The 1153373-nt window shown below is 44.8% G+C and overlaps 5 protein-coding genes, 1 long non-coding RNA gene and 1 other non-coding gene across 11 annotated transcripts; 3 read left to right on the top strand and 4 right to left on the bottom strand.

Annotated features, from left to right (window-relative positions):
- The first annotated feature begins 65228 nt into the window (after nt 1-65228).
- ISYNA1 (inositol-3-phosphate synthase 1) lies at nt 65229-87282 on the top strand. The gene is made up of 11 exons (XM_030218403.1): nt 65229-65361; nt 69504-69628; nt 71356-71517; nt 73971-74100; nt 74880-75073; nt 75393-75542; nt 79020-79235; nt 79824-79988; nt 81982-82095; nt 82493-82710; nt 84391-87282. Exons 2-11 carry the CDS (start codon nt 69515-69517, stop codon nt 84602-84604), a joined length of 1677 nt encoding a protein of 558 aa, XP_030074263.1. The 5' UTR covers nt 65229-65361; nt 69504-69514; the 3' UTR covers nt 84605-87282.
- A 22063-nt stretch (nt 87283-109345) lies between these two features.
- Nucleotides 109346-657074, bottom strand: SSBP4 (single stranded DNA binding protein 4). 2 transcript variants are annotated; one of them, XM_030218716.1, is made up of 18 exons: nt 656952-657074; nt 559480-559552; nt 509171-509232; nt 466167-466251; nt 194397-194486; nt 172796-172879; nt 148210-148269; nt 147530-147596; nt 145918-145988; nt 140806-140873; nt 139646-139691; nt 136033-136068; nt 134690-134744; nt 130977-131047; nt 129266-129344; nt 120757-120785; nt 117150-117251; nt 109346-110335 (listed from the first exon to the last, which is right to left on the bottom strand). In XM_030218716.1, the coding sequence occupies exons 1-18, from the start codon at nt 657005-657007 to the stop codon at nt 110306-110308; spliced, it is 1164 nt and encodes a 387-aa protein (XP_030074576.1). In that variant the 5' UTR covers nt 657008-657074; the 3' UTR covers nt 109346-110305. The 2 variants fall into 2 exon arrangements, with proteins under 2 accessions (XP_030074576.1, XP_030074577.1); XM_030218717.1 differs by lacking the exon at nt 656952-657074 and adding an exon at nt 653114-653175.
- Nucleotides 344865-362305, top strand: LOC115480209. Its single transcript, XR_003943795.1, has 3 exons — nt 344865-344973; nt 346456-346460; nt 362294-362305. It is a non-coding gene; the product is annotated as an uncharacterized LOC115480209 (long non-coding RNA).
- On the bottom strand, nt 562082-562263 carry LOC115481257. The gene has a single exon (XR_003943920.1). It is a non-coding gene; the product is annotated as a U2 spliceosomal RNA (small nuclear RNA).
- A 156652-nt stretch (nt 657075-813726) lies between the features above and the next one.
- LOC115480034 (kelch-like ECH-associated protein 1) lies at nt 813727-869395 on the bottom strand. 2 transcript variants are annotated; one of them, XM_030218426.1, is made up of 6 exons: nt 869239-869395; nt 840591-841345; nt 837133-837809; nt 835158-835363; nt 828187-828363; nt 813727-814195 (listed from the first exon to the last, which is right to left on the bottom strand). In XM_030218426.1, the coding sequence occupies exons 2-6, from the start codon at nt 840906-840908 to the stop codon at nt 814029-814031; spliced, it is 1545 nt and encodes a 514-aa protein (XP_030074286.1). In that variant the 5' UTR covers nt 840909-841345; nt 869239-869395; the 3' UTR covers nt 813727-814028. The 2 variants fall into 2 exon arrangements, with proteins under 2 accessions (XP_030074286.1, XP_030074285.1); XM_030218425.1 differs by having other exon boundaries at nt 840345-841345.
- Nucleotides 869396-921304: 51909 nt separating this feature from the next.
- On the top strand, nt 921305-970702 carry LOC115480220. Of its 3 annotated transcripts, none has more exons than XM_030218731.1 (3): nt 921305-921532; nt 954834-955782; nt 970429-970702. In XM_030218731.1, the coding sequence occupies exons 2-3, from the start codon at nt 954839-954841 to the stop codon at nt 970634-970636; spliced, it is 1152 nt and encodes a 383-aa protein (XP_030074591.1). In that variant the 5' UTR covers nt 921305-921532; nt 954834-954838; the 3' UTR covers nt 970637-970702. The 3 variants fall into 3 exon arrangements, with proteins under 3 accessions (XP_030074591.1, XP_030074593.1, XP_030074592.1); XM_030218733.1 differs by having other exon boundaries at nt 970432-970702; XM_030218732.1 differs by lacking the exon at nt 921305-921532 and adding an exon at nt 939623-940029.
- Nucleotides 970703-1112799: 142097 nt separating this feature from the next.
- GDF15 (growth differentiation factor 15) lies at nt 1112800-1119122 on the bottom strand. The gene is made up of 2 exons (XM_030219925.1): nt 1118822-1119122; nt 1112800-1113796 (listed from the first exon to the last, which is right to left on the bottom strand). The coding sequence occupies exons 1-2, from the start codon at nt 1119120-1119122 to the stop codon at nt 1112991-1112993; spliced, it is 1107 nt and encodes a 368-aa protein (XP_030075785.1). The 3' UTR covers nt 1112800-1112990.
- Between the last annotated feature and the right edge of the window lie 34251 nt (nt 1119123-1153373).

The raw sequence follows: 1153373 nt of genomic DNA on the forward strand, positions 1-1153373 counted from the left end.
CAGTGCTAACGTTGCAATGGCTGTTATGTGTATACTATAAGAAAGCTGTGTTCTGACTGGTTCACAACATGCTAGTGACAGCCAATTAGCCGGCATCTTGGATTATTCTACTCCATATTGTTTTACAGTACTTGTATAAGCCAGCTGTTTTCTCATTAGCAAAAGATAAGGGGATGTGGGTTATTTTTCAAAAGCCAGCTGACTTCAGAGTGACTTATGTGTATATTGCTGACTTAATTTCTTGCTGCTGTGAGCAACTGTGACTTATTGGCACAGATTTCGTTGGGCATAGTAATTATGACCAGTATAACTTTTGTCCATGTTTTTTGTTTCCCTTTATTCACTTATAGAATCCCTAAGATGTACAAAGGTGGTGGTGGGGAGGTATAATAGCATTCACATTTAAAAAAATGAAATATACAATGGCATACAATGAAACAAATCAACACATGCCTACTTTGGAAAAGCCTGCTTGACAAGATAAGTTTTAAGTTGATTATGAAATGCAGTGATATCCTGTTCTGTATGAACAGGATCTAGGGAAAGCCCCCATAACAGAACAGCGGCACAGGTAGTGGATTCCCAAGCTATTCTTATTTGAAGGGCAGTCTACTCTTGACTAGATCATAACATTTGAACTGGTTGGTAAAGTACTTGTGCTGATTCAGAAGTGTTACCTGTTCAAGTTCCTCCAGTGCTTGATTGAAGCTCAGGGTGCAAGAGTTTCCATATAACCAAGTGTGCCATTTTTTTATCCAGCAACCAGTCTGTTCTTCTCTGGCATAAGCATCAAAGCCCCATTTTTCAGCAGTTCAGATGTTTAAGGCACTGTTTCTCAATAAAGACCTTGGGGTACACCAACTAGCCAAGTTTTCAAGATATTTATAACGAATATGCATGAGAGAGATTTGTATGCATTGCTTTTATTCTATGCAAATGTATCTCATGCATATTCTGGTCTAAGGAGCAGAATCTGATGCTTCTTGTCTGGATGTTAGTCAAAGGGGGGGGAGACTGGCTCAAGTGGAAGAAAATCACCAACTTGTACAAAAAGAACCCCAGTTATAGACCACTTTGATTTTCTGGCAGCTTAGTGTCCTTGACAGTCATTCTAACTTTGGAACACCACAGCAAAGCACTGATGTTTCCTACTCTTGAGTTTATATCTCGGTGTCATTTTAATTCAGATTGAAACCATGAGGCAAGTCTCATACGTGCCCATCTATTTTGAGATCGGATCCCTGCTTGGCTCAAGTGTACTTTTCTTTTTTATTTTCTGAAAAATGTGTCTGTATATATGTATCTGTAAATGTGACCGAGGAATACTTCATCTCAAGCTTCTTGTTACCAATACCTGTGGAAATTTGCTAGAGTTTCTTTAAAATATCATAGTAATTCTCCACTCTTAGATCTCTACATGTTAAGTATGTTTGCTTGGACTCAGCTAAAGTTTGTAGGACAGGGCTTGAGGTGAGTATTCCCTGTGTGCAAATATCCACTGTCATTTATTATCGAGGAAAACCATCATACAAACATTATTTTTTTATCACATGGAACGGTTAAGAACTGATGTTGACTCTTCGCCTCTGTAAAAGCAATTGGTGATTCTTATAAATGTAGTCCTTACCAAAGACGCACAAAACCCTTCAACCCAACTTCTCCAGCTCATACTTCATTCTGGGGTCACCTGAAATAGAGAGGAGAGGAAGTGGTTTTTATTTTTTGGGCCTAGCATTTTTTCCTCTCTGGCTTTCAACTTAGTCTAAACCAATGGATGTGTAGCCCATCAACTGTTATTCATAACTATCTGGGAATTAATCCCTGTCCATCTATTAACTATCCTGTGGCGGAGAGACCTAGGTCACGGTTCCTTCTGGACCCTAGCACAGTTGCACATTGAGCCAGCTAGTAGGCACGTATTTGTAACAGATTGGCTGTGAATACTGCTATCACATCATACCTAACCATGCTGAAAAGCAGAAACTGGACACACAAACCCACTCCTGCACCACAGATTACAATGAGGCCAAGAAAATTGAGTTACATTAATGGTGTCCATTAGACTCATTTGTAGAACAATGCCATCCTCAGAGCTTGCTTTGCTTCTCATTTTTTATAGAAATGGCTTAACTATATCAGCAGAAGAAAAGATATACCAAATATATATTCTGTGTGACAGATTACAGGCATGCACTTAAAGCCCTTACATATGCCTTACATGGATTTATAGCTTAATGTTCTGTTTGCACACTTGTAATTTACCCTACAGCATGAGAATATATAGGCTACCTTAAGTTTCTATGTGAAGGAAGCCATGTTTCCTGGAGATCTCGCTTTTGTCTTTGGAATGTTGAATACCCACGGCTGTTGTAAGAAGAGGATATAAATTGTGGGAATTCATCTTTTCATACTTTGTACAAAACAAAAACTCAGATTACTGTTCATTGACATTGTAAATAGAAAACAAATAGTTTATAATGAAGTCCTGTCTTGTTTTGGAGAGGTATTTTACCTATTTAAGGTGTATGTGTATAGTAAGGTGTGTAGCTGGGTCCAGTCTTCACAGGTTTGCCATCTATGCAAAAAAAAACAAAAAACTAGCCTTTGATAGTTCCTCAAAACTTGAGTAGCACTGAAGGGCTCTACAATGTTGTGTTCAATCTGGGATTCACCAAAACCAGTCCTTTAATACACTTCCAGCTAAAATGGGTTTATTGTGTCACTTTAGTTTACCTATTTGCCTGTAATAGGCATCTACAAAGGATGCTTTTTTTTTTTACTTAAATTTCTGCTTCAATTTTCCTTCAAATTAAATAAAATCAGTATGGTGGTTGCTGCTGTTGTTCACTGTTGGTGAACTCTTACTGGACCCACTCTGTGTCCAACAGAATCTAATGAAAATATGTGAACATTTCATTCACAAACTAAAACTGTGAGAGAAACCCACCTCGGACTGAAATAAGACTAACTAGGTAACACCAACAAAAGTAAATGGTTTCCCCAAAAATCAAAGCTCCGAAAATGTACTCCTTTAAACTGGCACTTAATGTCTCAACTCTCTAAGAAATAGCAGCTTTGCCAAAAGGCTTTCCCCTTGGCTCAGATTTGGGAAAACATCCCTTTGAAACTAGGTCATCATGTTTGTGTCATGTTATTGGCATTATGGAAATAGTTATAGCCAAAACCACAAGCTATGTAGAAAGAAATAAGCTTTTGGAGTAGAAGTTCTATTAAATCTTTTGGAAACCTAGTAAGGGCAGTATTATGTGAAAAGAAAATAAGTGAGGAGCCTCGAAACATGATAGAGAAGGACCGGGATACATTTTCCATCTTAAGGTGTGCGTATCAGGATGTCGCATGCTCGAAAAAAGCAGGTGGCACCATTTTGCTAATTGCTTTTCTGAATTTCTTCAGCGCATAAATCTCACAGTTCATTTATAACTCAGAATGAATACCTTAAACGAAGTGCATGGATCTTTAGTGCAAAATAGTATTTGTGTTCTTGTCAGCCAATATGGAGGCATAAAATTGTGGCACATTCTTGTACTTTCTTTTGAATGAAAAGGGAAATGCCAAACAGTGGCTTATTTACAAAGAAATGTCAGAAAATATTTTTAGTTGTAACCCTCTCATGTGAAACCTGAGATATATATTGAAGGTGACATTGCGTGTCTGGTCTTTATAATGGCCTAAAGGTATTTTTTTGAACAGAATTGTAAACAGTTGTGTACATTTGCCTGTATATTTCTGAAATTTAGCATTGGAATATATAAAGGTGTTTTAAAAATCTTTGTTCATGCTGAGATTCCATTTAGGGCCTCTCTATCAAGTTAAGTGCGGGAACTGCTATCACGACTTGATAAAGAGGCCCTTTAGCATTTAAAATTTTAAAAATACTATTTTGCTTCACTTGTCTTACGGATTATATACAAGAAACTTGATGAAACAAGACATCAGAAATGCCTGTTTCAGGATTTCTTGATCTTAGCTATATTGTGCTTCCCACCTTCCCTTCCTTCCCCTCCCCCCCCCCCTTCCTCCATTGAATGGCTACCTGTTCTAGATTACTAATTTATTGAATCCTGTGTTTTTTGCTTTGTAATGTTGTACTGTTGGTAAAGACATTCTTATTGAGCCATGGAGTTGGAGTTTACAAGAGCTCTTCACTTGCCAAAACCTCTCAGTTCAAGAGCATCCTTGTCCTCAGTATTTTTCTTAATGTTTTCTGAAAGAGCTAGTGTCCTTTCTGTACACTAAAAAATGCTGAATGTTGATTTTGCAACATATATAATAAAGTTCACTGTATTGGAAAATAAAGATTTATAACTTAATTTTCTGTTTTCAAAGTATAGCATTCTTGTCTTTTTTTTTCTGTCTTTACAAAGCCTTTTTTATTCTGTTTTACTGAAGGTTATCGGATAGGGTATATAACTTTTGGGTATTGCTACATGGCCCACAGAAGTCCTCCATTGGTCAGGTGGGAGGGAGTTTACATAAGGTGACAGCTTCATGACCAGTTCAGTTTGTTAGTGACCAAAACTTATTACTAATCCCCCCCCCCCCCAACAAAAAAAATGTGAAGTCAATAAGCTGTTTTAGTGTAGTTCCCAATGAAGTAACATCCATGTTTATAAAACTGTCACCAAGTTGGAGTGCCAGCAGTTTAAGTTGTTGATCCCGAACTTGCAGTAACAAATAGAAAAATCAAGCCCTTGGAGAAAGTTGTGAAGACTGAGGCTCAAGTCTTGCTTGTGTTTCCCTACCTGTTGCTATATCAGATGCTACATAATAACTGTATTTACTCCTTCCCAATGTTGATCCTACTAGGAGAGGAAGGGTACCACAATTATACAGGCCAATTTAAGGAAACAAAAGAGCAGATGATTATGGCGAGGTCATTCTTGGCAGGAATTCAATTAGGAGAACCTTTTTACAGTTGGATGGTCCTGTACCTATAGAGGTTATAGGTATACGAATGCCCCTGTGCTTAAAGCATAGAGTGGGCTTAGCAGTCCTAGGGACATTAGGGCTGATGTAGAAAGCTACCACGGGCAGATGCACACAGTAAATGAGGTATGCATGCATGTTACTGGAGCGCAATGCAGAAGAGGTCCAGTGTGAAAGTTAACTCAGTCATTGGTGCCTAGCATATTAAAATCAATGGACCTGATATTCAAAGCAATTTAAGCAGGCAAGTCGCTGCCCAACTGCCAATGTTCAGTGGCACTAAAACGGAGAGTGCTGCTGAGTATTACCTCTGGCAACCTAAAAATAGTGGGCCAGTCGTGAGGAGCTGGGGCTTATGCGGGTGCTGGCAATATTTTGCTCAAAAGCTGTACAAGTACCATAAGAGCTTGCTGGCAGCCATTTTGAGGAAGCTGCTGCTAGGGGAAGGAGTGAGGGGAGGTTCATTCCTGCTCCCGACACCCTGCTGCACCACAGGGGAGGTCAGGTAGGCCCTGGGGGGGGGGGGGGGGTCTTATGACGGGGAGAGGGATGCTGACGGGGGGGGGGGGGGGAGGAGGAGCATACAGACCTCGGGGAAGAAATTTTTTTAATGTGGGTCCCAGCCCAATATTCAGCCAGGGCCTGCATAACTAAGCGGGCCCTGGGTGAATATAAGCTGGGCCGCATAAGCTCTGGCAGCCAGACCACTCGCCCTCATTTAGTCCCCAGTATTCAGTGCCAGTGCCCAGACATGGCCCGGCATTGAATATTGGGAGCTAAACTAACCGACGACAGTAGGTGTTTAAAATAAAAATGCTCACCACTTCTGACTGAATATTGGGGGAATTGTAATATGACTATTAGCTATTCCACCTTGATATAGAGAAGTACACAAGACTTTAAGGCAAGCACAAAGTGAGAATTGTATTGCCAGGTCTGAGACTGTGTAGAAGGGTTAGCTCACCTTTCTGCAGCAGTTGCATTGAGGCAGAAAAGCTTATAGCACCCCCTCTCATGCCCCTCCCCCTGATGATGCCCTAATCTAACCCCTCCCCCTAAAAATATTCTTGGTATCTAGTTGTACCCCTAACCCCCACAATTAATTAGGCCTGGTGTCTAATTACACCCTCCCCCCACCCCCCGCCCAGTATACTTTCAAGAAGAAGCAGGAGCGATGCCCACTAATTTCTACTTGCAAACCATAAGTACATAAGTGTTACCATACTGGGACAAACTGAAGGTCCATCAAGCCCAGTATCCTGCTTCCAAAAGTAGCCAATCCAGGTCACAAGTACCTGGCAAGATCCCAAAACAATACAATGCATTTTATTCTGCTTATCCTAGAAATAAGCAGTGGATTTTCCCAAATCCATTTTAATAATGGCTTATGGACTTTTAGGAAGCTATCCAAACTTTTTTTAAAACCTTGCTAATCTAACTGCTTTTACCACATTCTCTGCCAACTAATTCCAGAGTTTAATTACACATTGAGTGAAGAAATATTTTCTACAATTCATTTTAAATTCACTACTTTGTAGCTTCATTGCATACCCCCTGGTCCTAGTATTTTTGGAAAGAGTAAACAAGCAATTCAAATCTACCCGTTCCACTCCACTCAGTATTTTATATACCTCTATCATATTTCCCCTCAGCTGTCTTTTCTCCAAACTGAAGAGCCCAAGCCGTTTCAGCCTTTCCTCATAGGGAAGTCACCCCGTCCCCTTTCTTATTTTTGTCGCCCTTCTCTGTGCCTTTTTTAATTTTACTATATCTTTTTTGAGATGCGGTGACCAGAATTGTACACAATATTCAAGGTGCGGTCACACCATGGAGCAATACAAAGGCATTTATAATATTTTCGGTCTTACCACCCCTTTCATAATAATTCCTAGCATCCTGTTTGCTTTTTTTGGCCGCCACAACACACGGAGCAGATTTCAGCCTATTATCTACAATGATATGCAGATCTTTTTCTTGAGTGCTGACCCCCAAGGTGGACCCTGGCATCAGGTAACTATGATTCGGATTATTCTTTCCAATGTGCATTACCTAAGGTCTTCCTGCAATATTTCACAGTCCATATGTGTTTTAACAACCTCGAATACTTTTGTATCATCTGCAAATTTGATCACCTCACTTGTTCCAATTTCCATATCAATTAGACATGTTAAATAGTACTGGTCCCAGTACAGATCCCTGCGGCACTCCACTGTTCACTCTCCTCCATTGAGAGAAATGACCATTTAACCCTACCCTCTGTTTTCTGTCCAGTAATGAATTCCTAATCCACACCAGAACCTTACCTACTATCCCATAACTCTCTAATTTTTTTCAGGAGTCTCTCATGAGGAACTTAATCAAAACCTGTCTGAAAATCTAGCTATACTACATCAAACGGCTTGCCTTTGTCCACATGTTTCACTCCTTCAAATAAATTAAGCAAATTGGTGAGGCAAAACTTCCTCGGTTGAACCCATTCCGACTCTGTCCCATTAAACCATGTTTGTCTACTGTAATTTTATTCTTTATAATAGTTTCCACTATTTTGCCGGCACCGACATCAGGCTTACCAGTCTGTAATTTCTCGGATCACCCCTGTAACCCTTTTTTAAAAAAAATGGCTTCACATTGGCCACCCTCCAATCTTCAGGTACTACTGACGATTTTAACAGGTTACATATTACTAACAGCAGATCAGCAATTTTATTCTTGAGTTCTTTGAGTATCCTTGGATGTATGCCATATGGTCCAGGTGATTTACTACTCTTCAATTTGTCAATTTGGCTCAGTACATCTTCCAGGTTCACCGAAATTTATTTCAGTTCCTCCGCATCATCTCACTTGAAAACCATTTCTGGTCCAGGCAGATCTCTTACATTATCAAACATATAAACGGCAAGTGACCGACTCACCTGCAAATGCACAGTAGAGACTTCCCTCTCTGTCCTGCCCTCGCGTCAAGACGTGATGACGTGAGAGGGCAGAACAGAGAGGGAAACGGAGTCAGAGTCACTGTTGGACACTGCCGCCTGGAAATGAACATCGCAGGCACCAACCTCCCCCCTCCCCCCCATCCCTGCCGCTGCTCCCGCCCTCCTCCGTATCAGGCCCCCTGCACTGACCTGACTGCGCCTCTCACCTCTGTTTGAAAGCGCTGCAGGCAGGAGATCTGCTGCTGCCTGCAGCGCTTTCACACGGAGGTGAGAGGCGCTGTCAGGTCAGTGCAGGGGGCCTGGCACGGAGGGGGGAGGGAGTGGCAGCGAGGAGGGTAGCTGGAAATCTCACCCGTTTTAATGGGCTTAAAGGCTAGTCTTCTATAAACACAGAAGCAAAGAATTCATTGTTTCTCCGCTATGGTCTTGCCCTCCCTGAGTGCCTCTTTTGCTCCTTCGTGATCTAACAGTCCCACGCCCTCACAGGCTTTCTGCTTCTGACGTACCTGAAAAAGTTGTTACTGCGAGTTTTAGTCTCTGCAGCAAGTTTCTCTTCTTATTCTCATAGTCTTCTTATGCTTTGCATCTAACTTGCCAGTGCTTATGTTGCTTCTTATTTTCTTCATTTGGGTCCTTTTCCCATTCTTTGAAGGACAAGCTTTTGGCTGTAATGGCCTCTTTTACTTTCATTTTTAACCATGCTGGCTGATGTTTTCTCTTCTTTCCATCTGTGCAAATATGTGGAATACATCTGGACTGGGCTTCTAAGATGGTATTTTTGAATAACGTTTACACCTGATTTAGCATCTTAACCTTTGCAGCTGATCCTTTTACTTTCTTTTTAACCATTTTCCTCATTTTATTATAGTCACCCTTTAGAAAATTAAATACAGCTACAGTAGTTTCTTTTGCAGGTTCATCCCAGATAGCAGCTGAAACTTCATGTTATGATCACTGTTTCCCAGGGGACCCAACACTGCCACCTCTTGCACTATGCCCTGCACGCCACCAAGGACCAGATACAAAATGTCTCCCCTCTTGTTTGTTCCTGGACCAGCTGCTCCAAGAAGCAGTCATTTATTACATTTAGAAATTTTATCTCCCTGGCACTCCTTGATGTAACATTTATTCTCCGAGGACAAGCAGGCTGCTTGTTCTCACTGATGGGTGACGTCCACGGCAGCCCCCTCCAATCGGAATCTTCATTAGCAAAGGCCTTTGCTAGCCCTCGCGCGCCCATGCGCGACCGTCTTCCCGCCCGAACTGGCTCGTGTTCTTCAGCCTTCTTTTGTCCGCGCTTGGGACGGTCGTGTTTTGCGCTGTTTCGTGCCCCTCAAGTTGACCTCGCGCGTCTTCGCGATTTTCGCTTAAAAAAAAAAAAAAAGAGACCGTTCAGGTCTTTACCCCTTTCCCGTGTTTCCAGCTTTTTCCCCGTGCAAGTTTCCTTTCGCTTTTGGGACCGGCCTATTTGGCCTCGGTACGGGTTTTTTTTCTCCCTTCTTTTTGGTGCCTTTCGTCGTCATCGCAAATTTTGATTTCGCCGGCGTGATTTTTCCGCCCATGTCATCGAAGTCTTCCAGCGGCTTCAAGAAGTGCACCCAGTGCGCCCGGGTAATCTCGCTCGCTGATAGGCACACTTTGTGTCTTCAGTGTCTGGGGGCTAGGCACCACCCGCAGGCCTGTAGTCTTTGTGCTTTTTTGAAAAAGAGGACTCAGGTAGCGAGATTGGCCCAGTGGAACGTGTTGTTCTCGGGCTCTTCGACGACAACAGCACGGGACTCATCGAGTGCATCGACGTCGACAGCATCGAAGTCTTTGACCTCTGCATCGGCATCGACTGCATCGAGGCTTCTACCTCCTGCATCGCCGGTACCGAGACATCGGAAGGCTGCGTCGACGTCGGTGGTACCGGGACCTCCGCTGTTGCTGATGTCGTCGGACGGTGGTGCTTCGTCTGGAGTGCAGGTGAGGGCTGTCCATTCCCCTGCTGGTGGCGGTGAGCCTTCGGGTGGGTCTCCTCCTGCCCTGAGGGCTCCTGCAGTACAGCCCCCCCCCCCCCCCCCGAGACCGACCTTCTTCGGCCTCGGCCCCGAGGAAGCGACGGTTGGATTCTACGTCCTCCTTGTCGGTACCGGGAAGCTCCGGTGACATGCTTCGCTTGAAGAAGTCGAAGAAGCATCGACACCGGTCTCCTTCCCGTCTCGGTACCGAGAGCTCTGGGTCGCCGAGGGAGTCGGCACCCAGTAGGCATCAGCACCGGGAGGACCGCTCACCCTCTATTCAGGAGGTGTCGATGCGCTCCCCCTTGGACAGCCCGGAACCGCCTCCACGCCCGGAACAGACTCTGACCTCGACGCCTGCATCGGCTTCTCAGTCTTTCTCCACAGCCGCTCTGCACGAGAGTCTCTGGGCCGTTCTTCCAGAGATTCTGGGAGAGCTGTTGCGCCCTTCTCCGGTACCGGGGGTGCTTGCGCCACCGGTACCATCGGGTGAGGCGACGGCTGGCCCTTTGCCCGAGGTGAGGTCTCTACGGCCGCCTCCCAGGCAGACTCCCCGACGAGTCCACCTCTCGACGCTCCTACCGTGGCCGTGTTTCCAAGGAGTCGAGTCGGGCACGGCTTCAGACGCAGGTTCGTGAACTTGTGTCTGATACCGATTGTGAGGCCTCGTGGGAGGAGGAGGAGGACATCAGATATTTCTCTGACGAGGAGTCTGATGGCCTTCCTTCTGAACCCACTCCCTCCCCTGAAAGGCAGCTTTCTCCTCCCGAGAGTCTGTCTTTCGCGGCCTGTGTCCGGGAGATGTCTACGGCCATCCCCTTCCCGGTGGTCGTGGAGGATGAGCCCAGGGCTGAGATGTTTGAGCTCTTGGACTATCCTTCTCCATCTAAGGAAGCATCCACAGTACCCATGCATCATGTCCTAAAAAAGACATTGCTGGCGAACTGGACCAAGCCATTAACTAATCCCCACATTCCCAAGAAGATCGAATCCCAGTATCGGATCCATGGGGACCCAGAGCTGATGCGCACTCAGTTGCCTCACGACTCTGGTGTGGTGGATCTGGCCATAAAGAAGGCTAAGAGTTCTAGAGAGCATGCTTCGGCGCCCCCGGGCAGAGACTCCAGAACCTTAGACTCCTTTGGGAGGAAGGCCTATCATTCCTCTATGCTCGTGGCCAAGATTCAGTCCTACCAGCTCTACACGAGCATTCATATGCGGAACAATGTGCAACAGTTGGCGGACTTGGTGGACAAGCTCCCTTCTGAGCAAGCCAAGCCGTTTCAGGAGGTGGTCAGGCAGCTGAAGGCGTGCAGAAAATTCCTAGCCAGAGGGGTATATGATACCTTTGATGTTGCATCCAGGGCCGCTGCTCAAGGTGTGGTGATGCGCAGACTCTCATGGCTGCGTGCCTCCGACCTAGAGAATAGGATCCAGCAGCGGATTGCGGACTCGCCTTGCCGTGCGGATAATATTTTTGGAGAAAAGGTCGAACAGGTGGTAGAGCAGCTCCACCAGCGGGATAACGCTTTCGACAAATTCTCCCGCCGGCAGCCTTCAGCATCTACCTCCTCAGGTAGATGTTTTTATGGGGGAAGGAGGGCTGTTCCCTACTCTTCTAGTAAGCGTAGGTACAATCCTCCCTCTTGACAGCCTGCGGCCCAGGCTAAGCCCCAGTGCGCTCGCTCTTGTCAGCAGCGTGCGCCTCAGCAAGGCCCCACGGCTCCCCAGCAAAAGCAGGGGACGAGCTTTTGACTGGCTCCAGCAGAGCATAGCCGACATCAACGTGTCCATGCCGGGCGATCTGCCGGTCGGGGGGAGGTTGAAAGTTTTTCACCAAAGGTGGCCTCTTATAACCTCCGACCGTTGGGTTCTTCAAATAGTACGGCAAGGGTACGCCCTCAATTTGGCCTCGAAGCCTCCAAATTGCCCACCGGGAGCTCCGTCCTACAGCTTCCAGCACAAGCAGGTACTTGCAGAGGAACTCTCCGCCCTTCTCAGCGCCAATGTGGTCGAGCCCGTGCCATCCGGGCAAGAAGGGCTGGGATTCTATTCCAGGTACTTCCTTGTGGAAAAGAAAACAGGGGGGATGCGTCCCATCCTAGACCTAAGGGCCCTGAACAAATATCTGGTCAAGGAAAAGTTCAGGATGCTTTCCCTGGGCACCTTTCTTCCCATGATTCAGGAAAACGATTGGCTATGCTCTCTGGACTTGAAGGACGCCTACACGCACATCTCGATATTGCCAGCTCACATGCAGTATCTGCGATTTTGTCTGGGCACACGTCACTTCCAGTACTGTGTGCTACCCTTTGGGCTCGCCTCTGCGCCCAGGGTGTTCACAAAGTGCCTGGCTGTAGTAGCAGCAGCGCTTCGCAGGCTGGGAGTGCATGTGTACCCTTATCTCGACGATTGGCTGGTGAAGAACAATTCTGAGGCAGGAGCTCTACAGTCCATGCGGATGACTATTCGACTCCTGGAGCTACTGGGGTTTGTGATAAATTATCCAAAGTCCCATCTTCTCCCAGTACAGAGACTCGAATTCATAGGAGCTCTGCTGGATTCTCGGACAGCTCGTGCCTATCTTCCGGAGACAAGGGCCAACAATCTGCTGTCCCTCGTCTCCCGGGTACGAGCGTCCCAGCAGATCACAGCTCGGCAGATGTTGAGATTGCTGGGCCACATGGCCTTCACAGTTCATGTGACTCCCATGGCTCGTCTTCACATGCGATCTGCTCAATGGACCCTAGCTTCCCAATGGTTTCAGGCTGCTGGGGATCTAGAGGACGTGATCCACCTGTCCACGAGTTTTCTCAAATCCCTGTACTGGTGGACGATTTGGTCCAATTTGACTCTGGGACGCCCTTTCCAAATTCCTCAGCCACAAAAAGTGCTGACTAAGGATGCGTCTCTCCTGGGGTAGGGAGCTCATGTCGATGGGCTTCACACCCAGGGAACCTGGTCCCTCCAGGAACGCAATCTGCAGATCAATATCCTGGAGTTACGAGCGGTCTGGAACGCTCTAAGGCTTTCAGAGATCGGCTGTCCCACCAAATTATCCAAATTCAGACAGACAACCAGGTTGACATGTATTACATCAACAAGCAGGGGGGCACCGGATCTCGCCCCCTGTGTCAGGAAACCATCAGCATGTGGCTGTGGGCTCGCCGTTACGGCATGTTGCTCCAAGCCACATATCTGGCAGGCGTAAACAACAGTCTGGCCGGCAGGTTGAGCAGGATTATGCAACCTCACGAGTGGTCGCTCAACTCCAGAGTAGTGCGCCGGATCTTCCAGGTGTGGGGCACCCCCTTGGTAGATCTCTTTGCATCTCGAGCCAACCACAAGGTCCTTCAGTTCTGTTCCAGACTTCAGGCCCACGGCAGACTGGCTTCGGATGCCTTCCTCCTGGATTGGGGGGAAGGCCTGCTGTAAGCTTATCCTCCCATACCTCTGGTGGGGAAGACTTTGTTGAAACTCAAGCAAGACCAAGGCACCATGATTCTGATTGCTCCTTTTTGGCCGCGTCAGATCTGGTTCCCTCTCCTTCTGGAGTTGTCCTCCGAAGAACCGTGGAGATTGGAGTGTTTTCCGACCCTCATCACACAGGACGAAGGGGCGCTTCTGCATCCCAACCTCCAGTCTCTGGCTCTCACGGCCTGGATGTTGAGAGTGTAGACTTTGCCTCTTTGGGTCTGTCGGAGGGTGTCTCCCGTGTCTTGCTTGCTTCCAGAAAAGATTCCACTAAGAGGAGTTACTTCTTTTTATGGAGGAGGTTTGCCGTCTGGTGTGACAGCAAGGCCTTAGATCCTCGCTCCTGTCCTACACAGACCCTGCTTGAATACCTTCTGCACTTGTCTGTGTCTGGTCTCAAGACCAACTCTGTAAGGGTTCACCTTAGCGCAATCAGTGCATACCATTACCGTGTGGAAGGTAAGCCGATCTCAGGACAGCCTTTAGTTGTTCGCTTCATGAGAGGTTTGCTTTTGTCAAAGCCCCCCGTCAAACCTCCTACAGTGTCATGGGATCTCAATGTTGTTCTCACCCAGCTGATGAAACCTCCTTTTGAGCCACTGAACTCCTGCCATCTGAAGTACTTGACCTGGAAGGTCATTTTCTTGGTGGCAGTTACTTCAGCTCGTAGAGTCAGTGAGCTTCAGGCCCTGGTAGCCCAGGCCCCTTACACCAGATTTCATCATAATAGAGTAGTCCTCCGCACTCACCCTAAGTTCTTGCCGAAGGTACTGTCGGAGTTCCATCTGAACCAGTCAGTTGTCTTGCCAACATTCTTTCCCCGTCCGCATTCCTGCCCTGCTGAACGTCAGCTGCACACATTGGACTGCAAAAGAGCATTGGCCTTCTATCTGGAGCGGACACAGCCCAACAGACAGTCCGCCCAATTGTTTGTTTCTTTTGATCCCAACAGGAGGGGAGTGGCTGTGGAGAAACGCACCATTTCCAATTGGCTAGCAGATTGCATTTCCTTCACTTACGCCCAGGCTGGGCTGGCTCTTGAGGGTCATGTCATGGCTCATAATGTTAGAGCCATGGCAGCGTCTGTGGCCCACTTGAAGTCAGCCACTATTGAAGAGATTTGCAAGGCTGCGACGTGGTCATCTGTCCACACATTCACATCTCATTACTGTCTGCAGCAGGATACTCGATGCGACAGTCGGTTCGGGCAGTCAGTGCTTCAGAATCTGTTCGGGGTTTAGAGTCCAACTCCACCCCCTAGGCCCATGTTTATTCTGTTCCAGGCTACACTCTCAGTTAGTTGGATAAGTTGTTAGGTCAATCTCAGTTATGTCCTCGCCGTTGTGAGGCCCAATTGACCATGTTTGTTGATTTGAGTGAGCCTGGGGGCTAGGGATACCCCATCAGTGAGAACAAGCAGCCTGCTTGTCCTCAGAGAAAACGAATGCTACATACCTGTAGAAGGTATTCTCCGAGGACAGCAGGCTGATTGTTCTCACAAACCCGCCCGCCTCCCCTTTGGAGTTGTGTCTTCCCTTGTCTTTGTCTTGCTATATACGGGACTGACGAACACAAGCCGGTTCGGGCGGGAAGACGGTCGCACATGCGCAGTGCTAGCAAAGGCCTTTGCTAGTGAAGATTCCGATTGGAGGGGGCTGCCGTGGACGTCACCCATCAGTGAGAACAATCAGCCTGCTGTCCTCGGAGAATACCTTCTACAGGTATGTAGCATTCGCTTCGGGGTAATTGAAATCACCCATTATTATAGTATTGCCCAATTTGCCAGCTTTCCTAATCTCTGTAAACATTTCTTCATCCATCTGTTCGTTCTGTCCCAGTGGACAGTAGTACAGCCCTACGAGAATACTCCTTCCCTTCACACATGGAATTTCTATCCATAATGATTCCACATTGCTATCTGTGTCATGTGGAATGTTTAGTTTATTTGACTCAATTTCCTGTTTAACATAACCTCTAGCAGGCACTGCAGGACCTAGTTTATCTATTAATGCTGTGGTACAAAGTTCAAGTTTTAAAACTAGGGTGAGGGGGACTTCCGGTGGAGCCGCGCGGCAAGATGGCCGCGGTCTGAGAGAGCTCCGATACACCGTTGATGGGCTCTCCGCCCCCCGCTCTCGAGAATCCCTCCATGGCGAGCTGGCAACACCTAAAGCTCCACAAAGCATGCGGACATATTTAGAATACCCCCTGGAACGTTTGGGAGTGCAGCGCAGCCGAAAATAGTGACTCGCGCGATCAGATCCAAAATGGCGATCGGAAGTGCAGCGCACGAGAGCGTGAAGAACTACCAGAGCTGAGGGCACAATGCCCAGAGTAAGAAATCGGGGGCTTGAAGCGAGGGCGGAGAAGGGAGTGCAGACTAGAGGATAAGGGGGAGTGCAATAAATTAAAACGCACAAGTTTCCTTCCGGATTCCCCTCACCCCCCCCCCATTCACAGCGAGTGAACAGGGGAAACGATGCTGGAATATAGCGGGGTTAAGACCAGGTTCGCTATAACAACCCCTGGAACATTCGAACATCTACCTCAAGTAAATTAAATCTTCCACAAGTGCATGCAGTCTTTAATGTGGATGCTGTGAGGGTGTGTAGTGAATTTACTTGCACAAAGATTGTACCTGAAAGAGGAGAGAGGTGGAACATCGTGCTTGGGGATCCTAGAGTGATACGGGGCCAGCAGCGCGAGCGGGACTGAGTCAGCCCGTAGGTGGGCTGATTTCAGTTCATACTTGCTTATATTTCACACAAGCGCACAACTAACTCAGTGGAATTGAACCGCTCTCCTTGGCAGTTTGGAAAATCTGAGAGAGCTCCGGACCCGCGGACGTGGCCCCCAATTAGTGGAAAACGGCGAAAGGAGGGTTTGCGGAGCCCAGGCATAAGGTATATAACATCTTGGGATATATACACTACGAGCATCCACTCTGCAAGATCAGACGCTCAGTATTTACAAAGTCATAACGTACTCTATATGGAGCAATTTCTGAAGCCTAAACTCACAGGAACAACTCGAAGCGGGGCCAAATACGATAAAGGGAAGAGTCCCATACTGAGCACAGGAGCCAAAATGGCAGAAGGGAAGCTGGAAAAGCTGGGGGACTTTTCTGAAAAACAACTAGCACAGATAACTATGGCGGTCAGTGCTGCACTTAACCCAAGATTTGACTTGCTCGAACGACAAATGAGCAGTTTGGAAGCTACTATGGCAGACACTGTAAGACGCATGGGAGAGGCGGAGAATAGAATCTCAACGGTGGAAGACACAAGAGCACAAGCAGCACAAGACGTCACCCGATTAATGGAACAACTTAAAGCTCAACAAGACAAGATCGAGGATATGGAGAACAGAGCAAGAAGATGTAATTTAAGAATTGTGGGCTTATCAGAATCAATCCCTGAAAAATCCCTGGGACATTTATTAGAGCAATGGCTTAAAAAAGAATTGGCTTTATCAGACAGCTATGGAGAACTGTGTATAGAGAGAGCCCATAGGCTTGGCCGCCGGCAACAAGGGCAGCAGCGACCTAGACTGGTGATTATTAAAGTGCACAACTATTTACATAAAGAGGAGATAATGAGGGGCTTTAGACTGAAAAGAGATACTTTGAAATATGACGGGAACCCGATTAAAATATTTCAAGATTACTCAGCCGGAGTTCAAGAGCAAAGACGCCGGTTTCATCCGCTCTGTACAACTCTGGTGAACAAGAGAGCACGGTTTATGCTGATTTATCCGGCTATTTTGAAAATTCAACATGAGAATCGATGGCGGTCCTTCCACACAGTATCAGAGGCTCAACAATTTATTGACGCAGAGTTCATGGTGCCGGAGGAGGCACCACCGTGAACATGACTTCCAATTTACTGACTGCATGTGGAGACGGACTTTGTGTTCGGCTTGCAGCCTTAACGAAAACAACAAGGAGACAGTTATGAAAGTAATGTTATATCTACTGTATAAAGTGGTTTAAGAAATGTTATGTTGCATGTTCCCAGAGTATTAACTGTTGATTAGCAAGTTGCCTGAAGGTTCTATAAGGAAGTTCCGGGGGAGCATATGGGGGGGAGAGGGGAGAATTCCATCCCCCCTTTCCGGATTAGGGGAGAACAAGGGGCTCGGGGGAGGGGGGAGAGTCAGGAAGCGGTACTACATCCAAGGAAGGGAAGTAGTTAGGGGTTAGGTAAGGGCACGGTCCTTAATGGAGGGCGAGGGGCGGGGGGAGGGAGAGTTCACAGGGGATTTCAAATCAAGGGTGGGAGGGATTTTAATAAGAGGACATAGGTCTCTAATCCAGATTAAACAAAAGAATAACTTGCATAGGAACTGCATGGGCATGAAGAGAAAAGCAAATAACAGGATATACCTCTCACAGCTACTGGGAAAGGGCTGGGACCCAGTGGCTGAATGTTACAAGCGCATTGTTATGGTATCAAAAAGTTTAAGAAATAACACATTGTAAAATAATCACTTGGAATGTGGGAGGTATTTCCTCTCCCATTAAAAGGAAAAAGATACTGGCGCATCTAAAGCACCTTAAAGCAGATATTGCGTGCCTGCAAGAAACGAAACTGACAGCCGAAGAGCATGAAAAATTGAGACAGGGCTGGGTGGGACAAGTGATCTATGCATCTCCAGAAGGGCGGAGAGGGGGCGTGGCAATTTGTATACACCGGCGGCTAGCGTGCACGGTGGAGACGATCTTACAGGATTCTAAGGGGAGATTCGTGCTGATTAAAATATGGTTGCAAGGGAGGGAACTATACCTTTTAAATGTATATGCTCCCACTCCCCCAGATGACTCTTTCTTCCCTAGACTGTCTAGGCAGTTACTCCCTTATGAAAGTAAGCAACTAGTGATTGTGGGAGATATGAATGTATTGATGGACCCAAGAATTGACTGTTCGAAGGGAGACCAGGAGGGGAGAGAGCACCGCAGGGGAGGTCGAATGTTAAAGGAATTTAGCAATTCACTGTCTGTCATAGATACATGGCGTAACTTACACCCAGGCTCGAGAGAATATACACATAGATCTAGGGCGCACGGCACCTGGGGCAGAATAGATTACATGTTTACTTCTCCCACACTATTTGCGTGTATTAAAAACACTAAAATTGAAGAAATATTGATATCTGATCATAGCCCTGTCTGGTTGGAACTGGAGGCACCTGGGAGCTACCAACCGACCAGGCAATGGAGATTCCCCAGTCACTTAGCAAGGGATAAGTCTTTTCAAAAATTTTTAGTTACAAAATGGGAAGAATATGGTTGGTTTAATAGACAACATGAATCTAATCCCCAATTATTTTGGTGCACTGGAAAGGCAGTCCTCAGAGGTAACATAATTGCCTTTATTGCAAATAGGCGGAAAAAAAAACTCGGCTAGCCTCCTGCACTTAAATAGACAATTACAGAAAGCCAGAAATCGATATATGACTCGGCAAACCATAACTAATAGAGACTCTTATCTATCTATCCAAGCAGCGGTGAATTCCCTGCTGCATGAGAGAATGAAAAAAAAATAGAATCTTTCAGAAGTATAGCTTCCACAGGTTTGGGAATAGAACGGGGGGAATGCTGGCTCGGATAGTTAGGAGACGGGAGGGAGGTAGAACCATATCGGTACTAAAAGAAAAGACGGGAAGCCTCACCAATTGCCCGGATAGAATCCTTCAATTGCTCCAAGAACACTTTGCACAACTATACACAGCTGAACACCCGGCTGGGGAAATACAAATGAATGATTTTTTGAAAAGAGCCAAGATGCCAAAACTCGGGGATCTAGATATAGCGGGCTTAGAAGCTCCCATCCAACCTAAAGAATTAATAGAGGCAATTAAAGGACTGAAATCCTTTTCAGCTCCAGGGGTGGATGGGTATTCCGGAGAATTTTATAAGCTATTACAACCTCACTTAATACGGCCGCTCTTTGAATACCACCAGTCGGTGATACAAGAAGGGAAATTTCCCTTATATGAAAACACCGCCTGTATTTCATTACTGTTGAAGCCTGGGAAAGTGGTTGAAGATCCAGAATCCTATAGGCCTATTTCACTAATCAATGTGGATATTAAGTTGTTAGCAAAGATTATGGCTTCACGACTCGGTAGATGTATACCTAGTGTAATAGATCCGGCGCAGGTGGGCTTTATTCCAAAAAGACATTCTGTTGTACATATACGGAGAATGTTACTAGCAATGGCACAGTGTCAGTTCCACGAGACACCAGGGATATTGGTGAGCCTTGATGCCACTAAAGCTTTTGACAGAGTGGGGTGGAGTTATCTGTTCTATGTATTGAAGTGGATAGGACTCCCTCCTGGAATAATCCAAACTATTGAGACTTTGTATTCTGGCATGGAAGCATGTATATCAGCTAATGGGGGACTTTCGACACGGTTCAGGATAGGGAGAGGAACAAGGCAGGGTTGCCCCTTGTCCCCACTATTGTTTGATATAACGCTAGAGCCACTGTTGCGCCTTCTTAACTCCGACCCCAGAATTCGTGGGGTACAGCTGGGGGGGCAGGAGATCCGAGCGTTGGCTTACGCGGATGATGTTCTTCTACTATTGACTAAGCCACGGGAATCATTTGAAGCGGCACTATCTCTGATAAAAGAATATGGGATGTTATCGGGATTTGAACTCAATCTCTCTAAATCTTGTGCGATGCCTATGAACTTGGGAACTGAGTCCCTCTGGCGGGGGGAGGCCCCCATTAGGTGGGAGACGAATAAGCTGAAATACCTAGGAGTATACATCCCGTGCGATAGGTCCGCTATGTATCGAGTTAACGTAGGCCCATTAATGGAGATGACTAAAAGTAAATTGATGATGTGGAAAGAGCTCCCGCTCACCATCTGGGGTAGAATAGCACTATTTAATATGATGGTGGCCCCTAGATGGTTATATGTTTTTCAACAACTACCACTCTTTTTGAAACACAAAGATGATAAGCAGTTACAGCGCTTATTACAAACATATCTTTGGCAGGGAAAGAAACCCAGAATATCATACAGCCAAATAGTGACGCCAAGGGAAGGAGGTGGCATGGGACTTCTAAATATCAAATTCCTAACGACTGCATGCTCCATGAGACATATAAACGACTGGTATCGGGGGACATCTGAGTTCTCCGCCACATTGGTGGAGACTTCGGTGTTTCCGAATATACATTTCAGTCATTTGCTACACACGGGTGCCCCATTACCACCGATGGCATTTAAGAGGCATCCACTTTTGCGACCCCTCAGGGAGACTTGGAGATGGGTGTGTAGAAAGTATCATTTTTCTTCTCGTGTAACCCCGTGGGTGTCAATTTGTAATAATCCTGCATTCCCACCCGGCAGAGGGATTAATATATTCAGTAGTTGGGCAAAAAAAGGGATTGTATACTTGGCACACATAGTCACAGAGGAGGGACGCATTCTGGAGTACGCGGAACTCCAGGCCAGATACGGAATTTCCCCAGTGCATTACTTTGCATATTACCAGTTGAGACACTATGTGGCCACATTAGAATGGACAGATATTACAGAAGATGTGGTGGAGGTTCTATCTGAAGAGTTTACATTGGGAGCTCAGCTGCAGGTGCCGCTAAAATTTCACCATAGACAACTCAAAGATACTACAGCAGAGCTGGATTTCCGGCGTCTAGCACGAGAATGGTCGGGGGATCTGGGTTGCACATTTACTGAGGATGACTGTAGGACTTATTTAAAATCCATTTATAAGCAGAGACTTTCCATTCCGCAGAGGGAACGGCTGTATAGATGGCTGCTTAGGACTCACATATCTCCGCAGAGAGCACATAAAGCGGGATTTAACACGACAGGTGTGTGCCCCAAGTGCAGCCAGCCTGCGGCAACCCTAGGCCATATGTTCTGGAGCTGTCCCTATACAGCAAGATTTTGGCAACAAGCATTAAAGGGAATAGATCAAATGTGGGATTGTACTCTCCTGAGGGAGCCGTTAATCTTATTTAACTTATTTAAATACACAGTAGACCCACCAGACGGGTTTAGAGCGTTTGCAAAGATAGCAATTTATTTTGGAATAAATACTATACTACAATTTTGGAGAGCACAAGAGGCGCCCCCATTACAGGTATGGCGCTCTCAATTAGTACAGCAAATGAGAATTGACAGGTGTGGGATACATGATTTGGAAAGCACAAGTGGTTTAAAGTTCCAGGCCCAATGGGAGCCCTTATGGAATACCCTTACACCGAAAGCACGTAGTCTTCTCTTGAATTTTTGACTTATCCGTGAGAATATCTGAAATTGGCCCTACCCAAAGAACTGAGTGATGGGATAAAGCCCGTCTATGTTTTCCTTTTAGATAGGGCCCTCAGTGTATTTTGCAAAGTATTGAACTCACTTCAAATATCAGAGAGGTGAAGTCGGGCCAGTTGTTTATGCTAATGGTTAGAGCCCTATTCAGTCCATTCTATTATATAGAAGTTGTGGAGACACCGAGTGGGGAGGGGGGTGGGTTGAGAGGAACACAAGATTAGTTCAGGCAGGGAGGGAGGGAGGGTAAGAAGGGGGGAAAATATAATAAAAATAACATATATTGTTTATTCTAGTATTGCACATGAGATGTTAGAAGACAATTTTTGTGTTATGCATTTTCTTGACAAGCATTTGTTATGTGTCAATTTATTAATAAAAACGATTTAAACATTAAAAAAACTTAGGAGGGAAAAAAAAAAAAAAAAAAAAAAAACTAGGGTGAAACAAGTATGGAGATTAGTTGATAAAGTTTGCTTTTTTATATTTTTATTCTGCCTATCACTAACCTACAATTCCTCCTTTAAACCCCAATTTTTAAGTTCCTAAAGCACAAAGCAAAATAATGTTCCCTTACCAGAGAAATGTTCTCTTCTCTTCAGAACTTCTCAGAAAGAAAGTTAAGTGGGACCTTTCCTATTCATATAGTTTTGAATAAGTACATAAGTATTGCCATACCAAAGGTCCATCAAGCCCAGCATCCTGTTTCCAATAGTGGCCAATCCAGATCACAAATACCTGGCAAGATCTCAAAAAAGTACAAAACATTTTATACTGGTTATCCCAGAAATAGTGGATTTTCCCCAAGTCCATTTAATAACGGTCTATGAACTTTTCCTTTAGGAAGCCGTCCAAACCTTTTTAAAACTCTGCTAAGCTAACCGCCTTTACCACATTCTCTGGCAACAAATTCCAGAGTTTAATTACACGTGGAGTGAAGAAAAATTTTCTCTGATTTGTTTTAAATGTAAAGGGACTGCTTCAAACAGACCCTTTCAAGCTAACTTAGTAATCAGATTGCCCTTAGTAACCTCTGCAAATATTCTACTTCCTCACACCTTAACACCTAATTGAGGACAGTAGCAGTGCTACCTCTCCAGCAACCAAAGAAAATAACTGTCTTTTAGAACAAGATTTGATCCTTCATACTAGCTTTTTTAAGTTATTTGCCTGTTAAGTTTCTAACTCTAGAGAAAATTTCAGTTTAAAACTATGAGAAAAGGGTTGTACACTATGGAAACTAGTTCCCTCCCACCCTCCACTAAGATTAAACTAGGTTCTGCAGTGCCTGCTAGAGACTATCTGTTAATGCTTTGGTATAAAGTTCAAGTTTTAAAACTTGAGTATGGAGATTAGTTGATAAAGTTTGCTTTTTTTATATTTTTATTCTATCACTAACCTACAATTTCTCCTTCAAACACCAATCTTTAAAGTTCACAAAGCAAAAATGTTCACTTACCAGAGGAAAAGAGGCCCCAGCACCATTAACTCCTGCACCAGATCATTCGCTCTCCTATGGACTAGGTCTAGAATTGTTTCTCCACTTGTTGGCACCTGAATCAGCTACTCCATAAAGCAGTCCTTGATTTCATCAAGGAAGTTCACTTCTCTAGCATGCACTGATGTTGCATTTATCCAGTCAATATCAGGGTAATTGAAATCACCCATTATTATTGTGTTCCTAGTTTTAGCCTCCCTAGTCTGTCTGCATCAGCTTGTCCTAGTCCGCCAGCTCCTGCTTCAAACCACTCCAGCCTGCCACTCAACCTGCCTACTAGCCAATCACTGACTGATCACCAATCACCTGACTGACTACCACCCACCCTGAAACCTGCCTGCCTCCCAGCCCATCTTCCTACCAGCTCATCACTCTCCTGCCCGACTGCTTACCCTCACCTGCCTGTCTCCCAGCCCACCTACATTCCCTTTGAACACCTCAGTCACTACCCATGGCCCCCATTCACATCCTATTCCTTGCCCTGTCCCTCCCTAATCTTTTCCCCCTCTCACCGCTGTCTTCCACACGATCTCACTACCCATCCCTATCCTCTTCCGTCCTCCCCACTACTGCAATACCCTACCTACCCCTGTCCCCCACCACCTCACCATCCCTACTGTCTTCCTCCTCCTTCCTAGCTCTTAACCTTCAACACCTCCTTCCTGCCATGAACCCTTCCCCTTTCCTCCTAAGCGCATCCCGTCTTCGTCGCCCTTCCTCACCCACACTTCTCCACACTCTCTTGCTCCTCCTCCTGCTATCCGCGGGTGACATCAACCCCAACCCAGGTCCCCCCCATCTGTCCTCGTCCTCATCTCATCTATGCAAACGCTCCCGCGACATCTCCAATCTCATCCCTATTCCCCTCCTCCCCCCCTCCTCCCTCCCCTTCTCGTGCACCCTGTGGAACGCCCACTCAATCTGCAACAAACTTCCCTTCACCCACGATCTCTTAATCTCCCATTCCCTTCATCTGCTCGCCCTAACTGAAACTTGGCTCACCCCGGACAACTCTGCCTCAATCGCAGCCCTATGCCACGGAGGTTATCTTTTCTCCCATTCGCCCCGCCCAGTCGGCCGCGGTGGCGGCGTCGGACTACTACTTTCGCCCTCCTGCAGCTTCCAACCTCTCCACCTACCTCAGTCTCACAGCTTCTCATCCTTTGAAGTTCACTCCATCCGTCTATTCCACACACTGCCACTCAGAGTTGCAGTCATTTACCGCCCCCCTGATAAATCCCTCCCATCCTTCCTTACCGACTTCGATGCCTGGCTCTCCGTCTTTCTTGAGCCCTCATCCCCATCCCTCATTCTCGGTGACTTCAACATCCACACTGATAACCCTTCCGATTCATATGTTTCTCAGTTCCTCACTCTTACCTCCTCCTTCAACCTCCAACTGAGCCCCACCACCCCTACTCACAAATCTGGCCACTGTCTTGATCTCGTCCTCTCTTCTACTTGCTCACCCTCCACTTTCTGCGTTTCACCTCTTCCTCTCTCCGACCACCACCTTATCACATTCACACTTCAGCACCCTCCCCCTCAATCTCGCCCAACACTAACTACTACGTCCAGAAATCTCCAGGCTGTTGACCCCTCCACCTTATCCTCTACTATCTCTGTTCTCCTCCCTTCCATCTTGTCCTCCAAATCTGTTGACAAAGCTGTCTCCACTTACAATGCCACTCTCTCCTCTGCTCTAGACACCCTTGCACCGTCCACCTCCTGGCCCACAAGGTGTAGCAATCCCCAGCCCTGGCTGACCCCTTGCACCCGATACCTTTGCTCCTGCGCCCGTTCGGCTGAACGCTTCTGGAGGAAATCTCGCACCCTTACTGACTTCATTCACATCAAATTCATGCTATCCTCCTTCCAATCCTCCCTATTCCTCGCTAAGCAGGACTATTACATCCAATTGACTAATTCCCTCAGCTCTAACCCTCGTCGTCTCTTCGCCACCCTCAACTCTCTCCTCAAAGTGCCCTCTGCTCCCACCCCCCCTTCACTCTCTCCTCAATCTCTGGCCCACTACTTCCGTGACAAGGTCCAGAAGATCAACCTCGAATTCACCACTAATCCTTCTCCTCCTCTTCAGCCTATATCCCACTCTCTCATCCAACCTACTCAGGCCTTCTTCTCCTCCTTTCCTGCTATCACCAAAGAGGAAACCGCCCATCTCCTCTCCTCCTCGAAAGCCACCACCTGTTCCTCTGACCCCATCCCCACTAACCTACTTAACACCATCACTCCTACCATCACCCCCACCATCTGTCATATCCTCAACCTCTTTCTCTCTCCACTGCAACTGTCCCGGACTCCTTCAAGCATGCTATGTTCACTCCACTCCTCAAAAAACCATCACTTGACCCTACCTGTCCCTCCAACTACCGCCCCATTTCCCTCCTACCCTTCCTCTCCAAGATACTTGAAGGCGCCATTCACAGCCGCTGCATTGATTTTCTCTCCTCTCATGCCATCCTCGATCCGCTTCAATCCGGCTTTCGCCCCCTACACTCGACAGAAACGGCACTATCTAAAGTCTGCAATGACCTATTCCTCGCCAAATCCAAAGGTCATTACTCCATCCTCATCCTCCTCGACCTCTCCGCCGCTTTTGACACTGTCAATCACAACCTACTTCTTGACACACTGTCCTCCCTTGGGTTCCAGGGCTCTGTCCTCTCCTGGTTCTCCTCTTATCTCTCCCATCGTACCTTCAGAGTACACTCTCATGGTTCGTCCTCCTCCCCTATCCTGCTCTCTGTTGGAGTTCCTCAGGGATCTGTCCTTGGGCCCCTTCTTTTTTCAATCTACACCTCTTCCTTAGGCTCCCTGATCTCTTCTCATGGTTTCCACTATTATCTTTATGCTGACGACACCCAGCTTTATCTCTCCACACCAGAAATCACTGCGGATACCCAGGCCAAAGTCTCAGCCTGCTTATCCGACATTGCTGCCTGGATGTCCAACCGCCACCTGAAACTGAATATGTCTAAGACTGAACTTATTGTTTTCCCACCCAAACCCACTTCCCCTCTCCCTTCACTCTCTATCTCAGTTGATAACACCCTCATCGTCCCCGTCTCATCTGCCCGCAACCTCGGTGTCATCTTCGACTCCTCCCTCTCCTTCTCTGCGCATATCCAGCAGATAGCCAAGACATGTCGCTTCTTCCTCTATAACATTAGCAAAATTCGCCCCTTCCTCTCCGAGCACACCACCCGAACTCTCATCCACTCTCTCATTACCTCTCGCCTTGACTACTGCAACCTACTCCTGACCGGCCTCCCACGTAGCCATCTTCCCCCCTTCAGTCCATCCAGAACTCTGCTGCACGTCTTATCTTCCGCCTTAACCGATATATTCATATCACCCCTCTCCTCAAGTCACTCCACTGGCTCCCAATCAGATACCGCATACAGTTCAAGCTTCTCTTACTCACCTACAAATGCACTCGATCTGCGGCCCCTCCTTACCTCTCTACCCTCATCTCCCCTTACGTCCCTACCCGTAACCTCCGCTCTCAAGACAAATCCCTCCTTTCAGTACCCTTCTCCACCACCTCCAACTCCAGGCTCCGCCCTTTGTCTCGCCTCACCCCATGCCTGGAACAAACTTCCTGAGCCCATACGCCGTGCCCCCTCCCTACCCATCTTCAAATCAATGCTCAAAGCCCACCTCTTCAATGTCGCCTTCAGCACCTAATCACTACACCTCTTCTCAGGAAATCTTAACTACCCCAACTTGACATTTTGTCCTTTAGATTGTAAGCTCTTCTGAGCAGGGACCGTCCTTAATTGTTAATTTGTACAGCGCTGCGTAACCCTAGTAGCGCTCTAGAAATGTTAAGTAGTAGTAGTAATTTCTGATAACATTTCTACATCTGTCTCTTCATCCTCACCAAATGGTCGGTAGTACACTCCTAGCACTATCCTTTTCCCCTTTACACATGGAATTTCAATCCATAAGGATCCTAAGATGTGTTTCGTGTCCTCAGGGCCGGTTTTAGCAAGGGCGGGGCCCTGTGCAGACCAATTTGGTGGGGCCCTATCCTAGCTCCACCCCATTGACAATACCTGTAATTAAATTTAGATATTAGATATGTATCATATGTCAAAGAATTTTAGATATTAGATATGTATCATATGTCAAAGAATAAAGTGGTTGCTCAAAGCATATACTAACCACACTCAACTGCAAAACAGTATGCACAAATTTGTGCAAAAACACACTTTCTGTACCATAAATATTACACTGGGCAGACCCTAATACACCGCCCATACGGAAAATGCAGACCGTCAACAATATGAAACGGGATCATATCCATAGGCGCCCGGTATAAGAGGCTTGGGGAGGCTAAGCCTCCCCAGCCGCAAGCCCCAAGCATCTCTCTCATCCCCCCACCCCCCGATGCAGCGTCTATCCCTCTCACTCCCTCCCTGCAGTCCCTCTAATTTAATCAGATCGCCGCTACTGACAGGCTCTCTCTCATCCCCCCCCCCCCCCCCGATGCAGTATCTATCCCTCTCACTCCCTCCCTGGCCGTGGTCCCTCTAATTTGATTTAGATTGCCCATTGCTGCCGGTAGCAGCACGCCAACATCGAACTACAGCTTGCTTCGGCCTGACGGCATGACATGCCCAGCCCCGCCTCCTCTGACCAAACTTCCTGCTTCCGCGAGGGCTGGACGCATCATAAGAAAGTTGTGCATAGTGTTTTGCAGTTGAGCGACTGTGGTTAGTATATGCTTTGAGCAACCACTTTATTCTTTGACATATGATACATATCTAATATCTAAATTTAATAAAAGGTATTAATTGTGATTATTTTATTTTTACTTATTTTTTTTCTGTGTTGTCAGACAATTATGGATGTAAGCCCTGCCCCTGGCCCCACCCCTAACTCCGCCTCCTTTAGCCTCCCCAAACAGTTGGGCCACCGACCGCCTATGATCATATCACAATTCTCATGTAGAGCCACAAAACACCTTTTTAGGGTGGATAGTGTTCATAATGAGCTCCTTTTATTAACGACCATATATAGATCCTTCAAGAGGTAGTGTGTCATGATTTAGGCTCTACACCCTTTCTGATGTTTTGGTGCCACCTCAGTAAGGCCAACACACAATCTCTCCACTGCAAAACACTATACACAAACTTGTGCAAAAACACACTCATAACCTTACCAAACCATGACAGGACGAGCTACAACCTTATGTGTGGAAAGGCAGCACTATAATTACACCGGGCTGTAAAACACCAGTACACAACCTAGTGAAACAAAAAACAAAACAAAAAAGGCTGCAAATACTACACGCTAGCAGAATATTGCACCTTGATCACACATGAAAAACACATGACACAACAGATATGAAGGCAAATTTCTGAACTGGAAAGTTACCTCAAGAAGTCAGACTCAGCATGCAGCAATACTAGAAAAATTGAAACTTACATGCAAAATATCACAGATGCACATTTCCAAAAGCTGACATATTCCAATTAATAAATTCTGAATTAAAAAATGTTTTCTACCTTTGTTGTCTGATCATTTAGTTTTTCTATTTGCTTTGGTCCCAGTGTCTTCTGTTTTATGCAGTGTCTTCTTTCCATTTGATATTTTTTCACTCACCATGTCCACCATCCTCCTGTGTCCTTATGTTCTCTCCCCCTGCCCTCCCCTCTCCTCATCCATGTCCAGCAATTTCCTCTCTCCCCTCCATCCATCCATCCATGTCCTGATGTCCAGCAATTTCCTCACTCCCCTTCCCTCCAGCAATCTGTTCTTCCCCCCCCCCCCCCGCCCTCCTCTCTATGTCCAGAAAATCTGTTCTCGCCCTCTCCCTCTCCCTCCCCCTGCTCTCCCATCCCATCCATGGCCAGCGATTCCCCCTGCCCTCCCTCAGCTCCCCTTTCATTCCCCCTGCCCTCCCATCCCATCCATGGCCAGCGATTCTCCCTGCCCTCCCTCAGCTCCCCAACAGCCCTCCGAGTTCTCTCCATTCCCCCCCCCCCCCCCGCGCTCATGAGTGTGTTGAACCTGTCCTTTTTCTTTCAGTAGCAGCGAGCAACGTGAAGGCACTGCAAGCTCGCCAGCTTCAAGTTCTCCCTTCCCTGTCTTCACACAGTGTCCGTCCCGCCTTCGCGGAAACAGGAAATACGTCATCGTAAAGGCGGGACAGACACTGTGTGAAGAGGAAAGGGAGAACTTGAAGCAGTGTCTTCACATTGCTCGTGTTACTGAAAGAAAAAGGACAGGTTCAACACTCTTGCGTGGGGGACGGATGGAACTGAGGTGGGGGGCGGAACGGAGGAGGAGGGCGGAACGGAGCGGAGGAGGGCTGCCAGTCAGGCCGAGGGTGGGAAGGAGGCGCGCCGTGTGGGGGCCCCTTAGAGCGCGAGGCCCTGTGCGGTCGCACCACCCGCAGACCGGCCCTTCATGTCCTGTAGAAATTTTACTCTATTCAATTCAAGGCCTTCCTTAACATGCAATGCTACCCATCCACCAATTTGATCAACCCCATCACTGAGATATAATTTGTATCCTGGTATAACAGTGTCCCACTGGTTATCCACCTTCCACTAGGTCTCTGAAATGCTTATTATATCTATTTTTTCATTTAGTACAATATATTCTCTCTCTCCCATTTTTTTTTTAGGCTTCTGGCATTCACATATAGACATTTCAAACTGTTTGTTGTTCCTATTTACATCTTGCTCAGCAGTTAACAGTGATGTGCAATTTTGGCCTACTATGCTCTCTATTGCAACCTCACTATCGGGATGCCCTATCTTTCCTGTTTTTTTTTGTTATATCTTTGCAGGATACCTTATTCCGAACCATGCACTTTTGAGCAACTGTCAGCCTTCCCCAAGTTTCTAGTTTAAAAGCTGCTCTGTCTCCTTTTTAAATGCTGATGCCTGCAGCCTGGTCCCACCCTGGTTAATGTGGAGCCCATCCTTTTGGAATAGGCTCCACCTCCCCCAGAATGTTGCCCATTTCCTATCAAATCTTATCAATAGAAATCAAACAAATTAAAACATGAAAAGAAAATAAGATTATACCTTTTTTATTGGACATAACTTAATACATTTCTTGATTAGCTTTCGAAGGTTGCCCTTCTTCGTCAGATCGGAAATAAGCAAATGTGTTGGCAGATAGTATATATAAGAGAAACATCAAAGCATCACTTTGACAGTCTGGGTGGGGGTATGCATGGGGACATCAAAGCATTTCATTGATATTCTAACAGGATGGGTGTTGGTAGGTGACAGGAGGGTAATAAACAGAAATACTGCTTCATGGTTTATAATGGGTTAGAAAACCCAGATCCTTATTAAGTCCTGTTTGTTGGGTGTCAAAATATTCAATCATTCTTATTTCAAAGGTCTTACGTTCCTGTATTGCTTTAAAATTACCTTTCAGTATTCTTACTGTGAAATCACTGGTGCAGTGATCTGGTCTTGTAAAGTGTTGGCCCACAGGGGTGGGGGCTTGACTGGCACCGGCTATTTTCATGTGATGTCTGTGCAGATTGAATCTTGTCTTAAGCATCTGGCCTGTTTCTCCAATATAGCATCCTTCGTTACATTTTTTACATTGAATGATATATATCACGTTGGAAGATGAGCATGTAAAATAGTCCTTTATGTTGAATATTTTTCCCTTGTGAATGACTGTGGGGTCTTGTGAAATGTTTTGGCATAGTTTGCAGCTGGTTGTGTTACAGGGAAAAGTGCCCTTTTCTTTTTCCGTCTGTGATGGGAGTTTACTTCTGATCAGCTTGCGTTTTAAGTTTGGTGGCTGTCGGAAGGCCAGCACTGGTGGGGATAGGAATATCTCTTTCAGTAATTCATCTTCCTGGAGTAGCGGCTGTAGGTCTCTTATGATTTTCCTCAATTTCTCCAGCTCTGGGTTGTATATCACTACAAGGGGAATTCTGTCTGTGGCTTTTTTTTTTCTTTGTACTGTAGCAGATTTTCCCTGTGTGTTTTGAGGGAGGAGGCAATATTCTATCAATATTTCTATTGATAACCTTTAAGAGTGGACTAACACGGCTACCACACCTCTCTACCTATCAAATCTAAAACCTGTCTCCCTGCACCATTGTCTCATTCACACGTTAAGACTCCGGAGCACTGCTTGTCTCTTGGGCCCTGCATGTGGATTGGTGTGCATTTCTGAAAATGCTACCCTAGAGGATCTGGATTTCAGCTTTCTACCTAGGAGTCTAAATTTGGCTTCCAGAACCTTCCACATTTTCCTATGTCATTGGTACATTCTTGTACCAAGACAGTCGTCTCCTCCCCAGCACTATCTAAAATCATATGTAGGTGACGCATGAGGTATGCCACCTTTGCACCAGGCAGGCAAGTCACCAGGCCATTCTCATGCCCACCAGCCACCCAGCTATCTACATGCCTAATAATCGAATCACCTACTACAGCAGCCATCCTAACCCTTCCTTCCTGGGCAGAAGCTCCTGGAGACACATCCTCTGTACAAGAGGATATTGCATCCCCTGGTGGGCTGGTCCTGGCTACAGGATTATTTCCAACTTCACCAGTGTGATGCTGTCCATTTAGGAGGCCCTCCCTCTGCCAAGGCAGCAGAGGGGCTGCCAGACTGGAGGTGGGACTTCTCTATGTACCTCTCTGTCTCCCTCAGCTCCTCCAAGTCTGCTACTTTAGCTTCAAGAGAATGGACTTGTTCTCTGAGCGCTAGGAGCTCTTTGCATCGAGCACACACATATAACCTTTCACCAACAGCGAGATAATCATACAGGTGACAGTGCAAAAAACTGGATAGCACCCCTCTTGCTGCTGGACTGTTGTCTGCATCTTAATATTATAGAGTTTAATTAAAACTTCATCAGGTACTAGGGATGTTAGATAAAAAATAAAGAGCCTGTTAATGCTGTTGTACAAAGTTCAAGTTTTAAAACTAGAGGATGGAAAGCTGCCTTTCTAGCCGGCAGAGCCTTTCCTCTGCTGTGTCCTGCCCACAGGAAGCTGCATCAGAGAGGCATAGCATGTCAGAATAAAGGCTCTGCCAACCAGAGAGGCAGCTTTCAGCATGCTCTCTGCTGCAAGCCACTACTGTGTGTAGAGGACCAACCTTCTGGCAGAGGGTGGCAGCTGGAGCAATGCCAGTCCCAGCATGGGGAGGGAGAGAGGGAAGGTACAACTTCTGGTGGCTCTGGGCATTTTGCAATGCTTGGTCAATGGTAAGAGGATGGGATATGATATACCACCTTTCTGTGGTTACAGTCAAAGCAGTTTATATATTATATATATACAGGTACTAGTAGCTACTTCTCTGTGGCAAACTGACCCTGTAGCATGTCCCAGGCTGCACTGCATTAGGTCAGGTACAACCATTTTCAAAGATGGCAGTGCAGAGGCAGGAATGAGTTGGGGTGGTGGTTGCAATTAATGGGGTTAGGGGTACCACTAACACTAGGACTTTGTGTGTTGAGTGGGGGGTCAGGGGTGCCACTAGGCATCAGGGCTTTTTGTTTGGAAGTGGAGAAGCAGGAGCTTTTTGTTTGGGGGGGGGGGGGGGAATGTGACACCTCACATGGCTGCACTTTTTTAAAAAGGTCTCCATTCAATGCTGCTCGTTAGAGAAAAGAGGAATCAGGGACTAAGCCTCTAAAAGAGGCGATATATTTTGTAACATTTGGTCCCCATTTTGGGACACACTCACTCCAGTAGCCAGAAGTAAGATTTTGAATTGTTAAGTCTTAAAGGGAAGGGGAGAGAGGGGGGGGGGGGAGGGGGAAATTGGGGACAGCTATATAAAACTATTATCCAGATTGTATGTTTCTCACTGGTTCTGTCTTGTTTTGTGTTATTCATTCTGGATTTCAATAAACAGATTTATAAAAAAAAAAAAGGTCTCCCTTCCTGTCTGTGAGCACTCGCACCTTGACAGGAACAGAGATGTTTCAGCTATAATCTAGGTTATTGCTTCAATGTGTAGGTTTGTTTTATTTTTCTGCTAACATACTTCAATACGGAGTAATTTGCATGCTTATTGATTGCTGCTTCTCCATAGTACATTTTTGTGGGAAGCTTAAGTTAGAAGTCTTGTGCTTAGTTGCTCTAATGTGCAGTTTTCCTGCATCATCCTTTGTGGATTCTTGCACTCAGATCCTAACTGACATCCTTCAATATAGTTAACACATTTATTAGATCATTCACCCCCCCCCCCCCCCCCCACCCCAACCCCTCATTGCTTGGCTTGTATTGTCTAGTAGCCTTGGAACTTGATGCAGGGACATGGCTCTATAACAAACATTTCAGTTGTTTTTATATAGACAAAAAATTATGCATGTTGCTTTGGGAAGTAGTACAATTAAGAAACATATCGTAAGCTGAGCTGCCAGTGGAAATTTACAGCATGCTCTGAGCACACCACCACTAATCAGATGGCTGCATCTGCCAGTGGAAATTTACAGCAACTGCAGATCAGTGCTATGAAGCTAATTCACAGACCTAATTGGAAATTTGATTCCAGAACTTTAAAATAATGCTCAAACATCATGCTATCCTTTACTTTTGCACATTCTTTTTAATTAGTGATTTGAATTAAGTTCTGAAGATGGTTGGATAGTTGCTCCCTGTATCAGACTCTGATGTAACAGTATATCGAATACCTGAATAAACCATATTTCATACAAAAGGATTTCCTTAAGTACTATTAAATATCTCCTTGGGTACTGGGCTTTATTCAAGTTTGACCATATTGGGTGACTAGTGCTGTTTTGGCCAGTGGTAAGAGGATCCCTAGGAAGCCTGTTCTCAATAATGTATTTATTTATTGGGATTTATTAAGTGTCTTACTGAAGATTTGCTCAAGGTGCTGTACTGCAGGTACAATTTTTAATGTAAAACACAATTTTGCTAACAGCATAACAATAGTAGAATGGCCAAATATAAACATAAATACAATTAAGGTAAACTTGGAAATGGTGAATTGAAACCTCCTATAATCCAATTAGACATCTTACTATATAGCCAGGGTCCAAGTGCAGATATATAGATGGGAGCAAGCTGGGTAGTGCAAAGACAATTAGGATAAATAGATGGGTGGCTAAACTCAGGACAAGTTCTATGCACAGCTAAACATGATATGAGGAATTGATCTGTTATTAAAAAGTATGACCAGATGCCAGCAAGAACTTCTTGGTAAGACTTTGATAGACTTGCTGCATTGGACATCTGGCTTTTGGGTCTCCTGCCTGGTTGGTTCAGGCATATTGCAAAGGTGCTTTGCTAGGACCCAGAATAAAGGACAGGGAACACTGAAGGGAGTGAATATCCTGAGACTAGGGTGGTGAACGTGCGTCCTCATTGAAGCTGAGCAGTGGGTGACAAATTGATGCAATGCCACTGTAACTGACAGTACTGAGTTTCTGTCAGTCATGCTAGGCTGCCTACCTAGAGCCTTCCTCTCCACTGGGTTAACTAGGAAAAGCAGCATAAAACGTATTGTACTGTTCTGGAATCTTACCAGGTACTTTTGACCTGGATTGGCCACTGCTGGAAACAGGATACTGGGTTTGATGGACCTTTGGTCTGCCCCAGTATGGCAATGCTTTTGTTCTTTTGAAAGGGGGAGGCCGCTGCTGACCCCTTATCTGTTACCTTTATAAAACTGCCCATCTTGATGACATGAATGAACCAACAAGAATGCAGAAGGGCTAACTTCAGTATGCTACTCTTAGTTTGGGGTAAAAAAAAATGATACAACCATTGCTAGCTAAATGTTTGGTGGCCTACATGTAATAAGATGATGGTCTCGGTCTATTAAAGCTGACACTTACCACAATGGGGCGCTCCAACTTGTGTTGCCACCACCAGAAATGGTTTCCTGCCAGAAATAGAAAACCTTGGGGAATGTAAACTCAGTGCAAACAATTTTTATTGAAATTTCAAATAAAAAGTACAGTGGCTAGATTAGCTCATACAATCAGAACAATAACAATAACTTCAGCTGCACCCGTTCTGTGAAGGCCATTGCCTGCTGAGTGTCCAACCATTATTGTCTACAAGGCGGGCTAGCCTAACTATTTTGTTATGATCAGGAAGGAGAAAAGTACTGGAGCACAGCCAGGAGCAAGCTGACACTCTGAAATCCTGGACCGTATGCCAAATTCACTCCAGTTTCAACATCGTACCTGGCAAATGATCAAGGGCTATATTTGAAAACCTGTATCAGGATGACAGATATGCCAAAACCATTAAGGGGGGGGGAGCCCCCTTAGCAAAAGCAACCTCTATAACAATAAAATTGTGGTGGGGGGGGGGGGGGGGGGGAGGCAGTCTCCCTGTAGAAACCAGTGGAAAAATACAGTTTTGTTTTGTTTTTTAATGTGAACTTGCAACATCACTGTCGGATGCTTTCTCACTACTAATTGCATAATGTAGTTTTCTAGAACTTGCTAGAGTTTGGGGCTGTAGATGCTGTTTAGCAATGCAGAAGCTATTGTTTGGCAATGCCCTATTTTGAATGCAGGTGTGTGCGCTCTGGATGGAGCAAATGGCTGTTCGTGAGGGTTTTAAAATTGTTCTCATCTGTCCTGGCTTCAGAGCTTCCCAAACCTGTCTTGGTGACACCACAGTCAGGTTTTCCAAATAGCCACAATGAATAAGCATGAAGGAACTCATCATGTACTAGGTTTCTAGGGTATAGAAGAGAGATGCCCAGTCTTGAAATCTGTTGGATAACGGTTGCCTGGTATACACGGGAAGCTCTAATTAACATTGCCTAATACCTTTAATAATGGGAGTGTTAGATAGACAGTTGTTTATAACTTGGGATGTAGGTCACTCCTTTCCTTCAGTTCCTGCTATTCTATGGGGACCCTGTCTCCTTGTGCTTTTCTCAGCTTCCATTGCTCCTCCCTGCAATGGCCTTTTCTTGCTCTTCTGTAGATGGGATTGTATCTTTCAGCTGTCATCTACTCTTCCACTCTGTTCTCCTCCTTTTTCCTACTGGCCCAGTCCTTTTCTTGTCTCATATCCTATCTCTCCATCTCTGCCTTTCTCATTCTTAAGCCTTGCTTCTGCTGACTTGCCATTTCAGTCTTCCCCGGTGACCGTCCCCTGGCTTTCTAAATAAATGGCAGGCACCAGCCCTTTGGCTGCCAACTACTGTACTGTATAAACAATGTGCTAGCTCAGTGTGTCTTTTCAAAGCTCACAGGCTTGTTCTTCCATCTATTGATCTCATGCATTGTGAGATGTGTGGTGCCCCAGTATTAAAAATCAGCTTCTACGGCTGCCAGTCCACCTGTGGGGGCACAGCTGCTTCTGCAATCTCACTGTGATTCTGCCTGTCTCATACCACAGGACTGGCCCAGAGATGGGGCACAAATGCAAAAGCTGGCTCAGGGGGCACGCCCAACCCCTTGAGCTGGCCCTGACTAGGATATGTCTAGTGAGGACATTAGTCAGCAGGTTCAGACTTCTGTGAGATTCTGAATGGCGATAAGTCCATAGAACGTTATTAAATGAACTTGGGGAAAATCCACTATTTCTGGGATAAGCAGTATAAAATGTTTTGTACATTTTTGGGATCTTGCCAGGTATTTGTGACCTGGATTGGCCACTGTTGGAAACAGGATGCTGGGCTCGATGGACCTTTGGTCTTTCCCAGTATAGATTTGAGCATGGCATGTGCAGATGACAGTCTTAAAACACTGATACGTATTTGGGATTTCAGAATACAACTAATAAAAATGCATGAGATTTATGCATATACTCCTTCCATTTGGGCAAATCTATTTCATGCATACTAATTATGGGAGTCCAGGAAATCTGAGCTGTTTGCTGGGCTCAGGATCAGAGCTGAATATTGGGATCTGAGTTGGCTATTAGAGCAAGAGTTGTTAGCCTGGTCTAACAGAATCTCAACCCCTAGACCAGGGGTTCTCAACCTGTCCTCAGGACACACCTAGTTAGGATTTCAGGGGTACCCACCATTAATATGCATGAGATTGATTTGAATACAATGGAGGTAGTGCATGCAAATTTCTCATATATATTCATTGTGGGTATCTTGAAAACCTGACTGGCTAGGTTGAGAAGTACTGGATTAGAAGGTGAGAAATATGAGGTTTGAAGAGGTGGGAACGTGAGGAGAAATAGGGCTGACTGTGTCTTTGGGTAAGTTTATGGTTTATCAACAACTAATATATTTGAGATTGATTTGCATGCACTGCCTCCATGGTATGCAAATTTGTCATGTATATTCATTGTGGATATCCTAAAATCTTGACTGGCTGGGTGTGTTCTAAGGACTGGGTTGAGAAGAACTAGCCTACACCAGGGGTTCTCAACCCAGTCCTCGGGACACACCTATCGTCAAGTTGTCAGGATACCCACAATTAGTGTGCATAAGTTAGATTTGCAGGCCCTACCTCCACTGTATGCAAGTCTATTTCATGCATATTCACTGTGGATATCCTGAAAACCTGACTGGCTAGGTGTGTCTCAAGGACTGGATTGAGAACCCGTGGCCTAGACCCTCATTACTCACATTTTCTGAAGGGTTTATCAATAGAAGTGTTGGGAATGATTCATAGGACTTTGGAAAGATCTTTAGAGGAGAAAGTGTTCCTGGAAAAATTGTGGTGGTCTACGGTCACCTCTGTTCAAAAGAAGATTGATTTAGATCAGGGTTGTCCAACCTCAGTTCTTGTGGGCCACAATCCAGTCAGGTTTTCAGGATTTCCCCAATGAATATGCATGAGATAAATTTGCATGCGCTGCCTCCACTGGATGCAAATAAATCTCATGCATATTCATTGGAGAAATCCTGAAAACCCAATCTGGCGAGGTCCAAAGTTGGACTCCCCTGATTTTGACCATTAGATGGATACCATCAAACCCACTTCACCAAACCAGTGTTCAATCAAACATATAAACGGCAAGTGACCGACTCACCTGCAAATGCGCAGTAGAGACTTCCCTCTCTGTCCCACCCTCGCGTCAAGACGTGATGATGTCAGAGGGCGGAACAGAGAGGGAAACGGAGTCGGAGTCACTGTCGGACGCTGCCGCCTGGAAATGAACATCGCACGCACCAACCTCCACCCTCCCCCCCCCCATTCCAGCCACCGCTCCCACCCTCTTCTGTATTGGGCCCCTGCACTGACCTGACAGCGCCTCTCACCTCCGTGTGGAAGCGCTGCAGGCAGCAGCAGAGCGATCTGCTGCTGCCTGCAGCGCTTTCACACGGAGGTGAGAGGCGCTGTCAGGTCAGTGCAGGGGGCCCGGCATGGAGGGGGGAGGGAGTGGCGGCGAGGAGGGTAGCTGGAAATCTCGCCCATTTTTACGGGCTTAACAGCTAGTATAATATATGTGGCAACATTCTTTTTAAATTTGAAAGGAAAAATCCTCAGAAAATGCAGGTTTTACTTAATCATAGCCTGTCAACATCAATGATTGGCTAGAAATCCTTCCCTATTTTATTTAACATTGTTGAAAAATGTCTTCCTTTGCACAAAAACAATGTAGACTATCTGATTACTTAGCTTGTAATCTGTCCTGGGACCTCTTCTTTCCTCCATCTATGCTTCTTCCCTTTCCAAATTAGAAAACTAAATACTTGGCTAGACTAGAATTTGTATTTTAAACTTGTTACTGTATTATGTTTTTTTTCTCTTCTAGTTGTATGAATGTGTCTACTACCATATCCTATACAAAAAATTGAGTTCCGAATTTGTATTTGTTACATTTTAGAAAGCCGCGTTTGACTGGCCTTTGGCTAATGAAATGGTCAAAGCAAATTCTAAATAAACCATAATTATGCTTGATATATCCTCTGTGTTAGTATGGTGGATATAGATATTTTGATGAAGCCTTGTGATTTATTAGAGGTGCAAGCTAAGGCCTTATTTTGGCTATAATTCTTTTTTAGAGAGTGATCTGCAATAATTTATTTTAATTACATTAGATTTTTGGGTTGGGATACACACTTTTTGGCAGAGAGGGTTAATGATTTGTGGCTGTATGTGGTTGACCAGTTTTCTTTCTTTCTAGTGTAGCTTAGTTAGTATTTGTTTTTTTTTTACTCAAATTAGTTTGGAAATTTTATTCTCTTTTGCAGGAGAAATAGTTTAAGACAGGCTTGTACAAGTCCTTGAGTCCTTGAGGGCTCCTAACCAGCCAGTTTTCAGGATATCCCTATTGAAAATGCATGAGAAAGATTTGCATGTCCACTATACCTACTGTATGCATATCTCCGTCATGCATATTCATTAGGTGTATCCTGAAAACCTGGTCTGCTTGCAGCCCATAAATACGGAACTTGGACAAGACCAGATTAGGATAAGGGTGCAGTCCTATGTTTTGGTGCATCTGGATTATTGTAATGGCCCTTATGTAGAGCTTCCCCTGAGACTTCTGTCTCAGCATCAGTTAGTATAGGATACAGCAGCCCATCTAGTGTAAGGAGTTCTTAAACTGTATCCTACAGTTCACTGGCAACCAAAGTAAATACTTCAATGTAGCCAAGGCCTACTGAAGTTCTCACTATTAGCATTTCAAGTGTGGTGTGGAAAAGGGCCTTGTTCTTTGCATGAGAGGATTTCCTGGTATAAGCCTGGGAGACCTTTAAGATCCATTACAGGAGGGATTGTTGGAGTTCCTATAGTAAAGATAGGAACCTTCTGGAATATGCCTGTTGATGTAAGGTTGGGAGTAGACCGGGGGTCCTCAACCCAGCCCTAACTGGCAAGAACCCTTGAAGTAGATTCTTTACTTTTTCTGAAATGAGACAACATGGCTCTTTCCAATATAGTGGCAGCTAGAGTGAAACATTTTCTATAAGGTGGGATGAGAGGTTGTGGTGGGAAGGATGGCAATCCTTACTTTTCATTTTATTCAAATTGTACATCTTGGTATTTTGGCTGTTTTTTTTTTTAATCGTATGCAATTGTGAACCACTTTGGATAACTTTTTAGCTGGTAAAGCAGTTATATATATTTACTACTACTAATAAAGGCCCTGTGGCACCTTTCCTGCTTGGGCAGAGGACAGTAGGCGAGGGTAGAATGGGAAAGGGAAAGTATGGAAGGTGAGATGCTGGACTATGGGGTGGAGGGCTAGGGCACAGAACTAGAGAGCTGCACGGGAACGGGGTTTGCGGGAATCCCGCGGAACCCGCGGGATTCCCACAGGGACGGAAGCAGGTCCTGCGGGGTTCCCGTGGGGACGGAAGCAGTTCTGCAGGGTTCCCGCGGGGACGGAAGTAGGTCCTGCGGGGTTCCCGTGGAAGTGTAAGCTGCACTGCATCAGCCTCTCATCTACCGAGTACCGTGAGTGCTGTCTCCTCCTCCTCCTCCTTGCTTTAACAGCACTAATGTGTTAAGTCTTCCGTTAAGGGTGTGGTAGAGACACAAATGATGATGGAATTGAAAAAGGCTTGGGATGAACACAGAGGATGTCTAATTAGAAAATGGAAGTTATAAAAATCCTAACCTTAAATGGCTGCATGTGTGTGGATGTGTCAAGTGACACTTAGAGGGCGACTCTGGCTGTGATTAACTAGGGCCGATACCAGGCAGACTTGTATGGTCTGTGTCTAATATATGGCAGTCTGGTTTAGGATGGTCTAGAAAGGGCTTAGACAGCAACTTCAGTGGCTGGAACATAAAGACAGTGCTGGACAGATTTTTACGGTCTGTATCCCACAAATGAGAAGACAAATAGACTGGAGTGGGCTTCAGCGAGAACTCCAGCAGCTGGAACATAAGTATAGGGCCAGATAGACTTCTATGGTCTATGTTCCAGAAACACGAAAGAAAGTATATAATATCACACTTGTTGATTTAATCATGAATTGATAATGAGTGTGACTATTGGGCAGACTGGATGGACCGTTCAGGTCTTTATTTGCTGTCACTTACTATGTTACAATTAATCCTCTTTGCTCCCGGGCTGATGCGCAGACCTCAGCTCTGACACAGGCAAGAGCATCGGATGTCACCTGACCTACTGGCGCGTGCATGTGTTGACCTCTCAGCACACAGTGCCAGAAATCAGAGACAAATCTTACATGTGCACACCAGAGTTTTCTAAGTTTCAGCTTCCATTCCTTCCTTGCCTACAGTGATGTGGCTCAAATCCAGAGAGAGACTGAGGGAGCTGACCAGAATTTTCTTTTATGTACCATTAAATTCTTGCGGGGATGGGTGGGGACAGGTTGGGATGGATTAAATTTTTGCGGGGATGGGTAAGATTCCAGTGAGGACGGGTGAGATTCTAGCAGGGACGGGCGAGGAGGGGTAAGATTTCTGTCCCCGTGCAACTCTCTACATAGAACTGAAGGTTCACCTGGGGCAGGGGTCCACAGGCCCGTTGGAATTTCAGGATATCCCTAATGAATATGCATGAGAGATTTACATATAATGGAGGTGACAGGCATGCAAATCTCTCATACATATTCATTAAGGGTATCCTGAAACCCCAAATGGCCTGAGTACACCTGACCTAGGGCATTAAATATCCTTGGGCTGGCCCTGAACTTTCATATTTCATATGAGAAGACTTCCTAATATTTTAGTGACCCCTGACATGAACATGTAGAATTGCTGTGTATCATGAATCTTGAGCAATCTATATAGCCCGATCTATATATGAGAACACTCCCTAGTACAGGAGGGTATGTTGGCTGGTGTTTCACAATCTGATGGACACAGCTGTCATTGCACAATGTTCTTTGGCACTGCTGTCTTATCCTGGCTCATTTATTGGTGCTGGCATAGTGGGAGACAGGGCTGGCTTGTCCCTTACCCAAAGTAAACACTAAGAACCATACACACATGCTATTTTAAAGCAAATTTGTTGCTAATAGCCTTGTCCAAGGGTTGTTTAAACTCAACTTGGCACAGACAATCTTGATGATTCCACCCTCCAGGTTCATGTGCTAAGCCAACAGAGATCTATTGAGAAAAAGAGCCAAACTTTTTCCTTCAGTAAAATATAAAATGTTTCTGGACAGGAAAAAATATATAGTGATGAGTTATAATTGCTTGTCAAGCGATTGGATGCCCAGTTTCCAATAATCTTGTTCTAAGTTAAAATGACAGATAAATGACCTTTTGTTGTTTTTTCATAATGTATTGTGAAAGAGTAAGAGAGGAAGACCACTGGATGAAGTGGATTTTCTAATTGATCATGAAAACATATGGGCCAGGCTAGGTTTGGACCAGTGGTCCAAGTCCTACATCTGTCTCTGTGGCCAGTCTTGGTTGCATGGAAGTACTCAAAAGATCCTAATTTGGATGATCTTTATCCTTCTAGGAATGAGAAGCAAAATGGAAATATTCTATCTGGACAGCCTGAGTACTTTCAAATGACCTCAATGAGTAACAACTCATTACCAAGCGTAAGGGAAAAGCTTTTCCAACAGATCATGAAAATATATGGACCAGTGGTTCTTTACTTGGTTTCTGTGGCTAGTCCAGATTATGTGGAAATACCCAGAAGGCCCTAGTTGGAAGAGCCTTATCCTTCTAGGAATGAGCAGGAAGGAAATCTTCCTACCTAGGCAGGCTATTTTCAAATGTCCTCTTGCTGCATCTCAATGCCAAGATCCTTTCCCTGTTGCTCATTACCAAGCATAAAGGAAGGGTTTTTCACCTGCGATGCACCGGGTATCTCCAAATGACCCGGATTGGCTGCTGGATTCAATTAATTCTTTGTCTGACTTAGACTGATCCTATACATTAAAATGATGAGCGGAGTGGAACAGGTTAATGCGAATTTATTTTTTACTCTTTCAAAAAGTTCAAAGACAGGAGACATGCACTGAAGTTACTAACTAGTACATTTAAAACAAATCTATTTTTTTCCACTTAGTATATAATTAAACTTTGGAATTTGTTGGTAGTGGATGTGGCAAAAGTAGTTAATGTAGCTGAGTTTAAAAAGGTTTGCACAAATTCCTGGAATAAGGTTCCATAAACCTTTGTTAAAGAAGAGTTGGGAAAATCTGCATATGCCTGGGATAAGCAGCTTGGAATCTATCTACCTTTTGGGATCCTGTCAGGTACTTGTGACCTGGATTGGCCACTGCTGGAAACAGGATACTAGGTTTGATGGTAAATCTTAGGTTGTTATGAAAGGTTCTCAGTCCAGTCCTGGGGACACACCTAGCCAGCCAGGTTTTCAGGATATCCACAATAAATATGAATGAACCTGATTTGCATGCATTGCCTCCATTATATGCAAATCTCTTTCATGCATATTCATTGTGGATATCCTGAAAACCTGACAGGCAAGCGGTACTCCAGGACCGGACTTAGGAAACACTGGCCTAATGGTTAGTGCAGCAGGCTTTGATCCTGACAACCTGGATTTGATTCCCACTGCAGTTCCTTGTGACCTTGGGCAAGCCTCTTAACCCTCCATTGCCCCAGGTACAAAAACTTAAGGTTGTGAACCCTCAAGGGTCAGAAAAAGTACCTACATATAATGTGTACATCACTGCATACATCTAGTAGTACTATAGAAATGATTAGTAGGTTTAAGGCAGTTGCAGGATAGTTGCTGAAGCCTCTACTCCATTAAATGGATTCCATCAAACCACAGCCCCATTGAACAACTATACTTTAATTTGTCATAACTATATGCTTAATATGTTATATCCCACCTTATTGGTCTAACAGGACCACCCAAAGCAACTTACAAGTGTAAAGAACAAAACAACATGAAGCAAGCAGCTGAAGCTGTGGAGGGGATGCAAAGAGCTTGAAATGACAACAGTGGGTGACTACAATGTATTTTATCCCCATATCTCTTTCCTTCCCAGGACTGTGACCCAGGGCCACCAAGGCGGGGGGGGGGGGGGGGGGGGGGGCAGGAGGGGCAAAATTCCCCAGGCCCCAAAGAGAGACCCGGCACTGGGGTCTCTCTCTCTCCTGCTCCTGACAGGACCCAGGTGATCGTGTACCAACAGGAGCAGGAGAGAGAAAACTCTGGTGCCAGGCCTCCCTTGGACTAGGGAGGACCCAGACACTGCAGGTCTTCCTCCAGTGCTGCTCTTCACTCTGCCCATTGCTTTTCCTCTCAGGCGCGCATGCCCTGAGAGAAAAAGCAGCCACAGGGGCAGGCACTCGGCAGAGTGAAGAGCAGTGCTGGAGGAAGACCTCTTCTGCTGGTGGGGCCTCAGGAGCCCTGCCAGCCAAAGTATTTCAATTGTAGTTGCGGCAACAGCAGCGATCCTGGGGGGGGGGGGCAGCTGCGGACAGAGATTATGGGGGGGGAGTGGCAGCGGCAGCCCTGCCCCGGGACCAGTTCAGTCTCTCGGCAGCCCTGCTGTGACCCATCTAACTCACCCAGTTTACTTCCTATTTCAGTGAAATAAACCCAAGTCAGGCAATGCCTCACAAAGATGGAAAGGTAAAATGAGACATAGGTATGAAAAGAGCACAGAGTAACATGTAGCCAACTAAGTTACAAAACCAGCTGTCTCTCTAACCACTCCCAGCAGTTATGAAACCATAAGGCAGTGCTTCCCTGATATTTATTCAATCTGACCTCATTTTAGCACTTAGAAATTCACGTGACGCCTGCTGATGAAAACAGAACAGCAGAATGCCCTTCTCCTCCACCCACTTATCCAAAGCACAAAGACAGCAGCAGCAATGGAGGGAAGGCCGACAGTCGCTCAAAAGCGCATGGTTCGGGATAAGGTATCTTGCAAGAATACCTCACAAACAGGGAAGATGGGGATTCTGGATAGTGAGGTTGCACAACAGACCGTGGTAGGCCAGGTGCCCTTAAATACAACCAAAGATCAGACAAAAAAAGGCAAATCAATAGTGTCAAGTAGTAAGCATCATGCAAATAGGAACAACAAACATACTCTGAAATGCCTATATGCAAATGCTAGGAGGCTAAGAAATAAGATGGGAGAGTTGGAATATATTGCAGTTAATGAAAAATTGGATATAATAGGCATTACTGAGACCTGGTGAAAGGAGGATAACCAGTGGGACACTGTCATACCGGGGTACAAAGTATATCACAGTGATAGGGTGGACCGGACTGGTGGAGGGGTAGCATTGTATATTAATGAGAGCCTTGACTCAGATAGATTACAAATTCAGCAGGACACAAATCACACCTTTGAATCATTGTGGGTTGAAATTCCATGTAGAAAAGGGAAAAGGACGGTGATAGGAGTGTACTACCGTCCGCCTCGCCAGGATGAGCAGGAAGACGCAGAAATGATAAAAGGAATCAGAGACGCAAACAAAATGGGCAATGCGATAATAATGGGTGACTTCAATTACCTAAATATAGACTGGACAAATGTGACTTCAGGACACGCTAGAGAGGTACAATTCCTTGATGAAATCAAGGACAGCTTTATGGAGAAGCTGGTGCAGGAGCCGACGAGAGAAGGAAAAATTCTAGACTTGGTCCTTAGTGGAGCGCATGATCTGCTGGGGAACGTTATGGTACTGGGGCCGCTTGATAACAGTGATCATAATTTGATCAGTTTTGATATCAACCTTGAAGTAACTATACATAGGAAGTCAAATACGTTAGCGTTTAACTTTAAAAAAGGAGACTATGATAAAATGAGAAGAACGGTTAAAAAAAAACTTAGAAAGGCAACTGAGAGGGTAAAAACTGTACAACAGGCATGGATGCTATTCAAAAATACCATCCTGGAGGCCCAGGCCAAACATATTCCACAAATTAGAAAAGAAAGATGGAAGTCCAAAAGACAGTCGGTGTGGTTAAAAAGTGAGGTGAAGGAAGCTATTAGGACTAAAAGAAACGCCTTCAGAAAATGGAAGAAGGAACTGTCTGAAAATAACAAGAAGCAGCATAAGGAGTGTCAAAACAAATGCAAGGCGCAGATAAAGAAGGCCAAGAGGGATTACGAAAAAAAGATAGCAGTAGAGGCAAAAAAACATAGTAAAATTTTTTTTCGGTATATTAAAAGCAGGAAGCCGGCAAAAGAATCGGTTGGGCCGCTGGATGACCGAGGGGTAAAAGGGGCGATCAAGGAACACAAAGACGTAGCGGAGAGATTAAATGAATTCTTTGCTTTGGTCTTCACTGAGGAAGATTTGGGTGGGATACCGGTGTCGGAAATGGTATTTCAAGTGGACGAGTCGGAGAAACTTACTGAACTCACGGTAACCCTGGAGGATGTAATGGGGCAGTTCGGCAAATTGAAGAGTAGCAAATCACCTGGACTGGATGGTATTCATCCTAGAGTACTGATCAAACTGAAAAATGAACTTGCGGAGCTACTGTTAGTGATATGCAATCTATCCTTAAAATCGAGCGTGGTACCGGAAGATTGGAGGGTGGCCAATGTAACGCCGATTTTTAAAAAAGGCTCCAGGGGAGATCCGGGAAATTATAGACCGGTGAGTCTGACGTCGGTGCTGGGAAAAATGGTAGAGGCTATTATTAAAAACAAAATTGCAGAGCACATCCGAGGACATGGATTACTGAGACCAAGTCAGCACGGCTTTAGTGTGGGGAAATCTTGCCTGACCAATTTACTTCAGTTCTTTGAAGGAGATGCAAAAGCGGTAGAATGAGAGGACATGAAATGAGATTGAAGGGGGGCAGACTCAAGAAGAATGTCAGGAAGTATTTTTTCACAGAGAGAGTAGTGGATGCTTGGAATGCCCTCCCGCGGGAGGTGGTGGAAATGAAAACGGTATCGGAATTCAAACATGCGTGGGATAAACATAAAGGAATCCTGTTCAGAAGGAATGGATCCTAAGGAGCTTAGCCGAGATTGGGTGGCAGAGTCAGTGGCAGGAGGCGGGGATGGTGCTGGGCAGACTTATACGGTCTGTGCTAGAGCCGGTGGTGGGAGGCGGGACTGGTGGTTGGGAGGTGGGGATTGTGCTGGGCAGACTTATACGGTCTGTGCCAGAACCGGTGGTGGGAGGCGGGGCTGGTGGTTGGGAGGCAGGGATAGTGCTGGGCAGACTTATACGGTCTGTGCCCTGAAAAGGACAGGTACAAATCAAGGTAAGGTATACACAAAAAGTAGCACATATGAGTTTATCTTGTTGGGCAGACTGGATGGACCGTGCAGGTCTTTTTCTGCTGTCATCTACTATGTTACTATATGTTACTTTGAGTAAACAAACATGTGGACAAAGGGGAGCCGGTTGATATTGTATATCTGGATTTTCAAAAGGCGTTGACAAAGTGCCTCATGAAAGGCTACAGAGGAAATTGGAGGGTCATGGGATAGGAGATAATATCCTATTGTGAATTAAAAACTGGTTGAAGGATAGGAAACAGAGAGTGGGGTTAAATGGGCAGTATTCACAATGGAGAAGGGTAGTTAGTGGGGTTCCTCATGGGTCAGTGCTAGGACCGCTGCTCTTTAATATATTTATAAATGATTTAGAGATGGGAGTAACTAGCGAGGTAATTAAATTTGCTGATAACACAAAGTTATTCAAAGTCGTTAACTCACGAGAGGATTGTGAAAAATTACAGAAGGACCTTACGAGACTGGGAGACTAGGCGGCTAAATGGCAGGTGACGTTTAATGTGAGCAAGTGCAAGGTGATGCATGTGAGAAAAAAGAACCCGAATTATAGCTATGTCATGCAAGGTTCCACGTTAGGAGCTACGGACCAAGAAAGGGATCTGGGTGTCGTCGTCGATAACACACTGAAACCTTCTGCTCAGTGTGCTGCTGCGGCTAGGAAAGCGAATAGAATGTTGGGTATTATTAAGAAAGGTATAGAAAACAGGTGTGAGGATGTTATAATGCTGTTGTATCGCTCCATGGTGCGACCGCACCTTGAGTATTGTGTCCAATTCTGGTCGCTGCATCTCAAAAAAGATATAGTGGAATTGGAAAAGGTGCAGCGAAGGGCGACGAAAATGATAGCGGGGATGAGACAACTTCCCTATGAAGAAAGACCAAGGAGGCTAAGGCTTTTCAGCTTGGAGAAGAGACGACTGAGGGGAGACATGATAGAGGTATATAAAATAATGAGTGGAGTGGAACAGGTGGATATGAAGCATCTGTTCACGCTTTCCAAAAATACTAGGACTAGAGGGCATGCGATGAAACTACAGTGTAGTACATTTAAAACAAATAGGAGAAAAGTTTTCTTCATCCAACGTGTAATTAAACTCTGGAATTCGTTGCCGGAGAACGTGGTGAAGGCGGTTAGCTTGGCAGAGTTTAAAAAAGGTTTGGACGGTTTCCTAAAGGACAAATCCATAGACCGCTACTAAATGGACCTGGGAAAAATCCACAATTTCAGGAATAACATGTATAGAATGTTTGTACGTTTGGGAAGCTTGCCAGGTGCACCTTGGCCTGGATTGGCCGCTGTCGTGGACAGGATGCTGGGCTCGATGGGCCTTTGGTCTTTTCCCAGTATAGCATTACTTATGTGCTTATGTGTAAGGCCCTGGGTGTTATAGTAAATCAGCTGTACTAGGACTGCATGGGTTTCCACACAGGAGGAGGGGGTAGGATCTGTGAAAATTTACTGACTGACAATGACTACTGGACATTTGTCACAATGGAGGTCCAGAGGGAGAGGGAGCAGCTTTGGTTCTCTGTCTGTACATAGAAATGGTTCCAACTCAGTCCTTGGGGCACAACCAGCCAATCAAATTTTCAGGATATCCACAATTAATATACATGAGAGAGATTTGCATACTGAAGAGGTAGTGCATGCAAATTTTTCTCCTGTGTATTCATTGTGGGTATCCTGAAAACCTGACATGGCTGGGTGTGCCCCAAGGACTGGGTTGAGAAGCACTGCTATATAGGTATATAGGCAGTGGTTCTCAACCCAGTCCATGGGACATATCCAGCCAGTCAAATTTTCAGGATACCCATAATGAATATGCATGAGATAGATTTGCATGCACCCACTGTATGCATATCTCTCTCGTGCATTTTCATCATGGGTATCCTGAAAACATTACTAGCTAGGTGTGTCCTGAGAACTCCTGCTCTATATGGTAGGCCCAGATTTCACTTTGATGTTGCCACTTTTCTCTTGGCCCTTTTTCTTTAAAGTAAATCTCTCCATTTAGTTTCAGGGGCCACAATAGAAGCGCTCAGTGTGTGATCCCTGTCTTGTGTACAGTGTACTACAAAATTGGGAAAAGGAAGAGGGAGAAGAAGTCAGCTGTCTTTGTAAACTCATAAACTGATTTAGAGACACATAGGGGCAAAATCTGTAATCTAATTAGCTCTTGTAACTCCGAGCCCACAGCTGTCAGAGGTGGGATTGGGGAAGGGAACCGGGAACCCAAGCATCTTCCCATTGCTCTGCAGAAAATAACCCACCTGCTTAAAGCAAGTGCTGGGTAGACTCCTACAGGCCTGACAGATTCAGCTTCAGTAACTGGAGAACCAAGCTAGTGCTGGGCAGACTTCTATGGTTTGTGCCCAGAAAATGGCAAAGGCAAATCAAGATCATGCATGTAGAAGCTCATCATATCTTCCCTGAACCCATACGCCAGGCCCCCTCCCTGCCCATCTTCAAATCATTGCTCAAAGCCCACCTCTTCAATGTCGCCTTCGGCACCTAACCACTACATCTCTACTCAGGAAATCTAGACTGCCCCAACTTGACATTTCATTCTTTAGATTGTAAGCTCCTTTGAGCAGGGACCGTCCTTCTTTGTTAATTTGTACTGCGCTGCGTAACCCTAGTAGCGCTCTAGAAATGTTAAGTAGTAGTAGTTTATCTTTTTGGACAGACTGGATGGATCGTACAGGTCATCTGCCGACATCTACTATGTTACTATGGAATCTATGAGAGAATTGCTGGTGAATTTTAGTGAGTCTCTCTCGCTCGCTCTTCAAATGGCTGACCTCACACACTGCACATTCTTCACATCACTGACCCATACCTTGTAAAAGAGCTTCTGGCATTCCTAACATTGCTGATCTCATACAATGTAACAGAGATACTCATGTCATTGACCCAACACACTCCACTGGAGTCTTACTGAGTGGTAATTTTCAAATAAAAGTATCAGCTTGAGAGACAAGAGGTGACCTTCTCCCTTCCTTTCCAGCAGCAGTGGAGAAAAGGAAAAAAGAAAGCTGCTCTGCTCCTTAACAGAACCTAGTGTCTGATCTACTCAGATGACCACCTTAATACTGTAGATTCCAGGCCAGCTTCGGCTTTCCCCTCACTTGCTTATAATTGAGGACTCCTTGGTGCTTAGCCCAGGAATTCTGTTAACTGTCTTTGCCCTCTAATCTTGTCACTGCAATATACCAACATATATCACAGATCCCACAGTTACTTGCATTGAAAAACACGCTCTTCTTCAAATCTAGTACTGAATATATAATCAATCAGTGCAAAAAAATGTAAACAAGACAAGAATCAACTCACATAAGCACCACATTAACACCACAAAGTTAACCAGGGTGATACATCTGTGGGAGAGAACTTTGCAAAACCAGAGCATTGCATCAATGACTTCACGGTCAGAATACTAAAAGGACATTTTAAAACTGTCCAGGAATGTTAAGACCTTTGAAGGCTAAAATAATGACATATTTTGATACTCACCAGACAGGACTTAACAAAATCTGGGGGTTTAACTTCTTTTGTTTTATTTCTATTTATTTCCACCTAATCAAGGCTTTTCCTGTTTACTTCAGACCCACTATACAGTAGGCCTAAGTTTGAAAAGATTAATATTTGTGCATATTAAATCAGAACAATGTATGCTCCTATTAATGTGCTAGATGTCATAGGTTGGCACCAGCTTGTATGTATCATAGTAGATTACTACTATAGTATACAACTACTATAAATCATTTCTATAGAGCTACCAGTCATACGCAGCGCTTCACAAATGAACATGAAGAAAAGACAGTCCCTGCTCAAAAGAGCTTACAATCTAAATCAGGACAGACAGACAGGACCAATAAGGATAAGGGTAAGACAGACAGAAGGACACATAGGGAAAGGGACTATTGAAGAGAGGAGGACAAGATAAAGGTTATGAGTAAGTGACAAGTTAGGAGTCAAAAGCAGCATCAAACAGGTAGGCCTTAAGCCGGGATTTGAAGGCGGCCAGGGATGGAGCTAGTCGTAACGGCTCAGGAAGGCCATTCCAGGCATAAGGTGCGGCGAGACAAAAGGAACGGAGTCTGGAGTTAGCGAAGGAGGAGAAGGGTGCAATTAGGAGAGATTTGCCTAGTGAACGGAGTTCCTGGGAGGGAGTGTAGGGAGAGATGAGTAGATGATGGCAGATAAGACCAAACTGGACCACACTCAGTCTGTTCAGTAAGATGATTAGGGTAAAACCGCTGCTCCATACATTTTACCTCCCCATCCCCCATCCCCATCATCCCAAATGCCACCTTAAAAAGTGTAAAAGTAATTTCACAGCTCTTTTGATTTGAAACGCCCAATGCTTGGTTTCCTTTTTGCCATTAAGGGATTTTTTAAAAATGTATATCTCGCTCCTTTTGGATTTCCATCAATGTTTTCGTCTCCATCACTTCCTCCGGGAGGATGTTCCAGGCATCCATCATCCTTTCCATGAAGAAGTATTTTCTGACGTTGCTCCTTGAATCCGCATCCCTGCAACTTCATGTCATGCCCCTAGTCTGTTGCCGGAAGATGTAGTACATGCAATTAACACAGCTGTGTTTGAAAAAGGTTTGATCACGTTAATTCCATAATCCATTATCAAGGTAGACTTGGGGAAGGTGGCTGTTTATTTCTGGGGCAAAGCAACCTAACGGGCCCATACCGAGGTATGTGTGGGTAGGTGCAGCTGTAAAGGGCACAAGGGAGGCCAGGGTGCCAAAATTGCATCCTGTCATTTGCCTCCTAGGCTTGGCCATGATGCAGTGGGTGGGGTGGGAATACTAGGAGGTAGGCCACACAGGATGTATTTCTAGCTCAGGATGCTCTTGCAGCATGAAAATCTGTTATATGTTGGGATCCTGCTAGGTACTTGATGGATCTCTTGGTCTGACCCAATACTTGAAGGGCTTATTTCCAAAACCCGCTAAGTCCACTGTAACTAATATGGACTTAGTGGGTTTTGGAAATAAGCCCTTCAATTGTTCTCTTTCTTTTGTAAAAGACTTGTGACTAATACAAAATCGATGTCTAAATACCTGAAATGTACGTCCTCTGTCCCTTATGCTCTCAGATACTGGTATATTTAGTTAGGTCTCCTAGGGGTTCATTTTCAAAACACTTAGACTTAAGTTCCATAGGTTGCTATAGAGCTCATTTTCAAAAGAGAAAAACGTCCAAAAAGTGTCATAAAGCAACATTTGGATGGATTTCTTCTCAAAACATCCAAATTGGTATTTTTGAAAACTGTTTTGCAGACATCTGCCCATGCATTTCATCTTCAGTGCATGCAAATCACAAGGGGGCGTGTTGGGGGCAGGCTTAGGGCATGTCTAACACTTGGACATTTTACAGCCATAATGGAACAAAACCAAAATGTCTAGGGCTAAAACTTCAATGTTTTGCTCTACACCTGTTTTTCTAACGAATAAGACACAAAAAAATGCCCTAAATGACCAGCCTGCTTATTTTCGAAGGAGAAGGGCGGCCATCTTCCGACGCAAATCGGGAGATGGCCGGCCTTCTCCTAATGCCGGCCAAATCGGTATAATCGAAAGCCAATTTTAGCCGGCTTCAACTGCTTTCCGTCGCACGGCCGGCCAAAGTTCAAGGGGGCGTGTCGGCAGTGTACTGAAGGCGGGACGAGGGCGTGGTTAAGAGATGGCCGGCCTCGGCCGATAATGGAAAAAAGAAGGCCGACCCTGATGAGCATTTGGCCGACTTTACTTGGACCCTTTTTGTTCACGACCAAGCCTCGAAAAGGTGCCCGGACCAGATGACCACCGAAGGGAATCGGGGATCACCTCTCCTTACTCCCCCAGTGGTCACCAACACCCTCCCACCCCCCCCCCAAAAAAAATGTAAAACACTTTTTTTTGCCAGCCTCAAATGTCATACCCAGCTCCATCACAGCACTATGCAGGTCCCTGGAGCAGTTTTTAGTGGGTACTGCAGTGCACTTCAGGCAGGCGGACTCAGGCCCATCCCCCCCCCCCCCCCCCCCACCTGCTACACTTGTGGTGGTAAATGGGAGCCCTCCAAAACCCACCCAAAACCCACTGTGGGAATTGCTCTCCCTGGTGTGGTGGGAATTGGCTCAGTGGTAATTGTCTGACGTGGGAATTGTCCAGATAGGAATTGATTGGTGGGAACTGTACAGGTGGGAACTGACCTAGAACCTTCTTTGCCAATGCAGAGCATAGCCATGCTGAATGGTGTGTAGCACCCAACAGTCGGAGGTAATGAGATCTGTTGAAAGAGAATGAGCCTCCCTCCAACTAGTAGGTTGCTTGGCACAGTCAACTGTACGGTGGCAATGGTCTTTAGGAAAGAGTAAAAAATGAGGCTAGATTGAGAGGGTGTCTGAAAGTTTTGACCCCGCTGCTGCCTTGGATGTGAGCATTGGGCGTAGTCCTTTGAGGTGGAGGAGGAGTAGGAATGTAACATGCTTAGACATATAGTAGTTGGAGCATTGATAGCCTCCTTGCATGATATGCTTTGATGTCCCCATGCATACTTCCTACCCACCCCCCTCCTCCCACCCTGTCAGACTGTCATAGTAATGCTTGAATGTTTTCACTTATATACACTGTCAGCTAGCACATTTGCTTATTTCCGATCTGAGGAAGAAGGGCAACCTTCGAAAGCTAATCAAGAAATGTATTAAGTTATGTCCAATAAAAAAGGTATCATCTTATTTTCTTTTCCATGTTTTATTTTGTTTGATTTCTATTGATAACCATTGCAACTGCTAAAGTGGAAATGCATGAAGAGACATCAAAGACTTGCCTTGCCAGATATTTATGACAGTTGAGGAGTTTCCTGTGAAGCTTTCTCAGGGGGATAGGAATTCTGCAAAAGATAGAGTACTCTGTATTAGAGATTTTAAGTAAATTGTGGAATAAAGTTGATAATCCAAGATGTGACTAGTTAGCATTGAAGCTTGAAAAGTTTTTTTCTGCCAAAATAGTCTAATCTTCTAGCTTCTCTTCCTGGAGGAGCAGAAGCATAGTTACCCCATCATTCCCTAGTTGTGGAATCTGCTTTAAAATGCACTCACAGTACGTTTTTTCCAACCAAGTTAATTTCTGTATGCTATGTGTCACGAACTACTACTACTACCTGGAACATCAAGCACGGAGCCAGATGCATGTGTCTGTGATGCGCTTAATCCCTCTCGCCAAAGCACTTACAATTTGGGCGCACCTACACTCTGGGTGCGCCTACTCTGACGTCAGACGCCTTCACTTTATAACCAGGAACTTCTCACCACATCTTTGCCTCAGCCACTACCTTCTTGGTGTCTGGTGCGTTTTTTCCTGTTGCTTTTCATCCTTGCTGACTTCTGCTTGGACCTGACCTCTGCTGGCTCGCTGCCTGACTGCCTGACCTGACTACTGCCTGGACCTGACCTTTGCTGGATCGCCGCCTGCCCTAACCACTGCCTGGACCTGACTTCTACTAAGCTCTGTCCTCGCCTCCTCCGTCTGTCAGTACCTGAGTCCTTCTCACTCGCCTGACTCCTTAAGTCCTGTTGGCCACCCGAACCCAGGGGTTCAACCGCTGGGGAACAGTGGTCGCTGCAAATGAAGCATTGGGTTTCTGACCGCTGGTCTCCGGATCAGCACAAGGGCTCACTTACTAATTCCTGATATCTGTGACACTATGCATTGTATCAATTTTCTTTGGGGCTACCTGAACTTTCAGTGGAGTCTCCCAGTTTTTGAGTACAGTATTCTTCATAACTGTGTGAAGTGGAACAGTGATACCTTCTCTAAGAGGAGAGTCATAATTGAGAACCTCAAAAAGTTCTGAATGAGGTTCTTCCTCCATTTCTAATTTGAAAGGTAAGGCTCGAGCCATCGCACAGACAAAGCCAGGAAAGGATATATTTTCTGGAGGAGATCTGTGTCTCTCAGGTGGCGGAGAAGGATTAGACGGAATGCCATAGGACTCCTCAGCTAAAAGGTCCTGTGGTTCCTAATCTGTCTCCCAAGAAAGGCCTGAGTCTGACTCTTCAAAGTACTGTTCGAGGGTAATACATGGAAGAGAGTGTCGACTACAGCATCGGCTCTGCGTCAAGGTGCATCGAGGCAGGTGAGTCTCTGAAGTTTCAGAAAGTTCTTCTGCTGATGTTGACACATGCATCAGTCAGGTGTGTGCCACCCTGGATGGTCGAAGCCGAGCTAGCGTGTGGAACCTCTCCTGCGACTGTCTCTCCGATGTATCAGCGGACAGGGCTGAGGCTGGTGCAAGCACCCTGTAATCCTGTATAAACTGCGAATGCAGTAGCCCTGAAAGCTCCTCCTTGAGCATAGCCCAGCTTTCCTCAAGAAGAGTAGGCTTTGGTACCGGCTGAGAAAGCAGTGTGGACGCAGCCTGAATTATAGCATGTGCCAGCATAGGAGATCTAGAAGACCTCGAAGGCTCTCGATGAGATATAAGTTGGAGAGAAGGAGAGCGGTCACTGCAGCATGGATGCTTCCCGTGCATCGAGGACATCGATGAAGGGGAGGTATGGGCAGAGTGCCTGGAGGGAGAACAATGGAGATGCTTCTTAGGCTTTTTACACTGCAGGTCCCTCAATGCACGCAACAGCAGCAATGAGGATGTAGAGTCCTTACTTGTACGTGGTACTAAGTCTGAAGTTGGACCTTCTCAATGTTGCATCAGTGCACTCGATGTTGATGCCGATGCAGGTTCCATGTCAAGTACCGAATCCCCTGACATGTTCGTTGCGGATGTTGATGCAGAACCAAAATGTTTTTCACGCTGGACTCTGTGGGCTTTAAGGATCTTTGCTTGCATGCACAGGCTACACTGTATGTTTTGGTGCTCTAGACCCAAGCACTGAACACACCAATTATAGGGGTCTGTGTCTATTTGGGTTTCTGCCAGGTATTTGTGACCTGGATTGGTCACTGTTGGAAACAGTAGCAACATTCCATGCTACCAATCCCAGGGCAAGCAGTGGTTTCCCCATGTCTGTCTCAATAGCAGACTGTGGACGTTTCCTCCAGGAACTTGTCCAAACCGTTTTATACTCAGATATGCTAACTGCTTTATGTAATAGTTTTATGTATTGCTTTTATTGTGCAACTTCTCTAACAAAATATTTTCAATAAATATAAATAAATTAAAAAATACATATTTCCTTCTATTTGTTTTAAAAGTATTTTTAAAGCATTTCCATGTAACTTCATTGAGTGTCTTTGTACTTTTTGAAAGCGTAAAAAATCTATTCACTTCTACTCGTTCTACACCAGTCAGGATTTTATAGACCTCAATCATTTCTCCCCTCAGCTGTCTCTTTTCGAAGCTGAAGAACCCCAAACTCTTTAGCCTTTCCTCATATGAGAGGAGTTCCATCCATGTTATTGTTTTTGTTGCTCTTCTTTGAACCTTTTCTAATTCCGCTATATATTTTTTGAGATATATTGCATAGAGTACACTTCTTAAAGCCACTCAGTACCCTCATTGATATGGAAGGAAAAACGGCTGACGTGAGGTCAAAAGGCTGTATGGCCCGGGGAGCTTGAGTAGTTGGTCGATGTTTCCCAGATATAAGAAGGGCTCAGAGGCCCAAAATGGACGAAAATTGGAAAATGAAAAAAAATGTATAATTTGGACAACTTAACATGGAAAAAAAGAATATGGAGAGAAAATGTCCTGAAAAAGGGAAGGCACCAAAAAGGCAAAAGTTTGATGCACTAAGGAAAGATTAAAAAAGCAACCTCTCTGCGCCACGGAAAATGATAGACTGTTCTAGAGCATCAGGTGGGAAAAGCACCTGTGTATGGCGGTGGGGGCACGGCCTCAAAGATTTAAAGTGATAGTGCACTTGGCAATGTCTGCAGCAGGCTTGTGGATGATGTCACCCATATCTCTACTATAATAAAAAGCACTTCTGACCTTCTGAAGCTGACTCCGTGGCTTCACTGAAGGGTTCGTAAGGTTCATCAGATTCGTCAGTCTGTCACCATCTCTCTCGGCCCCGCCCTCGCGTCAAAACGTGATGACGTAGAGGGCGGTGGACCTATCAGAGGCGCGAGGGCGGGGCCGAGAGAGATGGTGACAGACTGACGAATCTGACGAACCTTATGAACCATTCACTTCAGTGAAAGCACGGAGTCAGCTTCACAACGTTGCAGGTGCGTTTTATTACACTACACAGCTCCCTAATTTTGCAGTTAAACATCGCAGGATGGCTGGAGGAGGGGGGGGGGGGGAGAGAGGGGGGGCAACAACCCTGGAACTGGGAGGGGGCAGACCCTGGAACTTGGAGGGGGGGCAGACCCTGGAACATGGAGGGGGGGGGGCGGCCGGACCCAGGAACTGGGAGGGGGGGACCCTGGAACTGGGGCGAGGGGGGGCCCCTGGCACACACTCTCATTCTCACACACACACTCTCGCACCCAGTCTCACTCTCTCTGTCACACACACTCACACATTCACTCTCTCTCTATCACACACTCACTCTCACACACACTCTGTAAAACACACACACTCCGAGGAAAACCTTGCTAGTGCCCGTTTCATTTGTGACAGAAACGGGCCTTTTTTCCTAGTCCTATATAATAAAACGCACCTCCAACATTCTGAAGCTGACTGCATGGCTGAGGCATTCCTGCTCTCTGTATCCATCTCCTGAATTGACATCACATACTTCCGGGTTCGTCACAAGCATAAGTGACCAACCACACGAGGTTTCTCGGCTTCAGAATGTTGGAGGTGCAATCTATTAAATAGGATTGGTCAGTTCCTTGAAGCACAACCAGAGCTCAGTTTCCTGCACAGTAACGCTTAGACACCAGAGAGAGGGGGGGGGGGGGGGGGCCTGACACCAGAGGGGAGGGGGGAGATATCTCTGTCACACACACACTCTCTCTATCACACACTCTCTGTCTCTCACAGTCAATGTCTTTCTCTCTCTCACTCTCACACACTGTCTCTCACACACTCTATGTCTCACTCTGTATCACTTTCACTCTCTATGTGTCACACAGTCACTACTACTACTACTACTACTTAGCATTTCTATAGCGCTGCCAGGGTTACGCAGCGCTGTACAAGTTTAGACAAGGGGAAGGACAGTCCCTGCTCAAGAGAGCTTACAATCTAAAGGTAATAAGCTATGTAGTCAGTGTAGGTATCAGGAATGGGGAAGGTGTTTAGGCGCCAAAAGCAAGGGAGAAGAGATGGGCCTTGAGTAAGGACTTGAAAATGGGCAGGGAGGGTGCACGGCGTATGGGCTCAGGAAGTCTGTTCCAGGCATAAGGTGAAGCGAGGCAGAAGGGGCGGAGTCTGGAGTTAGCGGTGGTGGAGAAGGGTACAGATAGGAGTGATTTGTCCTGAGAGCGGAGGTTACGGGTGGGAACATACGGGGAGAGGAGGGTAGAGAGGTAATGGGGGGCTGCAGATTGAGTACACTTGAAGGTCAATAGGAGAAGCTTGAATTGTATATGGTAGCGGATCGGGAGCCAGTGAAGCGACTTGAGGAGAGGGGTGATATGAGAGTAACGGTTCACACGGTAGATAAGACGTGCGGCAGAGTTTTGGACAGATTGAAGGGGGGATAGGTGGCTAAGCGGGAGGCCAGCGAGGAGAAGGTTGCAATAGTCAAGATGAGAGGTAACGAGCGAGTGGACGAGGGTTCGGGTGGTCTGTTCAGAAAGGAATGGGCGAATTTTGCTAATATTATAGAGGAAGAAGCGACAGGTCTTAGCTGTCTGCTGGATATGGGCAGAGAAGGAGAGGGAGGAGTCGAAAATGACTCCGAGATTGCGGGCTGAAGAGACGGGGAGGATGAGGGTGTTGTCAACAGAGACGGAAAGTGGGGGAAGAGGAGAAGAGGGTTTGGGTGGAAAGACAAGGAGCTCAGTCTTAGCCATGTTCAGTTTCAGATGCCGGTTGGACATCCAGGCAGCGATGTCGGAAAGGCAGGCCGAAACTTTGGCCTGGGTTTCGACTGTGATGTCGGGAGTGGAGAGGTAAAGCTGGGTGTCATCAGCATAGAGATGGTACTGGAATCCATGTGATGAGATCAACGAGCCCAGGGAAGAGGTGTATATCGAGAAAAGAAGCGGTCCAAGGACAGATCCTTGAGGGACCCCGACAGAGAGCGGGACGGGGGTGGAAGAAGAGCCATTAGAAAATACTCTGAAGGTGCGTTGGGAAAGATACGAGGAGAACCAGGAAAGGACGGAGCCCTGGAATCCAAATGAGGACAGTGTGTCAAGAAGTAACTTATGATTGACGGTGTCAAAGGCGGCAGATAGGTCGAGGAGGATGAGGATGGAATAGTGACCTTTGGATTTGGCAAGGAACAGGTCATTGCAGACTTTAGAGAGTGCTGTTTCTGTTGAGTGTAGTGGGCGAAAGCCGGATTGAAGCGGGTCGAGGACGGCCTGAGAGGAGAGGAAGTCAAGGCAGCGGCTGTGGACAGCACGTTCAAGTAATTTGGAGAGGAAGGGTAGAAGAGAGATGGGGCGGTAGTTGGAGGGACAGGTGGGGTCAAGTGATGGTTTTTTCAGAAGTGGTGTGACTACAGCATGCTTGAAGGTGTCAGGAACAGTAGCAGTGGAGAGAGAGAGGTTGAGGATGTGACAGATTGAGGGGTTAACTGTAGGAGAGATGTTGGTAAGCAGGTTGGTGGGAATGGGATCAGAGGAACAGGTGGTGCACTTAGAGGAAGAAAGAAGGCGAGCAGTTTCCTCTTCGGTGATCTCATACACTCAGTCTCACGGAGAGTCTGTGTCTCACACACACTGTCTCGCACACACTGTATCTGTGTGAAACACACTCTCTCTCTCACACTGTCTCACATATGCACTTGCACACACTCTCATTCTCACACACACACTCTCTCTCTCACAGACACACTCGCACCCAGACTCACTCTCTCTCTCTCTCTCACACACACACACTTGCACATTCACTCTCTCTCTCACACACAGTCACTCTCACATACACTCTCTCAAACATACACACTACGAGGAAAACCTTGCTAGCGCCCGTTTCATTTGTGTCAGAAACGGGCCTTTTTTACTAGTGTGAGAATATTGTGCCTGCTTGTCCTCGGAGAATGCCTTTTCCTTGTCACTTTCTACGGCAGTGATTCCAAACCTGTCTTGGGAGAGAGAACCCCAATTTTCAGGATGAATATACATGAGATAAATTTGCATACCAAGTGTCTTGTCTTTTGTTGGTGAGCCCTTAGGTCCCGCAAGGCCCAAAAGGACCTCAGAGGACAGCCGTGCAACCCCGAATCTTCACCCGCGGCGGCCGCCGTTCACCAAGGGTTGAGCCCCCAGCTGCAGGCGGCCAGCAGGACTGCTGGAACCACGGGGTTGACGGACTGACCTGGCTAGTAGTTCACACACACAGTCTTTGGATAGCGGCTAGCGAGGGCGGCTAGCAATCCTGTAGAATATCAGCACAGTCTGAGGATAGCGGCTAGCAAGGGCGGCTAGCAATCCTGTAGAATATCAGCACAGTCTGAGGATAGCGGCTAGCGAGGGCGGCTAGCAATCCTGTAGAATATCAGCACAGTCTGAGGATAGCGGCTAGCAAGGGCGGCTAGCAATCCTGTAGAATATCAGTACAGTCTGAGGATAGCGGCTAGCAAGGGCGGCTAGCAAGGCACGGGTCCTGCATCGGCAACAGAACCGGAAGCAAGGAGGTTACTTGGTTCCTAAGTTTAAATATCGCGCCATCTCGCCCTCAGAACGAAAAGCCACCAATCCGGCCCCGGGAAGTCAGCAGCGTCCCTGGATAGGCTCTGCCCGACCAACAGGCGGAGTCATCCCCCGGGTTCGCCAATCAGGGGTGCCGTAGGTGGAGCGTCAGAGCCTCCTGGCTCTGACGCGAAGGAGACGTCAACTCCAGCGCCGCCATGTTGGCCGGCGCGAACCTCCTCCCGACCACCCCCTCCTATGAGACCAGCGTTCCCTCCGGCGGCCGCCGATCCTGGTCCGACCTGCCAGGCCCGTGGTCACGCCGGCTCCTCCGTGGGACCTCTCCGACCGTCCTCCGGTGCTGTGGAGGCCGCGTGCTCCCGCTCCCCACTGCGGGAGCGCAGGTATGGGCGCAAGACGCCACGCGGGACGCGACACCAAGGAGGCAATATATGGAAATTTGATCTCATGAATATTCATTGTGGATAGCTAGAAAACCTGACTGACTGGGGTTCCCCCAGGACAGGTGTCTATGGGCTAGTTTTCTTCTTGACCTTGAACTTGCCAAATTCTTTTGGTTATTGGCATTACATTTTAGGCATCTTTTCTTCTGCCTTGGCTTTCACTGTCCTGTTTGCTTTCTTAGCTTTAGTTGGTATTTCTTTCCTTTTTGAGAGGTCCTCCTAATATTATGGAACCACTTAGGTTTTCAGGATAACTACAATGAATATGCATGAGATAGTGCATGCAAACCTATCTCCACTGTATGCAAATCTATCTCATGCATATTCATTATGGATGTCCTGATAATCTGACTGGCTGGGTGTGTCCTGAGGACTGGGTTGAAAACCTTTTCCTCTGTCTGTCTGTCTGTCTTACTTTACATAAAGAATCATTGCTTTTAATCTGTTTTTTTAGTTATTTGGTTTTGGCACACACTTAAAAATTTGTTTTAAGTAGTAGTTCACAGTGAGTTACATTCAGGTATGTCCCTGTCCCTACAGGGCTTACGATTTAATTTTGAGGTAACAGATTTATTCCCCTTATTTTATAACAGGGTGCTTAAATTTGTAATTGCAAGGGGGTATTCCTAGGGGAGGGGCTATCATTTATATATGGACCTTATAGAATAATGTAACCTAAGCCTGTAAGTGCTGCATTCAGATGCCCCCAATTATGCCAGCATTACTGTACTTGTCTTCTTTTTTGTTACATTGGTACCCCATGCTTTCCCACTCATGGCAGGCTCAATGTGGCTTACATGGGGCAATGGAGGGTTAAGTGACTTGCCCAGAGTCACAAGGAGCTGCCTGTGCCTGAAGTGGGAATTGAACTCAGTTCCTCAGGACCAAAGTCCACCACCCTAACCACTAGGCCACTCCTCACAGCCTTAAGTGGGTACCTGAATTGCAGTGTCCTGTTCTTGACTTGCCCCCTATGTAACTTGCCCAAGATCACAAGTGGTTATGAGCCTGGTGCTTTAATCTTTGACTGACTAATCTATTTTCATTTAGCCTATTCTTAGCTTTGCATTAGCTGGCGTAACTAACACTGCATCCCTGTCATCTTTCTCCCCACCCTGCCCCCTGTCCAGGCAAAGTGGGGTTATAGTAGACATATACGTCCATCTCTTTGCTGTTTCTCTCTTGCCTGTCCTTTGTGGCACATACTTCCTTTTTAATTAGCCAACGACCATTTGTACCATGCTAGCCGCTAGCCTAGTAGCTATATCATGCAGCAGTTGCTAGACAGGAGGTAAATAAGAGTCCTCCTTGCAACTACTACTACTTAGCATTTCTATAGCGCTGCTAGGGTTACGCAGCGCTGTACAGTTTTAAACAAGGGGAAGGACAGTCCCTACTCAAGAGAGCTTACAATCTAAAGGTAGTAAAACTATGTAGTCAGTGTAGGTATCAGGAATGGGGAAGGTGATTAGGCGCCAAAAGCAAGGGAGAAGAGATGGGCTTTGAGTAAGGACTTGAAGATGGGCAGGGAGGGTGCATGGCGTATGGGTTCGGGAAGTCTGTTCCAGGCATAAGGTGATGCAAGGCAGAAGGGGCGGAGTCTGGAGTTAGCGGTGGTGGAGAAGGGTACAGATAGGAGTGATTTGTCCTGAGAGCGGAGGTTACGGGTGGGGACATACGGGGAAAGGAGGGTGGAGAGGTAATGGGGGGCTGCAGATTGAGTGCACTTGAAGGTCAGTAGGAGAAGCTTGAACTGTATACGGTAGCGGATCGGGAGCCAGTGAAGCGACTTGAGGAGAGGGGTGATATGAGAGTATCGGTTCACGCGGTAGATAAGACGTGCGGCGGAATTTTGGACAGATTGGAGGGGGGATAGGTGGCTAAGCGGGAGACCAGCGAGGAGAAGGTTGCAATAGTCAAGACGAGAGGTAACGAGTGAGTGGACGAGGGTTGGGGTGGTCTGTTCAGAGAGGAATGGGCGAATTTTGCTAATATTATAGAGGAAGAAACGACAGGTCTTAGCTGTCTGCTGGATATGGGCAGAGAAGGAGAGGGAGGAGTCGAAAATGACTCCGAGATTGCGGGCTGAGGAGACGGGGAGGATGAGGGCGTTGTCCACAGAGACAGAAAGTGGGGGAAGAGGAGAGGAGGGTTTGGGTGGAAAGACAAGGAGCTCAGTCTTTGCCATGTTCAGTTTCAGATGTCGGTTGGACATCCAGGCAGCGATGTCTGAAAGGCAGGCCGAAACTTTGGCCTGGGTTTCGACTGTGATGTCGGGAGTGGAGAGGTAAAGCTGGGTGTCATCGGCATAGAGATGGTACTGGAAACCATGTGATGAGATCAGCGAGCCCAGGGAAGAGGTGTATATCGAGAAAAGAAGCGGTCCAAGGACAGATCCTTGAGGAACCCCAACAGAGAGTGGGACAGGGGTGGAAGAAGAGCCATTAGAAAATACTCTGAAGGTGCGTTGGGAAAGATACGAGGAGAACCAGGAGAGGACGGAACCCTGGAACCCGAATGAGGACAGGGTGTCAAGAAGTAAATTATGATTGACGGTGTCAAAGGTGGCAGATAGGTCGAGGAGGATGAGGATGGAATAGTGACCTTTGCATTTGGCAAGGAACAGGTCATTGCAGACTTTAGAGAGTGCTGTTTCTGTTGAGTGTAGTGGGCGAAAGCCGGATTGAAGCGGATCTAGGACGGCCTGAGAGGAGAGGAAATCAAGGCAGCGGCTGTGGACAGCGCGTTCAAGTAATTTGGAGAGGAAGGGTAGAAGGGCGGTAATTGGAGGGACAGGTGGGATCAAGTGATGGTTTTTTGAGAAGTGGTGTGACTACAGCGTGCTTGAAGGTGTCAGGGACAGTAGCAGTGGAGAGAGAGAGTAGATAGTAAGGGAGGTGGATGGTGGTAATGATCAACTGGGCAGTGTGTAGCCAGGTGGCTAGGGCAATGAGGGGTGCAAAATGCAGACTCAGTGATGTGGGAGGAGAGAGAGAGTGTGCTTAATGAGAAGAAGGAGGAGAAGAATGAAATGGAAGTGGTGACAACATGAAAAAGGAGCCAGAGCCAAATGCCAGGATGAGGGCATCATGTCCACAGCACTAGATTTAAAGCAGCCTATCAAATTTACTAACAAACATACTCATGCGCTATTTTAGGTATCTTGGTAGTAGATACTCTTAAAATCACGAGCTGGCTCTTTTCCAGTGAGTGGGCTATTCCTGTGCATGCCTTGCTATTCCTGTGTATGTCTCTTGCTAAATGTAGGGATGGCAGATTTTCAGGATCCCTTTGCTGAAATGTATGAGAGTGCCTCTGGAGGACTAGAGGATGTCAAACCAACTGCATCCACCCGAAGGAAGCAGGGGACCACAATATTAAACCACACTCAAACAAAATTATTGCTTGTCGACTCTCAGCTCTCCTACATCAAAATCCCTCCACTTATGCTGCTGTATGTTTTACACTGAAAATCAGGACCTAACTATACTGTGCTAAAACAACAGCCAGAGCACTTTTGTTTTTAATTATTATTTTAAATGAACATAACCAGGTTGTCCTAGGGCCAACAGGCTAAACGGGCTCCCGAGCTGCTGCTGCTGCTTCTAGCGTGATTTAATCGGTGCCCCCTCCCTCCCCATTCAGACAAGGATCGCAGCCAGGGCCACAGAAGAACAGAATGTTCCCACTGCAGAGCGACGCACAACACTCAGGACTGGCAAAGCCACCCACACTAGCCATGGATGGAAATTAACTATCCCGCCCACATCTTTGTCGGGCTCGGCAGAAAGTGGGGAAGGGGCGTGGCGCGGGGGCTGGGCCTTGCCAGCCCGGTAGAGCATTTAGCTGCCGCGGGAGCCCCCATCTCAGCAGTCCGCACAGGTGACAGCTGTGGTGACTTTCTGATTCCTCAAGCGAACCAGTACTGAATTTAGCCGGCGATCCGGGCAGCAGCGGTGAGTTTTTGCTCCAGCCTTGTGCAGGGGTGGAGCGGGTTGAACTTGCACGGGTTTAGGGTTAGACGAGACGGCCGCCTGGCTCTGTGTCTGGTACGTGTGTGGCCGCGTGGCTGCTGCTCATTCATTGCGTGCGTCGCCCTGTCCCTCCCACAGTCTTCCTGCTCAGATCAGGCCCTATTTCGGCTCCGGATTTGCCGGTTTTAAAGCGACCCTGCACCCTGCGGGACCAGTTGCATTTGGGCTGAGCTGCTGCGGATGAAGTTTATAGCTGAGGTCTCCGATCGTGCCTTCTTTGAGCTTTTAGGTCGCTGTCTGCGCTTTTGCTTTTAATTTTTTTTTCGGTGATTTGTTTTGGACGTTTGCAGGAGACTACTATTCTTGACACATCTTTCTTTCTTTCTATTTATCAGCCCCTTTTATGGACAGATTCACCCAAGGCGGTGTTGGTTGCCAACTAGATCCAGATTCGCCTGACAGGGTTGATCCAGTCCCGGGCTTAGCCCATTGTATGCAGGGACTTGTGGTTACGATTTCCCCATTGGATTCCCTAAGAAAAGCAAGGCTACAAGTACCTGCAATCCCAGAGCATTAAAGTAAAGCAGATTTGATGAGGCTGGTGATCAGGGCAGGCTTTAACCATCAGGCAGAGTAGGCAGTGGCCTGAAGTACCAACTTCCGGGGGAGCCTGCAAAAACAGCTGCAGACTAAGCAAAATAATAGGTACCTAGAGCCACACTAACTTAAAAAAACCATGGTTGCATACTTCTACCCACAGGTATGATGACAAACATTAAAACAGCCAATTTACCCAGAATTTTCCCTCATTTATATGTGCCTATAGATATTTAATATTTAAAAGTCTGATGGTTATTTATGCATTTTTATAAGAGTATTCTGTGAGGGGTGATGTTATTGAGTTTAATTATCAAAATCTCAGGTAGGTCTATGGGGCTGAAGGGTAATAGGGAGAAAAGTTCTACTTGGGGGTCAAATACCCTTACACTGTCGTTTCCTCCCCCATGTCCCGACAATCATAGCAGGGTGATATAATCTATCCCTCCAGCATTTTCAGTGCCTGCCTGCAGCTCAAGTCTCTTTATTCAGGATCTGTCTATCTCGTGTCTGAATTTCCAGTAGAATCGGTTCTGCAGGAATCTCCTTAAGCTGTGGTTCCTTCCATATTAGACCTTGGACCCCAGCTCTGTATGGAGGGTGGGGGCAATGAAAGTGGTCAGGAGCTTCTTCTGGTACAGTGGAGCTCTTGACATATCTCACCCAACAGAGGGCTAAAATCATTAGAGCAGAGCTATATTTTGCACAAGCTCTGGTTACATCAAACTTATAATTAATTACTAGAAAATGTTATTTTGGTGCAGGACTGCAAATTATTGAAGTTCTTTAAAAGAATGAGGGAAACTTTTTTAACTGAACTGGAAACTTAAGAGCTGAACCTCTGATTAAAAGCACAGATATTGCTGGGTTTTATTTCTGAACCACTAGCAGCTCCTGGTAGTGAGTCTCTGTCCAGTGCTCTCCTCTCTCCTTTAGAGCTCTGAGCCCAGGCAAGGGGAAAAAGTTCTAAAGCATTGCTGCTGTGAAAACCTTTCTGGCCCAGGAATTAGGAACCCCCAAGGCTCTTTGGGCTCAATGCTCAGCGAGTCAGAAATGACTTGGAGTCTAGCCTTGCAAGTATGGAGTGTGCTATGTGCCTACTTCAAGAGAAAAGGGAGTTTTAGGAAACTTTTGTCCATTTTTATAGGGAAAAAAACAGCATCGTCTTGCAGCTGGAGGCCCCCAGCAGTTATTAGATTTTTACGACATATACCTGGATCACACAGATCTATATAACCCCCTCCTCACCTCCCCTTGATTCTGGCTAAGGTAGACTAGAATTCGCAACCTCCTAAATTCAGTCACTCTAGAGGGTGACTATTGGGCCACCAGATAGCCAGTCACAAGCAGCTTACTTTTTCTTCCCCTTATATCTTGCTTTCAAGGACTTCGCTTTACCTTAAATCTTTTTTTATTTTATTATTTATATAAAACAAAATACACAACAAAACTTTTTGTCACAGTTTTCCAGACAGATATATAAACAGGAGTCGTACAGTTCCATGGAAATAAGCATTAGAGCTGGAGATTAAGTAAGAGAAGTGGTTCAACATAAGCACACAACTGTGGAACGTACTGCCAAAAGCCTTAAAAACTATATACGACCACCTACACTTCAGGAGAACACTAAAAACGTATTTGTTCAAAAAGGCATACCTGATCGCTGCAACACAACAAAACCATAATACAGTATGGATACAATAATAACAAAATACATCATGGACACAACACAATTCTCCTGAGTACGATGCCCCTATATGGCCCTGTCACATGAACTTTATCCTATCTCATGTGGCTATACCACATGAACCTATCTTATCTCTACATCACTCTGTATTTGTTTACACCAGAGTCTGGAATCGCATCTCCAGCACTATGTAAGCCACATTGAGCCTGCAAATAGGTGGGAAAATGTGGGATACAAATGTAAGAAATAAATAAATAAAACATAACAAAAACTAAGGGGTAAGACCTAAGACCTTTTGTGAACTCTGCTTTAAAACAGAGGGATTTGAACCCATAATCATCTTCATGATGGAAAGCAGGAAAGCTGACCACTGATCTGTTTTCCCTTTTCTCCTTCATATCTCTTTCTCCGAGTCAGGGGCATAGCCAGAACCCAAGGTGGGTGGGTGGGGGGCACATTTTGGACATCGCCTCTCCTCTACCTCCCCTCTGCTGCTATAAATCTTGGCTGGTGGGGGTCCTTGACTCCTGCCAGCTGAAGACTTCGTCCTGTGGCATTGCCTGCCCTGCTTTCTCTTCCCCTCACGTCCAGCACGCTCCTTTTAGTGAAACTGAGCATGCTCAATTTCACTAAAAGGAGCGTGCCTGTCGTGAGGGGAAGAGAGAGCAGGGCAGGCAATGTGGTGGTGCTGCCGCAGACCAGCTATGGGCCCAGAGCAATTTTTTTTTTTTTTTGGGGGGGGGGGGGCGGGCCAGGGTCCTGTGGCCCCACCTAGCTATACCACTGCCCTGAATCTGTTCTAAAACGGATAGGGACAGCCCAGTGCTTACAGGAGCTGAACTTTTTTCATGATGTAATATAGGAACACTGAGACACCTATCAGCCTGTTATCACCTGCTCTTCCCTTTATACCTGTCTGTCTGTTGTAACAGAAAGAGGAACAGCTCAACACTTAAAGAATTTGAACCCACGGCCTTCCTGCTTGAACCACTGAGCCACCTATTAACGAGTGTCACCAGTTCTCCCCTCTCCCCTTTATACCCGTCAGTCTGCTCAAAAATAGACAACTTGGCACTTTAAAAGACTTGAAAACTCGGTCTTCCTGCCAGGGAGCGGGAACACCAACCCCTAAGCTACCACTCCAACTGATAATGGTCAACCTCCTTTTTCTCTCCTGATACCTCTTTTGAACCCAAGGACTTCCTGGTACCAATCAGGAGCATGTCTAAGTGAGTTACACCCAACAAACTCCCTTTTGCTTCCCCCTTATACTTCTGGATTTGGCTGTGTGACAAACAGGGCAGCCTAGCCCAGTGCTTGAAGGATTGGAACCCACAGACACATCCCAAAGAGTGATAAGCCCTCAGTCTCCTATCCCTCCTCCATACCTATCTTTCCCAGACTTGGTTGTAAAACAAACAGGGACAGCCACAGACTTCCTGAGAGAGAGGTCCCGTTCCACTGAGCCATCGGTCAGCCAACACCCCCCTCCTTTTCTTCTCCTCAAGCTTCAAATTAACAACCCCCACAAAAGCCCCCTGCAATAACAGGATTTGAAAAGGTGCCTTCCTCTTACTGGACCACCTTCCACTTAAGGGCAGCGTCTTATTCCACTGAACCATTCCAGGGACAAGGAACCAGCATCTTTATCATCTGTTAGAGCAGATGCAGGCATCTCTTAAATAAAACACAAATTCATTTCACTTTGAATCTGGATTTTAGATTCTCTTCCACTCAAAACAGGAATTCCTCTCCAGGTTCTGGACTTTAAACTGTGGGTTCAACTCCTGTGCTCATTTTATGTATTTATTAATTTTTCAATTCATCTTGATTGTTTCAGATTGCAGAAAAATGGCTGAGAGCTTTATCGTGGACAGTCCTAATGTGGTTTACACCAAGGATCACATTGAAGCGAATTACCTGTACCAGACTAGCCAGGTGTGCGTGGAGAATGGGATCACTAAGGTAAGACAGTGGTGCTAGGAACTGGGCAGGGGCAAAGTTCAGGGACCCTCTAGCACAGGACGTAGTGATGATGGTGGTTTATTTCTAATTCTTCATTTTCTAAATCTGGAAAAAGTCTTAACAAAAGGGTAACATGACACTATGCCCCAAAATTGATCCTAAAATGTGCCAGGCCACACAGACTCTCTTACATTTTATGTGTCTCTTTCTTTGGGAGAGCGGGAGGAAGGCTAAACACATGACTAATGCTGTTGTGTCATTTAGTGCTCTCATAAATGGGCTTGCACATGTGGTCCTGTGATCTAGGAAAAATCAAGATTCATGAGATTCCCTCCCCCCCCCCCCCCCCCCCGTCCACCTCACCCAGCTACCCAACCAAGGGCAGAAAATTGAATTTTGAACCCTAGTTCTTATCCCTGGTTCTCTGAATACATCCAGTCAAGTTTTTAGGATATCTACAATGGACATTCACGAGAGATTGCATGCACTACCTCCTCTGCATGCAGATTTCTCTCCTGCATATTCATTGTGGGTATCCTGAAATCCAGAATGGCTGGGGGTCCCTCAGGACAGGTTTGAGAACCACTAAGATAGAGAACAACTGAGATATCAAATCATCTGTCTAGCGCCTCTTTCAATTATATATAATATGGCTGACAATTATTCAGGATACTTCTTGGGATTTCAGCCTGCTTAGAGTTCATATTCCACCCCATTCTCCCAGAGAAAGTGGTCTCGGTCTTGGCATTAAATGAAGCAAATCACAGGCTGTGCTGCAGGGACCAGTCCTGGCTGCTTCAGCCTCTAGAAATAAAAAATAAAACTTAGAAATCAGTCAAGGGGCAGGGAAGTATTGCTAGTAGTATTTCTAGAGGCTGAAGCAGCCAGGACTGGTCCCTGCAGCATAGCCTGTGAGTTGCATTTGCTTTTGACAGAGGCTGTCCTGGTGTGCAGAGCTGGAAGGAGACCAGAGTCTCGGGCAGGAATGCAGGAGTCCAGGCCTTGAGTGCCACAAGCAGGCCAGTGTTTTTGGGATATCCCTAATGAATAAGCATAAAAGATTTGCATATAGTGGAGGTAGTAATACATGCGGATCTCTCATTCATATTCATTAGGGGTATCCTAAAACCTGGCCTGTTTGCAGCACTCAAGGCCTGAACTTTTTTCCAAGAGGTTTATTTTGTCTGTTTAAAGTGGAACATTCCCTAGGCCAGGGCTTCTCCGCCCTCTCCTGCAGGCACATCTAGCTAGTTGGGTTTCTAGGACCACCGCAATGAGTATGTGTGAGACTGATTTGCATACGGTGGGTCTCCAGTATATGCAGATCTTCTCATGCATATTTACTGTAATGATCTTGAAAAACCGACTGGCTGTGTGTCCTGAGGAATGGGTTGAGAATCACCGTGCTATTGAATTGTACATCTAGTGATACAAAAAAGATCTCATCTATCATTAAACACTGGGCACTAGTGGAAATCCTGCACCTTTACTGTGGGTGCTTAATGCCTTGTCTCCTACCAAGACAGTAACGGAATTCAAGCATTCCTGAGACAAGAGGACAATGATCAAAGATTGAGAACAGTATGCAGGGGGCAACAACTGGGCAGACTGGGAATGAACTCTAGAGGCTTATTGGTTTGAATGGTTCAAGAGCTGAAGACATCCTGTTAATTTATTCATTCCTATTGTCCTGTTCCTAAACACTTAAGATATGTTGCCTTTCTTAGGTGAAGCCACGCTCTACCAAATTTACCTTCCGCACTGAGAGGCGGGTCCCCAAACTTGGCGTGATGTTGGTGGGATGGGGCGGAAACAATGGCACCACAGTGACTGCGGCTGTTCTGGCAAACAGGATGGGTCTTTCTTGGATGACCAAAACTGGCAAGAAGGTAAGGGAGAGGATTGGCTGGTTAGTAAGGGAACGTTCTGAACATGGGAGGAGGTTTAAGTGGCTTGGTTTAAGGTCAGACAACACGTGTCAGTAATGGAGGATAACCGCTTCCTAGCATTTTGTGTTGACTGGTTATCAATAGAAATCAAACAAAATAAAACATGGAAAAGAAAATAAGATGATACCTTTTTTTTATTGGACATAACTTAATACATTTCTTGATTAGCTTTCGAAGGTTGCCCTTCTTCGTCAGATCGGAAATAAGCAAATGTGCTAGCTGACAGTGTATATAAGTGAAAACATTCAAGCATTACTATGACAGTCTGACAGGGTGGGAGGAGGGGGGTGGGTAGGAAGTATGCATGGGGACATCAAAGCATATCATTGATATTCTAACAGGATGGGTGTGGATAGGTGAGGGGTGGGGTGATCAACAGAGACATACAGCTTTATGGTCTATAATGGGCTAGGAACCCCAGGTCCCCGTCAAGTCCCCTCTGTTGACCAATGTGTTGACTGGGAAAGCCAAATGTAAGACATGGCTTTTGTTCAATGATGTCCTGGCTACAAAGGCTGATAGTTTTTGCAGTCTGTGGTAGGAAGGAGTCTTCTACTGCTGATTATTTACCCAAATAGCTGACTATTTCCGCATGCTGTTTAATAACCAGCATGGAGCTAACATGAGCGCATGGCCTAGTGCTTTCAGGTGTGATTTATCTAACGCATACACTATGTACAAGCACTGTACATCAACACTTAATGGACAGTTTCTGCTCTATGGAGCTTATGATCTAGTTAAGATAGACAGAATACACAATGAAAAGCAAATGGGAGGCTATAGGTTGAAGCATACTGATAGCAGTGCGATGAAATGCTCCTGCTCCCTATGCTTGTATCCAAGATTTTAATTCTGGATGCTTGGACAACTTTGGGGGGGGAGGGGAAATCATTTTTGGTCACTATTGACCAAGCCTGTCTGTATTATTCTGTTCCACTTGTGAGTGCTGCACAGTAGTTTTTCTAGGAAAGCCTAATCACATCTGGCACAAAGGAACGACTCGGAAACATCCATGGTGAAGCTGAAAGGGTTCCAGCTTGGCAAAGTTCACAGCTAGTAATGCACCCAACAGTTACAGCTGACAGGCTTGGAGCATTCACTGGGCACAATTCCCATGGTCTTAAACCTCCTGGGAGATCCCTGGCAAGTAGTCAACTATGGTGCTTTGTCTGGCATCCAGACCTGAAGTTAATATTCATTTGCTCTGGCTTCCCTGGGTTTTTCTTTTCCTTTTTGGCTCGACCCCTTTTTCACAGGGCGGTTGGGCCAGACTCCAAGTTGAGTTTGTGCCAGCTACTGATTTAACACGGTCGAATCCTCCTGTAATGACGTCCTTGGTATGAGCAGACCCTTGCTCTCCCACCCGCAGTGGCCCTATCTGGGTAACTTGAGTTCACTTGTTCGATGAAGCCCTTTTTTTTAAACCAATATCTTCTGGTCACTTTACAATTATAGCACATAATCACTAAGAATTATAATTTCATTTCACGTCTCATATTTTGCAAATATATAATTACATCATAACAAAGTAATTTTTGCTACAGCACTTGCTTGGCTTCTATTTCAACCCTGACATAGCCAAAAATCTGGAAAGAAAAACGTTTTATTGTCTGCTACAACTGTAGTCTTGAGTTGTTTGTTGGCGGGGGGAGGGGGCTAGGCAAACAATAGGGTGTGTTCCAGGAGCCTCCACCATGGATATGCATTACATATACTTAATACATTCTGAATTAAGGATCAGGCTGCCTGTGAACCTTCAGAACTGGAGTTTTAGATCGGTCACCTGCCACCCCCCCCCCCCCCCAATTCCATAACTGAGTAAAGGGCTGTGTAAGTTGTGGAATTTCTGGCCTCGGATGGCCTCTGGGTTGACCCGTCCTGTCTGTAAGGAAGCCAGAGTCCCTTTTTTTTCCCCCTCTTCTAATGTGACAGCATTCTCCGCCCAGCTGACATGAGGCAGTGAGAGAATGCAATAATGCTTTGCAAACTAGGCCAAGGGTCACCAAGCTGGAACTATTTTTGTTCCCCCGGCCTACTCTTTGACCCTGGTCTCTGACTCTGTTACTGTTTCACCCAGGGCAAAGCTGTGTCATAGCTGGTAGGAAGCCAAAAATACAACCAGGAATGAAGAGGCCTGAATTGAAATGAAAATGCTTTTTATGCATGTAGTATAAAAAATAGTAGAATTTTGCTTGTGCAGTGGGGTTTATAGTGGTGTCTGAAGAGACCTAGCCCAATCCTGACAACCAATGTGAAGCATTTCTTTGGCTAACTATTATTATTATTTTTTTAATTTTAAACAAGAGGCCCCAAGAAAGTGCTTGGGGTTTCTTGTCTTGGTGGGTTGGGATGGATATCGCTTGCTTCATCCTAGGTCCTTTTGCTTTTCCCAGCATGCAAATTACTATGGATCAGTTCTCCAGGCTTCCACGGTCTGTCTGGGCACAGGTCCTGCTGGAGATGTCTACATGCCTTTCCGTGATCTACTTCCTATGGTCCATCCCAATGATATCATCTTTGATGGTAGGTATAAACTCTGGAGGAAATAATGCCTGGCTGTTGGGGGTGGGTGGGGGGAGGGATTGTATAATTTGGGCTGTAGAATTCCAGATCTGTGACAGCTTCACATCCTGGAGTGCCCTATGGTACTTAAGTTACAATGTTTGATGTTGGCCTGTGGCCCTGTCAACAGCTCATTGCATTGCTGTTTGGGAGACCTGGGTTCCATACCATCCCACTGCTTAGATTTCCAGTACTTAGGCCAGCAGTTGGGGGAGGGGCAGAGGAGCAAGATACCAGCCTTCAAACAGCTGTCGATGGATCATCACGCAGCATTGGTTCTCTCTCTGTGAATTGTATTCCTTCTAGGGACAATCACCATGATGCTTGAACTAGATGGGAGGGGAGCTGTGGGAGCTGGTTATAAGTGAAAATAGTTCATCCTCAAACACCCCTCCCCAACTAATCCACTTGACGACTTCAAGCATGGACAATACATTTTGAGTGATATGGAGGATAGCCTGTGTGATCAAGAAATGGAGGTGATGCCTGCAGGGGAGAGGGAAAGATTATATTCTAGAGGGGTGACCCCTGCTGGCAGAAGAGGACATTGAGGAGGTTCAACATTTTTGAACAATTTCTTTCTAGCTCTCAACCAACCTAGGGATAGCTCTTGAGAGAAACTTGGGAATGATTAACAAATAAGGCTTAAGCAGTACGATGGGGAGAAGTTGTTGAAGGTGAGAAAGGTAAGAGTGAAAGAGGCCCTTGATTTAATCTAAAGCCAAATCTGTTTGTTCTAGGATGGGATATTTCCTCCTTGAACCTGGCAGAGGCCATGAGGCGGGCAGAGGTTCTGGACTGGCAGCTTCAGGAGCAGCTGAGGCCTTACATGGAGAAAATGAAGCCCAGACCTTCCATCTACATCCCAGAGTTCATTGCAGCCAACCAGGAGGAACGTGCCGACAATGTGATTCATGGGACTAAAACTGAGCAGGTGAGGGGAAGAGGAATGAGATGAACTTCTCTGGCTATTCTCTAACCAGTACAGGGCGCATCATTCAGTACTTCTCAGACCTGCTCCTTGAAGCTCTCAAACCTGACTTTCAACCTAATCCACATATGCAGAGTCACCTTGTTCTTAGCTCCCCAAATCATGTGCCAATATAGTGGATACGCAGACCAGCTTAGGAAATGATGAGGATTCAAGCAGAGAACCATGGCATCAGGCCCTCTTGGTTATGGTAGCTAAACGAAGATCATCTTACTAAGGTCAGTAACATCTGGTTTCACAGCTGCTGCATCTTTTATTTCAGGTCCTGCGAATCCGCCAAGACATTCAGGAATTCAAGATGACTAGTGGAGTGGATAAAGTCATTGTCTTGTGGACCGCGAACACAGAACGCTTCTGTGACATTGTTCCTGGTGTAAATGACACTTCAGAGAACCTCCTGAAGGCCATTGAGGTGAGGACAACTCCTTCTCATCCTTTCCCCCCAAATTCTATGAGTGCCGTTCAGAATTGGGCATGTGCCTAATTTCTGCGCTCAATTTAATTGAGTAACGTACCAATTAGTGCTAATTGGCAATAATTTGAATTTATGTGCACTATTGTATAAAGATTTGCATGTAAATCTTTTTTAACATGTGACTGAAAAGGGAGTGTGGCCATGGGGGGGTGGGGCATGAGCAGGTCAGTGGCGTTCATTAAAGATGCATGTAATATTAGAGGATACAGGAGATCTGCGCCTAATTTCCTTGTGGCCAAAATTGGACAGGGATCCCGGCACTAAGCGCTATTCTATAAACAATGCGCAAGTCAGGGCGTTGTTTTATAGGATAGTGCTCTGCGCCATTTCTGTTTTGTTTATTCCACGCATGATATACAGCGTAAGTACTGTCGAAGCAGCTTACATGTACTATTCATACATTTACTGGCTCTCGTCCTTTGTCTGTAGCAGGGGCATATCTGAAAGTCGGCGGTAGTGGGGGCCGAAGCCAGAGTGAGGGGGCACATTATAGCCCCCCCCCCCAGCCGCCGCCGCCGCCATTTCCGACTCCCCCCCTGCCGCCGTGGGTACCTTTGCTGGTGGGGGACCCCAACCCCCACCAGCCGAGGTCCGCTTCCTCCTGCCGCTGCGAGGTTTTTGAAGTTCTTCATTGGGATTCGTCCTCCGTCACTCTGTGCTGCTGTTCAAAGAAGCTGCTAGCTGAATGCAGTTTCGGACTGAGTCTGACGTCGCTGCTGCACGTTGTACGTGCAGGACGTCAGACTCATGTACAACGTGCAGCAGCGACGTCAGACTCAGTCCGAAACTGCATTCAGCTAGCAGCTTCTTTGAACAGCAGCACAGAGTGACGGAGGACGAATCCCGATGAAGAACTTAAAAAACCTCGCAGCGGCAGGAGGAAGCGGACCTCGGATGGTGGGGGTTGGGGTCCCCCACCAGCAAAGGTACCCACGGCGGCAGTAGGGGGGGGTCCAGGGCGAAATCTGCGGGGGCCCAGGCCCCTGTGGCCCCACGCAGATACGCCCCTGGTCTGTAGTGCTGTGAATTAGAAGGGCAGTGCCCACTTCATGGCGATCTTAGCTCTGGAATATCTAAGCCTTAGTGCATTGGACAGAGTATAAAGGTTTTTCCATGTTGAGTCTATGGGAGTAAAACAGATCATTTGTACCTCCTGAGATTAATCTAGTTGGAGAGAATGTCCCACGTGACGTAACACCGAAATATCCGATTGCCTCTTGCCTTGGATATGACCTTTAGTCCCGTATAGCTGCTCTCTTGTTATGTGCTTGGAAAGTCTGGATCTGTTTCTTTGCTAGGTGTTTCCCTCTCTGCTTCTCCCCACCACCTTGGCAGCTACTTGGTTTCTGGGGACTGGTGTCCCAGAGGACATAAGAACAAAAATGCTGTCAAGCCAGCAACCTGTGTCTGATGGTGGCCAGTTGGAGTCATAAATACCCGACAGCAGGTAGCCAGGTGGTTTCACAGACATCTGTAGCCTGCTGGATTCATGACAGTTTGATTCATTTTTAAAGATGTTTATTGATATGCATAGAATGAATCCCTTCTGTGTGTGGTAAGATACAGAAACCTCACGTACAAACAAGAAAATCTGCCCCAGTACGTTTTGCAGTTTTCAGATGGCAGTGGTTCCTTTTACTGGCAATAGCAAAATCCTTATTTCTGTTTAGATAAAAAAAAAACACCAAATTTTTCTTTAAACAATATATAAATCAACAGAACTAACATCTAAATGCAGCCTTTGAGCTTAGGGGCCAGTGTTTAGGGCTTGTGCTGGAGGGGTGGAAGAGGGTGAAGGTGAGTCTGTGCTGGAGGGGTGGAGGAGGGTGAAGTTGAGTCTGCTCTGTTGTTTCTTAAAGGTCTGGGTTGAAGTGCAACTCCAGCTGGCCTCGGCTGGTTGGTTGGTAGGAGTGGTAACAAACAGCTGATCAGACTTCACTTTCACTTATTTTCACAACACCCCTGGCTGCTCTCTTTCTCCCTCTGTGGTGAGAAACCCTGATCTCCCACTGTCATACACAGGACTTTGTCTATTCCAGCTCCAAAATGCATGGACAAGCCTCCATCTTGTTGAATGATTGGAGATTCAACACACAACTCTTGACTGCTCTTTCCCCTTCCCTGCTCCCCCCCCCCTAAAAAAAATAATTCCAATTTTCCTCTTCCACTTCTGAGAACTGGATTCTCTGGGAGGCTTCAGTGATTGGATTAAAACTGATAACTGCATTTCTCCCTTCTAGACCCTTTATATTTAAATGTTTTTATTGAACATACAAAAGCGTATTTAGTAGTTCATCATTTTAAAATATAAGTCATCCGCCACCCTCCCCTTCCCACACCTCCTTCACAAGCACTCATTTACAGTCAGGTGTATTCATTGATAATCTGTTATCAAGGACAACAAAGAACAAGCACTTGACCAGCAATAGGCAAATGCGAATAAGTTTGAGAAGACCTGGACTCTAATGGCCTTCCTTCATCTAGCCAATTCAGCCCCCCCCCCACCAAAAAAAAAAACAAAAAAAACTCACACATACTCCAGGTCAGGAACTAGAAAATATTTAAAATGCCACTATGGGCCCTATGAGGAAGTGAGTGAAGGTAACCCCCCTCCCCAAACAGACAAAAAGGCTTTCCTACATTTAGGTGATCTTCTGGCCTGATTGCATTCAAAAAGCATTAAAGTGTGAAATTTGTTAGCCAGGCCCAACCTTCTAGACCCTTTAAAGATAATAATATGACTGTGTACTTCTCACTTGCCAAATTTTGCTGAGCTGATACTTTGTCAGTGAAGTAGTAAATTCCCTTGGTTACTGGGACTACTTCAGTTAATGATTTTAATTGGCTGTAAACGAGAGATTCGCAAGCAATTGATCACAGAGAAATAACTACACTTTATGTACAGAAAAAGTTCTGTGCAAATCAAGGACCTCTTCCAAACATTCTGCTTTCTAGTGCAATTGTATCTTGTGAAAGAACAGGATGCAAAGATGTTTTGTTTAGTCTTTTTATTTATTTTATTTATCAGCACCCTCTGTAATGCTAAATGCTTATATTTATTACCATGCAGGAGACTTGCGGCTCTGTTTACTAAGGTGCGCTAGTGTTTTTAGTGCGCGCTAGGCACCCGTAGGAATACTGTGGGTGCCTACCCAGCGCAAGCTAAAAGCACTAACGCACCTCTAGCGTGGCTTAGTAAACGGGGCCCTTAAGATGTTAAGTGTGCAACAGTGGTGGGATCCGTAGCCACAGAGGTCTGGGCTACTTTTTTTATTTTTTTTTTTATGAACCTTGGACCCCTGCCCACAGGTGTTAAAGCTGTTTATCCTTCGTTGTTTAATGAAGCTTTTCACCATCCCCCCCCCCTTTTTTTTTTAACATTTTTTTTTAAAGCCTGATTTTTTTTTCTTTCAGTGCGATCGGGAGGTGTCGCCCTCTACGCTTTTCGCTGTGGCCAGCATTTTGGAGGGCTGTGCCTATATTAATGGGTCACCACAGAACACCTTTGTCCCTGGTGCCTTGGACCTGGCCATTAAGCGTCAGGTCTTTATTGGTGGAGATGACTTCAAGTCAGGACAGACCAAAATCAAGTCCGTGTTGGTGGATTTCCTCATTGGCGCTGGTTTGAAGGTAACTCGTATACTCTGCTTTTGAGGATCAAGAAGCAGGGACTCTAGATGAGGAATCACTAATAGGTCATAAGCTGAAATGCCACTGGCTTGTGACTTGAAATACCACCGTGGGTACTATGTAGGCAGGGCCAACATTAGGGGGTGGTAAACAAGGCAGCTGCCCTGGGCCCCCATACAGGTGGCCCCCAAGCCTGCCTTAGGCTGAGGACCAGCTTTGGGGCTCCCTCCCCAGTTTCTGTCCTGGGCCCCTGAATGGCCAACACCAGTCTGTGTGATCAAGAAATGGAGGTGATGCCTGCAGTGGAGAGGGAAAGATTACATTCCGGAGGGGTGACACCTGCTGGCAGAAGATGGCATTGAGGAGGTTCAACATTCTTGAACCGTTTCTTTCCAGCTGTCAACCAACCTAGAGAATAGCTCTTGAGAGAAACTTGGGAATGACTAACAAATAAGGCTTAAGCATAGAATGTATTTTTGAAGTTTTTTTTCTCTGAGGTAACCTCTGTTTATATTCTGTGGTTGGCTAAGATGTGTCCAAGCCATATTATCTTTGGGTCTGTTTTTTCTTCTTTTTTGACTTCCTCAGACTGTGTCTATCGTCAGCTACAACCATCTAGGAAACAATGATGGTAAGAATCTATCGGCTCCCCAACAGTTCCGCTCCAAGGAAATCTCAAAGAGCAATGTGGTAGATGACATGGTACAGTCCAACCCTATCTTGTTTGGGCCTTCGGAGAAACCCGATCACTGTGTAAGTGACCCAGTGCTGCTCCTTCCCCATCCCTCCTTCCCCAACCTTTCTGCTCATGGCTGCAGCTCTGGTTTATTTCTTTGTATCTGTGGTATTGTAGCCTTGAATTTCCTATAAGAGACGTCTCCTTGTACTTGGTTTCTGTTTTTCCTCACATTTATGTGATGTGATATAGCAGCAGAAGGACAGCGTATTCTCACTCTGTCCTGTATTCTGTATGTTGGTTAGCTCAATAATAAGGCCACTGCTCAAGCATCAGACAGAGGACCTCGAGAGGGAAGAGCATTTAGAAATCTTAGTTTAGTGTGAAGCTATGAAGTTTCTGTGGCTTCTCCTGTTGAAACAGTTTTGCTGGAGCACAGAGCTGATGGATAAGTTTAAGGGCTAAATATTTAGCTGGTTGTCAGTGTGTTTTTGTCCACTGCGCAGATATTTAATGCGGGGCCATGCCTGGGCATTGAATACCACTCAAAGAACGCATCATGTTCAAAATATGTACCCTAGTTCACAAAATCATTCACGGAGATGCCCCAGCTTACATGTCAGACCTGATAGACCTACCACCCAGGAACACTACAAAATCATCCCGCATATTCCTCAATCTTCACTTCCCCAACTGCAAAGGTTTAAAATACAAACTAACGCATGCGTCAACCTTTTCCTACTTGAGCACACAATTCTGGAACGCGCTTCCGCGCAACTTAAAAATGATCTACGAACTAACTTAACTTCCGCAAACTACTGAAGACCCATCTCTTTAACAAGGTATACCACAAAGATCAACAAATGTGAACTCCTACACATACATCCAGAATTGCCTTACGATATCTGCTTGTTATACTACTATCATGCTTTATCATTATCAAGTTACCCAGGATCCTTATGCAATACTAAATGTCTATTCTCTTATGTATTTCCACTATTCATGATGTATTGTAAGCCACATTGAGCCTGCAAAGAGGTGGGAAAATGTGGGATACAAATGCAATAAATAAATAAATATCTGTGTTATGCGGCTGGTTAGTTCTTACCCGGTTAAGTGCGATATTCAGCACTTAACCACCTAAGCAACAATGTATAAAGATAGAACTGTTTTACTGGTCCAATTTTTGTCTGGTTATCCTAGGTGGTCAAGTGCCGAGTATTGGTATTTAACCACCCAAGTTCCCAAGACCTCTGGTCTGACTAAAAAATAGCTGGTTTTCAGTTCAGCAGTTACCGCTGATATTCAACGGCACCAACTGGTTAAGTGCTGCTGACTGAACGGATAGCCCCGCGCCACGACTTTTTTAATTTGTGAGGAGCCATTTCAGGCCAGTTAAATAGCTTTGAATATTGACCCTTTAGTTTTTTAACCTTGCCTTTTTAAAATCTTGGGCCTGAAACCTAATTAGTCGTTAGTCCAGTAAAATGTCTGGCAGCGCTGATGTATGGCTGACCTGACCTTTTCTGGGCCCTCCCATTTATCTCTTACCCTGTCTGCTTTGCCATGTGGCTCAGACCAAGCGTTGCCCTTGAGCATGGGCCTCTTGGCTCTTGGACTCTGACCTGGTCATAGGAGGTGGCCTGGTCCAGTCCTCGGCTACTTATTTTCTATGGCAGGACCTGCAGAGTGGGACCAACTGCCTATAGCTTTAAGGGTGATGACCAATAGACCTCCTTTTAAAAGGCCACTAAAAGTGGTCTCGTTTGCTCAAGCTTCTGCTCAGATATGGTGCAGAACCTGGCTTTTTTTTTTTATTGCATGTGCTTTGATGTCATGGATGATGCCTTTGTTGTAGACAGTTCTATAAGCTTTTTTTAAATGTTGTAACTGCCAACATTTGTGATAAGCAAGGCTATAAATACAATACAAGCATGAGAGACTGTTTCCTGAACTTATCCCTCTGCACCAGAACTTGGTCAATAAGGGCAAGTTGCCCTGTGTGTCACAGCATCATCCTGGACTCTGAAAAGAACTGACGTACTAATATTTCACGTTACTAAACTGCAGGTGGTGATTAAGTATGTCCCCTATGTGGGAGACAGCAAGCGGGCGATGGACGAGTACACTTCCGAAATCATGATGGGTGGCAGCAACACCATCGTCCTCCACAACACTTGTGAGGTATTCCATTCTCTCTTCCTTCTCTCTTCACGCTTGCCTTGATTTTTTCTTTATTTGAGGTTTGATGGTTTGCTTGCCTGTGGCATCTAAAAACTTCATTCCAAGCCCCAGAAAGTTTAGCCTAATCAAAGCTTCTGGCTCTAACATTAAGTAGTGGGGGTTTCTGCAGTAGCTGGTGGTCACTGACCTTAGACACAACCTCCATTTGAGGGAACAGTGGAAGGAAGTTGAAGCCCCTTTCTATATCGAGCTTTAAAATGTACCTTCTTTGAGTATTGAGACTTGCTGAGGGTAGGGGCAATGGGTCTCCTAAGGTCGCAGCTTTTGGACATCTTCACTCAGCTGCACTGTTGGCTGGTTTCTTTCCATATGCACTGATTTTTATCATTCCCCCTAGGATTCTTTGCTCGCCAGCCCTATCATCCTGGACCTGGTGATCCTCTCGGAGCTGTGCCAACGGATTACCTTCTGTACTGAGGCTGACCCGGAGTTCCAGACCTTCCACAGTGTCCTGTCTATCCTCAGCTTCTTGTGCAAGGCCCCTCTGGTTCCTGAGGGGACACCGGTGGTCAATGCCCTCTTCAGGCAGCGGAGCTGCATCGAGAACATTCTAAGGTATAATGATAGGCTGTTGACCTTGGCTGAGATGCGACAGGTTCACAGCGTGTATTTTTATTTTTAAATATATTTCTGATTTGTGACGTAGCTAGTACAGTCATGTGGAAGCTATGGGTTCACACCCAGCACACAGTATTTAGAACTTTTTTCAGGAGCAGTGTATTTGAACATCTTACAAAAAGCAGCAGAGTCCAGACAGCTTGGAAGTTTCATCTGTAGTTACAAACAAGCAATGGGTTCATGTGGCTAGTCAGTCCACCTCTCATTGCTCCCTCCCCTTCTCTCACGTTGCCTCTCGCTTCCAGAACTTGCTAATCCCTCAATGTGCAGAACCTTGGTGCATCTCATAGCTAAAGGGAAAGGTGTTAGGACAGTATCTTGGAAATTAAAGAGCTGGAATGCTGATTATAGAATTAGGGGGTAATTCATGTGATTGTGTAATCTCACACATCCATTTTCACACGTAGCATGCAAAAATTACATGTGTAGCTTATAGGGTAATGGCAGTTATATGTGTAAATTATTAAGGCATTAATTGGCACTGATGTGCAGTTATGTGCGTATTCTACAATGTTAAACGCTGTAGAATTTGGGTGCTGTGGGGGAGGGGCAGCCAAGCACTTACACACTCATTTGTTAGACTATTTTCAGTTATGTACATAATACATCAGCCTTTGACATGGTGTAAGTGGCTCTGCACAAGACAACTTATGCTAGTATTCTGTGATGGCAATTACGTATAACTTCCAACTATAGAATTCAAAATCCCAAATCCCAAAAAGGGAACTTAGAAATGAAAATACTAAAAAAAAAAAAAAAAAAAGTAACCCTATAAGGTGTTAGAATCCCAGTGTTAATAAATACCAGAACAGAACATCTAACATTAAATATTTTGTGACAGAGAAGCACTTGGTGTCCCTTTCTCCATCCTCTAAACAAAGAAGGGATAGGGTGACTATCACAAGACCAGTCTAACCTGCTACTGAACGGCCCTATAGCAACCGTTAACATACCGCAGTGAACCACTGATCATACCACACCATCATCAGTGCTCCCGAATTAATAAGTGAAAACACAGATTCTAACATACTTTAGGCAGGAACAAATGTCCAAAGGTTTCAAATTCCAAAATAGTCTATAAATCCAGACCTAAATCAAAAAGCACTTATCCGTGAAAAGAAACATAGTGCAAATCCACAAGTCCCGGCTATTCGGAGTTCTACAAAGCCTTATTTCTTGAATACTTCATCAGGAACTTCCTTTTGGCAATCTGTGCAACAGCTGCCTGTGACATATGTCCTTTAGCTTTCAAAATGGCGGGACTTGTGCATTTATGGACTATGTTGAATTGCTTAATGCACCTCATCCTAGTGCCTAACTTTAACTGACTTTCAGGGCTTCTTTTACAAAGCAGCGCTGCCTATTTTCAGTGCAGCAAATGAGAGGAAACCCATTCAATTCCTATGGGCTTCCTCTCACTTGCCGCGTGGGAATCGCTAGCTCGGCTTTGTTAAAAGAAGCCCTCGGAGAATTAACTCCTTAGCTGAACACTGCACCTTTCTCCCCAAGGCCTCTGAGATCTAGGCTGCCTTCCCTTGCTTGATTTTTAAATGTTTGGCTGTAGGTATTTACAACAGCGCTTGTAAGAACAAATCATAATAGTTCCTTTCTCTGCAGGGCTTGTGTGGGGCTGTCTCCCCAGAACCACATGCTTCTGGAGTACAAGATGCAGAGAAGCTTCATGAGCCTGAAGAGACCAAAGAGCATCCCCTCCGACATTTGCCTTGCCAAGAAGAGAGCTGCACTCAGCATGAACGGATATCACAGCAACGGCCATACCAATGGACTAGGTAGTGGCCACAGCAATGGATATATCGAGGTTGATAACTAAGCACAAGATTCTACCCAGCCAACCATGGGGTTACTGACTGGCCAGTGATGATCTGGACTGTATTGGCAAGTCCAGCTGCACCCACACTGTCAAACATCTGCGGGATAGGAACTCACACTGACATCCTGAATGTCACAAGCAATGAGTTTCGGGGGGTTTGGGGACTTTGTAGTATTTATCTAGGGATTTTGCTGTTAGAACAAGAGTTCTTATAACATTTGCGGAGGAGACTTGCCAGGGAATGCCTTAAAATAGCAGGAGCTGAGATCTTGCCTGTACCAGTTGAAACATGGACCAGTCATTTTCTTCAGTGCGACCTCTAACCATGACGTTGCATGCAACGGCAATTCTTTAAGAAAGCGTAGTTGCTGCAGTCCACCATTGTTTGAAAGTTATCATTTGGGGGAAGTGTGGCAGAATCTAGGTTTCTGTATCAGTATACCAGGACATTGGGCAGGAGGAGGTAACTGTCAATAAAACACAGCTATCTAACAATCTCTTTCTTTCCTCTCCCTCCAGCTTATTCCCATGATGCATTACATTATTTGGGTGTAAGCAACCATGAGGCTGTCCTTTTTTCTTGCACAAACTTGAGGCTTGGTACTGGCAGCAATCATACCTCATGTTTGCTGGGAAAGGTACCTTCAGAGCCAGTGTAAGCCTATCCATTGCCCTTGGCAAACCTTCAATTAATAGTTAAGCCTGCAGACTCCTCCTTGCCCTGAGAATTCAATAAGTGAATTTATCAGGTGTGATAACCAACACTACCACCACCTAAACTAACCTGTAAACATGCCTAAAAGTGTAAAAGTACCTACTGATAACTCTTTTGAGTTGGTGGCAGTCAGGACCTAGCATGTTGCTGCCACCCTAGGCATCTGCCTAGTTTGATGGTACCTAATATCTTGAAGAAAGATAGTCAGTCAGTGTTGCTTCTTTATAGAGGTCATATGCAACATTACATAGGTAATCTGTGTAAAATTAGATTCTTAATAGAGATTCAAATAGTTGTACTACATGCACAGATTAACCACCACACTGACTGGAAGCAGAAAGCCACTAAGCTGGAAAGTTTTGGTAAAATCTGGCCCCATCAGCGTTAGGGGGCCTACAGCGTGCTGCCATGACTGGTCCCCCATTCCATTGCTGTGATGTCATGTTACTCTGACAGACCAGTAATATTCAAAGGGTTCTTCCAACCTTAATATCAAAGCCCTGAAATATAAGTTTGCAAGGTGGTTCTCAGCATCCTGTAGCAATGTGCCAGCTGTAAGATGAGGGGGCATGCATTCTACGCAAATGACTTAAAAATCAGATTTAGGCGAGCACCTCCTGTTCTGATCTGGTCGTCTTTATAGCATTTTGCTCTTTTTACCTGTTAAAGCAATGCATGAAATGGTCTCGCTGTATAGATACTCGAAGGGAGTGAGTAACTTTTGCTGGGTGTTTTGTGATGTAACCTGTGATTTAATGTAGTAAATATCTAGGCACTGCAAATTTACATTTTGTTCTGCTGCCTGGCCAGCCACCATACCTAGCATCACCTCTCTATGGTCTTACCCAGCTATAACAGAACAAACCTCTTACAGCATGAGACACCTCTCTTGGTGCTTGTTTACAGATTTGTGCATGTCAGTTGAGCCTGGGTGGTGAGGTGAACTCTGTTCTGGGCAGTTTTCAAGCTCACCAGCCAGTATCAACCATGGTCTTAGCATTTCACTGGTGTCCAAGTTCTGCTTTTAATCCTTAATTCTGAAATAAAGCTCTGAACTGGGAGGGGGGGCAGAAAAAAAACCCCACAGGTTTACATAATTAAAGTATTCTGTGTATTTGGGGTGGTGGGAGCAGATGTGATTGTAGTGGGGTATTTGGGGGCATTATTATGGTAGAATTATACTGTGTGTTTTGTAAAGAATTTGGCTTATCACTGTTTTTCAGTAACCAGAGCCTGAACTGGACCAATGGGATTCTAGAAATGCTTAATTTTTTGCTAGAATCTGTTTTGTGTTTACGCTCACTCGATTCATACCTGCTGGTGGTACCTAAAGCTTGCTGTACTCTGAGTAGATTTTGTGCCTAATACAACCTTTTGTCCCCTGCTGTCATGGCTGCCCTGTGTGTAGGCAGTACTGTCACCACAAGGAAGGGGTGAGCACCAGTCAGGGGACACCACTTTGTGGGAGGGTCTACAAACTGTGTCCAAGGCTTGAGCATATACACATCTTCACTCTTCCTCCCCCCAAGCATAGCTAGGTTTAGAGCCAGTAGGGGAGGGAATGACCCAGGTATGGATTAAAGTTGGGAAAATTAAAAAACAAAAAAACAGCCATACTGCTGAAAAATACCATCACAATGGGCTACTAAGTTGGCCTCCTACGAAAGGCCATGCCAGGGATGGTTTTCACTTTGCAGCACTAGAAGATACACAAATTATTAACAAAGAGTAATAGCACAAGTTTTGCCTTTGGCTATGATAATTTCCTTTTATAGCCTTGTCATCACAAGTCCTTGTCAAGGTGATGAATGGTTGACAGCAGAAAACCTGTACTACAGGCTTTGGTGTTCACAAGCCCAAGTCTATTTTGTTTCATGTTTGCTGCTGTATGTGTCTTGGACTCGTGTAACATTTTGGAAAATGAGCTTATTTTTTTGTTCTAAATAAATACTACTTTACATTATTCTATTTCCAGTGTGTGTGTGTGTGACTTTTTTTTTTTTTTTTTTAAATGGCTGCTGTTGAACATGTGCTATCTAAAGGTGGGGGGGGGGGAGTGCCCACCATTGTTGGGTGATTATTTCCTGTCTTTTCTGCCAATGATGCAATGGATTCTGAGCTGAACAGGAAGTTGACAACAGATGGTGAGGAGAAGGTGGAGGACTTGTCTATTGCTGTAATCGATAGCTAAAGCACCACATAGCTACAAGAAACAGTGGCATATCCAGAAAGCAAATTTTGGATGGGCTGGAGCCCAAAGCGGGTGGGCACAACATTTTTTTTTCTGCCCCACCCTAACCCCACCTCAAAATATAAATACTTTTAGCTAATGAGGATCCCAAAGACCTCTGCTGAAGACTTTTTCTCTGAAGATGGCCAGAATTCATTTTTACCAAGCTTGGCAGGCAGCAGCCGTACCTAAGCCACTAAAGCCAGCATCCCATGCATGCTTAGTTGTTGGTGGCTCAAGGATGCTGTTGCCGACTGCAGAGCTTAGTAGAAAGAGTTATAGCTGTCTTTTGGAGGAGGCCCTTAGCTGGGGATCCCCACCAGCTATACGACAAGGGTCCAGACATGCTAAGGCCCAGGTAAGAATTAAAAAAAATTTTTTTTAAAGGGCCCCTATGCCCGATCCCCTCTCTTCCCTTCCTTCCCTCTTGATTTCCCCCACCTGCCATTAGTATCGCACTGACAGACCCTCCTCTCTTCCCATCTATTCTCTCATTACACCTGCCTCTGACATATCGATCATTCCTTTTTAGCTCTTTCACCTTTTAATTTTCTGACAGTCAACTCAAATTTCACCCTCTTTCTTAACCTTCTTTTTACTTAGCTACCTATCAAATTTCCATCTTCTCTCACCTACTAGCTGTCCCATTCCCCATATCACTCCTTCCTTGGCTCTCCATTCCCATTACCATATTTCTACCCTCTGTAGACACTATCCTCTCATGTATGTAGTTCTCCCGAATGACCACCGAGACCCATTCGGGAGAACTACATACGTCAAAGCTCAGCCAGTTAAGCTGAATTTTTATTCATTTTGATTTTTTTTTTTTTTTTGCATGTTTTGCAGTGAGATACACTGGTTACACAGTTATTATTCTCTCTTTTTTTTTTTTTTTTCTAACAGATGCATGAGGCAAAAAAACTCAAAAAATAATTAAAGGACACACATAATTTTCACTAACCTTTGTGGTTGGTTGGGGGTGTTTGACCAACGATTAGAGTGAGCAGGCATGAGACCAGGATGGTCTAATTGCCATAAGCTTGCAGCAGCAGGTCATCATTTTCTGAGGTCTTTTCCCCCTATTTTTGTCAAGGCGGTGTGAATCGCATTCAGAGTTTTTGCTCGCTTTTTGTATAGTACTATTGAGGTGTAAACTTATAAGCATAACTTTTAAGCTCCTAAATTAAGATGGAGAAAGGGGAGTGTGGTGCTACTGCTTTGTAGGCCTGTGCCCACCCAGACCCACCCATAGATAGGTGTTATTGCTTATGCGAAATGCACCTAAAAACAAAACATTATACATCAAAGCAAAGTGACTGCTACACTAAACCTGACCTATCAGAGACACAAAACACAGTAATCCAAAGATAGCTTCAGCGTCTGACTTAGCTGAGGCAGGTTTCTGTGAATGTGCTAATAAAAAGCAAAACAACTGTACTGCATTGAAGAAAAGACATAAGACAATGTTAGAAAAAGAGAGGGGAGGGAGGCTACTCTTTTTTTTTTTTTTCCCTTTCTTTTTATTGCAATTGCAAGTAATGCAGTTATGGTATTGCACACTAGGTAAATTGAGTGCTCCAAATAAATGCTTTCAATATAAAATTTTAGCAGGAATTTAAGTCTGTAAATTTGGGATGATAAGAATAGCCAAGTGGGGCAGACTAATGGTCAATCTAACCCAGTTTCCTGCTTCCAGCAGTGGTCAATCCAGGTCACAAGTACCTAGCAGAATTATGCTACCGATCCCAGGGACAGCAGTGATTTCCCCTATGTCTATCTCAATAACGGACTATGGACTTTTCCTCCAGGAACCTGTCTAAACCTTTTTTAAAATCAGAGGATGTGCTGTTAGTACATCCTCTGATAATGAGTTCCAGAGCTTAACTATTTGTTGACTGAAAACATATTTCCTCCTATTCATTTTAAAAGTAATACCATGTAACTTCTTTGAGTGACCCTAAGCTTAGTACTTTCTGAAAGGATAAACAATCATTTCATGTTTACCCAGTCTACACCATTCAGGATTCTGTAGACCTCTACCATATCCCCCACCCCCCAAGCTGACACTTTTCCTCATATGAGAGGAGTGCCATCCATTTTGGTTGCCCTTCTTTGAACCTTTTCTAATTCCTTTATATCTTTTTTGAGATACAGCAACTAGAATTGCACACAGTACTCAGGGTGAGGTTGCACCATGGAGCGATACAGAGGCATTATAATATTCTTTGTCTTATTTTCTATCCCTTTCCTAATAATTCCTAGCACCCTGTTTGCTTTTTTGGCTGCTGTCACACACTGAGCAGAAGATTTCAGTGTATTGTCTACTATGACACTTAGATCTTTTTCTTGGGTGGTGACCCCTAAGGTGGATCCTAACTTTGGGTAGCTATGATTTGGATTATTTTCTTTCCAGGGTCTCCTGTCCGTTTGATATTTCTTCTCTGTCTGCCATCCATCTTCACTCTCTGTCCCTATCTATCCTGTCCAGCTTCTCTCCTCTGGGTCCCTGTTCATATCTTTCCCCCACGTTCAGCATCTGCCCCCTTACTCTATTTTGAGGGCACACCCAATTTGCACATGCAATTTAATTGAACAATGAGTCAATTAGTGCTAATAATTGGGCACAACAATCAATTTGTGCTAATTGACACCAATTTGAATTTACAGTCACGTCTTTGTCGGTATTTTATGAAGATGTGCACGTAAATGTGCACCTTGAGTATTGTGTTCAATTCTGGTCACCGCATCTCAAGAAAGATATAGTAGAATTGGAAAAGGTGCAGAGAAGGGTGACTAAAATGATAGCGGGGATGGGACGACTTCCCTATGAAGAAAGATTAAGGAGGCTAGGGCTATTCAGCTTGGAGAAGAGACGGCTGAGGGGAGACATGATAGAGGTATATAAAATAATGAGTGAAGTGGAACAGGTGGATGTGAAGCGTCTGTTCACGCTTTCCAAAAATACTAGGACTAGGGGGCATGTGATGAAACTACAGTGTAGTAAATGTAAAACAAATCTGAGAAACTTTTTCTTCACCCAACGTATAATTAAACTCTGGAATTCGTTGCCGGAGAAAGTGGTGAAGGCAGTTAGCTTAGCAGAGTTTAAAAAGGGGTTGGACGGTTTCCTAAAGGACAAGTCCATAAACCGCTACTAAATGGACTTGGGAAAAATCCACAATTCCAGGAATAACATGTATAGAATGTTTGTACGTTTGGGAAGCTCGCGAGGTGCCCTTGGCCTGGATTGGCCGCTGTCGTGGACAGGATGCTGGGCTCGATGGACCCTTGGTCTTTTCCCAGTATGGCATTTCTTATGTACTTATGTAAAAAGGGGGCAAGGCCATGGGAGGGGTATGGGCAGGTCAAGGGCATTCCTAGAATTTGCAAGCAGTGTTATAGATAAGGCAGATCCATGCCTAATTTAAGCAGAAGGATTTATACCATGTTTCAGTTGTAAATCCTCATGCCTAAAATTGGACACGAATCCTGGCACTTAAGCACTATTCTATAAACAGCACCAAATTTTGAGTGCCATTCAGGTTGGGGTGGGGGGGGGGGGGGCAAAGGAAGTTTACCCTAGAGCCAACATGGTCAATTTCAGCAGAAGAATGCATATCTGTGGCCAAATAGATGGGTGTCTGGATCTAGACCTGCTCCCAAAGACAGCTAGGTTTCAGAAAAGTGCTTGTTCCATGTGGAGGCATATTTTCAAAGCACTTAGCCTTAGAAAGTTATGTGGTAACCTACAGTACTTTGTAGGTCTAAGTGCTTTGAAAATGAGCCCCCTTGGCATTCTTCCACACCGATTAGTATTTTATAAAACCTCATTTACACGCATAGTGGAAGCTTACGCCCACACATGACTAAAATACAGCTTCTTATAAAACATTCAACCGGTGGCAGCTGCCGGCATTATGCCCAGAAATTAAATGCCAGGCCATGTCCAGGGCAGGCTTCAGCAGTGAATTATCAGGTTTGTGGAACTGGCTGAAACAACCATTTAAGTATGATATTCAGCAGTTAACCGCCTATGGGGCACCGCATAAAGGTAGGCCTGACTATTTATGCAGTACCAAACGCCATAAAATCAATGCATGAACTAACAAACTTCTGAAAATCACTAAAAACCAACCTGTTCAAAAAGGCATACCACAATTGATCCATCCTAATTACCAGACAAGGAAACCAATACTAGAAATAGACAAAATGAACTTTAAACACTTGAATACCTCACCTACCTTGTCAATTACTAGACTTTAACGCACTACCACTTGATCTCTTACCCCGGAAAAATCTTTAACAATTGACTGCTCAATTCACTTGTAATGTATGAACTTTACTACAATACCACTATGTATTTCTTGATCCGGAACTGGCGATCGCCATTACGGTACAATGTAAGCCACATTGAGCCTGCAAATAGGTGGGAAAATGTGGGATACAAATGCAACAAATAAATAACTTTGGCTGGTGCTAACTCCACCCTGAGAACTGCAAAATGACCAGTTTTGCACTGGGCGCTAACTGGACATTTTCAGTGGCACTTGCTGGTTAAGTGGCACTTAAAAAGACCGATTAGCCCCAAACAGGTGACTTAACTGGCCAGTTAAATTGTTAAGAGCTATACGAAAGAAATTCTGGGAGACGCACAGGCAGTTCTTCCACCCATAGTCACTGCATATTAATTTTCCTTCTAAGTCTAATTCCCAATTAGAAAATGATTTAGGAATTATTAAAAAAAATCACAGGAAGAAAGAAAGACTCTGGGAATGCTGGAATGTTTAAATCTGATTTCTCTTCAGAGGCTGACTGAAACTACTTTTTTCAGTTTCAGCCGAAACCAAAACTACCGCCAAAACTGTCTGAACGCTTTTAGCCAAAACTGCAACTGAAATTCATCATCTGGTATCAGCCAAAACCAAAACCAAAAACACAAGTGTGGTTGTATGAATGTGAACCTAGTGAAGGCTGCTGGGGACTGTCAAAGCTTGCAGTCAGCATCTCTTTGCTAAACCCACATTATCCAAGCAAGAATGTAATAATTTAATAATGAACGACTGTATTTTTCCTCCAAGCAAAATGGTCTCCACACACATAGACCGAGGCTAATGAAAACTGAAACTAAAAGCCACAGCATTTTTACAATGGCTGATTGCTCCACATTCGGAGTGACAGCTAACGTCATAACTCCACAGAATTGCAATTCCTAAGGAGATTTTGAAATGCATGCAGACTGTGAAAAATTGCAGGAAGATCTTAGGAAATTAGAAGACTGGGCATCCAAATGGTAGATGAAATTTAATGTGGACAAATGCAAAGTGATGCACATTGAGAGGTAGAAAACCATATTTTATTTTGATTGGAACATGTCAGTTTTGGGGAAATGTGCATCTCTGATATCTTGCATTTCTGTTTCTGGTTTTCTAGTATTGCTGTATATGCAGAGTCTAACCTTGGGATTTGTAGTTGAATTTTTTTGGTCTGTGATCCCTTGTTTCATGTTTGTTGAGGGTCTATTTGTGTTTTGCATGTGTGAGCAAGGTGCGGTATTCTGCTAGCATGTAGTTTTTGTGTAGAGATTTGTAGCAGTCCTGTATGTTCAGTTTTCTCACTAGATGGTGTATTGGTATTTTAGGGCCCGGTGGAATATTTATTATGCTGCCTTTTCTCAGATAAGGTTGTTGCTCTTTGAGTCCTGGTGTACGTTAGTGCCAGGGCAGTCCATGGTCAGAGTCGGGGTGGAGTTGGCAGTTATACAGGCACCAGCATTATTCCGTGCTGGTGCTCGTAAAGCTAACTGGGCAAGCTGGACCACACCAAAGGCAGTCCTAACTTTGCATGGTTTTCAGCCAGCACCTGCCTAACTTCCAGGTCCACTGCTGACCCGGATATCCAGGTTAGATACAGTCTGCAGTAGTTTGTGGCTTTATGTGAAATCTATTTTATTAAATATTGAAAAATAACATTACAGACAACCATTTCAGATATAGCATTTTTAACCCTTCCCCTTCACATCTCCACTATAATACTCAAATTATCTTACCATTGAACATCAATAGACAATAAACTCCCCCCCAACTCCTCCATCCCCAACCTACCAAACCCAGTCCAAGAACATTAACACACAAACAACCGAGAGGGCTTCATTTACTTGCAAAAGTCCCTTTCCCTTATTTACAAGTTTATCTCCCAACATTGGCTGAAAGAGGATCCAAGGATAAGGAATACATTGGGAATTTGTGGGTAGCACTGAGGAAATTGAAGGGTCCTATCTCTATTTTATATAGATTTCTAAGTCGGGGGGGGGGGGGAATTTCAAAAGTATAAGTTTATGCTTCAATGGGAAAGGGATTTGGGGGAGGAGTTTAGCAAAGAGGCATGGCAGGCGATCTTTGGTGACGTGAAAAAAAGCTTTGGTATGTGTATTAATTAATAAAAATGCTTATAAAATTGAAACTAGGTACCTTACAGCAGTTAAATTGAAAGTGATGTACCAAGTTGGGGCTTCAGATACCTGCTGGAGATTGCAAGCTACAGAAACCTTTCTCCATATATGGTGGGGTTGTGAGACAATCCTCTGGAAAGAGGTACTTCGGCTCTTGGAGAGAGCTCAGGGAGTCCGTTTTCCTTTTGAACCAAAGTACTGGTTGCTAGGACTGTGTAATCAAAGGAGCTGTAAATGTCAAACAAGGGTTAAGTGGATGTGTTTGACCGGTGCCAAGTGCAAAATAGCAGCAAAGTGGAAACAGTCTATTGGACCTACTATACAAGATTGGAAACTTCGATTGGCAATGGTTTGTGAATTGGAACAGCTAACAGATCAACATCATGGATGTTTTGATCCAACTCAGGCGGAATTGACCCAGCTAGCTATAACATTGTAAGAAATCCCAGGTCTGGTTGTTTAGTACAGGGAGGGGAGGAGGGGGAAGGAGTTCTTTTCTGTCTATATTGGTGCCTGTTGAAGGATCAACAGTGGGCATCATAATGGGTGAGAGATGAGAGGTTATGGGTTGGGGTTTGGGGGGGGGCAATGGGAGGTGGAGTCTGAGGGTTTTTTGGGGAGGGGGTTAATTTTTGTATTTTAATTCACAGTATTAGGGTTATTCTTTTTGTATTTTATTACAAAAGTCTTGAATAAAATTAAAATAAAACAACAACAACAACACAGATGGCCTGTGTTCCTATAGCCCCTCTGAGGTAAACACAAATTCCAATCTCCCCTCCCCTCCAGAGCCCCAGGTCACTAACCTATCAGCCAAACTCACACCTCCCATCTTGTCCTGAATTCCCTCCTCCCTCTAGCCCTAAATTTCCAATATACAAATCAACTGTCTAACATTTGCTATAACAGTAAGCATTCATCCTATATAAATGTCTAGGGAATCCCCCCCAGGACATTCAAAATTTGACATCAAGCTCTAGGAGACAATGCAAGTATATAGGCTTCCCAAATACCCAGAAAACCTTTACATTTGTGGAGGCCATTCACACCGTGAAGTTCCATCAAACATAGATTGTGAAATCTATTCTCTGTTTCTAGAAGGAAGAAGGATTGGGCTGTGTCCAGTTAGTCAGTGGCTTTAAAACTGCTGATGAATGCAAACTGAATATCTTGGGGCTAGAATTTATTCAGAGAAAATTATTTTTGGATCTTAATTTTTGTCTATTCAATCAACACAGGTGAAAAGTACACAGAAAGCTCTCCTAAATCAGTTTTCTTCACTCCCAATCCTGGGGACCACCAGTAGGCCAGGTTTTTAGGATATCTCTAATGAATATGCATGAGAGATATTTGCATTCAAAGGAGGTAATAGGCATGCAAATGGCTCTCATGCAAATTCACTAAGGATATCCTCAAAATCTGGCCCATTGGTGGCCCTCGAGGACTAGAATTGAAGACCAAGGTCCTAGATGTTTCTAAGGCTAGAGAAAAGGATGCTGATGCCATTGGAAAAGAAATGATATCTTCTGGGTGGCATGTTGTCACAAAGCAAGTACCTCAATGCTCTTGCACCTGGGACTTCACTGGCCATCACTTTTCCCTGTTTTAATTATCTCCTTTTGCAACAGTAATCAAAGCTGGATCCATAGGGGACAATGTTGAGGTTGAAAATGCATTCATTTTTAAAGGTCCTCGCGAACGACCTAGTCCTCAAAATACACAGGGCTGGTGCAAGGGTTTTGGGTGCCCTAGGCTAACTTTCAGTCTCTGTGCGTGTATTAGTCATTTACCTGTGTAAATGATTGAAAACTGCCCACCTTCTCTGTAGCTGAAGGTATGCATTGATGGTCCTTTCAAGTGTGTTCTGGTTGTCAAAATCTGTTTGCTTTTGCCTGCAGCTGCTCCTTGTAGTTCCCCAGAAACTGCTGACATGGGCGACCACCTAGTCTTGTCTAATGGTTAAAGCCAGTCCTGGAAATACAAGCAAAGTAAAAGTGGAATCAGGGTCACCAACCAAAAACACAATGTGCCTGAAGATGACATATATGGCCTCATTAGCTGCACAGGCTTTGTTCTTTGTTGGGAACACAATGCTTAGCTCAGAAACACAGATGAAGGGTCTCAAGAAGAATGACATCTTTAAGAAGCGATATCACAGAGTTATCCAGAATCTCACTTTCTCAAGGACACGGCGTGGATACATTTGATGCCTTGGCAACCGATGCCTCAGTTTTGCCCTTGAAAAATGCACAACTATGTGCATTTCAAATAGCTTCATTCGATAAGTTGCCCTCTCCAGATAATGTATTAATTTTAGGGAAAAGGAATGTGGTTCCAGGAATCTATGACAAATAGCTTGCCTAGCTGCTTTTGCATCTGACTATGAGAGAAATCGAACCAGTGTCAAAGGAACCAACTCGCACAAAATAAAGGGACAGGAAACCAAAATCCATCAGCCTTAACATCATTTTCAAGATGGTGTCTGGACAGACACCATGACACCTGATTCAATGAGCAGAAACAAGTCAAAGATGGCTGGAAAATGTGACCTAAGGTCTCAAACTGGATTTAGGGGCCTCCTTTTTTAAGTGTGACCTCCACCATTCAGTCTACCTATAAATGTCCGTCAAAAGTGTCTTGAATTACATAGTCTTTATTTGCCTCAAACCTTAACATGTTAAGAAAAAAAACCTCTAGGGAGTCATACAGACCAGGAATATCAAAGAAAGTGTGGGCCCATGATAGAAGCAATAGGAAAAGCCTCCTATCAAGAACTCAATCCTCTGTTCTAGAACAGTCCAGATACAGTCATCCTCACCATGAGTAGCCTAATGGTTAGAGCAATGAGCTGAGAACTGGGGAAGCCAGGGTTCAATACCCACTGTGACTCTATAATCTTGGCCAAGTCACTTAACCCTCAACTGAGTCCGGTACAAACAGATTGTAAGTCCTCTAGGGACAGAGAAATACCTACTCTACCTAAATGTAACTCACCTTGAGCTACTACTGAGAAAGGCATGAGCTAATTCAAATCCCCTTTAAGAGAGGAGATGGGGAAGTCTTTCTGGACTATATGATCATTTCTGAAGCTTTTCCGCTGAGGACTTTTATCTTTTGTGAAGGAAAGGGACATTTAATGATTGGGGGGGGGGGGGGAGTTGGGGGTAACATTTCTGGATACAGCATCTCTCAGGCAAGATTACAAGATAGACAGTAGATAACCTCCTAGTTTCTGAACATTTCTAATCATGAAAAATTGCAGCACACCTTGTATTTTATCATATCAGAAAGAGGCCTGGCAAATTTCTTGTCCTGAGCCACATGACGGCTGTCCAAAAAGTAACAGAATTATTACCAAACTAAAGTGGTGATGGGGAACAAAGAATGAGCTACTCAGGTTCACACTAGATGTTTCTCAAGACCAAAGGCAGAAAACTTATGGTGGTATCTTGATGGGGGTCAAGATTTGTCTACCACAGTTACATATCCAAGTATAACACTATGGAGCTGATGCAATAAAAGTGCGCAAGGTTGCACTGGGTTAGCGTGGCTTTATCACATTATTTTGTGGACAAACAGATGTAAAAAAAAAAAAGGTTTTGTGCAGGGGCTAACCAGGTGCAACACCTTGTATTAGATACCAGTGCACAGCATATTTGAAATAGCTGATAGCTATTCTGTGCAGCAGATGCAGAGTAGTGCACAGAAGACTGAAAGGCAGAACAAAACACCAGGGCTTTAACGGCACATCTGAGGAGGCGTAGAAGGGTTAGCATCTTCGTCTGCAGTAGTCTTTGTGAGGATTCAGGGCTGGCATTTAAATGGGTGCCAGAAAAGATCAGTGCCTTTTATAGAATCGTGCTTAGTGCAGGTTCCCGCATCCTAACTTTGGGTGCCAGACTTAAGCCTGCTGAAACGTGGTGCTGGTGCCCCAGCTTGGCGCACTGATCCATTATTCTGTAACAACACGTGTAACTTTTTGGAATGCCCCCCCCCCCGGTCATGTCCATGTCGCTCCCATGCCAGGTCTCCTTTTGAGTTGCGCACTATGGGATTTGGGCACCAAGCATTACAGAATGGCACGCAGCCAGACACAAGTGCAAATCTCCATTATTCTGTAACAAAATGAGCAACTTTTTGGAATGCCCCGGTCATGCCCATGTTGCTCCCATGCCAGGTCCCCTTTTGAGTTGTGCACTGTTCAGTGGCGATCCTAGGTCGGCTGCCACCCTGGGCGGATTGCCGCTGCGCACCCCCCGGGTGCAGCAGCATCCGTCCCCCCAGGGTGCAGCATGACACCCCCCCCCTGGTGCATCAAGCCCCCCCCGGGTGCATTCTTAGCTGCTGGGCGCAGATGCGCGACTGTTGGCTCCCCTGGCTCCCTGCTCCCTCTGCCCTGGAACAGGAAGTAACCTGTTCCAGGGCAGAGGGAGTAGGGAACCAGTGGAGCCGACAGGCGCGTGGCTGTTCTCTGCACCCTCCAGTAGCGTGCACCCGGGGCGGACCGCCCCGCCCTTGGTATGCCACTGGCACCGTTACAGAATTGCACGCAGCCAGATGCAAACACAAATCCTAATTGGTGCCAATTAACATTAGCAGCCAATTATTGCTCATTAACAGCTTGTTAGCAATTAAACTGCAAGCGCATCTTGGAATCTGGGTGCCATATACAGAACCTGGGGCTTGGTTAATGCCTGTTTTTTTCTTTCCTTTTTTTGCTGTGAGCATACTGGCCCCACAATTTTTTCCTGGCCTCCATGAAGAGCATGAGTTAAAAAAAGACTGAGGGGGAGGTGTGCTGAAGAGCCAGACTAATGAGAGCACACGGGTCTGGGCTAAAGGCAGCTAGAGCTGCGCATAGGACCAAGCACAAGGCAACTGTACCGGCACACATTACCCACAAGTGCTGGAGTGCTATTCTGCACATAGATATCAGTACTGTTGTGTTTGAGGGGATGCAGATTCCAATTCAGAACCAGATTACAAGCTTGGGTGTTATTACTGATTACATAAATATTGCCATAGTGGGACAGACCAAAGGTCCATCAAGCCCAGCATCCTGTTTCCAATAGTGGCCAAACCAGGTTACAAGTACCTGGCAAGATCTCAAAACAGTACACTATTTTATACTGCTTATCCTAGGGACACTATAGGCTCCTGGATGCTCTATAATATATATACAGATAAGTGTTGAAGTTTTGGAGCACAAAGTATATTTTTGAGATAAATAGAAATCTTCCACTGAATTCACGGGTGTTACCCAACCATTTATAAATTAAGTATTTTTATACCAGCAGGAAAAATAGAGATAAAAATCGATCTGGATGGTAGGGGGTTGTCAATGATTAAAAGTCATCATTGAAATTAGGCATTAAAAAACATGCTCATATGTGCAGCCTAATGTGACTGTATGAGACTTCCCTGACATCCATAAAAATATATTTGGGTGCACTTTTTTCTACTTTAAGTATTTTTTTGTTGTGTTTATTTAGACTTTGAAAGTAGAAAGCCCACTATTATTTTGACAGTATCCTAGAAATAAGCAGTAGATTTTCCCCAAGTCCATTTTAATAATGGTCTATGAACTTCTCCTTTAGGAAGCCAGCCAAACCTTTTTTAAACCTCGCTAACTAACTGCTTTTACTACATTCTCTGGTAACGAATTCCAGAGTTTAACTACATGCTAAGTAAAGAAATATTTTCTCTGATTCATTTTAAATTTACTACTTTGTAACGTCATTGTGTGCCCCCTAGTTCTAGTATTTTTACCCTATCGCTACGATATAATTTGTACCCTGGTATGACGGTGTCCCACTGGTTATCCTCCTTCCACCAGGTCTCAGAGATGCCTATTATATCAAATTTTTAATTTAGTGCAATATATTCTAACTCTCCCATATTATTGCTTAGGCTTCTGGCATTTGCATATAGACATTTCAAACTATGTTTGTTGTTCCTATTTACATCTTGCTCAGTGGTTGACAGTGTAAATTTGCAATCTTTTGTCAGATTTGTATTTATTATTATTTATTGCATTTGTACCCCACATTATCCCACCTTTTTGCAGGCTCAATGTGGCTTACAGAGTGTTGTTTTGATGCAGTCATTACATGATCTTAAATACAGTCGATAATAAGCACCTGATCTACTATGGTCTCTTTTGCAACCTCACTATCGGGATGCTCTATCTTCCCTGTTTTGGTATTATCTTTGAACGATACCTTGTTCCGAACCATGCGTTTTTGAATGACTGTCGGCCTTCCCCCAGGTTCTAATTGAAAAGCTGCTCTATGTCCTTTTTAAATGCCGATGCCAGCAGCCTGGTCCCACCCTGGTTAAGGTGGAGTTCAACCTTCTGGAATAGGCTCCCCCTTCCCCAGAACCCTCCTCCCTGCACCATCGCCTCATCCATGCATTGAGACTCCAGAGCTCTGCCTGTCTCTTGGGCCCAGCGCGTGGAACGGGTAGCACCCTAGAGGTTCTGGATTTGAGCTTTCTAACTAAGAGCCTAAATTTGGCTTCCAGAACCACGATTGCCTATGTAAGCACAAGTCTCTAAATTGGTACAGATGTTTTTTTTCAGTTGACGGTTCTGAGTAAGTTTTTATTGCCAAAGTATGATTGTCAGATTGTGGTTTAGAGTTTAGTACTTACAAAATTAGACTATTGTAATAGCCTTTTATTGGATGTTACAGGGGCCAGACTTCATGAGGTAGTTCAGCATGTTGCTGTAGGCATGATTTTTGGTTTAGGATGTTTTGAGTCTGTTACAGGTGCAATGAAGTCTCTTCATTGGTTGCCAATTGCTTATAGAATTTGTTTTAAATAGCTATTTTTGGTTTTTAAGGCTTTGTATGATTCAGCTCCTGTATATTTTAGGAAGGTGCTGTAGTGTAACAAGCCCACGCAAATATTACATTATGAAAACACACAGTGCTTGATGCTCCTCTGTTATAGCAAAGACAGTATTATCTTATGCTGACCCCAGTGAGTGGAATGAATTACAGCTGAGACTTCATTTATTGCAGAAGTTTGATCATTTAAAAAAACAGCTTAAGGCACACCTGTTTGCACAGGCATATTTAGGGTTTTGGAAAGGCGCTTAAGGGGCTACACGTGTCTAGCGTGTCCCACATCAGCATTACCGCCCGGCTACCGCATGCCCCGGGCTGTAATTCTGAATTTGGCGCATGCTGAAAACACACGGTAGAAAATGTTTTCTATTTTCTACCGTGTGGTGCTTACCCAGCAGGAAACTGCATGAGACCTTACCACTAAGTCAATGGGTGGCGGTAAGGTCTCAGACCAAAAATGGACGCGCACTGGTTTTTATTTTGCCACACATCCATTTTCCAGTCCCTTAAACAAAGGGCCCTTTTTCTGGGACACGGTAAAAACAGGCCATTTTTTGCCAGGGGTTTGTAAAGGGGCCCCTCAGTTCTTTGTTTTTTTTATGAAGATGAAAGATAGATAGATAGATAGATAGATAGATAGATAGATAGATAGATAGATAGAGATAGAGAGAGAGAGAGAGAGAGAGATTATGCCTTTTGTATGTGATTTTGCTGCATTACTGTGTTAGTTTTTTGTAATTCGCCTAGTTAATAGGTGGGCAATAAATATTTTAAATAAAATAAAAACTTCAAAAATGTTATGCACAGAACAGCAATCCAGCACATGTGCAAATGTGTGGCGATACGGTTTCTCTGCTCAGATCTGTGTGCAGCTCTAGCTTGGCTGAGTGCAGAACTATGTGTGCATGTGTCTGGTGTGCTGTTCCAGATTAACACACAAGTTTTGTACAGGGCCGGTTTGTATACAATTTGGTTACTGCATTGGCGAGCAAAAACTTGACACTATGGAGAAATTAGGTCCTACCCGCTAATTTGCTTTCCTTTAGTCCCTCCTGATGGGTTCTGCACTCAAGTCATTCTGGGCCAGTCCGGAGGGACACTAAGGAAACTTGCATTAGGAAGGTGAGTGCTAAGCTGCCAGCACATGGCTCTAATGCAAGCTTACTGCATCGGGCCCCTATGCTATACTGAGCTGTAGATCACACTTATGTATTGAAGGAGTACTGACCTAATGGACTACGTTAAAATTCATAGACTATTAGATTAAGCAACAATACACGCATGAAAAGAACTGATGTACTGGACAAGGTGCTTAAAAATGTTGGGTGCCTATCGCATGGGGTTGCTATAAGCATAAGGGTTCTCAAATGGCACATGTCATCTGGGCAGGCTGAGCCACTTCTGGTTTTCTCTCTTTCCAAAGTTGCCCAGGTGTCCACAGAGCCAGTCAGGTTTACAGTATAGCCACAATAAAAACCCATGAGATACACGTGAACATGCTGGGTCCCGTCATGCATGCTAATGTATTTTAGACATATTCAATGAGGACGTTCTGGAAACCTGACCATTTGTGGGGTTCCCAAGACAGGACTGGGAAGTCTGGATCCAGCATAGCCCACCCAGACAATAAGAAACCAGGGGGTAACCTGAGCTGCTGTATGGCTTCAGGTCATCAGAGGTGGGCAAAACCAGCTGTTTTTAAATCCCAATGAAAACATTAAATCCATAGGAGGGAAATCAGTGGAGCTCCACTGTAGGGTTTGTTACCTGAGATTAGCACCAGGAAACAAAGGAATGCAGGTTGTACTTTCAAGCTTTTATTCATAAAAATATACCTCATGAGGTCACATTTCCTCTAGTGAAGCTGCATCAAGGGGTTTGTTATGACAAAAAACATACAAAATTAAAAACAAGAACAGAAATTAATAGCATGATTAAAACATGAATAAAAATATAAAGGTGTATGATTTTAAAATAACAAGAGATATAAATCCAAAAAGCACACACGTTAAGAAACACATTTATATTAAAACACACTAATCTTTTACTTTGACGAAATAATCCAGAGCACATTTCCGAGATGGACTATTTGGCAGTAGCAAATGCTGTGCAAATAGATAACAGAACATACCAGTAGGCGGTCTAAGGCAAAAACACAATGCATCCAAAGTCTCATATTTGTTTTATAAAATTCAATGTGGTACCTTTATGCCAAATGTATTTTTTTTCAAAGCACAGGTTTATTCCTTCAAAGTAAAGGATTAATGTGTTTTAATATAAATGTGTTTCTTAAGATGCATGTGCTTTCTAGATCTATATTTTTATTAGTTTTTAATCATTTGATTCATTTTTAATTATTTTTGTTTTATTTTATATTTTGATTTATTTACAAGTGTTTTGGTATACTGCCATTTGCAATAGCACCACAGAGGTTTACAGAGCCAAAAGAAAGTAGCAGAACAATCACAACAAACACAGGGTGGAAGAAAGCCAAGTCCAAGTGACCAGCCCAAACACAGAAGTAAGAGCTCCAAACAAAGTTTATTGGGTCCCAATAAACTTTGTTTGGAGCTCTAACTTCTGTGTTTGGGCTGGTCACTTGGACTTGGCTTTCTTCCACCCTGTGTTTGTTTTGCTTGCGTTATTGTGGAAGAAGTGGACCCCCCCTTTTTTTCTCCTTTGTTTCCATTGGCAGAATGGCTCTCAACCCCCATAATTCCACATCACTCATACATTTACTCACAGAAATATATACACCATATGTCTTTGTGTCTTAATACTGCCCTCTATGCTTCCCATTGTCTCCTTCCAAGGTATCAATGTTGATGTCCCATTGTTATATTCCTAACGATACTTCGATGATCTCGCATAACTTGTACAATGTAACCCATAACCAAATTGTAACAAATGTATTTCCATTTATTCATATCTTATTGTAAGCCACACTGAGCCCGCAAAGAGGTGGGAAAATGTGGGATACAAATGCAATAAATAAATAAATAAAACAATCACAGCCAGTCATTCTGTTAAACATGTACCAATGACATCAGACAAGACATAGGGCCCTTTTACTAAGCTGCGCTAACGCTAGAGACACCCACTTCTATGGGTGTCTCTAGCATATCAGCGCACACTAAAAAAGCACGCCTACAGTGTGGCTTAGTAAACAGGGTCCATAGTCAAAAAGCAAACATAGGGGGAGGAAGGGAAGGAAGAGGATAAACAGCAAAACAAAAAGAGACCTCTGATGCATCCTCACTAGAAGAAACATGACCACGTTGGGTGCATTGTTTTTAGAAATAAATCCTTGAAGTACCAACCTGAGCTCTTTTGTTTCTCGGTGCTAATCTCTTAGTTCCATCAATGGCAGCTTGGCACCTGCTACTTTTTGTCTGGTGTTTGTTAACTGAGTATAAATGTAATAAATTAGCTCGTGTGGGGGATGAGTGAGCTAAGGCGTTTGTAGCAGTTGGGACGTTCTACAGGGACTCCTGTGCTGGACTCATTATTCCTAAGGTAGGCTGCCTGTAAATTCAAGTACAACAGTTTATAATAATCATATGAGATTAAGTTGGTTATTAATATAGAAAATAAGTGAACAGTATGGGTATAATATATTGTTGCAGGTGTTTAGAGTTGTTCCTCCTGAGGAAGGATTATCCAAAATGCGGTTCTCGCATCGAGGAGCGAATGAGGAAGTGAAATGAAGTGAAAGGTTGAGTGACGTATGCAGTCACCGGAAGTCCTTGCCAAGCTGCGCTGCAACATCAAACCTGGATTTGTAAGGTTATCGTGGAGGCTACGGAGTTTTAGTAGCCGAAGATGTACTGCTAAGTGACATTGTTTTTGGTTGGAAGAAAGAGATAAACTGTTCATACGGGACTGGGGTACATGTGGAACAGTGGGGTGCTGGTAAATTTTTAACAACAGGCTCTCTCCCCGGTCCACCTCTGCGCCCCCCCCCCCCCGTCCACCTCTGCGCCCCCCCCCCACAAAAATTGCAGAGCTGGCTATAGCCAGGGGGGGGGGGGGCAGCTATGCATTACTCTCTCCAGGAAAAAAAAATTAAATGATCCCAGGTTCCAATCTAATTCATGTTTAATGTGGGATAAAATGCCATAAATAAGTAAATAAATATAAACTTTTAATGTTGAGCACCCGATTCTCAAAGTGAACATATTCCAAACACTATAATGAAAATAAAATGATTTTTTTTCTACCTTTGTTGTCTGGTGACTGTTTTTCTGATCATGCTGGCCCAGTATCTGATTCTGCTGCTATCTGTCCTCTTAATTCCGTTTCCAGGGCTTCCTTTCCATTTATTTCTTTCCTTTCTTCTTCATTTCTGGTCCTCAACTTCTGCCTATTTCCTCATCCATATGCAGTTTTTCTCCTCTCTTCCTTTTCCCTCATCTCATCTTATTCCTCACTCTTCCCTCCCCTTCATCCATGTCCAGCATTTCTTCTCTCTCCCCTCCTCTCCCCTGCCCTCCATCCACCCATGTCCAGCGACCCTCCTCTCCCCTGCCCTCCATCCACCCATGTCCAGTGACCCTTCTATCCCCCTGCCCTGCATGCACCCAGCGACCCTCCCCTGCCCTCCATGCACCCATACCCAGTGACCCTCCTCTCCCCTGCCCTCCATCCACCCATGTCCGGTGACCCTCCTCTCCCCTGCCCTGAATGCACCTATATACCCAGCAACCCTTCTCTCCCCTGCCCTGCATGCACCCATACCCAGTGACCCTCCTTTCCCCTGCCCTCCATCCACCCAATCCAGCAGTGACCCTCCTCTCCTCTGCCCTCCATCCACCCATACCCAGCAATGACCCTTCTCTCCCCTCCATGATCCACCCATGCCCAGCGACTCCCTAGTTCTCTCCCCTGCCACCCCCTCCCGAGTTGTTAGTAGAATTATCCTCCCTCCCTCCCGTCACCGATCTGACTCCTTTAATTCTTCGGGACAGGCAGTCTTGCCTGCTTGCTGCAAGCACTGACTCAGTCCCCCGCTGGCGCTGCCGGTTCACGCTTCAAAATGGCCGCCGAGACTTACAAGGGCGAAGTCTCGCGAGGTTTACAGCGGTGTTTTGGTCTGTAGCTATATATGATGTACCTTATAAGTGGAGAGACTGGGTTGAATGACGCAGTGAAAGGCTGGTATGAGTGAGTTCGGGTGTCTGTATAGGGTAGTGGAAGTATATTTATTGTTAAACATTGTCATTGTTATTCAAAATAAAGTGTTTAAAAGAAGTGAGGAGTACGGATAGTGGATTGGTTTGTTAACTGAGCCAGGCTGATCCACTTTTGGTTCTGCCTAGTGGAGTAGCTGGGGGGGGGGGGGCATAAGGGGAGTGACCACTCCCTCATACGAACTTCTGATGCTGATGGTGCCTATTTTTCATGTGGTCCATTGTGCCTACACCGTCTGCTTTCTGCTCACCCCGACGTCACAACCTGGCTACACTTCTGGTTCTGACCACACTGCATCTTGGGACTTATACTGTCTTGCCTCTCCTAAAGAAACTGGATACACTCAGGTTTTCAGGACTCCTCCTCCATTGCATGCAATTCTCTCTCATGAATATTCATTGTGGATATCCTAAAACCCTGACTGGCTTGGCGTTCTCCCAGGACAGGTCTGGGAACCATTGCACTGGGGGGGGGGGGGGGGGAGGGAACAGATCTTTTCAGTCTCAGTCCTGGGTTCCATGTCTCTGCTTTCTTCCTGGTGCTTGGGCTGGGCTAATCTCAGAGTGAAGCAACAGGAGCTACAGTGGGGATGGAGATTCAAATCCCCAAGGCAGTGAGTCATATCAACTCCCTGCCATTCCCATATGGCCACCAGCAGAGACTAGATGCACATAAGACAGGACTCACTGCTGCCAAAGAACAAAGCATCCAGGGGTTTCAGGGAAAAGCAAAAGAGACTAAGCTATGAAAAAAATCAAATTACATTTATTGATGCAGGTTTTTTTTTTTTGATAAGCAACTTTCAGTCTAAAGAATTTTTACAATATAAAGAACATACAAATGACATAATTATCTATCCTACACATAACAATTAAAACATAGGACTCAATGCTCTATGTCTACAGACTAATACAAAGCGAACGCCCAAGGGAAGCCGGCTTCGTATTCAATACTGTCATATCAGAAAGGACAAATAACAGTACTTCTTTTTTAAATTTTAAATTCTGTCCTAATGTTACAGTATTTTACATCACACTAGAATTACGTAGAATGGCAGACACTGAAAAAAAACAACCCATAAAATTAAAAAAATAAAAAAATATCCAGAACAAGGGAACGGGAAAATTTATGCATCAATCTGTACAAAGCTGATCTGGGGGTAAAATAGCAGAAAAAAAAAATAACCACAGACGTGTCTTTTGTAATGAGGTCTCTTTTATATTTAGAAAACAGGAGTGGACTGGGGAAGAAAAGTCCTTCATATTAAAGTTAAAGGTGGTCCCCTGACATTTAAAGAGACGATTACCCTTTATCCCCAGGAGCCGAGAATTATCTGCTTCTAGTGGACAGCCGATGCTGCAGCTGCCTTAAAGGAGTACTGGAAAGCCTTCCCCAGTGCAGATGGGTTAGTGTGCTTACCAGCACACCAGGGATGGGAGAAGTGTCTCTGTCATGCACACATGTTCACAACCAGGCACTCCAAGGCATGCATGGTCTCTGTGCTAGGGTTTTTGCCAGACATGCCATGAATCCCCTGTTGGCCTCGACTGGATCCTTTTTGGAGGTCACAGTGAATTTTTAAAAAAAATTATTAACTAAAACAAGGGGCTGTCCCCTTCAAACCTAGAACAGCTGGCTACACCTAAATGCAACCTTCTTTCTCCTGCCAAGGTACCATTGGTGTGGCTTCTGTATTGTACTTTGATATATCAGTTCAGTGCGAGTAAACTGGGACATTGATTACACAGTACAGACCAGTACTGTCTTTTAACCACTTTTGATGGAATGGTCCATCCTCGTACCTCTGAAGTGATGTGAATATCTGAAAGGTTTCAGAACTATTTGGGAGGTGAAGTGGACTGGAAATTTGCTGGAGGCTTGAACAAGGCACACAGGATCTGAACATGCAGAATGTAGGACCCCAGGTGGAGGTCAGAAGGCTGTAGATACCAGATCCAGCTGTCAAAGGCAATGGTGGGAAAAACTGCCACACATTTCAACATGAATGCAGCCACTAAACATTTGAGCCCACAATGTGGGTGCTAACATTCCTAGAAAGAACCAACAGCAGAGTCTGGACACTCAAGAGGTACTTCCGTGACCTGAGCACAGAAAAAAGGGGAGTCACAGTGGTGTTCGGGGAAAGAGAGCAGAGACAGGCCCATCCTGCTTCCTGCAGGTCTACCAACAGGTCTGCTTTCCTGGCTGATCAAGCATCAACTTCTTGTCAGGCCCTACGCTCATCCAACCTAGCTCCAGAGAATTGTGCTGAAGTCACCGACTCACTGCTTGGCCTTGTCAGATGATGTCATCACAACTCACTGGGTATTAGCCCCCTTCTCTTGCTCAAATACTTCTGCCTTGGGGGGAATATGGAAATTCTGCAAGTAGTGCTAGGGGAAAGAGAAAGGGTAATTGGACTCTATCACTTCCAAAGGAGAAAAAAACCTCCCAAACTGACTGAAGTTGACAGGTGATTGGGTCAGTGCATGCTGTGGAGTAAAATCAGGACTGAATCTGCTAGAGAGCTAGAACCAGCTTGTTCATCCTGACCATACTTACCAACCAAACTCAATTTGTACCCAGTCCTGGTTTCCTGACTCCCTTTTACAATGCTCCATATAGTCCTCTGAATTTCAATACTGTGAATTCCAGAGTGCAAGGAGTTAGAAAGCCTGGCGAGGAACCCAGTGGCACTGAAATTAACTTGGCAAGGATACAGCATAGTATCCAGAGCTGGGGGTTACTGTGGGCATGCTCCCTGAAGGGTGATCTCCCCAAGCTACATAACCTAAGCACTTTAGAATGGAATAGGTAAATGGAATATCTTACACCTAAGTTTGGCCGCTTACATGCTTTTTTGAGATGGTGGTAAATTGTGAAAAGTCGAAGGATCTTACTTCACCTTTCCTCCATAAAATATTCAGGGGGGATGGGGCACAGTCATACTGTTAATGTGTGAAATGCAAAGGTAGAGTTCATATAGCACCCTGGAGCAGTGTCTTCCAATACTATTCTGGGGGCACACCGATCCTGTCAGGTTTTCAGGGCTACCGCAATGAAAATGCATGAGACAAACTGGCTGGAGACACAATGCACACAAATCTACCTCACGCATCTTCACTACACATATCCTAGAAAAACTAGATTCGTTAGGCATGCGCCCCCAGGACAGGGTTGGGGAACGTCATCCAAGCCCCACCTGGTTTTGTGTCATTTTTAGTACTGAGTTTCCTTTACAAAAGCCAACCTGGTCTGGTCTTGCACCTAATTGCCTGGGAGCTATTAGTTATTCTCTAAAAAAAAAAAAAAAAAAAAAAGCTCCAGAAGAATGTTCCAGGATCCATGGCAGCATGCAGTGAGCAAAGCTACAAGATGACATCTTTGAGAAATTCAAGACTGTTCTCCAGCGAGGCAGCTGGACTGGGTTCTATTCATCTTCAGGTCCAAAACAAGTGAATTCTGTGGTCCTCCTCTTCCAAAGAAGGTATGATGACAGTTATAATATGACCTCTGTAGAGTGTCTGGAGCTGCAAAGCATGCGTCGTCAGAGGAAGCATGTGTTTGTAGAGCTGAGGGTAGGAGGAAACCTGGAAGTATGACAATAAAATTCTGCCCTGGATTGGTCTCACTTTTGAGCATCCTGAAGAAGACAAAGCCTGCACAAAGCTGGTGTTCCACTGTAATTTCCCTCAGAGTATGAAACCAACAAGAACATTACAATTTGAGCCAGTTCTTTGCCCTTCCCTTTTCCTCAGTGGTGGAACATCTCATGAAATTGCCCAGGTACATGTTAATTTTGAGCCTTGATATTGGCCTCCCCATACCCCATGTTTGCTGTACCAAAGGAGGCTGGAGATCTGAATGTCCTTCATTTGTTTCTGAATGCCTTTCATGCCACCAGGAGGAGGTGAACCAGTGTGGGTTGAGGAGGATGGAGGGGAGGGGTGAGGAAGAAATGGGGATGGAAGGGAGGGTGGTGGATCCAGACTTCTACTATAAAGGTCTCTTGTGGGACTAGTTCTTCCCATTTCTCTGGTTTTTGTAGAATTCCAAAGGGTTGGCTTCATGGAGAAGAACAGCGCATCTGAAAATATTCTCCACTTTAAATATACAGTTTACAAATTCTTAGTCAATTTTCAGTTTTTTTGTGTTTTTTTTCCCCTTCTCGGCCTCCTCTTCAACGCTCCTGCTCCCATGTGATGAACATCTCCATATGATGTCTGAGCAGCACTTGTTTCAATGTTGGTGGGGGATGGGGGAATCACACACTCATGGTCATGCTGGGAGAATACTGGAGAGAAACAGAGAGAGAGAGAGAGAGAGAGAGAGGAAGAGAGAGGTAAGATCCATGCTCTGAAGTAGATTATCATAGCTGTAGCACCTGCATATCATCCTTGGATATCAATAAATAATCTTAAATGTTAATGACATACCAAATGCTAATCTCTACTATCTCCTCCTCTCTCTTAGAAATTATATGTACATGTCCCAAGCCTTCTTGGTCACTTACAGTCTTCATCTCCACCAGGAAGCTGTTCCATGAATTCATCACCCATTACATAAAGAAATATTTCCTCAGGTTACTTCTGAGTTTATCCCCTTTCACCTTCATCCTATGCCCCCTCATTGCAGAACTTCCTTTCAATTGAAAGAGATATACCAAAGAGGTATTTCACTATTCTCCTGCTTTTCATTAAAAAAAAAATATATAGATACATTTTTAAGACTGTCCCCATACACTGACATTTTAGAAGCTGCCCTCTGGCCCGACTCCATCTTGTTTATACACAGTACTCCAAATGTGGTCTCACCAGAGACTTGTACAGAAGCATATCACCTCCCTTTCCTACTGGCCATTCCTCTCCTTATATACCCATCATTTTTTGTTATTTTTGGAAGTCACTTTTTCTATCTGTTTGGCCACCTGAAGATCATCAGATTTGATTATCCCCAGATCTGGCTCTTTTTTCCTGAAACAGAGCTTCTCATACTGTACCACTCCTTTGGGGTTCTGCAACTTAAAAGTATGATGTTGTGTATTTTTAGCATTAAATCTTAGGTGTCAAATTTTCTAGACCATTCATATAGAATACTGTCACCGTGGAAGAAAGGTGGAGGCTTGGAATCGCCCACCAGGAGGAAGAGACAAAAACAGAACTCAATCACACCTTGGACAGATACAGAGAACGATGGAAAGGGTTGACCAGGTGTTGAGTAGGGTTTACGCTTCTATATCAGACAGGGTCAACTTCTTTGTAGACTGCTGTATTACAAATTATTTTACCAGGTCAAAGAAAACTGGATTAATCAAGGAAATGGGCAGAAGATCCCTGGCCGACTCCAGTCCTTAAGAGTCCTTAAGGGTTTTCAGGAGATCCCTAATGAATATGCATGAGATGCAAGGCATGGTAAGCAAAGCATGCTCACTGTGGATATCCCAAAAAACAGACCTGTTTGTGGCTCTTGAGGAGAGGAGTTAATTGCAGTGGCGTAGCCACAGGTGGGCCTGGGTGGGCCGGGGCCCACCCACTTAGGGCTCAGGCCCACCCAACAGTAGCACATGTTTAGTGTAGCTGGTGGGATCCCAAGCTCGGCCAGCTGAAGATTTCTTCCTGATGGTAACGAAAATAGTACTCTCCATGATACCGGCACCTGTGTATGTTCAGTTTTCAGCGCATGCCTGCTACAGACTGCAAGGTGGAAAGAAGCGCTTTCCCACCAGCTGAGATATTTTTTGGGTGGTGGTTGGGAGGGGGGGGGGGGGGAGAACAATTGGTGCCCACTCAGTTCTTCCCTAGGCCCACCCAAAATCTGTTGTCTGGCTACGCCCCTGGTTAATTGTCCTTGCTTTATCCCTGTCAAGTAACACCTGGTTTTCAGTCAGGCAAGGGAGGGATTTGGGGAGAGACCCAGTTACTTTCAGCTTATTGTACCATCTTTATTGTGCGAGTGCAACCTCTAATGGAGAGAGCCAAATTCTCTCTCTCCCATCCCGAGAACCAGTTCAAAACTCTCCTGTGGGGGAGGAAAGACAGAGAGGGAGAAATGCCGCTTTCGTTGGAGTCTGGGTACTAAGCTTTTCTTTCCCATACACATTAACCCCCTAATTCTGTAAAAGTCACCAAAAATTGCACACACGATTTAATTAACAAGCTAATTTGCACTAATAATTTGAATTTTAACATGCAATCATCGGCACTAATTATATTTCATGCAGGTTTATGCGCGATTTGAAAAAGAGGGTGCAGAAATGGGAGGGGCATGGGCAGAATGGTGGCATTCCTAAAATTAATGGGGCTACGGGCCTAATGTACGAGTGTACATTTGCACCACGTTTCAGCTGGTGCAAATGACGCATAAAGTTAGGCGTGATTCCCCAGGTGCAAATAATATTCTATAAACCACAGCTAACTTTAAGTACAGTTAATAGAACAGTGCTTTTTTTCAACGCCGTATACAAAATCTAGTCCTAAAGGGGTGATTTTATAAGGAGCCATAGTATACACAGAAATGCCAGCATTCTAGTCATTTAAGAGGTGTTTTACTAAAGCGTAGCTCGAGTTATCTACAGTAGGGCCCATAGGAATAAAATGGGCCCTGCTGCAGATAACTCGAGCTAAGCTTTAGTAAAAGATCCCCTTACACCAGTATGGGAACACATATGCACATAAATGACGATACTCCAGTTATGCGCTTTTCCACTAATTCCGAAACCTGGTCCTGGAGGCACCCCGGCCAGTCAGGTTTTCCGGATATCCACAATAAATATGCATGAAAGATATCTGCATGGACTGACTCCGCTGCTTGCAAATCTCTCTCATGAATATTCACTGTGGATATACTGAAAACCTGACTGGCTGGGATTACATCCAGGGCCAGGTTTGGGAACTACTGTGCTATTCTGTAAGTATTTGCCAATCTTCCACAGTGTAATTTGCAGGTGGGTTTTTTTTTTTTTTTTAATTTTATTGTTAAAAGTTATAACCATAGAAATAACAATGAGGGATGCTATTTCTATGGTTGCAGGTGGATATTCTACATGGGTGGAAGCACAATTACAGGTAGAAATTGCAGAATACTCACAGGGGTTGGTGACTCTCACCAACTCAGGTATGTGGGAGTCGCAGGGGAACAAAGAGCGGCGGCATGGTGAGGCAAAAATTTTGTGTTCCACCCCCCCCCCCCCCCCCGGGTCTTGTGCTCTTGTCCTCCCAAAATTCAAGGCCTGGCTATGCAACTGGCCTAAATATGTGTCTACTTGATCTTTTAAACTAGGCGCTCTGTGATAGAATTGCCCTCAAATTAGAGCATATTTTCCAAGGGGGTGGGTGAGGGGGGGAAGTAGGAAGGATTTGTTATATGTGCAACAGCTATCTAGTCCTCTGGGTCATCGTGAAGGAATAACGCGGTTCACTCAGGTTGGGATGGTATATGTTCTTGTGCAGATATGGTGGTAGCTTTAGGTTTGGGTGGGTGCAGGGGTGGGGTAATGTGTTCCTCATCAAAAAGTTGGTCACTTTAACTGTATTGTACGCTGTGCATATTCCTTTGTGAATTTAATAAAATATAATTCAAATAACATTGCCTTCAAAATGAGGAAAAGCACATCTGTCCCACTGTGAATCTACGGGCCAGGCAAAAAAAAAGACAACAGTGTTCATGGAATAATTTGGAAATGCTTCATGTTTTGCATGAGGCCTGAACGGTTTTTCTTTCTGATGACAGATACAGTCATCAGAAGATCTTGTAGTGATTAATCAATTGTGTCTACCTCATTATTCGGTTGCGTTTCAATCTTATAAACAAAAAAGGGTTGGAGGCGTTTTAATAGTTTTTAAGGAATTTTGGAAACTAATTTAAAAAGATATCGTGGAAGTTGAGGGTATGGAAATTCTCTGTTTATCCTCTTGTCAGATGAATATAATTTTATGTTATTGTGTCCCTGGTAAATAGGGATCTTTCCATGTTAATAGAGTTGTTTTGTGATCTTAATTTAACTTCTAGAAACACATTGATTTTGGGCGATTTTAATTTACATGTTGACAAGTATGGGTTATGTAGTATTGTTTCTAATTTGTTTTAGCTATAATAGGTATTCTTGGATGGCAACAGTTGGTGGATGTTGCTATACATACAGGTGGACATGTTTTAGATTTAGCTTTTACTGATAAAAATTTATCTAATTCAGAGTCTTGGTTATATGAATTCAAAGATTTTCCATGGTCTGACCATTTGACGATAAAATCATGTTTTAAAGTAGTATTTAATGAAAATAGAGCTAAGAGGTCGTTTACACATTGCTCCCGGGCTCCTTATGAGCTTTCAAGATCATAGAGTAGCATTAGTAGACAATCTTGCTGCATTTGATATTCTGATGTGAGTTTAGTGTTTCTGAAATCTTTGGACTCGGTGGCTCCGATACAGGAATATCGAGCAGTTAAATACATGGAGGCTCATTTTCAAAACACACAGACTTACAAAGTTACATAGGTTACTATTAGGCTCATTTTCGAAAGAGAAAAATGTCTAAAAAGTGACATTAAGCAGCATTTGGATGTTTTTCTCACAAAAACATCCAAATTGATATTTTCAAAACCAATTTTTAGATGTTTTTCTATGAAGTCTGTCAGAAGTGCGTTCAATTCACAAGGGGGTGTGTCAGGGGCGAGTTAAGAGCGGGATGTTTTTCAGCTGTAATGGAACAAGACAAAACTGTCCAGGACTAAAATTAAAATGTTTTGAGCTAGACCTATTTTTATAACAAATAAGGCACAAAAGGGTGCCCTAAAATAATCAGATGACCACTGGAGGGAATAAGGGATGACCTCCCCTTGCTTCCCTAGTGGTCACTAAGCCCCTCCCACCCCCCAAAAATGTGATTAAAAATATTACTTGCCAGACTCAGATGTTATACTCAGGTCCATTAGAGCAGCATGCAGGTCCCTGCAGTAGCTAGTGGAGGGTGCAGTGCACTGCAGACAGGTGGACCCAGACCCTTACTTCCCCCTACCTGTTACACTTGTGGTGGAAAACTGTGAGCCCTCCAAAACTCACCAGAAACCCACATGTAGGTGCCCCCTTCACCCATAAGGGCTATTGTAGTGGTGTACAGTTGGGCGTAGTGGGTTTGGGGTAGGTTTTGGAGGGCTCAGATAAGGGAGCAATGGTGAGATGTGTACCTGGAAGCATTTATTTGAAGTCCACTGCAGTGCCCCCTAGGGTGCCCTATTGCTTTCCTGGGATGTATGGAGGACCAATCTACTAAAAATGCTGGCTCCTCCTACATCCCAATGGCTTTTCATTAGTGTGTGAAGATCAAGTCATTAAAACCATGAGTAAGATTACCAACTCTTTCTGTCCTACAGATTATTGTCATCCCTCTATTAATAAGGCCTTAAAACCTGTGGTTGGAAAAGTATACACTAAAGTTTTTAATCTTTCTTTTTAATCAGGTAGTTTGCCAGATTCCTTAAAAATTGCAGCTGTTAGTCAATTGTTGAAGAATTCCTCTCTAGACCCTAATTTTATCGCTAGTTATGGACCAATATCATCACTGCCCTTCCTTGCAAAACCCATTGAGAAATTAGTCTATGATCAGTTATTAGATTTTGGAACGACATAACATATTGGACGTGCATCAATTTGGATTTCGATTGATGCATGACATGGAGACTATCGATTTCAATGATGGATATAATTAGGGAAGGTTTTGATGTGAGAAAACATCTCATTTTGGTGAGTTTGGATATCTCTGAGGCATTCCACACCATCTCTCATAAAATATTGCTGAAACGTCTGAAATCTATAGGCATAAGTGAGGTAGTAGTGACTTGGTTTTCATCGGTTCTGACAGGAAGAAAGTTTTATGTTTTAAGGATCAAGAGAAATCTGCAGTATCAGAGTGCCTATCTGGAGTACCATAGGGTTCTTCTTTATCAGCAATGATATTTAATATAGTTTTGTTACCGGTGTAGGTTGTTGAATAGTCTGGATTTGATATTTAGGTTATATGCAGATGATATCCAACTTCTGATTGCCACTTGCTTAGCAAATGTTGAGACTGCTTAAATGCAATTAATCAATGGCTGTACAGTAATTAATTAAAGCTTAACATGGCAAAAACTCAAATTCTTCTACTGTCTAGTCATCTAAGTGGACACATATCTGAAGAGTTTGTGATTAATGATATTAACATTCCAATTGTTAATACTATTTGAAATTTGGGGGTGCTATTTGATCCTTCTCTTTCTATGAAACCACAAGTTATGAATATGGTAGAACAGGTGTTTCTGATACTAAAGATAGTGAGAAGACTTCGACATTTTCTTAGTTTTCCCAACTTTAGGTTGGTTGCTCAGACTGTGGTGATAACATGTTTCGATTATTGTAATGGTTTGTTGATAGGTTTGACTAAAAATCAGATGAAAGCTTTGCAAATTGTGCACAATTCTGCAATGAGAATTGTTTTGGGGTTCGCCATGATCTTGCCATATTATTCCAATTTTGAGGGAGCTTCATTGGCTGCCGATTGAGCAAAGAATTACTTTAAAATACTATTGTTGGTGTTTAAAGTCCTTAATAAGTTAGTCTCCCCTGTTATTGCTTCAACATTGAGAATTCATCAACCTGCTAGAGCACTTAGATCGGCTAATTTGAATTTAATAGAAATGCCATCGTTTAAGCAGATTAGACTTGAAGAGTACAGGACTGCAATGTTCAAGGTTATGGGACCAAAGCTCTGGAATGAACTGCCACCCTTACTGAGAGGTCTACAGAACTGTACAGAGTTTAAATGTAATTTAAAAACTTTTTTATTTCAGGAGATATTTGGATGTTAACTAGAGAAGGGTATTCATGAATGATATAGTTTTTTTGGTGAGGTTCGTCACTGAAATTCAGTTAGATTATTTCTGTAAGACACAGTGATGTGACAGTTTTTACCAAGGTGGGGCATTTTTGATATGTTGTTTTGTATTTTATGTGTCTGTATGTTCTTGAGTTGTTTTGTATTTTTATTATAGATGTTAATTTGTTCGCCGCCAAGTACTATGGGATTGTGCGGCTAATAAATATTTAAAATAACTAAATAAATAAAGTCTCCTTACGCTTTCGCTTTGGAAAGGGTTTAAGAAATTTCCGCCCATCTCACTGTCATCTCGAGGGGTTCCTGGGGGGTTATTCATCCCCGCCATGTTATTTGGAGAGTTCTATACAGAAGAAAGAAAGAAAGAAAGAAAAAAAAAAAGAACTCTAGAAAATTCTGACATTACAGATACAAACAGCTATCAACATGTAAAATCAATAAATTCCGTTCCTGTTTTTTTTTCCTGAGAAGAGAGATTACCGGGTCCACAGATACAGTGGGGGAAATAAGTATTTGATCCCTTGCTGATTTTGTAAGTTTGCCCACTGACAAAGACATGAGCAGCCCATAATTGAAGGGTAGGTTATTGGTAACAGTGAGAGATAGCACATCACAAATTAAATCCGGAAAATCACATTGTGGAAAGTATATGAATTTATTTGCATTCTGCAGAGGGAAATAAGTATTTGATCCCTCTGGCAAACAAGACCTAATACTTGGTGGCAAAACCCTTGTTGGCAAGCACAGCGGTCAGACGTCTTCTGTAGTTGATGATGAGGTTTGCACACATGTCAGGAGGAATTTTGGTCCACTCCTCTTTGCAGATCATCTCTAAATCATTAAGAGTTCTGGGCTGTCGCTTGGCAACTCGCAGCTTCAGCTCCCTCCATAAGTTTTCAATGGGACTAAGGTCTGGTGACTGGCTAGGCCACTCCATGACCCTAATGTGCTTCTTCCTGAGCCACTCCTTTGTTGCCTTGGCTGTATGTTTTGGGTCATTGTCGTGCTGGAAGACCCAGCCACGACCCATTTTTAAGGCCCTGGCGGAGGGAAGGAGGTTGTCACTTAGAATTGTACGGTACATGGCCCCATCCATTCTCCCATTGATGCGGTGAAGTAGTCCTGTGCCCTTAGCAGAGAAACACCCCCAAAACATAACATTTCCACCTCCATGCTTGACAGTGGGGACGGTGTTCTTTGGGTCATAGGCAGCATTTCTCTTCCTCCAAACACGGCGAGTTGAGTTCATGCCAAAGAGCTCAATTTTTGTCTCATCTGACCACAGCACCTTCTCCCAATCACTCTCGGCATCATCCAGGTGTTCACTGGCAAACTTCAGACGGGCCGTCACATGTGCCTTCCGGAGCAGGGGGACCTTGCGGGCACTGCAGGATTGCAATCCGTTATGTCGTAATGTGTTACCAATGGTTTTCGTGGTGACAGTGGTCCCAGCTGCCTTGAGATCATTGACAAGTTCCCCCCTTGTAGTTGTAGGCTGATTTCTAACCTTCCTCATGATCAAGGATACCCCACGAGGTGAGATTTTGCGTGGAGCCCCAGATCTTTGTCGATTGACAGTCATTTTGTACTTCTTCCATTTTCTTACTATGGCACCAACAGTTGTCTCCTTCTCGCCCAGCGTCTTACTGATGGTTTTGTAGCCCATTCCAGCCTTGTGCAGGTGTATGATCTTGTCCCTGACATCCTTAGACAGCTCCTTGCTCTTGGCCATTTTGTAGAGGTTAGAGTCTGACTGATTCACTGAGTCTGTGGACAGGTGTCTTTCATACAGGTGACCATTGCCGACAGCTGTCTGTCATGCAGGTAACGAGTTGATTTGGAGCATCTACCTGGTCTGTAGGGGCCAGATCTCTTACTGGTTGGTGGGGGATCAAATACTTATTTCCCTCTGCAGAATGCAAATAAATTCATATACTTTCCACAATGTGATTTTCCGGATTTAATTTGTGATGTGCTATCTCTCACTGTTACCAATAACCTACCCTTCAATTATGGGCTGCTCATGTCTTTGTCAGTGGGCAAACTTACAAAATCAGCAAGGGATCAAATACTTATTTCCCCCACTGTACACTAGAGATAAAACCTGGAATTTCTCAGTCTCATTTGGTCATTGGACTGCTTATTGTCCAATTCAGGGGCACAACCATGGTACACTGGGGGGAAGGGAAACTACTTGGGCCAGTCCAAAGCCCTGTGATACAGGATCCAAAATCCCTGCTTTACAGAAACTGTCCTGAAGCAGAATTTCTCAGCAGCATTCCATTCCTTGGCTGTCTGTTCAGTGAAGGCTCAGGGTTAATTATCAGTAATTAAAAGTTTGTAGTTCTGATAAGTTCAACCTGTAACATCATGTTAACGCCCCAGGGGAGGGCTGGTATGGAGGTTTTTGATTTTTCTCTTTCAGTAGGGTTTTAGACATTAATTCCCACCCCTGCATCAACTAAAAAATAAATGAGCTTGGAAATAGCTGTTTTTAAAGTTTTCTAAATGCACATTGGTGTAATCGCCTTCCCTCCTAGGAGGAGTCATCTTCAGAACAATGGCACAAACTTGCCACAGAGGGGCAGTTACCTGACTGGGTTAAGCCCTAGGTCATGAGTGGGCAGCCATGGTTCTTGAGAGTCCCAACCCAGTTGGGTTTTCAAGATTTCTGCAATGAATATGCATGATGTTGAGTTGCATGCACTGCTTCCATTGCCTGCAAATCGACCTCATGCATATTCATTGTGGAAATCTTGAAAACCTGAATGGGTTATGGCAACATCACAGCCAGCTCGGTCCAATCAGAGCTGTCCAAATAAGGCTGCTCCCACCGCTGCACAGGAATGGTTCACAATTGCAGACCTACCTTTTAACAGGGAAATTTTCAATCGGTCTGGGTTACACAGTGGTACAGACTACGCAAAGCCAAACTTTTCCAAAGGGGCAGAAAAGTAAAGCCACAGCTTGGGATCTCACTTCCTGCCCTAGGCACCTCTAATCTGGTCTGGATTCTCTGCCCCTATCACTCTGAATGATTCCAGCTCTGTGACCAATGTATTTACTAATATGTTGCCCTGTCTTAGGAGAACTCAATTTTATCTGTGCAGAAAGCATAAAATATTATGGGATCAATATTCAGCTGGCGGCAGTGTACATTTTGCTGACCACCGCTGGTGATATTTCCGGATATTCCATGCCGGGCTTTGGCACTGAATATCCGGTTTATGAGATGCCGGATAACACGTGGCTGGTTGATATTCAGAAATTAACCCTCTGTAAGGGCCCCTTTGCTGCATGCCAGTCCGGCAGTACTGCAGGAGCTGGCGGTAGTGCCACCCCCACCGTGTGCCATTTCCATTGTAAAAAAAAAAATTTTTTTTTGGGTGCCAGGGCTTACCTGGCAGTAACCAGGCAGCACATTAGCATAGGAGGCGGTAAGGGCTCCCCCAGGAAATGGCCATGTGTCAAGTGTGTACTTACCGCATAGCCATTTCCTGTTTCTAAAGAAAAAAAAACCCCACTGTGGTAAAAGGGGCCTCAATGTGTGGCAAGTCCACACACCAATGTCACCGCAGGGGCCCTTTCACCGCAGCATGGAAAAAGGACCACAAAGATAGGACTTTTATGCGGTCCCTGTGCTGCTTAAATGCTGAATAGCCCAAAACAGCTGGTTTTCACTTAGGCGCTAATTTTCAGCAGAGATACCCGGTTAAATGCTGCTGAAAATGAGCAGATAGCTTCGAACAAGCAATTTAACCAGTCAGCGACCATCTCTGACCAGCTAAATTATTCTAAATATCAACCAGTCTGTTTCTTTTTGCTGGTTGGGGGGATAGGGTTTGTACCTTTGGCAGCCCATCCATGTCTCCAGAGCCTAGAAAGAAAAAGTAAAAATTAGTCACACCTTAATAACACGTTTCCAGTGATCTGTCTCATTTTCACTTCTAAATGTTCAGCTGCTCTGATTTTGCACTGAAATCCCAATGTGCCCCCTGTGCAGCCACTTTGATCACTGACAACTGTTCAACACCAAAACAAAAGGAAGGCTCCAAGTTTATTTACGGTAAACAGCAAATACTCTCAAAGCAGAGTCTAGATATACAGCAAGAAAATCCCCTAAAATAGTCAAATCAGTGACACAAGGGCTGCAGCTACAGGTTCCTGTTCCTCAGGATAGCCCAAGATCCACTGGCAATGGGACTGGAGAGTACTTGACTAGCTCAGGGATCTGATGCAGAGAGGCTAGAGCTGGGGGTCTCTAACAGTGCACAGAGACCAAAACAGTTTTTTTTTTAAATTTGGGGAGGGGGAGTAACTGAAGTGTATTTATGGATGTAATTGTTGGTTGGACTAAATAGGTAAAAACATCTGCTGAACTCAGGGAACACATCTGTCCTCCACAAGATCTCAACATGGTCTTTTCCCTGCTCCTCAAGTTTCAAGTTTATTAATGACTTTCTATCCTATCCATTAATCGTGTATCTAGGTGACTTACAATCTAATAAGGGGAAAGGAAAGACATACTCATAACAACACTATAAAAAAAATACAATATCTCATAGGACAAGAAGAAGAGGAAAAGGGAAAAACAGTAGGATAGTACAAGCGCTGGTGCTCCACTCAATCTCAGGCCACAAGAAAAAAAAAATAAGTCTTTAACTCAGCCTTAAACTGAGATAAAGTAGGAAGGATCTTTAAACCTTCTGGCAAGCAATTCCAAAGCTGGGGGGCTTGTACAGAAAAATTGAGTGATGAGCAGCAACAGAAGAAACATCATGAAATGGGGAAACAATTAAAAGATCTCGCTGAGATGAATGTAAGAGATGATATAAGGAATAATAAGTTCTGAGAGGAAGGATGGCTCCTCAGTGGCACAAACCTTATAAACCAAAAAAAGTAGCTGATATTTAATGCAATAGAGAACTGGAAGTCAATGGGCATCCTCTCTCTCTAGCCAAAACCATTTACCATCCCCTGCAGGCTACACCCAACCACATGTATCATTTTTTCAACAGGAAAATGCATTTTGGATCCAGCTCAGGAGACTAACCTTCCTGGTGTGCCAGTATACCATTCAGTGGCCACTAGAGTGCGCTGTTCAACTACAAAACAGTTTCTCTGCCTCATATCACGTGAATATTAATTCTGGGAGTGAGTCAGCCCTGGTTTTTAATCCCACTGCAGCCATTAAGATGTAGCTTTGAATTTTCTTCAATTTACAAGTCTCTGCATGCACAAGAAGGGGGATGGGAAGTAAAACCAGCACTGGATCACCCTGTCCCTTCTAAGATAGTATTGTTGGTTGCACTAGTATGAAGTAACACTAGAAAGTTTCTTTTCTTTTTTTTAAGAGAGTTATCGAACGGCAGCATTCTGCAGTCATTTATCTTTCTGTAAATTTGCCCTCTGCAAGGCCTCCTCATTCCATGCCTTCTCGTCTTTCATCAGGAAACTATCACATCTCATTACTGAGCCTGCATGAGTGCTGACTTAGTGCATCTCCTCTGGTGTATGCTGGGATCCTGCATTACATCAGCAGTTAACAATTTCATCCCCCACCCTTCCCCCATAAAGTCACTATCTCGCTTCTTAAATTAGTTAACATGATTTTGGTCCTGTTTAGCCTCCCTTCCCTCAAAAAATGTGAGATTTGCTAAGAAATCTCTCCTCCTGTGTAGTCAAAATCTACTGGAAGCAGTCACTAGCGAGTCGATATTCAAAGTGATTTAACTGGTCAGAAACTGGTCCTGGCTTGTTAAATCGCCTGTTTGGAGCTAAGCAGTCATTTTCAGTGACACGACTGGGTTAGTGCCACTGAAAATGTCCAGTTAGCGCCCATCTGAAAACCGGCTATTTTGGGGGTGTTCCGGGTGTACAGTTAGGGTTACCATATTTTGTCCCCCCAAAAGGACACATGCCCCGTCCCCACCACACACCCCGCCCCCTTTCACACCCTCACTCCGCCCTTGTCACATTTTCCCCTCCCCCTGTCACACACCCCGTCACTCCCCCTCCCTGTCACCCCCCTCCCCTTACCTTACTACTGCCCTGGTGGTCTAGTGACCTCCTCGGGGCAGGAAAGAGTCCCCTCTATTCTGCCTGGAGCGCTGCCCTGCATGTATCCTTCCTGTTCCTGATCTCGGCGCCGATTTAAAATGGCCGCCGAGAGTTGAAGTCTTGCGAGGTCACTTCAACTCTCGGCGGACATTTTGAATCGGAAGAGGTCACTAGACCACCAAGGCAGTAGTAAGTAAGGGGAGGGGAGGCTAGCAATCTGCTCATTTGTCCGGATTTCTGGACAAATGGGCAGATTGGCAAAACCCGCCCTGTTGCCCGGACATGTCCTCAAAAAGAGGACATGTCTGGGTAAATCTGGACATATGGTAACCCTAGGTACAGTCAGCACTTGGGGGCCCTTTTACTAAGGTGCACTGAAAAATGGCCTGCGGTAGTGTAGACGCGTGTTTTGGGAATGCGCAGAATCTTGCCGCACGTCCATCTTGGGTCCGAGACCTTATCGCCAGCCATTGACCTAGCGGTAAGGTCTCATGCGGTAACCGGGCAGTAATGGTCTACACGCATAAAATGCCGATTACTGCCTGATTACCGCCTGCGCACCAGAAAATAAAAATATTTTCCTGCGCACATAGCGGACGTGCATCATAAATGAAATTACTGCAAGGGCCACGCGGTAACTCAAAACTGACACGTGTTGGGCACGCGTAGTGGCCTATGCGGCTTAGTAAAAGGGCCCCTTGGCTGGTTAAGTGCCGATATTCAGCATTTAACCAGCCAAGGTAACTGCATAAATAGGACTGCATAAAAGTCAGTTCTATCTTTATGTGGTGCCCCATGGCCGATTAAGAGGCCCTTTTACTAAGGCGTGCTGAAAAATGGCTTGTGCTGGTGTAGGCCTGTGTTTTGGGTGTGCACAGGTCCATTTTTCAGCTCACCTGCAAAAAAGGCCTCTTTTTTTTGTGTGGCTGAAAATGGACGTGTGGCAAAATTAAAAGCCGCGTGCGTCCATTTTCGGCCTTACCGCCACCCACTGACAGGTCTCATGCGTTAACCGGGCAGTAAGCGCCAGCGCGCATGCACTGCCGATTATCGCCGGGTTAAGTGTCACGTGGTAGAAAATTTCTACCACATGTTTTGGATGCGTGCCAAAAATAGAATTACCGCCCAGGGCACGGGTAGCTGGGCGGTAGTTCCAATTTGACGCACGTTGTACGTGCGTAGGCGCCTACGTGCCTTAGTAAAAGGGCCACTAAGTACTGAATATTGCATTTAATTGGCTGCGCTTTAGCCGGCTCTGCTAACCTGGAAATTCAATGCTGAAGCCTGGACAAGGTCTGGCATTCAATTTCTGGGAATAACACCAGCAGCATCACCAAAGCGGTTGAATATTGGGGCCTAGGAGGCGAACTTCTCAACTCTGAGCACAAGGGAAAGTGGAGACATAGAACTACTAAAAAAATATATATATATATATATAATGCAAATTGCAAAATAATGTTTCTGTGAGTTGCAGGGGGGGGGGGAGGAGGAGGCAAAAAGTAAAAAGATGGAGGAGGGGTGTGATTTTTCTGAATAATGTGCAAGGCACAAACATGTGGGGTTGATATTCAGCTGACGGTGGTGTTATACCTGGAAATTCAATGCTGGGTCACGTCTGCCCTCAGAATGCCCCCACAATAGCTGGTTTCGAGTTGGGCACTAACTCGAACATTTTCAGCGTCACTAACCAGTTAAGTGCCACTGAACATGACTGGTTAGCCCCGAACAAGCGATTTAACTGGCCATGAACCGTTTCTGGCCTGTTAAATCATCGATCTTGTCATTATTAATTTTTTTGGCTCTGTGAGACACTGATTCCTGCGCAAGTGTTGGCACTTGGAAAGCATGAGTTGGTCACTTTGATTTCAGCAAATTGAGTCACTTTCAGGGACAACCTATTTTGCACCACCAAATTTTAGACCCACTTGCACCTCAAAAAACAGCAGGTACATGAGAGACCACTCTCTGTACCACTTCATGCTTCAGTGTTAAGTAAGTGCCAGGGACAATAGTTCCTGTGATGCTATGGCCTGGCACTGTCCCACTTCTGGGTAAGCTCATTCACCCTCCCATATGCATCTTCCACATTTGCAAGGCAAACACAACAGCATCCTCCTGCTAATAAGGGTGAGCCACAAACCAGTAAGATTTCAGGATATCCACGATCAATACGCATGAGGCAGATTTGTATACAGGCTCGTTACTTTTAAATCCTGAAAACCAGACTGGTTTGTGGGCCTCAAGGACAAAATTTGAGGGCCCCTGATCTGAGGTATGAACAGACCTGGGCTGGCTCAAGCACTCGCTCTCTCTCTCTCCGACACATTCTGTCAAAGTGAGAGAGTGGGCCGTGTTATCACATGAGTGCAGGCCTGTGTGTGTCTACTTGCAACTTGGGCCGGGGAGCTGGAAATGTTGAACAAGGGATGGAGGGGTGGGGAAGGGAAGAGGAGCTGCTGCTTGCCTGCCACCTCCTCCCCCCAAATCCTGCCCCCCCCCCACCCCAGGCTGGTACCTAGTCAATCAAGTGGCAGGGCCAGTCCTGACCCATGTATTGTTTCTAGTATGGCACAACAAAAGGGAAACAAGGATGCTACTAAAATAAAGGAACGACAACTAATCAAAATCAACACAACATCAAAAACGGACCCTTACCAAATAATTCAAGCAGGATACATAAACGCTAGATCAGTAGTCAATAAAACAACAATTATAACAGACTGGATCACAGCAGACAATCTTGACTTACTACTCATCAGCGAAACCTGGATCCACGACCTCAAGGACCCCATAATTTTGGAACTTTGCTCCCCGGGATACAAAATTACTCATTGGACACGGAAAGAAAAAAGAGGTGGAGGTCTAGCACTAATCTACAGATCTCACTTCAATATAACAACAACTGCGGAGTCTATAACACCAGAACTTGAAATCGCCTCAGTTAGAATCAACCACACCAACTTGCTTGACAACCTAAACGTTGTCTTATTTTACAGACCACCAGGTAATTGGCAAGAGTGTCAATCACTCTTCATGGATTTCATATCGAATACTTGTGTCTCAAACCCCAACCTACTTATTATTGGAGACATAAATATACACCTCAAGGACCCTAAGGCAACCAATACACGTGAATGCAAGGACTTCCTCCAACTATGGGACCTTAGCTGGCCCCCTATACAAGCCACACATGTCAAAGGACACACAATTGACCTCATCACACACAAACTATCCTCAGACCTAAACCTTATACTAACAGATACAAAATGGTCGGACATTCCATGATCAGATCACTATAAACTAAACTCCACCCTACTGTGGAGGAAAAAAGGTACGAACCTCAAGCAAGAACCCACAACTTACACCACGAGAGACCAAATTGACCCTGTCACATTCTGGCAACAGATGTACAATAATGATTGGATGGCACAAACAGATTCCAAACATTATCTACTAAATTGGGACGACAGATGTAAGAACACATTAGACATCATTGCACCACTACAACAAAGAACTACACGTAGACAAAACTCAATACCTTGGTTCAACGAAAAACTGAAATCACTAAAAACACACTAGGAGACTCGAACGAGCATGGAAAAAAATGAAAGATGAATATATACTTAACGCATGGAAACAACAGCAAAGAAAATACAAATACTCAATAAGACAAACCAAAAGAGCATACTACAAAACCAAAATAGGGCCAGACTACAAAGACGCACATAAACTCTACCAACTTGTGAACAAATTAATAGACACCACACCGGTGACCAGTGGCGTAGGATGGGGGGGGGGGGGGGGGGGGCGGTGGGGTGGTCCGCCCCGGGTGCACGCACTGGGGGGGTGTCGGCTCGCTGGTTCCCTGAGAAAGCAGGGAAGCAGCAGAGCCGACGCAGCTCCCAGTGACGTGCACTGGGGGCGGATCGGCCCTCCTGCCTGCCCTCCGCTGAAAGATACGGTGCGTTTCGGGGGGGGGGAGCGCTCCGGAGGGGGGGGCGCCGTGCTCTGCACCCGGGGGGGGGGGGGTGCGCAGCGGCAACCCGCCCCGGGTGTCAGGCACCCTCGCTACGGCACTGCCGGTGACCACAACTAGCACAGACATCCCATCAGCAGATAACCTTGCCAAATACTTCAATAAGAAAATCATAAAACTACGATCCACGCTACCACTCAATACCACTGATCATGAAAAATTCATGGAATGCTTGGACCCAACTACCGGTGAATACCCAGCAGATCGAACCTGGACTAACTTCGATCTGTTAACCGAAGAAACCATCACACAAGCAATCAACAAATTCTCCAAAACCCACTCCAAATTGGATATTTGTCCCAGTAACCTAATAAGGCTCGCCCCCCAATGTTTCATAACAGACCTTACATCACACATGAATTACATGTTGCAACACGGACTATTCCCCAAGGACAAAGGAAATATACTTCTTACCCCTATACCCAAAGACTTAAAGAAAAAACTAAATGACACAACCAACTATCGACCAGTAGCATCAATCCCCCTGGTAGTTAAACTAATGGAAAGTATGGTAACCAAACAACTTACCAACTACCTAAGGAAATTTACTATACTACATGAATCACAGTCAGGATTTCGATCCAACCATAGCACTGAAACAGTGCTAACTACTCTCATAACCAAATTTAAACAATTAATTGCACCTGGAAACAATGTGCTCCTCCTACAATTTGACATGTTCAGCACGTTCGACATGGTCAGCCACCAAATACTCTCAAACATCCTGGACTATTTCGGGATTGGAGGAAACATACTTAGATGGTTCGAAGGCTTCTTAACGGCAAGAACCTACCAAGTGATATCAAACTCAAAAACGTCAACATCATGGAAACCTGAATGAGGAGTACCACAAGGATCACCGCTCTCGCAGACTCTTTTTAACTTAATGATGACACCATTAGCCAAATCGCTATCCAACCAAGGACTCAACCCGTACATCTATGCTGATGATGTCACGATATACATCCCGTTCAAACAAGATATAACCGAAATCACAAACGAAATCACACACAGACTCCAAATAATGAACTCATGGGCGGACACATTCCAACTAAAGCTAAACACAGAAAAAACACAATGTCTCATCCTGTCCTCATAATACAATACAAACAAACAAACCCAATACCATAAATACCCCAGATTACACCCTTCCGATCTCAGACAGCTTGAAAATTTGGGGAGTCACAATTGACCGAAATCTTACACTAGACGATCACGCGAAAAATACAGCAAAGAAAATGTTCTACTCAATGTGGAAACTTAAAAGGATCAAACCTTTCTTCCCAAGACAAATATTCCGCAGCCTAGTACAATCAATGGTACTAAGCCATCTAGACTACTGCAATGCCATTTATGCTGGATGCAAAGAACAAATCATTAAGAAGCTTCAAACCGCTCAAAATACAACAGCCAGACTCATATTTGGGAAAGCGAAATACGAAAGTGCCAAACCCCTAAGACAGAAACTACACTGGCTCCCACTAAAAGAACAAATTGCGTTCAAAGTTTGCACCCTGGTCCACAAAATCGTTCATGGGGAAGCCCCGGCCTATATGTCAGACCTTATAGACTTGCCTACCAGGAACGCAAAAAGATCAGCACGCACATTCCTCAATCTCCTCTACCCTAATTGCAAAAGGCTAAAATACAAATCCACATACGCGACCAGTTTCTCATATATTTGCACGCAGCTATGGAACGCACTACCGAAGGCCATAAAAACAACACAAGACCTAACTATCTTCCGAAGGCTACTGAAAACAGATCTGTTCAAGAAGGCATACCATAAACATTCATCTTAAATACTAAATAAGACTTTACACGACCTAGACATAACTGAAATCTTTCACTGAACTGATTAACCTCTTTGCCATTAATGAACAAGCACTACCACTTTATTCTTTGTGTAGAATAGGATCTCTCCATAGTCGATGACCTAATGTATATTACAATCCAATTTATTACTCAGGAACCTTCGTGCATTACCATAATATATTCTTCCTTACCATGTATACATGCACATGATACATATCTATAGCATGATCTGTTCCATGTATGCTATGTTCCATGCATGTTACCATATATGTATGCACCTTAACGCAATACCATTTGTAATTCTTTTACCCGGAAATGGCAACCGCCATTACGGCAAATGTAAGCCACATTGAGCCTGCAAATTGGTGGGAAAATGTGGGATACAAATGCTACAAATAAATAAATAAATAAATAAATATGGCTCCATGCTATAGTTTTTGAAATACCTAACGAGCCGTTCATATGATGTGGTTCCATTCCTCCCATGCCACCCATGGGGCCATCAGGACCGGGGCCCATTGGGAACTGAAAGACAAAAACAAAAAGAGAAAGGTGGAGACACCAAAGTGACACTGTGTGATGCATGATGACCTGCTGTGTCAGGCTTCTTATTTCACAGTATGACAAGTCTCACTATCCACTGGTTTCCCTAACTGCATTGGCCACCGCTTTGCAGACAACAACATGACAACCACGCACTTCCAAATCTGTTGCGTGAACCATGTAGGCAATCAATGCAACTGATGTAGTTGAACTTGAGAAGATGTTAGAGGCTGAGCAGATGCAGGAGAAGCATCCTGATCAGATGTGCCAGTGATCCAGAAGATAAACTGCCGGTCTCATTTGCACAGTAGGTCAGGGAACTGCCAACAAATATGGTACAATGGACTACTTCAGTTCATTGGGAACAGGTTGTGCTAGTCCTGGTTTCACACTATTGTGCCCAGCAGTGGCCACAGGTGGGCCTGGGTGGGCCGGGCCCACCCACTTATAGTTCAAGCCCACCCAACAGTAGCACACGTGTAGCAGTAGTTGGTGGGGATCTCAAGCTCCGCCAGCTGAAGACTTCCCCCCAATGGTAATGAAAATGCTACTCTCCATGATACCGGCACCTGTGCATGCTCAGTTTTCAGCGCATGCCTATTTCAGACTGCCAAGGTGGAAAGAAGCATTTTCCTGCCAGCTGAGATATATTTTTGGTGGTGGTTGGGGGGTGGGGAGAGAACACTTGGTGCCCACCCACTTCTTGCCTAAGCCCACCCAAAATCTGTCCTGGTGCCCAGGGAGTTATAAATTGTTATTCTTTGAGAAGAAGAGGTCTCCAACAGGGCAAACCCAGGACTGACTCAGTCTGTCTCAGATGACCCAGAGCTATCCAATAAACCAGTAATCAACCTGAGCAAATACCCTGCCATAGAGAAAATGGCGCATTCTCCCCATGTCAAAGGCGGCAATGCTCATACAGCAAGCCTAGCATGTCTTAAAACCCTATCACTTCTAGGTCACACACAATTTATGCATTTTACAGTTTCTCTGCTACCATAATAGACCCCACTCGATCTACAGCCGGTTTCATCACCACTGTGATTGACCCACATGGTCTAGAATTCTGTTCCCACTACATCCAACGACTGCTCCAGATACCCACCCAATCTTACATCTTAGTATGTTGGCACATCCAGCTTAGCACAGTTCGGTAAGGGATCAGAGATACAGTCACCATTTCTGTGCACCAAAGTTGGGCTTTCTAGTTCTTGTGTCTACCTTCCCATCCAACAGCGGCGTACTGAGGGCAGGGCGGTGGGAGTGGGAGTGAAACACCTCAGGTACATGCTGCAGGGAGGGAGCAGCCATGCAGCTGTCGGCTCCGCCGGTTCTTTGCTCCCTCTGATGTTACTTCCTGTTCCGGGGCAGAGGGAGAAGGGAACCGGCAGAGCCGATAGCCGCACAGCAGCTCCCAGCACCCCAGGAGGTAAGAGGCAATGCACACGGGGGTGTGTGTGTGTCTTGAGAAGATGCACCGGGGGAGGGACGAGATGCTGCACCCCGGGGAAGGGGGGGAACTGCACGGGAGGGGGGATGCGCAGCAGGCCTCCCCGGGTGCCAGTCAACCAAGGAACATCACTGCCATCCAAGTCTTCCAGGGCACAAACTTACATTGGACCTGTTTCCTCCTGGTCCTATGGGGTTCATCAACGTGTACATGTTTTCACTGGAGTTTGTGGAATCTGCAAATAAATCCCAAAAAAGAAAAATACAAGGAAATTAGGCATAAGCAGGCCAAGTTGAGAGCAGGTGCTCCCAACATCATTACAGGGCCTTTTACAAGATCAGCTACCTCAGTGGTTCAATTCGGATTTTCAGAATATTCACAAGGAATATGCAGGTGACACATTTTCACACACACCATGATGAGAGTAGATTTCAAACTGGCCAAATTGATATAAAGTCTTAGGTGCTTGTTAACTGTGGACTTTGCACCAGTTTTCAAATGGGAATGTGACTTTTGGGCCCAAACGTCAAGGCCTAAATGTCCTGCTGGCAGCCCGAGCACGAAGTGCCTGATTTCTGCTCCCTGCCGCACTAATGCTTCCTCCTCCACCCCAGGCTCACCACCTCCTCTTGGAGCAGCTCACCATGGCAGTGGTGGAGATGCAGCTGCCCGGCCTCCTGCAGCACTGGTGACCCCCTACTAAGCGTTTTTCAGCCCCAATGCCATAGCACGCGGACCTTACCTCTTTTCCCACCTTCCTTAAAGAGGCAGCACAGCCCACTGTGAGAGAAGAGGGCAGGTCTGAATGGCAAGGAGCAAGGATCGGGCACTTTGTCTCTGGTTCCACTGAGCAGCCCCTTTAAGGCAGATGTGTGGGGAGAGGGGAGGGCAGAACAAGCTGTGGAGCTGGGGCCCCACCAAGTTTGAAGCAGGACTTTTAGTTGCTGCCATTTAGCACCCAAAGATCCGGCACCCAAACAGTGGAATCCGAAGTCCTGCTTCATTTTCAAAGGAGAGGTATGTCTGGAAGAGGAAGTACTGCGGACACAAAGTGCATTAACATGCAACGGAGAGGGTCAAAGTACACAGCACAAGCAGTCCAGAAACATAAGCACAATGGTCTCTCAGGAATGGAACAAGCATGGGTTCTATTGCATGGGTACAGTTTTGCTGGAAACATAGGTACAAACAGTGGGGTAGTGAGGGCGGCTGACACCCGGGGCGGGTCGCCGCTGCGCACCCCCCCCCCCCCGGGTGCAGCACGGCGCACCCCCCCCTCGGAGTGCATTTTTACCACTGGCGCTCCGCCCCGAGTGCACGTCGTCGCTGGGAGCTGCGTCGGCTCCGCTGGTTCCTTGCTCTCTCTGCCCCGGAACAGGAAGTAACCTGTTCCAGGGCAGAGAGAGCAGTGAACCAGCGGAGCCGACACCCCCCCAGCGGTGTGCACCCGGGGCGCACCGCCCCACCGCCCCCCCTTCCTATGCTACTGGGTACAAAGATTTGAAAATGCCACTTATATGTAGGTTTTTCTTTCCCTGATCTAAGTATGCTCCCGGGTATTCTTCCTCTTGACATGACAAGGAACAGTGCCTAATCTTTAGCTCCATGACGGGCTGATGATCAGAAGCAAACGTGGGCGCTAGAGGCTATTAGCGCCATACTAATGCCCACATTTGCTACCGCCCCATGATCAGAGTCCCCGAGTGCGTGTAACAACACGTTCGCGGGCTCTGATCGCAAGTAGCATATGTTTGTGCAGCGCTGCGTATGCCTTGTAGCGCTATAGAAATGCTAAATAGTAGTAGTAGTAGTAAATGCATGCTAAACAGGGCTCTTAGTGCAACACATTCCTCCCCAATGATCAGCAGGCAGCACGCCAAACATTGGCGTGCTGCACGTGGCAAAACCTATGCCAGCTCGCGACACAGGGGCTGGAGGTCTGGCGGACCTCCAGTCTCCCTGACACAAGCCAGCGACACAGGTGCTGGAGGTTCGGTGGATCTCTAGCCCCCGACACAATTTCACCCCCCCTCAAAAAGCCAAACACAAGCACCCCCCCAAAAAAACCTGGGTCTAGTGGCCCACTCCTGGTACCTTAACAGTGGAAGAGGGAGTGTAGTAGTACACTCCCTCCTCGTCCAGTGCTGCCTTAAAAATGGCGGTGCCCAGCCCTGCCCAGTGCATCCTGGGCATTTTCAATGCAGCGCTGAAACAGGAAGGAGTGTACTACTCCCTCCTCCACTGTTAAGGTACCGGGATGGGCTGCTAGACACCAGGTTTTGGGGGGGGGGGGGGTGCTTCAGTTTGCAGCCACTGGGCCATCAGGGCTTTTTTGGGGGGGGGGGAGAAATTGTGTCGGGGGGTCACCGGCTTGTTTGGGGGGGGTCGGGGGGGACTGGAAGTCCACTGGACTTTCAGCCCCCATGTTGCTAGCTTGGGGGTGGGGGGATGGGGATGGGGGGGGGTACTAGGGCACCAGGGCCTTGTAGTTGCAGATGGGGTTTGGGGGTCCTAAGGACCTCCAGCCCTTGTGTTTGACAGGTCTGAGCTTTTGACAGCCCGAGCCTGTCAAATAAGTGCGAGAGGTTTGTGCCATGCAATCAGACACAATCCTCCTGCACTTTACCCTATGATCAGAGATAACAGCACGCATAAATTTGAATGCTATTATCTCTGATCATAGGGGTGGTAAAACCCCGTGCTGTTTTTAGAGCACTGTTTGGAACAGCGCGGGGCTTTTGATCATCTGCCCACAAGGGAGGGTAAATTCCAGACATCTGATTTACAGGGCTACAACGCTTTTCACCTGAAGAATGATCTTGAAAGTTATTCCTTCCAGACACATGTATTTCTAAGCATGGTGATGGGGAATATACTGAAAACCCAACTGGCTGCTGGATTCCCAAGGTCTAGGGTGAGAGCCAATGAACCATTAGAGTGTGAAATTTACCATGCAAATGGGGGAGAATGAGCCCTCTTTGTTTTGAAACAAAAGTTAATGAAACAGTGCCTTTTTCTTTTTGGGATTAATTCATTGTTATCCCAATCAGGTTACTTGGAATAGGACTTTAGATTCCATTATCTTTATGCATTGCTCTTCTTCTAGGGGTTTATATATAGAAGAAATTTGTTAAGGGTTCCCAGGCAGACCCTATTATAGGGAGGGAGACTTGAACACCTGTTAAAATACCTCTGTGATTATTTCCTTCCGGAAAGCACTAAAGACCTATTTATTCAAGCACCCAGACTAATCTCATGAACCCATCTACCTAACACTTAACCATGTGATAAAGACATTGACCCAAACTATACCTCCCAACTTACTCCCTTCTCCATTACCTATCTCTCCCTACTCATCTCTTCTATTCTATTTTTCTGATATATTCTACTTTTACTTTCTCTAACAATATTCTGTATTCCCTATTACTATGTAAGCCGCATTGAACCTGCTTTGAGTGGGAAAGCGCGGGATACAAGTGTAATAATAATAATAATAATTTTAAAAACATTATACATACATGGCAGAAACCGTGACATAGCAGAGGTTAGTGACCATGTCAAAAGCTGCAGGCTCAAATTGTTTCACTTTAACAATTCCTCATGTTTCACCGCTGTGGAGAACAGGGTTGAAACTCATGCCCACACACTCCCACTAGTGGCCAGTGAAAAAAATGTGATGCGTTAGTAACTAGCTAAGGGGTCAGGATTAGGGGTATCTACGGTCAAGTCAGGGGCTAGAGACATGATTACATCACTAATTGATAACATCATCGCACACACTCCTCAGAGACAGTGCTTAGAATGAGGATTTCAGGACCTCCATCAATTTAATTACTTAAAAAAACAGTGAAGGAAATGAAGATTCTGGACGCATTACCTCCTGGGCTAGGCATGATGGGAGTTCCGGGTGGACCACCACCTCCTGGAGGACCCTAAAAAATACAGTTTAAGAGGTTAATCATACTAGCATTGTGCCTGTGTTTCTTGTAACTGCTGTCAATGGCCCAGATTAATCTTTGGTTTGTTAACTGGTGATTGAAAAGGGCAATAAGGAGGTTGGGGGGTGGGGGAAGAGCTCTCAGGACCCCATCATGTTAGGTCAAATGTTCTTGAGGGATACTGACATCTGATGGAATGGTTTTAAGACATGCACTAAATGAGGGTCCAGTCTCAGTCCAGTCCTGAGCGGGAGAAGTTCCTCCTTTTCTTTTCCCCGTGAGCGATTGGCAGAACTTTCAGCTTCCCTTATAATGAGGCCCAGCACTGAACCAGCCTCAAAGTCAGGCTGAGCTCTCGGAAAATGGGTCTTCTTTGGCTACTCAACACAACCAGTTTGTCAAAATTCACATTAGTAAAAAAGGAACAGAGTGGTTGGGTAGACAACAGACCTTTTGGGCTAGTGAACAGCAGAAGACTGCATGCTTCTGCTAGAATATCGCTATAAATGAACTTGGCAGTCACTCACCAAGGGGAGCCAGGATTTTGGAAACAGCAGCCTTTTTTAAAAAACAAAATTGGTGGTATACTGTTGGTCTCCAGCACCTAGGGGCCAATATTTACATCTGTGCCCCTACACATGCACATGACATCCGCCCCCGTCCTCCCCCCCTCCAGGACGTTCAATCCCATCTGACAGCAGAAGAACGCAGCTGGTGGTGCATCGGGCCCAGTGCTTCTCTAACCTGCTCTTCCTATTGCTGGTGCCTCTCCTGTCCATGGGGTTCACACAGCCCACATCAGCTATCTGACCTGCCTTGTGCACTGCACATTTTTACAGCACGTCAGGAGAGAGGCTGGTGATAGGAAGAACAGGGTGGGGACACAGCAGGGCCTTAACTGCACAACAGCTCAAAGGCTCTGTGATTACTTTTGTCTTAAATGCCTCCTGGTGTTACCCAAGCCCGCCTCAGGTGGGTGCCTGGGATCCATGATCCCCCCACTACACCACTGTGAAAAAGCAATCACACCTCCCTTCTGGAAGTTTCTTTTTTCTTTACATGTTGTTTATAGTCTATGGGTTTCTAAGATCACTGCAGGAGCAGCTGTCTCATGTACACAACGGGCACTACAGAAACCACTATTGCTGGAAAAATTATGAAATTAATTATGTTTTCTTCTGATTTTCTTTTTGATGCATGCTATTTCCAAAGCCCCCTGCCACCCAACCTGGCATTTTCAGCAGGGCATTCCTGTAGGCCTCATGGCAGGAACAGAGCTTACCACATAATTCCCCGGAGATGATGATGAATATGCTATCTGGATCAAACAAGAATGAGAAAAAGAGTAATCATTATTGTTTGGAAGAGATTGTAGTTCATAACTGACAAAAAAACCCCCCCAAAACAACAGATAAAGGCCACACCATCCTCAAACCCCACCACATTATAGGCTGCTGGAAGATTCCTAACACGGGTGGATTTTAATGTCTCTTTCTTATGTGCTCATCCTCTTTTCCCCTTTACAAAGACCATTGTGCTAGGCCCCAGTATTTCCCCCTTTGTTTTCTGCTATACGAGTAAAGCAACACAGAACACAAGGGCTGCTCAACTATCCAAGGCTTGTTCCTTATGGGTGTGGGTTTGTTAGCATGCCTTTAAAAAACGTGCATGCAAACAACTGAATTAAACTGCATAGAGATGATTTCTGCATGTTGAAAAGGTTTAACACACGTTAAAAAATGTTTTATTAGGAAACAGTTTGAAATAAATAGAAAAAAGTATGAAAATTAGGAATAAAGTCTGATAATTGAGCCAAAAATGTTTTCCACATTCATCCCTATTGTTCACAGTCTTTACCTTCTGCAATAACACAGACCCTCCGTGTTACCCCCACTCCCCTACCATCAACAATCCCAGGTGTGTGTATTGGGGAGGGGAGAATATAGATTCAGTGATGCCTCCAGCTGTGGCGTTAGCAAACCGGGATTTGAGGAAACCAGCTCACTTATCCTCACTCCCCTCAACTACAGTATTTTCCTCTTCAGTTCATAACTTTTTTCTTCATTTCTTAGTTTTTTAAAATTTTGGTTTTTTTAACCACCTAGCACCACCTATCTGCAACTGGTGGTATATCAAGCAAGCCTTAACCCTTTCATCTATGCAGAGGATGTCACTATATACATCCCCTACAGATCTACATTGATAGAAATCGCTAACAAAATCATGATCGGCTTGAATACCATGGACTGTTGGGCAAATGCATTTCAACTAAAACTCAACAAAGAAAAAACACACCCTCTCATCCTTTCATCCCAACACACCACAGACAATCCCACAACTATCAACACCCCAGACCATACCCTCCCTGTCTCAGACAGCCTGAAAATCCTTGGCGTTACATTGGACTGCAACATTACACTACAGAACCAAGTAAAATCCACAACAAAGAAAATGTTCTACTCAATGTGGAAACTGAAACGCATGAAACAATTCTTCCCAAGGGAAACATTTCGCAACCTGATACAATCAATGGCAGTGGCGTAGCAAGGGTGGGGCGGTGGGGGCGGTCTGCCCCGGGTGTCAACAGGTGGGGGGGGGGTGCATCCATCCACCCCCCCCCCTCGGCGCAGCGCCTCCCCCCCCGACACGGTCCCCACCTGCCTACGAGCTCCATCCATCTGCAGCGCTGCTGTAAAGAAGAAATCGCTTCGTCAGCCCTTCCTTCACTCACTGTGTCCCGCCCTTGAGGAAATAGGAAGTTACGTCAGAGGTCGGGACACAGTGAGTGAGGGAAGGGCCGACAAAGCGATTTCTTCTTTACAGCAGCGCTGCAGATGGATGGAGCTCGTAGGCAGGTGGGGACCATGTCGGGGTGGCGCTATGCCGGGGGGGGGGGGTCCACGCCGGTGGGGGGGTGTCGTGTTGGTCTGCACCCGGGGGGGGGGGTGCAGCGGCGATCCGCCCCGGGTGGCAGCCGCCCCCGCTATGCCACTGATCAATGGTACTAAGCCAAGTAGACTACTGCAATGGAATTTATGCAGGTTTGCAAAGAACAAACCTTAAAGAAACTTCAGACTACTCAAAACATGTCAGTAAGACTCACCTTCAGAAAAACACGATTTGAAAGCGCAAAACCCCTCCGTGAAAAACTACACTGGCTCCCAATCAAAGAATGCATTGCCTTCAAAATCTGCACTACGGTTCACAAAATTATCTACGGTGAAGCACCAGGACACATGACAGACTTGATCGACCTACCAACTAAAAACACATCTGAATCAACACAAACGTACCTAAATCTCCACTACCCAAGCTGCAAAGGACTCAAATACAAATCAACTTACGCATCCAGTTTTTCCTACATCAGTGCACAACTGTTGAATTTGAAAGACTTGAAAACCACATACGACCACTTACACTTCAGAAAAACACTTAAAACCCACCTGTTTAAAGGCATACCCTACCGACCCAACATAAATGCCTGATCTCTGCGACAGAACAACACTAGTTCGTAATGGTCATTACACAACTCTCCTGTTGTACGATTCCTTTATGTGGTCCTACCACATGAACCTTATCCTACCACAACATCACCTTGTATTTGTTTACTCCGGAGTCTGCAAACAGCTCTCTGGCACTATGTAAGCCACATTGAGCCTACAAATAGGTGGGAAAATGTGGGATACAAATGTAACAAATAAATAAATAAATTAAATAAAAATCAATCAGGTTTTCTATCCCCATTATTAAGTGCCATTGCTCAAGGCTGCAACAGCCACCTGGCTAATAAGCTAATACTAACCACCAAGGAAAAGTCTATCAAAGGAATTTTGCAAAAACCATTACAAATCCCCAACCAAGACAGAACAGAAGAGAACCAGTCTCCTACATGACATTATTATTGGTCTATATTGAAGACAGTGGCTCTTCTATGAAAACTGTTAGCAGGGGCAGCTCCTTGTGATCTTGGGCAAGTTACGAAACCCTCACTGCCTCAGGTACAACTCACCAGGGACAGAAAAATACCTACTGTATCTGAATGTACACTGCTTCAATAACTTTCGGGCTTATGGGTGGTATATCAGAAATTAAATAAAAAATTATATTAATCAAAATTGAATAGATCATACCTGATTTACCACACTATTACCAAATGGCAGTGGCATAGCCAGATCTAGTATTTTGGGTGGGCCCAGAGTTAACTTGGATGTGCCCTTCCACACCCCGCAGATATATAAAATAGTTTTTTTTTTTTTCGCTTCCCTTCAGTTCCCCCCAACCATCTCTCTGTCTCTGTTCCTTCCCTAGAATACCTCAGAAGCGGCCGCAGCAATTCATTTTTGCTGCCTGCGCTGGCCCAACAGGCTTGTCTCTACCGCATCCTGCAGCCGCCACTGAGGTACACCAGGGAGGGGGTTCAGAGATGGGGCAGAGACTGGACTGCTGGCCAAGGAGAGGGAGAAGGAAGTGTGGTGCTGGAACAGCAAGGGCCTGTGCCCACCCAGGCCCACCCACAACTACACCACTGTGCACTTAAATTCCCTTCCACTCCCTCCTTCCCAACTCTTCCTTGTCTTCACTTTTCTCAAAGCTTGGGAAGATACTGCAATCAAAACCTCACTCTGTAGTTTCGGATACCTTTAAGTGGAGCATCTGACATCAAAATAAGCTGTGCCTGAGAGCACACACATCCCTGCCTCAGATGCCCAGATCCTGGGGCCTCCAAGATTGGTTACCAGGAAGCTCTCGGCTGGTTTCCATTCTACCTACCAGCCCCTGCCCCCTTGTACTTTTTTTGGACTGCTCCAATCATGAGTTGTGTCCAATGGAGGAGGTGCTCTGAATCAAGACAAGTGCTTTCCCCATCAAGAAACTAGAACCCACCGATGACTCACCGAGTTGGCGTTGGGGTTTGGCCATGGGCCCCGTCCTCCTGGTCCTCTGAAAGAGTTAAGCACCTTTTAATTTCCTGTTTTATTTTTCTGGGGGATGGGAAGGAAGGGGGAGGGAGAGAGGGAACAACAGGAAAGGACAAAGAGAGTAGAAGCTAAACATTGCTTAAATGGACACCCATCTCTTTCCCATCCATAGATTTCTGTAATTGTGAATGGCTGTCTTCTGGATATCATATACCTCCCAGTCCATCGGCTTACATTTCCCTTCTTTTGTCCTTTGTATAATGCCGGCCTTTCTGTAATGATGGTGAAATTTTTCGGATAGCCTGTGCAGCTGTGAAGTCCACAGGTATGTGTCCTCTGAAAATTGCTCTGAGGTACTTGGGTACAAACTGCCCACATAATCTCCCTATGCTTTATCCGTGAGAGGTGAACAGTGACAAAATACTGGATGTGCATTTAAAAATCATTCCCCCTCTCAACCTAAACACCCAACTACCCTGGAACACCTATTTTTAATCCAGCTAAAAGTATGTGCATGATGAAATCTCTACATGTTGTCTCCTGCCTGCTACACCCTCCCCCTCCTCCATCCAAGGGTAAAAGAAACCCTGATAATTTTGTCATCCACTAATGAGAAAGGTAGTTTTCAGCCCTTGATTTTATCCAGGAAACTGTTACTTCCCTGGGTAAAATCATCTGAAAACTCCCCTGTCTGACTCTACCTTATGCTTCCTGAATCGTGAATCGGTTTAACCCATTAGTGCCCAATGTTCCCATATGTGGGAACAAATATGGGAACATTGGGCACTAATGGGTTAATATTCCTATCTTATGTCTGTCTGTCTCGCTCCAGCTGTGCAGTATACAACCATACACCTTACTTTTCTCTATGCAAAAACACTTCCATTTTATTTTGTAGGACTACATGCCCCGTTCATGAGTGGCTTGTAACCATGTCCAGCTCAGCCTATTCAGATGATATGAAATCTTCTGGTAACCCTCAATGAAAGCCCACCCCCACCCACCTTCTCTTGGCTAAATATCTGAATGCTGGGTACTGACAAGGGGCTATCATGGGAACACAGAACTCCAAGTTGATTAACATTTATCAACAGAGATGGGTGCCCATTCACAGTTTGTAAAAGACAGAGGCTTACATGTTCATTCCTGGCATGCCTGGGCCACCTAAAGAGTTTGGAGGGGGCCTCATTCCGCTGCCGTAATTCTGAAAGAGATATAAAACACAGCACAGAGGCCAGGTTACACCCGTGGTTGAGGACAGGGAGGTGCCACCATCCTAGAGTCTCTGCCTCTATCAGGGGCGTAGCCACACTTTGATGGGAGGGCGGTCCAGAGCGCGAGGTGATGGGGCACATTTTAGCCCCCCCCCCCCCGTCCCTTTCGACCCCCCCCTCCCGCCACCGCCAAGTTCCAACCCTCCCCTACCACCGCCAGGTAACTTTGCTGGCGGGGGTCCCCAACTCCCACCAGCCAAATTCCCCTTCAGTGCCGGTCTCCGAGTCCGGCGTGTTCGCTGATCTGGATTCTGTTTCTGTGAGTCCTGACATCCTGCACATTCCTACATGCAGGACGTCAGGACTCACAGAAACAGAATCCAGATCAGCAAAGCGCCGGAGACCAGTGCTGAAGAGGACTTTGGCTGGCGGGGGTTGGGGACCCCCGCCGGCAAAGGTATCTTACGACAGTGGCTGGGGAGGGTTGGCGGCAGCAGAAGGGGGGGGGGCGAATGTGGCGGGGGAGGGTCGGCGGTGGGGGGGGGGGCTGAAAGCAGGGGGCCAGGGCTAAATCTGCGGGGGCCCATGCCCCCGTGGCTCCACCTAGCTACACCCCTAGCCTCTATTGGCCTAGAGTAAACCCTGTTTGTCCAAAGGGTTTTGCCACAGTGGGTCCCACCTGTTGTTGGAACCTGGAGATGCAACCTAGGAAATGCTGTGATCGTGAGGTTGGGAGCAGTGGCGTATCAAGGGGGGGGATGTGGGGGCGGTCCGCCCCGGGTGCCAGTGGGTGGGGGGTGCTCCGCTACCGCCGCCTCCCGTGGCTGTTCCCGCGGCGCCGCACATTAAAAAAAAACCGGCGAAGCAGCGTCGCAGGCAGCGCCTCGTGCCCTGCTTGTAAAAAAAAAAAAAAAATCAAATCTCCTCCTTCCTTCTCCTCCTCGTCTTGACGTCGACTCGGGCCTTCCAATCAATTTGATTGGAAGGCCCGAGTCGACGTCAAGACGTCAAGACGAGGAGAAGGAAGGAGATTTGATTTTTTTTTTTTACAAGCAGGGCACGAGGCACTGCCTGCGACGCTGCTTAGCCGGTGGGGAAGGAGAGGGGCGAAAGGGACTCGGGTGGGGGTGTTCAGAGGGGAGAAGGGGACTGGGGTAGGGGTCTCAGACAGGGGAGGGGAGAAGGGGACTGGGGTGGGGATCTCAGAGGGGAGAAGGGGAGGGCAGAAGGGGACTGGGGTGGGGGTGTTCAGAGGGGAAAAGGGGAGGGGAGAAGGGGACTGGGGTGGGGGTCTCAGACGGGGGAAGGGGAGGGGAGAAGGGGACTGGGGTGGGGATCTCAGACAGGGGAGGGGGAGAGGAGAAGGGGACTGGCGTGGGGATCTCAGACAGGGGAGAAGGGGACTGGGGTGGGGGTGTTCAGAGGGGAAAAGGGGAGGGGAGAAGGGGACTGGGGTGGGGGTGTTCAGAGGGGAGAAGGGGACTGGGGTGGGGATCTCAAGACAGGGTAGGGGGAGAGGAGAAGGGGACTGGGGTGGGGATCTCAGACAGGGGAGAAGGGGACTGGGGTGGGGGTGTTCAGAGGGGAAAAGGGGAGGGGAGAAGGGTACTGGGGTGGGGATCTCAGACAGGGGAGGGGAGAAGGGGACTGGGGTGGGGGTGTTCAGAGGGGAGAAGGGGACTGGGGTGGGGATCTCAGACAGGGGAGGGGGAGAGGAGAAGGGGACTGGGGTGGGGGTGTTCAGAGGGGAGAAGGGGACTGGGGTGGGGGTCTCAGACAGGAGAAGGGGAGGGGAGAAGGGGACTGGGGTGGGGGTGTTCAGAGGGGAGAAGGGGGCTGGAACTGGGGGCTGAAAAAAGGGGCAGATCCTAGATGGAAGGGGGAGCGAGAGGGAGGGCAGACCCTGGATGGATGGGAGAGGGAGGGCAAATGGTGGATTGAAGGGGCAGAGAGAAAGGGCAGGCAGTGGATGGAAGGGACGGCAGAGAGGGCTGACACTGGATGGCAGAGAGAGAGAGAGTGAAGACAGATGCTGGATGGAAGGAAGACGGTGAAAAGAAGATGAGGAAAGCAGAAACCAGAGACAACAAACTGTAAATAAAATATATATTTTTATTTTTTTTGCTTTAGGATAAAGTATTGTAGATATGTTAAATGTTTATAATAGAACATGTAAATAAGGTAATCTTTTTATTGGACTAATTTTAATACATTTTGACTAACTTTCGGAGAACAAAACCCCCTTCCTCAGGTCAGGATAGGATACTGTAACAGCACTATACTGTACTGACCCAAGGACGGAGGTTTTGGCCTCTGAAAGCTAAATGTATTAGTCCAATAAAATGGTATTATTTTACTTTCTATATTTGTTTTATTTCTATTTGTTAATTTGTAAAGTGGTAATTGGTACTTGTTAGTTTTTTTCAAATTTACATCTGCTGTCTTTATATTTTGCACAGTACTAGGGGACAGTTTCTGTTTCTGTGGTGTTGCATTGTATGCAGAGTCTGGCATTGGGGGTTCAGTTTAATTTTTGTCTAAATAGAAAGTTTATGATTACTTATTCTATAGTGGATTAGGGTGTATCTGTGTTTGTGAAAAAGACATGGCTTTCAGTTGGCATTGACTGTGCAGGATCTACGATCTGTACTATTCTGTCTGGTTTCATTTTACAATAGGTGAATTGATGTTCTAGTGCTCACTGTAGTGTTTAAGATGCTTTCCTTTTCCTTGTGTAACTCGTAGACATGACTGCTTATGGTATGGTAGAATTGCTCTATAGGTCCTGAGTGTTTTGTATTCTCGGCATGCCTAGTACTGGATTTGGGGGGGGGGGGTGTTAAAAAATGACCGGCCCCGGGTGTCAACTACCCTAGGTACGCCACTGGTTGGGAGTCACTCAATTTGACAGCAGTTATGTTGGTTATTACACTGTCCTGTCTTACTATGCTGGTTATCAAACAGTGCATGTTAACATAATCAGGGACAGGTCTATAAACGAAGTGCTAGCATTTATGCGTATGTTATATGTGAAATGTTTAGAACACTAGCGTATTTGTATGTATCTGTGCACTTATGCAAATATATGCCAAATGCTGCCTAAATGCTAGCCTACAAATACCTGCTTAACTTCCATAGGTGTCCTTTTACCAAGCTGTGGTGAAAAATGGCCTTAGTCTTTCCCAGGGTGCTAAGGCTATTTTTACTGCTGCTGGAAAATGGCTGCTTTTCTATTTTTGGAATGAATGGGAATGTGCTAATGTTGCCATTAGTGTGTGGCCATTTAAAAGGTTAGCACCTTAGTCCTTACTGACACCCATTTTGTAGGCAGTAAGGCTCATGCGCTTACCCCATGTTAATCAGCACGGGCCAAGGTAGCTGCTCTAAGTGATTCACATTGTCATACCCACTTTCTGCTCCCCCCCCCCCCCCAGACAAGCCCCTCTGAGACAAATTCTGAAAATTTAGTGCGTGGTTTGTGTGTTCAAACTTACAGTGGGACATCTCAGCGCTAGTGCTTACTGCGGCTTATTACAAGCAGCCCATAGTGCACATTTGAATGTGGGGGAAGGGGGCGCACACGGAGAAGCATTGATAGGGTGGGGAAAGTTGTTGTCTATTTTGCTTTGTACAATAGACCTCTCGGTGTCTGATTCGAAGTGGAAATTGTAGAGTTGTCCCCAGTGAGGGTAATCCTATAAACTATGTACTGTTATGCACTGATTACGTGCATAAACCATTAGAATAATAGCATATACTTGTGAGTGTCTGCACATGTAAATGCCAAAATTCTGCCTACACACATATCTTACATAGTGTAAACTTTACAGCTGGCGCACACATAGGCAGAGTATGGGCAAGACTCACACTTATGCACGTAACTTACAGAGTGGTGTAGAAGGGGTAGAAGTATATCGATTTTTCACTCTTTCAAAAAGTATAAAGACCAAGGGACACACAATGAAATTATATGGAAATACTTTTAAAACAAATAGGAGGAAATCATTTTTTTCACTCAATTAATAGTTAAGCTCTGGAACTCATTGCTGGAGAGTGTGGTAACAGTGGCTGGCATATCTGGGTTTAAAAAAAGGTTTAGACAAGTTCCTGGAGGAAAAGTCCATAGTCTGCTATTGAGACATGGGGAAGCCACTGCTTGCCCTGGGATTGGTAGCATAAATGTTGATACTATTTGGGTTTCTGCCAGGTACTTGTGGATTGGCTGCTGTTGGAAACAGGATACTGGGCTAGATGGACTATTGCTCTGACTCAGTATGGCTATTCTTATGGTCTTATGTTAACACTGCACGTTATGTGCTTATCACCAGAACTTAGGCCTGCACACTTATGCCAGTGCTCACGACTAACTAGGGGCACGGTACTTTCACTGTTATACTAGCAGTCTGTACATTCCTTTATAGAATAGGCTTCTACCAGGTCCCTTTGGATGCTTATTTCTAGGCACCCAGTTACAGAATTACTCCTGAATATGGTACAAACTCGCAGGCGCAGAGGCCTGAATTATGCTTAATTCTTGAGCCACACATATGATCTCTTATTTGGAGGTATTCAGTCCATGGCATTTTATTTCATCACAGGCAGAGGAAAGTGGTAGACCACTGGGGCAATGACCCCACCAACATTTTGCTCAACACAGCATCAGCAACTAGACCGCGTTGGAGCAGGGCTTGAGACTGGTTTGTTGGGTTCTTGTTCTGTTGTCCCCGTTCATGGTGGAATGAATTACATCTGAGCTTCTAATTAACAGGCTGGTGCCAGTGAAGTGAAAGGATATTGGTCACCAGGGGACCACTGAAAACTGTGAAGAGGAAGGATGCAGCGAAGAGGATTTTAAGAGAATACTAATGGAAGTCTAGAGGGATTAGCAAGGTGACAGGAAGGAAGAGTGAAGAAGTCTCAAACCTCAACTCCAATGTCCTGCACATGTTACTTTCAGTGGTTCTGGTCGATCACTAAACAGTGTCAAGACACAGCAGCGCTAATTCTGCTTTAACTGAAACACCCTTTACTCACCTGTGGTCCCATGGCCGTCAATCCCCTCGGGGGGTTCATTCTCTGCATTGGCCCTCCCATATTTGGATGCCCTGTAACAACCAATAAAAAATAACTCTTCATGCCTTGAGATTTTCATTCTTTATTAGACTTGATTCCCTTTGATCTCTGACAATTTCTTTTTCCCACTGTGTCATACCCAAGGTTGCCCAAGAGACTTGTTCCACCTTTTCAATACCAGGAAGCAGTGGCGTAGCTAGGTGGGGCCATGTGGGCCTGGGCCCCCTCAAATTTCCTCTGGGCCCCTGGTTGGCTGGCAGGGGTCTCCAACCCCTGCCAGCTGAAGACTTAGTCCAGCACTGGTCTGCGGCAGCACTGCCGCATTGTCTGCTCTGTTCTCTCTTCCCCTCACATCAGGCATGCTCCTTTTAGTAAAATTGAGAGTTTCACTAATAGGAGTGTGTTGGACGTGAGGGGTAGAGAAAGCAAGGCAGGCAATGCGGTGGCGCCGGAGACCAGTGCTGGATGAAGTCTTCAGCTGGTGGGGGTTGGGAACCCCCAACAGCCAAGGTATTTGAAGCGGTGGTGGGCGACAGAGGGGGGACGGTGAGGCGGCAACCAAAATGTGCCCCCCCCCACCTTGGGCTCTGGCCCCCTCCCACCTCGAGGTCTGGCTACGCCCCTACCAGGAAGATTCCCTCTTCTTTGGCTACAGAAAAGGGCCCTCTCTTGCTTTCATCCTCCTAAATTTCAAATGTTCTCTGGGAGATTGTAGCAGTAATGCCTCATACAAGCAAGAAAACTGAACTTCTCCCCCCCTCACACAGGAAGCTTATCCAGATAGCAAGAGACCTAAAAAACTGCCACAGCTCTTCCTAAAATCATTCTGTGTCAGAGGAAAAATAAGGTTCCCTTCATGCTCACAAGAACCAACCAAAGGCAGCTTTATTAAAATCATTTTGGCAAATTGACGAGATGCAGTGAATGTCACAGAAATTCTGCACAGCTGCCTCTAGACTTTCATAAGGTTAACCAGGAGAACAAAAACACCCTACAATCAAACCTGAGATAGGTGAGATATGCAGACAGGTTCTCCAGGGGCAACCCCATTTTGGAGGGGTAAATTGCTACAATTTGTTATAACCAATTCCGTAAACAGATTAAAACTTACCTATTTAGAAAATTTGTGCTAAATAAGTTTAAATAGAATATGTAGCTTAGGGATATTTTGTTTTTGCTAGGTTATGTTTTGTTAATCCTGGAAATGTCTAGTCTTCTTTAATGTGTGATCCGCATTGAACCAAAAGGTATATGGCGGAATATAAATGTATTGTTAATGTTAATTTTCTTGCTTATGAAGTTAGTCAAGAAATATATTAAATTAGTCCAATAGAAAGCTATCACTTCATATTTTTTTTATTAAGCTTCATTTGCAATTTTTGTAACTTTAACCAAGTCATTTCATCTTCCATTGCCTCAGGTACTCACTTAAATTGTAGATGCTTCACTTTGGTATTACCAAATTTGAAGCTCCTTCTTAGAAACTCTTCCAATCATTCTATGGTACAAAGACAGCTATCAAGAAAACTATAAGCAACATGGTCAAGTGTGCAGCGATGAGGTGGTTACTCACCCTGTGGTCTTGTGGGATCCATGGCGTTTGGCAGCAGGGGCTGTGAACCTGGGACCCCAACAGGGGGCTGCAAGAAACACAAAGGAAGAGAGAAGTGATTCTCAATCGCATAACCCCACCCCTCCCCAAACAAACAAAAGCTCTGCAGCAATGTTTCCTCCTGCCTCTGGACCCACCCTTATCAAAATGGCGGCACCCAGCCCCTGCTCAGTGCATTCTGGGCAGGGTACTTATGGTACTTAGCCCTTCCCAGTGCAACCCAGAATGCACCGGGCAGGGGCTGTGTGCTGCCATTTTGATGAGGGCGGGCCCAGAGGCAGGAAGGAGTAGGCGTTCCTCCTGCCTCTGACTAAAGGTATGTGGAGGGATCTGGAGGGGTGGGATTTTATTAGACTACCAGGATCAGTGTTCACTAGGGGCTGGGTTTGGCCTGGCCCATCTCATCTCAGCCCAGGGCCTGCCGGATCATGTTGGAAGGCCCTCTGTCAGGGACACTGCAAGCCATTCCAACATACTGGTCTATCCAATCTACCACACTTATCATATCTGGTTTTCTACCATTTTGGCTAGATGAGGTCACAATCTCCTGTACTAAACTCAGCCCTAGCTCCCTGTTCTAGTCCTAAATGAGCAGAAAGCATTTCACTCCCGGATAGCATACATGAAACCAAGCCTCTTACCTGGTTTGGCATTCGAAGGGAGGGTCGGGGACCCCCAGGGTATCGCGGGGACATGAAAGGCTGGAGAGAAGAAATGAAAAAGCCCATGAACAACAGGTAAAACATTACATCAGAAATCATGACTCTGAAGTAAAAAGAGGGTTTGAACAGTGAAAGACCAGAAGCTTTCACAAAATGCATACAGCACCTTCACTTCTACTCAGCTCTGCTAAAATCCATGTACTGTGGTATTGCTAACCCTATTTCCCAGAGCATTTGGGAACAGAATGCTTGAGGGGTATAAAGCAGAGTCCGTAGGTTCACAGTTTCTGCTAGCTTTCATCTGTGTAGTCAGCCCTTCAGTAGGGGAAGAGCTCTAGGCCAGAGTTATGAAAGCAGAATGAACACCACGGTCTGAATCAGGAAAATCCTAGAATAGGCAACCACATAGTGAACTATCCTTCACAGTGCTTCTTAACTCACAGTACTATAACCTAAATGCCATACAATATCAAGAACTTACAAAAATAACTAGCTGCAGGAGTAGCCTAATGGTTAATGCAGTGGCCTAAGAACCAGGGTATATAATATACTAGCCGTTAAGCCCGTTAAAACAGGCGAGATTTCCAGCTACCCTCCTCGCCGCCGCTCCCTCCCCCCTCTGTGCCAGGCCCCCTGCACTGACCTGACAGCGCCTCTCACCTCCGTGTGAAAGCGCTGCTCCTGCAGCACTTCCACATGGAGGTGAGAGGCGCTGTCAGGTCAGTGCAGGGGGCCCGATACGGAGGGCGGGAGCGGCGGTGGGGATGGGGGGGGGAGGGTTGAGGTTGGTGTGCGCGATGTTCGTTTCCAGGCGGCAGCGTCCGACAGTGACTCCAACTCCGTTTCCCTCTCTGTTCCGCCCTCTGACATCATCACGTCTTGACGCGAGGGCGGGACAGAGAGGGAAGTCTCTACTGTGCATTTGCAGGTGAGTCGGTAACTTGCCGTTTATATGTTTTATAAACCGCTTTGATTACTAAACAAATACTTTTGTTTTGTGTTCATGGAAGAAACATCTGGAGAAGAATCTCTGTTGGTTGACTTAAAGACATATAAGGGAGTGGAGTAGATATCACACTGTTCACGGAAGAAAGTGTTTATGAACAACTAGAAAAAGTGAAAGTGATCAAATCCATGGGTTCGGATGACATACATCTGATGATATTGAAGGAGCTCAAAGAGGTTCAGGTAGACCCTCTTAAAAATTGTATAATAGATCCTTGGAGACAGAGGAGGTTCTACACAATGGGAGAAGGGCAGATGTGGTCTCTCTCCACAAAAATGGTGACAGAAAAGAAGTGGAAAACTACAGGCTGGTAAACCACACTTCAGGGGTAGGAAAAATGATGGAGGCTCTATTGAAGGAAAGGATAGCACAACTCCTAGAATCCAACGGCTTACAAGATACGAGACAATATGGCTTTACCAAATGAAAATCGTATCAAACAAATCTGATTGATTTCTTTCACTGGGTGATCAGAGAACTGGACTGAGAGCACACGTCAGATGTGTTCTATTTGGACTTCAGCAAAGCCTTTGACACGGTTCCTCATAGGAGGCTGAACAAATTGAACAGGCTGAAGTTAGGACCCAAAGTGGTGAACTGGTTGAATGACAGATGTCAGAGGGTGGTAGTGAATGGAATTCACTCGGAGGAAAGAAAGGTGAGTAGCAGAGTGCCCCAAAGATGGTATTGGGGCCAATTCTATTCAACATATTGGTAAGTGACATTGCCGAAGGGTTAGCAGGGAAAGTTAGTTGGTTGATTGTTCTTGTGGTGAATGGCTTTTCTTTTATTATTGGTGCTCTTTTCTGGCTTTGATTTTATTACTGTAAACCACTCTGACTTGTTTTATAGCTGTGTTTGTGTCTTGTAAACTGTTTAGGTATAAGCGGTATAAAAGTTTGAAAAATAAATAAACTAATTAATTATTTTAAACTATTAAGTTTGCCTTTTTGCGGACAACATGAAGATCTGCACTAGAGTGAACAACCTGGAGAGCATGGACAACATGAGAAGTGATCTAAAAATATTAGAAGAGTGGTCTAACATTTGGCAATTAAAATTGAAAGCAAAGTGTAGAAACCCAAAAGAGTCATATTTGTAGGTGAGAGGCTGCTAAGCACAAACCAGGGGCGTATCTGAGGTTCGGCGGTAGGGGGGGCAGGGGCTAGAGTGAGGGGGCACATTATAGCCCCCCCCCGGCTGCCGCCGCCCCCCCTACCGCTGTCAACCCTCCCCCCTACCGCCGTTAACCCTCCCTCCCTCCCCCGCCTACCGCCGTCACCTACCCCCGAGGTCCGCTTCCTCGTGCCGGCTTTTTAAAATATTGCTTCAGCTGGCGGGGGACCCCAACCCCCCGCCAGCCCAGCCGCGGTCTTCTTTAACTTCTTCATCCTCGTCGTGCTGTGAAAGCTGCATGCATCCTTAGTTCCAGTTGGACGGAGTCTGACGTCACAGCACGTTGTAACGTCAACCTGCTGCGACGTCAGACTCCGTCCAACTGGAACTAAGGATGCATGCAGCTTTCACAGCACGACGAGGATGAAGAAGTTAAAGAAGACCGCAGCTGGGCTGGCGGGGGGTTGGGGGTTCCCCGCCAGCTGAAGCAATATTTTAAAAAGCCGGCACGAGGAAGCGGACCTCGGGGGTAGGTGATGGCGGTAGGCGGGGGAGGGAGGGAGGGAGGGTTAATGGCGGTAGGGGGGTCCGGGGCGAAATCTGCGTGGGCCCAGGCCCCTGTGGCCCCACGCAGATACGCCCCTGGCACAAACTGGGAGAGGGACCTTGGGGTGATAGAGGATCTTAAGGCAGTGAAACAATGTGACACGGTGGTGGATGAAGCCAGAAGGATGTTAGGCTGCATAGAGAGAGGCATATCTAGTTGAAGAAAATATCTTCGTACAAATCATTGGTGAGGCCCCATTTGGAGTATTGTGTACAATTTTGAAGGCCATATATTGCTAAGGACATCAAAAGACTTGAGGCGTTCAGAGGAAAGCGACAAAAATGATATGGAGCTTGTACCAAAAGGCACATAAGAAGAGACGAAGATCTCAATATGTATACCCTAGAGCTTTAGTTCTCAACCTTTCTTCTGTTGTGACACACCTGTGCAACACATTGAACATTAAAATTCACAGCCGAACAAATAAACTCCTAAATATTTCATTGTTAAAAATGATGCAAGGGAAGTATAATATAAAATATTCTTAAACAGAATTGGGTCCAATATTCAGACCGCGGGAAGTAGTTGGCTGCCTCGCTAAGTCAGCGTTGAGCCTGGATATTCAATGCCGGGCCATTTCTGAGACCAGCATTGAATATCTGGGTGTTTTAGCATTGACTGGTTAAGTTTAAACTGGCCAAAGATATTCCTGTGGCGGCCTAATTTGGCCACCAAACTTAGCCGACGATGCGCTGAATATCAGTGGATAGCCGGTTATATTGCACGATATAACTGGCTATCTGCTAACCGGTAACTGGCAATATTTAGTGGGAGATAACCAGCTATCTCCCGCTGAATACTGCCGGGTAGCCAGTTAAGTGCCATTTAATCAGCCAGGAGCCGTTCCTGGCTGGTTAAATAGTAAATATCGGGCAATATCAAAAGTTTATAAAACAGTTATTAGAATTTTTGAACTTTATCAATGAGAAATCTTGAGTTGATGAGTTGCATGCAATATTTGCATATAGAATTGTATAGTAGGCAAATTCATAATTACTGTCAAGTCAAGAAACTTTATGCATTCTTGAGTCTATATAGCTTATCATACAAAATAAATATATTTTCAAATTCTGGTGTCACCTCAGTAACAGCAATACAAAATCCCTTTATTGCCAGATACTGAAGTAACACAAAACCCTACAAATACTCAGAAACTATGTAGCAAACAGAACTTATGGACTGCAGTCCTGAAGTGTTTCTATTTGGGACCGATGGCAGCAGGGTAGTCAAGAAGCAGAAATAGGGAACAGTTATGGATATTTCAAGGAACACACCTCCCACCTCTTGGCTACACACTGGTTGACAAACACTGCTCTAAAGGAAAGGAGGGCTATGATACAGACTTTTAAATATTTAAAAGGTATTAATCTGCAAAATAATTGGTTTCAGAGATGGGGAAGAGGTAGAACTAGAAGTCATGAGTTGAGGTTGCAGGGTGAGAGACTTCGGAGCAATATCAGGTTATCAATAGGAATCAAACAAAATAAAACATGGAAAAGAAAATAAGATGATACCTTTTTTATTGGACATAACTTAATACATTTCTTGATTAGCTTTTGAAGGTTGCCCTTCTTCATCAGATCGGAAATAAGCAAATGTGTTAGCTGATAGTATATATAAATGAAACATTTCACTTATATATACTATCAGCTACCACATTTGCTTATTTCCGATCTGACGAAGAAGGGCAACCTTCAAAAGCTAATCAAGAAATGTATTAAGTTATGTCCAATAAAAAAGGTATCATCTTATTTTCTTTTCCATGTTTTATTTTGTTTGATTTCTATTGATAACCTTTAAGAGTGGACTAACACAGTACCACACCTCTCTACTTAAGATGAGCAATATCAGGAAATCTTTTTCATAGAAAGGGTGGAGGATGCCTGGAACGCCCTCCTGTGGGAGGTTGTGAAGACAAAAACTGTGATGGGATAAACTCAGAGGATCACTATATAGAAAAAGAATGGAATCCAATTAAAGAAAAACTAGAGAGAGCTTTAATGGCAACTTAAGAGGTTGGGAAGTAAGACCAATGCCAGGCAGACTGGCAAAAACAGATCAAGATCAAGGCTGCAGCGGGCTTCGATGGCAACTCCAGTAGTTGGGAAATAGGAATGGTGCCATGCCAACCTCTACCATCTATGTCCCAAAATTGGCAGGGAGAGACAGAAAGATTAAGGTGCTCATTTTCAAAGCACATAGACTTACAAAGTTACGTGGAGGGGCATTTTCAAACGGGGACGCCCATCTCTAAGGGCGCCCATCTCCGAGGACAGCGCCGCGAAGGGGCGGGGACGACCGTATTTTCGAATTGAGATGGCCGGCCATCTTTCGTTTCGATAATACGGTTGGGGCCGCCCAAATGTCAGAGATGGCCGAGTTTGAGATGGCCGGCCTCGGTTTTCGCCTATAATGGAAACCGAGGCCAGCGATCTCAAACCCGGCCAAATCCAAGGCATTTGCTCGTGGGAGGGGCCAGCATTTGTAGCGCAGTGGTCCCCCTCACATGCCAGGCCACCAACCAGGCACCCTAGGAGGCACTACAGTGGACTTCACAAATTGGTCCCAGGTGCTGAGCCCCCCAAAACCCACTCCCCACAACTATACACCACTACCATAGCCCTAAGGGGTGAAAGGGGGCACCTACATATGGGTACAGTGGGTTTCGGGTGGGTTTTGAAAGGCTCCCATTTTCCACCACACGTGTAACAGGTAGGGGGGGGGATGGGCCTGGGTCCGCCTGCCTGAAGTCCACTGCACCCACTAAAACTACTCTAGGGACCTGTATACTGCTACGATGGACCTGAGTATGACATTTGAGGCTGGCATAGTTTTTTTGAGGGTGGGAGGGGGTTAGTGACCACTGGGGAGTCAGGGGAAGTGATCCCCGATTCCCTCTGGTGGTCATCTGGTCAGTTCGGGCATTTTTTTGGGACTTGGACCTGAAAAAAAAAGGGACCAAGTAAAGTTGGCCAAATGCTTGTCAGGGCCGGCCTTTTTCGCCCCCGCCCCCTTGAACTTTGTCCGGCCCTGCAACGGAAAGCAGTTGGAGCCGGCCAAAATTGGCTTTCCATTATACCGATTTCGTCGGCTTCAGGAGATGGCTGGCCATCTCCCGATTTGTGTGGGAAGATGCCCGGCGATCTCTTTCGAAAATAAGCTGGATAGTAACCCATGTAACATTGTAAGTCTATGTGCTTTGAAAACCTGTGCAGAGTGCCAGATTCAACTCTGGTTGGGCAGACTGGATGGACCGTTCACATCTATATCTGTTGAAATTTACTATGCTACTATGACTAGTGACATGAAACCTCATTAACTCTTCTAATTAATGGGTTGCAGGAATGAAATTGAGGTGAAAATGGAGATTAGGGATTTGCATTGATTTAAAAAAGTTAGACCAAAAAAAATAAAAATAGAAAATCACAGACAGACCATTACATTTTTTTTATTTATTTACCACTCTCCACAAAGAAGCCAGAGTGGCCTATAACATGGCAGCAACAATAAAATCAAGCAATGCCTAAAAATACAAAAACGTATACAAATATCAAAATGTTTATTAAGACACTAACTATCCCTTCCCCATTCCCCCATCCCATCCCAGAAACTGGGATGACAGCTAGCACTATATCATTCCCACTTACTAGGCCCACAAATAAGCCTAGCTCTTCAGGTTGCCCCTACTGGTGCCTCCCACCTCCTCTTCCGCCATTATCATCAGCCCTGATGTCCTTGGCAAGAGGGGTGGAGCAAAACAAGGGCAGGAACAACTGAAACAACAGATGTCTTCAGCAATACTGAGGGTGGGGGAGGAACAAAGGGAACTTGGATGACACTCTCACTCTAGCTCATATGTTCATATCATGCTACACTGGGAATAGCTCAAATCCCTGGTCCTGAAGGAGTTCCCAAAAGGGCGACCTCCCTTTGGTTCACCCCATCAGGAGTGACACATCCAAAGATAACCCAATCCCTACCACAAACCTCCTCCTCCAGAAAGCACAGAAATGATGTCTGTAAGAAGGGACAGGCCAAGTCTCAGATGGAGAGCAGCAGGAAAGGATCTCCACATTCGTTGTTCACAAGCATGTCCTCTGGAACCACCAGGCTAGTCTGGTTTTCAGAATATCCACTGTGAACGTGCATGAAATGAATTTGCATTCACTGAAATCAATGCTCGTAAATGTATCTCATCCATATTCTCTTATGTGGATCATGAAATCAAGACTGGAAACTAGGTAGAGAACCATGGTCCAGTGCATTATGGTAGCTGTAGTCTCTGCTTCAGGAGCAAGAAAGCATTGGGATGGTGCAGAGTGCCAAAAACACAGGATTGAATCCCAATTGCTCTCCAGGACCTGGGTCATTGTTGGCGTATCTGCCCTCACTGTATATACAGAAAGTAGGAGAAATACCTCCATAGTTAGACCTGAAACTCTCTGCCCTCTGGTACAACCACCAAAATCTTTGGATGTAGAAAGGAACTGGATTAAAGTGCAAAGTGAAATCAGTTTCTTTTGTAGGGTGTAATACCTTTTATCAGACCAGTACAAGAATAATTTATGGAGGATACAGAAAAACCTGCAACCTTGTTGGGAAAATCAAATCTGGGAACTGCAGGATTCTGCACTAATTTCTGTGTCTTTGTGAGTGGGGAAGAAGGGGAGCAACTGAAAGCTCCAGGGTGTCCTGTTCTGCTTACTTTGCCAGGGTTGCTGAGGGTTGGGGGAAGGTTCCCTGGGTCCAGCACCAGACATAGAAAAGTTGCTCTTTTTTTCAGTGATGCTGCAGCCAGCCTGACAGCCTCACTCAGCCAAATCCAGTGTCTTTCCCTCCCTTCCAACTCCCCCCCCCCCCCGGTCCTCTATTTGTCTCAGAATCATTGTCTGGCAGGCAGCAGTGATCTAGACTTCTCTGCTGACCACAGGTCCTTCTTCCTTCTGTGTCCCGCCTATGCGGAAACAGAAAGTTACTTCACAGGAGGCAAGACGCAGCAGGAAGAAGGACCCGTGGCGGAGGTGCAATCTCTCTCGATCACTGCTGCCTGCCAGCCAGTGACTTTACTTTTGACTGATAATGCAGCGGGGGGGGGGGGGGGGGTCAGAAGTGGGGCGGGGCCCTTAAGATTGCTTGCACCAGGCTTGGCTTTGACTCTGGGTGGCTCTGTAAGTACAACCCTCCCCTGCTCTCTAAACAAGGTAGGGGCAGGAGAAGGGAGAAGTGCAGCTGTTTTCAGTTCTGCTGTATTCACCACCAACCTCCCTTCCTATCTTTAGAGTTCCTGTATCAAGGCAGACGATGGATGTTCTCAACTGTGCTCTCCTGCTAGGATCACGGAAGGGAGGAACCCGCGCCGCATCAGAGCCTTCCTGCAGCAGGCCATGGAGGGGGTGAGCGGCGCGGCGTCTTCCTTTCCCGGGCGGCACAGGGAGGCGCAGGGATGGCCACAGGCAAAGCGGAAAAGGCGGACATCATCATGGACGTCCTTTTTGGACGTATTTGGCATAACGCTTGGCTGCTCTGCGCATGCTCAACCGGCCAACTGGCTTCCGAGGGAATAGAGAATGCAAATGAGCTACAACAAGCAGCTCATTTGCATTCCATTTTCTTGATGCTTGGCCGTTCCCTACTGATTCGCTATGGAATCGGTAAGGAAAGGGCTCTTCCGAGGACCTTAGTGCATCTGGCCCTGTGTGGAGAAACAGGAGTGGAGGGGCTGGAGCAAACACACCTCAGCTTACTGTGGAGCTGATGCAGAAAGCTACCACAGTCCTAACTGTGTGGTTACCATGGGTTGAATGCAGGTCGTATTCACCAAGCAATGCAGGCAGGGAATGAGCGCGGGAATTAACCTGAATGGAATATATGACCATCTATTGAATTTAAATGAATGTTAATGAGGCCAATGAATATTCCATGGCAATGCAGAGAAGTAAAAACAGGAGTTCCCATAAGAATTTTTTTGTCAGGTCTGGGTCAGTGTACAAGAGTTCGCAGAGAGGATTTCATGCCAGTTTTTGAGATTAAACTGCCAGTTTTGTCCCCTTTTGCAACCAGAAGGAAGCCCCTGCAAGATTTCAAGGGGGTGACATATGCATGTGTCTGAACAAAACAAAGTGAAAGCAAGTGAATTGTCTGTTCTGTGCCTAAATATAGAATTACTATACTTCCTCTTTTAAGAGGACATGTCCTACCTTTGGATTTCCTCAGATATGTCCTCCAGGTTTTTTGATTTTTAGGAAAATATCCTCTTTTTCTTTTATGTGCCTATGACCAACATACCTACCCACATTATGAGAGAAACTATTTCTGGCCTATTAGGCAGTCTGGACACAAGGGGGTGCTAAAGAGAGAGAAAGACATTGCTGATCTCTGTTTCCCTGCTGGTTAAATCTGTCAAAGGAATTTTGTTATTGCAAAAGAACTTTAGGCATATATCATGCAAAGACTTCACACCTATCTCAGAAACCAGCCAAAGTTGTTGCGGGATATCCGCTCTTCTGATAAGTACTTTTGGGCTCAGGCTCAGTCAAACTCAAATCTGGAAGTTTTTGAAAAGTAGACTGCTGCTGTACTGTAAGTCAGTCAGTCATTGTTTGATGTGTATTAATTAACTAAAAAACATTTACATATTTAGTATGATAAAATATTTCTTTAGCAAAGGAAACAACTATTTTTATTTTTTATTTTTGTGTCCACAAATATGGTTCCTACCTAAATATGAGCCTTGCAAAAATGTTATATATTAGCAACTTTGTGAAGCTTATATTTAGGTGCAAAAGAACAAGTGCCGATGTGTGCTGACATTTTCAATTTTTATTTGAACATCCACACAAAAAGCCACACTTATTGCACAATCTTTGTCTGCATGTGTCTGGCATGCTCCCTGATAAAATTTGTATGCAATAGCTTTCTGCATGGTGTGGTATTATCCTTGTGAAAGAAGCCACATACTCAGACATTTGTGCTCGGGTCTACTGTGGGCCTTTCTGCATTGACCCCTCTGTAATCCCTGTAGGAGTAGAGAAGTAGTCTCATGTTTAGAATAGTTGACTGAGAGCCAGGAAAGCCAGGGTTCAAATCCCACTGCTGCTCCTTGTGAACTTTGGCAAGTTACTTATCCCTTCACTACCTCAGGTACAAACCTTTAGGGACCAATGCAAAAAGCATGCACTAGTGGTAGCAAAAAAAAAAAAAATCCCTTACTTTGCAGACTGTTGGCTGAGAATGAACATTTCCTTATTTGGCACACAGACTCCTTGTAATGGGTCCCACAATGTACTGGACAGAGTCAGACACCACCATTTTGGAAGAAAGTGGTGTGTGGGCATTGCCTTTCTGGTATGAGGGCATTGGAGGATGGGGGAGTCATCACGGGGAGGTGGGGGATTGGAGAATTGGGGGGGGGGGGGGAGATGGGGAGGCCAGGGGCATTTGGAACAAAAAGAAAAAATGAGGCATTACAGAGGGTACTGCAGAAAATGGAACTAACCCTTCTACACCTCCTCAGACGTGACACTAAAGCTCCTGCTTTGTGCTCAGCCTTGAAGTCTTCCATGCACTTCTCTACATCGGGGCCAAATAGCCAAGGCTTTTTTTGAAGGGGTACTTGGGGGTACTGAGTACCGGCACCTTTTCAATTATCTGCTAAAATTGACCCATGATCTCCAAGTTTTAATGAAAGAGCTCAGGCTCTACACACCAATTCTGCCTTGTCATAGATTCCGTGACTGGTTGCAGGGGTCCTGGCTATTGTGGGGTGGGTCCCCCAGTGATCACCCCACCCCTGACGGGTCGCCTGGCATTTGAGTACTGGCACCTTTTTCGTTAGAAAAAATGCACTGCAAACAGCTAACAGCTTAACGTTCATTTTAATGTACTGTGCACTGGTCTCCTACATGTGGATTCATGCAGAGCTATCTTCTGCAGGAAACATCTCAGGAAACAAAAAATTGCATGCAGACATCACTCTAATCCCATGCCAACATCTGCACAAACTTTCTGCACTGGTCCCTTAGACTGGGGACAGAAAAATTGCTGGTGTACCTGAATGTAACTCTCCTTGAGCTACTACTGAAAAAAGTGTGAATTAAATCCAACATCTTTTCCCCCTCCATTTCTAAACTCAGCTGAGAGAAAGCTGAAGTCCCCCCCCCCTTCCCTTTTAACCCCTATTAATCAGTATCAATCTTGGTGTGACCACAACTCAAAGGCTCCCAGGTATGGTTGTAGAACATTGAATTCTAAATCTGGTAGGTCCTTCTGGTTTTTAGTCCTGTAAAAGAACTGTAAACTCATAAAGAATCCAGATTTCTCCTGAAAGGCACTGGAACCAGAACTCTTTTCCACACAGCCAACATATGTTATTTCCAGAACCAGTGTACACATGCCATCTTCTAATAAATAACACTTAAAAAAATCTCCCACCATTAAGGTACAAAAAAAAAAAGAGAGAATGGAAATGTCAGTAATAATTTATGGGAGGCCGTTTGTGATTCTAGTACAGGACTCATAATAGTAATAAAAAAATAATGGAATATTAATACGGCATTGACTACCTGTTTGTGGCAGGGGAATAGGGACAAAGTGAGCTGAAATCATTTTGTGTATCTTAATAGCACTAGTACACACTTCAATTATTTAACCAAGGCCTGCTGGAAAAAGGTCCCAGGTGTTGTGCCCAGAACAGGATGTAGGTCTCTCTAGATCTGGCTTCAGCAACTGTACTTTCCTTGTTCTAGCAAAAAAGAAAACTAGCTTTAAATGATTCTGAGGGTCCTGAAAACAATCTCCCTTTTTTGTTCTAATAAAATATAAAACTTCACTGCTGAAAGGGGACATTTGTTAGAGCCTGAAAGATTCTCTGATGCAGCTGCTCCCACTGTCATGATTCACTAAATCAAACTGGAGAGGTGTAGCTGCTCTTATCATCATCAGAAAACCTCCTCCTCACGCATGTGCCACACACATGCATGAAAAACACAAATATCACATGAATAACTGGAGTGAATATTTGAAAAGGATAGTTTTAAAAACAGGTCTCTTTCTCAGTCAAAATCAGAAAATGAAGAAAAATTTAATAATCTCAGAGTGTATTTTTCAAACATCCCCCAGCTTGATAAAAGTTAGCACCTCAATCTATGTTTTTTTACTCTATTTTAAACTCATTTTTTACCTGCTTTCTAAAATGAGAACCAGGCACAAATAATGCTTCTGTTTTATGGCTGATATACTGTGAGGCAGGAGTGCAAAGAGGACCACAAAGGAGAAATTAGGTTTTACCTGCTAATTTACTTTCCTTGAGTCTCTCCAGACCATTCCCAATGAGTGGGTTATATGCTCTCCTACCAGAAGAGACAGACTGAGAACTACTGACTAGTGATACCAGTATAAAGGACTTTGCAACCCTGACCTGCTCAGTAATTTGCATTTCCAAACAGAATAGGTAAACCAGCCACCTAGACCAGAAACCAAGAACCAACAAGCAATGCAGGAACAGTGGATCCCCCAAAGGAACCCCATTGAAAAGAAGTGAGCACCAATGAGACATTAGACTGTAATGCTTGCAGCTTCCAGATCTTCTGCATCACCCACAAACTCCACACACTCTGCTAGGTCAGGGACTGGAAATGGTCTGGAGAGACTAAAGGAAAGCAAATTAGCAGGTAAGACCTAATTTCTCCTTCCTTATCGTCTCGGAAAGTACCAAAGCAGTACTCACAGAGGGTTGGAAATCTTCCTGACCAACACTGAAGCCCCAAAGGACGTGTCCTGCACAGACTGAACGTCCAACCTGTAATAAAAGAGTGTAGAGAGGACCAAGTAGCAGCCTGGCAAATATCCTGTGGAGGAATAAGAACATGTTCTGCCCAAGAGGAGGCCTGGGCACATATAGAATGTGCCTACAAGACCTCCGGTGCAATCCTACCACATAGCAAGTACATGAACGAAATGGCCTCGATTCAGCACACGATCAAGGCCTTAGATGCCACCTGCCCTTTCTTCAGTCCCCCAAACAACACAAATAGATGGTCTGTCACACGAAACTCCACCGTGCGATTCACATAACACTTCAGCGCCCTATGGACATCCAGCCTACACAAGGAAGAAGAAGACTCTTCCTGAGGAAAGGGTGGCAAAAAAAATAGACTGATTAACATGAAAGTGGGAGATACTTTAGGCAAGAAGGAAGGAACTGGCCTCAATGACACTTTTTCTTTAGAAAAAAACAGAAATGGCTTCCTACACGACAAAACTTGCAACTCCAAGATACAATGTGCTGACGTGATAGCCACTAAAAACATCACCTTGAGAGACAGAAAGAGATCCTTAAGGGTGGCCTACTGAAGCGGCTCAAAGGGTGCTTTAACCAAGGAGGACAGAACCAAATTCAAATCCTAAGGTGGAATGGACAGGGGGTCACAGCCGCTTGACCCCCCTGGAGACACCACGAGACATCTGAATGAAGCGCCAAGGAACAACCCTGCAGCAGTCCCCAAAAACAAGTCAACACAGCCAGATGCACATGAAGGGAAGACAATGACAATCCCTTCTCCAATCCACCCCAAAGAAAATCCAGCAGCTGCCCAACTGATGCCCGAAGAGGAACCACCCCTCTCGTCACATAATCCTCAAAAACACGCCAAACTCGAATGTAGACCAAGGAGGTGGACCGCTTCCGCCTTAAGCGAGAACCGATCCACATCGGGCATCAGAATGGGACCCTGCCTCCACAGACCATCCAGCAAGGGAAGACGAAGCGGGTCGCCCACTTGCAACTGCACCAGATCCACATACCAGGGCCTGCATGGCCAGTCGGGGGCCACCAAGACCACCTGACTGCCAGTGGCCACGGAGGAAACACAAACAGCAGACCCTGACAAGGCCAGGGCTGAGCCAACGTATCCAGCCCCTCCGACAACGGCTCTCTACTTCGGCTGAAACACCACAGGGCCTGGACGTTCTCAGCTGTGGCCATGAGGTCCATAATTGGAGGACCCCATTTATTGACGATGACTTGAAACACTGAGGGAACTAGACTCCACTCCCCTGGATCCAGACGGTGGCGACTGAGATAGTCCACCTCACGATTGCTGACCCCTGCTACGTGTGGTGCAGATAGTAACCTTAGGTTCCGTTCCTCCCAAGCCATGAGAAGGGCTGTTTCTTGTGCTAACAGAGGGCTCTTGGTACCCCCCTGCCGACTGATGTGACTGCTGTCGCACTGTCCAAGAGAATTTGAACATCCCAGCAGCAGACTAAACGCTGAAAGGCCAACAGGGAAAGATGTATGGTCCGCATCTCCAGATGACTGATCAACCATCGTGACTCTTCCTCCAACCAGCGCTCCTAAGCCACCTGACTCAGACAAAGAGCTCCCCAACTGGAGAGACTGCATGCCCTGACTCAAATGACGCCGGTCCACCCACCACCGGAGGCTGCGATGCACTGCCCGAGAAAGCCACACAAGGCAAGAGCAGGCATCTGACTGAGGAGATCAGCGTGCCAACAATGCTGATTGAAGAAGCCTCATGTGAGCCGTCACCCATGGTACCACCTTGATGGTCGCTGCCATGGAGCCCAGAACCTGCAGAATGTCCCACGTGGACAAAGCCTGGAATGTGAGGAGATGACAAATCTAAGATTGAATCCTAGGACTGCTGCTTTTTAATATATTTATAAATGATTTAGAGATGGGAGTAACCAGCGAGGTAATTAAATTTGCTTATGACACAAAGTTATTCAAAGTTGTTAACTCGCGACAGGATTGTGAAAAATTACAGAAGGACCTTACGAGACTGGGCGGCTAAATGGCAGATGACGTTTAATGTGAACAAGTGCAAGGTGATGCATGTGGGAAAAAAAGAACCTGAATTATAGCTACGTCATGCAAGGTTCCACGTTAGGAGTTACGGACCAAGAAAGGGATCTGGGTGTCATCGTTGATAATACACTGAAACCTTCTGCTCAGTGTGCTGCTGCGGCTAGGAAAGCGAATAGAATGTTGGGTATTATTAGGAAAGACATGGAGAACAGATGTGAGGATGTTATAATGCCGTTGTATCGCTCCATGGTGCGACCGCACCTTGAGTATTGTGTTCAATTCTGGTCACTGCATCTCAAGAAAGATATAGTAGAACTGGAAAAGGTGTAGCGAAGGGCGACAAAAATGATAGCAGGGATGGGACGACTTCCCTATGAAGAAAGACTAAGAAGGCTAGGGCTTTTCAGCATGGAGAAGAGACAGCTGAGGGGAGACATGATAAAAGTATATAAAATAATGAGTGGAGTGGAACAGGTGGATGTGAAGCGTCTGTTTACGCGATGAAACTACAGTGTAGTAATTTAAAACAAATAGGAGAACATTTTTCTTCACCCAACGCGTAATTAAACTCTGGAATTCATTGCCGGAGAACGTAGTGAAGGTGATTAGCTTGGCAGACGGTTTCCTAAAGGACAAGTCCATAGATCGCTACTAAATGGACTTGGGAAAAATCCAGAATTTCAGGAATAACTTGTATAAAATGTTTGTACATTTGGGTAGCTTGCCAGGTGCCCTTGACCTGATTGGCCGCTGTCGGGGACAGGATGCTGGGCTCGATGGACCTTTGGTCTTTTCCCAGTATGGCATTACTTATGTACTTATGTATTCTGGACTCCAGAAGACACACGACCCTGTCTCGTGTGTCGAAACGCACTTCCAGGTACTCCAAAGACTGGCTGGGAACCAGAGAACTCTTGGCCAAATTGACAACCCACTCCAGAGACTGGAGTAGGAGAACCACCCGAGATGTGGCCGCTTGGCTCTCCTCTATTTACTTTGCTTGAATCAGCCAGTCAACCAAGTAGGGATGCACCAGAATGCCCTTCTGCCGGAGATGGGCCACCACAACCACCATCACCTTGGAAAAGGTTTTTGGCACTGTGGCCAGGCTGAAGGGCAGCGCCCGAAACTAGTAATGCTCCCCCAGCACCACAAAGTGGAGATACTTCTGATGTTCTGAGAGCATCAGAATATGCAGGTACGCCTCTGACAGATCCAGGGACTTGAGAAACTCTCCTGGCTGCACTGCCACAATCACTGACCAGAGGGTCTCCATATGAAAAGGAGAAATGTGCAAAGACCGATTACCAGCTTGAGATCTAAAATTGGACGCTAGGAATTTTCCTTCTTGGGCACCACGAAATAAATGGAATACCTCCCAGAACCTCACTTGCCCAGAGAGCTGGAATTACCGCCTGAAGGGCCAATAACCGGTTCAAGGTCTGATGGACAGCCCATGCCTTGACAGGAGACTTGCAAGGAGACACGAGGAAGGCATCTAAAATAGGACGCCGAAACTCCAGGGCATAACCAGTCTTGATAAGATCGAGAACCCAGTGGTCTGATGTCACCCACCTCCGGTAAAACAGCTGCAACTGCTACCTGTGGGTATCACCGGAGGCTGGGCACCCTGAATATCATTGTGAGGCTCAGGGATCTCCAGAAGCCCCATCACATCCTCCTCTCCGATTATCTCGAAAGGAAGGAAAGGACTGAAAGGACTGCCCCTTATTCCAGAATCGACTATGCTAGGAACCGGCCCCTCTAACTGGCAGATAACGCCGAAACTCCTGAAGGCGTTTCCTACTTGCCAAATGGCTAGATGACCGGGACTTGTCCTCCAAAAGCCTTGGCACCTTGGACTCCCCTAAGCTGTTAACCAGTTTCTCCAACTTGTCCCCGAAAAGCAACTTGACTTTAAAGGGGAGCTGACTCAAATGGACCTTCGAGGCCACATCTGCTGCACACTTCCTGAGCCACAAAAAATGCCATCCAGGAACCACAAGAACCAGGTTCTTCACAGAGGCATGGACCAAATCATACAAGGCATCAGAAAAAAAGGCAGTACCCAACTTCAAATTCACAACATTTGAGCATGAATACGATCAAGTTGACTCCAGAGAGTCCGCAACCTTTCGGTCTACTGAAAATAGGCCCAAGTCACGTAACCTCCACAAATGGCCACCTGTAAGGCCAAGGCCAGGACCTCAAAGGATCGCTTCAGGAGAGCCTCCATTCTGCGATCCTGAGGATCTTTGAGGTCCACCCCGCCTTCTATGGGGATAGCCATCACCAGAAAATCCACCTTAAGGACCCAAAAGGATTCAAATTTTTTTTTTTTACATTGGCCAAAACAGCGCACCCAACCAAGGGGCAGAGCTGCACACACTCACCTACCTCTGCTGGAGACTGAGAAATACTAAGTAGGAAAGGGTTGCACAGTCCCTTATAAAGGTATCACTAATCAGTAGTTCTTAGTCTCCCTCTGCTGGAAGGAGAGTATATAACTCACTCGTTGGGAATGGTACAGAGCAGACGATGAGGAATAGGGCCTTGTTTTTATTATCCTGAATAACAGAACCCCTCTGGAGTAGAGAGCTGCACAGGAGTGGGGATGGTGGGATTCCCATGGGTACCACAGGACAGGGATCCCCTCCAGGTCTGTGGGGATCCTGCAGGGATAGACCCACAGAAGTCTTGCGAGGCCACTGCTGGAAGTCTCGGCAGCCATTTTAAAGAAGCAGTGCAACAGCAAGAGGGTCAGTGGCAGCAGGCAGAACGACTGAGGATCTTTTCTACCCCGAAGAAGCCACTAGACCACTAGGGTGGCTTGAGGTATGTACTGGGAGGGCACCCAGGACTGGAGAGGAGGTCTGAGTCATATGCCATCATCCCTGTGCACTCAATACAAAGCAAGCAAACCTATGAGCTGCTGCATCCATGTTGTCGTTCTTTATTGTTGGTGAAATTTTTATTTAATCTCACTTATATTTTAAAATATGCCGGCTTGTGTATATGTATGTACACAGAGGAAGTATAATAACGGAATAACTTTTCATAGGTAGAGTAAGTAATTTGTTAAAAAATCATAATTAGTGTGTCATTTGGAGGGGCTGATTATAGGGACACCCTAGCATGTGTTATATTCGTGCAGAGATGTTTTTTCTCCTGGTAAAGGGCCAGTAAGACAGACATCATGTTATGAGAATCAGGTGCTCAACATTCAGAATATCTATCTATCTATCTATCTATCTATCTATCTATCTATCTATCTATGGTATTTATCTCCCACGTTAAACATGAATTAGGTTGAAACCTGGGAGCATCTAAAATCTTTTTTTTCCCTTTGCCTACATCAAAAGAAAAAGATGGCATGTGGGAACTTGCTCCTTTTGTTTTGTGGATTGCAGTGGTATATTATAAAAATGCACTTGCCTTTTTTTTAAATGCCCAGTTGGAAATATATGATCATCTCAACTTTGTTAAATGTTTCAGACATATCCATCTATTTACTCTTATAATAAAACTGAATTTTATTATTCTGTCTCACTGTATTTTTAAACGTAAGCTACACTGAATCCGAGTTTGCTTGGGATAATGTGTGACATAAATGTAAAAAAAAAAAGGTCCCTTATTTCTAATAATCTTTTTGTTATTGTTTTTAATAGTGTTTGCTATTGTTTTGGGTGAACCAGTGTGGTGGAAATTTCCACCTACTGGCTTCAGCCCATATAATGAGCTAGATAGGCTCAACCTGTCTCCTGTTGTATCTAACCTCCTTGGTAAAAAGGGTGGAGGGAAGAGGGGAAAAAAGATTGGTAAGGGGGATACATGATGGAACAGTGAGGAAGGAAAAAGGGGAGATAGAGCACATGGGATAGAAGGGTTGGAGAGAAGAGGGGGGCATGCTGCTCATGGATATGTGTATCTTAAATTCATTTTGTATTTAGCCGAGTAGTGAAGAAAATTATTTATGTTACTTTTACTAGTATTTTTACTGCTCATAGAATCTGGCTTTCTTGGGAGGGGGTCAAGGTGACTGTGGCACAGCAAGGGCAGGGCAAGACGGGGGTGGGGGTGGGGCTGGGATGGAGGTGATTACTTGAGGCGGGGACAGGCAGGGATGGGTTAGCTTCCCCATGGGGATGGGCGGGGACAGGTTAGCTTCTCTACAGGGACTGACAGGGACAGGTTAGATTTCTGTCCCCATGCAACTCTCTACTCCTTTAAGTCCAAGGCTGTGCACTACATGCAGTAAAATGTGACAGTGTCCAACACTTGACTTGATGGCTAGAGAATAACGTGGGGACAAAGCTTGTCCCCGTCCCATCCCCATGAGCTCTGTCCCCACCCCTGCCCCATCCCCGCGAACTCTGTCCTCATCCCTGCCCCGCCTCTGTGAGATCTGTCTCCATCCCCGTGAGCTTTGTTCCCATGAGCTCTGATTCCATTCGCACAAGCCTCAAACAGTTATGATTTTATATTTAAATCATTTTATTTAAAGTATAAAAAGAAACAATATGCTGTACAACTGCTGTTTTATAAATCACAACCAATACAGAATAAGGATGAAAAAAAATCCCCAGTCTTCCTATCCCCCTCACAAATATTCCTTCCACTATTGGGAAAACTGAACAATCCAAATTACTATAGAATGCTAACTATAGAATGCTACATAGAAAATTTATGCTAACAGAATACCTCGGTCACACACACAGAACATAAATACCAAATACATAATAGCTGACCAAAAATCAAACATATAAATGGCAAGAGGCGTACTCACTCGCAAATGCGCAGTAAAGACCCTCTCTGTCCCGCCCCCACGTCAATATGTGATGACGGGGGCGTGACAGAGAGGGAACCTGCGCATCTGCGAGTGAGGGAACCGCCGTCGCCAACACTCCCCCCCCAGGGTTGCCGCTACCGCTCCCCCCACCCACCTGGAGTTGCTGCCGCCACCCACCCTCCACCCGGCCCGGGTACCTGGCTTCACTATTCAAACTGCCGGAACGCAGCACACAGCTCATCTGAGCTGCTGTTGGCCTTCCTTACCTGCCTGTGTCCCGCCCTTGCCGACGTTACGTCACAAGAGGGCGGAACACACGCAGAGAAGAAGGAAGGCCGACAGCAGCTCAGATGAGCTGTGTGCTGCGTTCCAGCAGTTTGAATAGTGAAGCCAGGTATCCGGCCCGGGTGGAGGGGTGGCGGAGGGAACTCCGGGGGGGGGGGGGGGGGGGCGGCGGCGGTGGCGACCTATCTGGAGGGGGGGCTTTCAAACCCCCCTTCCTTTACTAGCCCGTTTTTACGGGCTCAACGGCTAGTTATAAACATATATTAAACCAAAACCCCAAGAAGCCACACCATAGAAATAGAAAGAGATGCATTTCCTCATATACCATTCAAAATAAAAATGTCACATATGCCAGGGATGGTGTTAGGGGAGTGCAACTAGGACAACTGTTCCCTGGCCGGAGAGAGCCCTATGCCTGCTGGAAGCTGACAAAGGCATGGCCTGGTAGTGGGCTTTGGGGTTCCCTCCAAAATTTCTGCCTGGTTCCTAGCCACGTCTAACACCAGCTCTGGCAGGATACACATTTCAAATTTGACATATTCTACTCACAAAATAGAAAATAACATTTTTTCTACCTTTTGTTGTCTGGTCATTTTATTTTTCAAATTGTATTAGTACCAGGCTCTAGTTTCAATTTCCTTCTGCCTTCTCAACTCACTTGCCAGGGTCTCCTGCCCATTTGACAATTCTTCTCTCCCCATCCATCTTCCATGTTTTGCACCTATCTTTCCCCATGTTCAGCATCTCCCTTCTCTGTGTCCCCTATACTTCCCTGTCTAGCATCTCCCATGTGACCATCTCCCAGCATTCATTATCACCACTCTATGTCTTGCCCAAGGCAAGATGCCGCCTGAGGCGGAGCTAACATGCCACCCCCCCCCCTTTTCGTGGCGTTTTATCTAATGGTGACGTTCCAAACCCGGCAGCAGCAGCAATTTCCATATGCTGCCCTGCCGCCGGTGGCACCTGCCTCTTCCCTTTACTACGGCTGCCTGAGCCTCTGACGAAACAGGAAGTTACATCAGAGAGACTTCTTGATCTCCTGCTTCTGTGCCAATGTGCTGACCAGCAGTTCTCAACACATGGACAAGAACCCTCAGAGACATATAGAATGTGACAGTAAACAAAACCCATACAGTCAATCTTCTTATTCACGGTGAAGTGTGTCCTTGCGTTCCTCACAACCAAGCACTCCCTCTGTTTGTCCCAGGTCTTCTTTGGTTCTGTTGTTGTTTTTTATGTTTTATTCGTATTTACCATACTGCCTTTGGTAGAATATACATCAAAGCGGTTTACAGGCTAAAATATGAATTAAGAAATGAACATCATCATAATCATCCCCCTATTCCTCCTCCCCCAGGAAGCCATTCCAGACCCCCACCACTCTTTTTGGCCCATGATTTTTTGTTCTAGAGTCTTCCCGTACATAAATGTTTACTTCTCTTTAATTAATTATGCCTTTTAAGTACATGAATGGGGCTCGGGATTTGGAAAGCCTTTGATTTAACCAAATTATGTTCTCAATGACCAATTTAATGATGGGAGGGGAAGAGACTGAAAAACTGAGCAATCAGACTTTGTATTGTGAGTATCATATCTGGTAATGGTAATAGTAATGATACTATAATCTGATGACTCCCATCAACAGGTTCACAGCGGATAACAACAAATACAAATTAAAAAAGAAAATACGATGAAAGAGAAAATATAAAATCTAATTAAATGTTAAATCTAATGAAGACATTTCTTAACAGATAGGTCTTCAGTTGTTTGCAGAATAATAAATAAAAAGGAATTTTCCTTGAAACAAGAGGCAATGAACACCATGCTGAGACTGCCTGATAAGGAAAGGAAGATGATATGTCCTTTCAAAGCCACAGAGGAATCCTTTTGCTTATTCTGAAGACTGATGAGTCCCTGAGGCCTGCATGGGGCACCCAGGAGGGATTCAGAGGTGAAGCTCTCCACAGCACCTTCTTAATCCCCAATTTCCAAGAGGAGAGCATTTCAGAGCACCTTCCGAATATCAATGGGGTCAGTGAATGCCAGGGATAAACTGATATTGAGGTAATACTGGGATATTAATTTTACCCTAATGCCTCATGCAGGGGGAGAGATAGGGTGCCCCAGGAGCTATGGCCTCAATTTGTTTGAAATGAATCTCTAAGGATGAGAATGCCATCAAATTGTGCATGTGATTCTAATTTGGGTAATTTGGAAGCTGTGATACTTGTTATAGGTCCGGCAATATCAAAATATATGTAAACTGTATTCTACAACTGAATTCAAATATATCCAAAACCCACAACACACATCACATAATAATCACAGAAGCACCAACATCCAACATTCACATATACCCAGTTTTCACACACAAATACTCTCATACATTACTACCCAGAGCTCACATACCACATTCACATAAAAATTAAATGTTAAATCTAATGAAGAAATTTCTTAAACACATAGATCTTCAGTTGTTTACAGAATGATAAATAAAAAGGAATTTTCCTTGAACCAACAGACAACGAACACCATGTTGAGACTGCCTGATAAGGAAACAATGATGATATAGACTTTTATATTTAACTTTGACAAAAGATGGAAAATGTTCTTCTGTCTATTACGGTATCATTTGTAGTCTGCTAATATCTATCATATTTCTGTTATATGATTGGTTTACTGTGCTTTTAAATATTTAGGGGTCAATATTCAAAGTGATTTAAATGGCCAGAAACAGCTTCTGGCTGTTTATATTGCTTGTCTGGGATTAACTGGGCATATTCAGCAGCACTTTACAGAATAGTGCCACCGAAAATGCTCAGTTAGTGCTTAAGCTGAAACCATCTACTTTGCGGGTGTTCAGGGGTGGAGTCGGCACTCAGCCCTTAACCAGCTAAGATAACCATATAAAACATGGTCCTATCTTTATGCAGTTCATCAGCCGGCCGCATATGCTTGGATATTGGAGGACTGGCCTAATGGTTAGAGCACTGGTCTTGCCATTCAGAGGTGGCCAGTTCAAATCCCACTGCTGCTCCTTGTGATCTTGGGCAAATCACTTAACCCTCCATTGCCTCAGGTACAAACTTAAATTGTGAGCCCTCTTGGGACAGAGAAATATCCAGTGTTCCTGACCGTAACTCCCCTTGCAGTACAACTGCAAAAGGTGTGAGCAAAATCTAAATAAATATTCAATGTCAGGAATATCCAGGAATAAAGCTGGCAGTGGTCAGCAAAACTCTTACCGCTGCCGGCTTAATATTGACCCTTTATATTTCTGACACTGTATGATGTTAGTCCTATTATTAGGATTCAATTTACTATTTTCAAGTTTACCTCATTGATTGTATTCATGCTTCTATCTGGTCATTTCACTACTGTTATGATGTTAACACAATTGTTTTATGTCAAGCTGTACCTGCTGCACACTGCTTTGGGTGGAATCTCCTCACAAAGACGGTTAATAAACCCCAGTAAGTAAACAAACAAACCAAACTGGCATGTCTCAACCACTTTGTCAACTAGCTGAGAAGTGCTATGATGTTAGTAACAAAAACTAACAGGTCCACCTATGTTCTGTGCACTCCCAGGCCGAGCTGCTGTGCTGCTCACTCAGCTTTACACTCTGTTACTGTGTCTGTTAAGTGTCAGTACAAATCTCACATCTGCTCATGACATCAACGGGTACGATGACAGCATGAGCAGAGAGAACAAAGCCAGCGTTTAGCAATCCTTTTCCTGAGTAAATAGCAATAACTAGGCTTTAAGGGTAAAAATGTGGCTCAAGTTAGAGTGAATCCAGTCTTGGTTTTATCCCACTACATGTACAGGGTCCAACAGTAGACAGTGACTGGAAACCCAACTGAGTCTGTCCAGTTTGCTCTCTGGTACAGTGGACTACCAGCTCAGTCAGAATTGGCCTCTGCTGGGACTATGACTCTATGAATCTTTATGAGCAACTATCTAGGGGTTTCTTTCCATTTTTAATCTCCTCTTTTCCAGTTGTCCACCTACTGCAGCAACGGTGACAGTCCTCATTCAGTAACCACATCTCATGGTTCTGTATGGAGCTTTACCCATGTCTATCTCAGGTTTGACCAGTAGGTGTCACTGTTGAGCTTCTCATCTATTCTTACCTATTAATTTTGCTCTTCCCTACAAACTCATGCTTCAGCGACCAACCCAAGTTTTCTTGCCTGATCCATGCAGTCTTTGGAATGACTGGAAAATATAACCATGGGGAAATCAGATTTACATGTCTTATTTGCAATGAGGGAAAACCAAGACTAGCTCAGTCCCTTTCGACATGGAGATGGATGGCCAACCTAACTTCTGCAGCTATGGGAAGACAGGAAGGAAAAGGCTAACACCTGCCCCTAAGCATTCTGGGATTTCTCCTGCTTTTTGTCAATACAAACCACAAATCACAGAATGCCCAGAGACAGAGGCTCAGAACATCAGGACTGGCTTCTGGTGCATTTAGTATGGGGGTAAGGAGAAGGGGAGACTTGGCGGGGAACTGGAGGGTCTGCACCTTCAAAGACTGACTTTAATGGCATATACACTTGCGAACAAGGGTGGAATGACAAGGTCCTTTGGAAAACCTGAAAAAGGCAGGGCATTCATCCTGAGAAGATGGGATTCCTGGCAGGCTGCAAAATGACCTATGTGGCCCTGAAAGCTCATGGATATCAGAACTATTGGAAAGTCCTTATTCTGATCCAGTAAACAGGATCACAGCATGGAAGCAATCTGCATTACAAAAGTGGAATTTGATGATGCTGTTAAGTGCTAATGAGTTTTCTTGGTCATCACAGGTAGAATGTTTGATTTGCACTATATCCCCCAAGTTGCAAGTAATGCAGGAGACTTGGACCCTATCCCACCCCTCCCCCATGGACCTAACAGAGGCCTTAGACTGCATGTCCTTACCTGACTGTGAGGCCCCATCATAGGGTTGTTGGGGTTGTGTGGAGGAGGCTGTGCATGAGGTGATGGCTGAGAGCCCGGAGGTCCCTTCAAGAAAAAACACAAAAGAAAAAAAAAAGAAAAAGGTTACGGTTACCGGACAAGGACAAGAATGGGAGGCAGCTGTTTCATTTAAACTAAAGGCCATCTTTGGTTCAAAGCTTTTGCTTTGGGGGCATCAGTTTCTAAGCAGAGACTCATCAATAAGTAAGATCATGATGCAGTTTGGACTCTGTGGACCTCTGATCTTACCTCAGCTCAAACAAGTCATTCTAGTTAGCATCAACAACTGCCTCCATATCCTAAGAGACAGGTTGAGCCATTCTTGATTTTACCCCAATGGTACCTACAGGTTTGTAGTTTCAGGTTTTCTCTGGAGAGCAGGAACTACATACCCAAAGGTGCAAAGGCTTGCCCAGTGGGGAGCCAGTTGATAATCCGAACTTTCTAAGCCTCTGCCTCTGAGCATCATGGGACGTATAGTCCAGCAGTTTGTACTGAGTGGCATGGGGCATTCCCATGGGTTGGTTCTGCCCATGACAGGGAAGTTTGGTGGACAATTTAGCTAGCATGAAGGCTGCCTGGGAGGACCAAGCCATTTCTAGTTATCCTGGACTGCTCATCCACTGTTGATTTAAAGGGACTAGGAGGCTACATCTATACTCCAGTGTCAGCCTGAGAGATGGCAGTAAGTTTTTAAAAAAGCACAAGGACTTCCTCTCTCCATATTCCGCATGGTAGCTCAAAATTCAGAGCCTGGAGGGGATTCAGAGTAATTAACAAATAATTGAAAACAAAACAGAGTACTCTCTTGATCGCTGTCCCCGGCAATGCAGGCCCTCTGGACCAATACAAACTCATAAGTGCCACACTGTATAATATTTAATAATCATGTTCCCGTGGCTTTCCAACTGTAGTCTGGGCATAATGGGAAGCATACGGCATGCGAAGGTTTCCAATATTGAGCCTGCTCCCGCTGGGGGGATTTCCAGCCAATCACGGTGGAAGCAAAGAGCAGTGGTAAATGATGCAATTAATAAAATCATTTTCTATCCAGCTAAGGAGATAACTATTGAGCCCAGCAGTGGCTCCCATTCAGCAACCTGCATCCTCGCCCAGCTGCATACCTCCAGAGAGGCTGCAGGTGCGGCATCGGAGCCACTAGGGGGCACTATCTCTCCAGAAATCCACCAGGCGCTGGCTGGTGATGGGTTCCTGAATACTTGGCAAATTCTACACTGCAACAAGTTGAAGCAAATTTTGCTTCTTTTTTTCTTGCCCTATTTTTGCCTGGATAACTGTAATATAAAATCAAGTTATTCGGCTTTAATAGGAAAATGTCTGCCGGACCTGATTTGTTTGAGGTGGAGAGGGATTTTCTAAAACTAAAATCAATTTGGGGGGGGGGGAGGAGGACTTGGCTGGCCACAATAGGTCCATGCACAAAATTGATATCTGAAAAGCTACACGTTTTTCCAGAGCAGATTGGACAGGGGCGCAAGACCTCAACCCTTGAGAGCCACAGCCCAGTCAGGTTTTCGGTATTTCCACACTGAATACATATGAGATCTATTTAATACAATGGAGGCAGTGCATGCAAATAGAACTCATGCATATATTCATTGTCAAGATCCTGAAAAATCCTGAAAATTCAATTGGGTTGTGGCCCTTGAGGACAGAGTCTTGAGCACTGCTTAAATGATTAAGAGTCTCCAGCCTTGGACATATTAGTTTCAACCACAAGGACACTACAGAACCACTGGAAAACTAAAATGGGTCAGTTATATTACGAAACGGGTTCCTGGGTCTTTGGCGCGTAACCAGAGACATGTTTACTTTTATCTTTTAACATTTTTATTGAACATAATACACAAGCCAATACATGTCTTACAATCTTTTCTATTCTACAATACAACATTCCAACCTCCCCTGTTGAAACGCATCCCCCCCCCCCATTCCCCTTCCCAACTCCACCCCACCACCACGATTCTTGGAAAGGTACAGGCACAACCTTCAGAAAATATGCAATCATTAAACAGGTCTTGTCTCTTATAACCTACCTTGTCCGAAATGAAATAAGTACCTTCCCTCTGTTTCTCAACCACCCTCCCCTCCCCTCCCCACCTACCCCTATCGTATTTCCCGAGTACTTGCCTAGCCCAATCCCAATTGCATCTTGTTCATAATTATACTCCTTGCTGCTGAAGACACATGTTTATTTTTATTTGGTGAACTGTTTCATTGTGTCTTGCACAGTGCTTAACGAGATTGAGCATGTAATCAAATTTTTGCCCTAGCCCTATATCTGAACATTGAGCCCAGTGGGATTCAGTCCCAACCACATTAGCTACCACTTCTGTGAAGGACAGCGGCCTAAAGCAGAGGGCTATAGGCTTTAATTCATGGGGCCCTAAACCTCCATGGTTTTTCTCCCCAATCTGCCCCTCCCTCTATAAACCCAGCCTCTGTTCTCAAGCACCAACCTGATTCTTAGATCCCAACATATGCAAATATATCTCATACATATTTATTGTGAATATGATGAAAATAAGGATAGATATAATGGGAACCTAGGAAAAGTGCATTAGTCGTTTGGACATTAGTAATGAGGAGTTTGCTTGAGTTCAAGCGCCAAGAGCTAAAATTACCTAGTAATTCTGCAGTTTTGTTCCCCCACCTCACCCCAATTTTAGGGTAATTTGTTATTCATTTTTGGTGATGAGCAATTGTGCTCCCTGAGTGACCATGAGTGGCACACTGGACACTGCCCATCATAAACAGGAAAGACGCAAACTTAATTTGCCAGAGACCCCTGAAGAATGCACCTGCCATTGGTCTTGAAATGTACTTTTCAGAAATGCTAACAGAGGTGAAATTGTTTCAGTTATTGTCCCCCTATCACCTGCTGTGTGGGATAACATGTAGGGGACCTGGCAGCCAGTTTCACACTATCAACCAAGCCGTGAAGCATGCTGGTGGTGGCAGAATGTATAATGGGACACTGATATGCCTGTAGGTCAGCATGGAAATAAACACATCTCACAAACATTTACTGTATTTGTCCTGAAAACCAGACCTACTGATACATCTTGAGCACCAGATCTGTCTATTCCAATTCCACTGGCTCTTTCTTTTCCCCTCACATCTAAATACCTCCATGGCATAAATGCATAGGAGGCAAGACTCTTTCAATCAAAAAAGGAAGCTCTGGAATGAGAGGGCATAGGATGAAGGTGAAAGGGGACAGACTCAGGAGTAACTTGAGGAAATACTTCTTTACGGAAAAGACTGTAGAGAGATGACGGTTGAGGAGGTGAAGACGGTATCTGAATTCAAGAAAGCATGGGACAAGCCCGTAGGATCTCTAAGGGAGAGGAAGGGATAGTAACTGGTATGGATAGGCAGACTGGATAGCCCATATTAGGCCAATATTCAGACCATGGGAGGGAGCCCAGCTAACTCCCACAGTTGGCGGTCAACCTGGATATTCAGAACCAGGCCATTTCCGGTGACCGGCACTGAATATCTGGTTTAATTTCAGCTGGTTTAAAAGTTAACCGGCTAAGTCGATATTTGAAGAGAGCAGGTTAACTTTAAACCGGCTAAAGATATACCAACTATTTAAGCAGACTGATGTGGCCGCTTACAATAGCCGGATATGAACTGAATATTTGAGGACAGCCAGCTATATCACTTGATATAGCCGGTTATCTCCTAGGCGCTAACCAGGAATACTGGCTACCCCCTGCTGAATATCGCCAGATAGCCAGTTAAGTGCCAGTTAACCAGCCAGAAACCTCACTTGGCCGGTTAACTGGCACTTAACTGGCTATCCGATGATATTCCGTGGAGAATAACCGGCTATTCCCCCCTGAATATTCCTGGTTAGCGGCAAGGAGATAACCGGCGATATTGCAAGATATAGCCGGCTATTCACGAATATTCAGCTCATAGCCGGCTATTGTAAGTGGCCACATTGGGCAGCGTAAATAACTGGAATATCTTTGCCCAGTTTAGACTTAACTGCCTATCTCCTAACGTAAACCTAGGTGGTTAAATCTAAACTGCCCAAAAATAAACCGGATATTTAATGCTGGTCACCGGAAATAGAATTGAATGTCTGGGCTGACCATCGACTGTGGGAGGCAGCCTGGCTTCTTCCCGCGGTCTGAAAATCGGCCCCTATATCTTTATGTTTCCTTCACACCCTTTCTCTGTCTTCCATTGTTTAACCCCACAATTCACCTCTCCCCATCTCAAACTCTGTCTCATCATGACTCCTGTCTCTCTTGCTCTCTCTCTTTCTTCTCCTTTGTTGGTCTCTGCCCCTTTCTCTCACTGCTCTCCCTCCCACAGGATTTGTCTAAGGCTGTTTCCTTCTCTCATTGCAGTTATCCTGGTAACTACAGGTCAGCAGCTGTTTGATGTCAGTGGACAGTGCAAACACAGAAGCTGCCTCATCTGTCCTTTCAAAGCCAGAGAGGAATCCTTTTGCTTATTCTGAAGACTGATGAGTCCCTGAGGCCTGCATGGGGCACCCAGGAGGGATTCAGAGGTGAAGCTCTCCACAGCAACTTCTTAATCCCCAATTTCCAGGAGGAGAGCATTTCAGTGCACCTTCCGAATATCAATGGGGTCAGCGAATACCAGGGATAAACTGATATTGAGGTAATACTGGGATATTAATTTTACCCTAATGCCTCATGAAGGGAGAGATAGGGTGCCCCAGGAGCTGTGGCCTCAATTTGTTTGTAATGAATCTCTAAGAATGAGAATGCCATCAAATTGTGCATGTGATTCTAACTTTTGGAGGGTAATTTGGAAGCTGTGATATCTGTTATAGGGCCAGCAATAACAAACTATGTAAACTGTATTGGACAACTGAATTCAAATATGTCCAGCACCCACAACATCCATCACACAATAATCACAGAAGCACCAACATCCAACATTCACATATACCCAGTTTTCATACACAAATACACTCGTACATTACTACCCAGGACACACATACCACGTTCACATAAACACTAGCATCTAGAATTCAATACCCACATACACACACTAACATAACACTGAACATTCACACAGATTAACATTCACCATTCCTTCTTACATCCAACAAAAACTTAGAACTCAACATTCAGACACACACACGAGACACACTCCCTAAAACACAGCTGACCCACAAAAGAACCAAGTAGATGCAAACACCTACGCTAGAACCCAAAACACTGGGCAAGTCACTTAACCCTCCATTGCCCCATGTAAGCCGCATTGAGCCTGCCATGAGTGGGAAAGCGTGGGGTACAAATGTAACAAAAAAAACCCACAAACAACAAAACCTGACATGTACACATGCCACCCTAGAACCCAGGAAATATAAACACTAGCCCTAGAATCAAGAAATGCACACCTTCCCCTACCCCAGAGCCCAGCATTCTCATCCACAACATGCCCTCATGCACTTATTTAAAAAGCAAACAAGTCCAAATACTTGGGCTCTGTAATAAAAAAAAATAAAAATTAATCAATGAATTACAGTGGTTTTCCTCAGGGATCAATTAATTTGAAGAAAGGCATTGAGAAATGGTTTCTCACAATACAAGTGTCTAGCAGCAGTTATCCCTCTGAGCCTCGAGGATATAAACTGCGGTGACACAGAGGCAAAACCACTATGAAAGGCAGTGACATGTCCCACAGGAGTGGGAACCACAGAACCCAGCCCAGGGGGCAGGGCAAATTAGCTCTAGGAAAAAAAAATGATTAACAGCAGTGTCTGAGTCTATAACATGCCAGGGACTTTCACTTGGTGAACAAACCCCACCCCGTGCTTAGGAGTTTCTTCCTATGTTCTGAACAGTTCAATATGGAACCCAAAGAGACTGCTGGGAATGGTCTCGTTACAGTTTTGGAATATTTTATGGAAGGACGAGTTATCAAAAACTGATAAAATGAAATCAAACAGCACCAGCATATTTCCTATGTTTCCTTTTCTAACAATTAAAAAAAAATAAAAAGTTCCTACCAATGTAATGTTCACAAGTGCTTTATAATGAGGTAAGACATATCAAGGTCAGGTTTCCTGTCATGATCTTATGGCCAAAATGGGCACCGTGTATTCTTGTCCTGTAGGAGGAGCCAAGTCCCAGAACATTTTGATTTCTGCTGCTTGCACCACCCTGGTATTCTGCGTACAAGGACATTATCGGTGTCTGGAAAAATGCCAAGTTAGCAGAGCTGCCAATTTACCCATTTCCAGGAGGGAGACTTTTGAGCAGACCTGGATTTGAACTCAGAAAGCAGTGGGGTATTTGTGGTCCCCGGGTTAGAATTGATCTGGGTGGTAACTACAGTAGATAATTTGATGTCAATATTTGGGAATGCTGAACAGATGGCTTTTGGCCAGATATTGAGACATTTGGTCAAACGTTATCCCTTCAAAAGAAAGAGAACCTGGTAGCGTGGCAGGGGTGGGTTTATGCTTTAGATAAAATTCATTCCCACAATGTTCCCAGCCCAAGCAAGTGGCTAGCAGACTCTTAAAATTTTGGGAATGAACAGCTAAGGAGACTGAATGCTCTGAGGCAGATGATGAAACATAGCTATGTCTGCGATGTTCTCCTGATGCTGACTTAAAGGCTGTCTAGGAATAAGATAACAGCAAGTTTACAAGACTTTTTTTTAATTGTTTGAAATATTTCATAAATAAGAACATTGTTTAATGACACTAAAGCTTTAAAAAAAATCACAATATGAACATTTCATACGTTAAAAATTGGACTGATGATGAAGACTGGTGGATTCATTGCTATTCCTGATGAGACACGTTTATGGGAAGCAACCATAGCTGGCTGGTCCTAAAAAATGTTTGTTTAGTTAATTAAGAGCTGGGAACATTGTGGGAATGATTATCATTGGTTTCTCTGCTATTTAAAATTCAGTTGTGTTGGACCTTTAATATACAGAGGGGCTCATACTATGTAACTTTGAAAATATGCCTCATAGTTAGATAAAATTCAGCCACTATTCAATTAAAGTCATCCAGACATTGTTATTACAGATATCACAGGTCTAAGATATCTTCAGTGGCTCTCGGATATATGGGTACATAAGAATACAAGAACAGCCACACTGGGTCAGACCAATGGTCCATCAAGCCCAGTATCCTGCTTCCAGCAGTGGCCAATCCAGGTCACAAGTACCTGGGAGAAACCCAATTAGTGGCAACATTCTTTGCTGCCAATCCCAGGGCAAGCAGTGGCTTCCTCATGTCTGTCTCAATTGCAGACTATGGACTTTTCCTCCAGGAACTTGTCCTAACCTTTTTAAAATCCAGATACACTAACTGCCGTTACCACATCCTCTGGCAACAAGTTTCAGAGTGTCCCCTGGTCTTTCTACTTTTTGAATGACAGAAAAACCGATTCATCTCCATCTGTTCCACTAAACTCTGGATTTTATAGACCTAAATCATATCCCCCCTCAGCTGTCCCTTTTCCAAGCTGAAGAACCTTAACCTCTTTAGCCTTACAGGAGCAGTTCCATCCCCTCTTATCATTTTGGTTGCTCTTCTTTGAACCTTTTCTAATTCCGCTATATCTTTTTTTAGATACGGTGACCAGAATTGAACACAATACTCATGGTGAAGTCGCACCATAGAGTGGCTTCACCTAATTGAAAATCCACTTAAAGATATGCAGATAACTTATCCTAGTGGCATTCACTCCCAGTCCAGGAGGGCCACCATTAGGTAAGCTTTTCAGGGTATCCTTAATGAATATGTATGAGTTACATTTGCATGCATACTACCTTCATCGTATACAACTTTCTTTCATATATATATATATTCATTAGGGATATCTTGAAAACCTGACTTAGTGCTGGCCCTTGAGGCTTGGGAGTAAATGCAACTGACTTATCCAGATACCTTTATGTGAACTAAGACCTGCCTTGATTCCAGCCATTGAAACGAGTGCTGCTTAATGAATTAGGCTAGAGAGGCCAGAACTGCTAGCCACTTGCTTGGGTGTAAGGTACAACCACAGTATAATGGAGCACAACCATGCGGCTTAAATATTACAAGGCCAACTGCGGTCTTCAATGGAGCTGTCTGCAAGCTGCCACAGTGATGTATCCTCCAATAAACCCACAATGGGTCACAGGCAGCTGAAACCAACGCTGTGCTCACAATATAATATGCTTCATTCATTGCCAAGTATGATATGCATGCATCTCAACACATTTTATAACCAAACAATTAGTACAGCTGAGGACTCCCAGAATACAGCTAAAGGGTTGGTGGGTGGGTGGGGGGGAATCACATACGTCCAAAAAAAGAGGTGTGGACAATTAATAAAACTTTAACACAACGTTAAACCTTCCCCATCTCTATGGGTTGCTCCAAGACTATTAATTAAATAAGGCAGTCAGATTTTCAGGATATCCACAATGACTCAATTTGTATACACTGGAAACCTACTATATGCAAATTTATCTCATGCATATTCATCGTGGATATCCTGAAAACCTAACTGGCTGTGGGGTCCACATGACAGGATTGGGAACCCCTAAAACAGGGTCATCAGGTGGCCTACGAAAGGCAAATTTCATTTTGTTCACTACTGATGTAAGTCCTTACCTGACCCCAATAATTTGCCAATGCTGCATGCCACAGTAATGACAGGCATAAGGGGTCTTATGATTTTTTTTATTGTGTTGCTTCCAAAGTGCCACATAGAGTAATTTTGGGGGCTATTTTATCAGATTCCTTCACTTGCCCAACTGCACCACTATCTAGCCCTGGGCTGTGGAATTTTAGCTTCTGTTCATTTCCCCCACCACAGTCGAAAATCGGGGGGCCCTGCAGCTCCCTCCCTCCCTGTCCCATATACGCGCAACCCAAGCCCCAGCATTTGAATGCCAAACACAACCGCTGACACGCCAAGACACACAGCAGTACATGTTCACACCTGTGTGCGCACATGCACACACACGCATGCACAAAGATACCGCCACCTTACAACACACGCAACTGCTTGACACATCCACTCACATTCAGACAGCACCACAATATGCAAACACTGGAAACACAGGCAGGACCTGTAACAAAAAAGACTAATAGAGAAAGGCAGCAAGGGCAATGTGCTCACACTCTACTGCTTCCTTGTAAAGATTTATAACCAGCTGCACCATTCAGCCTGGCTACAGGGGGAAAAACTCCAGAACAAGGCCGACCAGCTGCCTCGATAGAAAGGGGGAAAAGGAAAATTGCAAATAGATGCACAGCACACAACAAAAAGGGTTTGATGCTCCAAAAAAAAAAACCAAGCACACATCTTTAGAAAAAGAGCAGAAATCAGGAGCTTTCCCTTTCCAGCCCCCATCCCTGCATACTTAAGGCCTGTGGTGACTGGTAAGTGGCCACTATTCCCCCCCCCCCCCAACCTCCCCACAGTTGTACCTGGAATATGTCAGTCCCCAGCATTATATAGAATTAGAACGATGAGGCCCTACCCACAGCTCTCTGGCTGTTTCTTATTAGCACTAATTTGAAGCATATGAGTTTGAAGGGCTACAGACTGAGGGGGGGGGGGGGGGAGAGGAGAAGAGGGCAAGAAAAAAATGGACGGAGAAAAAGAAAACATAAAACCAGCCTCCACACAAGTTGATCTCATTGAGAAATGAACAGCTGAAGTAAAAAGGGGGAATGGCTGGGTTCTCTGAGGGAAAGAGGGATGAAAAGCTTTGGGGTGGGGGTAAGAAGAGGGGGAGAGAGCTGGAGCTGGGACTGAATAATGATAAGCAACAAAGTATTCAGAAATCTGTATGATGGGGGGGGGGGGGGGGGAATCACACACATTGAGGCCTCTCTTTTTTCCCTGGGGTTAGAAAGGAACTGCTTGAAACTGGATGGTTTCTCCAGTCTAATATGATGCAGGGATGCAGAAGGGGAAGACAGGGGGTGCTGGAGGGAGCTGGGACATCCTCCGAAAAAGCTAAACTGAATAAAATTTGGTAGCTACAGGGGTATGTGGGTAGGGAATAGGAACCAAAAGGTTTTTAAAAGGAAAACACTGGATCAGGAGATTGTTTTAAAAATTCTACTGTGCAACTAGGGATGTCACGATGACAGCACTGACACCCCCGGGGAGTAAGTAAGGTCCCATCATAAGGACCGTATTTAGTGTCTGTAGTTCTGAAAGGAGTTCTGGGCACAACCCCTAGCCAAGGCTTGTCCCTATAGCAACTGATCTAAAATCTAAAGTATAGAAAAAAATTCCTAGGTAATTGTCAATAAAGGTGCACCAACCAGATCCTGGCCTGGGTTCTGACTGACCTGGAGGTACAAAAAAGCAGAAGGAAACTGCCAGAAAAAAAAAATTCCATGACAAATTGGAAAGATCCAATCTACACATCACACATGTTCGCTATAAGCAGGGCTCCCAGGTTTCTAGGTGCTGATAGCTCAGCACTCTCCTGGTTTTATACAGGGGAATGTTCTTTAGTCAACATTACAAGCAAAACCACAAGTTTCAGACCCTGAGCAGAGACCGTCATGGCCCCCAATTACATGTTGCTTTGTTTTACTGCGAGCAACTCACTGCTTAGATTGGTGGTGTCAGAATCTATATTCCTCCTTCTATCCAACAGTATCCTATACCATGGTGGGCAGGATAGAAATAGAGTGGAGAAGCCCATCCAGACCTCAGCTATTGGTTGCCAGCAAGTTCCACAGTTAACTGGCCAACATATGCCATGGTCTATGGACCTGTGGTTCTGATTTCCATTTCCAAAGGCACAGCTGTATCTCTATGTCTGCAAGTGAAGAAAATCCAGAGCTGATTTAACCCAGGGCTGGCCCAACCATTAGGCAACACTGAGCAGTCACCTAGGGCAACATTCACACACACACTTTAATATTTAAAAGCATGATACGAGGATTTCTTGGGAGCTCCTGAACTCATCCTCTTTAAACTCTCTGGGCTCAATATTCAGACTGCAGGAGGTAGCTGGGCTGCCTCCCATGGTCAGCTCTGGGCCCGGATATTCAATGCCGGGATATTTCTAGTGATCGGCACTGGATATCCGGTTTATCTTTGGCCGGCCAAGTTGATATTCAGCGCTGGCCACCTAAGTTCATAGCGGCCAAAGATAGATCTGCTATTGACGTGGCCAGATTTGGCCGCCAAACTTAGCCTGCAATGCACTGAAAACTGGCGGATAGCAGGTTACATTGTGTGATATAACCAGTTATCTGCTAAGCGCTATCCGGTTATATTCAGCTGGAGACAGCTGTTTATCTCCCGCTGAATAGCGACGGATAGCCAGCGAAGTGCCGTTTAACTGGCCACGAGCCGTTCCTGGTCAGTTAAAGGGTTTTAAATATCAGTCAGTCTAAATCTAGCGAAAATCCTCTGGGAACTCTTAACAATATTCTTATCTCTTATTGTTCTACGGACAAATATCTCCATAAGACACTTCCTGAGATGACCACAAAATCCGGAAAAATGGAGCGAGTCTAAATGAAGGCGGCAGGGCCAGACACACTTAAATGGTGGAGGAGCTGGAGGACAGCATTCCTCCTAATCCTGCACATGTAAAACAAATTAGAGGCGGCAATGAGTACCTTGAGTAAAAAACTTAAAGGGCTAAGGGAAGATTTCAATTCCTTATCACAGCATATGGTGGCCTTTGGCAATCAGGTTACCTGTGTTGAGGAGTGGGACAGTGCTGCTACATCTCAGACAGAACTCACTTTTCTGAAAACCACCCTGGAAAAAATATGCTGAACAGCTTGAGGACCTAGAGAATCGCTCACTCAGAAAAAAATCTGCTTTTTTTGGGTTTTCCGGAATCCATTTAGGAAGCAGAGCTTGTGGGCTTTCTGAAGAGATGGTTAGCCACGGAATTCTTGCAAGAGAATCCATTAGGCCCCCTTCACGTTGAGCGGGCGCATTGGCTGGGCCACACCACTGAGGGAGAGACTTGCCCACATGCAGGAATAACTCGGATTCTTAATTGGGGCCCTAGAGAATTCATATTGTGCAATTACTGCCAGACCAGTGACCTCCGCTTTGATAGCAAGAAAATCCTCATATTTCAGGATTATTCTGCGGGCGTTGCTACTAAATGCTGCGCCTTTGGTCCGATCTGCAAGGCGCTTTTTGCGAAGGACATTAACCCCCTGTTTACTAAGCCATGCTAGTGACTGCCTTGTGGCAGTGCCGACACAGCCCATTCAAAGTGAATGAGCTGTGTCGGCAATAGCGTATGGCAGCCGCTAGCACAGCTTAGTAAACAGGGGAGTAAATTTTCCCGCAAAAAAAACAACACGGCGGCTGATCCGCAAGATCCACGTGGTGCAAAAAAAGAGCAGATCAAAAGAACTGGTCCTCACAGAAATATTTATTTTTAACAACAATTAAAATAAACAGTAGCCTGATACGGCCATGCCTCACTCCTTCTGGAGCTGCCTCAGGGGATATTATAACTGTTAAGTGATTCTTGCTTTTTTTTTTTTTAATTGAAAGAAGTCTTTATTCAGAATTGGGAGAGTTTGCAAAATGCTTGCAAACAAGTAATTGTCAATATAATACAGACATTAATTAGCATTAAGTATCAATCTTATAATGTCTGAAATTAAACTATGTAAAGCTCCCACAATATAGCTGACGATATTAATAAACTTCTGTATTTATGTAATTTAATACAATTGTCCCCCCCCCATCCCTCCCTTCCCTACACAAAAAAGGATGAAAGAAAGATGTGAGAGAGGAAAAAGAAAAGCGAAGATTTAGGAACTGAGTTCGATTCCCACTTCAGGCACAGGCAGCTCCTTGTGACTCTGGGCAAGTCCAGTGGCGTACCAAGGGGGGGGGGGCGGTCTGCCCCGGGTGCATGCTGCTGGGGGGGTGCCGTGCGCCGGTCAGCGTCGTTCGTTTCCATGCTCCCTCTGCCCCGGAACAGGTTACTTCCTGTTCCGGGGCAGAGGAAGCATGGAAATGAATGACGCTGACCGGCGTGCACCCCGGGGGGTTCTTTTGCCAGGGTGGGGGGGTGTCCCTCCGTCGGGGGGGGGGGGTCGCGCTGCATGGGGGGGGGCGCTGCACCCGGGGGGGCGGGGCACATCGGCGATCCGCCCCGGGTGTCAGCGCCCCTCGGAACACCACTGAGCAAGTCACTTAACCCTCCATTGCCCCATGTAAGCCGCATTGAACCTGCCATGAGTGGGAAAGCGCGGGGTACAAATGTAACAACAACAACAAAAAATCTTACTCGAGAACCCCCTCCCCCCACCTCCAACATTAACCATCAGCAGGAGCAGTTAGAAATAAAAGGGTGCCAGATAGCTTCCCATTTAGATATTCTTGCTTTTTAATATGTTTAGTTTTTATAATTTGATACTAACACTGGTTTTGTGTGTTTATTAACGGTTTTAATGGCCTCTGAAGCAGCCCCAGAAGGAGCGAAACATGGCAGTGTCAGGCTACTGTTTATTTTCATTGCTATTAAGAATAAATATTTCTGTGAGAACCAGTTCTTTTACTCTGTTTTTGCACCGCATTAAATTTTCCTTGCAATATCCAGTACGGCTTTGCCCAAGGAAGCTCAACAACAACTGGGCCCATTGCTTTCTACTAATGCTACGCAAGATTTACCCTTTACAGCATCCTGATCCCTATTCGAGTACGTGGGGACATTATACGAACGAATGGGGACATTATAGGAACACTGCTGTTCTTTGAGTGCAAGCTATGCTGTTTTACTGAGTAAGGGATAGAGTCTATTATAGGTGTGGGATGGGGGGGGGGGGTGAGGGAGTTCAGCACAACGTGACATGGTACTGGATGGAATTATTGAGAAGGTGCAAGGAGTAGTTGACGTGGATGGGTGTGGGGGTTGTTACAGGGTGATTAGGAAGGGACAATGGGTATTAGGACATGGGTTGCAGAGGTTCAGGTGTGGAATGGAAATGTACAACATGTATTTGATTCTGGGGAACTAGATTTGATTCCCACTGCATATCCTTGTGGCTCTGGGCAAGTCACTTAACCCTCCCATTGCCCCAGGTACAAATAAGTACCTGTATATACTATGTAAACTGCTTTGAATGTAGTTGCAAAAACCACAGAAAGGCGGTATATTAATTCCCTTCCCCTTTGCATGCTGGGGGACCTGATGGGGGCTGGGCATCAGATCCTGCTGTATGGATCCTGATCTTTTTTCTTATTCTTTGCTTCTTGAATGACAATACCTAATGCCAATACTAGACAGGCCACTTGGAATGTCTCTGGAATTGGTTCCCCTTTCAATCGTTATAAAATTCTTACAGACCTCTGTAAACAAAAGGTCCAACTAGCTTGCTTGTAAGGAAACTTGGATCACTGAGCAAGAACATCATAAATTGCAGGGAGACTGGATGCGTGAGGTCCTTTCTGCTTTTTCTGGGTAGTCAGAGCAGGAGTGGTGATTCTTATTGGTAATAAGAAATTCTTTGTCCTTTTCTTTCCCCAGTCCACGGGGGATTACTTGGAAGAAACTGTTCACTGCATATCAGGGAGCTAGTTTACGGAACTCTCTCCCATTAATCTAAGGCATTTGCCAAGTTATGATATCTTTAAGAAGAAATTTAAAACATTCTTATTTATAAATATGTGATAAGGAAATAATATACTGTAGCTATTGGTGCTGGATTCGTGTAAGATTTATTGATAATTGTGATATTAGTATCTATGGTAATTTTGAATTAACTTTGTTACATCCTAGATTTCTTTGATCTAGTATCTTAGTTGCAACCTACTTTTGAACCATGTTGGATTGGATATATTATTTTTAACCCAACCTTATCCAGGGCGGCTTACAAAAACAACATACATAAAATCACATAAAAAGAAATATACAGTACAAATTCTTCCTGGTATTAAAAAAAACAAGAAAAAAAACCAACAATGTCCAGGTCTCTCAGATAGATCACAACGTTAACATTTGCAGGCACAGAATATGCCAGGCAAAACAAGTGTGCTTTCAATTGGCATTTAAATGTTTGTTCTAGACGTTCATTTTTAAGAATATATAGGTAACTTATTCCACAAAGAGGGTCCTGTTATCGAGAAAGTTCCTCTTCTAGTCAAGTCCAGTTGTACTCGACTTAAAGCAGGCATTACAAGATCACAGGACATCAGTGATCGTAAATGATAAAATGTACAAGTTTTTGTACAGCATGTGTCAAATACATAGAAGATTCCTGATATAAAACTTTATGTAACAACAAAATTAGCTTAAATATTATTGGTATTGGTATTAGCAGGCTATAAATGAACCAACTGTAACTGTAAACATTTTCAGGGTCAAGTTATTCACACTATAGTGGACCTGGCTGGTTATTATGTGCTGGCCACTTTAAAGTGGCAATCTCTTACAATTATAGTGGCTAACATTTATGCTTCTGTAACTTGCACTCATGATTTTTTTTGCTGGGGGTGATACAGCAATGTCTCACTATGGGGAATCATCCACTGTTCTTGTTTGGTGACTTTAATTTGACCATGGATCCTAGTACCTATAAGATGCCGCCCACCTTTGAAAAGATTAATCTTAGTCTTCCGTATTTCAGTTCTACTTTGGATGTTGGGGATGCTTGGCAGGTGCTTCATCCCACTCACAAGGGTTATATCTATTTTGAAAGGGCCCATAGAGCTGCATCTCGTCTCGTTTATATATTTGTCTCCCATGGGTTCAATCTGCAGAGACTGGTGATTCCGTGGTCTCTGATCATTTTCCATCGTGGACTGTTGTTCAGAACCTTACAGGTTGTGAATAAACTCCTCGATGGACTTTTTCAAAATACCTGTATAGAGATGAACATTTTCATAAATACCTGTTACAGAAGTGGGACGAGTATTGTATTAATAGTGCAGGTCAAAAGGACAATCCCTCCCTGTTTTGGCTGTACTTCGAGGTGATATTATCTCTTATACAATCTGTGGGAAACGGGAGTTGAATCAGGAGATTTTGTGCTTGGAACTTTGAGTTACCTGTTGAACTCAGATGTTAGGCGCAGCATCCAACTTCAAATAATAGGGACAGATTTATAGCGGTGCACAGTGCACTGGCTCCAAAGTTACATGAGAGGGCAAAAAAGTCAAATACTTATTACAAATATAAATTGTATGCCCACAATAATAAAATGAGTAAATTGCTTTCTAAATTAATACATCCTTGTTTGGGTCCTAAATATATCAAGTCCATTCTTGCTGATGACAGCATTCCTGTTACCTGGGGTAAGGACATTTTTGATTGTTTTAGGGTTGTTGTTTTTTTTTTTTAGTTCCCTCTATGCTGCTCCAACAGACAATACCCCTACAGAGACTTTTCATCTGCACAGGTTATGTCTCCCCCGGTTGACAGACGCTGAGTTAGATCTTCCTAATAGCCATATAACCAGTGGGGAAATTAGAAAAGTTATCTGTTCACTCCCATTCTGCAAAGCTACAGGCCCAGATGGTTATTCCAGCAAGTTTTATCGTCTGCTGGACTCTCAGCTCGGTTTACAGCTGGAAGTATATTATGCACAAATTATACCTCAAGGGGACTTTTTCAAAGAGGCCAACACTGCTCTCATAACTTTAATTCATAAGCCAAGGATAGAGCACAATTTGATGGTTTCTTATTGGCCTGTGTCTTTGCTAAATGTTATCTAAAAATAATGGCAAAAGTGTTGGCCGTGCATCTGAGTGATATTCTACCACGTCTAGTTAATCCTAATCAGTGGGATTTGTACTACAGCGACCTGCTATACTTAATGTTTGAAAGATACTTAATGGCATGGAAGTATTGTAATAACAAAAACCTGGAGGCCCTAGCTATGTGACACTGAAAAGTCCTTTGACCAGGCCTCCTGGTCCTTTTTTTCCCTGTGTTTTAGATCATTTTGACTTCCAGGTTTTTTTTCCTTGATGCGGTTAAGGTGCTCTACCACGATCCTTGTGCCACAGTTTTAGTTAACGGGATCATTTCCCTGCCTCTTTCCATCCAGCTGCTGTTTTGTTTCTAGAGCCACTTTTACAGAGCATGCGATTGCATCCAGACATTCACAGCGTATTGCTGCAGAACAGCTCTGTCAGGACTGTGGCATTCACTGATGATATCTCTCTGTACCTGCTTTGCAGCACACTTTTAATTCTTCTGGACCCTTGGTGGAATTTAAATTGAACTATGATAAAATGTCCAGGCCCCATTCTTATTAATATACCATAGGCTAACCAGAATGAGTGTGCCCTTTCAGTGGGGGAGGAGGGGACCTTCTATCAGATATCTTGGAATCCAGCTTCTCCGTGTCTTGACGCAGCTGTGTGAAGTTAACACTGTGCTGTTATTCTTCACTAGAACTTTATTATGGAATTGGGAGCACTTGTCTTTGACTGTGTTGGGTTGCCTTACTCTGTATAAGATGCCCATTTTACCGAAGTGGCTTTATGTTTTTCAGATGGCGCCCCTTCTGCTTCGCAAACAGGACCATTTTTTGATACAGCGTGAGCTTTGGGCTTTTTTATGGAAGGGTGGCAAAGCAAATTAACAAGCTTGTTTATTCTCCGAGACGAGGGGGCTTAGCTTTACCAGACTTGGATCTCTATTGCCATATTACAGATTGGTTGAAAGGTACTGAACTGATCATTAAACTCCCTTGGAATATGAACAGGCTTTTGTTGCCTCTTAACTCCCACCTATATTTTGCATGCTGTTGCCAAGCAATTGCCCCGCTAAGTTAAGTATAGTTGTTTGATATCTCCTCTTCGAAGGATTTATTTTTATTACATTTGTACCCCGCACTTTCCCACTCATGGCAGGCTCTATGCAGCAGGCAATGGAGGGTTAAGTGACTTGCCCAGAGTCACAAGGAGCTGCCTGTGCCGGGAATCGAACTCAGTTCCTCAGTTCCCCAGGACCAAAGTCCACCACCCTAACCACTAGGCCACTCCTCCACTCCTGTCAGTGGCAGTAGCTATGTCAGAGAAAGCATCTTAATAAGCATGTTACAGTGCGCTTGCCTATACGAGGTGATCAGGATTTCCCAATGGGTACATCTAGTAAAGTGTTTCGTTGTTGGGCTCAGAAAGGAGTTACGATGCTTAAACATTGTGTTGAAGACGATGATCGGGTTTTGCCTTTTGCCCACCTTCGGGACCAGTATCAACTTTCTTGGACAGATTATCTAGGAAGGCTGTTATGGCAGATGTGATGGAAGAGGTAGAGGACCTGTTTCTATTTAGTAGCAAGCGGACTCCTTCAGTTTCTTTTTATTATAAAATTCTACATGCTGATTTACCGCCTCTTGGTTATCAGATGTAGGCAATGGCTTGGCCTAGGCATTTAGGGATGGATATTTCGAAAGATCTTCTTCAGGGACTAGTATGTAAACCTTTGGTAAAATAAACATTTGTATCTTATAGAGAACAACAGTATACATTTCATCATAGAGCTTATATCTTTCCAAAATGAGCTTCTTTGGTGGGAATTGCCCATTCGTCTGCTTGTCTCAAATGTGGAACAGCTGATGCTACGCTTGGCCTATGTTTTAGGCTTGTGAGTTTATTCAACAGTTTTGGACTGAGGTGACTGCTAAGATCTCACAAATATTAGGATCTCGCCTTCCTCCAGTACCTCAGATTAATGTTGTTTGACTTCTATACACGTTCAACTATTAAGCCATCAAAAATAAAACATACTCTATTGTATTATTTGTTTCTTCTGGTGTGCAGAGTCATTTTATTACAATGGAGACAAGTATTACCACCTGATGTTATGCAACAGCAGAATCTGGTATATGCCACTATGGCCATGAAACACCATAAGGCTGGCTGGACTCATCCTGCGCAATGGAAAACATTTCAACAAATTTGGGAATCAGTATGGACTGTGATGTCTCATCAAGCTTGCAATTGGATTTTGAATTGCTAAAGTTCTGAACATTCTGCCCTCAAACTGACACTCCCAACTGAGCTCCAGATCTGGATAAGAAACCACCAGGTGTGGAGTTAGACTTTGTTGGGGGGAGGTATAACCTATATACAAGGGCTATTAGGTGGTGGTAATGGGGGTAGGGGTTGGGGGACTATGGGTGGGGGGAACTTGTTAAAAAAACTTGTGTCCTGCTGATTCTTGATGTATCCTTTAATTTGTACTTCAGCCATTTATTTTTGAGCAGTTGTTAATGATCGGTTAATAACGATATTTACACACACAAAAAAAACATGATAGAGGGTGGAAGATTAGGGGCCTCAAAGATAACTGAGGGGGGGGGGGGGTGTAAGGCTAAAGATGTGTCTATGCACCCAATATGTTTGCATTGGCCATTTGGCCCTGATTCAACTGGTCCCGTTATGACATAGGAAATCTTTGGTGAACATATTAACAGCCCACAAGCCATTCCCATTTGATCATACGGAGTCTGTGGCCATCTTGTGCCTCATCCCCACTGTTCTGTTGAAGATGATGGGATGAGCTGACATCATCACTCCTGCTGGGCACCAGATGAATGTGCCCCCTCCATCCACACCAAACTTTCAGAACTTGATGGAGAGCGGGGAGGAGCATGGTAAAACTAACCCAAACTGGGCAATCACATATCAGTAGACATGCGTCCTAGAAAACAGGTCATTAAAATTGTAGATAGTGTTCAGTTGGGGAGAAGATCATATCTGGCTCAACTTAAACCCTTGTATCATAATGAAACTACCCTCCACGGACAGACAAGTCCAACAAACCTACAACAGCAAAACACAATTTGGAATAAATAAATCATCAGACAATTACATAAATAGATAGACCTATGTCAATATTTACAAAATTGTGAAAAAATCAAACACAAAAAACACACAGCATCATCATTTGCTTTTTATTTTCCATAATTTATTTTATAATAAAATAGGGCTACCTGATTATATATTTCTTTCAAATTGTGTTTTGCTATTTCAGTTTCACTGCATGCCTCCTGATCTAGTTGGCTGACCTAAAGCGTGTCTACTTCAGGGCATTAAAATTATCCTTTAAAAATAAGTCACGCATATAATCAAAATTCTACAAGTACCAGCATTTACTCGGTGAAAGTAGGTTAGACAAACATTGTCTAAAATGAAAAACACATATGGCCTCCTTTCTAGAGGCAGGTAGATAGTCTTGAGAGCCTTGTTAGATCACTTCTATTGGAATGTACTCTATGATTCCCTAAATGATACTGCTGCTTATTTTTGAAGGAGAAGGGCGGCCATCTTCCGACACAAATCGGGAGATGGGTGGCCTTCTCCTAAGGGCGGCCAAATCGGTATAATCGAAAGCCGATTTTGGCTGGCTTCAATTGCTTTCCGTCGCAGGGACAGCCAAAGTTCGGCATGTCGGGGGCGTGTCGGCAGTGTACCGAAGGCGGGACGGGGGCGTGGTTAAGAGATGGTCGTCCTCGGCCGATAATGGAAAAAAGAAGGACGTCCAAGATGAGCATTTGGCTGACTTTACTTGGTCCCTTTTTGTTCACAACCAAGCCTTGAAAAGGTGCCCGAACTGACCAGATGACCACCGGAGGGAATCGGGGATCACCTCCCCTTACTCCCCCAGTGGTCACCAACCCTCTCCCACCCAAAAAAAAAAATTATAAAACATTTTTTGCCAGCCTCTATGCCAGCCTCAAATGTCATACCGAGCTCCATCACAGCACTATGCAGGTCCTTGGAGCAGTTTTTAGTGGGTACTGCAGTGCACTTCAGGCAGGTGGACCCAGGCCCATCCCCCCCTACCTGTTACACTTGTGGTGGTAAATTGGAGCCCTCCAAAACCCACCCGAAACCCACTGTACCCACATCTGGTGCCACCTTTTACCCTTTAAGGGCTATGGTAGTGTTGTACAGTTGTGGGGAGTGGGTTTTGGGGGGCTCATCACACAAGGTAAGGGAGCTATGCACCTGGGAGCAATTTGTGAAGTTCACTGCAGTGCCCCCTAGGGTGCCCGGTTGGTTTCCTGGCATATGAGGGGGACCAGTGCACTACAAATGCTGGCTCCTCCCACGACCAAATGGCTTGGATTTGGCCGGTTTTGAGATGGCCACCATTAGTTTCCATTATCGGCGAAAACCAATGTCGGCCATCTCTAAGCAGCCCAAATGTTGAGATTTGGCCATTCCCAACCGTATTATCGAAACGAAAGATGGCCGCCCATCTTGTTTCGATAATACGGTCGGGTACGCTTCTTTACGGGGCGGTCCCTAGAGATAGGTGCCCTTATAGATGGGCGCCCCTGTTGGATTATGCCCCTGTCTCTTTTGCTTAAAGAGCTAAAGTACAGTCATCCTGTCTAGCCCCTGCAAATGCATTTCAGTAAAGGCACAAGCTATTTTCCGCACATCAGAAGATAGCCAGAGATGGTCCATGGACACAGTGAGTGAAGGAACTTCATAAAGGACTGCACAACAGATCAGGAAGGCCCATGCATTACAAACATTGCTACTGTGTTCCATCCCGGAAAATGGAGACACCCATAGGAAATGCAGTAATCGATAAATAAAGGAGCACATACCTGAAAGAAACCTGGTGGCATTGGTCCGCCTGGCATCCCATCATTCGGTGCCATGTTGCCCATCACTGGGCTTGGAGCTGCTGCAGCACTCTGCAAAGAGAAGCGAGAAAAGGATCAGAAACGATTCTAGGGTTGTGCTCATGACTATGGAACCAGTACTGAGGATTTGAAGTTTTTGACACCTGAAAGAATTTGGAAACCTGCAGAAGATTTTAGCAATTTTCACCTCCACAAAGTTGATGGTTCTGCACAAACTGACACAGAGATATGGGGCTTCTCACCTTTAGATTAACAATACATATCCACTTAGAACATAATATAAGAACATAAGAATAACCATACTGGGTCAGACCTATGGTCCATCTAGCCCAGTATCCTGCTTCCAGCAGCGGCCAATCCAGTTCACAAGTACCTGGAAGAAACCCAATTAGTAGCAACATTCCATGCTACCAATCCCAGGGTAAGAAGTGGGTTCCCCCATGTCCATCTCAATAACAGACTATGGACTTTTCCTACAGGAACTTGTCCAAACCTTTTGTTAAACCCAGATACGCTAACTGCTGTTACCACATCCTCCAGCAAGAGTTCCAGAGCTTAACTATTCTTTGAGTTAAAAAATACTTCCTCCTATTTGTTTTAAAAGTATTCTTATGCAATTTCTTTGAGTGTCTCCCGGTCTTTGTACTTTTTGAATGAGTGAAAATGAGATTCACCTCCACCCGCTCCACACCACTCAGGATTTTGTAGTCCTAAATCATATCTCCCCTCAGCCTTCTCTTTTCTAAACTTAAGAGCCCTAACTTCTTTAGCCTTTCCTCATATGGGAGAAGTTCCATCCCCTCTATCATTTTGGTCACTCTTCTTTGAACCTTTTCTAATTCCGCTATACTTATTTTGAGATACGGCGACCAGAATCAAACACAATACTCGAGGTGGATGTCGCCTGCTTTGAGACTGCTTTGGTAATGTATGTGGAAGCTTTACAAGCTAGTGATAGTTTTGGCCTGTAGATCCTATGTACAAAGCATTTTTCCCATAGATATAAAAGAGGCAATTCTCTTTGTCGGCACATTTTTTAAGGTGCCCTGACTCCACATGGTGACAGCACATTCTATAATACCATCTATATTAGCATAACCTGGTATCAATGCACCTTACATTTAAGTGCCCATAGTTACACCGGTCACAGACCCAGTGTAACTATGGGTAGCCAAATGTGGTAAAGGCCTATGCAACTTACAGTATTCTGTTACTGGATGCCCTGTCCATGGCCTGCCCATCCTCCAACCTCATGAACTCCCCTCCCCCCCCCCCCATGCAGTTAGGCATTATAGAACTTAAGTGAATCTTTATAGAATAGAACCATGAGCACATACATGTGTAAGTTCTACTTTTGTCCACATTTATGCACACAATAGAGGCATGTAACAATGTGACAAGGTGGTGGCTGTAGCCAAAAGAATAGAGAGATGCATATCCAGTAGAAGAATGTATGAGTCACTGGTGAGGCCCCATTTGGAGTATTGTGTTCAATTTTGGAGGCCACATCTTGCCAAGGACGTCAAAAGATGAGGTGATTCAGGGGAAGGTAACAAAAATTATATGGGGTTTGTGCCAAAAAATGTATAAGAGACTTTAAGACTTCAATATGTATACCCTAGAGGAAAGGGGGGATGGGTGGATATGATACAGACATTTACATTCTTAATATGCAAACTAATCTTTTTCAAAGATGGGGAAGCAGTAGAACTAGATAGAGGTCATGAGTTGAGGTTACAGGGTGGGAGGCTTAGGAGTAATGTCAGGACATACATTTTCACAGAAAAGGTGGTAGATACCTACAATGCCCTCCCACAGGAGGTTGTGAAGACAAAAACGATGATGGAACTCAAGAATGTGTGGGATAAACATAGAGGATCACTATATAGAAAAAGGATGGAATCCAATTAAAGCAAAACTTAAATGACCTCACAACTAGAGTGAGCTTTAATGGCAGCTTCAGAGGTTGGAAATTAAGACTAATGACGGGCAGACTTCTATAGCCTGGGTCTCATAAATGGAAAAAAAAACAGATAAGGATCACGGCTGAGTGGGTTTCAACAGCAATTCCAGTAGTTGAGAAGTAGGACTGGTGCCAGGCAGACTTCTATGGTCTATGCCCTAAAACTGGCAGGAAGAGGCAGAGATTAAGAGGGGCATAATCAAACAGGGACAACCATCTCTAAGGGCGCCCATCTCTAAGGACGTCCTGGTGAAGGGGCGGGGAAACCTGTATTATCGAAACAAGATGGGCGTCCATCTTTTGTTTCGATAATGGAAACTGAAGACGCCCATCTCATTTGGTAGTGGGAGGAGCCAGCACTCGTAGTGCACTAGTCCCCCTGACATGCCAGGACACCAACGGGGCACCCTTGGGGGCACTGCAGTGGACTAACTGATGCACTAACTGAATGAAAAAAGGCATGCAGTGGTCACTAACCACTTCCCACCCCGAAAAAAACAACATTAAAAACTTTTGCCTTTTTTTTTAGAGTATGGGTGTAGGATGTCCTTTGCTATTTATTTATTTAGATTTTGCTCACACCTTTTTCAGTAGTAGCTCAAGGTGAGTTACATTCAGGTACACTGGCTATTTCTATGCCTCAGTCCCAGCAACGGCAGTTGAGGATGTCCAAAATGTGAAAACAGACAGTTAAGAGTACATATCTACATAAGAGTGCTACATATTTGATCTTGAAGGGGAGTCCATATTTTCCTGTATTTAGTTATGAATTATACTTCTCAGCCGCTGCAAATTCATACTTGGTAAGTATGCATACTGAGTTCCACCATGTTAAGTAGATAGCCTTGGATAAGTCTTTCCAGCAGAAGAAAAGTATTCTTAAGGCCATTTGGAGAAGTATATCTAAAAGTTGTGATTGATATTTATCCAGTGGGCAATGCATAGCTAATGATCCTAATATGGCTATTTTTTTTTTGTTACATTTGTACCCCGCATTTCTCCCACTCATGGCAGGCTCAATGCGGCTTATATGGGGCAATGGAGGGTTAAGTGACTTGCCCAGAGTATGAAAAGAACTCCGGAATCTTCAATGTAGAAGATATGGTGTTCCATATTGATCTCCAATATTCTTGTATGAAAGTACAGGAGTAGATAATATGTTTAAGAGTTCCTTTATCTTGATACCTCTAATGTAGCTATATTAGAAGAACTTAAATTAGCAAAACTTAAATACAATTCCATATTAGGCTCTAAAGCTAGTAAGGAAATATTTAGTAAAAATGCTCAATACTACTATGAAGGTGATAAAGCAGGTTACCTACTTGCTAATTATTTAAAATCTTGTAAAGAAAAAAAATACTATAGCACTTATAAAGGATGAGAACAATATTTCGCTAACTGATAATTCTGATATTGCTAACAGATGCCAATATTTTTATAAAAATCTATATACATCTAATTTTGTTAAAGAACCAACCAAATATGATTTTTTAGAAAAATTAGAACACCCTATTATCTCATCAGAAGATAACAAACTACTCTAAAAAAAATTACAACTGATGATGTCAATGATGCCATCCAAAACATGGCAACTAAAAAAATAAAATACCAGGACCTGATGGTTTACCTATAGAGTTCTACTCTGCTTTTAAAACTCTTTTGTCTCCCAAAATCTGTGATTACTATAATCATATGATAGAAATGGGTATCATCAGAGGCTCTTTTACTGAAGCTGTCACCATTGTCCTTCTGAAACCAGACAAAGATCCTACTTTAGTACAAAATTATAGACCTCTTTCTTTAATTAATCTAGATGCCAAAATATTTGCTAAAATACTTTCTGCAAGATTACAGAACATTCTACCCAAAATAATCCATGCAGATCAAACTGGTTTCATGCACGGTAGATCTTCATCTGATAATACCAGACTTTTTTCTAATATATTAGTGCATGCCCAAGAACATTCCAACCCATTGGTTGCAATAGGTCTAGATGCTGAAAAGGCATTTGACCGTGTTGAGTGGCCATATCTTTTCCAAGTTCTTAAATGGTATGGTTTTTCAGAATCTTCTACTAAATTAATAAAGATCTTATATTCGTCTCCTACTACATATATACAAATAAATGATGTCATATCTAAACTTTTTAATCCAACTAGAGGAACTAGACAGGGTTGCCTTTTATCTCCTTTATTATTTAATATAGCGCTTGAACCTTTGTTATTAGCCATTCGTCAAAATCCTCTCATCCAGGGTGCAATGACTGATCAACAAAACTTTAAGTTAGCTGCATACGCTGATGATGTACTCATTTTCACATCACCTACCTCAATTCCACACTTATTAAAGGTAATATTGAAATATTCAGAGATCTCTGGATATAAATTAAATACTACAAAAACGGAACTACTACCTATACATTGTGAACATTTAAAGCATGAAATTCAGCAATATAATTTTCAGTGGAATGAAAATCAAATTAAATATTTAGGAGTTCTGTTTGGCCCAACTACAGAGGACACTCTTAACCTTACCTTTACTAATATAATTAAAATAACTGAAAACCTAACACAAAAATGGCCACCATTAAGACTTAATTGGTGGGGTCGACTTGAAACCATAAAAATGATGATTGTACCAAAAATCAACTACACTCTCAGCATGTTACCAATATTATTAAAAATCAACAATGTATTAAAAAATTGAATCAAAATTAATACAATTTTTATGGGCAAATAAGACCCCAAGAATAGCCATAAAGAAATTAAAAGCTAGTCCAATAAATGGTGGAGTAAAGTTTCCTAGTTTTTATGACTATCACATTATGGGCATTCTTAACAGAGCAGGAAGCAGGTCTGAGGAGCAGCCTAGTGGTTAGTGCAGTGGATTGTAAATCAAGGGACCCAGCTTCAAATTCAGCTTCAGCTTTTTTTTTTTTTTAATTATGAGCTTTCCAGAAAAATACCCACTGTACCTAAATATATAAGACACTTGCAAGCCTGAAGGCTATTGAAGTGGTGTACATTCAGGTACAGCAGGTATATTTCCATTCCCGGAGGACTCACAAGTACAAAAACAAAGAGTTAAAGTAGGATTTTAAACTGGGTCCCTTGGTTTACAGTCCACTGCACTAACCACTAGGCTGACCCTCTGCTTTGCATGGACCTCTCTCTGTGTGTCCATTTTCTAAGAATGCTGCTATACAGATGTCTATGTCCCTTGTTTTCCCCATTCCAAATTTAGACGTTTCAGTTTGTATAATAGATATTCATGCTGGACGTTTCCAGCGCACGGACATCCATCCCACGTATTTTCAAACAGGCTTTATCCTGTTCAAAAATACACGTGAGATGGATGTCCATTTGAGATGTTCTGACTTGGACATCCTTTCGAAAATGCCCTTTTATGTGACCATTGGTGCCTAGTCATAGAATTTTCTTAAACGGAGTAAACCTGTTGTACACCACCTTGGATGAATCTGGTTAATAAATCTCAATAAATAAAATAAATATCACAACTGGGCACTTTAATAAAGACACATATCCTCCCCCCCCTCCCCCAATATTCAAAGCAACTTAGGAGTTCATTTTCAAAATAGAAAAACATCTCAAAATGGCATAAAGGAAGTGTTCTAAATATTTCTACTGGGACACTCCAAATCCGTATCTTTAAAGAACTATAAATAACTAAAGGATTGGAAAATTCAAAAGCTAAACAGGTGTATATTTGAGTTTTTTTGGGTGCCTTTTTTTCTCCAATCCTCTCCACTTGAACCAGTGATAGTAATTTTCTCCTCATTTGAATGGCAAACCAAGCTTTAGTAGCAATGGGTGTCCATGAGGTGGTTTGAGGTTCGTTGGTTATAATTTAATTTAGATCCTGTATTTGGATCCCAAAGTTAAGAGTGGTGACACACCTGTTTAGCTTTTGAATTTTCCAATCCTTTAGTTATTTATAGTTCTATAAAGGAAGTGTTACCATTTAAAGCTATAGGTTTCATGAGGTTCCAAGTACACCTCAGCTGATCCTGATTGCAAGAAGCTACATTTGACTCTCAGAGCCCCTGAATCTCACAGTAGTTAACAGCAGAAGTAGAAGTGAATATTGAAAGGAACTGTACTGATCAGCTCTTATCCACAGTAGAAGGCTTAAAAGAAGGAGACAAGAGTTGAACTTTATCTGGGCTTTGGCGTTAAAAGTATCAAGCATCAGAGACATTGTATGTTGCCACTGGCTGCCTCTTGCCTTTGTATCTGTCTCTGCCAAATTGTATTTGTTTGCCTGACAAGACTTGATTTAAATAAACAGTTGGTTGAGAACAGGAGTGGCCTAGTGGTTAGGGTGGTGGACTTTGGTCCTGAGGAACTGAGTTCAATTCCTGGCACAGGCAGCTCCTTGTGACTCTGGGCAAGTCACTTAACCCTCCATTGCCCACCACATTGAGCCTGCCATGAGTGGGAAAGCACAGGGTACAAATGTAACTAAAATAAAACAATGTTCTTCTGAGCAGGGGCATAGCCAGACCTCGACGGGAGGGGGGGCCAAAGCCCAAGGTAGGGGGGCACATTTTGGCCCGCCTCCCCGCCACCGCCCTCCCACCACCATTATCACCCCCCTCTGCGGCCGCCACCGCCTCCCCACTGCTGATCCCCCTGCCACTGTGAAGGTACCTTGACTGGCAGGGGTCCCCAAACCCCGCCAGCTAAAGTGTTTTTCCCGCACTGGTCTCACATTACTTGGTGCCCTGTTCTGTTTTCAGTCTCTGTGTACGCTCGTTTTAATGAAACTGAGCATGCAAACATGCTCAGTTTCATTAAAACGAGCGTGCACAGCAACTGAAAACAGGACAGGACGCCAAGCAATGTGAGACCAGTGCAGGACAAACGCTTTAGCTGGCATGGGTTGGGGACCCCCGCCAGCCAAACCAGAGGCCCCAGAGCCAATTTTGGGGGCCCAGGCCCCATGGCCCCCCATAGCTATGCCACTGCTTCTGAGTGGACTGGTTTACTGAGGAAGTGGGAAATGTGGACACAGAGAGAAGCTGTTTATAGCTTCCCGGAGGATTCTGATCCCGGCTATTGATTATGCACAGGGGGGGGGGTTCCCTCACTTTGGTTACACACTAGGCAACTGCCTACCACACACAACAAATCCCCACTACATATGTATTTTACAAAAGGCTCCATATTCAGCAGAGCCTTTAGTAACATACATAGGAAAGTGTGAACATCCTGATTTGGACATTCCAATTTCTGCCTGGACATGCTGTGCATAAATTGGGATTCATGACATGGGCAGATGGCTCTCACCAAGACTTTTCCCAACTTGATGGCACTGGTACAGAAAAAAAAACATTAATTGACCAACCTCATTAAAGGAGAAAAAGGACAGAATGCACCAAAAGATCAAGCCAATCTACTTTTTATGATCAACCAGAAGCAAATTTACCAAAGAAGGAATAGACACCACTTGATACATAACAGCCCAGAACAAGCTTTCTGGCAAGTCTGACCATCCTCCCCTCCCCTAGTCAAACTAAATTAATCAAAGAAGAAGGCCACAGGAGGAGGGCATTTCAGTCTCATCTTCCTTGTTTCCCACCTCAGTTTAGTTTACCTGCTGGGATGTCATTGATTTCACAGTGACAGTGACAGGGGAGACAAATGCTTGTCCTGGCCTGATTATGTTGCACAGTGTAAGAATCACCTGTAGCTGTGTTCACAGAAGGTTGTAGTGATCCCGGCTAGTACATCTCTTAGACACCGTGCTGAGGGACAGGATTGATGGCTGGTTTGTTTAATGGTTTAATAGTCGGTAAGAGCTGCGTTTAGCCGGCCCAATCATTAATCCTCATTCTCTCACACAGAAGACTTGCTGCCTGGAAAGCCTCAACTTTATTTCCAGCCATCTCTCTCACAACTGACCGAAACAGTTGTGGCGGCTGAGGTGAAGATGAAGACCACAAGGTCTACTGATCCCTGCCTTCTTCCAACAAGATGGAGGCAGTGGAGGGCAAGTGTTTAAGACTTGAATTGAACTGTTTTACCCTCCCCTTGATTTCTTGAAACACTATCCTACTGAATGATGACAAACCATATAACTGCCAATTATTCAGCTCACTCTGTTTTGTCTGCCAAGTCACAAGGCACGCCTGTCTATAGCCCCTTTCAGAAAATGTCTAAGGGTGACCTCACTTTCAGATGTATTTCTTGACAATGGTCTAAGGTGGATTAGCTACTGCTGGCACCAACACCTCTCAAAAAACAAGAGCCATGTTGAGCCCTTAAGGAGCCTCACTCCAAATCTTTTATTAATCAACAGAGCTTCTGAAGCATCATCAAGCCAAATAGCAGGAGGCATTGCTTACACTATGAGGTTAAAAATACTCCACCAGCCCTATGTGCATCTTTTTAAGCTAATGTTGTTGTTGCAAATATGTTTTGTTGAGTGATAAGGTGGCCTATCAGTGCTCTGATATCATCACTTTTCTCTCTGCCCTGGCCACTGCTGTCAGCAGACTGCCAAAGGTTTGGTTTAGAGGACCAGTCATATATTGAAATTTGAACTGCAGACTATGTTCTGTTTTATCAGTTTCTTGTCAAAGGACTCCCAACAAGCTTTTCTCTACTTGGGAATACATTATGTTCTAAAATAAATTTAACACGGAGCTCCTAACCTCCCCCTCTGGCATATCGATGATTCTATTATATTGGCAGCATTTGCAGGCTGTTGGGGGGGGGGGGGATCAGGAAGGGATTCATTTATTTAAGTTATTTATGTATCCAGTATTTTAGATACTGCCATTCAAAATTTAGTAATAACGACATGGTGGTTTGCAATCCAGTAACATAATCTGAGCGTAGAAACAACATAAAAACCCAACCGAGGCAAAAAAAAAAACCCCAAAACAAACATACAACCCCATTCTAGGCAAGGAATGAAATGGCAGAACCATTAAAAACAAAAAAAACTGATGACAAACCCAGAAAAGATGGTGTAAAGGAAGTGGGCTGTCTCAAATATTTGAGGGGAAAGGAGAGAGTGTGGCTCTGAATCATTTCCCAAGGGTGATATCAATTCATTTTAACTACTTGAGCCCATCAGTACTGGGCTGCCAATATTCTCAGTTTATCCTTTGGCACCTTCACCCGGAGTCAATTCATCTTAGGAACATGGGATATTATTCATCAGCACTTAACTCCCTGGTAACCAGTATCAACTCAGATTTAGAAATTAGCAACACTGCACAAAATAATGTGGATGGCAGTGGAAAAAAGCCAATTAGCTCATCCAGTCTTCCCAGTTATTTCTATCAACTTTGCCAAAGATATATCCCATCTACCAGCCACTGAAGTGAGACTGCTTGTAGGCTCCTATATAATTATTCCTTATCCAGGATGCTTTTTCCTTTTTACATTTTCAGTTGTGATTTATCATAATCAATAATAATTATCAAAAGATGTTGTAGTGCTTGCATTTTGATACCACACAAGTTCCTTTCTTCAGTGAAAAAGAACTGGGTTCATACATAAATATCAAGATTTAACAAGGATTCATTGCACAGCTCCAGGAAGCTAAGAAAATGTTCATCCAGTCCAACTTTCCATGAGGCAACTTCTGTTCAACAGCAAAAGTGATCACTGTTACTAAATCAGAAACAAGGTCTACTCGATCGCAGTCTGACACATGTGCCGATCTGGTGCAAGGCCATTAGGCACCTGTTCAAGCCTCACGCTTGCCCTCCCCCAAAAGTTTTAAAAATAAACTCAACAATCAATTGCTATAGTATCGTCCCCCTCAGACAGATCCTGTAAAACATAAAACTGGGCATAATACTTTTACATATTAAACAGCTAAAAGTTCAACGATGGCTCTTGGAGTTTATCTGTCAGAGATCTGCTCTGCTTTGATTGTGCTGCTCTTTCCCTCTCCACAGAAGAAGCCACCCTAGACATTCACCTATATCTCTCTTATTTGCATTTCAGTGCTGTTAAATGTGTATATTTTCGATTCTGTTTCATGGTAGTCTTATTATTAGGTTTCAATTTACTGTTTTCAAGTTTCCTCTTTCATTATATTTTTGATTATACCGGTACATTTTACTATTATTAATTATATTGTTAATAAAATTGTAAGTTTCATGTTAAACTGTATCTACTGTACACTGCCTTGGGTAAATTTCTTCATAAAAGCGATTAACAAATCCCAATGAATAATCTGCCAAATGGTTAAACCAGCCCCCAGCCCTGAACATGTGGTTATTTGGGGGTAAGAAATCTCGGTTTCTTTTTACTAAGCTGTGGTAAACGCTAGTGTGCGCTTACCACAGCTCAAAATGGCTTACTGCCGCCGGACCCAGAGGAGGGCCACCGCCGCTGCCCCCCCCCGAATCGCGGCTGCCCTCCCCCACAATCATTGCCGCTGTCCCCCCCTTCAGATCGCTGTCGAAATACCTTATTGCCTGGGGAGGATCCCGAGGCCCTGCCAGCAGAAGACGTCTTCCTCCAGTGCTGCTCTTCTGCCAATTACCTGCCCCTGCGGCTACTTTTTCTCTCAGGGCATGCTCGGTTTCAAAACCAAGCATGCGCCCTAAGAGGAAAAGCCGCCGCTCAGCTGGGCAGAAGAGCAGCGCTGGAGGTGCTCCTCCTGGTCCTCCCCAGCCGCCAAGGGGACCCGGCTGCAGCGCTGGAGTTTTCTCTCTCCTGCTCCTGTCAGGATGCAATCACTCAGGTCCCGGCAGGAGCAGGAGAGAGAGAAAGAGACCCCGGTGCCAGGCCCCCCTTGGAGGCCAGGGCCTGGGGAATTTCCCCCCCCCCCCCCCTCTCGGCAGCCGACTGCGGGATGTGCTTAGGCACACTGTGGTACGTTTGGATCTACGTTTACACGCACACTAAAAAATATTTTATAATTTTTCTAGGAGGGGACATGTCTGAGGGCCTTTTGTGCGCTGATTATGGAGTGGAGGAGTGGACTAGTGGTTAGGGTGGTGGACTTTGGTCCTGGGGAACTGAGGAACTGAGTTCAATTCCCACTTCAGGCACAGGCAGCTCCTTGTGACTCTGGGCAAGTCACTTAACCCTCCATTGCCCCATGTAAGCTGCATTGAGCCTGCCATGAGTGGGAAAGCGCGGGGTACAAATGTAACAAAAAAAAAACATCTACATTACTGCTCGCTACCTGACTGGTGCCAGGATTATCATGTGAGACCTTGGGGCTCATTTTCAAAGCACTTAGCCTTCCAAAGTTCCATAGGTTTCTATGGAACTTTGGAAGGCTAAGTGCTTTGAAAATGTGCCTCCTTACTGCCTACAAAATGGATGGCGGTAATTGCTCACACGGTAACTGTTTTTCATGGCTGTATGCTAATGGTGACATCAGGGCACGGCCATTAATACAAAAATAGAAAATCAGCTGTTTTACTGCTGTGGTAAAAATGGTCTTAGTAGGGAGGGTAATAGTTGGAAACATGTTAGTTGAAAGAGAAGTTCTAATCTCTGTACAAGGATATAGTGTGGATACTGTTATGTTTCTAATGGAAAATAATAAAACAAATTTGAGAAAAAAAATGGTCTTAGTGTGTCACGCTAAGACCATTTTCTACCACACCTTAGTAAAAGGACCCCCTAATTTTTACAAGGTTAATAATCCCCTTTTCCCCATACTGTATTGCTCATTAAAGGGAATATGAATAACCAAAGAAGAACTGAAAGAATAAAGGCTTAGATGAAAGCAAACTGAGCGGGTGGGTGGGTGACGTGTGTGTGGTTCTGGTGGGGGATGGAGGGAGAAGAAAGAAATTGAATCTGTATCTCTCTATCTCTAAAAAATTGGACTTGGCGCCTAAGGTTTGCATATATAGAGATATATGCAAACCTTAGGCGCCAAGTCTGGTTTTTTAGCCGTCATGTAACCTGGCGCCTGGGGTTTGTCGAGCCTTCCCTTATGCTATGCATTTATCTTGTTGGGCAGACTGGATGGTCTGTACAGGTCTTTCTCTGCTGTCAACTACTATGTTACTATGTATATATGCAAATGGGACCGTGACTGAATGCCAAATTTCCTAAATTGTATTCTTGGATCTAAGATGTTATAGTTTGTCATGGAAAAATGACAAGGTGCCACCGTTTATTACAGAAGAGAGACTAAGAGGTCCTGTTACTAAGCTGCGCTAAAAAGTAGCCTTACTGTGCCTTTGCACAGTTTTTTTTCCCATGTGCTAAAGCCATTTTTACTGCAGCAGTAAAATGGCCAATTTTCCAATTTTTGTATTAATGGCCATGTTGCCATTAGCACATGACCACACAAATAACCAGTTCCAATTGACTCAGAATGCTGCAGTAATACTAATAGAAGGTTGCAGAGACATGACCACATCACACCATTTTTGCAAAAACATCACTGGCTACCACTGGCTACCAGTACAATACAGGGCTAAATTTAAAACTCTATGTCTGATCTTCAAGGCCCTTAAAGGAAATGTCCCTGAGAACCTGAAGAATAGGATGATCCTCCACACACCGCCAAGGACACTAAGGTCCTCCCAAGGACTATCACTAACCACACCCTCTCCAACAGACATAACAGGATGTGATACCCCCCACAAGCGAGTCTTCTGCAGAGTAGCCCCCACACTCTGGAATGCACTCCTGGAAAGGCTTCACAATGCAAGACTATCTCTACTTCAGGAAGCAGGTGAAAGTTTGGATCTTCAATCAGGCCTTTAATGGAAGAAGTAACTTACTTGTTAATCTCACTCACACAAACAATGTGTGACACGGAATGCACATACTGCAGGAGGACATGTTTATCCACTCCTACCCTAGCTAAGATAATATTTAACCATCTCTCTGACCTCATGTGCACCTTTCTCTCAATTACAGTCTTATTTTCAAAAGAGAAGAACGCCCATCTTTCGACACAAATCGGAAGATGGGCGTCCTTCTCACAGGGTTGCCCAAAGCGGCATAATCGAAAGCCGATTTTGAGTGTCCACAACTGCTTTCCGTCACGGGGACGACCAAAGTTCCCGGGGGCATGTCGGAGGCATAGCGAAGGCGGGACTTAGGCATGCCTAACACATGGGCGTCCTCGACCCATAATGGAAAAAAAGGGCGTCCCTGACGAGCATTTGAACGACTTTACCTGGTCCAGTTTTTCTTACGACCAAGGCACAAAAAGGTGCTCGAACTGACCAGATGACCACCTGAGGGAATCAGGGATGACTTCCCCTTACTCTCCCAGTGGTCACTAACCCCCTCCCACCCTCAAAAAAGAACTTTAAAAATATTTTGTGCCAGCCTCAAATGTCATACTCAGGTCCATCGCAGCAGTATGCAAGTCCCTGGAGCAGTTTTAGTGGGTGCAGTGCACTTCAGGCAGGCAGACCCAGGCCCATCCCCCCTACCTGTTACATTTGTGGTGGTAAATGTGAGCCCTCCAAAACCCACCACAAACCCACTGTACCCATATCTAGGTGTCCCCCTTCACCTGTAAGGGCTATGGTAGTGGTGTACAGTTGTGGGTAGTGGATTTTGGGAGGCTCAGCACACAAGGAAAGGGAGCTATGTACCTGGGAGCTTTTTCTGAAGTCCACTGCATGCCCCCTAGGGTGCCCGGTTGGTGTCCTGGCATGTCAGGGGGACCAGTGCACTACAAATGCTGGCTCTTCCCACGACCATAGGGCTTGCATTTGGTCATTTCTAAGATAGGCGTCCTTAGTTTCCATTATCGCCGAAAATCAGAAACGACCAAGTCTAAGGACGACCATCTCTAGGGACGACCTAAATGTCAAGATTTGGGTGTCCCCGACCATATTATCGAAACGAAAGATGGACACCCATCTTGTTTCGATAATACGGGTTTCCCCGCCCCTTCACCAGAACATCCTGCGAGGACGTCCTCAGGAATACTTGGGCGCCCCTTTCGATTATGCCCCTCTTAGTCACCTTATTTTCTAACTCCTCTTACTCTCTTACTTATCTATATGTTCCATCTTTGCTTATATCGTATTAAAATGTCAACATTGTAAGTAATATACTATGCCATACTTTGTATTTGAATATTTTTACTGCTGTAATTGCCTATTGGATTTATTCTTGTTGTACACTGCCTTAAGTGAATTCCTTCAAAAAGGCGGTAAATAAATCCTAATAAAATAAATAAAATAAAATAAATAAGCTGAAAATCCAGTTCAACTACCCAGTTCTCTTACCCCTTGAAAACTGACCACATAGTAAATGGCAAATGAAAAAGACTATTTGATCCATCTGGTTGGACCAGTTGAGATTCCAGAGGGCCTATGAGTCCAGCAGGAAATGTTGACCCAGCTCTTTTGGCAAGCTGAGCACCATACGGTAAAACAAGCAAATGGTTGTGGCTTTATTGCCCTCCACCCAGATTCTATTTAGTGCACCTCGTTTGTTTTAAATTTCACTCTTTGATACTGTGCATACTTTGAAACCTAACAAATCAAACGCATGCAATTTACACTGCCAGACTCCCCCATTTAACTCCGTGAAGGAATGCCGCTACAGCATTTCAAGCTTTCGGTGCTACCCTATATGTAGGTTTTCCAGGATACTTCTTCAGCTTGGAGACATCCTTACCTCCCTGTCTACTGTTTATGAACTGAAATATTTTATTTTAATAGCTGTCAGTGAATTTGTCTTTGGAGATCTTGAAGGCACATTGTTAAGTCTTTAAATGTCAGAGTTCAGTAAAGTTCTGAAATTACATTTTCTCAAGAAAGGACTTTTTTTTTCCACAAACTATAGGTGCAGTTTCTATTCCCATAAACTAAAATCTTCCCCAATTTTCAGATAGACTTCGGAAATACTGAAAGGGGTGACAACATGAAGCTGTTGATGGGCAAAAATACTTTTTAACTGGAAAGGGTCAAGAATGGAGGCTTAGGGGGGGGGGGGATTGTACAGAAAAGAAATAAAGCCCCAGCCCCTTTCCTGGTCCTCCACCCTGCTAAATCCATGGATGCTCTGGAAGTAGCATGGAGAACAAGTAAGAAGGAAGATCCTGCCATTGCTCAATAGCAACAACTGTTGGTTGTTTCTGGAAAGCAGTTCTGCCATGTTTTGGAGGAGGAAACATGGTCTATCATTCTCAGACACAGAACTGTTGCTAAAGTGGCTGGGTTACATGAGCACAAGGAATAAAAAGGGAGGGGAGAAGTCTCATATTGGGTGTGAATGAAGGTTTATGGCATTTTAGCCCAGCTGGAGTCCAGTTCCAGTTAACCTAGAAGCCCAACAAAGCAGGATGAAACCACTTGGCTAATAACATGCTGCCAGGACAAAAAACAAACCTACGGGAATGCCAATGGCTTGTTAAGATGGAAAGAAAAATACCTGTCCGGTCTTAATTAACGAGAATAGAAAAAGCCAGTTCTTTGCATGTCCATCTTCCTTTCCAGCTGCTGAAAAATGTGTGTGTCACTAAGCTGCAGGCAGTGTTCCTGAGGCAAATGCCTTGATTCCCTTACACAGTGCTTAAGCCAAGGGAGAAAAAAAAATTTGCTTCCCTCAGCAAAGCCTCCTGCATATCAATGTGCTTGTGTGTGCACGTCCTCTGGCAGGAAGGAAAGGAGAAAAACAGAAATAGGAGGGTAGGCGAGAATAAGGAAGGAGTCTACAACTCATGTATACCATCAACCACTGGTTTATTCTTATCTTGGGCCAATCAAAGGTTGATGGCCTAGGGCTGGCTCAGTGCAAAGTAAGGTGCATTACCATGCGGAAGACCTGGGTTTTATTCTTGGGTCAAGTTATTCACCAAGTTGGCTGAGGCACCCTTCACTGGCATAGGAGGGAGACAGTCCTGGTCTCTGCTCAATGGTGACACCTAGAAGCTAAATTCCAGGTTCATGTTACCAATTTTTCAGGAAGACACAGTCAATTATGCTCCAAAACCTGTATTTGCACTACATTTTTTGGACATTTACTGACTGATCTTGCTCATTTGGAATGTATGCTTGGTATCATACTCAAAAGCGTGCCTTAATACTTAAGACAAAATACAAGGGCCCTTTTACAAAGGCGTGTAAGAGCCTATGCACGTCCAGCACATGCCAAATCAGCATTACCGCCTGGCTACAGTGTGCCCTGGGTGGTAATTCTGAATTTGGCATGTGCCAAAAACACGCTACCATGGGGCACCTACCCGGCAGTAAACGACAGTTGGCATGTGCTGCATGCTTACCACCTGGGTAGCGCGTGAGACCTTACTGCTAAATCAATGGGTGGTGGTAAGGTCTCAGGCTGAAAATGGACATGTGCTTGTTTTCATTTTGCCACACGTCCATTTTCCAGCCCATTTAAATAATTTCTTTTTTTCCAGATAAGGTACAATAAGGGTCTGGCGCACACCAAAAACACGCACCCACACTGCCGCAGGCCAGTTTTTGGCACACCTTTCTAAAAGGGCCCCACAATGAGGTTATATTCAGCGGTACTTATCCGGGTCCGTGCCACTCACCAGGGCCATCCACTGATTTTCAGTGATCTTAGCTGCCTGCTGAATAAGTCCTCTGGAGTACAACCCCCCCCCCACCCCCACCCCTGTTAAGCCTGTCAGACAGCTACCTGGACAAGGCTGGGTAAGACCCTTCAGTGCTACAGTGCGAGGACTTAGGGATCTCCTGAGGTTGAAAGTGAAGTTGCCAAGTCACCCTGTTGCAGTGGCATTCCTAGACTCGACGACACCCGGGGCGGATCGCCGATGTGTCCCCCCCCCCGGGTGCACGCCGCTAGGGGGGGGTGCCGCAGCGCGCGCCTGTTGGCTGCGAGTTTGAATCGCTACGCTAAATTCTGTTGTTCGCTGCAGCTCCCTCCCTCTGCCCCGGAACAGAAGTAACCTGTTCCGGGGCAGAGGGAGGGAGCTGCAGCGAACGACAGAATTTAGCGTAGCGATTCGAACTCGCAGCCGACAAGTGCACGCCGCGGCACCCCCCAGCAGCGTGCACCCGGGGCAGACCGCCCCCACCTTGGTACGCCACTGCCCTGTTGAGACAGAATTAGTGTCTCCTGCTGAAGGTAAATAGCATAACCACTACTATTCAACCTCAGGAAGTGTTTCAAGTTAGCTGGCTTTTCGGATCAACTGAGTTTAACTTTTAATTTAAACCACTGTTTTCTTAAACTTAGTCCGGGTAAGCACCAGCTAGTCAGGTTTTCAGGATACCCACCAGGAATAAGCATGAGACAAATTTTCATGCAAAGGAGGCAGTGTATGCAAATCTTCCACATGAATATTCATAACAGGTATCCTGAAAAGCTGGGGTGCTCCCCCAGGACAGGCTGAAAACCACGAGTTTATACTAACAATCCCCTCCCATGTCTAACATAGCAGTGGCTGAGACAACCAGACTCCTGAAACAAATTTAAACTCATTCAATGGTTTACAGTCACCATAATAAGAAATTCAGTGGAACAAATTAAAATAAGATTTCTGTGCAATTCTTCATTTTTGTACAAGAACCGTATAGTATGACCCTCATTTTCCACAATAACTGCGATCACCTGTGGGTTTTACCAGGCTTGCTCAGGTGTTGTCTAAGGCTGAGTCCACTGTCATAAGAACAGGCTGGTGCAGTTTTGGCTTTACCTCAGTGCACATATGGATCTGTAATTCTGATATTTTCAGGAAAATCAATGGAACAACTTGAACTACAAGTCTCTGCATGCAACAGAGCAGAAGCAGGCCTGGATTTTATACCAACATAACAATCATGTCCAAATTAAAAAGAGCATGAAGTGTGGGGGGAATGACTAAATTTAATCCAAAAGAAAAGAAGGGATTTGTACATTAACTATCACAACTGGAGTATTTTCCTCCTTTAATTTTGCAAGTTATACTTATTCATGTTGAGTAAGTTCGACTCAGGAGAGAGACCTTGGGATGTTGGTGTCTGAGGATCTAAAGGTGAAGAAACAATGCGACAAGGCGACGGCCGTGGCCAGAAGGATGCTAGGCTGCATAGAGAGGGGCATAACTAGCAGAAGAAAGGAGGTGTTGATGCCCCTCTACAAGTCGTTGGTGAGGCCACACTTGGAGTATTATGTTCAGTTTTAGAGGCCGTATCTTGCTAAAGATGTAAAAAGACTGGAAGCGGTGCAAAGAAAAGCTACAAAAATGGTATGGGATTTGCGTTGCAAAACGTACGAAGAGAGACTTGCTGATCTGAATATGTATACCTTGGAGGAAAGGAGAAGCAGGGGAGATATGATACAGACGTTCAAATATTTGAAAGGTATTAATCCGCAAATAAACCTTTTCCGGAGACGGGAAGGTGGTAGAACTAGAGGACATGAATTGAGGTTGAAGGGGGGTAGACTCGGGACTAATGTCAGGAAGTATTTTTTCACAGAGAGGGTGGTGGATATGTGGAATACCCTCCCACGGGAGGTGGTGGAGATGAAAACAGTAATGGAATTCAAACATGCGTGGGATAAACACAAAGGAATCCTGTTTAGAAGGAATAGTTCCATGGAATCTTAGTGGGTGGTGACGCTGGTAATTGGGAAACAAAACGGGAGCTGGTCAGACATCTACGGTCTACGCCCTGATTGTGACTGAATAGATAGGGATGGGCTGGAGTGTAAATTTTAAGGGGCTTTGACATTAGCTTCAGAACTTAGTACAAGAACAGTATTGGGCAGACTTCTACAGTCTGTGCCCTGAGAAAGGCAAGGATAAATCAAACTCGGGTACACATATAAGTATCACATACCATGTAAAATGAGTTTATCTTGTTGGGCAGACTGGATGGACCGTACAGGTCTTTATCTGCCGTCATTTACTATGTTACTATGGAAAGTATGGTAACCAAGCAACTCACCGAATACCTAGACAAGTTCACAATACTACATGAATCACAGTCAGGATTTCGATCCAACCATAGCACTGAAACAGTGCTAACCACTCTCATAACCAAATTTAAGCAACTAATTGCAACTGGGAACAATGTCCTACTCCTACAATTCGATATGTCCAGCGCGTTTGACATGGTCAGCTACCAAATACTCTCGAACATCCTAGACTACTTCAGGATTGGAGGAAATGTACTAAGATGGTTTACAGGCTTCTTAACAACAAGAACTTATCAAGTGACTTCCAAATCAAAAACATCAACACCATGTAAACCTAAATGCAGAGTACCACAAGGATCACCGCTCTCACCAACCCTTTTCAACCTAATGATGACACTAGTAGCCAAATCACTATCCAACCAAGGACTTAATCCATACATATATGCAGACGATGTCACGATATACATCCCATTCAAACAAGACATAACTGAAATCACAAATAAAATCACACACAGCCTCCAAACAATGAACTCATGGGCGGACGCATTCCAACTAAAGCTGAACGCAGAAAAAACACAATGTCTCATCCTGTCCTCACAATACAACACAAACAAACCCAACACCATAAACACCCCAGACTACAGCCTTCCAGTCTCAGACAGCCTGAAAATGTTGGGAGTCACAATTGACCGTTCACAGCCACTGCCTTGATTTTCTCTCCTCTCATGCCATCCTCGACCCGCTTCAATCCAGTTTTCGCCCTCTACACTTGACAGAAACGGCACTCACTAAAGTCTGTAATGACCTGTTCCTTGCCAAATCCAAAAGTCACTACTCCATCCTCATCCTCCTCGACCTATTCGCCGCTTTTGACACTGTCAACCATAATTTACTTCTTGATACACTATCCTCATTTGGGTTCCAGGGCGCTGTCCTCTCCTGGTTCTCCTCTTATCTCTCCCACCGTACCTTCAGAGTACACTCTCATGGATCCTCCTTCACCCCCATCCCGCTCTCTGTTGGGGTTCCTCAAGGATCTGTCCTTGGACCCCTTCTTTTTTCAATCTACACCTCTTCCCTGGGCTCGCTGATCTCATCTCATGGTTTCCAATATCATCTTTATGCTGACGACACCCAGCTTTATCTCTCCACACCAAACATCACTGCGGAAACCCAGGCCAAAGTATCAGCCTGCTTATCCGACATTGCTGCCTGGATGTCCAACCGCCACCTGAAACTGAACATGGCCAAGACTGAGCTCATTGTCTTTCCACCTAAACCCACTTCTCCTCTCCCTCCACTCTCTATCTCTGTGAATAACACCCTCATCCTCCCCGTCTCATCTGCCCGCAACCTCGGAGTCATCTTCGACTCCTCCCTCTCCTTCTCTGCCCATATCCAGCAGACAGCCAAGACCTGTCGCTTCTTTCTCTACAACATCAGTAAAATTCGCCCTTTCCTCTCTGAACACACTACCCGAACTCTCATCCACTCTCTCATTACCTCTTACCTGGACTATTGCAACCTACTCCTCACTGGCCTCCCACTTAACCATCTATCCCCCCTTCAATCCGTTCAGAACTCGGCTGCACGTCTTATCATCCGCCAAGACCGATATGCTCACATCACCCCTCTCCTCAAGTCTCTTCACTGGCTTCCGATCAGATACCGGATACAATTCAAGCTTCTCCTACTAACTTACAAATGCACTCAATCTGCAGCCCCTCACTACCTCTCTACCCTCATCTCCCCTTACGCCCCTACCCGTAACCTCCAGTCACAGGACAAATCCCTCCTCTCAGTACCCTTCTCCACCACCACCAACTCCAGACTCCGCCCTTTCTGCCTCGCCTCATCCTATGCCTGGAATAAACTCCTTGAGCCCATACGCCAAGCCCCCTCCCTATCCATCTTCAAATCCTTACTCAAAGCCCACCTCTTCAATGTCGTTTTTGGCACCTAACCATTGTACCTCTACCCAAGAAATCTAGACTGTCCCAATTTTTGATTGACTGCATTTTTTGTCCTTTTGTCCTTCTTGTCCTTTAGATTGTAAGCTCCTTTGAGCAGGGATTGTCCTTCTTTGTTTTTTGTACAGCGCTGCGTAACCCTAGTAGCGCTCTAGAAATGTTAAATAGTAGTAGTAGTAGTACTGTCCTCACAATACAACACAAACAAACCCAACACCATAAACACCCCAGACTACAGCCTTCCGGTCTCAGACAGCCTGAAAATTTTGGGAGTCACAATTGACCGAAATCTCACACTCGAAGACCATGCGAAAAACACAGCAAAGAAAATGTTTTACTCAATGTGGAAACTTAAAAGAATCAAACCTTTCTTCCCAAGGGAAGTATTCCGCAGCCTAGTACAATCAATGGTGTTAAGTCATCTAGACTACTGTAATGCCATCTATGCTGGATGCAAAGAGCAAATCATTAAGAAGCTTCAAACCGCTCAAAACACAGCAGCCAGACTCATATTTGGGAAAATGAAATATGAAAGCGCCAAACCCCTATGAGAAAAACTGCACTGGCTCCCATTAAAAGAACGAATTACGTTCAAGGTTTGCACCATGGTCCACAAAATCATTTACGGAGAAGTCCCGAACTATATGTCAGACCTCATAGACTTGCCTAGGAGGAACGCAAAGAGATCATCACGCACATACCTCAATCTCCACTATCCTAACTGTAAAGGGCTAAAATATAAATCCACATATGCGACCAGCTTCTCATACATCTGCACGCAGCTATGGAACGCACTATCGAAGGCCATAAAAACAACGCAAGACCTAACCATCTTCCGAAGGCTAATGAAAATAGATCTCTTCAAGAAGGCATACCATAAACATCCATCTTAAATACTAAATAATAACACTGCACATGAGTTATACAAAACCGAAATCTTATCACATGACAGACACCGCCACCCTAAACCTTATGTAAAACAAAATCTCTCTACAGTTGATGACCTAATGTAGATTATAAGGCAATTTATCACTCTGAAACCTTCATGTAATACCATAATTACTCTTCTGTACCATGTATGTACACACATGGTATATATATATACCGTGATCTATTCCATATATGTTATATTCCATGTATGTTATCATGTATGTATGCACCGTACGCAATAACATTTGCAATTCTATTACCCGGAAATGGCATCCGCCATTACGGCAAATGTAAGCCACATTGAGCCTGCAAATTGGTGGGAAAATGTGGGATACAAATGCTACAAATAAATAAATATTGTTCTAGTTATCGGTAGGTGAATTTAATCCAAGCCATTTTCAAACATGGGGTGGAGGACAGGATTAGGGTTACAAAAAGTCTGCGTGCCATAAGGGCCAGGCTGAACTAGTCCTGGGTTTGCCCAATGCATTCTGCTTTTTCTAAAGACAAACTAGAAATCCGAGTCCCTGATGGACTGGGGCAGCTCAAAGATCATCTTGACCAGTCTATCCAAATGACCTGCTGCTGGCAACGGACCCTAGACAAGGATCACTGCAGCTTGGGATATTTAGAGCACTGGCCGAATCAAGACAAGCTGGAGGAGTCCTGCTGCCCTAAAGCACCCTGGAATCTGTAGTCCTGACTCCATAAGAAGACAGGCAAATAAGGATGTTAAAAAAAAATGTCAGTTCCAGCTCAGTCCATCCTTGTTGCAGAGAACCACTTGCTAAAACAGGAAATAGTTGTGAAAAACGTTATCGAACAGAAGATACTGACATGACCAACACAAAATTCACTATCATATGATGCAGCAATGTGACTTACACCCCTTTAGGCCAAATGCCAAAGAGAAGGCGCTGACACAATTAACAAACTTTTAGCTGTCTGCGGTTCCATGAGAGCATCCTCATTCCTGCCCGGCTCTGTGCCACCACCCCCACAACTGCAGAACAGTTAGGCTGTTCTTAATTCAAAGGGTGCATGAGCACTAAGGATGTTACACATGCTGCTGCCCGGGTGGAAGGTTTTGTGTTCAAACCTCTTCCTTAGGTAAGCAGGCTGCATAATAGCGGTTGCCACAGCAACCGGGGCCTCAGCTCCCTCTACTGTGCCCATTAATACTCTCCAGCTGCCAATCAAGCTCAGGCTCCGGAGAGCAGGGTAACCAGACGCAGCTTGCTGCCAGTTAAGTTTCTGACATGTTAAAATATGCATTGTGGGAACACAATTTTAAAACATGTTAAGGAAAAAAGCCCATCTTCTCCAGCCCATTCTTTATGCCTCCCACCTCACCCCTTCTCTGACGTATTCACCTCAACAGAGGGAAAGCAAGAATGGGGTCTTAAAATGAACAATGCTGACTCTCTCTAGGCCTCAAGTTAACATATCTGGTAAATGTTCTTATTTCCTTTGAGGGTCTACCACACACACACACACAAATTAATTCTAATATTATCTTGCTTTATGCTTCTGCTGAAGAATAATTAAAGCAGATTACAGCTAAGTGCAAATGTTTCCCTCATGATCCATCCATACACAAGTGCAGCACAATGCACTGTTCTGACAAAAAGGCACATTTTAAAGACGCACTAAAATTAGTTAGACACAAAAGTTAGAAAGGCGACAGCATCCTCTATCACTCAGCACCATCAATAGCTCAGCCATTGCAGTTGAATTCTCCCCAGGGTATCTGATGAATCAGTGCACCCCGATGGATATTGCTTACAAACTAGTATTCGTTGAGTTTCTGCCCGGACCTTTACTGTATTTCCAACACAAGGGTGAGCTAAGTTCTGAAATCAAACCTTCTCCAATGAAAGAGCACAAAACGCCTCCACTGGGTCATTGGGTTGGCCATTAGCTCTGTTGTTTTCACAGTCTCTCATGGTGTCCTGGGTCTTCAGTGGTTCCTAAACCTATTCCACTGGTAGACCATTACAAAACTAGGCAAACTCAGGGGGGACGGAGCGCTTATGCTGCAACCCAGGTGTCACCATTTAAAGCTTTCAGAAGGACAGTTTGGGAAAGAAAAGAAAGGCATGACTATGTATCCCCCTGGAATGTGCTGCAGGAGAGGAGAGGCTCAGAGAAAACCACAGAAAAAAAATAGTTAACTTTTTTTTTTTTTTTTGTGAAAAATGAAAGTGTCCCCTCCTGGAAAGAGACAAATGTCTACCTTTCCTTCACTGAACGTCGCTGTACAGCAGCGTGCTGCAGAATTCCATCTTCTTCCACTTTTTGCACTGCCCATGAAAACAACTCTTGGGCACCTTTCTATCTCTCTGCCAAGGCATGAAGAATTAAGTCAGTTGCTCCCGACAGCGATCATCTCCTGCGAGCTGACATACATGCCTCTTAATCATTCAGAAACTTGTATTTTAGGCATGCAATGAAAAGAGGGGTGTACACTCCTTTCTTCCTCTCACCCACCCCCATTGGTACAATTTATTTTCCAGCAGCTGTTATGTTGATCAGGTAAATTAATTATCAGTAAACAAACGTGCCAGCAAACAAATCAACGTTGCCTTCCTGGAGCTCCAGCGAGAACAGAATACTGGGCAAATTGCCTGCAGGAAGAATTTGAAGGATAAACAGATGCATCGCTTGAGCACAAAAGCAAACTGAACAAACTTCTGATGCTTTTTCTTGGTTTCTCCTCTCCTGAATTGGTTCTCCTCAAGCAGCCACCATGCAATGCTTCCAGAAGGGGTAAATTCTGGAAGCATTGCATTTACCCCGAGTCCTCGTCCTGTTCTCTTTCCATAGGATCATAGTAAGTGATGGTACATAAAGACCTCCAAGAACATCCATTCAGCTCATTTTACCCCATCTGCTGCAACACTATAGACCCTGCTTGATTTAAGAACATGAGAACATAATACATGTCATACAGAGTCATCCATTAAGCCCAGTATCCTGTTTCCAGTAATGACTAATCCAGGTCACAAATACCTGGCAGAATCCCAAAAAGCAGCAAGATTCCATGTTACCTATCCCAGGGATAAGCAATGACTTTCCCCAGGTCTACCTTAATTTACTTATTTATTTAAATACCCCACTTACCACTTAGCAACTTACAAAAATTAACACATACATAATTCAATAAAATAACATACTACACAAAACACAATACATATCAAGAAGAACTAATATCAATACTATCTGCCTCCCTAATCACAACAATTTCCAACACTAGCTGTCATTCCCTCCAAAACTCAGTTACCTTGTAGGAAAGGCCTCATCCAGGAACTTGTCCAAACTTTTATCAAACCCAGCTGTGAAGAGCAGGGAAAGTGAGATGTAGCTGTACCAAATGGGAAATGATACCACTGGGCAGAGGGCATGTGACTGGTGAGCCCTGCTCTCAGGCAGAGAAATGCAAGTGGCACACCCAACCATGTGTCTCTAAGAAGATCTGATAAAAGATAGAGATACAAGGAAAGTCCAGATTGGAGGACATAGATATCACTTCGCTGTCTGGGATGAGACAGTCAAATAGCTGGTACCCTAGTAGAATGAAGTGTGCAAACCTGCTGATAAAAGGGTTAAAGTGGTTTGGAATATGATCGAGCTTGTGTATCAGAACCGTTAATACTATTCATCATGAGAACTGTAAATACTATACATACGTTTCCCTTTGTAAACTTTAAATTGAGAATTCAAAGTTTACAAAGGGAAATTCCAGTAAAATAAGTTGGTTCTGTTAACTAGCCCGTGTGGAGTGAATTCTTTCAACTATACAAGAACAACACTGGGTGAGAATCCCTTCGGTCTACTGAGCGTAATCCGGCCCCAACCTGTGCCTTGAACCATTAAGAGGAATTACGAACCTAGCCCATCTCATCCTCGATGGGGATCTGAGGTAAAACCCTAGAAACATGCCATCCCTGGGCCTGGGCAGCCATTCTATCCCTTCATCATTTTGGTCTTTCTCTGTACCTCTTCTAATTCCACTTTGTTTTGTTGTTTGTTTGTTTTTTAAGATGCAGCAACCAGAATTGAACATAAGGGAGTTCATTTGCTATGGTCCTTCTACTGTCACTAAGGGCTGATGGTGGTTCTCTTCACAACATGTACTTCAGAAGTGAAGAGTGTCAACAGCTGTACTAATACACAATTCTTATATACCATCATCACCAAAAAAGCTCTAGATGGTTCACAATTTTATAAAATAATAATTAACAAAAAAAAGTTTAAAAAAGGTCCTGTATAGGTCCTGCAAAAGACTAGATTCTCTGGGAGCCATAATACCTTTAACAGGATCAATGTCAGAATTATTCAAAGGAGATCTAGTACAGGAGCTTTCAAGATCATGTGGTGGCCCCTGTGTGTCCTCCGTAAGCATCAGGTTTTGGTTATTCTAGTGATGGTCAAATAATGGCTCTGATAAATTATTACCTCCCCCTCCCCTACCCCCAGACTCGAGAAGGGCCTGGTCCCAACTGTTTTATAAAATAACATTTATGGTTGACTCCAGAACACACTTAAGATAGAGAAAGAGGGGTACATTTTCAGCCACAGTGCTCCCATTTTTTAAAAAATGACAGCCGTAGAATTTGAAAAAATCATATATATTTACCTGCACTGACTACTGGCCATTATCAGTGATACTGACTTATTTCCTTTTATCTTGCTGCACCGTATGCTTGGAATAGACTTCCTGAGTTAATACATCAACTCAAATCTAGGCCTTACTCAAATCTAGGCTAAAAGTCCACCTTTCTGAGGCTGCTTCAACTGGTAACTCCTACTTACTTGTTCAGTACCCATGTCTGTTTTATCATTCTCACCATAATTCCCTTATCCCTTATTTGTCCTGTAAACTCTGTGATCTCCTTCATCCCTGCCCGTACCCTTACTAAAATAACCTGACCTGGTAAAATAACCCAACTGAACAGTGGCCCATGTTGATAACTTCCTCTCTCTATGCTAACTTAGAAACACATGGAAAGGATAGCTAGGCTGGCCTGGCACTATACTTCCATAGGAACCCTGCAGGACCTGCGTCCGTCCCCATGGGATCCCTGCGGAGCTGGAGGGGATCCCCACAGGATTCCTGATAACCCAGTTCCCATGCAGCTCTCTACTCTATACTATCTGTACACATTTTGAAAACCTACAGATAGGGGATTAATAGAGATACAGGTGGACACTATCTATATGAATCCTTTTGAGAATTGATCCCATAGTAGACAACAAATAAGGACCAACTGACCCAGCCGGACTGCTGGGTGCTGCTGCCTACACTGCTTGAGATAAGGGTATCTCCCAGCAGTCTGCTGTACACATTTCACCACCTTTGTGGTTCTAAATGATGCAAAGGTAGTTGACGGCGGGGGAGGGTTGGCGGTGGGAGAGGGGGTTGAAAGGGTCGTCAGCAGGGGTCGTCAAAGTTGGTGGTGGCGGCGGCGGGGGGGGGGGGGCGGCAATGGGGGGGCCGTGGCGGGGGGTTGATAATGGCTGGGGGAAGTCAGCGGTGCCGGGGGTGGGGAGCTAAAATATGCCCCCTCACCTCGGGCTCTGGACCCTCCTCCCGCCGAAGTCTGGCTATGCCCCTGCCGCCGAGAGACTGGGCCGGGCCCGGCGCCACAGCCCCCTCCATCCGCCCCCCTCCATCCACCACTGGGCCGGGCCCCCCTGAATTCAAATCATAGCGCCTCACCTCGACCTCGATCCATGTGAAAGAAGCGCAGCAGCGGCAGTCTGCAGATCGCCTCCCTTCGGGCCTTCCCTCTCTGTGTCCCACCCTCGCGCAAGTTACGTCAGACGAGGGCGGGACACAGGGAGGGAAGGCCCGAAGGGAGGTGATCTGCAGACTGCCGCTGCTGCGCTTCTTTCAAATGGAGTGAGGTCGAGGTGAGGCGCTATGATTTGAATTCAGGGAGGCCCAGCCCGGTGGTGGATGGAGGGGGGTGGGTGGAGGAGACTGTGGCACCGGGCCCCCCTTGGAGGCCCGGGCCTGGGGAATTTTGTCCCCCCTGCCCCCCCTCTCGGCAGCCCTGGGCATAGATATTGGTCTGGGGTCACTTTGGGTTCTAATGAGCTGAATGACAGCTAACAGATACTGTATCTTCCCATGTGGGGCCATGACATGGCTGACAAGTGTTTGTCAATGACATCCATCTTCACCAGCCCATCTTCAAACTTCATTGGGGGTATCTTCAAGGTTACGAGCATTTCCAAATGCATTCTCTTTTTTCTCTTTTGTCCTTCAAGCATGCAGCTTGTCTCCCCATCCACTTTCCCCTTTACATAAGAACATAAGAGTAGCCATACTGGGTCAGACCAATGGTCCATCTAGCCCAGTATCCTGTTTTCCAAACAGTGGCCAAGCCAGGTCACGAGTACCTAGCAGAAACCCAAATTGTGACAACACTCCATACTATACATCCCTTTCTGTCCTGAGCCTTGGTAGAGAGGCACAGTAGCAGAAAAAAAACCGGAAAGACAATGGGGGCTGCCGCAGAGGTATCCGGAGGCCATCATTGGCCCCCGGGCCTTGCATTGAAGAGAACTAGTCTAGCGTATATGTTTGGGGTGGATGTGTCAAAACCAGATATAACCTGAAGCTTGATATAACTTGGAACATATGGTCCAATATTTGCACCTATACAGTGGCCCATGTTGATAACTTCCTCTCTCTATGCTAACTTAGAAACACATGGAAAGGATAGCTAGGCTGGCCTGGCACTATACAACCCTGCAGGACCTGTGTCCGTCCCCATGGGATCCCTGCGGAGCTGGAGGGGATCCCCACAGGATTCCTGATAACCCAGTTCCCATGCAGCTCTCTACTCTATACTATCTGTACACATTTTGAAAACCTACAGATAGGGGATTAATAGAGATACAGGTGGACACTATCTATATGAATCCTTCTGTAGAGGGCCAGCTCAAGGGACTGTGGTGCCCTGAGCCAACATTTGGTTTGGTACCCTCCTATTGGCATGCCCCTCCATTGGCACACTTCCCCCTCAGGCCATCCTGCCCCCTCCCCCCCACCTGTGGCCTACCTTTAAAGGCAGTTTCCCCCTCCTGAATGCCGACAGTGTTTTACCTAACGCTATCCACATTGGCCCGTGTCTTCCCTCTTCTGCACCCCTGTGGAAACAGGAAGTTATGTCAAAGGAGGAACCAGGGTGCAGCAGAAGGAAGACGGCGCCGGGGTACTGGTGCGGGTAGCATTAGGTGAAATGCTGTCTATGTTTGGGAGGGGAAAACTGCCTTTACAGGTTGACAGTGGAAGGTGGCCTGAGATAGAAAGAGGAAGGGGGTTACTGGCTCTTCATTTTTCCCTGCACATGCAATGCCGCCAGATAAACTCTGGGCCAGCTTAACCTATAGGTCCAGTGATATCACAGGCTCAGGTGTTTTACGCCCTTTATCTACAGCACCCTGGGCCACAGCCTCATTTGGTCCATAGGTTAAGCCGGCCCTGGTCTACAGTAAGCGAATAAGTATACAAGTATAAGTACTTGCATATCTTCAGTGCTCACACTGGACGTGCAGCGCGCCACTGAAAAAAGCCTAACCTTGAGGAGGGGTATTATTGCTTTCTAGGGAGCCTAAATCAATACACATTGTTTTAGTGAAGTACAGAGCAAGATTCATTGTCTACCTTTCTGACCTCTTACATACCAAACCTAAAATTCACTGTAATAAATAAAGCAAGCAGTATGCCCTCTAGACTTCTGGGTTTCCACACCTGCTTCCTACTGATCAACATGCTCACTGTGGTTGTTCTAGTCAAACAGAATGCATTAAACTAAAATGGTAAACTTAAGTTTCTACAGACCTATTTTGAAGTTACAGAGTTGGCGTTGGAGTACACATGCTGAGCCTAACTGTTCTAATCGGCTGCAGCTCAGGAACAACTAACATATCTTCAAGCAACTGCCATGGTTGTGTGAGCAAGCCAAGCATTCTCTGCTTTTCCAGATTTCATCCCAATGCATCACGGTCCATACACTCCCCCACCCCCCCAACATTAAACTCATAAGCAACTTCTATCCTGGTAAAAGTCATGGGCTAAGGCTCCATGCAGACCAGTAGTCAGGAACACTGAAGAACAGCTGCCCCAGATTTGACTATCTCAAAAAATGGTTCAAGCCCAGTCCGAGACAGAAAATCTTCCCTGAAATGATACGTTGAAACCTTCTGCTCAGTGTGCTGCTGCAGCTAAGAAAGCAAATAGAATGTTAGGTATTATTAGGAAAGGAATTGAAAACAAACATGAGGACGTTATAATGCCTTTATATCACTTCATTGTGCGACCGCACCTCGAATATTGTGTTCAATTCTGGTCGCCGCATCTCAAAAAAGATATAATGGAATTAGAAAAGGTGCAGAGAAGGGTGATGAAAATGATAAAGGGGATGGGACGACTTCCCTATGAGGAAAGGCTAAAGCGGCTAGGGCTCTTCAGCTTGGAGAAAAGGCGGCTGAGGGGAGATATGATAGAGGTCTATAAAACAATGAATGGAGTTGAAAGGGTAGATGTGAAGCGTCTGTTTATGCTTTCCAAAAATACTAGGACTAGGGGGCATGCGATGAAGCTACAAAGTAGTAAATTAAAAATGAATCGGAGAAAATGTTTTTTCACTCAACATATAATTAAACACTGGAATTCGTTGCCGGAGAATGTGGTAAAGGCAGTTAGCTTAGTAGAGTTTTAAAAAGGTTTGGATGGCTTCCTAAAAGTAAAGACCAATGACCATTATTAAATTGGACTTGGGGAAAATCCACTATTTCTGGGATAAGCAGTATAAAATGTTTAGTACTTTTTTGGGATCTTGCCTTGTATGTGTGACCTGGATTGGCCACTGTTAGAAACAAGATGCTGGGCTTGATGGACTTTTGGTCTGTCCCAGTATGGCAATACTTAAGTACTTATGACCTTATCCGTACCACAATAAACTTCGCTTTTATTATACATCTTCTTAGTCTTTGGGATCCTTGGTCGTCCTCCCACTTTCTGTATTTTTCTTATGACTTTATCCAAAATGTAAAATACCATCCCTTTGATAGTTCTGTCAATTCAAAAATTTAACTCTGCTATCAATGTGAACGCGCCACCAAAAGGACCCAAAACAGGCACTAGAAAACAATATGGTGATCATCGTATGGGACTTAGGTTGGTGTGCTGGAGAGAAATCTTTATCCCCGGGGTTGGAGACTTCATTCATACCTGGAACTGGCAAGTACTATAATTAAATCCGAACCTCAGAAGAGGGAAAGCATGTACTGGTTAAAACTGTCATACCATTGTGCTGCTTCTTGAAAACAAACTGATCTGCTGACTGCTTTCTGCTCATTAGCTTCCTTATAAATTACCACTCCAGGACGGTCAATTCGTTTTCTCATGTGCTAATTACTGCCTTGGCCTTGGTCAGCTCCCATCTCACTTCCCCCAGTACTCGAGCACCCTGGGCCATGTCAAAACACCAACCCCTTCAGATCTTACGGTGAACCATCTGGGCCTTTGTTGCCCATGGCAAATGTGAAGCTAACTGAAACAAATTAATGGTGCTATTTAGTGATGCACCATGGGAAAAAATTAACAATCACTTGCAACTGTTTACCCAGAGATATCAATGGACAAAGCCTCCCCTCCCCCCCCCCCCCATTTCTGTCACGAAGGACCTAGTAGCTTCACATGTTGCTCACCCTCTAGTGGATGACATCATAACAGCATAAGAATTGCCATAATGGGACAGTCTAAAGGTCCATCAAGTCCACTATTCTTTTTCCAGAAGTGGCCAATCCAAGTCCTGACAGAATCCCAAAAGTTGCAAGATTTCATGCTACTTACCCCCAGGGATAAGCTGTGGATTTCCCCAAGCATACCTTAAATCTCACATCGCTAAATGCCATTTGCCCCTCCTAAGAAGTTGGATGCCAGGGGCCATGTAACAAGTTAGCATGAAGGAATCTCGTTTATTATTGGAATGGCTACACACCTCCATCTGCAGAATCGAGAAAGAGCTTTCAATCTGGCAATCATGTTTGTGACCAGGCTGGATGAGGTGGAACATCACTGCAACAACAGTAGTATCTGTATCTTTAACTCCTTTTCATCATGAGCCAGAGGCCTAGATGGCCGAGGCAGCAAAGGGTAAACTTCTCAACTAACCCCAGTGCCTCTGAGTTCTTCACCCTAAGTATGGCACAAGCAATGGGACCACTCTACCAAGACCAGCCTTGAAAAAAAAAAAATCACCCTCTGCTCTTATTCTCTATGCAAACCAAAAATCATGGATTCTTTTTCAGGCTACTGCTGCTAATTGTCTTTTTTATTGCACAAGTAGGTTGTGTCCACTTCCTTATGGGACAGGGAGTGAGGGATCTTTTCTTTTGGTAGATGCTGATACAGTATTTTATCTGGAATTGGGGGGGGGGGGGGGGGGAGGCAGATGACCTCAGGACTTCAGGCCATGGAAGAAAGGTCTTACGTTTGGTTGCTTTTCAAGCCTACTTCTAAGTATTCTGGCAAAGTATCCAAAGTTTTCTACTGTGTACTTATCAAAGGAAAAGAGAACGTAAGCCCAATGTCTCCTGTAAACAGAAGGATTACAAAGGTAAACCATGGAAAGAAATCCAGTATCATCTCACACTTCTGGTTAACTGACTAGCCTTGGAAACCTCTTTGAAGAGAATTTTTGTTTCTCTGCACAAAATGTCACTGTGGGAATCTCGCTGACCCCACAGGTGTATATGACTCTTAAATGCTGTGTTTTCGTGCATTCCCAAATGCCTACACAGTGAAAACCCCACAATTATGCACACATTCAAACAGAAATACACACCCGTGTATGTTACCAGCACGATTTTGACCGGGAGGAGGGAGACAAGAAAGCCAGTCCCTTGGCTGTAGTTAAATATTCTCCTCTCGTCAAGGTACTAGGAAAATCCTTATCAGGTCTGTAGATAATGAACTTCTGGCCTGATATCTGAAGTTTAATTAAACAACTCTAAAAAAAAAAAAAGGCAACCAGAAGGAAATCAGCAGCTACCGCTACACAAGGAAGGATGTGGAGGTGGAGGAGTGGACACTTGTGGCATCTCTTCAGGCAGAGATGGGGCAGAGTCCTTGCCTGAAGATAGGAGGTCTGCAGAGTCACTAATTAAACCCCAGCACCTGTTGGATCAGATAAGCAGTTTACCCCCTCCTATTTTTTTTTAAACCACCTCTTTGGGGGAGAGAGAAAAGGTTTTATAGTATGCTGATGATTAGGATCTGCAAATGTTCTACAGTAGGTGGATAGCATATCCTTCACCTCTGTATGCTAAGCCTCCAATGAGAGGCGTCCATGAGCTCTCTTAAAAGAAAGGCTTCTAGTTAATCTTGCTTACTGATAGATGCAGGTAAAATTCTTACATTCAATGGACTTCATTTTTTTAAAGCCAGGGGGCCAAAGTCCTGTCTTCAAGGGCCACCAAGGGGCCTAGTTTACAGGACAACAAATACAGAAAGCCATGGGCCAATATTTAGTCCACAACAGTCAGCGATCTTCATGTGCTCACCACCATGGGCAGAACTTGTCTTGGATATTCAATGCAGGCCAGGACCTAGTCTGGGCATCAGCACTGAACATCCAGGGCTTGCATGGCTGCTGGAAGTTATCTTGATGTCGTCTGATATTTAGACCAGTGTCTGGATATAAAAGTGGATGAAGTTAGGACAACCTTTTTGTGTCCTCGCTTTATCCACTTTCTTATCCGGTTAGCGGTCTGAATATATGACTGCTAACTGAATAAACTCCAGCTCCATCCTGTTTCCATCCATGGACTGCCTTGCACTGCGGACAGGGCCACAGTGGTCTCCCCAGATTTTCAGCAGCACTATACAACTATGTATGTGGTCACTGGGAGATAAGCAATTAGGAGCCCTCATAACCAGTGATCTCCTGCTAAGTATCAGCCCAACATCATCCTGGAACTAGAGTCTCTGTTATACAAATAAGTGATATTCATTGCAGAGATCCCACAAATGAAGGCTTTCCAACCCTGCCCTCAAGTACTCCTAGCCAGTTGTGTTTTCATGATATCCGCAATGAACATGTATCAAACACAACTATAACATATTACAAAATCTTTATTCCATGTTCCATATTGCAAATAGTTCAATAAAATCTAGTAAAACCCTATACAATTAGTGCTGTTCCCCACACTAATGAATACACATGTTATCCTTCACAAAAAACACACAGCCCACACCAGTCCACTCAACTGAGAATAAAAATCTTGGTACTTATCTTGACAGTCTTCCAACAGATGAGTCAAAAACTTAAGCTGTTAAATTTGTCTGAAAATAGGACTAATTTAGGAGCATAAATTTAAGAGCTCAGCTTGTTACTACCATTGCATGCAACAAATCTACAACTCCTATGATCTCCCTTACAAAATGCATCCAATGGGGATGAAAATTCCAGGCCTTGATCCATCCATCTTGCTAAAAGGGAGCATGGGAATGAGATTGAAATTCTCCCTTTCTGCTAAATGTTTGCCATATCCGCAGCCCTCTGCCTCTCCCGCCACTCAGTGATGAATAGGTCTTTGCCTTTAAAGATCTCTGATTTGTAATTTTCCCAGGGTGGACTTTAACAGACACACCGGGGCTTAAATACAGGTGTTTGGGGGACCAGAAGCCCTCATCAAGCCAAGTCTTTTGTCTGCTGAGGTTCTATTTAATAAGATCAGCCTCTTTAAGAAGCCACCCTGCAGCTGGCAGAAGCACAGCCATAAATAGCCCAACGCCTGGAGATGACTGGGAGGGAGGAAAGTATCAGGATTGAACAGTCAGTCTCTCCAATGCTAGTGTGATGAAGCTGGCTCCAAAACATAACAGCGGCATTTAAAAAAATGATTACCACCATTATTATTTAGAAAAGAGCTGCACACGCTGCCCTTCACATTTTTATAAAAGAAATTGCTTAAAAAATAAGATGGAAAAGCTGCTCTATCACTTTGTTTTCTTTATTTCATGTGCTTGCAAATGGTAAAAGCTGGAATCAGGGAGGGTTCCGGACTCTGTAGGAGGAGGATTCATGCCCTCTCTTGCACCCCCTCCTCCCACCCATCAGTGATAACAGGAATCCACTGCCCTCATCTTCCCTTTCTACATCATCTTACCCTACTAAAGGAAAAGGGATCTGAACCCCTCCCCTATGCCACCCCAACTCCTACCACCCCCCACTCCACCATTCACACATCACCAGGGACTGAAAAGATTTCACTGTAGGGTTCAGGCATCACCATCTAACAGGTGAAATGTCCATCACTTCCCTGCTATCTGAGCCACTCAAAGTGAGCGAAGGCTGGGAGGCAGAAAAACAATCCATGAAGCACCTCGAAAAACAAGACGGTAAGAGAATAGAACGAAAAGCAAGCTTTTTTTTTTTTTTTAAAGAGACACCAGCAACAAGTCACCATTTTGCAATGAAACCTCCAAATCAATTTCCTGCAGCAATTCCGTTATGTTCCAGTAACATTTATGTCCCAAGCACTTGTTTTAAAAATGACATTGTACCTTTCCTGCACAGAGGAAAGAGGCAATGAAGTTGGGTGTGTGTGTGTTGTCTTTTAAAAACCCAGTTCTAGGGAGCCCTGCCTGTGCTGTCTGAGAAGTGGGGAAACAGGCAGGCTCCTCCAGCCTCCAATGCCAGCACTTCCGCACATGAGCATGCACAGAAGTGCCAGCATTAGCGGCTAGAGCATCCTGCCAAATTCTTGCTGCTCAGGCAGCACGGGCAGGGGCTCTGGCGGTGAAACATTTTGGCTAGCGGGGCTTGAGTACCCCCACCAGCCATGTATTGGCTGCCACAATTTGTGAGTGTGCCCAAAGTGTGAGGGGGCCCAGGCCCCCACTGGCTACACCACTGAAATGCACACAGATAACGATTAATACATTAAAAGCAAACAGTTACGTTTCTACTAGGCTTAAAACATTTCATGGCTAACCTTTGAGGGCTGAAAACTTTCTGTCCTGAATCTTGGAAGGGAGTTTTAGCTCCATAAAAGCTACTCAAGAAATGTTGTAAGTTAATCCATTATACTATTCTTTGGGGTCAATATTCAGCAAATTTTTATGTGGGCAGGAGAGGCTCCTGACCAGTTAAATCACGCTGAGTGGGAAGTCACTAGATATTCAATAATATGTAACTACACACTGCCACTCAATATCTGGTGTGATCACTGCCAATGCCAGTGCCCAGACAAAGCCTGACACTGAACATCTGGGACAAATTCACCCCACAGCTGTCAGTGGATTAAAAACCACTGACTGCCTTGGACTGAATATTGCTCGGTTTGTTTTTATATATTGATTTGTATTTTTCCACAATTCTAGGAAGGAATTGCTGGAGGATATCTATATTTAGACATATCCCAACTAGTACTGTGAAGAACTGGGGTTCACAGGGGTTCAAATCCCAGCTTGGTCACAAAGTTTTTCATGAATCTGCGGTTACGATTGTATTTTGTCAATTATTAACAACTGTACACAAAGAGACAAAAATTATTTTTATCAGGCTTATATGATGTCATAGTGAAAGCAAATAAGTGTTCTGGTCTACTGAGCTGGACACACAAATCTCCAATCCGTTTCTATTTCCCTTTTCCTCACACGTGTAAATTTTCTTGAAATATTCCAGAGGTCACAAGTGAGAAAAGAGAGTTTGTTGTTTAGTGTCTTTGAAAGAGAATGATGCACACAGCTGGTGGGAGGGCAAAGGTTTGGTCTCATCATAGCTGGGGATGGTGAAAATTGGCCATTTCATCTGTCCTACAGCCAGACATCAAAACCGACCCCAATCATTTGGGGGGGGGGGGGGGGGGGTTCATCTGAACCCAAAGCCAAACCTCAAACCTGACTCACTCCAATCATTTGTGGGATGGGGATAGTTGGATGCTTTGAGTCAGGCCCTTTTTTTTTTTTCATTCAAGTTTCTACCTTTTTTGTTCTCAGTGTGATAAGTAAGAACTAGGGTTACCATACGTCCGGATTTCCCCGGACATGTCCTCTTTTTGAGGGCATGTCCGGGGCGTCCGGCGGATTTTGCCCCCGCCCACGTTTGTCCGGATTTCTGGACAAACGTGGGCGCGGGTGCGGGCAGGCGCGTGCGTGCGGTGGGCGTGTGGGCGGGCGATCGGCGCGTGGTCTCCCGTCCCCTCCCCTCCCCTTCCTTACCATGTTCCCTGGTGGTCTAGTGACGTCTTCGGGGCAGGAAAGAGCCCCCTCTTTCCTGCCCGGAGCGCTGCCTCCCCTGTCTATCATCCTTCTCGGTCTGGCTGGGGATTCAAAATGGCCGCCGAGAGTTGAACTCTCGCGAGGCCGCTTCAACTCTCGGTGGCCATTTTGAATCCCCAGCCATACCGAGGAGGATGCAGCAGGCAAGGGCAGGCAGCGCTCCGGGCAGGAAAGAGGGGGCTCTTTCCTGCCCCGAAGAGAAGACGCTACTAGACCACCAGGGCTAGACAGTAAGTGAGGGGGGGTATGTGATGGGGGGGAGGGGACTATGTGACGGGGGGGGGAATAGGGGCGGAACCCGGACCTGAAGGGGGCGTGGCAGGGGCGGGGCATGAGGCGGGGCGGGGGCGGGGTAGGGGGCGTGACATGTGTCCTCTTTTTCAGAGGACACAAAATGGTAACCCTAGTAAGAACAAAACATAAGTCTAAAAATCCCAGGAAGCCTGGAAGCAGGAGCTGGAAAAACTATCCAGGATGGGCTTTAATGGGTGCCCCAGAGAGGTTCACATGCAGGCCCCCAGTAGAGGTTTTCTCTGGCAAAAAAAAAAAACTCAATTTGAAAGGTAAACAATTATGCCGTGGAGTGAGACATTCAAAGTGAGGCCTACCGGAGACTTCTAGCAAAAAAGTCTTTTTTTTTTTTTACCTAACTAGCTAGCACACATGACTTTGAAGAACCGCAGAGCTATTTAATGGAAGCGAAGACACAGGTTAAGAAAAGTTCACAGATTTTGATAAGGCCTTAACCCTTACATATAGGCAGACGATGTTATGATATACATCCCTTACAAACACGACCTAACAGAAATCACCAACGAAATCCAACTCAGCCTGCACATCATGAACTCATGGGCGGATGCATTTCAACTAAAACTCAACACAGAAAAAAACACACTATCTCATCCTCGCATCCCAATACAACACGAGCAAACCCAGCAATATAAGCACTCCAGACTACACCCTCCCTGTCTCAGACAGCCTAAAAATTCTCGGAGTTATAATCGACTGAAACCTCATGCTAGAAAGCCAAGCGAAAACTATAACAAAGAAAATATTTCACTCAATGTGGAAACTCAAACGAGTAAAACATTTCTTCCTGAGGGAAATATTCCACAACTTGGTACAATCAATGGTACTAAGCCACCTTGACTACTGTAATGGAATCTATGTGGGATGCAAAGAACAAATCATAAAGAAACTCCAAACTGCTCAAAACACCACAGCCAGACTTGTATTTGGAAAAACGAGATTCGAAAGCGCCAAACCCCTTCGGGAAAAACTGCACTGGCTCCCAATCAAAGAACGTATTGCGTTCAAAATCTGCACTCTGGTTCATAAAATCATCTATGGTGAGGCCCCGGGATACATGACAGACCTCATAGACCTACCAGCCAGAAACACAAGATCAACATGCACATACTTAAATCTCCACCACTCAAGCTGCAAAGGACTTAAATATAAATCAACCTATGCATCCACCTTCTCCTATATAAGCACGCAACTATGGAACGCATTACCAAACGCCGTGAAAACAATGCATGACCTATTAAACGTCCGTAAATCACTAAAAACCAACTTGTTCTAAAAGGCATACCCCAGTGATCCAACTTAACTGCCTGGACCCTGTAACACAACAAAACTAATACTCGAAATGGGCATAACTTAACTCTTTCTCCTTGATTCCCTTATGTGTCTGTCACACATGAACCTCACCCAATATCACTATCCACCTTATAATTGAAAGAGAAAAACGCCTAGATTTCGACCCAAATCGGGAGATAGACATTTATCTCACAAAAACGAATAAATCGGTATAATGGAAAGCCGATTTTGGATGTTTTCAACTGCACTCCATCGCGGAAGCGTACAAAGTTGACGGGGCGTGTCGGAGGCGTGGCGAAGGTGGAACTGGGGCGTGGTTATCAGCTGAGGAGAGATGGGCGCCTTTCGCCGATAATGGAAAAAAAGTATGCGTTTGTAGCTAGAATTTAGGGCACTTTTCCTGGACCCTGTTTTTTCACGAATAAGGCCCCAAAAAGTGCCCTAAATGACCAGATTACCCCCAGAGGGAATCGGGGATGACCTCCCCTGACTCCCCCAGTGGTCACTAACCCCCTCCCACCACAAAAAATGATGTTTCACAACTTTTTATTTTCACCCTCAAATGTCATACCCACCTCCCTGGCAGCAGTATGCAGGTCCCTGGAGCAGTTGTTAGGGGGTGCAGTGGACTTCAGGCAGGTGGACCCAGGCCCATCCCCCCCTACCTGTTACAACTGTGCTGCTTAATGCTTAGTCGTCCAACCCCCCCAAACCCACTGTACCCACATGTAGGTGCCCCCCTTCACCCCTTAGGGCTATAGTAATGGTGTAGACTTGTGGGCAGTGGGTTTTGAGGGGGATTTGGGGGGCTCAACACACAAGGGAAGGGTGCTATGCACCTGGGAGCTCTTTTACCTTTTTTTTTGTTTTTGTAAAAGTGCCCCCTAGGGTGCCCGGTTGGTGTCCTGGCATGTGAGGGGGACCAGTGCACTACGAATCCTGGCCCCTCCCACGAACAAATGCCTTGGATTTATTCGTTTTTGAGCTGGGCGCTTTCATTTTCCATTATCACTGAAAAACAAAAACGCCCAGCTTACAAATTGTCGAATAAAACATGGACGTCTATTTTTTTTCGAAAATATGGTTCAGTCCGCCCCTTCACGGACCCGTTCTCGGAGATAAACGCCCATGGAGATAGACGTTTTCGTTCAATTATGCCCCTCCATGTATTTGTCATACCGGAATTGGCGATCGCCATCACGGTACTATGTAAGCCACATTAAGCCTGCAAATAGGTGGGAAAATGTGGGATACAAATGCAACAAATAAAATAAACAAATAAATAAATATACATCATGCTATAACCAGCTAAAAAATTCAGATGGCCTGTGCATATGCGGATTTCTGATCATGCGAGCCATTACCAGAAAAAATGGGACCCGCCTGGTGTCCCCCTAGACTAATTAGGTTTTCTGCATGAGCTGAATGCATACACACTGGAAAACCAGGATCTGCAAGTTCTGTCATACACATTCATTGTGGATCTCCTAACTAGTTGGGAATCCCTCTACTATCCTATAGAAACAAACTAGCGCTGTCCATAGGTAGTGGGATGGGGTGGGTAACTGGGGCCTGGGCCCAACCAATCTTTTGCTCCATGCTGCATCAGCAACTAGAGACCTTGGCAATGGAGCTGGCAATTGGTTTGTTTGGCCCCTCCAATCAAGAAGAGGCTCTGCTGCCCCTGCCAGTTAATGGTTGGTTGTCTTTTGTGTGCAATTAGTCCTCAAATGTCCACAAGAGTCCAGATGACAAACAGAGGCCCTTTTACTAAGCTGTGTTAGGCGCTAATGCACATCTAACGCAGCTTAAAATGGCGTACTGCGGGACATGCTCAGACGTCCTGTGGAATGTATCAAATATGTGCGCCCTATCCACAAAGGCAGTAGAACTAGAGGACATGAATTCAGGTTGAAGGGGGGGGGGGGGGCAGACTCAGGAGTAATGTCAGGAAGTATTCTTTCACAGAGAGGGTGGTGGATAAGTGGAATGCCCTCCCTTAGGAGGTGGTGGAGATTAAAATGGTAATGGAATTCAAACATGCATGGGATAAACACAAAGGAATCCTGTTTAGCAGGAATGGATCCATGGAATCTTAGCGGAGATTGGGTGGCGATGCCAGTAACTGGGAAGCAAAATCAGTGCTGGGCAGACTTCTATCGTAACTGAATAGATATGGATGGGCTTTAGTGTAAATTTTAAAGGGCTTTGATGTTAGCTTCAGAACGTTTAGTACAAAAAGAGTGCTGGGCAGACCTTTAATACAAAAAATAGAAAAAAGGCCATTTTTACAGCTGTGGTAAAAATGGCCTTAGCGTGTGGAAAAACCTGCGCAACTCCATAGCTTACATTTCTGCCATGGTTTCCACATGTGCAATCAAGCAAAGGCATCATCAGTAACATCGAAGACGAACTGAAGCTGGTTTTTATCCAGCACATCTATGGACTAAGCCAGTGCTTCTCAACCTCAGGGCATTCCCAGCCAGTCAGGTTTTCGGAGTATCCATAATGAAAATGCATGAGAGAGATGTGCATGCACTGCCTCCTTGGTATGCAAATTTATCTAATGCATATTTCATTATAGATATTCTGAAAACCAGACTGGCTGGGTGTGCCCCAGGGGCGGACTGACCATTTGGGCAACTGGGCAGTGCCCGAGGGCCCAGAGGCTCCAGGGGGCCCAGAGGCTCTGCCCGGTTGCCCTTTCCCACCGCTGCCCTGCCATTGCCTTTGCACACCGCTGCTGCCTGTGTCCTGTGCTGGCTCCGTGGTTTAAAATGGTGGCAGCGAACTCTCGCGAGACTACTGTGAGAGGTCGCAGATGCCATTTTAAACTGTGGAGTCACCGTGGGAAGCAGCAGTGGTGCAGTCAGTAGCAGCAGCAAGGATGGAAGAAGGTGGGAGAGGGGAGACTGGAGGACATGCTGCAATTGGTTTGAAGGAATGTAAGGGCTGCGGGGATGGCGGTAGCTTGTGGGGGCGGCGTTAGAGTGGGGTGCAGGGGGTGGCGGCGGTGAGGGGCAGGGGTGCAGCAGTGGTGGTGGGGGCGGGGCCCAGGGTACTCTCAGTTCCCGGGGGGCCCCAGAGTACTCTCAGTCCGCCCCTGGTGTGCCCTGAAGACTGTGTTGAGAACCACTGGATTAAGGGCTGTCAACTAGCTCAATTTTCGCTTTGCCAGGATAAGACCAATCCATTTCTGCATACTGGGGAGGGAAGAGAGTAGAGTAAAACTAGGACTGGATCCCCAAGAAAACAGAACCAGTGAACAACCTGCTCGCTCTGTGTGGTGGTTGCAAGGAAGGGTGACCTGCACGTTCAGAGCTCTCCAGAATATCTCTGTTAGCACAAACAGGGATGTGTGTTCAATAGTGTGCCTTCAGTTCATCTGCACACCTTTAAAAAATTTGGTGCATGCAAAATTGATTTAACGCATGCAAGCCTTCCATTTTGCCTGCATGTAATTGATTTGTGTGCATTATAAAGTTGTAATGCCCATTCATATTTTTTATTAAAAGAAATGTCTAAAATGAATGCCGCAAAATTGGAGAAGAGTCCGAAAAATCTGAAAACAATCAGAAGTGATTTTGACTGTGCACATCCCTGAAATAAAGATGGGAGGGTGTTTATGCTGGGAGTCGCTTGGGGAGAAGGAACCAAGAGAAAAACTGTAATTCCTTTGTCTAAACAAAATCACCGGGTGGGTGTCTGTTCTTAAGTTAATTTCAATCCATTTTAAAAGCATTTTTCCCCTCAGTGTTCTTCTTGTTTTCTGCAAAAATGCTCTGGACGGTCCCTCCGAGTATGGTTTTAATTTATTGAATGTTTCTTGGCGTTTCTGTAGAAGTGAATGGATATAGTCATTGCTCTGCTTATAAGCACCAGCAAAATATCCCAGGGGAGCTATTAAAAATGAAAGGAATTTTTTTGGCAAAGACGTTTCCCCTGTCTCTTCTCCACAAATGGTTTTCATTTTAAAGGGGAAAGGCACTTTACAGAGCTCATGTGAGCCTCCTTTCCTTTCCACAGGTTGCTGTGTTTTTATTTTTTAGTATGTCCACTGATAGACACAGTGTGGCAGCCATTATTTTACTAATCTAAACAATATTTTATGGCTTTACTGTTTTAATCAGGTTTATTGTGCCCAGCAGTCTAAATTTTGCCTTCAGCACCTTCCTATGACATCAGTACCAAGAGATGCCCCATGGGGGGATGTGAAGGCAGGGCCAATCCAACCATTACGAAATAGTAGGCAGTTGTCTAAGGTGATGGCTTCTCAGGGCAGCAGAGCAGCTGCCGCAAAGCAAAAGAATAGATTCTGACACCAACCAGCACCTACTTTCACTTACATCTTTATAGGAATTTTGCTTGACGGCAACTCTAGTAGATGGGAAGAAAGGCCGGTTCCGGGTAGACTTCTATGGTCTGTGTCCCAAATATACCAAGACAGATCAGGATGGGCTGGAGTGGGCTTCGATGGCAATTACTCGGGGTCCTTTTACAAAGCTGCAGTAAGCAGTAATGTGTGCTTACAGCAGCAAAAAAAGCAGCATACATTTTGACATTTACGTACGATACCTATGCACCAAAAACTAAAATGTATTTTTTTGTGCAGCTGGGGTGTGTCCAGAGAGTGGGTATGTCGTGCACTACTCAGTTAACACAGCTACATTGCCGTGCACTAACTGATTAGAGCATGCTTAGTGCGTCAGCCTTTACTGCCTAAATAACGGGTGGCAGTAAGGGTGCACACGCTAATCTGTTTTAATGGCCACACTCTAATGGCAAAATTAGCATGTGCAACACAGAGATAATAATCCACAGAAAAAAAGTTATGAGCCGTTACAGAAGTGCATACAAGAAAGGAAGGAAAAAGCCTCAAAGTCGCTCTAACCTTCAATGGTCATATAGAGCGAAGTGAGTCTAAACAATCCTAACTTCATCATAGGCAAAAAAAAACTTCCAACACACCCAATGAAGTGCCAAAATACAATAGTAAAAGTGTTCAAAAACGTGTATAATATAACATCAAAAAACACAACGCAGGCGCAACTTCAATGGCCCAGGGGCAAGTCTGCATCATTGTTAGACCCCACTGAAGATGCCCCTGTATAAAACTCTTGTGAGACTTCATTTAGAATATTGCGTACAATTTTGGAGAACGCACCTTCAAAAAGATATAAACAGGATGGAGTCGGTCCAGAGCATGGCTATTAAAATGGTCAGTGGTCTTCGTCATAAAACGTATGGGGACAGACATAAAGATGTCAACAGGAATACTTTGGAAGAAATGCGGGAGAGGGGACATATGATAGAGATATTTAAATACCTACACAGCATAAATGCAAAGGATGCAAGTCTCTTTCAACTGAAAGGAAGCTCTGGAATGTAGGGGCATAGGATGAAGGTGAAAGGGGATTGACTCAGTAACCTGAGGAAATACTTTTTCATGGAAAGGGTGGTGAATTCATAGAATGGCTTCCTGGTGAAAGTGGTAGAGATGAAAACATGATAAGATATTTCATTGTATTGTAGGAACAGCACTGGTATCATGTCTATGTTGTTCGAATATTCTAATGCAGGGGTGTCCAATCTCGGCCCTTGCCAGGTCAGGTTTTCAGGATTTCCATAATGAATTTGCATAAGATCTATTTGCATACAATGGAGGCACTGCATGCAAATAGATCTTATGCATATTCAATGTGGAAATCCTGAAAACCTGACTAGATTGTGGCCCTCAAGGACCGAGGTTCAACACCCCTATCCTAATGCATGCTTATTGAGTGTTTCATTGGTATTATGCTGACATCGTATCACATCTATGTTATTTGAATGTTCTTCCATGCTGTCTATTATGGTATTGTTTGTATTCTGCTGACATTTATCATATTCCTGTTACATGATTGTTCTACAGAGTTGTTAAAGGAGTATATTTCTGATAATGTATCATGTTAGTCCTATTACTAGGTTTCAATTTGCCATTTTCAAGTTTAGCTCATTGATTGTATTTATGCTTATATTGGGTTATTTTACTATTGTTATGCTCTTAACAAACTTGTACCTGCTGAAGACCGTCTTGGGTAAGTCTCTTCATAAAGGCCAGGGGCGTAGCTACTATTGAGGAGCCTGGCAAAAAGTCCAGGGCCACCCAATGGTAGGCGCTTGCTGAAGTTGTACCTTTCCTCCCTCTCGGCTTTCTCCCTCCCCGCATTCGGAGTAGTATTGCTCCAACTTCCAATACCCCCCCCCCCCCCTTCTAGCTGGCAGGTCGGTCCTCCACAAGCAGCGGCAGCTCGTGGCAGAGTGAGAGCTGAAAGCTGCCTCTCTGACTGGCAGAGCTTCAACTCTGCCGTGTTTTGCCTCTCTGAGTCATCTTCCTGACCAGCAGAGGTAAGGTTCTGCTGGTCAGAGAGGCAGCTTTCAGTACTCACTCTGCCGCAAGTCACTGCTGAGTGTGGAGGACTGACCTGCCAGCTGGGGGGAGGGTTGGAAGGTGGAGCAATGCAGAACCCATACGGTTGGGGTGGGGGGAATAGGAAAGGAGATATGCTGGACCCGGGCACAGGGGGTGGACGATAGAGGGATGCCAAACTGGTCGGTGGGGGGACAGAGGGGGGATGCTGGACTTGCAGGGGGAGGGGAGCAGAGGGAAAAGAGACCTGAAGCAAAGGGGAGGGGGAAGAGGGGGGCAGATGTTGGACTGGGGGGGCGGCAGAGGGAAGAGACAGAGACTGGATCAGAGGAGAGAGGAGGAGACATGCTGGACCAACAGAAGGAAGAAGAAAGAGATGCCAAATCAGGGAGGGTGGGGGGGGGGGAGCAGGAGAAAGAGACATGGGGAGGGACAAAGACACAGAGAAATGCTGTCTGTGGAGGGAAGAAAGGGCCAGGGACAGGACAGATAGAGACACTCAGAAAAGATGAATGCTGGATATAGAGAAGAAGTGTGAAAAGGACAGGAGACCATGGTGAAAGTTAAGAAAAAAAATGAGAAAAACAGAAGAGAGACACTAGGATCAAAGCAATGATCAGACAATAAAGGTAGAAAAAAGTATTATTTTCTGAATTTATTAATTGTAATATGTCAGCTTTGGAAAATGTGCATCGTCTCTCCTCCCCACCCCGGTGCCTACTACCTTGGAAGTGATAGTGTCATAGGGGGACCATCTCAATTTTCCTACCCGGGACCCATGGATAAAGGTGGTTAATAAATCCCAATAAATAAATATATAAACATAGGAAGGTAGAGGAAGGAGGTGCTGAAGACTAGGCAGGAAACTGAAAGCTAGAACCTCCAGGATGGCATTCTCCAAATACTACTACTTATAATTTCTATAGCGCTACTAGACGTACGCTGCGCTGTACACTTGAACATGAAGAGACAGTCCCTGCTCAACAGAGCTTACAATCTAATTAGGACAGACAAACAAGAGATAAGGGAATATTAAAGTAAGGATGATAAAATAAGGGTTCTGAAAAAGTGAATAAGGGTTATGAGTTAAAAGCAGCATTAAAATGGTGGGCTTTTAGCCTCTCAGTTTCCCACGCCGGACCCCAGAGGCAGGCAGAGTCTCAATGCGTGGATGAGAAACGGTGCAGGGACTTAAAACTCATTAGGAACTAGGGGGCTTTGGGGAAAATGGGAGCCTTTACTGACAGGATGGGCTCCACCTTTATAAAAATGAAACCTGTATGCTGGCAGTATCAAATCAAAAGGAGACACAGCAGCTTTTAAACTACATCCTGTGTCAAACCCAATAGTCACCAAGGAGAGGGCCATATGTGTGCCCCATCCATTGGCTTCCGTTGCTGGTGCGGTGCATCCATTGTGGGTGGAGCAGAAGCATTTGGGGGTGAGTCGCACAGGGCATGTCATGGCTTGCAATGTTCCTGCTTAGGAGTACATGGATCAAAGCAGGGTATCTACAGAGGATACCATTAAAAAAAAGTAGGGAAATTAAGGTGTCCTGAGAGTGAGGATATGAAGAAAGCCGATTCCAAATCATCTGAAGCAATATTTAAGAGGCAGGTTGTATTATCCTGTCTTGTGCATTGTCTCTCTGAACAATTTTGATGTTTTGTCTTGTCTACTCTAATTTTGATTTTACTGTTTTCTTTCCTGTAAACTGCTTAGATTAGCGCATGCCATCTTGCTGCAGTACACGCTTATATGTGCATTTACTGCCTCACAATATTTAAAAGGCCCTTTCTCTGTGTAAAACATTTATCAAATTACAGCCCTCCCAATATGTACACAATGCTAAAGGGTGTGCATGGCCAAAAGAAAATTCAGTTTGCACTCATTTTAAATTCATTTTTCTTGATTTTCAGGTTTTTTTGTCCTTGTTTCACTTGTTTATTCATGGGTTAACTTAGCATGGCCCACTTTATGTTCTGATTTCAATTTCTGTGAACGCTGGATATGCCTCTGAGAGCAAATATTCCCTATCAAGGATGCTGGAGGAGGGGGGAAGAGGAAAGGGGTTGTTCATCATGACATTTGGCAAAAAAACAAATCTCTGTTGAGAGCAGGGGCGTAGCCAGACCTGACATTTTGGAGGGGGGGGGGGGGGGGACCAGAGTTGACATAAGGGGGCACTAGGCATATACCGGTAGATGTGAGTAGTGCTTCATATACTCCTAAATAATGCCTTAGAGTGCACTTGATAATGGATTTCTACTTAAACAGTATGTCCTGCATCAATATAAACTACATGCACACTTATGGAAACCTTAGAAACACTGAAATTTTTTAATGAAGTTGCACTATCCCATAACTTAAACTTTGCCATTATAGTAGACTTGAGTCTGGCCAACCTTTCAACATACATCACAGTATCCTGGAAAATAATTACTGCAGTGGCACATATCCCTCAACTTTGCTTTATAACAAATATAAAATGTCTTATTAAGCTGTATTAATAAAATAAGTCTTCTTGTCCCTTCCTCTGGTTCTACTGCTTTATCTCCCTGGAGTTCCTGATGGTGTTTCTTCCACACCCTTCTCACTTACATGAGGAATTGTGATATTGAATAAGTATATGTTTGTGTTCCTAGTCATGCACCCAAATGTTATATAATCCTTTCAAGAAAGCCAGTTAATCAGTTAACTTATTAGTGCAACATAACCAAAGAAGCATGGTATGGTTGCATTTTCAATATGGTAATACTAGAGCCCAGCTAAGGAACAGGTTGTTTTGAGTTAGTCTTCATGTGGCTTACATTTGAAAATACAGTGAGACAGAATAATAGAATTCAATTATATCATGGAAGCAAGTAGATGGATAAGTCTGAAACATTTAACAAAGTTGAGATTAGCATATATACCCAACTTGAACATTTAAAAGCCTGTCCTTTAATGGATGCTGCATGTTTAGAAATCACAGCCATTTCCTTAACTTCCCTCTGGACCGGCCCAGCTGAACTGATGGGTTGTGCACGACTTCCAGCAGGTGGATAAGCTATATGTATAGACATGCACAAACCAGAACAGGCATCCATACACACTGCAAAAGTAAACAACAGTTTCTACAGAGTATATCCATTTATTTTCTCATTTCTATCTTCCAAAATCCTAGACAGCAGATGTATAGATCAGTAGGACCAAAGCAGTCCAAAACAAGTATAGTCACAAAAAACACCAGCTATACTTAATTATTTAACCACCCTTAGGATTCATCTTTGGATTTAAAAAGCAAAACCATGTGCATGTACGGACTGGATAAACGAATTAAAACAAAGTTTAAAGCAAATGCCCTTACTATGTAATACAGTGCACTCCATTTAAGTGCATGTCGGATAACCGCATGCTCTGTTTAAATGCATGCCGTACTTCGGTCCCATTTTTGGCACCATCAATTTCTATGGGGATGAACTTCAGTTTAGCGCACCACTGATAAGTGCATGATTCGCTTATATGCATGGTTTAAGACCGCTCCTCTGCAGGAAAGACTCCGCATAAGCGCACGCATGGAATATGGAAGCCGATTGGCGCGTGACAACCAACGAGATTTCAAATTCACCACCCCTTTAACTGCCACAGGCAGAATAAGTGACAAAATGTTGTTAGAGTGTACACTGGGGTCGTCGTAGTCGCGGAACTGTAAGCATTTAGCACTGGCTGAACGAATAGACATTCTTAAAAAATTAGAAAACAAAGTCAAACATCTATTGCTAAAGAATATGGTGTCAATCCCAGTCAAATTTCAAGTGTCTTGAAGCAGAAAGACCAGCTTCTGGAAGACTGGCAAAACAATACAAATCCACAACGGAAACGGAAACTAAAAGGGGCGGGAAAAGCTGAGAAGGTAGAAGATGCTCTTCTTCGGTGGTTTTCTCAAGTCAGGAGCAGTTTCCTGTCAGTGGTCCACTGCTTGTGGAGAAAGCTAACTAGCTAGCTGAAAGTCTTGGACTAACTGAATTCAACTGAATTCAAAGCCACTGTTGGATGGTTGGAAAGATGGAAGGAGAGAAACAACATAAAATTCAAGAAACAGCATGGTGAGAAACAAGATGCTGATGACTTTGGTGCTGAAAATTGGGTTGTTTCAGTTCTTCCTACCATCTTGAACGAGTTTGCACCTCATGACATTTTCAATGCTGATGACATTTTCAATGCTGATGAAAACGGTCTCTACTGGCGAGCGATTCCTGATGGAACACTTGCATTCAAACATACCGAAACTACTGGAGGAAAAACATCGAATGACCAACTGACAATCTTCCTTTGCTGCAATATGGATGGGAGTGAGAAGTTGGATCCCCTCATCATTGGAAAGAGCAAACAGCCCCGTTGCTTCAAGAAAGTTAAGCAACTTCCTGTGTCATACGAGGCTAACGCAAATTCATGGATGACTTTGGAAATTTGGAAGCAGTGGCTAAAGAAGTTAGACACTAGAATGCGGGCACAAAGGCATCAGATTTTGTTGCTTTGTGATAATTGTGCTGCACACAGGGATCATGTCAGGCTGTCTAACGTCAAGGTGGTCTTCCTGCCACCAAACACTACCTCTCTGATCCAACCTATGGATCAGGGCATAATAGCCAATTTCAAACAACATTATCGGGCTCTTGTGCTACGTCGTCTGATGAGCATTATGGATGACCAGACTGGCAAGGATAAACGTGCTGTTGAACTGGCTCGTAATCTATCACTGTTGGATTCCCTACATATGCAGAAAGAAGCCTGGAATCATGTTACACAGGCAACCATTGTGAACTGCTACAAGCGGGCAAGCTTTGTTAAGGATGTGGAGAGGGACGAAACAGATGCAGCTGTTGCAAACGCGTCAGATGAACAGGTTATTGACATCTCAGCCGGTGTTACTGAAGAGGAGTTTCATCGCTACTTAGCTGTTGATTACGATCTACAAACAGCTGACGACAGCACTGATGTCGAGATATGTGCCTACACGCAGGCAACAACGGCTGATGATGAAACAGAGGATGAAATGAGCAGCGAGGCACATACTGACGAAATTCAACTACCTCCACCTGTCACTTTTGCAAGAGCGCTGGAGAGTCTCAACACCGTGCGGGCCTATCTGGAGGCAACTGGATGTCAGTGCTATGACAGTTTTTACCATCTGGCAGACGTAGTCTATGGAACTCACAGACCCATTAGTGTACAGAGGACTATAACTGATTAGCCTAATGTCAGTTAACGGAGACTGTATACTGTACGTATAATAATAAACAGTACTGTACATATGTTTATCAGATGTCAAGCATCTTTGGGTCACAACAGTTAAGTGCACGCTCCGGTTAACTGCATGCATTTCTTTGGTCTCAGACCCTTGCACTTAAGCGGATTGCACTGTACTTGGTAGCAATAATGAAACAGTGATAGAAATTTCACATAGCTTGCAGCCTGAGTCAACAAATTTATTTTCCATTGAACATAATTAACTTTGGATGAACTTGGTGGCTAATAGTGTGCTGAACTGGCCAATGTTGGCACATTTAGACTGACTCTGGACAATTATGAATGAAGGAAACCTTTCCCTCATTACCTTCTATGTGAAACAGTAGTAATAAAAAAGGCAAGTGCATTTTTTATAATATACCACTGCAATCCACAAAACAAAAGGAGCAAGTTCCCACATGCCATCTTTTTCTTTTGATGTAGGCACAGGGGAAACAAAAGATGTTAAATGCTTCCAGGTCTCAACCTAATTAATTGTTTTTAAACTGTACTTATAAATAATAAGTCTGATTGTTAATCACCTGATACTCATAATGTCTGTTTTGTGGCCCTTTACTAGGTGAAAACATCAGAATACAATGAGTCCCTAAAACCAACCTCTCCAAATGACACAATGATTATGATTTAGAATTAATTACTACTCTAACCGATGAAACCAATACTTTCACTGCATAAACCCAGATATTCAATGCTGGTGCCTGAACATGACATAGCACTGAAGAGGGCTGCTGGGGGGAGGGACAAAGGGGGGGGGGGAAATTCCCCGGGCCTGGCCTCCAAGGTGAGGCCCAGTGCTGGTGCTGGCAAGCATCTTCTTGCCTGCCTGCTTCTGGGTCTGTCTCTCTCCTGCTCCTGCGTGCCAGGACCTGGATGACTGCATTAACGCGATATCGCGTTAATGCAATCATCCAGATCCCGGCATGAAGGAGCATGAGACAACAGACCGAGGCTGGAAGAGCAGTCAGACACAAACAAGGAGTTACTGGGGCAGCGTGAATGTGTGTATGTGGGGCAGCGCATTGGCGGTGCAGGTGGAGGGAGGCGGTCCTGCCCCGGGCCCAGCTGTGTCTCAGCAGCCCTGTCTGTGCACACACAGGCCAAGCAGTTTTCAAAGAGTACATTTCCACAGGTAAAACATGGATTTGCCAGTGGGAATAGCTTTAAAAATTCCTTAAATCATCTTCTTTTGTTGTTGTTTTTGTTTTTTTACAGTTATAAACTGCTTTTCCACAGATGTGTTTAAACAGGTTAAAAATAATGCATAACATAAATTTCCCCTGCCAAAAATGCAAGCCCTGGGGCACCTTTCCTTACGATTTGATGGTTAGAAATAAATACAAATAAATAATTTTCAAATTTCTAAAACTAACGACAGTTTAGGCTTCTCTTGAGAATTAACAGTAAGAGTATTACTATGTGTCTCGCAGTATACCTAGTTCTGTGAAAGAGAACTTGTAAGATTACAATAACTCCACCTCGGGCAGTCTGACGGCTTCCTCAAGCCCACACAAGCCTGAAATCTGCAGAATCTGGAGGTGTTTAAAGAAAAAGATCACCTTCAGGAGTAAATCTGCAACATGAGAGGCAGATACTGTGAGTTCTACAGGAGAAATCATTTGCATCCACCCATTTAGAGCCCAACTGAATTTTGGTTTCGGTACCAAAACTGACCTAAAATCCAGGTTCGGGTTTTGGGCAAAAATGCAAGAGTGTTATTGGTTGAAACCGAACTCCCTCTCCCCCGCCCTCAGCGATAACTCTCCACCCCGTACCCCCCCCCCCCCCCGATCACTCTCTGCCCCATGCTCCCACCCAACTTCCCACCATCCACCACTTTAAGGCCCTTCCCAGGCCTATCTTTAAACCTCCTGGTGATCTAATGGGTCTTCTGGGCAAGAGCGATCCCCAGTTGCACTTGACCCTGCCAGTTCTACATCCAAAATAACTGCTGCAGGAGGTCCCGGCAGGCGGCAGCCATTTTGAGATCGGAAAACAGCATAAGCAGGAGTGGCTGGAAATTGCTTCTGCTTCTTCCAAACTCAAGATGGCACCGCCCAACAGGACCTCTCACTCAGTCTTGCAATGCTGCCACAGGAAGTCCAAGTGGCCATTCTGGCTGAAGATCTGGTGGGGACAAGAGTGACTGGGAATCGGATTCGCTCGTCCTAAAGGCCCACTAGACCACCAGGAGGATTAAAGGTAGGCCTGGGGAGGGCCTTCGGGTAGGTAGTGGGAGGGAAGTAGGGGGATGCAGAGAATGATCATGGGGGAGATATGGGGTAGGTTGCAGTGGTGGTGAAAATGATTGTGAGGGGACAGGGACCACCAAGGGTGATAGTGGGGAGAAGGGGTTTGGTTTAGGCCAAATCTGAACTGCAAATTTCTTTTGCTGGCCCAGTTTTGGTTGGCCTCTACACCCATTTATGCAGCTTCAGAAGATTGCAGAATCGAGCCAGAACGAGACACAAGTATCAAGGATCACAATCAACCTTTTCCTCTCAGCTCTCTCAAATCTATCAGCAGATTTACAGATGATATCAGGACACCAGGGACAGGGTTTAGCTGATCCTAGTTCTGCCCCAAAGCATCTAGAGGCATAGGAGCCGACTCTGTGGGTGCTTGAGCACCCCCAATATTCAGAAAATTGCTTGAATTTGCCCAGGGAAGGATTGTTTCCATTAGGCTTAGCACCCCCAACAATTCTGAAAAGTTGGCTCCTATGTCTAGAGGTGGATAACCAAGACCTGGCAATACCACAGGGCAAAAAGATATCTTAAATTGCTATTAAAATAATGGGACATTACTCAGTGTTGGAGCTTGCAAACTGCTCATCCAGGTCCAACATCTTTGGGTACCTCATACCTAAGTTTCAAAGGTAAAGCAACCAAGGACTGCATTAACCAGGGCTGTGGAGTTGGTACACCAAACCTTCAACTCCAATTCCTCTATGTTTCTATCGACTTGACTCCTACTATGTATAATAAATCTAAGAAAATTTTGATTAATTAAAGAAACATATGATATTTCTTTATGTACAACATTAGAACTAATAGACCACAAAACATATGTGACCTGCTGAGCAAACAGGTACCAAAAATGGGGTTATAAATAAAGGCTAGAAAAGTTTGGCAGGGAAATGTTCATTTTTTAAAGTTTTGTGTTCGATAAGGTCAGTAGGATGGGACTATGCAATTTTTTTTTTCACAACTTTGATATTTTTCGTGTTCTACAGCCTACAAACTGCAGGTACCTAAAGTGCAGTATGTGATTTCTGGGGTTGATTATTTTTTTTTATTGATAATGGCTTCTCATTAAAAAAAAAAAAGTTTTAACAGGAAGCTTTATTGAACGAATCCACAAACATACAGCTTCAAACAAAAAACACACTGTACTGACCCATTACAGCTAGCAAGCACCAAAATGGTGGTTCCCTCATACATAGAGAAAGCAATCCTGTCTTTTTATTAATTAAGTAGAAAAAAAACAATTAAAATCAAATCAGAACATTCCCAACTCTCTTCACCATAAGGCTTCTCATTTTTTAAAGACATAATTAGTCCATACCCGAGGCTGAAATTTGGCAGGATTATGCAGTTGATATCCCTCTAGCTTGTGATATAAATAAGTTAAATACCCCACTTTTGGTACCTTTTTGCTCAGCTGGTCACATATTTATTTGAAGTTTGAACAAAGAACCTGAACATAAAGGGAACCTGAACATAAAGGGCCCTGTTTACTAAGCTGTGCTAACCGTGTAGATGCTCAAATATTTCTATGGGCGTCTACATGGTCAGCACACCTTAGTAAACAGGGCCCAAAATGTATAAGTATAAAATGATTTTACCATATATTATAATGTTGTACGTTTTTATTTTGAAGCTGAAGTTGGAGTTGGTACATTTATAGTGACTCCGACTCCACAACCCCCAAAAGCCAGTGGCGTACTGAGGGCAGGGCGGGGGGGGGGGGGGGGGTCTGCCCTGAGTGCACGCTGCAGGGCGGTTCAGGGAGCAACCGAGCGGCTGTCGACTCTGCCGGTTCCCTGCCCCGGGACAGGAAGTAGCATCAGAGGGAGCAGGGAACCGGCAAAGTCGACAGCCGCGCGGTTGCTCCCTGAACCGCCCTGCAGCGTGCACTCAGGGCGGACCCCCCCCCCCCCCCGCCCTGCCCTCAGTACGCCACTGGCTTTTGGGGATCTGTGAATCCACTTCACTTCTGTGCATGTATGTTTGTTGACAGTGGTGGCTGACTTGCAGCTCCTTTCTTGTTTTCCTTTTTTTCCCCTGCTATGGAATTGTAAACTATTTTTTCCTTTGATGTTGTTTTATTATAATTGTATGTTGTAAACCACTTTGATTTTATTTTGAAGAGCAGGTATAATAAGTTTATTAATAAACATAAACATTCTGTCCACCTACTAAGATTGTAGTTTATTTATTTATTAGGATTTATTTAGCGCCTTTTTGAAGGCATTCACTCAAGGCAGTGTACAATAAGAATAAATTGGCAACTAAGATTTAATGCTAAGAAATGCAGGGTCATGCACTTGGGTCACAAAACCCCAAGGGAAAGGTACAGTATAGGGGTGAAGAGCTTCTGTATATGAAACAAGAGCGGGACTTGGAGGTGATTGTGTCTGATGACCTTAATAAGGTGGCAAAACAGGTAGAAAAGGCAACCTTCAAAGCCAAAGGATGCTCGAGTGCATAAGGAGAGGGATGACCAGCAGAAAAAAAGAGGTGATAGTGCCCTTGTACAAGTCTCTGGTGAGGCCCCATTTAGAATACTGTCAGGCTTATTTTCAAAAGAGAAGGGCGCCCATCTTTCGACACAAATCGGGAGATGGGCGTCCTTCTCCCAGGGTCGCCCAAATTGGCATAATTGAAAGCCGATTTTGGGCATCCTCAACTGCTTTCCATTGTGGGGACGACCAAAGTTCATGGGGGCGTGTCAGAAGCATAGCGAAGGCGGGACTGGGGCCTGGGCGTCCTTGGCCGATAATGGAAAAAAGGAAGGCCGTCCCTGACGAACACTTAGCCGACTTTACTTGGTCCTTTTTTTTTTTTACAACCAAGCCACAAAAATGTGCCCTAAATGACCAGATGTCCACCGGAGGGAATCAGGGATGACCTCCCCTTACTCCCCCAGTGGTCACTAACTCCCTCCTACCCTAAAAAAAAAAAAATTAAATATTTTTTCCAGCCTCTATGCCAGCCTCAAATATCATAACCAGCTCCATGACGGCAGTATGCAGATCCCTGGAGCAGTTATAGTGGGTACTGCAGTGCACTTCAGGCAGGCGGACCCAGGCCCATTCCCCCTACCTGTTATACTTGTGGTGGTAAATGTGAGCCCTCGAAAACCTACCACAAACCCACTGTACCCACATCTAGGTGCCCCCCTTCATCCCTAAGGGCTATGGTAGTGGCGTACAGTTGTGGGGAGTGGGTTTTGGGGGGCTCAGCACACAAGGTAAGGGAGCTATGAACCTGGGAGCTTTTTCTGAAGTCCACTGCAGTGCCCCCTAGGGTGCCCGGTTGGTGTCCTGGCATGTCAGGGGGACCGGTGCACTACGAATGCTGGCTCCTCCCACAACCAAATGGCTTGCATTTGGTCGTTTCTGAGATGGGCGTCCTCGGTTTCCATTATCACCGAAAATCAGGGACGACCATCTCTAGGTATGACCACCTCTAAGGTCGACCTAAATGTTGAGATTTGGGCGTCCCCGACCGTATTATCGAAACGAAAGATGGCCGCCCATCTTGTTTCGATAATACGGGTTTCCCCGCCCCTTCGCGGGGATGTCCTGCGAGGATGTCCTCAGGAAAACTTGGGCGCCCCGTTCGATTATGCCCTTCCACGTGTAATTCTGGAGACCACAAGATATAGGGTCGTTTATTTTATCGATTTGAATAAAGACCTTGTTGTGAACACCATCTGAAAGAGGTTTTTTTTGCTCCAATTTTCTTCGCTTGGAAATCGACCACAAGATATAAATAGGATGGAGTCGGTCCAGAGGGAGGATACAAAATTGGGTCAGCAGTCTTGGTCATAAAACATATAGGGACAGGCTCATGAACCTCAACATGTATACGATGGAAGAGAGACAGGAGAGAGGGGATATGATAGAGACATTTAAATACCTCAGTGGCGTTAATGTACAGGAGGTGAGCCTTTTTCAAATGAAGGAAACCTCTGGAATGAGAGGGCATAAGATGAAGTTAAGAGGAAATAGGCTTAGGATGGATCTGAGGAAATACTCTTTCATGGAAAAGGTGGTGGATGTGTGGAATGGGCTCCCGGTAGAGGTCATGGAGACGAAGACTGTGTCAGAGTTTAAGAAGGAGTGGGACAGTCACTGGGATCTCTTAGGAAAAGGAGGAGTTAATGGTTACTGAGGATGGGCACACTGGATGGGCCATATGGCCCTTATCTGCCATTATGCTTCTATGTTTCTAAGCAATAGACAATTACAGCAGTAAAAATATTCAAACCACAATGTAAGCCCCCCAGTCCCAGGAACAGACTCTGTCCTACATGTACCTGAATAAGATTTTAATGTGTTGTGTTTGAGTTGTGTTATTTTCTGTTTCTATGCTTTCCTTTTTAAATTGGAATTCTTTTCCTTTTATATATTTTTTATTTGTCCAGCATTCCGACCTGCACGTCAAAGCAGTATCTGAAAACCATTCTGTTTAGGGGGCAACTGCTCTATATCTTGACCACACAAGAGGGAGTATGGCTCACAGAAGGAAAGGATCAGATACACTGGGAGGCAGAGGGGATAAGTGTGTTAAATGCAGAGCTGATATCTTTCATTGAACCAATCTGAAAATGGTGTTATAATGTTAAGAGAGCAGAAAACACCACCCAGACCCAAGTTTAGATCTAAATGCAAGGGGCAGAAGGGCTCCCAATGGAACCAGGTGGCCTGAGAGGAGGATACACCACACCACCTTATAGCTTCTCCTCGTCCCACGACTTCTGTGGTTTTCCATAAGGGGAGAGGGGCATCCAGAGTAGATAGTACTAGGGGAAAGAGTAAAAGGAACATCCTTTCACAGAGCAGATTCCGAAATGGTTAACCCACCACTTGGTGCTTTTTCCCTTTTATCACAGTGCTGGGAGACAGATTTCACTTCTCTCCCTATCTGCTCCTTTTTAACAGTTAATTAATCTCAAGGACTGCCAACGCTTCCCCCAGCCAACGACAGCTTCTGGCTGAAAGTTGTGTATCCTGTACACTGGTACCCCTGGGACAGAGAGCGCAGGCTAGCAGCCTTGAAAAGGCAGGAGGAAGAGAAAACTCCCAGCAAAAAGCCTGCTGCTGCAGTCCTAAACTCCATTTACTGGTTTGACATAAAATGGGGAGCCCATCAGCAGTGGTCATTTTTGAGCTGTGGGTACACTTTATTAACATGTTGCGCAGTTGAATCTCTCTCAGGAAACTTGATATCCTCCTAGACACCTGGCCATGCTGACCAAGACGATATCACATTAGGCCCATCATTTCACTCCCTCACTTTATTTTGGATTTAGCTCATACATTTCAGTCATAGTTCAAGATAAGTTACATTGAAGTACAGTTAAGTATTTTCTTATCCCCGGAGGGCTCACAATTTAAGTTTGTACCTGAGGCAATGAAGGGTTAAGTGACTTGCGCAAGATCACAAGCAGCTGCAGTGGAATTGGAACCCTGGTTCTCAGCCCACTTTTTCACTTCCACAGTAGTCATATTGGGGGAGATTCTATATATGGCACCTAAAAAATCAGCACGGAAATCAGTGCCGACTAAGCGTACTCTATAAGTGGTACCCAGTGACATAGCTACATGGGGCCATGGGGGCCTGGGCCCCCGTAGATTTGGCCCTGGACCCCCCTGCCGACGACCCTCTCGACCCCCCTCCCACCGCCAACCCGCCGTCGCCTACCTTTGCTGGCGGGGGACCCCAACCCTCGCCAGCCGAGGTCCTCTTCTTCCGGCGCAAGGCTTCGTTCTGTTTCTGAGTCAGGATGTCAGACTCAGAAACAGAACGATGCCTTGCTCCAGAAGAAGAGGACCTCGGCTGGCGGGGTTGGGGTCCCCCGCCAGCAAAGGTAGACGACGGCGGCAGCGGTGGAGGGTTGGCAGCGGGGGGGGGGGGGGGGGTCAAAGCTGTTGTTGGTAGTGGTGGTGGCGGCGGTTGGAAATGGCGGGGGGGGGGGGTCAGCAGTGCCAGGGGGGGGGGCTAAAATGTGCTCCCTCACCTCGGGCTTTGGACCCCCCTCCCGCCAGTCTGGCTACACCCCTGGTGGTGCCTAGATTTAGGTGTAGTATATAGAATACGCTTAGTTGATATCTCAGTGCCTAAACCTACGTGCATCCACTTACACCAACGAAAATGTGGTATAAATCCCCGTGTGTAGATTTATGTGCACTGGGCCATATTCTATAACTATGCGTGTAAATTTCAAAATGTCCAGGAAATGACTATTTCCCCGCCCTTAACCACGTCCCTTTTTGCCTGTGTTAGAGGTTCAGTGCACTTCGTTACAGAAGATGCTTTTAGCGAGTTGTGCGTGAAAATTCTAATTAGTGCCATGTTAAGCTTGTTAAGTTACGCACATTGTTACAGAATCCACTTGGATTTCAGCACAGATCTCTAGGTGCGCTATACAGAATCTGGAGAATTGCCTTAAAGAAAAATGAATTCCTTCCAAATTATGAGCCCTTATACTGGTCCAGCATCAGAAAGATGATATCTATGAACTCCTAAGGTCACCCAATGTAATCTGATCGATAAATGGCAAGTACCAACATTAAACACGGTCCTTAAGTGTAGCTCTCCCTACCCCCTAACTTCTATTACAGTGGTTCCCAAACCTGGTCCTGGAGGCACCCCAGCCAGTCAGGTTTTCAGGATATCTACAATGAATATTCATGAGAGAGATTTGCATACACTGCCTCCAGGACCAGGTTTGGGAACCACTGTTCTATTATGAATCTGCTCCCTCCTGTCAAATGGTTAAATCACTGGTTCCCAAACGTAGACCTGGAGGCACCCCAGCCAGTCAGGTTTTCAGTATATCCATAATGAATATTCATGAGAGAGCTTTGCATGAAGTGGAGGCACTGCATGCAAATCTCTCTTATGATTGTTCATTGTGGGTATCCTGAAAACCTGACTGGCTGAGGTGCCTCCAGGACCAGGCTTGGGAACCACTGGGTTAAACATTAGGAAACGCACTTTGCATGTAGCAGATCGGATGTACCACTCTGGAGTGCCCATTATGCTTCAGCAAACAGCAAAGATAAGCTGCTTCTGTGTACGCACGAGTGCCTTATTGCATTTACAGAGTATTCTGGACCAAATCAGCTCACTTGATTGCTTCTAATCTTAAAATATTACAAATGGAAAAGTGAAAAATTTAATTCCCGGGTAAAATCAGTTTCAGAGGAATTTGCTTGAGTAATAAAGGAGTTAGGAGCAACCACAGAAGAACAAAATTCCACAGTAACGCAAACAGAAGACACAACAGTAGAGGTGACAAAACCCACCAGATCTCATCAATGTCCTTTATTAGCAACCTTGGTAACAAAAAAAATCGACTCGACACGGGTTGTGTTTCGGCTGAAAAGCCTGCATCAGGAGTCTGAGCACATTAGGATTTAGAATTAGACAAAACACAATTACATTCAATGGTAAGGAGCCAAAACCAAAACTTCATGCAATTAAAAGCCCATTCAGGACAATCCAGCAAACATGCTGACCGAAAGAATGGTAATGCTCTGTAAAACGCTCCCACCAGAAGGTTGCCAATAAAGAACATGGATGAGATTTGGTGGTTTTTGTTATCTCCATTGTCGTGTCTTCTGCAAATCTAGGTGTTACCTAGGTAAAGACCTCCAAGTGAAAACTGCCATCCTCTCTGCTGGAACATATGTGGCTTTCACAGTCTATAGTTTTAGCAGTGGACAGTGGGGTGTAGGGGGAAAGGGGCAGGGTCAGGATCAGGGAAGAAAAAAAAAGTTGTTTTCAAATCCTCATGCACGCTTTGTCCCATGGTCCTTATCCTTGTGGTAAATGCAAGAACAAGTACAGTGGGGGAAATAAGTATTTGATCCCTTGCTGATTTTGTAAGTTTGCCCACTGACAAAGACATGAGCAGCCCATAATTGAAGGGTAGGTTATTGGTAACAGTGAGAGATAGCACATCACAAATTAAATCCGGAAAATCACATTGTGGAAAGTATATGAATTTATTTGCATTCTGCAGAGGGAAATAAGTATTTAATCCCTCTGGCAAACAAGACCTAATACTTGGTGGCAAAACCCTTGTTGGCAAGCACAGCGGTCAGACGTCTTCTGTAGTTGATGATGAGGTTTGCACACATGTCAGGAGGAATTTTGGTCCACTCCTCTTTGCAGATCATCTCTAAATCATTAAGAGTTCTGGGCTGTCGCTTGGCAACTCGCATCTTCAGCTCCCTCCATAAGTTTTCAATGGGATTAAGGTCTGGTGACTGGCTAGGCCACTCCATGACCCTAATGTGCTTCTTCCTGAGCCACTCCTTTGTTGCCTTGGCTGTATGTTTTGGGTCATTGTTGTGCTGGAAGACCCAGCCACGACCCATTTTTAAGGCCCTGGCGGAGGGAAGGAGGTTGTCACTCAGAATTGTACGGTACATGGCCCCATCCATTCTCCCATTGATGCGGTGAAGTAGTCCTGTGCCCTTAGCAGAGAAACACCCCCAAAACATAACATTTCCACCTCCATGCTTGACAGTGGGGACGGTGTTCTTTGGGTCATAGGCAGCATTTCTCTTCCTCCAAACACGGCGAGTTGAGTTCATGCCAAAGAGCTCAATTTTTGTCTCATCTGACCACAGCACCTTCTCCCAATCACTCTCGGCATCATCCAGGTGTTCACTGGCAAACTTCAGACGGGCCGTCACATGTGCCTTCCGGAGCAGGGGGACCTTGCGGGCACTGCAGGATTGCAATCCGTTATGTCGTAATGTGTTACCAATGGTTTTCGTGGTGACAGTGGTCCCAGCTGCCTTGAGATCATTGACAAGTTCCCCCCTTGTAGTTGTAGGCTGATTTCTAACCTTCCTCATGATCAAGGATACCCCACGAGGTGAGATTTTGCGTGGAGCCCCAGATCTTTGTCGATTGACAGTCATTTTGTACTTCTTCCATTTTCTTACTATGGCACCAACAGTTGTCTCCTTCTCGCCCAGCGTCTTACTGATGGTTTTGTAGCCCATTCCAGCCTTGTGCAGGTGTATGATCTTGTCCCTGACATCCTTAGACAGCTCCTTGCTCTTGGCCATTTTGTAGAGGTTAGAGTCTGACTGATTCACTGAGTCTGTGGACAGGTGTCTTTCATACAGGTGACCATTGCCGACAGCTGTCTGTCATGCAGGTAACGAGTTGATTTGGAGCATCTACCTGGTCTGTAGGGGCCAGATCTCTTACTGGTTGGTGGGGGATCAAATACTTATTTCCCTCTGCAGAATGCAAATAAATTCATATACTTTCCACAATGTGATTTTCCGGATTTAATTTGTGATGTGCTATCTCTCACTGTTACCAATAACCTACCCTTCAATTATGGGCTGCTCATGTCTTTGTCAGTGGGCAAACTTACAAAATCAGCAAGGGATCAAATACTTATTTCCCCCACTGTATATGGAGAGTAGCCACAGTCTTTCTCAGCCCAAACATCTAAACAGAAACTCCAAGACAAGTTTCCTTTAGAAACTTATCTTGAAGGTACAAAGTAACTGTGAACCTCCACGTTTAAAACTCAAAAACTCATCTTCTATCACTTCATGTTGGAATCAGGGCTGCCAAGGGGGGGGGGGGGGGGATTCCCCTGGGCCCAACCTCCAAGGGGACCTGATGGGACCAGGAGCAGGAGAGAGACAGACTCTAGTGCTGGACCTCCCTTAGAGGCTGTGGAGGAGCAGACACAGGATTCCGAATTGGGTTTGGTTTTGGAGCCTCTGGTTTGTCTGGCGGAAGTCCCCAAGCCCTGCCAGCAGAAGCCTTCCTCCATCGCTGTTCTCCGCCGCATTGCCTGCAGCCTTGTTTCCTCTCACGTTGCGCATGCTTGGTTTTGATGAAATTGAGCATGCATGATGTGAAGGGAAGCAGCCGCAGGGCAGGCAATGTGGCAGAGAACTGGCAGGGCTTGGGAACCCCCGCCAGCCAAAGTATGTGGATTTGCCCAGACCAAAGAAAGAGACCTCAGGATGATAGCATCTGAAGACCTCAAGGTGGTATAACAATGTATGGCCAAGGTCAAAAGTGATGCTTGGCTGCTATGGAATAATAAACTATTTTTTTCCTTTGATGTTGGTTTATTATAATTGCTTGTTGTAAACCACTTTGATTTTATTTTGAAGAGCAGGTATAGTAAATTTATTAATAAACATAAACATTCTGTCCAGCTACTGACATTGTAGTTTATTTATTTATTAATTTATTACGATTTATTTGACATCTTTTTGAAGGAATTCACTCAAGGCGTGTGTAGCCTGGGGGCTGCTGTGCATTTGGTCAGAAAACTGGAAAAAGAAGGGAAAGTTCTCTGTTTAAATTCAAGCACTTTTAGGCTTAGACCTTTTAAAAGAGGTTTTGACTACAATTGCCAGAAAGCTATGTATTCTGAAGCCAGGAGGGCTGAGAAAGGGAAGTTGATGACTCATCAGGCTTCTAGCTGGGCTAATTAGCATTACTGCCCTGGAATGAGGGAAAGAGACTTTAAAAGACATGTTGTTAGGTTCATACAGGAGGAGAGACACGCCCAAGGGGAAGAGCAGCACTCCAGGGGTACAGAGAGGCTCCCAGAGAGGACCCTATAAGGCAGTGGCGTAGCCAAGGGTGGGCTTGGGTGGCCCCGGCCCACCCACTTTGGACTCAGGCCTATCCAGTAGCAGCACACCTAAGATGAGGTTGACAGGGATCCCCAAGCCCCACCAGCTGAAAAATCCCAACAACTGTCCCGCCTGCATACTTTGTAAACAGCAGATCTTCACCTGCTGTGAGCAGGGACTGATACATACTGCTCTCACCAGCCCCACAGCCTTCCCTCTGATGTATTCCTGCCTATGAGGAAACAGTAAGTTTCACCAGAGGGAAGGCTGTGGGGCCAACATAAACAGTGTGTATTAGTTGCAGCTCCCTGCCGGTGAAAATCTGCTATTTAAAAGGTATGCAGGGGAGGAAGGGGGATGTTTGAGAGACCATATGGCATGCAGGCGAGAGAGGGAGAGACCTTGTGAGACAAGGTGTAGTAGATCTGCCCACTCATCTTGGGCCCAGGCCCACCCAAAATTGGGTGTCTGGCTATGCCCCTGCATAAGGTTAGAGGGCAGGACAAGGCTCAGCTCAAGTGCCTAGAGTGGGGGAAAGGAAAACTCTTCCCAGTAAGGGGTGGAAACCGTGGTTGACAATTTTCTGTTACAAGGGGCCCCCAGCCTGGAGATAGACAAGGAGGAGGCAGTGCTCCAGTAGGCTACTGATTGAAGGGAAGGTTCAATGCCTGGGATGAGGGAGCAGGATTCCCTAAGGCTAGGACCCAGTCCAGTAGTTGAAACAGGAGGGTTCAAGCCATAACAGGGAGGAGGAGATAAGTGTTGCAGGTTCAAGTCCCATTTAACCCAGAGGAGTTTCATGAGTTAGGGTAAGTCCCTAGACAGTTCATTATGTTTATTCTCTTGAATGGAGTTGATAAAGGGAGAGGGGTCTAATGTGTTATGGAAGTCTGTGGGAACAAGGGCACAGAGATACCCTGGTTAGACTGAGTAGTGGGGGAAAGGCTAGTGGAAAAGCAGAAACCCCATAGCCTACATGTCAGACTTGATAGACCTACCATCCAGGAATGCTAAAAAATCTTCTCGCACATTCCTTAATCTTCATTTCCCCAACTGTAAAGGTCTGAAGTACAAATTAATGAACGCATCAACCTTTTCTTATATGAGCGCACAGCTCTGGAACGCATTACCACGTAACCTGAAAGCGGTCTATGAACTGACCAACTTCCGGAAACTGCTACAGACCCATCTCTTCGACGAGACTTATCACAAAGATTGAGTCATGTGAAACTCCCACTTACACCATGAATGTAAATTAATGCCTTATGTTTTTTACTTTTATGTATTCCATTACCATTCAACCCAAACCCTTCTGTAACTCCAAATGTTTAACCTCTCCTCATTTCCACTATCCATGATGTATTGTAAGCCACATTGAGCCTGCAAAGAGGTGGGAAAATGTGGGATACAAATGCAATAAATATAAATATTTCATAAGATGACAAAAAAAAAGTGTTCTGGTTATGTGGTAGCACAGTGGGGGTGGGGGTAAGGGCCAGTGAAAAAGCCAAACCCTTGTAGCCAATTTGAAAGGTGAAAAGAAATGGTATTTAAACCCTGGTTTATAAGGTAGCAGACCCACAGGGAGAGTCAGGTAATAAGAAATACCCCATGTCTACTTAGATAGCGGAAAAGGAATGTGATATAATCCTTGTTATAAATGAAATGAAGAAAAGTTTGTAAAGTAAGCTATGTTTAGAGCTACGCTGTATTGGACCAGTGAGAAAACCTGGTCTGGACTGTGAGTTTGAGCAAGGTCAGGCAGAAGCCTTACGTAAGAGGTTGCAGGAATATGTGGAGTCGAGTGTACTTTTTATATACTATTTAATTTAGACTTGTTAAAAATAACCTGCATCTTACTGCCTGGTTTTAGATTGTGTCTCATCATGGCCAGCCCAAAAGGGGAGATATCACAATAGAGAGAGTCATAACCTGCAGAAAAAGGGAGGTGATAATGTCCTGGTATGAGTCATTGGCGAGACATTTGGGATTAGATTCAGTAAATGGTGCTTAAAGTTGGGCGCTGAAAAAAAAAACGAGTGCTGAGCGCTACCCTATAGACGGCGCTCTGGGTTGGGCGCCGTTTATAGAATAGCGCAAAGATCCGCGTCCAGTTTTGGGCGTGTGGATTTACATTCACAAATACTGGGCACATCTTTAGTGAACAACTCTGACCCGCCCATCCCCCTTTTCAAGTGTGCACTAAAAAATGTACGTGCCCATCTCCAGGGCTGCCGAGAGGAGGGGGGGGGGGGGCAGAGGGGCAAAATTCCCCGGGCCCAAACCCGGCAAACTTCTTACTGCCTGCCTGCTTCTGGGTCTGTCTCTCCTACTCCTGTGTGCCAGGAGTCAGGACCTAAATGATTGTATTAAAGCGATAACCCAGGTGACCTGTTATCACGTTAATGCAATCATCCGGGTCCCAGCATACAGAAGCAGGAGATGACAGAGAGTGGGAGGAGCAGTTAGACACAGGAAAGTAAGGGGGTAGGCGGGGTGGCCCAAATGAGGGGCAGCAGCCCAAGTGGGGGGGGGGGGGGGAGGCGGTAAGTCGGTCGGCCGGCTGTCCTGCCCCAGGTCGGGCTGTGTCTCTCAGCGGCTCTGCCCATCTCTATAGAATAGCACCTAGTAAGTTGTGTGTGTAAATTCAACTTGTTGCCAATGAATTTTAATAATTAATTACTACTGCTCAATTACTGGTGCTAATTGGCTCATTACTCAATGAAATTGTGTTTACAAATTTTGAATGCCATTGATAGAATTGGGGGGTTGGAGTACTGTGGTCAGTTTTGAAGGTTGCATCTTGCAAGGATATAAAAAGACTCAAAGCCATTCAGAGGAAAGTGACCAAGGTGATATGGAGTCTGCAATGCAAGACATACCAGAAGAGACCTGAAGACTTGCAGGAGAGGAAAGTCAGGGGAGATAGGATACAGGCATTTACATACTTTAAAAGACACTAAGGAACACAGCAATAGAACTAGAGGACCTGAAATGAAATTGCAAAAAGGGAAACTTAAAAGGAACATCAGGAAATACTTTTTCACAGAGGGGGGTGGTGGATGCCTGGAATTCTTTTCCACAGGAAGTGGTAGTGTTGAAAACAGTGATGGAATTCAAAAAGGAATGGGATAAACAGGGAGGTTCCCTATATAACACAAAGATGGAATAATAGAGATGCTTAGGGTGGCTCATCCCAGTGCTGGAGATTTACCACTGCAAAGCTGGAGATTGAAGGCCAATGAGTGAGGTTTTCCTTGCAGGCCCCAGCCATGTCTAAAACTAGTTCTGGCAGATGTACATTCCAAAAACTGACATATTCCAATCAATACATAGAAAATAACATTATTTTTTCTACCTTTGTTGTCTGGTCATTTCAATTTTGTAATTCTTATTGCGTTGGTCCTAGTCTCTGGTTTCTTTTTTTTTTTTTCTGTCTTTTTTTTTTTTGCCAGTTCAACCTGTCCATTTGACATTTATTCTTTCTCCATGTACATCATTCATCTTCCCTGCGTCCCTATCCTCTACCTATGTAACAATTGTTGATCCTTACCTTCCCCTGTCCAGCATCTCTCTTCTGTGTCTATATATCTCCTCCGATGTTCAGCATTGCCCCTCTGTATTCTTATCCCCCATATCCATCCTCACTCCTGTGTTCCTGCCTCCTTGCCTTGTTCAGAATTGTCCCTGTTTCCTTATCCTCCTATGTCTAGCATCACCCCTTTGTGTCCTTATCCCTTCCAGTGTCTAACATCACTGCTGTCTATCTGTTCATACCTCCTCTCTGCATCCAGCATTGTCCTTCTGAATACCCACCCCCATCCAACATCACCCATCTCTATCCATGTCCCAATGCTCCCCCATGCCCAGCATCTTCCTTCTGTGTCCCTGTCCCTTCTCCCTAACATGGTATGCCTCTGGCCTATGCTTCACCCACTCCACCCCTATGTGGTTCAGCATCTCTCTGTCTCTGTCCTCTGACCCAGTCCAGCATCTCTTCCCTTCTTTTCCATCCATTCCCCACAGGCCACAGGCTGGCATTTTACCCTCTCTCCCCTGTACCCTCACCCATAATCCAGCATCTCTCCTGTCCTCCTTCTCCTCTCCCCCCACAGGTTCAGAACCTCAACCTCTCCCTCTCCCCTCTCTAGCACCCCCACCACCCCAGTGAGTCTAACACCAATCCTTCCCCCCCCCCCCCACAACTCCAGCACATATCCTTCTGACCCTCGTGGGTGCAGCCTTCCTCCCTCAGCGACCCTTGTCCTAAGTTCAAGAGTTTCTTCTTTACCAGTAAAAGGCAGCAAAAATGCAACCTGGGCCGACCCCAGCTTCTTCCCCTCTGCTGCGGCCCACCCAAGCGTAAAAAGGAAGTTGCATCAGAAGGGCAGTTGCACCAGAGGGAAGAAGCTGGGGTTGACCCAGGCAGTATTTTTCCTGCCTTTTACTGGCAAAGAAGAAAGGCTTGAACTAGGATGAGGGTCGCTGAGGGAGGGTTGCACCCGCGAGGGTCAGAAGAGAGACATGCTGGAGTCGGAGGAACTGGAGTTGAGAGAGACATCAGAACTGTTGCAGACGAGCAGAGACGAGGAAAGGAAAGCAAGAGAAAGATGCTGCATCATGGAGGACGTGAATACATGAGATCGGGCCCCTTAAGTGTGTGAGCTGGAGAAGAGGTGCAATTGTGTGTTACATGCCAAATGCATGTGACTTAGCATGTCTAGAATAAAAGTATACTATAGAGCATTTCCATGCACAGTAAATTTTAAATAACTTTTATACCTTCAGTAATAATAATAATAATAGAACAGGCATAGAGGGGTATAGACTGCACCGTGCATCATTTACAACCCTAAGAAAATGGTGGTTGGGGGGTAATATGCATGGAATCACGGGTACACCCCTGGCCACTTTTCTAGGTGGACTGGATGAGCCTTGCTGGTCTTTATCTGCTGTCTTTTACTATGTTACTATGATACCATCTTATACAGGGTAAAGTTTGATAATTGTCCCCAGTCCAACCATTTTATTCTCTTTTCATAAAACTGAACTCCAAGCACTGCACAAGGCAAACAGGAGGATGGCACCACAAAGATATGGAAAGGACACACAAAAGGATGATTTAAGAAAAGCCAAGATGAAGGTCAAACACAGGGATGTTACTTATTTATTTATGCATTCTTGTATCACACTATTTTCCAAAAACACGCTTCAGTTCAAAGGGGCTTACAATTTACAGTTAGGTAAAGTTACAGTTGTGTGGGGCCATCACAATCTCATAGTAAGTTGTAAGATACACAACCCAAAACTCAGGTCTTCAGATTTCCACAATCTGCTCTAGTCACTTGGGTACTTTTCAGGACCCCCAGGATATCATCCAAAATACTGAAAGGATCTTGATAATTTAAAACATCCCACTGATATGCATACAACCATTCTGGCAAGTCCTGCTTCTCTCAGTTAAGTCCAGGTCTTGATATGGCACCAGTGATGGAGCTGATAGTTGACTACAGAAAATCATAATCTATAAACACATGATCATGCCTCCTTCTGCACTCCTTCTGCTGTCCTTCACCTCCTTTCCCTGCTATTCACACAGAATTCTGAGCCAGCTCATTCCAGCCAGTATGCACATGAAACAAGGAGGAGTTGTCGCACTGGCACTGCCAAGTCGGGATGTGATCCCATGAACGCTTGGGAAACTCCACAGCAGTCCCTCCCCAATGTTGTTGAAAGTCAATAAAAATGGATAGAACAAACTGTACGCTGCACTTAATTTAAAACAATGATACACAGCTTAAGAATCTGAAAGAGGCACAAGAAAAACGCTGGAGAGATTTTATCAACAGATGCGGTTGTCTGACATGGGCTCAGCCAAGGAAGGCAGGGTCAACCAAGTTTTATAGCTCAGGAGCTAGGCTTGGCAAATCCTCCTGTTCAGACATATTGAGTAATCTCCTCCTCATCTTCTTCCACTGTTATGGATTGTGGTGTTCCCCAGGGATCAGTACTTGCTCCCCAGACATCTTTTTAATCTTTTTCTCAGTCCACTAGCAACTTTGATTCAATCACATAATGTAAAAGGTTATTACTTTGCAGATGACATTCAACTTATAATGGAAGTAGATTCTCCAGTCCTTGACAGCAGCTTAGACACCTCAATGACTGCTTTGATGCAGCTGTTCACTGGCTCCATGACAATCATTTGAAGCTCAGTCCCCCAAAGTCATTCTATCTATTGTCTACACTCTTGAAAATATTGGGCTGCACTATTGATTCTCAACTGTTGTTTGAGGTTCAAATATCACCAGTTGTTTGGACATGTTTTCTTGTTTGTGACAATTGCATCCTATGAAATCCCTTTTATTGTTGATTTTTACATTTGCTACATCGCTCCTCTCACACATTAATCAAAGCAGTTCACAAAACGTTAAAAAAAAAACCCAAAAAATAAAATCTGAGGCATAACAAGAATTGAGGGGGGAGGGGGAGGGACAGTACTGTTGTCTTTCGCAGAAGCAGATCACTCAGAGATACAATCCACACTCAATTTTGGGAATCTGAAAACACAGGAACGGTAACAACAGATAAACCCCCCCCCCCCCCCAAAAGATTATGAGATTATTTGAGAGAGTTGAGACAGAAATAAGTCTTAAGAGGGGAAAAAGAGGGTGGCCTTGAGGGAATCTTGTTCCAGAAGAGGGGGCTAAGAAGCAAAAAGGGGGTTGCCTGGACTGGGGGGGGGGGATGACTGCCAGGAAGTGTTGGGGATAGTGGGAATAGGTACATAGTGGGATGGGATGGAATTAAGTAGCAGGAAATAAGGAGGAAAGGTAGGTGAGCCTTCTACCATGCAAATGCTTACAGTCTTGGCTGTATTCCCCTATGGTTTCCTGCCTCACTGGGAGGTGCTCTGATGGGATCAAACTGCTGGTTTCCTGTTGACCAATATTCAAAGATCTCCCTTAAGCACAGAGTACCACATCCATAAATGCCATTATTTGAACTCTTCCGCAAGTGAAACATAAAAGCATCTAGGGGGATATTGTGTTCGCTACCATACTACAGTGAAAATACTGCATGTGTGTTTTTTGGCATCCAGGATATATGGTAACAGGAAGTTCCTCTTGTCTAATGTTTGGGTCTCACCAATGCTCCTCACACCACTTTTAACCATCAAAAACAACACACAAAACCTTTTCTATAGAGAATGGAAACATACATAGAAAATGACGGCAGATAAAAACCACATGGCCTATCCAGTTTGCTTTCTATAACATCTACTGTCCTTTCCTCTCCCAGACTATGATGTGATAAATACAAGCTCTGAATCACTCTTTCACCTCTGGAGACCACATGGAATCCATTCTTGCAACTAGCTCTTTAGGCTGAAAAAAAGGACTACAGGCCCATGCAAATTAATCCTCTTTTGATGGCTTCAGAGCTGCCTCCATACAATAATGCAGTAGAAGGGGAGAAAACATTGACACCTGATATTAAAACACCGTGGTCAGTGCTGGATTTTAACGCCAGCTGCAGCATTTAATCTATACCCAATATTCAGCACCAACTGAAAGGGCCACCAAGAGACAAAGCCAGACCCAGGCAAACAATGTTAAGGGGTCCACCGCTGCCCCAATTGCCCCCGCAGCCCCTCCCGGTCCTCTACTTACCTGTAGTTATTTAATGGCAGGCAGCAGGGATTGAGAGAGGCTGCTCTGCTGGTCACGGGTCCTTTTTCCTGCTACATCCCGCCTCCTGTGAAGTAACTTCCTGTTACTGCATAGGTGGGTCACAGAAGGAAGATGGACCCATGGCTGGCAGAGCAGCCTCCCTCGATCGCTGCTGCCTGCTGTTCAATGACTCCAGGCAAGTAGAGGACCAGGGAGGTTGGAAGGGAGGGAAAGATGCTGCTTCTCACCTGGGCTGCCAGCGCCGGGCCCCCCTTGGAAGCCAGGCCTGAGGAAATCTTGCCCCCCCCCCCTCTCAGCAGCCCTGCCAGGTGATAACCAGATAGCTATTCAGGTACTAGTGCTGAGTATCGGCGGTAGCTGGATAACTTCCGACTCTGCACCAGCTCTATCCGGATAATACCAGGGCAGTCAGAGAATTCTTGCAGCGGTATTGTCCGAATGCTGCTGAAACTCCTAGTGAACAGCAGATATCCAGGTGGGAGCTGATCCTACCCAGAGAAGTGCCGCTGAATACTGAGCCTGTACATTTATAGTTAACTTTGTTTCACAATAAGGACAAAATTCCACTGCAGCCCGAACATGGCCACCAGCACACATCCCTAATTTAAGACTCTCCCTCAGTGTCTGACCAAGTGAATATATGTTCACATCTGGAATAGGTAGAGGAGGAGGTGCTTTCACCTGCTCCCTGATGGACAAATGTCTACATCAAAAGTCAACATCAAGGGTTGACCAACAGAATAGAAGCAGCATTACGTGCTGCTGTGCAGGAAATCCGGGACTGATTTCCTGCTTCTCAGGCCAAATGAAAGTTAGGACAACATGGAGGCAATGTTCACAGTCCCTGGGAGGGTGGAGTCTATCACCGAAACACCTGCTGGCTTGCTAAACAGTGAACTTCCAAAGGCTATGTACTACAAGAGACAAGCTAGACAGGAGAGATTCAAATGGAGGAAAATTAAAACTCCAAAAGATGTCAATAAGTGCTGATGTGCTGTAGCCCAATTTGGGGGGGGAAATATTCCATGAGCACTACAAGCCCAATGCAATTAGGCTAAATTTCAAAATAATCACAACAGATACCCTTCTACATCAGGGCTTTTCAAACCTGTCCTAGGGACCTCCACAGCCAGTTGGGTTTTCAGGCTATCCATAATGAATATGCATGAGATAAATTTGCATGTACTGAGTCTCCAAAGCAAGCAAATCTATCTTATGCATATTCATTGTGGATATTCTGAAAACATGACTGGTTGTGGGGTCCCCAGAACAGGTTTCGAGAACCCTGTTCTACCCAGTTTCAGCCAAAAAGTAAAAGACTGATTGTAGTAGACTTCACCCCTAGAGATGGCCCTCACCAGACAATTACATCAAAAGAGGAAAGCTTACATAAGTACATAAGTACATAAGTAGTGCCATACTGGGAAAGACCAAAGGTCCATCTAGCCCAGCATCCTGTCACCGACAGTGGCCAATCCAGGTCAAGGGCACCTGGCACGCTCCCCAAACGTAAAAACATTCCAGACAAGTTGTACCTAAAAATGAGGAATTTTTCCAGTCCATTTAATAGCGGTCTATGGACTTGTCCTTTAGGAATCTATCTAACCCCTTTTTAAACTCCGTCAAGCTAACCGCCCGTACCACGTTCTCCGGCAATGAATTCCAGAGTCTAATTACACGTTGGGTGAAGAAAAATTTTCTCCGATTCGTTTTAAATTTACCACACTGTAGCTTCAACTCATGCCCTCTAGTCCTAGTATTTTTGGATAGCGTGAACAGTCGCTTCACATCCACCCGATCCATTCCACTCATTATTTTATACACTTCTATCATATCTCCCCTCAGCCGTCTCTTCTCCAAGCTGAAAAGCCCTAGCCTTCTCAGCCTCTCTTCATAGGAAAGTCGTCCCATCCCCACTATCATTTTCGTCGCCCTTCGCTGTACCTTTTCCAATTCTACTATATCTTTTTTGAGATACGGAGACCAGTACTGAACACAATACTCCAGGTGCGGTCGCACCATGGAGCGATACAACGGCATTATAACATCCGCACACCTGGACTCCATACCCTTCTTAATAACACCCAACATTCTATTCGCTTTCCTAGCCGCAGCAGCACACTGAGCAGAAGGTTTCAGCGTATCATCGACGACGACACCCAGATCCCTTTCTTGATCCGTAACTCCTAACGCGGAACCTTGCAAGACGTAGCTATAATTCGGGTTCCTCTTACCCACATGCATCACTTTGCACTTGTCAACATTGAACTTCATCTGCCACTTGCACGCCCATTCTCCCAGTCTCGCAAGGTCCTCCTGTAATCGTTCACATTCCTCCTGCGACTTGACGACCCTGAATAATTTTGTGTCATCGGCGAATTTAATTACCTCACTAGTTATTCCCATCTCTAGGTCATTTATAAATACATTAAAAAGCAACGGACCCAGCACAGACCCCTGCGGGACCCCACTAACTACCCTCCTCCACTGAGAATACTGGCCACGCAATCCTACTCTCTGCTTCCTATCTTTCAACCAGTTCTTAATCCATAATAATACCCTACCTCCGATTCCATGACTCTGCAATTTCTTCAGGAGTCTTTCGTGCGGCACTTTGTCAAACGCCTTCTGAAAATCCAGATATACAATATCAACCGGCTCCCCATTGTCCACATGTTTGCTTACCCCCTCAAAAAAATGCATTAGATTGGTGAGGCAAGACTTCCCTTCACTAAATCCGTGCTGACTTTGTCTCATCAGTCCATGTTTTTGTATATGCTCTGCAATTTTATTCTTAATAATAGCCTCCACCATCTTGCCCGGCACCGACGTCAGACTCACCGGTCTATAATTTCCCGGATCTCCTCTGGAACCCTTCTTAAAAATCGGAGTAACATTGGCTACCCTCCAGTCTTCCGGTATTACACTCGATTTTAGGGACAGATTGCATATTTCTAACAGTAGCTCCGCAAGTTCATTTTTTAGTTCTATTAATACTCTGGGATGAATACCATCAGGTCCCGGTGATTTACTACTCTTCAGCTTGCTGAACTGACCCATTACATCCTCCAAGGTTACAGAGAATTTGTTAGTTTCTCCGATTCCCCCGCTTCAAATATTCTTTCCGGCACCGGTGTCCCCCCCAAATCCTCCTCGGTGAAGACCGAAGCAAAGAATTCGTTTAATTTCTCCGCTACGGCTTTGTCCTCCTTGATCGCCCCTTTAACACCATTTTCGTCCAGCGGCCCAACCGACTCTTTGGCCGGTTTCCTGCTTTTAATGTATCTAAAAAAGTTTTTACTATGTATTTTTGCTTCCAACGCTAATTTCTTCTCAAAGTCCTTTTTTGCCCTCCTTATCTCCGCTTTGCATTTGGCTTGGCATTCCTTATGATCTATCCTGTTACTTTCAGTTGGTTCTCTTCTCCACTTTCTGAAGGATTGTTTTTTGGCTCTAATGATTTCCTTTATCTTACTGTTTAGCCACGCCGGCTGACGTTTAGTCTTTTTTCCCTTTTTTCTAATACGTGGAATATATTTGTCCTGAACCTCCAGGATGGCGTTTTTAAACAGCATCCACGCCTGATGCAAGTTTTTTACTCTGCGAGCTGCTCCTTTCAGTCTTTTTTTCACCATTTTTCTCATTTTGTCGTAATCACCTTTTCTATAGTTAAACGCTAGCGTACTTGATTTCCTAGTTTCACTTCCTTCAATGCCAATGCCAAGCTTGTTCTGCTGCTGTCCATATTATATACCCGATTCTCTGCTTTGACAACCCAAGACTTTTAGAATGCTTTATATTTATTTTTAAAAAATAATCACATATAAACCAGAGCACAAAAACATCCCCTTTGGTGTTGAAAGTCATAACAGTTCTCATTTTCCCAAACTACAAATACCTCCAGTGGGCAAGGACCATACCCTGCACACATAATAAGATAATAGGAGCATTTCCTTCCACTTGCAATACTGGAGACCCCATTGAATCTCATTTCCTCCAGGATTCTCCCAACCCTTCTTAAATGACATTACTATTTTTAACTCTACCTATCTCCTCTGGGAAGCCCTTCTCTGTGGAAATGTTTTCTGATGTTCAGAGATGATGGATGGGAGAACTAAAGGGCCTTCCTCCTCCTCCTTGCAAGCAGTTCATTTTGAGAGTCAATGACTTATTCAATTGTACTATGACTAATCCCTTCCATGACAGATGTCACCAGCTCAGTGAGGGAAGCTGCACTCCTAGCCCTGGTTCATTTGCAAACATTCCCCATATAATGATTTGAAACTGTTGGACAGCAACAGCTCTCTTTACTATTAAAACTAATGATGTATTTGAATTGACCGTAGGAACCTACTGACTTCATAATCTTACTCTATAAAACAAAGAACCTTCAGCACAGATGGCTGGTTTGCCATAAAATAAATAAATGTTATATACCACGTTACCTACTAATGTAACGTCATATGGTGCTTCACCTTTCCACTCAACACCAATATATCTTACCTCTAAATGAAGAGCAAGGAGGGGAACCTGCACTCACCAAAGAGGGGGGGAGGGGACAATTTTAAGCAGGAGATTTTGAGCATACCTTCCACCCATAAGAACATAAGAGTAGCCATACTGAGTCAGACCAATAGTCGCTCTAGCCCAGTATCCTGTTTCCAACAGTGGCCAAGCTAGATCACAAGTACCTGGCAGAAACCCAAATAGTGGCAACACTCTATGCTACAAATCCCAGGGCAAGCAGTTGCTTCCCCATGTCTGTCTGAATAGCAGACTATGGACTTTTCCTCCAGGAATTGTCCAAACCTTTTTTTAAACTCAGATTTGCTAACCACTGTTACCACATCCTCCAGCAAAGAGCTCCACGGCTCAACTATCCGTTGCTTGAAAAAATATTTCCTCCTATTTGTTTTAAAACTATTTCTATGTAACTTCCTTGAGCGTCCCCTAGTCTTTGGAACATGTAAAAAATCGATTTACTTCTACTCAGATCATGACCGTTCCATTCTGACCATACTCTGCCCCCAACTCCACCTCTTCTGTGGTACTTCTCTGCCAGCACTGAGATCCAAACAGCCCCAGCATTCCCTGTAGACACTTCCTGCCTGTTAATCTTGCAGCAGAAGTATCACTGGTGAGATTTTAAGTTGTTCATGGTCATCTAGAAGAAGAGTAAAAGTGGCTGATCGTGACTCTCCTGTATTCTGCGGGAGTTTCCTCAATTTGCACAGGAGATGGCCCTCTGAAGCGGGAATGTACTTATTATGAAGGTGCAAGAAAGTGGATCCTTAAACTACTTCTGACTCCTTCCTTTAACAAAAATTTACATCGTTCGTCCTGTCTGTATAATTATATATATATATATATATATATATATATATATATATGTGTGTGTGTGTGTGTCTGTGTATACATACAATGGATGGACATATACATTACACAGCAAATGATTAAATTGAGCAAGCATTTCAACTGGATTACTGCAATGCATTTTACAATGGTCTGACAAGGGCCTGCACTAGCTCCAGTTGATTCAGAATGCAGCAGCAAGGCTAGGGTTACCATATTTTGTCCTCTTAAAACGAGGACACATGTCCCGCCCCTGTCCCACCCACGCCCCGCCCCTTTCACATCATTGCTCTGCCCCTGCCAAATTCCCCTCCCCCCTGGTCACATATTCCCCTCCCCTCCCTTCCCCCGGGTCACATATTCCCCTCCCCTCCCCGGGTCACATATTCCCCTTCCCTGCCCCCCCGTCACCTCCCATCCCCCTTGTTACATATTCCCCTCCCCTGCCCTCCGTCACCTCCCCTCCTCCTTGTCACATATTCCCCTCCCCTCCCCGGGTCACATATTCCCCTTCCCTGCCCCCCCGTCACCTCCCATCCCCCTTGTCACATATTCCCCTCCCTTGCCCTCCGTCACCTCCCCTCCCCCTTGTCACATATTCCCCTCCCCTCCCCTTACTTACTATCTACTGCCCTGGTGGTCTAGTGACCTCTTCGGGGCAGGAAAGAGCTCCCTCTTTCCTGCCTGGAGCGCTGCCTTGCCCTGCATCCTTCTCGGTCTCGGCTCGGGATTCAAAATGGCCGCCGAGAATTGAAGTCTCGCGAGGCCGCTTCAACTCTCGGCGGCCATTTTGAATCCCGAGCTGAGACTGAGAAGGATGCAGGGCAAGGGCAGGCAGCGCTCCGGGCAGGAAAGAGGGGGCTCTTTCCTGCCCCAAAGAGGTCACTAGACCACCAGGGCAGATAGTAAGTAAGGGGAGGGGAGACTCACGGCGCCGCTCGCACACCCGCTCAATTGTCCAGAAATCTTCATTGGCTACCAGTACAATACAGGGCTAAATTTAAAACTCTATGTCTGATCTTCAAGGCCCTGAAAGGAAATGGCCCTGAGTACCTGAAGAATATGATGATCCTCCACACACCACCACTAAGATCCTCTCGAGGACTATCACTAAAAAGACATTACACGATATGATACCTGCAAGCGAGACTTCTCCGGAGTAGCCCCCACACTCCGGAATGCATTGCCTGAAAGGCTTCGCTTAACGCAAGACTATCGCTACTTCAGGAAACAGGTGAAAGCTTGACTCTTCAACCAGGCCTTTAATGGAAGAAGTAACTAACTTGTTAATCTCACTCACACACACAAGGAGTGACTCGGGCTGCACATACTGAAATGGACATGTTTATCCACTTCTACCCTAGCTGCGATAATATTCAACCATCTCTCTGACCTCATGTGCAACTTTCTTTAAATCAGTCATCTTACTTTCTAATTCTTCCTACTTTCTTACCTATCCATATGTTACATCTTTGCTTTACCCTTCACTATCAATTATAATGTTCTATTACATATTGTGTTGACATTTATAAGTAGTATACCATGCCATACTTTGTATTGTTTTTGAAAATTTTTACTGCTGTAATTGTCTATTGCTCATGTTTGATCTATTGTTACTGTATATTGCCTTGAGTGAATTCCTTCAAAAAGGTGGTAAATAAATCCTAATAAATAAATAAATAAATAAATAAATAAATAAATAAATAACTCTTAAGTTTCACATCCCTGGCAGCAGCAGTGGGAGGGTGATGCAGAGGTGTGAAGGATATACAGCAGCCATGCAATATTAGGTAAACATATCTGCACCAGCTTGGCAGTGATCTCAGCCAAGAACCAGAAGCTTGAGGGAGACTTGCATACCATCATCATGTCACCCTGCTGCTCCGTGGACATGAGAAATAAGGATGATAAAAAAAAAAAAAAAAGATTACAATGCTCAGGCCCTGATGCTCAAAGCTTATCATGCTTGCAACATTTGATTGTGACTGGTTGTAGCCAGTCTAGTATGCATGTTATTCAGAGTCTAATGCACAAAGGGAGTCTGCGTTACTTTTACCATTTGACATAGCAGCTACTGATAATCCCATGCAAACGTATTACAACAAGCTCATCATTATTAAAATTATTAATGTGCAAAATTTTCTGGCAGGTCTGGAGCAACTTCTTGGTGGAGCAGTCTGCTTGCATTTTTTAATTGTATCTGCAAAATATACCATGGGCGTGTATTAGGTGTGTTATGTGTCTCGCATGTAACAGTAGTGTTAAAAGTTGTCATGTACTGCTGAACTTATGACCTGGAGCGCTTTTTTGGGGAGGTGGGTGTAGGGATTGACTGTGTTACTGGCTGCTGGGACTGGGTCCCTGTGATGAGTTAAAGTATGCGATCTAGATCCTGACTGATTGTCTGTTCTGTGTGGGTGATGCTAGGGTGGGACGGAGGGGTTAAAAATTGAAAGCTACCACCATGAGATTGTGCTTAGTGACCTTGCTATGCTTGGTTTGTTTTCTTGGTTCTTTGGCTGTTTGTGTTTTGTTAGTGGTTTATAATAAAGATTCTATTGAAAAAAAAGTTGTCACGGAACATTTTTAATAGTATATGCACGTGTGTGTGAACGTTGCCATGTGCATGTACTGTGTGTGTGTTTGTGGGTCCCCCGCATGTGACAGTAGTGTTAAAAGTTGTTGTGAAACATTTTTAATAGTATCAGCGTGTGTGTGTGTGTGAAATATGCCACGTGTATGTATTAGGTGTCTGTGTGTGTCCCGCATGTGACAGTACTGTTAAAAGTTGTTGTGGAACATTTTTAATAGTAGCTACGCCTGTGTGTAAAAGGTGCCATGTGCGTGTATTATCTGTGTCCCGTATGTAATAGTAGTGTTTAAAATTTGTCATGGAGCAGAAAAAGGAAACTGTGCATGCGATGTCACTGGGTGCACGCCTTTTTTCCTGGGCATGGGCAGAACATGGATGCTTACCAAGAGACTGTTCTGCACATGTGGTAGCCACTTTCCCTACTGAGCCAATGCAGAATTTCTGCACATCTCATTTGCATGCAATTTCCTTTCAGCATCAGTTGCTGTTTTGAAATGGGTAAGTTCAACCGTGGCTATAAATGCACGTGGTATTTAACTGCGACTTTTGAGCATCTGCCTGTCAAGTGTCATACCGGCTGCCCCACAGTTTCAGTTATGGTATATCAAAAACATAAAGGATTTTAATATAGGTGAAGCCTTCACACTTCTTTCTCCAATTCCTTGTACTGTATTATTTTTTATGAAAAGTTGTTTCTCTTTCTGGCTGTACCTTCTCTGGGATTCTCTTTCCTCTCTTGGATCACACGTTCATTTTGTTTGCTGCTGCTTTTCGAACCCAACCAACCAACCCTGCTCTGAACCTTTCATGGTCTTCCTCTTGTTGTCCACCACTGTCAATTCTGTGAATTACTATCACTATTTTTTTTTGGGGGGGGGGGAGGGGGAAGAAGTGGTGTTAAAAAAAAAAAAGCTTTAGCCAGGGTGGCCTTCTCAAACATTTCCTTGCTCCAGGATACAAAGGGTCTTGTGAGATCAGGAAAACCTAATTACAGCATCACCCCTGGACAATTTTTCCAGTCTAATACAAGGTGTGATAGCCCTGCAAAGAATCCAACTTATTCAACTTAGAATGAGTCAACTTCTTTCTCTGCTCATCAAATCCCCCTCAGAAAAGTTACCCACTATCAGCATGTGATGTCTGTCCATTGCCCCAAGACACTAATGACTTTTCCCCTTAAAAGCTTTGCTGAGGAAGGTTTCCATGAACAGCCTGACTTAGCTTGTTTCTTCTTCTCTCATCCTCCAAATATCTGATGAAATTTACCACAAGTCTACCGGTGGGTGACCAAAGTCGGGTGTGTCCTCTTGGTCAGGTTGGGAGTGTTGACGACATTATATTCATAATCAGAAGATGAGAAGTACCAGTTGTGTATGGAGGGGTAAATATTCAGACGGCATTTTGCTGTCCGCCGCTGCCATTATTTCCAGATATTCAATGCTGGGCCATGCCGAGCTTCGGCACTAAATATCTGGTTTATACGATGCTGGCTAACACATGGCCGCGTAAGTCGATATTCAGAACTTAAGCGGCCATGGGTTTCCGCATAAAGATAAGACTGTTTTATATGGTCTCATTTATGCGGTTACCCTGGCCTGTTAAGTGCTGAATATCGGCAATTAACTGGCCAAATGCCGATGACGCCCCCAGAACACCTGTCTTTACTAGTTAGTCAACTCTCAGGAAAAGGAACTGTTCACCATGGAGGTAATTTTATAAGATATTTTTGCACATGTGTAGAAATGGCTGTTTACTATGCTTACTTTGTATGCCTGTAAAATAAACCAGGAAATTAGTACCTGCCTCAGAGCAGGCATGCGTGTTATTTCCACAGGGTAAATCTAAAAGGCCCAGTATGTGCATGCTTCCTTCCTTTAAAACTGGCCATGTTATGCACCTACCTCCTGCATGTTACACGGCCTCAATGTAGAGTACATGGCCTCTGTAGAGTACTACATAAATCTGGTATGGTAAAAAGGATTAGGGATGTGCATTAAAATATTTACTGCATGCTAAATCAATGTAACGCACATTAAGTTGATTAGTGAGTGTTAAAAAGTGTGAAGGCACATTAAATTTTTTTAAATCAAAACAAATGTTCAAACCCAAACAATACCCAAACACTGAGGAAAAAAGGCCAAACAAAGTTAACACCAACTGAAACTTTTTGCCCTGCACACATCCCAAATGATGAAAAGCACAGAAAATGCTGAGCACTGGATAACAGTTCTAAGAATAGAACACAGAGCCAAGGTCCATCAATGTCCAGAGCAATGAGCGCTAGGACCCAGAAGGGTTTAAAAAAAAATCTTGGTAGCCCAGCCACAGACACTATTATGGCCCCCCTCCCTCATCTATCAGCTGCAGGATCAGAGCAGGCTGGTCCAGCTGAACTCACTTTACAGCTCTGCACAAATCATTTGCACGACAATAGAGACTCTGTAGAGGCAGCCAAAACCAACAGGGCCCCAGGCAAGGCAGCAGAGCACACCACACCAGAAGCCCTGAAAAGCCTCCAGAACATTCCACATGACATTAACCCTCTCAGAGCCCCAGGCCTCTCCTGTACCTCCTTCTTTGCTGGGTCTTAGGGCAACTGCAAGGGACAGCCGCCAGCCAGACAGAGCAACTTAAGTGTAAGGGGAAAAGATGCCTCTGAAAGGCACTTCACAATGCAAAGATTCCTGTTGTTCAGTTCTTTTCTCCAAGATGGACTACATTGTCAGGTCTATGCTACACAAATAACACCTCCTCCCCCTCCACAGGCAAAAGCAACAGAACCATGTTAGAACAAGTTACACACTGTAGGTGAAGTTTCTGCAGAGGAATAGAAGAACAGCCTAGTAGTTACAACAACCACTGGAGAACTAGGGGAGCCCAATTCAAATTCCACTGTTGCTCTTTGTGATGTAAAAGTCATCCCAGCCTCCAGTGTCCTCAGTTATACCTTAGATTGTAAGCCCTATGGGAAAAGACCTACCTACTGTACCCAGGTTCATAACTCACCTTGAGCTTGCATTTGGAAAAGCCAGTAATAAAGCTACATAATAAGTAATTGATGGCCGAAACAGGCCTGCATGGCCCTTCCAATCTGCCCGGAAAGATGGCCACCTGCGATCTGTGTGGGTTACCTCCCCACCTCCCTTTGTCTTTAGGGTTGTAACTGATGCCTGGTGAAGTCTTAAGTATTCATAAAGTCCGTTTCCATAACACAGGGGAAAGTCATATTTTGGTACAAGGCTGTTTATAGAAAATGTACAAACATTCAGATTATCCTGACAGAATATGAAATGCATTTTTTTTTCTTAAGCCAAGTGAAAACTAAATCAATCAATTTATATGTTCCTGGCTAGTTTGGATGTGGGAGAAAGAGAAATCTTTCTTCTGCCCACAGTGTCTTCCTCTCACCCCTCCCTCCTACATGCACACTGCCATGCTTGACAAAAGAGAACAAAAGCACAGATATCTCCTGGGACTCTGAACAGTGGCAGCTCAGTCCTTCCTCCCACCTTACATGGCTCAAGCTTGATGGATGTAGAACACAAATTCCCTTCTGAACCATAGCCCGTGTATCCCACACCAAACCTCCAAACGAACCTTTGATCCTGTGCTTTTTCAATGCAGCTGCTCCATTTGAATGTCATTTTTGATTGTATATAAGCACAGAATTCGACCCATTTAGTCTCCCATTACTTTCCATTACACTGCCAAAGATTTTGGTTGATCACTGGCTTTCCTGTTCTCTGCTACTAAGGATCCACGGGGTTTACCTCAAGTTTTCCTGTTGTTTTTGCTCCTGTCGCCACCATTCCAGGAAAGGCATCCATCACCCTCTCCATGAAGAAATACTTTCTTGTAGCTTCATAGTGTAATTCTTTTGTTCTAGAATTTCCTTTTCCCTGAAAGCACTCACTGCTCGTGTGTTATTTATGTCTTTGAAGTTATCTATCTCTATCATATCCCCTACCACTACAGTATATGTACTTGCTGTGTTCTCATGTCACAGGGATTTTGGTGTAGATCCTGCACTGTTTCGGTAGCCCTTCTCCTGACCGCCTTTGCTCTATCTATATCATTCTGGAGATGCACCCTCCCAAACTGGACACTATACTGCAGATGATGTCTGTCGATCACTTGTACAGAGGCATCATTGCCTCTACTTGTCTACCGGCAAACCTAGATCTGATTCAAGGAAGGCGTTCCAGAACCTTACCAACAAAACCAGAAAACAGATGCCTCCTGGAAGGTCTTTCATTACAATAGACCTTGAGTGGCCTTTCATTCTGCACCTTTTTTTATGCCTCAGAAGCCACCCAAGAGATTATGCAAAAGCTATAGGTTTATCTACAGAGGATTGTGTTAAATCATTGTTAACTATTTTTCTTGCTGTAAATGTTTTAAGAATAAAGCACCTCAAATTGTCCACTGATAAAAGGTTGTGAAATCATAACCATGATTGTTAAACAGTGAAAACTATTCAATCTTTAAAACACTGTCAACCCCATGGCCGAATTCCAGGCTCTCTTTTCCCAGTGTTGATTGACTGACTCCCCATACTGGAGCTTGTCAGGCTGCTATAAACCAGCCTAGGGAGTGCATAGGCCTGTCAGTGGAGGTTCCTCCTCCTACAGCTTGAATCTTCAGTGTATGTGTTGTTTAAATTAGTGGTATTCACTTCCAGTCCTTTAGGTCCACAAACAGGTCAGGTTTTCAGGATAGCCATAATGAATATGCATGAAAGATTTGCATACGTACCACTTCCACTGTATGCAAATTTTTTTCATAAATATGCATTAGGGATATAGAAACATGACAGCAGATAAAGGCCAAATGGCCTATCCAGTCTGCCCATCCTCTGTAACCCCTAACTCTTCCTTTTCCTAAGCGATCCCATGTGTTTATCCCATGCCTTTTTAAATTCTGACACAGTCCTCGACTCCACAACCTCCACTAGGAGGCCATGCCACGCTTCCACCTCATTTGCAGCTTTCAAGGACTGGGAATGAATAGTACTGGTTTAAAAAAATTAACCATTTATTATTATTTGTTACTTTTGTATCCCACATGTTTCCACCTTTTGCATGCTCAATGTGGCTTACATATAACTGTTAACGGCGTTAGCCGATTATGATCTGAACAAATACATGATATGAATGAATACAAAGTGATATTGTAGTAGAATGAGGTACATGTATGGTAGGTACAGTTGGGGGGAAGTTAGAAAGGGAAAGGGGGAAGAAGGGTCAGATAATGTCCGTTACGGTCTTTGGTTACATTGTGTTGCAAGTGACCAGGTATTTTTATGTTGGGTCGGTGGGGTATGCTCTTCTGAACAGGTTTGTCTTTAGTGCTTTCCGAAAATTTAGGTGGTCGCGCGTAGTTTTTACTGCTTTTGGCAGTGCGTTCCATAGTTGTGCGCTTAGGTAGGAAAAGCTGGCTGCATAGGTGGATTTGTATTTGAGTCCTTTGCTGCTTGGCTAGTGGAGGTTTAGGTATGATCGTGCATATTTTGTGGTGTTTCTGGTTGGCAGGTTGATGAGGTCTGTCATGCATCCCGGTGCCTCGCCGTAAATAATTTTATGAACAGTCGTGCAGATTTTGAAAGTGATACGTTCTTTGATTGGTAGCCAGTGCAATTTTTCTCTGAATGGTTTGGCGCTGTCAAAACGTGTTTTTCCAAATATAAGCCTGGCTGCTGTGTTTTGGGCGGTCTGAAGTTTCTTTATGATTTGATCCTTGCATCCTGCAAAGATTCCATTACAGTAATCTGTGTGGCTTAGTACCATGGACTTTACCAGGTTACAAAATATTTCCCTCGGGAAGAATGGTTTTACGCATTTGAGTTTCCACATCGAGAAAAACATTTTCTTTATGGTGGATTTCGCTTGGGTCTCTAGTGATAGGTTACGGTCGATTGCTACTCTGAGAATTTTCAGGCTGTCTGAGACAGGGAGGGTGTATCCTGGGGTGTTAATGTTTATGGGTTTGTATGTATTGTATTGGGATGAGATGATGAGACAGTGTGATTTTTCTGTATTGAGTTTTACTTGGAATGCATTTGCCCATGAGTTCATGATGTTTAAGCTTACCTTGATTTAAATTTCTGTGGTTTAAGAGGTTGTTTTTTTAAACAATGTTTACATGCTTAGCAAGAAGTTTGAAATACAAAACTCTGGTATGACCTTGCTTTCAGTTGGTTGATTATTCTTACCTAGACAGACACCTACAGTCCTTCATGCATCAATGACCCATTACACAGACCCGACAGACCCAAAGCTGGTGACCTGGGCAACCTGGGATGAAGTGGACACAGTGCTCTGGGATCTGACTCATTGCCCGATGCCTAAGGACATAATACCTAGCTTTTGCACATGTTTCTTCACCAACCAGAGAAATTTAAAAATGGATACAGCTTAGCTAGGTTGAATAAGCAAGTGAACAGGAAAGCACCCTGATGGGGGAGTGTGAACAGTGCAAGAATAATCCCTGCCTAAAACACTGTAAGGTTCTCCAGTCCTGAGGATTTAGCCTAGAATTCAGCATAAAGAAGGCTGATGTCATTGGGTCAGTCTTCCCCTTCCTGTTTCAGAATGATGCTGAACGATTCATCATGGTTTGGGGGATGAGCTCCTAGTTACATCAACGCGGCTCAAGGAACCGAATTACAAGCTATACATCTCGAACACAAATTCTCAGGCAAGAACCTAATGGGCAGATGATCAAAAGCCCTGCGCTGTTCCAAACAGCGCCTAAAAATAGCGCCGGGACAGCGCAGGGCTTTTCTGCATCGATGATCAAAGATAATGCATGCAAATCTAAGCAGCGCTATAGTCTTTGATTATCATGTTTAAAGTGCGGGAGAATTGTGCCGAGCATGCGCTCAGCACAATCCTCCCGCACTTGTTTGACAGGTCTGGGCTCTCAAAAGCCCAAACCTGTCAAACAGCCTGCCCCGAGGCCCAAACAACGAGGCCCCCCCCAAACCCCCAGAAAACGTCGTGGCCGGCGGCGGACAAACCCTCTCCCACCCTCCCACCCACCGATGGGGGGGGGGGCTAGAGGATCGGTGGGTCTCCAGCCCCCCAAAACCCCCAGAAATCGTTGATTGGCCGCCTCCGGCCAAAGGATCTTTTCCAACTGTGATCCATCGACGGGGGGGGGGGGGGGAGGGGGGGGCTGGAGGTCCGGTGGACCTCCAGCCCACCCCAAATCCTCCCCCCAGCGTTGTCCTTAGATTCCCTAGTGGTCCATGGTGTGCTGTGGTGTCATGCCGGCCCCCCTCCCGGCCCCCCTACCTTTTGTTGGAGGAGGGACGCAGCCTGCCTGCCTCCCTCCTCTTCCAGTCAGTAGACGCACAAAATGGCGGCGCCCAGCCCCGCCAATTGCATCCTGGGATGCGCTGGGCGGGGCTACAGACCATGTAAGGGCGAAGGAGGTAGAACGAGAGGACATGAAATAAGATTGAAGGGGGGCAGACTCAAGAAAAATGTCAGGAAGTATTTTTTCACGGAGAAAGTAGTGGATGCTTGGAACGATCTCCCGTGGGATAAACATAAAGGAATCCTGTTCAGAAGGAATAGATCCTAAGGAGCTTAGCCGAGATTGGGTGGCACAGCCGGTGGCGGGAGGTGGGGATAGTGCTGGGCAGACTTATACGGTCAGTGCCAGAGCCGGTAGTGGGAGGCGGGGCTGGTGGTTGGGACGCGGGGATAGTGCTAGGCAGACTTACACGGTCTGTGCCCTGAAAGGACAGGTTCAAATCAAGGTAAGGTATACCACAAAAAGTAGCACATATGAGTTTATCTTGTTGGGCAGACTGGATGGACCATGCAGGTCTTTTTCTGCCGTCATCTACTATGTTACTATGTTACTATGTAATTATTGCCAATTTACTGCTCATGTGTCAATTAAGTTTGGCTCGCAATTATGGAATACGTCCGATGCGCGCCAAATACATAGAACCCGGGGGTAAGTGGAAGGCAAAGCAACTAAGGGCTATTCTGCCAGCGGGTGCATAAGCAGAATAGTATATAAATTGGTGGGAGCAGGGATGGACTGAGGGTGGTCTGGGCCCCCCACCCGACCACTGCCCGCCCCCCCCCCCCCGCCTCTGCAGCCGACACTCCCGCTGCCCCGGTCCTATATGAGGGGTCCTGGTGGTCTGGTGGCCTCCATGGGGGGGGGCAAGTTCTTTCCTGCCCACTGCGCTGCAGCTATTCCCTCGCCTGCCAGCGGCTGAGACTTCTCGTGGTAGTCTTGCGGGTCTCAACAGTCTTGCGAGACTTCCGCAGGGAGTCTCAGATGCCATTTTTAAAATACAGTGGTGTTGGGCGGGAGGGGGGGGGGGGCGGATAGCGGCAGCCCACCTGGCCAGGCAGGAAACAACATGTTCTCCCCTGCTGAGGCCACTAGATCACAAGCGGTTTAGAAATGTTAAGTAGTAGAGGGGAGGATATAAAAGATATTTAAATACCTATGAGGTATAAATGCACAGGAGGTGAGTCTCTTTCAATTGAAAGGAAGCTCTAGAACGAGGGGGGTATAGGATGAATGTGAAAGGGGATAGACTCAGAAATAACCTGAGGAAATACGTCTTCTTGGAAAGGATGGTGAGTTCATGGAATGGCTTCCCGGTGGAAGTGATGGAGACGAAAACTATCTGAATTCAACAAAGCTTGGGACAAGTACATAGGATCTCTAAGGGGGTGATAGGGAGAGCAGATGTCATGGATGGGCAGACCGGATAGGCCATATGGTCTTTATCTGCCTACGTTTTTTTCTGTTTCTACGCATCAATGGGCCACCTAAAAGGACGCTCCCACTTACAGAAATCACCCCCAAGTGGCTTGCCAAGATCACTCGTAACCACTTGTAACCACTCGCCTCCACTTACCCTCCTCTCCTCCTTCCTGTACACATTAATTGATTTGATTTGCTTACTTTATTTCTTGTCTATTAGATTGTAAGCTCTTTGAGCAGGGACTGTCTTTCTTCTATGTTTGTGCAGCGCTGCGTACGCCTTGTAGCGCTATAGAAATGCTAAATAGTAGTAGTAGTAGTAATCACAAGGAGCCACAGTGGGATTTCAACTCTGTCCATTACACTAACATATGAGAAGGTGCTTCTGCGTTTACAAAGTTTGCTTTAAAGCTTACATTTTTCTGTATTTTCCAACTCTCTTTCACTTTCTATCCAACTTAATTCTCACATCTTAACTTCCTTCCCATCCGCCTGCAACCTCACAATGTAACCCATTCACATTACCTCTGCTTCCAGATCAGATCCAAAGCTAATCTGCTCACCAACTCATTCTGTGTGCCTCTGTATTTTTTTTTTCATTTGTTTCTTAATTTAGCACCATCTGTGCAGACTAGGAGAGAACAGTGCATTCTAAACAGAAAAAAGGTTTCTTTCCCTCTATCTGTTAGGCTACAAAACCCAAAAATCTCCTTTGTTTAAAATAAAGACTAATATTCTCATAGGATCCTGATTCAGAGCTTTATCTGGGTTAGACAGTGTACTGTGTTTACAAAGAGCCCTTTAAATTTGTAAAAGCCTATTTTTTCTAATTTAACATCTTTGGTTCTGCCTAACTCTTCTATTTTATTTTTTAAATAAGGCATTATTTTCTGCAGGTAAATAATCAGAGTGTGTATATACTGGTAAGGTGATAGCATGAGCTGTTTTTAGCATAGGTAGGCTGCAAGCTCTCTAGCACCTGGTCCACATACGACAGACACACAAGGATTGGGCGACAGATTTGGGAATAAATGGCCACAGCTTTATTAATTTATTTTATTTATTTATTTGTAACATTTGTATCCCGCATTTTCCCACATATTAGCAGGCTCAATGTGGCTTACAAAATACTGTAATGGTGAACACCCTCCACTTATACCTCATACGATCACTATACAACTTTGTATTTGTTACCCACCGACTGGTACTATGTAAGCCACATTGAGCCTGCGAATAGGTGAGAAAATATGGGGTACAAATGCAATAAATAAATTAATTGAACAAATACAATTAGAAAAAGGGTCAGGTAAGGTAGGGGTAAATGGGTACAATAAGGGATAAGGAAATAAGAAATAAAATGTCCATTGCAATGTATGTATAGATGCATTGTAGAGTTGAGGCATTTAAGTAGAATCAATAGGGTAGGCCTTGCAAAACAGATAAGTCTTTAAAGTTCGCTTAAAGATTTGATGGTCGTGCATCGTTTTCACACTCTTTGGTAATGCATTCCACATTTGCGTACTTAAGTAAGAAAAATTGGATGCATGGGTTGATTTGTATCTGAGTCCAATGCAGCTTGGATAGTGAAGGTTCAAATAATGCACAGTTATACATATATACCACCCCCACCCCCACCCCTAGGAAGCACCCGAGCCTTGTGTTCCTGGTTGCTTCTCCCGGCCTTGCCTTTCCAGCTAGGGAGCGTGACTCACTAGTCCATCTGTGGCCAGCCATACCTCCTTCTCCAGCTAGGCCACAGTGTATGTCCACTTTTCACCACACCCCGGTCTAGCAATCCACCCGCCTTTAGTGCCAGCTAGGTGATCAGTCCGTTGCCAGTGGGTGCACAGGCTCTCATCTCGTTCGTCCGAACTCTCTTTCTTCTGCTGTTCCTGTACCTCTGTCAGTTTCTAGGCTCGGATGCATCCGTAGCTGTGACAGTGAGTATAAGCTTGTACAGACATCCTCCCAAGAAAGATAACTAACATAGGTCTTCTATGCCTAACACCAAACAACATAACAGAACATAGTATGAAAGAAAAGAGGGCACCCATGCTGCCCGATGAATGCCAAGAGAGGAAGGGCAGTGAGCGATCCCAATGTACACCTCTGAAGAGGATCTGCTCTCCTCTCCGGCGGTTCTTTATTCTGTGTCTGGCACGTCAACCCCAACCCTGCCCGGCTTCCCCACAAATCAGCCATAGGACTCCCCACGATGTCATGACGACATGCCTGCGGCAGAAAAGCCAGGGAGGGGGAGCAGAGCGCAAGCTGGGAGCTCTCCTGCGGGAGCCGCCATGTTATGTGCAGCTGCACGCCAGGCAGCTTGCTGGCCTTCTTAAATGATAAACAGCACAGCAACGCCCTCTTTTGCCACCATCCACAAGATCGGAAGTACCATTCTTGCGATTTTGGAGTGATCTTTCCAAAGTCCAACCCACTGGTTTGGTGGTTAGTATTGCATGTTTTTAAAATGAAAGATTTAGGAATGACCTGGCCTCTCTTGGTAGGGGCAGTGGGCGGGGAAGGATGCAGAGAAGGTATTCAGTGCTAGGTTGTGTGTTGCACTGTTATTTGGCATTTGCTTCTGGACAAGCTGTGCAAGCTTCAGCCGCATTATGAAAGGAGGGAGGGAGGGAGGGGATTTCATGATGGACAGGGTATAGTTGAGTACTGGTTCCCCCCCCCCCCCCCCCCCCCGGCCTCGCACCACCACCACACCACTCCTCTTTCTAAGCCATACTCCCAGTCAGCTTGTGAGCAAGCAGGCAGGAAAGTAGCAGCCTAGTTATTTAGAAATCTATTTTTCTTCATTCCAAAAGCTGATCAGATTATTATTATTATTATTTATGTCAAATAAAAACTCTCGAGTTCTACTGTATCCATCTAGGAGCTGATACACAGCAGCACCCACATTTATAACCCAGTTTTACGCTTTCCATGTACTGTTCCCCAAACAGGTTCCCCACCATCACTGATTTAACAGTCTGGATGTGATGGGGGGGGGGGGGAGCCCAGGTTATAAAGAGGGGGGGCCAGGTTAAAAAGACAAGAGGAGGGGGAAGAAGAGAAAAGAAATTACATTTAAATGAATGCAATCTCAACACTAAAAGTCTGGGAAATCAAATCTACATTTAAATAGAGGTATGTTTCATGCCCTCTAGTGCTACTGCATTAACCATTTAAAGAAGAAACAGAAAACAGCTTTAGAGGTAATTAACTCTTCTTTCAGAAACCAGAATCCTGCCTCAGCAGCAGGAGATTCCCAGAAATGCTGATGAGGAGAGTGGCTTTTCTGGGGGTGGGGGTGGGGTCTGTCTGCAAGTTCCTAGCAGGTGATAAGACCAGTCCAGCTATGACCACTAAATAGTATTTAAGAGGGTAGACAAGGGGTAGGATATCTACTGTTTTTAAACCAGAGCTTGCTGCTAACTCTCAGGGGCCCTTGTACTAAAGAGTGTTAGATTTTACAGTTATTCTGTTTTAATGCAATAAAGTAAAGTATAGGAAGTGCAAATTTAACACAGCAACTATTGCAGGGTGTGGCCAGCATGTCTTTCACGGGTCCTGTGCAGAAGCGTAGCCAGGTTGAGGCGTTGGGGAGGATCGGACAGCAGACTGCCGATGGCGCCAGCGCCTATTTTTCAGACGACGGATCGCATGAAAAATAGGCGCCGGCACCATTAGAAGTCCATTTGGGGGAGCAGTCGCTCCCCTGGCAATTCACCTAGCTACGCCTCTGGTACTGTGTTAAAATGTCCATTAGCACGTGGTACCCTGGTCACCATTAGCGTGGATGTGCTAAGTGCATTCATACTAATAAATGTTGGTTAACGCAATGTATGTACCATACAGTAACTGCAATATACTGTCCATGCCCCACCTAGTTACTGCCCCCAACACATAGAAACATGAGGGCAGATAAGGGCTAAGTGACCCATCCAGTTTGCCCATCCTCAGTAACCAGTAACTCTTCCTTTCCTAAGGGATCCTACGTGCCTGTCCCAAACTTCCTTAAATTCTGACATAGTCCTTGTCTCCACGACTTCCGCCGGGAGGCCATTCCAGGCATCCACCACCCTTTCCGTGAAAGAGTATTTTCTTAGATTCCTCCTAAGCCTATTTCCTTTTAACTTCATCCTATGCCCTCTCATTCCCGAGTTTTCCTTCATTTGAAAATGGCTCACTTCCTGTACATTAACGCCACTGAGGTATTTAAACGTCTCTATCATATCCCCTCTCTCCCGCATCTCTTCCAGCGTATACATGTTGAGGTCCCTAAGCCTGTCCCTATATGTTTTATGACCAAGACCGCTTACCAATTTAGTAGCCGTCCTCTGGACCAACTCCATCCTGTTTATATACTTCCGAAGTACAGTCTCCAGAATTGAACACAGTCAGGGCCGCTGAGAAACTGAGCTGGGTCCAGGGCAGGGCCGCTGCCACTGGGCCCGAGGCAGGGCTGCCACCCCCCTAGGATCGCCACTGCTGTCACTCCCCCACCCCGCCACAACTGCAAATACCATGGCTGGAGAGGATCCCGAGGCCCCACCAGCAGAAGAGGACTTCCTCCAGCACTGCTCTTCGCTCTGCCGCATGGCCTGCCCCTGCGGCTGCTTTTTCTTTCACATCGGGCATGCTCGGTTTCAAAATGAAAACGTGAAAGCACCGGGTTGAGGGAGGGAAAGGACGAGCATAGATACCAGACCAGACCAAACCAAACACTCAGTTTGCTCTGCTGCTGTCCCTCTAGTTCCTCTTATTTCTGCTGATGCTGCAAACAACTTGGAAATTCCTGCACATCACTTCCTGTAAGTTGGAAGTGAGGCTAGAGAAGAAAATGCTGGAGGAGCAGGCAATGGCATACCAAGTACGGGGAGGTGGGGGCAGTCCGCCCCGGGTGCAGGCAAGGGGGGTGAATGGAGCAGTCATGCAGCTGTCAGTGCTGCCGGTTCCCTGCCCCCTCTGACGTTACTTCCTGTTCTAGGGCAGGGGACCGGCAGAGTCAACAGCCGTACAACTGCTCTGTGCACCCCCAGGGGGTGAGGATGATGAGCTTCGGGCGGGGGGGGGGGGGGGGGGGGAGGGGGGGCTTACCAGCGACCCACCCCGGGTGATAGCCAACCTAGGTATGCCATTGAAAAAAAGAGAGAAGGAAAGTGTGTTTAGAAGTAGGGAGGAAGGGAACTGTGCAAAAACAGAGAAGATTGGAATCAGGGAGGAAGGGAGCAAGTAAGCCTGGAAGGAATGAGTGTAAAGGGAGAAATGATGTCTGGAAAGAGCATCTAGAGAATGTAAGAAGGTGAGAAGGGAGAAAGAGTGTTTTTTTTTGGGTGTGGGGGATGGAGAGACTGTCAGAGATCTGAAGGGGCAACGGAGAAGTTAAGCAAAATGAAGAGACAAGGGACCATGGAAGATGTAACAGAATGTGAGAAAACTAGGCTGAGTTGAAAGAAGGGGACTGCAAAACTATAGAAAGATTAAGAAAAGGAAGAAAGGGGTTGAATGCCAGGAGGGGTTGTATGACAGGGATGGTGTGGGAATGAGAGTCAGAGGAAGATAGATGAAGGCTAGGAGGCTAGGGAGGGGTGAGTACAGAAGATGGCAACTGGGGTCTACAGAGCGGGAAAGAGAGAGAGAGGTGATAGGCTAGAAAAAGAGAGAGCAAGACAAAACAGGCAATGGGAGAGCTGGGAAGGGGGCAAGAGTGGGAGATAGTTGGAAGGTAAACTAGTGGTGAAAAGAGAGGTCAGAGAGTTGAATGATGACAGAAAAGAAGAATGGGGTATAAAATCTACCTAAGAGTACAGAGGCAGAAAAGATAGAAATGCAGAAAAAAAATGAAAGTGGAAAATCTGTATGAATTATAAAGAAGAAAAGGAAAAAGAGAGGAGGAGAGACAAGAAATGGCAGAGACCTTGAGAAAACTTACACCAGGAAAGCGGAAGAGAGAGAATAGCACCACCTGAACATAAAAATAAAATGACCAGAAAAGAAAGGTTGAAGGGATTTGTAGTATTTTGGTTTGTTGTGCTTTCCAAAAAGGAGGTGTATTGATGCTTTTTTTATATTGTAAACTTGTTTTGGAGGACAATTTCTCCATGTGGGTTAGGTTGTGTATACCATGACAGGAATGCTATATAGGCTCTGATTATCTTTTTCAGGGTTTTGTGGTACTTCAATAACGTGTCTGGAATTGGAAGCAGAATGTTGCTGCTGATCTTTTGTGAGCTTGTGTGTAAATTATACAATAGAAGCAGGGTTTATACTGTGATTCTTTCCAATGTTGTATAGAATCCAGCCTTCACTCCCATATAGGAAAATTCATTAAATGTTGAGCTGAAGTAATTTTATGGTTATAGTGTGTGGCAAAAGTAGGCTGTGTGAGGGATTCTTTATGCACAGGGGACTTTTTCTTATAGTGCCCATTAATAGCTAATTTAAAAAGCGAGGGGAAAGGGGTGTGGTGTGGTGGACATGAAGGGCAGAATATTACTTCAGTTTGCTCCCTTTCATATATAGCTTGCACCCCCACTGAAATTGAGGGATAAGATCTCTTACATCCTCCTCAAAGCAAAGAATTCATTTAGTCTTTCCATAAGTATTGCCATACTGGGACAGACCGAAGGTCCATCAAGGCCAGCATCATGTTTCTAACAGTGGCCAATCCAGGTTACAAGTACCTGGCAAGATCTGAAAACAGTACAATACATTTGATGCTGTTTATCCTAGAAATAAGCAGTGGATTTTCCCAAGTCCATCTTAATAATGGCTTATGGACTTTTCTTTTAGGAAGCTAGCCAAACCTTTTTTAAACCCTGCTAAGCTAACTGCTTTTACTACATTCTCTGGCAACGAATTCCAGAGTTTAATTACATAGTTGAGTGAAAAAATATTTTCTCCAGTTCGTTTTAAATTTACTAATTTGTAGCTTCATTGCATGCCCCCTAGTCCTAGTATTTTTGGAAACAGTAAACAAGCGATTCACGTCTACCCGTTCTACTCCATTCATTATTGTATAGACCTGTATCATATCTCCTCTCTGCCATCATTTCTCTAAACTGAAGAGCCCTAGCCGCTTTAGCCTATCCTCATAGGGAAGTCATCCCATCCCCTATATCATTTTCATTACCCTTCTCTGCACCATTTCTAATCCCACTATATCTTTTTTGAGATGCAGTGACCAGAATTGCACGCAATATTTAGGTGAGGTCACACCAAGGAGCGATACAAAGGCATTATAACGTCCTCAGTTTTGTTTTCCATTCCTTTCTTAATAATTCCTAACATTCTATTTGCTTTCTTAGCTGCAGCTGCACACTGAACAGAGGATTTCAACATATCATCAACGATGACACCTAGATCCCTTTCCTGGTTGGTGACTCCTGATGTGGAACCTTGTATCACGTAGCTATAGTTCAGGTTCCTCTTTCCCACATGCATCACTTTGCACTTGCTCACATTAAACGTCATCTGCCATTTGGATACATGGAGGGGCATAATCGAAAGCGAACGCCCATCTCCATGGGCGTCTATGTCCGAGAATGGGTACGTGAAGGGACGGGACAGACCGTATTTTCGAAAAAAATGGCTGCCCATTTTTTTTCGATAATACAGTTGGTTCCCGGCAAATGCATTGGATTTGTGCGGATTTGAGTTGGGCAGTTTCGTTTTTCTGCGATAATGGAAACCGAAGGCGCCCAGCTCAAAAATGAACAAATCTACGGCATTGGGTCGTGGGAGGGGCCAGGATTCGTAGTGCACTGGTCCCCCTCACATGCCAGGACACCAACCGAGCACCCTAGGGGGCACTTGTAACAATTAAAAAAAAAAGTTAAATACCTCCCAAGTCCATAGGTGCTGAGCCCCTCAAATCCCCTCTAAAACCCACTGCCCACAACTCTACACCATTACCATAGCCCTTATGGCTAAAGGGGGGCACCTACATGTGGGTACAGTGGGTTTTGGGGGCGGTTTGGAGGGCGAGGGCCTGGGTCCACTTGGGTGAAGTCCACTGCACCCACTAACAACTGTTCCGGGGACCTGCATACTGCTGTGATGGAGCTGGGTATGGCATTTGAGGCTGGCATACAGACTGGAAAAAAAAGTTGTTAAAGTTGTTTTTTTATGGTGGGAGGGGGTTAGTGACCACTGGGTGAGTCAGGGGTGGTCATCCCCAATTCAGTTTCTCTGACTCATCAGTTTTGAATACCATTTCTGGCACTGGTGTCTCTCCCAAATCTCCCTCAGTGAAGACCGAAGCAAAGAATTCATTTAATCTCTCTGCTATGGCTTTGTCTTCCCTCAGCGTCCCTTTCACACCTCAGTCATCTAGTGGTCCAACCAATTCTTTGCCGGCTTCTTGCTTCTAATATACCTAAAAAAGTTTTTGCCTCCAACGCAATCTTCTTTTCGAAGTCTCTCTTTGCCTTCCTTATCAGTGCTTTGCATTTAACTTTACATGCTTTATGCTGTTTCCTATTATTTTCAGTTGGATCCTACTTCCATGTTCTGAGATTTTCTTCTAGCTCTAATAGCTTCCTTCACCTCACTTTTTAACCATGCCAGCTATCGTTTGATCTTCCTTCCTCCTTTTTAAATACACAGAATATATTTGGTCTGGGCTTTCAGGATGGTATTTTTGAACAGCATCCACACCTGATGTACATTTTTTAAACTTCACAGCTGCTCCTCTAAGTTTTTTGTTCAAGGTTCTTCTCATTTTATCATAGTCTCCTTTATGAAAGTTAAATGCTAACGTATTGGATTTCCTGTGTGTACTTACTCCAAAGCCAATATCAAAGCTGATCATGTTATGATCACTGTTATCAAGCGGCCCCAGCACCATTACCTCCCACACCAGATCATGTGCTCCACTAAGGAGTAGGTCTAGAATTTTTCCTTCTCTTGTTGGCTCCTGAACCAGCTGCTCCATAAAGCAGTACTTGATTCCATCAAGGAATTTCACCTCTCTAGCATGCACTGATGTTACATTTATCTAGTCAATATCGGGGTAATTGTTCTCCTTGAGTGCCCCTTTATGCTTCCTTGATGATTTAACATTCCCAATGACTCCCTCACAGGCTTTCTGCTTCTGATATGCCTGAAAAAGTTATTAGTATGAGTTTTTGCTTCTACATCAAGTTTTTTTTCAAATCCTCTTGTAGCCTTCCTTATCACTACTTTGGATCTAATTTGCCAGTGCTTGTGCTGCTTCCCGTTTTCTTCATTTGGATCCTTTTTCCATTTTTTTAAAGATGTTCTTTTGGTTCTAATAACCTCCATTACTTCACCTTTAAACCATGCTGTCATTTGCTTTTCCTGCTACCTTTTTTAAAATGTGGAGTACATATAGATTGGCCAGAGTCCTCCCCGCACTAGTGCATGACGTTCAAGTGGACTTTGTACATGGCCAATACATAGCCAAGGACATTAGGAAGATAATGACCTCTCTGAAATTCAAAAAGTGTACCAGAGTTCCATCGCTCATGATCAGTTTCGATGCTAAAAGGGCCTTTGACAGAGTTAAATTGGACTTTATGTACGACACATTACTCCATTATGGTTTTGCGGGGCGGTTTTTGGATATGATTCACACTCTTTATTCAGCCCCTCATGTCAGACTGTGGGTCAACGGAAGACACTCAGGGGAATTTGCTATACATAGGGGGACCTGTTGTCAGGGATGTTCCTTATCTCTGCTAATGTTTGTTTTGATGCTGGACCCTCTGAACAGAGATGTTATTTCTGCTCCAGAGGTGAAGGGGATGGGGTGAGAAGAGCATATCTTTAAAATAGCAGCTTTGCAGGAGATCACGTGACGCCATGGTGCAGGGCAGACGCTGGTAAGCTCAGCTCTGTGCCCACTTAACCCAATAATCGGCTGAATTGGCGAGCCCACGGCGGAAAAAGACACAGCTTCGCATTCCTCAGCTGGGGGAATTGACTCGCGATCGGAAAGACCGAGAGAAGAAGCGGAATGGCGACAAAAACAGTCAGAAAGGAGCGAGATAAACTCAAGCAGGCTGACAACAAAATGGCCGACCAGCGTGATATCGGGGAGCTTACGGCAGGCTCTGTATGGATGACGGAGATCACTGCCGAGATCACAGCGGCGGTTGAGGCGGCCCTAGATAAAAAATTACAACAACTTTATGATAGAGCGGAAGAAGCTCACGAGCGCATCGATAGCATGAGTTTGGAGCTGGACGAAGGGCTGCAGCGAGTATCGGAGGTCGAGGAGGCAGCTGAGGCCCAGAAGGAGATCACCGCGAAAATGGAGAAAAGGGTGCAGAGCCTGGAGGCTAAGCTCGACGACTTAGAGAATCGCAGCAGGCGAAATAACTTGAGGTTAGTCGGGCTCCCAGAGTCACTAATAGATAAAGAATTGCCAGCATTCTTGGAGGGGTGGCTGCCACAGTCCCTGCATATAGAGGATAAAATCCATAATTTCTGTGTGGAGAGGGCACATAGAGTGGGGCCCCTACGCCCATCAGAGACCAGGGCACGAGTGGTGATCTTGAAAATCCTCAATTTCCGACATAAGCAAGCTATATTGGAAGCGATACGAGGAGGGGGCACCCTGACTTATCAAAGTAAGAAAATCCTGTGTTTTCAGGATTATTCGCAACAGGTGCAAGCATTGAGAAAAACTTTTACGCCATTATGCACGGACCTGTTCCAGAAAAAGATAAAGTTTGCACTTCTCTATCCTGCAAGACTGCGTATCTCTATTAATGGAGTTACAAAATTTTTTGATAAAGTGGAGGCAGTGAGAGAATATGTGCAGCAACACGGGAATGCGCAGGATACGCCATGAAACTTCCTAGAAGGGAGATATTGAAAGTTGGGAAGAGTGAAGATCAGGTTGCAATAAAAGTGAACAGAGCCTTGGGAGACTGGTTTGCAGACATTTGGACTGCGCACCGGATGGCGGCTCATGGCTGAACGAGCATATGGGATAATACCAGGTTTTGAGGTTAAGATTTCAGTTATGTTTATAAATTGGAAGCAAGTACAGAACTATGATCCGGATTCCAGTATTCCCTTAGAGGGAAGGACAGATAAAATTGGATATAGTAACTGGGACAAGTTTGATCAGAGTATGGCAAATAAACTTGGAGAGACAGCCCCGCAGACTGAAAATGTGCAGTTGAAGAGTTTAAGTAGATGAGCCGGATTGGAGTAAATCTCCGGAGTGAGCACGAGTCTGATCGAGATTATATGCAAACGTGAGAATCTGCAGTTTGCACAGTGGACTCTCTGTAAGCTCATATGCAGGAGTCTCGAGGCTGTATGTATATATGGGATTATAAAAATGCCTAAAGTTTCTGTTGGGACTGTATTTGAAGGGGTTTATATAGTTAACTGTATCTGGAATAGGCTTCTGCCTCCCGAGAGGGAGACAGATAGCCAATGATCAGTATGATGGATAATATGAGGTAGATGAGCCTGTATAATATGCTGGGAATGAGAGGGGGAGCTGAAGGGTAGGGGGGATATGTTGATTGGGAGAGTGTGGGTGTTATATCGTGATCACCATTTGGAACGGGAGGGGGGGAAGGGGAAGGGGAGTTGGGAGGAGGGAGGGATTCGGGGGGATAGGGAGGGGAAGGTCTTGGGTAATTGAATCTCAACGGGCAATACAGTGTATACAAATGGAGGTGAGGGAGCGGATTAATGAGCATTTGTGGGGAAGAACAGCGGGAGCGGCGCTGCTGGGACGTCGGGCCTGCTGGGCACTAGACGTAGTATACTTGATAAGGCCAGCATTAACAGGTATAACGTAATGGGACTTAAAGTTTACTCCTGGAATGTGGGGGGTATATCTTCTCCTATAAAAAGAAAGAAAATACTTCATAGCCTCAAAAAGAAAGGGGCTGATGTAGTGCTCCTACAAGAAACACACTTAACGTCCCAGGAGCATGCAAAGCTTCAATCCTGGTGGGTGGGGACCATGCTAGAAGCCCCAGCGGTGGGGAAAAAAGCAGGAGTGGCGATATTATTCCATAAATCTTTGCAGGTGGTGATAGAAAAATCATGTCTTAATGAGGAAGGGAGATATATACTGGCTCAGGTAAAGGTGAATGGTAATTCATTTCTAATAGTGAATGTATATGCTCCTAACGTGTACAGTAAACAATTTTATCAGACCCTCATAAGTAAAATTCAGTGCTTTAATATACAGCATAAAATAATAGGGGGAGACTTCAATGTGGTAGCGGATCACAAGATGGATAGATCTCATACTAGTGCGGGCAAGGCTGTTGGAGCTAACAAAGGCATAAACCTGATATGTGGCGCATTGGGGGTGGTGGATGTGTGGAGGGTATTACATCCAAACCTTAAAGATTATACACATTATTCTAGAGCCCACAACACACAATCACGAATCGATTATTTGGTGATAGATGAAGAAAGTTTTGCAGAGATATTGGAGGCCGATATTGATCCGACGATAATATCGGATCATGCGGCTATATATATCAAATACAGGGATCAGCAGCTACAAAGCAAACAGTATCGCTGGATCTTCCCCCTGGATCTGTATTACGATCCAGAATTTTGGACATATATCAGGGGGAGATGGAAAGAATATACAATTCATAATGCCCCCCATGTAAACACACCGACCCTTTACTGGGAAGCGGGGAAGGCTGTATTAAGAGGTGAAATAATTGCGTTTAGTGCCAGGAAGAAGAAACAGAGAAATCAAGCAATCATAAGACTGGGGAAACAGTTAGTACATTTAAGAAGGGCATATGGGCAGCATTCTGGAGGTCGGGTCGGGGATCAACTCCTGGCCACACAAGCGTCCTTGAATGAGTTGCTGCTTCAGAGAGCAAGTAAATCTGCTGTTTATTATAAATTTCAATTACATAAGTTCAGCAATAAGCCAGGGAAAATGATGGCAAGATTAGTGAAAAGAGCGAGGGGACAGAGAAGAGTGATGGCGATCAAGAATCAAGGGGGGGGCACTAGTACACACCGATGCAGAGATTCAGAAAGTGTTTCATGATTATTATGAGAGGTTGTATGCAAAGAATGATGCTGATGATCTAGATCCAGATATGTATCTTGAGAATGTCACTCTGCCTAGAATTACGGAGCAACAGAGGATGGAGCTAAACAAACAGATAGAAGTGGATGAGGTGATTAGAGAAATCAGAGGCAGTGCACTACATAAGGCAGCAGGGCCGGATGGCTTTAGGGCAGAGCTATATAAAATACTAGGGTTAGATATAGGAGAACCCCTTGTCAATGCTTTCAACACTTCGGTTGAATCGGGGGAGCTCCCACAGTCCTTGCGTCTTGCGGATATTATGGTTTTTCTGAAACCAGAGAAGGATCCGATACTCCCCGACTCCTATAGACCAATATCCTTAATTAGCTACGAGGCGAAATTATTGGCGAAGATACTAGCATCGAGATTGGCCAGAGTGTTATCTAAGATAGTGGCAGCCCCTCAAGTCGGGTTTGTTCAGGGGAGACAGAGTGTGAAAAATATTAGACTGATTTTAGCCACAATGGACAAGGATGCGTAGGGAAGGAGGGGATTCATTATTGATTAGTTTCGATGCCGAAAAGGCATTCGATAGGGTTGAGTGGGAATTTCTATTTGCCTCACTGCGAGCGTATGGATTTGAGGGATATTTCACTCAAGCGATATCAATATTGTATAAGAATCCGGCGGCGAGAGTGTTGGTTAATGGATCGTACTCTCAAAGTTTTGTGATTAATCGAGGAACTAGACAGGGATGCCCCCTGTCCCCATTACTTTTTGCCATTACATTGGATCCCTTGATTCGGGAAATTTTGGGGAACCCAGAGATTGAAGGAGTGAAATTGGGTAGTAGGGAATTTAAGATCTCGGCCTTTGCCGATGATCTTTTGGTTCATCTGGCTCGACCTGAGCAGTCGTTGACGGTGTTGATGGAGGTTTTTGCCGAATATGGGGCATTTTCAGGATTCAAATTGAACACCCAGAAGTCGGAGGGATTGCCCACCTCTAATATAGTAAGAGAGCAATGGAGAGGGGAGTTCCCGTTGAGATGGGCGGATAATGAGTTTAAATATCTGGGTATCATTCTAACAGGGGATTTGAGTCGATTATATAGAAGGAATGTGGATGAACTGTTACATCATACGAAACATCAGTTGACTTTGTGGGAGGGGTTGCCTCTATCGTTGAGCGGTAGGGTAGGGCTGTTTGCTATGATGATTTTTCCAAAATGGCTATATGTTCTGCGACAGCTGCCAATTCTGTTACTAACAAAAGATCTTAAGAAACTCCGTGGGATGGTGTCCCGGTTCTGCTGGGGAGGGAAGAAGGCTAAAGTTAAGTTGGAATTTTTGTATGGGAGAAGAGCAGAGGGGGGCCTCGGATTGCCAGACATTAAACAATATAACTGGGCCTGTTTGTCGAGACATTTGGCAGACTGGATATTAGAAACAGAGGAGTATACAGCATGGAGCTATGAGAAAGAATTGTTCAGGCCATATCATCCGTATTATATGCTGCATGCTAAGAGTGAGGTGCTCTCTAAGGGGTGGAGCCAACACGTATTGTTACAACCCATGAGACGCACATGGCAGTATATATTGCAACGTTTGAATAAGAATCCATATAGTACGGATATGCTTCCGTTAGCGGGGAATGCGGACTTTGGGCAAGGGGGGAACCAAAAGAGGTTAATGAGTTGGACACGGGAAGGAGTAGTGTTGGTGGCGGATGTGATACAGGATTCAGGGGAGATAATCACTCGGGAGGCCCTAGTAGATATGGTGGGAACTGAACATGTGAGTTGGTATGACTATCTTCAGCTCCATAGCTATATATCGCACTTGCAAAGGAACAAGTATGATAGAGGGATATATGACTTATTGTCGAATTTATTCTTGCCTCCGGGCAGAGAGCAGACCTCGGTGTCTGTGCTTTATAGACAACTGGGTATGGTAATGGTGCAGCGAGATTACGAAGAGGTGGCCAGGAGGTGGTCAGCAGATATGAGGGTGGAGATTAGGAGCGGTGACATTGCCCAGTTTCTGAAGGAGATTGCATACAAGGTGACCAGTGCTAGACACAGGGAGATACAATTTAGGATAATCTTGAGAGGGTATTTCTCCCCCATACAGGCATACTATACTGGAAATATACAAGAGCCTAAGTGTATTAAATGTAATTTTCAGAGAGCGTCCCTATATCATATGCTATGGGAATGTCCTGAAATTAGGAAGTTTTGGGGTAAGATTATGGAATTCTGTGAGTCCCTGTTATATAAAAAGATAAGTTTGCTGCCACGAAGCATAGTGCTAGGACTAGGTGGGAGTGGGAAAGACTTGAGACCTATGGAGAGATTATTCCTATATAAGGCTATTGTGATTGGGAAACAAAGCATATTGCAACATGGGACCCAGGACGTGGGGCCCTCATACTGGCTATGGAGAAATATGTTACATTCACTGGTGACAATGGAGGCACGAAGTGTGCACAATAGTCCAAAAAGTAGACGCCGCTTTTGGGAGGTCTGGGAACCATACGTGCAGGCGATCTCGGGTAGAGCTCGTAGCTTATTGGTCAACTCACTCACATGATACGTTAGAGCCGGTTGAGGGGAGGTAAACGTAATAAAGATATCTGGGTGGGAGGGTAGGAAGGGGTAGGGAGGACTGGGGAAGGGGGGGGAGGGATGGGGGGGAAGGGGGGGGGGAATAAAGGTTACTATGGTTTGCATACAATGGTGGTTAGCATTCTGGAATGTTTTTGGAGTATCTGCCATGATAATGTAAAGGTGTTATTTAAGGTTTAATGTTTGTATGATCTTTAATACAAATGATTAAATATGGAAGGAGGTACTATAGACACGGGGCTATCAGACACAAGGCCCTTTGCCCTTTGCAATGTATTGATTTGATTTGTCGTGGAGATTTTGTCATAGATTTTTCTATGTATTAGAAATGTTCCTTCTATGTTCACTTTGTAAAACTTAATAAACAGATTTAAATAGAAAATAGCAGCTTTGCGGATGATCTGTTAGTCTACCTCACTGACCCTCAGAATTCCTTTGAGGAGCTCCTGGGTATTTTTCGAGAATATGGGGATTACTCTGAATTTAAATTAAACCTTTCCAAATCTGAGGCCTTGGCCACTGAGGACTCGGTGTGCAGGATCTGGAGGGGTACCTTCCACTGAGGTGGGCCACACAATCTTTTAGATATCTGGGGATTCAGTTGCCTTGTTCGGCAGGGCTGTTATGCTCTCTTAATGTGGGTGCTCTCCTAGCTGCAACTAGGCATCAGTTGGAGGGTTGGTCAGCATTGCCCTTGTCATTATCTGATAGGATCAGCCTATATTGGTTGGTTGTTTCACCCAAGTGGCTATATGTGCTCCAGGTTTTGCCAATTAATCTCCTCAAGAGAGATCTTTCAGAGGTAGCCAGGACTTTGTCACCCAGTTTCAATTTTAGAATATTAGGGTTGAAAGATTTAATGTAGTGTTTCAGTTGGTAAATAGCAAATTGATCCCCCCACTGTACTTCCATCTGCTGACGGAAAGCTTCAAAACTCATCATTGTACCCTCCCCCGTAAGTACATTTTCCACCAAGCTGTAGCCCTGGGATTCCTAGCTTACAAAGGCAATATTGTCCATACCAGGCGAAATGGTATGGACAATATTGCCTTTGTAAGCTAGGAATGGTATGATTAGGTTGCCCCTAATCAGCAACTGATCTGTACCAGTGGGAGCACTACCCAGCCACTGAGTCAACTTGCTCCAAGTATCCCTTAAGGGTCGGAGCAGAACACTTAGGTATTAATAGGAACTAGTAAGAGAGATCTAATGCCATAAAGTGGATATAGCTGCTGTTCATACAGAGTGGGAGTATAATCTGATCTATCCAATAGCCAACCAACCAGATGTCTTAAAAGACAGGTGTAATTATATAACTGTAAATTGGGCAACCCCAAGCCCCCATTCTGCCAATTGCCATACAAATATGATAAACATAATTTTGCTTTTTTCCTACCTCGACAATATTTAGTCAAGGACATTTGAAGTTAATCCAGCACCTGGCAGGAGGGAAAGATTTCAGAGTGATAAAAACCAGATAGGAATCTGACCTGGGGAGATCATTGTTGCAAGTGGAATGTGGTCCAAGGGACTGATCTGAGAGTGTGATTCCAGGTGCTACATTGGGCATATTTTACTCAGGTGCAGATGTATATGGCAGGGAGATTGTCTGCTCCAACATGTGTCAGGTGCAATGGAGGTGACAATACCTTTTATCATGCAATGTGGGACTGTACCCTCATACAACATTTTTGATATGAAATAGCTCTTTTTTTGAGTACTTACCACACAATCGTATCCATTTTACAGTGGACTTCATTTTATTTCATTTTTCAGGGGGGTGGGGGTTAGGTACATTGGGCAAGACACAGAAGACACTACTTAGAAAGTTTATAGTAGTGGGGGAAAATGCATCTTGTGCTCCTGGGTAAATCCAGAGCCTCCATCTTTTTGGACATAGTGTTCCAGTGTCCACATTCCTTTTGCATTTTTGCGTGATGCAAAACTAACTGCAAAAACAGAAACAAATTACCTTTCTGTTTGGGATCCACATATACAATCTCTATCGCTGGTAGTGAGCAGTTTGATACTGAATCACTTGTATTCTCCTGGTAACTGTTAGGAAATTATTGTGATGGTTTTTTGTTTCCACTTAATCGGAAAGTTGCAATCTTTTGGTTTTTTTTGTGTGGGGTGGGGGGGAATGGAGGGGAGAGGGGCTCAGTTGGGGGAATGGTTATATTTTATTTGTACTAATGGTAGAGGGCTATAAGAAACCAGACTGTATGCATTTTTTAAACTCTTCTGTCATGTATTGTTGAAGTTTCACTGTCCCATCTTTCTTAATAAACAGATTTGAATATAATATGTGGAATACATCTGGTCTGGGCTTCCAAGATGGTATTTTTAAACAATACCCTTGCCTGATTTAAACTCCTTATCTTTGTGGCTGCTCCCTTTCACATTTTTATTTTTTAAGCATTTTCCTAATTTTATTATAGTTGTCCTTTAAAAAGTTATTTCTTTATGGGGTCTTTTACTAAAGCTTAGCTCGAGTTATCTGCAGCAGGGCCCATAGGAATAACATGGACTCTGCTGCAGATAACTCAAGCTAAGCTTTAGTAAAAGACCCCCTTAGTGTCTTCACTCCAGTTATTAACTCAAATTTGATCATGTTATAATCACTCCCAGCGAATCAACACTGTTACCTCTCACAGTATGTCCTAAATTCCACTAAGGATTGATCTAAAATAGCTCCCCCTCTTGTTAGTTCCTGGACCAGTTGCTCCAAGCAGCAGTCATTTATTTCATCTAGGAGTTTTATCTCCATAGCATTTCTTGATGTGATATTTATTACGTCAATATTGGGGTAATTGAAATCAGACTTCTATCAGGTTCAAGATAAGTGATTCATCTAATCTGAATCTGTGATCCTCTGGACTTTCTATTTCCAGCAGTGGCGTAGCCAAGGGTAGGCCGGGGTGGGCCCAGGCCCACCCACTTTAGGTTCAGGCCCACCAAGTAGCAGCACACCTATAATATGGCTGGCAGGGACCCCAAGCCCCACCAGCCAAAAACTCTCAACAACTGTTTGCTGCTGGTGAAAATCTGCTATTTAAAAGGTATACAGGGGAGAGGGGATGTTTGAAAGACCATATGGCATGCAGGCGAGAGAGGGAGAAACCAAATCACTTGTAGGACAAGGCGGAGTTCTGCCCACCCACCTTGGGTCCAGGCCCACCCAAACTTGGGTGTCTGGCTAAGCCCCTGATTTCCAGTAGTGTCTTTCAGATTGTGTGATATGGATATTTGAGAAAAGCGTTTTTGGATGAAGTTTTTTTTGACTTATGATGTTCAGATTTAAAGCATAAACACTGTTAATGAAGGTCTTTTGTTCCCCATTTTTATGTGATTTATTGCATATTAGACATCACTGGTAACAATATTATTTATTAGCAGATTCTTGTTGGTTTGTTTTCTGGGTAATTGAAATCACCCATTGTTAAGACTATTGCCAAATTTGCAAGCTTCCCTAATTTCTGTTAGCATTTCATCATCTGTTTGTTCTTTCTGGCCTGGTGGATGGTAGTATAGCCCTACCGGTATTACCTTCTCCTTCACACACGTAATTTATATCCATAAGGATTCCTCTTTGCTGTTTCCTGCTGAATTTTTATTTTATTAGACTCAATTCCCTCTTTACTACTACTACTACTACTACTACTACTATTTAGCATTTCTATAGCGCTACAAGGCGTACGCAGCGCTGCACAAACATAGAAGAAAGACAGTCCCTGCTCAAAGAGCTTACAATCTAATAGACAAAAAAAAAAAAAAAAGAAAATAAGCAAATCAAATCAATTAATGTGAACGGGAAGGAAGAGAGGAGAGTAGGTGGAGGCGAGTGGTTACAGGTGGTTATGAGTCAAAAGCAATGTTAAAGAGGTGGGCTTTCAGTCTAGATTTAAAGGTGGCCAAGGATGGGGCAAGACGTAGGGGCTCAGGAAGTTTATTCCAGGCGTAGGGTGCAGCGAGACAGAAGGCATGAAGTCTGGAGTTGGCAGTAGTGGAGAAGGGAACAGATAAGAAGGATTTATCCATTGAGCGGAGTGCACGGGAAGGGGTGAAGGGAAGGACGAGTGTGGAGAGATACTGGGGAGCAGCAGAGTGAGTACATTTATAGGTTAGTAGAAGAAGTTTGAACAGGATGCGAAAACGGATAGGGAGCCAGTGAAGGGATTTGAGGAGAGGGGTAGTATGAGTAAAGCGACCCTGGCGGAAGATGAGACGGGCAGCAGAGTTTTGAGCCGACTGGAGAGGGGAGAGAGGTGACTAAGTGGGAGGCCAGCAAGAAGCAGATTGCAGTAGTCTAAACGAGGTGACAAGGGTGTGGATGAGGGTTTTGGTAGAGTGTTCGGAAAGAAAGGGGCGGATTTTACGGATGTTGTAAAGAAAGAAACGACAGGTCTTGGCAATCTGCTGGATATGAGCAGAGAAGGAGAGAGAAGAGTCAAAGATGACCCCAAGGTTTCGAGCTGAGGAGACAGGGAGAATGAGAGAGCCATCAACAGAAATAGAAAACGGGGGGAGCGGGGAGGTGGGTTTGGGGGGGGGGGAATGAGAAGCTCAGTTTTGGTCATATTTAATTTCAGGTGGCATTGAGACATCCAGACAGCAATGTCAGACAAGCACGCTGAAACTTTGGTTTGGATGCAAGGTGAGATATCAGGGGTAGAAAGTTGGATTTGGGAGTCATCAGCATAGAGATGGTAGGAAAAGCCATGGGATGAGATTAATGAACCAAGGGAAGAAGTGTAGATAGAAAAGAGGAGGGGGACCAAGAACAGAACCCTGAGGTACGCCGACAGGGATAGAAGTAGAAGAGGATCCACCAGAGTGAACACTAAAGGTGTGGAGGGAGAGGTAGGAAGAGAACCAGGAAAGGACAGAGCCCTGGAATCCAAGTGAGGACAGGGTATCGAGAAATATGCTGTGATCGACAGTGTCAAAAGCAGCGGAAAGATCAAGAAGAATGAGGATGGAATATTGACCTCTGGATTTAGCCAGTAATAGGTCATTGGAGACTTTAGTAAGCGCAGTTTCGGTTGAGTGGAGAGGGCGAAAATATATACTTCCTATTCTTTCTTCTGTCCTATTGCTGATTGGTGTTCCTTTTCTTTTACTAATGATTTTATGTAAACTGCCTTACTCGGCTTGCCTGAAAGGCGGTATATTAAACTGGAATAAACATAAACATATAGCACCTCCTTCCAATTTGATCCACCCTATCACTGTGATATAATTTGTACCCTGGAAACACAATGTCCCACTGGTTGTCCTCCTTCCACCAAGTCTCTGAGAGCCCTATTATATCTACCTCTTCATTCAGTGCTATATAGCCAACTCTCCCATCTTATTTGTTAGGCTTCTAGCATTTGAATACAGATATTTCAAATTGTGTTTTTGTTTTTTTATCTACAAGCAGGGATAATTTGCAATCTTTACTCTGTGCTCCCCTTAAAGGCTCCTGGTTTTCTTTCACCCTTGTTGCAACCCCTCTGTTGGAATGCCCTAACTTTCCTGTTTTGATAGTATCTTCAAAGATACCTCATTCCAAACCAAGTGCTCCTGAGCAACTGTTGCCTCCCCCCCCCCCCCCATTCTAGTTTTAAAGCTGTTATATCTTTTTTTTTAATGTTAGTGCCAACAGCCTGGTTCCATCCTGGTTAAGGTGGAGTCCATCTTTTCACAATAGGATCCCCTTTCCCCCCAAATTTATTTATTTTATTTCCATTTTGCTCACACCTTTTTCAGTAGTAGCTCAAGGTGAGTTACATTCAGGTACACTGGATATTTCTCTGTCCCAGGAGGGTTCACAATCTAAGTTTGTACCTGAGGCAATGGAGGGTTAAGTGACTTGCCCAAGATCACAAGGAGCAGCAGTGGGATTTGAACCAGCTACCTCTGGATTGCAAGACCAGTGCTCTAAAATGTTGCCCAGTTCCTAACAAATCTAAATCCCTCCTCCCTGCACCATTGTCTCAACCACACATTGAGACTCCAGAGCTCTGCCTGCCTCTTGGGTCCTGCAAGTGGAACATGGAACATTTCTGAAAATGCTACCCTGGAGGATCTGGATTTCAACTTTCTACTAAGAGCCTAAATTTGGCTCCAGATTCTCATTCCCACATTTTCCTATGTTGTTGGTACCCACATGTACCAAGGCAGCCGGCTTCCCTACATCACTGTCTAAAGCGTATCTGTAAATTTCAGCATCTAGGAACATTCTGAATGAAGTTCTGCAAATGGCATCTGTTTATGGTTACAGAGCCATTTCCAAGGTGATATGGTCTTGCACATTAGCCAAGGAGTTGGAAAGGTTGCACTGTGGATGTCTAACCTATAATATGACTACCCATCACAGCATCCACTTCATGCCTCACTCATTTTGTAGAAACCACAGTACCAACATCACACTGCTTGGATGAATCAGAGACCAGTCTGTTAAAAACCATAGCTTATAGGATTTCCATATAGGGTCAGATTCTATATATGGCGCCTAGAGAAACCAAGCGGAAAACATTTCCGCCTAAGCGTAGTCTATCAGGTTTAGGCGTGGTATACAGAATATGCTTGATATCCCAATGCCTAAAAGTATGTCTCCAATTACATCAATAAAAATGTGGTGTAAATCCCTGCATGTAGATTTACACAGGACTATATACTATAACAACACGTGTACATTTTGGAACGCCCATTTCTCTGCTCGTGACCATGCTCCTTTTGAACTGCACACTTTAGAATTTAGGCTCAGTTTATTACAGAATATGTTTAGCAAGTTGTGCGCGTAAATTCTAATTATTGCCAATTAGTGCTCATTTTTGCTTGTTAAGTGCTGTTAGCGACGCTGATTAGCTTGTTAAGCCAATTAAGTTATGTGCATTGTTATGGAATAAGCTTAGATTTCAGCAGGAATCTGGCCCATAATGCCTGGTTACTATCAGAAATATTTGTAGCTATTTCAACAATGGAGTAATTTTGAATAAAAAAATGAAACTAAAACTTAGGAGTACTTAATTTAGAACTGTAGATACATTTTCCCAAATTTAGGCTCTCATGTTAGTACCTAGTATAGAAAACTCAAGTCTTTACTTTACCAGGAGCTTATAGTCCGCTCACTCCTCGAAAGATTTGAAGCAAATTACAGTATAAGAAATCAGTAGCAGTACACTGAGATAATTGTTACATAGTAAGCAAAACTAACATAGTAAACTCATTTCATAGAACAAAGTTCCTATATTGGTCTGATCTTAATATGTATAGACAGTTTCTTAGTAAGATTATGACAAAACATGTTTCTTAACCGTTTTTATAGCCTTGCGAAACCAAGCAAAGCAGTTACTGTTGAGCATAGATGGTTGGCAAGGAGTTCCAGATCTTGGCAGCTTGATACGGGAGTAGACTGGAAAAGACTCTCTTAAAATGAAAAATCCCTTACAGGATGGAAAAGATAGTTTCAGGAAGTTTCTTGTGCTGTGACCAGAATTCAGAACTGAAATTAAAGGGAACACATACGACGGAGCAAACCCTTAGATGATTTAAAAACAAAACGCCAAAGTTTAAAATAATTATTGCTTTTATGGGTAACCAGTGGAGCTGGACGTATAAATGAGAGACCCTGTGGAGTTTTATCAAGTCACAAATGAGCCTTATGGCCATATTTTGTACAGACTGTAATCTGCACAATAAGTACTTAGGGCAACCTAAGGGGGTCTTTTACAAAGCGTCGGTAAGCCAAACGCGTGCTTACCGAATGCTAAATTGGGACTACTGCCGGCCCAATGGGACCGCTGGTGGTAGTTCCACCCTGAGCACTTGTCATTTCTGGGGGAAAAAGAAAACTACTGGAAATGGCTTGTGCAGCGGTAACCCGGCAGTAATCGGACATCGCCGTACGCTGCCCGGTTACTGCTAGGTTACCGCGGGAGCCCTTATCGCCACTTCAATGGGTGGTGTTAAGGGTTCCCTGCTGCATGGCCAGACGGTAAGAGTTCTATCACATGGCCATATTTGTCTGGGGGCTTTTTACTCGCTGCAGTAAAAAAGGACCCTGGTGCGCGGGGAAAAATGGCCCCTGCTGCTAGCACAGGGCCCTTTTTCCTGCAGCTTGGTAAAAGGACGCCTAATAAATCATGTTGCAGTAGTCCAGTTTGGTTAAAATCAGAGCCTGAACTATGAGTCTAAAATGGGCTTGCGTGAAGTACTTCCTTATTCTTCTGAGATGACGAATTTGAAAGTCCTGTAGCTGCATATCCTTTAGGTTCCTAAATGTAGAGCACTCAACCCTAGTCAGTTTTCAAAGGGGCCACTTTAGGTTCTAAATTCCCCCAGTCAGGCACCTAAACACTTTGAAGACGGAAACCAATGTGTCAGTGCAACGGTCTAGGGGAGAATCCCACAGTTATTCCAATTTCACATAGCTCTAACCTGGTTGCTGGAAAGAAATCAAATTTTGTTTGGCATTTGTTAATAAAACAGAATTAAAGGAATCCAAGATTACAGGATTTTAGTATGGCACTAAAATGTGAACCCTGAAACCCAAACTCTCCCTGTCACTCCTCCCCAGTCTCCCTAGGGTCCAGTTCCTCTAAAACTCAAAATTTGACAATATGGGGGCCCTTTTACTAAGTTGCGTAGGTGCCTACACTCACCCAACGAGCGCCAATTTGGAACTAGCACCCGGCTACCGCATGGCCTAGGAGGTCATTTAATTTTTTACGTGCATCCACTATGCGCGCCAGAAAATTTCCAGCACCCGGTGCTAACCGGGCAGTAATCGGCAGTATACGCACCGATGATTACCACCCGGTTAACGCATGACCACCTAAATTTACGGAAAGAACTAAAAACAAACCTGTTCAGAAAGGCATATCCCGCCAACCCAACATAAAAGCCTGAGAACCTGCAACACAACAAAAATCGTAATTGACACACCCCAACTTCCCTCTTCCTTCCTAAGTTCCCTAATATAACGCTACTACGGTACTATGTAAGCCACATTGAGCCTGCAAATAGGTGGGGAAATGTGGGATACAAATGTAACAAATAAATAAATGAGACTTTACCGCTAAGTCAGTGGGTGGCGGTAAGGTCTCAGGACCAAAATGGACGCACGCCAATTTTTATTTTGCTGCGCGTCCATTTTTGTCCAAAATCAAATGGCCTTTTTGCAAGTGTGCTGAAAAATGGACCTGCGCACGTCCAATACATGCGTCTACACCAGCGCAGGCCATTTTTCCGCGTACCTTAGTAAAAGGACCCCATAGTTTTTCAAAACTTCTGGAAAAGCTAGGAACAATGGAAAATATCAAAAAGAGCCTCAACAAGGGATTCACTTCAGAAGACACAGGAGCAGATACAAGGGGGCTCCCTCTTCCCCTCAAACCCCTGCATTGCAGAAGCCACTTGGGAAGAATTTACAACCCATTACCTAGCCAACCAGCAATTCCAGATCTGCGTTCTCTAGACTATTAGCAAGAACAAAACAGGCAGATTATATTCCTGATAAAAAGTAGCTGAGATGTTTAAAGTATTCCTTCCCCTAAACTCCTAGAGGCTGGTGTAGGCGGGAACAAATTGTACAGACTGCCAGAGCTGCTGGAAGGCGCAAAGGCCTTCCCTGAGAGTCAGAGTTCAGCCCTTTTCAGGTTGTTTCATGACAAATCATGACCTTTGCTGCAAACAGGATATCCTCTCAGCTTCCTGTTTCGAGCCCTGTATGGTTACAGGGTCATCAGACAGGTCTGCTGAGTGAGTTGAGACATGCGTAAAAATGTAGCTACTACCGTACTCACCCATTGGGTTAGAAAGAGGAAGAGGCAGCAAACCTTGAGCCTGCATTTCAATAACTTGGTAGAAAAGCTCTACAATTTGATCAAACATATTTTTGCTCTAAATGACTGGGAAGGACAAAAAAAAACATTGTATTAAAGCAGTGGTTCCCAACCTTTCTTCTGTTGTGCCACATCTGACAGAGAAGGTTCATAAATGTGACACACTGAACACTAAGGGCCCTGATTACTGAGGGGAAAAGCAGCCGCAGGGGAAGGCAATGCAGCAGACTGCGAAGAAGATCAGCCTGCTGGGTCTGTTCCTCCAGGTCCTCCCCAGCCTCCAAGAGGGGCCTGGCGACGGAGTTTTCTCTCTCCTGCTCCTGTTGGCACCCAATCACCCGGGTTCCGTCAGGAGCAGGAGAGAGAGAGAGAGACCCCGGTACTGGGACCCCTTGGAGGACCAGGCCCGGGGAATTTTGCCCCGTCCCCTCTCTCAGCGGCCCTGAGAAGCAGTAGGCCTAATGAATGGGTAGCACGCACCAAATCAGCACTAAGGCATCCTGCGGTACTTGTGCACGCTAAAAATGCTAGCGTACCTTAGTAAGAGGCCCTAAATGACCCCCCCCCCCCCTTTGAGGTATGAACTCTTCTCAAGACTTTACTCTGAACCTATGGTTTCAAAACCACCACTGCTGCAAAAAGAATTTTTATTTGGAATTTTCTAATAACTACTGTTAAAGTTTATATGAAGAATACGTTATTTACAAACATTATTTTGGACACCCTTGAAATGTGTGAATTGCTATCCATTGAATCAGTGCTTTCTGAATAGCCAATGCATTTCAAAGCATCCTGAAACCACAAAATACCTACATCATAAAATTTACTCCACAACATTCAACTGTGAGCAAATTCTTCGGCCGCTAAAGGATGGGACAGCTCTGTATATCCAGAGGTGTATGTTTAGATTACAGTCTGCAGTATTTGGACCTGGTCTTTAAGACTGGTATCATTTGAAAGGTGGGAAAATGAAGTCTCATATTGGGGGTGGGTGGGGGAGTGGAGGGGTAGGGGATCATTTCATCTGACAACATTAATTAGTTATGCTCTTACTTGGATGTTGAAACTGAGCAGCAGGCACATGTTTCAGGATTCAAAGTCCGCGCTGTCAGAAGCCATTTTTTTTTCAAAACCATCACATTAAAATCTGTTGTTTCATGCTGTTTTTCTTGCTTTGGGATGGGCTGTTTTGCTTGCATTCATTTCAATGGGCACTAAAACCACTTAGTGAAAGCAGAATGAGTAACTGAAATTAAATGAATTTGTGTTGTCTTGTTTCGTACTAGATGCAACAACAACAAAAATGACTTGTTCTGGTGTTTCTGTGCTGTTTTCAAATGAAAGCACATTTGTAATCACTAGGATCAGATCCAGCTGTGGCAACATCCCAACTACTACAGTCAACATCTGCATAGGAATCTTAGTGGGATGCTATTTATCCTGTTTTCATAGACAGCATCTGTGAATTACACTGTGCACCGTGAAGCTGATTTGTACCAAAAACACACAGAGACAGAGAAAGTCGGTTGGCCAGGAAGATGGAATGACAAAATGAGAAGCCAGCAGGCAGAAGAAGAGAGGGGGAATCAGAGAGAGACAGAGAGTGTCGGTTGGCCAGGAAGAATGAGAGGATGAGAAGCCAACAATGAAAGGGAGAATCAGAGAGAGAGACAGAGAGTGTTGGTTGGCCAGGAACAGGGAATGAGAAAATGAGAAGCCAGCAGGGAGAGGAAGAGAGGGGGGATCAGAGAGAGAGAGAGAGTAAGAGAGGGGGAATCAGAGAGAGAGAGAGAGAGTCGGTTGGCCAGGAACAGGGAATGAGAGAATGAGAAGCCAGCAGGGAGGGAGAGAGTTGGTTGGCCAGGAAGAGGGAATGAGAAGCCATGGGGGGGGGGGGGGAGAGAGAGTTGGTTGGCTAGGAAGAGGGAATGAGAAGCTAGCAGGGAGAGGGAGAGAGAGTTGGTTGGCCAGAAAGAAGAAATGAGAAAATGAGAAGCCAGCAGGTGGGGGGGGGGGGGGGGGGGGGGGGGGAGAGAGAGAGAGAGAGAGAGAGAGAGAGAGAGAGAGAGAGTTGGTTGGCCAGGAAGAGGGAATGAGAAGCCTGCAGGGAGAGGGAAAATCACTGAGAGACAGAGAGAAAGTCGATTGGCCAGGAATGAATGAGAAATCAGCAGGAACAGAGAAAGAGAGATGGTTGACCAGGAAGAGGGAATAAGAAGCTAGCAGAGAGAGAGAGAGAGAGAGAGTTGGTTGGCCAGGAAGATGGAATGAGAGAATGAGAAGCCAGCACAGAGGGGGAGAGAGGGGGAATCAGAGAAAGAGTCAGTCAGTTGGCAGGAAGAGGGAATGAGAGAATGAGAAGTTAGTCAGTCAGACAGGAAGGGGGGGCAGGAAATGTGAGAGGAGAGAAAAAGAGAGAGAAAGATGGATAGGGATAGAGAGAAAATCATGTCTTGTTGTTCAAACTGTCCTCAACTGTAATGCTTAAAGATACAAGTATTGAAAGTAATAACAAACGTTCAACTATCTTAGGCTATGTTTCAACTTTACAGGTATGTTTCAGAGTCAAAAGGCCTTGATCAACCAAAAGAGAGAGCACTGCTGAAGTGATAAGACCAGGAGGTGCTGAATTGCCACAGATGCGCATACAGGAGGATTAATACAAACTTGCCACTTTGTTTTCATCCTGGAAGCTCTGGGGTTGTTTTGTTTTTCTGACCAGCTCTGAAACAATAGCTGAAGCCACACAACAGGGCCCAGAATTCCTTGCTTGGAATCTGAAGAAAATGCAAAAGGGCACATTCCTCTCTGATGAGTGGAGCAATTTCTTCTCTCTCCCCAGGCACAAGGAGATCCAGGAAGGGGGGGGGGGGGGGGGAGGCCATAGTTAGTTTCAGATGTTGAAAGATTACAGGGATTTCCGCTATAGAGTTTTTGAGGCTTTGGGAAGAGAGATAGTCCGAAAAGCCTTTTGTATATGTTGCAAAACTCTCTGCTTCTACTCTTGAAGCAGGGTAGAAAGTGAAGTTTGGGGTATGGGATTCAGGACCCTCCAGTGCCACCTGCATCTATAACCACTTGCTCCCTCAGTCCCTGCTGGCTGCTTCAGAAGATCAAGATGCAGCATGAGAAGGGGTAAAATCCTGCCATGGCAGATTTTGTGACCCTTTTGTCTGCCCAGTAAGGATTGTAACTTTCTCCATGATAGCTATCACACATGCTTTTGTTTAGGATTATATCTACTGGTCCCTGCACTCCTCCCCCCTTCATTTCACTGCTCTTTTTGCATGGTTTCTATCCTCTTATCCCACTCTTTTTGAATTTCATTCTTGTCTTTGTATCCTTCCCCTCCTCTGGGACAGCATTTCAGCAGGCATCCACCACCCCTTCGGTGAAAAAGTTTCCTCATATAGTTCCTGAGTCCTACCTGATTGCATCTTCTTATCATGCCCCCTAGATCTACAACTAAAAGGGTTGTGTATTAATATCTTTCAGGTATTAAAACATCTCTATCATATCTTCCCTGTTCCTTCTCTAATTTAGCGATACGTATTTAGGTCCTTAAGTCCTATCTTGTATGTCTTCTAGCACAGAGCTCACCATTTTGTCTGGACCACTTCAAGCCTCTTTATACCCTTTCTGAGTTATAGCCTCCAAAACTGAACTGGATGCAAAAACAACTGGCAAGCAGCTCGATCCTTCTGTGCAGCTGCAAAACTTTTTCAAATTTGCAGGATGGCTTTATAGGGGAAATTCCTTCTGTTTACTGACTTGGTTTTATTGATCTATATCATAGATCTAGAACTACTTGCCCTCTTAGATGCCCTGTTATAAAATTACCCTCTCTATCTGCACAGGTTTTACACACATTTTGTAACAGCCCTCTCTTGTCTGTAAAACAGACCACACAGAAAAAGCTTTACAAAATTGCCCTCTTAAAGCCCCTTGTGATGCTGTTCTTGTTCTGAGCTTTTTTGTTGTTGTTAAAATATCTGAACCTGCTGCATGTATTATTTTATTTATTTAAATTTTGCTCACACCTTTTTCAGTAGTAGCTCAAGGCGAGTTACATTCAGGTACATTGGTTATTTCTCTGTCCCAGGAGGGCTCACAATCTAAGTTTGTACCTGAGGCAATGGAGGGTTAAGTGACTTGCCCAATATCACAAGGAGCAGCTGTGGGATTTGAACCAGCCACCTCTGGATTGCAAGACAGGTGCTCTAACCACTAGGCCACTCCTCCACTCAGCAACATTCCATGTAGAATCACCAATAATAGCAACATTCCATGTAGAATCTCAAATAGTAGCAACGTTCGATGTTCCACTGCACTAACCACTAGGCTACTCCTCCACATTCCATGTAGAAGCCTGCCCTTGCAGATCAGCAATGCAGCCGCGCAGGCTTCTGTTTCTGTGAGTCTCCTGCACGTATGTGCAGGACATCAGACTCACAGAAACAGAAGCCTGTGCGGCCGCGTTGCTGATCTGCAAGGGCAGGCTTCTACATGGAATGTTGCTAGTGGAATAGCAACATTAACATTCCATGCAGAATCTCAAATAGTAGCAACAGAATCTCAAATAGTAGCAACATTCCATCTAGAATCTCAAATAGTAGCAACATTCCATGTAAAAAGAGTAGTTACTTACCTGTAACAGGTGTTCTCCGAAGACAGCAGGCTGCATATTCTCACAAGTGGGTGACGCCACGTCGGCCCCGGAGGATTTTAAAGCAAAATCTAAAAATCTCTTCTACGGCGTTCCGTCGCGCGAGCGAACGCACTGCGCATGTGCGCACACCTCTTCCCGCTCGCTGTGCAGACACGCCCCTCAGTTAAATCCAAAAGATGGAGGAGACAACTCCAAAAGGGGAAGGTGGGAGGGTTTGTGAGAATATGCAGCCTGCTGTCTTCGGAGAACACCTGTTACAGGTAAGTAACTACTCTTTCTCCAAAGACAAGCAGGCTGATATTCTCACAAGTGGGGTATCCCTAGCTTCCAGGCTTACACAACACAACAAACAGTGGTCAATTGAGTCTCGCAACGGCGAGGCCAGAATAAAATTGACCTGAAAAGAAGAAATATCTAAATGAGTGTAGCCTGGAACAGAACAAAAATGGGCTTAGGAGGGTTGGAGTTGGATTCTAAACCCCAAAGAAGTTCTGCAGCCCCGATTGCCCAAACCGACTGACGAGTCGGCTATTGCTGAAGGCAGTAGTAAGATGAAAATGTGTGGACTGATGACCACGCCGCAGCTTTGCAGATCTCTTCAATAGTGACTGATCTTAGATGAGCCACCGACTCAGCCATGGCTCTAATTTTGTGAGCCGTGACATGGCCTTCTAGAGTCAGTCCAGCTTGGACAAAAATGAAGGAGATGCACTCTGCTAGCCAAGAAGAAATTATGCAGTTTCCGACAGCAACTGGCATTAAAAGAAATAAACAACTGGGCGGACCGTCCGAGGGAGCTCGTCTGCTCCACGCAAAAAGTGCGGAGCTTGCTTTCGCCAGGGCTTGTAAGATGAGGGAGAAAGAATGTTGGCAAGACAACTGACTGGATCAGCTGGTACTCTGATACCAGCGCCAGTAAGAACTTTGTCTGCATGCAGAGAACTACTCTGTTAAGATGAGAAGTAAGGTAAGGCGCTTGAGCTACTAGAGACCGAAGCTCACCGACCTTACGAGTTGAAGGAACAGCCATTAAGGAAAACGACCTTCCAGGTCCAATACTTCAGATGGCAGGAATCCAGTGGCCCGAATTGAGCTTGCAGCAGCTGGATGAAAACGACATTGGGACCCCAAGATACTGGATAAGGAGTGATAGGAACTCTGACCGAAGCATAAGAGCCAACTGTCAAAATTATTGTGGGTGCTAAGCCCAACAGAAATAATCTCCCCTAGACACATACAAGGAATTCTCTCAATATTGGGGGAGAAATAAACCTCTCGTGAAGTGGACAGCTAAAGGCTGACCTTTCACACGTTGATGATAAGCTCTATTGCACAAAGATGAATACTGACAGAGTTGGTCTTGAGACCAGACTCAGACAGGTGTAGAAAGAACTCAAGCAAGGTCTGTATAAGACAAGATGCAGGATCTAGGGCCTTGCTGTCACACTAGACGGCAAACCTCTTCCATGAAAAAGAATAACACCTCTTTGTGAAATCTTTTCTGAAAGCAAGCAAGAGTCGGGAGACACTCTGGAAAACTCAACGAAACCCCACTCTCAACATCCAGACCGTGTGAGCCAGAGATTGGAGGTTGGGATGTAGAAGTGCCCCCTCGTTCTGCGTAATGAGAGCTGGAAAACATTCCAACTCCAGAAGAAGAGGGAATCCTATTTGACGCAGCTAGAAAAGAGCAATCAGAATCATGGCTCCACAATCTTGCTTGAGAAACAGCAACGTCTTTTCCTCCAGATGTATGGGAGGATACGCATACAGAAAACCTGTCTCCCAAAGAAGGAGAAAGGCATCCGATGGTAGCCTGCCGTGAACCTGCAGCCTGGAACAGAACTGAGGGACTTTGCGATTGGACTAAGTAGCAAAAAGATCCACTGAGGGGTCTTTCGAACTATAGGCATGCTCAACTGTAGCATTATCCTGCTCAGCCTGTCGGCCAGACTGCTGTTTACGCCAATTAGATAAGTGGCTTGGAGAAAACATGCCGCATTGCGGGCCCACCGCTACATCTGCATGGCATCCTGACTCAGAGGGCAAGATCCAATACTCCTTTGTTATCGAGTACATCACAGCCCGATTGTTTGTTGAATTAAAATAATTTGGTTGGATAGCCAGGAGGGATGCAACCTTCGTCAGCAGCTTTTGACTGAGTAAGATGCCTCAGAATCAAAATAGAGAGAATTAACCACCTCTGAGGGGAATACCGAAGACTGGCGAACAGTTGGGTTACATCCTGTAGATACCCTAAACTTGATACCACTGGGAAGCTAGGATGCACTGAGCGGATGTCATGTGCAAAAGTGCCATGGGAGTTACATGAACTGTGGAAGCCATGTGTCTAGAAGTCTCAATATGTACTGTGCTGTAATCTGTTGAGACGGGCAATCATCGTGTTAAGGGAACACATGCACTCCCAGTCCATGAAGATACGCTGCAACAACAGCCAGGCACTAGGAAAAAAACATACTCTGGATGCAAAGAGAGTATAAGTATCCTGTAAATCCAGAGAGCATAACCAATCGTTTTCCTGAAGTATGGGAAGAAGGATGCCCAGGGAAAGCATCCTGAACCAAATCTGTTTAGGCCCCTTATGTCTATGATGGGACGCAACCCACAAGGAAAGACCTGGAATAGAATCTCAACCCTTCTTGCCCTGGTGGAACGGGCTCGACTGCATTGGCGCTGAGAAAAGCAGAGAGTTCCTCTGCAAGTACTCACTTTTGATGAAAGCTAAAGGATTAAGCTTCCAATGAACAATGTGGAGGGTTTGATTCCAGATTGAGAATGTATCCTAACCGGACTAGTTGAAAAAACCCACCGGTTGGAGGATAAAAGAAGTCACCTTTGGTGGAGAAAATTTAAACTTCCCCCGCGACAGGCAGATTGGCCGGTACGGACATTTTTTTTTTTTTTTTTAGTGGCTATACTGAATTGGAGCCAGTCAAAAACCCCTCTGGTTCCTGGGGAATAGCTGCAGGGGCCTGATTAGGTGCACGCCGCTGACTAGAACGAGCGTGCTGAGGCATAGCCGAACCGGCTGTCGAGAAGTAGGAGTATAGGTACGACCCCTTAAGGCACAAGGAAAACTACTCCTCTCTCTAAAGAACTTCCAAGATGAGGAAGTGTATGCACAGCATATCTACAGTTTTCTGCTGAGTCTCCTCCTCCAGGAGAGAGGCACACAGTCATGAGAGTCTGCGCATCACTGTACCTAGAGCAGAAATCTAGGTGTTACATTACAAGTGTCGAAAATGCCCTTGGACAGGAACCTGCGACACACCGTGTGCTACCTGACCACTTGGTGAAAAGGTCTAGCCTACTCCGGTGGGAATGCTCGTAAAGATCTGACAAGACTTGATTTGGGATGCGATCATGCCAGCCTGGTACGCCATTCTCCAAAAGAGGCTAAGGATGTATGCTCTGGCCCCGGGGGCGCCGAAGTAAGTTCTTAGAACTCCTATCTGTTCTGAGTGCAGAAGACTCAGGTGAAGATAGTAGTCCAGGACCTCTAGCATCTGGGCATTGGGATTCACAATCTCCACTGTAATGTCAGATGACCATCATTGAACTGAACTAACTACTCAAACAGAGCAGCTCAGATCCAAACACGTCCGATATGGAGGCTACTATGGGTCGAGAAGTTGCCCCAGTAGGGTGCGAACACCCATACCAGAGGCAGCATCGGTGAAGGAGACCAGGTGAAAAGCTAGATGCCGCAGGAGGCGGTAGCACCCATGGCATCCAATGGTACCCATGGTCCCGAAGCCAAGGACAAAGTCTGGAAATGCAAGAGAATCGAAACCAGACTGCTAGACCATGGCACCGACGGTACCGATGATACACATGGTACCGATGGACCCCGGTACCAATGGTACCCATGGTACTTGGTACCGATGATAGTCATGATATCTGGTATCGATGGTACCCATGATACCTGGTACCGATGGTAGCCATGACATGTGGTACCGATGGTACCCATGATATCCGGCACCAACAGCACCGACGGTACCGATGGTACACATGGCACCGACGGTGCTCATGACACCTGGTACCAATGGCACCCATGGCACCGATGGTACCTGGTCATGATATCTGGTATCGATGGTACTCATGTGCCGACGGCATCCATGATACCTGATACCCATGTATCCACGGTACCGACGATACCTGATACTATGGTACCGATGGCACTCATGATACTCGGTACCGATGGGCGATGATACCTGGTACCGATAGTCGATGGTGCCCATGATACCTGGTGCCGATGGTGCCCATGATACCCGGTACCGACAGCACCCATGGCACCGATGACACTCGGCATCGACGGCACCCATGGTACCGATGATACCCGGTGCCGACGGGACCCATGGTACCGATGATACCCGGTACCGACGGGACCCATGACACCGACCATGGTACCAATGTTCCTGGTATCGATACTCCTCGGTACCGACGGTACCCATGACACCTGGCACCGATGGTATCCACGGCACCGATGATATCTGGTACCGATGTACCGGTGCATCGACGTCCAATGCCAGGATACCTCCATAACAGAGGGAGCAACGCTCTCGGCACCGACTGATGTCTGAAGCCCGGATACCTCCATAACTGAGGGAGCAAAGCTCTGGGCATCTCCTTTGGGCATCCCTGGCAGAGTAGAATACGTCTCGTCTTTGAGACACTACTTGCGCTTCACAGGGAGATGATCCGGCCCAAGACACATCCGCCGATGCGCACGAATGACCTGCCAAGCAGGAGGCGCCGAGGCAGGTGGAGACCTATTCGATGCATAACTATACCCAGCGTGCATCGGTCTCTGTCGGACTCCAGAATGATCTCCTTTGGGCATCCCTGGCAGAGTAGAATACGTCTCGTCTTTGAGACACTACTTGCGTTTCACAGGGAGATGATCCGGCCCAAGACACATCCTCCGATGCGCCCGAATGACCTGCATAGCAGGAGGCGCCGAGGCGGGTGGAGACTCACTTCAAAGGTTACACCACTGATATTGTGTCACCAGGTTGCCCATTCAGTGGCTGACCAGGAATGCACCTGCTTAGGTTCCTGGTTTTTCCTGTGACATACACCTTCACCACTTGTGGGGCTTAAAGACAGTGGTGTGCTGGAGCAGGCTCTCACAGCTCTGGAGAGCCATTTGTAAAGTTTTAATAAATGGATCCTAAAAATGTGGGCTTGTTTAGTTTGCTGGCGAGAGAGAGCCCACAGATAACAATATGCCAGCACTTTTATAAGAAAAAAGAAAAAGAGAAGCTTATATGCTTTGTTTTCCTTTCAGGCACAGCCCCTTGTGACTCTGGCAACTACTTAACTTTTCCTTGCCCCAGGTACAAAAAAGTACCAGTATATATAAGCTACAATGAGCCTGCCATGAAAGGATCAAATGAAAAAATAAAGAACACCCAAAAAGGGTAAAATAAAAAAAAGAGATTTTACTCCGAGGACCTGAAGAAAACACGAAGCACTAACGAACTCCGTGTCTCCTCAGACGCGGAAAAAGAAAAACTGAGGGGCGTGTCCGCACGGCGAGCGGGAAGAGGTGTGCGCACATGCGCAGTGCGTTCGCGCGACGGAACGCCGTAGAAGAGATTTTTAGATTTTGCTTTAAAATCCTCCGGGGCCGATACTCGGCAACTCTACGCCCTTAATGTAGCACGGTTACTAAAGGATACAAAGGATCAGTTGTCTAGGTGGTCGGCCCTGCCTCTGTCGCTTATGGGCAGAATACATGCATATCGCATGATAGTATTCCCTCGGTGGCTATACATAATGCAGGCTATGCCGATCAGACTTATGAGAAAAGATCTGGTACTACTCAGAAGACTGGTGGTATCATTTTGTTGGGCCGGAAAAAAACCTAAGGTGAAGTGGCAACATTTGGTGGGGGCTCAGAAGCATGGAGGTTTAGGATTGCCAGATGTGCAGAAATATAATAAGGCCTGCTTATTGCGTCACCTTAGAGATTGGATCTTGGGAACCAACACTTATACAGATATAGATTTAGAGAAAGCATACTTTCACCCATGGCATGTGAATTACCTGTTACATGTGACTCAGAAAAAGATGCCGATACGGGTTAGGCACAGCATACTATTAGAGCCTTTGAGATGGGTATGGAAAGATTTGTTGGAAGGATGGGGACAAAACCCGAACAGCAGCGTCTTATTGCCGCTGCAGGGTAATGACGACTTCTCACCAGGTAGAGATAATAAGATTTTCCGGCGACTCATGGAACAAGGAGTCACTCTCCTGGAGAGTTTCATTAGGGAGGAGGGGGTGCTGCTGACAACACAAGAATTCATGAGTACCAGTTCAGGGGGTTTAATGACGCTTTTTGCTTATCACCAGCTTCTTCATTATGTACAAAGCCTTCCAAGAGACAGTCTGCATCCTAGTTTTGGGAGGAAGTTGAGGGAGTTTTTAGAGGGTGATGCAGCAGGGCAAGTGTCAGTCTCCTGGTTCTGTAGACTTATGGAGAATGCTCAACCACCAAGGGAAGTGGCAGAAGTAGCAGCACGTTGGAGTATAGACATACAGAAACCAATACCTGAGATACTTATACGACGGTCATTGATGGGGGTTTCTAAAATAGTACATAGTGCTGAACTTCAAGAATGTCAATTTAGAACGGTACACAGAGCATATTTTTCCCAGAGGAGAGCCTATCATGCAGGAGTGGTGGAGGAAGATAACTGCCTTAAATGTAGGCAGCCACGAGCCTCATTTACACACTGCATTTGGCTCTGCAGATATGTAAAATCATTCTGGCAAAAAGTGGAGAACTTTCTTAGAGGGGTCCTGGGACATAGGACTAGGGTCACTTTTGAACGTATGATGTTTAATGTAGAGGGACAAGGAGGAGGGGGAAACAAGGAAGCCCAGTTGTTGACAAATAAAGCTTGTATAGTTGGAAAAAAATGTATACTTAATGGATGGGTATCAGACATACCTCCCTCTTATTGGGGCTGGAGGAATATGCTACACCAGCTTATGCTTTGGGAGGCTAGAGGGGCGAGATTATCACCAAAAAGACAGAGGAAATTCCTGGGAATATGGCAACCTTACCTCAACAGCATATCCAGTAGAGCTCGCAGCCAAATTCTGAATAGATTACCCGGGAATACAATGAGGGAAGGGGATTGTTAGACACTGTTGGTCTTTTTGTCTTTTTTTTTTCTCTTTTTCTCTTTCTTCTTTGACCTGTGTGTATCAATATTTAAGATGTTCAAATGGGTTCCATATAGCTGGTATCAAAATAATAAACGGTGGATCTTAGGGGTGGGGATGGGGTAGGGGGAAGAAGAAATGTAAAATATTGATGAAGAGAATGTTACTATGCTCTTTTGTGAATGTTCTGGTTTCATGGCTCAGTACATGGAGCGTGTTGGTTGTTTATCGTGTCGTTTCATCAATAAAAAATTGTTGAAAATTAAAATCCTCCGGGGCCGACGTGGCGTCACCCACTTGTGAGAATATCAGCCTGCTTGTCTTTGGAGAATCTCAGATAGTAGCAACAGGATCTCAAATAATTTATTTGGATTTTGCTCACACCTTTTTCAGTAGTAGCTCAAGGTGAGTTACATTCAGGTACACTAGATATTTCTCTGTCCTGGGAGGGCTCACAGTCTAAGTTTGTACCTGAGACAATGGAGGGTTAAGTGACTTGCCCAAGATCATAAGAAGCAGCAGTGGGATTTGAACTGGGCACCTCTGGATTGCAAGACCAGTGCTCTAACCGCTAGGCCACTCCTCCACTCCTGTTGGGAGTGCTCTGCACTACTACAATACATGTGTTTTCTGTACAGGGCTGACCGGGGGGGGGGGGAGGGAGCATGGGGGGACACAAGATTTCACAGGCCTGGCTTCCAAGGTGGGTCCAGTGCCAGATGTTTCTGCTCCTTCGGTCTGTCTCTTTCCTGCTTCTGTGTGTCGGTACTCGGGTCCCAGCACACAGGAGCAGAAAAGTGACAGACTGAGGTAGAAGCAGACGCAGGAAGGTAAGGGGTGGGGGACGGAGGCGGCCTGAGTGGAGGTGGTGGTGGCAGCGGCCCAAGCGGGGGGCTGGCTGTCCCACGCCTGGCTCTGTCTCTCAGTGGACCTGTTTTTCTAAAGTCCTATGTGTATTTTACAAAAGACTACATATTCAGGAGTGGGGGAGTACCTTAATGGTTAGTGCAGTGGGCTGGGAAACTGGGTTTAATTCCCACTGTGGCTCCCTGTGACCCTTGGCATATCACCTAACTCCCCTTTGCCTCAGGTACAAAAACTTAGATTTTGAGCTCCTTAGGGACAAAGAAAGTGCCTGCATATAATAAATGTAAACCACTTTGATTGTACCAAAGAAAGACGGCATATAAACAATCTAATAAAAATGTTCAGCAAGTCTTTAAATTTTTTTTTAATAGGCTGCAAATTTCAAATGTCCCAGTGTGAACAGCCCTTTTCTGATCTAGATGACCCATCCAAAGTTGGACCACATATTTCTAGATAATTTACATGGCACAGTATCCTTGCCTCTGCGATGTACTCAGGTTTCAGCACAAGAAGTTTGAAGGATTTGCTCAGGGTCAGGCAGGCAGTGATGGTTTGGAGACCAAGGGCTCAGATCCAAGTGCTTGTGCCTTGTATGTTGGGCAGTAGAGGGCTGTTGAGGGAGGAGATAGTGGAGAATGAGCTGTGAAGTGTTGTGGTGAGAGAGTACATGGGATTTGGGCTTGTTTGCATTCTCTTGAGCTGATAACAGCTTGGTTGGCCAGCTCCCTGAAATAAAAGGAAGCTGTCTCCATTCACCCTGCTTCCCAGATGAACATCTGATTCATGAGTTGGTTCTGGGATAGCTTATTCCACCTGTGACAAATGTATGAGATGTGTCCAAGGCATAAGTTAGCATCACTGGCTGAATGAATAAGGGTAAACTCCATTAATGTTCTGTGCACAAGAAGTTCAATTCTGTTGACTCCTGACACAATTGATTACCGTTAGTGCCTAAATACCTAAAGTCTGAAAATTAAACACTCCAGTCAATGGCACTTAACCAGCTATTAGTTAACGAATAAGTATTTAGAGTTAATCTAGAATTACAAGAGTCTATCTTCAACACCATTCAACTGCATGGAGAGAAATTCAGTAATCAACCCTTGATATTTTGGGTACAGGATTACCAGTCTGATTCAGTGGCGTACCTTGGTTGGCTGACACCTCAGGAAGGTCACAGCTATTCCCCCCTTCCCCCCCAAAGCACATCACTCACCTCCCCCCCCTGGGGCTGCACAGAGCAGCCGTGCGGCTGTTGACTCCGCCGACCGGAACAGGAAGTAATGTAAGAGGGGACAGGGAGCCAGCAGAGCCAACAGCTGCTCGACTGCTCTGTGCACCCCCTTGCTGCCTGCACCCGGGGGGGGGGGGGCCCGCCCTCACCACCCCACCCTTGGTACACTAGATGTCTGATCACAGGACGTGGGGAATTATTTCCTTTCCGCTGGGAAAAGTGTACAGGAGCGGGATGGGGTTCCTACAAGATGAAAACTTGGGACTGAGTTGGGAAAGAGGGTGGGAGGTGGGGTAATAGTTTTTTTTTAATAAATTCCATTAAAATGTCAAACATGGAATGTAATGGTAATGTGGAGGAGACGCCCAGAAGTTTAAGTGGTAGTCTGAGAACCAGGGAAGCCAGGGCTCCAATTCTACTGCCACTCCTTGTGATCTTGGGCAAGTTGCCTCAGGTACAAATTTAGGGGCCCTTTTACTAAGCAGCGGAAGGGATAGTGCCAAATCAACACTACTGCTCAGGTAGCACGAACACTGGTGGTCATTTTGAAGTTGGCGCGCATCGTTTCCCGCTGTAGACAATATTTTTAAATTTCTTCCATGGGGGGCGTTCCCAGCAGTAATTTGCAACATAGCCACACTGGCGTTCACTACATGATTACTGTGTGGTTAGCACATGAGCCCTTACTGCTAGGTCAATTGGTGGCGGTAAGGGCTCAGGCAGTAAATAGCCGTGAGCTACTTTTAATTTTAGCGCATGATCATATACCGCCCCATTAAAAAAAGCCCTTTTTTCCAGCCGTGGTAAAAAATGGCTCAGCCGTACACCAATTTCACGCGTCCAGACTTACCACAGCTTAGTAAAAAGGGCCCCTTAGATTGTAAGCCCTCTGGGGTATGAGAAATACCACACCTTAAGCTACTACTGAAAAGATTCGAGCTAAATTAAAAAAATAAAAATAAAGATTGGATGGATGCAGAAAACAGAAAGAACAGATGTTTTATGCTGAACATGAAGACATTCTGAAGGATGCTGTTAAAGGAGAAGAGGACGTGAGCATATCACCTGGGTGAACTAATGTATGTAACACATAAACTTAAATGTTCATCCTATAAATCTTGAAGCGTGGCCACAGTTTCAAATGGTCAAGTTTCTGCTTCCGTGTAAACACAAGGATGCACATTTGCATTCTGGTCATTTTCATTGTTTCAGCCTGCGCTATTTAATTTAGAACACACTAAATACTGCACACCAACACAAAATAACACAACTCAAAATGAAATCATGAATGCTACAATGAAAATGAAAACATCTGACAGAACATAAGTGAAATCAAATGAAACCTTTTCCCCTCTGCACCCCTAGTAAGCATCACACTGTCCCTGCACTGCACTGGGAATACTGAGAACACAGAACTATGACAATTTTCTACTATGGAATGATTTCTACATGGAAGCAGAATTATGATAAATCTACTGTATGATCTCATCGTCTGTCTCGGCAGACTGGGGTCATCACCGCTCTCCCCCCTTGCCCTCAACAGAGGGTTCATTTCACAGCAAGAAGATGAGTCGGAGGTCCCTTGACATGAGCATTTTCAGATATAAAATACCACCACAGAAGTTGTTTGACAGGTCCGAGATTTTCTCTCAGACCTGTCAAACCTAAGCCCACCCCCTCACCCCTAAAACACAAAAACTCTGGTGATCCAGTGGGACCGCTAGCTTCTCCCTCCCCACCAACATGAACTAAAATGCCCTGGTGGTCCAGTGGGACTGCTAGCTTCACCCCCCACACACATACCCATTAACGCGAACTAAACGCAGGCTTACTGCTTTCTCTTCCGGGACGACTGCCGGCCTGATGCAGCCACCGGCAGTAGGCCAGCCCCGAGCGAATGCCATTTCCAGGGAAAAAAGAAAACTGGTGGGTTAGTGCGGGAGCCCTTATCGCCACCTCAATGGTTGGTGGTAAGGGTTCCCCACTGCATTGCCATGCGAAAAGAGTTCTTTTACTGCATGGCCATGTGTGTCTTGGGGCTTTTTACCCGCTGCAGTAAAAAGAGCCCTGGCCCACGGGAAAAAAGGCTCCCGCCGCTAGAACAGGGCCCAATAATTAGTAAAGAGAAAGGACCTCAGAAGCGTCCCTTCATTGAGCAACAATGACTCTTAATGGTGTACGTCAATTATTGGTCAAAAAAACTCCTCATTTCTCATATTTTTTAAATTTATATTGTACAAATCTTGACATTTTTTGAAGGCTCTTCACTTCAGTCTTAAGGATGTTTCAAAGTCTATCACATCAGCCTATATAAGCCAAAGGAAGCATATAGCTCCAAAAGCTTTATGTTTTTTTTATATACTGTTCTTTACCTGAAATTGAAAAATAAAAAAATTAAACTAAAAGCATAAAGGAGAACAGAATTGTGATGACAAATAAGATTTTTTTTTGCTTCTTAAAGTTTTCTTTGAGCTGTATGTTTTCTCCCTATTGTTTCTTTCTCAAGAGAAAGTTATAAATTAAAAAAATTTTTTTAGCCCACGCTATAATTTATCATGTGCTAACGCTAGAGACACTCATATGGGTGTCTCTAGCGTTAGCACGTGCTAATTTTTACCACATATTAAAAACGCTATTGCACCTTAGTAAACAGAGCCCTTATAAAATTAGAAAAAAACCAAAAAGGCCAAAGTACCCCCTTTGCAAAAACCAACCAAGGAGAAACAGCAGAACAATAGTTCTGTGGTTTTGATTTTTGTTGCTAAAACGAAGCGCTCAGTTTGCACATCAGCTGTGTTTCTTTCAGCAGTTGGAGTCAGTTTACCGCCACTGCCCATATTGTGGTTGGCTGTTTGATGGTGTTGTGTTTATATCTGTTTTTAAACAGTACAAGGGATTTACAAGTCCAACTGAAGTTGAGCCTCCTGAGGCAGGCGCACTGCATGTCAAAACCCAGGACTGTGTCGAGTCTTGGTATTACATTTTTCATGGATTTTATAGATCTCTATGGAATGTATATTTTTTTAATGTGATTTTTAATAAATATCCATTGGTTGGTACTTTTCTGGTCATTCCCCTGTAATGCCTCTGTATCGCTTCATGGTGCGACCACACTTTGAATAGTGCATTCAGTTCTGGTCACCGTATCTCAGAAAATATATAGTGGAATTAGAAAAGGTTCAAAGAAGAGCAACCAAAATGATAAAAGGGGATGGAACTCCTCTCATATGAGGAAAGACTAAAGAGGTTAGGGTTCTTCAGCTTGGAAAAGAGACGGGTGAGGGGAGATATGATTGAAGTCTACAAAACCCTAAGTGCTGTAGTATAAGTAGAAGTGAATCGATTTTTTACACATTTTCCAAAAGTACAAAGACTAGGGGACACTTGAGGAAGTTACATGGAAACACTTTTAAAACAGATAAGAGGAAATATTTTTTCATTCAACAAATAGTTAAGCTCTGGAACTCTTTGCCAGAGGATGTAGTAACAGCGGTTAGCATACCTGGGTTTAAAAAAGGTTTGGAAAAGTTCATAGTCTGCTATTGAGACAGACATGGGGAAGCAACTGCTTGCCCTGGAATTTGTAGCATGGAATGTTGCCACAATTTGGGTATCTGCCAAGGTCTTGTGACCTGGCTTGGCCACTGTTGGAAACAGGATACTGGGCTAGATGGACCATTGTTCTGACCCAGTATGGCTACTCTTATGTTCTATTGTTTCTCATATAAAATTAGGTCACATGTAAAAGTACATTTGGTGCAAGCTGATGTGTACTTATACAGTAGGCGTGTTCAGGGGAAGAGTTAGGACAGACTGTGGAAAGAGTCGCAAGTTTATACCCATATTTTAAAAAGAATACAAGTTTCAAGTTTATTAATAATCTGGATGAGAAAGACTATTAACGCAATTCACAATATAAAATCAGTAACAACAACTAGTAACAAAGGATGAAAAAGGAATTACAATATAAACAGAAAAGAGGAGAGAAAAGGCAGGAAAGTATCCCATAGGAGACAGGGAGAGACGCTATCACATGGCCACAGCTGAGCCAGCAGACAGCAAATTGCAGCAAGGGTCAAAGGCCTTAACAAATAAGTAGGTCTTGAGTCTTAAAAGTAGATAAGGAAGTTTCTAGCCAAAGAGCTAGGGGGGTAGAATGCCAAAGAAGAGGACCCATGACACTAAATATATTTATGTATTTATTTATTTATTACATTTGTACCCCGCGCTTTCCCACACAATGCAGGTTCAATGCAGGTTACATAGTAATTCAAAATAGAAAGTCTAATAGTGAGAGAAATTAAACAGTAGTGAAACATGATAAAGTTGAAGCTTGATAATGTATGATTAGGATAAGGGAGGGTAGACAAGATATGATAGCATAGGTTGGGGGAAGTGGGGTAAGGAGGAATATAGTAAAGGAGAGATGAAGAGGAGATGGTTGGGATGAGTAGAGGGGGAATGGGGAGGTGGGGTAAGTAAAACCAATGATGAGGTCGGTATCATAGTCAGAACAGAATTGGGAGTGGTGGTTGATCAGGTTAGGTTGGGACATTAGAGTAGGCTTGCTTAAAGAAATGAGCTTTCAACATTTTTCTAAAGGGCAAGTAGTCGTTAATTAATCGTATAGATCTAGGTAGAGCGTTCCAAAGTAAGCACAGAAGAGAGATGCATATGTTGAAGTGGAGGGACATTTACACCTGCTCTCAAGTGAGTACAATGTCCGTGCCTTCATCCTAGGCGTCATTTATGCAAGCAGGAGTGTCGCAAGCTGTCACTGCACTCCTGTGCGACTTGCCTCCAAACGCTTCTGCTCCGCCCACTAGCAACATGCAAGAAAAGCCAATGGATGGGGCATAAGTTTAGCATCCCGGTTCCCCTTGTGTCCTGTGCAGCCATACCAACTGCATATAACTATATGCAATTTGTGCCAGTATAACAACATATAGGTGCCTCTGTCCAAGTGTGAAATCACCACATGCATGCAGGGAAGCTGCAGAATGCTGCCTCTCTACTTTCTACAATCTATATATATAAAAGGCACCTCCAACGTTCCATTGAAGCCTCAAGCCGGAAACTTGAGGCGCCCGAGATATCCGGTTTGGCCTGCAGGCTGCAGTCGCTGTAGCTCCGCCCTCGCATCAAAACGCGATGATGTTGAGGGCGGGGCCGGCCTGCAGTCAGTGTACCTACGCCCTCGCGTCAACACGTGATGACGCAGAGGGCGGGGCGGCGAAGACACAACGGACGACTTCCACACATTCTCTGACAGCTGCTGGGAGAGCGCACCGAACTTCGCAAACTCGTAACCACGTCACTGAGGGACGGAGGGAGGGAGAGGAGAGGTGTGCAACACGGAAGGGAGGCACGGAGGGGGTGTCTGGAACTCGGGAGGACGGTGGGGGGGGGGGGGGATTACCCTGCTAGCGCCCGTTTCATTTTTTTCCCCGAAACGGGCATTTCTTACTAGTATTTTATAAAGTCATCGCTCCTGATATTTATTTTATTTATTTATTTTAAAATTTATATACCACAAAATCTAGGTGGTTTCCAAAATGACATACATAATAAAAAAACACAAAAATTACAAAACAATCCAATTATTACCCATTAGATTAAATCAGATACACAGTATAGTAATCACTACTCAACAGAATGCTACCACAAAAAACTGTGTTTTAAGTTGCTTCTTAAATCGAAGCACATCATTAGAGAAGAGTAAGTGACTTTTGAGTGCATTCCATAGACGAGTATCAGCCACTGTAAACGATGAAGGCCTTGTTTCTGCATAGTGTGATAGCATAATTGGATCCAGTGACAACTGCATTGTTTTATCTGATCTCAAAGATCTGGTAGGATGGTATACCTGCAAAACTTCCTGAAAGTAGACAGTAGCAACCGCATACAAAGTGCGATGAATTAGTGACAGAACCTTATACTGTATTCGTTGGACAACAGGTAACCAGTGCAAGTTCTTAAGAAATGGTGAGACATGAACAAACTTACTCACTCCCAACTATCAATCGTGCTGTTGCATTTTGGACCATCAGCAAAGCCCTAAGTCTTGGTGATGATATTCCAAGATATTGGGCATTGCAGTAGTCCAACTGTGACAACACTAGCCCTTGCACTAAAAGTCTAGATCATAAGTGGATAGCATTGGTTTAAACCTATGGAGCATATGTAACTGACAACAACAAGCCTGAACAACTTTACTAACCTGGGCACCCATGTTCAAAGCACTGTCCAACTGAACCCCTAACAATCTCATCTCCTTTAGCACAGGTATGTATTTATCACCCACATTGACCCTTTCAGACCATGAGTTGTGCTCAGTTTTCCCCGCAATCATGACCTCTGTCTTATTCACAATCAAACACATTCCATGCAATGCCATCCAATCTTTCACCCGCCTCATATACCTACTCAGTTGATCATCCAAAGTAATATTCCAATCAATTAAGGGAAAAAAAACCCCTGTACATCATCAGCATAAAACTGATAAAAACAAACAAAACAAAACATACAATCAAAGAGCTTGCCCAACTGTGCGAGGTAAACATTGAATAATAAGGCAGAAAGAGCCGACCCTTGTGATACACCCCTCTCAACTAGTACCTCTCTGGAGACCCGTGAACCTCTCACTATCATAGGTCTTCCACTCAAAAATGACTGAAACTAATGCAACACTTGTCCACCTAAACCCAACTGCTGCAGTTTATCAATCAACAGATCTAAATCAACTGAGTCAAAAGCATGTATCTTATGTATCTGCCAGCATCCTTATATGTATTTTACAAAAGGCTCCATGTTCGGATGTTTTAATTTTCATTTTAATTTGTAACACAGTGGGGAATTGCGAACATCCTTACCTAGATGCCCATGACCCACATGGAGTTCCTAAGCGAAATGGGGTGCAAAATGTGCCATGTTGGATCAGACCCGAAGTTCTTATTTATTTAAAACATTTATTACCTGCACTATCCACATTCTAGGTGTTGTACATTATTTATGTATTTATTTGGATTTATTTGGATTTATTAACCGCCTTTATGGAGAGATTCACCCAAGGCGGTGTACAGTAGGTACAGTTTAACATCAAACTTACAATTTTATTAACAGCATAACAATAGTAAAATGTACAAGTATAAACATAAATTCAATAAATACAGCACATTGAAATCTAATAATAGGATTACCATGAAACAGGATCAAAAATACACATATTTAAAAGCACTGAAATTCAAATAACAGAGATATAATATGATGTGAGCATAACAGTGATGGACTATGTAATAAGCACACATTAGAACATTCAAATAACAGAGATATGATGCTAATGCTTTTCTACAATACAGCTTACCATACAGCTGAGGGGCCAAGTGCAGATATATAGATGGGTGCAAGATGTGTGATACACAGTCAGTTGGGATAAATAAATGGGTGGCTAAACTAAAGACAAGCTCTTTGTACAATTCATCAAGATATAAGGAACTGGTCTAAGTTACAGTGTGTGTAGCAAGCTAGTCCATGTATAGAATGAGTGTACAGTCATTCACTCTATGTATTAAAGGCTTCGAAGAACAAAGCAACATGCATAATAAAATATACAAAAAACCAAACCATTATAACAAACTTAAAATAAATAATATACTAACACCATAGAACACAAACAGCTTGCAAGAAAATAGGCCACTTGCTTAGAAATGAAATGTGCCAAAAGCCATCGCATGCCTAATTACAATAAGCCAAATTAAATAGGTGAGCCTTCAACAATTTCATAAGTACATAAGTAATTTCACACTGGGAAAAGACCAAGGGTCCATCGAGCCCAGCATCCTGTCCACGACAGCGGCCAATCCAGGCCAAGGGCACCTGGCAAGCTTCCCAAATGTACAAACATTCTATACATGTTATTCCTGGAATTGTGGATTTTTCCCAAGTCCATTTAGTAGTGGTTTATGGACTTATCCTTTAGGAAACCATCTAACCCCTTTTTAAACTCTGCTAAGCTAACCGCCTTCACCACGTTCTCCAGCAACGAATTCCAGAGTTTAATTATGCGTTGGGCGAAGAAAAATTGTCTCCGATTTGTTTTAAATTTACTGCACTGTAGTTTCATCGCATGACCCCTAGTCCTAGTATTTTTGGAAAGCGTGAACAGACGCTTCACATCCACCTGTTCCACTCCACTCATTATTTTATATACCTCTATCATGTCTCCCCTCAACCATCTCTTCTCCATGCTGGAAAGCCCTAGCCTCCTTAGTCTTTCTTCACAGGAAGTCATCCCATCCCCGCTATCATTTTAGTCGCCTTTCACTGCACCTTTTCCAATTCTACTATATCTTTCTTGAGAAGCGGCGACCAGAATTGAACACAATACTCAAGGTGCGGTCGCACCATGGAGCGATACAATGGCATTATAACATCCTCACACCTGTTTCCCATATCTTTCCTAATAATACCCAACATTCTATTCGCTTTCCTAGCTGCAGCAGCACACTGAGCAGAAGGTTTCAGTGTATTATCGACGATGACGACACCCAGATCCCTTTCTTGGTCCTTAACTCCTAAAGTGGAACCTTACATGACGTAGCTATAATTCGGATTCTTTTTTCCCACATGCATCACCTTGCCATAGGAGCCAACTTTTCAAAATTATTGGGGGTGCTAAGCCCAATGAAAATAACCCGTCCCTGGACACATACAAGGAATTTTCTCAGTATTGGGGGTGATCAAGCACCTACAGCACCCACAGAGTCGGTTCCAATGCACCTTGCACTTGCTCACATTAAACGTCACCTGCCATTTAGCTGCCCAGTCTCCCAGTCTCGTAAGGTCCTTCTGTAATTTTTCACAATCCCTGTTGCGAGTTAACGACTTTGAATAACTTTGTGTCATCAGCAAATTTAATTACCTCACTAGTTACTCCCATCTCTAAATCATTTATAAATATATTATAAATAATTTAGAGATGGGAGTAACTAGTGAGGTAATTAAATTTGCTGATGACACAAAGTTATTCAAAGTTGTTAACTCGCGACAGGATTTACATGGTTAGCACACCTCTAGAAAGGGCCCTTAATTGGAAACCAATGTAACTACCTTAAATTTGGTATAATATGACAAGAAAGAGCCAAACCTGTTAACAACCTTGCTGCTGCTTTCTGAGCTACCTGTAAAGCCTGTACTGTATTTCTAACTGTGGCCAGTCAGGATTGTCACCATGTCAAAAGGTACTGGATTCCTTGACAAAGCCTGAGTCAACCAACTGCAGACAGAAAAATTGCTCTAGTTTCTCCTTTAAGCAGACAGCAGCAGGGATCTGTTAACTTTTTCTAACATTATTGCAGCCTTGCAGAGCACTGCAGACTAAAGTGACCACCCAGAGCCGAGTATGAATTTCAAAAACAAAGCATGTTGTGCTTTTCCCATACTGCTTTCAGTCAAAGTGTGATTTCAGCAAAGCCCTGCTACGCACAAAAACAACAAAGGCTGCTACAGACAGTAATAAGTGTTGTTCTCTCTCTCACTGTACCTTGTATTTATCTGTGGTATTTATTTATAGTATACATGTCAGCTCAGAATCACTATTAAATAAACTGTGAAAAAATGCATAAATGTTCTTAATTTCCCCAGGTACAAAATAAGTATCTGTATATAATATGTAAACCGCTTTGACTGTAACTACAGAAAGGTGGTATATCAAGTCCCATTCCCTTTCCTTTCTGTGTATTATCAGAATGTTAAATATCCAAGAGAGGGCATCATTGTCATTGAGAACAGTGACACCTGGTGGTCAGATTTAGACCACATGATCCCTGCTTCAGTACTGCTGCTGCTCCATGACTAGTGGAATCCCCAGGGAGTTGTGAATGAAGGTTCCTCATGTCAGGAACTCAGCCCTGGTTCTGACTAGGTTGGAAGAAAGAGGATAAAAGACGAACAACTGGGTCCAAAATTAGGGTCTGAAATGTCAAATGCAGTTCTGGAATTGAAAAGGAGTGATGAAACAAACCTTCCCCAGCATATAAGAGGGATTTCTATATAGGTCCTCTGTGACCAGGTGTGGGTAACAGCAGAGATTCTGAGTGAATATGCATATGGAACACTGAGGCTGCTGGGGTAGGGGGATGGGGCAGATAATAGAAGGTTGAGGAAATGAAGGATGAGTGTGGCAGGTGAGGTTTAATTTGAGCAAGTGCAAAGTGATGCATGTGGGAAAGAGGAACCTGTACTATTGCTACGTGATGCAAGGTTCCACATTAGAAGTCACCGCCCAGGAAAAAGATCTAGGTATCGTGACTGATGATACGTTGAAACCCTCTGTTCAGTGTGCAGCGGCGGCGGCTAAGAAAGCAAATAGAAGGTTAGGAATTATTAGGAAAGGAATGAACAAAAATGAGAATGTTATAATGCTATTGTATCCCTCCTTGGTGTGACCGCACCTCAAATACTGTGTGCCATTTTGGTCACCATATCTAAAAAAAAGATATAGTGGAATTAGAAAAAGTACAGAGAAGGACGAAAAAATGATAAAGAGGATGGGACGACTTCCCTATAAGGAAAGGCTAAAGTGGCTAGGGATCTTCAGCTTGGAGAAGAGATGGCTGATGGGAGATAAGATAAAGGTCTATAAAATACTGAGTGGAGTGGAATGGGTAGAGGTGAATCACTTGTTTACTCTTTCCAAAAATACTAGGACTAGGGGGTACACAATGAAGCTACTAAGTAGTAAATGTAAAAAAACAGGAAAAAATATTTCTTCACTAATATGTAATTAAACTCTGGAATTCGTTGCCAGAGAATCTAGTAAAAACAGTCAGCTTAGCGGGGTTCAAAAATGATTTGGATAATTTCCTAAAAGTCCATAAGCCATTATTAAGATGGACTTGGTAAAATTCATTGTTTATTTCTAGGATAAGCAGCATAAAATCTGTTTTACTGTTCTGAGATCTTGCCAGGTACTTGTGACCTGGATTGGCCACTGTAAGAAGCAGGATACTGGGCTTGATGGACCTTTGTTCTTTCCCAGTATGGCAATGCTTATGTTTTTATGTTCTTGTGAGAGGGGGCAGCAAAATGGGTCTGCCCGTAGGGCGTAGAAAACCCCCAAACCAACACACATTGGCCTCATTTACTGAATGGACAAAAGGGCCGTCTGAAGACATTGCATTGGGTACATTTCCAAGAACATATACACCCTAATTCTATAATTGGGAGCCAGCCATGCCACTTGAGTTTGTACTTTCACAAAACACTATGCTTTCATGGGTAAATGTACACTTATGTCGTGCTAGTAGGGTACCTAAGCACTATTGTGTATAGCGTACATAGGGGCCCTTTTACTAAGCCGCGTAGGTGCCTACACGCGCCAATTCAGAACCACCATCCAGCTACCGCATGGCCTGGGCAGTAATTTCATTTTTTATGTGCGCCTACTAGGCGCGCCAGAAAATATATTTTATTTTCCAGTGCGCAGCATTAACCGTGCAGTAATCGGCATTGTAGACGCGCTGAAAATTAACACACAGCTAACGTGTGAGACCTTACTGCTAAGTGAATGGGTGGCGGTAAGGTCTCAGGCCCAAAATGGACGTGCGCCAATTTTCATTTCATAGCACGTCCATTTTCAGCCAAAAAAAAAAAGACCTTTTTTGCAGGTACGCTGAAAAATGGACCTGTGCGCATCCAATACATGCGTTTATACCAACACAGGCCACTTTTCGGTGCGCCTTAGTAAAAGGACCCCATAAGTGGCATAGGGCCTTATTCTACAAAGGTTATGCTCCTAAAATTTATGCTCCTAAATAACGAGCCAAATCTATATTGAACCATAGATTACACTCATAATTTAGGAGCATACATTTAGGAGCATAACCTTTATAGAATAAGGCCCATAGCGTGTAAGTTCAAAGGGGGGAAATTCACTTCACATGGGCAGTGCATGGGAGACGCAACACAAAGTAGAGGCGACTCACAACTCTCAAGACGGGAATAACAGATGGAAAGTCTTTATCGAGGCACCAAACTAAGATCCAACACGGGTCCATGTTTTGTGGGCTGGCTGCTTGCGTTAGGGGTTACAGAACATCTGAAGCCACTGCACTGAGTAAGGTACCTGATACAATATATATATGTTTGTAAACACCAATAGAGGTGCTAGATTGAGTACAGAGATTTTGGCATTTCCTAGATGTTTTTGGCGTCTTTGTAAAGACTGCCTTATCTTCAGTCACACAGGTTAAATAATACAGCTATACCCAATGTGGTCTAGGTTTAAGCTGGCAGCTCTATTGGTGTTTACAGATTTATATATTGTATCAGGTACCATATACAGTGCAGTAGCTTCAGAAGTTCTGTGACCGATGAAGCAGGCAGTCAGTCCGCCAAAACACTTTGGTGCCTCAATAAAGACTTTTCATCTGTTACTCCTGTCTTGAGAATAGTGAGTCACCCTCTACTCTGTGTTGTGTCTTGTTTCTCCCTAGAGGTTTCTTTCTGTTTTCCAGTGGATTCAGGGCATGGGTGGGGCTCCCACTTACATGTGTAACTTACACAGAAAATTATGCATGCCCTTGCCACATTTATGTGCCCGCAGTTATGCTAGATCTTTGGCTGTGTGGAAAAGTGAACAAGGATGAGCCCTGGAACCAGGATAAACCTGAACCAGTGAACAAAATAAAGATTTTATTGAAGGTGTCAGGTAGAAGTCCTGTTCATTTCACATGTGGGGGAGAAAAGTGAACACAAACTAGTCCTTTCATACAAGAGTGACCTTCTGTGGCCTGCTCCTGCAGGGCTACAGAATACTTATGCTGATAGGCTCTGGTCTGGCTCCCCAGAATTTCATTAGCAGTTGAGTGAGGCCGGCCAGTGTCCAGCTGGGTTAAAGATAACAGTTTGCAAGGTTCCAAATCAAACGGCCTACTTGAATGTAGCAGTTGCAGTTCATACATAGGTGGTAGAGGCAAATGCAGGTAAGCGTCGCTGATTCACTCTGGGCCTCCCTAAGCTAGCTGTGCTCCAGGCTTTTATACTTCCTAAACCATGCCCTCCTGGCTCCACCCCTCCCACGTCACATCCCGTTTGGGCGGGATTTAATATGGCTCTGTGAGGGAATATCCTTGAGGGGAAGTGACAGACAATGTCCTACAGACTCCCTCACAGGCTGGTTTAACTGCAGGTGTGTAAACTTTGAAAGTGTCACTGCTGGGTTGCGCTAGTATTCTATGATGGAATCTGGGCCTACACTCCAGTTCAGCTAAACAAGCTCTCACCATGTGGCATCAAACATGGACACCCAGTTACTGAATTGCCTCTATAGTGCCTGTCTGAGAGTGACAGGGAAAGGACTGCCAGCATAGAGTCCAGTATGATTACTGGTACTCTGCTTCCCTATGCAACCAGAACTGAGCTCACATAACCGCTTCCTCAGTGGCAGAGAACAACAAAAAAGCCCTAAAAAGTTAGGAAAAAGAGGCATTTTCCACAGAAAAAGAAGCTTCAGAAACAAAAAGATCATTGAGATGATGCTGGAAGGAGGAAGGTAAGCCCTGGATTAACCATTAAGCAAAATAAGCATGTGCTTAGGTCACCAAGGGAAGGGGGCACCATAGAGTTTTTTTTCTCCTTGCTATCATGCCCTTAACTCTTTCACTGCCGTCTGCCATACCCACTATCCAGCATGAATTTCAGTGTTTTTCTAATCATGGTGATTTGTTTTGTACAATAATGATATTTCTCAGCACTTATTGAGTCTTAATGTCTCGTTAGTTAAGCAATGGAAGGGCCGAGGGGAACCATTGCTGGGCTGTACTTAGGGCTTCAGTTGGCCTAAATCCAATCTTGAGGGAGGTTCAAAAACATCTGAGGAAATACTCTACTGAAAGGGAAGAAAATACCCAGTATCTCCTACCAGAAAAAACAACAACACTACTGCAGCCAGGTTAGTGGGAGAGACCTGGGTTCAGCAGGATCTGCAGTGACATGTCAGGCAGGGAGCCTTTACCTGCACCAACTGCCATAATGGAGTGTTCCAAAAAATGCACCCCTTTTCCAGATACACAAAATACGGGATTTTCTGTGTTTCACACATGCTTCTTACGCAGAGTTGCATACTGAATTACAACAGGATCAACAATAAATTAATAAACAGAACCCTAGGATGAAAAAAGCTTTGTGCAGACTCAGGGCAAAGTATTAGAAAGAGTGGGCTTTAAAAACAATACCCAGTGCTGGCTGAAGAGCAAGCTTGATAAGATTAAAGTCAAGGTTTGAATCCATGCAACCTCGCCTGCTACATTTAGGGGGTCTTTTACAAAGCGTCGGTAAGCCTGCGGCCCAACGTAGCCGCTGGTAGTAGTTCCATCCCAAACGTGCACCATTTCTGGGGGAAAAAGAAAACCTTGGGAAATGGCTTGCACGGCGGTAACCCGGCAGTAGTCAGACATCGCCACACGCAGCACGGTTACCGTGGGAGCCCTTATCGCTACCTCAGTGGGTGCCAGTAAGGGTTCCTTGCGGCATTGCCATGTGGTAAGAATTCTCTTACCGCATGGCCATGTTTGTCTGGTGGCTTTTTATCCGCTGCAGTAAAAAGGGCCCTGGAACGCGGGAAAAACAGTCCCTGCCACTAGCGTAGCTTGGTAAAAGGACTCCTTAGTATTTATATTTAAATGGTTTTTATTGATGATCAAACATTTGAAACAGTTTTATAAAAGGCAAACGGTCTATAATCATAGTGATTCATCATATGCATTTATGCACATCTTAACTGTATCATCAATTTTTACAACATTTACTCCCCTTCTACCCCCCCCCCCCATAAGGACTCCTTAGTATTTAAAAAGAATTTTTAAAAATTCCAGAGGAAAAAAGTCAACTTTTTAATATTAGTATCTTTCTGAAAATGAAATACTGTCCTTGCTTCTGTCTACACTCTGCACCTGCTCATCAAATTTGCAAACTTTCAGAAAAAATGTTAATTTTAAATGTTGTTAATTCAGGATCATAGAAATGTGCAATGCCAGACTTCATCAAAATCAGCTTTACAGAGCATATGACCTCATAGTTAACAGTCAACTATTCCCGAACTGAAAAGAAACAAGGAGAGAAAAATTATATCCCTGATCCCGATTTTGAACTATATATTCCCTATATTTCATCTATCCCTTACTCCCCTTGATAGACAAATGTGTAGGATGCCCTCTGGCCTGGGCTCTTATGACCCCAAGTCTTCCACACTGGCCAAAACCACCACAACCCTAAACCTCCCCTCCCCTTCCTAGTATCCCCTCAACTCCCCCCCACCCCAACCCAGCAGAGAATTTTCACACATTATATCTCAATTATAAATTTTGGGTTGGGTCATATTCAAAAACCCTTTCAGTAGTGTACTTCTCGCTCTTGGTGAGAAAATAACAGTCCCAAAATTGGTTTATCCAATACCAAAAGAGGGGGGGGGGGGGGTATCTCTTACAGTCAATCATTTTTCCCTAGTATATATGCTTTACTTAATAACAATCTACAGCCTCTACCTTGAACCCCATAGGCCTCCCTTTTAGTGAAAACAACCCCCTTCCATTAATATGGTATACTGTAACCTAAAAGATTTCCTAAATATGTGTGAATAATTCTACTGCAACGCCAAAAAGCGTGGAGCAGAGTGTTGTCCGCCTGATTATGGTACACTTTAAACAAATTGGTGTAGCCACACACCCTGTTTTAGAAGTTTGAAGTTGTGAAAAATATGCTCTAGGTAGTACTCGGTATTGGCATTCCTGTAACTTAGCAGTGAACACCATGCGTAGGATTTACCTGATTAGTTTACAAAAATCTACCCCACCAACTGATAGCCCAAATCTTTACTCCAACCTTCTTTGAGAAGCCCCTATGCCGTGGCAGCATGAGAGTCACTAAGGCCTTATATATAACCAAGAGACTATCACCCCCCCTAATGTACCTCCCCTCAGAAAATTTCTTAATTTCTTACCCAATCCACTATATCATGCTTGTTTATCCAATCCTGCACAATAATGACATAATTGCATATAAGCAAAATAATCTCCCCCACCCAATGCCATCCTGTGTTGTAACTCTGCAAGAGAATAGAGCTGCCCTTCCTCATTAAAATAGTCATTCAATCAAAGTAATTCCCAAATCCTGCCAGCGACTGAACACACCCCACTCCAGATCAGGACTGATGTCATTTCCCCTTAATGATAATAGATCCCTAGTATTTGAAATTTGCTCCCAATATTGCATCAGTTCTTTCCAAAGAATTCTCAGTGGCTGCAACAGTACACTAGTACAAATAAATGGGGGGTGGGGCAACTTGTTAGAGAAAATTCAGATGCCAGGGTTCAAATAGATCTCACTCTCAATGCTGCTAGCATAAAGTGTTCTAGGCCTAGCACCCAATCCCTTAAATGTCGCAAAAGACATGCCACCGTTCAAGTAAAGTATTCCCAAACCTCCCTAAGGCCAGCTGCCATATAAATAATCTAACCACATCTTAGGCTCACCCCCACAATAAAAGATTTTACAAAGCCGATCTAATAGTTGTAGATCTTTCTGTAAAATACTAAGAGGTAATATTTGTAGAACATATAACCAACAATGGAACAGTACCGTCTTAAATAGACTAATTTTACCCATCAGCAATAATGGCAGATGTCTCCGTTTGTTTAATTTAAATTTAGTGTCTTGTAATAATTTATCCACATTCAATTGATATAGATGATGAACATCTATGGCCAACTTAACCCCAAGATAGCGAAAAGAACTTTCAGTCCATTTTGACGGAAACACCCCCTCCCAAGTCCATTTCTGTTCCTCTGTCCACACCATAGCTTCCGATTTTTCCAAATTTAACTTAAAACCAGAAAAATCTCCATATTCAGTCAAACTCTTTAATAACATTGGCACCAATGAGTTGGGATACACTACATGGAGTAGGAAGTCATCAGCAAAAGGTGTGATTTTATAAGTCTCCTTTCCCAAAGTAAATCCTTGTATCTCAGGATTAACCTGAATATCAGGAATCAGTGGATCCAAAGTTAAAACAAACAATAAAGGTGAAAGGGGGCAACCCTGTCCTGTACCTCGTTGTATGTTAAAAGAGGAGGAGGGTAAGCCATTTGCCCAGACGCAGGCCTGGGGGGGTCACTGTACAAGGTGCGTACAACATCCTGAAAAAAATCCTCAAATTCCATAGGCATCTAATACTCCAAATAAAAAGTCCCAGACCACGCAGTCAAAAGCCAACTTATCAGTATGGAAGGGATACTCTGATTTTTTACCACCTATAGTGTAGTGAGAATTTTTCGTACATTTTTAGTTACACTGTGCTCCACTTGGGGTACTGCCACAAGATCTGGTACAACATGAGATAATCTGTTGGCTAATACCTTTAGCAAATAATTGTGTCTCATAATTAAGTGGAGTGGAGGAGTAGCCCAGTGGTTAGTGCAGTGGGTTTTGATCCTGGGGAACTGATTTGAATTCCCATTGCAGCTCCTTGTGACTCTAGGCAAGTCACTTAACCCTCCAGTGCCCCAGGTACAAAATAATACGTACCTGTATATAAAAAGTACACTGCTTTGATTGTAACCACAAAAAGGCAGTATATCAAGTCCCATCCCATAATTAAGTAAAGATATTGGGCGGCAGGATTCAGGCATCATTTGGTCTTGGCCCAGTTTTGGATGAATAGAAATATTAAAAAAAAAAAAAGGAATAGAAATCTATGGCACAATACCCCCGTAATGAGCCTTTTCTTACCCCATCTCTTACACTGCTCTACCACCACCACACCACACACACCTAAAGCCATATTTTTCAGCCCTGCCCTAGACACACACTTTACCGACCTGGTTATCAGGATAGTCACATGAATAAACACAAAGTAGATTTGCATACTTTGGGTCTATTAATATTTATTTTATTTGAATTTTGCTCACACCTTTTTCAGTAGTAGCTCAAGGTGAGTTACATTCAGGTACACTGAATATTTCTGTGTCCCAGGAGGGCTCACAATCTAAGTTTGTACTTGAGGTAATGGAGGGTTAAGAGACTTGCCCAAGATCACAAGGAGCAGCAGCAGGATTTGAACCGATTGCAAAACCGGTGCTCTAACCACTAGACCACTCCTCCACTAATAGGGCTGCTGGCTCACTCCAGGTCAAGTACACAAGCTTTGCTCCACTACATGGAGGCATTTGTAGTTCTCATTTTATTAGGGAATTCAGTGGGAAAATCAACACTCAGAGATGCCAAGTCTCACTCATTAGAAGAGTGTCACACTCATTCAAGACTCCTTCACTCTCAAAAACTAGAGGCAGGCCTAAGATGATAAAAGACAAGTGGCTTGAGAAGTAGAAAGAAATCTGAGCACACCTTCCTGCATAATTTGTCTCCCCCTGCCCCGTTCCTTTCCTCTGCACCTACAAGTATAGGTGCTGTGAAACCTATGCAAATGCTTTTAGCCACTGGACAAATGTCTTTAAACACTATTCTCATATTACCTCCATTCTGTCTATATCCTTTTAGAAACAGAAAAGCAAAGCAAATATCTTTGAGGCAGTAAATCTCACTCTTTGGGATGGTTCACCCTTGCAATCTCTGGGAACTATAAATTCATGAATACAATGGGGCAAAACCAGGACCAAATCAGCAATGTTCTGTTATGGATTAGGAACTGTTTAATGTATAGAAAACAGAAGGTAGGGTTATACTGTTATAATATTGTTATACTGAACAGCTAGAGAGCTCTGTAATTTTACTTTAAACAAGAATGTGCTTTCATATAGTAAACCAAAAATCTTCAGACATCCCAATAATCTTGGGAAGAAGAAACAAAGACTCACCCATCTGCCTAGAAGACACAAGAGGCAAAACTCCTACCTACCTATACCCACATGAATACCTGCCTACAACCATCAAGTAGCCCCTAAAACTACAACTAAAATCACAAACAGACCAGTACTTGAAAACCTGGCCCTAGTAAGCGCCAGATCAGCCAATAAAAAATTTCCTATGATCCATAATGTCATCAATGAATACCACTTAGATATCTTGGGAATAACTGAGACTTGGCTGGATTAAAGCGGAGGAGTACCATTGGCTGAACTATGCCCCGTAAGATTCACTATCCTGCACCAACCAAGATAAGGGAAGCAGGGTGGAGGGGTAGCAGCCCTGATCTGTGAGACAATCAAACTGCGCAGAGTCTCCATCCAGGGCCGCCGAGAGGGGAGGGGGCAAAATTCCCCGGGCCTGGGCCTCCAAGGGGGTCCCGCGCTGGGGTCTCTCTCTCTCTCCTGCTACTGATAGGACTCGGGTGATCATGTCCCAACAGGAGAGCAGGAGAGAGAAAACTCCTGCACTGGGCCCCCCTTGCATTGCCTCAGGCCACGCACTCTCAGTTGTGAAACTGAGCATGCGGGACCTGACAGAAAAGCAGCCGCAGGGGCAAGCAATGTGGCAGCCTGCAGAGGAAATAACAGCGCTGCCTGGAGGAAGACTTCTACTGGCGGGGCCTCGGAATCCCCGCCAGCCAAGGTACTTGCAATTTGGGGGGGTGGCGGCGATGATGATCCTGGGGTGGACGGTGGCAAACGGGGGGGGGGGGGGGGGGGGCGGCGGCCCTGCCCCAGGCCCGGCGGCGGTGGTTCTGCCCCGGGCCCAGCTCAGTCTCTCAGCAGCCCTGTCTCCATCCCTCACCTGTCTGTCAGAATGCCTGCTAATCCAGCTGGGAGCAAAGAAACCAATGTGGCTGCTCGTGGTCTACACAGCACCTTGCAACACCACATCATCTGTGCAAGAACTGCTGAATCTGCTGACTGAGGTAACCCTGAGCTACCTTAGGTTACTGATCATGGGAGACTTTAACCTACACATCGAAACTGCAGACACCACTATTTCTGCCTTCCTTGATACAATGGCAGCTCTAGGATTCATTCAAGTGATCAATTCTCTAAACCATGAAAAGGGCCATATGCTAGACTTGGTGTTCTGAAAAAGGGTAGACATCTTGGAACACAAGGCTGGTGGTACAGAGATAACACCCCTATCATGGACTGATAAGTTCCTAATCAAATTTTCTATTATGCACAACAAAAAACAATCAAAGTTTGGAAGGAAATCCGAGAAATGAGAAATCTGACTGCTGAAAACTTCCTAGAAGCCTTGTCCTACCCTCATGTGGATGAAAAGATGATGACAGTGTCAGAAAAGTTGATATCTAGAATGCATGCTTAGCAATAGCATTAGAAAAAACGGCCCCTCTAAAGAATGTCCTATGCTGCACAAACAAACGTTCCTCGTGGTTCTACCCCAGAACTGAGGATCCTTAAGCGTCAAGGACGTCAACTTGAAAGAAAATGGAGAAAATCTCTTCTAGAAGAAGACAGGCTCAACTGTAAGAAACACATGACAAGATACTGCCAGGCCGTAACAACAGCCAAAACACAATATTTTTCTCATCACATAGAACAAGCTGCAAATTCAACCAAGCAGCTATTCAAAATAGTAAACAGCCTACTGCAAACCCCAGAACAGAACCAGCCTTCCCAGTCACAACTAACCAGCAATGATTTTGCCAATTATTTTGCCAACAAAATTAAAGGTCTCCATCAGGACCTACAGACAGTTCCATCAAAGCTCCTACCAGCTAATAAAGAGAACAAACACTCCCTCTTCCCTGACATGCACAGCCATCTGAGACTCATTCATCAAGGTCAGAGAGGAAGCTCTTGAAAATATCCTGAAAGGTCTACTGCCTACAACCTGCCTCTTGATCCCTGGCCAGCAAATATTGTAAAACGAGCAAGCACAGGCCTCATTGAAGGGCCAAACAACACTAAAAAGAGCTGTGGTACACCCCCTACTGAAAAAAAGAGCTCACTGGACCAGGACAAGCTCGAAAACTACAGACCAGACTCTAACATTCCTTTCCTGGCAAAACTTATAGAACGGACAGTCTGCAGTCAATTCAATAACTGGCTAATTGAAAGTAGTTGGCTAGACCCATGTCAATTGGGCTTCAGACCTGGGTATGGAACAGAGGGAGTTCTTGTGTCCGTTCTTGATGATCTGCACAGAAACCGTGACAAGGGATCCATACTGTCTCCCATTTTATTTAATATCTACCTCAAGCCTCTAGCTGAGCTGCTTCGGTCAATGGACACAAAATTCTACATCTATGCTGATGATGTGCAACTACTCATACCCACTGAATGAGATCTACCCACTCTGAGTAAACTGACTGCCTACCTAACTGCAACTAAGGAATGGGCAAACAACAACAAACTTTGCCTGAACCCAAATAAAACAGAGATTCTTTGGGTACCAAACACAAGTGGACAAATACCCAACTTCAGAATACCTTTTGGGAAGTATGAACTCCCCCTAAAATCACAAGTCAGGAATCTTGGGATACTGCTAAGACTCATCACTCACTCTGATCCCACAAATTCAAACAACCTTCAAAACTTGTCTCTATCATCTACGACAACTACAAAATCTCTCTCCATATATTGAAAAGACGAGTCTGACCACAGTGGTCCATGCCATGATAACCTCATGACTAGACTACCGTAATGCCCTGTACACTGGCCAAACAAAAAAAAGTTTGTATCAGTTCCAACTAATTCAGAATGCTGCAGCATGACTGATAGAAGGCTGCAAATGGCATGACCACATCACACCCTTCCTGCCAAGGAAGCCTGGCTCTTCTCCCAAGCCTTTAATATATAGGGTGACTGACTGTACACTCATTCTGCACCTGGACTAGCTTGCTACACACATTGCACCTTAGATCAGTTCCTTATCTATATAACAAACTTGCCTTGACTTTAACTAACCATCAAATTATTCCAACTGACTCTGTATCACACATTTTGTTCCCATCATATATCTGCTCTTGGTCCTTCAGAAAATCTTTAGCATCATATCTATGTTAGCTGAATGTTCTAATGCATGCTTATTAGGTGTATCATTAATCTGATGGAGTGGAGGAGTGGCCTAGTGGTTAGAGTGGTGGACTTTGGTCCTGGGGAACTGGGTTCAATTCCCACTGCAGGCACAGGCAGCTCCTTGTGACTCTAGGCAAGTCACTTAACCCTCCATTGCCCCAGGTACAAATAAGTACCTGTATATAATATGTAAGCCACATTGAGCCTGCCATGAGTGGGAAAGCAAGGGGTACAAATGTAATTAAAATAAAAAATGTTGTATTATATCTCTGGTATTTGAATTCCAGTGCTGTGAAATGTGTACACTTTTGATACTGTTTCAAGGTAGTTCTATTATTAGGTTTAATTTACTATTTTCAAGTTTACCTCATTTATTGTATTTATGTTTATTCTTGGTTATTTTACTATTGTTATGCTGTTAACAAAATTATAAGTGTTATGTTAAACTATACCTACTGTATACTGTCTTGGGCGAATCTCTTCATAAAGGCGGTTTTAATAGATCCCAATAAATAAATAAATGGCCAATTCTCTCAATGGAGGAGGGTGAATAGTGGAGTGCCCCAGGGATCTGTATTGGGACTGGTGCTATTTAACATATCTATAAATGATCTGGAAATTGGAACAATGATTAAATTTGCAGATGACACAAAACTATTCAAAGCTGTTAAAATGCATGTAGATTGTGAAAAGTTGCAGAAAGATTTTAGGAAATTGGAAGACTGGGAATCCAAATGGCAGAAGAAATTTAGGGCCCTGTTTACTAAGCCACGTTATAGGCACCATAGTGGTTTTAGCATGAGATAATGCAAGAGACACCCATATGGGTGCACGCTAAAAATGCTAGCATGCCTTAGTAAACAGGGCCCTTAATGTGGACAAGTGCAAAGTCATGCATGCTGGGAAGAATAATCCGAATCATAGTTACTTGATGCTAGGATCCACCTTAAGAGTTCCCACCCAAGAAAAAGCTCTAGGTGTCATCGTAGATAATGCATTGAAATCTTCTGCTCAGTGCAGCTGCGGCCAACAAAGCAAACAGAATGCAGGAATTATTAGGAAAGGGATGGTAAATAAGATAAATAATAACACTATAATGCCTCTATATCACTCCATGATGCAACCTTTCCTTGAGTACTGTGTGGAAAAAAATAAAACAAAAAAAAAATAGAAGAGGTTCAAAGAAGGTTGACCGAAATAGCGCAATAGTTAAAGGGATGGAACTCCTTTCATATGAGGATAGGATTAAAAGGTTAGGGCTCTTTAGCTTGGAGAAGAGACAGCTGAAGGGGGATATGATTGAGGTCTACAAAATCCTGAGTAGTTTAGAATGGGTAAATGTAGATCAATTGTTTACTCTTTCAAAAAGTACAAAGACTAGGGGACACTTCATGAAGTTACATGGTAATACTTTTAAAACAAATAGAAGAAAATATTTTTTGCTCAATAAATAGCTGAACTTTGAGAAGCAATGTCAGAGGATGTTGTAACAGCAGTTAGTGTATTTGGGTTTACAAAACGGTTGGACAAGTTCCTGGAGGAAAAGTCCACAGTCAGCTATTGAGATAAATATGGGGAAAGCCTCTACTTGTCCTGGGATCAGCATGGAATCTTGCTACTCTTCAGGATTCTGCCAGGTACTTGTGTGATCTGGATTGGTCACTGTTGGAAACAGGATGTTGGGCTGGGCTAGGCTACAGGGACCACTGGTCTGACCTAGTATGGCTATTCTTATGTTCTTAAATGGCAATCCTAATCTCTAATATATGCAAATCTAGCTCACAAATGCATGCAACAGGATTTGGTGTGTCTCTAGGAACAGGCTTGGGTACCAGTGATCTATAGAATTCCTGCTAAACCCCAGGGAGTAAGAGGGCAAGGGGTGAAGGGGGGCGGAGGAGGACAGGCCTAGAGTCTTTGCCTGTCCCCCTGTGCTGTGATTTTGCATATGCAAGGCAGCGTTGCCATAGCAACGAGGCCTAAGTCTGCCAGCTGACCTGTGAGGCAGGCTGCCTTTCTGAAGCACTGTTTCTCATTTCAGGAGAATCTCATTAATTCTAACATGGAAAAAAAAGCAACATTTATGCATACGGTACACTGCTTTTTTTCCTTCTTCAAGGGAGCACTTTTTTTTTTTTTTTTTAATTTTGCGCTAGTGGCAAGAAATGTCTGTGGTGATATTTCTTGGTCTACTGGTAAAAAAACAACAACAAAAAAAAAACAATCATCAGTAAGATTTTTTTCAACAAATGATCAGAATTTTTTCTGCCATCCCGCACTCTCCCTTTAATTTTTAACCCTTCAGCTGTAGAATTTCACAGCATATATGACCATAAATTTACTTCAGAAAAAAAAAAAAACTATGATGAGGCCAGCTGTTGTGAGTTAACAGTGAACCTTAAAGACTATTCACTAAGGCTGTCATCCTACCCTTAATGTCAGCCAAACAGGCTGATCCAGTCCTGGTTTTGCCCCCACTGCATGCAGGAATTTGTAGTTCCAATTAATGTTCTTTTCCAAAGAAACACAGGACTCTGACCTCCAAAAGTACTCCTTTAAGGGAAGCGTCACTGTAGGTTTATAGGAATGCGGGTCTGTGCTTACCTTAAGATGCCTAGCCACAAAGGGCACACCCTATGTCAATGCAAATGCATAGATGGAGCCTTTTAGCGGTATAATGTTGTAGAAAATATATCTATAATCTTCATCTACTTCAAAGCCTGAGCAATAATCTTTGTTTTCATTCCATAGATGCATCCTTTGGAGTGTACAGTCCATACTCATTTCCTGCCCCATAACACAGTCTTCAGTTACTGCACGAAATAGAACATGTTGGTGAAATAACGATTATCACAGCCATGTGCTAGCAGTGTGCGCTAATTCATATGCTCATGTGCCTCTAATGTTCTTTAGTTTTATGTATTTATTTATTTGTTACATTTGTATCCCACCTTTTCCAACTAAACCAGAGTCAGGGATATTTATTTATTTTAAACATTTAGGACCAAATTCTATAAATGGTGCAGAACAAATAGCACCTAGAACTATTCTATAAATGGCACTCCAAATTAGGCGCTGTTTATAGAATAGTGCTTAGCACCGGGAACCATGACTACTTTCAGGTGTCAGCATTTACACCAACTGAACCCTGGTGTAAATTCTTGTGCCTAAATTAGGTGCCGATCCCTATTATCCTCTAGCAGTGTGCATAAATTGTGGGAACACTCTTGATCCACCCATGACCCTCCCATGGCCATGCCCTCTTTTTGGAGCCGCACGTAAATTTCAATTAATTCCAACTGGAACCGATAATTGATTGTTAGGGTCCAATTATCGATGCTAATTGGCTCATTATTCAATTAAATTGTGTGCACATTTTAAAGCACTATTTATGGAATTTGGGGGAGGGTTAGGGGGCAATTCTATAACTTGGGGCTAAGATGTAGGTGCCACAATGGAGTAAACTTAGCAGCAATTCTATGATGGAACTTAGGCACAGTTAAGATGTTATAGAATACTAGCACACACCTGCGTTGGCGTGCCAAAATGTAGGCATGCCTACTTACAGCAGCTCAATGCCTAGTGTAAGATGGTGCGCCTAAGTGTACCAAACAAAGCACAAAACTGATAGTATTCTATAGGCCGCACACATCACTTGGCGATAAGAGGCCGACCGAAACTGAATCAGCAGCTGAAATTTGCCATTCGGTTTTGACTGAAACCGAAACCAGCTCCTCTCCTCCTCCCTCCCCCCAGCAGAGAGCAGTTCTTCCTGGACCACCTACTGCCACTCCTCCTCCCCCTCCACCACAGCCCCTCCACCTTCCCATCACCCAAAAGGCCCTCACTGGGCCTACTTTTAAATGCCCTAGTGATCTACTCTCAGCATCCCCCACGCCTACCTTTTAAAACTCCTGGTGGTCTAATGCCCTATACGGGCAAGAGTTATCCCCAATCACTTTTGCCCCGCCAGTTCCTCAGCCAATATGGCTGCCAGAACTTCCTGCAGCAGCCTCACAAGACTGCCGCGGGAGGTCCCATTTTGGGATTGGAACCAGCATAAACAGGAGTAACAACAAAACAAGAACATCATAACAAATGTGTACAATAACACTGGGTTTCTCTTCAAGTTTACATGTCCATATGTTTTCTGTAATATTGATCTTATTTTTATCAATTTGTATTATTTTTACTTACTCTAATTTTTATTTATTTTTGTATTTTTAATTTCAATAACATTATTAGAATTACTTTGTCTTTAAAGCCTGCTTGACTTTACTAGCAGTTTAAAAACTGGAGCAATTTGTTTTCTGTAAGAATATATATATTTTTTTCATTAAGGGGTCCTTTTACAAAGGTGTGTAAGGGCCTATGCGTGTTCAGTGCAGCCAAATCAGCATTACTGCCCGGCTACCATGTGGTCCAGGCGGTAATTCTGAATTTGGCGTACTCAGTAGAAAATATTTTCTGTTTTCTACCGTGTGGTGCTTATCAAGCAGTAAATAGCAGTGGATGCGCGAGAGACCTTACCACTAAGTCAATGGGTGGCGGTAAGGTCTCAGGCCGAAAATGAACGCACGCTGGTTTTTATTTTGCCGCATGTCCATTTTCTGGCCCCTTAAAAAAAGGCCATTTTTCCAGGACGCGGCAAAAAGTGGCCCATCACACTACCACAGGTCACTTTTTGCCGCAGCTAAGTAAAGGAGTCCCTATGTAATTTTTCTCCCTATTATTTCATATAACTTTTTTCACAATTTAAGATCATTTTCCACATTCGCCTACCAGTATGCCCATCGCTGCATTCACCTGTGATAAACTCAAACTCACCACATTTGAGTTCAAAATTTAATATCTTGACTGCTCCACTGTCCTCATGTTCGAGAGCCAGCGGGTTTCTGGTGTGTGTAAATGGTGCGTTGTTGTTTGATACTATTTTGGATAGGGGAGAGATACACCTTGATTCACTGAAGCTGCTAATTAATATGACTAGGAACCACAGTCCTGACACTGCATCGGTGCTGTACTGCACTGTCACAACACTGTGGGCCCAATGTACTTAAGGAAGAGTCTGTAAAGTGTTGCATGTACTAGAAAGAGGCTTAGTATATTTGGCCCACTGGGAGGAAAATCAGTGACATTCTGGTTCAGGGGCGGCAGTAGCAACCTCGCTCATCGTTGGAGCTGCTGCTGCTAGACCAGAAAGTTCCTCACTGTGCAGCAGCACTAGCACTGCACTACATGAGTACTTCCCTGAAACGGAACAAGGGGAGTGTTAAGGAGCGTTTATGGATAATTGCTTGATACCACTGAGAAGGCAGCGATTTTCTGGTCTTATCGTTTCAGTTCATCTTAAGGTGAGAAGCACACAAGGAAGCCCAGATACTATCATCCAGGGATCAGGCATGCCGATGCACACCTGTAAATTTATTTTGCTACCGCTCTTTCGACCAGGCTTGGAAGAAACTGTTCAAGCCTCACAGCTTTTTTTCGGATCAATATGCATGAACGCATAGCGGAAGCAAAGGAAAAATAAAATCCCACATGGAGAGTGAGGGGTTAAAAGCCCTGGATCAAACCGTGCCCCCACTTTCAATTTGAGGTCTACAGAAAGGGTCAGACCAAGTGGTTGCTGTCCCCAACACACACTTTTCCAGGCACAACCTTCTCCTTAAAACAGAACTGGAAAACAAATACACCACTGCTGACTAAGAACATACCCTATTCAACTACTAGTGCTTTTGCAAATGCCAGGCACAGTTTTTCCTCTTCAAGTGCAGTAGTTATGCCAAATGATACAGATATATATAAACAAAGCAAGTTGACATAGTGGGTTAATAATGAATCTCATACTTCTTGCTCCTTCATCCCTGCCTCACGCTCGGCCGGGCTGATGGATGTCAGTGCCAAACGAGTTTCCAGCGGCACAATGGGGAGCTGTCGTGCTGAGAGGGTACCGCAGTTCGGGCAGGCGGCGTAACAGCCAGGCTATCTTTAATCTCTAAGCAACCAAGGAAGCAACTGGTAGTCAAAGCCGAAGACCAAAGGACACTTGTCATCACTCCCAAAGCTGAAAAATGCATAATCGCAGGAGGAGGCCACTAACACTGAAACACAACTTATCTCCTCTTTGCTTGGCTGGGTCTCTGCACCTTGGCCCTGGCACAGTTGTTGCTCTTTGTCAGTACCTCAGGAACATTCAAAAAGGCAATCTGGGCCTCTAACTGAAGCTGGATATTCAAACCACAGGGAGGAAAAAAGGCAAAACAAAAGAGAAAATACAGAAAGAATAACTGTCAAGCTTCACTGCAAATTAAAAATCATATTAACTTGCAGGTTCTAGACATATGAAACTAAAAGGATCTGGAAAGGGGGTGGGGGGGGGGGGGACGTTGGTTCTAATTTGCCAAAATCAGTCCAAAAATCCATGTCTGTCCCTTGCTCCTCTGACACAATACAGGCTGCTGAAAGGAGGAATATAACTGCCATTTCAGGGACCAACCAAAAGGATACATAAGAATTTAGTGCCCGGATGCCTTCTCTAAGGCTTTCAGTAGGTGCACAACTTGCCATAAAAGAACATTTTCAGTGCATGGGAAGTCCCAAATCACAGACCCCCAGGTTCTGCATTGGTCGTCCAAATTTGGGCACAGATCCCAGATTCACGTAGAAACTAATTAGTCAATAAGGAGCTAACGATCAATTGAGTTAACAAGCATTTAATTGCAGTAATTAGGAGGTAAGCGCAGATCTGCCCGACACCCTATTATATTACGTGCGCGCCTAAATTTCATAGCGCACAACTCAAAAGGGGGTGTGGCCATGGAGTGACAAGGGCGGGTCAGGGATGTTCCCAGAATTTAGGTGCAATGCTATAGAATACTTGAATTTGTGCGCCCAACTGCCATCAGAGCATTTACACCAGCTTTTGGCAGGCATAAGTGCTTGTGCCCGAAGTTAGGTGCGTGAAGTACGCCAAGGTAGTATTCTATAAAGAGTGCTCTGTGCAGGAGAGTGCATATCATACCGGTGCCTATCTTTGGGCATCATTTACTGAATTTGGCCCAGAGACTGTTTGCTTTTTTACTTACTTCCTGATATTTAGCCAGTGGCACTCAGCATTTTTTTTAAACGCTGATTGTCACCAGCTAAAGTATCCCCCCGATATTCAATGCTGGGGCATGTCCGGATTCTGGCACTGAATACTGGGGGATAATTTTTGGCGGGCTGGGTGCCTGCACTTATGTGGGCCCAACTGATATTAAGCCGGGGCTGCATGTGGTCCCGGCTGAATATCAGGCTGAGCCAGCATAACTTTTTTTGTGTATTAAAAAAAAAAAAGCCCCCGAGCCCCTTCCCCCCACCAGTGTCCCCTCTTTCCTTTCTCCCTCCCCTCAGCCCACGTCAATACCCCCCCCCCCCCCCGGTGGTCCAGGAAAGTTGTTGGGGGCAGAAGCATAGCCCACTCGCACCTGTCCCTTGCGGCACCTTTCTAAAATGGCTGCTGCAACCTCTCATGGAAGCTCACTGTACTACACAAAGTACCGCAAACTTCCATGAGAGATCATGGCAGCCATTTTAGACTGGCACTGCAAGGAGCAGGAGCAAGGGGAATGTGCTCCTGCCCCCAACAACCATGCTGGACCTCCAGTGATATAGGTAGGCCTGGGGGCTTACCTGCACAGCTGGGGGGTGTCATGACGTGGACTGGGTGGAGGGGGGAGGGAAAGAAGGAACATTGCGGGGGGGGGGGGGGGGGACGGACAGTAGGCGGCTCAGGGCTTTTATTTTCTTAAAGGAAAAAAAAAGTTATGCGGGTGCCGGCCCGATATTCAGAGCTGGAACCTGCACAGCTAAGTGGCCTTATCTAAATTAAGCTGCTTAGCTATGCAAGTGCCGGCACTGAATACTGATGGCACCCACCTAACTTGTGGCTCCTCCCTAGCGCAGTCCCTGACCTGCCCATTTTTTAGTTGGGCGATCTGAGGGGATATTCAACAGCACTCTCCAGTTGAGTGCTGCTGAATATCCCCACTTAGGCGGCAGAAAGCGATTTAAGTGGGCAGGAGAGATTCCTGCCCACTTAAATCACTTTGAATATTGGCCCCTTAGAGTATAAAAAGCACCTTTTATATAGGGGAGAAGGGGATTCACTTTAGCTGGGACCAGGTTCAATTGCTTCTCTCAAGTGTTTTGCTCAGTGTTTTATGGTAAATGGCAGAAAAGGTGAAATACACACTGGGGAACTGCATTTCTGTACTCTGAGCACAAGACTGTGCTACTAGCCCATGATCCCCTCTACTGAGGTACAGGCTGGTGTTGTGAAATGTATGTATTGTTTAGCTTTTGTGCAGATATAAGGCTTAGGAAAGCAAAATCCAGCAATTCCCTGGGACTCCTTGAGCTGTGTGGGTGTACTTCCGGTCCCCAGCTTCAGCAGGTCTCCCTTCTGTGGCTACAGCTGATCTTCAGTGGCACTGCCAAGTTAAGTGCCGCTGAGAATCAGCAGCCGGCCCACTGAGCGTGATTTAACCAAGCAAGAGCTCTACCACCTGCTTAAACCGCTTTGAATATTGACCCAATGCTATTTAAAAAGAAGAAAAAACCCCCTCTTCTCTAATAATGTGGAAGGGAGACAGTTGCATGAAGTCTTAATATGGTACTATCAGTGTGTGTTTTCTAGCAAAAAAGGTGCCGGTACTCAAATGCCAGGCCAACCTTCAGGGGTGGGGTGATCACTGATGGACCCACCCCACAATAGCCAGCCCCTTGCAACCAGTCACAGAATCTATGAAAAGGCAGAATTGGTGTGTAGAGCCTGAGCTTTTTTACTATAACTTGGGGACCATGAGTCAGTTTTAGCAGTACCCCAAGTACCCCCTCAAAAAAAGCCCTGGGTACTATACACCCATCAGCGTGCATTTCAAGGTTCAAGGTTACGTTTATTTGATGAATCACCTAAGGTGATACTATCAAAGCGATTTACATATGATAAATGCATTAGCACACACAGTACAATACGATGAGGCATATTTTCAAAGCACTTTGGGAGGCTAAGAGGCATATTTTCAAAGCACTTAGCCTCCCAAAGTTCCATAGAAACCTATGGAACTTAGGCTCCCAAAGTGCTTTGAAAATAAACCTGTAAGTTCCATAGGTTTCTATGGAACTTTGGGAGGCTAAGTGCTTTGAAAATATGCCTCATTATGTCTTAAAATTTTACAGCAAAAGTAAAATAAGCAGAAAACAAGACCAAACACACCACAAACAAGCAAACCTGCTGTATCTCACAAGACTCCAAAGGCTATTGCAGACCCACAATTAGGGGAAAACAAGTTTAATTGGTGAAAGCTGACCAAAAAAGATGTGTTTTGAGTAAGGCCTTAAGGGCCCCTTTTACAAATCTGCGGCAAAAGGGGGCCTGCGCTGGCATCAGCGTGTGCTTTCGACGCGTGCCAAGGCCCCCTTTTACTGTAGCAGGTGAAAAGCAGGTCTTTGCTTTTTTCAGGAAATGGCCGCGCAGCCATTTCGGGGGGGGGGGGGGGGGGGAGCCCTTGTTGCCACCCACTGAGGTGGTGGTAAGGGCTCCTGGGCTAACCTGAGAGTAACAGAGCATAACATAAAAAATGTTTGTAGCGCCGGATATGATGACCGCAGGGGATGGGAACTACTGCCGGGATGCTGTGGTAGCCCGGTGGTAGTTCCATTTTAGCCGCGGTAAGCCCACATTGTGTTTACCACTGCTTTGTAAAAGGTCCTCTAAATGAGGAATGAGAAATCTCCAAACGTAAATCTATGGGCAGGGAAGGTGCCATTATGCTAAACATCACTTTCCGAAATGTACAAGACGGAATGGTGCACAGCAAAGGAACAGATAACAATGGCTGTTGGCTAGATTGGAGGGTTTGGCCAATACAACCAATTTTTGTGTTGGTCAAGCTGTTGCACGGGACTCTCTAAGGGTGCACATGACTTGCACAGGGACGCTGGAAGTGCATTTTGAACACCGCTCAGTTCACTAATAGTGTTTGGTAACCAGAGATGTGGGGTGGAAAGTTTCCCATGGAATATTCATTTCTGAACCTCCACTAAAATTCATTAGTAACAGTGAATGAAAGCTTTGTAGTATAACAGTTAACTTTATTATGGGCCGGGTAAGGATGGCTTAGTTAGTAGAACATCAGATGGCTTTGTTTTATTTTTATTGTAATTGTATTTTATAAATATGAGCTTGTATTTTATATGTTATTATTATTGTAAACCACTTTAATACCATAGCTGTGCTAAGCGGAGGAGTGGCCTAGTGGTTAGAGCACCAGTCTTGCAATCCAGAGGTGGCCGGTTTAAATCCCACTGCTGCTCTTTGTGATCTCGAGCAAGTCACTTAACCCTCCATTGCCTCGGGTACAAACTTAGATCATTGTGAGCCTTCCTGGGACAGAGAAATAGCCAATGTACCTGAATGTAACTCACCTTGAGCTACTAGTGAAAAAGGTGTGAGCAAAATCCAAATAAATAAATAAGCAGGGATATAAAGTAAACAAATCAAATCCCTGTGATATTAGGAATGTCTGTTTTATTTCTAGAGGCTTTCAGCTAGTTTTGATGGCTTTTGACCAGTTTTGCAGGTTATAATATTTTAAATAAATAAGGAGCCCTTTACTAAGCTGCGTAAAGTGACTAATGCAGCTAAAAATGGAGTATTGTGGAATAAAAATAAAAATCAGACAAAAGATTGCAAATTAATACTGTCAAGTACTGAGCATGATGTAAATAGGAACAACAAACATAGTTTGAAATGTCTGTATATGTGAATGCCAGGAGCCTAAGAAATAAGATGGGAGAGTTAGAATATATTGCACTAAATGAAAAATTAGATATAATAGGCATCTCTGAGACCTGGTGGAAGAAGGATAACCAGTGGGTACAAATTATATCGTAGTGATAGGGTGGATCGAATTGGTGGAGGGGTAGCATTGTATATTAATGAAAGCCTTGAATCAAATAGATTGAAAATTCTGCAGGAAACAAAACATGTCTTGGAATCACTGTGGATTGAAATTCCATGTGTAAAGGGGAAAAGGATTGGGATAGGAGTGTACTACCGTCCGCCTGGCCAGGATGAACAGACGGATGCAGAAATGTTAAAGGAAATTAGGGACGCAAACAAACTGGGCAACACAATAATAATGGATGATTTCAATTACCCCGATATTGACTGGGTAAATGTAACATCGGGACACGCTAGGGAGGTAAAATTCCTTGATGAAATCAAGGACAGCTTTATGGAGCAGCTGGTACAGGAGCTGAGGCGAAAAGGAAAAATTCTAGACCTAGTCTTCAGTGGAGCGCATGATCTGGTGCGGGAGGTAATGGTGCTGGGGCCACTTGATAACAGTGATCATAATATGATCGGATTTGATATTAGCTTTGAAGTATACATAAGAAATCAAATACGTTAGCGTTTAACTTTAAAAAAGGAGACTATGATTAAATGAGAAGAACAGTGAAAAGAAAACTTAGAGGAGGGACTGCGAGGGTCAAAAATGTACATCAGGCGTGGATGCTGTTCAAAAACACCATCTTGGAAGCCCAGGCCAAATATATTCCGCGTAGTAAAAAAGGAGGACGGAAGACCAAATGACAGCCAGCATGGTTAAAAAGTGAGGTGAAGGAAGCTATTAGAGCTAAAAGAAAATCCTTCAGAAAATGGAAGAAGGAACCAACTGAAAATAATAAGAAATGGCATAAGGAATGTCAAGTCAAATGCAAAGAGCTGATAAGGAAGGCTAAGAGGGACTTCGAAAAAAAGATTGCGTTGGAGGCAAAAACACATAGAGGCATATTTTCAAAGCACTTTGGGAGGCTAAGTTCCATAGGTTTCTATGGAACTTTGGGAGGCTAAGTGCTTTGAAAATGAGCTTGATAGTAAAAAATTTTTTAGGTATATGAAAAGCAGGAAGCCGGCAAAAGAATCGGTTGGACCACTAGATGACTGAGGAGTAAAAGGGGCAATCAGGGAAGACAAAGCCGTAGCGGAGAGATTAAATGAATTCTTTGCTTCGGTCTTCAGCGAGGAAGATTTGGGAGTGATACCGGTGCCGGAAATGGTATTCGAAACTGACGACTCAGAGAAATTTAATGAATTCTCTGTAAACCTGGAGGATGTAATGGGGCAGTTCTACAAACTGAAGAGTAGCAAATCTCCTGGACTGGATGGTATTCATCCCAGAGTACTGATAGAACTGAAAAATGAGCTTGCAGAGATATTGTTAGAAATATGTAATTTGTCCTTAAAATCGAGTGTGGTATCGGAAAACTGGAGGGTGGCCAATGTAACGCCGATTTTTAAAAAAGGTTCCAGAGGAGAGGAAATTATAGACCGGTGAGTCTGACGTCGGTGCCGGGCAAAATGGTAGAGACTATTATTAAGAACAAAATTACAGAGTATATTCAAAAGCATGGATTAATGAGACAAAGTCAACATGGATTTAGTGAAGGGAAATCTTGCCTCACCAATCTACTACATTTCTTTGAAGGGGTGAACAAACATGTGGATAAAGGTGAGCCGGTTGATATTGTGTATCTGGATTTTCAGAAGGCGTTTGACAAAGTACCTCATGAAAGACTGCAGAGGAAATTGGAGAGTCATGGGATAGGAGGTAGTGTTCTATTGTGGATTAAAAACTGGTTAAAAGATAGAAAACAGAGAGTAGGATTAAATGGTCAGTATTCTCAATGGAGAAGGGTAGTTAGTTGGGTTCCCCAGGGGTCTGTGCTGGGCCCGCTGCTTTTTAACATATTTATAAATGACCTAGAGATGGGAGTAACTAGTGAGGTAATTAAATTTGCTAATGACACAAAGTTATTCAAAGTCGTTAAATCGCAGGAGGATTGTGAAAAATTACAAGAGGACCTTACGAGACTGGGAGACTGGGTGTCTAAATGGCTGATGACATTTAATGTGAGCAAGTGCAAAGTAATGCATGTGGGAAAGAGGAAAGCGAATTATAGGTACGTCATCCAAGGTTCCACATTAGGAGTCACGGACCAAGAAAGGGATCTAGGTGTCGTCATTGATGATACGTTGAAACCTTCTGCTCAGTGTGCTGCTGTGGCTAAGAAAGCAAATAGAATGTTAGGTATTATTAGGAAAGGAATGGAAAACAAAAATGAGGATGTTATAATGCCTTTGTATCGCTCCATGGTGCGACCGCACCTCGAATATTGTGTTCAATTCTGGTCGCCGTATCTCAAAAAAGGTATAGTGGAATTAGAAAAGGTGCAGAGAAGGGCGACGAAAATGATAAAGGGGATGGGACTATGAGGAAAGAGGAAAGGCTAAAGCGGCTAGGGCTCTTCAGCTTGGAGAAAAGGCAGCTGAGGGGAGATATGATAGAGGTCTGCCAAAATTGCTTGTTTAGCAACCATAATTACTTTGGACCCAAATGATGTAAATCCTCGGGGAGGTCGCAAGCTTAACTTCAAATGTCCGAATAGTAGAGCATGGTCTTAGCCTCCATTTATTTTAATCAGTAGCGTACTAAGGGCAGGGCAGTGGGGGCAGTCCGCCCAAGGTGCAGGCAGCAAGGGGGTGCATGGAGCAGCTGTCAGCTCCGCCAGTCCCCTGCTCCCTCTGACGTTACTTCCTGTTCCAGGGCAGGGGACCAGCACAGCAGACAGCCATGCGACTGGGGGGCATGGGGGCCTGGGCCCCCCTAAAAAACTGGCTCTAGGGCCCCTGGTTTGGCTAGCAGGGGTCCCTAACCCCCATGAGCTGAAGCATTTGTCCCGCGCTGGTCTCATTGCATTGCCTACCCTGCTCTTCTCAGTCTCGCCGTGCATGCTCGTTTTAGTGAAACTGAGCGTGCACAGTGCAACTGAAAACAAAGCAGGGCAGGCAATGCGAGACCAGCGCGGGACAAACGCTTCAACTGGCGGGGTTTGAGGACCTCCACCAGCCAAGGTACTATTATGTGGCGGTGGTGGGGGAGGGACGGGGAGGCAGACCAAAATGTGTGTCCCCCACTTTGGACTCCCCCCCCCCCCCCCCCCCGCTTGAGGTCTGACTATGCCCCTGGCTGCAAGTACAACTCTAAGCACCTCATTGGACAGATTAGATGGACCAAACAGGTCTTTATCTGTCATCATTTATTCTGTTACTATGAGCATTGCCATCTGACTCTGCTATCCACATCTGAACATTAAGGAGCATTTGAAATAGAACATTTGTCAAACAGCTCTGCCCTCTCACCCATCCACCCCTCTCACCGCTAAAAAAGAAACCTATTTCATCACACTGCCATGAAGAGCAATGCAAGGATGGCGAATGCAGACCATCTGCTCAGGAGCTGAAGCTGTGATTCCCCTCATGTATTGCCAAATAAATTCTCTAGTGCACAACCTACCTCCCCACCCAACCTAGCCTGAGCACCAAATTGAAGCATTTTATAGTCTAATTCTGCTTTAGTACAAGTGTATCCAGACCCAGACAAGAATGCAAAACACAAGAAAAGAAAGAAAGAAAAAAAAAGAAACTTTTGAGAAACTGGCAAGAACCACCACCAACTTGAGAGGAAAGATGAAAAAAAATGCGCAACCAAAGGAGAGGAAGATATTTGGAAGTGAGAAGACTTTTCGTTAAGAGAATGGAAGATTCACAGAAAAAAAACAAAAAGAAAAGAACATTAAAGATTTGGAGAAGGAAAGAGGTAAAGAAATGAAGAATAAGCACACGTGACAGGTAATTCTATGAACTAGGCACGCATTTTAGATTTAGATTAATCCAAGACTGCAGACAAAAGAACATACATAACATCACGTAAACAAGAACAATCACATATTCAATCAACACCACATCTAGGCAATATTCTCCAGTATTGACAGAGGTGTACTGTTCTATGTAGTCCATGCTCCCCCAGCAACAATTATTTGTGTCCATCAGGGGTACAGTAGGCCAAACGTAACAAAATGGCCTTTCAACGCCAAAATACAAGTCTTTGTTTTCAGTCTACAAAACAAATTGGTGGCCCAGCAATAGAAAACACACCTTTTCTTGTCTGGTCCAGCCGCAAACAATGCAGGGCAGGCACAACCAAATCACAAGCTGCTGCAAACCGCAACAGCTGCAGCGGTACGTACCTTTGCACAGCATTTTGAATGTTTAGAATAATGACATATATGTACATGTAAATGCGAGTTTTATGCCGAAGTGCTATTCTGAAAATACCAGCTGAACTTTCATAGCATGTAATTTACAAGGGCGAGTACGCAGGGGTGGAGCATGAGCTACTCCCTATGGTCCAGATTCTATATATGGCGCCTAGAAAATCTGCAAGGAAAACATTTCTGCCTAAGTGTATTCTATAAGGGGCACCTATATTTAGGCGCGGTATATAGAATACGCTTAATGGATATCCTAGCGCCCTAAACTACACGCCTCCATTTACACCAATAAAAACATGGTGTAAATCCCAGGACATAGATTTAGGTACACTGGGTCATATTCTGTAATTACGCATGGAAATTTTGGAACACCCTTTTCCCCGCCCATAACCACACCCCTTTTTGCCTGCGCACATTAGAATTTAGACACAGTGCATTACAGAATATACTTAGGGAGTTGTGTATGTAAATTCTAATTATTGCCAATTAGTACTCATTATTGCTTGTTAAGTGTTGTAACAATGCTGATTGGCTTGTTAAGCCAATTAAGTTATGCATGCTGTTACAGAATACACTTGGATTTTGGTGCAGAATCCTGGGGTGTGTATGTAACTTACAGAATACCGTAAGTTATATGTGCCCCTGCTGCATTTAGGTGCCCGTGATTTTGTTAGCTCTATGGCTGGCAAAAATACAAGTGCTTAGATGTTAGATGCGCTGATACTGAGTTATGCTAGTATTCTGTAATCGAAGCCAGGCACCTACATTCTCTTATGGAGACGCTCAGTTATACAATTACTCTCATTGGGGCATATGCAGTAGAACTTGTGCTACAATTTATTTAGTCCGCACCTACTAAAAAATGTTATTTATTCATTAGCACACCACATCAAGTGCAACACATATGATTGTGCCTGAACAGCTGGGCTGACCATGTCATTAAATGGGATGACCCAGTGGAATATTTATACAAGCTGTGTGTGTTGTGTACAACCTCCATCAGACCTGGCCCCCGCCCCCCTCCCATACCTTGAAATTACTACTACTACTACTATTTAGCATTTCTATAGCGTTGCAAGGCGTACGCAGCGCTGCACAAACATAGAAGAAAGACAGTCCCTGCTCAAAGAGCTTACAATCATCTCTGCTGCAGTCTTTGTCCGGGTAGCAGCGTCACCACTCATAGGTTGCCTGCGGTCTGAACTGGGACTTCTTCTCTGAACCGTCCTCCTTCTTCTGATGCTACTTCCTGTTTTGTGAAGGGCAGGACAGATCAGAGAGGAAGTCCTGGTTCAGGCCGCAGCCAGCCTATGAATGTCGCTGTCCAGGCAAAGACCGCAGCAGAGATGATTTTAAGGTACGGTGGGGGGGGGGGGGGGGATGTGCGGGAGACAGGGGCAACGTGGGAAATAAGGGGCGGTGTGGGAGACGGGGGTGGCATGGGAGAATCACCCCCTGTAAACAATTCCAGGCTACACCACTGGGATGACCCATCCCAACAGTCTTGGCTCTTACTGTGAGGTTTGTTTGCCAAAGTCTGACGTCGGTGCCGGGCAAGATGGTGGAGGCTATTATTAAGAATAAAATTGCAGAGCATATACAAAAACATGGACTGATGAGACAAAGTCAGCACGGATTTAGTGAAGGGAAGTCTTGCCTCACCAATCTAATGCATTTTTTTGAGGGGGTAAGCAAACATGTGGACAATGGGGAGCCGGTTGATATTGTATATCTGGATTTTCAGAAGGCGTTTGACAAAGTGCCGCACGAAAGACTCCTGAAGAAATTGCAGAGTCATGGAATCGGAGGTAGGGTATTATTATGGATTAAGAACTGGTTGAAAGATAGGAAGCAGAGAGTAGGATTGCGTGGCCAGTATTCTCAGTGGAGGAGGGTAGTTAGTGGGGTCCCGCAGGGGTCTGTGCTGGGTCCGTTGCTTTTTAATGTATTTATAAATGACCTAGAGATGGGAATAACTAGTGAGGTAATTAAATTCGCCGATGACACAAAATTATTCAGGGTCATCAAGTCGCAGGAGGAATGTGAACGATTACAGGAGGACCTTGCGAGACTGGGAGATTGGGCGTGCAAGTGGCAGATGAAGTTCAATGTTGACAAGTGCAAAGTGATGCATGTGGGTAAGAGGAACCCGAATTATAGCTACGTCTTGCAAGGTTCCGCGTTAGGAGTTACGGATCAAGAAAGGGATCTGGGTGTCGTCGTCGATGATACGCTGAAACCTTCTGCTCAGTGTGCTGCTGTGGCTAGGAAAGCGAATAGAATGTTGGGTGTTATTAGGAAGGGTATGGAGTCCAGGTGTGCGGATGTTATAATGCCGTTGTATCGCTCCATGGTGCGACCGCACCTGGAGTATTATGTTCAGTACTGGTCTCCGTATCTCAAAAAAGATATAGTAGAATTGGAAAAGGTACAGCGAAGGGCGACGAAAATGATAGTGGGGATGGGACGACTTTCCTATGAAGAGAGGCTGAGAAGGCTAGGGCTTTTTAGCTTGGAGAAGAGACGGCTGAGGGGAGATATGATAGAAGTGTATAAAATAATGAGTGGAATGGATCGGGTGGATGTGAAGCGACTGTTCACGCTATCCAAAAATACTAGGACTAGAGGGCATGAGTTGAAGCTACAGTGTGGTAAATTTAAAACGAATCGGAGAAAATTTTTCTTCACCCAACGTGTAATTAGACTCTGGAATTCGTTGCCGGAGAACGTGGTACGGGCGGTTAGCTTGACGGAGTTTAAAAAGGGGTTAGATAGATTCCTAAAGGACAAGTCCATAGACCGCTATTAAATGGACTTGGAAAAATTCCGCATTTTTAGGTATAACTTGTCTGGAATGTTTTTACGCTTGGGGAGCGTGCCAGGTGCCCTTGACCTGGATTGGCCACTGTCGGTGACAGGATGCTGGGCTAGATGGACCTTTGGTCTTTCCCAGTATGGCACTACTTATGTACTTATGTAAGTAACCCCATCCCCCCACCCAGCCCTGCCCCACTTGAAAATTGTGACTATCAGTGGTTTAGACTCTAGAGAAGATCATTAACAGCTTTTTGTCACTAAGGATCATTTTTAAAGCTCTTTACAGAGGAGGGGAGGGGTAAATTGGCCAGTCATGACACTTGTCCTGTGCCCAGTTAAAAGGAGGTGTGCATATCATTTTGGCACTTGCAATTAGATGTGTGCCCTACCTATTTCTTAAAGTCAGCACCTGACCTGTTAGTTAGCTGTCTTATGTCTAACCTTTCTTTTATGCTGTCTCAAGGCTTATTCCCTAAAGAGAAAGGCAAAATAATTCTCAGGCCCATTCCTAAGAACCCCACGTCTAGCATGACTGAAGTATCCAATTACAGACTGCTGGCCTCCATACCACTGTTAGTAAAGGTGATGGAAGGTCTGGTGTCCAGTCAACTCATGGAATACCTTCTGACTCATAATATCTTACATAGTTCTCAATCAGGGTTTAGATCTGCATATTGTCCAGAGACAGTTCTTACCACCTTGATAACCAATTTCAGGACGGTCCTAAGTCGGGGCAAGAAAATTTTGATTTTACAATTTGATGTGACCAGTGCTTTTGACATGGATGACCATAATACTTTACTGAGTCTGATGGATCAGTTTGGCATCTGTGGTGAAGTCCTGCAATGGTTCAATGGTTTCTTAAAGTCAAGACAATATCAAGTAAAGTTATCTGGTAACATTTTTTCACCCTGGCTCTCTGTGGGTGGAGTGCCCCAGGGTTTACCCCTTTCTCCCATTCCATTTAATATATTGATGGTCCCACTAGGTAAATTGGAATCAAATGACTTTAATACCTTTATTAATGCTGATCATATCACTATTTACATACCATTTAAAGAAAACTTAGATGAAATCTTGCCTAGAATTAAGTCCAGCTTGGATGTAATCAAATCTTGGGCTGCCAATTTTAAATTAAAACTGAATAAGGATAAAACCAAGTTCCTAATCCTAACCAATTCTGCCCACTCAATGACTAATAAAAACTTCACTACTGATAATAATGTGTCCTACCCTTTTTCTGCCACCATGAAAACCTTGGGAATAACTATCAACCAATACCTATCATTTGAACCTCAGGTTTCTGTGGTGATTTCTAGAGTCTTTAATTCTCTGTGGAGATTGAAAAGACTGAGGCCTTTCTTTTCTAACTCGCATTTTCACTCTTTAGTTCAATCTTTAGTGTTATCCAAATTTAATTACTGTAATGCTGTTTGGTCAGGCCTAAAAGTCTACTTTATCAAAAAACTTCAAACAGCTTAGAATACTGCATCTTGTTAGAATTATCTTTACGTAATGCTCATCTGATGTCGAGAGTTTATCTTCTCCATTTTCTGTGCTGTACAAATCTTTGCTACAGATCTATTCAAAATGTAAGCTTCACATACCAAGCTACTAGGAAATGGAATTCCCTGCCAAAGTCACTCAGGTATGTTACTGACTACTTGATATTTCGTAAATTGCTGAAACCATTCTTACTTAGTGAATTCCTCGTATCTGTTGGCAATTGTTATTCTTTTAGTTAATTTATTATTTCAAAATGAGTCATCTTCCTGTTTGGATGCTTCTACCTATTATTGTTTTGTATTTTAGTTATGTTTCTCTTATTGTAATTTGCTTTAAAAGTTTGATGTAAGCCACATTGAACCCAAATTTGTTTGGGATAATGTGGGGTAAAAATACCATAAATAAATAAATAAATAAATACATAAATGTTCAAAAGTGAAAAAGACAAAGGCATAGGAGGACCATGTAGCCACATGAATAGTCTGAAAACTGCCTTGCTATGTCCGAACTCCCAACAAAGAAGCCAACTCCACTGCATGACCATTTCTGCTGTTGAGCCTGAGGAATGAGAGGCCCTGATGCTGAAAAAACTAAGGCCCAGAAGATGCATCAACCAAACGTAAAAAAAGCAAAATCGTAAAAGCCATTACCGAATTTAAAATAAACAATGCTCCAAAAAAACAAGTCGCACAAGTTCGGTGCAGAACCATGCATCAATCCCCGTCGGTAATCGGCTCCTAAAGCATGCGCAGAGCAGCCAAGTGTTATGCTGGCTGCTCTGCGCATGCCAGAAACGTCAAAAAAAAAAAAGAGAAAACAACACAAACACGTGGCTCCCCGCTTTCCCCTGCATGTCTCCACAAACGTTAAAAAAGGATCGGGAGGGGGCAAAGGCGCTCATCAGCAGCGTCCTGTATGGACGGCCTTGCCTTGCCCCCCCCCCCCCACCCGAGGTCCCCGCTGCTCCGTTTGTGAAATAAAAGCTGTTAAAAATCAAACTTTTGCAGTTGCTGGGCCCCCCTCCCTTCCTGTCTCTCTCTTCTTCTGTCGGCAATGCTCCGCCTCCCGCCATCCTCCACCTCCGTGCCCCACCCCTGAGTTCGTCGCCGCTGCTCCCGGGGGGGGGGGGGTGGGGTGTCGTGCTGACCTGGGGAGGGGGTGCGCGCGCATCGGTGATCCGCCTCGGGTGGCAGCCGACCTGGGATCGTCACTGGATAGAAACCTATCTCTTCAATCTGAAACAGAGATCTGAGACTTCAGGTTCAACATAGGTCACACTTTTGAGTAGGGACTGTCTTTTACATCGTTGTCTACAGCGATGCGTACACATAGGAGCGCTACTGAAATAAGTAGAAGTAGAATGCATCATCCAGAACACTTCATCTGGGTCTCAGTGACAATATCTGCACGTGAAAGTCACTGATGGGCAGATGATCAGAAGCAAACACGGGCGCTAGAGGCTATTAGCACCATACTAGTGCCCACGTTTGCTACCGCCCCATGATCAGAGCTCCAAGTGGATGAAACAACACGCTCAGAGGCTCTGACCACAACTAGAATGGAAATGCATGCCAAACAGGTATTTTATTATGCCTCTCCAATGATCAGCGATGGCGAAGCCCCTCCCAGCACATCCCAGGATGCACTGGGCAGAGATGGGAGCTGCCATTTTCAAGGCAGTGCTGGAAGAGAAGGGAGTGTACTACTCCCTCCTCCACCATTCAGGTACATGGGAGAGGGGAAGGGGGCCGCTAGACCACCAGATTTAGGGGGCTTGTGTTTGCGGCCCACTGGGCTACCAGGGCTTTTATTTTGCAGTGTGAGGGTGGGTGAGGGGGGCTGGACAACCCCGTGAAGTTGTGACAGGGTGGGGTGGGGGAACTGGAGGTCCGCTGAACCTCTAGCCCCCTCGTGTCACTGGTTTGAGGTGGGGGTTCAAGGGGGGCACTAGGCCACCAGGGCCTTGCATTGCAGGGGGGTCTGATGGTTTCACAGACCTCAAGCCCCTATGTTTGACAGGTCTGGGCTTTTGGGAACCTGGACCTGTCAAACAAGTGCATGAGGATTCCTCTCGCACTTTTACCCTATGATCAGAGATAATAGCGTGCTTAAATTTGCATGCTATTATCTCTGATCATAGGGGCGGTAAAGCCCTGCGCTGTTCCAGTGCTATTGTTAAGAGAGCTGTTTTGAACAGCATGGGGCTTTTGATCATCTGCTCATGACAGACCAAAGAAGTTCAGAAGGTTCACATCCAAATGCAGTCCTTGAAGGAGGTATGGTCAGCTTGAAATAATGAAGTTTTACCAGTTGCCAATTCTTCCAGTTTAGGAGGGAAGACGCCATATTTATTTTCACCAAAAATTGTTGCTTGTTTTCCACCAGCTTCTTCCTACAGTTTCTTTTCTATGGGTGCATTTCAATAGTGGATTAAGACAGCTTCCTTTTGGCCTACCACCTTTCTTTCTTAATAGCTATTCAGATGTTATCAGGCATGCTTCAGCGTTCTTCCAATGCGGTCATTTTTTGGCTAATTTTGTACGCTTGGCTCATTGTTCATGACATCACCAATCATCAAGGCAGGTAGCTATTAGCAGTTGTGCTCTGGCGAGACTAGGACCTTTCTGCCTTGATTCACTCAGAATTCTGATCTTGGGTGAGACTCACAGAACTGCATTTGCAAAGAGTGGTAAACCTTGAATCCAGCGACAGCAGACATTTTCAGAACTTCTTGACCTAGAGCAAGATATTTGGATATAATTAAAAGTTCAAGGTCCAAAAAACTTTGGGTAATGCCTGGGAGATTCCTTTGGGTGAATCAAGACCTGGAGAAAGTCCTGTGGCCTCTGAAATATGGCAATACCTAAGTCCCCATCTGTCTTGAATCTTACACAATTCTTAACACATTTCCTAAAGTTCTAAGCAGCCATTATTACATTAGAACTGCTTTATTGACACATACCATTAAAATTACGTACATTAAGGCACTTATTTCTGTGGTGGATTATTTGTGTTCCTTAAAAGAAGCCCCTGGATCCTGGTAATGGGGCGGAGGGAAGCAAAGATGTCCTTTTAAATCCAAGCATGATATGTGGCCTCCTTTAAAAGCTGATCTACATGTAATACCATTCATGCAACTGAAAGATCCAGCAAAGAGCAGATAGACAAAAGTCTTCAGCATTCACAGCCTACGAAAAATGACATCTCTGAGATCACCGGTTCTGAGAGCATGTTGTGATATCTATGCCGTCGCATTCACAATGTGTAATTTCACACTTCAATACAATGATTCTGTCCATTGTATAACTTATAAATTAGAAGCTTATCAGCTCTCACTAATGTTTGTGTGGTAAGGTTGGACACATTTTCCTCTTCTTCTCTATTCCTTGAGATCTGAAATGTATTTTTCCACAGGATGCCTTGCACTCTGTCATTGATGGAGATCAATTTGTCTAGTGCAGACTGTCTCTAGACCAAGATGCCTAGCTCTCAATATCTTTCTTTGGCTTTATAGTTGATTAGTTACCATAGTATGGGATTGTGAAACCCAGTAATTTGACTGGTTGGCTATATTTAGAAGGCAGACTGAGTAAAGTTGAAGGCTTTATTCACTACTTTGGCTGCCAAGTTTTATAAGTATAAGCTCGACATGGCCAATGTTTCGTCAAAGGGGCTGCTTCAAGGGCGAATGGATACCAGTAGGTGTAAAAATTTCAAACCTCACCAAACTGGTAAAAAACGTATCTCTGACCCGGGTGAGACAGTCTTATTACATGAAAACAAAGTTTATAGTTTATTGTGATTTGCAAGACCACTCTAGCTGCCAAGGAAGAACAGAGCAGTGTACAGGCTAATACATTAAAAAATTGAAAAGGAAAGGTACACCATTAAAAAAAACACACAAAAAACCAGGAACGATATCCAATCACACAAAGACAGGGAAGACAGAGAGGAAGAATCAGCACACAGAGATTGACAGAGGCTAACAATGCTAAATAAATAAAAGTAATAAATAAAGCCTTCAACTTTATACAGTCTGCTTTTTTTTCTTGCGCACTATATTGGATCTTGCAAACCATTTTCCTTGTTGTTTCCTTGGCTGTATTTAAAGACACAGGGCTGGATTCAGTAAATGCTGCTTAAAATTTAGCATAAAAAAAAGAAAATCGGAACTGAACGGTATTCTATAACGGGAAATCTGAGATCGGTGCCCTTTACAGAATAGCGTGTAGTGTCGGGATCTGCGCTGAACGTTTGGGCATGAGGAGTTACACCAACTCAACCAGGTGTAAATCTCGGCACGCAAGCTGGGCGTGGATCTGCAGTATTCTGTAACACTGCACACATTTTATAGGAACGCCCCTGATCCACCTGTGTTCTTCCCTTGGCCATGCCCCTTTGCAGATCTGCAAGGAAGCACTTACTTACTATTCTATATAAGGGTGCATGTGTTTTCCCACAGATCTGCTCTTTCTGCCCCGTTTCAGCACCTTGCATCTGTTAGAACGCTTTTTCACGCTGAAGTATAACATTCAGTGCCATATATACAATTCCCCCAACAGTGTTCCATAATCTTTCTTTTTATAAGATGATATAGCTGGCTGGTGGCAACCCAGGAAGTAATTTTTAAAGGCCTATCCGTGTGTTTTACATACAGAAATGGCCTCTTCTAAAACCCCCAGGCCATAAGTACCTGAACTTATGTGTGCACAGCTTGAGTATGTCTGGTATGGTCAGAGGAATTCCTAAGGAGTGGAGTATGAACATATGCATGTATTATATAAAACATGAGTGCACAATAACATGGTGAATATTCAGAGCACATGCCTAAATGCATTTCCTGTGGGGTAATTTTCAAAGGCAAAGGTTCCACATACTTTTCCTTTTTAAAATGAGTGTAACTTATGCATATTCCTCCTGCCCAAGCTAGTCAGAATTTTAAAAGAGGAGACACTGAGCTACGCTTCATGAGTAGCTGAAGTTACCTGCCATCTGCCTTCCTCCATCGTAATACGACAGTAATAAACAGCAGAAGCACCAACAAGGGATAAAACTCTCTTAACTCAACAATATTTTTGTATCAAGCTGTGGCCTGTTCATTATTAATGCTGCCTGGTTACATGGACATCTGATCTGAAAATAAATAGGCACATGATACAGATAGATCCAAACCCAGTCTTAAATACTACACAATACTGCTACGGCCATTATTTTAGAAAGATATCCACGCGGAAACAGAAGCATTTACATGTGTAAATACCAGTTTCAGAAAGCTACTATTTACATCATGTAGCAATTTTAAGGGGATGTGGTTTGGGCAGGACTAAAATCTACGGGGTTGATAAAACCGGTTAAATCGTTGATTTGGGGTTACTGGTCCAGAGGGCGGCCACAAAACTGGTCAGCAATCTTGGTCCTAAAACATATAGGGACAGGCTCATGAACCTCAATATGTATACACTGGAAGAGAGAAAGGAGAGAGGGGATATGATAGCGATGTTTAAATACCTCAGTGGCATTAATGTACAAGACAAACCAGAATGATTTAACGAGTTCAAAAAGAAAATTAATTGGTGATTGTAGACTTGACACAGCACTGTGTTTCAGCAATAATGTCTGCCTCAGGAGTGTTTCAGTAAAATCTGTGCAGTGAAATTTCTAAATCTTTTGGTTAGATCTGTAGATTGAAATCATCCAATTAATCAATGTACCAAAAGATGTCAATGGTCTGTTGGGACCTTGAGGGCAACCTAGCACTCGGCTTTTACAAGAGATTTATGAAAGGTCTTTTTCAAGACTATTGGCATCTTTTGGTACATTGATTCAATGGATGACTTCAATCTATAGACCTAACCAAAAGGTTTAGCAGTTTCACTGCACAGATTTTACTGAAAGACTCCTGAAGCAGGCATTATTGCTGAAACACAGTGCTGTGTCGAGTCTACAATCACCAATAAATATATATTTTTTAACTCGTTGAATCACTCTGGTTTGTCCTAGAAGAGCTTTGGTCCACTTCCCACTGTTCTTTTATCCCTTGTGGGATTTTTTTTTGTTCCTCTGATACAGTGGACCTTCTGTTTTTATGTATAAGTAATGGCACCTCCATATGGAAGCTGCCGGACCTGTGCTGTTCACTTTTTCAAAGTGTACATTTGCCCAGTGGCCATTTCCACTGTATGCGCCAAGAGATACAAGCACTTCTGCAGATATTTTAGAAAAGGTTCTGCATCAGCTGATCCTTTTCTGAAAAATTACTGGAATTGAGCATGTCACAACCCAGATGTCTAAATTCCACTCTCTACATACTATGTAAAATGGAGCTCTGCATGTATCAGGTTGGGAAGAGAGACCCCCAAATCTGACATCACAAGGAGAGCTGTCACATTTATGCATCCCATTACGTATTTGGAAAAACAAATAACTCTGAAATGAAGTCCCTGCCTAAACCCAAGCCAAGGGAACAGATAGGATAGCTAGCAAATACAGACCACAAAGAGGGAAATCAAGAGAGACCCTCAAAGCTCTTTCAACCACTGCAGTCAACAGCTGGATCTCCAATGTTGACAACTTCAACAGCATCAGGGCAAACAGGGTACACTGGTCCTGAAAGCTAATCAAATACATAAAACCTGTGTCAAACAACTCCTATGTTGACTCTTTTACCATTGATTAACTAGCCAATAGACCCCATGTAGATAAGCATTTGAATGCATCATTGTACTTGCCATACTTAACAACCAAATCTGTGATAGTTAACAAGGCAGTACCATGCTGGGTCTTATCCAGAGCTGCACATCAGGCATAAAAACGAGCTTCCCATGTTGTACCAAGGTCCAGTGCTGGAGAAATCAAGGGGGATTCCTTACTGCATTTATGTTTCAGAGAGAGGGATGAAGACGGTTCACTTGTGAGGGGAGAAATGAAGCTAAGCATTTCTAAACGAAAAAGAATGTTTCTGCAGAAATGGACAATCCAGATGTGTACAAAACAGTGTTTTTATACAGTTTGGACAATTTTCAACAATCACACGGAGCAGATACCCCCCATTCTATAATATGGCGTGCACTCTTTGCACTGTAATGCCCCTTTGCCTGGGCACTTCTGGGTCCGTGTCCGAGTGGGCTGGAGCCCCCGCAAAGGGCAGACTTTGTCTTACCCTCACTCACTCACTTGGCATGCGGTGCCTTCACCTGGGGAAAGAAGTGTTAGCGGGTGTAATGACCCTCTTCTCTCCAAGAAAACTCGAAAGTCAATGTCCAAACCACTGTGGGAAACAAGGTTGTCAGTTAAGATAGGATGTCTGTGGGGAGACAGCGGTATACCTGTTAATCCAAACTACCACTCCGAGGGCAGCAGTTTAAAACTCAAACAGTTTATTCTTCAACTTCAAACCACAGGAACATCCAACTGTATGAACTCTTCAACAAAGAATACAAGCCTTAAGTAAATCTTCCTCTGGTATTCCCCCAGTGGAACTCCTGTATTCTCCTCCTAATGGGGTATATGTTACTAATAGGGTTAAACAGGGTTATTTACACTTTATACAGGTCCAGTCTATACCTATCCCCAAAGACAGTATTCCAAAGGCTGTGCTCCTCTCTGTGTATCAGGTTCAGACCTTCCTGATCTAATCTCCCTCCAAGGTGACCTTTACATTGGCTCACCCTGGCTATGGGATGGGCACTCCCTGGCTCCTATCCCGTGCTCTTGGGCTGGGTCTCTCCACTGCCCACCCAGAGCTCTCCTTCACAGTTACTGTTTCTCCTAACAGCAACCCTGCTTTTCTTTAGCCCATGGATTCACTTCTTTTCAATGGGATCCCTCTTCTCCTTCTTTGGGTCACTTGGCAGGCAACCAAAGACCCCTCAGCAGCAAACAGAAAACCAAAACCCAAAAGAAAAAAAGACACCCCCCCTTCAGGGCAAACACTTAACTTTATCTCCTCCTAGTCTCCTCCCCCCTTGTCACTCTTAATCTCTCAGCACTCTCGCTCTGCATTTTAATTCAGAACTACTCCCCTTAGGTTGGGCTTCCTCCCACCCGGGACCTCTCAGTCACTCCTTCAAACCAACCAACCCAGGCCTCCTTCTCCTCTTTTCCTGATATCACCGAAGAGGAAACCGCCCATCTCCTCTCCTCCTCGAAATCCACCACCTGTTCCTCAGACCCCATCCCCACCAACCTACTTAGCACCATCGCTCCTACTATCACCCCCACCATCTGTCATATCCTCAACCTCTCTCTCTCCACTGCAACTGTCCTTGATACCTTCAAGCATGCTGTGGTCACACCACTCCTCAAAAAACCATCTCTTGACCCTACCTGTCCCTCCAACTACCGCCCCATTTCCCTCCTTCCCTTCCTCTCCAAGATACTTGAATGCGCCGTTCACAGCCGCTGCATTGACTTTCTCTCCTCTCATACCATTCTCGATCCGCTTCAATCCGGCTTTCGCCCCCTACACTCGACAGAAACGGCACTAAGTCTGCAATGACCTGTTCCTCGCCAAATCAAAAGGTAACTACTCCATTCTCATCCTCCTCGACCTATCCGCCGCTTTTGACACTGTCAATCACAACCTACTTCTTGACACACTTTCCTCCTTTGGGTTCCAGGGCTCTGTCCTCTCCTGGTTCTCCTCTTATCTCTCCCATCGTACCTTCAGAGTACACTCTCATGGTTCGTCCTCCTCTCCTATCCCACTCTCTGTTGGAGTTCCTCAGGGATCTGTCCTTGGGCCCCTCCTTTTTTCAATCTACACCTCTTCCTTAGGCTCCCTGATCTCATCTCATGGTTTCCACTATCATCTTTATGCTGATGACACCCAGCTGTATCTCTCCACACCAGACATCACTGCGGAAACCCAGGCCAAAGTATCGGCCTGCTTATCCGACATTGCTGCCTGGATATCTAACCGCCACCTGAAACTGAACATGGCCAAGACTGAACTTATTGTTTTCCCACCCAAACCCTCTTCTCCTCTCCCTTCACTCTCCATCTCAGTTGATAACACCCTCATCATCCCCGTCTCATCTGCCCGCAACCTCGGTGTCATCTTCGACTCCTCCCTCTCCTTCTCTGCGCATATCCAGCAGATAGCCAAGACCTGTCGCTTCTTCCTCTACAACATAAGCAAAATTCGCCCCTTCCTCTCTGAGCACACCACCCGAACTCTCATCCACTCTCTCATTATCTCTCGCCTTGACTACTGCAACCTACTCCTCACTGGCCTCCCACTTAGCCACCTATCCCCCCTTCAGTCCATCCAGAACTCTGCCGCACGTCTCATCTTCCGCCTTGACCGATATACTCATATCACCCCTCTCCTCAAGTCACTTCACTGGCTTCCGATCAGATACCCGCATACAGTTCAAGCTTCTCCTACTAACCTACAAATGCACTCGATCTGCAGCCCCTCCTTACCTCTCTACCCTCATCTCCCCTTACGTCCCTACCCGTAACCTCCGCTCTCAAGACAAATCCCTCCTTTCAGTACCCTTCTGCACCACCGCCAACTCTAGGCTCTGCCCTTTCTGCCTCGCCTCACCCCATGCTTGGAACAAACTCCCTGAGCCCATACGCCAGGCCCCCTCCCTACCCATCTTCAAATCATTGCTCAAAGCCCACCTCTTCAATGTCGCTTTCGGCATCTAATCACAACACCTCTACTCAGGAAATCTAGACTACCCCAACTTGACATTTCGTCCTTTAGATTGTAAGCTCTTCTGAGCAGGGACCGTCCTTAGTTATTAATTTGTACAGCGCTGCGTAATCCTAGTAGCGCTCTAGAAATGTTAAGTAGTAGTAGTAGTAACTTTCTACAGGGATTTACTCTCTAACCTAATAGGGGATTACATACAAAATTGTGCATGCATGTTACAGAACACTAGAAGTTACGTGAGCAACTTAAACACTTACTCCTGGATTTTATATATGGTGTCCAGATTTGCACACCCGAATTTGGGCGTGTGTAAATTAATTGAATAACGAGATCAGAACCATCAGCTAACAACCAATTATTGAGGTTACTTGGCCACCCATTAGAAATTGCATGTGCTACTGGCCACATGCTATTCTGTAAGGCAGGGCGCCTAACTCCCATAGCACATACAGTGGTGGAAATAAGTATTTGATCCCTTGCTGATTTTGTAAGTTTGCCCACTGACAAAGACATGAGCAGCCCATAATTGAAGGGTAGGTTATTGGTAACAGTGAGAGATAGCACATCACAAATTAAATCTGGAAAATCACATTGTGGAAAGTATATGAATTTATTTGCATTCTGCAGAGGGAAATAAGTATTTAATCCCTCTGGCAAACAAGACCTAATACTTGGTGGCAAAACCCTTGTTGGCAAGCACAGCGGTCAGACGTCTTCTGTAGTTGATGATGAGGTTTGCACACATGTCAGGAGGAATTTTGGTCCACTCCTCTTTGCAGATCATCTCTAAATCATTAAGAGTTCTGGGCTGTTGCTTGGCAACTCGCAGCTTCAGCTCCCTCCATAGTTTTCAATGGGATTAAGGTCTGGTGACTGGCTAGGCCACTCCATGACCCTAATGTGCTTCTTCCTGAGCCACTCCTTTGTTGCCTTGGCTGTATGTTTTGGGGTCATTGTCGTGCTGGAAGACCCAGCCACGACCCATTTTTAAGGCCCTGGCGGAGGGAAGGAGGTTGTCACTCCAGAATTGTACGGTACATGGCCCCATCCATTCTCCCATTGATGCGGTGAAGTAGTCCTGTGCCCTTAGCAGAGAAACACCCCCAAAACATAACATTTCCACCTCCATGCTTGACAGTGGGGACGGTGTTCTTTGGGTCATAGGCAGCATTTCTCTTCCTCCAAACCACGGCGAGTTGAGTTCATGCCAAAGAGCTCAATTTTTGTCTCATCTGACCACAGCACCTTCTCCCAATCACTCTCGGCATCATCCAGGTGTTCACTGGCAAACTTCAGACGGGCCGTCACATGTGCCTTCCGGAGCAGGGGGACCTTGCGGGCACTGCAGGATTGCAATCTGTTATGTCGTAATGTGTTACCAATGGTTTTCGTGGTGACAGTGGTCCCAGCTGCCTTGAGATCATTGAAAGTTTCCCCCCTTGTAGTTGTAGGCTGATTTCTAACCTTCCTCATGATCAAGGATACCCCACGAGGTGAGATTTGCGTGGAGCCCCAGATCTTTGTCGATTGACAGTCATTTTGTACTTCTTCCATTTTCTTACTATGGCACCAACAGTTGTCTCCTTCTCGCCCAGCGTCTTACTGATGGTTTTGTAGCCCATTCCAGCCTTGTGCAGGTGTATGATCTTGTCCCTGACATCCTTAGACAGCTCCTTGCTCTTGGCCATTTTGTAGAGGTTAGAGTCTGACTGATTCACTGAGTCTGTGGACAGGTGTCTTTCATACAGGGTGATCATTGCCGACAGCTGTCTGTCATGCAGGTAACGAGTTGATTTGGAGCATCTACCTGGTCTGGAGGGGCCAGATCTCTTACTGGTTGGTGGGGGATCAAATACTTATTTCCCTCTGCAGAATGCAAATAAATTCATATACTTTCCACAATGTGATTTCCGGATTTAATTTGTGATGTGCTATCTCTCACTGTTACCAATAACCTACCCTTCAATTATGGGCTGCTCATGTCTTTGTCAGTGGGCAAACTTACAAAATCAGCAAGGGATCAAATACTTATTTCCACCACTGTATCTGAAAAGGAGGTTTGTCATGGGAGGGGCAAGGGTGTGTCAGGGGCATTCCAAACAGTTACGCTCGTAGTTATAGAATAGTGGGGCAGCGTGCCTAACTTAGCTGTCAGCATTTACAAGAGGTTTCAGCAGGCATAAGCCTGATGCCTAAACTTAGGACGTGGGAATCAGAGCCATGCGCAATTTTATAAAGGGCGCACACCCGTTATTGAATCATACTTATTGTCTATCTTGTTTGGTGCCCATTTTAAGCGCCATTTATAGAATCTGGCCCTTAATTGTTAATAACTGAAATAAAAGGGAGCAATAATTTGCATTAATTTATTAATTATTTATTAGGATTTATTTACCACCTTTTTTAAGGAATTCACTCAAGGCGGTGTACAGTAAGAATAGATCAAACATGAGCAATAGGCAATTACAGCAGTAAAATGTTCAACTAACAATACAAAATATGGCATGGTATACTACTTGCAATGTCAACACAATACGTAATAGAACATTATAATTGGTAGTGAAGGGTAAGGCAAAGTTGTAACATATAGATGGGGAAAAAAGTAGGAAGAGTTAGAAGTAGGTGACTGATTTGAAGAAAGTTACACATGAGGTCAGAGAGATGGTCAAATATTATCTCGGCTAGGGTAGAAGTGGATAAGCATGTCCTTCTGCAGTATGTGCAGCCCAAGTCACTCCTTGTGTGTGTGAGTGAGACTAACAAGTTAGTTACTTCTTCCATTAAAGGCCTGGTTGAAGAGTCAAACTTTCACCTGCTTCCTGCAGTAGAGATAGTCTTGCATTAAGCGGAGCCTTTCAGGCAATGCATTCCAGAGTGTGGGTGCTACTCTGGAGAAGGCTCGCTTGTGGGTGTAATTGTTTTGCAGAGGGTGCGGTTAGTGAAAGTCCTTGGGAGGACCTTAGTGTCCTTGAAGGTGTGTGGAGGATCATCCTATTCTTCAGATACTCAGGGCCATTTCCTTTCAGGGCCTTGAAGATCAGACATAGAGTTTAAATTTAGCCCTGTATTGTACTGGTAGCCAATGAAGTTGTTGCAAAAATGGTGTAATGTGGTCACGTCGCTTGCAACCTTCTATGAGTCTTGCTGCTGCATTCGGAATCAACTGGAGCTGGTCCAGGCCCTCTGTAGTCAGACCATTGCATAATTGTCACTAATTGCCTGAAATTTGCAATTATTTGCGTAACTGAGCTAAGTTATTATTCTATAAAGTTAGCACTTGAATTCTATAGTGTGCAACTGCAAGGGAGTGCATGTGTGGGCGGGGTGTGGGTGAGGCATGGGCGGGACGTGCCTAACTGTTATCCCTGGATTCTATATATTGTGCGTAGTTTTCTGTGCCAAAATCCAGGCATATTCTATAACAACGCACGTAACTTAATTGGCTTAACTAGCTAATCAGCATTGATAACAGGTCTTAACGAGCAATAATGAGCAGTAATTGACAATAATTAGAATGTATGTGCACAACTCGTTAAGCATATTCTGTAATGCAGTGTACCTAAATTCTAATGTGTGCAGTCAACAAGGGGTGTGGTTATGGGCAGGGAAATGGGCGTTTCATGGGTGTTCCAGAATTTACATGCACTAGATTATGGCCCTCTGCGCCTAAATCTACGTGCCAGGATTTACGCCACTTTTTGTTGGTGTAAATGGAGGCATCTAGTTTTAGGTTGCTGGGATATCAACTAAGCATATTCTATATATCGTGCCTAAATCTAGGCGCCGCTTATAGAATACGCTTAGGTGGAATTGTTTTCCGTGCGGATTTTTCAGGCGCCTTATGTGCATTGGTTATTGAATAGTGTCAGTTACCCTTCCAAGTGTCAGCATTTTGTCATGCATGCTTACTCCTGCCATAGACCAGGTGTAAGTGGGTGCACCTAAATATTGGTACATAAATGCTGACTTTTATGCCAGAATTCGATAATGGAATCTCACTGCGCAGATGCCATTATAGAACACCACTTAGCGCCCACTATTTCGTGTGCGTTTTGGTCTATGTTGGCAGCCTAGCCAAAACTGCCTCCATAGTGTTTGATTCCTAACCAAGATGCTTCTAAGGAAGGGAAGGGATTTTGGATTATTGAGTTCATACTTTTTCAGCAGTAGCTCAAGATGAGCTACATTCAGGTGCAGTACTTAGTTCTCTGTTCCCAAAGGGCTCACAATTTAAGGGCCTCATACTCAAAGCTAGTTATTCAGGTAGCAGCTTCTATTACCCAGATAGCTAGCACTTGCTGGGCTCAGCCTGGGATTTTCAGCAACATTATCTGGATAATGCTACTGCAAAACATTTCTGACCACCTTGGCATCATTCCCTGGATACTATAAAGGTTACCTGAATTTGGGCACCTAAAATAATTAGTTAATGGACTCCATTGATTTAATTATTGGAGTTAGCATGCACTTAATTGGCACTAATTATGGTATGGATGCCAATCCTGTAACAATGGGTGCCTAAAGTGGATCACGAACATAAATTGAGAAAATGTTAATGTTGCTGAGAGGCCACATTCCATGTTTTTTTCTCTGGAGGATGGGTACTACAGGAGAATAGTCTAGTCCTTCTCAACACCTGTTGTACAGAGGGAGGGGCGGTTACGCTATTTTGAACCCATGACAATAAAATTTTACACATAATTTTGCTATATTGATGCAAAGCGATGGGTAAAAATTGCACACGGTATTTAGGCGAAGCTGCAATTAATTACAATCCTTGAGTTTAATTATCAGAGTGTGGGAGGTTGGGGAATCAGTGGACCAGGGCCCAAATGTAAGAATCTATCAGCACCTCTGGCTCTGTATGTCTCACACACACACACAAACACATTTTGCAAATCAGCACTCAATGTAAAGGAACATCACTGGAAATTTTGTCTACTCCTTGGAATACACCTTTCCAATCATGGTTGCTGTTGCCTTTTCTTTTTTTAATGTTGGTTCTTTATCAAAAACACAACCCCCACCCCCAGACTGACTCTTTCAATTTCCACTTAACACAAGAATGACGCACATCCCTTTGCATTACAGCCTGTCAACTCCTTAGACCTACGCTTGTGACTCACTGCTGTAAATGAAGGTGCATCACTCCAGACTGTATGACATGGTCCCACTCATGCTTTTCAGCTCATGCTTCTTCCAGCTCATGAGCTGATGAGAGCACAGAATAATGTGGAGGGGACAGAAGCCTGGACAGGGTGACAGCCTCAAATACCTATCTGTAGAGAGTGACAATGGTGCAGCAGATCATTCAAACAGCCAAAGTTCATATCCAAAAATGTTCTGAGTTTAGTTTGGTGACATATTGAAAGTCACAGCGAGGTTATCTTTCAAAAGCCATTTGCTCAGATTAAGTTCCAATTTAATTTGACTCAAAAAAGTCAGGCCAAAAATGTATCACCCTTAACCTGGCTAGAAGTACCAATAGAGCAGCACAATGAAGCCATATTAAGAGAAGGTGTACCCAAGAGGGGCAGCTGCACGTAGATTTGAAAATGACATCTAATACTAGTTTTTACACGATAAAGTCTGCATTAAAAGGAGGTGCCAATGTTCAAGGGTACTCTGTACCTGCTGCAATTTTCAAACCAAAAGTCTCACATACCCTCCCTTTGAAAATTGGTACAGAGACTGCGGGTAAGAAGCACCCATGGTCTTGGCACCGAGGCAGACAGAATGAAAGATGCTCCTGAAGTGATTTGAGAGAAAGATAGTAGAATGGGATTTACCATTTCACTTCACTGCCGTACAAGGGAACTAGATTCAAGAGGATTTTTAGCTCACTCTTCCCTGTATTAGGGACCTACCTCTGGAACGCCATCCCCACTGGAATTAGGGCCAGAACTTTAGGAAGAAGCTAAAAACCTTCCTGTTCCCAAAGCCTACCAGATGATCGCTAACACCAAATGACTCCTATGGATTCCTCAAGACCTCCTCTGCCTATACACTGAACCCCAGCACTGTAATAAGTTACTCAATTAACTGATGTAAACCACACTGAAACCCTTGACAGCTGATTTTAGCGGTATATATAAGCCCTACTTTGATTTGATGGGTCTTGTGAAACTGGTACTTCCACCATTGGGATCCTTGTTTATAATTATTATCCTCGCTATCTGTTGAATGTACTTTTCAGTTATCACCTTTTCAAAGCAGGGGCGTAGCCAGACCTCTTCCAGATCACTTCCGCCCCCCCCCCATGACTGCTAGTGCCCGCCCACCGCTGCCCTCCTGCTGCCGCCTCCGCCCCCGCTCCCCCCCCCACTGTGAAGGTACCTTGGCTGGCGGGGGTCCCCAACCCCAACCAACTAAAGAGTTTGCCCCGCGCTGGTCTCACATTGCCTGGGGTCCTGTCCTGTTTTCAGTCACCGTGCATGCTCATTTTAATGAAACTGAGCACAAGCACTGTTATGAATTTTTAATCTGTGGATGAATAAGAAGTCATCAACAATCTCAGGATTCAGTCTAGCTCTCCTGTCTTCCACAGTCCCTCTTGCAATAGAAGATATCTTCTTAGAAGATGTGCTGGTAGCAGGATGTACAGGATCCCCCATGCAAATTTGCTAGTTGTGGCCAGCATGTTTGCTTGTTTTTCCAAAAAATAAAAATATTGTCATCTGTATCAATCAAACATAAATAACAGTCCAGTTCATTAACAGGCTTCAAAGCAGAAAATGACACAAGGACAAAGTTTGTCCCCGTCCTCATGGGCTCTGTCTCCATCCCTGCACCGTCCCTGTCTCCACCCTGTCCCCACGGGCTCTGTTCCTGTCCCCATCCCAGTGGTTACCGCAGGTCCCTGTCCCCATGCATAGCAACCAACTTTTCAAATGATTGGGGGTGCTGAAATGTTTTTTTACAGGTGATGCATTCCCCTCTCCCCCTCCTTCTCCCCCTCCCTCCCCTCCCTCTCCTCCGAGTTCCAGGCCCACCCTCCCTCTCTCCCTCTGAGTTCCAGGCCCCTCCCTCTGAGTTCCAGGCCCCCCCTCTCTCCGAGTGCCAGTCCCAACCCCAGCCCGACCTCTTCTCCCTCAACAGTCCTCCGCCGGTCCGCCCTCGCCTTCCTGCGTGCCACCCAGAATTTTAAAAGTCATCTTACCTTGGGGTCCGGCAGCAGCAGTGAAAGGCAAGCAAGCTCGGTGCTTCAGCCTTCCCTTCTCTCTCAGCTCTGGTCCTGCCCTTGCGGAAACAGGAAATGAGGGCGGGACCAGAGCTGAGAGAGAAGGGAAGGCTGAAGCACCGAGCCTGCTCGCCTTTCACTGCTGCCGAGGTAAGATGACTTTCAAAATTCTCCAGCACTACAAGAATGAATACATTTTTGTAGCGCCAGAAATGACAGCGCACTAGGGGTGGGAAGTACCGCCGGGCTGCTGTGGTAGCCCGGCAGTACTTCCTGTATAGCGAGCGGTAAGCCCGCGTTGTGCTTACCGCTGCTTAGTAAAAGGAGCCCTTAGCACGGATCATCCTGGCACCCAACTTGGGCACCGTTTATTGAATCAAGCTCTAAGTGACAAATGTGGAATGAGGAAGTGTCGGGGCAGAGCTTTCACTGCGCCTTACATTTAACATCTCACGTGGTACTGCACCTCGGCTGTTAGCTCAGCTGATAACAGGGAGCAGTGAACGCCACCTCAGGAGATGGTATTACGTGTAAGCAGGGCTTTTTTTGAGGGGGTACTTGGGGGTACTGAGTACTGGCACCTTTTCCATTGTCTGCTAAAATTGACCCATGGCCTCCAAGTTTTAATGAAAGAGCTCAGGCTCTACACAACAATTCTGCCTTATCATAGGTTCTGTTGCTGGTTGCAGGGGGCCTGGCTATTGTGGGGTGGGTCCCTCAGTGATCACTCCCACCCCTGAGGGGTGGCCTGCCATTTAAATACCGGCACCTTTTTCGCTAGAAAATATGCACTGAGTGTAATGCAGTTAACTCAGGGTAAGTATACTGTCTCTGCATTAACTGGATGGGAAGATGCCGTGGAAAGTCCCCCAAAGGTTAATGAGGCAGCCTTGCAGTTACTATATATTACTTTTGGCCGTTAATGTGTAGGAACTGCAACATTTTAATGCAGCTTAGTTAAAGGGGCCCATTATGTTTTCTCAAGGGAGGTCTTGCTCTGATTTTGAAGAACAGCTACCAAATCATCTAAAGGATGTTAGCGGCGGTTGGGGGGGGAGGGCTTTCACTGTAAGTAAATAAATTAGATTCTGATGCCTGCAAATGTTTCCAGAGCCAGACATGGCTGGCACACATGCAACACACACACACACACGCCAGCACAGACATGAGAAACACATTTTTCTTGGGCTGCACGCAGTTATCCTCACTCCAGCTTCCAGAGTCTGTCGTCTGGGCTAATTCTTCCCAGATGTCCATGTAAACTGGATCACTTTACAGCAGTGGCTGTGGGGCTCCCAGCATTTTGGTTGTTTCAGATCAACTTGCTTGGTTTCTTGCTTCCAAGTGATTGTGCTCACCTTATAGAGACTACGCCTGGACTATGCCATGCTCCAACGGTTGGCGTTTCATGGTGTGGAATGGAAGGGGGTCCCTAGAGTTTCATATTGCCCAAGGTACTGTTTCACTGATGGGTCCTATTGTGCCAACACATTACAGCCTGTGCTAAACATCCTACCCAGCATTCCTCATGTCCAGCCTAAGGGCAACTCTCAGAGAACTTCTATAAAATTTTAAATTCTGCTGAAAAGGTGGTCTGTGCTTGTGCATGGCTGCCACATTTAACACATCTTCCCGTCTTGCACAACAGTTTGTACAGCCCTGGTGCTTACACCATGGGCTAAATTCCAGCTCTTGGGGCTGGGGAGGGAAGGATTCCTGAAGTATCCATCCCAGCCATAAGGAGGAGAGGGATTGGGCTGGGAGGTGGAGGATATTGGAGCATGGGGAAAGAGAAGACTGAACTAAGCACTACATTTACAGTGACATCTGGCGGCTGAATTTTTAAACTGCCTTATATGAGTGGGGAAACCTTCTGAGGCTTCCATTCAAACAGGCGATGGATGAGTGTAATTATTAATCTAACTGGAAACAGACCAGAACACAGATAAGGACTGTAAGGCTCATCCATTTTTCCAGTTTACTTCCTGTTACAATGCCCCAGCTGAACTCAGGCTTTCACCTTCTGCACTTATCTTTTCTTAAACGTTGCTACCATTATTGCTGCTTCTACTGCCCCTCCCCCCACCCCTCAGAATGTTGGTTTATGTGTCCTCTGCCTTCACCGTTAAACATTTTTTATAGCTAGTCTTGAGCTTACCCCTTTGGAGCGATGTATCATAATCTCTAGTTCTAGAGCAGTGGTTCCTAATTGAGTTTTTGGGATATCCTCAATGAACATAATGATACATCAGATAGATTTACATACAAGGAAGGCAGTGCATGCAAAACTATCTCATGCATATTCATTGCATATATCATTAAAAACCTCAAGGTCCCTTAGGTCAGGTTTGGGAACCACTGTTCTGGGGAACCCTTTTCTCCTGGAAAAAGGTTTGCTAATGTGTCAACACTTGACACTGATCCCCCATACTGATCACAGTCTGTTGATATTAACTATGGGCTGGACGGAGTTTTTCTGGGGCTTCAAATAGGCTGGGTAGAATTTTTCAGGGGTTTGAAAACAACTTCAGAAATGTTAGAACAAGGCCAGTGCTCGGCATACTTCTCCTGTCTATGCCCTAAAAATGGCAAGGATAAACCAAGATCAGGAATACATATGATGTATCACATCATACCACATGTAATGAGTTTATCTTGTTGGGCAGACTGGATGGATCATATAGGTCTTTATCTGACGTCATCTACTATGTTACTATGTATTTGTTACAGTAAACTGTCTTGTACATGTGTCTTCACTGATTGCAAGCCCTACAGAGAAGGGACTTTCTGTCCAGCATTTCACACATCCCAAAGTGCTCAGAGAAATAACAAGGAGCAGCCACAGTTTTAATTTTCAAAAAATATACCCTGCTCTGTCCGACACACCATTTAGTTTGGTGCAGCTACCAACAGCTTTCTCATTCCCAGAATACACCAGAGTCACTGGCACAATCCGTACTTCTGCGTAAACCAGACTGAACATTCTTGAGGAGAGGAAGAGCCGAGCGCCATGGGCTCAGAACCAGGGAAGCCAAGGTTTAAATCCCACTTCCAGTGGCATAGCCAAGGGTGGGCAGGGGCCCACCCAGTTTTGCTTCAGGCCCACCCAGTGGCACAACACATCATTAGTGTAGCCGGCGGGGATCTCTGGGCCCTGCCGGCTAACGAGTCCTCTCTAGAGACTCCGCCCATGTCAGTCTCATCCCTGGAGTAGTCAGCAGCACATTTTCAGCTACCGACACTGGCACTCCCCCTTCCCGTGCATGCTGAGTTCAGTTGGCATCCCCGTGCATGGGGCATGCTGGTTGAACTGAGCATGCTCGGGGTCTGGAGTGGGGCAGTGCTGGTGTCAGCAGCTGCAAATGGGCTGCTAACAGCAGAGAGAATGAGACTGCTTGGGATTCTTCAGCTGGCGGGGCCCAGGAATCCCTGCCAGCCAAGGTATTTATTTTTAATGCTGCGGGGGCAAGGGTGGGGGAGTAGCAGGCAGTGAGGAAATGTGTATCATGCCCACCCGGTTCACTCTCTGGCCCACCCAATAACTGAGGTCTGGCTACGCTACTGCCCACTTCTTCCACTTTGGGGCCTTAAAGCCTTGAGCAATTCACTTCATGCTCCACTGCTTTAGGTAATGCAGACTTGAAGCCCTTTGGGGTAAACACATAACCAGGGGTGTGGAGTCAATACACCAAACCTTCAACTTCGACTCCTCTATTTTTCTACTGTCCGATTCCGACAAGCTCTGACTCCGACTTCTACTTACTAAAGTAGTAAGATCTAAAGTAAAAAATACAACTTTAGCTCCATGACAAAGATATGTATATATAAGTATAAAATGATAAATTTACCATACATTATAATGTTGTTTTATTTGAAGCTGAAGTTGGAGTCAGTATATTTTTACCAACTCCGACTCCACAGCCCTGAATGTAATCTGCATTGTGCAACCAATTAAAAAGCATGAGCTAAATTTTAATAAATAATACCAGAATGATGAGCTAAGGAAACTCTGGGAGTATATGTGGAATCACGGTGCAGGTAATGGAACTGGAGGCCGGAGCTGGGGTGGTGTAAAGTATTTTCTGGCCACTACACCTCATGTCTTTGCAAATAAAGGGTATAAGAAGCCTGAAGGCCTCCTGAGTCAGCCTAGGATGGGGATTTCAGTCCCCCTTTCTCCCACCACAATGTCCTCTTTGTCTGGCCCTGCTGTACACCAGACATAAAGGTCTCCAGGGAAAGACAGATGCAGAGCACTTGCAGAGAACATAACAGGACAAATCCAACAGCAAAATACAGAGAGACCTGCTCCGGTTTAATATCCATACAAGGTGGATATTGGAAGAGGAATCCTTAGAGAGACCATAAAAGTTGATTTAGGAGCACCTGCCTATGATTGCTCCGATAAAACATACCATAGTCTGACCATAAGACCTAAGAACTGTCATACTGGATCAGACCGAAGGTCCGTATAGCCCAATGTCCTGTTTCCAACAGTGGCCCAGCCAAGTCACAAGTACCTGGCAAAATCCCAGGAAATTGCAAGATTCCAGGCTACCAACTCCAGGGATAAGTAGAGGCTTTCCCCGGCATTACCTTAATAACAGTTTATGGACTTTACCTCCAGGAACGTGTCCAAACCTTTTTAAACCCAACTACAATAACTGCTTTTACCGCATCTTTCAGCACTGAGTTCCATAGCTTAATGATTCATTGAGTAAAAAAAAATAATTTTCTCCTGTTTATTTTAAAGGTATTTGTACCTTTTTGAAAGAGTAAACAATCAATTTGGGTTTATCCATTCCAGTCTGCTCAGGATTTTATAAATCTATATCGTATCTCACCCCACCCCCCGCAGCTGTCTCTTCTCCAAGCTGCACAGTCCTAACCTCTTTAGCCTTTCCTCATATGACAGTCCTTCCATCCCCTTAATCGTTTTGGTCACCCTTCCTGGTACCCTTTCCAGTTCTACTATATCTTATTGGAGATGCAGTGACCAGAATTGCACACAGTACTCAAGGAGAGGTTGCACACCATGGAGCAATATAGAAGTATTACAATACTCTTTGTTTTATTCTCTATTCCTTTCCTAATAATTCCTATCTTTCGTCAGATAACAAAACATTTAAGCCCAGAGGAGACTGGTATAACAACAGCCTTTAGCAACACCTTCATATATGAACTGTGATGTAGATATCTACAGGAAGTAGTTACTGAATTATTATGACCCATTATCTGTTTTACAATAGCCACAGCCTTCGCTGCTGCCAGCCTTTTCCAATAAAGATGAAGCTCAGATGTTCATAAGATTCCCCTCCCCCCACTTCTTTTATTTTGGATTTTTAAAAACATTGCGCTTCGTGTTTTTCAGGCCCTGACACATTATCCTCAGATGGTCATTTTTTTTAAATTGCAATGAGTGTCATATTCCCCATGTTGCAAACTGGAGCCTCAATTTGCAACCCGTGACAGCGGCTTATTTAAAGGAGCCCTTTGTAGCAAGGATTCCCAAACTTGTCCCTATAACGTCTTAGCCAATCAGGTTGTTAAGACTTTCATAATGCAACAAATGCAACAAATAATAATAATAATACGCATATACTGTTATTCCAGTGTATCTTATGCATATTCAGTGTAGATATGCTGACTGAGGGGTCCCTGGGACCAATTTTGGAAGCCCTGCTCTGCAGGTTAGCTGGGAAAGGTCCTTTCTCATTACCCTGTGATGGGATGGACCTAAGCCTTCAGCCCCCTGCCATGACAGCCATGCAGGCTGCGTACACAGAAGGAGAGGGCTTGAGAAGCAGAAGACGTGGCTAAAATATGAATCAAGAGAAGACGGATCCAGGCCTGGTTTTGCCTGTCTCACATTGATCTCCTCCTAAGAATATGAAAACTACAAATTCCTGTATGCAATGGGACAAAACCAAGACTGGATCAGCTTTGCTTGGTTGAGCTGGGAGTGAGGGGTCAGTGGCCAAAAGCCAACCATCTTTCCAGCATGCTTGCAATCCTGCCTCACTGAGAATGTGGAAAAAATAAACCAAATGTTTTTACCAAGTCTCAGATCCCACACAGTGAACGTGGTTAAAGGCAAGTGTCTGCAGTGCGGTTTTCAGCCCTCTGAAAGGTGGGGGGGGCCTCTCCCAATGCAGCTGGCAGGATCTCAAGAGAGGCCCAAGGGGCCTCATGGAGAATGAATGATGCCTCAGCCTGGTCAAAGGGAAGCCTCTTCCTATGGCCCCGTCCTCAAGCACAAAAAAGGGGAGGGAGGAGATCTTCCCTCCAGAACCTGGTCTGCGACTGCCACTTTAATGATTTATGTGCAGGGTTTGTCCCCATGGGATTGTAGAGAGCTCAGTTTTTTTGGCTAAGAAAACTGGCTTATGCGCTCCGTCCTTATGGCTTCATCCCTGAACAGTTCGGGTCTTCTGCAAAAGAAGGGAGGGGGCAACCCACATATGTTAACTAATCAGGGGTAGAATCAGATCAAATGTATTTCATAGATACCATGCTCAGATATTCTGAAAACCAAACCTGTTTGGGCACCGGAAGGCCTGGAGTTAAGAACACTTGTTAAGATGAGAAACAATGGAATTAATAAAATTCTGTTCAGAGAAGAACTTCTCAGCTCCGTCCTCTGTCTCCCATCCCTTCCCTTCCCTCCTTACACACAAACACATACAACCAGTCTGATTTTCAGGGGACTCAAGATGAATATGCATGAGATAAATTTCCATATTCTAGACACTTATTGTATACTCCAGATAGATTTTCATATTCTGGGGTTCCAAAGTATGCAAATTTATCTATTCATACTCACCGTATCTTGAAAGCCCAACTAGCTCTAAATGGAGGTGAGAGGGTCACAAGGACCAGGTCTCCGATTTAGAAAGGCATATCCATTTACTCTGTAAGTGGAAGCCGGGGCCTCACACTGCTCATTAGATGAAATCTGAAGAACAACAACAAAAAAAAAGGCCCATGACCAACACTGCTAAACCTGTCACTGCCTGCGCCTTACATGTTATTCTCTTAGTTTATTGGTAGATCTGTTTTTGTTATCCTGCCGAGTCAACTTGGCAGAGGAAAACACAGCTGTGTTCTCTCTCCTCCTACACACCACCAGGCACAGGAGCAGAAGAAGTGAGATTGTGAGTGCTGATGGCTGCATGGATGGGCAAGGGAACACAGCTCAATCATCCACATCCAAGTCTACTCTGCAGTGGGCAAGCCTGGCAAAAACATAGTGAGCTGAATACCCCAAGAAGGCAAATCATGTGAGGACAAACTTATGGTCTCTCTTTTTTTTTTTTTTAAAGAGAATTATTTGACTAGATGTGGAGGAGTAGCCTAGTGGTTAGTGCAGTGGACTTTGATCCTGGGAAACTGAGTTCAATTCCCACTGCAGCTCCTTGTGACTCTGGGCAAGTCACTTAACCCTCCATTGCCCCTGGTACAAAATAAGTACCTGAATATATGTAAACTGCTTTGAATATAGTTGCAAAAACCTCAGAAAGTGGTATATCAAGTCCCATTTAACTTTCTATTGACATACATTGAATAGAAAAGTAAACCTTCAAATCTGATAAAAAATTTTAACCTAAAGAACAAGGGGGTGCTGACTGCCTTCTCCTGTTCTACCAGTACATCAGCAGCCTCACGGACCCTCCCAAGGCCTGGCACAGAAATAATCCAGCAAGAATTCTTTTTACTTTCTCCTTGGAATACTGCAGGGGTAGGCAACTCTGTTCCTCATGTGTCACAAACCACTTGGGTATTCAGAATGTCCAAACTGAATATGTATGAGATATGACAGAGGCATTTCAACATCTCCATGGCATAAATGCACAGGAGGAGAGCCTCTTTTGAAGCTCTGGAATGAGGGGGCATAGGATGAAAGTGAAAGTGAATAGACTCAGGAATAATCTAAGGAAATACTTCATTACAGAAAGGGTGGTGGATGCATGGAATGGCTTCCTGGTGAAGCTGTTGGAGACAGAATTCAAGAAAACACGTAGGATGTCTAAGGGAGAGGAAGATATAGTAGATGGTATGGTGGACAAACTGGATAGGACATATATAGGGTAAGATTCAGCCCGTAGCAGTCAGTGTTTTTAAACTGTTTACAGCCATAGGTTGAGCCTGGACATTCAAGCCCTGGCCACTGGCACTGAATATCCCTGTTACAGCAGTCAGTTAGGACAGCTTCTTTGCTGTCATAACTCCATCTGCTTACTTAATCAGTTAGTGGACTGAATAGCTAACTGGTCAAGGGGCCCTTTTACTGAAGGGTTACTGTGTGGCAAGCCTGTTGTCGCGTGGCAATGCGGAACTACTGCTGGCCCAATGGGTGGTGGTCAGTGCACCAGCCGAAATGGCCATGCGGCACGTACGAACTTACTACGCAGCCATTTCTTTTTTTCCACCTTTTTATCCATTGCGGTAAAAGGGGACTCTGTGCGTGGCTAAAAAACTCACATTACCAATAGGACAGGGTCCCTTTTACTGCAGCTTAGTAAAAGGGGCCCTAAGTGCTGGTTCCACCCAAGCTCCACACCCAGACCACTCCAGCTCTTTATCGGACAGCGCCCGGTGGTCACAGGCAATATTCAATGTCATTAAGCACTTAAGTGCTGCTGATTACTGCTGGGTGGCCAGCTCAGCGGGCTTTAACAGGGAAGGAGCCCTGACCAGTTAACCTCTTTTGAATATCAACCCCAAGGTCTTTATCTGCGTCATTTTCTATGTTTCTACGAGATACTTCTGCATGTTACAGGGTAACAGAATCTAGAGGAGCCACCTCAACACAGCTAAACTTCCTGCACCCAGCAGGCTGCAGGCTTCATGGGGTACCAGCGGAAGGCAAAGGGTTAACAAGATTTGACATGATGTAAAAGGAGCTCCCTTTCTTTCCAGCTGCTCCCCTTCCCTGGCTGGGAAATTGGATACCAGAGGATTCAGCTTTCAGGAGCAATATCCCTGGGTCCCTCATAACTTGTTCCCCCTTTCTCTAGTCATCTGTCTACATCAATGGGTTCATTTTGGAGGAGCAGCCTCTGAGGCAAACACCCTAATCAGCTCATTTCTAAAAATAATAATAATCCTTAAAATGAAAACTGTTATTATAACTTGTTGTCCTTATTCACAGTAGCATATGAGGCAAAATCTTAGAGATAAGGCGCTCCTGCCTTTTCCCTCCTCTGTGTCCAAAGAGGATGCGATCCCAGTTTAAAGAATAGTGAGCTCTAAGCGGTGTCCCAGGACACCAGAACACACATACCTAAGCCATCTGATAAAATATTAAAAATAAATAAATACATACAGTGGGGGAAATAAGTATTTGATCCCTTGCTGATTTTGTAAGTTTGCCCACTGACAAAGACATGAGCAGCCCATAATTGAAGGGTAGGTTATTGGTAACAGTGAGAGATAGCACATCACAAATTAAATCCGGAAAATCACATTGTGGAAAGTATATGAATTTATTTGCATTCTGCAGAGGGAAATAAGTATTTGATCCCCCACCAACCAGTAAGAGATCTGGCCCCTACAGACCAGGTAGATGCTCCAAATCAACTCGTTACCTGCATGACAGACAGCTGTCGGCAATGGTCACCTGTATGAAAGACACCTGTCCACAGACTCAGTGAATCAGTCAGACTCTAACCTCTACAAAATGGCCAAGAGCAAGGAGCTGTCTAAGGATGTCAGGGACAAGATCATACACCTGCACAAGGCTGGAATGGGCTACAAAGCCATCAGTAAGACGCTGGGCGAGAAGGAGACAACTGTTGGTGCCATAGTAAGAAAATGGAAGAAGTACAAAATGACTGTCAATCGACAAAGATCTGGGGCTCCACGCAAACTCTCACCTCGTGGGGTATCCTTGATCATGAGGAAGGTTAGAAATCAGCCTACAACTACAAGGGGGGAACTTGTCAATGATCTCAAGGCAGCTGGGACCACTGTCACCACGAAAACCATTGGTAACACATTACGACATAACGGATTGCAATCCTGCAGTGCCCGCAAGGTCCCCCTGCTCCGGAAGGCACATGTGACGGCCCGTCTGAAGTTTGCCAGTGAACACCTGGATGATGCCGAGAGTGATTGGGAGAAGGTGCTGTGGTCAGATGAGACAAAAATTGAGCTCTTTGGCATGAACTCAACTCGCCGTGTTTGGAGGAAGAGAAATGCTGCCTATGACCCAAAGAACACCGTCCCCACTGTCAAGCATGGAGGTGGAAATGTTATGTTTTGGGGGTGTTTCTCTGCTAAGGGCACAGGACTACTTCACCGCATCAATGGGAGAATGGATGGGGCCATGTACCGTACAATTCTGAGTGACAACCTCCTTCCCTCCGCCAGGGCCTTAAAAATGGGTCGTGGCTGGGTCTTCCAGCACGACAATGACCCAAAACATACAGCCAAGGCAACAAAGGAGTGGCTCAGGAAGAAGCACATTAGGGTCATGGAGTGGCCTAGCCAGTCACCAGACCTTAATCCCATTGAAAACTTATGGAGGGAGCTGAAGCTGCGAGTTGCCAAGCGACAGCCCAGAACTCTTAATGATTTAGAGATGATCTGCAAAGAGGAGTGGACCAAAATTCCTCCTGACATGTGTGCAAACCTCATCATCAACTACAGAAGACGTCTGACCGCTGTGCTTACCAACAAGGGTTTTGCCACCAAGTATTAGGTCTTGTTTGCCAGAGGGATTAAATACTTATTTCCCTCTGCAGAATGCAAATAAATTCATATACTTTCCACAATGTGATTTTCCGGATTTAATTTGTGATGTGCTATCTCTCACTGTTACCAATAACCTACCCTTCAATTATGGGCTGCTCATGTCTTTGTCAGTGGGCAAACTTACAAAATCAGCAAGGGATCAAATACTTATTTCCCCCACTGTATCTAAAACTGCTCTACTGTACAGCAGGGAAACAGCTGTAAATCACTGGGAGCAGTGGGGGGGGGGGGGGGGGGAACCCTACTTTACAAAAAATACACATTTTAACTGAAGGAACACCAGAGGTCCAGGGGCCACACCTTCAGTTTACCAGACCCCTTTCTCTGTAGGTGATAATGGAAAGCAAAAGGACACCAGTGAAATTCCTTTGGTGCTTTTACAGACCCAAACAGTGGCCAGCTCATTTCCCCTGGACTCAGCACTGGTTCGCCATCCAGGTTGTGCAGACCCCTCTTCCCACCCTCCCAATAGGTCATTGTTGCAGCATGACATGTACTGGCACAAGCTTGATCTAAGGACCATGTCGATGTACCAGAGACTGTGAACATCCTCAAAACCCAACTGGTTGTAGATCCTGAAGGACTGGGTCACAAGACTGATGTAGAGGGCCTGGGAGTCTGAAAGTTATATGCAAGGGGGGGGCAGAAGGCTGAGGGTTCACCTGGAGTACCTGAGACCCTTGCACCCTGCTACGATCATTATGGGATGTACATTTTCTGAAGCAGGACTTCTGGGCCTCATTGTTTGAGCATCATATAGACACTGCCCTTTGGGCACCTATACACATTGGCGCCTAACTTGTGGACATTCAAACTGGAGCTGTCTAAAAGTCCTTCCCCCCTTCCCCCCCACACTGACAAGGATCCAGGGTCAATATTCAAGACAAATTAACCGGGTAGGAGAGGCTCCTGTCGGGGTGGTCCAGAGGTGGAGTTACCTAGACGCCACTGATATTCACCATCTGGTTAACTAAGTTAACTTGTAGCTACCTGGGTACTGCCACTGAATACTGGAGGAACCCACATAACTCCCAACTGGTTAAGTACCTGGAGAGTCAGTGCCTGCATAGGGGACGACTCTCAATATCCAGGTCTAATTTAGCCAGTGGTAGGCAGCATTTAAAAAAACACTGAGCACTACCAGTTGAATACTGACTGACCGCTACATGAAATGGGGGGTTAAACCAGGCCTGGCAGACCTTGTGCCCCTGGACAGAGAGTTACACAATTACCCCAAGTGACCAGGACTTTTGTGCCCCATTAAGAGTGTTCTTGTATGAAACAGGCTACAGAACAGAGTTTTATTTATTTATTTATGTATTTATTGCACTTGTATCCCACATTTTCCCACCTATTTGTAGGCTCAATGTGGCTTACAAAGGCCTGTTATGGCATCGCCATTCCAGGGTAACAGATACAATTGGTGTTACAAAAAGATCATGGGTGACAAAAAGTAATTAGGCAAACGGTTATTGAAGAAGACTTTCAGAATAAGGGTGGGGTGGAGATGTGTTATAGTTAAGCTATGGATTCTCGTGGTAGGCTTTGTTGAAAAGATAGGTTTTCAAGGATTTGCGAAAGTTGGTTATTTCGTTAATTGTTTTCAAGTTAGTTGGTAGTGCATTCCACAGCTGCGTGCTCATGTAGGAAAAGCTTGTCGCATGTGTCAGTCTGTATGTTAGTCCTTTACAGCTGGGGAAGTGTAGATTAAGAAATTTGCGGGCCGATCTTTTAGCATTTCTGGGAGGCAGGACCATGAGGTCTAGCATGTAGGTTGGGGCATCTCCATAAATGATTTTGTGAACAATCGTGCAGATCTTGAACGCGATACGTTCTTTAAGTGGGAGCCAGTGTAGTTTCTCTCTTAGGGGTTTTGCACTTTCATATTTTGTTTTTCCGAATATGAGTCTGGCTGCGGTATTCTGGGCTGTTTGGAGTTTCTTGATAATTTGTTCTTTGCAGCCAGCGTAAAGTGCGTTGCAATAGTCCAAGGAGTACCATTGACTGTACCAGATTGCGAAAAATTGATCTTGGGAAAAAAGGTTTTACTCATTTAAGTTTCCACATGGAATGGAACATTTTCTTAGTTGTATTCTTCACGTGATTACAAACATTTCAAGAGAAGGGTCACACAGAAATTTCAAATCACCTGAAAAGGTCAGTGGGGGGGACTGCAATTTGCTGCACAGGGTGAAGAGGTCATGCTGTACTACCACTGCCTTCATCTTCTGGTAGAGCCTGAGAACCCCAGCAGCCCTCCTACCTTTGCCACTTCCATGCATAAAAAAAGTAAAAGATTAAGACATAAGAATATAAATGTTGTCATACTGAGACATACCGAAGGTCCATCAAGCCCAGTACCCTGTTTCCAATAGTGGTCAATCCAGGTCACAAGTGCCTAGCAAGATCCCAAAACAGTACAATACATTTTATGCTGCTTATCCTAGAAATAAGCAGTGGATTTTCCCAAGTCCATCTTAATAATGTTTTATGGACTTTTATTTTAGGAAATTATCCAACTCTTTTTTAAACCATGCTAAGCTAACTGCTTTTACCACATTCTACATAGTAACATAGTGGATGATGGCAGAGAAAGACCTGTACGGTCCATCCAGTCTGCTCAACAAGAAACTCATATGTGCTACTTTATATGTATACCTGACCTTGATTTGTATCTGCCATTTTCAGGGCACAGACCGTAGAAGTCTGCCCAGCACTAGCCCCGCCTCCCAACCACCGGTGCTGCCACCCAATTCTCTGGCAACAAATTCCAGAGTTTAATTACACATTGAGTGAAGAAATATTCTCTCTGATTTCTTTTAAATTCACTACTCTGTAGCTTTATTGCATGCCCCCTAGTCCTAGTATTCAAAGCGATTTACCTGTACAGGAGAACTCCTGCCCAGTGAAATCACTTGTGCCTGTCTATTACTGATATTCTGCAGCACTTAACTGGGCAATACTGCCGAATATCAGCAACAACAACCCCTGTACTGTCCGGTTAGTATTGGGATGGTCCATGAGTGTAGTCTGGTTGGAACCAGTACTTAACCGGTTAGTGCCAATACTAAGACTGCTAACTGGTTACATAAGTAGCTAAAGTTAGGACAACAAAAAGGCTGTCTTAACTTTAGCTAACCATGCACCTGTCTGAATATCAGCCTGTGCCCAGTTCACTTCCAGGTTGCAGCCTGAGGGATTCCTAGTGCCCCCTCCCTCCCCCCAATCTCAAATCCCCTCCACCAAAAAAAACGATCAGGCCCCCTGCCCCATGTAGCTGCCTGGCCTACCTTTGCTAGTTCTGATGGTCTAGGGTCCTAAGAGCAGGAGTGATGTCCTCTCGCTCCTGTCCATCCCAGCTCCAGCCTCAAAATATTACCATATGGCTGACGGTAGAGGTTACAGTGGCCATTTTGAGGCTGGAGCCATGACGAGCAGAAGTGAGTGGGCATCACTTCTGCCTTTAGGACCCCTAGACCACCAGGCTACCAAAGGTAGGCCTCGAGGAGGGGGGTCAGGGGCTTCTTATCTTTGTGTTCAATTCTGGTCGCCGCATCTCAAAAAAGATATAGTGGAATTAGAAAAGGTGCAGAGAAGGGCGACAAAAATGATAAAGGGGATGGGACGACTTCCCTATGAGGAAAGGATAAAGCAGCTAGGGCTCTTAAGCTTGGAGAAAAGGAGGCTGAGGGGAGATATGATAGAGGTCTATAAAATAATGAGTGGAATTGAATGGGTAGATGTGAAGCGTCTGTTCACGCTTTCCAAAAATACTAGTACTAGGGGGCATGCGATGAAGCTACAATGTAGTAAATTTAAAATGAATCGGAGAAAATGTTTCTTCACTCAATGTGTAATTAAACTCTGGAATTCGTTGCCAGAGAATGTGGTAAAGGCGGTTAGCTTAGCAAAGTTTTAAAAAGGTTTGGACGGCTTCCTAATGGAAAAGTCCATAGACCGTTATTAAATGGACTGGGGAAAATCCACTATTTCTGGGATAAGCAGTATAAAATGTTTTGTACATTTTTGGGATCTTGCCAGGTATTTGTGACCTGGATTGGCCACTGTTGGAAACAGGATGCTAGGCTCGATGGACCTTTGGTCTTTCCCAGTATGGCAATACTTATGTACTTATAAGGCACTTGCTTCCCTTTATGTGGGTCCTGGCCAATATTCAGCCAGAGCCAGCATAAATGTCTTGAATATCGGTTGGGACCCACACAGCCTGGCACTGCAGAAAGAGTAACTATGACCAGCTAGAACAATGAGCTCCACTGACCATAGTTTGGGAGCCCCTGCTGTACATCTTAAAGTATTTATGAGGGAGTTATTGAAAGAGTTGTTCCAGGACATCCTGCAAAATTATTTACTGAAATTGATCTGTTCTTCTGTTCACAGAACAGGAAAAGCACCCAGGCCAGAAGTTGCCCAAGGGCACAAGGGAACAAAGAAGTGCAGGATGAAGGAAGGAGAGTGAGATCCTGTGTGGCAATTTCTTAGCTTCTACTTTAACTGAACATAAAATTTGTTGGGTCACTTGAAAGTAACTGGTCTTAGCGGCTTTTCTTTGTTCATCCTAATCACCACTAAAGTTTTGGTTCTGCAGCAGGAATGGTGGGGAACTGCACCCTGGGGTGAATTTATTTATTATTTGTTGCATTTGTATCCCACATTTTCCTGTATATTTGTAGGCTCAATGTGGCTTACATAGTACCAGAAGGCGTTTTTTTTTTTTTTTGTTACATTTGTACCCCGCACTTTCCCACTCATGGTAGGCTCAATGCGGCTTACATGGGGCAATGGAGGGTTAAGGGACTTGCCCAGAGTCACAAGGAGCTGCCTGTGCCTGAAGTGGTTTGACGGCTCCGGTGAGAACAAATACAGAGTGATATTGTGGGAGGATAGAGTTCATGTGGCAAAGTCACATTTAGGGAAGCATGCAGCGGAGGAACTGAGTTATGTCCATTATGTATTTTAATTTTGTTGTGTCGCAGAGATCAGGCATTTAGGTTGGATTTGTAGGGTATGCCTTTTTGAATAGGTTAGTTATTAGTGATTTCCCGAAGTTTAGGTGGTCGTGCGTCATTTTCAAGGCTTTTGGTAATGCGTTTCAGAGTTGTGTGCTTATGTAGGAAAAGCTGAACTGAATGTTACTTTTGTCCAGGAATTTTCAGAGCAGAGATAAACTGTTAGTTATATTGGAAGCCCCAGTGGAGGTTAGGCAGGCTGGGAAAAAATATATACTCCTGTCTGGAACACAAGACCTGGTTCTGGCTCACTTGAAATGAGGCATGTATTTTTCATATAAATTCCACCTTTGTCCTTTCTACTCTCTTAAAAAGCTCTGAGAGAGTCAATTCCTTGGAGCACAAAGAAGGAATGGGGAAGGCCTGTTGGACAAACAGAGCAAAGGGAATGTTGGGGGGGGGGGGGGTGAAGGGAGAGGGCCATGTGGCTCATTTTCCAGCAGCAGATGGAGGTGACAAAATCCTGTTTAAATCTTCTGAGCCTGCAGCCCCTGACATCCATCCACTGCATTCACACCACACCATTTGGGACCAAAGAGTTAAGGGAACGGTTCACCTTTTCATTTTTAAACAAAAGCCTGTTGCTTTAGAGTTTTCCAACTGTAAAAACTGGATGCAAACAATTGCTTATATACTAAATTCTCAGAATCTACCATCCCAAGCTGACATGCATCTCCAGTAAAAAATCTTCACCTCAGTGTCACTAGGAACAAAACTTTTATACAACAGGGACCAACAATTTGGAATTCACTACCATTAGAGATAAGGAAGCTGACCTAGAGATTTTAGAAAGGGTTTAAAAATGTGACTGTTTGATCATCATTCTCAGAATTTAAATAATTATTTATTAGGTTTAGATTAGTTGAGGTATTCATTTCTAGCCTCGTTGTTTCTCTATATCAAGTTTTGGAATGGTTTAGAGGCTCAATTTTCAACGCACATAGACTTACAAAGTTACATAGGTTACTATGTAACTTTGTATGTCTGAGTGCTTTGAAAATGAGCACCTATGATTTAATTTCATGTTCTGTAATCCACCTTGAGCTATATGGATGGATTAGGTAGAACATAAAACTCAAATTAAATAAACTTAACTTCAACTAAGTATCGGGCGCTCCTAATAGGCAGAAGGGTATGTACAGTACAAGTATTACAAGGCTTTCTAGAGCAGTTTTATGGAGAAACAGTGAGTATTCTTGACAGGGGCGTAGCCACGGGTGGGCCTAGGCCCACCCAGTTTGGGTTCAGGCCCACCCAGCAGTGGAGCACCTTCGTCAGAACAGCAGCGGAGGGAGCAGGCTGAGCTCCGATCCTGCATCTGCTTCCCAGACGCTGCCTACCGCCACCACGATCCTGCATCTACCTCCCTCTATCTCAGCAGCAGCGGACCAGCGGTAGCGATTCATGCTGCCTCCTGCTTCTAACCCAGAAGCATCTCCTATGCCGCGTCCCGCCCCCATTATTACAACTTCCTGTTTCTGCTGGGGCAGGACGCGGGCGCGCGGCAGAGGAGACGTTTCCGGGTTAGAACGAAGCAGGAGGCAGCATGAATTGCTACCGCTGGTCCTCTGCTGCTGAGACATAGGGAGATAGATGCAGGATCGTGACGGCGGTGCAGACAATGAAGGCATGTTGCTGCCATGCCAGAGAAAATGCTGAGGTACACCTGCAGGGCTGCCAGGCCATGGGCAGGGGGATAATACTGGATCTGGGGTTAGAGAAAGGGAGAGAGACGCAGGACAAAGGGGGAGGGGTAGTTTTAGGAGGCCCACCCATCCTAACTGTAAGCCCACCCAAAATGACAGGTCCGGCTACGCCACTGGTTCTTGAATACAAAAACACCAGTGAGTGACTCTCTGGAAACACTGAGTGTCCCTTTAATAAATCTGTAGTGACTGTAGAAGGGGTGTGTCCCTTGAAAACACTGATGCTCCCTCAACTTTCCCAAGTCAAAATGCACCTTTACTGTTATCTACCAGCACCATTTTCAACCCTCAACATCATGCCTCATCAATGCAAATTTTAATTACATTTTAAGCAAGTTGCTCTGAGAAGCATGGCAGTGGCACTTCAGTTACGTTCTGCTAACTGGTTATGTCGAGCCCTGAAGCTGGAATGTTTCTGGCAGGAATGAGGCATTCCTATGGGTCTGTACATTCTCTCTATTTGCTTGGTTGAGGTGGGAATGGACTGTGTCTTGGGGAGAGGCAGGGAAGGATTCTGCTAGGACTGCATGCCTCGCTCTTGGGGGTGAGAAGGACCCTTCTTCTCCCAAGCCAGGAGGACTTGGATTTGACTGACACTTTTCTCACTGGTAACTGAAATCTTCTGCTCAGTGTCTGGCAGCGGCCAAAAAAAGCAAACAGGATGCTAGGAATTATTAGGAAAGGGATGGTGAATAATACTTCTGTACCACTCCATGGTGCTATATAAGTTTCTCTATCCATAACCACAACTGCACCACCCTTATCATCAGCCGGCTTAATAATAATATTTGGATCTTCCTTGAATGATTTAATAGCCACATTCTCATCTTTAGACATACCATAATACTTTAATTTTTTATGCGGCCCTGATGTGGGCAAAACATGGCCTGTGTTGGGCAGTTTGAATTTATATGGTTTTAATACATGTTTGGTTTGACTTTTCTTCTGGTCTGCTTGGTTTTTTTTTTGCCACCATTTTGGAGTTTGCAGATCGATTGCCCTGTTATTTTCTGGGTTAAATGAGTTCTCCAAGATCACAAGTAACATAGTCAGTAATGGCAGATGAAGACCAGCATGGCCCATCTAGACTGCCCAGTTATATCTGCTGCTCCATGCAGGAACCCCCCACCCCCCTTTGTTTAGGGTTGTAACTGCAGCTCCATGCAGATTAAATCCCCCCATGCCTTCTTTTTTTGAAGTGTGAAAGTCATTTATGTTTTGATTTGCATGGAAATGCTCTATACTTTTATTCCATCCTCTGGCCATATACGGATCATCTGGGTTTGTGCTATGTGCCTTTTTCAGTACTGTACATGGTTCTCCATGCAGATTACACCTCTCAGAGGCGTAGCTATCATTGATCAAGCCCAGTAAAAAGCCCAGAGCTGCTCAATGGTAGGGCTTGCCTGCTGCTAGACCCCCCTGACACACATTCAGTAGGGGCAGTGGTGTGCTGGAGCCGGCTCACACCGGCTCGCAAGAGCCGCTTGTTAAATTTTGACAGCTCTTGCGAGCCAGTTGTTGTACGGGGCGAGCCGGCTCCATTGCACAAGGTAAGCACGGCAGGAGGGCGCCATGCTTACCTCCCCTCCCGCTCCCATCCATGTCTAGTGATGTCCTTCGCCCCCCCCCCCATCCTCCCCTGCCGCTCCCATCCGTCAGTTTCAATTACCTGCCTCGAAGCACCGCCTTATTTAAAGCCCTGCTGCCCGTCTCCAGCTGCCTTCCCTGCTTGCTTCTCATGAGTTCGGTTCGCGCCCTTAGTCCCGCCTTCTGACGTCATTCTGACGTCATTTCCTTTTCCCGTGGCGGGACTAAGGGCGCGAACCGAACTCCTGAGAAGCCAGCAGGGAAGGCAGCTGGAGACGGGCAGCAGGCAGGCCTTAAATAATGCGGCGCTTCGAGGCAGGTAATTGAAACTGATGGATGGGAGCGGCAGGGGAGGATGGGGGGGCGAAGGACATCGCTACACATGGATGGGAGCGGGAGGGAGGAGAATTGCTGGGGAGGGTGGGGGGCGAAGGACATCGCTAGACCTGGATGGGAGTGGGAGGGCAGGGGAGGGAGGAGAACTGCTGGGCATGGATGGGCAGAGGGGGGCAGGGGAGAGAATTGCTGGGCATGGATGGGCAGAGGGAAGCAGGGGAGAGAATTGCTGGGCATGGATGGGCATAGGAGAGAATTGCTGGGCATGGATGGGCAGAGGGAAGCAGGGGAGAGAATTGCTGGGCATGGATGGGCAGAGGGGGGCAGGGGAGAGAACTGCTGGGCATGGATGGGCAGAGGGGGGCAGGGGAGAGAATTGCTGGGCATGGATGAGCAGGGGAGAGAACTGCTGGGCATGGATGGGCAGAGGGAGGCAGGGGAGAGAATTGCTGGGCATGGATGGGCAGAGGAGAGAACTGCTGGGCATGGATGGGCAGAGGGAGGCAGGGGAGAGAATTGCTGGGCATGGATGGGCAGAGGGGGCAGGGGAGAGAATTGCTGGGCATGGATGGGCAGGGGAGAGAACTGCTGGGCATGGATGGGCAGAGGGGGGCAGGGGAGAGAATTGCTGGGCATGGATGGGCAGAGGGGGCAGGGGAGAGAAGAGAATTGCTGGGCACGGATGGATAGAGAGGGGCAGGGGAGAGAGGAGAGTTTCAGGACATGGATGGAGGGGAGAGCAAGATAAATTCTGGACATGGATGGAGGGGAGAGAAGGGAGAGAGAAGAAATGCTGGACATGGAGGGAAGATAGAGGAAGGAGATTAGATGAGGGAACAGGAAGTGAGCAAAGAAACTGCACATGGATGGAGAAAATAGGCAGAAGCTGGATCCACTGTACAGTCAAGTATGCGGAGGACCAGAAATGAAGAAGAAAGGAGGAAAGAAAAGAAATAAATGGAAAGGAAGCCCTGGAAACGGAGTCAAGGGAACAGATAGAGAGCAGCAGAATCAGATACTGGACCAGCATGATCAGAGAAACAAAATCATCAGACAACAAAGGTAGAAAAAAAATAATTTTATTTTCATTATAGTGTTTGGAATATGTCCACTTTGAGAATCAGGTGCTGAACGTTAAAAGTTTATGTTTATTTACTTATTTATGGCATTTTATCCCATATTAAACATGAATTAGATTGGAACCTGGGATCATTTAATTTTTTTTTCCTGGAGAGAGTAATGTGTTGGCCGGCGCCCCCCCCCCCCCCCCGGGTATAGCCAGCTCTGCAATTTTTTTGGGGGGGGCGCAGAGGTGGGTGGGGGGCGCAGTGGTGGACGGGGGGGGGGCCGAGGTGGACCGGGGCGGCGCCGAGGTAGACGGGGGACGCCAAGGTGAACCGGGGAGAGAGCCTGTTGTTAAAAATTTACCAGCACACTACTGAGTAGGGGTATGCCCACCTGCCCTCCCCTCCTCCCATGGTCCACCATCTCTCTTCCACTTCCCTCCTCCTCCCCCTGCACACGATCCAGCATCTCTCCCTTTCTCTCAACCCCCTTTTCCCTGCCAACCTTCAAACTTATCTTGATCACTAGAAGTTGCTGGCAGTGGCAGCGCTTCACACCTGCTGCCTGTAGTCTATCTGGAAGCCTTTCCTCTGATGTTTCCTGCCCCCATCCCATGATGTAACTTCCTGTCTCCACATGAATGTGATGCCTCAGAGGCAGGCTCTGGGGTAGACTGCAAGGAGGGGTATGAAACACCGCTGCTGCCAGCGGCATCTAATGGTAAAGATAAGTTAGAAGGTAGGCAGGTGGGGAGGGGAATGGAAGAGATGCTGGATCATGGGCAAGGAAAGTGGAGTAGAGTGGAGGGAAAGACACCGGACTGCAGGCAGAAGGAGGGAAAGATGCTTGTCCATGGGCAGGGGGGCAGGGGAGAGAGATGAAGAGATGTTGGACCTGAGGGAGGAATGGAGGACAGGAGAGATGCTGGAAAACAGGAAGGAAGAGACAGGCAGAGATGCTGGATCATGGTGGTGGGGGTGAGGGTTGCAGGACATAACTTCCTGTTTCCTCAGAGGTGTGCAGTAGAGCGAAGAGAGCGGTGTCAGTGGCAGGGTAGCCTATGGGAATCATTGACGGTGCCACCTTTTGCAAAAAAATAAAAAAAATAAGGTAAACCTGGGGAAGAGGGCTGAGAGGGAAAGGGAGAGATGCCAGACTGGGTGCAGGCGGGAGCGGCATCTCAACCCTGCCTCGGGCAGCAGATTGCCTTGGGCCGACCCTGCACTCTTCTATAAAGTGCACTCCATGCTCAGTGACCTTTATGGGATAGCGCTTAGAGTGGATTTCCACCCCCAACTTTGGGTATGAGGACTTTCGCCAGTTGCAACCTGATATAAATCCTGGCACACAAGTTGGGGCGTAACCCTAGTAATTCCATAACACTGAACCTAAAAATCTGGAATGCCCTGACCTGCCCATGCCCCTCCCATGGATATGCCTCTTTTTAGGTTGCGCTTGCAGGGTTACAGAGTAGTGCACAGGCAGATACATACATAAATCCAAATTAATGCCAATCAACTTCAATTACTATCAATAATTGGTTGTTAGCGCTCAATTGACTAATTAGTTTGTGTGTGCATAGATTCCGGGGGATCATTTCACCGAGGGCAATTCATTGCCTTCACTTTTCTTTTAATCAGGAAGTTACTCTAGTGCGTGCATGGCCCACTGAACTTCATTTCTCGTCAAAAAGAAGTGACTACAAGTCCATGATTGCTTTTTGGGGAGGGGGGCAGTGGAAGGAAAAAAAAATCAGGATTGTGCTGAAATATGGAGAGAGAGGCCAAATCTCAAAGCCATTTTCCCAGGAAACTGGCTTGGCTGAAAATTACGCTCTTCTACCTCGTTCAAAGCATGTGCCAGCTTCCGTGGGAGTGGAGCTCATGGGGTCAAGGTGAGGAACACCGCCATGCATTGATGTGATTTTCAAATCTGTGCATGTTATTATTATTAGGATTTATTTACCGCCTTTTTGAAGGAATTCACTCAAGGTGGTGTACAGTAAGAATAGATCAAACATGAGCAATAGGCAATGACAACACAATCCAGCTTATAATCGAAAGAGAAAAACGTCTATATTGCGACCCAAATCGGGAGATGGGCGTCTTTCTCCCGTGGGCGCCCAAATCGGTATAATCGGAAGCCCATTTTGGGCGTTTCCAACTGCAATCCGTCGCGGAAACGGGTAAAGTTGACGGGGCGTGGTGAAGGTGGAACTGGGGCGTGGTTATCAGCCGAGGAGAGATGGGCGTCTTTAGCTGATAATCGAAAAAAAAGGCGTTTTACCGCGATTTTGGGTCACTTTTTTTGGACCCTTTTTTTTCACAAACAGGTCCCAAAAAAGTGCCCCAACTGACCAGATGACCACTGGATGGAATCGGGGATCACCTCCCCGGACTCCCCCAGTGGTCACGAACCCCCTCCCACCAAAAAAACCCCACTTTAAAAACTTTTTTCCAGCCTCTATGCCAGCCTCAAATGCCGTACCCACCTCCATGACAGCAGAATGTGTTCGATCCTCTCACAGCCTTTCCCTGTGTCAGATGTGGCTCTTGGGTGCACTACAGGGTCACATCAGCATTGCATTGTGGTGGGTGTAGGGTATTGAGCTCCGTGATTTCATTAGCTTGTGTTACAGTCTCACGATGTTGATAGTTGGTAGGCTCTTCTCCCGTGGTGCTTTTCCCCCTGCCTACTGGGTCAGAGTGTGCCCTGTTGTGTTTCCTGTTGTAGTCCATGCGGTAGTGGCCATTTTTGTAAGCCAGTTTTAGTTCCCTTTCCTGTGTTAGCCATGTTACAGAACTTAGTTCTTACCTTGAATGTGGCTGAAAGAGGACATTGTACAGCATTCTGCCAGCTCTGACCTAATGCTCATCTCAGTACCAGGGAGACTCGTTGCCAGTGGGGCACAACCTCTGATCTGCAGTTAACTGTGAGTAAGCATGCTTATTCCAATAAAGGACGTTTTCGGAGAGATTAGTCTTCAGGTGTCAACTGGTGTGCCAATGTTATACAGCAGCAACAAGTCCTAGAGGCCTGCGTGTATGCAGGTCCCTGGAGCACTTTTAGTGGGTACCGCAGTGCACTTCAGCCAGGTGGACCCAGGCCCATCCCCCCACCTGTAACACTTGTGCTGGTAAATGGGAGGCCTCCAAAACCCACTGTACCCACATGTAGGTGCCCCCTTCACCCCTAAGAGCTATAGTAGTGTTATACATTTGTGGGTAGTGGGTTTTGGGGGAGGGGGTTGGGGGCTCAGCACCCGTGGTAAGGGAGCTATGCATGTGGGAGCGTTGTCTGAAGTCCACCACACTGACCTCTGGGGTGCCCAGTTGGTGTCCTGGCATGTCAGGGGGGCGAGTGTACTACGAATCGTGGCCCCTCCCACAACCAAATGGCTCAGATTAGGACGTTTTTGAGCTGGGCGTTTTTAATTTCCATTATCGCTAAAAAAAAAAAAAAAACGCCCAGCTCAAAAACGTCCATTTTTTCGAAAATACAGTTCGGCCCGCCCCTTCACGGACCCGTTCTTGGAGATAAACGCCCATGGAGATAGGCGTTTATGTTCGATTATGCCCCTCCACATGCACTAGAACATAATAATTGGTAGTGAAGGGTAAGGCAAAGTTGTAACATATAGATAAGTAAGAGAGTAGGAAGAATTAGAAAGTAAGGTGATTGATTTGAAGAAAGTTGCACGTGAGGTCAGAGAGATGGTTAAATATTATCTCAGCTGGCGGTTCCAAGATGGCGCTTTGACCGGACGCACCTGTGTTTGCTGCTGAGATGACTCCGTTTTTTCCTGCCGTTCTCGCTGCCTCTGTAACCTCTATGATGGGGAAATGGAGGGGGAAAGTCAAGGAGCATTCCTCGGCTCCTGAGGCACCTTTGGCGTGGCGGCAGACGACTCTGCAGTTCCCGAGGCAGCTACCGGGACCTCGGGGAACTTCGACCCCTTCTGCAGCTCTCGACGCGTCGGCGTCGATTGAGAGCGCTAACGGGGCTTCCCTGAGCCCTGTGGAGCGCATTGCTCCGCCTCAGCCCGGAAGGAAAGTGCTGGCAGCCCAAGCAGGGACGGAGAACGAAGGAGTTCAACCCAAACTGCTCGAGGGAAGGACTGCAGCGTTAGAGAATGAACCCCAGCCAAGAGAAGCACTAATTCAATCAGCACTACAGGTATTTCCTCAGGACATTGTTTCTAAACTGTCTCAAGTTGGTGCTCAAACTCAACCCCCTCCTGGAGCTTGTGGCGTGGTTAGACCAGCAACTGTGACACTAGAGTCACTATGGGACATGGTACACAACATTCAAATCTCTATGCAAACCACATTAAAAGAAAATACTGATAATATAAAAACTCTTTCTGAAGCTGCGCTACTCCAAGCACAGGTGTCTGCGCAGCAGTCCTCGAAATTGGAAAATATGAGTACCAAATTGCAAGAAATGGGAACTTTAGAGACTGCTTTGGTTAAGGACAATATTTTTCTTCATAAATGAACGGAATACTTGGAGAATCAGGTTAGGAGACTCAACCTTAGGTTCCTAAATTTCCCTAAGTCTCCTTTAATTCCACCTGTTGAAATGGTCAAGAAATATATGGTGGACATTCTTGGAATGGATAAGGATTCATTGCCCCCCATAACACGGGCCTATTACATCTGGAACCCAAAGGGAGGTGATGGAAACCTCCCAGTGGTGGGGGATGGAATGAATCTAACCTCATTCCTCGAGAGTTCACTGGAAATTATTACTCAGAGGTCTACTATGCTTGTCACTTTTGTTCTGGAGCCTGATCGCAATGCTATATTAAGACTTTCCTTAAGACATTTAGAAAACCTGTTTATGGGCTCAAAGGTCCGTATTTTTCCAGATCTCTCAAAGCCTACACAAACTAGACGCAGGGCCTTTTTGGAACAGCGTCCTAGAGCGTTGGCATTGGGAATAAATTTTGTATTACGATTTCCTTGTATATGTAATTTACTGCTGGAGGGCAAACAGTTTCAATTTGTTGACCCTAAACAGTTAAAAGACTTTCTTGATGCTAGAGTAGATATGAATGTTGTATGCCTTCCATAAATAGCAGGCTAGGGCCGTTAACCCGAGGTAGCAACTGGTAGTTTTTTTTTTTTTTTTTTTATTACCTTTTGTTGCTTATATTTCTTGATTCTTGGAACCAAATGTTTCTTAATTTGTGGACGAATAGGCCTTGAGATTTATTCTTATATGTATTTCCTGTTTGTAATGCCGATTGCATATTCACAATTTGTAGTGAAATAATGAAATATACCAATAAATAAATAAATTTAAAAAAATATTATCTCAGCTAGAGTAGGAGTGGATAAACATGTCCCGCTGCAGTATGTGCAGCCCGAGTCAATCCTTGTGTGTGTGAGTGAGACTAACAAGTTAGTTACTTCTTCCATTAAAGGCTTGGTTGAAGAGCTAAGCTTTCACCTGCTTCCTGAAGTAGAGGTAGTCTTGTGTTAAGCGGAGCCTTTCAGGCAATGCATTCCAGAATGTGGGGGCTACTCCGGAGAAGGCTCGCTTGCGGGTATCATATCGTGTAATGTCTTTTGGAGAGGGTGTAGTTAATGAAAGTCCTTAGGAGGACCATAGTGTCCTTGGCGGTGTGTGGAGGATTATCTTATTCTTCAGATACTCAGGGCCATTTCTTTTCAGGGCCTTGAAGATCAGACATAGAGTTTTAAATTTTGCCCTGTATTGTACTGGTAGCCAATGAAGTTTTTGCAAAAATGGTTTGATGTGGTCACGTCGCTTGCAACCTTCTATGAGTCTTGCACTACATTCTGAATCAACTGCAGCTGGTGCAGGCCCTTTGTAGTCAGACCATTGTATAGTGCATTGCAGTAAACCAGTCTTGATAGTACCATGGCATGCACAACTGGGATAAGATTTACCTTCTCGATATAAGGAGTGAGGCAGCATAGCTGTCGCAAATAGTAGAAGCAGCTCTTGAAGGTTGCTTGGATTTGGGGAATCAGAGTAAGTGTTGAATCTAACTGTATTCCAAGGTTCCTGACTTTTGTCCCAACTAAACCTTTGCCTATGTGAATTGCTGGTACACAGTTGGTGGGCACCCTGTGCCTCTGGACAGGTTTCAAAAGGAAAAGGACCCACATAGCTTCCCTTTGGAAAACCAGTGACATGATTTGTTTCTAGCTCAGTATCTCAGCAGGTTTGAAGGCAACTGGAGGGAGTATCCCTGGGACGGCAGCCTCCAGATGATGCTTATTTATTATTATCATTTTATTGTTATTTTTATTTGTTGCATTTGTACCCCACATTTTCCCACCTATTTGCAGGCTCAATGTGGCTTACGTAGTACCATCAAAGGCGTTTGCCCAGTCGGTTGATAACAAATACAAGGTTGTATAGTGATCGAGTGAGGTAAATGTGGAGGGTCATTAGTCATGCTGTGCTGCTTGGTGAAGAGGTTTATGTAGGGTCGTTGGGGTAGGCCTTTTTGAAGAGGTTGGTTTTTAGTGATTTCCTGAAGTTCAGGTGGTCATGGATTGTTTTCACAGCTTTTGGGAGGCCATTCCATAGTTGTGCACTTATGTAGGAGAAGCCGGATGCGTAAGCTGTTTTGTATTTCAGTCCTTTGCAGTTTGGGTAGTGTAGGTTTAGGTATGATCTTGACGATCCGACTCTGTTTCTTATTGGTAGATCTATAAGGTCTGTCATGTATCCTGGGACTATGCCATATATAATTTTGTGGACTAGAGCGCAGATTTTGAAGATGATCTGTTCTTTGATTGGGAGCCAATGCAGCTTTTCTCGAAGGGGTTTTGCACTTTCGAAGCGTGTTTTGCTGAATATCAACCTGACTGCTGTATTTTGGGCAGTCTGGAGTTTTTTTGTGAGTTGTTCTTTGCATCCCGCATAGATTCCTTTGCAATAATCTGCATGACTTAGGACCATTGATTGTATTAGGTTTCAAAAGGTTTCCCTTGGGAAGAAAGGTTTTAATCATTTGAGCTTCCACATTGAATAGAACATTTTCTTTATTACAGAGTTTACTTGGCTCTCGAGGGTAAGGTTGCGGTCAATTGTGACCCGAGTATTTTTAGGCTGTCTGAGGTAGGGAGGGTGTGTTCTAGGGTGTTTATGGTTGTGGGTTTGTACTTGTTATGTTGAGAGGTGAGATTGAGGCAGTGTGTTTTATCAGTGTTCAGTTTCAGTTGGAATGAGTTTGCCCAGGAGTCCATGATGTTCAGGCCATCGTTGATTTTATTGATTATTTCTGTCAAGTCATATCTGAAGGGGATGCAGATTGTAACATCATCTGCGTAAATGAACGTGTTGAGGCCTCGATTAGATAAGGACTGTGCCAGTGGAATCATCATCATGTTGAAGAGTATTGGTGATAGTGGTGATCCTTGAGGTACTCCGCAGACTGCTTTCCACGGTGGTGATATGTTTGAGTTTGATTTTACTTGATAAGTTCTGGTGGTTAGAAAACCTTTAATCCAATTAAGTACATTTCCTTCAATCCCGAAGTGGCCAAGTAGTGCGCTCGAACTGGAGGAGGAGTATGCTTTTACCTATGGCTATCTCCTGCTTGAATTTGACCAGGAGGGTGACTAGGACAGTGTCGGTACTATGGTGGGAGCGGAATCCTGATTGTGAATTATGTACTATTGAGAACTTATGTAATATTGAGAACTATTTTGATGAAAGACTAAGGCCCTGATGCAGAGATGCAAATGCAGGCGGCTAGAGGCCATTAGCACTGACATTTGCTAGCGCCGAATGCTCAGAACCGACAAGCGCGTGAAACAACATGTTCGCTAGCTCTGAGTGCAATCAGCATGCAAATGCATGCTGAAGAAGTCATTCTGTATTCCTCCCCAATGCTCAGTAGGCAGTATGCCGAACAAGGGGGCTCCTCCCACGGCAGACCCTATGCCTGCTCAGAGCTGGCGTTATGGTCGTACCAAGCCTTGGGGAGGAATAGGGAGTTTGGTGTTGCTGGCGACCTTGTAGTGATCGTTAGAAGCTGGAATCAGGGGGGTAGGAACAGTAACTCTTCTCCTCCTAACACTGTTGTTGCTGTTGCCAGGTACAGGTGGGCGGGCACGTGATGGGCAGTGGGGGGCGCCGAACAACCTGTCCCTGGCCGGAGTCCCTCCTCCATCCCCTCCTTATCCTGCCAGGGACACAAGGCTGACCGCCGAATCCCTCAGAACGACGGCTTCAGGCGGCCTTCATGGGCTTGCACATGGCAGCAGCAATGACCATGGCAGGGAGCGAGGAGGAGGCGATAGGAGTGGGAACCTCAACTGAGGACCGGATGTGCTCTTTTTTCACCTTAAACAGCAGAGAGACCCAGCAGGAGGGAGAAAATGAGAGGTAATGGCTTCAGGGCTCACGCTGTATCTCTGCCACAGCTGCTGTTTTATTTGGTTTCTCTTCCTAACACCGTGTCACTGACCGGAATCACCCAGAGCCCAGGAATGGCAAAACTTTTAACTGGTGAGATTCTCTGTCCTGGCTACCAGTTGGCTTGCTACGATTGCCAACTGTGCGCATGTGCTGGACATGCCTCCCCCCCCCCTTACTTCCCAATGCTTAGCGCTAACAGTGCGCTTAAAATTTGCAAGGCATTAGCACTGAGCATTGGAAAGTTCTTTTGCTGACATGTAACGGTGGTATTTTCCAGCGCTGTTTTGTACGGCACCGGAGTTTTGAGAATCTAGCCCTAAGTTACTTAGCTTTCCATGTCATATTCTATATGGTACCTAGCAGATCAATATATTCTCAGATTTGTTTTACAGTCATGTTAGAAAATTATTCCTCACCTTGGCATATTCAGGCTTTTTAGAAGTAAGCAGAAGTTCATTGCAGCTGAGAAGGCTTTCTGAGAAAATAAACACTGCCCCTTAAAAAAAAAAAAAAAATCTAGTTTCTAACATTTTTTGTTGTGGTGGTGGTGGTGGTGGCTGCTGAAAAAAAAAAGCCTTTTGTGTTTCTTCAGGGTCTGGCTGAATGCTAGAAATCTCAGAAGTCTACCTGACTATTCCCATTGGGCTGGGCCTGAATCTGCACTCTGTCTGAATAAAATTATTCCTGGGCTTAAAGAGATCTCCAGCAGGGAGACTGCACACTGGTCCCCACAGCACAGGCTTGAAATATTAATACCTGTCTCCTGAACAGAGCATGCTCAGACAGCCAAGGGCAGCTGGGGCTTTGTGTAAGGAGAGCCAGAAAGCAGGAGGGAAGGAGAGAGAGAGAGAGAGAGAGAGAGAAGTGAGGGGGAGAGACAAAGGAAGAAAGAAAGAGAGAGAGAGAGGGGAAGAGAGAAAGAGAAAGAAAGGGAGGGGAAAAGTAAGAGAACAAGAGGCAGAGTGACAGGAAGAGAGAAAAGGAGGAACAGCAAGAGTGAAGGGTGAGAGAGGAATAAAGAAAAAGGGAGAGGAGATGGGAGATAGAACAAAAGAAAGAAACATAGGAAGGGGTAGATAAACCATAAAGAAAACAGCATGTGACTGAAAGAGACTTTAGGAAGGAAAAAATACAAGACAGAACATGGAAAAAAGATGTTGAGAGGAAGAAGGTTAGAGGGAAACGTGGTACAGAGAGTGAAAGAAGGTGGGATATCCTGAAAATAAAAGCCCAAGAGAAGAAGAAAGAGAGATTAAAGTAAAAAAAACAGAATGGTACGAGTCAAGAAAGACAAAATGAAAAGGGAAAAAGATTGTAGAGCAGCATAAGGGAGAGAAAGAGGTTAGGAAAGAGAACTAGCAAATTAAAGGTGTAAAACAGTAAGAGAACAAGAAACATATCAAAGGAGAAAAAAAGAGAGGGAAAGTTACAGAGACAGGCGAGAAAGAGAGATAAAGAGAAAAGAGGAAAGGGAAAGGAAGCAGAGTGATAGGGAAGGAGAGACAGACAAAGGGGAAAGAAAAACGAGGCACTAAGAAAGAAAGAGAGCATGAAAGTAAAAAGTGGAGAGGGAAACAAAGTTAGACAGAGAAAGAAATGGCCGCAGAGAGACGGAGCTGGGGCCGGGGGGGGGGGGGGGGGGGGGGCTGCAGCTGGCCCTCGCACTCTGGCTGCCCTGTCCCTATCCCCTTACCTTTGTGCATCTGCTCCTCCCTCAGTCTGTCACTCTCCTGTTCCTATGTGCTGGAACCAGGGTCCCAACTCCCAACGCACAAGAGCAGGAGAGAGACAGACCGAGAGAGCAGAACCTTCTGGCGCTGGGCCACCTTTGGAGGCCGGGCCCAGGGAATCTTGCTCCCCCTACCCCCCCCCCCCTCAGTGGCCCTGTAGAATGAAACCAAGGGCCAGATGCACTAAACTTAACGAGCCATTAATGAGCAAGTACTAAACCTTGGCATGCACAAAAGGCTTCTCCAAGCCATTTTCCGATCACGGTAGCAGCTAATGAAAAAGGAATGCAAATGATCCAAAGGGTATTATAATGAGATGCACTAAGGTATTACGATCCCCTTACCGTGGAAAACCTAACGGGAGGTCTGCATCTCTCGTTAGGCTGGGGCTGCTGTGAACGGGACCCATGGAGACCAGTGGGAAAGCGCCTAACACCCATCTAAAAAAAAAAAAAAAAAAAAAAAAGAACAAGCTGTGTGTCCCAAGTGCTCGTGAGGGACTTAAGTTATGGCACCTTCGCTATGTCTGTGGCCATCCCTGCGCCTTCCTGTGCCGCCCGGGAAAAGGAAGACGCCGCGCCGCTCACCCCCTCCACGGCCTGCTGCAGCAAGGCTCTGGGGGTTCCTCCCTTCCGTGATCCTGGCTCAGCTGCCACCCCTGAAAGCCCACCCCAGGCAAGAAAAGTGCAGGAGAGCGCAGTTGAGGACGTCCATTGTCCACGTCTTCAACTCCCGTCCATCTTCCGCCCCTAGTCTCTCTCAGTCAATCACAGCGCGTTTAGCTAAGGAATCGGTAAGCAACTGGCATTAACGATTGTTTTAGTGCATCTTCCCCCAAATGAGAAAGGATCAGAGCACAGGAAACCAAAGACACAAGGACCTTAAAGCCATACAAGCTTTTTTGCCCTGGTATGTTTTGGTGCCTGCTGCATTGATCTGCACACTACAAGAGCCATGATGCACTGGTGCCTAAAAGCAGGACCTAGCAAAGGCCAAACATCCAGCTGCAGAAAGTGGAACACTAGATGCCCCTGGATTTTTCTCCTTGTTTCTTTTATCTGAGTCCCCTCAGCCGGAGATGTGGAAATTGAGGCACTGACTCTTTCCAACAGAATGGGGCTCTCACTTCCACACTGTGCCATTTGGCTGGCATAAGTGCTCACAATCTAAAGTTAGGCGCAAATTACAGGGGCATAGCCAGACCACAAAGTGGGGGGGGGGGGGGGGGGGGTCCAGAACCCACAGTGAGGGGGCACATTTTGGCCCGCCACCCCTCCGCTCCCGCTCCCCCCCACAACACCATACACATTGGCTGATGGGGGTCCCCAACTCCCACCAGCTGAAGCGTTTCTCCAGTGATGCTCTCCTTACATTGCCTGCCCTGCTTCCCCTCACCTTGTGCATGCTTGATTTTAAATGAAATTAAGCATGTGTGAAATGTTTTGCTATTCTCAGTTTCACTACAAAGAGGGGAAGGGGGGGAGGTTGGTCTGCAATAGTGGCAGTGACAGCGGGGCCACAGTTTCAGTTATAGTTTATTTATTTGTTACATTTATATCCCACATTTTCCCACCTATTTGTAGGCTCAATGTGGCTTACATAGTACCGGAGTAGAGAGCTGCACGGCTTCCGTCCCCGCGGGAATCCCGCGGAACCCGTGGGATTCCCGCGGGGACGGAGGCAGTTCCTGCAGGGTTCCCACGGGGATGGAAGCAGTTCTGCGGGGTTCCCGCGGGGACGGAGGCAGTTCCTGCGGGGTTCCTGCGGGGATGGAACCAGTTCTGTGGGCTTCCCGTGGAAGTGTAAGCTGCACCTGCACCAGCCTCTCATCTACCGAATACCAATTTATTTGAGTGCTGTCTCCTCCTCTTCTTCCTTGCTTTAACAGCATAAATGTGGAAAGTCTTCCATTAAGGAGGTGGTAGAGTCACAAATGATGACGGAATTCAAAAAGGCGTGGGATGAACACAGAGGATCTCTAATTAGAAAATGGAAGTTATATAAAAGCTAACCTTAAATGGCTGCATGTGTGTGGATATGTCAAGTGACACTTAGATGGCGACTCTGGCTGTGATGAACTAGAGCTGATACCTGGCAGACTTGTATGGTCTGTGTCTCATACATGGCAATCTGGTGTAGGATGGGCTGGAAAGGGCTTAGACAGCAACTTCAGTGGCTGGAACATGAGGACAGTTTCTAGACAGACTTTTACGGTCTGTGTCCCACAAATGAGAACATGAATAGGCTGGAGTGGGCTTCGATGGCAACTCCAGCAGTTGGAACATAAGGATGGGGCCAGATAGACTTCTGTGGTCTTTGTTCCAGAAACACGAAAGAAAGACCATAATCAAGTATATAATATCACACTCGTTGATTTAATGAATTGATCATGAGTGTGACTATTGGGCAGAGTGGATGGACCGTTCAGGTCTATTTGCTGTCACTTACTATATTACTATTAATCCTCTTTGCTCCCAGGCTGGTCCACAGACCTCAGCTCTGACACAGGCACGAGAATCAGATGTCACCTGACCTACTGGCGCGTGCATGTGGCGGCCTCTCAGCACACACTGCCAGTGAATCAGAGACAAATCTTACATGTGCGCACCAGAGTGTTCCAAGTTCCAACTTCCATTCCTTCCTTGCCTACAGTGCTGTGGCTCAAATCCAGAAAGAGACTGAGGGAGCTGACTGGAACTTTCTTTTATGTACTATTAAATTCTTACGGGGATGGGTGGGGATGGGTTAAATTCTTGCGGGGACGGGTGGGGACGGGTTGGGATGGTTTAAATTTTTGCGGGGATGGGTGGGGACGGGTAAGATTCCAGCAGGGACGGGCGGGGATGGGTTGGATTTCTGTCCCCGTGCAACTCTCTATACCGGAGAGGCATTACAGGCTCCGGTGTAAACAAATACAAAGTGATGTTGTGGTAAGATAAAGTTCATGTGGCACAGCCACATTAGGGAATCGTACAACGGAAGAGTTGTATGTCCATTACATTCTTTAGTTTTGTTGTGTTGCAAAGATCAGGCATTTATGTTGGATCGGTAGGGTATGCCTTTTTAAACAGGTTGGTTTTTAGTGTTTTCCGGAAGTTTAGATGGTCGTTCGTACTTTTCAAGGCTTTTGGTAATGTGTTCCACAGTTGTGTGCTTATGTAGGAAAAACTGGACACGTAAGTTGATTTGTATTTGAGTCCTTTGCAGCTTGGGTAGTGCAGATTTAGGTACGTTCGTGTTGATTCGGATGTGTTTCTAGTTGGTAGGTCGATCAAGTCTGTCATGTATCCCGGGGCTTCACCGTAGATAATTTTGTGAACCAGAGTGCAGATTTTGAAAGCAATGCGTTCTTTGATTGGGAGCCAGTGTAGTTTTTGGCGAAGGGGTTTTGCACTTTCAAATTGCGTTTTTCCGAAGATAAGCCTAGCTGCTGTGTTTTGAGCGGTCTGAAGTTTCTTTAAGGTTCCATTTATGCTCAAACTGAGCTGCAGATTCAGTTTTGGTTGGCCTTTAACCGTAGCCATACTGGTCTTGGGGAAACCTGGAATCTTAGGAAGAGGTTTGGATACATTTCACAAGACCAGTACAAGAATCATCTAATGAGGCTGATAAGCATGAGATTTTGAGATTAAATAGGCCCCTTCTCCAGATGGACCCACAAGCTGCCAGCTTTCTATCTCCTCTAACCTGTTCTAGAACGTCACCAATTTTCAAGTGTAACCCTCGGGAGATAGTGCTTGGAAAATGCCTTAGGGGTCCTTTCTACATATACTTAATAAAGCGTTTTCCAAGCACTATCTCCCGAGTAGGCTTTGTCTGTGGTCAGCCTCTACTCCTGTTGGTTTGTTTGGATTGTCGTGGAGGTTTTTCCTGTTTGCTGTCCCTCTCTACTATCATCACCTCGAGTTAAACAAAATTCAGAGGTATACAAAATATACATAGGGACCAAATCACTTCCCCCCTAATATTCAGAAGTATTTAACCAGCCTGGTCGTTCAAATAGCGTTAAAACGTCTAACTACAGATATTCAGCCACTGAATATCTGCGATCAGCGACTAGTCACTAACCAGCTATATCATGTGACACAGACAGTTAGGCACGGATGTTCCATGCTAAACCGGCTACACTGAGCAGTCAAAAAAGGAAGCTTAAATAGCAGGACTATCTTTGACCGCTAAAAAGTTAACTGGTTAGTGCTGGATATCGGAATAGCTGGTTAACTTTTTAGCGGCCAAAATAAACCCGGATATTCAATGTCAGTCACCGGATACGGCCTGGCATTGAATATCCGGGTTTAATGTCGGCAGCGGACTGCAAATATGTTGCCCACTGCTGGCTGAATATCAGGCCCTTTGAGTCTGAAGGTACAGAGAAGGGCGACAAAAATGATAGCGGGGATGGGACAACTTCCCTATGACGAAAAGCTAAAGAAGCTATGGCTCTTCTGCTTGCAGAAAACATGACTGAAGGGAGATATGATAGAGGTCTATAAAATAATGAGTAGAGTGTAACGGGTAGATGTGAATCGCTTGTTTTCTCCTTCCAAAAATACTAGGACTAGGGGGCACCCAATGAAGCTACAAAGTAGTAAATTTACAACAAATCGGAGAAAATATTCTTCACCCAGCATGTAATTAAACTCTGTAATTCATTACCACAGAATGTGGTAAAAGCAGTTAGCTTAGCGGGGTTTAAAAAAAAGCTTGGATAACTTGCTAAAAGAAAAGTCCATAAGCCATTAAGATGGACTTGGGGAAATCCACTGCTTATTTCTAGGATAAGCAGCATAAAATGTATTGCAGTGTTTTGGGATCTTGCCAGGTATTTGTAACCTGGATTGGCCACTGTTGAAAACAGGATGCTGGGCTTGACGGATCTTTGGTCTGTCCCAGTATGACAACGCTTATGTTCTTATGTAAGCCCTGAGCTGGCTAGAGACACCTTTTCTCACAGTGTATAAAACAATAATGTTCAGCTGAATATCTCTATGAATTTGACCCTTTCCCTTTCCCTCAGCTCTGCAGAACTCAGGTCTGTATAAGCATTAAAAGAAATATGTGTTTATTTCTCTGAACACAGGTATATTTAATAAGCTTTTCAGAGCAAGGACCTTCAGCAGTGGGGTCTGAAAAAAAAAAAAAAGGACTCTAGGGGAAGGAAAGAGTCAGAGATATAGGATGGCAAAATCCAACAGGCCTGGATGTCAAAGGGCACCCAAAATACTATAAACTGTGTTATAATAAAGAGTCGGTGAGTGGCTTCCTTTGGGACTAGCTAAATCCAAAATATCCAAAGGAAAGCATCTTCACATCCATTCTCCATAAAAACTCCAACTCAGGCTGATCGTTCCCAAATTTAATACAGAACTGCCATCTTTCTGAGCCTCCATACCCCTTTTCGAGCACCATCTCAGAGTCTGATACAGGACTACAAAACCACCAAACGCATGAGGATAGCTGCACAGAAACTCCGAAATAGCTCAGTATAACACTTCCCATCCCACTCGCCTCTCCAGCATGGATGACTTGTGGTTGATTTCAGAACCAAACTTTTAGCTCCAACCTGCTCTATTAAGCCAATCCAGGTTCCAGGAAAATCTTTTACCCTCTCCCTCAAAAAAGGCAGGAGAGATACACTACAGCAGATTATGGTTGAATGATCTGGTTCACGTTATACGTAACACTGACAAGGCCACTAATATGAGTGCACATTACTCATTTGAATGCTCTGTTTGCCAGTATCACCTAAATACATTCAGCTGTGCCCCCCCACCCCCTCTACCAATATGATCTAATGTTATGAGCTCTGCACTGCAGCTGGGATTTATAGAACAACCCTGCTGAAAAATTCTGGTACGGGGGGCCAGCCCCTATAGGTTACACTCTAAAATAAAGAAAGTGAAGTAAAGTATTATAGATTTCCACCAGCTGGATTTCAAGTTTCTTAGAGCCATTACACCAAGGGGATTATCTATTCAAAGCCAGCAGTAATGTGAATGTGTGGAAGAGAGGCAAGAATGCCCCAAAGCTCTTGAGAAGTACAAAAAAAATGAATAAATTAAAAAAAAAAAAAAACACAAGACCCTCTTTGACTATTACCAGACTTTAAAACAGACAAAAATTAAATTATGTAAAACTTTTCAGACATCATCCCCTTCTACTAACCAAATTTTCCATAAAAATGGTTCCTTAACTGCTTGCAAGATACATCAACAATGTGAGCTTGACTGTACAGAGTATAGCACCTAGAGCCTTCCTTCAAATCTTTACAGCTGTCCCTGTTTTAAGAGGACGATCACAGAACAAACTGACCCAGCCTGAAACAGATTTTTACAATTTAGATCTTTATTTCTACAAACCATCCAAGAAACTCTTGCTTCTCTGAGACTCAAGAATCTCCTCAACCATAGTCAGAGGCTGACCGTATTTGGTTTCAGATTTGGCACTGAAACCGACCCAAATTTGGGTTTGGGTTTCCACTGAAAATGCTTAGACATTCCCAATTCCAAAATGGCGGCAACGATATTGCAAGGTAGCTATGGGAAGATATGGTTGCCATTTTTTCAGTGCAGCGGACGGGGGCAGGAGCAACTCAGGATGCTCTTGTCCCAAAGACACCACTAGATCACCAGGGTCTTTACAAGATAGGTCTGGGGAGGGCAGAGTGGTAGGCAGCCCATGGGGATGCGTTTTCTGTCAGAGGAGGTGGGGGAGGCTGGTCTGCTGTAGTGGCAGTGGCAGCAGTAGGGGGTGGGGCCACAAATTCAGTTACGGCTCTGTTTATGGCTCACACCAAGCTGCGGATTCAGTTTTGGAGAAATCTGGAATCTCAGGAAGAGGTTTGGATATATTTCACAAGACTAGCACAAGAATCATCTAATGAGGATGATAAGCATGAGGTTTTGAGATTAAATAGGCCCCTTCTTTCTACCCCCTCTACCCTGTTCCAGAATGTCACCAACTTTCATGTGTAACCCTCTGAAAAGTATTCATTCCAAGATATTTCAGTAAAAGAATATGATATTGGTCTGATGACAGTCACTGCTGCTGTGCAACTTTCACGGCCCTTTCTGCATTTCTATGCAATTTAGGTCCCTCCCCTCCCCAACCCTTCTTCCTTGCTGCAACTTGAAGGGCTCCTCACCAGTCAAAAATGTCCTCCTCTTCACAGCTTTAAAATGGTGATGTTAAATCTACACTGTGATGGAGGAGGGGTGTAAGTATAAGAGATCACCTTGACCCATATAGTAGGTATGCTCTACCCCCATCCCTCTCCCCATTTCTCATTTCCTTCAAAATGAACTCATGGAACAGACTACTGGGAAAATTATGTTCTCTGTTCCTGAATGAGCCTCTGCACGATAGGTCACACCCAAAATCACAAGCAAAGAAAGAAGCATAAGAAAACCAACAGACTAATTTTCAAAAGGATTTAAAAACCTAACTTTGGGAGTCGGGAACCTCAACTGGCCCCTTTTAGAAATTCAGCCCCAGTCAGTTTTCAAAGAACCAACTGAGACTGCTGACTTCCAAAGCTAGGCTCCTATGTAAAACGTTTGAACTTAGGAGCCCAAAAACATAGTCGGATAAGGGGGTTAATTTAAAGCAGGGTTAAAAGTTTGGAGCATAGCACTGCTTTTCAGTACTAGATACCTAGCTTAGGATCATATAAACCGAGTAGTGGAAATTTAACCCAATAAAGGTGACCCATCTTGGTGATCCAAAAAATGAAAGGACCACATGCCAAGCATGTCTATCATTATAGTATACCTTGGGTGAGATACAGCACTGCATTACAGAGATGGCCACTGTCAACATACTAACAGCACTACAGTTATAATCTGAAATATTGTATTTTAAATTTTAAAAAACACATATTCCGCCCCTTAATATGTAAGAATATACTGTGATGATATAATTGTATGTCGAACAGACATTTGTTTGGAAAAAGAAAAAAATCTAAATAAAGATATTTAAATCAAACATTCTGAAAAATATCCCCTTTCTTAGGAGTTTCAGGCATACCAGAACTTCCACATCTCAACGAACAGCAGATATGCCCCTTCCCTAGTCTAATGCCACCCTACAGAAACCAAAAAGTAAATTCTGTAGCACCAGGGCGGGTCTGAGTATTTGGTGACAGTGGGACCACACTAAACTTCATTCCGTTCTCATCCAAGAAAGATGGCTGCTAATTTGTTTTGCAGTCTACCATCAATTTTGTCTATCAGGTTAACACAGAAAACACAGACAAGGAGTTAAGGCCTGAAGCTTCAACGAGAAGGCTCAGAGGAGATATGAGAAAATATTTCTCTACTGAGAAAGTGGAAGATGCTAACCTACCGGCAGAGGTAGTGACAACCAAAACCATGATTTCATTTGAATATGTTAGGGACAGATGTAGCATGAGGTGAGGAAAAGGAAACAGGAAAAAAAGGGAGAAGACTTTAGAAGAACAAAGGGGATGGGGAAAAAGAGGCCAATAGGCAAAGAAGCGGTATGACTGCATCAGGCTTCCATGACAATTGGGGTAACCTGCATGGAGTTGCCACAGTTTAACGTTAACACCAATGAGCATGAGGTAACTGGATGTTCTGGACAATGGCCTCAGTTGTGGCTGTCTGGATTATTACAAAATTTGGTGGCAAGACAGGAGGGAGCCTGGATGTTGGATTAAGTCTAGAGCTTGAATTTAACAAAGAAGAAGATGACAAGACCTGGATTAACCTCTTAGGGGAGTAGGAGGTGGTCAGAAGGGTGGTTGGGTGCATAGGGAAAGGAATGGCCAACAGAAAAAATGAGGTGGCAGTGGCTCTGTACAAGTCTCTGGTGAGACCTAATTTAGAGTACTGTGTACAATTCTAGAGACAGCACCCTCACAGAGATATAAACAGGATGGAGGATCACTACTAAAATAGTCAGTGGTCTTTGTCATAAAGCGTACGGGAACAGATTTAAATATGTATACTTTGGAGAAAAGGCAGGAGAGCGGAGACATGATAGAGACATTCAAATACCTCCAAGGCATAAGAGGCAGGCATCTTTCACTTGAAAGAAAGCTCTGGAAAGAGGGGTAAGAATGAAGGTGAAAGGAAATAGACTCAGGAATAATCTATGGAAATACTTCTTCATAGAAAGGGTGGTTGACCTGTAGAATGGGCTCTCAATGGAGGTTGTGAAAACAAGGACTTTATCTGAATTCAAGAAAGCATGAGACAAGCATAGAAGACCTCTGAGGGAGAGGAAGGGATAGTAGAGATTGGTATTTGGTATAGAAGGGTCTTTATCTGCTGTCATTTTCTGTGATTCTATGTTTCAGATCCTCTGTGCTTGTCCAATCCTTGGCACACATCTAGAAGTCTAAAACGTAGTGATTGGAACACGGTTAGTTAAAATCACAATGGGATGGGGGCAGAGGTTTAGATCCTGTGTTGTTTAAGTGTAGGAATGTATATGTATCATTTATACGACTCATCAAAGCAATAAAGAATCCCAGAGGAAGACAACTGGCCAGATTAAATGGGCTAACTGGTCCTGTTATTTTCCATCATCTACTATGTTGCCCATATTGCATGGGGATGGAGATAAAAATGAGACAGTGAGAGAGAAGAGACACCTAGAGAGCGCACACACCACTGGATGGCCTCCGCTCTGGTCAGATGACAGTCACTGATGCCATGTAACTTTCATTCCCCCATGTCTTCTTCCTTTGTTGTCTCTCTGTATGTAAAGTCCCTCCCCTCCCCCACCCTTCTTCCCTGCTGTAGCTCTGAAAGGCTCTTAAGCAAGCTTGGCACTGGTCCAGGTTCCTATCAGTTTCACAAAGCCAGCACTGCTAACAAAATATTGCCTCTGCCAAGGCTCAGGGAGAGCAGGAGGGACAGTCTAAATGTAATTTGTGCTATAGGTTTTAACCCCTCACAGCTTCAGCTAAGTGCTTCCTGCTTTTGCTCATTCTTGTGAGGGATCAGTGGGGACCCCTTTCTCCTGTATTTATGATCTCTTCCCTTGGCTGGATATCTCTGCCCTGTCTAATTGTTATGTTCATGAAAAAAAAAATTAGCCATTTTTTTCCCATTGTCCAATGACTCTGCAATGAAGCTAAGGTCCTCTCTGCCTTTTAATACTTGGTTTACCCCAGAGATTACTTATAAGATTACTTCACATCGCCCACATTGGCTTAAGCCAGCCCTAGTTCTATCCCATTGTATGTCTGGAGGAATAGCTTAATAGTTAAAGCAGCAACCTGAGAAACTGGGAAACCAGGGTTCAAATCCCACTACTGCTCCTAAGTTGTGACCGTAGGTGAGTTCCTGTCACCCCATGTAGAAATTTATGGGCCGATGCTCAGCACTATTGGGAACAGTGCAGATCAATACTACTAGAGCAGCACTTACCCCCCCCCCCCCCCAATCCCCTACAATATATCTTCCACTCCATACATGCTACCCATCACTCTGTGTTTTATTTTAGGCCTGTAAATCGATTAAAATTTTTAATCGCATGAACCGAATGGGCACCATCTCCTCCCATCTCCCTTCCTCCCCTCCCCTCCTCTCCCATCCATGGGCACCATCCCCCTCCCCTCCCCGGGCACCATCTCCTCCCTTCCCTTCCTTTCTACTCCATAGGCACCTTACCCTCCCCTCTATGGGCACCATCTCATCTCCTCTCTTACCCTCCCCTATTTTATTTGCATGAGTCATTTATGTTTGACTTTGAGTGGAAGTACTCTGCCCAATATTCACAGCGATTTAAACAGGCAGGAGAGGCTCCTTTCTTGTTAAATCGCTTATGGCCGTCGAACCACCGATTTTCAGTGGCACTTACCCATCCCGATTTCTTTCTTTGACTCTTTCAGTCTTATGCGGTATTCTCATTTGTGCTCCTCCTTTTGTGGTTTTCTGTATTTTGCGAGTACTATCTTTTTTGCCTTGATTTTTGCAGCCGCCTTCATTGGTGAACCATATCAATTTCCTTTTCCTCTTGCTTTTATTTACTTTAATAACATGAAAATCATTAGCTTTTTTTTTATAGCTCCTTTAATTTTAACCACTGGTTTTCCACTTCCATTATTTCCTCCCACTCCACCAGCTCCCCCGTCAGGTACTTCTCTATTTTAATGAAGTTGGTATGTTCGAAATTCAGAACTTTGAGTTTGGTGTGTCTAGAAGACATATATGTTTATGTGTGTTAGAATATAAGAACAAAAGAATAGCCATACTGGGTCAGGCCAGTGGTCCATCTAGCCCAGTATCCTGCTTCCAACAGTGGCCAATCCAGGTCACAATTACCTGGAAGAAACACAATTAGTAGCAAAAATCCATGCTACCTATCCCGGGGCAAGCAGTGGCTTACCCCATGTCCATTTCAATAAAAGACTATTGACTTTTCCTCCAGGAACTTTCTAAACCTATTATAAAACCTAGATACTCTAACTGCTGTTACAACATCCTCCAGCAATAAATTCCAGAGCTTATAAGTACATAAGTACATAAGTAATGCCACACTGGGAAAAGACCAAGGGTCCATCGAGCCCAGCATCCTGTCCACGACAGCGGCCAATCCAGGCCAAGGGCACCTGGCAAGCTTCCCAAACGTACAAACATTCTATACATGTTATTCCTGGAATTTTGGATTTTTCCAAGTCCGTTTAGTAGCGGTTTATGGACTTGTCCTTTAGGAAACCGTCCAACCCCTTTTTAAACTCTGCTAAGCTAACCGCCTTCACCACTTTCTCCGGCAACGAATTCCAGAGTTTAATTACACGTTGGGTGAAGAAAAATTTTCTCCGATTTGTTTTAAATTTACTACACTGTAGTTTCATTGCATGCCCCCTAGTCCTAGTATTTTTGGACAGCGTGAACAGACGCTTCACATCCACCTGTTCCACTCCACTCATTATTTTATATACCTCTATCATGTCTCCCCTCAGCCGTCTCTTCTCCAAGCTGTATAGCCCTAGCCTCCTTAGTCTTTCTTCATAGGGAAGTCGTCCCATCCCCGCTATCATTTTAGTCGCCCTTCGCTGCACCTTTTCCAATTCTACTATATCTTTCTTGAGATGTGGCGACCAGAATTGAACACAATACTCAAGGTGCGGTCGCACCATGGAGCGATACAACGGCATTATAACATCCTCACACCTGTTTTCCATACCTTTCCTAATAATACCCAACATTCTATTTGCTTTCTTAGCCGCAGCAGCACACTGAGCAGAAGGTTTCAATGTGTTATCGACGACGACACCCAGATCCCTTTCTTGGTCTGTAACTCCTAACGTGGAACCTTGCATGACGTAGCTATAATTCGGGTTCTTTTTTCCCACATGCATCACCTTGCACTTGCTCACATTAAACATCATCTGCCATTTAGCCGCCCAGTCTCCCAGTCTCGTAAGGTCCTCTTGTAATTTTTCACAATCCTGTCGCGATTTAACGACTTTGAATAACTTTGTGTCATCAGCAAATTTAATTACCTCGCTAGTTACTCCCATCTCTAAATCATTTATAAATATATTAAAAAGCAGCGGTCCTAGCACAGACCCCTGAGGAACCCCACTAACTACCCTTCTCCATTGTGAATACTGCCCATTTAACCCCACTCTCTGTTTCCTATCCTTCAACCAGTTTTTAATCCACAATAGGACATTTCCTCCTATCCCATGACCCTCCAATTTCCTCTGTAGCCTTTCATGAGGTACCTTGTCAAACGCCTTTTGAAAATCCAGATACACAATATCAACCGACTCCCCTTTGTCCACATGTTTGTTCACTCCTTCAAAGAATTGAAGTAAATTGGTCAGGCAAGATTTCCCCACACAAAAGTCATGCTGACTTGGTCTCAGTAATCCATGTCCTCGGATGTGCTCTGTAATTTTGTTTTTAATAATAGCCTCTACCATTTTCCCAGGCACCGACGTCAGACTCACCGGTCTATAATTTCACGGATCTCCCCTGGAGCCTTTTTTAAAAATGGGCGTTACATTGGCCACCCTCCAATCTTCCGGTACCTCCTATTTGTTTTAAAAGTATTTCCATTTAACTTCATTGAGTGTCCCCCAGTCTTTGCACTTTTTGAAAGAGTAAAAACTTGGTTCACTTGGTATCACTCAGAATTCTGTAGATCTCAATCATATCTCCTCCTCAGCCATCTCTTGTACAAGCTGAAGAGCCCTAAACTCTTTCGCCTTTCCTCATATGAGAGGAGTTTCATCCCCTTTATCATTTTGGTCGCTCTTCTTTGAACCTTTTCTAATTTCGCTCTCATTTTAAGAAAACAGCAATGATATTTCCTATTTCATTTTGTGTTATTCCCTATCTGAAACACAAAAAATACCTGATATATATATATATATATATAGAGAGAGAGAGAGAGAGAGAGAGAGAGAGAGTGAGAGAGAGAGAGAGAGTGTGTGGATTCCCGTTAATTGGAACACTGCTTAATCAGGTCAGTCGCATATTTGGCCCAAAACCCGGAGAACAGAAACAAAGTGCAGTTGTAAGGGTGCAACGGTTTTGCTTGTTTGGGACAATGTGCTGTTTATTTGGGCCAGTAATGTATGTAAAACATCACTGATATGTCACCAACCCCTGAAGGTTACATGGGCTGTCGCGTTTGCATACACGTGTTGCTGCAGGGTGTGTCATGTTCCATTTGTGGCGTGCGCTGAAAAAATGCCAAGGAAAGATCTAATATTCACAGACAAAATTGCCTTGCTAGAAGAACTGAAAAAACAACCACCAAACACCAGTCAGTGCCAACTGGCAGAGATTACAGGAGGGCCAAAAGCCACAATAGCACGCGTTGTAAACCAAGAAGAGAAATCGATAAACAAGTGGACTTTAACTGAGAGGCAACAGGGCGTTTCCCAAAAACGGAAGCGTGATGGTAAGGATCCCAATGTAGAAGAGGCCCTGAATCAATGGTTCTCAATTGCAACCAATAAACATGGAAACCATAACAAATTTGAAGACCTTATATCATGCCCAACTGGTAACTTTTATCCTTGAAGCTATAGAAGAAAATTTGCTCACATCATCTTCAACAGCAAATGTCAGTGCAAAAATTGATCTTTTACAAGCAGTGCAGTTTATTGATGACTAGTAAAAAAAAGGCCCGTTTCTGTTGTGAAGGAAATGGGTGCTAGCAATGCTTCCTCCCCCTGCCCCCCCTTGGTGCATCCCCCAAGCCCCTCCTCCCCTGCGCATCACGCAAGCCCCTATCCCCCCCCCCCCCCGGGCACATGAAACCCCTCTCACCCGCAACCCCCAATAGTAACGGTGTGTGGCCGCTGCTGCTTCTCCTGTTGAGCAGCAGCGGCGGAAAAAAAAAGACAAAAACGGGGGAAAAAAAATGAACCTGAAAAACGCGGCTCCGTAGACAGCCATCTGCCATTGACTGTCGTCTCTGCAGCCGGTCCTCCTCTCCCCTCTGATGTCGCAGCGCTCCTCCGGGGTCTTCCTCCAGGGGCAGTGACGTGCAGGGGAGAGGAGGAGCGGCTGCACAGACGACAGCCAATGGCAGATGGCTGTCTACGGAGCCGCGTTTTGCAGTTTGGTTTTTGTTTTGGGTTTCTTCTTTCTTTTTGTACCGGCCGGTGGGGGTTGCGGGTGGCGAGGGCCAGACTTGGAGAGGACAGGGAGGGCGGTGGCGGGTTTTCCAGGGTGGTTAGGGTGCGCGGGTGGTTCGGAACTCCGAGGTTGGCAGCGAGTGTGGAGCGATTCCTAGGCAGGGGGAGGAGTAGGGAAACATGCTCCGTATGTTTCCCTACTCCTTCCCCTGGCTGCTACTCCTCCTCCTGGCTGTGTCGCTGTTTGCTGCTGACGTCAGTTTGATCTACTCCATGAAGCAGACCACATCCGGCGGAATCCACGGTTCCAGGCAGTCTCAGAACGTTGAAGGTGAGAATTATTATATAGGATAGCTGGTGAAATATTAGCAACATTCAGCATTGTTTTGCTCACTGTGGGTTTAAACACCTTGGAAAGGACACACAGGATAAGGCTGAGAATGAAAATGCTATGGAAAATTAAAATTATATTATGGAAGCACACTGGGTGGAAAACTATGAAGCATTTTCATCCGTTGACAACAATGTTCAATGCTACAATGAAAACAAGGGGTGTGAAGATGAAATCGTTGAGAAAATTTCAGCTAAACATATGAAGACTTCAGAAAATCAGGAAACTGAAGAGGATGAAACAATTGAGCATAAGCAAGTGACAAACCAGGATGCCAGGAGATTTATTTCTGGATTAAAACTTTTTTTTTTCATGCTGGAAGGCGATTAAGGCAGTCTGGTTACTGTTTTAGAGACCTATGCCGATTTTGTCCAGCTGCAGTCAATGAAGAGAGCTTATCAAAGTACGCTTGATCGATAACTCCAATGTTAATTTTTTGTTACATTTGTACCCCGCGCTTTCCCACTCATGGCAGGCTCAATGCGGCTTACATGGGGCAATGGAGGGTTAAGTGATTTGCCCAGAGTCACAAGGAGCTGCCTGTGCCTGAAGTGGGAATCAAACTCAGTTCCTCAGTTCCCCAGGACCAAAGTCCACCACCCTAACCACTAGGCCACTAATGCTGTTTTGAATGAGAAACTTTTCTTTTAATTTATGCAAATTTAAATGTTTTCTTTTCCTTTATTTCAACTTTTGTGTTACCGAATAAATGTAAAACTTGAAATTAAACTGTATTGTACTGGGTTTTTTTCCTTCCACTTTTGTGTTTGGAGAATAAATAATTGTTTTGACTTGTATCTGTCACTTGTACTGACTCTTTTTTTTTAATGGTAGCATGTCAAACACACACACACTTCTAGCACTGATACTGTTTTAGCCACACTTGGGTAATATTTAAACTCTGCAGTCAGTATTTCTTTTAAACAGCCATGGCATGATAGACAGATATTCAGAGCTGACCTACCTCCAGATATTGGCATTGAATAAACAGGGTGACCAAAATGATTAAGGGGATGGAATGACTCTGGCTAAAGAGGTTAGAGCTCTGCAGCTTGGAGAAGGGGTGATCTATAAAAACCTGAGTGGCGTGGAATGGGTAACTCAAATTGATTGTTTACCCTTTCAAAAAGTACAAAGACTAGGGGTAATACTTTTAAAACAAATAAGAGAAAATATTATTTTTCACTGAGGGGTCCTTTTACTAAGCTGCAGCTAAAGGGGGCTGTTTGTGACGCATGCTGAGGCCCCCGTTTACTGCAGCGGGTAAAAGGCTGTTGTTTTTTTAAAGAAATGGCTGTGCAGCAAGTGAAGCACTTGCCGTGCGGCCATTTCGGAGGGAGAACTTACTGCCACCCACTGAGGTGGTGGTATGGGCTCCCATGCTAACCCGGCAGTAACCGGTCAGTGTGTGGCACTGCCCGATTACTGCTGGGTAAACACCAGTGCTACACCAGAAATCACTTCCACGGAAACACCTTATTCACTTAGGATCATGCTGCTGGCACAATCAATATGGAAGTCATTTCTGGTATATCAGCTAGGCACTACAGTGGTTAGATTATATGACTCCCGTGGCAGTCGTGTCTTGCCAAAACAGAGTTCTGTGTCGAGTCGATTGCTTCCATTTAGTGTTTGATTACAGACTACTTGCTGACAAACTGTTGTTTTTGCCCTTTAGGCCATAAGTAAATGTTTTCTTAATAAAAGGTTTTAATATATTTTTTCACCTCTTGGTCCACCTCTACTTTTTCTTTTTCATTGTACTACATGTAGGGGTCTATTTTTTTTTCCTTTTGGACAGTGTTTAGGGGTGAATTCAATATATGGCACTGAAACAAAATTGGCATAACAAAAGCGCTATTCTATAAGCCATGCTTAAAGTTAGACATGGTTTATAGAATAGTGCTTATGCCCGGGAATCACGCCTAACTTTAAGTGCAGCCATCTGCACTAGCTGAAATGTAGTGCAAATGTATATACCTAAATTAGGCGCGTAGCCTCCTTATTCTATAACAATGCGCATAAATGCTAGGAATGCCCTCTTTCTACCCACGACACTCCCATTACTGTACCTTTTTTTTTTACTCATGCATAAATTCCAATTAAATCTAATTAGTGTCATAATTGTTTGTTTAAAAGCCAATTATTGTTGCTAATTAGCTCATTATTCAATTAAATTGTGTCCAAATTTGCGCACGCAATTTTTGGTGACTTTTATAGAATTAGAGGGACAGTGTCTACTACCAAGTCAAGTGGCCAACCCCAAACACTATACCTACATAACGAATGTTTCAAGAGGCAATGCTTGCTTAAATCCTTAAAAATACACAGTACATGTGGCACACAGCAAGGTTGCTAATTGCCTGGAGATGACCTTATTAGACCCCCACTGTTATTTTTCCTTCCCCAGAACATAGGACTCTGGGCAGTGGCACCCTTTTGTCCCTCCTGGACTTTTGATGCTCTAAATCATTAGACCATAACGTCCCTTCCATGTGAAATTATGGCTCTTTGTCTCCAAGGACAGACTGAGTCATTTCTGTCCTCTCTCTTCCATTGTCTGCATGGACTGTAGTTCTGATTTTTCTGTGAAAAGCAGAACTACATCTCCTTGCTCATTCCTGTGTTTGATGACTTTTCTGTATGAGTTCTTTATTGGGGAAGGGGGAGGGCAGAGGGAGAAATGATGATTCTAAAATCTGCAGAACCCCAAGGACAGCAAAAACAGGGCACCCAGGGATTTCCAGTGACATCCACTGCGTATCAGTGAGCTGCTAACCCGACACATGAATCTTCCGAAGTGTGGCAGGGTAGGAAGTGGCCTCAAGACCTTGAGATACACTCTGCATCCCTTATACTGACACAGCTCAAGGAGCTCTCAGCAACACCTGGACTGTTTCAGATCTGTATGGGTTCAATGATACATGACATATCTGCAGATTTGTGTCAGGTGTTCAGCACTGCGTACGTCTGGTAGCACTATACAAATGCTAATAATAATAATTTTGTTTGAGAAGGTGGATGTTGTGCATCCATACAATGCATTACCAAGCAGCATGATCCATAACATTAGTTCTTTGCTGGTTTCTTGTAAATTCTTTTCTTCCTACCCCGATCCTTAAACCTAGCCCTGTGTCTTTTCTGCAGAGCACACAAGCAGGTTATTGGTCTGTTTCCCAGCTCTGGCAGTGCAGTGTTATTAGCAGAATGGGGGATCGATATGTCTTAAGAACATTAGCTGTTGGCCTGTATGAAGAATAGGCGTTCAGTGTCCATTAGTTAAATGAAATCTGATGATTTCCCTCACCCCCTCCCTGCTACCCTTTCCTCTCACTCCCATCCTCTCTCTCCCCAGTGATACAGTTTACCCAGTGAGTATCTGCAGAGTTTATTGATGGCCATAGGGCCGGTCCTTCTCTTAGCCTGAAATATTCATCATTAAGCATGCAAGAAAAGAAAACAAGGTAGATGTTGGCTTCAGGAAGCAACTCCCCAAGGTCTCTTGGTTTCTCCTGTGGATCACGCCCTTCTTGGTGCTTTGTGAAACACTGAGTCTATTAGGCAGGGAGAGCAGAACTCTTTTCTGGATTGGGGGACCACACAAATCAACTTTTACCCCTAAGCCCCAAGTTCCCTTGTTGCTGATGCTATGTGGGTCAAAAAGTGGGTGGGCTCATGGTGCTCGTGGCCCACCCCATTCTGCTTGAGTGCGTTCCTGCACATCTGAATGCCAGGTTTACCTGAACTTTTACGTCTCTATAAGTTTTTTTTCTTTCTTTTCATTCCTCCTCCTCCACACTTCTTTAACTTAATTTATTCTTCTTTCCTGCCTTCCATCCTGTTCTTTGTCCTGTCTCCCACCCCGCTCTTTTTCCATCTTATCTTCACCTTTTCCTACCTTAACTTTTACCCCCTTGAACATGTTGAGATTTAGTTTTTTTATTTTATTATTTTTTAATTTTGTTACATTTGTACCCCGCGCTTTCCCACTCATGGCAGGCTCAATGTGGCTTACATATTGTATACAGGTACTTATTTGTACCTGGGGCAATGGAGGGTTAAGTGACTTGCCCAGAGTCACAAGGAGCTGCCTGTGCCTGAAGTGGGAATTGAACTCAGTTCCTCAGTTCCCCAGGACCAGAGTCCACCACCCTTATAATCTATGTTCTTTGTGGAGCAGTAGCCTAATGGTTAGTGCAGCGGGCTGAGAACCTGGGGAACTGGGTTAGATTCCCACTGCAGCTCTTTGTGACCCTGGGCAAGTCACTTAACCCTCCATTGCCTCCTGTGCAAAATTAGATTGTGAGTCCACTAGGGACAGAAAAAGTGCCTGCATATATTATATGTACCGCTTTGGTTGTACCCACAGAAAGGCAGTATATCAAATCCATGACCCTTTACATACTCTACCATGCTTTCAGGATTATTAGAAAGCATGCAAACTAAAAAAACAGTCTCCCTCAGATCCCACCTTCCATTCCCAAAGCAGGAAAATGTCAATTAGCAACACCTCTTGTTCAGTAAGCCTCTAAGTTTCAATTCTAAAGCTAAGAACATCAGCTTTGTTCATAAGGAGTGGGTCCATTTTCCTTCTACACTGTTTAAAATTTCAGCAGACATGCTAATAAACCTGTCGCATGAAAGGGTAACCACTGCATCCCAGGCATCTGAATACATTAGTGCCCAGAGGCAGAACAGGGGGGCAGGAAGGAGCAGTGGGTGACAGGATCCAGATTCTTTGGCAGCTGTCTGCCAGGCAAAGATACTAAATTTAGGAACCTTTAAGCAACAAGCATCTGTTTCACATTTCAAGAACCTCCCTCTACATATCCAGACACACAAAAGCACCTAACCGCACTGCTGTCTGTTAACAAACGACAACGATTTATTACTAAAATGAGGTGCAGAAACAAAACAACAATTCTGTTAGTAACTTTAAGGCAAGGGGTGATTGCAGGACTGATGAATTCAGAATGCACCTAAACTGCTGATACCCAAAAGGGCTCAGAGCCAACCATATTTAGCAAACGCCTCATCCTGGAAATGGTCTGCAAACATGGAAACCACAAATAGAAGGAATTATTCCAACATGTCCTCCATCCTGGCCTGTACCATGTCAAATACCAAAGCAGAGGGAAGATGAGACAAATTAAAAGAAGCACAGTAGGCCTGAAGAAGGGATATAGGAAGTGTTAATTTATTAAAGACTTGACAAGGACCATGTTTCAGCATCGGTCTTTATTAAAGTTTACTTCCTATATCCCTCCTTGAAGCCCACTGTTCTTCTTTTGGGTTACCTGTTTCATGTCACCCACATACATACTGTAGCCTGCACTGGTGCTGCTCAGCCCTCTGGGCCCATTCTCAACTCATCCTATGGGCTCTGGCAAGAAGGAAATGGACGTGGTCCCCTGGCCTTCTGGGAGGTGGAGAAAGGAGCAGGTTAAAAAGCTGGAAGCTCCTGAGTGTTCTAATCCCAACTCTGTCCTGAACTGTGTCAATGACCATGATCTTACCACATAAACACAGACCTCTTATAATCTGGTAACACATTTTATGGCAGATGTGTCCTTGATAAAAAAAAAAGTTGATTTATTTATTAGGATTTATTTATCGCCTTTTTGAAGGAATTCACTGAAGGCGGTGTACAGTAAGAATAGATCAAACATGAGCTATAGGCAATTACAGCAGTAAAAATATTCAAATAACAGTACAAAGTATGGCATAGTATACTACTTACAATGTCAACACGATATGTAATAGAACGTTTTAATTGAAGTAAAGGGTAAAGCAAAGATGGAACATATAGACAGGTAAGAGAGTAAGAAGAGTTAGAAAGTAAGGTGACTGATTTAAAACATAGTAACATAGTAAATGACGGCAGATAAAGACCTGTGTGGTCCATCCAGTCTGCCCAACAAGACAAACTCATTTTACATGGTATGTGATACTTTATATGTATACCCGAGTTTGATTTGTCCTTGCCTTTCTCAGGGCACAAACCATAGAAGTCTGCCCAGTACTGTCCTTGTACTAAGTTCTGAAGCTAATGTCGAAGTCCCTTAAAATTTATACTCAAGCCCATCCCTATCTATTCAGTCATGATCAGGGCAGAGATCGTACAAGTCTGGCCAGCTCCCGTTTTGTTTCCCAATTACCGGTGTCGCCACCCAATCTCCGCTAAGATTCCGCGGAACCATTCCTTCTAAACAGGATTCCTTTGTGTTTATTCCACGCATGTTTGAATTCCATTACCGTTTTCATCTCCACCACCTCCTGCGGGAGGGCATTCCACATATCCACCACCCTCTCCGTGAAAAAATACTTCCTGACATTAGTCCTGAGTTTGCCCCCCTGAGTTTGCCCCCCTTCAACCTCAATTCATGTCCTCTAGTTCTACCGCCTTACCGTCTCCGAAAAAGGTTCATTTGTGGATTAATACCTTTCAAATATTTGAACGTCTGCATCACGTCACCCCTGTTTCTCCTTTCCTCCAAGGTATACATGTTCAGGTCAGCAAATCCCATACCATTTTTGTAGCTTTTCTGTGCACCGCTTCCAGTCTTTTTACATCTTTAGCAAGATACAGCCTCATGTACAACAGGAAGTTGTACATGAGGTCAGAGAGATGGTTAAATATTATCTCAGCTAGGGTAGGAGTGGGTAAAAAGTTGTGCTACAACAACATACACAAAAAACACAAAAATAAGCAAAGTCTTCTGTAGAAGTCAATGAGTTCTCTTCTCCCTTTCTCCCTATTCTAGATAGTTGCTTACCTGTTTCTAAATTGTGCTTTCCTTTTTCACCTCACGTCTGGCTTATGTAGGTTTACCACGATTCGCTTTTTAAAAATTACAAACTTCAAAACAAAGACATAGGTTACTTTGTCACGCCCGTCACCTGGATCATACTACACCATTACTGAAGCAAGATCATTGGTTACCTGTTGAATGTCGGATCACTTACAAAATTACGCTACTGACATTTAAGGCCCTTAGGATAGGTATTCTTGATTATCTTGCCCATCTTACCATCCGTTATTCACCGGTTAGGGTTCTCCGTTGATTAAACGATCATCGTTTGGGTTTTGCCAGGTCCCAAACTTGAACACCTTGAATTGACCAGAAGATGTGCGTTCTTTTTTCTTTCCCCCTCAGACATGGAACAATCTTCCCATTTCTCTCTCTAGTGAACCAGTTAAAACCTTTACAGTAAATCTTAAGGCTTGGCTGTTCAGGCAGGCTTTTGGGGAGACAGACTGACTGAGGCCCCCTGTCAGAGTATAGAGGATTTTTTATATTCTTTACTTTCTTTATCTCTCCTTTTTTTGTTTTGCATCTATATTTTATTTTTCTCATCTATCTGCCTTATTTTCCTTTGTGTGCCCCTCTCTCTCCTTGCTATTACTGAATTGGAGCTCCTTTCTCTTGTATATGTTTTGCTTTTCTTTGGGCGTCTTTCTCTCAAATTGATTTTTAAGTCTGTACATCACTCTGTTTTACCTCAGCAGCTAGAGCAGTCTAGCAAATTGTAATAAACCAGATTACATGGTAACAATATTATTTTTAGTACAAAATTCCAAGGAAGTGACCAGTCCACTCACACAGGTAAATCAGCACACAACAAAAGGTAGGAATGGTTAAAGAGACCACAAATGCAACAGGATAAAACCAAGCTATTAGTAATTTTGTGACTGTGTATATATATATATATATATATATATATATATATATATACATCTGAATCAACACGATCTTATCTAAATCTGCACTACCCAAGCTGCAATGGACTTAAATGCAAAACAACTTACACATCTAGTTTTTCCTACAGAAGCACACAACTGTGGAACACATTACCAAAAGCCTTGAAAACGACGTATGACCACCTAAACTTCCGGAAACTACTAAAAACCAACCTGTTTAAAAAGGCATACCCTACCGATCCAACTTAAATGCCTAATCTCTGCAACACAACCAAACTAAAGCACGTAATGGACATAACAGAACTCTTCCGTTCTCCGATTCCCTAATGTGGCTGTGCCACATGAACTTGATCTTACCACAACATCACCCTGTATTTGTTCACACCGGAGCCTGCAAACGCCTCTCCGGTACTATGTAAGCCACATTGAGCCTACAAATAGGTGGGAAAATGTGGGCTACAAATGTAATAAATAAATAAATATAAAAATAAATAAGTAAATATAAATATATATATACACACTTTGTTCTATGTAATCAGAATGCCTTGTTATTTCTACTTTTGTTATATTGTGAGCCACATTGAATTTTAATCCTATTTGAGATAGTGTGGAATATCAATGTCATAAAGAAATAAAAGACAATCCTGGACCCAACACAGGCCGTGTTTCGGCAGTTAGGCCTTCCTCAGGGGTCCTTTGTAGATACAACACTGAAGCTGTCCAGTGCTGAGAGCAAATGGCTCTGGAACGAGCCGAGAACGAGACCACAAGGCAAATGTCAACCGCAAAGAAAGCTCAACATCAAGCATAGTGCACACTACACTTGCAGTTGTTGTTGAAGTTAATCGGCACTAATTTGATTTTGTGTGCACATCTGCCTGTGCCCTACATGGCACCTAAATCCTATAAGATGCAACTCAAAAGGGGGTGTGGCCAGGAGAGGAGCAAGGGAGGGTTGGGGGTTGCCGCAAAATTTCAAGCAGTGTTATAGAATAGCACCATTTACATACCAAAACATGCCAACATTACACCAGGTTTCAGCTGGTGTAAATACCAGTGCTCCACGTTTGGCATGGGAATTTACTCTAAGCGCTATGCTATAAAGAGCAGTCCACCCTTTAGAGAATAGTGCTTAGTACCAATTTTTCCAGTGCCAAAGTTTGAGCGCCATTCCTAGAATTCTCCCCATAACACACAGAATACTGTAAGCTATGCCAATATCTGCCACACTTAGCTGCTCATACTGACATGGCTGGCTTAAGTTCTTGTGCCTACATGTTCAGTCCGTGAGCTTTGGGCGCTTCTGTTTGGCGCTGGGATTTCAGTGATGTTGTCAGGGTGCAGATGCACTGGAAGTTTGGACACTGGCAATCAAAAGTCCTCCTCCCCTCCCCCGGCTCCCTCTGGTACTCAGGAACAGTTCCCGTGCCTGCTCACTGCTGAAGCTGGGGGTCCTTGAGCAGAAGGGAAAAGTGGGCTGCCCCAAGTGGTGCCTCTGAGAAAGGACTGTTCTTCAGGAAGCCTGTCCCATCTTCCCTCACAGGCGCTGCCTGGTGCAACCGGTGTCAAAATGGCAACAGCTAAAAGTCCTTTTTGCTACACATTACGGGACAGATTCTACATACGGCGCCTAAAAAATCCACGCAGTAAACATTTCCGCCTAAGTGTATTCTGTAAGTGGCGCCTAGATTTAGGTGCGGTACATAGAATATGCTTAGTTGATATCCAAGCGCCTAAAACTACACACCTCCATTTACACCAACGAAAGCATGGCGTGAATCCCTGTGCGTAGATTAATGTGTACTGGCGCGATATATAGAATCCAGGGGTAGGTGTGTTAATACCCAGTTACACTAATATTCTATAAGGGAAAAATAGGAGCCTACTGTGTGCCCTCCGGACACCTAATTCTAGGCACCTTGTTAGAGAACTGCTCCGACACTACCCCAGCAACCAGCTTCAAGATGCGATCCTTGGTCGGCTGCCACCCAGGGCGGACTGCCGCTGCACAACCCTCCCTCCCCACTGGATGCAGCGGCGTCTGTCCCGCTCGGATGCAGTACGACACCCCCCCTCCCAGCCTGTCACCCAAGCCCCCCCCCCCCCCCCCAGTGCATTCTTACCTGCTGGGAGCAGCCGCACGGCTGTCGGTTCCACTGGTTCTCTGCTCCCTCTGCCCCGGAACAGGTTACTTTCTGTTGCGGGGCAGAGGGAGCAGGGAACCAGCGGAGCTGACAGCCGCACGGCTGCTTTCTGCACCCCACCAGCGGCGTGCACCCAGGGCAGACCGCCCCCAATGCCCCGCCCTCGGTATGCCACTGTCCGTTAAAGCCCTTTTTTTCAAGGTTAATATAGTGGGTAAAGGGTTTCCTTGGTTTCTCTGCAGTAGTTTCCCCTTTCGCTTTCCAGGCTTTGCAGTGGGACTACCATTGCCATTCCCATACTGCTCACATGGTCCCTCTCCAGGCTCAAATCCCAGCAGCATCAGCTGCAACACCAAAAGGACTTGCAGTCCCACAAGAACTGTGAAAATTTTTGAAACACAACTCCCACAATGCTTCCAGGCACATTAGCAAGTGTTGGCCTGTTAAGACAGGAAGATGGTTGGAATGCAACCTGTGCTTTCTTTTCCCTCCTGTTCAGAATTCAGCATGGTGCCTGCTTTCCTCCAAGAGGTAATTTACTTCTAGGCTGTGGAGCAGAGCTAAGTATTGTTTAAAGCTGCATAACAAAGAGGGAAGAGCTCTGTTTTAAATTAAACTTGGGATTCTGTGGCTTAATTTTTTTTAAGTCATTTCTTTTAATTCATTGTTTTTGCTAAGAGGTGATGTCCCTCGTTCTGCTCTGATATGCATTGTACAGGACTATTTCACTATTTATCTCAGCAGTGTTTTGTTTTTAATGGTAGGATATTATAGCTCAGTATTCCATGGATGCCTCCCAGCCACAGAGAGAGAAGCAGCTGATAGTCCCAACCACCTACCATCCCACTGGATCAAAGTGAAGGATTTTTGACCTAGGTACAGTCAGTGGCGGCCCTACCATTAGTCCACCTGAGGCATGGGCCTCAGGCGGCACTCTTTTGGAGCAGCATCCACCCCCATACCCGCTGCGCTCTGGCTTCACCACTCACCCTTCCTTCTCTTAATTTACCTTCTTTTCTGCCTTTCCAAAAGTCAGGGCGGCTGCCAACCCCTTCTCTCTTACTCTCTGAAGTACTTCCTGTTTCCTCAGAGGGGTGGCAGGCCGCAGTAGACAGAAGGGGGTCGGGGCCAGTGGCAGGGCAGCGTATGAGAACCACTGCTGCCCCAACGTTTGGAAAGTCTAAAAAATTAGGGGGCAGAGTGGAGCCAGGGTGGCAGACCATCCTCTCACCTCAGGCGGACGACTGTCTTGGGCCACCCCTGAGTATAGTGTAAAGCAATGGTTCCCAAACCTGATCCTGGAGGCATCCTAGCCAGTCAGGTTTTCAGGATATCCACAATGAATATTTATGAGACAAATTTACAGACACTGCCTCCTTGGTATGCAAATCTCACTCATGAATATTCATTGTGGATATCCTGAAAACCTGACTGGCTGGGGTGACTCCAGGGCCAGGTATGGGAACTACAGCCGTAAAGAAAGGACACCTCATAGTCTAGTCACCCCAACACGACATGGAATTAGCTACCAATGGAACTGAGGGACAAGCCTGCATATAATATACATAAACTGCTTTGGTTGTACCCATAGAAAGGTGTGGCAGGGCCCTTAATGCACAAGGACTAGTACATTCCATTTTTTTGCCCCCCCCCCCCCTCCCCAGGCTCTGGAAGTGGTCTTCCACTGTTTTTATGTTCTGAGTGGAACTACAATGTTTATAAGAAGCTTTTAAAAACACATTATTTTACTGTTGCATTTGACAATCCATAAGCCATAAAGCTGTCCAACCTGTAGAATATGATAACTGAACTGTTTTAACACCTTCTCCGCTCACTCTGATGGTATGACTGTGCTTGTTGTGTCTGATTCTGTCCTCTCTTTTGAATTTTGTTTTAAACTGTGAATTGTACACCATTTTGACTTGTTTGTGCAAAGGAAGCATTATAGAAAATGACTAATAAACCATAAATCATATGAGCACTTGCCTTCAACAGAAAGCTTAGACATTTTAATGCACTATGCTTTAGCTAGCTATCATAGGCTTATTTATTTAGAGCAGGGGTTCTCAACCCAGTCCTTGGGACACACCCAGCCAGTCAGGTTTTCAGGATACCCACAATGAATATGTATGAAATAAATTTGCATGCCCTACCTCCATGGTATGCAAATTTATCTGATGCATATTTATTGTGGGTATCCTGAAAACCTGACTGGCTGGGTGTGTCTCAAGGACTGGGTTGATTTTGAGAGTAATATTTAGCTCATGGTGACTCCCCTAACCCCGGATATTCAATGTCAGGGCACGTGTTACTTCTAACATTGAATATCTGGGTATGTATGCTGACCCAGAAGTTAACTGGGCACAAAAATAGGCCAGCGTCTAACCTAATTAGTTAGGGAATGGCTGGTTAGTAGAGATATTCAGTGGTAATACCTGCTTCATAACATACACGCATTTACACCTGCTCCCAAGCAGGGATAAATGTCCACACCTTTATTTTAGCTGTGATTTCTGTAGCTTTTCTTGGGCAATTTTACAAAGATACCCAAACACCTATCGAGGGCATTTTCGAAAGAGAAGGGCGCCCATCTTCCGACACAAATCGGGAGATGGGCATCCTTCTCTCAGGGTCGCCCAAATCAGCATAATCGAAAGCCGATTTTGGGCGTCCTCAACTGCAGTCCATCGCGGGGACGACCAAAGTTCACGGGGGCGTGTCGGAGGCGTAGCGAAGGCAGGACTGAGGTGGGCTTAAGAGATGAGCATCCTCGGACGGTAATGGAAAAAAGAAGGGCGTCCCTGACGAGCATTTGGTCGACTTTACTTGGTCCATTTTTTTTCACGACCAAGCCTCAAAAAGGTGCCCAAATTGACCAGATGACCACCGGAGGGAATTGGGGATGACCTCCCATTACTCCCCCAGTGGTCACCAACCCCCTCCCACCCTAAAAAAAAATTTAATTTTTTGCCAGCCTCAGATGTCATACCCAGCTCCATGACAGCAGTATGCAGGTCCCTGAAGCAGTTTTAGTGGGTGCAGTGCACTTCAGGCAGGCAGACCCAGGCCCATCCCCCCTCTACCTGTTACACTGGTGGTGGTAAATGTGAGCCGTTCAAAACCCACCTGAAACCCACTGTACCCACATGTAGATGCCCCCCTTCACCCCTTAGGGCTATGGTAGTGGTGTACAGTTGTGGGGAGTGGGTTTTAGGGGGGTTTGGGGGGCTCAGCACCGTGCACCTGGGACCAATTTGTGAAGTCCACTGCAGTGCCCCCTAGAGTGCCCGGTTGGTGTCCTGGCATGTCAGGGGGACCAGTGCACTATGAATGCTGGCTCCTCCCATGACCAAATGGCTTGGATTTGGTCATTTTTGAGACGGGCGTCCTCGGTTTCCATTATCGCCGAAAACCGGGGACGACCATCTCTAAGGTCAACCATCTCTAAGGTCAACCTAAATGCTGAGATTTGGGCATCCCCGACCGTATTATTGAAACGAAAGATGGACGCCCATCTTGTTTCGATAATATCGGTTTCCCCACCCCTTCACTGGGACGTCCTTAGAGATGGTTGTCCCCGTTTGATTATGCCCCTCCACGTGTCCTTATAACATAGGCACCTGTTTAACCTCCAAATAAAATTACCCTCAAAAGAGATCATTCTATAAATCATTTCCATATGCACAGAAAAGGCCTGTTATAGAATTAGGCAATATTTAAAAATACCAAACTAAGAAAGGGAACTTCAAAATATATAACACAGAGAGAAAACACGGTGATCAAGGGGCGCAGGTAAATGTGGGCGCTAGTCTGGCGCTAGTGCCTTCTAGTGCCCGCGTTTACCTTTGATCTTCGGGGCCTGAGTTAGCCGGGAGCTTGAGCTCAACAAAGTTTAATCACAGAACTTCTGAATTTGGTTAAAATAATGATTCTTGTGTGCAACGTTTTTACAATGCAAATAAAATATGTGTACAAAAAAACACTTAAGTTAGAAATCTCTTAAGAGTTGAGAACTGCTGCTTTTAGGTCACAACTTGGCTCATGTTTCACCCAATGCTTCTTCAGGGGAACCCACAGAGGATTCATTTCTTTATATTTTTATAAACTTTAGAAGTGCAATGATTGCATTTTGTTGAACTCAAGCTGTCAGCTAACTCATTAGAGTGTGTAAGCAGTCTCTCTCTCTCTCTCTCTCTCTCTCTCTATATATATATATATATAACCAGTGCATATGTGCACAGTGGGTGATCTATGAAAGTTGGAGAAGCAGTCAAGATCTCGGCAATTCCTAATGCCAAAAACACAGTCATGTATTTGGGGTGCAGAAATCCAAAGGAACTGGAAGTGATGGGGAGGGTGGGTGAGAGACTTATGTGCACAGAACAGGAGAGGAATCTCAATGTGACAAGGAAGTGGCCACAGACATATTAGGGTTCAGGAAGAGGCAGTATGCCATAAAAGGACAGAGAGGGATTGAAGTGATGCAGAGAAAGGAAAAAAAAAGTAAGACATGCACAAAAAGACATATGAAATTTGTGAACCCTAGAGAACTGGAGAAAGAGGGAGGACGAAAAGAGAGACTTTAGATTGTGAGCCCTCCTGGGACAGAGAAATATCCAGTGTACCTGGATGTAACTCACCTTGAGCTACTACTGAAAAAGGTGCGAGCAAAATCCAAATAAATAAATAAATAAATAAATAAAATAACATTTTAAATACCTGAAAGGTAATAAAAAGGGTAATTAATTTGAGAAAGGCAGGGAAGAAACACAGAGGACCCCCTAGTGGCAAGAATGTAGAAGTGAAACACAGGGGTAATCTCTGGTAGCTTTTCTACATAGGGGTAACCTACATGGCAGGACAGTTACAATCCTTGATCAGCCACTTTGATCTGTATTTACTGTCACTGACTAGGTTTCTTGGGATTGTGGATGCATGCCACGTTGCGACCAAAAGAAACAACATGGAAGAAGAAATTGCCTATATCGCGGGTTGGTTTGGTCAGTGCAGAGAAATGCAGAAAAACCAATATTCCAGTCCCTGCTACCTTGGACTCTCCAGATATCAGAGAAGATGGTGCAATTAAAAGACACAGCTCCTCTGGATGGGGATGGGGAGGAGCCACATAGTACTCTCATGGCATACTCAAGTGACCAGAGAGCACTATAGGTTATTATCTGCTCCCTCCAAATGTATTTGAAACCAATTTCAGATCAGTTTACAAAGAAATGCATGGCCAGATGATGGGCGCTAGTCAGGTGAAAAAAGTGTTGCGCAGGTCATATAGAACTGTGCTTTGCTCTTTCATCAAAAGGAAGGGGCTGATATCATTAGCTTTCAGGTGGAAGAAATGGGAGGGGGGCATGTGTGACAAAAGGGGTAGACAGCCAGAAACTCAGGATTAAGAAACAACCATCTACAGGGGGGCGGAGTCAAGAAGGCACACATACTGACTCTTACCTTCTTTTACTGCTATGTTGAAGCATAAGAATAAGACCTGTGTCTTTCCCTCTGAAACTGGGTAAGCCCCTGGGTCTGGACCGATAGATCAGTTTCTGCTGCAAGCTCACGTTTTGGCTGCAACCGGTGCCTAAAGCCTGCTTGGGTGATCCTAGGAAGCAGGTGCTACTCAAATTCATCTTGGGCATGATTAATCATTTAGTCCGGAAGTGACGATCCCTCCAAGGCAGCCGCAGAGTTCCATTGAAAAAATGGTCTCATCTAGCGTTTCCCCAACTGAACTGGATGTGGATCCATTGGAAGGAGGTGAGATAAGTGGAGCAGGAGGAGCTGGAAGCTCTTTGCACTGGACAGTAGCAAGTGAAGCACTTTTGAGGAAAGAGATGCCAACTACAAAGGAGGGTGTTACTGGTGCAGAGGGATCTGAAGGATTGGTGAGTCTACTGAGGGATTGGTAAATTTACCTCCTGCTCACTCTCTTTTGAAAAAACAACTTCCTGTAATTAGAGGTGATATGGGAAGCTTTATCAGAATTGGCTAAAGCATTAGTAAGCACATTAAATTCTTGAGCACATCGATTGGAAGAGAAAAATGGACAAAAGTATTCTAGAATGTTCTCTCTTAATTCCAAAAGTTGAGATGTTGGAAAAGGAACTCTCATACTCAACAGTTAAATGAGAACTTGGTAAAAGACAATTTGAATTTAAGAACAAAGGTGGAGAATCTGGAAAATTTATCCCGGGCATCTCACCTAAGATTTCTGAACTTTCCTTAGCTTGCTACTGTTTCTCCTCATGAAACGTTCAAGAGATATGTTACAGTGATCTTGGGAGTTACTCCAGAAATAATGACACCTGTTACTTAGGCATATCATCTGCCTGTTTCTAAGAAGCAAGAATTACAATCTCATGCAGAAACACCGTCTGAAATGGATGTTTTGGATGTCTCTAACATTCTAGAACAATCAGATGCAGGAAACGTTGTACCATAGTAGATGACGGCAGAGAAAGACCTGTACGGTCCATCCAGTCTGCCCAACAAGATAAACTCATATGTGCTACTTTATGTGTATACCTGACTTTGATTTGTATCTGCCATTTTCAGGGCACAGACCGTAGAAGTCTGCCCAGCACTAGCCCCGCCTCCCAACCACTAGCCCCGCCTCCCCCACCGGCTCTGCCACCCAATCTCCGCTAAGCTTCTGAGGATCCATTCCTTCTGAACCAGCTACTATGTTATTGACTTTTGCTTTAGTGTCAGATAAAGATTGTTTACTTAGGATGTATTTTCATCACCATGATAAAACATTCCTAAATATGAGGAATTACCGTCCCCGTCCCCCCATTTTTAAAAAGCTGCTTTACCGGTGCGGTAATGCCGCCACAGGCTGTGTTGGCATTACCACACAGCTTTGTAAAATGTGTGTGTGTGGGGGGGTTGAAGTATCAAGAGAAATGCAAAAAAGAGGAAACAATTTTTTCTACTGAAGCCTGGGTGTTAACAGTTGGGATCCTTCTAGAAGTTTCCTTGTAAATGCATAAAGTATCAATCTGTATGATTTATATTCTTTGACCCAGCCCATTTAACCAGTTTTCTGGCTACCAAAAGACTCTTAGTAGAATGTAGAATGATTTACCCTAGAATATAAACCGCACTGAACCCTGGAAAGGGGATATTAGCGGTATACAAGAATTGATTTGATTTAGTATCAGCTTCTCCCCCTGTGCTAGTTGTTGGTACGCCTCATGAATAAGAGTATAATATTATCTCACAGCAGTACGACCTATTTCTTCTTGAGTTTGTAATTGATAAGAACAAATATTTCTAGTTGTGATTTTCTTTAATTTGCTCCCCAGAATGGTGGACTTGTGCTTGACCTATTGATGGTTTTGTTATACATACATTTCAGTATAACCTTTTCGAAAGGGCCTAGCTTTTCTGTACAAGAATGATTTTCTTGATTGTAATTTTCAAATATTATTTTAAATAAATAATAATAGTAATAAAAGAGACAACCCCCTGAAGTAGGGGCCTGTATGATCTCAAAATTTCAAGTAGGAGGCCATCTTTGAATTACTACAACAGTCCAAATTCGGTGTCAGAACCTGCAAAGTATCTGACCTTCTCTGGGACTGCTACAACTACTGGAATGCTAAACACAATAAAGTAATTAAACCACTTCAGCACCAAACATGGGTCATTAAAAACCACGGCTTGGCCCTGAAGCACAATAGCACAGTCTCTACCCGATGGCATACCAATCCTGACATGTCAAAAACTTAATAGCAAGTTTAATTGAAGCACAGAGACAAGGAAGTTGCCTCTCTACCAATGGGCCTGTCCTCTCCTCCTTCCCATTTGCCAAGATCTCCCTGTATCTGTTTACATAGGTGCTAGCTTAATTGACACCTCTGCTACTAGAAACCTCACTGGCTTAGATCTAAGTTAATTGTTTAATACTCTGGGTTTATTTAATTAACAACAAGCCAGACTGTGGCTTTGTCTTCTCAAAATGAGTTCCAGAGGTCTTTCCTGGTTCTGAAATATGGTAAACAGCCAGGGCTGGCGCTTCCATAACGCAAACTAGACAGTCATCGCTCAGCGCTGAGATTCCAGGGGCAGCAAATAACCCCAATGTCACACAAAGTTGCGTGTACACACAGGACTGGCATTAAGGTATGACAAAAAGGGCAATTGCCCCGAGTTCCCATGCCACAGGGGGACCCATAACTGCCTCAAACTGAAGGAGGTATAGCCTGCAGGCGGGCTTGGAACCCTCTCCCCCAGGCCCCTACTTGTATCATCAGCCCTTTGTACATGTCCATTTTATAAAATCTGCACATCCACATTGCAGTGTCCAGGGAGGGATAATTTCCATTGGGTATAGCACCCCCCATTAAAATGAAAGGTTGGCTCCTATGAGGGGATATGAGGAACCCAGGGGCAGGAGGCTGGTGGTTGCTGCAGATTAAATTTAACACCTGAGGTGCTCGTAGGGTATGAGGCTGAAATTCTACTTATGTTTAACCTGTCTTTGCCCTAGAATGATAAACCCACTTCCTCTGATATTCAAAACTATTTAACCAAACAGGAACGGCTCCTGGCCAGTTAAATAGCATTTAAGCGCCTAACTGTGGATATTCAGTGGGAGATAACCAGTTATCTCCTGCTGAATATCCTGGTTAGTGGCTAACTGGCTATATTTTTATTTATTTAGATTTTGTTCACACCCTTTTCAGTAGTAGCTCAAGGTGAGTTACATTCAGGTACTCTGGATATTTCTCTGTCCCAGGAGGGCTCACAATCTAAGTTTGTACCTGAGGCAATGGAGGGTTAGATTGTAAGCTCTTTGAGCAGGGACTGTCTCTCTTTGTTAGATTGTACAGCGCTGCGTAACCCTAGTAGCGTTCTAGAAATGTTAAGTAGTAGTAGTAGGGTTAAGTGACTTGCCCAAGATCAGGAGGAGCAGCAGTGGGATTTGAACTGGCCACCTCTAGATTGCAAGGCCGGTGCTTTGCCCACTCCTCCAATTCACTATTGGGTAACATATAGGCATATTTTCAAAGCACTTTGGGAGGCTAAGTTCCATAGGTTTCTATGGAACTTTGGGAGGCTAAGTGCTTTGAAAATATGCCTCATAGTCAGTTAGGTGTGGATATTCAGCGTCAAACCTGCTATGTTGAGCGGTCAAAATAGGGCACTTAGCAGCCTATCTCTAACAGCTAAAAAGTTAATCAGTTAAGGGTCCTTTTACTAAGCTGCGTAAGCGCTTACCCGTGCCCAACGCACATCAATTCTGAGTTACCGCCTGGCTACCACTTAGCCCGGGTGGTAATTTCATTTTTGATGGGCGTCCCCTACGCACACCAGAAAATATTTTCATTTTCTGGCAGGCGGGCAGGAATTGGCATTTGAACGTGTGTTGACCATTAACGCCCGGTTAACGCATGAGTCCTTACCGCTAAGTCAATGGCTGGTGGTAATGTCTCAGACCCAAAATGGACGCACGCCAATTTTCATTTTGCTGCACATCCATCTTTGCCCCCCCCAAAATGGCATTTTTTACAGGTGCGCTGAAAAATGATCCTGTGAACAGCCAAAACACGCGCCTACACTACTGCAGGCCATTTCTCAGCGCACCTTAGTAAAAGGACCCATTAGTAATGAATATCAGCATAGCTGGTTAACTTTTTAGTGGCCAAAACAAACCCGGATATTTAATGCTGGTTGCCGGAAACGGCCTGGCATTGAATATCCAGGTTTAACCCTAGCGGTGGACTGCAAACGTGCTGCCACTGCTGGCTGAGTGTCAGGCCACTGTCTTTAATATTTTATTGCTGCCTCTACTTCAAAAAGTTATTTACCAATACATTTTCCAGATTTAAATTAATTGATTTAACATGGTTGTCCTAGGATAAACACCACCTTGCTAGACTGAGACATTTAGGGCCTGATTCATTATGGCTTTTTGTCTCATTTTGTGTCTTTAGGAAGAGACTTCAATGAATGAGGCCCACTATTCATATCTGTTTGTACTCTGGGGAATGTGACACAAATATTCCTTTTTATACACCCTTAGTCACAGTATCAACCCTGTGGAGGGAAGCGAAGCACTACTTGGTGATCAAAAGTCATTATCACCTGAAAATTGTTTAATGTGAACGAAATTAAGTGAGTCAGCAGTTTCGATCCAGTTTCCAGTAACCAAGGGAATAATTCTACAAGGAGTCAGCTAGATTTAGGCAGCAAGAACGCACATAATGTTGGTGTTCTAGTAATTTACGAGCTTATTTATTTATTTACAGATTCTTGATACACTGCAGATGGCCATGCATGTGGCTTTTACGCAGTTTACAAAGCAAAAAGGTTCAAGGAGAAGGTGAAGAGAAAAGAGAAGAGCAAAGGGAGTAGGAATGGGGGTGAGGGGGAGAAGAGGAGAAAGCTGGGAAATCAGCTATTGGCATCTTGGAAGAGGTTTGTCTTTAGTGAGATCATTAGCATTACCAGTGGAGGACTGGCCTAGTGGTTAGAGCACTGGTCTTGAAATCCAGAGGTGGCTGGTTCAAATCCCACTGCTGCTCCTTGTGATCTTGGGCAAGTCACTTAACCCTCCATTGCCTCAGGTACAAATTTAGATTGTGAGCTGGACAATGACACACCCAATGTACTCAAATGCAACTCACCTTGAGCTACTACTGAAAAAGGTGTGAGCAAAATCCCAATAAATAAACATAATCAATGTTAAATGGCACTCATTTGGGTTTATGTACAGATTTGCCTTGCACCCCATTCTATAAATTTGATAGGGTGGGAGCATAAGCAGGTCAGGGGAACTCCAGGAATTTAGGTATGATGTTATATAATAGTATCATTTATACACCAACTGCCATTAGCTGCACGCCAGCATTTACACCAGGTTTCAGCAGGCGTAAGTGCTCAAGGTCAGGTGCGAGATCCACGCTAAACTAGTGCCGTTTGCAGAATATTAGTTTAGTACGGATCTTCCCGGCGCCCATCTTTGGGCACCATTTATAGAATTTTCCCTTGAAAGTCTAGAGAAAGCCTTCTGAAGTTCTGCTACACAACCATGACCATGCAGGGCTGGCTCAAGGATATTGGTACTCTGAGACAACTTGATTTAGAAGCACCCCCCCCCCCCATTATATCGTCTCTGACACCCTCTCCCTCCCCACAGGTTCGGCATCCCCAACCACACACAGACATACACAGGTCCAGTTTCTTTTTCCCCCTCCTTTGTACTTCTCCCCACGGGTTCAGCACTACTCCCTCACCTCCCCATGGTCCTGTAAAGTTTATGTTGGTCGCTGGCAGCAAAATGACAGGCTGTCTCCCCCTCTATCATATCATCTCTGACTCCCTCCCACAGGTTCAGTATCTCCCCCCCCCACACACACACACACAGGTCCAGTCTCTCTTCCCCCCTCCTCTGTACTCCTCCCCACGGGTTCGCACTACTCCCTCACCTCACTCACTCCCCCATGGTCCTGTAAAGTTTATGTTGGTCGCTGGCAGCAGCAGCAACATGACAGGCTGCCTTGGGCCAGCCCCTGAGTCTTCCCTCTGCTGCGTCCTGCTCACAGAAAATTGCATCAGAGGAGACAGGACACCTAGGAGAGAAGACCCAGAAGCTGCTGCCACCAGCAATCAATATAAACCTCACAGGACTGCGGGGGGGGGGGGGGGGGGGAGGAGTGATCGAGGTGAGGGAGCAGTGCCAGACCTGTAGGGAGGGGAATAAAAGGCTTAACCTGTACACCAGGTGAAGTCAGAGGTTGGGTATTTTGACACTCTTAATTGCAGGTGCCCTGGACTACAGCTTCACCTGGTGACTGGTCCAATGGTTAAATCGGCCCTGTGACCACAGTATATATAAAGCCAGAATATCACATGAAGGGAGCTGAAAGGTAGATCTTCATTAAAGACATGTGCAGGCGTTACACTGATTCATTGAAAAGCAACTTTTTTCAGCTGCATTAAAGAGCTTCTTCTCCCCACCAAAAGTGCCTGCATTCATCAGTACGGCAAAAAAAAGGTTAGGCTCAGTCATGTAATTTATTCATGCACTCTTTATTAATATGTATCTGGATTATGCTAGTACCCTGGTGCAAACCGATTTGGGTGATATAAAAGCATAACACGACAAAAAATGACCCAGACAGCTGAAGAGCAGGCATCATGCAGATTTATTGCAGAGAGGGAGATTTTTAAAGCTGCTTCTGAAGATAATTGGCAATTTCTCTGCTTCCTTTTTATTTGAAAATAGGTGCCAAGTCCACAGGTAAAAAGTACCCGTGAGCTTGGCACCGATGCAGACAAGTTTAAAATTGTTCCCACAAAGCATGAATACAGCGTAGACAGCTGCAGTGTGGATGTTCATCGGTGCCCTGTAAAGGCAGTACCTTGTGTGAAAAGTCCATAAGGCGCCAATTTTAAGCTTGTTTTTCTAAACGAAACATGTGTGTCTCTGTTCTTTCACAAAATAGACGAACCAGCCCCAGCTGATAATGGTGTAAATGTGTACCTACATTCCAGAAGTACCTGCATATATATATGCCTCATATTTTAAATTTTCTTTTGAAATTATAACAAGTATAATAATCAAGCCACAATACTCACACAGAAAAGAATACATTACCAAAGCCAATTACAAAAATCAAGAATGAATGCGCTGCTGGGGGGTCATCGTAAGAGCCTGTTTTCCAAAGGCGAATAGACGCCCACGTTGCCTTTAGAAATCAGGCACCTTTTGGACTTTTTAGAGAGACACCCTGTTATGGACCCCTTACCTGCATCCAATCAGCGCCACTGATACAGTGTACTAGCCAAGGTGACTGAGATGAACATTTCAAGCTGTTAAACATCTTCTGATCTGATTTCTAGGCTCTTTTTGGGGGCTGGGTTTTAGTAGATTTAGGCCTGGCTCAAACTGCAACTTCCTTTTCACTCAAACAATAGCTTTCTGTTTGCCCTTGCCTCCACCCCCTTCCTCTCCTCCCTGCTTCTCTCTATCCCTGGCCTGTGTAGCCCCCCTGCTGCTGCAGTACTGATCTGCCAGCTGCTATGCTTGGGGGTGGGGGGGATCTCTCTCCTCCTCCCAGTTTTATTTAAGATCACAATAACAGCCTGAGCCCCTTTATCTGCAGACTGTCTGTAAGGCCCTACATCTGAGCCCTATGATGTTCTGCCTCTGGAAAGCCCCTGCATCACGAACTGGCTATTGCAACACCTTAACATAGGCAACCGTGACACCCTGTCCCAGCCCCTTAATACTCTGAACACAAGTTAATAAATAACAACACATTCACTTTGGATTAATTGGGAACAACTTGGCCGCAGCTTTATTACTACTACTACTACTACTACTACTTAGCATTTCTATAGTGCTGCCAGGGTTACGCAGCGCTGTACAAGTTTAACATGGGGAAGGATAGTCCCTGCTCAAGAGATCAAAACAGGATACCCGAGCCACACTGTAAGCTCTTAAAAAGCTACAGTTAAAGCACCCGGTCTGCTGCCATAAGCAAGACTGACAAATGAGCTATATGTGGTACACAGGACATTCCTGCCACCCAGCAAGGTGCATCCAACCCAGGTGCAGTGAAACCCATCTGCACCAAACCCTAACTTGATCAATTAGTGCTCCTCCAATCACTCAGGCTGCTCGGGTATTCCCGCCCTCCAAGCTGCAACATGCGTAATATAATATAAACAATAAATAGAGCAAGGAGTGGGTGGGAGGGTAGGTTGCTCCCATTCGTGTCGTAAGGGAAGAAAGAGGGAGTGCGCAGTAACTCTGTGTGCTTTAAGTCCACGGTTCCAGCCCCATATTTCCCTGAAGGGAGCCCCCGCATGGCGCAAAAACTCTCTTCCGGTCGCCATGGCTCCCCGCCTACTGCAGCTCGCCCTCCCCCTCAGCCAGGGCGTGGGTGCATGGGCGCACGGTGCCATGTTATGGGCAGCTCCGTGCACTGCGGCCCTACGCCTTATTCTTTGCTAAAGCGAATCACATTCAAACCTGCTGGCTTGTTCTGAACTGTAAGAGAGAGAGTTAGCCTAGTAACACACAGTAAACAGAGGATCCCTCAATTAAAAGCTGATAAATACAGTCAACCCTCAATTTAACAGACTAAATGGGGTGGGGGGGGGGAGGTGTCTTAAATTGAAATGTCCAAAACATATTAAATTTTATATAGTTTGAAGTGCAATACAATCAGCTTTCATATTAAACCCACAAATATTTCATATGCGAGAATATTACATATTATGCATTTAGAAATATATATGTTTGATCATTCTAGGATCACTACAAATTTGCAATAATCTTTTTTAAAGGCATATCCTGGAATGTGGGTAGTGTTACCTATCAAGAGAAGTGAAATATTTACAAACCCTTAATAGGCAAAAGCCATGGTAGCCTTTCTGCAAGAGAACCATGTAAATACCAATGAGCACGTAAAACTGAAATGTTGATAGATGGGGGAATTATATCCCTAACTTCACCCTTTCCAAAGGACATCATGTGATGTGATACCTGCCAGCGAGCTTTCTCCAGAGTTGCCCCTTACTCTGGAATGAACTCCCTGAAAGGCTTCGTTTAACACAAGACTCTCTACTTGCTGCACATATTATAACAGGACATGTTTATCCACTCGTACCCTAGCTAAGATAATACTGAAGCACCTTTCTGACCTCATGTGCAACTTTATTTAAATTAGTCCTCTTATTTTCTAATTCCTATTACTCTCTTGTCTGTATGTTCGATCTTTGCTTACACCCTATGCTGTCTATTAAAATGTTTTATTGTGTATTGTTGATATTGTAATGTAGCATACTATTCCATACGTTATGTTTGAATGTTTTTACTGCCATAATTATCTGTTGCCTATGTTTGACTTATTCTTGTTGTACGCTGCCTTGAGTGAATTTCTTCAAAAGGTCGGTAAATAAATTCAAATAAATAAATAAGAACATAAGCGTTTCCATACTGGGACAGATTGAAGACCCATCAAGCCCAGTATCCTGTTTCCAAGTGGCCAACCCAGGTCACAAGTACCTGGCAAGATTCTAGAATATATAAATACATTTTTATTGTTTAGTCTGGGAATTCTGCTGCTTCTCAATTCTGAAATCTCGACTGTTATAATATACAAATCAAGGGTTGATTGTATTTCTTATTTTCATGTGTTTTAACTTGGCTATTGATGCTGTAAGTTCTGCTCTCTCCTTCTACATCTTGTTGTGTGATTGTGTGCAGGGTAGAGATGACACGGGGACAGGGACCCGCAGTAACTGCAGGGATGGGGACAGAGCTCACGGGGATGGGGCGGGGACAGATCCCGCGGGGACAGGGAGGGGACGGGGACAAACTTTGTCCCCATGTCACTTTATACTTTGAAGCTTGTTAATCAACTGGACTGTTATTTATGTTTGATTGATACAGATGACAATATTTTTACTATTTGTAATTTAAACACAACAGTTATATAGCATATTGTTCCTTTTTATACTTTAATAAAAAGATTTAAATATAAAATCATAAGTGTTTGAGGCTTCTGCAGATGAGAACAGAGCTCACGGGGACAGGGATGAGGACAGAACCTGCAGGGACAGGGCAGGGACAGAGACGGGTTCTGCAGGAATGGGACGGGGATGGAGATGGGGCCTGCGGGGACGGGGTGGGGACGGAGACAGAACCCACGGGGACGGGGCAGGGAAGGGGACAAATTTTATCCCCGTGTCATTCTCTAGTGCAGGGGTGTGTGTGTGCGCGCATGTATGTGTGTGCGTTTGTGTGTGTGACTGTGTATACACGCGCACAGGGGTGTGAGTGTCTGAGCACGTGTGTACACACTGAGATTGCAATTCACTATACACAGGTCTTTCCTAAGTTTCTTTACGATGACTTCAGTTGTTACAAAACACAGGCGCTAAACAAGTGGCTATAAATCTACTTTTGATCGAGTTACTCTTTTGTTGTGTGAATTGCATTGGTTGCCGGTAGCAGCTTGAATTGAATTCAAACCTTTGTGCATCGCTTTTAAACTTTTGAATGGCCACTGTCCGTTGTATATGTCATCTCTTCCAAAAGAAAGAGCAAGTTCGCCAGCAGTTCACTGTTAACCTAAATAAGCTTAAGCACCCTTCAGCTTCTTTTACAAGACTATCTTCCTCCTGAAAAAAAATTGCTCTGTGTATCTACTCGATGTCGGGAGAATTTTACCAGTGTATATTAGTCAGAAACAGAATTACTTAAAGTTTTTGCAAGTTGTTGAAGACTTGGTTGTTTTGTAAATATTTTAGACAGACAATAATTATTATGATTCTTTAAATTTGATGTGATGTATAGACAGTTTTTAGAATATTTAACTCTTTTGTAATGGCTAAAGGGCTGATAAACGGCAAGCCGCACACCAGATATTCAATGCCGGGGTATGCGCAGCTCCCGGTATTGAATATGCAGGTATAACCACCAACTCAGCCAGGAGCGACTGACCATTCGTGCAACTGAGCAGTGCCCGAGGGCCCGGAGGCTCTGCCTGGATGTGCACCGCACACTACAGCCCTCCCTGGTCCTAACCTTTAAAGGCACGCCACTAGTGATCTAGTGGCCTCTGCAGGGGTGGGGGGAGGGACACGACGACATGTTCTTTCCTGCCCGTTGTGCTGCCGCTATTCCCCCTGCCTGGCACTGTTGTATTTTCAAAATGGCAGCCAAGACTCCCTGTGGAAGTGTTGCAAGACTGTCAAGACCCGCGAGACTACTGCAGTCAGTCTTGGCTGCCACTTTGAAAACACAGCAGTGCTGACAGGCAGGGGAATGGCAGCAGCACACTGGGGAGGAAAGAACATGCTCCCCCCCACCCCACCCCCGCAGAGACCACTAGACCACCAGGGCCTTTCAGGTAGAACCAGGGCAGCAGGGGTATCGGTTGCAGCGGTAGGAGGAGCAGCAGTGTGGCGGTAGGAGGGGTGTTGGGCAGCAGCACCCTTAGTGCCAGGGGGCCCAGACCACTCTCAGTCTGCCCCTGAACCCAGAAGTTAACCAGGCACTGATCGATATTTAGACCAGTGCCCAGTTAACTTGCTACATAAAGTTAGGCCAGTTGTTTTGCTGTCCTAACTTTATGCGGTTAGTTAGATGGGTAGCGGATTGACTATCACCCTAACCCTCGGATTCTATATAGTGCACTTAGATTTAGGTGCCAAAATCGGCACAGTTCTTTAACACCCGGCATAACTTAATTGGCTTAACAAGCTAATAAGCGCTGATATCAACACTTAACAAGAAATAACGAGCACTAATTGGCACTGATTAGAATTCAGGCGCAAAACTCGCTAAGCGTATTATGTAAAGATGCACGCCGAACTTCTCATGCACGCAGGCAAAAAAGGGCGTGGTTATGGGCAGGGAAATGGCCGTTTCATGGGCATTCCAAAATGTAGGCGCCTAGTTATAGAATATGGCCCAGTGCACCTAAATCTATGCGCTGGGATTTACGCCATGTTTTAGTTGGTGTACACGGATGCGTGCAGATTTAGGTACTGAAATATCAAACTATCAAAATATCGAAAGCGCCAAACCTCTACGAGAAAAACTGCACTGGCTCCCAATCAAAGAACGTATTGCGTTCAAAGTCTGCACCCTGATACATAAAATCATCTACGGCAATGCCCCGGGGTACATGACAGACCTCATAGACCTACCAACCAGAAACACAACAAGATCAACACGAACATACCTAAATCTCCACTACCCAAGCTGCAAAGGACTCAAATACAAATCAACCTATGCATCCAGCTTCTCCTATATAAGCACACAACTATGGAACGCATTACCAACCGCCGTGAAGACTACATATGACCACCTAAATTTCCGAAAGCTCCTAAAAACTAACCTGTTCGAAAAGGCATACCCGAACGATCCAACTTAAATGCCTAAACCGTGCAACACAACAACATAAAAGCTCTTACTGGACATAATGTAACTCTTCACCCTTATGATCCCCAATGTATCTATCACAAATGAACTTTACTCTACCATAACCTCACTCTGTATTTTTTTCATACTGGTATTGGCGATCGCCTCTACTGTACTATGTAAGCCGCATTGAGCCTGCAAATAGGTGGGAAAAATGTAACAAATAAATAAATCAACTAAGAGTATTCTATAATCTGCACCTAAATCTAGGTGCCGATTATAGAAAAGGTGCAGAGAAGGGCGACGAAAATGATAAAGGGGATGGGACGACATCCCTATGAGGAAAGGCTAAAGCGGCTAGCTTGGAGAAAAGGCGGCTGAGGGGAGATATGATAGAGGTCTATAAAATAATGAGTGGAGTTGAACGGGTAGATGTGAAGCGTCTGTTTACATTTTCCAAAAATACTAGGAATAGGGGGCATGTGATGAAGCTACAATGTAGTAAATTTAAAACGAATCAGAGAAAATTTTTCTTCACTCAACGTGTAATTAAACTCTGGAATTCGTTGCAAGAGAATGTGGTAAAGGCAGTTAGTTTAGCGGAGTTTTAAAAAGGTTTGGACGGCTTCCTAAAGAAAAAGTCCATAGACCATTATTAAATGGACTTGGGGAAAATCCACTATTTCTGGGATAAGCAGTATAAAATGTTTTGTACATTTTGGGGATCTTGCCGGGTATTTGTGACCTGGATTGGCCACTGTTGGAAACAGGATGCTGGGCTCGATGGACCTTTGGTCTTTCCCAGTATGGCAATACTTCTGTACTTATATACACTTAGTTGGCACTGATTTCAGCACTGATTTTTTAGGCGCCATATATAGAATCTCCTCCTAAGTGGCTAAGTAGATTGTCTACTTACACTCCACCCATGCCCCGCCTCTAACCTAGGGGTCGATGCTCAAAGGTCCTGTGCTCAAACCAACGCAGACACCATAGCTCAAGATCGACGTAGAAACTTATCACTGCGATGTTCAAAGCAAATGGTATTTCAATAATATGCACTCTATGAAACCGAAAGCAAAGGGGCCTGGCGCAAGAGTTTCATGGTAAGCGCAGCTCTTGTGCGCATGCCCAGGCAAGAGGGTAACAGCAAGCACACATTGGCATCATTCTTCTGCACCTTTAAATATAAGCGTTTCAAAAAATTGTTTTCACTTGAAAGGCTCATATTTAAGCGCAGAAAACCGGCACCATTGTGTGTCCCCAGTTTCTGTTTTGCTCGGACTTGCACATGGTTCTCATTATCAGCGTTTATAGGCTGCATGGACTTCCTACCGCTTCTAAAGGTAAAACAAAACCAGCAGTTTAAACTGAGAAATTCTGAAAAAATCCTCTCTTAAAACTTTGAATGCCACCCCCAAGCTGGCAGTAAGTTTCCAGCGTTAAGGGAAGCACTTGTTTCTGCGCTGTTCTCTGAGCGTTAGGAGGAAATACCAAATGACCTCATTAACACCCATCTCAGTACATTTAAATATATTTTGCGGCCATCTTTGACACGCATGTTGTTTCATGCGCTAGAACTCTCTGAACATTCTACGCATATTAACATGTGTGCCAGTCTGGCGTTAATTGCCTCTAATGCCGGCACTGGGTTTGAGCATCATCCTCCTAACCAGTTAGGAGTTGTCTGGTTTGCAGGGATATTCAGCTGCACTTACCGGTTATGTGCTGCTGAATCCCAGACAGCCCCAGGCATGTGATTTAATGACCAGGAGCCTCTCCTGGCCATTAAAATGAATTCCCCCCCCCCAATATTCAAAAACGTTTAACCAGCCAGGATCGAGAGCTGACCAGTTAAATGCCCCATAACCAGCTATCCAAGAATTTTCAGTGGGATATGGCCAGCTATGACCTGCTGAAAATTTGCGGTTAGTGGCTAACCAATTATATAGCGTGATATAACCGTCTATCTGCCAATTTTCTGTGAGTTTGGCAGTCATATTTGGCCACATGAATACCAGGCCTATCTTTGTCCACTTCAAAGTTAACCAACCAGTACAGAATATCGAGTTGGCCAGTTAAGTTTGAACCAGCCAAAACTAAAACAGATATTCAATTCCAATCACCGGATATGGCCCAGCATTAAATACCCGGGGTCAGCGCCGACCAGTTGGCTGGGCTAACACCCATGGTCTGAATATTGGGCCCCTTGACTTTTCTGTGAACTGTCCTGGGCTTTTGTTCGTGACGATATATAAACCTATATTGCTATGTTATGTTGTGTTATGCATAGTGCTAATTAATGTTCCAATGGCAAGAACCATACAGAGCAGGGACGTAGCTACGTGGGGCCACGGGGGCATGGGCCCCTGTAGATTTGGCCCTGCCTCCCTGGCGCCAACCCCTTCGACCCCCCCCCCCCCGCCGCCAACCCTCTTCCGCTGCTGCCGTCGGGTAACTTTGCTGGCGGGGTCCCCAACCCCCGCCAGCCGAAGTCCTCTTCTCCGGTGTGGCCACGTTGCTGATCTGCAAGGCTTCTGTTTCTGTGAGTCTGACGTCCTGCAGGATGTCAGATCACAGAAACAGAAGCCTTGCAGATCAGCAACGCGGCCGCGCCGGTTGGGAGGGGTTGGGGACCCCCACCAGCAAAGGTACCCGATGGTGACGGTGGGGGAGGGTTGGCGGTGGGGGAGGGGGAGTCGAAAGGGTTGGCACCGGGGGGGGGGGGTTCAAAGGTGGTGGTGGCGGCGGTGGCGGGGTCAAAAATGGGGGGGGGGGGGTCGGCAGCACCGGGGAGGGGACTAAAATGTGCCCCCTCACCTCAGGCTCTGGACCCCCCCTCCTGCCGAAGTCTGGCTACGCCCCTGATACAGAGGCCAAGAAAAGTCTGAAAGTGGCACCATTCAATCTGCAGTGCAGTCACTCAGTGGATGATTGACTCAGCTCTGCATAGCTGATAACTGGCAAAATAATTTAAGTACAGAAATATGTCTGTATGAGAGAGAGCTGAATGGCTCCTGAACTGGCCTGAAAATGTCTACACGGTGTCTCAGTGGCGCTCCTGGGGGGGGGGGGGGCGGGGAGGGCGGTCCGCCCCGGGTGCACGCCGCTGGGGGGGTGCCGCGCGCGCCTGTCCTCCGTTCGTTCCATGCTTCTTCTCTGCCCCGGAACACGTTACTTCCTGTTCCGGGGCAGAGAAGAAGCATGGAACGCATTGGAGGACAGGCGCGCGTGGCACCCCCCCAGCGGCGTGCACACGGGGGGGGGGGGTTCCTTCGTGGGGGGTGTCCTTTCGCCGGGGGGGGGGGTCCACACTGCATCCGGGGGGCGGGGCGCATCGGCAATCCGCCCCGGGTGTCAGCCCCCCTAGGAACGCCACTGCGGTGTCTGAAAAAAAAAACAAAAAAACAGAATCCCTTGCATAGTTTCAAAATACTTTGCAATTGTTTAAACACTTACTATGACCTTTGAAAATACATTAATATAATGGGGGGGGGTTTCTTACTTAATTCATAATTTGTGTTCAAAGTGTCCTCTTTCAACCTTGGCACATTCACAAATTCTTTGACACCACTGAGCTCTTGGCTCAGTAAATTCTGAGGTTTCATTCATTAAGAATTCAACTGTTTTGCGAGCTCGATGCACTGGAGCTCCTTCCTATTGAAAAAATAAAGTACTCCGAAATATCTCGAATTTCAGGCAGAATTTTCTACTCCAATATGACGATATTAGGTTATTTGGAAAAAAGTCAGGGGTCTCGTTTTTTCCAAACATCATGTATTATCATATTTGGAGAAACGTCTGACCTTAGTCAAATCACTACATGGATCAGGTATTCTGCAACATATGAAAGTAGTGCCTGTGTATAAGCTACATGTCAAAGTGATTAATAGGCGTATATTTTTAGTGCTAATTAGGTATTGAAGATATAGGCAAGGCAAAAATCTGCTCCGGATGGTCCTTCTCCAAGACATCCCTGGAACCAAGATGGATCCATCGTAACCAATCTCACACAGTCCAAAGGTAAAATCAAAACCCAGGGATCACACACAACAGATCTATCAAGTCTAGTTTGTCATTGACTTGTTATCCACACCCTCCCCCTGTGCCCCAGACAAACAGTGTCCAATCTGTATACCAGTACCATTGCTCTAACATTGGAATTGAGAATGTATTAACATAATGTAATATTGGTGCAAAACCCACTTATTATGCAGCATAGAGCCCTGGTGGAGTTCACAATTGAGTGGTAACCAGCTGTATGAAAAGATAAACCTCCCCTGCGTTAGAAAACATTCAACAAAGGTGCTTACAGACCATCTCGCTCCTGCGCTCAGCTGGCGCTGACAGAAGTTTATTACTCTCAATAGGGTAAACCCAAGACCAGCTCAACCGATCCCTGAGGCCCTGGAACCATCTGGTAATGTTATTCCAGCCAAAGTTAAACACATTTTCATTTACAGTACTTACTGGGTGCTCTACAAGGAATACAAGTAGCATGCTGAAAACATAAGCCTGAAACATACTTTCAAATCCAAACTGGAGACCATAAGGACATAAGAATTGCCCTACTGGGTCAGGCCAAAGGTCCATCTAGCTCAGTATTGTCTTTCTAACAGTAGCCAGTCCAGGTCACAAGTACCTGGTGGATTACCAAAAAGTAGCAAGATTCAATGCAACTGACCCTTGGACATAGGTGCCAACCCTACAGATGCTGAGCATCCCCAATATTGAGCAAGATCCTTCAATGTGTTAGGGATGTATAATTTGTGCTGTGTTTAGCATCCCCAATTATGAAAAGATTTGTGAATTGTGAAATATTGACACCTAGGCTCTCAGGGTTAAGAAGTGACTTTCCCCAGATCTAACTTAATATTATTAAGTTGATAATGGTTTGTGGACTTTATCTTCATTAATTTGTTCAAAGCTTTTTATGTTCAAATATTTTTTATTGAAGTTTCATTTAAATAAAAACAAAACACCATATAATATGATACAAACAATAAGCAACAACCACGGGATGCCATCCAAATCAAGAATCCTCTATGAGTACATAACTATTTCTTAACTTCGTGCATTACATTGTCATATATACTACTACTACTACTACTTAACATTTCTAGAGCGCTACTAGGTTTACTAGAGTAGAAGCCCAAATAAGCTAATGCTTTCCAATAGTATTCATTTTCAGTTAACATTCTTCAAATTTTAAATTTCAACAATTATTGATGGCTTCGCAGCAGAGAAAAGGAAAGAAGAATAGAAAAAAAAGGTTACCTGACTATTGCAGCTTATTCCACAGGAAAAACAGTTGCAAAAACTATACCTCATAACATCAACTTTGTCAGAATGACCCCCCCCCCCTTCCCACCCTCTCTACTCTTACCCCTAACGACCATATACCCCCACCCCCAAAGACCCAAAGCACAACATCAACCTGCCAAAATAGGCTCAAAATGCCCAACCAGCTCCCCCCCTTATTACCCCCCCTATTCCTGCACCTCCCGAATCAATGCACCAAAGCAGTGCCCATGGGCTTGGACTCTGATAGCCCCTTGAGAACTTAAAATCTCTAAAGGAGATGTATAAACTTCCCTCCCCCTACCACCCCACCTAAATACAAGTATACTGGATATAGGGGATATAATAAGCACTTAATCCAATCATGTTCAAACCTTTTTAAAAATCCAGCTATGCTAACTGCTTTTGCCACATGCTCTGGCAATGAGTTCCAATTATGCACTGAGTTAACAAAATTTTTTTTCCTATTTGTTTTGAAAGCCATATTAGGTAGCTTCATAGGTATTTTCATGGCATGTCCCCTAGTCTTTGTACTTTTTGGAAAGAGTAAACAATTGATTCATGTTTACCCATTCTGCTCTACTTGGGATTTTGTGGGCTTCTAGCTATCATATCTCCCTCCTCAACCGTCTCTAACCTCTTTAGCCTTTCCTCACATGAGAAGAGTTCCATCCCCTTAACCATTGTGGTTACTCTTCTCTGTATCTTTTCCAATTCCACTTCTATCCAGGAACAATTCAACTGGAAAACCAGCAGCGGCCATGACAGCTGGCTGAAGATGTCTGGATCTCAGTGGAACTGAATCAGCTACATATTGTTTTTCAATGAGAAGGCAACATTCACCTGTTACTCCCAGGACCTGGCTTCCAACCAGAAGAGGATCTCCTCCTATACTTTACTTTGAACTTAGACAATTATATCCCACATATACCTCAAGAGTTCAATGTGGCTTACATACAATACCAAGAAACAATTTTTTTTTATTACATTTGTACCCTGCGCTTTCCCACTCATGGCAGGTTCAATGCAGCTTACATGGGGCAATGGAGGGTTAAGTGACTTGCCCAGAGTCACAAAGAGCTGCCTGTGCCTGAAGTGGGAATCGAACTCAGTTCTTCAGTTCCCCAGGACCAAAGTCCACCACCCTAACCACTAGGCCACTCCTCCAAGTCCTAACTTCACAGCAATATAAAACCTCAAGATCCAACCTATCAGCCAAACAACTTCTGAACAAAAAGTTTTCAACATTTTTTTTAAATGATAAAACCAATATGGCTTCCAGGGGCAATTTAACATATTAGTGTTACAAACATTTAAGGCAACAGAAAGCAAGGCTGTCTGCAAGCCATGGCTCCTTTTACTGGACCATGTTAAGAATTAGGACCTGAACTTTTCGAGACCACTCATATATTCTTCCTTCAGATCAACAGCAACAGTAGAGCTATTAAATATAAAGCAGATTATTCCATTCACTTTTTCTTAACAAGGATTTCATGAGGGTAATTTTATACAAGGACATGTGATTTAAGAGGGCAAAGTAGCGCTTACCTATGCGCTATTTTATTAATACCTATGTGCATTTAAGTGGTAGCAGGTGTATCTACTTCACAAATGTTGATCTACCTCTAGATTTACTCATGTATGTATGTAGATTAACATATTTTATCATCTATGTGCGTACTTGCAAACCCTATCCATGTTCCACCCAAACTCCATCCCTGTACATGCCTACCAACAAAGTGTGCACCATCATGTCATTGCACATACTTTTATGCCAGGTATGAATGAAAATGATTCTATAAAATTACTCCCAAATATACATATGTATATTATATAGATAAACAGAAAAACTGATTGCCATCAATTCAAAGTTGACACCTGGCAACCATATAGATTGACTTTGTCCAACATGTCCTGTCTTCTATTTGTATACAGAAGCTTTTTAATGGAACATTCATTGTTGTGATGGTATCAATCCAATTCATTGCTGGTCTTCCATGCCCTCATTTTACTTCAACCTTTCCTAGCATAATTGCTTTTCTAAGGACTCTGCCCATCGCATAATATGGCCAAAATATGATAGGTCAGTGTAGTCACGTGAGCTTCTAGTAAGAATTTAGGTTTTATTTGGTCAAGGCCACATCTGATTTTGTTGGATCTGGCAGCTTGCCTCCTTGAACTTCTAGCTCTGATAGACTATATAATGCCATGACCATATTTGAAAATACCCTTTTTTTAAATTTTATGATCCCTACCAATTGCAGTGTGCCACAGACCTCAGCTCCTTCTGGAATCCATTACATGCTCATCTAAAGTCCAGTCAGTAGGTGTCACCACAGAGTAACAGCTGTGACTCTCCCTCCCCCTATGGCTTTGAATGCTGCAACCCCACCTGTAGCTACCCTGGGAAGCAGAGGCTACACCCTAAAATGGAACCCAGGTCCCTCCACATGGTGGCATCAGTACTACCACTGAGCTACTAGACAGCCCTTTAACTAATTCATTGTATATATTGACATTTTCTCATGAACTACATTCCCTCTGCCATTTTATGCCATCTGAGATTGAGTGGGGAAGAATTATGGAACTCCACAGTGTTACAGGAGACCCAGGGTAGCTGCAGGATAGGATAGAAGGCTGAATTGTAATCTTACACAGACTTACAGACTGCCACAGAAACAGGAAAATCCAATTAACAGGACAAACCTAGCTTCATCGATGTAGGGACAGTGCTGTAACTTGAACTATATATATATATATATATATTTACACACAGTTCCAGGCACTACATATTTTCTTTGAGAGGTTCTCTTCCTTGAAAGCTGCTGCCAGTTAAGTAATATGAAAGTAACACCATATTTTTACACTGCTAAATTCTACAAAAAATTATTTATATACTGTCTGAGGTTTAAAAACGGAAAAAAAAAACCTGTGGATCGATGAGGATTTGCACTTCACTGTTTTATGAAAGTTTCTCAGCAGTGTTTGTTGCAGGATATTCTGATGATCCCCTCCCCCCCCCAAAAAAAAATAATATTTAAGTGTTTATTGATAAAAAATATATATATCAAAGAAAATATGTAGTGCCTGGGACTGTAAATATATTGTGACAGAAACAGGAAAGACATTTTCCACTATAAATCTCAAAGAAAGCCAAGGAGTACCACTTATATGGTTGTGATTTTATCATTTAAAGAATTTGAGGGCTCTACTCTATGAAAGATAATACCTGAAATATCAATCACACTGAATTACTTAATCCCACAGTAGAAGAAGCCATTCTAGCAAGCATAGGAATAGCCTAGTGCTCAGACCTCTGAACTCTAATACAGGAGAAGTCCTGAGACTTCATTCAAGCCAGTAATTCTCTGCGAGGCCTGGAGCAAGCCACTTCATCTCCCCATACTTCTAGGGCCCAGCTAGAAATAAGGATCTATCCTCAGCTATCCTTCCTGGTCAATAAAGGAAACAAACACACTTTTCGGTTACAATTCGGGGAAATTGCCCCGCTGAGTTACTCTACAGCCTTATTTCCTCTGTTCTGCTACATGTATGTGGTAAATGGAATCTTTTGCTTTCCTCACTGTTACTCTCTGACCCATGAGTTGGAGATGCCAAAGATGCCAGTAACAGGCTGTCTGCAGTCACCCAGCATCATTTGAATTCAGACTTGCTATTCCACTTTTACAGAGTCTCCCTAGACAGATGATGGCATTCGATTGTACAATAAAACAATTACAAAGCAAAAAGTAAGCATTGTACAAAATAAACCAAAATAATGTCAGAAAACTAAACTGAAAAAAATGTGAGCTACGTGCTTCCTCTGCAAAAGATGCATCAGTATGATGAAAATTGTGGTCTCTCTCTGCACGCCAGTAGATTTGAGTATAAAATAATTATCCTGCCTTCAGAAAGAAGGGATAAGACACTTATTTCTCCTACCACATGTGTTATCCCTGGTCACTGAGGGGTCAGGGAGGAACAAAACCTTGAAACTTGTCTTGATTGAAAGAAATAGCTGCTCCCTCTGTAGAGGGAGGCAGACAGCCATCTATGACCTTAACAAACAGAATGGATAATAATACATTTATACTGCATGTTTTTCATCTAATGTTAGTGTTTAGTTTTCTTGTGTGTGTTTTGCTATGTATTATGGTTGTGGCAACCCAGTTGCCTAGACTATTTACTGCTTTGGAGGGTGGTATGTCTGGGAAACATTCTTTAAAGGCTCATTTATTTAAAAGTTTTCAAATGAAGGTGGTCTGGTCAGTGTTAGGCAGAGCCAGTGACTGAGGCACAGAGCAATAAAGCGACTGGCCCAGCAGTGACATTTTGCTCTGTACATCCTAATCTGACCCCTTGCCCCCTCCTCTCTTTCCTGGCCTTCGTCCAGTCATTGCCGTGACCGCCCTCTGACTCAGGGGCACAGACTGCAACCCCCATGGGAGCCTGGCACAAGCTTGAACTTCATTTGATTTCAGACTTAAATTCTGACTTTATAACACCAAGTTAACCATTGGACAGAGCTACAAAGTTAATAACTGCAATACATAACATAAGAATAAACATAACAACCTGAATTTATAAGTCCATAATATCAAACCCATTCCATTCAGGACCACCAAACCAAATAAAACTCTTTGATTCCCTTTTCAAATACACCCTCAACTCATTCTCAGAACCAATGCTCTGTCTTCAGATGGGAAATGCCATTCAAGAGAGAAAAGAGAAAACACAGTACTGATTTGATTAAAAACAGGGATAATGGACAAGTCTCAGAGGAACACTCGACACATATACTCACACACACAAATCTTCAAAGCCCGGCACACAATAGTCAAGGCAGTTTTTCAGAGAGAAAAGGGCTGACAATGGTGTAATCTTTACCAATGAGTCTTGGAAAGATTATTGATGTCTTCAAAACTCATCGGTATTAATACTAATTTGAGGCATCTTCATCTTAACTTCATTCATAGGACTCATTACCCCAGAAAAGCTTTTTAGGACAGGGTGGAAGGAGTCCTTGAAATGCACAAGAAGTGGAGATGCAGCATGAACTTTCTTTTGTATGATTTAGCAATGTGGATTAATTGATAGACAATGGGATGATATGGCCTTGATCATTAATAAGGGTTACCGTATTGTCATTCCTGTTAACCCTTTGACTCTTCTTTTGGGCTGATGGTGTACGTAGATGTCAGTGTTTCTGGTTCTGGCAGGAAGAAGGATAGAAATCCACTGGAAATGTCAAAGGGTGCCATCTGGGTAGCTGACATTTCACTCACAAACCCGAAAGGGAAAGCAGTTCATTTGCATAGGGGTTGCATGTATAACTTTAAGATCATTTGGGCATTTTAGCTTACATTTTTATTTTTATAACTGTTGAGAAGATATAAGTTATATGAGGTAATTGATGGGGTTGGAATTGTATCCATTCTGCAAACCAAAAAGCGCTGTTGTGGTTAGCTTTCTTTTTATTGATTTATTGTTAGTCACAAGCCAGTTAAAATCAATAAAGAAATGTCTTATAAAACATCAAATGAAGGGCACAGTAACCTAACTCAGTTCCAAATATTCTGCCTCTCCTCTTTACCAGTTCACTGCCGTCCCAGCATCCAGAGGTAGCCAGTGCAAGGCTCACATTCTGTATAATAATCAGGCTGTTCTGCCACCAGCAAACATGGGCCTTAGTCTTCCTTGCTTGTTCTGATTGCATTATGCAGAGGTCTGTAAAAGCCTCGCTGGGCACACAAGACTGTAAGAGATATGCTTTCGTTCATGTGCTCAGTCAAATAACATTCACATTACACAGAGAAGCCCTTCTGCTGTCCTCTCTCCCATAAGATTTGCAAACAGCACCTGAGGACCTGCAGACAGAGGCACCCTGCTGTCAACACAGGGGTCACAGGTCAAAGGAACTGCATCATTAATCTTTGACCAGGATCTTCTCCCACCTTTGTTTTCAGAGTCATTGCCAGAGACAGGGCAGGAGAGAAAAGGAAGTTCTCTTCTTACTCCCCTGGGGCCAGGCAGGTTTTTTACTCCCCCCCCCCCCCCCCCCCGCCCCATGCCTGTAAGTAGAGGCCAAGGAGGGCAAAAGAGCCTTAGCTAACAGCCCAGCAATTACCATGTGGCCACCATCTACCTTTAATCACAGAGGTAGGGTCAAGTTGTGGTCAGTATCACCAAGCAGACTTTAACAAGGCAGCCTGCGCCCTTATTTTAAAGCTAATGTATGGAATGTAACACTTGAACATAGTAATGTGCAAACTCACTGTATAATGTAAAGACCCCAGACACACAGCATTCACATACAGTAAGTTTATCAAAATGAAGAAAGATCCCATTCCACTGATATCTGTTAGCAAAACATTATGGGGAAATCCAATGGGAGGCTGTCACAGCTCTGCGACATCTGAGGCCCTGTATCCGCCAACCCTCAGGGTTTTTCATGTCTGGAATGCAGCAGAAACTGGCCCACAGATACACATGATCCCAAATGGCACTGGGCTTTCTGCACAAGGACACAGATTTTTCTAGAAGCCAACCCCTACCTTCACAACCCTTACTAGTTCCATGAGCAGCAACACGTTAAATAAGCTTGAATTTAAACAGTGATAAAATCCATTATCCCCTCCCAAATCCTGTTTTAACATGGAAAGAGATCAAGTTTAAGCTCATCTCCTTTGTTTCTAGTCATTTCCATGGGATTTCCAATATGTTTGCATTGAAGAAAAACACAATTCATCAATTTAAAACCAGTCAAAAGTAACTAAAAGGAGGCATTGACAACTTAATACATTGCTTCTTAAATTGCTAGTAACTTTGTGCTAAGGGCTTGAGTAGAGAGGTGTGGTAGCCGTGTTAGTCCACTTTTAAAAGTAATCAATAGAAATCAAACAAAATAAAACATGGAAAAGAAAATAAGATGATACCTTTTTTATTGGACATAACTTAATACATTTCTTGATTAGCTTTCGAAGGTTGCTGAGGGCTTGTAAGCTACAGCGTGTTGCCTTTAACCAATGAATTTTCCAACAATGCAGAAAATGACAGAGTCCAAACCCAAGACCTGAATATGGGGAAGTTGTGCTATTGCTGCTTGGTACATCCCAACACAAGGAAGCCTTTGGTCACCATGACAACACCCAACAAGACCTTACCAACCACAGTACTTCCCAAGCCACCCAAAATACATCCATTAAAACAATAAGCCAGCCTCAGACCTCAGACCTCTGCAGCACGACTGCCAGATAGGGTTGCACACTCATCCCAGGTTGACCAAACAATTGTCCCACTGAGTTCCCTTAAATAACTGCAATGCCATGTATGTATGTAATGAAGCAAAACTGGAACCAGACTGTTTGGTTGATCTTGGTTGGGTTTACAACCCTAGTGACAGGGTTAATCAGGGCAACTGGTTGGGACATACTTTCTCTGGTATTCACAACTTTTCCTAATGCCTTGGCAGAATCATTTTAATATGAAATTGCCACTATAAAAATCAAAGGAAGTCTGAAGAATAGGTAGCTTGAAGAATAGGTAACAGTCCATGAAGTAAACTCTCTTCACTCGGCCTATCCAAATGTGGCAACACAGCATGCTCTCTCAACCAATTAAATCACATGGTCCTGAGGCCAATCAGATCAGACATTGATCCTACTGGCCAGTACAAACAGTTGCCCCTCCCTCAATCCATGATCAATAAAAAATATTTAAAGTGTCACCTCAACCAATTAGAACTTGAGTCTTAAACAGTAAGGGCTTACAGTTGGTTGCTGGACCAATGACTGCACTGAACAAATGAATAAAAGGCTATGCTGTACTCACGTAGTCGTGAAATGCCTTTGCTTCACTGGAGTGCTCACAGGTCTCTCGTCGATCAGGTGCCGCACAGTACAGATCCCAAAATACACTGTTGGAAGCAAAGCAGAAGGTCAAGATGAAAGAGCCACTGGTGTCATGCTTTACACACACCCTCCTCCATTGGTCTGTGATCAGGCATTTAAGCCTTGGCTCTGCCTTTTATTCTCCTCCTATCATCTACTTACTTCTATAAAGATTTGCCCACTTGTCCCATGTCAGTGAAACAGACTGATCCAATCCTGGTTTTGCCCCACAGTGTACATGGATTTGTAGTTCTGATTTTCCCATTGATTCCCCCCCCCCCCCCAAAAAAAAAAAATATATATATGGCCTACAGCTCCCTACATGCATAAGGGCTAAAACCAGGCCTGGCTCAGCCTTCTTGATTGACCTGGGTGGCAGCCCTACTTCCACAGTGTTGCAAGAAGAACACATGAAACGGTTAATCACATTTTTTTTCAAAAAGTAAATAAATACTTTATATTTTTATTTTTAGATAGGGCTGACTAACAGCCATCTTATCCGATTTCACCTTCTCACTACAGATTATTCCACTGAGAACTCACAGCCCCACGAGGAACCAACAGCTCTGAAGAGACAGGTTCAATGAGAGAAAAACCAGAGGCTCTGTAATCTGTCACCACTGTACACTGAACAAACTGAACTTTTCTTGGAAGGAGGCAACTGATTAATTGGACGTTTTTTATGGCCAGAAGAGTCTCTTGTAAAGAAGGCCTGTTATCAGCTCTACATTAATCTGAAGGTCTTTATATGCATGAAGCCTGGCCTTACAGATTCCACCTGATTTGCCATCACTCAGTATGTGACTTGATGGAGTCCCTTTACCTCTCTGTTTCTTTGGAGCAGGGATTTGGCAACCTGAGTACTATTAAGGCAAGGACAAATCAAACTCGGGTATACATATAAAGTATCACATACCATGTAAAATGAGTTTATCTTGTTGGGCAGACTGGATGGGCCGTACAGGTCTTTATCTGCCGTCATTTACTATGTTACCATATGACAAAGCTGCTATATGAATATTAAACCCATGCCTATAAACAATCCCCCCCAATTTTTTTAAACAGTGACTGCCACGGGCTGAATTATGCCCGAATATTCACAATCTAGACATGCTTAAAACGGCGTTTAGACGAGTATATCACATACTCATCTAAATCCCGATTTTAGAAAGCTGGGATATACACGTCCGAATCATGAATATATGCATATTGCAAGGGGGTGTGGTCTGGGTGGGACTATGGGAAGTTAAACCTGCTCCCAGGAATGTGTAGCTTACATGAAGATGCTTACTTTATGCTGCACACCACTGAAAGGATTGAGGTCACCCTCGTAAATCCCCCAGTGTTTCTGTGACCCCCCCCCCCCCCCCCCATCAAAAGCGATACTGGCAAATATAATTGGGTGCTGTGACAGCTTGGGGAGACACGGACATATAGGTTTTTAAAATGGTAGATATAAACGGTGTTTTTTCTTGTGAAAAAGGTGCCAGTACTCAAATGCCAGGCCACCCTCCCTGGGTGCATTCTTGGCTGTTGGAGGGTGCAGAGAGCAGCTGTGCGCCTGTTGGCTCCACTGGCTCCCTGCTCCCTCTGCCCCGGAACAGGAAGTAACCTGTTCCAGGGCAGAGGGAGCAGAGAACCAGCGGAGCTGACAGGCGCGCGGTTGCTCTCTGCACCCTCCAGCTGCGTGCACCCGGGGCGGACCGCCCCCACCGCCCCGCCCTTGCTACACTACTGGTGTGACCTCTTTCAGAAGAGTGCAAACTTTGGTGAAGAAGGCGCATGCTTTCCGAAAGAGAGCGCTTCATCTTTTTCTGCCATCATCTACTATGTAGCTACGTATTATTATAGTAACATAGTAGATGATAGCAGATAAAGACCTGAATGGTCCATCCCATCACTCATTACCAATTCATGACTAAACCAACAATGAATGTGGTATAAAAATACTTGATACTGGTCTTTCTTTGCTATTTTTGAGATATAGATCATAGAAGTCTGTCCGGCACAGTCCTCATGTTCCAACTACTGGAGTAACCCACTCCAGCCTATCCCGATCTGTCTACGAGGCACAGACTGTAGAAGTCTGTCCGGCACTGGCCTTAGTTCTTCACAGCCAGAGTCACCATCTAAGCACCACTTGACATATCAACACACATGCAGTCATTTTAGGTTTTTTTTTTTTATACTATTCATTTTCTAATTAGGGCTAATTATTTTCTATAGGACTGAAAATGTACAAAGCACTGCAAGTCACAAACTTACATCAACAGATGGAGTAAGGAGGTTGGTCAACCCAACTAGGCTAGGAACTGTAGATCATTACCAGTTCTTAAAATTTAGCACATGTACTACAAACAGTGCATAAAAGACCAAATCAAATTAATATGCTTATCAACTTCAGTGAGGTTGAGTTTCTGAAGGCTCAGAGTCACCTACTGAATTCTGTTCCAGGCTGAGAACCAAGGAAAACACAGACTGCCAAAAATAGCTGAGCTCCTTGGAGCAGCATGAGCTGTTTTTCCCTCAGTGGAAGGGGGTAACACATCACAATGGATACCAGTGGGAAGCAGAAGAGAGAAGTGTGTTCTGTCACCGCCTGCCTAAACGTGCCCCTGTATCGCACATTACTAGAACTATCCAGGCAGCCAGAGCTCAAGTGCCAAAGATTCTGGAAGCAAAGAGAATGAGGGGGAGGGGGGATCTAAATTTTAGATGGCCCATAGCTATCTTGTTCCATTGACAGCTAACTTGAGTCAGCCCAAAGAGATTAATTCAGTCCTGGGTTTACCCCACTGCATGCATAAGGTGAACTCCTGATTTCCCGAGGAAAAGCAGGAAATACAACTCCATGCAGGCAATGGGAAAAATCATCACCTGACCAAGGTCATCTTGAAGTGCTCATCCAGTCCTAATTTTACTCCCCTCCCCCTTCCAAATACATTGAAATGCTGAGAGTTATGATCTATTCTGCAGAGTCAAATCAATCCCCGGACCATGGCTGGAAACAATGCTATCTGTAGTCCACTAAACTTGGACTCTTCAGTTAGACTCTGAGACTCCAGGGACATGCACAATGTTAGCCAGATTAAGAGGAGACATTGCTGGGTGGATTAGGAAAACAACCTGCCTAGTTTTCCAACAAACCTTTACCTGCACAAATTGAAGGGCTTATTTCCAAAATCTGCTAATTCCATATTAGTTGCATTGGACTGAGAGGGTTTTGGAAATAAGCCTTTTGTTTGGAAATGCAATGTACCTGAGTATGTGCATGCCATGCACCTTGTAGGGAATTTTCAAATAATCTACAAGATGTAAGTGTACTTTGCAGACACATGGGCTATTTGAAGACTGCGTTATAGTCTTAGAAAAAAAAGATAACCACGCTGGTTCTGTGGTTCAGTGGCAGTGCTGTGCCGCCTTGTGAAGGACTTGCACTGGATTCCTGGATTAGGTTATCTGCTCCCTGAGACATCCAGGACTGGAGGACACTGTGAAGATAGCGTTCACAGGCGCTGGGTATAGGGAGTCCCAGCTATTGCATAATGGTGACATCTAGTGGCCGATTTAGGGCCCATGGTTGCAAGGTTCCAGAAGGAACTCTGGTGCATTCCTGGTTTGGAAAGGGATATAAAATAAGAAAAAAAAAATCCCTGGGAAGTTGTATATGAAAGCAAAAGGTGACAAAGCCCACTAGAAGGCAGACCTGTTTGAACTGGAAGCCCCCCCAAAAGTGCATTACAACCTGTAATATATCTAGTTTTCCTCATGACCAGTGTATCTACTAGAACTCCAGACTGAAGAATATTCATAAAGCCATTCTTCATGTCACAAGTGTTAGGTAGTTAGCACTGAAGAAATCACCAATAAGAACTTTATCACAATAATCTTGTCTGTTTAAAGAGGTTATATTACTAAGCTGACACTATCAAGTGAGTGAGTGTGACGAAGGGTGGTAGTGGTAGTAAATGGAATTTGTTCAAAGGAAAGGAAGGTGAGTAGTAGGAGTGCCTCAGGGGTCGATACCAGGGGTGATTCTGCTTATTATATTTGTGAGAGATATTGCTGAAGGGTTAGAAGGAAAGTCTGCCTTTTTGCAGATGACACAAACATAGCCAATAGAGTGGGTACCCCAGAGGGAGTAGAAACCATGAGAAGAGATTCCCAAAAATTAGAAGAATGTTCAGAGGTCTGGAAGTTAGATTAATGAGAGGAAGTGCAGAGTGGTGCACTTGGGGTGCAAAAATCCAAAGGAGGTGTACTAGATAGGAGGAGACTCGTAACCACTTGTAACCACTCGCCTCCACCTACCCTCCTCTCCTCCTTCCTGTACACATTAATTGATTTGATTTGCTTACTTTATTTCTTGTCTATTAGATTGTAAGCTCTTTGAGCAGGGACTGTCTTTCTTCTATGTTTGTGCAGCGCTGCGTGCACCTTGTAGCGCTATAGAAATGCTAAATAGTAGTAGTAGTAGACTGATATAAGCACAGCTCAGGAGAGGAGCCTTGGGGTGATGGTGTCTTGAGGATCTCAAGGTGACGAAACAATGTGACAAGGTGGTGGCCATGGCCAGAAGGATGCTAGGGTGCATAAAGAAGGGTATAACCTGCAGAAAAAAAGGAGGTGTTGATGCCCCTCTGCAAGTCATTGGTGATGCCCGACTTGGGAGTGTTGTTTTCAGTTCTGAAGGCCATATTTTGCTAAGGATGTAAAAAGACTTACAGCTGTTTAGAAAAAAGCGATGAAAATGGTATGGGGTTTGTGCCACAAGACTTGATGACCTGAAGATGTATACCCTGGAGGAAAGGAGACAGGGGTGATATGATATAGACATTCAAATATCTGAAAGGTATTAATATACAAACAAACCTTTTCCAGAGACAGGAAGGTGGTAGAACTAGAGGACATGAATTGAGGTTGCAGGGGAGCTGATTCAGGAATAATATCAGGAAGTACTTTTTCATGGAGAGGGTGGTAGATACCTGGCATGCCCTCCTGCGGGAGGTAGTGAAGATGAAAACTGTAACGGAATTAAAAAATGCATGGGATTGCTTTTCTTTATCAAGTGAATACTTGTACTGTTTATTATTAAATGCAAATAAATAAATAAAACCAAAAAATGTGTGGGATAAACATAAAGGAATCCTGTATGGAAGGAATGGATTCGATGACAACTTCAGTAGTTGGAGAACAAGGCCAATGCAGGGCAGACTTCTACAGTCTGTGCCCTGAAAATGACAAGGACAAATCAAGATCAAGTATGCATATGTAGTATCACATCATGTTATGTTATGAGTTTATCTTGTTGGATAAGCTGGATGAACCGTACAGGTCTTTATCTACCGTCATCTACTATGTTACTACGTATATTAGGATCTTATGCCAGGCTCACAAATATAATCACGTTATACCACTATTATTGCAGCATCACTGGCTCCCAGTGTGCTCTAGAATCCAATTTAAGATACTAACCTTGACCCACAAAGTCCCACATTCAGGTGTTCCCTACTATATATTGGCCATGCTTATCTTGCATACTCCTTCATGCTGCCTTCGCATGATACACAATCATCGCCTCTCCCAATCTTTCCTGGTGAATGCAAGGTTGGAATCTATAAGGTATTCCACCCTCTTCTTCCTAGCTCCATCCTTGTGGTATGCATTGCCACTGTATCTGTGAGACAAAGTCCCTTATAAAACATTCTGCACTGACCTCAAAATGCATCTATTCCCCATGGCCTTCACTGACTTAGCACAGCATGGGTGGAAGTCAACAAGCTACATGAACATTCCAGTCTCTGTCCCCCTCCTTCGTTTCCTCACTCTCTCCTGCTACCTCCGCTAAAAGGGCAATTCTATAACCTAGGGGCTCACAATTATTTATTTACAAAATTTGTATCCTGCACCATCTACAATGCTAGGCAGCTTACATCAAAACATTCGTAATAAAATTTACAAGCACATAGGGCTAAATTCTGTATATGGTACCGAAAAAAATGAGCGTTAAGCGCTATTCTATAAATGGTGCTCCAAGTTGGGTGCCGTTTATAGGATAATGTTTGGCGCCAGGATCCATGCCCAACAGGTGTAAATTCTTACGCCTAAATTAGAAGCGTATCTGCCTTCTTCAGTAACACTGCATGCAAATTCCAGGAATGCCCTTGAGCCACCCATGTCCCTCCCATGGCTACGCCTCCTTTTCAGATCTGCGCGGAAAAATGTATGTGTGAATCTTTATAGATCAGCAACTATAAAGATGTGCATGTAAATTCCAATTATAATTGATTGTTAGCACCCAATTATCGGCACTAAATGGCTCGTTATGAAATTAACGTAACAACAGGATGCATCTTCAAGATAAGAAGTCGCTGTTCTCCTGTCTAATTTTTTGAAGATATGTTTGCAATATTTAATAAAATAAATTAAGTGATAGTAAGGTTGGACACAACGGCAAGTGATTGATGAACTGATTTAAGCTTTGATCTGGAATAGCTGTGCACTATAAGAGATCTTATAGCTTTTTACATAAACAGTTGATGCCATCTTGCCCCTTTTATTATAGTCATTATATTGACATAACCAATGTTTAAGCATTTTTATTTGATGGAGCATTAGGGTCTACCCCTTTCATATCTCTCCCTGTTTCCTTACCTATTATTCATTTGGGAGGGTTTCGTTTTTTCCCCCCTTTTACTTATTTTCACTATTTGGGTTTCTGCCAGGTACTTGTGACCTGAACTAGCCACTGTTGGAAGCAGGATACTGGGCTAGATGAACCATTGGCCAGTATGGCTATCCTTATGTTCCCATTCACCAGCCTCCCTCCTCCATTGGCAGCAGGAGATGCATTAATAAGACATTATCTCCTGCTGCTGCAGGACCAGTCTTGCAATAAGAGTAGCAAAGTCTTACAACTCTTATTGCGAGTGGTCCTATGGCAGCAGAAGATGACATTTTACTAAGGCATCTTCTGTTGCTGGAGGGGGAAGATGACATGGTTGTGCCATAACCTGTGGAATTTTGGTGAGCCATGGGGTGGAGCCAAGGAGACTGACTGGCTGGGGCTGGGCAGGATTGGGAAGTGTCTTAAAATTTGCCTTGGCAGCTCTGTAGCACTGATCTCCTTGAGAAGCAAGAGTTTTCATGAATCCTTAAAGTCAATAAAGGAAATAGTGTGGGACACAGACCAGACAAATACTAAATCACACTGGCTCACAGTCACTGTCCTGCATCACTCCAAGCTGTAATCCCAATTTCACATCTATTACCAAGGATGGAAAGACAGACTGGAGCTGGGGAAGGAAGGGGGTGTTCTCTATAGTTTAAAATAAATCTATCCAAGTAGGGAAGTGGTCTTTTCCTCTTCTGTTCACTTAGCAGGTTTTCAGACCATTCCCTCATCATCTGCTGGGAGGCTCTTTCTGTTTCATATGAGTTTGCAGCTCAACCCTCTTCCCCTCCTCCCATCACCTGCACACCAACTGGGTTCTTGCCAAAATCAGTGGTGAAATCATCCCCTTCTTTTTACAAAATATATATATTTGTTCTAAAGGAAAGCTCTTTGCCAGTCCACTTTGACTGCCTGTTCTCTGTGGCAGGGGCAGGAAACACAAAGGGTTGGCCACACTGAAACGTAGTGGTAGTTTTAACAGTGGGGAATCAGCTATTACAGCCCATGGAGAAAGAATGGTGCTTTTACCCTCAAGATTCCATATATACCAAAAAATTCAAGCCATTAACATTTTAGTAACCAACAGTGCACAAGGCAGGAGGGTTTCTTATAAAACCAAATGGAGTAGTCTTAATATTGGGTAAAAGCAAAGAGTTCAAGAGGGGTGAATCTCAATTAACAGCCACATGGGTTAGGGGCTGTTTTTCCCTTCTATGACACTTTCATCCCAATTTTCTAAACAAGTTGAAGGCTTATTACTACCCAGTTCTCTATTTGTTCTGTGTTTACTTGCATCAAAAGGATAAAAGACTGCAAGGGCCTAGCATGGGCCTAGGACTACTAGGCCTACACATCTGTTGCAGGCCGCTGTTTAGTCGAAGCTTATACAGCTTCTTTGATGCAAATTAGCAGTATTCTACCATACAATGGCATATTTGGGAGAAAGACTTCTGTGGATCAAAACTGGAAATATCTTTCTGTGAACAAATGCCAAAAGCTGAAGGTGACGGTCAAATTTCAAAGCCATTTACACACTCTGAAAAATGCCCTCCCTCTATAGGACTAAGCACACCCCTGTTATTCCATAGTGAATTTGCTGTCAGCCACACTCAGGGGAGGTGTTTCTGGAGGCAAGCTGTGAGCAGGATCAGAAAATAATGCACATAGACAGTATTTTCATGTCTACGTATATCATTTCCCAAAGATAATGTAACTGCACAAATTTTGGGTGTGAACGTCTACAGGTATCCTTCACCAATGGTAATTTCAGTGTGAAAGAAGGAGCGTATTAATCTCGCTGAAGCTTGATGTGACCTCACCGGGTAAGAGGTATGTGTGGATTGTATCTGAAAGTGGAGAGCTTCAAAATTACCCCCTCACCCTCCTGTGCTCAAGTCAAGTGGAAAAACCTGAGGGAATGGTACAGTGTAGGGGGTGAAGAACTTTTGTACATGAAAGAGGAGCGGGACTTAGGTGTGATCATATACGGTGATCTTAAGATGGCCAAACAGGTAGGAAAGACGACAGTGAAAGCTAGAAGGATGCTTGGGTGCATAGGGTGAGGAATGACCAGAAGGAAAAAGGAGGTGATGATGCCCCTGTATAAGACTCTGGTGATACAAAATTCTGGAGACCGCACCTTTTAAAAGATATAAACAGGATGGATTCGGTCCAGAGGGCGGCTACTAAAAATGGTTAGTGGTCCTCGTCATAAAGCGCATGGGGACAGACTTAAAGATCTGAATATGTATACTTTGGAAGAAAGACGAGAGAGGGGAGATATGATGTGATACAGACATTTAAATACATACAAGGCTGGTTTAAGCACTACTCTGTCGGGTATTTTTGCGGGCTGTTAAACAGTTGTGGAGATACACCATTTGCTTGTTTTGCACGCAGACCATAAATTGGACTGGCTTAGTATGTATGACATCAGTGTTGTTACCACTACATATATCGCCAGCGATCTGTAATTCAACACTGTGGAGAAAGGGGGGGGGGGGACTGGGAGGGGCAGGGTGTGGGGAGAAAAATGTTACAACTCAAATGATGAGCTTATTGGTATGCTGTTATTCAGATGCTTTTGTTTTCACTTTTTGTATATTGTGCTTTTTGGCTGTTTATTTGGTTGCATCATTAATAAAAATTGTTGAAACATAAATACATTCAAGGCATAAATGCACAGGAGGCGAGTCTCTTTCAATTGAAAGGAAGCTCTGGAATGAGGGGGCATAGGATGAATGTGAAAGGGGACAGACTCAGAAGTAACCTGAAGAAATATTTTTCCATGGAAAGGGATGGTGAATTCATGGAACGGTGAAGGTGGTGAGACAAAAACGGTATCCAAATTTAAGAAAGCTTGGGACATGTATATAGGATCTCCAAGGGAGTGAAAGGTAGAATAGATGGCATGGATAGACAAACTGGATAAGCCATATGGTCTTTATCTACCTTCATATTTCTCTGTTTCTATGTAAGTGCCAGGAAAGAGAAATTACAAAATTCGTAACAAATTATTCTCTTGTAGACAGACCTGCAGCCTTTTCCATTTTTCTTGGTCAAAAACTTCTATCTGACCACCAAATCTCTCTTTTCTGGGTTTAGAAACCAAGGGGTCAATAGCAAAGCAATTTAAATGGCCAGAAACAGTTCCAGGCCCTTTAAATTACTTGTCTGGGGCTAACTGTGGACATTCAGAGGCACTTAACTGGATAGTGCCACTGAATAAACCCAGTTAGCGCCTAAACTGTAACAAGATATTTTATGGGCAGTTTGGGGCAGAGTCAGTACTTAACCACCTAAAGTGACCACATAAAACACAATCCTATCTTTATGCGGTTTGCCTTAACTGGTTCAGTGCTGAATATTGCACTTAGCTGGATGAATTTTATCTGGCTTCGTATGCCCGGATATTTGATGCCAGTGCCTGGACATGGCCCAGCATTGAGTATTTGAGGATAAAGCCGCAGTGGACAGCAAAAGGTTGACCACTGCCAAATAAATATCAGGCCTGGAGGCTCCAAGTGCATTTGGTATCATGAAGCAGTGAAAGGCAAGAACAAGGAGGAACAACCTCACGAAATAGTGAGCAGTAAACAAAAAAGTGAGGTGGATTCAAGGAGGATAACAAGAAGTCTTTATTATAACCAAGTGGAGAAACAACCCAACATGGCCGTGTTTTGGTGCAAGGCCTGCCTCAGGGGTCTGGTAGATCTCTAATGTTATGACAAAGCATTTAACATGAGAATATTGTCAACATCCAAGCCGTTGACTCCTTAATTGTGCAAATACGCTAAACTGCAAAAGTCATCCAACCAACTGGGGTTAGTGACGCGAGTGATCACAGACAGCAGAGGGAGGAGGAGGGGGCCCAAAGAGGATGCCGGTGGTGGTGGGGATCTGGAAAGGATGCTGGACTGTGGCTGAGGGGCCTGGAAAGGACGCTGGACTGCAGTGGGGGGGCCTGGAAAGGATGTGGGACTATGACGGGGGGCCAAGGAAGGGGCCCAGAGAAGATGCAGGACTGCGCTGGGGGGGGGGGGGGGGGGATGCCAGACTGTGGCAGGGGAGGGCTGGAGGGGGCCCACAGGCCTAGTACTTACCAGTGGAGGCAAGCAACAGGCAGGCAGGCAGGCAGACACCAGCGGGCAGGTGAGCAGGCAGTAGCAACAGGCAGGCACCGGAGGGCGGCAGGCAGCAACATCAGCAGGAACAAGCAGGCACCAGTGAGCGGGCAGGCAGACTTTGCTACAGCTTCAACTGAGAACATTTAAAGATTTTACCTAATGCCTTCTGTCCAGCAAAGGAAGGAAAACCCTGGAGTGGAGTGAAGACAGAATACCAGCCTAAACTGCGATATTATTTTGCAGTTTTGCCTATTTTATGTTGTTGACTTGGGACCTCGGTAAGCTGTGTTTAAATGCCCATGAGCCAGCTGTGTCTGCCATACCTGGGAGCAGCTGTAACCAAGGGTATGAAAGTTTTTGTTTTGGACTCACAAAGTGTTCTTCACGCCAAGAGTTTCAGTTGGATGTTTGTGAACTGATATTTGTAATAAAGACATTTAATTAAAACACAGCTATTTTTTTATATATTTATTTAAGAAAATGTGGTATACTGTAATCCAGGTTCCATCATGGCAATGAACACAGAGGCAAGACCATACAACATTCAGTCACAGTTGGTCACTGGCCAAGGAAGGGAAAAGAAGTAGCACAACATTAAATAACCATCACACAGGCAAGTCAGCAGGAAACAACAGGAGAAGATAGTGAAAAAGAACTCCCAAAGTGAGAACGCTACACTCTGTCAGCAAATGTCATTGGGAAAAACTCTGCTTCAACAGAGCTTTAAATATTTGTAGGAACAGTTCTGGGTGTACACTGGGAGCATTTTCCAAAGAATGGGCGCAACACAGCACAATGATGAATCCCGTGAGGAAGCAAGAGTCTATTTCCTAAGTGAAGCACTGACTAGATTTGGAGCAAAAATGATGAGCACAAAGTTTCAGGTGGTCAGTGTGGGATCAACAGTGAGGTTCCAGTACAGAGCATCATGCAAGCAATGAACAAGATCTGATGGTGAATTCTCCTTTGGACATGAGAAGAGGGGTCACTGGCTGAATTTTTTGACATGCAGCGGCGGCACTTTTTCTCTGAATGTTTGGTGCTCCACCACCTGAAAGTTCAGTTCAGCTACTTCTCTAGGTTGGACCCTCACTGCAGTATCCCAGTGTGCCACCACATGGGGACGACAATATTCATTGTGAATATCATGAAAATCCAAATGGCTGGATGTATTTTGGGAACTATGCTGAGAACCATTTATCTACAATGAGGGTCAAACAGTAGCACACAGAATTTTCTTTTATTTATAATAGTGGGGGAGGGGAAGAGGGTAACAGAGGGGCTAAGCGGGGGGGGGGGGGGGGGGGGGGTGAAGGTTCATAAGAAAATGTTGGTTGGTTTGATTTCCAGCTGAATTAGTAGACCTTTTTACTAGTAGTCCCTTCTTCATTAGTTGCAAGGACAGATAGCACACACAGCTCCCCTCTCTGTCATTGCTGCTAGTCTGAGTTAATACCTGTTTTACCTCTTCTTTAAATAAAAATGTTGGGACTAAAGGCTTATAGATCAGGACCAGCTTAGCCTCCTCCCTGATGACACAAATGCCAAGTTACCCAGTTCCAGGCTGGAGACCTTTTGGCCAATCCTGCATTTGAACTTACATCCCAAAGCAGTGTGGGATCTGTAGTGTCTGATCCTGTCCATTGAAATCAGGGCCACATAGTAACATAACATAGTAACATAGTAGATGACGGCAGAAAAAGACCTGCACGGTCCATCCAGTCTGCCCAAGAAGATAAATTCATATGTGCTACTTTTTTATTTGTACTGTCCTCTTCAGTGCACAGACCGTATAAGTCTGGCCAGCCCTATCCCCGCCTCCCAACCACCAACCCCGCCTCCCAACCACCAGCTCTGGCACAGACCCTATAAGTCTGCCCAGCACTATCCCTGCCTCCCACCACCGGCTCTGGCACAGACCGTATGAGTCTGCCCAGCACTATCCCTGCCGCCCAACCACCAGCCCCGGCACAGACCGTATAAGTCTGCCCAGCACTATCCCTGCCTCCCACCACCGGCTCTGGCACAGAACGTATAAGTCTGCCCAGCACTATCCCCGCCACCCAACCACCAGCCCCGGCACAGACCGTATAAGTCCCATAATGCACCAGATGGAATGATCAGACATCCAGGACTGGGTAACATGGCACCTCTGTGATGATTCAGGACCCCGATAAAGAGATTGGTCATGTAAGTTGAGCTGTGTCACTCTTCTGCCTGTCCAGTGCAAGAAAAAGTCTCCTATATCAAAAGAGCTGTTACCAAATCAGTGGTTCTCAAACCTATCCTGGGGGACCACCAGCTAGTCAGGTTTTCACAATATCCCTCATGAATATGCATGAGAGAGATTTGCATATAACAGAAGTGAATGTATCATGCATATTCATGAGGGATATCCTGAAAAACTGACTGTCTGGTGGTCCGCCAGATAGGTTTGAGAACCACTGATTTAAATAACACACTACTTTACTAAGAACAGGAAAACCAAAACCAGAAACTGGAAGGCACAGCTGTTCCCTTGCCAGACTAAAAGGAAGAGATTTTTGGATTTAGTTCACTCTCTTTTAGTAGTAGCTCCAAGGAAGTTACGTTCGGGTACAGTAGATATTTTATTTTCCTGTTCCCAGAAGGCATAAAGCTTGAGTTTTAAGGATTAGGCCATCTGGCACAGAAAGGGTTGAGAGTACAGAATGACACAGGAGCGGGGACCCGTGATAACCAAAGGGATGGGGATAGGAGCAGAGCACATGGGGGCAGGGAGAAACTTTGCAGAGCACACGGGGGTAGGGACAAACTTTGTCCCTGTGCCATTCTCTAGCGGAGAGCTACCTACTGGGGGAAGGGAAAAGAAATGCTTCTGTTGGGGAAGAGGGAAAGTAACAGTGGAACTTCTGAATGTCTAATAACTAGGTAAGCCACCAAGGGGCTGAAAATGGCCTGTTCTTGTGTAGGCGTGTGTTTTGGATGCGGGCAGGTCCATTTTCCACCGCGCCTGCAAAAAAGGCCTTTTTGTGGCCGAAAATGGATGTGCTTCAAAATTAAAACCAGCGCGTGTCCATTTTCGGCATGAGACCTTACCGCCACTCACTGACTTAGCAGTAAGGTCTCACGCATTGACCAGGCGGTAATCGTCAGCATGCATACACTGCCGATTACCGCCGGGTAAGTGTCACGCGGTAGAACATTTCTACAGTGTCTTTTGGAAACATGTCAAAAATGGAATTACTGCCCGGGGCACATGGTAGCCAGGCGGTAGTTACAATTTGATGTGTGTTGTACTCGCGTAGGCAGGGCCGCCGAGAATGGAGGGCACGGGGGACAAAATTCCCCGGGACTGGGCCTCCAAGGGGGGCCCGGCGCCGGGGTCAGGCCGCCGGCGCTGCAGTCCCCAGTCTCACCTGCCTGCCTCCTTGGCTCCGGGCCCCCTGCATTTGAAGTGGCAGTCGCAGATCTCCTCTCTTCTGGCCTTCCCTCCCTGTGTCCCGCCCTCGAGGAAACCAGAAGTTACATCAAACAAGGGCGGGACACAGGGAGGGAAGGCCAGAAGAGAGGAGATCTGCGACTGCCGCTTCGAATGCAGGGGGTCCGGAGCCATTGAGGCAGGCAGTTGAGACCGGGGACTGCAGCGGTGGGGGGAGCGACAGGGGGCGAGGGGGCGCGATGGGGGGGCGGCAGTGGCGAGTGGGCGGAGGCGGGGCGCCCTTGCCCCAGGCCTGGCCTAGTCTCTCGGCGGCCCTGCACGTAGGCACCTACGTGCCTTAGTAAAAGGGCCCCAAGAGAAAGAAAAAAAGATATTTACAGGTAAACCACTACATAAAACAGATCACAGCTGCACTGAACTTCCTCACTCTGTCCTTCCTATATTGAAATGCATTTTATCTGGCCATGAGAAAAGAGGTTGCTATATGTGTAGGTTTTCAGGGGAATGTCTGGGGAGACTGCAAACACTGGTCCTTTTAAAACGCAGAAACCTTTAGTCCCTGTAGGGTGCAAACTCCCTTCCTGCAGGCTGTCTGGTGGTGCTTTTTCCAGAAGCAAAAGAAAGCAGCATGCAGCAATATAGTCCATTATCATGTTACGGCTGGGACTGAAAATAATAATCCTCAGTTCTCATCACAGCGGTGATACTTTTTTCTTCCCCTTTACTGAAAAGAAATTCTGAGCATTTTCAAGTTGCAAAACATACCTCCCAAACATCTGAAGAGGGACCCTGTTCAGTCTTGAAATCTCATGTAGGGTACCTTCTTTGGATAACTTTAATATCAGTCTGATAAAAGATTTTCAACAAGGAGCCCCCCCCCCCCAAAAAAAAAATGCAGTGTTCTCCTATAACAAATATAATTTATGGTTTGCTATAAACAGGGACCACAGCACGTATGCTAGACACTGGCCTAAATAGCAAGGTATAGCATCATAATTATAAATTTTGGCACTTCTGCATGAACTTTCTTATGGGCAGGCTCCTGTGTCACTGTAATTACCTGCAATAAGATGACCAAATCCACATACACTGAGAAGGGCAGCGACATCCCTTTTTTGTGGTGTCTAAGGATCACTCTATCACCAGCTAAATTCAGAAGCCAAAGAGACACCACAAATGAGAAAATTCCAGGATGGAAGGTGGGGGTTTAGCCCTCTGATCCTTGTTGTAGATTTTTTTCAAATCCTATTTATATTACTAGGAAAAAAAGTTCACAGGGCTTTCTCGGTCTGTCTCTATGTACCATGACTTTGCAGGGCAAGCTCTTTAAAACCTTTGGCTGGGACTAAGCAGATAGGATTCTTTCTCTGGGCACCTTAGTGCCTCCACCTATGTAAAAGAGGACTGTGAAAAAAGCTGTATTCCCATACAAATCTTGATTGGGGCTGAGGGTGGGGTGGGGGAATTCCACACCGACCTGAATCGTTTCAAACGTAAGAGGTAGACAATTGCCAGTTTTAGGTAGACAGATTAGACCATTCCCAACTAGGTAACTATAAAGAGACTCACTGTTTCTGGGAAGTTCCCCTCTTACTTTAGGATAGAACGTTGTTTCCCTGACTCTTTTCGAGAGGCATACTTAGCCAATTGGGATTTCGGCATTAACAAAATGAAAAGGCATGAGATAGGGACACTGTCTATGCAAATCTCTTTCATGCATAAGTATTATAGATATCCTGAAAACCAGAATAGTCAGATATGTCTCCAGGATAGGGTTGGGCAACACCAGGCCAAAAGAACAAAATTTAAATCCATATCCACTCAGAGCTCCCGCTCTTCCCATATTTTTTAATTAGTTCTCCCTGTATAACAAACTACCAGTCATTCAATACTATCATGATCACAACATTTATTTTGCCCTTGGACATCTGTTCCACTCACAGTCTAGATCTGGTCACTTCTCAGTTCCCAGGTTAGCCATGACTTTCTTTCTTGAAGCGTTAACTCTAAATTGCATTTCCTCTAGCTTCTGCAACAAAGCTCCTCGCTACCTGGCTCTCTAGTCTTTTCCATATTAATCCAAGAACTCCCGTAGAGTTCCCAGAATCCACTTCTTTCTTGGGACCACCTCAGTTTTCCTAGTCTTCACAGGCAACTCAAACCCTGCAATCCCTCCTCCAATTGAGCACCCCACACGCTCACAAAGTAAACTCTCAGATCCTTCCACTAGGATGGAGGCTTCTTTTACATTTTTGTCATGTCCTGGTCTTTTAGGAACCCACATGGTTACATCTCACTAGCTATCTGACCCAGGGCTGGCTCAAATGCACTAGGCCAACTTTTCCTTTAGTACTCCCCCACTACCCACAATCTGGTATTTTCCCTTCAAATCTCTCCCCCCCCCCCACCACCAGTGATCCAGTATCTACCCCCCTTTCTTGTCCCCCCACCCCCACTGGACCAGATGAGTCACTGGCTCAAGGCGCTGGTGATACAGGGCATCAAAGTCCCAGTCTGGCACCTATCCCTCTAGGAGTTTTAAGGTAGATCGAACTGGGTTTCTGGTGCCCTTTATCACTGGTGCCCTGAGCCAGTGTCTCACCTAGTCCATAGGTTGAGCTGACCCTCAAGATGCCAAACCAGCTAGGTTTAGCTTGTTATTTTTAGAAATATTTTCAGCCAGACCTAACAAAGTGGGTTTTTGGCTAAAACCTCTCCTAAATTTCACCAACTTGACATAGGACTGAAAATGGGCACCAAGAAAGAGCTCTGGAGCTACCCCCTTGTGAATTCAGGGATTTAAATTCACCAGTCAGTGGGGGAAACTTTAACTAGCTTAAGTCCCAGAAATGCCAAAGAAAGACCATGATCAGGTATATAATATCATCCTCATTGTTGATTTAATCATGAATTGATAATGAGTGTGACTGTTGGGCAAACTGGATGGACTGTTCAGGTCTTTATCTGCTATCACTTACTATGTTACTATGTAAGTGTTGAAATTAGCTGTGTTAAATCCTTTAAAAATTAGCTCCCATAGGACAATGGAAAGAGTTGAAGCACATACCCATTTTATTGGTGCTACCCAAGATTTTGATTTTTTAAAGATATATCTTTATATATTCTTGCAGTCTATTATCTTTTTTTTAGCATATTATTCATGTTTTATTATGCATTTTATAAGATACTGTCTTTTGCTTAAGTTTTTTAAAATTGATATAAACTGTTCATGGCACTTTGGCCTTTTGGGTTTTAAGTTCCCTTAGAAGTGCTTATTCAGGTTGCCAACTAGGAATGTGTTATCTCTCATTCATGTCATGTTTTATAATCTTCCAGGATTTCTTTAACATTTTTTTACTAGATGACAGTATACTGAAAGCATTGTACTACTGTGACATGCAGTTTGATAACTATATTTGATGTCACATCATATATGATGTATTAAAGTGGGGGGTTTTAATGCGTTGTTTTTAACATATCCATATTTGTGTGTATATAGATCCCTGACGCAGGTGTCGGGTCCCTCCATAAAATCTGCTCCCTCCTATGGTTGGTTCTGCTTCGCTGTTCTATCTGCAGCCCACCTCACTGTTTTGCTCTGCATTTAAAAAAGACCAAAATTGAGCACGTCCTACACACTCCTTCTAGTGAAATTGAGCATGCTCAGTTTCACTAAAAGGAGTGTGCTGGACGGGAAGACGAGAGCAGGGCAGGCAACGTGGCGGTGCCGGAGACCGGCACTGGACAACACTTCAACTGGCAGGGTTGGGGACCCCTGCCGGCAAAACCAGGGGCCCACAGGAAATTTTTTGGGGGGGGGGCCTAGGTCCCCGTGACCCCACGTAGCTACGCCACTGTTCCACACCCCTTGCTATGGATAAATATTTCCATTAAGGTGCTCCTAAGTCAACCCACCATTCCCCCACACCCTACTGTCAATAGGCACTCCTAGACACATGGAAGCAATCGGCATATGTGAGTGAGCTTTGTCAAGACCTGTATATATAGATCCAATTATTTCATAGCAGGGAAGAACCCAAGGCAGAAATACCATAGGTACAGTGGTCCATCAAATGGGTGCTCTGGTACTGGCTAAAGGCACAGTGGGCAAGCTCCAGTACTCAAGAGCCCAGCTGTCTAATTTGAAGGTCCGAAACTGCGATATGCAGATCTCCTGAGAGCAGACCCTTCTGGCAGCTCCCCTGTCAACGGAAAGATCGGCTGATATCAGGATTATCAGATGATTTTTCAATTGCTTCAAATATTCCAGTGTGCATACCTCAATTTCCAGTAGTATGCTTTGTTTGAGAACTGCCTCTGTCCTACTATCTCCATCCCTATTCATTAGAGAGGCTCATTTGGAATCTTCGATTTAATACCTAAAATCCACAAACCCAAGAACTCTGACAGACCTATCATATCGTATACTGGCACACTCACAGAGGAAATATCTAGACTTACAGAGGGGATTAGCATACAACAGAAACAGCTGCATACGAGACGCCACAGACTTTCTGAACAAGATGCAGAACATCGAGCAGCTACCACCTGACACGCTCCAGGTCACAAGAGAGGTAGAATCACTCTACAGCAGCATTCCCCATACAGATGGCAGAAGTGCACGCTACACATTTCTAAAGGCATCTCCACTGGACCACCAATGCACACCAGAAACCATTACAAAAAAAATTAATCAAATTCATCCCAGCCCACAACTATTTCTGCTTCATTAATGATATTTATGGGGTGTGCATTTAGGGCCCCTTGTAATAAACCACGGTAAAAAGGGGCCTGCACTAGTTTAGGTGTGTGAAATTGTTGCACGCTGGGCCACTTTTTACCGTGGCGGGAAAAAGGCCTTAAAAAAAAAATGGGGCAGTAAATGGCCATGCGCTAATATTAAAATAGAGCACAGCTATTTACTGCCTGAGCCCTTTCCACCACCTATTCAGCAGGCAGTAAGGGCTCATCCTCTAACCCCGCGATAATTGGGCTGCACGCAGCAATGTGGCTATGCTGCAGATTACCACTGGGAACGCACCCCACAGTAGAAAATTGAAAATGATTTTCTACCATGGGAAACTGCGCACGCCAACTTCGGAGCTACCACCAGGCTCCCGCGCTACCCTGGCGGTAGGACTGATTTAACGCACATTACCCCTACTGTGCCCAAGTGTCCCTTAGTGCACTATTAATTCGACTCATTTTTTTACATTATAACTAGAAATTTTTTAATCCTGATCCAATTTAACTCCCCTCTGTTGTCCAGCATTGCTTTCTCTCCCCTGCCTATCCTATTTCACCTTGGCATAACATAGCAGAGTGAGGCATCAGCATCAGTTGAAAGTAGCATGTGGGAATCGCTGCCGGAGACCCTACGAACAGCCAGATAAATGTTAAGATAAAAGCGGTGGGGGGAGGGGGAAGAGATGCTGGACTTGTGTGCTGGGGGGGGGGGGTCAGCAGCAGGAGGAGAGGAGAGAAGTGGGTGTCTATGTGTCAGGGGTAAGGTTTAGCAGCAGAAGGGGAGACACTTAGGTGTATGTACAGAGGACAGATGCAGCAGGAGATGAGAAAAGTAGGTAGCAGTATGGAGGGAACGGGGAACAATGTGCGATGAGAAGGAAGTATGTGCATGCAACTTTTCGCTATGTTCACCAGGTTTAAAAAATTTCCATGCAGTGCGAATTTGCTAGTACCAAGCCATCCAGCCCAGAGGTGTGATTAATCATGTGATTAAAATTTTTAATACCATGATTAGTTTTGATTACAGTTTTTAAATGTTGCCCACCCCTAATTGAATAGCATGTTGTGCAGGATAATCAGCCACGCTGAGCAATTGTTCAAAAAAGATGTTTGGGTCAATGTTAAAAAATTGAAAAGCATCTGCAGGATAATCAGCCACACTGAGCACTTATTCAAAAGGATGTTTGGGTCAACTTCAAAAAAATGGAAAAGAATGTGCCCAAAATGCATACCGTGATTAAGCACAATTAATTGTGCATTTACATTTTTTAATTGCACAATTGTGATTGAAACTTTTAATTATTGCCCACCACTATTATCACCATATCATGGGCACTGATTTTTTAATGCATATCTGACTTAAACCCTTTAAATATTACTGGTGCATTGATGACATTTTTATGATTCACTCAATTTCACAATTTTTAATGCATCCCATCTTTTTATTTATTTATTTATTTATTCGTATTTAGTTCCAGTGGCATAGCCAGAGAGGGGGGCTGCCCTCCTCCCACACTGGGTTCAGACCCCCTCCAAATGTGCAGTTCATGTTAAATGGCTCGTGGAGATGTCAAAATCCTACCAGCCAAAGAAATTTGTTGCCAAACTGCTCCCCTTCTCCTCGCGCTGCAGCAGTACAGAAGTCAGCAACTCCTTCCAAAACAAGGGACATGGACATCATTGAGGCAGTATACAAATGTCTATGTTATAAAATGGGCACATTGAGGGGCATAATCGAACAGGGCGCCCAAGTTTTCCTGAGGGCGTCCTCGCAGGACGTCCCCGCGAAGGGGTGGGGAAACCCGTATTATCGAAACAAGACGGGGGCCATCTTTCGTTTCGATAATACAGTCGGGGACGCCCAAATCTCAACATTTAGGTCGACCTTAGAGATGGTCGACATAAATGTTGAGATGGTCATCCCTAGAGATGGTCGTCCCCGGTTTTCGGCAATAATGGAAACCGAGGACGCCCATCTCAAAAATGACCAAATCCAACTCATTTGGTTGTGGGAGGAGCCAGTATTGGTAGTGCACTGGTCCCTCTGACATGCCAGGACACCAACTGAGCACCCTAGGGGGCACTGAAGTGGACTAACTGATGCACAATGGAAAAAGCCCTTCCCTTAGCAATTCGGAAAGGAATGGGCATGCATGAAGAAAATCGCATGTAAATGAGCTGCTCGCTGTTAGCTCATTTGCACACGATTTCCTTCCTAAGGAGGGGAAGCCAGTGCAGAGCAGCCAAGTGTTATGCGTGGCTGCTCTGCGCATGTCAAAGACGGCTTCATACACGCAGACAAGCTGCATGTATAATAGCCATCTACAACCTTAAATAAATTGCCGTCTACAACCTTAAAAAAGCACAAGTCTAGGTGAAAACGTTCAAGTGCTTGTCAGGGACGTCTTTTTTTTTTTTTGAGTATGGGTGAAGGATGTCCAGGTGTTAGGCGTCTTCGCAATGCCTCCGTCCCTGGTCCAAAATGTGGATGCTTCTGTGAGAAGGATGTCCATGCCTTTGCTATGACTCTGACACCCCCTTTATTTATTTATTTGGGTTTTGGATCACAAGTAGCAGCAGTGGGATTTGAACTGGCCACCTCTGGATTGCAAGACCAGTGCTCTAACCACTAGGCCACTCCATTCCCTTGATATTTGGCCGCTTCTGTGGGGAGGCAGTTCAGGACGTCCACGCTTTCACTATGCCTCTGCTGACACACACACACCTCCTCCCCCCCAGGGACCTGCATACTGCTGCGATTGACCTGAGTATGATATTTAAGGCTGGCAAAAAAAAGTTTTTAAAGTTGTTATTTTCAGGGTTGGAGGGGGTTAGTCACCACTGGGGAGTCAGGGGAGGTCATCCCCGATTCCCTCCAGTGGTCATCTGGTCAGTTCGGGCATCTTTTTGAGGCTTGGGCATAACAAAAAATGGACCAAGTAAAGTTGGCCAAGTGCTCGTCAGGGACACCCTTCTTTTTTCCATTATCGCTCGAGGACGTCCATCTGTTAGGCACGCCCCAGTCCCGCCTTTGCTACGCCTCTGACATGCCCCCAGGAACTTTGGTCATCCCCGCAACAGGAAGCAGTTGGGGACGCCCAAAATCAGCCTTCAATTATGCCAATTTGGGCGACCCTGAGAGAAGGACGCCCATCTCCCGATTTGTGTCGAAAGATGGGAGCCCTTCTCTTTCGAAAATAAGCCTGATAGATTTCCATACGGACTGGAGGAGTAGCCTAATGATTAGAGTATCAGGCTGAGAACCAGAGGACCCCCAATTCCAATCCTGCTGCAGCTTTTTGTGATTATTATTTTCTTTATTGTGAGCCTTCTAGGGCAGAAAAACACCTACTGTAACTGAATGTACAACACTTCAACAGGCTTCAGGCTTGCAGGTGATATATATATATATATAGAGAGAGAGAGAGAGAGAGAGAGAGACTGGTATCCCTTGCCAGTTTCACATTCAGGGGAGGGAGGAGGACAGCAACCACTGAGGGCTTAGGAAGTGATATGCCTTAATCCCTCTAGTGGAGAGCTGCTCAACTGGGACACCTTTCTGTAACCTGGACGTGCCATGTTCCAGGTCTAAATACCAATGTCCATCTTTTTGGATACAGATGTCCCCTCCCCTTCTGAAATCTGAGTTGAATGACCATATTTTGGCCCCTCCCTAATCCCACCCCAAACACACCCAGACCATGCCCCTTGACGTTAAGGACATACTGCTGGTTTAGGACTCTGTGTCCCAGCTTTATAAAATCGGGATTTTGGCGTCCATGCTTACGGATGTCTAACTGCCAGTTTTCAGACATTCAAAACACAAACAGAGGGCCTCTTTCACCAAGCTGCGGCAAAAGGGGGCTGGTGCTGCAGTCGGCACGTATTTTACACATGCACCCACACCCTCTTTTACCGCAGCTGGTAAAAGGGAAGTCTTGCCTTCCTGCAGGAAATGGCCATGTGGCAAGTAAAGCACTTGCCGCGCAGCCATTTTGGGGGGGGGGGGGGAGCCCTTACCACCACTGTAACCCGACAGTAACCAATTACTGCTGGGTACACTCTGGTGCTACAAAAATAAATACATTTTTGTAGCACTGGAAATGATGGCGCGCTAGGGGTGGGTGGGAAGTACCGCTGGGTTGTTGCGGTAGCCAGCAGAACTTCCTGTATAGTGAGCAGTAAGCCCGCATTGGGTTTACCGTTGCTTAGTAAAAGGAGCCCAGAGTGTCTACAATAAGGGCCATGGGCTCCTAGGTGTTTTTATAAAATAGCACCACTAAGTAGCCACCTACTTGCCCTCTTAAAAAAGATGACCTGTTAAAAAAGTTACCCAGCCTAATACTTAGAACAATATGTTGAGGACCAGGATTCCAATCCCACTGTAGCCCCTTGTGATCACAAGCAAGTCACTTCACCCTCCATTACCTTAGGTACAAACAGATTGTGAACCCTGAGGGAAATACCTAGCATACCTGAATATAAGTCACCTTAAGCTACCACTGAAAAAGGCATGAGCTAACTTCAAAATCCCTTCCCCCACCTCTGTCAGATGTATGCACGTACTGCTGGATTCTATATAGCACGCCTAGCATTCTGCGCCAAAATCTAAGCATATTCTATTACAACGCACGTAACTTAATTGGCTTAACAAGCTAATCAGCGTTGATAACAGCGCTTAACAGGCAATACTGAACACTAATTAGCAACTTGAATTTACACGCACAAATCCCTAAGCATATTCAGTAATGTACTGCGCCTAAATTCTAATGCGTGCAGGTCAAAAGGGGCACGGTTTGGGCGGGGAAATGGGTGTTCTGTGGGCATTCCAAAATTTATATGTATAGTTACAGAATATGGCTCAGTGCGCCTAAATTTATGTGACGGGTTTACGTCACATTTTCCTTAGTGTAAATGGATGCGCATAGTTCATAAGCACATAAGTACATAAGTGTTGCCATACTGGAACAGACCAAAGGTCCATCAAGCCCAGCATCCTGTTTCCAACAGTGGCCAATCCAGGTCACAAATACCTGGCAAGATCCCAAAAAAGTACAAAACATTTTATACTGCTTATCCCAGAAATAGTGGATTTTCCCCAAGTCCAATTTAATAATGGTCTATGAACTTTTCCTTTAGGAAGATGTCCAAACTTTTTAAAACTCCGCTAAGCTAACCGCCTTTACCACATTTTTTGGTAACGAATTCCAGAGTTTAATTTAGGCACTAGAATATCATCTAAACATATACTATATACCATGCCTAAATCTAGGTGCCACTTATAGAATACGTAGGCGGAAGTGTTTACTGTGCTAATTTTTTAGGTGCCTTATATAGAATCTGGCCCACATTACATTGAAGCGTCTTCAAACCCTTCAGAATACAGCAGCTCATTTATTATGTCACACAAGACGCTCAGATCACGTTAGTGAATGATACATACCTGTAGCAGGTGTTCTCCGAGGACAGCAGGCTGATTGTTCTCACGACTGGGGTGACGTCCGCGGCAGCCCCCACCAACCGGAAAAGGCTTCGCGGGACGGTCGGCACGCAGGGCACGCCCACCGCGCATGCGCGGCCGTCTTCCCGCCCGTGCGCGACCGCTCCTGCCAGTTGAATGACAAGCAATAAAATATGAAACACAACTCCAAAGGGGAGGAGGGAGGGTAGGTGAGAACAATCAGCCTGCTGTCCTCGGAGAACACCTGTTACAGGTATGTATCATTCACTTTCTCCGAGGACAAGCAGGCTGCTTGTTCTCACGACTGGGGTATCCCTAGCTCTCAGGCTCACTCAAAACAAGAACCCAGGTCAATTGAACCTCGCAACGGCGAGGGTACAACAGAAAATTGACCTACGAAGAACAACTAACTGAGAGTGCAGCCTGACCAGAATAAATTCGGGTCCTGGAGGGTGGAGTTGGATTTACACCCCAAACAGATTCTGCAGCACCGACTGCCCGAACCGACTGTCGCGTCGGGTATCCTGCTGGAGGCAGTAATGTGATGTGAATGTGTGGACAGATGACCACGTCGCAGCCTTGCAAATCTCTTCAATAGTGGCTGACTTCAAGTGGGCCACTGACACTGCCATGGCTCTGACACTATGAGCCGTGACATGACCCTCAAGAGCCAGCCCAGCCTGGGCGTAAGTGAAGGAAATGCAATCTGCTAGCCAATTGGAGATGGTGCGTTTCCCGACAGCGACCCCTAGCCTGTTAGGGTCGAAAGAAACAAACAATTGGGCGGACTGTCTGTGGGGCTGTGTCCGCTCCAAGTAGAAGGCCAATGCTCTCTTGCAGTCCAATGTGTGCAACTGACGTTCAGCAGGGCGGGTATGCGGCCTGGGGAAGAATGTTGGCAAGACAATTGACTGGTTAAGATGGAACTCCGACACCACCTTCGGCAGGAACTTTGGGTGGGTGCGGAGCACTACTCTGTTATGATGAAATTTGGTATATGGAGCATGAGCTACTAGGGCTTGAAGCTCACTGACCCTACGAGCTGAAGTAACTGCCACCAAGAAAATGACCTTCCAGGTCAAGTACTTCAGATGGCAGGAATTCAGTGGCTCAAAAGGAGGTTTCATCAGCTGGGTGAGGACGACGTTGAGATCCCATGACACTGTAGGAGGCTTGATAGGGGGCTTTGACAAAAGCAAGCCTCTCATGAATCGAACGACTAAAGGCTCTCCAGAGATGGCTTTACCTTCCACACGATAATGGTAAGCACTAATCGCACTAAGGTGATTCCTCACTGAGTTGGTCTTGAGGCCAGACTCTGATAAGTGCAGAAGGTATTCAAGCAGGTTCTGTGCAGGGCAAGAACGAGGTTCTAGGGCCTTGCTCTCACACCAAACGACAAACCTCCTCCACTTGAAAAGGTAACTCTTTTTAGTGGAATCCTTCCTAGAGGCAAGCAAGACCCGGGAGACACCCTCAGACAGACCCAACGCAGCGAAGTCTACGCCCTCAACATCCAGGCCGTGAGAGCCAGGGATTGAAGGTTGGGGTGCAGCAACGCTCCGTCGTTCTGCGAAATGAGAGTCGGAAAACGCTCCAATCTCCACGGTTCTTCTGAGGACAACTCCAGGAGAAGAGGGAACCAGATCTGACGGGGCCAAAAGGGCGCTATCAGAATCATGGTGCCGCGGTCTTGCTTGAGCTTCAGTAAGGTCTTCCCCACCAAAGGTATGGGAGGATAAGCATACAGGAGGCCGGTCCCCCAATGAAGGAGAAAGGCATCTGACGCTAGCCTGCCGTGTGTCTGAAGTCTGGAACAGAACAGAGGCAGCTTGTGGTTGGTCTGAGAGGCGAAAAGATCCACCGAGGGGGTGCCCCACTCTCGGAAGATCTTGCGTACCACTCTGGAATGGAGCGACCACTCGTGCGGTTGCATGACTCTGCTCAGTCTGTCGGCCAGACTGTTGTTTACGCCTGCCAGGTACGTGGCTTGGAGGAGCATGCCGAACCGGCACGCCCAACGCCACATCCCGACGGCTTCCTGACACAGGGGGCGAGATCCGGTGCCCCCCTGCTTGTTGACGTAATACATTGCAACCTGATTGTCTGTCCGAATTTGGATAATTTGGTAGGACAGCCGATCTCTGAAAGCCTTCAGTGCGTTCCAGATCGCTCGGAGCTCCAGGAGGTTGATCTGCAGATCCTTTTCCTGGAGGGACCACAGACCCTGGGTGTGAAGCCCATCGACATGAGCTCCCCACCCCAGGCGAGATGCATCCGTCGTCAGCACTTTCGTGGGCTGCGGAATTTGGAATGGACGTCCCAGGGTCAAATTGGTCCGGATGGTCCACCAGAGCAGTGAAGTGCGGCAACTGGTGGAGAGGCGGATGACATCTTCTAGATTCCCGGTGGCTTGAAACCACTGGGAAGCTAGGGTCCATTGAGCAGATCTCATGTGAAGACGAGCCATGGGAGTCACATGAACTGTGGAGGCCATATGACCCAGAAGTCTCAACATCTGCCGAGCTGTGACCTGCTGAGACGCTCTGGTCTGCGAAGCCAGGGCCAGGAGATTGGTGGCCCTCGCTTCGGGAAGGTAGGCCTGAGCCGTCTGGGCATTCAGCAGAGCTCCTATGAATTCCAGAGACTGTGTTGGCTGGAGATGGGACTTTGGGTAATTTATCACAAACCCCAGCAGCTCCAGAAGTCGAGTAGTGCACTGCATAGACCGGAGGGCTCCTGCCTCCGAGGTGTTCTTGACCAGCCAATCGTCGAGATATGGGAACACGTGCACTCCCAGCTTGCGTAGGTAGGCTGCTACCACCACGAGGCACTTGGTAAACACTCGTGGGGCAGAGGCGAGCCCAAAGGGCAGCACACAATACTGAAAGTGCCGTGCGCCCAGGCGGAATCTGAGATACTGTCTGTGAGCTGGCAGTATCGGTATGTGAGTATATGCGTCCTTTAAATCCAGGGAACATAGCCAGTCGTTTTTCTGAATCATTGGCAGAAGGGTGCCCAAGGAAAGCATCCTGAACTTTTCTTTGACCAGGAATTTGTTCAGGCCTCTCAGGTCTAGGATGGGACGCATCCCCCCTGTTTTCTTTTCCACAAGGAAGTACCTGGAATAGAATCCCTGCCCTTCCTGCCCGGGTGGTACGGGCTCGACCGCATTGGCGCTGAGAAGGGCGGAGAGTTCCTCTGCAAGTACCTGCTTGTGATGGGAGCTGAAAGATTGAGCTCCCGGAGGACAATTTGGAGGCAGGGAGGCCAAATTCAGGGCGTATCCGCACCGCACTATTTGGAGAACCCACTGGTCGGAGGTTATGAGAGGCCACCTTTGGTGAAAAAAACTTAACCTCCCCCCGACCGGCAGATCGTCCGGTACGGACACTTTGAGGGCGGCTATGTTCCCGAGGATCCAGTCAAAAGCCCGTCCCCGGCTTTTGCTGTGGAGGCGCAGGGGGCTGCTTAGGCGCACGCTGTTGACGAGAACGAGCGCGCTGGGGCTGTCCCTGTGCCTGGCGAGGCCTTCGGGCCGGCTGGTTGTACCTACGCTTTGCAAAAGAATAGGGCGCAGCCTGCCGAGCCCGGGAAAAACGTCCACCTGCTGAGGTGGATGCTGAAGGCGCCCGGTGGGAGAGCTTGTCGAGGGCGGTTTCCTGCTGATGCAGTTGGTCCACCAGCTGCTCGACCTTCTCACCAAAAATGTTATCCCCCCGGCAAGGGACGTCGGCCAGTCTCTGCTGGGTGCGGTTGTCCAGGTCAGAGGCACGCAGCCATGAGAGCCTGCGCATCACTATACCTTGGGCCGCAGCACGAGATGCCACGTCACAGGTGTCATAGATACCCCTGGACAGGAACTTTCTGCACGCCTTCAGCTGCCTGACCACCTCCTGATAAGGCCTGGACTGCTCCGGCGGGAGCTTATCGACCAGGTCCGCCAGTTGTTGCACATTAGTCCGCATGTGGATGCTCATATAGAGCAGGTATGACTGGATGCGGGTCACGAGCATGGAGGATTGGTAGGCCTTCCTCCCAAACGAGTCCAGAGTGCGAGACTCCCGCCCCGGGGGCGCCGAGGCGGTATCCCTCGAACTCCGTGCCCTCTTGAGAGCAGAATCCACGACCGCCGAGTCATGGGGCAGTTGGGGCCGCATTAACTCTGGGTCAGAGTGGATCCTGTACTGGGACTCTGCTTTCTTGGGAATGGTGGGGTTAGTTAACGGTCGCACCCAGTTCCGAAGCAGTGTCTCCTTGAGGACATTGTGCAGCGGCACCGTGGAGGACTCTCTAGGTGGTGATGGATAGTCGAGGACCTCGAGCATCTCGGCCCTCGGCTCTTCCACAGAGACCACGGGAAAGGGAATGCTAATAGACATATCCCGCACAAAGGAGGCAAAGGAGAGACTCTCAGGAGGTGAGAGCTTCCTCTCCGGTGAAGGCGTGGGGTCCGAGGGAAGGCCCGTAGACTCCTCTGAGGAGAAATATCTAGGGTCCTCCTCTTCCCCCCACGAGGCCTCATCCTCGGTATCGGACATAAGCTCATGTAGCTGAGTCCTGAACCGGGCCCGGCTCGACGTCGAGGCACCGAGGTCTCGGTGTCGTCGAGCGGTGGACTCCCGCGTCGGTGGGGACGGAGCTCCCTCCATCGACGTCGACGGGGACTCCACCTGCGTCGCCGGCGCCACAGACATCGGCGCCGAGGGCGCAAGCACCCCCGGCGCCGGCACAGCCTGGCGCATCAGCCCTTCCAGGATCCCCGGAAGGATGGCTCTGAGGCACTCGTCCAGGCCCGCTGCCGGGAAAGGCGGTGGGGCCGGTAGGGTTGTCGGTGCCAGAAGCTGATGGGGGCCAGGAGACGGCACCGAGGTGCCGGAACCCTGACGCGTCGGTACCTCCACAACCGACGGGGACCTCTCCTCTCGGCGATGACGCTTCGGCGTCGCCTCCTCTCCGATGTCCGGATGCACCGAGGGCGACCGGTGACGACGCTTCTTGTCCTTCTTTCGATGCGCGTCACCGGCGCCGGGAGGTATGGAGGAGGAGGAGGACGATCCCCCTCGGTCTCGAAGAGCCGGGTCAGACAGGGTTCGGTCCCGTGGACCACGGGCTGAGGGAGTGACCGGGGCCGACTGCCCACGCGGCCGCTCACCTCCACCCTCGCCGGCGGACCGGCGGGCCGACGGGACCTGTTCTCCTGGGGTCGATGCCATCGGTGCCGATGTCTCGGGCATAGATACCGGTACCGAAGGACCGGGCGTCGATACCGATGCCGTCGAGGTCGACGTCGAGGGGCCGGCGCAAGTTCCAAAAAGACGGTCCCGCAGAACTTGCCTCGCAACTTGAGTCCGTTTCCGGAGACCGAGACACAGGGAACACGACTTGAAATTGTGCTCCGGCCCGAGGCACTGGAGGCACCAAGCGTGGGTGTCGGTCTGCGAGATCGGCCGGCCGCAGCGACCACACTTTTTAAATCCACTCGGGACCTTCGAGGACATCGACGGAAAAATCGCGTCGGCGAAGTCAAAATCGTCAATGGTGGCGAAAATCACACCTCGAAAAAGGAAACGACCGTGCGGCCACTAGGCCGCAACGCGGCGTCCCCGCTGGAAGCGAGGGAAAAAGGGAGCGCGTGCTCCATACGCACAGGTTTTTTTTTTGTTTTTTTTTTGAAAAAGAAAAGGAAACCGGCGTTAACAAAAACTAAGTAGAAAAAAACGATCCGCGTAAACGCGATCGACTTTCCGGCGGCTGAAAGCAGAGAGAGCGGCAAAGCACGACTCTCTCCAGACGCGGAAAAAAAGGAACTGGCGGGAGCGGTTGCGCACGGGCGGGAAGACGGCCGCGCATGCGCGGTGGCCGTGCCCTGCGTGCCGACCGTCCCGCGAAGCCTTTTCCGGTTGGTGGGGGCTGCCGCGGACGTCACCCCAGTCGTGAGAACAAGCAGCCTGCTTGTCCTCGGAGAAACTCCTTTGCTGTTGAAATTACATTGGTTACCTGTTTAGTTAAAAATTCAATTTAAGGTACTTACATTGACCCATACCTTGCGTATTTGACTATCCCTTATACTCCGACACGTTGTCTGTGTTCGCTTAACGCCAGGTACCTTTGCTGGCAGGGGTCCCCAACCCCTGCCAGCTGAAGTCCTCTTCAGCTCCGGGCTCCAGCGTGTTGCTGATCTGGATTCTGTTTCTGTGAGTCCTGACGTCCTGCATGTAGGAACGTGCAGGATGTCAGGACTCACAGAAATAGAATCCAGATCAGCGAACGCACCGGACTCGGAGACTGGCGCTGAAGGGGACTTCGACTGCACGGGTTGAAGACCCCTGCCAGCAAAGGTACCTGGTGGTGGCTGGTTGGCAGCAGCAGGGGGGGGTGGGGGCGAAAGGGACGGGGGAGGGGAAGCGGCGCCGGGGGGGGGGGGTCAAAAGTGGCAGGGGGTCGGTGGCACTGGGGGTCTAAAATGTGCCCCCTCACCTTGGGCTCTGGACCCCCCTCCCGTCGAAGTCTGGCTATGCCCCTGGCGTGCGCTAATGCTAGAGACATCCATATATTCCTATGCGTGTCTCTAGCGTGCGCTAATTTTTAGCGCACACTAAAAACACTAGCACACCTTAGTAAACAGGGCCCTTACAGTGTACTTCCATTTGCGGTTGGTGTGTCAGAGGAGCATGTAGTAGTTGGAAAATTATCCTTTAAGTGCCTTCGGAATGATTGTCCCTTTCCTATGTATTTTATGACGTTCTTCTCCTTTTTCATGTGTTTTTAATTGCTTTGTAAATCGCTTTGATTTATTTGTTAAAAAAAAGCGATTCATAAAGTTTTAATAAACATAAAATATCTCTGCCCAGATTACACCCACTGGGACGTCTATGTGTGGTGTGAATAAAAATACACATGCTGTCGGCACATGCACTCACACCCTCATACAAACCCACACAATGAAGAGCCTGTTTCCACGTGCAAACCATGCTTTATGCATGGGAAACGCTTCATAAAATGACCCCCAAATATATTATTTAGTTTGTTCAATAAAAAAAATATATCATCTTAAATTCTTTTGTTTTCTTATTTTTGTTAAATTTTTATTTGTGCCATAAAGGATGGGCTCCATCTTAACCAGAGTGGGACCAGGCTGCTGGCATCGGCGTTTAAGAAGGAGATAGAGCAGCTTTTAAACTAGAAATGGGGGGAAGGCCGACAGTCGCTCAAAAGAGCATGGTTCGGGATAAGGTATCTTTCAAAGATATCACCATAACAGGGAAGATAGAGTATCCTGATAGTGAGGTTGCAAAAGAGATTGTAGTAGATCGGGTATCTTTAAATAACAATAAAAATCAGACAAAAGATTGCCAATTAATACTGTCAAGTACTAAGCATGATGTACTTAGGAACAACAAACATAGTTTGAAATGTCTATATGCGAATGCCAGGAGCCTAAGAAATAAGATGGGGGAGTTGGAATATATTGCACTAAATGAAAAATTAGATATAATAGGCATCTCTGAGACCTGGTGGAAGGAGGATAACCAGTGGGACACTGTCATACCGGGGTACAAATTATATCGTAGTGATAGGGTGAATCGGATTGGTGGAGGGGTAGCATTGTATATTAACGAGAGCCTTGAATCAAATAGATTGAAAATTCTGCAGGAAACAAAACACTCCTTGGAATCACTGTGGATTGAAATTCCATGTGCAAAGGGGAAAAGGATAATGATAGGAGTGTACTACCGTCCGCCTGGCCAGGACGAACAGACGGATGCGGAAATGTTAAAGGAAATCAGGGACGCAAACAAACTGGGCAACACAATAATAATGGGGGATTTCAATTACCCGCATATAGACTGGGTTAATGTAACATCTGTACACGCAAGGGACATAAGATTTCTTGATGAAATCAAGGACAGCTTCATGGAACAGCTAGTTCAGGAGCCGACAAGAGAAGGAAAAATACTAGACTTAGTCCTTAGTGGTGCTCATGATCTAGTGCAGGGGGTAACGATACGAGGGCCGCTTGATAACAGTGATCATAATATGATCGGTTTTGATATTGGCATTGAAGGAAGTGAAACTAGGAAATCAAGTACGCTAGCGTTTAACTATAGAAAAGGTGATTACGACAAAATGAGAAAAATGGTGAAAAAAAGACTGAAAGGAGCAGCTCGCAGAGTAAAAAACTTGCATCAGGCGTGGATGCTGTTTAAAAACACCATCCTGGAGGTTCAGGACAAATATATTCCACGTATTAGAAAAAAGGGAAAAAAGACTAAACGTCAGCCGGCGTGGCTAAACAGAAAGATAAAGGAAATCATTAGAGCCAAAAAACAATCCTTCAGAAAGTGGAGAAGAGAACCAACTGAAAGTAACAGGATAGATCATAAGGAATGCCAAGCCAAATGCAAAGCGGAGATAAGGAGGGCAAAAAAGGACTTTGAGAAGAAATTAGCGTTGGAAGCAAAAATACATAGTAAAAATTTTTTTAGATACATTAAAAGCAGGAAACCGGCCAAAGAGTCGGTTGGGCCGCTGGACGAAAATGGTGTTAAAGGGGCGATCAAGGAGGACAAAGCCGTAGCGGAGAAATTAAATGAATTCTTTGCTTCGGTCTTCACCGAGGAGGATTTGGGGGGGACACCGGTGCCGGAAAGAATATTTGAAGCGGGGGAGTCGGAGAAACTAAACAAATTCTCTGTAACCTTGGAGGATGTAATGGGTCAGTTCAGCAAGCTGAAGAGTAGTAAATCACCGGGACCTGATGGTATTCATCCCAGAGTATTAATAGAACTAAAAATGAACTTGCGGAGCTACTGTTAGAAATATGCAATCTGTCCCTAAAATCGAGTGTAGTACCGGAAGACTGGAGGGTAGCCAATGTTACTCCGATTTTTAAGAAGGGTTCCAGAGGAGATCCGGGAAATTATAGACCGGTGAGTCTGACGTCGGTGCCGGGCAAGATGGTGGAGGCTATTATTAAGAATAAAATTGCAGAGCATATACAAAAACATGGACTGATGAGACAAAGTCAGCACGGATTTAGTGAAGGGAAGTCTTGCCTCACCAATCTAATGCATTTTTTTGAGGGGGTAAGCAAACATGTGGACAATGGGGAGCCGGTTGATATTGTATATCTGGATTTTCAGAAGGCGTTTGACAAAGTGCCGCACGAAAGACTCCTGAAGAAATTGCTGAGTCATGGAATCGGAGGTAGGGTATCATTATGGATTAAGAACTGGTTGAAAGATAGAAAGCAGAGAGTAGGATTGCGTGGCCAGTATTCTCAGTGGAGGAGGGTAGTTAGTGGGGTCCCGCAGGGGTCTGTGCTGGGTCCGTTGCTTTTTAATGTATTTATAAATGACCTAGAGATGGGAATAACTAGTGAGGTAATTAAATTCGCCGATGACACAAAATTATTCAGGGTCGTCAAGTCGCAGGAGGAATGTGAACGATTACAGGAGGACCTTGCGAGACTGGGAGAATGGGCGTGCAAGTGGCAGATGAAGTTCAATGTTGACAAGTGCAAAGTGATGCATGTGGGTAAGAGGAACCCGAATTATAGCTACGTCTTGCAAGGTTCCGCGTTAGGAGTTACGGATCAAGAAAGGGATCTGGGTGTCGTCGTCGATGATACGCTGAAACCTTCTGCTCAGTGTGCTGCTGCGGCTAAGAAAGCGAATAGAATGTTGGGTGTTATTAGGAAGGGTATGGAGTCCAGGTGTGCGGATGTTATAATGCCGTTGTATCGCTCCATGGTGCGACCGCACCTGGAGTATTGTGTTCAGTACTGGTCTCCGTATCTCAAAAAAGATATAGTAGAATTGGAAAAGGTACAGCGAAGGGCGACGAAAATGATAGTGGGGATGGGACGACTTTCCTATGAAGAGAGGCTGAGAAGGCTAGGGCTTTTCAGCTTGGAGAAGAGACGGCTGAGGGGAGATATGATAGAAGTGTATAAAATAATGAGTGGAATGGATCAGGTGGATGTGAAGCGACTGTTCACGCTATCCAAAAATACTAGGACTAGAGGGCATGAGTTGAAGCTACAGTGTGGTAAATTTAAAACGAATCGGAGAAAATTTTTCTTCACCCAACGTGTAATTAGACTCTGGAATTCGTTGCCAGAGAACGTGGTACGGGCGGTTAGCTTGACGGAGTTTAAAAAGGGGTTAGATAGATTCCTAAAGGACAAGTCCATAGACCGCTATTAAATGGACTTGGAAAAATTCCGCATTTTTAGGTATAACTTGTCTGGAATGTTTTTACGTTTGGGGAGCGTGCCAGGTGCCCTTGACCTGGATTGGCCACTGTCGGTGACAGGATGCTGGGCTAGATGGACCTTTGGTCTTTCCCAGTATGGCACTACTTATGTACTTATGTACTTATGTACTTATAAAATGCATCGCAAGCACCATATAAACCAACACATCCCCTTGCTAACAGTCTATCATATACCATTCCTCTGGCCTTCCAGCTCAGATCAGAGTCAGTCTCTACTGGGGCTGTGAAGCTTCATTTCAGTGGCATAGCCAGACTTATTATTTTCGGTACCCCCACCTTAACTAAGCATTTCCTCTATCCTTCCCAACCCCACCCCCCGCCCCCACAGACAGGCAGCTGCCTACCTCTTTGAAATCCCTCATCCCTCCTTGGTGTACCTCAGAGACATTTGTTTATTTATTTATTGCATTTGTATCCCACATTTTCCCACCTCTTTGCAGGCTCAATGTGGCTTACAATACATCATGAATGGTGACAACATGAGAAAACATACATTTAGTATTACAGAAGGATTTTGAGTAACATGATAATAAAAACATGATAGTATTTTAACAAGCAAATATTGTAAGACAGTTCTGGATATATGTAAAGGAGTTCACATTTATTGATCTTTGTGGTATGCCTTGTTAAAGAGATGGGTCTTCAGTAGTTTACGGAAGTTAGTTAGTTCATAGATCGTTTTTAAGTTGCGCGGAAGCGCATTCCAGAATTGTGTGCTCAGGTAAGATAAGGTTGACGCATGCATTCGTTTGTATTTAGACCTTTACAGTAAGGGAAATGAAGATTAAGGAATGTGCGGGATGATTTTTTAGCATTCCTGGGTGGTAAGTGTATCAGGTCTGACATATAGGCTGGGGCGTCTCCATGAATGATTTTGAGGGGCATAATGGAACGAAAACATCTATCTCCATGGGCGTTTATCTCCGAGAACGGGTCCGTGAAGGGGCGGACCGAACCGTATTTTCGAAAAAAATAGACGTCCATGTTTTATTCGACAATTTGTGAGCTGGGCGTTTTTGTTTTTCAGTGATAATGGAAAATGAAAGCGCCCAGCTCAAAAACGAATAAATCCAAGGCATTTGTTCATGGGAGGGGCCAGGATTCGTAGTCCACTGGTCCCCCTCACATGCCAGGACACCAACCGGGCACCCTAGGGGGCACTTTTACAAAAACAAAAAAAAAGGTAAAAGAGCTCCCAGGTGCATAGCACCCTTCCCTTGTGTGTTGAGCCCCCCAAATCCCCCTCAAAACCCACTGCCCACAAGTCTACACCATTACTATAGCCCTAAGGGGTGAAGGGGGGGCACCTACATGTGGGTACAGTGGGTTTGGGGGGGTTGGACGACTAAGCATTAAGCAGCACAATTGTAACAGGTAGGGGGGGATGGGCCTGGGTCCACCTGCCTGAAGTCCACTGCACCCCCTAACAACTGCTCCAGGGACCAGCATACTGCTGCCAGGGAGGTGGGTATGACATTTGAGGGTGAAAATAAAAAGTTGTGAAACATCATTTTTTGTGGTGGGAGCGGGTTAGTGACCACTGGGGGAGTCAGGGGAGGTCATCCCCGATTCCCTCTGGGGGTAATCTGGTCATTTAGGGCACTTTTTGGGGCCTTATTCGTGGAAAAAACAGGGTCCAGGAAAAGTGCCCTAAATTCTAGCTACAAACGCATACTTTTTTTCCATTATCGGCGAAAGGCGTCCATCTCTCCTCGGCTGATAACCACGCCCCAGTTCCACCTTTGCCACGCCTCCGACACGCCCCCGTCAACTTTGTACGCTTCCGCGATGGAGTGCAGTTGAAAACGTCCAAAATCGGCTTTCCATTTTACCGATTTATTCATTTTTGTGAGATAAACGTCTATCTCCTGATTTGGGTCGAAATCTAGGCGCTTTTCTCTTTCAATTATAAGGTGGTTTGTGAACTAGGGTGCATATTTTGAACGTGATGCGCTCTTTAAGTGGGAGCCAGTGTAGCTTTTCACGTAGGGGTTTAGCACTTTCATATTTTGTTTTACCGAATATGAGTCTGGCTGCAGTGTTCTGAGCTGTCTGAAGTTTCTTGATTATTTGCTCTTTGCAACCAGCGTAGAGTGCGTTGCAGTAGCCTAGATGACTGAGTACCATTGATTGTACCAGGTTGCGGAAGATGGTCCTTGGGAAGAAAGGTCTTATCCTTTTTAATTTCCACATTGAGTGGAACATCTTCTTGGTTGTATTTTTCACGTGATTCTCAAGTGTTAGGTGTCGATCAATTGTAACTCCAAGAATTTTTAGGGTGTCCGAAATTGGAAGATTCAGTTTTGGTGTGTTAATGGTGGTGAATTTGTTCGTGTTATGTTGCAAGATGAGTATTAGGCATTGGGTTTTTTCTGCATTGAGTTTCAGCTGAAATGCATTTGCCCATGTATGCATGGTCTGTAGGCTTTGGTTGATGTCGTTGGAGATTTCCTTTAAATCTTGTTTAAATGGGATGTAGATCATTACGTTGTCTGCGTATATATATGGGTTGAGGTTTTGGTTTGATAGTAGTTTGGCCAGGGGTACCATCATTAAGTTGAATAAGGTCGGTGAGAGGGGGGAACCCTGTGGGACTCCGCATTCGGGTGTCCATGTAGCTGATGTGGTCAAATTAGATGTCACTTGGTATGATCGTGTGGTTAGGAACCCCTTGAGCCAGTTAAGAACGTTACCTCCAATTCTGAAGTACTCGAGGATATGTAGTAGTATTCCATGATCAACCATACCGAAGGCGCTAGACATGTCAAATTGTAGAATTAGTATGTTCTTGCCAGTTGCAATCATTTGTTTAAATTTATTCATGAGAGTAACTAGTACCGTTTCCGTGCTGTGGTTAGCCCGGAATCCTGACTAGGAGTCGTGTAGTATTGAGAATTTGTTTAAATAGTTTGTGAGTTGTTTGGTTACCATCCCTTCTATTAGTTTGGTTATTAAGGGAATGGATGCAACTGGCCTGTAGTTGGTTAGTTCATTAGCACTCTTCTTTGCGTCTTTGGGTATGGGGTGAATAGAATGTTTCCTTTCTCCTTCGGGAAGAGTCCAATTTGTAACATATAATTCACATGATTCGTGAGGTCTGTTTTAAATTGTTGGGGAGCAGATGTCATTAGATTGTTTGGGCATGTTTAATTTGCAGTGAGATTTTGCGAATCTTTTGAGCGTTTGGGAGATGAGATCCTCCGATAATATCTCGAAGTTGGTCCAGGTTCTGTCTACTGGGTATACACCAGGGTCTAGGTCTAGACAGTCATGGAGTGCGGCGTAATCGGTGGTGCTGACTGGTATTTTGAGTCGTAATTGTACGATTTTCTCATTGAAGTATCTTGCGAGATTGTCTGCTCCTGGTGTATCTTTGCTGTTGGTTGTGATTGGTGTGATAGCTAGTAATTTGTTCACGAGTTGGAAAAGTTTATGTGTGTCTTTGTAGTTTGGTCCGATTTCAGTTTTATAAAATAATCTTTTAGTTTGTCTTATGGTGTATTTGTATTTTCTTTGAAGTTGTTTCCAGGCGTTGAGTATGGGGTCGTCTTTCTTTTTGTTCCATGCCCATTCTAATCTTCTAACTTGTGTTTTACGTTTTTTCAATTCTTCATTGAACCATCCTGGCGGTCACAGTGATTCATCTTTGCTGCCTGCACTAGCCCTGCAGGCTTCCCTCTGCAGCATCCTGCCCTTGTTCATGTCACTTTTTTGTTTCCTCACTGGCAGGTCATGGGAGAGGGAAGCCTGCGGGGCCAGCAAAGGCAGCAAAGATGAATTGCTGTGGTCACGCCTTTGAGGTACATCGGAGAGAGACGGGGAGTTTCACAGAGGGGGAAAATGCTGGGCCACTGGCAGAGGAGAGTGGAGTGAGGAGCCGCCGCTGGGTGGGCCTGAGTCAAGAATTAGTTTGTCCTGTGCCCACTCATAGCTACGCCTCTGCTTCATTTGTGGCTACTTAGAAATTTATTTTCCATTTTGGTCATCTCTCTTTTCCCATCTAACCTAATCATCACAGCAATGGTTCTGTGGCTGAGAGTGGAGGAGGTGGGGGAGTACAGAACACAGTTCTTTCCAGAGCATGGTAGGCATGCACCCTAATTCTAGCCATAGGGGAGGTAAATACATAAACCTTAGGTACCAGTTAGATGGGGAGCCAGAAATAATAATCACAGCCAGTGATTTTAGAACACGGCACAACTTATACATATACTCTGCAAAATGTAGAGATCTGCATATGTGGAAAGGAGACGTGTTCTGAGTGATCCTTCCACCTACACATGTATACCATGGAGTCAATATTCAAAGTGATTTCACTGGCCAGATATGGCTCCTGGCCAGTTAAACCACCTGTTTGGGGTTAACCGCTAATTTTCAGAGGCACATTGGGTCCCTGTTACCAAGCTGCAGTAAAAGGGTGCCGGTGCTGGTGTCGACGCATGTTTTGCATATGCGCCGAGGCCCCCTTTTATCACAGTTGGTAAAAGGGAAGTCTCACTTTCCTACAGGAAATGGCCAGGTGGCAAATAGGGCTCCCGCGTTAACCCAGTGGTAACCGGGCAGCGCACGGCACTGCCCGATTACTGTCAGATTAGGGTTACCATATTTGGTCCCCCCAAAAAGAGGACACATGCCCCGCCCCCACCCCACCCCTTTCACACCCTCGCTCCTCCCCCTTTCACACCCTCGCACCGCCTCCTGTCACATATTCCCCTCCCACTGTCACCCCCCTCCACTCTCCTCCCCGTCACCCCCCTTCCCTTAACTTACTCTACTGCCCTGGTGGTCTAGTGACCTCTTCGGGGCAGGAAAGAGCCCCCTCTTTGCTGCCCGGAGTGCTGCCCTGCATCCTGTTGCTGATCTTGGCGCCGATTCAAAATGGCCGGCAAGAGTTGAAGTCTTGCGAGGTCGCTTCAACTCTCGGCGGCCACTTTAAATCAGCACCGAGATCAGCAACAGAATGCAGGGTAGCGCTCCAGCAGGAAAGAGAGGGCTCTTTCCTGCCCCGAATGCGGAAGAGGTCACTAGACCACCAGGGCAGTAGAGTTACTAATCTACTGCCTTGGTGGTCTAGTGACCTCTTCCGCCTTTGGAGCAGGAAAGAGCCCTCTCTTTCCTGCCCAGAGCGCTGCCCTGCATTCTGTAAGGGGAGGGGAGGGCCGGGAGGCTAGCATAGGACGGCCCACCCACCTGCCAGCCTGCCCGTTTGTCCAGAAATCCGGACAAACGGGCAGATTGGCAAAACCTGCCCGGTTGCCCGGACATGTCCTCAAAAAGAGGACATGTGTGGGTAAATCCAGACATATGGTAACCCTACGCTGGATACACTCCGGCGCTACAAAAATATATACATTTTTGTAGTGCCAGAAATGACAGTGTGCTAGGGGTGGGAAGTACTGCCAGGCTGCTGCGGTAGCCCGGCAGTACTTCCTGTATAGTGAGCAGTAAGCCCGCCTTGGGCTTACCGCCACTTAGTAAAAGGAGCCCTTAACTGGTTAGTGCCACTGAAAATAATGATTAGTACCGAACTGAAAACTGAGTATTTTGGAGAATGTTCTGGGGGCGAAGTCAGCCCTTGGCTAGTTAAATGCCAATATTCAGCACTCAATCAGCCAGGTTAACCGCATAAATGAGAATGCATAAAAGTCAGTCCTATCTTTATGCAGTAACTCGCTATGGCTTTACCAGCTCCAGAAATTCAATGTTGTTGCCTAGACAGGCCTGGCACTGAGGGATCCTTTTACAAAGGCATACTGAAAATTGGCATGCGGTAGTGCAGGTGTGGATTTTGGGCACGCTGATTCATTTTTTAGCACGCCTGTAAAAAAGGCCTCTTTTTTTATTTTTGGCTGAAAATGGACATGCAGCAAAATCAAAATTGCCACGTGTCCATTTTTGGTCTGAGACCTTACCACCAGCCATAGACCTAGCGATAAAGAATCTGGGCGGTAATGACCTATTTGTGTCAAATGCCATTTGGTGCGTATCTGTTACGCGCGCCAGAAAATAAAAAAATATTTTCCAGACACATGAAGTAGATGCGCGCCAAAATTGAAATTACCGCAAGAGCCATGTGGTAACCAGACGGTAACTCCAATTTGGTGAACGTTCGGTGCACGTAGGCGCCTACACGGCTTAGTAAAAGGGGCTCTGAATTTCTAAGTTTAACGTCGGTAGCGGTCAACAAAGTGCTGATTGCCGCCAGCTGAATATTGGACCCCATATCTTTATAAAAGTAATACACATATATCTTGGCACATTTAAGCATTGACACCTGGTCAAAAGTCACATAAGCCCCTAACTAACTTGTCCTTTGAGACCTGAGTCTTGGAGGAGTGCTTGATGGTGGAAATGTGTTTGGGTCTATCCCAGCAGAGGTGGATTTCCTAGTCACATTTTCCCTTTCTGAGGAAGACTCGCTTCTTCCCTGTGTGAGCATGTTTCTAAAATTCACAGCATGGACACACAAGCGTTTGGTGGCCCTGCATTTTATAAGATGCTCCTGAGCTGAAACAACAGATTATCTGGGTGAGATGTTAAATCACCAACACTTTTGTGCGCTCACTGAAGCATATTCAGGAATGTATGAGCATAATAGAGAACTGTATTTCAGCTCACCGACTCAAAATTAATAAGGAGAAAACAAAGTTTTTGTGGCTTGGAGCTAATAATGATCTGAGATATGTTTCTCATTTCACTATTGAGCACAATATTTTCTCATTGGACCTAGATTCCAAGATTTTAGGGGTTGAACTGGATAACTTGCTTACAATGCAGCTTCAGGTAAACAGCATGGTGAAGTCTGCTTATTATATCCTTAGGAAATTAAGATCTATAAAAAAAGGTATTTTACTGTAGATTTATTCAGGATACTTATTTAGTCGTTTTTCTTGCCTCAATTTGACTATTGCAACCTTGCTTTGATAGGTTGCTCTAAGACCTTGTTAAATCGATTACAGACCGCTCAGACATTGCAGTCAGGCTGATATATGGTCTAACCAGTTTTGATTCAGTTCAAAGTTATTATTCTAGGTTGCACTGGTTGCCGATTAGTGTGCGGATTGATTTTAAAATGTGTGCTATGGTTTTTAAGATCTTGACTGAAGAGGCGCCTGCTTATATAACAACCACAGAAGAACAAGAGTCCTCCGACTGAAACAACCCAGATGAGCAAATACAGCGGGGGGTGACACGAAGGATGATGCAGAAACAAAAATGTCCAATGGACTAAAAAAGTTCACATCAGAACCTTTATTAAAAGTAAAATGGGCTTTACACGAATCGTGTTTCGGTCACAAGGGCCTGCTTCAGGAGTCCCTGTGAGTCATAGCTGTATGGCTACACAGCGTTCTGCAGATGTCTGAAGCAAAAGTCTAGTTGGCTTTGCTGCTAATTAGCCGTGACTCTATTTGACAGCGCTCTTGAGATTCTTACACTTCGACTAGGACTTTTGCTCCTGAAGCAGGCCCGTGTGGCTGAAACACGATTTGTGTCAAGTCCATTTTACTTTTAATAAAGGTTCTGATGTGAACTTTTTTAGTCCATTGGACGTTTTTGTTTCTGCATCATCCTTCATGTCGCCCCCGCTGTATTTGCTCATCTTAGTTAATGTTACTCCATAGTATTACTTTGATATACAATACTAGGGACCAACCACTATTGTGTTTTCTGGAAACAACGAAATTGAAGTCGAGCAAACATCACTCTGCATCTTTACAATATCAGATGGTACCAATAGGGAATGGGTTACCTTTATCACTTAGGGCTAGCAGTCATTACCTTAGCTTTCAGAAATATTGAAAAGCGTTCTTTTTTGATAAATGTGGTCTTTCGAATGTGTCTTAACAACTTGAAGCCTATTGTGAGAACATTATAATTTGTGGTTTTGTTATGTTTTTCTTATGTAATTCTTGAACACTATGGTTTGGTTTATTTTTATTTATTTATAAAACCTGTATCATTGACCCGACATGGGCCGTGTTTTGGCGCTAAGCACTTGCGTCCGACGATCCAAATCGAATGATCCCTGATGCAGGCGCTTAGCACCGAAACATGGCCTATGTTGGGTCAATGATACAAGTTTTATATACAGGACACTTTTCTGCAGCTTGACATAGGCGTCGTTTTGGTGCTCACCTTACTTTTTAAAATATCTTCTGGGCGCCCTAATATGGAATGGTTTGGACCCTTTGATAGCGCTTAACACTTGAGTAAACAAACAAACCAGGTTACTTACCACCACCATGAGTGCAAAAACCCAGGAGGCTCGCCTAACGTAATGTTCTTTTCCCATCGGATCTACAACAGAGAAAAAGGACAGGACCGTACAGGTTAATGGTAAGGTTCATTGAATGGGATTTTTACATGACCAAATGAGAGAACAGGCTAATACTTCAGAAATCCACTTCTGTGGCTGCACAGAAGTAGTACAAGGACTCCATTCAAATTTTCAAAGCAGAGAAAGGAAAAGCAACAAGCATTATTGTCAATTAGTGAAAATCACAGATAGATGCAGGGTGTGGCTTGGCGCTATTTTCAAAATTTACCGGACTTCCATAGGGTGTGTACTTTTAGATGGTTTATAAAGATGAGTTCTTGGGGTTATGTTTAGCTTGAGGAAGGGAAGCAGCACCTGTACATTTCATTTTCATTTACTTTATCCCCACTTGGCTACCAGTTCAAATACAGCAAGCGCAAAGTGCATGCACACTTTTGTGAGGTCACACATCACGCTAGTTGCTTTTCTAAAAGAAGCTACCCAGAAAGTTCCTCTCTGAAAATCAGCCACATAGCACACATTCACGGGTCAACTTTCAGAACTGTGAAGAGAGATGCAAAGTGTGTGTATCTCCCCTAAAAAATTGCCCCAGGAAAAAGTACCTGCAGAGCTATGGCCCTCTCCTTGGTGACTATTGGGTTTGACCCTGGATGTAGTTTAAAAGCTGCTATGTCTCCTTTTGATTTGATACTGCCAGCATACAGGTTCCATTTTTATAAAGGTGGAGGCGGAGCCCATCCTGTCAGTAAAGGCTCCCATTTTCCCAAAAGCCCCCTAGTTCCTAATGAGTCTAAAGTCATCCTCCCTGCACCATTTCTCATCCACGCATTGAGACTCTGCCTGCCTCTGGGGTCCGGCGTGGGAAACTGAGAGGCTAAAAGCCCACCTTTTTTATGCTGCTTTTAACTCCTAACCCTTATTCACTTGTTCAGAACCCTTATTTTATCATCCTCACTTAATATTCCCTTATCTCTTGTTTGTCCTGTTTGTCTGGCCTAATTAGATTGTAAGCTCTGTCGAGCAGGGACTGTCTCTTCATGTTCAAGTGTACAGCGCTGCGTACGTCTAGTAGTGCTATAGAAATGATAAGTTGTAGTAGTAGTAGATATGCATCTGCCTCTTCCCTGAAAAGCACACACAGTTTTGAAAATGCAAAATCAAGCATGCTGCTGCCTCCCTTGATGTAACCCCATCTCTGAACTCAGCTACTGATCCCCATGCATAATTTTGCCCGCCTACAAGGTGGAATACTTTCAGGTTACCAGTTAAATGGCTTCTGAAACTTGCTTTCTAAAAGTGTCCATGTAAACTCCCATTTGCGCATGTAATTTTATGCGTGCCCTTGCCGCACTTGCATGACTGCAGTTACACCAGGTCTATGGCTGATGCAGCTGTGTGTATGTAAATTTTAGCCCCTCACTGTGTTACACTGGGGTGCCTCACTTATACAACCGTATCCTAAGTGGTTTTCAGCTCTGTGAAGAGCAGGACCCATCATGTCTGCTTAAAATACATAAAAGGAAGTAGTCCTAAGACACTGGAACAAGAAAGGGTCACATTAGCCTTCAGAGATGATGCACCAAAAGCTAGACAGTGGATTCTGTACTTATTACCTAAAGATAGGCACAAGTATGGATTTTATAACTAACATTATAGAATATCGCCTAAGTGTAGTTACTTGTGCAACTGCAAATTAGGACCAAGAAGTGCCAATTAACTCCAATAACCATCGATAATTGGCTGTTTGTGTCAATTTGCACTATAACTGGCAATATTCTATTGCCTGCGAGTGCAATTTATTTTTTTTTAGAAACATGATGGTAGATAAGGGCCATCCAGTCTGCTCATCCTCAGTAACCACTATCTCCTCCTTTTTCTAAGGGATCCCATGTGCCTGCCCACATTTTCTTAAATTCTAACACAGACCCTGTCTCCATGACCTCCACTGGGAGGCCATTCCACACATCCACCACCTTTTCTGTGAAAGAATGTTTTCTTAGATTCCTCCTAAGTCTATTTCCTCTTAACTTCATCCTATGCCCTCTCATTCCAGAGCTCTCCTTCATTTGGAAAAGGCTCACCTCCTGTATATTAATGCCACTGAGGTATCATATCCCCTTCTCTTCCAGTATGTATATACATGTTAAGGTTTGTAAGTCTGTCCCTATATGTATGTTTTATGACCAAGACCGCTGACCAATTTTTGTAGCCACCATCTGGACTGACTCCATTCTGTTTATATCTTTCTGTAGGTGTGGTCTCCAGAATTGCACACAGTAGTCTAAATAGGGCCTCATTAGAGACTTATACAAGGGCACTATCACCTCTTTTTTCTTGCTGGTCATCCCTCTCCTTATGCACCCAAGCATCCTTCTGGCTTTGACCATTGCCCTTTCTACCTGTTTGGCCACCTTAAGGTCATCAGACACAATCACCCCCAAGTCCCGCTCTTCTTTCGTACATAGAAGCATTTCACCTCCTATAACGTACCGTTCCCTTGGATTCTTGTACCCCAAGTGCATGACATTGCATTTCTTAGCATTAAATCTTAGTTGCCAATTATCAGACCATTCTTCAAGCTTCGCTAGATCCTTTCTCATGCCATCCACACCCTCCGGGGTGTCCACCCTATTACAGAGTTTGGTATCATCCGCAAAGAGACAAAGCTTACCAGACAGTCCTTCCGCAATATCACTTACAAAGATGTTAAAAAAAGCAGCCCAAGGACCAATACCTGCAGTACACCACTAATAACATCCCTTTCCTCAGAGCAAGCTCCATTTACCACTACCCTCTGTCTCCTTCCATTTAACCAGTTTTTATGCCAGTCAGTCACTTTAGGTCCCATAACGAGGACACCAAGTACACCACATCTAGTGCCCCTCCCACATCCGTTTGGTCTCCCAGTCAAAGTTTGCACACTAAGAGGCAGATTCAAGAACGTGCACCAAAAACTAGACGTGAAAAATATGGGTGCTGAGCACTAATTCTGTAATGGCAACTGAGCATGAAACTGCCACTACAGAATAGAGCACAAGTTGGCATATGCGCCTAATTACGCCATGTGAAAGGCTGATGTAAATGCAGCCACCTACGGTTGCCAGTTGCGTGTGCAAGTGATAATATTAAATTATGTGGAACTGCAAAACCTGCCCTGATCCGCCCATGTGCACACCCCCTTTGTAGTTCTGCGCTACAGCATTTATGCGGTAGGTTTATAGAACATCGCCTATAGTAACATAGTAATTGAGAGCAGATAAAGACCTCTACGGTCCATCCAGTCTGCTCAACAAGATACTTTATATGTATACCCAAGTTTGATTTGTCCTTGCCTTTCTCAGGGCACAGACCGTAGAAGTCTCCCCAGCGCTATTCTTGCACTAAGTTCTGAAGCTAATGTCGAAGCCCCTTAAAATTTACACTCCAGCCCATCCCTATCTACTCAGTCACGATCAGGGCGTAGACCGTAGAAGTCTAGCCAGCTCCCGTTTTGTTTCCCAATTACCGGCATCGCCACCCAATCTCTGCTAAGATTCCGCGGAACCATTCCTTCTAAACAGGATTCCTTTGTGTTTATCCCACGCATGTTTGAATTCCATTACTGTTTTCATCTCCACCACCTCCCGCGGGAGGGCATTCCACATATCCACCACCCTCTCCGTGAAAAAATACTTCCTGACATTAGTCCTGAATCTGCCCCCCTTCAACCTCAATTCATGTCCTCTAGTTCTAATGCCTTCCCATCTCCAAAAAAGGTTCATTTGTGGATTAATACTTTTCAAATATTTGAACGTCTGTATCACGTCACCCCTGTTTCTCCTTTCCTCCAAGGTATACATGTTCAGGTCAGCAAGTCTGTCCTCCTACAGTTTGCAATGCCTAAGTGCAGTTACGCCCGTAACTACAAATTAATGCTAATTAACACCGCTTAAGGGCTATTACTGGTACTTAAGGCCAATTAGTGTCCAATTTAATAATTAAGTTTGATGCATAACTTGCGCTCCCAAATCTGCACGCTAGTTGGAAATTTGAGCGCAGAACTTTATAGAATCCAGACGGTAAGCATAAAGAGCCTTATTCTATAAAGGTTATGCTCCTAAAATTTATCCACCCAATTTTCAAACGAAAATGGCTGCTAAAATGGCACTTAAGCTACTCGCTGATTTTCAGGGAGAATAACTCTTGCCAGTCTCACTTTAAGCGTCCAGAGCTGAATATTAGCGTGGCCCGGTTAAAATCAGACCAGCCAAAGTTAAAGCTGATATTCAGTGCTGGTCACCGGAAATGGACCAGCTCTGAATATCCCGGTTTAGCACTGACCATGTTACATTATATATATATATATATATATATACACACACACACATTATATATCTCCTACAAACATGATTTGACAGAAATCACCAACGAAATCAAGCTCATGGGCTAATGCATTCCAAAAAAAACTCAATAGAAAAAAAAAACACCGCCTCATCATCTCATCCCAATACAATACATACAAACTCACAAACTTTAACACCCCAGGATATACCCTCCTTATCTCAAACAGCCTGAAAATTCTCAGAGTAACGATCGACCGTAACCTCTCATTAGAGACCCAAGCGAAATCCACCATAAAGAAAATGTTTTTCTCAATGTGGAAACTCAAACGCGTGAAACCATTTTTCCCGAGGGAAATATTTTGTAACCTGATACAATCAATGGTACTAAGCCACGCAGACTACTGTAATGGAATCTATGCGGGATGCAAAGATCAAATCATAAAAAAAACTTCAGACCGCCCAAAACACAGCAGCCAGGCTTATATTTGGAAAAAACACGTTTTGACAGCGCCAAACCACTCCGAGAAAAACTGCATTGGCTACCAATCAAAGAACGTATCACCTTCAAAAGCTGTACGATTGTTCATAAAATTATTTACGGTGAGGCACCTGGATACATAACAGACCTTATTGACCTGCCAACTAGAAACACCACAAAATCTGCACGATCATACCTAAATCTCCACTACCCAAGCAACAAAGGACTCAAATACAAATCCACTTATGCATCCAGCTTTTCCTACTTAAGCACACAACTATGGAATGCACTGCCAAAAATAAAAAAACTATGCCAGACCACCTTAAATTCCGGAAAGATCTAAAAACAGACCTGTTCAAAAGAGCATACCCCACCGACCCAACATAAAAAATACATGGACACCTGGGACACGATGTAACCAAAGAACGTAATGGACATTATCTGACTCCTCTCCCCTCCCTAAATTCCCCCCAATTGTACCTACCATACATGTACCTTATTTACCACAATATCACCTTGTATTCATTCACACCATGTATTTGTTCAGATCGGAATCGGCTAACGCCGTTAACAGTAATATGTAAGCCACATTGAGCCTGCAAAAAGGTGGGAAAATCTGGAATACAAATGTAACAAATAAAAATAAATAAATAAATATTGGGGCCTATGATCCTAAATTTAAGCTCCTAAATTACGAGCCTAATCGTAAATTTAGGAGCATAACCTTTATAGAATAAAGCCCGAAAATGCAAGTCTATATAAGAACTACTTCTAATCATTTCTATAACATTACTAGGTGTATGCAGCACTGTACACATTATATGCAGATACTTTCTCTGTCTCTAGAGGGCTCACAATTTAACTTTTTGTACCTGGGGCAATGGAGGGTCTCAAGGAGCTGCAGTAGGAATTAAACCCAGGTGGCCAGGATCAAAGCCCGATGCACTAACCATGAGGCTACTCCTCCACATCAGTAAAAAGGCTAAAGTTGTTCCAGTTGGATAGAACGAGGTGGCTATTGTGTGGTCCCTCTATTCAAAGCCATTTATCAGGAGAACAGCTGCCATTCTCCAGATAGAGGGCTTAGCCTTGACTGTCCCTCTATATTCATGGCACTATCTGGACAGTCATTGAATATCCCTGCTGACCACCTCAGCACTATCTGGATACTGCCAGGGCAGAGCAGGAAGTTATCTGGTTAACAGCGATACCCAGACTGCTACATGGATAAAGACAGAACTGAAAAATTGCTGTCCTAGCTCTATCTGGAAAGTTTTTCAGATAAGGGTTTGAATATTGCGTGTATGTGTTTAGCACCAGCACTGCTCACTATCCTTGTTCTACCTTAACACTTGCTGGATAATGCATTCGATGACATAACTTATCTACAGACGGTAATAAATAACAGATGCTTCTGGTAAGAACTAAGGACTCCCACTCCTTCCATAGCTAGTCAGATTTTCAGGAGATCCACAATGAATGTGCACAAGTTTGCAGTCGTACACATTGGTGAACCAGAATATGCAAACAGATGTCATGTGTCTGAAAAGCTCACTGGTTACTGGATCATCAGGATAGGTTTGGGAAGCCATGTTGGAGATATATGACAGATAAGATAGGATTGGAAATGTTGCTGAAGTGTATTCACAGACAGGATATACCAAATAGTCACATAGCTTCTGAACATATATAATTCCATTCAGGTGGATGTTTTTCAGTCTCTTAAGGCCATTCATATGACAGTGTCAGCTCACCAAAGTAGCCAAAATGGTTTAGTGCAAAGCAACTAGCCTCTGTGAACGGTTTCCATGCCTTCTTTTCTCTATCAGGAGGCCCTGCTCAGGGAGAAAAGTCTGAAAGCTTGCCAGTGTCTTATTCTACAAGAGTCACATTAACATGCTTCATACTACACATTCCAGCACTACCCAGACTAGAACTATTAAAGGTATCGCTATTTATTAACAGGGATTGAAGGAGATCCATTACGCTTTCTTCAGGGGTGTTTTCTTCTAATGATTATTTTGGTTTACAGGACAAATTTAGGCTTTCCCTTCAGAGGATCCAGCCTGTGAGAGTCTGCCCAGCAGCTGGGCTGTTCTTCAGGAGACAGGGTGGCTCAGAGGACTGGCCTTTCACCTCAGGATGCTGGTTTAAAACTTAACCCCGTGTGACGTGACCTGAGGTTACTGCCATCTGACCTCCAGGCAGTGGCCTATGCTAAATAAGGGTTCAGGATCCCGGCACATCTGACATAAGTGAAGAACAAGGCGGGGCTTTTCCTCAATCTACTCTGCTGACCTTACAGCCAGGATCATCATAATAGAATCATTAAGATTAATTTGCATACATTGGAGAGCCAGGATATGTAAGGAGAAATTAGACCTTACCTGCTAATTTGCTTTCCTTTAGTCCCTCCGGACCGGCTCCACCTGCTGGAAGGCGTGCACAACCCATCAGTCCAAACCTGGGCCAGTCCGGAGGGACGCTAAGGAAATTGATATTAGGGACATTCATTGGGTAGATCCGGAAAACACATTTAGCAGGTCGGTTATACGAAGTCCTAGAACAGGGGTGTCCAACCTGGGCCCTTGCCCAGCTGGGTTTTCAGGATTTCCATAATGAAACATGCATGAGATCTGTTTGCAGACAAATGGCTGTGCAAGCAAATAGATCTCATACATACTCATTGGGGAAATCCTGGAAAACACAACTGGATTGTGGCCATCAAGGACTGACGCTGGACACCCTTGCCCTACAATAAAGTGAAAAAATAAACAACTATGGTAGAGCTAGGGAAGCTTTTTCTTTATCCCCCATCCAAACAAGGTGTCAGGAACTCAAACCCTAGAACAGGCTCCCCACCTCAGTAATGGTAGCAGGTATATGTTTATTTATTTATATTTTGTTCACACCTTTTTCAGTAGTAGCTCAAGGTGAGTTACATTCAGGAACACTGGATATTTCTCTGTCCCAGGAGGGCTCACAATCTAAGTTTGTACCTGAGGCAATGGAGGGTTAGGTGACTTGCCCAAGATCACAAGGAACAGAAGTGGGATTTGAACTGGCCACCTGTGGATTGCAACACCGGTGCTCTAACCACTAGGCCACTCCTCCAAAGGACTAAATTTTGCATAGGGTACTGAAAAATCGTCGTTAGCGCCGAGCGCTATTTTATAGACTGTGCTCAGAGGTGGGCGCCATATATAGACTAGTGTGTGGCACCAGGATTTGTGCCTAATTTTGTACACCAGGATTTACACCAACTGAAACCTGGTCTAAATTCTCGTGCTTAAATTAGGTGTGGATCTCCCTTAATCTGTAACACTGCGCGCAAATTCCAGGAAAGCCCCAATCTGCCCATGCCCCTCCCATGGCCATGCTCCCTTTTCAGATATGTGCGATCCTGACACCTAAAGACGCACTCACAAATTTAAATTTATACCAATTAGCACCGATAACTGATTATTAGTGCCCAATTATTATTAGCTCATTTTATCAACTTAACTGTGCTCACAATTTTGAGCACCATATAGAGAATTAGGGTGAATATCACAAACTGCATGAACAAAACAATTAATACAATATTATTACAAAGTGTCAGTATACTATCTACCTGATTACATATGTACCTCACTCAGGGGTCCTTTTACTAAGGTGCGTTGAAATATGGCCTACAGTAGTGTAGGCGTGGTTTTTGGGCAAGTGCAGAATCATTCTTTAGCGCACCTGTAAAAAAGGCCTTTTTAAAATTTTTGCCAAAAATGGACAAGCAGCAAAATGAAAATTGCCGCGCGTCCATTTTGGGTCTGAGACCTTACCACCAGCCATTGACCTAGCGGTAAAGTCTCATGCAGTAATTGGGCAGTAATGACCTATGCGTGCCAAATGCAACTTGGTGCACATCTGATACGCCATGCAGTAGCCGTGTGGTAACTCCATTTTGGTGCGCATAGACGCTTACACGGCTTAGTATAAGGGCCCCTCAAAGAGCTAGTGTAAACAAGTGAATAGAGAAAAGTCCCAGAAGCTTCTCCCTAATAAATCGCAAATTCAAAGGTAATGCATTCCAGAGTACTGGACCCATAACACACCAAGAAAAGTAAAAACCTTCATGAGTGTCAGAGTCAAACCTGTTTCTGACTTGTGGCCAGATGTACTAAACTTAACGAGCCAGCAACGTGGTTTTTAAACTGGTTCTAGCCAGCTTAGCACGCAAGTAGTAAAACGGGACATGCTCAAACGGGTTCCCTGAGCTATTTTCCTGTCACGGTAGCAGCTAACGAAAACGGAATGCAAATGATCTACAGGTTATTATAATGAGCTAATTAGCAGATGCACAGCCGTTTTCCGACTCCATGCACCGTGGAAAATCTAGCGGGAGGTCTGCACCTCTCGTTGGGGCTGCTGAGCGGGACTCATGCAGAGGAGGACGCCAATCACAAAAGCTGAAGAGAAAACATCCAAGTGCTCGTCAGGGATGTCCTTTTTTGTTTTTTCAAGTGAAGGACATCCAAGTGTCTAACACTTGGACGTCCTTCACTCAAAAAAAAAAAATGGACATCCCTGACACGCACCTGGACGTTTTCCGTCAGCTTTTGTGATGGGCGTCCTTCCCGGACATGTTTTTCTTACGTGCCTGAAATGTCCACAGCCACTGAGGTTCTCTCAACATTCTCCTCGTCCCCTTCGAGGTTGTTTTCAGCTTGCGCCCCCCCCAGGATCGGGACGTGCAAGGACGTCCAAATCAAAACTATTTGGACGTCGGTCTCTCTCAGCCAATCACAGCTCGATTAGCTGATACCAGTGACAGATAAACGCGCTATGATTGGCTGAGAGAGACCTGGAGGGAGGGACGTCCAAATAGTTTTGATTTGGACGTCCCTCCCTCCAGGTCTCTCTCAGCCAATCACAGTACGTTTAGCTGCCACCGGTATCAGCTAAACGTGCTGTGATTGGCTGAGAGAGACCTGGAGGAAGGGTAGTCCAAATGGTTTTGATTTGGATGTCCTCGCATGTCCCGATGCTGGGGGGGAGGGGGGTGCAAGCTGAAAACAACCTTGGGGGGGGGGGGGAAGACGGAGAATGTTGAGAGAACCTCCATGGCTGTGGTCATTTTAGGCACGTAAGAAAAACACGTCCGAGAAGGACATCCATCACAAAAGCTGAAGGAAAATGTCCAGGTGCTCGTCAGGGACATCCTTTTTTTGTGTGAAGGACGTCTTTCGCATGCGCAGAGCAGCCAGCATAATGCGCATGCTCAGCTGACCAACTGGCTTCCCCTCCTTAGAAAGGAAATCGCGTGCAAATGAGCTAACAGCGAGCAGCTCATTTGCATGCAATTTCCTTCATGCATGCCTGTTTTTTACCGATTTGCTAAGGAATCAGTAAGGGAAGGGCTCTTTCCGTGGGGTTAGTGCATCTGATTGTCAGTACATTCAACAGGCATTGTTTCATTGACCTCAAAGCTCGGGATAGTTTAAACATTCTTAATGAGGATGGTCTATAACATCAAGAACTTCATTACTGAGTGCTTCACATGGATTACAACAATAAAGTACATAAGTACATAAGTATTGCCATACTCGGAAAGACCAAAGGTCTATTGAGCACAGCATCCTGTTTCCAACAGTGGCCAATCCAGGTCACAAATACCTGGCAAGATCCCAAAATGTACAAAACATTTTATACTGCTTATCCAAGAAATAGTGGATTTTCCTCGTCCATTTAATAACGGTCTATGAACTTTTCCTGTAGGAAGCCGTCCAAACCATACAACAATAATATAACATAAAATAAGCATTGCTATCAGTGCATTTTTTCTAGCAAAAAAGGTGCTGGTACTCAAATGCCAGGCCACCCTTCAGGGGTGGGGTGATCACTGAGGGAGCCACCCCACAATAGCCAGGCCCCCTGCAACCAGTCACAGAATCTATGACAAGGCACAATTTGTATGTAGAGTCTGAGCTCTTTCATTAAAACTTGGGGGACCATAGGTCAATTTTAGCAGACAATGGAAAAGGTACTGATACTCAATACCCCCAAGCACCCCCTCAAAAAAAGCCCCGATTGCTATACTAAAGGACCATCAAGCCCAGTATCCTGTTTTCAACAGTGGCCAATCCAGGTCCAAGCACCGGGCAAGATCCCAAAAGAGTAACACAGATTTTATGCTGCTTATCCCAGGAATAAGCAGTGGATTTTCCCAAGTCCACCTTAATAATGGCTTATGGACTTTCTTTTCGAAAACAGTCCAAACCTTTTTTAAACCCTGATAAGCTAACTGCTTTAACCACATTCTCTGGCAATGAATTTCAGAGTTTAATTACGCATTGAGTGAAGAAATATTTTCTCTGATTTGTTTTAAATTTACTACTTAGTAGCTTCACTGCGTGCCCCCTAGTCCTTGTATTTTTGGAAAGAGTAAACAAGCAATTCATGTCTACCTGAGTCCACTGCACTCAGTATTTTATAGGCCGCTATCATATCTCTCCTCAGCCGTCTCTTCTCCATGCTGAAGAGCCCTAACCTCTTTCGCATTCCTCATAAGAAAGTCATCCCATCCCCTCTATCATTTTTGTTGCCCTTCTCTGTAGCTTTTCTAATTCCTCTATATTGTTTTTCAGATGCAGTGACCAGAACTGTACAAAATATTCAAGGTGCTGTAATACCATGGAGCGATACAAAGGCATTATAATATTATCATTAGATGCCATTGGGATGAAAGGAGCTGCCTCCACCTACATTCACGGTTGCCATAAAGCTGTACATCATGGGAACTGGAACCAATTTGTTGGAAGCTGGAGGTTTTAAGCTGGCTAAAAGCAGGTGAGAGCCTAAGTAATAGGGCCGTCCTACTGATACTTCTTGGTTCCCAAGTCAGCTGTGAGGCAATGTGATGTGGATCAGGTACAGCCGCCATGGCCGGGGAACCTCGGTTGGGCTTCACACTCATTAGTTCCCTCATACAGAGTGGGAATTAAACCTTTTAGGCCACATACTGGAGGAGAACATTGCAGGTAATTGAGTTCTTAAAGAGCCAAGCAGGGTAGGCAGGTATGAGAGAGAAGGCGCAAAAAAGCCGACATTCACATCCATGCAGCAATTGTGAATTTAATCACGGATACTATAATAAATCTATTTCCTGAAACCTTTTCTGTGTTTAGACAAGACTAAGCTCCTCAGAGAAAGGACCGGTGCTTGCGCAATGTCACAGAAATAAGAAGCAGTACCAGTAATACTCACTGTAGCACTGATCACTCTTATCAGTTAAAAGAAACGTTTAGCTGAACGACGGTTGAAGGGAGTGAGTCCTTTCACTGTCCAGGGTGGTTGATGCAATGTGCCACGGGGCAGGATGCCCACATCTGTGATCTGTTCTGCTCTGTCTTGGTGCTAATGGGGTTCAGCTAGGGTCAGCTTAATTGTTGGGCAGACCAGGCGACTGCCTGGGGGGGGAGCAGCAAAGAGCAGTCGCAGTCCAGGAAGAACAATAGGCTTGGAAAGAGCTACTAACTCCAAGAATCATCACCACATGCTTCTACTTGCTGGGAGAGTTGGTAATTTTCAAACTGCCTACTTCAAGATCAATTCTATAACCCAGGTGCTCACATTAACATGTGCATTACATGTTTAAATGTTTAGAATGGCATACGTGTGCCTTTGTGTGCAGATATGCAGTTACATGCAAACATTCTGCCTAAGTGCTATACTGAAAATATCCGCTTAACTTATTTGCAAAGGGGTGGTCACAGGGGCAGAGAACAGGCGGGACCTAGGCATTTGTGATTTACAGAATACTGCCACATTTAGGCATTCATACTTAGGCCGGCTCTATGGCTGTTGAACTGTGGGTGTCTAAACGTTAGGTCAGCGGTTCCCAAACTGTGTGCTGCGGTACCCTGGTGCACCGCAGCAAACTCTCAGGGGTGCCGCAGTGCATCGCCCCCTACTGTCCCCTCCCGCAGGTGCAGCAGATCTGCTGCTTCCCGCTTCTTCCCCCACCGCCACTGCAGTGCTTGCAGCTTACATTTTCAGGTGTCCGTGATTCACACAGGCACTGCGGGGACTTCCCTCTGCTACGTCCGGCCCTTACAACAGGAAATTGCATGAAAGAGGGCCAGACGCGGCAGACTGGGAAGGCCCCGAAGTGCCTGTGTGAATTGTGGACGGCCCAAAAATGTAAGGTACAAGCACTGCAGCGGCGTCGGGGGAAGGAGAAGGAAGTGGCAGTGATCCTGGACCTGCAGGAAGAAAGGTAGGAGCGATGCTGGATTTGGGGAAGGTGTGCTGGTGTGAGAGGAGGGGGTAAAAGGGAAAGGGGTGTGTGTGGAGACCTATGTGGTGGGGTGTGTGTGGAGACCCATGTGGCGGGGGAGGGGGTGCCGCGGAGATTCATGCGGTCGGGGGGGGGGGGGTGCCACAAACCGAAAAAGTCTGGGAACTTCTGCGTTAGGTGCATCAATACTGGGTTACAATACTATTCTATAACGGAACCTAGCCACATACTAGAGAGCTGCTTGGGAATGGAGGTTGTGGGACTCCCGTGGAACCCACAGGGTTCCTGCAGGTATGGAAGAAGTTGGCGCAGGATTCCCGTGGGGATGGAAGAAATTGCCATGGGATTCTCACAGGAGTGTAGTCAGAATCTCTGGTGACTCCAGAATGAGGCTTGGAGTGTGAGGAGAGAGGCAGTTGGAGTGCCAGACTGAGGTTTGGAATGCCCAGAGAAGCAGCTGGAACATCAGACTAAAGCTTGGAGCACTCAAAAAAATCCAAAAAAATCACAGGAGGCTGTTCAGGTTGGGAGGAAACAGAGGGCTGCAAGCACGTAAATAATAGTGCTGACTCCTGCAGGTACAGGTGGGTATGGGTTGGGATGGAATGGAATGGATCTTAGCAGGTATGGGTTAGATTCCACTGGGAATGGGTGAAATTTCTGCCCACGTGCAACTCTCTACAACATATGTTCTATTATAGGAAGGTAAAAGTCTCACTCAGAAGTCTCAGTGTATTAAGTCACCACAACTGTCTCTTTAGACAATGTTCAAAAAGATTTAATACTCTCAATAAACAAAGAACCTCATGTAGCTGATTTCTGCTTAGTTATATCGTAAATGTTATGCAAAAAAGGGGTTCCGTGCCTGCTGAAGTCCAAAAGTTGATAAGGCAAACGTCCGAAGGTATTGACACTGTCACGGGTAATTGTGATCAATCCAAGGTTATCTAGTCACCAAAGCAGTTGGGCAATGGAGCCCCTTTTCCGCATAGTATTTACAATATAACGAGTTAAGTTTTTGTTTATTTATCAAGAGTGTTAAATCTTTTTAAACACTGGATATTGTCACTATAATAGGGACGGTTTTTCTTAGCCGAAATTATAAAAAGACAGTTGTGTTGACTTAACTGAGACTCTCTGGGACTTTCAGCTTCCTTTATTTGAAAATTGGTAACAGACCGGCCAATATTCAGCTACTGTTGGCTTTACTCCTGGATATTAAATGCTGAGCCGTGTCCGGGAACCAGCATTTAATATCCAGACATTCGTGAACGGAGACCACTTATGCAGTTGTGTAATATTCAGATGAAACCACGAGAAGTGGAAAGAATGATGATGTCCCACGAAAAGTCACAGGAGCAGGAGAGGAGTGGGAACAGAATCAGGCTCTTCAAAAAAACAGACCAAAGGCGTCCAACGTTGATATAAACTATTTATTGCAGGATGACTCAACACGGCACCATGTTTCGGCACTAAAAAGTGCCTTCCTCAGGGGTCTGTACAAATATAACACTTATAAACATCTTATAAATGCTAATGATTAGCACATGCTAAATGCTAAAGTCACCTACATAAACATATGGGCGACTCTAGTGTTTAGCGCGCGCTAAAAACACTAGCGCACCTTAGGAAACAGGGCCCTAAGTTTAGCAGTTAAATAGGATCGAATAAAAGTCAGTCCTATCTTTATGAGGTGTCGCTTAGGTGGTTAAGTACTAACTATATAAGAGATAATAGAATGCATTTTATGTCAGCTATTATCTCTGATCATAGGGTAAAGCGCAGGAGGATTGTAATCCTCCCACACTTGTTTGACAGGTCTGGGATGTCAAAAGCCCAGACTTGTCAAACACAGGGGCTGGAGGTCCGTGGGACCACCAGACCCCAAACAGCATGGCCCTGGTGGCCTAGTACCCCCACCCCGAGCCAGCGACACATGGGGCTGGTCCCCCAACTCCATTGACACTAGTTTAGGGGGGGGGGGCTGGAGATCTTGCTTACATGATGTGAAGCCCCGCTTAGCGCATCCCAGGATGCACTGGGCAGGGCTGGGCACCACCATTTTCCCTCATACAACAAAGGTAGGGGGCGGGGAAGAGGGCCTCTAGACCACCAGGTCGAGGGAGGGGGACTTGATTCACAATCCACTGGACCACCAGGGCTTTACTTGGGGGGATGCTGGCGGGTTAGGGGGGCTGGAGACCCACCGGATCTCCAGCCCCCCTGAACTTGTGTTGGGGGGACGAGCCCCCGGGTCGCTGGGGGGAGGGGAGATTCCTGCTCCTGTGGGGGGTATGCATTGGGAGGAATAGGGGTCAGCTAGCATGCAAATGCATGCTGGACAGGGCTCACCATTCCTCTCCAATGGTCTGCAAACCCTAACACTGGAATAGGGTCTGCTGCGTACAGTGTGCCAATGTTTGGTACGCTGCTCGCTGATCATTGGGGAGGAATAGGTTTAGCATACATTTGCAAACAACTTGCACTAAGAGCCCTGTTTTGCATGCATTTGCATGCTAGTTGCGTTCAGAGCCTGCGAGCACATGGTTTCACGCGCTCGGGGGGCTCTGATCATGAGGCGATAGCATGCAGCTTTTGCACTTGTGTTTGTTTCTGATCATCGGCCCATGAATATCTGGAAATAACACCACTGCTGGCTAAAAGTCACTCACCGCTGTTGGCTGAATATTTTTTTTTTTTGTTACATTTGTACCCCGCGCTTTCCCACTCATGGCAGGCTCAATGCAGCTTACATATACAGGTACTTATTTGTACCTGGGGCAATGGAGGGTTAAGTGACTTGCCCAGAGTCACAAGGAGCTGCCTGTGCCTGAAGTGGGAATCGAACTCAGTTCCCCAGGACCAGAGTCCACCACCCTAACCACTAAGGCCACTCCTCCACTCTATTGACCTCTTGGCATTCAAAATCTATAGCATGTAACTGTAAGGGGGACAGGCACATTGGAAAGTCACGGGTGGGTCAGGGGTGTGCCAAATATTTACATGCTAAGCTTGTAGAATCACATCAGTTACATGTGCAACTGTAACATTTAGGGGTCCTTTTACCAAGATGCGGTAAAAAGGGCCCTGTGGTAGCAGTGGGAGCTGCTTTTGCTGCGCGCCAGGGACCTTTTTACCGCAGTGGGTAAGTCCCTAAAAAAGACATGGCTACGCGGTAAGATTATTCTTACCGCATGGCCATGCAGGAAGGTGGCAGTAGGGGCTCCCACTGGGTTAACACTGCGCTAGAAATTATGGAGGTATTTTTTGTAGCAAAGGAAATGGCGTGCACTCAAGGCAGAACTACCTCTGGCAGTCGCGTTGGGCCAGCAGTAGGTCCGGGTTGCCACGCGGCACCCCTTTAGTAAATGGGACCCTTAGTCGTGTGCATTTACAGCAGCCATTGACATGATGCCACCGACCGTGACTAAAAGCTGGCACGTAACTGCGGACTTAGGCCTAATATTCTGCATAGAATTTGCTCTTACCGCACAGTATCCCAGCACCTAACTTTAGGAAGCCAGTAGAGAATTTACCCCCATCTTTATAGCGCTGCTAAATATATAATTTTTCCACATTATTCCCCAAATGTCCTGCTCAATTATCAGGCGCCTATTATAATATACACAGAAAAATACATCCAAGCAAAGTTTAATAAGTATGCTGTACAATTATACATATTTACAGATCATTCTGGGAGGAATATGTTAGGATGATCATGATTGTTGAGTTTAATTATCAGAAACTCTTAGAAGGGGGATCTAGGAACATGAAAGTTAATTGGAGAGGGGGAGAATATAGGCACCAAGGGTGTAGCCAGCGGGGGCCTCAGGGGCCTGGGCCCCCCCTAACTTGGGATCAAGCCTCCTCCGCTATTAGGTGGCAGGGATGCCCAAGCCCAGCCAGCCAAAGAGGTCTCCTGTGTGAGTCCCTGCCAGCGGGGGCCTCAGCGGCCTTGGCCCCCCCTCCTTGGGCTCAGGCTTCCTCTGCTTTAATAACTGGCAGGGATACCCAAGGCTAGCCAAACAAAGAGGTCTCCTGCGAGAGTCCCTGCCTGCGCTGTCTGAGCAGCACTCAAGTCAGCCGACACGCAATCAGCCACTGATACTGGCACTCTTCTGCATGCTCAGTTCAGCGACTGAAAGTTAGCTGAGCATGTGTGGGTGTGCTGGTATTGGCAGCTGAAGCATGCTGCTGATTTGAGCGCTGCTCTGGCTGCACGTGCAGGGACTCACGCAGGAGATCTCTGCAACTGAGCCCATCCCCGCCAGCAAAGGTGTGGTTTAATGTGGGCGGTGGAACATGGTGGGGTCGGGGGGAAAATACATGCCCCCTCAATCCACCTCTAGGCCCCCCCTCCCAAAATGGACTTCTGGCTATGCCACTGATGGGCACAAAGCTGCCAAGAGTGCCTGATACCCTTGCACTGACCTTGGGTCAACTAACCCCCTAGAGGTGCTAAGTAGAAATGGCAAGGCAGGGAAGGCTGAACCCTACTAACAGGAGAGGGCACATCCTAAGCTACATTTTATAAGCACATGGACTCTTCCCTCCACCAGTCTAATCATCAGAAGAGGCCACGAAGGGGAACAGGAGAACAGCCAGACTAGTCTATAATGCTTATTATAAGTATGGTCTAAGCCCCAACTGCAAAACCAATAAACTGCTGAGCTGCAGTTTAACCCCTACCCTCCCAATCCCCTTCTACCTCAATATTTCCCAAGGCATATCTTTCTGCCTGTGATAGACAACAGTACCCAAATGTGGATTTGTTCAGCGAATACCTCTCCTGAACCACAGTCAAGGTTCACGGTACACACATGGGTTTGAAGCATCTTCCACCTCCAATCAGTGTTAAACCATAGCCCAAAGGCCACATTAGGTCACCCTACTATGCAAGCAAGATTCCACTTGGGAAATTCACTGCATACAGCTGTGAGGCCTGCCAGAAAACATCTGCAGCCAGTGAAGCTAGCAGTCAACAAGGTTCAGTGCTCAGGGACCTTTTCTGAGCTACATTGACTCCTGAATATCTATACACTAATGATTCAGACACTTAAAGAGATGAATACTCAGAAAAGGTGAAAGTTACACTAGGCTTTCATCCTATTAATATTCCACTTCTAACTCTGGCAAAAATATTCATAGCGCCTAGTCTGTAGCTCTTGTCTTTTTTACTTATGATGCTATCATAGGTCTTCCACTGCTGTTACCACTGAGTGAGACTACACACATACTAAGACATAAACATCGCCACACTGGGACAGACCAAAGGTCCATCTAGCCCAGCACCCTGTCTCCGACAGTGGCCCATCCAGGTCACAATCACCCGACAAGATCCACGGAGCAAAGCATTTTGTACTGCTTGTCCCAGGAATAGTGGATTTTTCCTTACGTCCATTTAATAACATTCTATGGCCTTTTCCTTCAGTAAGCCATTCAAACCTTTCTTAAACTCTGCTAAGCTAACTGCCTTAAGCACATTCTCCGGCAACGAATTCCAGAGTCGAATTACGCGCTGAGTAAAGAAAAATGTTCTCTTGTTTGTTTTAAACTTACTGCACTCCAGCTTCATCGCATGCCCCTTGTCCTAGTATTTTTGGAAAGCGTAAACAGACACTCCACATCTATCTGTTCCACTCCACTCATTATTTTATATACCTCTATCACCTCTCAGACGCATTTTCTCCAAGCTGAAGAGCCCCAGATGCTTTAGCCTTTCCTCATAGGGAAGTTGTCCCATCCCCTTTATAATTTTCGTCGCCCTTCTCTGCACCTTTTCTAATTCCACTATATCTTTTTTGAGGTGCAGCAACCAGAATTGAACACAATACTCTAGGTGCGGTCGCACCATGGACCGATACAGTGACATTATAATATCCTCATTTTTGATTTCCATCCCTTTCCTAATAATACATAACATTCTATTTGCTTTCTTAGCCGCAGCAGCACACTGAGCAGAAGATTTCAACGTATCAATGATGACTCCCAGGTCCCTTTCTCATTCCGTGACTCCTAACGCTGAACCTTGCATAACGTAGCTATAGTTTGGATTCCTCTTTCCCACAGATATGTTCTCCCAGTGTTGATTTTTCTGCCAGGTCATTCACCTGGATACGTCTGGAACTTCCTTCATTTTCTTCATCACAGAAGGTGGGGGTGGAAGGTGGACTTTCCCCCTCTCCTGATGGACCCAATCTTAAATAATAAAAAGGGTGGGGAGTGCACGGAGCATGGACAGGCTCCAAATGGAGGTAGTGAAGACAAAAACAGGAAACCACATAGTTCCCAGACGAACCAATATCTTTGCAAGTTGCAATCCTTGGGAAGATGGTTTTCAATAACTTTAAAAAGGGTTTACCTGTAGAAAAATGCCCTTTGAAGATATGTCCCCCTACCCCCCATCTCCACATGTGTGGAGTAAAAGTGCAGGTGGAGGAAAAACACATGGGGAATACTCATTCTGAGATCACTGTGTTCCTTTCCAGCGTGTGCTTTGTACCTGGGACAAAACATGCACAAAGTACATGGGTTATCTTTTGCGCCTGTGGAGGCATTTGAGGCTAACAGGTGGACAGATGTGGGCTAGCGCAGAAGGTGTCTTGATCTATAATCTAGAAACCTGGAAGTTGGGCTGGAGACCCAAGTGTGGATCAGGAACAGAGAAACAGGTGTGGAGCAAGGAATGTAGATGAGCAGAGGTTCTGGAGGACCTAACCTAGGACTCTGATGTACCAGCAATGGAGTGTCTCATAGGTCTCCTTACATGCACACCCTGCAGTGGATCACTGGGGCCTTTCAAAAATGTGTCTAGCTCCCTGGTAACCAAAGTGTAAATACCTTCAGACCTACCCTTGCATCTGTCTCATTTCTAGTTGTCTTTTGATTCCCAGCTTCTGCCCTCCAGGGTTGATAGTTTAAGACTGTCATTCCTGACAGATGTTTTCTTGTGAAAATGACTTTGCAAATGCACTGATGGACCAGCATCAGAATTATCCAGCATTGCTGTATGTTTAGATCAAACAGATCACTTTTTTAGATGTACCTATGTGAAGGAGAGGCTGGGGTGGTCTTCATCACATAGATCGGCTTTGAATAATTCTGATCCATGGATCTTCCAAAATGTTTACCCCTTCATAAAAGTTGGAATTGGAAGAAGGGAGGTGAACCATAAAAGTCCATGAAACTAAACATATTCACTGAACAGTACTGCTTGGCATGCCTCTGCTTGGTCTGCTCTGTGAGCCACAAAGGAATGACATTAACTAAAAAGCTGATACCTAAATGTTTACCTTTCTTTTCAACAGTTTGACTGGCAACTTAAACAAACTTACTCTGTGTTGTGCTCTTCCAAACGAGAGCCAGCTGTAAAGCTGGCAGTGGGATACATTGTTTTTCATGTGAAATTTTCTTACTGTCATTCCTGCTCCAACAGCTGCATACAGGAAGTTACATCACAGCACTTCCTCCTCCTCTGGTAGAAGCAAGGAGGTTTTCCATGGACAGGATCTTATAGCCACACCCCTTGAATATACGCCACGATGACGTGCGTGACCTGGCCATCCAATAGCAACGCTTTAAAAAGAAAGCAAAAACATTAGCGGATTCCCGCCCATAAGTACTGTATAAATACACTTGACAGCCCAGACCAGTCAGTTTTATTTTTTCCGCGATTGACAGCGACCCGGTTTTTACTATTCAGTCAGTCAGTCAGTCAATTGTAAATTATTTACTTTATGTCTCAGAAAAAAACGGGGTTTAAGGCTTGCGCTACATGCCCCCGTAAATTGTCTCTCACAGATACACATTTTAGATGTTTAAGGTGTTTAGGTGAACATCACGATACCAAGTCCTGTTTTGCCTGTAAGAATATGTCTCAGAAATCCTTGGACATTAGGGCATTTAAATTACAGCAGTATTTGACAGCGTCTCAGTCTGAAACTCGCTCTGTCAGCTCCTCTGACAAAGCTTCACCGCATATGGCTGTCACAGCATCAGCAGCTTCAGCGCTTCAGGATGTTGCTATTCTCCCTGCTCTCCCCCTTGCCTTAGTGCCCGGGGATCAGGTGGCGTCCATTCCTGCTCTCCCCCTTGCCTCAGTGCCCGGGGATCAGGTTCTTTCTTTACAAAATGGACAGCAAGCGTCGCTGAGAGAAGTCACTGACATCGAGGTCAGTTCTCGAGATCGACGTCGGCATCATAGATCTTCGAGATCAGCTGATGCTCGACGTCGTCATGACAACCCTCGACATCGTAAGAGGTCATCGAGCTCGACTTCGAGCAATGGATCCGATGTCGGTACCAGGCAGGGCAGTGCACGGCACCATCGACGTTCTTCAAAATATGAGTATTTTCCTCGAGGAAGAAGCACTGTTCGATCCAGTTCTTCATCTTCTTCTTCATCTGCTGCTCCTCAGAAGAAGCGATGCAGAAGGCAGGCTCGATCACCCTCCCACTCTGCCAGATGTAGGGGATCGACTCGGTCAATTTCTCATGCCTCCTCTAGAGGGCGTTCTTCCACTTCTTCCACTACACAATTGAAAATAGTGGATTTGCTAACGAAGTTGTTAGAAAATTAGCAAAAAATGCATCAGCCTGCAGTTCAATCAACTCAATTAGTCACCTCTGAATCAATACCTCTGCCTCATTCACCTCAGAGGCAGCAGTTATGTGCCTTTTCTCCTTCACCTTCGGTGCAGGAAGTGTTGTCAGTAAAATCACCAGTAAATTCACCAGCGCCTTCAGTGGCTTCTTCACATCATACACACATGACTACAACAGGACAAGATTTACCTGCGCTTCCAGCTCTTCCTTCTACTTCTCAGGAGGAGACTCTTCCTGTCCAGGATGAGTCTTATACAAAATTTTTACACAAATTAGTGACTACTTTGCATATACCCCTTACATCTCAAGGGGACATTTCTGAAGGGAAAAGATCTGTCACTAAATATTTAAATTTAGTCAAGCAATCAATAGCCTTGCCTATACCGCAGGTGCTTCAAGATCATCAAAAATTAGTTTGGTCCACACCTTATTCAATTAGACCTACACAAAGGTCGTTAGACAATAAATATAAGGTCCAGGATTTTTTGGGTCATGGGAAGATGCAACTTCCTCATGCATCTTTGGTAGTCAAATCAGCCATGAGACGAAGTAAGTTGCAGAAAGATATAACCAACCATCCACCACCGAAAGATTTGAATTTTATGGACATTCTAGCATGGAAAACTTTTCAGTCTTCCATGTTGTCAGCACGTATTGCAATTCACATGTTCCATCAGATTGAATACCTTTATACCATCATGAAAGATTTATCCAAATTGCAATCATTGATTCAGCAACAGAATTTAGAAGACAGTTCTAAACAAATGATCCGAACTATTCATGATCAGTTTGACACTTCGGTCAGAACTGCGGCTACTTCTATTGCATCCAGACGTTTGTCATGGTTAAGAGCGTCGGCATTGGGAGAAGATGTTCATGACAAGGTAGCTGATGCTCCTTGTGTTGGGGATTCTTTGTTTGGAGACAAAGTAAAACAGTTAATTGAGGGCCTTAAAGAGGACTGTACAACGTTAGATACGTTGGAGCAAGATAAACAACAGCCTTCAAAATCAAACTATAAACGCTTGCCTTATTTTAATACTAAGAATAGATTTTTTCAAAGGAAGTCTTTTCCTCCTCAACGGTCAGCTTCTCATTTTAAATCTCAGTATCACCGATACAATTTTCATGCTAGATCGGTTAGAGAAAGGCGTTCTCAGAAGCCTATTCAACCATATCAGCAGCAAAAGCTTACGCCATCTTTTTGACCCTTCCCAGGCCCAATGTCCGGTGGGGGGCAGAATTCAACATTTTTTCCCTGCTTGGAGATCAATAACAACAGACAAGTGGATTCTGGAGATTGTTCAACATGGTTATTCTCTGGTATTTTCACAAACCCCACCTTTTCGATCATCTACACATCTCCATGTCCCCAGTTCTCAAGTGTTTCAATTACGTCAGGAAGTGTGCAGACTTCTTCATCTCAATGCTATAGAGATTGTACCTGCTCACGACATAAACAAGGGCTTTTATTCCCGATTTTTTCTCATTCCCAAGAAAGATGGAGGTCAAAGAGCGATACTAGATCTGCGGCATCTCAACAAGTTTCTCCCAAAACAAAGGTTTCGAATGACATCGTTACAAGTCATTCTCCCTCTGTTGAATCAGGGAGCATGTTTTTCAGCCATAGACCTGCAGGATGCTTACCTACATATTCCTGTTCATCCCTCTTCAAGACGATTTCTTCGGTTTGTCTGTCAAGGGCAACATTACCAGTACAAAGTTCTGCCCTTTGGTCTAACATCAGCTCCCAGGGTGTTCTCGAAGTGTGTCATAGCACCAGTTGCTCAATTACATCGACAGGGAATCATCCTTTTCCCATATCTCGACGATTGGCTGATCGTAGCCCAGTCTTCTCAGCAGAATCTTCAAGATTTACAGACTACCATTGTGCTTCTCGAAAAGTTAGGTTTAGTGATCAATTACAAAAAATCACATTTGATCCCAACACAGAGATTGACTTTCATCGGAGCGGATCTGGTGTCATACGAGTCTCTAGCGAAGTTACCACTCCCTCGAGCTCATTTGCTTATCCAATTAGTTCACTATCTTCAATCACTGAAGGTCATAACGGCTCGGGTTCTCCTAATTCTGTTAGGTCATATGGCATCGACAGTTGCGGTACTTCCACTAGCACGTCTGCACATGAGACCTTTACAGTGGTATTTAAAGAACAGGTGGATTCAGTTTCAAGATCCGCTTACTTCAAGGATTCTTCTATCCTCCCATATCAAACTTCAGCTCTCTTGGTGGACACATCAACACAATCTCTTGGTAGGAGCGCCTTTCCAGTCACCTCTTCCAACAAAAATTCTTACCACGGATGCATCCAAAGTGGGATGGGGGGCGCATATCGACCACTTCTCGACACAAGGCCGCTGGACCAATCAAGAGAAGTGTTATTCCATCAATCTTCTGGAATTGAGGGCGGTCAGATTGGCTATTCAAACTTTTCACCATCTTCTTCGATCCCAAGTGATTCAAGTTCGTATAGACAATCAAGTCGCAATGTTTTATATCAACAAGCAAGGAGGTATGGGTTCTCTTCATCTGTGTCAAGAAGCTGTCACACTCTGGAACCTAGTTCTCTCCCTCAATTCGGTAACTCAAGCAATTTATCTACCAGGTCGGGAGAATCAGATTGCAGATGTATTAAGCAGGAGTCTTCAACCTCACGAGTGGTCCCTGAAGACCATAATTATTCACGAACTGTTCCAGATGTGGGGCTGGCCTCTAGTAGATCTTTTTGCCTCCCCACAGAACAACAAATGTCAGAGATATTGTTCAAGGTGGCCTGCAAAGAACAGAGTAGCAGAGGACGCATTTGCTATCCGTTGGACAGATTCTCTGTTTTATGCATTCCCTCCAATCCCTCTCATTCCAAGAGTGTTGCAGAAAGTTCTCCAAGACAAATCATCACTCATTCTAATAGCGCCGTATTGGCCGAGGCAAGTGTGGTTTCCTGTGCTAAACCAGTTAGCTGTCCAACCACCACAGTTTCTGCCTGTAATTCCAGACCTTCTTTCACAGAACAACGGTCAGCTTCTACACCCAAATCTCAGCCACCTCCAGCTCACTGCGTGGTATCTTCAAGTCAATCATTAGTTTCTCAAGTTTTTTCTCAACCAGTTCTTGCAGTCTTGTTGGCTTCCAGGAAGCACTCGACTCGAATGGTTTATGCCTCAAAATGGAGAAGATTTTGTCATTGGTGTACAGCGCATCAACTTGACCCAGTGTCGTGTTCAATTTCTTCCTTATTGGAATATTTCCTTTCTTTATCTAATTCACAACTAGCTGCATCTTCAGTAAAGGTACATGTTGCGGCGATTTCTGTTTTTCATGATTCAATTGATGGTTGCACTGTCATGGCACATCCCATCACTAAAAGATTTTTGAAGGGGTTATTTAACCTTAAACCTCCGGTTCAATTACCTCCAGTAGTTTGGGATTTGAATTTGGTTTTAGACAAACTTATGGAACCTCCATTTGAACCTCTTCAAGAGACAACCCTTCAATATCTTACTTGGAAAACCTTGTTTCTTATAGCTATTACTTCAGCTCGAAGAATTGGGGAATTACATGCACTCGTATATTACAGTCCTTATACTCAATTATCTCTCTATATAAAACGCACCTCCAACGTTCTATGAAGCCTCTTTTAGCCAAAAGTGAAGGGGGTGAGATCGCATTGTGTCTGCCCCGCCCACGCGTCAAACGTGATGACGTAGAGGGCGGAGCAATGACACTCAACCAATCGCATCGCTCGGCAGCGAAGCATCAGGGAAGGAGGCGGCGCTCTCGACGTCTAGCCTTCCCTTCGCTGTGTTCCGCCTTCTTCTGACGTCAAGGATGACGTCAAAAGAAGGCGGAACACAGCGAAGGGAAACCTAGACGTCGGGAGCGCCGCCTCCTTCCCTGACGCTTCGCTGCCGGAACCACCACGGAGGTACATTTTAAAAGAAGAAAAAAAAAAACGGATGCATGGATGCGAAGGGGGGGAGAAGAAGAGGGCGGGCCAGGCTGGGACATGGGAGAGAGAGGAGCATGGATGCGAGGGGGGGGGTCATGGAAGGGAGAGAGGGGACTTGCTGGAAAAGGATGAATGGAGGCGGCAGGGGACAGAGGAGCATGGATTGCAGGGCAGGCCTCAGGCAGAGAGGGGAAATGCTGGATAGGGATGAATGGAGGGGGCAGGTGACAGAGTAACATGGATGGCCATGGATTGGGACGGCAGGGCTCAGGGAAAGGGGAATTGCTGGATAGGGATGAATGGAGGGGACAGATGGGCATGGATGGATATGGATTGCAGGGCAGGCCTCAGGCACAGAGGGGAAATGCTGGAAAGGGATGAATGGAGGGGGCAGGGGACAGAGTAACATGGATGGCCATGGATTGGGAGGGCAGGGCTCAGGGAAAGGGGAATTGCTGGATAGGGATGAATGAAGGGGACAGATGGGCATGGATGGATATGGATTGCAGGACAGGCCTCAGGCAGAGAGGGGAAATGCTGGAAAGGGATGAATGGAGGGGGCAGGGGACAGAGGAGCATGGATTGCAGGGCAGGCCTCAGGCAGAGAGGGGAAATGCTGGATAGGGATGAATGGAGGGGGCGGGTGACAGAGTAACATGGATGGCCATGGATTGGGACGGCAGGGCTCAGGGAAAGGGGAATTGCTGGATAGGGATGAATGGAGGGGACAGATGGGCATGGATGGATATGGATTGCAGGGCAGGCCTCAGGCACAGAGGGGAAATGCTGGAAAGGGATGAATGGAGGGGGCAGGGGACAGAGTCACATGGATGGCCATGGATTGGGAGGGCAGGGCTCAGGGAAAGGGGAATTGCTGGATAGGGATGAATGAAGGGGACAGATGGCCATGGATGGATATGGATTGCAGGACAGGCCTCAGGCAGAGAGGGGAAATGCTGGAAAGGGATGAATGCAGGGGGCAGGGGACAGAGGAGCATGGATTGCAGGGCAGGCCTCAGGCAGAGAGGGCAAATGCTGGATAGGGATGAATGGAGGGGGCAGGTGACAGAGTAACATGGATGGCCATGGATTGGGACGGCAGGGCTCAGGGAAAGGGGAATTGCTGGATAGGGATGAATGGAGGGGACAGATGGGCATGGATGGATATGGATTGCAGGGCAGGCCTCAGGCAAAGAGGGGAAATGCTGGAAAGGGATGAATGGAGGGGGCAGGGGACAGAGGAGCATGGATGGCCACACACACACACTCTCTATCACACTGTGTCTCACATACACACTTGCACACACTCTCATTCTCACACTCACACCCAGACTCACTCTCTCTCACACACTCACACTTTCACTCTGACTCTCAAACAGTCACTCTCACATACACTCTCCCAAACATACACACTCCGAGGAAAACCTTGCTAGCGCCCGTTTCATTTGTCTCTGAAACGGGCCTTTTTTACTAGTTACATGATAAAGCGATACTACGTCCTCATCCGAAGTTTCTGCCAAAGGTAGTTTCTTCTTTTCATATAAATCAATCAATTATTTTACCAGTGTTTTTTCCTCCTCCACATCAATCTGTTCAACACAGTAGGTTGCACACATTGGATTGTACCAGAGCATTATCGATTTATTTGCACCGTACGACAGGTAGTCATAGACCTTCACAGCTTTTTTTGTCATACAATGGAAATGCTCAATAACCAATATCAAAACGAACTTTATCATCATATGTGACTCAGTGTATAAATTTTTGTTATCACCAGCATGCATCACATCCTCATGTTACTGCTCATAAATTACGTTCAATGGCAGCCTCTACTGCATTTCTACATAGAGCACCTCTTATTGATATCTGTAAGGCAGCTACCTGGTCCTCTCTGCATACTTTTTCAAAGCATTACTGTTTGGATGCAGCTTCACGGGCAGATTCATTGTTTGGACTGTCAATCCTGTGGGAGGCAATGTAACCGACAACTGTCCTCCTCCTCCTATCACAGGTAACAGATCTCCGACATTGGGTTTACTGTATATTTCATGTTAATGATTACATGTTTTTGTTACCTGTGTTGGCTTGGGAGTCTTCAAGGGGTGTGGCTAGAAGATCCTGTCCATGGAAAAATCTTAGTTTCTTACCTGTAACGGTAGTTTTCCGTGGACAAAGGATCTTCTAGCCACACCATCCCTCCCTACCCTCCCTAGTTGTCGTAGCTATATTATTAAACTGACTGGTCTGGGCTGTCAAGTGTATTTATACAGTACTTATGGGCGGGAATCCGCTAATGTTTTTGCTTTCTTTTTAAAGCGTTGCTATTGGATGGCCGGGTCACGCACGTCATCGTGGCGTATATTCAAGGGGTGTGGCTAGAAGATCCTTTGTCCACGGAAAACTACCGTTAAAGGTAAGAAACTAAGATTTTTATGACAGGAGAAGGCATGACCTCAAAAGTTTGAAGCCGTATCCCCCATGCAGGAATGTGTGACCCCAAACATTAGCAGACACTATTAAAAATGATAGCAAATTTGTGAGGTTTATGACTGCCTATGTGTATTTTTTTACCGCTTTTTTTATTTATTTGAAAGTTTCCCATATGTAACCCGATTTTGTTTTTTTTTGGGGGGGGGGGGTCCCCACAACTTGTCCCTGAGACTCAGGCAGAGCCAGAGCCTATCTTAAAACTGTCCCCTACAAAACTCGAGCCTCCTGCAGCTCCAAAAACAAGTCTGCCACTCTGGAGTGCCTGCACCCGCGGACCACGGCTCATGTTTCAGGACCTCTCAGAGGTTAAAAAAAAAAACCCCTCAGGTTATGTATCGGAAGTTTTCAAATAAAAGAAACCCATACATAGGTAGTAATAAATTCACAATTTTGCTATTGTTTTCAACAGCGTCTGCAAATGCTTTGAGTTGCACAATATGGCAGCAAACTCTGCCCACTGACCAGCCCACAGAATGGGCCAGATAGGCTCATGCCTTCTCCAGTCACAAAACCTCCTTTGTAGAAGTCCTTCCCACCCAGTTTCCTGCTGGTCTCGGTCAAAGGAGTACCTCCACAAAAACTATCTTATGGACCCTGAAAAAGGAAACCGACATGTGCATTTTCACCAGTTCGTTGTTAGTATAGCCCATCAGGGGTCACACAGCACATACTCATATATTTGAAAAATCAAATGTACGCACATATTTCTCCTCCCCCAACATGAATGTAGCCCTTAGAACCTTCTTTGTAACCTAGTTAAAAGTATGAACGCAGTAGGGGGTAGTCAATTTTCAGCCAGACTAATTTATCTTCCCCCCCCCCCCCGCGCCCACCCCCCCCCCCCCCCCCCCCCACCCCGAACCCAAGCATGTCTTTCTGTAGAGGAACGTTTCCAAACCTTTGGGTCTAGCCAAATCATTCCCCAAGTTAGCTAGATGGATCCTTCTGAAAATGCATTCCTTTACTTATGGTACCATTAAGATTACAGAAAAAGTTGGGTGCTGCTCTTATGCAGCATAACCTGAGAGGTGGAGGGTCGATTTACCAACAGCCAGAGTAGACAGGTGTTTTACCTCCTCACCTGTGGCGCCACACCATTTTGCAAGTAGGAGGGAGAAGGAGAGAGCCGACTGCCAAATGGCTAATAGCAACCAGGGGAATGAATTCACCACAGCTTAGCTTAGCAGAGTCTAGGGAGTCAAAATTAAATAGTCCAAATGAGCTATGCAAAACTCCCAAAGCCCAAAACCTGCTTGGTCTCTCTCAGACTTCTTCTGTCTTAAACATTCAAACACATCTGGGACACTTACAGAGGGCAGTGATAAGAATGAGAGAGGAAGAAGGTTGGAAATGAAACTGTTCATGAAAATGGAGAGGTCAAGATGTCATCGGTAGAATACACCATGGTGTGAGCTCCAGGAACTCTCTGCTGTGGCTTATGGTCTGTGGCCAGAATAGGGAAATGGAAAGGCAAGGCACGTACCCTTCCTGCCAGGAGTGGAGGAGTGGCCTAGTGGTTAGAGTGGTGGCCTTTGGTTCTGGGGAACTGGGTTTGATTCCCACTACAGGCACAGGCAGCTCCTTGTGACTCTGGGCAAGTCACGTAACCCTCCATTTCCCCAGGTACCAATATATACCTGCATATAATATGTAAGCCACTTTGAACATGCTATGAGTGGGAAAGCGCAGGGTAGAAATGTAAAAAAAAAATAAAATAAAAATAGTGCTTCTGCAAGTATCTGTTCTGTCCATGTTGGGGATGATGGCTCCAGAGGTGGTGCACAGAGCTGGAGAGCTTGTGCCAGTAGAGGCATCTAATTATTTGTTTAATTTGGAGCACCCTGCAAAGAACTGGAATTGAAGCACCAACTGAGGGCTGAGAGGCTGGATAGCGTTGATGCTCCAGTCCAACAAGGCAGGGCTATCTCAACATGTCTGCTGTCTTGTTTTTTGGCTGAGACTGTCTGCCTGACCTTGGTCCTTGTGCTGGAAATGTGTAGGTTTCCAGGAGCAGAAGTGTGACTGGCACCTGTCCTTAGTGAGAACATCTTGACCAAGTCAGTCCGGCCAGCTTTGAAGGATTTGGTGACAGTCATAGGTAGGATGGAGAGGACTTTATCTGAACATTTGGATAAGCTTGCTGAGAAGTTTGATTTACTTCAGAACCAAGTAATAGGACCCAGAGAGGAGTATCAGGAAGCATGGCGAGTGTCTGGGGCTTGTAGAGCAACAACAGTGATCTTCAGAGTTGTAAAGTGGTTTGGGTTAAAAATGCAAAGCTGGTTCATGTTAAATCAGAAGCACTGGAAAACCAGATAAGAAGCCTCAGTTTAAGATTTGTGAGCTTTCCTGAGTCACCGTTATTGTCACTATTGACATGGTGAAAAATATCTGCATGGTACTCTCCAGATTCCATCAGATGCTTCACTTCCATATCTGAAGGGCAGCTCAGGAGTAAGAACCAGCAGTCTGAACTTTTGCAGGATAGTCTGGATGACCAATTCTTAGGAAAATTCTCAACAAGAGGCTCTGTCCCATGCAACCCTGATTGCAACCGTTACCCTTGAACCAGAAGCGTAGTCAGATTGTGACGGCAGGGGGAGTGGAAAGGTGCATGCACGCACTGTGTAGGTGCGACGAACCACCTGAAAAATAGGTGCCGGCACCATCCGAAGTCTGTTTGAGGGAGCGGTCATTCCCCTGGTGCCCCACCTAGCTACACCTCTGCCTTGAACCTGATAGAAACTGGGTACTGACTGGCCTATATTCAAAGCAAGTTAATTGGCCAGGAATGGCTGCCGACTGGTTAGTTCACTTATCGGAAGCTGTCTGGTCATTTTCTGCGGTACTTAACCACTTATCTTTGCTGAAAATGACCAGTTAGCGCTGAAGTGCAAGCCAGCTAAGTCGGGGGTAGAGTCCGGTTAGCTCCTGATATTCACAGCTAATCGGCCAGTGTTAGCACATAAATAGAAACGAATAAATAGCTGTGCTATCTTTATGCACTAATGCATGGCTGGTTACCTCTGAATATCGAGTTAACCAGGCATGCGCTAACAGGCTTTAACAAAACGGATATTCAGTGTTGGCGACCGGGTATAGCCCTGCATGAATATTTGGGTTCAATGCTGCTGGCGGACATTAACAGTGCTGTCCGCCGCTGGCTGATTATTGGGGAGTGAGACTTTATTTTTGTCACTGTAATACCTATGCGCCACAGGTATTGGCTATAGGGACAAGTTTTTTCCTCCATAAAATCTGAGAGTAATAAATTTGATTTCTTTGACACACAACAACTGAGAAGATTTCCTGAAGCTAAAGTTCATCCATTTGATTTCTGTCACACCTGATTATGGTCTTTGCAAAGATTGGAAACCCATGTTGTAGTACTCTAAAAGTTTTCCTTTTTTTTTATTTACTTATTTTCCTGAGGGGTTTTCCAGCCCCTCAGGTTGCTTTCCTTGTTCCCTTCCTCTCTTTTATGTGTCCTGATTGATGGTATGATGGTTGTTTTCCTTGGTTATTGCTAGATAATTATGTTTTTCTGTAAATGTATCATTATTTTTGTATTTCAAGTTGCTTGAAAGATTTTAGTAAACTATATATATATATATATATATATATATATATATATATATATATATATAAAGAAATTAATAAAAGGAAATGAACTTGTCCAGATGGTAGGGAGGAGTACATGGGCAGAAGGGATAGTCAAACTATGCTAGTGATTTCTTTTTCATTCTTTCCTCCTCTGTCTTTACTAGCAATCCCTGGATGTATTTGGTATGTTTCTGAACCTCTCTAAAGGGAGATATTAGAAGCCAGCTTCTGCTGTTGGTCAGCCACACAGGCACTCAGCTCCTCTGAATGCCCACTCAACCCAACACGATGAGACTCCCTCACAAAAGCAAATATGACCCTTCTGGGGAAAGAGAGGCTTCTGCTTTGCTGGCTACTAGTCTGAGAAATAAGTTCCAGGCAACATTGCATTTCTTTCTGAAATGTAATCAACAACCTCCCCCACCCCCACCACCCAATGTGGAGATGCAAGGAGTAGAACTTCAGTGCTACCCATTAATCAATCCACTTACATCTCTTGTTAACAATGTAATTATGCCATGTGCCAAGTTCTTTACTTACCTATCCAGAATTATTCAGAAATGAATGGCAAAAGAAAGTCTTGCAAACAACCGTATCAAATTCCAAATTGGACTGGAACGGGATTACATTTGCTGTTTTCACCTTTTTGAGCTGGCAGTTTTCTCCCTCATTCAAACTGGGGCTCAGATCTGACATACTGAGTCTTCATTTGAAGACACCTTGAGAATTTCCATCTCTCAACTTATCTTGTTTGGTCACTGCATGGATGAATCAGGGGCTCCTTCTAGCACTGGAAATTGTGAGCCTTAAATCTGGCCACTAGGTGGTGCCACAACATCAATGACTGTGACTCCCTCTCTTGACAGGGGCCCTGACTGCTCTCTCTGCAGCATCGCCAGCTTCAGCAGACTTAAGGAGTTAAAGATCCAAGGCCAAGTCCTTCTACATGAGCAGCACTGTCACCGAACCACTGGCCCAGTGTCAGTTTTAATAGTTTGACGCAAATGGCTTGTGTTCCATTTCATGTTACTCCTGCCCATTGGGAACTGATGTGAGCATAGAAAGCGAACCTCTAGAGAATATCACTTTAGTGCAGTGGTTCCCACACTTTCTCAGGTTGCGACACCTTTAGGCTACCTTTGCTGGCGGGGATGCCTAAGCCCCGCTAGCTGAAGAGGTCCACTGCCCGAGGCCTGAGCTCTAAAGCAAATCAGTGGCATGCTTCAGCCACCGACGCCGGCATTCCCACATGCCCTCCTTCTCTTCCCCCTTTCCATCCAGCATCTGCCCTCCTTCACTCCTCCTTCATCCAGCCTCTACCTTCTTCAGTCCCCCCTTCATCCAGTGTCTACCCTACTTCACTCCCCCTCCATCTAGTGTCTACCCTCCTTCACTCCCCCCTCCATCCAGTGTCTACCCTCCTTCACTCCCTCTATCCAGCATCAACCATCCTTCTCCCATTGACCACCATCTCTCTCTCTCTCTCTCCATCCTTTGTGCCCCAGGTCCAACATCTCATCAGCATCTCACCCTTCCACTCCTCCTCCATCATGTCCAACATTTCTCCCTCTCTCTCCAATGCACTATCTATCCCTCCCCTCCATCCCTATATCCAACATTTCTCCCACTTTCACCCCCTCTTCTCTCCATGCAGCATCTCTCCCTCCCCCCATACACAAGATTTGTCCCTTTCTCACCCTCACCTCCCTTTGCTGCATCTCCTTCCTCCCCTTCCACCCCAGCAATTCTGCCCTTCCACCTCATGCATCTCTCCTTCTCTCACCATCCCTTTGATGCATCTCTTCCTGCCCCTCCACCTCAACAATTCTGCCCCTCTCCCCCATGCAGAATTTCTCCTTCCCTCACCACCCCTTTGCTGCATCTCTTCCTTCCTCCCCCTCCACCCCAACACTTCTGCCCCCTCCCCCCATGCAACATCTGTCCTTCCCTTCCCACCCATAACTCTCCCTCTTACTTCAATGGGACCCCAAGAGTGGCAGCGATTCCCACACGCTACCTGCCACTAACCCAGAAGCCTCTGGGTTAGGGGCAGGTAGCATGTGGGAATCGATGCCCTGCTGGGAACCTTTCTACTGCTGCACCTAATCCTCCGGACGTGGGGAAGAGGGAGGATTCACTGCTCCCTTGCAGCCTTTTGCCTCCTCAACCTCTGGCGTGGCAGGACCCAGGATTCACTGTGGCCATGCGTGCACTTCCCAGCTCTCTCTGCGACACCCCTGTGACTTTGCCATGGCGCACAGTTTGGGAGACACTGCTTTCGTGTTACTTTGTCAAGGGCTGTGTTATCCCAGGACAGCCGATAGTCAAATGAAACTGTACACTATCAACTGTTTTTCAAACACTGTCATTACCAAATCCACACTCTTGACAGAATTTCGCCATCAAGACACCATATTTCACATGTCTGTTTCTGTAGTGATGTTCCACATTGTAGAGATTTACAAAAAGCAAAAACTGGATATCTCCACCACGCTGCAAAGACAAGGCACTAATATTTCTTTGGCTTCTGAAGTTCTTGAGAAGGGTAAATTTTCAAAGGGGCCCCTGGGCAGCTTTCAAAGTGAAATCAACTTGGAAAACCTGTGAAAAACCACAGGTATAAAGAGTGCCCTCTAAGGGCTGAATTCAATAACTGGTGTCCAAAGTTAGACACGGTTAAGATCCATGCTAAACCAGCATTCTGTATGTGTGTGCGGATGGGGTGCGGTTGAGGGTTCACAAAGAAATGAAGTTACTGGGAGTAGTGTTTGATTATAGGTTGTCAATACAGAATCAGGTTATGAAGGTACTTTAAGATTCTTTTAGGCAGCTTCATATGTTGTCTAGATTGAAGCCTATGATGTCCCTGGGTGATTTTCGGGATGTATTAATAGAGTATGGTTCTATCTAGATTAGATTACTGCAATGCTTTGTACCTCGTGCTGTCTGGCGTGACATGCAGGGCATTTCAGTTGGTCCAGAATATGGCAGCTAGATTAGTGGTTAGGATTTTGTTGTGTAGGTTTGACTTGTAAATCATCTAGGTTATAGGTGATATATACATTTTTAAAATAAATGAATAAAATGCCCTTTACAGAATACTAGTGTAGTGTGCATCCTGCACATAACTCTGGGCATGAGGACTTATGCCTGCCAAAAGCTGATGTAAATCCTGGCGCCAAACTCATGACAGTTGGGCGTGGAAATCCAAGTATTCTATAACATTGTGCCTAATTTCTAGGGAACACCCTGACCCGCCCATGCCCCTCCCATGGTCACAGCTCCTTTTTAGTTGCGCAATATAAAATTTAGGCATGAATGTTATCAAATAGGGCGTAGAACAAATGTGAGTGTAATTAGTGGCAATTAAGTGCCAATTAACTCCAATAATTGAATATTAGCACTTAATTGACTAATGAATTTCTGTATGCATCTGGGATCTGCGCTCAAATTTGGGTGTCAAATTTTGATAAACTATATAGAATCTGGGGGTAAATGTCCTCTCAACTTTATTCATCGCTCTCAGGCCCTCCTGACTCTCAACTAGATCTGGTTTTCCAAACATAATGCAGGCACGTATATCTCATGAATATCTGTCTGTTGTAAGTTGATTTAGGTATTTTTTATAGAGATATCAGATAAATACAGTTATTTTATTTTGGGCAGCCATGAAACCCAATACTGAGGCATAAGGCACATCAGCCTACTCAGAGCTCCATCCCATATTAAAAGAACATCTTAGAATAGTCTAGTAAGTTTTCCCTTTCTGGCTCCAATACAGTAAGACATTTTCTCTTGTACCCAAAGCCTCCTCTTAGAAGCTTTCAATTTTTATGCCCCATAACTGAACCCTTGGTCCAGAGGTGTATCTGGACTCCGGCGGTAGGGGGGGCCAGATCCAGAGGGAGGGGGCACATTGTAGCCCCCCCCCCCCGCCGCCACCACCACCACCACCGATGACCCCCCCCCCGCCGCCATTGCCAGACCCCCGCCATTGCCAGACCCCTCCACCACCAACGACTCTCTCCACCCCCCTCCCGCTGCCAAGCCTCCCCCGCTGCCGTCGCTTACCTTTGCTGGCGGGGGACCCCAACCCCCCCCCCCCCCCCGCCATCCAAGGTCCTCTCTTCCGTTGCAGGCTGCAAGTTGCAAAGCTTCCTGTTCTTCTGAGTCTGACGTCCTGCACGTACAACGCGCAGGACGTCAGACTCATTTTCAAATTCTGAGTCTGACGTCCTGCATGTTGTACGTGCAGGACGCGACTCAGAAGAACAGGAAGCTTTGCAACTTGCCTGCTGCAACGGAAGAGAGGACCTCGACTGGCGGGAGGGTTGGGGTCCCCCGCCAGCAAAGACTGGCGACGGGTTGGCGGTGGTAGGGGGGTCCAGGCCAAAATCTGCGGGGGCCCAGGCCCCTGTGGCCCCACAGAGATATGCCCCTGCCTTGGTCTAAGCCAGTGGTTCCCAAACCTAGTCTTGGAGGCACCCCATCCAGTCAGGTTTTCAGGATACCCACAATGAATATTCATGAGAGAGATCTGCATGCACTGCCTCCACTGCATGTAAATCTCTCTCATGAAATTCTTTGCGGATATCCTGAAAACCTGACTGGATGGGGTGCCTCCAGGACCAGGTTTGAGAACCACTGGTCTAAGCACTCCACAAAAAGGAGAGGGGAAACAACAGTCCAAACCCCATCCTTTTATGTGAAACAATAAAAAAAAAAGTTACAGAAGTCCAAACATGTAACTTTTGCAGACTGCTTATGGACCCGTGACATGAAAAATCAGCCACTCTCAACATTTTTGGTCCGTTACTTTAGTCACCTTTTCCCAGAGATGATCACAAATGACTCCAAATATACATCTCAAATTGGCCAGTAGAGGGCACAATGATATCAGCTACAATCATGGTGGGCTGGAGGTTAACACTGAACCCAGGTGGGCCACGCTCACCTCCGCCTTCCCTGCTGCTGCTATCATTCTGGTTTATCTCTCAAACACCTGATCGGCCACCTTGTCCACCACATCTGCAAGAGGTGGCCTAATGGTCAGAGCAATGGGCTGAGAACCAGGGAAGCCAGGGTACAAATCCTGCTTCTGATACTCCTTGTGACACTACACAAGTCAATGTATCTCCCATTTCCTTGGGTAGCCACTGAGACTGTAAGTTCTGTGGGACAGGGGCCATGCTGTACTTGAACAACTATCAGCACTGTACAAAACTGTGTAAATTCAGTAGAGCTATAAAAAGAAACTGAGAAGAAAATGATAAATACCTGAGTCCTCAAGTAGGCCCCATTCTAACAACCTTAATACATTTTAAGGGGGTGGGAGAGGGCAACTGTGTGGCCTGCATTATTCTCCTTACAGAGGGCACCTGATTTTATCATATGCTATTCTGCATAAGGGGATGTGCATAAAATAACTCATATTACCGGCATCCACTATCATTTCACGAGGCTTCACTAGATCCTCATGTGTCATCCTACAAGCATGACAGAGTCAAGCAGAAAAGCTCTCTGACCTCCCTTCTGCTGAGCTGCAGTATCAGAGACAAGCAAACTGTGTATGTACATGGGGGTGGGATAGAGAGCTAAGGAAAGAAAAATCAAAAAGGCGGCAAAGTAGATTAAGATTTAATACACAAAAACTCTGGGGGATTAGCTCCCTGCTGACCTGGCAGGTGTTAAAGAAAAGAATATAATCCTTTGTACGCTCATCCGGATGGGTCTGCAGTGATCCGAACAGCTTGAACCACCACCTGCCTGTCCTCGACATAAGCCGCCTGCTGCAAGTAAGGGTTTCTGGTGATCAGTCATTGTAAAGGATCCAACACCTTACTGCTGGTGCGTGTTCTGAAACACATCCTTTCAGCATACACTGCTTGGCTCCCCCCCCCCCCCCCACCCCAATCCTCTGAGTCTATGAACAGGGAGCACAAAAGCTAGAGTTTCTTGGAGTATGAGGTGGGCGGGTTGGGTTTGTTTGGACAAGGTTACCAGATTTTTGGTTTGCAAATCTCGGGCATTCAGGTGGGATCTGGTGGGCAGTGCAGATCAGGGTAGGGTCAGGTGGGGGGCAGGACAGGGCCTTTCCATGGCAATTTTCCACCATAAAAATGAGAGTCTACTAAAAATAAATATTTTATAATTTTTATATCTTAAAAGTACTTTCTTTAAGTAGCTTAAGTCTCTCCTCAGGCACATTGTATGTCTCTGCCACCCCCACGCTTCTGACAATATTTATTTCAGTACTTATATACTGTTTAGAACTAAGCAGTTTACAGTTTCATTTTACAGGTACTGGGTCTGTCCCTAGTGGGCTCACAATCTAAGTAGTACATTGTACTACTGTTGTACCTGGGGCAATGGAGGGTTAAGTGACTTGCCCAGGGTCACACAGAGCTGCAGAGGGAACTGAACCTGGTTCACCAGGATCTCAACCCACCGTTCACCATTACTTCCTGTTGCCCTGGGTGTGGGACCTAACAGAGATGCGCAGCATGCTTCAGGAGAGGCTCCACATTTCATTGCACCGCTGTACCATGTAATGCTGAGCACAGAAGGAGCCAGGAGCCACAAAATGAGGTTTGAGGGAAAGGTCTGACCCCAGGGGGGCAATGGCAAGAGGGGGAGAAGCTGGACCAAGGGAGGCAGGCAGGACTGTATCAAACTAGAATAAGGCACTTCTGTCCCCATTACTAAACTTGGGGACAGAAGGCTGCCACACACTAGGGAGTCAGGGACAGGGGTCTGAAATCAGGAACCTTCCCTGAAAACTGGGGAGGTCTGGTAACCTTATGTATGGAAGAGGAGTGCTTGTTAATGACTCCTTCCTATTCTGGAAGCTTACTGTCACTGTCAGTCACTGCCTTAGGAGTTTGCCAAGGCTCCTTGTGATGTGCCGTTCCCTGCACTATGTGCCATGGAAGGGCAAGGCCTCAAATCATCCAGCCTGACATAACCCAATGCTGAATGTCTCACACCATGGTCCCTCCTACAAGCGACAGTGAAGGAGTAGCCTAGTGGCTAGTGGAGCAGACTTTGATCCCTGGAGAACTGGGTTTGATTCCCACTGCAGCTCCTTATGACTCTGGGCAAGTCACTTAACCCTCCATTGCCCCAGGTACAAATAAGTACCTGTACATATTATGTAAACCACTTTGAATGTTTTTGCAAAAACCACAGAAAGGGGGTATATCAAGTCCCAATTCCCTTTCCCTTGTAACAGGCTAAGTATTAAATTGAAAGACTTAGGCTTAGTTTTCATTTAATTTTTTTTCCTCCTATGCCTTGGTCTAATCCCTTGCAGTTTGGAAAGAGACAGACTTTGCCAGGGCTGCTTGGTCTCTATGTTTGTAATGATACAGCACTACAAATCATCTGTAATCCCCCCTACCCCCCCCCCCCCCCACAAAAAAAAAATCCATCAGTCCCCAGAGAGATCTTCCAGCGCTTTGAACAGTGCACTCTCTTTTCTAACTCCCCACGTGTGGTTTTGGAAAGATTCCCAGAATACCTTGCTTCTTGATTTATATGACACAAACTATTTACCTTGGAGATAAATCCTGGCACACATTCTCCCGGCATTGCATCTCTGGGAAAACCCGAAGCTGATGGGTCTGTAACAGATAGTGTCAGCTCCTGCTGCCTCCCACTTCTGGTTCAGGTCAGGGGTGCAGGCAAAGGCACCTGAACTGACGTCTATATCATAATATTCTCATACCAACAGCAAAGCAATGTAGCACCATCAGCCTACACAGCTTCCTTCTTTTCTAGTCTATTTCAAGCTGGAACAAAGGGAGGTTAAGTGACTTGGGCTGGCCCAACCACTGGAAAGACTAGGCGGTCACCTAGGGCAACAGCTTTTGGGGGGCACCAAGTCAAAGCAAAACAATAGGTCCCGAGAGGCACAAACTCAAGAAACCATCAGCACATACCTTAATCTGCATATTTATAGGATGTCTGTGGGATGACCATGATTATCAAAGCTTGGGGCGGGAGCAGCAGGTTAGGAGCCTGAAAGTTAATTGAGGGGGGCGTCAAACTAAAGGTTTGCTTAGGGCGCTTACCATTCTTGCATCAGCTCTTTGTTTATGGCGGCCTTAAGAGCCTCAAAGAGGGAATTCAAGGCCTCCCCAACCCATATCTCTCTGATCTAACTGTACAGTCCTTCCAGATGTTAGTCTTAGCGCTGCTTTCAGAGGTTGTCGGGTTATTTTGATGTCTGTACTGGGGTTAGTGTGTCTTTTCACTAAAGCTAGGATGCTGGCTTCTGTGACCGTCTGTTCTATTGTTTTAGGCCACCGACAAATGACAGAAAGGTTCTGAAGCTATTGATCTCTGCAGGGAAAAGGACTCATCGCTTTCAGAACATCTGAGCTCCACTGGGGCCACTCGGCTGGCCTGCATTCTGACCCTAGGCAGAGACAAAACAGCTGCCGCAGGAAAGCACAGGAAGAAATCGGAGCGTGAGGAACATACCTCAGCCCATAAAACCAGGAGGCAGCAAGGACTTTGCAAAATGTAAGCAGAACAGTTTGCTGCTCAGAGTCCTTCCATGTTGGTTTTGGCACACTCAGATTTCCACTCTGCTGGGGGCAATTAGGTCTTCACTGGACTGAATTTCATGAGAAGCTGAGAGTTAAAAATCATTTCAGCAATGCAGGCCTCCCACTCTCTTATGTGTCAATGAAATAAATAGCAGCTCTGATTACTGCTGGCCAATGTTTGCTTGCTTAGTCTATCAATACCTGCAACTCTTGGGGACATCCCCTAGGCTCAGGCAGTAAAGAGAGCTCTTCTACTGGTCAAAGGCTATGGGAGGGAGCACAAGCATCTGGGAGAGCTCTACTGGTTAGAGACTGTGGGAGGGAACACAGGCATCTGGGAGAGATCTTCCATTGGTCAGAGGCTCTGGGCAGGAGAACAGGCATCTGGGAGAGCTTTTCTCATAGAGAACGCAAGAGGGAGCACAGGCATCTGGGATAACTCTTCTACTGGTGAAAGGCTGTGGGAAGGAAAGGCTGTGGGAAGGAACACAGGCAGCTAGGAGAGCTCCTCTATTGGTCAGAGGCTCTGGGCAGGAGAGCAGGCATCTTGAAGAGCTTTTCTAATAGAGAATGCAGGAGGGAGCACAGGCAGCTGGGAGAATTCTTCTATTGGTCAGAGACTGTGGGAGGGAGCACAGGCATCTGGGAGAACTATTGGTGAAAGGCTGTGGGAAGGAACACAGGCAAATAGGAGAGCTCCTCTATTGGTCAGAGGCTGTAGGAGGGAGCACAGACAGCTGAAAGAGATCTTCTAGTGGTCAGAGGCTCTGGGAAGGAACACAGGCATCTGGGAGAGCTTTTCTAATAGAGAATGCAGGAGGGAGCACAGGCAGCTGGGAGAACTCTTCTATTGGTTAAAGACTGCGGGAGGGAACCCAGGCATCTGGGAGAACTCTTCTATTGGTGAAAGGCTGTAGGAAGGAACACAGGAAGCTGGGAGAGCTCCTTGTTGTGACTGGAGGAATGTGAGCCCTTATGCCCCGACTGAGCACGGCTAGGATGGAGTGACACCGCACTCAGTCAGGCAGCCAGACAACCCCTAGCTTCACCTGGGGAGCGACCGCCGTTCCCTGGGAGTTGAGCCCCCAGGTTCGGGCAGCCACCAGGACTTCTGGAACCAGCGGGGTTGCATGACCACTGACCAGACAGGCAGGCAAACAGACACAGTCCAAAAGCCAGGTAAATCCATAGAGCAAAGAGTAGTCAAAAACAGTCAAAGGTCAAGGCAGGCAGCAAAACAAGCGAGGTCTGGGAAACAAGCCGAGGTCTGGAACACTGGAACTGAAGATAAGGAGCACCGGCGTGGACCTCAAACACAATTGAGGCCGAAGCAACGAAGGACTGGAGGCAGGGCTTTAAATAGTGTTGAAATCACTCTCAAACATGTGCAGCTGATTGAAGATGGCTGCCCCCATCAGCAGAGATGCCTACGTCCAAATATGGGCTTCCTTCCTGACCTCATTACTCCAAGATGGCTTCCCAGGGCCTGATCTATCCAAGATGGCTACAGCCATTGATCCAACCCAGATGACAGCTGCCAGAAATAGGAAACAGAAACAGACCCTCCTGCCTTCCTGAAGCTAACCAGCACTAAGATGGTCGGCAATCTTCGCCGGACCACGACTCGCCGGCGAATTGGCCGCGCAGGCCTGGCACCAGGTGAGGAACGTAACACTCCTCTATTGGCCAGAGGCTGTGGGAGAGAGTACAGGCAGCTGGGAGAGCTCCTCTATTGGTCAGAGTCTGTAGGAGGGAGCATAGGCAGCTGGGAGAGGTCCTCTATTGGTCAGAGGCTGTGGGAGGGAGCACAGGCAGCTGGGAGAGCTCCTCTATGGTCAGAGGCTGTGGGAGGGAGCACAGGCAGCTGGGAGAGGTCCTCTATTGGTCAGAGGCTGTGGAAAGGTACACAGACAGCTGGGAGAGCTCCTCTATTGGTCAGAGGCTGTGGGAGGGAGCACAGGCAGCTGGAAGAGATCTTCTATTGGTCAGAGGCTCTGAGAAGGAACACAGGCATCTGGGAGAGCTTTTCTAATACAGAATGCAGGAGGGAGCACAGGCAGCTGGGAGAACTCTTCGACTGGTAAAAGACTGCGGGAGGGAGCACAGGCATCTGGGAGAACTCTTTTATTGGTGAAAGGCTGTGGGAAGGAACACACGAAGCTGGGAGAGCTCCTCTATTGGCCAGAGGCTGTGGGAGAGAGCACAGGCAGCTGGGAGAGCTCCTCCATTGGTCAGAGGCTGTGGGAGGGAGTACAGGCAGCTGGAAGAGATCTTCTATTGGTCAGAGGCTCTGGGAAGGAACACAGGCATCTGGGAGAGCTTTTCTAATAGAGAATTCAGGAGGGAGCACAGGCAGCTGGGAGAATTCTTCTATTGGTCAGAGACTGTGGGAGGGAGCACAGGCATCTGGGAGAACTCTTTTATTGGTGAAAGGCTGTGGGAAGGAACACAGGAAGCTGGGAGAGCTCCTCTATTGGTCACAGGCTGTGGGAGGGAGCACAGGCAGCTGGGAGAGCTCCTCTATTGGTCAGAGGCTGTGAGAGTGAGCACAGGTAGCTTGGGAGAGCTCTTCTAACAGTTAAATGGCACACATTATATCAGAGGATGAAATGATTACAGATGCAGAATATCCAGGTAACAAAGCTTATGAGATTCCAAACAAACTGCTCAGGTTCTTTCTGATCTTCACAGACCTGAATCTGGAATCTGATATCAGACTTCGATGCTGGATTGTAGTCTGATAGCCACTGTACCTGCTTTCCCTGTTTGTAAAATCTTTGAAAATATCACCGTAGAGGTCAGTATTCATCAGGGCCTTAGCCACTTAAAGTTAACCAGCTAACTATAACCAGATATGAAGAGAGATAACTGGTTAAGTCAGTGCCATGGATATGCTTGGCGAAAGATAAGCAGATAAGATTATCCTGTTATCTATATACCTGATATCTGGGCAGCCCCATAAAACTGTTATGTTTTACCAGAGAGCACCAAATGTCATGCAACCTAGTTACACATTAACCCCCAGATTCTGTATATGGCACACAAACTTGCGCATACAATTTAATTGAATAATGAGCTAATTATGCTGACAACTGGGTGCTAATAATGAATTATAGGTATTAATCGGTAAGTAGAATTTATATGCGCATCTCGCTAAGTGTATTCTATAAAGATGCGTGTGTACATTCTTGTGTGCAGATCTGAAAAGGGGGCATTGTCATGGGAAGGGCATGGGCGTTCTAAGGATTTGCGTGCAATATTACAGAACAGGCCTGATCTGTGCCTAATTTGAACATGGGTTTCAGTTCGTGTAAATATCTTCGCACCTAAAAGTTAGGCATGGATCCCAGTGCTGGGCAATATTCTATACATGGTGCCTAACTTGGAGCGTCATTTATAGAATAGCGCTCAGCGTTCATTTTTTTCCAGTGCCATACATAGTCTTTGGGCCTAACTGCAGCCTTGGTATGCTCTGATCTCTCCTAACTTTAAAAAGCCATGGAGCTGTAATTTTCAAATCTGAAGTTAAGCAACAAATCTGACTCAACTCACAAGAATTAGACCAAACAAACCAAAAACATAGGGCTCAATATCCCCCTGAAATTGGGGTCCTAAATTTAGGCTCCTTGGTTGTGGTCCTAAATTTATGTCCTATTTTCAGCCACATATAGGAGCCTACGTTTTCTGCTGAAAATTCATCTTCATTTAAGAGCTCAGAAGTTATGCTCATAAATTTAAGCCTGAAATTCACTTACCTAGATTTATGAGTTTAATTCATAAGCCTAGTGTTGAAAATCACTGCTAAGCTCGTTTTTTTCCTCCCCCATCCTAAATCTGTCCTGCTAACACCCACTTTTTCTGCTCCTAAACTTAGTTTAACGACATTTTGATTGTAAATGTAGGTGCCTAATACATTTTCAAAGAAGTCAATTGAGGAGAATAACTCAAAGTTAGAAGCATAAATCTTTTCAATATCAGACCCTAGCTAGTCGACTAGATCCATTGAACATCGGCTCCTGAAAAGTTCTCTGGCACAATCCCTGGGGAGGAAAAAGTTCTCCCCATTAAGGAGAGGATTCTATTAATGGCGACTAAAGTTTTGCGTGCAAATCAGCGCATGTAGCCGATTTACATGTGCAACGTAATTGCTTAACAAGCCAATCAACACCAATAATTGGCTGCTAACAACCAAGTACTGGCATTAATTGGCCTTTATTAGGATTTATGCACAGATCATAATGCTCAGGGGCATTTCGGGCATTCCAAAATTTTCTGCACGTAAATACAGAATTTGGCCGGAGGGGATAGGGAGGAGGGAGGAAAATGGGGAGAGAGGGAAGGGAGAGGTGGGAGTAGGAGGGGAGGATGATTCATGGTCACTGTGGGGAAGGGGTCTGGATATTGGAGGCTTAGGTGTTGAGTAGAGGTTGGGGGGGGGGGGGAACAAAGAAAGAGAGGAGAGTCAAAATGCAGAAGTCTGTGATTACTATGTAGCATGTAAAATGGTTAAAGAGATGTAGGAGTATACAGGTATGACTTTGATATATCATTCTGTATTGGTTCAGTATCTTTAATATAGTCCGGAAGAGAGGTGGGGAGAGATGAGTTGGAGAGGGGAGGAAAAATGGAAAAACTTTGGTGATGGATGTTATCATTATGCTACTCTGAAACATGTTCTGATAATTACATGAAGTAACATGGAATTTGTTGGTAATGTTTAACATGTTGGATCACTAATAAAAATTGTTGAAACATAAAAAAAATAATAATACAGAATTTGTCCGAACCACGCCTCATTTAGGCACCATTATTTACTCCAGCTTTTAGCAGGTATAATTCCCAGCGCTTAAATTTAGGTGTGGTTTATGCCCTAAGTGCTATTCTATAAACCAGTGTTTCCCAAGTTCAGTCCTGGAGTATCCTTTGCCAGTCAGGTTTTCAGGATATCCACAATGAATATGTATGAAAGAGCATACTGTGTGTGGTAGGAAATATAAAAAAAATCTCTCCCGGCACTATGGGCACGGGCCAAATCTGAAACGCCAGGGGGGGGCGCGCTAACCTGGCGGTAGTTTCGTTTTGGCGTGCACTGCACACGCACAGAGCCTACTGCACCTTTGTAAAAGGGTCCCTCAGTGCCTGAAGGGCAGTGGCGTACCAAGGGGGGGCAGTGGGAGCGGTCTGCCCTGGGTGCACGCCGCTGGGGGAGGTGCCGCGCGCCTGTCGGCTCTTCATTTTCATGTTCCCTCTGCCCCGGAACAGGTTACTTCCTGTTCCGGGGCACAGGGAGCATGGAAACGAAGAGCCGACAGGCGCAAGGCACCCCCCCCCTCCCAGTGGTGTGCACCGGGGGGGTTCTTTCGCTGGGGGGTCGCGCTGCACCCGGGGGGGTTGCACTGTTCCGGGGGGGGGGGGGGCGCTGCACCCGGGGGTCGAGGCGGGTGTCAGCACCCCTAGGAACGCCACTGCTGAAGGGGATAAATAATGCAAATAAATCAGTTTTTTTTTTTAGTGGCCATTCATGCAGTGTTTGTGCCCTTCAGCAGGGAAATGAGAGCAGGCCCTAGACACCCAAGCTCAGCTGCAGTTTTACTGAGGATGAAAATTTCTTTGTGAGGGTTGGTGCTTTATCACTTGTCCAGTTGAGGCTGAACGTTCATACTGCTGGAGGCTTTGCAGTAGCTGGAGAGGGTGAATGAGAAGCCGTGTGAGTGGGGAGAAGGCTGTCCGTGAGAGACAAGGATTCATTATAATCACTCAGCTTCTTTATTCCTAACTTAGGACTTATTTTCTATTAGGTAAACTTTCAAAAAGTGCTTAGGTATTCAGTGTTGTGCGAAAGAATAAGTGCTTGAAAACAAAAAATAAAAATTGAGCGACGTTTAATGTTTAGTGCTACATATAGAGCGAAAAGGATATCATGGAGTATACATAAAAGCCATAAGAACAAGGGCATTGATCCGTTATGGGCTAGATTATATATATGAAACTATAAAAAGTGCTATTCTATAACCTGCAATGAAAGTTAGACACGGTTTATACAATAGATCCTGTTGGGAAAAACATGGAGAAAAGGATGTTCATGTGTTGGTTGCATGTGACAGGAGCATCCATTCTAGAAATACGAACGTCAGAAATATCAATGGGTGAGAACAGGGACATAAACCTTTATGTTATGAAACAGAAACATAAATGCTTATCTTTGGAATTTTTGAAACAAAAGCATTTATTTTTCTTGAACCTGTCACAGAGACTGGGGGGGGGGGGGGAGAGGATGGACATCAGGCACAAGAGGATTAAACAGACAAGGACCTCCCCAATCCCTGTAGCAGAGCACTACTCCATACTAGAGAATGACACGGGGACAGGGACCCGCGTTAACCGCGGGGATGGGACGGGGACAGAGCCCGTGGGGACAGGGTGGGAATGGGGACAGATCTCACGGGGCGGGGACAGAAACCATGAGGATGGGGTCAAACTTTGTCCCTGTGTCACTTTCTATTTTGAAGCCTGTTAATGAACTGGACTGCTATTTATGTTTTCAGAAAAACAAGCAAACATGCTGGCCACAGCTAGCAAAATTTGCCTGGGGGATCCTGTACATCCTGCTGCCAGCACATCTTCTAAGAAGACATCTTCTATTGTAGGAAGGACTTTGGAAGACAGGAGAGCTAGACTGAATGCTGTTGATAACTTCTTATTTATCCACAGATTAAAAAAATCATAAGTGCTTCATAGGACATATTTCTCCCCTCTAGGGCATATTTTGTACCCCTGGACATTTTAACAGGGTGGATTAGGATTCCTTGGGGTAGCAGAAGTCAGCTATTGTTGGGGTTGGAAGGGTAGAGGGTGGTGGTAGTGGGAGGGTTTATTATAGTTGCTATTATTGTTTTCTATTTGTAAATTATACACAACAGTTGCACAGCATATTGCTCCTTTTTATACTTTAATAAAAAGATTTAAATGTAAGTGTTTGACGCTTCTGCAGATGAGAACAGAGCCCACGGAGACAGGGCGGGGACAGGGACAGAACCTGTGAGGATGGGGCGGTGAAGGAGATGGGGACTGTCGAGACGGGATGGAAATGGAGACGAGGCCTGTGGGGATGGGGTGGGTATGGAGACAGAGCCCAAGGGGATGGAAACAAATTTTGTACCCGTGTCATTCTCTACACCATACGAGCACTTTTCCGAAACCTAGATGTCCCAGGTAGCAGGTGTAAATCCCACTGCCAATCTGTTAGGACATAGATATTCATTCCTCTTCTGAAATGTGGACTACAGATTCATGTTTAGGCCCACCTTTGTCCCACCCAAAACACACCCAGACCATTTTCCCTTGCCATTTTCTCTTTCTTCAGTTTTAGATCTGTAAATCTTGGCGTTGTAAAATCGGAACTTAAAACATTTGCATAAACATCTCAGTGCCAGTTTCTGAATTTTAAAACGTGAATTACATTTCTAAAATAAGCATCATAACTCTATGAAAGATGCAGTATACACATTTGGAAATTAAATTAGAACAGATTTACCTATGTAGTGAAATAATGGCCCTATACATTTGGTTTAAAAAATGGACCTCTCTGTATTCTGAATGGATTGATTTTTCTCCGTATGCATTCCTATAACACTGCCTTGGTCTGCTCTATGAACAAAATACTATTGCCTGAGTTTAATTTGGATTTTTTATTTAATTAATTGCCTTTTTGAAATCCAAGCTTATAACAGGTTACATATTCCAGTACAGTTGGAAGGTCCCTGCCCCCAAGAGAGCATAAAATCTAAGGGATTAATTTATTAATGTGCATTAACCAATAAACACGTATTAATGTGCCCATAAAACAAGGCATTTTTGATTTTTTATTTGCAGGTCATGTGCTAATGTCATCATTAGTATGTGGCAACTGTGAATAATTAATACAGAGGCACTCATCACCTCCTATATAAGCAACACTAAGGGCTCCCAAATTAACCCTGCATTACTCAGTTAGCGTGTGCTAATGCGATCATGCTGTCTGAATAAAGCTTCCACACCCATTCTCCACCCCAACACGCTCCCTCCAAAATAAATGGGACGACTTCCCTATGAAGAAAGACTAAGGAGGCTAGGGCTTTTCAGCTTGGAGAAGAATCGGCTGAGGGGAGACATGATAGAGGTATATAAAATAATGAGTGGAGTGGAACAGGTGGATGTGAAGCGTCTGTTCACGCTTTCCAAAAATACTAGGACTAGGGGGCATGCGATGAAACTACAGTGTAGTAAATTTAAAACAAATCGGAGAAAATGTTTCTTCACCCAACACATAATTAAACTCTGGAATTCGTTGCCGGAGAACGTGGTGAAGGCTGTTAGCTTAGCAGAGTTTAAAAAGGGGTTAGACGGTTTCCTAAAGGACAAGCCCATAAACCACTACTAAATGGACTTGGGAAAAATCCACAATTCCAGGAATAACATGAATAGAATGTTTGTACGTTTGGGAAGCTTGCCAGGTGCCCTTGGCCTGGATTGGCCGCTGTCGTGGACAGGATGCTGGGCTCAATGGACCCTTGGTCTTTTCCCAGTGTGGCATTACTTATGTACTAAATATATACCATGCACAAAAGGGAAAGTTACCAGCATTAGAGTTTAGCACACTTTAGTGCTCAACTTAACGCAGGATAAAGTCATTAATGTATGTTAAGGGGTTAACGCACATTAGTACATGAAGTTCAAAGTATGTAACTAAGGCAATACGCTCTTTGACTTTCCTCCCCTTCCCTGTGGTTACCTCCCTTCTTTCTCCTTTTCTTTTCCTCCTCTCAACTGTTTTTACTCTAATTAAAATGATTTTGTAAACAGCTCTGAAGGCCCTGCTGTAGGGCAGTATACCCAGGCCTTTTTTTGAGGAGGTACTTGGGGGTACTGAGTACAGGCACCTTTTTCATTGGACCCCAAGTTTTAATGAAAGAGCTCAGGCTCTACACACCAATTCTGCCTTGTCATAGATTCTGTGACTGGTTGCAGGGGGCCTGGCTATTGTGGGATGGGTCCATTAGTGATCACCCCACCCCTGAAGGGTGGCCTAGCACTTGAGTACCGGCACCTTTTTTGCTAATAAAAACACATTGAGTATACCAAACTTTAAATAACGTTGAAATCTGAAACTTGAAATGACTTACTCTAGGTCACATGAACCAGTAGTAGGAGAAGCCGCAGAGAGACACAGCCGGGCCTGGGACAGGACTGAACCACCGTGCGCACGCACCCCCCCTCCCCCTCCACGGGCCACCTCCACCTGCCCCACCCCCTCACCAGCACCTTTTTTGTCTCTGAGTCACTGTTGCTCCCTCACTCTGTCCTCTCCTGCTCCAGTGCTCCTGTGTGCTGGGAGTCAGGACCTGGATGATTGCGTTAACGCAATATCATGTTAATGCAATCATCCGGGTTCTGGGTGGCAGGAGAGGACAGACCTGGAAGCAGGCAGGAAGAAGCTTGCCGGCGCTGGGCCCGAGCCAGGGCCCTCCCTTGGAGGCCAGGCCCAGGGAATTTTGCCCCTCCCCCCACCTCCCCTCTGGATGGCCCTGATTTGAACCCTGGTTTTCTTGGTTCTTAGCTTGCAGCGCTCACCGCTAAGCTACTCTTCCATTGTCCCAGAGCTGCAATATTGTAAAAGTAATGCAATGCCCTTCCAATGCTAATGTGGAACTATCTCAGTCTTAGTCAAACGCAAATGAGTGGAAATCATTGAGTGTTGACTATCACTAAGGAACGATTTCACTGAACTGCCACCGGTGGGTGGGGCATGGGACAGTATCTGTCATTTGTAACAAATACTGTGTAAGAAATTATACTGCAGTTAACAAGATTTTCAAGTGTTAGCAAGATGAGCTATAAAGGGGACAGGGTGAGGGGTGCTGTACCTTCCAGAGCTGTGGCACGCACTTGTATCTGTAAGCAGTATCTTTGCTGACACAGGCGCATCGATTCTTACCTCTGACAGGAAAGTCTGTGCCGATTTCTGAGCTCCTACGTGCAGCAAATACTCGTAAACGTATAAAGCTAACCTGGAGAAAGAAAAAGAAGGATTAAGTGTACAACCTACACAACTGGAAGAAAAGCAGAGCATCACTTTGGGGAACCAGCTCCAGCTCATGTGCTAAGTCAGTCTATATGTTTCAGCTTGTTTCACAGTTATAGTCTGGGAATTTAGGGCTTTTGCCACGTCATTCTAACAACATCCCTACAGCAGGAGCTGTGACTCTGGTCCTCTGCAGCAAGCGTCAGAACTCACCCCTACACCATTCTGTCAGAGCTATGAAGTGTCCACTTGCTTATAAGGAGGGTAGTAATGGAACCCCACAGGCCTGCCAGCAAATTTTCACAGGAAAACTCCCTTTCCAGCAGCGCAAACCTCACTGGTAACTTTGTATCTGCCTAGTATGCACCTGCGTAGATTTGAAAATTAATTCATCATGTGCAATTTTCCACCCTGACTTAATCCTGCCCCTGTGGGCAAAGTGTGCATATTTTTACCTGCACTTAAATTAAGAGGAGGGGGGGAGAAAGAAAGCAAGACATTCAATCCTTGTTTTACCCAAGTAATCTGAATTATTACCTTCAAGGAGATCAAATGGCTCCACTGTCATAAGGCAAAATATAGAACAGGAAAAGTTCTCTACGATGACGAATCACAGAAGGCAAAAGTAGAGACTAATAGACGATTCGCCACTGGAGACGTGAGTCCAACAGTCTTTATTATATCAGAGATAACGACCCGACACAGGCCGTGTTTCGACACTAAAAAGCGTCTGCATCAGGGGTCAATAAATACACCAAGTAATGAATGCAAAACGAAGAGTCCTACTTGTATATGTGTTGTCAACTCACTGATCACGTAGCACCAAACAGAATATGCTGGATACAAACTATCAGAGCTCTGATAGTTTGTATCCAGCATATTCTGTTTGGTGCTACATGATCAGTGAGTTGACAACACATATACAAGTAGGACTCTTCGTTTTGCATTCATTACTTGGTGTATTTATTGACCCCTGATGCAGACGCTTTTTAGCGTCGAAACACGGCCTGTGTCGGGTCGTTATCTCTGATATAATAAAGACTGTTGGACTCACGTCTCCAGTGGTGAATTGTCTATTAGTCTCTACTTTTGCCTTCTGTCCACTGTCATAAGGGACAGGTTAATGCAGTTCTGAGTCCCCACCCCACCACCACCACTGCTGCATGTAGGGAAATGTAGTTCTGTCTATTCTTGGGTAAATGAGCATGGTCTCAGCTACTACCTCAGGACATGGAAATGTAGCAGCATTATTATCAGCAAAGACCAACTGGAGCCTAACAGTGGTGGCTCATTCTGATGGAGCACAGGCAGAAACACAGCCATCTTGCACGCCTCTGTTCCTTGGCACTACCATCCACAAGACATTTGCATGCAGCCACTACAATCAGGCCTCACACTGCCCCTTCTTACAAAGGAATGGACCATGAATACGGGAACATATAGGGTGAATATGGCCAATTAAAAAATAATAATAATAATAATGACCAAAGAGCATGGTTGGGAATGATACAAGGGGAGGTGGTGAAGGCCAGGGCGAGAGAAAATAAAAATCCTGAGAAAACAGGGAAATATGAGCAGCCTGGTTGGGGCGTGGCGGTGGGGTCCCCTGCCAGCAAAGGTATTTGTGAGGGGAAGCGGTGAGGAGGCAAGGTGAAGTAGGAAGGTGAGGCGAGGCGGTGGGAGGGAGGCGAGGCAGCGGGGGGGGGGGGCACTCAAAATGTGCCTCCAACCTTGGGCTCTGGCCCCCTCCCGCCGTGAGGTCTGGCTTCGCCTCTGCTTTAAGGGGTGGCCTCTTACCTTTGAGGCTCTGAGCTCATTTTCAATGCCTTATGCATCTGTGGGTCCTAATTCACTGACACTTTTCCCTCAGACACAGAATGGGGGGAGGGGGGAAAAGCCTTAGAAAGATTTGTTGGTAAAAATTGGCTTTTATTCACATAACTCTTCCCTGTTAAAAATATTGGGCCCAATATTCAAAGGATTTATGCTCCTAACTTTGGGCCCATTTTACTAAATTGTGCTGAAAAGTGGTCTGTGGTACCAGTAGCGCAGGGCTTTCCCGCCAGGCAAGGTATGATGATGCAGTGGCAGCGGTGGTGGGGGTGGGTGCGGTGGGTAAACTGGCCAAAATCTGCCCCCTCCCCCCATCAAGGTCTGGGTAAGCCACTGATGTGCCAATGGGAAAACTAGCGTGTGACCATTAACAGAAAAATTGGAAAATTTGTTCACTTCACCCATGAGCAAATCTCTCTCATGAATATTCATTGTGGATATCCTGAAAACCTGACTGGCTAGGGAGCCTCCAGGACCAGGTTTGGGAGCAACTGGCATACAATAGGTTTAGAGGACCTTATATTATTAGTTCAAGCATCCCCTACCATAGCTCCTTCTAAGGAGCAGGTTGGAGTGTGCAAAAATGTTTTGTTACATTTCCCTGTGAGTGCTACTCACTATTACACAAACAGCAATTTGTTACAGAACACATTGGAACATGTATTTATTGAAATATCATGTTTATTTGAACAGCATTTCCTGGAGGTACTGCAATACCAGATTGATGTGTGGAGTGGATGAAGCAAGTTCCTATTTCATCTCCCTGTTCCAAAAATCAATTTAATATATGGTCCCTAGATAAGGGGCGCGTATCAGATATTAAGCTGATCAGAACTATTCAGGCCCCACAAGTGTGTAAAATAAAAAAACATTTTAATTTACAGATGTCATCTACCATATGAATACACAATCAGGAATACATGCAGTGCACAGTTTGGGCAGCTTTTTAACCTCGAAAGCCAATGAAACACCTTGCTCAGGGTCACTCAACTTGATATAAAAAAATATTACAATGTGATACATTATATAATACATGATATACTTGTACATAATTCACATGTACAGTGCTTTTCCTTTCATTTTTCTCTGAGGATTACCTCACACTTATGCCCGGGAAGGTGACAGCTGTGGCACAGTCAAGTATGTGTGTGGCTAGGCTTGAGGTTAGAGGCAGCTGTTTGAAATTGGAATGGTGGCATCAGTGGTGGCATTGGTGGTTGTGGCCATGGTGCTGCTGTCCCTCTGACAGTACAGGCAGCTCCAGAAAATTGCCAACGTAATGTGGTGGCAGTAGTGCATCGTGCAGGATGCTTGGACCTAGCCGGAGCAGTGGTGTGATGTAACTAGCCTGCTCTGTTCACCACCACAAAGTGTTGTGCATTTGGTTACATGGTGGCATGCATACAGGGAACTATGATCCTTACTCTCTTAACAACTTTAAATAACTAATCAATTTACTAATACTAAGATACATAAATCAGTCCAGCAGTGAGATGGGGGCTATCCAGTCTTTTGCACCGAGTGCCACATGAATGATTATCTCCCAGCTTGTGAGAGGTTGTATGTGTGCACTTGATGCAATGAGCTCCTAGCTCACAGGGGATGAGTGTGATTTCTGGATACTTGAGTAGCAGACTTGGAGGAGCTGAGGAAGAGAAAGAGGAATATAGATAAGACATTTAGGAACATAGAGAAGTCCCACTTCAAGTCTGGCAGCCTCTGTGCTGCCATGGAGGAGAAAGGTCACCTGAATGGAAAGCATCACCATGGTGAGGCAGGAAGTGATTCTGTAGCCAGCACCTACCCTCCAGGGAATGCAATACCCTCTCAAGCTGTGAGGATTGCTTCCTAACTTGCCTACCTGATGGGAAAGTGCAGACCTCACACATTACCTAGAAAAGATTTTAGGCAGCACTGAGGAGAAGCAGAGGGGCTCATTTTCAAAGCACTTAGACTTACAAAGTTCCATACGTTATTATGTAACTTTTTAAGTCTAAGAGCTTTGAAAATATGCCTCAGAATGTCCTGTTGCATGTGTGCATACCAATGACACAGAAAAGTATGTGGGGGGAGGGGGGGGGGGTGGGGGGGGGGGGGGGGGAGGTTCTGGAAGTGAAAGTTTGGGAATCCAGAACTTCTAAGGTAGTATTCTCAGAAATGCTCTTGTTCCCTATGTCAGGACTCAGGTACAGCTCCAGAGTCTTAATGCGTCAGATGATAGTACACAAAGAGGGATTTAGGTTTTGTTAGCAACTAAGCAACATTCAGGGGAAGATGGGGGCTGTTCCAAAAAGATGGGCTCCACTTTAACTGGCCTATTTTTGAATCAGGGTGTCCTTAAAATATAGTACACTATTACACAAAAGAACTACCCATCCAAGTTTCCAGTTTGATTTACAGATGGGGTCTTAGATGCCTATTATAAACTGGAAATCTGTCTCATTTTCTCTGAGTACACTTTCACAGAACAGCAAATCTTTAAAAAAAAAAAAAAGAATACAGGCCCTAACACTTTGTAGTAATCACTCTTCATGGAATTGGTAACGTTACCAGTAAGTCATTAATTTTTAAAGTATTTACACTACACAGGCTCCCTATATACTCAGAAGCGGCACTCATAACATTCATAAGCTCTTAAGAGGAGGATGTAGGGGGGGGAAGAGGAAAAGGCAACCTTAATGTCCATTAAAATTGCTGGGGGTGGGGAGGAAGTATGGTGAATTATTGGGCCAAATAAAAATGAATCTCCCTCCCCCAATCAAGGAAAATGATCAAGTCGTGCAGGAGGAGCAGCCAAATGACATCACTTAGACAGAAACCGGTTGGCTCACATTGGCTATGATGTCACAATTGACAACTCGTGTTTTAAAAGAGCAGTGATGTCATAGGTGAAGCTTTCATGGCTGTTTCTCAGCGGAGAGAAATTGTTGTGGAACTTGTTAAAGAATTTAACAAGCGCAGCAGAAAAGTAACAGCTTTAAGTGATCCAAGGTGACACAAATGCTACTAATCATTCTCTGGTTCTGCACATCCAGTTGCCCGACACATCAACCTTCATTTTATAAGTCACTCCGTATCAAATCCCCAGGAGATTTTTTTTTTTACAATTGGAAAACCAATGTCGCTAGTAAACAGAGAAAAGCGTTAACAAAATAATACTTAAAAGCCAACATTTGCCAAAAAATAAAGAGACCTGAAAAATGTATCCATTCATACAAGAAAGGTATTTCATAGTTACAATGAATTCCCTCTGTTGGAAAAGCCATTTATCTTTGCAGAGGTGTGCATGTTTTTGACACCTGGCCAATTAACTATAAACTCCGATATTAACAGCAGTTAATGAAGTGTGATAATAGCTCATACTTGACTAATTAACTTTTTTATGCAAATAAGTGACTCTCTATTACTGAGGCGACACATTGTGGAAGTGGCTTGTAGTGCTGTGAGGGAGCAGAGGAACAGCGACACGTGGTTCCAGCTTCCTTTTTCATGTTATCGGTGCAGAATGCAGAACTTAAGTAAACTGGTGCCCTTCAGTATCAGTTTTTCAAGAGCATAGCAGAAATTCACAGAATTTGTTCATTAACATTTTCCCCATTCTAGCAGATGCTCAGAAACCCCTGGAATTTTCTTTTTAATGGCTTCTCTTCTTGCACCCCCTTAAATGCTTCCAAATAACTCATGAAACTTGGCAAAATCCCAAGCTGAGTATTTCTGCGCTTTATGAACAATACATCCTGCTGCTTTGACCCTCATAGAGAAGCCATAATGCCCAAAGAGACAATATTTTAAAGCTCACTAATCCACCCGTTATTCCACACCAGCCTGGAGGGAAGATTACCTATGCTAATAAAGGGAAGAGTTTGGCACTATAATCAAACCATTCTTTTACCATCAGAAAGTATGGCAAGATTTGGGCTACAATGCCTGGCACTTGGGTACAGTAAAATTCCTGGCCAGGCCCAGTGTAGGTTTCCAACAATACCAAGTAGCAGATTATCTGAAGCTTGTGCTGCACTGTGGAGAAAGAGTTTTGCATTTACTAAGACCTGGCCTGCTTACACCAGCATTTCCTGACGCAAAACTGGCCAAAGAGTGGTTCTCCTGCCCGCTGAAGACATTCCTCACCACCGATATGGACTCAGACATGTATAATTTCCTAACTCACTCTCTGGTAGGATCCCACATGGAAACATGGGCATCTTCTGCACAGTCCTTCAAAGTAACACTAGCCAAAGGCCAAGGAAATGGCCCAATACCCAGTGTTGAAGAGCGTCCATCAGAGATTACTGCAAGACAAAACTGTGTGCCCCAGACCCATTGCCTCCTCAAAGCTACTTATCATTCCCAAGCTTCAATATAGATTGTACAATATTTGACACAAAGACTCAGTTGCCAGTCTCCTTATCTGGTACAGCCCCTGGCAAAGCCACCTGGAGCATAAACTCTGTTATTTAAAGTGAACTGATGCAAACTCAGTTGGGGGATAGGGGGGGGAGAGAAGAGATAGCCCAATGTGGAGAGCAGGTGGACACAGCCTACACTGAATCCTCCTATAGAGCAAGGTAAATGCATTGACATCTGTCTGGCCTTTCTGCTGCCTTAAGATTAGCAATGTGAAAGAGGGACTGCGAAATGAACTGCCTGGCCACTGGCACACACTGCAAACCAGGGAATGAGCACAGCTCTTTTCACAGGACACCGGGAAGAGGCGGCTGGATTTTTAAGTGTTATAGAAGTCTGTCAAGAAGGGTACATTTAAAAAGCCATTTCAGTGGGAATAACAGAATAAAAATTAGGGTTTTGGAAACTGCCCATCTCCGTCTTCCAACTATGACCCCTTTTGTTTTCAAGCTTCTCTCCTTGTGGAAAATATGCCAGCTATTTTACTGGTGTGTTATTCAAACGTTCCCCTGTGTCAGGACTTTGTCTAGAAGAAAGAACTGCAGATTCCCCACTAGTTAATGTCAGATACATGAGTAAAACAGAGCAGAAACATGGAGTGGGTAGTGCAGAACACTAACCACATCTGTCTCTGTGTTATGATGACATGGGAAATTACACTCCCATTGCATACACAATTAGACTGTGAAATAATATAAAATGACTGTCAAAATTGCTTTGCTGTACTAACAGCAGTGTCCTCCGAGGAAGAACCAGACAGCTCAGTGGCAGCATCCTGTGTCGACATGTGCAAAGAACTAGGTTTGATTCCCAGGCCCAGCTTGAGCTGGAGGATGCTGCAGAGACAGCACTCAAGGGCCCTGGGAGGGAGGTCCAGCACTTACACTACAGTGACATCTTGTGGTAAGTTCAGGAAAGCACTGATACTGGGTTCCATGGCTTGTCAAGTTGGAAGAAGAAATAAAATGCAGAAACGCCTGGGTAGCTGGAAGTGAAAGCTCATGGTTGACTCCCCCTGAGCTGGAAACCCGTAGGAAAGAGAAAGATAATGACCAAAAAATAACAATTAGGTCAATATTCAAAGTGATTTAAATGGGTAGAAGAGGCTCCTACCCTGTTAAATCACGCTTGCAGGCCAGCCACCAATATTCAGTGGCCTTGTAACCAATGCCGCTGATATTGGCACAAGCGCGATCTCAAATCCGGCAGGAAAGGGGCATTCTGGCGCGGAGTCAGAGAGAATCTGGGAGTCATACAGGTGCCAGAAATTTTCAGTGCTGGCATCTGCAAAGCTAAGCAACCAAACAGGACTGCATAAAAGTCTGTCCTAACTTTGATTGCTTAGCTATGAGGGTGCCAGCACTGAATACCAGCCAGCACCTGCATAGTTTCCAGGTAGCAAACTGCTTCTCTCATCCCTGCTTCCCTTGCTTTTACCCCCCCCCCCCCCCCCCAAAAAAAAAAAAAAAAAAAAAAAAAGTTCAGATCTCACACCTGGAACCCCCAACATGACATTCCCCCCCTTGCAATATTCCAATCCACCATCCAGACTATCCCCAACATGACAAGTTCCCCCCCCCCCCCACAAGTTTTGATCCTCCTCTTGACCCCCACCACATCTCACTAGGCCCTCCAGACCTACCTGACCATTCCCAGTGGTCCAGTGGGTCATTGGGACAGGAACAAACCCACTTGCTCCTACCCCTAGCTGTAAAATGGTGGCCATGACCTCAACTGGTAGTCTCGTGGCACTGCCAACCCTTGTGCTAGTATGAACCCAGCATTTTTTAAGCGCTGATCACTGCCGGTTAAATTAGACTGTCATTGAATACCCAGGTCTATCCAGACGTGTGATGGCCACCACCTCTTGTGTGGGTCCCAGCTGAATATCTGCCAGGTCTCACATAAGAGGATTTCAGGTCCCCCTGATTCTGGTTCCCTCTTCTAGACCCCCACAACATGAAAAGCCACCCTCTATGTCTCAGTAGGCCCTCCCCTTGGGCCTACCTGACCAATCCTGATGGTTCAGTGGGTCATCAGGTTAGGAGCGAACCCCACTCTCTCCTGCTCCGGCTGCTCCAGCTGTGAAATGGTGGCTGCAACCTGTAGCAATAGGTCTCATGGTGCTACCACAGGAGTGTCCAACTCTGGTCCTTAAAGGCCGCAACCCAGTTGAGTTTTCAGGATTTCCACAATGAATATGCATAAGCTCTACCTACTGTACCTAAATATATAAGCCACCTGTAAGCTTGAACGCTACTGAAGTGGTGTACATTCAGATACAGCAGGTATTTTTCTATTCCCTCCAGGAATAGAAAAAGAACACAGGTATAGTGGGATTTGAACCTGAGTCCCTTGGTTTAAAGTTCACTATACTAATCATTAGTCTGCCCCGCTGATCCACAGGAATGTCTGTGTAGTCAGGCTTTTAAAAATGCTGCCAGACAGACGTCCTTGTCCCTGCTTTTATTGCCATTCATATTCTGGATGTTCCAGTTTGCAAAATGGCTGTTCACGCTGGACGTCCTCAGCACACGTACATCTATTTCATGTATTTTGAAACAGGAAATCCTGTCGTATTTTCTATTAGAAAATACATGTGAGATGGACGTCTGTTTTGGATGTTATGAGTTGCACATCTCTATTCTGATTTGGACATCCTTTTGAAAATGCCCCTCCGCGTTTTCTGCAGAAAATTCAACCAGATTTTTAGGCCACGCCGTTCATTTGCCTAGATTTAAGGGGGAAGTTATCAAAGTGGGCTACCATTAAGATGTGTTATTTTACTTTTAATCCCCATGATTAGTAACTAGCTCTCATTGTATAAAACGGGAATGATGCTTTATTAGCGCAAGTTTATGGTAAAAAAAACATGATACCGGTAGCTCATGTTGATAACTTTAATTTACTTAAAATATTTACAGGCCGCACAATCCAAAAGTGCTTGGTGGTTCACAGAAAATACATTCATAATAACAAAAACAAACTTGACCAGGACAGAAACAGAATAGTATACAATCATGAAATTTCAACTAAGGGCTCCTTTTACTAAAACTGTGCTAGCGATTTCCGGCGTGGCAATTGAGAGGAAACCCATAAGAACTGAACAGGCTTCCTCTCATTTGCCACGTAGGACTCACTAGTGCGTTTTAGTAAAAGACGTCCTAAATGATAGTCTACATAGCCTTAGCATAACATCCTATTATTCAAGTATTAAATGCCTGTCGAAATAGCAAGGTTTTTAATTCCCTTTTGAACAGATCACACATTTTTCATTGCCCGCAGGCTCAGTGGCAAACTGTTTCAAAGCTTAGGCCCAATCACTTTAAAAACTCACAAAGTCTCAAATTCTGCCAGTATGTTAGAACAGAATCTGCAGACGTGGGGCCTGTTTTAAAACACGTCTAGGGATGGACATGTATGTTCTGGTTACATGCAGTGGGAGCATCCAATTTACAAGAGTCAGTGTCTAAAATATCGATGGAGTCTACGTGGCAATATAATATTTTTTTCTGCGTTAAGCATTTTTTAAAACCTACATGTCTCTGATTCATCCAACTGACACAGTGCCTGACAATTACAAAAAAACATTGGGAGATCAAGGGGGCAACCAGCCCTAATTCCTCCAGTGGAGTACTGTACAGAATGAATACAGTACAGTCTTGAATATCCAACCTTCGCTAATCCAACCATCCAGCATCCCCTGGTGCCGTTAAGAAGTGCACAGGTTCTCTTCCTGTTTTCCAGCTTCACAAGCTGCTGGTTAGTGTTAATAAAGAATACTATATTTAAATACAGATACCTTCTGCCTGTTCTGTATGCATAAAGTACATTTCCATGCAGTTTTGAAGGGGCTACCATTGTTTCCATATTATCCGACTTTTCACTTATCCAAAAATGGCTCGGATAATCGAGACTGTACTGTATCTTTCTCTAACCTAGATGTCCCCAAGAGCAGGTGTAAATCCTGATGTTTATGTTTCCGGACTTGCACATGCAAGTCCCTTTCTGAAATAAGGAATGTACGCACATCTTTCCACCCACTCCTAGTTCTGTCCAACGGCCCTTTCCATATGCACATCTTCACATTTTGAACGTGTATAACTGATTTTCTAAACTGGCACTAAGATGTCGAATTGTTGAATTGTCAGTTTCTGTGCATCCAAACCACAGGACTTCTAAAACAACCACAGTAGTATATTTAGGGAGGAGTATCTTTGGTCTGTACATCTCCTCGAGTGATTAATTACATGTAGGAAAATTAGAGACAACTAGATTAATACACAAACATGAGTAATTCAGAGCAGGGCCTTTCTTCCTTTAGCACGTGTATTCCCTGTGGAGCCTGTAAAGGAGGCAAAAACTCCTGAAGCTCCTTTCCAAGCCTCCCCAGGGGCAAGAGGGCAGCTGAGGTCATAACACCTGAAAGCAGCTCTCATTTGCAAAGAAATGTCACAGTCAGTTTCCAGCTTGACTCTCCCTCTGAGCAGTACAGCATGACAGGGTCACTCTGAGATCCTCCAGCATCCTCACTAGCCTCAGATGGAAATTCCAAACACAGCCCCTACCGGGAAGCAGAAAAGTACTTCCCAGGAATGCTACTTGGGCTGACACAGTAAATGTCTCTCCCCTCCCCCCCCCCCCCCACCCCGGGCTGAATCATTTTAACTCCTTAATAAATCTGTCCAGCCAGTGTGGACAGTGGAATTTTTCCTGTTTCTTCAGTGCTACAGTTACACAGTTGTGAGGCTGTGAACAGTGTATGAACCTCTCTAATATATTACCTATGGCAAATCAGTGTCTGCTCTCACTTTGGGGTAACAAGGATAGGCAGATCAGAAACTTTTTCAACCTCATCTAAATAGCTGAAAGGTTTATGTGCTGGGAATCACCAAACTGACCAGCTCTGGAGGTGCTGCAGAAGTCACTTTCATAGCCCCTAGCAGGGGAACAACCTCAGCCATACTCAAGGGTGATCCCTACTGCTCAGGACATAGGACTTGCCATATAGTGGGCTTTGGAAGGGGGCTCCACTCTGTGACTCCGGTCTAGAATTGTCAGTAGATGGCCTAGGAGAGGGGTTCCCAAACTTGTCCTGGGGAACCTCAGATAGTCAGGTTTTCAGGATATCCACAATGAATATGCATACCAAGGAGGCAGTATATGCAAATTGATCTCATGAGTATTCATTGTGGATATTCTAAAAATTTGACTGGCTGCAGTTCTCCCAGAATAGGTTTAGGATTCACTGATCTAGGAAGTAGGGTTACAGAATAATTGCAGTGGTTCTTAACCCCAATCCTTAGGTCACACCCTGTCTAATTTTCAGGATATCCATGATGCTTATGCATGAGGTAGATACGCATGGAAGCAGTTGTCCTGCAAATTTCTGAGACAGATTCATTTTGGTTATTTCTGAAACCAGAGTGGCTGGGTGTGGCCTGGGGACTAGTTGAGAGCCACTGGAATACTAGGAAAACCCCTGGGCAGCAGCCATGAAACATGACCTGTTTTTCCCCAGCTCAATAGAGGCCGGTTCCAATTGAGTTGGAAGCCCAAAAGGAGTAGAACAAACCTGCCAGGCAAAAGATACACAGAAATACACAAACAGAGAAAAAAGAAAGTGGAAAAGCTTATCAGAAAAAAAATTTAAAAATACAGACTGATAGATGTGCTCAGGTAGATGGGCAGACAGATGCAAAGACACAGCAAGTTATACAGTAATACCTCGATTTTGTTGACTTAGATTATCGTCGGTTTTGGGTTTCGTCAATTTTTTCCGCTAAAAATTTGTCTCGGATTTCTTTGGCGTGCCCAAGTGACCTCGCTGCTAATTTTGCGACAACAAAGGGCGACCCACGCGTTCTCCTGCTCAGTGATTCATATGGAAATAATTGCCTCGGCTGGATTATCGACGAAAACCGAGGTATCACTGTAGGTACATTCACTTCATGAAACATAACTATAAAAAACAACAGAGCAAAAAGGCACAGAAACCTAGAAAACAAACACAGGTGCACAGAGAGAGGGAAAGAAGGAGAACAGGAGAAAGTCCTGTCACTTGAGGCTTCACACAGTGTGCCAGGTGGGCGGTTTTACCGCCCAACTGGGCGGTTTTCCGCGACCCGCCGCGGGAAATTTTTGCCCGTGGCGGGTTGCGGTTTTTTTGGGCTGCTTTTGGGTCGTTTGGGCGGTTTTTTGGGCGGCTTTTTGCCTTTTTTTCGGCCGCGGGGGGCGGGGGTAGTGACTTTTTGGGCGGGGTTAGTGACGTTTTGGGCGGGCCGATGACGTGGGAGGCGGGGCCGATGACGGGGAGGCGGGGCCGATGACGTGGGAGGCGGGGCCGATGACGGGGAGGCGGGGGCTGGTGACGGGGGAGGCGGGGCCGGTGACAGGGGAGGCGGGGCCGGTGACGGCGGGGGTGGGGGTGATGACGCGGGGGTGGGGGTGTCAGGGGCGGGGTTTGTGTTTGGGCAGGTTTTGGGCTGTTTTTTGGGCTGGATTGGGCGAGAAAAAAATTTTCCACCTGGCAACCCTGGCTTCACAGGACAAGGGCCAGGAAAAAAAAAAGATATAGACAGAGCACATATGGGGGTAATTCTATACAGGTCACCTAAAGTATGTGCATTCTATAATGGTAATTACACATGTAAGTGCTGTTAATTTACACGTTAAACTTAGGCCCGCCCACTTATACCATGTCAAAGGCTGGCGTAAATGCTTGTGCGGAGCTGACAGTACGCCACTGATGCACCTGTGCCCCTCCCATGCCCACACACCCCTAGCAGTTACAGCTAAAGGCATTACATGCTAAGGTAAGGTGCATGACTGTGAACTAGCACTCATTAATTCCAATTATTAGTAGCTAGAGCCAATTACCACCTAATTTATCAATTAAGTTCCATGTGTAACTGGTAATATTCTATAACTTGTGTGCAAAACTTTTCATTCTAAGGGCAAAATGTACATGCAAGATTACTGAGGGGGTCCTTTACAAAGGCGCACTGAAAAATGGCTTGCGGTAGTGTAGGTGTGGGTTATGGGCGCCCGCCGATCCATTTTTCAGCGCGCCTGTAAAAAAGGCCTTTTTAAAATGTTTGCTGAACATGGTGGACGTGTGGCAAAATCAAAACTGCCACGTGTCCATTCAGCCATTGACCTAGTGGTAAAATCTCACACGGTAACCGGGCGGTAATGACCTACGTGTGCCAAATGCCGCTTGGCGCGATACATGTGTCCGAAAATAAAAATTATTTTTTGGCCGCGCGTATCGGACCCACGCCAAAAATGAAATTACCGCAAGAGCCACAGCTGGGCAGTAACTCCATTTTGGCGTGTGTTGGGTGCATGTGCAGCCTTACGCCGCTGACTGAGGGGGAATAACCCATTCACAAACATGAGGTCCCAGACCCAAACAGGAACTGTGGCTAGCAAGTCTCAATAATTCTGGACCATGTCCCGAATCCAGCTTCCCAGTTATCACTCAGTAGTATATATTTGTGAAAGGGTGGTGGGAGAACGATTTCACAGATCCTTTTTTCTGCCCCCCACCCCCGAGTACAAAGATCATTGCCCCCCCCCCCCTTCTTCCTACCTTGAATCTGCTTCAACTTGAAACAGATTTAAAAAAAACATTCAAGCAAGTTTCATTTTGGCTCACCTGACTTTGAAAGGGTGCACATCACTTTAAGACAGACATCAGTAAGAGTTAATCTAAAGATGAGGGCTGGAATCGGTTGTGAGCAGTGAACACCCCCACCAGTTCTCAGATAGTTTCGAGGATCCCCTGCCATTTCTGTTAAAATGATCTGGTACAAAGTGCCCTTATCTGCTATTGAAAAAAAAAAAAGCAGTAAACCGGAATTAATTTTCCAGTGGATGTTCATTAGCAGCTGAGGATTTCAAGCTAAGTAGGAAACCTTGAAGGCAGGCCATGGTTATTGTACGGAAATATACAGTGTGCTGGCCATAGGTCCTAAATCAGCTGGCATTCTGCTTCCTTTTTGTTTTTACGGACAATGTAGCAGTGTGTAATGTTAAAGAAAGGACTATGTGGATGGAGAAGCTGAAAAATTTGTTGAAATACAGCAGCACAGAGGGTCTACAAATTTAAGCTGTCATTTAATCCCAGGTGAAGAGGACAGGCCGAGCCACTCCTAGTTTTGCCCCTTTGCATTCAGAGATTCTAGTTCTTTACAAAAAATAGTTTATGCAGTTACAAAGTACATGACAAGATAATATCAGGAAATTCTAACCGAGGAGACATTAGACATAATATATATATATATATATATATATATATATAAGAAGAAATAAAGAAATAAGGAGAAAATGAAAACAACAAATAAAAAAACGTCTTCATGTTGTTTAAATGATTCCCCTATAAGTGAGGGTGGTTGACTAGAGAGAGGGAGTCTCACTCCAAAAGCAGCAACAAACAGTTATAACAAAGGGGAGAAGTTATTAAGGTGCAGAATAAGTGAGCTCTTACCACACCTTGATTTACCACAGGTTGACGACTTCTGTGGTAAAGAACTAATGTTGCTTACAAGCCACATCACACGCAGCATTAGCCCTTCAGCCGGGAGCATCAGGCTGTCAAGCTGTGGCCCGAAACCCCCAGGCCACATCTTAAAGGTGCCACAGTGCTGTCTCCATCTCCAAGCACATCCCTCCTTGGACAGCACCTGCACACACACACCTAATCTGACCTCCACCCCCATCACAATCCCTCTCGATCACGACTCCCCCAGATCAGATCTCCACCATGGGCCTACTAGCCCATATCTGGTGGCATAGAGGGTCTCTGGGCAGGATTGAACCCTAGTCACTCCTACCCTTGTTGGCATGCTCCCTTAATCCCTCTCCCGCCCCCCCCCCCCAGGTGGCATCCACACAACTTCCTGATCAGAACACTCTCACCACAACTGCCCAAATCACAATGCCCCAATCATTACTCTCCACAAGCACCCCTGGTCATACCTTCACTCCTCAAAGGCCCCATCCCCTCTCCTGGGGGCCTACCGGACTGTATCTAGTGATATAGTGGGTTCCTGTGCAGGAGTGATCCCTAGTCTCACCTACCCTTGCTGGTGCTGCATCTCAAAATGACACCCCTAGTGGCAGTACCACAAGACTACTGCTAGAGGCGCTATTTTGAGAGTGGCGCCTGCAAGAGCAGGAACGACTGGGGTTTGCTCCTGTCCAGGGACCCACTATATTAATACATAGAGTCTGGTAGGCCCCAGGTGTGGGGGCGGGTCCTTTGTGGGAGTAAAACCAGGGGTGCTTGTGATCAGAGGATTGTGATGGGGGGATTCAAGATCATGGCATTGTGATCGGGGTAGTTTTGGTAGGGTGGTCTAATTGGATAGATGTGTGGATGCTGGGGGGGGGGGGTGATTGGGGGAGTATGCAGGTGCTGCTCGGGGGTTAGGGGATAACACTGTGGTCAATTCAAGATGGAGCCCAGAAGCACTGGACCGTATTGCTACCGCCGGCAACTTAAGGCAAGTTGAAGGACTTGGAAGACTTGGCGGCAGGGGCGTAGCCAGACACCCAATTTTGGGTGGGCCTGGGCTCAAGATGGGTAGGCAGAACTCCACCCAGTCCCACAAGTGATTTGGTTTCGCCCTCTCTCGTCTGCATGCCATATGGTCTCTGAAACATCTCCCCTCCCCCACATTCATTTTAAGCCTTCCCTCTGATGCAACTTCCTGTTTCTGCATAGGCAGGAATACATCAAAGAGAAGGCTGTGGGGCCAGTGCGAGCCATATGTATCAGTTGCTGCTCGCTGCTGTTTACAAGGTATGCAGGAGGGGCAGTTGTTGGAAGTTTTCGGCTGGTGGGGCTTGGGAATCCCTGCTAGCCACATCATAGGTGTGCTGCTACTGGGTGGGCTTGCCCAAAGTGCCACCCAGCCCACCCTTGACTACGCCACTGCTTGGCGAGAGAGTGCAAGATACTGGAACGGGGGGGGGGGGGGTGAGCAGAGAGAGATTGAGAGATGCCAGATTGGGGGAACTGAATAGAGAGAGAGAGAGAGAGAGAGAAGAAAAGATGACCAGACTATGGGAAGTGGGGCAGAGGGGAGATGCAGAGCAGAGAGTATGAGAGATGACCCGACCGGGGTGGGGGTGGAGAGGAAATGATGCCGAAACCTGCAGGGAAAGAGGAAGGGGGAGAGATATTGAACTCGAGGGAGGGAGGAGAGATGCTGAACCTGGGGCAGAGAGCAGGTATGAGGGAAGAATAAGGGATAGATGCTGGTCCTTAGGAGGATAGGAGGAAAGGAAATGAGAGGGAGACATGCTGGCTCTGGAGGGGGGGGGCAGTGGTGCGAGAGAATTTGCCCAAAATCAGGGAGAAGCTGGAAGTTGGGAGGGGGATAGGGACACAGAGGGGCAATGCTCAACATGGGGAGGGGATAGGGAGTCCAAGAAAGAGCATGAAAGAAATGACAATCTGCCGTAGGGATTTGGTCTTCAAATCTTTAAATCTCCAGCAAAATGATGGTAAATCTCCAGCCTTGGGATGAGCCACCCTTGGCATCTCTGCTCCCCTCCATCAGCAGAAGGAGACATGTTAATAAGATGTCATCTCATGCTGTTGTGGGACCAGTCTCACGATGAGCTGAAAAATCTCACAGCTCTTATCTTGAGACTGGTCTTTTTATTAATGCAACCATAACAAATACAGTAAGTATGAATCATAGCTTGCACATCAGCAATTACAAAAAGAAAGTTACTGAAAAATGTAGTTCCAAAACATAGTATAATTTACTAATAACTGGACAATTATGGTTTGTTGGTTGTTTTCTCTACCCCGCTCCCCCCCCCCCCCCCCACTACCATACCCAAACCTTACCTCCCCTCAAAGAAAGTTACTAAAAAATGTGGTTCCATAACACAGTATAAGTTACTAATAACTGGGCAATTATGTTTTGTTGGTTGTTTTCTCCCTCCGCCCCCATACCCAAATCTTACCTCCCCTCCCTTACCCCCTCAAAAAAACAAATGAACCCCTCTGGGTGGTTTGTATGAGATGACATTTTATTAAGGCGTCTTCTGCTGCCAACAGAGGGGGTGGTGGCTTGTTGGTGCTGTGAAGAGTAGGAGGAAGAGAAGGTGGTAGAACTGAGGTGTGTCAGGGGGTGGAGCTAGTAAGCAGAGTGGGTGGGGCTGGGTAGAGCAGGGTGGGGCTGGAGGCGTGTCATTAAATCTCCCTCTAAAAATTAAGCCCCCTTGGCAGCTCTGTAAATGGCAGCCCTAAAGAGAATATCTGGGTAGCAGAAAAGCTACAAATGGAATGAAGGCTATTGCTCAAAGGGCCTGGTTCACATGTTGACCAGGAGGTTACTGCTCATTTGTTTTAATCCTTGGGCTACTCAACAGCAATCACAGAGCATGGAAAAGACAGCATTTGGACAAGGGCTTTCCAGCTTCCCCCAGATTGGCCAAGGCACCTAAATCCTAGGACCTACCACAGCACACACATCCTAGGCCCACTCATCACTGTTCTGCACCTCAGTACCAGGCAGAAGCAACCTCGCTGCCTCTACCACCTGAATATTCCAGCCAAGAACCACCCATCACACTGTTCAGCTTGCAAATGGCACCCTGGACAGCCAGAATCTTCTGCTCCAAGCAGCTTACCTGGAGCTACTGGCCTCATTGTGGGTTAGAGAGCCAGACAGCTCTCAGCCAGATCACAGTGAATATGGGACTGCAGGACATGCAATTTAAGGTCATCCATAGGGCATACATTAAAAAAAAACCCGGAAGATGCAACATTAGACTTATTATCTGGACACATTTTATTGATTCTGATAAATTTTATTTGTGCGTTTTATTGTATCAATATTTTATTTATTGAAATGATTGTGTAAGTACATTTTGTAATCTACCTAAAATTTTAGATAGCATGGAAAACAAATTATTTAAATAAATAAAGGCACAAAGCTAGTCACAATCTGGACACAAGCTTTAGAGACCCTCAATGCAAGGCCCAGGGGCCAGTGGTAGGCTCTGGAGAACTCTGGGGCAGCCCTCATCATCATTCTGGCTTTTTGTTTTCTGCTATGCTCTGTCTCTCTATCCAAGCTCACAGCAGAAAGGGGGATAAGGATGGGAAGAAAAGCCGCATGCGTGACGTATGAGGCATTTTTCTGTAGACAAAGCAAATGTGTTTGGAAATGCCCACCTCCTTGAGGATATCCCCAATGAAAAGTCTGAAGACAGGCTGTTGGGGTGGATGTCACATTGACACACACTAATCAGCGATGTTGAGGCCTCGCATGGGAAGATACTTGGTGGCTTTCCTTCAGCTCATTTGGATCCCAAGTGGCTCCCACTTAAAAATTAGGGAAGACTACTGCCTTAGAGGGACTTGTGAGGGAATTATAGTCTGCTGATACTACTCTAATGAACCAGAACACTCCTAGAGTGAAATGGTTTATCTAACCACCTCCACCTACCCTCCTCTTTTCCTTCCCGTTCACATTAATTGATTTGATTTGCTTACTTTATTTATTTTTTGTCTATTAGATTGTAAGCTCTTTGAGCAGGGACTGTTTTTCTTCTATGTTTGTGCAGCGCTATAGAAATGCTAAATAGTAGTAGTAGTAGTATCTAAATCGTAATACTGCTAATAACAAAACGGTATTTTAAAATTCTGGATATGTGTGTGAATGTGGAGACACCTCCTCTCAGTTGTTGGAAACACATGACACATGAAATGTAAGATTTTAAGTGCAAGACTCATGAGCTTAAATATAGCTTGGGGTAGCACCTATATAAATATAACCCAGAGTGGCTTCTATATAAACATAACCCAGGGCAGATCCTAAATAAGCAAACGTAGCAGCAGTACGTGACCCAAAATCCTAAACAGTAAGGTGGAACAGAAGAGGCTGTTTCTCTGAGGTTTACTGTGAGAGGTGGATGAGATTGAAGATGGAATGTTATATGGATAATTGGCAGTGGCAGCCCTATCATTAGGCCACATGAGGTTGGGGCCTCAGGCGGCATGCTCCAGTAGTGGCACTCTCCCCTCCCTCCTCAATACTTTACCTTATTTGTTTCTTTTCCAAAAGGTGGCAATGACAGCGATTCCCACTGGCTGCCCTGCCGCTGGCACCAGCCTCTTTTCTCACTGTGGCCTGCCTCTTGATGTAGCTTCTGCTTCCTGTTTCCTCAGAGGCGGGATGCAGTAGGGAAGAGGGCGGTGCCAGCAGCAGGGCAGTCTATGAGAATCACTGCTGCTGTCGCCTTTTGAAAAAAAAAACAAACATAAGGTTAACGCAGGGAAGGGGGGGAGATGCTAGACTGGGTGCAGGGACGGGCGGCACTCATCCCTGCCTTGGGCAGCAGATTGCCTTGGGCCACCCCTGATAATTGGTATATAAAGTATGAATGAGTATGGGGGGGGGGGTCTAAAGGGATGCAGAAGAGTGGGGTGGGGGTTATATTTATTACTGGTTTGCACAATTGTCATTATGTTGAGCCTGTGATGTTTTTTAGACTTTACCCCTCGTCTGCATCCCTAATAAAAACAAAAATAATAATTTTTTAAAAACACAAATCTAGGTGCAGGAAAGCCAGTGATTTTCAAATTGCATGTGAGAACACTACAACCCACTGTTCTAAGTGCAGCCACCATCTCTAGTAAAATCCACAAACAAACCCGCTTATTTCTTTTTATCCATCTACCTCCTACAGGTCATTTGCATCCTGCACTGATTCTAAGCAAGAGCTGAACTGTACAGCAGAGAGCTCTCAGCGGTTACAGCAAGCACCTACATGAATTGTGATTCATCAGCACAATCATCACAGACTTAATTCATCCCACAATTAGGGCTTATAAAAATGACATTCAATAGATATTGGACACATCCTACATTTGAAAAACTGTGTCTAAGAGACCTAGTTAGTGTCTCTGAAATAAAAAAAAATAAAAAAAAAGTACACCAGCCCCTGGTATCACATTCCTCCTCCAGCCAAACATATTGGCTCAGTTAATACGTTATAACAACTGCAGACCACATTATCCCTCCCTGGATACGCAGAGCTGTGCTACTGACATGGTCCTCTTTAAAATGTAGTCAAAACAAAATGAAGTAGAGGTTGACCCAATGACAAACCAACGCAGGAAGTGTTGCTTAGGAAACTTTTATTGAAGGAACCAGACAACTGACCCGACACAGGCAGTGTTTTGGCGATACAATCACCTAACTCAGGGGTCACCAAAATTCTTTGCAAGCCAAGATTGCTCTAGCGGCTGGTACAAAAAAAAAAGAGGGGTGAGCATAGCAACAGTATCAAGGCAATAGGATGCCAACAGAACACAAACTCTGCCTCGATTTACCCATACTTCAGTCACCACATTGCTTCATTCTAACGGGATTACCATACATCCTCTTTTTGAGGACACGGCTAGGAAACCGGGCGGGTTTTGCCAGCCTGTCCATTTATCCGGATTTGTGGACAAACATGCAGGCTGGTGGGCGGATGGGCCTCAGGGTGTCCTATCCTCCCCTGGAGGAGTAGCCTAGTGGTTGGGGAACTGAGTTCAATTCCCACTATAGCTCCTTGTGACTCTGGGCAAGTCACTAACCCTCCATTGCCCCTGGTACAAAATAAGTACCTGTATATATGTAAACCGCTTTGAATGTAGTTGCAAAAACCTCAGAAAGGCAGTATATCAAGTCCCATTTCCCTTTCCCTTAGTGTGGTACCCTGGTGGTCTACTGACCTCTTCGGGGCAGGAAAGAGCTCCTTTCTTTCCTGCCTGGCACATCTGCAGACTGTCTTTCTCCCGGCGCTGATTCAAAATGGCTGCCGAGAGTTCAAGCGGCGGCCTCGCAAGACTCCCGCAGAAGCTTGGCCACTGTTGGAAACAGGATACTGGGCTAGATGGACCATTGGTCTGACCCAGTATGTCTACTCTTATGTTCTTATGTGAAGTATCACATACCATATGTGATGAGTTTATCTTGTTGGACAGACTGGATGGACTATACAGGTCTTTATCTGCCGTCATCTACTACGTTAATACGTTACTATGTTTGCATTCACTCGCCTACCTGCCTTCCGTTAGGTGCAAGCATTTACACCAGTCATTTGGCTAGTGTAAGTACTCATCTCTCTATATAAAACGCACCTCCAACGTTCTAATGAAGCCTCTGTTAGCCAACATTCTAAGTGAAGGGGGTGAGATCGCATTGTGTCTGCCCCGCCCACGCGTCAAACGTGATGACGTCGAGGGCGGAGCAATGACACTCAACCAATCGCATCGCTCGGCAGCGAAGCGTACAGGGAAGGAGGCGGCGCTCTCGACGTCTAGCCTTCCCTTCGCTGTGTTCCGCCTTCTTCTGACGTCAAGGATGACGTCAAAAGAAGGCGGAACACAGCGAAGGGAAACCTAGACGTCGGGAGCACCGCCTCCTTCCCTGACGCTTCGCTGCCGGAACCGCCACGGAGGTAAATTTAAAAACAAGAAAAAAAAAATACACCCATGTTGGGGGGAGAGAAGAGGGTGGCCACTAAAGTACAACAATGGGAGCGGGAGGGCAGGGGAGAAACGACAGCATGGATGCGAAGGGGGAGGGGGGGGAGAAGAGGGCAGGCCAGGCTGGGACATGGGAGAGAGAGGAGCATGGATGCGAGGGGGGGTCATGGAAGGGAGACAGGGGACTTGCTGGAAAAGGATGAATGGAGGCGGCAGGGGACAGAGGAGCATGGATGGCCATGGATTGGGGATGGCCATGGATTGGGAGGGCAGGGCTCAGGGAGAGAGGGCAATTGCTGGAAAGGGATGAATGGAGGGGGCAGGGGACAGAGGAGCATGGATGGGCATGGATTGGGAGGGCAGGACTCAGGGAGAGAGGGGAATTGCTGGATAGGGATGAATGGAGGAGACAGATGGCCATGGATGGATATGGATTGCACGGCAGGCCTCAGGGAGAGAGGGGAATTGCTGGATAGGGATGAATGGAGGGGCCAGGTGACAAAGGAGCATGGATGGCCATGGATTGGAAGGGCAGGACTCAGGGACAGGGGAATTGCTGGATAGGGATGAATGGAGGGGACAGATGGCCATGGATGCATATGGATTGCAGGGCAGGCCTCAGGGAGAGAGCGGAATTGCTGGATAGGGATGAATGGAGGGGCCAGGTGACAGAGGAGCATGGATTGGACTCACACTTTCACTCTGACTCTCAAACAGTCACTCTCACATACACTCTCCCAAACATACACACTCCGAGGAAAACCTTGCTAGTGCCCGTTTCATTTGTGTCAGAAACGGGCCTTTTTTACTAGTATCTAATATTATGCTCATCTTAACACTAGTGGATACAAAAAAATCCTCTCTCAAGTGGTGTCTTCTTAAACAAGTTCTTTATTGGAAAACAGTTAAAACAACGACCCGACACGAATCGTGTTTCGGCCGTAAAGGCCTGCGTCAGGGGTCTATTCACTTCCAATCAAGAAAGAGAATATGTAGATAAAAATAACTGATCAACTTTCTGCAAATTGAAATACTAGCAACATTGTAGTTGTATGCATTAACTGGATATATAAAGCAGAAATATTCAGCAGAGGAACAACACATCAACCACTAAGGCTGTGTATTTGTGAGCCTTTGTTTTATGCATTCCTTTCCCATGGTTCAATGTATTCCAAGCCGAGATGTGCAAACATTTCTTGCTCATTTGTAGCTTTAAGAAATATCCTCTGCACTTTCCCCCTGAGGTCTTCAGGCTCCCAGTCAGTTCAGGACCATCTCCTCCACCAGGCCTCAGGGTCTCCAGGTTCCCATCTCTTCTCCTGTTTTTTTTTGGTTTTTTTTTGCCCGAAGGAGAAGAGATGGGAACCTGGAGACCCTGAGGCCTGGTGGAGGAGATGGTCCTGAACTGACTGGGAGCCTGAAGACCTCAGGGGGAAAGTGCAGAGGATATTTCTTAAAGCTACAAATGAGCAAGAAATTTTTGCACATCTCGGCTTGGAATACATTGAACCATGGGAAAGGAATGCATAAAACAAAGGCTCACAAATACACAGCCTTAGTGGTTGATGTGTTGTTCCTCTGCTGAATATTTCTGCTTTATATATCCAGTTAATGCATACAACTACAATGTTGCTAGTATTTCAATTTGCAGAAAGTTGATCAGTTATTTTTATCTACATATTCTCTTTCTTGATTGGAAGTGAATAGACCCCTGACGCAGGCCTTTACGGCCGAAACACGATTCGTGTCGGGTCGTTGTTTTAACTGTTTTCCAATAAAGAACTTGTTTAAGAAGACACCACTTGAGAGAGGATTTTTTTGTATCCACTGTTTCCTTTGCTTCGTTGCTCTTCTGTGGAGAGAACACCTTCTGTGTGGGTTGGCGCATCTTAACACTAGTGCCAGACAGCCAGTGGAGTACCAAGGGCGGGGCGGTGGGGGCAGTCTGCCCCGGGTGCACGGGTGCAGAGAGCGGCCGCGCGCCTGTTGGCTCCACTGGTTCCCTGCTCTCTCTGCCCCGGAACAGGTTACTTCCTGTTCCGGGGCAGAGAGAGCAGGGAGCCAGCAGAGCTGACAGGCGCGCGGCTGCTCTGTGTACCCCTCCAGCGGCATGCACCCGGCGGGGTGTGCGCATCGGCTATCCTCCCCGGGTGGCAGTCAACCTAGGATTGCCATTGCAGACAGCGCCTCCTTCTGGTGTTCATACTATATCAAATATACAGTTAGTAGATTAAGGAGTGTTTGAAAGTTCTTTTTCAAATCAAACTACATAGTAACATAGAAGATGACGGCAGAAAAGACCTGCACGGTCCATCCAGTCTGCCCAACAAGATAACTCATATTTGCTACTTTTTGTGTATACCCTACTTTGATTTGTACCTGTGCTCTTCAGGGCACAGACCGTATAAGTCTGCCCAGCACTATCCCCGCCTCCCAACCACCAGCCCCGCCTCCAAACCACCGGCTCTGGCACAGACCGTATAAGTCTGCCCAGCACTATCCCCGCTCCCAACCACCAGCCCCGCCTCCCGATCTTGACTAAGCTCCTGAAACTGGTGTCATTCAATATAATTTTAACTTTTTTTGTGTGTGTGATTATCTTTCTGCCACATTTTCTTGGTCTCTGCATTTTGAGGGTCTTATGTGGTACCAGCATCCAGTGTGAACGTGTCTATGCCACAATATTTAAGACCTGAGTTTGCATGTGTAACTTCAAGTGTTATGCACATGCAGGGGAACTATATGAATAGCGCCAAACGTTTGGCGCTACTTCCCTGCTGAATTTTCAGCGCAGCAAAGTGGTCTAATGGATGCAAGGCGCTGAAACAGGGCAGAAATGGCAAATCTGTGTGAAAACACACTTATCATTTATCGTTTATTGGTTTTTCTATGCCAAAACTATTTGCATAGCAAGTCAGATTGGTTTACAAAATTTAAATGAGCAACATAAAAGAACTCCATTAAAATATAGAAGACAAAAATACTTCATTCATAGCAAGAGACACAAATCATTCATAATTACAATCCCGGGGAAAAAAAAATTTAACATAAGACATCAATCAATCATAACAGCACTCACAACCCTATGAGAGCCGACTATAGCATCTTCCGTTGCAGAAACCTGCCGAGATTGAAAGAGAAACGAACTCAAGAGCTATGGAATACTAACTGAAAGAAATGAGGGTCCCTTTTACCAAGCTGAGACAAAAGGGGAGAACTTGTTTTCCACGTGCACCAAGGCCCCCTTTTACCGCAGCTGGTAAAAGGGAAGTCTTGCGCCTTCCTGCAGGAAATGGCCGTGTGGCAAGTAAAACACTTGCCGAGCGGCTATTTTAGGGGGGGGGAGTCCTTACTGCTGGTAAGGGCTTCTGCATTAACCCGGCGGTAACTGTTACCGCCGGGAAGGGCCACCGAGAGACTGGGCCAGGCCCAGGACAAGGCCGCCCCCGGGCCCCCCCACCCGAGGTCACCGGGCCCCCCCTCCACCAGGCCCTCTTTCCACCACCGGGCCCTCTGCACTGACCTTAAGCACCTCACCTTCGAAAGCGGCGGCGCAGCAAGCAGTGGCAGACCACTCCTTCCTTCTGTGTCCCGCCCTCGCAAAAGTTACGTCAGGCAAGGGCGGGACACGGAACGACGGAGTGGTCTGCTGCTGCTTGCTGCGCTTTTGAAGGTGAGGCGCTTAAATTCAATGCCAGGGAATGACGGAGGGTGGGCGGGCCAGACTGCGGCGGCGCCGGGCCTCCCCTGGAGGCCTGAGCCCGGGGAATTTTGTCCCTCCTGCCCCCTCCCTCTCGGCGGCCCTGCTGCTGGGTACACTCCAGCACTACAAAAATAAATACATTTTTGTAGCGCTGGAAATGACGGCACGGAAGGGGTGGGAAGTACCGCCAGGCTGCTGCGGTAGCCCGGCGGTACTTCCTCTATAGCGAGCGGTAAGCCTGCGTTGGGCTTACTGCCACTTAGTAAAAGGAGCCCTAAATTTTCAAAGCAATGCGAAAGAGAATATAAGAACTTTTTAACCGGATATGTTGGGGAAGTGAGTTCCATAAGGTGAGAGAAAGTAGAAAGCGGATGCGGTGATTTATAGAATAGCGCGTTTCCACGTGGATCTGCACAGGAGGCATGGCCGTGAGATGAGCATGGGCGAGTCAGGGGCGTTCTCTTAAATAGAACAGTGCGGATCCGTGTGTAGCTGGTTTCGGTTGGTATTAACTCTCACACCCACAGTTGGGTGCGGATCCCAGTGCTATGCAATCCTGGACGCATTTGCTGTGCACGCTGGTGGATTGTTTCTGTGTATTTGAAGCGATTCTGACTGTGAATGCTCCTGTTTCACATCTACTATTGATTCACCATTTACAGATACTTTAGAAATGTCAAAAATTCAAATACTGGCACACTACAGGGACTCCTGAAGCAGGCCTCTGCAGCCGAAACACAATTCGTGTCCAGTCCAGTAGTTTTTGTGAAATAAACTTCTGATGTGAACTCTTTGAGTCCGTTAGATGTTTTTTCATCATCTTCGTTGTCTCCTTCACTGTGTTTGTCTGATTGTCTTGACCTGTGTGAAGGTTTTGTGTTCTTCAGTGCTTGTTGGTTGTGTTGCAAGTAACCATAGTGGATGAGTCATGTTTGCTAACATGATTGAGTAGTACCTACACAGAGTCACCTATATATGTAGGTATGTTTGAAGAGCTGAGAACAGGATGGGTATGAAGGGTTTTCATGCATACAGATACATGTCTAATGCAAGTGTGAACATGTGAGGCAGACGTTGAAGCCTAGAGTACCCAGAGAGATAAGATAAAGATGTTTAAAAAGAATAAACAATAAAAAATTATTTGGTTCAATAACATTTTAGGAAATTCTACCTTTGTGATGGCTGAAAAGAAAAAATCTCAATGGTGGCTACATTTAAAAGAAATACTGCTTTAAACTGATTTCCACAAAAAAAAAAATCCAGGTTTTATAAAAATCTTGTTCTTATTGATTTCTCCCCTAATTTTATAACACTCAATACATAGAATTTTCTTTTGGTCCTGCAGAAGATCTGGTCCTTTTCTCCAGCCCCCAGTAAGGTATCTACCTACACACCACAACACAGTCCCCAGTCTTCATATTTCATCCCTCCCCCAGTAGAGACAGAGCAGCACTTTGTACACCTGTCTACCACAACAAACCTTGATATTTATGTGTGAAAATGAGAAATGTTATTTTGCACTGATTTCTTCACATTTGCTTTCTTACTGTTCTAACAAAACACTAATAAACTCCCTGAAAAAAAAAAAACTAATAAAAATTGAAATTGAAGAGCCTTTTTAATAATTAGACAAAAATATTTCATGGTGACCTTCCATGCAAACTGGCAGCCAGTGGAAGGGGCAGGAGATTACGATGATCAGTTATATCTGCATTTACAGGAACAGGTACACATTTTTGTCAAAATTTAAGGCCCTGTTTACTAAGGTGCGCTAACGATTTTAGCACGCGCTAACGCTAGAGACACCCATAGGAATATGTGGGTGTCTCTAGTGTTAGTGCGTGCTAATTTTTAGCGCGTGCCGAATACGCTAGCTTGTCTATAGCACGGCTTAGTAAACAGGGCCCTTAACCAGCTCTGTTCACTGTATCCAGCAAAAATGCAACCATTCAGAGGTATTTCAGGAAGGTTACAAGAGCTCTCATATTCCAAAATAACCTTTCAGATAGCATTTGGAAGTTAGCCATCCTACAAAGAACCCCAGGAAAAGACCTTTCGCCAAGGTCATCAAGTCTACTGCATGCATAGCACAGAGCGCCATATTGTTTATTGCAAATCTTGTTTATTGAAAACAACAACAGATTTCAAGCTACTTAGCATGATGCTAACAAAAACTCTTCCACCCACCCCCATGTTAAAAATTATTACCTTGGCTTTCAGGGATCTCCAAGCCCTGTCAGCATAAAATATCCTCTGCGAAGCCCCCTGTGCCATCTAAACAGCAGGAAAGCAGGGCTTTTTTTGAGGGGGTACTTCGGGGTACTGAGTACCGGCACCTTTTCCATTGTGTGCTGAAATTGGCCCATGGTCCCCAAGTTTTAATGAAAGAGCTCAGGCTCTACACACCAATTCTGCCTTGTCATAGATTCTGTGAATGGTTGCAGGGGTCCTGGCTATTGCGGGGTGAGTCCCTCAGTGATCATCTCACCCCTGAAGGGTGGCCTAGCACTTGCATACCGGCACCTTTTTTACTAGAAGAAACACACTGCAGGAAAGTCAAGTCAGTAATATGCTTCTACCTGCTAACACCACTCCCCCCCCCCCCCTCCCCACACATGCTCAGATCATGTCTATGACTTGAGTATGCACAGGGGAGGGGTGTGTGTCAAAAACAACTGGAAGCACGCCAGCAACTTCCCCACTGTTCAGACGGCTCGGGGGAGGGGGCCTCGCAGAGGATATCTTTAGCTGGCAGGGTTTGGGAATCCCCGCCAGCAACACCAATGAGGTGCGCTGTTGCTGAGTGGGCCTGAATCCAAAGTGGGTGGCCCTCTGTCTACCCAGGCCCACCTTTGGCTACGCCACTGATTTAAATCCTCTGATTGGCATTTTAAATGTTAATCACGCCATTTAAAACTATTTCTAGGTATTCAGTGCTGTTCGCTATCCAGACAGCGGTGCTGAATTTCCAGGTTTGTCGCCAGATAATTGTGATATTCGGCGCCACTATTCAGATAACTTAGGACAGCAATTATTCTGAATATTGCCACTATCTGGATATATTCTCACTCTGCTCACTCTGCTTATACCACCCCAATGTTATCCAGATAGCAATGGGGCACTGTATAATGATTTCCAGGGCTGCAGAAAAATCTATGCACGACACTGGTCAGTGGCTCTTATCTTAGTAGCAGCTGTTACTACCTGGATACGTTCTTACGAATATTGAGCCAAAAATCTTCAACTCTCTTCAAAATACGTATTGGTAGTTTTCAGAGGAGGTGACAGGGGTCCTTTTACAAAGCTCGCTCGCTAAAAGGGAAGTACCGATGGGTTATCGCAGCAGCCCGGCAGTAGTTCCCTCCCCAAGAGCGTCCTATTTCCAACGCTGCAAAAATATTTACATTTTTGCAGCGTCGATGTATACCCAGCAATAATCAGGCAGTGCCACATGCTGCCCGCTTACCGTCAGGTTAGTGCAGGAGCCTTACTGCCACCTCAATAGGTGGCGGTAAGTGCTCCCCCACCTCCAAAATAAAAAATAGCCACGCAGCAAGTGCTTCATTTGCCGCACGCCCATTTCATGAAAAAAACAAAGACTTACCTTTTACCTGCTGCGGTAAAAGTGGACCTCGGCACGTGTCAAAAATATGCGCCAACACCAGCGTGGGTCCCCCTTTTCCACATCTTCATAAAAGGACCCCTTAATTACCACCTTAATTGTTCTTATGACAGAACTCCTAAATCACTAAAGGGCGCTTCTACTCAAGGCATGATGTTTTTTGGGCTCAATGCGCTCACAGAATTTTAATATGCGACAGGCCCAAAGCCAATGCTGCATCAAGAAGGCGCATTCCCACAATTTGTTTTTTTAACTGCAGGTCATGCTTTAACATTCAGATTAACATGTAGTACCTGCTCCTGGAGTCCTGGTTAACGCGGAAGCTCTTAGCGTCTCTTATTTAGGAGGCAATAAGTGGTCCAGTGTTATCTCTGCATTAGCCAGTTAGTACGCAGTAAGTGTAATGCGCTAGCCAACACTTCTATGCCCACTCTCTGCCCATGCAAATACAAAGAAGTGGGAAACAGACCGGGCTAACCAGAGACAAAAAGATGAAACTTCAGTCAATTGTGGACAGTACCGTGTTTCGGCTGGTAGCCTGCATCAGGAATCTTTAGATAAAATGCAACAACATCAAATGGTCAACGACAATAGATGTGAGCAAACGGAACAATGTGGTCTCATGGGATCTTGGTGTTCCTCCGCCCCGGCGGACCCTCACCACTCTCTGCCCATGCCACGCCCTCTATGGAAATTTTAAAAGAATTCAGTAACACACGGAAACAGGCAAACCACTGCAAAAGCCCTTAACACAGCCATGCCATAGCCTGCTCCTGCGTATCAAGTGCTTAATGTCCTTTAGTAGAAAGGCCCTTAAGAGTGGTCTCCTTGCCTTTTTGGGGTGCCCAAAGACACAAGGTGCAAACATTCTGATTCGTCAACAAAAGAAACACTCGTATCCCTTTTAGAATGCCATGGCAATAGTCAAATATCACCATGAGCAAAAGAAATAAAAATATAATACTTTTATTTATTCATGTGCTCAAGGTATAATAAAGGCAGAAAAGCACTGTGTTTCCTGATAGCTCCCCAGCATGCAGTGCAGGGAACTGGGCTCTGTGCAGCAGAAGGCACTGTTATGCCTGCAAGATGATCTCTCACAAAAGCAAACGGAGCTGCTGGATTGGTGGATGGCTCCCTCAGGTACTCTGCAGTATCCTTAGCAGAATTACTTTCCTTCACCCCCCTCCTTCACCCTCTCCTGCCTCCATCAGTTATCAAGATGCTCTCCACCCCCTTACTCCCAGCGGCATTTACTGAAGAAGCCCATGTACACGCTCCCTCCACACCCCCCTATCATCTCAGGCATCCACCTCATTCTATCAATTATTCAGGACATCCTGGTAATGTTTTTAAAAAGACTCCACTACACTAGGAGAGAACCAGAAGAGCGTAAACACCTTCCCCGCCCTTCCATTCCCATGGAACAGATGAAAAGTATATCTCAGGTTTAAATACAGTCAAATAAAACTCAAACAAAGAATAATAATGGACACAAACATTTCCCAGGCAGCCCTGAAGCTTCCTAGATAGGCACAATCCCACTACAGTTTAAAACGGATGTGTCTGACTGTATGGAACACACCCATACCCCTCCACCAGGGCCAACTTTAGGGAAGGAGAGTAGGGTGGTCGCTCAGGGCAAGACACACTAATGGATCACACCAGGAGCCTCAAGGGCATGTGAACCAGGAGTACCACATAGCTTCCTTCTGACTAACCTCATCCTCTTTGTCCCAAGCATGTGCAAACCTAAAGCATCACACTGTCCCCAGCTGACTCAACCTGCCCTTCTGCCTTGGGGTGTACTTGGCCAAACAAAGATGTGCACAACCAGGTAAGGAGCACCCCTGAATTGGGTACCCCCCTGAGTCTGCCCTAGTCTCCATCTCCACGATATTCAGCTCTATTTAACCAGTCAGAATGGCTGCTGAACGGTTAAATAGCGCTTAACTGGTTATCCCCCACTGAATATCCCCAGTTAGCGGCTAGAAGATAGCCGGTTATATCAGCCAATAAAACCAACTATCCGACGATTTTTAAAGCTGGTTTCGTGGCCATATTTAGCTGTGTGAAAATCTGGTATATCTTTGTCCGGTTTAAAGATAACCGGATACATCTGAATATTGACCTAGCTGGTTATGTTTAAGCTGGCCAACCCCCCTCCCCCCCCCCCCCCCCCCCCCCGGATATTCATTGTCAGTCACCAAAACCGAATATCTGGGCTTATCACCGACAGCAGGAATTAGCCAGTCTAACTCTCGCAGTCTGAATATTGGCCATGTGGTTATCAGTTTCAGCCCTGCATTCTGCTGGACTTCAAGCTTCTCCACTTCTTATTCCCATATGTGCATGCTTTTACATATCATGCTTTTACACACCACATGCAGAATTTTGCATTTTCAAAAGGACACTTCTGCAAAAGCAGTACTCACAGAGGGGCTGATACTCACACTGCGGGAGGCAGCTCCTCTAACTCCTGTGGTCAGTGGTGAGACCGGATATTCAATTCCGGGACGTTACATAAGTACATGAGTGTTGCCATACTGGGCCAGACTGAAGGTCCATCAAGCCCAGTATCCTGTTTCCAACAGTGGCCAATCCAGGTCACAAGCACCTGGCAAGATCCCAAAATAGTACAATACATCTTATGCTGCTTTTCCGAAGTCCATTTTAATAATGGCTAATGGATTTTTCTTTTAGGATGCTAGCCAAACCTTTTTTAAACCCAGCTAAGCTAACTGCTTTTACCACATTCTCTGGCAATGAATTCCAGAGTTTAATTACATGCTGAGTGAAGAAATATTTTCTCTGATTCATTTTAAATTTACTACTTTGTAGCTTCATTGCGTGCCCCCTAGTCCTAGTATTTTTGGAAAGAGTAAACAAGCGATTCGCGTCTACCCGTTCCACTCCACTCAGTATTTTTGGCCGATTTAAACTTATCCGGCCACCACGAAAGCAACAGTGGAAGCGCTACAGCAGAAAGTAGACGATCTAGAAAACAGGGGCAGGCGGAGCAACTTACGTCTGATCGGCATACCAGAATCGGTGAACGACTCAGTGCTGGCCACAGTGATTGAAAAATGGCTGACAGACAAATTCGCGTTGTCCGACCACGCTGGAGCCTTGTGCTTAGAGAGAGTGCACCGAGTGGGCCGGCTCCAAGATGGCCGCCAGGCCCCACGTGCAGTCATCCTAAAAGTGCATAACTACCTGCACAAGCTGGAAATTTTGAGAGGCTACCGCTTAAAGCGAGATGACACTAAATTTGAGGGGAAAATTGTAAGAATCTTCCAAGACTTTTCGGTGTCCCTACAAGATCGCAGAAAGAAATTCACACCACTATGCCGACGACTGCATGAGCTACAGATCCAGTTCATGCTGATATACCCAGCGGTGTTAAAGATTCGGCAAGGTGGCAAATGGAAATCATTTGACTCGGAGGCTGCTGCCAAAGAACACATAACCAAGCTGGAACAGAACAGACCGCAGCCGATGGAAGGACAATCAGGAGAGTGACTTGGGATTTCAGCTGGTGAGATATGATGAGAAGGTTGCTGCTGGATACATTTCACATAAAGCAGACTTGGGTGTAACTTAATGGGTCGGGTGGTGGGGCCTCGGGCATGGCAGGGGCTCCCATAGATTTGTTGTCAAGGGAATGTTGGGGAGAGAGGATAATGGGAGGGGGGAGAGCGGGAAGGGTAGGGCGGGTAGGAAAGGATTAACAACAGGTAAAGTTATCATCATGAGGAATTCTCAGGGGGAGAAGGAACCCACACAACATAGTCACAGCAGGCAGCAGGGGAGCTTAAAAGGTTGGGTGAAAACACACACGGAGAAGTACAATGGAAGAGAGGGGTCTCCGGGGCCAGGCTGGGAGCCCGGGAGCCACAGGTCAAATATGTTTACCTTTGCAGTAACAGAAAATCAAAGGTGGGGTGGATAAGACAAGACTAGTTTCCTGGAATGTGTGCGGTATCACATCTCCCATCAAGAGAACTAAAATATTATCTGCTCTTAAACGGCACGGGGTGGGCATAGCCTGCTTACAGGAGACTAGACTCTCCAAGGAAGAGAGCAAAAAATTGAAAAGAGGATGGGTGGGAGAGGTGTTCTATTCCCCAGCAACAGGTAGAAGAGGTGGGACGGCTATCCTAATACATAAAGCCCTGAAAGGAACCGCGAAAATGCTATTTAAAGATGGGGAGGGAAGATTTGTGGGCATAGAGCTTAACCTGCAAGGAAAAGAGATGCTTCTGATCTCTGCATATGGCCCCAACACATCGGCTAAACGCTTCTATGCTCAATTACTAGCACAGTGCCTTACGCATGCGGCCCTTCCCACGGTGATTGCAGGGGATATGAATCAAGTGCTAGACCCCCTTCTAGACAGGACGCGACAACCGGGCCCTGGAGCCTCACCAGACACATCACTTTTAGATTCGTTCTGTCAGAGGGTGGGACTGCTAGATCCATGGAGGATATTACATGGCGAGGAGAAAGACTACACTCACACCTCTCGTGCACATCGAACCCAGTCCCGCTTAGACTACATACTAACCTCCCCCGACATATTTCAGAAAGTAGCGGAGGCGGTCATAGGCCCCGAAGAAATTTCTGATCACGCCATGATATGGGTTGATCTGGAGGGAGAGGCATACTTTAGGCAGTCCCCGGGGTGGAGGTTTCCGGCATACCTGTACTCCTCAAAAGAATTTGCAGAATATTTACATCAGAACTGGGAAGAATTTCATACACATAACCAGGCACACGTAGAAGACCCCATTCTGTACTGGTCTACAGCCAAGGCAGTCCTGCGGGGACAGGTTATAGCGTATGTGAGCAAACGAAATAAGCGCATGGCCAAACGTATAGTGGCGCTGGAGAGGCAGCTCAGAGAAATAAGAAAGCAGTACACCAGACACCCTACGCAACACACCTATGAGCTCCTCACATCCACAAGGGTGGCATTAAATAGCTTACTCCAGGAACGAACAGCGCGCTCTATGTTGTTTAGGAAATACAGACTGTACAAATATGGAGATAAGGCAGGGGGGATGCTTGCGAGGTTGGTCAAAGGTGCGCGAAAGCCCCACTACATCGCAGCAGTGCGCGGACAAATGGGAGAGATCACCACCAAACCAGATGAGATAGCGCACATCTTTCAGCAACATTTTGCCACACTATATAAGGGGGAGAAAGAGACGGGAGACATTCAGGAGGCCATCCGAACATACCTAGGCAAAGCTAACATGGGGAAAATATCGCCAGAACACCTAGACCACCTTAATAAACCAATTGGGGCAAAGGAGCTCCAGAAGGCTATAGGTGCACTGAAAACGCACTCCGCGCCAGGGCCCGACGGGCTATCTAGTGAATTCTATAAGATGCTGAAACAGAAAATTTTGGGACCCCTAACAGAATATCTTAATGAAGTGGTAGACAATGGTCGATTCCCCTTGCATGCTAACACGGCCCTCATAAGCTTAATTCCAAAAAAAGGGAGAGACTCACTGCAACCCAGCTCCTACAGACCAATCTCCTTGATCAATGTGGAAGCCAAGCTATTGTCTAGGATATTAGCAGACAGACTGGCACCACTTCTGCCACAGCTGGTGAAGGAGGATCAGGCTGGATTCGTCAGGGGACGTCAATCAGTCCTTAATGTGCGTAAATTCATACTAGCCACATTAGTAGCTCCTAACACAAAATCTCAAAAATTGGCGGTGAGCCTTGACGCAGAACGGGCATTCGACCGGGTTCTATGGCCCTTTCTGTTCGAAACATTACGATGGGTGGGCATTACGGGATGGCTACTGCAGGCTGTCATCACATTATATACCGACCCCCGGGCTATGTTATTAGTTAATGGGATACGAACAGAGGGATTTGACATTGGGAAAGGAACACGTCAGGGTTGCCCACTGTCCCCGCTGCTCTTCCTGCTGTCCCTGGAACCTTTGTTGAATAAGATCCGATTGCATGAGGGCATACAGGGGGTCAGAGTTGAACAGCACGAGATTAAGGTACTAGCATACGCTGATGACCTGCTGTTGTTGCTGAGTGCTCCCCAAACATCGTTAGAATACCTCCTAGACACTGTGCACAGTTATGGTAGGCTCTCGGGCTTTCAGCTGAACCTGACGAAATCATTGGCACTGCCCCTGGATCAGGGGTTGCGACACGAATGGGGCGATTCATTCCCTCTGCAATGGGCTGAAGATCAGATTAAGTATCTGGGGGTAGTGGTTCCTTCTGACCTGGGGCTCCTATATGATAAGAACGTACTCCCAGTTTTACAAGAGACTAGACGCCTGTTACATTTATGGAATACATGCCCACTTTCCCTATCAGGACGCATAGGATTAGTCAACATGATGATAGCCCCTAAATGGCTATACCTTTTTCAGATGCTACCACTATACTTAAGACAAAGAGAGGAAAAGGCCCTTAATAAATTGATTCAGGCGTTTTTGTGGAGAGGGAGGAAGCCTAGGCTCCCCTTGAGTGTCATTCAGAAGCCGAGACAGCACGGGGGGATGGGCCTACTCAACATAAGATACCTAACCATAGCATGCTCGATGAGACACATTAGGGACTGGCTGACAGGACATGGGGAGTTTTCAAACACACAACTAGAACAGGCCCTTTCACCTACAGTACATTTGGGATGGTGGCTGCACGCGTCAGGCAGAGGAGTTAAACTCAACTTAGGACATAATCCATTTGTTCTGTCAGCAAGGGCAACGTGGAAGTGGCTGTGCAAAAGACATTGGTTTAGATGGACCGCAACGCCCTTCTTGCCACTGTATAATAACCCAGATTTTCCAGAAGGTACAACATCAGTAATGTTTGCTAGATGGCGGAAGAAAGGAATTCAGTATTTGTACCAACTGTTGACAGATGAAGGTAAAGTGCGGCCATTCCGGGAATTACAAACAGAATTTAACTTGCCAGGGACAGATCAGTTTGCGCATCTGCAGATACAACATTACCTAACCGAGCTGGGCTGGACCAACTTGAGCGAGGATGTGCAGGACATTTTAAACACAGCACTGACATTGGGGGCTCAAAACAAAGTGCCCCTGCGATTTCATCACAGGTATCTTCAGGACTCCACGGAGGACATTGACTACAGAGGCAGAGCACAAAAATGGGCGATTGACCTGAAGGCGGAAGTCTCGGAGGAGGTGTTGCAGAACTTTTTTAATTTGGCATCGCGCACCTCTGTATATGCTAGACACTGGGAGATACAATACAAATTTGCATTACGACTTTACATCCCACCAGCTAGGGCGTTCAAGGCAGGGTATGGTGGCACAGGCACATGCCCTCATTGTGCCCAGGCGCTAGCAGGACTGGGGCATATGTTCTGGTCTTGCCCTCATGTAGTGCGCTTTTGGTCCCAGATTCTAACGGCCATCAAACAATACTGGAGATGCAATATAATACAGAGGCAGCCATTGCTGCTTTTTGGAAAACACTGCTACCCGGGGCTTGTCCCTCCAGGACTCAACTCCTTCCTGCACAGGGCGGTGCTGATCGGCAAGAAGATAATTCTGCTAAACTGGAGAGAGAACGAGGGCCCTACATTTGGGGCTTGGAGGGCGAATATGATTGAACTGTTAAAACTAGAACGTTGTGGAATTACAGATATCTCCTCTGTGGAGGGTAAAAAGCTGGAAACCACCTGGGCGAAATTTTGGGATACCTTACAACCAGCTGCAAAACGTAAAATTTTAAATTGAGAGACTGTGTGGGTAGATGAGAGACCTTGAATACCTGTAGACTGATAGTAGCCTATTGAAAAGGGGGGGGGGGAGGGAGGGGGAGTTGGGGGGAGTTAAAAAGGGGGGGGGGAGGGTGGGAAGGGATAGAGGAGGCCGATAGACAGACATGTTGTAGTGCATTGTTGTAATAGTGTTGATTTAGGTGTTAATCATTCAAAGATCATTGCATACTTGTACACTGTTTATTGAAATATCTCCAATAAAAATGATTGAAACATAAACTTATCCGGCCAAGCCAATATTCAGCACTTGACAGTTAAGTTTAAACTGGCCAAAGATAGACCTGCTATTTCGGCCGCTCAATTTGGTCTCCAAACGTAGCCAGCGATGTGCTGAATATTAGCGGACAATATAACCAGTTAGCCACTATCTCCCAGATTCTATATTGTGTGCTCAGATTTAGGCGCCAAAATTGGCGCAGATTCTATAACACTTGGCTTAACAAGCTAATGAGCGCTGATTCTTAGCAAGCAATAATGGGCACTAATTGGCACTGATTAGAATTTAGGCGCACAACTCGCTAAGCGTATTCTGTAACGATGTGCACCGAACTTCTAACGCGCGGAGGCAAAAAGGGGCATGGTTATGGGCGGGGAAATAAGTGTTTCATGGGTGTTCCAAAATTTAGGTGCCTAGTTATAGAATATGGCCCAGTGCACCTAAATCTACGCGCTGAGATTTACACCAGATTTTCGTTGGCGTAAATGGATGTGTGCAGATATTGGCGCTGAAATATCAACTAAGCATATTCTATAATCGGTGCTTAAAAATAGGTGCCAATTATAGAATACGCTTAGTCGGCATTGATTTCAGCACCAATTTTTTTGGTGGCATATATAGAATCTCCTCCTATGAACTGACCGTGAATATTCAGCAGGACATAACTGACCATCTCCCACTGAATATTCACCGATAGCCAGTTAAGTGTTATTTAACTGACCAGGAGCCATTCCTGGCTGGTTAAATAGCGCTGAATATCAGGGGGAGAGATATTCCCTCCCACCTTGCTCTGAGAAAATTAAGAAAAAAAAAAAAAAGAATGACATACTTTATCTTCAAGAACATGTTCAAACTCTGTGAGTAAACCAGGGGTCCTTGGGACACACTCAGTCAGTCAGGTTTTCAGCATCTCCATAATGAATTTGCATGAGATAAATTTGTATGCCCCAGTGGCATAGCTACGGGTGGGCCTGTCTTGGCTCAGGCCCACCCAGCTGGAGCACCACACTGCTCTCTTCCCTCTCCTCCGCAGCATCCCAGCATCTGCACTCCAGTCTCTGAACCCCTTCCCTCAGTGTCAGTACAGGTGTAAATTCATTCTCACCGCTTGAGCTGGCCCCGCAGGCTTCCATCCGCCGCGTTCCACCAGACAGGAAAGAGGCAATGATGTCAGTGAGGGTGGGACATGTCAGATGGAAGCCTGCGGGGCCAGCTCAAGCAGCGAGAGTGAATCGCTGCAGGCGCCGAGGATGCCTGTACAGACATCAGGGAGGGACGGAGTTCAGAGACAGGAGCGCAGATACTGGGACGCCGCAGAGGACAGGGAGAAGATGTGTGGTAGGTGAAAAAAAAACCTTCTTATGTTCGTTCAAAATATCTCTGGAAAGATATTTGTGGTGTGTGGTTGGGGGTGGGGGAGGGGAGGGGAGGGGGCACATGCTTGTGGAAGGGCCCATCCAATTTATCTCTGGGTCCGTCCAAAATACTGAGTCTGGCTACGCCTCTAGTATACCCTACCTCCATTCTATGCAAATGTATCTTTCATATTCATTGTGGATATCCTGAAAACCTGACTAGCTAGGTGTGTGTTCCGAACTGGATTACCATCTGGCTCCAGAAAAAAAGAGAACAAATTGAGTCGGTCCGGATTTTACTTCCAGTGAAAGCAATAGAAGTAAAACCCAGACTGGCCCAATCTGTCCTCCGTTTTCTGGAGCCAGATGGTAACCCCACAACTGGGCTGAGAACCTCTAAGTACATAAGTATTGCCATACTGGGAAAGAACAAAGGTCCATCAAACACAGCATCCTGTTTCCAGCAGTGGCCAATCCAGGTCACAAATGCCCGACAAGACTCCAAAAATGTACAAAACATTTTATACTGCTAATCCCAGAAACAGTGGATTTTCCCCAAGTCCATTTAATAACTGTCTATGGACTTTTCCTTTAGGAAGACGTCCAAACCTTTTTTAAACTCCGCTAAGCTAACCGCCTTTACCACGTTCTCTGGCAACGAATTCCAGAGTTTAATTACACGTTGAGTGAAGAAAAATTTTCTCCGCTTCGTTTTAAATTTACTACATTGTAGCTTCATCGCATGCCCCCCTAGACCTAGTATTTTTGGAAAGCGTGAACAGACGCTTCACATCTACCTGTTCACTCATTATTTTATAGACCTCTATCATATCTGCCCCTCAGCTGCCTTTTCTCTGAAGTAAACATATCCATGGACTTTGCAACTATGCGGCAATAAAGACATAAGAAAAACTTGAGTCAGACCACAATCCACTGAGTCCAGCATCTTGTTTCCAACAGTGGAAAACATGGTAAAAGTTTGAGCTACAAGAGTTTGCTCTCTTTCTCCGCAGAAAAAGTTTACCAACGCACACTTTAGACCTTTCTACACACATCCGCATTTATTGATTACAATGTAAATGTGGGGCCATTTCACAAGGTCCTATATATGATGACTGTCACTGTCCATTAGGTGGTCATCCATCCAAAGACCATTGCAAGCATGATGGGGATTGAGCTGCAACAGAACTGGACTGGATTTATTCATTTTATATACCGCAGTGCCAAAGAGGTTTACAAATTACAACTTATACAAAATAACAATACCAAGCAAGCAATGGCTAGAGCAAAAAAAGTAAAGTGCTGATGAAACATCCAGGTCTTTAAAAGCTTACGATCTGGGCAGCACTGGCTTCTCAGAAGATCAGCATCAGTGGCGTAGCAAGGGGGGCTGCCACCCGGGGCGGGGCGGTTCGCCATTGCACCCCCCCGGGTGCAGCACGATGACACCCCCCCTCAGCGCATCAACACCCCCCCTCCCGACCCAGTGCCTACCCTCCTCCGTGCAAGCAGCTCCCTACCTTTAAAAAAAATATCGGAATCCGAGGCGAGTCACAGCGCCTCGTGCCTGCATGTAAAAGAAATGTGGACCATCTCATCGGACCTTCTCTTGCTCTGTCTGTCCCGCCCTTGTGGAAATAGGAAGTTGCGTCAGCGGACGGCAGGACAGATAGAGCGAGGGAAGGCCCGATGAGACGGTCAGCATTTCTTTTACGTGCAGGCGCGAGGCGCTGCGCCTCGGATTCCAATATTTTTTTTAAGATAGGGAGCTGGTTGGACGGAGGAGGGTAGGCACTGGGTTGGGGGGGGGAGCTGGCAGGGAGCACCCCCCTGAGCTGACACCCGGGGCGGATCGCCCCTCCCGCCCCCCCCCCCCCTTCCTATGCCACTGCAGCAACTCTTTGTGATTAACTTCTGACCTCTTTCTTGAGAGCTTTACATTTCGCAAGTAAACCATCTGGGCTGGGCCAGCTCCATGTTTTTAAGATTAAATTCACCTGTATGTTCATTCTATCCAAACTTCTAGCACAAGGTATAAATACCAGAAAGATATAAAGTTGCATGTCAGTTCATGGTTGTATGCACAGTTCTCCTAAAGACCTCCACATCACATGCGACTTGCTCTATCTCTACAGAATCATCCCAACTGCCTCTTTTTCATGTGTGTGCAAAATGCCAAGCTTCTGCAAGCTGAGCCTCATTAACTGTGTCACTTTTTAATCAGTGCACATGATCCCATGTGCCCTGTAACACAAGAACATACTCCCAGAGATCAGATCAGTTCCTTTACATATTTTCACATCATCTTCCTGGTATCCTACTACGGAGACAATTCTCAAAATCCCCACCTAGATACAAACTCTACAGGTACAACCTTGGACCTCATTTTCAAAAAGTAAAGTAGTTTAACTTTGAAAACTGCCCCTGGATACATACAGATGTCATGTCTCCTTTTCATGTGAGGTGCATTTTCAATGGAAAATAACACATGGCAATTTGGAAATCCTGTCTACACACTTCACCTCAACATGCCTCCGAATGCCTTCTCATTTTAGAACACACATACTCGGGACCAGATTAGTCATGGCAACTGCCTAGGGCACCGAATGTTGAAGGAGCCGAATACCTGGTACAAAAATGAGCCTTCTGCTTACTTTAAGGCTGTCCTCTGGTGCCATGGCATCACCATGGCAGTCTGGCCCAACTCTCCCACCAATAGGAGGCAGTGTTCTATTGTGGATTAAAAACTGGTTAAAGGATAGAAAACAGAGAGTAGGGTTAAATGGTCAGTATTCTCAATGAAGAAGGGTAGATAATGGGGTTCCGCAGGGGTCTGTGCTGGGACCACTGCTGTTTAACATATTTATAAATGATCTAGAGTTGGGAGTAACTAGTGAGGTAATTAAATTTGCTGACGACACAAAGTTATTCAAAGTTGTTAAATCGCAAGAGGATTGTGAAAAATTAAAAGAGGACCTTAGGAGACTGGGAAACTGGGCGTCTAAATGGCAGATGACGTTTAATGTGAGCAAGTGCAAAGTGATGCATGTGGGAAAGAGGAACTCGAATTATAGTTACATCATGCAAGGTTCCATGTTAGGAGTCACGGACCAAGAAAGGGATTTAGGTGTCGTCATGCTGCTGTGGCTAAGAAAGCAAATAGAATGTTAGGTATTATTAGGAAAGGAATGGGAAACAAAAATGAGGATGTTATAATGCCTTTGTATCGAACCATGGTGCGACCGCACCTCGAATACTGTGTTCAATTCTGTTCGCTGTATCTAAAAAAAGATATAGTGGAATTAGAAAAGGTGCAGAGAAGGGCGACGAAAATGATAAAGGGGATGGGACGACTTCCCTATGAAGAAAGGCTAAAGCGGTTAGGGCTCTTCAGCTTGGAGAAAAGGCAGCTGAGGGGAGATAATATAGAGGTCTATAAAATAATGAGTGGAGTGGAACGGGTAGATGTGAAGCGTCTGTTTACGCTTTCCAAAAATACTAGGACTAGGGGTTATGCGATGAAGCTACAATGTAGTAAATTTAAAACAAATCAGAGAAAATATTTCTTCACTCAATGTGTAATTAAACTCTGGAATTCGTTGCCAGAGAATGTGGTAAAGGTGGTTAGCTTAGCGAAGTTTAAAAAAGGTTTGGATGGCTTCCTAAAGAAAAAAGTCCATAGATCATTATTAAATGGACTTGGGGTGAATCCACTATTTCTGGGATTAGCATAATAGAATGTTTTGTACTTTTTTGGGATCTTGCCAGGTATTTGTGACCTGGATTGGCCACTGTTGGAAACAGGATGCTGGGCTTGATGGACCTTTGGTCTTTCCCAGTATGGCAATACTTATGTACACTGCTTTACAGTCTCCAGAGAACCAACTCAACTCTCCAAGCTGTAAGAGAGGATTAGCTCTCACCCTCCAATCCTGCTTATGAGAACCAGCCCTGCTCATACCTATGGCCAGAGAAATACCTTTGTTGTGTTTTCCTTTCCTATTTATGTTAATATAGGGGCTCATTTTCGTAACAGAAAAACGTCCAAAAAGTGGCACAAAGTAGCAGATGAACCTTTTTTTTTCTCCAAAATGTCCAAATTGCTATTTTCAAAACAAATTTTAAAGATATTTTTCTATGAAGTTCAATCACAGTGTGTCCAAATCAGAAGACGACATGTTTAGGGTGTGTTGGGGTGAGATTTTAGGCATTCCCAAAACTTGGACATTTTTCTGCCATAATGGAAGAAAGCAAAAATGTCCAGGGCTCAAAGTTAGTCATTTTGGTCTAGACCTGTTTCAATCACAACTAAGTCACATGACTACTGGATATATTAAGGAATGACACCTCCCTTACTTCTCCAGTAGTCACTGACCCCCTCCCACCCCCCAAAGATGTGACACAAACAGTACATAACAGCCTCTATGACAGTATCAGATGTTATTGCCAGTCCTATTAGAGCAACAGACAGGTTCCCTGGAGTAGCCTAGTGGTCAGTGCAGTGCACTGTAGTGAAGGGAACCCAGGCCCATATCCCACTCTGTTACACTTGTGGTAGAAGTGTGAGCCCTCCAAAACCCACCAAAAACCTACTGTACCCACATATAGGTGACACTTGCAGCCATAAGGGCTATTGTAGTGGTGTACAGTTGGGTACAGTAGGTTTTTCTCTGTTCCTGGAGGGTTTACCATACAATATAAGGGGGTTGAGGTGAGATGTGTAGCTGCGACCTTTTATGTGACGTCCAATATAGCACCCCCTAGTGTCCCACTGCTCTGCTGGGATGTCTGTGCGGCCAGTCTACTAAGAATGATGCTTCCCCTCCCCCCCTCAATATGTCTCAGCTTCCTTTTGTGCGTTTTTCTCTTGGATTTTTTTTTTCCTGAAAATGGTCACCAAAGAAAAACACACTGAGCAAAATCTAAATAAATAAAACGTCTACAAAGCATTTAGGAAATGTCCATTTTCGAAACAAAGAGATCGATGTTTTCCTGATTCGAAAGTCACTATGATCGCCACTTGATTTTTGGACGTTTTCAACAAAACGTCCAAAATTGGATTTAGACGTCATATTGAAAATGTCCCTTTATAATCTCACACCCCTTCCCACCAGCGCCATCTAAGCAGTGAAGGATATACAATCATATTAATTCTGATCAGCTTAAATGGTCTCCAATAAAAATAGAAAGGAACTGTTTGCTTTATCCAGTTATCAGCTGGAAAAAAAGAACAAGCTATGTTGGGGGGGGGGGGGGGGGGCAGAGCACCCACAGATCCTCTTTCCAGTAACAAATGGTCTCCTCTGTGTTTTATCAGATATGCATCAAGATGATTCATGACTGCATGAATGATAATTCCCAGCAATCCTGGCTTTCATAAAAGCTCCCTTTCCACTACCCCCCCCCCCCCCAACCCCTCCTTTAATACAGAAAGCTTCTGCAGAGGTGAGGGAAGCTGTATTTATGGAGACAGATATCTCTGGAGTGCTAATTTGCCAAAGATTCCTTGTGGAAATCTCATCCCTGATATCTTCCAGAAGTTAAGACCAGTCCCATTCTCCTTCTTCCTGTCAGGTTTTACATCCCTGACTCAAAGGGGGGGGAGGCCCATCACCAAGTAAAAATGATGATCTCTGTTCAGCTAGGTTTAATTGGTGCCGTTTTTCATGGTTTGGATGCAAGAAGCTGCCCAACGCCTTCCTCCCCATTTGTTTCCCCAAAGAGATGTTTTAATACGGCTGACAGTGTTTCCAGACAACTTTTGTTCATCTGCCGTTCCAGGTCCTGGATGGCTGCCCCTTGCCTCTCAGTGAAACTAAGGTATCTGCAACTTATAATATCAGGTCTTTTGGATCTCCTACAGTTTTCAGAGCAAGGTCACTGTAGGGCAGGCTTGTCCAACTTTTGGGGGCCAGATTTTATATTGTGTAACATTTAGAGGGTCAAAATATACAGCAATCATATTTTACTGCATTTTTTGTCAAACAGTGGCAAAACATGAGGGTGTGTTGCCCCTCCTCCCCAGCTTTCACCCAGTCTCTCTCTTTATCACCACCCCAGTCTTCACCCAATCTCTCTTGCTCTCTTTCATGTACCCCACCACCCCTCCACATCCTTTACCCAGTCTCTTTCCCCTCACCTGGCTTCAGTTGCAGAAGAAACAACAGGATTCCTGCTTCCCTGTTGTGACATAGCTCCCTGCAAGCTCAGCCAAAAGGTGATGGAAGTTTGGGTTAGTCTCACAAGGCAAGAAACTACAAGACCAATCAGAACTTCCGAAACCACATGGCTCAAGCTTACAGAGAGCCTAGTCATGATGGGGAATCAGGAATCCTGATGTAAGCACTGCAAGATTTGCCAAGTTTCTGAGGGTCAGAAAAAAGCATTTGGTAGGCCAGATTCTGGCCCACAGGCCATAGGTTGTAGAAGTCTGCTGTAGGGTATTAGGCATTTTAGATTATCCTTTGGCCTTGCTTCCTCCTTCCCCAATTAACTTTCAAGTCTCTTCTAGTTCCTACATCCACAGTTATTTAAAAAATTAAATTCAAGAATTAATATTACCCCTAACACCACCCCATCCAGCACAATCCTATATAAAAAAAAAACATAATTGGGCATCATACTTTTAAATGCTAAGGGCCCTGTTTATTAAGCCGCACTAAAAACATTTGAATGCGCTAATGCCAGAGCCACCCATAGGAATATTTGGGTGTCTCTAGCATTTAGTGCATGCTAAAAACACTAGCATACTTTAGTAAACAGGGCCCTAAACTTTTTTTTACTTATATATGGGGCAATTTACCTGGCTGTATTGGTGTTTTGATATGTCCCCTCTTCAAGACCCATTCTGATGAGGAAAAGTGCAGAAAAAGGCAGGTGCAGGTTTCAAAAGGGAAGGTCTGCTTGTGAAACCATTGCAAAGTCTTCAGGGAAAATGCACCAGCAGAAATTGATCTACTTGGGGTTTTTTTGAAAACTGCCTCATGTATAACCCAGTGATGTTGCACTGGAGGAGTGGCCTAGTGGTTAGAGCACTGGTTTTGCAATCCAGAGGTGGCCAATTCAAATCCCACTGCTGCTCCTTGTGATCTTGGACTCCATTTCCTCAGGTACAAGCTTAGCTTGTGAACCCTCCTGGGACAGAGAAACATCCAGTGTACCTGAATGTAACTCACCTTGAGCTACTACTGGGAAAAGTGTGAGCAAAATCTAAATAAATAAAATAATTTCATGAGATTTCAGTCTACAAGCATTGTTGTGGTAATTTACCACCACTCATTCTAACCTGACTCTCACCATGACTGGAAGCACTTTGGCTGGTAATGCTACGAATGCCAAACAGTGGCGTAGCCATGTGTGGGCCTCCATCCAAAATTAATTCTTGCACAGTTGTTATTGGCTGGTGGGCATCCCCAAACTCCACCAGCTGCAGGGGTCCTCCAGCAGCATGAACAACTCTGTTTCCTACTTGCTCCAGCAGATGGCACTGTCTACATGCTGCTGTCTTGCTGGCCTCCCCCTGCTGCATGCGTGAAAACTGAGCATGCGCAAAGGGGCAGGGCAGTGGCAGCATATGGACAGTGCCACCAGTTGGACCAAGAAGGCCAGGGTGCTGTTCTTGCCACCAGAGGACCCCTGCAGCTGGTGGGGCTTGGGGATCCCCACCAGCATAGGTATTTACCTTAATATTTTGACGGCACGGGTCTACAGAATATGTGTCCATCCAGTTTGACCAGTGGCTCATCCAAAATTTGAGATCTGGCTACGCCTCTGAATTGCCAAACTAAGACCAAGGACAAGCAAGAGACTCCTTAGCAACAGGAGAAGAGAGAGTAACATCATATATCAAGGAGGGTGTGTGGCAAAAGAAAAAACAGACTATTCAGGCCTGTGCTTGTTATCTGCTTCATGGGCTAGGTTTCACTGCTTTCCTGAGAAGGAGATGTCTTGAACACTTGCTGAATTATAGTGATTCCAAAAGAAAGAGTGAGCAGGGGGAAATGGTGCATTTCTGGACCAAGATGAAGAGGAAATTTCACTCTTAAAGAGAAAGCGACAGAGTTGCCTACTCTGTAGTGCCAGAGATGCTTAGGCGAAATCAACCCAGCTCTTTCAGGGAAAAAGTCAAACTTGCATCGTGTCTCTATAAACCTTGTGTTGCAAATAGTGATCCCATGATGAGAGTGTGGAGCCATTTCCTAAAGTGCTGTCTTTCAGTTCCTTCTACTTTCTGTGATCCCGCTTTTAGCCCTGGAGAAACCAACCCCAAGGATGACACACCACCACCCTCCTGTATAATTGCAATATATGACAACTTGGAGGTCAGTGAGAGTTCAAACCCAGCCCTCCATGTTCAATATAAGAGCCATGCACACTGCACAACAGTGATTTTCAATTACACGATCCCTACACATTCTGAGAGGAACATTTCCATTTTTGGGGGCCATATCTCAAGAAAAATGTCAGGAAGTATTTTTTCACGGAGAGAGTAGTGGATGCTTGGAATGCCCTCCCGCGGGAGGTGGTGGAAATGAAAACGGTAACGGAATTCAAACATGCGTGGGATAAACATAAAGGAATCCTGTTCAGAAGGAATGGATACTAAGGAGCTTGGCCAAGATTGGGTGGCAGAGCTGGTGGCGGGAGGCGGGGATAGTGCTGGGCAGACTTATACAGTCTGTGCCAGAGCCGGTGGTGGGAGGCGGGGCTGGTGGTTGGAAGGCAGGGATACTGCTGGGCAGACTTATACGGTCTGTGCCAGGGCCGGTGGTGGGAGGCGGGGCTGGTGGTTGGGAGGCGGGGATAGTGCTGGGTAGACTTACACGGTCTGTGCCATGAAAAGGACAAGTACAAATCAAGGTAGGGTATACACAAAAAATGACACGTGAGTTTATCTTGTTGGGCAGACTGGGTGGACCGTGCAGGTCTTTTTCTGCCGTCATCTACTATGTTACTATATCTGTGGTTTTTGTTGATAATTAATTACTCTGTTCTTCTGGTGTGGTTATATCTGCAGCAAGAGTGAGAGACAGCATTGAAAAGCCTGCTCATTTCCCATGCAGTGGAAAAGGGAGGCTTATGGCTCTTCCTTCATCGTTCTAGTGTCTTCCTCCTACCCGTCCATTTGCCTTCCTCTTGCCAATTTTCTTTCACCTCACTTCACCTTATCCGTTCAGCTCTGTTGCTTTATCTCATAATAATTTTCTTCATTCTTTAATATCTTCTCCTGCCTTTGCATTCCATCTGTTCACTTTTCAATAGCTTACTTCTCATCACCTCTTCTCTCAATCACCTTCAACAGTTTATTCCCCATCATAACTCTTCTAACTTCCTCTCATTCGACTCACCTTCCCTTTTCTGCTCACTTTTTATCTCCCTCTCTTCTTTTCTTCCTTACTTCCCATACCACACTCCCACTCAATCTCTCTTTTTGGTATATTCTCTTTCATTGTCTTCTCCCCAAAAAAACAAGGCCGGACATTTCAGGCCAGCTCATCTTGTTCTCTGTAGTGCTTTATTCATTGAGTCATGCTACAATTCATCAAAACAATAGTTAGAGAACTCTTTGAACCTTACATCCAAAGTAGAAAAGGATTGTGCAACAGCTGTGTTCTAGCACAGGGAATGCAGCTGGTAATACATCAGTTGGAAAGGCATAAATGAAAGCGCGAGAACCGAGGTGAGGCCAGTGCCATAACTCGCCAAGACTAGAGAAAGAAACAGCACCAAAATCATGCTCCAATAAGACTGTATAGGTCTGGGGAGCCCAGCGAGCAGTGGCGTAACTGGGTGGGGCCACGGGGGCCTGGGCTCCCCAAATTTAATCTGGGACCCTGGTTTTGATGCCAACTGAAGCCTTGTCCAACGCTGATCTCCAGCACCACCACGTTCTCTGTCCTAATCTCTCTTCCTCCTCATGTCCTGCACACTCCTTTTAGTGAAATTGAGCAGAGCCAATGGTGGGAGGTGGGGCTAGTGGTTGGGAGGCAGGGCTAGTGCTGAGCAGACTTCAAGAGTCTATGCCCTGAAAATGGCAGATACAAATTAAAGTCAGGTACACACATAAAGTAGCACATATGAGTTTATCTTGTTGGGCAGACTGGATGGACCGTACAGGTCTTTCTCAGCCATCATCTACTATGTTACTATGCTCAGTTCCACTTAAAGGAGCGTGAAGGATTTGAGAAGGAAGAGAGAGCAGGGCAGGGAATGCGGCGGTGCCGGAGAAGTTCAGCTGGCGGGGGTTGGGGACCCCCACCAGCCAAGGTATTTGCTGCTGTGGCGGCAGGGGGAGCGGCGAGGCTGTGGGGGAGGGCAGCGGTGGGGCAGCAAGCTAAAATGTGCCCCCCCACCTCAGGCTCTGGCCCCCTCCCACTGCAAAGTCTGGCTACGCCCCTGCCAGCGAGGCAATGTACTCATATAGATAGAAGCCAACTTTTCAAAATGATTGGGGTGCTAAACCCAATGGAAATTACCCCTCCCTGGACACAATCAAGGAGTTTGTTCAATATTGGGAGGGCTCAAGCAGAACTGGCAACTATGCTCATACACTGGAGAGCCACATCCCTCTCACAGTGTTGGATTACTGAAGCAACCCCAGGTCCTACATTTGCAGACTGCACAGAGTAAGGGGGGGGGGGGGCTGAGATTAGCAGCACACAGCTACTTACTTCATTTGACTCTCATGGTCATGTTGCTTTCGGCTAAATTTCCCAGTCCTTGTGTGGTAGGCACATAAATTAAAAATATGGGCAACTAAATAGACCAGACAGATGCCCGGTGAATCTTTAGAGAGATGACATAAACATCTAAGCAGGCCTCCAAAACATGGTTTAGTGATATGGCCTTGGAAAATGCATGCGCCAAGATGATTTACAACTGGTTTGATGTCTAATTTGGTCGTAAGTTACAGCAGCACCAGATACTTGAAAGTCTAATGAGGCATTGCTTTAAGGCAGTGTTTCCCAAGTCCGGTACTGGAGTACCCCTTGCCAATCAGGTTTTCAGGATATCCATAATGAATATGCATTAAGGAGTTTGCATATAATGGAGGCCATGTATGCAAATCAAGTTCATGCATATTCATTGTGGATATCCTGAAAACCTGACTGGCAAGGGATACTACAGGACTGGACTTGGGAAACACTGATTTAAGGCACCTAGTCTTACATTCAGATGGGGTTTGAGACATGGAAAACCTGAGGAAAGGGCATTTAATTTGGTCTTCCCCAGATACCCAGAGCTTCCGAGACCCATGCTTAGCTAACTATCCAAAGCAAGTCAAGTAGGCTTATATAACAATCAGATGCCTCAGCCAGCATGTTCTTATGTAAGTGCCATTAATTTTAATCTGAACAAAATTTGTCTTTTTTTCTCAAAACACAGGATGTGAACATTATTTTTTCATGCCAAAAGTCAAAAACCATAATTTTTTTCAGCACTCAGATTTGACAGAGTCCAGTCTCTGGGTGCCTCTTATCCCACTCAGGCCCATGCCAAACTCTCCCCAAACTGCCTTCCAGCCACTAAGGTTCTCCTGCAGCTTATAAACAAACATTAGAGGGTTGAGGAACCATCCAGCCCAGACTTGGCTGTTACATGTTTTCTGAAGCACTCTCCTGTTTTGAGTATTATTTTGGATCTACCTTGTTCAGTATTAGCTTAAGAAATAGTTACATTCAGGTACACCCAGTGGCGTTCCGAGGGGTGCTGTCACCCGGAGCGGATCGCCGATGCGCCCCATCCCCCCGGGTGCAGCGCCCCCCCCAGCGAAGAGACACCCCCCCACCCCGGCGAAAGAACCCCCCCAGGTGCACGCCGCTGGGGGGGTACTTCCTGTTCCGGGGCAGAGGGAGCATGGAAACCAACGACGCTGACCGGCGCGCGGCACCCTCCCAGCAGCGTGCACCCGGGGCGGACTGCCCCCACCGCCCCCCCTTGGTACGCCACTGGGTACACCAGTTATTTTCCTGTCTCTAGAGAGCTTATAATCTAAGGGCCTCTTTTACTAAGCCATACTACCATTTCCAGCACGGCAAATGAGAGGAAGCCCTTTCAGTTCCTATGGGCTTCCTCTCATTTGCCACGCTGGAATTGTTAGCGTGGCTTAGTAAAAGAGGCCCTACGTTTGTTGATGACGAAATGGAGGGTTAAATGACTTACCCAAAGTCACAAGGAATGAAGACAGCGTTCAAATCTCACATTCCTTGTAACTTTGGGTAAGTCATATAACCCTCCATCGCTTCAGCTCCAACTCTGTCTTCACTGGTTCTTAATCCACCACTGACTTAGGCTACAGATGAGACACATCAACCTAGACAGCATTTTTTTCCCCTTTACGGATGTGGCTATTTTAAAGAATTGCAAAATATCACACATATATGTTTTTTATAAACATTCTCTGTCAAAAATTATGCGGGTTTCGTCTTTTTACCTATTTTAAGATACCTGTAAACCCAGTGAGTCAAGGGGCTAATGCCCACCCCAGATTACAGGTTTAATAGCCCAATGGTTAAGATAGATCTGGCTTTGCTGTTTATTTTATTTATTTTTTTATTTGTTACATTTGTATCCCACCTTTTTGCAGGCTTAATGTGGCTTACATATTACCGTTAACGGCGTTAGCCGATTCCGGTTTGAACAAATACATGGTATGAATGAATAAGTACATAAGTAATGCCACACTGGGAAAAGACCAAGGGTCCATCGAGCCCAGCATCCTGTCCACGACAGCGGCCAATCCAGGCCAAGGGCACCTGGCAAGCTTCCCAAACGTATAAACATTCTATACATGTTATTCCTGGAATTGTGGATATTGTGGTAGAATGAGGTACATGTATGGTAGGTACAATTGTTTCTCCCAATTGTACCTACCATACATGTACCTCATTCTAGAGAGGGAGAGGGGGAGGAAGAGTCAGGTAATGTCCATTATGGTCTTTGGTTACATTGTGTTGCAAGTGTCCAGGTATTTTTATGTTGGGTCGGTGGGGTATGCTCTTCTGAACAAGTCTGTCTTTAGTGCTTTCTGAAAATTTAAGTGGTCTAGCGTAGCTTTTTCTGCTTTTGGCAATGCGTTCCATAGTTGTGCGCTTAAGTAGGAAAAGCTGGATGCATACGTGGATTTGTATTTGAGTCCTTTGCTGCTTGGGTAGTGAAGGTTTAGGTATGATCGTGCAGATTTTGTGGTGTTTCTGGTTGGCAGGTTGATGAGGTCTGTCATGTATCCCAGTGGCTCACCATAAATAATTTTATGAACAGTCGTGCAGATTTTGAAAGTGATATGTTCTTTGATTGGTAGTTGTTTGGCGCTGTCAAAACGTATTTTTCCAAATATAAGCCTGGCTGCTGTGTTTTGGGCGGTCTGAAGTTTCTTTATGATTTGATCCTTGCATCCCGCATAGAATCCATTACAGTAATCTGCGTGGCTTAGTACCATTGACTGTATCAGGTTACGAAATATTTCCCTCGGGAAGAACGGTTTCACGTGTTTGAGTTTCCACATTGAGAAAAACATTTTCTTTATGGTGGATTTCACTTGGGTCTCTAGTGATAGGTTACGGTCGATTGTTACTCCGAGAATTTTCAGGCTGTCTGAGATAGGGAGGGTTAGGGTTACCATACGTCCGGATTTACCCAGACATGTCCTCTTTTTGAGGACATGTCCGGGCGTCCGGACGGATTTGGCCAGCCTGCCCATTTGTCCGGATTTCTGGACAAACGGGCTGGCTGGCGGGGGGCGGGAGTGGAGGCGGGCAAGGGACTCCCTTTCCCTCCCCTTATGCTACTATCCCTGGTGGTCTAGAGGTACCTCTTCGCTCGGGGCAGGAAAGAAAGAGCCCCCTCTTTCCTGCCCGGAGCGCTGCTGCTAGCTGCCCTGCTGCATCCTGTGCGAGTCCGGCTCTCGGCGTTTCAAAATGGCCGCCGAGAGTTGAAGTCTCGCGAGGTTGCTTCAACTCTTGGTGGCCATTTTGAAACACCGAGAGCCGGACTCACACAAGATGCAGCAGGGCAGCTAGCAGCAGCGCTCCGGGCAGGAAAGCGGGGCTCTTTCTTTCCTGCCCCGAGCGAAGAGGTACCTCTAGAGCAGCAGGGATAGTAGCGTAAGGGGAGTGGAGGTGACAGGGGGGAGGGAAGGTGATGGGGGAAGAGGGGGCGACTGGGGGCGGGGCGATAGCATGAAAGGGGCGGGCTGAGGGTGTGAAATGGGGCGGGGCAAGTGTCCTCTTTTTATGAGGACAAAAAATAGTAACCCTAGGGAAGGTGTATCCTGGGATGTTAATGTTTGTGGGTTTGTATGTATTGTACTGGGATGAGATGATGAGACAGTGTGTTTTTTCTGCATTGAGTTTTAGTTGGAATGCATTTGCCCATGAGTTCATGATGTTTAAGCTTAGCTTGATTTCGTTGGTGATTTCTGCCAGATTATGTTTGTAGGGGATGTGCCCCTCACTACCCTCATCTCCCCTTATGTTCCCATCCGAAACCTCCGTTCACAGGACAAATCCCTCCTCTCAGTACCCTTCTCCACCACTGCCAACTCCAGGCTCCGCCCATTCTGCCTCGCCTCACCCTATGCCTGGAACAACCTTCCTGAGCCCCTACGTCAAGCCCCCTCCCTGCCCATCTTCAAGTCTCTGCTTAAAACCCACCTCTTCAATGCTGCCTTCGGACCTAACTCTTACCTTCAGGATATCTGGACTGCCCCAAATTGACTGCCCCCATCGTATCGTCTACTCACTTGTCCTTTAGATTGTAAGCTCTTTGAGCAGGGCCTGTCCTTTTATGTTAAATTGTACAGCGCTGCGTAACCCTAGCAGCGCTATAGAAATGTTAAGTAGTAGTAGTAGTAGTAGTAGTATAATGTAACGTCATCAGCGTAGATAAATGGGTTAAAGCCTTGGGTGGATAAGGTCTTGGTTAGTGGAATCATCATGAGGTTGAAAAGAATTGGTGATAGTGGTGATCCTTGCGGTACTCCGCAGCCTGGTTTCCACGGTGATGATATGTTTGTTTTTGATTTCACTTGATATGCTCTTGCAGTTAGAAAACCCTTAATCCAATTGAGAGTGCCACCACTGATTCCAAAGTATTCTAGAAGTATTCTTCTATTCTCTTTGGTTCTTCTTTCTCTTCCCTCCCCCTCATTCTGGCCCTGCTAGTATAAGCACATTTTTCTTTTAACAGTGCCATTCTGAAAGGGGTGGGGGCTCTTGCCTTACCCAGTCATTGGGTTAACCCCTCCCCTCTTCCCCCCAGCACATACCTTTGTTTTCAGAATTTATCCATAGCCCCTCTAGCCTACTTTATGATTCTCTATGCACAGAGGTCTGAATCATTCCTTGTTTTATCCTGAGCTCACATAGCCACATTTGGGATGGGGATGGGTGGGAGAGTGTGGGAAGAGAGGGATTTCTTACAGCATCTTCAATTTGCATAGTTGGTTAGGCTGAAAAGGGACCAGAGATACCCTAAGGACATCCTTCCTATGGTGGACAGGTTTGCCTAAAAGGCCCTTCATAATGCAAGATCAAAGTGCTAGGAGTCTACCAAATGCTCCCAGCTGTGTGTTTAGCAGATCTATCCACCATCAGTCCAGCTAGGTATCTCAGGATCTAAACAACCTATTCATACGAAACCAAGGGTAGATCTATCCACCATCAGTATAGATAGGTATCTGTGGGATCTAAACAACTCTTCATACCAAACCAACGGTAGATCTATCCACCATCAGTATAGATAGGTATCTGTGGGATCTAAACAACTCTTCATACCAAACCAACGGTAGATCTATCCACCATCAGTACAGCTAGGCATCTCGGGATCAAAGCAACCCTTTCATACCAAACAAGGTAGATCTATCCACCATCAGTCTAGGCATCTCAGGATCTAAACAACCTCTTCAAACCAAACTGATAGATCTATCCACCATCAGTTCAGCTAGGTTTCTCAGGATCTAAACAAACTCTTCATAACAAACCAAGGTAGATCTGTCCACCATCAGTCCAGCTAGGCATCTCAGGATCTAAGCAACCTCTTCATACCAAACCAAGGTAGATCTATCCACCACCAGTCCAACTAAGCATCTCAGGATCTAGACAACCCCTTCGTGCCAAACTAAGGCTATGATCCCCTCTCCTCAGGTCACTTCACTGGCTTCCAATCAGATACCGCATTCAATTCAAGCTTCTCCTTCTTACCTACAAATGCACTCAGTCTGCTGCCCCTCACTACCTTTCTACCCTCATCTCCCCTTACGTTCCCGCCCGAAACCTCCGTTCACAGGACAAATCCTTCCTCTCAGTACCCTTCTCCACCACCGCCAACTCCAGGCTCCGCTCATTCTGCCTCGCCTCACCCTATGCTTGGAACAACCTTCCTGAGCCCATACGCCAAGCCCCCTCCCTGCCCATCTTCAAGTCTTTACTTAAAACCCACCTCTTCAATGCTGCGTTCGGCACCTAACTCCTACCGTTCAGTAAATCCAGACGGCCCCAATTTGACTGCCCCTATCGGACTGACCGTTCACTTGTCTTTTAGATTGTAAGCTCTTTGAGCAGGGACTGTCCCTCTATGTTAAATTGTACAGCGCTGCGTAACCCTAGTAGCGCTTTAGAAATGTTAAGTAGTAGTAGTAGTAGTAACTAAGGGTAGATCTATCACCATCAGTCCAGCTAGACATCTCGGGATCTAAGCAACCCCTTCATACCAAACCAAGGTAGATCTTTCCACCATCAGTCCAGCTAAGCATCTCAGGATCCAGGCAACCTCTTAAAGGCTCTAAGTAGAGATAGGAGGAGGCTTCTGTTCATTTTAGACCAACTGCCCTTATCAACTCACTCCTTGTCTATTAATTATCCTGCTTTTATTATTTATTGCATTTGTATCCCACATATTCCCACCTATTTGCAGGCTCAATGTGGCTTACATAGGTTTGATCACATTGTCATTTCAGGATATCAGATACAGTTAGTGATGTGTAGCATTAGGAAGGGAAGAGAGAAGAAGGAAGGGAGTGATTAGGGTAGTTATAGAAGGTGGGCGTTCCTAGTTGAGTGGGTTGGTGAGGTGACTTTCCCTTTCTCAATTCTATTACAATCATCCCTTGGGGATACAAAGCTCCCTTCTTCGCCCAAATAAAATCTTCATGTAGTTTCCAATCACAGTATGTCAGGGAGGCATGTTGCCCCCTCTACAGAGGACATCCCTGCAGGGCTTTTAATATAAGCACTCTGCAAAGCAAGCTGGTAACAGGTTGTTATATATACACTTTGTTAATGTAGTGTTATCCCCTATTTGGAAAGGGCTGACTAGAATCATGGAAAGATAAAATGATTTGTATCCCAGGCACAAACAGACTAAATGGCAGGGGGTAAGGGGGGATTTCAATTCTGCTTTTTCAGATTCTTTGTTAGTTCTGAGGTCATTCTGCTGTTTCTGCTGTACCAGAATAACACTAGGGGTATTTGATGGGGGTGGGGAGGGGTCTCCTCTGAACAGCCAGTCCACAGACAGTTACAAACAGCTTCCTTAAGTCCACCTCCTGAAGACTTGGGTTTCCTGAATTTAGACCCTTCCCCCCCAACCATGAAAACTGTAAAACAGTTCCTGAGGAATTTTTATGGCCTGAGGTGGGGGGTAGAAGGAGGTATTGTCCTGCTGGTTTTAGGCAATCCTTTGAAAAACACAAGCAAACTGTGCCTCCTCCCTGCCCACCCCCTGCAACTCCTGAATGAAAGGAGACAAATGGGGAGGCCTGCTGGAATGTGTGAATTGTTTCCAAAGCTTCCTGCTGCTCCCCCCACCTGGAAGTTTTAGGAACCGGTACCACCCTGCATTCTTCTGCAGTCCTGCCTGAGATTTTGTAATATTTGGAGGGGGGGGGGTTCTCTTTTGTTTGAATCCCTTTCCCTAGTAGTTTGGCAACACAGAACTCTCATACTTCTGAAGTTCTCCCAATCTGCCCATAAAGTGAAACCCCCAGTTCAACCTCCACCCAGCCCCATCCATCATTCACTGGGAGGCCCATACAGAAGACCGCAGGTAGAGCCGCGCAGATGTTTGTTTCTACTGCAAGCGTAATACTGTGGCGTGCAAGCTAAGGGCGCCTTTTACTAAGCTGTGATAAAAGGGGCCCTGCTCTAGTGGCAGCGCAAGTTTCTTGCTGCATGCAGAGTCCCCTGCTTACCGCAGTGCAAGGTTCCACGTTAGGAGTTACGGACCAAGAAAGGGATCTGGGTGTCGTTGTCAATAATACACTGAAACCTTCTGCTCAGTGTGCTGCTGCGGCTAGGAAAGCAAATAGAATGTTGGGTATTATTAGGAAATGTATGGAAAACAGGTGTGAGGATGCCATAATGCCGTTATATCGCTCCATGGTGCGACCGCACCTTGCGTATTTTGTTCAATTCTGGTCGCCGCATCTCAAGAAAGATATAGTAGAATTGGAAAAGGTGCAGCGAAGGGCGACTAAAATGATAGCGGGGATGGGATGGCTTCCCTATGAAGAAAGACTAAGGAGGCTAGGGCTTTTCAGCTTGGAGAAGAGACGGCTGAGGGGAGACATGATAGAGGTATATAAAATAATGAGTGGAGTGAAACAGGTGGATATGAAGCGTCTGTTCACGCTTTCCAAAAATACTAGGACTAGGGGGCATGCGATGAAACTACAGTGTAGTAAATTTAAAATAAATCGGAGAAAAGTTTTCTTCACCCAACGCATAATTAAACTCTGGAATTCGTTGCCGGAGAACGTGGTGAAGGCGGTTAGCTTGGCAGAGTTTAAAAAGGGGTTGGACAGTTTCCTAAACGACAAGTCTATAAACCACTACTAAATGGACTTGGGAAAAATCCACAATTCCAGGAATAACATGTATAGAATGTTTGTACGTTTGGGAAGCTTGCCAGGTGCCCTTGGCCTGGATTGGCCGCTGTTGTGGACAGGATGCTGGGCTCGATGGACCCTTGGTCTTTTCCCAGTGTGGCATTACTTATGTACTTATGAAAAAAAAAAAAAAATTTCCATGCGGTAAGTTCGCACTTGTCATGTGGCCATTTTGGGGGAAGCAGTTATCACCACCCAATAATTACTGCCAAGGAACCCCCTGTGGTGATCATTTTTTTTTAAATGCCAAACACCGAGCACTGGGTGCAGAACTACCTCCTGCGGCCATGGTGGGCTAGCAGTGTTTCCAGGTTGCCATGCACCCTTTAGTAAAATGGCTCCTAAGTGTATGCAAATTTTAGGTGCACAGAACTTGCATGCATATTGGAGGGAGCCTGCTGGACAAAAGGCTCACAAAGGTTTTGCGGTAAATGTGGCTTCTTGCACGCATGTTGGCATAAATATCAAACTCGTGAAAACTTTTTGCACATAAGATTTTTGAGAGGCCGATATTTATATGCCGAAGAACAAGCAGCGGTAAGTGTTGACACTTTTGATTTTGTTCTGACACGAACACAAGCTCCGTTCCCCCTCCCCCCCTATCAGTCTTTTCAACTCCCAGGTACTTCTGGTTGCAGAAAACCACAAAACTGGCAGTTTAATCTTAAAAAAACAAACATTAAATCTTCTCCACTGAACCTTCTCCGCTGTCTTGGACCTGGCCAAATACTTAATGGGCTCATTACCATGTATTTTAATGCAATGATTTGAATGTGCAGCGGCCAGGGGCGTAGCCAGACACCCAATTTTGGGTAGGCCTGGGCCCAAGATGGGTGGGCAGAAGAACCTCGCCCCGTCCCACAGGTGATTTGGTCTCTCCTTTTGCCTGCATGCCATATGGTCTCTCAAACATCCCCCCTCTCCCGTATACCTTTTAAATAGCAAATTTTCACCAGCAAGGAGCAGCAACTAATACACACTGCTCATGTTGGCCCCACATCCTTCCCTCTCATGCAACTTCCTGTTTCCACCTAGGCAGAAATACATCAGAGGGAAGGCTGTGGGGCCGGTGCGAGCAGTATGTATGTCACTACTCACTGCAGACGAAGATCTGCTACTTACAAGGTATGCAGGAGGGACACTTGTTGGGAGTTTTCGGCTGGTGGGGCTTGGGGATCCCTGCCAGCTACATCATAGGTATGCTGCTACTGGGTGGGCATGAACCCAAAGTAGGTGGGTCTGGGCCCACCCAAGCCCACCCTTGGCTACACCACTGGTGCAGCCATGTCTTCTATGCAAGATTAACATCCATCCATGCTCAATCCCTTCCTGCATCAATTGGCCATTAATGTTCAGGCTTTCTGCATCGGCCCCTGAGTGATTGGCAGCCAGTTCTCCTACCTTCCTGTGCTCTGTTTACAGCTGTGGGGCAGGAATTTACAACCCTAAGCAGGATTTTTTCCCGTGCTCTGTCTGAATAATTTTTCCTACTATAAATGGATAGTACTATGCAGCACAGAGAATACTGCAGAGGTGCATTCAAGTCACCGGTACACTTAAATTAATGCACTTCATGAACAGTTAATCTGTCCTCAAGACCCCCTAAACCAGCTGAATTTTCAGGCCGCCTACCAAACATGTTTATACATTTTAGAGCTGTACCAAATGGCATATTTTACTATTCGGCCGAATACGAATAATGAAAAATATTATTTACATAGTAACATAGTAAATGACGGCAGATAAAGACCTGTACGGTCCATCCAGTCTGCCCAACAAAATAAACTAATTTTACATGGTATGTGATACTTTATATATATACCTGAGTTTGATTTCTCCTTGCCTTTCTCACTCCAGCCCATCCCTATCTATTCAGTCATGATCAGGGCGTAGACCATAGAAGTCTGCCCAGCTCCTGTTCTGTTGCCACCCGATCTCCGCTAAGATTCCGTGGAACCGTTCCTTCTAAACAGGATGTTTGAATTCCATTACCGTTTTCATCTCCACCACCTCCCACAGGAGGGCATTCCACATATCCACCACCCTCTCCGTGAAAAAATACTTCCTGACATTAGTCATGAGTCTGCCCCCCTTCAACCTCAATTCATGTCCTCTAGTTCTACCGCCTTCCCGTCTCCGGAAAAGGTTCATTTGCGGAGTAATACCTTTCAAATATTTGAACGTCTGTATCATTTGACCGAATATGAATAATGGGCATTGCGCTTTAACATAAACAACTAATAAAAGCAGCAACATGAAATCAGAAATTGAGTGTTTATTTCAGTAGGATTTAGCATAGTAAAGCCCTGGATTAGTCGTATTTGAATTTAAATCACTATTTGGCCAAATATAAATAATGTATTCGGGACCGAATCAAATCAAGTACAAATATTTGGTACATCCCTATCTATACTATACATAAACTCTGGGCCCAAGGAACCAGGTCGGTGTATGAAAACCAGGCTGTGGAAAAGGGGGAGAGTTCCACGGACTGGTTTGAGACCTGTCATATAAAGTATCGAAAGTGCAGAGGGTTATACATTATCATGAAATTGATTTTTTTTTTTAACAGCAATCTAGCCTATGTTCCACAGCTGCTTGGGGGAAATGTTCAAAACTATGTTGAGTTGTAAAGTACCCACAAACTTTGTAGCCATTCAGAGAGAGAAATTAGGAGCACCTATTGTCTTTCAAAGCTGCTTAAGGAAAAAGCAGACCCTGAGATCTGCCCTTGCTTTTTCTGCTGGTGCCTCATCTCTCTGCAAAATGACACAAGTAATTTTGAAAAGGTCAAAGCAAGCCTGTTATTGTCCCCTTCCCTTCCCCTCTGAGCCTATTTATGTTTTACCATGGCTAAAATCACGGATGTGTTCTTACCAGCAGAAAGGTGAAGCAATTTCCAGCTAGTATCCGTGGGTACTTTTTATCTGTACCCACTGCCCCTAATTTTCAAGAAGAAAGTACATGTATCATTTCATTTTGAAAATAAGCAGGTTTAAACCTCTATGGGTGCTTTCTCCTGAGAGAGAATCTGCACCCTCAGTTTTTCTGTGAAACAATACATAAATATTTCTGAAAATTTTAAAGTATGTGCATAAATGCAAGTCAGGGTCACTGAGGGGGTGGGGCACGGGGAAAGAAAACAAAAGAATAGCCATACACTGAGTCAGACCAATGGTCCATCTAGCCTAGTATCCTGTTTCCAACAGTGGCCAATTCAGGTCACAAGTACCTAGCAGAAACCCAGACAGTGGCAAGATGCATGCTACTGATCCCAGGGACAAGCAATAGCTTTCTCCACGCCTATCCTCAATAGCAGACTATTGACTTTTCCTCCAGGAAATTGTCCAAACCTTTTTTTAACCCAGATACACTAACTGCTGATAGCACATCTTCTGGCAACATGTTCCAGATCTTAAACATTTCCTCCTGTTTGTTTTAAAAGTAGTACTACTACTACTTAACATTTCTAGAGCGCTACTAGTATCATGCAACTTCCTTGAGTGTCCACTAGTCTTTGTACTTTCTGAAAGAATAAAACATATATTTACGTTTACCCATTCTATGCCACTCAGTATTTTGTAGACCTCTATGATATCCACCCTCAGCTGTCTCTTTTCCAAGCTGAAGAGTCCTAACCTCTTAAGCCTTTCCTCATATGAGAGGAGCTCCATCCCCTTAATCATTTTGGTCACCCTTCTTTGAACCTTTTCTAATTCCACTATATCTTTTTCAAGAAAAAATTGATCAGAATTGCACACAATATTCAAAATATGGTCACACCAAGGAGCAATGCAGAGGCACTATAATATTCTTTCCCTCCAATATTCAGGAACGGCACCTGGCCAGTTAAATGGTACTTAGCCAGCTATTCAGCAATATTCAGTGGGAGATACTCTGACCTCTTTCACCTTCATCCTATGCTCCCTCATTCCAGAGCTTCCTTTCAATTGAAAACGACTCATCTCCTGTTCATTTAAGCTGCTATTTAAATGGCTCTATCATATATATTTTAAAATGTGTATTCTGCCTTCGTCTAGGTGGGTTACAATCACACACACATAATTTAATATAAACATATAATCAATAACAAGCCTAACAGGAATATATCCCTTAACAAAAAATTCTACCTCCTCAGAAAAGCATATACAAAACATATCTCTCTCTCCTCTCCTGCCTTTCTTCCAAGGAATACATATTGAGATTCCCCGGGCCCAGCCTCCAAAGGGGACCCAGCACCAGAAGCTTCTGCTTCCTTGGTCTGTCTCTCTCCTGTTCCTGTATGTTGGGACCCGGGTGATTGCGTTATTTTCTTTATTTTTATTTATATATACGATTTCTAGCAGACGTCATCTACAATTCTGAGCGAGTAACAAAATACAATCATAATTATAAATATCAAACAAACACAAAACAACATAAGCACATAACAAATACATCATCAACCCTATCCAGAAGCAATCATAAATAACATTTCTAATATAGAAATCCTACATTAAAAGAGCTGAAAAAGCCCTTTGAAATAAACATTTTTAAAGCTCTTTTAAATCAGACATTCTTCAAAGACAAAGCATTCCAAAGCTTTGGTCCTAGTACATAAAAATTTGCATTCCTATACTCATCCAGATATATCTATTCAAATGAGGGAACTTCCAAAATATTACTAGATACTGATCTTATAGCCCTTACAGGTTGATTTAAATGTAGGCTGGAAGCAATAACAGAGAAATTGTTATTCACAGAATTTCAAAACAAACACACACAAATAAATCTTTGCACAAAAAAAATATTTTCAACAAAATGAAAAGGAAAATGGCAACCACAGTCCATGAGAAGCTGAACTACAGAGGAAAAAAAGGGGGCCCGGTGCCAGAAGGTTCTGCTCCCTCGGTCTGTCTCTCTCCTGTTCCTGTATGTTGGGACCTAAGTGATTGCGTTAACGTGATAACCTAGGTACGGCACAAAGGAGCAGCACAGTGAAAGAGAAGAAGGTGCAGGAAAGTAAGGGGGCGGGCGACAGTGACAGGTCACAAGCCTGAATTTGTATATGTGGGGGGGGGGGGGGGGGGGGGCTGTGGCAGCCTTGCCCTGGGCCCATCTCTGTCTCTCAGGCCCAGATGCATCAATCAAACGTTAAAAAATCTAAAAGGTTAAAGTCCCTAATGAATTTTAAAAAACGAAGAATGCACCAAAAAAACAAGTCTCACAAGTTCGGTACGGTACTGTAAAGTACAATGCATCAAACCTGTGTAATCCCCATCCGTAATCGGCCCCTAAAGCATGCGCAGAGCAGCCAAGCATTATGCTGGCTGCTCTGCGCATGCCACAAATGTCAACACCACCAAAAAAAACCCAAAACAAAACACATGTGTTTTGGGAGGGGGCAAAGGCGCTCATCAGGAGCGTCCTTCATGGACGTCCTTGCCCCCGCCCCACTTCACCCGAGTTTGCCACTGCTCCCCACTTCCCCCCGGCTTCAAAACCAAATTCAAAATAAAAAATAAACTTTTAAGCCCAGATTTTAGAAACTTGTAATGCTGCCCCGGCACCCCTCCCTTCCTCTGTTTTCCAGCTCCGCCTCCCGCCATTCTCTGCCCCCGTGCGCCGCCCCCCTGAGATCGTCGCCTCCGCTCCCCCCCTCCACCAGCCCCCCCCCTCCTTCCTATTGGGCCCGCGCAGCGCCTCTCACCTCTCTGTGAAGGTGCTGCACGGGCAAGAAGAACAGCACAGCTGATGCCTCTTCCAGTCTTCGCGTCTCTCCTTCGCTCCTGGGCCCGCCCCCGTCTGACATAAGTAACCCTTCTTAGTGCAAGCTCCTCCCCAATCCCACACCTCTTCTTAGTGCAAGCTCTTCCTCAATCCCACGGATCTTCTTGGTTCAAGATCCTCCTCAATCCCACACCTCTTCTTGGTGCAAGTTCCTCCCCAACCCCACGCTTCTTTTTAGTGCATGTAAAGTTAATTGTGTACTGGCACTATACGGACAACTGTATAAACTAGTGGTTCACAAGTTTAAAATAATGACATATAGAGGCACGTACATGTATAAAATGCACAATATTCTGCCTAACTGCTATTTGGCAAATACTGCTGAACTTACATGAGAACATAAAAATAGCCATACTGGGTCAGACCAATGGTCCATCTAGCCCAGTATCCTGTTTCCAACAGTGGCCAATCCAGGTCACAAGTACCTGGCAGAAACCCAAATAGTAGCAACATTCCATGCTGCCAAACCTGGGGCAAGCAGTGGCTTTCCCCATGTCTATCTCAATAGTAGACTGACTTTTCCTCCAAGAACTTGTCCACACCTTTTTTAAACCAGATACGCTAACTGCTGTTACCACAACCTGCGGCAAAGAGTTCCAGAGCTTAACTATTTGTTGAGTGAAAAAAACATTTCTTCCTATTTGTTTTAAAAGTATTTCCATGTAACTTAATTGAGTGTCCCCTAGTCTTTGTACTTTTTGAAAGAATAAAAAAAAGTCGATTAACTTCTACTCGTTCTATACTACTCATGATTCTGTAGACTCAATCATATCCCCCCTTAGATGTCTCTTTTCCAAGCTGAAGAGCCCTAACCTCTTTAGCCTTTCCTCATATTAGAGGAGTTCCATCCCCTTTATCATTTTGGTCGCTCTTCTTTGAACCTTTTCTAATTCCGCTATATCTTTTTTGAGATGCGGTAACCAAAATTGAGCACATATTTACAGTGACAGAGCTCGGGTGGAACTTAGGTGGGGCTCCCACTTGCACATATAAGTTACAGAACACTGTAGGGCAAATGGGTCCCTGCCGCATTAGGTACCCACACTTATGCCAACTGTATGGCTGGATGCCTACGATTTAGGCACACTGATAAGAGCCTTGGGGCCTTAAATGGAGGCATCCAGTTATAGAACTACCCCCTGTGAAGGGCTGCCAAGGGGGGGGGGGGGCAGGGGAGCAAGATTCTCCAGGGCCCAGCTATCCAAGGGGGGGCCCACCCAGCGCTGGTATGGCTGACTGGTCTCCTGCTTCTGTGTGCTGCGTTATCGTATTAACTCCGCTCTGCCAGGCACAGGTCCTTCTTCCTGCCTCATCCCGCATCCTATGTGAAGTACTTCCTGTTTTTGCAAACATAGGAGAGAATGCGGCAGGAAGGACCTGTGCAGCAGAGCAGAGTTAATGCGGTCCTGGCATACAGGAGCAGGAGACATTCAGCAAGTAAGTAGGCCCGGGGGGGGGGGGGGGTAGGGGGTGTTTGCCTCAGGCCTGGCTTATTGTCTCAGCAGACCTGCCCCTGAGTGCATAAACTTACCCTCATGTGGTGAAGGTCATTTCCCAAAAGCTCATTTCTCTGAGTAAAACACTACTTGACCTGTGGAAATGGCTTAGAACAGTACCATCCTTCTGCATAGTGTAGTGCACTTGGATAAGCCCATTATGCAAACACAAGACACCATCAGTAAGTTTCCCCAGCCATTAGCCCATGTAGCCAAATGCAGATCTACTGCCATTACCAAAGTGGTTCTCAAATGGAGAACCAAGAAATAAGACCATGCTCTTTGTAGGGATGATTGTCTGAAATCACACCAGCAGTAGCAGGCAGCAGCGGCACACAGAAGCCCCATGGCTCCTCCTGTTCATCCTCCACAGTAGTGGCATAGCCAGACAGCCAATTCTGGATGGGCCTGAGTCCAAGTTGGGTGGGCATAACATTTTCTCTGTAATCACCACCATGCAACTCTGCATAAATACTTTAGCTAATTAGGATCTCCAAGTTCCATCAGCTGAAGGCTTCCTCCAAAGGCAGCCAAAACTCCCTTTTACCAAGTGTGGCAGGCAGCAGCAACGTCTCTGAGTCATTGATGTTGGCACCCCATGCACGCTTAGTCGTTGGTGAGTCAAGGATGCTGCCACCGATTGCAGAGTTTGGTAGAAGGGAGTTCTGGCCACCTTCGAAAAAAGTCCTCAGCTGACGATGCTTGGAGATCCCCATCAGCCACAGCAAGAATCAAGGCTGGTGTTAGACATGCTAGGGCTCCTCCCGATCCCCTCTCCTCCCTGCTTCCCCCCCCCCCCCCCCGATCTTCCCATCTGCCATTACTATCACACCAACAGATCCTCACCAAATTGAACTGAGAAGCATGTACTGCAACACTGAAGAAATAAAAATAGAAATGCATTCCTTTTTCTACTGAACACAATACAAAGACATTTTGCACATTTCCCAAAACTAAGATATTATTGGAGAAAGCCTACAACTTACAGCTCTATCCCTTCATCTTTGTGAGTCTTTCTGTCTAGTGTATTAGTATCTTATTTTATGTTCTAATCAGTGGCATTCCTAGGGGGGGGCGGTACGCCCCAGGTGCACGCCGCTGGGGGGGTGCCGCGCGCGCCTGTCCTCCGTTGGTCCATGCTTCTTCTCTGCCCCGGAACAGGTTACTTCCTGTTCCGGGGCAGAGAAGAAGCATGGACCAACGGAGGGCAGGCGCGCGCGGCACCCCCCCCCCCCCAGCAGCGTGCACCCGGCGGGGGGGGGGGGTTCCTTTCGCTGGGGGGGGGTCCGTGCTGCATCGGGGGGGGGGGGCGCTGCACCCGGGGGGCGGGGCGCATCGGCGATCCGCCCCGGGTGCCAGCCCCCCCAGGAACGCCACTGGTTCTAATAACTATATTCTATTTGTATTTTTCTGTGATTAAATGGCGTTCCTTAGATATCATTTTACCTGTTTTGATTTTATATTGTGAACCGCTTTGTTATTAGTTTAAGCAAGAGTGATATATCAAGGATAATAATAAACCATAAACCATATTCCTTTTAATACATTCAAAATAAAATGCTTTTTTCTTCCATTGTTGTCTGGACATTTTAATTTTCTATCATATTGGTTCCAGTTTCTCTTTTCTGCTTTCCTGTCTGTCTCCTGCAAGCAGCTGCTGTCCATTTGTCTTTTCTCCTCTTGCCTGCACTCATTACATCTGTCTCTGACATATTTATCTTTCCTTTTTAACTCTTTCTTCTCTTTTTTTCTTTACTGCTTCTCTGTTTACTCAAGTTTCACCCTTTTTCTAACCTTTTTCCTTTTCACTTTTCAGCTACCTATCAAATTCCATCTCCTTCTCTCACCCACTAGCCCTCCCATTCTCCATCTCACTCCTTTCCCAGCCTTCCATTCCCTTTCATCTTTAATCTACTCCCCATTACCATATTTCTACCCCTTGTAATCACTATCCTCTTCTCATTCACTTCTTTGCCACCTTCCCTGGCCTCTCCCACATGGTTCCACCATTCACAGTGTATTCCTCCATCTACCCTTCTAGCTCAGCACCTGCTCCCTATTTCTCCCCTACCCACCCTTGTATCCTGACCCCTCCCTGTCCCTTCCACTCTCCCCTTCCCAGTATCTTCCTGTCCCTTCCCTCCAAACCCTTCCTCCGCGGTCCAGCATTTTCTCCTCTCTCTTCCCTTCTTCCCATTGTCCAACATCTCTTCTTCAATCCCTTCTGCCCTGAATCCATCCCCTCTTTCTCCCTTCTCCCTCCTATGCATCTCCTTCCTCCCCTTCCTCCCCTTCCTCCCCATGTCCCAACATTTCTCCCTCTCCCCGCCTCCTATGCAGCATTTTTTCCTTCTCTCCCATCCTCCATGTACAACAATTCTCCCTTTATCTATCTTCTCTCCCTCCTGTTGTCAGATTTTAAGTCAAATCTTCACCCCCAAACTATCTATCTTCACAAGATCTCTCTCAACAGGTCGTCGGCAGCTACTCTCATATGCTGCCTGTGGTTAACCTGGTAACCTCCCCTCTGCCGCATTCTGCCCAGTCAAAAAACAGGAAGTTGCATCAGAGGAGGCAGGACACAGCAAAGGGGAAGTTTCCAGATCAGCTGCAGGCAGCATGTGAGAGTTGCTGCTGCTGATGCCAACAACCCTTTGAAAGAGAGTCTTGTTAAGAGAAGGAGGGGAGGTCGATGGAGGACAGCGAAGCCCAGCTCCCTCCCCTATGCTGGCGCTGTCAAGGGTGTACAGATTTGGGTCGGCACCTGCACCCTGAGTGGGCTTCCTGTAAACCCAGAAAGGTATGCAGAGGTGTAGGTCCAAGTCCAAGTCCTGAGTCCATGAGCACATACTGACCCACAGTCCATACCATCCCATCAACTATCTTGTCTATTCTTTAGGAGAGGGGCATTGGAAAGAGGGAAGGAATGATGGAGCAAAAGCAGGGAGCCTCCTTTTCTGGGGTTGTGTGACGTTTCCTATTGAAAGAATGGCCAGACGTTGATATTCGCTGGGTCAAACTACAAGCAGATGCCACCTCATGCCACTGTACCAAATCAGTTACAGATAAGAAATGCAATCCTTTGAGAATGGATTTACAAACAAGTTGGATCTAACAAGTTGGATTTGACTAAGAGAATCTCACATCTTGCGAATGCTATCATAGCAGCATACACCCCAACTTATCGTTTGATATAAATTTTAGGAGCTGCATTCATCTGAAATCTTTGATTCTTCCAGGTTGCCCATATCTCCTCTCCTCCAGCCTTGCTTTTCTTGGACCCCTTTCTGGATCACTTAACCACTAATGATGCCCTATGGAGAAATTTGAAGTTCTTGTCCTCAACAGTACACTGGAAATAAAAAGCAGGCACGCGACCGCAGATCCTGTCACGAAGGACTTATCTTCTGCAAATCTTCAATCTCACACGGACTGTTTGGATCTGATGTCCCAACAAGTTAGGGGTCAATATTCAAAGTGATTTAACCGGCCAGAAAAGGCTCCTGCTTGATTAAATCTCTTGTTCGGCACTAACTGGCCATTTTCAGGAGCACTTAATCGGCAGCCCAAAAAGCAAACAGGATGCTAGGAATTATTAGGAAAGGGATGGTGAATAAGACCAAAAATACTATAATGCCTTTGTATCTCTCCATGGTGCATCTGCACCTTGAGCACTGCGTTTAGTTCTGGTCACCGTATCTCGAAAAAGATATAGCGGAATTAGAAAAGGTTCAAAGAAGAGCGACCAAAATGATAAAGGGGATGGAACTCCTCTTGTATGAGGAAAGGCTAAAGAGGTTAGGGCTCTTCAGCTTGGAAAACAGACAGATGAAGGGAGATATGATTGAGGTCTACAAAATCCTGCGTGGTGTAGAACGAGTAGAAGTAAATCGATTTTTTACTCATTCCAAAAGTACAAAGACTAGGGGACACTCGAGGAAGTTACACTGAAATACTTTTAAAACAAATAGAAGGAAATATTTTTTCACTCAACGAATAGTTAAGCTCTGAAACTCTTTGCTGGGGGATGTGTTAACAGCGGTTAGCATATCTGGGTTTAAAAAGGGTTTGGACAAATTTCTGGAGGAAAAGTCCACAGTCTGCTATTGAGACAGACATAGGGAAGCAACTGCTTGCCCCGGGATTTATAGCATGGAGTGTTGCCATGATTTGGGTTTCTGCCAAGTACTGGTGACCTGGCTTGGCCACTGTTTGGAAAACAGGATACAGGGCTAGATGGACCATTGGTCTGAGCCAGTATGGCTACTCTTATGTTATGTTATGTTATGTTATGTTATGTTATGTTATGTTATGTTATGTTATGTTATGGCCTTGATGTACTGCTGAAGAAACCAGATATGGAATAAGAGCAATTATCATCAAACAATCCATGTTCCTCTATCCCCCCCTCCCTTCCTTCCCAACAGACAAAGCCGAGATGCCAAGTCTTACTCATTATAAGAATGTCATACTCATTTGAAGGCTCTCTCGCTCATTAGAGTCTGGGTGCCAGTGCACTGATCCTGATCCCTACTTTCACAAGAGGCAAGCTAAAAAGACGGAAGAAATCTTGATTGCACTTCCTGTATTCTGCCTCTCCCTGTCCCCATCCTTCTTCCTTGTACCTACAAGTACACACACTGTGAAACCTATACACATACTTCTAGCCACTGAGCGGAGCATAATTTTCAGCCTAGAGAATTTATCCACGTTGCCTCCACTATCTGTGTCCTTTCACAGGCTCTAAAGGAAAGTGAATATCATTTTATGCAGCTGATTTTCACTTGGAGGAGTGGCCTAGTGGTTAGGGTGGTGGACTTTGGTCCTGGGGAACTGAGTTCAATTCCCACTTCAGGCATAGGCAGCTCCTTGTGACTCTGGGCAAGTCACTTAACCCTCCACTGCCCCATGTAAGCCGCATTGAGCCTGCCATGAGTGGGAAAGCACGGGGTACAAATGTAGCAAAAAAAAAAAAATACTACACTTAAATATTTCTACATTTACACCCTGAGAGGCCCTTTTACTAAGCCGCGTAAGCACCTTTGCGCACCCAACATGCACCAAAATGGAGGTTACCACACGGCTACTGTGTGGCCCTTGTGGTAATTTCATTTTTGGCGCGCATCTGCTTACACGCACCCAAAAAATATTTTTTCTTTTCTGCTACACATCAGCTACGCGTGCCAAGTGGCATTTGGAGCATGTAGGTCATTAACGTCCGGTTACTGCGTGAGACTTTACCGCTAGGTCATTGGCTGCCAGTAAGGTCTTAGACCCAAAATGGACACGTCCATTTTTGGCAAAAATGTTATGTTTCAACAGTTTTTATTGATGACAATTCACAATAATATGTACCCACCAAAATAGGTAAACAGCAATTCAATTCAAATCATATGCAATGCCAGAAAGAACCAAACAGTCATCAATCTTTTAACATTTTTCTTCTCTGACTCTTACCCTCTCTACAACCCGATTTAAATTACTGTATAGACTTTGCAACAATGTCCCCCCCCCCCCCCCCCATAATAAGCCAACCTGAAATGCATTTCCATTAAGTTGTACCTTATAAAAAACGTACTGGCATAACATGATTATTGACACACATTTACAGTGTATTGCATTCAAATTTCTCCCCTTTTACCCTCTAACCCTCACCCACCTACCTACCCCAACTTTTGGCAAAAATTTTAAAAAGTCCTTTTTTACAGGCACGCTGAAAAATGGATTGGTGCATGCCCAAAACCCACGCCCACACGAGCCATTTTTCAGTGCACCTTAGTAAAAATCTCATTCTTTAGAGCACTAAATCTCACTCTTTGCAATGGTTCACCCTTGGCATCTGAGGACATGGGTCAAAACAGTGGTGTACCAAGGGCAGGGCAGTAGGGACAGTCTGCCCCAGGTGCAGAAAGCAAAGGGGTGCACTGAGCAGTTGTGTGGCAGTTGGCTCTGGCAGTTCCCTGTCTCTTCTGACTCAACTTCCTGTTCCGGGGCAGGGGACTGGTAGAGCTGACAGCTGCGCAACTGTTCAGCGTACCCACAAGCTTGGATGAGGGATGGTGGGATGTGCCTGGAGGAGGGGGGTGCTCTGTCCTAGAGGGGGGAGTGATGCACCTGGAGGAGGGGGTGCTCCACCCAGGGTGGCAACCAAGATAGGTACGCCACTGAGTCAAAACAAAACTATATAGCACAGAGACCCTTGAAGCAGCAAGGGGCAGCAGTGTGGGCTTCTCATCTGACTCACAAGATGGTGGAGTCTGTGTGGTATCCAGCTTTGCTCGACATGATAAATTTCAAGAACATATCTGTACTTTTAGGTAGAAGGACAGAAAAGGAAGCTTTTGGTCATCGCTGGACAACCCAACTTCAAGACTGTAGGAAAGTACTTTGTGTTGCCTGAAACACGAGTGCAAGGTTGTGAAACCTGAAAACCCAAATTCCAATTCTACCACTGTCCCTCACTATGAGTTCTGGAGTAATCCACATAATTTTCATCTTGTTGCGCTCGAGCTTAGAATCTAGGATCTCTTCTTCCTCAAACCATAGCAAAATTTGACAATGTGCACAAAATGATAGGCTGGGCTAAACTTTGGTAACTGTCTAACCGGCCCTGCCAGGAGCCGACTGGAAGCTCTTCTCTGAAGCAAGCCCAAAAAGGTGACATCATTGAATCCAGATGTCCAGCCACTTATGTGACTCTAAAATTTTGGTGTATTTGCATCTATGAATCATGTGATTTCTTTTTGTACACTTGTGATATGAAAGCACACCATGGAACATTTAAGATTATGGAAACAGGTTCCCTTTACTTGTGCTTTGCTCACCATCGGGAACCACCAAATTTATCAAGTTGCCCTAGATCAGGAGTTCGCAACCCAGTCCTGAGGACACACCCAGCCAGTCCGGTTTTCGGATATCCACGATGAATATGAATGAGATCAATTTGCTTGCATTATTTCCATTGTATACACATCTATCTATCTCATGCATATTCACTGTGGGTATCCTGAAAACCTGACTGGCTTGGGTGTGACCCAAGGACTGGGTTGAGAACCACTGCCTAAACTAATGGGGTGCATACATACATGTAGAAACAGCAGTGGCGTTCCTGGACTCGATGGCACCCGGGGCGGAGCGCCTATGCGCCCCCTCCCCGGGTGCAGCACGCCTCCCCCCCCCCCCGCTAGATGACACCTCCCCCCCTCCGGGGCAGAGGGAGCTGCAGCGAACGAACAAAGTTTAGCGAACTCGGAGGAGCAGGCGCACGCCGTGGCACCCCCCAGCGGTGTGCACCCAGGGCGGACCGCCCCCCCCCTTGGTACGCCACTGAGAAACAGAGAACGTGGACCATTAAGGCTTTGATGTTCATTAATGCCATTTAACACACATTAAATAATGAAAAAGTCCCATTATTCTTTAAAGGAGCTATTTATTAACTATGCATTTAACTTTAACACGTTAATGTACATTAATTCAAATTAGTAAGCAAGGGCCAGATGCTCCAAACTTAACGAGCTAGCAATGTGGTTTTTAAACAAGTTCTAGCTGGTTTAGCGAGCAAGTAGTAAACCGGGACATGTACAAAAGGGTTCTCCGAGCCATTTTCCTGTCATGGTAGCAGCTAACGAAAACGGAATGCAAAGCTATTATAATGACCTAATTACTATTATAATGTGCATGCAATGCAATGCACTACAGTTTCCGACCCCATGCACAAAAGCAGTCCCTACCTTTACCGTGGAAACTTTAACGGGAGGTCTAGACCTGCTGGTTCTTTATTATCGCAAGTAGAAGGGGAGAAACAAGGCAAGGAAGATGGAGCACACAAAAAAATAAGTACACCGGCTTACATGTAGCTTCTTTGCGTGTATGAAAGTCGTGCCATAATTCTTTTCTCAAATGACATTTTACTGGCAAGAAATTGGGGGGGGGGGGGGGCAGTAAATGTAAAGCATAAAAGTAATGGTGACTTATAAAAAATGCAAGGAAGACAAGGGTCAAACAGCCTCTGCTGGGAAACTACTGGAGGGGGACACCAGGAAGTTCGGATCCAATCAGTTCACAGCTCTAGGGTGAAGTCATCAGGAAAGCCCTGCAGGGAGGAGGAGTTGGGACAGCAGCCAGCCAATGAGAGTCCATCTTCAGGGAGATGGGCATTCCAGGATGTCAGCTGGCCAATAGAAGAAGCAGCAGGAACAGCTGGGGGTGGAACCAAGCCCTGATGCTGATTCTTCAGAGCCCAGAGCCAAGAGCAGCAGCAAACATATTCTAGGTTGTTTCTACCTTTTTCCAGCAGCGGGGTGGCAGGGAGCCCCAACACAGGTCTGTCCATCCCCCCCAAAAAAAAAACTTTTGTGGGGGGCAGGGGGGGGGGCAAAATTCCCTGGGACTCCAAGGGAAGCCCAGCACCAGGGTCAGGCCGCCAGCGCTGCAGTCCCTGGTCTCACCTGCCTGCCTCCACGGCTCTGGGCCCCCTTCATTGAAAGCGGCAGTTGATCGCCTCTGTTCTGGCCTTCCCTCCCTGGGTCCTGCTCTCGCGAAAACCGGAAGTTACATCAGATGAGGCCGGGACACAGGGAGGGAAGGCCAGAAGAGATGCGACTGCCGCTTTGAATGAAGGGGGACTGGAGCCGTGGAGGCAGGTAGGTGAGACTGTGGACTGCGATGGGGGGCGGCAGCGGCGGGGACAGAGGTGGCCTTGCCCCGGGCCAGTCTCTCGGCGGCCCTGTGGCTTAGTAAAATGCGCCCTTACTTTTATGTATGCTGCCCTAAACACATGGGACTAGATTCTATAAATGGCACTGAAAAAATAGTGCATGGTTTATAGAACTTATTTATTTAGATTTTGCTCACACCTTTTTCAGTAGTAGCTCAAGGTGAGTTACATTCAGGTACTCTGGATATTTCTCTGTCCCAGGAGGGCTCACAATCTAAGTTTGTACCTGAGGCAATGGAGGGTTAAGTGACTTGCCCAAGATCACAAGGAGCAGCAGCGGGATTTGAACTAACCGCCTCTGGATTGCAAGACCAGTGCTCTAACCACTAGGCCACTCCTCCACTTGCTTAATGCTGAGAACCAGGACCACATTTAGGCGCAACTATTTACACTAATGAAAACCTGATTAGGCCTTGAGCCCCCTAATTCTATAACAGCGCACATGAATTTTAGAAATGCCCCCAACCCGTCTATGCTCTTCCCATGGCCACGCCCCTTTCAGATTCTTGCACTAGAATTTAAGCACACCTCTTTATAGATTACGCCTGAAAAGATGCACATGTAAATTCTAATTATTGTCAATTAGTGCTGATAATTGTTATTGTCCAATTATTGGCACTGATTAGCTCATTATTCAATTACGTTGCACACGCAAATTGGACGCACATCCAAATTTGCACGTGCAACTCAAAGCACCATAAATAAGAATCTGGGGGGTCGGTGCAGAAACTGTGATAATTTTTAGAGAAATCAAGTGTAGCCATTAGTAGCTATTATAACAAGCTAGGGTCAAATGTACTTCACTAACATAGACTACAAATGCAAGTTAAGTCACAGCCTGAACAGAAGCTAGTTAACAGCTGTTTTCTGACCTCATAACCCTTAGAAGGGATGAGGCCTGTGTAACAAACCCACTGAAGTCAAGTCAAGTCTGCGGCCTTGAAGATAAGCAGCCACCTGGGCCGGGGTGAAACATTGTACTAAGGAATGAAGTCACACTTTAATTAACATACGTATCTAATAAATCGTTCAGTCCTGTGTATATTATAGGCCAGAAAAAAGTATACAAATCTAGGACCTTTCTCTTGTAATCAGAACACTTTTGTTCTCATATAATTAATTTATTTTCACACCATGGTGCCACATCAGCCCCCCTGCTTCATAGTGTTGCTACAATGGACAGAGAGGACAGGTTGAGTAGTCCTTGTCTTTCTCCCCCACACACTGATGCCCTTTTTTCCTTGTGGCTTACAGACAATAAAACCTTTTTTTTAAAATTATTATTATTATTACATTGGCAACCCAGTCACATAACAAATTCCAGGAGGAATGAGATACTGCTGCCTGCCATCCATACATGTGGTACTCAGCAGCGGCGTAGCGAGGCCGGCTGACACCCGGGGCGGGTCGCCGCTGCGCACCCCCCCCCCGGGTGCAGCATGGCGCACCCCTCCTCGGCGCACGCAACCCCTCCCCCCCGGAGTGCATCTTTATCGCTGGCGCTCCGCCCCGCCGAGTGCACTTCGTCTCTGGGAGCTGCGTCGGCTCCTTTGGTTCCCTGCTTTCTCTGCCCCGGAACAGGAAGTAACCTGTTCCGGGGCACAGAGAGCAGATAACCAGTGGCGCCGACACCCCCCCCAGCGCGTGCACCCGGGGCGGACCGCCCCATCGCCCCCCCTTCCTACGCCACTGGTACTCAGTCAAGAATGAACCAAACCTGGCCCATAAAAGGCGTTCTCTGTAAACTGGAATCATCTCCTCCCAGGTTCTTTAAAGAGATTCCAGAGAATTTTCAGGAACACTGCTAAGTCAGGCTTATCCCTACCCCAGGAGCAACCGTGTGAAACTGCTTTCATTTGGGATAGTTATTATCTTTAAGAGGATAATCTTTAAAGGTGAATAATTTGACTTGGAGAGGCAGGGGGTATAACAGAAACTATTGAATGCCTCAAAAGGTAGAAATAACGCACAAGAGAAAATTGTTCAATGGAAAGAAACTTCTAGAACCAGGTATCCTAACTTGAGGTTCCAAGTGCGGGGTATAAATGCAACAAATAAAATAAAAATAAAAGAGTAGTATTACATAAAAACATAAGAATAGCCATACTGGGTCAGACCAATGGTCCATCTAGCCCAGTATCCTGCTTCCAGCAGTGGCCAATCCAGATCACAAGTACCTTTCTTAAAAGGGTGGTGAATGCATGGAACAGCCTCCTGGGAGAGACGGAAGTTCTAGAACAGAATATAAGAATGCCCAGAAGGATACCTCATGGTGAATGGATAAGAAGAGGTGAACTGAAACCTAAGGATGAGCGATTAATAGTTGCAGTCCAGGATAGTGGATTATGGATGAGATGGTTCACACAGGACGCACAGAAAAAAAAAAACCTGATATGACAGACAGCTGTAGATTCTGTAAGAAAGAACTGGAAATGGTTACTCATCTCATAGCTGGCTGCAAATTTCTAAAGGAAGAAAATTTCTGTACAGCAAGGCACAATAACGTGGCACAGCTCATCCACTGGAAATTTGGTACACATTACAATACTGCTGTGCCAGAGAAACACTGGAATCATAATCCTGAGAGAAATATGGAAAATGAAGAGATTATGATCACCTGGGACATCCCCACTCCGTCCAATAAAAAACTGGACACAAGGAAACCAGATACAGTGGCAAAAGAGAAAAATGCCAGAATGGAATTGATCAGAGAAATGACATTACTTTGCCAATTGTGTGAGAAAAAAAGATGATCCTCAAGTACCAAGAAATGCAGGCACAGACCAAGAAAATGTGGCAGAGAGGTATGGAAATATTCACCATCATTTTGGGTGCCACAAGCTTGATTAAAAAGAATGTTCAAGCACATCTGGATAGGTTGCCTATACATGTAACACATTATGAATTCCAGAAGGAAGCTTTCTTTGTCACAACACAACTATGGCGAGCATTAGCAGTAAATTTGAGAAACTGTGATCATACTCCACATGACCCAGTTTAGGAGTGAGATTAATTTAGGGGCTCATTTTCAAAGCACTTAGTCTAAGTGCTTTGAAAATATGGCTCAGTGAAGGGCCCTTTTACTAAGCTGCGTAAACGTTTATGCGCACTCAACACGTGCCAAAATGGAGTTACTACCCGGTTATTGCGTGGCTCTTGCGGTAATTTCATTTATGGCGTGCATCCGATACGCGCGGCTGAAAAATAATTTTTCTTTTTGGACGCTTGATGCACTTAGGTCATTACCACCTGGTTACTACGTGAGACTTTACCGCTAGGTCAATGGCTGGCGGTAAGGTCGCAGACCCAAAATGGACACGCGGCAATTTTCATTTTGACACACGTCCATTTTTGGCAAAAATTTTTAAAAGGCCTTTTTTTACAGGCTCGCTGAAAAATGGATCGGCGTGCCCCAAACCTGCGCCTACACTACCGCAAGCCATTTTTCAGCGTACCTTAGTAAAAGGACCCCTAACTTTTAAGGCTAAGTGCTTTGAAAATATGCCTCAGCGTCATAATATGTATTAAATTAACCCATCTGGAGACACTGAGGCATATTTTCAAAGCACTTTGGGAGGCTAAGTTCCATAGGTTTCTATGGAACTTTGGGAGGCTAAGTGCTTTGAAAATATGCCTCACTGTCTTCTGAAAAAGTAAAAGGAAAGCCAGTAATCAACTAGGGTCTGTGATGCTGAACCATGAATGAAACCGGGCAGAATGAATGGGCCATTGGGTCCTCATCTACCACCATACAGAATGCTTCTATGACTTCATACGTGGGCAAGGAAGCAGAGACAGCAGACTAGGTAGTCACCGAAGGCAGCAGCTTCTGAGAGACAACAGCTGCAGTCAAAATAAAGCAAAACAGCAGATCCTGGCAGCCACACTGAGTCAAAGAAGGAAGGGTGCGCGATTTTCAACTAGCCCAGCAGTCAGAACCAGAAGAAATACCCTACACAGATGAAGATTCACAAAGAAGGGTTGGGGGGTAGGGTAGGACAATGGAAATCCACAAGAAACCAAAAGGAAGTATCACAGCTCCAAACAAGAGGTTTATTGATAAAGCACCACAATTGAACAGACAGACACTAAGTCGTGTTTCGGTGAAGGTCACTTGCCTCAGGGGTCACAAAATCTTATGGAATGCTGTCAAATTGTTTGGTGCAACTCCAAATCTTATCTGCCACAAGGCTGAAGAAAAGAGCTGTCTTTCCAAAGCTTTAAACCTCAGGAAAACAAAACGCTAAGCTCACACTGAGAGAGCTGAAATACAATTTTATCATCCTCACTTTAATATTCCCTCATCTCTTGTTTGTCTTGTTTGTCTGTCCTAATTAGATTGTAAGCTCTGTCGAGCAGGGACTGTCTCTTCATGTTCAAGTGTACAGCACTGCGTACGTCTAGTAGCGCTATAGAAATGATAAGTAGTAGTAGTAGATATCCGAGCCCATGTACCTGGTAACGTTTTCATTTATTTGGATTTAACTCTCACCATTTTTCAGTAGTAGCTCAAGGTTTCACATATACTAATACCCTCATGATCAAAAGCAAACGCTGGCGCTAGAGGCTGTTGGCGCCATACTAGCACCGGTGTTTGCTTCTGCCCCATGATTCGAGCCCTCAAGCGCGTGAAACGCGCTCGAGGGCTCTTTGCGCAAGTAGCATGCTAATGCATGCTAAACAGGGCTCAGCGCATTCATCGCCAATGATCAGCGGCCAGCAAGCCAAAATTTGGGTCGCTGGCCGTGGCAAACCCTATGCCAGCTCCGAGCTGGCGTTAGGGTTTGCAGATCATTGGGGAAGAATGGTGAGCCCTGTCCAGCATGCAGTTGCATGCTGGCAGGCCCCCGTTCCCCCCCAAAACAAACCTGCCAACAGGGGGCTGGAGGTCTGGCGGACCTCTGGTCCCGATGATCCCACCCCCAAACCCCCAGAAAATGGTCCCTGGTGGTCTAGTGGCCACCGGCCAAACACTCTCCCACCCTCCCACCCAGCAAGCGACGGAGGGGGGGGGGCTGGAGGTCCAGCAGACCTCCGGCCCACCCCAACTCCCTGCCCCCCAGCATTGTCCGACCAATCCCTGGTGGTCTAGCGTAAAGGACAACCCCCTCCCGGCCCCCTACCTTAGTTGGAGGAGGGACGCAGCCTGCCTCCCTCCTCTTCCTTGTGTTGACGCCGCCGCAAAATGGCGGCGCCCAGCCCCGCCCAGTGCATCCTGGGTTGTGCTGGGTCCCTCCTCCAACTAAGGTAGGGGGGCCGGGAGGGGGTTGTCCTTTACGCTGGACCACCAGGGATTGGTCGGACAACGCTGGGGGGGGGGGAGTTGGGGTGGGCTGGAGGTCTGCCGGACCTCCAGCCCCTCCCTCGTCGCTCGCTGGGTGGGAGGGGGTTTGGCCGGCAGCCACTAGACCACCAGGGACCATTTTCTGGGGGTTTGGGGGGGCTGGAGATCCGGATCTCCAGCCCTCCCTGAACCTGGGGGTGGGATCGTCGGGGGGACCAGAGGTCCACCGGACCTCCAGCCCCCGTTGCTCGGGGCAGGGGTAGTCAGGGCCTGGTGGTCCCATGGACCTCCAGCCCTGTGTTTGACAGGTTTGGGCTTTTGACAGCCCAGACCTGTCAAACAAGTGCGGGAGGATTGTGCTAAGTGCATGCTCAGTCACAATTCGCCCGCACTTCTACCCCATGATCAGAGATAATTGCGCTGCTTAAATTTGCATGCATTATTTCTGATCATGGTGCGGTAAAGCCCCGCGCTGTTCCAGCGCTATTTTAGAGCCTATAAGTGTTTCCCTGTCCCCAGAGGGCTTACAATCTGTTTATACCTGAGACAATGGAGGGTTAAGTAACTTGCTCAAGCTTATAAGGGGCTGAAGCAAAATTTGATCCAGGATCCCTTGGTTGTCAGTCCAATGCTCTAACCACTAGGCTACTGCCCTCATTTTGTCTGTGTGTGATATATATGCATACAGACCCAAAAGTACACACACAACAACAAAGCTCAATATTTAAAAGCATGAGCTCTTTGGAGGAGGCAGAGGCAGACTGAGGGTGGTCTGGGACCTCCACCTGGCCGCTGCCTGACACCCCACCACCACCACAGCTGATGCACCCGCTGCCCCGGTCCTACCTGAAGGGTCCTGGTGGTCTGGTGGCCTCTGTGGGGGAACATGTTGTTTCCTGCCCACTGCGCTGCCATTATTCCCCCGCTTGCTGGCGCCACTGTGTTTCCAAAGTGGCAACAGAGACTTCCTGTGGTAGTCTCGTGAGACCTCCTGTCACGGTTGTGCCCAGGTTCCTTGCTTACAGACACCTCGGCCCCCCGGTGGTTAAACCTGGCAGGTGCTGGGAACTGATGGCTTACCGTTTCCCATGTTCCAGAAGATATGGTGGTCCAGTCCGGATCTTCCAGCCTTCCAGAGTGTTTTGGGAGTTTTTTGGAACCAAGCAGTACCCGTACTTAGTGAACTCCCTTGTAGGTTGCCTTTATTAACCACCTGGGTAGGTCTCTAGTTTGCCTTGCAACAGAGGTTCTCAGAGGTGTTTCCTTTGGTGAGAGTTGTTGCAGTGTGTCTGTGCTATTTTTTCCCTTTTGTGTCTTTGACCCTGCTTGTCTCCTGGATTATTCGTCTGCCTGCTGCCTACTTGGGACCTCAGCCTGTTTCTAGTGTGACCTGCTGTTTGTCAGCCAGCTGCTGTGTCCTGCAGTTCCGCCTTCCTGTCCTGTCCGGTAAATCCTGCCGGCCGCTTGCAGCCAGGAGCTCAACTCCTGATGAAGGGCGGCTAAGTGTAGGTGAAGTCTTGCTCCAGTCCACTGTGTTCCAGTTCCGTTTGCCTTGTCTTGTTTTGGGGTGAATCTCCTGCCGTTGCCGCCTCTCGGCAGTGGTCCAAGGGCTCACTATCCAGAGGTTCGCCGGGAAACCTGACACCTCGGCAGGGAGTCTCAGCCGCCATTTTTAAAATACGGTGGTGCCAGGCAGGGAAGACATGTTCCCCCCTGCTGAGGCCACTAGATCACCAGTGGCATGCTGGGCATCCAAGCAGAGCCTCTGGGCCCCCTTGAGCCTCTGAGCCCCCTAGAGCCTCTGGGCCATTGGGCACTGCCCAGTTGCCCGAATGGTCCGTCCGCCCCTGGGAGAAGGGAAGATTAAGGACTTGAAATGTAATGGGGGAGGAGAGGTGGGCAGATTAGGGGCCTGAAATTTAATAGGAGCGGGAAGCAGAACAGATTAGGGGTCTGAAATTCAATGGGGGGGGGGGGGGGGAGAGGAGGGCAGATTAGGGACCTGACATGTATTGGGGGAGGAGAGGAGGGCACATTAGGGGCCTGAAATTTAATAGGGGAGGGGAGCAGAGCAGATTAGGGGTCTGAAATTCAATGGCGGGGGAGGAGAGAAGGGCAGATTAGGAACCTGAAATGTAATGGGGGAGGAGAGGTGGGCAGATTAGGGGCCTGAAATTTAATAGGAGCGGGAAGCAGAGCAGATTAGGGGTCTGAAATTCAATGGGGGGGGGGGGGGGGGGGGGCAGATTAGGGGCCTGAAATTTAATGGGGGGAGGAAAGGAGGGCAGATTAGGGGCCTGAAATTTAATAGGGGAGGGGAGCAGAGCAGATTAGGGGCCTGAAATTCAATGGGGCGGGGGGGGGGGGGGGGGGGGGGGAGAGGAGGGCAGATTAGGAACCTGAAATTTAATGGAGGGAGGGAAGGTGCCCAATACTCTTGCACCGGCCCTGCAAGAGAGATTGAAAAAGTGTTGCTGGACTCTCAGCATAAGCGAATGCATTTCTGAAAGCTCAACAAGGCGGAGCTGCCAGCAATACATAGAACCCCCAAAATAAAAATGCTGAAGGTAGCGACCAAATCCAAGTGATTCTGAAGAACTGTGAGATGGCATTTAGGTTCCTCCACATTTTCTAGTTATTTTTTTTTTAATTCAAGTACAAATATAGGGGTCGATATTCAAAGCGATTTCACCGGCCAGAATCTTCTCCTGACCAGTTAAACTGCTTGTTCGTTGAAAAATGTCCAATTAGCACCCAACTCAAAACTGGCTATTTTGGGGGCAGAATCAGCCCTTGGCCAGTTAAGTACCAATACTCAGCACTTAACCGGCCAAGGTAACCACATAAAAGTCAGTCCGATCTTTATGTGCTTCACCATAGCTGGTTAAGTGTTGAATATCCCATTTAAAAGGTTCTGTTTTGCTGGCTCTGTAAACCCAGAAATTCAATGCCGGAGCCTAGACACGGACGGCATTAGGTAATGCCGACACTGGCCTAATTTTGGGAGCCAGACTGACGCCGACTGAAACCTGACCCCAATATTCTGTAACAACATGCGTAACTTTTCAGGATGCCGACACACCCCTGCCTCTGCCACGGTCACACCTCTTTTGAGTTACGCCAAACAGAACAATCAAATGCATGTGCAAATCCTAATGGGTGCCAATTAACATCAATCATTGGTTGTTAGTGGCCAATTAATGCTTGTTAACAGCTCATTAGCCAATTAAGTTGTAGCACGCATGCATCTCGGGATCATGCTCAAAATCAGGTTTATCTTTATTCCACACTTGATAAACCGCCTTTCTGTAGTTCAGTGGCATAGCCAGACCCAGTATTTTGGATGGACCCAGAGCTAACTTTGGGACCTTCCATGACACGGCACGGCACTTCATAGCCCTCCACCCCCCCCCCCCCCGAGATATTAAGCAAAGATTATAGATTTTTTCACCTACCCCACATCAACATTTCTTCTCCTCTGCATCATCCCAGCATCTGACCACCCATCGCTGATCCCCGTCCCTCCCTGGTGTACCTTACAGGCATCCCCGGCACCTGCAGTGATTCAATTATTGCTGCCTGTGCCAGCTCTGCAGGCTTCCATCGGCTGGGTCCCGCCAGACAGGAAATGATGAAAGCAAGAGCGGGACCTGGACAATGGAAGTCTGCAGGGCCGGCGCAGGCAGCAATAATGAATCGCTGCAGGCACCGGGGATGCCTGTAAGGCACACCAGAGAGGGATGGGGTTCAGCGATGGGCGGGCAGATGCCAGGACGCCACAGAGGAGGAGAGATGTTGATGTGGGGTGCTGCTGCTGGCTGAGCCTGAGCTAAGAAAGGGTGGGCCCTTAGCTATGCCAATGCTATAGTTACAGTCAAAGTGGTTTACATATACTATTTTTGCAGGTACTTTTCTGTCCCTAATGGGCTCACAATAGAATCCAGGGATTAACACATACATTCTCTTGTACTTGTCCCCTACCGAACTTGGCGAATGCCTTTACGGTATTATGTAAGCCACATTGAGCCTGCAAATAGGTGGGAAAATGTGGGATACAAATGTAACAAATAAATAATGTTAGCATCTAGGTTGCAGAATGACCCCACAAATGTCCGGATGTATATTACTTGCAAAACACTCCAAGGGGCTCCAAGGAAGTACAGCAATGACGCAGACAATTCTGTACAACCAAGAGTCATAGCCATTTCATTAATTTGTTTTCTCTTTTTAATTACTAAGTGCTACTTAGACCTGACACACATACAGACACAAATGTAACAAAGTTCTCTTCTGTTTAATGTAACAAGGTGCCTCCTCTTGTTTTAATGTAACATTTTTTAGAGTTTCTTTTTTTATTCAGTTTCAATGTTCCAGCTCTTCCCAATCTGGATTTGTTCTCTGCCTAGAATTTAAAGGTTAAGCAGACTATAAATGCCAAAATTAAATTAAATTATCAAGTCGACCAAAAAAATAATACTCAGCAACATAAATAAAGGAAAGGAGGTGGGGATTTGATACATCGCCTTTCTGTGGTTACAATCAAAGCGGTTTATATATTATGTGCGAGTGCTTATTTTGTACCTGGGGCAATGGAGGGTTAAGTGACTTGCCCAGAGTCCCAAGGCGCTGCAAAGCCATCCCCTCAAATATCTGAGTTGTTTCTACAACTACTGGATGAAAGTAAAAGGGGATAGACTCAGGAGTAATCTAAGGATATGCTTCTTTACGGAAAGGGCGGTGGATGTGTGGAATGGTCTGCCAGTGGAGATGGCGGAGATGAAACTAATTGAATTCAAGAAAGCACGGGACAAGCATAGAGGGATAGTAGATGGTATGGATGGTATAGGGGCCTATATTTAGACCATAGGAGGCAGCCCGGCTATCTCCCATGGTCAGCGGTGAGACTGGATACTCAATGCCGGGCTGTTTTGAGTGACCGGCACTAAATATCTGGTTTATTTTGGGCCAATTTAACTGGCCAATTCAGCGCTGGCCAGTTAAGTTGAAACCAGCCAAATACAGGCCTGCTATTTCAGAAGCCCGATTTGACCGCCAAACTTAGCCGGCGATGCGCTGAATTTTAGTGGATAGCCAGTTGTATCGCGCAATATAACCGGTTATCCACTAACTCCCAGATTCTATGTAGTGCGCCTAGAAATAGGCGCGGATTCTGTAACAATGTGCACAATTTAACAAGCTTAACAAGTTAATGAGCACTGATAACAGCACTAAAGCAATAATGAGCATTAATTGGCACTGATTAGAATTTAGTCGCACAACTCGCTAAGTGTATGTGGTAATATGCTCCGAGCGCCTAACACGCGAAGGCAAAAAGGGGCGTGGTTATGGGTGGAGAAATGGGCGTTTTGTGGGCGTTCCAAAATTTACATACCTAGTTATAGAATATGGCTTTAGTGTGCCTAAATCTACCCGCAGGGATTTACACCAAGTTTTCGTTGGTGTAAATGGATGTGCATAGATTTAGGCGCTGAAATATGAACTAAGCACATTCTATAATCGGCACCTAAATCCAGGCACTGATTATAGAATATGCTTAGTCGGCACCAATTTCAGCGCTGATTTTTTTTTAGGCACCATATATAGAATCTCCCCCGAAGCGCTGAATGTGAATATTCAGCAGGAGATAACCGGCTATCTCCCACTGAATACTCGCGGATTGCTGGTTAAGCGCTATTTAACTGGCCAGGAACTGTTCCTGGCCAGTTAAATAGCGCTGAGTATCAGAGGGGCAGTCTTTGTCTACCGTCATTTTCTGTTTCTATATCAGAGACCATATTTATTGGCAACATGCATAGATTTTTTAAATTTTGATTAGTTTGTATTTTTTCATACATTTTTGCCATGGATTTCTTTTAGTTACTTTCACATATTTCATATTTGATTTTATAACACATGCTATGGGGTTTAAACATGCAGTAATCAACAATGAACTGGTAATTCGTAGGTTAGCGTGGATTATATATAGGCACACTAATGCACATCTCTAAATTTTATGGCTAAGCTTTCATATCTTGTGGAGGAGTAACTTAGTGGTTAGTGCAACAGACTTTGATCCTGGGGAACTGAGTTCCATTCCCACTGCAGCTCCTTGTGACTCTGGGCAAGTCACTTAACCCTCCATTGCCCCTGGTACAAAATAAGTACCTGAATATATGTAAACCGCTTTGAATGTAGTTGCAAAAACCTCAGAAAGGTGGTATATCAAGTCCCATTTCCCTTTCCCTATTTGAGATTCTACATGGAATGTTGCTACTATTGGAGATTCTAGATGGAATGTTGCTACTATTGAGATTCTGTTGCTACTATTTGAGACTAGTAAAACATGCCCGTTTCTTGTGCAAATGAAACGGGCGCTAGCACGGTTTCCTTCTGAACCTCCCCCCCTCCCTACTCACCCCTTCGGCGTTCTGAAAGCACTGACCGCCATTATTGCGGACCTCGGCACGCCACCTTCAATCTCTGCTGTTTCGTTGGTTGTGAAGCCATTGACGCCTTTGCTCCGCCCTCGACGTCATCACGTTTGACGCGAGGGCGGGGCTCCAACACAGTGTTTTCGGTGGCTTCACCACCACGAAGGCTTCAAACCGGAAGGAAGTGCCCTTAGGACCTGACAGTGGTGTCAGTGTCCTCAGAACGTTGAGGGTGAGTTTTATTATATAGGATTCTACATGGAATGTTAATGTTGCTATTCCACTAGCAACATTCCATGTAGAAGCCTGCCCTTGCAGATCAGCAACGTGGCCGTGCAGGCTTCTGTTTCTGTATCAGACTCACAGAAACAGAAGCCTGCGCGGCCGCATTGCTGATCTGCAAGGGCAGGCTTCTACATGGAATGTTGCTAGTGGAGGAGTAGCCTAGAGGTTAGTGCAGCAGAGTCTGATTCTGGGGAACTGAGTTCGATTCCCACTGCAGCTCCTTGTGATTCTGGGTAAGTCACTTAACCCTCCATTTCCCCAGATACAAATAAGTACCTGTATATACTATGTAAACCGCTTTGAATGTAGTTGCAAAGACCATAGGAAGGTGATATATCAAGTCCCTTTCCCTTGATTGAGCTGTAATCATTTCTAAGACACTCAAACCCTGACCTGGGTATGCAGCACCTATGATGTGCTGGAATGAGTTTTATTAATTCTTCTTCGCACCTTATCTACATCAAGTTTCTTCTGGTGAGGGGCGAGAGGCAAGGGGAAGGAAGGGGGTGGGGTCAGGCTCACACCCTCCATGGGAGATTTTCAGTACTTTTCCTTGTGAGCTGCAGGTTTTTGTCAGGAACTCAGCCACAATACTCAAACTTAAACTGCAAACTCAGGATCAGGAGAGTCTAGGAAATGCAAAATGCAGGAATTCAATGCTTTGCAGGAAGAGCTTTCTGTGTTCAACATATTGGGAAAAGCGCAGCATATGCAGTACAAAATTTTGGTTTTTGTTTGTAATCAAAGAGTGAGAATCCTAGTCAATTCAATCAGTGATCATAAGCAAAGACAAGGAGATCTTATATCTGTTCGGTAACCTTCAGCCCCTCTCTCCTCCATAAAATGATATTAGCCTTGAAACTGAAAATTCAACTCTCCAGAGGAATGTCATACATAGTAACATTAAAACTGGTGGTAGATAAATACCAGCATAGTCTATCTGGTCTGCCCAGTAAAGGGGTCAGGGTTTTAACTGCCGTGCAGGTTACCTCCCTCCCCATGTCTTTGTTTAGGGTTATCACTCATGCCTTGGTTTGGGGTTGCAGATATCACTTTGGTTACCCATTCCACCCCTAGGACTTCTGTTTAGGGTTGATAACTGTCATTTTATGCTAGCTACCCCCCCTCCCCCACCATTTTTAATGAGGTGCAAAAAGTAATTTAACTTTTCTTCTGTATTCCACATGGCTGTGGAGTTGGTACACCAAACCTTCGACGCTGACTTCTCTACTTTTCTACTGCCAACCCCAACTCCTCCTATGTATTGTAAATCTAAGAGAAATTTGATTACATTACAGAAGGATACTTCTTTATGTACAAAATTAGGACTAACAGACCACAAACTATATTTATTTGAAGTTCAAAGAACTTGAACAAAACAAAAAAGCTGTCAAATGAAAATAAGCAATACACTACACTGTAGAAAGGTTTTATTTTGAAGCTGCAGTTAGTGGGGTTCCTCAGGGGTCTGTGCTAGGACTGCTGCTTTTTAATATATTTATAAATGATTTGGAGATAGAAGTAACTAGCGAGGTAATTAAATTTGCTGATGACACAAAGTTATTCAAAGTCGTTAACTCGCGACAGGATTGTGAAAAATTACAAGAGGACCTTACGAGACTGGGAGACTGGGCGGCTAAATGGCAGATGACATTTAATGTGAGCAAGTGCAAGGTGATGCATGTGGGAAAAAAGAACACGATCCACGTTAGGAGTTACGGACCAAGAAAAGGATCTGGGTGTCGTCGTCGTCGTCGATAACACAGTGTGCTGCTGCGGCTAGGAAAGCGAATAGAATGTTGGGTATTATTAGGAAAGGTATGGAAAACAGGTGTGAGGATGTTATAATGCCGTTGTATCGCTCCATGGTGTGACCACATCTAGCGTACTGTGTTCAATTCTGGTCGCCGCATCTCAAGAAAGATATAGTAGAATTGGAAAAGGTGCAGCGAAGGGCGACTAAAATGATAGCGGGGATGGGACGACTTCTCTATGAAGAAAGATTAAGGAGGTTAAGTCTATTCAGCTTGGAGAAGAGACGGCTGAGGGGAGACATGATAGAGGTATATAAAATAATGAGTGGAGTGCAACAGGTGGATGTGAAGCGTCTGTTCACGCTTTCCAAAAATACTAGGACTAGGGGGCATGTGATGAAACTACAGTGTAGAAAATTTAAAACAAATCGGAGAAACTTTTTCTTCACCCAACGTATAATTAAACTCTGGAATTCGTTGCCGGAGAAAGTGGTGAAGGCGGTTAGCTTAGCAGAGTTTAAAAAGGGGTTGGACGGTTTCCTAAAGGACAAATCCATAAACCGCTACTAAATGGACTTGGGAAAAATCCACAATTCCGGGAATAACATGTATAGAATGTTTGTACGTTGGGAAGCTTGCCAGGTGCCCTTGGCCTGGATTGGCCGCTGTCGTGGACAGGATGCTGGGCTCGATGGACCCTTGGTCTTTTCCCAGTATGGCATTACTTATGTACTTATGCAGTCAGAGTTGGTACATTTTTATGGACTCTGACTCCACCCAAAATTGCTTCGGACTCTTGACTCCAAAGCCCTGGTATTTTATTTTCCTTTTTAGCCCTTACCTATATCATAACCCCTCTATGGATTTGTTTCTTTACCTGCCAGGCAGTGGTGTACCGAGGGCAGGGCAGTCTACCCCGGGTGCATGCTGCAGGAGGGGTGCAGGAAGCAGCCGTGCAGCTGTTGGCTCCGCTGGTTCCCTGCTCCCTCTGCTGTTACTTCCTGTTCCTTGGCAGAGGGAGCAGGGAACCAGCGAAGCCGACAGCCGCATGGCTGTCCCAGCACCCCTGCATATAAGAAGAATGCACCTGGAGGGGGGGAGGCTTGGAGTTGATGTGCTGGGGGGGACGGTCATGCACCGGGGGGAAGGATGCTGCACCCGGGGGGTGGGGTGCGCAGCAGTGATCTGCGCCAGGTGGCAGCCGACCAAGGAACACCACTGCTGCCAGGTTCCCTTCTTGCCCCTCCCCCCCCATGAATGCTCTACTCTCCTCCTCCCCCTTAAACCAGCTCAAAGGAGGAAATTCTCCTCTTACAGCTAGGCATCAATGAACAGCTCCTGCACATTACAGACACATGCTGCCTTGAAGCACATCAAAAAACACAATCAAATCCAGTCACTATGAGAATGGCATTCAATAAAGCTGAGGACCTAAATTTAGACTCCTGTTTTCAGCTGAATATTCATTGAACGCAGAGGCCCTTTTACTGAATTCTATATTCTCAATGACGCATATAGGGCGTCTTTTACAAAGGTGTGGTAGCGTTTTTATCATGCGCTAAACGCTAGAGACGCCCATAGGAATATATGGGCATTTCTAGCATTTTGCGCATGCATTTTTCCTTTGTAAAAGGCCCACATAATTACCATTCTAGAATGCTATTGTATGTCTGCAGTTAAGCGCCTCACTTCTGGTGGAAGCACTTAAACTGGTTCAATGACTGGTGTAAAATAGAGAAACAAAGAAAAATATAGGCAGATGAAGACCAAATGGCCTATCGAGACTGCCCATCCATGCAATCTACTCTCCCTTTCACTTCCTTAGAGATCATATACATTTGTTCCAAGCTCATAAGTACATAAGTAATGCCATACTGGGAAAAGACCAAAGGCCCTTCAAGCCCAGCATCCTGTCCCCGACAGCAGCCAATCCAGGTCAAGGGCACCTGGCAAGCTTCCCAAACATACAAACTTTCTATACATGATATTCCCGAAATTGTGGATTTTTCCCAAGTCCATTTAGTAGCGGTCTATGGACTTGTCCTTTAGGAAACCGTCCAAACCCTTTTAAAACTCTGCCAAGCTCTCTTGAATTCAGATAATGTTTTTGTCTCCACCACTTCCACCAGGAGGCTGTTCCACGAATTCACCACCCTTTCCATGAAAAAGTAGTTCCTTCACTCAATGTGTAATTAAACTCTGGAATTCGTTGCCAGAGAATGTAGTAAAAGCAGTTAGCTTAGCAGGGTTTAAAAAAAAGGTTTGGATGACTTCCTAAAGAAAAAGTCCATAGACCATTATAAAAATGGGCTTGGGGAAAATCCACTGCTTATTTCTAGGATAAGCAGCATAAAATGTATTGTACTTTTTTGAGATCTTGCCAGGTACTTGTGAACTGGATTTGCCACTGTTGGAAACAGGATACTGCGCTTGAAGGACCTTCGATCTGTTCCAGTGTGGCAATACTCATGTACTTATGTAGGTTACTTCTGAGTCTATCCCTTTCACCTTCATCCTATGCTCCCTTGTTCCAGAGCTTCCTTTCAATTGAAAGACTCCCCTCCTGTGCATTTATGCCATGCAGGTATTTAAATGTCTCTATAATAACTCCCCTCTCTTGCCTTTCTTCCAAAGTATACATATTGAGATCTTTAAGTCTGTCCCCTTATGCTTTATGATGAAGACCACTGACCATTTCAGTAGCTGTCCTCTCGACCAACTCCATCCTGTCAGATGCAAAACTGATAGTATTCTACAGTCTGCATGCATAAGTGCTAGGCATACCCCTGACCCACCCATGCCCATGCACTCCCTGCAGTGGCATGCTATGGATTTTGCGCGCTCACTTTGTAGAATGCCAACTAAGGGCAGTTACACGCATAACTCAGTTCACACCAATTATTGGTTTATGCCAATTAACAGCTAACTTAACAAGTTACTTACGTGCACAACTGATATTATTCTATAACTTGTGCACGCAACTTCACACGGCAAGGGCTGGATTCTACAAACGGAACTCAAAAAGTCAAGCTCTTTATAGAATCGCGCTTAGCGTCAATTCCTGTGCCTAAACTTTGGGCACCACACTTAGACCTGTGAACCTGGTGTGAACGCTGGCACACAAATTGGGCTTGGAGACCCAGTAACAATGCACGCCAGTTTTTGGAACATCCCTGACATGCCCAGGCCCCTCCCATGGTCATGCCTCCTTTTGAGTTGCACGTGGCAGGATTTGGGCGCCATGCGTTATAAAATAACGCACAGCCAGATGAGTGCGCAAATCCTAATTGTGCCAATTCTTTTTCACGGAGAGGTTAACTGATGCCTGGAATGCCCTCCTGAAGGAGGTGGTGAAGAAAGAAAAACTGTGGTGGAATTCAAAAAGGCATGGGATGAATGCAGAGGATCTCTAAATAGAAAATGAATGATATAAAAAACTAAGCTTAAAGGGTTGCATACGTGTTTGCATGTAAAGTGGTGCTTAGATGGCAGCTCTGGCTGTATCAACTAAGGCCAGTGGTCTCGCATATAGCAACCGGTTAAGGATGGGCTGTAGAGAGCATCAGCAGAAACTCCAGTAATTTGGAACCTGAGGACAGTGCTGGGTAGAATTTTACGGTCTGTGTCCCGCAAACGACAAGACTTATTCGGATAGGCTGGAGTGGGGTTTGACGGCAACTCCAGCAGTTTGAACATAAGGACAGAACTGGGCGGACTTCTATGATCTATGTCCCAAAAACAACAAAGAAAGACCATGATCCAGTGTATAATCTCACATTCATTGTTGATTTAATCTTGAATTGAGAATGAATGTGACTGTTGGGCAGATTGGATGGACCGTTCAGATCTTTATCTGCTGTCACTTACTATGTTACTATGTAATAAATGTCAATAACTGGTTATTAGCAGCCAATTACTGCTTGTTAACGGCTCTTTAGCCAATTAAGTTACACGTGCGTCTCGGAATCGCACACAAATTTATGTGCCCAAATCTGGGCACCATATACAGAATCCGGATGCTAAGCATCATTGTGCATGCGAGGTTATAGAATTAAGAAGATGGTGCATTTGCACTACTTGCAACTGCACATACCGGGCCAGATTCTGCAAAATGGCACCTAAAATATAGACGCATCCAGAATAGTACTTAATGAGATTCTATAAACCATGCCTAAATTTAAGCACGTTCCCTCGAATCCTATAACAATGCACGTAATGTTGAATAATGCACCCAAGCCCACAATCCATTGGCCACGCCCCCTTTTCAGCTATGTATGTTGGAATTTGCACACTCCTCTTTTTAGAATATACCTACACAGAAGAGCACGTAAATTCCAATTCTTGCCAATTGGTGATGATAAATGGTCATCAGCCAATTATCGACTCATTACTCAATTAAGGTGCACAAGAAAATTGGGCGTGTGCCCAATTTAACATGAGCTACTTGCTGCGCCTTATATAGAATCCAGGGGACCATATAGTAAAGGATTTTTTAAGGTTCAACAATTTTTTATTGATGAAATAACAAAATTGACAGTCAACAAGCTCCATCTGTATCCTTTTAAAACAAGACAACCTGAATACACGGATGGTGATAATCGCATCATCAAAATTTAAACATTTGCTCCCCCCCCTCCCAACTCCACTCCCCACCCCTTCAAGGTTCCATGAAAACTATTCTTCCAATGTAACATACATGTAACACAATAATCAATGTAGTGCAGATTCAGCAAAAAGGCGAGCTGGCATCTTCAGAAAGCTCTATCGCTTAGAGCTCTAGTGTTCCATATCATAACCATAACAACATTATATAACTTCCTTTCCCTCCATCCCTCCTCACCTGCTGGTACACTGTAATAAAGGACTTTTCTGTGCAGGAACTTTATAGAAACATGCTAAGACGGGGTGCTCAATGTCAGACCTTGAGGGCCGCAACCCAGTTGGGTTTTCAGGATTTCTACAATGACTTTGCATGAAATCTATTTGCATACAATGGAGGCAGTGATTACAAATAGATCTCATGCATATTCATTGGGGAAATCCTGAAAACTCATCTGCACCATAGGCTCTTAAATTTAGGGCAGCTATATATTTTGCCTAGATTTCAGATCCCTGCTAAAAAATCAGTGCCAAAATGCATATCTTTCTTCCCTTAGCCTAGCCTCATCCACCTTTTAGGCTTCTCAATTTTGGAGGCTAGTGAATCTAGGCATTCAGTCCTTGTCAAATTTCAAAAGGGCCAGATTAGGCTCCTAATTCCTAAACCCTCTGAAAATCAGTGCATAAGAAAACAATTTTCAAAGCTTCTGTTATGTGGACTTGGATTTTTAGATTTATTCATCATTTTTTCCAAAACTAAACTCAAGGCAAGCTATGCTCAGGTACATCAGTTTACATGCCTGCCCAAATGGGCTCACAGTTGCATTGCAGTTAAGACCAGAAGAAGGCTTGCATTAGGGGGAAGCGCAACCCGGGCAATTATCCTTATGCCCCCCATATTACAGGGGGCACCCAAGCCTGCCTGAAGCTGAAGGAGGCATAGCTTGAAGATGGGCTTTGGGGCTCCCTCCCCTGTTTCTATCCTGGACCCCAGCATGCCTAAATTCAGCCCTGACTAGTAGTACAGCTGTGTGTAAGAAAGATTTAAGCACGTTTCTGGAGGGCAGGTCCATAAACAATTATTAGCCAGGTATACTAGAATATCTCCATCTCTTACTTAAGGCACGACCAATATAGAACAGTCTTTCCTCAAATATGGCATTTGTAATGTTTTTCTGTGTCCTAACAGCTGATTTCTTATGACTTGATAGTATATCTTGTAAAAAAATCTTTTTATTGAAAAAAAATGTATTGTAGCATAATGGTTGGCATATTTTAGGCAGGCAACTGTAAAATAATATAAATTAAAATGTTTTCCAAAGGAAAATACAAGATGGTATTCTAACCTATATATATATACACACAAGAAAGGTTATATGCTCTTTCTGCATTTGAACATGGTCTCAACAATTTCAATGGCATTTTGTAAGGATAATCCTCTCATCCAGGTGGAGGTCAAGGACTACTTTTGGTTGAAAAAACATTGGTTCCCCACCTCCAACAGGATGTCAATCTGACCAATGAAATTGTTGCATTCCTCCATAGAAGTATCGCAGACCTACTGAGCAGGGCATTGTGAGGAAGCACAAAACGTACCTAAGAGGTCTCGAGGCTGTTCAGCGGGTCATTTGCCTCGAAATCTGATTGGATGCAATATCACATTTCCTGTGCAATGCCGGGTATCTCCGCTAGTATCCAATACAAGATTTGTTTGTACTTTTCTTGGTTTGCACGTTCACAAATCGTTTAGTCACGTTACATACTTTAGCACCCCAACACAGGCACTTTTCTTGGCATTTCAGAAAGGCACCCTACATGAAATTACCCCATAATGTCTATCAAGAAAAATAGATATACATATATTTATGCTTAGGTGCCCTCTTGACATACCCACGCCTGCTGCTCTGACGTAACTCTCGGTTTCCAGCATTCTGTGACGCCATCAGCGCGGCCCTGAAAATACGAAGACGTAAGGATACCAGGCCCCTCCCCTCCGATTGGTCGAGAGGGTTGGCTGTTGCGTCACCGCGCTCCAATTACTCAGCCGCGCTTGATGTTTTGCGGGAAATAGAGGCGTGCCCGACGTCCTGCTTGCCTCTTGGCCGATCGAAGCGCAACACGTGGGAAGACAGAACGTGGCTCCCATCCATGCTCCCTGTATCGGGAAATGTGCAGCCCCAAATCTTAATTCCGTCACAATAGCAAGACAACCAAACTACTGCATTCGTAACAATAATCTATATTCATAGGAGTCGACTTTTCAAAACGATTGTGGATGTTATACTCAACAGTGAGCCAATGACTAAGTTTGGTCGATATTGGGGTGCGTCAGTACTCACTGTACCTACAGGAGCCGGTAGGTATGGTCCCCCCCTGGAGCTACGTCTTGTGATTCTTCCTTGTGGAATGACTCACATCAAGGGGCTATGTAATACTCATGACGGTGGGGTAGGAATTTACTGTATAAATAGGCAACACTCAGGAGCGTCGTATTTATACTCTGGAAACAAACGTGACTTTAGGTAATTATTAAAATTTTCATCACAGATATAAAGGATGCCGCACAACTAGGAGAAAAATCTGTGCAAAAACGTGCAAAGGATTTTTTTTTTTCTCAAAAAGTTCATCCGGTAAACTCGTTGCAGGTATCCTTTTCTTTAAATTTCATAAGGAACACCCGGAAGCATATGCCCCTTATTCTTGACACGGTGACGTTGTACCTTTTGATTGTGTGTTAGTTTTTTCATATTTACATCCTCTGTGGGTGTGTGATCAGAAGACATACGTTCGCCGTTTGAAAGATAAAACAAAAAGGTCTATGTACCTTTAAGCATGCCCAGGGCTGTTACACGTCTGTCTGGTTTCCTTTTGTAGTATTATTCCAGGACACTGGGACAAGGAATTTTGAGAAGGTGCAGCGCTCGTTTTTCTAACAAGTGATTCGACCGAGTCTTCCTTTCTGATGTCTATATGGTAAAACAAACAACCCTTCCCAAACTTTTCCTCTGCCGGGCTTCAGCGGTAGGAGGCGAGCATTTTTAGTAGGATCAGCACTTTGCAAGCTATTACACAACTAATACATAACTAATTTCCGAAAATTACTAACAGTTCAATAAGGCATATCACGATGATCCATCCTAAATACCAGACAACAAAACTCATACCAGAACTGGACAAAACCAAACTCTCTATGCTTGACTGCCTAAGTTACTCTGCCACGAATGAACTTTAACGCAATACCTATTTCTTATTTCGAAAATGAACTCTTTATACTTGATTGATTAAGCTACTCTGTCACTTACGAACTTCAATGCAATATAACTGTGTATTTCTCATTCCGGAAATGCCGATCGCCATTATGGAACAATGTAAGCATACTGAGCCTGCAAATAGGTGGGAAAATGTGCGATTATGATACAAATGCAATAAATAAATAAATAACTTAGAATGGGGCCCCAAAGGGACACGAACTTACTGCACACACGCAAACTTTGCCGGTACCCTTCCGGGAACCAAATGACCAGGTTTTTAATGACTACATCTGCCCACATGTGCAAAATCCAACAATAAAAGACTGGGGGAAAAAACCCTCCCTCTTGTACCATCTGAATAAACCCCTAGGCCAAATATTCCAGTAGCATTAGTGATCATGCCAAACATGTTTGTTTTACAAGTGGGTCATTCCTGTCTGACAAATTTGCTAACAAATCGAACCTTTGTTTTTCCAATAATAGATTGACAAAGTTTCACTACACAACAAGCCCTTAAGAAACAAGTTTGTCATTTTGTTGTGAATAGAAAACAATGAAATAATGCGATACTGTGCTATGCCATTACATACATTAAAATGTCAAATAAAAAAAACAAGTGGTGGGTAAGTAGGGATAGGGTCTCTACAGCTTAATTGGGGTTTTTTTTTTTTTTTAAATAAATACATATGGAAAACATTCATTTCTTTGCAGCCACAAAAAAGCAAGTTATCGTAGAACTTCAATTAATTAAAAGTAAATCTTTCAATTTATTTATAAAGATTCCAGTAGAGATTAACGGGAGAAAACTGTTCTAGCAAATACTGTTTCTGCTCTCTGATCTCCACAAATACATTTGAAGACTGAAAAGGCAGCTAGAGAGAACTGTTTTGCTTTCTGGTCAGTGTAAAATTAAGTTGTAGTAAAAATCATCCCCTAATTGGTTTCCAAAAGTTGTGGTGAAAGTTGAGCGTGCACTTTGGGAACAGTTTTCCAGGGATAACATCCATACTTTTAAAAAACAAACAAACAAACAAACAAACAAAAACAATACAGTACAGCAGAATCACCATGCACCAGAGAAACTTTTTCCAAATGAGGGCCAGAAGGTGAACTTTAACCTGGGCATTTAAACAGATTTTGCACTGCAAACAAGCCATCATTTTAAGAAGGGTTAGGTAGGACTAGAATTCGTCTCTATCTGGAGCTTGAGACTAGACTTTTGAGAGGAAGGAGTGCAATAAAGACTGAAGAGATTAAAGATAGTGCTGCTGTGCTAACATTTAGGGCAACCCTACAGAATCAAACGAAATTTGGGAGATAACCTGGAATGGTAAGAAAACCCATCTGAAACACAGCCAGGATCCTGCAGCCAGCATTAAGAGAAGGCGCACAAGTGAGATATCCTGCAGAGATTTACAGAGGAAAGAGATATCCCCACACACCTCTTCAGGAGTATAAATGAAAAACTCAGAACAGCAAGGTCGCTGTCTCAAATTTATAAACCAAACAGTAAGTTATGAGTTAAGGATCAGCTGTGTAACATATCCACTAGGAAAACATGTGAGTAAGATCCAGCATCGCAGCCAGATACAGCAACAATAATAACGTCGTAATACTTCAGAAAGAGAAACTGTCAAACTAGGAAAAGGGAAAGATCAACATAATAATACAACAATAACATGATATGGGGGGGGGGGGAGATAGAGATTAACAGCATAGTTCCCACATCTTGAAAGTTGCAACACAGCCACACACCGGAAAACAAAAGTTAAGGCAAATGTTTAGACATAGAAGCAAACCCCAAACTCGCGATCAAGTCTCCCACCCCATGAGCCCAATCAAGACAATTAACAGATTAAGAGGCGTTCAGGCAATTAAAAGTTCAGGCACAGAACTCGTGCAAGCCATGCAGCAGCCCGCAGGAAACTTTTAGCAACCGCCGGGGCAGAGCTGGTAACGGAATGGGAGCCAACGCTGCACACTGCCGGCTCGGATAGAATAAACACCGAGAATCATATTCATAATTTGAAAAGAATTCAAGAGATCAGCAACCCCTGGGTTAGCACACATCTTCCAACGTGGGTCGCTCACAAACTTTTAAAGTCCCGTTAAAGAGCTGGGAGGAGGAAAGGTGCAAATAACACTCCCCCCACCCTGCAACACACACCACGCACCCACCACCAAAGTGTAAGACACACTGAAACATCCCACGCATACACACAAAAGAAACACATCTATAAGCCCCAGATTTTAACAATGAGGGGGGGGGGGGACTGCTAAGGCGCCCCATCTTCTTCAGGAGGTCCTCTCCCCGCACCTCCAGCTCCCTTCCCCGATCCACGCAAGGCTTTCTGCACTTAGTTAAAAAAAATGATAATTATAACAATAAGCATCGTTCTTGCTCTTCTCCTTGCAAAGCAGAAGAAGAGAGGGGGAGAGGAGACAAAGGCGAGTATTTGGTTAGATTTTTCACTTACTTTTCCCTTGCCTGGCTATCAGAGGGGACAGTGGATCCCTTCCCTTTGGCATACATGCTTGTTTCTGTTTCAGACTTTTCCTACTCAACACCTGTCAAAGAAAGGAGCCAGGAAGCTCTCTATCTCCATAGCTACCCCCTTTAGTTTTTACATCCCAAAGCATTCGCCACAAATCAGGCACATTTTCTAACGGGGGAACTTGAAACCGCCAGAGCTCTAGGGTTTTTTTTTTCTCTTCTTCTTTTTTTTTTTTTTTTTGTTCGGCTGTTCCAGGAATCGCTCGTCCCTCCCTCGTTTCTGATTTGGAAGGAATTTTTTTTTCTCCATTTCTTAAAAGGGCAATGCCACCTTCGCCTCCTCTGTGGCTTGTCAGTTCTGTATTCAAATTTACTTTATTACAAGGGGAGGGAGTGTTTTCTTTCTGTCTTATTTTCCTGTTTTCTTTCTTATTCTCCTTTAAAGACTTCCACTCTTGTTCACTTCGCTTTTGCCTCACTGTCATCTTTCCAGGCCTCCATGTTTTATCTTGATTCATCATTTTTGGCACTTTTCTCTCTATTTTCTTCAGCTCTCTCCATTCTCTCTCTTCTATCAAATTCTTTTCTCCCTAACTTTTTTTTTTTTTTTTACATATTTAAAGGTAATTGCCCTGTTTGCTGGCCCTGTGGGTGCCTGCCTATTTCCTGCCCTTCCATCTGCCTCTCTTTGTTACCTGCCTTCAGGTTTAATTCCTCTGTACTCATTCTTTTCACCTAACCTTTTCCTTTTTGCTCTATTTCTGCTCCCTTCTAGGTCTTCCCATTCCCTCCCTTCTCCATTCTTACTCAGGTTGTTTGGTGTAACCTTACCCAGCCCCAGTGAAGAAGGGGAGAAGCAGTAGAAACGTAGACCTCAGTTTCAACACCCTCCACATCTCTTCTCTCATTATTAGAATTTCTCTGGGCAGAAAGTGTGATGACAAGGGTGTCTCAGGAAGGACCATAATGAAACCTCAGTGGAGCACTCTCAAAGTTCCCCTATGACCAGGGCCGGTCTTAGGCAGAGGCGACCAAGGCGATCGCATAGGGCCCCGCACCTAAGGGGGCCCCGCACGGCATGCCTAAGGGGGCCCCGTGCAACGCTTCAACTCTGCCTCGCTCGTGCCTCCGTTCCGACCTCTGCCGCTGCTCACCTTAGTCGCCTGAGATGATCCCCATTCCCGCAGCTCGGCCACTCTGCTCCCGCCACCACCGGAGCGGCATCCACCCCCGGCTTGGGCCTGCTACTAATTGTAGTGGACTTGAACTGAGGGTGGGGTGGAGCTAGGGTGGGGGTGGAGCTAGGGTGGGGGTGGGGCTAGGGTAGGCGAGCTAGGATGGGGCCCCACCAAATTGGTCTGCATAGGGCCCCGCACTTGCTAAGACCGGCCCTGCCTATGACTCTCATCCTTCTCCCTCAGCCATCCTAAAGAAGCCACAGGAAGTGGGAGCTTGTCAAGATTGCTGTCAGTAAATCTATTGATAGTTTATAATAATAATAATATTATTATTTCAAAAATGTCAATATAGCTTCATGTTAATTAAAAGATCAGCTGTTCTAACCTAAATGTTTTCAAATTATACCTATTTCGACAGTGCTATCTGTTTGGGCGGTGCAGTCCGATATCCATATTTGTTTTTGTATTATATATGTATATATATATGTATATATACACCAACTACAAACCTGAAAGCTGTTCCGGGGCAGAGGGAGCAGGGAGCCAACGGAGCCGAGAGCCGTGCGGCTGCTCCCAGCAGCCAAGAATGCACCCCGGGGTGGGAGCCGAGCTAGGATCGTCACTTAGACGTTGTTGCAATCACAGAGGCATGGCTCAATGGTTCCCACGAATGGGATGCAAACATACCAGGCTATAATCTATTTAGGAAGGATAGAGAGGGGCGTAAAGGTGGAGGAGTAGCTCTATATGTGAGAAATGATATCACAGCAACTGAAATGACAGGCACCTGGGGAAAGGAAGAAGCGATATGGATCACCTTAAAAAGAGATGATAGAACCTCTGTCCACGTGGGTGTTGTCTACAGACCTCCGACACAATTGGAAGAATTAGATAAAGACCTGATCGCAGATATTCAAAAGTTGGGAAAGAAGAGAGAGGTGCTGTTGCTGAGAGATTTCAATCTGCTGGATATAGATTGGAAGGTTCCATCTGCAGAATCGGAAAGAAGTAGAGAGATTGTGGATGCTTTCCAAAGTGCTCTGCTCAGACAAATGGTCATGGAACCCACGAGGGAGGGAGCGACACTGGATCTGGTGCTCACAAATGGGGATAGCGTGTCAAATGTCCGAGTGGGAGCCCACCTGGGCGGCAGTGACCATCAAACGGTTTGGTTTGATATGACGGCTGAAGAGGAGGGCGGCCACTCAAAACTCAAAGTCCTGGATTTCAAGCGTGCTGACTTTAGCAAAATGGGGGAATACCTAAGGAAGGAGCTGACGGGCCGGGAGGACGTACGAGAGGTGGAAGGACAGTGGTCCAGGCTGAAGGAAGCTATAAATAGGGCCACAAACCTTTATGTAAGGAAAGTAAATAAAAGCAAGAGAAAAAGGAAACCGCTATGGTTCTCCAAGCAAGTGGCTGAGAAAATAAAGGCTAAAGAGTTCGCATTCCAGAAATACAAAAAAACTCAAGACGAGGAACACGGGGAGGAATACCGGAGGAAACTGAAAGAAGCCAAGAGAGAGGTACGTCTGGCGAAAGCGCAAGCGGAAGAACAAATGGCTAGAAAGGTAAGCAGGGGTGACAAAAATTTCTTCAGATATATTAGTGAAAGGAGAATGACTAAAAAGGGAATTGTGAGACTAAAACATACTGCAAACCGCTATGTAAATAATGATGAAGAAAAGGCAAATTTGCTAAATAGATATTTTTGTTCTGTTTTTACTGAAGAAAATCCGGGAGAAGGACCGCGATGGTCTGGCAAAAGTTCATTTAAGAATGGAGTGGATATAGCACCGTTCACAGACGAGAGTGTCTATGAACAACTTGAAAAGCTAAAGGTGGACAAAGCATGGGACCGGATGGGATCCACCCCAGGATATTGAGGGAGCTCAGAGAGGTTCTGGCGGGTCCTCTTAAAGATTTGTTTAATAAATCCTTAGAAACGGGAGAGGTTCCGAGGGATTGGAGAACGGCGGAAGTGGTCCCTCTTCACAAAAGTGGTGATAGGGAAGAAACTGGAAACTACAGGCCGGTAAACCTCACTTCTATTATTGGAAAAGTAATGGAAGCGATGCTGAAGGAAAGGATAGTGAATTTCCTGGAAGAAAATGAGCTGCAAGATCCGAGACAACATGGTTTTACCAAAGGGAAATCGTGCCAAATGAATCTCATCGAATTCTTTGATTGGGTGACCGGAGAATTGAACCGTGGACGTGCTATAGACGTAATCTACTTAGATTTCAGTAAGGCTTTTGACACGGTTCCCCACAGGAGGCTCTTAAATAAACTGGATGGGCTGAAGATGGGACCCAAAATGGTGAACTGGATTAGGAACTGGTTGACGGACAGGCGCCAGAGGGTGGTGGTGAATGGAGTTCGCTCGGAGGAGGGAAAGGTGAGTAGTGGAGTGCCTCAGGGATCGGTGCTGGGGCCGATTCTGTTCAATATATTTGTGAGTGACATTGCCGAAGGGTTAGAAGGTAAAGTTTGCCTATTTGCGGATGATACTAAGATTTGTAACACAGTGGACACCCCAGAGGGAGTGGAAAACATGAAAAAGGATCTGAAAAAGCTAGAAGAATGGTCTAAGGTTTGGCAATTAAAATTAAATGCGAAGAAATGCAAAGTGGTGCACTTAGGGAGCAGAAATCCACGGGAGGCATATGTGTTAGGCGGGGAGAGTCTGCTAGGTACGGACGGGGAGAGGGATCTTGGGGTGATAGTATCTGAGGATCTGAAGGCGACGAAACAGTGTGACAAGGCGGTGGCTAGAAGGTTGCTAGGCTGTATAGGGAGAGGCGTCACCAGCAGAAGAAAAGAGGTATTGATGCCCCTGTACAAGTCGTTGGTGAGGCTCCACCTGGAGTATTGTGTTCACTTTTGGAGGCCGTATCTTGCTAAGGATGTAAAAAGAATTGAAGCGGTGCAAAGAAAAGCTACAAGGATGGTATGGGATTTACGTTACAAGACGTATGAGAAGAGACTTGCTGACCTGGACATGTATACCCTGGAGGAAAGGAGAAACAGGGGTGATATGATACAGACGTTCAAATATTTGAAAGGTGTTAATCCGCAAACGAACCTTTTCCGGAGATGGGAAGGCGGGTAGAACGAGAGGGCATGAAATGAGATTGAAGGGGGGCAGACTTAAGAAAAATGTCAGGAAGTATTTTTTCACGGAGAGGGTGGTGGATGCTTGGAATGCCCTCCCGCGGTAGGTGGTGGAGAGGAAAACGGTAACGGAATTCAAACATGCGTGGGATAAACATAAAGGAATCCTGTTCAGAAGGAAGGGATCCTCAGGAGCTTAGCCTTGAATGGGTGGCAGAGACCGTTGGGAGGCGGGGCTAGTGCTGGGCAGACTTATACGGTCTGTGCCAGAGCCGGTGGTGGGAGGCGGGGCTGGTGGTTGGGAGGCGGGGATAGTACTGGGCAGACTTATATGGTCTGTGCCCTGAAAAAGACAGGTACAAATTAAGGTAAGGTATACACAAAAAACTAGCACATATGAGTTTATCTTGTTGGGCAGACTGGATGGACCGTGCAGGTCTTTTTCTGCCGTCATCTACTATGTTACTATGTTACTATGTATGTCACTGAAGTGCACTGTTCCCTATAAGCTGAGTGGGAGTCCTCCAAGTCCTCCAACTGCACCACTGCCAGTAGGGGGCGGTGCTTCAACACTGGGTTTTCAATCCCTAGGGACAGGCAGATTCCCTGGAGTCCTGCAGTGCTTGCCTGTCCCTCACTATTGAAAATGTGATGGTGAGACAGCGCTCCCCACTGGCAGGACTTATCTGCCAGGATAACAGCAGGTTTCACCAGGCAAACGTCCTCAGGCACAACAAGGAGCGCGTGGTGCAGCATGCCCTGTAGAGAATATGAGTTTAGCACAGATCTTTCTGCTGCCTAAACTTGGACACCATTTACTGAATCCAGACCTTAAGTAACACCTGCCACTTCCATAGTCAAAATGACTATTATAAGGGGGAGGGGGGAGTTGTCAAGCTGTGTTAGGGCTTTAAGTTGTATTATCTGCCCCTTAACGAGACTTAAAGGGCTCTAATACAACTTGACTTAATTTAAAGAGGAGTAGCCTAGTGGTTAGTGCAGTGGACTTTGATCCTGGAGAACTGGGTTTGATTCCCACTGCAGCTCCTTGTGACTGTGGGCAAGTCACTTAACCCTCCATTGCCCCTGGTACAAAGTATCTGAATATATGTAAACTGCTTTGAATGTAGTTACAAAAACCTCAGAAAGGCGGTATATCAAGTCCCATTTCCCTTTCCCTATTTGAGATTCTACATGGAATGTTTTTTTGTTTTTTTTTTTTAAATAATCATTTTTATTGTTTCCGAAACACAGTGCTTACAAACAACGTCTCATGTTACAACCATGTATGTTAACACTTCATATTCAACTTTCCCAGATTTTCTCCCTTCCCCTCCCGCCCTTCCCCTACCTCCCCCCTCCCCCAGCTCAAGCATTTAAAATTTTGCTCCTAGCAACTGGTGTTAGGGTGTCCCAGTAGGGGGACCAAATTCTGCAGAACCGGTCTCCTGCCTCTGATGCCAGATCCATAATGCTATGCCTTTCCAAAGCACACATTTGTATCATCATCGATCTCCAACAACTGACTGTGGGTTGCTCATCTGTCAGCCACACTTGTAGAATTGTTTTCTTCCCCATCAGAGTTGCCCTCTGAAGGAACGCCCTCATGCCAGTCGGCGCTTGGCCCTGAACAGTAAACACATGGAAAAGTTGTTTGGGAGAGTGGTGCCATCGAATTCTCCACATGTCCGATACATGTTCCGCCAAGTTTTTCCAAAAACCCTGTATCTTTGGACAGGACCAGAACATGTGACCCAGGTGTGCATTTGTGCGGGCACATTTTGGGCAGGAGTCAGTGTCTCTCAGCGTGGCCCTGAACGCTCTATGCGGTGATATGTACAATCGAAAAATAAATTTATATTGAGTTTCCCGCCAGCACACATTCTCAGTTAATTTATAAATCCGCTTTATGCACATTTCCAATTGTTCCTGTGTGAGTTGTATTCCAAGTTCTGATTTCCACTGTTGTAACACCACAGAATAATTTGCTAGTTTAGTATGTTCTCTCAAATGCGCATGAAAATATTTCAGCGGGACTCTAGCCTGCGCATCCAAGCCCAGTAGTTCATTGTACTTCTCCCATGTTTCCACTGTCAAAGTTTCTCTAGGCAGTGTCCTCACATAGTGCTGTAGCTGTAAGTATGCAAACAAGTCTGTCTCATGTAGTTTATACTCTCTACAAAGTTCCGCAAATGGTTTTATTATTCCCTGTTCATTCACCATATGATACACATATCTCACTCCCCTTGTTGCCCAAATCTGAAAGGTCCATGAAGTACTACCCACTGGAAATTGGGGATTCCCCCTAATGGGTAACATAGGGGAACTTACTTGGTTAAGCCTGCAAAATTTACAGAGCCATTTCCAGGCCTGTCTCAGAGGTTGAAATATCGGGGTTACAGGACCTAACTTTTGTGCCTGTCCCCCGGGAGCCTGTAACCAGCTTGCAAAGTGCTTCTCCTGAAACCAGTGTAATTCAGATAGTGTAAGAGAAAAATATTCTGTGTTTCGGAACCAGTCAGAGAGATGTCTAATCCCACCAGCTACTGACAGCAGGCGCAGATCTAACACTCCCAGACCTCCTTTCTCCCGAGGCAACATCGCCCTATACATTGTCATCCGGGCCCTCTTCCCCTGCCATAAAAATTTTGCAAGTTTTCCCTTTAGCCACCTCTCATCCCTTCCGCTAAGATACATGGGCATCATTTGGAAGGTGTAGACCCAAATTGGAAACAAGATCATGTTATATAAGGCCACGTGTCCCATCAAGGATATGGGAAGCGCCTGCCACCTGCCCAAGGCACTCTCCACCTTTCTTTTTAAGGGTTCCATATTTAATGTATATATGCGGGTTAAATCGAGTGGAATTTTCACCCCCAAGTACGTCATTGCCTCCTGCGCCCATTGCATTGGGAAGGGTCCCTCCCATGTCTCTTTTATCTCTGGTTCTGAGGGTAGGGCTAATGACTTGCTAGTGTTCAGTGTAAACCCAGAGTGAAACCCAAACTCTTCAATTACTTCGATCAGTCGCCCTAGTGACTCTTGAGGCCTTGTCAACGTCAAAAACAAGTCGTCCGCGAAGGCCAACACTTTCACTGTTTGGCTCGGGAGTGTAACCCCCTGTATCCCGGGGTCCTGTTCAATCGTATGGAGAAGCGGTTCAAGATACAGGAGAAACAACAGAGGGGAGAGGGGGCAACCCTGCCTAGTACCGGCCTGTATTTCTAATGGATCAGATCGCTTTCCATTTACTAGCAATCTAGCTGTGGGTGTCGCATACAAAGCCTTCACAGCTTCTAAATACCAGCCCGACACACCCACATGTTCCAGTACCCGAAATAAGTAGCTCCATCTCACTTTGTCGAAAGCCTTTTCAGCATCCAGGCTTGTCAGTAAAAGACGAGTGTCTGTTGCACGGCATTGGGCAATAGTTAACAAGACCTTCCGTACATTAAGCACGGAGTGTCGCCCCCTTACAAATCCTACCTGATATTGTCCTATCAAAGTAGTTAAGTGAGGTGCCAGTCTATTTGCCAGTACCCGGGCTAAAATTTTAAGGTCTACATTGATGAGCGATATGGGTCTGTAAGAACCTACCCGATCCTCTGGCTTCCCTGGTTTGGGTATTAGCGTAATCCAGGCCTCATTCTCTCCCCTGGTAAAACTCCCTCTTTGTACCACCGCCTCATAATATTCTAATAATGGCATCCCAAAATCTGCTGGCAAGAGTTTGTAGTACTCTGCTGAGTAGCCATCTGGCCCCGGCGCCGAGCCCTGTGGCAATGACTTAAGCACCTGTTGTATCTCCTGCACCTGTATAGGTCTCGAGAGCCCCTCGCAAATACCGGACGGCAGTGAGGGCATCCCTGCGTCCTCTATATAATCTTGTACCGGGGTTTCTTCTTCCTCTCCCCCCTTTGCATAAAGCCTGGTAAAGAATGTGTGAAACTCCTCCACTATACCCTCTGGGGTCCTTATCCTGGTTCCCGAAGAAGATATCACTGATGTGATCAACCTCTTCCGCTCCTGTGCGCGGGCTACCTGTGCCAACATCTTCCCCGTTTTATTCCCAAATCGTCTAAATCTCATCCCCCTCACCCACAGCCTTTTCTTTGTCTGGTCGTGTATAAGGGAGTTGAGGGCCACCGAGGTTGCCACCATGGCGTCCCTATGCTCCTTCGATGGGGTCTTCACATATTTCTTTTTCACCTGTCTCAACTCCTTCTCTAATCTGATTATTCCCGCTGCAATTCTCTTCCCCCTGGCGCTCATGTATGCGATAATACTACCCCTAAGGACCACTTTCGATGCCTCCCAAAATACTATTGGGGATTCACAGGATTCTGCGTTAGTTTCCACATAGGCCATCCACTGTTCTTTAATGTACTTCCCAAAGTTCTCATCTTTATACAAAAAGGACGGGAATCTCCATAACCTGTCCCACTTCCCTGGGCCAGCAAAATCTACATCCACCCAAATTATCGAATGGTCGGATACCTCCAGGGGGCCTATTTCTGCGACCGTTATGCGTGGGAACAATGATTGGGCCATTAAAATATATAATCTAGTCGGGACCAGGTTAAGTGGACCTTAGATTGATGAGTATAATCGTTTGTGAGGGGATGGGTCAGCCGCCACGGGTCCACTAGGGTTAAAGCCGTGCACATAGAGTCTAGCACCCCCTCCTTCTCTACCGTTCGTCTCGTTCCCGATCGATCGGCTTGCTGATCCATGACCGTTAAAATCTCCCGCTCAAATCCATGGCGCATCAGTGTATTTTAGTCCCAGTGCTATTAGTTCTTGGAAAAAGGGGGAAGCTTGAGAATTAGGCCCATATATCGTGCACAAATAAAACATCTGCCCCTGTATATTTATTTTCAGTAATAATACCCTTCCCTTTTTATCTGAGTGAATCAATTCTGTGTGGCATGGGAGCCCTTTCCTGATGAGGATCGCTACCCCACTTCTTTTCCCTCCTGATGAGGAGTAATAACAATCTCCCACCCACTGTTGCTTCAGTTTTTCGTGTTCAATATCAGTTAGCTTTGTTTCTTGGATGCAAGCGATGTCTGCTTTGTGATGTTTAAGCTGGGCCAATATTTTAGACCTTTTGATGGGAGATGTGATGCCAGAAACATTCCAGGAAACAACTCTAATTAACTGGTTAGCATGTGGCATCACCCTTCTCTATTGCATATTTGTGTAAAATCCATTCTGATCGATTCCCCCAGGAGCCCAGCCCCACTCCCAGGAGACAGCTTCCTTTCCGGTCATCTCCCATGATCTCAACGGTCCTACCCAGGACACTCCTACTATATTGCTTGAACTGTCCCCCATCCCCTCCCGCCCCTCCCCCCCTTCCTCCCCCCTCCCCCCATTTATCCCCTCCTCTAATGTCAACTATGTGTGCCGCCATAAAGCGTCACCTGGGTCACTCGTGTGCTGGGATCCCCCCTCCTCTCCCAGTCAAATCCTATTTACAGCAATCTAATCCATATCTTACCCACAAAATCAGTCATACAGCTCTCATTCTCTACTTCTCAATGTCCAACAGTCCGCATTTTTTCTCATAAGTAGTCCAACCTTCTCAGCTCATCTTGTCTTCCCTCATGTGGATGTTGTCTGGTCACTTAATTCTTTGTTCAGGAAGTCCATTGCCAGCTTTTCTGATGAGAAGACAGTCCATTTCCCATGCATTTGTATTTTTAAAACTGCTGGGTAGGACAGAGCAAAACGAATCTTCTTTTCTGCTAGTGTTGAACATATAGGGTGGAATCTCCTTCTTTTCTCCTGTATCCCTGCTGAATAATCTGGGAAAATCAGGATTGCATTTCCCTCAAATTTCAGGGAGTCTCTTTTTAATTTATATCCATGCAGGATTTCCTCTTTGTGTATGAAGTTGTGTATTTTAATTATCACAACTCGTGGCTTCTTGCCTTCTTGGAATCTCCCGAGCCTGTGTGCCCTTTCGATACAGAGGCCCCCTCTGCTGTCTGAGAGTGCAAACTCCTTTTGTAGCCAATTTTCCAGCATGGGCCCCAGCATTTTGTCAGATACAGCCTCAGGTATGCCTACCAGCCTCAAGTTGGAGCGGCGGGCCCTATTTTCTAAGTCTTCCAGTTTCTCAGCCTGCACGTTGATCTTTGCTTCCAGCTCTTCTATCTTTGGCGCGCTTGTGGCCCACGTGTCTTCCATGTCGGACATTCGTTGCTCTAGATCCTACGTGCGCTTCGAGATTTCCGCGATGTTGGCATCCATTTTGCTCAACTGGGTTGCCAGGGATTCAAATCGGGGCTCTAAGGCTAGCTCGATCACTTTTGAAATCTGCGCGAGCTGCCGCTCCGAAAACTCGGCATGCGTTCCCGGCTCCCCGTCCGCCATCTTGGATACCGCTAGCACAGGCGGCGATTTCCCTTTCTCGGTCCGAACACTTCTTTTTGTGGATCCCGCTGGCATGGAGACTAAGAACTGGTCCATACACCTTCCCGCTTCGACTCACCAGGTCAGGGGCTGCCGGAATTTTATTTAGTTGCTGTTTTCAGGCAAAACAAGGAGCGGGGATCCCGGAGCTCAGCTGCTATGCTGCTGTCGCTCTCAGTGCATCACGTGACCCCTCATTCTACATGGAATGTTAATGTTGCTATTCCACTAGCAACATTCCATGTAGAAGCCTGCCCTTGCAGATCAGCAACTGTTTCTGTGAGTCTGACATCCTGCACGTACGTACAGGACGTCAGACTCACAGAAACAGAAGCCTGCGTGGCCGCATTGCTGATCTGCAAGGGCCGGCTTCTACATGAAATGTTGCTAGTGGAGGAGTAGCCTAGTGGTTAGTGCAGCAGACTCTGATTCTGGGGAACTGAGTTCGACTCCCACTGCAGCTCCTTGTGACTCTTGGCAAGTCACTTTATCCTCCATTGCCCCTGGTACAAAAAATAAGTACCTGAATATATGTAAACCGCTTTGAATGTAGTTGCAAAAACCTCAGACAGGCAGTATATCAAGTCCCATTTCCCTTTCCCTTAATGTAGCAACATTTAAGTTGCCACAGATTACACAGTAATAAGATGCAAAACATGCAAATCACCACGTTAGGGCCCATAAATCACAGTAAAATAACCCCATAGAAACATGATTCCTAGTGGTAGTTGCACAAGACTAACACTAGGGGTGCCATTTTGAAGACCCCCGGACCACCGGTGCTTGATATTATAAGACCTTTTGGAGGTCTAGGGCCTCTTTGGGGAGAGAGGGCTTGGGCCTTGTAGGGGGTGGGTGAGGCTTGAGCCTTGGGGGGATTCTGGAGTCAGGGGTTTCAACCGGAGTCTTTGGGGGGTGGGGGCATAAATTGGGAGGGGGGGGGGCTGTTGTGCATCAGGCTGTGGCTTTGCAGCTCAACACACCCAGGCTGCTGGAATAATCCTACTTGCGAGGTGGCTTGCAAGTAGCATTATTCCTTTACCACAGGATTCAGCAACTGGCAGGACTGAGATACCGCAGGTTGCAGAATCTCATGGTAAATCAAAGTGCAGTAAAAGATCGCACCTTGATAACGTGCCCTCTAAATATCACTGCTTATACATATAAGTTAGACATTAATCCCCGGATTCTGTATAGTGTGCCTAGAGGTCGGCGCCAAAATCCAACCCTATTCTATAACAACGCGCGTAACTTAATTGACCTTAACAAGCTCATCAGTATTGATAACAGCTCTTAACAAGCAATAATGAGCACTAATTGGTAATAATTAGAATTTACTTGCACAACTCGCCGCTTATAGAATATGCTTACTCGGCATTGATTTTTGTGCTGATTTTTCAGGCGCCATATCTAGAATCTCCCCCTAAGTGGCACTGCCCCTGGAATGCCCCAAATCCTGACCCGTTTCTCACCAGGTAATTTTAGCCCAGTAATGATCTACATGTCCAAAATTATCCATTCAACATCCAGGATTTTTTTTTAAAGCACTTTTGTAGTTCACCCCGCTGCATAAGTGCTCAGATCGTGTGTCTCAGTGCTCGGGTTCTGCGAGGCTGCAGTGCTTGAGACGTGGCACATAAAAAGGTGAGTGTCAGCAGGCCAACTCCAGCTGTGTGTCGGTAAAATAGAAAATCTATCAGTACAGATCTGGAAGTTGATCAGTAAAATATATTTTCATGCTGGCCAGTGCCTCATGTGGCATTTCTGTGCACTTAGGAAAAAACACCAAAGTGGAAAGAACGCTAATGTCCCACAAGGAAAGCGAGGAGTGGGAACAGAATCAGGCTCTTCAAAACAGACCAAAGACTTTCAAAATGGATTACCATGTTTTGGCACTGGAAGTGCCTTCTTCAGGCGTCTTGGTGCACGTGCCTGACAGTCTTAATTGTTATGTCTTCAAAAATGAAACTTTGTGGTCTTTACAAAGACCGTTGAAAGATGTTGCGAGTAATATCACTTCTGAACGCGGCTGGTAGGTAGAAGGTCCCTGGCTTGACTCCCAACTGGGATCTTCTGTTCCTTAGTTGGGAATGGAGAAGGGGCTAGCATTCACAGCCCCCAGAGAAGGGGGACTCTCAGCCTTTTCTCCAGGGTGGCTCCTAGTGACAAGATTCTGCTACAGCACCCTCAATTTCTAATTCTCCTTACTCAAGCTGGGTGAGAAGACAGCCAAGATTAGAGCCTGAAAAACACAGAGGAGAGATTGATTAGATTGTATGCTGTTGAGCAGGGACTGTCTCTTACATGTTCAGTGTACAGCATTGCGTACGTCTTGTAGCACTATAGAAATGATAAGTAGTAGTAGAAAGGATGGGGAAGAGGCAATGGGAAGAAATAAAGGTAGGGTAAGGAGAGTAGGGGGAAGGTAGGTGGAAGAATCAGGGAAATATGCAGGGGAAAAGAGGACAATGGAGGAGGGAGAGAACTGAAGAAGAGGCATGGAGGAAACCCATAGGATCTGGCCTTCCTTCTTATCTCTCCAATCTCGCCATCCCATGGCTCCTGCGTTCTCTTAATGATTATCGGCTTTGTTCCGAGTCCATCATGCACAGTGCTTTCTTCTTTACTGCTCCTTTTCCCTGGAACTCCATGCCCCTTTCTGTTCAAGCTGAATTCTCTTCAAAGCAATGGCGTAGCCACAGGTGGGCCTGGGTGGGCCGGGGCCCACCCACTTAGGGTTCAGGCCCACCCAACAGTAGCACATGTTTAGTGGTAGCTGGTAGGGATCCCAAGCTCTGCCAGCTGAAGACTTCTCCCTGATGGTAACGAAAACGCTACTCTCCAAGATACCGGCACCTGCGCACGCTCAGTTTTCAGCCCATGCCAGCTGCAGACTACCAAGGTGGAGCGAAGCATTTTCCCAACAGCTGAGATATTTTTTTGGCGTGGGGGGGGGGGGGGAGAACATTTGGTGCCCACACAGTTCTTGCCTAGGCCCACCCAAAATCTGCTGTCTGGCTACGCCCTTGCTTCAAAGCAACTTTAAATTTCTTAAAAGACGTGGTTCTTCCATCAGGCTTTTGACTCTACCTAGGTCTTGGTTTGCTCCTCTGTTACCTTTACCCTACCCATTTTGTGTCTTCCCATTTTGTTCCCCTCCTTTGCTTTGTGGGCTTTGAATGCTAACTTTCCTATTTAAAATTGTAGTTCATTTCCTTTTCTGATTTTATGTGAATTTTTAGCATTGTACACTGCTGTGATCTACAAGTTAGTTAATGGCGGTATAACAGATCTCAAAAAAATAAATAAATAGGACATACAGACAGCTTCTGTAATTCTAACAGTATTTATCATCTGAGGATGGTCACACTGAGATTTCCATGTGAATCCTAGCGGAACCTTATTGTGAATTTCTCTGTCATTATGGGGATAGTGGGGGAAACTGGAGAAACAGAGCGGGGTGGGCAACCTCTGTCCTTGAGGGCCGCAACGCTGTCTGGTTTTCAAGATTTCTCCAATGAATTTGCATGAGATCTATTTGCATGCATTGCCTCCATTGTATGCAAATAGATCTCATGCATATTCAATGGGAAAATCCTGAAAACCCAACTGGGTTGCGGTCCTCCAGGACCGAGGTTGCCCACTCTTGAGCTACAGCAACAAAATTTGTTTTGTTCTGACACCAGGCGAGGAATGTGACCTGACCGGTGACAATATAGACCAGTGCCAGCACCTGGGAATGATCCTTTTCTGTACCCTGAAACTTATTATACTTTACTGTTGCTGTCCTGTAAGTTTTCTTTTCACTGTTTACTATTTATCTGCAGTGTAAGGTTTTACTTTAGCCACACATATAAAACTGTCATGCCAGTAAAGCTCACTGAATCTGACATGCGGAGGAAAGACGTACCTCAGTGATGCTAGCCCAGGCAGGTTCAGGGTACAGGGGCAGCGGAGCACCTCTTAGGGTAAAGAAGACAAATAAATAAATCTTCATTCCCGCTCCTTAGTTGCTCATGCTGTGTTGGGCAAAATATTGATACGGCCATGGCCCAGTGGCCTATCCCATTCCACTGTCTATGGGATATAAGGGAGATATGGCACACCAGAAATCTAGTAAAGGGCTTTGAGCAGAGTCTGAGTGCCTGCTCAAGGCAGTCAGGCTTCCAGCACTCTGGTGAGGCTTTTGCGTATCCCAGCATTTTCCAAACTGTGTGCCGCAGCACCCTGGTGTGCTGCAGCGAACTCCCTGGGGTGCTGCGGCAAATCCCGACCTCCCGCCCAAACTGCTACTGCAGACAGCAGTGGCAGAAAAACAACAGCAACAAAAAAAAGCGAGCGCAGGGCTGTTGCAGCCTTCAAGCATGTGCTGTCAGTTCTGCCAGTCATCTGCCCTCGGAACTGGAAGTTGACATCAGCAGGGGCAGAGAACCAGCAGAGCCAACAGCACATGCCTGAAGGCTGCTGCGGCCCCATAGGCGGGGAGGCTAAAGGGGATGGGGTTAGGGGTGGGGCCAGGGGCAGAGCTTACATCCATAATCGTCTGACAACACACAGAAAAAAATAAGTAAATATAAAATAGTCACAATTAATACCGTTTATTAAATTTAGATATTAGATATGTATCATATGTCAAAGAATAAAGTGGTTGCTCAAAGCATATACTAACCACAATCACTCAACTGCAAAACACTATGCACAACTTTGTGCAAAAACACATTCAGAACCTTACTGTACCATAAATATTACACTGGGCAGACCCTAATACACCAATATACCACCCATACGGAAAATGCAGACCGTCAACAATATGAAACAAGGGATCATAATATCACAATTCTCATGTAGAGCCACAAAACACCCTTTTAGGGTGGATAGTGTTCACAATGAGCTCCTTTTATTAACGACCATATGTAGATCCTTCAAGAGGTAGTGTGTCATGATTTAGGCTCTACACCCTTTCTGATGTTGTGGTGCCACCTCAGTAAGGCCAACACACAATCTCTCCACTGCAGAACACTATACACACACTTGTGCAAAAACACACTCATAACCTTACCAAACCATAACAGCACTAATTCCAAGGACAGGACGAGCTACAACCTTATGCATGGAAAGGCAGCACTATAATTACACCACCAGGCTCTAAAACACCAGTACACAACCTGGTGAAACAAACAAAAAAAAAAACCCCAAAAAGGGCTGCAAATACTACACGCTAGCAGAATACTGAATCTTGATTACACATGAAAAGCACATGACACAACAGATATGAAGGCAAAATACTGAACTGGAAAGTTACCTCAAGAAGTCAGACTCAGCATGCAGCAATACTAGAAAAAGTGAAACTTACATGCAAAATATCACAGATGCACATTTCCAAAAACTGACGTATTCCAATTAATAAATTCTGAATAAAAAAATGTTTTCTACCTTTGCTGTCTGAGCATTTAGTTTTTCTATTAGCTTTGGTCCCAGTGTCTTCTGTTTTATGCAGTGTCTTCTTTCCATTTGATATTTTTTCTCTCACCATGTCCACCATCCTTCTGTGTCCTTAATATATGCGTCCTATCTACCATCTGTAGCCCTGTCCCTATCCTTTCTCCAGTTTCAACATCTGCCCTCAAAGTGTTCCGATCCAGCCCTTAAATTCAGCAATTTTCCCTCCATCCATATCCAGCATTTCTCCTCACTCCTCTCCTCTCCATCCATGTGCATCTACTTCCTCTGTCTTCCCTCCCCTCCATCCATGTCAAGCATTTCTCCTCTCTCCCTTCCACTCCATCCATGTGCATCTCCTTCCTTTGTCTTTCCTTCCCTCCATCGTTGTCCAACATTTTTCCTCTCTTCCCTGCCCTCCACTCCATCCATGTCCAGCATTTCTAATCCCTTCCCTCCATCCATGTGCATCTCCTTCCTGACTTCCCTCCCCTCCATCCATCCATGTCCAACAACTCTCCATTATCCTCTGCCCTCTCCTCCATCCATCCATATCCAGCAAATTTCCTCTCTCCCCTGCCCCCACCATCCATCCATGTCCATCAATTCTCCTCTCTCCCCTGCCTTGCCCTCCATCCATGTCCAGGAACTCTCCATTCTCCCCTGCCCTCTCCTCCATCCACCCATATCCAGCAAATTTCCTCTCTCCCCTGGTTGAGATAGTAACATAGTAAATGACGGCAGATAAAGACCTGTATGGTCCATCCAGTCTGCCCAACAAGATGTGATGCTCTGTGCAGTAGAATTTGTTCTTGTAGTGTAGACAGCACATGCTTTTGCATAATGGGGGGGGGGGGGGGACACACAGGGGTGAAGCATGGGTGGGACATGAGCAGGATCCCACATGCACATAAATTACCGAATACTGTGGCACTTATATACTTTCACTAGCATCAGCTCTATGGCTGGCGGAAGTGATCAGGTCTACATTTTAAGGTGTGAAAACCTGAAGACATCTATGTTCTTTTATAAAATAGGATGTTATTTATTTACTATTTAGCTCACACCTTCCCAGTGGTGGTTCAAGGTGAATTACATCTAGGTACAGAAGTATTTCCCTGTTCCTGGAGGTCTTACAATCTAGATTTGTACCTAAGGGAATAGAGGGTTAGGTCAGTAGTTCCCAAACCTGGTCCTGGAGGCACTCTAGCCAGTCAGGTTTTCAGGATACCCACAATGAATATTCATGAGATAGATTTGCATGCAATTGAGGCAGTGCATGCAAATCTCTCTCATGAATATTCATTGTGGATATCCTGAAAACCTGACTAGCTGGGGTGCCTCCAGGACCAGGTTTGGGAACCACTGGGTTAGGCCACAGAGAGTGTTAGTGGAATTCAAACCCTGATCTCCACCTGTTCTCCTAACCACTAAGAGCTAGATTCCAGTGCCGGCCAAGGAGCTAAGATGCCGCCGCCCCCCTGGGCCGAGATGCGATGACCTGTTTCATCATGTTCCAAACCCAGCAATGGCAGCGATTCCAATACGCTTATTTATTTATTTATTTGTAACATTTGTATCCCACATTTTCCCACCAATTTGCAGGCTCAATGTGGCTTACAGTTGCCGTAATGGCGGTTGCCATTTCCGGGTAACAGAATTACAACTGGTCTTGCGTTAAGGTATAAACATACATTGTAACATACATGGTACATACATGGAACATAACATATATCGAACAGATCATGGTATATATATATATATACCATGTGTATACATACATGGTAAAGAAGAATATCTTATTGTATAGCATGAAGGATCCTGATTAATAAATTGGATTGTAACATACATTAGGTCGTTGACTATAGAGAGACCTTATTCGGTGTAAGGTTTAAAGTGGTAGTGCTTGATTATTCATAGCAAGGAGGTTATCAGTTATGTGATAGGAGTTTGGTTTTGTATAGATCGTGTATAATATTATTATTTAGTGTTTAAAGATGGATATTTATGGTATGCTTTCTTGAAAAGGTCTGTTTTCAGTAGTCTTCGGAAGATGGTTAGGTCTTGCGTTGTTTTTATGGCCTTCAGTACTGCATTCCAGAACAGAGATTTTTTTGCCACCATATATGTAATCTAGCACGGGTGGCCCGACTATTAGGCCACCTGAGGCAGGAGCCTCAGGCAGCACTCTTCAGGGGCAGCATCTCCACACTCTTTGGGGAGCAGTCACAGTGTTCGCGAAATTTACCTGTTTCATCATGTTCCAAACCCCATAATGGCAGCGATTTCCATATGCTGCCTTGCCGCCGGCACCTGCCTCTTCCCTTTACTGCAGCTGCCTGAGCCTCTGATGAAACAGGAAGTTACATCAGAGAGGCGGCCACAGTAAAGGGAAAAGGCGGGTGCTGGCGGCAAGACAGCATATGGAAATCGCTGCCATTGTGGGGTTTGGAACATGATGAAACAGGTAAATTCCGCGAACACTGTGACTGCTCCCCAAAGAGTGTGGAGATTCTGCCCCTCAAGAGTGCTGCCTGAGGCTCCCACCTCAGGTGGCCTAATAATCGGGCCACCCCTGCTAGATTACATATATGGTGGCAAAAAAAAATCTCTGTTCTATAAGCCTTGCTTAAAGTTAGGTGTGGTTTATCGAACAACACTTACGTCTGAGAATCACACCTTTAGGCGTGGCCATTTGCATTAACTGAAATGTGATGCAAATAGATGCGCCTATGTTAAGTGCGTATCCCCATTATATCAGCACATGTTAATTATAGGAATGCTCCTGTTCCGCCCATGACCTTCCTATTTTTGCATCTCCCTTTTTCAAATCGCATGTAAATGTTTGTCGCGGATTCCACACCTTTATTTACATATGTAAATTCAATGAAATGTAATTAATGACAATAATTGCTTTTTAAAAAGCCAATTATTGGTGATAATTAGATTGTTATTTAATTAAATTACATGCACAACTTGGGCGTGCACCCAAATCTGCGCACATAATATTTGGTGACTTTTACAGTATTAGGGGGTAAACCCTGTACAGGTGCCCCAATATAAAATGGGGTGTTTCCCCTTCCTCATTGTGCAAACTCATAAGCATCTGTTCAGGGAATGGGTGTGAAAAGACATGGGAAAGTGTGTTTGTTAGGATGACAGGGGCTGTGTGAGGCACCTGCATGTGTGTGCCTCTGCCTTTGTGTTGTGTCTGTGTGTGTACAAGTGTGCATATGTATCTGTGTCGTACTGTGTGCACAACTATGTGTGTGACAGGGGCGTAGCCATGTGGGGCCACGGGGGCCTGGGCCCCTGTAGATTTGGCCATGGACCCCCCCATGCCAACGACCCTCTCGACCCCCCCTCCCGCTGCCCACCCGCCATCGCCGTTGCCTACCTTTGCTGGCGGGGGACCCCCAACTCCCGCCAGCCGAGGTCCTCTTCTTCCCGCGCAAGTCTTCGTTCTGACTGTTTCTGACGTCAGAAACAGTCAGAACAAAGCCTTGCGCGGGAAGAAGAGGACCTCGGCTGGCGGGGGTCCCCCGCCAGCAAAGGTAGGCAACGGCGGGTTGGCAGAGGGAGGGAGAGTCAAGAGGGTCATCGGCAGGGGGGGGGGTAAAAGTTGTTGTTGGTGGCGGTGGCGGCGGGGGAGGGCTAAAATGTGCCCCCTCACCTCAGGCTCTGGACCCCCCTCCCGCCGAAGTCTGGCTATGCCCCTGGTGTGTGACTGTGTCCCAGGGCCAAATTCTCTAAATGGCACCTTAAAAATTGGTGCTGAAAAACCACGTGCTTAGCGTGATTCTGTAAATTATGCCTAAAGTTAGGTGTAGTTATAGACTATGCCCACACGCCGTTCTTATGACTAAAATTTAGACACACCCATTTAAAACCAGGCCTAAATACCTGCACCTAACTTAGGTGCAGATTGGGTGTATTCCATAATAGAGCGCATAGATTTTTGAAACACCCACAACCCATTCCACACCCATGGCCCAACCCCCTTTTCAGCTGCCCACATTGGAATTTATGTGTACCACATTAATAGAATATGCCTAGAAAGTTGTGTGTGTACATTCTAATTAAAGCCAATTAGTGCTGCTAACTGGTTAAGTATCAATTATCAGCGCTGATTGGCTTGTTAATCAATTAAGTTGTGCATGCAGTTTACCCATATGGCCAAATTAGCATGCACAACTTAAGGCACCATTTATAGTATTTGAGGGTTAGTGTGTATGTGTATGTGGCTGTGTCTTTGTATGTGCTTGACAGTGTGGGAGTGTATCCTTGTCTGTGTGTCTGAGCCTACGCATATGGATGGACAAACAGCAGACGGACGGAACCTCCCCACAAGGTTCTATCATGAAACGCACCTGCATATCTCTAGTAGTGCTATAGAAATGATTAGTATTAGTAATAAAAAGTTTCAATCAATCGAAAGTAGTTTTTATTGAAAGGCAATATTTTGGTTTGAGAAGATGAAATGCTTTCATTGAAAAACTAAAGTGTGATTTTTCTCTGCCCTCTCAACAAGAAGTCATCGTAAGGAATTATCCTAACTGAATGAGTTAATTGTATTAGCGCATATATTAATATGCATTTAAAATACATTGGGGCTCATTTTTGAAAGAGAAAAACATCCAAAAAGTGTCATAAAGCAGTATTTGGATTCATTTTTTCTCAAAATGTTAAAATAGATATATTTGAAAGCTATTTTGTAAAGGTTTATTTATGCAATTTGTCTGCAGTGCATCCAAATCACAAAGAGGGTTTGGGGGGGTGGGATTAGAGTGGGTTTAGTGCATTCCTAACACTTGGTTGTTTTATAACCATAATGGAACAAAATTAAAACATCTAGGACTAAAACTTCAATGTTTTGATCCAGACCTGTTTTAAGCACAAATAAAGCATAAAAAGGTGCCCTAAATCACCACTGGAAAAAACCAAGGATAATCCCCCTTACACCCCAAGCAATCACTAACCCCATCCTAGCCTCTTTCCTCAAGCTGTGACAGCTTCAGATGTTATAGCCAGATTTACTAGAGCAGCAAACATGTCCCTAGAGTAGTGAGACCCCAGAGCCATATCCCACTCTACCTGTTACACTTGTGGTGGAAAGTTTGAGCTCTCCCACACTCCCCCAAAACCTACTGTATCCACATATAGGTGATCCCTTCACCCATAAGGGCTACGGTAGTGGTGTACAGTTGGGGGTGGTGGGTTTTGGAGGGCTCAGCAGACAAGATAAGATGGTAAGGGTGAGATGTGTACCTGGGAGCTTTCAAATGAAGTCCACAGCAGTGCCCCCTAGGGTGCCCCACTGCTCAACTGGGATGTCTGTGTGGCCAGTCTACTAAGATTACTGGCTCCTTCTAAATCCCAATGGCTTGATTTTATGCATTTTTCACTTGTATGCTTTTTTTATTCAAAAATGGACTGAAAAGATAAACACAGAGCACGAAACCATCTAGCATTTGGTCACTTTCGGAAAAAAATAAATAGACATTTTGCTGTTTCAAAAATGGCTATATTTCCTATTCGAATTTGGGACGTTTAGCGCAAAACGTCATATCGAAAATGCCCCTCATTGTACATTCCACATAAGATGTTTGAAGAAAAGTGTCAATTATACAGTTCACTCAAAGCAGTGATATAATGAATGTTTTATGAGGTGTAGAGGTAGAAGTTAGGAGTCTGTCCTCCCCTCCTTTAAGCCAAGAGAAGGTTCCAGGAAAGCAGCAGGTGAACTTTCTGCTGCCTGACACCTCTTGAGAAGCAATATGCATCCTTCTTTCTGCCTTAGTCCCACATGAAGAAGGGACTTGGGTTCCACATTTTGAATAAAACCCTGTCCTAATGAAAATTTGTCACTCTTTTGTTTGTGAAGGACTGGATAATAATTGTACTTATTTTTATGGTACTATGGTAGTGCTAAGTATTAAGGTACAATTCTATGAACCGTGCCAGAGGTTAGGTGACAAAATGCAACACACTTACCTCCTAATGCTGCAAACATATGCCCTCATTTCTACACTTACTTTCACGCTTTGCTAGGCGTATTCTATAAAGCAGTGTACGTAAATTCTTACACACGCAGCCCAAAAGGGGGCACAATGATTTGAGGAGTGTGGATGCGCCGGACTTATCAATCGCATCTACATGTGCTAAAATTTGGTCCAGTGTGCATAGATATGGGTGCAAGCATTTATGCGAGTGAAAAGCTGGCATAAATGGAAACACTGCACCTACCTAGCCCAAGGTATGTCTAATAGAATACACCTACATATCTTTATCAAATACACCTAGATTCTAGACCTCATATGTAAAATCTAGCCCTTGGTACTGCAATGCACACAGGCATACTATTATAAGCTGAGATCTCCCTTATGGCTCCTGTTTTATAGCACAAGCCTACTACCAAGCCTCATTAGAACTTTGCCTCTAAAAAAGATCCCCAAAATACCTTGTAACTAGATAGTGGAGGAGTGGCCTAATGGTTAGGGTGGTGGACTTTGGTCCTGAGAAACTGAGTTCAATTCCCACCTCCAGCACAGGCAGCTCCTTGTGACTCTGGGCAAGTCACTTAACCCTCTATTGCCCCATATAAGCCACATTGAACCTGCCATGAGTGGGAAAGCACATGGTACAAATGTAACAAAAATTAAAAATAACTGCTCATACCTTCAGACTTAGGTATAGGGGTCCTCCTTCCACTCAGGGTGACTGTTCCTCAGTTATTAGCCATCTTGGTCCTGACCCCCCCTCCTTTTGACTTAGTCTCAGTATGCTTGTGCCACGCCCTCATGGCGCCTTTTCTGGGGGACACAACATTGTACTAGCAGGCTTCCCCAAAGTATGCTAAACGTTTAGCAGTGAAAGTTGGTAGCTAAGGGTGAGAAGTGACAGTGGATACATTCTTTGAATACATGAATTTTGGAAATCACCCCTGACGCAGCATTCGCGAAACGGGGGCTCCATGTCGGGTTATCAAAGGAGAAGGGTCACCCGGAGAAGGACATTTAATGAAAATACAAAGCTAAGTGATTCGGGTTGACACTTCTGGATATATTTCTGTTATGTTTGCATTCAAAGCCACGGGATGGAACTTGTGTTGCTTTACTAGTTCCACTAATTAGATGCAGTACATTTATAGAAGGATTAGTGGACACATAGAGTAGTATTTAAAATTGAGATTGATAGATTGAGGTATATGTGGAGTTTTTTTGAAGCTAAATGATGGCACACCAAGCTCATGCCTTATTATTTCACTGAGAGGTGACAGGCTGAGTGGCAACTGAGGCTTTTTTTCTCCACTTACACATTATTTGCATCCACGATTTATACACACAGGTAGGGTAAAAAAAAAAAAAAGTCACATCATGGTGGTGGTGGTGGAGGGGGGGGGGCAGGGAAGAGAGACGCCAGACCCAGGGGGAGGTGGACAGAGAAGCAAGAAAGTGAAGAAAAATTGGATGGGGGGAGTACAGTGACAGATTCTGTGATGGGAGGGTTGGGGAGACTGGGAAAGACACTGGATCTATGGAGGGGGAGAGATAGTGTGTGTATGAATATGTATGTATGCAAATGAATATGCTAATGTGTCAAGCCCAACCCTTCCCCCCCCCCAAATGAAGCAGGCAAACTACGCCCATGATACCGCTAGTAACCCCTGTTCAGGGTTCAATGTGGTTTACATTATGGATGGGTCTAGGTTGGACATAGTTTTATAGGAAGGGAATTGGTTCTGTAGAGTCTTGTTGGTTGACTGTCACATTGGTGATATTAGAAGACACGGTGGGTGGGTGATTTTTTTCTTAGTCCTGTGGGCAGTCTGGGACATAGTGTGATGATTGCTACAGATGTTTTTCTTTTATTAATACTTTTTTTTTTAAAGTTTCCTCCTGGATAACCTGGTAAGTACATTTTACCAGGCTAACCATAAGTGATGCAAGTTTTAACAATGGACAAATATACCAAGTATAAGTACATAAGTATTGCCATACTGGGACAGACCAAAGGTCCAACAAGCTCAGCATCCTGTTTCCAACAGTGGCTAATCCAGGTCACAAATACCTGGCAAGATCCAAAAAAAAGTACAAAACATTTTATGCTGCGTATCCCAGAAATAAGCAGTGGATTTTCCCCAAGTCCATTTTAATAATGGTCTATGGACTTTTTCTTTAGGAAGCCATCCAAACCTTTTTAAAAGCCCGCTAAGCTAACCGCCTTTACCACATTTTCTGGCAAAGAATTCCAGAGTTTAATTAATTAAAAATGTTGTAGGAATCCTAAGTTCCACTCTACTCAATTGAAGACCAGTATTTTTTTTTTACGGCAGAATAGGCTCTCTATTCAGGAAGCATTTGTTCGTACGCAAAGGGCAAGAATAACAAATGCTGTGCTGTGGTGTCCACCCCAGAGGTGGCTGCATGGAAGTGTCTGGCGGGCTCTGCTTGTAATGGTGTGAAGTCTGCATAAGAGCAAATAATTACAATTATTAGGAGTGGTAGGGGAACATTATTTCAGCAGGTCAGTGGTACAGAGAGAGCATAGCGTGATAATTCAACTCTGTGGGATTCCATGTTTAAAAAAACACAATGTAAAAAAAAGGAGCCTTTTCTAATCTGAACAGATGGAAAGAAGAACAAAGCGGGTAACATTTAACCCTTCCCACCCTCCTCCCCTCCCCAAATCAGGAATTCTTGTTTGCAAGAGAGTAAAACATGGGGTTTCTTTATCTAATTTTTGCCCAGCAACTGTGTAACATCCAGAGCAGCTTTAAAATGTAAATGAGTTTAAAATGCAAGAAGAGGCCAATAAACCCAGGGAAGAAGGATTAAAAAAAAAACCACTTGGATTTATTTTGTTTTCTCTTTATGTTGTTTCCAATATGGGGACAAGCAAGAACATTTTACATGTACTATGATATTCAGCCGGATTGTGCATCCAGTGCTGGGAATTGTCTGATATGGAATTATGATCCCTGCCCTCATATTCCTGGAAACAATGCCGGGTATGGGATCTGTAGCAGCCACTTAACAAGGACATTGGACCAGGAGACCAGGGGCGTAGCCAGACCTCGAGATGGGGGAGGGGGACACATTTTGGTCTGTCACCCTCCCATCGCCCCCCCTCTACCGCCTCACCATCGTGCCGTTCCCCACCCACTGCTGCCACTGTATATCTTGACTGGCCGGGGTCCCCAACCCCCGCCAGCTGAAGCACCACTGCCACCGCATTGTCTGCCCTGCTCTCTCTTCCCCTCACTTCCGGCATGCTCCTTTTAGTGAAATTCAGCATGCTCAGTTTCACTAAAAGGGGTGTGCCAGATATGAGGGGAAGAGAGAGTAGGGCCGGCAATGCGGCGGCACTGGAAACCAGTGCTGGACGAAGGCTTCAGCTGGTGGGGGTTGGGGTCCCCTGCCAGCCAAACCAGGGGCCCAGAGCAAATTTGGGAGGGCCCAGGCCCCTATGACCCCACGTAGCTACGCCACTGCAGTAGACAATATTCAACATCTATTTACCCAGGTAAGAGGCCTGTTTACCAGGGGTGTAGCCAGACAACAGACTTTGAGTGGGCCTAGGCAAGAAGTGGGTGGGCACCAAGTGTTCTCTCCCCCCCCCACAACCACCACCCAAAAAATATCTCAGCTGGTGGAAAAATGCTTCTTTCCAGCTTGGCAGTCTGCAGCAGGCATGCACTGAAAACTGAGCATGCGCAGGTGCCGTTATTGTGGAGAGTAGCGTTTTTGTTACCATCGGGGAAATCGAGCTGGCCGAGCTTGGGATCGCCACCAGCTACCGCTAAATGTGTGCTACTGTTGGGTGGGCCTGAGCCCTAGGTGGGTGGGCTCTGGCCCACCCAGGCCCACCTGTGGCTACGCCACTGCTGTTTACTAAGATGTTAGCCATTAACATGTCCTAAGAGTTAATGTGATTCCTTTACAGTTAACAGGTGCTAATTTCCACATTAACATGTTGATCTGGGCAGAGGGTGAGTGAGAATGGGTGTGGACTGCACTACAAGTGGAGGTCATTACCTTAGGTGCCAGCACTGCGGGTGCTTGAGCACCCCCAATATTGAGCAAACTCTATTACTCTGACCAAGGACCATTCACTTGTGTTGATATTAGCAACCCCTAATCATTTTGAAAAGTAGGATCTCATGATTGCTATGTGTTAACTGTTAACAGGGCAGATAACATGGCAAACTTAACATCACCTGAATGGATGCAGTTAACAAACAGTAAGGAAATCGTCTCTGCATTAACTGTAGGGGAAAAAGCAGGGAACAACCCCAAAAGTTAACACAGCAGCATTGAGTGTGGTCATTTTGGCAACTGCAAATCATTACCACACTTTAGTAATTAGGCACTATTTTTTCAGGGAAGGTATGCATGAAGAAGCGGATGCAAATCTCCTCAGGTACTTTGTTGCTGTACAGCCTGTTTTGAAATTTTCCCCTTAATGTTTTCTGCAAGAGATGCCACCTCTGTGTTAGGGTCAGCTCATAGTTCAGTTAGTATTGATTTGGCAGGCACAGCACTGCTCTTCTGGATTCTTGAGTCTGGCTCCTGCTCCCCAGGTCAGCTAGGGCTGGGGATACTGCAGATGATTCATATCCTTAGGGGAGTTCTTAATCATCACACAATGGAGACACCTGGTGGCCAAACTCAAGTGTGCGCAGGTGCTGAGTTCTGGAGCTCTGGTCTAAGGCTCCTGGCTGAAGCTGTTTGGTTGATTCTAAGCAAAAAGGGGTCTCCTAACACAATGTTGAGTCATTGGGTCTGGACTGGTTCAGAAAGGATTTCCCCTGCACTAGTAGCAGCCTAAGAAAAGATGCAATGGGGTGAGTGACCTAATTCATTTTGTCCCTCCATATGGATGGGACGACTTCCCAATGAAGAAAGACTAAGGAGGCTAGGGCTTTTCAGCTTGGAGAAGAGACGGCTGAGGGGAGACATGATAGAGGTATATAAAATAATGAGTGGAGTGGAACAGGTGGATGTGAAGCGTCTGTTCACGCTTTCCAAAAATACTAGGACTAGGGGGCATGTGATGAAACTACAGTGTTGTAAATTTAAAACAAATCGGAGAACATATTTCTTCACCCAACGCATAATTAAACTCTGGAATTTGTTGCCGGAGAACGTGGTGAAGGCGGTTAGCTTAGCAGAGTTTAAAAAGGGGTTGGACGGTTTCCTAAAGGACAAGTCCATAAACCACTACTAAATGGACTTGGGAAAAATCCACAATTCCAGGAATAACATGTATAGAATGTTTGTACGTTTGGGAAGCTTGCCAGGTGCCCTTGGCCTGGATTGGCTGCTGTCGTGGACAGGATGCTGGGCTCAATGGACCCTTGGTCTTTTCCTAGTGTGGCATTACTTATGTACTTAAGACCTGTCTTTATTGAGGAAACTTTGGGGCCCTTTTACAAAGCGGCGGTAAGCCCACCGTGGGTGCCGGTGGTCGTTCCACCCCCCCAGCCCGCGGCATTTCCAGTGCTAGTAGAAATATTTGAAAAATATTTCCACAGGAGCTAACCCGGCGGTAATCAGGCAGTGTCGCATGTTTTCCAGTTACTGTCGGGTTAGCACAAGAGTCCTTACCGCCACCTCAATGAATGGCAGTAAGTGCTTCCCCCCCCCCCCCCCCACCACCACATACATAGCCACACGGTAAGTGAAACCTTACCACATGGCCATTTCTTTTTTCATCCTTTTTACCCACTGTGGTAAAAAGGACCTCAGCGTGTGGCAAAAATGGTCCCCACTGCTAGCACAGAGCCACTTTTACCATAGCTTGGTAAACGGTCCCCTTTGTTTCTTCTTTTGATGTGAACCCTGTACACAGCTGACTGACCAAACAGGAAAGATTATGAAGAACCAGCTCCAGACAAGTATCTTGTGTCCGAAGCTCTCCTTCTTATCAGTATGGTTTTGAGGCCTAAGATTTTCAAATTGCATGGCCCAGTCTTCATTCATTTCCCATTGCAGGAGGTACATGGGAGCCACTCTGTAAAGCTGCACCCACGTACATATGCTAAGAATAGCACCAGAGACACAGAAAGATAATTCCAGCATGTGATGCCAAGGTTTCAAGACTAAAAATAGCACCAGGCAGGAATAGGCGGATGCTGGTGGCAAGGCATGTTAATTGTGGGTGGGTGATTGGCACAACTCCAGCTTAGAGTAAACTAAACCCTCTAATTTTGCCCGCTGACCACGCTGATTATTTTGTGTATCTGAGGCAGAAAAATGGCACTGATTTTCCAGGTTTGAGCCAGGAAGGCACTGTGCCACTTGGTAAGCAGAGATTTTAAATCAGAATCTGCCTTTTGCCAGTGAACTGAAGAAGCTACAGGAGTAGTAACTTCACCATTCAATTAGAGTAAAGTTGTTTTCTAGAATGCAGTTGATGCAAGGAGAATAATTTCTTTTAATCATGATGCTATGATGATGAAGTCGATTTGGACTTTAGATTTGATTATCCATCCTTCCAAATCCAGGCTGAAGGTGAGTTCCAAACAGTTCATTCACTGTCATAGAACACTTATCATCTATGTTGTACCTGAGGCAATGGAGGGTGAAGAAACTCACCCAAGTTCACAAGAAACATCACTGGAAGATAGTCTAGATTCCTGGCTTTCCTGGTCCACAGCGGCAGCCCACTGCTCTAACCATTAGGTCAGTCCTCTATGAAGAAGTCATATTGGCCTCAGCGGTTATCCAAAATGTTTCCTGCACACTCACCCTTGTGCTGGAGGGGGTGCGGAATGGATGGAGATATGATTCATATATGGTCAGGATTTGTGGACTTTAGTTCTGAAATTTGTGTCTAATTTATCGAAAGTCCAATACCTTTTAAAGATGGAATATTGCCTGCTGCATGCTAAGCCTAGAGGGGTGAAACCTTCCATGCATCAGCTGATTGCTTCGATGTTTGTGGCTAGTAAGTTGGTGCTGGCTGGTGCCTGGAAACAACCAACTATACCAGGTTTTTGGCAGGTTTTGTAGAAAATGGACTATATTCACTTAATGTCAAAGCTAACGGCGATGCGCACTAAGTACATAATACCATACCATCGTGTATGGGACCCGTATGTACAGTGGTCCTTTGGTCCCGATCGCTGTAAGTTGATGCAATAGAAGAGACACTTAAGCTTTTCCTATGTATAGGGGGGAATGGGGGGGGGGAGGTGGGGAGGAGGGGGGTGATATATTTTTTGTAGTCGTATTGTGCAATTTCCAATAGCGTTGGAAAAGCCACCTAACTGGATATTTTGTCATATGGTTTCCTTTTTTTTTGTAATGAAAAATTCAAAAAGAAAATATTAAAAAAAGAAAAGAAAAGAGACCACATGTCCAGAATCACCTTTGGCATAATTCATAGGGTGATCATCAAAGCATGGATGACTCTACAGTGCACACTGGGCTTACTGCCCCAGAGAGATTTCTTTATCTTCGTAGGAAAGGATTCTTTACTGTACGAATGTTATAAAGCATTGAGTGAACAGCAGAAATAATTGACCACAACACTAAAGATCATTGACACTAAAGTGTTGCCAAATTATTGTGTTACAGTATGACCTATCTAGTGCTTTTGATGTTGTAGATCATCATAGAACTCCTTTGGTATTGGTGGAAAGGCGATTGCCTGGTTGAAAGGACTCCTTATGAAAAGATCCTACAGTGGAAAAATTAAAGGGGAAACATCGGAGGTGTGGTTGGCAGCTAGTGGAGTCCCTCAAGGGTCCCCACTATCCCCAATATTGTTTAATGTTCTAATGTCTACACTGGGTTTCTTTTTATAAGGGGAGGGTATTAACTGCTTCTCATTTGCGGATGATATTACAATCTTTTCTCCATTTGATAAGAATAGAGATGATGTTAATTTAATTATTAAACGTAGTATTGTAGTGGTTGAAAAGTGGGCTGACTCGTTACATCTAAAATTAAATAAGGGAAAAATGACATTTTTAATTATACACCCCCTCTGTATCAACATTTCTGATTTACACTTGACTTTAGATGGTAATTCTTTGAAATTAGAGACAATTGAAAATGTTGGGTATTTTACCAGATAGGCATCTATCATTGGAAAATCAATCTTGCATGGTAGTTCAGAGAGTATTTGGTGTTTTAAAGAAATTAAGACGGATTTGCCATTGTTTTAATAGGAATATTAGTGCAATTGTTGGTTCTATCACAAGTTGACTATTGTAACATTGTATGGGGTCCTTTTACCAAGCCATGGTAGTGTTTTTAGTTCGCGATAGAAATCAGCTGGCGGTAAATGCCGAGACACTTCTGCCGTGAGCTAAAAACGCTACCGCAGCTTAGAAAAAGGACCCCTATATGTGATATGTACAACTACGGTTAGAAAGAGATTACAAACTGTTCAAAATATTGCTGCTAAGCTAATATTTTATGATAGAGCGACCCCACTTTATGTCAAGCTACATTGGTTGCCCATTGCGGCTAGGGGAATTTCCAAGCTATGTACTCTTTTCAACATTGTATGGAGCTATACCAGAATACTTGAGCGGATGGTTTCTGTTCTCTTATTCTGGAAAGCAAAGACGGAGCAGAAATCATTTGAATCTAACCTATCCTTCACCTAGGGGGGTTAGATGTAAAGTGATTCATACATCTACCTTACCTTATGTGACAGCAACTTGTTGGAATAACATTCCAATACAAATTAGATCTATCCCTTCTTATACGATGTTTCACAAAGCTCTAAAGGAAAACAGAAGAACAGAAGCCCTTGTAGGCACACAAATGAAACAGTCACAACAAGGGCGACGAAAGAAAGGACAGCAGATGATGTACGAACTTGCACCTTTATTAAACATCCAGGACTCGACACGAGTCGCATTTCGGCCCACGAGGGCCTTCTTCAGGAGTCTTTGGTTGGATGTGTGCTGATATTAAGCTAAACCCAATATGATGCAGGTAATGTTCGATATCTTGCTATTCTTCTAAAACTTCTCGTAGAACGCTTGGACTCTATGTCGAGTCCTGCATGTTTAATAAAGGTGCAAGTTCGTACATCGTCTGCTGTCCTTTCTTTTGTCACCTTTGTTGTGACTGTTTCGCAAAGCTCTAAAAACATTTTTATTTGAAAAATATGTACTGGGTAAATTTTGAAGGGGAAGTACATTTTTAATGTTTTTACATTGTATTTTTAATTGATTGTAATTCTTGGTATGTCCCAGTCTCTTTTGATTATTTGTAAATCACACTGAACTCTGTTGGGTACGTTGTGATCAATGGGGCCCTATTACTAAAGCTGCGGTAAAAGGGGGCCTTCGTCAGTGTGCGTTTTTGATGCGTGCTGAGGCCCCCCTTTTCCGCAGTGGGTAAAAGGATGTCCATTTTTGTGAAAAATAAATAGCCATGTGGGGCCATTTCAGTGGGAAGCCCTTACCACCACTCATTTTTTGTAGCACCGGAAATGGTGTGTACTAGGGGTGGGAACTACCACTGGGCTCCTGCGGTAGTTCCGGATTGGCGCACAGAAAGTCCACGGTGGGCTTACCGCTGCTTAGTAAAAGGGCCCCTACATGTAGTAAAGTAAAGAAAATTGGACATGTCCTTGAATGATTACATAAGTATTGCCATACTGGGACAGACCAAAGCTCCATCAAGCCCAGCATCCTGTTTCCCACAGTGGCCAATCCAGTCCACAAATACCTGGCAAGATCCCAAAAAAGTACAAAACATTTTATACTGCTTATCCCAGAAAGATAGGAAGCAGTCCAAACCTTTTTTAAACTCTGCTAAGCTAACTGCCTTTACCACATTCTCTGGCAATGAATTCCAGAGTTTAATTACAAGTTGAGTGAAGAAAAATTTTCTCTGATTCATTTTAAATGTACTACTTTGTAGCTTCATCGCATGCCCCCAAGTCCTAGTATTTTTGGAAAGCGTAAACAGACTCTTCACATCTACCCGTTCCACTCCACTCATTATTTTATAGACCACTATCATATCTCCCCACAACCGCTTTTTCTCCAAGCTGAAGAGCCCTAGATGCTTTAGCCTTTCCTCATAGGGGAAGTCATCCCATCCCCTTTGTCATTTCTGTCACCCTTTTCTGCACCTTTTCTAATTCCACTATATCTTTTTTGAGATGCAGTGACCAGAATTGAACACAATATTCGAGGTGTGATCGCAACATGGAGCCATACAAAGGCATTATAACGTCCTCATTTTTGTTTTCCATTCCTTTCCTAATACTACCTAACATTCTATTTGCTTTCTTAGCCGCAGCAGCACACTGAGCAGAAGATTTCAATATATCATCAACGACGACACCTAGATTCCTTTCTTGGTCAGTGACTCCTAACGTGGAAATTTGCATGATGTTGCTGTGATTCGGATTCCTCTTTCCCACATGCATCACTTTGCACTTGCTCACATTAAAAAAAGAGATCACTGGTAGGATGATGTGGTTAGGTTCTAGGGCAGCGGTTCCCAAACTGTGAGCTGCAGCACCCTGGTGCGCTGCAGCGAACTCTCTGGTGTGCCGCAGCAAATCCTGACCTCCCTTCCACCCGCCACCACCCAAACAGCTACAGGAACGGCAGAAAAACAATAAGAAAAAAAAAACCAATCCCTACCTCCCTCCCGCCCGTCACCACCCGAACCGCTACTGCAGACAGCAGCGGCAGAAAAACAACAACAAAAAAAGCAAGCATAGGGTTAAAGCAGCCTTCAAGCATGTGCTGTCAGCTCTGCCGGTCCTCTGTCCCCGGAAATGGACGTTGACGTCAGCGGGGACAGAGGACTGACACAGTGGCCCCACTTAGGGCTCAGGCCCACCCAACAGTAGCACACATTTAGTGGTAGCTGGTGGGGATCCCAAGCTCCACCAGCTGAAGACCTCCTCCTGATGGTGCTGAAAACATTGCTCTCCACTTCAGAAGTCTGAGCTTCCTAAGCTGCTGATACTGGCACCTGCACATGCTTACTTTTCAGCGCATGCCTGCTGCAGGCTGCCAAGGTAGAGAGCAGTGTTTTCCTGCCAGCCAGTGTCGTTCCTAGGGGGGGGTGGTGGGTGCGGTCCACCCCGGGTGCACGCCGCTGGGGGAGTGCCGCGCGCGCCTGTCCGTCGTTCGTTCCATGCTCCCTCTGCCCCAGAACAGGTTACTTCCTGTTCCGGGGCAGAGGGAGCATGGAGCGAACAACGGACAGGTGCGCGCGGCACCCCCCCAGTGGCGTGCACCCGGGCGGGGGGTTCTTTCGCAGGGGGTGTCCTTTCGCTGGGGGGGTCGCGCTGCATCCGGGGGAGCACTTCACCCGGGGGGCGGGGTGCATCGGCAATCCGCCCCAGGTGTCAGCCCCCCTAGGAACGCCACTGCTGCCAGCTGAAACTATTTTTTTAAGTTGGTGGGGGAGGGGGGAGAACACTTGGTGTCCACCCACTTCTTGTCTAGGCCCACCCAAAATCTGTTGTCTGGCTACGCCCCTGGCACCAACAGCGCATGTCTGAAGGCTACTGCGGCCCCGCTCTTTTTTTTTTTTTTTTGCAGCCACTGGGGACATAGAGCAGACGGCCTTCGGGACTCGCAGAGGTGACTGCCAAGGAGGTTAGATGAAAACAGCAGATGGGATGAAGTTCAAAAAGTTGAAGCCAATAAGGTCAGTCTCTGTTTCTCTTCTTCCCATTCAAAACAAAGCAACCAAACCTATGAGCTGCTGCATCCAAGTTGTCATTCTTTATTATTGGCAGTATTTTTTATTTAATCTCAGTTATATTTTTAAACATGCTGGCTTGTGCAGCATACAGATGTTCAAAGAGCAAGTATAATAACGGAATAACTTTCATGGGTAGACTAGTAATTTGTTATAAATCATAAACAGTGTGTCATTTGGAGGGGCTGGTTATAGGGACATCCTAGCACAGTTAAATTTGTGCAGAGAAAAATATGGAGACTTGTGTGGTCAGGGGGGGGGGAGGGGAGGAGATCTGCGTGACCAGGGGGGAGGGGTGTGCCATGAAAAATTGCTCAGACACGAAGGGTGCCATAAACCGAAAAAGTTTGGGAACCACCGTTCTAGGGGAATAGGTTGATCCAGGGCGTACACTGCTTGAGACAGTGGGTTCAGGAAAGATTTTTTTAGTGACAGTGCTACAGAATGGACATCAGATTTCCAATATATACATTTTGCTTTTCCATGTATGGGTTGGGCTTGAGTGACCACTGGTCTGCTTTCAACCTAACTAGCTACATATAAAGTAGATTCAATCCAGATCAAAGCTGAAAAATGAAACAGCATCATTCCCTTGACTTCAAAACTCGTTTGAAACTGATTTGTATTGCATTTGTGTGGAAAGATAGATCAGGATTGTTATATGTGGAAAGGGTGTGAACAGAATGGGTTGTTTGTTAGCACGCACAAACATTTTCACACTAAAAGCAAACAGTTACGAAGATTTGAATTTTCATACCAATGAATTACTTTCACTTTTTACTAAGTTTGCACCTAAAATTCATAAAAGAGCATTACCAGTGATAGATTTTGGAATACATTTTCAAGAAATACTTGCAGGAATTCACTATGGCGTTTGTGCTATTTTCATACAAACTTGCTACCTTTTATACATTTTTGCAAAAGATTTTGCCAGCCAGAGAGGATTGTAAGAATGCTTCCAACTCTCATGGGTGCTCTGGCTCCCTCCAGCCCACGATGCCTTTATAAACAGCAAGGACAAGGGATGGAGAAACAGGCACAGGAACCAGGTGTATGCTCTAATACTCTCTTATTCCCCACATTATTTGATTAGGCTGCTTATATTCATGAGTTCACAGCCCAAAAGGAAGATGGAGAAGCCTAACTGGAGAGTGGTCACCACCAGTCTGTGATACCAGGACTTGCAGTGTTTAGACATTCCTGCCCCACTGAGCTTACTCCGCAGACCAAGAAATGTGGTTCTAAAGCAAAAGGGTCAGAGTATGAAAATAAAAAGGTGCAATTCAGGAGTTGTGGAGGAGGATTTGCTTTACAGAATGTATGGTGGATGCATGGAACAGCCTTCCAGTAGAGGTGGGGGTGGGGAAGCAAAATCAGTATCAGACATCAGTAAGGCATGGAATAAGCAGAGCAGATCCTTGGTGGTGAAGGAGCAAGGCTCATAAGAATCTGCAGAATTATAATAAGAAAGAGAAATGAGCAGATTGACTGGGTTGGTGTGGTCCAGCTCTATGATATGTAAGAGTTTTGTATAACACAGAACTCAGCTGAAACCAGACTGCTAGGATCTTTCAGCACAGTCAGGCTTTCTGCTCCCCCACATCCTGCTGCAGTGCAGTGTCTTAGGAGTCATTCTCGTGGCTTCAGTGAATCATTCTGATGTGGCCCAGGAGCTGTGAACATCAAGGCACCATCACTGCAGTATGAAAGCTCAGTAAGAACTAATGGATTTAACAGAAATTTCACTGCCCGGCATCTTTTCAGGTTAGAGCTTCTGCTTGAAAACCAGGTATTAAAAAGTATTTTTGCTGTACTGTGCTGTAAAGTGCACACACAAACTGGGAAAGCAATGCCCAGCCTACCCCGCCGAATCAATTTTGTTTCCTTGTCTTATTATTTTTTTTTAACTAAAATACATTGTTCAGCATAACAAGCAAATTATTCAAGTTTCACTTACAGCACCTTTACTATCTGAATAAGCCCATAAACTGTTGCCACTATGGTTTTTCTTTTCTTGTCCTTCCCCCTTCCTCCCAGATCTTCAAAATTACCCAGTTCCAGGAGCAAGATTTTAGACCAGTCCTACATTTCAGCCAAAATCCTGATGAATTATGGGACCTGCAGCACTGATTTCAATGGGTAGAATCAGGCACTGCAAGTACCTTATTGCTTTGGGATATAAGTTTAAAACCAGGATTGGCCAAATCCTCACCCTCCTGGAACTGGTTAACTTGGCAGGGATGTCCTCCTCCTCTTTAAATTCACATCCTCTCCCCCCCCTACCCATGCAAGGTTCAAATGTAAACTAGCACCCCCCCCCCCCCCCCCCGGGTTGCTGATGACTCTTACACTAACTATCCCCAATCAATTTAAAATTAAACTTTGCTCTTAAGCCACTGCAATAACATTTATTTCAGTGGCTCCACTGCCCCTACAGTTCCCCTGAACCTCTGAGGGCAGCCATGTTGGCAGAAGCATTACATATGACCTCACACCTGCACCCTGCATTTGATTAGTCCATGACTGGGGACAAGGCATGGGCTGACCAGATTGTAGTTTGTGACACTTTTCTGACTACAGCTGTTCCTAGAGCAGAGGTGAGGGGAAGAATTGGTGTGGTTGATCCACTTGAAATGTAGGGGAGCAGGAATGTCTAGTAACATATTCAATTGACAGTGATAATATAGATTTATTGTGAGGTAATAGCTTCAATTCCACTATCTTATAAATAACAAACAGAAGCAGTTACTCCTAAGCAAACCTTCAGCCTTGTGTCTCTGGGCCCCTGCTTGATATTTTCATAATTAAACCCAGCAGTCATTATTACCCCAAATACTAACCCTGTAAAAAATGCATAATTGGACATATTAAAACTGTGCTATATATTTTATTTTTTTATTTGTTACATTTGTATCCCACATTTTCCCACCTATTTGCAGGCTCAATGTGGCTTACAAAGTACCGTAAAGGCGTTCGCCAATTCCAGTATGAACAAATATAATAATGTTGTGGTAGAATAAGGTTCGTGTGTACAGACACATTAGGGAATCATAGAGAGGAAGAAAATCGTAGAGAGGAAGAGATATTATATGTCCATTACGAGCTTTGATTTCATTGTGTTGCAGGGTACAGGCATTTAAGTTGGGTCGGTAGGGTATGCCTTTTTGAACAGGTTCGTTTTTAATGATTTCCAGAAGTTTAGGTGATCATAAGTTGTTTTCACGGCTTTTGGTAATGCATTCCATAGTTGTGTGCTTATGTAGGAAAAGCTGGATGCATAGGTTGATTTGTATTTGAGTCCGTTGCAGCTTGGGTACTACTACTACTACTACTTAACATTTCTAGAGCACTACTAGGGTTACGCAGCGCTGTACAGATTAAGAAAAAGGACAGTCCCTGCTCCAAGGAGCTTACAATCTAATGGGCGAAATGTCAAGTAGGGGCAGTCCAGATTTCCTGAATAGAGGTATGGTGGTTAGGTGCCGAAGGTGACATTGAAGAGGTGGGCTTTTAGCAAGGCTTTGAAGATGGGCAGGGAGGGGGCCTGGCGTATGGGCTCAGGGAGAAGAATACCGACAGGAGGGATTTATCTTGAGAACGGAGGTTACGAGTAGGAATGTAAGGGGAGATGAGGGTAGAGAGGTAAGGAGAGGCTGTAGGGTATGTTCGTGTTGATCCTTGTGTTTCTGGTTGGTAGGTCTATGAGGTCTGTCATATATCTCGGGGCTTCGCCGTAGACAATACGTTCTTTGATTGAGAGCCAGTGCAGTTTTTCTCGGAGGGGTTTGGCGCTTTCGAATCGCGTTTTTCCAAATTATAAGCCTGGCTGCCGTGTTTTGAGCAGTCTGAAGTTTCTTTTATAATTTGTTCTTTACATCCCGCATAAATTCCATTGCAGTAGTCTACATGGCTTAGTTGATTGTATCAAGTTGCGAAATGTTTCCCTCGGGAAGAATGGTTTCACGCGTTTGAATTTCCACATTGAATGGAACATTTTCTTTGTTGTGGATTTCATTTGGCTCTCTAGTGTTACGTTTTGGTCCAGTATAACGCCGAGGATTTTCAGGCTGTCTGAGATAGGGAGGGTGTAGTCTACTACTACTACTACTACTTAACATTTCTAGAGCGCTACTAGGGTTATGCAGCGCTGTACAGTTTAACAGAGAAGGACAGTCCCTGCTCAAAGGAGCTTACAATCTAAAGGATGAAATGTCAAGTTGGGGCAGTTTAGATTTCCTGAATAGAGGTATGGTGGTTAGGTGCTGAAGGCAACATTGAAGAGGTGGGCTTTGAGCAAGGATTTGAAGATGGGCAGGGAGGGGGCCTGGTGAATGGGCTCAGGGAGTTTATTCCAAGCATAGATTGAGGCAAGGCAGAAAGGGTGGAGCCTGGAGTTGGCGGTGGTGGAGAAGGGTACTGAAAGGAGGGATTTGTCTTGAGAGCGGAGGTTACGGGTAGGAATGTAGGGGGAGATGAGGGTAGAGAGGTAGGGAGGGGCTGCAGATCGAGTGCATTTGTAGGTTAGTAGGAGAAGCTTGAACTGTATGCGGTACCTAATCGGAAGCCAGTGCAGTGAATTGAGGAAAGGGTATTGATACTTGTAGAGTAGTCCATGCTGTATTGGGATGAGAGGATGAGGCATTGTGTTTTTTTTTTTGTTGAGTTTTAGTTGAAATGCATTTGCCCATGAGTCCATGATGTTCAAACTGAGCATGATTTCGTTGGCGATTGTCAGTTTGTGTTTATAAGGAATGTATATTGTGATATCGTCTGCATAGATGAAAGGGTTGAGGCCTTGGTTGGATAAGGACTTGGTTAGTGGGGTCATCATTAGGTTTATTTATTTATTTTATTTGTTGCATTTGTATCCCACATTTTCCCACCTCTTTGCGGGCTCAATGTGGCTTACAATACATCATGAATAATGAGAATACATGAGAAAGTATACATTTAGTAATAGCAGAAGAATTTTGGGTAATATGATCATGATAGAACATGGTATTATTTAACAAGCAAACATAGTAATAGAAATTTAAGAAATATATGAGAATTATAAAGAAAGGTTGAAGAGGATCAGTGATAATGGTGATCCTTGAGGTATTCTGCAGTTAGGAAACCCTTGATCCAGCTGAGTATGTTTCCACTGACTCCAAAGTAGTTTAGAACTCTCTGAACCCCACTTCACCCCATACCTTGATATCCATCCACCACGTTTCAGTAGAGAGCATTCCTTACAAACGTGATCTGACAGAAATCACCAACGAAATCAAGCTCAGCTTGAATATCATGGACTCATGGGCAAACGCATTTCAACTAAAACTCAACACAGAAAAAACACACTGTCTCATTCTCTCATCCCAATACAGTACGAACAAACCCACAAACATAAACACCCCAGATTATACCCTCCCTATCTCAGACAGCCTGAAAATTCTCGGTGTTACAATCAAATGTAACCTCACACAAGAGAACCAAGTGAAATCTACAGCAAAGAAAATGTTCCACTCTGCACCCCCTGATATGCGCTATCTCAGAAAATGAAACTTTTGTAGCATGTGGCTTTCGTTTGCATATTTGGAGCTCACTGCATGGCGCCTCAGTGCGTCCCACAGTGAACACGGCCTAGTTCTTACTGCAGCTTAGTAAACGGAGCCCATAGTGCATATTTACAAGGTGCGGACTGACATTGATCTGGACCCCCAGGCAGTAAAAGCCATTGGGCCCCACCTGGCCGCTGCACGCTACACCCTCCCACACACTACAGCCCCCACTACCGCCACAGCTGCTGCCCCTCTCCAACACATTACAGTCCCCCGAGCCTCAATGGCCTTTCCCGGTCCTGCCTTGAAGGGCCCTGGTGGTTTTTTTGGCTTCTTCGGGGGCAGGAAAGAGCCCCACTTTTTCTTGACCACTACTGATATTCTGCCCAGCGCCGCTGTGTTTCCAAAATGGGTGCTGAGACTTCCCATAGTCTCGTGGGTCTTGAGACTGCCACAGGGAGTCTCGGCAGCCAATTTTAAAACACGGCAGGGCCGGGCAGAATAGTGGCAACCGGTAGGAAAGAGTGTTGTTCTTTCCTGACCCCACAGAGGCCACGGCCACCATGGCCCTTCCAGGTGGGACCGGGGAAGGCCTACTGAGGCTCTGGGGGTTGTAGTGTGCGGTGGCAGTGTTGGGCCCCCTAGAGCCTCTGGGCCCTTGGGCACTGCCTAGTTGCCCAAATGGTAAGTCTGTCCCTGGGCGTACACATGGGGGGTATAGATGTATCTTCCACTTGTTATGCATGTTGCTGCCACTTTAAGGCTCTGAGGCTGGTGGAAGTGTGGATGCCAAGATGTTAGGTGCACTGATACTGGGTTATACTGGTATTCTCTAATGGAATCTGGTTGCCTAGACTCCTACCACATGGTCTTCGGATGCCTAAATGGAGGTGCCAGCATCCAGTTATAGAATTGCCTGTGTCTGATCACAGTAACAGAGTTGATTTAATTAATAATCAAGCTGTTTCTGTTGTGGGATGTAAATCTGAAGCAAGAGTCTAAACATGCTGAAAACAAAGCTACGAAAGAACTCCAGCATAAAGTTATTCAAAGATACAGATTTGGGGAAGCTATAAGAAAATGTCAGAATTCTGAATATCCCTCGGGGTGCTGTCAGGTCCCATCATTGTACAACAAAGCCAGTTTGGCACTACTAAGACAATGCCTCATTCAGGCAATCCCTTTAGAGTCAGTAAGGCAGGGGTTAAGGTAACTGCTGAGAAACAAGAGGGTCTTAGCCCTGTAAGGGTGGAGGGTGCAAAAAAAGTGTCCTCTTCCCCCCCAATTTTCAAATGAGGGACTAAATGTAGTTCATTTGTCCCAAGGACCTGGAGATGGATGGGGCCCAAATTCAGAGGTGAAAGGTCACACAGCTATTTAGCAGCCACCCAGCCCCCTTCCTCTTTGTGATTCATGGTGTCTGGAAGTCACCATCTCTGGAGCTGCAGTATACAGCACCGTGCCAGCAGCAGCTATGGTGGGATAAATCTGATTACTATGAGCTGAGAGAGCAGATGAATATTCCTGCCACTGTCAATAAATTTGCATAGATGAGTGAAACATGCAAAACTGCCGACTGCCAAAGGGGACATCATTGTGCATGTCCTACTGGCACAGACTGAGGAGAGATGACCTTCAGAAGCAGAAAATGAAGGACAACCAAGGAGGAGGAAAGAGAAAAGGAAATTAAACAAAAGTGTGTAAGAAAAACAAATGCTGCATTAAGAAAAATATTTAAGTGTACTCTACATTACCTATATGTACACACATATATACACATATATAGAAGAGTGAGAGTCTGTATATTTATTTATTTAGATTTTGCTCACATCTTTTTCAGTAGTAGCTCAAGGTGAGTTACATTCAGGTATACTGAATATTTCTCTGTCCCAGGAGGGCTCACAGTCTTGGTTTGTACCTGAGGCAATGGAGGGTTAAGTGACTTGCCCAAGATCACAAGGAGCAGCACGGGGCAAATATGAACAATTAATTTTCAGTTTGTTTATCTTTTTTTCCCCAATTTTCAGATTTTGTTTTTTGCAGTTTGTTTCATACATCCATTTTAAGAAAAAAATTTGTAAAACTGTTTAACATACAGAAAATAACATGTATTTAATTAAATTTAGGTTAACATGCATTAAATAAATTTTGCACACTAAGGGATCCTTTTACCAAACAGCAGCAAAGGGGGCCCTACGGTGGCATCAGTGTGCAGGTTTGTCACACGCTGAGGCCTCCTTTCACCAACACTGGTAAAAGGCTTAGTTTCCCGTGGAGGACCTTATCACCTCCTAATTAGGAGGTGTAGGGGCTCTGGCAGTAGCCTGGCAGTAGCCAGGCAGTGCACAGCACAGCCCAATTACTGCCGGGCACACCCCCATGCTAGGAAATGTAAAAATATTTTCTAGCGCCAGAATTGTCGGGCGCTGTGGGGGTTGGAACTACGGCCAGGCTCCCCCGGTGGTACGGCTGAATTGTCGCACACCAAGCCAGCGCTACCCCTACTCCCTGTTGTAAAAGGGCCCTACTATCTGTTTTGTTCCATAATAAAAACTTGTATCCTTGTATAGTCCTTGTGCATCTCTCGGATGTGTACTTCATTTCAGGGTGTCCCATTTTGAGCACAGTTGGGTGATGGTAGAAGGAACTAACTAAATAACAGAGTAAATGATGGCAGATAAAGACCAAAATGACCCATCCCATCTGCCCGGTTGTGTATATAAATATCCATATTGTCGTAAGTAGGAGGATGCCCAAACCCTAGAAACCCCTTTCCCTAGGAAAATTATTGTTCTGGCATCCCAGAGTATACAAGGAGATAGGGAATTCCTGGGCTGGAGTGAAAGGGGAGGAGTGGTTGCGCATGAGTTGGGTTAACGAAGAGAGAAGCCCTGTAGAACATGAGCCTCCATGGGTCCATATACAGTATATAATGGCTCCAAACAGATTCAAATGGGGTGGGGGAGAGCTCCTGGTTGGTCCCGAGAGTTTTGAGGAACCCACTCCTATGGAAGTAGAAATGCCTGGGGTTTCTGAGGAAGAGCGATTGTCTGATGTGGAGTACATGGACAGTACTACTGATGCAGAAGCTTTAATAGACCCCAAGCTATGGAGATATAAAAAGGATAGAGTGAATTCCCAATTCAAAGTGAAAGACCTACCTGTGTGTGACACCTATGGTGCAGGGGATAAAGCTTAGAATGTGAGAGAAACTATCCCAAGGGGAGGAGCTGTTAGGAGACCCAAGCTGAGAAGGACCCCAAACTAAAGCAGAGACTGAGAGAAATAAAATACCTGTTGGACTAAAGCAGTTGTGGATGACTTTCTTCATTGTGGTATCGAGATTAAAGGAGAGCTTTCTGGAAAGAACTGAATGAAGCTGGATACCAAGAAAACAACTGTTTTTTTTTTGTTCCAGGAGCTAATCTACATATAATTTATGGACAATTTGAACCTCTGGATTACAAGCTGGGGGAAGAATGATCCAGGTTTGGAGTTATGTTATAGACTAATGCCAATTTATTTTGAAGATTAATAGTGTTTATGCTGATGTTTGTTTCAAACTTGTTTGTTCACCCTGAGTAAGAAGGAGACCTGTAATGAGGACCCTTCTGAGGCGGCAATAGCATATGTTCTCTGGGTAGAAGGTTCATTATGTAGAAGAAGAAGAAGAAGAAGATTTATTTGTTATGAAGTGCTATGAAGCACTGAGTAGATTTTACAAGTGTAGAGATTTATTTTTGCAGATACAGAATCTTTTACTTTTTACCATAAAGTCAATGCTAGTATTTTCACATCTCATGGTTTTTTGTTTTGTCAAATTTTTTTCTACCACTTTGTTTCACATCTGTTCTAAATGGGCTCAAAAACTGTATTGATGATGCCCACCACCATATTTTCTTATTGACCTTTCTGTCTTCAACTTTGATTCTTAAAGGACTAGTTTATGCTGACTGCCAGGCTGTCTTCCGTATTTCATTGGCAATTTTTGTAATAATCATCCCCACCACCACCAAGCTTGGTGAGCCTTTTGTGAAGAAAACTTCAGCCTCCCCTTGCTTGCTGAAGTAAGGATTTTCACTATGGTCTCTTTATGCATGCCACTCAGCAATCTTGGAAGCCCAATGCTGTTTAGGGTTGTAACCAGCGCTCCATGAAGATTACCCCACTGTTTTTTGGGGGACCTGATGCAAATCATACCATTGCTGTTAAGGGTATATGTGATAACACAATGAATGACACAATTACTTAGCCTAAGTCACAAACACTGTACTATTTTGGGAAGAGGGGTTATCATAAGTCCCATCAGATTCGGGCTGAAATGACAGGACTATGCAAGCTCTGGCACAGATAGTGAATCTGTTTTATTGTAGATAACAAGAATCAGTACAAAAACAAGTTAGCATACAAAATCTCTCTCACAAAATATATCTGATCTGGTAAAAGGCACTAATAATTCTTGAGTCACAATGATTGTTTGTCTTAGAAAAAAAACTATACATTACATATCTGTACAAGTGAAAAGACAATCCTCACACATGCCAATTAGACCAGATTTCCCTTTTCGTTGGACAAGGAGACATTTCTAGCTAAGCCTAAACTATAAAACTGTTTTCAAAACTCACCCTGTGGGGCTTAGAGTACCAGGTGATGAATTTCACTCTCCAATCAGCTAGCTGAACTGTGTAACAGCGAGCCAAGTCTGCCTATGCAAGATGGTCCAGGCAGCAAAAAAGGCTTCTCCTCTCAGTCAGGGATTTCAGAGTTCATAGGTATATGGAGTCCCAGGCACTATAAATCTTCTCTTCTTGTGCCAGCAGTGTCTTCTCTGGGGCTGTACAAATAGTCTTTTACAGAGAGGTTCAGAACATAGTTATTTTGATGGAGCACCAGTACAGATGCACTAATTCCTTCTTGCAACTCGTCAGAGTACCTATCTGACAAACAAGACAGGAACACTGTCTCTAATTAGCTGTTATTCAGGGTCTTCACTGCCCCAATCAGATGTCTGAGTCCATCCAACCAGCCTGCTCAGTGGCCCAGCTCCTTCTTCTTTCAGTGCAGGACTGGTTCTAACATAATGTTGTCTCCCAAGGTTGGTCCACACTATCCATGGCTGGGAACCTCACGCACCCCAGGTCCACCGAACAATAGACAAAGATGGTATTCAGGCAAGCAGTGTCCTTGATGGCACACTACATAATCCACAAAACTGCAAGGCAGGGAATTTTTGCAGAAACCATGATAGTATGGCTCAGAGCATGGTAGGCCTCAGGCCCACAAAACTGACCCAGCAAACACTCTTAGACACCATGTGTACTGGTTGTTCCAGTATCTTCTTGAAATCCCAGTGTAGAATGTGACACAGTAATGGGGAAAGCGGTAATACAGCAGTAACCACGGTAATTCCCATGGATATGGGGAGGATATGCATGGTATCACTGAGGGGACGGGTATGGAATGGAAAATAAAAATGAGGATGTTATAATGCCTTTGTATCGCTCCATGGTGCGACCGTACCTTGAATACAGTGTGCAATTCTGGTCACAACATCAAGGTTCCTCATTAGGAGTCATCGACCAAAAAAGGGATCTCGGCGTCGTTGTTGATGATACGTTGAAACCTTATGCTCAGTGTGCTGTGGCAGCTAAGAAAGCAAATAGAATGTTAGGTATTATTAGGAAAGGAATGGAAAACAAATGTGAGGCGTTATAATGCCCTTGTATCGGTCCATAGTGTGACTGCACCTCGAATATTGTGTTCAATTCTGGTCGCCGCTTCTCAAAAAAGATATAGTGGAATTAGAAAAGGTACAGAGAAGGGCTACGGAAATGATAAAGGGGAAGGGACGACTTTCCTATGAGGAAAGGCTGAAGCATCTAGGGCTCTTCAGCTTGGAGAAAAGACGGCTGAGGGGAGCTATGATAGAGGTATATAAAATACTGAGTGGAGTGGAACAGGTAGATGTGAATCACTTGTTTACTCTTTCCAAAAATACTAGGACTAGGGGGCATGCAATGAAGCTACAAAGTAGTAAATTTAAAACAAATCAGGGAAAATATTTCTTCACTCAATGTGTAATTAAACTCTGGAATTCATTGGCCGAGAATGTGGTAAAAGCTGTTAGTTAGCGGGGTTAAAAAAAAGGTTTGGATAGCTTTCTAAAAGAAAAGTCCATAAGCCATTATTAAAATGGACTTGGGTAAATCCATTGCTTATTTCTGGGATAAGCAGCACAAAATGTATTGTACTGTTCTGGGATCTTACCAGGTACTTGTGACCTGGATTGGCCACTGTGGGAAACAGGATACTGGGCTTGATGGACCTTCGGTCGTCTGTCCCAGTATTGCAACACTTATGTACTTATGTATATGTACTTATCTGCACAGTATTACCATGGTAGCAGTAATAATTTTTATGGAGGGGATGGGGAGCTTTAATACCTCCGAAACATCAAGTGCACTGATTTGGAAGAACAGCTACTTAACAAACTCAGAAACTGGTGAGAATGTTATGTCATTTTGGCAGAGCAAGGAAATAGTTTCACCCCTACACTAAGTTAACTCGCAAAATATCGTTTAGCTGTTTCAGCAACCGGTACTTCATCTGAAAGGAGATTTTCACTCCCTGGACTTACTATAAACCACCAAAGAACACAGCTGAATCCTGAAATGGTTGATGATGGCCTCTTATTTTTATATGGAGTTTAGGAAATGATGAGCTTTATAATCAGTATTTTTCTTGGTGATTTAATAGATTTTTTTCTTTAAGCTCCGCGTGACTTATTTCTATGTTTAAATTAGTGAGGATGGGCGGGAACAGGGAAAAACTGTGTGAGGATGGGGACAGAATGCATGAGGATGGAGAAAATATTGTGGGAATGGGTAGATAGTGGGAACTACTTTCATTACTGTGTCACTCTCTATCAGGGCTGCCGAGAGACTGAGCCGGGCCTGGGGAAAGGCCGCACCCGGGGCCCCTGCCGCCTCCGCCCCCCCCAATCCCTACCACTGTCACCTCCCTCTCCTGCTCCCAGGCCGCCGGTGCTGCAGTCACCGGTCTCACCTGCCCACCCTCGGCTCCGTCGATAGCCCCCCTCCGTCCGCCACCATGACCCCCTGCATTCAAATCAGCAGTGCTTCACCTCCGTGTGAAAATGGCAGATCGCCTCCCTTTGGGCCCTCCCTCACTGTGTCCCACCCTTGAGGCGATCCCGCTTTCACATGGAGGTGAGGTGCTACCGATTTGAATGCAGGGGGCCCGGTCACGGTAGCGGACGGAGGGGGGGCTATCGTCGGAGCTGAGGGCGGGCAGGTGAGACCGGGGACTGCAGCGCCGGCAGCCTGGGAGCAGGAGAAGGAGAGAGACCTTGGCGCCGGGCCCCCCTTGGAGGCCCTGCTGTCTATCCCAGTGTATATACAGTACTTGCCAGTGGTTAGTGATGCAGGGGGTGAGGTACTTTCACTGAGGATTCATTCATGCCATCTGATAAATGCTTCTTGTCCAGAAAATTTAAATGTTGTTTATTTGAACATTACATTTGTAGCTATAGTTACTTGATGAGGGGAGGGCAGGGGACTCACTGTTGTATGAACATGATTTGAACTGATGTGGTGATTTGACCATTGTAGTATACAGATAGTTTGATTTTAATTGAGTAGTTACTGTAATTAAATATCCAAGTTCCAATCACAGCCAGGTAAATTTGATTTATGGCAGAAAGGCTTGCAACGGACTGGCCCATTGGCTTAGTGATAGAAATAAATATTGCCATGCAGAGGACCTGGATTTGAGCATAAGAACAGGTCTTCTACTTCCTGGGATGGTTGGGGTTGGGGATGGTACAGACAGTGTTCACAGCTCCCTGGGGAAGAGAGAGCCTCAGCTATCACTCTGACCTACTGGTCAGACTTAGGCTGCATGCTGGTCAGACATGAGTGCTGGGTTTGGGACTCGCCAAGAACTGTCACTGCAATTACTGGGTGGGACAGGAGAAAATGTTTCTGAAATAGAGAGGAACACCCTTTGGCAGGAGGGTTCCTCCACTAAGCACACAACTGTGGAACGCGCTACCAAAAGCAGTGAAAACAACCTACGACCACCTAAACTTCCGGAAGGTACTAAAAACCACCCTGTTCAAAAAGGCATTCCATCCCGATCCAACTTAAAAGACTGACCTTGGCTATACAAGAAAACCAAAGCACATATGATTACAGCACTACTCCTCCGCATCACGACCATTCTGTGGCTTTGCCACATAAACTTCATCTTACCACAACAGGCCAATGTATCTGTTCTCACCGGAAACAGCAAATGTCATTCCGGTACTATGTAAGCCACATTGAGCCTGCAAATAGGTGGGAAAATGTGGGATACAAATGTAACAAATAAATAAATAAATAAATAAAAATGTTCAATAGAGCAGGCTTGAATCCCCAAAGACAGCTAGATTTGGGATTAATTTGCATGCACTCTCATATGCATGTTCATCATAGGTATCCCCAGGGCTTTTTTTGAGGGGGTACTTGGGGGTACTGAGTACAGGCACCTTTTCCATCGTCTGCTAAAATTGACTCATGGACCCCAAGTTTTAATGAAAGAGCTCAGGCTCTACACATCAATTCTGCCTTGTCATAGGTTCTGTGACTGGTTGCAGGGGGCCTGGCGATTGTGGGGTATGTCCCTTGGTGATCACCCCACCCTTGAAGGGTGGCCTAGCACTTGAGTACCAGCACCATTTTTGCTAGAAAAAATGCACTGGGTATCCCTATCATCTGTGGGGGCCCCAACACAGATCTGGGCAGCTCTGCAATGGAGGCAATCAACTCCAACTGAGCTGGAAGCTGATACTGAAAATCATCAATAGGGAAGGCGTCACCTACCAAATCTGGTCCTGTCAAGGGGCTGAGACAAAACACCAGGACACCAGCACTAGGAAAGGCCTAATTCTGGTGGTTTCCATTGTTGTTGACTTGTAGATTTTCTACATTTATTTATTTACCGCCTTTTTGAAGGAGTTCACTCAAGGTGGTGTACAGTAAGAATAGATCAAACACGAGCAATAGGCAATTACAGCAGTAAGAATATTCGAAAACAATACAAAGTATGGCATGGTATACTAGCAATGTCAACACAATACGTAATAGAACATTATAATTGGTAGTGAAGGGTAAGGCAAAGTTGTAACATATAGATGGGTAAGAAAGTAGGAAGAATAAGAAAGTAAGGTGACTGATTTGAAGAAAGTTGCACATGGAGGAGTGGATAAACATGCCCCGCTGCAGTATGTGCAGCCCGACTCACTCCTTGTGCGTGTGAGTGAGACTAACAAGTTAGTTAGTTATTGTAATTATGTTCCTCAGAATGATGCACGATGACAAACCTCTATCCTATTTTACCTGCCATAATCCAGGGGCACTTAAAAGGCCAGCGGTTGGGAAGCTTAAGTCTAGTTTTATGTATGTTTTTATTTTATTTTAGTTAGTTTAGTAATGTTATGTTGGTGTGATGATTTGTACAGTAGAAAATGTAAATTTTTTGACCCACTGAGAACATTTGGAGTGTACGGTATAAAATTTTTAAAAATAAATAAATAGTTCTGTTTTGATAGTTCTTCCTGGAACAGCTGCTTGAAATCATAGTCTGTCCTGTGCTTTCCCCATAAACCTCAGTGATCCACACATACAGAAAGCAATGAGCCACCTGCAAAGGAAGATCAGGGATTTAACATCAAGGAGAGCAATGGTTCACCACCAAGTATGGAAGTATACCTTGAAATCGCTTGTGTCTGCACTCCGCAGGCTCCAAAGATAAGGTGAGTAAAGGGAAATGGGACTTGATATACTACCTTTCTGAGGTTTTTGCAACTACATTCAAAGCAGTTTACATATATTCAGGTACTTATTTTGTACCTGGGGCAATGGAGGGTTAAGTGACTTGCCCAGGGTCACAAGGAACTGCAGTGGGAATCAAACTCAGTTCCCCAGGGTCAAACTCCTCTGCACTAACCTACTCCTCCACTCCACAGATGGCGCTGTGTCTGCAGGGAAAAGCTGGACCAGTTCTGCTTTTACTCATTACATCCACAGACCCCCTGGTCCTGCTCTTCTTGGAAACAGAGGTGCTAGAGGAATGCACTTTAAGAGATTATGGGCACACTTTTGACTGACTTTTGGGGGGGGGGGGGCAGTAGTAGAAATGATATTGAGTTCAAATCTTTTTTTTATTGAATATTTATAAAAGACATATAAAGTATTACAAACAATCACATAACACAGTGCCATAATAAAGTATAGCATTAAGGGGCCCTTTCACTGAGCTGCGGTAAAAAGTGGCCTTCGCTAGTTTTGGTGTGTGAAATTGGCGCACGCTGGGCCACTTTTTACCTTGGCGGGAAAAAGGCCTTTTTTTAAAATGGTGCAGTAAATGGCTGTGCATTAATATTAAAATTATCACACAGCTATTTACTGCCTGAGTCCTTACCATCATCGTGCGGTAATTGGGCAGCTCGCAGCAATGTGGCCGCACTGCTGATTACCACCAAGAATGCCCCCCCCCCCCCCCCCACACAGTAGAAAACAGAAAATTATTTCCTACCGTGGGAAACTGCGCACACCAAAACTACCATCAGGCCCCCACGCTAGCCCAGCGGAAGAGCTGATTTGGTGTGTTCCACCCATGCAGTAGCCCTACTGCCTCTTAGTAAAAGGGTCTCGAAGTGTTTACAAAAGGCACATCACCGCTATCCAAATAAAATATATTATTATACATACCGATAAGTCATTATCTAACTTATTGTTTAAACGGAAGGGTTTCCAACCCTTTTTGTGTTCATTTTTGTGATTAGGATTGCCCAGCCTGATGTGTTTAATAAACGATAAGTTAAGCATAGAGAATTCCACCAAAAGTGGAACGGTAGTAAGGAATTATTTTTCTATTCTGTGACAATAGTTTTTAATGCTATAGACATCATTATGTCAAACAATTTCCTATGTTCTTCAGCAAGTATGCTTTCTGACAGATAAGCAGAATGAAATATAGCTAATTTGTATGATAGTGAAATATTGATAGGAATTATAGTTTTAATATAATCCCATACAGCTGACTGGAAGGAACGTATATTATTTCAGTAAAAAATCATCTGATCCAGTCTACCTAGCTGAGAAGAACATGACCAGCAGCGATTAGAATCAGACTGAGTTATTCTGTGCTGTTTGACAGGTGTCCAGTGAGCCTTATGCAATAAAAAGTACAAGATCTGCAAAAGTTCTGCGGATTGTAAAGGTTTATTAGTCAGAGACCATATGTTCTCCCATTTTATACATGATAAAGATGAGGGATCATTAGAATCCGAAGCATTAACATCAATATTAGTAGTCAGGGCCAGTCTTAGCAATTGTGGGGCCCTGTGCAGACCAGTTCAGTGGGACCCCCTGCCCATGCCCATGCCCCACCACCATAAGACAAAACTTATCAGAGTTTAAAAGGAGGTTTAGAGCTCTCGGAACCCCACCTCACCCCATACCTTGATGTGCATCCACCATGTTTCGGTAGAGAGCGGCAGACAGCAGCAGCGATTTTCATATCCCATCAGCTGCCAAGCCCAGAGCCTCCTCGCTGCTGTGTCCCACCCTTGTGGAAGCAGGAAGTGACATAAAAGGGGGTGGGACACAGTAGCAAGGAGGCTCTGGGTGCTAAGCCCAATGGATATAACCATTCCCTGGACACATACAAGGAATTTTCTCAATATTGGGGGTGCTCAGGCACCCGCATCGCCCACAGAGTTGGCTCCTATGTTAAGGGCCCTGTTTACTAAGCCGTGCTATAGGCGCGCTAACATTTTTAGAACGCGCTAAAAATGATCATGCGCTAATGTTAGAGACACCGATAGGAACATATGGGTGTCTTGTATAACGCATGCTAAAAACGCTAACGTACCTTAGTAAACAGGGACCTAAGTAAATTATATTTAAACTTCAGATGATCAAATGATGCAATTATATCAGCATTCATAATATCATTAAGAATATATATGTCACATTTATGCCATATAGGCCAAATTCTTGGTTTATTATCAGTAGTAATGGCTGGCTTATTCTATAAAGCAATATAATCTTATAGTATTAATAGGATTAGGCATAATATCATCTAGCCTTTTAATAAATCATTTTCCACATTAGACTGAGGAGGTTTTGTACTAAATTGTCAAACAAGTGGGATTGGACCGTCTACATTTTGTTCTGTGTTTAACCAAAGAGCTGTAGAATCTGTGATAAGGCCATATGATCACCAAACAGCAGCTTGGAGCAGGAAAGCCTGATTATAAAACTTGAAAACAAGAAAATTTACATCTCCCAGATCCTTAGGTAGTTTCAGTTTCTGGAGTGCTTTATTACACCACAGAAATGAGGATAGAATCTTATTGATTTGTTTACAATAAGATATTGGGAATTGATGTAGAAGCATATTTCACATACACATAATTTGGGGAGCCAAATCATTTCTATAACAGTAGAGTTACATACTAGATTTAAAAGTTAAACTGAAGATGTTTAACACCTTCTCTGCACCAATAAATAGGAATACTTGGAAATTTTAAACTTTGACTAAAACATTTACGTGGTAACATAGTAGATGACGGCAGAAAAAGACCTGCACGGTCCATCCAGTCTGCCCAACAAGATAAACTCATATGTGCTTCTTTTTGTGTATACCTTACCTTGATTTGTATCTGTCATTTTCAGGGCACAGACCATACAAGTCTGCCCAGCACTAGCCCCGCCTCCCAACCACCAGCCCCGCCTCCCCCCACCGGCTCTGCCACCCAATCTCGGCTAAGCTTCTGAGGATCCATTCCTTCTGAACAGGATTCCTTTATGTTTATCCCACGCATGTTTGAATTCCATTACCGTTTTCATCTCCACCACCTCCCATGGGAGGGCATTCCAAAATACTTCCTGATATTTTTCTTGAGTCTGCCCCCCTTCAATCTCATTTCATTTCCTCTAGTTCTACCGCCTTCCCATCTCCGGAAAAGGTTCATTTGCGGATTAATACCTTTCAAATATTTGAACGTCTGTATCATATCACCCCTGTTTCTCCTTTCCTCCAGGGTATACATGTCAGGTCAGCAAGTCTCTCCTCATACGTCTTGTAACGCAAATCCCATACCATTTTTGAAGCAGGGGCATAGCTACGGGTGGGCCTGGCTGGGCCCAGGCCCACCCAATTTCAGCCCAGGCCCGCCCAGCGCCAGCCCCAGCTCCCATTGCCAGCCACTGCTGCTTTTCCTGTTGAGCAGCAGGGCCGGCGCTACAAAAAGAAGAAGCGCTAACGCTAAGGATGAAAAATGTTTAAAAAAAAAAAAAGCGCGGCACCAGCAGGCACTGTCTAGGCAGCCTTGAGGCATTGGCTGCTGGCTCGCAGGCTCCTCCCGTCTCCTACGTCACTGCCCCTGGAGCGACGTAGGGGCAGTAACGTAAGAGACGGGAGGAGCCTGCAGAGCCAGCAGCCAACCCGCGCTCTTTTTTTTTTTTTTAAACATTTTTCGTCCTTAGCGTTAGTGCTCTGCTCAGTCAGCTGAGCGCTTTTTCTTTTTGTAGCGCCGGCCCTGCTGCTCAACAGGAAAAGCAGCAGTGGCCGGCAATGGGAGCTGGGGCTGGCGCTGGCATGCAGGGCGGGCCTCGAGGAAAAGAGAAAAGAGGGAAAACATGGAAGGATGGGAAGAAAAAGAGGGAAAACAGATGGAAGGATGGCAGAGAATGAGGGAAAACATGGAAGGATGGGGAGAAAAAGAGGGAAAACAGATGGAAGGATGGCAGAGAATGAGGGAAAACCTGGAAGGATGGGGAGAAAGAGGGAAAACAGATGGAAGGATGGGGAGAAAGAGGGAAAACAGATGGAAGGATGGCAGAGAAAGAGGGAAAACAGATGGAAGGATGGGGAGAGAAAGAGGGAAAACGGATGGATGGGGAGAGAGACTCTGGATGGAAGGATGGGGAGAGAAAGAGGGGGGATGGATGAAAGGATGCAGAGAGAAAGGGGAGAGACTGGAAGGATGTGGAGAGAGAAGGGACACTGAACAGAAAAGGGTAGAGAGATACAGAGACACTGGTTAGAAAGAGGGAGAGAGAGACATTAGATGGAAGGATCAGGAGAGAGGGTAGATGGATGGAAGGATGGGGAGAGAAAGAGGGAAGACGCTGGATGGAAGGGTAGGGAGAAAGAGGTGACACTGGACGGAAGGATGCAGAAAGAAAGAGGGGAGACTACTGGAATGATGGGGAGAGAAAGAGGAGAGCTGCTGGATGGAAAAGGGGAGTAGTGAAAGACTGGAGAATAAGAGGAAGGGGCATGGGGAGAACAAGGGTGAGAAAAAGATGAAAAGCCATAAGTAGATGAAGGAAATTAAAGAATGGATAGTAAGAATGAATTAAATCAGGACAGAGAGAGAGAGAGGCAGAAAAATATTGAAGAAAGCAAAGAAAAAGGAGAGAAAAATAACAAATGGCCAGGAAAACCTGGCAGAAGTGTTAAGCGAAAACGAAGGAAAGCAGAATCTAGAGACTGGGAGCAACACAATGAGAAAAAGTAAATGGCCATACAAGAAAGGTAAAGAAAATAATTTTATTTTTAATTTAGGATAAAGTAATATGGTACCAGTGTTAATGAAGTTTCAGAGACCAATACTTCCTTCCTTAGGTCAGGCGAGGATACCATAACAGCATTATACTGACCTGAGGCAGGAGGTTTTGGCCTCTGAAAGCTCACAGAAAAGGGTGTTAGGCTATTAAATAAATTTTCTGAAATCTGATGCACTGAAAAGCAGCACTTTACCCTGTGTGACAAATGCATCTGATTAGCGTGACTAAATTTTGCTGGGGGAGGGGGGTAGAGAGAAAATTTTGTGCCCACCCACTTTGGGTTCAGGCCCATCCAAAATTGGCAGTCTGGCTACGCCACTGTTTTGAAGCTTTTCTTTGCACCGTTTCAATTCTTTTTACATCCTTAGCAAGATACGGCCTCCAAAACTGAACACAATACTCCAGGTGGGGCCTCACCAACGACTTATACAGGGGCATTAAAACCTCTTTTCTTCTGCTGGTCACACCTCTCTCTATACAGCCTAGCAACCTTCTAGATAAGGCCACCGCCTTCTCACACTGGTTTGTCGCCTTCAGATCCTCAGATACTATCACCCCAAGATCCCTCTCCCCCGTCCGTACATATCAGGCTCTCACCGCCTAACACATACGTCTCCCGTGGATTTCTACTCCCAAGTGCATCACTTTGCATTTCTTCGCATTGAATTTTAATTGCCAAACCTTAGACCATTCTTCTAGGGGTCCTTTTACCAAAAGGATCACTGCAGTAGCATCAGTGTATGGGTTTGCCATGCACAGAGGCCCCCTTTTACTGCAGCAGTAAAAGGATGATTTTTAAAAACAGAAATGGTGGTGTGGTAAGTTAAGCACTTGTCGTGCAGCCATATCCTGGGGGACCCCTTTCCGCCTCCTATTTAGGAGGCAGTAAGGGCTCCCACACTAACCCGGTAGTGATCAGGCAGTGTGCACACTGCCTGATTACCACCAGGTAAGCCCCAGACACTCAAAAATAGAATTATTTGTTGAGCACCAGCAAGGATGCATGGCACACACTGGCTCTACTGCCGGCCTCCTGCAGTAGCTCGGCTGAGAGGGGGGTGAGGGGGACAAAATTCCCTGGGCTCAGCCTCCAAGGGGAGCCCGGCGCTGGGGTCTCTCTCTCTCTCCTGCTCCTGACCGGACCCAGGTGATCATGTCCCGATGGGAGTAGGTGAGAGAAAACTGGTGCCGGGTCCCCCTTGAAGGCTGGGAAGGAGTAGACACAGCAGGGCTTCGGGACAGGCCCTCTGGTTTGGCTGGCGGTAGTCCCCCCCCCCAGGCCCCACCAGCAGAAGAGGTCTTCCTCCAGTGCTGCTCTTCACTCTGCCACACTGCCTGCCAAGCGGCTGCTTTTCCTCTGAGGCCATGCATGCTTGGTTTTGAAACCGAACATGTGCGCCGTGAGAGAAAAAGCAGTCACAGGGGCAGGGCAGGCAATGCAGTGGAGTGAAAAGCAACACCAAGGTATTTGCAGTTGTGGCAGGGGGGTGGCAGTGGTGGCAATCCTGGTGGGGGCAACAGCAGCAGCGATCCTGGGGGGGGCGGCTGTGGCAGCGATCCTGGGGGGGCGGTGGCCCTGCCCTGGGCCCTGCTCAGTCTCTCGGTGGCCCTGGCCACATGTCATTGCTGCTGTAGCCCTACTGTGGCTTAGTAAAAGGAGTGTTTAATGGTATGAAACTTCAGTTTTATTCCAGTTTATAGTATACCCTGAAAAATGACCAAATAAGTCAATTAAATTGAAAACTGACGGTATAGACTGTTCCAGAGAAGATAAATACAGAAGTACATCTGCATATGCAGATAATTTAATAGATGAAGAGGCCAAATGTATTCCTCTAATAGAATTAGAAGCACATGTACTTATTAAGAGAGGGTGTAATGCTAGAATAAACAGTAACAGGGAGAGCGGGCAACCTTGTCTAGTCCATCTAGTGGAGGAGTTCTCAACCCAGTCCTCAGGACACACCTAGCCAATCAGATTTTCATGACATCTAGTGAAGATGCATGAGATAATTTATGTCAGAAAGGCTTGCAATGGACTGGCCCATTGGCTCAGTGATAGAACTACATGTTACCATGCAGAGGACCTGGATTTGAGCACAAGATCAGGTCTTCCACTCCCCGGGCTGGGGATGGTGCAGACAAAATGTTTATAGCTCCCTGGGGAAGAGAAAGCCTCAGCTATCACTCTGACCTACTGGTCAAACATAGGCTACATGCTGGGTTAAGCGGTTAAATAGTAGCTCTATCTTTAACCGCTAGGAACTTAACTTGTTAGCGCTGAATATCGTCTTAACTGGTTAAGTTCCGGCGGTCAAAAATGAAACTGGATATTCAATTCTGGTCACTGGAAATGGCCTGGCATAGACTATCTGGGGACTCAGTCACAAATAGAAGAGAAAAAAACCTCAAAGGATGAAACAACCAAGTGCAAAAACAGTAGAGGAGACCAAAAAAGAAGGAACCTCTCGCAGATGGTGTCCAAATCCTTTTTATTGATTCTTCCAAAAAAACTACTACTACTACTACTACTACTTATCATTTCTATAGCGCTACTAGATGTACGCAGTACTGTACACTTGAACATGAAGAGACAGTCCCTGCTTGACAAAGCTTATAATCTAATTAGGACAGACAAACAGGACAAATAAGAGATAAGGGAATTACTGAAGTGGGGATGATAAAAGGGTACTGAACAAGTGAGTAAGGGTTAGGAGTTAAAAGCAGCATCAAAAAGGTGGGCTTTTAGCCTAGATTTGAAGACAGCCAGAGATGGAGCTTGACGGACCAGCTCAGGAAGTTTATTCCAGGCATATGGTGCATCAAGATAAAAGGAACGGAGTCTGGAGTTAGCGGTGGAAGAGAAGGGTGCAGATAAGAGAGATTTACCCAGTGAACGGAGTTCCCGGGGAGGAATGTAGGGAGAGATGAGAGTGGAGAGGTACTGAGGAGCTGCAGAGTGAATGCACTTATAAGTCAATAAGAGGAGTTTGAACTGTATGCGGAAATGGATAGGAAGCCAGTGAAGTGACTTGAGGAGAGGGCTAATATGAGCATAACGACACTGGCGGAATATTAGTCATGCAGCAGAATTTTGAACAGATTGAAGAGGAGAGAGATGGCTAAGTGGGAGACCTGCAAGAAGCAAGTTGCAATAGTCTAAGCGAGAGGTGATAAGAGTGTGGATGAGGGTTCTGGTAGTGTGCTCAGAAAGGAAAGGGCGAATTTTGGTGATATTATACAGAAAGAAACGACAGGTTTTAGCAGTCTGCTGAATATGTGCAGAGAAGGAGAGAGAGGATTCAAAGATAACCCCAAGGTTACGAGCTGATGAGACAGGGAGGATGAGAGTGTTATCCACAGAAATAGAGAATGGGGGATGAGGAGAGGTTGGTTTAGGGGGAAAGATAAGAAGCTCAGTCTTGGTCATGTTTAGTTTCAGATGGCGGTGAGACATCCAGGCGGCAATGTCAGACAGGCAGGCTGATACTTTAGCCTGGATTCCTTCTGAGATTTCTAGTGTGGAGAGGTAGATCTGGGAGTCATCAGCGTAAAGATGGTACTGAAAACCATGGGATGAGATCAGAGTACCAAGGGAAGAAGTATAGATGGAGAAAAGAAGAGGTCCCAGGACAGATCCCTGAGGTACACCAACTGACAGTGGGATAGAAGTGGAGGAGGATCCACCAGAGTATACACTAAATGTACGATGGGAAAGATAAGAAGAAAACCAGGAAATAACAGAGCCCTGAAATCCAAGTGAGGACAGCGTATCAAGGAATAGGCTGTGATCAACAGTGTCAAAAGCAGCAGATAGATCGAGAAGGATGAGAATAGAATAGAGACCTTTGGATCTGGCCAGGAACAGGTCATTGGAGACTTTAGCAAGCACTGTTGCAGTTGAATGAAGGGGGCAAAAGCCAGATTGAAGTGGATCAAGAATAGCTTGAGAAGAAAGAAAGTCAAGGCAACGGCACGTTCAAGTATCTTGGATAGGAACGGGAGGAGGGAGATGGGCCATTAGTTGGAAGGACAGGTAGGGTCCAAAGAAGGTTTCTTAAGGAGTGGTGTGACTATGGCATGTTTGAAGGCATCAGGAACAGTCGCAGTGGAAAGTGAAAGATTGAGGATATGACAGATAAAAGGGATGACAGTAGGAGAGATAGTGTTAAGTAGATGGGTGGGAATAGAATTGGAGGAACAGGTAGTTAGTTTTGAGGAGGAGAGAAGATGTGTAGTTTCCTCTTCATTGATTTCAGAAATGGAAGAAAAGGAGGCAGGGTTTGGAGGGTTGAGAGAATGGACTAAGGGAAAGAGAGGTGGAGGTGGCCTGGTTGAAAATTGAAGTTTAATCTTATGAACCTTATCATGAAAGTACTCAGCCAGAGTCTGGGGAGAAAGTGAAGAGGGAGTTGGAAGTGAAGGCACTTTGAGGAGACAGTCAGTGTGGCAAAGAGACGTTGAGGGTTTGAGCCAAGAGAATTTATCAACTGGATGTAATAATCCTGTTTGGCAAGTAAAAGAGCAGACTGGGAGGAGGTCAGCAAGAATTTGAAATGTATGAAGTCAGCATGGCCACGAAATTTCATCCAAAAGTGTTTGGCAAAGCGGGCACAGGAACGTAGGTAGCGGATTCAAGAGGTCAGCCAAGGCTGGGGTTTGGTAGGCTTTACAGGACGGGGGAATGGGAGGAGCAAGAGTATCCAGAGCAGAGGAGAGAATAGTATTATAGGAAGAGACAGCCTCATTGACAGGCTTGGATAACATAGTGGTAGAGAAGAGATTGGAAACACTGGAAGACAGAGTAGGAGGGCCAATAGCCTGAAGATTTCTAAATGTATTGGTTAAGATTGGAGGGGACTGGGGAGGAGGGTGTTTAAGTGTGAAAGTTATCAGATGATGGTCAGAGAGGGGAAGAGCTGAAGCACAGAAACTGGAGAGTGAGCAGTTTGAGAAGATCAAGACAGTGGCCATTCTGGTGAGTGGGGGTAGTGGAGCACAGTTGAAGATTGAAGGAGGATGTTAAAGCGAGAAACTGAGAAACATAAGAGTCAGAGGGATCATTAGCATGAATGTTAAAATCTCCTATGAGGGAAGGAGATGAAGGTTCAAGAAAGAAGGAAAGCCAGGCGTCAAAGTCAGGGGGTAGATAAATGACTGCTACTCGGAGAGGCAGAGGTGCAAATAGACAGATGGAGTGGACTTCAAAGGAAGAAAAGCAGTGAGACTGAGCTGGAAAAAGAGGTTGAAATCTACAGGAGAGTGAAAGTATTAGCCCGACACCACCTCCGCAGCCAACCGGGCTAGGAGTATGGGAGAAAAGATAACCTCCATGGCATAGAGCCGCAACTGAAGCAGAGTCTTCAGGGCAAAGCCAAGTTTCAGTTAGGGTAAGCAGATGGAGAGAATGAGAGATAAACAGGTCATGGATGTAGGAAAGTTTGTTGCATTCCACAGAGCATTCCACAGAGCACATTTGTTACATTCCACAGTGGGCATTCCACAGAGCACACGAGAAAGGCAGGCAAGAAGTGGGGAGGAGAGAAACAGAAATTAGATTGGAGACATCATGGTGTGACCTGCACAAATAAGATGAGAGCTGATGTGGAGGACCAGGATTGGGATTGATGTCCCCAGCGGAGAGCAGGAGAAGGAGCAAGAGAGTACGGAGAAGAGTAGGAGAGGTATGACGACAGCGACGAAGTCGAGATGTATTCAAATAGAAAGGAGATGGATGAATAGAAGGAAGGAAGGAAATGTTTAAGGTTGAGAGCTGAGAAGAAGGAAGAGAAGAGAACAAAAGAGATGGTGAGATGATGAAAGCAGAGGGTGGGCAATGTGTTTGTGCAGTGTACAGTGGCTTTAGATGGAAAAGCAGATTAGGAAGGGACAGTACCAAGAAAAGAAAGTGTACTGGAGCCATAACTAGTAATTGGGAGAAAATATAAATGTAGAGAGAAAATGCCCCGGTGCGTGGCACCTAGAACGGTGACCCTGAGTGGCTTGGAGGAGACCTGGGAGTCACTCTGGAGATGACTGTGAGGATATGCAGATGAGCTACAAGTCCTCCACAGCACCTGAAAGGCAGCCAGTGGGAGAGGTGGGCACCTCTCAGCCAAGGAAAGGCTTACCAGAGATTAGGCTAAAGCCAGCATTCTTCCCCCTAAGGATAACCTGACCTTCGCCAAAAAGCACCTGGAAACCCTGGGTACCTGGAGCAAGGGCCCTGGGAAGATCGGGGTGGACCTTGGAATCACTCCCGAGAGGGCTGTGGGGATATGCAGAAGGGCTGCAAGTCCTCCACAGCACCTGGTGGGAGCACTGGGCACCTAGAGCTGGATCGGAATGGACTTGGGAGCCACCCCGGAGAAGGCTGTGAGGATATGCAGATGAGCTGCAAGTCTTCCACAGCACCTGAAAGGCAGCCGGTGGGAGAGCTGGGCACCTCTCAGCCAAGGAAAGGCTTACCAGGGGTTAGGCCGAAGCCAGCATTCCTCCCCCTGAGAGTCACCTGACTACTCACATGAGCGGCATCCTGCCAGCGTTTATCAGTGAAACATAATTTTGTGCAGCAGTTACTTACTGATCGATTGCGTTGAGGATTTTCTGGAGATATGAATCATATGACAGGTTTTTAGATCCCCTGATGCAGGCCAGTACGGCCGAAACATGAGTCGCGTTGGGTCTTCTTTGCTGTCGTTTTTTTGGATGAATCAATAAAGAGGATTTGGACACCATCTGCGAGAGGTTCCTTCTTTTTTTGTCTCCTCTACTGTTCTTGCATTTGATTGAATATCTGGGGTCAGCACCAACCACAGGACTTATGCGGGCTGTCTCCCACTGGGTTTCAATGGTCTAGCTTTTGCGGAGGATTTTCTATCTAAATGAATGTCCAGAGAGAGATTCATGTCACCACCCATCAAAATATAGTCAGCACCTGTATTTGTTGTGAAATTGTATTAAAAAATTGTGGATCATCCAGATTTGGAGCATAAATGTTAATAAAAGTGAAGTTTTTCACATACATCTGAAGAAATAGAATTATCCATTTTCCATCATCATCAGTACTATGAGAAAGAACAGAATATCGTAAATTCTTCACCAGAAGGATAGCCAGTGAGCAGCTATAATAACCCTTCTCACCACCACCCTCTACCCTTCCAACCCCAACAATAGCTGATTTCTACTACACTAAGGAATCTTAATTCACCCTGTTAAAATGTCCAGGGGTACAAAATACAACCTGTTCTGTATGCCCTAGAGGGGAGAAATATGCCCTATGAAGCACTGATGATTTTTTAATCTGTGGATGAATAAGAAGTCACCAACAATCTCAGCATTCAGTCTAGCTTTCCTGTCTTCCACAGTCCTTCCTACAATAGAAGATGTCTTCTTAGAAGATGTGCTGGCAGCAGGATGTACAGGATCCCCCAGGCAAATTTTGCTAGTTGTGGCCAGCATGTTTTCTTGTTTTTTCAAAAAAAAAATCAAAATATCGTTGTCCGCATCACTCAAACATAAATAACAGTCCAGTTCATTAACAGGCTTCAAAGTAGAAAATGACATGGGGACAAAGTTTGTCCCCTTCGACTCTGTCCCCATCCATGCCCCATCCCTGTGGGATCTGTCCCCGTCCCCGCCCTGGCCCTGTGGGATCTGTCCCTATCCCGTCCCCGCAAGCTCTGTCCCCATCCCTGTGGTTACTGCAGGTCCCCATCCTCGTGTCATTCTTTAATTTAGATGCTCCTCTACCAAACTGGAAAAATTGCAACTGGGCAGATTAGATATGGCCTTTTTGAGTTTTTCTGCCATCATGTACCACTTTACTGTGGGACCCCATAACCAGTTGGGTTTTCAGAATATCCACAATGAATATGCATGAGATCAATTTGCATACAATGGAGATCTCTCATGCATTTTCATTGCAAGTATCCTGAAAACCTGACTAGCTCTGGGGTGCCCATGACAGGTTTGGTATTCCCTGCCCTAGCTAATCTGGAGATTTTCTCAGCCCATTTTCTACGGAGCTGTTGGGCAAGTTTATTCAAAAGAGGCTGGGAGAAACTACCAGAGACTGTGAAAGTATGCAGGTTAAAAATGATTGACTCAAGACAATCAAAAAAAATCTCCAGGAGAAGGACTGGACCTTTGAATCAGTTATATAGCTTATCCTTCAGTAAGGGTAGCTATTCTTTCACTGCAGCACAAGGGAGCTCTGATCCAATTATAGTTACCAGGCTGCCTCCTGGCTCGCTCTGACCAGGCTCAATGTAAATGCAATAACAAAGACGGGAAAATAAATCTCATAGGTTATGCAAAGACTTTGTACATGAAAACAATGTGAAAAGGAAGAACCATAATTAATTTTTCTCTCTGATGGACAAACTGAAGTTCATGTTAACCAGGGCCAACCATGCTGTGACAAGAATGTGTACAAAAGCTATTTTGAAACCAATAAATGAGTCTAACCAGCAAACCCGACTGTCATTTTTTTGTATTATATATTAAAAAATTATCTGAAATAATCTTCTCATGGAGCTCTGGGCCAGAACTGGGGTCAGAGGATACATGTGAAGAGCTGGAAGAGAATGAACTGGACTTTAGCAAGCTCTTCCTACAGCAGTGGCGAGATGGAGCCAGGGAAAAGAGCAGATTTGGGAAGAGTGACCTACAAACGGCATGGCTGGTGATTAGCATGCGGCCCCACTTCTTTGCCTGCTAATGAGATGCCACTTTTGTCAAAGCGGAAGGGTAGGGGGGAGATGCTTTTGTGCTGCAGTGCTGGGCGAGGGGAGGAGGTGAGGAGTTGATAGTGTGGGGGAGGGAGGGTTAGTAGAGACATGACCATGGTGAAGGAGAAGAGAAGCATAAGACTGGTGGAGTCACAGATTGATTGGACTTCAATGCAAATGGCTTTAAAAGAAAGAGGGAGAAAGTCCTTTGCTGAGCTCTGAGATGGCTGGTGATTGAAAATGTCACTTGGTGAATGTTTGCCTGTAGCAGGAACTGAAATAGTCTCTTCTTGGAGGGAGTGTGTTAGCAAAGCTGTCATAGATAGTCCCAAAAGCACACTGGCATCTGACTGGTCCACTGAGAAAGAGTAAGTGATGTCATTTATGGCAGCCGCAATAGCATTATGGATTATTTGCGTCTGCTGTGTGTATTGTCTCTCTGTGGCATACTGATGACCTGGATTCTCTCCTCTAACACTTGGGGCGATCCTGTGTGCCCTCCCTCAGTACAATCTCCATCACAAGTAGGCCCAAGGAGTGAAAGGCCTGGCCAAGAACCAAATTCAGATTTTTCAGCATAGCAGTGCCCAGCCTGACCAGAGTTGCCAAAGTACCCAGTTCCAGGAGAGATAGTTTAAGCTAGTCCCAGTGCATTATGGGGCCTGCTACACTGAGTTCAATCAGTAGAATCAGGGACTACAACTACCACACCGCTCTGGGATGTAAGCTTAAAATCAGGACTGGCCAAAAGGTCTCTCTGCTGGAACTGGGTAATTCAGTAGCTCCTCCTGATTTCTGAGCCACCAGGCCAGCCCAAAACTTTGGATTTTAGCTCACTAGCTCCAATTTATGGGCGTGAAATCAGTTCAACTGTGCAGATGATTCAGAATGATCCATGTGCATCAAATATATATAGAAGAGGAGGACTACACATAGAAGTGGAAGTAGGACCGAGTCAGCCTACCCCATATTAAATGGAATTATCTAGTGGCCTTTTACCTTTTTGGCTAGACTTTGCTTGCAATATCCATTTGCACAAGCCTGCTTTTAATGCAAGCCCAGAACTACATCTTCTTGCAGCCAAATGGTGGTAAAATCAGAACTGGATCAGTTAGGGTTGACCTGGGTGAAGCAGTAACTTTGCTTTTCCAGTTTCTGCGAATGGCTGCTAGCCGTTTGTCCCGTTGGGAAGGAACTCTACCAGCAGTTCTGTTGGACTTGGCCTTTGGTCTCCACCTATGCTGAGAATTTCTGGTCTGGAAGAGTGCAAGTTCAGTCCTCAAGTGCGGCAGACAAGCCGAGGTTTCAGGCTCTCCCTCATGAATATGCATATCCCAGTGGTTCTAAAACCTGATCCTGGAGAAACCCCAGCCAATCTGGTTTGCATACAGTGGAGGCAGTGCATGCAAATCTCTCGCATGAATATTGCTTGTGGGTGTCCTGAAAACCTGACTGGCTGTAGTGCCTCCAGGACCAGATTTGGGAACCACTGGAACACCCACTACCTCCACTGTATGCAAATCTCATTCATTAGGGATAGTCTGAAAACCTGGTTTGTTTGAGGCTTTTGAGAACTGAACTTCGATACAGGCCTTAGAGCAGTGGTTCCCAAACCTAGTCCTAGAGAGGCACCCCAGTCAGTCAAGTTTTCAGGATATCTCACAATGAATATTCATAACAGAGATTTGCATGCAGTGGAGTCAGTGCATGCAAATCTCTCTCATGAATATTCATTGTGGATATCCTGAAAACCTGATTGGCTAGGGTGCCTCCAGGACCATGTTTGGGAATCACTGCCTTAGAGCCTTGGTGTTCACCGCCAGTGCTCAAGGGCTGCTAAGGCAGGGGTGGACAACCTCGATCGTTGAGGGCTGCAACCCAGTCAGGTTTTCAGGATTTCCCCAATGAATATGCATGAGATCTATTTGTATGCAATGGTGGCAGTGCATGCAAATAGATCTCATTCATAGAGGAAATCCTGAAAACCTGACTGGATTGCGGCCTTCAAGGACCGAAATTGCCCAGCCCTGTTCTAATGACTCAGGTTTTCAGGCTGTTCCTAAAGAATATGTATGACAGATTTGAATGCCCACTACCTCCATTATATGCAGATTTCTCTCATAATATTCATTTGGGAGATCCTGAAAACCTGACCTGATGGCAGCCCTTGAGGACCTGGAGTAAAGACTAAGGTCTTAGAGCGGGGATTCTGACGCACCCAATCAGGTTTTCAGGATACCCAGAATGAAAATGCATGAGATAAATTTTCATACCATAGAGGCATTGCATGCAAATTTATTTCATGCATAGTTATTTTGGACATCTTGAAAACCAGACTGGCTTTGTGTGTCCCGAGGACTGGGTTGAGAACCCCTGTTTTACAGCACGCAGAAATACAGTTTCAATAGCTCAAACCAGGACTGGATCAGCCCTAGAGCTGAATGAAATCACCGATGGGAGTGTAGATAGAAGGCGTAGTCAACCAGTTACGCCTGACATCCACGGGCCGACGCATTCCTAAGGAACGTTATTTTCTAATTATCATCAGAACAGGCCTTTGCCACAAGCATGTGTCAGCACTGGAGGCTCCGCTTGCTGCTTCCTCCCCTCTGTTTCTCATATGTGATTAATTTAGTCTGTGTTTTGTTTGGGTTCTTAGTTGTTTTGTTGCACATGGGAAATTACATGTAATTATAGGTTATGTATGCAAATGTTGCCCATTCTCCAGACCCCCTGTATTACTCAGCTGATGCTTGGCTGCCTACTTCTGCCTCTTAAGGTAGGCGAATATTGCAATAGAAATGTTTCCAAATCTCCTCCCTTTCTCCCTTTCTCCCTTTCATCACAGTGGCTGGATCAGTTATGGTATGGCCACTGTGATGCTGAAGGTGATGGTGGTGGTATTTCTTTCTTTCTTTCTTTCTTTCTTTCTTTCTTTCTTTCTTTCATTTCATTTCATTTGTATCCCACATTTCCCCACCTATTTGCAGGCTCAATGTGGCTTACAGAGTTTTGTTATGACATAAGTCATTACGTGATATCAGATACAATTAGTAATGTACAAAGAATGTACAAAGAATAAATAAGGGAAGAGAGAAGGAAGGTGTTATGGAGGATGGTATAGAAGGTGGATTTTAATAACTGGGTGGATTGGTGAGGTGGTTTTGTGAGGCTATGGGTTCTCTTTGTAGGCCTTGTTGAAGAGGTGTGTCTTCAATGATTTGCGGAAATTAGTTATTTCGGCAATAGCTTTCAGGGATGTGGTAGTGGGTAGCAGTGGTGTAGCCACAGGTGGGCATGGGTGGGCCGGGGCCCACCCACTTAGGGCTCAGGCCCACCCAACAGTAGCACATGTTTAGCAGTAGCTGATGGGGATTCCAAGCTCTACCAGCTGAAGAATTCCCCCTGATGGTAATGAAAATGGTGTGCTCCATGATACTGGCACCTGCGAATGCCTGCTGCAGACTGCCAAGGTGGAGAGAAGCATTTTCCCACGAGCTTAGATATTTTTTGGGGGGAGGGGGAGAACACTTGTTGCCCACCCACTTCTTGCCTAGGCCCACCCAAAATCTGCTGTCTGGCTACGCCCCTGGTGGGTAGGGGAGAGTTTGGAGATGATCTTCCTACTTAGGGTTGCTGACTCAATCCAGGTCAATTAAATAGGCTGTTCTAGGCCTGGTTTTACTCCTCTTCCAAGGTGTTGATTTTCCCATTGTTTTCCTTAAGAAAACCAAAACCACAAATTCCTGCAAGTAGTGAGGCAATGCAGGATTGGGTCAGCTTCTTGGGTAGACCCAGGGCTTTTTTTTGAGAGGGTACTTGGGGGTGCTGAGTATCTGCACCTTTTCCATTGTCTGATAAAATTGACCCATTGTCCCCAATTTTTAATGAAAGCGTTCAAGCTCTATACACCAATTGTGCCTTGTCATAGATTCAGTGACTGGTTGTAGGGGGCCTGGCTATTGTGGGGTGGGTCTCTCAGTGATCACCCCACACCTTTTTCGCTAGAAAAAATGCACTGGGTAGACCAAAATGACAAACTAACAATTCTAAATGGCTTCCATCTCAGGCTTGTTGTATGATCTTCATCAGAGCAAAAGTCGATCCATGTGCCAAAGATGAGAGAATAGATCTAGAAATGAGAACTCTAGCTGGGAGACAGTGCATGCAGATCTTTCTCATGAATATTCATTGTGAATGCCCAGAAAATCTGTCCTGCTGGATGTGTCCTGGGGACTGGGCTGAGAAGCACTGTCTAAAGAGCCCAGTGTAAGATTTCCAGAAACTTCATGCCATCATGGGGAGGTTGAGCCAGTCTCTGTTTATAGCCTTCCTTAGGTAAATAGGGCTGGCTTAGGATGCCTTTTACAGGGACCCTTTTACTAAGATGCACCGAAAAATGGGCTGCGGAAGTGTAGGCATGTGTTTTGGGCGCATGCAGATCCAGTTTTCAGTGTGCTTGTAAAAAAGACCTTTTTAAAATTTTGCCGAAAATGGACGTGTGGCAAAATAAAAATTGGCGTGTGTGTCCATTTTGGGTCTGAGACCTGACCATCAGCCATTGACTTAGCGGTAAGGTCTCACACGGTAACCGTGCTGTAATCGTCTACACGCGTAGAATGACAATTACCGCCCGGTTTCTGCCGCACACCAAAACCGAAACTTTATTTTCCGACGCGCGTAGCAGACTCGCGTTAAAAATGAAATTACCGCAAGGGCCACGCGGTAGCCAGGTAGTAACTCCAAATTGACGCATGTTGGGTGCGCGTAGACGCCTACGTGGCTTAGTAAAAGGGCCCCACATTGAGGAAGGGCTGCCTGACAGCCTCTAGCTCAGAGCATGTCAACCCAGTCCTTAGCTCACACCTATCCAGTAGGTTTTCAGGATATCCACTGTGAATATGCATGAGATATATTTGCATACAAGAGAGAGGCAGTGCATGCAGCTCTCTCTCTCATGCACATTCTTTGTGGGATGCTGAAACCCTGTCTGGCTAGGTTGTGTCCCAAGGACGGGGCTGAGAACCCTTGCTATAGCTTGAGCTCTTTGTGAATTTATTACTCAGACTTTGTAACATTTCATCTATAGATCCTGTATACACATGCATACATAGATAATCAGGGCTACTATATCTGTTTCTCAAGGAACTAGTACTGCTACTATTTATAGTTTCTATAGCCCTATTAGATGCATATGTAAGAAACTGTTCTTGCTTGACAGAGCTAACAGTCTATTCAATACAGACAAACAGGACAAAAGACAGTGAGTTTCATTTATCATGGCTATTAAACCAGGGGCGTAGCCAGACTTCGGCAGGAGGGGGCACCAGAGCCCGAGGTGAGGGGCACATTTTAGCCCCCCCCCCGGTGCCGCCGACCCCCCCCCCACCATTTTGACCCCCCCTGCCGCTGCCACCACCACCACCAGCTTTGACCCTCCCCTGCCGACGACCCTCTTGACTCCACCTCCCGCCGCCAACCCTTCCCTGCCGCCGCCGTTGGCTACCTTTGCTGGCGGGGGACCCCAACCCCCACCAGCCGAGGTCCTCTTCTTCCAGAAACAGAATGAAGCCTTGCAGATCACCCAGTGGCCGCGTTGCTGGCTGATCTGCAAGGCTTTGCTCTGTTTCTGTGAGTCTGACAACGTGCAGGACGTCAGACTCACAGAAATAGAACAAAGCCTTGCGCCGGAAGAAGAGGACCTCGGCTGGCGGGGGTTGGGGTCCCCCGCCAGCAAAGGTAGCCAACGGTGACGGCGGGGGAGGGTTTTCGGCGGGAGGGGGGTCGAGAGGGTTGTTGGCAGGGGGGTCCAGGGCCAAATCTATGGGGGCCCAGGCCCCCGTGGCCCCACGTAGCTACGCCACTGTATTAAACAGGAGAATACGGAGTTATGATTTAAAAGCAGTCAGCATCTTCATACTACTTAGTAGTTGCCACCAATTCCCAAGAAACATATAGAAATCTAACACATTTTAAAATTTTTGTTGTGGATCCTCGGAAGCTTGGCTAGCTGAATGCATATAACTTTTTCAATTGCATATGTTGCCTTTTCGTCATTTGATCCAATTGTTAAAAAGTTATATATATTGTATACGATATGCTACTTAGCTTTCAAAATGTCAATCTCAGATCAAATGACGAAAAGGCAGCGTACGCAGCTGAAAAAAAGTTATATGCAGTCAGCTAGCCAAACTTCTGAGGATTAGGGTTACCATATTTTCCCTATGAAAAAAAGAGGACACATGCCCCACCTCCATTGCACCCCTGCCCTGTCACCCCCCACCCCATTCCCTGTGATACCTCCACTCTGCCTCCTGTCACTTTGACCCCCCCCCCCCCGAAAAAGCTAGATTCCCTCTATCCCTTCTCCAATTTTCCAGCCTCCCTCAACCCACATGACTCCATTCACTACCCTCCCCTCCTTTACCTTAGTCTGGTGCCCTGGTGGTCTAGTGACCTCTTTGGGGCAGGAAAGAGCCCCCTCTTTCCTACCTGGCACGCTGTAGATCTGTCTTGCTCCCGGCACCGATTCAAAATGGCTACCGAGAGTTGAAGTAGTGATGCTTGAACTCTCGGCAGCCATTTTGAATTGGCACCGGGAGCAAGAGAGGTCTACAGCTGTGCCGGGCAGGAAAGAGGGGGCTCTTCCCTGCTCCAAAGAGGTCACTAGACCACTAGGGCACCACACTAAGGTAAAGGAGAGGAGAGGAGGGTAGGACACCCCGAGGCCCGCCTGTCCTCCACCCCTCCCGCCAGACTGCCTGTTTGTCCGGGTAAATCCAGATGCATGGTAACTCTACATAGGATCCAGAACAAAAATGTAAAAATGTGTTAAAGATTTCTCTGTGTTTGTTGGACATTGGTGACAACTGCTAAGTCATATGAAGATGCTGGATTAGTGTCTTTATGGTTTATATTTCCCTGCACATTGAGCTGGTCCATTCAATTTGAACAGTATTCTATAGCAGGTATTCTGGGATTGGTGCCCTGGGTACAATAGTGCATAGCACCAGGACCTGTGCTCAGTTTTGGGTGCAAGGAGTTACACCAACTGAAACCAGATATAAATCGCAGCACGCAATTTGGGAACAGATCTGCACTATTCTATAACACTATGCGCATTTTAAGGGAACGTATTTGATCCGCCCATGCCCCACCCATGGTCACATCCCATTTGCAGATCCATGCGGAAACACTTAAAATGATATTCTATAAATGGACACATAAGTGTGTTTTCCCATGGATCTGCCATTTCGGCGCCTTGAATCCGTTAGAACAGTGTTTCTCAAGTCGGTCCTGGAGTACCCCCACCCCACCCCCTGTGCCAGTCAGGGTTGCAGGATATCCACAATGAATATGCATGACAGAGATTTGCATACAATGGAGGCAGTCTATGCAAATCAATCTCATGTATATTCATTGTGGATATCTTGAAAGCCTGACTGGCAAAGGGGTACTTCAGGACTGACTTGGGAAACACTGCGTTAGAACACTTTTTCATACCAAATTTTTGGTGTGAAAGTAGTGCCCAGTGTTTGGTGCAATTAGTCTGGATTTCGAAGAGCAGAGAATCTAGCTTTCAGGAGATCTTCAAATTAATATACAGTGGAGACACATTATATTCATTGGGAGCATCATGCCGATGGGCTGCTGGGGCACCAGAACATGCCTGGGAAGCTCCGTAACAGAAAAGCAGAATTACCCACCTCCCCCAGGACTGATTGAGCCTATTCATCTACAATTCCCTTAAGGTTTGGGGCAGAAAATTAATTGGGCTTGATTTCATGTGTCCTGGGCAATGTTTGGTTAGGGCAAGCGAGAGTCTGATTTCTATTTGTATTCTTTTTCCTTTTCCCCCTCCTACAAAAACATAACTTGTCTACCTGTTCTTATCAATCTGAATGAGGTCCTTTTCTTCAGGGTCCCATTTCTCTTGTTCATGTGGACAGGTCAATAATAATGTTAGGCCAGACTGAACTTCCAAAGAGAGGTAGATTTTCTTTTTAAATTTAATTTGCCAGAATGAATTGTGCAATGAATCACAACAGTTGCGCTTGAAGACTGACCTCACTACACTCTTGTGAGTTGGGGTTGGTTTTTCCCTCTGTGATTCATGGAGCCTTATTTGCATGTCTCCCTTCACAAAAACTGCAGATGCTAAGACCAGAGCCAGAGAACAGTTGGTTCTATTTTTGCAGGTTAGGCTAAGCCTGTCTCAGTTTGACCTCTACTGTGTGCACTGAAGTGTGTAAAGCCTACCTTTCTTAGACAAATATAAAAACTAAAAATACATGTTCACGCCTACAATGGAGTAAAAAAACAAAAAACCCAAACCCACAAAACTGAATCCACATTGTCCTGCGAGAACAGAGGCAGCTGGTCATCCAGCAGGGCTGTACTGAGGGCTGGACGAGTGGTGTGACTGCACAAGGTGCAAGGGAGATGGGGGTGCCAAAACTGATCCCTGTCCATTGTCTCGTCTTCTTGACTGCAGTATAGTGGGTGGCGCGAAGGTACCAGAGGTGTGTTGTACAGGGTGTGATCCTGGTTCGGTGTGATCCTGTCACCCATGGTGTCCTTCTGGCTGGAATTAACTGCAATGTAACATTATATAGTCCTGCTTTTCCTTTACAATACTTCACACAGATTCTCGTGACCTACAGAGTTCTGACTGCAGGCTTTTCCGGTTAATCTGATGAGTGCTGGGATCCATCTCTTCACACTCAGGGGCCCTTTTACTGAATCAGAAAAAAAAAATATTTCTTCACTCAACGTATAATGAAACTCTGGAACTCGTTGCCAGAGAATGTGGTAAAAGCAGTTAGCTTAGCAGGGTTTAAAAAAGGTTTGGATAACTTCCTAAAAGAAAAGTCCATAAGCCATTATTAAGATGGACTTGGGAAAATCTACTGCTTATTTCTAGGATAAAGCAGCATAAAATCTGTTTTACTGTTCTGGGATCTTGCCAAGTACTTGTGACCTGGATTGGCCACTGTTGAAACGGGATGCTGAACTTGATGGACCTTTGGTCTGTCCCAGTATGGCAACACTTATGTTCTTATGTACTAAGCTGTATTAGACACTAATCTGCATCTAAAACAGCAAAAAAAAAAAAAAGGAGTACCATGGATTGCGCTCAGGCATCCTGCGCTAACTGAAATCACATGCTAACCACGCACTAAAATATGTTTCAAATTGTTTTTGAGAAGGCATGTTATGGACAGAGAGCGTCATTCTTGCACTATCTGTGTGCAAATGGTTAGTGCATGGATAATGCAGAAGCCCTTACCACCTACAAAATAGGTGGTGACAAGTACTCCCGGTAATTAAAAAAAAGAATTGGCCGCACACAGCCATTAATGCAGAAAATAGAAAAAAAACTGTTTTTTGATAGCCATTGTAAAAAGGTGTGTGTGTGTGTGTGTGAGCACCTTATCAACAGCTGTATTCAGCTTCCTACAGGCTTCCATCCAGATGTTCTGGGCACTCCACATGTTTAGTTTAGGCTTACTTATCACTATAATAGCTGAAAACTGCCACTATCCAAATAATAGTACTCAGCTCTTGTTCCATCCTTCTACTATATGGATAATGCAGAGCAGTTAAATGTATTGGCTGCTAATAAACGTATAACTCCATTTGACATGAGAGAGAGAGAGAGAAAGAGAGAGAGAATATTGACTCAAAACAAATCTCTTTCATCAGTTCTATAACAAATGGTTTCAATAGTTGTATTCCAAAATTGTACTTTTCCCAGGGGTAAAAGGAAAAAAAATAAATAAATAAAAAAAGGAAGAACTGGTACCCCACAAAGATGCAATCGGAAGACAAAGGGGCATGACCAAGGAAACCAGGGCTCCAGTGTGAGAGTTGGCTTTATTCAGTAATTCTTTTGGATACTGAATCATTGGACCTCTGGTGTCCTTAGCTTTCCCAGGTATGTCACAGACAGAGATATCTCTGGAGTTTTTATTCTCCCTTTAGGCAAGGCATGCAACATTATCTGAGCCTCCAGCATTTGTCAAAACATCTTCACTGCATCTGAATAGCTGTGCTCTTACCTGGGACTTCAGCTGTCTGTCAATCAGTGATTTGATTTTTGTGCACTTCCAAGCATATGACAGAGGTAACCGACTTCCAAAAATGCTTATTTCTTCCTTTAAAACTAGAAATCCTGGTGGATTTCTCCAAATTTGAAATATCTGGAGCTTTAAAAAAAAAAACGGAATGTCATCGACAATAAGTCCTTCACCTCTCTGTATTCTTACCTTACAATGTCCCTCTCCAGCTTCCATCAGCCTTTCCTTGTTAGACAATTTAAAAATGTCCCGTGGAGGGGCATTTTTGATAGAACATCTAAATGAGAATTTGGACATTTTACAAAAACGTCCGAATTCTGAACAGGAAAGAAAGTCATTTTCGAACAAAAAACATCCAAATGCAAAAGTCCAAAACAGAGGAGGAGTGGCTTAATGGTTAGTACAGTGGGCTTTGATCCTGGCAGCATGGGTTCAATTCCCACTACTACTTGTGATTTTGGGCAAGTCAAATGCACAAGGGGCATTTTGGGATATGACATCTAAGTCTGAATTTGGATGTTTTTTGTAAAATGTCCAAAATCAGAACAGGAAAGGTCATTTTCTACAAAAAAAGGTCTATCTTTTCCTTTTGAAAATGCTGTTTGGAAAAACATTTTGTGATTTGGATGTTTTATATTTTGGTCCATTTTCAAACAAAAAAAATATCCAAATGCAAAATGTACAAAATACTCAAGAAAATCCACTATAGAGTAAAAGCTTTGGTCAGAAGATAAACCTCACAATGCACCAGAGAATACACACAGGAGTGAAACCATTTACATGTCCTGAGTGTGGTTAAAGGTTTGGTTGGAAAGAAAGCCTCACTTGGCATCAGAAAATCCACACAGGGATGAAACCATTTACATGCACTGAGGACGTAGAAGGTTCAGTTGCATTGGGACAGGTAATTAGGGAATGTACACTCTTGCTATGAAGTATGGAAAAATAACACTCTGGTATTTAGATTTATGTAATGAGACCTTCTTTTCATCTATAGATCTGAATTCAAAGCCCAAATCTAATGATAAACAATAGACGCATGGCTCAGATTTTATAGAAAGCTTGGCATCAGGTAGAATAGTGAAAATTGATATCCCAGGAAAGCAACAGGGCATCCTTGGGGGCATTGCAGTGGACTTTATAAAATGCTCCCAGGTGCATATCTCACCATTGCTCCCTTACCTTGTCTGTTGAGCCTCCCAAAACCCACCCAAAACCCACTACCCCCAACTGTACACCACTACCATAGCCCTTACAGGTGAAGGGAGCACCAATATGTGGATACAGTGGGCTTCTGGTGGGTTTTGGAGGGCTCACAGTTTCCTCCACAAGTGTAACAAGTAGGGGGAGGTAGAAGCCTGGTCCACCTGTCTGCAATGCCCTGCACCACTACTAGACTACTCCAGGGACCTGCATGCTATTCTAATTGACCTGAGTATAATATCTGAGGCTGGCAAATAATAATTTAATCACATTTTTTTGGGGTGGGAGGGGTATAGTGACCATTGGGGGGGTAAGGGGAGGTGATCCCTGATTCCCTCCAGTGGTCATTTGGGGCACCTCTTGTGTGGAGTAGCAGCATTGCCTAGGGGTTAGTGTAGCAGACCTTGATCCTGGGGAAGTGGGTTCAATTCCCACTACAGCTGTTCTTTTGTTTGTTTGTTTTTAAATAAAAACAGGTCTAGCTCAAAAGGTCTAAGTTTTAGTCTTGGACGTTTTTGTTTTGTTCCAAACAGGTCTAACTCAAAACGTCTAAGTCTTGGAAGTTTTTGTTTTGTTCCATTATGGCTGAAAGACATCCAAGTCTTAGAAACACCCAAGTCCCGCCTTGAACACGTCCCTGGCATGCCCCCTTGAGATTTAGACATCCTTCTGACGGACTTCAGAGAAAAATGTCTAAAAAGAGGTTTTGAAAATACTGATTTGGACGTTTAAACGTCCAAATGCAGACTTATGTCACTTTCTGGACGTTTTTCTCTTTTGATAATGAAACTGCTAGTCTCCTACTGGCTTTTTCTCTATATTGTTCCACCAGTTCGAAAGTTTATGAACCTGCTGCTTCTAAATGTTGCCCTGGCTTACTCTTAACACAGTCCTCAACAATGTCAGTCCTCAAGAGTCATAATCACCCCAATTCCACCCCTCTCAAAATGATTCTGTAAGAAAACATGAAAACTGAACATCCTGTTACATGATGCTACATATACTGTGATTTAGACCACTTCCTTATATCTTGTTTAACCGTACAAAGAACTTCCCTTGAGTTTAGCCACCCATCGTTTTATCCCAACTGATTCTGTACCACCCATCTTGTCCCCATCTATCTCTCTGTACTTTGCCTCTCATCTACATGGTAAACTGTATTGTAGAGAAGCATTAGCATAATATCTCTGTTATTTGCATGTTCTAATGCATACTTATTAGATGTTTCATTAGTATTATGCTGATATCGTATTACTGTATATCTATGTTATTTGAATGTTCTTCCATGCTGTCTATTATGGTATTCTTTGTACTGTACTGACATTTATCACATTTCTGTTATATATTATTATTTATTAGGATTTATTTACCGCCTTTTTGAAGGAATTCATTCATAATTGTTCTACACTGCTGTTAAATGTGCATTTTTTCTGATACAGTTTCATGGTAGTCCTATTATTATGTTTCAATTTGTTGTTTCCAGACTTACCTCATTTACTGTATTTATGTTTATATTTGGCCATTGTACTATTGTTTTAGTGTTAACAAAATTGTAAGTGTTATGGTAAGCTGTACCTGCTGTACACTGCCTAGGGTGAATCTCTTCATAAATGGCCAACAAAACATCCATTTCCCAAAAATGTCCAAATTGCAATTTTCAAAAGGCAGAATTTGAACATTTTATACTGCAGTTTGTCCAAATGGCAAGGGTGTGTTTTAGAAATGAATTTTGGGCAGGACTAGGGTGGGCCCAAAATTAGGACCTCTTTCAGTGATAATGGAAGGGAAAGAAATGTCCAAGGTCGGGAAAGAAACGCCCAAGTCCAGAAAGAAGGAGGTTTTCATCTAGACCTCTTTCAGTCATGTCCAGGGTACAAAACGGTGCCCTGATTGAGCTGCTGACCACTGGAGGGATGAAGGCATGACCCCTCCTTAACTTCCCAGTGGTTACTGACCCCCTCCTCCCAAAGAAGTGAATGTGACAGTGGATACCAGGCTCTAAGATAGCTTCAGGTATTACGACCAATCCTAATAGAGCAGCAAGCAAGTATATGGAATAGTCTGGTGGTTAGTGCAGTGGACTTTGAACAAACCCAGGCGTAACTCCAACATTAACTCTTATTTCTGTACATTGTGATAAGTATAGGACATACCATATCATGATCTGGGCACTAGAGAGAGCTCCAATGTGCTGTAAAGGGGCCAAAGCAGGGAGCCCTTATGGTAAAAACATCGACATAATCAGGGCCGGTCTTAGCAAGTGCAGGTCCCTGTGCAGACCAATTTGATGGGGCCCCATCCTAGCCCCGCCACACCCTAGCTCCACTCCTCCGAGCTCCAGGGCCCCCTCCCTCTGAGCTCCAGGTCTGCCACCCCTCCCTCTGAGCTCTCTCCGAGCTCCAGGACCATCCCCCTTCCTCTGAGCTCCCTCCGAGCTCCAGGACCATCCCCCCTCCAAGCTCCAAGGCCCCCTCCCTCCCTCCCTCCGAGCTCCAAGGCCTGCCTCCCTCCCTCCCAGCTCCAAGGCCCCCCTCTCTCCCAGCTCCAAGGCTCCCCTCCCTCCAAGGCCTCTGAGCTCCAGGGGCCTCCTGCCCTCCCTCCGAATTTTAAAAATCATCTTACCTTGTTGGGTTACAGTGGCAGGCAGCAGCAGTGAAAAGTGTGCGAGCTCGGCGCTTCAGGAGCCTTCCTTTCTCTCACTCAGCTCTGGTCCCAACTCTCGCCCTCATTTCCTGTTTCCGCAAGGGCGGGAGTGCAGGACCAGAGCTGAGAGAGGGAAGGGAAGGGAAGGCTCCTGAAGCGCCGAGCAGCTTGCATGCTTTTTACTGCTGCTGCCTGCCACCGTAACCCAGACGAGGTAACTTAGATGACTTTTAAAATTCAGAGGGAGGGGGACTGGAACTCAGACGGTTGGGGCGGAGTTCAGGCGCGCCACCCCCTTGAGTGTGAGGCCCTATGTGGTCACCTCACCCTTGAGTTCTGACCATGGACCTTTCTGGAACTTGGTGGAGAAGTTAGCAATCTTAGCAGTTCTATAAAGGAAACCACCTGGCTGGTTAGCAATAGATTATATGCTGGTGTGGAAACAACACTGTGCCCTCAGTAATGTTTGAACTAACAGCCAGGGGTGGAGAACAGGACTGTAAAGTTAGAGTGACAATAAAAGTCCTGTCCAAGGGGTGGTGGCTGCTCTAAACTGAGACCCAGGCAGTGGTGTTCCTAGGGGGGCTGGCACCCGGGGCGGATCGCTGATGCGCCCCGCCCCCCCGGGTGCAGCGCCCCCCCGCCGATGCAACGCGGACCCCCCCGCGAAGGAACCCCCGGGTGCATGCCGCCAGGGGGTGCCACGCGCGCCTGTCCTCCGTTGTTCCATGCTTCTTCTCTGCCCCGGAACAGGACCTGTTCCGGGGCAGAGAAGAAGCATGGAACAACGGAGGACAGGCACGTGCGGCACCCCCCCGGTGGGGTGCACCCGGGGCGGACCGCACCCACCGCCCCCCCCCCTAGGAACGCCACTGGACCCAGGTCCCCCATAAAGTAGGCTCAGTTGAAGACTGTTTGATAAGCTGTTTGCTGAAAGAAGTCCCTTCTTGCATAATTAAGGAATAATAAGAGAAGTATACTTTGCCTAAGAAGTGGCTAATTTGCATATTTTGGTGTCCCTCAGAAAAGGTGCCATGAGGGTGTGCCACAAGCATACCGAGACTGCAAACTGTTTCTTTGGGAAGCGTCAAAAGGGGGGGGGGGGGGGTCAGGAACAGGATGACTGATAACTGAGGAACAGTCACCCTGAGTGGAAGGAGGACCGCTATACCTAAGTCTGAAGGTATGCGTAACTAACTTGTTCTGGGATTTTTCTTAGAAGTAAAACTTGTATTGCTTCTAAGAATGTTTTGAGAGAGTTTAGAGGCTTTGGGCAAAGGGTGAAAGTCTGAGGTTGATAGAAGCTCCTGCAGAAATTACTTCAGAAGCACTTCCACTAATCTGCTCTAAACTAAGAAGCATTGCAAGTATACTTTCAGTTAGAGAGAGCCAAAACAAACTACTCATCATATAGACTACAGTCATGTTTATAGTGAACCAGGAAACTCCCACCAAAGCCTAACTATCAGGAGTGGTCACAATCCAGACAGAGTCTCCAATCTGGGAAGTGATTGGATGGAGAAAGCACTTAGCTACAAGGGGCTCATGATAACATAAATATTTATTTATTTAGATTTTGCTCACACCTTTTCATTCATAGGCAGGTGAGTTACATTCAGGTACACTGGGTATTTCCCTGTCCCTGGAGGGCTGACAATCTAATTTTGTACCTGAGGCAATGGAGGGTTAAGTGACTTGCCCAAATGCGAGCTCTCCTGGCACATAGAAATACCTACTGTATCTAAATTCATAAGACGCCCTGCAAGCGTGATGGCCACCTTTAGGTTTTTATCTGTTCCTGGAGGGCTCATAACAACATATAACGGAATTCAGGTGAGATTTGAACCTGGCTTCCATTGTTTAAAGTCCACCACACTGACCATTGGGCTGCCCGGCTGCTCTGCAGGGATGTCTGTGTGACCATTTTTGTACAAATGATGCCAGACTGACATTTTTGTGCCTGCTTTTCTTGGCATTCATATTTTGGACATATCATTTTGGAAAATGGCTATTTATTTTGTATGTTTTCAGTGCAAGAACATCTGTATTATTTTCAGACAAGAAATCCCAGTGCTTTTCCTATTTAAATACGGCTGTGAGATGTCCTGCCCATAACGTCCAAAAAACCCTATCTATCTCAATTCTGACTTGGACATTGTTTGAAAATGCCCCTCCGCATGTTTAGTTTAGGCTTACTTATCACTATGGAGTCCTTTTACTCAGAAGCGTAGCCAGGTTCAGCCAGGTTGATGACGCAGGGGGAGCAAGAACGGACTTCCGCCGGTGCCAGCACACATTTTCAGTGCTGCACAAAAAAAAAAGGCGCCAGTGTCAGCAGAACTCCGTTTGGGGGAGTGGTCGCTCACCTGGCGCCCCACCTAGCTACGCCACTGCTTTTACTAAGGTGCGCTGAAAAATGGCCTGCGGTAGTGTAGACACATGTTTTGGGCACGTGCAGAATCATTTTTCAATTTTTTCAATGCCTTTTTAAATTTTTTTGCCGAAAATGGATGTGCGGCAAAATGAAAATTGCTGCGCATCCATTTTGAGTCTGAGACCTTGCCACCAGCCATTGGCCTACCGGTAAGGTCTCATGCGGTAACTGGGCGGTAATGGTCTACGTGCGTAGAATGCCGATTACCGCCTGGGCACCGGAAAATACAAATATTTTCCAGCACGCGTAGTAGACGCGCGTCAAGAATAACATTACCAAAAGGGCCGTGCAGTAGCTGGGCAGTAACTCAAAATGGTCACACATTGGGGCTCTTGTAGGCACCTACGCAGATTAATAAAAGGACCCCTATAATACCTGAAAACTGTCACTATCCAAATAATAGTACTGCTCAGCTCTAGTTCCACCCCTCCACTATATGCTAATGAACGTATAACTCCATTTGAAAATTGACATGAGAGAGAGAGAGAGAAATACTGACAAAACAAATCTGTTTCATCAGTTCTACATAACAAATGGTTTCAATAGTTATATTCCAAAATTCTAGAAAGCATGAAAAATAAGTTTTTAAATTATAAACCGAGAGATGAAAGTGGAGCTAACAACACCCAATGCACCTTATCATTGCTCACTTCACCTCCATACCGGGAACAATTGAAAGGAGAAAGTCATTCAAAAATAATTCAAGCAGATGGAATAAGGTTCTTCCAATCTCCTAAAAATTTCACAGTTTATAGATGTTTACTGTTGGAATGCGAACCAATTATTTTGTAAATATTTTCTGAAAACCCTTCTCATATGTGGAATAAAAACTTATCTGAATACTCTTCGTGGGCTGATGGAAAACTCTAAATGTTTACAGTGATACTGCAGTAGAATTTCCTCACTATAAGCTAGGATTGTTGAGAGACACCAAGAACCCTCCCTAACTGGATTTAAGGGTGGGAGTGGAACCCACAGCCCCCTCCCCAACTCCGGTCTATAGGTACAGCATTTCACCAAGGTGTTGGATTTTGTTCTCATGATAAAATATTTTCCCTTTTCCAACAAAAAGTTAGTGCTGCATCTGTCATCTCGCTGGTGGGTTACGACACATCTTTGCAGTGTGTTCTAGCTAGAAACATCGCCTGGGCACAGAAAACTTTTATGAGTGCACAACAGATGGCGACCTGTAAAAAGCCAATGCAGTACATACATTTGGAGGAGATTGCCTTGAATTTAAATTTTATATGGGAGCTCTTCAAAGCCAACAGCACAAGACAGATGCAGAGTGAGGGAAATGCAATTGTAAAAAGACAGGAAAAAAAAGACAGGAAAAGCAATTTCAGTCCCTAATTTGCATGCATAAATATCTAAAAAGGTACCATGTTGCAATATATTACATGAGAACTTTTGAATACAAATGTCAGAATGGCATGTTATTCAGTAGCCCCAGGGCTGGTGGAAAACTTTATAGATATTAGTGGAAGGTGGAAGATTTATTTATTTGTAACATTTGTATCCCACATTTTCCCACATATTAGCAGACTCAATGTGGCTTACAAAATACCGTAATGGTGAACGCCAAGTACATAAGTAGATAAGTAATGCCATACTGGGAAAAGACCAAAGGTCCATCGAGCCCAGCATCCTGTCCCCGACAGCGGCCAATCCAGGTCAAGGGCACCTGGCAAGCTACCCAAACGTACAAACATTTTATACAAGTTATTCCTGAAATTGTGGATTTTTCCCAAGTCCATTTAGTAGCGGTCTATGGACTTGTCCTTTAGGACAAGTACGGTAGGTATTAAACAAATACAATTAGAAAAAAGGTCAGGTAAGGTAGGGGTAAATGGGTACAATAAGGGACAAGGAAATAAGAAATAAAATATCCATTGCAATGTATGTAAAGATGTACTGTAGAGTTGAGGCATTTAAGTAGAATCAATAGGGTAGGCCTTGCAAAACAGATAGGTCTTTAAAGTTCGCTTAAAGATTTGATGGTCGTGCATCGTTTTCACACTCTTTGGCAATGCATTCCACATTTGTGTACTTAAGTAAGAAAAATTGGATGCATAGGTTGATTTGTATCTAAGTCCAATGCAGCTTGGATAGTGAAGGTTCAGATAAGTACTTGATGAACTGATTCTGTTTCTTGCTGGAAGATCTATTAAATCAATCATATATCCTGGGGCATCACCGTAAATTATCTTGTGGACCAGAGAGCAAATTTTGAAAGTAAATTTACCTACAGAGGGCTTCCAATTTTTTTTATTGGGGGGAGGGGAGCAGATCTATGGCTGGTATAATTGCGGGCATATAAACGTAAGACATCTAAAAAAAAAAATTGGTGCTGAAATCAGTGCTGACTAAGCATATTCTATAATCAGTGTGTAGATTTAGGTGCTGATTATAGAATAGGCTTATCTGATATCTCAGCGCCTAAATTTATGTGCATCCATTTATACCAATGAAAACATGGCATAAATCCCAGAACGTAAATTTCAGAGCGCCCACGAAATTCCCATTTCCCCGCCCATAACCATGCCCCTTTTTGCCTGCTTGTGTTAGAAGTTTGGTGCACATCGTTACAGAATATGCTTAGCGAGTTGTGTGCCTAAATTCTAATCCATGCCAATTAATGCTCATTATTGCTTGTTAGTGCTATCAGCTCTCATTATCTTGTTAAGCTTGTTAAATTGCGCACATTGCTATAGAATCTGCACCGCTTTTGGCACCAATCTCTAGGCAAGCTATCTACCCCTGTAATCCAGGGGTAGATGTGTTGATCCCAGGTGACACTAGTATTCTATAGGAACGTAAGCATTGCCATACTGGGACACAGCAAAGGTCCATCAAGCCCAGTATCCTGTTTCCATCAGTGGCCAATCCAGGTCACAAGTACCTGGCAAGATCCCAGAACAGTAAAACAGATTTTATGTTGCTTATCCTAGAAATAAGCAGTGGATTTTCCGAAGTCCATCTTAATAATGGCTTATGGACTTTTCTTAACGATCTAAACCTTTTTAAAACCCCGCAAAGCTAACTGCTTTTACCACATTCTCTGGCAATGTATTCTGGAGTTTAATTACACATTGAGTGAAGAAATATTTTCTCTGGTTTGTTTTAAAATTTACTATTTAGTATCATCATTGAATGTCCCTAGTCCTAGTATTTTTGGAAAGAATATAATGGAATCTGTCCTAGAACTATCATGCACCTCTGTGGCTTCTAAAAGCAAGCACTGACTATTAGAATTACTCCATTCTTGTATAATGATCAGAGATCTTGAAAGCCTTGGGAAAGGCAGGCTATATTCCTCTCCCCCCCCCCCCCCCCCCCACACACACACACACTGGCTGATTTTCTTATATAGACTCTGAGGATGCCAAATTCATTGTAGCACAGGAGCCAGCTCTGAGGGTGCTGTGGGTACTTGCACCCCCCCCCCCCCCCCCCCCCCGTTTTGAACACACTCCTTGGCTGTGTTCAAGGACAGGTCATTTCCATTGGGTTTAGCATCGCCAATAATTTTGAAGAGTTGGCTCCTATGCCTCGCAGACTTGCTGACCTCACACTGCCCTTTCATTGTTTAGTCCCACCCACAAGGCACCTGGTTTAGTTCTGCCCTCTCACAACCTCACCATTTTAACTCTAAAATTCTTGCCTCCTTCTCTGTCTAGATTGTAAGCTCCAAGGGACAGGAATTGCTTATTCTCAGTATTTTCACAGTGTTACATGCATCTGCTATGTGTTATGCAAATGATGTTGATTGTGATAATAGTAATCTTTTTAGTCACTATGTAAATAGAGCATTCTGTCAAGGAGATGGAATGAGCCTCTTGCCTGTTTTAAGCATGTACAGTCAGGGCCAGTTTAACCATTACACACACTAGGCAACTGCCTAGGGCAGCAGCTTCCAAGGAGCGTAAAGAACAGCTGCAGTCAAAGCAAAATAATAGATCCTGACAGCCACACAAATTCTTTTACCTGCAAAGAGGGTGGGGAATTACACTGTAGCCCTGAGTAAATGAGTTTTGGAAATTGTCTCCACTATACGCAAATATACATGCAAAGCAAAGGTTATGAAGCCCTTTTACTAAGCCACGTAATTGTCTACGCACACCCAATACACACCAAAATGGAGTTACTGCCCGGCTACCGTGTGGCTTTTGCGCTAATTTCACTTTTAGGCGCGCGTCTGATATGACCATCCAAAAAATAATTTTTATTTTCAGATGCGCGTACTGGACACGCGCCAAGTGACATTTGATGCATGTAGGTCATTACCGCCTGGTTACTGCGTGAGACTTTACCACTAGGTCAATGGCTAGCGGTAAAGTTTCAGACCCAAAATGGACGCGTGGCAATTTTCATTTTGCTGCACGTCGTGTCTGCACATACCATGTTGCACATACCATGACAGTTTGATCTTCATGCCTAAGCCAGGGTGTGTGGAGTGTGATCTCAGTCTCTCAGAATTACTGCTAATACTTGTAGCAGTCCTTGCGTCATGCCAAAAAAAGCTTCCCTCCGGAGTTCATAAGATGTAACATGTATAGGCAACTCATCCAGGCGTACTTGAAAATTCCTTTTATTCAGGCCTGTAGCACCCAAAACAGTGGCGTAGCTACTTGGGGCCACGGGTGCCTGGGGTCCCGTAGATTTGGCCCTGGACCCCCCTGCCGACGACCCTCTCGACCCCCCCTCCCGCCATCAACCCGCGGAAGGGGGGTCGAGAGGGTCGTCAGTGGGGGGGGGGGGGTCAAAGTTGTTGTTGGTGGTGGCGGCGGCAGCGGTCGGCAATGGCGGGGGGGTCGGTGGCACCGGGGAGGGTGCTAAAATGTGCCCCCTCACCTCAGGCTCTGGACCCCCTCCCACCGAAGTCTGGCTACGCCCCTGACCAAAAATAATGGGAAATATTTCTCTTTCTGCCACATTTTCTTGGTTTTGGACAGCATTTCTTGGTACTTGAGGATCTTATCTTTCCACATAACTCACAAAGTAATTGCTTGGGACCGACACCTCTGTAAGCAAGGCAGTTTTGGTGTTTTTCTTTTTTACCTGTATGTCTGATTTCCCTGCATCTAGTCTTTTATTGGTTGGAATGGGGATGTCCCATGTGATCATAACCTCTCCATTCTCCACAATTCTCTTATGGGCCCTTTTACTAAGTCACGTCGGCACCTACGTGTACACAACACGGCTCAACTTGGAACTACTGCCCGGCTGCCAAGTGGCCTGGGCCTTAATTTCATTTTTTACATGCATCCGATATGCGTGCAGGAAAATATATTTTTATTTTTCGGTGTGCGTGCTAACTGGGTGGTAATCAGCATTATATGCACATAGACGATTACCACTTGGTTAACACATGAGATTTTACCGCTTAGTGAATGGGTGGCGGTAAGGTCTCAGACCCAAAATGGACATGCGCCAATTTTTATTTTGCTGCACGTCCATTTTTGGCCCAAAAAAGGGCATTTTTTACAGGTGCACTGAAAAACGGATCTGTGCACATCCAAAACACATGCCTACCACTAGCGCAGGCCATTTTTCAGCGTACCTTAGTAAAAGGATCCCTTACAGACTTATTTTCGAAAGAGGATGCCCATCTTTCGACACAAATCGCAAGATGGGCATCCTTCTCACAGGGTCACCCAAATTGGTATGATGGAAAGCCAATTTTGGACGTCCCCAACTGCTTTCCGTCGTGGAGATGACCAAAGTTCCTGAGGGCGTGTCGGAGGCGTAGCGAAGGTGGAACTTGGGCGTGCCTAACACATGGGCGTCCTCAACCCATAATGGAAAAAAGGGTGTCCCTGACGCAGTGGCATAGCAAGGGTGGGGCAGTGGGGGCGGCCCGCCCCGGATGCATGCCACTGGGGGGGGGGGGGGGTATTGGCTCCGCTGGTTCCCTGCTCCCTCTGTCCCGGAACAGGTTACTTCCTGTTCTGGGGCAGAGGGATCAGGGAACCAGCGGAACTGACACCTCCCCAGCGACATGCACACAGCAGGCAAGAATGTACTCGAGGGGGGGGCTTGGGTGATGCGCTGAGGGGGGGAGTCATGCTGCACCCGGGGGGGGGGCAGCTGTGAACCGCCCTGGGTGGCAGCCGCCCTCGCTACACCACTGCTCTGACGAACACTTGGATGATTTTACCTGGTCCTTTTTTGCTTATGACCAAGCCACAAAAAGTTGCCCGAACTGACCAGATGGCCACCGGAGGAAATCGAGGATGACCTCCCCTTACTCCCCCAGTGGTCACTAAACCCCTCCCACCCTAAAAAAAATGTTAAATATTTTTTGCCAGCCTCAAATATCATGCCCAGCTCAATGATAGCAGTATGCAGGTCCCTGGAGCAGTTTTAGTGGGTGCAGTGCACTTGAGGCAGATGGACCCAGGCCAATCCCCCCCTACCTGCTACGCTTGTGGTGGTAAATGTGAGCCCTTCAAAACCCACCAGAAACCCACGGTACCCACATCTAGGTGCCCCCCTTCACCCCCTTAGGGCTATGGTAGTGGTGTACAGTGGTGGGTAGTGGGTTTTGGCGGGTTGGGGGGCACAACACACAAGTTAAGGCAGCTATGTACCTGGAAGCTTTTTCTGAAGTCCACTGCAGTGCCCCCTAGGGTGCCTGGTTGGTGTACTGGCATGTCAGGGGGACTAGTGCATTATGAATGCTGGCTCATCCCATGACCAAAGGGCTTGAATTTGGTTGTTTCTGAGATGGGTGTCCTTAGTTTCCATTATCACCAAAAATCAGGAACGACCAAGTCTAAGGATGACCATCTCTAGGGACGACCTAAATGTTTGTATTATCGAAACGAAAGATGGACGCCCATCTTGTTTCGATAATACGGGTTTCCCCATCCCTGCGAGGACGTCCTCAGGAAAACTTGGGCACCCCTTTCGATTATGCCCCTCCACGTCTCCTGAACCCAGTGCTTTCCCATTACAGCAATGATGTAATGTTTATTATGTTTCCAAAAATGAGATGTACCACTTTTGTTGTGCCTTTCTGTATGGAAATTTTCTGCCTTCAGAACTTTGCAGCCAGTTGCGATAGGAATGATCATTCCCATGTCTGTTGTACCAGTTTTTTTCTACTCTTTCTGTAACCTTCTTGTCTCTAACCCACTCTCCTGAGCTGCAACCATCTAAGTCACCTTTCCTTAACCATTCACGTGTCCAGTTTTGATCAACGAATGGTTCCTGAGGTAACACTTTGTATTTGTCACTGTGCTCATGCATTTATCACTTGTTTTTCTTCATCTGCTGATGCTGGAGAATTTGTTTTTTCTCTTCTTAAATTCTGTTGTTTCCTTCCCTTTTGCTACCAGGGTATTCTCAACTCATTCCTTCTACTTGTTGGAAGTCTTATCCAAGTTTAATAATGGAGATGGATTCTGAACATGCACTTTCATATTTCAACAACTTTTGTGCATTTGAATCTGATGCTGCCGCTAAATAAGCCTGGAGACCTCTGATAGTAGCTTGATAAATATAATCTATTTTTATGAGACCTATTGCTCGCTTGGCTCAGGAAACGTAAAGTCTTGGCATACACTGATGTTGTGGGCATGGAGGAGTTTTCTCGTTCCTACATCCAGTTTCTCAAGGTCTTTAAGAGGCCAGGCTACAAATCCAAAGCTGTCAGAGTGCAGGAATTGCCAGCTGATTAATGGCTTATATCTTATTCCATGATGTTAACGCACTGTTCAAATCTCAATTTTAGACTCCCAAAATATTCTTTACTGATCTTTTCTCTTAGGGGTCCTTTTACAAAGGCGTGCTGAAAAATGGCTTGCAGTAGTGTAGGAGCAGGTTTTGGGAGCACGCTGATCCATTTTTTAGCGCACCTGTAAAAAAGGACTCTTTTTTTTCCGAAGATGGACGTGCAGCAAATTCAAAATTGCCGCACGTCCATTTTGGGTCTGAGACCTTACCACCAGCCATTGACCTAGCAGTAATGCCACTTGGCACGTCTCCATTACGTGCGCCAGAAACCTGGAGGATGTAATGGCGCAATTTGAGAAATTGAAGAGTAGCAAATCTCCTGCACCGGATAGTATTCATCCCTGAGTACTGATAGAATTGAAAAACGAACCTGTGGAACTATTGTAATTTATCTTTCAAATCCTGGGGAGAAGTCCCTGGATAGATATCCTTAGTGAAAGAGGATATTGAATCCCCTGGAGTGCAGGTCCTGGCTACAGGATCACTTCCTGCCTATTCACAGTGATGCTCTCCCTTCAGGAGACCTTTCTCAGAACTATTTTGCTAATTGTTGGTCACTGGAACTGCAAAGCTTCAGATCATTACCATCTATAGGAGTAAGGCTAAACCTATAGCCCAAAGAGTTAATAAGAGTACTCAGTGGATTACTTGCCAAACAAAACAAAAACGGTGAGAGGGAGCATCCCTGAAATATGCCTCACTGGATCTTGATGTTAGGAATGACAAAGCAACCATTGGCATATTGCAGGCAGAGCGGTATAAGGTTGATCATGATTGTGTTTAATTATCAAAATCTCATTAGGAGAGAGATCTAAGGGTCTGAAGGGCAATTTGTAAGGCTGAAGTCTTGCCTAGGGCACCTGGTACCCTTGTACTGGTTCTGTGGATCAATAAGTGGCTTTGATAGAAAATCTCTGTCTCTCTGGATACTTGTTCTACACGGAGCTCTTCAATATTTTTGTCACAGTTCAGATTACTGCTCTTTTTTTCACATGGGATCCCATTCACTTCCATTTCTTGTGGCCTCTGGGGGTAGGTGGGAATCCCAGATTGAAATCTGACCTGACAAATGGGTGTTTAGCCTTCAAACATTAGTCCAAAAATGATTTAAAGTTGTCCAATAAAAAAAAGATATATTAAATAATCTTTATTTGTATACTTACAGTGATCTGACATCAATTTGTTTCTCCTCTAGGAGAAACAAATTGCAACCATCCTTAGAGCAGGGGTTCTCAATCCAGTCCTCGGGACACCTAACCAGTCAGGTTTTCAGAATATCCACAATGAATATGCATGAGATAAATTATCATGCCCAACCTCCATTCTATGCAAATCAATATCATGTATATGCATTGTGGATCTCCTGAATACTAGCTAGGTGTGTCCCAAGGATGAGGTTGAGAATCCCTGCCTGAGAGTCACAGGAATGAGAAGCTCTTTTCAATCATGGGGAACTCAAAGTACGACACAATGTTCCTAAGTGGGGACTAGTATTCATTAAATGACCAACCTTTGGAGTGTTTTTTTTTTTCGTACTCATTGCATTTGGTTTGTTGACTTTCTCGTAGGAATATTTACAGGGAGGACTTTATTTGAACTAACACTTTACTGGGGCAGCTTTCATAGAGCACCTCCTCCTGATGAAGTCTGGTACTGCAACCCTCACTCCGAAGGTCTTCTCAGATTCCAAGCAGTTTTTCCAGTTTTTCTCCTGTATGTACCAGTTCACAGGAAACAGGTGCTTCCAACACTCATAACAGAATTATTACTGACAAACTATGTATATTCCAAACAGTTATCTCCGAGTTTCTCATGCAGTCCAGCTTTCAAAAACACACTCACAACCTGCAGTTCTAGTCAGGCTTCAGTCGGACTCCTTGTCAGAAACTTGATAGAACTAGTTCAGTAAATAAAACGACTTATTCCAGCAGTCTAAGCAGTTCCAGCACACAAGTAATCCAGCCCATGAGTACTCAGGACAGTATCTCCCATGGTAGCTACAACAGACTGAAAAAGACAAGCTGCCACCAACCTCCTATAGGTTTTCACAGAGCTGCCAAGTTACCCATTCCAGGAGGGAGACTTTTTGGCTGGTCCTGGTTTTAAACTTACATCCCAAAGCAGTGTAGTATTTGTAGTCCATGATTCTACCCATTGAAATCAGTGCACAGGCCCCATAATGCATCAGGATGAGGTTGGCAGAAATCCAGGACTGGCCAAAATGTCTCCCTCCTGGAATGGGTAACTTGACAGCCCTGTATTCAGTGAGGGGCCCTTTTGTAAAGTGGCGGTAAGCCAAACGCAGGCTTACCGCTCGCTAAAGAGGAAGTTCCACTGGGCTACCATAGCAGCCCTGCGCTACTTCCCACCCCCAGCGTGCCATCATATCTGGCGCTCCTGCAGATAAAATCAGACGGGCTCCAGATAAGGAGATACCAGTAGCCGAGGGTTCAGCTCCTTAAGAAGCGGAAGCGAAACAGGGGCTCTCTATAGAGCGTTCCCATATATCTCAGCTACAATTCAGATAAGTGGTGATCCTACCTGATGAAAGAACATAATAACATACAGACACACTGTACTGGTTAGGAGGCAGAAATAGTCTCCCCACCGGAGGTTTTTGACTAATGAGGAGCTCACAGTGTATTCAAGAATTACAATTGAGTAATCTACAAGGGATACACAGCAACCTGCCTTTTCTCTATACACATAGTGCAATGAGAAGGCAAAGCTTCTGAAGTCTTTTCCTCCATTAAAGGTACAAGCTTATCGTTGAGAGTAATTCTTGTAATTTATAGATATTGAACAATCCTTCATTTACAAGAACCATAGAGATAATAAACTTCATATAAATCTGCAATCCAGTTTTTAAAAAATAGCTTTTTGTCCTTAATAGCCTCTTCCCCATTTAACCATGTTGGCTGTTTGGTCTTCCTTTGACCTTTTTTAATGCATGGAACATTAATTCTGCATTACACATTAGTGCAGAATTCTCCTAGGAGTAACACTCCACCCTGTCCCACTTGATTATTCTGTCTTCCAGAGCCCCACTGGGGCCCCAACTCAGATGCTCTCTCTGACACCCCTGTTGTATCTGCCACTTCCCTGGGTCAGTGTCTGCCTCCTTTTGGTAAGTCTGAGCCTGTATTTACCTGTATGTAGGTGGTGTCCCTTGGGTACAACAGTGCACTTGCAGTAACGCCTTTCATACACATGAAAAGATGGCCCTCCAGGGATGGGAAATGGAGTAAGTGTATGGAGTCAAATTTTGCATAAACTTTAATTCTGCATCATGCATTGGCATAAAATTATTCCAAGAACAAACCTGTTCCATCAGCCAGAGGAAATCACACCCATATTTGGGAGTTAACTGCACATCAAACAGAATACTGGGAGCAAGGGCTGGCTTAATCATTAAGCAGACCAGGCAGCCGCCTGGAGTGGCTCATTTGAGGAGCAGCAATGAGCATCTGTAGTTGAAGCAAAACAATAGATCTTGGCAGCCACTCAAACTTAAAAGTACACTTACACTTTTATACATTTTTTTACAGGATCATTTTAGGAATGATGGTATTAAGGTGATCATAATTGTTGAGTTTTATTATCAAAATCTCAGGGAAGGGGAGGAGCCTGCAGGCCTTAAAGTTGAGGGGACAAAGGGTTAAAGGTTTACCTAGGGCACTTAATATGCTTCCACTGGCCTTTACAGGGAGTTTACTACCAGCTGTCCAGTAGAGTGGATCAGAGGAAATCAAAGGACAGCTCTTACAGAGGAGGTGGTGGTGGTGGTGATGTACAGAAGGAAAGACAGGTGACTTTATGGACAGGAGTACAGAAACCCTGAGCAGTGAATATTAATACATAAATGACCTTTAATGATCTGCTGAAGGACAGCTGTGGACAGTCTTTGCTTGGAGCACCTAATGACACTGCAAGAGTGGAGGAGAGGCCTATTGGTTAGAGCACCAGGTATGACATCCAGAGCTGGCCAGTTCAAATCCCACTGCTGATCCTTGTGAACTTGGGTAAGTCACTTAATCCTCCATTGCCTCAGGTACAAAATTAGGGGCCCTTTTACTAAGGTGCACTGAAAAATGGCTTGCGTTAGTGTAGGCATGGGTTTTGGGCGCGTGCTGATCCATTTTTCAGTGTGCCTGTAAAAAGGCCTTTTTAACATTTTTTTGCAGAAAATGGATGTGTGACAAAATCAAAATTGCCTTGTGTCCATTTTGGGTCTCAGACCTTACCTCCAGCCATTGACATAGCGGTAAAGACTTATTCCGATATGCGCGTCCGAAAATAATTTTTCGGATGCGCACCAAAAAATGAAATTACCGCAAGAGCCATGCGGTAATAATCATTTCTATAGCACTAGTAGATGTACATATGCAGGTACTTTCTCTGTCCCCAGAAGGCTCATAATCTAAATTTTTGTACCTGGGGTAATGGGGGGTTAAGTGACTTACCCAAGTTTACAAGCAACTGCAGTGGGAATTGAACCCTGCTCAGCAGACTCAAAGCCCACTGCACTAACCATTAGGCTACTCATCCACTCTACTGAACATAACTCATCTTGAGCTATTATGAAAAGGTGTGAGCAAAATCCAACTAAATAAATAAACACAGTTTTTGAATTGCACAAATAAAAGCATATTTCAGGCAGTCCTGTTAATTACTGGGGGTACTGTATATCCAGGACTTTCCTCAAAATCCCCAAAGTTGTATTGATTGTATCTGAAAGCAGGCCTCTTTTTTAAATCTTACCTTCTTGTTAAAACATTGTGGGTTGTTTGGCCTCCCCTCTTTTGACTGCCTGCAGCTTACTAAAATTTGGGCCCAGCAACCACTGAGGCTGACTCTGCCTGAAGGAGCAGCAGGGAAGGGTCATCTTGGAGCATTGCAGGGAAAGTGTGAAACAAAATCCTTGGGGGGGGGGGGGGGGGGAGGAAAAGGATAAGGAAGATTAGGGCAGGATGGAGGGAAAAGGCAGCAAAAAGAGAGGGGATGAGTCTGGCAGAGAGAACAGATGGGAGGGAGGAGGCACAAATAGAAAGACATGAGAAGGGGAGAGGAGGAAAAATTGGGCAGATGGAAAGGGGGAACAACAAAAGGGAGAGAGGGGACTAGGCAAAAAAAAAAAAAAGAAGAGAGATAAGATATTTCACACAGATGATGATGAAGTGAGAACAGGGAAAAAGAGCAGACAGTAGGAAGCTGAAATTTCACTTTCTCCATCAACACAACCTCTGAAGATTAAAGTGACAGAAGATACTCATAAATACTCCCAGGAATGTCCTGGACTGGAATCGCACCCAGTGGGACATGCCCCCAGCACTCCTGCCCTGCCCACTGTGTTGTGGCCAAGCAGGGGAGGCAAAGGACAGGGCAGGATTTTAGTGTCCCCACTTCCCTTACACCCTGTGCAGCTGTACTGCTTGCACATAGCTTGTTACAGACCTGACTGTTGCATCCTTACCTGACACCAGCACATTCACTGACTGGGTGGGTCTTTAGTGTCTATATCATAATGTTTCTTTTGCTAGCATCTCCAAAGTATTTATTTATTTTATTTATTATTACATTTGTACCCCGCACTTTCCTGCTCATGGCAGGTTCAATGCGGCTTACATAGTAGAAAGGATTTCAGTGTATTGCGGAAAGAATTACAAGCTGTAGTAAAGCTGTAGTAATGTAGCCCATAGAAGTAGTTATTTGCTATCACACTAGAAGGGGTGGTGTAGGTGGGAGAGTTAGGGTGGGGATGATTTGTGTTAGTTGGGAGATTTGGTGTAGGAGAGAAGGGGGGAGGAGTAGTGGGAAGATTGGTGGGAGGGTGTGGGATGGGGTCTAACTCATTGTCATTAACACTTGGTTGGTTGTTGTGTGGATGGGTACATAGGTTTAAGTTGGATCATTTGGGTAAGCTTGTTTGAAAAGGTGGGTTTTCAGCAGTAAAAACATGAAACAAGAGAAATAAGGAAGGGGTATATGAAAAATGCACTTGGAGATGTGAAAAAAGAGCAGACCAGAGGAGTTCGTCAAAGTTTAGATAAATGTATCTTTTTCCATCTTACAGGGACTTCCAGGAGGACTTCCAAACTGGTTCCATTTTCTGGTCATGGTGCCTTATAAATAAGTGTCTCAATACCCCTCCTGAGCGCCCCCAGCTCCTCCAGTCTCTTGGTCAGGGCCAAGGCTCCTCTCTCTGCATAGCACCATATCCAAAACATCAGAGGAACTAAGGCCAGTGCAGGCAGACTTCTAAGGTCTGTGTCCTGTATGAGGCAAGACGGATCAGGATAGGCTGGAGTGAACTGTGATGGCAAGTCCAGGAGTTGGGACGTAAGGACAGTGTTAGGTGGACTTATGCGGTCTGTGTCCTGAAAATGGAAAAAGAGATCAGGATCAAGTATACATACTTTATACCACATTCTGTCATCCACTATGTTACACAAGCCCTCCCCCCCTCCTTCCCCAGAAACACCAGCCAGAGGTGAAATGCGACTGCTGGTCCCTATGTGACTGGTGGCAGGAGAGACGTATGCTCAGCAGTGATAAATTTTCAGTGGGCCTATGGGAAAAATGGGTGAGCATGAAATGTGCCCCTGCAGCACCCCCCTTACCTCCCACAATTTAAAATATAAATACCTGAGCTGGCTGGGATCTTGAACCATCATCACCTTACAAAGACTAAACCGCAGTGTCTCATAAGCTACAGCAACAATCCAAGTGCAGCTAGGTCCAAGCTAAGCAAGCAAGAAACCTCACACTTCTAGAAAAGAGTTTCATGGTTCTCATCCAAGGATTAAATCCTGGGAAGACCATGAAAAGGTTCTTCAGAGACTGAGTCCCAGATCATATATGGTGAGCAAGAATAGCGGCTATAAATTCAGAAGAAATAGAAAAAACACTTCCTTTAGATACATACTCTCCACTGAACACTCACTGAGGCCATCAGATGGAACTAAAGCACAAGAGTCCTAGAAGGAAGCCATTCAGTGGCCATCTTTTATTGTGGATAACATGACTCCTACATCAGTGCCTGGAACAGCCAATGTGCCATCTGTGTGGCTGGTACATTTGTCCAAAATTCCCATACCAGTACCAGACGCCAATCTGACTAACTGGGCAGCCTGAATTAGTGAAAAGTAAGGATAAAGATGACTCAGTATGAGATTATGGTGAAAACCGAGCATGTGTGGGGTCCCAAGTTCAGTGACTCAGGAACAAATGTTGCCAGCAGGGAATTCTGGGTGCTTTCAGAGGAGGTCTTCAGCTGGTGGGACTTTGGAGATCCCTTCCAGATACTACGTCAACGCTGGGTGGGCCTGAGTCCACAGTGAACACACACGAGCTCACCCATGGCTACACCATGAATTTGTCCTTCTCCCTTTCAGGGACCAGTTCTAGACAGCAAGGATCATTCTGAGTTGTGGTAAGCAACATTATGATATGATTTCTAAACTTAACTGAGGTACTGCGAAGTGGCAGAAAACCTCTTGCTATCCTGAAGCTTGACCAGACTGTTCCTTATATAGATAGATAGATAGATCAATAGATATAGATAAGGAAGACACTGGTGAAGGTTCAGAATATCAATTTATTAAAAAAAAAAAAAACCACATACAACATTTTTACCTGCTACATTATATTATCATACAACATTTTTACCTGCTACATTATATTATCATACTAAAGGACAGTAAAATAACAGGAAAAAAATGCAAGTAAGCAAACCATAATATTCCAACAACAGTCCATCATGAACAAAAAATGCAAAATATTACAATAGCATAAAAATAATCATAAAAAATTTGAATAAAATACAAAACTTGCTACAAATATAAATATAGTGAAAAAATAAATAATGAAACTAGAGCAGTTATAAGCAACAACTCTGGGCTCCTTTTACAAAGAGGCTCTACCGATTAGTGTGCGCAGGAATTGAATGGGCTTCTTCGCCTTAGCGTATCTCTAATCGATAGCACCACTTTGTAGAAGGAGCTCTCAGCCTACTTAACTGATGCTGCCATCATTTTGTACCCCTCCCCTGAAGAACATGCTGGTTGTTCACTTCCTCAGACAGAATTACTACACGTGTGTCTTAAGTGTTTTCCCAAGTCCAACCTTCACCATTCCTCTAGGTACAAGAGCGAGGGAACTTTTTCAGAATCCGTTATTTGCCTTAGGTTGGATTTTAGATGCGGGTGACACTTTCTAGGTGTTGAGAAGTGTCTGTGACCCTCTTGGCAGAATATTGCACTGGTCTGCCATTACTTTCCCTGATGATTCCTCATCCAGGTATTAACCAGGCTTCACTGACTCTGTTTAGCTTCTGAGATTTACACAATCAGACGGTTCCGGACCAGTGTTCTTGGGGGAAAAATAGGACTAACATAATTATATCTATATATTTTTATTTTACAAAACAGTTTTCTTCTGATTCTTTGGGCTTCCAGCTCAATTGAAACCAACTTCCATTGGGCTGTACTGCCATGACCCTTTGTTTATAATTTCTTAGGAATTATTCCCATTTTTATATTCCACTCCAGCTCGTTTAGCCTGTACCTAACAGGGACAGTCCTTGGCCAACCAAGGTTGCTAGACCACCACTACAAAAATCACAGAACGTCAAGGCGATCAAGGTTTATTTTTGATCATCTTGGTTTTGTTGAGGGACAGTCCACCATGACCATGCAACAGTACCCTTTCTGGAACCTGCAATTGTGAGTCCTAAATCTGGCTAGTACATGTTGGATTTGCGCAATGACTTCCGGTATTCACTGCCCTGGCTAACGCAGGGAATGCAAAACCTAACTGGGGAACTGAAGTCAAACCTTCCACTCGGCAGCAATATCACTGAGTCAATGGGATGGCCTAATTCTACTACACCAATCTTTTCTTTCCGTGCCTATTTATTTATTTATTTGTATCATTTGTATCCCACATTTTCCCACCAATTTGCAGGCTCAATGTGGCTTATATTTGCCGTAATGGCGGTTGCCATTTCCGGGTAACAGATTTACAAATGGAATTGCGTTAAGGTGCATACATACATGGTAGCAAACATGGAACATAACATATATGGAACAGATCATGGTATAAATATATACCATGTGCATACATACATGGTAAAGAAGAATGAATTATGGTATTGCATAGAGGTTCCTGAGTAGTAAATTTGATAATAACAAACATTAGATCGTCGACTACAGAGAAACCCTATTCAGCATAAGGTTTAAAGTGGTGTTGCTTGATCATAATATCAAAGAGCCTAGACTGATGGGTATGGTAAATCTCTGCCCCAAAGGTTTTACACTATATTGGGGAGTATCAGAAGGTTAAGCAACCGGCTCAAGGTCACAGTGTGAATTCTGGAGATGGGATCAGAACCCTGATCTCTTTCAAGAGTCCTGTGTTCCAGTCATTAAGCCACCGCAAACACATCACTGTTAGACCTGTGCTTGGGCTTCTAAGTTTCAAACCTCTAAGGGAGGTATGTCACTTGTAATAAATATTACAGTACACAGATGTCAGAGAGTCTTAGAATCACTGTTAACTCTTCTGCATTACGGTGTCCTGTGGAAGGAACATACGCTAGCCCAAATCACAAGCAAAATAGTAAGCGGGTCTGTGTGTGCATGCATGTACTACTACTACTACTACTACTACTACTTAACATTTCTAAAGCGCTACTATCTGTTGGACAGAGCAGTGAAGGAAGGACATTCTCTTACAGACCCTGTAACACATTTTGTTTTTGACTAATGAGTCCAACCATACCCTCAACAAAAGCCTACTCTGAACCCCTTCTTTGCTCTTTCCCAGTTCCATTTATGGACTGGATATGATGTGGGGGAGGGGGGTTCAATAGCATCTCATCATAGGATGCTCCTCTGTACTCCATTGTTGTACATTATTCAAACCCAGTCTAATTACATGTTACTTATCATTTTAGAGGCTTGGGTTTAACATTTAAGCCTTGTTCACCTGCACAACTGAAACAGGCTCATTGCAAAGGCTCTTCTGCTCTGTGGAGTTCTGCAGGGCTGGAGGAGGGTGCCGGGTGCATTAAAGATTTGGCAGAGAACAGGAGACAGACTAAGCAGGTTAACCAGTGACACTCACATCTTAAACTGCTATATCCATATCATTGTATATTCAGCTACAAAATCAATAGGACAGAGGGATAGGGACAGGGGATAAGAAGGATCCAGTTTTCATCTTGTCCCCGATTAGAACTGAATGTTTCTTGTTGAGGGTGTCAGCATTCGGAGTTCACTGCATTCCTTAATATTGAGCCCCCCCCCCCCCCCACCCCACCCCACACACACAGAGGAAGGACACCATCACCAAACCCCCCTCCAAGTGAACTGAAAAAAAAATGCAACCTGATTTATAAAAGGCTTGCTTCCCCTCTAAACACCCACCTCCCCTTCAAAGTCGAGAAGGTGCAACTGTATTCTACCATTCCGTTATTCTTAAAAAGAAGTAAGAAATGTACATAAAGAAATATATGTAACAATAAACAATCCATCTAAAGTGTTCCCCTGGCAAAATGTTACTGTATATCAACTGCAAAGTCTCCTTATGAAAGTTTATCTGTAGAAGACTTGTTAAAAATTGTTGGGGGGGGGGGGGGGGGACGGCTGATGCGGGCTGCGGACTCTTTGGAATGGGGAAATATTTAAACTTTCTCCACTGCCCCCGCTTTTTTCGGGGAGGGGGAAGATGAATATAAAGGGAACAGGAAAAAAAAGGAGCTATACCAAGTTACCTAGAGAGAGTCAACCTAGGGGGAAAAAACCCAGAGATTTCTTCCTAACGAAAACAGTTTCTTGCGAGCGGTGTCAATTCCCCTCCCCCCCCCCCTCCCCGAGCTGCGGGATGCTGGAAGTGCAGTAACACAATGTTGTGACACAGACATTCAAAACCATCCAGGGATCTGTAATACCTGCTAAACGCTCCACTGCCCCCCCCCCCACAGATTCGGTACCTCGATACTAATTTTTAAGTAGCTGTCTCTTCCCCCCTTACAGCCCCCAAGATCTGTGTGTGCAATGTATAAAGATATATAGATATTGGTGTGCATGCAACTGAAAACAAATTGGTCTATATGTTTATCTAGATAAGTTTCAGTTACATACACACCACCATCTCTATACACACTCTTAATATCTACATATGCACAAACACACACATATACTTCAGTTCCTGTAATGCCTTTATAGAGAGGGGCGTGTGTATAGACGGTTATGTGTTTAGCTATATATTTATGTAGAAGTAAAGGTATAGCCACTGTAGTTCTGGATCTATATGCACAGCCCACACCCCTATGCATCTGCTGAGTGTCTATAGGGTTCTTTACTTTAACAGAGACTAATTCCTCATTCGTGCAGAGGGAGGGTGAGCCCCTGACTTCAAGAGCAACTTCATGACCCAAAAAACTGTCACTCTTCCTTGGAATAAATTGTGGACGGTTCCACGGCGGCAGCCGGGGGTGGGTTGTGGATCCTGAGCTGTTTAGGGCGGCTCTCTGTCCGGGGTGGAGACGGTCCCTAACTCCGCCCGGGGTCCGATCCGTCGTTTAGGGGCTTAGGAATGGCGGAGGTCCCTCTCTGGAGCTCCCCAGGGCCCCCGGCTCCCCCACTCTGGCGCCAGCCTCCCCCCGGTTTCTGTGAGGCTGAATGCAGCCGGCCCTGGGTAGAATCAATTCGCATCGCGGGGAGCTTGAAACCGTCTCTTCTGCCAGGTCCTGAGTTCCGAGTGCAGCTTTGGCTAGTTTGGGTTTAATTGTGATTGTTGAACAGTGAGAGAGTGTGTGTGGGGGGCGAGTTTGTGGGCATATGTGTTTGTGCAGAGCTGTGCGGGGGTGTGCTTGTTTGTGCGTGTCTGTTCAAGTACGTGTGTCTGTACATGCATGTGCTTATCTGTGAATACGTGTGTGACTGTGTGCAGATCTTTGTGTTTGTGTGCATTTGTATATTTGGATGTGTGCATGCCTACACGAGTGTATAAGTGTGCATGTATGCATCTCTGTGTGAGTGTGACTATGTGTGTAGCACTACCTGTGTGCAGCTCTGCACATAACTTAGTATTTGTGTGTCTGACTATATGCGTGTCTATATGAATGTGTAAATAGCTGTGCCTGTTTACAGATCTTTGTGTATCTGTGTGCATTTCTTAGTGTGTGTTTGCCCGAGCGGTAGTTGTTCTTGTCTATAGATCTTTGTATCTCTGTTTGTCACTGACAGTGTGTAGCTGTGCCTTTCGGCACATCTTCGTATGCCTGTGTGTGTGTGTGTGGGGGGGGGGGCTGTTTGTGTGTACGTCAGTGTTCTGTGTATGAGTTTGTGTAGCTTTGCACACTTGTGTGTCTGTGTGCAGGTGGATCTGCTCAGACCTTTGCATTTCAGGGCGAGTGTGTAGCCGTTTGCCTGTCCACACAATCTCTGACTGCTCGGACAGGCAGCTGCTGGGCCCAATGATCTGGCCTTCGATTCCTCGGTAGGAAGGTTTATAATCACATGCTGTTTGCTTGTCTTTTAGCAGCTTGCCTTAAAGAGAAACGGGTGCACAGCTTAGGATTCGAGGTCTTAAAATATCATACAGCAAAAACAAAAAAAAAAAAAGGAGGGCTGTGCAGAGGCAGACAAGCTTTAAAATGAGGTTAAAAGCAATCACATTTCAAGAATACAGAAAAACAACTTGCTGCTATATCAGACTCCTTCCTAAGCTTTGGTCCGGCATCTTTTGTCCTTTACGGTAGGTTTAGTGCACCCAGAGCCCCTTTCTCTTATGCAACAACCTCTGAGAAGTTTGCTCATGAGGTTGGAATGGAGAAGCTGGGAGAAAATCTGGCTACAGTGACTTGACTGGTGCTCTGCTCAAGGCTCCTGAGGGTTGCCACCTCACCCCCCAGGCCATAAATTTGTTGTTCTGAGTTTTGTATTGATCCCTCCATCCTAAGAAAATCAATCGGAACGATAAATCCATGCATGCAATGGGGTTAAAGCAAGATGGGAGCAGGCTGTGCATTTGACCTAGGATGAGGAGTGGCAACCCTAAGAAGAAATGTTTTTCAAGGAAAGCGAAGAGGTGCATCTTGCTTTTGAAATTATAGCTGTTGCAAGACTTGGTTGGTGACTAAAGTGTTGGATACAGGCAGAGTGGCCCAAGGCAAGACTAGGCAGTGACCTAGAGCAGCAGCTTCTGGTGGGGGGGGGGGGGGGGGGGGCACCAAAGGACAGCTCCAGTCAACTCAAAGCAATTACTACTACTACTATTTAGCATGTCTATAGCGCTACAAGGCGTACGCAGCGCTGCACAAACATAGAAGAAAGACAGTCCCTGCTCAAAGAGCTTACAATCTAATAGGCAATCTAAAGCAATAGGACCTGACAGCCACACAAATTAAAAGGAACAACAGGAGGTACTTTTAATCAGTAGGGAGGGTGGGCAGTTTTCAAATAGCTCAGTTACTGGGAGAGGTAATATAAGGGTGATCGTTGGAGGGGGGCAAGGGGCCTAAAGGTTAATCGGGTGGGGGACAAGGCTGAAGGTTTGCCTAGGGTGCCTAGTATCAGGCTAGGGCTTGTTGTGATTTAGTGAGAATGCTGCAGGCTGGTGGTTCTGAGGGATGGGGGTGGAGCCATTTCCACAACAAGAGCCGAAGGTCAAAATTGCTTCTTTATTTCCAAACATTTATAGCCCGTCGATCCCAAATTCTCAGCAGGTTATACTTCATCCACTTAAGGAGCCCTGGCTAATACCCCTTTTATTTTTGTCAATATTGATCACCACCCCATCCCTTCACTCTCATTCTTCCTCTCCAAACCTTCAACCCAACTCTAACTCTGCCCTCCCAGTCGGCCCATGCCAGCCTCAGACTAACCCTCACTCCACCTGTTAGTCTAATACACCTGTCCACTACTGTGTCATTCCTTCTCCTCTGCGCCAACTGACAAGGGGAGGGGGGATAGTCACATGCACCCTCCTTACTCAAATAAGCCAGACCAAGTACATCTCTACCTTCTTGTAGCCCATGCAAATATGGTGTGGAATGTCCTTGTCCATCCTGTATGGGCAAGTGTGAATACACCTTTAAGGACCCTGTACCAGAAACATTCCTAGGAACTTAAAAGTGTTTCCCAACCAGTGTGCCTTCAGCCCTGATCCGGTGTGCCCAGAAAAGTCACCACTACCTAATGCTCACGTACAGATCAGAAACTGGGCTCTGATTTCAGTGTCATCAGTGGTTTCTACTCTCTCTGAGCACAAGTAGTCACACGTGCATCTCCTTCCTGGGAACAGCATGAGCCCCATTCTGGGAATGAATAGGGTAATATGCAGGGCACACTAACTGGGCCTCACACAGTAACGCCTCCTCGTCCCACTCCTAAGTCTTCCCTTTTATTTATTTACTAGTAAAGAAGGCCCGTTTCTCAGAGCAATGAAACGGGCGCTAGCTTGTTTTTGGGGGGGGGGGGGGGGGGGGGTGACTTACACAGAGCAGGAGCATGGCCATCAAAATGGATTTGTTCTGTCAGCACTGTTCCTGTTGTCGGTGCTGCAGTGTAAGTGAGCGGTTATGTCTTCATTGGTGCTGGTGCTCCATTTCGTCCAGTGTCAGTGCTCCGCCCTCGTCGTCATCATGTACCGTGTTTCCCCGAAAATAAGACACTGTCTTATATTAATTTTTGCCCCCAAAAATGCGCTAGGTCTTATTTTCAGGGGCTGTCTTATTTTTCGGGGAAAGATCGGGGTTGGATCAGGGTTGGCCCGCCCGCTCTCCGTCGCTCCCGGAACTAACCTTAAACACCTCCTCCGAGGGCGGGGCACGGAAGGAAGGAGAGGTCTGCCCTGCTGCTGCTTGCTGCGAAGGTGAAAGGAGGTGTTTAAGGTTAGTTCCGGGAGCGATGGAGGGTGGGGGGGGGGGGGGCGGCCTGGGGGCGGCCTTGTCCGGCTCTCAGCGGCCCTGCTTTCAAACAAAAATTTGCTAGGTCTTACTTTTGGGGGAGGCCTTATATCTAGCAATTCAGGAAAACCTCTACTAGGTCTTATTTTCGGGGGATGTCTTACTTTCAGGGAAACAGGGTAGTGATGCGAGGGTGGGGCACACACTGATGGGGAAAGCGGCTATCTCGACGCCTCAACTTCCGGTGTGGAAAGCTGATCTCGATGCTTCAACTTCCAGTGGTGGCTTCATTTAGAACGTTGGGGTTGTGAATTATATAGATAGATTTGTGACATTTATATCCCACATTAGCCTCCCAAAATCTTACTTTTAGTGTGGCTTACAATATAGATTGAATGAATGTAGAATAAAAAATTACATTGGTCATAATATGTTGGATTGATTAACAAGGAATAACAGATTAATAAAAGAGTTATAACAATCTACAATTTGATAAATACATAATACAAGCAGAAGATAAGGTTGTTGACCAGTTAATTGGATAAAAATAGCGTAGACTAATGTGAACAAATTTGAAATTAATTTGTAAAGAGATTTAGGGAGAGAATTCTAACATTTAGTTCCAATGAAGGAGTAATCTGAGGAAAGTACTGATTTGTAGCAGACATTTTAAAAAATCGGTGGGCGGAGTCTGAGGAAATCTCTGGCTCCAAGGAAGGCATTACGTGAAGTTAGTTCAAATAGATGGTGAATATAATTTGGAGCTGGTCCGTATATTATTTGAAAGATAAAGGCACATATCTTAAACGAAACCCTAGCTTTACTAGGGAGCCGATGCAATCTAATTAGCAGAGGGGAGCTTCTTTCAAAACGTGCAACTTTATAAATAAATCAGGTTGCTGTATTTTGAGCAGTTTGAAGTCTTTTTAGGATCCACCCCTTGCAACCTGAATTAACAGCGTTACAGTAATCCAATTGGGAGAGAACTAAGGATTGAACGAGGAGGCCAGAAGGAAAGTAAAGCCTGATGTGTTTAAACTTCCAGAGGGTTGAGAATGATTTGGCGATGACCTTGTTTGCATGTTGCTTAAATGTAATGTTTATATGTATATGTTGGACATTTTCGCCATTTTAGTCTCTGCTTCATCCCCAAGCTGAGTGTGTGACAGGAAGGGCGTGAGTGAAAATCATGGCATGCATTTTGGGCATTTCTCTCTTCCTACTGGCTCTTTCCTATTGAACACAATCATCTCTCTCTATCTCTCTCACCCTCTTTGTTTCTTTCTGTCATGCCCCCTTCACGAGCCTTCACCCAAATGTTCTCATGTCCCCTTCATCAGCCTTCGCCCAGATTCTCTCATGTAGATTTTTCTTTTTTTCTCACTGCCTCAAAGTCTTTTTTCTTCCCCTTCTTGGCCGGTCTCTGCAGCTACATGAGATAGGTTTGCATGCCCTATCTCCAGGTAGTTGAGAGATAGGGAAGTTGGGGAAGCCTCACAGGACTTGAAACTGCAAGACTTCCCCAACTTCCTGCATGGCGCAGCTCATGTAGCTGCAGAGCCTAGCCGTGAAGGGGAAGAAAAAGGACTTTGAGTCAGCGAGATAGAAGGGAAAATCTAGAGCCCAAACAGTTGAGGTAAATGCAGGGCGCTGGGCGGGCCCGGGTTAAAAAAACAAATCAGCCAGCGTTAAAACGCTATTAACGCATTAAAATATTAATGTGTTATTGATGCCTTAATTGCCCACCCCTTGTTGTGACACATTCTGGGTGAGGGGAGCAACAGCAATGGAGGAGCTCCGGCAGTCACATGTTGCCACTAAACTAATTAATCAAGGTAACTCTCCGCACCTGATAGTTTCCTGCACGTTTTCAGTCACAGGGCCCTTGTTGTAGAATTCTTTCCTACACAAATTAAGATGCTCTAACCACTAGGCCACTCCTCCACTCCACTGTCTTAAAGGTGTATTTTTAGACAGCTTTTTGTTGATGGTGTTTGATTAGCAACACTGGATTTTATGCATCAGTCGTAAAGCACATCTTTTTAGAGTAATTTTCATTTTTTGTGTTGTTTGATACAGAAATTATTTTATTATGAGTGTATTTTTGCGAACCGCTTAGACTGTCAGATAATGTGTCATACACATTTGTAAATAAACGCAAATAAATATAGTAGAAGTTCGAGAGTGGGGAGGTCTTATCCTGAGTGGACAGGATAGAGCAAAGAAAATTCAGTGCTTGGTGAGATGCTGGAGTCAGCAGGTAGTGAGAAGTGGAAAGCAGGGCTGGCTTAACCATTAGACAAACTAGGCACTAGCCTTCAGCAGCACTTTTTTTTTTGGGGGGGGGGGGGGGGAGGAGCCTGGACAGCCACACAGAGAATCATGAAGCTGTGCTTTTAACTGTTTAATATTTTAAAGCAGGGTTTCTCAACCCAGTCCTTGAGTCACACATAGCCAGTCAGGCTTTTAGGAGACCTACAATGAATATGCATGAGATAGATTTGCATACAATGGAGGTAGGGCATGCAAATCTAACTCATGATTCATTGTGGGTATCCTGAAAACCTGGCTGGCTAAGTGTCTCCTGAGGACTGGATTGAGAATCCTTTTTTTAAAGTATGTGATGCAATATTGAGCTGCTGCAGCTAAAAAAATCCAGATGTTAGGCTCTGGCATCCAAAGAGTAGCCACCGGCCAGCGCTTGATATCTAGATAGGGCAGTCAGTGCCAGTGTTATTTGGAAAGTGGTGATAGTAAGCCCACTGTCCAGATAGCTAACTGGGACCCAGATGCACAAAACCTAACAAGTTAGCAATGTGATTTTTACACTGGGTCTAGCTGGTTTAGTGAGTACGGAGTTCAGCGAGACATACACAAAAGGGTTCTGCAAGCTCTTTTCCTGTTAAATTGTATGCAAAGTTATTATAATGAGCTAATTATTATAAAAATGTGCATGCAAAGTGATGCACAGCTATTTTCCCAGCAATGCACTGAAGCAGCCCCTACCTTTACCATGGAAAATTTAACAGGAGGTCTGGAGCTGTCGGTCCTGACAGTTCTTAATTGTCGCAAGTGAGTGTTACCCTTTTTTAAAGTTTGTACTTCACTCCTTCCATCTCCTGATGCTTCCTGGCAAAAGTAGTGCATTTAGGAGGTCATTTTGAGAGAGGCAGGGAAGACACCAGAGCCTCAACATAACAGTCTGCCTGCCAGCCGCTGCTCCAGCCCTAGAAGCACAACCCCGATCATACCCCGTAGCAGTTTTGAGAGAAAAAAAAAAAGCTGTGCCAGCTTTTATACATGCATCTTATTTGTGTGTATGAAAGCCTTTGGAAATTGTTCTGTATTTCCAAATTGGTAATTTTTATCAAGGTGGAAATACAGAGCGATTCTTTCCGGGGACCTTTGTGCATCTGGGTCTAAAAAGTTATTGGGATAGTTATCCAGTGTGATAAGCCTCTTGTAACCCAAGGGCTCTTCCCACCCAGTCTTCTCTTGCACTGGAGGTTATATTTGAGATCTGATCACCTTGGACAGCCTTGGTATGAGTTCCACAGTTCACCACAAACTTGACTGTAGCTTCTCCCTTGTGTTGACTCTCCAAATAAAGGTGCACTTGTAATCCTGCTCTCTCTCTCTCTCTCTCTCTAGTGTAGATCAGTGGAAATACTCCCAAAACAGCTGCTGCCCTTCAATCAAAGCCTCTGAACTGTCCCAAAAGCTTTGCTTCTAAGGGTGATCCCCAGAACAGCTTATAACTATAGATATGCATACCTTCAGTCTTAGATATAGGGGTCCTCCTTTCCACTCAGGGTGACTGTGCCTCAGTTATCAGCCATCCTGTTCCTTACATCCTCCTTTTGACTTAGAAACAGGTTGCAGTCTCAGTATGCTTGTGGCATGCCTTCATGGTGCCTTTTCTGGGGAACACAACATTGTAATAGGCGTCACCACAATATGCAAATTAGACACATCTTAGGCAAATTCTACTTCTCTTAATATTCCTTAATCATGCAAGCAAGGAATTCTTTTAGCAAACAGTTCATCAATCAGTCTTCAACTGAGTCCACCTTATGGGGGACCTAGGTCTCAGTTTAGTATAGCTACTTCCTCTTGGACAGAACTTTTATTTTCACTCTAGCTTTACAGTCCTGTCCTCCACTCCTGATTCTACAACAGTTATTTGCTTCATTACTACAATATAAAAATAAGTACTTTCTTTGGCCTTTAGGGATCTATTTCCTTCGGGTACCAGGCCCCAGGGTTTCCATCTCTCTCTCTCCTCCTGGTTCTAGAAGGGTCCAGTACCTTCTCCAGGCACTTCCTTCTTTAAAGGGAATCTGCTGCTATGGGTCCTTCCCAACCCCTATATGCCTAGCCTTTGCTGGAGCTCCCTCTAGTGACTAGGTCATGACATGATGCTGGTGTCCCCACTGGAGCTCCCTCTACTAACCAGTTCCTGGTATTTACAGGCTTCTCACTATGAGAGCGCCCTCTGGTGGACTCCTCGTGGTAGGGCATGTCCTACATAGGTCAGCAAACTGATTATTGCCACTAGCTGGATAACTCTGGGAACCGCCCTAGCATTATTCCCAAAATTCTATACAGGGCGCTAAAAATTGTGATCCTTTCAGCACATAATTGAATTAGCTAATTGGCACTAAACTGATATTAAGTATCACTAATTGGCATCAACAAGCACTTGGTGGTACTAATTTGTAGTTAAGTAAATGGTGAAAGAAAAGGGATACCAGATTGTGTGGTGGGGGATGGGAACACACCAATGCAAACCTTGGCTCAGGGTGCCACAATCCCTTGAGCCAGCCCTGGAGGCAATGCCTGATTAAGAGCATATCCTGCCCACTTAAATACCTTTGAAAATCTACCCCAAAGTGCTTTTCTCTACTTGTGTTGTCTGGTCGGGTATTTTACAAATGGTGTTGGTCCTTGTTTCTTTTCCTCTTGTCTGTAATCCCGTAACTTTTTCTCCATTTACATTACACCTTTCTGTTCTCCCTCGTTTTCATCACTTTCTTCCCTCTGTGGGGCTACTGTGTGTTAGAATCCTGCTGTGAAGCTTAGAGAGCGGTTCCCATTTAAAAAAAAATTGCACTCATTGCACATCCAAATCAAATGCAAATAGTTTGTGCACAAAAATTATGTGCAAACATAGGAGAGCATGGCTGTCACCATGGAAACTTGTGCACACGAGTGTGCACTAGCAGCAGGATGTTTTACACACAAAAACATGGTATCAGCACTTGGAGTTGCTTGTGCCTGTCTGGAATGCTTTCCTGCACGTACAGATTGCTGGAATGCTATCATTTGAAATTTTGCAGTCAAGTGCTTTATCTGTCATTTCAGAACCATAACCTCTCCCCCCTTCATCCTGCATTTGGTAACGTTACGTGATCACCTTATCCCACTGCTTTTTTTAACTTATCCCCTTTTTTTAGGCAACGAAAAAGCTGTGGGCCCTTCAAGAAGAAACAGGCATTAAACCCTAACTTACACTGACTGCAGAAGAAGAAGTTCACATTTTACTCTTCCTCGGACCATGCAGTAGAACCCACACCTTTAGGTCTACGCAGTTCTGTGCGTCCAGGTTTAATAGCTAATAACTTCATTAGCACTGGATTTTAATGTGCAGGTGTGCTGATGGTGCTTGGAGATCCCCTTTCCTTCCCTTTGCTTCAGTTTTCTTGTGCACTAGACTTCTCTCAGCACAGGGTGGCTATAGTGCAGAAGCTTGTGTGCAGAATTTGCACTAAGGCCCTGATGCACAAAAGTAAACGTGGGCGCTAGAGGCCAGTAGGGCCATACTAGCGCCCGTATTGACCTGTGCAGAATGTTCAGAGGGGTCTAGCATGGGAAACGAGCGCGCCAAGCACTAGCGCCAGTGGCGTAGCTACGTGGGGCCAGGGGGCTGGGCCCCCATACATTTGGCCCTGGACCCCCCTGCCAACAACCCTTTCAACCCCCCCCTCCCGCTGCCAACCCGCCGTCGCCATCGCCTGCCTTTGCTGGCGGGGGACCCCAACCCCCACCAGCCGAGGTCCTCTTCTTCTCACAAAAGGCTTCCTTCTGTTTCTGTACGTGCAGGACGTCAGACTCACAGAATGAAGCTTTGCAGATCAGGACCTCAGCTAGCTGGGGTTGGGGTCCCCCGCCAGCAAAGGCAGGCGTTGGCGGCAGGAGGGGGGGTCGAGAGGGTCATTGGCAGGGGGGCAAAGGTGGCGTGGTGGCGGGGTAGGCAATGGCGGGAGGGGGGTCGGCAGCGCCGGGGGGGGCTAAAATGTGCCCCCTCACCTCGGGATCTGGACCCTCTCCTGCCGAAGTCTGGCTATGCCCCTGACTAGCTCAGATAGCATGCAAATGTAGTCAAGCTCATGTAAATGAGGGCATTTTGTATTCTCCCCCAATGCTTAGAAAAGAGCGCCCGAAACAAAACTGCCTTACCGCTGCAAAAAATAACACCAGGTCGGAGCAGGCATTAGGGTGTTGGAACGGAGGATTTGTCATGATTCTCTCTGCAAAATCTGCCAGTTTTGATTGCTTTTGGAAGTGTGCAAGCCCTTAAGCATCATGAGAAACAGCACATCCAAGCGAAAGCACAAACTGGCATCTGTTTCCTGTATCTAAATTTAAAGTGTCCATATTTGTGGGCTATGTAGGGTTAATTTAATTTGATTTTGTTGCCTAGTTGTTATTGCCTTCTTTGGTATTTTTCTTTTTGTATTAATCCTTTATCCTCATTCAATTTATTTTTAATGTAAATTTAAATGCAAATAAAATAAATGAATAAATATATAAATAAATTGGAAGTGTCCACGCTAAAACAAAAAAGTCCAGTGAAAGCACACATGTAGCTACGTCACTGGTGCACAGGAGCTGAGCTTACCGTGGAACTCTTCTGCGCACGTGCCAAGCACGATGCTTAGGCACCAAAGCACAATCCTCCCGCTGAACTCCCTAATGCTCAATGCTATGAGCACACCTATATTTGCATCTCATTAGTGTTGAGCATTAGGGTGTTGTTCTGTACTGTTTTGGCAGTCTTTTTATGGCACTGTTTGGAATAGTGCTGGAGTTTTGAGCGTCAGGGCCTAAGTCTTTTGCACATTATTACATTGGCCCCTGTGTGTGTATCTTTTTGTTTTTTTTCTCTATCTCTCTAGCTCCTTTCCTTCAGAATCACCACCTCTGGCTTTCTGTCACCTCCCCCACTGCTCTCTCTCATCCTCCTTCCCCCCACCTCTGGATTTTGGTCTTCATTTCCCCTTATATCATCACCTTAGACCAGGGGTTCTCAAAAGCCAGTCAGTGATATCCTCAGTGAATATACATAAGTTAGATTTGCATGAATTACCTTCATTGTATGCAAATCTAGCTCATGCATATTCATTGAGGGTTTTGTTTTTTAAATGTGACTGGCTGAGTTTGTCCTGAGGACTGGGTTGAGAACCCCTGGCTTAGACTGTTTGCCAACCTCACCATATCAGGACCTCTGGTTTTCTTTCACACACATCCTCCATTACCACCTGTGCCCCATCCCTCCCCATCCCTCCCTCCTCTCTCTTTCCACCCCCCACTCCCCTTCATCACCTCTGGTTTTCACACATGCTTCCTCCAGTTCTCTCTCACACATCACCCCCCTTTCCACCAGCATTCCTACACCCCCTGCCCCTCTAGCTCTCTGTAAACCTCTCCTTTTTCTTGCTTCTTTTATATCTGCTGTCAAACACATGGCAATATATTTTGAGGGAAGAAAGGAGCTAGCCTGTCCAGATTCACATTCCTGCTTTCAGGGAGGTGGGGTAGAATATTGCATTCATCCTCTTCTATCATTTCATCCTCATCCCCAGCTCTCAACCTCTTCCCAACTTCCCCAACATTCACCTTTTAGCCTTTAGTTCCTCCTCCGCCCCTTTGCCTGAGCACACAGAGGGGCTGATGCAGTAAACCTTGCATTACAGCCATACGTTAAAGCTCAGCGCACAGTTTCTTAATGCAAGGGGACTGCTAAAATGTGTTGCTTAGTGATGTAAGCAATAGCATGTAAATAGCCTGAGTGCAAAAATGTGTGCTAACATGGGAAGCATACCGGATAAATGTGTGCACAGGTTTTTGCCAGTGGCAACTGTTTCTTGCATACAAAAATATATATCAGCACTCATCGGATTGCATGAGCATACATCCACACACATGCTGGAATGCTAATCGCTGCATAAGATAATAATAAGCCGCATTGAGCCTGCCATGAGTGGGAAAGCGCGGGGTACAAATGTAACAAAAATAAATAAATAAATAAATAAGATACCAATATTTATGCATAGAATAGCATTCTAGCCAATGCATGGAAATAAACACATTCAATACAATGAATGCTGACACCTATTTGTCAGGAGAAAAACACAATGAGAGCAGAAGCAGGGTCACAGTGCCACAACATCTGTAAAGGGCTCCTGATGCAGGCTTTTTTGCCGAAACACAGCTGTGTCGAGTCCTATATTACTTCATATTGATGACACCGTATGACTGTTTCACTACTTTGTGTAATCCTTATATCTTGGACTCTGATTGTTTTGGACCTCGCTTTCCTTTTGCAAATACCCTATTTGTCAACAGGACAGCATTTCTCTTTGTTCAGTGCACCTAACCAATGTTCCCCCTAAACTGAGTAGGAGTCCTCCACCTACAGTCCTGCCAGTGGGGGGGGGGGGGGGGGGGTACTGTTTTTCATCAGTACCATGTTTTCAATAGTGAAGGGCAGGCAAGCTCTTCAGGACTCCAGGGAAACCTGCCTGTCCCTAGTCAGGGCCGCTGAGAGACTAGGTCGGACCCGGGGCAAGGCCACCCCCCCCCCGCCGCTGCTGCCCCCCTTTGTGCCCCCTGCCGCTGCTGCCCCCTGTCGCTCCCCTGCCACTGCCACCCCCATCGCACCCCCGCTGCTGCAGTCCCCGGTCTCACCTGCCTGCCTCTTAAGTCGCAGATCACCTCTCTTCTGGCCTTCCCTTCCTGTGTCCCGCCCTCGTCTGATGTAACTTCCGGTTTCCACGAGGGCGGTACACAGGGAGGGAAGGCCCAAAGGGAGGCAATCTGTGACTGCCGCTTCGAATGCAGGGGGCCTGGAGCTGAGGAGGCAGGCAGATGAGACCGGGAATTGCAGCGCCGGTAGCCTGACCCTGGCGCTGGGCCCCCCTTTGAGGCCCGGGCCCTGGGAATTTTGCCCCCCCCCCGCTCCCCCCTCTCAGTGGCCCTGTCCCTAGTGATAGAAAACACAATATTGAAGCACCTCCCCTACTGGCGGTAATGCAGTTGGAGGATGCTCACTCAGCTAGAGGGAATCGTGCACCTCACCTCAGCTTTTTTTCCCCTAGAAAAAAAAGTTGTAGGTCATTATGAAGGCAGTAAAGGAAAGAAACAGGCAGAAGGAGTTAACCTTGCATTAAATCCCTGATGTTGCATTCTTTCTTCTTGTCTTCTGCACACTTCTCTGCAGCCGTGCAGAATACCTAATAGCTCTGTTAGCATGGATTCAAATGTGCTATGCGCTAATGTCTATCTGAGGCTTTGCACACAACATGGGTGAAAACTCATTCTACATAAGGAGCAGACACACACAAAAGTGTGTGCTAAAGCTGAGCTAGCCTTTGTTTAAATCTAACACACTTTACTGCATTGGACCCAAAACTGGGGATATATATGGCTGTGTCTGCTCTAGCCCCTCCACTCCTGTCCCCAGGCAACAGGTAGAAGTGGAGAATGGGGAGAATAATGGGGGGGGGGGAGGGACTGATTTAACAATCAGCCTAGCTCTTCTGTGTTTTGTTTTAATAGGTCACCTGCCCCCTCACATATAGGTTAAAAAAAATTCTGCCTGAACAGGTGTTGCCCAGTACAGCAGCTTCAGTCCTGGGTGTATAAGCTGTTTGTAGACTTTGAAGGAAGTCATTGTTTCTCCAGAAAAAGCTAATAAAAACCCGGAAGACCAGGAAGAAATGGTGTTTTATTGTCTGTGTTTGGGGGGGGAGGTGTGTTGTCTAAGGTTTGCTGATTGGTCATTGTTTCTGGTCACCTGAGCCCTTTCAAATGGTTTGGATGATTAGAAACTGAGACCAGCTGCAGATCTGGTCCCTTGCTGGTAAGTTTCACCCCCTCCTCTTAGTACACTGTAGACCTCATATAAGGCAGACTTTGGAGTCCCAAGACATTTGACCATGTCATAAATGAATCTGCATTACACAGAGGCTACAATGCAATATGTAGTAGTAACAAAAAAAATCCAGGCTTTGACCATGTTGTAAGTGATCCCATATATCCATTCGCTTTATGAAGTCTATGGTGTATCATCTTTTACCACTTCCCCCTAGAGGCATATTGAATTTCGGTTTCAGTTACGGCATTGAAACCAGCCCAAAATCATTTATTTTGCCTGGTTTTGGTTATGGCAGAAAGTATATTTTAATTTTGTCATGTTTTCAGTTTCGGCTGACAATGACCATGTGTTTTTGGTGGAAGCTGAAAATTTGTCCCATTTGTCTCCCTCCTCCCCCCCCCCCCCCCTGAACAGGAGTTTCTCCTCCTCCTGGAACCCCCCCCTCCACCTGTAGGCCCTTCATGGCCTATTTTGCAATCCCTGGTGGTCTAGGGATATAGTTGGGGCAGGAGGGATCCCCAATTACTTCTGCCCATTCCAGCTCTGTTCTCAAAATGCCTGTCACAACTGGGGGCATTGCTCCTGCCCGGACTACATTACTAGAGCACCAGGGATTGCAAAATACCTCTTTACTTAGAGTACCAGTGAATGTAAAATAATCATGGGGAGGGGTCTACTCTTTGTTTTTGTTTTTTCTACTGAGATTGCAAATAATGCAGTTATGATCTTGCACAACAGTTTATATGGTTGTATGGTGCTCTAAATAAATGCCTTTGATAAAAAAAAATTAGCAGGAATTTAAGTCTGTACATTTGGGATGATAAATTCCTTAGGAATTAGCATCTTTGTGGAGTTATGATGTTAGCTATCACTTGGACTTTGGGTGTGGCACAAAGTCAGCCATTGTAAAAGCACTGTAGCGTTTAGTTTCAGTTTTCATTAGCTGTGATCCATGTGTGTGGAGACTGTTTTGCTTGCAGGTAAAATAGTCTTTCATTATTTAAATTATTAGATTCTGGTTTAGATACTGTGGGTTTAGCAGAGGGATGCAGACAGCAAGATCTGACAATACCAGTGGTCCTCACTGGTTCACATTCTCACAATCAGGCTTAAGTTTTTGGTTTTCCCAGAAACTAGGTGCTGAGTTTTGGCTGCAGTTTCAGTTTTATCCAAATGTTTTCAGATAGTTTCAGTCAAAACTGAAAAAAAAAAGTAGTTTTGGTCGGCCTCTATTTCCTAGTGGAACTTAAGTGCTTTGAAAATGAGCCTCTGGATCTTAGTACTGGGACAGACCAAAGGTCCATCAAGCCCAGCATCCTGTTTCCAACAGTGTCCAAGCCAGGTCACAGGTACCTGGCAAGATCCCCAAAAAGTACAATACATTTTATGCTGCTTATCCTAGAAATAAACAGTAGATTTTCCACATTATTATTAATGGTCCATTATTATTAATGGTCTATGAACTTTTCCTTTAGGAAGCCATCCAAACCTTTTTAAACCCTGCTAAGCTAACTGCTTTTACTACATTCTCTGGCAATGAATTCCAGAGTTCAATTACACATTGAGTGAAGAAAAATTTTCTCTGATTCGTTTTCAATTCATTGTTTGTCCTCTAGTGCATTGCGTGTCCCCTACCCCTCTGCATCTCCAACAGTCACTCCAGGAGAGCTGAGATGCCCTACTGCTTGAGATTGGAAGTTAAAGCGTTAGGGAGACAGGAAGGCATTAGCAGCCAGGAAGGACCAGAGAGCAAGTCAGGCTCAGAGGATAGTGCAAAGCTGATCTATCAGATTTTGTTCTGACTTCTATGTGATGGGTCATATGCTTCTCAGTGAGGCTCACCAGAAACTGCCAAGTTAACCAATCTACTTGGTCCAGGTTCAAATATATTTTATTTTATTTGAATTTGCTCCCAAATTGTCATAGAAAATGAATTTCACACACCACCGTTCATGATCTTATGTTGCAAGGAGAAAGGTTCTGAGAGGACATAAGAATAGCCATACTGAGTCAGATCAATGGTCCATCTAGCCAAGTATCCTGTTTCCAGCAGTGGCCAATCCAGGTCACAAGTACCTGTCAGAAACCCAATTAGTAGCACTATTCCATGCTACCAATCTCGGGGCAAGCAATAACAGACTATGGACTTTTCCTCCAGGAGCTTGTCCAAACCTTTTTTATGTTTCAATCATTTTTATTCAACTGTAGCACCAGAACAAAAACAGCATAATTACAAACACCACCTACAGAATGAAGTTTCTGTCTGTTCCCTTCTCTGTTCTAACCACCCCTTCTCCTCCTATACCCCCCACCCTTGTTACCGCCCAAATCCCCCTTCTCTTCCCACCCCTCCCTCCCTGTTAGCATTGGGTTATTTTATTTTTATTACATTTGTACCCCATGCTTTTCCCACTCATGGCAGGCTCAATGCGGCTTACATGGGGCAATGGAGGGTTAAGTGACTTGCCCAGAGTCACAAGGAGCTGCCTGTGCCTGAAGTGGGAATCGAACTCAGTTCCTCAGGACCAAAGTCCACCACCCTAACCACTAGGCCACTCCTCCACTACACACCACAAGGAGAGATTAGTACTCTCAATTAAGAATGTGACTATGTGCCACTGGCCACAATGTATCCCATTTTTCCCAAGTTCTTTGAAATTTTTTCCCTTTCTTTTAATTCCACAATGTTCTAACTTCAGCAGCTCTATCATGTTATTTATTTAGATTTTGCTCACACCTTTTCAGTAGTAGCTCAAGGTGAGTTACATTCAGGTACACTGGATATTTCTCTGTCCCAGGAAGGCTCACAATCTAAGTTTGTACCTAAGGGTTAAGTGACTTGCCCAAGATCACAAGAAGCAGCAGCTGGGATTTGAACCAGCCACCTCTGGATTGCAAGACCAGTGCTCTAACCACTTCTCCGCTTGTTATTCTTTAGGGTTCTTCATGGAATGTTGCTACTTTTTGAGATTCTGCATGGAATTTTGTCACTCAGGATTCCAGAATCTTGATATTCTTTGGGGTTCTACATGGAATGTTGCTATTCTTTGAGTTTCTGAATGGAATCTTTATTTATTTATTTAGATTTTGCTCACACCTTTTCAGTAGTAGCTCAAGGTGAGTTACATTCAGGTACTCTGGATGTTTCTCTGTCCCAGGAGGGCTCACAATCTAAGTTTGTACCTAAGGGTTAAAAGTGACTTGCCCAAGATCACAAGAAGCAGCAGCCGGGATTTGAACCAGCCACCTCTGGATTGCAAGACCAGTGCTCTAACCACTAGGCCACTCCTCCACTCCACATGTTAGTACGCCTAATGTGAACAGTTGGTGCCCAAGTCTCTGGCCAGCACAGCAGGATAACTTTTTTTCCCTATTATTTATTTTATTTATTTATTGCATTTGTATCCCACATTCCCCCACCTATTTGCAGGCTCAATGTGGCTTACATAGATCTGTTAACATTGTCATATTAGGATATCAGATACAGTTAGTTTTGTGTAGCAATTAAGGAAGGGAAGAGGGAAGACGGAAGAGATTTGTTAGGGTAGTTATAGAAGGTGGGCGTTCATAACTGAGTGGTTTGGTGAGGTGACTTATTAGTGAGGTTATAGGTTCTCATTGTAGGCCTTGTTGAAGAAGAATGCTTTTAGAGATTTTCGAAAGATAGTTGTTTCTTTGATTGCTTTCACTTTTTAAAAAAATTAAAAAAAAAATTAGGATCACTTTTTAAAAAAAAACAGCTAAACTGTGATGAGGCCCGTGAGGGGTATTGGTATTTGTTGAACAGAATCAGAGGATTCAGCAGAACTCGACATCCCCAAAGATCTTGAACTACTTTAAGTAGATGAGACCAGAAACGAGCGACATACGGACATGTCCAAAACATGGCCCAATGACGCTTGTGTCGTATTGCACTTTGGGCACACACCTGAAGAGCTGATTGTTGCCCGATGGGCACGGCTCGGAGAGATGTGGAGCCTCAGCGCAAATTTATATTGTAGTTCCCAGTAGCGTGAGAAAAGTGAGTCTCGTATGTTCAGCACATATTTCTGAACCAGGTCTGCTGTTATCTGCACGTTTAATTCATTGGTCCAGCTTTGTGCTAACGTCTCATAATCCAAATCGTCTGTGGAATCTAGCTAATACAGATGATGATATTTCAGTGGCACCCTATTTCGGGATCGCAAGGTCAATGCTGTGATCAGAGTGTCCTGTAGGTCCTCACTTAAATTACTCCATCCCAGGGATGTAACATAATGATGGAGCTGCATATATGCAAATTGATCCGTGAGCTGAATCTGGAATTCTCCCTGCAGTTCCACCCAGGGTTTCAACTTTCCCTCCTCCGTAAGAAGCTGGCTTAGGTAGCAAATTCCTAGCCTCCTCCATCTGGTAAACAATGGGGAACCAGTTCCTACTGGGAAATCATTGTTATGAAACAATGTTAAATAAGGTGTTGCTGCTACTGAAAAATGGTGGCATCTGCATAACCACCTCCAGGTTGCCCTCGCTGACAAGAGAAGAGGGTTATGATGTAATGCCTTATCAGTTTTCCCTGGGATGGTATGCAGAAGCCAACTGATGTGCGCTGTAGGAGACAGCGAGATCTCCACATGGGTCGCCGAAAAGGATGTCCCATCCGTCAGCCAGTCTCGTATATGCATCATGGAGCTAGATATGGTCAAATACCTTATATTAAGAAGGCCCAAGCCTGAGTGTGTTCTTGGATTCCGCAAAATAGTCACAGGGAGTCTGGGGCGCTTCCCTCTCCAAAGAAAAAGTTGTATCTCCCTGTTCAGCAGCTGCTCCTCCCATCTCCTCGAGTACAGGGGGAGCATTTGAAATACATAAAGCCAGCGGGGAACCAACATCATGTTGAACAGCGAGATACGTCCCAAAAGAGAAAACGGATGTGCCCTCCCAAAGTTGCAGCATCCGTTGAGTTTCAGCCAATAGTGGAGAGACAATTCTATCATACAATCTAGATATATAATTCGGGATTCTGACTCCTAGGGTATTTTATATGCTCAGAGGCCCATTGCAGAGGAAATCGCCCATCCCAATTGTTTTAAATCTCTACATTCAAGGGGAGTGCCATCGATTTTGTGAGGTTCAGTTAGAATATCAATGAAATACTTTGATGTCCCCATGCATACCCCCACCCTCCCACTCTGTCAGACTGTCAAAGTAATGCTTTGATGTTTCTCTCATATATACTATCTGCTACCACATTTGCTTATTTCCGATCTGAGGAAGAAGGGCAACCTTCGAAAGCTAATCAAGAAATGTATTAAGTTATGTCCAATAAAAAAGGTATCATCTTATTTTCTTTTCCATGCTTTATTTTGTTTGATTTCTATTGATAACCTTTAAGAGTGGACTAACACGGCTACCACACCTCTCTACTTAAGTTTGAAACCTGAAAGCTTCCCATAGTCTGCAAGCACCTGAAGGAGACATGATAGAGAACGTTGTGGGTCTGCTGTGATTAATAGTAAGTGATCCGCGTAAGCCAGTACCTTGAATGTGCGATCTCTAACTTGCATTCCATGAATTCCCCGGTGATTCCGGATCACCTCTAAGAGCGGTTCTAGCGTGAGGAGAAACGACAGAGGGGATAGTGGGCACCCCTGCCTGGTTCCTTTCCCAATCAGGAATTCTTCTGTCCTAATTCTATTTACCAAGAGAGCCGCCCAGGGAGAAGCGTACAAAGTTCCAATTGCCCTGAGAAACCAGCCTTTCATCCTCACCCAGCGTAGAGTGGAAAACAAGAAAGGCCACAAGACCCGACGAAAGGCCCGTTCTGCATCCAAACTCACTGCCATATAGTCATCTCCTGTCTCCTCACCTTGTAACATTGCCAGGAGGAGCTTGCGAACGTTCACCACTGATTGTCGTCCCCGCACAGATCCTACCTGGTCTTCTGCTATCACCTGGGGGGAGAATAGGCACCAAATGATCTGCCAAGATCCTGGACAACAGTCTACGTTAATCAGTGAGATGGGTCTATATGATTCTGGGTTTGTGGGCTCTCTTCCAGGCTTAGGAATTAAACTTATTAATGCGGTGTTAGCATGTAAAGGGAATGTCCCATCTTCCACTACGGTAGCGTAAAAGTCTAACAAGGGGCCCATAATCTGGTCCCGTAGCATCTTGTAAAACTCTCCTGTGAACCTGTCTATTCCCAGCGCAGAATAGAGTTTCAGTGCTTTAATGGCCAGCTGTATTTCTTGCGCCCTCACAGGTTGATTAAGGGTCTCTATTACCTCCTCTGGGAGCCTATGCATTCCCAACGCCTTGAGATATTTGTAATGGCCTCTTCTGTACTTTTCTCTGTCTTGTCCTCTGTGTATAGTGCGGCAAAGTGCTGCCTAAAAATTCTTGCTATCTCTTCCGGTGTAGTGGTAACCCTTCCCTTCTTATTGCGTATCGCAGATATGAAGTGTGACTTTCTACTGTTTTTGACTATACGTGCCAATAGCCCCCCTGCTTTGTCCCCATACTTACAGAAGTGATATTTATGATAAATAAGGGACTTCATCATTCTGTCATGCAACAGACTATTTAGGGCCACCTTTGTGGCTGTGAGGGTGTCATATAAAGATGGTGTGGGGTTCCTGCTATAACGTCTGTTAAGTGCCCTCAGCTTGTGTTTGAGATCTACTATCCCATGTGTAATTTGACGATTTTGTCTGCTCACATAGGCAATGATATTGCCTCGTAGTACTAACTTCACAGTGGACCAGAAAAGTGTTGGGTCATCTATGTGTTGGCTATTTGAGGTAGCAAATTCTTGCCACATCACCTGTAAATATTTTACAAATTCTGGGGTCGAGTATAGGTAAGCTAGGAAGCGCCATCCGAATGACTGTTGGAAATAAGGTGTTGGTTCGAGATCTACCCATACTGGGGCATGATCCGATATCTCCTCCTGCCCTATGTTGGTTGACCGAATTTCTGGGACCAGGCCCTGGGACAGCAATATGTAATCGAGACGAGTTTGTGTCCGGTGTACTCTAGAAGTATGCGTAAAATCCTTTGCCCCTGGATTCTGCAACCTCCATATATCTACTAGAGCCAGCGCCTGGCTAAAGTACTCTAACACCGAGGGTCCTACCGGTCCTCGGGCCTGTGTGGGGCTGGAGCAATCGACATTCGGATCAAATACCAGATTCATGTCTCCTGCCAGGACTCCCCTTCAGACCGGGATGCTGTTGACATCGAGAGAGCAACTTAGGGAAAAAGGTCTTGTCATATATGACTGGAACGTACACTGCTACCAACAATAGGTTCCGCCCCATGTAGGTTAAGTTGCAGGCCTACATATCGTCCTTCGTTGTCTTTGAACAGTAGTTTAGTTTGGCACGCTATAGATTTGTGTAATAAAATTGCAACCCCACCTGTTCTCCTTGTCACACCCGCTTGCAGTGTCTCAAAATGCGAGATGTGATCTATCAAAAGCGTAAATTTAGGCTCCAGTGCTTTCTCAATCGCCATCATTAGCTGGGGTACTTGTTCGTTCGAGAAGCATGGCCCACCTGGCGCCATCTTCTCTTCTGCCCCGTTCTCAGCTGCGCGTGGTTTGTCTTTCTCCTTCTCTTTCTTTGTTCCTTTGCCTACCATCGCGCCAGGTTTGACTTCTATGTATTTGTCCATCCGGTCTGTGAAGACGGTCTGTTGATTTAGTTCTATTTTATGGGCTTTGGAGCGCCAGGACCTCAGAGAGCATGAAATCTGTGTCTCACCCTCTCAGTGCATCATGTGGTCTCTCGTCCAAACCTTTTTTAAACCCAGATATGCTAACTGCCGTTACCACATCCTCTGGCAACGAGTTCCAGAGCTTAACTATTCGCCGAGTGAAATAATATTTTCCCCTGTTTGTTTTAAAAGTATTCCCATGCAATTTCATTGAGTGTCCTCTGGTCTTTCTACTTTTTGAACGAGTGACAAATCAATTCGCCTCCACCCGCTACACATCAGGATTTTGTAGACCTTAATTATATCCCCCTCAGCTGTCTCTTTTCCAAGCTAAAGAGTCCTAACCTCTTTAGCCTCTCCTCATACGGGAGCAATTCTGTCCCCTCTATCATTTTGGTTGCTGTTCTTTGAACCTTTTCTAATTCCGCTATGTCTTTTTTGAGATACAGCAAACAGAATTGAATACAATACTCAAGGTGAGTTCACACCATGGAGTGATACAGAGGCATTATAATAATTTTGGTCTTACTTTGCATCCCTCTCCTAATAATTCCTATTTGGCTGCCTTGCACTAGAAGATTTCAGCATATTGTCTACAATGACATCTAGGTCTTTTTCTTGAGTGCTGACTCCTAAAGTGGACCCAAGATTATTCTTTCCAATATGCATCACTTTGCATTTGTCTACATTAAATTTCATCTGCCATTTGGATGCCCAGTCTTCCAATTTCCTAAGGTCTTCCTCCAATTTTAAACAATCCGCATGTGTTTTGGCAACTTTGAATAGTTTTGTGTCATCTGCAAATTTATTCACTTCACTTGTCATTCCGATTTCCAGATCATTTATAACTGGAATGTACAGGTGCATGAGGCAGAGAATGACACGGGGATGGGGATCTGCGGTAATCACGGGGATGGGGATGGGGATGGAGCCCATGAGGATGGGGTGGAGACAGATCCCACAGGGACAGGGAGAGGATGGGGACAGAGCCCATGGGATAAACTTTGTCCCCATGTCACTTTCTACTTTGAAGCCTGTTTATGAACTGGACTGTTATTTATATTTGAATGATGCAGATGACAATATTTTTATTTTTTGGAAAAACAAGCAAACATGCTGGCCACAACTAGCAAAATTTGCATGGGGGACCCTGTACATCCTGCTACCAGCACATCTTCTAAGAAGACATCTTCTATTGCAAGAGGGACTGTGGAAGACAGGAGAGTTAGACTGAATTTTGAGATTGTTGATGACTTCTTATATTCATCCACAGATTAAAAAATCATAACAGTGCTTCATAGGGCATATTTCTCCCCTCTAGGGCATACAGAACGGGTTGTATTTTGTACCCCTGGACATTTTAACAGGGTGGATGGATTAGGATTCCTTGTGGTAGTAGAAGTCAGCTATTGTTGGGGTTGGAAGGGTAGAGGGTGGTGGTGGTGGTGGGAGGGTTTATTATAGCTGCTCATTGTTATTATTGTTTTTTATTTGTAATTTATACACAACAGTTGCACAGCATATTGTTTCTTTTTATACTTTAATAAAAAGATTTAAATATAAAATCATAAGTGTTAAAAGCTTCTGCAGATGAGAACAGAGCCCAGGGGACTGGGCAGGGACGGGGACAGAAGCTGTGGGGATGGGGCGTGGACAAAGACGGGGCCTGCGGGAACAGGATGGGGCCTGCAGGGAAGGGGTGGGGACAGAGACAAAACCCACAGGTCTGGGGCAGGGATGGAGACAAATTTTATCCCTGTGTCATTCTCTATGGCAGAGTGAGGTGGTAAGGGAGAATGGAGGACGGGGGGGGGGGGGGGGGGGGGGGGGGGGGAACAGAACTGAAGGATAGGGGCTTGAGTGTCTGCTCCATTGCATGTGAAACTTTAGAATGCCAAAGAGGTGAGAATACAAGTGCTGATACAGCTGTATCAGATTTCCAAGAAGCCTGAAGTCATCTGCATTGGTTGGCCATGCTTACAACTCTACTCTCAAGTGTGATTTTGGCAGTAGGCATCCTGTTTATTTGGATGCCTAAAAAACTTTTGTGAGAGCAAAATCGCTTGTATACAAATATACCAAGAACTAATTCCCTGGATTCTATAAAGGCTGACCAAAATTGGGTGGTGAGCCAGATCAGCACCCAAAATAATTAATAAATGGACTCCAATGATTTAATTATTGGAACTAACAAGAACTTAGGGACCTTTTACCAAGCTGCAGTAAAATGGGGCTGGTGTTGTCAATGGTGCATGTTTTACTTGCATGCCGAGGCCCCCTTTTACCGCAGCTGGTAAAAGGAAAGTTTCACTTTCTTACAGGAAATGGCTGGGCGGCAAGTAAAGCACTCGCTACGTGGTCGTTTTTGGGGAGGAGCCCTTACCGCCAACCATTAAGGTGGCAGTAAGGGCTCCCGCGTTAACCCAGTGGTAACCAGGCAGTGATTACCGCTGGGTACACTCCAGAGCTACAAAAATAAATACATTTTTGTAGTGCCGGAAATGACGGTGCGCTAGGGGTAGGAAATCGGTACTTCCTGTATAGCGAGCGGTAAGCCCGCATTGGGCTTACCGCCGCTGAGTAAAAGGAGCCCTTAATTGTAATTAATTATGATTTGGGTGCCAATCTGTCTACACATGATTCTGTAACAATGGCTCCTGAATTGGATCATGTGCAACTCAAAAGGGACGTGGACATAGGAAGGGCATAGGCAGGTTGGAGGCATGCACAAAAGATGGACGCAGTGTTATAGAATAGCGGGGAATTGCACCCAATTTGTGTGCCAGGATTTTTACCAGGTTTTCTGCTGGCTTAAGTCCTCATGTCCAAAGTTGAGTGCTGAATTTGGCACTTAATTCTGTTCTGTAGAGTGCAAATCCTGGAACACCCTTTATTGAATAGTGTTGAGTACCAAATTTTATTGGCATTGAATTTTCAGCACCATGTATAGAATTCAGCCCAGTGTGTGTACAATTGATTTCCAAGTGCAAGGAAGGTCTTGCGTGCATACAATTTGTATAAAAACCATAAATAGATGAAAAAGCATATAAAATATACACACATGAAAATTGTTTAAAATGAACAGTAACCAAGAAGGCTGGAGTAATGCATTACACACTCGCTGATGCCTCGATGATCAAAGGTAAATGCGGGCGCTAGAGGCCACTAGTGGCAGACTACCTGGGCGGGGCCTCCCTATCATATAAGGGAGAAACTCCCTTAAATGGTAGGGATGCACTGGGCAGGGCAGGGTGCCGCCATTTTGGAGGCAGTGCTGGAAGAGGATGGAGTGCTACTCCCTCCTCCATAACACAGAGGTATGGGGGAGGGGGCCGCTAGACCAACAGGATGGGGAGGGGTTGTATTGCAGCCCACTGGGCCACTAGGGATATTTTTTTGGTTAGGGGGGCTGGAGATTCACCGGATGTCCTCCCCCTCATGCCCTTGTGTTGGGGGGGGGGTCGGGGTCTGGAGGTCCACTGGACCTCTAGCCCCCGTGTCGCTATCTGGGGGAGGAGCTTGGGATCTGGGGGCCATCTCTTGTGTTTCACACGTCTGGCCTTGTGACAGCCTGGACCTGTCAAACGAAACTGTGGGAGGATTCACTTAGGCACAATCCTCCCACGCTTTCTCCGGAACATGCTTAAATTTGTATATTATTAGCGTTGATCATTGGGGAGTTAATTCCCCATGCTGTTCCAGTGCTATTTTTAGGGTACTGTTTCGGAACAGCCCGAGGAATTGATCATCAGGGCATGAGGGTCTTAATCTTCTGTATTCTGACTAGTAAGCAGCATGGAAGGAGGGCTTATCTGTGACTGATGTTTCTTCAGCTATCTGCATATGAGGAGAAAGATGAGTTTGCCAAGGAATTTGGGCAAAATTTCACATATCATGAAACATTCTCCTAAAAAACAAAAAGAAATTTACATTTCCCTTTGCTGTGGGGCATAGGAAGGAATAAAAAAATATTATATTTATTTATTAGAATTTATTTACCGCCTTTTTGAAAGAATTCACTCAAAGCAGTGTACAGTAAGAATAAATCAAACATAAGCAATAGACAATTACCACAGTAATAACATTTAAATAACAATACAAAGTATGGCATTGTATGCTATCACGTCAACATAATATGTAATAAAACATTTTAATAGACAGCATAGGGTGTAAGCAAAGATGGAACATATAGATAGGTAAGAGAGTAAGAGGAGTTAGAACATAAGGGGACTAATTTAAAGAAAGTTGCACATGAGGTCAGAGAGGTGATTAAATTTACCTTAGCTAGGGTAGGAGTAGATTTCTCAGGCATTTCCGTAAAAATTATTCTGTTTTTTACCAGAGTGTCTATATGCACTTTTTGGGCTGGAGCTGCCTAGAGTTAGGCTAAGTCAGAGTTGAAGCCTCTGCAGGCAAAGGGACAAACTTAGAACAGCCTTCCACTAATCTTTATGACAAAGAACCATCTGGAAAGTACAGACCTAACACATCCTCTGTTAAAGGGTGAAATCTCATTTTAATGAAGTCACAGTCATACAAGGGACGGGCCTACCTCTCTTGACCCAGTTTAGCTCTGTGAATTTGACTCCAATTAGATTTTTTTGTTAAATCCTCATTTACTTAAATTGATTTAGATTCATGCAAATATTTGCAGATTTGGGCTTCTGAAATCACTGCAGATCTTCCAACACTTTCATTATAAAAGCAAATAAGCTTCAAATCGGGTTAGGAAAGTTCTTAGTCAAGATAGTGAAAGAATTTGAGCTAAACTGAGAAGGACTCAGATTTATTCAGTTGCATTGCTGGCCCATCTTGGATTTCATTGATTTATTTGAACCTCTCCGATTCAAACTCATCCACTCTCCCCCACCCCCCACTACCTCCACAGATTTTGGTAATATTTCATTAACAGCCAAGAAGAAGGCATTGTCTTTGAAAGCTAATCAAAATATGTATTGTTAGTCCAATAAAAAAAAAAATGGTATAATCTTATTTTCTTTTCTCCGGTTGTTTTATTTCTATGTATTACCTTTAAAAGTGAACCACCCAGATACTTCCAGTCAAATATCATGTTTTGATGCTTTTGGAAATGATAGATGTGGTTTTATGACTCAACAGGTTGAAGAAGGATTGTAACCCTACAGGTAAAATTCATATCATACAAACCAAGGCGCCTATCCGTCATCCCTTGTGGAAGATGATCTACAATTGATGCAGCAGCGCCATCTGTTGACAGATATTGGAGGCGGATGAGATTTCTGGTTGCCTGAAAGGCATCGAAATATTCCCAGGTTCTCTGTTCCGCCCTTCTCCCCAGTCTAGGGGCAGCCATCTGCTGTATTGGCTAAGCTTTTACTGTTGGGAGGAGGAGAAGGGCCACATATAGATAAAAGTGTGCGTGGCTAGGGGAGGGTTTGATTAGGTCTGTGGTGCAGTGGTAATTTTCTATATACAAAAAAAAGGTCCCAGGTCAGGTCTAGCAGCGTCCTCCAACTAGCTGTAAGGGAAAAGGAGGCAAGTTGGAGACAATCACCACAGTAATGCGCCTAAAATGGCCAGATGTATGGAGAGGTCCTGGTATAGGGATCAAATAAATAAATAAAATGCAGAACACGGCATCATACAAGAAAAACACATTGATCTCTGCTCTGCAAAATTCCTGAATGATGTACACCTTCACATGACTGGGGATATCTGTCTCCTACCATTTCTATCTCCTGTTACACAAGGAATATTTGAATCAATGACTTAGGCATATTTCATGGACCTAACCGTAGAACTTCTATTTCTGAAAACGATTACTTTTCCTACACCAACTTTATCTGAACAGATGCCAAGAGTGTCCCCGAGCTTAAGTTTGAGCATAGCGCAGATAGGTTAAAAGACTCAGGTTCATACAGTGAGTGAGTGCAGAGAAATGGAACCAGAGTTTCCATGTTTCAGCTTTCTTGGGCAGTAGTACCAGTACCCCATCTGAGGATTCTGGGAATTCTAGAGGAAGGAGTGGGGAGGAAGAGTCATCACTCCCCTCCCCCCCCCCCCGAGCACCCCTGGCAGTGCAGTATACCAAGTCAATCCCTGCTTAAAGGGGCAACACTTCCATCAAAACTACCCTGGTTATGCCTCCACTGTCTTCCAGAACAGGATGCTGCTGCCGGGGGGGGGGGGGGGTAAAGGTATAGGAGCTGGTTCTGTGGGTGCTGGAGCACCCCCAATATTGAGGATTCTTTGACTGTATTCAGGGAGGGGTAAATTTCCATTGGGTTTACTACCCCCCCCCCCCCAATCATTTTGAAAAGTTGTCAAGAGGAAGAGAGGACATTTCTGTCTGTCTAGCTGTCAATACCCAGAGATCTAACATTTAAATATATAAAGCTTTTGCCCTTATGGTCTTGGGTCACGTATGTAGGCTACATCTCTTGAGAGACTGGAAGGATCACGGTCGGAGGACCCGTACGTAGCCAGAGCACTGTGTGAAGAGATGAATGTGGGGTTGGGGGAAGGGTGGATTTGGTGATGAAGAAGGGGCCCAGGATGTGTGCTGTAGCTACAGAGCTTCCCAGACAAGCAGACAGTCTCCGATGGGTTTTGATGGAATGCAGTCAGGGGGTGGGGGTGGTGTAAGGGGGGTTGGGGGGGCGGGAAGTGTCTCACTTTCTTTTGTTAACTAAGAAGGGCTGGAATCGGAGTCTGTGAGGCTTGGGTTACAGAGCTGGCCACCTGACCACATTCCTGTTAATCCACTGTGACCGCGGAGAGACTTTGGCGCTCCCCCTCCCCCATCATGTTGCCATTTCAGTTCTTCAATACAGCTTCTTTCTTTCGTTTAGCACGGTCCGCACACACTGGTACTCGATATCACATTTAGACTGGGTTATCCATGCTGGATCGTGCCAGGAAACACAAGAACAGTCCACCCAAAATTGCTTTCAGTAAACCCCAAAAAGCAAAACCGATAGGTATTCCATTTAAAAATAAAAAAAGGGAGGGAGAGAAAAGCGCTTTAGTACATATTCACAAACCAATGCTTTGCTTCTGTGCCTGAAATCTTTCTGGAGATCCTAAGCATGGAATCGAAAATACGGTTTGTTTGTTTGTTTGTTTGTTTGTTTTTCAAGCAGAAAAACCCATGCACAGGTATGGTAGGTACATGTCATAAAACACAAACAAATGTTGAATTGGCATACAGTTGAAACGTGTTAGACATGGAGCCAGTGGAGACAGTTTCAACTCCGAGCAACTGTCCATTTGTGCAGCCTTCATAAATATTCATAATTCTCTTGCACTAAAAATAAACAGAGAAAAAAAATCTATCCAAAGTAAAATCATTGTATGCACTTGCCTCATGCTCCCATGTTAGCATTTCCTTCTCCAAAGACATGCACCTCTGCATTGAAATGTCTCTACAAGAAAACTTACCACTTTAAAATGATTCTTCCTTATAAAACACAGGTATCTCTGAAAGGCACACTTCTGACTTCAGTCTATAATGATACCTCTTTATAAGTTCACTTCTGTCTTTTATAAAGGCATGTATCATTTTGCAGGGACATGAATTCTTGCCCACTTACCTCTCTTTAAAGATATTTATCTCTGTGACACTTCAGTCTATTAAGACACTTATCATTTGAAAAGGATGCAGGCCTCTCCCTGAGGACATTTACCACTCTATAAAAACACTCTTGTATGAGTACGTTTGGATATTAAAAAAAAAAACCAAACACACACACGCCCAGTCTATAAACTTTTTTCTTCATCATAAAGGCACACTCTTGTCTTTAAATAAGCTTAGCCATTTCTCAGGGTATTTTCCGCTGTATATCAGCCTCTGTCCTATCTAGAAAGAAATTTAGCAGTTTGTGAGGCAGCTTACAGCTTGATAAGAAAACTTCCTTATTTCTAAGATATTCACCTCTTACAGATAAGTCAAGAAACTTGAACATAAAATATTGTGTATATACTGGTGAAGTGGCAAAAGGAACATTTCAACAGATAATTCCCAGATTTGGGAGATGTTCCACATTGTCTCTGGTCATGTTACATTTCTATCCTGGTAACAAGATATCATACATTTTTCAGCCATAGCTGTGGTTTCTCCTAGGACTGTACCACATTTTCCTCCTACTTTTATTCTTTCCTGTGATATTTTTCTGTCAGTTCTTTGGGAAATGTACATCACTTCTGTCTTGTATTTTGCCCAGTACAGGTGGAAAAACATTTCTGTTTCTGTTGCTCCACAGAGTCTGGCTTCCTGAGGTTTCCATTTCAATTTGAATCTTCACATTTCTAATTTGTGGTCACCTGTTCTGTATTTGATGAGAATCTAGACTATGCATTTTTCCATGTGTGACCAAGATTCTGCCAGGGTGCAGTTTGAGGGTAGGGATCTATAATTGTCCTGCATGTTTTGTTTTCCAGTAAGGACTCTTATCTCCCAAAGACAACTATCTTTTTGAAAGACATTTACTTCTTTATAAAGGACATGCTATCAGATGAGAAACAGACTTAGAAGTACAGTTACTCTGATTATAGAAAAAAAATTATTTTTTTAAACTGAGTGCTTGGTGGTCTTTTAATATCTCAGTCACATAATTGCCATTCTAGCTTCAAGGTCATTACAAGGTTATTGCTCCTGAGGAGCCAACATGATGTTTCTTCCAAACCCCTCCCCCTCACTTCCCCCCATGTTAAAGAATATCAACAACATCCCCTCTTTTCTGGAAGAGTTACTATGCTTAACTTTAGAGAACTGAATATTTAAGATGTGCAATGCTTCCATTTTTGTCCTTAGTAGGTAGCAGAGCTTTGTCACATGAATCTAATGGAAATGACCTAGTTTAACCAAATAAGGACAAAACTACTATATAAAACTACCAAAGGTTAGTTGAAAATGGAAAGTGTCTTGTTTGCACTCATGGTAGACAGCAGGTGCTTATGGGAAGCTGTGAGGATAGGGTGCATGTAGATTTTCTGGCCAGCAGTCATTGCTCCTGGGTTACAGCCCTGACTGGTCTATATCAGGGGCGTAGCTACGTGGGGCCACGGGGGCATGGGCCCCCACAGATTACACCCTGGCCCCCTCTACATTTGACAACCACCCCCCCACCGTTGCCATTGTTGCTCGCCCCGCTGCCGCATCAAGTACCTTGTTTGCAGGCGGGGGTCCCCAAACCCCGCCAGCTGAAGAGTTTCCTTCAGTGCCGGTCGACTTTGGCGCCTTCGTTGTGGGATCATCTGTTTCTGACGCCTTATGTCCTGCACCGTGCATGTAGCCCCGTGCAGGACGTAAGGCATCAGAAACAGATGATCCCACAATGAAGGCGCTGGAGTCAACCGGCGCTGAAGAAGACTCTTCGGCTGGCGGGGTTTGGGGACCCCCGCCTGCAAACAAGGTACCTGATGCAGGGCGGGGGGGGTTGTGGTTGCGGCGGCGGTCCAAAGTGGCGGGGGGGGGGCGGGGGGTTGGGTTTGCAGTTGTGGCGGCAGCAGGGGGAGGTGGCTAAACAGTGCCCCCACCTCGAGCTCTGGCCCCCCCCACCCGCTGAGGTCCTGGCTACGCCCCTATATAACTTAAATTCCTGCAATAAACTGGTAATCCATTCTTGAAAGGATGGCATGTGCCCAAAGTAGCACTTATGGTCAGTTCCGCCAGCCCACCCTAAATCTTGCTCCTACTAAAAATGGTGTATTTTCTTTTGCTGATGTTATTTCCAGATGGTTGGGCACCTGTACACCTGAGGGTCTCTCCATCCAAGAGTGAAAGCCATTGGTTGTCATGAAGACCTTCTGTACTTTGAAATACAACCAAACCACAAACTTGACCACAATAGGCTCTGAGAAATTTGCAATGGGCCTGATGCTGATGTCCAAAGTTCTGAAGAGAGAGTTCTATTGGGAGAGACAAGAGATGATATGATACAGTTATTCAAATACTTTCAGAGCTGCCACAAGGTTTTGATAATTAAACTCAACAATTATGAGACGGCTGAGGGGAGATATGATAGAGGTCTATAAAATAATGAGTGGAGTGGAACGGGTAGAAGTGAATAATTTGTTTATTCTTTCCAAAAATACTAGGACTAAGGGGCATGCGATAAAGCTACAAAGTAGTACATTTAATATGAATTGGAGAAATGTTTTCTTCACTCAATGTGTAATTAAACTCTGGAATTCGTTGCCAGAGAATGTGGTAAAGGCGATTAGCTTAGCGGGTTTAAAAAGAGGTCTGGATGGCTTCCTAAAGAAAAGTTCATAGACCATTATTACATTGACTTGGGGAAAATCCACTGCTTATTTCTAGGATAAAACAGCATAAAATGTATTGAACTTTTTCGGGATCTTGCCAAGTATTTGTGACCTGGATTGGCCACTGTTGGAAACAGGATGCTGGGCTTGATGGACCTTTGGTCTGTCCCAGTGTGGCAATACTTATGTACATATCACAAACCTCTTTCAAAATATAGGTTAAAGTAAAGGTGGATGGTTCTTTTGAGTTTGTATGGCTGTCAGGACCTATTGTTTTGCTTTGACTGCAGCTGCTGCCCCCAAGAAGCTACCCTAGGTGATTTCCTTTTCTTGCCTAATGGTTGAGACAGCCTTGAATACCTTACAGATATAAATAATGTGCAAGGAGCAAATCTTTTACAGTGGAAAGACAGTTCTAGAACAGCAGACCATGAAATAAGACTCCAAGGGACAGGCTCAGAATTTACATCATAAACTCTTCACAGAAAAGGAGGCAGATGCATGCAGCAGCCTTCTAAGGGCAATGGTGGATGTTAAAACTGTGTCAGAAAAATTCAAGAAAGCCTGAGAAAAACCTGCTTGGTTGGGGGTTATTGGGGGAGGGGTAGGAAGAGAAGGGGAGCAGTGGATTTCTATTCTGTACCTTAGGCTCCAGGCCACCCACGATAAATATTCATGAGGCATATTTGCATGCATGGGCTATGAATTGGGTTTATTTGCATATATCAGCGCTCATGAAAACTAGATATGTTGGGGTGGGGGAGGGTATTTCTTGAGGACATGAATTGATAAACCACTGTCACAGAAGATGTTGACCGTTTTTTTTAAAAAGAGGAATCAGAAGGCAATGAGTAGCTCTGCAAATCCCCCAAAGAATTAGCTTCCCTCCTCCAAGATTTTACATGGCCATTTAACCTAAAATGCAACCAATGCAGTGAAATACCCTTTCTCTTTATCAATGGTCTCCTAAAAATTGTGTGCTAAGACATAAAATAAAAACTGTTTTGGTGAGTTCAAGCTGAAGTGAGGAATTATGCACCTCAAACAGTTAAATAAATACCCCTGAGCTGTGAAAAAAAAAATAATGCTACCTTCCTTTCTGGCACTTAGTTTTAAATGGGTGGTGGTGGGGGGGGGGGGGGAGGGTGTTGGGTTCTGCTCTTTTTCCTTGTTGTCTTCCTATGCTGGTGCCTCACCAGACAGACTCTGGGAACTGCAGCCGAACTTGCCCAGAAAAGGGGAAGCAGTTACCCTGGCAACCAGAGCCAGCTGCATGTCCCACCTCTTCTCCTCTTCACCCAGCTGGGTCTGTGCATCCATTCACATTGGACATCCAATTATCTCATTGGCTCCCACCATCAGTCAGGATTTCAGGATATCCTCAATGAATATGCATATTCATACACAATGGGGATGCAAGAATTCCAATATAGTTGTATGGAACAAAAATGTACACTATATCCACAACTATGTTTTTATTTATTTATTTTTATTAGGATTTGTTTACCGCCTTTTTGAAGGAATTCACTCAAGGCGGTGTACAGTAAGAATAGATCAAACATGAGCAATAGACAATTACAGCAGTAAAAATATTAAAAAACAATACAAAGTATGGCATGGTATACTACTTACAATGTCAACACAATACGTAATAGAACATTATAATTGATAGTGAAGGGTAAAGCAAAGATGTAACATATAGATCGGTAAGGAAGTAGGAAGAGTTAGAAAGTAAGGTGATTGATTTATTTTATTTATTTATTGCACTTGTATCCCACATTTTCCCACCTATTTGCAGGCTCAATGTGGCTTACAAAGACCTGTTATAGCATCGCCATACCAGGTTAGAGAATACAATTGGTGTTACAAAGAAGTCAAGGAAGACAGGAGGATTTGGTCAAGCAGTGAAAAGATACATTCTGAATAAAGTTGGGTAGGTGTTGTGTTATAGTTAGTTAAGGGATCTCGTGATTTAAAGAAAGTTGCACATGAGGTCAGAGAAATGGTTAAATATTATCTCTGCAAGGGTAGGAGTGGATAAACATGTCCTGCTGCAGTATATGCAGCCCGAGTCACTCCTTGTGTGTGTGAGTGAGACTAACAAGTTAGTTACTTCTTCCATTAAAGGCTTGGTTGAAGAGCCAAGCTTTCACCTGCTTCCTGAAGTAGAAATAGTCTTGTGTTAAGCGTAGCCTTTCAGGCAGTGCATTCCAGAGTTTGGGGGCTACTCCGGAGAAGTTTAACTTTCAATACCTTTTATTATATGCAAACAATCTCTTAAAATCAAATCATCACCCGCTCACACTCTCTTTCATACCACACTAACATTTTATTATGGTGCTTAACCTTCCATACACCATAGAACTATTTGAACAATGCCAACATCCAATATTTATATCATACTGAGCCTGATATCAGATCAACTCAGTCCATTCCTCCAATCTTCATTGCACAAACATCATAGCTTGAAATGTCCAGGCATGTGTTAACTTAAAAATGTCCAATGGATAAATCTCATGTTCTTCACGATTCCAAGGTGCATAAGTGATCTGCCATAAATCAAAGAGTATACTATTATAATCCCTGGTCACCAAATGCAGGAGCTTGTTATATATATATATAGTCTCTGAACCCTGTGTTTCGCTCATAATTGCGTCTTCAAGGGTTGAACCTCTTATCATTCCATAATAGCTCACAGGCGAGAGGAAACTCTACTCCAAGTCCAACATGCCGCATGGCGGACCCACTAAGGACGCCCGCACATGCGCAGGGCACTTGCCGGAAGTTTGGCCATGCGGCGTGTTGGACTTGGAGAAGAGTTTCCTCTCGTCTGTGAGCTATTATGGAATAATAAGGGATTAGGGAGTTTCATTTATTATTTCATTTACAACTCAACATCTCATGAAACTCTGCTTTTAGATATCTGGGCCCCAACTTATGGAACGACTTTCCCCTCTGCATCAGAAATCAAACCACAGTTGCAGCTTTTAAGAAAGTTCTCAAGACCCATCTTTTTTCTAAATCCTTCCCCTCTCATGACTAAACAACATTTACTCTCCTCTCACCTCCTACCCTATCCTTATTTTTAACCTTATTGTGAAATACCTAGATGCCTATGTGTAGGCAAGTAGTAGAAGTAAGTAGAAACTAGTAGTAGGAACAATAGGTCAAAGTAATGAGAAGCTTTTCTAACATATACTATATATACTTAGGGTTACCATATTTGATCCCCCCCCAAAAGAGGTTGCATGCCCCACCCCAACACACCCCTGCCCCACCCCTGCCACAACCCCACCCTGCCCCCTGTCACATACCGCTCCGCCCTTTTCACCCCCCCCCCCATCATATCCCCTAAGGGTATCCTATCCTCCCCTCCTCTTACCCTACTGTACTGCCCTGATGGTCTAGTGACCTCTTCAGGGCAGGAAAGAGCTCCCTCTTTTCTGCCCAGAGCGGCTGCAGACTGTCTTGCTGCCTCCTGTATTGGTGCTGATTCAAAATGGCTGCCAAGAGTGACCTTGCAAGACTTCTGCAGAAGTCTTGCGAGGCTGCCGCTTCAACTCTCAGTAGCCATTTTGAATCGAAGCCAGGACCGGAGGCAGCAAGAGACAGTCTATAGCCCCTCTGGGCAGGAAAGAGGTCACTAGACCACCAGGGCAGTACAGTAAGGTAAGGGAAGGGGAGGATAGGACACCCTTAGGCTCGCCCACCTGCCTGCCCATTTGTCCGACTACAAGTTGAGCCCATGCATGAGGGCAGTTTTAAGATCTAAAAATGGTCAAAAATCCTGTCACCTGTGCATAAGTCGAGGCTCCCCTCCAGCTCTCATCTGGGCCAGCACCTCTTTCACTCTCTCTGATTTGTCCCTCCAAACAGGAGGTTAAATCAGAGGGAGTGGGATGAATCAGAGAGAGTGCTCCAGGGCAGGCCACAAGCAGCCTAGGAGGATGGCCACACTGCTGTGGCTTTGTGGAAGCTATTTTTAAAGGTACACTGCCAGGGCGGTGGAGATTGACACTCTGACCCTGTGGGTTGGCAAAGGGAGGGAGGGAGCAATTTTGGACCCCAGAAGTGGAAGGGAGGGAGAGAGAGAGAGAGAGATGCTGGCCCAGGATCATGCTACTGGCGGGATTGGGGGTGCTACATTTTGTCAGCTTCATAGATAAGATGACCCTGTATTTTTTAAGGGATTTTAAAGTCAAAATGTCTTCACTTATAGTTCAGCATATATGGCAGCTAGCCAAAAACATATGAATTAAGCAAACATACATGTACAGTTAGGGCTCTGTTGATTCAAGGAGTTTCATGACTTTCTTCAAATAGGTTACTTGATGCTCAGTGATGAGGTGGCTCTTCCAGTTACACTGAAATCTAGTCAGTATGAATCTTACCTTTGTATGTTTTCTTTTGTACTATTAAGCAAGAAAAAAAAACCCTGTCATTTTTGAAATACATTTAGTGGATACCAGAAAGAATGCTGCCTTCCAGAAAATAGGAGGCCCTGTATCTACCCTGCTTTTCTTAAACCAATGGCTTTGTGGGACTAAGAATGCATTTTTACAGTTTGCTCAATTAGATAAACTGGTCCATGTCTTCAATAAATCCATACCTGTTAATCTGCTTTGAGACTTTCAGTCATTCATGATTCTCCTCAAACAATTTTCTTCTCCTTGTCTAAAATGTCAGCTCCATATAGCAGGGACTGTCAGTCCTGTGTCTGTATAGTGCTGTTCACACCTTGTAGCACTATATAATTATTTAATAGGCAGTGGTAATTACAAGTCAGCACCATAGGTGATGGATGGGGTAGACCAATATTTTGACCAAAACAACATCATCAACTAGAGAGCTTGGGGCAGGGCCAGAGATTGGTTTCTTCAGTCCTTCCAACCAAAAAGGTGGTCCCTGTCCTTGGTCAGCACTACAGACACCAAAAAGTAACCAGTCTTAGTTTTCCATCCATTGAAGGCATGAACTCTTAGTTGCTGCTTTTTGTGTGTGTTCGGGAGAGTGTTTCTTGGGTCTGATATTTCTTTCTACTCATCTGGATTTGCAGAAAGATCCTGATTTTGGATTTAGTTCATGCCTGTAGCTCAAGGTGAGTTACTACTACTACTGCTTATCATTTCAATAGTGCTACCGGACATACACAGCGCTTCACACTTGAACATGGAGAGACAGTCCCTGCTCGATAGAGCTTACAATCTAATTATGACAGACAGACAGGACAAGTAAGGGATAAGGGTTAGGACAGACAGGACATATCAGGGATAGGGGACAGTTGAAGGGTTAGGTTTAGGTGTTAAAAGCAGCATCGAAGAGGTGGGTTTTTAGCTTAGATTTGAAGATGGCCAGAGATGAGGCTTGGCGTACCGGCTCAGGAAGTTTATTCCAGGCATACGGTGCAGCAAGATAGAAGGAACGGAGTCTGGAGTTAGCGGTGGAGTTACATTCGGGTATAGTAGGCATTTTTCTGTCCCTGGAGATATCACAATTTGAGGGGTCCTTTTACTAAGTTGCAGTAAAAGGGAGCCTGAGCTAGCATCAGTGCTTGTTTTCGACCTGTTAAGGCCTCCTGTTACCACCGTGGGTAAAAGGCTATCTTTTTTTTTTTTTAAAGAAATGGCCATGTGGTAAGTGAACCACTTACCATGTGACCATTTCAGGGCGGAGCACTTACCGCTGCCCATTGAGGTGGCAGTAAGGGCTGCTGTGCTAACCCGGCAGTAACTGGGCAGTACACAGCTCTGCCCAATTACCACCAGGTAAACACCGGCGCTACAAAAATAGAAATGGCATGCACTGGGGGGTGGGAACTATCGCCAGGCGCCTGCAGTAGCCCAACGGTAGCTCCAGATTAGCGAGCGGAAAGCCAGTTGCCATACGCCAACCCTTTAGAAAAAGGGCCCCTAAGTTTGTACCTGGGGCAATCGAGGGTTAAAATTGCCCAAGGTTCCAAGGAGCAGCAGTGGGATTTGAACCTGGCTTGCAGACTCCTGTTCTAACCATTAGGTTATTCCTTTCTGCTACAACTAACCTCTGCTGGGGTTCTGGCACGCCAAGACATCCCACTAAGGCTTTTTTCTTCTGTTTTACAAGAAACACTTTCTCTCACGTGTTACTTCCAGTCAAGAACTATCATTGTCACAGATTGATTCGTCTATGCCTGGCCACTAGATCCAGTCAGTAGGTGTCACTGTTGAGCAATGGCTGATATTACTTCCTCCTCTCTCCTGCCAGGGGATGTAAATACTGCATGGATGTAACACACGTTGAGTTCAGGTCTGGAAAGATGATTAAATCCAAATTGGGATTCCAACTGTTTCCAGCAAGAACTTAGTTTTTATTTTAGTGACTAAACCTCAGCATACTCTTTAATATGGAAGGACTTAAAAATAAAACAATATTTGCATGGTCATATTACACACTCTTTTGACTGTATAACTACATCTATTTAGTACTTTCTTTCCACTCCCTACATCCCTACCCCCACCCTTTTGACAATTTCCTTCTCTATGGGGAAAGGCTGAAGCGGCTAGGGCTCTTCAGCTTGGAGAAAAAATGGCTGAGGGGAGATATGATAGAGGTCTATAAAATAATGAGTGGAGTGGAACGGGTAGACGTGAATCATTTGTTTATTCTCTCCAAAAATACTAGGACTAGGGGGCATGCGATGAAGCTACAAAGTAGTACATTTAATACGAATTGGAGAAAAATTTTCTTCACTCAATGTGTAATTAAACTCCAGAATTTGTTGATAGAGAATGTAGTAAAGGCAATTAGCTTAGCAGGGTTTAAAAAAATGTTTGGACAGCTTCCTAAAGATAAAGTCCATAGACCATTCTTAAAATGACTTGGGGAAAATCCACTGCTTATTTCTGGGATAAGCAGCATAAAATGTATTGAACTTTTTCGGGATCTTGTCAGGTATTTGTGACCTGGATTGGCCACTGTTGGAAACAGGATGCTGAGCTTGATGGACCTTTGGTCTGTCCCAGTGTGGCAATAATTATGTACTTATTCCTTCTAAATGAGTTTAAGATTTCCCTTCTCAAATCCCTACCCCATCTCCTGAATGCAAGTGCCAATCACTTTGTTGGGGAGTAATGCCTGGAAATTGATAAGCAAACAGCAATACAGATGAAACAATCCTCGCAAACCAGTGCAATAGTGAACAAACAGTGAAGATGGCAATGAAAAAACATTGAGGGCCCTTTTCCAAAGGTGCACGATTGTTTTTAGCACTAGGTACAAAAACGCTAGCACACTTTTGTAAAAAAAACCCACAGTCAGTAATGGTACTGTAAAACTTTAATTAAAGCCACCTGGCCTGCATCAGGAGTCCGACAATTTAGACGAGTGACACTCACTATAGCAGGAACATCAATGTTGTTTTTGGATTTATAATATTTATGGTGCATAGAGCATTAAATTTAACCAGTCCAGTGGCATTGGACTCCTGATGCAGGCCCAGGTGGCCGAAACACAGGCCCATGTCGAGTCGTGCCTTGCTTTGATTAAAAGTTTATAGCATCATTACTGACTGTGTGTTTTCGTTGTCATCTTCACTGTGTTCAGTCACCACCACGGAAATTGATAAGCACAATATGCGCCCCTGCCAGTTCAATAGGTTTGGGAGGGTTAATCTTCCTGTAAAACTCCTTCTTTCCCCTCCCCTCCCATAAAACATTAAAAATATATTGTGTATGATATGCATGTTTTTGCCCTTACAGTTTTCAGCTGTATGTTTTCTCCATTTACAATCTAAGAGGAGGAAAAGAATATGAAAGGCATGGATCATATCTTACTGCACACCGCCTTGAGTGAATTCCTTCAAAAAGGCGGTGAATACATCCTAATTAATAATAATAATAATAATAATAATAATAATATTTGAATCTTTTGATCCGGACACTTACAATTAAACACTTGCTTATCTTAGTGTATGGGAACATTCAATCTCTTTCCTGCTGGTGTAGTGTTGTGGAGACATGACTTACTGGGACCCTGATACTGCCTGAATGAATGCTGGCTGAATGTGTGTGTTTATCAGTCGTCTTTCCTCATTGCTGCTGCACCTCTCAATTGACACATGCAGAGGATAGGTCAGTGGTGTTCTGGAGCGGGCTCTCACGGACCCATGAGAGTCGTTTGTTAAAATTTTAAGAATTTTGGGAGCTGGTTGTTAAAATAGCCCCCCCCCCCCCACACCCATGGCTGCTTTAACAACTGACTCCCAAAATGTGGGCTCGGGCCCCCTCATGAATTCTCTTGCTGGCAGTGGTGCTGAGCCCCACCAGCCATTTAAATAGACTACTGTTGCTCCCTGCAAGAAGTCCCAGCATGCAGCTCAGAGCAAGAAACAAGCAGCGGGGAGCAATGGCAGTCCATTTATTGGCTGGTGGGGCTTGGCCTCCCTGCCAGCAAAGGTATGCCTAGCGTGCCCACACAAGGGGGGGGGAGGTAGGAGAGAGAGGCATGTATTATCCTCTCAGTCCACCCCCCCCCCCCCCCCGAAAACAATGCAGGGTTGGCTATACCCAGAGAGAGAACCCATTGTTAAATTTGTACCAGCACACCTGTGGGATAGGTCCACACTGTACTCTGCACCGAGGGAACAGGTGCCACCAAAATACTTGGTTATGGGGTGGCCAGCGAGCCAATCTTTGACGTGCTGGTCGCTGATCATTGGGGATGAATAGGTTTAGCATGCATTTGCATGCTATTTGTGCTAAGAGCCTTGTTTTGCATGCATTTGCATACTAGTTGCGTTCAGAGCCCGCAAGCGCATTGTTTCACGCACTCAGGGGCTCTGATCATGTATTTGCTTCTGATCATCGGCCCAAGAGAGAGGCAGAAAAATGTGTGTGTGTGTGGTACAGAGTGTGTATATACAGACAAAGATACTCATTTTTCTAAGCTTACCACATGTTCTTTCAGTCCCTCTGCTGGAGTTAAAGTTAACAGGATGAGAAATGCTTCAGAGAAGTCTTATTCTCAGTCCCTCTTACTCTCTCTTCCCCTCCCCAGCACACTACAGCTAACATCTTGCGCAAACAGGATGGCGTGCAAAGGCATGCAGATGGATTTTAATAGACAAAACAGCGAAGATGACTAACAAAAATAAAAAATAAAATAAAAATAAAAACATAAAAATATAAAATAATAATAATAATAAATTAAAAAATTAAAACGTGTATAAAAATTGTATGTAAAAAAGACGACACTACTAATATGAAAATCTAAAAATATAATTTATTAACCATGAAAAACTAATACAAAAATAGGGAGAACAGGACTTGACATAGCTGTGTTTTGGCCGGTCAGGCCTGCGTCAGGAGTCTTCTCACCATATAGTGGTTTCTCACTCTATTTATACATCGAATAATATTTTATGTATTGGTATGCAGGAACCCTGATGGGTAAACTGTGTTGGAACGTTAATATAAATAACTCTTCGGTTGTCTGGAAATAAAAAAATATTCTCTTCTGAAATTTTATAGCGCTAAAATCCACTCAAAACAGTGTAGAATGGAGATGCTCGGATCAGTGTCTCGTATCTATGAAATCAAAAAAGATTTTAATGCTATTTATATGGAATTTTGGAGGGACTTGGTTCAGCCACTGATTTCTACTTTCTCTTGATATCTGTCTCTCAGTGACATCCTCTCCTCTCACCCCCCCCCCCCATTCAGCGCCAGGTCCCCAATGCTCAGAAGCAAACGTAGGCGCTAGAGGCCATTAGCGCTGGACTAGCGCATGTGTTTGTCAGCGCACAATGCTCAGAGGCCCCTACCGTGGCAAATAACGAGCTCACCCCAGATCAGCGCTAATAGCATTTAAGATAGATTAAAATGAGGCCACTTTTTATTCACGGCGATGCGCCCTGAAGAAAGACCGCAGTAAATCTAATGCCAGCTTGGGGCTGGCGTTAGGGTTTTTGAAGAGAGGGTCTGTGGTTTGCAGAGGAGAAGAGAGTGGCAAGGGTGGGGGTTATCTCATACAGTTCTTGAGTCAGCCGGACCACTGGAAGTGCCATGAGCCAGGGAGCTGCATGACATGGAGCAGGAGCAGCAGTTGGAAGTCAGTGCAAGCACAAGTCCAAGAGGTAGCCATGTCAAAAGAGGACTATCTGGATACAGCCTGGAGTCCCGCAGGTGGGGCACGGAACTTGCTTCAAAACAAAACATGCTTTGCTCATAGTTCTTGGCCTGCTGTAGTCACTTCCTGCAGCATGGGCTGCAAGCTTAGCATGCATAGGGACTCCCTGTTTTCACATTCACCCCTCATTGGGCTTTTTAAGCATCCACCAGTACTCCACTGTATGGGGGGGGGGGGGGTGTCCAGGCCACTGAGAGAGGGGGCAGGGGGGCAAAATTCCCCAGGACCGGGCCTCCAAGAGGGGGCCTGGCACCGGGGTCTCTCTCTCTCCTGCTTCTGACCAGGGGCGTAGCCAGACTTTGGCAGGGGGGGTCCAGAGCCCGAGGTGAGGGGACACATTTTAGACCTCCCCTGGCGCCCTGCCATTGCCAACCCCCTCCCCCACCATTGCCAATCCCCCTCCGCCGCCGCCACCACCACCACCACCACCAACTTTGATCCCCTCCCTGCTGACGACCCTATCGACTCCCCCTCTCGCCGCCAACCTTCCGCCGCCGTCGCCTACCTTTGATGGCGGGGGACCCCAACCCCCGCCAGCCGAGGTCCTCTTCTTCCTTAGTTCTGTTTCTGAGTCTGACATCCTGGATATCAGACTCAGGACGTCAGACTCAGAAACAGAACGAAGGAAGAAGAGGACCTTTGCTGGAGGGGGCTGGGGGTCCCCCGCCAGCAAAGGTAGCAGACGGCGACGGCGGGTTAGTGGCAGGAGGGGGGATCGAGAGGGTTGTCAGCAGGGGGTTCCAGGCCCAAATCTACGGGGGCCCAGGCCCCACATAGCTACACCACTGCTTCTGATGGGACCCGAGTGATCGCATCCCGACAGGAGCAGGAGAGAGAAAACTCCGGCGCCGGGTCCCCCCTTGGAGGCTGGGGAGGATCCGGAGCTTCCTCCAGCGCTGCTGTTCTGCCCATTGCTGAGCGACTGCTTTTCCTTTCATTCGCGCATGCTCGGTTTTGAAACCAAGCATGCCCTGAGAGGAAAAGTAGCCACAGGGGCAGGCAGTCAGCGCTGGAGAAAGAAGACAACTTAGACTGTGAGCCCACCAGGGACAGGGAAATACCCAGGGTATCTGAATGTGATTCACCTTGAGCTACTACTGGAAAAGGTGTGAGCAAAATCCAAATAGATAAAGATAAATAGATCTTCTGCTGGCGGGGCCTGGGATCCTCGCCAGTCAAGGTATTTAAGCAGCAGCAGCGATCGGGGGGGGGGGGGGGGGGGCGGCAGTGATGGGGGGCAGCAGCGGCCCTGACCCGGTCCCAGTTCAGTCTCTCGGCAGCCCTGGGGGTGTTTGGGTAAAAAAAAGTTATGAGAGAAGTCTTGTGCTGGGCACATCCCCTCCCCTTACTTCTCAATGCTCAGCACTAACAGCGTATATAAAATGTTTATGCCATTAACGTTGAGCATTGGAAGTTCTTTTTGGCACTGGAAGGGCAGTATTTTCCAGCGCTATTTTGTACAGGGCCAGAATTTGAGTGTCGGGCCCCAGGAGCTGTTTGTACAGGAAGTCTCTTATCATTAGGGTTTTACCTTACAACTGGTTATGTATTTCCAGGGCGGAATGATTAATTCCTGATTATAGGTCACAGCATGTATGTACTTATGGCTCTAAGCAGGGTAGTCACTCAACAAAATGGCACCCAGGACAAAGGCTGTTTTTGGCATCCTCCTATCCTTTTGGGCTTACAAGCTCAAAGGCTCACAGATAGGATCAGAAGAGTGATGTGGGAATCTGCCACTTCCGTGGCTCTGCTTTCAGAAACTCAGGTCTGTAAGTCTATGAATGGGGGAGAGGAGGAATGAAGGAGATGGTTAACTGGATCAGCCTTGCAGGGTTGACCTGGATCAGGTGGGAACCCTGGGCACTAAGGTGCTACATACATAGGATTGTCAGCCATTTGATGGCAACAAAAGATATGAATCTGGGTATAATAAGCATCAAAAAGAAAACAACAGCATATTAAAACAAAACAAAAACATCAAAAATATTTTTAGCGTACTCAAAGAAAATATTTTGCCCAAAGAGGTAGAATTGAGCAAATGCTTTCAAATCATTGTACACATGATTTTGTATTTTGATGTTTTGGATATTCATGATTTATCATATGATTTTTAATTAGTATTTCATGTGTGCAATGATTGAAACAGTTTGCTCATTCCTCTCTCTTTGGGCAAAATATTTTCTCTAAGCACAATGAAAAGTATTTTTTATGTTTTTGCTTTTTCATATGCTGTTAGTTGTTTTCTTTTTGATGCTTTTTATATCCAGATTCAATGGATTGTTTCTATGTATGTACTTTGGGGTAATCTATAGTTCCATTTATTTTTTGTCTCCGCAATCTTTTAATATATTTTTGGATAACCACTCCATGGTACCCAGGGCAAGTGAAATCTAGCCTTGGTTTTATCTTTCCATCCTCCCCCCTCCCACACACAGGTAAAAATGTTTGCTCAGGCTTTTAATTCTTGGAAAACCAGGTCTGCAAGTCCAGGCCAATAGTGAAGGGGAGAAAATGAAGACTGGATCCTCTGACCATCAGAAATAGAGCCAGAACACTTAGTTCAGTGCTTCCAAAGTCTGGTCCTGGAGTACCCCTTGCCAGTCAGCAGAAGCGGAGCCAGGATGAGGCAGGTTGACAGCACGGAGGGGGGGGGGGGGGGGGGGGGAGCGAGAGCAGATTTCTGCCGGCGCCGGCACACATTTTCAGTGCAACAGGATAAAAAAAAAATAGGCGCCAGCAGAAATCCGCCTGGCGACCCACCTAGCTATGCCACTGCCAGCCAGATTTTCAGGATATCCACAATGCAGGAAAAAGATTTGCACATAATGGAGGCGGTTTATGGAAATCTCTTCATAAATATTCATTGTGGATATCCTGAAAGCTGACTGGCTGGGGTGCCTCCAGGAACAGGTTTAGGAACCACTGACCTAGTCTAATGCAGGGGTTCTCAAATTAGTCCTCTGGACTAGGTTTGCTAAGTGGCTCCAGATTCGCCCAACAAGGCTGAGAGCCAAGCTTAGGTTTACCCCATTGCATGCAGGGAGTGTAGGTTTGATTTCTCCATTGCATGCCCTAAGAAAAACAAGACTACAGCTCCCTGCATGCAATGGGGGTAAACCCAGGACCGGACCAACACTCGGTTGAATCTGGATCCAATTGGCAATCTTCCTCAGGACACCAGTCAGCCAGTCAGATTTTCAAGACATCCACAATGAGATATCTAGCTCATGCATATTCATTGCGGATAGTCCAACAACCTAACTGGCTGGGTGCATCCTGAGGACTGGGTTTGTAACCCTTGAAGACCTTGCATGTGGAGAACATTATTGGGACAAGGCATCTTTGTAGGAAACATTAAAGGTGTCCATACTAGGGAACCTCTAAAAGTTAAATTAGGATTCCATAACACAAATTCTATTATAGCCAAACAAAAATGTAAAGGTGAACTCTCAGAAGACAAAACATTTCAATTTATTTGAGCTTCCTTGGTGCAACAGTTCTGCTGCGTTTCATAGGAAGATTTATGGCGGTTTCATTCCTGAATTCAAAATAAAAACATACGATTTTATGGCTCTAGAGGGAGGCACATGGAAATATACCAGGAGAAAGAAAGAGAGAGAGAGAGGAGAGAGAGAGAGAGAGAGAGAGAAATGCTGCCTGTTATGTTTTAAGGATGAGCTGAAAAAACGGCAGCTTTAAGCAGGAGAACCCAGAAAGCTTGTGCAAAGCTTTAAAAATTCACACAAAGTTGAAGTCTAGCACACAGCAGGGCAACAAGGTCTGCGAGGAAGGGGGATGGGGGAGGAGGGATGCAATTGTGTGTTTCTAAAAAAAAACCATATGCGCTATTTCAGTTAGTCACATAAAAAAAAATCCAGCATGATGTGTTCTGTTGTATGTTTTATTTCTTACAAATAAATGTATTTTTTGGTCTCCTCTGGCAACCTTTTATCGGAATAAAGCACTTTAACAAACATGTGATCAAAAGACAGCTGCCTCATTGTCTCTGTGACTGTTGCAAGCGCCGATGCCAAGTCAATGAACCATATAACAAGAAAACAAAAAAAATCTGCCAACACACACACCTTTTCTGGACTCTTTTCCCCCCCATTTTTAGACAAAGGCTGCATGGGCAAATAACCTATAAACTGTGTTTTAATAGAGAGAGAATTTTTTTCAATTTTTCCCTTTGGTTTTAAATACAGCTCTTCTCTCCTGGTCCTGTTGTTTACTTAAAATTGCAAATACAGTCACAGGGGCTTACTTACCCCAGCCAGGGAGCAGACTTAATGCTATTCATCAAGGGGTAGAAGGAAGGGGCCTGCTGCACTCTAGTGGCTGAGTTGGGGATAGCAGGGTCTCAAGTGAAGGCATCTGCGATCAAATTTATAATTGGCAGAATATATTTGATATTAAGACTATATAAAATAGAATCTTATGTGTAACAGAGGACTTTGCATTACATATAACATACTAATCCTGCAGACAAGGACCCCTGTTGACCTATCCAATCTGCTCAGCAGTCTCTACTATGCAGTGGCAGTGAAATTCTTTTTGACCAGCTGGGCCCACCTAGAGACCTGCAAGGGAATGGGGTTCACAGTAATCCCCTCCAGGGCAGCGGGGTTCCTGCAGAGACAGAAGCAGTTCTGCAGGGTTCCCGTGGGGATGGAACCAGTTACCGCAGGGTTCCCGTGGAAGTATAAGCTGTACCTGTGCCAGCCTCCCACCTACCACCAAGTTCTTTGAGTACCGCCTCCTCCTCCTTGCTTTAACAGCACAGATGTACAGGCCTCAGCTCTGACACAGGTACTAGCAACAGAGGTCACCTGAAATACTGGTGCATGCATGTGGTGACCTCTCAGCAAACAGTGCCAGCGAATCAGTGCACCAGAGTGTTCCAAGTTCCAAGTACCATACCTTCCTTGTCTGCAGTGCTACAGCTTGAATCCAGAGAGAGACTGAGAGAGCCAACTGGAAATTTGTTTTAGGTACCATTAAATTCTTACGGGGATGGGTGGAGACGGATTAAATTCTTGCAGGGACAGGTAAGATTCCAGAGGGGACGGGTTCTGTTCCTGTGCAACTCTCTAGGCCAAACCAGTCTCCAGCCCTGCCCCCAAGTTCTCTAGTATCTGATGCTATGTGGGCAAAATATTTGTCAAGACTGGAGAATGTCCCCGTTCCCATGGGTTTTGTCTCCATCCCCACCCCATCCCCGCAGGTTCTGTCTCCGCCCCCACCCCATCCCCACAGGCTCTGTCCTCATCTGCAGAAGCCTTGAACACTTATGATTTTATATTTAAATCTTTTGATTAAAGTATAAAAAGGAATAATATGCTGTGCAACTGTTGTTTATAAATCACAAATAGAAAACAAAAATAACAATGAGTAACTATAATAACCTCACCACCACCACCCTCTACCCTTCCGACCCCAAGATTAGCTGACTTCTACTACCCCAAGGAATCCTAATCCACCCTGTTAAAATATCCAGGGGTACAAAATACAACCCATTCTGTATGCCCTAGCAGGGGAGAAATATGCCCTGTTAATCTGTGGATGAATAAGTCATCAACAATCTCAGGATTCAGTCTAGCTCTCCTGTCTTCCACAGTCCTTCCTGCAATAGAAGATGTCTCCTCAGAGGATGTACTAGTAGCAGGAATGCACAGGATCCCCCATGCAAATTTTGCCAGTTGCGCCAATAATTGTCCAGTTCATTAAGAGGCTTCGAAGTAGAGAATGATACTGAGACAAAGTTTGTCCCCTCTCTATCCCTGTGGGTTCTGTCCCCATCCCCATGTCATTCTCTAGTCAGGACATAGCCCAAGTGGCTCTCCAGCCTCTGCTCTCATGTCTTTAGAGATGTTATTAAGTTTTCCCAGAACCCCATCAGCTCCCTTCTCCTGCCCTCACTGCCACCTGCCAGAACTGTAATCCAGTTACTTTAGATAAGTATATGTACATGTTCTCCCCCACCCCCACTCCATTTTGATCCCAGGTCCTCTTTCTGACTCCTCCTTTAATCCCCACAACCTGGATGGTGGGAGAAGAGCAGCAGTCTTTATTGCTTTTCAATCTGTTGCTTGTCCATGCTTGCATTATAGTCATTTTTCTACCCCTCCCCCACTACCAGTAGCTTTGTGTCCTCTTCAGCTCAACTCCAGTTACAGTCCCCCTACTTTCTGAACCTCTCCCGTGTGTTTGGATTCTGTCTTGGTTTTGGTTAGTATTGGCTTTGCCTGGAATGTTCTTCTCTCACTGTTACAAGCAAAGCACACATACTTTTTCCTATTTGACAACTGATTTTTTTTAGTATTCCAAATGATCCACCTCACTATGTCTTCACATTGTCAAAGAACCTGTAGACTGGATGATCCCAGACTTCTATAAAGATTCATCTGAGGTGGGGCTAGGAAAGCCATGCATTGTAGAGTGTAGACAGGCTGGAGGAACATGTGCTGGGCCTCAGTCTGAGTCTGATCACTGGGAGCAGGTGATGTCGGAGATACAGGGCAGGATGCAGACTTTGCACAAGAATTGTTGGAGGATCACATGGTTGGATGCCCAGCTGGAGGGCTTGGTCCCTCATGTTGAGGAGCTGGAACACAGATATTGAAGACCGGCAACTCAGAACTCAGTTTAGCACAATTAACTGATGAGGTCCTGGCCTGGCAGGCAAAAGTGGTTGATTTGGAGGATGGGTCCTGACAGTCTAACCTGTGGATTGTGGAACTGGTAGAACAGGCAGAAGAGAGAAAGCCCCATTTCCATTGCTTGTGGAAACAATGCTTAAAGAACTGCTTAAGCCTGAGGTTGGTGATGGTGACCTGAATTTAGATCTGGTCAGAGTTATGCTGGGCTGATGGTGGGAGAGTCAGAGCTACCCCAGACCCCTGCTGATCAAAGTTCACAAGTTTCAGACAAAAGAATAGATCCAAGGAAGACACAGGAGATAGAATTGTGGTCTGGATAGATCACTTATCTTTTTTGGCCTCCATACTCCATCTGCTCTAATACTCAGAAGAGAGCAGCCTTCCTGCTGCCCATTAAAAAAAAACAGCATAAAAGACCTCTCCTTCAAACTGTTTTATCCAGCTTGTATGAATGTGCACTTTTATGAGGTTTGGAAAGACTTTGACACCCCAGAAGGCAACTGGAGTACACTTTAGGACAAAATCTTTAGGGGGTAATGAAAAGACGGCAAAAGCACCCTGCATCACCAAATGGATACCATGATGGACAGGCCAGTTGGGTGAGGCCTCAAATGGAGACTCAAGTTGAGAAGAGAAGGGCAGGTGCTGGTGCTTCAGCATATTGGCCCCTCCTACTGCAATGTTGACTGTTAGTCTCAGCAAGTCTAATGGAGAGTTTTCGAATTGGAATTCTGATGGACTTCAGCAGAGGTTTCATATGAAGTGTGGTCAAGTGCATGGGAAGGATGGATGCAAGTGCTGTATAAATGTAATGAGTGATAGTTTGGGGATTTCATCTGTGAGAGGTGAATAATGTCTTGGTGGACTCAAATAGGGCACTGTCCGGGGGGAGATGGCTTACCAACTGGATTTTTCAAAAGGGGGTAAGAGAGGGGGAAGGGAGGGGATTTGGGTGATGGTGATGCATGGTTTGCAAGATGGTAGAAGGGTATGGAAAAAAAGGGGGGGGGCAGAGAGGGGGAAGTGAGATAAGGGCCTGGAGAGCTGTTTAGCTGAAAACCTTAGGTGGAAGATGAGAGCAGGAGCTTATCTTTGATGGGTGATTCCAAATTAACAATTAGTAATTGGAATGTCAGGAGCACACCAATAAACCAATTAAGATGAAGGAGATCCTGAGGATGCTGTGTGGAATAGTGTTATTTGGCCAATAATAAAAGAAAAAAAGGAGGGGCAGTTATCTCAGTAGGAAAATCTCTTGTGGGGAGGTTATATCAAGGGTAGATTTGTACTAGTGTTTGGGAGTGCCTGAGGGGGGAAATGTACTTGAGTGAATGTTTATGGTCCTAATCAGGCAGTGGCGTAGCCAAGGGTGGGCCCCAGGCCCACTCACTTTGGGTTCAGGTCCACCCAGTAGCAGCACACCTATGATGTGGCTGGCAGGGATCCCCAAGCCCCACCAGCCGAAAACTCCTGACAACTGTCCCTCCTGCATACCTTGTAAATAGCAGATCTTTGCCTGCAGCGACTAATACATACTGCTCAAACTGGCCCCACAGCCTTCCCTCTGATAAATTCCTGCCTATGCGGAAACAGGAAGTTGCGTCAGAGGGAAGGCTGTGGGGTCAACATGAGCAGTGTGTATTAGTTGCTGCTCGCTGCCAGTGAAAATCTGCTATTTAAAAAGTATGTGGGGGAGGGGGGATGTTTGAGAGACTATATGGCATGCAGGCGAGAGAGGGAAAGACCAAATCACTTGTGAGACAAGGCGGAGTTCTTCTGCCCATCCATCTTGGGCCCAGGCCCACCCAAAAATGGGTGTCTGGCTATGCCCCTGTATAAATCACGGAGACAAGAGTTTCTTTATGGATCTTTTTAATTTGATAGCGGAAGGAAAGGGGATGTTGGTTGGGGGGACGTATTTAATAAGATTTTAAATTATTAATTAGATAGGCAGGATAGGGCTGCTCAGCATTTGAGGGAAAAGGGGCTGGCAAAGGTACTGCGTGGTCAGATGGAAGAGCTGAGATTAAGGATGCTTGGAGATGGTTAAACCCTTTGGAGCGGAACTATACATTTTACATAGCTCCACCTGATTCTTATTCCAGGCTGGATATGTGGTGGGTGGGAACAGAAAGTATCTGGCAGGTCCTGGAATGTGAGATTGAGCCCATCTGGAGGTGAAGTGTGGTGGGGAGGGAGCAGGAAGCGAGTAGTGGTAATTAAATGAGTCTGTATTGCAGGATAGGAAGATTTGTCCTGGGATTAGGGGTAAATAGGAGGAACATTTACAGTTTAATGATACACAGGGGATAGAGGTGGGTACCTTATGGAATGCAGGATAGGCCACTTTACAGGGGCATTTGATATTGGTATGTGCCTTCCAAAAGAAAGTATAAGAACAGGAACGTCTGAGCTTAATGGAGAGTATCAGGCAGAAGGAGCAGGAGCATAAAAGGGAAAGAAAACTGGAAACCTGGCATGAGCTCTGCATGTTGCAAGGCCAACGTAACGCACTGTTGAAGAGGTTGTATTATGAGAAGGGAGACAAACCAGAAGGGATGTTGATGATGAAGGTGTGGGGGGCCAAAGTCAAGGCAAGGGTGAAACAAATTATAAAGATGGGAGGAACCCATGGTGGTACCGAATAACATTGCTGATGCTTTTTGAAATTGTAAAGAGCTTTACATCTCACAAGGGCAGTTGGACGAGGAGGCCATGGAAGCCTTCCTGAAGAAGACCGAATATAGGACTATTTCAGAGATGATGAGGGAGAGTTCTATAGATTGCAGGGAGGTATTGGGGGGCCATGCAATTGAAAGCTAGGACGATATGTGGCCTAGATGGGTTTGGGATAGTTTTTTTTTTTTAAGTATTAGGAGATATGGTGGCCCTAGTGTTGGTGCAGATATGTCAGAATGTGCAGGAAAAGAAATACCTACCTCAGTCTTTTTTATGAAGAGCATACTATGGAAGGCAGAAATCTTGGTTACATCAAAAAAGCTTTTGATTGGGTGGAGTGGGGGGATATATGGAATATGTCATGTGTCATTCTGGGTTGGGTGACCCATTTTGTACTTGGATAATGGCATTATATACATGGCCAGTGGCCACTGTAGGGGCGAGTGGTGTGCTGACTTCTTCCTGTTAACTCGAGGTACACCAACCAAACAAGAGGCAAGAAAAATCTTCCAAAGGAAAGCACAAACAGCACACGAGTGGAAGATGCCATACCACAATGCCCACTGGATCAAGTAAAAGTTTATTGTCCAAAAATACTAACATCCAGACCCAACACAGGCTGTGTTTTGGCAATCCAGCCTTCATTGGGGGTCCTTATCAGTCAACTTACATAGACTTACACAGTGAAACCAGGATGTAGTATAGAACTCCATCAATCTTAGGATCAATAAAGAGAGCACCAGCGCAGTCTCTGTCTCTTGGCCTCTGTAGCAGTTCACATATAAGTAGTGTGCCTTTGGGGTGTTGCTGTTGCCCCCTGGGCCTCCTTGACTTAGTTATGGCCTTAGCTTATATACTTCCTGGACCATGCTCTCCTGGCTCCACCCCTCCTATGTCACTTCCCCCTTGGGCAGGACTATGGGTTTTATGGTGGTTATGACACTGTGTGGGAGTGCTATTAAGGGAGAGGAGTAGCGTCCTATATACTCCCTCACATGTTGGTATTTTGTATTAACATCTTTGTCCCATGGATTTTTGAAAGTGACAATGGACATATGCAAACTTGACCTGTTTATTATGTGACAAGGTCTTTTGAGAGTGCTGATTCATTCATTAATTTGGGTTTTTTGTGTGTCTGATAAGCTGCTTGGGGTTGTTTTCCCCAGAGGTTCCACAATTTTTATACTACGAACATACTTTTCTCTTCATTCAAATTTATTGTGCCATATAATTCTTTTGGTACGATTTAGTAGGATTTAATTAACTGCCTTTATGAAGAGATTCACCCAAGACACTGTACTGTACAACAGGTATATATACCAGCAAGAAATTGTTTTTAAATTTTTCACCAGTTCCAAACATCCATTACCCTTCTGTTACATTAAGATACTATGGACTCTGATTATATATTTCCAAAATATGAATTATAGTATGCACAGTTTTAAAGAATACTAAGCTATAATATGGGATAGGTAAAGTAACTGGCTAGCATTTAGGCAAGCAACATATTAAATGACTGCAGAATATGCCCAGAAATGCTGCTAAGGTTGTACCTCAAACTCTGTGCAGATTACCCACCTCCCTTCCTCACTCTTTGTCTCTAGGGTTGTAACTGACACCTCTATGCTTCTTTTAATTCTTTAACATGTGAAAATTATAATTTCATAACAGCACCTATGCAAAGAATCCAAAAAGTGTCTTTTAATAAACTTTTTATTTATTTCAAATAAACTTTTAAGTACCCACTTGCACAGAAAACAACAGAAGGATATATCAATAACCAGATGAAGAAAATAATACAATAAAGAAAAAAAATTACTAATATTAGTCACTTCTTCCATTAGATCACAATCATTAATGGGGGGGGAGGAGGAGGGGGTGATCAACAAATAAGTGGAACCAGACTACTAAACCAAAGATATGATGCCACTGATGCAGACAAATTAGCACCACACTCAAACATGTAAATTTGTTATTATTTACTAGTAAAAAAAAGGCCCGTTTCTGGAGCCAATGAAACGGGCACTAGCAAGGCTTTCCTGTGGCCCCCCCCACCCGTCGTCGATGTGGGTGAATTGCTCCGCCTCCGCCCTCAACGTCATAACGTTTGACACGAGGGCAGTGAATTGCTCCGCCTCCGCCCTCAACGTCATAACGTTTGACGCGAGGGCAGGGCCCAGAGACTGTGATTTTCGAGGCTTCAGAGCTTCGAACATACGAACCTTGGCTTCAGTGACATCAGCAGCCAATAGAACGTTGAGGGTGAGTTTTATATATATAGATTATTATTTATGTGTATAACTTTAAATTTTAAAGAGAGCCCTCAGACAAACCACCACTTTTAAGGCGAACTCATTTCTTTCTACCCGGTGGAATAGCATCTCTTTCATCGGGCAATCTCTTCTAAGTGAACATACGTGCTATTATATCAACACAACAGTGCTCTAAATTGCAATGTGCTCCAAAACACAACATAACTAAAAATTCTGAAACGTGAACTTATCTTTAGTCGTTATTAGTTCCCATATTCATTTTCATTTCTCCATATATCTTCATTTGTTCACTCCTCCATGTTTCGCTATAAATTTTAAAGTCCTTGCCACTCTCAGTCCATAAAAAATCAATAATCCGTGAGGCTTAATCCGCGAGGCTTCCCCTGGTAATGCCCGACACCGCGGGTTTCTACTACTACTACTTAACATTTCTAAAGCACTACTAGGGTTACGCAGCGCTGTACAATTTAACATAGAGGGACGGCCCCTGCTCAAGGAGCTTACAATCTAAGAGACAAGTGAACGGACAGTCTGATAGGGGCAGTCGAATTGGGGCAGTCTGGATTTACTGAACGGTAAGAGTTAGGTGCCGAAAGCAGCATTGAAGAGGTGGGTTTTAAGCTAAGACTTGAAGATGGGCAGGGAGGGGTCTTGGCGTAAGGGCTCAGGAAGGTTGTTCCAAGCATAGGGTGAGGCGAGGCAGAATGAGCGGAGCCTGGAGTTGGCGGTATTGGAGAAGGGTCCAGAGAGGAGGGATTTGTCCTGTGAACGGAGGTTTCACTATTTTCTTCAGGGACTTGGGTTAAACGCCCAAAGCTGCTATTCAAATGTAAAAAATTGTTCTTGACTGAGGCATGGTCGCCATGGATCTCCAGTGGTGGTTTGTCTGAGGGCTCTCTTTAAAATTTAAAGTTATACACATAAATAATAATAAATAATAACAAATTTACATGTTTGAGTGCGGTGCTATTTGTCTGCATCAGTGGCATCATATCTTTGGTTCAGTAGTCAGGTTTCATTAATTATACAAAAGATTTAAGGGAATTTCAGTGGTTTATCAACAAATAAGTGGAGCATTTTAAAGTAACAAACCTGAAATAAGGTCTAGCATTATACACCCTAAATTCTTAACCAGGGGAGATTAAGAAACTTCCAATTTTTTTCATATCCAAAAACACTGGATCTGGGATTAAAAAAAAAAGTGAAATCTAATATCTGCAAAAGAAATGAATCCCCCCCCCCCCCCCCCCCGTTTACTATGCCGTTTTGAATGGGCTGTGTTGCTACTGCCACATGGCAGCTTAGTAAACAGAGAGGTAAGCATTTACAGGGCTACAATTGCTTTCTTTAAAATGCAGGCACAAAATCAAGCTCAGGTCCTGATCAAATACAAAATTTTACCAGGAGAGTAGCCCTCTCCTGGACTTCGAGATCTGAAGATGCAAGTAATGTTGAGACATCCAAAGTACCTTTTTCCAACATTGACTTCTTTTTACCAGTACGAAAATATATTTTATTTGTAGGGGGGCAACAGAGACTCAGCCCCAATATTTCATGCAGATACTTCTTGAAGGTGATGCTTGTCCCAGTGCATACTTTATAAAAGAAGTCTGGCATCTATGTACTTATACATAGACTTATATTCTGGATTTATGTATGCAACTTAGTTAAAAAGCCAATCAGTGCCAATAATTGCCACTTATCAATTGCCACTAATTGGCATTAATTAGAATTTACACGCAGAACTGTCTAATCATATTCTATAACATGATGTGTGTAAATTCTAAGTCACATAGTTGAAAAGGGGGCATGGCCATTTCTAAAATCTATGTGTGTGCTTATAGAATACAAACACATAAAAATCTCACTGTGGAAGACCTCCTTGCTGAATATACCTGAAGCATTTATTTATATTAAAGTGCTCTGATGCATTACAAGAATATTCTACTCCAACATTTACCCATACACACTTTTGTTTATATCATTAAGTAGCAAACACACACACACACACACACACACACACACACACACACACACACACACACAAGTTGATAGTCAAACGCGTTTGTCCAGCTAATTTTTGGAAATATCCAGACAAACCATGCTTTATATTTTCAGCTGATAAAAAGTCCACATTACAAAATTCCATCAGGAAATTGGCTCCTTTTAGGGCTGAGGATCTGATCTACCTCTTGCTATGGGAATTAAAAAAGCTTATCAGATAGGCCCCATAGGTGTTCTTGAAATGCTCTTTCTATAAAACCATCTACCAAATGTAAATTTTATTTCCCATTTAGAGTGTTTTCTTGAATCAAGACTAGCACCAGTGCAATGGCTCTGCAAAGCATTCTCACTCCAGTTTTACCCTTTGACTCAGGCATGTCAGCGAAGGGAGCACTTAGAACTCTCAAAGAGAGGCAGAGCGAAGAGTTACTGTAGCAGCACCACCTGTTGGCTAGTGTGTAAAGCAGCAGGCTGTGGAGGGAATGGGCAAGGAAAGGAAAAGTTCATAACAGGTGGGCAATGATGCCACCAACAGAGCCACCCTTCTTCCCCCTCCTCTTCTAAAAGGGATGCATGACAGTAATGGGGAAGAAGTTGCAAGAGTGAGAGAATGATGGCATGAAATGAACAATCTAATCTCTCTATATAAAACGCACCTCCAACGTTCTGAAGCCTCCACAAGTCCCAACGTTCTAAATGCATGGTGGTGAAACCCGGAATTCGCCCATGAGTGCTGGCCCCGCCCCTGGGGGGGGGGTCAAACGTCATGACGTCGAGGGCAAACCAAGGACACTCAACCAATCGCATCGCGAACCCGTTACTAAGCGACGGAATCTACTATAATAAAACTCACCCTCAACGTTCTGAAGACAACGTTCTGAAGTCACTCAGTCACTCCCTGAAAGGTTCATGGAATCATGGTGGTGAAGCCACAACACTGACCATGTCTCTCAGCCCCGCCCTCGCATGACGGACCAATCAGAAAAAACACACTCAATGTTCTGAAATACAAAGGACCATCACAAAACCGTTCCCAGGCAACACTAGGCAACGTAAGACGGACCTATCAGAGGAAACTACGTGGCAATAAGGGAGGAGCATTCACCAGCAGAATGGCTCATTATCTGTGCAGCACGGAGAGCACAGAACCACCGCTTGAACGAGAGAAGAATATTCCTGTTGTGGGTATGTGCAAAAATAGACCGGAAGGGGGGGGGGTGGGGGGGGGGGGGAAAGAAATTTTTAAATGCCTAATGCCGGTATTGAAGAGTGCCGGAGGGCCTATAGCACAGACTATATTTGGGTTCGCTAGATGTGGAGTCGGTGGAGCCGGAGAACAGTGTGCCCCTCACCATCTGGGACGTGGGCAAACAGGACAAGCTGTGGCCCAGCTGGAAGGATTACCCGTGACCCAGCCAGCAGCAAATTTCCCTACTCCTTCCCTGCCTAGGAATCGCTGGAGACTGGCTGCAAAACTAACGAAACAACCGCACACCAACACACCACCTCCATCATTCGAAAGGCATCCACTCTTTCTACAACAGAAATGCAAACTAATAATACAAAACAAACAAAGAATACATGGTTTCTCACGCGGCTGCAGGTAACTCCCTACCCCCTTCCTCTTCCCCTTTTGCTGAAGCGGCCAAGGACGTGCCCAACCATCCCCAGCCTCAGGCAAGCCATCTCCCACCTCGGGGATTCCTCAAGCATCCGGAAAAAGACGGCGCTGCTTCCCCCAGCACATAAATGTTCCTGCATTCCCCTGCAGCAGGCCTGAAATGGACAGAACATACCGGATCACCCCCCGACGGCCCAAGACCGTGCTCCTCTCCCTTCCGCCAACTTAAAACAACCATCCGCGTCCTCAGGCAAGCCATCTCCCACCTCCAGGATGCCCAGAACCCCAGCCCAATGGAAAAAGACGGCGCTGCTTCCCACAGCACATTTCACTTCCAGCATTCCCCTACAGCAGCCCTGAATCGGCCAAAAAATACCGACAGACCAAGAACCTGCTCCTCTACCTTCCGCCCATCTAAAACAACACTGCTGCCTCAGCACAACACAAAAAAAAAAAAACCCGGAAAAAACAATCCACCACTCAGCAAAGGCTGACCCCACTACAACCACATTTACATTTCACCAACAGAAAGACCCCCCTCCACAAACCTCCTTGACAGACAAAACCACACACACACAATACCTCAGAAACACACCCTCAAAGCCACACACCAATCCATCCCACTTTGCCAGCACAGCACATCCCCCAACCCCCCACCCAAAAAACAACAACAAAAAAAAGACACACATCAACAACCTACACACACACCCCACCCTCACACACACACGAAAACTCTGTGACACATACACACACACAAAAAAAAGCCACATGCTAGCACCCGTTTCATTGGTTTCGGAAACGGGCCTTTTTTACTAGTGTGACATAAGACACATCGCGGAACAATGAAAACCAGCAGCACACCGTTGCTACGCGACGTCAACAGCAAAGCTAAAAGGACCATATAGATCTCTGCTCTCCACACAAACGGACACGGAGGGCATAGGAGGGAAGGAAAAAAACCCAGCACATACACACACACTCTCACTCTTAACTAGCTATAATGAGCAAATGACCTGCTACTATCACAGGGGCTGCTAGCACCTCTCTCTCTCTCTCTCACACACGGGACACAGAGGGGATGGAAGACAAGGAACGAATCGTTGGGTATGGAGGGGGCAGCAGGGGAGATAAGGCAAGAACTGCCTCAAATATTTGTGCTGTTGCTATGTACAATTATAATGCTGTCACTTCATTTTGACCCTACCCTTTCACACTCTCTTTCACAGACGCACGCACACACACACTTACACTGTCTCTATCTCACATACACACGCACCCACACACATATGCACACTCTCTCACACAGACACGCCTCAAATGGTTCAGCTGGCCTATGTAAAATTTCACTGCTGTCTCTTCATTTTTTCACCCTACCTGTGCACACTCTCTTTCACACAGAGACACACACACACACACACTTTCTCTGTGTCACACACACACAGACACACATACATACATACATATACACACTCTCACTCTCTCTATAGCCTTGCTAGCGCCCGTTTCATTTCTTTACGAAACGGGCTTTTTTTACTAGTATTCAGTAAATAGATGTTATAAGGAAAAAACAGAAAAGGCTGAAGCTTATTAAACCTTTGCTTGAGGAGTGCTTAAAACCCCACAAAACCCTACTGATGTTAATAACCTGTTTCCAAGACCTAAAGAGGAATTGATCAGTTCTGTTTACAGAAAAGTGAAAAAAAAAAAAAGTCCATAGACAACAGGCCTCTCCTTTTCCCTGAAGATATTTTCCTCAGCATGCACCAACAAGTCCTTATTCAGCAGCCCTCATAGTCATTCTGGATGTGGTTTGGACATGGTTCCATGGTCACAGCCACTCCCATACCACTGCAGCCCACTGGCATCTCTGCCACTTCAGTCCACTCATTGGTATCAGGGTTATAACATTCTACTTTTGATAGGAATCCCGATTGGTTAAACCCTCCTAGAAAAAAAAAACAAGAGAAACAAAGTATTTTAAAATGGGGTAAAAAAAATTTGCTAACATTAATTCCCAAATTCAATATATGGCACCTTGTTGTACATACTAATTTGGCTGCAATGGCAAATTGTGCACTCAGCTTAATTAACAAGCCAATCAGCATCAATAAATGGTACTTAACCAATTAGCAGCACTAATTGGATATAATTAGAATTTAGGCACACAACTTTATAGGTGTATTCTATAAAGTGCTGTGCGTTAATTCTAATGCACACAGCCGAAAAGGGGGAATGGCCATGGGCGTGGAATGGGTGGTTCATGGGCATTTCTTGGCACAGGTATTTAGGTCTGGTTTTAGGTGGCCTAAATGGGTCTGCTTTAAATTTTAGGCACAAGAATGGCTGCTAAGTGTATTCTATAACCTATGTCTAACTTTAGGCATAATTTATTGAATCATGCTAAGCATGTGGTTTTTTGGCACCAATTTTGGAGGCGCCATATATAGAATTTGGCCCTAAATGCCTACAGTAAAGAGATTATCAAGGTGACATTTATTGTTCATTCTTTCATTTCATACGTTTTGGCTCAATCATTTCCTCCTGGGCTTTTGGACTTCCAAATCAATCCACCTTAGCCAAGCTATGGCCATAAACATTAACTTACAGGCAGTGCATTTTTTTATAGCGAAAAAGGTGACTGTACTCAAATGCCAGACCACTCTTCAGGGGTGGGGGTGATCACTGAGGGACCCACCCCACAACAACCAGGCCCCCTGCAACCAGCCACAGAATCTATGACAAGGCAGAATTGGTGTGTAGAGCCTGAACTCTTTCATTAAAATTTGGGGACCATGGGTGAAGTTTAGCAGACAATGGACAAGGTGCCGGTACTCAGTACCCCTTCAGAAAAAGCCCTGCTTACAGGTAATAACAGTATGTTTTATTTTCCACCCAGCCCACCCCATCATTGTGACATTTTTTTGGATGAGAGGACAAAGACCATGGTCCCCTCAAACCTGACAAAAGTGGGCCCTCAGTGGCTCCACCTGCCTCTCCACATAAGTACACAAGTATTGCCATACTGGGAAAGACCAAAGGTCCATCAAGCCCAGCATCCTGTTTCCAACAGTGACAAATCCAGGTCACCAATACCTGGCAAGATCCCCAAAAAGTACAAAACATTCTACACTGCTTATCCCAGAAATAGTGGATTTTCCCCAAGTCCATTTAATAATGGTCTATCGACTTTTTCTTTAGGAAGCCGTCCAAACCTTTTTGAACTCCGCTAAGCTAACCGCCTTTACCACATTCTCTGGCAACGAATTCCAGAGTTTAATTACACGTTGAGTGAAGAAACATTTTCTCAGATTCGTTTTATATTTACTACATTGTAGCTTCATTGCATGCCCCCTAGTCCTAGTATTTTTGGAAAGCGTGAACAGACGCTTCACATCTACCTGTTCAACTCCATTCATTATTTTATAGACCTCTATCATATCTCCCCTCAGCTGCCTTTTCTCCAAGCTGAAGAGCCCTAACTGCTTTAACCTTTCCTCATAGGGAAGTCATCCCACCCCCTTTATCATTTTTGTCGCCCTTCTCTGTAACTTTTCTAATTCCACTATATCTTTTTTGAGATGCGGCGACCAGAACAACGCAATATTCGAAGTGCAGTCGCACCATGGTGTGATACAAAGACATTATAACATCATCATTTTGGTTTTCCATTCCTTTCCTAATAATACTTAACATTCTATTTGCTTTCTTAGCCGCAGCAGCACACTGAGCAGAAGGTTTCAACGTATCATTAACGACGACACCTAGATCCCTTTCTTGGTCTGTGACTCCTAACATGGAACCTTGCATGACGTAGCTATAATTTGGGTTCCTCTTTCCCACATGCATCACTTTGCACTTGCTCACATTAAACGTCATCTGCCATTTAGACGCCCAGTTTCCCAGTCTCGTAAGGTCCTCTTGTAATTTTTCACAATCCTCCCACGATTTAACGACTTTGAATAACTTTGTGTCATCAGCAAATTTAATTACCTCACTAGTTACTCCCATCTCTAGGTCATTTATAAATATGTTAAAAAGCAGCGGTCCCAGCACAGACCCTGGGGAACTCCACTTACTACTGACCATTTAACCCTACTCTCTGTTTTCTATCTTTTAGCCAGTTTTTAATCCATAATAGAACACTACCTCCTATCCCACGACTCTCCAATTTCTTCTGGAGTCTTTCATGAGGTACTTTGTCAAACACCTTGTGAAAATCCAGATACACAATATCAAGCGGCTCACCTTTATTCACATGTATGCTCACCCCTTCAAAGAAATGTAGTAGATTGGTAAGGCAAGATTTCCCTTCACTAAATCCATGTTGACTGTCTCATTAATCCATGCTTTTGAATATGCTCTGTAATTTTGTTCTTTGCTCTCTGCCCTGACCCCACCTCCACCTCCCCCCACTTTTAGGATCTGTCAAAGCTGAATCCATGGCATTACAGGCATCCCACTAGACAAAGCAGGAATCAAGCTGGGGGAAGATAACTTAGGTCTCCTGTTCTGCTGTGCTCCATTTAGTAATTATGGTAAGTTGTAGGTGGTATATACATTTTTAAAATAAAAATAAATATAAATGCAAAAAATACAAACACCCCTGCACGGAAGTGGTGAGCAATCAGGGCAGTCCTGGTACAGCACCATTTGAAGCATCTGTGCCTTTGGACCTCCAGGATTATTTTGAGAATCTCAGTTGCCAGAAGTCAGATTTTTCTATTGCTTGTCAGAAGGGTGGGAATTAATCTGATACAGATGAGCACAGGCCCAAAATTCTCAGTTGCTTTGACTTTTATTCCAAGATTTGAGCATTTATTCAGTTTGCTTCATGCATTTGCTGTAATAACTTTTTTTTAAATAGTCAGAACTTTCTCATGTCTGTAAGTCAATTGTACATGCATTAAGTTATAAATTAACATAAGAACATAAGAGTTGATGTATAGGGTCAGACCAAGGTTCCATCCAGCCCAGTATCCTATTTCCAGCAGTGTCCAGTCCAGGTCACAAGTATCTGAGAAAGTCCTCAAAAGTAGCAAGATTCCATGCTACTTAACCTCAGGGATAAGCAGTGGATTTTTCCAGGTCTAACTTAGCAGTTTATGAAATCTTTCCAAACCATTTTTTAAACCCAGCTACATTAACTGCTTTTACCATTTGTTCTGACAATAAATTCAAGAACTTAACTATATGTTGAGAGAAAAAATATTTTCTCCTATGTGTTTTAAAAGTATTACTATGTAAATTCATGGAGAGTCCCCTAGTCTTTGTAATTCTTGATACACAATTAATTTGCATTTACCTGTTTCATTCCATTAAGGATTTTATAGACCTTTATCATATTTCCCCTCAGCCGTCTCTTCTCCAAGCTGAAGAGCCCTAACCTCTTTAGCCTTTCCTCATATGAGAGTTCTTCCATCTCCTTATCATTTTGGTTGCCCTTCTTTGTACCTCTTCCAGTTCCACTACATCTTTTTTGAGATGTGGTGACCAGAATTGCACACAATACTCAAGATGCGGTTTCACCATAGAGCGATACAGAGACATTATAATATTTTTTTGTTTTACCATCTGTCCTCAGTCAGCAGTCGTTAGGGAAACTCCAAATGAAAGTCTAAAGAAGTGAGTTTTCAAACAGGATTTTAAATTTTACAAAATGACAATTCAGACCATATAGGTGGCAGTAAAGCATTCCATTTTAGGGGCGAGGAAAAAAATGCAGTAGATTCACTCAGATATGTTATTGACCACTTGAAATTTTGTAAATTGTTGAAAGCATTCTTATTTAGGGCCCTGTTTACTAAGCCACGCTGTAGGCATGCTAACATTTTAGCACACGCTAAAACATAGCATGTACTAACAATAGAGACACCCATTATGTTCCTATGGGTGTCTCCAGTGTTAGCGCAGGCTAATTTTTAATCACACACTAAAAAGTTTGTGCACTTACAGTGCGGCTTAATAAATATGGCCCTTAGTGAATTCCTCATCACTGTTGGTGATTGTTATTCTTACAGTTCATTTGTTATTTCAAAATGAATCATCTTACTGCCTGGATGTTTTTACCTATTATTGTTTTGCATTTTTCATTATATTTCTCTTATTGTAATTTGCTTTAAAAGTTTGATGTAAGCCATATTGAACCCAAACTTATTTAGGATAATGTGGGGTACAAATGTAATAAATAAATAAATAAATTCCTAATAATTCCTAACATTCTGCTTGGCATTTTTGGTTTCTGCTGCAATCGCCAAAGAGTTCCTACAATTATGGGATCTCCATAAGCCAAACGCGCAACCAACCCACAACAAAGGACACACATTAGACATCATCACACACAAATTCAACCCTGAGATAAACATTGCATTAAACGATACAAAGTGGACACCTACACCGTGGTCCGACCACTACAAAGCTATAATCTTCCTCCAATGGTGAAAGAAAGATTCATCCAGTAAACAAATACAAAAAACCTACACCACAAGAGGAAAAATAGATCCAGCAACATTCTGGCAACAGATCTACGACAATGAATGGACTATAAAGACTGATACACACCAATTCCTCCAAGAATGGGACAATAGATGCAAATACATACTAGACGACATAGCTCCGATTCAAACCAGAACCTCACACAGAAAGAACTCACTACCATGGTTCAACGAAGACCTGAAAAAACTTAAAACACAAATTAGAAGGCTAGAACGAGCATGGAACAAACAGAAAAACGACTCCACACACGAGGCCTGGAAACAACTACATAGAAAATACAAATACACCATAAGACAAACTAAAAGATCATATTACAAAACCATAATTGGACCAAATTACAAGGACACACATAAACTCTTCCAACTAGTGAACAAATTACTAGACACTACACCGGTCACTTCCAACCGCACAGATGCACCAACAGCAGATAGCCTTGCGAATTACTTCAATGAGAAAATCGTAAAACTACGACTTCAGATACCTAGCAGCACCACTGACTACGCTACAATCCTTGACTGTCTAGACCCAGACTCTGGCATATACCCAGCAGACAGAACCTGGACAAACTTTGAGACACTATCAGAAGGCACTATCTCCAAAACGCTTAAAAGATTTGCTAAATCTCACTGTAAATTAGACACATGTCCTAACAACCTTATAACATCGGCCCCTCAACAATTTATAACAGACCTCACAGAACATCTGAACTATATGCTACAAAATGGTCTCTTCCCAAAGGAGAAAGGAAATATTCTACTCACCCCCATACCCAAAGACGCAAAGAAAAATGCTAGCGAACTAACTAACTACAGACCAGTGGCATCCATTCCCCTAATAACCAAACTAACAGAGGGAATGGTAACCAAAAAAACTTACCGACTATTTAAATAAGTTCTCAATACTCCATGATTCCCAATCAGGATTTCGTTCTAACCACAGTACTGAAACAGTACTAGTTACTCTCATGTCCAAATTTAGACAACTGATCGCAACCGGCAAAAACATACTACTTCTACAATATGACATGTCCAGTGCTTTCGATATGGTAGATCACATCTCCTTGAATACTACATCTCCTTGAATACTTCGGAATCAGAGGCAACGTTCTTAATTGGTTCAAGGGATTCCTAACCACAAGATCTTACCAAGTGACATCTAACTCGACTACATCCGCCACATGGACACCTGAATGCGGAGTTCCACAGGGATCCCCCCTCTCGCCGACTCTATTCAACTTAATGATGATACCCTTGGCTAAACTACTATCTAACCAACACCTCAACCCATACATATACGCAGACGACGTAACGATCTATAAGATTTACAGAAAATCTCCAGCGACATTAACCAGAGTCTTAATATCATGCACTCATGGGCGGATGCATTCAAACTGAAACTTAATGCTTAATACTTACCTCTCAACACAATATGAGCAAATTTACCACCATAAACACACCAAGTTTAACACTCCCTATCTCGGACACCCTAAAAATTCTTGGAGTGACTATCGATTGTCATCTAACACTTGAGAGTCATACGAAAAACACTACAAAAAAAGATGTTCCACTCAATGTGGAAATTAAAAATAGTAAAACATTTCTTCCCAATGACAGTCTTCCGTAACCTGGTACAATCAATGCTGCTCAGTCACCTAGATTACTGTAATGCACTCTACACTGGATGCAAAGAACAGACAATCAAGAAACTTCAGACAGCCCAGAACACCGCAGCCAGACTTATATTCGGAAAAGCAAAATATGAAAGTGCCGAACTGCTTCGAGAAAAGTTACACTGGTTCCCACTCAAAGAACGTATCACATTTAAGATTTGCACTCTAGTTCATAAAATCATCCATGGAGATGCCCCAGCCTATATGTCAGACCTGATAGACTTACCGACTACGAATGCCAAAAGATCAGCCCGTACATTCCTTAATCTTCATCTCCCAAGCTGCAAAGGTCTAAAATACAAACTTATGCATGCAGCAAACTTTACCTACCTGAGTGCCAAGCTATGGAACGCACTGCCGCACAACCTGAGAAAGATCTATGAACTAACAAATTTCCGAATATCATTGAAGACCCATCTTTTTAACAAGGCATACTACAAAGAACAACAAATATAAATGCATGCGTCTCCTTTACCTTTACACAGACCTATTTTTATAATATCTGTTTGTTCTAAACTTCTACTATGTTACTCAAAATCTCTATGTAACAATATGTAACTATTTTATAATATCTGCTTGTTTTAACTTCTACGATACATTGTAAGCCACTTTGAACCTGCAAAGAGGTGGTAAAATGTGGGATACAAATGCAATAAATAATTAAATAAATAAAATAAATCCAGCCACTAGATGTCACTGTTGTGTAATGATGGACTCTCCTACCTCCAAGGGGCTGATTACAAAAAGAACACTCAGTAAAGCAGGCAGTATATATATATATATATATATACCGTGTTTCCCCGAAAATAAGACACTGTCTTATATTAATTTTTGCCCCCAAAAATGCGCTAGGTCTTATTTTCAGAGGCTGTCTTATTTTTCGGGGAAACATCGGGGTTGGCCCACCCACCCTCCATCGCTCCCGGAACTAACCTTAAATGCCTCCTTTCACCTTTGCAGCAAGCAGCAGCAGGGCAGGCCACTCCTTCCTTCCGTGTCCCGCCCTCGCCTGACGTAACGTCCGCGAGGGTGGGGCACAGAAGGAAGGAGAGGTCTGCCCTGCTGCTGCTTGCTGCGAAGGTGAAAGGAGGCGTTTAAGGTTAGTTCTGGGAGCGATGGAGGGGGGGCCCGGTGACCTCAGGTGGGGGGGGGGGGGTGGCCCGGGGGTGGCCTTGCTTTCAAACAAAAATTTGCTAGGTCTTACTTTCGGGGGAGGCCTTATATCTACCAATTCAGGAAAACCTCTACTAGGTCTTATTTTTGGGGGATGTCTTAATTTCGGGGAAACAGGGTATATATATATATATAAACTTTATTTTTAGAAGATGTTTTCTTTTGGTTTAAGGAAAACTTGCATGTCTAACATGGGTTAGCTGGGTTAAAGCATTTTATATATACTCTTCAAAAATGAGCTACAGCTTCACCTAAATTAATATTATTCAGTTTAAAAGAAGCTTTAACCCAGCTAACCCATGTTAGATATGCAAGTTTTCCTTAAACCAAAAGACATCTTCTAAAAATAAAGTTCTTATTTCCTAAGGCTAATGCCAATGTGTACTAATTAAAAATGAAACTGAAAAAAACCCTAAATTCGGCACTGCTGAGTGATAGATTGGGGTATCCTCCTCCCCCCTTCAAGAATACAAACTTTTTTCATGCCATCTATGCCACTTACTGTATGTAAACATGAGACAGCTTCTTCTCTTCTCATTTCCTTATGAGAAACTCACAATACCCAACATTTACACTGTTTAGTTGAAAACATTTTTATTTAGTAAATTTAATTATTAACATAGGGGCCCTTTTACTAAAGCTTTGCGTGTGCTAATGGAATTTGTGTGCAATAAATGATGTGCATCTTACTTTATACTTATGGGCCACTTGGAACTTATCCCCAGATTCTATATAGTGTGTTTCTAGAGATCCACACTGAAATCCAGGTGTATTCTATATTTATTTATTTAGATTTTGCTTACACCTTTTTCAGTAGTAGCTCAAGGTGAGTTACATTCAGGTACTCTGGATATTTCTCTGTCCCAGGAGGGCTCACAATCTAAGTTTGTACCTGAGGCAATGGAGGGTTAAGTGACTTGCCCAAGATCACAAGGAGCAGCAGCGGGATTTGAACTGGCCACCTCTGAGGATTGCAAGACTGATGCTCTAACCACTAGGCCACTCCTCCATTCCTATAATAATGTGTATAGCTTAATTGGCTTAAGAACAAATAAGGAGCACTAATTAGGAATAATTAAAATTTACGCACATAACTCACTAAGCGTATTCTATAACGTAGCGTGCCTAACTTCTAATGTGTGCACGCACAAAGGGGCATGGTTATGGGCAGGGAAATGAGTGTTTCATGGGCGTTCGTTTGTTATAGAACATGGCCCTCTGAGCCTAAATCTAAATGCCGGGATACATGCCACATTTTTGTTGGTGTAAATGGAGGCGCATAGTTTTAGGCACTGGGATATCGACTAAGCAGTTTCTATATACCGTGCCTAAATCTAGGCAGCGCTTATAGAATATGCTTAGGCGGAAATGTTTTCCACATGGATTTCTCAGGCGTCATATACAGAATCTGCCTTTAGTGCACGCTAATGTCCATTAGCACGCGCTAAGTTTTGGTAAAGGTCCCCTTTAGTTGCTGTTTTACATTATTAATGAGTAAACTTTTGTATTTCCCAGTTACATTTACTGGTTATCTTATTGTAATCCACTTTGGGCTTGTATGGGAATGGACAGCATATAAATGTATAGATTAGATTTAACATGCCTTTACTTCTAATTCTGTTCAGCAAGTATCACCTAACAGACTAACATCATGAACACTGAACCCTCATGCAGGATACCCAGCGTTCACTCTTTAAAAAAAAAAAATGCAGCGATTCACCACATACACACTTAGGATTAATGATAGTGGTGGATGCTTGGAATGCCCTCCCACGGGAGGTGGTGGAGATGAAAACGGTAACGGAATTCAAACATGCGTGGGATAAACAAAGGAATCCTGTTGAGAAGGAATGGATCCTCAGAAACTTAACCGAGATTGCGTGGCAGAGCCGGAGGTGGGAGGTGGGGCTGGTGGTTGAGAGGTGGGGCTAGTGCTGGGCAGACTTCTACAGTCTGTGCCCTGAAAATGCCAGATACAAATCAAGGTAAGGTATACACAAAAAGTAGCACATATGAGTTAACTTGTTGGGCAGACTGGATGGACCGTGCAGGTCTTTTTCTGCCGTCATCTACTATAAAAGTTGAAACTTAGGGAGATCCAAGATGGCGTTCCTCTGCTAGGATGCTCTGAACCTCATTCCCGTTGAGATGCCTAAACGAAGAGGGAGAGTAGCGGGCAGAACTACCCCGCTTCCACCCCCCATATCGGGTCCAATTGACCGCTACATGAGACCAAGAGCAGCTGTACCAGGCGGAATGCCTCCGGTAGGGAACGCCAGCGAACGAGAGATTTTGGCTTCCCCTGGACTTGAAATAACATTGAGCCCCGCTGCACGCACCCCACCGCCTCAACCGCTCGGCGCGAGTTCGTTCCTCCTTGACCCGACGGGGTCTCCCTCGGAAGGAGTAGGAGACCCGGAAGAACTTCGGGGTGAAGTTTCGCTTTCATCGGAGGACGGAATGGAGGGCAGTTTGCCCATATTGACGCCGAGCAATGGGTTGAGAGAAGCTGAGGGACCAAGCGAGACGAATGTAAAGTCTTCAGCAAGGTTTGATTTTCCTACTGAATTAGTGACTAAACCAAAATATGTGACTTTAGATTCCCTGTGGGATTTGATGTCCAACCCGGGACAATTTTTTCTTAAACAACTTAATGAAGTTTTACCTAAGGTGAATAACATAGAAAGTGGCTTGCAAAAACAAGAGGAAGAGATTAAAGCTTTAAATGAAAAAATGGAGAAAATTGATCAAAAAGCTATGAACTTGGAAACGCAACAAACTATGATGATAAAGGACTTAACAAATCTTAGGCAAAAAATGGAGGTTTTTGATAATTATACTAAGAATCACAATTTGAGATTCGTTAACTTTCCTAGGTTACAAAATGTTCTTCCACTTGAGATGTTGAAACGTTATTTCCTTGAAACCTTGAATATTTTGGAAAAAGATTTTCCACCTTTTTCACAAGTCTATTATATCCCAGAAAAAAACACGAATCCAGAATCTGAAAAACCTATTGACGTCTCTCTTTTGCTTGAGACCTCTGATTCTGAATTGGCGACAGCTGCCACCCTGGTGGCAACTGTCGCATTGATGCCTGACAAGAATTGGATTTTCCGTTTGTTTTTCCGAAATAAGGATAAACCCTTTTTGGGTCTTAAAGTAATGTTATTTCCTGACGTCTCCAAGGAGACGAGACGACGGAGGAAACAATTGTTGCTCCTCAAACCTGGAGTTCTGCACTTGGGGGGTACCTTTTTTTTAAGATACCCCTGCAAGTGCATAGTCAGGCTGGGGGGGAAAAGTATGTGTTTACTGAACCTGGACATTTGTCTTCGCTAATCACCTCAGCTAAGATAGAGAAGCATTAAAGATAATGTATAGTTTCCTAGTAGAGAAGGATTTCCTTGTATTAGTTCCTGAGTTACAGTTCTCTCTAAATTTAAATTCATGGATCTCCAATTATGGACTTGAGTGTCTTATATTGTTGAAAGTGTAAAGATTTATTTGCTCTTTCTTATTTTTTTCTTTTTCCTGTTTAAAATTATTTGTCAATTGACTCTTTCCTAAACAAGATGGTTTCTTGTAAAAATTGTTTAAATGAATAAATAATAAATTAAAAAAAAAAAAAAGTTGAAAATTAAGGGGGCCCTTTTACTAAAGCATAGCAACCCAGAACTACCACTGGCCCAACGCAGCTGCCGGCAGTAGTTCTGCCCCCAGTGTGTGACATTTCCAGTGCTGCCAGAATTTTTGTAAAATTAATACTGCAGTGGGTAATCGGGCAGTGGTAATTGGGCAGCGCCATGCACTGCCCGGTTAACACGGAGTCCTTACCACCACCTCAATGGTGCTCCTCACGAATTGGCCTCACATCAAGTGCGCACTTACTGCACGGACATTTCTTTTTTTGGCCTTTTTACTCACTGCAGTAAAAGGGGCCCTAGCGTGCAGTAAAAACAGCCACCGCTGCTAGCACAGGGCCCCTTTTACCACAGTTCAGTAAAAGGGCCCCTTAACGACTTCAGAATTTTACTACCTGTGGTGCTTTGTCTAATTGTTCGGAAAAAAAAAAGGTATTTCTATGCTCTGGGACAAGCAAGCAGCAATAGCTCTCAATCTCTGCATCAAACTACCTTTGCTTAAAGGAAATTACACTTGTATCCTACACTGTTCGTTACATGCCGGTGTAGCCTAATTATTAGAATAGTGGGCTGAGAACACGGGAAGCCTGGGTTCAAATCCCACTGCTGCGTCTTGTGACCTTGAAGAAGTCACAGGGGCCCTTTTACGAAGCAGCGTTAAGCCCAATGTGGGCTCACCACTTGCTAAAAGGGAAGTACCATCAGGCTACCTCAGCAGCCCGACAGCATGTACCATTTCCAGTGTGCACCCGGAAGTAATCGGGCAGTGCTGTGCACCGTCTGGTTACCACTGGGTTAGCGGAGGAGCCCTTACCGCCACCTCAATGGGTGACGGTAAGTGCTCCCCCTGAAATGGCTGCACGGCAAGTGGTTTGCTTCCCGCACAGCCATCTCTTTAAGAAAAAGGGAACCTGTCTTTTACCCGCTGCGGTAAAAGGGGGCCTCGGAACACATCAAAAACACATGCCAATGCCAGCTTTTACCGTAGCTTCGTAAAAGGACCCCTTCAAGTACAAATTTAAAATGTGAGCCCTCTGGGACAGGGAATGTAACTCACCTTCAGCTACTACTAAAAAAAAAAAGGCTTCAACTGTAGAATGGACAGAATGGCAGATTCTTAAAAAATCAGAGCTACGGGATCCTGCCTGAAATGTTGTAAAATTTGGTGTGGATAGGAAACTAACAAATACAAAAGTTTTGGGGGAGGGAAGAATGACACATGGCTACACATTAGAAGGGAATTAATTTGCCCCAGAGCATATAACAGGAAAAGGAAGAAGAAACTTCAGAGGCTAAATGCACGTAGGTTCCATCGTCTTTACAGCATAGTATAAAGATAGTTTAATTACTCCTGGACAGAACTCAGATTCTTTCCAAGTCACATCTGAAGAAGGGACCCACATGGTTTAGCATTTCTCAATTTTTTTAGGTTACAACCCTCTACCTATGTTTTTATTTTGTGTAATACTTTAGCTCCCCCCCCACCACACCAAAATAAGGTAAAAGAGCTTTTTAATAATTGTAAGCATCTCTCTTCCCTCCTATCTATCCCAGATCTTCCCTTCCACATCCCTAGTTTAAGAACAGCCTATCTAGAAAGCTCATTACAGCATCTCTGGATTATTTTCATCTTTCTCCAACAAATATCCCCATCACATCCTACAAGGAATCCTACTGCCTGCAAGGGTATATGGTTCTTTATGTATGGAGTAAGGTAAAGCTGTAGCATGCATTTCCAGAGGAGGTCACTTGAATGCAGTCATGAGCAAGCTGAAGGATAAAGGAGAAGGAATTCTTCTGGGTCAAAAGCAAAAAGAAAATTCAGTGGATGTGATAACCTGTTTGTACTTTTAAGTACTGATCCTGGGAGGAGGAAGTACCATGGAGGCAATTTTTTCACTACAGTGCAAAAGCAGCTAACACATGACAATCTATTTTTATTTATTTGCCTTCCTCAGACCCCAAAGTATTACAATTAAAAAAAAAAAATCTATCTATAATTTACATTTTTTTCCTCCAGAGATTTTATATGTACTATGACAGCCATGAACCTCACTCAGACGACAAGGTGTGTTGAGTATGGCGTCATTTAGTCTTACCACTAATGCTTGTCTTAATACTTCCATTGTTACAAACAGAATCAGAATTTCCTTCTGAAGCTCACAGCATGTAACATGTACAGGCCATATGTCAATATGTACTTTAAGGGTCCTGGGACAGTGCCTTAAGTAGGTCATCTGACATTTTCACCTACTTGTTTAAAAAACATCCTATTTTCTCAGGTGAACTTGGGTGTAACAGTTTAAAGAAAAAGGGTTAACTTTAAAGAAAAAAAAAGTTTGGAAGCATGCAATCTTGTGTTGTATTCAGTGTTGTAACTGATTAATGAAGCATCACAGTAGCCAAATGGTGAACAATAGAAGAACAGCATTGATAACGGAAGTATCAGTCCCAAATGATCATTCTGTATTATTGTGTATGCACAGAGAAGATCGTCAAGGACCAAGATATGGAGACAGAGACCAAGAAAAATATAACAGAAAGATACAGAATTATTTCCCATTGCGCTGGGTGCCACGTCGTATGAAAAGCAATTTCCAAGTGCACCTTGATACATATTGCATCCTATGAACTCCAGACGGAAGCTGTCTTTAGCATGATACAAGTATTACAGCCAGTGTTAGAATACATTTGAGAGTATGAGACTTGGCTTAGGAGTAAGGTTCATTACTGTCATGGTATGTGTAAAATTAACCCATTTGTAGACACTGTACCTGTGAAAACCCATGTGACTTCATTTGCAAACCATCTGATTTAACACATGCATCTGGGTTTCATCAAAACTGGCTCCAAAATCAGATGGTGTCTTCTTTAATAGGACCTAAATGAGAGAAGGCAGGGGTGGGGAGTGGGAAAGAGGCAATTATTATAATCAATATGAATGGATCCAGCTCTTACCGAGTGCATAGATTTTCCCCTGGTATACAGTCACTCCGTGCGCGCTCCTCTGATATTTCATTGGTGAGACCATCTCCCATACGTTTCTCTCAATACTGTAGCGCTCAACACTGTTTAACTGGTTTCTACCATCATAGCCTCCAACAGCGTAAATATGATTGTCCAAGGCCACAACTCCTGAGAAAGATTAAGGCAATTCTTTTAGGGAAACTAGAACATACATTTTGGATGTTAACATGCGCTGGCTGTGCACTAGCACGTTCGGTACTGATGGTCTTGTAAGGCAGCCAACATGCAGAAGGTAAATTCCTTCATTAAATGCTAATATCTGTATCATTCAGACTATGCAAATCCTGTTGGAAATAACTTGTGAATTACGTGGTCTGTCTCCCAAAGCTTGCACTTTCTTTGAGAGGTTCACTTTTGCGACAGCTGTCCAAATATTATGGAACTTTTTACCAGAGGAAATTAGATGCAAACTGAATTTCCTAATTCAGAAAGAATTTTAAGATAAGGCCATTTCCAACGAGATGAGGCCAGGGAAAGAAAACATTTGGTTTTGGAGAGAGTTGAGAATTCAGGGTAAATTGGAGGGGTTTAAACATCAGAGGATAATTTGCAGATAGTCAGGAGTAAGTTGCATACCTTATTCCTGACTATCTTACTTTTGCTAGCCATATTTCTCTCTTCGCTTCTTTAAGTTTAATCTAGTAATCTTTTGTATGATCCTCTTGTTGCGTTCTTCAGTGTTTCTTGAACACAATGGAATCCAGAAATTTAATGTCCATCCCAGGAGCAGCTTGTGAATTTTATGTAGGATAGTGGTTCTCAACTTGGTCCTAGAGACAACCCAGGCAGTCAGGTTTCCAGGATACCCACAATGAATATGCATGAGAATAATTTGCAAGGTAGTGCATGCAAATTTAGCTCATGCATATTCAGTATCCTGAAAACCTGACTGGCTGGGTGTGTCCCGAAGAGTGGATTGAGAACGAAAAATTATGTCTTACTTATAAATGTTCTTTCCTTTAGTCTTAGAAGATGAATCCAGAGACTTGTGGGTTCTGACCATCTACAAGTAGGTGGAGATAGATAAAGGTGAACTAGTGTTTTTAATGCATGCTAAGACATCCATTATATTCCTATGGGCATCAGCATTTAGGGCCAGATTCTATATATGGCGCCTAAAAATCCGCACGTAAAATGTTTCCAACTAAGTGTATTCTATAAGCGGCACCTAAATTAGGAACGGTATACAGAATACGATTTAGTCGATATCTCAGCGCCTAAACTACACTGTCCATTTGCACCAACAAAAACATGGTATAAATCCCAGTATGTAGATTTAGGCTCAGAGGGCCATATTCTATAAATACGTAAATTTCAGAACGTCCACGAAGCGCCCATTTCATAAGTATTACCCCACTGGGACAGACCAAAGGTCCATCAAGTCCAGCATCCTGTTTCCAACAGTGGCCAATCCAGGTCAGAAATACCTGGCAAGATCCCCAAAAAAGGTTCAATGCATTTTATGCTGCTTATCCCAGAAATAAGCAGTGGGTTTTCCCCAAGTCATTTTAATAATGGTCTATGGACTTTTCCTTTAGGAATCCATCCAAACCTTTTTTAAACCCCGCTAACCTAACCGCCTTTACATTCTCTGGTAACGAATTCCAGAATTAATTACTATGTCTCTTTTTTGCCTGCACATTAGAATTTAGGCACGCTGCATTACAGAATACGCTTAGCGAGTTGTGCGTTTAAATTCTAATTATTGCCAATAAGTGCTCAATATTGCTAGTTAAGTGTTATCACTACTAATTAGATTGTTAATCCAATTAAGTTATGCATGTTGTTATAGAATATACTTGGATTTTGGCGTGGATCTCTAGGCGCACTATATAGAATCCGGGGGTTACACATGCTAAAAATGCTAGCACTCCATTGTAAAAGAACCCCTAAGTTACTTGTTCCTGTCCCCTCCTTCCGTATCACGGTCACATTGTCTAATAAACAAGCTTGTGGAGTAGCAGTCCAGCTACAATGGTACATGCTAGCCAAGTGTGCCCATACTGCCATCCAGAACAGCCTCTTGGGATTTAAACTGTACAAACGTTTTGGGGAGGTTATATTTCATGGCTTAGGAAAGAATGCCGTTGTGCATTTGCACTTTGTTTTGCCTGGTGCATGCGCACACGAGTTCTGCAGTAAGTGCAACTCCTGTGCACATGCGTCAATCTTGTTCCTCCACCTTGCTTTCGCTTTACTAGCATGTATAAAATTTGCATCCCATTTGCCATGGGCATTGGGAAGCTAACTTTCAGTGCTGCTCTTGCACTATGGGGTGTGCACTCATGCCTCTAGCAAGTTTTAAGCATCGGGCCCAAAGTTTGTTCAAGAAACAATTACTGTGCTTCAGGAAAAGAAAGTTCTTGTCCATTTTCCTGAATCTTCTGTCCAAATGCAGACTTCTCAGTCCCATTCAGTAGCAGACCAACTCCCCCCCTCACCTGAGCCCCTAACCCTCCTCAGGGTGTCTTCTCCTCGCATCATTCCCCCCAGTCTCTACGAACAGTAGGGTTCTCTTTTAAGTCCAGGGTGTTCCTACAGCAGGGACATTGTGCCAATGGAAAACACTTCTCTCAGACCTCACATTTCTCCAACATGTCAGGAACTGGTTCCAGATGAGTATTCATGTCCGAAGATTCTGTTCTATTCTGCTTTTAATGTTATGGTGCAAGTGGATTACAGAATTAGAGAAAAATCTCATCCGGATAGGCTACACAAATCAATAATCCATTCAATTTAAAATCTTCAATATACACCATTAAAAATAGTTACTACAAAACAGATTTCTGTAGGGAAATTAGATGAGTTTTTAGAGCCTTTTGAAAGGAGCTATAAGGTGTAATCAAGCGAATGTTTACAGGTTATTTTATTCCATATTTTAGCTCCCTGAAACGTAAATGAAAGCTTCCATAAAGACTTCAGCCGCATACGCTTTACAGATGCAATGTCAAGTAACAGTGTGTTTTAGAACTGCTTAGATGATTTATATTAGCTGGAACCAAAAGTAAATCCCCTACCATTTCTGAATGTGTGCCATATATACTCTTATAAACTAAGCAGGTCACTTTAAATTGAATACAGAATTCGAATCTCAAAAAATAGTGTAAATTATTCAAAAGAGGACTGACCTCACTAAACTTATCCAGTTTAAAAATTAATCTGGCTGATGTGTTCTGCAGCAACTGAAGTCTCCTCAGTTGTTGCTTACTTATACTGCAATATAAGGAATTGCAATAATCCAACAATGGCATAAGAATCGCCTGAGCTATAGTTCGAAATCCTCAAGGACTCAAAGACATCTAATTGCTCTCAATTTGTGTAAGTGAAAAAAAATTCCTTACTTCATTAATTTGATATTCATAAGAGAGTTTAGAGTAAAGAATTACTCTTAGTACTCTTGACTTGACATCAAATTTTAGAAAAGTACCTGATGAAAGAACTATTGTTTTTGAAGAGACTTTTTATTAGGCTAGATGTAATAGAGATGTGATTTTCTCTTTTCCCTCTGTTAGGGAAAAGAGAAGATTATGCTTATTTGAACTGACTCTGGCATTTCAGGCAGCCAGACATTGGAAAGCATTAGTGGATATTTTTAAAGTGTGCCTCAACATATTGTGATTTTAGAAAAAAAAAGTTAACACCTTACTGTTCCAAAAATATGTTTTGCACTCTGTTTCCTGACGTTGATGTGATATTTTATTTATTTATTTGTAGCATTTGTATCCCACATTTTCCCACCAATTTGCAGGCTCAATGTGGCTTACATTTGCCGTAATGGCGGTTGCCATTTCTGGGTAACAGAATACAAGTGGTGTTGCATTAAGGTGCATACATACATGGTAACATAGATGGAACATAACATACATGGAACAGTTCATGGTATATATATATATATATACTATGTGCCTACATACATGGTAAAGAAGAATACATTATGGTATTGCATGAAGGTTCCTGAGTGACAATTGGATTATAACATTCATTAGGACGTCGATTATGGAGAGACCATGTTTGACATAAGGATTGAGGTGATAGTGCTTGTTCACTAGCAGTAAAGAGGTTAAACAGTCAAGTGATATGATTTCGGTTGTGTCTAGGTCATGTAAAGTCTTATTATTTAGTATTTAAGATGGCTGTTTATGGTATGCCTTCTTGAGCAGAGCTGTTTTCAATAGCCTTTGGAAGATAGTTAGGTTTTGCGTTTTTTTATGGCCTTCGGTAGTGCGTTCCATAGCTGGGTACAAATGTATGAGAAACTGGTCGCGTATGTGGATTTATATTTTAGCCCTTTGCAGTTAGGGTAGTGGAGATTGAGGAATGTGCATGCTGATCTTTTTGCGTTCCTAGTAGGCAAGTCTATAAGGTCAGATATGTATGTCGGGGCTTCCCCGTGAACGATTTTGTGGACCAGGGTGCAAACTTTGAACACAATTCGTTCTTTTAGTGGGAGCCAGTGTAGTTTTTCTCTTAGTTTTGTTCTCAGAAGATTGTTTCTGTTCTCATCATTATCAAACTAACTTCCCCCCTGTTGCCGTGTGGCAATGCCGACACAGCCCATTCAAAGTGAATGGGCTGTGTCAGCATTAGTGCACCGGCAGCTGCTAGTGTGGCTTTGTAAACAGGGGGGTATGTTTTTTGCACGTTAAGTTTAAGAAAATTAGCTGAAGCCCAATCCTCCACTATACTTATATAATGTTTTAAACAGTAAAAAAGTATTTTCCGTGGGTACCAAACTACCAGCTTTTGAGATCCAAGATGGTGGCTGTTAGAGCAAGTTAAACGGACGCAACTTGAAGTAGCTCCTAGCTTAGACTTGCATGAGCGCCTTACCCGCCGCGGCGATGGGCAAGAGAAGAGGTAAAGTTCAGGAGGCTCCCTCTGTACCGGACGGCACTTCTCAGCCACGCCAGACAACGCTGGATCACTTTCGCCTTGGGTCTGGTCCCGAGTTGGCGTCGACTCCGTTAGCCGGTGCTAGCGCTCAAACGCTAGACAGCAGTGGAGACGGGGCTTCCCTGAGCCCCGTCGAGCGTGCAGCGCCCCCACAACCCAGAAGGGAAGCTACTGTTGCAAGTCCTGGGGCCATAGCGTCGAGAGGAGAGCCAGGTGATCAGGAAGGGAGACTGCACGAGCGGACAACTGGAGCCACACTGCAAGCTGAACCAGGATTAACAGCTGCTCAAGCCTTGGAAAAGACAGTGAGTACTCTGGAACAGGCTGCCAAGGCCCCCCTACCGGATTTTTCAATGGGAAGGGTAGAAAAACCAGCTGTAGTGACTTTGGAGACACTGTGGGACTTAACTTCATCTACCCACTCAGCTTTACAAAATTTGATTTTGAAAAATATGGAGACGATTAAAGTTCTATCGGAGACTGCTCTAAAACAGATTCAAACTAGTGAATCCCAAGCGACCGAGGTTAGAAGAATGTCGGAAAAAATTGAGAAACTTGATCTTGTGGGACACACTTTAATTAAAGATAAAAACTTCACCTTGAGACGCTTGGAATATTTGGAGAATCACTCAAAGAGACTGACTTTGCGTTTTATAAATTTTCCTAGGTCCCCTATGGTGGTGCCAACCCAAATGACCAGAAAGTATTTAATGGAGATTCTGGGAATGCCGGAAAATTCCTTGCCACCTATAACTAGAGCTTATTATATACAAACGGATGTGAAATCATCTGAAAATCAACAGCAACAAGGTGCAATGGATCTTACGGCATTTCTTGAGTCCTCCTTGGAGGTCATAACTCAAAGAACTACACTTTTGGTAACATTTGCGTTGGAAATAGATAGAGATGCAGTCCTTAAACTTTCCCTCAGACATTTGGATTCTCTGGTTTTGGGATCAAAGGTTAGGGTATTCCCTGATTTGGCTAGGGATACTCAACAAAGGCGTAGAAAATTTTTGACTCTACGTACTAGAATAATAGCAATAGGTGCAGATTTTGTTTTGAGATACCCATGTATATGTAGAATAAAATTTCAATCTAGGCAATACCAATTCTTTGATCCAAAACAGTTGGAGGAATTTCTTTTAAGCAGAGAAGAGGTAAATGTAAAAGTCTAGTCACACATGCACCACTGTAAGGCAGCTTGGAGTCAGCCACTCGAGACGTAACTTGCTCTTTTGATTTACTTATTTGGTGATTATGCTTTATATTTAAGTATTTGAAATTTTCTACAAATCTTGGATCATTACCTCATTTGAGATCGATAGTAGAATATATTATCGTGACTGTTAGAATATTTCCTTTTGTTTACAAATTGCTGTTATGTGTATTATCACTCATAAGGATTTATTATGTATGATAAAAGTATATAAATAAAATTAAAAAAAAAAAGTATTTTCCAATCAATTTTGTAGAGGATACAAGATAAAAATATCATCAGATGTTTTTGAGTTAAATTATAAAGTACTGGCTGCTCTAGGTCATGATCAAGTACAGTTAGCTACATTACTCTGTGGTATCTGAAGCAGCATCTGTCTCCATCAGTATGGAATACATTTTTTTTTTGGGGGGGGGGGGGAGGAGATACATCAGGTTTGGTAGTGGCCTTTTAATTGCTTTCAAATTTTATAAACTGGATAGTAAAAACTAAGAGAGTAAAGCAGCTCGAAACAGACTGAGGAAAGGACACAAGAGCAGTTGTGGCCGACCTATTGCCAAAGAAAGCAGAAGACCTTTGGCACCCTCCAGGAGTCCCATGCATCATCTCATGGTGTCATGCCAGAGAGGGACAGGATAACCTAGACCTGATTTTAACCTCACTGCATCTATGAACTTCCTTCAGAAGATGGAACTACAAGATGCATGGGGATGGAGGGAGGGTGCAGAAAATCCAGAACTGGCTTAGCTGCAGGCCACATTTTTTTTCCTAATCAAACATGCCTATTTACCTGCTCCACTGCGAATGGTGTTCATTGGTGCAATCAACCGCCAATCATCCTTGTCAGGATGATAACACTCGACCATGTCCCAGCGGCTCTCCCCATCAAATCCACCAACTGCATAGAGAAGGTTATTGCATGCAGTCACCCCAGCTCCGATGCGGGGTACTGACATTGCAGCCACAAATGTCCACTCATCCTTTTCAGGGTCATACCTGCAGGCAGAAAAATTTTAAAATAAGAAGGGTTAACACATGGCATGTTACAATATCAACACTGTGAGAATTACATCCATGTAAAATGAGGTGTGATCCGAGGGTTCTAATATGACTGGGAGGCAAGATACTTGAAGTCTCCAGCGACTCTATATGACTTTGGGCAAACCATTTTCCCAATGGGAAAAAAAAACAAAAACTCCCAGAGAACCAAGATTTAAAAAGAGGACTCAACCACTACAACTAGAATAAGATAGACAGGCTGCATATGAACATACTAGATACATAAAAAGGTTGTTAAAATCACTGATGAGGGAGAGGATCCATGGAGAATCTTGATTCTAGGAAGCATGGCCTAAAAATACATGCTTGATGTAATACAGTATGTTTCACATACAAGTGTGAAGCTACCTTTCACTTCTCTCTGACTTTTCTTTATTAGTTATTATTTGTAAACTACTAAGAATGAAGTCTCATAAGAAACAAACATCCTGTAGCTGAAAAATAATAGATGCCAGAAAATCTGGAAGCATTTATAAACAATATCTCAAGAAGGTGTTAGTATTAACTGAAACTGACAAAAATGCCTATTTTCTTATGTTATTATTATTTGCCCAAGTTTGCTACACAGGTGAGGCAGGAAGGTGGAGTGATGTGTTGTCAATTAAAGAAGATTTCGATTTGACCAATTTCTTTTAGAAACTACTCAGGACAGCATACCTCAATGAGCCACCCTCTTAGTGTGATAAAGTGACCGTTATGAAAGCTTACTTCAAAACAAAAGATGTCCTTTTTTGTGATGCTAAAGTTCAAATGTTTCCAGATGTAGCTTATGTTATACAGCTTCATAGAAAAGCTATTTTGCAGTTTAAGTCATGCACCTTGGCAGCAAGGGCTAGTTTCTTTATAAAATCCCCATGCAAATGCCTGATTAAATTTCCTTTTTCTAATTTTGGTTTCTATGAGCCTACTCAATTAGAGAAATTAAAGTTGGAAAGAGAAGTAAAGTAATTGTTTAATTATGTGTTAGTTATCAATCTGTAGTAGAATATATGAAAATATGGGACTTGAGTAAGGGTCAGTGGCATAGCTACGTGGGACCATGGGGGCCTGGACCCCCCAATATTTCCTCTGGGCCCCTGGTTTTGCTGGCGGGGGTCCCCAACCCTGGCCAGCTGAAGCCTTGTCCAGCGCCAGTCTCCGGTGCCGCCACGTTGCCTGCCCTGTCTTCTCCTCACATCCAGCAAGCTCCTCTCTCCAAGAACAATCTTATAAAAGGGGTAAGTGGTTTATTTATGTTATGAGCAAGTACTTTTATCTGTCCCTTGAGGGCTCACAATCTAAGTTGTTTTATTTTTTTGTACCTAGAACAATGCAGAGTTAAGTGACTTGCCCAGAGTCACAAAGAACTGCAGTGGGAATAAAACTCAGCTCCCCAAGTTCTCAGCCCACTGCACTAAACATAAGACTACTCCTCCACTCATACTTGGGCATTATACTTAAATATTTCTTTTGTAAATAATATACATAATAAGGGCAATTTCCAAAAGCCATTTACAATGGCAAATGGGCTATCTGATAACTACCCATTCTTCCTGCACGTAAAAGTATATGCTGATAATTCCTTTGAGTTTCTGGGGATGTCAAAACCTATAGTTCGGCTGATTCCTAGAAGTTGCTTTCTTAGGTGACCGCCTAGTTTGCCTAATGGTTGGGCAGGCCCTGCAAAAGCCATTGACAAAAAAAATTTATGCCTTCTGGCCACTTACTTCTCAACGCTTTGAAGATGCGCCGAACCAGAGGAACCTCCTACAGCATAGATGATGTCATCGATGACCCCAACACCAACACGATTTCGAGGCACATTCATTGGCGCTTTTGAACTCCACTGGTTCGTCATGGGATTGAAACAATCCAAGGAGTTGGAGTCTGTGTTTTCATTCGGGGAGTTATTCCGGCCACCCACAGCATAAAAGAGCCCCAGGACTGTGCAGGCTCCAAGGCCACTTCGTGGAAGTGGCATATCGGCCAACTTGATCCACTTATCCATTTTGGGATTGTATGCATCCATAGAGCTTCTTGAGTGTTGAAGGTAGCCACCAGCCATATAGATTAACTGGTTCCCACGGAGTTTGGTACGTGGTAGGGGTTTCCGATGAGCCATCTCTTGGACAATCTTTGACAGATGATCTCTGCAAGAGTTTGCCTGATTAAGGATAGGACATTCCTGAAGTTGCATTTTCAGAAACTTGGGCGGCAATGCATAGAGCTGGACTGCATTCAGAAGAACATGAAAGTACTGCGCCCGGTTGTCCAAATCCCAACGAATCCACTCCAAGCAAGCTTTATAGATTTCAGACTCACAAAGCACATTCAGACTGTCCTGGCTGATCAAATCCAGCAGCTGACAATGGGTTAAATTAAAGAACTCTTCTTCCTTAGTCACCTGTTAAAGCAGACCCAAAACTTTTCAAATTAACACAAAACAACACACACATCACAATTAGAATTCTCAAAAGTATTAATATATTTTGTAAATATAGTAGCCTAATTTCTTAAGAGAAACTGGCTTTAAAAGATCATTGTTTCACCCACTTCTTCCTCCTACCCTCTAACATTTGAATCATTCATCCAATTTAATTCATGCTTCTGCCACAGATAAGGTGCTCAGTTTCTCCTGTCTCCTCTCGCTTATGTCAGTGGTTCCCAAACCTGGTCCCGGCGGCACCCCAGCCAGTCAGGTTTTCAGGATACCCACAATGAATATTCATAAGATAGATTTCCATGCAGTGGAGGCAGTATATGCAAATCTCTCTAATGAATATTCATTGTGGGTATCCTGAAAACCTGACTGGATGGGATGCCTTCAGGACCAAGTTTGGGAACCACTGGCTTATGTGTCCTCAACACTCTCAAAACGTAGAATCCATTTTTCTCTTCCCTATAGGGAATCAGGCAAGTTCAGTTCAGCTGAATTGTCAGAGAGAACTTTGTGATGTCATCAACATGAAAGCTGCCCTGCCGTTGTTACTGCCTGTGATCATTACCTATCACAGTGTTTCCCCCGAGTCCAGTCCTGGAGTATCCCTTACCAGTCAGGTTTTCAGGATACCCACAATGAATATGCATGAACTTAATTTGCATACACTGATTCCATTATATGCAAATCTCTTGCATGCATATTCATTGCGGATATCCTGATAACCTGACTGGCAAGGGGGGTACTCCAGGACTGGCCTTGGGAAACACTGACCTATCACATTTCTCAGCTAGATTCCTATTGGAGAAAAAAGATCTAGAAGGTATTTTTTATAAAGAAAGAAAGAAAGAAAGAAAGAAAGAAAGAAAGAAAGAAAGAAAGAAAGAAAGAAAGAAAGAAAGAGGGGTGGCTTTTATAGAATTGCGCAGCTGCATAAGTGTGTAAAAATATACCTGCATGGAAAGGTTGTGCCTATTGTCTCTTTCTAGCTATCCGAATGTAGGCATTCCTGGAAGCATATTTTGAGTAGAATGGTAGTGGAGTTGTGCTGCATATGTGTATTTTATAGAAATAGATGTGTATACAAACAGCATTTGTCTGCTATTCAGGCTGAATCTAGGAATATATTTTATAAAAAGGCACATCAGCGCCTATATTGCCTTTATAAAATAGATGCCTTTTGGACTTTTCACAAATGTGCCCAGTTATTAAATTACCCCACTAATGTATTTATTCACATCATGAAGGCTGCAAGAACCATATACAAACTTTTCTACCAAATAAGTTAATCAAGAAACATCCATATGGTTCTTCTGGCAACTCATTGGAAGATTACAATAGAATTGTTAGAGGGAAGTTGCCAAAATACATTTTGCAAAAGATAAAAGAGTAAAAACAAGGAAGCTCTCACATTGAACAGAACATCTGTTGGCAAAGCCTGGGCTTACAGTTTACCCTCACTAATACAAATGCTTATCTTTTCTCTTTTTTTGTTTTGTGACCAAGCAGCTTTCTCCTACTCCTATGAGACTTCAGTTCAACAAGAGCCAAGTCTGGAATCTGAATCTAGCACCATGAGCCAGGGATCTTTCCCTTAGTTCAGGGGTTCTCAACCCAATCCTTGGGACACACCCAGACTGGCAGGTTTTCAGGAAATCTATAATGAATATGAATGAGACGTTTGTATGCACTGCCTGTAGAGTATGCAACTCTATGTCATGAATATTCATTGTAGGTATCCTGAAAATGCCTAGACATGTTCTGAGAAATGGGTTGAGAACTGCTGGCCTAGTTTATTCCTATCCCCCATTCTTCCATACTTATCATAGTCCAGTAATTATAATGATGGTTCTGGTTTCATTTCATAACTCTGCAATCATGGACCCTAAATCCAGTCACTTGCAGGGCAATCCTATATTCATATATAATTCATTAGAATAATGGCATATACGCACATGTGTGTGCCCATTCGTAAATAAACACCACAAATTCTGCCTAAGCACTATGCTAGGGATTCTATATATCGTGCATAATTTCCTTGCAGAAATCAAAGTATATTCTATAATAATGTATGTAACTTAATTAACTATCTAATCAGCTCTGTTAATTGGATGTTAACAAGCAATTATCAGCACTAATTAGTATTAAGATTTATGCACATAGCTCACTAAACATATTCTGTAACGTGGTGCACCTAAATTCTAAGTTGCATCGTTGGAAAGGGGGTGTGGCCATGGGCAGGGTGTGGATGTTTCTAAAATCAATGTGTGTTGTTATAAAATACACCCACTCTGGGAGAGATTCTATATATGGTGCCTAAAAAAAAATCAGCACTGAAATCCTTCCCGACTAAGCATATTCTTTGCCTATACGAATTTGAACCCAACTAACCTACACCATTCTTAATATTCATATTTAATGTTACATGGTTTATATAATTTCTTAGACATATCAATATTTTTGATGAAAATATACTATTTCATGCCATGGAGTTGTTCATACCTCACTAAAATGTGTATTGATGTATTCCTTCACTGACTTGTACAATTCCATGCACCCGATCTGCTCTGCAAAGCTGGAAATACCAATAACATTGCTAGCGTCCAAGTGCTTGATGAGGAAATCGCAGCAGGCTTTCACTACATCATCCATCTGGTACCTCATGGCTGCCAGAAGAACATGTAAGACACAATTTTCACCAACGGTGATCCTGGAGGTGTAGGCAAAGTCTATGAGTCTGTGCATTACCTTGGGCGAGACACCCTGGATAGAGATTTCACGGGCACAGCACTCCTGGAAGTTACTGGTGAACATGGCCTTAAAGTAGGGGCTGCAGGAAGCCAAGACAACTCTGTGGACATGGAACTCTTCTCTCTGACCATCATGATTGACCTGCAAAAGCACATCACAGAGCTGATGATCCTTGCGTAGTTCATCCAGTCTTTTGAAGGCCTTGGAAGTATGGTCCTCTACAGTGTAATCTAGATAGCCATATCCATTCATAGAGGGGACAGCTATAGTCAAAAAAGTGTTCAGATTGACAGGCTTACTTCTCCGACATATCATTATTGAACCTCAGAAACTGATAAAAAAAACCAGAAGGAATGGACAACAATATAACATGAATGCTAGAAAATGGGAAAAAAATATTGCTTACGTAGCTCAGCTCAGTTTGCAACATTCTGAACACGTGACATTTTTATCTTCAACCACTGAAATTTTTGCCTAAAAATCATAAACTCTTGTAATGAATATTATATGTGAATTTAAACAGCAGATTTGCACTCCCAAAACAGAGCGAAATTTATGTCAAGCCTGATGTGGTTTCATTTAAAATGCTCTAAGAACATGATGCGCCTGCATTTCATGGTTGTGTTGCTTCTGTTTGTAGCTTTAAAAAAGACTGAAGCCCATTGAGATTCTGGGTCCAGATTTGGCATTTTATATAGCTCTTCAGTTGCACGGTGGCCATAGTGTCTTGAATATATACACTCTTCCTCTACCTAAAAGGAGAAAAAAATGAAATATGATTAAGATAAATAAATTTAAAAATGTGTATCTAATGCTAAGATCCTACTTCAATATGGGAAAGTAAAAAGTGAAAATCCATGGCTCTGCATGCATGTTCTAGTGCAGCAGTGAACAAACTTGGCTGTCACAGGCCACGACCCAGTTAGGTTTTCAATTTCCACAATGAATGAGAATTATTGCACTCACTGCCTTCATTGTATGCAAACAGATCTCATGGATATTCATTGTAGAAATCCTGAAAATTCCACTAGATTGTGGTCCTTGAAGACTGAATTTACCCACCCCTGCTCTAGCACCTTTTAACTTTAGCCTCATTCAAAATTGCCTCACTTTGCGGTCCCAGACATATCCTTTTCAAAAAGTTAGGTGCTAGATGCATGCTCCCAACCCAAGTTTAGGTCAGATCAGAATTTCACTAGCGTGCTGCTTCATTTGACCCTTCCTCTTACATTCTATCTCATTGTATTTCGTTCTGCTGGGTTGAAACATTTAGGTCATAAATGTAATTACAAACTGTTTGACACATTGGTGGCCATAGCAATCTCCACTATTGTTAAGAATTGGAAAAATCATAAACTAGTTTCTTATTGCTTTTGGTGGGCCAATGTTTGCATGATTTTTAAGTATGAAAAAATAATTGCCAAGCGTAATAACCTCATGCATATGTTTATCCAGACATGGGATCAGGTTGTACAATTTTGCAAATCACAAGATTAAGTAAACCAACGTAACTCGAAATTCATCAGTAAAACTTTCCACTTATTTGTATTGGTACTACTGATTAATGTTATTGCAATGTTATTGCAATGTATGAAACTGTTGCTGTATCCAGTATGCGAAAGTTTGTTTATTTTTGTTTGAATATGTTTTCAGAAATTCAATAAAAATATTTGAACTAAAAAAAAAGAATTTCACTAGAGTAAATCAAGCTTCTAGAACAGGGGTTCTCAACCCAGTCCTCAGAACACATCCAATCAGTCAGGTTTTCAGGATATCCATAATATGAAATAAATTTGCACTGAAGTGATCAAGTGTTTGGAGTTCTGCATGTGTTCCACAGACCCTGAAGAAGCATTTAGAAACCTTGGCCCAGCTGCAGATCGTTTCTCTGCACTTTTAAGTACTTCTTCCTATTTTGTATTGCACTCAACTAGTGTATAATAAAAGGGTTTTTTTTTAAAGCCAATGATGACAGCAAGAACTCCATTACTGCTGAAGCAGTGCAAGTTGTTTGGAGTCTGTTGAGGTTTTTTCCTCCTATTTACAAACATTTTGTTGTTTAATGGTGACAGTTATATTACCTACACATACTGAGGAAGGGTATTTACTGTTTGCAAGTCTAAAAAGATGGACATTGTTATTTAGACCTGGTACTGGTCATGTCCAGGTTATAGAAAGGTGATCTAATTGAATAGCTGTCTACTGGAGGGATTAAGGCATGACACCTCCCTAATCCCCCAGTAGTTGCTGTCCCCCTTCCTCTCCTCTGGCTCTATGACAGTTTTAGGTATTATGGACGTTCTTAACAGAGCAGCATCCAGATCTGACAGGGTCAAATACCACTTTAGCTTTTTTTATTTTATTTTAATTATGAGCCCTCCAGGGACAGAAAAATATCTACTGTACTTGAATGTACACCACTTTGATAACCTTCAGGCGTGCAAATGTCTTATATATTTAGTACAGTAGGTATTTTTCTATTCCTGGAGGACTCACAATTAAAACAACAACAAAAAAAATCATAAACAGCTGTAGTGAGATTTGAACCTGGGTCCCCTCATTCTCAACCCACTACTCTAACCATTAGGCTACCCCTCTGCTCTGCATGAACCTCTCTGGTTGACCATTTTATAATATCAAAAATATGTTAGAAACCTGACTTCACATCCACATCATATAAGACTAATGTCCCATAAGTGCAAATTGATGTATAATAATATATTATTGTAGTGCTCAGATTGCAGTGTATGTACTACAGCCATAAAACAGCTTATGACATATCACTGGGACCCACCATCACAGCATTTTATAAGACAGATGTTCCTATGCTACTGCACAGATGACCATGTCCCTTGTTTTCCCTGTTCATAATTTGGACGGGTCAGTTTGTAAAATGAATGTTCATGCTGCATGTTTCCAGTACACGGCAGTATCCTGTTCTAAAATACATATATGTGAGAAGGATGTCCAGGTGTGGCGTTCTGACTTGGACTTCCTTTCTGAAATGCTGCGCCATATTTCCATTTGCCCCAGATATACACTTACACTATAAGTCTTTGGCTAGGGACTTATTGTAGTGGTTAGAACAGAAGGCTGAGAACCAGGGTTCAAATTCCACCGATACTCCTTGTGACCTTGGGTAAGCCACTTAAACCTATTGCTTCAGGTACAAACTTAGATTGTAAACCCTCTGGGGATAGCGAAATACCTACTGCAGCTGACTGTAATTTGTCTTGAGCTACTACTGAAAAGGTGTGAACTAAATTCAAGTCGGAGTAAATGCTTTTGTGTTTTTGTCTCTACCATTTTCACTGGGAGGCTACTTCAAGCATCATCACCCTCTCCACCAAGAAACATTTTACTCTCGAGTTTAACCACTTTGAATCTTATATTAATGGCTGTTGATCTAGACTTTCTACATACAGGACTGGCACAAGGGATGGATAAGCTAGGTAAACTCCTTAGTCACTGCAATGCTGCCTTTTCAAGTCAGTCAGAGTCTGTAAGAACATGAGTCCAAAAGAGAAGGGGGCACCAAAAAGGAACACTTTTGTCTAGTACCTGCCCTGGCTACATCACCAGGGTTTAAAAAAAAGGTTTTGACAAGTTCCTGGAAGAAAAGTCCATAATCTGCTATTGAGATAGACATGGGGAAAGACAGTGCTTGTCCCTGGGATCAGCAGCATAATCTTGATGCTATTTGGGATTCTGTTAGGTACTTGTGACCTGAATTGGCCACTGTTGGAAGTAGCATACTTGGCTACATGGACCATTGGTCTGACCCAGTATGGCTATTCTTATGTACCTCTATATAAATGGATTCATACTTGTCCAATCCATGGTCCATCAGACCCCACAAAAAAACCAGGACCAAACACTGACTACTGAAATTCAGCACTTGTGAACTACTTTATAGGTGGTGAAGTTTAAAGATGCTAAATTGGCATTTCATACAGACCATGCCAGAAAGGATCAGCAATTAGTATTTATGGACTTCAATCCAGAGCTATAACTAGGAATGTGTGAGACATGCAGCTGTCAAGGGCGCAGAGCCCTTTGGGAAGTAGAAAAATGATTGAAAATGCAAGTGTGGATCAGAAGCAGGTGAGAAACAGAAGAGAACAGTGCTATTCTTCTCCTACCCCTGGGTTGATGAAGAAAGAAAAAGACTGGTGTTCAAACCGGAGTAAGGAACAGAGCGCATATTTGCTTACCTGCCTCAAGTTTTTAAAACGTTTAGCTAGTGCTCAGCTTCAATCTGTAAACTCATGAGAAATAAAACAGCAAGCTTGATGAAATATAAGCCTGAGAAAGAACAGCCAGATGAGGAAACAAGTGCACTGAAGCAATCCTTAAATAGGTGTTCCCAGGAAGAATTATGTTAACTAAATTGTGCTTTCACAATTTTTGATCAGTCTTGGACTCAGGACCAAGTCATGAGCTTCCTCAGCCCTGATTCCCAGTCTGAATAAATCCCTTAGCCATTGTTTATGTTTCAGTCACTGATGACTCAGCAGGAGCAGCTTTTGCAGTGGTCTATGTCGTCACAAAAGGTACTGCAACAGTCAGAGTGAGAACAGTCAATAACATGAAACAAAATTGGTATAAATCGAATCCATGAGTGGCAGATCTTTCTCCTTCAAATGAACAAACAGTGGTGTTTTCCCCCATAACCAAAAACATAGCTCACATGTGCCATGGAAAAATGATGTTCTTGCCTGATAATTTTCTTTCCTTTAATCATACCAGACCAGTCCAGACTAATGAGTTGTGTCCATCTACCAGCGGAAGGAGACAGAGAAAATAGTTACAAGTAAACCGCCCCTTAAGGGTATCGTGCAACTTGGAATATTCAGTATTTCGAATAGCCAAGCAATGGTGCTCTGAAGTCTAGAAGAAAACACAGTTAATACCAAACAGGCAAACTCTTGGAGCTAATATGCAGAACCTCACTGTTACTGCTTGGCCAAAGGCAACTGCAACCTCCCCTCACAGTAAAGTAAGCGGGATGGAATGGTCCATACTGAGCTTGCTCAAGCACATAGAGATCTACCCCTGAATCCTGGGAAAGAACTCTGTGATGCCAAGTAATAGGAGTCATACAGAGTGGCACAACAACAAGTGGCAGGAGATTGAATAGAGAAGATGAAGGAGGCAGTGCTGTAGGACATCCCACTGTATTGAAGCATCGTGGAACAGCCAGGGATACTTAAAGGAAACACTCTGACAGACTTTAGCCAGGGAGGGCACCTGGACTGGTCTGGTATGATTAAAGGAAAAAAAATTATCAGGTAAGAACATAATTTTCCCTTCCTTGTCATCTATACCAGACCAGTCCAGACTAATGGGATGTAGCAAAGCAGTTTCCCAAAGGGGGGGGGGGGGGGGGAGAAAAGAAGAATGCAGAAGGTTGAAAAATCAACAAAGCTATAGACACAGCAAAAAACTGATCAGCAGAAAAGGATTTGAATATCTGAACCACCAGGCTACCAAAATGGAACAGAGTTAGACACTAGAAAAGGAACTGAAGCCGTAGGACGTAAAACAAACATCCTGAGCAAAAGAAAAATTATGTATCCCTATCCTGAGAGTAGTAAAAGAAGCAGCAAAAGATACTCATGCCAAAGGACCCCCCCCTTGGAAGGAAGGCAACAGTCATATCCGAGCAACAAGGAGAAGAACTGTCTCTCCTAGACCAGATCCACTTCTCTGAATCCTGGCAGGACAAAGACTAAACTCCCAAACCTGCCAGTCTGCCTTGAGTCCAAGATGGTCGGATGAAGCGACCCTAACAAGTACTAGGAGTACGCAACCCCAAACAGTGCGCCACACTTCATAGAAGAAAGGAAGCAAGGCCCAGGAACCAGCCAGACCCACGCCTAGTGAGAGAATCAAACCCCACAGAACAAGAAGAGACTCCAGAGTTGAGAGAACCAACTAACTGGAGCGCTAGTCTCTCCAGGAGAACCATGAAGAAAAGGGCAGCAGCATACCAGGGTACAACCATAGAAAGAGAGTACTCCTCAACCAGCTTGCTCTGGACTTAGGGATGAAAGAACAGAGCCAAGAGAACAAAAGAAGAAAAAAAGAAAGAGAGTTGAGAGCCACACTGTTGAGAAAAGACTCCCAAGGTGCCAAGTAGCCACAAAAGCAGCAGAGATGAATTCAAACTCCAGCAATGGAGAAGCTTCTCGCCAGCCACCAAGAGGCTATGGCAAGAAAAGGTGCCACAGGAATGGTAGTTAACAGGAGACAAGACAGCCTTGTCTAGCAGTCTAAACTGTGGTATGCCACAGCTGCCGAGAAGTTACTGTATCCAATCCACAGAAAAAAGCTGGGGTTGACTGACAAGGTGAAACAGTGCTCAACAAGCAAAGGTGAAAACACGCTCCACAGTCAAAGACTGAACTGTGCTCAAGGGACAGAAACAAAGCTGCGCTCATCAGGCAGAGTAGGATCCATGTTCAACGAGAACAAACGGATTTGCACTCAAGGCACACAAACTAAGCCACGCACCATGGGCAGAGAAAGAGTTGCACACCTCTGGCAAAGATGGAAATGAACTGAACAAGCAGAGAAGAAGCTGAGAGTAATAGACAGAGGATGAGCAGTGCCCCACTGAAAGAGCTGGATGTTAGAGGTACCTGCAGAACTGAAGCTGTGGTAGCGATGGAACTGTGTATAAAAACACAGACAAGGAGCTGCACTCCGGGCACCGGCAAGGAGCTATGCTTCCTACGCAGACATGAAGCTGTGTAGCAACTGCAGTCACAGAGCTGTGCTCTACATACCACCCTGGAACTTCACCCAATTTGCAGAGAAGAGTTGTGCTAAACACACAGAGATGGAGCTACACTCAACAGGTGGTGGAGCTGTGCTCTGCACGCAGACAGGGAGCTGCGTTCCATACGCAAAGAGAGCTTCATGCCACACACAGACAAGGAGCTGCATTCCACAGGCAGACACACAGCCGTGTTCTACACGCAGACACAGGACTGCGCCCCACACTGAGACCTGCAGAGAAAGAACTTCTCTCAACATGTGACAATGGAGCTACGTTCAACATGCAGAGATGACAGGTTGAAGAATAAGCAGTGAAGGAACTTCACTCAACATGCCATGATAGAGTTGTCCTCAACATACAGCGATGGAGCTAAAGCCAAACTGGAACTGTGCCCAACATGCAGCGATGGAACAGAATAATGAAGCTGCGCTCAACATGCAGCAATGGAGCTGTGCTCAACAAGCAAAATGCATAGATGGAGCTCCGGGGAACAGCCAGAGAAGAAGGTGCTGCCAGGAGGCCAACAGGAAAGGAGTAGAACGTGTGGAAATGCAGACCTGGCGCTGCACTTCCCTGGCCCAGAGGGACTAGAACTACAAGAAGAGAAAGCCCCGTGCCCCAAGAGACACTCTCAGCCCCCAACTGGTCGCTGAGCCACAATGACCGCCCTCCTAGGCAACCGATATGGAGCAGCAATCAACGTAGAGAAAGAACTCCCGTCAAGAGTAAGCATCACAGATCTGGAATCCTCAGACCATAGGGAGCAAAATGCAGCCGCCGTAAGGCAGTGAGGAAGAAACAACTCTCGCCAGGCCAGGAACAAAGAGGAAGCTGGCCACTAACATCAAACTGAGGAAAAACCAGCTAAGGGAGAGAAACTCCAGACCTAGAACAGAGCCACTTTTCTGCAGAAAAGTAGAGAAAAGTGCAGAGCTAAGAGGCGATAATCCAGACGCACAGCAATAGATCTGCTCAGCAAGAAATAACTGCGCCCCTTACAGAAAAAGGAAGGAGTGCCAAATGTGACAGGAGAGAGGCGCCTGAAACTAGAAAAGGCAAAATCCGCCTGTGCCAGGCTAAAACTCACGCCCGAAAGCAAGGGAAGCAAAAAAAAAAAAAAAAAAAAATCAAAGAAATTGGTACCAGCTCAGAAGGGTTCAAGATCAGAATCAGACACCGGCTAGCGAAATTCAAAGAAACTTCGCAAGCAGTCTCCTAGAATACATTGCCAAAGGCGGGAAAATCAATCAGGTAACAGGGAAGAGAAAGAAGGAAAAAAAAGTTTCTTCTTCTTCTTTTTTTTAAAGAATCTTTTTCACTAGTGACAGGAATAAAGGTTTACCTCAGAGGCAGAAATTCAGATATACCAACACAGAACAGAAGAACCCTACAGGGGAGAAAAGTTACTCCATGCCACAATTAACCCATCACTCTGCTAGAAAGACGGCCAGGGGAGGTAGGGGAGGGGAGGGAACCAGGGTCACTGGATATCACCCTAGCTGGCAGATGAGGAACTCAGGACCACTGAGTATCATCTACAACTAGCCCCAACACGGCTACCAGCACGCCCCTGGCTCCACTGTCACCAGAAGAATCTGGGACAGGAGCTACCAGCCAGCAATCCACAGCAGCTGCACGATCCGTCCACCATCCGCTAGGAGACAGAGAAAATACTGAACATTCAAGGCTGCATGATACCCTTAAGGGGCGGTTTACTTGGAACTAATTTCTCCATCTTCTACTGCTGGTATATGGACACAACCCATTAGTCTGGACTGGCCTGGTATAGATGATAAGGAAAAAGGAGATAAGTCCTGCCCCTTTGCCCATACAATTCAAGCGGTATCGACCTGGCTTCCTGGCAAGCTGTAATGATATCTTCTTAGTGGGCCCACAGGAGAAAAAAAAAAAACATACAAAGAACAACCAGTACTCATGAGCTTTTTGAAACCATAAAGTTCCACGTTTCAGCTGGATTACTTCTCAGATGTGACACACATTTTGCTGTAGGGAAATCCAGTCTTCACACTTGTATCCTCTCCCAGTGCTTCTAAAATGAAACCTCCCCCCCCCCCCCCCCCCCACCACACACAAAGGATTCCTATTCTAAGGGCACTTTTCCAATCAGATCACCAGGTACTTCAAAGGGCTTTTTTTTTTTTTTTTTTTTAACTCAATGAGTCTCACCCGTCAATGATGCCCAAAACATAAGCAAATATGAGTTTCAACATACATAATTCACTAAATTCCTATAGTATGTATTGAGCTCTTCTCCCTTCCCCACAGCAACCAAATATTTGTAGAACTGAAATTACAAACATCCAGTCAAACTTGACCAATCATGTGAATTGGCAGAGGCAGCACACAGGATGACCAGCCAGTTAAATGGCCAGCTGGTGTAACACACCTCCATTCCTTCCCTCCCACTTGCCTAAGGTGCTGAGCACAAAGCATTGGAAACATAATCAGGACTGTCAAGTTACCCTGTTCCAAACAGGAAGTTTTATACCGGTCTTGGATTTCAGGCAACTACTACTACTACTACTTAGCATTTCTATACCGCTGCCAGGGTTACGCAGCGCTGTACAAGTTTAAACATGGGGAAGGACAGTCCCTGCTCAAGAGAGCTTACAATCTAAAGGTAAAAACTATGTAGTCAGTGTAGGTATCAGGAATGGGAAGGTGGTTAGGCGCCAAAAGCAAGGGAGAAGAGATGGGCCTTGAGTAAGGACTTGAAAATGGGCAGGGAGGGCGCATGGCGTATGGGCTCAGGAAGTCTGTTTCAGGCATAAGGTGATGCGAGGCAGAAGGGGCGGAGTCTGGAGTTAGCGGTGGTGGAGAAGGGTACAGAAAGGAGTGACTTGTCCTGAGAGCGGAGGTTACGGGTGGGAACATACGGGGAGAGGAGGGTAGAGAGGTAATGGGGGCTGCAACTACATCCTGATGCATTATGGGACCTGCAGCACTCATTCCAGTGGGTAGAATGGGGGACTACAAATTCCACACTGCTTATGGGATATAAGTTCAAAACCAGGATTGAAAAAAAAAAAGTCTTCCTTCTGGAACTGCTCAGCATAACTGTAATTATAGATTCCATCTTGCTGAGTCTCGAAATCGCTTCCATCAAGATCCGCAGCAACTCCCTTCAAGACTGCCTCTGTTGTATTTTGTTCTACCGGACACCTTCAAATTGGGCTGCTTGTCAGACAGATTTCACGGACTTTCTCTCCGCTTCCTCCACCAATTATTCCAACCTCCTTGTGCTGGGCTACATGAACCTCCATCTTGAGAACCATTACTCTCCCGGTACTGCCCACTGCCTGAGTTTCCTCACTCTACTGGATCTCCATTATCCTGATCTTCAACCGACTCACCTCAAAGGCCATACCCTTGATCTCTTTGTCTACAAGCTTCTAAATGACTCGGACCTCTGTGTGCGTTCGCCCACATGGTCAGCTGTCCCTTGGTCTGATCACTACCAGCTACGGTTCGCGCTCTGCTGGCGGAAGAGTAGCCATCCATTACCTGAAGAAACTTCTACCCACTATGCAAGCGGGGAAGTCGACCTAAAAACATTTTGGGAGCAAAATTATGGTTGCACGTGGCATACAAACGCTGACTCATTAGACTACCTCTCTCGTTGGGAGACCCGGTGTCAATGCATTCTTGATGGACTTGCACCGTTGCAACTTAAGTCCTCCTCCCACCGCAAATCTAAAGCTTGGTTTACCCGTGACCTTAAAGCACTAAAAAAAGCAAATCAGGCATCTGGAAAGAGCTTGGTACAAGTCCAGAGACGACACCACCTTATCAGCTTGGAAGCTCTCCCTCCGCGCCTACAAATATGCTATCAAACATGCCAAAAGATCTTTCTTCCAGAAAAAAATTTGGTCGGTCATGTTGGATGTGCGGAAGCTTTATCGACAACTGCTTGCTAGATACCACCCCTGTTACTTCTCCGAACACGAGCATGCCTTCGGCGATCAAAATGGCTGACCATTTCAGGGACAAAATCCTTCTTCTTCGGAGCTCACTTCCTCAAAGCTACTCTACTGCTGCTGACTTCCTGCAAGGCCTTGCACCCACACAAGGCCCCTGCCCAGCCGACCGCTATTGGTCTACCTTCGAGACAGTCACCACCGAGAAGGTCTCTCTGGCTCTTCGCAAATTTTCCCGAATGCACTGCAAATTGGATACCTGCCCCAACTACCTGCTGCAATCAGTGCCAGACCGTTTTATTGCTGACTTTACATCATACCTTTCATGCTCCAGCATGGTCACTTCCCCGTTGAGCAAGGCCATATTCTCCTGACACCAATCCCGAAGGACCCGAAGTGTGAGCCTAGTGTTATCAGCAACTATCGCCCTGTTGCTACAATCCCCTTGCTTGTGAAGACTATGGAAGGCTTGGTGAACTCACAGCTATCTGACTACTTGGACAAATTCTCGATTCTTCATGCCTCCCAATCTGGATTCCGGCCACAACATACCACCGAGACAGTTCTGGTTACCCTCTTGTCCAACTTTAGGAAAGAACTGTCTTTCGGAAAGAACATCTTGCTTCTTCAATTTGACATGTCAAGCGCATTTGACATGGTTGACCACAGTCTCCTCCTCTTGTTACTAGCGGAAAATGGTGTTGGCGGCCCTGTATTGGATTGGTTTCGGGAATTCCTGTCATGCCAATCCTATCGGGTCAAAGTCCAGTCCTCTATCTCGCCGTCCTGGAAGTCTCGCTGTGGGGTCCCTCAAGGCTCTCCCCTTTTGCCTTCCTTGTTCAACATCATGATGTCCCCTCTCGCAGCGGCCCTCCACAACAACGGGCTGAATCCCTACATCTACGCTGACGATGTGACCATCTACATTTCCTTTCGCTCTTCCATAGCCGAAATCACAGCTAAGATTCAGACCAGCCTCGCCATCATGTCTAACTGAACTAGCACATTTAAGTTTAAACTCAACCAGAAAAAAACGCAGTGCCTCATCCTCTCCTCCCAGTTTAACAAGTCTATCCCACCTCTTAAAGCCCACCTCTTCAATGCTGCGTTCGGCACCTAACCCTTACCGTTCAGTGAATCCAGACTGCCCCTATCGGACCGACCATGCACTTGTCTATTAGATTGTAAGCTCTTTGAGCAGGGACTGTCTCTCTTTGTTAAATTGTACAGCGCTGCGTAACCCTAGTAGCGCTCTAGAAATGTTAAGTAGTATCCCGGCCTCGGTCACTGCGCAGAACATCTCCATTCCTGTCGCTGCCAGTATGAGACTCCTTGAGGTCATTCTGGACCCCCACCTGACCCTTGAGCTCTAAGGTTTGTCTGTCACAAAGCGCATGTTCCTTTCCATGAGGTCCCTTAAGCGTATTAAGCAGTATCTTCCTTTTGACCTGCTCAGGACGCTAATCCACTCACTCGTCTTAAGCCACTTTGACTATTGCAATGGAATTTATACTGGTTGCAAGGAGCACGTCCTTAAGAAACTTCAGACTGCACAGAACACAGCGGCGCGACTGCTATTTGGCAAATTGCGGTTTGAGGCAGCGAAGCCCCTCCGTGAAAAGCTCCACTGGCTCCCGATTAAAGAAAGAATTGAATTCAAAGTCTGTATTCTCATTCACAAGATTGTCTACGGGGAGGCTCCAACCTATATGTTTAGCCTTATCGACCTCCCGCCCAGGAATTCCGTGACGTCCTCCCGCACCTATTTGACTCTCCACTTTCCTAACTGCAGGAACTTGAGATCTTTGCCTCGTTGTTCAGCTACACATGCCCCCGTTTCTGGAACGCTCTACCATCACCATTAAAAGAGACAGCCGAACACAGCCTATTCAAGAAATCTCTAAAGACTTACCTGTGTAATCATTCTTACTCCACTCCTGCTTGATCCCCTGCATTCTCCTCATTCCTCTCCCCTGTTGACCCCCTCTCTTCCCCTCCTCTACTTTCTACTCCATCTTGCATATGACTTATTGTATTGTACTCTTCCTTCAACATTGTAAGCCACATAGAGCCTGCCTTGGTGGGATTATGTGGGATATAAATGTTCACAATAAATAAATAAATAAATAAATAGTGTTACCATATTTGCTCCACCAAAAAAAAAAAAGGACACATGCCCCGTTCCCACCACACTTCAACCCCTTTCACATACTACCCTACCCCTTTCACACCCCCACTCCGCCCCCCCCCCCCGTCACACCCACCAAGGGTGTCCTATCCTTTCTCTCCTTACCTTACTGTACTGCCTGGTGTTCTATTGACCTCTTCGGGGCAGGAAAGAGCCCCCTCTTTCCTGCCTGGAGTGGCTGTAGACCAGGGGCGTAGCTACGGGTGGGCCTGGGTGGGCCCAGGCCCACCCAATCTTGGCTCAGGCCCGCCCGAGCGACGACTGGAACGGCGACTTTTACCCGAAGTCGCAACGACGAACGGGCAGGCAGCGCTGCGGTAGTAAAAGCAACAAGGAGACGGTTCGACTCTCCGTCCTTCACTTCCCTCCCTCTGCGTCCCGCCCGAAAGGAAATGACGTCAGAGGACGGCGGGACCCAGAGGGAGGGAAGTGAAGGACGGAGAGTTGAACCAGTCTCCTTGTTGCTTTTACTACCGCAGCGCTGCATGCCCGTTCATTGCTGCGACTTCGGGAGTAGACTGGAACAGAAGTTGGCTTGGAGATGCTGTGAAGGGGGAGGGGGGACACGCTGGATAGAAGGGGGAAGGGGATGGACAAACAGGATGGGCAGGGGAGAGAGGAGAATTGTTGGACAACAGGGATGGATGGAGGGGAAAGGGGAGAGGAAATTTGCTGGAGATGGATGGCTAGAGGACAGGGCAGGGGAGAATGGAGAGTTGCTGGACATGGAGCGGAGGGCAGGGGAAAGAAGAAAATTGCTGGACATGAATGGATGGAGCGGAAAGGGGAGAGAGGAAATTTGCTGGAGATGGATGGCTAGAGGAGAGGGCAGGGGAGAATGGAGAGTTGCTGGACGAATGGATGGAGGGAGGGGAGAGAAGTCAGGAAGGAGGTGCACAAGGATAGAGGGGATGGAAGAGAGGAGAAATGCTGGACATGGATGGAGTGGAGGGCAGGGAAGAGAGGAGAAATGTTGGACAAGGATGGAGGTAAGGAAAGACAAAGGAAGGAGATGCACATGGATGGAGGGGAAGGGAGAGAGGAGAAATGCTGGATATGGATGGAGGGAAAACTGCTGAGTTTAAGGGCTGGTTTGGAACACGTTGAGGGCAGATACTGAAACTCGAGGAAGGATAGGGGCAGGGCTACAGATGGTAGACAGGACGCATAAGGACACAGGAGTATGGTGAACATGGTGAGTGAAAAAATATCAAATGGAAAGAAGACACTGCGTAAAACAGAAGACACTGGGACCAAAGCGAATAGATCAGACAACAAAGGTAGAAAAAAAGTATTTTATTCAGAATTTATTAATTTGAATATGTCATCTTTTGGAAATGTGCATCTGTGATATTTTGCATGTAAATTTAAATTTTTCTGGTATTGCTGCATGCTGAGTCTGACTTCTTGAGTTAACTTTCCAGTTCAGTATTTTGACTTCATATTTTTTGATTTCTAGTTTCTTGGGTCATGTCTGTTGTGTCATGTGTTTTTCAAGTGTGATCAAGGTGCAGTATTCTGCTAGCATGTAGTATTCGCAGCCCTTTTTGTTTTGCTTTTTTTCACGAGGTAGTGTATTGGTGTTTTAGAGCCTAGTGTAATTACAGTTCTGCCTTTTCAAGCATAAGGTTGTAGCTCATCCTGTCCTTGGAATTAGTGCTGTTATGGTTTTAAAGATATGAGTGTGTTTTTGCACAAGTTTGTGTATAGCATTTTGCAGTGGAGAGATTGTGGGATAATGTAATTATATTTAAAAAGGTAAAATTATGTATAATCATACCTGATAATTTTCTTTCCATTAATCATAGCTGATCAATCCATAGACTGGTGGGTTGTGTCCATCTACCAGCAGGTGGAGATAGAGAGCAAACTTTTGCCTCCCTATATGTGGTCATGTGCTGCCGGAAACTCCTCAGTATGTCGATATCAAAGCTCCATCCGCAGGACTCAGCACTTAGAGAATTACACCCACGAAGGGACACTCTGCCCAGCTCACCACCGCCGAAACGGGGGAGGGGAATTAACCCAGCTCATCCCCACACAAGTGGGGGAGGGGAATCCGTCCAGCTCATCCCCGTGGAGCGGGGGAGGGACACCACACCCGCCGATGCGGGGGGATCTGGCTTATCCTGCAACCGCAACCGCGGGAGGAGCTGACTGACCCTAACACCGCCGAAGCGGGAGGGGTACAAAGCTGCCCTACAGCCGCACGAAGCGGGAGGGAGTGCCGGCAGAATTTTAAGTCTCAATCCAGCCCCGTAAAACGGAGGGGAGAGGAATGCAGCAGCTCACTGTAACACAAACTCGTCTTAACTCTTGAAGAATCCAAGTGAAAAAACTTGAACACGAAGTCTTTCTGAAGTAACTGAAGACTAAACTTGAACCTGAAATGCAACCAGAAGAAAAACAGTACAGATATCTGGGAGGGGCTATGGATTGATCAGCTATGATTAATGGAAAGAAAATTATCAGGTATGATTATACATAATTTTACCTTCCATATCATCAAGCTGATCAATCCATAGACTGGTGGGATGTACCGAAGCAGTACTCACCCAGGGCGGGACATTGAAATCCCTGACCTCAACACTGAAGCTCCAAACCGGGCCTCCGCCCGTGCAGCCACAGTCAAACGGTAATGCTTGGAGAATGTATGAGCCGAAGCCCAAGTTGCCGCCTTGCATATCTCTTCCAAGGAGACGGATCCGGCCTCTGCCATCGAGGCCGCCTGAGCTCTCGTGGAGTGAGCCTTCAGCTGGATAGGCGGCACCTTCCCCGCGGCCACATAAGCCGCTGCAATGGCTTCCTTGACCCATCTTGCCACTGTAGGCTTAGCAGCCTGCAGACCCTTACGAGGACCTGCAAACAGGACAAACAGATGATCCGATTTCCGGAAATCATTGGTCACTTCCAAGTATCTGATGATGACTCGTCTCACATCCAGATATTTAAGAGCAGAGTACTCCTCTGGGTAGTCCTCCCTACGAAAGGAAGGGAGACAGAGCTGCTGATTCACATGGAAGCGAGAAACAATCTTGGGCAGGAAGGAAGGCACTGTGCGAATAGTCACTCCTGCCTCAGTGAACTGCAGAAAAGGCTCTCGACATGAGAGCGCCTGGAGCTCGGAAACTCTTCTGGCTGAAGTGATAGCCACCAAAAAGACTGCTTTCAACGTCAGGTCTTTCAGAGATGCCCTCGACAAGGGTTCAAAAGGCGGCTTCTGCAATGCTCTTAGCACCAGGTTGAGATTCCACGCAGGCACCACTGAGTGCAGAGGAGGGTGCAGGTGATTAACTCCCTTGAGAAAGCGCACCACATCTGGCTGTGAAGCCAGGGAAGCACCCTTCAGGCGGCCCCTGAAGCAAGCCAGAGCCGCTACCTGGACTTTAAGGGAACTGAGCGACAGGCCTTTCTCCAGACCTTCTTGCAGGAACGCCAACACTGAAGAAATTGGAGCAGTGAAGGGAGAAAGTGAGCCTGCTTCACACCACGCTGCAAAGATACGCCAAACCCTGGCGTAAGCAGTAGAAGTAGAGCGCTTCCTCGCTCTCAGCATAGTGGCGATGACCTTGTCTGAGAAGCCCTTCTTCCTCAGACGCTGCCGCTCAATAGCCAGGCCGTGAGACCAAAGGGGGAGGGATCCTCCATCACCACGGGACCCTGATGTAACAGGCCCTGCTCCACTGACAGCCGCAGAGGATCGTCGACTGAGAGCCTGATCAAGTCCGCATACCAGGGACGCCTGGGCCAATCCGGACCCACCAGGATTACCCTGCCGGGATGCTTTGCCACCCGGTCTAGCACCCTGCCCAACATGGGCCAGGGCGGGAACACATAGAGAAGCTCTTGTGTCGGCCACTGTTGGAGAAGAGCATCTACTCCCAGGGATCGAGGGTCCCGTCCTCTGCTGAAAAAGCGCGGCACTTGGCAATTGGCCGATGACGCCATCAGATCTAGGCTCGGCTGGCCCCAGCGCTTCGTGATGTCCAAGAACGCCTGAGCAGATAGCTGCCACTCTCCGGGCTCCAAGGTATGGCGACTGAGAAAGTCCGCCTTGACATTCATGACTCCGGCAATGTGGGCCGCTGAAAGCTGCTCCAGGTTCACTTCCGCCCACTGGCAAAGATTCATAGCCTCCTTGGCTAGAGGGGCGCTCTTGGTACCTCCCTGGCGGTTGACATAGGCCACAGCCGTGGCATTGTCCGACAGGACCCGTACAGGCTTCAACACCAGTACCGGGATGAACTCCAAAAGCGCCAACCGAATGGCTCTGAGTTCCAGGAGGTTGATAGACCACTTTGCCTCTGCAGGAGACCAGAGCCCCTGCGCTGTCCTTCCCAAGCAGTGGGCTCCCCAGCCCGACAACGAGGCGTCCGTCGTGACGACAATCCACTCTGGGGTCACCAGAGGCATTCCCGCAGACAACTTGTCTGTCTGCATCCACCAGCTCCGCGCCTTGCGCACTGCTGGGTCCAAGGGAAGGCGCACAGCATAATCCTCCGACATCGGAGTCCAGCGCTGCAGCAAAGAGTGTTGAAGCGGTCTCATATGAGCCCTGGCCCAGGGCACAACTTCCATCGTGGCCGTCATAGAGCCCAACAGCTGCACATAGTCCCAAGCCCGAAGGGGAGAGGCTACTAGGAACTGGTCCACCTGAGCCTGAAGTTTGACAATCCGATTGTCTGGCAGGAACACTCTGCCCACTTGGGTGTCGAATCGAACTCCCAGGTACTCCAGGGACTGAGTCGGGCGCAGCTGGCTCTTCTCCCAGTTGATGATCCATCCCAGGGAGCTCAAAAGAGCAACTACCCGGTCCACAGCTTTGCCGCACTCTGCATAAGAGGGGGCTCGGATCAACCAGTCGTCCAGATAAGGATGGACTTGTACCCCTTCCTTTCGTAGGAAGGCCGCGATGACCACCATTACTTTGGAAAAGGTCCGCGGAGCAGTAGCCAACCCGAACGGGAGGGCTCTGAACTGGAAGTGTCGTCCCAGGACTGCAAAACGCAGAAAGCGTTGATGAGGAGGCCAGATGGGAATATGCAGGTACGCTTCCTTGATGTCCAAGGATGCCAGGAACTCTCCTGCCTTCACTGCCGCTATAACAGAGCGGAGAGTCTCCATGCGAAAGTGCCGCACTTTCAAGGCCCGATTGACCCCTTTGAGGTCGAGGATAGGCCGGACAGAACCTCCTTTCTTTGGTACCACAAAGTAAATGGAGTAACGTCCCTTGCCAAGCTGACTTTCTGGCACTGGAACGACCGCGCCCAGGCGGATCAGATTGTCCAAGGTCTGCTGCACTGCCACAGCTTTGACCGGAGACTTGCAGGGAGAGAGTACAAACCCGTCTTTTAAGGGTCGGCAGAATTCTAGTTTGTAGCCGTCTCTGATGACTTCCAGCACCCACGCGTCTGAAGTTACTGTGGTCCACTCGCCCAGAAACGAGGACAGCCGTCCTCCAATCTGCACTGGGGCGTGGACCAAGACCCCGTCATTGGGTACGAGACCCTGGGGGAGGACCGGAGGGAGCACCTCCGGGACGGCGGTCTCTGCGAAAGGAATGCTGCTTGGGGGAGAAATTCCTCTTGAAGGAAGAGGGGGCAGAGCCCGACTTGCCCGGGCGGTACCGACGGGCTTCCTGCAACCGTCCTCTGAAGGTACCGGGACGAGTACTAGCCCGAGCCCTGACCTCTGGTAACTTCTTGCCCTTAGACGTGCCGAGATCGGTCACGATTTTGTCCAGCTCGACCCCAAAGAGCAGCTTGCCTTTAAAAGGCAACCTAGCCAGGCGGGATTTAGAGGCGTGGTCAGCAGACCAATGTTTCAGCCAAAGCCACCGCCGCGCAGAGATTGTCTGAGCCATGCCTTTCGCTGAGGCCCTCAAGACATCATACAGCAAGTCTGCCAAATAGGCTAAGCCCGATTCCAGGGCCGGCCAATCAGCCCTCAAGGAATGATCCGAGGGGGAAGCCCGCTGCACCATAGTCAGGCACGCCCTGGCCACATAGGAGCCGCAAACTGAGGCCTGCAAATTTAAAGCAGCCGCCTCAAAGGACGACCTTAAGGCCGCCTCCAATCTTCTGTCTTGGGTGTCCTTTAGGGCTGTGCCACCTTCCACCGGCAACGCCGTTTTCTTAGTCACCGCAGTGATTAAAGAATCCACGGTAGGCCACAGATAGGCCTCACGTTCACTCACAGCCAAAGGATAGAGGCGGGACATAGCCCTAGCCACTTTAAGGCTCGCTTCTGGGACATCCCATTGAGCCGAAATTAAGGTGTGCATGGCATCATGCACGTGGAAGGTTCTAGGCGGGCGCTTCGTCCCCAGCATAATGGCAGAGCCAACAGGGGCTGAGGGAGAGACGTCCTCCGGAGAGGAAATCTTCAAAGTGTCCATGGCCTGTAACAACAGGTTGGGCAAATCCTCTGGGCTAAAAAGCCGCGCTGCAGAGGGGTCATCCGCTCCATCCGAGCGGGGATCCGTCTCCTCCAAGGAATCCGCAAAGGACCGTTGGGAGACCTCAGACACGCTGCCCTCATCTACATCGGAGGAGACAAATTCCTCCAAGGCCTGGGAATCAACCCGAGGGCGTTTACCTCTGGTAACCTCAACCTCTTTACCAGACGAGGGAGCAGGGGCAGCGTTGTGCATGAGGAAGGCCTGATGCAGCAGCAAAACAAACTCGGGGGAGAAACCCCCCAGACTGTGTACTTCCGCAGTCTGGGCAACAGCCCTAGACGCACCCTCAACCGGCGCTCGCAATAGCGGGGGAGAGACATGCTGCGCATCCAAAATGGCGTCCGGCGCGAAACTCCGCGAAGGAGCCGCGCGGGAAGAACGGCTCTTAACTTTAGCCGCTTCTGTGCCGTCGCCCAAATTAAGGGCGTTCATGGCATTAATGTCTCCAACCTCAAGGGCGGCCCAAGAAGAAGCCGTCCGAGCCGCGTGGCCGGCCAAGATGGCGGAGGCGAGGAGCGGGGGATGGGCGTTTATGGCGGGAAAAACCGCCACGCCGGAGGAAGGACCGGGACATTCATCGGTCACGAAACTGTCCCCCAACAAGGGCGAATCAGGCTTGAAGACCCCCGCATCCCCTCTAGAAGCGCTCAAGCGACCCGGGGAGCGAGCCTTTGCGCCCTCGCCCTCCGACGCCATATGCCACGAGGAGAAGAATCGGGGAACCCCCTGCCCGCTATAAAAAGGTAAAAATTACCTGCTGTCCGCTCCGAGTTGTAACGACCTGGTGTCCCAGTGAGTAGCTGCAATAGACGCTTAAATAAACGTCGAAATAAACGCCTTTAAGGACGTTCAAAATTTTTTTATTTTTTTTTTTTAACGGAGCCAGCGGGAGGGGGGAGAAAAGGAGGGACCTGGCACCACCAGGTTTGCACTTGCTCAAAAGAGCCCTCAACCCCAGGCACTCAACAAAACCTAAAAATTAGGCTTGGAGGCCTAGCCAGAGCTGCTGCTGTGTGTGACCACCACCTGCTGAGATAGAGAACATACTGGGGAGTTTCCGGCAGCACATGACCACATATAGGGAGGCAAAAGTTTGCTCTCTATCTCCACCTGCTGGTAGATGGACACAACCCACCAGTCTATGGATTGATCAGCTTGATGATATGGAATATCAATTTTCCATTAAGTATGTATGTGGTTATACTGATGCAGGGCAGCTGTTGGGCAGACTACTTAGAAATCCATCATCAAGTGAATTCTTAGGCATTATTTTGTAGGATCCCAAGAGACACTACTCATACTTATATAGACAGTGCGTGCCCACCCATATTAGCTCTGGGCCCACCCAAAATCTCAGGTCTGGCTACGCCACTGCTGCAGACTGTCTTGCTGCCTCCTGAACTGGCACCAATTCAAAATGGCTGCCGAGAGTGACCTTGCAAGACTGTGGAATGTGCATAAAATTCCTCCCCCCAAACCTTCCCCCCCCCCCATGTTTGGATGCAGGGAGTAACCAAACAAACAAACAAACAAAGCAAACACTGGGCCTTCAGGATTGAGAAAAATGTAGTCCTTTATTTATGATGAAGACCCGACACGGGCCGTGTTTCGGTGTACAAACGCCTGCATCAGGGGTCAAAAGACTCCTATAGGTCAGCTATGGACTAGTGAACAAGGATGTGAAATAAACAATCAGGATATATTTCCGCTGTTTGAACAACTCATCCGTAGAACGCCTTCAGCCTCGTAAACCGCAGGGAGTGCCAGTCATAGCCTTCTAAATTGTAGATTACAACAAAGAGCAGAGAAAGTCTATACCAGGACATGCAATCAGAACTACACTAAGAAGCTGATGCAGAAAGCTACCATGAGCAGAAGCACTCAGTTACCGCAATGTGTATGCGCATGTTAATGGGAACTTAATGCAGAAAGGGATTCAGCACAGTAGTTAACTTGGATGGTACACATGAGAGACCTGTATACTAAAATGAATGGTAATGAGACCATTGGGTATTCGTGTGCATAACACAAGAAATTTACTGCCAGGTCCAAGGCAGCATAGAAGGGTTAGTCAACTGGATTTTATGCCGCGCTTGGGGATTTACTGACAGTTTTTTCTTTTTTTCCATAGAAAAGGTACAGAGAGGGGCGATGAAAATGATAAAGGGGATGGGATGACTTCCCTATGAGGAAAGGCTGAAACGGCTTGGGCTCTTCAGCTTGGAGAAAAGACGTCTGAAGGGAGATATGATAGAGGCATATATTGTGTTCAATTCTGGTCACTTCATCTAAAAAAAGATATGGTGGAATTAGAAAAGGTACAGATACGGGCGACAAAAATGATAAAGGGGATGGGACGACTTCTGTATGAGGAAAGGCAGAATTGTATAGGGCCCTTCAGCTTGGAGAAAAGATGGCTGAGGAGAGATATGATAGAGGCATATAAAATACTGAGTGGAGTGGAACAGGTAGACGTGAATCACTTGTTTACTCTTTCCAAACATACTAGGACTAGGGGGCACGCAATGAAGCGACAAACGAATCGGAGAAAATATTTCTTCATTCAACATGTAATTAAACTCTGGAATTCGTTGCCAGAGAATGTGGTAAAAGCAGTTAGCTAGCTTCCTAAAAGAAAAGTACATAAGACATTATTAATGTGGCCTTGGGGAAAATCCACTGCTTATTTCTGGGATAAGCAGCATAAAATGTATTGTACTGTTTTGGGACCTTGTCAGGTACTTGTGGCCTAGATTGGCCTTCGATCTATCCCAGTATGGCAACACTTATGTACACACACATATATATATATATATATATATATATATATATATATATATATATATATATATATATGTCAGAATAGAATAAACAGTTATGCACAGTGAAGTCACTGTTACCTCTGTGCACATGTCCAAAGAAAAACACATATGTGCATGTTGTTCTGTGCATAATTATTAGCCTCATGAAAAATGTATGTGCAAAAACTTTTGGGAGGCTAATATGTTCAAATGTATGTTGATACTTTTATTTTCTTCGGACACACACATACTTAAGCTGCCCTTACTGCAGAGACTCTGGGTGCATATATGTCTGCCAGGCTTTCCCTGATTAGTGTGCAAGTTCTGTGCACTTTGGATTTTTATATCATCAGCTTACTGAATCGCTGCAGAATATGTTTTCACTAATGTTGTGGTAGAAGCTGCCCACTCAGCCATCGGCGTGCAGCTCTACCATAGGGCTTTCTGCATCGATCTCTAAGAGACTAATTTTATCACTAAGTTCCCAGGTTAATAGAATGCACCTATTTTTAGTCTATTTTATAAAGATGTATAGGCGCCAATGTGTCTTTATAAAATATTAGCACCAATCCTGCAGCAATAGTGTCTAGACTGTGGGCACTGACATTTACACCTAAAATATGCATGAACTTTATGATTCCATACATACCACCCAGGCTTCTCCCCTGAGCATGCCTACTCTTCCAAATACATGCCTCACATATACTTCTGGACATACTGATATTATAAGACATATGTCTGTACTGAATATTTGTATTTGCCTCGGCCCCGAATACATTATTCATATTCAGCCGAATAGTGAATTGAATACATATAAGCCGGGGCTCTACTGTGCTAAATCCTACTGAAGCAAACACTTGATCTCTAATTTGACATTGCTTTTTTTAAAAAAATGATTTGTTATGTTAAAACTCAATGTCCATTATTTCTGTTCAGTTGAATAATATTTTTCATGATTCTTATTTGGCTGAATTGTAAAATAATACTATTCGGTACAGTTCTAAGTAAGACACACAAATGTCCAAGCATGATATAAAACTTTCTAGTGCCACTTAGATTAACAAAGTAGTAAGATGGACCATCAGAAAGTTACTTGCAACTTCAATGCTGGTTATCTTTCACACCAAAAGAGAGTGTATCACCACATTAGTCCAATTTACTATCTCCAAACATTTTATTAATCCATATTTTAAATTTAAACCTTAATTTAAAAAAAATTATTTAGTATGTATCAAAATAATTCAAGGCTGACTGATGAGAATTTGTAGTGATAGACACACTTTTGCTGTGAAAGACCTATACCACTGAAGTTGCAAGTTACTTTCTGGTGGTCCATATTCACACTGGGACAATTGTGTGTTTGATTGTTATATCCCTCGTGCTAAATTTAATGTTTGGACTAGTTTTTTTTTAGTTTATCTGATATTATAAGAGGCATTTAAGCAGAAAAAATATTTTACAAGATGACCTCCTTACAGCCTAATTTACTAAATTGCCCTGCATCTCCTTCCCCTCACCCCAAGAATAGGAGAAAAGTCTTAGGGAGTCCTTTTACTAAGCTGTGGTAAAAAGGGCCCTGTGCTAGTTGCGGGAGAAGTTTTTGCAGAGACATGGCCATGTGGTATGATTGCTCCATGTGGGGGGGGGGGGGGGGGGGGGGGAGAAGGGGAGGGCACTTATTGCCACCACTGAGATAGCGGTAAGGGCTCCTGTGCTAACCTGTTGGCAACCGGGTAGCAAGCGGCCCGATTATCGCTGGGTAACCCCTTGCAGAAATATTTTTTGAATATTTCCACTAGCGCTGGAAATGCTGCACGCTGGGGCTGGAACTACCACTGGTGTCCATGTTGGGTCAGTGGTAGCTCCAGATTGGTGTTTGGTAAGCCTGCGGTGGGCTTACCACCGCTTAGTAAAAGGGCCCCCATGTGAATCAAGTGCTAGGGCTCTGCTCAAATGTCAAGACTGCTTTGCTATGGTAAGCTGATCTTTCCATGCAGTTAGAAGGGAAGCTGATCTTCTAAAATGTTGCTGGACAGGAGACATTGCTGTGTCATCTTTGCTTCCTTAGATACTGTCCTCATATGACCCTGGGCCTCATGGAAAGATCAGGTCAGGAATAAACAGCCGCTTTGGAAGCAGTGTTGTACAGTGGTAGAAGACTAAAAAATAAACAAAACTGCAAAGCAAAAAAAGATTTTCCCCTTACCATTCCAATTTTATTTTCATTTGTGAAATGCTTATTATCTCAGAATATAAATAGCAAACTAATCCTCCTTTTACAAAGCTGTGCTAGCCACTGCCGGTGTGGTAATGCCGACACAGCCCTTAAGTACATAAGTACTGCCACACTGGGACAGACCAAAGGTCCATAAAGCCCAGCATCCTGTTTCCAACAGTGGCCAAATCAGGTCAAAAATACCTGGCAAGATCCGGAAAAAGTTCAATACATTTTATGTTGCTTATCCCAGGAATAAGCGGTGGATTTTCCCCAAGTCAGTTTAATAATGGTCTATGGACTTTTTCTTTAGGAAGCCGTCCAGACCTTTTTAAAACCCTGCTAAGCTAACTGCATTTACCACATTCTCTGGCAACGAATTCCAGAGTTTAGTTACACATTGAGTGAAGAAAAGTTTTCTCTGATTCGTATTAAATTTACTACATTGTAGCTTCATTGCATGCCCCCTAGTCCTAGTATTTTTGGAAAAAGAGTAAACAAACAATTCGCGTCTACCCGTTCCACTCCACACATTATTTTACAGACTTCTATCATATCTCTCCTCAGCTGTCTTTTTTCCAAGCTGAAGGGCCCTAGACGCTTCAGCCTTTCCTCATATGGAAGTCGTCCCATCCCCTTTATCATTTTCATCGCCCTTCTCTGTACCTTTTCTAATTCCACTATATCTTTTTTGAGATACGGCGACCAGACTTGAACACAATAGTCGAGGTGTAGTCACACCATGGACCGATGCAAAGGCATTATAACATCCTCACTTTTGTTTTCCATTTCTTTCCTAATAATACCTAACATTCTATTTGCTTTCTTAGCCACCGAAGCACACTGAGCAAAGGGTTTCAGCGTATCATCAATGACGACACCGAGATCCCTTTCTTGGTTGGTGACTCAACATAGAACCTTGCATTACATAGCTATAGTTCGGGTTCCTCTTTCCCAAATGCTTCACTTTGCACTTGCTCACATTAAATGTCATCTGCCATTTAGACGCCTAGTCTCCCAGTCTTGTAAGGTCCTCTTGTAATTTTTCACAATCCTCTTGCGATTTAACAACTTTGAATAACTTTCTGTCGTCAGCAAATTTAATTACCTCACTAGTTACTCCCATCTCTAGATCATTTATAAATATGTTAAAAAGCAGTGGTCCCAGCACAGACCCCTGAGGAACGCCACTATCTACCCTTCTCCATTGAGAATACTGACCATTTAAGCCTACTCTCTGTTTTCTATCCTTTAACCAGTTTTTAATCCACAATAGGACACTACCTCCTATCCCACGACTCTCCAATTTCTTCTGGAGTCTTTCATGAGGTACTTTGTCAAACGCCTTTTGAAAATCCAGATACACAATATCAACCGGCTCATTGATAAAGTGAATGGGCTAGGCCGGCATTACTGCACGGCTTTGTAAAAAAAAAAAAAAGGGGGGGGGGGTAAACTGAATCTCTTCCCCAAAGAGTTTACAAACTAAGGGGTTCTTTTACTAAGGTGCGCTAATGTATTTAGCACGTGCTAAACATTAGCGTGTACTAAATGATAAGACGCCCATTATTTCCTAGGGGCATCTTATCTTTTAGCATGCGCTAATCTGTAACTGCATCTTAGTAAAATGACCCCTAAGATGACAATTCTATAAGTGGGCAACTCCTTGTAGGCACCCTGATGCCAGGTAGGGACAGTGTATTCTATAATGGCATTTGGGCACCCAGATTGCGTTATACAGTACTAGCATAGCCCAGCTTTGGCATGGCTTACATTTCTGAGCATGCAATTATACCAGCCATAGACCTGGTGTAGCTGTGGATGCCTGTGACTAACATGTATAACTTACAGAATTCTGTAAACTACACATGTAACTGGGATCCTCACCTATTTCCCACCCATGCTTCCCTTACACTTACATGTTATCTCCCAAATTCTATTAAAGCTGCTAAAAATTGTGCATGCAAATTTGCACATGTAATTTAATTGAAGACAATTAGCACTGATAATTAGCAATTACTAGTGCTAACTGGATTTAATTAAAATTTATCTGCATAAATTTTATGCATGGGTCCAAAAAGGGGACGCAGCCATGGGAGGGTCATGGGCAGATTGGGGGGTGTTCTCACAATTTATGCGCATTGTTACAGAATAGTGGGGATCTGCGCTTAATTTAGGTGCAGGGATTTACATCAAGATTTTGATGGTGTCAATGGTTGCACCTAAACGTAATCACTGTTCTTGGCACTAAACACTATTCTATGAACAGTGCCTAACTTTAAGCACCATTTATAGAATAGCACTAAGCACTAGAATCTAGTCCAATAGCACTTACGTGTGTCCTTACAGAATAGTGCTTAGAACGCTTATTTTATTTATTTGGATTTTGCTCACAGCTTTTTAGTAGTAGCTCAAGGTGAGTTACATTCAGGTACACTGGGTGTTTCCCTATCCCTGAAGGGCTCAAAATGACTTACCCAAGATCACAAGGAACAGCAGTGGGATTTGAACCGGGCACCTCTGGATGTCATCAGCGCTCTAACCACTAGACCATTCTTCCACTCTTATGGGCTTATGCATGCAACTGCTGATTTTCTGTTTATTTACCTGTACAATGGCGCCTATAACCATGAATTACCCTTGATGTGCTAGATTTACCAACCAGACTTCATGCATTAAGGAAGGTTATTAGTAAATAGGCCCCACTGACAATAATGAGGTCTGCCTTAAACAGCAATAATACATATTAATACAGTGCTTTTCACACCCAGCAGTGTGCAATGCAGTCCTTGAGCCAATCAGGTTTTCAGGATATCTACAATGAATATGCATGAGATAGATTTGCATACCATGAAGGTACTGAATACATTTTCATTATGGATATCCTGAAAACCTTACTGGCTGAGTGTGCCCCAAGGCCTGGATGGAGAACCCCTGTGTTAATGTATGAAGGCAGGTTAGAAAATCTGGACTCAAGATGTTAGAGTTTAAAGTTTATGAATGCACCAATGTTATATTGGTATCTCTATTTAGGGCTGTCAATTTTAAGGAGGAATTTGGGTACTCACATAAAAAAAAAAAAAAAAATTCCAGCAAACCAAGCTTCTTTGCACTGCAATACAACATAGCTATTTGAGCATTCAACAAAGTTTTTAGTGGACCATCAGTTCCAGTATGTGTTCTCTTGAGTAGCAAGACCCATTAAAGACAGCACCATATCGTCATCAGTCCATTTTTTATATAATAAAAAAAAGTTACTTATCTTTTAGCTTGAGACAACCGACCCACTGCCAACATGGCCAAGTTTCGCAAGCTTTATCAGGGAAGCAGGCTGTTTCAATACTCAAGTTTCTCTCATAATCCTTCTCTGCAAGTACTTGCACAGAAGGATTATGAGAGAAACTGTGCATTGTTTTTACTGCTGTAATTGTGTATTGCTTCCATTTGACTTATTCTTACTGCACACTGCCTTGAATGAATTCCTTCAAAAAGGCAGTAAATAAATCCTAATAAATAAATAGTAACATAGTAGATGATGACAGATAAAGACCTATATGCTCCATCCAGTCTGCCCAACAAGATAAACTCATAGTTGTATGGTATGATGTGATACTTCTTTAATGTTGTACCTGCCTGGAATACTTTGTTGTACCAGTCACTTAGAATCAAATACAATAACGTACATAGCCTCAACTGTAAGCTTCTGTGCCTTGGAAACAAAATGTGATTCTTTAATCAGGCTACTTTAAACAACTTCCAAGAATTGGGCTCCTCCTGCATCAACAGATTACTAACAGGTAAATCACATCATTTCATTGGTGGGTAAAACGCCTGCAAGCTGATTCATCACAACTGCTAGCTGAGGAAAACACACCACTGCTTGAAAGCACAAATAGCTGCGATGTAATACGAATCATTTCTGCAACACTTCCAGTAAAGGTGACTACAGAAAATAAAACAAGTAGTAGTTTTTCAGCAAGCCAAAGGGTCAATGAGGCGGGAGGGGGCGTAGAGGGGATTCCCACTGCAAGAGGTCAGAGCTAGTCAAATCCACTTTCATTTATGTGAAAACAAAGGCATGAAAATAAAGAAAAAAAAAGTTACTACATTTTCATAACTCTCTCTTCTCCTGTATGACTTTTGACTAGGAAAGCTGGAAAAAGATTAAAACCCTAAGAAAGACGGTTGCGCCGCGGAAAAGATGGGTAGAGGTACTTAAACGCTACCAAGCAGATGCGGTATAAGAGCGCTTAACTTACCTGAACTACTTTCCTATGTACCTTCCCCCTCCCCCGCAGCCGCGAGCGAGCCCTTCTTACACCTCCGATGGCACGAGACTGCCATCAGCGCTCGCAGCTGTGAAAGTGACGTCATAGGGGCACGCACCATCCAGTATCACCGTGACTCTGCACTCTTGCGCCTGCAAGCAGCTTCCCGCCTTGTGGCTGGTGCGCGCGGCGCACAGCTGTGTGGGTGACGTCAGATGGGGCGCGCGCCGTCCTGTATCACTGTGACTCTGCACTCTGGCGCCTGCAGTTTGCCTCCCTAGCTTCTAGCTGGCGCGCGCATTTATGTTATAAAAAATCATAATATATTTTGTGGGTAGCAGAATCAAACTAGAACTTTTGCTGTTTCATCCATAACCCTGTTTGTAGTTGCCATGCTATCACTGGGGGAGGGGGGGGGGGGTAAGAGTTGCCCAAAGTACTACACAAAACATATTAATAGGGTTTAATATTGTTGCTTTCTCTAAAGTGCAGTGATAGTTGAAGAAAGCGCAGGCTGATCAGTTAAGGGTCCAGTTGACAAAAATGGTAATAAATGCAGTGGTAGTTCTGTCGCTATTACAATCTTATAAGACTACCTTTATAAGTATTTACCTTAATCTGAATGTTTTAAGGTTTTCACCCCCAACTAACTAATGCTTGAATGTTTTCACTTACATACACTGTCAGCTAGCACATTTGCTTATTTCCGATCTAAGAAGGGCGACCTTCGAAAGCTAATCAAGAAATGTATTAAGTTATGTCCAATAAAAAGGTATCATCTTATTTTCTTTTCCATGTTTTATTTTGTTTGATTTCTATTGATAACCTAAAGGCTACCGAGAAACTGAGCAACCCTGTCACGGTTTCTATGCAGATCATCAAGAAGGGACACAAGAACTGTCTCTGTTCTGTACCCAGTTCTGAAGCCAGATTGACATTGGTAGGGTTACCATATTTGCAGAGACAAAAAAGAGGATAGAAAAAATAAAAATAGTTGCTACCTTTAAACAAGAAATATTTAATTGTAGCCTTTAGTTAATGAACACACACACATCAAACAGTGACTGACTTACAGTACAGCAGTAGACAATCTACTTTTCAAGACCTTCTGTATTTAAGTTTGACTGAGTCTCAGCCCAAACATACTTATCAGAAGAGCAAATATCCCTCAACAACTTTGGCTGGCTTCTGAGATATGTTTGCATATCTTTGTTGATTTAAAGCTGTTGGGCAGACTGGATGGACCATTCAGGTCTTTATCTATGGTCACTCACTATGTTTCAAACAAAATTCCTTTGACAGATTCAGGGAAACAGAGAGATCAGCAATGCCTTTCTCTCTCTAACACCCCCATGTGTCCAGACTAATAGACCAGAGATGGTTTCTCTTATTATGTGGGTGTGTGTTGATCGTAGACACATAAAAGATAAAGAAGATATTTTCCTAAAAATTAAAAATCCTGGACATATCTGAAGATACCCAAAAAGAAGACATGTCCTCTTAAAAGAGGCCATATGATAACCCTAGACATGGATCTAAGCCAGTGATTCCCAAACCTGGTCCTGGAGGCACCCCAACCAGTCAGGTTTTCAGGATATCCACAATGAATATTCATGAGAGAGATTTGCATGCAAATCTCTCATTAATATTCATTGTGGATATCCTGAAAACTTGACTGGCTGGGATGCCTCCAGGACCAGGTTTGGGAATCACTGGTCTAGTCTAGCCAATTACTTTCAATTAGCCAGTACCTGGGTTGACTGCAGACTATCCTTTCTATAAGTTTTGCCAGGAAAGGAATGTTAGAGACTGGTCTAGCTTTTCCTGCTCCAGTGAGCAAGGATCTTCACATCATGTTCCACTGCATTTATTAATATCAAAAGCAGGGGCGTAGCCAGACAACAGATTTTGGCTGGGCCTAGGCAAGAAGTGGGTGGGCACCAAGTGTTGTTCACCACCACCACCAAAAAAATATCTCAGCTGGCGAGAAAATGCTTCTTTCCACCTTGGCTTACCATCAAAGGAAAGTCTTCAGCTGATAGAGCTTGGGATCTCCACCAGCTACCACTAAACGTATGCTACTGTTGGGTGGGCCTGAACCCTAAGTGGGTGGGCCCTGGCCCACCCAGGCCCACCTGTGGCTACGCCACTGATTAAGTTAGTTGGGGGTGAAGACCTTAAAACATTCAGATTAAGGTAAATACTTATAAAGGTAGTCTTATAAGATTGTAATAGCGACAGAACTACCACTGCATTTATTACCATTTTTGTCAACTGGACCCTTAACTGATCAGCCTGCGCTTTCTTCAACTATCACTGCACTTTAGAGAAAGCAACAATATTAAACCCTATTAATATGTTTTGTGTAGGACTTTGGGCCAGTGGCGTAGCCAGACTGCCAATTTTGGGTGGGCCTGAACCCAAAGTGGGTGGGCACAAAATTTTCTCTCTACCCCCCTCCCTCAGCAAAATTTAGTCACACTTTTCAGTGAGCTTTCAGAGGCCAAAACCTCCTGCCTCAGGTCAGTATAATGCTGTTACGATATCCTCTCCTTACCTAAGGAAGGAAGTATTGGTCTCTGAAACTTTATTAACACAGGTACCATATTACTTTATCCTAAATTAAAAATAAAATTATTTTCTTTACCTTTGTTGTATGGCCATTAACTTTTTCTCATTGTGTTGCTCCCAGTCTCTAGATTCTGCTTTCCTTCGTCTTTCTCTTGCCAGGGTTTTCCTGTCCGTTCATCACCTATGGCTTTTCATCTTTTCCTCACCCTTGTTCTCCACATGCCCCTTCTTCTTATTCTCCAGTCTTTCCCTACTCTGTCCTCTCCCTCTTTCCATCCAGCAGCTCCCCTCTTTCTCTCCCCATCCTTCATGTGTCTCCCCTCTTTCTTTTGCATCCAGCGTCTCCTTTTTCTCCCTACCCTTCCATCCAGTGTCTTCCCTCTTTCTCTCCTTATCCTTCCACTCATCTACCCTCTCTCCTGATCCTTCCATCTAGTGTCTCTATCTCCCCTCTCCTTCTATCCAGTGTCTATCGCTCTACCCTTTTCTGTTCAGTCTCCTCCCTCTCTCCACATTCTTCTAGTTTCTCCCCTTTCTCTCTGCATCCTATCATCCATCTCCCCTCTTTCTCTCCCTATCCTCCCATGTCCAGCAGCTCTCTTCCCTCTAGTCCCTTCTTCCTCTTCCTTCCTTGTCCAGCAGCTCTCCAGCCCCTTCCTCCTCTCCCTCCCATGTCCAGTAGCTCTCTCCCTTCCCGCCAGTCCCTCCCATGTCTCAGCAGCTCTCCCTTCCCGTCAGTCCCTTCTTCCTTTCCCTCCCATGTCCCAGACGCTCTCTCCCTTCCCTCCAGTCCCTTCTTCCTCTCCCTCCCATGTCCCAGACGCTCTCTCCCTTCCCTCCAGTCCCTTCTTCCTCTCCCTCCCATGTCCAGTAGCTCTCTCCCATCCAATCCCCTCCTCCTCTCCATCCCATGTCCAGCAGCTCTCTCCCTTCCCTCCAGTCCCTTCTTCCTCTCCCTCCCATGTCCAGTAGCTCTCTCCCATCCAATCCCCTCCTCCTCTCCATCCCATGTCCAGCAGCTCTCCCCCTTCCCTCCAGTCCCTTCTTCCTCTCCGTCCCATGTCCAGTAGCTCTCTCCCATCCAATCCCCTCCTCCTCTCCATCCCATGTCCAGCAGCTCTCTCCCTTCCCTCCAGTCCCTTCTTCCTCTCCCTCCCATGTCCAGTAGCTCTCTCCCATCCAATCCCCTCCTCCTCTCCATCCCATGTCCAGCAGCTCTCTCACTTCCCTCAAGTCCCTTCTTCCTCTCCCTCCCATGTCCCAGACTGTCAGGTTCTCAGGTTCAGAGCCCGCGGGATTGGGCTCTGGAGCAAACGTGAGCCCTTGGGCTGCTGACGAGGAGCGACAGCAGCAGGCAAAACCCACCAACCAACACTGGGTAAGCACACCGGCAGGGACTGCAGGCACTGCCCAGCAAACCGGAACACATGGATTGGAATCCCCCAGACTGGAGGACACAGGACTGGAACACTGGACTGCAATCCCCCGGACTGGAACACACACCGGACCGGAACACACTGGACTGGTCCCCCGGACTGGAGGACACAGGACTGGAACACGGGACTGGAGCACACTGGACTGGTCCACACAGCTTCACCTGCACTTAGCTACTAAGCCCCCCAGAAGTTGAGCTCCTGGGTTCGAGTAGCCGACAGGACTTACTGGATTCCGGATGACATAGGGACCAGGACTGGAAACAGAAGTGCTCCTAAACCTAAACTGATCTACGTGCTCCCAAGCCCTAAACCAGCAGGAGTGTTCCTAACAGTAAACTGACAAAAGGACTTCCTAAACCCTATACTAAACAGGAGCTCCTAATCCCTGCTCAAGAAAGGGACTTCCTAAGCCCTAAACTAACAGAGCAGGGAACTAAACACAAAGCTAACACAGGTGCTACTAAGCACCAAGCTACAAGCAGAGCTTTACACTAATAAGCTAAACACAGAACTAACCAGCTACCTAAGCACTGCTCTAGCCAGCTAGATACAACTAACAAGGTGCTTCCTAAGCACTACTCTGGCAAGCAACCAGAAGAGCTCCTAGCACTAAAAGGGAAGACAGGGGAGCCACAAGGAGGGAAGCTAACACATAAGCCAAAAGTGCTTCTAAAGCACCAAACACCAACAGCAAAGACTGCAATGCTCCCAATAGCACAAACACCAGAAGTACTTCTAACAGCAAACTCTGCAGTGTTCCTAACACCAAACCCTGAAGTACTTCTATCAGCAACAGAGCTTCCAAAGCCCTACACACACACAGCAATGCTTCCAAAACCAAAAGCAGGGGAACCATAAGGGAAAAACAGGAAAGCTAAACACACAGTCACCAGTGCACACTGCACTAACACTAACCTGGACCTTAGCAAAAGCAAGCAGGGAAACTAGACACAACGTCAGAAGTGCACACTGCACCACCCTACCTAAAGCAAACACCACCGTTGCAAAGGCCCTGAAGGAAACAAGACCACTTCCTTATCAAGGCCCTCCCTGATGATGTCACACTCCCTAGACCTAGGCAAAAGCACACTGACCCAGAGAGGCCCAACCCACACCAATGCAAAACCGTGAAGCACTTGAAGCCAGTACACCCAAAGAGAGGTAGAGCAACTCAGGCAACACACAGCTGTAGTAAAGTAAAACAATTAACCCCATGCTGCTGGAAGCTGCCAGCACAGAGAGACAGAGCCAGCTCAGAAAGGACAGAGAAAAGAAACAGAAGCCAGCTAAGAAGCTGACCCCCAGGAAAGAGGTAAGTTTGAGAGGGGTTCAGACCCCAATCATAACAGCACCTCCCCCTCAAGGCTCCCGTGTCCCCACGGGAGCTCCAGGTCTCAAAAGACAATTTAGGTCTCCATGGGTAGCTGTGATGAAATCTCCCAATGGGTTTCACAACATAAATCTGGGCGGCTGGGCAGGACGTGACAAGTACATCTGGAACTAGGAAACCAGAATGGATTTGGCCGCCATGAGGCTCTTTAGAACGGCTGCTAGGCAGGATCAGAGTCTTGGATGCAACAAGTGGAGTCCTATTCAACAGGAACCATCTCTTGAAGGAATCCACAACTTCCTTGACTTCCTGGCACTCCACTGTAGCAGCCAGAACTGGGCTAGAGCCCACACCCATCCTGGAATCTAAAGCCGGACAGGAACTCGAACAGGACTTCAGACTGGACCTTGCCTCTTGGCTGGAGCTGGAACTCAGGAGGGGTTCAACATCTTGGTTGAAGTGGGAACTCAGAGTAGACTCAGCATCTTGCCTGAGACTGCAATCTGATCCGGCCTCAGCCTCTTGGCCGGAACTGCCACTCAGTTCGGACTCAGCCTCTTGGCTGGACTCGATACTCAACGTAGACTCAGCATCTCGGCTGGCACTGGGACTTGCTCCGGACTCAGCATCTTGACCGGGACTGCAACTTGATTCTGATTCGGCATCTCGGCTGAACTCTGCACTCGGTGCAGACTCAGCACTCATCGTGGACTCGTCATCTTGGCTGGGCTCTGCACTCAGTGCAGACTCAGCACTCATCGTGGACTCAGTATCTCGGCTGGCCTCTACACTCAGTGCAGACTCAGCACTCATCATGGACTCATCACTCGGTGTAGACTCAGCATCTTGACTGGAACTACAACTCGCTCCAGACTCAGCATCTTGACTGGAACTGCAACTCGATCCAGACTCAGCATCTTGACTGGAACTACCACTCGATCCAGACTCTGCATCTTGACTGGAACTGCAACTCGATCCAGACTCAGCATCTTGCCTGGAACACCAACTCGGTCCAGACTTAGCATCTTGACTGGAACTGCAACTCGATCCAGACTCAGCATCTGGACTGGAACTGCAACTCGATCCAGACTCAGCCTCTGGACTGGAACTGCAACTCGATCCAGACTCAGCCTCTGGACTGGAACTGCAACTCGATCCAGACTCAGCATCTTGACTGGAACACCAACTCGGTCCAGACTCAGCATCTTGCCTGGAACTACAACTCGATCCAGACTCAGCATCTTGACTGGAACTACAACTCGATCCAGACTCAGCATCTTGACTGGAACTGCAACTCGACCCAGACTCAGCATCTTGACTGGAACTACAACTCGATCCAGACTCAGCATCTTGACTGCCCCTGCTGCAACTCGCTCCGGACTCAGCATCTTGGCTGTCACTGCTGCAACTCGCTCCGGACTCAGCATCTCGGCTGTCACTGCTGCATCTCGCTCCGGACTCAGCATCTGGGCTGGAACTCAAAACAGACTCAGGCACTGGGCTGGAACTCAGTGTGGACTCAGAAGCTTGGCAGACAAAGCCCTTCAGGCTGGACTCAGAAGTTTGTCGGGAAAAATCAGGAAGCCACCTTCTTTCAGCTTGGGCTTCAGGGGCATCCCGTAGGGTTGGCTCCGAGAGGAGTTGGAAGCGGTAAAAGAACAGCTTGGTAGAGGGATCAATAGCAGAAACTGGGTTTTCTTCGAACCCAAGCCAGGAGACACGCCTTCTTTCCGCTGCAGCTTCAGGAGTATTTTTCAGGGCTGGATCAGACAAAAGTGCAACCCGGTAATCCTGGCGTGTCAGAAACGGATCCAGATCAAAAATAGGGTTGTAACTGGGATCCAAACTTGTACTAGGAGGCTTGGTTTGAAGCGCCACTTGAACTGGACTCCGAGGCTCGAATGGAAGCGCCACCTGAACTGGCATCGGAGGCTCGGTCAGAAGCGTCCCTCGGACTGGACTCAGAGGCTTGCCTGGGCACTCTGTTTGAATGGGACTGGACCCCTGCTGGGCCCAGAGCATGGAATTCCCAAGACGTCTCCTCTCAGTGACAGCTTCAGGAGTATCCCACAAAGCTGGATTCAAGACCAGGCTGCGGCGATATTCAGCGAGCGTGATAAAAGGGTCCATATCTGAAACTGGGTTTTCAGTAATTCCAAGCCACCGGACACGTTTTCTCTCAGCTGCCGCTTCAGGGGTCTTCTTCAAAATAGGATGAGGTAAAAGTTTCCCACGATACTGACGAAGAGTCATAGAAGGATCAAGAACAACGATGGAGCTGGACCCCAGCTGGGTCAGCTGGGCGGGGGTTCTTGTCGGGCTCATGGCCTTTGCAATCTGTCAGGTTCTCAGGTTCAGAGCCCGTGGGATTGGGCTCTGGAGCAAACGTGAGCCCTTGGGCTGCTGACGAGGAGCGACAGCAGCAGGCAAAACCCACCAACCAACACTGGGTAAGCACACCGGCAGGGACTGCAGGCACTGCCCAGCGAACCGGAACACATGGATTGGAATCCCCCAGACTGGAGGACACAGGACTGGAACACTGGACTGCAATCCCCCGGTCTGGAACACACACCGGACCGGAACACACTGGACTGGTCCCCCGGACTGGAGGACACAGGACTGGAACACGGGACTGGAGCACACTGGACTGGTCCACACAGCTTCACCTGCACTTAGCTACTAAGCCCCCCAGAAGTTGAGCTCCTGGGTTCGAGTAGCCGACAGGACTTACTGGATACCGGATGACATAGGGACCAGGACTGGAAACAGAAGTGCTCCTAAACCTAAACTGATCTACGTGCTCCCAAGCCCTAAACCAGCAGGAGTGTTCCTAACAGTAAACTGACAAAAGGACTTCCTAAGCCCTATACTAAACAGGAGCTCCTAATCCCTGCTCAAGAAAGGGACTTCCTAAGCCCTAAACTAACAGAGCAGGGAACTAAACACAAAGCTAACACAGGTGCTACTAAGCACCAAGCTACAAGCAGAGCTTTACACTAATAAGCTAAACACAGAACTAACCAGCTACCTAAGCACTGCTCTAGCCAGCTAGATACAACTAACAAGGTGCTTCCTAAGCACTACTCTGGCAAGCAACCAGAAGAGCTCCTAGCACTAAAAGGGAAGACAGGGGAGCCACAAGGAGGGAAGCTAACACATAAGCCAAAAGTGCTTCTAAAGCACCAAACACCAACAGCAAAGACTGCAATGCTCCCAATAGCACAAACACCAGAAGTACTTCTAACAGCAAACTCTGCAGTGTTCCTAACACCAAACCCTGAAGTACTTCTATCAGCAACAGAGCTTCCAAAGCCCTACACACACACAGCAATGCTTCCAAAACCAAAAGCAGGGGAACCATAAGGGAAAAACAGGAAAGCTAAACACACAGTCACCAGTGCACACTGCACTAACACTAACCTGGACCTTAGCAAAAGCAAGCAGGGAAACTAGACACAACGTCAGAAGTGCACACTGCACCACCCTACCTAAAGCAAACACCACCGTTGCAAAGGCCCTGAAGGAAACAAGACCACTTCCTTATCAAGGCCCTCCCTGATGATGTCACACTCCCTAGACCTAGGCAAAAGCACACTGACCCAGAGAGGCCCAACCCACACCAATGCAAAACCGTGAAGCACTTGAAGCCAGTACACCCAAAGAGAGGTAGAGCAACTCAGGCAACACACAGCTGTAGTAAAGTAAAACAATTAACCCCATGCTGCTGGAAGCTGCCAGCACAGAGAGACAGAGCCAGCTCAGAAAGGACAGAGAAAAGAAACAGAAGCCAGCTAAGAAGCTGACCCCCAGGAAAGAGGTAAGTTTGAGAGGGGTTCAGACCCCAATCATAACAGCACCTCCCCCTCAAGGCTCCCGTGTCCCCACGGGAGCTCCAGGTCTCAAAAGACAATTTAGGTCTCCATGGGTAGCTGTGATGAAATCTCCCAATGGGTTTCACAACATAAATCTGGGCGGCTGGGCAGGACGTGACAAGTACATCTGGAACTAGGAAACCAGAATGGATTTGGCCGCCATGAGGCTCTTTAGAACGGCTGCTAGGCAGGATCAGAGTCTTGGATGCAACAAGTGGAGTCCTATTCAACAGGAACCATCTCTTGAAGGAATCCACAACTTCCTTGACTTCCTGGCACTCCACTGTAGCAGCCAGAACTGGGCTAGAGCCCACACCCATCCTGGAATCTAAAGCCGGACAGGAACTCGAACAGGACTTCAGACTGGACCTTGCCTCTTGGCTGGAGCTGGAACTCAGGAGGGGTTCAACATCTTGGTTGAAGTGGGAACTCAGAGTAGACTCAGCATCTTGCCTGAGACTGCAATCTGATCCGGCCTCAGCCTCTTGGCCGGAACTGCCACTCAGTTCGGACTCAGCCTCTTGGCTGGACTCGGTACTCAACGTAGACTCAGCATCTCGGCTGGCACTGGGACTTGCTCCGGACTCAGCATCTTGACCGGGACTGCAACTTGATTCTGATTCGGCATCTCGGCTGAACTCTGCACTCGGTGCAGACTCAGCACTCATCGTGGACTCGTCATCTTGGCTGGGCTCTGCACTCAGTGCAGACTCAGCACTCATCGTGGACTCAGTATCTCGGCTGGCCTCTACACTCAGTGCAGACTCAGCACTCATCATGGACTCATCACTCGGTGTAGACTCAGCATCTTGACTGGAACTACAACTCGCTCCAGACTCAGCATCTTGACTGGAACTGCAACTCGATCCAGACTCAGCATCTTGACTGGAACTACCACTCGATCCAGACTCCGCATCTTGACTGGAACTGCAACTCGATCCAGACTCAGCATCTTGCCTGGAACACCAACTCGGTCCAGACTTAGCATCTTGACTGGAACTGCAACTCGATCCAGACTCAGCATCTGGACTGGAACTGCAACTCGATCCAGACTCAGCCTCTGGACTGGAACTGCAACTCGATCCAGACTCAGCCTCTGGACTGGAACTGCAACTCGATCCAGACTCAGCATCTTGACTGGAACACCAACTCGGTCCAGACTCAGCATCTTGCCTGGAACTACAACTCGATCCAGACTCAGCATCTTGACTGGAACTACAACTCGATCCAGACTCAGCATCTTGACTGGAACTGCAACTCGACCCAGACTCAGCATCTTGACTGGAACTACAACTCGATCCAGACTCAGCATCTTGACTGCCCCTGCTGCAACTCGCTCTGGACTCAGCATCTTGGCTGTCACTGCTGCAACTCGCTCCGGACTCAGCATCTCGGCTGTCACTGCTGCATCTCGCTCCGGACTCAGCATCTGGGCTGGAACTCAAAACAGACTCAGGCACTGGGCTGGAACTCAGTGTGGACTCAGAAGCTTGGCAGACAAAGCCCTTCAGGCTGGACTCAGAAGTTTGTCGGGAAAAATCAGGAAGCCACCTTCTTTCAGCTTGGGCTTCAGGGGCATCCCGTAGGGTTGGCTCCGAGAGGAGTTGGAAGCGGTAAAAGAACAGCTTGGTAGAGGGATCAATAGCAGAAACTGGGTTTTCTTCGAACCCAAGCCAGGAGACACGCCTTCTTTCCGCTGCAGCTTCAGGAGTATTTTTCAGGGCTGGATCAGACAAAAGTGCAACCCGGTAATCCTGGCGTGTCAGAAACGGATCCAGATCAAAAATAGGGTTGTAACTGGGATCCAAACTTGTACTAGGAGGCTTGGTTTGAAGCGCCACTTGAACTGGACTCCGAGGCTCGAATGGAAGCGCCACCTGAACTGGCATCGGAGGCTCGGTCAGAAGCGTCCCTCGGACTGGACTCAGAGGCTTGCCTGGGCACTCTGTTTGAATGGGACTGGACCCCTGCTGGGCCCAGAGCATGGAATTCCCAAGACGTCTCCTCTCAGTGACAGCTTCAGGAGTATCCCACAAAGCTGGATTCAAGACCAGGCTGCGGCGATATTCAGCGAGCGTGATAAAAGGGTCCATATCTGAAACTGGGTTTTCAGTAATTCCAAGCCACCGGACACGTTTTCTCTCAGCTGCCGCTTCAGGGGTCTTCTTCAAAATAGGATGAGGTAAAAGTTTCCCACGATACTGACGAAGAGTCATAGAAGGATCAAGAACAACGATGGAGCTGGACCCCAGCTGGGTCAGCTGGGCGGGGGTTCTTGTCGGGCTCATGGCCTTTGCAATCTGTCAGGTTCTCAGGTTCAGAGCCCGCGGGATTGGGCTCTGGAGCAAACGTGAGCCCTTGGGCTGCTGACGAGGAGCGACAGCAGCAGGCAAAACCCACCAACCAACACTGGGTAAGCACACCGGCAGGGACTGCAGGCACTGCCCAGCGAACCGGAACACATGGATTGGAATCCCCCAGACTGGAGGACACAGGACTGGAACACTGGACTGCAATCCCCCGGTCTGGAACACACACCGGACCGGAACACACTGGACTGGTCCCCCGGACTGGAGGACACAGGACTGGAACACGGGACTGGAGCACACTGGACTGGTCCACACAGCTTCACCTGCACTTAGCTACTAAGCCCCCCAGAAGTTGAGCTCCTGGGTTCGAGTAGCCGACAGGACTTACTGGATACCGGATGACATAGGGACCAGGACTGGAAACAGAAGTGCTCCTAAACCTAAACTGATCTACGTGCTCCCAAGCCCTAAACCAGCAGGAGTGTTCCTAACAGTAAACTGACAAAAGGACTTCCTAAGCCCTATACTAAACAGGAGCTCCTAATCCCTGCTCAAGAAAGGGACTTCCTAAGCCCTAAACTAACAGAGCAGGGAACTAAACACAAAGCTAACACAGGTGCTACTAAGCACCAAGCTACAAGCAGAGCTTTACACTAATAAGCTAAACACAGAACTAACCAGCTACCTAAGCACTGCTCTAGCCAGCTAGATACAACTAACAAGGTGCTTCCTAAGCACTACTCTGGCAAGCAACCAGAAGAGCTCCTAGCACTAAAAGGGAAGACAGGGGAGCCACAAGGAGGGAAGCTAACACATAAGCCAAAAGTGCTTCTAAAGCACCAAACACCAACAGCAAAGACTGCAATGCTCCCAATAGCACAAACACCAGAAGTACTTCTAACAGCAAACTCTGCAGTGTTCCTAACACCAAACCCTGAAGTACTTCTATCAGCAACAGAGCTTCCAAAGCCCTACACACACACAGCAATGCTTCCAAAACCAAAAGCAGGGGAACCATAAGGGAAAAACAGGAAAGCTAAACACACAGTCACCAGTGCACACTGCACTAACACTAACCTGGACCTTAGCAAAAGCAAGCAGGGAAACTAGACACAACGTCAGAAGTGCACACTGCACCACCCTACCTAAAGCAAACACCACCGTTGCAAAGGCCCTGAAGGAAACAAGACCACTTCCTTATCAAGGCCCTCCCTGATGATGTCACACTCCCTAGACCTAGGCAAAAGCACACTGACCCAGAGAGGCCCAACCCACACCAATGCAAAACCGTGAAGCACTTGAAGCCAGTACACCCAAAGAGAGGTAGAGCAACTCAGGCAACACACAGCTGTAGTAAAGTAAAACAATTAACCCCATGCTGCTGGAAGCTGCCAGCACAGAGAGACAGAGCCAGCTCAGAAAGGACAGAGAAAAGAAACAGAAGCCAGCTAAGAAGCTGACCCCCAGGAAAGAGGTAAGTTTGAGAGGGGTTCAGACCCCAATCATAACACAGACGCTCTCTCCCTTCCCTCAAGTCCCTTCTTCCTCTCCCTCCCATGTCCCAGATGCTCTCTCCCTTCCCTCCAGTCCCTTCTTCCTCTCCCTCCCATGTCCCAGCAGCTCAGCCATTTTCCCTCCAGCCCGCCCATCCACAACCTTCCCGCTGCCCTTTTGTCCCGCGGAGGCAGCATTTCCTTCCTGCCCTGTCTTTTCCCCAAGCTCCGCTGCATCGCCCCAAGTGGAATCCTTCTTCTTTTCGGCCGTCACGCTGCGCTGCCGTTCACACAGGCAGCTTCACTCCTCCCCCACCGCGTTCATCCGGCCCTAACAGGAAGTGCATCAGAGAGGGCCAGAATGGACGCGGGGGAGGAGCGAAGCTGCCTATGTGAACGGCAGCGCAGCGTGACGGCCGAAAAGAAGAAGGATTCCACTTGCAGGGACGATACAGCGGAGCTTGGGGAAAAGACAGGGTAGGTCGGAAGGAAACGCTGAACGCTGCCTCCGCGGGACAAAAGGGCAGCGACAGCGTGCGAAGGATGGGCGGGCCTGGAGGGAAAATGGGTGGGCCTGGGCCCGTCCAGGCCCACCCGTGGCTACGCCCCTGATTACTATGACAGTCTGACAGGGTGGGAGGATGGGGTGGGTAGGAGGTATGCATGGGGACATCAAAGCATATCATTGATATTCTAACAGGATGGGTGTGAATAGGTGAGGGCAGGGTGATCAACAGAGATATACAGCTTTATGGTTTATAATGGGCTAGGAACCCCAGATCCTTGTTAAGTCCTTTCTGTTGGGTGTTAAAATATTCAATCATTCTGACTTCAAAGGTCTTACGTTCTTGTATGGTTTTAAAGTTACCTTTCAGGATTCTCACTATGAAGTCACTGGTACAGTGTCCTGGTCCTGTAAAATGTTGACCAACAGGCCTTTGACACTGTGGATCATAATATCATGCTTACGAGACTGGCAGAAATAGGTACCAGTAGCACTATTTATTTGGTTCAAATCCTATCTGTCAGACAGACAGCAATCAGTTCTGTTCAGCAACAGCACATCATTACCTTGGGCACTGGACTGTAGGGTGCCACAGGGATCCATACTGTCTTCCATTTTATTTTAATATCTACCTCAAGCTTCTGGCTGAGCTGCTTTAGTCAATTTGTATTTATTTATTAGGATTTATTTACCGCCTTTTTGAAAGAATTCACGCGGTGGTGTACAGTAAGAATAAATCAAACATGAGCAATAGACAATTACAGCAGTAAAAATATTCAAATAACAATACAAAGTATGGCATAGTATACTACTTACAATGTCAATACAATATGTAATAGAACATTTTAATAGATGGCGTAGGGTATAAGCAAAGACGGAACATGTAAGACAGTAAAAGGAGTTAGAAAATAAGGTGACTAATTTAAAGAAAGTTGCACATGAGGTCAGAGAGATGATTAAATGTTATCTCAGCTAGGGGAGGAGTGGATAAACATGTCCTGCTGCAGTATGTGCAGCCTGTTTTACTTCTTGTGTGTGTGTGTGTGTGTGTGAGAGAGAGAGAGAGAATGAGAGAGAGAGAGAGAGAGAGAGTGAGACTAACAAGTTAGTTAGTTCTTCCATCAAAGGCCTGGTTGAAGAGCCAAGCTTTCACCTGCTTCCTGAAGTAGAGATAGTCTTGTGTTAAGCAGAGCCTTTCAGGCAGTGCATTCCAGAGTGTGGGGGCTACTCTACAGAAGGGTCGCTTGCGGGCATCACATCATGTAATGTCTTTTGGATAGGGTGTGGTTAGGGATACCCCTTGGGAGGACCTTAGTGTCCTTGGAGGTGTGTAGAGGGTCATCCTGTTCTTCAAGTACTCAGGGCCATTTCCTTTAAAGGATCAGACATAGAGTTTTAAATTTAGCCCCGTACTGTACTGCTAGCCAATGAAGTTTTTGCAAAAATGGTGTGATGTTGTGACATCACTTGCAACCTTCTATGAGTCTTGCTGCAGCATTCTGAATCAATTGGAGGTGGTGCAGACCCTTTGTAGTCAGACCAGTATAGAGTGCATTACAGTAATGCAGTCTTGATGTTATCATGGCATGCACAACTGGGATAAGATTTTTTTTCTCGATGTAAGGAGAGAGACAGTATAGCTGTAAATAGTAGAAGCAGTTCTTGAAGGTTGCTTGGATTTGGGGAATCAGAGTAAGTGTTGAATCTAACTGTATTCCAAGGTTCCTGACTTGTGATTTGAGGGGGAGTTCATACTTCCCAAAAGAGATTTTGATGTCAGGTACGTGTACACTTGTGTCAGGGACCCAGAGAAGCTCAGTTTTACTTGGGTTCAGGCAAAGTTTGTTGTGCTTAGCCCATTCTTGAATTGATGTTAGACAAGTAATCAGTTTAATGAGGGCTGTAGGTAAGTCAGGTTCAATGAGTGTAAGTAGCTGCAGATCATCCACATAGATGTAGAACTGAGTGTCCATTGACCTAATCAGCTTGGCTAGTGGCTTGAGGTAGATACAAAATTTAAGTAACACAAAATTCTACATCTATGCTGGTGATGTGCAACTATTGAACTAGTAAACTGCCTGCCTGCCTGCCTAACCCCAACTCATAAATGGGCAAACAACAAACTTTGCCTGAACCCAAATAAAACAGAGATTCTTTAGGTACCAAACACGTGGACAAATTCCCAACTTCAGAAAAGCTTTTGGGAAGTATGAAATCCCCCTAAATTCACAGGTCAGGAATCTTGGGATACTGATCTCACAAATTCAAACAACTTTCAAAAATTGTCTCTATCACCTACGGCAGCTATGAAATCTCTCTCCATATATTGAAAAGACAAGTCTGACCATAGTGGTCCATGCCATGATAACATCACAACTAGACTACTGTAATGCCCTGTACACTGGCCAAACAAAAAAAAATTTGAATCAGCTCCAACTAATTCAGAATGCTGCAGCACTACTGATAGACAGCTGCAAGTGGCGTGACCACATCATGCCCTTCCTGCAAAAGCTGCACTGGCTACCCGTACCTTATAGTGCTAAATTTAAAACTCTATGTTTGATTTTCAGGGTCCTCAGACAAAATGGGCCAGAGTACTTAAAGGACAAGTTAGCCTTTTACACATCTTTGAGACCTCTAAGGTCCTATCTGTACCCTCGACAAGAGAAATTGTAGAATGTGATACCCACCAATAAGCCTTCTCAGGAGTAGCCCCCAAGCTCTGGAATTTACTCCCAGAGGGTCTACATGTAACTCCCGACTACCTCTACTTCAGGAAGCAGGTGAAAGCCTGGCTCTTCTTCCAAGCCTTTAATAGGTAGGGTGACTGACTATACACCCATTCTGAACCTGGACTAGCTTGCTACACATACTGTAACTTAGATCAGTTCCTTATCTCTTGCTTAACTATACAAAGAACTTGCCTTGATTTTAGCTAACCATCAAATTATCGCAACTGACTGTACCACACATCTTGTTCCCATCATATATCTGCTCTTGGTCCATGGTCGCATTGTAGAAAATTGTTAGCATCATATCTGTTAGTTGAATGTTCTAATGCATGCTTATTAGCTGTATCATTAATATTATGCTAACATTGTATTATATCTCTGGTATTTGAATTCCAGTGCTATTAAATGTGTATATTTTTGATACTGTTTCACGGTAGTTCTATTATTAGGTTTCACTTTACAGTTTTCAAGTTTACCTCATTTATTGTATTTATGCTTATTCTTGGTTATTTTACTACTCTTATGCTGTTAACAAACTTACAAGTTTTTTGTTAAACTGTACCTGCTGTACACCACTTTGGGTTAATCTCTTCATAAAGGCGGTTAATAAATCCCAATAAATAAAATGTAACCAAGGAGGTGAAATAGAAAGATCAAAATCAGATAACCATAGCACATGCCTCAAAATGTATGCCAGATGGTAATTATAAAAGTTAGGGAAATTTACTCCACTTCTCTTTCTAGAAGCTTGCAATTTTTTCAAAGCATCCCTGCCAGCAAAGATAGGACTCAATACTGTCGCCGTCAGCAGCGGTGGGAGTGGGGGGGGGGGGGGGGGGGGGGAGTGCATGACCCGAGAAAGTTTGGAAACCTCTGGTCTAATGTAACCAAAGTAACTAGATCTGCTTCCCTGACTCAATCTATGTACTTTGTTAGTCATCAAGTTACATGAACTCCTATTAAATTCTCTAAACTTTCCATACCTGCATCAGATGTTTGTTGGTCCTATAAATCTGAAAAGGGCATTTTTCAAAATATTTTATATGATTATAAAATGTTATGACTTTTTTGGTCCAAAGTTTGGCACACTATCCAGCTTATTTTCGAAAGATAAAGACGCCCATATTTCGACCCAAATTGTGAGATGGGTGTCTTTCTCCCGTGGGCGAACAAATCGGTATAATCGAAAACCGATTTTGGTCATCTTCAACTGCACTCCGTCGCAGGAACGAACAAAGTTGATGGGGGCATGTCGGAGGCGTGGTGAAGGTGGGACTGGGGCGTGGTTATAGGCGAAGGACAGGTAGGCGTCTTTAGCTGATAATCGAAACAAGAAGGGTGTTTTTAATGAGAATTTTGTCCGCTTTATTTGGACCCTTTTTTTCAGGTCCAAGTCCCAAAAAGTGCCACAACTGACCAGATGACCACCGGAGGGAATCAGGGATCACCTCCCCTGACTCCCCCAGTGGTCACTAACCCCCTCCCACCAAAAAAACCCCACTTTACAAACTTTTTTTCCCAGCCTATATGCCAGCCTCAAATGCCATACCCACCTCCATGACAGCCATAGACGCATGGTATCAGAGGCTTGGGGAGGCTAAGCCTCCCCAGGCGAAGATCGGATCCTGATGACAATGCCCACACGACTCAGTTCCGCCCGCCCGGGGCTCGCTGCTCATCCCAACTGCCCGCCCTCTTCTCTCCCCCAAGATCCTTTTCCTTTTTTTCTTTTAAATTTACCTCCAGTCCGGCAGCGCAGCGACAGCGTCAGTGAAAGTGCTCCCAGTAAAAGCACTTCCCTTTGCTCAGTGTCCCGCCTTCTTCTGATGTCATGACGTCAGAAGAAGGTGGGTCACTGAGCGAAGAGAAGCGCTTTCACTGACGCTGCGCTGCCAGACCAGAGGTAAATTTAAAAGAAAAAAGGAAAGGGATCTTGGGGGGGGGGGGGGGGAGAAGAGGGTGGGCAGTTGGGGCAGGGGAGAGACGGGAGATGGATGGGATGGCAGGGCTCAGGGAGAGAGGGGAATTGCTGGATATGGGTGAATGGAGGGGGGCAGGGGAGAGAGGAACATGGATGGGAGGGCAGGGCAGGGCTCAGGGAGAGAGAGGAATTGCTGGATATGGATGAATGGAGGGAGCAGGGGAGAGAGGAGCATGGATGGACATGGATGAATAGAGGGGACAGGGGAGAGAGGAGCATGGATGGACATGGATGGGAGGACTGGGCCCAGGGAGAGAGGAGAAATTGCTGGACATAGAGGGGAGGGGAGGGAAGAGAGAGGAAGGAGATGAGATGAGGGAAAAGGAAAAGAGGAGAAAAACTGCACATGGATGGAGAAAATAGGCAGAAGCTGGGTCCACTGGACAGTCAAGTCTGCGGAGGACCCAGCTTTTACTTACGGATGTAGGACAAGAAATGAAGAAGAAAGGCGGGAAGTCAAGAAATAAATGGAAAGGAAGCCCTGGAAACGGAGTTAAGAGGACAGATAGCAGCAGAATCGGATACTGGGCCTGCATGATCAGAAAAACAAAGTCACCAGACAACAAAAGTAGAAAAGATCATTTTATTTTCATTTTGTTACATTTGTACCCTGTGCTTTTCCCACTCATGGCAGGCTCAATGTGGCTTACATGGGGTAATGGAGGGTTAAGTGACTTGCCCAGAGTCACAAGGAGCTGCCTGTGGCTGAAGTGGGAATTGAACTCAGTTCCTCAGGACCAGAGTCCACCACCCTAACCACTAGGCCACTCCTCCCCTTTGAGAATCAGGTGCTCAACATTAAAAGTTTATATTTATTTACTTATTTATGGCATTTTATCCCACATTAAACATGAATTAGGGTGTTTTGTGGCTGTACATGAGAATTGTGATATTATGATCCCTTGTTTCATATTGTTGACGGTCTGCATTTTCCGTATGGGTGGTATATTGGTGTATTAGGTTCTGCCCAGTGTAATATTTATGGTACAGTAAGGTTCTGAGTGTGTTTTTGCACAAAGTTGTACATAGTGTTTTGCTGTTGAGCAATTGTGGTTAGTATATGCTTTGAGCAACCACTTTATTTTTTGACATATGATACATATCTAATATCTAAATTTAATAAAAGGTATTAATTGTGACTTTTATTTTTATTTTTTTTTTCTGTATGTTATCAGACAATTATGGATTTAAGCTCCACCCCTGGCCCCACCCATAACCCCACCCCCTTTAGCCTCCCCAAACAGTTGGGCCACTGACCGCCTATGATGACAGCAGAATGTGTTCTATCCTCTGACAGCCTTTCCCTGGCTCTGATGCGGGTCTCGGGTGAGTGTGACACCTTTTCTGTTAAGGGCACTGCAGAGTCACATCAGCAATGCATTGTGGTGGGTGTAGGGTATTGGGCTCCGTGATTCCACTAGCTTGTGTTACATGCTCACGATGTTGGTAGTTGGTAGGCTGTACTCCCATGGTGCTTTTCCCTCTGCTTATTTGGTCAGCGTGTGCCCTGTTTTGTTTCCGGTAGTCCATGAGGTAGTGGCCATTTTTGTAAGACAGTTTTAGTCCCCTTTCATGTGTTAGCCACATTACAGAACTTAGTTCTTACCTTGAATGTTGCTGAAAGAGGGCATTGTACACCATTCTGCCAGCTCTGACCTACTGCTAATCTCAGTACCAGGGAGACTCTTTGCCAGTGGGGCACAACCTCTGATCTGCAGTTAACTGTGAGTAAATGTGCTTATTCCAATAAAGTACGTTTTCGGAGACATTAGTCTTCAGGTGTCAACTGGTGTGCCAAGATTATACAGCAGCAACAAGTTCTAGAGGCCTGCGTGTATGCAGGTCCCTGGAGCACTTTTAGTGGGTACCGCAGTGCACTTCAGGCAGGCGGACCCAGGCCCATCCCCCCTACCTGTCACACTTGTGCTGGTAAATGGGAGGCTTCCCAAACCCACTGTACTCACATGTAGGTGCCCCCTTCACCCCTAAGAGCTATGGTAGTGTTGTATATTTGTGGGTAGTGGGTTTTGGGGGAGGAGGTTGGTAAGGGACCTATGCATGTGGGAGTGTTGTCTGAAATCCACCGCACTGACCTCTAGGGTGTCCAGTTGGTGTCCTGGCATGTCAGGGGGGTGAGTGTACTACGAATCCTGGCCCCTCCCACGACCAAATGGCTTGAATTGGGACGTTTTTGAGCTGGGCGTTTTTATTTTCCATTATTGCTAAAAAAATCAAATGCCCAGCTCGGAAACGACTAAATCCATGGCATTTTGGTCCGTACAAACCGTATTTTCAAAGCGAAAGATGGACGCCCATTTTTTTCGAAAATACGGTCTGTCCCATCCCTTCACATACTCGTTCTCGGACATAGACGCCCATGGAGATGGGCGTTAGCATTCGATTATGCCCCTCCACATCTCAGATGTTTTCTCTGACTGAGCCTCTTTTGGTTTGTTAATTGCACACTCTGTTATTATCACAAACATTACTTGAGGATCATAGTAGATTATTTGATTTACTTCTACTTGCCATACAAACAGTTTTATCCTCCTGGAAAAATATGAGTAGTGTTGATTATAATACTTGGTGGAATATTGTTTGTCTAACTGCTAAATATGAACGGATTTCAGCTGAAAAGATGAATACATTTGTTAAATATGATTGGATTTGGGGTCCTCCACACTCCTATTGTGGCCGAATAGAATTATACAATATTTTGATATTATCTCTTATATTGTTAATATGTTGACTATATCTTCTAGCACTGTTCTAAAGAAAAATGTACATTTGTAGCGGCACTTTGCATTTTTTTGTGGCGATACAACCAACTACTGTAGCTAGATCTTTTTCTGTGGAAAGACATTGAGATAGTTAAACAGATACTCAAGATTCCTGAAGCAGGCATATTATTGCTGAAACATGGGACTGTGTCAAGTCCACTGCATCTGTTCTTTGGTAATAAAGACTTTTACTTATCCATCTCTGGAGTCCTGCTTGCTTGGTTCACCTACGTCCCTTCCCTACTTCATTGGACAATAAATGCAGTGAAACATGAGGTGAAGATCCTTGTTCAAAATATAACCAGGAAGGTGAAGTAGAAGGATCAAAATCAGATAACATAAGATGCCATGCCTCATAATGAATGCCAGATGGTAATTATGAAAGTTAGGGAAATTTACTCCACCCCTCTCTCTCTTGAAGCGTGTAATTTTTTCAAAGCAATGTGGGGAGTCTTCTGTTTCCATAGAAAGGCAGATAGTATCTTTTTGATGTATTTATACAATGTTGGAGAGAAAAGAATGGGTAGCATACTTAGAAAATAGTTAATTTTAGGTATAATCATCATTTTGATAGCATCAAGGTCCTCTCCAGGAGAGATGAAAATGTGACCATTGTTAAGTTAATGAGCAAGTATGTTAGAGAACTTGTCTGCTTATTTACTGTTCATTAGAGTATGACTCTTGCGATTCCTATATGGTACAACTCTTGTTTTTGTATACAGGGATCTCCCATTGATTGGCCTGAATGGCTGCATGCCGGTATATGGCAACTTTCTCACTTGTTTGATGGCCACCATTGGTTTACTTTGTCTGAACTTATGGATAAATATTTTTTAAACAGACACTTCTACCACAGGATTCAACTAAAACACTGCCTTCAATCTTATCTGAAGACCAATCCAATTATCATAAGTCAACCTTACTATCTGGGTCTTTCTTCTACCAAAGGTTCAGCATCGATATGATATAATATAAAGAATTCCAGAAAGCTAAATGTCCTAAACCAATTGGATTGGAAAAAGTTTGGGGATTTGACTTTAAATCAACAATTATCTTCACACTGCTGGGAAATTTTTTGATGTAATGCAGTGGTTCCCAAACTGTGCAATGTGGTACCCCAGGGCGCTGCAGTGAACTCACAGGGGTGCTGTGGCATATTTTTCCCACTTCCCTCCCACCACCATCCAAGCCACTGCTTCTGCTTCTCTAAATGAGCAGCAGCGGCAAAACAAGCAGCTGATGGTCCTGCCCCTTGGATGTCACTTTCTGTTCCAGGACACCACCAGCAGCAACGCGAATGAAGAGTCCTACTTCATGGTGGTTGTAGCTTGCTTTGCCGGTGCTGCTGGTCTAGAGAAGTAGCAGCAGCAGGCATGGGTGGGAGGGGGATAGAGGAGGCAGACGCTGGACTTGGGGGGGAACAAGGGCTTAGGCTGGATGGAAGGGGGAATGAAGGTGGACAGAAGCTAGATGGAAAGGGGGAGAGAAGGTGGGTAGACACACGATGGAAGGGGGAGGAGAAGGAGGGCAGATGCTGGATGGAAGGGGGAGAAGAGGACAGACACTGGATGGAAAGGGGGAAGAGAAGGAGGGCATGTGTGGGAATGCTGGTGTCAGTGGCTGAAGCATGTCACTGAGTTGCTCTGGAGCTCGGGCCTTGGGCAGTGGACCTCTTCAGCTAGCGAGTCTTGGGCATCCCTGCCAGCAAATGTAGGACTCAATACCATTGGCAGCAGCAGCGGGAGAGGATGGGGAAGACCTGAGAGGAAATGTGTAGCCTAGGGGTGCTGTGACCTGAGAAAGTTTGGGAATCACTGGTCTAATGTAACCAAAGCAACTAGATTTGCTTCCCTGACTCAGTCTATGTACTTTGTTAGTCATCAAGTTACATGAGCTCCTATTAAACTCGCTAAACTTTCCACACCTGCATCAGATGTTTGTTGGTCCTGTAAATCTGAAAAGGGCACTTTTCAACATATTTTATATGATTGTAAAATATTATTCCTTTTTTGGTCCAAAGTTTGGTGTACTATATCTTTATTATTATTATTTGTTACATTTGTACCCCACATTTTCCCACCTTTTGCCATGCTCAGTTTCATTAAAATGAGCGTGCACAGCGACTGAAAACAGGACGGTGCACCAGGGAATGTGAGACCAGCGCAGGACAAATGTTTTAGTTGGTGCGGGTTGGGGACCCCCACCAGTCAAACTGGGGGCCCAAGGCTAATTTGGGGGCCCAGATCCCCATGGCACCCACATAGCTACGCCACTGCTATAAACTATGTCTAAAGTTACATGTAGTTTATAGAATATGCACATGTGCCCTTCTTGTGACTAAAATTTAGGCACACCCATTTAAGCCACCTAAAACCAGGCCTAAGGCCCTCATGATCAAAAGCCCTGCGCTGTTCCAAACAGCGCCCTAAAAATAGCGCCGGGACAGCGCAGGGTTTTTCTGCATCGATGATCAAAGATAATGCATGCAAATCTAAGCAGCGCTATTATCTTTGATTATCATGTTGAAGTGCGGGAGAATTGCGCCTGAGCATGCGCTCAGCACAATCCTCCTGCACTTGTTTGACAGGTCTGGGCTGTCAAAAGCCTAACCTGTCAAACAGCCTGCCAGGCCCGAACAACGAGGGCTGGAGGACTGAACGTTGTCTCCAGCCCCCCCCCCCAAACCCCCAGAAAACGTTGGCCAAACCCTCTCACACCCTCTCACCCAGCGACGGGGGGGCTGGAGGTCTCCAGCCCCCCCCCCGAACCCCCATAAATCGTGGTGGCCACCTCCGGCCAAAAGCTAACACACCCTGTTATCCATCGACCGGGGGGGGGGGGGCTGGAGGTCCGGTGGACCCCAACTCCTCCCCCCCCAGCGTTCTGCATTGAATCCCTGGTGATCCGTGGTCACCCTCCGTCCCTCCCGGCCGCCCCCCCTACCTTTTGTTGGAGGAGGGATGCAGCCTGCCTGCCTCCCTCCTCTTCCTGTCGATGCCGCTGAAAAATGGCGGCAACCAGCTCCGCCCATTGCATCCTGGGATGCGCTGGGCGGGGCTACAGACCATGTAGGGGAGCGTTTGGCCGGAGGTGGCCACCACAATTTATGTGGGTTCGGGGGGCTGGAGACCCACCGAACCTCCAGCCCCCCCGTCGCTGAGTGGGAGGGTGGGACAGCGTTTGGCCGGAGGTGGCCACCACGATTTATGGGGGTTCGGGGGGGGGGGGTTGGAGACCCACCGGATCTCCAGCCCTCCCTGGGCATGGAGGGGGTCGGATCGTCGGGGGGGACCGGAGGTCCACCAGACCTCCACTCCACAGTTTGCGTTTGCGTTGGGGAACGGGGGCCTGCCAGCATGCAACTGCATACTGGACAGGGCTCACCATTCCTCCCCAATGATCCGCAAAGTCTAACGCCAGCTCAGAGCTGGCGTTGATTTTGCCGCAGCCAGCGACCCAATCTTTGGCATGCTGGCCACTGATCATTGGGGATGAATGCGTTAAGCGCTGATTAGCATGCATTTGCATGCTACTTGCGCTAAGAGCCCTCAAGTGCGTTGTTTCAGGCGCTCGAGGGCTCTGATCATGGGTCGGTAGCAAACTCTGGCGCTAGTATGGCGTTAACAGCCTCTAGCACCAGAGTTTGCTTTTGATCATGAGGGCCAATGAGGTGTATTCCAACAATGCGTGTAGTTTTTTGAAAGGCCCACAACCACGCCTTCTTTTCGACTGCGTGCGTGAGAATTTACATGTACCACATTATAGAATGCACCTAAAAGTTGTGCATGTAAATTCTAATTAAAGCCAATTAATGCTGCTAATTGGTAGTTAAGTATCAATTATCAGCGCTGATTGACTTGTTATTTATTTATTTTGGATTTTGCTCACATATTTTTCAGTAGTAGCTCAAAATGAGTTACATTCAGCTACACTAGTCATTTCTCTGTCGCTGGAGGGCTCACAATCTAATTTTGTACCTGAGGCAATGGATGATTAAGTGACTCGTCCAAGATCATAAGGAGCAGCAGTGGGATTTGAACCAGCCACATCTGGATGACAAAAGTGGTGCTCTAACCACCAGACTACTCCTCCATGTGGCCAAATTAGCATGCACAACTTAAGGCACCATATATAGAATTTGGGGGTTAGTGCTCATTTTTTTCAGCACCCAAACTTGGGCGCCATTTACTGAATCTACTCCAAAATGTATAAAATGTCCAGTTTTAACAGCAGTGAAGTTTTATGAGCTAGCCAGTAGAGGGCACTATACCAATGCATTGGAGAGCAGAGACCAGATGCTGCTGACCTCCAAGTTTCCAAACAAAATCTAGGTGGCTCACAATAATAAAATAAAATATATTAAAATGAGAAAAAACACCAAGATAAAATAGGAAAGAAATAAAAGAGCAGAGAGTCATAGCAGTCACATGTACACACAATGGACTAGATTCTATATATCATACCTAAAAAATTGGCGCTGAAATGTAAAAAGCCTATGCGTATTCTATAATGTACGCCTTAATTGATATTAAATTTCCATGTGATTTATAGAATACACTGAGAGTCCGTCGACGCTACTAAATTTAGTCATGAGCAGTTATGACAAGTAAAACTTGGTGTAAATGGCAACGCCTAGGGTTACCAAATGTCCGGTTTTACCTGGGCATGTCCTCTTTTTGAGGACATGGCCGGCAACTGGGTGGGTTTTGCCAGCCTGCCTGTTTGTCCAGATTTCCGAACAAACGGGCAGGCTGGCGGGTGTCTTATCCTCCATTCCCCTTACCTTACTATACTGCCTTGGTGGTCTAGTGACCTCTTCGGGGCAGGAAAGATCCCCTTCTTTCCTGCCTGGAGTGCCTGCAAGCTGTTCCTTGCTGACTCCTGTCCAGGCGCCAATTCAAAATGGCCACCGAGAGTTGAAGAGATTTTGGTGGCCATTTTGAATCAGCGCCGGGACCGGAATCAGCAAGGAACAGCATGCAGGTGCTCTGGGCAGGAAAGAGGGGGCTCTTTCCTGTCCCGAAGAGGTCACTAGACCACCAGGGCAGTATAGTAAGGTAAGAAGTGTGTGACAGGCGTGGGGAGGGGGGGTGTGACGGGGAAGGGGTGGAGACATGGTGTGGGTTGGCTGGGGTATGTGTCCTCTTTTTTCGTGGAGCAAATATGGTAATCCTAGCAATGCCTAAATTATGCATGAACGTGCATAGATTTTAGAAACGCCTATGACCCATCCTGTCCACACCCCTTTTCAACTATGTGACTTAGAATTTACACGGATCACGTAATAGAACATGCTTAGACAATTGTGAGCATAAATTCTAATTAATGCCAATTAGTGGCAATCAGCAGCAGCACTTTGAGACACTGACAGCTCAGTTCGCGCCATAAGAAATGAGCATGTTCACAGTGCCTTTATCAGTGGCTCAGAGTGCTGCTGCTGACTGCTGTACTTTTCTGACGTAGCAGGCTTCAGATGTCATCAATTGTTGAGGCTGGGGATCCCCCACCAGCTACAGCAAGGGGGCACCCAGCTACTGTGTGGGTCTCGGGCAAAAATGGAGAGGCCCATGATTGGATGATATTGAAAAAGTTGCAACTGAATGCATCCAAAACTGAATTCTTATGGATTCATAGCGGTAATTGTCAGTTTTTCTTGTCCATCTTTATCATGGGAAGGATCTAATATAGTGGTGAAAGACCCAGGGGCCTTTTTCCTAAGCCATGTAAGAAACTACGCATGCACAACGTGTGCCAAAATGGAGTTACTGCCCGACTACAGCGTGGCTCTTGCGGTCATTTCATTTATGGCATGCATCAAAAAAAATAATTTTTACTTTTAGATGGGGCGCACACCAAGTGGCATTTGACGCGCGTAGGTCATTACCACCCGGTTACCACATGAGACTTTACCACTAGGTCAATGGCTGGTGGTAAGGTCTCGGACCCAAAATGGACACGCGGCAATTTTCATTTTGCCGCACGTCCATTTTCAGCAAAAATTTTAAAAAAGGCATGTTTTGCAGGTACGCTGAAAAATGATTCTGCGTGCGCCCAAGACACGCGTCTACACTACCACAGGCCATTTTTCAGCACACCTTAATAAAAGGACCCCCATGTACGTAGTCTAGGAGTTTTGCTGGATGCTGGATTAACTAAGAACCATATATCTCAATTGGTCTCTTCCTCATTTTACTATTTACATCAGTTATGCATGATTCATACTTATTTTACAGAGTCTGAATTTGCTCGGTTGCTTTATGCTTATATAATTTCATGCATTGATTATTGCAATCGGGGGGACTGACCATTGAGACAACAGGGCAGTGCCCCAGGACCCACAGCACTAGAGGTCCCACTCTTCCCTAGCATCTATCAAATTTAATCACGTTTGATAGGTGGTTAGAGGCCCATGACCCTTATTGCCTTGGGGCCCAAATCGCTGTCAATCCACCCCTGATTGCAATGTATTGTTTGTGGGATTACCTGATAAGAGTTTAAAAAGAATCCAGTGTGTTCAAAATGCAACTGTTGGACTTTTGAAGAATTTAAGTTTACCAGATCATATCTCACCTATTCTTTCTTCTTTGCATTGGCTTCCAATTAAAAAACATTGCATTTTCAAAATGCTGGTGTTGGCGTTTAAAGTGTTTCATGGCATGGCACCAAGATATGTTTCCAATAAGCTGCCGATTTTTACTCCTACGTGATCGTTAAGTTCTCAGAGTGAGAGGCGTTTTCTTTTACCTCCTGCCAGATCCTTTCTCAAGCTTACTCTTATTTTATGACCTGGTTGAGGAACAAGGTTCCTTCCTCTGTGAGATCTGTTAATGATCTTCTGGGATTTCATATGGCTGTTAAAACGTACTTGTTTTAATCTAGCAGTTTGATGAGTTGAAATGCAAATTGTCAGGCTGGAACCATTGTTTAATTTAATGTAATTTTGTTATGTGTTGTACTGTTTTATTGTATTATCAGTGTAATTCTGTAGCTCGTTCTGGGTGCTGTCGGGAGAACAGTTAAATAATGGAATAATTAAATAAGTTATGCTTCTGTCTCTGGGAGGCCTATAACAAAGAAACCAAGGGAGCTTTACCAAGTTGCAGGAAAAGGGCCCTGCGCTGGCAGCAGGGGCCGTTTATACCGTACGCCAGGGCCCTTTTTACCACAGTGAGTAAAAAAGCCCCCAGCACCAGTGGCATAGCCACAGGTGGGCCTGGGTGGGATGGGGCCCACCCACTTAGGACTCAGGCCCACTCAACAGTAGCACACATTTAGTGGTAGCTGGTGGGGATCCCAAGCTCCGCCAGCTGAAGTTTTCCCCCTGATGGTAACAAAAATGCTACTCTCTACAATACCAGCACCTGCAGATGCTCAGTTTTCAGCGCACGCATACTGCAGACTGCCAAGGTGGAAAGAAGAGTTTTCCTGCCAGCTGAGATATTTTTTTGTTGGGGTGGGGGGGGGGGGGGGGGGGGGAAACACTTGATGTCCATCCACTTCTTGCCTAGGCCCACCCAAAATCTGTTTTCTGGCTATGCCCCTGCCCAGCACACTTGGCTATGTGATGGGGAGCCCTTACCTCCACCCATTGAGGTGGCGATAAGTGATCCCACGCTAACCTGGCGGTAACCGGGCAGCGCACAGCGATGCCCGATTACTGCTGGGTTATTGCCGTGCAAGCCATTTCCGAGGGGTTTTCTTTTTCCACGGAAATGGCACGCGCTCGAGGTGGTACTACTGCCGGCAACCGCGTTGGACCAGTGGTAGTCCCAAAAGAGCGAGCGGTAAGCCCATATTACTGCCGCTTTGTAAAAGTGCCCCTAGTGTAGCTGCAAGGATAACAAAACCCTTTAGTCAGAACAGAAATGCAAAACATGAAACAGAGAGCCTGTTCTACCCTATTGCCAAAAGCCAACAGCTGAACAACAAAACATTCTTTACACATAGGTGGTAGAAGCTTAGTCTAGAAATGAGCTACTTCTTCCTGTCAGAGTTGCCAGCTGGGAAAAATTTTCCCAGCCCAAAATGAGCCGTAAACCTGCCCAAAAACCGCCCGTAGCCAATCCCTGTCTCCCGCATCACGAACCCCGCTCCCCGCATCATTAACCCCGCCCTGCATCACCTAACCCCGCCCCGTGTTACTAACCCCTGCCTCCCGCGTCACTAACCCCGCCCCCTACGTCATCCCTGACGTCAACCCCGCCCCTGAAAGGCTTCTATTGGTTAGGGTTACCATATGGCTCCAGAAAAAGGAGGACGGATTGAGCCAGCCAGGTTTTACTTCCATTGCTTTCAATGGAAGTAATTGAGCCAGCCGAGTTTTACTTCCATTGCTTTCCCGGCTGGCTCAATCCGTCCTCCTTTTTCTGGAGCCATATGGTAACCCTACTATTGGTCCAATTTGGACCAATAGAAGCCCCAGAAAAGCTTCTATTGGACCAAATTGGACCAGTAGAAGCCCCGGAAAAGCTTCTATTGGACCGAATTGGACCAATAGAAGCCCTGGAAAAAACCGCCGAACTCGCACAGCGGCGACGGGAAAACCGCCCAAAAAACCACATCCCGCGGCCGGTGAAATTTTCCCGCCGCCACTGGCGAAAACCTGCCCAATTGGGCGGTAAAACCGCCCACCTAGCAACAATGCTTCCTGTTCTGAGTCTCTTTGACTATGCCCAATTCTGGATTTGTATCTTCCCCTGCTGGCTGCATCCTCCTGGCTGATTAGCACAGTCCTGCATCTGTTAAGGTGGCCCAGTGGGGAAATATTGTGGAGCAGGACTGTAATTCTCTTGTGCTTTTCCTCATATCCTCACACAAGCCTTCTTAAAGTGTTTCTGTTTCCACCTGGAAGGCTGTTCCATGCATCCCCCATCCTTGCGTGGAAGCCACTTTTTTTTTGTTACATTTGTACCCCGCGCTTTCCCACTCATGGCAGGCTCAATGCGGCTTACATATACAGGTACTTATTTGTACCTGGGGCAATGGAGGGTTAAGTGACTTGCCCAGAGTCACAAGGAGCTGCCCGTGCCTGAAGTGGGAATCGAACTCAGTTCCCCAGGACCCTAACCACTAGGCCACTCCTCCACTCCACTTCTGATGTTGCTGCCATGAAACCTCATTTCAAGACCTTCTGCTCTAGAATTTCTTGTCCATCCAAAAATGTGAGTTCAAACATTTTATTGAATTTTTATAACACACAAAATACAACTGAGGAAACTATATAAAATATAAATAAAACAGAATTATGTCATTGTCATAGTCAGAAGGGAAGAAATACTAGTCATAATCAGTTTGTAATTAATAGAAAAACAATCATAATACCCATTGATGAGACAGTATTTTAAATCTGTAAAAGATAAGTTTCAAGAGGTTTCCAAATCTTACAAATTTTATGGTACCTATTGTTTTTTTCCGCAGCTGTAAGTTCGTATTTATAGATAAGACAAATTGTATGCCACCAAAAGATATCATTCAGAGTTGTGGCAGTCTTCCAACGACCAAGAATCATTTGGATTGCAAGAGCAATTAATATGTCCAATAAAGATTGTTCTGTATCATCTAGTTGTAAAGAAGGATGTGCTGAATGTAGGATGATGATGATGGATAGCGAAACTGAATAGTTGATTTTCAGAATTTTTTGGGATAGTTGACCATATCTTTTGCCAGAAAGTATTAACACAAGAGCAGTCAAAGATCATATGGGCCAAGGTGCCATCATTTTGTTTACAATGCCAGCAAAGTTAGTATTGGCAATGTTCACCCTCCATTTTCTAACTGGAGTCCACATTTCCCTATGGGCTAGAAAATAAAGGGGCCCTTTTACTAAGACTCGGTAGGTTCTACGCTCATGCAGTGTGCTCCAAAATGAGACTACCGCTAGGCCAACATGCCCTCCTGGCAGTAATTTCATATTTGGCGCACGCCCATAACGCATGGATGAATTTATTTCCTCCTATGTGCGCCGGTTCCAGCGGTAATTGGCACGGCGTGCGCCAACCGGTCATCACGTGTGTAGCGTGTGAGCCTTTACCGCTAGATCAGTGGGTGACATTAAGGGCTTAGGTCAGTTTTGGGCGCGTGCTGGTTTCATTTTAACGCAGGCCCTTTTCCCATCCCATTAAAAAAAACCCTTTTTTTGTAGGTGCAGTAAAAACTGGCTCGGTGTGTACCCAATACACAAGCCTACACTATCGCAGGCCACTTTTTACCGTGGCTTAGTAAAAGGACTCCATAAAGATTGGGATAGGCTAACTGGTTGTGTAAGTCTGTTGTGTAAGTCTTCTTCTTTAGCATATACACATCTAGGGCTCTTTTTACCAAGCTGCGGTAAAAGGGGCCCTGAGGTAGCGTCAGTGCATGGATTTGCCGCATGCCGAGGCAGCGGGTAAAAAGCCAAAAAAAAAAAAAAGGAAATGGCTGTGTGGTAAGTAAATGCTTCCTGCGTGGCCATTTCCAGGGAGAGCCCTTAGCATCACCTAAATAGGTGGCGGTAAGGGCTCCCCCGGAAATGGCCACGTGGCAAGTGTTTACTTACTGCACAGCCACATCCACCTATTTAGGTGATGGTAAGGGCTCCCCCGGAAATGGCCACGCGGCAAGCCTTTAATTACCGCACAGCCACATCCACCTATTTAGGTGATGGTAAGGGCTCCCCCAGAAATTGCCACGTGGCAAGTGTTTATTTACCGCAGAGCCACATCCACCTATTTAGGTAATGGTAAGGGCTTCCCCTGGAAATGGCCACGCGGCAAGCATTTACTTACTGCACAGCCACCTATTTAGGTGATGGTAAGGGCTCCCGCACTAACCTGGTGGTAACCGGGCATTGCACAGCACTGCCAGGCAGGGCTTTTTTTGAGAGGGTACTGAGTACCGGCACCTTTTCCATTGTCTGCTAAAATTGACCAATGGACCCCAAGTTTTAATGAAAGAGCTCAGGCTCGGGGAACTTCCGGTGGCAAGATGGCGATCTAACGCACTTACGAGACGCTCCCGCTGCCTTGAAATAATATTTCCTAAAATAATTCTAGTTACTCACAATGCCTCACACTAAAAGAAAGGCGATAACCAGGGGCCAACTGCCGGTGGCCAGGACTTCGTCTCCGCGGCAGCAAACGTTGGAGCGCTTCGTGGTGAATCAACCTCGTGAAGCCGGAGAGGCGAGACCCGCAATGGACGCCGTCATAGGAGTGCCGACGCCCCAGGGTTTGGACATCTCTCTCGCCCCCGGGGATTATTCCACCTCCATGCCCGGCAACACAAAGGAAAGAGCAAGGTCTGTTTGAAGCAACGGAAGTCGTTGAAGGTAACATTCAGTCCGGCAGTGCCTTTCCTGAGTTTGCAACGGAAGAAAGCTTGGAAGAAGCAAATCCTGCAGAAATAACGCTGACTTTAATTTCGAAAGCGCTTCAGGATCTAAAACAAGTTGTTTCTAAGTCCGTTCGAGAAACCACTTCAATTGGGACAAAAATGACTCAGTTAACGGAATCCTTGGATAAGGTACGTTCAGAGACAATGGCAAAAATATCCCAGAATTGTGAGGAAATAAAAAGTATTAAAACTACGGCTGATTCACTGGTAAAAGATAAACTGTTGCTTCATAGAAAAATGGAACAGTTAGAAAACTTCAATCGAAGACTGACTCTTAGAGCAATAAACTTCCCCATAATACCTGGGATATCTTCAAATGATTTATTTAAAAAATACCTAACTGAGAATCTGAACTTACCATCTCAAGCCATTCCCCCTTGTAATAAAATCTATTATTTAAAAATACCTGCAAAGAAGAATGAACCTGGACAAGAGGGCAATGAAATAGATCTTCAGAATTTAACGGCTATATTGGAAGAATCCATAACTGAAGTGACAACTCGCAGTACTTTAATTATTTCTTCAATATTTGAATTTCCAGAAACCATTTTATTTTCAAAGAATATGGATCTATCCTGATGTTACTAGAGTAACTCAGGAAAGACGTATAAAATTTTTGTTACAGAGGGATAGAGTGAGAGAAATGGGAGCCTCATTTCTACTCGCCTACCCCTGTAAATGTATTGTCAAATATTTGAATAACAAGTATATTTTTTATGATCCTGAACAATTACAAGGTTTCGTAGATAGGAAAAGCTTGAATTGAGAATAATTATAAGAAATAGTGAGAAAATATCAGAAGTAATGCCACTGACAATTAGACAATGTTTCCTTTTATTAATCTCTCCTATATGATTTTCACCACCTTTTCCCCTCTCTGAAGATTGAGGTCTGAGAAAGAGATAAGATTGCTATAATATTCTTTGTTTGAGACCTGTGGGTCCAGATCTTTATTTTCCTTTATATGATCTCTGTGTTTCCACAAGTGTGTTGTTATTATAACTTGTATATTGTTTAAATAATAATAAAAAAAAAAAAAAAGAAAGAGCTCAGGCTCTACACACCAATTCTGCCTTGTCATAGATTCTGTGTCTGGTTGCAGGGGGCCTGGCTATTGTGGGGTGGCTCCCTCAGTGATCACCCCACCCCTGAAGGGTGGCCTAGCATTTGAGTACTGGCACCTTTTTTGCTAGAAAAAACACACTGCCGCCAGGTAACCCCTGGCAGTAAAAATAAATTCTGGTTGCGCCACAAATGGCACATGCTGGGGGCAATACTGCCATTGGCTCATAGGTGCCCCGTATAAGAGGCTTGGGGAGGCTAAGCCTCCCCAGCCCAGCTGTGACCTTCCCTGCCCATGGGCATTGCCCCCTCAAACGTAGCCATGGGAGCAGCCACTTTCCCTCCAGGCACGAGGCCCGCTCACCCAACACAGACCCAGACCTGCCAAGTTGGGAGACTCCCGCTTTGGCGGATCATCTCCCGCACTCCCGCCAAAGCGGGAAAGTCTCCTCTTCAGCGCGACAAAAAAAAAAAAAGTAACAAAAAATGTAAACGGGGCCATGGCAGCCTTCAAGCAAGGGCTGTCTGCACTGCAGCTGCTCCTCTCTCTGCCCCTGGAGGAGCAGGAAGTTAGTTGGCTGGTTTTCTAAACAGCCAACAGGTCAAGCCTGGTGATACCAAGTTGCACGCGTTCGGAGCCCGAGGTTCCATTCTCTCCTTGTGGTCCTGCCATCTCGATTTCGCCTCCCTGTTCACGATCCAGCACCTCTTCTTTATTCTCAAACTCCCCCCAACCCTACTTTCAAACTGATGCCTTAAATCGCCCGCCACCGGCCCCGCCGATTTCCTTCTCTGGCGTCCCGCCCCCTCTGCTCTGATGCATCTTCTCACGCCCCATGCCAAAAAAGGAAACTGCCCATGAAGGAAAGGTGTAGGGTTTGTTGTGGCGGTGATCTGATCTCAGAAACAAGTGGGAAGGTGGGAGTTTCAGAATGAGGGGGAGAATCGCTGGGCTGGGATTGAGGGCTTGGACTGTTGAGAAAGATAAAGCGATACCAGACGGGGGATGGACGGAGTAACTTTTGTGTGAGCTGTTGTCTGCTTCTTTGGGTTTGCCTCTGGTCGCACTTTGAGGTGTTGATGAGGAGAAGCAGCAGTGGCCAACAAATTAATACCGGGTGGAAGGGGGAGCGGGAGGCACTAGGCAGGTATAATGGAGAGAGTGTAAAGATGGGGAGAGAAGGAGGGGACATGGAGAAGGGCTGGAGTCCTGGAGAAAGGGAGAAGCTGCTGAAAATGAGGAGAAAGGGGGGGGGGGTAAAAGAGGGAAGACGCTGGAAGGATGGGGTAGGGAGAGAAACTAACAGGTGGAGAAACATTGAAGGATGGGGAGAGAGGGGGGCATGATGAATGGAAAAGGGTAGAGAGAGAGAGAGAGACACTGGATGGAAATAAGGGGATAGAGAGAGAGAGAGACACTGGATGGAAGGATTGGGAGAGATGGGGGGTAGACGTTGGATGGCAGGATCGGGAGGGGGGTAGATGAATGGAAGGATATGGAGAGAAAGAGGGAAGAGGAAGACAGAAGGATGGGGAGATAAAGAGGGAAAACGGATGGAAGGATGAGGAGCGGGGCGTAGACGGGACAGGGGAGAGAAGAGAAATCACTGGACATGTAGGGGAGGGCAGGGGAGGGAGGAAAATTGCTAGATATGGAAGGATGGAGGGGTCAGGGGAGAGAGGAGATTTGCTAGATGGATGGATGGAAGGACCAGGGGAGAGAGGAGATTTGCTAGATATGGATGGAGGGCAGGGGAGGGAGGAGAGTTGCTGGACACGGATGGATGAATGAAGGGGAGGGGAGTGAGGAGAAATGCTGAATATGAATGGAGGGGAAACTGCTGAATTTAAGGACTGGATCAGAATGCTTTGAGGGCAGATGCTGCAACTGGAGGAAGGATATTGATAGGGTGCCACAGATGGTAGACAGAACACATAAGGATACAGGAGGATGGTGGACATGGTGAGTGAAAGAATTTCAAATGGAAAGAAGACACCATAAAACAGAAGACACTGGGACCAAAGCGAATAGAAAAATTAAATGTTCAGAAAACAAAGGTAGAAAAAAGTATTTTATTCAGAATGTATTAATTGCAATATGTCAGCTTTTGGAAATGTACATTTGTGATATTTTGCAGGTAAGTTTCAGTTTCTCTAGTATTGCTGCATGCCAAGTCTGACTTCTTGAGATAATTTTCCAGTTCAATATTTTGCCTTCATATCTTTTGATTTCTAGTTCCTTTTGTCATATCTGTTGTCATGTGTTTTTCATGTGTGATCAAGGTGCAGTATTCTGCTAGCGTGTACTATTTGCAGCCCTTTTGGTTTTGTTTTTTCCACTAGGTAGTGTATTGGTGTTTTAGAGCCTGGTGTAATTACAGTACTGCCTTTCGGTTTGGTAAGTTTGAGTGTGTTTTTGCACAAGTTTGTGTATAGTGTTTTGCAGTGGAGAGATTGTGTGTTGGCCGTACTAAGGTGACATCAACACTTTAAATTCATTTTAGTTTGTTTGTCATAACATCAGACATGGTTTTATAATATTTTGGAGGATCTGATGTTGAATTGTTAAAGGTATTAATTGTGACTATTTTACTTTTATTTATTTTTCCTGTGTGTTGTCAGATAATTGTGGATGTAAGCCCCGCCCCCTGGCACCACCCACAACCCCGCCCCCTTTAGCCTCCCCAAACAGTTGGGCCACCGACCGCCTATGCATTGGCTCCCGCGTTATACCGGCAGTAGTGCTGGATTGGCATGTGACAAAGTTGCGGTAGCTCTACTGCAACTTTTTAAAAGGGCTCCATAAGCCCTTAAGGCTCATCTCATATACTACTGGTCTCAGCCCTGTCCTCAAGCACCTCTAAACCAGTCTGGTTTTCAGGATAGCCACAATGGAAATGCATGAAATAGATCTGCAGCCAATGCCTCCATTAGACTCATAGATATGCCTTGCATATTTATTGTGACTAGCTTGAAAAGGCTGTTTTCAATTTGAATTCCAAATTTGGTGGCAGTGTTATTTCATTCTATGGCCATCGTCAACGCTCAGTCCCCTCTTTTGTGTCGAAACTTCTGTTTGCAGAATCCATTCAGCAATAATCCTTCCTCCTTCCTTCCTGTAAGTCATGTTTTGCATAAATGTGTGAAACCCACAGTAGGATTAAAATAATGGGTCTTAAAATAAATTTACATTATTGAGACAAACATGGGGAAGTTTCGTTCCCCCAGCTTTGTGGTCATACAGATCTCATGCACGCAATGGCCTATTTTGCCACTGATTGCAGGGGATGACAACATACCCCCCTCCCCTGTTCCTGTCTCTGAAATTTTTTCTATCATGTTTTCTGAAATATAAGGGGTAGACTTAAGGACCTGTCAAAAAACCAAAACGAAACTACAAGTCTGATAAAGAGCAGATCCTTGGTCCGAGGAATTCATTTCTTGTAACTTCTGGAAAAGAAAAATAAATTACAGGAAGAAAAGCCACATTGAACTAAAGACAAAATAAAAAATCTTGGGGTAAATATTCAAAGCGATTTAACCGGCTAGAAATGACAATTGCTTGTTTGGGGTTAACCAGTCATATTCAGCGGTACTTAGCAGAGTAGTGCTGCTTAAAACTGTCTAGTTAGCGCCAAACTCCAGCTATTTTTGGGGGAAGGAGTCAGCACTTAACTGGTCAAGGTACTGAATAAATAGGACAGCATACAAGTCAGCCCTATCTTTGGGGATCTTTTACTAATAGCGTTTTTAGTTCGTGCTAAATGCTGAGATGCACATTATATTCCTATGGGCTTTTAGTGCGAGCTAAAAATGCTAGTGCACCTTCGTAAAAGACTCCCTTTATGCGGCTAACCAGCTATGGTTTTGCCGGCTCCGTAAACTTGGAAATTCAATGCTGGAACCCAGATATGGCCTAGCATTGAATTTCTGGGTATAATGCCAACAGTGATCAGCGAAACGCTGAATGTCAGGCCCCTTGTGTGTAGAGGGTAGCAGAAATTTTGCCTGTTAGGATTAACTATGAAAAGAATCCGTAGTGTGCCTAATTATAAGGATCTAGAGCTTGGACCCAGCACTCCTGTCCAACTTTCAACCAATCTCCAACTTATTATTTTATATCAAAGCTAACAGAAGGCACTGTTTATACAGTTTTCTAATTAGGCTGCAAAAACAGCTTCCTGCCTCTGAGACAATCAGGTTTTCAAGAGAGCCACAGCCCAGAGACCATTCTGACTTATTCCCTAATATGGTAGGGAAGCCCTGCCCAGCGCATCCCAGGATGCACTGGGCAGGGCAGGCCTCCTCCATCACCCACGAGGTACAAGGGGGAGGGAGCCGCTAGACCATCAGGGTAGGTGGGGGTGGGGTGTGTAGCCCACTTGGCTACTAGGGTTTTTTTTCTGGTGTTGGGGAGATTGGAGGGTAGAGATCCACTGGCCCTCCAGCCCCCATGCCCTTGTGTCGGGGGAGGGGGGTTGAGGGGACTGGAGTTCTGCTAGATCTCCAGCCAGGGCCGGTCTTAGCAAGTGCAGGGCCCTATGCAGATCAATTTGGTGGGGCCCCATCCTAGCCCCGCCCCATCCCAGCCCCTCCCCCACTCCAGCTCCACCCCATTGATAATATTATTCAATTTTTAGAAAAATTTTTATTTATGAAATTTCAAATAAAGACAAATGAAGCTAAACTTGTACAGAAAAACTGATTGAAATAATAAGCACAATGCTATCATGAAACTCCCCCTCCCCAGAAATTATTCAGTTCAAGTCCACTACAATTAGTAGTTCCAATTCTCATAACCCTGGGGGTGGGGGGGGGGGGGGGGGGGGGGGGGTGGGGGGGTCAGAGATGCGGACACACAATCTCTCCACTGCAAAACACTATACACAAACTTGTGCAAAAACACACTCATAACCTTACCAAACCATAACAGCACTAATTCCAAGGACAGGACGAGCACAACCTTATGCGTGGAAAGGCAGAACTGTAATTACACCAGGCTCTAAACCACCAATACATTACCTCGTAAAAAAAACAAGACAAAAAGGGCTGCAAATGCTACACGCTAGCAGGATACTGCACCTTGATCACACATGAAAAACACATGACACAACAGATATGAAGGCAAAATACTGAACTGGAAAGTTACCTCAAGAAGTCAGACTCAGCATGCAGCAATACTAGAAAAATTGAAACTTACATGCAAAATATCACAGATGCACATTTCCAAAAGCTGACATATTCCAATTAATAAATTCTGAATAAAATACTTTTTCTACCTTTGTTGTCTGATCATTTGGTTTTTCTATTCGCTTTGGTCCCAGTGTCTTCTGTTTTATGCAGTGTCTTCTTTCCATTTGATATTTTTTCTCTCACCATGTCCACCATCCTCCTGTGTCCTTATGTGTCCTGTCTACCATCTGTAGCCCTGTCCCTATCCTTTCTCGAGTTTCAGCATCTGCCTTCAAAGTGTTCTGATCCAGCCCTTAAATTCAGCAATTTCCCCTCCATGCATATTCAGCATTTCTCCTCACTCCCCTCCTTCCATGTGCATCTACTTTCCTCCCCTCCCCTACATCCATGTCCAGCATTTCTCCTCTATCCCTTCCCCTCCATCCATGTGCATCTCCTTCCTTTGTCATTCCTTCCCTCCATTCGTGCCCAACATTTCTCCTCTCTCCCCTGCCCTCCATGTCCAGCAATTCCCCTCTCTCCCTGAGCCCTGCCCTCCCATCCATGCTTCTCTGTCCCCTGCCCCCTCCATTCATCCCTATCCAGCAATTCCCCTCTCTCCCTGAGCCCTGCCCTCCCATCCATGCTCCTCTGTCCCCTGCCCCCTCCATTCATCCATATCCAGCAATTCCTCTCTCTCCCTGAGCCCTGCCCTCCCATCCATGCTCCTCTCTGTCCCCTGCCCCCTCCATTCATCATTCCTATATCCAGCAATTCCCCTCTCTCCCTGAGCCCTGCCCTCTCCCATCCATGCTTCTCTCCCCTGCCCCCATCCATTCATCCCTATCCAGCAATCCCCCTCTCTCCCTGAGCCCTGCCATCCATGTCCAGGTCCTTTCTCCCTTGCCCTCCTGCTCCCATGTTCAACTGCCTGCCCGCCCTGGCGCCCTCTTCTCCCCCCAACCAACAAGGATCCTTTTTCTTTTAAATTTACCCTCTGTCGCCGACTCGCTGGAATCTGACTGGACAGCACAGCAGGCAGCGTCGCTGAAAGCGCTCCTCCCCTCCCAAGTGCCCCCGACATCTCTAGCAGAACGCAGAAGCTTCCTGATTTGTTCATTCTCAGTGTCCCGCCCTCGAAAGCGGGACACTGAGAATGAAAGAATTAGGAAGAGCTTCTGTGTTCTGCTAGAGACGTCGGGGGGACTCGGGAGGGAGGAGCGCTTTCAGCGACACTGCCTGCTGTACTGTCCAGTCGGATTCCAGCGAGTCGGTGACGGAGGGTAAATTTAAAAGAAAAAGGATCCTTGTTGGTAGGGGGGAGAAGAGGGTGCCAGGGCGGGCAGAATAGCGTGTCATCGGATTGCCACCGGCCCTGGGAAGAGGCTGACTGAGGCGCGCCGCGCGGGGCCCCCCTAACAGGGCCCTATGCGGCCACCTCGGTCGCCTCGGCCTAAGACTGGACCTGTCTCCAGCCCCCCTGTGTTCCTGTCTGGGGGTGGGGGGGGGGGGTATAGGGGTTTGGGGGGCACGCTTTTGTGGGAGTCTGGGGGATACCACAGAACTTCTGCTCCTATGTTTGACAGGTCTAGGCTTTTGACAACCTGGACCTGTTAAACAAGTGTGGGAGGATTGTGGCTGAACGCATGCCCAGGCACAATCCTCCCACACTTTCCCCCAATGATCAACGCTAATAATGCACATAAATTTGCATGTTATTAGCATTGATCATTGGGGAGTTAATTCTCCGCACTGTTCTGGTGCTAGTTTTAGGGTGCTGTGTCGGAACAGCGCAGGGAATTGATCATCAGGGCATTAGTGAATCACATTTGCTCTATCCTTGAAGGAGGGATCTTTGTTTTCTGAGTCTTGTTAGACCTCTCTGCTGCATTCAAATTAATCAGTCATTGACTATTTTTTCACCAGCTCATACCGTCTTGATTGGTTATTTAATTTCTTCATCCCAGGTCCTTCAGAGTAGAATTGAACTCTTCTATTGCTGGCACTATCCCCTTTCATGTAAGTATACCACAGGATTCAGTTCTGGCCCCTCTATGTTTTCATCTTTTTCTCAGCCCCCTGGCCATCTTGGTGCAAGGTAAAGGTGTCAACAGTTGCTATTACTCTTCATCAATGAAACCTGGATCCACGACCAAAAGGACCCAATAATCCTAGACCTGTGCCCTCCAGGATACAAAATTACACACTGGACCAGAAAGGAAAAGAGAGGCGGAGGCATAGCACTAATCTATCGATTCCACTTTACCACCGAAACAACTTCCGAGTCCATGACACCTCAACTTGAAATTGCCTCAATCAGAATCCACAACAAAACCCTACACAATCATTTGAATTGTGTCTTGTTTTACAGACCTCCAGGTAACTTTCACGAAGGTCAGACTAACTTCATGAACTTCATTTCAAACACATGTGTAACCAACTCCAATGTATTAGGAGACATCAATCTTAACTTAGAAGACCCAAACTCAATCAACGCACGAGAATGTAAGGAATTCCTCCACCTATGGGATCTCAAATGGCCACAAATGCAAGCAACCCACGTCAAAGGACACACACTTGATCTTATCTCACACAAATTTTCAACAGACCAGAACCTAATACTAACAGATATTAAATGGACAGAAACACCCCGGACTGATCACTACAAATTAAATTTATCCCTACACTGGCGGAAGAAGGGATTACACCAAATACAAGAACACACATCCTACAGCACAAGAGGTCAAGTAGACACGAAAACATTCTGGCAACAGATACACAACAATGAATAGACAACACAAACAGACTCCATATATTACCTCGTGAAATGGGATAAAAGATGCAAATGCATACTAGATGAAATAGCACCCTTACGAACAAGAACTTCATGTAAGCATAACTCGATACTATGGTTCAATGATGAACTGAAAAAGCTAAAAACACAATCCAGGAAACTCGAACGAGCATGGAGAAAAGCAAAAGACGAACACATACTCAACACATGGAAACAATCACAAAGAAAATACAAATACGCAATAAGACAGACCAAAAGATCATACTATAAAACTAAATAGGGACAGATTACAAAGACACGAAGAAATTATACCAACTCGTGAACAAACTCCTAGACACCAACTTGGTCACTACATCAAATACAGACATCCCATCTGCAGACAAACTTGCTAAGAATTTCAATGAAAAATTGCAAACCTATGCAACACGCTACCTCAGGACAACACTGACATCGAAATCTTCCTTAATGAGTTGGACCCAACCACTGGAGAATACCCGGCTGACCGAACCTGATTAAAATTCGCCCTCCTTACCGTCGATGCAGTTGCACAGGCAATCAGCAGGTTCTCCAACACTCTGTAAACTAGATACCTGTCCCAGCTACCTAATGAAATCCGCCCCTGACCGCTTCATAGCAGACCGAGCATCCCACCTAAACTACATGCTTCAGCAAGGTCTCTTCCCTAAAGAAAATGGCAATATCCTACTCACTCCGATATCAAAAGACACCAAGAAAAAAACAAATGAAATCACTAACTACCGTCCAGTAGCATTCATTCCATTGTCAGTCAAACTGATGGAAAGCATGGTAGCCGAACAACTTACAAATTATATAAACAGATTCTCAATATTACACAAATCACAGTCAGGTTTTAGCCCCCTCCACAGCACAGAAACAGTACTACTCATTCTCCTAGCCAAATTCAAGCAGTAAATAGCAATAGGCAAAAACATCCTTCTCCTCCAATTCGACATGTCTAGTGCATTCGACATGGTAAACCGTAATATATTAATAAGATTACTAGATAAGTAAGGGATTGGTGGAAACATACTTAGCTGGATCAAGGGTTTCCTAACCACAAGAATATATCAAGTAAAATCAAACTCAAACATATCATCACCGTGGAAAGCAGACTGCGGAGTACCACAAGGATCACCGCTATCACCGATCCTCTTCAACCTAATGATGACCCCACTAGCCGTCCTTATCTAACCAAGGCCTTAACCCTTTCAGCTATGCAGATGATGTCACAATATTCATTCCTTACAAATCTAAACTGACAGAAATCACCAACAAAATCAAGATCAGCTTGAACATCATGGACTCTTGGGCAAATGCATTTTAACTAAAACTAAACAAAGAAAAAACACACTGTCTCATCCTCTCATCCATACACAGCGCTGATAACCCCACAATTATCAACACCCCAGATTACACCCTCCCTATCTCAGAAAGCCTGAAAATCCTCGGCGTTACAATGGACCGCAACTTAATACTAGAGAGCCAAGTGACATCCACAACAAAGAAAATGTTCCACTCAATGTGGAAACTCAAACGCGTGAAACAATTCTTCCCGAGGAGAACATTTCGCAACCTGATACAATCAATGGTACTAAGCCATGTAGACTACTGCAATGGAATTTATGCGGGATGCAAAGAACAAACCTTAAAGAAACTTCAGACCGCTCAAAACACGGCAGCTAGGCTTATCTTCGGAAAAACACGATTTGAAAGTGCAAAACCCCTTCGCGAAAAACTACACTGGCTCCCAATCAAAGGACGCATTGCTTTCAAAATCTGCACTCTGGTTCACAAAATTATCTACGGTGGAGCTCCGGGATGGATGACAGACTTAATCGACCTACCAACTAGAAACACATCCGAATCAACACGAATGTACCTAAATCTGCACTACCCAAGCTGCAAAGGACTCAAATACAAATCAACTTACGTGTTCAGTTTTTCCTACATAAGCACACAACTGTGGAACGCATTACCAAAAGCCTTGAAAACTATGAACAACCACCTATACTTCCGGAAAACACTTAAAACTAACCTGTTCAAAAAGGCATTCCCTACCGATCCAACATAAATGCCTGATCTCTGCAACACAACAAAACTAAAGAACGTAATGGACATAACACAACTCTTCCGTTGTACGATTCCCTAGTGTGGCTGTGCCACATGAACTTTATCTTACCACAACATCACTTTGTATTTGTGTACACCGGAGTCTGTAACGCCTCTCCGGTACTATGTAAGCCACATTGAGCCTACAAATAGGTGGGGAAATGTGGGATATAAATGTAACAAATAAATAAATAAATAAATACTATGCCGATGATATCCAGCTGTTATATCATGTGGCTTGCACTTTATCTGATTTTTGGATGCAGCAACCAATTTGATGATTTCTTATGGACTTATTAAATCCATGTAAATTTACAGCCATGTGGTTCACAGGCAGTGCTAGTACCCCAACCCTTTGTTAGGAGCTCTCATTGCATTGTGAGGTAGTAGAGCCATCTTGGTCATCAGCATTTATTTATTTGTTTGTTTCTAGCATTTAACTCACACCTTATTGACAGAAGGCCAGGGCTTTTTTTGAGGGGGTACTTGGGGGTACTGAGTTCCGGCACCTTTTCCATTGTCTGCTACAATTGAACCATGGACCCCAAGTTTTAATGAAAGAGCTCAGGCTCTACACATCAATTCTGCCTTGTCATAGATTCTGTGACTGGTTTCAGGGGGCCTGGCTATTGTGAGGTGGTTCCTCAGTGCAGAAGCGTAGCCAGGTGGGGCGCAGGGGGAGCGGTTGCTCCCCTAAACAGCTGTTGAGAAAAAATGGCGCCTATGCGCCTCAACCCAATAAATATTTTATTTTTCTGCTCCCTCCTGAGTCTGTAATCCTTTCCTATCTCTTCTGCCTGCGCTCTCCCGTCCGCGAGGTCACTTTTACTTCCCAAAGCGTTCTCCCTCCGGCACCGGTGATTCACAGTCAGCCTGCCAGCATCGGGGCTTCTCCTCCTCAGGCACGTCCCACCTCTGTGGAAAACAGGAAGTTGCTTAGAGTAGGCGGGACGCGCCTGAGGAGAAGATGCCCCGACGCTGGCAGGCTGACTCAGAATCGCCAGTGCCGGAGGGAGAACACTTCGGGAAGTAAACAGTGACCATGCACATGGGAGAGACAGGCAGAAGAGAGGGTGAAGCCAATTTGAGTAATCCACCCCCGCACACCGCTCGGTTCAAAACAAGCAAGGAGGAGGAGATAGGGACACAAAGAGGGCACTACTGGAAAGGGGAGGAGGAGATAGGGACACAGAGAAGGCACTACTGGAAAGGGGAAGGAGATAGGGACACAGAGGGGCACTACTGGAAAGGGGGCGTAGATAGGGACAAAGAGAAGGCACTACTGGAAAGGGGAGGAGGAGATAGGGACACAGGGGTACTACTGGAAAGGGGGGAGTACATAGGGACACAAAGAGGACACTACTGGAAAGGAGAGGAGGAGATAGGAACACAGAGAAGGCACTACTGGAAAGGGGAAGGAGATAGGGACACAGAGGGGCACTACTGGAAAGGGGGGAGTAGATAGGGACACAAAGAGGGCACTACTGGAAGGGAAGAGGAGATAGGGACAAAGGGGCACTACTGGAAAGGGGAAGGAGATAGGGACACAGAGGGGCACTACTGGAAAGGGGGGAGTAGATAGGGACACAAAGAGGGCACTACTGGAAAGGGGAAGAGGAGATAGGGACAAAGAGAAGGCACTACTGGAAAGGGGAGGAGGAGATAGGGACACAGGGGTACTACTGGAAAGGGGGGAGTACATAGGGACACAAAGAGGACACAAAGGGGAAGGAGATAGGGACATAGAGGGGCACTACTGGAAATGGGAAGGAGATAGGGACACAGAGGGGCACTACTGAAAAGGGGAAGGAGATAGGGACACAGAGGGCACTACTGGAAAGGGGAGGAGGAGATAGGGACACAGGGGCACTACTGGAAAGGGGAAGGAGATAGGGACACAGAGGGGCACTACTGGAAAGGTGGGAGTAGATAGGGACACAAAGAGGGCACTACTGGAAAGGGGAGGAGGAGATAGGGACACAGAGAAGGCACTACTGGAAAGGGGAAGGAGATAGGGACACAGAGGGGCACTACTGGAAAGGGGAAGGAGATAGAGACACAGAGGGGCACTACTGGAAATGGAGGGTAGATAGGGACACAAAGAGGGCACTACTGGAAAGGGGAGGAGGAGATAGGGACACAAAGAGGGCACTACTGGAAAGGGGAGGAGGAGATAGGGATACAAAGAGGGCACTACTGGAAAGAGGGAGGAGGAGATTAGGGACACAGGGGCACTACTGGAAAGGGGGGAGTAGATAGGGACACAAAGAGGGCACTACTGGAAAGGGGGGAGTAGATAGGGACACTACTGAAAAGGGGAGGGGGAGATAGGGACACAGAGGGGCACCACTGGAACGGGGATATGGGGTCAATGTTGAAAAAGGGGTTGAGATGGGGACAAAGAGGTAATGCTGGAAAAGGGGGAAGATGGCAACAGGGGTAATGCTGGGAAGATGGGGACACAGGACAATGTTAGAAAAAGTGAGAGGTGGGGACACCAGGACGGCAGATGCTAGAAAGGGGGAGATGAGGAGACCAGGTAGGCTTGTGCTGAAAAGGGGGGGAGATGGGGACACAGAAAGGGCAGATGCTGAACTTGGGGGCAGGTTAGGGACAAGGGACACAGAAGGGAGATGCTGGACAGGACAAATAGTGGTGCAGAGGAAAAAATGATGGTGCACTAGGAGACAGATGTAGAGAAGGAAAAGAAGAAGAAAGAGGCGAGAGAAGAAATGGAAAGGACAACCTGGAAAAGAATTTGTAAGGCTGACTCATGGAACATGGAAAAAAAAGACTATTCCCAGACAACAAAAGTAGAAAAAAATATTTGTATTTAATACTTTGTAAGCACTGAGATGTACCTGCTTTGTAAAATGTACATTTTTTATATTTTTATTTTGCAGAGTACAGGAGAAAATGCATTTCTGTCTCTTTATTTTACCAGTATAGCACTATTTAGAGTCTGGCTTCCTTGGGCAGGGGGTCTCTATTTCAATTTTTGTTGTTGGTTTTTTGGGGTTTTTTTTGTGGCTCCCTATTCTGCATTAGATTGGTAGCATGGAATGTTGTCACAATTTGGGTTTCTGCCAGGTGCTTGTGACCTGGGTTGGCCACATTGGAAACAGGATACTGGGCTAGATGGACCATTGATCTGACCCAGTATGGCTACTCTTATGTTATATAGATGAGGGTCTGTCCATGTTGTGCATGTGTGACTGAGGTGAAGGATTCTGCCAGCATGTAGTATCTGTGTAGGAATGTGTAACAATGCAGCTTGTTCCAATTTCCCAATAGTAGGTATATTGGTGCTCCAGAGCGCAGTGTAATATATATCGCACTGTCTTCTGATAGGTGGTTTAGGGCTGTTATGGTGTGGTAAGTTTCGTGTTCTAGGGCAGTCCTGGAGTACCCCCTTGCCAGTCAGGTTTTCAGGATATCCACAATAAATATGCATGACATTGATTTGCATATACTGCCTCCATTACGTGCAAATCTTTTTCATGCAGATTCATTGTGGATAGCCTGAAAACCTGAATGGCAAGGGGGTACTCCAGGACCACCTAGGGAAACACTTCTCTAGGTCCCATTGTAATATTTATAGCATTGTTTTTTCATAGGTGGGTTAGGGCTGTTTTGGTGTGGTAAGTTTTCAGTATAGGTTGTGGGTGTCTTTTTGCAGGGGTTTGTGTTATTTCACAAAGTGTCTAGCCCTATTTGAAAGTAGGCTCTGGGGTAAGGGCCACCAATGGTCACCCAAGATAAAAATGCTCAAGACTAGTGTTCTTCATATCCTGTAGAGCCACCACACAAACAAAAGCCCATCTGATTTAAACAAGGTGTCTAGCAGTGGAAGGACTGGGTGTGCTATTCCTGAGGTGATGGTCACGATTTGAATATTTTTATTTGAAGTTAAGAAGATAGATTGCCTGCTCTGGCCAGTCCAGGAACCTCTTCTGTGTCCTGCCTACTGATGTAACTTACTGTTTCCTTGTAGGCAGGACGCAACAGAGACAGCCTGTATTAATCATTGCCCGCCACAGCCCCTGAGCAACAACACAGACACTGCTGTCTAGCTGACACCAATCGGCGCCTATTTTGTAAAAGTCTGCTCCCCCTGAGATCAAAACCTGGCTACGCCTCTGCCTCAGTGATTACCCCACCCCAGAAGGGTGGCCTAGCATTTGAGTACGGCACCTTTTTTGCTAGAAAAAAAACTCACTGCAGAAAGCTGACATTTAAACAACAGATTGATGGAGTATTGAAGTTCTGCTTCATCTTCCTCAGGTGTATTGGGCCATTAGTGCATTTCTGCATCTAAATCCCAAATACCTGCCCTTCTGTGATTGAAAATACCCACAGAAATTGCACCTAATTGAACATTTTCCAATATCGTATCCATGATATTTACCGTCAGTAGGTTCTGTATATCAGTGCTTCTCAACCCAGTCCTTGAGGCACACCTAGTCCCATCAGATCCATCCACAATGAATATACATGAGATAAATTTGCATACACTGCCTACTTGATATGTAAATCTATCTCATGCATATTTATTGTGGATATCCTGAAAACCTGATGGGACTAGGTTTGCCTCAAGGACTGGGTTGAGAAGATCTGCTCTACAAGACTATCCGCCTCATAATCGAAAGTGAAAGACGCCCATATTTCGACCCAAATCGGGAGATGGGCGTCTTTCTCCTGTGGGCGCCCAAATCGTTATAATCGAAAGCCGATTTTGGTTGTCTTCAACTGCAATCTGTCGCGGAAACGGGCAAAGTTGATGGGGGCATGTCGGAGGTGTGGTGAAGGCGGGACTGGGGCGTGGTTATCGGCCGAGGAGAGATGGGCGTCCTTGGCTGATAATCGAAAAAAGAAAGGCATTTTTAGCGTGAATTTGGGTCACTTTTTTGGACCCTGTTTTTTCACGAACAAGTTCCAAAAAGGTGCCCTAAATGACCAGATGACCACCGGAGGGAATCGGGGATGACCACCCCTGACTCCCCCAGTGGTCACTAACCCCCTCCCACCAAAAAAAACCCACTTTACAAAGTTTTTTTTCCCCAGCCTCTATGCCAGCCTCAAATGCCATACCCACCTCCATGACAGCAGAATGTGTTCTATCTGTAACAGCCTTTCCCTGGTTCTGATGTGGCTCTCAGGTGAGTGTGACATCTTTTCTGTTATGCGTACTGCAGAGTCACATCAGCAATTCATTGTGGTGGGTGTAGGGTAGTGGGCTCCGTGATTCCACTAGCTTGTGTTCAATGCTCACGATGTTGGTTGTTGGTAGGCTCTACTCCCATGGTGCTTTCCCCCTCTGCTTACTGGGTCAGAGTGTGCCCTGTTGTGTTTCCGGTAGTCCATGCGGTAGTGGCCATTTTTGTAAGCCAGTTTTAGCTCCCTTTCATGAGTTACCCACGTTACTGAAAGTGGGCATTGTATAGCATTCTGCCAGCTCTGACCTACTGCTAATCTCAGTACCAGGGAGACTCTTTGCCAGTGGGACACAACCTCTGATCTGCAGTTAACTGTGAGTAAAAGTGCTTATTCAAATAAAGGACTTTTTCCGAGAGATTAGTCTTCAGGTGTGGAGCAGCAACAAGTCCTGTCCTTGGAGCACTTTTAGCGGGTACTGCAGTGCACTTCAGGCAGGCAGACCCAGGCCCATTCCCCCCCCCCCCCCTCCACCTGTAACACTTGTGGTGGTAAATGGGAGGCCTCTAAAACCCACTGTATCCACATGTACTTGCCCCCTTCACCCCTAAGAGCTATGGTACTGTTGTACAGTTGTCCCTCTCACGACCAAATGGCTTGGATTAGGACGTTTCTGAGCTGGGCGTTTTTAGTTTCCATTATCGCAAACAAAAAAAAAAAACCGCACATCTTAGAAAGGACCAAATTCATGGCATTTAGTCCGTACAAAACCCGTATTTTCGAAACGAAGGATGGACGCCCATCTTTTTCAAAATACGGTTCAAACCGCCCCTTCACGTACCCGTTCGCGGACATAGACGCCCATGGAGATGGGCGTTCGCGTTCGATTATGCCCCTCCACGAGATTAATATATAACCCTGAGAAAGGTGAACATATCTTTAACTTGACAGTGGAAGGGAATCTTGTAGATAGAAAGATGAGTGACGAAGGGGATAGACGCATGACATAGGGAGCAAAAGATAGACTGAAAGAGAGTGACGGGGAGCAAGAAAGTGAGAAATGGCTTTGGTTGCCTCCGGACTGTATCTTTTCAGAACCAAGATTTCTTAACAGGTTCTCAAGGCAGAAAAGGATAAATTAAGAGCTTTTCATGGTCTCCTGCAAGAATTATTTATTGATCTATTTATTTATTGGGATTTATGAAGAAATTCACCCAAGGTGGTGTACAGCAGGTACAGCTTCACATAAAACTTACAATTTTGTTAATAGCATAACAAAATTAAATTGTCCAAATATAAGCATATATGTAATCAATAAGGTAAACTTGGAGACAAGCAAACTGAATATTTGTAATAGGAATAACATGACACACTGTCAGAAATATACACATTAAAACAACAGTATAAGAATCATATAACAGAAATATGGTAAGTGTCGTCAGGATGCAAATGATACATCATAATACGCTGCACAGAAGAGCATTCATATAACACAGATATGATGCTTATGATGTCAACAGAATACAAATGAAACTCCTTAACATATTGGTACATTCATATAGCATAGATATAATAACACAACATGACCCTCTCGATAGGCATTCTCTAAAACAATCACCTCCTTTTTCCTGTTGGAGAGGGGTGTCCAAATATGCATGGCAATAGCAGGAATGGGGTTGAGATGTTGAGTAAAAGAAGGGTGAGGCCCTTACTTGCCACCAGTGGCGGACTGACCATTTGGGCAACCACGCAGTGCAGTTGGCGGCCCCAGTACCTCCTCTCCACATGCCTGACATCTCTCTCCCTTCTGTCCCTGGGTCTAGTACTCTCCCTCTCTCACCCCCAGCACATTTACCTCAAAAGACTTTTTCTCCATACAGGGCAAAAGCTGTTTGCCGTTGACCAGAACCTTCTGTCTGCTGCAGCCTCCCCTTTCTGACATAACTTCCTGCTCCTGCAAGGGTGGGCTGCAGCAGAGAGGTTCCACTCAGCAGCAGACAGCCAGGGCCCTGTTCGGAGAAAGGGACAGAGAGGAGTGAGGGGGAGATATTGAACCTGGGGAAGGGGCAGAGTTGGTGGAGCTGTGGAGGGGGGGGGGGGGCAGAGATAGTGCAATGAGGGGAGTAAGAAAAATGAGAGGGAGATATGTTGGATCTGGGAAGGGGGGAGAGATATGGGACCCAGGGGCAGGGAGCCCCAGGACCCTCTTATTTAAGGAAGTAGCTTTTTAACTCCCCCTTCCCCTCCACTTCTATCCCCTCCTCTTTGTTTTCCTTTGCCCAATTTACCTGATTAATTTTATGTATGATTGTATAATTTGCCCTGTTTTTATTTTGTAGTTCTTTTCCTTACTATTTTTTTTCAACATGTACTTGAAAACCACCTTGACCTTTTACTACTATAAACCTATTGCTCGGGGACTCAGATCCCTGTCAGTCTGCCCCTGCTTGCCACCATTGACTATATTCCTGAATTCTATATGATCCTTCCAGGCTCAGCCCCACAAGCCTACACTGCTGGAATCAGAGATACTGAAAACCCCAGACCCTCTTGTCTTGGGATCTACCATCATATGCAGACAGGAAGCAGCCTGGCAGACTAGATTTGAGAGGAAAGGATGGAGGGATTTAGTCTGGCAGCTTCCACTTCAGTGAGAACCAGCCTCTACTAGGGTGCTGTGAACCATTTCCAGCTATCTGGGTGTTTGATCCTGAATTTTAAAGTCAGGCCCCTCATCAATGATCCTTAGACCCTGAGACTAGTCAATAGGAGTTGCTGATTCACAGATCTCCTCTTCCCACTCACCCCAGCGGGGACCGTGAACACTGTCTCTACAGCATCCCAAATTCCACCTAGTCCAGGGGTCAGGAGCCAGGCTTTATTTACTACTAATCATTTCTATAGTGCTACCAGATTTACAAAGTGCTATACATATTATATGCAGGTACTTTCTCTGTCCCTAGAGGGCTCACAATCTAAGTTTTTGTACCTGAGGCAATGGAGGGTTAAGTGACTTGCCCAAGGTCACAAGGAGCTGCAGTGGGAATTGAATCCAGGTCTCCAGGATCAAAGCCCGCTGCACTTATCATTAGTCTACACCTGGAGGAGTAGCTTTGGAATCAAATCAAATCCATTCCTCCTATGTAGCAGCACACAGCACTACTTCCGACCCTCTTGGACCAGCTCTTCCTCATCTTATTGTTTTCTTGTACAGAGTAGAGCTGCTGTTGTGAAATCTATATTTTAAAGAACAGTTCAGTGAGTGGTGCAGAGATAACCTCCCTCCCACAGACCGATGGCCTCACATGGTTGTATTACTTCACTTTTGCTCTTCCTGACTGCTGCACCAGTGTCTCCCGAAGAACTCACACACATTTCACAAAGAGGAACTAAAGGGGTGACAATCTGTGGAAGAAGCATTTTTATTTCCCTGTTCTGTGTCCCCATCTTTAAGAACTGAGCCTGGTAGAGAAAGCTGAAGGGGTTTGTGTGGGAGCCAGGTGTCACATTCATCTGGAATACTTCATAGATCACGGGACATCCTTTGCTCCCTGTCTGTGTCCACAGGTGGCTGGTTCTGGTGTGCGACAGGTAAGAAATGCATACTGTCTTTTACTCTGTGCGGGTTTGGTGTGGGAATCAGGCGTGTTCAGATTTGTAACATAACAATTTGTCTTTATATTCCTCAATAAACCTTGAAGTTCTACGCGGATAACAATCAAAAAGAAAAAAAATAGCTATAACCAGAAGCTACAAAGTCATATAAAAAACCCCCACAATACATTTTACAGCATCTGAGTACAATATATAAAATCTAAATTGTAATGGTAGCCTAATATGAGAGACAAATCTAATCCTTTTCTATTAAAAATTTACAGAACAAGTATGTTTAATTTGACTTCTAAAATTCCTATAGGCACTGGCAGTTAATAACATGCAGGAAATTTCCCTGTAGTCTGGAAGAAAAACACATTTTCCAGTTGTTTAAGGGGCCCTTTTACTAAGCAATGGTAACCATTAATGCGTTCTTACCGCACGCTAAAAGGTACTATAGCGAGAAGCGATCAGGCATCCCATGGTAGTTCTGGGATCGACGTGTGCCAATCCCGAACTAAAAAATATGAACTATTTTTTAGCATGGGGGCATGTTTGGGGACAGAGAGTAGGCATGCCCTGTGCTAATCAGCAAATCACCGTGCACTGCCAATTAGCATGGGTTTAGCGCGGGAGCCCTTACCACCTAGTAAATAAGTGGTGGTAAGTGTGCTAATGGCCACATGCTAATTGGGAAATTAGCACTTGGCCATTAAGGGGAAAATTTAAATTGCAGCCATTTTACTGCCACAGTATGTGGGAGACCCACATGCTAAAAATAGTGCAGGCCACATTTTAGTGGGGCTTAGTAAAAGGGCCCCTAAGTCTCTTCCTACCCCTTGAGGAGGGAAAAGCAAACAAATTAGTGTTCCTAGAAGACCTAGTAGGTACTGCAAGAATTAAATGTTTTGTCAAAGAATGAGCCAACCCACCTTGTATAATAAGCAAAAAAAAAAAATGGAAACAAAATTCTTGCAGGCATAGGAAGCTGGCGAGTTTTAACATAAATCTATTATTTATGAACTTTAATGCAATACCACTTTGTATTTCTCATTCCGGAAATGGCGATCGCCACTACGGCATAATGTAAGCCACAATGAGCCTGCAAAAAAAGGTGGGAAAATGTGGGATACAAATGCAACAAATGCTGAAATGTTATCAAATTTTTCAATGAATAAATCACACGTAACGCTGTATTCTGAACTGTTCATTAACTGAGAGGGGCAACCCAGATATATTACATTACAATAATCCAAAAAACTTAACAATAGTGCCTGCACAATTAAACAAAATTGTTCTACCTCAAAATATTTACGAATATGGTGAAGGCTACACATAAGTATAAACACCCTTTGAATCAACATATTGACTTGTGGTTGTAAGGAAAATGTAGACTTTAACCTCCTGTTTACTAAGGCACAATAGCGGCTGCTGGGCTGGTATGCCAATGCAGCACATTCAAAGTGAATGGACTGTATCAGCATTAGCTTCCAGCAGCCGCTAATGTGGCTTAGTAAACAGAGAGGTAAAAATATACTTTAGCTAAAAACACTACCATGAATTAGTAAGAGACTCCCTTAGATAAAATTCAAGGCAAAGGTCCCCTAAGAGATTAGGTGAAATAACATAACATAACATAAAATAACATAACATAACTCTCTAGTTCAAAGCTGAGTGAGTGCGTACAATGGTACCAAAACTGAATGTTTGCCAAGGTATCTCCAGAAAGGGGTGGAGATTAAGCTGAAAGGTAGGACAACAAGGGGAAAGTTTGTGAAAATTGAAATATATGGGACAGCAGCCAAGTCCATTCTCTTTATAGCACTCACATCTCCAGAGTAGAGTTACCAAATAGTTCCAGATTTATATAATATATAAATCATGATATCCCTATCATAAATATTATGACATTTAAAGAATTTTACAGGTTCTTTATGTCGTCAAATTACAAATTCTTTATTTTAAATATTCTCTATATAAAACTATCTATATGTAGCGCAAGAGCAAAACATACATCACTGCAAATACAATATATAAATCATGATATCCCTAATATTATTGCTAAATTAGTGCATCTGTGGGTGTTCATTTTCATATTTACAATTTTGTTTGATATGAAAATGAACACCCACAGATGCACTTAATTAGCAATAATATTAGGGATATCATGATTTATATATTGTATTTGCAGTGATGTATGTTTTGCTCTTGCGCTACATATAGACAGTTTTATATAGAGAATATTTAAAATAAAGAATTTGCAATTTGACCCACGGTTATTAGTGGGGGTGTTTTACTAAGCCACAGTAGTGTTTATAGCTCATGGTAGAAATCAACTGGTGGAAAACACTGAGATGCCCATAGGAATATAATGGGCATCGCGGCATTTACTGCCAGCTGATTTCTACCACGAGTTAAAAATGTTCCCGCAGCTTAGTGCCAAAAAAATCAGCACTGAATGGTGTTCTATACCGGTTGTACCGGGATCGACACCCTTTAAAGAGTAGCACATAGCACCAGAATCCACACTCAACTTTGGGTGCAAGGAGTTACACAAACTAAAACAGGTGTAAATCTCAGTGCACAAGTTGGGCACAGATCTGCACTATTCTATAACACCGCGTGCATTTTAATGGCTATGCCCCTCCCATGGCCACGCCCCCTTTGCAGGTCCACATGGAAACACTTAGGTGCTAGTCTTTAAATGGGTGCATAAGTGTGTTTACACACAGGTCTGCTGTTTCTGCCCTGTTTTTGGCACCTTGCATCAATTACAATGCAGGGTCTTTTTTTTTACCGCAGCTTAGTAAAATTGCCCCTTAGTGAATGCAACAGGGAAATCAGAACTACAAGTTCCCTCTTGAAGAGGGCTAAAACAAGGACACATTCAACTTGTCTGTCAATTTTGGAGCCAGTTGTCAATTCTGCTCCAAAACCTCCATGGACTTGGCTTTTTAAATGCCACCAGCTGACTTCAGGTCATCAGGGCAGGCCACCCCATTCCTGGCCTTATCCCCACCTGCCTGAAGAGAATTAGAGTTCTGATCTTGCTCTGGCGTCCAGCCAGATACCTTTCTGATGACTTGTTCATTATTCCCAGAACAATAGTATGCTGAAATGTTTTCCTGTTTACTCCTGCACAATAGAAGCCTTTTATCTACTGCAAATGGCATATTTTTAAAATGTTCTCACTTTAAAATTCAAGTTTGACCCATGAACAAATACTCCTATCATTGTCCTTCTCTCGTATCTTTATTGACGTCTTGGCTAGCTTTGAGAAAGGCTGATGGTTTGTGGGGCAGTGGAATTCACAAACTTGTAGAAATTGGACAGTGATAGCTCTGGTCTTCTTTTAGCTGTATAGATGGAAACAACTTGGCATTGACACCAAGAGCCATGAGGTTATCCTTATGTTCTTGTGTTTGAATCTTTGCTATCTACTACTACTTATCATTTCTGTAGCGCTACTAGACGTACGCAGTGCTGTACACTTGAACAAGAAGAGACAGTCCCTGCTTGACAGAGCTTACAATCTAATTAGGACAGACAAACAGGACAAATAAGAGATAAGGGAATATTAAAGTGAGGATGATAAAATAAGGGTTCTGAACAAGTGAATAAGGGTTAGGAGTTAAAAGCAGCATCAAAAAGGTGGGCTTTTAGCTCAGATTTGAAGACGGCCAGAGATGGAGCTTGAGGTACCGGCTCAGGAAGTCTATTCCAGGCATATGGTGCAGCAAGATAAAAGGAACAGAGTCTGAAGTTAGCGGTGGAGGAGAAGGGTGCAGATAAGAGACATTTACCCAGTGAACAGAGTTCCCGGGGAGGAGTGTAGGGAGAGATGAGAGTGGAGAGGTACTGAGGAGCTGCAGAGTGAATGCACTTATAAGTCAATAAGAGGTGTCTGAACTGTATGCAGAAACGGATAGGGAGCCAGTGAAGTGACTTGAGGAGAGGGCTAATATGAGCATAGCGACATCTGCTATCGAACTTACATATTGAGGGTCCTATTTAGTCAGTCACATTGGATGTTAATTATCTACTGGTCAATACTGAAAACCACTGACTGGTTAAATCACTTGATTGGGGCTATCTGCTAATTTTTAGTGGCACTTAACCAGTTATCACCACGGAAAATTAGCAGTTAACTCCTAAGTGAAAACCAGCTATTTTGGGGGCATTCCAGGGGCGGAGACAGCAGTTGGCTGGTTAAATGCTGTTATTCAGCACTTAGGGGACATTTTACTAAGGTACGCCGAAAAGTGGCCTGCACTGGTGTAGGCGCATGTTCTGTACGCTCACAGGTCATTTTTTTCAGCGCACCTGGAAAAAAAGGCTTTTTTCTTGTGGCCAAAAATGGACGTATAGCAAGATTAAAACTAGCGCGCATCCATTTTCGGCCTGAGACCTTACCGCCACCCGTTGACTTAGGATGCTCATTAATTTAAGAATAGTCATTGAGAATGCAAAGTAATGGGTTAAAACCTGGTGAGTATATTTAATTGCAGGAAACGTGAGTAATCCAGTGTCTGATGTTCAAAGAAAAAACCTTCCAGGCTGCAACATCGCCATGTTGTTTATGTACTGGTGGCCATCCTTTCTTCAAGGCCTTAAAACACAGTAAAATGATCTTAAACAATTTTGCCAGCTAATGGACAACCAGGGCAAATGTATCCCTGGTGGGGTGGGCTGAAGATAGGTCTGAAAACCATTGGGGAATCTGTTCCACGATTTCCTAGTGTGGCTGTGCCACATGAACTTTATCTTACCACAACATCACTTTGTATTTGTTCACACCCGAGCCTGCAAATGCCTCTCGGGTACTATGTAAGCCACATTGAGCCTGCAAATAGGTGGGAAAATGTGGGATACAAATGTAATAAATAAATAAATTGTAGATTGTACACTGCTCTGATCTGCCCAGGCAGCTACAGAGGTTTAGCAAGTAATAATAAAACAATAAACTGGTCTACAGCAGCAAGGAAAACCCCCTCTCCTTTCTCTGAAAATATCTTTGTGAAGAGGTTGATTTTCTTGGCTCAAAAACCAACTTGTCTGGTCTCTGGCACAAGTTCTGTAGAAACATGTGACATTTCTTATTCTAATGAACATATTTATTGAAACAAATGGCCCTAAAGCCTCCATTCACCCGATGCTTCACTTCCCATATATCCTAATTAACAGGACATTAAACAGTGACATAGCTAAGACTGAATGGGGCCCCAGGCAGAAAAATTGAGATGAGCCCCCCTTTAACACCATCAATCCCAGGGTAGTGTGTGTGTGTGTGTGTGGGGGGGGGGGGACATTTCCCAATGTTGACATATTACAATTAGAAAAAAATATATACTTTTTTCCTATCTTTTTTATCTGAATATTGCTTTAATTCTAGTGTATCTCTTCTGCTTTTCTCAGCTCTCTCCAGGGTCTCTTGTCCCTTTGACATTTCTTCTCTATGTCCACATCCATCTTTCCTGTGTATCCCTACCTGTCCTGTCCAGCGTCTCCCCTATGTGTCCCTGTCCCTATCCTCCCCCCATGTTCAGCATCTCTCCTATGTTACCCTATCCCTCCCATTGTGTACAATATTGCCCCTTTGTGTCTCTGTCCTTATGCTCCATCTACTGCTAGTATCTCTTCTATGTCCCTATCCCTCACATGTCCAGATTCTCTCCTCTCTCTTCCCTTCTTCCTGCACCTCACCCCTGACCTGCCCTACCTTCCTTAGTCTGCCATATCTCTCTCTCCCCCTCTGTTGTTCCAGCATCTCTCTCTCTCTCTCTTGCTCTCTCTTTCTCTCTCTCTCTCTCTTTCCTCAGCTCCCCAAGTCCAGCATCTGCCTCCTACCTTCCCCCTCCCCTTTGGTCCGGGTCTCTCTTTTTCGTCTCTTTGTTTCCCCTCCCCCCAAAGGTCTAGTATCTCTCCCCCTCTCTTCCTTCTCTGCTTTGCTCCAGATCTCTCTCTCTGTCTTCCCAAGTCCAGGATTTCTTTCCCTTCTCCTCTGGGTTTAGCATCTCTCCATCCTCCCCAGGCCAAGGGCACCTGCCCTGTTTGTATCCCCCCCCCCCCCCCCCATTGCTGACCCTGCCATCAGCGGCTGAAGGGAAATATTTCTTCCCCTTTTCTGCCTAGCAAAAGGATAAGTGGACAGAAGGTATTGGAGAGGCAGAAGGACTGTAATATGTTGGAGTAGAATTCAAGTAAAGAAGAAATTCAGAATGGTCTGAGGTCAGCTCTTACTTTTAGCTCTGTTTTTCTTAACCCCTCCTTTTTCCTAGTAAAACATCAGTACTGGTTAGATCCTTTAAAATATCAAGTTGCCTAGTTGTTTTCTTTGTATTTACTGATATACCTTTAAGGACTAGGTGTGCTATGCATTCCTGTCATAGAAAATGTTCTTAGCACATCTGGCCAGCTGTTCTTCCATGTAAACTATGACCATAGCATCAGTGTGATGTGTGCATGGGATGCTCTGATGACAAACCACACAGCAGCATATTTGAGTTGCTATGTGCTAGCAACTTTTGCAAAATGGCAAAAGCCTTTGAGTACATCTAGTTCTTGGATTCATAATGGCCAGACCAGCTAAGCAGGAAAAGAACTCTCTAAAATGTAAAACATTAATATACCCTTTGTAAAGAAATACCTATTAAAACAACAAAAAGAGACTCATAAATGGTGCTGCCTTAATGTGAATGAATGCTAGCCATTTTTCTTCCTCTTGCTGTTACTTTCAGTTAGCAAAAATAACTTTCTTATTTCCCTATTTTTAAGCCACAGCTTTGGCATAATTACATACATTAGGAAGTATGTTAAAAATACATAAGCTACATTTGAGGGATTTTTAAGTTCCAAACAAGGCTTCATGATGGCATACACAGCAGTTAACCAAAATGTTTTCTGTATCCCCTGAGTTATGTTATATTTAGGGGCTCATTTTCAAAAGAGAAAAACATCTCAAAAACAGCATAAAGTAGCATTTGGACATTTGTCTTAAAAAAAAAATCCAAATTGTGATTTTCAAAACTTGGATTTGAGAAGTAGTTCCCTGCAGTGCGTCCAAATCAAAAGGGGGCATGTTTGGGGTGTGTTGGGGGTGGGATTTGGGCGTTCCCAAAACTTAATGGAACAAAGCAAAAACGTACAGGACTAAAAGTTAGAGGCTTTGATCTAAACCTGTTTCAATCACGCCTAAGTCATAAAAAGGTGCTCTAAATGACAAGATGACCACTGGAGGGATTAAGGCATGACCTCCCCCCCTTCCTCCTCCGGCGGTCACTAAACCTCTCCCATCCCCCCAAAGATGTGAAAGAAACAGTCATACTAGCCTCTATGACAGCTTCAGATGTTATGGCTAGTCCTATTAGAACAGCAAGCAGGTCTCTGGAGTAGTTTAGTGGTCAATGCAGTGGACTATAGAGAAGGGAACCCAGGCTCCATATCCCACTCTAACTGCTACACTTGTAATGGAAAATGAGAGCCCTCCAAAAACCCACCAAAATTCTACTGTACCTACATATAGGTGATACCTGCAGGCATAAGGGCTATTGTAGTGATGTTCAGTTGGGCACAACAGGTCTTTGGTGGGTTTTGGAGGGCTCACCATACAATATAAGGGGGTTATGGTGAGATGTGTACCTGGGACCTTTTATGTGAAGTCCACTGAAAAAGTACACTAGGATGAAACATGGGTTAGTGTCCTGTGTTGGTGCTGAATACAGGTACTTACTTCAAAAGTCTAGTCACATACATTTCCATCGTGTATTAGTGGTTATAGCTGTATCTACAAAAAGTAGACATGGTCCAGAGAATGATGTTGAAAAAGTTGATAACATACACCAAAACCCTGTGAAATAATATTTAGGGAAAGAGAGGTGGGAAATATGATAGACACCGAAATATCTGAAAGGTGTAAATCAGACACAAAGAAGCAAATCTTTTTAGAGGAAAGAACGCTGGTTATGGCCATCTGGAGGGACCTGGGTTCAATTCTTAGCTTAGGTTTTCTACCCACCCTTGGTCAGTTGTGGCTGAGGATATCATGGAGACAGCATTCTTAGCTCCTGGGACTAAAGGAGTCTCATTTGTTGGGCTCGAGTGTATGCAAGTGAAAGTATGCATGTAATTTCATTTCAGCAGAAACTGCAAGTATTATCACGACAAGGTCAGAAATAAATAAAAGTCTATTAAAATACCCAACATGGCAATGTTTCGTCCTTAGGTATTTTAATAAAAGCTTTTATCTACTTTTGACTTTATAGTAAAACTTATGGTTCCTGTTTACATGGTTCTGTATTACCAAGCCTCTGTGTACTTCTGTAATTCAATTTCATGCATACATTTATTAGTGATGAGAAAATATGTTCCCAGGGATGTAGTTGGAGCTGGGTTTGAACTTATGTGTATACATTAGAATTTTCAAAAGTATGTACATGAATTTGCAGGAAATGTTTGTGCATGCAGCATAGCTGGTATGTGTGATAAACATAAAGGAATCCTGTTCAGAAGCAATGGATCCTCAGAAGCTTAGTCGAGATTGGGTGGCAGAGCTGGTGGTGGGAGGCGGGGCTAGTGGTTGGGAGGCGGGGCTAGTGCTGGGCAGACTTCTGCGGTCTGTGCCCTGAAGGTGGCGGGAACGGATCAGGGTCGGGTATACACAAAAAGTAGCACATATGGGTTTGTCTTGTTGGGCAGAATGGATGGACCGTGCAGGTCTTTTTCTGCCGTCATCTACTATGTTACTATCCCGCTCATTATCGAAGGAGAAGGGCGGCCATCTTCCGACACAAATTGGGAGATGGCTGGCCTTCTAAGACCGGCCAAATTGGTATAATCGAAAGCCGATTTTGGTCGGCTTCAACTTCTTTCCGTCGCAGGGCTTGCCAGAGTTCAAGAGGGTGTGTCGGTAGTGTACCGAAGGCGGGGCAGGGGCGTGGTTAAGAGATGGCCGTCCTTGGCCGATAATGGAAAAAAGAAGAGCAGCCCTGACGAGCATTTGGCCGACTTTACTTGGTCCCTTTTTGTTCATGACCAAGCCTTGAAAACATGCCTGAACTGACCAGATGACCACTGGAGGAAATCGGGGATCACCTCCCCTTACTCCCCCAGTGGTCCCCAACCCCCTCCCACCCAAAAAAAATTTTAAAAACTTTTTTTGCCAGTCTCTTATGCCAGCCTCAAATGTCATACCCAGCTCCATCACAACACTATGCAGGTCCCTGGAGCAGTTTTAGTGGGTGCAGTGCACTTCAGGCAGGCGGACCCAGGCCCATCCCCCCCACATCTGTTATACTTGTGGTGGTAAATGGGAGCCCTCCAAAACCCACCCAAAACCCACTGTACCCACATGTAGGTGCCCCCCGTTACCCTTTAAGGGCTATGGTAGTGTTGTACAGTTGTGGGGAGTGGGTTTTTGGGGGGCTCAGCACACAAGGTAAGGGAGCTATGCACCTGGGAGCAATTTGTGAAGTCCACTGCAGTGCCCCCTAGGGTGCCCGGTTGGTGTCCTTGCATATGAGGGGGACCAGTGCACTACAAATGCTGGCTCCTCCCATGACCAAATGGCTTGGATTTGGCCGGTTTTGAGATGCCCACCATTAGTTTCCATTATCGGCGAAAACCAATGTCGGCTATCTCTAAGGGTGGCGATCTCTAAGGGCAGCCCAAATGTTGAGATTTGGCCGTCCCCGACCGTATTATCGAAATGAAAGATGGCAGCCCATCTTGTTTCGATAATACGGTTGGGTACGCTTCTTTACGTGGCCGTCAGTAGAGATGGGCGCCCTTATAGATGGGCACCGCTGTTTGATTATGCCCCTCCACATTACTGCAGTGCCCCCTAGTATGCCCCATATTTCTCTGCTGGGATGTCCGTATGGCCAGTCTACTAAGAATGTTGCCCCCTCCCCCCCCATACATCCCAATGGCTTGTTTTTGTGCATTTTCTCCTTGGGTGCTTTTTTTTTTTCCAAAAATAGTCCTAAAAATAGACGCATTGAGCACAAAAACGTCTAGCAAATGGCCATTTTCAAAACAAAAAGTTGGACATTTTACTGGTTTGAAAATGGTCAAATTTGCTACTGAATTCTTTTACGTTTTTCGTAAAACATCCAAAATCGGATTTAGACATCATATCGAAAATGCACCTCTTAATCTATTGTACCCATGACTGTATTACCACTTAGCAAAACAAAACCACTTTACACCATACACCTTTCCTTCAGAAAATTTGCCAAAATCTTTGTCACAGAAGTTTTTTTGCTCTGGTTTGTAAAAACCAGTTTTATTTTTCTTAATGCTTGTTTTGCAATTTTATCAACATACATTACATAGAGTGAAAGCAGTGACGATCCTAGGTCAGCAAACACCTGTGGCGGATCGCCGATGCGCACCCCCCGAAACAATGACATCCCCCCGGCGCATCAACCCCCCCCCCCCCGGGTGCATTTTTAGCTGCTGGGAGCAACGCTGGCTCCCTGCTCCTTCTGCCCTGGAACAGGAAGTAACCTGTTCCGGGGCAGAGGGAGTAGGGAACCAGCGGAGCCAACAGGCACGTGGCTGCTCTCTGCACCACTTCAGCAGCGTGCACCGGGGGCGGACCGCCCCCACTGCCCCGCCCTTGGTACGCCACTGTGAAAGGAAATTCAGGAAAAAAAAACATTCCTGTGGGTGTCTCTAGCATTAGCGTGCACTAAAAACGCTAGTGTACCTTAGTAAACAGGGCTGTACATTTATTAGTGTGCATTTATTTATTTATTTTTTTATTAAAACAAAAGTGTGGAATGAACCAAACAATGTCTGAACATCAGGAAAATGCCAAATGAATTGAAAACAAACCAAAAATATTTGCCCTGTGCTATGTTGGTTTTCCTCCCACTAATTCAGTTTCACTGGCAGTTGACTTTAGTAGGCCTCTGTTATGGTCAGAACAAGCACCATCATGCTGAAATAGTCTGCAGACCAGTCCAGTACTGGTGAGTATACGGTGTGATTCAGCAGAGTGTTTTTGTTATTAAACCCCTTGCTGCTACTACTACTACTATTTAGCATTTCTATAGCGCTACAAGGCTTACGCAGCGCTGCACAAACATAGAAGAAAGACAGTCCCTGCTCAAAGAGCTTACAATCTAATAGACAAAAAATAAATAAAGTAAGCAAATCAAATCAATTAATGTGAACGGGAGGGAAGAGAGGAGGGTAGGTGGAGGTGAGTGGTTACAAGGGTTACGAGTCAAAAGCAATGTTAAAGAGGTGGGCTTTCAGTCTAGATTTAAAGGTGGCCAAGGATGGGGCAAGACGTAGGGGCTCAGGAAGTTTATTCCAGGCGTAGGGTGCAGCGAGACAGAAGGCGCGAAGTCTGGAGTTGGCAGTAGTGGAGAAGGGAACAGATAAGAAGGATTTATCCATGGAGCGGAGTGCACGGGAAGGGGTGTAGGGAAGGACGAGTGTGGAGAGATACTGGGGAGCAGCAGAGTGAGTACATTTATAGGTTAGTAGAAGAAGTTTGAACAGGATGTGAAAACGGATAGGGAGCCAGTGAAGGGTCTTGAGGAGAGGGGTAGTATGAGTAAAGCAACCCTGGCGGAAGATGAGACGGGCAGCAGAGTTTTGAACTGACTGGAGATGGGAGAGGTGACTAAGTGGGAGGCCAGCAAGAAGCAGATTGCAGTAGTCTAAACGAGAGGTGACAAGGGTGTGGATGAGGGTTTTCGTAGAGTGCTCGGAAAGAAAGGGGCGGATTTTACGGATGTTGTAAAGAAAGAAACGACAGGTCTTGGCAATCTGCTGGATATGAGCAGAGAAGGAGAGAGAAGAGTCAAAGATGACCCCAAGGTTTCGAGCTGAGGAGACAGGGAGAATGAGAGAGCCATCAACAGAAATAGAAAACGGGGGGAGCGGGGAGGTGGGTTTGGGGGGGAAAATGAGAAGCTCGGATTTGGTCATATTTAATTTCAGGTGGCGTTGAGACATCCAGACAGCAATGTCAGACAAGCACGCTGAAACTTTGGTTTGGATGCAAGGTGAGATATCAGAGGTAGAAAGGTAGATTTGGGAGTCATCAGCATAGAGATGGTAGGAAAAGCCATGGGATGAGATTAATGAACCAAGGGGAGAAGTGTAGATAGAAAAGAGGAGGGGACCAAGAACAGAACCCTGAGGTACGCCAACAGGCAGAGGGATAGAAGTAGAAGAGGATCCACCAGAGTGAACACTAAAGGTGCGGAGGGAGAGGTAGGAAGAGAACCAGGAAAGGACAGAGCCCTGGAATCCAAGTGAGGACAGGGTATCGAGAAGTATGCCCTGAATTTCGGATAAATAAAAACTCCTCCTTAATCAGGGGTAATTGCAGACAGTAGCACATATAAAAGTGCTTTGCAGTATTTCAAATTAGCATCATAAATAAGGCTTCAGCCCTATCACCATGGCCAACAAAGAAGTCATTTGTCACGGGACCACTGGGTTGTGCAATCCGTATTCTCCCTTTATTGCCTGACAGTTGAAGAAAGTTCACTTATCTAACCCAGTGGTTTGCAAAACTGGAAGGAAAAACAAATGTAAGAAACATGGGTACTAGCTCTGTGGGTGTAATGAGCACCCCCAAAACTGAGCAAATTAGGCTTCATGAAAACTCCATTTGAATTAATTTAATTTAATTCTGCCATTTATAATCGTCTTACCCATCAAATTCAAGTTACTGCATGCTGGAAAGCACGCAGGCCACTTTTTATCACGGCTTAGTAAAAGGACCCCTTAATGCTAGACCACTTACCCCCTCCTAAATAAGAGGCAGTAACTGCTTCCATGTTAATATTTTTGTAGGTCACATGCGCTAATGAAAAAATTAGCATGGGACCTGCAAAAAGAAAAAAACGTATTTTAGGGACATGCTAGAAGTGGACTTAGCTGCAGGAAAGTTCCACGTTAAAACACACTAAGTCCATCTTAGTAAAAGGGTCCCTTAGTGTGTACCAGAGGGAAAGGAGAATTAAGTGTCCATTTGAACCAGGTTTCCCTGCTTATCAGCCTGGTGCTCTAACCGCTAGTTCTACTCCAGCTCTGGAGAGCCGCAAGCAAATTTGGGTTTAGGGGCAGCGTAGCCACAACAAATATTCATCAGCTGTATTTGCAGATATTTAGTCTAAGAACCCAATTAATTTGCATACTTTACTTGTTCTAAAAAGAAAACAACCCATGTTTGTTTTTATAGTTGACATGATCAGATAAGGGCAACCTTCTCCCTCATCTACACTGCTGTAACTCTGTATTTGTGGCTCTCAGGGCCTGGATTTCCCTATCTGGCATCATAAGATTACCCTAATATCTGAGAGCAACAGAGACCCTACCCTACTCATCACCTTGAAGTAATTATATATTGGAAAAATATGGTTTTGACTGTCTCAAAGAGATAGGGACTGAAAGCCATAGAACAACCATATGCAGGCAGCTTTAACATCTTAATTCTCTCTGTCCCGAGGCAATGGATACCTCACAGCCAACTGTTAGATCTGGTTGTGCAATGCACTACTCTTATGTATGTGAGTATGATGAGTTTTGACATCAGAAACCTGCTAGCATGGCCCTGACGTCAGACACATAAACACAACACAGATAGGAGAGCTTACTCAGGTCCATGACAGCGCTTGAAGGTCCCAGGAGCAGTTCTAGTGGGTACTGCAGTCCACTTCAGACAGGCGGACCCAGGCCCATACCCCCCCTACCTGTTACATTTGTGGAAGAAACAGCGAGCTCTCCAAAACCCACTACAAACCCACTGAACCCATATATAGGTGACCCTTCACCCGTAAGGGCTATGGTAGTGGTGTACAGTTGTGGGTAGTGGGTTTTGGTGGTTTTTGGGGGGGCTCAGCACACAAGGTAAGGGAGCTATGTTCCTGGGAGTATTTTATGAAGTCCATTGCAGTGCCCGCTAGGGTGCCCGGTTGGTGTCCTGGCATGTCAGGGGGGCCAGTGCACTACAAATGCTGGCTCCTTCCACGTCCAAATGGCTTGCATTTAGACGTTTTTGACATGGATATCTTTGGTTTCGAAAATCGCCGAAAGTCAGAAACGTCCAAATCCAAGGACGTCCAAATCTAGGGACATCCAAATTTAAGGATTTGGATGTCTCTGACGGTATTTTTGAAACGAAAGATGGACGGCCATCTTTTTTCGAAAATATATTTATTTATTTTTTGTTCCCCGTGCTTTCCCACTCATGGCAGGCTCAATGCAGCTTAGGTACTTATTTGTACCTGGGGCAGTGGAGGGTTAAGTGACTTGCCCAGAGTCACAAGGAGCTGCGTTTTCCCCGCTCCTGGGTTTCAACGTTTTGCAAAGACGTCCAAATCGCAACTTGGACGTTTCTTTCGAAAATGCCCCTCCATGTCATGTTACTATGTTAGTGTTCGCTTTATAGAATTATTCTCTTTGTATGTTAAGGGAAAAGATGTGCATACCTTTCCTGCTGAAAATTAGGTGCAAGGTCTGAAGGAGGCATCTAGACAGAGAGTTTAAAAATTGTTCCCTTAAAATATAATTGTTCTATGCCCCTTCGTTAAGCATTAATCCACAAATTCTATATATAGTGCCTTAAGTTGCGCGTTCTAATTTGGCTGCATGGCCAAATTGTGTGCACAACTTAATTAATTAACAAGCCAATCAGTGCCGCTAATTAACACTTAACAACCAATTAGTGACACTATTATGGAATACACTCGATCTGTGCTTAACTTAGGCACAGGTATTTAGGCCTGGTTTTAGGTGTAGTTTATAGAATCACACTAACTGCATCATTTTTTTGGCGCCGATTTTTAAGGCGCCATTTATGGATTTAGCTGTAAGGGCTCGATTCATTAAATGGTGCCCAAAGTTTATCCTCTATGCTATGAATGATCAAGCACTATCACTAGATGACCTAATATATGTTACAATCCAATTTATTACTCAAGAACCTTCATGCAATACTATAATGTACTCTTCTTTACCATGTATGTATGCACATGGTATATATATATATACCATGATCTGTTCCATATATGTTATGTTCCATGTATGTTACCATGTATATATGCACCTTAACGCAATACCATTTGTAATTCTGTTACCCGGAAATGGCAACCGCCATTACGGTAAATGTAAGCCACATTGAGCCTGCAAATTGGTGGGAAAATGTGGGATACAAATGCTACAAATAAATAAATAAATAAATAAATAAAATTAAAAAGTTAGGCATCGGGATTATCCATGCTAACCTAGTGTTCTATAAAGGTCATTTCATGTGGAACAGCCTTTATAAATTGCTAGCTTATTGTGCATTTTCACACCTAACTTTGGGCTCGAGCATTTATACCTGCCAAAGGCCGAAGTGTCGCGCATGTTCAGTTTCACTAAAACGAGCGTGCAAGGCGCGACTGAGAACAGCAGGGCAGGTAATGCGGTGAGACCAGTGCACACGCCTCAGAAAAATATTTTTTATTTTCTGGCATGTGATTTGGCGCACATAGGTCATTACCGCCCAGTTACCGCGTGAGACGTTACTGCTAGGTTAATGGCTGGCGGTAAGGTCTCAGACCCAAATTGGACACGCGGCCATTTTCATTTTGCCACATGTCCATTTTTGGCAAAAATTTTAAAAAAGGCCTTTTTTACAGGTGTGCTGAAAAATGATTCTGCGTGCACCCAAAACTCGCGCCTACACTACCGCAGGCCATTTTTCAGTGCACCTTAGTAAAAGGACCATACAGCTTTTTATTAATAAAATCTACAATCAGGACTCCTTTCCTTTTTTAGATAGTCCATTTACCTGAGTAAATCACTTTTAAAAATTGTCCCCCTCCTCAAGTTTAAACCAAGTCCCTGGTACAGAGCAGCTGAAGGAAACCTATCCATACACATACACAGAAGGGAGCTACCTTACCAAAAAGGGAAATCTCCCAGATAGAAGCTAAGGTTTTCCCCCTCCCACCCCCCCCCCCCCCCCCCCCATTTCAGCTTATCAGTGACTGGCAGTGTGTGCTGTAGAGGAAGTAGGGGGAGGGGGTGGTTGGGGAATGATAACAGAACTTCGACAGGAAGTCTGGTTTGCTGAGAATGAAAAAAAAAAAAACCAGAAATGATTTTGACATGCTGCCACCCGCTTGCTAGCAGGGCAATTTTGGAAGGCCAGAGTCATGGGATTTTCTTTTGGACTTAGTCATATATAGAACAGAGGTCCCATGGATGGTGAATTTTTGAGAACACAAAGGCAGGTTGTACTTTTGCCAGGGCATCACTGAATGGCTCCAGGCCAGCAGGAACAGGTCAAGCCAGTCCTGGTTTTCCCTCCATAGAAGTTTCATGTGTGTATTGTGATAAAGTCACATCCAGGATAGTTGGGTTAAGGCAGTTTCAGTCTGAAATACAAATCCCAGAATGCATTGCAGGCAAGGAGCCAGGGGGGGGGGGTGAGATGAAAAACCTGGACTGGACTCCTAGCTGCAATTGGGGAAGACATGGGTGTAAGCTGGCAGGATGTGTAGAGGGGCTGCCACTAGGGGAAAAGAGTTAGAAAACCCCGTGACTTTATCACAGTATGAAAACTATCGTGGCATGTTGCAGTTTTTCTATAGTGAAAAAAAAGCAACTTAAAAAATTAGAACAATTTAAAAATTGAAAACAAATGGTCATCCATTTATTTTGTTCTTCCCCATAGCCTATCCTAAAGCTATCTGGCAACTACAAGAGAGGGGTTAATTTTCAAAACCTCCGTAGTTTCTCTGTGAAAACTGGACCTGTAAAGTCCACTGGCATTAAAGTGCCCAGAGAGTTTCAATCAGCTATTTGTGTGGGTCGGATTGACACAGAAAAGGATGTATGGACTGGAGAGCTCAAACTCAAATCTCCATACAGCATACTTTAGCTCCTCTGACCTCCCTGTCTCTAAGAACACCTTTTTTCCCCCATGAGGTAATCAATAGAAATCAAACAAAATAAAACATGGAAAATAAAATAAGATGATACCTTTTTATTGGACATAACTTAACACATTTCTTGATTAGCTGGGCTTGGTGCGCATGCCCGTCGGGGCACGGCGCCATGTTATTTTTGGCTCCATGCACCCTACGGGGCACTGCGCCTTGCATTTCTGCCAGTAGTAAGGCTGGACAATTTCCAAAAGGCCGTTTCACATAGGTAAGGGGTAAAGGGGAATAGTATACTGCCTTTCTGTGGCTTTTGTAACTACATTCAAAGTGGTTTACATAGTATATACAGGTGCTTATTTGTACCTGGAGCAATGGAGGGTTAAGTGACTTGCCCAGAGTCACAAGCAGCTGCAGTGGAAATCAAACCCGGTTTCCCAGGATCAGCATCCACTGCACTAACCACTAGGCTACTCCTCCACCTGCATTTACCTACATAAAAATATTATGAACCCTGCCTTCTTCCCCATGAAGGCTCCATTCATAATGAGCAGGTGGTCCAGCACCTGCTTTCAGATTTTCTGTTCTGAAAAATTCCTACTGTATTTGAAAAGCCCAGGGCTGGCTCGCCTGCTCCTTATCACCTGGGGTCAGGTGGTCACCCTACTTACATGTCATTACCAAGTGATCTCAGTGCTTATTGCTCGGGGATTTCAGATCAGTCAGCTTCTTCCATGGGGCTACATCACCGTGAACCTTCATTTGCAACTAGATGGGGTTTCCACTCCTCACCCTCAGAGAGAGTACAGACCATGGTTCACAGGTACATCTTCCCCACCCCATTAGCTGTAAGTGCTTCATAGGTAGTTTTCCTAGCCCTGGCTGTTTGCAAAAGGCAGGCCCAAGTCTTCTGCATGGCGCTGGGCCAGTCCAAATGGGGACAAGTTAAATTACATCAAACAATCAGCCTCTGTGAGATCCCAGAGGATTGAGGTGTGGTGCTCTGCTACAAGTGGTATGGTGAGGCCTCTGCAGGTATTTTTTTGTCTATGCAAATTCCAGAGAGCCCTTGAAACCAACATATGAACAATGGGCTGCTTTATGATCAGGCACTGTGGTCTCTTTCTCTGAGCTGCTCTGCATGAGAGAATCAACCTCAGACAAGATAAGGTGACCAGTCAATTGAGAAACTGCAGAGGGAGGTACACAGACTTTGTAAATTTGAGCAAACAAGTTCTACTGATCTGCTTCTAGGCTCACAGAGTGCATCTCTTTAGTTTGGGAATCCATATAGCTCATCAGAGGATCTGCTATGAGCTACCTCATCTTCAGAAGTAGCCTAAGCCTAAGCCATCATCTGGAAGCCTGACAACAAGCAAGAGAGAAGGACCGGAAGCTGGTCTAATTCCCTGTATAATTGGTGGGCCAAGAATATACAGATAAGTTATAGGAGACACCCAGAATAATACTTGCACCTCATAAAATTGGATTTGCCATTGACTCCAAAAGATCTGTCCCAAGGGTATACTAGGCTGGGAGTTAATATATTAGATTGAAGTCCCAGAGCAAAAGAAACTGGAAACTGGACACAGTTTGGTAAGTCTGAAACAAGCTGGAACCGTGCTAGAACCCCTGTCTTAGCTGCTGAATCTGATTTGCCATTCAGGATTCTTTTAATGATCTATGAGACTGTTAATATTAAAATTCCTCTATTTTTGAGTGCCTGTATTTTGCATTATATCCCAGGTCAAGCATTAGTTCTTCTCTGTAAGCCTTTCAATAGGTCCCCTCTGGCACCAGATTAGTTACAACTAACTTTATGGATTGCTCTTGAGTTAAAAATACTGAGGGACCAACTCTCCTTCCAAAATCTCTGTAAAGAAGTTAGTTACTTTATTTTATTTATGATGTTTTGAGCACTTTATAATATTGCTTATAAGCCACTTTGTAAGCATTTGTTTTAAAGAGGGTATATGCTTATATAAATAAATAAAAATGTTGCAGTGGTTAAGGCTGGTAAAAGAAGACTTAGGAAAATGTGTCAATGAGGGAAACAAGTACATGGTAATTAAATATTACTTATTCAGGGGGCAACTTTCAGATTGTGCGCTGAGAGAGAAGGATTATCAGTACTTTCTACCTTCAGCCTTTGAAAATTCACTTGGGAAAGGTACACACACAAATCTTCACCTGCAATTTGAGTGGGTACTTTTCTTGGCACACCATAGAGGGGAGGAGGGACAGGGAAGATATGATGTAGATGTTTGAATACTTGAAAGTTGTTAATGAACAAACCTTTTTCCAAAGATGGGGCACTATAGAACCACAGGAAATGAAATGATGCTGCATGCAGGTAAACTTAAAAGCATTCCAAGCATCTATTACCCTTGGAATGTTCTCCTGCTGGAGGTTGTGGGAACAAAAACAATCATCAAATTAAAAAATATGTAGGATAAACTCAGAGGATCTCTATATAGCAGCATTTTTCAACTGATGTGCCACGGGGAGTCCGGGAATCTCTTCCAGATCATAGGCATTGTGCGATTTGCCTCATTATCTTCCTCCTCCCACCCCTTGGGTCTCTCTCCTCTCTGCTGTAATTCTTCAAACTTTGCGATTGCCGGCAGGTATTAGAACAGACCTTCCTCTGGTCAGCCCCGTGATCCTTCCTTATGACGCGACTTCCTTTTGCCGAGCGGGAGGGACATGACAGAGGGAAAGCCTTGGGATGCCCAGAGGAAGGCCTGTTCTAATAGCTGCCAGCAACCGCTAGTTCGGCACCAAACCCTTACCGTTCAGTGAATCCAGACTGCCCCAATTTGACTGCCCCTATCGGACCGACTGTTCACTTGTCTATTAGATTGTAAGCTCTTTGAGCAGGGACTGTCTCTCTTTGTTAAATTGTACAGCGCTGCGTAACCCTAGTAGCGCTCTAGAAATGTTAAGTAGTAGTAGTAGTGGCTTGTTTGCCACTCAGGGTGGGTCACCGTTGCCCTCCCCCCCCCAGAGGCACATCAGATCCCCACCCCACCCCTGAGGTGTGTCACACCCATGCCCCACCCCCAATGCGCATCACACACCCCAAGAAGCGCATCACCCCTACCACCCTTCCTCCTAGCAAGGGGGTGCACAGAGAAGTCGAGCAGCTTTTGGCTTCGCTGGTCCCCTGCCCCAGAACAGAAAGTAACATCAGAGGGGGCAGGAGAAGGCAGGGCCGACAGCTGTGCAAGTTCTCCATGCACCCCCTTGCTGCCTGCACCCGAGGCGGACTGCTCCCACTGCCCTACCCATGGTACGTTACTAGCAACCGCAAAGTTTGTGGAATTGGAGCAGAGAGAAGAGAGAGAGGCACAAGGGGTGGGAGGAGGAAGGTAGGAATAGAGATTAGACCCATGGAAGAGGGGAGACAGACTGCACATAAAGGGAAAGGGAGAAGGAAGACAGGCTACACTTATAGGCAGGGTCGCCAAGAGACAAAGCCAGGCCCAGGGCAAACCCCCCTCCCCGGGCCCGCCCCTTCTGGGCCCACCCCCTCACTAGGCAGGCCCCCCTCCAGGCCTGCCCCGCTTACTTGTCCTGCTGCACCTCCTGTTACTGTGCACAGCAAACTTCCCCAGGGCCTAGCGCTATCATTGCAATGCTCTTCTGTTCCTGTGCACGGCAGTGCCACAGAGCAGAGTCCTTCCTTCCTTCCTTCCTGCCGCATCCAAAGAGGCTGTTTGGATGTGGCAGGAAGGAAGTACTCTGCTCTGCAGTGCTGCCGCGCACAGGATCAGGAGAACAATGCTAGTGCCAGGCAGGCCCCCCTTAGATGCCAGGCTCTGAGGAATTTTGCCCGTTGCCCCCCCCCCCCCCCCATCTCGGCAGCCCTGCTTATAGGGAAGGGAAGAGGGGAGACAGCCTGCACATATAGGGAAGGAGAGATAGGTTGTACATATAAGGAAGGGAAGAGAAAAGGGGAGACAGGCTGCACATAAAAGGAAGGGAAGGGAAAAAGGGAGGCAGGCTGAACATAAAGGGAAGAAGGGAGACATGCTGCACATGAAGGGAAGAGAGAAGAAAAACAAGATAGATTTGAGAAGAAGGCAGAGAAATCGAAGAAAGCTGAAAAGATCAATACCAAACAGACATAGGGGAGGAGGTGAGAAAAGAAATTGCAAATGGAAATGAGGCCCTGGAAACAGTTAAGAGCACAACAGAGGAAAGCAGAACCAAAGATTGGGAACAAGATTATTGGAATAATAATAGTCACCAGACTACATAATAACATAGTAAACAATGGCAGATAAAGACCTGTACAGTCCATCCGGTCTGCCCAACAAGATAAACTCATTTTACATAGAAACATACAGTAGAAACATGACGGCAAATAAAGGCCATTTGGCCCATCCTCTTTAACCCCTAACTCTTCCTTTTCCTAAGCGATCCCACATGCTTATCCCATGCCTTTTTAAATTCTGACACAGTCCTCGACTCCACAACCTCCACCAGGAGGCCATTCCACGCCTCCACCACCCTTTCTGTGAAATAATACTTTCTTAGAGTACTCCTAAGCCTATTCCCTATTAACTTCATTGTATGCCCCCTTGTTCCAGAGCTCTCCTTCAGTTGAAAAAGGATCACTTCTTGTACATAAATGCCCTTGAGATATTTAAACGTCTCTATCATGTCTCCTCTCTCCTTCCTCTCTTCTAGTGTATACATGTTGAGGTTCTTAAGCCTGTCCCTATATTTTTTGTGTTCAAGATCGCTTACTAATTTTGTAGCCGCCCTTTGGACTGACTCCATCCTGTTTATATCTTTTCGTAGGTGCGGTCTCCAGAACTGCACACGGTACTCTAAATGGGGCCTCACCAAAGACTTATACAATGGCACTATCCTTTTTCCTGCTGGTCATCCCTCTTTTTATGCACCCAAGCATCCTTCTGGCTTTGGATGTCGCTTTTTCTACCTGTTTGGAAGACAAAATCACCCCCAAGTCACTCTTTCTTCTTACACTGAAGCACTTCACCCCCCTATACTGTACCGTTCCCTCGGATTCTTGTGACCTAAATGCATGAACCTGCATTTTTTGGGATTAAATCTTAGTTGCCAAATATTGGTCCATTCCTGCAGCTTCAATAGGTCCTTCCTCATGTCATTCACACCTTCCAGGGTGTCTACCCTGTTGCAGAGTTTGGTATCATCCGCAAAGAGACAAACCTTACCAGACAGCCCTTCCGCAATATCGCTCACAAAGACGTTAAAAAGAGAAGGCCCAAGGACTGATCCCTGTGGTACTCCACTGACAACATCCTTTTCTTCAGAGCAAGTTCCATTCACCACTACCTTCTGTCTACTTCCATTCAACCAATTTTTAACCCAATCAGTTACTCTAGGTCCCATACCGAGGGCACTAAATTTATTTATCAGTCGCCTATGCGGAACCATGTCAAAGGCTTTATTGAAATCCTAGTACACCACATCCAGCGCTCCTCCCACGTCCAACTGTTTGGTCACCCAGTCGAAGAAGTCAGTCAGATTCGTCTGACAGGACCTGCCACTAGTGAAGCCATGCTGCCTTGGGTCCTGCATTCTATTCAGTTCGAGAAATCTCACAATCCTCCGCTTTAGTAGCATTTCCATTAGCTTACTCACCACTGAGGTCAGACTGCCAGGTCTGTAATTCCCAACTTCCTCCTTACTTCCACTCTTGTGCAAAGGAACCACATTCACCCTTCTCCAGTCCTCCGGGACCACTCCAGTATCTAAGGAAGATTTGAAGAGGAACCTTGAGCACCCTCGGGTGTATCCCATCTGGCCCCATCGCTCTGTCTACTTTTAGTTTGGCTAGCTCTTTCACGAACACAGTCCTCCGTAAGTGGGTCTTAGTCTACCATACATCCATCCCCTTTAGCCTTTGTTTTCTGCAGCCCTACCCCCGGCCTTTCATCTGTGAACACAGAGCAGAAATAATTGTTAAGTAGTTCAGCTTTATCCTTATTCTCTTCCACATATTTCTCTCCCTCAGCTTTGAGCCTCACAATGCTATTATGTTATTAAGGTATTCTTTCCTGTCTTCATCTTTCTGAGTCGTCTTGTAACGTGCGAAGGCTAACCTCCTTTCCCTTATCTTTTCAGCTACTACATTCGAGTACCAGAGCGGCCTTCTTTTCCTTTTATGTAATTTTCTAACATAAAGGTTAGTTGCCTTTAATATAGCTCCTTTCAGTCTTGTCCATTGCTGTTCTACATCCTTCAGCTGTTCCCATCCTACTAACTGTTCCTTAAGAAATTCCCCCATCTCAGCAAAGTTAGTTCCTTTGAAATCCAGGACCTTCAATCTTGAATGAGTCCTCTTTCCTGTTTTAATATTGAACCACACCATTCGATGATCGCAAGATGCCAAATGGTCTCCCACCTTAACGTCAGAAATGTTCTCTCCATTCACAAGCACCAGGTCCAGAATAGCTCCATCCCACATCAGTTCCTTTATCCACTGCTGAAACAATTCTTCCTATAGGGAATCCAAGATCTCTTTGCTTCTAGAGGACCCCGCAGCAAGGATACCCCAATCAACATCTGGCATATTGAAGTCACCTAACAGTAGTACTTCCCCTTTCCTAGCTATCTTGTGGATGTCTTCAATTAGGTCCCTGTCTATTTCCTCTGACTGTGAGGGTGACCAGTATATTACTCTGATGTAGATACATTATCCTTTCTCTCTTTCCAGTTTAACCCATAGTGCTTCTTCTGTACCCCACGTGTCCTGCAGTTCCGTCACTTTTATACTTGTTATGTGATACTTTATATGCATACCCGAGTTTGATTTGTCCTTGCCATTCTCAGGGCACAGACCGTGGAAGTCTGCCCAGCACTCTTCTTGTACTAAAGGTTCTGAAGCTAACGTCGAAACCCCTTAAAATTTACACTCAAGCCCATCCATATCTATTCAGTCACGATCAGGCGTAGACCGCAGAAGTCTGCCCAGCACTGGTTTTGCTTCCCAATTACCGGCGTTGCCATGCAATCTCAACAGATCCATTCCATAGATCCATTCCTTTTAAACAGGATTCCTTTGTGTTTATCCCACGCATGTTTGAATTCCATTACCATTTTCATCTCCACCACCTCCCGCGAGAGGGCATTCCATGTATCCACCACCCTCTCTGTGAAAATATACTTTCTGACATTACTCCTGAGTCTGCCCCCCTTCAACCTCAATTCATGTCCTCTAGTTCTACCGCCTTCCCTTCTCCGGAAAAGGTTTGTTTGCAGATTAATACCTTTCAAATATTTGAACATCTGTATCATGTCACCCCTGTTTCTCCTTTCCTCCAAGGTATACATGTTCAGGTCGGCAAGCCTCTCATACGGTTTGCAACGCAAATCCCATACCATTTTTGTAGCTTTTCTTTGCACCGCTTCCAGTCTTTTTACATCTTTAGCAAGATACGGCCTCCAAAACTGAACACAATACTCCAGGTGGGGCCTCACCAATGACTTGTAGAGGGGCATCAACACCTCCTTTCTTCTGCTGGTTATTATACCCCTCTCTGTGCAACCTAGCATCCTTCTGGCCACAGCCATCGCCTTGTCACATTGTTTCTTCACCTTTAGATCCTTGGAGACCAACACCCCAAGGTCTTTTTCTTGAGTTGAGCTTACTAATCTGTCCCCTTCTATCCGGTATCTCTCTTTCAGGTTTCTGCACCCCAAGTGCATCACTCTACACTTATTGGCATTACATTTTAACTGCCAGACCCTTGACCATTCTTCTAACATTTGGAGATCCCTTCTCATTGTTTCTACTCCCTCCAGGGTATCCATTTTATTGGATATTTTCGTGTCATGCGCAAAAAGGCAAATCTTTCCATCAAACTCTTCAGCAATATCTCCTACAAATATATTAAACAGAATAGGCCCCATCACCGACCCCTGAGGAACTCCACTGCTCACCTTCCTTCCTCTGAGCCATTTACCACCACCCTCTGCCACCTGTTGGTCAACCAGTTTCCTATCCAGTTCACCACTTTTGGTCCTAAGTTCAACCCTTTCAGCTTATTCACGAGTTTTCCGTGGGGGACTGTATCAAAGGCTTTGCTGAAGTCCAAGCAGATTACATCTAGCACATGTCCTTCATCCAGTTGTTTGGTCACCCAGTCAAAGAAGTCAATAAGATTCATTTAGCAGGATTTTTCTTTGGTAAAAGCCATGTTGCCTCGGGTCCTGTAACCCGTTGGCTTCTAGAAAGAAGGTAGGAAAAATGATTTTATTTTCAGTTTAGTAATTAAATTATGTTGGGGTTGAGAATTTATATCTGTCAGCTTTATTTTGCACTGTACAGGAGGACATGCATTTCTTTCTGTTTCTCTGGTACTGCATGACATGCAGAGTCCTGCACCTCTGCTTTCAGTTTTTGTCTGCATGTGTTTTGTGGTTCCCTATTTTGTATCAGATGGGAGTCATGTTATGCATGTGCAACTGAGGTGAAGGATTCTCCTAGTATGTGGTGTCTCTGTAGGAATATGTAACAGTCCATCTTGTTCCAGTTTCCCAATAGCGGATATATTGGTGCTCTAATGTATTTCAGTAGCATAATTAAATAACTACTTCTGAAGGTTACAGGTACAGATGGGGATGGAGGGGATTACTTGCAGGGTTGGGTGGAGATGGAATAGATCTTAGCAGGGACAGACAGGTAGGGGTTAGATTCCAGTGGTGTGCCTTGACAATTCAGGCACCTTGTAAGTGTACAGTGAGATGAAAAAGGTTGAAAATCACTGCTATATAGCCAAAAGGATGGAATCAGTGTATTTCCGCTCATAGCTAAAAGTTTTCCTTATTTTATCAATTTCAATCATCAAAATCACATACAACAGTTGAGCTAAAGAAAAAAAATGAAAATACTCTTAAGAAAAATACAAAGAAAATAATTCAACACAAATTCACCCACAATATTACAAGAACAAAGGGGAGCCAAACAGGGGAAAAAACCCCAAGAAAATAAAATAAGAAGCAAAAATCAGAGCGATATACCATGCCAGCCTTAACAGTATAACCTGAGATATCAGACCTGTAACTCCTCTTTAGCAGTAATAAAATCCAACAATTGCTTGGGGTCAGAGAAAAATATGACTTACTCTCATAAACAATTACATCTGTGCAAGGAAATCAAAGCATATAATTAGTCCTCAGAGCTACAGTCCTAGGCCTTAAGGCTAAGAACTCTTGACGCATCTTCTGGGTAATTCTAGTTAAATAAAAATTTGTACTTTTGATCCCATAAACAATTTCCCCATAAAATGAAAAGATAAAGCTCAGATACTGCAGCAAAGTATGAGTATTTCTGACGTATTTGAGAAAAGATAGCAACAGGGACTAGAGTGCAGAAGCTGCAGAAACCAGCAATCACTCTGGGACACTAGCCAGGTGCTCATCGACTCTTTATTAAAATTGTCATTTAAGGATGTGGGAGATATGACATTAATTTCTCAAACTGTAGATGCACAATCTCTAGTGCTTAACCAGCATGCCACTAAATTGGGCTCCTGGAAGATGAGATTTGCAGAAATACAGGCTTTTAAAGGACATATGATAAAGGATAAACCTTTTATTCATAGGAGACTGGAGTTAGAGGCTGACTTTCAGTTTTGGTGCTGAAACTGGTCTGAAATTCGTATTTGCCTTGTTTCGGTTTCAACTGAAAATGCTGGTACATTTTCAACTGAAACCAAAATTCATGGCTGTGTACCCATAGCATGCGGTCAGTTCCCCATCCATCCAAATAGAAGCAACTCGGCTTGGCCCCTCACCCACATCCAAACAGGTGCGGGCTCTGTTCCCCCCTTTGGACCCACCTCCAGCTCCCCCCCTCCCATGGGCCTACCTTAGAGCCCCTTGTGGTCTAGTAGCTAGTCGGGGCAGGAGCGATCCCCAGTTGCTTCTGTTCATGCTGTCTCTGCCATCAAAATGGCTGCCACGGACCCCAAGAGCAGGCTTGGCTGAAACCAAGCAGCAAACTTTGGCCACAGATTCAGTTTTGGCTGAAACTAAGAAAACTGGTTTTGGTCACCCTCTAACTGGAGTATTTGGAGAACTAGTCTGGAGAAATAAATTGAATTTTCCTAAATATCCCTAATATCGCCTATGGATATGGTCTGGAAGTATCTGGTTGATGTTGTGAAGATGCCAGCAGAAACTCTTCCTCCAATTGTGAGAGATTAGAATTTGAATTTGGGGAGAGATGTAAGAAAGAACAATCCACAAGCATCTACTACTCCCGAGGCGAACTTGACTGAGTTTTTAGAATCATCTTTAGAAGCTGTGACTCAAAAAACTACTCAGATCTGCCGACAGACACAGCTGGGCCTGGGGCAGGACTGGACTACTGCATGCATGCCCCACCCCGGACCGACACTGCCTGCCCCCACCCCTACACCTTTCTGTCTCTGAATCACTGCTATGCTGCTCCCTTGTTCTGTTCTCTCCAGTGCTCCTGTGTGCTGGGAGTTGGGACCCTGATGATTGCATTAATGTGATATTGTTTTAATGTAATCATCAGGAGCAAGAGAGGACAGCCCCAGAAGCAGGCAGGAAGAAGCTTGCTGGCACCTGGCCCAAGCCCAGCCCCCCCCCCTTGGAGGCTGAGCCAAGGGAATTATGCCCCCTGCCCCCCCCTCTCGGTGGCCCTGGAACTACTTTGGTGGTCACTTTTGTACTTAAGCCTGATCGCAATGCAGCATTATGCCTATATTTTCGCTCATGGCTAATTTAAATACCTTTCACACTTCCAAAATGGTATTGAGGTGGGTAATCTGCACAGAGTGGTAGTTTACACCCTAAACAAAAGCATAGAGAGGGGTAACCTGCATGGAGTGGCAGTTTACACCCTGACCACCTTACTGGGCAGACTAGATGGACCATGCTGGTCTTTATCTGCCATGTTTTTGTGTGCTACATGTATCAGATATATCAGTGGTTCCCAAACCTGGCCCTGGAGGTGTCCTAGCCAGTCCGGGTTTTAGGATATCCACAATGAATATTCATGAGAGAGATTTGCATACACTACCTCCACTGCATGCAAATCTCTCTCATGAATATTCATGGTGGATATCCTGAAAACCTGACTGGCTAGGACGCCTCCAGGACCAGTTTTGGGAACCACTGAGATATATGCATGGATGTGGTGGGAAACTTTCAAAGACGACATGTGTTTTATGCAGAGAAATACTTTTGAAAATTGATCTTCTAGAGACCAGGGAGTCAATTTTCAGCCAGCAGCAGTGAGCATTTTGTTAACTGCCGCCGGTGTTATTCTCACTTATTCAATGTCAGACCATGTCTAGGCTTCAGCATTGAGTATCTGGTTTATGCGGAGCTGACTAACACATAGCTGATTAAGTCAATATTCAGAATTTAAGCGACTATGGATTAACACATAAAGATAGGGCTATGATTTATGTAGTTACCCTGGCTGGTTAAGTGCTGTATATCGGCATTTAACCAGCCAACTGTAGTCTCCACCCCTGGAATGCCCCCAAAATAGCTGGTTTTCACTTAGGCACTAACCACTAATTTTCAGCAGTGATAACAAGTGCTGCTGAAAATGATTTACCTGGTCAGCAGCCGGTTAAATCATTTTGAATATCGACCAGATAGTTAATGGGCGGTAGGGTATAACCCAAAGGAAAGATGTTTAAAATGCAACAGATGCCCCTGAAGAGCACTAGGAAATCCCAGAGAGGAGAAGTGGATGAGAAAACAAACACACCAACAAACCTATAATCAAGATCCTTTTCTACGTAAACAACTAAGTGTGGAGATGGGGCCCATGATGACATTTGTCCAAGGGCTCAAGGTGGTTGAGAGCATTTGACAATGGCAGCAGTGAGGTCAGGTGGAATATTAAGGGATGTAACAGTTAGAGTGGATTATGGGTCTGGGTTCCTTTCTCTACAGTGCACTGCACCGACCACTAGGCTACTCCAGGGACCTGCTTGCTGCTCTATTAGGACTGTAAATCAAATGTGACACGACACTAGTCTATCGGCAACAAACAGACAGCTTGATAAAAAGAATAGACAAGTAGTTCACCCAAATACTCTTGGTTTGATAAATGGTTTACTCAAGTCTTGATCTTGATTTGATCAGAGGGGGAGAAAACGTCTTATAATATCATAGGGGCTTGCGTGTGGGTTTCTGAATCAACCCAACATATAGGTAACGCCCTCTTGTGGCTCATATAATAATTGACAAAACCCTCTCCTTCCAAATGTCGATCTTGAGTTGTTTCGTGTTTTTATTTTTTATTCTTTGTTTTTCTATTTTATTTTTCTTATACTGTAACTCTTCAATGTATATAGTTGCTCTTGAAGTAGCAGGTGAAAGGCTATAAGCATTAAACAGGAAAAGTGGAATCACTTATCTGCATCTCTATCAGCTCATCTGACCCCGACAGGCACCCGTTTCGCAAATGCTTTCTCAAGGGATCTGGGCTAGTGCACACCTGCTGAGAGAAACTAACAATGGAGTTCCGCATCATAGGGGCAGTAAAGCCCTGCGCTGTTCCAGTGACATTTTTAGAGCGCTGTTTGGAACAGCGCGGGGCTTTCGATCATCTGCCCATATGTGTGGAAATAAGGCCCATGATGACATTTGTCCAAGGCTCAAGGTAGTTGAGAAGATTTTCCAAAGGCAGCACTGAAGCCATGTGGAATATTAAGGGATGGAACTTTTATATAATAAGTTCTGTTGGCGGAAAACCATGGATCCATCTGTCCACCTTTCTTCTTCAAGTTTCAAGTTTATTTACAATTTACTATCCCTCCCCCCATTACAATCTAAAAACATAAAATAGATAGGAGTACAGTAGAAAGAGGACAGGACAAGGGTAACAGAGGTGGAACTACAAACCAGATTGGACAGCGGGTGGGAAAAAACACGAGCAGTGCTTCAAAATGTGATCAGTGCTCTTTCCGAACCAGTAGAGCAGGAATTATTTTTATCAAGTATGACTATACTATAAGTCATGGTCAGTTTTGTTACTTACACAGAAATCAGATTGAAAAGGGGTAAAGACCTGCCAGCATTTACTTACTTCTGAACCTACTGTAGATTAAATTCTCAAAACCTTAGTTGGGACTTAGGTGCCTCACTCTTCTGTCTTGGATCGATTAGTCTGAAAGCCAGACAACTTACACATTCCCAAGAGTTGATTCTGGGCAGCTAATTTAAGTAGACATGTGTATGTTCAAGTGCTCTGCTAAATGCCTATGGCAAAGGTTTAGTTTCATTGCAACAGAGTAAACTGCGGCAGCAAAAGACCAAATTGGCCTGGCCAGTCTGCCCAGTTCTCAGTTATCCACTCAACTCAGCACCAGTCCCCTAGACTTCTACCTAAATCCCAGCCCCTTTCACACCTCTACCTTCCATATTAGTCCCAACCCTAGGTTATTTTCCATCTTTCCTCTCTTCCATCCTCATATTCCTCTGTATTATTCCCACCCAGGATCCTCTTTATCTTCTCCCTCTTTCTTTCAGTTTCTCTCAATTTCTAAAGGAAATGTGGAAGGCTACTCTTTCCCCATTGTCACAAAATGCCCAGCCACCCGCTTGGGGTTACCCCGCGGCCACTTAAAGGGTCTATCTCCAGCATAGCTGCATCTGCTGCTTGTGCTCTACACTAGCACCCTCCTTCTACTGACTGGGTCACAACCACCTCTGAGTGAGTCTCCCACTCTCAAATTATCCCCAGTGATTTCTAGGTTACTGGAGCCATACTCCCAGTGGTCCCACAGTCAGGGTCGTGCCGACGCGGTAAGCGAGGTAAGCATGGCAGGAGGGCGCCATCTTCTGGGGGGTGCCCCACCGCACCATGCTTACCTCGCCCTCTTCTCCCCAGATCCTTTTTTTTTGTTGTTTAAATTTACCTCTCTGGCGCGCGGCAGCGTAGGCAGCGTTAGTGAGAAGGAGGTGGCGCTCCCCCGGCCGCCCCGACGTGTCTTCCCTTTGCTCGGTTCCGCCTTCTTCTGACATCATTTCTGACATCAGAAGAAGGTGGGACACAGCGAAGGGAAGACACGTCGGGGCGGGGGAGCGCCGCCTCCTTCTCACTAACGCTGCCTACACTGTCACGCGCCGGAGAGGTAAATTTAAACAAACAAAAAAAAAGGATCTGGGGAGAAGAGCGCGGGTAGTGTAGCGCTCGTTTTGGGGGGGGAGCACCAGAGAGGCCAACTGCAGGGGGGCGCCGGAGACCCTAGGCATGGCCCTGCCCACAGTTCCCAGAAAGCACTCACAGACCCAACACACAAACCACCAGGATTCTTTATCAGTTCAGACAGGCAGAGTCAACAAACTAAACAGGTTTATTGTCACACATGAATAATGAACAACAAAAAAAGTGCAATCAGCAAACAGTGACAAGTAACTGAAAAATGGATCAATTAGAAAACTGACTAACAAATTGCATATTGTCTATACAGTACCTGGGAAGATCAGGACATATATCTGTTCACAGAGCCTTAACAAAGAGATCTGTCTCTCTTTTCTCTCGGGCTAAGACTGAACTCAAAACCAGTAAAGTCCAAATAAGATGAGCTCCTGGTTAATCAGAGCCCAGTCGTCAAAATAGTAAACATAGTAAATGACGGCAGAAAAAGACCTGCATGGTCTATCCAGTCTGCCCTACAAGATAAACTCATATGTGCTACTTTTTGTGTATACCTTACCTTGATTTGTACCTGTCCTTTTCAGGGCACAGACCTTGTAAGTCTGCCCAGCACTATCCCCGCCTCCCGCCACCGGCTCTGCCACCCAATCTCGGCTAAGCTCCTTAGGATCCATTCCTTCTGAACAGGATTCCTGTATATCCCACGCGTGTTTGAATTCTGTTACCGTTTTCATTTCCACCACCTCCCGCAGGAGGGCATTCCAAGCATCCACTACTCTCTCCGTGAAAAAATACTTCCTGACATTTTTCTTGAGTCTGCCCCCCTTCAATCTCATTTCATGTCCTCTCGTTCTACCGCCTTCGCACCTCCGGAAAAGGTTCGTTTGCGGATTAATACTTTTCAAATATTTGAACGTCTGTATCATATCACCCCTGTTTCTCATTTCTTCCAGAGTATACATGTTCAGGTCATCAAGTCTCTGCTCATACGTCTTGTAACGCAAATCCCTTACCATCCTTGTAGCTTTTCTTTGCACCGCTTCAATTCTTTTTACATCCTTCGCAAGGTATGGCCTCCAAAACTGAACACAATACTCTAGGTGGGGCCTCACCAACGACTTATACAGGGGCATCAATACCTCCTTTCTTCTGCTGGTCACACCTCTCTCTATACAGCCTAACAACCTTCTAGCTATGGCCACCGCCTTGTCACACTGTTTTGTCGCCTTCAGATCCTCTCCCCGTCCGTACCTATCTTGCTTCCTGTTGTGTCAGACTAAAGAAAAAACACTCAGTTCTCTGTAACAGCTTTACAACAAAGAAACATCACCTACTGGCCAAATAGGAGAAATACACATCAATGCAGGAAAATATCCAATACATTTTACAGGCTTAAAACACACTGTTTCTTCACACCCATGGTTCATGTTTTCTTTGTGAATGGGTAACATAAAAGGGGATGAAATATAAGTTGTAGAGGCCAGGAATGGCAAAATACATTTTTGGCTAGAAAGGCCAAACAAACCAATCTCCAGCCCCAACCCCAAGCTATCTAGTTGCTGGTGTTGTGTTCCCACCCCATTCTGCTACCTATGGCAAAGGCAGGGGGTGTACTTATTACAGTAAGTTTTTGTGGAGCTTATTTCTTAAGTATGTGTATTATGTTTTATATTTGCTGATTGTGAGAGGAGTCTAATGACTCTATTGTATGTATTTTTCTTGTGTGATAATGATTGACATGGGGTTTTGTAATTGACAGTGATCTAGGCCCCTGGACAGTAAAGGCCCTCCGGATGCCCCCCAGCCAATCTCATTACATATTTCAAAACCATGTCAGTACCTGTCATTGTCCTGATCCCCTCCATACTCTCCTGTGGACAGCCCAGACCGAAGAAAACAGTCACTGAGCCAACCACCTCCCTCTGATGCATTCTTGGGGGGTGGGACTGGCCAAAAGGTATGCAGAATGCCTGCATGGCTGGCTCTGTGATCATTTTCTTCTATCTGGGCTGCCCATGGGAGAATACAGAGGGGATCGGTTCACTGGCATGTACTCCCACAGTTTGCTGTAGGGGGCCCAGTGCCTCTCTCTCACGTGATCGGTCTGAGCCCCCTACAGCTCCTGGGCCTGTACGGTCAGTTTCCCCCTATTATAACCTGAATTAAAGGCATGGCAATGCCTTTGAAAAGTGGGCTTATACATGTTGTGTTTTTTGCACCCAATTAATATACATGTTTATTGTTTCAGATAAGATGAAACTGTTCCTGTCACTGGTGTTGATGCTTCACAATGGAGCTTTCAGCAGTGGAAAATGCTTCAATCAGCCAATACATTGTAGTGATACCATAAATTTAACCAAAATTGCTCAAAACTGTCAGGTACTGAACTGGTCAGAATTTGACCTATGCATCAATGTGACCCATCTTATCCTAAGCCACAATAACATCACTGAGATTGCCAATTCTTCCAAAATTCAGCTCCCAGATCTGGTTAATCTGGATCTCTCATTCAACTGCTTGCAACATCTGCCAGAGGGCTTTCTCTCCGATTCTGTCAAACTACAGACACTCAGCCTAAAGCACAATGATCTCCGAAAACTGCCGCATGAATTTTTAAAAGACTCTGGCAAACTTGCCCTTTTGAGTCTAGAAGGAAACCCTTTGCCTTCTGTCCCATCAAGCCTCTTCAAAGCCAGTCTGAAGACTCTGACTGTGGACTGCCGTTGTGATATAACAGGACATATATTGAAGATAACTCAGCAATGTGCTGCGAATAACATCAGCTCTAGCAATTGCACGAATCCTTTCTTCAAATGTGTATCATCATCATCGGAATGGTCAGACCTGAGGGAGTTCCATAAGCAGCAGTGCCAAAGCCCCAGTCTGCTTGCTCTCTATATTTGCCTGCCCATTGTGGCTGTGGGGATCCTTGGTGGAATAGCTTTCTATTGTATCATGAAGAGAAGGAGGGTTGGCACGGATTTTCCAAGCAAAGAAGCTTCCTCTGACCTGTCTCCCAGTCATGGTCAACCACGATACATGACGAGGAACATGGGAGGTCTCTCCCAACCAGGCCCCCGGCAGGTCCAAAACCCAAGCAAGGAATATGAGAATGTTTTTGTTGGTCCTTTGCAGACTGAACCAATTGGACAATATGAGTGTCTGGACAGAAAGAAACAACACCAAGGCCCCAAAAGGTATGAGGTGTGTTGGATGAGAAGGAATAGGGAAGGAATGTAATTCATAGGCAACAGAATGGGGTGGGTCACTGGGACCATGGTTGGACCAATACTTTACCCAACAGAGCATCAGCAAATGGAGAGCTTAGAGGTGCAGCCAAGATTGGATTGCAGGGCATATATCTAGGGTTCAGACATTTAGATGGGTCCTATCAGATGAGCACACTAGGGATAGGGAAAATACCTCTGGTACCTAAATGTAACTTGCCTTGGAAAAAGGTGTGAGCTCAATGCATAAATCAATCATCAATTAATCAATCAGTGCTTCAAATGGGTACACTCAGGTGGGCGTGGGAGCTGGCCAGAGCTGCTGCTATCACTTCCCTACCATTTGCTCATTGTCCTCCAGCTGGCAAGAGTCAGTGAGTAGAGTAGAGTTTTCTATTCCTGGCTTTCCTCTGCAGTCGGAACACAGTGGAGCTCCACAGTTTTTCAAACCTGCTGGCCCCATGGAGTTCTGACTGCAGAAGACAGCCAGCAGAGGGGAAAGCAGCAGCAGGTACAAAGTGCTGCTCACTGACTCTTGCCTACCAGAGGGGATCAGGCAGGGGTGTGGAGGATGAAGGGGTTGCTAGAGGATAGGAGCAAGGAGGGCTATTAAACATTTATTTATCTCAGTGTTCTTAATACCCTTCACATGTTCAATGAAGACCCTAGAGTAGCTTACAGATAATTTATTTTGAAATCTGTTTATTCAACGTTTACTTAACATGTACATAATTGAGCATTTAAAGAATTTCACATAGTATTGTTTTTTTTATTTTATTTTTTTTATTTTAATTCTTTATTCAGTTTATACATATTATACAAGAAACATCTTGATTGGGAAAGCATCATAAAAATGAGGTTAATCATATTACAGGAAAAAAGAAAAAAAAAAGAAAATACATTTTTCCTTTAAGTAAGTAATGATACTCAAGTCCATAATTTAGGATCCAAGATTTAGGAATTCCGGGAGTAAATCATGTAAATTACAAGAAGAAAAATATAACAAAGGAATCTCATACTCTTACTAAGTTGAGTTAATTATAATTATAATTTAACGCTCATCCCTTGTCATCGATGCTATCAGGGCTGTCAGATGTGAAGGTTCTGTAAAGACATATTTCTTCTCAGCAAGTCTTATTATGCACTTGCAGGGGTATCTTAAAAAAAAGGTGCCCCCCAAGCGCAGCACTTCAGACTTAAGGAGCAAAAATTGTTTCCTTCGTCTACGTGTCTCTTTGGAGACATCAGGAAATAATAATACTTTAAAACCCAAAAAGGGTTTATCTTTGTTTCGGAAAAATAGACGAAAGATCCAACTTTTATCGGGTAATAATGCAGTGGTTGCGACCAAGGTCGCCGCCACTGCTAATTCAATGTCAGAAGTCTCAAGCAAACGGGATACATCTAATGAATTTTCCAAAATTTGGTTCGGTTCCTTTCCTGGTATATAATATGCTAAGGTAAAAGGAGGCAAATTATGTTCTGGTATATTCAAAATTTCCCGCATATATCGTTTTAACATATCAAGAGGAGCAACAGTCATAATCCTGGGAAAATTGACAAATCTTAGATTATGATTTTTAGTATAATTGTCAAACATTTCAGTTTTTCTCCTAAGATTTGTCAAATCGTTTGTCATCAACGTTTGTACTGATTCCAATTTCATAACTCTTTGTTCCATTTTTTCTCCTTTATCTTCAGTAAATTTAATCTTTTCCTCTATCTCTTGTATAGCAGTTTCTAGTGAATTTACTTTAGGTATAGTCTCATTAATTTGCTTCAAAAAAGTCTGTCCCAGATTAGAGACCAAATCCCATAAAGCGTCAAGTGTAACCTCTTTTGGCTTGACTACTAACTCGACTGGAATTGCAAACCTTTCAGAAGACTTCACAGGTGACTTATCCTGACCCTCGGTTCCTGCCTCCTCAGTTCGTAGCGGCCTCACAGGCTCAAGGCCCTCCATTCCTCTCTCTGTTAAAAACAAACCTTCAGCTCGGCGTTCTTCCGGGTCGATAATACCCTCGCGGGGAGACCCCGTCGAGTCATCGAGAAAGGAGCTCGCTCCAACCGGCTGAGGAGGTGGGGTGCGCATAGCGGGGCTCAGCGTGGTCTCAAAGCCAGGGGAAGTCGATTCTCCCAAAACGCCGACGCTCCCTACTGGCAGCATTCCGCTATCCAAATTAACCCTCTGCGGTCTCAAAAATCTCTCAATATATCCAGGTAAAGAAGGAGTCAGCGACGAGGCTCTGGCAGCTAGCTTCCCTCTGCGCTTCGGCATTGTTAGTCGGAAGTGAAGATCGCAGCAACTTAGTAAGATGCGGCCATCTTGAATCCGTAACTAGTCCGAATTTCACATAGTATTGTTGTTAAATTTAGACATAGCTTGCTACTTAAACATGCCAAACCTCTCTATCAAAACTAAATGTTCTTGCTAGATAAACTGTTGCTCTCTAATACAAATCAAAGTTTAACTCTATATCAACTGGTAACTTTGTTGAATGCGATTATCAAAATAACGACAAATCTCCATATCCCTCCTCCCTACCCTTTCCAAACCTAGTCTATCTATATCCAGTCCCCCCCCCTTTCTCCCCTCCCCCCTTTCCTTTTTTTGTGTCCTTGGAAGTGGTCTATTAACCATGGATGAGTAGTCTAGTCTGTCTTTCTGACACTCATAAATTGAGGAGACGTGCTCTTCCCCCTGTTGGTATCGTCTGCCAAAATGGTGTCCATATACGGAAGAAGTCTTTTTCTTGAAATCTCGAGTCCTGTTTGTTGTCTGCCACTCTTTTTTCAAACCTCATGTATTGAATCATAGCGTTTTGCCAGTGCTGTGTAGTTAGCACGTCATTTGTAATCCATTTGGAAAGAATGAGTTTCTTTGCTACCATTACGGTTCTCCTAATAAATCCGGTGAATCCAGGCAGTAAAGGCCTCACCAAAATGAATTGATCAAATAACAGGAGTGGTCCCCCCTTCCAGGTCGCACCCCACATAGTTGAAGTGTTGTGTATCAGCGCCTTCCAAAATTTCTGGATAACTGGGCACCCCCAAAACATGTGACCGAGCTGCGCTCCCTCTGCTTTACATTTAGGGCAAGCGCCGTCTGGTGATACTCCCATATGAAATGCTCTACGTGGGGGAATAAAGGCTCTCATTGCAAATTTGTACTCCATTTCATTGTAGGTGGACATTTTAGACGATTTGTAAATAGAAATCATGTATTCTCTTAGGGCATGAGAAGTCACCTGTACCCCCAATTCCTTGCTCCATTTGTTCGTCAAATCTTGAAAGTCAGGATCTTCACTAGTGTCTCTCGAATGTCTATGATGCATAGTTAATGAGACTTTCCTGCTTATAATCGAATGAGAAAAACGCCCAAGTTCCAACCTAAATCGGGAGATGGACGTTTATCTCACAAAAACGAATAACGCGGTATAATCGAAAGCCGAACTTGGACGTTTTCAACTGCACTCCATTGCGGAAGCGTACAAAGTTGACGGGGGCGTGTCGGAGGCGTGGTGAAGGTGGGACTGGGGCATGGTTATCACCCGAACAGAGATGGGCGCCTTTCGCCGATAATGGAAAAAAAAGTATGCGTTTGTAGCTAGAATTTAGGGCACTTTTCCTGGACCCTGTTTTTTCACGAATAAGGCCCCAAAAAGTGCCCTAAATGACCAGATTACCCCCAGAGGGAATCGGGGATGACCTCCCCTGACTCCCCCAGTGGTCACTAACCCCCTCCCACCACAAAAAATGATGTTTCACAACTTTTTATTTTCACCCTCAAATGTCATACCCACCTCCCTGGCAGCAGTATGCAGGTCCCTGGAGCAGTTGTTAGGGGGTGCAGTGGACTTCAGGCAGGTGGACCCAGGCCCATCCCCCCCTACCTGTTACAATTGTGCTGCTTAATGCTTAGTCGTCCAACCCCCCCAAACCCACTGTACCCACATGTAGGTGCCCCCCTTCACCCCTTAAGGCTATAGTAATGGTGTAGACTTGTGGGCAGTGGGTTTTGAGGGGGATTTGGGGGGCTCAACACACAAGGGAAGGGTGCTATGCACCTGGGAGCTCTTTTTTTTTTTTTTTGTCAAAGTGCCCCCTAGGGTGCCCGGTTGGTGTCCTGGCATGTGAGGGGGACCAGTGCACTACGAATCCTGGCCCCTCCCACGAACAAATGCCTTGGATTTATTCGTTTTTGAGCTGGGCGCTTTCATTTTCCATTATCGCTAAAAAACAAAAAAAATTTTTATCATATGAGTTTGGTCCATAAAGCCCCAGCATCAGGAACTCTCTATGCTGCAGCCACAAGCGTACCAAAACATATCGTCCCTGGGGGTCAGCCTGCACCAGTTCTGTCTTGGTTGTCAGCCCTTTTCGAATCAGTAAAGCCACCCCACTTTTACGATCTCCTGATGAGGCTGCATGCACTTCTCCCACCCATTGTCTTTTTAGCTTTAGATGTTCTTCTATAGTGAGCCTAGTCTCCTGTAAGCAGCCTGTGTCTATTTTGTGTCTCTTTAGGGCTGCTAAGATTTTAGCTCTCTTGACTGGAGTAGCAATGCCGCCTACATTCCAGGTGGCAAATCTAGTAGAATGTGTTAGGAGTCAGTCCATGATGTAGACTGCGCTACTTGTCTAAGGGGTCGCCTCGAGTGCCCAGCCTCACCCAGGACAACAGGTTGAACAAGTTTGGCTATTCTCTCACTCTTCATTATCCTTGACAGACATAAGACTACTTGAATTTTTGATGTTAGTAAGTGGCTCCACTTCCAATCAAATTCCTTACTATGCCTTACTCTCCCTGCCCCTATACCCAACCCCTGCCCCCACCCCTTCCCTCCTTTCCCCCCCCCCCCCCATCCTACTACTTCCCTGCCTAATTGTGGGAAAAATAGCGGGAGATCAATGATGGTAACCCCCCCTACCCCAGGCACCCCACTTATCTCAGCGATGCTGTCCAGGTCTGCGCGATTTCCATTTGTCTGTCTGAGCCTTCCTTGCAAGTGGTAGCTATTTGAAATTTGTGTTTAGTGGCGTTTGTTGCACCCTCACCGTTGTAATGTGTCATCTATCCACTTTTTCGCCTCCTGAGATGACTGAAAGGAGTGCCATTTTTCCCAGTGATGAATTTTCAATGTGGCTGGATATATCAGCATGAACCTTTGTTTCGACTCTGCTAGTGCTCTGCACACAGGTCCAAAAGCTCTCCTTCGCTCTTGCAGAGCTGGCGAAAAATCTTGAAATATTTTCACAGGGGAGCCTTCAAATATTAGATTGTCTCTCTTTGCTCGGGCACCTCGCAAAATCTCCACTTTGTGGATGAAATTGTGGATCTTAAGCATTACCACTCTGGAGCCTTGTAAGTTGTTCGCCTTGCGGCCTACGCAATGCACGCGCTCCAGGCATAAAGGCTCTATGCTGTCTGAGAGGGCGAATTGATCCGTCAGCCATTTTTCTAGCATATTAGATAGCTGACGATCTGGTACTGCCTCTGGTATGCCTAGAATACGCAAGTTCCCTCTGCGCGAGTGATTTTCAAGTTCATCTAATTGTATTGCCTGTTTGTGGGTAAGTTTTACCAGTTCTTGGAGTTGCCCTGTGGTTCCGGCTCCCTTGTCCTCCAAGTCGGACACTCGCTGTTCCAGTTCACCGGTTCTTCGCGTCGTGTCTGCCAACCGCGATTCTACTGCGACCATCTGCTGGGAAAGTTGTTTCAGTTGCGGTTCCAGCGCCGTTCGCACCGCCTCCGTCAGTTGTTGTAATTACGAGTCGGAGAATATTAAAGATTGCGCTGTAGTGGCGGGAATGAGACTTGTTGCCATTTTGCTCTTGGGCGCGCGAGGCTTTTCCGCTTCTTTTTTTACTCTTTTTGCAGGCATAACGGGTTCTAGTCGGGTGACAAAATGATCCATACACCCGTTCTCACTTCCGATGAGGATGATGGTCTTGCTTTTATTTCAATCCATCGAGATTGGGCGCCCAGGGGAGGGTCGGGGCCTAAGAGGTGAGCGTTCCACGTCTGCTCACCTCAGCACATCACGTGATCTCCTTAGCTTACAGATAAAAGCATTAACAATTGAGCCTGCAAATAAGTGGGAAAATGTGGGTTACAAATGCAACAAATAAAAATAAATAAGTAAAATAAATACTACTACTACTACTACTACTATTTAGCATTTCTATAGCGCTACAAGGCATATGCAGCACTGCACAAACATAGAAGAAAGACAGTCCCTGCTCAAAGAGCTTACAATCTAATAGACAAAAAAATACAAATACGCATGTAAGAAAACAGACAAAAAATAGATAAAACAGTACTTATAATTATAATGGGTGAGTCAATATGCTTGTTTGCCTAAGGCCTACTAAAGGATTAATTCTGCCTTGCTGGTTTCTTTGGCATCTCCAACTAAAGAGATGTTATGTTGCCTCTGCCCTCATTGTAAAGATGGGTATGTGTGGGATCCTGAGTAAGGGTGATAGAGAAGATCTCATCATACATGTCAAAGTACCAAAGCTCGTTAAAAGCTTTCCAAATATAATGTAATGTAATGTAATTTAATTCCAACATTTCTAGCCTGCACGTAGCCTTCAAAGTTCTAAGCAGATTGCAAATTATATAAATCAGTTAACATAGTAACAAAATATAAAATAATTGCATTTACATAATCATAACACTACAAATCGTAAAATCACACACAATTTTAAAAGTTGAAAACACATATGAATTCCCACATCTTAAAGAGGTATTAGCTTTCTAAAAATAAGGCAACATCGGCTATGCTGATCCAGTCAAATCAAATATCTTTTGTACTTTTCCAATTAAAATGTACACAAATGTGGCAAATTAGCTGGCTTGGTTGAAGCTAGTATTGGCTTAAATCTATAACACAGCCAGCTGAATTTAATCCTACTAGCTCTGTATTCAGGAATAAAACCATAACTTAGGGGTCCTTTTACTAAGCTATGGCAAAAAGTGGCCCTTAGCATACTCTTGTATGGGCTATTCCCGTGCTCTAAGGCCATTTATACTGCAGCTGTACAACTGGTCTTTTTCTATTTTTTGTATTAATGGCCATGCACTAATGTTGCCATTAGTGTGCATGGAAACAGCCACAAAGAGGGTCAAAGTACAACTAAACAGAAGACAAAAATGGTACCAAGGGCTTTCAAGCATGGGACAAATCAAGTGTTTGTTGCTGTGGTTTTAAACAGAGCTCTGCTGTGAGGGATTTGTTCAGATTTTTTTTTTTTTTACTGACGTAGGGTCCCTTTTACTAAAGGGTTGCCGCACAGAGAAAGGCTTGCCGCACGCCAATCCGGAACAACCACTGGGCTACCGCAGGAGCCTGGCAGTAGTTCCCACCCCCAGCGTGCGCTATTTCTGGCACTACAAAAATATTTTCTATTTTTGTAGTGCTGGTGCTTATCCGGCAGTTATTGCAGCCAGGCTACCGCCAGGTTAGCGTGGGAGCCCTTACCGCCACCTCAATGGATGGCAGTAAGTGCTCCCCTCCCCCATAAATGGCCATAAATGGCAAGTGGTTCACTTACCGCACAGCCGTTTCTTTTGGAGAGAATAAAAAAAGAATGTCCTTTTGCCCACTACTGTAGAAGGGGGCATCAGCGCACATCAAAAACACATGCTGCTAGCGCAGACCCCCTTTTACCGTGGCTTAATAAAAGGACCCCTATTTTTTTACTGACATTTTTTAAAAACTTCTTTCAAGCGTGAAGAGAGGTCCCTGTCCCAGGTGCAAAGGGGCCCTTTTACTAAGTAACCGCCAACAATTTTGCTGAAGGTTTTGAACGCTTTGTACGTGATAGTAACATAGTAACATAGTAGATGATGGCAGAAAAAGACCTGCATGGTCCATCCAGTCTGCCCAACAAGATAAACTCATATGTGTATACCTTACCTTGATTTGTACCTGCCTTTTTCAGGGCACAGACCGTACAAGTCTGCCCAGCAGTATTTCCCACCTCCCAACCACCAGTCCCGCCTCCCATCACCGACTCTGGTACAGACCGTATAAGTCTGCCCTCCACTATCCTCACCTCCCAACTACCAACCTCTCTTCCCCCACCTGTTTTAACGTGTAAGGCGTTCAGTTTCTATCATTGGGCATGAAAAACTCCAATGAGAGAATTTTTTATGATTTTTTGCTTTTTAGTCTTAATATTTACTTCTAATAATGTGAGTGAAAATCGGCACTTAGCTTGCTTTTCTGAGTCCAGCACTATCTTTTAAATGCTAAGTGCCGATTTTCTAATGATTACACTGAGTGGATTATTATTTTTCACTTACATTATTAGAAGTAAATATTAAGACTTTAAAAAGCAAAAAATCATAAAAAATTCTCTCTTTGGAGTTTTTCATGCCCAATGATAGAAACTGAACGCCTTACACGTTAAAACATATCATGTATAGAGCATTCAAAACCTTCGGCAAAATTGTCATCGGTTTCTGAGGGTTTTTCTCCAAAGTATTCTTTGAGCACTTTATGCAAATGATCTGCTGAAGTTTGTATTTTTTGTATTAGGTTACTTTATCTCAGCTCCAGCATATACTGCAAGTTGTTTTTATTTTGTCTTTTGCCCTTTTACTAAGACCCGTAGGCACCTACATATGTACAATGCACATCAAGTTAGAAATACCGCTCGGCTACTGCATGCCCCGGGCGGTAATTCTAATTTTGATGTACGTCCCAAACACGCATGGCGCTAACCGGGCAGTAATCGGCAGTGTACACATGCTGACAATTACCACCCGGTTAATGCATAAGACCTTACCGCTAAGTCAGTGGGTGGCGGTAAGGTCTCAGGCCCAAAATGGACGCGCGCTGATTTAAATTTTGCCGCACGTCCATTTTCAGCCAAAAAAAGGCCTTTTTTGCAGGTGCGCTGAAAAATGGACCTGCGCACTTCCAATATACGTGCCTACACTAGCGCAGGCTATTTTTTGGCACGCCTTAGTAAAAGGACCCCATAGTGTGCTGAAACATGGCCCATATCGGTTTCTCTAATAAAGACTCTTGATTTGTCCCATGCTTGATGGCCCTTGGTGCTGTTTTTGTCTTCTGACATTAGTGTGCAGTCATTAAAAAAAAATTTTGCAAGTGTGCACCTACTGCAATCCATTTTGTAGACGGTAAGGCAGCGTTTTTCAACCAGAATGGAGTAAGTTTTCTTGTCTCTAGCGGTCGGTGGCAGGGAGTAATGATTCATATAGCCTGCTTGCGCCAACGCTGGAGCCTTCTCTCTGACGTAACTTCCTGCTTCCATGTAGGTGTGAAGTGTCAGAAGGCTCCAGGGTTGGCGCGAGTAGGCTGTATGAATCATTGCCACCAACCGCTTGAACATGGGGGTAGGGGTGGGGGGATAAAGAGAGACAAAGGGAGATGCCTGACTGCCGACTGGAGAGGGAATAGGAGGGAAGAGGGAGAGATGCTGGACTATTTTTGTGGGTGCTGGGGAAAGACTATTTGCTGGACTATTTGTGAGGAGGGAAGGGAAGAGAAGGTAAATGCTGGACTATTTGTGAGTGTGGGGGGGGGGAGGAGAAGGTGAACACTGGACTATTTGTGAGTGTGGGGAGGAAGGAGAAGGTAAATGCTGGGCTACTTGTGAGGGTGGGGGGGGGGGGGGATAGAAGATAAAATGCCAGAGTATGTGTGGGGGTAGAGGTGAGAGGGGAAAAAGGTCAAATGCTGGACCATGTATGGAGGTGCAGGTAGGGGTGGGAGAGGAAGAAGGCAAAATGCTGGACCATGTGGGGGTGAGGGGGAAGAAGGTAAAATACTGGACCATGTGTGGGGGTGTGCCTTGTCAATTTTAGTGCCATGTAAATGTGCCGTGAGATCATAAAGCTTGACAATCTCTGCGATAAGGGCTCATGCACGATCCCTGTGCTAACTGTTTAGCACAGGAACACCCATTCTCTACTCCCCCCCAAAGAATTAAAAATATTTTTAGTGCAGGATATGCGCACACACACATTTTGCACATACAGCAGGACACCTGATCATGGCCCACGGTACACCATTTTAAACTGTGTTAGGTGTGCGTTAGCACCAGGGCTTTATTTGAGGGGGTACTTAGGGGTACTGAGTACCGACAACTTTTCCATTCTCTGCTAAAATTGGTCCATGGACCACAAGTTTTAAAGAAAGAGCTCAGGCTCTACACATCAATTCTGCCTTGTCATAGATTCTGTGACTTGTTACAGGGGGCCTGGCTATTATGGGGTGGGTCCCTCAGTGATTACCCCACTCCTGAAGAGTGGCCTAGCATTTGAGTACCAGCACCTTTTTTGCTAGACAAAATGCACTGGTTAGCACCTAACTTAGCTTAGTAAAAGGGCTTTAGCTGGTTAGTGCTGAAATTTCAGAACTAGATGATAAAATCCATTTTTTGAGCAGCTAGTGGGTTATGCCCATATTTTGATCAGCTAAATGTAGCCATCTAGTGAAATTAGGTGGCCATATTTAGCTGTTCAGTGAGATAGATTTTCATTGTAATGGTTCCAGTCAGTTGACTCTTCAATTTGAAGTGATGGGCTCAAGGCTGGGGAAGGACAGAAAACAGTGGCTGCTAATCTGGCAGCCCCTGCTGTCCAGAAAGCAGAATTTAGGGTAAGGTTTGAACCTTTCAGAGCTGCTTAACAGGCTTCCTTTTTAAAAAAAGAAAATTAGCACTGCCAGCAAAGATTCCTGAGTCGTCCAAGGTTAGTTATAAAGAAGGAAAATGGGGAACAGGAAAATATGATGACATGACTGAAGGAAAGCAGATAACTTCCTCTTGTGAGTTTTTGAGAAAGGCTTAGAATGCTTTCATTGCAACCAGGCAAGCCAGTAGGTGAAACCCTCCATTGCACACACTTTTTTTTAAAGTAACAGTTACGGTTCTAGTCAGTGGCTGAACAGCATTAAGAAATCTGGAAATTCTGTAACGGCAAGATGCTTTGTCTCAGAGTTAGCCATGCTTACCACACAGATCACTGGCACAGAACCTGGCCAAGCCCAAAAACTAAAATAGAAAAGTATCAACCAACTTACAAGGGGACCTATCTCCTATATAATGCTTTAGCCCAAAAGTTCTGACTCTTGTGAAATTAAGGCACACTGTTTTGATCAAAATCATATAGTAGCAGTTTGACCATAGCATCCGTTGCAGTCTTGCCAACTGTGGAAAATCAAACACGGACAAACTATACTTTAGTCATGGTTAGCTGTTTCTTTTATTTATTTACTAGGGAAAAAGGCCCGTTTCTGAGCGCAATGAAACGGGCGCTAGCAAGGTTCTATAATGGTAGGGGCCCCCTCCCTCCGTCCCTCCGAGCTGCTTGCCTGCCTCCGTGTGACCGTCGGACGTTGTCCGTGGTTCGCTCTGTGTGGGGAGGGTTTTTTTTTTTTTGCTGCACCTCCGTCCCTGTGCCGTTTCCATTTCGGCCCTCGAGTTTCATTGCTCCGCAATCGACGTCATCACGTTTTGACGCGAGGGCGGTGCAGACACTCATGGGCACACCGGATATCTTGGGCGCCTCAACTTCCGTGGAGGCTTCATTAGAACGTTGGGGTTGCCTTTTATATATAGAGAAGATTTATTTATTTATGACTTTCAAAATAATACTTCCACCAATAACATGAATGAGGAAATAGGAATCAGATATAAAGGAAATACAATTATTACACAGGTAACAAAAATTAATATCGCTTTAGCCCACAAAAATAGGAGTCAAGATATATAAGTCTCAATTATTCAAAAGGGAATGGTTAACTGCTTCTAACTACATTTGTGCTAAGTATCCCAGATCACTCAATCTCTCTAGTCTAGAATGGGACCCACTTTTCACTTCTATTTTTCTTTTAATGTAAAAATTGTGCTCTGATCTGGAACAGATGAAAGAGTTAATTTTATAAAGTAATTTTTGTGCATATACAGTAATATACATGTGTATAATGCCTCTTATAAAAATTACTCCTTGCATAAAAGTACATGTGATGACAAGATTGCGCATTCCATGTAGGCATGCTCTGGGGTGGATTTTGGGCAGAGCTGCAATATATGCATGTAATTTATAAGACACACATGACTGCACTTATTGTATATGCATACATGAACACCTGCTCATGAGCTTACATACATTGTAAGCCGCCCTGAAGGCCCCCCATGGTTGGGGAGGGGATAGGAAATTCTAAATAAACTTGAAGAACAAAGGTGGATCTATGGTTTTCCTTCAACAGAACTTATTATATAAAAGCTCCATCCCTTAATATTCCACATGGCTTCACTGCTGCCTTTGTCAATGCTCTCAACCACCTTGAGCCTTGGACAAATGTCATCATGGGTTCCATCTCCACACTTAGATCCTGATTATAACTTTGTTGGTGTGTTTGTTTTTTTCATCCACTTCCTTCTCCTCTCTAGGATTTCCTAGTGCTTTTCAGGTACATCTGTTGCATTTTTAACCTCTTTCCTTTGGGTCATGAACACGCACATGAACACCTGCTCATGACCCAAAGTATGTGAGTTTGTTTTACTCATGATTTCTGCAGGATTTGTGCTAGAATTTTATAAAGACACATAGATGCCTAGGGGGCTCATTTTCATAGTAACATGGAGGGGCATTTTCAAAAGAAACGTCTAAGTCAGAATTTGGACGTTTTACAAAGACGTCCAAATTCCGAAGTGGGGATAAAGTCATTTTCGAAAAAGATGGACGTCCATCTTTTGTGTTAGAAAATACCATGGACGTCCTGCAATTTGGACATTTTGCGATTTGGACGTCTTTGATTTTTGGCCATTTTTGAAAAAAAGATGTCCAAGTCTAAAATGTCCAAAGTCAAGCCATTGGGACGTGGGAGGAGCCAGCATTTTTAGTAGATGACCAGGACATGCCAGGACAACAATCGGGCACCCTAGGGGGCACTGCAGTGGACTTAATAAAATGCTCCCAGGTACACAGCTCCCTTACCTTGTGTGCTGAGCCCCCCCAAAACCCACTACCCCCAACTGTACACCACTACCATAGCCCTTACGGCTGAAGGGGGCACCTATATGTGGGTACAGTGGGTTTCTTTTGGGTTTTGGAGGGCTCACAGTTTCCTGCACAAATGTAATAAGTACTGGGGATATGGGCCTGGGTCCACCTGTCTGAAGTTCACTAAACTACTCCAGAGACTTGCATGCTACTGTCATGGACCTGAGTATGATATCTGAGGCTGGCATAGAGACTGGCAAGTAATGTTCTTCAACACAATTTTTTGGGGTGGGAGGGGGTTAGTGACCACTGGGGGAGTAAGGGGAGGTCATCCCTGATTCCCTCCAGTGGTCAGCTGGTCATTTGGGGCACCTTTTTGTGCCTTATTTGTAAGAAAAACAGGTCTAGCTCAAAACTAAGTTTTAGTGCTGGACGTTTTTGCTTTGGTCCATTATGGCTCAAAGACATCCAAGTCAGGAACGCCCAAGGCCCGCCTTGAACATGCCCCCGATACGCCCCCTTGAGATTTGGACGTCCTTCCAACGGACCTCTGAGAAAGTCGTCCAAAATGCGGTTTCGAGTATACCGATTTGGACGTTTCTGTGAGATGATTGTCCAAGTGCCGATTTATGTCACTTTTTGGATGTCCATCTCTTTCGAAAATGAGCATGATAATCTATTGGTCGTCATATGCATCTTAAAATAAAGAGTTTTAAGGTTTTGTATGTTAAATACCACAATAAATTCCAGAGCTAACGTAAAATATTCTCTCATAATGTCCAAAAAAGAAAAAGTCCTCCAAAATCCGAGGCAAAAAAGTATCAGTGTTCCCAATCCAGCCCCCAGATGCTCCATGACTTCATTATTTTGAGAGGGTGTGATTCCGTATTCTCCCTTTTTACTGCAGCTTTTATAACAGCCAATGTTGGCCATGATCTCACCGTGCTAACAGACTACAGTTACAGCATGATCGGCAGCTACTGTCAAAGCATTAGGAAACCATTCAAGGTTGTGCATAACCGTAACCAGTGGTGTGCTGGTAAATTTTTAACAACAGGCTCTTTCTCCGGACGTAGCCAGCTCTGCAATTGGGAGGGCCAGGGGTGGCCGGGGGGAGCAACACTTGCCTCTTTCTCCTCCCTCCCTTCGTGCGGGCACGCTACGCATACCTTTGCTGGCAGCCAATAAATGGACTGCCACCACTCCCAACATCTTGCTCTGAGCAGCATGCTGGAACTTCTCACACATGCTCAAGAAGTCCCAGCCTGCTGCTCAGAGCTGGAAACAAGGAGCGGGAGCAGCAGTAGTCTATTTACTTGGCTGGCAGGGCTCAGCATTCCCACCAGCAAAGTAAAACAGAATTCAGCAGGGGGCCCAAGCCCACATTTTGGGAGCCAGTTGTTAAAGTAGCCATGGAGGGCCCTACTTTAACAACCGGCTCCCAAAAGTCTTAAAAACTTAACAACCGGCTCTTGCGAGCCTGTAGGAGCCTGCTCCAGCACACCACTGACCGTAACTGAACACAGCATTGTACAGCTTGTCTCTAAGGAGGGTCTTTTGCCTGGATAAACCATTCTTTGCCTAACAGGTTTTATTTCCTCTCTCTACTTTTCTCTTTCATTCTCCAGTAGAAAACAGATGCCAGAGGACAATTACTACATGAAGTATGATGCCAGTGAAGGTGATCAGCCTATCTACTGTAATACCACATCTGCATTTACCATAATAACAATTCCCCTAATGTGGAAGAGGACGATGTTTACATTGTGCCTGACAAGTGAACCCAACGCTTGGTTCAGCTTCCAGCTCCCCAAATGCTTCTGTTTCTTGTCATAAAAATAAAGAAGACACCCAGCTTCCGGTGTTACAAGTTGCCTGGGATCAGCTGTTCATTTTATTTGATCATTGGGGGGGGGGGGGGGGGGGGGGGGTGGGGGGGGGGGGGGGGGGGGGGGGGGGAGGAATACAAACTCAAGATTATTGTTGGTTTCTGAATTAATTATCTTCCATCATCCAAATGCTCATCCTCTGTGGTTTAATAACTGCTGAACTACCAAGAGGGTTCAGAGCTGTTGGAGTATATGGAAAATAGGTTGCTTGCCTTGAAATGAAGGCGTCACACTCAAAATTGAGGTACATATTTTTTTTCCCTTTGTCCAACACTGCATCTCAACGAAAAAGAACAATCAAAGGAAGCTCATCCTGCTAAAGTTCATTGTACAAGTTTATGGAATTGCACAAGGATGGCGACACTTTTTTTCATTGAAATGAAACATTTTCTCAGTCTTGTTCAATCATTGTGAATGACATGACCTGTGCAAAGAGAATTTGTTATATATTGGTCGATGCAGTACTTTCTTGTATGATCAAAGTAACTCCATGTCATCTTGAGTTGTTGATCCAATTCCAGTTTTCTAGCTCTGTCTCATACATTCTTCAGCATAAGGGCTACAGCAATGCTTTCAGCCCAGTCCTTCGGACATACCCAGGTTGTCTGGTTTTCAGGATATCCATAATGGATATGCATGAAACAGATTTGCATGAGCTGCCTTCATTGTATGCAACTCCTTCTCATGCTTATTCATTGTGGATAGCTTGAAAACTTGACTGGCTGTGTGTCTTCTGGTGACTGTGTTGAAAGTCACTTGGCTGGAGTACCAGGGGCATAGCCAGAACACATTTTGGGTGGGCCTAGGCAAAAAGTGGGTGGGCACCAAGTGTTCTCCCCCCCCCCCCCCAAAAAAATATATCTCAGCCGGAGGGAAAATGCTTCTTTCCACCTTGGCAGTCTGCAGCAAACATCCCCGCCACCCAACCACCAGCCCCGGCACAGACCGTATAAGTCTGCCCAGCACTAGTCCCGCCTCCCAACCACTAATGTGCACTAGAGTTTTTATCGCGCACCAATGCTAAAGATACCCATAGGAATATATGGATGTCTCTAGTGTTAGTATGTGCTAATTTTCAGCATGTGTTAAAAATGTTAGTGCGCCTACAGAATGGCTTAGTAAACAGGGCCCTATGTGTGAGTCATTTAAGGTTTGCTTTGAGTGGAAATCTTGTATATTTTTATTCCATCCTCTTACCATATAGGGATTTTCTGTGTTTATCTCATGCCTTGCTGAATTCTGCCACTGTTTTTTCCCCTACCATCTCTCCCTTTTCAACGTATAATTTTGTATTTTATTTGTGGCTTAAATTGTATTTATGGTTATTGTTCCTCAACTAGGACTGTAAAGATAGATGAGTTTAAGTAAATGGAAATGAGTTTGCTATGCAGGATTTCATGAAGGAAACTCATGAACTCTGGCTAAAAATATGAGATTCATAAGGAAGTTTATATCCAATAGGTGACAACTTGACGGATGACTTGAAGCCATCTTGTAAGCCTAGTTTTAGTTATAATACATTTGGGACAACATAGAGCTTTATAGATAGGCACGTTTGCACCATGACCACAAATTCCATCCATAATCCAAGTCTTTGCTCAGACAACTGTGATCCAAAATCTTTTTTTTTTTTTTTAATCTGGGAAATCTGCAGCTAAAATGAAAACATCACTTTTGTCATCTAAATTAAAGAACCAAGTTTTATTGGGGAAAAAATTTACCATATTCAAAGTCAAAAGTATTTTATGAAGCCCCAAATGTTTTAAGAACATTTAGAACTTTTCATCATGTTCCAGAAGTTTCATCCCTCCCTGCTGCCCCATAACATCTCAGCCATAATATTTTAACAGCATAGTGGGGAACCTTCTGGTGCCAATACAGCAGATTTTTAGTGAGGTGCAACATTTTGCAAGAACTGTGTAAATACTTGTGCCTGAGAAGGCCAAACTTGGACAGTGTCGCCTGTTTGTGATTATACATCAGATGTGTATTTCATTCAGAATGTATTCAATTTTATGTGAATTTTCTATTTTTCCAGCTCCAATAAAAATATTTCAACACATGATTACTTTATTGAGAAAATATTTGTATCAATCTTCTCTATTTTTATCTCAAGAATTATCCCCATTTTCATGAATGTTTTGTAATAAACACAGGACTTTCCTAGCCTGAGGAGGCCGCCAGAGGGCGCTGTCCCAGGGAAAAAGTCTGGAAAATGCCCTGATCTGGTCACTAGAGGGAGCTCCAATGGGACATCAGGGTAATGACCTGAAGGGGCCAGTAGAGGGAGCTCCAGCCAAGGCCAGAACATGGGGACCAGGGAGTACCCATAGCAGAGGATTCTCCTTTAAGAGAAAAGGCACACAGAAGGCTCTGGACTCTTCCAGAACTAGGAGGAGGGGCCCAGAAAGGGTGTGGTGGGCTTTTAGCAGCCCTATATAAACAGCACCTCCCGAGGAGAAGGGGACCTGAAGCCAGTTGGAGGAGGTTCCTGGAAGATGGGGGAGAATGATAATTCTAAAAGCCCAGACGGTACTGACTTGGTAGGCCTTTTGGTAGAAATGCAACTGTGTATTATTGGAAATTGAATGATATGCAGGGAAGGAGGAGATTCCTGCAAGTGAGAGAGAAGGATCCCTCTACAAACCAAGAAGGTGCTGACCTGGGATACCTTTTGGGGTAGAAATGGGGGCCCACCAGAGGAACCGGTAAGGTGGCCTGTTACCAGGTGATACTGCTGGGAGGCAGGTCCACGAACGAGTGTTAATGAAGAGGTCACCCCGAGTGAAAGAGGAACCCAAACTTAGAGTCACAGAGGAGTCACAGAGGAGCCTTGTTTCTGGGTTGTTTCCCCAAAGCAAAGTGCTAGTGAAGCTTGGCTGAGGACAGGGGAAGCTAGACAGGAGCCACAAGAGAGTCCTCAGCACATGAGAGACCCCTGGGGGTTTACAGCTTGAAGACTCCAAGAAGAAACCAAGGGGTGCTTTTACAAATGCACACTGAAAAATGGCTTGCAGTAGTGTGGGTTTTGGGCACACACCAATCCGTTTTTTAGTGCACCAGTAAAAAGGGCCTTTTTTTTTTGTTGTTGCCAAAAATAGACATGTGGCCATTTTGGGTCGGAGACCTTACTGCCAGCCATTGACCTAGCGGTAAAGAATCCAAGCGGTAATGACCTGTGCGCGTCCGTTACGTGCATCTGAAAATAAAAAATAGTTTTCAGACACGTATATCGGACGCGCGCCAAAAATGAAATTACCGTAAGAGCCACACGGTAATCGGGCAGTAACTCCATTTTGGCGCGCATTGGGCGCACGTAGACGCTTACGCAGTTTAGTAAAAGGGCCCCCCAAGTATGAAGCAAATTTTACTTGATGTAGCATAACATTAGAAGGCAGCAATGAGCCAGAAATCCAAAGTGGAAACAAAATATCACATCTCTGATACACACATAGCATGATACAGCATTGCCAGTATCAAACTGTGTCTATGTTCACTTTCACACTGCCTGACTTCCCAAACCTGACCTTATGATCCTCTGCAGCCAGTCTGGTTTTCAGAATATCAGTAATGAACATGCATAAGCTAAGGGGTCCTTTTACTAAGGTATGCTGAAAAATGGCCTGCGGTAGTGTAGGCGCGTGTTTTGGGCGTGTGCAGAATCATTTTTCAGCACACCTGTTAAAAATGGCTTTTTTAAATTTTTGCCAAAAATGGACGTGTAGCAAAATGAAAATTACCGCACGTCCATTTTGGGTCTGAGACCTTACCGCCAGCCATTGACCTAGCGGTAAAGACTCACGCAGTAACTGGGCGGTAATGACCTACGTGTGTCAAATGCCCCAACTCCCCCTTCATTATCTCCTCAGACCCTTGCTGAATTCTTTCACGAGAAGGTTCAAAAGATAAACCTTGCACTCTCTACCTCGCCACCTCTCCCTCCACTAGTCCGTTCCCCTCTCTCTCCTTCCCCTCATTCCCTTTCCTCCTTTCCTGAAGTTACTATTGAGGAAACTACACTTCTCCTTTCTTCCTCAAAATGTACCACCTGTTCCTCTGATCCCATTCCCACCCACCTTCTTAATGCTATCTCTCCTGCTCTTATTCCTTTTATCTGTCACATTCTCAACCTCTCACTTTCCACTGCGACTGTCCCTGCTGCCTTTAAACATGCTGTGGTCACACCTCTCCTTAAGAAGCCTTCACTCGACCCTACCTGTCCCTCTAATTACCGACCCATCTCCCTCCTTCCCTTTCTCTCCAAATTACTTGAGCATGCTGTTCACCGCCGCTGCCTTGATTTTCTCTCCTCACATGCTATTCTTGACCCACTACAATCTGGTTTTCGCCCTCTCCACTCAACCGAAACTGCGCTTACTAAAGTCTCCAATGACCTATTACTGGCTAAATCCAGAGGTCAATATTCCATCCTCATTCTTCTTGATCTTTCCGCTGCTTTTGACACTGTCGATCACAGCATACTTCTCGATACCCTGTCCTCACTTGGATTCCAGGGCTCTGTCCTTTCCTGGTTCTCTTCCTACCTCTCCCTCCACACCTTTAGTGTTCACTGTGGTGGATCCTCTTCTACTTCTATCCCTGTCGGCGTACCTCAGGGTTCTGTTCTTGGTCCCCTCCTCTTTTCTATCTACACTTCTTCCCTTGGTTCATTAATCTCATCCCATGGCTTTTCCTACCATCTCTATGCTGATGACTCCCAAATCTACCTTTCTACCCCTGATATCTCACCTTGCATCCAAACCAAAGTTTCAGCGTGCTTGTCTGACATTGCTGTCTGGATGTCTCAACGCCACCTGAAATTAAACATGACCAAAATCGAGCTTCTCATTTTCCCCCCCCCAAACCCACCTCCCTGCTCCCCCATTTTCTATTTCTGTTGATGGCTCTCTCATTCTCCCTGTCTCCTCAGCTCGAAACCTTGGGGTTATCTTTGACTCTTCTCTCTCCTTCTCTGCTCATATCCAGCAGATCGCCAAGACCTGTCATTTCTTTCTTTACAACATCCGTAAAATCCGCCCTTTTCTGAGCACTCTACCAAAACCCTCATCCACACCCTTGTCACCTCTCGTTTGGACTACTGCAATTTGCTTCTTGCTGGCCTCCCACTTAGTCACCTCTCCCCTCTCCAGTCGGTTCAAAACTGCTGCTCGTCTCGTCTTCCGCCAGGGTCGCTTTACTCATACTACCCCTCTCCTCAAGTCGCTTCACTGGCTCCCTATCCATTTTCGCATCCTGTTCAAACTTCTTCTACTAACCTATAAATGTATTCACTCTGCTGCTCCCTAGTATCTCTCCACACTCGTCCTTCCCTAAACCCCTTCCCGTGCACTCTGTTCCCTGGATAAATCCTTCTTATCTGTTCCCTTCTCCGCTACTGCCAACTCCAGACTTCGCTCCTTCTGTCTTGCTGCGCCCTATGCCTGGAATAGACTTCCTGAGCCCCTACATCTTGCCCCATCCTTGACCATCTTTAAATCTAGATTGAAAGCCCACCTCTTTAACATTGCTTTTGACTCGTAATCACTTGTATCCACTCGCCTCCACCTACCCTCCTCTCCTCTTTCCTCTACACATTAATTGATTTGTTTGCTTTATTTTTTGTCTACTAGATTGTAAGCTCTTTGAGCAGGGACTGTCTTTCTTCTATGTTTGTGCAGCGCTGCGTACGCTTTGTAGTGCTATAGAAATGCTAAATAGCAGTAGTAGTAGTAGCTTCTTCATCAACCCAGACTGATGGTGAGGACAGGCTTGTGAAGCCCTGTTCTAAACAGGACAAAGACAGCTACACTTATTATTGAATTATACTGATACTGTTACAGTACTTGTATTCCGCCAATTCCCAACAAGGTTCAAAGCAGATTACAAACAATGGTAAATAGTAACATAGTAAGAAACGGCAGATAAAGACCTGAACAGTCCATCCAGTCTGCTCAACAGTCAAATTCATTATCAATTTGTGATTAAATCAACAATGTACTTAGACCGTAGAAGTCGCCTGGCTCTGTCCTTATGATCGGGAGGTGGGGCTGGTGGTTGGGAGGCGGGGATAGTGCTGGACAGACTTGTACGGTCTGTGCCAGAGCCGGTGGTGGGCAGCGGGACTGGTGGTTGGGAGGCAGGGATAGTGCTGGACAGACTTGTACGGTCTGTGCCAGAGCCGGTGGTTGGGAGGCAGGGCTGGTGGTTGGGAGGTGAGGATAGTGCTGGGCAGACTTATACGGACTGTGCCAGAGCCAGTGGTTGGGAGGCGGGGCTGGTGGTTGGGAGGCGGGGATAGTGCTGGGCAGACTTATACGGTCTGTGCCCTGAAGAGCACAGGTACAAATCAAAGTAGGGTATACACAAAAAGCAGCAAATATGAGTTATCTTGTTGGGCAGACTGGATGGACCGTGCAGGTCTTTTTCTGCCGTCATCTACTCTGTTACTATGTTTCAACTACTGGAGAACAAATGTAGAAATAGAAATCTTAGAAATAAGTTTTAAATATTTTTTTAGTAATACGATGGAGATTGTTTCAATTGATTTGGAAGAGATTGACATTCTTGGGCTGCTTTATATGAAAATGAACTCTCAAATAATTTCTTAAAGTGAATGCCTGAGGAAGAAGGAGAGAATAGAGATGTGATGTGATGGTTCTAGAATGTCTATGATTTAAAGGGAAAAACCAAGTAGTCTAAGATATTTTGAACTAGAGCCATCAAAATTTTGAAAACTTGATAAGCTGTTTTGAAAATAATACGTGCTTGTAAAGGTAACCAGGGAGGGTTTAATCAGGGAGGGGGGTAGATCTATCAAATTTCTTTAAACCAAAACTAAGTTTAACAGCAGTATTTTGAAGTACTTGTGGTCTGGAAATTCATTTAGATGAAAAAGAACAATAAAGACTATTGCAATAATCTAAGAAAGATAAAACCAATGCCTGAACCAGAATAGCAAAATGTTTTTTTGAAAATAGTGAATGAAAATGACAGAGCTGACGGAGTTTAAAAAATATTGACTGAATCATAGAAGACTTGAACCTCAAAAGATAATGAGGAATGCAGATAATTACCCAACACTTTAGCTGATCTTTCCACGTCTACTATCAGGCTGTTGGGTAATTTCAGTTCTGGGAATACTGATGAGTGAGCTTAAGAATCATCCAGAAAGGATATTATATATGTGCTTCTGAAATCCTGAAGGTCTCTGCTCTGAATGTTATGTACCTATTGAAATCTGGCAAAGAGAGCTAGACTCATATTTGGAAGGACAAAATATGAAAGCGCAAAGCCCCTAAGAGAGAAACTGCACTGGCTTCCACTTAAAGAACGGATCATCTTCAAAATCTGCACGATTGTTCATAAAATTATTAATGGAGAAGCCCCATCTTACATGCTTGACCTAGTGGACCTCCCACCTAGAAATGGCAAAAGATCTTCTCGCACTTTCCTGAATCTACATTTCCCCAACTGCAAAGGATTAAAATACAAACTAAACACATGCATCTAGCTTCTCCTACAAAAGCACGCAGATGTGGAATGCTCTCCCAAACCACTTGAAAACAATTAACGAAATAACAAACTTTCGTAAATCGTTGAAAACCTATCTCTTCACCAAAGCCTATCACGAAAATCCATAACAGCTACAACACATCACCACATCCTCTTACTTGGATCGTTTTCTTTCTATAATTAATTGAACAGATTGACTGCTAGCCTTGTTATTACCGATACCTTTATATCTCCAAATGTATCTTTGTACCCTGTAATGGTGATGCCATGACAGGTTTTTTATAAGCCACATTGAGCTTGCAACGAGGTGGGAAAATGTGGGATACAAGAGCAATAAATATAAATATATAAATATATGTAGTCTTGAAAACCCCTAGCATCATTAATAGATAATTCTTCCATTGATCCCAATACAAAATGTTACAACATACACAGAATGTAACTCTCTGCAGGAATGAGAGAGTTATGAGGTGCCATATTTCTACTAGATCCCAACACTAGCATCTAAATTGTACCCTCATAGGGAACTTCCAACCCTAATGATGTTTGCAACCGTATTATTCCCTTATTATGTAGCTCCATGGTGAGACTCCTATATTCCTCTGAACATTGTTTGTCCCCCATTCCCAGTTCAAACAGGAAAAATGTGAGTGAGTCCCAAAGTCAGTCCTGGAAAGTGGACCCAGACTATCACCATTGTTGGCCGTGGAAGGATAGAAATAGTCAAAAAGGTGGAGGAATAGCTCTATATGTGAGAAATAATATCAAAGCAAGTGAAATGCAGGGGGTTTGGGGAAAGGAAGATGCGATATGGATTGACTTGAAAAGAGGAGATAGAACCTCTATCCACATGGGTGTTGTCTACAGACCTCTGACACAATTGGAGCAGCTTGATAAAGATCTGGTTTTAGATATCCAAAAGTTGGGAAAGAAAGGGGAAGCATTGTTGCTGGGAGAGATCAACATGTCAGATGTGGATTGGAAAGTTCCATCTGCAGAATTGGAAAGAAGTAGAGAGATGTGGATTCCTTTCAAAGTGCTCTGCTCAGACATGGAACCCACCAGAAAAGGAGCAATGCTGGATCTGGTGCTCACAAATAGGGCAAGTCCCCTGGATTCTACATAGCACAACTTAAGTTGCGTGTGCAAATCCAGTTGTATTCCAGATTTGCGCACACAACTTAATTACTTAACAATCCAATCAGTGCTGATAATTGCCAATTAAGAAGCCAGTATTGACACTAATTGGCATTAATTAGAATTTATGCGCAGAACTGTGTAAGCATATTCTAAAACATGATGTGCGTAAATTCTAAGTTATATGGGGGCCCTTTTACTAAGCTGCATAGGCGCCTATGCGCACCAACATGCACCAATTTGGAGTTACTGCCCGGCTACCGTGTGGCCCTCGTGGGAAATTCATTTTTGATGTGTGTCCGCAAGTGGCATTCTATGCGCGTAGGTCATTACTGCCTGGTTAACGTGTGAGACCTTACTGCTAAGTCAATGGCTGGCGGTAAGGTCTCAGACCCAAAATGGACATGCGTCAATTTTTATTTTGCTGCACGTCCATTTTCGGTAAAAATTTTAAAAAGGCCTTTTTTACAGGCACGCTGAAAAATTGATCTGCATGCACCCAAAACACACACTTACACTAGCTCAGCCCATTTTTCAGCACACCTTAGTAAAAGGACCCCATAGTTGAAAAGGGGGAATGGCCATGGGCGTGGAGTGGGAGGGTTGTGGGCATTTCTAAAATCTATATGCATGATTATAGAATACACCCTGTCCATGTATAATTTAGGCGTCAGCATTTACACCAAGTTTTACTTGGCGTAACTGCCCACGACTAAATTTGGTCATGTGGATGGGCACTCGGCGTATTCTATAAACCTCATGGAAATTCAGGCTTATTCTATAAAGTACGCCTAAATTTAGAAGTATGCTAAATTTAGGCATACTTTATAGAATACGCCTAGGTGTACTTTATAGAATACGACTAGACGTGTTTTGTTTTGGCGCCAATTTTTAAGGGTGATACATAGAATCTTGTCCAGTGTGCCTAATGTCCAAGTGGGTGCCTACCTGGGTAGTAGTGATCATTAAAGGTTTGATTTGATATAATAGCTAAAGTGGAGGGTAGCTACTGAAAAGTCAAAGTCCTGGATTTCAAATATGCTGACTTTAGTAAAATGGGGGAGTACCAAAAGAAAGAGCTGATGAGATGGGAGGACATCTGAAAAGTGGAAAGACAGAGCTCCAGGCAGAAAACAGCTATAAAAATGGCTATTGGCCTTTATATAAGGAGAGTAAATAAAAGCAGCAGAAAAAGGAAACTGATATGGTTCTCCAAACAAGTGGCTGAGAAAATAAAGGCAAAAGAGTTGGCACTCATGAAATACAGGAAACTCAAGAAGAGGAACACAGAAAAGAATACTAGATGAAAGTGAAAGAAGCCAAGATGGATATATATGTCTGGCGAGTGGAAGCACAAATGACTAGTAATGTAAGGAGGGGAGACAAGAACTTTTTCAGATATATTAGTAAAAGGAGGAACGCTAAAAATGGACTTGTGAGACTGAAACATGCTGTGGGCCACTATGTGGAGAGTGATGAGGAAAAAGCGAATGTGCTAAACAAATACTTCAGTTCTGTGTTCACAGAAGAAAATCCCGGAGAAGGAACATGATTGGCTGGTAAAGGTACATATGAGAATGGAGTAGATATTGCATCGTTCACGGAAGAACATGTTTATGAAAGTGCAAAACCCCTCCGCAAAAAACGACACTGGCTCCCAATCAAAGAACGCATCGCCTTCAAAATCTGCACCCTGGTTCACAAAATCATCTACGGAGAAGCCCCGAGTTACATGACAGACGTGATCAACTTACCAATACATCCAAATCAACACGATCTTATCTAAATCTGCACTACCCAAGCTGCAAAGTACTTAAATACAAAACAACTTATGCATCTAGTTTTTCCTACATAAGCACACAGCTGTGGAACGCATTACCAAAAGCCTTGAAAACGACGTACGACCACCTAAACTTCCGGAAATCACTAAAAACCAACCTGTTTAAAAAGGCATACCCTACCGATCCAACTTAAATGCCTAATCTCTCCAACACACCCAAACTGAAGCCCGTAATGGACTTAACACAACTGTTCCGTTTTCCGATTCCCTAATGTGGCTGTGCCACATGAACTTGATCTTACCACAACATCACCCTGTATTTGTTCACACCGGAGCCTGCAAAGGCCTCTCCGGTACTATGTAAGCCACATTGAGCCTACAAATAGGTGGGAAAATGAGAGATACAAATGTAACAAATAAATAAATAAAATAAAATAAGCAACTTGAAAAATTGAAGGGGAACAAACCCTTGGGACCAGATGGGATCCATCCCAGGATATTGAGGGAACTCAGAGAAGTTCTGGTGGGTCCTCTTAAAGATTTGTTTAATACATTTTTGGAGATAGGAGAGGTTCCGTGGGATTGGAGAAGAGTAGATGTGGTCCCTCTTCACAAAAGTGGATTTCCTTGAATCCAGTGGTTACAAGATCCAAGCCAACATGGTTTTACCAACTATAACCACTGCCTTCAGGAATCTCCAAGCTGTCGACCCCCCTACCCTATCCTCTCACATCTCCAATCTCTTCCCTTCCATTTCGTCTTCTGAATCTGTCGACACGGCTGTCTCTACCTACAATGAAATTCTCTCCACTGCTCTGGATACCCTAGCACCATCTGTCTCTCACCCCACTAAGCGCATTAACCCTCAGCCCTGGTTAACCCCTTGCATCCATTACCTTCGCTCCTGCACCCGATCTGCTGAACGCCTCTGGAGGAAACCTCGCACCCTGTCAGACTTCACCCATTACAAATTCATGCTATCCTCCTTCCATTCCTCCCTATTCCTTGCCAAACAGGAATACTATTCTCAATTAACCAATTCTCTTGGCTCCAACCTTCGTCGCCTCTTCGCCACCCTCAACTCCCTATTTAAAGTGCCCTCCGCTCCCATCCCCCCCTCACTCTCTCCTCAAACACTAGCTGACTACTTCCGCGATAAAGTGCAGAAGATAAACCTTGAATTTACTTCCAAGCCTTCTCCTCCTTGCGACTTCTCAACCCACTCCCTCAACCAACCTAACCTGGCCTCCTTCTCCTCCTTCCCTGAGATCACCGAAGAGGAAACTGCTCGCCTTCTTTCTTCCTCTAAGTGCACCAGCTGTTCCTCTGATCCCATTCCCACCAATCTGCTTACCAACATCTCTCCTACAGTTAACCCCTCAATCTGTCATATCCTCAACCTCTCCCTCTCCACTGCTACTGTCCCTGACACCTTCAAGCACGCTGTAGTCACACCACTTCTCAAAAAACCATCACTTGACCCCCACCTGTCCCTCCAACTACCGCCCCATCTCTCTTCTACCCTTCCTCTCCAAATTACTTGAACGCGCTGTCCACAGCTGCTGCCTTGATTTCCTCTCCTCTCAGGCCGTCCTCGATCCACTTCAATCCGGCTTTCGCCCATTACACTCGACAGAAACAGCACTCTCTAAAGTCTGCAATGACCTGTTCCTTGCCAAATCCAAAGGTCACTATTCCATCCTCATCCTCCTCGACCTATCTGCCGCCTTTGACACTGTCAATCATAATTTACTTCTTGACACACTGTCCTCTTTTGGGTTCCAGGGCTCCGTCCTCTCCTGGTTCTCTTCGTATCTTTCCCAACACACCTTCAGAGTATTTTCCAATGGCTCTTCTTCCACCCCCGTCCCGCTCTCTGTTGGGGTTCCTCAAGGATCTGTCCTTGGACCGCTTCTTTTCTCGATATACACCTCTTCCCTGGGCTCACTGATCTCGTCACATGGTTTCCAGTACCATCTCTATGCTGATGACACCCAGCTTTACCTCTCCACTCCCGACATCACTGTTGAAACTCAGGCCAAAGTTTCGGCCTGCCTTTCAGACATCGCTGCCTGGATGTCCAACCGGCATCTGAAACTGAACATGGCAAAGACTGAGCTCCTTGTCTTTCCACCCAAACCCTCTTCTCCTCTTCCCCCACTTTCCATCTCTGTTGACAACGCACTCATCCTCCCCGCCTCTTCAGCCCGCAATCTCGGAGTCATTTTCGACTCCTCCCTCTCCTTCTCTGCTCATATCCAGCAGACAGCTAAGACCTGTCGCTTCTTCCTCTATAATATTAGCAAAATTCGCCCATTCCTCTCTGAACAGACCACCCCAACCCTCGTCCACTCGCTCGTTACCTCTCGTCTTGACTATTGCAATCTTCTCCTCGCTGGCCTCCCGCTTGGCCACCTATCCCCCCTTCAATCTGTCCAAAATTCCGCCGCACGTCTTATCTACCGCGTGAACCGATACTCTCATGTCACCCCCCTCCTCAAGTCGCTTCACTGGCTCCCGATCCGCTACCGTATTCAGTTCAAGCTTCTCCTATTGACCTTCAAGTGCACTCAATCTGCAGCCCCCCATTACCTCTCCACCCTCCTCTCCCCATATGTTCCCACCCGTAACCTCCGCTCTCAGAACAAATCACTCCTATCTGTACCCTTCTCCACCACCGCTAACTCCAGACTCCGCCCCTTCTGCCTCGCAGCACCTTATGCCTGGAACAGACTTCCCGAGCCCATATGCCATGCGCCCTCCCTGCCCATTTTTAAGTCCTTACTCAAAGCCCATCTCTTCTCCCTTGCTTTTGGCGCCTAACCACCTTCCCCATTCATGATACCTACACTGACTACATAGTTTGTCACCTTTAGATTGTAAGCTCTCTTGAGTAGGGACTGACCTTCCCCATGTTTAAACTTGTACAGCGCTGCGTAACCCTGGCAGCGCTATAGAAATGCTAAGTAGTAGTAGTAGTAAATTGTGCCAAACAAATTTGATTGAATTCTTTGGCTGGGTGACCAGAGAATTGTATTGAGGACATACTTGGATTTCAGCAAATCCTTTGACACAGTTCCTCATAGGAGGCTCTTGAATAAACTTGACAGGCTGAAATTAGGACCCAAAGTAGTGAACTGGATTAGAAACTGGTTGACAGACAAACGCCAGAGGGTGGTGGTCAATGGATTTCACTCGGAGGAAGGAAAGGTGATTAGTGGAGTGCCTCAAGGATCGGTGCTAGGGCCGATTCTGTTCAATATATTTGTAGGTGGCATTGACAAAGGGTTAAAAGGTAAGGTTTGCCCCTCTGCAGATAATACCAAGATTTGTAATAGAGTGGACACCCCAGAGGGGGTGTAAAACATGAAAAAAGATCTGCAAAAGTTAGAAAAATGGTCTAATGTTTGGCAATTAAACTTTAATGCAAAATTTGGGGAGAAGAAATCCAAGGGAGTTGTATGTTCTAGGAGAGGCTGATATGAACAGACAGGGAGAGGGACCTTGAGGTGATAGTGTCTGAGGATCTGAAGGCGATGAAACAGTGTGACAAGGCAGTGGCCATAGCCAGAACGCTAGACTGCACTGAGAAAGGCATAACCAGCAGAAGAAAGGAGGTGTTGATGCCCCTGTACAAACATTGATAAGGCCTCAACTGGAGTATTGTGTTCAGTTTTGGAAGCTGTATCTTGCTAAGGATGTAAAAAGACCTGAAGCAGTCCAGAGAACGGTGACAAAAATGCCTTATAATATCTGCTTATTATACTACTATCCTGTTATATCATTATCATGTTACCATGATTCTTCAGTAAACTAAATGTCTATTTTTCTATTATATCTTCACCATTTATGATGGTTTGTAAGCCAAATTAAGCCTGCAAAGAGGTGGGAAAATGTGGGACACAAATGCAATAAATAAATAAAAAATATGTATAACCTAGAGGAGAGGAGGGACAGGGGAGATAGGATACCGATGTTTAAATACTTGAAAGGTGTTAATATAGAAACAAATGTTTTCCAGAGAAGGGAAAATGGTAAAACTAGAGGACATGAATTGAGGTTGCGGGGTGGTAGACAGGAGTAATGTCAGAAAATTCTGGCGAGAGTGGTTGATGCCTGGAATGCTCTCCTGAGGGAGGTGGTGGAGAAAAAAACAGTGGCGGAATTCAAAAAGGCGTAGGATGAACACAGAAGATCTCTAATTAGAAAATGGATGAAACTTTTTTAAAAAACAAAACTTAAATGGCTGAATGTGTGTGGATGAGTCAAGTGGCACTTAGATGGCAACTCCGGCTGTGAAGAACTAAGACCGGTGCCAGGTAGACTTGTATAGTCTATGTCCCGTATATGGCAATTCAGTTTAGGATGGGCTGGAAAGGGATTTGACAACAACTTCAGTAGTTGCAAAGTAAGGACAGTGCTGGGCAGACTTCTACGGTCTATGTCCAAGAAACGCTAAAGAAAGACCATGATCAAGTATTTTATATCACATTCATTGTTGGTTTAATCATGAATCGATAATGAGTGTGACTGTTGGGCAGACTGGATGAATCAGTCAGGTCTTTAGCTGCTGTCATTTACTATGGTACTATGTTTTCCAAATACTACCATGGATTGCTTCACAGACCCAACAGATGGCGAGCTAGGACAATAACAGGCAGTAGCACATTTAACCTAATCCCCATGTCATTCTCAGGACCATGTTTCTCCTCTGCTGTCTCTTCTCTCCTGTATGCCAGGGCTCTTGCATTTTCGTGGAATTCCTGGAATTTTCTACTTCAGTGCTTTGCTGGAGAAGGAATGGTATAGTGGCTAGAACAGAGGGCTGAGACCAGGGAGACTAGGATACAGATTCCCTCCACAGAAAGACCTCCTGACTTTGGGCCAGCCATTTTATCTCTGATTGCTTCAGGCTCCCATTTAAATTGTAAGCTCTTTGGTGAAGAGACGTGCTGTACCTAAATTTTATTAACGTTGTATGCTGTCTTGAGTATCATTTAATTTAGGCATTTTTTTGTCTGCTTAACCAAAGTTCAAGGTAGATTACAACAATTATAGTAATATGGTATTATAGTGAGTGATGGCAGATAAAAACCTGAATGGTCCATCCAGTCTGCCCAACAGTCACATTCATTATCAATTCATGATCAAACCAATAATAAATGTAGTATAAACTACATAAATTTGCTCCTGATCTTTCTTTGCAATTTTTGGGAAACATCATAGAAGCCTGTCTGGCACTGTCCTTATGTCCCAACTACGGGCGTTACTGTTGAAGTCCATCCCAGCCTATCCTGATCTGTCTTGCCATAGATGGGACACAGACCATAGATGTCCTCCTGACACTGTTTGTCCTTATATTCCAACTACTGGAGTTGCCATCAAAGTCCTCTTCAGCACATCCTAATCTTTCTTGCCCTACATGGGACACAGACTAGAGACCTGCATGGGAACGGGTTTTGGGGTAATCTTGCGGAACCCACAGAGTTCCTGCAGGGATGGAAGAAATTCTGCAGGTTCCTCTGGGGATGGAAACAATTTTTGCAGGGTTCCCATGGAGCTGCACTTGTGCCAGCCTCTCACCTACCAAGTACCAAGTTCTTTGAGTGCTGTCTCCTCCTCCTCCTCGCTTTAACAGCATAGATGCGGAAAGTCTTCCATTAAGGAGGTGGTAGAGGGGGGCGTGTCAAGATGGCGGTGTAGTCAGTTGGTCTGGAAAATGCTCTTGTTAAGTTGGGAATTAAAATTGTTTTTTTCCCCCAAGAGATTTTACAATATGCCACATACAAAATGTAAGGGGATGATGAGACAGGTGACCCCACCCTTCTCGACCTCCTCGCCTATCCAGCCGAGCATTGAGCGTTCTCTTACCGGGACCTCCCAAACACCGAGGGGAATGGATCTTATTGTGGAGATATCCAGAGAAGGGGAATCACCACGGGGAGAGGAAATTTCCCTCTCACCACCAACATTGTTGTTCCCTCCATGTCCGGCTTCAACAGCTGCTCTAGAAGTGACCCAATCTGCTGCCAGAAGTGCAACGGGAGGGTTGCAAAGCGAGGGACTGGAGCTGCTGCAAAAGACACCGAGGCCTGAGGATAAGTCCTTGGAGAAAATTTTGGAGATAAATCTGTTGAACACAGAGGATCTGTAATCTCTAATTACAAAATGGAGTTATAAAAATCTGAAATTAAATGGCTGCATGCGTGTGGATATGTCAAGTGACACTTAGATGGCGACTCTGGCTGTGATGAACTAGGGCCAATACCGGGCAGAGTTGCATGGTCTGTATCTCATATATGGAAATCTGGTTTAGGATGGGCTGGAAAGGACTTTGATGGCAACTCCAACAGTTGGAACATAAGGATAGGTGGACGGACTTCTAAAGTCTATGTCCCAGAAACACCAAAGAAAGGTCATAATCAAGCATATAATATCACATTTATTGTTGATTTAATCATGACTTGATAATGAGTGTGACTTTTGGGCAGACTGGATGGACCGTTCAGGTCTTTATCTGCTGTCACTTACTATGTTACTATTAATTCTCTCTGCTCCCAGGCTGATGTGCAGACCTCAGCTCTGACACAGGTACGAGAGCATCAGATGTCACCTGACCTACTGGCACATGTATGTGGTGACCTCTCTCCACACAGTGCCAGCGAATCAGAGACAAGTCTTACATGTGCGCACCAGAGTGTTCCAAGTTCCATTCCTTCCTTGCCTGCAGTGCTGCGGCTCGAACCCAGACAGAGAACTGACCAGAATTTTTTTAAATATACCATTAAATTCTTGCGGGGATGGGTGGGGATGGGTTAAATTCCAGTGAGGACGGATGGAGACGTAAGATTCCAGCAAGGATGGATAATATTTCTGTCCCTGAGCTACTCTCTAACACAGGCCATAGAAATCTGCTGGGCACTGGCCTTAGTTCCTCACAACCTGAGTCATTGAAGTTTTGTTTTTATACCATCATCTTTCCAATTAGGGAGTCTCTGTGCCATCCCACACCTTTTTGAATGCTGCCACTGGTTTTGCTTCCATCATCTTCCTTGGGAGGGTTTTCCAGGCATCAATCACCCTCACCATGAAAAAGTATTTTCTGATGCTACTCCTAAGTTTCCCAACCTGCAGCCTTAATTCATGTCCTTTAGTTTTACTGTTTCCCATCTCTGGAAAAAAATCTGTTTGTATATTAATACCTTTCAAGTATTTAAACATCTGTATCATATACTGTATCCCCTATTCCTCCTTTCCTCTACCTATTCAGGTCTTCTCATATGCCTTTTTGCAGAAACCCCATACCCTTTTTGTTACTTTCTCTGAACTGCTTCAAGTCTTTTTACATCCTTAATGAGACATGGCCTCCAAAACTGATCATAATACTCCAAGTGGGGCCTCACCAACATCTTGTACAGTGGCATCAACATCTCTTTTCTTCTGCTGGTTATGCCTCTCTCTATACAGCCTAGCAACTTTCTGGCTAAGGCCACCGCCTTGTCACACAGTTTTGATGTCATGAGATCCTCAGACACTATCATTCTAAGGTCCCTCTTCCTGTCTATCCATATCAGCCCCTTACCTCCTACTACATGCAGCTCCTAAAACAATAAAAGAACAAGGGATGCAATCACCAGTGATATTTAAAAAAACCCCATAAGATACCAAAAAAAACTCAACAAAAAATTTAAAAGAAAAAAATCTATAATTCACAACTAATGCTGAAATAAGTAGGTGTGCAGTACCCATCTGAAATACATATAAATTACTGTCAGCATAGACTAAACATTCAAAGTAAATCTGCTCTCATGCCCCACTTGAAGTCTTCCTCTGTCCTTATCTTAGTTCTGCTTTTTGCTGAAGCATCATACCTTAATCCACACAGCCTGTGCACTACCTAACAGTACACATAGGGGCAATATTATAAAGTTATTTCTGCATGTAAAGCCTGTTTTGTGTACAGACAAGAGCTTTCATAAAAATTACATGACTTCTCATGTGCATAAAGGGGACAGTGTGTGCCTACTTTTATACGATCTACCCATAAACTTTCCTGGGAGAGTAATTTGATTGGAGTGGGGCAGGTGCAAATTTGTATGTCAACACTTTTTGGGGTTGTATATGGGAACCTACCTCACACCTATGTTACACAAATCGTATATCTCGCTAATTTCATAAACAGTTCTAAATAGGCTTAACGTAAGTGCCTTTTTGGACTTCTCACATGATTATCTAAGTCTCAGCCAAACGGTCAGATCTTCCACTTTTTAGAAATGAATTTACCATCAGTTAGAGTGAGTGAAGAAAGGTGAAAAGAGTGATAATGCAGATTTATTCAGAAACTCAAAAGTATTGCTGCAGCTGCATCTGCTGCTGACAGAAACACATAGATGCAGGTTGCCAGCTGGCTCCAGATTCATCCAACAGGGTTGATCCAGTCGTGACCCAGTCCTGGGTTTACCCCACTGCATACAGGGATTTGTAGTCTTGCTTTTCCTAGACAGTCCAGTTTGGAAATCAGAACCCAGATTTGATTTGCCCTTGTGAGGGGTTGGGAAAGAGACCCAGTCCGGTAGTGCCAAAATCGGGACGGGGAGAAATTTTCCCTTTAGACGTAATGAATCTCACTCTCCAATTTCTTCTAGAGGAAAGGTTCGCCCTCTAGTGGCCAAGGCACCAGTAAGACTACTAGATAAGGGAAGGAACTAACATTCCCAGAAACCATCAGTACACATACAGGACTCCCGGGAAATAGAGGGAGGGGTGAATGATTGGGAAATGAGTTCAGATCAGGGGAATGAGCAGCAGCTGGGGGAACCCTGGGTGGAGGAAGCCATGGAATGGAATAAAGAGGAAGTAGAGGAAGGAGAGGAGGGAGAGTGCATGAAAGTCTCAGGTTTAGCCCAGACTCTGGTTGAAAAGGTAAAGGGCTTTGTGGCCTCAGTTTTACCCAAACTGTTGAAGGCCGGAGAGGAGAAAATGGTAAACTGGGGAAGGAACTTGTGGGGGAAGCTAAACAATTAACTATCTGAAGACAGAAGATAGTGCTTGTGAGGGTTATGCTATCATTGAGAACAAGGAGGGATTCATCGTGTTTTTTTGCCTTTTTGGATTTAAGACTGAACTGTGTTAAAGAGGTGAATGCTGGAAACTGGGACTGTAACTTTCTTTGTTGATTATGGAGCTAAACCAAGACTAAGGCTGTATTGAAGAGAAGGTAACACAGCCCACTAAATAAACCTTTACTTTAAAAGATGGTGAGAGTGCTGAGATTTTGTCTGACCCTTCTGCTGGGCCATAGAAGGTCAGAACCAACGCGAGGTGGCGAGAGCCGGGATGCCCTGCCCCCTTCACCGGAAGGAGAGGTGGTTCGGATTCAGTATCCCTTGATGAGACAGCCAAGCTAAGCAGGGTTTGCCCTGGCTCCCAGGTGGAAGGAGGACCTGATTCACCCTGTTGGGTGAATCTGAAGCCAGCTGGCAACCCAGACCCATTGCAGTACATCTCAGTGAACAGATGCACTTCACTGCCACCTAGTGACCACTGGTCAGGCTATATAACAGAATGAACAGTAGCCTCAAATAGCATGTGCAAAGAAAATGAATAAGGAAAATAGCGTCAAGGGCACTCGCCAACTGGCCAAGAGCTAGAACTTAATCTGCCTCTCCGGAATAACCTGACTCAAGTCCAGATATGTCCAAACTTTATATCCACAAAATAATGACTCTGTTCCTAAAAGAGGAGAAAGTTTATTCCTAAAAACTTTATTGAAGATACCGTATGTAAGATAATTGCCCGACACAGGCCGTGTTTCGCCCAACAATAGGGCTGCGTCAGGGGCTACAATACAACAAGAAAATCAAATTATAAAACTGAAACAATTATAAAAAAATATATGTACCGTATTTTTCGGACTATAAGACGCACCGGACCATAAGACGCACCTAGGTTTTAGAGGAGGGAAATAGGAAAAAAAAATTTTCCTTTTTCCCAACTCTAAAACCTAGGTGCTCCGGTGCGTCTTGTCTGAATCCCGCCCTCCCCCCGGCCCTGTCACCACTTCTCCCTACTCACGCGATCTTCCCTGGTGGTCTAGTGACGTCGGGGCAGGAAAGATCCCCCTCTTTCCTGCCCAGCGCGCTGCTCTCCATCCTCCTGTATGCATTGCTGCCTGACGGTCTCGGCGAGATTCAAAATGGCCGCCGAGAATTGAAGTCTCGGCGGCCATTTTGAATCTCGCCGAGACCGTCAGGCTGCATACAGGAGGATGGAGAGCAGCATGCTGGGCAGGAAAGAGGAGGGTCTTTCCTGCCCCGACGTCACTAGACCACCAGGGAAGATCGCGTGAGTAGGGAGAAGTCTACCTTCGGACTATAAGACGCACCCCCCATTTCCTCCCAAATTTGGGGGGAAAAAGTGCGTCTTATAGTCCGAAAAATACGGTATATGTCTCCATAAAATATATCACACATATCTTACATATGGTATCTTCAATAAAGTTTTTTGGATATTACACCAATCTGCTGGTTTGTTTTCCACATTGGATTTTGCAGATCGTCTGCCTTGTTGTTTTCTGAAAGTTTATTCCTGACAGGATGTGGATAGTGGGGCTTCTGAATCCGTTCTCAACTTTTCAGTTTCTTTCCTGCTTTCTCTTTTCAGGAAGCAAAAGGGTAGATCAGGGCATGACCTGTTGCAGTGCTACAGCTTCTCCATATCAGTAGGGTATTAAGATGGCAAATTTTGAGTGGGCATGACATTTATTTATTTACATGCAGGTATGTCTTCTCTGCCCGTTCCTCCCCCCCCCCCCCCCCCCCCCCCGCCAGCCCAATGCCCCTCCCATCTTAACTTAAAATATAAATACTTCACCTGGTGAGAATCTCTAAGCCCCCCCCCAGCTGAAGACCCCCTCTCAATGTGCTCTTTCCCAATGCTCTTACCCTGTGCATGCTCAATTTTCATGCATGCATGGGATGCCAGTGTCTGCAGCTCAGGAATGCTGCTGCTGACTGCTGATCTTGGCAGCAAGGAGTTTGTGGCTCCTTCAGAGAAGGTCTTCAGCTGGTGGAGTTCCCTGCCAGCCACTGCAAGGGTGTGCCACTGCTAGCTGGATTTAAACCAAAAGTGGGTAGGTCTCTCTGCCCGCCTGGACCCACCTGTAGCAATGCCACTGCTTCTTATGCACTAGAACAGCTCTGCAGAGCCCATGCTGCTATTACTGGTAATACCAGAGGGGTCCATTGCCAGGGTGCCTATGGAAGCAGTATTTCAGCTAGTTAGTGATACTTCTTTGACTCCTGGCAATTGGATTACTTCTTGTCAACTAAGTAGACAAGGTAATGGTGCTGTCAAGTCCTTTCAAGGTGTTGGAAACAGTTGAGGGGGTGGGGGTAGTGTCAGCAGTGTCTCTTGTGAGGAGAGCTGCTCCCAGTATTGAGTAGGTGAGCCAGTGGCGTAGCCAAGGGTGGGCTCGGGTGGGCCCAGGCCCACCCAATAGCAGTACACTTATGATGTGACTGGCAGGGATCCCCAAGCCCCACCAGCCGAAAACTCCCAACAACTGTCCCTCCTGCATACCTTGTAAATAGCAGATCTTCGCCTGCAGTGAGCACTGACTGATACATACTGCTCACACCAGCGCTACAGCCTACCCTCTGATGTATTCCTGCTTATGCGGAAAGAGGAAGTTGCTATGGGGCCCACATGAGCAGTGTGCATTAGTTGCTGCTCGCTGCCAGTGAAAATCTGCTATTTAAAAGATATGCAGGGGAGGAGAGAGGATGTTTGAGAGAGAGACCAAATCACTTGTGGGACAAGGCTCAGTTCTTCTGCCCACCCATCTTGGGCTCAGGCCCACTCAAAATTGGGTGTCTGGCTATGCCCCTGAGGTGAGCTGGGAGCACAGTAAGAACTTTTTTTCAACAACACTTCAAACTGTTTTTGTCTGATTTAGCAGTGAAACAAGGTTCATTCAGAGACTTATTCTCAGGTGCATTAGGCATAGCACTGAGACCACCCGAGAGCTAGCCTGCTACAATTTCTCAGTTCCCCCAGAATAATGCAGTTTATGGCTCAGGCCCACCCAACAAAAGCACATGTTTAGTGGTAACTGGTGGGAATCCCAAGCTCTGTCAGCTGAAGATTTTCCCCTGATGGTAACGAAAATGCTACTCTCCATGACACCGGCACCTGCGCATGCTCAGTTTTCAGTGCATGCCTGCTGCCAAGGTGAAAAGAAGCGTTTTCCCACCAGCTGAGATAAAAAAATGTTTTTTTTTTTTTGGGGGGGGGGGGGGGGGGAAGAACACTTGGTGCCCACCCAATTCTTGCCTAGGCCCACCCAAAATCTGTTGTCTGGCTACGCCCCTGCACCATAGGTAAACCTTTCAGCCTTTACCCACAATCAACTTTTAAATTTCTAGGTCCCCCACAAGAATTTTTATATTGAAACTCAACGATCATGATTACTCCATTATCATCCCTCCCAGAATGATCCTGTAAAAATCATTTACCTGGACATCATGGGCATTGTTCCCTCTAAGCTGGGTGGGAGTCCTCCACCTACAGTCCTGCCAGTGGGGGGGGGGGGGGGTGCTATTTCACTATGACATTTTTAATAGTCAGGGACAGGCAGGCTCTGCAGGACTCCAAGGAACCTACCTGTCCTTAGCAACTGAAAGCACAATATTGAAGCACCACCCACCACTGGCAGCAATGCAGTTGGAGGACTCCTCCCGCTCAGCTAAGCGAGAACAGTGATCATGGGGGTAATTCCATAATGGCCGCCTAAAGTTAGGCATTAAGGTGCTAAGCAAGAATTCTGTATTGACAATTACAGTGTAAGTCTGTTTTTAGCGCCTAACTTTAGTCACAAGCACTTACAACATGTCAAAGGCTGGTGTAAGTGCTCAAATCTAAGACCTCAATGCTCAAAAGTAAACGCAGATGCTAGAGGCCATTAGCGCCAGACTAGTGCCAGACTAGCGCCAGACTAGCGCCCATGTTTACCAGTGCAGGATGCAGAGAGGCTCAGAGTGTGGCAACAAATGCATGCTGATTCGCTCATTCGCTATTCCTCAGTGGGCAGCACACCAAAGAAAGGCGCTCCTCCTGCTGCAAACCTTAAGTCAGCTCGGAGCTGGCATTTGTGAAGCAACCTGGCCAACAAAGGTGGTCTGGTGGACTCCAGACCCCCACCCCCCAAGGACTGCAGCCCTGGTGATCCAGTGGATCCCAGACCCCTTATCCCTCCAAAGGGTTTCAGTTCTGGTGGTCCGGTGGACTCCAGACCCCTCACCCTTCTCGTAAAAAGATAAAACCCTGGTGGTCCAGTGGGACCCTGGCTGGAAACCCCCTGCCCCATCTCACCTCGAAGACTATGGCCTACCTTGAAGAAAGAGGAGGGAAGGAGCCCTACTCTCTCCTCCTGCTGGGCACGTCATCAAAATAGCAGCGCCCTGCCCTGCCCTGCCTGGTGCATCCTGGGATGCACTGGGCAGTGCCTACCATATAAGGGAATTTTTCAACTTTTCAATTTTTCAGCACATGCGCCTGTCAGGTTCTCAGGTTCAGAGCCTGCGGGGCTGGGCTCTGGAGCAAACGTGAGCCCTTGGGCTGCTGACGAGGAGCGACAGCAGCAGGCAAAACCCACCAACCAACGCTGGGCAAGCACAACGACACCGGCAGGGACTGCAGGCACCGCCCAGCGAACCGGAACACATGGACTGGAATCCCCCGGACTGGAGTACACAGGACTGGAACACACACCGGACCGGAACACACTGGACTGGAGCACACCCGACTGGAACACACCCCGGACTGGAGCACACTGGACTGGCCCACACAGCTTCACCTGCACTTAGCTACTAAGCCCCCCAAGAGTTGAGCTCATGGGTTCGAGTAGCCGGCAGGACTTACTGGATACCGGATGACATAGGGACCAGGACTGGAAACAGAAGTGCTCCTAACCCTAAACTAGCAGGAGTGTTCCTAACAGTAAACTGACAAAAGGACTTCCTAAGCCCTATACTAAAACAGGAGCTCCTAATCCCTGCTCAAGAAAGGGACTTCCTAAGCCCTAAACTAACAGAGCAGGGAACTAAACACAAAGCTAACACAGGTGCTACTAAGCACCAAGCTACAAGCAGAGCTTTACACTAATAAGCTAAACACAGAACTAACCAGCTACCTAAGCACTGCTCTAGCAAGCTAGATACAACTAACAAGGTGCTTCCTAAGCACTACTCTGGCAAGCAACCAGAAGAGCTCCTAGCATTAAAAGGGAAGACAGGGGAGCCACAAGGAAAAAACAGTGAAGCTAACACATAAGCCAAAAGTGATTCTAAATCACCAAACACCAACAGCAAAGACTGTAATGCTCCTAATAGCACAAACACCAGAAGTACTTCTAACAGCAAACTCTGCAGTGTTCCTAACAACACCAAACCCTGAAGTACTTCTATCAACAACAGAGCTTCCAAAGCCCTACACACAGCAATGCTACCAAAACCAAGAGGGAACAGAAGGGAACCAAAAGGGAAAAGCAGGAAAGCTAAACACACAGTCACCAGTGCACACTGCACTAACACTAACCTGGCCCTTAGCAAAAGCAAGCAGGGAAACTAGACACAACGTCAGAAGTGCACACTGCACCACCCTACCTAAAGCAAACACCACTGTTGCAAAGGCCCTGAAGGAAACAACACCACTTCCTTATCAAGGCCCTCCCTGATGATGTCACACTCCCTAGACCTAGGCAAAAGCACACTGACCCAGAGAGGCCCAACCCACACCAATGCAAAACCGTGAAACACTTGAAGCCAGTACACCCAAAGAGAGTTAGAGCAACTCAGACTACCCACACAGGTGCATGCAGTATAATGAAACAATTAGAGCCATGCTGCTGGAAGCTGCCAGCACAGAGAGACAGAGCCAGCACAGAAAGGACAGAGAAAAGAAACAGAAGCCAGCTAAGAAGCTGACCCCCAGGAAAGAGGTAAGTTTGAGAGGGGTTCAGACCCCAATCATAACAGCGCCAGGCACACTCCTGCCTCTAACTCCAGAACAACTCCCTGATGCTCAACGCTATGAGCGTGCCTATATTTACATCTCATTAGCGTTGAGTTGGGGAGTTGCTCTGGGGCACTGTTCCTATGGTAATTTTTTTGTACAGCACCAGTTTTGTGCATCAGGGCCTGATTGCTGTATTCTACAACCTTAGATGCACAGAGAGGCGCCGATCTGCAAACAATCACGGCAGCAAGCTACACAAAGCAGACCAGCAGGTGTAGAAGTGTGCAATTTATAACATGTATAACAAATTGCACACTTCTACACCTACTGGTCTGCTTTTTGTTGTTTGCTATGCTACAACCTTAACACATAAGTATTGAGCTACCCCTGACCCACCCATGCTCCTCCCATGTCTACATCCCCTAAGCAGTTGCATGCTAAAGGAATTACAAGCAAATTAATGTCAATTAGCAGCAATAAAGCCCAATTATAGCCTGTAATTGGTAGATAGTGCCAATTAGCACCTAATTTAATAATTAAGTTACATGTGTAACTGCCATCATTCTCTAATATGTGCCTGAACATTTGTGAGATTATCTCCGATGGGCTGATGCTGAAAACATAGCCCACTGCACTAACCATTAGGTTATTCCTCCCCTCCACAGTGTTTGTATTGATGGGGTAGTAGATTCTTCTTTTTTCTTTCTTTCTTTAATTTCATAGTAAGAGCTCAGCTCTTTGGCTTTTCTTGGTTTGATCTCCCCAGTTTATTTTTTTTTCTTTTATGATGTAAGTCTGTCTTCTTTTGGTTTCCCTTTAATATTTCCACATATTTGGCATACTTCTTCCTGTTTTCAAATATGATTTTAATGTAAATTCTTAAATGTGCAGAAACCCCCATAATAAAAATCCGAGGTTATGTGGTATAAACTCAGAGCTCACATACTAGGCTGGGGTGTAGAGGGCTGATTAGAGGTGGGGACTATCCAGCTGCTACATATATTTCAATAATCCTGACAATTAACTTATACCATAACAGCGAGTGCAGGATTAGGACTTTTGTACAGGGCACCATTAGGGACACAGTTCATGTCACTGACATACACACTGTTTCATCCAACACTTGAATATAATAGTAAAGTGCCCACATACATATTATTATTATTATTAACATTTGTATAGCGCTACCAGACGCACGCAGCACTGAACACCTGACATAGAGAGAGACAGTCCCTGCTCAATAGAGCTTACAATCTAAAAATATAATACAGACAGACAAGACAAATTAAGGGCAAGGGAAGTACTGGGTGAGAAGGAACAAGGGGAGGCAATTGAGTAGTGGCTAGGAGCCAAAAGCAGTGGTGAAAAGGTGGGTTTTCAGCATAGATTTGAAAACAGGTAGAGATGGAGCTAGACGTACATGCTCAGGAAGTCTATTCCAGGCATAAGGTGCCGCGAGGGAAAAGGAACGAAGTCTGGAGTTAGCAGTGGAGGAGAAGGGGGACGACAAGCAAACATAGCAAACAAACAACCCTAAGTAGATAATACTGCTAATACCAAACTGAGAAAAGAAAAGAAAGGGAAAAGACTCAGAGGTCCGTGGTAATACAACACTCTAGCAGACCAGTCCGTGGAACGCTCTTTTAACGCTTAACTAAAGCTTACTCAGGGCTGTTCACACTGGACCTCAATCTATCATCGGCGAAAACCCTTTCATCAACACTCATTCATTTCACATCTTTTATTTTACCAAAAAATTATTTTTATGTTTCTTTTGTATAAAAATCACGTCCAAAGGTGTTTCACTCTTCTACAGATTTTAAACTGTCAAATCAACCGTTGACTGTGAACACACTTTCCTGATATATTTCAAAGCTAAGAGGAGCTAAAAGGAACAGAGGAGGAAAAGACCTCAAACCGTCCGAGTGCTTGGGCTTACTTCACGCCCAATGTCTTCATAGCACTCACCGGACCTTTACTCATCATTGACCAAAAACCTCCTCCATAAGTACATAAGTAATGCCATACTGGGAAAAGACCAAAGGTCCATCGAGCCCAGCATCCTGTCCCCGACAGCGGCCAATCCAAGTCAAGGGCACCTGCCAAGCTACCCAAATGTACAAACATTTTATACAAGTTATTCCCGAAATTGTGGATTTTCCCAAGTCCATTTAGTAGCGGTCAATGGACTTGTCCTTTAGGAAACCGTCCAACCCCTCTGTCCCTTTACTATTTTATAAAGCAAACATTTTTTCAATTTTGTCCACTTGCTCATTCAAGAGCTCCAATGATATCTCCCTTGAGAAAGTCGGTGGGTGAAATGGGTCCCCGTTGGGAGTATCAGCACCGGGTCTCTGTCGGAAGTATCCACACTGGGTGTTCAACAGCCTGACGTCTAGAAGCTAAGGGTCCCTTTTACTAAGCCGCGTGTCTATGCACGCCCAACGTGTGCCAAAATGAACTTACCGCCCAACTACCGCATGCCTCTTGCAGTAATTTCATTTTTGATGCGCGTCCGCTAAGCGCGTCTGAAAAATATTTTTTATTTTCGGACTCGCATAGCGGACATGTGCCAAGTGGCACCTGATGCACATAGGTCATTACCGCACAGATTCTTTACCGCTAGGTCTATGGCTCGTGGTAAGGTCAGTCACCCAAAATGGACACACATCAATTTTGATTTTGCCACATGTCCATTTTTGGAAAAAATTTTAAAAAAAGCATTTTTGGTACATGCGCTGAAAAATATTTCTGCATGTGCCCAAAATCCACACCTACACTACCACAAGCCACTTTTTACCGTGGCTTAGTAAAAGGACACCTAAGTGACTTTAACCATTGTCTATAAAAAGTACAAGACAGTGGCGTAGCCAGCCAGCTAATTTAGGGTGGGCCCGAGACCAAAGTGGGTGGGCCAAAAATTTAGTTTCTGGCCCTCCCCCTCTTGGTGCCCCTTCCAAGGTAAACAAAATACCAGTGCTAGCAGGGATCCCCAAGCCCCACCAGCTGAAGACCTCCTCTTAGGCCACTGCTGCCAGCCACTAGCTTACATGTATGCTCAGTTTCATGCATGTGCAGGGAGGTGCTGGTGGCTGGCAGCAACAGCTCAGAAACATTGCCACTGGCCACCCACTATTTAGGTTTCTTTGCCTGACAGGGCTTGGGATTATCTGGCAGCCACTCAAAGGGAGAACAAATTTTGGGTGGGCCTGAGCCCAAAATGGGTGTGCCTTGGCCCACCTGGGCCCACCCGTGGCTACGCCACTGGTACAAGATATTTTGAATGAGCAAGTGGAGAAAATTGAAAATGTTTTTGCTTTATAAAATGGTAAAGGGACGGAGAAGGTTTTTGGCCGATGATGAATAAAGGTCCGGTAAGACATTGGGCGTGAAGTAAGCCCAAGCAACCGGACAGTTTGAGGTCTTTTCCTCCTCTGTTCCTTTTAGTTCTTCTTAGCTTTGAAATATGTCAGGAAAGTGTGTCTACAGTCTTTTATATATAAAACCTCATATATCATGCAGCACATTTATCTGTACCCAAATACAAATATAGACCATATTGATTTTACCAGAGAAAGGCGGTATATAAATAATCTAAAGAAAGAAAAAAAAAGTGCAGAAAGCCTGAGTCAGCTTGATTTGTGCAATTTTCAAACTGCACATCTTTTGTCCAGAAATGCAATTTCCCATATCTTCAAGAAGGGCAAAATATATTGAGGGGAATGGGTACCTGAATATTTGTGCAGAAAAAGCTGTAGAATGTTTGGCCACAATTGCTAGATTTAAGAATCTGGCTGTATTTCCACAGACCTTTCTGCAACTGATAAGATGGGGAAGTGATTGCAGATCCCCATCACTCAGACCGGTTAGGGTTTCCCCACATTTTATTTATTTATTTATTTATGGGTTGCTTATATCCCACATTTTCCCACTCATGCAGGCGCAATGTGGCTTACAGAAAGTTAAGTAAAAGTTACAAAGTTAAAAGCTTGGCAAAATAAGCAAGAAACAAATAGGGGGAGGGAAATCTAATAGTGTGAGCTAGACGGGGTAAGGGACAAGGGGGTGCATCAATCAACAGCGTAATTTGGGGAGTAAGTCTTGGCAAAGAAGTAGGTCTTTAACAACTTCTTGAAGAGGCCATGGTCCACTTGAGCTTTAAGGTGGCGAGGTAGAGCGTTCCAGTGTTTAGGACTCCAGTAGCGGAAGGACGAGGCGAAGATCTTCTTGTACTTGACACCCTTACAGTTCGGGAAGTGGAGGTGGAGATAGGACTGAGCAGCAGGGTTGGCATTTCTAGGTGGAAGGTCGATCAAGGGGAGCATGTAATCCGGGGCAGCCCCATAGATGATTTTATGTGTTAGGGAGCAAAGCTTAAAAGCAATGCGCTCTTGTACAGGCAGCCAGTGGAGCTTAAAGCGCAAGGGTTCGGCGTGAGCGAAGCGTCTTTCCCTAAGGATGAGTCTCACTGCAATGTTCTGAGCTGTTTGGAACTTTTTCAACAAAGAGGCCTGGCAACCCGCATAAATTCCACTGCAGTAATCCAGATGGGAGAGGACGAGCCAGTGGACAAGGGTACGGAACAAATCTCTGGTAAGGAGGCATCTGATGCGCCGAAGCCTCCATATTGCCTGAAACATTTTTTTGGAGACCAAGTGCACGTGATCAGCCAGCTGGAGATGTGAGTCCAGGTGCACTCCTAAAAGCCGCAGGCTATTGGAAATTGGGAGGGCAGAGCCCAAGACTGGAAGCATTTTGTCAGATACATGGGCGTGAGTGGATGAGAGGATGAGACACTGGGTTTTTTCCCTGTTTAGTTTGAAGCAGAACACCCTGGCCCAATGCTCTAAGGTGGAGAAACAGGCATCTATGAGGTTGCCAATTTCTGATATGGTGGAGTGAAATGGGATGTAGACTGTAATATCATCTGCGTAGATGAAAGGGTTGAGGTCCAGTTTTGCGAGTGCTGAGGCTAAAGGCATCATCATAATGTTAAATAAGGTAGGTGAAAGGGGAGAGCCTTGAGGGACCCCACAGGAGGTGTTCCATGGTTCTGAAGTGTTGGAGTTCACCATGACCTGGTAGGACCTGGTAGTCAAGAAACCTTTGAACTAATGCAAAACAGGCCCTCCTATACCATCCCCCATCCCCTTATGTAACCTAATCATTAAGGGTCCCTTTTACAAAGCGGCGGTAAACCATCCTGGAACTACAGCTGGCTCAACGTGGAAATTTTTTTTTTGTGTAGCGTGGCACTAACTCAGCAGTAATCCAGCATCACCGTGTGATGCCCAGTTACTGACAAGTTACCGCAAGAGCCCTTACTGCCACCTCAATGGGTGGCGGGAAGTACTCCCCGCCACATGGCCACACAGTAAAAATTATCTTACCTCATGGCCGTTTTTTAAGGTTTTTTTTACCTGCTGCGAATGGCCCCCTCCACTACCGCAGGGCCCTTTTTCCCACAGCTTAGTAAAAGGTTCCCTAATGGTATACACATTGTTAATTTTTGGTTATGTTTGGTTCAATTCTTTACACAAGGTATTCCCAAAAATGAACCAAAACAAAAATGAATGTTGTTTTGAAACAAAAACAAAATAAAACAAGCCTGTTTTACTTTATTTTTTTCCAAACTGAGGGGCTCCCTTACAAAACAGCGGTAAGCCCAACGCCGGCTTAACGCATGCTATCTCAGAACTACTGCAGGCCCAACGCAGCTGCCTGCCATCTCCAGTGCGCTGGAAAACATTTTTTTGTGGCGTGGCGCTAACCCAGCAGTAATCAGGCATTGCCGGGCGCTGTCTGGTTACCACAGGAGCCCTTACTGCCACCTCAATGGGTAGCGGTAAGTGCTCCCCGCCGCATGGCGTCTAAAAAAGGAAACCACACGAAGTGTGGAGGTGTACTTAATCCCCACGAAACAATATAGAGAGAAAAGGAGAAGAGTGGGGAAGCTAGGCTCTTTCCAATCAATAGGGGAGACATACATTTGAAAAAAGTATAATATTTATTGTAACAGGTTGACTCAACACAGCCGTGTTTCGGCGCCGTAGCGCCTTCTTCAGGAGTCTTCCAAAGGTATATCGAGTACTTGAATGATTAATAGTCCAAGAGAAACCAATTTCAAAGAAAATGCAGTTCCTTCTCTTCCAGAGCAGTGGCAGAGATGCATACAGCAAGCGTGGCCGTAGTAAAACGTCCACACGTCCGGATGGCCCATCTCTATTATACTGGAAACACCATTTGCCAATTACCACAGAGATTGAAGACTGTTTGTTTTTTAATTTGTTACTATAAATTCCACATTTTTCCATATTGTAGTTGAACTTTACCTTGTCTTGGGTCTCTGACCTCAGGAACAGAAGCCTTGTTTAATGAGGCAGGCATGTTTCCTTCTATAAAGTAGTTATGGTGCATCTTTACAGCCATCCACATAGTTTACTAGTTTGTGCTTAGCAAATTTGCATAAAATGTTTTTCCACTTCAAAATAAATAGGGAGAATTTTTTTTTTTAGATCTGTGTTACCTGCTGAAGAATATTTTGCAAATTTCAACTGTTTGCTTTGAAAAATTGCTGTCATGTTTCACCCACAGATTTATTTATGATCTGAAAAATAAAACTCCCTTGATCAGTGTATGGAAGGTTTAGTTTGATATGTTAATTGCCAGAAAACATGTAAATCTGTTTTATGATGATGTTCATTTCCACAGAAATAGGCAGCAGAACTGGGTGGGCCAGTGGGGTCATAGCCCCACTAATATTTATTTATTTGTAGCATTTGTATCCCACATTTTCCCACCCATTTGCAGGCTCAATGTGGCTTACATTATTTCCGGGTCGAGAATTACAAATGATGTTACCTTAAGGTGCATACATGGTAAAATATGATACAATTTGATATTACATAGAGGTTCCTGAATGATAGAGTTAATTATAGCATAAGTTGGATAGTCAGCTATAGAGAGTTCATTTCTGACATAAGAAATAAAGTGAGAGTGCGTGTTGTGTAATTTTCATTAGTAGTCATTTGGATATCAGTCAGGTGTGGGGGTACGGTTTTGTCTAGTTCATTTAAAGTCTGTGGTTAGAATGGAATGTTGTGGTACGCCTTCTTGAATAGGTCGGTTTTCAGCAGTTTTCGGAAGATTGTTAGGTCATGCATTGTTTTTATGGTCTTTGGTACTGCGTTCCAAAGTTGCGTGGATATGTATGAGAAGCTAGATGCATATGTAGACTTATATTTTAGTCCTTTGCAGCTGGGGTAGTGGAGATTCAGGAATGTACGTGCTGATCTGTTTGTGTTCCTAGTTGGCAGGTCTATGAGGTCTGACATATAGATTGGGGCTTCACCATGAACGATTTTGTGAACCAGGGTGCAAACTTTGAACGCAATTTGTTCTTTTAGTGGGAGCCAATAAAGTTTTTCTCTTAGGGGTTTAGCACTTTCATATTTCGTTTTTCCAAATATGAGTCTGGCTGCTGTATTTTGGGCAGTCTGAAGCTTCTTAATGATTTGTTCTTTGCATCCTGCATAGATGGCATTGCAGTAATCTAGGTGGCTTAGCACCATTGATTGTAATATTTTACATCAGCAACTAGGTAGGGTGAAGATTGGTTTGCTTGGCTCCTCAAACCAAACAGGTGTTCTGCTGCCCCTGCTGTGAGCAATGGGGAACCCTAGACAGTATAATATCACAGAGCCTGTGAGTAGAGGGGAATCCTTAGGCCTAGTGTGACATCACAGAGCCAGATAACCAAAGGTAAATCTGGAGATATTATGGCATCTCTGGAGAAAGTCTGACTTCACAGTATCTGCCTGCAACAAGGAATCTTGATGAAGATGTGTGACTACTCATAAGCAACATGAAATCCTGGTCATAGTGTGATATGAAAGAGCCTGTCAGCAGCAGGGAATCCTAGTGACATCACAGTCTATGAGTAGCAGAGAACCTAGGCAACCGTGTTACATCACAGATAAAAGAGAGACGTTATCAAGGTGTGGTAAAAGGCATGAGAGCCAGCAATCTGCGGTATCACAGTCCTGGAGGTTGCTGGCTACTGTTGTAAATGAGTAAAGCTGCTTACGAGCCACCTTGCAAGAAGTGTTAATCCAGCAGCCTGGGAGCCTAAAGGGACTGTGCCATTTGCCCATGATCACATCCCTCACCCCCAAAGGGCCACCTACCATCTCCTAGACCCACTAGCGCTGTACCTGGTGGTTCAGTGGATTTTAGGTAGGAGCAATCCCCGGTTGGTCCTGCCCTTGTCAGTGCCATCTCCATAATGGCACCCCTAGAGGTATTCTCATGCTACTAGTACTAGGTGTCATATTTCCTTATTCAGAAACATAACCCCTAACAGTAGTAGCACGAGAATACCACTAGGCACACCATTTTGGAGATGGCATCAGCAGGACAGGAGCGACTGGGAATTTCTCCTGCTTGAAGACCACTGGACCACCAGGTACAAGGCTGGTAGGCCCACTAAGATGTTGGGAGGCCCTTTGGGAGGGTGGGAGGATTTCATTGAGGAGGGGGGAATGGCACCGGCCCCTTTAGGCTGTAGCATGAGAGCATCAAGTCATGGCTTTGAGGCCCAATGCTCCTGGCATGGTAAAATATCTCCAGTTTTTGACTGGGGTTATTTATTCTCATTTTGTGCCCATAATTCCCCTAGCATTATGCACCCGATACACATCACAAGTTGCATTCTAGTTTTTCCATAGTAGTGAGCTGCTGTATATGAATTTCCATGTTTTCCATCTTATTATTATGTAACGCACAGTGACCTAAAAATCACCTTGTCGGTAGGGCACAAGAAGCTGCGTTAGAGCCCTTTAAGTCATGTTAAGGGGCAAATAATCTGACTTAAGGCCTGAATGTAGCTTGATAACTTCCCCCAAAGAGTCCTACAAGAGAAGCATTGAAACACCACAGTGAAAGCTAGTGGGTAGCACTCACAGAGGTCCTAAATTTACACAGTCCATGGATATAATTTTTATTAAGCCACTGGATGAAGTCATCTGCTACTACAGGAAGTTTTTGTGTCAGCTCAAGCCAAGCCAACATAACTTCAGTCAGTTGTAGAGATTCCAGTGCTGTGAACTGCTAAAGTTTTATCCTGAAATCCTCTTTGGTTGCGTATTTATTAAGAAGTTCAAGTCCCTGTTTCTTCCTATAGATGCTTTGCCTCAGATGAAAAAAGAGCATTACGAGTTGTTTCTGGGAATTCATCCCCAAAAGATTTTATGGTCACCTGCTCGAAATCAGAAATAATAATATAAGTACATAAGTAATGCCACACTGGGAAAAGACCAAGGGTCCATCGAGCCCAGCATCCTGTCCACGACAGCGGCCAATCCAGGCCAAGGGCACCTGGCAAGCTTCCCAAACGTACAAACATTCTATACAGGTTATTTTCAGTGGCAAAAATCACTCAAATCCCAGAATAGTGTTTTCTAATATTTAAGGGATTTATGTGGCATGAGACATTATAAATAAGTGAAAGGATTCAGCTTCTGTCATCCAGGACTAACTGGAGCATGAATAGAATACAACTGAGTAAAGACAGTGGGAACTGTTTTGAAAAGTACCATACATAATCCAGTACTGAGCTTTGCTTAGCTTTTGAACACTGGTGACTGTTGTAAAGAAAATGACCTTATTGGATCCAACATCTGGATTCTTAAGAAGAAAAATTTCCCCCATGAAGAGTCAGTGTGAATGCTGGAGGAATAGTCAAACATGCCAACATACACAGTTCTGTATGGTCTTTATGGATTCATTTGAATGTTTGCTTGAGAGGTATTGTCATCGAAAGATAAGGCCATACTGAAGGATCCATGGTTGCAGGTGTTACGTGGACGATTTGTGCTGGCTTGCCATTGCTGTTTGCAGCACTTTGCTTCATGACCAGGACAACTTCCAGTTGGTTCACAGTGGCAGCTGTTGTCTGCCATCGATGATGATTGTTACTGCTGACCCATTGCAGTCTCTATCCTCACATATCCAGTAACATAGTAAGCGATGGCAGATAAAGACCTGAGTGGTCCATCCAGTCTGCCCAACAGTCACATTCATTATTAATTCAAGATTAAATCAGCAATGAATGCAATATCATATACTGTGATAAGCCCCTTGTAGCCAAGGGCCCTCTCCATCCAAACTCCTCCCGCACTGGATGTTATATTTAGGATCCGACCACCTCAGACAGCCAAGGCTTGGTGGAAGTTCCCCGGTTCATCATAAACTTGACTGTAACCTGTGTGATGAGTACCTTGTGTTGACTCTTTTTAATTGAAGCTGCACTTACAATGCCTCCTCCCTCCCTGGTCTGACCTGCCTGCCCTCGACTCTGTCCACCACCGGGCCCCCTGCAATAAAATTGGCAGCACCTCAGCTCCGTTTGGAAAGGCAGATCGCCTCCCTTTGGGCCTTCCCTCACTGTGTCCCGCCCTCGTCTGATGTAACTTCTGGTTTCCGCAAGAGCGGGACACAGGGAGGGCCCGAAGGGAGGAGATCTGCCTTTCCAAACGGAGCTGAGGCGCTGCCGATTTTAATGCTGGGGACCCGGTGGCGGACGGAGCTGAGGGCAGGCAGCTGAGACCGGGGACTGCAGCGCTGGCGGCCTGACCCCGGCGCCGCCCCCCCCCCCCCCCCCCCGGAGGCCTGGGGAATTTTGTCCCCCCTGTCCCCCCTCTCGGCAGCCCTGTTTCAGACTTAGGTATAGGGGTCCTCTTTCCCCACAGGGTGATTGTTTTTCAGTTATCAGCCATCCTGTTCCTGACCTCCTCTTTTTGACGTTTCCCACAGAAACAGGTTGCAGTCTTGGTATGCTTGTGGCACGTCCTCATGACACCTCTTCTGCGGGACACAACATTGTACTAGCAGGCTTCACCAGAATAAGCAAATTAGCCACTTCTTAGGCACTTCTTTCAGCAAACAGTTCATCAAACAGTCTTCAACTGAGCCCACTTTATGGTTTCACTAAAAGGAGCATGCCAAACATGAGGGGAAGAGAGAGCAGGGCAGGCAACCCAGCGGTGACAGAGACTGGCGCTGGAAAAAGGTTTCAGCTGGCGGGGGCTAGGGACCCCTGCCAGCAAAACCAGGGGCCCAGAGGAAAATTGGGGGGCCCAGGCCCCCGTGGCCCCATGTAGCTATGCCACAGGTCCCCTAGACAAACTCTGATTAGATGACTTGTACCAAACCCCTAAATTTATGCTATGTAATATAAAGGTTTACATACCCTTTGAGTCAGGTATGTCTCTGGGAGAAGCCATTTATTAGATCTGACATCCTTCCCTAACTATTGCAATCAGATTCCATTCCTTGGATGCTAGTTCTGCTTGAAACATGGATCCCCTCAAATGTTCTGGGGTGCCTCCATATCTGTGCACCTTCCTGCCTATATTTGCTTTCTTTGGCCACTTTATGGGGATCTGGGAATAAACAGGTTTTCAGCAGTTTCTTTACCGGAACAGCCACGTTAATAGCTTAGTTATAAAGGTGACATTTCATAAGTCAAGGAGATCAAAGAGTAATTTAAACAAAAACAGTTGCATTTCTAATTGTGCACCATAAAAACCACACTTCATAGCTGCAGAACTTTGGGATGCCTTCCCTTGTCATCAGCAAGTGACTTAATGGTTTTATGGCATTGGCTTTTGCAAAATGTGCTTCTGATGTTCCTGCTGGGATTCACAGTCCAAGCGGAACAGGCCTGTTGGCAGCTGGCATCGTCACCAGAATGCCCCCTTCCTTACACAGTCTTTGAACCCTGTAGTATAAGGTTTTGTTAAAGGAGATACTCCACTGTCTCTGGGCTTTAGTCCTGTTGCTGACATTAGCTTTTACAAAATAAAAAGACTTATAAAAAATTAAATAAAATATTATTTACTTGGATTTTGCTCACACCTTGTTCAGTAGTAGCTCAAGGTGAGTTACATTCGGGTACACTGGGTATTTCTCTGCCTCTTGAGGGCTCACAATCTAATTCTGTACCTGAGGCAATGGAGGGTTAAGTGACTTGCCCAAGATTACAAGGAGCAGCAGTAGGATTTGAGCCATCCACCTCTGGATGTCAAGACTGGTGCACTAACCACTAGGCCACTCCACCACTCCTAGTTTGCTGATCAGAAGAAGCAGAGATAATTTGTTCTTGATTAGCATCCAGTGGGAGATTATAGGGGACTTGCCCACAGTCATTCAGTCATTGGCAAAGTGGGGTTTCAGACCTCCCCACCTCAGGCGCAACACCAAGTGGGATTAATAAACATAAACATAATCTAGGCTGTAGCTTCACTTATTGTCAACATAATCATTAATTATAACAACAAAACAAGTTTGGAGCTACAAGTTTACAAAATTATTACTTAGGCCCAGCTGCTTGCCTTAACAGCTGAGCAGCAGACTCCAGCAAATTAACTCCACTGTTTATAATCTCTATCCACCCACCCTGCCATAAATAGCTAGGTCTTAAGGAGCAGGCATGGACCTCCATGTCCATTTAGCTGGGTCTCAAAACCCCAATTTGAAACCTGATCTTCAAACCATAATTTTTGTTCAGTGCTCATCCACAGTTAGCCAAGACCTCAGTGGCTTGGGTGTCCACAAGCTGCAACAAGCAAAGCTCTCCAGCCACTATCCAAAACTCACATAGCAGCTAACCCCAGGCAAAAGTGAGAGGGTAGATGGGTAAAATGCCTCTGAGCAGCAGTAAAAGCCCTGTGCCTTGGAAAGGACAGACTTAAATCTGCACAACAAATGGGAGAAAATATTTCTTCACTCAACCTATAATTAAACTCTGGAATTCATTGTTGGAGAATGCAGTAAAAGCAGTTAGCTTTCGGGGTGTAAAAAATATTTGGATAGCTTCCTAAAAGAAAAGCCCATAAGCCATTATTAAAATGACTTGGGGAAAATCCACTGCTTATTTCTAGGATAAGCAGCATACAATGTATTGTACTGTTTTGGGATTTTGCCAAGTACTTGTAACCTGGATTGGCCACTGTTGGAAACAGGATGCTGGGCTTGATGGACCTTTGGTCTGTCCCAGTATGGCAATAATTATGTCCTTATGTTCTTATAGTTAATCGAGGGGTGGGGGGGGAGGGGGGTGTAAATTTGAAGGATCACCTAGGGCACCTGATTTCCTTGTGCTAGCCCTGAGCGTAACAGCGCATATAGGTTTTAAAAACTGCTAATTTAGGTCAAGGCTTTACACAAGGGAGTATGGAAGCCAATTCTTCTTAATCACCCATTGTTTATTTCCACATCCAAAATGAAATGAAAGTAAAATTGCAGTATCACTACTTAATTAGTGGCACTTACATGTGTATGTTTGTGAAATGGGGCAACTACACATGGACATTGAAAAATCACTACTTTCATCACAAGTACTGACACTTCCAGTGGGGTTCATGCTGCTCATTTTTTCACTGTGTATGTTTCTAAAATGGCTGCTTCCACTGCATTCGCTGGCAAATACATCAACAGGTCCTTTTCTGGATGCCTCAGTTCCGATCTCTGCATTCTATACAAAATGGGACTCAACATTTAACAAATAAAAATGTTTCAAATACCAATCTGAAAAATACATAAAAAAGCAGGCAGAGCTTCATCAATGTTGGCCATCTGATTCAACTCAGGCAGGACTGGCTTAATCTATCTACCATGTGAAGTTCAGGCCCAGGGTGCCAATGAGAAAGGGCGCCAAATGCCTGAGCATGTGATGTCACTGACCCTGTAGGCAGTGGCGTACCAAAGGGGGGCGGGGGGGGGGCGGTCCGCCCCGGGTGCACGCTGCTGGGGGGGTGCTGCGGCGCGCGCCTGTGGGCTCCAAGTTTGCTACGCTAACTTCGCTGGTTCGCTGCAGCTCCCTCCCTCTGCCCCGGAACAGGTTACCAGCAAAGTTAGCGTAGCGAACTCGGAGCTGACAGGTGCGCCGCGGCACCCCTCCCCCCAGCAGCGTGCACCCGGGGGGGTGTCATTTCGCCGGGGGGGGAGGTGTCATTTCACAGGGGAGGCACGCTGCACCTGGGGGGGCGCATTGGCGATCCGCCCCGGGTGTCATCGAGGGTAGGAACACCACTGCCTATAGGTTAAGCTGACCCAGAGCTTACCTGGTGGCATTGCATGTGCAGGGAAAAATGAAGAGCCAACAACCCCCTTCCTCTTTCTGTCTCAAGCCACCTTCCCCTGTCTACCTTTAAAGGCAGTTTTCCCCTCACAAACAAAGGCAGTGTTTCACCTAGCGCTACCTGCATCAGCACCCCAGCATCTTCCTTTTGCCGAGCCCCAGCCCCTCCTTTGACATAACTTCCTAGTTCCACAGGGGTACAGCAGAGGGAAGATGCAGGGGCCAATGTGGATAGCCTTAGGTGAAACACTGTCACTATTCAGGAGGGAGAAACTGCCTTTAAAGGTAGACCATGGGGGGGGGGGGGGGGGAGATACCCTGAGGGGGGATGCGCCAATGAGAGGGCGCCAAACAAAATGTTGGCTTAGGGCGCCACAATCCCTTGAGTCAGCCTTGAACTTAGGGGCCCATGCAAAAAGCTTCCTGTATGGTTACTGTGGGTTTAACACAGTTTTACCGTAGGATAGCAATAGAGAAAGGGTTTCAGCGCTGATGCTAACTTGTACAGAAACCCTGAGTTAACACCAAATTGAAATGAAATGCAGCATGCAAAAAAAAAAAAAGCTTTGAATGCATAACTACTGTGGGAAAAATTACACCAGGGTTCAGGTCAATGTTGAAGGGTTGGTTGAGAGGACAGGGTGTCTACTGGCCCCCCTCTCCCCTCAACCCAAACACCCTGTCCCAGATACCTTATATTGGTCTCCTGGGTGGTCTAGTAGCCCCCGTCCATCTTATCCCCAACAACCCAACTCAAACTGACCTGAATCAACCCCCCATCCACAGTTAAAAACACTTCCTGTTAGTCTAGTAGCCCTCATTCACCTACCCATCCACATTTTAAACATTAGCACCTCCCTCCCTTTCTCTGACACAACACCCCTTTCCCCAAATAAAAAAAAAATAAATCCCTGGTGTCTAGTGGCACCCTCTCATCCACTCTCCTGCCTTCAGTACTGTCATCTTGAAAATTGGCAGTGCCCTGTCCTGTACAGTGCATCCTGGGATGCACCAAGTGGGGCATGTCTAATGCAGCAGTAATTTGCATGCTCATTGCTTACAGCATGACAGGTTATTTTATTTGCGGTTCAGCTGTAGCTCTACCATGAGGCTTGCTGGATTGGCCCCTCAGTGTTGGAAATTTTGAAAAGGAGGTGGACCTTTTTATCAGGAAACTAATTCCAAAGTATTTGCCTTGTGCCACTAGGGCAGGGAGTGAAGTTAGATTAACTAACTCAGGGCTAGATTAACTAATCCAGGGTAATAGAATAATTGGACCTGACCTCTTCAGGTAGCAGTGTACTAATCAGGAAAGTCAAGAGGAAATGAGATGCAGCCTGGCTTTTATAATGGAGTCTTATCTATTAATGGACTCATTATCTGGTAATAATGGGTGAAGATAAGACACAAGCAGGGTGGAAAGGAAATCTTTATCTCCCAGTGTTTTCCCTCATGCTACCGATTTTCATCCAGACCGAAAGGCTGGTAAGTAGGTTTTCTCACCCTATATTTCCAAATTTATTAAAATTTGATAGACAGCTAGGCAGTTTACAACAATAAAATATTATAAAATAAGAAAAGAAGTCAGAGTGGACAGGAAAAAGATAAGAGAGGAAAAGTGCAAACACTCATATATATGCACAATATACAACAGTAGATCCCAGTGGTCCCCATGAGGCCACTCTCAGGCCTAGCAAGCAGGGAAGCAAAGCAGGCCCATAGATCAGGGACCGAATGCTGCTAAAACCAAAAAAGCCTTTAATTGTTTCTTAAAGGAGGACGGAGTCAACTCCAGCCACACACTTGCAGTGGAATTAGAAAAGGTACAGAGAAGGGCAACGAAAATGATGGGGCGAGTTCCCTATGAGGAAAGACTGAAGCGGCTAGGGCTCTTCAGCTTGGAGAAAAGACAGATGAGGGGAGATATGATAGAGGTCTATAAAATAATGAGTGGAGTGGAATGGGTAGACGTGAATCGCTTGTTTACTCTTTCCAAAAATACTAGGACTAGGGGGCATGCAATGAAGCTACAAAGTAGTAAATTTAAAACGAATCGGAGAAAATGTTTCTTCACTCATTATGTAATTAAACTCTTGCCAGAGAATGTGGTAAAGGCGGTTAGATTAGCAGGGTTTAAAAAAGGTTTGGACAGCTTCCTAAAGGAAGAGTCCAAAGACCATTATTAAATGGACTTGGGGAAAATCCACTATTTCTGGGATAAGCAGTATAAAATGTTTTGTACATTTTTGGGATCTTGCCAGGTATTTGTGACCTGGATTGGCCACTGTTGGAAACAGGATACTGGGCTTGATGGACTACTACTACTATTACTACTTATCATTTCTATAGCGCTACTAGACGTACGCAGCACTGTACACTTTTGTCTGTCCCGGTGTGGCAATACTTATGTACTTATGTATAGGTAGGGCATTCCAGAGTATTGGTCCTGAGACCTATGGTCAGAGGAGTGTCCCTTAATCCCCAGGTCAAATGAATAGGCTGATCCAGCCCTGTTTTTGTTGTTGTTGTTGATTTGACCCTTTATAATCATGGGGTTGTATTCCTTAATTTTTGTTAGAAAAGTAGAATCTACATCTCTGCCTGGAATGGAATACGACAAGGATCACATCAGCCTGAACATCTATAGAAATCAAACAAAATAAAACATGGAAAAGAAAATAAGATGATACCTTTTTTATTGGACATAATACATTTCTTGATTAGCTTTCGAAGGTTGCCCTGAACATCAGAAATGGAGCCACCTTACTAGTCAGGCTACTGTGAAATTAATGGGCAAGAATTCAAACTAAAATTTCACACATGCAAGGGGGGGGGGGGGGGGGGGGGGGGGGGAACCAAAGAGTAAAATAGCTTGTGCGGTTGAAATGAGGTGAGATAGCAACCGCTGCTCAGGCGTGATACTTCCTGTTCAGTTAATTTGACTGGTGTATCAGAGCACGGAGAGTCAGTCTGATTTTGGTTTTTGAAATTTTTCATTCCAGCTCATTTATTATTATTTTGCTTTTGGATTTTTATGATAAAAAACAAGGACCTTAACCACAGAATGTTGCATCAAGTACCTGTAGTTAAAGCAGCCATAAACACACTATCAGGCTTATTTTCGAAAGAGAAGGGCGCCCATCTTTCGACACAAATCGGGAGATGGGCATTCTTCTCTCAGGGTCGCCCAAATCGGCATAATCGAAAGCCGATTTTGGGTGTCCTCAACTGCTTTCCATTGCGGGGATGACCAAAGCTCACGGGGGCGTGTCAGAAGCATAGCGAAGGCAGGACTGAGGCATGCTTAACACATGGGCGTCCTCGGCCGATAATGGAAAAAAGAAGGGCGTCCCTGACTAGCACTTGGCTGACTTTACTTGGTCCATTTTTTCTTGCCACCAAGCCTCAAAAAGGTGCCCGAACTGACCAGCTAGCTTATTTTCGAAAGGGAAGGACGCCCATCTTCTGACACAAATCGGGAGATGGGCGTCCTTCTTCCGAGGTCACCCAAATCGGCATAATCGAAAGCCGATTTTTTTGCTTCCTCAACTGCTTTCCGTTGCGGGGACGACCAAAATTCACGGGGGCGTGTCGGCAGTGTACCGAAGGCGGGACAGGGGCGTGGTTAAGAGATGGGCGTCCTCAGTCGATAATGGAAAAAAGAAGGGCATCCCTCACGAGTATTTGGTCGACTTTACTTGGTCCCTTTTTTTTCACGACCAAGCCTCGAAAAGGTGCCCAAACTGACCAGATGACCACCGGAGTGAATCGGGGATGACCTCCCCTTACTCCCCTAGTGGTCACCAACCCTCTCCCACCCTAAAAAAAAAGTAAAAAACATTTATTTCCAGCCTCTATGCCAGCCTCAAATGTCATACCCAGCTCCATCACAGCAGTATGCAGGTCCCTGGAGCAGTTTTTAGTGGGTGCAGTGCACTTCAGGCAGGCGGACCCAGGCCCATCCCTCCCATCTGTTACACTTGTGGTGGTAAATGTGAGCCCTTCAAAACCCACCCGAAACCCACTGTACCCACATGTAGATGCCCCCCTTCATCCCTAAGGGCTATGGTAATGGTGTACAGTTGTGGGTAGTGGGTTTTGGGGGGGTTTGTGGGCTCAGCACTGAAAGTAAGGTAGCTATGCACCAGGGAGAAATTTGTGAAGTCCACTGCAGTGTCCCCTAGGGTGCCCGGTTGGTGTCCTGGCATGTGAGGAGGATCAGTGCACTACGAATGCTGGCTCCTCCCATGACCAAATGGCTTGGATTTGGTCATTTCTGAGATGGGCGTCCTCGGTTTCCATTATGGCCAAGAACCGGGGACGACCAGATCTCTAAGGTCGACCTAAATGTTGAGATTTGGGCGTCCCCGACCGTATTATCAAAATGAAAGATGGACGTCCATGTTGTTTCGATAATACGGGTTTCCTCGCCCATTTGCTGGAATGTCCTTAGAGATGGACACCCTTAGAGATGGTCATCCCCGTTTGATTATGCCCCTCCAGATGACCACCGGAGGGAATTGGGGATGACTGCCTCTTACTCCCCCAGTGGTCACTAACCCCCTCCCACCCTAAAATAAACTTTAAAAATATTTTTTGCCAGACTCATGTCATACTCAGCTCCCTGACAGCAGTATGTAGGTACCTGGAGCAGTTTTAGTGGGTGCAGTGTACTTCAGGCAGGCGGACCCAGGCCCACCCCCCCTACCTGTTACACTTGTGGTGGTAAATGTGAGCCCTTCAAAACCCACCACTAACCCACTGTACCCACATGTAGGTGCCCTCCTTCACCCCTTAGGGCTATGGTAGTGCTGTACAGTTGTGGGTAGTGGGTTTTGGGGAGCTCAGAACCCAAGGTAAGGGAGCTATGCACCTGGGAGCAATTTGTGAAGTCCACTGCAGTGCCCCCTAGGGTGCCCGGTTGGTGTCCTGGCATGTGAGGGGGACCAGTGCACTACAAATGCTGTCTCCTCCCATGACCAAATGGCTTGGATTTGGTCATTTCTGAGATGGGCGTCCTCGGTTTCTATTATCGCTGAAAACCAGGGACAGCCATCTCAAAGGTTGACCTAAATGTTGAGATTTGGGCGTCCCCGACCGTATTATCAAAATGCAAGATGGACACCCATCTTGTTTTGATGATATGGGTTTCTCCGCCCCTTCGCGAGGGCATCATGCGAGGATGCCCTCAGGAAAACTTGGGCGCCCTGTTCGATTATGCCCCTCCACGTCATGCTCAGCACAGGGACCATGTTTCTCCTTTATTGCAGAAGTTTCGCTGGCTACCTGTTCAACAAAGGATAATTTTCAAATGCCTAACCCTCACTTTCAAAGCACATAGTGGGGGACTCCCTCTCTACCTGAATTCACTCACTATTCCAGCATTTTCCAACCAGTTTGCCATGGCACATTGGTGTGCCGCAGCTGATCCCCAGGTGTGCTGCAGGAGTTGGGCCTGCTTAAGTTGTGTCAGAATGGAGTAAGTTTTCTTGTCTCTAGCTGTCGGTGGCAGGGAGCAGTGATTCATACAGCCTGCTCACACCAACCCTGGGGCCTTCTATCTGACGCTTCCTGCCTATATGGAAACAGGGAGTTACATTAGAGAGAAGGCTTCGGCATTGGTGCAAGCAGGCTGCATGAATTGCTGCTACCTGCCGAGGACTACTAGAGACAAGAAAACTTTTAAAAGGTACTTGGGGGGGGGGGGGGGATCAAGAGAGACAAGGGGAGATGCCTGGTTGCTGACTGGAGAAGGCAACATGAGGGAGAGATGCTGAATTTTTTTTGTGGGGGACGGGAAAATGATGAACTATTTTTGTGAAGGTGGGGGAAGGACTATTTTTCTGAGGGCGGAGGGGAAGGTAAAATGTGAGGGGGTGTGCCTTGACAATGTTAGTGCCATATAAGTGTGCCATGACATGAAAAAAGTTGAAAATCTCTGCACTATTCCTTATTCTCCAACGTGCCTGCCTCATTCCCTTAATGATCACTGCCTCATCCTGTCAGGGCCTGTCTGCCTAATTAGAATCTACTAGAAATCATGCCTTCTTTTTCACTGCCCCTTCTTTCTGGAATTCGTTCCCCCTCCATATCCGTGCAGAATCTTCCTTTAAACCTGCGCTAAAGGCTTGGGCTTTTTTCACAGACCTATGAATCTGTTTATTGTGTTCCCTATTGAGAACTGGACTCTGTGACTGCGTATAATTGTTTTTAGATTCTTGTTAATATTGTTTTGTGTGCTTCTTAATTTCCTCCTATTCTATGCTTTTGTAGTAATCCTGTTTTTTTACTAGGATGTTTTATCTTTCCTATTCATATTGTAGTTCTTTTCCTTTTAACCTACTCTGTTTTAATTATTAATTATTGTAAACCATGAAGACTTGATAGTATAGCCAAATTTTATAAACTATATACCTATGTAAACACTGAGATAATAATGCCACATTATTAAGAAAAACACTTCCATCAGTTCACTGTATATCTCTTCCCAAAAGAGTTTCAAATCCGAACGCAGGGAGGTTACATGGTAGGTGCTAGAGAGTGGGATTTATTTATTTATTTGTTCCATTTGTACCTATTTGCAGGCTCAATGTGGCTTACATAGTACCGGAAATGGCATTCGCCAGTTCCGGTATGAACAAATACAAGTGTTATTGTGGTAGAATAAGGTTCTTGTGTGGTAGATATATCGGGGAAACTTAGAGAGGAAGAGGGAAGATGGGTGTGTCCGTTAGGATCTATGGTTTTGTTGTGTTGCAGGTACTCAGGCTTTTATGTTGGGTAGGTGGGAAATGCCTTCCTGAACAGGTTTGTTTTTAGTTCTTTCCGGAAATTTAGGTGGTTGTACGTTGCTTTTACTACTTTTGGCAGTGCATTCCATAGTTGTGCGCTTAAGTAGGAAAAGCTGGATGCATACGTTGATTTGTATTTGAGTCCTTTGCTGCTTGGGTAGTGAAGATGTAGGTATGTTCGTGCTGATCTTATGTTTCTGGTTGGCAGGTCTATGAGGTCTGTCTTGTATCCCGGGGCTTCGCCGTAGATTATTTTATGAACCAGGGTGAAGATTTTGAAAGCAATATGTTCTTCTAGGGACTTAGAATCATCTTTTCTTAGTAGAACTGCCAATATAGGTACTCAACCCATAGGTGCCAATGTTACATAGTACTTGGGGTGCCAAACACATAGTAACATAGTAGATGACGGCAGAAAAAGACCTGCATGGTCCATCCAGTCTGCCCATGACAAACTCATATGTGTATACCTTACCTTGAATTTGTACCTGTCCTTTTCAGGGCACAGACCATATAAGTCTGCCCAGCAGTATTTCCCGCCTCCCAACCACCAGTCCCGCCTTCCATCACCGGCTCTGGTACAGACCGCATAAGTCTGCCCTCCCCTATCCTCGCCTCCCAACCACCACCCCCTCTTCCCCCCACCTGCTCCACCACCCAATTTCAGCTAAGCTTCTGAGGATCCCTTCCTTCTGCACAGGATTCCTCTATGCATATCCCACTCATGTTTGAACTCTGTTACCGTTTTCATCTCCACCACCTCCCACGGGAGGGCATTCCAAGCGTCCACCACCCTTTCCATGAAAAAATACTTCCTGACATCTTTCCTGAGTCTGCCCCCCTTCAATCTCATTTCATGTCCTCTCGTTCTACTGCCTTCCCATCTCCGGAAAAGATTCGTTTGCGGATTAATACCTTTCAAATATTTGAACGTCTGTATCATATCACCCCTGTTCCTCCTTTCCTCCAGGGTGTACATGTTCAGGTCAGCAAGCCTCTCTTCATACGTCTTGGAACGTAAATCCCATACCATCCTCGTAGCTTTTCTTTGCACCGCTTCCATTTTTTTTACATCCTTCGCAAGATACGGCCTCCAAAACTGAACACAGTTCAAATGATTCTTCCCTGGACATAATGAAGGAGCCTGTTTAATATTAGGGGTACTCAGTGTACTAGGCTACGCGTTGGTTGCTATCCTTATAAAAAAAAAACTCAGGCTAAGTTAGAAAACCAAAAGAAATCTTTATTTCTCACTGCAACAGCACAAGAAATACTATTGGCTCTTGGCATTAGTAGTTTTACAGAACAGAGTCTAACAATAGGAAGGAAAGTTTTATTCCTCACTGTCATACAAAGGTCACAGAACAGAAAGAAGAGAAAGTACTACTACTACTACTACTACTTATCATTTCTATAGCGCTACTAGACATACGCAGCGCTGTACACTTGAACATGAAGAGACAGTCCTTGCTTGACAGAGCTTACAATCTAATTAGGACAGACAAACAGGACAAATAAGAGATAAGGGAATATTAAAGTGAGGATGATAAAATAAGGGTTCTGAACAAGTGAATAAGGGTTAGGAGTTAAAAGCAGCCTCAAAAAGGTGGGCTTTTAGCTTAGATTTGAAGATGGCCAGAGATGGAGCTTGATGTACCGGCTCAGGAAGTCTATTCCAGGCATAAGGCGCAGCAGGATAAAAGGAACAGAGTCTGGAGTTAGCAGTGGAGGAGAAGGGTGCGGATAAGAGAGATTTACCCAGTGAACGGAGTTCCCGGAGAGGAATGTAGGCTGAATGAAGCTGGCTGCCTCAGTACAGTAGCCTGCCTAAATTTTTACCTCATGTTTTAAAAGTGCATGTCCAGGTTGAGAACGGCCGCTCTAGCGCCATGCTGCAACACTCCTGTTGACGTGCTGTGCTCTGCTGCTCTGATCTCCGTTCTCCGACAGTCATGGTGCCTGCATGCTTTGCCGGGTGTAGTGCGCCTTGCTTTAAGAATATTTAAGATTTGAGAATATTTCCTCAGATGAGTTTTCCCATACTATTTAAACATGCTTTTCATTGAATTGAATTGGTAATGGATACACACAGAGAGTAGCCTTGTATAGCTATTAGAGCTTGAGCTTTTAGGAGCCCCTTAGACTTTTATAACTTTTATAACTGAAAGCATTGCATATGAATGTTAGTAGATGAGTATATATATATATATATATATATATATATATATATATATATATATATATATATATATATATATATATATCAGCATTGTAAGGACTACTGCTTTTTGATATACATTTAAACATAAATTCTACCCTTTGCATTTCTTTTGACCTTATGTTAAATTCATGTGCTTATGTTGTGATTAATATACCATTACTGTGATCATAAGATGAAGATGAAAAAAATGAAAAAAAAGTTTAATGAGAGGTGAATGTTTATGCAAGTGTATGTATGTATGGAGAGTTAATATTTTCAAATATTAGGACATATAGGATATAGAGAGAGAGCTTTAGTTTCCTTGATAGGCATATAATTCTTACATTTTTGTCAAAAACCTTTACCTGCTACTTTTCCCAGGGCACCACACTAAGGTAAAGAAGAGGAGAGGAGGGGAGGGGAGGAAGTCCGCCTGCCCTTCCACCCGCCAGCCTGCCTGTTCATCCGCAAAGCCAGACAAATGGGCAGGCTGGCAAAACCCACTCGGTTGCACGGCCGTGCCCTCAAAAAGAGGACATGTCCAGGTAAATCCAGATGTACGGTAACCCTACTCACATTGAATTTCTGATAGGATCATGTCTTTTATAGACAAGTACTATAACATGTCATATTTCTCCATCAGTACATCTACATACAGAGGCATCTGTCTTTGGACTACTTATTTTTATTTTATTTATTACCAAAGCTTATATCCCTCCAAATCATCATAGGTCAAGGCAAGTTACAATAAAACATTCACAGCAATAAAACATGTAAAGTAGTTAGACCCTTGTTTGCAAGTACCATGTGATGATCAACTTATGGGGCTGTCACTTGTGTCTTAGCAGGGTGGTGTGCCATTTCTTTCCCATCATTTTTACCCACCTAGATAAGGCTGGGTGCTCATTTAATAACTGAAAGTGGATGGATGGCCAAATTGACCAAGGGGCTGGCTACTAATAGGAGCCAACTTTTCAAAATGATTGAGGGTGCTAAACCCAATTGAAATTAGCCCTCCCTGGACACAGTCAAAGAGTTTGCTCAATATTGGGGATGCTCAAGTACTCACAGCACCCATAGAGCTGGCACCTATGACTAGGTCCCGGGAGAGATGATTTCCATTGGGTTTAACACCCCCAATCATTTTGAAAAGTTGGCCGTAAGGAAAATCAAAGAGTTTGATCATTATTGGGGTGCTCATACACCCACAGCACCCTCAGAGCTGGCTCCTATGTGACTTCCAGACAGAAATTTGAACTTAGGTTATGGATGCAGTAGGCAAATGCACCGATTTGATATCTAAATGTTGGTTTTCTATACATTTTTGAAATCTACTTAACATAAACTTTACCATTACCTTGATTTTATCCACCCAGCCATTTCTATGTAGTCTTCTGTTATTTTCCCCCATTTATTTTATTACTGCATGCAAACTTTATGGGGTACCTTATTTCAGGGTGTTCGTATGGTGCTCAAACCATTGTCTGCTATAATGGACAGATTGAAACTATTCTGTGCTGAATCTCTTCCTCACCAATTCTGCCTCAGCATCATTCTTACACACATCCTGTTTTTTGGTTAGTTCATATTTATGGATTGGTGTTAGAGTCCTCATTTAGTACTGATAATGTAATGTTGTTTTAAAAATAGTTGTGATAAGATTGGCATTGGCAGGTCTGTAGTTTAGTTGAAGCAAAGGCACCATTTGTCTTAATATTTATTTGCTGTAATATATCTTCTATTGATTTCTGTCTTAATTTTCCATCTTCTCTTGTGGTCTCTCCAAGGTACTTGCATTCATTTATTTGTTTGAATTGTGCCCTTTTTGTCATTACCGTCCTTTCCATCGTATTTGTACTGATTCACATGTTGTGTTCTTTACATGATTCTGAAGTGGTTGTTCAAATTCTGCTATCAGAACTAGGTCATCTGCAAATAGTAGTTCGTGGATGGTCTCATACTCCCTGAAGTTTGCTTTTCACAGTAATTATCAATGACAGAGATAAAGGGCAGAGACGAAAAGACTTAGCCTTGGCCACACCAGAATTACTTGCAAAGGTTGTGAAATACTCAATGTAATTTTCCTTATACTACTACAGTATATTCAAATTAACATTCACCAGTACATACTCCAGTTTATGATGTAAAACTTCCTTTTCCTTATCCACAACCGTATTCACATCTTGCAAAATTGAAATTCTAGTTTCAATTGTGTTAAATCTAGTGGTCTGTTGACCAAGTTCCTGAGAATAAACAGTAACAAATTGTGTAACATCATTCACTTTGTTCACAATAATTAATAAGAAAGGAGTTTGCGTTCTGAATTCTAATGTTACCATGGCCAGTCTCTGTCCACCCTGCTGCATGGAGGAAAGATAGCTCAGCTTCTTACCTAGAGCCCCACCACTCAACATCTGCTGATCCATGGAGGCTCAAGAGCCCACTGCCACCAGGGAGGATTCCTTGTGAAGGAACAGAATCAGAGTCACATTACTTTCAAGTGCCAGTATCTGCCCCACTGCTGCTATCACTTCCAGGTCACAAGGGAGCTGCTCACTGTTTGGGGCTCAACAATGTGTCTTCAGTGCTGCATTCTGCCTCCACAACCAGTGGAAAAATCGAAGCAGGGAACACTATATCTGTAATCTGTTAGTGACCCTGCTTTTTGTCCCTTTTCCTGTGGTGATGAAAACAGTGAGCAGTGTTCCAGATGTGGATGGACTAGTGACTTGCAGGTGATCGCAATTAGATCTTATCTCAGGATGCTAAAAGTTCTTTTGATGTATCCTAGAATCCTGTATTTGGTTTCACCACTTTTATTCATTGTTTTTCTTGTTTTCTTTTTTTTTAATCATAGTAATATAGAAAATGAGGATAGATAAAAACCTGTATGGTCCATCTAAGGTGATCAGAGTTGAACCTGTCATCTCTTGCAGATTACACCCCTCTGCACCTAATCAATCCTTTTTATTGAGTTTTATGGTCAAAACATTATACTATACTTTTAGTACAGTTGATAATATACGTAGCCATGCTATATCTTCAACCCAAATAATATACAAAACTGCATGAAAATACACTAAACCATTTTGACCATTTTGGATACTGTCAGCATTTCTTCATTTAATAATAAAACAACTTATTAAACAAGATGACCAAAAACATCTCTGTAACGACCACTGAATCATATGCTTAAAGAGGACAAGCAGTGTTGCCAGGTGGGCGGTTTTACCGCCCAATTGGGCGGTTTTCCGCGACCCGCCGCGGGAAATTTTTGCCCGCGGCGGGTTGCGGTTTTTTGGGCTGGTTTTTGTGCTTCGGGCGGTTTTTTTAGGTGGCTTTTTCGGCCGCGGTGGGCGAGGTTAGTGACGTTTTTGGGCGGGGTTAGTGACGTGGGAGGCGGGGTTAGTGACGTGGGAGGCGGGGTTAGTGACGTGGGAGGCGGGGTTAGTGACGGGGAAGGCGGGGTTAGTGACGGGGAAGGCGGGGCCGATGACGGCGGGGGCGGGGTTGATGACGGCGGGGGCGGGGGTGATGATGCGGGGGCGGGGGTGTCAGGGGCGGGGTTTGAGTTTGGGCGGTTTTTGGGCTGGATTTTGGGCTCCTTTAGGCTGGAAAAATATTTTCCACCTGGCAACCCTGAGGACAAGTTCAAACTGGTTCATTCTTAACCATCCAGGAAATGAGGGCGACACCAGAGCTTGAGAGACAGATGGGAAGGCCGAAGGCACGCCGAGCAAACAACACACTTTTTCGCTGCCGCTGCCGACGCCACCTTAACCCTGACCAGGTATGCCTTTTAAATTTCAGAGGAGGACGGGTCCTGGTGCTCGGAGGGAGGGTGGGCAGGCGGGAGGCCTGGTGCTCGGTGGGAGGGAGGGCGGACAGACCACATGGGATAAGTAAAACAGCGGAGCCTCAAACCAGAGAAAGCAAGGTTTATTAAAGGACCCAACACAGCCTGTGTTTCAGCTGATTGCCTGCATCAGGGGAGATATTTATGATAGCTTCATTAAATGAAACAATGTGAAGTCATCCAAAAATAATACATATGTATTCTTCAGTACTCTCCCTTTGTATCAAGATATATTTCATTTAAGGAAGCTATCGTAAATACGACCCCTGATGCAGGCAATCAACCAAAACACAGGCCTTGTCAGGTCCTTTAATAAACTTTGGCTTGAGGCTCCACTGTTTTACTTATCCCATCTGGGCCAACTGCACTATATTTTTCTATCTATTCTCACCTGCCATCTTTTAACCCAGTCTTTTGGCATATTGTTGAATGGCTAATCTGCTCTCTGTATCTCATTTGCAAACATTACTTTTAATTTTCAGTTATGCACTTCTAGACTTCACACATATAAGTACATAAGTATTGCTATACTGGGAAAGACCAAAAGTCCATCGAGCCCAGCATCCTGTTTCCAACAGTGGCCAATCCAGGTCACAAATACCCGGCAAGATCCCAAAAATGTACAAAACATTTTATACTGCTTATCCCAGAAATAGTGGATTTTCCCCAAGTCCATTTAATAACGGTCTATGGACTTTTCCTTTAGGAAGCCATCCAAACCTTTTTAAAACTCTACTAAGCTAACTGCCTTTACCACATTCTCCGGCAACGAATTCCAGTGTTTAATTATATGCTGAGTGAAGAAACATTTTCTCCGATTCGTTTTTAATTTACTACTTTGTAGCTTCATCGCATGCCCCCTAGTCCTAGTATTTTTGGAAAGTGTGAACAGATGCTTCACATCTACCCGTTCATCTCCACTCATTATTTTAGAGACCTCTATCATATAGACCTCTATCAGCCGCCTTTTCTCCAAGCCTTTCCTCATAGGGAAGTCGTCCCATCCCCTTTATCATTTTCATTGCCCTTCTCTGCACCTTTTCTAATTCCACTATATCTTTTTTGAGATGCAGCGACCAGAATTGAACACAATATACGAGGTGCGGTCGCACCATGGAGCGATACAAAGGCATTATAACATCCTCATTTTTGTTTTCCATTCCTTTCCTAATAATACCTAACATTCTATAGCTAAAACATTTATTAATAAATTCCTGTATCAAGTTTAGGTTCCCATTAACAACATTGAAAGGACAATATCAGTGTAGCCTATTTTTTTAGATTTTGCTCACACCTTTCTCAGTAGTAGCTCAAGGAGAGTTACATTCAGGAACTCTGGATATTTCACTGTCCCAGGAAGACTCACAATCTAAGTTTGTACCTGAGGCAATGGAGGGTTCAGTGACTTGACCATGATTACAAGGAACAGCAGTGGGATTTGAACTAGCCACCTCTGGATTGCAAGACTGGTGCTCTAACCACTAAGCCACTCCTCCACTATTGTTACTTGCTGCTGTAAAACACACCACAGCAGACTTCAAAAAATTTATTGGCATCATCTTATCAACAGTGGACATTATCATTACTCAAATCTTAGGGAATGTTACTCAAACTGAAATTTCTTTTCATTAAAAATAGACAGCATCTGAGTGTTTTATTTCACAACTTTCTGGCAGTGGTTGAAAGGGCACGTGCTATCCTGTGATTAGGGAGAAGAGGGATGACGAGGAAGGCAGAGTAATGCACCTGTGAGAATGGTGATGGCATTGTGTATCTTTTACATGTTTACCAATGGAGTGAGAAAAGACTAATAAATGTATTTGGAGAACAGGTGATGCTCGTACCATATGCCCAAGATTGTGAACCTTTGACATTTCCTCTGCAAGCTGATTAATCCATGGTCATTAAGAATGTTAAAAAACCCCAAACCTAAGTCAAGGTGAACAAAAGAGTTACAGGTGACATCTAACATAGTAAATGAGGGCAGATAAAGACCTGTATGGTCCATCTAGTCTGCTCAATCTTTTCTGCCTAGTTCTGCATGTGGAGTACTATGGGTTTACAGGGCTGAGAGGTCAAGGGTACATTTATTTGATTGACTGCCTAATGTAGTGCATAAGTACCTAAGTATTGCCATATTGGGACAGACCAAAGGCCCATCAAGCCCAACATCCTGTTTCCAACAGTGACAAATCCAGGTCACAAGTACCTGGCAAGATCCCAAAACATTACAATACATTTTATGCTGCTTATTCTAGAAATAAGCAGTGGATTTTCCCCAAGTCCATTTTAATACTGATCTATAGACTTTTCCTTTAGGAAGCTATCCAAACCTTTTTTAAACCCTACTAAGCTAACTGCTTTTACTACATTATCTGGCAAAGAATTCCAGAGTTTAATTACACGTTGAGTGAAGAAATATTTTCTCTGATTCGTTTTAAATTTACTACTTTGAGCTTCATTGCGTGCCTCCTAGTCCTAGTATTTTTGGAAAGAGTAAACAAGTGATTCATGTCTACCTGTTCCACTGCATTCATTATTTTATAGACCTCTATCATATCTCCCCTCATCTGTCTTTTCCCCAAGCTGAAGAGCCCTAGCCGCTTTAGCCTTTCCTCATAGGGAAGTCGTCCCATCCTCTTTATCATTTTCATTGCCCTTCTCTGTACCTTTTCTAATTCCACTATATCTTTTTCGAGATGCGGTGACCAGAATTGAACATCCAGGCAGTTTATAATAAATAATTTCAATAGGTTTCTGACATAGAAGCCAGTTCTATGGGTGCCACTGGGTGCTTAACACGCCTAATATTGAACAAACTCCTTCACTGTGTCTAGGGAGGGGTAATTTGTATTGTTTTTGACACCCCCAATCATTTTGAAATGTTGGTGCCTATCAGGCTTATTTTCGAAAGAGAAGGGTACCCATTTTTCAACACAAATCGGGAGATGGGCGTCCTTCTGCCAGGGTTGCCCAAATCGACATAATCAAAAGCCGATTTTGGGTGTCCCCAACTATTTTCCATCGCAGGGACGACCAAAGTTTCCAGGGGTGTGTCAAAAGCATAGTGAAGGCGGGACTGGGGCGTGCTGAACACATGGGCGTCCTCGGCTGATAATGGAAAAAAGAAGAGTGTCCCTGACGAACACTTGGCTGACTTTACTTGGTCCATTTTTTCTTGCGACCAAACCTCAAAAAGGTGCCCAAACTGACCAGATGACCACCGGAGGGAATCGGGGATGACCTCCCCTTACTTCCCCAGTGGTCACTAACCCCTCCCACCCTAAAAAAACTTTTTAAATATTTTTTTGCCAGCCTCAAATGTCATACCCAGCTCCATCACAGCAGTATGCAGGTCCCTGGAGCAGTTTTAGTGGGTACTGCAGTGCACTTCAGGCAGACAGACCGAGGCCCATCCCCCCCTACCTGTTACACTTGTGGTGGTAAATGTGAGCCACTGTACCCATATGTAGGTGCCCCCTGCACCCCTTAGGGCTATGGTAGTATTGTACAGTTGTGGGGAGTGGGTTTTGGGGGGGCTCAGCAGACAAGGTAAGGAAGCTATGCACCTGGGAGCAATTTGTGAAGTCCACTGCAGTGCCCCCTAGGGTGCCCGGTTGGTGTCCTGGCATGTCAGGGGGACCAGTGCACTACGAATGCTGTCTCCTCCCATGACCAAATGGCTTGAATTTGGTCGTTTCTGAGATGGGCGTCCTCGGTTTCCATTATCGCTGAAAACTGGGGACGACCATCTCTAAGGACGACCATCTCTAAGGTCGACCTAAATGTTAAGATTTGGGCGTCCCTGACTGTATTATCGAAACGAAAGATGGACACCCATCTTTTTTCGATAATACGGGTTTCCCCGCCCATTCCCAAGGATGTCCTGCGAGGACACCCTCAGGAAAACTTGGGCACCCCGTTCAATTATGCCCCGCCATGGGTACTAATCCAAAGCATCTCTGCAATCAGACACTGTTTTACCCACAAAAATAGGCTCCTTGAGTAATGGCCACCTTACCTGTGGGTAGAAGATTGTGTGTTTCTCTACCACATGTTACATCAGCATGCTGTGTAGATGTTCCTGAGGGTGGGGTGGGGAAGGGGAGGGCAGACTGGAATTCTACATAGCTTTGCTCTGAAAAATGGCTTGTTTGATATTTCAGATTTTGCCAGGTAAATTTTCATTAGGCCATAATCAAAACGAAACTACTTCGGGAGATGACCAATTTCTTCACTGTTGGATTATTTGTAGTAAATAATTAGCAGATTTTTATACACACAGCTTCAGCTTTAGAAATGTTAATTTCTTTTCTTCATCTCTCTCACATACACCCCAGAATAATTCACTGCTGAGTCACTTTAAAGTTGAAGTAACAAAACATCTGTTTACTCACAGTTTGTAGTTAGATTATATTCAGACAGGCTTATATATACATAATACTATACATTTGGATTATCAGCTCTTTCCATGTGCTTAGATGGTAATGGATGCTCACACCACCATAGATCCTCTCAGGTTAGGAGAGATCATGAGCTCCATGTGCTGTGTCTAACCCCCACAGGAAGTTGCATAGCTGTGACCTCTCTAAGTAATTCACATCAGAGGTCACAGAGTAATCACAGAGAAAAACAATTTCTGACAGGCAATGCATGTAAAATACAATACATTATTCCAACAAACCCCTTCTCATGCATAACTGTCATGCAATTATTAATTCACACAAAGTCCAAGCTTTACACGCAGATTCTCAAAACGTTCTCTGGGCAACGGTTTGGTCACGATGTCAGCTGTCATCTCACCGGTGTGACAACAGTGCAGACCGATGACCCCCTCCCTCGCCAACTCTCGCACGCCGTGGCACCCCGCCGCGATGTGCCTGGTGCGCGACTGAACCTTGTCATTCTGTGACAGTCTGATGCAGCTCTGATTATCTTCCATTATCTGGATTGGTCTCTGTTCAGCTATTCCAAAATCCAGCAAAAGTTTTTCAATCCACATCAGTTCTCTGCATGCTTCTGATACGGCCACATATTCAGCTTCTGTAGAAGACAGACTCACAATACTTTGTTTATGACTGGCCCAAGAAATTTGTACATTTCCATACATAAACACATATCCACTTGTGGATTTATAATCAGAATGATCCCCTGCCCAATCTGAATCACAGTAACATATTAGTTTTGGATTACTATTGGCTGAAATCTTTAATTTACAATCAATGGTACCTTTTAAATACCTTACCATCCTTTTAACTGCAGTCCAATCTGATTTGGTAGGTGAGCTGACCCTTCTGCTCAAAATTCCTACTGCATTTGCTATATCAGCCCTGTATGTGGTAGTCAGATATAAAAGCTTACCTATGGCTGATCTATATTGGATGTTATCTGGTAAAGGTTCTCTTACTGTTTCATCCTTCAGAAAATCAGTGATCATGGGAGTGCTTACAACTTGGGCATCTTGCATACCTAAACTTTCAATAAGCTCATTTATTTTCTGCTTCTGGCTTAGAAGATAAGAACCATCATTTTGTTTCTCAATTTCTATACCAAGATAGTATGACACATTACCAAGTTCTTTTATCTCAACATTCAGGTTTAAATATTTTACAATGTCCTTGTACTCTTGCTCACTTTCGCTTGCAATGAGCAGATCATCAACAAAAGCTAAAATGTATGCATATTGTCCATTTCTGCACCTAGTGTACAAGCATTTATCTGCTTCACCTTGCTTAAATCCTAAATTTGTCAATATTTCATGCAATTTGTCATTCCAACATTTTGCACTTTGCTTTAATCCATAAAGACCTTTGTTTAATTTACACACTAGCTGTCTTTGTTTTGTATTTATGAAACCTGTTGGCTGTTCCATGTACAAGTCTTCAGTTATATCTCCATGAAGAAACGCTGTTTTCACATCAATGTGGTTGACTTGCATGCCTTTTGAGACTGCAATGCTCAGAAGTGTTCTAATTGTCGTGTGTTTCACTACAGGTGCAAACACTTCATCAAAATCTTCTCCATATTTTTGAAGATATCCCTTTGCGACTAATCTGGCTTTATACCTTTCCACTTTTCCTTGTGCATTCCTTTTTAACTTGAATACCCATTTGCATCCTATAGCTTTCTTGCCAGGAGGTAATTTTGTAAGAATCCAAGTATTATTTTTATGCAATGCATCAATTTCTTCTTGTGCTGCTTTACGCCATTCAGCAGCTTCTTCTGCTGGCATTTTCTCAATCTCATCCCATGTTAAGGGCTCTTGAGCTTCTGCTGACTTTGTTAGGTAAGACAGTCTTGGGGGTGGAACACCTTTGTTTTCCCTGGATGAGCGTCTGACAACAGGTTGGTCCGACCTTTCCGCATCCTCTAAATCTGAGAGTCCTTCTCCAATTGATTCCCCTTCTCCAACTGTACTGTCTCCTGCAATGATCCTTTCTATGTCTGCTTCCTCTGCCTGTTCCTCGTTAGATACAGATGAGCTGCTTTCAGACATCTGCCTTGGTGTGGCATTTATATACACTGGCATGTCTATTATGGTTCTAGTTTCATATTCTGGATGATAAGGCTCATCTGGGATAATCCAGCCTTTATCAACCCTTTTGTTTTCATCAAAATATGTAACATGTCTTATGCCAACAATGCCAGTTTTCAGATTCAAAATTCTATATCCTTTGTGTCCTGGAGCATAGCCAACTAAAATGCCCCTTTCTGTTGTGGAATCCAGCTTATGCCTTCTTTGCTTTGGTACATGAGCATATGCTGTACTTCCAAATGTTCTTATGTGTGACAGGTTTGCCTTCCTACCATGCCATGTCTCATGTGGTGTGCGCTCAGCGCCTTTAGTTGGCATTCTGTTTTGTAGGTACACTGCTGTGAGAATGGCTTCCCCCCATAGTCTTTTAGGGAGATTGCTATCTGACAGCATACATCTGGTCATTTCCACAAGTGACCTAAATTTTCTCTCTGCAACAGAATTTTGCTCTGGTGTATAAGCTACTGTTGTGATATGCTGAATGCCTTCTTGTTCTAGAAATGTGCGCATGCTTTGTGAAGTGAACTCACCACCATTGTCGGTCTGAAGAACCTTTGGTTTTCTTTCAAATTTATTGCTCACCATGGCTACGTATTTCTTCAGCATGTCTGTGACTTGACTTTTTTCTTTCAGCAAATAGGCCACACAGTATCTAGAGAAATCATCCAAGAATATTAGCACAAATCTGTTATTTCCCAATGATGGGATATTAAACGGTCCACATAAGTCACTGTGTATTAAGTCCAGTACTTTATTACTCCTATTTCCTGTGTATGCAGGAAATGAGGGTCTCACATCTTTTTGAGTAACACAGTCTATGCATTTCTCCATTTTACCAGCATCTGCACTTATCTGAATGCCTGTGGCAAGTTGCTTACTGTAAAGATCCTGGATCACCTTAAAATCACGATGTCCCAGGCGGCGGTGCCAGATTTCCAGACTACATTTACCATCATTCTTCCTTACTTGCGCCAGATGTGAGGCTTCACCTGAAATGCTCAGTTTATAAACATCATTATGCATAAAAGCTTCAGCATACACGTCATCATTTTTAGAGATTGTGCACTTATTGTTTTCAAAATGAATCGCAAATCCCTTCTTATCTAATGTAGATACACTAAGCATATTGCAAACTGCTTGGGGAATATACAAGACATCACTTACAGGAATTTCTTTAACTTCATTAGACACTTTGCATTTTAAGAATCCAATGCCTTTTGCTTGGATCTGAGTAGTCTCTGCGTTTGCAGTATGAAGAATTCCTTCTTCTGGACTCATTTCCTGAAAGAAATCCTTACAATTGGTTAAATGGCATGTGCTCCCCGAATCCAAAATCCAAGTACTTTCATTTGAATTATTATTTACCATAGTCAAAGATTTTTCTGCCATTAGAAAGCTCTTATGTTTATCATTGTCTTTTGTACATGTCCTGCTTGGAAAATTCTTTTGTTCCATTGGCTTAGGTGAGCTAGAGGGGGTGTTTTGTGTTTCCTTACACCATTTAGATACATGTCCCTCCTTTCCACATGAATAGCAAATCAGCTTGCCCTTAGGTGGAGTTTTCCCATAGCTCCGCCTTCCTCTGTTCTTTGCCAAGAGATTTGTTTCATTTCTCTCTGACTTGCTTTGAGAACACATCTCCTCAGAATCATTAATTATGCATTCCTGCCTCAGTTTTGATGCTGCCTGTTCAAAAGATTGCCCTTCAATGGCTTCATTTACAGACCTAAAAACATCAAACTTCTTTGATAGTGAGGTAAAAAGAAATGCTCTTTTCAATGCATCACACATGGGAATTCCAGAAAGTTCTAGCTTTTGAAATGAAGACATAAGCTGCATAATGTGATCATTACACTTACTTTTATCCCTTAATTTGGTTTCATTCAACTCTGCCAACCAAATTGGTTGCTGTTTTGCATATGTAGTTGCATACATAGTTCTCAGTTTATGTAAAATGTCCTTCACTGTATCTTTTGCCTCCACTAATATGGCTTGTTTCTCTGAGAGAGCTTCCAAAAACATGCACTTCACATAATAGTTTGCATTGTCCCATTCAGCCATATTTTCAGCTGTTCTGTTTTGGTCTAAACATATACTTAATTTCTTTGCTTGAAGGAGACATCTGAATCTTAGTTCCCACTGCTGATAATTAAATTCAGTTAATTTAGGCACCTTGAGAGAGTAGAAAAATGGTGAATTTCCTCCCTCAGCCATTTCTTAGCCTTCTGTTTGGTGTGTGGGGGGAGAGAGAGAGAGACTGAATCTTTCTTTTAAAACTTTAGAGAAAAAAATTTGGCTTTTTCACTGCCTGGTAATATTTCTCTTCCTTTTCAATTCCTGGGCTGGGCCCATAACCCTTTTGTTGGATTATTTGTAGTAAATAATTAGCAGATTTTTATACACACAGCTTCAGCTTTAGAAATGTTAATTTCTTTTCTTCATCTCTCTCACATACACCCCAGAATAATTCACTGCTGAGTCACTTTAAAGTTGAAGTAACAAAACATCTGTTTACTCACAGTTTGTAGTTAGATTATATTCAGACAGGCTTATATATACATAATACTATACATTTGGATTATCAGCTCTTTCCATGTGCTTAGATGGTAATGGATGCTCACACCACCATAGATCCTCTCAGGTTAGGAGAGATCATGAGCTCCATGTGCTGTGTCTAACCCCCACAGGAAGTTGCATAGCTGTGACCTCTCTAAGTAATTCACATCAGAGGTCACAGAGTAATCACAGAGAAAAACAATTTCTGACAGGCAATGCATGTAAAATACAATACATTATTCCAACATTCACAGCCATTGGACTAGAGAGAAACAAATCTGACTATTTCTTAGGAAAAAAGTGGTTACCCCCCCCCCCCCCCCACCAGATTTAAAGTACTTGTACTCATAGGCAGGACTGGAAAGCAATGGGAAAGATTCGATTTCTCCCCTAGAGATCAGAGAACATGGCCCTAAAGGCAGTTATTGGCTGCTTCAAAATTTGACAACCTAGGCAGTTGCTTATTTTGCGTAAGTCAGTGGCGTAGCCACAGGTGGGCCTGGGTGGGCCCCACTTATGGCTCAGGCCTACCCAACAGTAGCACACATTTAGTGGTAGCTGGTGGGGATCCCAAGCTCCGCCAGCTGAAGACCTCCTCCTGATGGTGCTGAAAACATTGCTCTCCACTTCAGAAGTCTGAGCTTCCTAAGCTGCTGATACTGGCACCTGCACATGCTTCGTTTTCAGTGCATGCCTGCTGCAGGCTGCCAAGGTAGAGAGCAGTGTTTTCCTGCCAGCTGAGACTTTTTTTTTAAGTTGGTGGGGGAGGGGGGAGAACACTTGGTGCCCACCCACTTCTTGTCTAGGCCCACCCAAAATCTGTTGTCTGGCTACACCCCTGGCGTAAGTCTTGGACTGGGCCTGGCCCCCTCCCTTATAGAGTACAAAATAAATTGTGCCTATGGTAGAGAACCTTGTTACATTCCTGCCGAAATGATAGCAACTTTAGAGCTCTAAGCGTTTGACCTCTTGCCCCTCTGGGACTCCTGCAACGCTCTACTAACTTTCCCTCTAATTACCTCTCACCTTGCTCAACATCTTGATTGTCTCAAAAATTTATCTTACATTTATATTGTTCTGCAAGAGTTTCCTCTTCCCTCTCTATCCCCAGGAGCCTGTAAAGTGCTTACCCAACTGGCCCAAGGAAGCTCAACTTTTACTGGCCTACATGCATCAAAATTTGGCAGCCTTAGTAGAAATGGTAAGTTTGGGATTTATTGTTCTCCTTCCACGTGCTGTGTGTCCAATTACTGTGGACATGTGACAAATACTTTTATATGAATTCGTGGTGCAGATCTACACATATTAACAGCATCTTCTTTGTGTCTTCAGTGCATGACCAACACGGGCTATAAAGCATACAATGCATTCGTTACTTCGTTCGTTAAAAGCTGACCAGAAGTAAAGAGTTCTTAATAAGAATTTGAAAATTCAGCCTTTAGGGGGGAATTCTATAAATGGCATCTAAAAAAATCTGTGCGGAAAACATTCCTGCCTAAGCGTATGCTATAATCGGCGCCTAGATTTAGACGCGATATACCGAATATGCTCAGTTGATATCCCAGCCCCTAAAACTACGTCTGTCCATTTACACCAACATAAACATGGTGTAAATCCCGGCGTGTAGATTTAGGCGCAGAGGGCCATATTCTATAACTATGTACGTAAATTTCAGAACTCACATGAAACACCCATTTCCCCGCCTATAACCATGCCCCTTTTGTCTGCGTGTGTTAGAAGTTAGGCGCAGTGCATTACAGAATATGCTTAGCAAGTTGTGCACGTAAATTCTAATTATTACCAATTAATGCTCATTATTGCTTGTTAAGTGATGTTATCAATGCAAATTAGCTTGATAAGCCAATTAAGTTATGTGCGTTGATTTCAGCGCAGATTTCTAGGCACGCTATGTGAATCTGGGGGTTAGGGGCTAATTTGATAGCAAGTCACCTATAAAAGTTTCCATAAATGCACATATTTTATGCCTATTTTATGTATGTATAATCACAAAAGACCTGGAAGTCCCGTGTTATAACTTAATTTAGTGGACCATTATCTATATATATAAAAGGCACCACCAATCTATATATATAAAAGGCACCACCAACGTTCTATGAAGCCTCCAGCCGGAACTGTGAAGCGCCAGAGATATCCGGTTTCCCCATGAGTGAAGGAAAACAGCACAGCACGAAATCCCTCTCTCTGTAACAGTGAAGGACTCAGAGGGGGGAGGGGAGAGAGATGCCCTCACTCTCTATGTAACACAAACACAGAACAGCAGGAAACTTAACACTGAAGGACTGGACTCGGAGGAGGGAGGGGGGAGGGAGAGAGGGCAGAGGGCAGGGACACACACTCCCACATGCACACTCTGAAGAAAACCTTGCTAGCCCCCATTTCATTTGCATCAGAAACGGGGCTTTTTTACTAGTATATATATAAGATCCTCTTCGGTTACTCAAACCAGAGGTCTCAGTTGTTACAACTTAACTGGATTCTTCCTAATGTCTTTTTAAAAGATTATAATATATATCAAAAACTATCAAACTGCAAAATTTAGTAAATGCAGCAAAGTCAAGGTCAAATTCACTTGTCTTGACAACGAAGTCCTTCAAAGAGAACAAACAAGAACCTTATTCAAGTGGTCTCCATATACTAGCGCTGACATAATTGTGTTTTGAGTGTGTGAACACTCTGCACCAGGGCTAATCACTAAAAAGCAAACAATAATCCAGTTAAACCAATCCTATGATCCAAAATATTGTTCATTATTTTCTTTATTTTTGATTTTTATAGTCATAGAACACTAACGGCTCGGTCCACACACTATTCATCTTCCATTTACCTATCCAAATGATGGCATTTAGATTTACTACTACTACTACTACTACTACTATTTATCATTTCTATAGTGCTACAAGGCATACGCAGCGCTGTACACCATACACAAAAAAGGCAGTCCCTGCTCAAAGAGCTTACAATCTAGATAAGACAGGTAAACAGACAGAACAATTAAGGGTAAGGGAATAAAAGGTGAGGTTAAAGGACAGGGCAAGTGAGTAGTGGTTAGGAGTCAAAAGCAGTGGTAAAGGCTTGAAAATGGCCAAAGACAGGGCTAGACACACAGGCTCGGGAAGTCTATTCCAGGCGTGAGGTGCTGCAAGACAAAAGGAATGGAGTCTAGAATTAGCAGTAGAGGAGAAGGGGATGGATAAGAGAGATTTATCTACTGAACGGAGTACCCGAGGGGGGGCGTATGGAGAGACAAGAGTGGAGAGGTACTGGGGAGCGGCAGAATGAATACACTTATAGGTCAATAAGAGAAGCTTGAACTGAATACGGAAATGGATAGGGAGCCAATGAAGTGATTTAAGGAGGGGGCTAATGTAAGCATAGCGACTTTGGCAGAAAATGAGTCGCGCAGCAGAGTTTTGGACTGATTGAAGAGGAGAGAGATGGCTAAGTACAGACGTTCATTGCGGGGCCCTTTCACTAAGCTGTGCTAAAATGTGGCCTGTGCTATTTGTAGCATATGAGTTTCCAGCATGCTGAGGCAACTTTTAGCACAGCAGTAAAATGGCCGAAGTTTTGATTTTCCCCTTAATGGTTCCACGCTAATTTCCCAATTACTGCATGGCTATTAGCAAGTGAGCCCTTACCCGCCACCTATCTACTAGATGGTAAGGGGTCCTGACTAAACCTCAGCTATTCAGCAGTGCGTGGCAATTTGCCGATTAGCACAGGGCACGCCTGCTCTTTGCTCTCAAACATGCCCCCATGCTAAAAAATATTTTAGAATTTTTAGCGTGGAATTGGTGCCTGCCGAAACCCGGAGCACATCCCAAGGTAGTGCCTTTTAGTGTGTGGTAAGCATGCATTAGTGCTTACTGCCGCTTAGTAAAAGGGCCCCTTAATTCAGCCAATCCACAAGTCACAGAAAGGGGAGTAAAGCCAATCAACTCTTTCCTAAGATGATACATAGGAGGAGCCGATATCATACTCTCAGCATTCAGGGTATCATACTGTTACCGTATGCAAGTTTCACCAATTAGATTTCTAATGATGAGAGGCATAAAATAGGACTATGAAATCATTACACCCATATGTTTATGCATACAAAAAAAAAAAGAAGCATTTCTGGGGTCTGCTTCCAACCTGTATATAAAAGAAACTTTCAAAATGTTCTGTGTATAAGGGCATGCTTTACCTCTTCAGCTCCGTAACACATATTCAAATGGACAAAGTTATCAGCCTATATCTTAAGACACATGGAATGGCATTATAGAAAGGATGTCACAAATGAATGTCCAGCTCACATGTATTGTCTGTTCTAAAATAGATGGATGTCCATGTGCTGGAAACATCTAGCATGAATATCCATTTTACAAACTGAAAGGTGGATGTCTGTATGGCAGCATAGAAACATCCATCTTATAAAATGGCCACAAAGACCTCTGTGCAGAGCAGAGGGGTAGCCTAATGGTTAGAGCAGTTGACGCAAAATCAGGGGACCCAGGTTCAAATCCCACTTCTATTGTTTGTAATTTTTTTTTTAACTGTGAGTTCTCCAGGAACAGAAATATATCTACTGTACCTGAATGTACACCACTTCAATAGCCTTCAGGCTTGCATGTACTTGGTACTTAAGTTCTCTACCATAGGCAGAATATATTAAGGTATAGCAAGTATTTTTGTGTCCCTGGAGGGCTCACAATTTTAAAAAGAAAAAAAAAGGGGGGGGAGGTGCAGTTGGATTTGAACTTGGGTCCCTTGGTTTTCTAACCTTTAGGCTACTTCTCACACTTATATGCTGCTTTGTTAAGAATGCCTGTAATAGTTGAAGAATTCGCACAGCCCCTTATCCCTTGCCAGTTTCACATTCAGGGGAGAGGGACAAGGACAGCAACCACTGGAGGATTAAAGAGGTATTGTGCCTTAATCTCTCCAGTGGACAACTGCTCAGTCAGAGCACCTTTCTGTAGCCTGAATGTGACAAGTACCAGGTCTAAATGTTTTTTTTTAAAATTACTATTAGAATTTATTTACCGCCTTTTTGAAGGAATTCACTGAAGGTGGTGTACAGCAAGAATAAGTCAAATATAGGCAACAGACATTTACGACAGTAAAAATAGTCAAATAATAATACAAGGTATGGCATAGTATGGTACATTACAGTGTCAACACAATACACAATAAAATATTCTAATAGGCAGCATAGGATGTAAGGAAAGATGGAACATAAGGAGGGGCATTTTAGAAAGGGACATCCAAGTTGCGATTTGGACATCCTTGCAAAACGGCGAAATCCAGAGGCAGAGAAACCCGTATTTTCGAAAAAAGATGGACGTCCATCTTTTGTTTTGAAAATATCGTCAGAGACATCCAAAGCCTTAAATTTGGCCATCCCTAGATTTGGACGTCCCTAGACATGGACGTTTCTGACCTGCGGTGATTTTCGAAACCAAAGTCGTCCATGTCAAAAATGGCCAAATGCAAGTCATTTTATCATGGGAGGAGCCAGCATTTGTAGTGCACTGGTCCCCCTGACATGCCAGGACACCAACTGGGCACCCTAAGGCAGTGCCGTAGCGAGGGCGGCTGACACCCGGGGCGGGTCGCCGCTGCACACCCCCCCCTCGGCGCGCACCCCCCTCTGGCGCGCACCCTCCCGCCCCCCCAGAGTGCATTGTTACTTACTTTAGAAGCGAGGGGCGGGCGGGAGGGCCGATCCACCCCCAAGTCCACGTCGCTGGGAGCTGCGTCGGCTCCATTGGTTCCTTGCTCTCTCTGCCCCGGAACAGGAAGTAACCTGTTCCGGGGCAGAGGGAGCAAGGAACCAACAGAGATGACACCCCCCCCCCAGTGGCGTGCACCTGGGGCGGACCGCCCCACCGCCCCCTTCCTACGCCACTGCCCTAAGGGGCACTGCAGTGGACTTCATAAAATGCTCCCAGGTACTTAGCTCCCTTACCTTGTGTGCTGAGCCCCCTCAACCCCCCCAAAACCCACTACCCACAACTGTACACCACTACCATAGCCCTTGCGGGTGAAGGGGGGCACCTAGATGTGGGTACAGTGGGTTTGTGGTGGGTTTTGGAGGGCTCGCTGTTTCCTCCACAAACGTAACAGGTAGGGGGGGATGGGGCTGGGTATGCCTGTCTGAAGTGCACTGCACCCACTAAAACTGCTCCAGGGACCTGCATGTGCTGTCATGGACCTGAGTATGACATCTGAGGCTGTCATGGAGGGGCATAATCAAAAGGGGCGTCCAAGTTTTCCTGAGGACGTCCTCGCAGGATGTCCCAGCGAAGGGACGGGGAAACCCATATTATTGAAACAAGATGGGCGTCCATCTTTTGTTTCAATAATATGGTCGGGGATGCCCAAATCTTGACATTTAGGTCGTCTCTACAGATGGTCGTCCTTAGACTTGGTCGTTTCTGATTTTTGGCGATAATGGAAACTAAGGACGCCCATCTCAGAAACGACCAAATGCAAGCCCTTTGGTAGTGGGAGGAGCCAGCATTTGTAGTGCACTGGTCCCCCTCACATGCCAGGACACCAACTGGGCACCCTAGGGGGCACTGCAGTGGACTTCAGAAATTGCTCCCAGGTACATAGCTCCCTTGCCTTGTGTGCTGAGCCCCCAACCCCCCCCCCCAAAAACCCACTCCCCACAACTGTACACCACTACCATAGCCCTTATGGGTGAAGGGGGCGCCTACATGTGGGTACAGTGGTTTTGTGGTGGGTTTTGGAGGGCTCATATTTACCACCACAAGTATAACAGGTGGTGGTGGGGGGATAGGCCTGGGTCCGCCTGCCTGAAGTGCACTGCACCCACTAAAACTGCTCCAGGGACCTACATACTGCTGTCAGGGAGTTGGGTATGACATTTGAGGCTGGCAAAAAATATTTTTAAACTATTTTTTGAGGGTGGGAGGGGGTTAGTGACCACTGGGGGAGTAAGGGGAAGTCATCCCTGATTCCCTCCGGTGGTCATCTGGTCAGTTTGGGCACCTTTTTGTGGCTTGGTCATAACAAAAAAGGACCAGGTAAAGTCGTCCAAGTGCTCGTCAGAGACGCCCTTTTTTTTTGATTATGGGTCGAGGACGCCCATGTGTTAGGCATGCCCAAGTCCCACCTTTGCTACGCCTCTGACATGCCCGCGGGAACTTTGGTCATCCCTGCGACAGAAAGCAGTCGGCGATGCCCATAATCGGCTTTCGATTATGCCGATTTGGGTGACCCTGTGAGAAGGACGCCCATCTTCTGATTTGTGTCGAAAGATGGGCGTCCTTCTCTTTCGAAAATAAGCCTGATAGAGGCTGGTATAACATATTTTTAAAGATGTTTTTTGAGGGTGGGAGAGGGTTAGTGACCACTGGGGGAGTAATGGGAGGTCATCCCTGATTCCCTCCAGTGGTCATCTGGTCATTTTGGGCACCTTTTTGTGCCTTAGTCGTAATAAAAACATGTCCAGGTGAAAATGTCCAAGTGTTCTTCAGGGACGTTCTTGTTTTTTTCAGTTATGGGTGAAGAAAGTCCAAGTGTTAGGCATGCCTTCGCTACGCCTCCAACACGCCCCCTTGAACTTTGGCCGTCCTTGCAACGGACTGCATTTGGAGACGTCCAAAATCGGGTTCGATTATACCGATTTGGACGTCCCTGGAAGAAGGACGTCCATCTTCTGATTTATGTTGAAAGATGGACGTCCTTCTTTTTCGAAAATGAGCCCAATAGACAGATAAGATAGAGTAGCAGGAGTTAGAAAACAAAGGGACTAATTTAAAGAAAGTTGCACTAAGGGGGTGATTTCAGCCCATCGGTGGTCAGTTTTTATGCTCCTGACTGCCACAGGCTGAAATGATTCTTCGTATTCAATGGTGAGCCATATTTAGGCACTGGTATTAAATATTCAGGTCATATGTGGTTAGCCTGCTGTAAACGTTAGATAGCCTTTTTGCTGTGCAAGCTTTAACCACTTACAATGTTGCTGCTAACTGGTTAAATAGGGACCAGGTACTGCCCCAAAACTTACCAGACAGTGCTGCTGCAGTCAGAACTGATATTCAGCAGCACTGCCCAGTCAAATGTCGCTAAATATTGATGGCCAGGGCACTGAGCACTATTTAACTGCATAAGTAGGCTTTGAATTTTGGCCTCAGGATCTTAATCATCACCAATTTACGAGCTTAAATTCTACCTGCACAAAACCATGTTAATTTCATTTTCTAATTATCAGGGGTGGACTGAGAATGGTCTGGGCCCCCGGGCACTGGGGGTGGTCTGGGTCCCCCACCCGGGCACTGCCCGACACCCCCCCTCCCGCTGTGCTGCTGCCCCCTACTGCCGTAGCTGACGCCCTCGCTGCCCAGGGGGAATATCGGCAGCACAATGGGCAGGAAAGAACATGTTCCCCCCCACAGAGGCCACTAGATCACCAGCGGCATGCCTTTAAAAGTAGAACCAGGGAGGGCTTTAGTGTGCAGCAGGCATCTGGGCAGAGGCTTTGGGCCCTCAGGCACTGTCTGGTTGCCCAAATGGTCGATCCGCCCATGCTAATTATTTACCAGTAGGGCCAGTCAGTACTGGCATAAGCAACTGCCCACACACTCTTCCCTGGTAGAATCCTCACTGCCTCTCACACTCCCAGCTCCCTACCTGGCGGCCATAACAATGTCCAACTTTTTAGACATGGATGTCCCTTCCCCTTCTGTGATCGGAGTTGGACATCCATATTTTGGGACCTCCCTAATCCCACCCAAAACACACCCAGTCCACGCCACCTTGCCATATGGACATACTGCAGTGTTGACGTCCATATTCTGCATTTGTAAAATTGGAATTTGGATGTCCATACAATACTGACATCTAAATGCCAGTTTTTAGACATCCAAAACAAGAATAGAGCTTCTAAAATAACCACCATGGCCACCCAATGTCCCAATTCAGTTTGGACTTCCAGAATCAAATTGGGTCTCTGTGCATGCTAAATTTCAATATATTTATGTACCACTTTGAGTCATCCTGTTTGAAGGAAAAATGGTGTAAAAATGTGAAACTAAACTCGGAAATCTGCAATTAGGTGTGGTACTAAAAAGTTGACTTTTACAATAAGCTGCTGCTTCTGGCTCAAAGCTGCTCTTTCCTCTGCATTTTTTATTGGATTTCAGAATTTAACATCAATTCTAACAACATGGTGTCAAATAGTAAAATAAAAAAAAACAATAATTTGGAAAGATATTGCCAACTGTAATCCTTTGGTGATCCACAGTGGCCGAGCAATCAAATTTTCCATTTTTCATGTTCTGTTCTGACCTGAGGAAGAGAATTGCAGCTCTGAAAAGCTAATCAAGAAATACATTTAGTCCGATACAATGGTATCACCTTATCTTATTTTTTTCTTAATCTTTATTTATATGCATTCAGGTTAGTTGATACAGAAATCACATTATTTCATCCATTATTCATGTCTTTGGAATAAAAAATACTAAAAATAATAATAGTAATATTTTTTTGGAACCACTTTGTACTTGGTAAAAGATTGTTTTGGGGGGGGGGGGGGGGGGGGGATGTACACCAGTATTTCCCAAGTTGGTCCTGGAGTTGCCAGTCAGGTTTTCAAGATATCCACAATGAATATGCATGAGATTGATTTTCATAGATGGCCTCATTCTTTATAGATTTATTTATTTATTTATTTATTGCATTTGTATCCCACATTATCCCACCTACTTGCAGGCTCAATGTGGCTTACAAAGACCTGTTATGGCGTCGCCATTCCAGGATGTCAAATACAATTGGTAATGCAAGAAGACTATAGATAGGAAAAGAGATCTAAGCAGATAGTTATAGAAAGATGACTTTCAGAGCTGGGTAGTTTGGCGAAGTGGTAAAGTTAAGCTAAGGGTTCTCTTTGTAGGCCTTGTTGACGAGATACGTCTTCAGAGATTTAGGAATATCCTGAAAACCTGACTGGCAAGGGGGTACTTCAGGGCCAACTCGGGAAACACTGATGTATACAGCCTTCATGCTAATGGCAAGTACAACTGTGGACTTGTGTGTCCAGTCGCCTCATATGTCACCTGAGGTTTCTTCCTCTTGCAGGCTGTCATACCATTTGTTTGGCCAATGTAAAAAGTTATTGAAAAATGTGCTTGTCTGTCAGGGGGCTGTGCCATCTTGAAATCTCAGGTACATCATGCTGGTCAGGTACACGGTATCACAAGCTGCAAAGAAGTTTGTTTTTCCCAAGGACAACTATATTGCTATAGTAGTATCTTACAGATTCTTCTTGAAAAGTCTCAGCTACTTCATGAAGGGAAGGGAAGGGAAGGGAAGGGAAGGGAATGGAATGGGGGGAATGGGACTTGATATACTGCCTTTCTGAGGTTTTTGCAACTACATTCAAAGTGGTTTACATATATTCAGGTACTTGTTTTGTACCAGGGGCAATGGAGGGTTAAGTGACTTGCCCAGAGTCACAAGGAGCTGCAGTGGGAATTGAACTCAAATCCCCAGGATCAAAGTCCACTGCACTAACCACTAGGCTACTCCTCCAGGAATTCTGTGCTTATAGAAGAAGCCTTAAGAAGACAGATTGCTTGAAGTGGGTTTGGGATGAGTCAGCTAAGATCCGGTTACGGTTGACTGGGTCACTTTATGGCTCACATACTCATAAGTAAGGGGTGTGATGCTAAGTACACTGGTGTTAACTTTGGAAGCTGCTTCTTGTGCTGCCAGGTAAGCATGAGTAATGGGTTCTTCATGTCTTTAAACCAAAGACCACACTGCTGTTTCTCAACATGATTTTGAAATTTACATTCTATTGTCAGAACGGTAGTAATTTATAGCAAACAAGAAACTAATTTTTACTGCATTCTTCAGTAGAACATGATCTGAAGTATTTGCAATAGTCTACTGCTCATCGCTGATATTTTTACAGTCTATTTTAGAGAAAAGACTTTGGTGGCAACTCATTACGTCTCTGAAGCAACTCTGATGGAGTTATGCAGGTTCCACCTTTTGCAAATTTAGGGTGAGTCCATTTACACATGGGATGGGCTGCCTTCAATTTACCCCCAAAGTCTTGTAAATTATTCACAGACATTGGGTAATAGCGAGATTAAAAACTAGATACAGTTTCAGTATAGATAAACCAAAAGATCAGATGGGGCAAGTATGCATTTTCTTTTGTAGTTCTGATCTTTTTTATCCTGGGAAGGAGGTATGCCGATTTTTATACCCCTCGTTTCCCCTTCCCTCTATAGCTTAACCATTATACAACAGTCCTTTGGTCAGTACCGTTAAGACCATGATGTCTCTGCACCCTGAGGGATACCAGGATTCCCATTTCTCTACACCATCCCCAGCCACCTCTGATAGCTTAGAAAGAGCTGGATCCAGGAGTTAAACCCATATCTCTCACACTAGGCCAGCAGGGAAGCACTAAATAGAGTTTTCATTTTCACTTTTGCAAACATCCAGTGCTAAAACTAATCTCTCTGACAGACTTTAGACAACTCTAGGGCAAAAGGTTATTAAGGAGTCTGCCTAAAGATGTCTATTTTCAATCAGAATTCTTCTATTCTGGGTCTAAATAAAGGATGGTTCTGTACCTCAAATGACCTGGAGTCAGTGAAGTGAGGCATGGTTCTAAGAAGAAAAGTTCAACTAGGATCTGTCATGGATCAGACTGGATAAACCTGTACCGCTCACAGTTTCACATTCTCCCAGTTCTGAACTTTTAGTCCCAGTCAGGATGTTGAACTTTTCCAGCTTGCATTCATGTCTGAAAGATCCAAAATTCCTTTTTTTTTTTGCCCATATATAGCAAGAGTTCCACTATGGGTCACCAGTTCCATTTTGAACCCAGCACTGGCAGGGCAGGAGTGATCAGGAATCACTCCTGCCCTGGCTCCAATAGACCAGTGATTCCCAAATCTGTCCTGGGGGAACCCCAGCCAGTCAGGTTTTCAGGATACCCCCAAGGAATATTCATGAGATCGATTTGCATACGCTGCCTCCTTGGTATGCATATCTATCTCATGCATATTCATTGTGGATATCCTGAAAACCTGACAGGTTGGGGTTCCCCCAGGCAGGAAAACAGGAGTGGGAAATGGATCAATGTTCTTCCAACAAAGACCAAGAAGCACCCAATGTGAAAATAAAGCTTTTATTGGTGATTTGTAATGATGACTTGACACAGCAGTACAATTTGCAACTTAATCTTTTGACTGTGCAACTTTTGCTCTTTATTTCCTTCTGGAATAGAAATGTTAGTTATTCTATCACAAATGCTACAGACTTGTTTGGACTCCTGATGCAGACAGCTGTGCCAAAACACAGTAGCATACCAAGGGCGGGGTGGTCCACCCTCCCCTTCCCCCTTTGAAGTTATTTCCTGTTCCGGGGCAGGGGACAGGCAGATCCAACAGCTGCGCTATTGCCCCATGCACCTCCCTTGCTAGGAGAAACAGAGTTGGGGGTGATGTGCTTCAGGGGTGGGGTGATGCCTTTTGAGGGAGGCAGGGCCACCGAGAGGGGGGGGCAGGGGGGACAAAATTCCCCGGGCCTCCAAGGGGGGCCCGGCGTCGCAGTCTCCGGTCTCACCCGCCCGCCCTCGGCTTCATCGACAGCCTCTCTCCGTCTGCCACCGGGCCCCCTGCATTCAAATCGGCAGTGCCTCACCTCCGTGTGAAAGCACAGCGGCAGATCGCTTCCCTTCGGGCCTTCCCTCCCTGTGTCCCGCCCTCGCGTAAACAGGAAGTTACATCAGATGAGGGCGGGACACAGGGAGGGAAGGCCCGAAGGGAGGCAATCTGCCACTGTGCTTTCACACGGAGGTGAGTGCTGCCGATTTGAATGCAAGGGGGGGGGGCTGTCAATGGGGCTGGGGGTGGGTGGGTGGAGACCAGGGACTGTGGCGCTGGCGACCTGAGTAGCGATTGGGGGGGGGGGGTGGGCGACGGTGGCAGGGCCCTGGGCCCGGCTCAGTCTCTCGGTGGCCCTGGAGGGAAGTATATGCCAGGCCAGAGTAGGAGGAAGGGGAAGAGATGCTGGACCACAACAGCCCCCTGGAGCCATGGGGCCCAGAGCAAGTGCCCTGATTGCTTCCCCCCACGCTGGCCCTGGTGGATGGTCAAGATTTTCTCCTTCCCAAGGGGATTGTGAGTGTTACCTCCATAGTAGCCCCAGCTGCCCCTGCTTCACACTTGGGATAAATTTCAATTTTTCTGTGTGGGATTAAAGCTTCCAATTTTCATTTAATTTCACTCTTATGTGCCATAATATCCATAGTTCTCTATAGCTTACAAAGAACATTGTTAATAAAAAACAAAAACAAAAATATTCTAAAGAGACAAGCTTGACCTCATTCAAGAAGAAAGGTTCCTAAGAATGTTATTATGGACATTACTTGGTATCTGGACATATTACATTTTTAAAGTAGTCTCAAAAATAAATCCTCAGGCGCACTGGATTAGCCAGCTCTTTAGAAAGACAGTAAAAATCCTTCCCTTCACCTCCTCCCCCACAAAAAAAGGATCTAGCAGTACCTCACTGGTTGTATCCAGAACACAGAGGCTTTTCTGGACTGTTTCTGGACCTCCCTCCCCATTCAGTTCTAGCAGAGAGTGTTTGGAGATACTTGTGTATGGCATTCTCATGTTAATTCTATCTTTCCACAGTGGGATGGGACACCTTGTAAGTACTACCCTGCAGCTCTTAGACACAATGCACTCTCCTGGCAGCCATTGTTCTCTCTAAGCTGAGCGGGAGTCCTCCAGCTATAGTCCTGCCAATAGAGGGTGTTGTTTCACTATCATATTTTCAATAGCAAGGGGCAGGCAAGCTCTACAGGACTCCAGAGAACATGCTTGTCCCTAGCGATTGAAAACACTGTATTGAAACAGCACCCCCCAGTGGCAGCAATGCAGTTGGAGGACTCCTGCTCAGCTTAGAGGGAATAGCGCTGGCAGCCTGGCATAAAACACTCTCTGGCCCTTCTTGGTTCTTGGCTTCCTGGCTTTACTGATGTACACACACATGGGGGAGGGCAATTCTACATTTAGGCGCTCTGAGGATGCACAGTAGGAACCTATTCTGTACTGTCACCTGGCTGTCCAGGTGCCATTGTAGAACATGCATAACCTGGTATTGGCACTCTTAACACTTAGGCATCTATAGTTACATAAAGCTGGCCTACAGACAGCGTCTAAGTGCTACAGAGACATGTGTAACATACAGTATTCTATAAGTTACATGAGTAACTGGGACCCGCCCATGGCCCACCCTTGCATTTACGTACTATGTAAGTTAGAATAGTCCTTAAGCATCCTGCTGGCATTTTCATGGGTGATATACACTTATGCATGTAAGTCAGTAGCATAACCAGAGCTCAATTTGTGGGTAGGCCTGGAGAGAGGCTGGGTGGGCACAGCCCTCGCCTGCTACCCCCCTCCCCCAAATGGTTAAAAAAAATATAACTTGGCTGGCGGAGATCCCAAAGCCCTGCCAGGTTAGAGTCCTCTCCGGAGCCAACCTGAGACAGTCGGTGGCACTTCCAGCTGCCAATGCCGACGGCCCCCCTCACATGCTCAGTTCATGCACACTGACCATGTGCGCTGCTGCTGGGTGAGCCTGAACTAAAACTAGGTGGGCCCCTGCCCAACTGCGGCTGTACCCAAATGCTAGTATTCTAGACAGTTGAACATGCAAGGGGCATATAACTCAAAAACCTATAGATCTGCCTGTATAGTGTTTTCAGGTAGCAGGTTTCAGAGGCAGAGAGACAAGTGGAGAGAGGCAGGACAGGTCTTTGATCTACAGCATTTTTTCAGAAGGGACTTTGTGCTGTGTGTTTGTGCAGCTTGGCCTTCTGTAGAGGATAATAACACTGAATAAAGTAATAACCAGTCAAGTCAGAAAACAATAACAACATTAAGAAAAACTGCTTACTCACAGAGATCTGGAAAGATTAGCAGATTGGGACAGGAGAGTGCACGTGCTGACCTTCCAGGGCTGCTTTCCAGCTTTGTCACCATGCAGCAGATGTATCCAGATTAATTCAGATATTTGGGGTTATTCTGAAAATGCACCAGTCTGTAGCCCTTAAAGGGGTGGGGGAGGGAGGGGATTGTGCATTCCTGAGTCAAGTAAGCAGGAGGTGAATGAAAGCAAAAATTGAAACATTGAATTTCCTGCCTGGAACATCATTTGCCAAAGAGATTTCATCCCATGCTGTGCATATGAGATCATATAGCACAGGATAGCATGAGGGGCTGTGTTGAGTCTGAGTGTTACTGCTTAGCCATGTTATCTCAGACCTGATTTTAAAGGGTTTGTATCTGGATAGTCCACTGTCCCAAGGATCTTTGTCCCTTCAGAAGCGTCTATCTGCTCTTGCTCCCTGGTTGACCTCTGATAAGCTAGTTTTGAATAAAGATGAAACAGTAGCCTGCTGGGTTACTGACTTATTATCCCAATCAAACATCAAGCTGATACTTTTTGATCTCCGTTTCTCTCCAGTACTCATGTTCAAATATTTTGGTATTTGGTTTGATTCAACGTCCGCCATCTTTCAAAAGACAAATTTTCAGAAGTGGTCAAATCTAGCTTTGCTGCTTTACAGACTTTTCGGTATCTACATAACTTCTTAGACTATTCTAAACGTCGTACTGCTTGTCACACCTTATTGATCTCTCGTTTGGACTACTGCAACTCTGTCTATGCTGGTTTGCCAGTTTTGCAGATCAAATATTTTCAAATCCTTCATAATACGGCTGCAAGACTACTTTTTAGAGCTAGGAAAACTGACCAAATTACTCCACTTCTTACTCAGCTTCACTGGCTTTCAGTTTATTACTGAATACAATTTAAAGTTTTATTTCTGACACATGAAGCCTTTTTTCTTGGACAGCCCTCATACCTGACTTCCTTGACTATTCCCTATATGCTTTCCTGTCTACTTTGTTTGCTTGACTCTAATCGCTTGGTCCTCCCCAGTCCTAAAGTGGCTCATTATGAATCAGCTCATCAATCAGCTTTCTTTTTTCTTTCACCTAAATTATGGAACGACTTCCCTCTTCACATCCAGGGCCGGTCTTAGGCAGGGGCGACAGGGGTAGTCGCACAGGGCCTTGCGCTCCTAGGGGCCCCACATCAGGGCACATCTGTCCCCTTGTCTCGGAAATCCTCTCTGATCCATGCCTTAATGCGCATCTGCGTTTCAATAGAGGGCGGCAGGCAGTGGCAGCTATTTTCATAACCCATCAGCCACTGCTGCATCCTGCCCCCTTTTGATGTCACTTCCTGCCGCTGTCCACTGAAACTTAGTGGATGCATGTTAAGGTATGGAGTGGATTTTAATTTTTTTTAAATAAAGTTTTAAAAACCTTGTTAACAGGGGCAGAACTAAGTAAGGGAGGGGCTATATGGGGGGCAGAGAAGGGCGGTGGAGGGCAGGGGAAGAGGGTCCCACTGAAGTGGTCTGCACAGGGCCCTGCAATTGCTAAGACCGGCCCTGCTCACATCCGTAACGAATTGTCCTTGTCTAAATTTAAAATACTACTCAAAACCCATGTATTTACTGTAACTTTTAATTCCACTTCTTAACGCATGTATGTAATTTAATCAGACTGACTTGCTTTATTTATTGATCATGTGCACTTGTGTAATTGTTCCTTTCTTGTTGTTAATGTTTTTATATTAGAATTGTACACCGCCTAGATCTGCCAGTATTGGTGATATAGCAAGTTCAATAACCATAAAGATGTATAGGGAGACAGGTACATGTTCCAGTGTCAGAGCAGGTTTTCCCACAAACTTCCCTTGCTTTCTCTGAACTTCAAATACTCAGGCTAAGCCTTCTCCTCACAGTTTAATTTGCTGGGCTCCTAATGGCAAGGAAGAAATGAGCTAGTGCTGGGTAGAGAATGACACGGGAGCGGGTAATGGCGGTAAACTGCAGGAATGGGGAAAATTTTCAAAGTTCTACCGCGGATGCAAAAAGAGGTTATTTCCCCACCCCGCAGGAGCAGTAATAACCCCTGTAATGGTGGTACAACAGATGGTACTACCCATGGGCGTAGTTTGGGGGGGTGAGGGGGGGCATTGCCCCCCCCCCAAACGCAGGGCTGGCGCAACACTACAGGCAGCTCTTCCCACCCTCAGCTCCCAGACAGGCTTCCTCTTCGTTCCTTCCTGCCCCCCCCCTCGCGCGCGTTTAAACCTTTTATTTTCCTCAAGGTGACGGCAGTGAAGCACACAACAAAGCAGTCTTGCCTCGAGCCTTTCCCTTCCCTCACTCAGTGTCCCGCCTTCTTGCGATGATGAGTACATAAGTACATAAGTAATGCCACGCTGGGAAAAGACCAAAGGTCCATCGAGCCCAGCATCCTGTCCACGACAGCGGCCAATCCAGGCCAAGGGCACCTGGCGAGCTTCCCAAACGTACAAACATTCTATACATGTTATTCCTGGAATTGTGGATTTCCTGTTTCCGCGAGGGCATCACTGCGAGGAAAATAAAAGGTTTAAATGCGCGGGGGAGGGGTGCAGGAAGGAACGGAGATGAAGGCTGTCGGGGAGCTGAGGGAGGGCAGGGAGAATTGCTGGACGGGAGGGGAGGGGGAGAGAAGAGATCGCTGGACATGGAGAGGAGGGGAGGGGAGGGCAGGGGGAGAGAGAGAGATCGCTGGATGTGGAGAGGAGGGGAGGGCAGGGGAGAGGAGAGGAGAATTGCTGGACGAGGAGGGGAGGAAAGGGGAGAGGAGAATTGCTGGACATGGATGGATGGAGGGGAGGGCAGGGGAGAAAGGACAATTGCTGGACATGGATAGATGAATGGAGGGGGCAGGGGAGAGAGCAAATTTGCTGAATATGGGTGGATAGAGGAGAGGGCAGGGGAGAACGGAGAGTTGCTGGACATGAATGGATGGAGGAGGGGAGGGCAGGGGAGAGAGAAGAACTGCTGGACCTTGATGGATGGAGGGGGCAGGGGAGAGAGGAAAATTGCTGGATATGGATGGATGGAGGGGAGGGCAGGGGAGAGAGGAGAATTGCTGGACATGGATTGATGAATGGAGGGGGCAGGGGAGACAGCAAATTTGCTGGATATGGATGGATGGATCGAGAGGGCAGGGGAGAATGGAGAGTTGCTGGACATGGATGGATGGAGGGGAGGTGCCAGACAGATGTAGAGAAGGAAAGGATAAAGCCAAGAGGAGAGAGAAGAAATGGAAACACCAACGTGGAAAAGAATTTCGAGAAGACAGAGACTGGAAAAGAGACTGGGACCAGCCCAATTAGAAAAATAAAGTGCTCGGACAACAAAGGTAGAAAAGAAATATTTTTATTTAATACTTTTTAAGGACTGAGATGTGCCTGCTTTGTGAAATGTACGTCTTTTCTATTTTTGTATTTTGCAGAGTGCAGGAGAAAATACATTTCTTTTTCTCTTTTACCAGTGTTTACCTGGCTTTCTTGAGGGAGATTTCTATTTCAGTTTTTCTGTGTTCCCTTTTCTCACTATACAGTGTATAGTGAGAAAATAATTAAATGTGCTTGGAGTTGTAGAATGATTAGAATGATTAGAAAAATTAGTGCTCATTATTGCTTGTTATGTGAATGAATATTCCATCACTGTTTCATTATCGCTTGCCAGACCAGTCCAGTATTATTACATTTTAAGGGCATTTGTTTTAATTCATTTATGCAGTCCTTACTTGCACATGATTTTGCTTTTTAAACCCAAAGGTAAATCTTAAGTGTGGTTAAACAGCAAAGCTTCTGTGGATAGGGACAGAGTTCGCGGGGGATAGAGTTTGCGGGGACGGGGCGGGGACGGGGATAGATTTCACGGGGATGGGGTGGGGACGGGGATAGAGTTCGCAGGGACGGGACAAACTTTGTCTACTGCTGGGTTTTCAGCTCCTCATTGAGTAAAGTGGTGTGGTAGCCGTGCTAGTCTACTTTTAAAGGTAATGAAATAAATCAAAACAGAGAAAAGAAAATAAGATGATGCCTTTTTTATTGGACTAACTTAATACATTTTTTGATTAGCGTTTGAAAGTAACACTTCTTTTTCAGATCGGAAATAAGCAAATATAAGTGAAACACAAAAGTATTCCAATGACCGTCTCACAGGAAGAGGGTGGGGTGGGTTAGGTGAGAAACAGGGAGAGGTGGATAGCTGATAAAAGGGTGACAAAGCAGTAGAATTTTATGGTTTATAATAGGCTACAAAACCCAAATCTTTTTTAAGTTCTGTCTGGTGGGTATCAAAATATTTTATCATTTTGACTTCAAAGGTCTTACATTCTTGGATTATCTTTCAATTTCCTTTTATTATTCTTACCATAAGATCATTGATGCAGTGTTCTGGTTTTGTAAAGTGCTGTCCCACAGAAGTCGCATCCTGTTTGGCACTGGAATGGAGTTCCAAGCTGAAGAAAAAGGATTACCTTTGAAATTCAATCAAAAAATGAATTAAGTTAGTCCAATAAAAGGTATCACCTTATTTTCTTTTCTATGTTTTGATTTATGTCAATTTATCAGCTCCTCATTCAAAGCATTGTGGACATTTTTCAGGTTACAATACGCTGTCAAGGAATTATATGGTAACTTACAAGAGTAAGTTTTGTGTTCCCTCCCCTCACCTCCAGCTGCTCAGCCTCCCTTCTAGCTTTTATCCTTCCCCAATTGCTCTCACTCCTTTTTTCAAACTATTCTCCAAACCTCTATCCTCCCAGCTGCTTCCCCCTACCCCCTTGGTTTCAGCCTTTCCTCCCCCCAGTTGTTCCTTTCTCATGTCTTCCTCCTTTGCTAGATTTGGATTTCTGCTCAGCCTCCTCAGTTGCTCCTCCTGTCACGGACTTGCACCCTTGCTCAAAGTGTTATATTGCCGTCCTTGGCCAACAGAGCTCATGAAAATTAAGAAGGCTAACAAACTGGGGAACACAATAATAATGGATGATTTCAATTACCTATTGACTGGGCGAATGTAACATCAGGGCATGTTAGACAGATAAAATTCCTTGACGAAATCAAGGACTGCTTTTTGGAGCAGCTGGTACTGAACTAACAAGAGGAGGAAAACTTCTAGTCCTAGTCCTTAGTGGAGCTCATGATCTGCTGCAGAAGGTAATGGTGCTGGGGCCACTTGATACTAGTGACCATAATCTAATCAGATTTGATATCGGCTTTGGAGTAAGTACACACAGGAAATCCAATACATTAGCATTTAACCTTCAAAAGGAGACTATGATAAAATGAGAATAGCGGTGAAAAAAAGGAAGGTCAAAAATTTACATCAGGCATGGGCGCTGTTCAAAAATACCATCCTGGATGGGGATCCAAGATAGCGCTCTGTGGAGTGTCATGCCTGGCGGTGCTCTGTTTCTCTGGATATTGCTGCTTGTCTGGGCTCACTATAGCGAAATGGGAAAGAGGAGAGGAAAGATCAAAGTGCTTCCCCCAGCTCCCTCCTCTATACCCCCGAGGAAGCAGGCAACTCTGGAGCATTTTCGAGGGCAACCAGCTTCTTCCCTTGCTACTTCCTCACCTCTCCCAGAGGCAGGAGCCTCGGGAGGCAGTTTGAGCGTGGCTTCTTTGAGCCCTGTCGAACGTGCAGCTCCCCCGCAACGAGGAAGTAGATCCACAGTTGCAGTCGAAATGGCGTTGGAAACCCAATTTGGGCAGAATCCTGCTGTTTCAGGGGGGACTTCGACTCTGAGTACAGTTTCAACTTTCAGTTTGAAATACAAGCATGTTAACAGGATCCTTGGTGAAGGTACTGTTAACTCTTTAACTCAAGTTGCTACTCAAAATGCTTCTGATTGAAGGCGGACATTGGTGAGACCAGCCGTAGTGATATTGGAGTCACTGTGGGACGCCATTGGTAATATGCAAACTTCTCTTCTGGATATTACAAGACAAAATACTAAGGATTTAATATCTGTTTCTGATGCAGTCTTGGTGCAGGCTCAGCCTATGGGCCAATTAGCCCTTGAAGCTGATTCCCTTAAGTCTAAAATACAGACTATGGAAAGTTTGGAGGTAGCTTCAATTAAGGAAAAAAATGTTGCAAGATGTATAGAATATTTGGAGAATCAATCTAAAAGACTTAATTTGAGACTCTTGAACTTCCCAAAGTCTCCATTAATACCTGTGCTGGACATGTTTAAGAAATGTATGATGGAAGTTTTTAAAATGCCCTCTGAAGTTTTACCACCTATCACCAGGGCTCAGTATATTCTAAATTCTGGGATTCCCAGTGGTTTGGCTGCTCAACCTAGAGGTGAAGGGGATTTGAATCTAACAGCTTTTTTGGAATCTTCTTTAGCGGTTATTACTCACAGGACTACATTGGTGGTGACTTTTGCCTTTGAACCTGACTGTAATTCTGTATTAAAGCTTTCCTTTCGACATATGGAATCGTTGTTTATGGGTTCAAAAATAAGGGTGTTTCCTGATTTGGCAAGAGGAACACAGGCGAGGTGCAAGGCCTTTTTGGCCCTGCGGCCCAGGCTCTTGGCACCAGTTATGTGTTACATTTTTCTTGTAATTGTATAATGTTGATTGAGGGTAAATAATTTCAATTTTTTGAGCCCAAACAACTAGAAGAATTTCAGAGAAGTGCATGTCTATTTATCTGGATTTTGCTCACACCTTTTGCAGTGGTAGCTCAAGTTGAGTTATATTCAGGTACACTGGATATTTCTCTGTCCCAGGAGGGCTCACAATCTGTTTGTACCTGAGGCAATGGAGGGTTAAGTGACTTGTCCAAGCTCACAAGGAGCAGCAGTGGGATTTGAATTGGTCACCTCTGGATTGCAAGACCAGTGCTCCAACCACTAGGCCACTCCTTCACTGTTAAAATGTAGTCCCTATGTTCACTGTCAGTAGGTGGCTGAAGTAAACAGATGGGAGAGACATATCTCCTATAACTATTTCATTATTTTTTCCTTTTCTTTATTCTCTTTATTTTGGATCCGGTTACTTCTTATTGTGGATGAAAAAAATAGAATTTATTCTTGAATTATTATTGTTCCTGTATTTTTCTTAGTTTCTATTGTATCCTGGTACTGTGATACTATTTGGATATTGTACATTATTTTGAAAAATTATAAATTAAAAAAAAATACCATCCTGGAAGCCCAAGCCAAATATATTCCATGTATTGAAAAAGGAGGAAGAAAGACCAAAAGACAGCCAACATGGTTAAAAAGTAAGGTGAAGGAAGGTATTAGAGGTAGAAGAAAATCCTTCAGAAAATGGAAGAAGGATCTGACTGAAAATAATAAGAAACAGCATAAGGAATGACAAGTCAAATACAAAGCACTGGTAAGGAAAGCAAAGAGGAACTTTAAAAAACAAAAGTTTGCATTGGAGGCAAAAACACATAGTACATTTTTTTTTTAGGTACATTAAAAGCAAGACGCCAGCAAAAAGAATCGGTTGGACTACTGGATGACCGAGGGGTAAAAGGAGCACTCAGGGAAGACAAAGCCATAGCGGAGAGATTAAGGGTCTCTTACAAAGCTGTGCTGCCAATTCTCAGTGCGGCAAATGAGAGGAAGCCCATTCAATTCCTATGGGCTTCCTCTCATTTGCTGTGTGGGAATTGCTAGCGTGGCTTTGTAAAAGAGCCTTAAATGAATTCTTTGTTTCGGTCTTCACTGAGGAAGATTTGGGAGAGATACTGGCGCCAGAAATGGTATTCAAAGCTGATGAGGCAGAGAAACTAAATGAAATCTCTATAAACCTGGAAGATGTAATGGCACAATTTGACAAACTGAAGAGTAGCAAATCGCCTGGACCGGATGGTATTCATCCCAGAGTACTGATAGAATTGAAAAATGAACTTGCAGAACTAAATTAGATTGTGAGTCCTCCAGGGACAGAGAAATGCCCAGTGTACCTGAATGTAACTCACCTTGAGCTACTACTGAAAAAGGTGTGAGCAAATCCAAAATAAATAAAATAAAAATAAATATTGTTAGTAATATGTAATTTATCTTTAAAATCAAGCACGGTACTGGAAGATTGGAGGGTGGCCAACGTAGGGCCGATTTGTAAAAAAAAAAGTTCCAGAGATGATCTGAGAAATTATAGACCTGTGAGCCTGACATGGGTGTTGGGCAAAATGGTAGAGACTATTTTTTTTTTTTATTAACAAGAAGTTTTTATTGTAAAAATGAAAGAGCCCTGTACAACCATGGAAAATTACAACTGTATCATTAAGAAAATATCATTCTCTATATTTCACACCGAACAGTATTCATCTTACAAGGTTCACTTCTAATGACAGCATATGTCTAGACTTCACTTTTTATTCCCATTTTCCCCCATAAGATATATCCCTAACCTAAAGCAAAATATCAAACCAAGCCTAATTGTAGAAAATAACCCACCCTTCTTACCCAGTACAATACCCAGCAAATAACACAATCACCTATAATCAGCAGTCAAATAGTCACAACAACCCCATTTATGATCCCAAACCCAAAGGGGCCCATATTCTTCCCCATTTTGCCATTTGCTTGCGTTCCTTTGCTAGTAGTCTCTCTTTTTCTGCGATATTTCCAAGCAAAGTTTTCCACCTAATTATTGAAGGACAGTTTCGTTGTTTCCAAGCTTGTGCAATGGTCAGTCTGCCTGCACATAAACAATGTTTCGCTAGGATCTTGCCCTCTTCTTTGAGTCCCAAAATATTTTTGTGAAATAAATATACTGCAGGGTCCCATGGTATATCCACTCCTACCCACTGTTGTATCCTCCCCTGGATAGCTCTCCAGAATGCTCCCAACTTTCTGCATGTCCACCAACAGTCTCTCCAGCATTTCTGGGATACTGTTTTAAACATATGATGTAATCTTACTGGGGTCAGATACCAACGATATATTATTTTCGTAACATTCTCCTGAATATTTATCGCTGGGGAGATCTGTGCTGAGCCTCTTTCAAACCTCTGCCACTCCGCCTCTGAGTACTTTACTCCCAATTCTTTTTCCCACTGGTCTCGATGTCTAGAGTTCTGTGGAAGTTTATCTCTCAAGTATCCATATAGCAAGGAAATTAGACCCCTTGTTCCCTGTTCTCTTACACATAACTCCTCTAAGAATGTGACCTCTCCAAACAGATTAGCTCTTAATCCTGGGGAGTGTAGAAAACGGATTAGTTGCATGTATGCGTATTGATCCCTCCGAGAGAGGTTATAGGTTTCAGCTAATTCTGAGAATGTGACAAATCTCTGGTAGAGACTATTTTAAAGAACAAAATTACAGAGCATATTCAAAATCATGGATTAAGGAGATGTGGCCAACATGGATTTAGTGAAGGGAAATCTTGCCTCACCAATCTTACACTTCTTTAACAACTTTGAATAACTTAGTGTTGTCAGCAAATTTAATTACCTCACTAGTTACTCCCATCTCTAGATCATTTATAAATATGTTCCATGTGCCATCATATTTCACAGGAGCCTACATATATTCAACATAAAGGAATCCTTCACATGCTCATCTTCCAATTTGGTATATATCATTCAATGTAAAAAGTGTGAAGAAGGATGCTATATTGGAGAAACAAGCCAGATGCTAAAGACGAGATTTAATTTACATAGACATCATATGAAAAATGCCAGTGCCAAACAGGATGTCACCTCAGTGGGACAGCACTTTGTAAAACCAGGAACATGTATCAATTATTTTATGGTGAGAATACTAAAAGGAAACTTTAAGACAATGCAGGAACGTAAGACCTTTGAAGTCAGAATTATTACATATTTTGACACTAACAAGACAGGACTTAACAAAGATCTGGGTTTAGCCCATTATAAACCATAAAAGGTTACTGCTTTGTCACCCTCTTATCTACTATGTATCTATCCCTGTCTTTCACCCACTCAGCTCCCACATTTCACACCTTACCCACCCCACCCTCTTCCTGTGAAGAATGTCATTGGAATGCTTTGATGTTTCACTTATATATACTGTTATTTATCAACATTTGCTTATTTCTGATCTGAAGAAGGGTTACCTTTGAAAGCTAATAAAAAATGTATTAAGTTAGTCCAATAAAAAAGGTATCATCTTATTTGCTTTTCTATGTTTTGTTTTATTTCTTTTACTACTACTACTACTTAACATTTCTAAAGCGCTACTAGGGTTACGCAGCGCTGTACAGTTTAACATAGAAGGACAGTCCCTGCTCAAGGAGCTTACAATCTAAAGGACAAATGTACAGTCAGTCAAATAGGGGCAATCAAATTGGGGCAGTCTATTTATTACCTATAAGTATTTTAAAAAGCAGAGGTCCCAGCACAGAGCCCTGGGGAACCCCACTATCTACCCTTCTCCATTGAGAATACTGACCATTTAACCCTACTCTCTGTTTTCTATCTTTTAACCAGTTTTTAATTCACAATAGAACACTACCTCCTATCCCATTACTCTCCAATTACTTCGGGAGTCTCTCATGAGGTACTTTGTCAAATGCCTTTTGAAAATCTAGATACACAATACCAACCAGCTCACCTTTATCCACATATTTGTTCACCCCCTTCAAACTGCAAGAGGATTGTGAAAAATTACAAGAGGACCTTACGAGATTGGAAGACTGGGCATCCAAATGACAGATGACATTTAATATGAGCAAGTACAAAGTGATGCATGTGGGAAAGAAAAACCCGAACTAAAGCTAAGTAATGCAAGGGTCCTCATTAGGAGTCACCGACCAGGAAAGAGATCTAGGTGTCATGGTTGATGATATGTTGAAACCCTCTGCTCAGTGTGCGGTGGCGGCTAAGAAAGCAAATAGAATATTAGGTATTATTAGGAAAGGAATGGAAAACAAAAATGAGGACATTATAATGCCTTTGTATTGCTCCATGGTGCGACAAATATTGTGTTCAATTCTGATCGCCGCATCTCAAAAAAGATATAGTGGAATTAGAAAAAGTGCAGAGAAGGGTGACGAAAATGATAAAGGAGATGGGACGATTTACCTATGAGGAAAGGCTAAAGCGGCTAGGGATCTTCAGCTTGGAGAAAAGGCGGCTGAGGGGAGATATGATAAAGGTCTATAAAATAATGAGTGGAGTGGAATGGATAGATGTAAATCGCTTGTTTACTCTTTCCAAAAATACTAGGACTAGTATTTTTAAGCTACAAAGTAGTAAATTTAAAATGAATCAGAGAAAATATTTCTCCACTCAGCGTGTAATTAAACTCTGGAATTCATTTGCCAGAGAATGTAGCGAAAGCAGTTAACTTAGCAGAATTAAAAAAAAAGGTTTGGATAGCTTCCTAAAAGAACAGTCCATAAGCCATTACTAAAATGGGAAAAATCCACTGCTTATTTCTAGGATAAGCAGCATAAAATGCATTGTACTGTTTTGCAATCTTGCCAGGTACTTGTAACCTGGATTGGCTACTGTTGGAAACAGGATACTGGGTTTGATGGATCTTCATTCTGTCCCAGTACGGCAACGCTTATGTTCTTATGATCCTTTTCTTTCAATGCAGGGGCGTAGCTACGGGTGGGCCTGGCTGGGCCCAGGCCCACCCAATTTCAGCCCAGGCCCGCCCAACGCCAGCGCCAGCACCAGCCCCCATTGCCGGCCACTGCTGCTTTTCCTGTTGAGCAGCAGGGCCGGCGCTACAAAAAGAAGAAGCGCTAACGGCGCTAAGCACGAGAAATGTTTAAAAAAAAAAGCGCGGCACGCCGCGCTTTTTCTTTTTTTAAACATTTCTCGTCCTATGGTCCTTAGCGCCGTTAGCACTTCTTCTTTTTGTAGCGCCGGCCCTGCTGCTCAACAGGAAAAGCAGCAGTGGCCAGCAATGGGAGCTGGCGCTGGCATGCAGGGCGGGCCTCGTCGAAGAAAAGAGGGAAAACATGGAAGGATGGGGAGAAAAAGAGGGAAAACAGATGGAAGGATGGGGAGACAGAGGGAAAACATGGAAGGATGGGGAGAAAAGAGGGAAAACATGGAAGGATGGGGAGAAAGAGGGAAAACAGATGGAAGGATGGCAGAGAATGAGGGAAAACATGGAAGGATGGGGAGAAAGAGGGAAAACATGGAAGGATGGGGAGAAAAGATAGAAAACAGATGGAAGGATGGGGAGAGAAAGAGGGAAAACGGATGGATGGGGAGAGAGACTCTGGATGGAAGGATGGGGAGAGAAAGGGGAGAGACTGGAAGGATGCAGAGAAAGGTGAGAGACTGGAAGGATGTGGAGAGAGAAGGGACACTGAACAGAAAAGGGTAGAGTGATACAGAGACACTGGTTAGAAAGAGAGAGAGAGACATTAGATGGAAGGATCAGGAGAGAGGATAGATGGATGGAAGGATGGGGAGAGAAAGAGGGAAGACGCTGGATGGAAGGGTAGGGAGAAAGAGGTGACACTGGACAGAAGGATGCAGAAAGAAAGAGGGGAGACTACTGGAAGGATGGGGCGAGAGAGGGGAGACTGGAAGGATGGGGAGAGAAAGAAGAGAGCTGCTGGATGGAAAAGGAGAGTAGTGAAAGACTGGAGAATAAGAGGAAGGGGCATGGGGAGAACAAGGGTGAGAAAAAGATGAAAAGCCATAAGTAGATGAAGGAAATTAAAGAATGGATAGTAAGAATGAATTAAATCAGGACAGAGAGAGAGAGGCAGAAAAATATTGAAGAAAGCAAAGAAAAAGGAGAGAAAAATGAGAAATGGCCAGGAAACCGTGGCAGAAGAGTTAAGCGAAAACGAAGGAAAGCAGAATCTAGAGACTGGGAGCGACACAATGAGAAAACGTAAATGGCCATACAAGAAAGGTAAAGAAAATAATTTTATTTTTAATTTAGGATAAAGTAATATGGTACCTGTGTTAATGAAGTTTCAGAGACCAATACTTCCTTCCTTAGGTCAGGCGAGGATACCGTAACAGCATTATACTGACCTGAGGCAGGAGGTTTTGGCCTCTGAAAAGGGTGTTAGGCTATTAAATAAATTTTCTGAAATCTGATGCACTGAAAAGCAGCACTTTACCCTGTGTGACAAATGCATCTGATTAGCGTGACTAAATTTTGCTGGGGGAGGGGGGTAGAGAGAAAATTTTGTGCCCACCCACTTTGGGTTCAGGCCCATCCAAAATTGGCAGTCTGGCTACGCCACTGTTTCAATGACAAAGATGATGCTTCTGAAAACAACCTGGAGCTCCAAGTGGCCCAATAGTATTCCTTAGGCCTAAATGTCTGCCAAGAATGTAGTTGATAATGCTCAGAAAGGACAGAACAAAGAGTAACCGAGATGTTCTGCATTTTTCTTAGAGTGAGTAAGCATTAGACAAACACCCATAAAAGACTAGGGTCAATATAGATGTTTTTGTGAAACCTCTCAATTGTAGCAATCGGCCATAAACTCCCGTTTCTAGTGACCACAGAATTACACCTGATGAGGTAATCACCTGGACCTGAAGAGGATAGGTGTTCCCTAGAAAGATCATACACAAGAATGGGCTGGATTTATCAGAACACCCCCTTCAGATCACTGGATTGTAGAGTTGTCAGGCTGGCTGACTTGCAGATTCAGTCCTTTTTTAAAATGCTCCTTTCCCCATTCCCCATGGTTGGATTCCCTGTTCTTTCTTAGAACAAGGGTGCACAAGTTTAGCCCTCGACGACCACAAAAAGGTCAGGGTTTTAGGATAACCCTAATGTATATGTATCAGTTATATCTGCGTTCAATACTATCTTTATTGTATGCAAATCCCATTCAAGCTTCAAAATTATTTTCATTTCTTATACTGCCTGGTGCAGCTTACAATAATGTATTTCTATTGTTGTAGAAGGAAATAGAAAATTGCAAATCCAAAAAGATTGTGTATCTTCCTTTATCAGATCTCACCCGCTGCACAAGTGAGCAAAAATGTTTTAAGTTCCTTTTTAAATGTCTGAATGGAAACCTCTAGTCACAAGTGACGTGGCAACAAGTTCCAGAGTGTGGATCTAACAACACAACAAATATAATCACGAATGGTATCAAGACAAGCACTATTGCAGTGGTTCCCAAATCTGGTCCTGGAGGCACCCCAGCCAGCCAGGTTTTCAGTATATCCACAATGAATATTCATGAGATAGATTTGCATGCAATGGAGGCAGCAGGGGCTTAGCCAGACCTCGGCGGGAGGGGGGATCCAGAGCCCGAGGTGGGGGGGCACAATTTAGCCCGCCTCCCCCAGCCACCGACCCCCCCTCTGCCACTTTGGACCCCCCTCCTGCCGCCAATCCCCTGCTGCCGCCGACCCTCCCCTGTCATCGCTGCTGACCCTCCCCCGTCGCCGCTGCCACCAGGTACCAACCCCCGCAAGCCGAAGTCTTCTTCAGTGCCAGTCGACTCCGGCGCCTTCACTGATGATCTGTTTCTAACTCCTGATGTCCGCATGCACGTCCTGTATGTAGCAGTGTAGGAATGTGCTTTGATAACTTTGAATAGTTTTGTATCATCTGCAAATTTTATTTATTTATTTATTACATTTGTATCCCACATTATTCCACCAATTGGTACAATGGGGTGGTTACAAGATAAGAAGTGGGGTTAACAGTTGTTGGGTACACAGCAGAAACCGGGTGGCAATCATCATTCTACCACACTTGCTTGGCTGTGTAAGAACTGTTACCACTGGTTGTGAGGCTGCCCAGACCTCTTCTCTCTCTCTGCCAAACTTGGCTCTTTTGTTTTCCTGCTATTATTTCCTTGTCATTCTCACTATCTCTGTCCTGGGAGGTCAGCCAGGTATGACCTTTCCCTCCAATCGAGAGCCGTCCTCTAGGACCACCCCTTGCTACCCGATGGCAGGCTCTGTCCCCATTGGTCTCTATCTGCTCCTCCCTGAACCCACGTGAAGCCTCAACACCTCTTTGTCACTTCAGCCATGAGGCTTTCCGACCACCTAGCCAGAAACATGGAGCATGTACCATCTTATTCCAGACAGCTCTGTCCTGCTGAAACTCCCTGTAACGAACCTGGTTTTTTTACCTTGAAAATATCTCCTCTCTAATGAGATATTGCACATTCCAGTCACCCAGCTTTGGACCATTTCTACCTATTCAACTATCCTCCCCCCCCCCCCCCCCTGCAATATATCTACCTCTCTTCAGATCTCCACCCCCAACAGCTCTCAGATTAAGGAGTCTCTGTGTCCTGGAGCAGCACCTCTGAACATCTATCTGTGAGTAAATTATCTGTGATTTATTCAATAAAAGAGACTTCATAAAAATAATAGAGACTTCGGGTGATTGGTGTGCCAAGGTTATACTCCAAGATATTGGGGCCTCTAGTTATCAGGCCTCAAGAGTCTTGACATTGAAGTTCTTATATTCCTTGGCTGTGGCATAGATAAGTTAGCAATCTTGGATTCCAGAAAATAGTTTGGTTGTTTAGAATAAAAAATATATATTTAACAGAGTTTAACTTTAGAACACATTTACAAGGAAAATTTAACCAAAATAATGCGCCCAGCTGCAAAGCTTTTGTACACAATTTAAGAAACTCTTGCCTTTTCTTCTGTGTGGTTTTAGAAACATCTGGATACATTCTTATTTTACATTCAAGGAAATTTTGATCTCTATTAGGTTATAAAATAAAAGTTACTTTGAGTCTGGCAGTTGTCAATCCCACTTTATCATCCTCAAGGATTTGTGTTAAGTTCAGGTCTAAAGTTTCCACAGGCTCATCAAGTCTACTTCCTTGGTCTAATTCTTTCTTCTGGAAGGGTGAGATATAATATATTTCGGATATAGGAGGATGTTACTGTTCAGGAATTTTCAAAACCTCTGTTAGATATTTTTTTAAAGTTATAAGAGGTGCGATTGATAGTTGCCTAGAAAAAGTTATAAGCCTAAGGGTATTAGACCTTTGATAATTTTCCAAGATTTCAATCTTATTTTGAAGGTAAAGATTTTCTTTAATCAAGTTAACTTGGATCTGTTGGCAATCTTGTATAGTCTTAGAATTTTTTTCCATATCATTACCCATGGCTATAATGTTTTTTTTAGTATTGGTATTTTTTTTCAAGCTTTTGGTTAGAATATTGAATCATTGAGGTAAATTTCTGTGAAAAGGAAGCTTCTAAAGCCCACTAGGGCTTGCCATATCGTGTCCAAAGCTATAATCTCCGGTTTCTGTGGCAGAAAAGACTTACTTGGTAATCCAGTTTCAGATAATGGTTCCATTGATGGCTGACTTTCAAGTGCAAACTTTTTTCCCCCAAGGATATTCTTCTGTCCGTCACCCACTACTCCAAACATGGGGAAAGTCGGCGTTCCTATATCTGAGGTGGCGCCCATGTCCGGAGACCCTATCGGCACTTTGGCATCCGGCATCTCCAGAGCCACTCTCGGAATTTCCGCCGGCATCGGTGGGGGCTTGCGTGTCTCGGGGCTAAGAGTTGTTTCGGCTTCAAGCCGGGAGAATGGCAATCCTCTCCCCAAGCTCACCGGCTACGAAGAAACTCCCGTCACAGCACTCGACTGTAGGAAGCGGTCCAGCTTCCCTACCGAAGGCACAGACTGCGCCACAGGGCTAGGGTGTTGCTTGCCTCTTCTTTTTGGCATCAGGAACTAAGGTTTTTAGTAAAAGTTAAAAGGTAGGACTGGAGCAACTTCCCATACGTCTCATTCGGCCACCATCTTGCCTCCGATGTCTATTTATTTTTGAGTCATTTTTGCTGTTTTTCCTGGGTGCTATTTAGTGATTTTATCCATGTGTGGGGGGGGGGGGGGGGGGGGGATTTTACAGCCTGCAAAAGGTACTGGTTATGCACCTGTCTCAAGCCTATTCTACAAAGTAAAGTGAGCAGAATAGTGGCAGAAGTGGCTGAAAACACACTTACATTTAAGACATGAGCGCTTCCCCCTGCCCTAGAGCTAATTAAAAAGCAAGTGCCTAGTTGTGAGCTAGAACAGTGTTTCCCAAGTCGGTCCTAAAGTACCCTTTGCCAGTCAGGTTTCCAGGATATCCACAATGAATATGCATGAAAGAGATTTGCATATAATGGGGGCAGTGTATGCAAATCAAGTTCCTGCATATTCATTGTGAATATCCTGAAAACCTGACTGGCAAGGGGTACTCCAGGACTGGACTTGGGGAACACTGAGCTAGAACCAATGTAAAGTCTAGTGTTCACCCACACTCTGCCCATGCACATGCCCACTGGCAGAGTACACACCGTCAAATCATAGTGCGTATTTTTTCTCCAGTTTTTATTCTATAATATCTATTTTTATATTAATTTTATGTAATTCCTGAAGTTTCTTTACATGTATATCCTTGAATCTCAAATTGAGGGAGTTGGCGGGTGATAAGTCGTCTATTAAATAACCTAACATATCTAGCCACGTACACATGTATGTGATTATAATACCTGCCATTTATGCTCTTTCTTGCCGCTTCCAATGTGGGCTAACCCCAGGACTTTTTTTGAGGGGGTACTTGGGGGGTACTGAGTACCGGCACCTTTTCCATTGTCTGCTAAAATTGACCCATGGAACCCAAGTTTTAATGGTAGACCTCAGGGTCTACACACCAATTCTGTCTCATCATAGATTCTGTGACTGGTTGCAGGGGGCCTGGCTATTATGGGGTGGGTCCCTCAGTTATCACCCTACTCTAGAAGGGTGGCCTAGCGTTTGAGTACCACCACCTTTTTTGGTAGAAAAAACACACTGGCTAACCCCGATAACTAAGCAGCAGCAAACACTAACAGGTGCTTACCGCATGCTAAAAGGCATTACCGCAGGACACGCTCAGGCGTCCTATGGTAGTTCTGGGATCAGTGCACGCTAGGAAGTCAATCACAGCGAGGGTGACAAAAGAAGGAGCAGAAGACGATGCCCAAGAAACAGCTTTATTATGAAATCCGAGACTCAACATGAGCCGTGTTTCGGCCTGAAAATAAAAAATTAATTCTGTCCACTTGATAAAGTGCTTGCTTAGCGCATTGAAAACAGCGCTTTAAAGAACGAGGGGACTTTTCTGTTTTCAATGCGCTAAGCAACCACTTTTTCACAAGGAAGAAATTTGGTTGCTGAACACAGTATTCATTGCTTATTAGATCACATTTGCTTTAATGTGGCTTGGATAACGAGTGCAGTACTGAAGAAACCTTTGGTTAATTGTACGCCAAGACTCCTGAAGAAGGCCTTTTCAGGCTGAAACACGACTCGTGTCAAGACTTGGATGTCATAATAAAGCGAACTGTTTCTTGGACATCGACTTCTGCTCCTTCTTTTGTCACCCTCGCTGTGATTGACTTGCTTTCTGAGACTGCAAGGGTTTCTGTTCATCAGTGCATGCTACCCATACACTAAAAAATAAGTTTTAGTTTTTAGTGTGGGGGCGTGTTTGGAGGCGGAGAGTAGGTATGCCCTGTGTTAATGAAGTAGTATGGGTAAATCGCTGCACAATGAGTGCAGGGTTAGCATATGAGTCCTTACTGCCTAGTAAACAGGTGGCAGTGAGACCTCACATGCTAATTGGGAAATTTGCATATGGCCATCAATGGGGAAATAGAAATTGCTGCCATTTTACAGCAGTGCTAAAAGTAGCCTCAACGTGCAGGAAAGCCCCGAACTACTGATACCCCAGGCTACTTTTTAGCCCAGCTTAGCAGAAAAGCCACTTTGTGAGTTATGTATTCACTGTCTGTCAGCAAAGTACATAAGTACATAAGTATTGCCATACTGGGAAAGACCAAAGGTCCATCGAGCTCAGCATCCAGTTTCCAACAGTGGCCAATCCAGGTCACAAATACCCGGCAAGATCCCAAAAATGTACAAAACATTTTATACTGCTTATCCCAGAAATAGTGGATTTTCCCCAAGTCCATTTAATAACGGTCAATGGACTTTTCCTTTAGGAAGCCGCCCAAACCTTTTTAAAACTCCGCTAAGCTAACCGCCTTTACCACATTCTCTGGCAACGAATTCCAGAGTTTAATTACACGTTGAGTGAAGAAATATTTTCTCCAATTCGTTTTAAATTTACTACATTGTAGCTTCATTGCATGCCCCCTAGTCCTAGTATTTTTGGAAAGCGTGAACAGATGCTTCACATCTACCCGTTCAACTCCACTCATTATTTTATAGACCTCCATCATATCTCCCCTCAGCCGCCTTTTCTCCAAGCTGAAGAGCCCTAGCCGCTTTAGCCTTTCCTCATAGGGAAGTCATCCCATCTCCTTTATCATTTTAGTCGCCCTTCTCTGCACCTTTTCTAATTCCACTATATCTTTTTTGAGATGCGGCGACCAGAACTGAACACAATATTCGAGGTGCGGTCGCACCATGGAGCGATACAAAGGCATTATAACATCCTCATTTTTGTTTTCCATTCCTTTCCTAATAATACCTAACATTCTATTTGCTTTCTTAGCTGCAGCAGCACACTGAGCAGAAGGTTTCAACGTATTATCGACGACGACACCTAGATCCCTTTCTTGGTCCGTGACTCCTAACGTGGAACCTTGCATGACATAGCTATAATTCAGGTGTGGAGGAGTAGCCCAGTGTTTAGAGCACCAGTCTTGACGTCTAGAAGTGGCCAGTTCAAATCCCAGTGCTGCTCCTTGTGATCTTGGGTAAGTCACTTAGGAGGTCTCTTACTAAAGCTTAGCTCAAGTTATCTGCAGCTAGGCCATAGGAATAAAATGGGCCCAGCTGCAGATAACTCAAGCTAAGCTTTAGTAAAAGACCCCCTTAACCCTCCATTGCCTCAGGTACAAAGTTAGATTCTGAGCCCTCCAGGGACAGAGAAATACCCAGTGTACCTGAATGTAACTCAGCTTAAGCTACTTCTGAAAAAGGTGTGAGCAAAATTCAAAAAAATAAATAAAAGTACCTAACTCACTTTGAATCTTGGGCCCTTTTTCTTTAAGTTGGCAATAAGGGAACCACGTCACTTCATCTAATATTCCCCCCTAACTGGAAGGCAGATTTTCATGTTGGGGACATTTACTGATAGCAATAATTTATTCCAGGACTTAATAGTGCACTGAGAGAAAAAAATATTTTCTTCTATTTGTTTTAAATGTATTACTTATTATTATTAATTTCATTGGGTGCCCACCTAATCTTTGGTGTTTTAAACAACTGATTGCTTTTATCTGTGCCAATTTTTTTCACAGAGAAACCACTGGGGAAAAAAATTCAAGAGAGGCAAGGAGTACAGGAGGATGAAATGAAAGAAATTAACAGAAACCTTGAGTACAGTTTACAGCCCCATAGAATGTGGGATTATCTGATAATCAGGGTGGCGGTGAACTTGTCAAGGCCAGGGCCAAGCAGGGGTGGCATCATTTCAAGGCCACCACACAAGAGATAGACATAAAAGCAAGCGCTTCCTGAACAGCCCAGCTAATAAACCCCTGATAATAGACCTCACTGCTTATGAGACAGTGGTTGTGTCGCTTCAGCTTTGCAGGCAATATAGAAAATTACTGCACGGTTATTAAAAGTGATTAAATGCTTTATTTTATTTTCTGCTTTCCGAAGCCCTGGACTTTTATTTGCACCTTTACCTGGCTGAACTTATTTGTTTCTTAACTGTTGATGGCTCATATAATTTGACCTTTCTGTACCCCTGTCCTTCTCCAGTCCCCCTTCCTCTGACCTCTCTTAATCTGCTGTGTCTGAGGTTCCTTTCCATTCATTTATCCTAAATTTTGCTTTGCGATTAAGAGAAATGAGTGAAAATGAGAAAATTCCTTGGAGAAGTTTTGCCCTCCGCTGTGATGGGATGTGCTGTCCCATCACTGAAATAACTCAGGTGAAAACCCAGAACCACAGTCCTCCTGCCAATAGGTACATAAGATCATAAGAGTAGCCATACTGGGTCAGACCAATGGTCCACCTAGCCCAGTATCCTGTTTTCCAAACAGTGGCTAAGCCAGGTCACAAGTACCTGGCAGAAACCCAAATCGTAGCAACACTCCATACTACAAATCCCAGGGCAAGCAGTTACTTCCCATGTCTGTCTCAATAGCAGACTATGGACTTTTCCTCCAGGAATTTATCCAAACCTTTTTTAGGTTTATGGTAGGTAGGTGTCAGCAATCATTGTCTAGGGATGGTCCCAGGTCCAGTTCACATAGGGTTACCATATTTTGTCCTTTCAAAAAGAGGACACATGTCCCGCCCCCTGCCCCGCCCACTTCCCCATCCCCTTTCACATCCTCGCCCCGCCCCTTTTTGTTGTCCTAACTTTATTTATCCACTTACTTAGCTGGTTAGCAAACTTACCCCCCTATTTACTCAGCTGCACTAGTGGCAACGCCAATACTGCCCATTGAAAGTGAATAGGCTGTGTCAGAATTAGCGGACCAGCAGCCTCTAGCATGGCTTAGTAAACAGGGGGGATTAATATTACCATTAACCAATTAAATTCCATCTCCACCCCAGCACTAACTACTAGACAGTGGCAATATTCAACAGGAGTGGAGTGGACTATCAGCTTAAGTGCCAGTGTGTCACAGAATATTACCAGATGTCAGCTCAGCAGAGAAACTCTTTCGAATATCAAGCCCTATGTTTTTAAATTTGTGTTTATTATGAATGCTCCTTGGTATATGGAGTAACATGAAAAAGTTCTATTAGCATCAAATTTGAGACTTTGGAACTCAGGATAGGGGAGGGGGAATGTGTCAAATCTTTCTAGTAGCATATTTTTAAAAATACAATTATGAGGAAATCATGATTTTTGAGAACAGATAGGATATGCCCACCCCTTAGAAAAACTTTCTCTAGTCCTCCACATACTATGCACCCCCATGCTCCCTCCTTACATCCCTTCATGAACTAAGAGGAACAAGTCTCCCAAAATAGATAGGTTAATTTATTGAAATGTGTTCACTGTTCACATATAAAACATAGTAACATAGTAACATGGTAGATGACGGCAGAAAAAGACCTGCACGGTCCATCCAGTCTGCCCAACAAGATAACTCATATTTGCTACTTTTTGTGTATACCCTACTTTGATTTGTACCTGTGCTCTTCAGGGCACAGACCGTATAAGTCTGCCCAGCACTATCCCCACCTCCCAACCACCAGCCCCGCCTCCCAACCACTGGCTCTGGCACAGACCGTATAAGTCTGCCCAGCACTATCCTCGCCTCCCAACCACCAGCCCTGCCTCCCAACCACTGGCTCTGGCACAGACCGTATAAGTCTGCCCAGCACTATCCCCGCCTCCTAACCACCAGCCCCACCTCCCGATCTTGACTAAGCTCCTGAGGATCGATTCCTTTGGCACAGGATTCCTTTATGCTTATCCCACGCATGTTTGAATTCCGTTACCGTTTTCATTTCCACCACCTCCCGCGGGAGGGCATTCCAAGCATCCACTACTCTCTCCGTGAAAAAATACTTTCTGACATTTTTCTTGAGTCTGCCCCCCTTCAATCTCATTTCATGTCCTCTCGTTCTACCATCTTCCCATCTCCGGAAAAGGTTCGTTAAAGGCCACACTTAATGTTCACTAGTGCATCATACATTCACCCCTGAATTCTCATTCCCATAATATCACATCTCTCATACCTTTACTCACAGAAAGATATATACCATATGTCCTCATGCCTTTTTATCGCCCTCCTAGCTCCCAGTGCTTCCTTCCAAAGTTTCAATGTTTATGTTCCATTGTTACATTCCCTAACGATACCTCAACTGTTTCGCATAACTCTGCACAATGTAATCCATAACCAATCTGTAACAAAATGTATTTCTAACATTTAACTCTTATTGTAAGCCACACTGAACCCGCAAAAAGGTGGGAAAATGTGGGATACAAATGCAATAAATAAATAAATAAAATTAATACCTTTCAAATATTTGAATGTCTGTATCATATCACCCCTGTTTCTCCTTTCCTCCAGAGTATACATGTTTAGTTCAGCAAGTCTCTCCTCATACGTCTTGTAACGCAAATCCCATACCATTCTCGTAACTTTTCTTTGCACCGCTTCAATTCTTTTTACATCCTTAACAAGATACGGCCTCCAAAACTGAACACAATACTCCAGGTGGGGCCTCACCAACGACTTATACAGGGGCATCAACACCCCCTTTCTTCTGCTGGTCACACCTCTCTCTATACAGCCTAACAACCTTCTAGCTACGGCCACCGCCTTGTCACACTGTTTCGTCACCTTCAAATCCTCAGATACTATCACCCCAAGATCCCTCTCTCCGCCTGAACCTATCAGACTCTCCCCGCCAAACACATACGTCTCCCGTGGATTTCTATTCCCTAAGTGTATCACTTTGCATTTCTTCGCATTGAATTTTAATTGCCAAACCTTAGACCATTCTTCTAGCTTCCTCAGATCCTTTTTCATGTTTTCCACTCCCTCCCGGGTGTCCACTCTGTTACAGATCTTAGTATCATCCGCAAATAGGCAAACTTTACCTTCTAACCCTTCGGCAATGTCACTCACAAATATATTGAACAGAATCGGCCCCAGCACCGATCCCTGAGGCACTCCACTACTCACCTTTCCCTCCTCCAAGCGAATTCCATTCACCACCACCCTCTGGTGTCTGTCCGTCAACCAGTTCCTAATCCAGTTCACCACTTCGGGTCCTATCTTCAGCCCATCCAGTTTATTTAAGAGCCTCCTGTGGGGAACCGTGTCAAAAGCTTAAAAAGTTAAAAGGCAATGCAACGTACAGGCAATAAAAGGAGGCCACTCCCCTTCCCCATATCAACCCGCATCCCTGTGCCCCGAGACTCCTGCTTCCCTTTCTAACATCCACCCATGCACCAGACTCCTGCTCTCCTTCTCAGTCCCAGTCTCAGTCCCAGTTTCTCACCGCCTTTTCCTCTTCTGCGAGTCCAACCACAGCTTCCCCATTCGCCCCTCAGTCACCAAACAATCGCTTTGCCTCTGTTTAACCTTTCAACCGAACAGACCAATCACAGCATTCGTATGCGTTATCAACACCCCCATTGGATAAATGCTACTTAAGGTCAAAGAAAGAAGGATGAGAAAAGAACGGGTGAAGGATTCCTGGGTAATGAAGATCGTTAGTTGCGAACAAGGAAGGAAGTTTAGTGACAGGAGGCAGCATGATCCTATCTGGCGGCTGGCCCATTATCTGGGCTGAAGGCAATGGGCGGAGCTTGCCGGCATATTGGCCAGCGGAGGAACAATTGCTATTGCTAGTGAAAACTGTGAGGTTTATACTCCGCCCGCTTCTCACTTGTCCACAAATCCAGACAAACGGGCGGGCGGCCAAACCCCCCCCCTCCCCGGATGCCCCGGACATGTCCTCAAAAAGAGGACATGTCTGGGGAAATCCGGATGTATGGTAACCCTAAGTTCACAGAGGCAGTGGGTTCCCAATGAATACACAATTCACACGGGTTTGGATATATATAGAAAGTATATTGTATTACAATGCTGTATCTATGTGTGTGGGTTTAGACTAGAAGGGAATTAATGAGAGAAAGGTAAGAATGGGGGGGGGGGGGGGTGCAGAGAAAGAAAGAAAGAAAAAGTCTTAAGAAAGCAGAACCATGTGCTCTGAGTAGGGCTGAAGGAGAAAGGGGGCCAGAGCCGGGGTGGGGGGCTCTGGTGGCTGGAGATGTATGTGTGTAGAGAGAGAAAGAAAGAAAGAAAGAAAGAAAGAAAGAAAGAAAGAAAGAAAGAAAGAAAGAAAGAAAGAAAGAAAGAAAAGCCAAGCAGAGTCATGTGCTCCTGCTTTATATACTTCAGGAACAGAAAAGGATCAAATAACCTCTTTCCTTCCCAGCCAAACTCCAGGTTAATTTACTTTACAAGGAGGGTGACCATTTTCACAGGTTATACTCTTTGAAGTTCCTAGTTCTTGAGCCTCTCTGTCTGGCTTTCTTTGTTCTTAGAGAGCTCTGCTCCCAGATAGGACAAAAGGTATGCTAATCAGGAGTAATTGAGAAACAAAAGGGCTATTAGCCAGCTGGGCAACATTTGGTCCATTTGCCATCCTTAGTGATTCCTGAGGGAGGGGGGAGTTCTCAGAAGTCAGAAGCTGGTTTCATCAATCCTGACATGCAGCCATCCTGACAGTAGGTAGGTAGGTAGGTAGGTAGGAGGGGAGTACAGATTATAGCATAGTCTAGCTAAGGCTGGATTTAAGCTACCTATGAGAATTTACAGGCAGACCAGGAACCCAATTCACTAAACATTCTTTTCCAATTGAAGTAGAATGGGAGAAAAACCTTGGTGAAACTGGCCCCAGTTTAAGTTGCCATAAGATGCAGCAGGCAGAGGAACCTAGCCTCCAAAGTTTAACGTTTGGTATGAATTTGATAAAAGGATGTTTAGCAGGTTAAGAAGGCAAGCCTGTGGGAAGTGAATAGCAATTCCCATGCAGACGGGGATTTTCAAAGTCATGTTTGCAGGTAATAGTGATATTTACATATGTGAATCAGCTATCTGAAAATTACTCTCCTTCAATAAGTTTATGTTTAATTATATTTGCTAAAATCACCTTTTTTACAGAGCAAATCAACATAATGTACAATAAAACCAAAAGAGAAAAATGATAAGAAAGGAACTCCATTATAAAAGGAAAGAAACTCAAGCATACCAAGAGAACATTAAAATAACCAAGTAACACTAACTGCACACAGCTCCTCAGTCAGACACCATTTGCTGTCAAGCCCCCCCCCCCCCCCCCCCCCCTCCCCGGGACTAAAAAGCATTAAGGCTTGATCACAGCATGTCATTAAAATACACATGATGTGAAACAATCTCTTTTATGGTGGCTTGAAAGCCATCATCATAGCAATACGATCGAACAATTGACCCTTCATCTTGTGTTCATCCACCAAAATCATATTTCTCTCTAGTGCTGAGCCCAGTTCAGAGCTTGTGAATTGACCTCTGCAATGTCCTGCAATATGCCAGAGCTGTCCTCAGCACAAAAACGTTTTGCATAGTCTGACCCTCATCACAATTCCAGAGTTTAATTACACATTGAGTGAAGAAAATCTTTCTCCGATTCGTTTTAAATTTACTACATTGTAGCTTCATCACATGCCCCCTAGTCCTAGTATTTTTGGAAAGCGTGAACAGACGCTTCACATCTACCCATTCAACTCTACTCATTATTTTATAGACCTCTATCATATCTACCCTCAGCCGCCTTTTCTCCAAGCTGAAGAGCCCTAGCCGCTTTAGCCTTTCCTCATAGGGAAGTCGTCCCGTCCCCTTTATTATTTTCGTCGCCCTTCTCTGCACCTTTTCTAATTCCACTATATCTTTTTTGACATACGGCGACCAGAATTGAACACAATATTCGAGGTGCGGTCGCACCATGGAGCGATACAAAGGCATTATAACATCCTCAGTTTTGTTTTCCACTCCTTTCCTAATAATACCTAACATTCTATTTACTTTCTTAGCTGCAGCAGCACACTGAGCAGAAGGTTTCAATGTATCATCAACGACGACACCTAGATCTCTTTTTTGGTCTGTGACTCCTAACGTGGAACCTTGCATGACGTAGCTATAATTCGGGTTCCTTTTTCCCACATGCATCACTTTGCACTTGCTCACATTAAATGTCATCAGCCAATTAGACGCCCAGTCTCCCAGTCTCGTAAGGTCCTCTTGTAATTTTTCACAATCCTCCCGCGATTTAACGACTTTGAATAACTTTGTGTCATCAGCAAATTTAATTACCTCACTAGTTACTCCCATCTCTAGGTCATTTATAAATATGTTAAAAAGCAGCGGCCCCGGCATAGATCCCTGGGGAACCCCACTAACTACCCTTCTCCATTGAGAATACTGACCATTTAACCCTACTCTCTGTTTTCTATCTTTTAATCAGTTTTTAATCCACAATAGAACACTACCTCCTATCCCATGACTCTCCAATTTCCTCTGGAGTCTTTCATGAGGTACTTTGTCAAACGCCTTCTAAAAAAATCCAGATACACAATATCAACTGGCTCACCTTTATCCACATGTTTGTTCACCACTTCAAAGAAATGTAGTACTACTACTACTACTACTTAACATTTCTAGAGCGCTACTAGGGTTACGCAGCGCTGTACAATTTAACAAAGAGAGACAGTAGATTGGTGAGGCAAAATTTCCCTTCACTAAACCCATGTTGACGTGGAGGGGCATAATTGAACAAAAACGTCTATCTCCATGGGCGTTTATCTCCGAGAACGGGTCCGTGAAGGGGCGGACCGAACCGTATTTTCGAAAAAAATAGACGTCCATGTTTTATTCGACAATTTGTGAGCTGGGCGTTTTTGTTTTTCAGTGATAATGGAAAATGAAAGCGCCCAGCTCAAAAACGAATAAATCCAAGGCATTTGTTTGTGGGAGGGGCCAGGAGTCGTAGTGCACTGGTCCCCCTCACATGCCAGGACACCAACCGGGCACCCTAGGGGGCACTTTTACAAAAACAAAAAAAAAGGTAAAAGAGCTCCCAGGTGCATAGCACCCTTCCCTTGGGTGTTGAGCCCCCCAAATCCCCCTCAAAACCCACCGCCCACAAGTCTACACCATTACTATAGCCCTAAGGGGTGAAGGGGGGCACCTACATGTGGGTACAGTGGGTTTGGGGGGCAGTTTGGAGGGCTCCCATTTATCAGCACAAGTGTAACAGGTGGGGGGGGGATGGGCCTGGGTCCACCTGCCTGAAGTCCACTGCACCCCCTAATAACTGCTCCAGTGACCTGCATACTGCTGCCAGGGAGGTGGGTATGACATTTGAGGGTGAAAATAAAAAGTTGTGAAATGGCATATTTTGTGGTGGGAGGGGGTTTGTGACCACTGGGGGAGTCAGGGGAGGTCATCCCCGATTCCCTCCAGTGGTCATCTGGTCATTTAGGGCACTTTTTGGGGCCTTATTCGTGGAAAAACAGGGTCCAAGAAAAGTGCCCTAAATTCTCGCTAAAAACGCATATTTTTCTTCCATTATCGGCGAAAGGCGCCCATCTCTGATCGCCCGATAACCACGCCCCAGTTCCGCCTTCACCACGCCTTCGACACGCCCCCATCAACTTTGTCCGCATCCACGACGGAGTGCAGTTGAAAACGTCCAAATTCAGCTTTCGATTATACCGCTTTATTCGTTTTTGTGAGATAAACGTCTATCTCCCGATTTGGGTCGCAATATAGGCGTTTTTCTTTTTTCAATTATAAGCTGGTTTGTCTCATTAATCCATGCTTTTGAATATGCTCTGTAATTTTGTTCTTAATAATAGTCTCTACCATTTTACCCGGCACCGACATCAGACTCCCCAGTCTATAATTTCCCGGATCTCCTCTGGAACCTTTTTTAAAAATCGGCATTACATTGGCCACCCTCCAGTCTTCCGGTACCACACACGATTTTAAGGATAAATTACATTAAGTTTCTCCAACTCGTCAGCTTCGTATACCATTTCCGGCACCGGTATCACTCCCAAATCTTCCTCGGTGAAGACTGAAGCAAAGAATTCATTTAATCTCTCCGCCACGGCTTTGTCTTCCCTGATTGCCCCTTTTACTCCTCAGTCATCTAGCGGTCCAACCGATTCTTTTGTCAGCTTCCTGCTTTTAATATACCTAAAAAAAATTTTACTATGTGTTTTTGCCTCCAACGCAATCTTTTTTTCGAAGTCCCTCTTAGCCTTCCTTATCAGCGCTTTGCATTTGATTGACATTCCTTATGCCGTTTCTTATTATTTTCAGTTGGTTCCTTCTTCCATTTTCTGAAGGATTTTCTTTTAGCTCTAATAGCTTCCTTCACCTCACTTTTTAACCACGCCGGCTGTCGTTTGGTCATCCGTCCTTCTTTTTTAATACGTGGAATATATTTGGCCTGGGCTTCCAGGATGGTGTTTTTGAACAGCATCCACGCCTGATGTAAATTTTTGACCCTCGCAGTCGCTCCTCTAAGTTTTCTTTTCACCGTTCTTCTCATTTTATCATAGTCTCCTTTTTTAAAGTTAAACGCTAACGTATTTGATTTCCTATGTATACTTACTTCAAAGCTAATATCAAATCTTATCATATTATGATCACTGTTATCAAGCGGCCCCAGCACCATTACCTCCTGCACCAGATCATGCGCTCCACTAAGAACTAGGTCTAGAATTTTTCCCTCTCTCGTCGGCTCCTCTACCAGCTGCTCCATAAAGCTGTCCTTGATTTCATCAAGGAATTTTACCTCCCTAGCATGTCCTGATGTTACATTTACCCAGTCAATATTGGGGTAATTGAAATCAGACAGTATATCCCTTTCTACCAAATCTACAACCTGTTTGCAAGCAACTCTGGCTGCCTCTGGGCAATGCAATCAATGTGGAGAAAAAAAGACATCAGGTATAACAGCACCACCTCTTTGTCAAAGGACAAGCCTTTTGTATAACGAGGGAACTGTATCAATCATGTGTCTTCAAAAAAAACTCCACAACTGCACTCAATTGTCACTAACTTGCCACTGGCTTAACCATTTTCCAAGCAAACATTTGTAAAGGAGACTCAAATAACAAAATTTAAATTCAAAAGACTTGGAAAGAGTACTTATCTTGACTGAAAAATTCTCTTGCTTAGTAAATCCAGCCTCGCATTCAACGTACTCCACATATAAATAAAGTCCCGACAGGGTTGCCCTGTTTCGCTATATTCAAGCTGCTTCAGGGGAATATTCATATATACAAAAAATCCAAGCTCTTGATGTCTCGCCGTCTCCACTTATCACTGGTTCAAAACATGGCGGACGGTCTCTTCGCTTACACAATCCGGTTATATACTCGGCGTCTGACGTCACCAAAAGGTGCTCCAATCAGAGAAACGCTTTCCATTCAATTGCTACATTTAAACCTCCGGGCATGACAGTCTTAAGCTCGAATATCCATCGTTGTTCTCTTTGTCGTAAAAGACGTCTAATGTCTCCTCTTCTTTCAGAAACACTCATTTGTTCTAATACTAAACAACGCAACTCTGAAAATTGATGATGATATTGTACACAATGCGAGACCATAGGTTCATATGTCTTCTCCGCTTGTATGCAATGTCTGTGCTCTATCAACCGAGTTTTTAAAGTACGAGAAGTCTGTCCCACGTAACATAATGCGCAAGGGCACATTATAATGTATATTACATTCATTGAAGTACAATCTGTTATAGAGTGCAACTTATATATCTTATCTAAAGTGGGATGCATAAATTGATTTGAACTTAACATAATATGACACACAGAACAGTGCCCACAAGCACTATGAAATCCATCATCATATCTTCTAATCCTATCATGATTCCAGACTTCCGCTGGACATAAGGTGTCATTCAAGTTGTTGTTGCGTTGATAAGCAAAAACCACTCTCAAATTCCGAAAACAAGGGTGAACTTTCAACATAGATAAATGCCTTCTAACAATCTTAGACATTTTATCTGTATGGGCGTTGTAACGTGTTACAAATGTTAACACCTCTTCTGGCTCCTGAATCTTCGGGCTGGGATGTAACAACCAATCTCTATGATTGTTCCTAGCCCTCTTCTTCGCTGTAGATACCAATTTCTTAGGATAACCCCTGTTAACCAACTTCAGTTCTAGCTGGTTAGCCTGTTGTTGATAACCCATAGTGGAAGAACAAATTCTCCTATATCTAAGAAATTGAGCAAATGGAATGTTCATTCTACAATGATGAGGATGCATACTAGCAAACTGTAAAGTAGTGTTGCGATCCGTAGGCTTAATATAGACTGAAGTGGCCACTCGCTGATGTTCTAAGGTCACCCAAATATCTAAAAAAGCAATGGCCGAAGTGCTGTGTTTGGCTTCAAACTTTATCGTTTCATGACATGAATTTAATTCAACAACAAATTGATCCAATTGTTCCACTGTGCCCCTCCAGACCATGAAGATATCATCGATGTATCTGAGCCAACAAATGGCATGCCTAAATAAGATGGACGTGTAAATCCATCGCATCTCAAAATATTCCATAAAGAGATTGGCAATGGTGGGGGAACAGGCAGCACCCATGGAGACTCCTATCTTTTGGAAATAAAATTTCTTATTCCAAGTAAAATAGTTCTTGGTCAAAGTGATACGAATTAAATCGATAATAAATTCTGTTGGCACCATCTGTGGACGAGGTCTAGAATCCATAATTTGTTGTAATACTAAGATTACTTCTTCTTGAGGTATTGACGTATACAAGGCACAAACATCCAATGTGACTAATAAAATATTAGTTCTTTCTTGTATCTGTAAAGCCTCCAATAGAGTCAAAAAATGAGAACTATCTTGCACATAAGATTTTATCAAAGTCATATGAGGTTGTAAGATTTTATCTATGTATTGTGCTGCTCGTTCCAATAGAGAACCCTTGGCTGACACAATAGGCCGACCAGGTGGATGTTCTATGTTCTTATGGATTTTCGGCAATGTATAAAAGACAGGAACTTTAAAAAAACGGTAATTCAAAAACTTATATTCTTTTTCCGTAAGAAAACCTTCTTTCTTACCTCTATCTGATAGTCTTTTGATAAGCTCCTGTACCTCCTCAGAAGGATCTTCAACTACCTCCAAATATGTGTCCCCATTGCATGCTAATGGGGACACATATTTCCTCGTAGATACAGGAAATACGTCAGAAGAGGGCGGAGCCATCATCCGACTTGCAACGAGGGAAGAGGGAAGGCTGCTGGAACCAGCGTAAGCCTGCCGATGTCTTCAATGCCGGCTCCCCGCGGCTCCAGCAAAACTGTAATATTTAAAGGTACGGCGGGCGGCGGGGGGCGGGGCAGTGGCGGGCTGGTACGGGGCGCCTATGCTGCCGTGAGAGAGAGGGAGGCAGATGCGGGATCGGAGCTCAGCCTGCTCCCTCCGCTCCGCTGCCTCCACTGCTGGGTGGGCCTGAACCAAAACTGGGTGGGCCTGGGCCCACCCAGGCCCACCCGTGGCTACGCCCCTGGTATATCTGTATTTGCATACATATGAGAAACTGTTGCATTATGTGGGCATTATAAAGTCAAAACAACAACATTTACAAACTCTCCAAAATCCAGCTATTCGCCTTTTGTTTAGAGCTAAAAGGTTTGATCACGTTACTCCTCGTTTTATGCAACTGCATTGAGTTCCAATAAAGTTTTGTATTTGGTTCAAACTACTTGTTCTTACTCAAAAGGTATTGATTCCGGCTCCCCTGCATCTCTTCCCTTATAATTCTCTATACCCCATCACTTACCCTTCGCTCTCTTGATTTCCATCGTTTAGTTGTCCCTTCACCTAAATTTGCCCATTACGAATCCACCAGATTATCCGCATTCTTTAGGCCACCTGAGGTGGGGGCCTCAGGCGGCACTGTTTTGGAACAGCATCCATCCCTACGCCTGCCACGCTCTGGCATTGCCCCCTCCCTTCCTTCCCTGAATTTACATTCTTTTCTTGCTTTCCAAAAATCAGGGCAGAAGCAGTTCCCATACACTGCTCTGCCGCCGACCCCTTTTCTCTTAAGGCCTACCTCTCTGATGTACTTCCTGTTTCCTCGGAGGCGGGGTAGGCTGCAGTAGAGAGAAGAGGCTGGGGCTGGCGGCAGGGCAACATATGGGAACCGCTGATGCCCGACTCTTGGAAAAGAAAAGAAGGTAAATTCAGGGAAGGGAGGAAGGGGGCAGATGTCGGACTGGGGGAGGGGGCAGAGCTAAGCAGGGGCTGCAGACCATCCCCTCGCCTCAGTCGCAGACTGTCTTGGGCCGCCCCTGGCTATGACTCTGGAATAATTTATCATCCAGTATCAGTGCAGAAATGTAATTTTTTAAATTTAAAGCTTCTCTTAAGATGCATTTATTTCACTTGGCTTTTAATATGCCTACATCCTGAGCGGATCCTGTAACACCTTGGTTTGCATGGTTTGCATTGTCTGTCTACTGTATTACATAATTTATATTTTATACTGTTTATATAATCCATTTTTATTTTGTTCTTTTTTTCTGTGGGCGTTAATCTTTCCTTTCCTATTAGTTGATGGAGTTCTTTTCTCGATTCTAATGGCTGCTAATTAATTATTTGTAAACCACCTTGACCTTTCTTTTAAATCTCAAATAAACTTACCTGTGCTATAGTGGGACAATGTGTGTGTTGTGTGTTGTGTGTTGATGGGGTGGAGGCTTTCTCTGCTGATCCTGTGCTGTACCTATCCTGAGAAAACATGTCTTGCAGACAGTTGAAAACAAGTACATTCAGTAATCTTGAAAAAATGCTGAATATATTGAGACATACTTCAAAAAGGTGCGACAATACCAAATCACCGCCTAAACTTATTTACACAATATGCAAGTTACCTCAATGTAATGAAATGACCTTGTTGAAGTTATGTTGCCAAAACAAAATCCTTCAAGCCTCCTGTTCTCTCAGTAGTGAACTGTTTCTGTGGCCTATCAGTTAGGTGCAACACCCACCAGAGGTTCAAAGTGTCACCTCTATTTCGCCATGCCTTATTTTTTCACTTCTCTATGGCCGCTGCTAGGGATGTAAGCAGGCAAACACAGCGAATGTGACACCAAAGATGATACAGAACAAAATCGGGTGGTAACTTTGACTTGATGTACATAGCAGGGGCATAGCCACACCTTGCAGTAGAAGGGGGCCAGAGCCCGAGGTAGGGGGGCACCTTTTTGGCCTGCCACTCCGCCGCCTCACTGCCCTGCCACTCCCTACCCACTATCGCAGCAAATACCTTGGCTGGCAGGGGTCCGCAACCCTTGTCTAGTGTCAGTCTCCAGCGCCGCCGCATTGCCTGCACTGTTCTCTCTTCCCCTCACGTCCTGCATGCTACTTTTAGTGAAATTTTGGGGGGGCCCCACGTAGCTACACCACCAGTGCAAAGGCGATTACCGCATGGTTACTGTGAGGACCTTACCGCTAAGTCAATGACTAGTGGTAAGGTCTCAGACCCAAAATGGACACGTTCCAATTTTTATTTTGCCGCACATCCATTTTCGGAGAAAATTTTAAAAAGACCTTTTTTACAGGCGTGCTGAAAAATGGATCAGCGCGCACCCAAAACACGCACCTACACTAGCGCAGCATGTTTTTCAGCGCACCTTTTTAACTTACACAAATTGACTTTACATCTGTTAATTCAAAGAATAACATGTTTTAAATCAATTCTGCACACACTAACTCCCGATATTCAGCTTAGGCAGTGACTGTTTTTCTAAACACTGACCAGCACTGGTCAAAATAAACTCAGATAAATGCTGAGCTATGTCTGGTCATGAGCAGTGAATATCTGGGTCTGTGATGATACCCAGAAGTTATGCAGGTACAAATGATATTCAGGGGCCCTTTTACTAAGCTGCATAGGCGTGTACGTGAGTCCTATGTGCATCAATTTTGAACTACTGCCTGGCTGCCGCATGGCCTGGGCAGTAATTTTATTTTTTACAAGCATCCACTAAGCACGCTTGGCACTAACCGAGTGGTAATCGGCATTGTACACACCTAGACCATTACCGCCCAGTTAATGTGTGAGACCTTACCGCTAGGTCAATGGGTGGCAGTAAGGTCTCAGGCCCAAAATGGACGCACACCAATTTTTATTTTGCTGCATGTCCATTTTTGGTAAAAAAAAAAAAAAGGCCTTGTTTGCAGGCGTGCTGAAAAATTTATTTATTTATTTATTTATTACATTTGTACCCTGCGCTTTCCCACTCAAAGTAGGTTCAATGTGGCTTACATAGTAATTGGGATTACAAAGTATTGATGAAGAGAAATAAGTTGGGTGTTAGCGGAGTAATAAAAGAGATAAGAATGTAGAGATGCAAGGATGAGGGGAGTAGTAGAAGGATGAGCACGGGTAAGTGAGCAATTGGAGGGGTAGATGAGGCGGAAGGGGATGGGCAAGAGTGAAGGGAGTAGGAGAGGTGAGAGCAAGGGTAGGTGAGCACTAGGGGAGGGGTCGGTGAGGCGAAAGAGGATAGAGCAAGGGATAGGCAGGGGAGATGTGGTGGGAGATGTAGTCTAGGTCATTATCGTTGTCTCCTGGATATGTGATGGATAGATAGGTACATAGGAATTAATCTGGGTCATTTGGGTAGGCTTGCCTGAACAGATGGGTTTTTAGTGATTTCCGGAAGGGCAGATGGTCATTGAGTGATTGGATTGGTCTGGGGAGGGCATTCCAGAGTTGGCTGCCTAGGAAGGAGAAAATGAACTTGCATGCATCCAATCCACGTATCTAAACCAGAGCAGGCCATTTTTCGGGACACCTTAGTAAAAGGACCCCTCGGTGTCCGACCTGCATACTTAAGCAGGCAAAGTAAGGAGTGCTATTTTTTTTTCAATGCTTGATATACTGCAAGTGATCCCTGAGGTGACTGTGCAGTTTACAGGTACTTTGCACTGTCTCTAATGGGCTCATAATCTGTTATATATTGTACCTGGGGCAATGGAGAGCTAAGTGACTTACCCGGTTGCAGAGGGAATTGAACCAGGTTCCCCAGGGTCTCAACCCACTGCTGACCGTCAGGCAGCAGCAGGAATTAAACCCAGTTCCCCAGGTCTGTAACCTGCTGCACTAACCATTAGACCACTCCTCAATGCCACTGATCCTACTTGCCCTGTCAGGTATGTGGACACCGGCACTTAATATTAAAGTATATTCTGGGCTTTCTATCCCGCCCATCAAGCAAAATATTTAGGCGGCTTACAATCTAAGGGGTCCTATTACTAAGCTGTGCTGAAAAATGGGCTGCGGTAGTGCAGGTGTGTGTTTTGGGCGCCCACAGAATCATTTTTCAGTGCACCTGTAAAAAAGGCCTTTTTAACATTTTTGCCGAAAATGGACGTGCGGCAAAATGAAAATTGGCAAGCTTCCATTTTGGGTCTGAGACCTTACCGCCAGTCATTGACCTAGCAATAAAAAACTCACGTGGTAACCAGGCGGTAATGACCTACATGTGTCAAATGCCACCTGATGTGCGTCCGATATGTGCGCTTGAAAATAAAAAAATTATTTTTCAGACGCGCATATCGGACGAGTGCCAAAAATGAAATACTGCAAGAACCACATGGTAGCCAGGCGATAACTCCATTTTGGCACACTTTGGGAGCGCATAGATGCTTATGTGGCTTAGTAAAAGGGCCCCTAAAATTTCAGGGGAGGGGGAGTCAGGACATGACTGTAAGGGTAGAAGGGGTGGAACTACAATATCGATAGGATAAAGGAAAATACATCAGGTAGGGTCTGGCAGGTCTGCCAGGATCACTCCATGTGGATAAATTTGGAAGGGTGGATGCATCTCATCATAACTCTAGTTATGTGTAGGCATCTAGGAAGAAGAAAGTTTTGAGTTTGGATTTAAGGTGCTGCAGAGATGATTGGTGGCGGAGGGACTGTGATAATTTATTCCGGTGATCTGGTCTTTGAACCGAGAAGACTGCTGTAGAACTTCTGCGACTGCCCTGACTCACCCTTTAGACCACCCTGACACTGCCCGGACAGTTCTGTGGTGGTTAGAGCTGATAATCAGTGGCACTGCCTGGTTAAGGGCTCTGGCAGCCAGCCGAGCTCAGCATGGTTTAAGTGGGCAGCAGCCTCTCCTGCATGCTTAAACTGTGCTAAATATCGACCCCCCCAGATTTTTAAGATGTGCTGACAAACTGAGGGGCCTTTTTACCAGGGGCGTAGCCAGACTTCAGCGGGAGGGGGGTCCAGAGCCCGAGGTGAGGGGGCACATTTTAGCCCCCCCCCCGGCACCGCCGCCACCACCACCAACAACTTTGATCCCCCCCCGCCGCCGACCCTCTCGACCCCCCCCTTCCACCGCCAACCCTCCCCCGCCTCCACCATCACCTAACTTTGCTGGCGGGGGATCCCAACCCGAAGCAACAAAGAGAGTCCAATTCTCCCGTAAAAAACAACAGAAAAAACAAAAGAACGGAAGAACTCAAAAGAACCAGACTCAAAATATATGAAAAGCCAAATTTATTGCACAAGACCCTACACGGTCCGTGTTTCGGCCAAAAAGGCCTTCCTCAGGGGTCTAAAAAACAAAACATACAATACATCATAAAACTTGATAAATACTAACATATAGATTTAAAATAAAAGATAAAAGATCAATGATAAACCGCAAAGATGATATATCACTACAATGGTAAGAATATGAACCATAAAACATATAGAGATATCTTATACAAATGGAGGGTAAAGGAAAAATGATAATACAACCAAAAGACATATATAATAAATTATAATGATGCGACCAAAAGCAATCAGAGTAAGTTTACATTAATATGTTTTTGAAAAAAATACTGAAAAATGAAATTATGACATACCTATAAATTGGCTTATACAAATATTCATATATACATCCAAAGGTTCATTCGAATTCGGACAAATCTAGACAAAAATATATATATAAATAAATATGCAAATATATGAAAGATAAATATGTAAAAAATATATTAACCACCGTGTTTGGTAAATGGCATGAGCCCTACAGATATGTGAACACAGTTCAACTTAACAGTAATGTGTATTATATCCTTAAAGAAAAGCAGAATGAACTGTTACCACGAGCGTTTATGCAAAATGTACTAACTACTAAGAAGGATTGACATCCGAAGAAATGAACGTCTGAGTCATTTCAGAATTACCCATTGAAGAAAGGTAATATTCAGAAAATGCTGGTAAAATAAAAAGGTAAATAAAAATAGGTAGAATTAGAAACGTTGCAGACTGAAAGGTTTTATAATAAAGAACTGAGAAGTATATTTTCTCTGAGGGTGACACCCTAGTTAAACAATTGTGTTAAACAGTGTACACGTATGTATAAAAACCTTGCAATGCACTCTAAGCCACAGGTTACAGCTAAATTTGGTAATGAAAGTCGGTGAAAGTCTATACTTATATCTAAAATGTATTGTAAAAAAGCGTTACCTACTGGTGCTGCCCGAGCTGATGCATAAACATTGTAATCGAGATTAAAGTTAATATAAATAAAACGCTATAATTTAGAGTTCAAAACGACGTCCACCATTGATGGAAATATACTTATATCCAATAAATATAATGAAAGACTTGCCTGCTGATCCTATCCAAGCTGATGCATAAGCCATGTAATCGAGATAAAAACCAGTGTAGAGAAAGCGCTGCAATTTAAAGTTCAAAGCGACGTACGTGCCGTGAGATGACATCTGACGTTAATGAAAGCCAATGGGAATCAAGACCGAGATCGTTTGAAAGAAAACAGGGTAACAGGACGAACTGTCAAAAGTAATCAATGACATGTATAGGCTATACGCTAATCTTAATTGTCCGCTTAAATAATGACTTGCTTACGATACATTTTAGTGAATTAACAAATAATATAATGAATAGGGTTGCACCGAGCACAGGGTAACGGGAATATAAGGTAACAAGGCAACCTGTCAAAAGCAAACATTGTACGTTAATCACAATTGTCCACTTAAATAGTAACCTGTATGCGGTTCGTTTTGATGAATTATGAATAAGGCTGCACCAAGCACAAAACTAGTTATATGTCTTGTATGGTGTGAACAATGAAAACCTAATTGTCAAAAGATAAAAATAGTGAAACAGAATGCAAGTATATCAGAACTTAAAGATGAACAGTATGGAAAAAGATTTTTATTACAAAAAATGTATTAGTTCTAACTCCTTATTTAAACCATTTGGGGTTACTGTGTCTAGTTCATAAATAGCACGTTGTTCTGCTCTCAGCAGCATGCTGTCTAAGTTACCACCTCGCCAGCCTTTTTTAAGTGTTTTAAAGATAAAAAATTTTATGTCGTCTAAATTATGTCCAGCCTCTATCCAGTGGTCCACCAAGGGTGCCGTCCTAAGTTGTCTCTTAATACAGCTACGGTGCTCTATAATTCTAACCTTAATCATTCTGTTAGTCTTGCCAACATATATTAGACTACACGGGCATAAAACTATGTATACCACATTTTGTGTTTTGCAATCACTGTTAAAGTTTAATTTGTAACGTTTTTGAGTCTTAGGGTGTATGAACTCTCGAAGGGTTAATGAATGGATACACACAGAACACGTGTTGCAGGGTTTATGGCCATTTTTCGTTACTGCAGATCTATCCAATGTAGGAAGTGCCGATGGAACTAAGTGATCTTTTAAGTTTGGATTTCTGGAAACGACAAATATGGGTATGATATCCTTGAAACAAGGGAGTGTCTGTATAATGTGCCAATGTTTTTTGATGATATTTTTGAATTGATGGCTATATGAAGAGAACCGAAAATTGCATACAATATCAGGGGCCATCTTCGATTTGCCCCCAGTTTGTAGAAGTTCTTCTCTTGTTATATCGCATGCTCTGTGGAATCCTTTTCTAATGCATGTTTTAGGATATCCTCTCTTAATAAACCTATCTGAAAGAGATTTTGATTGTTGTAAAAAATCTTCTGTATTGGCACATATACGCTTGAGTCTCAAAAATTGACAGAAAGGCAAATTATCTTTCAGAGCACGGTTATGATAACTTGTATAGTGTAAATAGCAATTACGGTCAGTAGGTTTCTTGTACAATGTCGTGGTTAGCCAATATTGATCTTTAATAACCAATACATCTAAAAATGGAATTCTCTCCATATTATATTGCATCTTAAACTTCAAATTAATGTTAAGACTATTTAACCAACCATGAAACTCAGAAACAGAACGAAGCCTTGCGCCGGAAGAAGAGGACCTCAGCTGGCGGGGGTTGGGGTCCCCCGCCAGCAAAGGAAGCCCACGGCAATGGCGGCAGTGGGGGAGGGTTGGCGGCAGGAGGGGTGTCGTGAGGGTCGTCGCAGGGGGTCCAGGGCCAAATCTATGGGGCCCAGGCCTCCGTGGCCCCACGTAACTATGCCACTGCCTTTTACTAAGCTGAGGTAGGCGCTAAGATGCACCTAACACATCAAAAATGCAGGATGCACTAAAGCATTTGGCATTAGGTTTGCTATCTCTGTGGTATTGGGGTTTTTTGTTTTTGGAGGGGGTGTGTCAGGGGTGGAGAATGGGCATGGAAGCACTAATCAGCTGGCATATGCACATTATCGCCAAACTAACTGGTTAGTGTGTCCATAACATGGGAGCCCTTAGGAGACGGTAAATGCTCCCGCGTTGATTAGCACACAGCCAGAACTGCAGACCCCTGAATATGCGCTAATGAATGAACACCTAACATCATTGCTGAAGAACCTGTATATGGTGTGGCCAGTAGATAATTTCGCCAGTGGCTGAGGAAGAATCTCAGGCTTTCAGATGTTAGACTTTTATTGGCCTAAAAACGGGATCAAAAACATCAGAACTGGCTTAGGTCACTCATTAACTGGAGAGATTTTAGAAGGGAGCATGTGGGGAGCCTCTTTCTACCCCTAATCAGTTCATTGCTCAAATAAGTCAGAGTATCGTTCATGTAAGAGGAAAGCTCTAGCAGCCCTGGTACATTGCCCTCAGCACATTTCACTATTCAAGGGAATCTCACTTGATGAACTCTATGTTTCTATGTTTGACCTGCTGTGGCCTTCACGTAACGCCAAATTCAGAATTATGGCCCAGGTCACGCGCTAGCCAGGCAATAGTTCCAATTTGGTACACACTGTACGCGCATAGGCCCTCCTGCACCTTTGTAAAAGGGCCCTTGTGCTTTTTAGTTTACCACCCTGCATCGTAAAGCAACTTACCATGGGGTATTAGGGATATTACTTCCATCAAAGACTAAAAGGACCCTAAAAACTTGGTTATTTGAGCATATCTTTTGAATCATGCCACTCTCTCTCTCTCCCGGTTGTTTATCCCCTGAATTTTATTTTTTTTAAACTCTTTTTTTTTGTTGTTGATCGATATCTATTATTTCTTGGTATGAATGCTTTGCTGTTCTATGTTGATTGTAGTTCCTTTTTTTCTGGTTTCTAGTAAACCAACCTTTTGTTCATTTATAGATTGTTCACCACTCTGTTCTGCTTGTCAGTAGGGGTGGTATAGAAAGTCTAAATGAAGTAAACTGTAGTGCAGTGGGCTATCAACGAAGGGACCCAGGTTCAAATCCCACTTTAAGTCTTCTATTTTGTAATTGTGAGCCCTCCAGGAACGGAAAAATACCTATTGTACCTGAATGCACACTACTTCAATACAGTGGCGTAGCCAGACTTGACATTTTGGGTGGGCCCAGAGCTAATATGGGTGGGCACTATGTAAATAGGTATGAGTAGTGTTTCTTGGGATACTACAAAAAAAATGTCTTAGAAATACATTTGATGATGGATTTCTAAGTAGTCTGCCCAACAGCTGACCTGCATCAATATAAACCACATATATACTTAATGGAAAAAGCAGTATTTTTCAGCCATAAGGCCTTCCTTCCTTTTAAGCTTGGATGTTTCTTCCCTTTCAGTTAGGGTTACCATATGTCTGGTTTTACTCGGACATGTCCTCTTTTTGAGGACATGGTCAGGCAACCGGGTGGGTTTTGCCAGCCTGCCTGTTTTGGACAAACGGGCAGGCTGGCGGGCGGGCGGGCAGGCCTAGTGGTGTCCTATCCTCCACTCCCCTTACCTTACTATACTGCCCTGGTGGTCTAGTGACCTCTTTGGGGCAGGAAAGAGCCCCCTCTTTCCTGCCCGGAGCACCTGCATACTACTTCCTTGTTGACGGTCCCGGCGCCAATTCAAAATGGCCGCCGAGAGTTGAAGTCTCGCAAGGCCAACTCTCGGTGGCCACTTTGGATTGGCACCAAGACTGGAGTCAGCAAGGAGCAGTATGCAGGTGCTCCGAGCAGGAAAGAGAGGGCTCTTTCCCGCCCCGAAGAGGCCACTACATCACCAGGGCAGTATAGTATGGTAAGGGGAGGGGAGGATAGGACACCCTTAGGGGTGTGTGACGGGGGTGAAAGGGGTGGGGCAGTATGTGATGGGCGGAGTGTGTGAAAGGGGGCGGGGTGTGGTGGGGCGGGGCATGTGTCCTCTTTTTGGGGGGAGCAAATATGGTATTCCTACTTTCAGTAATCACTCACTGTTGGATGTCCTGATTTAGGCCTTCCCTAGTCCCACGTAAAACGCACCCACGGCACGCCCCCTTGCTATTTGGACATCATGCAATGTTGGATGTCCCTTTTCTGCCTTTGCAAAATCGGGATTTGGACATTTCAAACACATGGACGTCCATTTGGGCATTTAGAGACATCTACACGCTTCAAAAATAAGCTCGAGTGACTGAGCTACAGAGCAGCTTCCAAAAATAATCAATCCATGGCAGGAATAATCAATCCATGGCTTCTCAAACATGTCCTAGAGACCCTCGAGACACTGGGTTTCAGAATCTCCATAATAAATGTGTATACACATACACAAACAAGAATAAATGAATTTCAGTATAGTTATAACATACAATAAATGTACTATATTACCACAACTATGGAGTATCTCAAAATTATTTATTATATATTGCAAAGTATTTTAAAAAGCACTATTAAACCTAAAATCATCTCATATTTAGTGCTGTATACAAATCATCCTAGCTGCCTCAACAAATCGTACTGCTATAGATTAATCATCTTAATCCACATAACATCCACACCATACTAATCAAAAGGTTAGAAAAAGTCTGATCAAACAGCAGTGTAATTATTCCAGCGATGTTGATCACAAAGCCAAGATGTACTAACTGAATGTCTAAAAATGCTGCTCCATGGCCTGTAAACGGACTAAATAAATCAGCTTTGCAAATCACAATAATTTCAAAGTCCCAGGTCTGGTAAAATGTCACACTTTTCTACTTAAAGATAAAGCAGGCAATCTTAACCGAACTTGAAAAGCTGAATTATTGCGATTTTCAAAGCTGATTTACTAAGGTGCACTGAAAAATGGCCTGCGGTAGTGTAGATGCGTATTTTGGGCACGCGCAGAATCATTTTGTAGCGAAGTTGTAAAAAAATGACTTTTTTAAAATTTTTGCTGAAATTGGACATGCAGCAAAATGAAAATTGCCACGTGTCCATTTTGGGTCTGAGACCTTACCACCAGCCATTGTCCTAGTGGTAAAGTCTCATGTGGTAACCAGGTGGTAATAAGCTATGTGCGTCAAACGCCACTTGACGTGCATAGCTGACGCACACCAGAAAATAAAAAAAAATTTTCAGATATGTGTAGCCAAAAATGAAATTACCACAAGGGGCTACGCGGTAGCTGGGCGGTAACTCGGAATTGGCGCACGTTTGGCCCGCCTAGGTGCTTCCGTGGCTTAGTAAAAGGGCCCCATAATGTTTTTTAAAATACTTTGCAATATATAATAAATGATTTTGAGATACTTCATAGTTGTGGTAATATAGTACATTTATTGTATGTTACAACTATACTGAAATTCATTTACCCTTGTTTTGTGTATGTGTTTCCCATCACCAAAAACAAACAGTACTCCACTACTAAATTAAACTCTATTAGTATTTTTATTTTTATACTTTGATTAATTTTCCTAAACAAACAGACCCCCATGCAACTCTCTTTCAAATGTCATGCATGTCATCATCCACTCAGTCAGAACAGCATTGTGTGCTATGCACAAATGTGACTCCTCCAAATACATATAGTCTTAATTAATAATTAAACTTGAGTCCATTGCTTGCTCAGTTGCTTGATTCAAAATCCGTTGTTCTTAGTCTTATCTTGGTATGAGTTGGTTCCCCCACCAACCATACATAACCCGAATCGTTGAAATAGTTGTTATCAAACCACTCACGATATTTGCATATCCCAAGTCAATGGATCACAAAGTTGTATTCAATGCTCAGTTTTATACATCACCAACAGATGTCATGTTTTGACTGTCTTTGTGGATCCGCTGCGCAGCATAAGAAGGGCTTACATGGATAGCCTCCAAAAGAGATCACTCTCATACTCTAATCACAATTCCACCTGAATCTTCATCAGGAGGAATGATTATTCAAAACATATAGCCACTTAACAATACAATAGATACTCAAAATGTCTCATTCTACCAGCAAATGGTTCTAAATTTAAATTTTATACCTTAAATCTCAATGTTAAAGTTTAATGGCTGCTTACCATCTGGGCTTCCCAAGTGCACAACATTTGAAAGAGAGTTGCATGGGGGTCTGTTTGTTTGGGGAAATTAATCAAAGTATAAAAATAATAATAATAGAGTTTAATTTAGTAGTGGAGTACTGTTTGTTTTAGTGATTAGCAATTGTTGTACTCTCATTATAAGCTACATCCCTCAATAAGTAATAAGTTGTGTATATATTTGACATATTGTGGAGTATGGTGGCAGGGGGGGGGGGGGGTGTTGGGACTCCAAATCTGGATTTCCAGCAGATATGATTACAACTTTGTTGGAGAACACCCATCTGTTTGATACCAATGATAGTGTCATGCATTTAGACTGGAATGACATACAGCATTTACATAAGTATATCATCCGATCTGAGTTTCATGCTAAGACGCTGATTAAATATTGTTGGGTTCAGAGGGTCCTGCGTGGGCTATGGTTATATAAAGAACTGAGATTTTTGGAGGATTCTGAATATGTCTCCCGATGGAATGACATCATATCTAGGTGTTCTTTGGATTCGATGCTCATTACCATTGATGAGCTAAATAAGCTTGTTTCAAAGAGCTCTGATGAATTAAATAGTAAATTAGAACATATGAAACAGAGCAGTTCTGTTGAGGCATATGAGCAGAAATATAGAGAGCACATGTCATTGATGGACCGATATCATCATGAGATTAGATCCCAAAAAATATCAAAGTATAAATGGGATGAGCAAGACTATATGAAAGGTTTTGTGTATCCGTGGATGGACCACAGCAGAAAGTCCAGACGGATACGCAAATAACAAGCGGGTGTCCTTCATTAATTCTTCAAGTGATTCCTCTGGGGATGAGGGGCCAGTTGTGAGTAGCGTTCAGCCCATGTTGGAGTCCACTGATTATGTCCAACCTCATGTTTAACCACAGGTTACACAACTTTTTTAGGGAGACAGAGTCAAATGACCGAGGGAGCAGCAGTGGCACAGGTGGTACGACCAAAGAAACAAGCAAAGAAAATGCCTCATTATTGTTCAACTTGTCTTCAAAGCATCTCACTACAGTTCAGCAGCAAGTTTTGGGGTTGGTTCTATCTTATGTTCCCACTCAGTATTATGATCCTTTCAACATGTGGGCAGGTTTGTATATATTTTTTTCGGAAATTACGCCTGAGGCTTCCTTTTTCTGATGTCGATTCTCCCATATCTGATGACATTTCTCAAACCTTTTTGCAAGAATATCGTTTGCCTTCAACTTGGGTCCCATATGGCACCATAGATCTTGCTCTTGCCACTTTTCAGCAATCGGTTCTTCATGATTTGCAGATTAAGGAGCGCCAGTTGGGGAGAGGTCATCATAATTTAATGGGTGAGCAAAAGAAGGCGTTGTCTGATTTACAAGTGTACAGAATAGATGGGATTACAGACAGGAAGTAATGAATCAGTTGTTGGATCAATCGTTTTATATGGGGTTAGTTGATAACCCAATGGTTCAGTATCAGCAGCGGGTGTTTGCCCTTCTTTTTGCCAATAAATCAGGGATTATTTCAAGTAGGGAGTTTAAATATTTGTTTAATCGGTTCCCTATGGTTCCGATTATTTACGTTGCTCATAAAATACATAAGACTCTTTTTCATCCTCCGGGGCATCCAATTGTTTCTAGTAGGGGTTCTCTTTTTGAACCCCTATCACAATTTTTGGATTTCCAATTGCATCCTTGTTTGCATCGGATTATGTCTTTTGTTAAGGATTCAGATTATTTGTTGAATTTGCTAGATCAATATTCAGTTAGTGAGCAGGATGATATTATATTGGTGGCATTAGATGTCACCGCCTTATATAGCAATATCCTCCAGGCTGCTGCTGTTGAGATGCTTGGACGCTTGTTGGACACTTTGTCATTATTAGATGGCATGGTATCCTTGTTGAATGAGATGGCTAAATTAGTGAAATTCAACAAATTATTTGTTTTCCATCAAATTAAGGGAATGGCTATGGGCGCCACAGTCGTTGCTGAGACTGTTGGGTTTTCAGGATCTTCACAATGAATATGCAGGGTGAGAGACTTCCTCTAAATGCTTTAAATAATATAAATGCTGTAAATGCTTCCTATTTGCTTAAATGCCTTATATGCTTTAAAGTGGAAAGACTTCCTCTGAATGCTTTATTACTTCAAATGCTTCAATAGCAGCATGCTGAATGTATAACTTCCTCGAAATGCTGCAGACGCTGTAAATGCCTAAAGACCTTGCTAAACTTTAAACTTCGAACAGCTCCTGCAGAGGATTCTTGAGCCTCTTCCTCCTGTAAAATATCTATTAAGATCTTTGCTGTATCTGTAGCACAATATTATTCTGATATCAGAACTTTAAATTGTTTTAGTCAAAATTCTGCGTAACTAAGTATGACAATATCTTAAAAATCATTGTATTACTGATATATCTACTGACCTAATCCACTAATGCTTCATGAAATAATGCCCTAACTACTATCTACATAATTAACCAGGATAACACTTTAAAGCAATAATATTACTGCTTGATAACCGTATCCTCTTACACTCTAAATACACAAATTAATACACAAACTAACACTGATATGAACTCCAGCAAACTACTCCTAACTATCTACTGTCTCTCACTAATCCACCACGCACTCACAAACCCTAATATAAACAACAATATTCCCACAATTCACAAACCACTCACACAACCCACACATAACATGCCTATCCAAAATATTAAAAAATGCCACAAAATACCTACTATCCAGGGACACCATTAACAGAAAGGAAAGAAAGGACTTAACAAACTCACACATCAAGAAGACAGACAACTGATAGAAATTATCACTACCTCAAACCAACTGAACACCACCAACAAATACAAATAGGTTATATCAATGCCAGATCGGCAGTTAATAAAACCATGATAATAACCGACTGGATTACAGCAGACCATCTCGATTTCCTACTTATTAGCGAAACTTGGATCCATGACTCCAAAGATCCAATAATCTTAGAGCTCTGTCCTCCAGGATACAAAATTACCCGCTGGACAAGAGAAGGAAAAAGAGGAGGAGGCATAGCAATAATCTATAAATCTCAATTCACAGTCACAACAACAGCAGAATCTATTCTTCCCCAACTTGAAATAGCCTCAGTCAGAATCAACCACCCCAACCTACGTGATCACCTAAACCTAATCCTATTTTACAGACCCCCGGGCAATTGGCAAGATTCACAAACACACTTTCTGGATTTCATATTGAACACTTGCATTTCCACCCAGAACCTTCTCACAGCAGGAGACATCAATCTTCACCTTGAAGATACTAACTCAAGCAATGTATGCGAATGCAAGGACTTCCTCCAACTATGGGAGCTCCACTGGCCAAACATGCAACCCACCCATAACAAAGGACACACACTAGATATCATTACCTACAAATTCTCATCAGAACCAAATCTCACACTAATTGATACAAAATGGACAGCCACGACATGGTCCAATCATTACAGTGCAAACCTTTGCCTCCATTGGAGAACAAAAAAGGCAAAACAAAAACAAAAGCAACAAACCTACACCACGAGAGGCAAAATAGACCCACTAATATTCTGGCAACAATTCTACACCGACGAATGGACAACACCTACAGACTCACCCCAATTTCTCCAAGAATGGGACAACAGATGCAGAACAATACTAGACAACATAGCACCACTTCAAACCAGAACCTCACACAGAAAAAACTCAATACCATGGTTTAATGAAGAATTGAAAGAACTAAAAACACAGGTCAGAAGATTAGAAAGAGTATGGAGCAAGAAAAAAGACGAACACACACTCAGACTGGAAACAACTACAAAGAAAATACAAATACACTATCAGACAAACTAAAAGGATGTATTATAAAACCAAAATAGGACCAAACTACAAGGACACACACAAACTCTTCTTACTCGTAAACAAACTACTAAATACTACACCGGCTACCTCTAATAATATAGACACCCCATCCGCAACCAATCTTGCGAACTACTTCAATGAAAAAATTATAAAGCTCTGACTCATGATACCTACTGACATAACTGAGTACACAAACATCCTTGAATGTCTAGACCCATATCCCGGGGAATGCCCAGCAGACCGATCATGGACCAACTTTGACACACTCTTGTCAGATGAAATCTCACAATGGCTCGGAAAATACACCTGTTATGATTGTGGTCAGAACCCCTCTCAAACTTACCTTTTTCCTGGGGGTCAGCTTCTTAGCTGGCTTCTGTTTCTTTTGTCTGTCCTTTCTGAGCTAGCTCTCTCTCTCTATGCTGGCAGCTTCCAGCAGCATGACTCTAATTGTTTCACTTTACTACAGCTGTGTGTGTGGACTGAGTTACCTCTACCTCTCTTTGGGTGTATGTACTGGCTTCAAGTGCTTCACGGTGCTGCATCGGTGTGGGTTGGGCCTCTCTGGGTTTCAGTGTGCTGTCTGCCTGGGTCTAGGGAGTGTGACATCATCAGGGAGGGCCTTGATAAGGAAGTGGTGTTCTTCCCTTCAGGGCCTTTGCAACGTTTGCTTAGTCGTTTGCTTTAGGTCCAGGTTAGTGGTAGTGCAGTGTGCACTTTTGATCTGTGTTAGCTTCCCTGCTTTTCCCTTGTGGCTCCCCTGCTTTCCCTTTTGGTGCTTTGGAAGCACTTCTGTGATTGGTGCTTTAGTAGCACTTCTGTGTTTGGTGCTTTAGAAGTACTTCTGGGTTTGGTGCTTTAGAAGCACTTCTGTGTTTGGGGCTTTGGAAGCTCTGTTGTGTTTAGTGCTTTGGAAGCACTGCTGTCTTCTGTGTTTAGCTTCCCTGTTTTTTTCCCTTTTGACTCCCCTGTCTTCCCTTTTAGTGCTAGGAGCTCTGCTGGTAGTTTGGTGCTTAGGAGCACCGTAGTTAGTTTAGGGTTGTAGAGCTGTTGTGCTTGGTGCTTAGGAGCACCTGTGCTAGTTTATGTGTTTAGGTTCCCTGCTCTTTCCCTGTGGCTCCCCTGCTTTTCCTAGTGGTGCTATTGGTAGCACTTCTGTTAGTATAGGGCTTAGGAAGTCCTTTTGTTGGTTTATTGTTAGGAACACTTTTGTTGGTTTCTGTTTGGAGTTCTTCTGTTGGTTAGGGCTTGGGAGCACCTATGTCATTTTAGGATTTAGGAGTACTGCTGTTTCCAGCTTGTTCTAGTCCTGGTCCCTGTGTCATCCAGTTTCCAGTAAGTCGTGCCGGCCACTCGAACCCAGGGGCTCAACCCTTGGGGGGCAGTGGCTAAGTGCAGGTGAAGCTGTACGGACCAGTCCGGTGTGTTCCAGTCCAGTGTTCCAGTCCTGTGTCCTCCAGTCCGGGGGATTTCAGTCCGTGTGTTCCGGCTCGCTTGACGGTGCCTGCAGTCCCTGCCAGTGCCGGTGTGCTTGCCCAGCGTTGGTTGGTGGGTTTTGCCTTCTGCTGTCGCTCCTTGTCAGCAGTCCAAGGGCTCACGTTTGCTCCAGAGCCCGGCCTCGCGGGCTCTGAACCTGAAAACCTGACAACGCCAAATCGCAATGCAAACTAGACATTTGCCCTACCAGCCTAATAAGATCTGCACCCAAACAATTCAAAACAGACCTCACAAATCACATAAACCACAGACTTCAAAATGGCCTCTTTCCCACGGATAAAGGAAACATCTTACTCACTCCGCTGCCAAAAGATGCTAAGAAAAGCACAATGGATCTAACCAATTATCGCCCAGAAGCATCTATTCCACTCATAACCAAACTCATGGAGGGCATAATGATGAAACAACTCACTGAATACCTAAATAAACACTAAATTCTGCACGAGTCTCAATCAGGATTTCGGTCAAATCACAGCACTGAAACTGTTCTAGTGTCTACAATGAACTCATTCAAACAAGCAATTGCAACTGGTAATAACATAATCCTCTTACAATTTGACATGTCCAGTGCCTTTGACATGGTTAATCATGGAATACTACTACATATACTAGAATACTTTGGAGTAGGAGGCACAGTTCTCAAATGGTTCAAAGGATTTCTGACCACAAGATCACACCAAGTGACAACGAATGCAGACAGATCACCCCCATGGATACCTGAATGTGGAGTCCCCCAAGGATCCCCCTTCTCACCAACCCTATTTAACCTAATGATGATACCTTTAGCCAAACTTCTAGCCAATCAAAACCTCAACCCCTACATATATGCAGACGATGTCACGATTTACATCCCGTTCAAACATGATTTAAATGAAATCACCAACGAGATCAACCAAAGCCTCCAAATCATGCACTCCTGGGCAGATGCATTTTAGCTAAAACTTAACACAGAAAAAACACAATGTCTTGTACTCACCTCACAACATAACACAAACAACTTCTCCACCATATCCACACCATACTGCTCTCTTCCCGTCTCACAAAACTTGAAAATTCTTGGAGTTACCATTGATCGAAACCTCACTCTCGATGCCCATGTGAAGAACACGACGAAAAAGATGTTCCACTCCATGTGGAAACTCAAAAGAGTAAAACCTTTCTTCCTGAGATACATCTTCCATACCCTGGTACAGTCAATGGTAATAAGTCATCTGGATTACTGCAATGCACTATACGCTGGCTGCAAAGAACAGACTATCAAAAAACTCCAAACAGCCCAGAATACTGCCGCAAGACTCATATTTGGAAAAACTAAATATGAAAGTGAAAAATCCCTAAGAGAGAAACTTCACTGGCTCCCACTTAAAGAATGCATTGCGTTCAAGATCTGCACGATTGTGCACAAAATCATTCACGCAGACGCCCCAATCTACATGCTAAACCTCATGGACCTACCTCCCAGAAACGCCATAAGATCATCCCGCAAATTTCTCAATCTGCACTTCCCCAGCTATAAAGGATTAAAATACAAACTGATGCATGCTACTACCTTCTCTTACATGAGCACGCAGTTGTGGAATACACTACCTACAGCCTTGAAAACTATTGACGAAATAACTAACTTTCGCAAATCTCTGAAGACATATCTCTTCAACAAGGCCTACAAAGAGAACCCATAGCCTTACTAAACTACCTCATCAACCCACCCAGTTATGAAAGTCCACCTTCTATACTTACCCGCCTAACACTTTCCTTTTTTCTTCCCATATTTAATCTCTGTACATTACTAATTGTATCTGATATCCTGGAATGACAATGTCATAACAAAACTCTGTAAGCCACATTGAGCCTGCAAATAAGTGGGAAAATGTGGGATACAAGTGCAATAAATAAATAAAATAAATAAATAAACCATGGATTAATGCTTACTGGGATGACTCTTAGATTCTTTGCAGATGAAGTCACTCATATTTAATTGAAAGAATGACTAATATGCAATTTTTTCATACCGCACTATGTAAACTTAAAAGAATCAGAATGACACTGGGTTTATTCACAGATTTAATTTGTGCTTTCCTTTCTGAACCGTGCACAGCAGCGATAGCTCTGGAATTTCTAGCTTTACAGGTAAGAATCTTTACAACCCTTCAATTATGCAAACAGACCTGGGATTCCGCTGAAAAAGAAAGAAGTCATAGACATGTTTGCTTATGTAAATCTGGCTGTCAGGATATGGTAGTCGGCGCAGAGCATCTTGTGATCGCAGAGTTGACCTGCGCTGAGTCTTCCAACACTGGCTGCAGATTCAGAGTTGACTGGATGCTTCCAGTTTGAGTGTGAACTTTCTCCTGTTTTCCCCAGAGATTTGCTGACTATCTGAATATCCCATGCCCCTACTGCCAGCATCAGGAGAGATGACTGCCATCTAGAAATTTGGAGATGTTCCAACTAGTAATAAGGAAACAATCGTGCATAGTAGGTCAATGAGGCTAGTAGTTTTTTTTTTTTTGGGGGGGGGGGGAGGAATAGAGTAAAATAAAATTAGAAATAGGGCGTGAAAACCAAAGTTATGTGCAAGTTGGCATCCTTTAATGTAGGGGGGGAACGAGTTAAAAAAAAAGGCCACCTTGCCACTGCGTAAGACCTTTATCAGTCCACATGTGATGGGTGGGTGGGCATCAGGCATAATTTAATTTGAGCACTCTTCCTGTAATAAGTTGCTCGAAACTTAGAAAAATTGCAAAGAAGGAGCAATCAGCGGCGTGGCCAAGAGACACAGCTGGGCCCAGGGCAAAACCGCCAGCCACCCTGCCCCCTCCCCCACTCCCACTCAGGCTGCCTCCTCCCCACTCGGGCCACTGCCCCCACCTCCCCTTACCTATCTATACCTTCTCCCTTGGTCTGTCGTCTCCTGCTTCTTTGTGCTGGGACCCGGATGAATGCATTAACAAGATAACCTGGACCCAGGTTATCATGTTAATACAATCATCTGGGTTCTTCTGGCACACAGGAGCAAGAGAGAGACAGACCCGGAAGCAGGCAGGCAGGAAGAAGCTTGCTGGCACCTCCCCCTTGGAAGCTGGGCCCAGGAAATTTTGCCCCCACCACCCCTCCCTCTCAGCGGCCCTGGCAGTAAGGAAAGAAAGATGCTAGTCCAGTGGCTCAGGAGGCAAGTTCAGACACTCTATAAGAGTTCTTATACCTGAAGCTTTCATAGAGCTTCAGTTTCACTTTCAAGGGAGAGGGAGAGAGAGAGGGACAGCAACCACTGGGGTATTAAGAAGGTGTCATGCCCTAATCCCTCCAGTGGTCAGCTGCTCAGTCAGAGCAGCTTTTTGTACCCTGGACACGAATGAAACATGTCGAATTTAGGATGTGTTGCACCTGAGAGATTTGTAACTTTGAGAAAATGTAATGAGAAAGATCGATGGCATAATGCTGTATTAAAAAAGGTTTGCAGAGAAGTGAAAATAGTTGAGAATTTGTGGAGGAAAATCAGAGAGGTAGATGATCATGATTCTTTTTTACCAAAACTGATTGAATATAAGGAGCTGAGAAATACTTATTATCAGTGACAGGGATACATCCAGTGTACCTGAATGTAACTCACCTTGAGCTACTACTGAAAAATATGTGAGTAAAATCCAAATAAAATTAAATAAATAAATAAAATACAATAAGCCTTCCCAAATCAAATCCAAACTCACTGTTTTTGGTCTTACCAGCAGGGAAGGAACCTTCAGTGCCTCTAAAAGAGATTCCTGTAATAATTCATGAGGTAACCTCTTAGCTGCAGCCATAAGGCCCTGATCTTGCTGTTCTGAAACCGCAGGTTCTCCTCTCCAGGAAAAGTGCCATCTTGCAACGCTGTTTGCCGCAACCCTTGTGAGATTGAATGCTCAAATGCCAGGGGAGGAGACGCCTACCGTTGGCCCAGGCTCAAGGTGGTATCAATGTCTCCCATGACTGCTGCTTACTACTACTACTACTACTATTTAGCATTTCTATAGCGCTACAAGGCGTATGCAGCGCTGCACAAACATAGAAGAAAGACAGTCCCTGCTCAAAGAGCTTACAATCTAATAGACAAAAAATAAATAAAGTAAGCAAATCAAATCAATTAATGTGAACGGGAAGGAAGAGAGGAGGGTAGGTGGAGGCGAGTGGTTACAAGTGGTTACGAGTCAAAAGCAATGTTAAAGAGGTGGGCTTTCAATCTAGATTTAAAGGTGGCCAAGGATGGGGCAAGATGTAGGGGCTCAGGAAGTTTATTCCAGGCGTAGGGTGCAGCGAGACAGAAGGCGCGAAGTCTGGAGTTGGCAATAGTGGAGAAGGGAACAGATAAGAAGGATTTATCCATGGAGCGGAGTGCACGGGAAGGGGTGTAGGGAAGGATGAGTGTGGAGAGATACTGGGGAGCAGCAGAGTGAGTACATTTATAGGTTAGTAGAAGAAGTTTGAACAGGATGCGAAAACGGATAGGGAGCCAGTGAAGGGTCTTGAGGAGAGGGGTAGTATGAGTAAAGCGACCCTGGCGGAAGATGAGACGGGCAGCAGAGTTTTGAACCGACTGGAGAGGGGAGAGGTGACTAAGTGGGAAGCCAGCAAGAAGCAGATTGCAGTAGTCTAAACGAGAGGTGACAAGGGTGTGGATGAGGGTTTTGGTAGAGTGCTCGGAAAGAAAGAGGCGGATTTTACGGATGTTGTAAAGAAAGAAACGACAGGTCTTGGCAATCTGCTGGATATGAGCAGAGAAGGAGAGAGAAGAGTCAAAATGATCCCAAGGTTTCGAGCTGAGGAGACAGGGAGAATGAGAAAGCCATCAACAGAAATAGAAAACGGGGGGAGCGGGGAGGTGGGTTTGGGGGGGGAAATGAGAAGCTCGGTTTTGGTCATATTTAATTTCAGGTGGCGTTGAGACATCCAGACAGCAATGTCAGACAAGCACGCTGAAACTTTGGTTTGGATGCAAGGTGAGATATCAGGGGTAGAAAGGTAGATTTGGGAATCATCAGCATAGAGATGGTAGGAAAAGCCATGGGATGAGATTAATGAACCAAGGGAAGAAGTGTAGATAGAAAAGAGGAGGGGACCAAGAACAGAACCCTGAGGTACGCCGACAGGCAAAGGGATAGAAGTAGAAGAGGATCCACCAGAGTGAACACTAAAGGTGCGGAGGGAGAGGTAGGAAGAGAACCAGGAAAGGACAGAGCCCTGGAATCCAAGTGAGGACAGGGTATCGAGAAGTATGCTGTGATTGACAGTGTCAAAAGCAGCGGAAAGATCAAGGAGAATGAGGATGGAGTATTGACCTCTGGATTTAGCCAGTAATAGGTCATTGGAGACTTTAGTAAGCGCAGTTTCGGTTGAGTGAAGAGGGCGAAAACCAGATTGTAGTGGGTCAAGAATAGCATGTGAGGAGAGAAAATCAAGGCAGCGGCGGTGAACAGCACGCTCAAGTAATTTGGAGAGAAAAGGAAGAAGGGAGATGGGTCGGTAATTAGAGGGACAAGTAGGGTCGAGTGAAGGCTTCTTAAGGAGAGGTGTGACCACAGCATGTTTAAAGGCAGCAGGGACAGTCGCAGTGGAAAGTGAGAGGTTGAGAATGTGACAGATAAAAGGAATAAGAGCAGGAGAGATAGCATTAAGAAGGTGGGTGGGAATGGGATCAGAGGAACAGGTGGTACATTTTGAGGAAGAAAGGAGAAGTGTAGTTTCCTCAATAGTAACTTCAGGAAAGGAGGAAAGGGAATGAGGGGAAGGAGAGAGAGGGGAACGGACTAGTGGAGGGAGAGGTGGTGAGGTAGAGAAAGCAAGGTGCAAAGTGATGCATGTGGGTAAGAGGAACCCGAATTATAGCTACGTCTTGCAAGGTTCCGCGTTAGGAGTTACGGATCAAGAAAGGGATCTGGGTGTCGTCGTCGATGATACGCTGAAACCTTCTGCTCAGTGTGCTGCTGCGGCTAGGAAAGCGAATAGAATGTTGGGTGTTATTAGGAAGGGTATGGAGTCCAGGTGTGCGGATGTTATAATGCCGTTGTATCGCTCCATGGTGCGACCGCACCTGGAGTATTGTGTTCAGTACTGGTCTCCGTATCTCAAAAAAGATATAGTAGAATTGGAAAAGGTACAGCGAAGGGCGACGAAAATGATAGTGGGGATGGGACGACTTTCCTATGAAGAGAGGCTGAGAAGGCTAGGGCTTTTCAGCTTGGAGAAGAGACGGCTGAGGGGAGATATGATAGAAGTGTATAAAATAATGAGTGGAATGGATCGGGTGGATGTGAAGCGACTGTTCACGCTATCCAAAAATACTAGGACTAGAGGGCATGAGTTGAAGCTACAGTGTGGTAAATTTAAAACGAATCGGAGAAAATTTTTCTTCACCCAACTTGTAATTAGACTCTGGAATTCGTTGCCGGAGAACGTGGTACGGGCGGTTAGCTTGACGGAGTTTAAAAAGGGGTTAGATAGATTCCTAAAGGACAAGTCCATAGACCGCTATTAAATGGACTTGGAAAAATTCCGCATTTTTAGGTATAACTTGTCTGGAATGTTTTTACATTTGGGGAGCATGCCAGGTGCCCTTGACCTGGATTGGCCACTGTCGGTGACAGGATGCTGGGCTAGATGGACCTTTGGTCTTTCCCAGTATGGCACTACTTATGTACTTATGTAAGGTTTATCTTTTGAACCTTGTTGTGAAAGAATTCAGCAAGGGTCTGAGGAGATAATGAAGGGGGAGTTGGGGGAGGGGGCACCTTGAGGAGAGAGTTCAATGTGGTGAAGAGGAGTCGAGGATTAGAGCCAAGAGAGTTGGTCAGTTGGATATAATAATCCTGTTTGGCACATAAAAGAGCAGATTGGAAGGAGGTCAGCATGAACTTAAAGTGTAAGAAATCAGCAAGGGCCCGAGATTTCCACCAGAGGCGTTCGGCGGAGCGGGTACAGGAACGTAGGTAGCGGATATTAGAAGTCAGCCAAGGTTGGGGTTTTGTACGCCTTACAGGGCGGGTCATCAAAGGTGCAAGAGTGTCTAAGGCAGAGTATAGAGTATTGTTGTAAGAAGAAACAGCCTCGTTGACAGATGTGGATGGTGCCACAGTAGTGAGGAGGTTTGAAACATGGGAGGATAGAGATGAAGGGTCAATATCGTGAAGATTCCTAGATAAATCAGATAAGATAGGACGGGACTGGGAGGGAGGAGATTTAAGTGTGAAAGTTATAAGATGGTGATCAGAGGAGGGAAGATCAGAGGCAAGGAAACTAGAGGGTGAACAGTTGGAGGAGAAGATGAGATCAAGACAGTGACCATTTTGATGAGTGGGGGAGGTGGAGCATAGTTGGAGATTAAAGGAGGACATTAAAGCGAGTAACTTGGAAATATAAGAGTTGGAAGGATCATTAGCAGGAATATTAAAGTCACCAAGGACGAGAGAGGGGGAGGAAGGATCATGGAAGAAGGCAAGCCAGGCGTCAAAGTCACTGAGAAAGGATGAAAGGGACTTATCAGGGGGACGATAAATGACCGCTATTCGAAGAGGCAGAGGAGAGAAAAGGCGGATAGTGTGGACTTCAAAGGAAGAAAAACAGTAAGATTGAGGTGGAAGAAGGGGTTGAAATCTGGAGGAGGGAGAGAGAAGTAGTCCAACACTGCCCCCACGGCCAGCAGGGCGAGGAGTATGTGAAAATAGATAACCGCCATGGCACAGGGCTGCGACTGAAGCAGAGTCATCAGGGCAGAGCCAGGTTTTTGTTATGGCGAGCAGATGGAGGTGACGCGAGATAAAGAGGTCCTGGATATAGGCGAGTTTGTTACAGATAGAGCGGGCATTCCATAGGGCGCAAGAGAAGGGCAGAGAAGAGGAGGGGAGTAGAGAAATAGAGATGAGGTTAGGCAGCTAAGCAGGAGGAACCAGCGATTTGGTCAATGCGAAGGCTTCAGTAATAGAAGTTTGACGATAAGAAGTAGTCTGCTTAGACAGAGGGAAAGTCTTGCAGCTTATCAATACGTTTCTTCCCCATTACACAAACAGGGAATCACAGAGCTGCACCTAAGCGTAACCTCCCTCAAGCAGCCATGATCAATCTGTTTCTATCAGTGGGGCAAACGTATGGAACAATTTACCTGGACACTTGAGACTTTGTTCAAGTCAACAGCAGTTTAAGAGAAATTTAAAAACATATTTCACAAAAGCTTTTCTTGAGTGATGATCTTTCTAATGCTAGGCAACTTTTCTTTGAGAATTTGTTTTTAACTTGATGCAGTTGTGTATGTGTTACGATTTTATGTATGTGAATACTGTAACCTGTTTTGGTATAAAGCGGGATACAAATATAATAAATAAATAAATAAGTGCTAAGAAAGTATAGAGGAAAAAATCTTATCCAGATATCAGTGTACTAATATATCGCTTTCGAGGAGAAAACAGGCCTTCAGATTAAACCCAACATTTAATTCTTTTCATTATTAAGAATACCTTTTTTTTCATTGGTCCTTAAAAAAACTCCTCCAAACACACTCAGGAGTCCTTTTACCAAGCTGCAGGAAAAAGGGCCCTGTGCTAGTGGTGGGGGCCAAGGCCTTTTTTTACCGCAGTGGGTATAAAGACCCCAGGCACACATGGCCATGTGGTAAGAGAACTCTTACTGCCATTTCTCTTACTGCCACACGGCGATGCCTGATTACCACCAGGTTACCGCGTGCAAACCATTTCCAGGGGTTTTCTTTCCCCCCGAAAATGGAGTGCGCTCCAGAAGATTGAGCGTAAGCCTGCATTGGGCTTACCAATGCTCTGTAAAAGGTCTCCTATTGGGCTCATTTTCGAAAGAGAAGGGCTCCCATCTTTCGACACAAATCGGGAGATGGACGTCCTTCTCCCAGGGTCGCCCAAATCGGCATAATCAAAAGCCGATTTTGGGCACCCTCAACTGCTTTCAGTCGCAGGGACAACCAAAGTTCACGGGGGCGTGTTGAAAGCATAGCGAAAGCGGGACTGGAGCGTGCTTAACACATGGGCATCCTCGGCCAATAATGGAAAAAAGAAGGGTGTCCCTGACGTGACGAACACTTGGCCGACTTTACTTGGTCCTTTTTTTTTTTATGACCAAGCCACAAAAATGTACCCTAAATGACCAGATGACCACCGGAGGGAATCGGGGATGACCTCCCCTTACTCCCCCAGTGGTCACTAACCCCCTCTCACCCTAAAAAAATTTTTTAAATATTTTTTCCAGCCTCTATGCCAGCCTCAAATATCATACCCAACTCCATGACAGCAGTATGCAGGTCCCTGGAGCAACTTTAGTGGGTACTGTAGTGCACTTCAGGCAGGTGGACCCAGGCCCATCCCCCCCCCCCCCCCCCCCCCCCGCCTGTTGAACTTGTGGTGGTAAATGTGAGCCTTCCAAAAACCCATCACAAACCCACTGTACCCACATGTAGGCATAGGAGCCAAGTTTTCAAAATTATTGGGGGTGCTAAGCCCAGTGGAAATAACCCCTTCCTGGACACATACAAGGAATTTTCTCAATATTGGGGGTGATCAAGCACCCACAGAGTCGGCTCCTATGCATGTAGGTGCCCCCTTTCATCCCTAAGGGCTATGGTAGTGGTGTACAGTTGTTGGGAATGGTTTTTTTGGGGGGGGTTGGGGGGCTCAGCACACAAGGTAAGGGAGCTATGCACCTGGGAGCTTTTTCTGAAGTCCACTGTAGTGCCCCCTAGGGTTCCCGGTTGGTGTCCTGGCATGTGAGGGGGACCAGTGCACTATGAATGCTGGCTCCTCCCACGACCAAATGGCTTGGATTTGGTCGTTTCTGAGATGGGCATCCTTGGTTTCCATTATTGCCGAAAATCGGGGACAACCATCTCTGAGGTCGACCTAAATGTTGAGATTTGGGCGTCCTCGACCGTATTATTGAAACAAAAGATGGCCACCCATCTTGTTTCGATAATACGGGTTTCCCCGCCCCTTCACAGGGACGTTCTGCGAGGACATCCTCAGGAAAACTCCCTGCTAACGACCCTCTCTACCCTCCCTCCCGCCAGCCGAGGTCCTCTTCTTCCCGCAAAAGGCTTCCTTCTGTTTCTGACATCCTGCAGAAACAGAAGGAAGCCTTGTGCTGGAAGAAGAAGACCTCGGCTGGCGGGGGTTGGGGTCCCCCCGCCAGCAAAGGTAGGTGACATCGGGTTGGCGGAGGGAGGGGGTCGAGAGGGTCGTCGGCAGGGGAGGGGGGGCAAAGTTGGTGGTGGTGACGGCGGCGGGGTCGGCAATGGCGAGGGGGGGTCAGCGGCACCGGGGGGGGGGAGCTAAAATGTGCCCCCTTACCTCGGGCTGTGGACCCCCCTCCCGCCAAAGTCTGGCTATGCCCCTGCGCTGGGCACACCCTCTCATACTAGAAAATACAATTTATTTTCTGGGTGCAGGAAACGGTGAGCACTGAACACAGTACTACCGCCGGGTGCCTGGGCATGCCCAGTGGTAGCTCTATTTTCCCGCATGCTATCCACATGGTAGCCCTTTAGTAAAAGGGCCCCTTAGTGATTTTAGCAAAAAGAGTTTGATGTGGGGTTTTTTGTTTTTGCTTTGAAAGTGATATATTAATAAACTTGGTCTCTGGATAAGATTTTTTTCCTCTGTAATTTTTTAGCAAAGATAATTAATTATTTGCATTTTGATTGCTTTGCTATTCCTCTGTAATAAAGAGCTATGCACCACCATTTAGAAAGCTGCCAGCTTGATCCCTAAGTCTTCTGGGACTGGTGACACTGTGGAGCCCCCCAGGGAAAGGGGAGCTATTGTTTTTGGTCACCAGACTCCAGATTGACTAGTCGGCTGCCTGTACCACAGTTTGATTTTGCACTACTTGCCTGAGTGATTGTTTCTGTCCTATCTTTTTGCTGGCATTCTCTTCTAATATTACTATGTTATTGCTCACTGCCTTGACCCGCCTGTTCAGCTTAGAGGTATATCAAATGGCTATTAAACATTACTGACAAGGTCTTCTCCTTCTTCAGACCAACTGTTGGAATCCCTGTAAATGTTCTTTGCACATGGATATATCATCCAAACAAGCTCTTAAGAAACTTTCTGTAGCATTTTAGAAGCTTTTATAAGAAAGGGAAACTTGCCATTGTTTCAGTGTTTCTGTATAAATTGTATGATGTTATCAGCTCTTACTGAATTGCCTTAGATATGAGATGCCTTGGGTAAATCTCTTCATAAGGCGATTGATAAATAAATAAATAAATAAATACTATAAGGTCAACCCAATGGTTCATGGGCAGTGGTGGATGCCAGGGCTGTATTTAAGGCATAAACAAAATTGTAAAGACATCCACAACTGGAGACTCTTCTATCCCCTCTCGGACGGCATCTCCTCTAGTTTCCAGGGAAACCCCTCTCTGCCCCAGTTATCTGCCTTTGGGTGCCACAGTTTCAAAATCAACCATGTTGGACATCGGCAAGTAGAAGATTCAAAGCTGGCTTCCTGAGTGTGGCTTCTGTTCTCTTGATTGGCTGGGAGGGGGAGGGTCTTATGGGGGAGCAGAGGCTGATTGGGGAAGCTGTAGAGGCCACTGGGAGAAGGGAGTCCCAGATTGTGCTGATTGGTGACACATACTGGCCCATGTGGCCTTGATAACTTTGAGCAATTAACATTATATTAGAAAATCTCTCTCTCTCTCTCTCTCTCTCTCTCTCTCTACTGCAACCTGGAAATCAAAAGAAGATAGACAATATAGTGGTCCATTCAAAAAAATACTTTAATTTCAGGACTCATATATGTTTTTTATTACAATAACTTTTCAAATATATTAAAAATATAAAATGTTTGAACATCTTTAAAAAATATTATTAGCCATAGAAATATCAATAAGTTATCAATAAATAAAACAGCTGAATAAATACCTTCCAAATTAGGAACACAGACATGACATTCATGGTTGCATATTAATGTCTTTGGAGTTCATCCTCAGAGGAAGCAGCTCTAGCAAAACAAACATTCTGTAACTTGGATTCCGTGTTTGTTTGCTAATGAATAGCAGAAAATCAGAAGAGGGCTGAAGTTTAGCAGAACAGCAAATGATATCATGACAGGAACCAGCAATGCATTCCAGATTCTTCACTAAGACAGTAATATAATTTAGGTTTTGATGTGAAGCTGGAGGCTGGGGGGGGGGGGGGGGGGGGGAGGAGTGAACTAAGAAGTAACATATGTTTACAGAAAGGATGATGGAGGCATGGAATAACCTCCTATTGGAGGTAGCAGAGAAGGGATGGGGGAAGGGGGTTGGATTCCTGCATGAGGTATAATCAGTGTGCAGCAGTTGCAGTATGGAGAGGCGCTAACTTATTTGAAGGGCACATTTCTCCCCTGCCCAATACTTTCTTCTCTACTCCCATGTTCTCTCCTCTCTACCCCACTCTTCCCACCCTTGTTCCTGCCATCTGGCCTCAGGAGAGCAGTGTTTAATGCTGCATTCACCTTTCTCTGCCAGCTGGGTTCAGTCTTGCAAGTTAAACCATGTGGAATCATGGGCAACACACAAATCAGGCAGCTCACCTCCTGCTGACTGTAATGGGGCTGGAGGGTAGGTCGGAGGTGCCAAAGACCAGGGACGGGTCGGGGTCTTGCACGTCTGACCAGGGATCAGAGGAGGATTGGGCACAGCCGCTGAGAGACTGAGCTGGCCCCCCCCCCCCCTCCAGGATCGCCACTCCCCACCACCACCACAACTGCAAATACCTTGGCTGGCGGGGATCCTGAGGCTCCGCCAGCAGAAGAGGTCTTCGTCTTCCTCCAGTGCTGCTCTTCACTCTGCCACACGGCCTGCCCCTGCGGCTGCTTTTCATCTCATATCACGCATGCTCCTTTCCAAAACCGAGCATGCGTGGCATGAGGGGAAAAGCAACCGCTTGGTAGGCAATGCGGTACAGTGAAGAGCAGCGCTGGAGGAAGATTTCTTCTGTTGGCCCGGTATTGCTCTATCTGCTCCTCTCCAACCTCCAAGGGGAGGGGGGGGGGGGGCTGGCACCAGAGTTCTCTCTCCTGCTCCTGTCAGGACGCGATCACCCAGGTCCAGTCAGGAGCAGAAGAGAGAGAGAGGCCTCCTTGGAGGCCCGGGCCCGGGGAATTTTGCCCCCATGCCCCCCCCCCCCAGTGACCCAGGGATTGGGGATCAGGCATGGGCAATGCCCCCCAACATTTGCCTATGGTACTGGGTCTGAGTTAGCAGGCTGCAGAAGGGAGGGAGAATGGAAGACAAAAAGAGCCCTAGGACATATACCAGTCATCCAATTCAGTAAAATACCATTTATATGGACAGAATCTCAACACCCTTTCAACAGTGTAATAATTTGAAAATCCACACGCTGCTTGACCTGGCAGCACCTTTGAAACATCAGAACAATATGCAGACTTCCAAAATATATATGTGGAGGAGTAGCCTAGTGGTTAGTTCAGTGGACTTTGATCCTGGGGAGCTGCGTTCGATTCCCACTGCAGCTCCTTGTGACTGTGGACAAGTCACTTAACCCTCCATTGCCCCAGGTACAAAATAAGTACCTGTATGTATGTAAACCGCTTTAAATGTAGTTGCAAAATACCACAGAAAGGCAGTATATCAAGTCCCATTTCCCTTTATGGGAAAAAGTAACTGTAAGACTGGTGAGATGGCATCATCTAACCATGCATTAGACCCTTAGACCCTCCCCCACCCCGCAACAATGCACAGTCAGCAAGGCAAGAAGTGCTGGCCAATGGCAAGGCAGCTTTAACAATGCTTGATGACATCATAATTTGCATTGTCTGCTGACATTTCAACAGGAGTTTGTTAAATATACTGTGAAAAAAGGAATTGTAAGTTGAAATTTGGTTATTATGAAAGATCACCTGCTCCAAGGACTTCATTCAAGTGAAGTGACCTACTCTGGGGTCTGAACTATGGGCATCGTGTTTTCCATAGGGCCCATTTTACTAAGCTGCTGCAAAAGGGGGCCTGCACTGGCATTGGCGTGTGTTTTTGACACACGCTGAGGTCTCTTTTTTCTTCAGTGGGTAAAAGGTATGTCATTCTTTTTTTAAAACAGAAATGGCTGTGTGGCAAGTGAAGTACTTGCTGCGTGGCCATTTTGGTGGGGGGGAGGGGGTAGCCCTTAACACCAATTGATGGGGAGCTGGGGGTGAGAACTACCGCCAGGCTGCTGTGGTAGCCCAGCGGTACTTCCGTTTTAGCGAGCAGTAAGCCCGCATTGGGCTTACCACCACTTTGTAAAAGGGCCCCATTATCTCTCATTGAGCCCCTTGACACATGTTCTCAGCAGCTCTGGAGGCACCTAGACATCAAGTGATGTGCCCAGTAACATAGCATGAATAAGGGATTATAATAGTGAGGGACAAATACAGTCAGTTCAGGAAGCAAAACCCCAAAACCCAGCCCCTGTTTAAGGAGGTTACTATCCCATTTCTATGACTATCTATGTACATATATGTATTATATCTATCTACATATATACACAGATATGTATTATATCCATTTATCTACATATATACATATTACACATATATGTATTATATCCATCTATCTACATATATACACACATGTATTATATCTATCTATCCATATCCATATAAATATAAATGCTGTGGCATTTTATACTATAGAATTTGTGCAAATAGTTAATTGGGTTTTGGTTTTTGTGTTCTGATACCATAGAACTTTTGACTAAAATCTAAATCATAGGTTATCACATTAGATGGTCCCCTTTCTGTCAATTTCAGGATGTTTCACTGCCAGTGGAGGAGAACAATCAGTTGTTCCTATCTGCTGGGTCACCACCGGCCCTATGTGATCTCTGCTCATCTCTGTCTTGGTCCCCTTTTCCCATAGTCCCTCCCCCCTTCCCTTTCTAGCATGCTTGATTCTGTCATGGTCTCAATTCCCACCCCTGCCTGCTGGTGACTATTCCACACCACTCTCTCACTAATGCAGTATTTCCTTGTCTTTCCTTTGCACCTCCCTCCTTTCACCTTCATATCAAGATCTCTTTTGTCTTGAACTTTTTCTATGGAAAATCCTACTTTCTGGATTTTTTTTTCTGAAACCAGCCAATGAGGATAAGGTCTAATGATTTCCATCTGACAGGGGAAACCTGCTGGTACTCAGAAGTGGGGGGGGGGGGGGGGGTGTCCCCCTAAATTAAATGTAAGATATTCCACTATTAATGTCCTTGGTAGGATTACTATGTACAATGCTGAAAATTCAATCCATTTGGTTGCCATCTCACCCCCAAGTCAACCAAATCAGCCAAACATGCTGAACCAGTCCTCATTTTGCCCCGTTTCATCCATAGATCCATAGTGGGATTTTTCAAACCTGTGTGCAATGGACCCCCATGACCAGTCAAGGGTTTCAAGATAGTTGGTATATGCAAAGCCATTGTGGATATCCTGAAAACCCAAATGGCTGTGGGGTCCACAGGACAGGTTTGGAAAGTCCTGAGCTAAAGTTCTGATTTTTCCCATTGATTTCCTTAAGAAAGTCAGAGCTCCCAAACCAGTAAATGGGAGAAAACCTTGAACTAGATCAGTCTGTTCAGCCGAACTAGACCTGACAACCCTAATATAAACAGTTATCAAAGGACAATGTGCATCCAGTCCCAAATTAAGGGGTTCTTTTACAAAGGCGTACTGAAAAATTACGGGTGCGGGTTTTGGGCACGCACAGAATCATTTTTCAGCACACCTGTAAAAAGGCCTTTTTTTGTTGTTGTTGCTTAAAATGGACGTGCGGCAAAATCAAAATTGCCAAGTGTCCATTTTGGGTCTGAGACCTTACTGCCAGCCATAGACCTAGTGGTAAAGAATTTGGGCGGTAATGACCTGCACGCGTCTGCAATGTGCGCCACAAAATAAAAAATATATTTTACAGACGCACGTAGCGGACGTGTGCCAAAATTGAAATTACTGCAAGGGCCATGCGGTAACCGGGTGGTAACTCCAATTTAGCAGACGTTGGGCGTGCTTAGGCGCCTACGTGGCTTAGGAAAAGGGGCCCTGAGATTCCAGTCTAAATCAGGTCATTAGAAAGGAGCTGGTTTAACCCAAGAACTATATAAGGATCCTTCCAAAAACATTCTGCATGTTGGTGACCTGCTGTTCACGGTGAAAAAAAAGGACTTGGAAAACCAGAATGTGTTGAGATGGACAACAGGCATGCAGTACAGACAGGAAGAAGAATATTTTCAGTAGGTTGAAATCAGTGGTGCAATCCGTTGTCTTTTCAAGACCTCACAGAAGATGCATTTCTATTTTATGATTTCTAAGCACAGTGGCACTTTTGAACAATCATATCCTCAAAAGGAGTCAAGGTGAGTTTGCCTTCACTGTTGTAGTGCATCAACACCATTGGCTCGTATTTGGCAGGAACGCAGCACGGAGCTGGAGTAGCTCCATTGGACAGATTATGCATTCGGGCTTTAATCTGTGCATGCATGCTTGCAGGTTTATAGTTATGAGGGCAGGATCCATCACAGAAGTGCATGGTGTAGCTCTCGGGTGCCATCACCCAATCTGACCAGCCTATCTCTTTGAAAGATACCCTCAGTGATTTGCGGCAGCATGTCGTCTCACTTTTCTTGCAGTCTTCCTCCGTTGGGAGAGACCTGGCTTTCCTTGCCCTGGAGCTACCACCTATCTGGGTTTCTATTTCCAGGCTTGGAGTGTTGATGCCCTCCCAATTTTTAGGAATGCTTGGAGGGATCTCCAAAACAAAGACCAGTTCCAAGTGTAGACGTTTCTTTGAACCTGCCACCCATTTCTGGATGGCAGACTCTAAATTAAGGGTCAAAGTCTCTTCACTGAATGGCTTGGAATCCAGTAGTTGATGTTCTAGATGTCCATTGACCTGGTTGGAGTCCACTGTCTTATAAATATTGACCACTGTTGAGTTCAGTCTGGTATAATTTTGGCTCAGGGCACCGAGAACGTTTTTAAAGAGTTTGAGTTCAGCCCAGAGAACACTGAGCTTTTGGTGCAAAGTTTTAGTCCTGGAAAACACAAGCTTAAGTCCTTGGTGGTACATCTCCGGGGACCCACCTATCCTCACTGTTCTTGTTCCAAGTCTCACTTTAGAAAGAGAGAAAAAAAAGAAAGTATTATTAGTTTGCCAATTTGCTTACCAAAATTACAGCATTACAGACTTTGCACTTGAGTAAAAAAAAAAGTGTTGAGGTTGCCTTGTTAGTCCACTTCAACAGGTAGAAACAAAGTTCAGTCATGAAGCTTTAGGTGAGATCCTTTTGACCTCATGCAGGGAGCATATGGTTTCCTGAAGATTCTGAATCTATCAAAAACTTTTTACCATCAAGTTCACAAACTAATGGAGTTAAAAGATCAAAAACAGATGTGCAAACTCATATAAAAGACATCAAGGTTTCCAAAAGGTGAGAGAGCAGCCTAATTTATTTAGATTTTGCTCACATCTTTTTCAGTAGTAGCTCAAGGTGAGTTATATTCAGGTACTCTGGACATTTCTGTGTCCCAGGAGGGCTCACAATCTAAGTTTGTACCTGAGGCAAAGGAAGGTTAAGTGACTTGCCCAAGATCACAAGGAGCAGCAGCAGGATTTGAACTGGCCACCTCTGGATTGTGAGACCAGTGCTCTAACCACTAGGACACTCCTCCATTCCTAATGGCTAGAGTGATGGGCTTGGGTGACTCATGTCAACCCTCCATTGCCTCCGGTACAAACCTATTGTGCTTTGCTTACTGCAAGCTCCATTTTTGTCAATGGGGCCTATTTGTATTTACTATGTACATAGCTCACATTATTGTGCAATAATGTACATTAGTAAATAAGGCCCTTACATTATAAGCCCTCTGGGGCAGGCAAGTACCTACTGTGCCTGATAGTAATTTGTCTTAAGTTTGACTTTGAAAAGACAAGCGATCAGATATAAGAATCCAAAACCAGAAATTCCTGGTTTTCATAATTTAGGGTTTCCAATGCTCCCACTCACGCTGCACGCTGCTAACGGCCAGAAGATAAAGTCAAATAAATCTATTTTGTTTTCTATTTGTGTTAAAGTAAGTTCTACCCCCCTCCCCCACAGTACAGACGCAGACTCTGTGACAAAGATTTTTTTAAGGATTGACAGACCCAAGAACTCAATAGACCACACTTATGATGAATTCTAGCACTGCTAAAATCTCCCAGGTTTTTTTTTATTACATTTGTACCCCCTGCTTTCCCACTCATGGCAGGCTCAATGTGGCTTACATATTATACACAGGTACTTATTTGCACCTGGGACAATGGAGGGTTAAGTGACTTGCCCAGAGTCACAAGGAGTTGCCTGTGCCTGAAATGGGAATTGAACTCACTTCCTCAGTTCCCCAGGACCAAAGTCCACCACCCTAACCACTAGGCCACTCCTCCCTCCAATCCCAGTTATGCCATGGAGTGTCTGTGGAACCCTCACAAATTGCCTCTCTCTCTCTACATCTTATTTTACCCAGCTTTAAAGGGTGATGCATATCAGAAAAAAAAAACCCTTGCATAATAAACTCCATTTTAGAAAATATGCTTACAAAAGATGTCCTGGTAACTTTTCAGTTTATTACTTCATATAGCATTCCATAATATTAGTTATTTCCCTTATTTTTATTCCGCTATATTTTACATTCCCAATGAATTACAATAAAAACATTAGAAAAAAAATCAATATCCCAATAAAATAAAATGCCAAGGTGTCCTTTTACTAAGGTGTGCTAGTGGATTTAGTGCATGCTAACAAATTAGCATGCATTAAGGGCCATGCAACCCATAGGTATACAGTGGGCTACAAAGCATGTAGGATGAACTAATCATTAGCATGCACTAAATCTGTTAGTGCAGCTTAGTAAAAGGACCTCCAGCTATGTTACAAATAAAGCTGGCTTAAAGATGATCTAAATAGAGCAGTTTCTCCACCCTAATTCTGTCTCTCCTCCACTCCAGTCATGTAGCTAGATGATGCATTTTGGGGCAGCCTGAGCCCAAAATGGGGGCAACAAAATTCCCTCCCCCCCTGGCCTGCTCTTCATGTCCTCCACCCTGCAAACCCTGGTAGGGATCCTCAAGCCCCTTCAGCAGAAGAGGTCCTCCTCCAGGGCCAGAAACTCTCCAACATTGGTAGTTGGTGGCACTTTCCATGGGTCACCACTGCGCTCTCCCCCCCCCCCCCCCCCCACACACACACACACACTCAGTTTTCATGTATGTGCAAGAACTGAGCATACACGCGGGGAGGGGGGCTTGGGGGAAGGCCATGGAAAGTGCCACCGACTACCAGTGTTAAAGAGTTTCTGGCTGCTAGAGGACCTCTTCAGCTGGTGGAGCCATAGCAATAGACAGTGCCACAATTTTGGGGGGTTCTGAGCCCAAAGTGGGAGGCCCAGGACCCCCAGGCCCCCTGTGGCTATGCCACTGCTTCACTCCATATCACTCAAATGGTTACTAATAATTGGTTACTAACATTTTATTTGTATCAGTCTTTAAAAAAGTCCTGGTGTTTTTTATGGGGGGAGGGGGGAGTGTGCACTGCCATACCAAGGATTATGCAAGCTGTATGCCCGCAAAGGCCACAAATATGGAGAGGCTCACAAATTGCTCCCAGCCCTGTTGCCTCTCACTGGCAATGGGCGGGAAGGAACAGGGCATGGTGGGGGGGGGGGGGGAGGGGTGCACCAATGGGCGAATCAGACACTGCACAACTGTAGTCCAGTATGGTCCTGAGAGTGAGAAGGGGGAATGATTTCTTGACTTTGCTTCTACCCACCTTCCTGGCCTTTGACGATAAACTGTACTTATAATAAGAAACAGAAACACTTCAGACATTCTCAGAGCAATAACCCTCTGGATCCCTGCAAGCAGCCATCCTAGCTAGAGAATCACACATGTGGGAAATTGGACTTGATATACTGACTGCCTTTCTGTGGTTGGTTTTTGTAAGTACATTCAAAGCCATTTACATAGTATATACAGGTACTTATTTGTACCTGGGCCAATGGAATGACTTCCTAGAGTCACAAGGAGTTGCAGTGGGAATGAAACCCAGTTCCCCAGGCTCAAAGTCCACTGCACTAACCACTAGGCTACTCCTTCATGATCTCACATGCTCACTCAATAGGGTTAGTTCTATACCTACACTGATTATGACATCACAAATGCCACCAGAGGTGCTGTATGTCACAAAGACCAGCCAGAGCAATCTTTGGAAAAAACAGTAGCCTAGACAAGTGTTGCATTCATGCCCTTCTTCCCTTTTGGGCTTATATGCTTGCAGACCATGCAAAACAGGTGGTATGGTGTTCCAGCCAGTGGCACATCTTTTGTAATGGGCTATGCTTGCCTGAACCCGGCAACACTACGAAATCAAAGCATGTAATGGACATAACATAACCCTTCCTCTTTACGATTCCCTATGAGTCTGTTCCACACGAACTTCATTCTACCTCAACATCACTGTGTATTTGTTTATACCGGAATTGGCGAACGCCTTTACGGTACTATGTAAGCCACATTGAGCCTGCAAATAGGTGGGAAAATGTGGGATACCAAATGCAACAAATAAATAAATTGCAGAAGAAATCTGAGTGCCTGGTAAGTGAACTCTTACCTATAGCACAGAGCTGCCAAATTGCCAGTTCTAGGAAGGAACATTTTGGGGCAGGTTCAATCAGAGATGCCAAGTTACCCAGTTCCAGGCTGGAGATTTCGGGACAGTCCTGGATTTCTGACTACCCCATCCTGATGCATTATGGGACTTACAGCACTGATTTTAGTGGGCAAGATCAGGCACTATAAATCTCACATTGCTTTAGGATGTAAGTTCAAAACCAGGACGGTCCCAAAATCTCCAGCTCTGAGCTGGGTAACTCGGCATCTTTGAGTCCTGGTTTTAAGCAGTGTGGTATTTGTAGTCCTTGATTCTTCCCATTGAAATCAGTGTTTCATGTCCTCTAATGCACAGGATGGGACTGTCAGAAATCCAGGACTGGCTTAAAATCTGGAACCGCATACTTTTGACAGCTCTGATGCCAGGGTGTTATCCCAAGCCTAGTTCTGCTGGGTCATATATGAAAGTGCTGCTTAAGGCCAAGACATTAAAAAAAAAAAAAAAAAAACTACACACACAACCTTCACAAGGGTTCCTGATCCTAAAACTTCCTAATTAGATAATGATGCCCCTTCCTCAGTTGCAACAGTACCAGAAAAGCAAAATCTAAAAGGAACCATTTCCAAAAGGTTTTCTCTTCTTTGTTATTCCCAGGTTGAGGGCTGACGGGTGTTTACATATCTACAACTTTATATGTAATTAAGTAATTATCAGATTAGTGTCTAATTACACCATAAAAAAGTGATACCCAAACAAAAGCCTAATGTGTTGCTACAGTATTAATAATTACACTTAATGAATTTGATTACTGTGCCGCCAGCCTCCTCTCTGCTATTCAGATACAATTAGGTAAGGTGATCTAGAGAGAGAAAAAGAAACAGACCTACAGAGACTTGTTCAAGGTCATAGAGAGACAGCAGCAGCCTGGATCTGAAACCGTCTAATATATTCTTCACTCCTCAGCTCTCTGCTCTTTCCATATACCTGCAAGCATCACACATGTGATCTCATCATAGGCTCACTCCATAGGATTAGTCCTATCCCTAAATGCCACCGCAGGTATTGGATGGGGGCGGGGGGGGGGGGTGAAAGGCAAATCAGATTATTGACATGTTGAAACTTTGGAAACGGGCTGTACCCACCACAGCATGCTTAACTTTCTTGCAGAATGCTTAAATCAAGCTTTCAGTCAGACTAAGGCCAATGGAGGGCTGGAATGAACCGTGATGGTATAGTGCTTGGGAAGGAGGAGTGGCCTAATGGTTATTCTGCCAACCTGGGTTCAATTCCCACTGCTGCTCCTTGTGACCTTGGGCAAGTCACTTAACCCTCCACTGCCCCAAGTACAAAAACTTGGATTGTGAGCCCTCTAGGGAGAGAGAAGTACCTGCACACAGTGTGTACAGCGCTGCGTACGCCTAGTGGCGCTACAGAAATGATCAGTAGTAGTAAGAAGAAATGTGGGCGCTTAGCATCCGACCTTGTCACTTACTTTTGGGAACGAGGAGATGCCTCCTCCTCTGAGCCTCCCCCTCGCTCAAGTTTCCTCTCAGCTCGGTTAAGGTCTGCTCGTACAGCCGGTACATTTGGCGGATCTCTTGCTGGCCCGGCCTCTGCTGAACGCTGGGGGGGCTGCGTAGCCCCAGCCGGTGAAGGATGCCCTTTTTCACAGCCTCCAGCTGCATCCCTGCCTCCGAGTCACCCAAGGACCTCAGCTCTGCCCCTGACAGTAGCAACAGAAGCAGCAGGGAGGAGGCAGCGGCACATCCGGCAGAGGGCGACAAGAGCAGCATGGCGGGCCAGGGAGGGCAAGTATCCCACCACCCAGGCTTTGTTGAGTGAGAGCGGGCAGACTGCGCTTTTATAGCGAGGTGAACTTTGATTTTAATCGGCGCACGCCCACATTGCTCAGGGAGTAAACAAGGAGATGGCGTGTGTTTGACAGGCTGTTCCTCTCAGTCACCAACGCTTCCGGAACGCCAATACCCGTCCGATCCAATTCTGTCTTAGTTCTTTTCTTTATCAGATGGGAAAGTGTCTGCACTGATTGTGGTTTGTGTATGGTTTGGGTGTCTCTGTCTCTGCCCCTCCTTCCCAGTGGCTTTGGAATGACAGCGCTTATGTGAACCAAACTTTTCGGAGAGGGTGACATAGGACTTTGATTTGAAAGGACAAGGGAGGAGGGCAAATTTGGGAGTTTTCTTACTAGAAATGCATGCAGTTTGCACCTCCCCCACTTATAACCTTAAAATAAATACACCTATCTCTAACAAACCTCGGACACCAGACTTTAGGTATGTTCCGAGTTTTTCCAGTTCATCAAATTTTTATTGGCTTGGTTTAGTCTATGTCTTGTATTTATGATGTTTTTCCATTTATATTTTTATTATCTGTTTTAATCATGCTTACAATATATAGTTTTTATATGTATTTTAATTATTTTGATTGTTGCATATTGTAGGAGGATTAATATCTTATGTCAATTATGTTTATTGACCTTTTATGTTTTTTGTATTTGTATTATTTTGATGTATTGATTTATTGTTTAGTACTATTTTATACTCCTGATGATGGGAGATTATTATTATTAAAGAGTTATCCCTGCACTATTGATATTATCGTTTATTGAACCTGATACCGTTTCTCATTGGGAACAAATCAAAACGGTTTACATATAAATAAATATATATTAAAGTAATCATTCATTCAGAACAAAACAGGCAAAGAAACCAAACATTCCAAACAGACAGAAACAAAGAAGGGAAGCAACAAAACTCTGGAATTCGTTGCCAGAGAATGTGGTAAAGGCGGTTAGCTTAGTGGAGTTTAAAAAAGGTTTGGACGGCTTCCTAAAGGAAAAGTCCATAGACCATTATTAAATGGACTTGGGGAAAATCCACTATTTCTGGGATAAGCAGTATAAAATGTTTTGTACTTTTTGGGATCTTGCCAGGTATTTGTGACCTGGATTGGCCACTGTTGGAAACAGGATGCTGGGCTTGATGGACCTTTGGTCTTTCCCAGTATGGCAATACTTATGTACTTATGGTACAACTTAAAACATGCTGTCTAGAATGTCACACTTACTTGTTTATTTGAATGTTTTCTCTTATATTTATCTTTCTTTAAAATAAAAATTGTGTATCTTTTTATTATGATCACACCCATCACTGTTTTTAAATCGCTTTCCTTAACACCCTAACCCTACTTTGCTATTTGGTGCTGTATTCTGGTCTGGGTCTCTGATGTACAATTCCCTTAAATTCAGAATCCTGAATAGAGGAGGGGAAAGTTTTCAAAAATGTTAAAATAATCTACCTGTTCTAGCTTGGTCTCCCATGAGGGCTGTGGTTTCCTATAACCAAGATTCTGAAATATGCTTGGAACTTATCTCCATATTTGTCCTTGGCATATGAAGATGTAATTACTGGGACAATATTCATGTGTGAGAACTTATTCACAACATAACTGTTTGCACAGCAACTTAAGGACCCCTGACACAGGCACCCGCTGAAACACAGCCATATCAGGTCATTTCTGAAAAAATTATTTTTAATCTAGCAAGCGACTTTTGTGACCACTCATTATGGCTCATTCAGATTTGTTGAATCACCTTTTTTAACAAATAAATCAAGGCGACGTATAATCATCATTTATCATTTACTAGTAAAAAAGGCCCGTTTCTGACACAAATGAAACGGGCGCTAGCAAGGTTTTCCTCGGAGTGTGTATGTTTGGGAGAGTGTATGTGAGAGTGACTGTGTGAGAGACAGAGTGAAAGTGTGAGTGTGTGTGTGTGAGAGAGAGAGTGTGTGTGAGACACAGATTCTCTGTGAGAGTGAGTGTATGAGACCAAGCGAGTGTGTGAGTGACTGTGTGGCACATAGAGAGTGAATGTGATACAGTGTGAGACAGAGTGTGTGAGAGTGTGAGTCAGAAAGACATTGTATATGAGAGAGTGTGAGCCCTGCCCTCCCAATCCATGCCCATCTGTCCCCTGCCCCCTCCATTCATCCTTTTCCAGCAATTCCCCTCTCTCCCTGAGCCCTGCCCTCCCAATCCATGCCCATCCATGCTCCTCTGTCACCTGACCCCTCCATTCATCCCTATCCAGCAATTCCCCTCTCTCCCTGAGCCCTGTCCTGCAATCCATATCCATCCATGCCCATCTGTCCCCTCCATTCATCCCTATCCAGCAATTCCCCTCTCTCCCTGAGCCCTGCCCTCCCAATCCATGCCCATCCATGCTCCTCTGTCCCCTGCCCCTCCATTCATCCCTTTCCAGCAATTCCCCTCTCTCCCTGAGCCCTGCCCTGCAATCCATATCCATTCATCCCTATCCAGCAATTCCCCTCTCTCCCTGAGCCCTGCCCTCCCAATCCATGCCCATCCATGCTCCTCTGTCCCCTGCCCCCTCCATTCATCCCTTTCCAGCAATTCCCCTCTCTCCCTGAGCCCTGCCCTCCCAATCCATGCTCCTCTGTCCCCTGCCCCCTCCATTCATCCCTTTCCAGCAATTCCCCTCTCTCCCTGAGCCTTGCCCTCCCAATCCATGCCCATTCCTTGCTCTTCTGTCCCCTGCCCCCTCCATTCTTCCTTTTCCAGCAATTCCCCTCTCTCCCTTCCATGACCCCCCCTCGCATCCATGCTCCTCTGTCTCCCATGTCCCAGCCTGGCCCGCCCTCTTCTCCCCCCCCCCCTTCGCATCCATGCTGTCGTTTCTCCCCTGCCCTTCCGCTCCCATTGTTCAACTTTACTGCCCACCCTCTTCTCTCCCCCCAACATCCCTTTTTTTTCTTTTTTATTTTTAAATTTACCTCTGTGGCGGTTCCGGCAGCGCAGCGTCAGGGAAGGAGGCGGCACTCCCGACGTCTAGCCTTCCCTTCGCTGTGTTCCGCCTTCTTCTGACGTCATCCTTGACGTCAGAAGAAGGCGGAACACAGCGAAGGGAAGGCTAGAGACGGGAGCGCCGCCTCCTTCCCTGACGCTGCGCTGCTGGAACCGCGTGCGTGGGTGCGATCCGTTGTTTTTCTCCGCCCTCGTCATGACGTTTGACGCGAGGGCGGGGCAGAGACGGCTGGCTGGCTTCACACCATGAATCCACGAACCCTACAGCCAGGGAGTGTTTGAGTGACTTCAGAACGTTGTCTTCAGAACGTTCACGGTGCGTTTTATTATATTAGATTCCTTTTATATACCGTTTCTTATTGCAATTACAAAACAGAATGGTTTACATTAAAAACTCATCTCATAACCAAACAAATAGGAACTCCAGTCAATAACAGGAAAGCACAGCAAACCAAAAAATAATAAGAACATAACTAATAAAACACAGTTATCTAAATTAAATACAAATTCAATACAGTTTAACCTAGATTTTAACACCTAACCTACTCTTATGGCAATACTTATGTACTTATGAGGCGGGGCATATGGAATTGTTAGTTTACACAGATAATCCAGCAGTCACGTATGGAGTGCCCTGAATACACTTTGGCTCTCTCTGCTTTCTTCTACAGAGTTGCCAAGTTACCCAGTTTCAGTCTGGAGATTTTGGGACAGTCCTGGATTTCTAACTACCCCATCCATGGTGCAATATAGGATTTGCAGTACTGATTTCAGTGGGCAGGATCAGGCACTACAAATCTGATGCTGCTTTGGGATGAAAGTTCAAAACCAGGACTGGACAAAAAGTCTCCAGCCTGGAACTGGGTAACTTGGTATCTCTGTATTAAATTTAATAGACTGGTTTCCAACATATAAAATGAAAACACAACATGAATCCTAAAACCACAACACACCGATTTTATAAACAGAAAACAATGACAGAATTTATAATAAATGTTCCAATTGTTTTAATATTCAGGTTAGCTTCTGTTCCATCAGTGTTTGAATACAACAGTGCAGTAGGTCTTGTTCCTCTGCTTAAACAGATAAAAAGAAAAAGGTCAGCAAACGAGTTTTAGCTGTTCCTTTTTTTATTGGATTCACTTAATCCCACAAACATGTTCAGTTAGACCAGTGAAAAGGCTTTTGTGTGCTAACCTTTCCTACAACCAAGGTTTTAACAACAAGAGAAATACAAACTGAACAGGTGGGCTATTGCACAAGGATGGCTGATGTGAGAGGCTTCCCCACCCTCAACCCCATTGAAGTCTCTGATTCTGCTCTAGGACTTTGAGGTCCTGTCAGCTCAGGTTACTGGTTAAAAATTGTTCTTTCTTCAGTTCTTTCGCATGTACCTAAAAAAGTTCAATGCGGATCACAAAGACAAGATGCTGACATTACTCCAGGAATTACTTTGGAAATCTGATTTAGTAAGAAGAATAGTTGCTGCACAGTTAAAACAGCTTCTGGAACCAAGGCTGGGGTTATTTCATGACCTAGTGGGATTAAACAACTATGAGGAAAGCATAGACTGTAATAACTCTGGGTTACCAAACTTAGGGCTAAAAGTAGTGCTAAAAAGTGGCCTGAACTATCCCCAGTGTGGTCTTTCCTGCACACTAAGGCCATTTTTAGCACTGCCGGGAAATGGCTGATTCCTTTGCAGCAATAATGACCACGTACTGATTTTCCTATTACTATTACTTACCGACAGCTATTTTGCAGGCAATAATAGTAGCTGTCTACTCGTCCACTAATCTTGCTTGTACTTTTTGACCCCTGAACAGATGGTATAACCGTCGAAACACGGTCCCGTGTCGGGTCATACACATATTTGGTGCAAATAAAGTTACTTCAATCAACCTTTGGCTGGCGAGACTTCTTGGTCCACCTTCTTGGTTTTCACTACTGTTACACACGTGGTTGCTGTTTTGTTGTACTTTAACCATACCAAAGCTTTTGTTAAGGGCTGAAAAAAAGTGCACTCATAAACACACAGAGGGTAATTTTATAATTCATTCTGCAAAACAGGGGCGTAGCCAGACCTCAAGGTGGGAGAGAGCCAGAGCCCAAGGTGAGGGGGCACATTTTGGTCTCCCCCCCCCACCGCCTTGCCGCCTCCACCCACTGCCGCCCTGCCACCCACCGCCGCTGCTACTGCTGCACATACCTTTGCTGGCAGGGGTCCCCAACCCCCGCCAGCTGAAGCACCGCCACCACCGCTACACATGCCTTGGTTGGTGGAGGTCCCCAACCCCCATCAGCTGAAGCGTGTTTTCCAGCGCTGCTCTCCAGCACCACTGCATTTCCTGCCCTGCCTTCTCTTCCCCTCATGTCATGTCTAGCATGCTCGTTTTAATGAAATTGAGCATGCGCGCATGCTCAGTTTCACTAAAACGAGCATGCCGGCTGTGAGGGGAAGAGAGATCAGGGCAGGAAATGCGGCAGCACCGGAGTCCAACGCTGGAAAAAAAAACATTTCAGCTGGCGGGGGTTGGGGACCTCCACCAGCCAAGGCATGTGTAGCGGTGGTGGCGGTGCTTCAGCTGGCGGGGGTTGGGGGTTCCAGTGGTTTGAAATTTAGAGAACATTGGCAGGAGAATCAGTTACTTTGGCGTCTTCATTGCACACTACAAAATGGAACAGGAAGTTGACATCAGAGGGGGCAGGGGACCAGCAGAGCTGACAGCCTCTTGACTGCTCAGTGCACTCCCTTACTGCCTGCACCAGGGGCAGACGGCAGCCAGCGCCCCGCCCTTGGTAGGCCACTGGTAATAACACCAGTGTTTAGATTAAAAAACAAAGTATTTCAACTGTGTAAAGCAAGACCTATATCACAGGGGCGTATCTGCGTGGGGCCACAGGGGCCTGGGCCCCTACAGATTTCGCCCTGGACCCCCCTACTGCCGCCGTGGGTACCTTTGCTGGTGGGGGACCCCAACCCCCACCAGCCGAGGTCCGCTTCCTCCTGCCGCTGCAAGGTTTTTTAAGTTCGGGATTCGTCCTCCGTCACTCTGTGCTGCTGTTCAAAGAAGCTGCTAGCTGAATGCAGTTTTGGACTGAGTCTGACGTCGCTCCTGCACGTTGTACATGAGTCTGACGTCCTGCATGTACAACGTGCAGCAGCGACGTCAGACTCAGTCCGAAACTGCATTCAGCTAGCAGCTTCTTTGAACAGCAGCACAGAGTGACGGAGGACGAATCCCGATGAAGAACTTAAAAAACCTTGCAGCGGCAGGAGGAAGCGGACCTTGGCTGGTGGGGGTTGGGGTCCCCCACCAGCAAAGGTACCCACGGCGGCAGGGGGGGGGGTCGGAAATGGCGGCGGCGGCTGGGGGGGGGCTATAATGTGCCCCCTCACTCTGGCTTCGGCCCCCGCTACCGCTGACTTTCAGATACGCCCCTGCTCTATCATAATATAAATCTGCAGTACAGACCATCAGAATATTTGGCACTGAATGGCATAACAGTTCCTTGAAGCACCTGTTACTTCCTCATAACTCCAAACTTACCTTGTATCATATTTTGCAAAAATATAAACAGTGTAACTTATCTTTTAAGCAGAATATTTTATACATCTAGATTAGGGATTCTCAACTGAGTCCTCGAGGCATACCTAGCCAGTCAGGTTTTCAGGATGTCCACAATGAATATGCATGAGATAATCTGCATGCTAAACTTCCATTCGATGCAAATCTATCTGATGAATATTCATTGTAGATAGGCTGAAAACTTGACTGGCTAGGTGTTTCCTGAGAACCCTTGATCTAGATCAAAGGAGCATGAAACTGACATGAATCCACAAATCCACCTTTCAAAAAGACTGCTTCAGAGATATACAAGCTGTGAAGAGAGTGCCAGAAGTCATGTGAAACTTTTTACAGGCCAACGCTCAGAACTCTGAGGCTATCTGGAACAGTGCCCAAAAACCACGGGAGCAGCACAGAAAAATAGCTCCCCAATGCTCAACCGTAAAAAGATGCAAATGATATGTGCGCTGTTTGACTGAAAACAAGAGGGAAGAACATGCCTGGTGCACGTGTAAAAGAGTTTTGCCATAAGGACAGCTCTTGTACGCTTCTGCCAGGCAAACCTAGACGCAAAGCACACACTGGAACCATTCTTCTGCACCTTTAAATATATACTTTTCAAAATGTTTTCACCTGAAAAACTTATTCTTAAGCTCAGAAAACAGGTGCCAATGTGTGGTTTCACTTTTGAGTTTGCTCTGACTCGCGTACATTCGTCTCTCACTACCAGCGCTTAGCGGCTTGCATAGGCAATCTTCTGCTTTCAAATTAAATAAAACCCAGCAGCTTTTAAAGAAAAAAAATCATGGGAAATCCTCTCTTTAAACACCCCAATGCATGCTCCGAGCTGGTGTTAAGTTTTCAGCGGTAAGGGCGGCTTTGTTTTGTGCGCTGTTCTCTGAACATTGGGAAGGGATAGGAAATGATATTAACATCCATTTGACTACATTTGCATGCTATTTGCGCTAATCTTTGGCACGCATGTCATCTCCTGTGCTACAGCCCTCCGAGCATTGTGTGCTTACTAACGCTGGCGCTAGTCCAGTGATAATCACCTCTAGCGCTGATGTTAGGTTTTGAGCATCAGCCCATTAGAGACTGACTGGATCTTTTGCTTCTTTCTTTTTTAGGAGCATATATTTCTTTGATCTAAATGAATAAGATATTCTGTTACACTGTTTATATTTATGCAAAATATTATATATGAAAATTTTGGACCTATGAGGAAGTAAAAGGTGCTTCAAAGGACTGTTATGTCATTCAGTGTCAAATATTTTGATAGGACTGTAAATTTGTATTATGAAAGAGGGCTTCTTTATATTTTATACAATATGCATGTACAGTACAGCCTTTTTTTTGTTACATTTGTACCCCGCGCTTTCCCACTCATGGCAGGCTCAATGTGGCTTACATGGGGCAATGGAGGGTTAAGTGACTTGCCCAGAGTCACAAGGAGCTGCTTGTGCCTAAAGTGGGAATTGAACTCAGTTCCTCAGGACCAAAGTCCACCACCCTAACCACTAGGCCACTCCTCGGATATTTGCTAATCCGACCATCTGGCATATCTGACAGATCCCCCCCCCCGGTGACATTATTGCATTTATTTCCATTAAAAATCTTCATTTTAGAACAATTTTTGAAAATCGGGAACTCTGTGCCTTTGCTTATGCATTGTTTGAGAGGATTATGCAGTGTTTTCCATATTATCTGACTTTTTACTTATCTGACAACGGGTCGGCCCCGTTTACGTCAGCTAATCAAAACTGTACTGAATGTATGTAAAGTAGGTATTTAACATTTACGCCTTCAATCTAAGGTGTGACTTTTAAAAATATAGACACATATATCTTTATAAAATAGGCACTTTCTCCACTTCAAAACCTAGGCAACTTGTAGCTTTCAGCTTAATGTTCAGAAGACGCATCTTATGGTTTTCTGTAGGTTCATCAATCTTCTATACTGACAATTATTAATTTAGGTAAAGTTACTTTGCAGGCCAGTAATGCTATAAAAGTTGAGGAGTTATACTAGATTTTACTTTTTCTTTTAAACAGCATGTGTCATCTATTGTTAAGATGTGCTTTTTCCATTTAAGACTGTTCAATATCTGCTGGACCAAGCTGCATTACAACTCTGATTCATGTGTTTGTTATCACATGTATAGACTACTGCAGTGCACTTTTGAGAGGGGTGAGTCAGAGAGAGATCAAGTGGCTACAGTTAATACAAAATATTGCTGTTAAACGGCTCCACTAGGCCAAAAAATTGATCATGTGACCCCATTGTTGCAGCTTGAACATTGATTCCCAGTGGAGTACCAAGTTGTCTACAAAGGTTTGTTGCTGTAATATAAGATTCTTCACTCAGGTCTCCCATTATTTTTGAAGTTCCATTTGCACTCTAGTCAACAACAGTTAATTGACTATACCAGCTGCTAGAGTTGTGCCTTTAGGTACATATCGAGCATCGATGTTCAGCATAGTAGGTCCTACACTGTGGAATGCCCTCCCCTTATCCTTACGCACAGAGGCCACTCTACCAAGGCTTAAAGCTGCGTTGAAGACATATTTATTTCATTTAGCTTTTCAAACTTGATTTAGGCACAGAGGAAGCGGGTTGTTTGAAACTGGGGTCTACTGGAACACAACAGACCTACTATGAGGCTTGGCCTTAAGTGGGCAATCGAATTATAGTCACTGTACATCAATAAACAAACTTCCCTGTATGAATTTATATCGTGACACCAGCTCAGTGGACACCTTAAAAGAAAAATAACTGTTTGTTGACTCCTCTGCTCCAGAACCTTACTCATACATTTTAACCAGACCTTATCCTTTGGCCTGGCTGGATGACTCAGTGATGTACTGAGACCGAATCTTAATTCAAAGACTGCATCCAACATGGGTTGTGTTTTGCCTGCCTGGCCTGTGTCAAGAAGAAGCAGTGAATCAGAGTCTAGTGTGTGGCTCTCACAAATCAGCTTTCAATTTGCAACTTCTTACATACCTTCTCCCAAGTGCATTCTGGGATTTGTAGTCTGCTTATACCATTTGAACTTAGTATTTCAATATCCTTGCATACATTTTTACAGTAGATCAGTGCTTCTCAACCCAGCCAGTTGCATTTTCAGGATATCCACAATGAATATGCATGAGATAGATCTGCATGCATTGCCTCCTCAGTAAGCAAATATCTTTCATGCATACTCATTATGGATATCCTGAAAACCGAATTGGCTGGTGTGCTCCATGGACTGGGTTGAAAAGCACTGCAATAGATCATTAAAAAGCATCATAGCCTACAGGTTCCTGACTAAAATAAATTGTCTGTATAGTGCTCCCTCTAGTGGAGGAGGCAAGCATCTCAAATCCCAAGGGATTTTTTTTTGTTCTGACAGCAAGCTGCAACCCACTTGGCAACCTCACCTCTGTGTAGAACAAAATAAACGGTCAGATCCATCTCTTTATTTAAACAATTGAAACATCTATTTATAACAGACAAAACAGAATAGTAGCATCTGTTTTTAACAGCTTCTTAACCAGTCTTAGTGACTATAATTGGCTGACTGGCTCCATATTTTTCAGGACAAGTTGATCCTATACCAGATTTTTCCTCCAACTGCACACAGGGAATTCTTTTTCTGAAGAAAATAGGAGCTAGGAATCCAGGTGCACAGTAGGGATAAGTAAAACCTGGACTGGATGAATCCAGTTGGCCAACTCTATAAAGCAGTGGTTCCCAAACCTGGTCCTGGAGCACCCCAGCCAGTCAGGCTTTCAGAATATCTACAATGAATATTAATCACAGAGATTGTCATTCACTATTATGCTTGCATCATATTATGCCTCTGTTATTTGAATTTCAGTAATGTTAAATGTGTATATTTTTGATCCTGTTTCATGGTAGTCTTATTAGGTTTCAGTTTGCTGTTTTCAAGTTTTCCTCTTTTATTGTATCTATGTTTATACTTGTACATTTTACTATTGTTATGCTGTCAACAAAATTGTAAGTTTGATGTTAAACTGTACCTACTGTACATCGCCTTGGGTGAATGTCTTCATAGTTAATAAATCCCAATAAATAAAAATACAAATAACAATATTTAATACTGATAATGAAACACTAATAATAATAATATAGTTCATTTTTTTAACCGAGTGCTGATCCTCAATTGTATGACCAGCTTCATGGATTTAAAAAAAATGAGGATAAATGGCTGGCTTGCTTGGCTTGGCTTACTTGCTGGCTTGGCTGGCTGGCTGGACTGGCTTGGCTGCTTTAAAAGGAGAGCAACAGTTAATAGCTGCTAATCCAGCTCAAGGGGCTAAACAAAGTTGGGACAGTGCCTTACCTTGTTCTCTCCCTCTTCCGGCATCAGGGAGCCCAAGCATGGCAGCCAGGTCAGAGCATTAGCCTTTAGGTCAATGCTGAAGTGTGACCTCTATCCAGTCTGCATTCTGGCACACCATCACTAGCCTTTGTTGCATAAGCATAGCAATTTGAGCTCAGACCTATGGATTATCCCTCCCATCTTGAGGGTTTGACATTTACACTCAATAAGAATCTCCTTCCTATCCAACCATAAGAATGACATACCCTGCCTGGCATAGCGAGAATCATTCCGGTCATAGAATGCACAAAACATTTCACCATGAGAAAGCGCCTGCAAAAACACATAATGGGACATTGACATCACCATCTCTATTGGTTTAAAAAAATATGCAGAATATTCATTCCCTAAAGGTCTAGCCACTCTGACCCTGAGCCTACCTTAACTCGCCCTGGTGGTCTAGTGGCTTCTTTGGGGTAGGAAAGAAGCCCACTCTTTCCTGCCTGCTGCCACTGCTTCAAAAATGGTTGCTGAAACTTCAAGCGGCAGCCTTGCGAGACTGCTGCTTGAAGTCTCGGTGGCCATTTTGAAGAGGTGAGAGTATCATGATGTCATAAAGTATGAACCAATCAGACACCAATCTCTGTGATGCAATTTAAACATTATTCCAATGGTTGCTCCTAAACTTTCAGAGAAGAATTATAGGGGCAGGGGGGAAGGAAATAGCTAGGAAAGGGTTAAAAAAGAAAGTCTTAATTGAAACAGGCCTGCTGTTTTCCATAGGGACTCTGGAACTTTTACGCAGTTTATGGGATAGACATGGGATATTTTTAAGTATGCTGAAGATTTCAAAGTCCTAATATTTACATTATCCAAACCTGATTTCATCCAGATGTTCTCAGTCAAAGTGATTTTCTGACTAGGAAACCCTGGCCTGCAAAGCAGTCTAGAAATGACTTTATTTGTGGGATATGTTTACAGCATACTCAGTGCCAAACTGTGAAATCCTCTGTAATGCAGCATTACTCTCTCAACCCTCTGACTCACTTATGGCATCTTTGATGATATAAATGTTTGACCCTTTGTATTGCTGCCATGGGTCCTGTTAGATTTTGTCATAACTTCACCGTAGTAAGAGGTGGCTCAGTAATAAAGAAAATGATAGCAGAAAAAACCCCAAACTGTCCAATTCAGTCTACTTAGTTGTGATGAGATGAGATTTAATGTGGACAAGTGCAAAGTGATGCGCACTGGGAAGAATAATCCAAATTATAGTTATTTGATGCCATGTTCCACCCTAGAAGTCAGCACCCAAGAAAAAGATCTAGGTGTCCAGGGCCGGTCCTAGGGTCTCTGGCGCCCCCCAGCAGACTATGAGTTGGCGCCCCCCCCCCAATCTCCTCTCTTCTCCCACCCTGCCCCTGTCCAGCGATTCTCCTTCGCCCCATCCCCCACACCCTTGGTACTTTAAATCTTTAATTTACCTCCGTTCCACCAGCCATGTCATTTGAAAGCCCTGCCCTGTCTTTAGCCTTTGTTCCTTCAGAGTCCTGCCCTTGAGGAAATGACATCAGAAGGCGGGACTGTGGAACGAACTAACGAAGGGAGGGAAGGCTAGAAACAGGGCTGGGCTTTCAAATGACGTGGCTGCTGGAACTGAGGTAAATTAAAGATTTAAAGCACCAAGGGTGGTGCGGTATGGCGGCACCCTTGAAGGCAGGCACCCCCCTGCGGTGCTTACCCCGTTTACCGGGTTTGACCAACCCTGTAGCTGTCATCATCATAACTTCTGCCCAAAAAAGCAAACGGAATACTAGGAATTATTAGAAAAGGGATAGAAAATAAAAGAATATTATAATGTCTCTGTATCACTCCATGATGCAACCACACCTTGAGTATTCTGTGCAATTCTGGTTGCCATATCTTTAAAAAGATATAGCAGAATTAGAAAAGGTTCAAAGACGAGCCATCAAAATGATAAAGAAGGGGATGGAACTACTCTTATATGAGACAAGGCTAAAGAGGTTAGGGCTCTTCACCTTGTTAAAGAGATGGCTGATATGATAGAGGTCTACAAAATCTTGAGTGGTGTAGAATGGGTAACACAAATCGATGTTTTACTTTTTCAAAAAGTACAAACTCTAGGGGACACTCAATGAAGTTACATGGAAATATTTTTAAAACAAAGAGGAGGAAATATTTTTTCATTCAATGAATAATTAAGCTCTGGAACTCATTGCAAGAGGATGTGGTATCAGCAGTTAGTGTATCTGAGTTTATAAAAGGTTTGGAGAGGTTCCTGGAGGAAAACTCCATAGTCTGCTATTGAGATAGACATGGGGAAAGCCCCTGCTTGTCCCTGGGATCAGTACCATGAATCGTACTACTTTTGGGGATTCTGTCAGGTATTTGTGACCTGAAGATTGGCCATTGTTGGAAGCAAGATACTGGGCTAGATGGACCATTGGACTGACCCAGTATGGCTATTCTTATACAAGTCTGATCAACAAGACTTCCAAAAAGCCAAGGTGAACAGAAATTGCTCTTTTATTGTTAAAAAAAAAAAAAGTTGGGCTCAACTCGGCAGAGTCTCGGCAACAATGCCTACCTCAGGAGTCTGTATATGGTTGTAGCTTGAGGGTGAAATTGCAAGGTTGTGCAAAGAAGAAATATACCAAATCAAGTCTTTAAAATGACTAATGATTGGTAGACAACAATGCAGAGATGAACTCTAGGTTGGAGAATGGTTCATCGATGCCAAACTGAGTTTGGCATCTACGGATCATCCTCCGACCTAGAGTAATTATAGGTAAACAAGGTATTGGGCATGAACAACCTTTTTAAAACCCAGATACACTTACCGCTGATACCACATCCTCTGGCAAAGAGTTCCAGAGATTAACTATTCATTGAGTGAAAAAAATATTTCCTCCTGTCCATTTTAAAGAGTGTCCCCTAATCTTTGAACTTTTTGAAAGAGTAAAAATTTGATTCACTTTTAACCGTTCTACACCATTCAGAAGTATGTAGACCTCAATCCTATCCCCCATCAACCGTCTCTTTTCCAAGTTGAAGAGTCCTAACCTCTTACGCCTTTCCTCATATGAAATGAGTTCCATCATTGCAATGCAAGTCTTTCTGCTGTTAAGACTGGAGATGTGTGAGCCCTTGTGCCCCGACTGAGGGCAGCGAAGATGGAGAGATGCCGTACTCGGTCAGGCAGCCAGACAACCCCTAGCTTCACCTGGGAAGCGACCACCGTTCACCGAGAGTTGAGCCCTCAGCTGCAGGTGGCCACCAGGACTTCTGGAACCAGTGGGGTTGCACAGCCGCTGACCAGGATGGCAGGAATACAGACACAGTCCAGCACCAGAACTCCGAATAGGCAAGAATAGTCAAAAATCAGTCCAAGGTCAAGGCAGGCAGCAAACAAGCGAAATCCAAGAAGTAGCCAAGGTCCGGTACACAGGACATCAGGAACAGGCGATAGCCGGCGAACAGCACTCCGACAACAACTCCTCAGAACAATTGAGGCTGAAGCAAAGAAGGCCTGGAGGCAGTGCTTTAAAGTGAAGCAATCAGAGCAAACCAAACTCAGGTGCATCCAACATGGCAGCCCCCCTAGGAGATCCTCCCACGACCAGATATGGAGTTCCTTCCTGTTCTCGTTTAGACAAGATGGCTACCCCCTCCTGAGCTAGCCAAGATGGCTGCTGCTCTTGCTCCAAGCCGGATGACGGCTGCCGGGTTAGGAAACAGAAACCGACCCATCCCGGAGAAGTGTAGCAGAGCGTAACATCTGTTGAATATTTTGGATTACTGAAATGTGTTTTATGTGGGGTTGACTGTTAAGCACTTTCGTAGACTTTAGTTAATCCAGAATTTTATTAGGTGCTAGCCGTTGGGAGAGTACATGTCATTGTTATGATACCATCACTGGCTTTTGATTAAGGAACAATGTTTTTTTTTTATTGTTATTGTATATAAAGTGTTGTATTTGCAGAAACCATTATACTCAAAGCATGGTATTAGGAATTTTGTTTCAACATGTAATTTAAGATCTTCTCAGTCCAATATACTGGAGGTTGCTACTATTGTTCACAAGGAAGTTTGGAGATGAAAGGCACTGAGTTGTGTGGGCCCTTTTTATTGGAATAAACTGCCTTTGGAATTGAAATTGTCTTCCTCCCTTTTATTGTTTCAAATAGTGTTGAAGACATTTTTATTCTCTAATTTGTTTACTTGTTTGATCTTTTTTCTACTCTTTTTTTCCTTCTTGATATATTTTTTAAATTGTTTATGTAAACCATTTTAAATTATTCAGTGGTATAAAACTAAAATGTTTCCCTCTTCCTTTGCTGGCAAACAATAGACTCACAACCAGCATCTCTTCATGGTGGCTGACTCAGATTTTCCTACAACGAGCCTGGTCTTGGCAATCCATCCAACTTTAAGAGCCTTGCCATTACATTACAAAGTACAGCAAACAAACCAAATTTAGATCATTAAAACATCATAAGAAAGTTCCCCTTTTTAAGATTTAACCTGTCCATCTGTGACACAAGAACAACTGGCAGTATGCAATAAACTTCTGGATGGTGTGAACCCAGACTGCATGATCAGCTCCTGAACTCCCAGCATATGTCAGGCAAGGTGTCTGCTCGGAGGCTCAGAAAGCCACCAGTGGAGTATACAAGGAAGTGGAGTTCCCTGACAATGTTCTGATTAGAAACTGAGGCATGAAAACTCTGGGTGATGTGGAAAGGCTGGGTCAAAGCCCAGGTTCAAGCTTGGCTCTTTGTCCATAGATGAAAGTGAGGAAGGAGTTAAACCAGAGCAGTCACTTCTAGTTGCCACTTTCACAGTCCCCTAAGCAAGTCATCCAACTGTGTAAGCTGATTGGGACAGGGCCTTTGCCATTGTGTGATTTATGTGATCCAGTGCTGAGTATGTGTAGAAAACTATTTTTTTAAATGCTGTTATTCATGGGGTTATGCTTTGGAAACAAATGGTCAGATTTTGACTTTCAGTCCCAGAACAGTACCAAGTTGCAGAGAACTTTTGTTTGCATGCAAATTCATTCTTCAAACAGTGTTTGCATTTATTTTCCCACTTGAAAGGCAGCAATACAGATTATACACTGAACTTAGTAACCCAACCTTCCACCCCAGAGGCATGCATACTTCATTAGGTGAATGAAAGAAGCTGTATAAACCTAAACTATTATTACTACTTAAAATGAATGCTTTGACACTGGAAGAATTAAGGCCAGCTGGGGTAGGCTTCCTGCTATCTTTGACAGGACGGGATCTGTGTTAGAAGCCAGGCAGGCCTGCCACAAGAGCACTGGCAGAATTCATAAACCACTGAAGCATAGTTGCACACACCATGACTCTTTCCCCCTCCCCCCCCCCGGAGCTTCTTCTAAGGGAGAGGCAGCACTGGCTTTTGGATCTTGACATCTATCTTGGACATTTCCACTGGCACCTGGCCACTAGAGAATTGCGCAGTGCTGAGATCACTGTTGCACATAACGGAAGAGAGCCAACGTGGAGAGAGTGTAAATTTAAACATACCTGGTTGTGCTGTAACGATCTGCGCAGACTGAACATTTTTAGCTATGGACTTTCTATTCTGGGCATAGAAATGCATTCTTTTCAAGTGGTCTATTAGGAATGAGGTTCTCTCTAAAATATGTCTATTAGTGTTCACATGAAATGATCTTTCTATCTTTTTGGTGGTTGACCTTTCTCTTCCAGTGCATGGAGAAACTTGTGATTCCCTATGACATGAATGTGAGGCATAGCAGGCTGAGTGGTAGTAGGTGGAGGGCCCCAACAGTTACTTATCTCTTCTGAATATGGTTATAGGTGAAGAGAGCCAGCACAGCAGCTCTGTCTGCATGGCCACATCAGAAACAATATCTCTAGAACACTTGTTTATAGAATCAGAGAAAACAGGGTTGAAAGCCACCTCAAGAATTCATCTAGACTCAGAAAGATAGGGCTGAATGGGACCTTAAGAGGTTATCCAGACTGAAAGTGGAAGGGAAGATAGACCTGAAAGGGACCTCAACGGGCCATCTAAATTCAGAAAGTCAGAGTGGAAGGGAAGATAGCCTCAAAAGGGACCTCAAGATGTCACCTAAAGTCAGCTGCCCTTCTGATGGCTTTGCTTGGGGACCTAAAGCAAGAAAGATTTTCTTCTCCTTTTTTCCTATGAGAAACATATAGAATATCTATACAAATATGCAGGAAATACATCTGAATCAACAATATATGACAAACAGACCAGCGAGTGCATCCTTGGGCAAAACCTGCCCCTTTCGGTGTATGTTGCCGTGTGTCCAACATGTTTCTGTGTAATTAGATGCATTCTGCATTCCCCATCTTTCATATGGTCTAATTTGTTCATGCACTCTGTCTATTTGTGTTATGTTTATTCTATAATATTATTTTATGGTTGCACAGCACTCTTTTATAATCAACAAATAGCTGTTAGATAAGTATTTAAATAAACTAAACTAAATTTGTGTATTTATTTATTGCATGATCAACATTACAATTGCTCTGGGCAATGTTAAATGCTTTTCTAAAAAAAAGGAATTTTTGTAGTAATCAAGGGGACTATATATAAACACACATACTTCTTTTATATATGGGGTATTAGGGGTGCATATACAAATCAATTTTGCTAAAACGTTTGTTTATTTTTAGATGCTTTGAAAATTTGCAACAGCATACAGCCATGTCCTGATACAGAGCTTTGGCTCAAAATGTGAGCATGTCGGCTTTTTTGTGGAATTTTATATTCTGTACCCTATTTTCAAGAAACAGTGATTGCCTGATACATCCTATTTATATATACTTATTTGACAAGATCTTTTGCAGAAAGTAATGCTAGCAGATAAATGACTAAAGACTGTTAAATATGCATTTATAGAAAACTAGAGATTTATGATTATAACAAGATTAAAGTAGTAAGGGGGAAGATACCAATGTGAGCTACCATTAAGACAGGGAGTTTTACCCCAACTTGTGCTATTTTAGTACAGGGTCCATTTTATGCAATGAGACCTATTTACTAATAACTGGGTTTAACAGTAAAATAACATATCTTAATGGTAGCTCACATTGATAACTTCTCTCCCTCAAAGAAAAAAAGAAATGTCTCTAGAAATAGAAATCACTATGTAATAAAAGTGAGCCAAATATAGGACAATCAAGGCATTATGACATCACTGATGAGGTTGCTCTTAGGCATTGGTGGTGAGGCATTATGACATCACAATATCAGCTCTGGTTACCAGAGACTGAAACTCTTCACACTAAGGGGGGACGTTATCAATATGGGCTACTGTTCAGATGGGTTATTTTACCACTAACTCATACTATTTTAGCACAGGTCCCATTTTATGCAATGAGACCTAGGGCCCTATTTACTAAGCTATGCTGTAGGCATACTAACTTTTTAGTGGGTACCAACGGTAGAGACACCCATTATATTCCTTTGGGTGTCGCGACTTAGTAAATAGGGCTCTTAGTTACTAATAACCTGGGTTAACACTAAAAAAAAAAAATGACTTAAAGGGTAGCTCATGGTGATAACTTCCTCCGTAAATGAGAGTGCTGTGTTCAACACCAAGTGAAATTGCTGTGCCTGTTGGGCGTGACTTATTGCCCTTTATATGATGGTTCCACTGTACTAAAAAAAAAAAAAAAGATGAAAAAATATTATCATTGTGTATTTTGAATAGTACAAGTTTTTCAGGTGCTATTAAATGGGTGGATTGTTTTAGAGGTCAATGTATAACAGACATCATATGCACATGATATAATAAATATTACAATATCCAAAATGTCTCATATAATCCTTATTTACTCTTCTGTCTGAAACAGCCCATGATAAAGTGCTTATTTTAGAAGCACAATTCACCTTTTAGACATGCATAACCAGTACATAAACTTTTATCTTGGATAAATGTCTAAGTTCTGATTTTACAAACCCAATATACACATATTTAAAACAGAAGAACATGCAAATAGCAGGGGGTGGTCTCGGCATATTTTAGGCAAGATATGAGCAGACCTAACAAATGAACATTCTGAATTTAAGAAGGAAAATGAAAGCCTGTGTCCTAACAGTTCGACATTGGGAATTACACCTCCTATCTAGGATCTCAAAGGGTTCAGAAACGTGATCTGACAAAGCAGGACTCCATTATAGGGATTAAGGAAGGTCGTCCCCGCAATACCCTAGTGCTTGATGTCACCTCCAAAAGTCAAACTGGCAAAGGAAACCAGGCTCTGTGACAGATTCAGGAAAAATATGCATTTTTGTTTTTAAAATGGCTGATAAACATTTATGTTCCGGCAGATAAGTGTTTATGTTGCTATTCTACAGTACAATTATCTATGTGCCTGTTTTGACCTGTTGATATTTTAGACATTTATTTTTCTAAAATGGATGTTTATGCCACAAGTAACCAGCGCATAAGCATCCATTTCTCTGTGTATTTCAGTACAGGTTCTACATCAGCAGATACTGTCCCAAAATACTAGAAGAACTTGAGATGTCCTGACATGGATGTCTCAATTCAGATTTATACAAAATACTAAGGGTTAAACAAACATGAAGAGTGTTCAAGGAGAAAAAGCCTCGAGAAGCTCCTAGATGTACTTTACAATCTTGCAGGAGCAGGACTTCTTCATCATCGGCAAAAACCTCCTTTATTTACAAAAACAGCCCGCTGAATAAAGGCAACCCAAAATCAATTCACAGAACTTAGCTTTGGCTGCCAGGTCTCTTCTCTTCCTTCAGACAATCTATTCAAACCGAACATGATCAATGATGGCCAGCGTTTCGAATAACTGCATCAGGATCACAGGCCAGAAGAATTTAAATTCCGTTCAAACAAGCTGACGGAACTGCATCAGAATCACAGGCCAGAGGAATTTAAATTCTGTTCAAAGAAGCCGACGGAGGCCTCGTCGGCTTGTTTGAACGGAATTTAAATTCTTCTGGCCTGTGATCCTGATGCAGTTATTCGAAACGCTGGCCATCATTGATCATGTTCGGTTTGAATAGATTGTCTGAAGGAAGAGAAGAGACCTGGCAGCCAAAGCTAAGTTCTGTGAATTGATTTTGGGTTGCCTTTATTCAGCGGGCTGTTTTTGTAAATAAAGGAGGTTTTTGCCGATGATGAAGAAGTCCTGCTCCTGCAAGATTGTAAAGTACATCTAGGAGCTTCTCGAGGCTTTTCCTCCTTGAACACTCTCCATGTTCCAAGAACCCTTTTTATTTTGTATGATTTGTTGATTGGGTATCTCTCCCTCTAATTATTATTTAGTTCAATTCAGATTTAAACATTCTTTCTAAAATGCGGCTCTATATGTTATAAATCACCAGGCCATATTATTTCAGATAAAATCCCTTTCTATAAAGCCATGCATTAGATCTTTTCTAAAATCCAAGAAATCTTAGCATCACCATAACTCAACCACACATGGGGAACAGCGATGGAGAAAACGTTTGTGCACCAAGGATACTCTACAGGCCAGGGCTTCCCAAACCTGTCCTGGAGACCATAATGCCAATGAGGTTTTTAAGATATCCACAACGAATAAACAGGAAATAGATTATATACAATGAAGGCTCTGTTTATGCAAATTTACCTCATGTATAATCATTCTGGCCGATATTCAGCCTGCAGGAGGCAGGCCAGTTAAGTGCCGTGATCAGAGCTTAGCTTGGATATTCAATGCCAGGCCATTTCCGGTTACCGGCTTTGAATATCCAGGTTTTTTTGGCCAGCTTAAACTTAATCGGTCAAGTTAATATTCAGCGCTGGCCAGTTAAATTTATAGTGGCCAAAGATAGGATTGCTATATAGGCAGTACAATTTGGCTGCTAAACTTAGACAGTGAAACGCCGAATATTCGTAGCTAGCTGGTTATATCATGTGATATAGCAGGTTAGCTGCTATATCAAGTGTGGAATAAACATAAACATAAGGCTGATATTCAGCTGAGATAACCGGCTACCTCGCGCTGAATATTAGCACTTAGCCAGCTAAGTGCTATTTAACCGGGCCAGGAGTGATTCCTGGCCAGTTAAACAGTGCTGAATATTGTGCCTATTCTGAAGACCCAAGTGCATAGGCGCCCCATATAAGAGGCTTGGGGAGGCTAAGCCTCCCCAGCCCAAATGCAACCTCTTTTGGCGGCATATTAACTGGATCCATGGGGCTCTGAACGTCGCTGCCTGGCAGATTGCCGGTTCCTGCCAGAAAGAAGCTGGAACTTCCTTTCTATACTGCCCTGCCGCCAAACCCGCTGCCTCTCCGATTCAGTGACGATTGGCAAACACTGTGCACGGAGCCCTAGAGCTCCACATGGCAGCACTGACAGCTCTTCCGGTCCCACCCTCTATGTTGCATCATAGAGGGTGGGATCGGAAGAGCTGTCAGCGCTGCCATGCGGAGCTCTATGGCTCCGTGCACAGTGTTTGTTTGCCGATCGCCACTGAATCGGAGAGGCAGCGGGTTTGGCGGCAGGGAAGAGGATCATCGATGGCTGATCAAGACAGAAATAGGAAAGAGCTGCTGGAACTGCTGAAGATGCCTGGGAACACGAGGTGTGCCGACTGCGGAGCTCCAGGTGGGTGGGCGGGGGAGGGTGAGAAGGAGCCGGGACACAGTGCAGGGATTTGGACAGAGGAGGATGCTGGGGCAGGGCTCCGGGTAGAAGCTGGTCAGATGCTGCCAGGGCAGCATGGAAGAGAACTTCCAGCTTCTTTTTCTTTTTGTGGCTAGGCCAGGGGGAAGAAAAAAAGAGAGAGAAGATAATGCTGGAGGCAGGATATGGGAGGAAACAGAGAGGATGGGGGAGGGAGAGAGAGAAGCAAGGCTAGATGTTGGATATTTGGGGGGGGGCAGAGAAGCAAGGCCCCGCCCCCTTTAGCCTCCCCAAACAGTTGGGCTACCGACCGCCTATGCCCAAGTGGCTGTGGAGTCCCAGGACAAGTTTGGGAAGAGCTGGCACAGGTTGAAGAAGAAAACCTGTATATTAGATGAAGGCACACACCTTGTTATGAGAGTTTTAAGTAAAATGGATCATCTAAATAGCCAGAAATAGCCAAGTTTTTATGTCTTTCTATCTCATTATACTCGACTTCACATGAGATACGTCCTTATTCAAACACAATGGTCTAATTAATCAAAGGCGCTTTAATAGGATCATCAGATCAGCGTGTCTGCCTCTACCGTGGCTAATTATGAGCCAAGCATGTTTAGGAAGCAGTACCGCAATCCTCATCGACCCCAAGTTTTGCTTTTTTTACTTAGTTTTTCACGATAATATTCACTTATATCATTTGTCTTAATTTTTCCACACTTACTGTCATCTTTAGATTCCAAATTAATACTTAGCTTTTCAGCTTCAGTGAATAGTACATAACGGAGACCCGATGTCACCGATATAGATCCATGTTTCGCTGTACGCTGTCTCAAGGTAGTCTCCTGTTTTCTCAAAGCGGTTTTCTAAAATAGGAATATTATGGGCATCTACACGGTTAGCACGCACTAAAAATGCTAACACACCTCTAGTACGGCTTAGTAAACAGGGTTAATGCATCATTTTTTTCTGCATGGAGGTCAAAACAACTTTACATCAACACAAATGGAACCTAGGGGGTGCCCATTTTTTTTTCCATTTTGAATCATTTTTGCACACAATCAGTTTTGCTTGCGTGAAAACCATTTAGAACACACTAAAATGCAGCAATAAAATAAAAAGATTGTTGGTATGTTGTGTGCTTTCAAACAGGAAATTACACATAATGAAACAGGCACTTTTGACGTCTTCATTTCAAAATGACAGCACATCGCTAATGGAGCTCTACTGATCACTCTACCAAACCATCATTTCTGGCAGTACCCCATTGCGCAGGAAGCACGTTACTGCCTGAGATCCACTCCCTTGTTGATTTTGAAAGTGGTAAAGCCGCCACAAATCCTCATTTCCTAGGCAGGTGAGGAATGCGGATCTGTCTTTCTGTTTTGCATCAGCCAAATGTGGGGGGAGAGAAGAAGAGCAGAAATAAACCAGATTCTGTGGATTTGAAGAAATATGTTGACCAGCAAGCACCTGAATCATCCCAGAGCAGCGCCACTGTATAAGCGTCAGCCAGCATTCCACTTTAGAGATTCACGCCACCCCTTGCAAACACAGTCATATTTCCTAAATGCCCAAATCTGCACCAAATCATTCTTAATTTAAATTTAATTTAAAAGATGTATATTCTGTTTTTTCACTCACTGGAGTGCACAAAACAGCTAACAACTAACAAACACATTACCATAAAACAATAAATCCAGTACAACATACGCATAATTGTAAAATACCTAACCTTTTCTCTGTTAGTCACAGAGAGAGGATATTGAACAACTGAACCTCACATACAGGGCATCTGGGCTAATACTTTTGAACACCAGCTAGAAGTTTTGGAGTATTGCTGTTAGCCTACTGCAAAAACAATAAACTAGAAATCCTTCAAACTGCAGTTTAGTCCGGATGATATTTTTATAGAGTTTGGTTAATGCATGTTTAATGTTTTGAAATTTCTGGCTACAGTATCAAATTCCCTTGCTCAAGCAACAACCTGAAAGCATTTGTCAGCAGTGTAACTGCACCATATCCTCCTGGCTGCTTTTCTTTTAACCAGTCAAATACCATTGCATTTGATAGACATTGAGTCTTCTCAAATGGTGGCGTCATTGTAACTGCTTAGAATATGTTAACCTACCAAACTAGGAATCCAATGGCAACTGAATGGCTTGAATGAGATTTTTGAGGCTGGCCTATTAACTGGGAGACATCAACAGCAAAGAGATGTCTCTATTAGGATCAATCAAATGACACAGATTGGCCACTGTCAAGACAGGATAATCGGCTTCATGGTTCACTTAGCATGGCAGATCTCATGCTCTTAAACTACTTCTAAATGGATTCTCACCATGTAATTTGTGGTCTTCAGAAACTGGGTCAAAAATCAACAAACTTATCTTGAGTTTGGGTCAATCAGAACCCAGTTTGCCTGGCAGCAGGCTCAAATTCAAGCATAGGCAATTGCCTCCAGTGCCAAATTTTGATACGTACTGGTGTGTTGCCCCTTAGGCCATGCCTCAATATAAACCTGAGGCCATAGTGCCACTGTCCTGGGCATCAGCAAGGTAACTCCAATAGCAGAAGCCAGCATGGGGTCTGTGAGCCCTCTAGTGTTGACAGGTCCTGTGGCAGCCCACTCCCTCCATAGTAAAAGGAAGCCCAAGCAAGAAGAGGGATATGTCAACACAGGAGAACTTGCAGGCCTCATGCTGGTTTGCATTAGAATTGCCTTGCTTCTGCTGCTGCACAGGATCAGCTATTGAACAGTAAAACAGCAAAGGTGATATGTTCTGTCTATGAGAGGAGGAGGATCTGGATAAGAAGCAGAAGAGGTCTCTTCCCTTACCTATGGGTGTCCTCCTATTTGAAATCCAGCTCTGTTGATGAGATCTTGGTACATTGCTGAAAGGTTTTAAAACTTTGCTCCTTCTACAAACCCTCTAGTATCTGTGAATAATTTCCAGTGTTTAATAGCCTCATTAACTGTGGCATTTAGTCATGCTAACGTTTTATCTGGGCTTCCAAGATAGTGTTTTTAAATAGTCTCCATACCTGTTCTAGGAGTAGCTGTATATATTAGTCTTCCTCCAGTGATTATCTTGAAATTGACTGCATTATGATCACTATTGTCAAGCAGATCTTTCACTTGCATCAGATTCTGCCAGAGGTATATGGTAGTGAGGAGTGAAAGATATGATACAGAACAACTTGAACTGGCTCAACCTCTCTCTCATGACATGGAGCCCAATAGTAAAACTAACCTAAAGCTTCCTTGAAATCACATACGGATTTTGTGTGTGGGGTTTTTTTTTTTTTTGTCATTTTCTCCTATGTATTTATTTGTATCATCTTATAATTTGCTCTTCCAAATAAGTTGCTCAAAGGGAACAGCACTGAGTATACTAGAGCTTCCCAAACCTGTAGTGGGAACCCCAGAGCCAGTGGATTTTCAGGATATCTACAATGAATATACAGCAGATGGTTCTGCATGCACTGCCTCCATTATATGCAAATTTATCTCCTGCATATTCATTGTGGATATCCTGAAAACCTAACTGTGGGGTCTGCAGGCCAGGTTAGGAAGGCCCTGAAGTAGACAGAATTAAATTAACTGATTATTAAATATCATATGAAAAATATTTAAATCTTCTATCTTTGCCACCAGAAAGGGCACTCTGGTGAATCCTCACTAGTCCCCAGGACTGCACAAATTCCTCCTCTGAAGTTGCTGTATGCATATCTTCTAGATTCTGATGAAAAACGTGGCCATTACTTCTCAGGTGGAAGGGGATAGGGATGAGTGAGAATACGAATTGGGAGGGGGATAGAGGCTGTGAATGATTGTAAATGAAATCTCAGAGCCCCAGCTAAGACTGTTATCGAGTTCTAAGCACAACCCCCCACCCCAGGTCCACCATCTTTCTATCTATCTACAATAGATATACATTTCAAAAAACTGCATGTGCTTTCATTTTGCAGCTTGCCATGTGTACAAGGAACTGCAGTCACTTGCACCTGCTTTCTGTGTGGGTAGATTTTTGTTATAAAACATACACAAAAATGTGAAAATTACATCTATACATGCATTTTTCTTCCACAATCTAAACACATACTCAGAAACGCAGGAAGCACCACATGCTAAAGTGGGCCTGGAGGCTGTGGAGCAATCAGTGGTGTTCCTTGGTCAGCTGCCACCCGGGGCTGTTCGCCACTGCACACCCCCCTCCCCCAGGTGTAGCGTCCCTCCCGGCGCATCACCATCCCCCTCCTCTACACATCACCTCCAAGCCTCTCTCCCCCCCCCAAGTGCATTCTTTGTAACTGCTAGGGTGCTGGGAGCAGCCGCATGGCTGTCAGCTCCACCGGTTCCCTGCTCCCTCTGCTACTTCTTCCTGTTGCAGGGCAGAGGGAGCAGGGAACCGGCGGAGCCGCACAGCTGCTCCCTGCACCTGGGGTGGACCACCCCCCCCCCCCCCACTGTCCCACCCTCGGTACGCCACTGGGAGCAATTGATTGCAGGTGGTGGAGCAGCTCATAGGACCTTTTGGGATGATCCAGTTCAGGAAAGTTCAGTGACCTTCTACAGGGTACTGCACAATATTTGCCATCTAAGTCACTGGGTCTACTCAAGTTCCCATAATCCAACACTCAGTCCTCATCCTCCTTCTTGGGGTAAGGCATTTCTTAATAGAGGACCACGCAATAAGTCCCTTCCAGTGGCTATAGATAAGAATTAGAACTGAGGCAAGAGAAGACCCTTCTAACTCTTGCCTCTGCATTGAACACTACACCTAAATCCAACAGGTATCAAATACACATAGTAAGTCCAGTCAACCAGATTTCCTGTTCATAAATACATGATTACTTTACCATATCTCAATTTTGAAGGGATGGGATATTATTTTATTTTGTCAAGAATGTACATAACGCAAACTATTTGCTGAAGAAGACTGAAATTTGAATAAAATATTTGTGTTTCAAATAAAATATTCCCTATGGCTTGGTCTCTTTTGCAATCATATGCTCTGAGTAAATGTTTGCATATAGCATAGTACACCGATGAACGGAGGGTCCCTTAATAAAGATACATCTCTATACCAACCCAATTCTGAAGGTCCTCTGTGCGTCTCATTTGTTGGTTTGTTTTGCTGTGCTCTGGCCTCCCTCTCTTTTGGTTGCTATGTTTGTAAGGGATGCCTGCTTACTAGACTAACCTTGTGCAATTGTGGCTAACTTCTGAGGACGAAAAACTCCCTTCATCTGGTCAGCACAAAACAAGCCAAGAATAATTTCACTTTTTATGCATCGATGAAAGGGAATATAAGCATAACTCTCAAAACCATGAGATTAATCCAATAAAAGTTGAAAATGTGACATTCTACATAGCATGGTTCAGCACCCCCTAACATCCATATATTTACCAGTTTTGCAAATAGTTCTCTCAAAGACCTACATCTAAACTAAGGTTGTTACAGCTAGGTCCACACTTTTCAAAGTAATAAGGTGGGTCTCCTTGCTCTGTTACCTAGGTATCTCTACTCTATATCTAAGTGTAGGCTAAAATGTGACCACATGACTTTAACCAAGATGTGTGATGGTTTTATGGTGCCATCTAGTGGTTTCTGGTAAAGAACATTATATTAATTATAACCATGTAAAAATACCAATCTATAACACACACAGCACCCTCCCCCACTTTCTACTGGTGACTGCAGAGCAGCAATGTATTTATTATAGAAGCTCAATAAAATTATAAGGGGGAACCAACATATCTCATTGTTTCCCATTGTACGGTCTGTGCCAGAGCCGGTGGTTGGGAGGCAAGGATAGAGCTGGGCAGACTTATACGGTCTGTGCCCTGAAGAGCACAGGTACAAATCAAAGTAGGGTATACACAAAAAGTAGCACATATGAGTTATCTTGTTGGGCAGACTGGATGGACCGTGCAGGTCTTTTTCTGCCGTCATCTACTATGTTCTCATTTGGATATTATTTGTTGCATTTGTATCCCACATTTTCCCACCCATTTGCAGGCTCACTGTGGCTTACATTGCTCCACCATGGCTATCGCCATACCAGAATAAAAGATACAATTAGTAATTACATAAAACATGGGTAACATAATGGAGTAAAGCATAAAGTATAAAGAGATCATTATCGGAATAACAAATAAAGCAGTAATGTTTTAGAGTTCATATGATAGATCATTATGGTATGCTCTGTTGAAGAGGTAGGTCTTCAGTGATTTCTGAAAATTGATTAGGTCACACATTTTTTTCAAATCCAGTGGTAATGCATTCCAAAGCTGCATACCTATGTAGGAAAGGCTGGATGCATGTATTAGTTCGTATTTTAGTCCTTTGCAACTGGGGAAATGGAGATTCAAGAATGTGCGAGGTGATCTTTTAGAGTTTCTGGGTGGTAGGTCTAACATGTAGACCGTGGCATCTCCATAGATAATTTTATGAATCAGGGTGCAAATCTTGAACGTAATACGTTCCCTGAGTGAGAGCCAGTGTAGTTTTTCTCTAAGGGGTGTGGCACTTTCGTATTTTGTTTTACTAAATACGAGTCTGGCTGCAGTGTTTTGGGCTGTTTGAAGTTTCTTGATGATTTTGGTCTTTACAGCCAGCGTAGAGTGCATTACAGTAGTCTAGGTGACTTAGCACCATTGATTGTATCAGGCTGCAAAATATATCCCTTATGAAAAAAGGTTTTAATCTTTTGAGTTTCTACATTGAGTGGAACAAGTTCTCAAATACTTTCTTTGATAGACACACACCTGACGTGATACCATGTCCCAAAAAAACTCCATTGGGGGTGTCACAAATTGTGACCCAGCAGTGTTATGAAATTTGGTAATGACAGCATGACATTGGACATCTCTTTTTGAGTGAACTTATGGAGATTTAACTGTAGTTTTTACAAATTGCTCTGCTGAATTTCACTTCATTTGCACTGATGATATCCGAGGTCTCTATTAAATAGGCATATAATTGGCCCTTTCTGGATGTTCCACATAGGTGCCCTGTTATAAAATCTAGCCCTGAGAGCAAATTCCCAGAACTGTTTACCCCTCTAGGTCCAAATTCTATAAACAGCACTGAAAAAATAACACTCTAAACACTATTCTAAAAACAACTACGAAAGTGCCATTCATAGAATACCTTTACTGCATGGATCAGCGCCTAACTTTAGACTCAAGGATTTACACCAAGTAAACCCTGGTGTAAATTCTTGCATCCCCCCTTTATTCTATAACGAGTGCATAAATTGTAGGAATGTCCATGACCTTTTCATGGCTGTTCCCCCTTTTTGGAGCCATGTGTACAATTTATGCATGGATCGCTGCATGTGTAAATTAATGCCAATTAGTGCTGATTATTAATAAACTGTCTTCCAAGCTCCACTAATTAGCATAAGCGAAAGAAATAATCCATAGAATTTGTGATGAAGGCTTTTGCTATCTACACCTTTAATTTTTTGATTTGAGAAGACCTCAGGCCTGAGGAGTGGTGGGGCTCGTCTATGATCTTAGCTTTCACTCTCCTATCATCACCGGTCTTTTTAAGGTTTTTTTATTTATATTTTATATTGTTTTTATTAGCATTTCAAATTTCTATCATACAATAGTATTTCTCTTTATATATAAAACAAACTTAAGTAGCACACTTAACTTGCATGAATTGTTTCCAAGGGGAATTTTGACTGTCCAACGTGACATGTTTCGCCACTCGGCTGTTTCAAGGATATTTACCCTACAAAAAAAAAAAAAGTGAAATCCTCTACCGATGATCATTATAATTCAATACTTTCTAATATTCTTCTTACCAAAGAGATATAGCTACCAACCATATCGGAAATGTCTGGTTCTTGCCCGATAAAAAATGCCGCTGCCATCTTTAAACAGCTGATTTATAGCAATTGATCAAAACCATTTCACCAGTCAAGATATCCTGGCTAGATCAACGTCATCTATTCCAACTCGGCATTTAATCCTTGAGGAGCTATTATGTTCAATGTAAAAATCCCAAATTATTCGCTATAGTTTAATCTCTGTTCAAGATTACCACCCTCCCACCCCTCATACACATCATCAATAATACACCATTTGATATCATTCCACTGGTGATGCTTTTCTTTCCAATGGCAGAGATACCAAGTTACACAGTTCCAGACTGGAGATTTTAGGCCAGTCCTGGTTCTGAACTTACATGCCAAAGCAGTGTGGGATTTATAGTGCTACTGGAAAGAAAAACATTACCAGAGGAATGATATCAAATGGCGTATTATTGATGTTGTGTATGAGGGGTGGGAGGGTGGTAATCTTGAACAGAGATTAAACTATAGCAAACAATTTTGGATTTTTACATTGAACACAGTAGCTCCACAAGGATTAAATGCTGAGTTGGAATGGATGACATTGATCTAGCCAGGATATCCTGACTGGTGGAATGGTTTTGATCAATTGCTATAAATCAGCTGTTAAAAAAAAAAACAGCCGCCATCTTTATCAGGCAAGAATCAGACATTTACGATACGGTTGGTAGCTATATCTTTTGGTAAGAAGAATATTATAAAGTATTGAATTATAATGATCATCAGTAGAGGGAAAATATCCTTGAAACAGCCAAGTGGCGAAACATGATGTCATGCCGGACAGTCAATTTCCCTTGGAAACAATTCATGCAATTAAGTGCGCTACTTAAGTTTGTTTTATGCATAAAGAGAAATACTATTCTAAGATAGAAATTTGAAATGCTAACAAAAACAATATAAAATACAAAAAAATATAATTAATAAAAAAAACCTTAAGAAGACCGGTGACAATAGGAGAGTGAAGTCTAAGATCAAAGATGAGCCCCACAACTCCGGGGAACTGAGGTCTTCTCAAATCAAAAATTAAACTGTAGATAGCAAAAGCCTTCATCACAAATTCTATGGATAATTGATTAGCACTCAATTATTGGCTCATTATTCAATTAAATTGCACATGCAAACTAGTTTGTGCTCAAATTTGCACATGCAATTTTAAGCACAATTTAAGAATGTCAGGGATAATGGTATTTATCTGTATAAATGGACTATTTGAAAATTCTCCACCCCCACTGAGGGTAAAATTATACTAATGGTCCTTTGCATTTGTTTTTGAGTACAAGATACCCTTTGGTACCTGACTCAGAAACTGTTACTGCCATGGGTGACTGCCTAGTGGTTAAGCCAAAGCTACTTCTGCATTGTTTCAGCTACACACAAACTAACATTTGCAGAGATACCAAGTTACGCAGTTCCAGACTGGAGACTTTAAGCCAGTCCTGGTTTATTTATTTGTTGCATTTGTATCCCACATTTTCCCACCTATTTGCAGGCTCAATGTGGCTTACATAGTACCATGATCTGAACTTACATGCCAAAGCAGTGTGGGATTTATAGTGCTTGACCCTACCCATTAAACTCAGTGCTGTGAGTACCACAATGCACCAGATGGAATGGTCACAAATTCAGGACTGTCCCAAAATCTCCAACCTGGAGCTGAGTAACTTGGCATCTCTGCATTTGGGCACTTACCATACGTGATTGGAGATTTGAGTTTTTAGGCTGTTTAAGACTGCTGATGTTGGCCTTCCCTTCCTTGTTGGAGCTGGAATAAGTCTGTTATCTGCATAGGAACTGGAAAACAATGAGATAGAGAACTGAAAATCCCAAATCCCCAAAGTGAATGGATGCTTGGCTCAGTGGGATGAGATTGCTCTGTATGTGGAAGGCTACTGGTTCAAATCCTGTCATTGTAATGGGCTTCGTAGAGCCATTTAACACAAAATCAAGGAAAGAGAAGTACAAGGGACATGCAAAGGTTGGAGGTGTGTAGTCCTGTCCTATAATGGGGGAGTCTTTGGGCTTAAATCCTGGGCTGTTGTCTGTTTTACAACCAAGTCTGGGAAAAAGAATTTATAATTGGGGAAAGAGAGGCTGGTTGCTACTAGCTATTGGGTGACTCAGTGGAAAGTGGTTCTACCTCCAGAGCTGGGCTGTCCCTGTCTGTTACAGATGAGCCAGGAAAGAGAGGTATAAGAGGAAGAAAAAGCAGACTGCTTCTGACTGGCTGATTAGTGGCCCACTGTTGAGGGCTTTGGCTGACTAGTGGCCCCCAGTTAGAGCGCTTGGATTGAAAATAGGAGGTTGTGGGGTCAGGTCCAGTCTATCTTACACAAAAGTTAGGTGGGTCCAGTGCTGTAGGTGGAATCAGATCAGAGCTGCCAAGTTACCCATTCCAGGAGGGAGATTTTTTTTTTTTTTTTTAGACCAGTCTTGGATTTTTGTCAATCTCATCATCCTGGTGCATTATGGGACCTGCAGCACTGATTTCAATGAATAGAGTCATGGACTACAAATAGTACATGGCTTTGGGATGTAAGTTTAAAACCAATACAAAAGGTCTCCCTCCTGGAATGTACAACTTGGCAGCTCTGTCAGATAGCCCTGTACACCAAGTACATTTAGTAAAAAATCTAATGATTGCATGGGCCAACAGCAGCATGGACTATGAAAAATAGTTGATTCCACTAAAACTATAGTTACAGCTGACTCAGTCGGAATTGAACCCAGAGCCTTGGTGTTACTAATAAAGAAGCACCCAACAGCCCTTGGGACAGTGTGGCTTATGCACTTTTTATTGTTTTGAGCTTGTGGCCGTCAGGAATTAGTATCGTGCTTTTGACTTCAGCTGCTCTTTATTACCCTACGCCAGCGTTTCCCAAATGTCCCGGAGTACCCCATTGCTAGTCAGGTTTTCAGGATATCCACAATGAATATGCATGAGATTTGCATATACTGCCTCCAATTTAGTCAAATATATTTCATGCATATTCATTGAGACCTGAAAACCTGACTGGCAAGGGACAACTCCAAGACTGATTTGGAAAACACTGATCAAGGCCAGGGGTTCTTACTCCAATCCTCGGAACCACAGTCAGCCAGTCAAGTTTTCAAGATATCCATAATCAATATGCATGAGATAAATTTGTATACACTACCTACATTCTATGCAAATCTATCTCATGCATATCAATTGTGGATATTCTGAAAACCTGATAGGCTAGGTGGGTCCTGAGGACTAAGTTGATAACCCCTGCTCTAGGCCACCACCTAGTTTGCCTAATGCAGTGGTTCCTGAACGTGTCTTAGGGTAATCCAAGCCAGATTTTCAAGATATCCACAATGCATATTCACGCGCTACATTTCCATGAACTGCCTCCACTGCATGCAAATCAAACTCATGAATATTCATTGCAGGTATCCTGATAACCTGACTGCCTGGGTTTCCCCCATGCCAGGTTTGGGATCCACTGGCCTACTCAAGGAGGTTTGATAACAGGAGATGGCATGGTGTCAGAAGGCTGAAGCTGGTCTCCACCCAAGGGTTTTAATGCTCTCTAATGCAGCCACCACCGTATTGGTACTCCCAAAACAATGGAATTGATAGGACAACAAGCTTCAGGCCACATAATAGGTCAGATAGGCTCATGCCATCTATTACCAAACCTCCTTAGACCTACTGGTTAAGACACACCTGTTGACCACTACGAAGTAATCCACAGCTCTCCACTGATCCCTTCACAACTGGTCCACCATCAGAACTAGGTAGTGGCAGTATTTAAAATGCTTTACTTACAAATTCTGATCATGCAGCTTTTGTACACATGATTAAGTACATCCACTTTAGTTGAGAAACTGGTTTGGAACTATTTGCTGTAGATCCCACACCTGCAGTGGTAATTTGTTAAATTTATTTAGAACAGTCATCTATCAATCCTTTGCTATTTTCACATCTCCTGATTAATCTGAAATCCTGTCTGATGAATACCCAGTTGAAGACTAGAGCTGCATAGTGAAGGCTACCTAGACTGGTTCCCAAACCTGGTCCTGGAGGCACCCCACCCTCCACTACATGCAAACCTCTCTCGCATATTCATTGTGGATACATTGAAAACCTGACTGGCTGGGGTGCCTCCAGGTTTAGGAGCCACTGGAATAGTGGTAATTTGCATTGGAAGGGTGAAAGTTTGGCAAAACTTGATTAGGAATGTTTTATTCATTTTCTTCATATATATACCCTCATTCTTTCCCTTGAAAATGTTCAACTGATACAATATAGTAAAGCACCACCTCAATCTGTCTCTCTGGTACGTAGGATTCATTATAGTCTGTTAAAAAGTTTGGCAGTGACCTGTCTCCTGTGAATAGTATGAATTTGCATGACGACATGTTGGATGGTACAAGCGAAGTTATTCCCTCTACTCAGATAGCCTCTTTTTCACTGGACCTGGTCCGACTGGATGTTGAAACTCTTCTCTAACCAGAAAAGGGGTTGTTTTTCAATACAGAGATATAGGATTTTCCTGAGGTGGCTAAGGCCACTCTTAGAAATTGCAAGCAATTTTTATTAAAGTCAAGAATCTTACAGTTGAGCACTTTCTTTATAGGGCCTCTATAAATGTTTAATTATCAAAATCTTTCAGATAAATTTGTTTCATCCTTCCCTTTCAAGGGCAAGAATATTAAGAGCAACTCCTTACTCAGAGGTCTCCAGATCCTTCAAAATATGACTGTCAAACTTACAATTAATAAAAT

This window comes from Microcaecilia unicolor, chromosome 11, assembly GCF_901765095.1.
Source record: "Microcaecilia unicolor chromosome 11, aMicUni1.1, whole genome shotgun sequence".
NCBI classification, from domain to species: Eukaryota; Metazoa; Chordata; class Amphibia; order Gymnophiona; family Siphonopidae; genus Microcaecilia; species Microcaecilia unicolor.

What these genes read in the sequence shown, in the direction of transcription:
- ISYNA1 (XM_030218403.1), top strand. Translation starts at nt 69,515, where the DNA reads ATGGCTGAGAGCTTTATCGTGGACAGTCCTAATGTGGTTTACACCAAG. An exon ending in CAATGATATCATCTTTGATG is followed by an intron (nt 74,101 to 74,879) that starts GTAGGTATAAAC and finishes TGTTTGTTCTAG; the next exon opens with GATGGGATATTTCCTCCTTG. An exon ending in ATGGGACTAAAACTGAGCAG is followed by an intron (nt 75,074 to 75,392) that starts GTGAGGGGAAGA and finishes CTTTTATTTCAG; the next exon opens with GTCCTGCGAATCCGCCAAGA.
- SSBP4 (XM_030218716.1), bottom strand. Translation starts at nt 657,007, where the DNA reads ATGTATGCCAAAGGGAAGGGATCCACTGTCCCCTCTGATAGCCAGGCA. An exon ending in GGATCCCACAAGACCACAGG is followed by an intron (nt 145,989 to 147,529) that starts GTGAGTAACCAC and finishes TGGTTGTTACAG; the next exon opens with GGCATCCAAATATGGGAGGG. An exon ending in CATCATGCCTAGCCCAGGAG is followed by an intron (nt 131,048 to 134,689) that starts GTAATGCGTCCA and finishes ATTTATTTGCAG; the next exon opens with ATTCCACAAACTCCAGTGAA.
- LOC115480034 (XM_030218425.1), bottom strand. Translation starts at nt 840,908, where the DNA reads ATGATATGTCGGAGAAGTAAGCCTGTCAATCTGAACACTTTTTTGACT. An exon ending in CATCTTCAAAGCGTTGAGAA is followed by an intron (nt 835,364 to 837,132) that starts GTAAGTGGCCAG and finishes TTCTGCCTGCAG; the next exon opens with GTATGACCCTGAAAAGGATG. An exon ending in GGGGAAAATCTATGCACTCG is followed by an intron (nt 814,196 to 828,186) that starts GTAAGAGCTGGA and finishes TTTTTTTTCTAG; the next exon opens with GAGGGTTTAACCAATCGGGA.
- LOC115480220 (XM_030218731.1), top strand. Translation starts at nt 954,839, where the DNA reads ATGAAACTGTTCCTGTCACTGGTGTTGATGCTTCACAATGGAGCTTTC. An exon ending in CAACACCAAGGCCCCAAAAG is followed by an intron (nt 955,783 to 970,428) that starts GTATGAGGTGTG and finishes TTCATTCTCCAG; the next exon opens with TAGAAAACAGATGCCAGAGG.
- GDF15 (XM_030219925.1), bottom strand. Translation starts at nt 1,119,122, where the DNA reads ATGCTGCTCTTGTCGCCCTCTGCCGGATGTGCCGCTGCCTCCTCCCTG. An exon ending in GCATCTCCTCGTTCCCAAAA is followed by an intron (nt 1,113,797 to 1,118,821) that starts GTAAGTGACAAG and finishes CTCTTTCTAAAG; the next exon opens with TGAGACTTGGAACAAGAACA.